This window comes from Schistocerca serialis, chromosome 3, assembly GCF_023864345.2.
Source record: "Schistocerca serialis cubense isolate TAMUIC-IGC-003099 chromosome 3, iqSchSeri2.2, whole genome shotgun sequence".
Classification (NCBI taxonomy): domain Eukaryota; kingdom Metazoa; phylum Arthropoda; class Insecta; order Orthoptera; family Acrididae; genus Schistocerca; species Schistocerca serialis.
Genome location: NC_064640.1, coordinates 370,519,630 through 371,673,062, shown reverse-complemented (window position 1 = coordinate 371,673,062; position 1,153,433 = coordinate 370,519,630). Strand labels below are relative to the sequence as shown.

Sequence of the window (1,153,433 nt, the reverse complement as noted above, 5' to 3'; positions counted from 1 at the left end):
TGATAACAGCTAATATATAACAAATTTACAGATTTTTATATCTACGAGTGACAACTTTTACATCTGTAAACATAACAGTGGTCCTCCGTGCCTCAATAGTTACATTTATCGCCTCCTACTCCTTGCAGTTACAGCTGACAATTAGTTTACGTTTTTTAGTCTGGAAAAAGAAAATTATAATTGGACTCAGCAGACTTCTTTTAGTGCTGACAACAAATTTAGTTACTGAGGATAAAAATTCTGGCCAACAAAAAAGAATAATACTTGGTGCCATTGTTGCAGCACCTTACGTGCAGTTTATCTCCAGCAGCAACTGCTGTTCCCAGTCAAGTGGATGCTCCATCTACAGAAAAAAGATAGCGTTGATGACAGTGTGGTATTTCCCTATATTTTGTTTGATTCAGTCTAATCACATGTTGTACAATTCTTATAAAAAGTACCTCGAAGGCAATACAACGACAGTTACTACTTATGGTATTACTACAATTATTGACATTTGATACATGTGTGATGAATCATAGATCTAGTGACACTGTTTTACTACACTCCTGGAAATTGAAATAAGAACACCGTGAATTCATTGTCCCAGGAAGGGGAAACTTTATTGACTCATTCCTGGGGTCAGATACATCACATGATCACACTGACAGAACCACAGGCACATAGACACAGGCAACAGAGCATGCACAATGTCGGCACTAGTACAGTGTATATCCACCTTTCGCAGCAATGCAGGCTGCTATTCTCCCATGGAGACGATCGTAGAGATGCTGGATGTAGTCCTGTGGAACGGCTTGCCATGCCATTTCCACCTGGCGCCTCAGTTGGACCAGCGTTCGTGCTGGACGTGCAGACCGCGTGAGACGACGCTTCATCCAGTCCCAAACATGCTCAATGGGGGACAGATCCGGAGATCTTGCTGGCCAGGGTAGTTGACTTACACCTTCTAGAGCACGTTGGGTGGCACGGGATACATGCGGACGTGCATTGTCCTGTTGGAACAGCAAGTTCCCTTGCCGGTCTAGGAATGGTAGATCGATGGGTTCGAAGACGGTTTGGATGTACCGTGCACTATTCAGTGTCCCCTCGACGATCACCAGTGGTGTACGGCCAGTGTAGGAGATCGCTCCCCACACCATGATGCCGGGTGTTGGCCCTGTGTGCCTCGGTCGTATGCAGTCCTGATTGTGGCGCTCACCTGCACGGCGCCAAACACGCATACGACCATCATTGGCACCAAGGCAGAAGCGACTCTCATCGCTGAAGACGACACATCTCCATTCGTCCCTCCATTCACGCCTGTCGCGACACCACTGGAGGCGGGCTGCACGATGTTGGGGCGTGAGCGGAAGACGGCCTAACGGTGTGCGGGACCGTAGCCCAGCTTCATGGAGACGGTTGCGAATGGTCCTCGCCGATACCCCAGGAGCAACAGTGTCCCTAATTTGCTGGGAAGTGGCGGTGCGGTCCCCTACGGCACTGCGTAGGATCCTACGGTCTTGGCGTGCATCCGTGCGTCGCTGCGGTCCGGTCCCAGGTCGACGGGCACGTGCACCTTCCGCCGACCACTGGCGACAACATCGATGTACTGTGGAGACCTCACGCCCCACGTGTTGAGCAATTCGACGGTACGTCCACCCGGCCTCCCGCATGCCCACTATACGCCCTCGCTCAAAGTCCGTCAACTGCATATACGGTTCACGTCCACGCTGTCGCGGCATGCTACCAGTGTTAAAGACTGCGATGGAGCTCCGTATTCCACGGCAAACTGGCTGACACTGACGGCGGCCTTGCACAAATGCTGCGCAGCTAGCGCCATTCGACGACCAACACCGCGGTTCCTGGTGTGTCCGCTGTGCCGTGCGTGTGATCATTGCTTGTACAGCCCTCTCGCAGTGTCCGGAGCAAGTATGGTGGGTCTGACACACCGGTGTCAATGTGTTCTTTTTTCCATTTCCAGGAGTGTATTTTGGCTGCGTTTCTATTTTAATCTTAGAAAACAACACAATTCGGTGTTTTGTTACTTCAAAAACTCTATTATGTTCCATCGACCATACTGCCTGGCCTCGAATTATCCTGCTACGTTCTTCTCATATGCCGGGTGCTGAGAAAACATTTACCGTCGTCGAGGCTCGCAGATCGTTTGCGTGTCCCTTCGTTAATTACTTAAGGTGCTAAGTTAGGCACAACTACGGCTTCTTTCTTTTACTCTGTCCCCGCTTGCCGCTCTTTCTTGTCTTTATGGTGATCAGTGTTGTACTCCTAGCCTATGATTCAAATGGCTCTGACTACTATGGGACTTAACAGCTATGGTCAACAGTCGCCTAGAACTTAGAACTACTTAAACCTAACTAACCTAAGGACATCACACAACACCCAGTCATCACGAGGCAGAGAAATTCCCTGACCCCGCCGGGAATCGAACCCGGGAACCCGGGCGCTGGAAGCGAGAATCCTAGCCTATACTTAACACAGTTAATTGTTACTTTTTTTTCAGAAAGTGTTGCAACTGGACGAATCAGAGACTTTTATTTTACCAAACTCGAATTATGTTGTGTATATTTTTAACCCTTAGAATCTGTACGCCAACTTGCAATATCTGGAACTAGGAAACGTTCCTAAGGACTTTATCTTAGGTGGACATTACGTCTGATTCACAGCAGGATTCGGCCGATGCTGTGTAACTATGTAGGACACGATCATTTTCCGGAAAGGAAATGAACCAGTCTCAAAACTATTACCTGAAGCGTTTAATACCATTAAGAAGAACCTCAAACCTTCTCTTCTCTGTGTCTGAGAAATTAAATCTCTGTTGCCAATCTGGTAATTTGTACAGACAATTTCTACTGCACTTGTTGTTAATTCACCAAGAATTTCTGCTAAAACTCTGTAAATGCCTTTCTTATGTCATTACACGGCAAAGCTTTTCCTTATTTGTATAGCCAAAGGATGAACTCTGATAACTATAGCATGGACGTCTGCAGGTGTCATCTAAAAGCTCAAGAACATCTTAATAGTAACATTCACTGGACTCTCATTACAGCGGTGGAAATGAGCAACTGAAACCTCTTCACCCGGACGTGGACTCACTGCACATAAATGCAATTAATATCGACTCATGGTAAATTATAATACGTGGGAAAATAAAAGCTAATTTATTCTGCACTAATAATTTCGTTCATAGATTTGCTCCGTCCTAGATCTCTGTACGAAATTAGAAATCCTGAACCTACACTGAAGGGCGAAAAGAACTGGAACACGTGCCTAATATCGTGTAGGGCCCCGCAAGCGCGCTGAAGTGCCGCATCACGACGTGGCAAGTCGACTAATGTCTGAAGTAGTGCTGGAGGGAATTGGCACCATGAGTCCTGCAGGGCTGTCAACAAATCCGTAAGAGTGCGAGGGGGTGGAGATCCCTTCTGAAAAGCACGCTGCAAGGCATTTTAGATATGCTCAATAATGTTCATGTCTGGGGAGTTTGGTGGCCGGCAGAAGTGTTTTAACTCAGACAAGTACTCCTGGAGCCACTCTGTAGCAATTCTGGACGTGTAGGGTGTCGCATTGTCCGGCTGGAATCGTCCAAGTCCGTCGGAATGCAGAATGAACATGAATGGATGCAGGTAATCAGATAGGATGCTTACGCACGTGTCACCTGTCAGAGTCGTACCTAGTCGTATCAGGAGGCCCATATCACTCTAACTGCGCACGCTCCACACCATTACAGCCGCGCACTCTAGGGCGTCTTGCCACGCTATGCGCGGCTTCCCCCGTTGGAGGTTTGAGCCATCCCTCGGGCGTGGGTGTGTGTGTGTTGTCCTTAGCGTAGTTTAAGTTAGATTAAGTAGTGTGTAAGCCTAGTGACCGATGACCTCAACAGTTTGGTCCTATAGGAACTTACTACCACTTATCACATCAACAGAAGTCAGTAGCCAGGGTAAAGCTTACTAAGTTTTTGGGTGTATATATAGATGAGAATCTTAATTGGAAATGTCATATTTTGGATCCTAAAGTGACTAGGTTCAGCAACTTCTGCACTCAGAATAATTGCTGATTTTGAGGATATAGAAATTAGCAACCTAACGTACTTTGCATACTTTCGCTCTCTTATGTCATACGGAATAATATTTTGGGGTAACTCAATTCTTAGACAAAAAGTATTCACTGCTCAAAAGAAAGTGGTTAGAATAATGTGTGGGGCTCATAGTCGCACATCTTGTAGGCATTTCTTTAAAAGGTTAGGAACTCTTACAACAGCCTCACAGTACATTTCCTCAGTAATGAAACTGGTCCTCAACAACATGGACCAGTTTAAAAACAACAATGACACTCAGGATTATAATACCAGAAGAAAGAAAGACTTACACTATCCTCTACTTAAATTATATTTGGCACAGAAAGGGGTAAAATATGCTGCTGTAAAACTTTTCGATAAATTAACAGATGAAATAGAATGTCTGACAGACAACAGTAACAGCTTTAAAAATAAATTGAAATCATATCTCCTTGACAATTCCTTCTATACCATAGATGAATTCTTGAATAGGAATAAGTAAAGCTATAGATATAATATGTGAATTTTGTTCCATTTAAGGGAATGAGGTAGGCAATAAAAATTTTAAACATAAAAAAATTCATGTGTGCATTTCTTATGCACTTGACACGTTCCACATCATAACGGTTATCGTGAGACTGATCAATGTAATACATAACTAACTAATTAAGTAACTAACTAACCACTTCGACGACTTGCGTGTCCCTAATATACCACAGTTATCCAACAAGGGAGAGAGCACCCATAGTTTGACGTGGAATCCGATCCACGTGTCGTTCCTGGCGACTCTTCACATCGCTGAGAGGTGAAGGCTAGATTAAAGGCAGGTGTTCCAACCGAAATTCGATCTCACTACATCCTGGTTTCCAAGCATGTACTTTTCCTCTAGACCACAAGGTCCAACACTTCAACAATAAGGCTGAAGGGCTGCTAAAGAACGGGAGAACAATAATGTAAGAAAAATTTGTGAACTATATGCTTTATTTGTTTCACATTTTAAAATACGAAAAGGTTTAAGTAGTAGTAGTCTGCTGTTCCCTTCTTCGTTTTCTACCTACATGTCATTTGTTTGTTATTTGCTATCACGAACTTGTCGTAAATACCACTTAACTAGACTGTCTCGTTCTGATGAGGCTTTCTTAAGGAACTTCATAAATTTCAGCACTCGTTGAAGCAACGTCAGATCAAATTTTCCTTCAATGGTAACATTCTACTGTATATATTTCGTGCCAAACAAATACACTGACTGAAAAAAAAGGAGGAAACCACCCAGAAAGGGAAGAGAAAACGAAACGAAATTTCACGGGTTGAATGGATGGGTGACACTGTTTCAGTGATTAATAAATCGAGTCAAATTTACTAAGAGTTTGGCAGTATCAATTGTCTTATTATGACGTTGCACACCCTCTAGCCTCCATGCATGCACTAATTGGGTTGCAAAGGTGTCGTAAAGCTGTTGTATCCTAACCTGAGACAAACTGACTCACGACTGCTATAACAGATGCTTGATATTCTGGAAACTATAGCTGGAACGGAGCTTACGTCCGAGCATGTCCAACACTTAATCTATCTGGGATAGACCTGGGGATCTCGCTGGCCAGGGGAGTACCTCAGCATCACGCAGACAGTTCGTAGAGACACGTGCCATATGTGGAAGAGCATTGTCCTGTCGCAAAATAGCATCTCCATACTACCGCATGAGAGGTAACACATGAGGACGCAGGATGTACGTGACGTACCGTCGGGCCTTTAGAGTTTTCTCAATCTCAGCCAAGGTTCAAAGTTATTTCCGATGGCGTCCCACACCATACGCCAGGTGGATCACCACTGTGCCTGTCCATAGCATTGGACGAATAGGACCTTCTCTTCAGGTCGTTGCCGTATTCACCGACGGTGGTCATCCGGGGTAGCGCAGAATAACCCAATGTAACGCCATTCGTCAGCAGCCCATGCTTCCTGATGACAGCACCACTCCAAACGCAGTCGTCCATGTTGGTGTAGTCCAGCTGCTGGTAGTTTCCGACCAGTGGTTTAGGAGGACGGAAAATGTTCCAGTTAGTCCATTACTAAATTAGAAGAAAACAGTAGGGAAGTTCTTGAAACACTTGGTAAGTTGTACACAGAAGATAAATTAACGCTAGCAGCACAAAAACATTTTATGTGTTATTAAAATGAACATTATCAAAACCGAGAATCCTCAATCAGAAAAAATGACCAACTTGTGAACAGAAAAGACGAGAATCAAAACTTTCATGCGCACGGGTATTAAAATCCAGAACAAAATTGCATTAACTGGTCAAAGAAACTTTCAACTGCCTTTTAGTGCAATAATAAATATCACAACACAGTTGATTGGTACTGTCGGCTGGTCGATCGTATGGAGTCAGAAAGGTAAAGACATCACAGGCTCTTTCGCTAGCACATATGTGTGCACTGCTGTACCTGGCAGGCGTGTACAGAACAAGAACGACTGAGGTGCTCCTGGAGATACTAAGCTCACCATCGCTTGACTTAGCAGTAAGGAAGAGAGGTTGAAACTTCCCCTTTGAATGAAAAGAATGACTGAGCTGGTAAAACTTCTACGTTACTTGATTTTCAAACTCTACATCTACATCTACACTCCGCAAGCCACCCAACGGTGTGTGGCGGAGGGCACTTTACGTGCCACTGTCATTACCTCCCTTTTCTGTTCCAGTCGCGTATGGTTCGCGGGAAGAACGACTGTCTGAAAGCCTCCGTGCGCGCTCGAATCTCTCTAATTTTACATTCGTAATCTCCTCGGGAGGTATAAGTAGGGGGAAGCAATGTATTCGATACCTCATCCAGAAACGCACCCTCTCGAAACCTGGACAGCAAGCTACACCGCGATGCAGAGCGCCTCTCTTGCAGAGTCTGCCACTTGAGTTTGCTAAACATCTCCGTAACGCTATCACGGTTACCAAGTAACCCTGTGACGAAACGCGCCGCTCTTCTTTGGATCTTCTCTATCTCTTCTGTCAACCCGATCTGGTACGGATCCCACACTGATGAGCAATACTCAAGTATAGGTCGAACGAGTGTTTTGTAAGCCACCTCCTTCGTTGATGGACTACATTTTCTAAGGACTCTCCCAATGAATCTCAAGCTGGTACCCGCCTTACCAACAATTAATTTTATACGATCATCCCACTTCAAATCGTTCCGCACGCATACTCCAAGATATTTTACAGAAGTAACTGCTACCAGTGTTTGTTCCGCTATCATGCAATCATACAATAAATGATCCTTCTTTCTATGTATTCGCAATATATTACATTTGTCTATGTTAAGGGTCAGTTGCCACTCCCTGCACCAAGTGCCTATCCGCTGCAGATCTTCCTGCATTTCGCTACAATTTTGTAATGCTGCAACTTCTCTGTATACTACAGCATCATCCGCGAACGTACTGAGACAGTTTTCTCTTTACTTATTGTGATCATTACTAAACTGACACAATACTTTAGAGCAACGCAGTCTGACTTTCAATAATCCCTACAAAAGAATAGCCCTGACTAACAATAACCTATGCCCTTCATGAATCACTTACATCACAAAAATCTTCGTTACTCGAACTACTGCAATACAGCGAGCGCCAATACTGCCAGCTAAATAAAAGATTCTAACTACTGAAGGCACTAACTACTGATAGGCATATAGTTAGCAAATGAAAGATTTTGATAGAGAACAACCAATGTATTTACCTTAATAGTGTTCAAAAGTCATAATGTATATATAAATTCTTGACATCCAGTTTAACAAATTTCCTTTTTCTGACGGACACACGTCCAGATCGTCCGCTCATATTAACATCTCAGAACTCTGAGATTTCTCTCCCCACATTCATCACTCCTGGCGGCTCACCTCCAACTGTCCAATGCTACGGGCTGTTCACATTCAACTGCCCAACACTACACTGGCGAATAACTTCTAACAACGAGTCCAACCAGCCACAGACTGCACACAGTGCAGTCAGAGATTTTAATACAGAGCGCTACGTGGCGTTACGGACATAAAAACCTAAACAGCCTACTTACAAGGTACACAATAGTGGCGCAAGAAGGCCACAAGACTCCTATCAAACAAGGAAATAAAGGCATGCATTTTTAGCGAATTCCAAGAAATCTGCTCCAGAGCAGACTCAGCGAGGAGAACCTACCAGGAAAGTCAAGAATGTCATACTTCCTCCCGACCAAGGGAGCTATACACTGCCTGTCGGGACGTGGTCCATATCCCAGCTACGTACTCAAGATACGACAATACACTATAGATGGTTGTGAATGTGGAGCAATCGGCATCCTGGACCACATCGTCTGGTTGTGTACCATTAGATAAGATGTTACAAGTTAGTATAGGAACGTACTTATAAAAAAAAAAAAACTCCGCCCACTGGCCCAACAGTATCGACCGGCCGCCGTGCCACCCTCAGACCACAGGAGTCACTGGATGCGAATATGGAGGGGCATGTGGTCAGCACACCGCTTTCCCGGCCGTATGTCAGTTTACGAGACCGGAGCCACTACTTCTCAATCAAGTAGCTCCTCAGTTTGCTTCACATGGGCTGAGTGTACCCCACTTGCCAACAGTGCTCGGCAGACCGAACGTTCACCTATCCAAGTGTTAGCCCGGCCCGACAGCGCCTAACTTCGGTGACCTGACGGGAACCGGTGTTATCACTGCAGGAAGGCCGTTGGCCTTTAGCAATACACGTATCTATAATATAATCGTAGTAGCCGAGCGGTTCTAGTCGCTTTAGTCCGGAACCGCGCGTCTGCTACGGTCCCAAGTTCGAATCCTGCCTCGGGCATGGATGTGTGTGATGTCCTTAGGTTAATTAAGTTTAAGTAGTTCTAGGTTCTAGGTGACTGATGACCTCAGATGTTAAGTCCCATAGTGCTCAGAGCCATTTGAACCATTTTTTTAATAATATAATAAGGAATGGGGAGCTCTGACACAAGCTCGACTTGCTGATACACAAAATATCAGCATACCAACTTGCAAGCCTCCATGATAGTGAAACGACGAAGAAGAGCCAATACACAACGGCAGAGCATTCACCTACAACATCTTCCGGAGGCAGCCAGGAGAATCGTACGGCTTTACAAGGAATACTAACAAAGGTAGGAAGATATTTTTGCTTAGCAACAGTGACAGGATACAAACTGCACAGTATCTGAGCATTCAGCGTCGAGTATTCAGCGTCAAGTATTCAGCGATAAGAACTAAAGCGTGAAGCAAGAATGGAAAAAAATTCAAAAGCATCGTTCAGTATGCCTTAGACAAGCATTTTCCGAGCAAGGTCTTTAGTGACGAGAAAGACCCACCGTGGTAATCAAAGAGAGCTTGATTTCAGATTCAAGAGGAGTCAAAGCCTAACTGACGAACAAAATTTGAACGAAGCGAAAATGAACGTAAGGAGAGCAATGAGAGAAGCGTTCAATGAATTTGAAAGTAAAACTTTTCCAACCCATCTCATTAAAGGCTCTAAGAGGTTTTCGTCTTAGTAAGCGGTTCGAAATCATCTATTCGTTCACTCAGGTACCATACTGGCACCGAAACGGTAGATAACAGAGAGAAGGCCGAAATACTGAATTCGGTCTTCCGAAATTGTTTGACCGTGGATGATCGTAGCAGAGTCAGTTGTAATACGGACGTCTAAACGACATATACCGAGATAAACAAATGCGGAGTAGAAAAGCAACTAAAGTCGCTTAGTACGGGAATGGCGTCAGGGCCAGGTGAGATACATATAAGATTCTACAAGGACTATGCGTAAGAACTTGCTCCTCTTCTAGCAGCAGTTTATCGTACATCACTGGAGCAAAGAAGGGTATCAAATGATTGGAAAAAAGCGCAGGTCATTCCCGCTTTCAAGAATGGCCGCAGGACACATGCACACAATTATAGACCTATACCGTGGACTCTGACCACAATATATTGGTTATGGACTGTAGATTACAACTGAAGAAACTGCAGAAAGGCAGGAATTTAAGGAGATGGGACCTGAATAAACAGAAAGAACCAGAGGTTTCAGAGAGTTGCAGAAAGAGCATTAGGGAACGTTTGACAAGACTAGGGGAAGGAAATACAGTAGAAAAAGAATGGGTAGCTTTGAGAAATGAAATAGTGAAGGCAGCAGAGGATCAAGTAGATAAAAAGACGAGGGCTAGTAGAAATTCTTGGGTGACAGAAGAGATACTGAATATAATTGATGAAAGGAGAAAATATAAAAATGCAATAAAAGAAGCAGGTGAAAAGGAATACAAACGTATCAAAAATGAGATCGTCAGGAAGTGCAAAATTTCTAAGCAGTGATGGCTAGAGGGCAAATATAAGGATGTAGAGGTACGTGTCACTAGAGGTAAGATAGATACTGCCGACAGGGAAATTAAAAAGACCTATGGATAAAAAAAAAGAACCACCTGTACGAATATCAAGAGCTCAGCTGGAAAACCAGTCCTAAGCAAAGAAGGGAAAGCAGAAAGGTGGAAGGAGCATATAAAGGGTCTATACAAGGGCGATGTACTTGAGGCAGTACTGTGTAAATGGATGAGGACGTAAATGAAGATGAAATGGGAAATACAATACTGCGTGAAGAATTTTACATAGCACTGAAAGACCTAAGTCGAAACAAGGTCCCAGGAGTAGACAAAATTCCATAGAAGTACTGGTAACTTTGGGAGAGTCAGCCCTGACGAAACTCTTCCATCTGGTGAGTAAGATGTATGAAACAGGCGAAATACCTTCAGACTTCAAAAAGAATGTAATAATTCCAATGCCAAAGAAAGCAGACGTTGACAGAGGTGAAAATTACCGAACTATCAGTTTAATAAGTAATGGTTGCAAAATATCAACACGAATTCTTTATGAACGAATTGAAAAACTGGTAGAAGCCGACCTCGGGGAGGGTCAGTTTGGATTCCGTAGAAATGTTGGAACACGTGTGTTTCTAGCGTTTGTAGACTTAGAAAAAGCTTTTGACAATGTTGACTGGAATACTCTCTTTCAAATTCTGAAGGTGGCAGGTGTAAAATACAGGGAGCGAAAGGCTTGGTTGTAGCCTGTATATTGAGCAAGTTAGCAAAGGAAACAAAAGAAAAATTTGGAGTAGGAAATAAGATCCATGGAGAAGAAATAAAATCTTTGAGGCTTGCCGACGATGTAGTAATTCTGTCAGAGGCAGGAAAGGACCTGGAAGAGCAACTTAACGGAATGGACAGTGTCTTGAAAGGAGAATATAAGATGAACACCAACAAAAGCTCACAGAAAGATCCGTACCTAAATACTGGAAAATTGCTCAAGTCAACCCATTCTCAAAAAGGGAAATAGCAGTAATTCGCTGAATTACAGGCCCATATCACTAAGGTCGATTTGCAGTAGGCTTTTGGAACATATACTGTATTCGAACATTATGAAGTAACTCGAAGAAAACGATTTATTGTCACATAGTCAGCACGGATTCAGAAAATATCGTTCTTGGGGAACACAAGTGGCTCTTTATACTCATGCTATGGACAGGGTATGTCAAATTGATTCGATATTTTTATATTTCCAGAAGGCTTTGGACACCGTTCTTCACAAGCGTCTTCTAACCAAACTACGTGTGTGTGTGTTTGTGTGTGTAGTGAGTGAAGTGTTACGAAAGAATGTGTGTATTGTGTGTGCAGTGACTGATAGTGAGATATGAGTGAACAGTGTGGCATTACGTTAGTTAATAAGTCATTTGTAAAAAAAGGATTGTGTTCCAGGAGTAAATCTAATGATTGTCTCTAACTATAAGTCTGTAAATTTATGTGTATACGGATTAGCTTATTTTAAATTGGTATAAACTTGTAAACGCTTTGACATGTTGTATATCCTTGTAAAAGAGATCTACGGATGAATGAAGCTGCTGCTACTACTACTACTTCTACTACGTGTCTATGGGATATCGCCTCAGTTGTTCGACTGGATTCGTGATTTCCTTTCAGAGAGGTCACAGTTCGTGGTAATAGACGGAAAGTCATCGAGTAAAACAGAAGTAATATCCGACGTTCCCCAAGGAAATGTTATAGGCCCTCCATTGTTTCTGAACTATATTAACGACATACGAGACAATCTGAATAGCTTTCTCAGATTGTTTGCAGATGATGGTGTCATTTACCGCCTTGTAAAGTCATCAGATGACCAAAAACATTGCAAAATGATTTCAACAAGATATCTGTATGGTGCGAAAAGTGGCAATTGACCCTGAATAAAAAGAAGTGTGAAGTTATTCACATGAGTACTAAAAGAAATCCGCTTAATTTCGATTACGCGATAAGTCACACAAATCTGAAGGCTGTAAATTCAACTAAATACCTAGGGGCTACAATTACAAATAACCTAAATTGGAACGACCAAATAGATAATGTTGTCGGTAAGGCAAACCAAAGACTGCGATTCATTGGCAGAACACTTAGAAGGTGCAACAGGTCTACTAAAGAGACTGCTTACACCACTGTTGTCCGCCCTATTCTGGAGTGTGTTGGTGTTGGATCCGCATCAGGTGGGACTGACGGATGGCATCGAAAAAGTTCGAAGAAGCGCAGCTCGTTTTGTATTATCACGAAATAGGGGAGATAGTACCACAGACATGATACGTGAATTGGAGTGGCAATCATTAAAACAAAGGCGTTTTTCGTTGCGACGGGATGTTCTCATGAAATTTGAATCATCAATTTTCTCCTCCCATTGCGAAAACATTCTGTTGGCACTCACCTACATAGGGAGAAATGATAATAACGATAAAATATGAGAAATCAGGGCTCGCACAAAAAACAGAAAAAGAAATTAAGTGCTCGTTCTTCCCGTGCGGTGTTCGAGAGTGGAACGGTAGTGAGACAGCTTGAAAGTGGTTCATTAAACCCTCTGCCAGGCACTTTATTGTGAATAGCAGAGTAATCACGTAGATGTAGATGTAGATATAGATGACCAGCAAGGGTGTCTTGATACCCTACGCCCCAGGAGCTAATTATACAGATAAATGAAGAATCCACTTTCGTTCTTTTACCACGTACAGAATTGTAGTGTAGTGTAATGCTGTGTAGCGTAGTGTTGGTAATATAGTGTAGTCCACACCTATAAATTACTAAATTTGTGATGTTGCATTGTAGCACAATACAGTAGACCAATAGCAAGAGTCTTTTGGATTCCGGATGAAAGTAAATTTGTGTACCAGATGGCCAATGGGTAGTACATAGATTTTTAAAATTATTTATATCATTTAAAGTACCGTAAGATGGGGAAATATCGGACACAGCCGTAATTTCGGACGAGAACAGCGTATTTCTGTTCTTACTTTGGTATCATTGAATGCAAGCTTTTATTTCGCGCGCGAGTTTTGCTGTTTATACCTTACGTATTGTCAAGCATGTACGAATACACATCCTTGGAGCTGGAAGTTGAAACAGTGGTGTGTAGCCGATTACAGTGTAGTGTACAATTGTTGATCGTTGTCTTTATGCGAACACTTTCGTGATTGTACAAGAAGAGAAAAAACTGGTAAGCTTAATTTGCTTATAGGTTACTTACTTAAATGTTAAATAGGCAATGTGAAGACAGTTTGTCTCCACATCTCACTTTCGCTAATGTCGAGTGAACTATTTACAGGTATTTACACACGTTGGGGTAATATCAGACAATGCCGCGTACTTTACAAAAGGAGGCCTGGTGCTCTTCCGAGGTGCAATTATGATCCTGAAAATCTTGAAATGTGGTTGCTGCTGTAAGATCAGGAAAACTATCGTACCGAAAGGCGTCAAGCTAATTTAATGTACCACGTTCAACGTTGGAGAATAAAGTTAATAATATAAGTCCTTTAGTGATTGGAAGGCCTTCTGTCTCAAGTGCCATTGAAGAGAAGACGCTTGTCCGTGGTATTTTAAGGACTGCAGATTGGGGTTTTCCTTTTATCTCTGATGGTGTTAGGTACGTAGTGGAAGGATCTAGTGATAAATGTGGACGAAGGGAAAAACACTTTCCTTATAACATGCCAGGGATTGAGTGGTCGCGTTCATTCTTAAAGCGTCATTCTGTCACATTAAGCCTCCGGCTATCTGACAAGATTAAAAGGTGTTGGATTTAGTTATGAGACAGTGAAATCATATTTCCAGAATGTTGGTGAAATAATGGAAATACCAATCCCAAAAATTCAATCAATTATGACGAGACCAATCTGTGTGACGACCATGGGAGGAAGCATGTGATTGTTAGAAGGGGAACAAAATACACTGAAAGGATCTTAGATTCTTCTAAGAGTAATATTTCAGTATTGATATCTGCCACTGGGGACGGAAAACTATTACCTCCCTGTATGGTGCACAAATCGGAGAATTTATGGGACACCTGGCAAGAAGGAGGTCCCAAAGGAACCCGCTATAACCGCAACAAAAATGGATGCCTTGATCTGTGTACATCTGAAGACTGGTGTATTACTACTGCGCTGCCTTACCTGAAGTTAATGGAGGGGGAGAAAATTATGATAGGAGGCAATCTTTCAAGTCACATTTCGCTGCGAGTAATTGACGAATGTGAGAAGAATAAAATCTCTTATTTTGTTGTCACCAAACAGTACTCATGTTTTACAGACTTTAGACGTAGGTTTCTTCAGACATTTAAAACCTGCTTGGCGGGCACTGCTTACGTAATGGAAGAAAACCTCCTGTGGGCCAATATCGGAAGATGCTTTCCCCTCTCCTTTGAAGGAAACGCTTAAAAAGTGTCAGCAACTGAAGAAGACAATATAAGAAGTGCATTCCGTGCCTGCCGGCCGGAGTGGCCAAGCGGTTAAAGGCGCTACAGTACGGAACGGCACGACCGCTACGGTCGCGGGTTCGAATCCTGCCTCGGGCATGGATGTGTGTGATGTCTTTAGGTTAGTGAGGTTTAAGTAGTTCTAAGTTCTAGGGGACTGATGACCTTAGGAGTTAAGTCCCATAGTGCTCAGAGCCATTTGAACCATTCCGTGCCATGGGATTAATTCCATTTAACCCTGAAAGATTCCTCAAAAAAATTGACTGATGGAGATACACGATGTGATCAATAGTAACCATATACCTCCAAAAAACACGTTTTTCATGTTAGGTGCATTATGCTGCCACCTACTGCCAGGTAATCCATATCAGCGACCTCAGTAATCATTAGACATCGTGAGAGAGCAGAATGGGTCATTCTGCAGAACTCACGGGCTTCGAATGTTGTCAGGTGATTGGGTGTCACTTGTGTCATACGTCTGAACGCGAGACTTCCACACTTCTAAACATCCATAGGTCCACTGTTTCCGATGTGGTACTAAAGTGGAAACGTGAAGGGACACGTACAGCACAAAAGCGCACAGGCCGACCTCGTCTGTTGACTGACAGAGACTGTCTATATTTGAAGAGGGTCCTAATGTGTAATAGGCAGACATCTATCCAGACCACCACACAGGAATTCCAAACTACATCAGGATCCACTGCAAGTACTATGACAGTAAGGCGGGAGGTGAGAAAACTTGGATTTTATGGTCGATCAGCTGCTCATAAGCCACACATCACGCCGGTAAATGCCTAACGATGCCAGGCTTGGTGTAAGGAGCGTAAACATTGAACGATTGAACAGTGGAAAAACGTTGTGTGGAGTGACGAATCACGGTACACGGTGTGGCAATCCGATGGCAGGGTGTGGGTATGGCGACTGCCTGGTGAACGTTATCTGCCAGCGTGTGTAGTGCTAACAGTAAAATTCGGAGGCGGTGGTGTTATGGTGTGGTCGTGTTTTTCATGGAAGGGGCTTACACCCCTTGTTGTTTTGCGTGGCAATATCACAGCACAGGCCCACACTGATGTTTTAAGCACCATCTTGCTTCCCACTGTTGAAGAGCAATACGGGAATGGCGATTGCATCTATCAACACGATCGAGCACCTGTTCATAATGCACGGCCTGTGGCGGAGTGGTTACACAACAATAACATTCCTGTAATGGACTGACATGCTCAGACCCCTCACCTGAATCCTACAGAACACCTTTGCGACTTCGTGCCAGGCCTTACCGACCGACGTCGATACATCTACTCACTGCAGCACTCCGTGAAGAATGGGCTGCCATTCCCCAAGAAACCTTCCAGCACCTTATTGAATGTATGCCTGCGAGAGAGGAAACTGTCATCAAGGCGAAGATTGGGCCATTACCATACTGAATTCCAGCATTACCGATGGAGGGCGCCACGAACTTGTAAGTCATTTTCAGTCAGGTGTCCGGATACTTTTGATCACATAGTGTATTTCTCAAAACAATTCTTTAGAATACTAGTCGTAGGCATTTGAAGATATACTTCAGAATATTCGCTATGGAATTAAATATAACATAAATGTCCAACGAAAGCGAAAATTAGATGTTGCACCAGGAAAAACCATTTTAGGCATCGATATGAGAAAGAGAGATAATGCTGACTCAGTGTATGAATTGCTTGTGAATAATGATGCAATACCCACTGGTGACGAAAGCAGCAATGCAGAGGAAGCAATTCTCGAAGTGGAGGCTTTTGTTCTTGTGGATTTCCACACATGATTGGGGGAAAACAGCGAAATAGACAGTTTGTCGGAATCGGAACAGAAGTGGGCGCAAAAGAAGTGGAAGTCAGATTTCTGCGTCCATATCAAGACAGCAAATCTGTGTCTATTTTTCCTGCCATTCCAGACGATGATACTGCAGACAAAGACCAAACTGTAAGAGTGCTGCTGACTCCGAGTAAAGAAAAGCGAAGTTTTCTTTCACTTAGATATATTGTAGATTATTAGTGATTAATTGTATGATTAGATTGTCTTTGTTAATTAAATATTTTGTAAAAATGTCACTGAAAGTTTTCTAAATGTGTGTCAAATGTTTCCTGAAGATCTAGAATATTTTGTACAAAATGTTTTCTAAACATGTGAAACATGTTTCAAAGCATGTGTATTTTTTAAAAAGATAGTCACTGTCCGAAATTACCCCATTACATGGTAATATGGACCTTTTCGTGGAAATTCAATGAATGTCTGAAATTACGCCATGAAAGGGGTAACATTGGACAGTCTTATTTGTTAGATTCTGACTAATTAAAAATATTTTGACTGATGTTCTTTGATCATGTTATTCTCCAATGTCATCCAAAATATCTCACACTTTTTGTGGCAAGAATGTAATGTTCTTTACGAAGTTACCTTAATGAATATGAAAATTCCTCCGATATACCCCACCTTACGGAAGATATTTCATGTATTTTTTTATCTTAACCATCATAATGCTTAGTCATACTAACTCATTTGAACTTACGTTATAGTATTATGTGTTGTATTGATATATGCTAACTCAAATTCCACATATGGTGTGTTCTTGTATCTGGAAAACAGACTAAAAGAAAACAGTAAATAAATAACTAAGTAGTTCATTACTTGTTATCGGATGGCAGGTGCAGATGTGTAAGTGTTACGATGTGCTTGGTGCACCATATGGCGATCCTTCCTTGTGGTGGTCAGATGTTGTCGGTAGGAACATTGATGGCGAGTACGGCTACCCTCACGTCACATGGAGTCCAACATCGGGCTGCTGTCACATCTGAGTGCCCTACAAATCAAGAAATTGTACGATTCGAGCAGCCGAACAAATCAAGATTCACCTCAAAGCCCCTTTCAAACTGTGTAGGATGCCGACAACATTGCCTGAAACGAGTAGGCCTGGTAACAACACTAAAGATGGATAAAACTAATGCACTCTTATGCTGTTCTACGTGTCACAGAAAACTGCAACTGTTAATCATTTACATTTGTTAATCATTTACATCGCCGCCGAAGGCGTGTACATGTACGAAGTTACACTTCCATCCGATCATATCTTCTGTTTGCTTGATGTTTTTGACGGGCAGTGAACATACTGACTGCAGAAATGGCCATTGAATATATAAATGCTATACAGTATATATGTTGTGGATTGTTTTACCTCTTGTTTTTCATGTGCCTTTGTCCCACATTGGCGGGGATCAGCAGTTTTATTTAACGGATTTGGCATTGATAACTTAAGGTGTGGCAGGATGCCCTTCCTGTTGTTATGAAGTAATGGTGTAATATGCGAAGAATAAATAGTTCCCTCATAACGGATTAAAAAACACAACTTTTCTGCTTTCAATAAAGGGGAATTCAGGACCAAAACGACCAAGTGCCGTTTACAGATGGACTGTTTATTAAAATTTTCCGTTGCTATTGCCATACACGTGTTTGATAGCAGCCAACAAAAGCTACCTTCAGAATGAGGAAGGCGGGAACGTTCTTTGAAGTCCACCGGATGCCTGCGTGGCCAGAGAGGAGGAACCAATATTTAATTAGTGCTCACTGTTGCTCGGTGTTCACCTTCAACTCCATCCGACGATGAAATTCGGGATTTCACCCTCATACTCAGCAGCTATTTTCTCATCCACGTTTGTGTGAAATTAAAGCCTGAGGTCTCGTGGAAACCGACGTCAGATGTAGCGACTGTATTCATTTATTCCTGAGAATCTAGGGGCCTTTGCTAACTTGTTATTGATTATCCGCATCAAGCTGCAACATTTCAAATGTGCTTCAGTTCCGAGGGTCTGTAGGTAAACGTAAACACCACTCACGGATTCGGGTTCCTTCGGCTGGGCGACGGCTGCCTCGAAGGCAATACGAGGAGCGATTTATGATTATGGAATATGTGCCTAGCTTGTCGCTAATCCCTCCAACCGTTATTGCCAATAGGTAAATCCTGGTGATGTCGCTGCTTCTTTATTTCGTAAGTCTACAGTAAAATGAAGGAAACATAATAATATGGGCGTATTCGGTGAAGTGCAGTGTACAACTCAAATATCAAAATACCCGTTCTTTTGTATGTCTTCTACAATGACTATTTTAATTAGTAGCGTCAAATTCTTTTGGATGGTACAAGTCTGAAGACTACATTCTAAGACACACCTTGTGTGAATTTGTATCGAATTAGAAAATTTCATGTTCAATGTTTTGTTTCATAAAGTCCCAGGTAACATCAAGCCGGGACATATACAAGATCGGAAATGAGGTTTTAAATTCATACAGAAGCCACTACGATTATATATGGACTAGGGAGAAGTTTCAAAACAGCTGGTGGCCTTTTTTAAATATGTATGTAATATGTAAGAGATATACCAATTAATTACCACCCTCAGAGTTTATTATGTGTTGTCACTAATAGAGTACTAAAACAGTTTTTTTAATCAGAATCGTCTATCAAAAAGTCTCACTTGAAGGAGAGTTTCAAAAATGTTTAAAAATCTAACATATGTCTGTCTACACAGTCTAAAGAGTGGTTTTAAATCAGGGAACTTAGAATATGTTAGTGGCTGTATTTTTTCTGCTGTACACATTACACAGCTCGAAATATGCTGTGAATACTAATGATACACTGAATTAGAGTCATTTTCCCAGTAGCTTATAGTGTTCGGTGTCCTTATTGACTCCTCTTGCGGATTCCAAGAAACAGCACTTGCCTAAAACCGGCAGAAAGCGATTGAGATTGCTCAGGTTAGTTACTCAGTAGGAGCGAGGCTAGATTACTGCTCTTTAGAATTAATTACTGCTGTACTCCTGCAACGATAATCTAACCATCGAACACAATTAGAACTGTGTGTTACAATATCTTACTGAACGTGAAGTGTACAGTTGGATACTGATGACGAACTAATGAGTGGAGATGTCCTGCCGTCCCGTTTCCGGTAGTGACCAATGTACCACATGAACATGTCCTGTAAGTAGATATCATGATTCTGCTAAATTGTTCTCTGCTGTGAAATGGGTACGTATCCCCCTGGTCATATGTAAACGTACTATTTCCCTGTCATCGATCCGCACTGAAGATTACGACGACTCGTCAGCCTAGACGGCCTACCTTTAATGTGTTGTGCGTGCAACGGCTATTCTCTGCGGTGTCTTTTAGTAGACGGAATTATATGACATCTTTATTTGCACTGCCCGATGGCATGGCTCCTCATAAGTTACTGTTGTTGTTGCTATCGTCATGGTTCACATTTGCATTGATACCTAATCTACCGGTAAGTATCCCGTCTTCTGTTCACTTCGAAGACTTCCCATATGATCCATTCATAGTATCTACGAAAATCGACTGTGACAGCAGCAACTTGGCTCCAAACTATGCACTCGCAATAGACCCTTGATGCTATGGCCTTTGGTAAGTCTGGCACTTGCAATACATTCATTCTCCGATGATTTGTGTAATGAGACTGTCACGAGAATCGTGTCTTGGTCATATTGTGAACGAACGTCGCTCAGTTCGCTAATACAAGGTCTGATTACATCATTGTCAGTGCCATGCCAAACTGCCCCTTTCTCCGAAACGACTGGAAAGTTGGCTCTTTAGCACAGCGAGTATCTCAAACTGAATTTCTCAACAGCATCAACTGAGAATGGTCGAAACGAAAGAAGAATGAAAGTTCATATTTTAACGCTCTGTTTATACATTGTTCAGTCACATTAATATGACCACCTGTCAAAAGCCTGAATAACGAACTTTAGCAGTGCAGACCACTGCGAGACGCGCAGGAAGAAAGACGGCGAGGTTCTGGAAGGCAGCGACAAGGATGTGGAGCCATGCCGGCTCCAGTGCAGTGGACAGCTATACTAGCTTTCTCTGTTGAGGATCCATGGCGCGAACAGTCCGATCGAGGTGGTCCCAAGATTCTCGACTGCGTTTCAGTACTTGGATTTTGGTGGCCAGGGGAGTACAGTAAACTCATCCTGGTGCTGTTCAAACCACGCATGTACACTGACTACGTTGTCCTGCAGGTAGATGCCATCAGGGGTGGAAATGGAGATGGTCCCCAAGAATGGATGCATACATGTGTTCATTCACTGTGACTTCCAGAACGACGAGATCACCCAGTAAATGCTACGAAAACATTCCCCAGACCGCAATGCTCCCTCCTCCAACCTGCACCCTTCTGACCGTTGTTGCGGGGTGTTCGCTTTCAGGCATTTCACGTCGTTGCATAAAAAGTGATTCGTCTGAAATGGCCACCTCGCCACTCAGTTGCAGTAATGGCGTGTAAATTCCAGCCTTCGTCGCCGTATTCAAGGACGAGGCACCTCGTGCGAAGGCTCATAAGCAGCAACATCCGCTGAATGATCGTCGAGGAGACCCCTTGATTCGTCTGGGTGGTCAGTTGCTCAACAGTTGCACGTCGTTCACCCCTGTCATCTATTATGATGCAAGGCGCACCACAGTAGCCTCGGCGCCGGTTTTAGCTACGCCATTTTGCTATGTACGGTATACTTTAACCACGACGGCACACGAACAGTTTACAAAGTTAGCCCAAAAGCCAATGATCACGCCCTTTTGGACGTCAGATAAATCTCTCCGTTTCCGTATTATGATGACTGCACTGCTTTCCGCGCGCCCCCAGACAAGCTTTATATAATCTCCACGGCTAGTGTTGCTACCTGCTGTCTATAAGCGGCTTTCGCACGTTGACATCGAACAGAGGCGGTGCTCACATTAATGTAACTGGACCGTGCATCTACGCCATTAAACACGGAGCTCTAGCTCAGCTGCACGAAGTTGTGGAAGGAAATCGAAAATGACCCATTACAAGGAAAGGCTCTAGTCCTCATCGGAAGTGAGGTATTGACAGGACACTAAACATAAAACTGAGTGGTCGCAGAACAGAAAATACGTCCATGACTTCTAGTAAATTGCTGATGTACTACTGGAAGCAATCAGCAGCGAAAAATTCGAACCAATGTTCACGATAGGAGGTAATCTGTTATAATTCCAAGGTAAACGCGTTTAGTGGCTTTGAAGTATTGACACGAATAATGTAATAATAACAGTCTTAAAAAGGACGGTCAAAGTTCAGAGCACCGCCGATGGTTTAAGAGGCGGCGAAAAAGTGTGAGTGGACAAACATGAGGAAAGAAATGAGCTCTGACCTTGTTGAATGGGAAGGGAGGAAAGAAGGAAGATTATTTCTACATCTACATCTACGTGATTACTCTGCTATTTAAAATTAAGTGCCTGGCTGACAGTTCAAGGAACCACATTCAAGCTGTCTCACTACCGTCCCACTCCCGAACGGCGCACGCGAAAAACGAGCACTTGAATTTTTCTGTGCGAGCCCAGATTTCTCTTATTTTATCGTGATGATCATTTCTCCCTATGTAGGTGGGTGCCAACAGAATGTTTTCGCAATTAGAGCGGAAAACTGGTGATTGAAATTTCATGACAAGATCCCGTCGCAAAAAAAGCCTTTATTTTAAAGATTGCCACTCCAATTCATGTATCATGTCTGTGTCACTATCTCCCCTATTTCGTGATAATACAAAAGGAGCAGCACTTCTAGCACTTCTTTGAACTTTTTCTATATGATCCGTCAGTCCCACCTGATACGGACCCCACACCGCACAGCAATACTCCAGAATAGGGCGGACAAGTGCAGTGTAAACAGTCTCTTTAGTAGATCTGTTGCATCCTATAAGTGTTCTGCCAATGAATCACAGTCTTTGGTTTGCTCTACCCGTAACATTATCTATGTGATCCTTCCAACTTAGATTATTTGTGACTAAATATTTAGTTGAATTTACAGTCTTCAGATTTGTGTGATTTATTGCGTAATAGAAATTTAGCAGATTTCTTTTAGTACTCATGTGAATAACTTCTGGTCATCTGATGACTTTACAAGACAGTAAATGACGGCATCATCGGCAAATAAACAATAGAGGGCCTATAACACATCCTTGGGGAACGCCGGATATTACTTCTGTTTTACTCGATGAATTTCCGTCTATTATTACGAACTGTGACCCTTCTGACAGGAAATCACGAATCCAGTCGCACAACTGAGGCGATATTTCTTAGGCACACAGTTTGGTTAGGAGACTCTTGTGAGGAACGGTGTGAAAGCCTTCTGAAAATCTAAAATTATGGAGTCAATTTGACGTCACCTGTCGATAGCACTCATTACTTCATGAGTATAAAGGGTCACTTGTGTTCCTCAAGAACGATATTTTCTGAATCCGTGCTATGTGTCAATAAATCGTTTTCTTCGAGGTACTTCATAATCTTCGAATACAGTATATGTTCCAAAAGCCCACTGTAAATCGACGTTAGTGATATGGGCCTGTAATTCAGCGGATTACTCCTATTTCCCTTTTTGGGTATTGGTGTGACTTCAGCAATTTTCCAGTCTTTATGTACGGATCTTTCTGTGAGCGAGCGGTTGTATGTAATTGCTAAATGTCGAGCTATTGCATCTGCATACTCTGAAAGGAACCTGACTGGTATACCATCAGTACAGGAAGCCTTGCCTTTATTAAGTGATTTAAGCTGCTTTGCTACACCGAGGATATCTACTTCTATGTTTCTCATCTTCGCAGTTGTTCTTGATTGGAATTCGGGAATATTTATTTCGTCTTCTTTGTTGAAGGAGTTTCGGAAAACCGGGTTTAATAACTCTGCTTTGACGGCACTGTCGACGAGGTAGTCATTAGAGTCGAGGAGTTACCTTGGGTAGGGGAAGAAAGGAGAAGGTAATTGGGCGTATATTTTTCAAAGGAGTCATCGCAACATTAACGTCAATTGATGTAATAAATCCACTGACAACCTAAATCTGCATGGCCGGATGGAGATTTGAATTGCCATCCTCCCGAATGCGAATCTAGAATCTTACCGTGGATCGACCTTACTTGGTTTTGTCGAATGAACCATCCCAACAATTGTTTGAACTCTTATGGGACTATACCTATCGCCGTTGCCAAGATGGCTAATGCGCAGCTTTGCAGTGGCTATTGACCTGCAGTACACTGTTCGATTCCTTTTCATTGCTAGTATTTGGCCGGCAGGGGGAGGAGAGGTGATGACACACAATTTTTTGTCAGCAAGTGTTGCGCCAATATCCTGGGTAAAACTCCTAACCTCTTCAGGGTGCCTCAATGACTGAAAGCATGTGAGACTATTGATGGTGATCCTTCCATATGATGGGTGCGTGAAGCTCGGCGGACTCCTTGTTGCTATTAGAGAGGGATGGCGCCGGCTTTTTCTGAAAGATGTGGGGGTGACAAATAAGCGTAGCTCAAGACGAGCAAATAGGCAGACTATATTCATTATTTGAGAATGAGAACAGTTGCTTGCAATCAACTTGACACTAATTTTCCAACCTTTATGGGACTCTTTCTCGCTAACACCCCCAAAAAATAACGAATGAAAGAAAGTTTATCACTTATTACATTTTCGTCGTTCATGCAGTAAAACTACCGCATCAGGCACGGTCTATTAATTAATTTCTTCATTACTGCTACCTCTATTTGGAACAAATTTCGCAGACAGTATCCTCATATACCACTGGACGTACCTGCAAAATTATATCATTGAACGACACGTAATTCAGGAGATATGACGTCGTAAACATCGATCCGCGTGAAAACGAAACTGTAGGGCGAAATTCGCAAGGAATACAGGTGAAATACGAGAACGTGTTGGAAAGTAGTACATACGAATTTTTATTCTGTTTTCAGTACCGCTTGAGGTATTACATGCCATGCATATTACTCTCTCAGTTTTTCCCACATCGATGACAAAAGCTGCATCCCTTTGCCGCTAAAGGGCTCCGAAATGTTGCTTGTAACATGGCGGTGTGTAACGTAACACCTTGTCCTATGTGAGCCGTCTGCTGCGAACGTGGCGCAGTGCGGGGCTGGACCGCGCGAATAGGCGCACAGTCCAACGCGAAGCGGTGCGATGTAGTTACACTGTCCTACGTGCACAGCCCAGCCGCGCGGCGGCTGATAGCAGTATATTAAGCCGGGGCGTGGGTGTGCAAATAAATGGGGAAACAGTGCCAAATGCTGGCTGAAATCCATCACACGTCAGCTTCTCTACGAAGTATCTCGCGGACGGACAAAGCAACTTCTGCTAATCCCTGCCACCCCTTATCTAGTGCAACAGGGCATCCCCTCGAAGCTGATGATTACTGTGCTATTGTACAGTGTTTGCGTGTTGAATAATACCCATACTACATTTACTGTGGTCACAACACACCAGCTTGTGGCTGAGATAACTGGTTGCTAATATTTCCGAAGGTGAAACTTAGTTATTAAACTGTGTGTGTTGTGTTAAAAGTTGTTGTTGTTGTTGTTGTGGTCGTCAGTCCTGAGACTGGTTTGATGCAGCCCTCCATGCTACTCCATCCTGTGCAAGCTTCTTCATCTCCCAGTACCTACTGCAACCTACATCCTTCTGAATCTGCTTAGTGTATTCATCTCTTGGTCTTCCTCTACGATTTTTACCCTCCACGCTGCCCTCCAATACTAAACTGGTGATCCCTTGATGCCTCAGAACATGTCCTACCAACCGATCCCTTCTTCTAGTCAAGTTGTGCCACAAACTTCTCTTCTCCCCAATCCTATTCAGTTCTTCCTCATTAGCTATGTGATCTACCCATCTAATCTTAAGCATTCTTCTGCAGCACCACACTACAAAGCTTCTATTCTCTTCTTGTCCAAACTATTTATCGTCCATGTTTCACTTCCATACATGGCTACACTCCATACAAATACTTTCAGAAACGAATTCCTAACACTTAAATCTATATTCGATGTTAATAAATTTCTCTTCTTCAGAAATGCTTTCCTTGCAATTGCCAGTCTACATTTTATACCTTCTCTACTTCGACCATCATCAGTTATTTTGCTCCCCAAATAGCAAAACTCCTTTACTACTTTAAGTGTCTCATTTCCTAATCTAATTCGTTCAGCATCACCCGACTTAATTCGACTACATTCCGTTATGCTTGTTTTGCTTTTGTTGATGTTCATCTTATACCCTCCTTTCAAGACACTGTCCATTCCGTTCAACTGCTCTTCAAAGTCCCTTGCTGTCTCTGAAAGAATTACAATGTCATCGGCGAACTTCAAAGTTTTTATATCTTCTCCATGGATTTTAATATCTACTCCGAATTTTTCTTTTGTTTCTTTTACTGCTTGCTCAATATACAGATTGAATAACATCGGGGAGAGGCTACAACCCTGTCTCACTACCTTCCCAACCACTGCTTCCCTTTCATGTCCCTCAACTCTTATAACTGCCATCTGGTTTCTGTGCAAATTGTAAATAGCTTGTCGCTCCCTGTATTTTACCCCTGCAACCTTCAGAATTTGAAAGAGAGTATTCCAGTCAACATTGTCAAAAGCTTTCTCTAAGTCTACAAATGCTAGAAACGTATGTTTGCCTTTCCTTAATGTAGCTTCTAAGATAAGTCGTAGGGTCAGTATTGCCTCACGTGTTCCAACATTTCTACGGAATCAAAACTGATCTTCCCCAAGGTCGGCTTCTACCAGTTTTTCCATTCGTCTGTAAAGAATTCGCGTTAGTATTTTGCAGCTGGGACTTATTAAACTGATAGTTCGGTAATTTTCACATCTGTCAACACCTGCTTTCTTTGGGATTAGAATTATTATATTCTTCTTGAAGTCTGAGGGTATTTCGCCTGTCTCATACATCTTGCTCACCAGATGGTAGAGTTTTGTCAGGACTGTCTCTCCCAAGGCCGTCAGTAGTTCCAATGGAGTGTTGTCTACTCCCGGGGCCTTGTTTCCACTCAGGTCTTTCAGTGCTCTGTCAAACTCTTCACGCAGTATCATATCTCCCAATTCATCTTCATCTACATCCTCTTCCATTTCCATAATATTGTCCTCAAGTACATCGCCCTAGTATAGACCCTCTATATACTTCTTCCACCTTTCTGCTTTTCCTTCTTTGCTTAGAACTGGGTTTCCATCTGAGCTCTTGATATTCATACAAGTGGTTCTCTTTTCTGCAAAGGTCTCTTTAATTTTCCTGTAGGCAGTATCTATCTTACCCCTAGTGAGATAAGCCTCTACATCCTTACATTTGTCCTCTAGCCATCCCTGCTTAGCCATTTTGCACTTCCTGTTGATCTTATTTTTGAGACGTTTGTATTCGTTTTTGCCTGCTTCATTTACTATATTTTTATATTTTCCCCTTTCATCAATTAAATTCAATATTTCTTCTGTTACCCAAGGATTTCTACTAGCCGTCGTCTTTTTACCTACTTGATCCTCTGCTGCCTTCACTACTTCATCGCTCAAAGCTACCCATTCTTCTTCTACTGTATTTCTTTCCCTCCTCCTTGTCAATTGTTCCCTTATGCTCTCCCTGAAACCCTGTACAACCTGTGCTTTAGTCAGTTTATCCAGGTCCCATCTCCTTAAATAACAACCTTTTTGTAGTTTCTTCAGTTTTAATCTACAGTTCATAACCAATAGATTGTGGTCAGAGTCCACATCTGCCCCTGGAAATGTCTTACAATTTAAAACCTGGTTGCTAAATCTCTGTCTTACCATTATATAATCTATCTGAAACCTGTCAGTATCTCCAGGCTTCTTCCATGTATACAACCTTCTTTTATGATTCTTGAACCAAGTGTTAGCTATGATTAAGTTGTGTTCTGTGCAGAATTCTACCAGACGGCTTCCTCTTTCATTTGTTAGCCCCAATCCATATTCACCTACTACGTTTCCTTCTCTCCCTTTTCCTACTGACGAATTCCAGTCACCCATGACTATTAAATTTTCGTCTCCCTTCATTATCTGAATAATATCTTTGATTTCATCATACATTTCTTCAATTTCTTAGTCATCTGCAGAGTTAGTCGGCATATAAACTTGTACTAGTGTGGTAGGCGTGGGCTTCGTATCTATCTTGGCCACAATAATGCGTTCACTATGCTGTTTGTAAGCTTACCCGCATTCCTATTTTCCTATTCATTATTAAACCTACTCCTCCATTACCCCTATTTCATTTTGTGTTTATAACCCTGTAGTCACCTGACCAGAAGTCTTGTTCCTCCTGACACCGAACTTCTCTAATTCCCAGTATATCTAACTTTAACCTATCCATTTCCCTTTTTAAATTTTCTAACCTACCTGCCCGATTAAGGGATCTGACATTCCACGCTCCGATCCGGAGAACGCCAGTTTTCTTTCTCCTGATAATGACATCCTCTTGAGTAGTCCCCGCCCAGAGATCCGAATGGGGGACTATTTTACCTCCGGAATATTTTACCCAAGAGGACGCCATCATCATTTAACCATACAGTAAAGCTGCATGCCCTCGGGAAAAATTACGGCTGTAGTTTCCCCTTGCTTTCAGCCGTTCGCAGTACCAGCACAGCAAGGCTGTTTCGGTTAGTGTTACAAGGCCAGATCAGTCAGTCATCCAGACTGTTGCCCCTGCAACTACTGAAAAGGCTGCTGCCCCTCTTCAGGAACCACACGTTTGTCTGGCCTCTCAACAGATACCCCTCCGTTGTGGTTGCACCTACGGTACGGCTATCTGTATCGCTGAGGCACGCAAGCCTCCCCACCAACGGCAAGGTCCATGGTTCATGGGGGGAAGTATGTGGGTTGATATTGTAAAAATGTAGTTTATTTACACTAACCCAAGAAAAACGGTTTTTGAAAACACAACTGACAGTGGATCGATTTTAAAACAGCGTAACAAAAAGAATAAAAAATAAAAAGGATAAAAAAAGTAAGATTTGGGTCGCCCCGAGCGAGATATCGCAGGAAAATTGCGTCATTTCATTGAAGGTGATTGACAGAACATAAAATTCCGCCTGAATTTACAAAACTGAATAATTACAACTGTGTAAAACGAAACGAGAAACAGAGTAAAAGAGAAAAGAAAACAGGGAGAAAATGAAAGACAGACCGAAATGAGGTACATTCGACAAACCGAATGGTTGTTATGAAACGTGATTAAATGATCGCGAGTTGCATTTAGATTACGTGACAAGGCGAATGACCATCTGAATAACCACTCAGTGAAAGAAAATGTGGGAGGTTATGTGAGTGTTCCCCCTACCTATCGCACATCTCAGATGACCCGACAACGCGAAATTTGTCTTCACGACAGAACCGAAATATGAGAACGTTCCCCGGTATTGCTACCATCGTGCTGCAGTCTTACCAAGCACTCGCACAATGATCGTGACAGACTGTTATCACCATGCCTCCACGTTCCATCAGCGGAATTCGGCGAGTCGCAGGACTCCGAACTCAGCGCCAAGTGCGGCGTCAGAAACAGAGCAAGCGTAAAATAACAGTGTGTGAACTGAACGAAATCTGAACCAAGAGAGTCCTTTCGAACTGCCCTTAACTCCCCTCCTTCCACCCCTCACCCTCACCCTAAACGTTGCTGAAGCGCTCTCTCCTCGCCGCTATAGCCAATCATGGGGCGTGGCACGAAGGCCCCTCCAATGACAGAAATATAATAGTAATTCATGTTCCCACCAAGTTTGTAAAATTTAGGCTGGCCAATCCACAGGCTAGTGCTTGCGGAAGGAACCCTGAAACTTGGTTTTGACATGCTACGGAATGTCCCACGCTCGCCGAAAAGTGCGAGTAACAAGTAAATGGAAAATTTGGGCTGTGATTCCGAAGAATGTTTTGAAATATGTTCGCATCTTACAGAATCCGCTTATCAGGCCAGTGGAAATAGTTCCTGTCTAACGGAACGTCCTGCCATAGAGCTGTGTTAATCACAGGCAATATGGGACCCTGTTGGCCTTCCAGCCAGCTGAGCATTGTAAGGGGATTAGTGTTGACCACCACAAAAGGTAGCTTACGTCATCAGCATAGCAGTGGGCACTCAAGGACTTCCCATGACGCCTACGTACACAACCACATCCCGTATTTGTCTCCCTAAAGCAGAGTTAAACTGTGAACAGTATAAAGGTAATGACGGAAGTAATTTCGATAATGAGAAAAAAAGTAAGGAGTCGTTAATCTAAGTAGCTGGTAAATTCATCCTGTGGTCATTGTAGCTGATGTATCGAATGAGATAGAAAATTAAACGAACGTTAAATTATCCAATAATATGGTGAACAAAAGGTAAAATGAGAGATGGCTGGGGACAACGAGAAAAACAAATTTTCCGATTTTCTTGCTGTAAAAAATTCTGTATATTAATTAAGCAAAGGTGCATCATGTCTTGGAGTAAGTTATCAGTAGAGCTTCTCTTTTTTCTTTAAAAAATTAAATACTACTTATTTCGGTTTTGCGCGTTTTCTTCGCTACATAATACTTCACATTCGATTCTGAGAAAACTATTTGGCACACAGAATTGATATTTTTCGTATTTAATAATTTCACATCACAGCTTGGCACAGCTTGACGATGAAGTGTCTGTTTCTCTGATATTTGTCGTAGTTATTGTGATACTTAACTTCTGAGTCTGCTATCGCATAATATGTCAAGAGTTTACAGTGAAAAATATGGCCGCTGGCTACTTTACGTTCGGTTTATTTTAAATGATACATTGTTGCATATTAAACGCAGCTAACACAGCGAAACTGTTTTTAAAACTGAAACGAAAGCCACATCTCCCTATTGTATGGAGAAAATAGAGGCTGAAATATTTTATTTGAGCGTGCTGCCGCCGAGCTTGCTACCTGGGCTGCTCAGTCGTGAACAGTTGGTGGAAATAGATGCGTTATTCTGCCGTCAGCACGCCCGCCGAGTCAGCACAATACATTCATCATCGACAGACAAAAGACATTTTTAATGGAAAGCTCGTATCTTAAAAATCTACGACAAAGCAGTGAAACTAATATTGTATATTTTGAAAGGTATATTCATCGAGAATTTCATCATTTGAAAGAAGAATTGAAATGCTATTCAAACAGTATGCTCGAATGTTACCTAAAACGTTTGACTATATCGTGGACGCTACAAAATCTGTTCTGCAGTTGGATACAACCAATACAGTTCCGCCAACGCTCTTTCTCTTTCAGAATTTCAAAAATGACTTTTTCCACAGTCGTTGTAGAGGTTTGTAAAGCCATGTGGACAACATTGTTATGAGAGCAAATGACACAAACAAAAAGCACAATACTTTTGAACAGATGACAATTCCGCAACTGTCTTCGAAGTACTGATAAGAAACACATTCGCATTAAAAAACAGTAAATCTGGTTCCACGTATTATTGCTACAAATCCTTTTTATCTATTCGATTATCAGCCGACGCTGATGCAAATTATAGGTTTGTTGTGGTGAATGTAGGTTCCTGTGGCAAACAGAACGAAAAAATTGTTCAAATGGCTCTGACCACATTTTAGGGTCTGTGCAAATTCACCAAGCAAAATCTTCGCAGCTGTATACCTTTTCTGCAGTCTCGATTTTGCATTCGATGCATGTACATACACTCATATATACATCTGCTTCGAAGTAACAAGACTTCCCTCATATTCTTCTTCTTCTTCTTCTTTTCGGTTTGGCCATCTGACGACCATGTTCACTCGCATCAGCTTCGTTTCTTCTGGTCTTTCTCTTTTTCTATTCTTTCACTCTCATACTTTGCTATCTTCTTGGCTCTTCTGTCCATGATGATTTTTCTGCAACTTGTCCTGTCGTTGATGTAGTGTTGACAGATTGCCAACACTACGCACATTATTTAAGGGAGGCGGCCATTAAGCAAGCAGGCGGACTTGATGGTCTGAAACAGGATACTTCATAAATGCTATAAAGAAAAGTACGTAGCTGCTGGAATACTTAACTTTAATCCACCATTTGTATACAGCGTTCTTGATGAGACATTTCATACGATAACTATAAAACTATCAATTGCTATGTAAGTCTAATGGCGCCTTGCTAGGTTGTAGCCATGGACTTAGCTGAAGGCTATTGTAACTATCTGCTCGGTTAATGAGCGATGCTTCGTCAGTGTAGTCGCTAGCAATGTCGTCCGTACAACTGGGGCGAGTGCTATTCCGTATCTCGAGACCTGCCTTGTGGTGGCGCTTGGTCTGCGATCACACAGTGGCGACACGCGGGTCCGACATGTACTAATGGACCGCGGCCGATTTAAAGCTACCACCTAGCAAGTGTGGTGTCTGGCGGTGGCACCACATTCCTCCCCCGCAAATCGGCGAACGGTCGTGTGATAAGGCTTCCGCCCGCCGTGGGGAGGACCCCATGTTGACGTATGCGATGAGGTGGGGAGCCTAACAACAGGCGAGGCTGTGCCACACGCACCCGGCCATTCGGTCCGAGGGGAGCTAGGAAACGCCTGAAAACCTAGTCCAGGGTGCACGTCAACATGCCGTGTATGCGCCCGTAAAGAGACAGGAGGGGCCGAAGGGTCGACCTCCATTGCGTCGGGGTATCCGACGCGCGAAGACGCCATGTGGTCCGGAGCGGGCAAGAGTTCCATGGCGGAGGACAGCTGGTCACGGGAAGCGATCGGCGGCGCGTGACCCAGGGAGGCGCTTGGCGGTTGCAGCGAAGCGTCCACAGCGGGCGGCGCCGGCTGGAGGACAGGCGGCGGTGGCGGAGGCAGCAGCGGCGCGTCGCCATGGGGCAAAATGGAAGGCATCGTCGGTAACACCTGGGGATGAGGCGAGCCAGTAGATGGGTCCCCAGGGCGCTGACCGGACGGCACCGTCGCTGAAAGCAGACGCGGAGCGGCAGAACCCGTGCGACGACAGAGGCGCAGCTGATTGAGATGCCGACGCACCTCACCAGAGGCCCCCAAAACCAAATACATCGCGCGGCCGAGGCAGCGAAGAATGCGCCCTGCGAGCCAACGCCGTGAACCTCGAGAATGGCGATAGAATACAACGTCGCCTGGAGCAAAAGCAGGAGTCTGCCGCTGCACAGGAACCTGATGCGGCGGATGCAGCAAAGACATCAAGGTTCGATGAGGACGACCGTGGAGCAACTCAGCCGGCGAGCGACCATCTCGGGGCTGAGAGCGATACGATGACAAAAAGAGCAACAACGCGTCCTCCCGAGAATGCGACTCTTTCAACTTCAACATCTGTGACTTGAAAGTCCGGACCAATCGTTCAGCGGCACCGTTTGACTAAGGCGAAAACGGCGCAGATGTCAGATGTTGAATACCATTGGCCTGGCAGAATGACTGAAATTCTGCGGACATGAATTGTGGGCCATTGTTGGAAACAATAGTCTGCGGAAGACCTTCAATGCAAAAGATAGCAGACAACGCTTGGATGGTGGCAGACGATGTCGTGGAAGACATCCGAACAACAAAAGGAAAATTACTGAAGGCATCTACCAGAACCAACCATCGAGCATTCCAGAATGGACCAGCAAAATCGATGTGCAAGCGTTGCCAAGGGGAAGTGGCCTTTGGCCATGCAAAGACTTTCTGCGGCGGTGCGGATTGTTGTTCGGCACACGCCATGCAAGAAGAACACATATTCGTAATCGCAGCATCGATTCCGAACCAAGTACAGTGCTGATGAGCAAGTTGTTTCGTTCGCACTATACCCCAATGTCCTTGGTGAAGAAGCCGTAAAACAGAGGACTGTAACGAACGTGGGACCACGACTCTGGACTGATCATTATCAGAACGCAACAACAAAACACCACGTCGAAAAATCGGCGAACCAACGGATCCTCGATCCGAGACTTTGACAAAGGCCATTGCGTAGCAACAAAACGCAAAACGGTAGCAAGGACCGGGTCAGCAGCTGTGGCTGTTGCTACATGACGAAAATCAATCGGAAAGGATTCGACCACTTCATCGGTTTCCGCATCAATGAACATGCAAGCAAGTTCTGAAGAATCGAATGCTTTATCCTCAGCAACAGGCAAACGGGACAACGCATCGGCGTTTCTGTGCTTAGCAGTGGACCGATACAAGATATCGTAGCGGTACTGCGAGAGGAAAATAGACCAGCGAATGAATTTCTGCGCTGTACGCGGAGGTACAGGCTTGTTCGGATGAAAAAGCGACGTTAAAGGTTTGTGGTCTGTGATGATGGTAAAGTGACGACCATACAAGAAATCATGGAACTTAGTAACACCAAACACGAGAGCCAAAGCTTCTTTCTCTATCTGCGAGTAATTTCTTTGCGCAGACGAGAGCAATTTTGACGCAAAGGCAATAGGGCGATCATGCAAGCCAACTTTGTGTGCAAGCACAGCACCAATCCCGAAATCCGATGCATCTACCATCAACAAAAGGGGTTTCTGGGGATCGAATGGCGTAAGGCAAGTGTTAGAAAGCAACGCCGATTTCAACTGGCAAAAGGCGCGTTCGCATTCCGTCGTCCAGACGAACGGAACACCCTTATGGCGTAAGCTATGAAGCGGAGCTGAAATGGAAGAGGCATTGCGCACATTCACTCACACATTGTGATTCTAAATCGTGTAATGTTCTTGCGACCTCATCACGCAATGCGTGAGGAACATTGCGCGCTCTGAAAAATTTCGGTTGCGCGTTGACTTTCAGTTCCACATGTGCTTCATAGTTCTGAGCACAACCAAGGCCCGGTGCAAAAATGTCTGCAAATTCTTCACACAGACGAGAAACACTGTCTGAAGGCACAGTCTGATTCACTGATAGGACCTGATTTACAATAGACAAGTTAAACAATTGAAATAAATCTAAACCAAACAAGTTCACTGCAGTAGAAGAACGAAGAACAAAAATGATACAAGTTTTGTTTGTCCCTTGTATGTTGCAAGAAGGCTGCACTGTCCTAACACAGGGATATTCTGTCCTGAATAAGTAGTGAGCTGAACATTTGCAGCACGCAATGGAGGTTTGCCCAGTTGTTTGTACGTGTCGTGATTGAGCAATGAAACTGCAGCTCCGGTATCGAGCTGGAATGGTATGACCTTGCCATTAAAGTCCAAATCTACAAAAAGTTTATTGTCCTGCTGGCGACAAGAGCGACTGTCTCGTGCAATTTGAACTGATACAGGTACAGCATCACTTGCTAATTGACGTGATTTCCGGCGACATCGACGCACACTTTGTGTGGGACGAACACAGTCACTGTTAAAGACAGTGGCACTGGACGAAGTGGAATGAACTACATGAATGTCCATGGGCGAAGGTTCACGAGCCTGAGTGTCCTTGGTTCGATTCCGGCGCGAAGCAAAGGGCCTGAAATGGTTGTGATTGTCTGATCTGAGCTTTTTCTGGCAAACACTTTGAACATGTCCTTTTTTATTACAGAAAAAGCATATAGCGTGGCGTGACGGGCAATTTTCACGCGAATGTCTAGTAGCACACCGCGGGCATGATTTCACTGCATTTGTGTGCTGGCGCTGCACACCTTGTTTAGAGCGTGGCGGCAGCTGCGCGGACGTGTGCGAGGGCAGTTTACCGGACCGTGCAGCGCGCTCGGCGGGCTGGTTAATGTTACACACGGCTGACGAAGTTTCAAATGATTCCTGAGCAAAGTCAAGTGTGTCTTGCCTATCCAATATGTCTATCACTCGTTGAAGGGAGGGATTAACGAGTTTCAAAATTTGCTCCCGTATACGAACATCAGAAACGTTCTGTGCTATTGCATCACGTACCATTGTATCTGAATAAGGGAGTCCACATTCACACTCAAAAGCACAATCCCTTGTAAGGCCTTGCAATGTTGCAACCCACTCCCGATTAGTTTGACCGGCCGTACGTTTTGTACGAAAGAAAGTATACCTTTTTGCAACTACATTAACTGTTTCCTTGAAATAGGCATCTAAAGCAGACAAAATTTCCTCGTAGGACAGAGTTGCTACGTCGCGTCGGGGAAATAATTTCACTATCACACGGTACGTTTGCACCCCTACACACGACAATAAATGAGGCTGCCGCTCGTTATCTTGAATTCTGTAGGCGGCGAGATGAAATCCAAACTGGCGTGACCACTCGGTCCATGATTCTTGAGCTGGGTCATAGGGCCTAAAAGGCGGTGCAACTGCGAGTTGTGGCTGCGGTAGCGGTGAAGCGGCGGCTGCCGCATCGTGTTGCAGTGCACGTTGACCCTGGACGAGCTGTCCAAGGGCATCCAATAACGCCTGCGTCTGCTGATTCTGCAAGCGATAAAATTCGGACAGTACATCGGGAGATTGTGGCGAAGCCATGACACAAGTAAATCAATCAAAGAGAAAGAAGGCGGTTTGTAACGTCGGCGCCATAAATTAGAGCAATACGAACGCGAAATCCTCTTTTAATCCTCGTCGTCATCTGTGGTGTTGACAGATTGCCAACACTACGCACATTATTTAAGGGAGGCGGCCATTAAGCAAGCAGGCGGACTTGATGGTCTGAAACAGGATACTTCATAAATGCTGTAAAGAAAAGTACGTAGCTGCTGGAATACTTAACTTTAATCCACCATTTGTATACAGCGTTCTTGATGAGACATTTCATATGATAACTATCAAACTATCAATTGCTATGTAAGGCTAATGGCGCCTTGCTAGATTGTAGCCATGGACTTAGCTGAAGGCTATTGTAACTATCTGCTCGGCTAATGAGCGATGCTTCGTCAGTGTAGTCGCTAGCAATGTCGTCCGTACAACTGGGGCGAGTGCTATTCCGTATCTCGAGACCTGCCTTGTGGTGGCGCTTGGTCTGCGATCACACAGTGGCGACACGAGGGTCCGACATGTACTAATGGACCGCGGCCGATTTAAAGCTACCACCTAGAAAGTGTGGTGTCTGGCGGTGACACAACACTTGAAACCTGTGAAATTTGAATTTTTTATTTAAAAATCTCCCTGTTGTATATAACTGGTTCCTATATTTCCATTTCTTCCCGATCTCTCTTTGCCTCTTGGTTTCAGCGTACTTCGGTTATCTTGTTCCCCAGAAACCGTATAATTTGATGTGTTAACCTCCCCTGGTCCATTCTCAGAAATGTCTAACTTTGTATACTGTTCTTGGTTCACTCAACTTACAAATTCGCCGTTTTCTGTTCTTCTATATCCCAGTATCCTCATTAGAAGCTTTTGCTTAACCAATTCTAGTATCTTAGTGCTCCTGCTCTTACTAGGTTAAGAGTTTCATTTGCATATAAAGTTTCAGGGCGGGTCATTGTCTGGTAATGTTTCAATGTTGCATTGATCAAAATGTTCTTCGTATTGTAACTATTCATAGTTCGTTTCTATGCTAAACTCAGTTTGTTTATTCGAGCTCCCATTGCTTCCTTTTCTGTCAACACAGTTTCTATCGATTCACCAGGTATTTAAATCTCTCCACTTCCGAATTTTCCCTCCTCCTACTGTCACCCATCTAGGAGCTGCCTTGATGTTTTTCATATACTGCGTCTTCTCGACAGAGATCAGTAGTCCTGCTTTAGTCGCTTATCCCCGGAGTTGAATGGTTTGGTTAACCATCTCTTGTAATGTTTCCGACAATATCACAGTATCACGAATGCTAAACAATCTACTCGTATTCCTTTTTTCTCGCACCCCAGTCGTATTACATCCACTCCTTGAATATCTCGGCCCCACTCCCTGATCACATTATCAAGTACACAGGTAAAGAGCAAAATTAATGTCCGTCTCATTGGTTTTCTGGATTCTCTGTCCAAACTCATCATCTTCTCTAAGGGATGGTTGGGTGCCCTTCCTGTCGCCACACCGTTAGCCCCTGCGACGAAATGTGTGTACCCCAACACCCTCACGCTAGCCAGCACACCAACCCTTGTCCATCTGTTAGCTGGATCCGATCGGTAGCCAGCGCAGTTCCCTCTGCCGGAAGCAGAGACGAAAACCTCGACCTGCGTAATGTGATTCATCCGACGAGGCTACACGTTTCCGCTGATCCACGGTCCAATCTCGATGATCCTCTGCCCACAATTGTGACTGGCGACATCGCTGGGTAAATATGAGACAGTGTAAGGGTCGCTTGCTGTGGTGCCCCATGTTCAATAGAGTGCACTGAACAGGGCGGTCCGAAATATTTGTGCCTGGACCAGCATTGCACTGTCTCGCCACATCTGCCACAGACTGCGACTACCGTGCTTTACAGAACGGGCAATATTCCGATCTCCACTCTCTAAGATGAGGTGTGGACGCCTAAGGCCTTGTTACCAGCTCATAGTTTCACCATCCTTCATCCACTTTCACAAACCCTCACGGCAATAGCACGCAAACAGCCTATTAGCTTCGCCGTTTCCGAGATGCTAGTTTCCAGGTGCCAGGCCATAACGATCCGCCCTTTATCTAATTCGGTTATGTCAATGGATTTCCCAATTTGAATTCGGAACACACATCATCAGTATCAGTGTGAGATGCGACCTCCGTGGACACTGATACGTTTGTATTCATTATACAGTACCATGGAAACAAACAGCCTCTGTATGTAATCTTGAGAAATTTCTTGCCATGCCTGGAACACATGGTCCTTCATTTCAAGAATTCTGCTAACTGGTGGTTAGTATGAACGTGTAAGTTTTCCAACAGCATACCTGTCAAACTCTGTGGATTACAAATTAAGGGGCCGGGAAAAGCAGTCAATGATCCGTACAGTCTTCCAAGAGTTTGTATTATCCTATTGGAATGTGACATTTGGTGCACTGGTCATGAAAAGTATGACATCATTGTTTTCCATTCTTGCCACATACTAATTAGCCCATTTGTCATTTCCAACACCTCTCCACACAATAATTCCAGGAGTTGGAGAGTTATCGGCATCGAGAATATCTGCTACCTGTAGTCTTTCAGCAGGTCGTCTACGGACGCGCTGGTGTCCATCTGACCGCCACAAACGGAAGTGAAAGTCGTGGCTGAACATAATATCACAGGATTCCAGTCAACGTCTCAAGTGACTGTAACTCTACACCATGTAAATTTCTTTTGTCTGTAGTATGGTGTCAATGGTAATGGACGCATGGCATCTCGAGTAATCTCCAGCAATCTGTTCCCGACGAGTTGTGGCGACACTGCTCGTAACTTATGTCGGATTTCAGCTGTTGTCATCCATCTACTCGTCAGTTTCAAGTGAACAATCCTATGATCTTCTCGTGGTATAGTTCTTCTTAACCACGCTGTTGTTCTGAGTCCACGTCGTCACCACTTATCTTGCAGGCATTGTACTATCACCAGCATTCTGTATAATCTGTCGCTACAATACTCTATGTCACTCATGCCATGATTAGAGCTTCCTCGCCGTATGAGACTCCTATGTCACTCATACCAAAGCTTTCCCAGAGTCCCAAATATGCTGGTAAGCTGCACGCGGCTGAGCACAGTGTGTTACGCTCTCCACCTGAAAAATTCCCGTAACGTTAAAACACCCGGTGTTCATCACGTCCTCATTCCAGTGTTCATCTCTAAGAACGGCTTTATTCTGTATTGAAAATACTGAGAATGAGCTCGCAGGAGAATGAAATTTTAATCAAAATAGCCTGCAGGAATGGAAATATTGGAGTATATATTTGGTAGTGTTTGGTCAAGTTATTCATAATGTAGTATTTTCCATTTCTTTGTGTGTGTTTTACCAGCAGAAAGGAAGGCAGATTAGGGTTTAACATCGTCGACAAGGAGACTATTAGAGATGAAGCACAAGCCGGAACTGGGGAAGGATGGGAAAGAAAATAGGCTGTACTCTTCATATTCCACCATACCGGCGTTCGCATTAAGAGATTTTAAAAATTTCGGTAAACCCGAACCTGCTCTGCCAGACAAGGATTTGAATCGTTGCCATCCCTCATGCGAGTCCAGTGTCTTACCATTGCGCCAACTCGCTAGGTAGTGCCTTTCGAAGATTTCTTTGTGCCTAAAGTTCCGTTTGTTGAAATTGAAGCAGAATCATTCACATTACACTTGAACAACAGAACCACTTTCAACGGAAAGAGAAAGATTTCTTTCGTGGAGTTGGCGTCCCGCTGAAGCAAATGTACTGCACTAGCGGTATCTAATGCAAGTTGCACCATCTTGTAAGTATTCTGAAAAGGTTTACGACGTACTGTATCTAAAGATGTGTTAAGTATGTGTATGGAACACGGAGTTTTACATACGTGGCATCTGCTCTTTCTTCCACAGTCACTGCGCAATGAGTCGCTGCGCAATGATTGGCCACGTCACATGCGCCACACTGTTTACGCTACGGAGGCTCGCCACGTGCATTTCCTCGCTTCCGAAATAGAGCCACAGCTGACGGCGGTGCTTTCTTAGATTCTTGGATCGCTACGTTTGTGGAATTCAATTTTCTTCTTTTTACCATCGTTTCACCATTAGCGGCATGTACACAATTTCTTTCGTACTCTTTGGCATGTTAGCTTGGATCCCTATCCCAACGTGACATAAAAGGTGTATCATAATTAACAGCGAAAAATGAAAGGGCTCAAAATATATGACAATAGAAGCAAAAACGCTCTAATAATAAACTCGGGCTCGTAAGCGAGCCGTTTCCGAGGTAATTCCGAACGTGTGGTCACTTTAGTATGAAATATTGTCCGAGTTAGTATAAATTTTTTGAAATGTAAACTTGTCGATGTCTAATTGGGCTCAAATATGGTTCAAATGGCTCTGAGCACTATGGGACTCAACTTCTGAGGTCATCAGTCCCCTAGAACTTAGAACTACTTAAACCTAACTAACCTAAAGACATCACACACATCCATGCCCGAGGCAGTATTCGAACCTGCGACCGTAGCGGTCGCGCAGTTCCAGACTGTAGCGACTAGAACCGCTCGCCCACTCCGACCGGCTGGGCTCATATGTCACCCATATGGAATAACTTATCAAGAAATACACTGAGATGACAAATTAATGGGATAGCGACATGGACATATACAGATGGCGGTAGTACCGCGTACACAAGGTATAAAAGGGCAGCGTATTGACAAAGCTATCATTTGTACTCAGTTGATTCGAGTCAGAAGGTTTCCGATGTGATTATGGCCGCACGAAGGGAATTAACAGACTTTGAACATGGAATTGTAGTTGGATCTAGACGCATGTGGCATTCCATTTCGGAAACTGTGAGGGAATTCAGTACTCCGAAATCCACAGCGTCAAGAGCGTTCCGAGAAAACCCATTTCATGCTTTATCTCTCACCAGAGACAGCACATGGCCGACGGTCTTCACTTAACGATCGAGAGCAGCGGCGTTTTTTGTGGAGTAAATCAGTGTGGGCCGTCCGACAAAATTATCCATTATAACAGTGCGGTGAAATCTGACGTTAATGGGCTTTGGAAGCAGACGACGGACGCGAGGGTCTTTGTTAACAGCACGACATCGCGTGCAGTGCCTCTCCTGACGTCGTGACCGTATCGGTTCAAATTTAGACTGCTGGGAAACCGTGGCCTTATCAGCTGAGTCCTGATTTCAGAGACGGAGCGAGATGGCGCAGTGGCTACCTCACTGGACTCTCATTCGGGAGGACGACGGTTCAATACCACGTCCGGCCATCCTGATTTAGGTTTTCAGTGATTTCCCTAAATCGCTCCACGAAAATGCCGGGATGGTTCCTTTGAAAGGACACGGCCGAATTACTTCCCCATCCTTATCTAATCCGATGAGACTGATGACCTCGCTATCTGGTCTCCTTCCCCAAACAACCCAGCCCCCCCTGTTTACAGTCGGTGGTAGCTGATGGTAGGGTTCGAGTGTGGCACAGACTCCACGTACCCGTGGACCCAGGCCGTCAAAAAAGCGATGTACAAGCTGATGGTGACTTCATAATAACGTGGGCTGTGTTTACGCAGAATGGACTGGGTCCTCTAATCCATCTGAACCGATCATTGTCTGGAAATGGTTATGTTCGGCTAGTTGGAGACTATTTGCAGCCATTCATGGACTTCATGTTCCAAAACAACCATGGATTCTTTATGGATGACAATGCACCATGTCACTGGTCCACAGTTGTTCGCAATTGGTTTGAAGAACATTCTGGACAGTTTGAGCGAGTGGTTTGACGATCCAGATCGACCGACATTTATCGCATCGAACATTCATGGGTATCGGCACATTTTTCTGCTGAGGTCAGTTAATACACAAATTCCTTCATCAGCAACACTTTCGCAATTGTAGAGGCTGTAGAGGCAGCATGGCTCAGTACTTGTGCAGTGGACTTCCAACGACTTGTCGAGTCCATGCCACGCCGAGGTGCTGCCGGGCACAGGGAGTTCGGACACGATATTAGAAGGTATTCCATGACTTCCGTGACCTTAATGTACAGTACTGTTTACAGTTCACCTGTTAAAGTTGAAACGTCCCCTTAGAAAAATTATACAAGACTGTGCTTAACCTGACACACAATATTTTGTTAGCGCAACGCAATCTGACTTTCAATATTCCCTACAAAAGAATGGCCCTGACTAACACTAAACCATACCTTTCACAAATCACTTACCTCACAAAAATCTTCGCTGCTCAAGCTACTGCAATACAGCGAGCGCCACTACTGCCAGCTAAATAAAAGATTCAAACTACGGAAGGCACTAACTACTGATAGGGATAGTTAGCAAATGAAAGATATTAATAGAGAACAAACAATGTATTTACCTTGATATCATCATATATAAATATAGCAGTTCATGACAAATTTCAAAACTCCGCCATCTCTCTCCCCACATCCACCACTGCTGGCGGCTCACCTCCAACTGCGCAACGCTACGCGCTGTTCACATCCAGCTGCCGCTGCCCAACACTACAATGGCGAGTATTACAACAATGCAAAGCAGCCACAGACTGCACACAGCACAGCCAGTGATTTTCATACAGAGGTGGCGTTACCAATAAAAAAACCTAAACAGCCTACTTACAAAGTGTGTATTCGACGTCTCTTGCTCGATTTTGGATGAACTGTGAGGGAATTGTTCACGTAAGGGGAAATCCTAAAATTTACGGAATAGTTGGGAGTATCGAACACTGGTTTTCGCCAAATGTTGGTGTGTAAAGTGTCAGTTCATTACCATATAGTACCCATACGCGATACAAAGAAATTGGACCATACGACATCTTTCAAACACTCCCGGATTATCTCGCAAATCTAGAGTAGGCTGTGCAACCGCTGCTCCAGTTCCTCCAATGTATTCACATACAAGGGGACCCCAGACAGAAATATGCAGAGCACTAGGGTAAAGTGATGTTGGACGCAAAGGAACTGGCCCTGCACCATTTATCCATTACGAACAACACTGGCGCATTAGATGACGTCTTTAATCAGCATAAAAATGTGACCGGTGCCCCGTCATGCTCATACCACAGTTAGATGGAGACCTAACCGAAAAATTTACATTCCAAAAAACATTTGTACAAACTAAGACAATATTTAATACTGAAGTGAAAGGCAGCTTGCAGCGACACATTCGTAAATATCCCCAAATCACTCTTTTGCAGATGCATGTTTATTTGAACGGGTTTGCTTCTATTATCGCGTATTTTCACCCGTGTCAGCATTCGCTATTTATTACGACATACCCTGTGTACAGTATTGTTCACATGAGGGGAAATCCTAAAATTTCCGGAGTAGTTGGGGATATCGAACTCTGCTTTTCGCCAAATGATAGTGTGTAAAGTGTCAGTTCATTACCATATAGTACCCATTTGCGATACAAAGAAATTGGACCATACACGTATTTTAAACAGTGAACAGATATTTATTTTATCGGCATCTGAAAGTACGCACAAAGAGGGAAGCAACGAAATTTAAAACACGGATGTCATGATTTGGCAATTTGCATAAATGATTAATTCTGGTGGACTAGCAGCACGAAGCAGTTAATGATTAATCCTACCTGTAGGAGGCAACAAGCGCCATATCTTCCTACTTCCTAGCGGCGAGGCGCTGTGCTAACGGAGCAGGGAGCATTGATATGTGATACGGTTCAGTGACAAAGCTTCAAACGAGTGAAAATCGGCACACCTTATTCAGATGCAGCAGCATATCAAGACTGAAAATCAGAAAGGAAACGTTGACGTTGATGGAGTCGAGCTTTAGGGTTGTGTAGGATATGTGGATGAGTTCAGTGTGTGCGAGGAAGGGCGGTAATTTGATGAGTTGGTAGGGGATATTTGTAGGTGAGGGTATATGAATGCGGAAAGCAAGGCATAGTGCATATCATTTAGGATTTACAAGGAATTACAGAACCTTGTAGGAGTGGTTATTGTACGTGCTCAGTATAGTGGAGGGTTGCAACTCCTATGTTTGGGCGGTTATTAACTGCAATAGGTTTTATTACTGTAGCCATTCCATTTTATGTTTAGTGGGCAAGGATTTCATGTTATTTCAAAGTAATTGGATAGGACAGTCGCAAATGGTTTTACAAAGATTTATCTAGAATAGCGTGTGGTTATACCAGGGACTGAATTGGTTAAGGTGGAGCTAGAGAGACCGTTGGAATTTATGGAAAGAGTGTTGGAACTTATGGAGTGTAGAAGAGAGAAAGAGGAAATCCTGGAGATAGATAGGACGACGGAGTTTAGGAATATGAGAAATACAAGAATCGAGAAAAGACAGGGCCTTGGGGTAACCAGCAGCTGGATGGAAAATCTGGGAATTATTAATTTTAGGGGTCAGACTGGATAGGAAGGATATAATAAGACAGATGTAGTTAACGGGAAAGACATATATCTTGAGTCTGTAGAGTATGGAATTTCACACACAGTCATAGGCGCTACAGAGGTCAAGGGACACAAAGGCAATAGAGTTTCGATTATTAAGCTACTTGAATGAAATATAGCTCAAGTTCAGGAGTTAGTCACCATAACATATTTTGGAACTGAACCTACATGGTTAATCGAGAAGAGTTGGTGCCGGTTTTAGTATTTGTAAATTTGTTAGAGAGGCGAAATCCGAAGCTCTTGCTAAACACTGAAGAAAGGTTGATGGAGTGGTGCGAGGAGGGTTCACTCGGGAGTTTAGGTTGGCTTACGGAAAGGTAAGATGCCGCACGGGGTAGCCGCGTGGTCTTGGTGCGCCTTGCCCCGATTCGCGCGGCTCCCCCCGTCGGAGGTTCGAGTCCTTCCTCGGGCATGGGTGTGTGTGTTGTCCTTTGTGTAAGTTAGTTTAAGATAGATTAAGTAGTGTATAAGCCTAGGGACCGATGACCTCAGCAGTTTGGTCCCATAGGAACTTACAACAAATTTCCATTTCCAAAGGTAAGATTTTATGAAATGTTAGCAATTACACAAGGACGAAGCCAATGCTAATCGAGTCGAGTGATGCACAGACCCTTAAAAAGGTGCAATATATAAGTGGATGAAGACCAGCGAGAGTAGGCCAGCACACGAGCGCAACCTTATACACAGTGGTGATCCATGGTTTAGCCCACATCTCCGTTGGTGGCGACGCTTGCGATGAATGCACGAGGCAACTGCTGATTTTGCCGCTAGAAACTGATTACAAGGATCCTCATCATACGGTCTGTATAAATCAACAGTGCCTCTGCTAGGAACACGGGATCACTCTCTCCTTCCATAGATCGTAGGGACGGTAATGGTACGGCTCTGATGTGGCTGTAATTCGAGGAAACCGCGGACAGTGTGTCGTAGAATATTGCTTCTGGGTTGTCCAAACACTGGAACGATATCGTTTGATTCTCGGACGACGAATGTGACAGCGTAGGGGAAGGTCGACATCCTTCGGCTTTTGTCGACTGCAGTCCCTGGTAGCAAAGAAATGAAAAATCAGTTGTCACTAAAATATTCAGAAGGGAACGATAAACACCGTAACTTATGTATTCAAAACATCACATTCGTAAGCAGAACTATATAGTAATTGATGTATAATAACATATTACGTACGTAAAATGTTTACAGAATCACCTCTTCGTGTTACCCACAAAATATTATCCACTGGAGGTAATGCTTTTGTCCCAATGTTTAACCCTTCGAGGCAATTTTTAAAAAATAACTCAGTGTTTTGCAGTGTACACTCCCCAGCTATTTTTCCTTTCTCTGTTCGCCTACTTAGCTGAGCGGTAACGTGTTTGTCTCCCATGCAGCGGGCCCGGGTTCGATTTCGGGCCGCATTGGAGATTTTTCTCCGTTTGTGGACTGCGTGCGGTGGTGTTCTCATCACCATCTCATCGTCACCGACACGCAAATCGCCCAATGTGTCGTCACCTGAAATAAGACTCGTAACTCGGCGGCCGAACTTCCCCGGAGGGAGCCTCCCGACCATCACTGCCCCTCCGTCATTTAATTTTTTTTTGTTGCTTTTGGTATTGTTTCATCTCTTCTTTCTGTTGAAAAAGGTTTCGTTTTAGGAAACTTGAATGTTTTGGTTGTTATTATCCAGAGGATAACCTTTGCAACCTTTGCCCCACAAACTTTTCAGCTCCTATCATATTTTCGGAGTTATTCTTGATGGAAACAGTTAGCGACTCCTCCTGTACAAATTATTATTGTTGCGGAGGTTGTATGTGTTGTTCCTGGTCAGATGTAAGAGAGTGTCTTAAGCCCTAATTTGGTCAGGCAAACCAAGCGATAAAAAAATAAATAAATAAACGGTTGAATACACCGCCTGCAACTAGCTATTAGCAACTGTCGTTGATAATCACCATAACAACAAAACAGGAGTAGAAATCAAAATAAACAGGAAAAGACTCACACACAGACATCACTATCAGAGCTAAGCGGAAACAAATGTAATTTATTGGTATCAGTTAATCCTAGCCAAATCCGTCACTTTTACTCAAAACAACCTCCAGCTAGCTGCTAGCTCCACGCTCTGCTCTGAGGTCTCTGTTTGGAGAACCGTACCAAGCTCACTAATACGGAACACTCACCGAGAAAAACAAGAATGTGTCTAAGCAGAATTCGACGCCCACGAATGAGAACGCACTTCGAATGATTTGTAGGCTTTCCTTAGCGGAAAAGTAATCTCGTTGATCGTGAAGAATCACCAACAGACTTCCGAAATCTTCACCTTCTTCCTTGTCTATTCTAGTTCTTCACGGGGTTGGCATTGTTACATGAGTTGTGGCAATATTAGTGATAGTAGGTGGCCGGATGCCCTTCATGACTTCTCGACGGTGAACTACGTACCGCGTTTGTCTGCGTCTAGAGTAAAACTCATGTTCAAATATGAGAAAGTTTTCTGAATGTTTGCGTATCATGTACCTCAGGTGGGACGCGGGCACCAGCCCGGTATTTGGACGTTGGAAAACATCTAAAAACCACGTCCACCATCAGCTAGGCAAATGCGATACAGGGCATGTTCGCCTCCCCGAATCCCGGAGGAGCTACGTCAAAACGTTCAGATATTCGGACGAGATCCAGACTTCCAAAACTATTCGTGCACTCCCCACCGCTCCACAAAATAATTTATCGTTCAGGCGTTCTAGCCAATCCGAATCAGGAGAAAAATGTAAACTTTTAGTGTCTTCTGAAATTTTCCCGGCGTATTTCTTCTTCCGGTAATTTTCGGGTTTGCAGCCGGATCCCATCAACATTCTGCCACGATATTTCTGCCCAGAGACGACCGACCATCTTCAGGTGATTAGACGAACTACTGAAGAGACCTGATGCGCTCATGGTATTTATAGCGAATTCTACGCATGTGACCGCATAGTTTTAATAATTTTTAGTAACTGGATTCCAATGTTTATCAGCTGAAAGCCGTTATCACGATTACCAGCAAGACGTATTTCCACGGCTTCTTTAATTGCAGAGTCCCAGAAGCTGGAAACCGGTGCTAAAATTTTTGTGTTATTGTATTCAACTGAATGTCCCATGCAAACTCAATGTACTGCCACTTCTGATTTAAAGGTTGCCGCAGACGGGTGTGTCTTTCGTGTTCTACACGATGCGACGATGTCACTGCTTGCGAAAGGTTTAAATTTTGCTTCTACACTTTCTTCACCTCCTTTAATGGTTTTCATCAGTTCTATTGAGGAGGCTATTAGACCTCTTTCCGCAGATTCTGCAGACGAAGTTCGCCGGGAATCGTGTCGTACCCTGCTGAAATGTGCGCCGCAACGGAGTAACATCTCTCCAGCGGAAAGAGCTGTTCTTCGCAACCTCCGTGAAGATATTGGTACGGTCGTACTCCCTGCTGATAAGGGTACTGCTACAGTGCTTTTGACAAGGGAAGCCTACAACGAGAAGATATATAGTTAACTAACTGATTCTATGTACCGCAAACTCGGTAAGGACCCGGCTGCAAACCCGAAAATTACTGTAAAAATGTAAACTTTTTCGTTAGTTATTTCCTGCTCTCGTTAATGGAGCTTCTGTGAGCTGCTGCTTCCTGGCAGGACTTCAAGAATATTTTCTGCAACATGTGTCGGAAAGTAACGGGCTTCATGGAGAATTTACTCGCCCTTAAGTCAGCCTAGTCTCCTCCGACCGTTGCCCATTTAGGAAGATTACGGAAATAACGGCCCATCACTTTGAGGTCGAACAAAAGCTCTTTTGCCCCCACAGCTGAAAACTGGCTGATGTGACTACAATAGCGAACAGGGCCAGCACATGTGGATGCCCAGGAAATGATATCTTACAACGTGTAGCTACGGGTATTATATAGAAACTCAGCAATAATCACGCCACTCAAAGACTGCAACAGCACCATATCCGAAGGAGTCAAAGCAGATAAGAACCACTGTGCAAATAGTATAGATTAGTTTCTTCTTTTCTATCAAGACGAATGGTCACTATCATTACCTTGAAGTGTAAAATGATTGTGTCTCCAACTGCGGAAAAATCTGTCTGTATTACGGCACTCAGAGGATAACAAGCTCACAGTCACACAGAATTGAATATGAGGCCATAATATGACAGAGGTTTTTTGTTGCTGGGTGGGGTCGCTTCAGAGATAGAAGGTCAACTTTGATTTTTAAATGGGATACTATAGTCTGGTACTTATTTTCTGATAGCGGCTATGGAGACGAATCCAATGATGTGTGACAGCAAGGTCTTTGAAGGTCAACGAAGGTCACAAAGGTCGCGTGAACGTCCATTTACAGAAGGTGTTCGAAGTGATGACCATTGGTATCAATGCAGTCCTGCAATTTTCGTATCACGGATTGAGTGGTATTCCTTATCACATCGGCGCTTATCGAAGCACATGCTCTGACAGTTCTCTCTCGCATTTCTTCAGGTGTAGTTGGAACGTCTTTATAAACAATGTCTTTTACGAATCCTCACAAGAAAAAATCCAGAGGCGTCAAGTCTGGCGATCGAGCCGGCCACGACATCTCAACCACGTCCAGTCCAACGAATTGGGAATTGTCTCTGCAACTCATTTCTAGCCATCAGCGAAAAATATGTCGGACACCCATCGTGTTGGTACCACATTCTGTTCCTTGTTCCTAAAGGTATTTCTTCCAATAACAGACGTAATGTTTCTTGCAGGATTGTGGTGTACTTCCTACCATTAAAGCCAGCCGGTGTGGGCGAGCGGTTCTAGGCGCTTCAGTCTGGAACCGCACGACCGCTACGGACGCAGGTTTGAATCCTGCCTCGGGCATGGATGTGTGTGATGTGCTAAGGTTAGTTAGATTTAAGTCGTTCTAAGTTCTAGGGGACTGATGACCTCACATGTTAAGTCCCATAGTGCACAGAGCCATTTGAACCATTTTGAACCTACCATTAAGATTTCCTTCGATGAAATAGGGGACTATAATTCTGTCCTCCAGAATCCCACACCATACATTCACCGTCCACGGCTTTTGGTGTGCAACTTGCGGCCGCCAACATGGATTTTCAGTTGCCCAATAATGCATGTTATGCAAATTAACATTTCCATGGTTCGTGAATGTAGCCCCGTCAGTAAATAAAATCAAATTAATAAATGTGTCATCCCTCTGAATCTGAAGCTGAGCCCATCGGCAAAGTTCAGTGCGACGCATACAGTCCGTAACAGTTAATTCTTGGTGGAGACTGGTATAGTAAGGATGAAATTTGTGGCGATGCAGAACATGAACAACACTGTTCTGGCTCATGCTAGATTCCGTTGCGATTTGACGCGAATTAACTCAAGGATCTCGAACCTAAGTGGCAAGAGTATCAAGTTCCGTTTCCTACTTAGTAACTTTACTTTGCCGGATATGTTTCCCATGCGTTAAAAATTCAGTTGTTATCAATTTATCATACACGTATTTAAATATACGACGTGTAGGGTGAGTACGTTGAGGGTATCTTTCAGCGTATAAGTCTCTAGCTCTCACTCAATTTCGTTGGCATTCTCCGTAAATGAGAAGCATATCGACGTGTTCTCCGAGGAATAAATCATTCAAATGGTTCAAATGGCTCTAAGCACTATGGAGCTTAACATCTGAGGTCATCAGTCCCCTATACGTAAAACTAATTAACCCTAACTAATCTAAGGACGTCACACACATCCATGCCCAAGGCAGAATTCGAACCTGCGACCGTAGCAGCAGCGCGGTTCCGGACTGAAGAGCCTAGAACCGCTCGGTCACAGCGGTCGTCTAATACATCATTCACATTTGCTTGATTCGACGGTACTATTCTTACCGTTCCTATTAGTGTTGCATTGCGAAACCATCGAATGATGTTTACACATCAATGGCACGTTAGATGGATACGCCGTATTCGGCGAATATTTACTATTTGCACGATATACGAGGGAGATTGTCAGAGCATGTGCTTCGATAAGTGCCGATGTGATAAGCAATACCACTCAATCCATGACAAGAAGATTACAGCACTGCATTGATACCAATGATCATCACTTCGAACACCTTCTGTAAATGGATGTTCATGTCAAATTTTTGACCTTCGTTGATCTTCAAAAACCTTACTGTTACACGTAACTGTATTCGTCTCGATCAGAAAATAAGTACCAAACTAATGCATCCCATTTAAAAAAAAAACAAGTTGACCTTCATATCTCTGACGCGACCTCACCTAGCAAGAAAAAACCAACGTCATATTATGGTCCCCGTTGTCCCATGCAGCGTTTGTCCCACATAATTTTCAGCTAATACCATACTTTCGGAGTTATTCTAGGTGGCAATAGTTAGTGACGCAACCTGTAGAACTCTGAAGGCAAGGGATGGGAAAAGTGGTGGGAAAGGGAAGGTTGACGACAGTGAACTGCAGAAGAGGTAGTTATTGAGATAGAAGGTGGCCCATTAGCTGTTTTTTGAAGTTTGAAAGGGTTTTTAACTCTTTAATATTTTGAGGACGTTTGCTCCAAAGTCGGCTTCTTGACACAGAAAATGGTTTAGAGAAAATGGAAGAGTTGTGTGGTGGTACAGAGAGTTTTTACTGTGTTGAGAACGAATATTTCTGCTGCTTTGTTGAGATAGTAAGATAAATAGGAAGGAGAGCAATGAATGAGGAGACGATACAGCAAAAGCAGGGTATGATAATCTCTGGCTTATTGGCACGTAGCCATGATTATTGTTCAAATGGCTCTGAGCACTATGGGACTTAACTTCTGTGGTCATCAGTCCCCTAGAACTTAGAACTACTTAAACCTAACTAACCTAAGGACATCACACACATCCATGCCCGAGGCAGGATTCGAACCTGCGACCGTAGCAGTCCCGCGGTTCCGGACTGCGCGCCTAGAACCACTAGACCACCGCGGCCGGCCATGATTATTGTTCATAGGCAGGAGTGATACTGGCGAAATAGCGTACATCACAAATGTATCGCACACAAGCATTCATCGTCAGTTCCAACCGACATGAGTTCTCATACGAAAGTCCTAGGAGAACAGTATCACTATTCATTCTAGTGGTTGATCTTGGAATCTTTCCTGAAAGTAGTTAGACAGCTACAGAATGATGGCGGTTACCTCTAAAACAACCGGTTTTCGGTTATGTCGGTTTTTTTCCACGCCAGTTTCACCTGACTGTTAAAACCGCTCAAAATAATCGGTTTTTTAAAAACCGATTTTCAGGTTTTTATTCCTATTATTTCCTGGAATAAACGTAGAAATTGAACAAAGATTGAAAAACAAAGATTGTGTTCTATTAATAACACGTTGTTAATTTCTAATTTATTACTGTTACCATAATTTTGGTTCCGTTTTATTATTTCATAGAAATGGAAGACAAATCTTGAATCGTTCAAAGCAAATGAAGCACTGTACTCCATTGCTACGCCACTTCGTAAAAATATTTCCATACTGGGGTTGGTGCCATTCTGCAGTATACACGTACCTTAAGCAACGACGCGCTGCAACAGGGACATTATTGTCTCAGAAATGCTGTACGCATTCTTATGCCGTGTATTTGTTGCTCTTTCCTGTCGGCATTGTTATTAAAATAGCACTGATCGCTTTTACCATTTCCTATAATAACGTAATATTTCAAACCAGTCTCAATTTTACGGATAAAAATTATTCCTGTTTAAAAAAAAAAAAAGAAAGATTTAGTTATGAACGAAAAATTGTAGCAATCCTATGGCTAATTGATATTTCGAATTTTTTACTTTGTTATTAATAAAAAATATAGAACATCTGCTATAACCGTGACAAACAAATACAGAAAACTGTCGGTTATTTAGAACTAAAATACCGCTATCGGTTTTAACCGGTCAGTTTCTCCCATCCCTACTACAGGGCTCTTAATTATTTACTTTCGAGTTGTGAAATTTACCCCTGTATCGCTGATCAAAGCGAGGCTGGGGTCTGATTTTACATGTATAGCAGTGTAAGGAATTAATCCGGGTCCGCCAACAAACGTTTCCAATTAAATCTGTAGAGCAGTACGTCGCGTAATTTGCCTCGCGTGCTGCATATCACAAAGGTATGTGTTCTGCCCGCCGCACCGACGCGAGTGTGATTTTACGCGAGGCTACGGAATGTCCGAAGAACGGACGAAAGCAACGGTTCAACGTCTCCTAGCATCTAATGATATTTCAGAGAAGCAATGTTATAGCGTTGTTCAGTCAGGTCTATATCATCATAAACGCCAGACACGTGAAACTGCCTTTACGAAAACAAGCAATCCAACTTAATATTTCCGCAGGGATTATAGCCGGCAAGTGCTTGAAATCTGCGTGTTGTAATAGATTTAGAGAAAGTTTTCGGACAATGTTGACTAGAATACAGTTTCTGAAATGAAGAGGTTAGTAGAGGTAAAATACAGTCAGCGAAGAGTTACCTGCAACTTTTACGGAAACCGGACAGCAGTTGTAAGGACGGATGCGTATGGAAGGGAAGCAATAGTTGAGAAGGAAGGGAGACATGGTGGTTTTGGGGTAGCGGTGACGGAAATCGGAGAGAAATTATGAAAGGAAATTAAAGTACACACAGAAGTAATAAAAATTTTGTGTTACCTTCCATTCGGCCCGCAGCATAGAACACGTCAGTATAATACATAATGAAAATGAATGCTCCAAGACAAGCTGCAGTAAGGGAACATATTTTTAATACGTTACACGACAGGCCTGTTTCGGCTTATTGCCATTATCAAGTGACGTGTAGTTGTAAGTGACGAACATACTGCATCTATAGCAAATTTTTTCTGTCATGTCTTGGTAAGTGTAATAAATATGCATTTTTGTCAGATATCTTGACAGTTCAATTTTGATAGTGCTTTACTGCGATGCTATCTGTTTACAAAGTATGTAAGTTGTGTAGACTTTGTAAACATATAACATCGCAGCAAATAAGTCAAAATTGAACTGTTAAAATATCTCACAAAAACGTATATTTTGACGTTTCGTAACTACAAAAAGTGTTATATTTACCAAGACACAACAAAAAAAGATTTACTATAGATGCAGTATGGTCGTCTCTTCCAACTAGACATCACTTGATAATGGCAATAAGCCGAAACAGGCCTGTCGTGTAAAATATTAAAAATATTTTGCCTAGTTTTGAAGCATTCATTTTGAAAAATTTTGTGGTTTGCTAATGGGATTGTAACCCTGTCGGAGACGGCAGTGGACTTCCAAGAAGAGTTGAACGAGATGGATACGTTGTCTCTTAGGAAGAGGTTATAAAATGAATAGGGTATCAACAGTAGTAAAACGTGAGTAATGGATTGTAATCGAATTAAAGCAGGCGATGCTGAGGGAATAAGGTTAGGAAATGAAACACTGAAAATAACCATTGAGGTTGTCTGTTTGGGCAGCAAAATAACTTACGATGGCCGAAGTAGAAAGGATATAAAATGCAGGCTCAAAATGGTTCAAATGGCTCTGAGCACTATGGGACTTAACAGCTGTGGTCATCAGTCCCCTAGAACTTAGAACTACTTAAACCTAACTAACCTAAGGACATCACACACATCCATGCCCGAGGCAGGAGTCGAACCTGCGACCGTAGCAGTCGCGCGGTTTCGGACTGCGCGCCTAGATCCGCGAGACCACCGCGGCCGGCAAAATGCAGACAAGCAATAGTATCAAAAGCATTTCTGTAGAAGAGAGCCAGCCGGGGTGGCCAAGCGGTACTAGGCGTTACAGTCTGGAACCGCGCGACCGCTACAGTCGCGGGTTCGAATCCTGCTTCGGGCATGGATGTGTGTGATGTCATTAGGTTAGTTAGGTTTAAGTAGTTCTAAGTTCTAGGGGACTGATGACCTCAGAAGTTAAGTCCCATAGTGCTCAGAGCCATTTCTGTAGAAGAGAAATTTGTAAACATCAAACATAAATGTGTTCGGAAGTAATTTTAAAAAGTATTTTTATGCGGTATAGCCTTGCATGGAAGTGAAACGTGAACAAGAAGCAGTTCAGGCAAGAAAAGAATAGAAGCTTTTGAAAGCTTTTGAAATGCGGTGCTACAGAAGAATTTTGTAAGTTAGATAGGTAGATTGACTATCTAATGAGGATGCACCGAACCGAATTGCCGAAAAAAAGAAATTTGTAAAACAACTTGATTAAAAAAAGGAATTCGTTGATAGGTCCCGGCCTCAGGCTTCAAGAAATCGTAGTTTGGTAATGGAAGGAAAAGTTTGGAAATTTGTGGTAAGTTCCTATGGAACTGCTGAGATCATCGGTCCCTAGACTTACACACTGCTTAATCTGTCTTAAACTAACTTACGCTAAGGACAGCACACGCACCCACGCCCGAGGGAGGACTCGAATCTCCGACGAGTGGAACCGCGGTAATGGAAGGAAGTGTGTGTGTGGGCGGGGAGCCGGCGCGGGTGGCCGAGCGGTTCTAGGCGCTACAGTCTGGAACCGCGCGACCGCTACTGTCGCAGGTTCGAATCCTGCCTCGGGCATGGATGTGTGTGATGTCCTTAGGTTACTTAGGTTTAAGTAGTTCTAAGTTCTAGGGGACTGATGACCTCAGAAGTTAAGTCCCATAGTGCTCAGAGCCATTTGAACCTTTTTTTTTTGTGGGCGGGGAGGCTAAAAACTATAGAGGGAGAGATACAGTAAGCAGGTTCAGATATATGTAGGTTGAAATAATTAACAGGTTATATTAACATGTAAGCATCATCATACCAGTCTTCGGAGTGAAGACCAACCCGCAACTACGACAACAACAGTAGATATATCGAGCAGTAAAAGCCGTCACTATCGCTGCTCCAACCGCAGGAATGAATTTCTCGCTGTTTTTATATCCTTTCTTCTATTGTAGGTGATTCTATTTCTTTTGATAGCAAGGAAAATTATGTAGTCGGTGGTAGATTGTGAGGCTTGAAAGGTACTGATTTACCATCTAAAGTTATTTTGTTCATGACACAGGTGCTGCAAACTGATGTGGGGTTGAGAATTTTATTTTTCTGACGTCTGCTGATGCAGGCAAAAGAAGTGTGGAAGTGTTTACGATACGGTGTGTTATGCTCTCATGCTGAGAGGTGAGTAATTGTGACAGACGGTATTCTAGGACAGCGTGCATCACTCGCAGAGTTTTGAAATACAAGTTTCTTAAGATGTGACACTCCAACCTCGCCTACAGTTCCCATTCCTGTATCTTTCTGTTGTCTTCAGAAAATAGCGGCAGGAGCTACTCGAGTGTTTCGCAGCCAGATCGTCTGCAGAGCTATTCGCATCGCGACTTCGGCGCTGCCGCAACGGTTGCCGGGAGGGACGCTGGCCAGCGTCCAACAGTCCTGCAACCTTGCCGGCCGGTCGAGTGCTTTCAGGCGTACTGCCCAGACGTATGGTCGACGCGGGCTTCTGTCTTCCCATTATCCTCTCATGAATATATTAGTTCGCTAGAAAGGCGCAAATCTATTAACTGTACCAAAATAATTCTCACTACAACTGTGTCGTGATCAGTCTGTTGTGCTTCATGTTTCTCCTTCATCACCAAGCAGTACGTGATATTACTGTTTCAAATTTCCGTTATTCAGAACAGCTATAACTGGTAGTGAGACGTTATTATTACAAGATAATGAAACAACCGGTGAATATGGATTTTTTGAAGTTCCTGGACTGAAAGCAGATGCAAAACTTTCTTGCAGGTATCACATCAACGATCACATGCCGAATATGTATGATGCTCTCTTCGTCAGAATAATATCCATTATCACTAAAACTGAATCGTAAACGCTTAATTTCCTTTGCATATTATATTCTTTGTTACGGTATCATATTGTGATATAACTTGGGTATTTGCTAGCAATATTCTTAGGACAGAATAGGGATATCAGTCCGACTTGTGGCGTCAGATAGTAAACTTCGTTCAGATTGTTGCTCAGGTCTCTCCGAATTCTAAATCTCTAATCCCACTACGTACACGGTGTCCCAGGAGTAATAGTTAGTAATCAGGATTAGGGCAGGAATGATCATTCGAAACAAAAAATTTTAGTAAAAATGGTATACCTGAAGAGCTATTAGCACTTCTTCATCTTCGAGACTGTGAAACAAATCTATTCTATTGTAAGCTATTTGCTTTCCATATTTCGAGAGGTGGTAATTTGAAGCGAAGCAGGGAAAAATGTCCACAAAACTTGGGCTCTAAAGTTCATAAGCAAAGAGCTAAGAGCACTTGTTCAAGTTCGCTACTCTGAAACACATTTCTTTTGCTGAACAAGTGCACATAGGTCTTGAGGTGTGTATTTTAGATCACTGTTAACTAGTCTTTTCGCTCAGAATAATAGTTCATGTCAAATCCCTGAATACTCACCCTTCTCCATAATACATCCTGTACTCTTTCGCACTGGATTTATAGTTCATACGCTGGCTCAAAGAAAGGGAATTTTCGCCAATGAGTCAGTGAATACTAAACAGAAAAATAGATTTACACTTGGATAACACTTTCATACCCACACTAGAACAGGGTGTACATTGCTAGACAGATTAAATTTTCAGTAGACGGCCAACAGAAATGAGAAATGCGATTGATGTGCCCAAGGATTTCAAAACTTAGATGAAAGTCTGCTTTCTGACGCACTCCTTGTATTCTTTACATGAATTTCGGACACTAATTTAATTCTTATCGTGATCCTCTACTACTACTTTGAATCTACTATCCCAAAATTCTTGTTTGTCAACGAATATCTGTTTTTAAGTTTCGAGTTTTATAAAAGTATCTCATATTTTTACAGGAAATAGTGTCCGCCCCGATAGCTGAGTGGTCAGCGGGACGAACTGTCCTGCCAAGGGGCCCGGGTTCGATTCCCAGCTGGATCGGGGATTTTCTCCGCTCAGGGATTGGGTGTTGTGTTGTCATCATCATCATCTCATCCTCATCGACGAGCAAGTCGCCGAAGTGGCGTCAACTCAAAAGACTTTCACCAGGCGACCTGTCTACTTGACGGGAGGCCCTAGTCACACGACATTTCTACAAGAATAGTATCGGTTAAAACTAAAAACAAGTGCTATGAACATACGACGGTTGGACAAAAATATGGAAACACCGCGAGAAATGCGGGTTTGAACATAGAGGCAAATGCTAGCGAAGCCTGCAGGTTGCGCTGTTGAATTTGCCCACGAACGGCACCTGTGCAATGCCCCCAATACGTTGCAAATGTCAACCATAATCAGAACAGTATTCTGCGTAATTGTGAGTGCATTGTGTCAGACTTCAGTCCATTAGAATGTGGGCAGATTGTTCGTGCTAGTCTGGTGTGTGCTTCTATAACCAAGGTAGGCGAAAAGTTTGGTGTTTAGAGGCACCGTATCGAAGATGTGTAACGCATACACAGAAAGCGAAAAAACATCGTCCGTTAAGTTACGACTCAGACGGGCGTGGCAGACTGTCATTGAAGAAGATTGTGACGAAAAATAAGAGAAATGGTTCAAATGGCTCTGAGCACTATGGGACTTAACTTCTGAGGTCATCAGTCCCCTAGAACTTAGAACTACTTAAACCTACCTAACCTAAGGACATCACACACATCCATGCCCAAGGCAGGATTCGAACCTGCGACCGTAGCAGTCGCGCGGTTCCGGACTGAAGCGCCTAGAACCGCACGGCCAACGCGACCGGTGAAAAATAAGAGAACGACAGCTGCAAAAGTCACTGCAGGACTGACTGTCACACGCTCAGACTCTGTCAACATCAAAACAACACGAAGGGAGCACCGTAAGCAGGAAATTGCAGAGCGAACTGGAATTCCAAAACCACTATCAGTGATACGGGTGCTCGTAACAGGGAAACGTGGTGCCAAGCCATAAAACATGGAATGTGGGGCAGTGGAAGAAAGTAATTTGGTCGGAGGAGTCTTCTTTCACACTGTTTCCAACTTTTGCTCGGGTGTACGTCCCAGGAGGAACCACTGCAGGGATGCAGTGATGATTTTGGACACCCATATCGTGGTATTCCATGGGCTCCGTGGGGTTACTACGCAAGGTTGCATTACTGCCAAGGATTATGTGAATATTTTGGTTGGCCGGCCGACGTGGCCGTGCGGTTAAAGGCGCTGCAGTCTGGAACCGCAAGACCGCTCCGGTCGCAGGTTCGAATCCTGCCTCGGGCATGGATGTTTGTGATGTCCTTAGGTTAGTTAGGTTTCACTATTTCTAAGTTCTAGGGGACTAATGACCTCAGCAGTTGAGTCCCATAGTGCTCAGAGCCATTTAGCCAATATTGTGGTTGATTAGATCGATCCAATGGTACAATGTTTGCTCCCAGTGGTGATGCTATGTTCCAACACATCAGGACCCCTGTTCAGACAGCCCAAATCCTCCAAGACTGGTTTTTTGAGCGCAAGGATGTATCAGTAATTATTGTATTGTCGCCATCTCCCATGGCTACCACTGCCATCAGACCTCATTATTTTTGAGCCTTTTGGGTTTCTTTGGAGAGAAGGGTGCGTGTTCGCTGTCAACCTGTATCAACATGACCTAAACTAGCCACTATTTTCCAAGAAGAGCGGTGTAAGATTTCCTTGAAAACCATACAGGAACTGTCTTTAACCATTCTGAGACGAGTGGAAACTGCTCTGAATGCCAGCCGGTTTGCTATCCAGTATTAGACATAGTGTTTTCCGTGTTTCCATGATTTTGTCCACCCCATGTATGTCTGGAAACAAATACTTTTTCAGGTACGGGACTTTTTACTTGCGTCGAGAGCGATCAATAATGAGTGGTATAGCCTGTATCACTGTTTACGTTTGTTGCTTATTTCTCATTGTTTCTTCTTCTCTCTGTGCTTACTCCTCTGATGTGTTGTAAGAGTCAGCATTAACAGGTATCTCCTACGTCGTGTACCATTCGTTTTGATTTTGTGGTGGTATCATCACAGGATGAGTGATTATGGCGTGTGAACAACATAAACACTGACATGGAGCCACACTACTCCACCCGAAAATTGGCAGACATGGTTTTATGCCATGGTTTTGCCAAAGCCGTTACTCGACAGGCACGTTGCCATGTACACTGAACGACGTACTTAATACGTCATTCCATCTGAATAAAAAATATTTTCCCAGCTCTTTTCAGTCTCTAAATCATTTGCAACAAGGAAAAGGAATCGCATCAGACCTGGGAAATTCCCACGCTGGATATAGAGGAGTGAATGTTGCGAAGAGTAAAGGTGGTCCTGAAACGAGTATCCGAAGAACTAGACCCGCTAAACAATTAAATTGCTCTCTTGCTTGTTAAATTCTCCATGAGCTGTTCCTTGATCCATATCACCCTCAGGGTGTGCAAGCTCTCAGGCAAAAAGTCCACCATGCCATTTTACAGTTTTGCCTTTGAATTCTAAGACAGAGTGCTGAAGTTCAGCATTTTCCAACATCTCAAGAACATGCGGGTTTCCGTGGTCGTAATAACCAAACAGTTCACGTGGGAGGTGCAGATGAGCATGTACAAATCAGGCACACATTACCGAAGTTCTGTTGGCGCACCTTGCGTCTTCTAAAGTTGTGTCCTTCAAGCAAAAGACCTCCCTGCTTTGTTGATGATTTGTCTCTGTGGATCAGCTATGGGGATACGCAAGTCTATTTTCCAGTAATGAGTACGTAATTTTTAAGGGATGCCAGGAATTTATTCCATTTTGAAACATCTGCCGAATACTTAACACAATAGCTATTGTTTGTTGTTGTTGTGGTCTTCAGTCCTGAGACTGGTTTGATGCAGCTCTCCATGCTACTCTATCCTGCGCAAGCTTCTTCATCTCCCAGTACTTACTGCAACCTACATCATCTGAATCTGCTTAGTGTATTGATCTCTTGGTCTCCCTCTACGATTTTTACCCTCCACGCTGCCCTCCAATGCTAAATTTGTGATCCCTTGATGCCTCAAAACATGTCCTACCAACCGATCCCTTCTTCTAGTCAAGTTGTGCCACAAACTTCTCTTCTCCCCAATCCTATTCAATACCTCCTCATTAGTTACGTGATCTACCCACCTTATCTTCAGCATTCTTCTGTAGCACCACATTTCGAAAGCTTCTATTCTCTTCTTGTCCAAACTGGTTATCGTCCATGTTTCACTTCCATACATGGCTACACTCCATACAAATACTTTCAGAAACGACTTCCTGACACTTAAATCTATACTCGATGTTAACAAATTTCTCTTCTTCAGAAATGCTTTCCTTGCCATTGCCAGTCTACATTTTATATCCTCTCTACTTCGACCATCATCAGTTATTTTACTCCCTAAATAGCAAAACTCCTTTCCTACTTTAAGTGTCTCATTTCCTAATCTAATCCCCTCAGCATCACCCGATTTAATTTGACTACATTCCATTATCCTCGTTTTGCTTTTGTTGATGTCCATCTTATATCCTCCTTTCAAGACACTGTCCATTCCGTTCAACTGCTCTTCCAAGTCCTTTGCTGTCTCTGACAGAATTACAATGTCATCGGCAAACCTCATAGTTTTTATTTCTTCTCCATGAATTTTAACACCTACTCCGAATTTTTCTTTTGTTTCCTTTACTGCTTGCTCAATATACAGATTGAATAACATCGGGGAGAGGCTACAACCCTGTCTCACTCCTTTCCCAACCACTGCTTCCCTTTCATGCCCCTCGACTCTTATAACTGCCATCTGGTTTCTGTACAAATTGTAAATAGCCTTTCGCTCCCTGTATTTTACGCCTGCCACCTTCAGACTTTGAAAGAGAGTATTCCACTTAACGTTGTCAAAAGCTTTCTCTAAGTCTACAAATGCTAGAAACGTAGATTTGCCTTTTCTTAATCTTTTTTCTAAGATAAGTCGTAAGGTTAGTATTGCCTCACGTGTTCCAACATTTCTACGGAATCCAAACTGATCCTCCCCGAGTTCCGCTTCTACCAGTTTTTCCATTCGTCTGTAAGGAATTTGCGTTAGTATTTTGCAGCTGTGACTTATTAAACTGATAGTTCTGTAATTTTCACATCTGTCAACACCTGCTTTCTTTGGGATTGGAATTATTATATTCTTCTTGAAGTCTGTGGGTCTTTCGCCTGTGTCATACATCTTGCTCACCAGATGGTAGAGTTTTGTTATGACTGGCTCTCCCAAGGCCATCAGTAGTTCTAATGGAATGTTGTCTACTCCCGGGGCCTTGTTTCGACTCAGGTCTTCCAGTGCTCTGTCAAACTCTTCACGCAGTATCTTATCTCCCATTTCATCTTCATCTACATCCTCTTCCATTTCCATAATATTGTCCTCAAGTACATCGCCCTTGTATAAACCCTCTATATACTCCTTCCACCTTTCTGCCTTCCTTTCTTTGCTTAGAACTGGGTTGCCATCTGAGCTCTTGATATTCATACAAGTGGTTCTCTTCTCTCCAAAGGCCTCTTTAATTTTCCTGTAGGCAGTATCTATCTTACCCCTAGTGAGACAAGCCTCTACATCCTTACATTTGTACTCTAGCCATCCCTGCTTAGCCATTTTGCACTTCCTGTCAATCTCATTTTTGAGACGTTTGTATTCCTTTTTGCCTGCTTCATTTACTGCATTTTTATATTTTCTCCTTTCATCAATTAAATTCAATATTTATTCTGTTACCCAAGGATTTCTATTAGCCCTCGTCTTTTTCCCTACTTGATCCTCTGCTGCCTTCACTACTTTAACCCCCAGAGCTACCCATTCTTCTTCTACTGTATTTCTTTCCCCCATTCCTGTCAATTGTTCACTTATGCTGTCCCTGAAACTCTCTACAACCTCTGGTTCTTTCAATTTATCCAAGTCCCATCTCCTTAAATTGCCGCCTTTTTGCAGTTTCTTCAGTTTCAATCTGCAGTTCATAACCAATAGATTGTGGTCAGAATCCACATCTGCCCCTGGAAATGTCTTAGAATTTAAAACCTGGTTCCTAAATCTCTGTCTTACCATTATGTAATCTATCTGATACCTTTTAGTATCTCCAGGATTCTTCCAGGTATACAACCTTCTTTCATGATTCTTGAACCAAGTGTTAGCTATGATTAAGTTATGCTCTGTGCAAAATTCTACAAGGCGGCTTCCTCTTTTATTTCTTCCCCCCAATCCATATTCACCTGCTATGTTTCCTTCTCTCCCTTTTCCTACTGACGAATTCCAGTCAGCCATGACTATTAAATTTTCGTCTCCCTTCACTACCTGAATAATTTCTTTTATCTCGTCATACATTTCATCAATTTCTTCATCATCTGCAGAGCTAGTTGGCATATAAACTTGTACTACTGTAGTAGGCATGGGCTTTGTGTCTATCTTGGCCACAATAATGCGTTCACTATGCTGTTTGTAGTAGCTAACCCGCACTCCTATTTTTTTATTCATTATTAAACCTACTCCTGCATTACCCTTATTTGATTTTGTATTTATAACCCTGTAATCACCTGACCAAAAGTCTTGTTCCTCCTGCGACCGAACTTCACTAATTCCCACTATATCTAACTTTAACCTATCCATTTCCCTTTTTAAACTTTCTAACCTACCTGCCCGTTTAAGGGATCTGACATTCCACGGTCCGATCCGTAGAATGCTAGTTTTCTTTCTCCTGATAACGACGTCCTCTTGAGTAGTCCCCGCCCGGAGATCCGAATGGGGGACTATTTTACCTCCGGAATATTTTACCCAAGAGGACGCCATCATCATTTAATCATACAGTAAAGCTCTAGCTAATACAATCACAATTATATCCTGCAATATACATCAAAATTAGTAATAGTGAACTATAATGTAATGTCAAACACTACTGCACAATGCTCTGTATTCACATATATTACTGCTTCATTCGTTCGACCTTATCGTATGCAAAACAGCCACGAACTCACTGAAATGCAATTAAAATTTAATAACACAGTATTAAAGATAAACATCCTGGGCAGTGAACACACTTCTGCTGAGGCCACGAACTTCCTCTCAGTGGTTCTCCTCAATGGCTACTAAGTAATGACTGCTCACGGCAATGGCGCCACCGAACTGTTGTCAAGCTGGAGTGGGGTCTCTTCTCCTTAGAACTGGGGAATCAGAGTCCACGAAAGGCAACGCCACTATATAAGATTATGGTACGACCAACCAATGAGAAGTGAAGTAACAGTCTTCACGTGAAAACCTACGCATTTGCTTGTGATCACGACGCAAAAGACAACGCCATAGTCGGATTTAAATCACATCGCACAACATTACAGTTCCACAGAAATTAGCCATAAATATAGAGAGTTCACAGCGTCAATTTTATTTACAGATGAGGCGGGATTCACGACGAGTCGAGTAATAAATTACCACAGCATCCATGCGTAGGCAGATGGTAACTCTCAAGAGACCATGGAAGCAACGCATGAGATTAGCTTCAGTACCAATGTGTGAGCAGGTCGGTTGATTTGGGGGGAGGGGACCAAACAGCGAGGTCATCGGATTAGGGAAGGGTAGGGAAGGAAGTCGGCGGTGCCCATTCATAGGAACCATCCCGGCATTTGCCTGAAGTGTCTTAGGAAAATCACGGAAAACCTAAATCAGGATGGCCCGATGAGGGTTTGAACCGTAGTCTTCCCGAATGAGAGTCCAGTGTGCTAACCATTGCGCCACATCATTCGGTTGTGAGCAGGAATTAAGGGTGGTATACTAGGTGGACCATGCACATAACCAGACAAATTAACAGGCGATGCTTGTCACTAATTCCTGCGCGATAAATTACCTGCCCTATTGGATAATGTTACTCTCACAGAAAGACAAAGGAAGTGATTTATCCACGAGACACATTAATATTTTCTAGTCATCGTACGACAGTACGCAACACAAACGTTCAATGAGCGATGAACTGGTTGAGGAGGTCCAGCAGAATTGCCTCCCCGTTCACTTGACCTTAATCTCACAGATTTATAGCTATGGGGGCATTTAAAGACATTGATGTATCCCACATCTGTCGACAACGTGCACACTTTGCAGCTGCGTTTATCCAAATCCGAGGGCAGTCAGGTGTGTTCGGACGAGCTCGTCATTCTTTGAAAGGAGGGCTGAAGGATGTGTAAGAACGGGTAGTAAGAACATTGTGTAGTGTCAATAGACATATAAAATTCATAGGACGGAGTTACTCATAACTCAATAAGTCTTTCTGGAAATACATAGCTGGAGAAAAATGCAACACCTTCAAGGATAAGGTCATGTTATTGACACACGAGATGACAGGTAGCTCATCAATGCAGGAGTTTATGATAACAAATACAGGCCGAATGAAACACATACGTCACGGTAGAGGGTGTCCAAACAGTCGCAGTGGAACTCCCTCTGGCGACAAAGCAGGCATGTATTCCTGCATGCAAACGATCATAGAGGTGCCGAATGACATCCTGCGATAGACTCTCCTAAGCTTCTTGCACCTTCTGTTGCAGTTCGGCAACTGTTCTTGCAGTCCCTGGAGAACGAGTAAGCTCCCGTTTGAATACGTCGCACATGAGTTCAGTTGGGTAGATATCTGGTGATCTTGCTAGCTAGGGCAGTTGTTGTACACCACGAGGATAACATTGCGCCGCAGCAGCCTTATGTGCTCCTGCACTGTCCTGCTGAAAAAGCACATCGCCTTCCTGTCCAATAAATGGCAGTGGCACAGGGATGACAGCCTGTGCAATGTAGCGGGCACTCGTTACTTTACCCTGCAGAAATGTCAAATGTAATCGCGAGTTGTAACTTGTGGCTTCCCACACCATGAAGCCTGGGAGTGGTCCTGTGTCCCGCTGCCGAATGCACTCTGGAATCTGCAACTCACCAAGTCTACGCCATACACATGTACGTCCATCAGTCGCACATAGACAGAATCTACTCTTATCAGTGAAGGCAACAGAGTGTCATTCCACTCTCCAGTCAACTGTTTCACGACCAGGGTTGCCACGCTTGGCGGTGTCGTGGAGTCAGCAGTAGCGTGGCCATTGGCACACGTAATCATAATCGTGCTGCAAGCAGACGGTTCAGAATGGTCACGCAGCAGGTGCAATATGTGCTCGGCTTTGGCCCCCGGACGATGTTCTATCGACCGCCGGTGCTCGCACAATGTGTTGACCTTGACGTGCATCTGAGTAACGTGGACGTCCAGAACCTGGTCTTCGGCTGCGGGAATTTTCCACAGACTACTGAAAGCAGCGACACACCATCGACGCATTGTGGGCAACGTGTGCAGCAATCCGTCGATACGTCCATCCAGCTTCCTGCAGGCCCACACTCGTACCATCCCGTTCAAATGGCTGAAGTTGTTCAACAGTAGTATATACTCTTCACTGGGACATGGTTGTATTCTAGAATGAATGTTGCAAACGCTGTTCACCTCTAAAACTGAGCACAGTTAGTGGCTGCAGAGGCAACATAGAGGGTGCACAGACAGACCTCCTGAGCGCCATCTGATCGTCGATGATTGTGACAAATGAATCACTAGCCCTACAACACCTCAGTATGCACATTTTATACCCTGATGCGACTGAACACAGTATTTTGGGTTGCATTTTCTTCGGCAGTGTCCGTTTATAGGCTCCTCTTTCTAGTTCCGTCCAGCGTTATCGCCTATAAGATTATGGGACAATGTTTTAGATGCTATGTACATCGACATCAACAATGCGTGTACTACACATCGGTGACGAATTATTCTCTACACGATCTCACTGCTGTGGTTCAGATACTTGCAAGGAATCTGAAACGAAATAACTAAATGTGTTTCCTCGTGCAGTCTACACTTTCGAATATGCCAGTCTTTAGTGATACGTGTCACTCTATCAATGCGGAATAATACGAGTGCTAATTTGGTGCAGCAGTGCATAAATGCAATTGTATAGAAAAGAATAACTGTACAGTACATAGGCACATCAACATGTTTGCGTATAAAACAGCTGGGCTCTGTAGGAAGACCCACCGTAGCTTACAGGCAAAGCTAACGATCGTGGCCACGTGCCCCCACGCTTTCTTTTCTGGGCACAGAGTGGCATTGCGTGTTGTGCTTACCGATTGGCTTGAGGAACGTATCACGGACCAGACAAAGAATCATGCGTCCGCGAGCTCACCTGCCATTTCAAAGCGACGTTGTGGGGGCTGCGCACCAGGTACAACCTATTCGTTGGCATATGGAACAAGTCTTACGGACTGCTTGATGAGTTACCATGCCGAAGTTTGCCCTGGGTTGGATACTTGCGGAGACTGTGATACTATTAATAATGGACTGTGTGACTCGTTCTCTGGTTGACACTCAATAGTTCTACATTCCAATTTGTACTGGAAATGATGGCCGTATAACACTGGATAAGTTTAGGTCTACCAACTGTCTTTTCTTATTCTCTCCACACCAACGGCCATTAACTCTTAAAATTGTAGCTGTCTGCCATGCAGAAATAATACAAATAAATTTATTTTTGTGATATTTCTTCAGTTTATGGAAATCAGCGTATAATCGGCTTTTTGAGGATGTCTGCAGAAATACTGAAGCTCTAAGACTGTTTTAGTTAGGAAAGATCCACGGAAAAATTACTATCTAAACATGAATGTATCTCTAGGACAGCTTATTGGATACCGAATGAATGAAATTATACAAGTGGCAAAAGATAATGATGTATTCAGGAGCAAAAATCATGGCATCGAATCATAATATCGCTACACCGTTCTTTGATCTACAGAACTAGAGATGAACAGAGAGAGAAATGCATGCAGTTTTATATGTGACTATGAATCGGGCCTGGTTAAACATGTCCAATGGGGCTGCAGGAAGAGTTCCACACTGCGAGAAGGTAACCACAAAGTAGGTAGGAGTAACATCATCGATATTCTCTATGTAAGTACAGATTATGCAGTGAGTGTGTCATTCAGAAATCGTATTTGAATGTTGTTTGTTTGCGAGAAGATCTTCTTATGCCTCGTTTAATAAGGGGAAACATCAACCAGCACGTGCTGGAATTCGACAGCGTCAGGATCGTAGTTTATGAGGAATGCGGCTTATTGTTCGGCGGTATTGCTGGTCGTACTGGCCGTGATTACACGCCTGTCATGGCCCACCTTGAATCCATGAATTCAAGGTGGGCTTGCTTAACCCCGTGCGTGATCTCAATGGACCTATGTGACTAGCGCCCGAGAGTGCAGACACATCGTATGCCTACCTCAGGTACCTCGAATCAAGAAATGGGCTTGCTTGCAGCAAGACGTCATGACGTCTGGAGTATCATGGACTGTTAGCTCTATAAGCAGCACTGTAACTTTCTTTGACACAGCAATAGAGAGAGGCGCGCCGGCTGTGGTGCACCCAATGACAAGAATGGACACAGGAGTGGCATCCTATCGTCTTTCCCCACGAGTCCCGGTTCTGCGTACAGCATCTCAATGCACGTGCTCGTGTATGACGGCCAGACTGCATTCATGTTCGTCATACAGGATCAGTACCTTGCGTTGTGGTATTGGCTGCTACTGTGTACACGACAAAGTCATATATGTTTGGACATTAGGCGTTACATATCTGAAGTGTTCAAGCCGGTGGCTGTGATCTACCTTGCAGATCTCTGTGACGTTGTCTTTCAACAAGATAACGCAATGCCATATGTTTCCCGTGCTGTCCTGAATGTCCCACGACACAAAGTGTTCGACTGTTGCTCAGGTCAGCACATCCTCCGGATATTTTCACTCACTGAAAATATCTGGTCCGGGGTTGCCGGAAGAGTCAGTCAATATGGTTAATTAACTCTGGCATAAGGTTGAAGCAGCATGGAAAGACGTATCCATATGTGTTACCCAGCGTGAGTTCAATTCGATACCCAACCGGGTTAGAGACACTGATGCTGCCAAAGCTGGCAGCTATGTGTACTAAGTTTAGCACCATGTAAACTCCCAAACCACCTATACATTTATTCATGTGCTCTTCGTGCAGTGCTGTGGACGCATAATACATAAAATTTCGTAATTTTCTATCATTCCTGATTTTCGGTTTTGATGATCAGCAGTTAACGTTCCGGGAAGCGACCAATTGTTATCGATAGTGATATGTTGGTAAAGGAGCGGCGTAGGAAGGTCTTTAGCGCTCGTACTGAAATTTTACGAGCCGAATGTGGAAAAATTCACAATATTATTAAACACAAGGAAACACATGATTAACACCCGAAAGTCATGCGCACGCGCGCACACGCACACACACACACACACACACACACACACACACACACACACACACACACACAAACTATACGAAAATCACGCACATTGTCGGACTGACTACTTTCAAGGGAAAGCGAAGGAAGGAATTAAAATAATACGTTTACTATCTGGGGCTGAATAAGCACTACAATAGAAAGGATGAGCTAGTCACCTCGCAACGCACTAAAACCTCCATGTTAAAAGCTTAGGCTGGAGTCCAGACGCTTCCCAAAACTGTAACACTTTTAACACACTCATCTCGTCATCAGCTGAAGTAGAGAGGAGATCCGACCGAAATTCGCTTCTACCCTCTCATCACGATATAAAATGCACTAAATTAAAATGTGGCGTACAGTAATTTGCAAACCACTGGTATCACAGATTGGGGAATTCTCTCGCTGGAGTAAGAAGCCATGTATCAAGAGACAGTGTCCAATTCGGAGATGGCTCAGGGTCACTTCATCACGTCTGAGTGATAGGCATGGGAAACGCCACGGCCAGATAGTTTGTTTCACTAACCTCACGGCCAGCGTTTCCTCCTAGCGCCCCCCTCCCCCCCCCCCCCCCCTCCCCAACAATTGCTTGGTCTCCGACGTAACAGTGAAATGGCAGCCTGCAGAAGAAGGGTTCATTGCCTCACATCGTATTCCCTGTAGGTATCCGTAGTGGCTTGGTATGCTTGTTCATTTCCCCAAATTTCCACATTCCCCGGTGCCAACCAGAATTATGCCAGCTTCTCCTAGAGTTGAAGGAAGTATCGTTGGTGATGTATTAGCTTGACATTTTCTCTGTTGGGTACACGTGCTGCAATGATTGTAGGGCACTAAGGGAAACAGAGCAGATGAGAAACAGCTTTCCCTTAAAACGAATCTCTTGAGTGCCTTCAGGATCACATGGAGTTCTGCGGTACATGAATTCATAGGGAAGCTGAATTCTGAAGACACGGTCGAGGAACACAATCGAACAACTAAGAAAGTCCCTTGTTTGGAATCATCAGCGTACTCAACTTTAAAACAGTGATACCTATTTAAAATGTTACAGAACAGAGATTGAAACATAAATCTGGAGTGCAGTCTTTTATAAAACACATCAAATCTAAAATAATTCTCGGCCTCTGTAGGAGCCAAGGTGGAGATCTGCCCCAGCCTTGGTGTAAAACTTTAAAATCAGCCACACCTATCTGTAAAAGGCAATCCTTCGCGCACATCCCAATGGGCCTCGGAACTCGTCGATAATGCAAAAGGCTATCCATTGTTGTCCGAGCTATGGTACGGTACGCAGGTGTATTTGGCGTGGACATTGTTTTATAGGCATTTCGCACTGTCATAAGTTGACGCTTGATGTGAAGTGGGGGCTAACTAGCCTCAGCGCAAAGTCTCGATATGGGGCTAGTTGAAAAGGCCCCAGTAGCCAGCCGAATTCCTTCATGGTGCACCACGCCCAAGGTTTTTAAATAGAGAGGTCTTGCTGGCGCATACCACGTGTACCCGTAATCAAGACGAAATCGGGTGAAGGCCCTGTAAAACTGGACGAGACAGGTTCGGTCTACTTCCTATGAACTGTAGTTAAGACATTTTGAAATACTGACTGTTTTGAGGGATTGTTTATTTAGGTCCTCAAGATGTGGCAACCATGTAAGCTTAGAGTTAAATGTAAGATTCAAAAACCTCATCGTATCTTTAAAATCAAGAATCACGTCCCCTACCCTCAACGCAGGAAAGTTTAAAACAGAACCTGAACTGTTAAAAAGAATACACACAGACTTCTAGATTGAGAAATTAAAACTTCTCCTTCAATTGTCGAAGAGTAACTTGTGACTGAGGAGATGTTGCCAGGTTCGAGGAGGAATAAAAGACAGAGATGTCGTCAACACAACCTTCAGGGACACCGTATTCTCTTGCTCAAACCAGTCAGAGAGTACGTCGCCGACTCGATATCTAAAATAGCGTTGTGTTAGGGAAGATCGTACAACGCGCGGCGACATGCTCGAAACACCCATTCATAAGGTTGTCTGAGAATATTATGCCTCACGAGTGTTACCATCTCAACACAACAAACATCGCGAATACAGTTATTCATAACCATACTTTTGTAGTTAACACTCTGTATTAGATAATGAGGAATCTTCTAAACTGTGATTTACGTATACGTACCTTGAAATATCAATAGCTGTGTCAACACAAATACGTGGAACAAGCGCAATGTTATTTCAGTTCGATAAATGTCATTCGTACACATCAAAGTTTATTTTTGCATTTAATTTTTTTACTGGATTACGTGAGCATACCATACTTTTACAGTATAAAGGAGTTCGAAATGAAGCGTGCGAACGTAATGTATTCTCATTTGACGTTTTATGTCAGCTGGTACGAATTAGCCATTTGTGCAGCTTTCACTGTCGCGTTTGGAATCAAAAACTTTTTCTCTTTAAAAGTACCAACAACGTATTTGTTAATGGCGGTAACCTCAAGTGACACGTTTTTGAAGATAAGATAGTCTTCACCAAGTATAAGACGTATCATAAACCTCTGACAAGCAATACACTTTAAACTCATATCTGTATAAAATTAATGTATGTTGCCCCTTTGGGTAAGATGCAAGATTCTTGCAGCCTTTCTTTCCGTTCCGTTTCTTTTGTCGTCTCTACTGCATGAACTGGACTTCCCTATTGGACTGAAACTCAATATTTGTGTTTATCTCAAAAGTCTAATTTTGTATTGATCTGATGGAATTAAATTTTCCGTGAGACATGTGAGTTTCAACTTTATCGTCGACAATGACAGAAGCCGAAGAAATGAATTAAAATTTGTGCCACGGAGGGACTTGAACCGAGCTTCAAGTGCCGTCCGTGGAACAAATTTTAATTCATTTCTTCAGCTTCTATCATTATCGACTATTTTTGTCTTCTGTGAGAATTACTGTGTTCACTCTTTAAGAATAAATATTTTCGCAGAAGTATAATAAGATGCTGTATTGCTTATCAGGTTCTTCCCACGCGCTAGATACACACTAAAATGTCTTCAGAGACCTCCAGAAGAGTGTTAAGAAACATAAGGTTTCATAAATTGGTGCTTTTATTTAGTTTCTGTATACGCATTGCACCTGACATTTGTGCCTCCCTAAGAGTCTACTTTTCGAAGTGACTGTATCTCATAACATTCACCCAAAATATTGGAGGCGAACCCATGAGTGATGCAATATTACCTCATTCTTTTCAGTGCCAACTCAGTGAGCTAGAAACCTCTCACGGGCCATATTTCCCAATATTTCTTCCGCAAGACTAGCTACAAATATTTCAGATGGCAACACTAGCCAGTCGCAAGTCTGGATCGCGGACTCACTTCAATCTCTTTAACATTCCATTTTCAATTTACTTGTTAGAGAGAATCGCCGGCTGCACTATTACGTGAAAGCTAGGGTTAATAGTTTCTTCCTTTTTTTTTCATGTGAGGTACAGTCAGCCCTAAAGTCGTTCTGACTCTCTCAGCGCAATCGGTCACTGTACTGCTGCACAATTTACACTTACCTCTTCTGGAAATATCAAACCTCTGTACTGACACAGTCAAATAAATGTGTTTAATCTATGAAATACTGATACTCGGAAGTGGAAAAATACATCACTCAGTTTGAATCTGACTGAATTGTTTTGTCTCAATATTTCTTCCCAAAGTCCATTAACTGATTACTTCTGTACTCATCGACTAGAACATGATATTGCAAACTTTACTTCAATCTGAGCTCCAACTGGTATCCGGAGCCGAGATGAAATGTTATGGACCTGCCAGTCAAATACTGTATTTTTTATGTCACAGTTTTAGTTTTCGAATTAGGTCTTCCTTTTGGTGAGAGCATATTGTGCTACGTTTTTACGTGCCTGAAGCGCAATTCTGGAACGTACTTCTTCACTGGACTGGCACGGCTTTTTCTGGATATGGGAACCGGTGGGACTTTGACGGTGTCACGTATGCTAAAGATTGTGGATGTTCCAGTAGTGCGTCCTTAAAATCCCACAGTTCTTGTGTTGCAGAGTCATATTTGTTCGCGGGCGCATTGTCCTGATGAAAATTATTATCTTTTCAGTTCAGGTCTCTCTTTTTCAACCTAGAAAACTTGCACATCTTTCGACAGTTATTGTCTCGTCCTGAGTAATGCGATCAAAATGAAATATCCCATATGCATTCCATACAGCACTTCCATCATATGAAATCGACGTCGTCTATTTTGGTGTAGGTCTACAGGTCATCCACTGATGTGATTGCTTTATCACTTCTAACGGGAACTGCTGGAAGGACGTCTTACCTACATTAACAAATCGGCACACAAAATCTGTCGAGTTCGTTTCAAAATGGTCCAAATATTGCAAAGAAAAAATCTTTCTTGCAGTTGCCGGCCGGAGTGGCCGTGCGGTTCTAGGCGCTACAGTCTGGAACCGAGCGACCGCTACGGTCGCAGGTTCGAATCCTGCCTCGGGCATGGATGTGTGTGATGTCCTTAGGTTAGTTAGGTTTAATTAGTTCTAAGTTCTAGGCGACTGATGACCTCAGAAGTTAAGTCGCATAGTGCTCAGAGCGATTTGAACCATTTTTCTCGCAGTTAATTCGTCATGTAAAGTGCAACGTAGTTTCTCTTCTGATGTACATCAGAGTACAATGAAATTTTGATATTTTGTATTGATGGCAGTCTACAGTGGAGGTTGCACTAGTGCGACCCATCCTCGAATACTGTTCAGGTGTGTGAGACCCATACCAAATAGGATAAACTGAGGAAACTCAAAGTATACGAAGAACGGCGCCAGGAATGGTGACACGTTTGTTTCACCTGTGAGAGACTGTGACGAAGATACTGAGAGATCAGAACTGGCAGACACTTGAAGGTCGACGCAAACTGTTACGTGAAAGACCACTTACAAAGTCTCAAGAACCAACAGGAGGCAACTTGTCCAGAATTAATTCAAATGTCTTTAAAAATTAAAATTCTTCATTTTAAGAATCCTGCACAAACTACATCGCATGAAGTCATACGGTCTCTTACAATGAAGTGACAAAAGCGATGGGCTACCTCCTAATATCTGGTCGGATCATCTTTTGACCGGCGTAGTGCAGCCACTCGACGTGGCATGAACTCAATAAGTCGCTGGTAGTGCCCTGCAGCAATAGTGAGCCATGGTGCCTCTATAGCCGTCCATAATTGCGATAGCGTTGCTGGTGCAGGCTTTTCTGCACGAACTGACCTCTCGATTATGTCCCATAAATTTTCGATAGGGTTCATGTTGGGCGATCGGGGTGAGCATACCACTTGCTCGAACTAACCGGAATGTTCTTCAAACCAATCGCGATCAGTTGCGGCTCGGTGGGATGGCGATTCGTTGTTTGGGAACATGAAGTCCATGAATGGCTTCGAAAGGTCTCCAGGTAGCGGAACATAACAATTTGCAGTCAGTGTTCGGTTCAGTTGGACGAGAGGATCCTAATCCATTCCATGTAAACACAGCCCACATCACTATGGAGCAACCAACAGCTTGAACAGTTCCTTGTTGACAACTTGGATGCATGGCTTCGTGGGGTCTGCGCCACACGAGAACCCTACTATCAGCTCTTACCAATTGAAATCAGTACTCATCTGACCAGGCCACGGTTTTCCAGCCGTCTAGGGTCCAATCGATGTGGTGATGGACCCAGGAGACGTGCTGCAGGCGATGAAATGGTGTTTCCAAAGGCACTGGCGTCGATCGTCTGCTGCCGTAGCTCAGTAACGTCAGACTTTGCCGCAATGTCCTAACGGATACGATCGTCGCACGTCCCACATTGATTTCTGCAGTTATTTCAGGCAGTACTACTTGTCTGTTAGCACTGACAACTCTACGCAAACGCCACTGCTCTCGGTCGTTAAGTGAAGGCCCTCTGCCACTGCGTTCTCTCTGGTGAGAGGCAACGCCTGAAATTTGGTATTGTCGGCACACTCTTGACACTGCGGATCTCGGAATATTGAATTCTCTAACGATTTGCGAAATGAAATGTCCCATGCGTGCATAATACTGCTGCATCCATTTGCAGTAAGCTACCACTCGAAATGAAAAATGTTAGAACTAATCCACGCACTTTCAAATCCAAACTGTAGAGTTTCCTCATGGATCACTCCTTCTATTCTGTCGAGGAGTTCCTTGAAAAGTGGGCTGATTCTTGTTGTATTGTTGACCTTATAGAGTGATTTTTTTCGGGTTCATAAACATTTCATTTTTGTCTGTTATTACTTTTATGTTGTAATTTCATGTACTGACACGTTCCGTGACTTTGGAGATTTGCTCCTTAGTTTGGTCCTACGGAACTCGACGTGTAAATAAAAAAAAATACCATAAATAACTCCAACCACCCTATCGCTTAAGTCTGTTAATTCCCGTCGCGCGCCCATAATCATGTGGGACACCTTTTCACATGAATCACCTGAGTACAGAAGTCAGCTCCGCCAATGCACTGTTCTTTTGTACGTTGTGTACACGGTACTGTCGTCATTTGTATATGTGGATATCGCTATCCCATGACTTTTTTCACCTCAGTGTATTACTGTATACTTCTTGAGCGTATCGCTTATTCGGTATGAGATAGAATCTGGTCTAAGTTGTGAAGTAAGAGAGTAAAATCCGTAATGGCTGCTGTTTAGAGGCCCCCCTGTCTTCCCAGTTTGCTTTTCCTGACTACTGGTAGCATCAGACTGTTTTCGAGGATTCAAGTCCTCTGTTGCTCTCGCCAAGAAAATCAGTAATACACGTCGCTTCAAAGAGCATTAACTTTTCGAACGACCATACGAGAAACACGAGGGAGGGAAGCTGCTTATTTGTTTTGGCCTTCTTGTTCAAATAACAAATATTACTTTGCAGCTGTAGATGTTCTGCTTACTTTCTGTGACTACATTTCGGTTGGACTGCTCTATCCCACAAATGTTGCAGTAGTCAAGGCAAGATGACATTCGGAACACTATAAAGAGGTGGACTAAATGGTACCTGGTAGACGGAGGCTTCATCTTCGTCTGTAAACGTACTCGAACGGTTCACGAAGTAATACCGTTGTTCATTTTTATCCGTTACTCATTGCCCATTTGTAACATTCTCCTTTAACCACGCCACAATGGTGCTTTGAAAGGGAAAAGCCGATTACCTTCCCCAACCTTTCCCCGTTTCGAGCTTGTGCTCCGTCTCTAATGATTTCGTCGTCGTCAGGTCACTAATGCTACTCTTCCTTCCTTCTAGTTCCTGCACACAGAATACTTTCAATGTTTGTGAGTTTCTAGGTGATTGGGAGCCTTTTTTTACACTTAAAAATATCGATTGCGGTTTTTTCTTTTCAATAATCATATTTTTTCCTCAAAGCTATCCATCATTACATTTGTCCCAGGAAGACAGATGTGTCACGTCGTTGTTCCCACTTGTTGATTCCGTAACAATCATTTCTAGCTGTGTAGTGGAATCCCTTCTCCTATAAAACTTTAGCTACAACCCCAAATTTGTCGAGTGAAGTTAGATGATGCTGAGGGAAATAGTTCAGGAAAGAGACACTGAAAATACACATATCAAAAAAAGTTTTGCATCACCTCAGTTCCGAAAGTTCCGGAACCTGTACAGAAAACTGGAATGGAGACCTACATAAACATCATTTCCACCCTTTTTATTCCTCATGAAAACCACACATTGCAGGTTGTACCACCATACAGCGAGACCTTCAGAGGTGGTGGTCCAGATTGCTGTACATACTGGTACCTCTAATACTCCTCTTGCATTGATGCATGCCTGTATTCGTCGTGGCATTCTATGCATACGTTCATCAAGCCACTGTTGGTCCGTACTGTCCCACTCCTCAACGGTGATTCGGCGTAGGTCCCTCAGAGTGGTTGGTGGTTCACATCGTCCATAAACAGCACTTTTCAATCTATCCCAGGCATGTTCGAGAGGGTTCATGTCTGGATAACATACTGGCCACTCTAGTCGAGAGATGTCGTTATCCTGAAGGAAGTCATTCACAAAATGTGCACGATGGGGGTGCGAATTGTCGTCCATGAAGACGAATCCCTCACCAATACGCTGCCGATATGGTTGCACTATCGGTCGGAGGATGACATTCACGTAACGTACGATCGTTACGGCGCCTTCCATGACCACCAGCAGCGTGCGTAGGCCCCACATAATGCCTCCCCAAAACAACAGGGAACCTTCCCCTTGCTGCACTCGCTGGACAATATGCCTAAGACATTCAGTCCGACTGGGTTGCCTCTAAACACGTCTCCTACGAATGTCTGGTTGAAGGCATATGTAACACTCATCGGGGAAGAGAACGTGATGACAATCCTGAGCGGTCCATTCGGCATGTTGTTGGGCGCATCTGTACCGCGCTGCATGGTGTAGTGGTTGCAAAGATGGACCGCGCCATGGACGTGCAGTTCCGCATCATGCAGCCTATTGCGTACAGTTTGAGTCGTAACACGACGTCCTGTGGCTGCACGAACACCATTATTCAACATGGTGGTGTTGCTATCAGGGTTCCTCTGAACCGTAATTCGAAGGAAGCGGTCATCCACTGCAGTAGTTGCCCTTGGTACAGATCTTTCGTCGAGCGAACGGTTGTATATAAGTGTTAAGTATGGAGCTATTGCATCAGCATACTCTGAAAAGAACCGGACTGGTATACTATCTGGACGAGAAGATTTGCTTTTGATTTAAGTCGCTTCACTACTCTGGGGATATCTACTTCTTCGTTGCTCATGTTGACAGCTGTTCTTGATTCGAATTCTGGAATATTTATTTCGTCTTCTTTTGTAAAGGCATTTCAGAAGCCTGTGTTTAGTGACTCTGCTTTGGCAGCACTGTCTTCGATAGTATCTCCATTGCTATCACGCAGAGAAGTCATTGATCGTTCCTACCGCTAGCATACTTCACATACGATCAAAATATCTTTGGATTTTCTGCTAGGTTTCGAGAGAAAGTTTAGTTGTGGATACTATTATAAGCATCTTGCATTGAAGTCCGGGCTAAATTTCGAGCTTCACTAAAAGATCGCCAATCTTGTAGATTTTTCGTCTGTTTAAATTTGGCATGTCTTTTTCGTTGTTTCTGCAAGTGTTCGGACCCGTTTTGTGTACCAAGGAGGATAATCTCCGTCTTTTTTTTTTATTTTTTTGGTATAAATCTCTCAATTGCTGCCGATTCTGTTTCTTTGAATTCAAGCCACATCTACTCTGCACTTATATTGTTAATTTGGAAGGAGTTGAGAGTCTTTCTCAGGAAGGCGTGAAGTGAATTTTTATCTGCTTTTTTGAACAGGTATATTTTTTCTTTATTTTTGGAGGAATTGGGGGTTACAATATTTAATCTCACTAGGCTCCTGTGTTCACTATCCCTGTATCCGTTTTGATGCTCGTTATTAACTCAGGATTTATTACGGAAGCACCCACCATAAGAGCATCAACAATTAGCCCAAGGTCGAGTTGACTGAGGTCAGACATAATGCAGTCACAACAACATAGAACTCCGTTCCGACTACGACTGACGCTTGCAACGTGTTGAGGACGTCGCAAAGGTAGCGTTTGTGGTCAGATACAACAACGCAACCTGTAAGCTTGGCTACCGTCTGCATTTATATTGCAGCATGCATTTCTCACGGTATTTCCATGATTTTGTCCAGTCCTTGTAAAATGTAGACGTGGAACAGTAAGAAGATCTTTTCAGAAAAAGAGAAGTGCGCTGCTGACCTTAAAAGTGCGTCACCGCCGTGGTGGCATGCAATAAAGTCAAACGCGTAAAGCTTACTACGTGTTGTATATCAACCCCTGTTATGGAGAAAGCACCTCTCGTTAGCCTTCTGCTTCCTTCTTCTGATCTGTTGGTATTATTTTGATATTCAGGGCAAACACTTAATCTTAAAGACAGAAAATTGAGCAATTGCCTTTTAGATCTTCAGTCTACAGTCGTGTTAACTGTAGTCCATAAGTTCTGCTAACTTAGAATTATTTGCAGATCGCAATCTAATTATCTGCATTCTGTGTCCACCTGGAAACGCAGGCAACTGAAAACGACAGGATCAACATCTTCCTCTCCACATTAACAATTTGAGATGATTTTACTACATCTTACTCGATGCACATGTTCGGGATATGGATAATGGCCTATTAATAGGAACACTGCACCTTCAGTAGCGGCACTGTCACGCAGTATGAGGCTGTCGCTAATGCTTGGAAATGTGCTGTAAACACGCCTTGCAGTGATTCTAATTTCCCAGTCATACGCAGGATCATACTGTTCACGCCCGAACCAATACGACGCTGCCCTGTAATGTACCACGACATCCATCGTACTTACACCGAGAATCACCAGTGAACCCTCGACAGGTGTAGTGCGAAAGGCACCGCTGAGCCTCAGAAATACACTCCGATGAATTCGTCGCAGTATTGTCGTGTAATTGTTCAGTGGAAGGCGAAGCAAACTATAGCGTTGAAGATAGCTTCACAATATAACGAAACAACATGCAACGGTAGTTTATCGTCGGCCGTGTCAGCACAACTATCTTATGCATAGTTTTGGAGGCTTTCTGACTAACGGATTTTACATGTTCTAAAAAGTTCCTTTTCTGTTCTAGAAAAATGTCTAGCTGCCTGATAACAGTGCTGCGTTTTATAGGCTCTCATCAAACCTCACGGAGGGATTTCTGACGAGAGTAAGTTTTCCCTTCAAAATTACTTATGACGTTTTATGACTAGCTATAGTAAGTTTGTTGCCTGTGCACCTTCGCGTCATCTGAGCAAGCACAAAGAGTCCACTGATGCAACTGCTAGGATGGCATCCGCGTATGCAACACCACCTTAGATAGTATTTGCCTCTTATAACGGACGTAATAGGGGTTCAGTACTAAGATCCGGTAACAATAAACCGCATGTAGGGCCTTGAAGACAAACCTTCATAATCTTTTCTATTACTTTGCTCTGCCCCACAAGCCACTGGACACTATGTCGACTAGAATAATCGACAAAGCTCTTGTACAAATATTTGGGGACACCGAGATCTCCAAGACGTACGGAAATCGCAGGCTATCGAAGATTATCGAATGCGTGGGTGATGCCAATGGTAAGGGCAAGTAACATGGTTACTAAATGTGTAACGTGGACTTTGAACGGCCGTTAGGGAATTCAATATTCCGAGATCCACAGTATCAAAAGTGTGCCGAGAATACCAAATTTCAGACATTGCCTCTCACCAAGGCCAACGCAGTGGCCGCGGCTTTCACTTAACAACCGAGAGCATTGGCGTTTGCGTAGAGTTGTCAGTGCTAACAGACAACCAACACTGAGTGAAATAACTGCAGAAATCAATGTGGGATGTGCGACGGACGTATCTGTTAGGACAGTGCAGCGAAACTTGGTGTTTATGGGCTCTGACAGCACACAACCGACGCGATTGCCTTTGCTGACAGCCCGACATCGCCTGCAGCGCCTCTCCTGGCCCCGTGACCATGTCGGCTAGACCCTAGATGACTGGTAAACACTGACCTCTGAGATGAGTCCAGATTTCTGTTGGTAAGAGCTGATGGTAATGTTCGAGTGTAGCGGAAACCCTACAAAGCCATGGATCCAAGTTGTCAAAAACGAACTGTGCAAGATGGTGGTGGTTGCATAATGGTGTGGGCTGTGTTTACACGGAAGAGATCGGGTTCTCTGGTCAAACTGAACCGATAATTGACTGCAAATTGTTATTTTCGGCTACTCGGGGATTTCTTGTTCCCAAACAACGATGCGTCATTTCATAGAGCCACAACTGATCACGACTGGTTTTAAGAACATTTTGGTCAGTTCGAGCAAGTGATTTGGCCACCCAGATCGCCTGACATGAATCCTATCCAACATTTATGGGACAAAATCGAGAGGCCAGTTCGTGCACAAAATCGTGCACCGGCAACACTTTCGCGATTTTTGACAGCTATAGAGGCACCATGGCTAAATATTTCTGCATGGGACTTGCAACGACTTGTTGAGTCCCTGGCTACGTCGATTGCAAAAGATGATCGGACTCGATTCTAGGAGGTATTCCATGACTTTCATCACCTTAGTTTATGTATAAAGTTTCTCGTTTAAGAGCCGTCTTGTCTGGTGTTTTGACAGATATCTGCAGTTTCGTTTTTGCAATGTGTATCTGATATCAGCCCAAAGAAATACTGCGCCCTCAGGTCTTCCGTGCGACGTCCAGCGTCGACAAAAAGCGTCGGTTTCTTTCTAGTTACAATCGAAATGATTTTTAAAGGAGAATTTTACGCCCCCATTCTGTACAGGGGACTTATATTACTCTAGTACGATATTCGTTTCATCGGTATGTATTAAAAAGACATTGAAACACGAAGAATAACCAGTAATACAGCAGTGACTGGGCAGTCAACCCAGGCTGGGACGCTGCTGCCGCTGCTGGAGTACTGGGTGTTCTCCGTATTTTATTGTTGCTGTAAATACAGACCGATAAATCGAATATCGCACTTGACTAATTTGGGAACGCTCTAGCGAATTGGCACATAACATTCCTCTCTAAGACCCATTTTGTTTGTAACGGGAAACAATCCGACACTTTTCGTTGAAACTGGGCGTCACATGAAAGACGTGATGCGCAGTATTTGTTTGGCTTACTCGAATTACACATTACAAACAAGAAACTGCAATTATCTGGCGGAACGCTGCAGAAAATTGTCTGACGATTGTTATGAGAAGCACCCGGTATACATATTAATGAAATGCTGTCCATGTATCAGCACGGCTGTAGAAAGCATCGCTCCTGCGAAACGGAACTCGCCCTTTTTTCACATATCTTGCGAACCATGGATGAAGGGTATCAGACGGATGTCATAATCCTTGACTTCCGGAAAGCATTTGACTCGGTGACCCACTGCAGACTCCTAAGGTACGAGCATATGGGATTGGTTCCCAAATATGTGAGTGGCTCGAAGTCTTCTTGAGTAATAGAACCCAGTACGTTGTCGTCGATGGTGAGTGTTCATCGGAGGTGAGGGTATCATCTGGAGTGCCCCAGGGAAGTGTGGTAGGTCCGCTGTTGTTTTCTATCTACATAAATGATCTTTAGGATAGGGTGGATAGCAATGTGCGGCTGTTTGCTGATGATGCTGTGGTGTACGGGAAGGTGTTGTCGTTGAGTGACTGTAGGAGGATACAAGATGACTTGGACAGGATCTGTGATTGGTGTAAAGAATGGCATGGATGTTTGTGATGTCCTTAGGTTAGTTAGGTTTAACTAGTTCTAAGTGACTAATGACCTCAGCAGTTGAGTCCCATAGTGCTCAGAGCCATTTGAACCATTTAAGAAGGCGTTCTTTTCGTGAATCGCTACTGAGGAAATTTAGAGAACTAGCATTTGAGGCTGACTGCAGTACAATTTTACTGCCGCCAACTTATATTTCGCGGAAAGACAACAAAGATAAGATAAGAGAGATTAGGGCTCGTACAGAGGCATATAGGCAGTCATTTTTCCCTCGTTCTGTTTGGGAGTGGAACAGGGAGAGAAGATGCTAGTTGTGGTATGAGGTACCCTCCGCCACGCACCTTATGGTGGATTGCGGAGTTTGCATATAGATGTAGATGTAGAACTTACAACAAAGCCTTAGCAAGTGACAGTGGCGTCGCGTATAGCCAGTTTAAACACTCTCTTGGCGTTTTAAATTTGGTAGCATGTGGCGAGAATCACTGGTAACCCGACAATCGACATGGCACAAAAGTCCAGAGCAGCTAATCGATAAACAAGCGTGTATCTCAGAACCTTTCAGCAAAGGAGCACATCGGACACGCGAGCCGCTTCGACTTCTTTGACGGCCGGCCGCAGCGTGAGCCGCTGCTCCCTTTCGTGGAAACATTTTCGTTTCCGCCATCATTTTTCTACCTACACTGCAAAACCGTCCCTTGTACTGGGACGTGGCTCTATCTAGCCACATGATCAAGGGAGCTCCCGCTAAAGTCGGAAATGCGGTTTACTCTGTCAAACAAATAAGAACTGTCGGAAATGCGGTTTACTCTGTCAAACAAATAAGAACTATGGTTTCGAGGAAACGACCAATTCCGCGAAACAACATTCGTAAAAAGTCTGATACCTTTACTTTTTTCTTATTACTAGAACATCTTAAGTCATCACGAAGACCTTGCATATGATTTGTCTACGCTGTGGCCTATAACCCAGAACTGATCAACGTGCTATACTTCCCTATACTGATTTCATTTCTTCTTCCCCTTTTTATTTTCCTTTTCCCTTTTCGTCTGTGCTGGCGGATAATAATTTTATTTCTATTCTGTGAGTATTTTAATACCGTCATTACAATAAGTGTGAAAGAATGACCGAGAAAAGATTTGCATCATCCGGTCACTGTTTTAGGTACATGAATGAACCGTTCACTTTATAGCTAAGTATGTGCTGTTTTGAAACTTCTTGGCAGATTAAAACAGAGTGACAGACCAGGACCTGAACCCGGAATTTTGCTTTTTGTGCACAATTCTTTTACCGGCTGAGCTCTCCAGCCAAGACTTACGGCGATCCTCACGCACTTACCTCCGTGAGTACCCTAACTCTTTGTTATAATATTTCACGTGAATGGCAAGGTACCAGGTTCACGTCCAGGTGCTGCAAACATTTTTAATCCTTCAGGAAGTTATTTTTAATCCATCAGGAAGTTATTTCGTTAGCCTTTACTGGTATTTTCGCGCACATCTAATGAAGGAGCATATTTAAATTTAACCTACGTAAATCAAGTTTGTGCTCTAATATTTTCTCTCAGTCGCAGCACCTTTTTTATTCCTATTTCTGTGGCTAGGGAAATCTTAGCAGAGTACAGTGCAAATTCAGCTAGTTAGACGACAGCACAATCATATGTAACATCGGACAGAAACCAGAAGTTACACTCGATTTTTTACATAACTGATCTGTATAATATTTATAGTTGAAAAGCACTCTATTTTGTGAAGTTTTATCGTCGTGATATTCATTAATGCTACAGATCTACCTCACATTACAAGATACTACACACTTCATTTATGCAAGCTACGGCGAAAATAAATTATTGTCAGTTATTATGACATTGATAGACACATTTTTATATACATATTTCTTGTACAGATACGGAAAATACAGTTTTAATACCTTTCGCGAAATTATTTACAGTCTTTTTTCGTGTATACATAATTCAATAAACGGGTAATACTGACTCATTTACAACTGTCCTTCTGGATGTCAGTCAGGTGCCCACTGACGATTCTAAGGATACCGATCATTTTGTGGGGGAATCTATTTTATCTGTCACTCTTTTCTGCGTGGGACACTTGTGTCATATAAAAAAGTTTTTGTCTGCACTTCAGCTATTTTCTGCTGGGCTTCTCAAAGTATTTAGACAGTTGTTTTTCGCTAAACGGTTTTAAATGTAGTAGAAACACAGTAAATACTTTTCCCGTACGCTCCACCGAATTTTAAACTGCGTTTTGCACATTATTAACATCTATGTACATTACTTTTTTTGTGTTTCCAAAACGCAATCTGCAAGTTTTTCCAAATGTTGAAGAGTTCATAATACTAGCTATTGATGGTACGGGCACAATCAGCCACAGATTTTGCCTCTTGTCTGGTTTCTGAGGTTATACGTGACTCCTTCTGATGACTAGTAGAAAAGATGAAAACAACCAGTCTTGCTCGTGGTGTTTCGATGAAGCACACAATCTATAATATAGTTCCCGCGGACTTCCGCTTTTAAGCGGAGAGTAAGGCCTGACTGAGGGACTTCGGCGATTCTGTGGCAACCTAGACTGCGACTTTCTAAATTTTGTTGTAGGGTTGACAGCTGCAGACTCCACAAAAGGGATAAGGATTACATTACACATCTGGGGCGGCTGACAGTGCAGTTGACGGCGTGTAAAATGCATACAAGGTTTTCTATTTGCCACTTTCCATCCACATAAGTTTAAAATTGCAATAGCGTACTCCAAGTACTCGTATCAGACCATACGAAATGCCAGAAATACATGATAATATCTACATGTAAATGATAAATTGCAGAATCATTTTCAAAAAATTCCAGAATCCTAAGCACAATAAAAGGGTGTGAGATCCACTTAATATTCGGCACTTGGAGCTAGCTGAGGCCAGAAATTGATGTTGACTAGATATTCAGGACAAACTCGTTCACTGAAAAAATGGGCTCCATGGGACATGAGGTTCAGCAGTAGATAAGAATCTTAAATTATCTGAGGTAGACCCTGGGTCTGCGGGCGAAATGATTTGTGTACGAATAACAATCACGAATGTGATAAAAGTTTTAAATGGCTCTTACCATCGGCCACCAGACTGATCTGCAAAATTAACTGATAATCTCAGAGAGAAATTCCTTTCGGTAGCTACGTTGTAATAGTTGGAGAAAAGTCTTTTCCCCTCTGTTTTGCTTGAGAAAATTACAACATTATTACTGGCGGTTGAGAGAAAATTTACTGCGGAACAGTTATAAAATCTTTCTCTGAAAATTACTTTAAACAACTAGTTTGCCATGATGCCCATGATGGAAATATACTTAACTTATTTGTAACAAGCAGATAGATCTGCTCTCTTTAAGGACGTTCATCTAGAGACAGGGATCAGCGACTGTAGCAGCAGTGGGTACCAAGGTACAGTTGACTAGAAAAGTAAGTAGAAATGTCAAATTACACAGCAAAATGGATAATGAGGAGGTTACTTCATTTCACATATGGGAGCTAGAATCATATGATTCAGGGAGTAAATACGTAGAGGAGTTGTGGCTGGAATTCAAACAATAGTGGACCAAGTTCTAGAAAAATATGTACCAAGCAGAACAATTAAAAATCGTTGATTTCCCTCTTGTTAAACAGACATTATGAGGATATATAAAGAATAAATTCGCACGTAGCTATAAGTTAACTGTAAACCGCTCTGGCACCAGAAGTACAATGCGTCAAGCCTTCAATGACTTCAGTAGGAATATATTATCACAGGCCTGTTGCACAGTTCCAAGACGTTTCGATCAAATGTTATGGTTTTTTGTGGCATAAAAATCACTGTACAGCTACTCGTATATGAAACAATAACCGAAATAGAAGACAGCAAATAAATGGCGGAAATTATTAATTCTGTGTACAAATGATCCTTTACAAATCACTCCATAGCCATACCGCTGGTAGGATGAGTGACATAGCAATCGGTGTTAGTTGTCTTGAAAAGCAGCTTAAGTCACTTACACTCATTAAATCACTATGCCACGATGGTGATCTCTGTCAAGTTCTATACAGAATTTTCAAGTGAATTACCTCCGCTTTTGAAAATAATTTACCGGAGGTCCCTTCAGCAGAGATATACTCCCGGTGACAAAAAAAAGAGCACAGGTCACACCCATCTATATAAAAAAAGTAAGTAGATATGATACAAAGAACTAGCGCTCTATATCACTCACACGTATTTGTTACAGAATACTAGAATATTTAATGAGTTCACACATTTTGACCTACCCGGGCAAAATACTCTTCCCTGTGAAAAGCTGAAATTCCAGAAATATATATCACGTGAAACTCGCGAGAAACTCACGCTCTCCGCAAATGATATCCTCAGTGCACTGATAAAGAAAATCAAATTTATTCGATGTTTTTTGGCTTTGTAATTTTTTTGATTCAGTACCACATCGAATGTTTCTAAGGGAATTCTTATGGAATATATAACCAGGTTTACAACTGAACGGAATATTTTCTAACTGGCAAGACGCAGCACGTTATCGTGGCTGCATAAAAGTAAGTACTGCGTTGTCAGTAGAAATGCAATAACAGCAGAATGGGTCGGACAGAAGAGCTCAGTGACTTTGAAAGTGTACTAATCATTGGACGCCACCTGAGTGGTAGTACGGACCAAGATACGGAAAAGCGTTCGGTAAAAATGGGTGTTAAAATGAATACCTTAAGAGCTTGAATATTTGTTCATCTTCTCTACTGTGAAACACATCTCTTCTACTGCAAGCTCTTTGCTATTCCGAAAGACCTGCAGTAAACAAATGAAGATGCATTCCTCTGTTATTGCCCATGGATACAGCACGCAGGAAACCTCAATGTATTAACTGAACGAAACACTTTTTTAGCCTTCTTTCACAAACTTTATTATTGCTGTACCACATAGATTTCGGGCTACAAACACATTTTCTAGTGTATAAGTGATCTCAAAGATGAGAACCAAACAAATATAGACATGTCGGCTTCTTAAATCTGTCGAGTCTTGACTTAAATTGTAAAAGTTATCTTTGTTAATAATTTTGATAAATTACATATGGATTTACAGAATTCATCAGGATAGTATTTACAAAGTTCATTAATACAGCGTTTACAATATCTATGATGAAACATACTTTTCAGTACAGCTATACACAGTAATGGATTTTTTAACTATGTGCATGAAGGCACCATGGTTTTTCTTATATGTAGGAGTTGCAATATTGTCTAAAATAGGTGAATAACTGAATTGAGTTAATTCATTCAGTAATAAAAGTGAGGATATACACATCTGTTTCTTAATATCTAACAAAGTGAGCCTTGCACCCTTTTCCTTTGGTTTGTAGGACTTGTATGTCAATTATGTATTTACATTATGTAAAAGAAATTCAGACCTCGACCGCTTGAAATAAATCCAGTGGCGACAAGTCAAAATTCGTGCATGACCGGGAGTCGCATCCGGATTTCCCGGTTTACGTGAGCGGTTGCCTTAAGCGCTTCGTCCATTCGAGCACGCTTCCCATCCAATTCAAATTCTAAACTTGTCCACCAATACAAATGTAGCTTCCACTGTCTATTATCATCACTCCTCGCAGCTTCACCTAAATCGCAGTTGGAGCTAGACGCAAGGGACATCCCATTTCGGAAATCCACAGTGTCAAAAGTGTGCCGAGAATACAAAATTTTAGGCATTACCTCTCACCACGGACAACGGAGTGGCCGACGACTTTCACTTAACGTCCGAGAGCGGCAGCGTTTGTGTAGAGGTGTCAGTGCTGACACAAGTACCACTGCGTGAAATAACCACATAAATCAATGTGGGACGTACGACGAACGTATCCATTAGGAAATTTGGCGTTAATGGGATATAGCACGTGGCAACCGACACGACTGCCTTTGCTAACAGCAGGACATGGCCTGCAGAGCCTCTACTGAGCTGGTGACCATATCGGTAGGACCCCAGACGACTGGGAAACTGTGGCCCGGTTAACTGCGTCCCGATTTCGGTTGATAAGGGTAGGGTTCGAGTGTGGCGCAGACCCCACGAGGGCATGGAACCAAATTGTCAACAAGGAACTGCGCAAGCTGGTGATGGCTCCATAATGGTGCGGGCTGTGTTTACATGGAATGGACTGGATTCTCTGGTCCAGATGAACCGATCATTGAATTGAAATTGTTATTTTCGCCTACTTGCAGACCAATTTCATAATGCCACAAACGTTCGCAATTGGTTTGAAGAACATTCTGGACAGTTCGAGCGATTTATTTGGCTACCCAGATCGCCCGACATGTATCCCGTTAAATATTTGTGTGACGTAATCGATAGATCAGTTCGCGCACAAAATCTTGCACCGGCAACACTTTTGCAATTATGGACGGCTTTAGAGGCAGCATGGCTCAGCATTTCTGCAGGGGGCTTCCAACGACTTGTTGAATCCATGCCACGTCTAGTTGTTGTAATAAGCTGTTTATACACGGTGTTTTCGTAGGAAAGTGTAAAATTTAACGGGACATAGAGGACGCTCGACTAAACAATTTGAGGTAGGGCACCAGGGTTCGAAGAAACCAGCTTAAGAGATAATAGGAACTGTGTACCTTTTTCTTCATATTAATTACTGTTAACTGCAAATACCGTCATTGACACAATGAACATACCATTTGTACTGCATCTTACAAAATGTGCTGCAACTAACGGCTGACAACCTTAACTCAAGCATGACATCGGAGAACTAGAGCCTGACGCAGCCTCATAAATATCCCTGGTGTGTTTCGAATTAGATCACAGGCAGCTACGATTCTGGCAACTAATTCCATCTCCGTATCCGCTGGGATCTCATCACAAATGACTTTAGATATCCCGATAGGAAATACTCAAGGGGATTTAGGTCAGGTGACCTCACAGGCCATGGAATAGGACCTTCCTTTCTACTCCAACGACCAGGAAATACGACACTGAAATAATTGCGGACATCCCCACACTGAAGTGAGGCGGTGCACCTTTGTGTTGTATCCATATCCTCTCACGAATAGCCAAGGGTACGTTCTCCAACATCTCAGATAGAACTCTTTGCACGAACCTCAAGTAAAAAAATCCTGCATCATTACTTCCTACTAATCAGGTTCGTCCTACTTGCAGGAAATAAAGAATGTAAATGTAAATAAACAGCACCATACGTGTAAACTGGTACGCATGTTAGTTGTAAATAAGTTGGAAAACAGTAATGCTAGACAAAGCGGTAGACAAGTTTACTTCGACATCTTCTTAAGCTGGCTTCTCCGACCCCAGGTTCCCTACCTCAAATTGTTTATTGAAACATTCTCTATGTCTTCTCACGTTTTTGCACGCTCTTACGGAAACACCCTGTATGCGGTTTTCATTTATGCAATGTATGGCAAAGGATGAATCTGGCTTATTTAATCCTTTGTGAACGTTGCATAAATGAAAACCACAAATATATAACTGATATACAAGTTCTACACCTGGAAGGAAAGGGTGCAAAGCTCACTTAGAAATTTTAAAAAACAATAAACAGCTGTGTGTCTATCCACATGTATTACTGAATGAACAAACTCAATTCAATTGTTCGCCCCTTTTAGAAAATATCCTACGTAGAAGAAAAACCTTGGTACCTTCATTCATATGACAAAAAATTAATTCCTGTGCATAGCTCTGCTCCAACGTATATTTAGTCAGAGTTGTTTAAATACTCTACTAATGAATTTCGTAAAATCTGTCCTAATGAATTTTGTAAATCAATATGTAATTTTGTCAAAATTATTAACAGAGATAACTTTCACAGTTTAAGTAAAGAATCGATGTTTAACTTTGCTTGGTTGTCATCTTTGGGACCAGTTATGTAGTCTACTAGAAAATGGGCTTATAACGGCAAACCTATGTCATACAATGATAGTAAAGTTTGTGAAGCAAGGCTAAAAAAGTGTTATCGAATGGCTAAAAAAGTGTTATCGAATATACAATGTTACATGAACAACCCACAGCTGAATCAAATAAAATGATATGTTAGTGTTAATATTACAAACCGTATCCACAGTTCTGGGGAATGGCACCTCATACATTAGTTGGAATGGAACCAGTTTGTGTTTTCGTAAGCTTTTGAAATGCTTTCACATTGTTGTTTTATCTTTGCACTTACCAGCATAAGTGAAGCCTATCAGTCAACAGGGAGAATGGCAGATACGCTTAACCAAAACATTATGACCACCTGCTTAATAGCTAGTTTTTCCATTTTTGGAACTAAATACATCACAGATTCTGCGTATCAGAGACCAACAATTTGTTGGTAGGTATGTGGATGTATGTGGCATTAGATGTCTACCCACAGGTCATGTATTAAGCGTCAATAACGGGCTGCTGATTAGCGTACGCGGTGATAGCGCCTGATAACTGCCCAGATGGGTTCCATATGATTTATATCAAGCGAATTTGGTCGCCGAGACATCAACATAAATTCACTATAATGTTCCTCATACTATACTACAGCGCGGTTCTGGCTCCGAGACACGGACAGTTATATTGCTGAAACATGACATCGCCCTCGGGGAGGACATCACGCAGATGTTTCGCAGCTGTCAGCGTGTCTTCGCTTACTACCACAGGCCCCATGCAAGTGCAGGAGAATATCTTCCACGGCATCTGTGGGGAGGCATTGCGGGCTTTCAACAATAAAGATGTAACTGCTCCACTGTCCAAGTCCTTCCGCCGACCGTGCGTCCGTCGCGCCGTACCGTCCCGGACTTCCCATGTACTGTGCGACTGCCCCCACGCCGCACTGCTTAGAACTCCCCCTCCATTCACTTCGGTAGTCGCCTCTCTTAGTAACGAGCGCGACTGGCGATAGCGACTCCGTCATGTCTCCAAGTCAACGCACACTCACACACATTTTGAAACACATTCGAAATACTGGATTTACATTTAAATAACTTGAAATTAAATAGATATCCCTACGGCTGGACCATAAACACCCTCTAACACACATTATTAAATACATAAACCAATTAAATAAACATATATCAAAGGAATAGAAACAAAATTAAACCAGTAGCCTAATGTCTCTGTGCTTTCTAAATCACAGTAAATAATTGACCAATTTCTTCATGAATAGCATATATCAGAAACAAACAAAGACATAGACGAATAAATATATTTATAAGCATGCTGCTACCGTTTTTTCGTGTAAATGGTTCAAATGGCTCTGAGCACTATGGGACTTAACTTCTGAGGTCATCAGTCCTCTAGAACTTAGAACTACTTCAACCTAACTAAACTGAGGACATCACACACATCCATTCCCGTGGCAGGATTCGAACCTGCGACTGTAGCGGTCGCGCGGTTCCAGACTGTAGCGCCTAGAACCGCTCGAGCACCCCGGCCGGTTTTGTGAAATGTGGAGTACTTATGGCCTCTCGCGATCGATAGTTATCGTCCACTTTGACCACCAATAACTCGTGTACTATTGAAGTTACATGCCTGTAATTCATACCAATTTAGGTTTAGGTTGGTTGGTTGGTTGGTTTGGGGGATTAGGTTTAGGCTAGTAGCGACGAACTCGGATGAAGCGTTTAGATTTTGGAAATTTGTTGCTGGGTGTTACTTGTGTAATTTACAGTCAGATACTAAACTTTAAACTAATAAAGATGTTGAAAATCTGATTACACCATCAGAATCACCGTGCAAATAATGGTAACGCACATGTTTCTTTTTCGTGATATCATCATTCATCTGGACACTATTAATTTGTGTACGAAATGTGAAATGTCTGCCACTAAGGTTTCACAAAGTCCGCCATCTTAGGCATTCCCGGCGTGTTTCCTTCATCGACACAACGTCACCATGGAATTCCCAGCCACGCGGCCGATGGACTCCAGCTAACGTTTGGCACCACGTGGCCGCCGACGAGCCGCGGCCCGCCGAGAGGTCCCAACGCGGCCACGCCAACTCCGAACATAGAATACACTCCTGGAAATGGAAAAAAGAACACATTGACACCGGTGTGTCAGACCCACCATACTTCCTCCGGACACTGCGCGAGGGCTGTACAAGCAATGATCACACGCACGGCACAGCGGACACACCAGGAACCGCGGTGTTGGCCGTCGAATGGCGCTAGCTGCGCAGCATTTGTGCACCGCCGCCGTCAGTGTCAGCCAGTTTGCCGTGGCATACGGAGCTCCATCGCAGTCTTTAACATTGGTAGCATGCCGCGACAGCGTGAACGTGAACCGTATGTGCAGTTGACGGACTTTGAGCGAGGGCGTATAGTGGGCATGCGGGAGGCCGGGTGGACGTACCGCCGAATTGCTCAACACGTGGGGCGTGAGGTCTCCACAGTACATCGATGTTGTCGCCAGTGGTCGGCGGAAGGTGCACATGCCCGTCGACCTGGGACCGGACCGCAGCGACGCACGGATGCACGCCAAGACCGTAGGATCCTACGCAGTGCCGTAGGGGACCGCACCGCCACTTCCCAGCAAATTAGGGACACTGTTGCTCCTGGGGTATCGGCGAGGACCATTCGCAACCGTCTCCATGAAGCTGGGCTACGGCCCCGCACACCGTTAGGCCGTCTTCCGCTCACGCCCCAACATCGTGCAGCCCGCCTCCAGTGGTGTCGCGACAGGCGTGAATGGAGGGACGAATGGAGACGTGTCGTCTTCAGCGATGAGAGTCGCTTCTGCCTTGGTGCTAATGATAGTCGTATGCGTGTTTGGCGCCGTGCAGGTGAGCGCCACAATCAGGACTGCATACGACCGAGGCACACAGGGCCAACACCCCGCATCCTGGTGTGGGGAGCGATCTCCTACACTGGCCGTACACCACTGGTGATCGTCGAGGGGACACTGAATAGTGCACGGTACATCCAAACCGTCATCGAACCCATCGTTCTACCATTCCTAGACCGGCAAGGGAACTTGCTGTTCCAACAGGACAATGCACGTCCGCATGTATCCCGTGCCACCCAACGTGCTCTAGAAGGTGTAAGTCAACTACCCTGGCCAGCAAGATCTCCGGATCTGTCCCCCATTGAGCATGTTTGGGACTGGATAAAGCGTCGTCTCACGCGGTCGGCACGTCCAGCACGAACGCTGGTCCAACTGAGGCGCCAGGTGGAAGTGGCATGGCAAGCCGTTCCACAGGACTACATCCAGCATCTCTACGATCGTCTCCATGGGAGAATAGCAGCCTGCATTGCTGCGAAAGGTGGATATACACTGTACTAGTGCCGACATTGTGCATGCTCTGTTGCCTGTGTCTAAGTGCCTGTGGTTGTGTCAGTGTGATCATGTGATGTATCTGACCCCAGGAATGTGTCAATAAAGTTTCCCCTTCCTGGGACAATGAATTCACGGTGTTCTTATTTCAATTTCCAGGAGTGTATTTCCAGGGCGCCACAACTCGCCCGTTACCTCACAACATCCACCTAATGTAGCAAAAATGTGATTCACCCGAAGAGCCAAAACGTTTCCATTCATCGACTGTCGAATCCCGGTGGTCCCGTGCCCAGTGGAATCATAGCTGACGATGTCGTTGGGTCAACATGTGAACCCGAAGGAGTGGTCTGCTGCGGAGCTCCATGTTTAACAATGTATGATGAGCGGTGTGCTCCTAAACACTTGTGCGTGCTCCAGCATTCTGCTCTTTCGGCAGCGATACCACAGATCCCCATCTATCCTACTTTACGGAGCAGACAAGCCTCCGAACCCCACGTTATGTGGGGAGTCGTTGACATCCAACCATTTATCGCCTCGTGGGTAGTTTCACTGTCCTACCTCTTTCCATAGAAACTCACGAACAGTACGTAAACATTTGACCAGCTTCGCCGTTTTCGACATACTCGTTCACCGGCTCTGCGTAATAATAATCTTCCCTTTGTCAAAGTCGCTTATCTCAATGTATTTCTCCATTTGCAGCCCATATCTTCACTAGGGTGATCCCACTCTGTGTCTGCTCCGCCTACATACTGTTGTTACCGCGTCACGTGCTCACGACGCCACCGGGCGACATCCATCGTCGCAGTGGGCATTGGTCATAAAGTTTTGCCTTGACAGTGCATGATCATCTGTTATGCTCTGACAAATGGATGCAACCGTCGTCCCGCGCCTCGCGCCCCGCCAGCTGTATAATATCCAGGAAGCAAGGTACCATCTGTACAGTTATTCTGCCGTTTTCTCCCGCGACTAGCAGACTCTGGATCAGCAGCTCCAACAACGGCGGCTCGTGGCAGACCTCGTGCCACTCAAACTCGGTTTTGGAGGAGCGAGTATTGGAACGACTGGAAGATGACCCGGAACTTTAGAGGCCCTACTGTTTCGCAGTTACAGGAAGATATGTCCTCATTTGTTTACTGCATTCTGTATGTCGTTCGTAATAACAAAGAGCTTGCAGAAGCAGAGATGTCTTTCACAGTAGCGAAAGCGAACGACTGCTCATAGTTTTTAAGGTAGGCACGTTACAGACCATATAAACTAGACACTTTCGTCTTTTTTTTCGTCTGTTCTACCATCCTTCGAGATACTGAATAGTTTTTAAAACATCCTGCATAGCTGATTTTTCTACAATCAGTAAGGCGATACGAGAGAATGTATAAAAGAAGTCTGTGGTTAACGTATTACTCACTTCACTGCACATACACAACACGTGGTTTCTTAATAGGTTTCATTTGAAAGATGTCATCTAGTTCCCTTTATCGGATAAAAATAATAATCTCGGGCTATAACAGCTGCAGGCTTGAGTGCGTCTGTGAGGAACAAATATGTCTTTTCTTAAACATCTGGATAAGGAAGTAAGTAGACAGCCAACTCCCAGAGCACTAAAGATTACGACATGTATTAATCGTTCTCCATATTTGTTCGGCTTTTAGCTAACTACTACCTTATTGCATATTAAGCACGCATCTTTCGAAATCTGAGTTTTGCTATTTAGAGAGAGGGAGAGACTAGCCCGTTTCAACGCCTACGCCATTCAAAGTTTCGCAAGCGAATTTTTTACCCGCTCTCATCGCCTGCCACAGTACATCTCCCGATAAACGCTGTCTAGTGAACTTTAATCGCGTTTTTCCGTTTGCAATCCGACACAGTTCTTTTTCCACTACTAACTTTACAGCTGAGATTTATGTTGGTTTGTCATTGTGCATCATCGTATGACAATGGTTTACCATGTGCTTTATATAACAGCTTTTTAAACGGTAATACCCAATGTGGGGTATCACAGAAGCAGCATCTATGTTCGGCGACCCTTTCACTTCTTACTTTACCTCCAGAAATATGCTATTGCCTGTAGCTACTGATGTTAGTACAGCCGCGTCTTTGTTGGCTGCAGGCTGTGAAATGTGGCACTGTTGCTCGGTATAGGATAATCGGTCCTAGAAACAACTTTGGAGAATAACTATGAAATGACGACGTACAGGGGATAGGCAAAATAATGTGAACACCTGTACTTACTTGCGAATGGTTTGTTAATAAGGGGTTGGACCCCCATTTGCCCGTAACATGGAATATTGGCATATAATGATTGTTTAGTCTCCAGTGGAATGTTATGCCATTCTTCTACAGAACCTCTTCTAACTCCTGTAATGACGAGGAGGCTACCGCCAACAAGAGTTCAATGATGTACAAGGCCGGGGACTGTGCTTGCCAGGGAAAACGCTGCAGTTCATTTGCTTGTTCCTGTGTTGTCCTGGCTGTGTAGTTCAAAATAGTTCAAATGGCTCTGAGCACTATGGGACTTAACTTCTGAGGTCATCAGTCCCCTACAACTTAGAACTACTTAAACCTAACCAACCTAAGGACATCACACACATCCATGCCCGAGGCAGGATTCGAACCTGCGACCGTAGCGGTCGCGCGGTTCCAGACCGTAGCGCCTAGAACCACTCGTCCACCTCGGCCGGCCAAGCTGTGTGCATGGGTGCATTATCGTCCTGAAATATGGCATCATTGTTGGGGAACAACATTGGAATCATGGAGTGCACCCCTGATGTGAACATTTTAGGCGTAAAATGTTCACATAATCGTTGCCTGTAACACGATCTTTGAGAGTAATGATGGGAGCAGCAGAATACCATGAAATGGCTGCCCCCACCATCATACCTCCACCTACATGCTTAACCGTTGGGATTAAGCAATCAGGATTGTGGGCTTCTATTGGCCCATATGATGTGTTAGCGTACGACGATCTACGTCATTTAGTATTGATTTGCGCCCACTATTACGTTTACACGGTGATATCTCTCCAAGTTTCGTGTTGGCTGTTATGACTGTTGAAACAGTTGTTCTTTAATCATTCAATAAGTTCGCTGTCTTGGTTACTGATGCCCCAGCTAATTGGGCCCCCACAACCTTCCCTCTCTGGAAATCTGTTAGGTCTTTCATTGCACGTCGATCTCGGCCTCTGAATGCAAATACGAAGTGTGCACTACTCATAAACAACCTGCACTGATGCCTAGTCCGCTCTGAACACGCACAGTCCAGTGCAACACGTGACTCACTTGAGTTGTTGGCCGTTAAACACAACCATCCCATTACTACCACTGTTCACATAATGCGGGCGCTGTGGTCGAGCGGTTCTAGGCGCTTCAGTCTAGAACCGCGCTGCTGCTACGGTCGCAGGTTCGAATCCTGCCTCGGTCATGGATGGGTGCGATGTCCTTAGGTTAGTTAGGTTTAAGTAGTTCTACGTCTAGGGGACTGTTGACCTCAGATGTTAAGTCCCATAGTGCTTAGAGCCATTTGACCAAACTGTTCACATAATTTTGCCTACCCCTTGTATGTTACGTCGCTTCTTTGTTGTATAATGATTTTATAAATCCTTGTATAAGGACTCACTTATTTGTGCTGTACGAGAGGCAATCAGCATGTCAGTATAACTCGATTTAATTCACATATTCACGGAATAAATCACTATTGTCATGATTCCTGGAATAATGTAAAATCTCTGGATTATTCTGATTGCTATTTATTCTGATGATAAAGCTGTCCTCAACCCGATTGTTGGTTTGGATCTTGCAGCTCTATACTGAGCATGCCGCATTGGAAACGATACGCCCTTGCTCCCCTTCGACCTGTGAGCTGAATTACCCAGCTAGCTGTAGGGGAACTTACAGTTTAAAGTGGACCCCTAACTACGGTGCAACTTGGATTTTTTCACATACAAAAATAACCAGGTTTGAAAGAAGTAATATACGATGCGAGTTCAATGTGTAATGCAACACATTTATTTTTCTCTGCCAGTTTCGGTTGAAAAAATGCGGAATTTGTTGTGGAACATTGCGACGTATTCCTGTTCCAGCCCCTACACTTCCATGAAGTTCCGATAGGTGGCGGCGCTATACGTAACCATCCAGATAGCATCTGTAAAGGAAGTACGTTCCAAGCAGAGAGCTTTCATTGAGTTCCTTTTGGAGGAAAACCAGCGCATCGTAGATATTCATAGGCGCTTTCAGAATATCTGAGAAGACCTGGCAGTGAGCAAAAGCACGGTGAGTCTTTGGGCGAGGCGTCTCATTATCGCAACAAGGTCACGCAAACCTGTTCGATCACCCGCGTGCCGGCCGGGCGCACACAGCTGTGACACCTGCGATGTTGAAACGTGCGGACGTTCTTATTCGAGGTGATCGACGTATCGCAATCAAACACCTTGCTGCACAATTGGACGTCTCTGTTGGTAGTGCTAACACACTAGTCCACCATTGGGGGTAGTCAAAAGTGTGTGCCCCCTGAGCCGGCCGGAGTGGCCGTGCGGTTCTAGGCGCTACAGTCTGGAACCGAGCGACCGCTACGGTCGCAGGTTCGAATCCTGCCTCGGGCATGGATATGTGTGATGTCTTTAGGTTAGTTAGGTTTAATTAGTTCGGAGTTCTAGGCGACTGATGACCTCAGAAGTTAAGTCGCATAGTGCTCAGAGCCATTCGTGCCCCCTGAATTCCTCGCCGCCTAACAGAAGAACATAAAGAGCGACGAAGGACCACCTGTATGGAATTGCTTGCGCGTCATGAGGCTGATCGTGACAATTTTTTGTCGAACATCGTCAGAGGCGATGAAGCATCGGCTCATCACTTCGAACCGGAAACAAAATGGCCATCCATGGAGTGGCGCCACACCACCTCTTCTCCGAAGAAAAAGTTCTAAGCTTCACCCCCAGCCAGTAAAATCATGTCCACGGTTTTCTGGGACTCCGAAGAAGTTATTCCGTTTGATGTACTCCCTCGTGGTGCAACGATCGACTCTGAAGTGTATGAATGATATGTGTTTCTCAGCTTTGAGCATTTTCCACACTTTCGTTAACGCTGTCTTCTGAAATAATTTTCAGTCTATTTTAAGAAAGATTAATAATGCCATTAACAGCAAAATAGAAGGAAACTACTTTCATTACTGTACATTGAAACTGATATAACCCAAAAAAAGTCTCACTGTTTTAGCAGGTGGTAATATAGACTAATTCGAATAAAATATTGCAAGTAACGTTGGTTGCAGAAATAAAGCTGTCCGAATGCAACCCAAGCAAATACCCACAGGAGGTGTTAAGCAAAGGCAAGTAGTTAAGTTCGAAGGTGATTTTCAAAAATTCCACTTTCGACTTTAATGAATTTTCGAATTCTCTTGACAACACCATGTGTACCTCTATTGGGGTCGTCTTATTGTTCTTTTATGGGGCGAGCATAATCCGAACAACAAATTTACCTCATGTGCTTACGTTTTCTTTGCAAACTTTTCCCTTCAACCATTCCCAGAGGCAAAGGAACTCCTTGAAAAACAGCCAGCTAATCTTTATCGTGGTAAAGAAAGCCTCTGGATTGTCAATTATTTATGTGGTGCTCCGACATACCAATAATTTCAGAGCGAACATCTATAAGCAGTTCACTAACTTTATCTCTAATACCTCTTACATTTTGGTGAAATATGCTAATTTCTTCTCTATTTGGAAACATAACATCCTCTGAAGGTGAGCCCTAAGTTAGAGGGACTTCCTTTAAGCAGGTATACCTATCAGCTGACTTCAATCTAAAAAAGGTGTAGCTCTAACACCAACAACTACAGGAATTTTTCCATGAGTGATCCCACCACCACCCAGTACTCTGTCACCTATGAGCTTTGCCCCTATTGAGGTGCAGACCATGCCTAGTGAAACCCGACCTACTGATAGACCCAACTGGCACAACTGAAATGTGACCCATGCCCTCTGCATTCAGCGCCCTCACCAGCCCCATGTTAACGCTCCTAACAGCCGCATTAAGATGAGGCCGATCGTGACGCTGAAACAGTTGCACGAAATGCACATTAGTTTGATTAGCTATCTTTACCAGGTCACCACCTACATCATATTCGCCGACCCTACCAAGTCTGTTCCCTGATCCACCCACTATCACTTCCTGATCCTCCTTCGTAAGATTCCTACAAAACTCACCTATGCTGTCAGTCACTTGAGCCAACCACTCTCTAGGCTTCACAATGCTGGTGACCTGGTACCCACTCCCCAACAATTCCTGCAACTGTTGGCCCACACTTCTACCGTGCGAACTACCTAGCAGCAGAACCGTCTTCTTTCTGTTTGAGGCCTGCCGAGGTGGCCGAGCGGTTCTAGGCGCTACAGTCTGGAACCCCACGACCGCTACGGTCGCAGGTTCGAATCCTTTCTCGCGCATGGATGTTTGTGATGTTCTTAGGTTAGTTAGGTTTAAGTAGTTCTAAGTTCTAGGGGACTGATGACCTCAGAAGTTAAGTCCCATAGTGCTCAGAGCCATTTGAACTATTTTTTCTGTTAGACTTTGCAAATAACCTAGGCCTCCTAACTGCTGAGGGCTGCTGCATGTTTCCTACATCTACAGCTATATGAGGCTCTCTCCACTCAACTCTGACGGCTGGTCAAACCTATTGCATATACTGAAAGTATAACTTTCTGAATACGTCCTCCTCCTAGCTGCCTTCTTGCCATCTGCCAGTTCCCATTCCCCACCACACTTCAGCCTCCTCAACCTATACGGTTCCTCCTTTGTGCGTTGCAACTGCACCTGAAGGGCACAGATCTTACGCTCCTGCTCCTCTATCAACTTATTTATACTACAGATTCTGCATTCCCAGGAGAGGGTTTCGCTAGAATGCCCACTGGATTCCCCACTCATCTATGTATCTATTTCAATCAGTCAACACTGGCTTTTTTTCTTTTTAAACCTATGCAACTGTCACTAGGTATTATCTTTTGCGGAACTCTCATTTTCACTTTCGCCTGTGTCAATGTTTTAATTAATCAACAAATCCGCCATTTACATTTTAAATTATGCAATTGAATATTTGTCTTCTTGTTACGTCACACATTTCTTTTGTCAACTGGCGTCTCCAGTTTTAAAATACGTTGTAAAATTTTTACTTTCATATGGTTGAAGAGCGGGCACTTGTATCCGCTCGCAGCCTACCCCTCGCCCGTATGGGGCGAGGGGAATGAAATGACAAACAAAAACAAGACTAAATTTTTATCACTGTGCTTTGCTCAATTACGCATGGCAATTCATTTTTAATTTAACGACGAAAATGTAGGCACGTATGTTACTAGAGGTAAAAGAGAAAATTTACGACTTAAATTCAGTCACTTTAGGTAAACTTTTAACTAACATTCGTACTGCTGTTATTTCTCGGAGGGAACTATAGAGTGTAATGAACAATTTACCAAGCAGGTGTCGGAAATGCTTGAACAACGATGGGAGGCACTTCCAGCATCTCCTTGCTTAATGTACGTGCGTAATTTCCTTTTCAAGTATTTATGTTTTGTATGTTAGAAATAACTGACGCCACAAACCGTGCTACCTGTCACCCTCGTCAAGCAGTAAGGTTGAGGCAGTATTAGTTACGTCTTCCAATCGCCTAATGTGCTCGGTTAATTAATGAAGCACTGTGATAACTCAGCAACTTACTGTTTGTTGCCATTTACTACCGCATACCTAGGTTTCTCCTGCAACAAGATTTAAATGTATTCGTGAGATATACATAATGTGAAAGGCTCTAAGGGCTGTTGCTAACATATCTAACCCATTGATGGGAGCCACTGAACCACTGAGCACATTTTGGTTGGTTTGGGTAATTGGTTTACCAGCTTTCATCACCAATTAAATCTACGTATTTAAATGGTTCAAGCATTAAAGAATATGGCTTATGATGCTATTCTGGTCTGTAACATTTACCTTACCTTTTACAAAAGTGAAACCAGGTGCTGAAATTCATTGATCTTTTGTTTTACGAATGCTTAATAGGGCTTATTTTCATCATGAAGACAATCAGCCCTGTTCCGTAATGTGTGTGTGAAATCTTATGAGACTTAACTGCTAAGGTCTTCAGTCCCTACTCTTACACACTACTTAACTTAAATTATCCTAAGGACAAACACACACACCCATGCCCGAGGGAGGACTCGAACCTCCGCCGGGACTAGCCGCACAGTCCATGACTGCAGCGCCGTAGACCGCTCGGCTAATCCCGCGCGGCCCTGTTCAGTAGATCATCTACATTTTATCACAAAATGTATTTGACCATCGAGCTAAAACTGAAGCACTTCGGTTGTTGTCATTTAGCAGCTTGTAATCCGGAGTAGGGACATTCATCACCTTTATAGCAGAAAGTCGTTGATCGCATTGATAATGCTTCCACGGAAAACAGAAGTCCATCAGTCAAGGAGCGCTGCAATAATGACAGTTATGGGTTTTTTTGTCTATTGCAATGTTAGCGGCTCAAACATGCAGTTAATATTCAGCAGCTTCAAATCACGACTCTTGATAAATCTTTCTATTATGTTTAATATTTTATTCTCATACCACACGTCTGTGAATTGATTCGGTTAGTATGGATAGGTACTTGTTTTTGCTTATGTGTACAACGATTATTTCCAGTGTCTTCTTCGTGCTACATAGCAAGTAAGTGATCATAGATTACGAACAACTTTACGAGCGAAGACACCTCAGTTGTTGTGTACAGCCGTGAGTGTTTACGATGTTAAATATTTCGAACAATGGTTGTTTTGTTTAGTAATCCGGAGAAAGCGCAGGTCGTTCCCATTTTCAAGAAGGGTCATAAATCAGATGCGAATAATTATAGGCCTATTTCGCTTACGTCAATCTGTTGTAGAATAATGGAACATGTTTTGTGTTCTCGTATTATGACGTTCTTAGATAATACAAATCTCCTTCATCATAACCAACATGGATTCCGCAAACAGAGATCATGTGAAACTCAGCTCGCCCTATTTGCCCAAGAAATTCACAGTGCCGTAGACACTGGCGAGCAGATTGATGCCGTATTCCTGGACTTCAGGAAGGCATTTGATACGGTTCCGCACTTACGTTTAGTGAAAAAAATACGAGCTTACGGAATATCGGACCAGGTTTGTGATTGGATTCAGGATTTCCTAGAAGAAAGAACACAACATGTCATTCTTAACGGTTCAAAATCTGCAGATGTAGAGGTAATTTCGGGAGTACCGCAGGGAAGCGTGATAGGACCTTTATTGTTTACAATATACATAAATGACTTAGTTGACAACATCGGTAGCTCCATGAGGCTATTTGCAGATGACACGGTTGTCTACAAGAAAGTAGCAACATCAGAAGACTCGTACGTACTCCAGGAGGACCTGCAGAGGATTAATGCATGGTGCGACAGCTGGCAGCTTTCCCTAAACGTAGATAAATGTAATATAATGCGCATACATAGGGGCAGAAATCCATTCCAGTACGATTATGCCATAGGTGGTAAATCATTGGAAGCGGTAACTACCGTAAAATACTTAGGAGTTACTATCCGGAGCGATCTGAAGTGGAATGATCACATAAAACAAATAGTGGGAAAAGCAGGCGCCAGGTTGAGATTCATAGGAAGAATTCTAAGAAAATGTGACTCATCGACGAAAGAAGTAGCTTACAAAACGCTTGTTCGTCCGATTCTTGAGTATTGCTCATCAGTATGGGACCCTTACCAGGTTGGATTAATAGAAGAGATAGACATGATCCAGCGAAAAGCAGCGCGATTCGTCATGGGGACATTTAGTCAGCGCGAGAGCGTTACGGAGATGCTGAACAAGCTCCAGTGGCGGACACTTCAAGAAAGGCGTTACGCAATACGGAGAGGTTTATTATCGAAATTACGAGAGAGCACATTCCGGGAAGAGATGGGCAACATATTACTACCGCCCACATATATCTCGCGTAATGATCACAACGAAAAGATCCGAGAAATTAGAGCAAATACGGAGACTTACAAGCAGTCGTTCTTTCCACGCACAATTCGTGAATGGAACAGGGAAGGGGGGATCAGATAGTGGTACAATAAGTACCCTCCGCCACACACCGTAAGGTGGCTCGCGGAGTATAGATGTAGATGTAGATGTAGATGTAGTATGTAAAATGCTCTACTTTGCTTCTGAACCACTTCTGGCCGAAAACATTAGTAGAATAAATTATTATATGTCAGGTAATCGCCTGGGCAGAATGTTTTCATTTGATACATACACTCTGACGATGGTACAAAACAGAATTAAAAAAAGTTATTTGTTAAGATTGTCGACAACTTGTCTGGAAGCTGAGAAGCTGCTCCTAATGATGCTGCAAAGCTTTAGACTTTGCGTTTGTCCGGTGTTCGGTTAACAGTGCTGGTTGCCAGATTGCAGTCACCGTGGTAGAATCTACCGCCTGTGTTATCATCGCTGTAGGACAGGTTAAAACATGCTCATTTCATTCTGCTTTCTGAAATGCATTCGTACCGTATGTGAAGATCACAAGAGACTGGGTATAAATATTGACGAATATAGGTCTATCCCTTGCAGTGCGTCATCGTCGAAGCTGCAGAGGACAGCCGGCCGAAGTGGCCGAGCGGTTCTAGGCGCTACAGTTTGGAACCGCGCGACCGCTGCGGTCGCAGGTTCGAATCCTGCCTCGGGCATGGATGTGTGTGATGTCCTTAGGTTAGTTAGGTTTAAGTAGTTCTAAGTTCTATGGGACTGATGACCTCAGCAGTTAAGTCCCATAGTGCTCAGAGCCATTTGAACCTTTTTTTTTTTTTTTTTTTTTTTTTTTTTTCAGAGGACAGTGTGTCATTGTCGAAGCCACAGAGTCTGTTACGGCTATGTGGACGACGTAGCACTCATCTTTGCTGTGGTCTCATTTCATGGTCCACTGCTGACTTGTCGCTGCATACGTATCATAGCGCAGAAGCGTGTCTACAAGAGTCGAAATGTCCACATTTCCCGGGGATCGATCATTTTGTCCCATTAGAATTCACTCTCGTCCTGATATTGTACTATTTGCTGTTGACGAGATCTACTGCCTCTTGCTTGTGCATTTATGCTTTGCTTGAGGACTGTTCATCTCTAGAACTTCCCCTTGCCAGTCACATAGGAAATGATTATACTGGGCCTATGTCAAAACTGCTCTTTGCCATCATAATCCCTATCGCTGTTGCACTGCTCTACACATGCTACGAGGTTGGATTAAACCTAGCGTTACCATACCAACGAATGTTAGTTACGTATTTTGCTGAGTGTCCAGGACGCCTTTCCTCTTATCATTTTGTATTTCGACTCCGGCATAAGTGCTGAGCTAAATTTGGAAATTTGTGGGAAGTTCCTGTGGGACCAAACTGCTAAGATCATCGGTCCCTAGGCTTACACACTACTTAAACTAACTTACGCTAAGGGCAACACACACACCCATGCCCGGGGGAGGACTCGAACCTCCGACGGGGGGTGGGGGAGCCCCGCGAACCGTGGCAAGGCGCCGCGACCGCGCGGCTACTCCGCGCGGCTAAGCGCTGAGCTGCTTAACTTAAAAATGACAAGTAACCAAACTACCTATGCTCAATTCGGACGTGGAAGGATCGTGGACACAAACCCTGAGGCAGTATAATAAATAACAGACATTTATTTAAACCATAAATACAATAGTCCAAAAGCTGTAACTACATGTAGGATGCGCTGGATTATACAATTAAGAGCTGGTTTATATTACACTGTTGTAGGTAATATAATATACGGCGTGGCTTTCAGAAAAGAATGGTGCCGTACGGCCTCCCTGTCAGCTGTCTTCGCAAATACAATGACAAACAAGGCTCAGGGAATATCTAAAACACACATATTAAAATGGTTAGACACATGGCGCTAACAAACAAAGCCATCAATCACGCTCCAATATTAAAAGGAGATATCAGTTAGTAAATGTCAGACTTTCTCGGCGAGTACTGTATAATTATGAGCTTCAATTTAGCAGCGACTCAGAGGACAGCGGCTGGAAGAGCCCCATCTTTTAAAGAAATCTGCCAGCCGCATTGGCCGAGCGGTTCTAGGCGCTACAGTCTGGAACCGCGCGACCGCTACGGTCGCAGGTTCGAATCCTGCCTCTTGCATGGATGTGTGTGATGTCCTTAGGTTAGTTAGGTTTAAGTAGTTAAAAGTTCTAGGGGACTGATGACCTCAGAAGTTAAGTCCCATAGTGCTAATAGCCATTTGAAACATTTTTAAAGAAATCTAATATATTTATATAGTAACATTTTAAGGAATTAAACTGCACGACGACTACTGCCGTAAATAAAAAACTTGAATTAATTATCGGCCCCCTTATCTGACTTTGCAGCGTGTCTTACTACTATGTAACGGGCACGGGTTCGATTCCCGGCCAGGTCGGTGATTTTCTCCGCTCGGTGACTGGGTGTTGTGTTGTCCTCATAATCAACGACAAGCATGTCACCCAATGTGGCATCACCTTTAAAGACTTGTAACTCTGCGGGCGAACTTCCCCAAGTGGGGACCCCCGGCCATCAATGCCATACAATCATTTCATTTCATTTTTTCAGTTAACTGAACTCAGCAATGACTAAAGAACCTTGTAAATCTCATGGCGCCTAGAAGGGCCCAATCTTTAAGGAAATTTAAAATTTTTAGCCAGAAAAATGCTAAGAAAGCTTCCTTCACATAAATCTTAAACGAGTAGCGTTACATAACATAAAAACTTAATGGCCCTCGTCCTTGGCTTACGCCGTTCTCTGAATGGAAACCAATCAAAAAAATTTGTCTCTGACCGCTCAGAGTGGTGAGTACCGAAAAGTTTACCGCTAACCAAGGAAGTGAACCAACACCTGAAAACCTAAAATCTCACACTAATAATGCAGATTAATCTTTAGACAAGTTTACGAAATAAGCGGGCGCATACAATCCTAGAAATCCAGGAAACGTAAAGGTACAGTATATATCACAGTTCCAGTCGCACTAGTAAGGTACTTGCTCAAACGCAATTTAAACCTCTTTGCAAGTGGTCACCGTGCTTACCATTTTATGCACTGAAGTGTTGATAAATTTTCATCATTAAACTCCATCAGCCATGTATCAGAAGCATCCACCGTAAGCAACTGGTAGATGAAGGGACTGTGAGCTCCGTCGGTTGCACCACTCGGCCACTCAAAATAACACCAGTTTCACCAGGCCGCATTCGCCAATATACACTACAGCTGCCACGGCCGGCTCTTTCCAAGATGCACCGTCGATCACCAGCGACAACTTCCAGTCCATTAAACAAAGACAGGTCACAGAACACCACACTAGCTCTTGCCTCTAACGTAGTCAACAAGCGCTCATTACACAGAGCATGCACTGCTGTTACCCGACCACGATATTATTGCACTTGGCCTCCCGCGGTCGTTACCTAAAACTCGCGTTGAAGTTGCAAAAAAGTAGAGTGGTGACAGGAAAACGCACTGCATTGTGAACGATGTGAAGACAGTGAACACATGGTGTGTCGTGGGGCGATTACTCTTTTTTAGGTGAGTGATGATGCCGACCGGTGTTAGGCGAGAGGTGGTAGTTTTATCTGGTGACTTCAGTTTTATATTTTGTGGAAAGAACGACCATGAGAGCAGTTTTTTATTATTTTTTATTGGTTGTGACAATGATTTTCTCAGCTGGTCTGTCTCATATGCCATGATGTCCATATGGTTTTATAAATGTTAATCCACGTTTCAGATCTGATGATGGCACCTTCAGAGTGCTGAAACCGGTCATCTAATAAACGATTGAAGCGATCGTGGCTTTTCTATTATTTGAAAGATGTGAAGACAGTTGTGCATATACTATCAAGTGGTTCAGCGTGTTCTCGGGAAATATTGCGATAAAAAGTCACGACATGCCAACCTAAGCGCCCTCAGTCCACGTGCAGTAACATTGTAGTTCACTAGTAGTTTAGCCCAGGGGTGTCCAAGCCGCGTCCCTCGGGTCGTATGCTGCCCAAAGCAAGTATCAGTGCGGCCTATGAACTGAACATCTGTCACAAGATCGGAAAAAACTATAAAATTCCGTCTATGTTAACTTATGAGGAACTGAATATTTTTAATCTGAAACTGAAACCCCCGGCACACGATGCTATACTCTCATTGGTCCGCCCGTTTTTTTTTTCCGGCGGTTGTTGTTAGTGTTAAGCACCGGGTGATCAAAAAGTCAGTATAAATTTGAAAACTTAATAAACCACGGAATAATGTAGATAGAGAGGTAAAAATTGACACACGTGCTTGGAATGACATGGGGTTTTATTAGAACCAAAAAAGTATTGCTAGACGCGTGAAAGATCTCTTGCGCGCATCGTTTGGTAATGATCGTATGCTCAGTCGCCACTTTCGTAATGCTTTGGCCTCCCAGGTCCCCAGACCTCAGTCCGTGCGATTATTGGCTTTGGGGTTACCTGAAGTTGCATGTGTATCGTGATCGACCGACACCTCTAGGGATGCTGAAAGACAACATCCGACGCCAATGCCTCACCATAACTCCGGACATGCTTTACAGTGCTGTTCACAACATTATTCCTCGACTACAGCTATTGTTGAGGAATGATGGTGGACCTATTAAGCGTTTCCTTTAAAGAACATCATCTTTGCTTTGTCTTACTTTGTTACGCTTATTATTGCTATTCTGATCAGATGAAGCGCCATCTGTCGGACATTTTTTTAAAATTTTGTATTTTTTTTTTGGTTCTAATAAAACCCCATGTCATTCCAAGCATGTGTGTCAATTTGTACCTCTCTATCTACATTATTCCGTGATTTATTCAGTTTTCAAATTTATACTGACTTTTTGATCACCCGGTATATTATGTGCTGCCCAAAAGTACTCGTCTTCTTCCACTGTGGCCTAGGTAAGCTAATAGGTTGGACACCCCTGGTTTAGCCGCTCGTCCACGGACACAGTGCACGGTCTCGCCACCTGAGCTGGGCCGCCGGCTCGCTTTACCATCAGCGCCACGCCCCCTAGGGAGGCGCCGCGGTAGCACCGCTTCGAGCGCGGTCGCAATCTTTGCTAATCGATAGCGCACCGGCTCAAGCACTACTGCAAAATTTAAAAGTTTCAGTGGTGTCTGGGCCCTTCTTTTAGCTACACGGGGTCTTCCTCTTTTGTCTCTTAGCTCCCTAGTCCTGAATCGACATATATCTTAAAGAAATCGGACAGTATAGGTTTGCCAGTTGCTGTGATCAAACTATACTGCTACGCACAAGTACCCCCAGCGCGAACTGCGTGCTTCCTCTGGTGTGCTGGATTCCGAGTATTTTTTGTGCGCAAACCATTGTTAGAGCAGCTTCATATATATAACTGGAACCTCCCCTAGTTTTACTTTTATGATATCCTAAACAAATTACGTCAATATTATAGCTTTAACTACTTATGTTCCCCGTACGATACAGAAAACTCAGGTCTCATCTCACATATAGGCAGCAATAATCAGGTAAGTAGAAATTATTCACTGTAATTATGAAATAGACTTTAAAAATGCTGTACGTTTACTCGAAAATACTCGTATTCACTGGTCTCTGGTGAATTTCTTTATTGTTCCTTGTCGTGATGCGTTTCGGGACTATCCCATCATCTGGTGACTTGATAAATAGACAAAATTTCTTTTTACATAAGGTAGAAGTTACAAGAGGCTCATATGGCCATTACAATAAAACAACAGTCAAGGATAATAAAATGTAAACCTCCGATAAATACCACAGAGTACATATGAATAATACGACATTGACACACCACTCGTTTACCATCAATTGAAGCTTAACACTGGTATATCAAAGTCATATTGCACATTTGTGTTCTTGGTATTTATCGCAGGTTTATATTTTATTATTCTTGACTGTTGTTTTATTGCGATGACCATTATGAGACTCTTGTAACATTTACCATATAGAAACAGAAGTTTTGTTTCTTTATCAGCCTATGATGGGATAATTCCGAAACGCGCAATGACAAGAGACAATAAAGAAATTTTCAAGAAATCTGTGAATATTTTTTGAGCAACCTTACTGCACTTCTAAAGTCTATTTTAGAATTACTGTTATAATGGTTACATTCCTCTTTAAGGATTTCAGTTCATTTTAGATTACTCATTGTGATTTACATAATGCTGTTGTGCAAGTTTCATTTGGTCACCGTTAAGTCCCTTCTGAAAGTGAAAAAGAAAAGTGATAAACTATTATTCTTAAACGTATTTTATATGTCCATACTCGAGTTAGTTCCATTCACCCGCCAGGGCAGCCGAGAGCGCTAACGTGCTGATTCCTGGACTCAGGGAGGCACGCCGGCCCCAGATCGAATCCCCGGATTAATGACGACGGCCTCCGCCTGGATGTGGTTTTTAGGCGGTTTTCCACATCGTACTAGGTGAATACTGGGCTGGTCCCCACGTCCCCCTTCAGGTACACGACTCGCAGACATCTGAAACACATTCACCACATTCACACTCTATTTCATGATTTACACTAGACGCAGACAGCGGGGGGGGGGGGGGGGGGGGGCCACTAATTCCGCCTGGGGGCTATGGCTGGCGGCAGGAAGGGCATCCGGCCACCCCTTAAAATTAACCATGCCAAATCCGTACTTAACCCTGCCGACACTGCGCACAAAGCGGGATAAAGGCAGTAGCAAATGAAAGAACGAATTCGATTTCGTTCCATTCCTTGTTGCCATTTAGTTATAGTAATAGGTTTTTCTCTGCCTCAGCTCCATTGTTCGTTGCGATTGCGTGTTTGGACACATCCTATTATTACTTATGGGACTTGCGGCCTCTTTTTTCTTGTATACCTATGTTTCTTGGGTACTCGGATGACAACTGCACTTCGAATGCTTGCTGTTTCATCCCCTTTCCTCCTATGTAGGTGATGAGTTTCAAATGGTTCAAATGGCTCTGAGCACTATGGGACTTAACATCTATGGTCATCAGTCCCCTAGAACTTAGAACTACTTAAACCTAACTAACCTAAAGACATCACACAACACCCAAGCATCACGAGGCAGAGAAAATCCCTGACCCCGCCGGGAATCGAACCCGGGAACCTGGGGCGATGAGTTTCATCCTACTTTATGGTACTCTGAGTAATCATTTTTCCTTGTATTCTGCGCAGCTACTCGTTCTTTAGTGAAGTTTTTCATGCGTTTTGAGAATTCTTCACTCCTGAGAACGACATTTTCCATTAGATTGTTTATGAATTTTTTTGTTTTTCACACATGAGAGTTCAAAATTTCCCAGGCAAGTTGCACGTGAGACAGTTCGTTGAGCGAATGTATACTGTGTGTTTCGTACGATATATTGTCTAGATGAGGACGTTTGACGACTGCGCTTCGCACAATTATACATGGTACTCGATTTTTAAATTAATCACGACGATGTAACCATACGTGTTGCTAGAGACACAATTGAGAATGGACTATTCCCGAAAGTGTGAAAAATAAAAAAAGTTCTTACATAGTCTGGTGGAAACATGTCATTCTCCAAATTTATTGAGGCTGTGGGGCCTACGCAGAAGAAAAGAATTGTCACTCTGTTTCGAGGAGTTCAAGGAAATTCGTTTTTTTTCAGGCCTTCGTAATGGAACGCCGTAGGAATGACTTAACATATTTCTGTAGGTAACGATTTAATCCATTACGGATTAAGGTGTGAGGACGCGACTGTCAATTAAAACTAAAAACATACAATTCTGCGTCAGATACTGATGCAGAATTACAAATTTTGTCTTACAGGAATTAATTAGCATCTGAGTCGTGGCGCAATGTATACTACCTCGCACCAGAGTTATGAGGGTCGGCCAGCCTTGTTTTCTCGGAATTACGCCTTGCGTGTTGTTTCCGCGGCGCTACATTTATCCAGCATAATCGTGAAGTATTTGGCGATTTTCTTTCAATAAATGTTTCGCTTACCAGAGACATGGGTGCGCGGCAGGCAGGGTCGTTCATGACCCTGCCATGGGCGCAGGCACGGAGGGGAAGCAAAAACTGTCAGAATTAAAGACAGAAAGAACGACAGCTTAAGTATTAACCGGTAGAGGTTGTATCAGTCGTGTTCTTATCTTTTTACACAGTCATTTCATTCAAGTAAGAAAACTACTACTCTCTAACAGGCGTCTGTCATTAATATAGTACAACAGTTTGCTTGGTTAACACAGCTGCCGCCTACATAGTTCGCACATGTTCAACAATGGGGTTCTCGCCTTTACTTCGCTACAGTATTGTAGGATCTCAAAGGTCGGCGAGCGGGTATTGAATCAGATATTACTCTATTTGAAAGAAAGGTTTCTGATGTTAGCTGATTGTGTCAAACTGTGACAGTTCTTTACAAATATAATATCAATACACATATTAAGTAAAATGTGAATGTACTAATAAAGTCAAATGAAAATCTTAAAAGTGTAATTTAAAATTGGCATTTCGCGCCATTGGTCTCTAGGTTGGCAGTACTGTTAACAATGGTGTACGGAATGCCCTACCGGCGGCAGCATAAAACAGACAAGCCATATACGACCACAATACCAATTCAAAATGACTGCCCCTCTTGCAACATGCACCAGGGAAGAACAGCGTTCTGTCATACGTTTTCTGAGCAGTGAAAGTACGAAACCTACTGAAATCCGTCAGAGAATGAAGATCCAGTAGAGTAATGCATGTCTATCACCGGAGCTTCTGTGACAGACGCTCAGCGCCGGGGCTAGGCACACCGCGTTGTGACACCAGAGTCTACTGCAGCAGTTGAAACCATTTTGATGGAAAATCGCCGTGTAGGTGGATGAAACAACCGCAGTCATGGGTCACACGTAACATCATTCATGGAGTGCTTAACACTCGCAAAGTATCTGCAAGATGGGTGCCACGGCAGCTCAATCCAAAACTAAAAGAGCGGGGCATTAGCGTCTGTGAATACTGGCGACGCTTTGAAGCAGAAGGTGACTGCTTGTTCCCAATAATCGTTACAGGGGACAAAACCTGGGTACACTACCACCGACCCGAAACAAAAAGAGCAAGAAAGGAATTGCGCCATTCTTCATCACGAAAACCGAGAAGTTTCGGAAATAGTCATCTACAGGGGAGGTTCTAATGACTCTATTTTGGGGTGAACGAGGCGTTGGCTTGGAACACTGCACGACTGGGGAAACTTCATCACCATCGCGTCATACTTAAATAAGTTACAAAATCATCAGCGACCTGCAATAAGAGCAAAGCGACATAAGTTATGACTATCGGTGTCATTTGGCAAACTGACAATGCTCGGCCTCAAACTGGCCGTGGAACACTTGCAACCATCGATGTCCTGCACTTTGATATTCCGTCACATTCACCATACTCACCACACCTCGCACCGAGTGATTACCCCATGTTTGGACTACTGAAAGAAGAAATGGGAGCCGGCCGTTGTGGTCGATCGGTTTTAGGCGCTTCATTCCAGAACCGCACGACTGCTACGGTCGCAGGTTCGAATCCTGCCTCGGGCATGGATGTGTGTGATGTCCTTAGGTCAGTTCGGTTTAAGTAGTTCTAAGTTCTAGGGGACTGATGACCTCAGACGTTAAGTCCCATATGCTCAGAGCCATTTGAAACATTTTTGAGGAAATGGGAGAAAATAAATTTCGTTCCGGTGAAGAGGTGAAGGAGACGGTGCATTAGTGACTGAGCACACGACCATTTTTTTTTTTTTTTTTTAGTGGAATCCCAGCACTTCCTACGAGCTGGAGGGAGTGTGTTGAGCCACAGGGAGACTAAGTCGAAAAACAATACACTTGTGTTCCACTTTTGTTTAATCAAAATTTTAAAAAATTATTTGTTTTTCATTTGGCCTTTCTCTCGTAAAATGACTCTTTCCACAATACTACATTACGATTAGTCGTTAACTTCAGGATATGTCCATGAGAGACAAATGGACGACTACAACAGTAACAAGGGCTATCATCATTCTCAAAACGTCTTACAACTATTTTGTGTGCCATCACGATTTGTGGTAAGATCTATTAATGAAAGTGGGCTGTATTGGCAAATCGCTCTAACGAAAGAGTACTAACGTTGAGGAAGCATCGAAATTGCTGTCTTGCTTGGTTAAAATCACTGAAACCAAAATATAGATAGCTGTACGCGCATTCCTACCGAGTGTGAGTCCAGTGTGCTAACCATTTTTTAGGAAATGGGAGAAAATAAATTTCGTTCCGGTGAGGAGGTGAAGGAGACGGTGCGTTAGTGACTGAGCACACGACCTTTTTTTTTTTTTAGTGGAATCCCAGCACTTCCTACGAGCTGGAGCGCAGAATTTCACAGCCAAAGCCAAAAATATTTGTGATTCTGTATCTGTATAAAGTAGTTTTGCCGTCAAAAGACTGAGGAAGGTGAGCAGCATAGCCTGAGATATGTTTGAATGCGAGGCACACTTAATCTTTGCTGAGAACCTTTTTGTGCTGCAGTGCCTCAAAGTATTTGATAGAATAATAAGTGCAATTTAAAATAGTTCTCGCATTTATCACACCATGTCATCTGACTTTTCTGTCAGGAAAATTAAAACAATGGAAAATCCAGGATGGAATGTAACAATAGTATGAGAAGGGAAGTTGCCACTCACCATATAGCGGAGATGCTGAGTCGCAAATAGGCACAACAAAAAGATTTTCATACATAAAGCTTTCGACCAATGGCCTTTGTCAACAACACACGCACACACACACACACACACACACACACACACACACACACACACACAAACGCAACTCACACACATGACTTCAGTCTCAGTCAAGTGCGAGCAGCAGCACCAGTGCATGATGGGAGTGGTGACTGGAGGAGGAGGTTGGGACAAGGATGAGGGGGATAGTAGGCTTGGGATAGCAGACTGTGAAGTGCTGCAGGTTGGGCAGTGGCAGCGGAGAGGTGGGGAGGTGAGGGGGAAGTAGCGGAAAAGGAGAGAAATAGAGAGAAATAAAATAATAAAAAAAGACTGGATGTGGGTGGTGGAATGACAAGTGTATAGTGCTGGAATGGGAGCAGGGAAGGGGCTGGATGGATGAGGACAGCGACTAACGAAGATTGAGGCCAGGAGGGTTACGAGAAGTAGGATGTATTGCAGGGAAAGTTCCCACCTGCACAATTCAGATCAATATGGCATAGTCTGTGAAGCAGTCATTGAAATGAAGGATATCATGTTTGGCAGCGTGTTCAGCAACAGGGTGGTCCACTTATTTCTTGGCCACAATTTGTCAGTGGCCATTCATGCGGACAGACAGCTTCTTGGTCGTCATGCCTACATGGAATGCAGCACAGTGGTTGCAGCTTAGCTTGTAGACCATATGACTGGTTTCACAGGTAGCCCTGCCTTTGATAGGATAGCTGATGTAACTGACTGGAGTAGGTGGTGGTGGATGGATGTATGGGACAGGTCTTGCATCTAGGCCTATTACAGGGGTAAGAGCCATGAGGTAAGGAATTGGGAGCAGGGGTTGTGTAAGGATGCACGAGTATACTGTGTAGGTTTGGTGGACGGCGGAATACAACTGTGGGAGGGGTGGGAAGGATAGTGGGCAGGACATTTCACATTTCAGGGCACGACGAGAGGTAATCAAAAGCCTGTTGGAGAGTGTAATTCAGACGCTCCAGTCCTGGGTGGCACCCCTGCCCAACCTGCAGCACTTCACTGTCTACCATCACAACCATACCATCCCCCCTCCCCACCCCAGTCTCCTCCTTTCCCCCACCCAGTCGCCACTCCCATCATGCACTGCTGCTGCTGCCAGCAGTGTGGTTTCATTTGCCTGAGACTGCAGTCATGTGCGTGAGTTGCGTTTCCGTGAGTGTGTGTGTGCGTATGTGTGTCTATTGTTGACAAAGACCATTGGCCGAAAGCTTTAAGTGTGAAAATCTTTTTGTTGTGCCTATGTATGACTCAGTATCTTTTCTGTCAGGAAGCACTTTATGTGAATACTCTGTATGTTTTGGTGCCAAGTACAGTAGCGACATTGATACAGCAGAGGCGGTTAATGAAATAGCTCCTTTCAAGTTTCAGATGAAAGATCTAGAACAGAATGATCCCCTCCATGGGGGTGGAGGGAGGCGAGGTGACTTCGGCAGCTCTATCAAGGGTGAAGTATCACCTCAATATGGCTCTGGAGTAGGTGTTTTGCTCGGACTGGCGTTCTGACACCCTGGGGGGAGGGGGCGATTTTCTTCTTATTACCAGTGTTTTGTGGACAGTTTAGCTAGCTTTTTCATTTCTCTAGCCAAGGGTGCATCAGGTGGATATAGATGATTCTGTAGCGCATTCAACACTTGTACTGATAATGTGTGGAACCAGTATACTGTATCATCATGGTACAATGCCAGTCTCTCGTTACACGTTCTACATCGAGAATCGTTCGATGTGTTGAAATCGTTCGTGTTGTCGAATATCGTGGACCTTAACTCACATTTCTTTTTCTTTTAGCATGAATATAGCAGAATTTTTTTACTCTTTCGTGATTGAGAGCGTCACGTGATACTTTGTCGAAAACTCTCTCGATATTCAGAAAGAGAGTAGAGAAGCGGTCGGTTATTATTACCCTCCAAGTGCTTTGAGTGTACATCCTCGTATTTGATAAATGGATGTTTCATCCACTCCAAAGATAATTTTAATTTTATACATTATATTTACTTTCTGATTACATTTTGTAAGACTGTATATAATGAATGTCACAAAAAACTTACCAACTGCTGGTTAAAGCGTCTGGAGGTGGTATGATTTTCTTTGTTTAATGAACATAATGGTAACTGTGATAAATCCAAATGCAGGCCGATGTACTGAGTTCGACCTTCACCTCTCCCAGGTAGTTGTTATGTTTTAGTTTAAGAGTAAAATCGGGTTGGAGGTGGCAGAATTACGAAAAACTCACCATCAAGCTGGCTCACGTATTCGAAATAGGCTTCATCCAAACAGTGTATCGGATTTGGTTCAAGCACGTCTGGGAAATGGGTGCTAATGTGTAGTTCCGTCCGGTAGATGCTTGGTTACCGACACTAAACCTAACTGAGCTTGCGTTAGAAAGTGCGCGCGGTTCTACAACACGAGCCAAATGAGTAAGATGCGGTGGAAACCGGTGATGGTCGAGGCACAGCCAAAATAGCTGCCGCAGGGCACGACAGACAGTGGGAACATCTAACTACTGAGCTGAAGAAACGTTTCCTTGTACTTTTTTTGCCATAAATTTCTTTGTATAAACAAGTGTATTGCTTTGGTCGATAAACTGTAATTAACAACGAGTTACAAAGGGAAGGGGAACTATATTCTGTCTTTAAACTTACTTGCACTTAGAATCGAGAATCTTAGTCAGTTTCACACCTGACAGCAGGTAACTGAAGCTGGAAACCCATCACCGCAAGTCAGTTACGTTTCCTGCCGGGGAGAGGAAAGGTAGCATCTGTGCCCCTCGTTATGAAACCATTAGACAGTTTTCGCGGACGTGCTTAATGAAGCCACAAATGAGTTATCTTGCCTTTATTAGCGTGGAAAATTTAATGTGTAGAGGCTGTTTGGAGTTATTAGTTTCTTACACTATAGTGGAAACCGTCGGTAAGAGTTATGGATGTACAGAAATTTTAGTGTTTTTCTATGTTTTTCAACACTAAGGCAGAGGATTTCCATGGTTAACAGAGGTGGTACACTGGTTAAGATGCCTAACTTGTATCGGAGATGGAGGGTTCCAACCTTCCTCTGAAAATTTTGTTTAGATTTTGCACACTTTCCTTAAATCATTTCAGGTGGCAGGCGAGATGTTTCCCTTAATATGGCCACGTGCTATTCCTTTTCCTATTCTTCTAAATTAATGATCTTAGTAGGATGTTGAACTATAAAATACCTTCATTTCTAGCTCCATATACATACCTCTTTCTTTTTGGTGTGATCTATCTGCTGATTCCGCCCGTATTCTTTAATTTTTTTATGTCCTTATCATATAGTATGTGTTTAGTGTGCGGTACATACCTGTGTGTCAAATTATGTAGTCATTTTAAATACACGAGTAATTTACAGCGCTTATAATTTCCGCAGGATCTAATTCTAGACACTTCTTGTCAATTCTTTGACTAAAAGATAAATATTAGACACACATTTCTTCCAAAATCTTCACATTGTAACGTGTCAAATACGCGTGTTAGTGCACGTTAATGAGATTGCTTTCGGTAATACACTCCTGGAAATTGAAATAAGAACACCGTGAATTCATTGTCCCAGGAAGGGGAAACTTTATTGACACATTCCTGGGGTCAGATACATCACACGATCACACTGACAGAACCACAGGCACATAGACACAGGCAACAGAGCATGCACAATGTCGGCACTAGTACAGTGTATATCCACCTTTCGCAGCAATGCAGGCTGCTATTCTCCCATGGAGACGATCGTAGAGATGCTGGATGTAGTCCTCTGGAACGGCTTGCCATGCCATTTCCACCTGGCGCCTCAGTTGGACCAGCGTTCGTGCTGGACGTGCAGACCGCGTGAGACGACGCTTCATCCAGTCCCAAACATGCTCAATGGGGGACAGATCCGGAGATCTTGCTGGCCAGGGTAGTTGACTTACACCTTCTAGAGCACGTTGGGTGGCACGGGATACATGCGGACGTGCATTGTCCTGTTGGAACAGCAAGTTCCCTTGCCGGTCTAGGAATGGTAGAACGATGGGTTCGATGACGGTTTGGATGTACCGTGCACTATTCAGTGTCCCCTCGACGATCACCAGTGGTGTACGGCCAGTGTAGGAGATCGCTCCCCACACCATGATGCCGGGTGTTGGCCCTGTGTGCCTCGGTCGTATGCAGTCCTGATTGTGGCGCTCACCTACACGGCGCCAAACACGCATACGACCATCATTGGCACCAAGGCAGAAGCGACCCTCATCGCTGAAGACGACACGTCTCCATTCGTCCCTCCATTCACGCCTGTCGCGACACCACTGGAGGCGGGCTGCACGATGTTGGGGCGTGAGCGGAAGACGGCCTAACGGTGTGCGGGACCGTAGCCCAGCTTCATGGAGACGGTTGCGAATGGTCCTCGCCGATACCCCAGGAGCAACAGTGTCCCTAATTTGCTGGGAAGTGGCGGTGCGGTCCCCTACGGCACTGCGTAGGATCCTACGGTCTTGGCGTGCATCCGTGCGTCGCTGCGGTCCGGTCCCAGGTCGACGGGCACGTGCACCTTCCGCCGACCACTGGCGACAACATCGATGTACTGTGGAGACCTCACGCCCCACGTGATGAGCAATTCGGCGGTACGTCCATCCGGCCTCCCGCATGCCCACTATACGCCCTCGCTCAAAGTCCGTCAACTGCACATACGGTTCACGTCCACGCTGTCGCGGCATGCTACCAGTGTTAAAGACTGCGATGGAGCTCCGTATGCCACGGCAAACTGGCTGACACTGACGGCGGCGGTGCACAAATGCTGCGCAGCTAGCGCCATTCGACGGCCAACACCGCGGTTCCTGGTGTGTCCACTGTGCCGTGCGTGTGATCATTGCTTGTACAGCCCTCTCGCAGTGTCCGGAGCAAGTATGGTGGGTCTGACACACCGGTGTCAATGTGTTCTTTTTTCCATTTCCAGGAGTGTAGATACTCACACCGTAGAACTGGTTATATCGCTTGGTTCTTTCGAATTTCAGAGTAATGCTATCATGCAAAAGTTCCCTTGATCTTATTCTGCACCAGTATAATTTTCACCGTAACTGGCTTTTGGAACGTCTTAGCTACGATTTCACGAATTCTCCATTCACTAAGAAGCGGTTGTCCACTGCTGCCTGTTAAAATTGTAAAACCATAAAGACGGCAAGCAACAAACCTCAGATTGGCATGAAATTTACCACACGCTTGAATATGCAAATAATTTGCATTTCAGCTCAACCGCGCAGGGTGTGTAGGAGTGCCACTATGTACTTCTGTTTACAGAGAAGGATTATGCAACGAATTTCTCGTTTAGCAATCGTACTTGAATGTTGATTGTTTTTGATGTGATTTAATTATGCCTCGTGTAGGAAGCAGAAACGTTGATCAGGAAGTATTGGAATCCACAGCGACAGGATCGTGGCCTATCCAGAATGCAGTTAATAGTTCCGCAACATTGCGTTGGTCGGGATCCCACGACTGTCGTGCAAATATGGAGTCGGCGGTTTCAAGAGGATCATACCAACGCGATGCAGAAGCTCAACGACATCACGCATATTGTGCGCTCGGCCGTTTACAGCATGATAAGTACCCACAGACAGTTTGACGCCGGCCGGAGTGGCCGAGCGGTTCTAGGCGCTACAGTCTGGAACCGCGCGACCGCTACGGTCGTGGGTTCGAATCCTGCCTCAGGCATGGATGTGTGTGATGTCCTTAGGTTCGTTAGGTATAAGTTTTTCTAAGTTCTAGGGGACTGATGACCTCAGATGTTAAGTTCCATAGTGCTCAGAGCCATTTGAACCATTTGAACAGTTTGACGACGTATGGAGCACCACGGACTGACAGCAAGGCGACCACTGTTTTAGCTAGCATTTATATAGAGGCAGAGATCAGAAGCGAGTCTCCGTGTGTTGAGGCTTTAAGGAGCAAGAATTTAGTTATACTGATTCGTCATCGTCATACGGTGGCGTTGAGTACGCAAGAAGATCACCTCTGATTCGCATAGCCGGTAATTTAGACAGCACCCGCTACATTAATTTGGTACTAGACCGGTGTCTGTATCCTATCTTCAAACTCTCTGTGCCGTTATCTTTCAACATGATAACGCATGACCGCATGTTTCCCATCCTGCCCTGCTCTTGCTCGACACGGAGGGTGTTCAATTTCTTCCTGACCAGAACATTCTCCAGATCTCTCACTCATTCAACTGCCGAGAGACTGGCACGCCACCACTCGCCAACAACTGCAACTGATGAACTTCAAAATGTTCAAATGTGTGTGAAATCTTATGGGACTTAACTGTTAAGGTTATCAGTCCCTAAGCTTACACACTACTTAACCTAAATTATCCTAAGGACAAACACACACACCCATGCCCGAGGGAGAACTCGAACCTTCGCCGGGACCAGCCGCATAGTCAATGACTGTAGCGCCTTAGACCGCTCGGCCAGTATGGACTGCCTACCCGTTTCTGTCATTCAAGTTCAGGTCGACTCGATGATCATCCGGGCTAAATCCGTTGCTGCCATAGGTGCCAGCTCCGTATACTAAATCTCGTTCCTTCTATACCCACAAATCACTTACGGATTTAATCATATATTAGCGCACTTAATAAAATCTCATTATTTTCTGTGCTTCCTGGTGGTGCAATTTCAGTTACCAGTAGTCTATCATGGACAGCTGTTATGTTGGAGTGAAAGAGCTCCTGTCGCCGCCAAGAATGGAACAGTTTTGTCGTCCGCATAACTACGGGGTACAGGATGGAAAAGACGCGCGACCTAATCGTGGAAGTCTGATACATGAAACACTCGATCTGCGAGGTCGAAGAGGCAGTAGGCATTTCACACACCTCCGCGTCAAGTATGAACCGTGATTCCGTAATAATCCGTCCCCGACAGGGTTAGCTGTCGTGGGCTGCAACGCATTGACAAGCGCGGTCGATGATTACCGCGAGTTAAAACATCGGATAACTGCAGTGCGCCCGACAGTTCAAGAATGTAGACAGCAACAATGAGTGAGCAGCATACCACACAGAACGACCTCTTCGGTATGGGATGTTGAAACCACTATTTGGGATGAAATGGGAGAATGTCGTAATCTCTCACCGGCGAAAGGTATAGAAACCAACTGCCCCATCATATGAACCATTTTGTTGGCCTGCAGCACCCAGCATATCTTTAGCAAGGCACACCACGACCCCACTGGTACCGTAGTGCATCAAAATGGACTGAGGACAGCTTCACGGACATAAGAGCGCTTGTGTGGCTCCCTGGTCACCTGACCGCAGTCCTGTTGAATGTATCTGGGGCTCCATGAAGCAGGATTTACGCACTTGGCCTCAGCTCTGACCGGTCTCTGTGACTTGAAGCGACAGTTGGTCAGCCATGGATCAGCAATACAACCCAACGCTTTCCGTGCCCATGGTCCGAAGCATCAATGTCGTAATCAGGGTGAAAGTGATTCTTACTCGCTACTATACAGGGTGTAACGGGTATAAGTGCAGATATTTTTATATGTGGTACCTTAATATGTACACAAATTAGTGTATTGGTTGTTTCTTCTCTGCACTGAACAGTCTTCCCACAAAAACGTCACAAACTTTATGACCTGAAGTTTTGTGCACGGTCGTAGTTGCACCACTAAGTGGACTACGTCTATCAGTACAGACTTACCTTTTCGCGTCCACACTTCCGCACTTCAACACCTGACCTGCTACCCATGGGAAAATGAGCATTAATGACTTGCTCTTGCCACATTTACCTGGACGCACCAACCAACCTAAATACATGCAACTTGTAATAACTATACTTATTAGTCTGCAAATAACGTAAATAGTGATGTAGTGTTGTTCAGTACACCGTCCTCAGTCACCAATAAAAAAATCTACACTTATACAAGTTACATTCGGTATAGCTGTAAGGAAAGAAGATGAACGTTTGATGTGTTGTCGTCGACGAGATTATAAGAGACGGAGTCAGCTGTCTAAATAAATTCCTCGTTAGTTATAATGGGTAAACGGCACGATCAATACCTTCTTCAAATTTAGCTGTTTGTATGGTGACTCAAAATACTAATTAATTTACGGTCGACTGATTTTTCTTCCCCTGTTGGAAAAATTCCCTCAGGAAAAGAACATTTCGTATCTCTAGCATATGTCAAAATGGTTCAAATGGCTCTGAGCACTATGGGACTTAACTACTGAGGTCATCAGTTCCCTAGAACTTAGAACTACTTACACCTAACTAACCTAAGGACAACAGACACGGGCCACGGTGGCCGTGCGGTTCTAGGCACTTCAGTCCGGAACCGCGTGACTGCTACGGTCGCAGGTTCGAACCCTGCCTCGGGCATGGATGTGTGTCATGTCCTTAGGTTAGTTAGGTTTAAGTAATTCTAAGTTCTAGGGGACTGATGACCTCAGATGTTGAGTCCCATAGTGCTCAGAGCCATTTCACAACACACACATCCGTGCCCGAGGCAGGATTCGAACCTGCAACCGTAGCGGTCGCGCGGTTCCAGACTGTAGCGCCTAGAACCGCTCGGCCACTCCGGCCGACAGCATGTGTCACTATGTCTACATAAGACTAACAAAATGGAGTATCAATGGAGAAGAACACTTGCCGGTTAGGTAAATGGATACTAGCATAACATAAAAGGATTACCAAGTACGAGTGCCATAAATCCAGAGTAGTAGAATTTCAAAAGTGCGGTAAGAAGATAAACTCCGTCCGAAGAGGCCTTGGAAGGCCCAAGGGCACCGACCGGCCGCCGTGTCATCCTCAGCGCACACGCGTCACTGGATGCGGATATGGAGGGGCATGTGGTCAGCACACCGCTCTCCCCGCTTGTCGACAGCGCTCGGAAGACTGGATGGTAACCCATCTAAGTGCTAGCCCAGCCCGACAGCGCTTAACGTCGGAGATCTGACGGGAACCGGTGTTACCACGGCGGCAAGGCCGTTGGCGTAAGAAGATATTTTATAATAGATAACATGTGGACACGCTAATCAGTACATTAAACCATGTGTTTTTCCCAGATGTTCAGAACTCTGGCGTACTCATTTCATACATACGAACAAGCAGTGTAAAAAAATTGGAAATTTATATCAAGTTCCTGTGGGACCAAACTGCTGAGGTCGTCGGTGTCTAGGCTTACACACTACTTAATCTCACTTACACTAACTTACGCTAAGGCCAACACACACACCCATGCCCGAGGGAGGACTCGAGCCTCCGACGGTGGAAGCCAAGCGAATCGTGGCAAGGCGCCCAAGACCACGCGGTTACCACGCGCCGCAGTGTGAAAAGATGAATGCATTTACAAATCTCTGGACTTGTCCAGATATCTTTCACACAGCAGATGAAAGTCCAGTGGGGTAAGGAATCAGTCTTAAAAGCTTGTAAGGATGTTGCAGAGTAGGTTATGCTCAGAAATAATTATCAAAAAAATGCGATAGTTTTGGCGGTTTCCGAGTTATTTAGTACGGAAGTTCGTCAATCATCCACACAAAATCAGTAGGCCCGCCAGATACAGTTAGTGTCAGTTGTTTTTATAGCGTAGGTTCGGGTTCGATCCGTACCATCGCTCTATGTCCATTTTTCGTATCGTTCTCTTCTTCGGGTTTAGGGAACCAAACGAAGAACACGTTTTGCGACACTATCTCTGGCAGACCGCTTGAATTTGTGCGGTCAGTTTGCCTAACTTCATTGCCGATCAACTCGGAAACGGCCCAATGTATAAAATTATTTTCTTAAGGGGACTAGTACTTGAATAAATGTCAAAAAATCCAATTTAAAATTAATTTGTCTTAAAAAATTCTCTGTTAGTTTTCTAAACAAGAAAATGCTTACTTGAAGGAAGTTTGAATGAAGGAAGCCCTAAAATTAATGGAATTTAAAAGTGGCTTCGCACATGACACGTCCCTATGTCACGCTGAAAACTATAAAAATACAGAATTTTGTTCTCACTTGTTTGAGTTTTATAGATTTTTAGTGTGTAATGTTGGTTAACCTGCCAAAGCATCATGGTTGCTTCGTTTTTGTTTATACAGATTGTTTAGTCTTTGTCTTGCCGCTGCTTTGCCACTAACATTTGTGTTTGGAGTGAAGTAACTGTGCGCGTACAAGTTTTCTTCTGTTTCAAAGATATGGGAAGAATTAAAAAGTTTGGTGTTAAACAACGTAAATTCTATGGAAATCGGTTCACCCAACGGATTAGCTCTGCTAATACTGAAGCAGCACGTGATGTAACACTTGAATCTGCTTCAACTCCATCAAGTGCTTCGAAACAAAAACTGAAATTTATGGAGATTGGGCGTGACAATATTAATTATGATAATGTAGAGATGGCCACTACTGATTCAGATTGTGTAATTGTTGAAGTCCCTGCTCTATCTAAACTAATAAACAAAGCTTTACAGTGTAAGGAATGTGGTAACAATGGTCTGTAAGTAGTTGAGGAGTTAAGTGGTAGGAGAGGTGGTGCATCAAAATCAACAATTATCTCTAATTTTGTTATTTAAATGAGTGTGGTTATTGATATGGGTTAACCACTCAGAGAGTGTATAACACAACTGTTAAATTTGCTTATACTGTGAGATGTGTTGTCTGATGGTACAGAAGTGCACAGATGTTCTGCGCTCGTGTAGACTTACCTCCCCCTACAAGGTTTGACAGGCACAACAAAATTGTTCTACAGAGTTTAGCAGAAGTAGCAGATGATAGCATGAGAAATGCTGTTTAGGAAAGTGTAGACATGAATGATGGCAATGATGGCAATACATGAGTGACTTCAGCTGTGGATGCATCTTGACCACGAAGAGGGCGTAGTTCCCTAAATGGTGTAGTGACAACCTTGGACAATGGTAAAGTCACTGGTGTGGCATGTACTGCCAAGTAGTGTCATGGCTATAATAATGGACCTATGAATCATGAATGTTTGATAAATTTTAGTGGTTGTAGTGGAGTGATGGAGTATGAAGGTACTGTGAAGATATTCGCAGATATGGTGTGGTGTATACATCTTACCTGGGGGATGGAGACTCAAAGGGGTACCAGGAAGTTTGTGAATCCAAACCTTATCGTGACATAAAAGTTGAAGAAATGTAATGTGTCTGATATGTTCATAGAAGGTTAGATACAACATTGGGAAATTTTAAGAACAATTTGAAGGGAAAAAAAATTAACTGGTGGTAAGTGTATTAGTGGACGTTGTCAGCTTACACACGAAGCAATAGGCAGGTTGCAGTATTGTTATGGACAAACCATAAGGAAAAATACAGACAACATTGATTCAATGAAAAAGGCTGTATGGGCTACCTCCTTTCACAAAACATCCGCAGATGACAACCCATTTCTTGCATTCTGCCCACCTGGCAATGATTCATAGTGTGGCTACCAGAGGGCTGTTGTTCAAGGTAAGACTTACAACCATAAGGATCTATTGCTATTTGCTAAAGTGGAAGTAATAAAACTTATGTATAGGAATCTTAATGACACAAGATTATTAGAGAAGTGTTTGCATGATAGGACTCAAAACCCAAATGACAGTTTTAACAACTGTATATGGGAACAGGTACCAAAAACTATTCTGGTAGGACTAAATACTTTGTAATTAGGTGTGCTGGATGCACTGCTATGTTTCACTTATGGTTCAGTGTCAAGGAATAAGGTCATGGAGTTGATAGGAGTGCTGTGGTGGGGCCGGCCGCAGCGGACGAGCGGTTTTAGGCGCTTCAGTCTGGAACCGCGTAACCGCTACGGTAGCAGGTTCGAATCCTGCCTCGGGCATGGATGTGTGTGATATCCTTACGTTAGTTAGGTTTATGTAGTTCTAAGTTCTAGGGGTCTGATGACCTCAGATGTTAAGTCCCATAGTGCTCGGAGCCATTTGAACCATTTGAGTGCCTGGTGGACCAATAAACATGCAAAGAGCTTTAGTTGCCACTGACAGCAGGAAACTCTCCGAAGCAAAGAATTCAGTGTTGGAAGCCAGCAAAGAAACAAGAACAAGAAGTACTGCGAAATAGAAGAGGGAGGAAGAACAAAACCACAAACAAAATGAATACGGACATGAGATGTCTTAGTGCTGTGCAGGTTAGAGAGAGAAACAACTGTTAATTTGAATTTCCCGTAAGTTCAATGTTTTTAATGTGCTGGTACACATTGCTTAAAAACTATTAAAGACAAAGGGGTGAAAATGTATATACCGTCTTAAAACATACTTAACTAGAGTGTAGACTATCCTTATGACTTAAACTTTGAAATTAAAGACTTTTCTTAAAGAAAAGCTATGAGTTAATTACTGAATTTTTATGAACACAATTACATATTTTCAAAAATAATGTTAGCAACACCTTTTTAACCCTTTCGCGGGCTGTGGCGGATGTACTTCCCACTAAACGTATTTCTTTACAACGTTTAAAGGAGTATGTGTTACCACTTCTGTACTCTCCTGGCATCTCGTGACAGTCTGCTGTACCAGCTGTAGTTTCTGTTTGTTGTGAAATACAGCCTACAAGGCTGTGGGAAGTATATATCGCACCAAACAACGGTGTTTCAATGGTTATTGGGAAGTATGGTTACCACCAATGTAGTTTCCGAAAGGGTCTTCGGATGTCTACTTACCATAAAATTAATCTGTCATTTGTGGTCCTTGGGAAACATACTTAACACCAACTTAGGGGTATCCCGAAGCTTTTGGGAATACGTTTTAGCACGTCTGTCTATGCCTGACATCTTGTGGTAATACACTGCACCAGCAGTATGAAAACTGCTACAGCAATCAGTTTCTGTTTGTCGTGGGATCACTGCTGTTGTCGGAACAAATTGCATCAATTCTGCAGTATACATTATTGTGACCTGTATCAGTTCATAACTGTATTGCGTGATAAAGTTTCACACTGTGGTAAGTAAGCTTCAATATCGGCAACAAATATTTAATAAATAAAGTAAAAGAGAACATAAAATAAAAGGAGAAAACACTGTTCATTATTTTTTACGTGTGATGGCAACACGTAACAGCACACAAAAGGGAAGTGGGAAATCCATTTACCACCAGTTTTAATACGTCAGAGAGGTGAGGTGCCGTGATGACATATGTACCAACATAGGTTTTGTTCCTAAATCACAAAATTAAAATTATCAAAAAATAAATGTAGTCAGTTGATCACATCTGAAGTTTCAGTGAGATTATGTCGAAAACTATACATCGGGTAAAAATAGAGAGTAAGACAAGTTCGTAAGCTCCAAGGGGAAAATCAAATGATACTACACGTCTATTAAAAAAATATATACTACACGTCACCTCCAGCCTCCACCCCCTTGGGTGGGGCGGGGGGGGGACAACTTTTAAATCTAAACCCCCATTTTTTATTGCAGATTCGGGTTCTCCCTAAAAAAGTAATGAAGTTTTGTGTGGAATATTTTTTTAAACCATTGACAGATGGAGCTGAATTCGAGAAAAATTAAAATTGCGGAAGAACGCCAATTTGTTTAGAATGATCCGAGAAGGACACATCAAATCGATACAAAATGTGCACCAATTCTTTCATTACGCTAAATTAAGCTTTTTTTTTTTTACAAAATGTATCCTACCCGCCACAGTTTTTGATGGAGGGAGGCGGAATGGTATTAAAATCACGTTAGGGAACTCTTCACAATTACATTACTCGCCCGACTGTGGCGCTACCGTGGCCAAACTTCCAACTATGGCTCAGTACAAAGGTCGGTGCAGTGCGATCAGACGTCACTTCACTTTCAGATTGTGAACCGTAAACATCAACTGACGAAAGTAAATTATTCTTTTGCGAAGCATGTCTCACAATCCTTCTACAGAGATTGTTGATATAATGTTAATTTTAGGTGAATGCTATAACAAATACGCTGTAGATGCGCAATTGTATGCGGATCGTTTCCCAAACAGACGACATCCAAGCGAAAACATTAATCGAAATTGCACTCAACGAGCTCGGAATGGACACATGCACCGTCCACCTCGTTATCGCGAATACAATGGAAATAACGCCCGTACCCTTAGCGTTCTCGCCTGTGTTCAACTGGATACCGAAATTAGTAGTCGTGCGATTCTGGGACAAACTGGAATACCGAAATCAACTATTTTGAGGATTTCGAGGGCACATATTTATCATGCGTATCATATCACACTGACACAGGCATTAACGAAGAAAGATTTGCGAATACGCGTGCATTTCTGCCAATGGACCTTGAAAATGATAAGAGGTGACAATGATTTTTTTAGATACGTTATGTTCACCGACGGGGCCACATTCAAAAGCAATGGCGAATTAAGCCTTCATGATTGCCATTATTGATCCCCTGTCCGCTACAGTCTGGAGCCGAGCGACTGCTACGGTCGCAGGTTCGAATCCTGCCTTGGGCATGGATGTGTGTGATGTCCTTAGGTTAGTTAGGTTTAAGTAGTTCTAAGTTCTAGGCGACTGATGACCTCAGAAGTTAAGTCGCATAGTGCTCAGAGCCATTTGAACCAGTGACCCCCTGTCAACCCACACTGGCACAGACCCGTTGACAATCAACACAAATGGTCGTTAATGGTCTGGTGTGGAGTTTTAAACGGTTACTTGATAGGGCCGTATTTTCTTGAACGAAATGTAACTGGGGAATCTTATTTACAACTTCTCCGCGATGATTTGTTGGAGCTAATGGAAGATGTTGTTTCAGAACGAATGTGGTTCCAACAGGAAGGAGCTGCTCCCCATTGTACTAAAAATGTGCGGAACGTTTTAAATTTACGGTACCCTGGTCGGTGGATAGGACGTGGTGGACCAATTCAGTGGCCTCCACGTTCATCAGACCTAACATCTCCTGATTTTTTCTTATGGGGTTATTTAAAAAATATTGTTAATAAAAGACAGCCCACAACCAGAAACAATATGGAGCAACGCATTCGAAGAGCGTGTCCAACCATACTACGGGATGTGCTGCTAAAAACTGTGGACAACTTTCGCAGACGATTGCCTTTATGCATTGAAACAAATGGGGATACTTTTGAACAATTTCTTCGTGCCTAATTTCATTAATTAAGCACCCAAAATTGTGAGAGGCAAGGGGACTCACACTAATGAAGCACCCAACATGTGAGAGGCAAGGGGACTCACACTAATCTACATTTACATCTACATTTATACTCCGCAAGCCACCCAATGGTGTGTGGCGGAGGGCACTTTACGTGCCACTGTCATTACCTCCCTTTCCTGTTCCAGTCGCGTATGGTTCGCGGGAAGAACGACTGTCTGAAAGCCTCCGTGCGCGCTCGAATCTCTCTAATTTTACATTCGTGATCTCCTCGGGAGGTATAAGTAGGGGGAAGCAATATATTCGATACCTCATCCAGAAACGCACCCTCTCGAAACCTGGCGAGCAAGCTACACCGCGATGCAGAGCGCCTCTCTTGCAGAGTCTGCCACTTGAGTTTGTTACACATCTCCGTAACGCTATCACGGTTACCAAATAACCCTGTGACGAAACGCACCGCTCTTCTTTGGATCTTCTCTATCTCCTCCGTCAACCTGATCTGGTAAGGATCCCACACTGATGAGCAATACTCAAGTATAGGTCGAACGAGTGTTTAGTAAGCCACCTCCTTTGTTGATGGACTACATTTTCTAAGGACTCTCACAATGAATCTCAACCTGGTACCCGCCTTACCAACAATTAATTTTATATGATCATTCCACTTCAAATCGTTCCGCACGCATACTCCCAGATATTTTACAGAAGTAACTGCTACCAGTGTTTGTTCCGCTATCATATAATCATACAATAAAGGATCCTTCTTTCTATGTATTCGCAATACATTACATTTGTCTATGTTAAGGGTCAGTTGCCACTCCCTGCACCAAGTGCCTATCCGCTGCAGATCTTCCTGCATTTCGCTACAATTTTCTAATGCTGCAACTTCTCTGTATACTACAGCATCATCCGCGAAAAGCCGCATGGGACTTCCGACACTATCTACTAGGTCATTTATATATATTGTGAAAAGCAATGGTCCCATAACACTCCCCTGTGGCACGCCAGAGGTTACTTTAACGTCTGTAGACGTCTCTCCATTGATAACAACATGCTGTGTTCTGTTTGCTAAAAACTCTTCAATCCAGCCACACAGCTGGTCTGATATTCCGTAGGCTCTTACCTTGTTTATCAGGCGACAGTGCGGAACTGTATCGAACGCCTTCCGGAAGTAAAGAAAAATAGCATGTACCTGGGAGCCTGTATCTAATATTTTCTGGGTCTCATGAACAAATAAAGCGAGTTGGGTCTCACACGATCGCTGTTTCCGAAATCCATGTTGATTCCTACATAGCAGATTCTGGGTTTCCAAAAACGACATGATACTCGAGCAAAAAACATGTTCTAAAATTCTACAATAGATCGACGTCAGAGATATAGGTCTATAGTTTTGCGCATATGCTCGACGACCCTTCTTGAAGACTGAGACTACCTGTGCTCTTTTCCAATCATTTGGAACCTTCCGTTCCTCTAGAGACTTGCGGTACACGGCTGTTAGAAGGGGGGCAAGTTCTTTCGCGTACTCTGTGTAGAATCGAATTGGTATCCCGTCAGGTCCAGTGGACTTTCCTCTGTTGAGTGATTCCAGTTGCTTTTCTATTCCTTGGACACTTATTTCGATGTCAGCCATTTTTTCGTTTGTGCGAGGATTTAGAGAAGGAACTGCAGCGCGATCTTCCTCTGTGAAACAGCTTTGGAAAAAGGTGTTTAGTATTTCAGCTTTACGCGTGTCATCCTCTGTTTCAATGCCATCATCATCCCGGAGTGTCTGGATATGCTGTTTCGAGCCACTTACTGATTTAACGTAAGACCAGAACTTCCTAGGATTTTCTGTCAAGTCGGTACATAGAATTTTACTTTCGAATTCACTGAACGCTCCACGCATAGCCCTCCTTACTCTAACTTTGACATCGTTTAGCTTCTGTTTGTCTGAGAGGTTTTGGCTGCGTTTAAACTTGGAGTGAAGCTCTCTTTGCTTTCGCAGTAGTTTCCTAACTTTGTTGTTGTACCACGGTGGGTTTTTCCCGTCCCTCACAGTTTTACTCGGCACGTACATGTCTAAAACGCATTTTACGATTGCCTTGAACTTTTTCCATAAACACTCAACATTGTCAGTGTCGGAACAGAAATTTTCGTTTTGATCTGTTAGGTGGTCTGAAATCTGCCTTCTATTACTCTTGCTAAACAGATAAACCTTCCTCCCTTTTTTTATATTCCTACTAACTTCCATATTCAGGGATGCTGCAACGGCCTTATGATCACTGATTCCCTGTTCTGTACATATAGAGTCGAAAAGTTCGGGTCTGTTTGTTATCAGTAGGTCCAAGATGTTATCTCCACGAGTCAGTTCTCTGTTTAATTGCTCGAGGTAATTTTCGGATAGTGCACTCAGTATAATGTCACTCGATGCTCTGTCCCTACCACCCGTCCTAAACATCCGAGTGTCCCAGTCTATATCTGGTAAATTGAAATCAGCGACCACCAGCTGATGGGTGCACCCTGTACCCTTCATGGCATCCGGAAGGACCCTTTCCACATCTGGAATGACTCCCCCCGGTATGCACACGGAGTGCGCATTGGTTTTCTTCCCCTCTCTTGCTGCCATATCCCTAAGGGGCCCCATTACGCGCCTGACGATGGAGCTCCCAACTACCAGTAAGCCCACCCCATGGGAACATCATACTACTACGTCCATGTCGTTGTTCCTGGGTAACGCTAAAAATAGGATACAGTACTTTTTGTTCAAAAATAGCTAAATATGGCGTAACGAAAGTCCGGTTCACATTTTGTATCGATTTGATGCGTCTTTCTTGGATAATTCTAAATAAATCAGAGTTCTTCGCCAATTTTACTTTTTTCTCGATTTCAGCGCCATCTGTCAATGGTTTAAAAAATGTTTCAGACAAAACATGATTACTTTTTATGGAGAATCCGAATCTGCAATAAAAATATGTGTTTCCATTTAAGATTTAAAAGTTGCCCCACGCCCTACCCAAGGGGGTGCGGGCTGGAGATCACGTGTAGTATCATTTGATGTCCCCCTTTGAGCTTACGAACTTGTATTATCCACTATTTTTGCCCGATGTATAGTTTTCGAGATAATCTCATCCGAAACTTCAAATGGATCACCCTGTATATATGCGCCCGCGAAATGGTTAAAAGTCTACTTTAAAGATTGTAGTATTCAGAACTTTCAGGAAAAAATCAAGCTTCTACTATGCTTTCATGTCGAGATATGTGTACCTACCCTGTACATACATGATTAAAATGCTTTATTTCATTTGCAACACAAAATGCAATTGAGAAAGAAGTCTGAGACCAAAAGCTATGATTTATACATTAAAATGTTCCCAAAAGATCTATTAAAAAACGGTAAGCATTACATGGACTTGCAACTCTTATTCTTTGAGCTACAGTATTTAGAAAATCGACAAAACTTTCAAGATTTCCTCTCTTGTTATTATTTCTGAGAAAAATCTACCCAGCAACGCCCTTACAGCCTTTTCAAAAAGCTTCTGACCGCACTGTATTTCACTTCACAATACGTAACTGCATGCGCTGGGGCACAGCCATAATAAGTTTTGTGAGTGAATAGAAGCGTTGTGAAGCGTCTCCAAGATATTGGAAAGAAGTTTTCTGTCGCTTGAGACGTGCTGCTACGTTATGTGTGAGATCCAGTAGGGGGATGTTCAGACACGTGTCGTCAAAATAACAGTGGAAGCAGCAAAGGTGCGCTAACAAGCGCTGAACCAGTTCGTTGCTTTCAGAAAATAAGAACTTCCGCTTTCCGCTCTCCTAAGCAGACAATTTGAAGAGCATCTAATGGAACAGGAGTGTCAATTAAATTGTGGCTTGGTTAACTACGTGTAAACAACAGCCATGGAGTTAATAAAGAGCAGGAAGGGAAGAGTTAAATGTCTCGACGACATTCACGTCATTAGAAACGCTACACTGCCTCAGATTGACATTTAAAGCGGAGGGAGGAGAGGGAGCGAGGGGTTTTGGCTTAGGGAACTGACATATTTCCCTGTTGTTATTTGTGGAATTTAAGGAATCCGCGGGCAGTATGTATGACAGGATCTGAACTTCACTCCTCCAGACGAGAGTGCAGTGTCGTAACGAAGGCATCATCTAGCATACTTTAACAAATAATAAGGGCGGAAGGTGACGCTGGAGATAGGTTCAAGCGTGTAGAGGCAAATACAAATCTAAATCAACAGAAACATGAATCATGGCGTGCGTTAGCTACATTAAAGGAAATATTCATTTCTCATGGAGGAAGGAAACTAATATTTTTTTGAAGTGCTATTCTAACTCATTAGTTTTGGCACTGTGCTGTGATATTTAGATAAATATGGGAAATACGTTATCAGTCTTAATGTAAGAAATTAAGCAAAGTTGTACGGCATTAACGCCTGCGAGATCCCGAAGGGCAGGTTCAGCCGCCTAATTGGAAAGGCACCTTTCCTTCGTGAAGTATGAGAGCTACACTCCTGGAAATTGAAATAAGAACACCGTGAATTCATTGTCCCAGGAAGGGGAAACTTTATTGACACATTCCTGGGGTCAGATACATCACATGATCACACTGACAGAACCACAGGCACATAGACACAGGCAACAGAGCATGCACAATGTTGGCACTAGTACAGTGTATATCCACCTTTCGCAGCAATGCAGGCTGCTATTCTCCCATGGAGACGATCGTAGAGATGCTGGATGTAGTCCTGTGGAACGGCTTGCCATGCCATTTCCACCTGGCGCCTCAGTTGGACCAGCGTTCGTGCTGGACGTGCAGACCGCGTGAGACGACGCTTCATCCAGTCCCAAACATGCTCAATGGGGGACAGATCCGGAGATCTTGCTGGCCAGGGTAGTTGACTTACACCTTCTAGAGCACGTTGGGTGCACGGGATACATGCGGACGTGCATTGTCCTGTTGGAACAGCAAGTTCCCTTGCCGGTCTAGGAATGGTAGAACGATGGGTTCGATGACGGTTTGGATGTACCGTGCACTATTCAGTGTCCCCTCGACGATCACCAGTGGCGTACGGCCAGTGTAGGAGATCGCTCCCCACACCATGATGCCGGGTGTTGGCCCTGTGTGCCTCGGTCGTATGCAGTCCTGATTGTGGCGCTCACCTGCACGGCGCCAAACACGCATACGACCATCATTGGTACCAAGGCAGAAGCGACTGTCATCGCTGAAGACGACACATCTCCATTCGTCCCTCCATTCACGCCTGTCGCGACACCACTGGAGGCGGGCTGCACGATGTTGGGGCGTGAGCGGAAGACGGCCTAACGGTGTGTGGGACCGTAGCCCAGCTTCATGGAGACGGTTGCGAATGGTCCTCGCCGATACCCCAGGAGCAACAGTGTCCCTAATTTGCTGGGAAGTGGCGGTGCGGTCCCCTACGGCACTGCGTAGGATCCTACGGTCTTGGCGTGCATCCGTGCGTCGCTGCGGTCCGGTCCCAGGTCGACGGGCACGTGCACCTTCCGCCGACCACTGGCGACAACATCGATGTACTGTGGAGACCTCACGCCCCACGTGTTGAGCAATTCGGCGGTACGTCCACCCAGCCTCCCGCATGCCCACTATACGCCCTCGCTCAAAGTCCGTCAACTGCACATACGGTTCACGTCTACGCTGTCGCGGCATGCTACCAGTGTTAAAGACTGCGATGGAGCTCCGTATGCCACGGCAAACTGGCTGACACTGACGGCGGCGGTGCACAAATGCTGTGCAGCTAGCGCCATTCGACGGCCAACACCGCGGTTCCTGGTGTGTCCGCTGTGCCGTGCGTGTGATCATTACTTGTACAGCCCTCTCGCAGTGTCCGGAGCAAGTATGGTGGGTCTGACACACCGGTGTCAATGTGTTCTTTTTTCCATTTCCAGGGTTGTATATGCGGAAGTGTACCTTTGAAGTGTAAGTGACTGTCTGGATGTGGGTGGAGTGTGGAGTCATGCTCGTGTGGAGATGATGGGAGAAGAGAGAGTGAAACCTGATGCCGGGACATAACCTGCTCCTCTCGAAAGCACCAAGGCCGCTGCCGAACTAAAATCTCTATCAACAGTGTCACATGCCCTCACTTCGTGAGACAATGCGGAGAGGTTTGGAATTAAAACCAGGTCATTGGCGAGGAGACTGGTGATCAGTAACTTGACGCCACGACCTCTCCTCCCTTTGCCGGCCAAATACTGGAGGTGAAAATTTCATCCACCACCAGGAATAGAACCAGCTTACCCCCGACATCCGACTGAGCGAGATGGCGCAGAGGTTAGCACACTGGATTCGCATTCGGGAAGACGACGGTTCAACCCCGGCTACGGTAATACAGGTTTACTTTTTCCGTGATTTCCCAATATCTCCCCAGGAAAATGCTGAGATGGTTCCTGTGGTATCCACCACTATTGAACTGCCGCACCGAGCAGCGGCGCGCTCCATTACGTGCGGCCGAGAAATGTATCGTTGGCCGCACATCTCCTTGCGCGGCCCGCTGCTCGCACGGCAGGCTGCCTTCGCGCTCGCGCAGTTCAAAACACCCATAACACCCAGCGATTGGACGCCCAGAAAATACAGGTCCAGCCGCCGGCTCCATTAACTACGGAGCCCTATTTAACGGCGCCACTGACGTCTGTCTACAAGCCGGTTCTCATTGTGCTATGTTTCTACTCCACAACTCGGAAGTGCTACGTTGTATTTGACCCGCTATTCGACGTTGATTCTGCTGCGCTCTGGACACAGAATCCGAATACTATACTGGAACTTGTACTTCAACCTTCACTAGGCTTAGTATGTCATCGGACTTGTGATTTACGCCGGAATTCTGAATTTCGGTGGACCTTCTGGTCATTGGTATAACCATCAACAATTTATATAATTTTTCATGAAATATCAACCTACAGCTTGGCGCTTGGTAGCAGAATTATTTGTATCCCTGTTGTGTCAATAGACCGAGGACGGCGATGTATTTATTGTGTTATTCCTGGTAAATGTAAATGTCGTGTGACTAGGGCATCCCGTCGGGTAGACCGATCGCCGGGTGCAAGTCTTTCGATTTGCCGCAACTTCGGTGACTTGCGCGTCGATGGGGACGAAATTATGATGCCGACCGGCGTGGCCGTGCGGTTCTAGGCGCTACAGTCTGGAACCGAGCGACCGCTGCGGTCGCAGGTTCGAATCCTGCCTCGGGCATGGATGTGTGTGATGTCTTTAGGTTAGTTAGGTTTAATTAGTTCTAAGTTCTAGGCGACTGATGACCTCAGAAGTTAAATCGCATAGTGCTCAGAGCCATTTGAACCTTTTTTTTTAAAAAAAAATGCTGATTAGGACAACACAACACCCAGTCCCTGAGCGGAGATAATCTCCGACCCAGCCGGGAATCGAACCTGGGCCCTTAGGATTGACATTCTGTCGTGCTGACCACTCAGCTACCGGGAGGAACTATTCCTGGTTAAACAATTCCTTTGAAAAGGCACGCCGATTTCCTTCCCCATTCCTGACACAATCCGAGCTTGTGCTCCGTCTTTAATGATCTTGATGGCGACGGGACATTAAACCCAATCTTCCTTCCTTCCTCCGACCCTCGAGTCGAGTACCACCGCACACACGTGAGTTAGCGACTTCGGCTAAGGAGGCGGGTAATTTCAATATTATAGCAAAGTGTCAAAAGAGTAGTTTCAGAAATACTGACTTTCTTCCTGAATGAGGTTCAAAAGAGTAGTTTCAGACAGCATTGGCTTTCTTCCTGAATGAGGTTTGACTCTTTCCTTTAATGTAACCAAGTCGAGCCACAGTTTGTTAAACGTGAACAACATTTGTTTGATTACTGGCCCTTATTGTGAAAAATAGCAACTAGCTAAGTAAAACTGTGAGACTTGACTATGTGTCATTTGAAAACATGGCATAAATCGAGTAAGGAAATACACACACACACACACACACACACACACACACACACGCACACACAACGACACCTCATAGCCCACATTTTTTTGTATGCAACACCAAAGCCCTTACCAGCTATCCTAGTCTGGTAAGTAATAGACTATACAATACGAGTGGAAAATCTGTAAAAGTGCTCATAATGTCGTGCCTTATTTTTTGTTGAATAATTGAAGGGTTGTCATGTTAAAGGAGCTATGTAACAAAATTTACCTTCTAGGTTAGTCAGAATAAACTGTAATCAGATAAGATGAACATAAATATGCACGAATTCTATGTTGACACTTGCTCACTGATTTCAGGAAAACAGGTTATCACTTGGCATGATCCAAAGGTAACTAATAGACACTGACTTTTCTAAATAAATTTTCTCTGAAATACGTAACGGGCTAAGTCCACAAAACAAGTCTTGTAATGTTTCTACCTCTAGTAATCATTTAACTGTTCAGTCTTGGCACAGTTCATTATAAAACTGTTTGTGCACGTGAGGTAGGTATTCCGACATACGTTTAAGGTCTCGTTCCTTCACTGAATACAATCGTTCAACACCAATGACCTCATTGAATGTGATCGTTTTGAAATCTTCACTTCGCCAACCTTTTCTTTTTTTTTCTTCAACACTCATATACTTTCCCAACCCATAGTTTCATCACATGTCTTTCTTAGCTGAATTACCCCAGGCATGGTGATCATAATCCATGAGTCAGAACTTATATTAACCTTTGTTGTGTTAATGATCATGTCAGTCGCTTGCTGAGATTCCATAAAATATGTGACTTTCTTCTGAACAACTTTAAAATGGTTGCTTATTGCGAGCTGTTGCTGTGATATTCATTACATCATCAGGAACAAAATACTCCCACACCTTTGCTCGCACTTTTCTGTTATTTCCCTTTTCTCACGTATTCATATTTTTTCCACTACCCATTGTACTGCCAATGAAGACGTGCAGGTGATCGGCAGCAGCAAGCGGATGTGCATAATCTCTACGTACACTATGGCCAACTTGTGTAAGACATTCTGCACTTACCTCTAGAGCCCTTCGTAGTACCTACATCAGCAATCACTGGAGATAGTCTTTTGGTATGTAAAATCCCCGTTCATGTACCACCTATCGAAGTACAAAACACAATTTATGCAAAACTGGCGCTTAGACCTCAAGCATGATAACCCAACGGTTGTCTTATGGTTACCCAATTGATTTGCTGAGATACGCTCGTCCTTACACTGGTGTACATGGATATATTTTCACAGTAAATGAAAGCTTGCTTTATAATCTTTCATTCACTAGAGTAAATTTTGTATGGTTACATAGCAACTAATAACTTTCCTTGAGATCTTACTTACTTGAGTCACATTTCGAGGGGATCCCATTTTATTAGACTGTTAGTTGCTGTTGGGTCTCACGATGCACACGTGAATGAAACTTAAAATTGTTCATACAGGCTGTTGAGAAATTCCCGTTACAAACTTCTGGAGGGGAGTGAGTTGCTAATATTTTGACTTGGAACCCATGTTCGCAAACGTACCGTTTCCGTACCGCAACCATTTGAAAACACGTTGGTAACGTGACCACTTTTACAAGTTACTGGTTTGGCGGGACCCAGTACATCACTTATTTTACTACTCCACTCATTAATAGCCAAAGAAATTGCTCGTGTACTCGTTGACGGGGTCTCTTTAACGTGGTACATTGCAGCCTCTTCCAGTTCGGGTGGGTGGCGTGTCCTTGGAGCACCACAGTCATGCCTGCTGACGTTGAAGGTACCCTTTCTCCAAGCCTTTGCGTAATTGTGACGAAAAGCGTGTGCAATGGAGTCGGACGTTGTGGAGAACGATCTTGATAAAGGCGACTAGCAGCTCTTCCATTATCGTGGGCTTCGCCATTCAGAAGGATCATGTTGGCGCATTCTACGAGTACAAACGTGTACTCAACCATGTTGCTCTAACACTCACAGACATGTGTATAAGGATCGAAACAGACCAGAGAGGTAGAACAGACGTCAAATGATTTCAGCCCATCCGACATAACCACACCCTCTCCCCCCCCCCCCCCTCCTCCATTACTACCCTGTAGCATACCTACCTAGTAAACATGTTTTCAATCGGCTGAACCACGAAAACAGCACGTTTTGAGACACGGTTTCCTATTCAAAATATTATTTACTCACTCCCCTCCTCAGTCCTAGAAGTTAGTAAATGGAATTTCCGAACGCCCTGTATGTCGCTGATGTTGTGACCAAAGATGTTCAGTTGTTGTGGATATGTGTGTGTGTGTGTGTGTGTGTGTGTGTGTGTGTGTGTGTGTGTTGTGTCTGCGCTTAATACTGAGAAAGGATACGATCTGTGTTATTCTCGGTACCATTGTTTGTGTGTGTGTGTGTGTGTGTGTGTGTGTGTGTGTGTGTGTTATGTCTGTGCTTAATACGGAGAAAGGATGCGATTTGTGTTATTCTCGGTTCCTCTGCTGTATAAATAATATGAAGTGAACAAACATCGACGAACCAATAATACAGCGAAACGAATCCACCTGATGAGATATTTTCTAGAGCTCGCAACGGGAGTAAATAGTAAGCGAATGGCTGCTGTGTTTGTTTCATTTCCGTAATCAGATAGTGTTACAATGGCGTCCTTTTGTCAGAATTACATGCAGAACAGGAATTAAGAAAACTACGAAAAGAAACTAATCCACAAAATCATGTATTCATTACCTTGGGGCACAATTTTTGGTCCCACAGATCTGATTTTATTTTTTCTCTTAATGATTGTGCTCGGTTGAATGGCGGTATACGTGACAACGGCTAGTTTCGATGATATTGTGTTACGTGTAATTCCAGGAACATGAAATAGTTTTATGGTTCTGTAAACATATATTGCAGTAATCATATTATTTCTTACAAGGATATTCTTTCTTTGTTAGTTAATCGTCACGACGAGCGTTGTTTGTGTCAAGAAAATTTGTAAATTATTCGAGTCGACAAATTTCCTACTGTACCGATATCATTTCATGTTGCATCGGATTTAATACTGAGCTTACGCGCTATTCCTTTCCGGTTTTCACGACGTGTTCTCATTTTTTCTGACTGCCTGCACCATTTCTTTTGTATATAAAATTATTTAATGATTCATAAATACAGTCTGATCGGCTAAACTTAGGATCCACGTTGTGAGTTATGCTACTTTAACAACGGTACACTTTTAACAACGGTACCTGCTCCGTCCGTCCATAAAGTTCCGAAATGATTTTATTCCCGGCGTATGAGCGACGTCAGCGCAGTAACGACGGTAGCAGCTTGAACTAACAGGTATAAACAAGAGATGTGCATTGGATCAGTGTTACATAGTGGACGTGCGGGCGTACTACGTCAGCGTTGTATCACAAATTGTAACGGAGCAACAACTCTAAATCTAGTGTTCAAGACATTGTCCAGAATGTTTTGAAGAAGCGAAAAGTGTGTGCACAACTTGACTTCCGAAAAAAAAAAAACGACGCGTGGGCCCTTACTACGACTCGATTGAAATGCAAAAACGAGTACAATTCTTTTCTGAAAAAAAAAATCATCACGGGTGGCGAGACCCTTCGATCAGTACGAACCTGCCACAAAATGACGAAGTGCAGAGGTTCACATGAGGGGGGTGAAAGCCTTAACGAGATAACCGATATTCAAGCCACTGTTACGTGAATGTTGAACAACCTCCCGATGGAGGACTTTTTTGACAGTTTCACATGGTTGTATAAACGTAGAACACCATCTACAATCTTAACTTTTCTCTATTTTTTTAATCCAGCCTCGAAATTTTTTCGACTGATTTCACTATGTCTAATATGTCAATATCTGTCTCATACTCATAATGGTTCTTGAGGGTAGCGTGACCTAGACAGTGTCTTCACGATGGTCGACTGCCAGCTATGTGAAGATTTTCTTTCTGAGATTTAGAGGAGCTTCCCCCAGCGACGGATTGTCCCCAGAGGTGTCGTTTGAGCACTTGCATGGTGGATGGCAGAATCTGACTGTTCCACTGCTATTGTTTCTCACCCCACTTTTCTTTTGTCCTTGTCGGTGGTGAGACATCCGTTCTTCGGTTAACATCCATAGTTACGAGTGCTACATAGGTAACTTTCGTAAAAATTCTGAGCCTGTTCTGGTAAGTTTGACTAAACTAATGACAATGTTGATAAACCTGTGCATGAATTAAGAAGAAGGTACAGTTTATTTGTTAACTAAACTTACTCACTCACATTTCAATAGTATGAAGTCTTTTGAAACCTGTCGTGTCACCCACCTCACGCCACTACCCCCCCCCCCCCCCCCTCCACCAAGTCGAACACTACGTTTCTGCCCAACCCGTGAAAGAGAATCAGTTCTACAGACAAACATCCTGAAGATGTCTTTAATTTTTCAAAGACTATTGTTAGAATAACGGTTCAAAGAAATCAAAATGAGAAGAGGAAACAATTTAAAAAGATATAGACATGGGATTGGCTGAAAAATTCAGGATCAGGAAAGTAACAGGCAGATTTAAAAACACTTCCACTGTTCAATTGGAAGATTAGCTAATCATATATTTAAGCATTTTGACAACTGTTTTTGCCACTAAATAAAACAGAGTTATGGAATTAGTTTATGACTTAGCAAAACATTTGAAATTGCCACGGAAACAAAAAACTCGAAATTTTTTCGAGGTTTCATGAAGCGGCTTTCTGATTTTTTTCCTTATCGTCTGCCCTATCTACCAGTGTTCAAAGAACACACGGCCTCAACAGAGAACAATTAATTGTTATTTTGGCTGTAACAACACTAATATTGCTCTCCTATTTAATTTAATTTTTGTGTTCACATTGGCAATGCTATGTTCCTCGTACAGGATATCTGCTGTTTGGAACGAATTGTGGAAGCGTATCATTTTAAACACTTTCTTAAAACGCTTGCAATAACATTAAAAACGACTTACTCTCATTTCCTCTTGTATTTTTTAATATGAATATTCTATATTTACACCATAAAAAAGTTCATTCATATCATAATTCCAACTCTCAAAAACGCTTAGATGTCCAACACAAGGGATGACAAAGTGCAGAGATTCACATGAGTGGGGTGAAAGCCTTAACGAGGGATAATTTGAAGGAGGCATCATCACTATAGCGAACATTACTATTGAGAGAATGAAATTAACAGTAATTACGTAAAAATACATTAAAAATCAGCTGTAGTGCAAGGTCTATAAAAAATTACAAAAATTAACTTTTAATATGATGCTCCATGCTAAGTCAAAGGTGTCTGTCATAATGGTCATACGATATCATTTTTATAACATTAGACGTCTTTAGGAAACCTGTGCGGCAAATTAAAGTAAACTGCAGATACTGAACATATATTGTTCACTCTTATCATAGGTCCTCAATCACACATTATCCATGATATGATTAGATATCGTACTTCAAAAGTGCGTTTACTCTTTGGATAGAATAACGATGATATATAAGAGAATTATAGTTAACAATGAAGTAATTATAGTCAGATGGTAATGATATTGTAAGTGGGCTGTACAACAGATGACTACTTCTGATGTCTGTGTACTGCGAACTACAATTTTCCGATGGCATCAGATTTAAAAGTTAGTGCAATACTAAAATGTCAAATACAAAAAGATTTGTGTGTATGTAAAATAGTAATTGAGTGTCTCAGAAAACAGTCTACTGCGCGTCGTAGTCACTATTAGAAATGAAATGGCGAAAAATTTAAGATATTCGAAAAATTGCCGTCCCGTCTGTGGGGGAGATGATGTTTGCAAGGAACAAAAGAAAAAGAAATAGGAAAAAAACGTAAGAGCCAAAACTGCTTCCAATTCTTTAACTTAGGTTGGCGACTTACGTACGAATTTGGTTTCAAATTAAGTTTAAAAGCCGTATTGTCCAGGTACCCAAAACTCTCCATATTCAGTTTGGTCAGTGACCATTTATTGTAGCTTTCACAGTACACTGCGCGGCCAAGTGTCTGCTTCAGTAGGAGACCTCGGCTTACTGAAACTACTGGTAAAAAGAAACACAGATGTTCTATCTATATGAAAAAAGAATGAATTGCTAAATATGCTGAGGTAAAGTTTCTGTCACAAACTCAAACCCGAAACTGAATTAAAAGACCTAGACCTAAATTTATCCGAGTTATGTGGATGAGATCTGCGATTGTCTTACGATTTTTTTTTATTTTGATGGTTCAGTCATGTTGGATAACAGTGCATAGCTAGACGAGTGATGATGGTAGCTTGCTGTCTAAATTCGTCGTACCAAACTAAACGTCGTTATTAAACATGATTGAAGCAGCTGTATTGTTTGTAGTAGCACTTTGCGGATGCGAGCTTAATTGAAGAACTGTTCTCAAATTTACCGCAATAGTAAGTCAGAAAACCCCCAGAAGCCAAATTTTCGTTCAGCAATCCAAATACAGTGATATATATTAGTGGTATGATGGAAGGCATGAAAGAGGATGAAACCATCAACATTACGCCTCTAGGAAAATTGCAAGCGAGACGCTGAGATTATTAACATCCCTATCCTATGAAAGTATAATCATATACGGTGTTTTATGGTTATATACCGCAGAAACTGTGTGCAGGATTTGGAGCTGTTCTCGTCTTTTGTCGGCCAAAGTAATGCGAGGAACATTTCTCACTATGACGATACTAAAGCTGCTTATGGTCGTGTGTCTTTTCTTCAGCATTATTTAGCGATCTCGTCCATTTAAGATGAATATATAGTATGTGCACACAGTGTACACGATTTTGTTCAGTAAAATAGTTTTCCAATGTAAATACAAATAGACGCTGTTCGTTCTCTCTTTTTTTTATTTTACCCTTAATTTTCCGTTCTTATTGTTTGTTAAGTTATTTTTGTTGTGTTAGAAAGATTTTGTTCGTAATAATATTTTTACTGCAAAAGCTTGTGTTTCTCTTGTAGAAATATTCGGGGTATTTACTCACACTAATGAAATTCATTCTATTTCAGGTACGTGTTGCGCCAGTATCACTTTCGACTTAATCGTAAGTAGTAAATCATATTGAAACGTTTAACTTTTAAAACTTCATAGACTTCTCAGTAAAAACACATTATTGATATTTCGATTACTCATCACTCTTTCATTAACAGTAACGAAGGAAATGTCCAACCAACTTTTGTGAGCAGAGCCTGTTCTAGGAGATCCTAATGCAAACTCATTTCAAACAAATAGCTGAAAATTTAATGCCATTTATTTTCATGAACTAGCAAGACAAACTGTTGTATTCTTTAATTTCAGCATAAACGATATCCCGTTTTGAAAAATGTAAGTGAGAAAGTGACACCAACTGGCAAATAATTGTTATATGAGACTTTATTTAAATTTCAAGCGCAAATCGCCGCCTTTTTGAAGAATAGTTCCACTCCTGGCCTAAGCCATAGTTCATATTAATACGTGATAGAGTCACATACAGTTTTATTGACACGGAGAACCAAAATGTGGACACATACTATATATACGCCATTATATTTCCAGAATAACCGTAGTAGATGCTTTATGAATAAAAAAGAAACTCGTCTGGTGACAATACTCTTTAACTGCATTAAACTTAAGACGTAAAAACAATAATAATTTATTATAATAGCTGCTGCAGATGGTGGCAACGGAAACAAATATATTAATTTTTATAGATGACGATCATAAAATTTCATAGTAGATTCCAAGTATGTCTACGTACAACAACCATTGCTTCTTACAGTATATGGTTCTTGATATTGTATTTCATCGTTACTGAAACAACATAAAAAGAAGAACAGCTAACAGTAACAGGATTTCTGTGAAGGGAAACAGATACCAGATAACTGGCTGATGTTTCCAATGTGTCTGTACCTTCAAGTGAGCATTTACCAGTTCCCAAACAAGATTAAAGGAGAGAAATTACCAATGGTAATGAGAAACTTACAGAGACCTAGTATTCCCCAGCGTGGTCTTTTGATTAACGCTTGTGTGCAGTGTCAAACAACGTTGGCAATGGAACTCCTAGCAGTCAAGAAATATGAACTAATTTGTGAGCGTAGGTCCACAAATTTATTCATAGTTCCTAACCACTTCCAGTCTTCACCACGCACGTGTTCAGCAGCTGAGAACAAATTCACTGACAGCGTTGTTTGACATTGCAAACAAGTGTTAATCCGAAGATGTGAGCTCTAAATGCCACTGGACGGTGATAGGTCTCTGCAAGTTCCCATTGGTAATTCCTCTTCTTTAATCTTGTTTGGGGACTGGTAAATGTTCACTCGAAAGTACAGACACTACGGAAACATTAGTTAGTTATCTGGTATCTGTTTCTCATCGCAGAAATCCTGCTACGTTAGCTATTCTTCTTTTTACACTGTTTCAGTAACGGAGAAAGCACATTATCTGGGACCTTAGAGGGCTCTGAGTCCATAAACTGAAAGGAGCAATGGTTGTTGCACGTAGACGGAGTTGGAATCTACTGCTCATCTTTATGGTCGTAATCTATAAAATTAATATATTTGTTTGCGTGGCCATCTACTGCAGCAGCTGTTGTAATCAATTATTATTGATTTTTACATCTTAAGCTTACTGCAATTAAAGAGTAATTTTCACCAGACGAGCTTAGCTTTTATTTATAAAGTATCTTCTACGGTCAGTCTGGAAATTTTGTAGCATACATATAGCATTTACTGTATTTTTGAAATTTATAGATTAGAAAAGAAAGTTTCTTTATAAAATTGACACACAATTTACTTACGATGTTTCGTAGCTCTTGTTTACATATCCTGAACTCCACTGCTTCTTCCTTCGTTGTTTGCGAACACTCAAGTCGGAGAAAACCTGGTTGTACATTCACTCCGCGCATTTCTTCGCCTTTTATGAATCTGCCTTTTCTTACACTGCATTGCTGTTTTTTCCACTTCCCCTCACTTTTGTAAGCCTTAATAAGAAAAACAGTACTTTAGTTTCACGTGGTACGCATTCACCACAGAGTTGATGTTTATTCGTTTGTTTCCTCTGTGTGTGTAAGTGTATGTCTGTGTGTGTGTGTGTGTGTGTGTGTGTGTGTGTGAGAGAGAGAGAGAGAGAGAGAGAGAGAGAGAGAGAGAGAGAGGGAGAGAGAGAGAGGGAGAGGGGGGAGAGGGGAGAGAGGGGGAGAGGGATGGGGAGAGGGGGAGAGGGGGGAGAGGGAGGGGCAGTGGGAGGGGGAGAGGGAGAGAGATAAGACAGGGGGGGGGGGGTTGCCGGAGAAAAGAAGGTTTTTGTGTGGGTGGGTGTTAGTAATTGAGGAACTGTAAATTAGTGAAGATGTATCAAATGTTCAGGACAGATGTGAGTGTTTTTGGGGTGTGGGAGAGGGGGGAGGGGGATTAGAGTGGTGGTACGAGTAGGTGAACAGTAACTGGTGTCGAGATAAACTGGCGTCTTTTCTCATTCTTGATCTCTTGACGTTGTGATTTGTAAATGATGTTAATGATAGCTACAAGTAATAGCGAGACATGTATTTTTATTTCACATAGTGAAACCCTGATTCGTATAACGAAGAAAACATTATCGTAAAGCACTAGTTACCAGGGACTCCACTCACCAATGTATTTTTTACTATCGTATTTTCTCGTGTTCGTGAGGAACTTTGCTTCTACATGTAGCTAGCTAGATAAAGGAATTTTATTTTATACACGAAAAACATCGACGAAACTAGCCGTTTTTAGATTTCGAGAGTTTCAATAGTCTTGGTTTTATGAACGCTAATCCATCCTTAGTTCCACAAGCAAGTATAAAATGTGTTTCTTCTACACTATAGTAATTTCTAAATGTTGGATTCTATTTTATGTAACCCATAATATGTTTACTGTAATGAATATAATGTAAAAATATAGGATGCCTGGTTAGATGTAAGAAAGAGACTGACGGCCCCAAAGTTTCCAGGTTAAGTAAATTCTCTTTCAGACAACTCCTACGAATCATTCTCGGTACCACCAACAGCTTCATTATGTTGCGTCACCTCCTCTACATATATGAATGATGCTTTGTTGGGAGGCGGGATGAATCATGAATCGCCTCATCCGTTTTTCGACTGATTCGTACTTAGCTGCCGACGCTTAACAACGTGTACCGTGACGTACCGATCCAGGCGATCTTTTCCCTCCTTCGAGCAGTGTTCAGGCACCCACGATAATCTCTGTAACATGTGACACGAAGTGAATAGAGGTACACGTTTTGTGGCTGTTACCTTTCTAAAAAGGAAAGAAACCTAACTTAAATTCTCGTTATGAAGTGGCTTTCTGTGCTTCCTACATGTAATTACTTTAATACACTATTTCTACTCATAGAACGCGGGTTATGTATCGTCTTCCTATTACTCAGTAGTGATGCTCTCGAAGTCTGCGACCGATCTGGGCCCGACCAGCGATGGGCAGCTGGTTAAGTCAGCGTTGGCAGGGGGCGCTGCGTACTTCATGCTTTCGGACTGCACACTAATAGCCTGTACAAGGTTTGAAGACGTCTCAGTCACATGACACGCCGAACATTACCTTTCACTGTGGCCACATAAACGCTCTCTCTGTCAGGAATGCCGTACCTATCCCTTACTGAAATTGCTCATATGTGTAAATCGCCATTAAAGACGCATATCGCCGAGTTATTCGTCACGTTTGCTGTTAACTGTAGAAGATCACTTGCCTGCAATAGCTTCACTTGTACAACAAATTCCTTTGAATAGGTTTTCCGCACACATGAACTCTAAACGTTTATGTAAATTAGATATATCAAGTGAATTACATAATATGATCAAGTCGTATAGACTCACTGTTCTTGGTGTCGTTCTTACTAATTAACTTGTTACCCTAGTGTACTGGTTGAATGTTGTTTTCATTTACTGACAAGCTCATTTACACACTACGTGAACAAAATAACCATGTGCTGTCAGTTTGGAACTGCGCACGTGGTCTTGTCGCATTTATTTCCTATACTACAATTTGAAGCCATATTAACTTTTAATCGACCGTGACTGTTTCAAAAATATGAAAAGGTTTTTCAAATACTGCTGCCAGTCAGTATTTTGTTGACTACTTAACTTATATAATTAGCGTATTGTTTCGAGTTTAGACGTCGTCATCACACTACAGAGGGAGCACAGCAGCTTTTAACACAAGTGCACATAGATATTAAAGCTTTTTCTATGGTCTTGGTACGTGCTGTGGTCATCCTGTGAAGAAAGAGAAGGATAGCCTAACAAGAGGCCATGTCTCTTTGTATTTTGTTCTGCTGTTCACATGATTTTTTTAAAGAATCCCTCTTTTTGTCCTTGTGAAGTGGCTGTCTTCTTATGATGTGTTCTGGTGCCTCCGTTTCTATGGCTCTTTTGAACTTGTTAGCTATTGTTCGCAAACTTCTAAAGATAACTTGAATCACGATATCACGAGCAACTCAACAATGCAGGAAAGTAATATGGTGGCCGAAACATCTATATGTCGATCTTGATGTAGTCAGTCCCTTGCAGCGCTTTCTGCACGTTTTGATGTCACATCACAGACGTTGTTCAACCAGATATATATCAAAATGAGAGTCTGTGATAATTTTGTATAAAAAGTATTGAAGTTACTGAATAGATACGAGTTCTTAAACTCCGTCACTTCATTTAGGATCTCGTTTTTCCACTTTTAGTCATGGATGAATATTTACATTTCCTCTAAGACGTCCATTTCCCAGCTCTTTTCTAAAGTATGCGTTATTCGAACGTTGTCTGTTGCAACACTGTTCCCTGTTTCGTCTGTATGTGTCGCTGTAGCTGACTTGTTAGCATTTCAAGTCTGAAACAGTCAATGTGTTCTCTAAAATGGGTTTTAAAATGTCTGCCCTTTGGCCAATGTAGTATATGTTGCGCTGACTGCATGTAACTTAATAAATTCCTGATTCGTTCAGTGCCTCTCTTGATAATGAGATGTCATGAACCAGTTTCTTCCTGAAGTTGCTGTTGATGTCGCAAGTAATCCTGATATGTGTGTTTAAACAGTTTAGCTATTTTGTCTGAAATAATTACTAAATATGGTATCGTTATATATCTAAGTTTTTGTATGTATTTGGATGGTGGCTTCGTCAGTTTGTTTGCTTTTGTTTTTTGTTATGAGTTGTGATAGTGCATCTATTTCATGTTCATGATAGACTCTGTTGTGTGCAGTGTATTTTATTGTGTTTATTTCTGTCTCATGGTCAGCAGCATTAAGTGGGAATTTCTATGCTCTGTTCAAAAAGATTCATATTGACGTTCAAGGGTCTGGTATGTATAGATTATTGTCAGGTCTAAAAAAACTATTTTGTTATCATTTTGGTGTTCTATGCTGAACTCGATGTTTTTGTGTAAGTTACTGAATCTCCATAACAATATTTATATTTTTTCTTCATTTCTATTAATATTGTGAATCTGTCATCCACATGTCTGCAGTAGTCCACAATTTTCTGGGTGATGTTGTTCTTGTTGTTCAGAAGTTTATTTTCAATGTGATTAATGAAAATTTATGGAATGATACCGCTGAGTGGACTAACCATTGCAAGGCGTTCATCCTGTTTGTACGTTTTACCACTGACTGAGAAATAGTTGTGGGAGTAGTTCAGTTATTTCAGCTGTGGACATAGTCTGACATTTTAATAAATTCTATTTAATTATATCTATGGATTCCTTGACAGGTATGCTGCTCTATAATTTTAATGTATGTATGGAAATAAGCTTTGCACTGACTAGGATCCGAAGTTCTTTGATGCCTTAAATTGCTTGGTAACTATTTTTCACTGAATAGCAGGTTTGAAATTTGTATTAGTTTTGTAAAATTGAATGTAACTTTCTCATCATTTTATAGCCTGGATATTTCATAGTATTAACAAAATGTCTGACAAGTACATTAGCTTTATGGATTTCTGGTTGGGCCCCTAGCTTCTGAGCTGTTGAGATTATTGGTATTAATCTCGTGAGTTTCCTCCCTTGTTAATAATAATTATGTTTTATTCAACTGTTTCTTTAAAAATGTTAAACTTCTGTTTGGGGTCATATGAGATTTCTTGTATGCGGTTATTCTGAGTTCTGATACCAAGGGTCTTATCTACGTATTCACATTTGTCCATAATCACTACTGTAGAACGATCATTAGATTTCACTGCCAGTGCATTGCCCTCGTTGAGCTTCCTGTTGATGTTTTTAAGCAACTAGCTCTCCTCATAGCAAATTATTATTGGATATTTGTTTAGGTGATTCTCTATTAATTTATTTGCTTCTTGACTGTCCATTTTTATGTGGTTTGGTCACATCAGCAGACATTTTTACTGAGAAAACGATGCCCTAGATGTTATTATTGTTAAGTTCTTGTTTAAGATTGCTTTAGGCCTTTTTTTAGTGGAACATGTTCACTGTTATTGAAATTATGTTTGTGGAATTGACTGCTCTTGTGACTGGTAGCCGTATTTAAAACACCTTTTCATATTCCCTATATGCTCGCATTACTTGAGAGTTTATTTTTTTTTCTTCGTTTTCCTGGGGTGGTTCCGTTTACCGCGCTCCACTCATATGGGCATTCGCTCATTTTGGATTTAACTTTTATTTCTGTGCACCCTTGCCCCTTGCCACCATGGAATTGCTTAATCTATGCTGTGGTGTGAGGGAGGGAAGGTCGTGTTACGGCTCTTTGCATATTTGAACTATTTTTATACGTGATATCTGAGGCGAAAATGAGGAAATAGCGAACTTTTATCTGAATGGGAAAGTGAAAAACATTCTGAATAGCACACATCTGCTGGCTAGTGTACCAGACGAATCACTGCTTATGGGACAAAGACTTACTTCGAAACAATCTTACAAACTAACGTCCTACGAGTTGCACACAATCACGTAATTTTTCAATGATAGTAATGTCCAGTTGAATGATCTAGCGAAGCCTTAGGCCTGTATTTGATCCGAGATCGCTACATCTGTGTAACGAGAAAGCATTAGGAAAATTAACTTATTCGGTTTTCTAAACTCGATTCCGTAAAGTACGAGGCCAGTTGGAGTGTTGCTGTAGCTGAGACGTACCTCCTTCTCTGAAGTCAGCACGGCGCGAAATAGGGTAGCGATTTGAACACTTGAAACACAAACAGGAGGAGTTGGGTTCAACGCTCCAACCGACCATCTACGATCGTAATTTCCATGGTTTCTTGTCTCTTAGGTTAATGCCGAAATCATCGCGTCTGTTGTTTTCACACATCTTTGCCCATCTTAGCAAGTGCTCACTGAAAGTAAAGTCATGTATTCGCAACCATGAAAGAGGGGTGCGACATTTATTTCCTTAGCTGAAACTAAAAGTTTAGATAGTAAATACGTAAAAATATACAGGAGTAATATAGCAAAAACATTTTTGTCTGTTGAGTATCTGTATGCATCACACCTAGCGTTTTACAAGTCCAAAACAATAATTCATTCTTACTGATTAGTTTAGCTGAATTTTACGATTCGCATTCTTCTGTTATTTTTCCCTTTTTTGTATGAAAAAATTGAGCTTTTATCGTGTTTTGAAAGATACACTGTGTCTTTAAACAGTTAATTTGAACTGTTCCATATTAGCTTCATCCAAATGGCACTAGGTGAGGGTGAAATGCCAAATATTTCACAGCATTAGTAAATGATGTTCCCAATTCGTTGTTCTATAGTTGTTCAGCCGCTTCTCTTATTACGCACAGACATACAAAGGAAGTAATTGTTGTATTTGTGCGAACTAACTTCTAAATCAAAGGTCCTATAGTGACGTGTTGCAATTTCTCACTGTCTTAGTGTCTTAGCATTCAAGTCTTAAGCAAGAAAGGACACATTGATGGCAACTTTCAGTTACAATTTTTTAAAATTTCTGTCTAGGAAATAATATTTTAATGTGAGAGTACTGTCCAGTGGGATTGTGCTGGGTAACTAGTCTCGCTGTTCGTCTAGGTAAATGAAGGCAACTTAGTTCACATTTTTTTCGCTCCCCTCAAGAGTCCTCTTAGACAGAAGAAAGAGGTGAATTAGATACACCTCCGTAGGAGCGTATAGTTTCATTTACACCCATATCTCTCTCAACGGCATTGAGTGGTCATCCCACGGACTTCACAACTCATTGAGAGTGGTTAGGAATCACGCTATCACCGCTATACAGCCTTCCACAGCCTACAGATGTAGTAGTAGTAGCATTAGTATTAGCAGTTTTCTTCATCCGTAGAACACTTTGGTAAGGATAGTGGGTATGTCATGGTATTACAGTTCAAGAACAGCAAAAGTAATGTAATTCACATGTACAGGCATTTACATAATTACAGGTCTAGTTTGACAAGGATGGGACCGGTAGTCGACCGTGGACTTATATTAGGAACCATCCCGGCATTTGCCTGAAGTAATTTAGAGAAATGATGGGAAAAATAAATCGGGATGGTCAGACGAAGATAGGAGCTTCCACGCGCAAGTCTCTTTAAAACAGTGTTGCCTCATTCGGTTTATCCCTAGCGTACAATACTGTTTTACTCCCAGACGCTGCATATACTATACACATATTGTTTCATAACTATACACTACACACGCTACCACGGCACTCACATCATTCAAGGTAGCTCTAGCGGTCTCCGCTTTACTGAGGGTCACACTAGGAAGTATTTGGTAGTAATTGTATAGTGAATTCTGTACCTAAACTTGCAAAGGCAACATTCCTCACAGGGAGGAAACAAACAGCGCCATGAAATGTGGTACGCTGATGTGAGAGCTCCATTGCGTTTTGTACTTTTCAACGAAACAGTATTCGCAAGTGTCGTAATACATTGGTCCAGGCGACTTTCAAACGTTCACTGGTGGCATTTCGTGATACTCTGTGCACGCTGTAACATACGGATGACAGAGGCAGTGGTACGGAAAGGTGATACCGAGAAGATAGCTTTGGATGATGATGTTGTTCCCGTGTTGTTGTTGTTGTTGTTGCTGCTGTTGTTGCCGTTGCCCAGCACTGAAATCGCGAATGATCTATAACACAGTAGCCTATTTGTTCGCAAATTTTTTGGTATACAACCGGATCTAGGTGTCCAAGGGGCACTGTACTTTCGAAACAATCGCGTTGTCATCATCAGATCATCAGGTGTGCTGATAAACTGGCTATCGATGGGCGAGTGCGGGTCATTTGTCTACTTATCCTCCCATTTGCGTCCTGGTGCCTCTCCAGTCTTAAGCCCAAGGTTGTGGTGGCGTACGGTAAGCAGCGTATCAGTTGCTGTTCTGTCTTCATCGTAACAATTCAATTTTGCTGTTGTCATTGTTTCTGTTGTGTATATCTCACAAATCTTTGGTAGCTGCTGATTATCTCTCAGACAGTTGAATCTGGTAGCTACGCTTTTCGCTATCAGAATCGAGAAATTCATGGTTACGCTCTTGCCATGGAGACTCGTAACAGTTCTAATTCCTGGACGACTTTGGATATGGAGTGGCCCATCTGTGTCTTTAAAAATGTGACCCACTGTCACTTGGTACGAATAGTACGCGGCCTGATAGTGATAGAGTAATACTCCACGCCGATATTTGTGAACGCAAAAAGAGCTGCAAGGAGAAGAAGAACCACTGGGCCTTTACCTAAATACTTTTGTTTTCTTGTGTGTATGCCTGTCCTAGTCTTTGATAATATACCACAATTTACGTGACCTGGTTCACAAACTGACATCACAGAAAAAGCTTGTAGTGGCAGTATCGACTTTTAAACAGGTGGTGTTAGCAATTTCATGAGCAAACAGTCCAGTAGGCGCTATACTTTATGTGGAATATCGATATAGATTATCACTGTTTGCAGACGCCTGTCAGAAGTATTCGCTAATTAGCCCACAATCTAGACTATGCCAGAAACCATAAAGACTCAGTGCAAGTAATGAGTCACAGGTAAGTTTTAATGCTATAGCTAGAACAGTACGCAAAAAGTATTGATACGGACAGTCGTGGTGTTAGGACGTAAGTGAGCCAGACGAGGTCCTGGCACGACTCCGCGACAGGAAGCATAAGTTCGCAGTGTCATTCAGAGGTTAAACAATAAAGTGAAGTAGAATATATCTGATTTCTTTTAAAATGAATTTTACTTAGTCTATGAAGAAATTATCTCGTTGAAATATAGGTTAACAGGAATCAGATTTTACCGTAATGTTACTCCGGCTCGCGAAAACATTTTTAGAACGTTTCATACGCTAATTACTAAACGTTCAGAGGAACATTGTCCTCGTGCGTTTCCGACGAACAATGCTTTGGGCGGAGGCGCTGCGATACGGTGCCCTGCTTCCGTAGCGGAGACTCGTCTCAGGGAGGCAGCAGAGGCCGAGGTTACGCAACGGCCTGACTCAGGCGGGCTTTTTCTGATGTCGCGGTGGCGGTCGCGAGCCGCCGCTTCTTGGGTGTCGCCTGCAGCTGTCTCCTGCGCGCTCGCCAGCCAGGCATTAGTCTAGCGCAGGGGTGGGCAACAGATTTGGCTCGGGGGCCAGTTTGCGGGCACAAAGGTTAGCGGAGGGTCGCACATTTTCAAATGTTTACATGCATTAGTTAACTTTGCATTACGGAAAAGGTGTCAATTGTTACATAAATACTCTGACGATTAGCGGGCCGCATGTCACCAGCGAGCCGCTGGTCTAGTTGGTCTGTACTCACACCTGCGGCTAGTACAGCGTGTGTTTGGTTCAAATGGTTCAAATGGCTCTGAGCACTATGGGACTCAACTGCTGAGGTCATTAGTCCCCTAGAACTTAGAACTAGTTAAACCTAACTAACCTAAGGACATAACAAACATCCATGCCCGAGGCAGGATTCGAACCTGCGACCGTAGCGGTCTTGCGGTTCCAGACTGCAGCGCCTTTAACCGCACGGCCACTTCGGCCGGCGTGTGTTTGGCCCAGTGCTGTATCAATATACTAGGAGTCTGTGATACGTGCATGTGAAGTGGTAAAGGCTAACTACACTGGTGTGGAAAACTTAAGAACGAAAGTAACTTTCGCGGGATGTGTCACAGCTCGATGAAAATTGGGCCATACCTAGAAAGAACTGCTGCAGTATAGTGGAGAAGGTAGCTGAAAAAAATACGCAATGGGACGAACAGAAATGATATTTCTTATTCAAAGACAATAATCACACTGAAGTCACCGCGATTCGTCATAGTCCCTTGGACATCACAAAGGGCGAGACATGCTTCTTAACCTCTTGCGTGCTTTGACGCGTCCGACTTCTGAAACTAATGCGGCCTCAAAGGAAACACCATTAATCACACTCGTCGGAACAAAAGTCGGGCCATTTTTGTGTGTGTCGGGTCTGGCTCTATTCAGTACGTACATTATATAAAAAAACTGTACGCTGTCAAAGAAAGGAAACATATGCTGACCACTGAATAAATATAGCGGAGGTAATGTTAAAAAGGTTCAGTTGCCGGACTACTTAAAGCGTGGAAAGCCATCACTAGGTGAAACACCTCTTCAACTCCAAGTGTAATATTCGGCCCATTTCCGAAACATATCAAACCGATGCCTAAAAAAACAAAAGTTCAAAGACTGCATGAAACACAGAGTACAAAGCGAAACGACGAGGGAATTGTGAATGCACGGAGTGCAAAGTGGCGTTATATCCACTACAAACCTTTCGAAACCACTATGCTATGTAGGGCTACTAATTTTTAGTGTTGTACATATTTTCCTATGTACGTTTTGTTCCTATGTACGTTTTGTTCGAGGGGAGCATTTCTTCTTGTAAGTACATCTTTTGTTGACACTATCTACGTTTAGGCGTTATGTTACTACATGCTTTCTGAATAAGTCACTCCTGAAGATGTCCACACAGATTACAATTTCTATTAAAGTGCTGTTGATGTGTTAAAATTTATATTTTGAGATATTTCTTGAAATATACAACCGTACATGGAGTTATGTGCTACGTAGCTACACGTTTATTTGTTTAACGTGATACTGCTCTTCTAGACATTAAACACTAATTTAATTCTTGTTCCTTTTATATACAAGGTGTTTCAGAAGTGATAGTCAATATTCAGGGACATGACAGAAATGATCATTCGAAACAAAAAAGGCAAATGTGGGCTCTAAAACGCATACCTTAAAAGCTATAAGCAATTCTTGATCTTTGATACTGTGAAACAAATCTCGTGAACTGCAAGTTCTTTGCTTTCCATATTTTCGGAAGTGGTAGTATGGACCAAAACAAGAAAAAAATTAACAGTAAACATGTGTTTTAAAATGCGTACCGTAAGAGCTATGAGCACTTGTTCATCTCCGTTACTTACTTTCGCCACACCATAAGAACTGCACCACCAAAACGATCATGTTCGGCAGTTTGTTAGAGGACATCTTGTAGACACCTTGAGCGGTACATGAAATGTTTATTAGCCAAACTGGTACTCAAGTGTATAACTTATCGTCAGTAGCATCTGATACAGAGGAACAAACAACTCTATATACATAAATTCCAACTTGACAAATGTATATATAATATCATAAACATAAATTAATTTACATTATGTATCTCACAGTACACGCGTGTTACTGCTGTCAGATCTTAGACAGTACAATTCTTGATCATGTCTGACATAATTCTCATATAGTGTACACATGGAACTGACAGGTGAAAGAGTCTGTATTACCTGTCTTCTGTTATTTCTAAAATCATATTTGTATACATCTGTGACATGCATTCATATATGTGAAGTACCAACTTTGGCCTATTGGTATATGAGGGCAGCATATACGGAAGGTATAAAATTGCGAAATAAGACAAACTATCGTGTCCAGTTAGGCAATTTTTCATGCTGGATATGGAGATACTCCAAACCGAACTTACTGGCAGATAAACATTTCAGGTGCAGCTCATGGTGTACAGAAGACGGTCTTTAACAAACATGTAAAACTCGTGGGAACTAAGGAGTCAAGATTTTATGTTCGATAACGTTCGTGGCTGCATTACGTGTTCCCACCTCTCGCCACATGAGGGTGCGTCCTGAATCACTACACAGGCGGAATCTGTTCTCATCCGTGGAGAGCACGCGACCTCATTCCTCGTTGGCCAGTCCCTATGCTCTGGCACCATCAGACTGTGCCACCGATGTGCGTGTGTGAGGGCAACACAATGTACTGGTTGTCGGGGAAAGAGACCATCCACATTCAGTCGCCGTGCCGCTGTGGAGCGCGAGATTGCATCCTGCTAAGTGTGACTGCAATTGCACCCGTTGTTTAACGTTGCTTCCTTCTTGCCTGCTGCACAACGTGTATGGGTCATGTGCTGATGTAGTTGACCGTGGGTGGCCACCCCATCTCCTTCGGCAGCAATGCTTGTGGTTCAAAACGCTCCCCACACAAGTGAAACAGTGCTGTGTGTAGTATCATGTGTAGTATCAAACTCCTGGGCTACATTCTTCACACTTCGTCCTTCTTCCAGTTTCCGAATGATTCTTCCCCGTGTGAAGTCATCCATATGTTGTCTCCGGGCCATGTTGTAACGAAGAACACCAACACCGCGCACAGTAACTGCTCGCTGATTGATACACACACTGTTTTTTTCCCGTTCCTTCAACTGTCTCGTGTTGCGGGGCCAGCGCTTTTTGACGCTGTTATCACGCTGACCCCGCGCCATGTGACACCCAACGTTCTGTGCACGAGTGGGAGACCTCTGGCAACACGCTCTCTCACTTTTCTTCATTTCCACCGAGTAGTTAGCATGTTACGTTACTTGATTTGCTTCGTCCTAAAGTTTCGAGGGCAGTATATTACGGTATTCCCCTAAATGGGGGAACTTGAGAATAGTCAGTTTATATCATCTCCTGAGTGTATAGGTTTCAGACTATAATTCCAAAGGTGTGAGGTTCACAGTCACAGTCACAGTTCTTGATCACGTCTAACATAACTATCATATAGTGTACACATGGAACTGACAGGTCAAAGAGCCTATGATTTTTTTTTCTATCGCTTACCGCTTCTTTCAGCTTTGGAATTCATTTGTTTAAAAAGTTACTCTAAATGATGGATCCATTTTCAAAACTTCGTATTTATTCAAGTACAAATCCAAAATGAACAAGCTTTATGCCAATGAAAAGAGGAAGTTTCAAACTTTTTTTCATAATTTTTGATACCAATTTAATAATTTTAATAATATGTAATAATTTGTAATTGATTAGTTTTTTAATAATTATTTAATAATTAGAAATGTGATAACTGTTATAAATGTTCAATTTGGCCACCGTTGGCTGAACAGCAAAAATCGACGCGGTGGCCAAATTCGACCCACACACGCGAAAGCGTATCTGCTATTACTGAGTGCACGGCAGCAGTGATCCGGTTCCGCAGATCTTTCAGAGTGGTTGGTAGAGACGGGACCTAAACAGCTTCCTTCACATAACCGCATAAGAAATACTCGCAGGGTGTGAGATTAGATCTCGGTGGCCATAAATGCAGAAATAGGTCCTCAAGTCCCCTGCGACCTATCCAGCGCTGAGAAAGGGAGTCATTCAAAAAGCCTCGTACACCACGGTGTCAATAAGGAGGAGCTTCATCCTATTGTAAAATGAAGTCTTGGGAATCTTCCATAACTTGAGAGAACAGCCATTGTTCCAACATGTCCAGGTACATGATTCCTGTTACAGTTGTTTCCGCGAAGAAAAATGGTCAATAGACCTATATACGGGATACGGCACATAACACGTTGATCTTTGGCGAGTCTCTTTCGTGTTGCAATGGTGAATGTGGATTTTCCAAAACCCATATGCGAACAATGTGCCTGTTGACCTTTCCACTAAGGTGGAACGTCGCTTCATCGCTAAAAATTACACGCTGTAGAAATGTGTCATCCTCTATCTTTGCTAGCGCATAACCAAAAAATGCGAGACGCTTCTCTTTGTCATTCAAATGCCGTCTCAGAACTTTCCATACAGTTGGTTGGGGTATTCCAAGTTCTCGACTGGCTATTTTGGTAGACTTACTGGGACTGCGCGCAAAACTTTCTTGAATCCGTCGGAAATCATCCTATGGCACACGCGGTCGGCCTGTGCTTTTTCCTTTGCACACACTCCCAGTCTGTTTAAATTGCTGAAACCAACGGCTAATGCTTTTGCGAGTTCGTGGTTGAATACCGAATTTGGTACGAAATGCCCGCTGCACTGCAATTTGCGACTCACTTTTCGAGAACTCAAGAACGCAAAAAACCTAGTGCTCCTCATTCGCCATCTCACTCACAAGTGACAGTGAAACGGGATGACGGACCTACTGCCGCGCTATCTCTACCTGCCGCTTCTGAACCCATCACCGCCCGCCCGCCGGCGCCCACCAACAACTTTGAAACTTCCCCATTTCATTGGTATAAAGCTTGTTCATTTTGGATTTGTACTTGAATACATACGAATTTAAAAATGGGTCCATCATTTAGAATAACCCTGTACAATGTGGAGAAAAGCGACCATCGAATCGAGCAAAATTTTCCAAACTTTCTCCAGCATGTTACACTAAAGGGCGCAATTACTAGTCCCACTGGCTGAAGTTAATAGTATCAGCTGAACAGTCAAACCTAGGTGAACTCTAAATTCCTACATGAATTTTCTGTGATGTTTTCTGGCTAAAGTTTGGCTATTAAACTACGTTAGAAGTACCGTAATGAAACTAATTTGTTAAGATAATTAACTGCCCTACAGTAAGAGCAATGCAGTAAGATGGTCGGCTTGTAATACTGTAAGATACAATGTTATTATAATGAAATCAAAAGGTCACATATTTTAGTTATTGAGAATGTACAGAGAGCATAGATGAACTACTACTCGAACTGAATGTGTTCCATGCGGTATGAGTAGAACTCAGTGAGGGCCGCTAGATGACACTACTACATCTGCGAGCGCTAGCAGGGCCACGCCTACCTTGCCAGCCAGTTTGTGCTCGTAATCACATAAAGCTGGCCGCACTGTAACTCTGCCTTCGTACCAGGGAAGGCATCAATAGAACGGTGGAGTATTTGGCAGGACATGGTTTAAAGCTTCAACGTTGTCTTCAACTGCCCTCGTGCGGAACAGGCTGCGACGATACTTCTCCCTCCTTTATTGCAAGAGCTCAGGGGGAGGTCCGCCAAGAGCCACGGTTCACACGCGTAACGAAGTCCGAACCCACGTCTAGAAGTTATGTAACAACGAGGCATCGGGACCTGAAACATTAGCAACGTACAACTGAAACGACTGCCTCCTAAATCCACTGTTCTGTTGACACGGATTTACAACGCGTTTATGACTCGGTTATTTTCCAGCCAGATGGAAAGAAGCGAAAGTGGTGCCCATACCCAAACCAAGGAAGGACCTGACACGACCAGACAACCACCGTTCGGTAAGTCTTCTCAGCAGCCCGGGAAAGACCTTCGAAAAAATTATCAAAACTCGACTTCATGAATCTCTTGCGCACGACGAAACAATCGGGCATGAGCAGTTCTGGATATTGAAACCGCCTATGACAAGGTCTGAAAGGCAAATCTTGTGCGCAAAATTCGAGAAGATACCACCATCTATGATCGTTATGCCGACAGCGAGCTTTTTGGATAACAGACGAATAAGGGTGAAGGAGGGCGTGGTACGGTCGGATGTGAAAACAGCCACGGCAGGAATACAGCAGGGTTCCTTACTCTCGCCCTCGTTGTTCACTATCAACGTTAATGACACTCCAACTGTAGCTCACGTGTACTTGGCTCAGTTTTCCGACCACGACGACGACGCTGAGTTCTTCACGAGCGAACGGCGCCACGGCACAAATATTCGGAAGCTGCAGGCACGACTCGATGCCGCACCTTGGACCCAGTAGTCAAGTATTTGGAGGTGACTTTCGACGCACAGTTATTCTTTCGTCGACATGTACAGGATCGCCGGCGAAAGGCTTATGGCATGGCCAGGGAGCTGATGCCGTTCTTCCTTGGCAAGGAGACCATCTTGACGAAGGTTGGGCTCTACGTATCTATTGCCCTCACAAAAAGTCCTCTGCAGCAACACGTCGTGGGGCCTCGCCAGCAAGACCCAACGGCACAATCTGCAAGTCGTCTAGAACAGAGTCTTGAGGTAGTTACCTCCCCCACCACGATACACACGTATTACTATATGGCATCAAGAAACGAATGTCCAGTCGCTAGCCGAACTCATCAAATGACGTTCTGAACAGTTACCCACGAAACGGGACCAACTGCACTTCACAGTTAGTCATATCCACGATGTGGGCATCACTGAGGTAGAGTAGTGGCCGGGCAGTCAGTCTGTGCTAGCCCATTCAGTTATTCCCGGTTCTTGTCAGATTCCTATCACAATAGTTTGCAACAATACTGAAATTTCACACACAAGACTAAAAAGTAGAAAATGATTACTTAAGTAAAAATAAATTTTTAATATAATACGTTTATAAATCGAACTAAAAAGTATGAAATAATTTCTTCTAGCCCCCTACGGATTCCTAACTCCATACAGATAGTTCTGAAAATTTGTGACTGTGAATTTTTTTAGCTATGAAATTACTTTTAAAACTTACAACAAAAACATGGGACACGTGCAATAGGTAATGTTTAGCAGGCGAACTGTACGTGCATCAGTTATACATATATTGCATGTGCCCGATATTTTTCGTTATAAATCTTATCAGTATTTTTAAAGCGAGTAAAAATTTACAGTCGAAAATTTTCGGAATATCTGTATATTGTTAGAAATCTGTTTGGGGCTAGGAATAATTATTTTCTACTTTTTAGTCCAATGTAAAACGTCCTATGTTAAAAATTTATTTTTCTTTAAGTAATTTGTGGAGTGTAGCTGGGTGTAATGAATTCGTGTATAGTGTAGTGTTAATTTGTGTTGTATCATGATAAGGAGCAAAAGGAGAGAGTGAAAACGACATAGCACTCTCCTCTCGAATCTTACCAAGGGAGCTGCCAAACTTAACGTCCCCCATCCAACACAATCTAGAGTGTCACAAACCCTCTCTCGGAGGACACTCCGCAGAGGTTTGGAATTTAATCCAGGATATTGGTGCAAAGATTGGTGATCAATGACCTTACACCATCACCTCACCTTTCCTTGCCGGCCAAATACTGGCAGTGAACATTTCACATTTACCTCCAACTCCAGCGCTACTGCACTGGCCTGCGTTAGCTACCGCGGCTACTTTTTTTTAAATTCATTTCTTTTCCTTTTAACCCATCTTTACTCCTCACTCTGTTATCATCTTTCTACCTACGCCAGTACAGTATCTACACAGGCAGGTTCAACAAGCAACCATTAACGATGGGATGCATCAGGGGTGCAGTTCACCTCTCTTGCAGTTTAACGTGTATGGTGAGGAGGAAATGATGCTGTGACAGGAAATCTCTAAACAAGGAGAAATTGTACTGTTGCTGAGATTTATGTGTGGCATTGTTCTTCTAGGTCAAAGGACGGAAGACGTGTACAAACCAGCTGATGAAATGAATTCTTAGATTATCTGGTTGCGATGGAGATTCAGCTTAATGATAACCACAGAAAACAGGGTTAATAATAAGCCGCAGCAAAAAACAGCTACATGTTTAATATTAAACTTCAGTAAATTTTGTGGAAGAATACAAGATGAAGAGGGAACTTTAACGCTCCATCGACGAGGTAGTTACAGGTGACGAACCACTTACTGATATGGTCAACATTGGTTGCCTTTTGCAAGGAGGCCATGGTAACCTTCGAACACAAATGTTTTCTTTCTGGGTGGGTGACACACCGATTAAATTGCTGGAATTGCATCTTGGAGGAGCAGAACTCTAATCTACCCCGCCAGCCCAAAATATTCCGAGGCTAGATTATTAAAAAAAATGCTAGAGAAAATTTAAAATAGCGGTTTTTAATGTGTTCTACATAGTCTCCTCACACTTGAGCACAATGTGCAGAACTTTTACACTCGTATAACCATGTCGAGCAGTCAGGAAGTCCTTCTTTCGGTTGTTGTTCAACTCACGCGTCACATTTGCACCTTCCTCGATCTCAGTTAACTGTCAGAGACTCATACTCAACTCTGTCGTTTAGTGGTAGGTTCGTATTGATAGCTTCAAGTTTCATTACCCGTGATATTTCTTTCCACGTAAGAACTGGTGGCGTTTCCATGACAGTCAAGTCACCGCAGGCCTACATGTGAGGATGATTTGTTTGGGGAGTCAAGGGGCACGGGACGAACTTTGCACACACTTTTCTCTCCTTCAAAACATTCTGGAGAACGTCTTGAACGTTTGCTTTCGAGATGTTGCTCTACTGCGATTTGTGACGCAACAACGTTGACTCACTACGGTCGCACGACCACTACTTAACACTGCCTGGTCACAACTGATTGGTCGAATGCACCTTTGTTGCTTACAAGTATTAGCTCGCCAGGAGGAAAGCCAGTCTCGGAACATTTTGGACGGACGGCGTATGTCCTCCCATCCTGATTTCGGTTTTCCGTGAGTGCTCAAAATGCGTTGGGAAAGATCCAGCCGACTTCCTTCCTCATAGTTGTATAATCTGATCCTATCCGAGTTGTGATTCTCCTTGAATCGTTGTCTGGACATTAAACCCTAATCTGCTTTCCTTCATTTCCTTGTGAATAGCGGTCGAGTATGTGCACTACTGACAAACCTACATTGCACGTCAGTCCACTGATGGTGGCGGTAGTACGCGGTGGCATCGCGTGGTCGCTTCGCGCTTTGTTGCTTGCTTTACCTGACAGGTAGAGTTTGTGAGTACTGACTTTACAGGCACTCGATGGGCGTGTAAATTACAGGAATTTTTGGATAACTTTTTCTTTCCGTATGCATTAAACTTCCAAAAGTGTTCGAAATAGTCGATTAGTTTTACAGTAACATTGGTTTGAGTCGTGAGTAAGTCGTCGGCTAAACTTAAGATTTCCCCGATAATGCTGTGTATGCAAAGCCGGGAAATGGCAAGGATACGAACTCTTTAAAGTTGACAATAGTGTCAGAAAAGTTAAAATCGATTTAAGGAAACATGTGATTTCTTTTCTCACGATTCAGTGCCTCAAACCCCTCGTGGTATACGACAGGCAATCGCGGGCGTGCGTCATTTGCGGCTCACGTGACATCTAAAGAGCAGATGCCTGGGTATCAAATAGCAACGTCAAGACCAACACAATGAAGTAGGAAGAATAACATAGGCACAAATGCATGTAGATCGCCATCGCCAGGCGCAGAGATGTCAGGGCCGAGTGCAATGGGCCCAGCCGTACTCGGCGCGGAGTTGAACAGCACAGCAGGGCGAGAGAGCTGGCTGCCTCTAGCCAAAATACAGTATAAGTAGGGTGACCAGACGTCCGGAGTGTAAGTAGGGTGACCAGTCGTCCAGATTAACCGGACATGTCCTCCTTTTTAGCTCTTTGTCCGGTGTCCGGGCGGATTTTTACAGTGTCCGGCTTACAGTTAAATTTACAATTCGTCCAGTTCTATTGCTCTTTTCTTAAATACGTTAACTATTGGCACAGCCTTCGTGATAAACACGCACGAAGACGGTGTTAGTAGGTGGCACCAGGATCGTCGATGTTATCGTTGATCTACTTATAAGCGATTACAAATATCGATTATTTAAAATTTTCGTTTCGTATCTTCGCTTTGTATTGGCTTGGCTTCCTGTAGTGCACGTGTGATTTGTGAGTGTAATTTTTAACCGAGTGAGTTACGTAAAATATGCCTAAACGAAAGTGTACATTTTCTGATGTCCTTTCCTGCAAATACCCGGCTTTAAGAAAAGGAGAAATGAATTTCAAAAATGGTTCAAATGGCTCTGAGCACTATGCGACTTAACTTCTGAGGTCATCAGTCGCCTAGAACTCAGAACTAATTAAACCTAACTAACCTAAGGACATCACACACATCCATGCCCGAGGCAGGATTCGAACCTGCGACCGTAGCGGTCACGCGGTTCCAGACTGAAGCGCCTTTAACCGCACGGCCACACCGGCCGGCGAGAAATGAATTTGAAGCGGAATGTAAGATATGTGGAGCTGGAACGTACGTCTCAGTGGCCAATGAAGGTAAGAAATAACTCAACAGATTAACTGTCATGGTTGTATTTCATTGTTTCATAGTCATTCAGTTTATTTGTATTCGGAAGGTTAAAGTGCAGTTTACATGTCGTCAGCTGCTGCTTGAATTGTAGATGTTTGTAGTGGTGCGTCGAATGAAGGAAGGTGAACGGTCTTACGTTTTTCGCTTAAGCCGGCCGAGGTGACCGAGCAGTTCTAGGCGCCACAGTCTGGAACCGCGCGACCGCTGCGGTCGCAGGTTCGAATCCTGCCTGGGGCATGGATGTGTGTGATGTCCCTAGGTTAGTTAGGTTTAAGTAGTTCTAAGTCCTAGGGGACTGATGACCTCAGATGTTACGTCCCATAGTGCTCAGAGCCATTTGAACTTTTTTCGCTTTGTAAACAATTCCGTGTTGTTGACATAACAAAACAATTGACGCCACACTGTCACCACAATCAATGTTTATAATTTTTTTATATTGCTCAGTTAACCACCACCTGACCATCAGTAACAATTAACTACTAGTTTTACAGGTAATTCCCGGCAATCACGTGACTTGTCCAAAGCTGACGGGTGGTATCGTCATCTGCAGTTGATCCGTTTGATGTGCTCTCTTTCTGTCATCCTTTGTCCTCCTTTTTGAAGTTGTTTGTCCTCCTTTTTAAACAACTGCATCTGGTCACCCTAAGTATAAGCAGACAGATGGACGACTTCGACAAGCAGAAACTTGGTATTGAGGACTAAGGAGACAGGCCTGCAACAGACTGTACGAAGATCTCCGAGCAGACGGACGTTATTCGCACTCAGAGCAATAGTACCATTGAGACACTGAGTGCTCATGGGACAATGGAGACAGCAGTCCGGTCAAGTATAATTGCCTGTCCCGAAGAAGGTGGCAAAGAGATCAAAAACGACAACATATCAATAGGTCTGTTGACAACAGATAAGCATCATCGCAGCCAGCAGCCCGCGAACACGGAAGCACAGGCTCGATAAACACAGGAATTACGAGGAAACTGGAGCACACAAAGAAAATACTTAAGAAAGGCGGCACAGGAGGTTTCGACGTGGAAAGTGTAAGCAAAAGACAATGCCACACCGCTACCGGGGATGTTTATATGAAAGTGCATGATAAGAAAGACAGAAGAACCCATGGACCTATCAGACACCTACGTTCCTGTCAGACTGCCTGCGTAGTCCCGACGATACCGGTCAGGAATAGGCACCTTACATTTATGCAAGCATATAGGATAGCATCCATTAATATTAACAGAATTGACTCTGATATCAACGTGAAATGCCTACGGGATTATTTATATGCAGCTGATGTGGACGTAGCTATGCTTCAAGAGGTGGTCACAAATAAAATCGCCAACGCCTTTGGACACGATGTTATCATGAACATGGGACAGGAACGCGGAAGAGCAATAATGTATAAGGTGGGAATAGCATGCAAAGCACGATCTATACTCGAAACTGGAAGAGGGACTGCGGCAAAAGTACCAGTGCGATTTATAGCTGAAGGCGGCCAGGGACAGGTATAGTAAATCATCTAGGCGCGGTGGAACAGAATTTTTATTTTCTCACTTGGAATAAGCCAATAGAAAAGTGCATACAAAATTGCATACAAATATTTTAGCTTTAAACGTAAAATGTGTCCTTTAAGTCATTAGTGGTAATGAAAATGAAGTTTTCTTATTGATGATACGTCTTGAAGCATGCTTCCATGCAAAGACCCGGCGTTTCTTCACAAATGAGACAAACGTATCACGATTCACGGCGTTTCTATTGTTGCGTGCATTCTCTGCAGGCTTTGTTGGCCGCACTTTTTTCTCGGTGGCATATATTTCCTCTGAATACTGAAAGTTTCCATCTGTCTTGATTTTATTCTGGGTGTCTGGCATCTTATACCCAATCAGTGCCGTAATAAATTTTCCTCTAAAAGCTAGAAACTCGACACTCCTTTCTGCTGTTTCATTATAAAACCGATGGGCATTCTGCAGATAAATTTCCATTTGATGTACAGCAAGCTTTCCCAGCCACTTCATAGTTTTTGGCAGTGCTAAATAATACGATATCATTTGATATGACTGATCAACACCTTCCATTCCATTGTACCTACATCTAAATGAACAGGGAGGATTAAATGGCCAGTACTCCCAAATAAGTGTCCAGGGTCTTATTTGACTATCCATCTTACTTGTTCAGTCCTCTATGGTTCTGAAACATGGACAGTAAAACATTCTAGACGTAGGACGTTGAATATATTGTAGAAAAAGTTCTAAAAGTAAATGGATATACAAAATAATGAGTAATTGTATATGCTGAAAAATATCCTTGGAGGATTACTGCGTTCTTGTTATAAGCTTTAAGGCAACGCGTAACACAGCGAGCAGTAGGAAGTCATAAGTTCAGGAGAGTGCACAGAACGAGATAATTACAAGTTAACTGTTGTCAGTATGCAGGTATCGGAACATTAGGCCACTAGACGAAGTAATGGATGACTAATCACGAGTAAATAGACCTGAGCGTAACCACCAAAACATTTTCGGACATGATATTCACAACTAACAAAAACTATGTTTGGTTTCAAGGCAACAATGGAATGGCATCTTTGCCGTTTCGATTGCGGACTTCCATCATTTCGGCACGGTGCATATTAGAAATGGTGAGGACTTCCCTTTTGTCCTTCCATTTGCAAACAGCAACATTGTCATTTCTTTTCCACGGCATCTGACCTTTGTTCAGTTTCATGATACCTAACTATTTTGCTTTTTCCTTTCTGTTGTCGCGTAATGTTTCGCACATGTTTGTTTTGTAAGTTGACAACCGTTTTTAAGTGATACAGAATTATAAAAATTATCCATACGAAACATACTGTGTTCAAGAAAGCTTCCATGAGGTGTAAAACAATTTACATATTCATGACCCATCTCGGCCTTCTCCTGTGACTTACCGCAGTAGATTTTTGTTTTGGGAACCACACCATCAGATTTACAGAGTTCATAAAGTTTACACCATACCTGTGTTTCCTGTTCTCGATATACTGCTGGAAAACAGACGGCCGCGCCACAAAACCATTGATTCGTCAATGCAGAGAGTCTTGTCCGGAACGTCATATGGCTCATGATACTACTGAAACGGTCCAAAACTGGTCTAAATTTGTAGAGTCGGTCATTCGATTGCAATGAGTTATCTGATAAGTGTAGATATATCAGTAACAGCTGAAATCTGTTTTTGCTCATAACAGATCTCCAGAACGTGACATTATAAAAAGGATTTGTGCTCCAGTAATGTTCTGTCGGCGGAAAACAACAATGTCCCATATGCAACTACGGTCCCGGAAACACTTTTCTTTCCAGAGCATCTGTATTCTTCCATCTCTAGAACATGGTTGATCTTCTCCTCCCATGTTTTTCTGCTTCCTGTCTCACATGTAGAATTGTTTGTTCACATAATGATATTAGGAGCTCTTTGGAAAAAAAAATCAACAATTGCATTGAAGCCAAAATTGTGTAACTCTAATTTCAGTCCCACATCTTCGTTGAACGCATATACGGGTTGATCTTGAGGAATGTCACCCCCTCGTCACTGTCATTCGTGGTACTTGCTACTGGACCAACTTGCTCATCTTCTTCATTGTATTTACTGCTGACTCCATCTGAATCCTCACTTGAATGCTCAAGTGAAGGTGGTTCTTAGTGACTTCCACCATACGAAAATTCCTCCACGAACTCGTCCCATTCCTATTCGTTCATGTTAGTTGGCTATGCAAGTGCTACATCGCTCAATTTCCCTTATTAGTAGCTATTTTACGGGAAAAATTGAGAGCAGATAACGGTAAACGTGAGGGAACCATTTACAACGAAGACTGAACAACTGATACCTCACTTACAACGAAGACATGGATGGTACTGTCGAACCTATTTCGAAACACGCAGGCTGGTGAGTGATTACTGACAGCGAGTTATCGTGTAGTTGGCGTCTGAGTTGAACGTTCTACCCCGTACCGCAACTACGAGATAACTCGGAGGCTCTATTTTCCAGCCAAGAAAAAAGTTCTTTAAGTTTCGATGATAAAGTTGGACTACAAATAAGATGACCAATCAGATTGTATGAACCGTTTAACATGGCTTCTGCGAACAGTTTACTAATTTTTACCGTGGCAGTCAACGTGTTGTATAAGATGGGTATACCATGCAAAGCACAATCTATACTCGAAACTGGCAGAGGGATTGCGGCAAAAATACACAACTTGCTCTTAGTAAATATTTATGTCCCGACTGCCTCCACAGGTCAACGCGGAAGAAGCGCTTTGTCTCGTGACGAAATAGTGAATCTACTTACAGATATCTGAGCTAAAGTAATTTTAGGAGGAGATTTTAGTTGTGTTTTGCGTTGGGAAGATGAATGCCGTAATTTTAATTTCTTTGATGAGTTGAATGTCTTAACGACCAGATTAGACTAAACAGACACATGGATACACCTCCGCCCACGATCTAAGACCATACGTATGTCAGTAGCACCTCCACAAGTAGACTAGACAAGGATTTACGCCACTAAAGATTTTGTACATAATGTGATTGACTGCGAGATATGGCTAATTAATTTTTCAAACCACTGTGTCTATCACATCATGCCGCACAACATCAAACAGCAATGCTTCCTGGGCTGGGGCGAGATGTCTGGCAACTAAGCCTTTCGCTCCTGAATGATAAGGAACTGCATCAAGCAATCACAGAGACATGGGCACGATGCTTCCGGTGCCAGCCGAGATGCGTATTGTCTGGTGGATTCAAACTGCAAAACCGCAAATAAGAAAATGTACGATTCAAATTGCCCTAATAAAAGCCTACTGGCGGAAACAGTCGCAAGAATACTGTTTTTCTATACCTACGACTCTTTTACAATGAACCAACGAATTTGGCAGTAAGTAGCCTGCGAATAAAACGCACCAAAGAGAAAATTGCTACTTTGATACGGCAGTCTTTCGAAGGCAAAAAAGTGCAAGAGCATATCGGAACATATATCAGTCAAGAAAATATTTCGGTACATCACATGATAAGGGAATCCAAAAGAGGCAAACAGTAAATCCTTTAACACCCGCGCGATAAACAAGGAAATAGCTGCGATGACCGAAGTGCAATTAAGCAGCATATTGTACGATACTACATTGATCTCTATTCTGAATCAGTGGCAGACCCGACAACGACGAAATTTTCCTCTCCAGTATACGACCAACAGTAAATACCGAGGATAACGAAGAGCTTCTAGAAAACATAGCGGAAGAAGAAATAAAAACAACAATTACGGTGTCTGCACGGAACAAAGCAGCGGGAACAGGTGGCATACCAGTCGAGTTTTATGCAATATTTTGGAACGTTACTGGCCACGATCTAACAATAACGTATACCGAACTGTTGGAGGACGATGGCTTTCCGACAGAATTCACTGAAGACATGGTCGTACTCATTGGCACAGAACACCACGATGAGAGACTTTCGACCGATAACTTTAAAATTTTCACATGTGTGTTAAATGCCAATATGAAACCACTCCTCGGAAAGATATTAGGACCATTTCACACGGGAGCTGGCACTGGAACATAGATGCACATGTCAAATTGCACTGATGTTTTTACTTTTTAATAAAGCTTTTAATAGAATTAACCACAAATGTTTGTTAAGTGTGATGAGTAGAATGGAATTTAATGCTCGGTTCTCACATTTGATTGATAAATGCATTGTCGGAACACAGTCCAGAATGAAGATCAGTGGTCCGTTAATGAACCTCGTGCCGATCAATCAATCTATTCGACAAGGCTGAACTTTATCTATGACCCTGTACAGTATAGCTGTTGATCGGCTACTTTTCTACCAGCACTTAAATCTATAAGGAGTAGAATTTTTCAACATCAAAACGGTCTGCCACGCGAATGCGGATGATGTAAGCGTTCTTGTCAACACGAGTCAAGAAATCGAAACAATTCGAAAGACTGTTACGGCTTATGCCAACACCTGCTGTGTGATGTTAAATCATCACAAATCCAAGATTTTGTCCATACGAACAGCGATCATATGGAAACAACCTGGCTACAAAGAACTGACAAAGTGAACTGGTTAGGAATGATATTGACACCGAATCTGCATGACATGCTTACGTTGAACTGGGAGCATAAGCTCAATGCGTTAAGAGCTACGCTGAAAGAGAACACAAACCGGTCACTAAATAGTTTTCAAAGTGTGCTATTTGTAAATACTTATACTCTCAGCAAGACATAACACACGAGGGCTGTACTAGCAATTACTTCTGACATTGCACAAACAATTTTGGCAGTCGTGTACTGCTATTGTGGAGAGGAACATACTGAAAGCCTCACTCCGTACGATGACTTTGGCTCTCAGTGACGACGGTTTAGGTGTTAAGGATGTCCGTTCTCAGTGTACTGTAATGTTTATAAAACAAACTTCTAAAATGCTGCAGAGCGACTGCAATGGCATGATCAAATACCTGTTGACTACCTTCGCCCCGAAAGACCACAGGGCGCCAATATACGTGGGACACTAATGTAGAACTGGCGTATGTTCGTAAATATTATACGGAATTGAGTTACGTACAAGATGCCCCTCGCCGGTATGCCACTTCCAAGTTATACAGCTCACTGACTAGGAGACAAACACAAAACTCTATAGAGATGAAATAGCCAACCAAAATTTGGAAAAATATCTAGGAGGACATAAACAACAATATCCTCACGTCAGATCTGATATCTGTATGGTACGATATTGTCAATGAAAAGATCGTAAGGTGAGAAAAACTGTACAAGATTAAACTGAAGCCTCACACCCTCCACTGCCATCACACCAGCACATACCTTTGTCTGCAAAAATCATATTAAAATATGGAACAGGACACGAAGAAAATAAGGAAAAACTAGCGGTTATCAACAGGACGTCAGAAGCTGCAATATCCATTCAGGAGGTGTTCTATCCAGACTGGAGCTTATACCCTATCATGAAACACAACAGTTATGCTTAACTGCTTGAAAATTTGGCGAACTATATTATTAAAAACTAACGTTGCAACGTTAGATGTTTTTATGATTTATGTGGCAGAAGAATATTTTAAGTTAAAAAGAAATTCCATAAAGGTACACAGTCTTATCAAAACTTCCATCTTTATACTTTGTCATGAGAATGTGTATAACTCGCCATCACTTGGGATAGCAGAAACATGTTCAGCTCATGTTCAAAAGTTTTACTTTAATAATACGTCACCTGGTCTCTCCAGGAATATAGGAACAGACGTCTAACGAAAAAACATAATATTTTATTTTACTTCTGTTTTTAAGAAGAACTCTGTTACGTTCAAGAAGCTTACTTTATTTGCATCCCACTTTATATACCACTTCTTGCCACGTCTGAACGACACGATAGCGAAAGCTTTTCAAGCCACTTAAAAAGAGAGAGAGAGAGAGAGAGAGAGAGAGAGAGAGATAGAGGGGGGGGGGGGGGCAGCTGAGTTCACTCATAAATTACGCTTCTGAAGAAATATACACTGAGGTGACAAAAGTCACAGGATACCGCCTAATATTGTGACAGACCTCTTTTTCCCGGCATAGTTGCAGCAACACGACGTGGCTTGTACTCAAGTCGTTGTCATTGGAAGTCCATGCTGCACCAACCACCTTGGACCCATAATTGAGAAAGTGACGTCGATGCAGGATTTTGTGCACGAACTGTCCTCTCGATTATGTCCCATGGATGAGATTCAAGTCAGGCCAAATCATTTGCTCGAATTGTCCAGAATGTTCTTCAAACCAATCGTGAACTGTTGTGGCCAGGTGACATGGCACCTTGTCCTCTATAAAAATTCCATCGCTGTTTGGGAACAAAATGTCAATGAATGGCTTAAAGGGATCTCTAAAGTAGCCCAACATAACCAGAGAACCCAATGCACTTCGTGTAAACACAGCCCACACCACTGTCGAATCACCACCAGCTTGCACAGTGCCTTGTTGACATTTTGGTTCCATGGTTTCGTGAGGTGTGAGCCACACTCGAATCCTACCATCAGCTCGTAGTAACTAAAACCGGTACTCATCTGAGCAGGCCACGGTTTTCCAGTCGTCTTGGGTCCAACCGTAATGGTCACGAGCCCAGTAGATGCGCTGCAGGCGATGTCGTGCTGTTAGCAAAGACACTCGCGTCGGTCGTCTGCTGCCACAGCCCCTTAACGCCACATTTGGCCCCACTGTCCTAAAGGATACGTTTTTCGTACGTCCAACACTGATTTCAGCGGTTATTTCACGCAGTTTTGCTTGTCTGTTAGCACTGACAACTGTAAGCTAACGCAACTGCTCTCGGTCGTTAAATGAAGGCCGTCGGCCGCTGTGTTATTCGAGGTGAGAGGTAGTGCCTCTAATTTGATGTTCTCGGCACACTCTTGACACTGTGGATCTCGGAGTATTGAGTGCCCTAACGATTTCCGAAATGGAATGTTCCTTGCGCCTAGCTCCAACTACTATTCCGCGTTCGAAGTCTTTTAACTCTCGCCGTGTGGCCGGAAAGCTTTTCACATGAACCACCTGAGTACAAACGAAAGCTCCGCCAATGCCCATTTATAACTTGTGTACGCGATACTACTGCCATCTGTTTGTGTGCGTATCTCTGTCCCATGACTTATCACCGCGGTGTAAGCTTTAGTTCATTTCCAGAAAAAGAGTTTTGTTAATTCAAGAACTTACGAATATAGGTGACTAAAGCTAGCAGATGTTGGTACAGTCTGGCGAGCATAAGGACGGAAAAAGTTAAAAAAAAACAAAGGAAAAATAAAAATAAAATAAAAATAGCCGAAATCGCTAAAGTACGCCCTCGACTTGGTGGTAAGCCGATTCTAATCCTCGTGGTGGAAAATTTTCCCTGCCAGTATTTGGCCTTGCCGCAGTGTCTCATCAAGTGGGGGCATGTTAGTCAGCGCCCCTCTAGGTACAGTTTGAGAGGAGTAGGCGATGTGAAGACACGGGGTTTCCCCCTCATCCTTCTCTATACCCAGAACAACACAAAGCCAACATTACACTGCACCATCACTCATTACAGTCATAAAATCGACACAGATACACACTTGACACTTCATAGAAGGTCGGACGATGGTAACAGCAAACTACCTCCATTAGGACCTTGCCCAGAGGGTCGATGCAGAATTTCTGCATCTGATCCGCTACGCTCATCCCCTGTGTAGGGGATTACACTGACGCTGAGCTAAACACTTTGTGACAGTGAACCGTCAAGAAGCGCAGCACTAACCTGTTTAATAAACGAAACAATACAAGTTGGCCAAAGAATAAATTCAAACTTTGTTGGTCACTAAGGTTCGTTGCATCACTATACTAGGCATGCGGGCGATACAAACTTTCCTTTCTGAGTCCTTCGAGCCCACATATCCACGCTGTTACAGGAGAACCTGCAGTCTAATGTGACTTGAGCACCACGGGTCAACCTAGAATTTTTCATACGTTTTAGGTGTTGATCATGCTATTTGGCAGAAATAACTGTCGGAATGGACCAGAAACGGTTGCCAAACCTTTGAACTACATACACGTGGTGTAACATTTACTCGGAAAAATATCTATGTAATATTGGCCTGCAGTTTAGTAAAAAGGTTTTGAAATAATCAGTGTGATGCGCAGTCCTATACGAAAGGAAGAAGAAAGATTGGTGTTTAGTTTTCATTCAACGACGAGGTTATTAAGGACGGGGCACCTGCTAGGGTCGAGAAAGGATGTATAATGGAATCGTGTCCTTTTCACAGAAACCAACATTTGCTTTAAGCTTCCAAGTTATTTACCAGCTCCGCCATGAGACGGGTCGCCGTTTCGTCCTCTGCCAATGGCGACATTCGGATGCGTTACAAAGGGGCATGGGGTCTGTAGTCAGCACCGCACTCTCTCGGCCGTTGTCAGTTTTCCAGACCTTGGAGCCGCTACTTCCGACACAAGGAGCTCGTCAATTGGCAGCTCGAGACTGAGGGCACCCCCTTTCAGTCCTTACACCAAAGCATCATCACTGGCAGTAGCGGGAATTATATCTGGGTCGTTTGCATGGCAGTCAGACATGCTGACCACGCAGCTGCGGAGGGCGACTTCTTAAGAGATTTAGGGAGACCTACATCTAAATGAACAGGAAGGATTAGATGGCCAGTACTCCTAAATAAGTGTCCAAGGTCTTATTTGACTCTCCATATTACTTGTTCAGTCCTGTATGGTTCTGAAACATGGACAATAAAACATTCTGGACGTAGGAAGTTGAATATATTGGAGAAAAAGTTCTAAAAGTAAATAGACATATAAAATAATGAGTAAATGTGTATGCTGGAAAATATCCTTGGAGGAGTACTACGTTCTTGTTATAAGCTTTAAGGCAACGCGTAACACAGTGAGCAGTAGGAAGTCATAAGTTCAGGAGAATGCACAGAACGAGATAATTACACAAGTTAACTGTTGTCAGCATGCAGGTATCGGAACATTAACCCACTAGAAGAAGTAATGGATGACTAATCACGAATAAATAGAACTGAGCGTAACCACCAAAGCATATTCGGACGTGATGTTCACAACTAACAAAAATCCCCACATTACATTATCTGTTTTGCCTATTCTTTTGTACGTCTGAAGGATGTGTCAGAAGAGCTCTTAGTTGAAAAATTCTGCTATTAGAAAAAGGAATTGGAAATATGCTCTCCTTACACTTCAGGTTCATCAAGGACCAAAATAAATGATTGTTCCAATAGGTAATCAAAAATATTAGAAGTTGTGTTATAGTTTTTAGATTTGATTAGTTTTGGAGCGATCTCTCTACCTTTTTGATGCTTCTTGTTCCTCTCTTGTTTCCAAAAAATATTCTTTGTGACACGTAATATTTTTTGCAGTTCTGAAATGTTAATATTTATCTTGAAATATACATAGCCATGTAACGCACGCTGGAAGGGTTCCTTGTGTCATTCGTGCTGCGTTTGTTAATAGATGGTGTTATTTTCGACTCTATAACCACGGCCAGCCTTTCCAGAAAGGGATAAAACTTCATTTTAGCTTAAACAGGATGCGGCCTCGTCGGTCCGTCAGCGCTCTTGCTTTCCCAACTCAGTTAAAATAGCTTCTAGTCAAATTAGCGGTCGAAACGTCGGAAATTAAGTTTTCCTTTCAATGCCTGAATGTCCAGCCTCTCTCAGTTATCTACGTTCGACCGTGACTTCAGTTTACTACTGTTCTCACAGGAAAATATAGCACAAACTAAAATTAAAATATGATTTATGGACATCGCAAAAATATTTACACTATTCAAATAATGTTGAATGCGTAATAACGCATCCGTTTACAAGTAATTACCTACTATAGAATACTGAAGAAAAGGAACTCTAATTACAACGACGAATCAAATAGTAGCTAATGACGACATTTACTACTGTAAATCAAACGTACTTTAAATGTAAGTCTAAGTACTATAGTACAAGAACTTCAATCTTCAGTGTTGCAGGACAACTTTAAACGCAACCTTTAGATTATCAACAATATGTAAAGTGTATATTTTGATGATGCTGTTGTTCATATGAAGAGTGAAGCCGGTAAATAAAAATACTAGCAAGGGAAACTCAACATTGCACCCACCCCCCCCCCCCCCCTCAGATTTAGTCTTAAGATCTGAACACAGATCAAGCATGAAAACAAGAAGAAGGTGTAATAAAATGTGAAAAAAAGCAAAACAGAAACAACGAACGGTCCGAATACAAGATATACAGAATGAGCATACTTTCGTAGCTGCGGCGTCGTCGTTATGCGGTTGCAGTATTGGGCTACGACGGGGGAGATCCATGCTCAAATCTCGCTCATGCCCCAGGTTTTCTTTTTTCACAAAATTATGAATTATCCGAGCCAGGTGTAAGAAAGGGACCTCCAGACGTACGTACCTCCTATTTGTTCTACACAAGTGCCTCATCCTATGACCCTAGCGTTGCATTTTGCAAGTTCTGACTTTTAGATTCCTTTGTTGTAACGTAGTTCACATCCGCTTATTTGTTGTTTTCATTTCTGTGAAAGGTCGATGTGGCATTTCGCCTGCTCTCACTATTCATCACATTTACATGCGACGGTAATGTATTCTTACCACATGACATATTCTATAACAAATGTATTGTATGACAATTATCAAGGCAACAGAAGGAGAAGAGACACTTCAGTGAGCGCACGGAAAGTTCATAATTTCGTGAAAAAAGAATTGTGGTACGAGCGAGATTTGAACACAGGTCTCCTCCTGCAAAATCCAACACCGTTACCACGTAACCACGACGCGATACCTGCTACAAAACGCCATTCGTTGCTGCACATCTAGAGCTTAGACCGTTCACTGTTTCTATTTTGTTTCTATTTTCACCGTTCAGTGAACTACTTCCTGTTTTCATGCTTGATCTGCGTTCAGTTTTAGACGGGCTATCCACTGGCCATCTTACTACTAAATCTGAAGGCAGTGCGATACGGAGTTTTCCTTGTAAGTGCGATTTGCAGCTGTTTTCAAAAACTTTTTTGTTGTATTGTACAGCTGTCAGCCTATTAACGACCTACCGCTGTCGTTCAGGTCTTCGTATCCAGCACGAATGTTTTTATATCTGTCTAATAAACACGTCCACCAGTCGCGTTAGTCTCTCTCATGTTTGCTTACTTTCTCGGCGTGCAGTACGTAATGTTGGTTCAACACCCTGCTATCGTACTGTAAGTATTACATCACTCTTACTGCATAAATTTATGTTATTTATTTCATTGTCAGTCGGCATAATGTCTACCTGCGGTACTAGATTCTAAGTGTTTCAGTTTTCCTTATCCAGTTTTGCATTGTCGTACATTCCAGTCACAAATTTTCTGTATACGTTCCTTTATTGTTGGATCATTAACTGGTGTTTCTAGGGTTTTCGAATTATAATTTTACTTACTTATATATTTCTGAATTCGTCAGTTGTGTGAGGCTTCATCAGAAACAGTAAAACTATTGCAACTGTAAATTGTACCTTGCTCCAGGATTAAAGGTGTCTGCCCTGCCACCTACCTTGGTACGTGAAGCTATAATTCCTATAAATGTCCTCTCTCTTCGTGTTAAAAATCAAAATGTTATGGTATGACACCCCGTACTCACCAGTATACAAACTTCACCTTCATATACAATACAATGTTCACCGTCACGGTAAGCGATGAAAATCCCATCAAGAGCCAATACAGTCGTAATTTCGATTCACAGTTCGCCACTGTGATATATTTTCCTTTTCATATGTTTCACTAAATTCCTTCTTTTCTCAAATATTCTTCTCTTTCAGTTTACATCGACTTAAACTAATAGGCACACAGTTACAGCAATATCTAACTACAACACACGGATGCTCTATAGATCGCGCCAAAGTAATCCTCATCCTTTAGACAATTTGTAAATTTCTGCCAAGACACGAACATCTACACTATGTGATAAAAAGTATTCGGACCCTCCTCCCCCCCCCCCCCACCAAAAAAAAGACATACGTTTTTCATATTAGGTGCATTTTGCTGCCACTTCATATCAGCTACCTTAGTAGTCATTAGACATCCTGAGAGAGCAGAACAGGGCGCTCCGAGGAACTCACGGACTTCGAACGACGCCTCGCTTGGTGTAAGGAGCATAGACATTGGACGACTGAACAGTGGAAAACGTGTGTGGAGTAACGAATTACCGTACACAATGTGGCGATCCGATGGCAGGGTGTGGGCATGGCGAATGCTCAGTGAACATCTGCCAGCGTGTGTAGTGCCAACAGTAAAATTCTGAGGCGATGGTGTTATGGTGTGGTCGTGTTTTTCGTGGAGGAGGGTTGCACCCCTTGTTGTTTTGCGTGGCACTATCACAGCACAGGCCTATATTGATGTTTTAATCACCTTCTTGCTTCCCACTGTTGAAGAGCAATTCGGGGATGGCGATTACATCTTTCAACACGTTCGAGCACCTGTTCATAACGCACTGCCGTGGCGGAGTGGTTACAAGACAATAACATACCTGTAATGGACTGGCCTGCACAAAGCCCTGACCTGAATCCTAAAGAACACCTTTGGAATGTTTTGGAACGCCGACTTCGTGCCAGGCCTCACCGACCGACATCGATACCTCTCCTCAGTGCAGCACTTCGTGAAGAATGGGCTGCCATTCCCCAAGAAAACTTCCAGAACCTGACTGAACGTATGCCTACGAGAGCGGAAGCTGTCATCAAGGCTAAGGGCGGGCCAACACCATGTTGAATTCCAGCACCACGAACTTCATTTAAGTCAGGTGTCCGGATACCTTTTATCACATAGTGTATATCAAACAAAGCTCTACTGGATCGTTGCAAATTTTACTAAATTATACAAGAAAGGGAAGTTTTTTTGGAAAACTTTACATAAGTATTTTGGAAGGAAATGATCTTTGATTTTTGTCTTTAATAGAATAAAATAAATTAGAGGTTAATATTTCAACGACATAGAAGTCGTTATATAGTGAGAAACTAGCTTTGCTCCAGAAATATAGGGGAGTGGATCGGCAGAGCACTTGTCTGACGAAACCATCGCGGCATAGGTCAGATATACTACAGAGAAGCCGCAATAGAATTCTCACCCTAACCCTCCACAATACAAATCCAGTGTGAAACATCGCACCGTACATTGTTTTTATCAAAATTGTTAGTCGTGTTGTTGTTGCACATGTCTTAACACCTGACGGAGTTTGCTGATGTATGTTTTTTAAGGGAGATTTGCTTAAACAAGAAATTTTCTCTTGCGTGTAGTAAATGTATTTGCCAGTACTAGGTCTTTCCTTCACACTGACTGCTCTTCATAGAAGTTTCAAATCAGCTTTGTGACCCATAATGATTCACGTTTAGAGATAAAAATGTTAGATTCCCATCGTTCGATTAGAGGTTATTCCGTTTTTGCTGTGCCATTCCGTAAGCTAACATTCATAACTGCGTGGCTGCTTTTCAAGGAAAGGAGCATCATGTTAATGATAATACTTTGTGTAAAAAAGGAAGTTCCGGAATGCCTTGTCTGAGTGGTCAGCGTTCTGACTGCAATGAAGACGCCTCGGTTTCAATTCCCAATATTGCCAGGGACTTTTTCCTTGATGCGAACACTGTAGCTGGGTGCATACAGTCTCATGAGTCCAACTGAGGGGGTACTTAAATGAGAAGTAGCAGCACCAACGTACAGAAAGCTGACAACGGTCGGGAGAGCAGTCTGTTGACCCAGTCCTTGCCGCTCCATATGGCATCGCATCCAGATGAAGACATGTGGAAGAAGATGGCACGGAGGCCGGTCAGTATCCTGTGGTCCTCTGGGCCTGATCGCCGAGTTATTTTTACGTTTTTCCCGTAATGCCTTAAATAGAATGCACTTCACCAGAATCCTAGAGAAATATTAGCTTTTACGTTTTGTCTGTGGTGAAGATAAATTGTCTACAAAGAGAATTTTGTGCAAAACCCATCCTGCCACATTTCTTAATCGATTTTGGGAAATCGTAGAAAACCTAAGTTTGGATGGCAAGACGGGGATTTGAACTTTCTTTCACCCAAATGTGAGTCCAGTGTCTTACTAATGCGCCGGTGTGCAGAACTGAAAGCCAAAGGTGACATCATCTTCGGGGGAGACATATTCTGAATGCTGATTGAATTAGATACAGTGAAATGACATATGTGAAGTCACCGAAGACGAAATCAGCGAAATAAAATGACTTGCAGTGAAGTCGGTGAAATCCGTTCAAAAATTCTGAACCTATAGTGAATATACTGAAACAGTTGAAAATTTATGTCTCACTGGCACTCGAAATCACGTCTCTTGCTTGTCGGGAAAGGAGTAAGCAACGGACTCTCATCACGTCATCCGTTGCTCTTGCACTAGTCTTCCCGAAAAGAGAAACTCCGACGGTTTGTCGGGAAAAAAAGGAGGTAAAGATAAGTGACATTGAATTTTTGAGTCGGCCATAGAGGATACTCGGATAGATTAACTGGTTGAGGTGACTTCTGCCGATAAACCGGATATCTGATATGGTAATAAATTTCCGTTGTTATGATGTACTGATTACGCTTTAATCAATTCCGTTGCATGAGATTACACTACCTGTCGGAAGTTCACGATCACCCATGATCAAAACTATACACGTTATTCCAATGTGCAGACACATAGTACCAACTAAATAGACCAACAAAATAAATATTCTCTCTCTACCATTAAGCAAAATACAATATGGTTTAGATTTTAACTTCTTTAAAGTAGCCATCCTTTGCCCTAAAAACAGCTTGCACATACAAGAGCGCGGAGCGAACTGCCTGCGGCCGTAACACATACGGTATATATACAGTTACAGAACATTCCAGTACAATTATTCTTGATATTTGTGGATACTTCTAGAATCTCCTCGAATCGAATACAGAAATTAAAATTTTACAGTCCAGGTGAGTTTTGAACACAGGACCCTCCATGCAACAGTCTAGTATCATAATCGCTACATGACAGTGACAATGTTACTGAACTTCTTCTGCGGCATTGCTCCCTCCTTAAGTGAACAGCGTCTCTGTGTTACGTCGTCCGAGTCCGGAACTAGGTATTGGTCCTGCGTACTCCGTCTCCCGATGACTGATGTTCGCCTTGCCGGTGATCTTCTTACAAGGGAACCTCCCCATCGCACCCCTCTCAGATTTAGTTATAAGTTGGCACAGTGCATAGGCCTTGAAAAACTGAACACAGATCAATCGAGAAAACAGGAAGAAGTTGTGTGGAACTACGAAAAAAATAAGCAAAATATACAAACTGAGTAGTCCATGAGCGACATATGCAACATCAAGGAGAATGTATGCATTGGAGCACCGTGGTCCCGTGGTTAGCGTGAACAGCTGCGAAATGAGAGGTCCTCGGTTCAAGTCTTCCCTGGGATCAAAAGTTTAATTTTTTATTTTCAGACAATTATTATCTGACGTGTTTTCCTGTGGAGGAATCGATTGACCTATGACCTTGCGATCAAATGTTTTCGGTTCCCATTGGAGAGGCACGTCCTTTCGTCTACTAATCGCACGGTTTTGCGGTGCGGTCGCAAAACACAGACACTAAACTTATTACAGTGAACAGAGACGTCAATGAACGAACGGGCAGATCATAATTTTGCAAAAATAAAGAAAGTAAACTTTTCACTCAAGGGAAGACTTGAACCAAGGCCCTCTCGTTCCGCAGCTGCTCACGCTAACCACTGGACCACGGCGCTCCTGAGCGCACATTGTCCTTGATGTTGCCTATCTTGCCATTGAATTACTCAGTTTGTATATTTTGCTTATTTTTTCATAGTTCCATACAACTTCTTCCTGTTTTCTCGATTGATCTGTGTTCAGTTTGTCAAAGCCTATCCACTGTGCAAACTTATAACTAAATCTGAGGGGGGCTGCGATGGGGAGGTTCCCTTGTTAGAACTTCCTTTGCTGCTACGCTCTTCGTCACCCCTCCGCTTATTACCTGTCGCTGGAACTTCGAATTTACCATGGGTTGCAGGATCCTTATAGGGCTTCATTCGGAGCACGTGGACCATATCTCTGATCTTTCGTCTTCTTGTGTCGGGGTCAAAATCATCAACTTCATAAGTAACATCAGGCAACTGTTTTACAACCTTATAACGTCCAAAGTAGCGCCTGAGGAGCTTCTCAGAGAGACCAACCTTCCGAACAGGAGTGAAGATCCAGAAGAGGTCAACAGGCTGGTAGTCAACAGGGCGGTGGCTCGCACCATACCTTCGGCGTTCGTTTTCTTGAGGCTGCAGCGTGCGGAGTCGACCTAAGAGCCGAGCTTCCTCAGCTCTGGTTAACACCTGGCCGATGTAGTCGTCGTCCACGTCATCAGGATGTAACGGAAACACAGTGTCCTTCGTCGTAATCGCTTCACGCCCATGCACCAGGAAAAACGGAGTAAATCCTTTGGTGTCTTGTTTCGCGGTGTTGTAGGCAAACGCCACGAAAGGTAGTACCTCATTCCAGTTTCTCTGTTCAACATTGACGAACAATGATAGAATGTCGGCCAAGGTCTTATTAAGGCGTTCAGTAAGCCCGTTTGTTTGCAAATGGTAGGCAGTCGTCATGTGATGAGTAATGTTGGACCGACGATTTATCTCTGTCTCAAGATTCGATTGAAAAACTTCCCCTCGATCCGTAATTAAATACCTTGGGGCACCGTGTGTTAATACAATGTCTTCCACGATGAGTTTGGCTACCTCGAATGCTTCGGCTGTTTTCACGGCTTTTCTAATGGCGAAGCATGTCAGATAATCAGTGCAAACAATAACCCATCTATTGCCACTAGCAGACGTTGGAAATCGTCCGAGGAGATCTATCCCATCACGCTGGAAAGACGTTGGTATGAGTCGGCCAAGTCGTTTCAGAGGAACTGCCTTTCTCCTGTGGCGCTCTCGACAGTGCGACACATAGTGACGGACACTCCTAAATAAACCCGGCCAGAGAAATCTCTTGTGGATCCTATCGTATATCTTAATGAATTGTAAATGTCCAGCATCAGGTGTGTCGTGGAATTTCTGTTGAACATCTAAGCGCATGTGTTTAGGAATCACTGGTAGCCACCTCTTTCCAAACGGATCAAACTTTTTCTTGCAAAGTAATCAGTTAACTATATTAAATTGGCCTTTCACATCCTCTGACCGATATAAGGCAAGCGTAATTTGAGATATCTTGGCGTCCTTCTTCTGCTCAGCAGAGAGATCCTGAGCTGCAGCTAGACAGTCACTATCTTCATCAAAGTCTTGATGGTCTTGCACAGGGTTTCTTGAGAGACAGTCGGCATCTGGGTGTTTTCTTCCACTTTTGTACACTATGGTAATGTCATGCTCTTGAAGACGTAGTGCCCACCTCGCAAGTGGTCCTGTTGGATCCTTAAGGCCTGTCAACCAACAAAGTGAATGACGGTCTGTAACAACTGTCTATCTTAGTTTGGTTATATAGTGTTAATACAATAAACCTACGACGTAATACTATACATCCTGTACAAATCTAACAGCAAGAGTGGACAAAAAAGAATAGCTACAGTTATGTATAACTATGTTTAACACTAATGTGTTTAATTCGACGTATAATGCTCACGTTTATTTATGATGTTTTAAAAATAAGTTACATAAGATTTTATGTATAACGATGTATAACCCTTGTGTATGTAATTCGATGTGTAATCCTCACGTTTATCTATGATGGTTTAAGAATAAGTCACGTAGGATTTTATAGTAGACTTCATAATTCTGCAACGAGGGCATACTCTTTGCTTCCTAGTACAGTCGTTGTACTGCAATGGCTCTCCACATATGGCAAAACAATATCTGTAATCCATTTACGCGCCAAAACGGTTATTAGTAGCCTGCAAATAGTAGTCTGCAGCTGTGGTCAAATTCATTTGTGACTAGTTATGGGTTAATGAATATGTGCACTTACAGATTACGTTGTTTTACGATGTTTGAATACGTACGTAACAACGTCACGAATGTATTTAACAGTATTGACAACGACATACAAATGTGTCAGATTACATTACGTTGACATGGCTTAAAGCCATAATATGTAAATAACATGGCTACATAGTGAAAATGTCTTGTATAATCTGCACAACTTCGAGATACATAATAAATCTGTAAAATAGTTTTTTAAACATTCTATATTTTTCAGCAGTACTTGATAATGACCTAAGGCCGAAATTGCAATAGTGTAATAAAAACTTATAACAGTCACTGGCGTGAAGATGATGTACTTCAAAAACTGTGAATGGCCTTCCATAGAGATACTGCCGAATTTCCACATGGCCCTGATCACAGCAAGACATTCTTTTTCTGTAGTTGAGTAGTTTGTCTCGGCTTTTGTAAGTGTCCTAGAAGCACAGGCTATAACCTTCTCTTTTCCATCCGAAATCTGCACCATAACAGTGCCGATCCCATACCCGCTGGCAACTGTGTGTAGTTCTGTAGGTGCTCTCTCATCATACAGACCAAGTACAAGGTCAGTCGTCAGAGTTTTTCGTAGCACATGGAAAGAACCTCGTTGAGCACCACCCCAGATAAATTTAGCCTCAGCTTTTAACAACTCTTGGAGTGGCCTGGCTTTGATACAAAAGTCTTTGATAAAGCGACGGTAATAAGAACATAATCTGAGAAAGCTTCTCACGTGGTTCAAAATTGTTCAAAATGGCTCTGAGCACTATGGGACTTAACTTCTGAGGTCATCAGTCCCCTAGAACTTAGAACTACTTAAACCTAACTAACCTAAGGACATCACACACATCCATGCCCGAGGCAGGATTCGAACCTTCGACCGTAGCGGTCGCGCGGTTCCAGACTGTAGCGCGTAGAACCGTTCGGTCACCCCGACCAGCGCTTCTCACATCTCTAATACTTTTAGGAATAGGGAATTCCGTTATAGATCTCACCTTTTCTGGGTCTGGCCGCACACCTTCGTTTGACATAAGGTGTCCAAGTATTTTGATTTCTCTTGTTCCAAAGAGACACTTTCTTGGATTAAGTTTCAGTCCACCTTGTTGGAGATACTTAAGAACGGCCCTCAGTCTTTTTATATGTTCATCAAATGTCTCTGAGAACACTATAATGTCATCTAAATAGCAAAGACACATCGTCGACTTTAGATAACTTAGAAAATTATCCATCATCTTTTCAAAAGTTGCTGGTCCGTTACGCAAACCAAACGGCATTACCTCACACTCATACACGCCCTCAGTGGTGATGAATGCAGTTTTCTCACCATCAGCCTCATCTGCTTTAATTTGCCTGTACCCCGAGTACATGTCCATGGTTGAGAAAAACTTAGCCCCCTTCAGACAATCTGTTGTATCGTCAATTTGTGGAAGAGGGTAAACGTCCTTTTTAGTTATCTTATTAACTTCCTGTAGTCAACACAAAAGCGCCGACTGCCATCCTTCTTCCTGATGAGAACCACTGGTGACGGCCATAGGCTCTGCAAATGCTGAATGATGTCATTCTTCATCATTTTCTCTACCTCGTCGCGAATTATTCGACGTTCCGTTGCTGACACACGGTATGCTCTCTGGCTTATCGGTTGATGGTCTCCAGTGCTAATCCGGTGCTTTACTGTCGATTTGTCTAACTTGCTCTTCACCTGCAGATTGAAGCATTCAGAGAACTCTTGAAGAATGGCAGGTAGCTTCTTCTGTTGTTCCTTATTGAGGTCTGGTGATAGTCGAGATAGAAGATCTTATCTCGTAGTGGTAGCGCTAATTTAACCCACAGACTCGGCATGGGAGATTTCTATGACGCTCAGCTGTTCTGCAATTAACGGCTCAGCGTTTTCTACGCACATGCATCTTGCAAGGATCTGCGGTTCTCGGCGACAGTTAACTATCCACAATCCACCGAATGCGTTCTTAAACGAGACGACAGAGGCTGGAAGGACCAAGTTATTCTTCAGTGGCATGCTTCTCTTACATTCGACTGCAAGATCCATGGGTTGATGCATGGCATGACAGATGACAGCTACCTTTCTAGCTCTGAGTGCAGGAATGATCACTTCATCCAGCACACAGTCTCCACATAGTCGGATACGCTTCTTACTGTCCACAGTATCTCATCTCGTCTAGCATAATCTTCGAGCGACCACAATTTATAATTGCTTGAGAATCTTTCAAAAAGTCCCATCCGAGAACGACGTCATGATTACACTCTTGTAAGACGATGAATTCTAAGGGCTGTGTATGGCCACTTATACCCATACGAATCACACATCTTCCTGTAGGTTTTACATATTTCGCATTAGCCATATTCAGCACAGATGTTTTGTAGTTGACGAATACGGTTTTCTGCAACTGGCGACGATACTTCTCCGAAATCACTGAATATGATGCTCCAGAGCCCACAAGAGCTTAGGCTGGTCGGCCATCCATGAGGATATCGACGTAGTTTCCTATCATTTTTGTAGAGATCGACGGCGGAGGATTTTTCTGTTCGGCAGCCTCACCTCCAACGAAGGTCGTGCCATTTAATTTTCCAGGTTGCGGCGGCTAGGTGATCGGCTGGAGCTTCTAAACGGCGATGGAGACCTTGATCGGCGTGTTGGGGAGCGTCCTCTCCAGCGGCTAGCTTGCGGTGATGGTGACCTACATCGTCCTGCGCCCACATCTTCTCGTTCATCGTCGTTCCGGAGTTGGCGGCTAATATCGGTCTGCTGTCTTCTGGCGCGGCTGTCATCAGATATCCGCCGCCTTTCTCGACAATAGCGCACCACATGTCCCGGGTCCGCAGCTCGTGGTGGTGCGGTAGCGTTCTCGTCTCCCGCGCCCGGGTTCCCGGGTTCGATTCCCGGCGGGGTCTGGGATTTTCCCTGCCTCGTGGTGACTGGGTGTTGTGTGATGTCGTTAGGTTAGTTAGGTTTAAGTAGTTCTAAGTTCTAGGGGACTGATGACCATAGATGTTAAGTCCCATAGTGCTCAGAGCCATTTGAACCATTTTGAATATGTCCCGGTCGTCCGCAGTGGAAACATACTAGTTGGTTATCCCGAGTCCTGCAGACGTCAGTCTTCCTTGGTGCCCAAACAGGTTCCTCATGCGGCGTTATAGGAACGGAACTTCGCCTGGGTCTCGGACTTTTTCACCGTTTTAAAGGGAAATTAAGGACGAGAGATTGGGTTCGATGTTTGTTCCAATTCCTCCCTTATGACCTCCTGAAGCGTCTCGGCTTTTTGCTCGCCGTGCAATCCAAGTGCCTTCTGAACTTGCCCTCTCACTATCTGACGAAGAACACTTGAGAAATCAGTTTCTTCCTCCACCACAGACGTAGATACGACGTTTGGAAGTCGTTCAAACTTCTTGCGTGCAATTCTTTTTTGATGCACTGTCTCGATATGCTGGCACCATTTCATGAAGTCATCTTCTGTCGAAACCTCCTTCAGGAGTAGGGCCCGATGAATGTCCTCAGCAACACCCTTCATGAAATGTACAACTTTATCTTCCTCCTTTATTCTAGGATCCACTATTTTACACAGCTCCAAGACGTCTTGAATGTAGGATGCTGTAATTTCAAGTGGCAGACTCTGCAAGAGAGGCGCTCTGCATCGCGTTGTAGCTTGGTCGCCAGGTTTCGAGAGGGTGCGTTTCTGGATGAGGTATCGAATATATTGCTTCTCCCTACTTATACCTCCCGAGGAGATCACGAATGTAAAATTAGAGAGATTCGAGCGCGCACGGAGGCTTTCAGACAGTCGTTCTTCCCGCGAACCATACGCGACTGGAACAGAAAAGGGAGGTAATGACAGTGGCACGTAAAGTGCCGTCCGCCACACACCGTTGGGTGGCTTGCGGAGTATAAATGTAGATATAGATGTAGATGACGCTGTGCCCTGCACTTAAATTTATCTGCAGCCTTGCACTTCTGTCGTTGTGTGTCGCCGAAATACTTGCGCAGTTCCACCTGGAATACTTCCCAGCTTGTGAACTTCTCCTTGTTGTTCTCATACCATTGCTTGGCAGTGCCCTCCAAGTTGAAAAATACGTTAGCCAAACAGTCGGTGTCATCACATTTGTCAAACCTGGCTATACGCTCATATACCTTCAGCCACTTGTTTGGATCTTGGCCATCGTCACCAAAGAACCCGGAAGGATGTCTCATGTGGTGGCACACAGTTGCTGTCTTCGTAACGTCTTCTTCTTTTGTCTCCGATAGGTTGCAATCTGTTGAATATGGCTCGAACTCGAGTTTCTCGCCACGTAAACGGCGGCTCTGTCATGGCCTGATGGTAGCTACTGACAGTTACAGACCATTCCAGGACAATGATTCTTGATATTTGTGAATACTTCTAGAATTTCCTCGAACAGGATTAAGAAATTAGAATTTTACAGGTCAGGTGAGTTTTGAACTCACGACCCTCCACGCAACAGTCTAGTATCAAAACCGCTACACCACAGTGACCGTGCTACTCAGCTTCTTCTGTGACAATATTGTTCTCTGGAACAGAGGGAGTTGATCAGAAGGAATATTTTTAGGTTACGTTCAAATTTAGCTATGCTGTCTGTCGTGCGTATCATATCGTGATGTATTTGATCATAAGTCTTGGTACCAGCATTATTCACCTCTCTCTTAGATAAAGTCAAGTTTAGTGAAAGGAAATGAAAGTCTTTTCTCTGTTGTACAAATGACTTTATTGCTACTGCACTGTAGTGGTTTACTTACAGAGAAAAAATGAATAATATGGCTCTGTACTTAAAACACCTAAGTCATTAATAATTTGCAGCAAAGAATCATAGGTAAGCGACAGATATTATTGGTACACCATTCTTTTGTACAATAAAATATTTCCTTCTTAAATAGAACTACCCCAATATATAATACCGTGCAACGTTATTGAATGAAAATAAGTGAAGTATAGTGTGATTCAAAAAGATGGTCAGAATTTCAGTTGGCTATATTTCCTGAAATATGTGTTGTATTTTAATTCTGCAAATTACATTTGATTATACTTACACGGAAATTTACAGATGCTGCACGGATAACATCTAGACGGTAGTTGAATTCATCTCACACTCGATGACGAATGTCTTTCGTGACTGAGTTCACCGAATCTGTGATACGTTTTCTTAGCTCATTCAAATCTGTGGGCAGATATGGTACGTAAATTGCATCTTTCACGGATCCCCATGAGAAAAAATCGCAGAGGATGATATCACGAGATCTCAGTGGCCAGAAGTGAAGTGCTAATTCTTCCCTCCCCAAGCGACCCATTCGACGTTGAGGTAGAGGTTCATTCAGGAAATGTCGAACATTCAGGTGCCACTGCGGTGGAGCTCCACACTGCTGGAAAACGTAATCTCTTAAATCTTCATTCACTTTAGGAACAAGACAGTTTTGCAGCATTCTGAGACACGTTACTCCAGCAAACGTATTGCCGTCAAAAAAGAAAGGCCCATAAATCTTTGGTAACGATACGATGTGAAAACACATTAACTTTGGAGTTGTCACGCTCATGTTCCAGTGTTGCATGGGGCTATTGTAGCCCCCATATCCGAAATTGTGCCCGTTGATTTACCCTTTAGGCGAAACTTAGCTTCGTCACTAAAAATTACACTTAGTTGAAACAGGTCTCACAATTCTACACGCCTTACCTCATCGTTTGCACGAAGAGCCTGTACCAGTTCTGTCTGGTGCATTTTTAACAGTATTCCATTTCATAACAAAATTATGAAATAAGACTATTTTTTGTGAGGCACTAAAGCAAATTCTTTATTGCCTCTTGTTGACAACCATATTCATTTGGTCGGTTACCAAAAACTCTAAACCAGGAAGTAACCCAGTAGTTTTTCATGAATTATTAGTGTCCTTCCTTATTAGTTTCTTGGGGAAGGTACTCGTATTTTTAAATGATAAGAGAATCGTATTGTTAAATACCTAAAATGTCAAATGGAAATAGCAGTAAATTACAATCCGATTCTCCATTCATTGCATGTATGACGTACTTGCGATCACTGCAAAGAAGTAGAACAACTTCGGACTATTTAAGAAACGTTGTGTTAAATATAGCTTTTTGAATTTTGCACCTCTTCTAAATTATTAGAGTTCTTCTCGGCGGATTCTTCCAGTAAACTGCATTATGAAAATTTCCATTCGCTGTTAATACTACATCGTTCGTAATTTTCAAGACTTCATGTGATTCCTGTTAACATATTTTGTGTGCACACCAGCTTTAGAGTGATCATAAATTATCCTGATACACCCTTAACACCATATAAGATTTTTAATGTGTTTCACATTGTGTAATTTGAATATTGGGTAATATCCGTTGAACAATATGGTAGGTTTCTCTGAGTTACGCTACATATACGAAAAATTTGCTTAACAACGCACTTGTTCGGCTTCAAGACCTTTCTAAATAATGAGAAATACCCTCAGTCAGTTTTCTCGGAATAGAGTGTTGCATAATACGCTCGAAGTGGTCTAATACTCTGGAAGTGGTCTGTAAATCTGCCTAACTTCCTGGAAAATCGCGGGAGATTTTCAGCTTGAGCCATCTCATACAACAGCAGCAGACGAGAATATATTTTGTGTCAGGGGTGCTAATGTTCTTATATCGGCGTCCCATCTTCGTGAAAATTATATTTTTGCTGCGGTCTTCCTGGCACTACTTAATTGTTTAAGTGGAATAAATATATTCTGGAGGAAAGTACGTTATCGACCAGAACCAAAAAATGTAGGCGCGCAGTCCGGAACCGTGCGACTGCTACGGTCGCAGGTTCGAATCCTGCCTCGGGCATGGATGTGTGTGATGTCCTTAGGTTAGTTAGGTTTAAGTAGTTCTAAGTTCTAGGGGACTGATGACCACAGCTGTTAAGTCCCATAGTGCTCAGAGCCATTTGAACCATTTGTAGCTCGCTTACTTATAACAGAATATGTGGTTAAGGGAAGATTTAAAACAATTGCGCTTGCAGCTAGGGTTTTACGAGATTTCTCGGAGTACTCTACGTACTGACATGTCGTAGATACAATAAATTGTACTCCACAGTTGATAAGTTACAGTTTGCTCTCTACGTACGGCTCTTGCCACAGTGACGTACAAATTCTCCTATGGTAATGAGTAAACTGTACTGTCATCCTCGATCACACGAAATAGCATTTAAAAAAAGGTAAAATGAGAAAACAAAATAGACACTAAATGCACAGCCTCAATCACTGTCTAAACGAAGTAGTCAATCGGACGCAGCAAGTTTCCCTTCAGTATACTACTGAGTTTTAGATTCGATGTGGGCCTGTCCTTAGGAGATGGATAAGGCATTCTGCAACACATGATAATTCGTAGAGTATGGGCTGTAGTTCTGCAGAAATATCACTATAATCTTACCACATTTGGAAATAAAAAAAGTAGATAACAGTGGTAGAGTGAAATCTTAAATGCGTGCATGAGGCAAATTTAAGTGACCCAGGGGTTGACAGACTTCCTACCAAAAGTAAGATCACGTTTCGCCTCTGATCCGGTACATAGCATCAGTGTGTCAAGAAGGTTCTTCCATTTGAGATATGTTGTATTTAGGAACAACAGCAAACTGCCTTAATACGGTACTGGAAGAATACATGTACGAACTTCCGGCGCTTTACTTTTAGGAAGCTTTCACGTTGGTCCTGAGGATAAAAGGCTACTTCGATATTTCAGGACATTATTGCTTTTATTACTTCCTTATATTAGGTATCAGACATCTGGTTTTCTACGCACAGTGTACTACAGTGTTTGGCATACTTACTGCATACACGTGTAGTCTGTGTGATGATGTATCACTTTGTCTATACTGTTTTCGCGGTAAACCGACAAACTGAAGGCCCGAACGTGAAAGATGCCGCCACCAGAGGCCTGTGTAAGATAAACAATGGAACACAGCAAGCTTTTCCCGCCGATGAGCTGCAGACTGACGGCCGAGGTTACCACTGCACGTAACATATCCCAGTGTTACTGCTGACCGATTGAGGACCTATGAAAATCAGACTAGAAGTCCACATCTGCATTTATATGGCTACTATGCAAATCACACTTAAGTGCCTGGCAGAGGGTTCATTGAACCATCTTCAAAATAACTGTCTTATTCCACTCTCTAACAGCGCGCGGAATAAACGAACACCTATCTCTTTCCGAATGAACTCAGATATCCCTTATTTTATTATGATGATAATTTCTCCCTATGTAGGTTGGCGTCAACAAAATATTTTCGTATTCGAAGAAGTTAGTTGGTGATTGAAATGTCGTGAGGAGATCCCGCTGCTACGAGAAACTCCTGTGTTTTAATGATGTCCAACGGGAATCCTTATCATGCCCGCGGCGCTCTCTCCCCTATTTCTCAATAATACAAAACATGCTGCCCTTCTTTGAACTTTCTCGATGTACACTGTGAATCCTATCTAAATTTTGTGATCAAAAGTATCCGGACACCTAGCTGAAAATGACTTAAAAATTCGTGGTGCCCTCCATCGGTAATGCTGGAATTCAATATGGTGTTGGCCCACCCTTAGCCTTGATGACAGCTTCCACTCTCGCAGGCATACATTCAGTCAGGTGATGGAAGGCTTCTTAGGGAATGGCAGCCCATTCTTCACGGAGAGCTGCACTGAGGAGTGGTATCGATATCGGTCGGTGAGGCCGGGCACGAAGTCGGCGTTCCAAAACATCCCAAAGGTGTCCTATAGGATTCAGGCCAGGACTGTGTGCAGGCAGTCCATTACAGGGATGTTATTGTCGTGTAACCACTCTGCCACAGGCTGTGCAATATGAACAAGTGTTCGATCGTGTTGAAAGATGCAGTAGCAGTGCTCTTCAACAGTGGGAAGCAAGACGGTGCTTAAAACATCAGTGTAGGCCTTTACTGTGATAGTGCCACGCAAAACAACAAGGGGTGCAATCCCCCTCCATGAAAAACACGATCACACCATAACACCACAGCCTCCGAATTTTACTGTTCATTCGCCATACCCACACTCTCTCATCGGATCGCCACATTATGTACCGCGATTCGTCACTCCACACAACGTTTTTCCACTGTTAAATCGTCCAATGTTTACGCTCTTTACACCAAGCGAGGCGTCGTTTGGCATTTACGGCGTGATGTGTGACTTATGAGCAGCCGCTCGAGCATGAAAGCCAAGTTTTCTTACCTCCCGCCTAACTGTCATAGTTCTTGCAGTGGGTCCTGATGCAGTCTGGAATTACTTTGTGATGGTCTGGATACATGTCTGCCTATTACACATTACGACCCTCTACAAGTGTCGGCGGTCTCTGTCAGTCAACAGACGAGGTCGGCCTGTACGCTTTTGTGGTGTAGGCGTCCCTTCACGTTTCCACTTCACTATCACATCGGAAGCAGTGGACCTAGGGATGTCTAGAAGTGTGGAAATCTCGAGTAATGACGTATGACACAAGTGACACCCAATCACCTGACCACGTTCGAAGTCCGTGAGTTCCACGGAGCGCGCGACTCTGCTCTCTCACGATGTCTAATGACTACTGAGGTCGCTGATATGGAGTAACTGGCAGTAGCTGGCAACACAATTCACCTAATATGAAAATCGGTTTTTTCTGGGTGTGTCCGGATACTTTTGATCACATAGTGTTGTAAGGATCCCACACCGCACAGCAGTACTCCAAAAGAAGACGGACAACTGTAGTGTAGGCAGTGTCTTTCGTAGATCTGTTGCATCTTCTAAGTATTCTGTCAGTAAAACGCAGTTTTTGGTTCGCCTTCAGCATAACATTTTCTATGTGTTCTTTCCAATTTAAGTTGTTCGTAATTGTAATTCCTAGGTTTTAGCTGAATTTACGGCCTTTAGATTTTACTGATTTATCGTGTAACCTAAGTTTAACGGATTCCTTTTAGCACTCATGTGGATGACCTCATAATTTTCATTATTTAGGGTCAACTGCTAATTTTCGTTCCATATACATATCTTTCCTAAATCGTTTTGCAATTGTTTTTGATCTTCTGATGACTTTACTTCACGATAAGCGACAACGTCATCTGCAAACAACCTAAGACGGCTGCTCAGATTGTCTCCTAAATCGCTTTTGCAGATGAGGAATAACAGGATGCCTATAACACTACCTTGGTGAACGCTAGAAATCATTTCTGTTTTACTCGATGTCTTTCCGTCAATTACTTCGAAACGTGACCTCTCTCACAGGAAGTCACGAATCCAGTCGTATAACTGAGAAGACAATCCGTAAGCACGCAATTTGATTACAAGCCGCTTCGGAGGTACGGTATCAAAAGCCTTTTGCAAATCTAGAAATACGGGATGAATTTTAAATCATTTGTCGATAGCACTCAGCATTTCGTGCGAGTAAAGAGCTACTTGTGTTTCACAGAACGTTTTTTTCTAAATCCGTGTTGACTATGTGTCAACAGACAGTTCTCTTCAAGGTAATTCATAATGTTCCAACACAAGATATGTTCCAAGAACCCGTTGCATATCGACGGTAATGATATGGATCTGTAAAAAATAAAAGTTAAAGCAATTACAGCCCTCAGTCACAAAATTTAAGTCTTTTGACCTAGGCTTCGACACATCTGAGTGCCTTCATCAGAAATTAAATACTCAAATTGACCTATAACGTAAGTACAAAATTTTGGGAGACTTTTTTATATAAAAGTGTAAGTATTGACCAACAGCACAGGAAAAAAACAGTACTTACATGTCACGTATAATAGAAATATCAAGCGATAAGGCTTTAGTCACAAAAATTTGAAAAAGAATACATGGAGGGCGGGCCACCACGGGCTGCTCATACATGTAAAGCCACAGGTAGCAACAGACTGAGGCGCCCGCTTTAGGAACTGCGGGCAGGTGAGCAATACACTAAGAGTGCCATCTAGTAGCTGTAAATGTAAGTAGGCTACTTAACATTTAAAATATAGACAGATGAATGTTAAGATGAACAGTATTTAGTACATAAACAGGCAAAGTTTTATTTGACAGCAGCACACATGTTAACTTCTTTGTTTATGTAAACTCTTAGAAGTACAGTTTGAAGACTGAAAAGTGAATAACAGTTAAAAAACAGTGGTTAACATGTCACGTATAAAGCTTTAGTCACATTTTTTAAAGTGGAATACTGTTCATCCTAACATTCGTCTGTAGTCTTCCAATACGCATTCTAATGTGGTAATATGTGTAGTCTTTCGTTTGACACTAATGGAATTCAGTAACTGAATATCCATGGAATTGCAATCCATCATATGACAATTACTTGATCATATTTCGTACCAGTTTCGTTGTTCCCATTCCTACTCCATACATTAAATATGTGTAAACCGAAATGATTACAAGAGCTCTGAAGATAATAATGTTGAAAGTACAGAGTAGTTCTTGCGAACTTTCCGATAATCGAGAGTGAACCTGCATCTCCTCAGTTACTTGCAGTACTCACCTGCTCCAGTGCTCTACGATAAACTAAAAGACACATTTGTTGGTTTATGTAGTCTCTATACAAACGGTCCAGTAACGTTAATGTGACCATCGACTACGTTCGACGTCAATGTGCAATAAACACTCACAGATGGCAGGTGGCCTCACAAGCGTGTCGGTGGGAGAGGGGGGGGGGGGGGGCACGTGACGCGTCGTTGTAATGCGGAAACAGAGCGATTCATCTCATGTCCAGGAGGGCATGATAATTGGCTTTCGGGCCAAGATTGAAAGCATTTCCGAAACGGCTAAGTTTTTAAACAGATCGCGTGTCGCCGTGGTTAAAGTATACCGCGTATAGCAAAACGACACTATCGAAAACTGGCGCCGAGGCAACAATTATGCACCATGGGCCATAGATGACCGACCCAGTAAGGTGGCGTAAGGCCGTCGCATTTGACGGAGCTTATGTTGAAAAATAGGGTTTTCTAGCCAAAAGAGTATTGGAACCCTCAATAAAACCAACCTGCTTTCAGAAAAAAAAAGTGTTGCATTAGTTATCGAATGCCCCTCGTATATAGATGGAAGTGCTTCCAGTATTGGAACTCAGGCACCGAAACCAAACCGATAGATATGATTTATTGTTAGATACTACATCACGACTGTAGAAACGAACAGTCTTTTAGTTTTTGGTAAGCCACGGGAGAGTGTGAGTGTTGAACGTATCTGAGGAGAGGCAAGACACTACCAATTTTAAGTATGTTCGCAAGGACTGTTATCCAACTTAATTTGTTAGAATACTATGAAACTATGCAGATAATTCTCCGAAACGCGTTTTGTTAAATTTTTACGAATATTCCAGAGCGCTTTTCTTTGAAACTTTCCGAAGTCAGTCCATCGGAGTTGCGGTGACGTCGCGCGGAGTGACACTCGCGAGCGCGGCCCGAATCCACGTACTCTAGGCAATGGGTGGCGCGTGAGACAAATTACGCGACTTACTGCTCAGTGGATTTAATTTTAAACGTTTGTTGGCAGACCTGGACTAATTGTCTCTGCCGTTACATTACCAAATCAGTGTAAATAAGGGTCGCAAACCCGCTTTAATCCGTGAGACACGGTTATACATCACAATACAAAAGTCAATAAGGGAAAGTACAGCAGCTATGTAACCACTCTCAGGAAAGATACAATACCGCACAGTCATCTGGTTGATCACTCAGGATCACAGACTCTCTACTTCTGAAATAATTTCCGAAAATACCAACTCCCCTCCAGAGGGCACACGACTTCTACACCCTACGAAGGTCACCGTCGCGGCTTCCAAAACTTCTCCGCGGAAAAAAAAGGCTTCTCCGCCAAACAAAATCAAGAACAAGAGGAGAATTCTCACTAGACATTTCCTGTTCCTGCTTACAGCGCGTCTGTAAGGATATTAACAACCTTTTCTGCATGTTGTCATTATGGAGAATAAAATAAAGTATATTTTACACAGGACTATCGACAAAAAACCATATACAGTTAAAAAGCACATTGTGCACATGGGTATGTTCGCATACGTAGCACACACAGAGGCTTCATAATCCTAAAATGCACAATTTACAGTAAAATGCTCATTAGTGCATCTGACTGGCATGTTACAACCATCGTGGATCCACCGTAGTCGAAGAATAATGAGAAAATACAGTGTAAGTAGTTTTATTGTCAACAAATCTCTGGATAATGTGCTGTAATTTTATCAGTCATAATGACAACATGGCATGAGGTGCTAATTCACAGAGGAATACATTTAACAACAATTTTTTAAGATGGCTGCGTTGGGGAAGGAGACCAGACAGCGAGGTCATCGGTCTCATCGAATTAGGGAAGGACAGGGAAGGAAGTCGGCCGTGCCCTTTGAAAGGAACCATCCCGGCATTTGCCTGGAGCGATTTAGGGAAATCACGGAAAACCTAAATCAGGATGGCCGGACGCGGGATTGAACCGTCGTCCTCCCGAATGCGAGTCCAGTGTCTAACCACTGCGCCACCTCGCTCGGTAATTTTTTAAGACCCGAAGAAAACACAGTTGTCGAAACTGATTGTCAACAATAAAGACTCATTTATGCAATCTTGGCTATTGAAACCTTTTCCTCAAAATTTATTTTGAAATCAGTCGAAGTTTCAGTTGCATAATCTACCGGAAATCGTGCCTCTGATTACTGACTGAGTTTTTGGCATGTGTTAAAATGCGTGAAACATTTTTTGTTGAGTTGAGACTGTTGATGGAGGATGCAATGTATGATTAATTGTTTTTATCCACCGCCATTTTCTACTACCTTTGACACGAGACCAACGAAACCTTTATTTTCTCCGCACATGTTTTTGCCTCCATCAGCTGTGATACACAAAAGGCTTTTCCATTGAAGATTGTTTTTCTGAACAGCACTTTCTGCTCCTTCAGAAATTTCTTCTCCAGTGACCGTGTCTTGAATGCCATGAACGCGAAGAAGCTCTTAATACGCTTCATCATTTTTGTTTATCCTGCGAAAAAAAAATTAACATCTGTGCAGTATCTGATACATTTGTTGACTCATCCAAAGCCAAAGGAAACCATTCGTGTCAAACTTTCTCAAACAATTGAGTTACATTTTCAGCTGTATCACTTACTCTTCAGTCCCCAGTGTCTGCTAACAAACTGATATTTTTAAATAAATTAGCTTTTTCTGAACACATTTTTTCAGCTGCTGCAATTCTTTATCACCTACCAGTAAATGGTTTTCTAAGGTTTGCTGTTGAGTGAGCCACGCGGAAACTAGCACGAGTTACTGCTTTTGTTCAAAATTTACTATCTTAAACAATATTTGCTGAGATTTCAAACCACGTTCCAAAGACACCTACGTTTCTAATCGTTGGCTTGCGGTAAATGCGAAATAACTTTGAGAATGTTTAGTCTCACAATGAGATTTTATACTGTATTCTTTGAGAAATGATATTGTTTCATTACAAATTATACACTGCATCTTACGTTTATTTCGCATACTTGCACAAATTCACACGAAAGTGATGTAACTGGAAATCGTAAGATGCCATGTAATAGTATTAAGAGCAAGGGTTGTGAGTAAATAATTCCACTGGATTTATATTTGAGGCAATTTTAGTTCAATTGATTAGCCACTGTTGAACACACTGTATCTTCACCAAGAAACTGTGCACAGAAAACACACTAGTCCCACTATATTCTGCTTTTCAGTTTGCACATGTTGCCGCTGACCACAAGATAGTGCTGTACAACTGCGCTTGACACCTCTACTCCCTGGAAGATGTCACTATACATTTAGCACTGTCAGAAGTAGTCGTAACAGTATATAAAACTCAGCAAGTCCATCGTTTATCACATCCCTCCTATGTCACTATCCACAATTCCAACTCCCATACCTTCTATCCCTCCGCTGGCGTGCCGCAAGGCTCTATCCCTTCCCTTCTCGTCTATCTCCTGTACACTGCTGATATGCCCAAACCTCCTCTGCCTGTTCATCTCCTCCAATTTGCTGATGACACCGCCTTCCTAGCCCTTTATCGTACGCTTCAATGGTCCCAAAGTACCCTCCAAACCCACCTTGACCAGTTCACCACTTGATGCAGCCAGTGGTTCCTTCATATGAAGCCCTCCAAGACCCAGGCGATCATCATAGGCTCTACCACTCAAACCTTCTGTCTCCATGATTTCTACCTAACCATTTATGGCTGTCCTATCCACCTCACCCCTACCCTCAAATACCTTGGCCTCACCCTCGACCGCCACCTCACCTGGACTCCCCATTTCCCTACTGTCCAACACAAAACCACCAACAGGCTCCACCTCCTGAAACTCCTGTCTGGCTGGACATGGGGACTGCATCCTTCCACCATCCTTCACACCTACAAATCCTTGATGCACCCCATCCTTTATTATGCCAGGGTTGCTTGGATTTCTGCCCCTCCCAGATTCTATAAAGCCCTCCAAATCCTAGAACTCTCCACCCCCAACCCATTGCTGTGCCTTTACTGTTGTGTTCCACACTCTCTCCATCTCCACACCCACCATCTCCTTTCCCAATGCAACTTCCAGCACCTTCCTCTCCCGGATGATGATCTTCGCCCTGACATCTACTGCTCCTACCAACTCTATCCCCACATTTCTCCTCCCTCCTCCTCAGGGCTTCCTCTCCTCCCCCTTCCTTCCCCTAAGCGGCTTTCCCCCTCCTACACCCCCTCCCTCTCCTGTGCTCCCCTTCAGTGTTCTGCATTCCCTCCTGCCTTGTCTTCCGTCTTCATCTCCCGCACTGCCCGTCTCCTGCCTCTTGGTGTGCCCGCTGTCCCAGCCCCCCTTTTCCTCTTCCTCCTGCCCCCCATCCCCCTCCCCTCTTCTTTCCTCCCCTCCGACCTCCAGTCCCTCGGCAGGTCCCTACCAGCGGGTTTTATTCTTTGTGAGTGTTCTGTCGTTTCCAGTGGTTTTGCTTTTAAATGTCTCGCTCTGTGTGATTTTTATACTGTGGCCGACTTTTGACTTGTGTTTGACTCCTGTGATTTTAAGTGCACAACGAATTGCCAGCTGTGTTCTTTTAGCTTTATGTCGACTTTCTAATTGTCCCCCCTGTGCATGTCCCCATATTAGTGTATATCTTAAGTCCCATCATCTCCATTTGCTGTGTTTTTTATGTCCCCCTTTTATCACCCCCCTTTATCTGTAAGCATTTCCGTTTCCTGTATGTTGTAAAATCGTTTGGCTGAAAAGCGATGGACTGTGCCACTGCCAGCCCTACCCTGTCCATGGGGCAGGGGAATGAAATTACAATAAAGAAAAAAAATCAGTTATCACTGCGACAATGAAATGATGTGGACACTTGCCCGAAAGTGCCAGCAGAAATTGGGAAGTGGAGTATACCCCTGTACCTTGCACCATAGCTACCTGAATCACCGTCTAGTCCTGGATCGAACATTTGGGCATAATTCAACACTACAGTACGATGGTATGATGACCCATAGTTTATCCAACTTTTCTTGAGTCATGGCAGCGGTGACAGCAGAGAACGAAGAGGTAACCACTATTGCCACCACATGGCGAGAAATGTTGCATTGGGAAGATATCCTGCACTGCTAATAACAAATGTAGCTCACACTACAATCTGACGACTTGCCGTGATGTTACTGATGCACAGAAGTAATAAGGTTTCATAAAGACATGTTACAATGACCTTCACGAGTGGTATTTCTTTGCAGCAATGTATCTGAAATGATATTAAGTCCAAAGTTCAAGATCAATCAATAAGCGGTTCATTCGGCAATGACTACTGCAGTGCCACTTGTAGTGAGCTCGAGAAGACTAGCAGCAGTAGTAACTGTTAAGAAAACTTCAGAATTATACCGATGCGTTTCGAGTAGTACAAGGGTATCGGGCCTCAAGGAAACTTAGACTATCAACGTCTTTGCCCCTGGGATTTAATGGAAGAGGCAGTGTGGCCTTAGGCTAAAATGTGTGGAGACCCCTGATGTATGCGATCAGTCTCTCACTAGATTCCCCTAGAAAGTGGAATCGGCGAATCGTGGAGAAACCGAGTGAGGATATACAAAGGGCCGCATAGCCTTCGAAACATTTTTGTTCCAAATAGTTATCCTATGATCTGCGACTTAAAAATAAAGATTATTTATAACGAAATTGAAATTGTAATGTTTATTTCAGATTTTATTCGAAAATTGTTGATTTGTAATGTGAAACAGAGGGGTGTTGTAGTAACCATACGAAATACAATACTGATTTATCGTACAGCGCTATAAAACGACATTTCCTCGAAAAAAGATATTGTTGAAAAAACTCAAAACAAAAATATATGAAACACCTGTCCAATACTTTGTCGAACTTATATAAAACATGTTTGTCTTGTTTATAAACAAGTTTAGCATTAAATAACAGGAAACTCTTGTCTTTGATCATGATAAAGAACAAAATAACCACAATAATTATATAGATTTTTTTATGTTTGTGCATATAAACTGTTCTTGTATCAGAAGTAACTGATTCGGTTGCATGAAAGTGCAGATGTTACGCGATTAATTTTTATTACTTTCAAAATTTAATTTATTTTCTTAAGTATATAAAATACACAATAGATAAGCACTGAATGAGGTGCGGTTCCAAAAAACAAAAAAAGAAGTCGTTGGCATCCAGTTTCTCGGTTACACTTTCGTATATATTTCTTTCCCTACCAATGCTAGCAGTACTACCAGTAATCCTACCATTCCCTATGTAATTTATGTACTGTACCTTTTGTAAACCCTCGTCGCCAGTTTTGTAAAGGCCTCGTCGCTACTACTGTGAAGTTCGGGTTCTCACTGTTGTTACAGTAGGCCGATTTTGCGAGTTCGTGAATGGCTTCTGGTGCAGTACACCGCTAAGACAATTTCTCCCTGCCACTGTTACACAGCTATGCTCCAGGGTCAGGTAACAGGATAGGGGACAGAAGGTTCTACAACACTCCAACAAATTAGTAACAAAGTCATACAAATGAGTTAAAAGGTTTACCTATCTTTGTGACCAGCTGAATGTTGACGTAGGCAACATTGCTTCTAATATAACACAACAGAAGCCCTCAATGGCTAAGTGCAAATAATTGTAGGCAAACATCAGAGTACATAGGAAATGCAATTACAAAAATTGTCTGTTCAGTTCTAAGAGTTCACTAAACGACGTTCCCTGTCTAAGTCAGCCTTCGGCGATGATCTATAACCAAGTGGGCGAGAGCTGCTCTTCAACCTTCCATGTAGGCTTCTGTCCATTGTAATCTGATCAGCCGGCCGGTGTGGCCGAGCGGTTCTAGGCGCTACAGTCTGGAACCGCGCTACCGCTACGGTCGCAGGTTCGACTCCTGCCTTGCGCATGGATGTGTGTGATGTCCTCAGGTTAGTTAGGTTTAAGTAGTTCTAAGTTATAGGGGACTGATGACCTTAGAAGTTAAGTCCCATAGTGCTCAGAGCCATTTGAGCCATTTAATCTGATCACTGACTGATTATACTCGGCCGGCAGTTGGCCGAGGCGTAGTCCGTATCAGTAGTAGGCTAGTAGTGGCTTCGGTGCAATTTTGATATCAAATTGATATGCAAATTAATTATATTGATCAATTAAGCCCCCCACCTCCAATCACCCCCGACCACGCCCCCCCTCCCTCCCAGATGATTTCGCATGTTTTCGAGCTGCACGAGTGCCCCAGCCCCCTCTTACCCCCTCCCCCCTTCCCCCTGCCGCCAAACCTACACTATTGGAAGATACTTTGAATTTTGGCGGGAATTTCGAATTTTGGCGGGAATTTCTATGTCCCAGGGCTGTGCTAACATCCCACCCCACCCTAGCCCGTATCCCCCATCTGGGAATTGGCGGGAAAAGGCCTTATCTTGTGCTGGATAGGATGGACGTATGTATTTATTTAAATATTCTTTATTTAAACCATTTGAGGCAGTGCCTCCATCTGGTGTGTTCACCATGGGGTCCACAGTACAACTCTCAAAGTACACAGCACAGCCACCAGAAGGCACCATGTCCCTCCCATGACGTAACACAAGATGATGGTCTGAAGAGGAAAAATGGCGGGACAAGGACTCATCCTGTTCTGAGCTGCCGGAGACAGGAAGGAGTGTACTATGTTTATTTTGGGAAAAATTTATTTCATGTCGTTTATTTATTATGCTGATACAGAACACTCACCCTGACATGCTTGAGGTCACAGTAAATAGTCTACAGACCTGCAAACTACCCGTAAATAATACAGTACGCTGATGTGCAGAGACACAAACAACTCGTAAATTACCGAAATAATGCAGTACACAGCATACGGACATGCAAACTACCCGCAGATCACCGAAATAATACATGTGTAACGCTATGCAAGCATGCTCACAATGCTTAAACACCCGAAAATAATGCACTGCACAAATACTCAGTGCATGTAAAAAACGCAATGCATCAGTGATCAGTGACTCAAGCCCTGGTCCTCCTTAGCGGAAAGCCCAAGTGCACCCCCCTAACACAATTAAACCACCAGAGGCGCTTGGAATTGATGGGAAATTAAAAATGGCTTCGCCCTTTCTGGGACTCTAACCTTGGTGCTACTGGATGGAAAGCCTAACACATGGAAACTGTCCAGTTGCGGGAGAGGAAGGTTAGGTTAATGTAGACTATTTTGTTTATTTTGGTCAGGAAACTGCCACAAATATCGGTCCTAATTACGCAATTAATCACAAAGACCGCTCCTAATTACACAAATATATGCATAGCGCTGCACAAGGACGGCATGAAGTTGTAATACAGCTCAAAAATTGATGTTACCATACAACTGGTTTTATTATGCTGGGAAACAAATTTCGCAATACCACTCCAAACTTACGCAAATATCGATCCTAATTAAGTAATTAATCACAAAGATCAGGCTTAATTACACAACTATTTGCATAGCTCTACACAAGGATGGCAAAAAAGCGCAATACGCCATAAAAACTGACGCTAGCATACAACTGGTGTTATCCTGCTGGGGAAAAATTTCGCAACACCACTCGAAACCAGCGACAGAAACACTGAAAGTCTACCCTACACCTATAAGCTGGTGGGAAAAAGGATGGGGTGTAAGGTACTATCTTTATTCATTTTGGCGGGAAATATGTTCAACTGACGAGATACTGGTGTTGGACAGAGAGGAGTATAAAAAGTATTACCTGTAGGCATACAGCACCTATTGCTGTATGACATCGGAGTTCACTACCGACGCCTACTAAAAATCACTCTACAACCCAGCTAACCGAAGCCAATACACGCAATCAGAGCTGATGGGAAAAATACATCACAGTTGTAATTACACGTCGAAATTGTCATGGAAAAACGAACACTTGTAACGAACGGGTCCTAATGCAGCACATGTACTGGGGAAAATCGTCGTCCAAAAGCCTGCAGGGGGTGGTAGTTGAACGTGCGTTCTCCTCCATGTACAATCACAAACTGCCGAAACTCGAGGCCTTCTCCCCTCTCTCCCTCCTACCATCTATGGGCTGTATGGATGGATGGAAGGAATGAGGCTACTCCGCAGACAGCCTCGAGGCACGTGAAGGTCGCTGTCCACCTTGAGGCGACGGTCCTTCGCCAACACAAATGCAGTTATAGTTAATTAAACAAGAGGAGATAAAAGAACGGCTGTCCAGAATACATCTTGGCAGTCTAAGGTATAGTGACACAGCCGCCCCTAATGGTTAGGGGGAGCACCTGTGGCGATGAGCTGTCACAGACTAGACAGGTCCCCAACGCCTCCAATAGGCCTCCCGCTCTGCGATGGAAAACACTTCTGTTTAGCGTCAGGTAGGACGCTCCAGATGCGACTGAGGGAGAGCTGCGATCGCGTAAGGAAGTCGCCCGCTGTTCTGCGCTGGACTATGTACCATCAACTCGACTCCTAGTCCATTTTCATTTAGTTTTATGAGCAACATCGGTATAGTTTTACGTTCGACTGCACTCGCATCTCATTATTCTGTGACGTCCAGCGAAGTGTACCACCACAGATCACAAATGATCAGCAGAGACATACCCACCCAGTGTAAAATCAGGAAAAAAAACGATTATTTTGGTAGGAAAACTACCGGTCACTGCAGAATGTCCTCGTTATTTCGAAATTAAATTGATCATGAGAGCCACTTTGCATGGGGAGTAACTTTTGTTTTCGGTTTTTTTTTCTGTAGTCGGATTACACTCACTAGGTAGGTCAAATGGGAGTCTGTGGAGAAACACTACTGAGAAATGACATCTGAAGCTGACCACAGATGGATTCTACAGCCCACAACACACATTTCGCGTGAGGACCGTGTTATTAAAAACACGATCGTCGCGTCTACATTACGTCACCTTGCATAAAAAGCAGTCTTGAGTCTACAGGTACACACACGAGCCACTGATAATGTAACACTTTCTGGTAGAAATGCTGTCCGCAATTTGGAATCAAGTCTATCCATTCAACCACTTACTTGCGTTGAATCCTGTAGAGACATCTTTTAATGATTACAGCCTTTGGTGAATCATATTCACAGCGCTCTCATATCTCGAAATGAGTCACTTTATGTCTCTCGGGATGCAACCATGTCTATCACCCAAACATAGTGGCGATTCTATTAAATATACAGGTATTGGTTCATTGGAGTAAATGGTTCGTGATCGAAGTCGCTTCCACAGACCAGTGTAAAGCTTCATCACCTGTACTGTAGGATGACTATATCCAACAGACTATCAATTTTTTGCAATTTGTGATTGTACATGGAGAAGAACGCACATTCAACTACCACCCCTTCTACATCCTTTTCGACGACGATTTTCCCCAGTACACGTGCTGCATTATGACCCATTCGTTACAATTGATGGTTTGCTCATGACAATTTCGGAGTGTAATTAGAACTGTGACGCATTTTTCACATCATCTGTGATTGCATGTATTGGCTTCGGTTAGCTGGGTTCGAGTTATTCGTACCATATGTTTGCGTATATGTATCTTTACCACGACACCTCTGGCAGCCGATCCTTTCAGTTACTCGAAGCGTCCAATTGCGTTATTACTTTTCCTATATTAACGCCTGTGCATTGTGATGATTGGAGGTACAGGAGTGGATCCGGGGCTTCTGTATTTCGTACTGTGGACACGGTTCTCGATTGAGTGGCTACTGCAGTTGTTGTTGCTCAGGGTTGAAATTTCAAGTGATCTGCTGCACTGTGGATTTTCTATTGGCTGAAACGATCCGTGATGTCGATGGCGACCTCTGTCAGCAAAACACTGTTGCACAGTGGAAATTTCTGCTGGTAGGGATTATCTGCGAATCGATGTACTTACATCGATGGCCAGTACACGGTGTGCCGTCGTCTCCGTCATGTTACCAGCTGAACTGTGCCATTCGCAGTGGCAACAGGAGCTGTCTCTGCAATAGAAAGACTATCTCTGATTCACATGACTTTACATAAACGTTCGTGAAAGTAGCAGCATTAGGAGGACCTGCCGCACCCCGACAAGAAAAGTGGCACGAATCGGAAAACTGCAATTTTTAGTCTATGTCACTGAAAAATCCGTGTGAAGTGCCCCAACACGCACAAAAATGTCACATCTCTGTCTCGCAATGTGTCCAATTGAGGGCAGCTGTTTGTCAGTTTTGTTGTAGGCTGCCTCATGATTCGCCATGGCAAGAACATTGTCGCTACTGGTGGTTGCGCATGGATCATTCAAGAAGAGAGGTACATTGTGCGATGTCCACACTTTTCAAGTATAAGGTAAGTTGAATGTAATTTTTAATGTCATCGCTTACTACAAAATCTGTGTCTTTACAGTGTCTGTATCTAACATTACAGTGTCTTTGCATGCACCACTTTTGCATTTATTTTGTTAATAAGCTGCAAGTGGGTTGTTTGTAGGACCGCTAATTCTGTAAGATGGAAAACATTTTTAAAGACTGTCCGAATTTACGAAATCGTGGGATATTTTGGTATTTAAAGGTTGCGGTAGTTTCCGAGTGAATATGTGAGTACCGTTCTCAGAAAAGGTAATATTCTGCAACCTAAACAGTGTTGCATCATGTATGTTATCTTCATTAGAATTTGAATTTTCTCCGGAGTATGTCACATTCTACGAAATATTTGGACACGGTGTCAGTAATGAAACTTAACAGTTACTACATCTTTTGTGCAACATTTCTTGTAATCAGACTTAACACTGGAATCATGTAATAGTTAGGAAAAAGTCCCTCTATAATTGATGCATTAAAAGTATCGCAATACAGAAAAAGAGCTTTGCGTCGTTTAATATGCCGTTTCAATAAAGAACGACTATCTGATGACGTATTCACGTCCGCGATGTTCGTTGTTTTGACTAAATTTGAAAGGCACGCCACGTTAATGAATTAAATGGATTTTTACTTACCTGATTCAGTTGCTGGCTTCGTTGTCTCCTTTTCAGGTGTCTGATGATTTCGGATTCTTTCTGAAAACTTTCCAGGGCTGAAAATTTTCATTAGGTCATTAAACTACTAAATAAACAAACTGTTCACTCTTTTAACTTTTATATTCTGAAACTCTTCAATCGAATGGTTGACAAAATCAACATCTGTTGCTTTTCAAACTTTTAATTCCATACTAAATATGACTACTCCTTACAAATGGTTCCGCATGACTCCAGTAAATCTACTATTCTCGCCAAGAGCGAGAGAGAACAGAGATTAGAGTTGAAGCAAAGAAGTTTAAGTCATTTACATAGTCGTCAAAGACAGTGTTTCGATTAACTGATACCAATTTAACAAATCTAAGTGAAAATAAAATTGCATACTTTCGTGTTTAAATTAATATAAAATTTAATATAAAATAAATTAACAGAAAATACACTGAAGAGCCAAAGAAACTAGTACACCTACCTAATATGGTGTAGGGACCGCGCGAGCCCGGAGAAGTGCCGCAAAACGAAGTGGCATGGACTCGACTAATGTCTGAAGTAGTGCTGGAGGGAGCTGACACCGTGAATCCTGCAGGGCTGCCCATAAATCAGTAAGAGTACGAGGGAGTGGAGATCTCTTCCGAACAGCAAATTGCAAGGCATCCGAGGTACACTCAATAATGTTCATGTCTGGGGAGCTTGGTGGCCAGCGTAAGTGTTTAAACTCAGAAGAGTGTTCCTGGAGCTACTCTGTAGTAGTTCTGGACGTGTAGGGTGTCGCATTGATCCACTGGAATTGCCCCAGTCCGTCGCAATGAACAATGTACATGAATGGATGCAGGAGATCAGACAGGATGCTTACGTACGTGTCACCTGTCAGAGTCGTACCTAGATGTATCAGGGGTCCCATATCACTCCAACTGCGCACTTTTCACACTATTACAGAACCTCTACCAGCTTGACCAGCTCCCTGTTGACATGCAGGGTCCATGGATTCATGAGGTTGTCTCCATACCCGTACACGTCTATCCACTCGATACAATTTGAAGCAAGACTCGTCTGACCAGGCAACATGTTTCCAGTTATCAACAGTCCAATGTCGGTGTTGACGAGCCCAGGCGAGGCGTAAAGCTTTGTGTCCTGCAGTCATCAAGTATATACGACTGGCCCTTCGGCTCCGAGAGCCGATATCGATGAATGATTCGCACGCTGACACTTGTTGGTGGCCCAGCATTGAAATCTGCAGCAATTTTTCGGAAGGGTTGCACTTCTGTCACGTTGAATGATTCTCTTCAGCAGTCGTCGTTGGTCCCGTTCCTGGAGGATCTTTTTCCGCCCGCAGCGATGTCGGAGATTTGATGTTTTACCGGATTCCTGATATTCACGGTACACTCGTGAAATGATCGTACGGGAAATTCCGCACTTCCGCGCTACCTCGGATATGCTGTGTTCCATTGATCGTGCGGCCATAACACTACGTTCAAACTCACTTAAATCTTGACAACCTACCATTGTAGAACTGCGCCAGACACTTGTCTTATATAGGAGTTGCCGACCGCAGCGCAGTGTTCTGCCTGTTTAGGTATCTCTGTATTTGAATATGGATGCCTATACCAGTTTCTTTGGCCCTTGAGTGTATAAACAACACTGTAAGATACATGGAATTCTGGTAATAGGAGTTTCTTCATAATGTATGAAATATCGAGAAGCATCGGCATCAGTTCATAATGTGTGTCAGGCTTATTACATCACAGTCATCAAGAGGAAACAGTGGTACCGTTCAATAATTTTATGAAAAAAGCATAGGGTGAATTACATATTTATTTTAATGACCTTTTTGGTCGAATAAGGCCATCGTGAGATTTAAAATACGGAGATGATGATAGTTATCACCCATATCTATTCACACGCGTCGTCGAAAGTCAGCAGATATGCTTTGTTTACAAAATGTCTCAATGTAATTGTTTTTAACGGAGGCTAACTCCTCATAATTTCTGTGCGGCATACTGTCGTCACTATGTGTTCTAGTGTCATTGCCAACTCTCATAGTTTTAAACAGAGTGACTTGTAGACTTTTGATGCTTCATTCCTTTGTCTTAACTATTGTTTATCACTGTCAGACAACGTATTAGCTATGGGCTAAACATTAGTTTTATCTTCCTCTGCTTTCCCCTGGAATTGATATTAATCAGAGGGCTACTACCATGCTGTACATATATTCTAAAATTAACTGCTAAAATCAGAGTATGGCAATCAATAAATGCACCTAGACTCTTTTTTTTTAAATCCGAATATTTTAACATATGAAATGTTCTCAAGCTAGTAACAGCTTCTTCTAATACTACAAATAACTTAACAGTGAACCAAGATTAATCCTAAGCTCTAGGAGAGATCTGTACCCCGCTAAAATAATAATTGTCGTACAGTCCATTTATTGCTCAGCGTAAAGTGCACAGATCTTCGTTCTTGTTCAGAGCTACTCCTATCGCTCATGCGTATTTGTCGGTACTATGAAGTAATCTCTGTTTTATTCTTAACTACGTTCATTACAATAAAATATGAACCAGCAAACCTCAGGCAATTTCCAGACTGACTGACTAGGCTATATCCACATTTACCGCAAATTACATTGATTCTACAGTAAAAAGACAACAATAAGCTAATGCACACTTCAACTCCCCAGTTTTTCTGTACGTGAGGTACAAATTTAAAGCCTAATTTCAAGAATTTCAGCTTAGGCGTCTGTAGCTATCAGTCCATATAATGCATCTCAGAACAACAAATAATTTGTAAGAGCTATCAAGAAGACACGCACTCGAAACACTGCTCGAAGTAAATATCACACAAGAACGTTAAACTGATTTCGGACGCATATTTATCTTATAATTTCAAGTAACGAGGGTACAGGTGTGCAAGTCAACAGCCGAAACAGTGAAATGAAGATCAAGAAATTTGCGCGGAGCTTGCTCACGTCTACTGCACTATGATTAAGTACTTAACTGATAGATTTGTCAGGCCCCACTTCCGAGCTGCACATGGCACGCCTCAGCAGACAGTGTGGACGAATAATCTGTTATCATTGCCGTCTCTGCCGCTGCTGAGCGTAGTTGAATATCACACAGCGAGGATCCAGTACGTTCATCCACAGTTTGTTTGTTTACTCGTTCTGTGAAAACTGTGCTTCCAGATTCTGATTATGTCCCAACCAGTCCTAATTTTACTGTTACGGAACCTAACAAGGACGTCTTCCACTTTGTACAGAAAACCAGAAGGTGTGTTGCTATTATCTCAAGTCTTGGCTGTAAGTGCCCAACATTCGTGTATTTCTGGAGCTGTCTTCTGTCGGTTGAAGCCAGTGACTCTTCTAATGCCCTTATTAGCCGGCCGCGGTGGTCTCGCGGTTAAGGCGCTCAGTCCGGAACCGCACGACTGCTACGGTCGCAGGTTCGAATCCTGCCTCGGGCATGGATGTGTGTGATGTCCTTAGGTTAGTTAGGTTTAAGTAGTTCTAAGTTCTAGGGGACTGATGACCACAGAAGTTAAGTCCCTTAGTGCTCAGAGCCATTTGAACCATTTTTAATGCCCTTATTCTAGATGTCTGGTGTTCACCTTTGAGGGCAGTCCCTCTCTTTCTCGACCTTTAGTCACGGACTGTTTTCGTCGACCTTTCATCGATTATTCTTGTTACACGACCTGCCCAGTTACATTACACCACTGAATATAGTCAGTTCTTTTGTGGTTGGCCTAGGAAGAGAATTTCCTTGCCTTTTTGCGTAATTTGAATTTACCTTTCGCGAATTCCAATGTTCGTTGACGTAAGGAAAAACGAAAAGAGCTCGCTGGTATAAAAGTCTTCTTTGAAGTCCACTGGCAGAAGTTGAAAGCAATAAATTTTCTTCCCAGTACCTTTCATCATAGTTTTCTATGGCGAAAAGTCTAGCGTCAGTGTCATACATATTGTTCAGTAGCTGGCCAAGTTATGTACCCTGTCAGTCCAAAATGTTTCGATATCGGATTAACAAAAAAAGAGAAAAATTAAAATGGTGGTTTTAATGCTTCAGGTGTTCTACATCGTGTGCTGCCCCCCCCCCCCCCTCCCCACTCCGCAACTGAGTAAAAAACACAAAACATTCATATAACCATAAGAAACTGTCAGAAAAGTCTTTCTTTGGGATGTTGTTCAACTAGCGCCTCACATTCAAACCTACTTCGGTCTTGACAACTACCGGAGACTCATTCCGCACTCTGTCGTTTGGTGCTAGGTCCGGATTGATAACACGAAATCTTTTCACCCATGCTGATTTTTTTCAGAAAAGAATTGGCCAAATTTTGAATTTCAATCAAGTTACGGCAGGCGCCCACGTGTAGTTCGAAATTCAAGGTGTGTTGGACAAACTGTGCAGACACTTTACTCTTCATCAAAGCATTTTGGAGAATATCTTGAACACTTTATTTGGATATGTTGCTCCACTGCGATTTGCTGCACAACAACGTTGACACGCTACGGTCGTTCGTCCATTACTTAATACTACTTGCTCACAACTGACTAGTCGAATGCAATGCAATGGAGAAACGGGTCTCTGAGGATCTTATCAACCAGGGCAATGGTTTCCAGCTGAGCTCTGCATGGGATGTAGCTCTAGCAAGAATATGTCGAGAGCGCCCTGATATGAAAGCGGCGAAGGCAGCGGTGGAATAGACAAGCAGCACCATGACGCGACGCCAGGATTCTCCAACACGCCGGGAGTCCCTCCCCCCTCCTCCACTACCCACTATTCCCCCGCACCCCACCATCTATACCACCCACGCGACCCTCCTTCCGGAGGCGAGCAATTGGCCCAGCAGTTGCAGACGAGGCAGAACAGCCTGCGGCCCAGCGTCTATAACAATACGAACTGGACATGAACCCGACACTTCACCTGAAGGTGATGAGTGGGAAACTTGTCGAAATTTTGCCGCAGAACAACGCCTTGACTTGGGTGATAGCCCGAAAGATTAAACCAACGTATTTCTTTATTTCTGACCGAGAAACCAAATATCAGTTTTCGTATTTCTAGCTTCAAAATCGCTGTAACAGTGACATATTTTCAAAACACCTTTCATCCCCTATTTGATTTCCTTAGCGGCGGGATTTCAGAAAATCCGCCTACAGTGTAAGGTCAACACCCTCTCCAAATTTCAAGTTTCTTTCCTTAGGGGTCTGTACTGGGCGATAATAAGTCAGTCCTTTTGTATGTAGAGATTATCTTCCTCTATTTGAGAGTAATGTACCTTTTTTTCCACCCTGTATAATGGTAGGGCAGAGATTTCGAAACCAGATTTTAAACTATAAGACATTTCCACAGGAGGATTTGAACTCTGGAGAAAATTTATTGGATATGAAGTGTAAGTTAAAACTTAAGAAATTGCAAACGGGTAGGAAATATATAAAGACTGAATCTGAGTATGTTGCCAACAACTGACTGAAAAAGGGGAAGGGAATATAACAGAAGACGAATGGGAAGCCTTGAGACATGAAATAGTGAAGACAGCAGAGGATCAAATAGGTAAAAGTATAGTGATTACAAACTTTCCTTTTCACTCACATTAGAAGTTTAGTTTTGAAAACCCAGTTTTGTTCCCCAAAGCGTATTAGATTATTTTTACTCTTGTAATTATATCTTTTGATGCCCGTTCAGTTAATTTCTTCGACTGCATTAAATATGAAAACTGATCAACTGGTTCTAGATTTTTTGCTGATTTCAACTGCTTTATTTTCGGTATGTCGGCTATGAAAGATTTTCGTTTTATTGGAATAGATTTTCAGGAACAAATGTTCATTGTTTCTTTTCCCTATTGAAGGATCTGAACACTCCCCTAGCACTGCTGAAGCTGTACAAAATCACATATATGTGCTTCAGTGCACTCAAATATGTGAAATCTGTGTCATGTTTATCGATGGTTGTTAGTGTAGATTTCGTTGATGCCATGTCCAAAGTTTTTTGTAGGATATGAATCTGAGACAAACCGATAATTTCTATTTTTTTTCGTTCTTTACCTTCGTCATGACTCGAAAATAGTCCATTCCTATTCATCCACGTCTAAAGCCAGGTAGTTTCTACGTCTGATGAAAATGCAATGCTTCTTCCATCCGGCTTTTCATAACTTTATCATGCACATTATGCAACGGAGGCTGAGAGATCTATGACTTCCCGTATCTCGTCTCCATACTTTCTTGTGAAGTTTAATAATTGCGACATTATTCCAGGTTTGTAGAAATGTCTTCCGGTGCAGGCAATCATTGAGCATTTTTGGAGGATACTTTTCTTAAAGTTTTAATAATTTCCATTGAAACACCATCATTCCCAGACGACTTTGCATTCTTCGTCCCTTGAATGGCTTTATACCTCATCTTGCATTATTTCCGGAGTTTTATCATTTTCGTTATTAACTATCTGTGTTTTTTATTTATCCCTTGATCTATACAAACATTCAATGCAATATTGGAATCCTTGCACAATTTTACGTCTGTCATAATTTCGGTGTCATTTACCATATAAATATGGGACACATTTAGTCTCTTCAACACATGTTCATTTTTATTTATTTTCATTCTACTGCTATTTCCAGTTGTGTCTCATCATATTTTCGTTGTTTCTTCTTACATCCTCTCCATGTCGTTTACGAACTTTTTTGTTTTATCATATTACTACTATGGTTCGTTGAATAAAAAACACCGCTGCAACTGCATGGTTCCTTTATTTAAAAAGTAGGACCGGTTTTGTAACGTTAGTTACGTCGTCGGTTTAAGTCCAAAATAGAAAAAAAAAGCTGTGAAATAATATCAGGAAGTGACAATCTTGAATAAAGAGAACGTCAGGTCATTGCCAAAAGTGTCTGAATGCAAGTAACGTAGAACGTGGTAATGACCAATACTTACAGCTGCAACATCATATTGGAGTACAACTGATATTAAACTTTCCCCCGTTTCCTAGAATTCCACTCCATTTTAAGAATCATGTCGCAGCCAATGATTGACTAACGTGGAAGGGGAACTGATAGCCGGAAGCTAAAAAGGAATATAGGTGAACTGTTAAACTACAGTCCGGTTGGGGGAAAGGAAGAAAATAGAGAAAAACTGAGAGTACCATGCCATGTACTAGTGGTTCACATGAGTGGAGTACACGGCAGCGTCGCGGCTGACCGCAAACTAACGCGGGGACAAATAATGGACCGCTAGGCAGGCGGCGCATGCGCGGAAGAGGTAAGACGCACTGAGTGTGAGAGAAATACTAGGAATCGGGTGTACACGAGATTTCAGAGTCATATACTTCCAATAGAAAATATAAACTGGATATATTGGAAGTTGGAAGACGTAAATGGCGTAATGTGGGAAACTATTAAAATGTTAATACCGTTTGAAAAATCTGATAGGAGAGGGACCCATGTAGTATCAAACAGTAAAAAGACCAAATGATGTTGAGGGGAGGGGGTGGGTGGGATAGACGAAGAAGGAGGCAATGCACGAACAGGGAAAGGGGCCTCGTTATCCATTGAGATAGCCAAAATTAGCTAGATCAATTTATGTTTCAGTTAAACTTGGGTGTAAATCTCTAGTTCTTCTGTAACATCAAGAAAATTGCCCTTACATTGTTTCTGCAACAATGAAAGGTTGGGTGAAATACTGGTAATAGAGTGACCGGTTTCAAAAAAATAGTTATCCAAAGCTGAGTTAGAGCCAGAGCCAGATGATTGTTCCCTAAATGTGACCTCAAATGTTATACCCGTCTGGCCGATATATTTGTACGGGCATTCATTACACGCAATTCTGTAAACCGCCGGATACTTGAAAGGCTTTACTCCCCGTTCGGCTCCTACCACCCCCCCCCCCCCCCCCCCCACCTCGTCACCGCCACGGCCTCTCATTTTATGCGTCCCTCTCCTTTTGGTTATCTCAAAGAGTTGTAACATTTTTTATAGTTTCCCACATTACGCCATTTATATCTGCTATAGTACCCAGTTTATATTTTCTGTTGCATGTATGGAACTTTGAAATCTCGTGTGCACCCGATTCCCAGTATTTTTCTCACTCTTAGACCACCTTAACTCTTCTGCTCATGTGCCATCTGTATAGTGTTCCATCATTTGCTTCCGTGTTAGTTAGCAGTCAGCGCTGGCGCTGCCTTGTATTCGTGTGATCCTCTAGTACATGGTATGATTTTCTCCGGTTTTTCCTGTTTCTTCTGTCCCTCCATCGCACGTATTTTAACAGTTTATTTATAATCCTCTTTAGTTTTCGGCTATAAGCGCCCTTTCTACATCAGTCTATGATGGGCTGCGTCATGATTTTTAGGATGGAGTGAAATTCTAGGAATAGGGGAAAAGTTTAATATCAGTTGTACTCTAGTATCATGTTGTAGATGCCACGTTTTATACTACTTGCATTCACCCTCTTTTGGCTATGATATTATGTTCTTTTTGTCCAAGGTTCTCAATCCCTGGTATTGGTTCACAGTTTCTTTCTATTTAGGACTTCCCATCTGATGATGTAACTAACGTTACGAAACCGGTCATGGTTTTTAAATATAGTAACGATACAGCTGGAGCGGTGTTTTTTGCTCAACATGAAATTTTTTAGTTATGGATGTCCGGTGAATAAAGTTTTGTGTACTATCTTTTGCTTGAAACTCTCGCCGTTTCATTAATATCTGCCTCGTTGCATTTGAGACTTCCTTTTCCTCTACTCCGATTCTTCATATCCATATCTTCTGCTGTTTCCGTAAGTACCTTTGTTAAATATTTGCCCTTTTCGTCGATGTCTGTATAATCTTCATATTCTAAAATGCTGAACTTGTTACTTCATTTAATTTTATGATAAATTCTTATAATATACATTTAATGATGTCTTGCTTGATAAGACAGATCCTTTCTTTGTATCTATTTTTACTTTTTAACTGACTAGTTTAGGATCACTTCAAATTTTAAACCACTTTAGTGAGCGTAACATTCCATTCAAATACTCAGTTTAAATGTTAGTTTCATCAGGTCTTTGCCATGACCATTTTCTCTCATGTCACAAATAAATTATCTGCTTATTAGTTTCATTTTATCTTCATCAATTCTTGTATAACACCAAACTTTTTCCCCTGAGGTATCGTGCTGTACTTTCACGTTAAGACACCTCCTTATGAAGTGAACTTTGTTTTACTTATTTGTTTCTGCTACTGCAACTATTCGTAGAGGTCTTCCACCGCTTCATTACAAAGCGGTCGCATTGGTGCACATACTTGAACGATTTCCATAGAATTATTGCTGTTCTATTTGAGGTTCATTCAATAACTGCAAGACTGTTTTCTATTTTCTGATTGACAATAAAGCCTATACTTGAATTTCCTTCGCACTCTGTTCTTCTTTAGTGAAATACATGTCCTGATGTTATTCTATTTTGTCTTTACTTTTATGGTGTATTCCTAGTACCCTACTATACCGCATTTGATCTTCTTTATTCTTCTTTAAGCTCTAATAACATATCCTTGGAGTCTAGAGTTCTACAATTTACTGTCCTAATAAAAAAAGTAGTAGAAGCAGTCGAGGTTTTTAATTGTTAAAACTTCTTGTGACAATGTGCAAATGCCGAAGTTGCTGGGCATTGTTGAAGCCATTGCCCGAGCTCTCCCAGACCACTACTTCCAATATTCTCTCACCCAGACCACAAAACTTACGTCCTCTGGAATTTATACGGCAACTCCGACAATCCTACCCATGGTACACTAACCTGCAAGGGCCCTAGGAGTTTAGTGCACACCGCTGTACGTTGGTAGAGCTATGCCCGCAGCAATCTCAGAACAGACCTGTGTGTTACTGGATCTCGGAGCAGGGTATCGACGCTACCAGTTTTGTTGCTGAACATTTGCAATTAGAGCCCCCAGGTCTTCAGTCAGTATTGTAAAATGACAGTCACTCAGTCTTTCCGTAAGCCTTGATATATCTAGTCTAAAGGATAGCAGACTTGGTCTCGACGCGCCCTCTGCAGTGCCAGCTGGTGTTCACCAAAATGTGGTCTTTGGCGTTCCCCAAAATGTGGTCCATTACAATTGTTACCTTATGGACACTGACAATTGCACAACATCAAAGTATGGATCGTGGAATCTACTCTCATGTATGCATATTATTCACAACTGGACCTTTTTGACTACGTAATGTACAACAGAGCTCATTTCAGTCTTTCGTTTTAGTCTTCCTTTGCGCCTATATTACCTCAGTTTTCTCAGAATTTCCTACCAGCAGGCCAAGCGTTTCGATCTTCTTTGAATTTTATGTTTGCTCGACTGTCCAGACGTGAATTTTATGCCTAACCTTCTTTTTTCTATCGTGTATTTCCTATCTTGTTACCCCTGATTCTTTCAGGTCTTGTTTTATTGATGCGATTTATTTTATTATCTTGATTTTAGCTTTACTGCGAGTGTCTCAGAACTTACCTATTTAATCTGGTTGGTTCCATTCTTTTAAAATAGTCATAGCATTGAAATTATTTTATATCCGAATAAATGTTGGTCTGCTTTGTAAATTTCGTTAATTACTCGAAGTCAATATGTTCCTCCTTCAGAGTAATTTGGACCCGTAATTTTTCTAATTGAGTTTCATTACCCCTTTTTGATTTCTCAATCTCTTTATTGTTATAATGATTACTGCAGACCCATTAAGACAATAGTTTGACGACCGTCTTGTAGTGTCCCAGTTTTGTGTATTCTGAGATCATTTTGTCGTTATAAATTAATTGTGCAAGTCTTAATGCTTTAGCCATTGTGTGGAAACAGAATTTCATGAGTCATCTTCTCTAGATAAGTCTCTTGGACACACACACACACACACACACACACACACACACACACACACACACACACAGAGAGAGAGAGAGAGAGAGAGAGAGAGAGAGAGAGAGAGAGAGAGAAAGCGCAGACGGTGTTCAATAGTTATAATTCAACACATCTCATTATTTTAAAATGTTTCCCTGTACTTTCAATGTTTAAAGTCAATTTTATGTTGATGTCAAGTAAAAATGCTGAATTCCCACTGTTCTCTATAAATAACTGTCACATACAATTTTCAGACGTTGCATAATTAGTCAGTTTGCATCCATCAGCGTGCTATTGTGAGCCGAACCAAAATCTTCGTATGTCATAGTTTTAAAGTCTGCCGTTCATATCTGAGATTGTTTAACCACGCTGAGGTTTGGCTGTCTCTGTCCTGAACACAAACGCAAGGGAATGACTCTCTCACAGATCAGTGGTGACTTTCTTCGAAAGACAGTTGCTTCAAGTGCATTAATTGTTCGGCAATTCCAGTCATCGAGGAAATTGAATCTCTATGTATTCGCTGTATGTGTGCAACCCAGTTTGTCTCTTAACACGCAAATTTCAGCTACTGCCTCCTCATATGTATTTAGTGAAGAAACGTACAAACGCATAGTCTTAAAAAAACTTCTTACTAATTTTTATGGACATACGTGAAGGACAAAACAAGGGAAGTTCATAATAACTCTCTCGACCGGGCACTCATCGCCCAGTTGATCATTTTACCCTCCTTCGTCAGCTTGTAGGTTCATGTACTTGTAATATCTTCTAATAATTCCCTTAGTGCTCTGAATCTTTTCATGCTTACTGTAACTTTGGTTTTAAAGCATTGTTTGAGTATTTCAGTCGGTCATTCATTTCTGCTCTCAGAGCATCACCATAATAAAATCAACTTGTACTTTACGTTATATGTACTCCAACATTCTCATACTTCAGACTACAAATTACCGTCAAATGTAGTATGAAAGAGTAAACTTATTGTCCTTTAGATACTATCGCTTTTTTATCTTTCTGCAGTCTCATGCAATGAGTAATACTGATGCTCTATTCCAGTGTATATCTGTTGTAAACGATATGATCTGTTTATCCTATTCCACAAGTGAGTCGTACGTAAGCTTTAATTTGCTGGTCCTCTGTTTGTCACTGATGTAATGTTAAACTCAGATCTTTCATTGTTACTTCTAACTCATCTTTGATTAATACTTCTGTAATTTAGAATTTGTTTTTACTTGAAGAAAAATATATATTAGTTTAGGTTAGTTAGGTCAGGATTTAAACTGAACTACAAATCCCTAAGTTAGTCTCACCAAACACATACGATCTCCGCTTAGCTTTGTTGTGCAAATATCGCGTTCTAGATAACCTGAACATTAAAGGACTATTAATGCTATCTGATTTTTAACTGATACAGTATCTCGTTAATGACAATAGCATTATAAGCTCTGGAGATATCTCCGAGGCGTCCGTAAACCAAATTCTTAGTCTGTTCATAAATCCACATCGCTATTTTCCTGCGTGGTCATTGCATCATTGATGATTATTGTGAATAAGTCCGCGCAAATTTCGTATTTGTGGCCATAGTTCGACGTTATTCCTTATTACTAGATTGCTCGTTAATGTTGGATGCTACGTATTCTCTACTAATAAATTCGTGTTGTTATCAGATATCAGGAACTAATGCACAATAAACTTCCACAACGTTCACAAATTAAATTACAAACATTGAATGTGGAACGACCTTGACGGTGCTGCTCTACTCTCCTGAACTACCTTCAGAACATTTTTCAGTACTCTTGCGCAGTCTGTGACTTGCCTGCTTCCAACGGCTCAAGTCAATGTCAGAGTCAGCGCCTTCCTCAAATTTGCTCTCTTGCGCGTACCTTTTTTATTAACAGGGTGTTATGGAGTTGGCGCCGTATTGCTCACGATTTATCTCGTTTCATCTCCCATGGTGCTATATCGTCGGTGAATTCACGATTTTCAGTAAAACGCTTCCACCAATATGCTCAATAATGGCTTTCGTCTCTGACATTTCATTCTTTCTTTACTTTTGATGCGCACGTCACATAAAAAGAATGTCTAGACAGCTCTCACGCCAGGCATTCTTGTTGATGCGTCCATTAATACTCGCTCTCCACGGCTTACGGCAGATTCTTCGTGCTTGAGACTCTGCAGAATATCGTTTATATATTTAATATTTATTAAGAAGTGTAAGATATTGCCAACTAAATTTCAGTTATTTAATAAAAAGTTAAAGATACTACAAATATGATTTCGGCCTGTCGTATTAGATAACGGGACGGCTGTTATACTGTATCGTTGACGTTCGTATCATTTGTACAAGCAAAGATAGTGGTTAAATGGAGTGATGTCCATTTTTAATGTCTGTGATACGTCTTGAAAAAGAAGTACATAGGTCTCGCGACGGGACGATGCTTAAATACTGTGGTTAAACATTTGACGTAATCAACAAACATTTTACGTACGTAGCGCACCAGTTTGCAAAATTTGAAGCTGATGCTTCGCGATGAAGTGCAGTGATACATTAGTTATTATTATGTTGCTTAAACAAAGACATTTAAAAGTATCATAGCTGCTTGAATATTTCAGTAGATAAAAAAATTATCTCTATTAATGATATATTGGACTATCATATATTTCCGTAAACTTGCCAAGAACCGTATTTCGTTATTTTAAAGGGTTAATCTTCTTTGAATTACACTTTCGTCTTTAAATCATTTTTGTGTTCTCATCGGACACTCCTTGTAACCGCTGCACCACGTGGAAGAATCCCATGCAGTCGGAACATTGGCCATCGGCGGGAATTTTCGAAGCCTATCTATTGGACGTGTAACAAAGTTCTTTTGTATAAGTTATTTTCAATATATTTTACGAGAATACAAAGAATGACTGAAAAATTTTAAGTTCTAACAAAATGGTGACGTGTTTAAACGAATGACATTTTTTCACCCAAAAAAATCGAGACAAAACCGTGCGCCGAAGATAGACTTTTGAAGATATCGCAAAACCACTACGTATGCTGACAGAGAATTCATTTTAGAGAACCAATATCAAATTCTGATCAAAACCGTACGTACCATTGTAATGCTATTTTTGCCGCCAACTTGAAAATTACGGTTTCGAGAAAACGCATTTAAAGTTTTCAGTTACATTTTTTGTATTTAAGTTAAACATGCATCTAGTCAGCGATTGCTGGTCTATACAGCAATCCTTCCAGGAACAAAAGGAGGTCTTCCGTCATATTCGTGGCCATGGTGGCCTGCAGGCCTCTATAGCAGCTTCTGTCATTCACTGATCTGCTCGCTCTATGTGCTTTTCGTCCGCTCTTTTGCAGAAATTTTAGCAGGCCGTTCCGATCTCAAGTTAGATCACTTTCATAATTTCCATAATGTGTGCTAGGTCGTTGTTGAAATAAAATGCTACCACATTGGTCGCGTTGTCGACAATTTTTTCCCGCTGTGAATGGTTTTCGGAGAAACTTTTTCATAAATGGCGTTGTGACTCGATTACGGAGTTTCTGGCGAACTTAGGATGAGTACTAGAATAAAGTACACATCCCAAAGAACATTTTGAGGAAAGAAACGGTTTTCTGAAAATTTCAATGAGGACTACCCCCTTAAACTGTTCGGAAAGTATTAAGGATGGCCACGATGCGCAGAAAGCACTGTTCATTGATCTACCATAGAATCGACGGTTGTCTGACTTCCGGTAGACAATCGTTGCCGCGCTCATGAACTATATACCTGTTGAGGTAACACATTAGCAAAGTATATGCTGCAGTAATCCTGGCTCCTATTCGCAGTTTTTACTTTTCACATGATTTCATTGACCTACATCCTTCGTGCGCCCTGTCCTATCACCAATGACACTCGTATAGTAAAGTATAGTACAGTTATGTCATGTTCCGTAGATCATTTTTACGATTATTTTATCGATATGATGTGGAACAAGTCAGATTACAAGATATATATACACACATGAATAGTGCTAATATTAATATTACTGAAATTTTTAGTTCTACACATGTAACTACATTTAGAGGTACAATTTTTTTTTTTTTTTTTTTTTTTACCAGTTCTGAAACAGAAACTCGTCCATGGAATAGAAGGAATTGTCCAAAAGAAATGATTTTAAGGTAGATTTAAAACTTGATTTTCTACGTGCCAGACACTTTATGTTGTAGGGCAAATGATCAAAGATCTTTGTTACTGAATAATGTACTCCTTTTTGAGCAATTGACAGCTTCAATAACGGATACGAAAGGTCATTTTTCCTTCTAGTGTTCTACGTATGAACATCACTGTTCTTCGCGAATTGAGATGGATTATTTATAACGAATTTCGTCAGCGAATATGTGTACTCTGATGGTGCAGTCAAAATACCTAACTCCTTGAATAGGTACCTACATGACGTCCTTGGGTAAACACCACTAATTATTCTTACTGTTGTCTTTTGTGCAATCAATACTTCATGTCTAAGTGGTGAGTCACCCTAGTAAACCATTCCGTAAGACATTATTGAGTGGAAATATGCGAAGTACGTTAGGAGGCTGATCTGTTTATTACCAAGACTAGTGATTATACGAAGAGCGGAAGAAACTGCACTTAATTGTTTGAGAAGCTCAGTAATATGCTTCTTCCAGTTTACGTCGTCATCAATGTGAACACCCAAAAATTTGGAGAAATGTACCCTGTTAGCTGAAACCTGTTCATACGCTACATCAATTGTGTGCACAACTGTCCTAAAGTGCAAGCCGTTGGGGGGTGTGTTTACTCAGTGCGCTCGTAAATATAGGTGTTTAGTCGTGGAAAAACAATTTATTAAGGCAATATTGTAGCTTAAATAAGTAAATTAGCTTTTACTTGCGTAGTTTTCGTGAAAAGATAACTGTTCTAAAGTGCAAGCCGTTGGCGTAGGTTTGTTTTCGTTATCGACCGCAGTAAGTTATGTGATTATTCATTAATTTCCGGGTACTTTCTGTGTAGCTTTATTGTGAAGAGTGTCGTGCGTGTATAGTTTGCATTCGGTTCGTGTTTTGTGCATTTCTGTACTTCCGTACCGTTAATTTTCCATATTGTGCAGTAAACTCGTTAACTTGTGTTTCTGCTTCCATTAGAGTATTTATACATAATTCAGTGATAGCGCCTGTTCAAATTTATCGTTAGAAAATATCGCGGCCCCGCAGTGTCTTACTCGTTCATGATTTCCGCCACTATAACCTACGCCACCAATTAACTTCGCGCTGCCTGCATTCGCCTGCTGCTAGATTCGCCTGACGTCCACAAGTTCTCTGCTCATCTCACCGGAAGCTAAGTTACTTTCTACTAATTATTAATTGGTATAGCGGAATTGCTTGTAGTGTAATTTGTGTTGTTTGCATTTGTGTTGTTTGTTAGTAGTGTAATTTGTATTCTTTAGTCTGCCGTCATGTGTGACAAATGTGAATGTTGTCATAGATTAGTGAGCACGGGAGTGAAGTGTCAGGATTGTGGGTTGGTGTTTCACCGGGGTGATTGTAGCGGGAAAGCTGTTACAGTGCCAGATGAGGCTCGCCAATGGAGTTGTAGATTATGTAGCCGTGACAAGAAAATCGTGGAACAAGGAAAAAAAGATTTGTGCACTTCAGGCTGAACCAGAAATGGTGTACTTCGAATCAGACTGGTTGAAGGGGGAAAGAGACAATGGGAGCTGGGAACAGGGAACAAGTCGTAGTCAGAAGGAGAGAACCCCAGATTCCAGTGAGCAATCAGTTTGATTTGTTACCGGAAGTAGAAGAGCCTCAAACAGTTTTTGAGCAAAGTAGGGTGCAGCGGGCTCCCAGTAACAATTGCAATGCTAGGTCGGGAGTAAAGTCAAGCGGAAAGAAAAGAGTCCTGCTGTTAGGTAGCAGTCATGGGAGAGGTGTAGGCCAGTTGCTACAGGATAGGCTAGGAGTCGAGCACCAGGGCACAAGCATTGTGAAACCTAGTACTAAGCTTAACCAGGTTACAGAAAACCTAGGGGCCTTGTGTAAAGATTTTGATGGTGAGGACCATGTTCTTATAGTAGAAGGAGCAGGAAACAGCCTGGCTAGCAATTACGACTATAGTATTAAGTGTGACCTGGATGTAATAGGAGCAGCAACAGCTCACACTCGTCTACATCTACATCTACATTTATACTCCGCAAGCCACCCAACGGTGTGTGGCGGAGGGCACTTTACGTGCCACTGTCATTACCTCCCTCTTCTGTTCCAGTCGCGTATGGTTCGCGGGAAGAACGACTGTCTGAAAGCCTCCGTGCGCGCTCGAATCTCTCTAATTTTACATTCGTGATCTCCTCGGGAGGTATAAGTAGGGGGAAGCAATACATTCGATACCTCATCCAGAAACGCACCCTCTCGAAACCTGGCGAGCAAGCTAAACCGCGATGCAGAGCGCCTGTCTTGTAGAGTCTGCCACTGGAGTTTGCTAAACATCTCCGTAACGCTATCACGCTTACCAAATAACCCTGTGACGAAATGCGCCGCTCTTCTTTGGATCTTCTCTATCTCCTCCGTCAACCCGACCTGGTGCGGATCCCACACTGATGAACAATACTCAAGTATAGGTCGAACGAGTGTTTTGTTGATTGACTACATTTTCTAAGGACTCTCCCAATGAATCTCAACATTGTACCCGCCTTACTAACAATTTTATATGGTCATTCCACTTCAAATCGTTCCGCACGCATACTCCCAGATATTTTACAGAAGTAACTGCTACCAGTGTTTGTTCCGCTATCATATAATCATACAATAAAGGATCCTTCTTTCTGTGTACTCGAAATACATTACATTTGGCTATGTTAAGGGTCAGTTGCCACTCCCTGCACCAAGTGCCTACCCGCTGCAGATCTTCCTGCATTTCGCTACAATTTTCTAATGCTGCAACTTCTCTGTATACTATAGCATCATCCGCGAAAAGCCGCATGGAACTTTCGACACTATCTACTAGGTCATTTATATATATTGTGAAAAGCAATGGTCCCATAACACTCCCCTGTGGCACGCCAGAGGTTACTTTAACGTCTGTAGCGGTCTCTCCATTGATAACAACATGCTGTGTTCTGTTTGCTAAAAACTCTTCAATCCAGCCACACAGCTGGTCTGATATTCCGTAGGCTCTTACTTTGTTTATCAGGCGACAGTGTGGAACTGTATCGAACGCCTTCCGGAAGTCAAGGAAAATAGCATCTACCTGGGAGCCTGTATCTAATATTTTCTGGGTCTCATGAACAAATAAAGTGAGTTGGGTCTCACACGATCGCTGTTTCCGGAATCCATGTTGATTCCTGCAGAGTAGATTCTGGGATTCCAAAAACGACATGATACTCGAGCAAAAAACATGTTCTAAAACTCTAAAACAGATCGACGTCAGAGATATAGGTCTATAGTTTTGCGCATCTGCTCGACGACCCTTCTTGAAGACTAGGACTACCTGTGCTCTTTTCCACTCGTGTGGGGTTTGTGGATGTTTTGCAGCGCCATGACCAGCCCTGGGTTAATGCGGCTGTCAGCCGTGTTAACATAAGAGCTGGGGGGGGGGGGGGGGGTTACTGTTGGCAGAAACTAAATCTCATATGTCTGCTGTGGCTGTTGATGCAATTGGGAGGTGGGGTTACACTAGTCATGGCCTGCACCTGAATAGGAGGGGGAAGGATAGATTAGTTGATCTTCTTGCAGAAAATGTAAGGGAGGCCACATGCACACAAGACAAAATACCTGTGATCACTGGAGTCAGAGGGACACATTTTTTAGGTTAGAGTCAGGTTAGAGACAGAGAGTATTGAAAGAGATTAAAATATAACGGTGCCATAATGTCTGCAGCAGTATCCACAGAAATAAAATTTTTGTATTTCATCAGAACATTATAGGATTGAAAAATAAGATAGATGAGCTTCTTGTATGCCTAGAAAATGGGGTAAATTCTGAAGGTATAGATGTTTTGTGTCTCTGAGCACCATGTAACCGGAGGGATGGAGAAGTTAAAGAAATTACAGATTATTATCTTATTCATGGAGAGTCAACATGGAAAAAGGAGGAGTTGCTACTTATATACAAACTGGACACAAAGTCAAAAATATTGAAACAAATTGTTTTTGTGTAGATCAGATCCTTGAAGCATGTGGTTGTGAATTGCTACTGCAATATACTTCTATTATAATTGTAACAATCTACACATCCCCTCAAGGTAACTTTCAGCTATTCATGAAAAATCTAGAGGCATTATTGAGCTACCTGTCAGACAAAAAGAAGCAGTTAGTGGTTTGTGGTGATTTTCATGTAGATTTCTTAAGATACGGATAGGAAAAATGAGCTAGAATCTTTGTTTGGTTGTTTCAATCTAGTACCTATTGTAAATTTTTCAACTGTCTTCATAGACAGTGTCCAGGCATGAAACAATTAATGTGTACCCAGTTGTTAATCTGCTAGGTCATGAAGCACAGTTAATGGAAATAACACATATAGCACTTTATAGGCTTCAGGCAGGTTCATACATGGCAGAGAGGCTTATTGATGCAAATAGGGTACAGAGTTCTAAGAGCAGTCTAGAAGAGGTAGAATGGGATGAAGTATACACAGCCGGCCGGAGTGGCCGAGATGTTCTAGGCGCTACAGTCTGGAACCGCGCGACCGCTACGGTCGCAGGTTAGAATCCTGCCTCGGGCATGGATGTGTGTGATGTCCTTAGGTTAGTTAGGTTTAAGTAGTTGTAAGTTCTAGGGCACTGATGACCGCAGAAGTTAAGTCCCATAGTGCTCACAGCCATTTGAACCTTTCTTTTTTTTTTTTTTTTGAAGTTCACACAGAAAATGATGCTCATGCCAAATTCAATTTATTCCACCGTAAATTTGTCTCAATATTTGAGAGTTGCTTTCCTGAAACGTTATCCAGAAAAGCCATTACAAAGTCAAGTAAGCCATGGATTACTAAGGGAATTAAGAAATCGTCTAAGAGGAAGAGGGAAATATATGGACAGGCCAGAACAAGTCATGAATCGACGTTACTTGTTTACTACAGAAGATACTGTAACATTTTAAGGAAAGTTATGAAGAAGTCGAGAAGCTTATGTGTTCTGACAGAAATTAATAATGCGGATAATAAGATTAAAACTATACGGAATATTGTCAAACGGGAGACGGGCCAGCCAGACAGTGCACAGCATACCATAGCAATAAAGCTAAATGATGATGTTGTGAGTGATAATTCACAAGTTGCAAGTATTTTTAACAATCACTTTCTGAATGTAGCATCAAAAATATGGTTAAAGGGTTCAGTTGAAGAAGCAAAAAAATTTGTTAAAAATGTCATTCCCCAGGACTTTAGGTCTTTAGAAATAGCACCAACATCCCCCACTGAAATTAAGGGAATTATAAATACACAAAAGCTCATGGAGTCCCTAACAGAATTTTGAAGTGTTGTTCTAATTTAATAAGTGGAGTCCTTAGTCATATATGGATTCGCTGGCACAGGGAATTTTTCCAGACAGATTGAAATACGCAATTCTCAAACCTCTTCATAAGGAAGGGGACCTGAGTGACTCAAATAATTACAGACCAATTTCATTGCTGACTTCATTTTCTAAAATATTCGAAAAAGTTGTGTATGCAAGAGTAGTCCCATATTTAAGTGAAAATAATTTACTCAGCATGTCACAGTTCGGATTCCGGAAGGGTTACTTGACTGAGAATGCTATCTACACACTTACCCATCAAATAGTACAAGCCCTAAATAACAAATTGTTACCAGTTTGTATTTTTTGTGAACTTTCCAAGGCATTTGACTGTGTGGATCACGTCACGCTCTTAGAAAACTCAGGTTTTATGGAATTGAAGGCTATACACACAGCTGGTTTGAATCATACTTAACGAACAGAAAGCAAAAAGTTGTGCTGAATAACACAAATAATGTTTGGAAAGTGGTAAATTCTAGTGACTGGGAAGTTATCACAAAGGGAGTCCTACAGGGTTCAATTTAAGGTCCTCTGCCGTTCCTTATTCATGTGAATGACCTCTCACTTAAAGTTCAGCAAGCAGAACTAGTACTTTTTGCAGTTGACACGAGTGTTATAATAAATCCCATTCCAGAAAAAGCAGCTGAAGATATTGTTAAGGATGTCTTTCAAAGAATTATTAAGTGGTTCTCAGAAAATGGACTATACCTTTTTTTGAAAAAACTAACTTTATCCAGTTCTGTACACCGAACAGAGTCATACCGACAATTGATGTAGCATATGTGTGTCACACACAGTCCCTTTTCCTTCTTCTCCCTCCACAGAAAATGTTAATCAATATTGAAAACTGTTACTGTTATAAGAACGTTTCGTACACAGCCCTGCGTTTTCCACCCTTATAACTACTTTTTTCGAAATTTTAGGTCCTAAAGACTACAATGCGTCCGTTAATTCACCTAAATTAATGAAACAGCTTGCGTCTAGCTGAAAATAAACGTATTTTCCGGTGGTGAAGTGCTAACAGCTCCACGTTAAACTGTATAAGATAAACGTCCTTCAGTTCATCACCACAGACAATCATCTTAAACACCCGTTTCTCACTTGCGCAATTACCAGGCGGGTTTGGTAAACGTATTGCACTCGCAGTCGGGAGAAGGAAGATTTGAGTGTCTCGTAGTTTCATTTGATTTTTTTAGGCAAATGACGCGTTGACTCTTTTGGAATGGTTGCGCCAAGTACTTCCTCCCATCCATTTTCAACGAAGATGGTACTCTGACTGTAATAATGACTTCACTGTGGACTAGGCAAAAGTTTTAATTTCTCTATTTGTTCGTCTCTTCACTGCTTCCCTTTCTCCCCACTACCTTTCTTTCCAAAGTATTCAGTAAATTTAGGAAACCAATATTTCAGACAGAATAACTTCATCCTCAAAAACCTATTTTAAGTTACTTCTGGCATATAGCCCATATCTTGAGAAGATCTTTATCTTTACAAAATTGCGTCCCACCGATGAATTCTTCGCTACTAAAACTGTGTAGTCACATAAAGGGATTCTATAGAGGCTACATTAGACGTTAAAGTTTGAATCATTTTGTAGTGAAATCATCGATACAAAATTTTTACCGCTATGCTGAACTGACTACCCCAGTAACTAGTGAAAATTTCAACACACCGCTTACGATGAAGCGAGCAGCCTGCATTGTCTTCTTCACAGGCTTTGAGAGGTATTGTTGTTGTACTCTTCAGTCCGAAGACTGGTTTGATGCAGTTTTCCACGCTACTCTGTCCTGTGCAATTCCGAATAACTACCGCAATGTACGTCCATTTGAACCTGGTTACTCTGCTCATCTCTTGGTCTCCTTCGGCAGTTTTTACAACAAACACTTTTCTCCAGTAGTAAATTGATACAATGTGTCCTATCAGTTGATCACTTCTTTCAGTCAAGTTAGGCCACTAATTTCTTTTCTCCCCATTTCTATTCAATACCTCCTCATTGGTTACGTGATCTATCTACATAATCTTCAGTATTCTTCATAGCATCACATTCCAAAAGTTTCTCTTCTCTTCTTGTCTGAACTGGTTATTGGAGCGTTTCAGTTCTGCACAACACTTCACTCCATACAAATGCGTTTAGAAAATACTTCCTAACACTTAAATATATATTCATTAGATGTTGATAAATTTCTCTTTCTCAGAAACGCTTTTCTTGTCATTGTCATTCTGCATTTTATATCCTCACTACTTCGGCCATCATATTGTTTAGCGTCCAAGCAGCAAAACACTTCCATTGCTTTTAGTGTCCCACTTCCTAATCTAATTCCCTCGGCGTTGCCTGATTTATTTAGACAACATTCCACTACCTTTGTTTTGCTTTTGTTGATGTTTGTCTTATATCCTCCTTTCAAGACACTTTCCATTCCGTTCAACTGCTCTCCCAAGTCCTTTGCTGTTATGACAGAATTACAGCGTCATTTGCAAAGCGCGAAGTTTTCAGTTATTCTCTCTAAGCTCTAATTCCCTTTGCTAAATACTATTTCGTAAAGATAAAGATCTCCTGCAGGTATAGGATGACGACTATGTGCCAGAGGTGACTTGAAAATAGGTTGTTGAGCCTGAAGAGATGCAAAGGACAGAGTGCGGGTTATTTTGAAGAAGAAAATGAGTGATGCACTTTGTATACGATGTAAGGAGTACAGCTGTTGTATATTCTGTCTCAGATTTTGGTTTTCTTTGTTTACCGAATACTGCATCCTAGTTTAGTGGGAAGGATAGGTAGTTGGGAGGAAGGGAAGCAGTGAAGAGGGGAGGAAGAAGGGAAGTTAAAAACTTTTGTCTCGTCCACAGCGAACCCATCATTACAGAAAGAGTAGCATTTTAGTTGGAAAAGTATGGGTGGAATAACTGGGCGTAACCATAACAGAAGAGCCAACCACAGAAATTTTGTGCTTGTGCTACACTCCAAAGCGTTCATATAACGTTCAGTGGGGTACCAGCCCTACGATATCTTGAGCGAAGGATTGAATCGTCCAGGGGTCAACATTGCACTGCAGATTGTTGTTTTCGACAATGAAATGTGTGGGAATCAACGTCCCAAGGGAAGGGGTTCATTAATTGACACCCTTCATGTCACTTCGTGAGGCCTTCTTGTGCCGATTCTGAGCGGCGGTGTCTCTGAAATGTTTTCCCCGGCTACTCATAAGAAAACCGCGTGATTGCTACAGTCGGCTTTGCAGTTGTGAGCAAAAGAAATGTTCAAATGTGTGTGAAATTTTATGGGACTTAAGTGCTAAGGTCATAAGTCCCTAAGCTTACACACTACTTAACCTAAATTATCCTAAGGACAAACACACAAACCCATGCCCGAGGGAGGACTCGAACCTCCCCCGGGACCAGCCGCACAGTCCATGACTGCAGCGCCCTAGACCGCTCGGCTAATCCCGCGCGTCTGATGTGAGCATCGCAGAGGCGTCAAAAGAAGGGATGACATGTGGGGTGTGATGAAATTCCCATCGTGTGACGTTTAGAATGGTGGTGAGATCTGGTGCCAATGTGACATCATTATCCCACCTTGCACGTCACATGATCTTATGAGCTCTGGCGTCTTTTTCGATGCCTTGCATTTGAAGCGTCGTCGATCCCGAGGGTGATGTCGCTGGGTGCCACGCTTTTGCGCTATTACAGAGGAATGCTGTAGGCACCTTTGAGCCAAATTTCACAATTCTGCGTCGCAATGGAAGACGATTACAAGGTTTCAAAACCGTGATCCTGTAATTGTGCTGCACAGTGTACTTAAAGTTATCACCTAGCACCTTATTTGACCTTCTGAGGACCCCACTACAGTATTCATATCAAAAGAAAATCACTAGCAGTACCAGAGATCAGAACCAACACAGCCAAGCACACTGAGCTGACTCTATGGGCCTATTTGCTTTACGGTGCTTATGTATCGTACAGTATTTTTATTCTGAATATTAGATTATTGAAAAAATAATTACACAGTGACAGAACCAACACTTGTAGTGAGACCTCGCCTGAAGCTACTATACGGGGTAATTCCGTGATGATGTTACAAACGTTCAGATGCGATGGAGAACTGTAAATGTGTTAATTTCAGGGCCACGATCCCTTGCCTCAAATTGATATACTTATCCTTCTTCATCTTCTCTGAAAGTCTGTAACATCAACATGGAATCACCAAATGGTACCGATCGACGACCGTGTTATCCTCAGCTGATAGGCGCCACTAGATGCGGATATGGGCCGGCATGCGGTCAGCACACCAGTCTCCCCTCAGTTTTCGTGACCGGAAGCCGTTACTTCGCAAAGTAGCTCCTCAGTTGGTCTCACAAGGGCTGGGTGCATTCCGCTTGGCAAACGCGCTCAACGGACCCGGACGGTGACCCATCCAATTCCTAGCCAAGCCCGATAGCACTTAACTTCGGTGGTCTGACGGGAACCGATGTTACCAATGCCGCAGCGCCGTTGGCGCTTGGTACTATAGGGAACGCAAAATAAAAGTAGTTCATGCACCTTAAGGTAGGTAACCATTCAGAAGATGATGTAAATTGGGTTGCCTATCTTGAGGCACTTGCGGTGCTTTTATTTTACCCACAGCGTATGTTTACGTTATCGGAAGCTATATTTTCAAAGACAACTGGGACTTCCGTTATTAGTTGATTTTAATGCTATTTGTGGAAATTACATCACATTTATTTGATGGCGTCATGGTGAGAAAATCTGTTATTTGGTTTACTTGTCAGGTAGAGTCAGTCTCTTCTATCGTCTTCGTTACACAACCTATCAGAATAGCTGTGAACGTTAAAGCACCACTTCCAGTACAGGGAGGTGCGCAGGTGCGCCGACCCCGGATGGAATACATCTTGTGGATTAACGAAGAAGGGTGGTGTGCAGGCCAGCCCAGATTTGTTGTAGGTTGAATGACATTTAGTTTGCTTCGCGCTAGGTGAACTTTACTGTTTTCGGGAAACAAGAACACTTCCGTTTATTCTCGACTTACAGAATTGTAAATGGCAACATGGCGAGAAAATCTGTTATATGGTTTCACTTTTCAGGTATTCAATCTGTTCTATCGTCTTCGTTATACAACCTATCCGACCTATCCGGATAGCTTTGAACGTTAAAGTGCCACTTCCAAGACGGGGAGGTGCGCAGGTGCGCCCGGCCCCGGATGGAATCCATTTGGCGAATTAACGAAGAAGGGCGGTGTGCAGACGAGCCCGGATGCAATTTTAGGCGGTTTTCCACATCCCACTTGGCGAATACTGGGAAAGTACCAAGGACACACCTCAGTTACACGAATCGCAAACAGTTACAAAACTTTCGCTCACTTACACAGGAATAACACTACACACAGGCAGTTGTGGTACATATATTCCCTTTCGGCCACGTACAGGGTGGCAACAGGAAGGTTATCTGACAATTCCTTAAATTAACTATGGCAAATCCGTTACTAATGATGCCGACTTGCGTCGATGTAGGGAAAAACACAAGAAAAAGAGGAAGATATTTTGCATTACACAAGAATTTTCTTGTGATAAAACTTCTGTGAAAGCTCTCACGCACTGATACAGGAGCACCTGCGTTATGCACAACAGATCAAAAGAAATTCTGGCACAGGGCCTGCGAGACTGCTACTGTGAGTATCAACATTTGTTATAGGTTGTATTACATTCAGTTTGCTTCGCTCTAGGTGAACTTTATTGAATGTTTCGGGAAACAAGAACACTTCCGTTTATTCTCGACTTACAGAATTGTAAATATCATTTTAAAGCTACAGTTGTTCTCAGAGTAACTGCGATCTGTGGTAAGAGCCGCCAGACGCGCGTAGATGCGTAGCATCGACGGTTGTGTGCGTAGAAGTGATAACGACCACTGTTCTGCCAGAAGCGCTAGCGGCTGTCGCCACTTCTGCGTAATTGGAATCGCGCACAGGTGCAAGGCAGGACGGAAACCACACGTTTTAGACGTCTCCACAACAGTGAAATAAATTACACATCTAGTAAACCTCGCTACATTACTGTCATACTTGTTAATGCAGAAGGAAAACTTATCGAGAGTAGAGTATTGTATAATTAGAAACGTACAAAGTAGAATGGCTTAATACACACACAAATATTTTAATAATAATTTAAAAACGAAAATAAGTTTCAGGAACGTGAAACGTAATTTACTGTGTCTTGTACTGCATCGAAAGAATGATCGCATAGGTTAGGTTTTAAAAAATTACTGGTAACTTTCTGCATAGAAAGACAGGAATACTGATGTGTAAAAAACTGCGCGCGAATAAATGTTAGGTAGTGAAAGATGCTGCCAGCTGTAACTACTGAAGTACTGTCTAAGGAAGAGTGTGGTACAGATCAAAGTGAAAGATTGGATGATACTTTTCGGAAAACTATAATGCGAAAGATGTTATTGCATCAACAGTGTTAACTGTGAAGCAGTGTAAGGCAGCTTTACGGAACTTTAGAATCGTACCGAGAAAATAGAAATTTTTAGGCTGTGGCAACAGTTTCCTCTTGCTCCCACAAGAATCCAACAGTTAGCAAAGATGGCGACAGGTGTTGGGAAAGCTTACTTCCTTTTCCCTAGCGTTGGTCTCGTGTAGCACGGGGTCCCCTTTTTTCAGTATTTGACAAATTGTATTTTATTATTCCACTTCGTAGCCGGATGCCCTTCCTGACGCCATAGATATCGAGGTAACCTGTGAGAGGAAAGTCGTGTGCGCCATCTCTATGTGAATCGTGTAAAATTTATTCTGTGGTGTGATATCGTGTTTCAACTCTTTGTGTATCGTATTTTTTGATGAGGAATTTGGGGACCCGTTCAGCATTTGCGTAAACCAGCGTGGGAAACCCACTTAAAACCACAATCAGGCGGGCGGTGTACCAGCCCACGGTTGTTAATGCATCATGCGGATTCAATCTGGGCCTAGTTCACTTCTCTGCCTCGCCAGTCAGGGTGCTATCTGAGCAGGTCGTTGCGAAAGCTCACAAGATGCTATGAATTTCATTCGCACCAGCATGTTACAACAGCTTAACACCCCTTCGAAACGAAGTTTTGCAACTTTGCGTCAAGCGGCAACTCAGTTCAGTGATGGAGTACTTAGCTTACAGCCACTGGATGTCTCACAAGAAATCAAAGAGCCGGTCGACAGTAACTGAAAAAACGGATGAGCGCACGGGGGCGAATCTTCTACGTAACGCAAAACTGAACATTCCATAATTACCCTTTTGGAAGATATTATGAAAACAAATGAAGCAGATACATTATATCTTGCAACTGGTATAACACCTACTGAAAAAAAGCGAGCTGATTTCGATACATGCATGAAGTAGAATACGAATGATAATGCTTTTCGTGAGTAACTTCACTGTACTGGTGAAACAAAATTTTTTGTGTATAGTTCAGTAAAAAGATACAATCTGCAAGTCGAAAGCGTAGCAACGCGCTACATTGTTGTGCAGCGCACTTAACACTGGAAAAAAAGATGTATTATGTGCAATCCCACAGTTTTCAGTCTGTGGTGCCTTTTTCTTCGCGTAACAGAGTTTGTGAGGAATTTCTGCAAAACTGATTCATGTTGCAGCTAGAGACATAAAGTATGGACTTAATCTATCAAAAGGGCGATGCTCCAGACCACTTCCGTAACGATTTTATTGAAGTCTTGAGCACGACGCAGTGAAACCGTTGGGTCGGTGTTGGTGAGAAAAGTAAAATGTGCCCCGGAAACAGGTGACAGGGTTATATAAATTCAGAATATTCTGTCAAACGGGCCATGGGTCGGTGGTGAGATTTACTATGCTTAGTGTCCATCGGCAGTGGCATACGGAGCGTCAGTGCGAGGTATGATAATCTCGCATAGGAATAAAGAATGCACACTGAATCCCCATTCATGGCTTAATATAGCGGACACTATTCCTGGAGGTCAGAAACAGCCCCTGGTCGTTTGTCCTTAAGTGTCCCATTGAAGTCCTGACTCTGGCGGTGACTAATCCGGTTTACATGGCGTGGTGATGCTATACAGGGAAAATTTTTGCGCAAAGCCAGTGTGATCCTCTAAATTCTAGCAAACCACCTTCCTGTCTACAAGCAGACGGGACATTTGTGTTATGTCCAGACTAAACTGAAATATCACGATTTCTTCTAACCCCTAAACTCTCTTTATCATACTGTGCGCGAGTTAATTTTCTCAGTGCATTAGCTAAGGGGACAGTGGAAGATCCCTTGACCACAGCGTGTATTGGAAACCATACACACCGGTCTCTTCATTCACATCTCACACTTTCCCATCCGCCATAAACAGTTACTGCGCTGAGGAGTGTGGTCCATAGCGCCAACCCGCTGTGTAAGAGAGCCTCTCCGAAACGGTGCGACACCTTCAGAGTATTCCACAGGAAAGAGTTCTTAAATCTTCAGATCGACCGAGTGTTGCTGCAATGCCTATGGAAGATTTCAGACAGTGCGAATAATATCACATCGGGAGGATTACCTTTTCTGGGTGAACCTAATATCTGGAAAAATCGTTGGACTTCTGTAGAAACACTTCATCCACTGTATTTCACACCCGCCAACAAAGATAAAAGATACGTGTTGTAGTCTTAAACATGGCTATGGTCTCCAACGACACATTTTTGAAACCGTGACGATATGGCATGTCGTAGGGGTAAGAAGTTATCAGGACAGTCTAAGGGAGGTGTAAGGAACATTTTCGATGCACCCCGTCTGATGCACCCAAGGATATCAGCTGTCCCCGAACACTACCTGAAATACAACCATGAAATGAGATACAAGGCTAGTAACGTGGTGCAGGCTCTAAGTTTCTAGGACAGCGTAATTACGGAATCTGCTGCGATAAGGCTGTTGGAAAATCTGATAAACCTCTTCTGTACAGGCACAAAAAAAAAGAACTGTGCGTTCGTGGAATAACAGTAGGGGTTAGCTTTCTACGTTCCCCTTGAGAACGGGCATTGAAAAAGAGACTGCTTACACCACGCTTGTGTGTCCCATTCTGGAGTATTGCTGTGCGGTGTGGGATCCGTATCGGTGGGACTGACTGATGACATCGAAAAAGTACAAAGAAGCGCAGATCGTTTTGGATTATCGCGAAACCGAGGAGATAGTGTCACAGACATGATACGTGAATTGGAGTGCCAATCATTAAAACAAAGGCGTTTTTCGTTGCGACGGGATCTTCTCATGAAATTTCAATCACCAGTTTTCTCCTACGATTGCAAAAATATTCTGTTGGCACCCACCTACATAGGAGGAAACGATTATCACGATAAAATACGAGAAATCAGGGCTCCTACAGAAAAAATTAAGTGCTCGTTTTTCCCGCGTGCCGTTCGAGAGTGGAAAGGTAGAGAGACATCTTGAAGGTGGTTCATTGAACCATCTGCCACGCACTTTATTGTGAAGAGCAGAGTAATCACGTAGATGTAGATGTAGCTCAGACCTATTAACCCCCTGACAATGGTGTACTGTCACAATACTCTAAGCGCACTGTGCGGTGATGTCGGTTGACTGCCACAGCACTTCAGCGCCGACGTGCCCGCGCCACAGTCCACTTAACGTCATTCACATGTCTTTGGCTCAGCTGTGGTGAAGTACGAAGTTCATTACATTTCAGCGCTACTTATGAATCGTCATGGCGTGTAAAAATCTCTTTACCGCTGACGAAATGATGCAACTGTTGATGGAGAGTGATACTGAAGAATCGCTGTATTCATCAACAGAGACAGATTCGGAAGAAGATACTGTTGTGAATATTTCACGATCCATTCAAGCTAATTTTCAGTCTTCACAATCTGTAATTACTACTGCAGCGTCTTCGAAGCCTGGAAGACAAATCTCTACAGCTATGTAGTGCTCGTCATCCTCTGACGAGGCAACACAAACCAATAGGCAAGACGCAAAGGAAATGAAAATATAAATCCAAAGAAGTGTTCATCTGATGGACCCTTATCAGGTGTTACTGTAGACTGTTAGTAAATTTTAGCAGAGTGGTCTAAGGCACTGTAGTCATGGACTGTGCGGCTGGCCCCGGCGGAGGTTCGAGTCCTCCCTCGGGCGTGTGTGTGTGTGTGTGTGTGTGTGTGTGTGTGTGTGTGTGTGTGTGTGTGTTTGTTTGTTCTTAGGATAATTTAGGTTAAGTAGTGTGTAAGCTTAGGGACTGATGACCTTAGCAGCAAAACACTCGTCTGGAATTATTGAATGAAGGTACCAGAACGGAAACTGTTAGAAATTATTTAGCATTCATGATCGAGTCGTGGCCTTTCCTAAGGTTTCACCCATGTTCGCTTCTACACGGACAACTCGCTCTTTCTCTTTAAGTAAATGTTTAACAAGTGACTATCAGCTTCACTGACCGGTTCACGTACTGCGCGGTTTTCCAAATTGAAACTGCTGCCCTATAAAACTTCCATTTTAATACATAGTAGAAAGTGAAGCAGTTTGCTTCCTGTACGGTAAACTAGACGTTCAACGTTTCCTAGTGATAACTTACGCTAAAGTTTGCTTAAAGACTGCAACACTATCCAGGGAATACGCAAATCAGGCATACTTAAAGAATATTCAGAGAAGGAAGTGGCTTAAAATGACTGTCGTCAGAGTGCGTCATTTTGTTTATGGTCTGATAATTTATTTATTTATTTATTGTTCCGTGGGACCAAATTAAGAAGAAGTCTCCATGGTCATGGAACGAGCCAATACATGAAATTATAACACGATATTAGAAACATATAAAATGAAATATAAAAAAAACATTCAGGTGACAAGTCGTAAGTTTAAATGAACAAAATCAACAATGTAGCACTGGAATTTGCTTAATTTTTTAGCTCTTCCAGGAGCTCCTCGACAGAATAGAAGGAGTGAGCCATGAGGAAACTCTTCAGTTTAGACTTAAAAGAGTTTGGGCTACTGCTAAGTTTTTTGAGTTCTTGTGGTAGCTTATTGAAAATGGATGCAGCAGAATACTGCACTCCTTTCTGCACAAGAGTCAAGGAAGTGCATTCTACATGCAGATCTGATTTCTGCCTAGTATTAACTGAGTGAAAGCTGCTAACTCTTGGAAATAGGCTAATATTGCTAACAACAAACAACATTAAAGAAAATATATACTGTCATGGCAATGTCAGAATTCCTAGATTTTTCAATAGGGGTCGACAAGAGGTTCTCGAACATACACCACATATAGCTCTAACAGCCCGTTTTTGAGCCAAAAATACCCTTTTTGAATCAGAAGAATTACCCCAAAAAATAATACCATGCGACATAAGCGTATGAAAATATGCGAAGTGGACTACTTTTCGTGTTGAAGTGTCACTTATTTCAGATACTGTTCTGATTGTAAATAAAGCAGCATTTAGCTTCTGAACAAGATCCTGGACATGGGCTTTCCACAACAGCTTACTATCTATCCGAACGCCTAGGAACTTTAACTGTTCCGTCTCGCTTATAATATGCCTATTCTGTCTGATCAAAATATCGGTTCTTGTTAAATTGTGAGTTAGAAACTGTAAAAACTGAGTCTTACTGTGATTTAGCATCAAATTATTTTCCAGAAGCCACGAACTTATATCATGAACTACATTATTTGTTACTGTTTCAATATTACACACAAGATCCTTCACTATCAAGCTGGTGTCATCAGCAAACAGAAATATTTTTGAATCACCTGTAACACTAGAAGGCATATCATTTATATAAATAAGAAACAGCAGTGGTCCCAGCACCGACCCTTGAGGAACGCCCCACTTAACAGTGCCCCATTGGGACTGAACATCACTACCACTCTCAATATTCCGGAGAATTACCTTCTGCTTTCTGTTCTTAAAGTAAGAGGCGAACCAATTGTAAGCTACTCCCCTTACTCCATAATGGTCCAACTTCTGCAGTAATATTTTGTGGTCAACACAGTCAAAAGCCTTCGTTAAATCAAAGAAAACACCTAGCGTTCGCAACCTTATATTTAATCCGTCCAAAACCTCACAGAGAAAAGAGAATATAGCATTTTCAGTTGTTAAACCATTTCTAAAACCAAACTGAACATTTGACAGCAAATTATGTGAATTTAAATGCTCCAGTAACCTTGTATATACAACTTTCTCGATAACTTTAGCAAACACCGATGGCATAGAAATAGGTCTATAATTATCAACATTATCCCTGTCTCCCTTTTTATAAAGTGGCTTCACTACCGAGTACTTTAATCGGTCAGGAAACCGACCACTCCTACAGGAAAAGTTGCAGATATGGCTGAGAACTGGGCTAACATACAGAGAACAATACTTCAGTATTCTGCTAGATACCCCGTGATGTCCATGAGAGTTCTTGGTCTCTAGTGCTTTAATTATTAACTCAATCTCCCTCTTGTCAGTATCATGGAGGAGCATTTCAGGTAACAGTCTCGGAACACATTTTCTAAGAGCGCTATATGATTCCCCGTTGGGACTAGGTTTCTATTTAGTTCACCTGCTACATTCAGAAAGTGATTATTAAATACTGTACATATATGCGACTTAGCAGTAACACGGACATTCTCACTACGCACTGATTCTATATCCTCGACCTGTCTCTACAGACCAGCAACTTCCTTTACCACTGACCATATGGTTTTAATTTTATCCTGAGACTTAGCTATTCTATCTGCATACCACAATCTTTTTGCCTTCCTAATAACATTTTTAAGCACCTTACAATACTGTTTGTAATGGGCTGCTGCATTTAGATTTTGACTGTTTCTAACGTTTTGATATAATTGCCACTTTGTTCTACAAGATATTCTTATCCCTCTAGTCAGCCACCCAGGCTGCCTGTTTGTGCTAGTACCCTGTTTTAAACGTTCTAACGGAAAGCAACTTTCAAAGAGCGTGAGAAAAGTCTTGAGAAAAGCATTATATTTATCGTCTACTGTATCAGCGCTATAAACATCTTACCACACTTGTTCCTTGATAAGGTTTACAAAGGTCTCTACAGCAACTGGATCAGCTTTCCTGAACAGCTGATGACTATATTTAACACGTGTTGCAGCACAAAAATCTTTTAAAGTTAAAATTTGTGCATCATGATCTGAAAGGCCATTCACCTTTTTGCTAACAGAATGCTCTTCTAGTAATGAGGAATGAACAAAAATGTTGTCTATTGTTGTTCTACTGTTCCCTCGCACTCTCGTTGGAAAGAATACGGTTTGCATAAGATTATATGAATTAAAGAGGTCTACCAGCATCCTCTTCCTTGCACAATCACTTATACAATTAATATTGAAGTCACCACATATAACTAACTTTTTGTATTTCCTCAATTGACTCAAATGGGATGCCGTTTTTCACATACATGGCTACTCCCCCACACCCCAAAGAGCTCCTCGAAAAGCTGCCAGCCAACCTGTATCCTGGTAAAGGAAGCCTCTGAATTCTCTCCTTATTTAAGAAGTGTTCAGATATACCAATAATTTCAGAGTCAACATCTATAAGTAGTTCACTAACTTTATCTGTAATACCTTATATATTTTGATGAAATATACTAATTTCCTCATTACTCGGATACCTAAGCTTTGTCAAAAGTGATTCCTTTGTTAGAGAGACTTCCCTTAAGCAGGAATACCTATCAGCTGACTTCAATCTAAAAAAGGTGCAGCTCTAACACCGACTACTGCAGGAATTTTCCCATGAGTGATCCCACCATCCCCACCTATGCTGTCACCTATAAGCTTTGCCAACCTCCCCCTCCCATACCTGTTGAGGTGCAGGCCATGTCTAGTGAAACCCGTCCTGCTGATAGCCTCCACTGACACCACTGAAATGTGACCCATGCTTTCTGTCATCAGCGCACCCCCAAGTCTCATGTTATTACGCCTGACGGCTGTATTAAGATGAGGCCGATCGTGACGCTGAAACAGTTCCACGAAATGCACATTCGTGTTGCCAGTCTGAGTGGCTATCTTTTCCAGGTCACCATCTATGTTATACTCCCCATCCCTGTCAATACTATTACCAGCCCCACCCACAATCACTACCTGATCCTCTTTAGTAAAATCCCTAGATAACCCCTCTATGTTAACAGTCACCTGAGCCAACCCTGCAATAGGCTTCACAATGCTAGTGACCTGGTACTCACTCCCCAGCACTTCCTTCAACTGCTGGCCTACACCTCTGCCATGAGAACTACCTAACAGCAGAACCTTCTTCTTCCTCTTCGACTTTGCAACTGTTCTAGGCACAGTAACTACTGACAAGGGAACCTCCCCATTGCACCCGCCTCAGATTTAGTTACAAGTTGGCACAGTGGATAGGTCTTGAAAAACTGAACACAGATCAATTGAGAAAACAGGAAGAAGTTGTGTGGAACTGTGAAAAAATAAGCAAAATATACAAACTGAGTAGTTCATGGAAGATAGGCAACATCAAGGACACTGGAAGCGCAGGAGCGTCGTGGTCTCGTGGTAACGTGAGTAGCTGCGGAACGAAAGGACCTTGGTTCAAATCTTCCATCGAGTGAAAAGTTTAATTTTTTATTTTCAGTATATGTGACAAACTCTTATGTTTACATCACTTTTTTTGGGAGTGATTATCACATTCACAAGAAAACCTAAATCGGGCAAGGTAGAAGAATCTTTTTACCCATTCTCCAAGTGTACAAGTTAGGTGGGTCGACAACATATTCCTGTCATGTGACGCACATGCCGTCACCAGTGTCGTATAGAATATATCAGATGTGTTTTCCTGTCGAGGAATCGGTTGACCTATGACCGTGCAATCAAATGTTTTCGGTTCCCATTGGAGAGGCACGTCCTTTCGTCTATTAATCGCACGGTTTTGTGATGCGGTCACAAAACACAGACACTAAACTTATTACAGTGAACAGAGACGTCAATGAACGAACGGACAGATAATAACTATGCAAAAATAAAGAAAGTAAAATTTTCACTCGAGGGAAGACTAGAACCAAGGACCTCTCGTTCAGCAGCCGCTCACGCTACCACGGGACCACAGCGCTCCTGAGCTCACGTTCTCCATGATGTTGCCTATGTGACCCATGGACTACTCGGTTTGTATATTTTGCTTATTTTTTCACAGTTCCACACAACTTCTTCCTGTTTTCTCAATTGATCTGTGTTCAGTTTGTCAAGGCCTATCCACTGTGCCAACTTATAACTAAATCTGAGGGGGGTGCGATGGGGAGGTTCCCTTGTGAGGTCTGCTGCATACTTCCTACATCTACAGCTACTAGAGATTCCTCTCCACTAGACTCTTGACAGTTGGTCATATCTATTGTAAGCACCAATAGTAAAACTATCTGAAAATCTTCTTCTCCTAGCAGATCTCTTGCCAACAGCCAGCTCCCATTCCCCAACCCCCTTCTCTCTCCTCATCCTATCTAGCTCCTCCTGGGCGTTTTTCAACTGCACCTGAAGGGCACAGATCTTACGCTCCTGCTCCTCTATCAACTTACTCTTGCTACATAACCTGCAGTTCCAGGAGAGGATCTCACCAGAATGCCCACTGGCTTCCCCACTGCATTCCCCCCAGTGAAAATACTTCGAACAAGTCTCACACCGCAATCCACTACTCACGAACCTACGGCAAAGCCTACACTTCTCACTCATGGTAAAATTTTACTTTTTCTAAGTTCCGCTACTACAATAAGATGTTAAAAACCTGACTACAATAATCACAAACTTACTCTACAAGGGAAGTAACTACTATTATTAACAGTATTAATAAACAACAAATGTGAATATAACAAAAAACTAATACAGAAAGAGAATCAAACGTCTAATGACACAGTAACGAAGATGTAAACAGTTCCCAAAAGGTTCTTCTGAAATTATTTCACCAGAAAACACCAAGACAACCGGTTGAAGACTACTAAAGTTCCTAAATAAACCAATATACATAAACAATTAATTCGTACTTAGCTTTCGATGCGCCACTACAGCTGCAACTGGTCAGCGCGGAATGTAAACACAGCCAAGAGGTTAAGTTGCTCGATACGAAACACTCACAAATATCAGGTCACAACACAAGAAAGGCAGAGGTGAATGAAGAAACCACTAATACGTCACTTATATAGTAAATATTATCACCAAACCCGATAAAATATGTAGCTGAAACCTACAAATATATGAAAATTTAGAGAGCGATCTCACACGCAGTCACTCGCTTATGACGTCACACCAAAGATCCAATCGCCCGTGAAAGTCTGTGTGAGATCTACGCAAGATGCTGCTCATCAAATTCGTAGTGGCAGTTTAAAGATATTGGCGATCTAATTTCACCTTAACCAAGAGTCTCAAAAAATACTCAGTGATATGTTTTCGTAGCTCTATTAACTATTCAGATAAAAACTTAAACTTCATTTATTCAAATGGAACTCTTGGCTGCTGAATGCTCCCTGATGCCAACAAAATTTCTAAGAGTCTTTTATTCCGGGCTTTTGACGGACACTGCGTGAGTTATGAGCATTTATTAACAATATTTACACAGTTTACATTCATGTTTGGCGTATTTTATTGAATGCACATAAAAACGCATTTTCAGTTGTAACAGTTTCGTGCAATCTCTCCAATGATTTCGAAAATTTCACTAATTACATTCAGATTAAATAATTCGTACTTCCCTTTCGTCAAATATTTCCAGAATAAGCAAAATGTTTTGAACATCATCGAATCAAAAATACGGAAGAACATTATCCTGTACCACTTACAAGGGGAGGCCGCCAATTGTGAAATTCAGATTCGATTCATACTGCGCATAATTAAAGCTCATGGCCAGAGGTGTAATGTGGCAAAGCACCAAGATGCACTTCTCAGCCGCTGTCGAGAAAATCGACAGTTAAAAGAAACCGTTGCGGTGAAATACTCTCTACGACTAATCATTTTCTACAGCGTGGTGGTGCAGCGGTAAGTGCCCGGGTTCGTAATCCGAAGGTCGCTGGATCGAATCTCGCTCCATGCAACTTTTTTTTTAGTATTTGTTTTTTGTAATTTATATATATATATATATATATAATTCCCAGCAATCAGTTGCAACAATTATGCATATAATAAGTTGTTGAAAGTCGTTTGTCGTGGAAAACTGGCGACTTCGAACATCATCATGTTTTCCGCAAACAAAGTTGTATTTCACAAATGTTATTAATTGTCTTCATAATGTTAACCACGTATAGTTAACGGAAGACGTAGAAACGAATACGTATAGCGTAAGTCAAACGTTCGAATTAGAATAGAGACTCCACGAACACAAACTTGCTGTGGCAGGTATGAAATATAAACTCCGTTACTCGCTCGTTACACTTGAAGGACAGATGTTGAATGGGCCGAAACGAGCCGCCCCATAACAGCGTAGTTGCCTGCTAACTTCGAAAGAAGGTAGATGCGGTCCCTAGCGCAACTTATAACATTGTCGAAAATCAGTGCGGACGGGACGGCTTTGGTACACCCTGTGAAACAAACGGAAAAATGGAGGCGGTACAATTGGAGAGCGATCCGCCTTCACCAACATGCATAAACAATTCATTAATAGTTTATATATATATATATATATATATATATATATATATATATATATATATATATATATATTGCAAAAAACTAGCAATAAAAAAATATTGCATGGCGCGAGATTCGATCCGGCGACCTTCGGAATACGAACCCCAGCGCTTACCGCTGCACCACCACGCTGTAGAAAATCATTAATCGTAGAGTGTATTTCACCGCAACGGTTTCTTTTAGCTGTAGATTTTCTCGACAACGGTTGAGAAGTGCATCTTGGTGCTTTGCCACATTACACCTCTGGTCATGAGCTTTTATTATGCGCAGTATGAATCGAATTTGAATTTCACAACTGGCGGCCTCCCCTTGTTAGACTTCCACGTATATTCCACTTTTCTGATGAGCTTGTCGCTGTACTACTGCTCTGTTATAATGAACTCCCAGACTCTGTTTCAATTTCAGGTTACCAGTCTCCCGATTTAGTTTCTGGGTTACGATCATTTCAGATTTGTAAAATGTTGTCAACATAGGAAATTCCTCCCTGTCATGCCATTTCAGAACGATTAGTTTTCCTAAATCGGAATCTTATTCTTGATTTAGTGGCATTTTCTCGCCACATGCGTTTATTGCTGCGTCATACAGCCAACATAACAGATCAGTACTTGTATACCAACCATCGACGGTCAAAGTACGTCCTTTAACCAGACGTGGTGGAGTAATGTGAGAACTCTGTTTCACGATTCTCCCGTATTATGGGTATAAGTGTCTATTTATGCATCAACATAAACGATAAATTCTAGTATATAATTTGTCTCCCGATAGCGAATTACAAAAAAAAATTCCTTGGATCTATTGGTTTAGTTTCAGGCGGCCTTCGAATAACAGCAGTGAGTCGTCTATGCAGACTTTCTCAAAGGGTGGAAAGTTTCCTTCAAACCTTTACAAAATGTTCTATAGTTGGTCGTATTTTAAATAAACCAAACATTATTAACATCTATACCTTTACTCTTCAGGTCTACATATTTATTTCTCAACTTAGTCACCTAGTGACACACACGTTTCTTCCAACGGGAGACCAGTTTGTTTATACCGTCTCTGCAGAATCTTTGACTTTATTGACGGAACCACAACCTCACATGTGAGTCTACCGCTTCGTCACCATTAAGCGAAGTCCTCGAAGATATTCTTTAAGTTTTGGAAACAGATACAAATCTGACGGCGCCAATTTTGGATTGTATTGAGAATGATCGATGATACTGAACCCATTGCAGGTGTCGCAGAGGGCGTGTGTGGTCTGGCATTGTCATGCTGAAGGATGGCTGCTCCAAGTGTGGGCGAACTATTCGAATTCGAAACTTGATTACAACGCGCTGTTTCTCCCGTACCGACGTAGCTAAGTTACACGACGACATGTTACAGGCTACAATACGGAGCGCTGTAGTGGCCGAGGGCTGCAAATATGTATCCATGAACAATAAAAATTTACAATGGTAATAACGAATGAGATTTTTCACATATAAAAATTTCGAGGGCGTTACTTTTCAGAGTGCCCTCGTATTTCCAAAAAAGCATGTGTTGATCAGTATTCACTCAGTTTTAACAGTTTTACTCTTGCCATGAGAAAAAACAAGCAGTAAAAACTAAATTTTCAGAGACGTTTGTATCACTCCGATTGTTTATTCTGGAGTTTACCACGGATTCATTATTGGCTAATAGGTATGTGCATTGATTTTTTTCCTGACAAATATTTTCAAATGTTTCTCAATTTACTAACAAAAAATGTTCAAATGTGTGCGAAATCTTATGGGACTTATCTGCTAAGGTCATCAGTCCCTAAGCTTACACACTACTTAACCTAAATTATCCTAAGAACAAACACACACACCCATGCCCGAGGGAGGACTCGAACCTCCGCCGGGACCAGCCGCACAGTCCATGACTACAGCGCCTTAGACCGCTCGGCTAAAATTTACTAACAGTCTACAGTAACACAGACGGCTGTCAGATGCATTTATCTGAGCTGTCAGACCTGATAAGGGTCCATCAGATGAACACTTCTTTGGATTTATATTTTCATTTCCTTTGCGTCTTGCCTATTGGTTTGTGTTGCCTCGTCAGAGGATGACGAGCACTACATAGCTGTAGAGATTTGTCTTCCAGGCTTCGAAGACGCTGCAGTAGTAATTACAGATTGTGAAGACTGAGAATTAGCCTGAATGGATCGTGAAATATTCACAACAGTATCTTCTTCCGAATCTGTCTCTGTTGATGAATACAGCGATTCTTCAGTATCACTCTCCATCAACAGTTGCATCATTTCGTCAACGGTAAAGAGATTTTTACACGCCATGACGATTCATAAGTAGCGCTGAAATGTAATGAACTTCGTACTTCACCACAGCTGAGCCAAAGACATGTGAATGACGTTAAGTGGACTGTGGCGCGGGCACGTCGGCGCTGAAGTGCTGTTGCAGTCAACCGACATCACCGCACAGTGCGCTTAGAGTATTGTGACAGTACACCATTGTCAGGGGGTTAATAGGTCTGAGCTACATCTACATCTACGTGATTACTCTGCTCTTCACAATAAAGTGCGTGGCAGAGGGATCAATGAACCACCTTCAAGATGTCTCTCTACCTTTCCACTCTCGAACGGCACGCGGGGAAAACGAGCACTTAATTTTTTCTGTACGAGCCCTGATTTCTCGTATTTTATCGTGATAATCGTTTCCCCCTATGTAGGTGGATGCCAACAGAATATTTTTGCAATCGGAGGAGAAAACTGGTGATTGAAATTTTATGAGAAGATCCCGTCGCAACGAAAAACGCCTTTGTTTTAATGATTGGCACTCCAATTCACGTATCATGTCTGTGACACTATCTCCTCGGTTTCGCGATAATCCAAAACGATCTACCCTTCCATGTCATCCGTCAGTCCCATCTGATACGGATCCCACACCGCACAGAAATACTCCAGAATGGGACACACAAGCGTGGTGTAAGCAGTCTCCTTAGTAGACCTGTTGCACCTCCTAAGTGTTCTGCCAATGAATCGCAGTCTTTGGTTTGCTCTACCCACAGTATTATCTATGTGATCGTTCCAATTTAGGTTATTTGTAATTGTAATCCCTAAGTATTTAGCTGAATTTACAGCCTTCAGATTTGTGTGACTTATCGCGTAATCGAAACTGATACGGAATTACAGAATGAAAAAACTTTAAAATTAGGTTTCTCCTGTTAGTCTTACGGTGCGGTGAATGACAAGACTGTCAACAACTTAGCGAGAGGGGACACACTTAATCAGCTGTGTATCGCTCTTTAGAGGAACTGAATAAAGTGCCTATTAGGATCTGGTTTGTTCTCAGGTGTCCCTAAATTCAATGAAACATTATCATTTGCATTTGGCTAGAGCTAGCAAGGTACTTTACTGCAACAGCTCACAGGACTGCTGCATCTGAAGCTTCATTGGTAGTTTATTACAGTGAATAAGATTTCTCGAGGAAAAACCTCTCGCTGTGGCGAAGTCTTTGACATTACTGATGGAGATTGGAGGAGATGGACCAGTTCTATCCGGCAAAGGTTCCACAGTCAGCTCTGCTATTCTAGAAGCATTTTGGTGAAATTGTCTGAATGTTAAACAAGTGAATAATGTGTCTATCTATGGTTTATTATTTTAACTCAGTCTATACCCAAAATGTATTAACAGATTAACGATATTTCGCTTTTCTAAAAATTTTACAAGCAAAATACGGCAATGACGATAACTTTCGGCGTACTTCACAATAAATTTCAGCGTAGCTCACAACGTAGCCGGTCTACAGAGTTACTGATTCGGCTTCAGGTCACTCGAATCCTCTGATGAGCAATACACAGCTAATAAAGTGTATCCGATTTCGACAAAGCATTTTGGCATTGAGAATGGCACGAATATTCGGGTGGAGTCATTCAACCTGTCGCCAGGATGGAAGAACATCCAGATTTTAATCACATTTTTACTTCATTATTTCTTGTCTGACCCATGAAATAGTTACCTCAGTGTGTTCCTCCCGTCGATATCTTCCCTGCCAGGATCACTAACTGTGCAGTTATACTTGAAAAAAATCGCAATTGATTTCAGTTGTTAATAATGTTATGATAACTCTCTGTTTTTCATTTTATGATACTCTTGCAACATTCAGATTAGGCCAAAATGAAACTGCAGTTCCATTGCCGAGGCCACCAGATACGTGAAATGACGCCCTGCAAAGAACAGCTTGTGAAGGAGCCGACACCTTTCGTGCTGTTGACTACGTGTATGTATTCCTTTTCAAGAGAAATTTCTGCACCAAATTCATATCGGCAGGACGCCTGGCTCCCAGATCCGACCATCTAGATCTAAGGACGACAGTCAGTATCTGGGGCAACCTTGCCTGCCTTGCGAGTTCCCTGACTACTAAGCTAACGAGGAGAAAACAGCAAGTGTCTTAAACCCATTTCCCAGAAACTTCGCACACTGGAAGAGGGCTCAGAACAAGGGAACACGTGTCTCGGGCTGTACTTAAATAAGCGAGCGTTTCTGAGAAAAAGACAGTCAAAGTCTCCTAGGTACTTTATGTGCCTTTTTAGCGAGTAAAGAGTTCAGTCGAAGCTGTGGCACAGTGGCGAGCGTCGTGGCTTCACAGTTTGGGGCCCCCGCCTTCGAAACCCGACTTTTTTTTTTTTGTTCTTCATTTATCTACTTATGTCCGTAGAAAATTACTACACGAAAGTTTTCCAATGTGTATTAAAATAACGTTGTCCTTATTCGTCTACTGATTATATGTAAGGTGAATGAGTTAAGAAAAACAATTTATGAATGAGAAAAATATTTGAAATTGTTGTTGGTGAAATCATGTAGTGTATCTCGATTCATAATAAATTACAATCGCCAGTGTTCGGAGAAGTGATCTGTTGTGCGCGGTTTGCCGCGAAATTATTGCCAACGAGTGAAATCTTCAGCATTATGAACGACATTTCTTTCTCGAGTGAGATTCGTACGAAGAAAGGCCACTGTGGCGAACCTGCTATCGTGTGATGCTCATAGCGCTCGGAATTTCTATCTTTCAAATGTTTCTATGATCGGTGTAATCCAAGAGACTGCCCCAAATATTCCTGAAGAATGAAATGTAATAACTGGTATAAGAATGAAAAATAAGAATATGAGAATTTAAAAGGATTTTAACACCTGAAAATACCATATACACGTATATTATGTAATAAATGTATGACGTTGTGAAAACCAGCCGTAATTTTATAATTAATACAACGCCCGCCCTGGCATCCCCTAACCTAAGAAGAAACATTTGTGTTGTAACCTTCTACGGACATGAGTAGATAAATGAAAAAATAAAACAAAATAAATAAAAACAATAACCGGGGTTCGAACAAGGGCCGCGAAAAGCGAGAGGCCACGATGTTTGTTACCTTGCCACCAGATCGGCTGAGATTATCGCGCTGTACAAGGTATCGAAATTACGTCGAAAGCTTTGACCGTTGTTTTTTCAGAAACGATCCAGTGTCTACGTATAAGCCGAGACATAGGTTCGCTTATTTTTGACTCATCTTCCACTGAGCAAAGTTTCTGGGAAATCGGATTATAGCACTTGCTGTATTTTTCTCGTGCGATAATTGTAGAGACTTTTAAATTGTGTTCTCCCAAACATTATTCCACTACAAATTTAACCCCCCCCCCCCCCCCCAATTCCCGTCCGAAAAATGCACACTTCTTTCCGTTACAAAATTGACGATTCCTTGGTGCCTTAAGACATGTTGTTTTAGCCATGTTGTGCATACATTTCTTTTCTTCTCAATTCTGTCAGTACACCTTCATTAGCTATTCGATCCACCCCACATAATCCTCAGCATTCTTCTGTAGCACCACATTTCGAAAGCTTTACTTCTCCTCTTCTCTGAACTGGTTATAGTCTACGTTTCACCCCCATACAAAGCTACACTCCAGACAAATCCCTTCAGAAAAGACTTCATAACATTTAAATTGTATTTGATACAAATTTCCCTTTTTCGTAAATGCTTTTCTTACTACTGTTAGTGAGCATTTTATATCCTCTCTACTTCGGGCCTCGTCAGTTACCTTGCAGCCCAAATAGCAAAACTCGTCGACTACCTTTTGTGTCTCATTTTCTAATCTAGCTCCCTCTGCAACACTTCAGTTAATGAGACATTCCATCACCCTAAATTTTCTTACGATGATGTGATATTCTTATAACTTCCCTTCCAGACACTATCCGTTCTGTTCAAATGTTCTTCCAAGTCATTTCCGTCTGTGACAAAATTAAAATGAAATCGCCAAACCAAAAGGTTTTAATTTTTTCTCTCTGAACTTTTACTCATGCTCCAAATTTCTCCTTGGTTTCCTGTTGTGCTTGCAGAGTGTACACATTGAATAACATTCGGAAGATGATACAACCGTGTATCATTCCCTTCTCGACTACTGCTTCCGTTTCATGCCCTTCTATTCTTATAAATGCAATCTACCTTCTTCACTCATTGCGAAATAACAGATGTTGGAAGTGTATTCCAACGGATTATTGCTCGACTATGTGGGACCCTTGAGGTGTCACGGGAGAAGAACTCAGGTCATAATTCTAGCTAATACACCACAGACATCTTTGGCCAGCAGTTCTCTCTGTTTCTGACGCAATCTTCTTGCGCTAACGCGTTTCGGCAAGAAGCGTTAGTCTCCTCACTTTTATACTTCTCCCAGAAAGCTGGGAATCGATGCGATCGCTACGACGCCTGGTGTGCGCGCCGCGCCATTATCGGTTCCAAGCAGATATCTTGATGTCATGACAGTCATCATCGTCTTCGCCACACTCACGGAGATGTATTTTGATACTGGAATTTTCTGAATCGCGAAAAATCACAAAATAAATGAGAAGCGGGTTTGCGATGCTACCAGCTGTGGCCATAACTTGCTGCTTGTGTCTTGTAATATATAAGTCGCATTTACACTGAGGTGACAAAAGTCATGGGCTATCTCCTAGCATCGTGTCGGACCTTCTTTTGCCCGGTGTCGTGCAGCAACTCGACGTGGCATGCACTCAACAAGTCGTTGGAATTTCTTGCAGAAATGTTGAAACATACTGCCTGTCCCATAATGCTCCATAGGATTCATATTGAATGATCTGGGAGGCCAAATCATTCGCTCGAACTGTCCACAATGTTCTTCACACGAGTCGCGAAGAATTGTTGTCCGGTAACATGACATCGTTGTTTGGGAACATCAAGACGATGAATGGCTGCAAATGGTCTCCAAGTAACGATCGGTCGGTTAACGATCGGTTCAGTTGGACCAGAGGACCGTCCATTCCATATAAACACAGCCCACACCATTATGGAGCCACCACCAGCTTGCATAGTGCAGTGTTGTCAACCTGGGTCCATGGCTTCGTGGGGTCTGCGCCATTCTCGAACCCTACCACCTGCTCTTACCAACTGAAATCGGAACTCATCTGACCAGGCCACGGTTTTGCAGTCGTCTAGAGTCCAACCGATGGTCACCATCAGAGGAGAGGCGCTGCAGGCGATGTCGTGCTGTTAGCAAAGGCACACTCGTCGGCCGTCTACTGCCATAGCCCATTAACGCCAAATTTCGCCACACTGTCCTAACGGATACGTTTGTCGCACGTCCCACATTGATTTCCGCGGTTATTTCACACAGTGTTACTTGTCTGTTAGCACTGACTACGCAAACGCCACTGCTCTTGGTCGTTAAGTGAAGGCCATCGGCTACCGAGTTGTCCGTGTGAGAGGCAGTGCGTGAAATCTGGTATTCTAGCTACACCCTTTACACTGTGGATCTTTGAATACTGAATTCCCTAACGATTTATGAAATGTAATGTCCCATGTGTCTAGCTCCAACTACCATTCCGCGTTTTAAGTCTGTTAATTCCCGTCGTGCGGCCACAATCACGCCGGATGCCTTTTCACATGACTCACCTGAGAACAAATGACAGCTCCGACAATGCCCTGCCCTTTTGTACCTTGTTTACGCGTTATTACCGCCGTTTGTATACCTGCATATTGCCGTCCAATGAGTTTTGTCACCTTAACGTACGATGGGGCACTCAGTCACTCCGTATCTTCCTAAACCAGGGCAATGCACAAAGGTGCGAAAGCGAATTTATGCAACGATGCGGACTGTTTCGCATTCATGTATGCGTATAATGTTTGTTGTAAAGCGAAGCATTGCAACTTGTAAACAGAGGGGAGCAGTGAGCGGCGTCGGTGTGGAAGTGTCCGGGGTGAACGCGTGTCGTTCACCTTGGCAGCGCGGCCGACGGCGCAGACGGCCGCGCACCAGTTACGGCGCAATCAATCCCAGCGGCCAGCGCCCATTCTCAGCCACTCCACAGCTGATCACACCCTTTTATTATGCACTTACGCCCACGCAACAGTAATCAACGATTTCGGGTAGAGTTAGCAACCGCTGCTGTGGCCCGGCGAAGTGCGGTATAGCCACTACTGCTCGTGAACCGTAATAACGACGTGTCGTGATCCGTAATAACGACGTGGCGCACAGTGTTGGCTGGAATCTTTGACAGCATGTGGATGAAGCGGTTATCTGTGAGGAAGAGTTATACGATAAAAAAGCTATAATGTGATCCGGCCAGATTTTTATCAGCTTGATCGAAAGTGTGCTAACTACCTCCGAATTCTTTTCTTTCTTTTGCTACCGTCTTTATCCCGCGTTGTGCGCAGGGTCGGCAGGGTTAAGGGCGGATTTGGCATTGTTAATTGTAAGGGGTGGCCGGATGCCCTTCCTGCTGCCAGCTAACTACCTCCGAATATTCGGAAATATAGGGTGCGTTTCACGAGAAGCTGTTCATGATTCACATCTGCAATCTGTTGCGCCATATAAATACCTGTGAGCAACAATAACCGAGCATATTAAATGGAACTATAATATACAGGATGATCAAAAAGTCAGTATAAATTCGAAAACTTAATAAACCACGGAATAATGTAGATAGAGAGGTAAAAACTGACACACATGCTTGGAATAACATAGGGTTTTATTAGAATAAAAAAAAGTTCACAAAATGTCCGACAGATGGCGCTTGAAAGATCTCTTGCGCGCGTCATTTGGTGATGATCGTGTGCTCAGCCGCCACCTTCGTCATGCTTGGCCTCCCAGGTCCCCAGACCTCAGTCCGTGCGATTATTGGCTTTGGGGTTACCTGAAGTTGCAAGTGTATCGTGATCGACCGACAACTCTAGGGATGCTGAAAGATAACATCCGACGCCAATGCCTCACCATACCTCCAGACATGCTTTACAGTGCTGTTCACAACATTATTCCTCGACTACAGCTATTGTTGAGGAATGATGGTGGACATATTGAGCATTTCCTGTAAAGAACACCATTTTTGCTTTGTCTTACTTTGTTATGCTAATTATTGTTATTTTGATCAGATGAAGCACATCTGTCGGACATTTTTTGAACTTTTGTATTTTTTTGGTTCTAATAAAACCCCATGTCATTCCAAGCACATGTGTCAATTTGTACCTCTCTATCTACATTATTCCGTGATTTATTCAGTTTTCAAATTTATACTGACTTTTTGATCACCCGGTAGGTTGAGATGCAGCTAAACCAATTACTAGCGTCCTTTCTACACTACGAAACTGCACTTCGTTTACGAAGCAGAATGCTTGTACAACTCGTGTTCCTTCCTTCCGGGATTTCTCTGGAATTAGCGTATACAGTTAAGGGTAACACGAATGGAGGAATGCTTGTTCAACTTCTGCGTAGGTGTAGCACAATTGCTACAAAATCCAAACCGACAGACACTTTCAGAACGGCACCTAACTACTCACGGAAACCTACCAACAAAATTCCACCGGCAGTTTCGAGCATAAAATTTATTAATTAATTTGTTTATATAGAAAGGCTCTCCCAGAAACTTTGAGGGTAAATTTATACTAATATCAGTTCGTTCAGAGACAAATGAGCAACCGTTATTCCCACGGTCTGATGTAAATACAGGAGGAATACGCACTCTGAGGTGACAAAAGTCATGGAATAACCTCCTCGTATCGTGTTGGACCTTCTTTACCTGGCGTAGTGCAGCAACTCGACGTGACATGCACTCAACACGTCGTAAGTGCTGTGCAGAAATATTGAGCCATGCTGTCTCTATAGCCGTCCATAGTTGCGAAAGTGTTGCCGGTGCAGGACTTTGTGTACGAACTGACCTCTAGCTTATGCCCCATAAATGTTGATGGGTGGACTGGTCGTTCGCTCAAATTGTCGAGAATGTTCTTCGAACCAATAGCGAACAGTTGTGGCCCTATGACATGGCGTGTTGTCTTGATCATCATCATCTCCATCGACACGCAAGTCGCCGGAATGGCGTCAAATCGAAAGACTTGCACCCGGCGAACGGTTTACTCGACGGGATGCCCTAGTCGCACGACATTTACTGTCATCCATAAAAATTTCATCGTTGTTTTAAGTCCATGAATGGCTGCAAATGGTCGCCAAGTAGCCGAACATAACAATTTCCAATCAATGATTGGTTCAGTTAGACTAGAGGAATTAATCCATTCCATGTAAACACAGTCCGCACCATTATGGATCCACCACCAGCTTGCACAGAGCCTTTTTGACAACTTGGGTTCATGGCTTCGTGGGGTCTGCGCCATACTTGAAGCCTACCATCAGCTCTTACTAACTGAAATCGGAGCTCATCTGATCAGGATATGGTTTTCCAGTCGGCTAGGATCCAACGGAAATGGTCACGAGCCCTGGAAAGGCGCTGCAGGCGATGTCGTGTTGTTAGCAATGGCACTGGTGTCGATCGTCTGCTGCCATATCCCATTAACGTCAGATTTCACCGCAATGTTCTAACGGATACGTTCGTCATAGTCCCAAAATGACTTATGTTTTTACGCAGTGTTGCTTGTCCGTTAGCACTGACAACTCTAAGCAAACGCCGCTGCTCTAGGTCATTAAGTGAAGGCCGTCGGTCACTGCGTTGTCCGTGGTGAGAGGCAGTGCCTGAAATTTGGTATTTTTGGCACACCCTTGGCGCTGTGTATCTCGGAATACTGAATTCCTTAACGACTTCCGAAATAGAATGTCCCTTGCGTCTAGCTCCAACATCCATTTCGCGTTCAGAGTCTTATAATTTCCGTCGTGCGGCCGTAATCACGTCGGATACCTTTTCATATCAATCATCCTAGTACAAATGGCAGCTCCGCCAACGCACTGCCCTGTTATACATTGTGTATGTGATACTATTGCCATCTATATTTGTACATATCGCCATCCCATGACTTTTGTCTCCTCAGTGTATTAACTTAATGTATGTCACTATATATATATATATATATATATACAGGGTGTTTCAAAAATGACCGGTATATTTGAAACGGCAATAAAAACTAAACGAGCAGCGATAGAAATACACCGTTTGTTGCAATATGCTTGGGACAACAGTACATTTTCAGGCAGACAAACTTTCGAAATTACAGTAGTTACAAATTTCAACAACAGATGGCGCTGCGGTCTGGGAAACTCTATAGTACGATATTTTCCACATATCCTCCATGCGTAGCAATAATATGGCGTAGTCTCTGAATGAAATTACCCGAAACCTTTGACAACGTGTCTGGCGGAATGGATTCACATGCAGATGAGATGTACTGCTTCAGCTGTTCAATTGTTTCTGGATTCTGGCGGTACACCTGGTCTTTCAAGTGTCCCCACAGAAAGAAGTCACAGGGGTTCATGTCTGGCGAATAGGGAGGCCAATCCACGCCGCCTCCTGTATGTTTCGGATAGCCCAAAGCAATCACACGATCATCGAAATATTCATTCAGGAAATTAAAGACGTCGGCCGTGCGATGTGGCCGGGCACCATCTTGCATAAACCACGAGGTGTTCGCAGTGTCGTCTAAGGCAGTTTGTACCGCCACAAATTCACGAAGAATGTCCAGATAGCGTGATGCAGTAATCGTTTCGGATCTGAAAAATGGGCCAATGATTGCTTTGGAAGAAATGGCGGCCCAGACCAGTACTTTTGAGGATGCAGGGACGATGGGACTGCAACATGGGGCTTTTCGGTTCCCCATATGCGCCAGTTCTGTTTATTGACGAAGCCGTCCAGGTAAAAATAAGCTGCCCACATGCATATCGCCGTCATCAATCCTGTGCACTATATCGTTAGCGAATGTCTCTCGTGCAGCAATGGTAGCGGCGCTGAGGGATTGCCGCGTTTGAATTTTGTATGGATAGAGGTGTAAACTCGGGCGCATGAGACGATACGTGGACGTTGGCATCATTTGGACCGCAGCTGCGACACAGCCGCTGTTGGATCACCTGCTGCGCTAGCTGCGCGTTGCCCTCTGTGGTTGCCGTACGGGGTCGCCCTACCTTTCCAGCACGTTCATCCGTCACGTTCCCAGTCCGTTGAAATTTTTCAAACAGATCCTTTATTGTATCGCTTTTCGGTCCTTTGGTTACATTAAACCTCCGTTGGAAACTTCGTCTTGTTGCAACAACACTGTGCTCTAGGCGGTGGAATTCCAACACCAGAAAAATCCTCTGTTCTAAGGAATAAACCATGTTGTCTACAGCACACTTGCACGTTGTGAACAGCACACGCTTACAGCAGAAAGACGACGTACAGAATGGCGCACCCACAGACTGCGTTGTCTTCTATATCTTTCACATCACTTGCAGCGCCATCTGTTGTTGAAAATTGTAACTACTGTAATTTCGAAAGTTTGTCCGCCTGAAAATGTACTGTTGTCCCAAGCATATTGCAACAAACGGTGTATTTCTATCGCTGCTCTTTAGTTTTTATTGCCGTTTCAAATATACCGGTCATTTTTAAAACACCCTATATATATATATATATATATATATATATATATATATGTGTGTGTGTGTGTGTGTGTGTGTGTGTGTGTTATTTATTTGGGGAGCAAAATAACTGATGATGGTCGATGTAGAGAGGATATCAAATGTAGACTGGCAATGGCAAGGAAAGCGTTTCTAATGAAGAGAAACTTGTTAACATCGAGTATAGATTTAAGTGTCAGGAAGTCGTTTCTGAAAGTATTTGTATGGAAGTGAAACATGGACAATAAATAGTTTGGACAAGAAGAGAATAGAAGCTTTCGAAATGTGGTGCTACAGAAGAATGTTGAAGATTAGGTGGGTAGATCATATAACTAATGAGGAGGTATTGAGTAGGTTTGGGGAGAAGAGAAGTTTGTGGCACAACTTGACTAGAAGAAGGGATCGGTTGGTAGGACATGTTCTGAGGCATCAAGGGATCACCAATTTAGTATTGGAGGGCAGCGTGGAGGGTAAAAATCGTAGAGGGAGACCAAGAGATGAATACACTAAACAGATTCAGAAGGATGTAGGTTGCAGTAGGTACTGGGAGATGAAGAAGCTTGCACAGGAAATAGTAGCATGGAGAGCTGCATCAAACCAGTCTCAGGACTGAAGACCACAACAACAACAACATTTATTTCGTGTCTCATGATCTACACAGGAATAGTTCATGTCAGTGTACACATCAGTTTTTTAAGTAATTGTTATGTTTGTGGTTTTTCTTTAATTTATGGAAGCCAATAAAATCGTTTAATTCTAACAAACGCTCTTCGCTTCGGTGGCCTTTCGATTTGGCTAGATTCCTATTAGCCTGAAATAGTGCCAATGAGTGATAATTTTGATAAACAACGACACTTTCACGTAAGCCACAGCATCAGCAAACCGTCGCAGATTACTGCTCACCCTATCTTTGAGGTCATTTATGCATGTGGAGTACTTTAGCGAGAAATAACAACTTGTACTTAAAAAATTTGTAAAACTGTATAATAACCACTGTAATAAATAATAACGCGGTTATGTTTAGGCAGTGGTACGGCCTTTTTAGACGTCTAGTTGAGGGCTAAATTGTACATACGCAGGCGTGTGGCATGTGACAGCAGTTGAAATGCGGGCATACACAGGTATGTGCGGTTTCCTCGTTTCATTCCACCTCACTACGTCAAACGCGTTCCAGTAAATCCGGAACGTGACATATTTAGCACGAAATCGAATCGTTCGAAATCCCACTTTACGTCATAAAGACTGGCGAGAAAGAGCCTGTACAAAATAAGAACGCGTAGCCACAAATATGCGCGGGCAATACCGTGACAGATTCTGTGCGCTTAATTAGGAACGTGTGACCGGTCGTGTGAGCGCGTTTTGCTTGTGGACTTTGCGCTATTGCGTCGACTGGCCGCACCGTTTATTAATGCCACGGCAAGTATGCGTCCCTCAAACAACGTTATGAGATGACCGCTTCCCAATGCATCCGTACTATTCGGCGATAAAGGGTGATCCTCTCTGTCTTGTGCAAGCTGCCTCTATTGTTATGAACTCTGTTTGTACGATGAAAGACGTGTATTCAGGAACAGAACTTTCGCTCCACAAAGTGGCGTGTTTGGCACAAGCAAAAGCCAGCTAACAGCCATGGCCATAACTGAAGCCGATGGCACACAATCGGTATTGAGACAGCTATCACTAAATTTAGATAGCATGCAGTGGCTGGAACCCCGGTATATCAGTAGTGTCGATACAGAATTGATCAGTTATGTCTCTTCGGCCGACTTACTTTGGTCGAAGCCATAATGGAAAATTTGATTAATTACTTCAAAAAATATATATGAATTAAACAGAGAAGTTCCGTATAACATGACTGCAAAAGATAGTCCACCAGATTTACGTACAAAACTGTATTAAATAACACACAGTATCACGCTCGGGAGAGTACATAACAGATCACAATAATACTCAATTTGTTCCTTGTCTACGTCAATATGTGTACGAGATGAGGAATCTCCTGTATATAGGATATGAGGAATCTCCATATCTTTTCGCTGTAGTCACGTGTTCTACCTTTGTCAACAACAGTACCCTCTCCTTCCCTCTCTTATCTGTCGCGCAGCTAGAATTTTATTGGGAGAAAAGGGATCATAGGAGATACATTGCTTATATGAGATCTGACACATTCCAGAAATAAGAAACATTTGTAATTTAATTTCTTCAGTTTTAAAAAGTGTCTGTAGGTAGCGGCTAAAGATTGTCTATAAGTTATACAGAAAGCAGGCACCATTTATAAGAGTCGAAGAACGTTATAGGGAAACGTTGTAGTCTATCCCCGATGTTATTCAAGCTGTGCCAAGAAGAAATGCATAAAATGGATGAAAGTTCAGGGAGAAGAAATAAAAGTTTTGAGGTTTTCAGATATCATTCTAATTACGCCAGAAATGGTAAAGGACTTGCAAGAGTAGCAGAACAGAATTGATAATGGCTTGGAAAGAGGACATAACATTATCGTCAATAAAAGTAAAACAAGGGTAATGGAAAGATATTGGATTAAACTGATTCAGGAATTTGATTAGGAAACGTGACATTAAAAGTAGTAAGCGAATTCTACTATTTGGACAGCAAAATGAATGATGATGGACGAGATAGAGAGGCTGTATGACGTAGACTGTCAATAGCAAGGAGCATTTTCGAAAAAGAGAAATTTGTTAACATCGAATATAAAGTTAGATGCGAAGCCTTTTCTGTAGGTATTTGTCTGGAGTACAGCCTCGTACGAAAGTGAAACTTGGACAATGAGCAGGTCAGACAAGAAGAAAATAGTAACTTACCAAGTGTGGTGCTGCATAGTAATGTTGACGTTTAGAATTGAAATTGGGAAAAAGATATGTATAGTACCATTTGACTAAAAGTAAGGATCGATTACTATGACACAACGTAAAGTATCAAGAAATAGTCACTTTGGTAACGAAATCAAGTTTGGAGGATAACAATTATAGAAGAAAACCTAGACCTGAATATAATAAGCAGGTTCAAATGGATGAATGTTGCAGTAATTATGTAGAAATGAAGAGATTTGCACAGGACAGACGAACGCGGTGACCTGAAGGCCACAGCAACAACAGTTTTAAAACATAGGTTTATCACTTGCTTTGCCACTGAAATTATAAGGTGAATCACTCATAATACAGTTCAATATTAAGATTACTTTTCCACATACACTGGTGTCCAAAATTAAAGGAATAAACGGAAATTTTGAGAGGTTTCGTTTGTTTTGCCACAAAACCGTGTAAAAATGGCGAAGTCCTACCCATCATTGGGCAAGGTCAGTTTGAGTTTTTTTCGGGACTTTCATAGTGTGGTAGTAACAGATTACCCTCGTAAGAGGCAACCTGCCACAGGATCATGACGAAACCCCCTGACGATGTTACGGGAAGCTGTGAAGACGAAACGTGACAGGAAGCTGTACCAGATAATGTTTTTACTCCAGGACAATGCCCCAGCTGAAGACAGCGACATACGCTGCTTCTTTGGGCTAGCGAATTTTGCCTCACCCCCTATTCTTCTGACATGGCACCCAGTGACTTCTTCCTGTTGCCTCGAATGATAAAATTCTTACGTGTATGCATTTCCAGAATGACTAGGAAACGATGTTCGAAGTGGAACGTTTCCTGGACAGCCAAAATGCAGACTTCTGCATCCAAAATCTCCGCCAAGTCATCAATGGTTGAGACAAATGTATCACATTGAAGCATTAACACACTGGTCTCCAGAATTAAAGCAACAAGCTGATATTTTGCAAGGTTGCGTGTATTTTGCCACACAACGCTATAAACAGGTGACAGTAAGGTAGAAACAATGTAAGGAATACAGAACTTAAACAACTGCAACATACATAATGGTAGAGAAAAAAGGTTCTTCGTTTTCTCCAACGGATTTCCACACACATTCCGACAGCTGGTTAAAGTGAGCAGCATGGGGTGTTACCACATTTGGCTGCAATACGGGCCTGAAAACGGTGGGGCATCCTGTGAGGAGGCAATAACGCCCATTCTTCCTAGATAACTGTGTTTGTGTGTGAAATCTTATGGGACTTAACTGCTAAGGTCATCAGTCCCTAAACTTACACACTACTTAACCTAAAGTATCCTAAGGACAAACACACACACCCATGCCCGAGGGAGGACTCGAACCTCCGCCGGGACCAGCCGCACAGTCCATGACTGGAGCGCATCAGACCGCTCGGCTAATTCCGCGCGGCCCTAGATAACTGCTCGCAAGTCTTGGAGAGCGGTTGGTGGACTCTGAAGTGATGCAACATATATCCCTAGCTCTATGGAATTCAAATCGGGAGAGCGAGCAGGCCACGCCACGCCTGAAGTAGTATCTTCCGTTTCTAAGAAAACATCAACTACCTGTACTTTATGAGGTCGAGCATTATTGTCCACACCACCTCGCAACAACCGCACATGAGGTTCCAATATCTCGTCGCGATAGCTGACAGCAGTTAAACCTTGCCGATGCACCCGCACAATTTCATGGAGAGGTGTTCGTGTGGTCAACGTAATCCCTGCCCAAACCGTTAAGGATACTCCTCGATATCGGTCTCTTTCCACAATGTTTGGATTCCGAAATCGTGTTACATGTTCCCTCCAGATGCGAATGCGTCGTGAATCACTGTCCAGACCAAAACGGGACTCATCTGCGAAAAGAACATTGGCCCACTGTTCGACCGTCTAGGTGGCATATTGACGACCCTTCTGTGAACACCCGTCAGAGGTCTCCGACAGTACTGGCTACTCTTCCGAAGCCTTCTGTACACCGTTTGTCTCGATACAACACGTCCAGTGGATGCTGCGAGGTCAGATTCCAGTTGCCGTGCAGTACTAAGGCGGTACCGTCGTGCCCTTACGGCCAAATAAGGGTCCTCTCTTTTTGACAACCCACGTGGTCGGTCCTGCTTGCTTTTCGGGATACTGTTTCCGTCTCTATAGATTGTCGCCACGTCAGAGAAACAGCAGAACGATTCACATTAAGCCTTCGGGCCACATCAGTTTGCTTCTGTTCTGCTTCCATTCTTCTTATGGCCCTCCACCGCAGAGTCTGGCAGGCGTCTTGTTTGTGCCATACTGCACCGTATGTGACTCTATACACAGCGACTGAGGATGTGGGACTACCCGTCGAACACTACCCCGTTTGATGGGTGCCCTGACACGTCATCGTTGACATTGTTGTCCATTGATCGGAATGTCATCTTCCGCACAGAACACGACTGGACGGACATCTATTGAAATTTTGTATGATTATACCATGAATTAGACACAGCACGGAGAAATAGAGGTTTGTTGGTTTAATTTGGGACACCAGTGCAATATGCTTATTAATTATTTCATTACGTTACATGTATTCAAGAATAGTTTACTGATGTTATATTTAATTTGTATTGTTTAAACTGTACAGAATACCCAGAGTTTTAAAATTTTTTATGTAAGTTTAAACCAGTTTACGTGCTACAAATGAATGCAAGCTGTTTTCGGCGAATAGCAATGATGTATTCTTGGAAGCACGTTTCCACAAGATTATTAGTTGTCATATTTTCGTGAAGTGCCCTAGTTCTGTCGAGTGCTGTCATAATCCTTCCCGAGCCGTGTCTTTAATCTCCTACAGTCGCCCCAGGTGGTTGGAGCGCGAGCGCTCGGCAGTGAGAGTACCTGGCGCGGGGGAGGCGGGGGTTTGTTGGCCGCCTGTCAAGTTCCATGGCCGCCAGTCTGTCTTGTTCATCGCTGGTGCTGTAGGCAGTCAGATTACGTATCTGTATTACGTCATCCTGAGCTGAGATGGCAGCCGCTGTCTCTCATCACTAGAATTTCATGCCCTCCTGGCACGAGTTAGCACTTTCGTGTACTCGAAGTTGAACGTATGTTTCTCGATGAGGCTGTGCTCCACTACCACTAGCTGAGGCTCCCGTTTCTTGCGTTTTCTACACTTCTCTGTGAGTTGCAGAGTTGCGTTTAGCCGAAGTATTGGTGGGTGTAGTCAAACGTGGTGTCCTAAACGGCAAGTGTTCTAAGTATTTTAAGGGAGGTCCTTAATGTTACATACAGCGCGGAAAACAACCTGCTTGTCATGGTTGTCTAGTATCCTGAAAATATTGGTTCAAATGGCTCTGAGCACTATGGGACTTAACACCTGAGATTATCAGTACCCTAGAACTTAGAACTACTTAAACCTAACTAACCTAAGGACATCACACACATCCATGCCCGAGGCAGGATTCGAACCTGCGACCGTAGCGGTCGCGCGGTTCCAGACTGAAGCGCCTAGAACCGCATTAACTTATGTTTTTCTACATTTAGAGCAGGCTTCCGTTCATCACATCAATTAAATATTTTGTCTAAGTCATCTTGTATCTTCCTACAGTCACTCAACGATGACAACTTCCAGTACACCACAGCGTCATCAGCAAACAACTGAAAATTGCTGCATATTCCGTATGCTCGTACCTTCGTTAACAGTCTGCAGTGTGGCACCGTGTGAGATGCTTCCCAAAAATCAAGGAATATGGAATCTGCCTCTTGTCCCTCATCTGTGGTTCACAGAATATCATGTGAGAAACGGACCAGCCGAACTACACACGGGCGATGCTTTCCTAATCTGTGCTGATTTGTGAACAGAAGCTCTCCCGCCTCAAGGGAATTTATTGTATTCGAACTGAGAATATCTTCAAGAATTCTGGGGCAGACCTATGGTGAGAAGTTGTTCCGTAATTTTTAGGATCCTTTCTTTACCCTTCTTATATACAGGAGACACCTGCACTTTCTTCCTGTCGCTCGGGACTTGACACAGGCCGAGAGATTCGTGATAAATATAAATCAAGACGCAGGGGCGACACTTTTGTGGGGACTTGACACAGGCCGAGAGATTCGTGATAAATATAAATCAAGACACAGGGGCGACACTTTTGTGGTGTAGTCCATGGGGAAGAAAACCTTTTGGAGTTCATTTAGCACCGCAGCAGTGACTGCCTTCACACATCGACACAGTTCAAATATGAATGTTCTCCTGGACAACGCTGGAAGTAGGAAATTTCTGTTACTTTATAAACTGACTTTGACTTCTGTTTCACGTATTGGCCCATTTTAATGAGTTTACCAGGGTGATGGAGATACTAGAGATTTGTTTCTTGAGGAAGAAAAGAATATTAGAGCTTAATTTCGTGACAACGTCGTCATTAGAGACGGAGCACAAGCTCGGATTGCGAAAAGATGGGGAAGAATATTGGCCGTGCCCGTTTCAAAGGAACCATTCCTGCATGTCCCTGGAGCGATGTAGGGAAATCAAGGAAAACCTAAATCTGGGTAGCCGGACGGGAACTTGAACCGTCGTCTTCCCGAATGCGAGTCCAGTGCGCTAAACACTGCGCCGACTCGCTCCATTGTTTTTCCAGTGCAATAGTATATTTTTTTCGCCCTTTCACACATCTGGTCTTGGTAGAGACTTTGTTTTGGAAATATTCATAATAACATTTTTATATTTTTGAGCTCGTTCGTAGAAAACAAGTTCCAATTTGAGTGTTCTGCAGGCGTGTGTCACCATCTTCTGTTCTTTCATTTTCATACTCACGGATAACAACACAGACACATCACGACACTGCACAAGCAGTTATCACCACCATCCACGTGCTGAAGCTGCTTATCCGAACTTACATGCTGAGGTAAGACGAAGAAACCGAGAAACTACATCCATTACATAAGAATGCGAAGTCTCGTGGCGGTAACACTGAATAAAAAATTCTCGGGTTTCCAGTCACGTCAGATGGTTAAAGATGCACCACGATTACCACACCAGACCTAATAACAAAAGCAGTGTCAGCATTGGTCGTCGAATTGGAATTCTTTATTTCCGTTGCAAATCTATTTCGATCACTGCGCAACTATCATCAGTGCTAGTATTGAAGACCTGTTGACCCATAAATGCAAGCAGCAAAACTGCAATATCTGCACACACCGATGAAGAGTACTTGTCAGACCGCAGGTACAAATGCAACTGGGCTAGCATAAAATGGTTCAAATGGCTCTGAGCACTATGGGACTCAACTGCTGAGGTCATTAGTCCCCTAGAACTTAGAACTAGTTAAACCTAACTAACCTAAGGACATCACAAACATCCATGCCCGAGGCAGGATACGAACCTGCGACCGTAGCGGTCTTGCGGTTCCAGACTGCAGCGCCTTTAACCGCACGGCCACTTCGGCCGGCCGGGCTAGCATAGGTACCTGCGGTCTGACAAGTACTCTTCATGGATATGTGCAGATATTGCAATTTTGCTGCTTGTGTTTATGAGTCCACAGGACTTTAGTACTAGCACTGATGATCGTCACGCGGCGATTGAAATCGATTTGCAACAGAAATAAAGATTTCTACTTCACCGACTAGTGGTGACCTTCCTTTTGTTATTAATAAGAATTGTTTGTGGTACAACACAGACCGTCCGCCAGCCATCATACGGTGACTTGCGGAAAACAGACGTAGAAGTTGTGTAAAGTACATGGCGTTGCAATCGAATTGCAACCTTTCTCCTATCGTTGCTGCCACCGGCGAAGAGACGTTGCATTGAAAGTTCGTGTTGAGTCTGCCCATTTGCTGCCTCCGTACCTCAGTTACGTACCGGTTTTTTGTTATCTTTCCCTTAGAAGTGTTTCGTTATTCAAATTAAACTGCGACTGTAAAAGAGGTAATGAGTAGTTTCCGTGAAGTCCATAAGACTCAAAGAACGCAGTACGCATCCGCTCATCGGTATTAAGCTATTCATTGAAGAGAAGCCTGACAACATGTATGCCTTACAACAAAATATTCAAACAGTGCTCATTATGCCACAACATCGCATCGGAATTACGAAAGAAAGGAACTATTACTAGGGACAGAAAATATTAATGCCAACGCCTTTCTTCTAGACTCTAGAGGAAACCACGACTCTGTCGAGCAAACAGCAACATCGCTACTGGGAAACATCAGACATATTATTCCTATCTCGGAGAGAGCCATCGATTGGATTGCATTTGACAACGACAGCTGCCGGCCGGTGTGGCCGAGCGGTTCTAGGCGCTACAGTCCGGAACCGCGCGACCGCTACGGTCGCAGGTTCGACTCCTGCCTCGGGCATGGATGTGTGTGATGTCCTTAGGTTAGTTAGGTTTAATTAGTTCTACATTCTAGAGGACTGATGACCTTAGAAGTTAAGTCCCATAGTGCTCAGAGCCATTTGAACAATTTGAACAACGACAGCTCCTGTTGCACAGTTTAGGTGAACATAATTTTCATGAAGTTAGGTCGATATCGTCCCGTCAACAGCTTCATGAAACAATTTAGACCTGGTAACCCTGTTACTTTTCAGCCCTGCTTCATATAAGTCAACCATTCGTCGTGGTAACAGAAACATAATCAACGTGTGCTAATTTATAAGGCAGTTTACTCAAGAATTTTCATATCTACGTCTACACCTACATCAATACTCTGCAAACAACAGTGAAGTGTATGGCATAGGGTACGTCCCATTGTACCAGTTATAAGAGTTTTTCTCATTCAATTCAGATACGGAGCACGGGAAGAATGACTGTTTAAATTCCTGCGTAAGTACTGTAATTAATCTATTATTACCCTCACGAGCCCTTCGACAGCGATACGTAGGGTGTTGTAGTATATTCCTAGAAGCATCGTTTAAAACCGGTTCTTGAAACTTTGTTAGTAGACATTCTCTGGCAGTTTCCGTCTATCTTCAAGGGTTTTTTAGTTCATTTCTTTCAACATCTCAGTGACACTCTCTTGCAGGTAAAACAAACTTATGACCATTCGCGCTTTCTTTCTCTGTATACGTTCAATGTTCCCTATCAATCCTATCTGGTACAGGTCCCACTCACCGGAGCAGTATGACAAGATGTGTCGCACCAGTGATTCATAAGCAATCCCCCTTGCAGTTCCCCAGTATCCTACCAATAAACCGAAGTCTACCACCAGCTTTACCCACGAATGACCCTATGTGACCACTCCACTTCACATGGCTACAAAGTGTTACACCCAGGTATTTGTATGAGTTGACCGATTCCAGCTGTGAGTCACTGATATTTTAGTCATAGGTTGCAACGTCATTTCGTTTTGTGAAGTGCATGCTTTTGCATTTATGAACATTTAAAGCAAGTTGGCAGACTTTGCACCACTTTGAAATCCTATCAATATCTGACTGAATATTTATGTATCTTTTTTCAGACAGTACTTCATTATAGATAACTGAATCATCTGCAAAAAGTCTGAGGTTACTATTTATGTTGTCCGCAAGGTCATTAATATACAACATGAACAGCAAGGTCGCAACACACTTCCCTGGGGTACACCCGCAGCTGCTTCTACATCTGCCGATGCCTCTCCATCGAAGATAGCATGTTGCGCCCTCCTTAACAAAAACTCCTCAATCCAGACACAAATATCACTTGATAGATCGAATTCCTGATAATAAGCATAGATGTGGTACTGTGTCAAATGCTTTTCGGAAATCAAGAAATACTGTTTTTACCTGACTGCCTTGATTCAAAGCTTTCAGTGCGACTTGTATTTCGCGTGATAAGTGTTTTTGGAATCCATGCTGCAGGAGATCATTTTGTTCGAGACAGCCCGTTATATTTGCGCTCAGAATATCTTCTACGATTCTACAACAGATCGATGTCAAGGATACTGGTCGGTAGTTTTGTGGATTACTTCTGCTACCCTTCTTGTAAACAGGTGTAACCTGTGCGTTGTTCCAGTTACTGGGTACGGTTTTTGTTTTCGAAGGATGTAGAATAGATTATAATTCATAAATGAGCTAACTCAGCCGCAGATTCAGTATAAAATCTGACAGGGATTCCGTCGGACCCTGCGACTTTGTGCAGTTTTAAGGATTTTAGCTGTTACTCAGCACAACTGACACTAACACTTATATCACTCATCTTTTCAGTGGTGCTAGGATGAAATTGGAGCAGTTATCTTGGGTTTTTCTTTGTAAAAGAACATTTGAAAGTGTGGAGTTAAGCATATCCGTAGAGCGAAAATTTCAGCTCGTGTCTCATCCGCGAGTGACTGGACACTAACTTCGGTGCCACTAACAATTTTTACATACTACCAGAATTTCTTTGGGTTCTGTGAAAGATAATTTGGTAATATTCTGCTATGGGAGTCATTGAAGCAGCAATCTCTTCTCCTTTAGAATTTCTTTACAGTGATAGTATATCATGGAGGTTCATTCTCATTATGAACTGTTCTATTGGGTACATATTTATCCAGTACGTGGTCGACTATTCTTTTAAACTTTAGCTAATGTTCCTCTAAATGCTCCTGTCCTGTGCTAAAACTATCAATTTCCTCATTGAGATATGAATCTACTGCTTTTGATCTCGTTTACTGAACGTGTATGCCTTTCTACTTGTTTTAGTTGACCTTTGTACTTTGTAATCATTGTTGCCACTATCGTTTATTGGACACTGATCAAAATTTTGATCTGAACAACCTGAAAGAGGTGAGGTATATTTGCTGCAATTAGATCCAATATATTTCCATGATGAGTGGGATGCCGAACTATCTGTTCTAAGCAGTTTTCAAAGAAGGCAATAATTAATGTTTCACAGGATTTCTTGTCATACCCACCACTATAAAACTGTTATTTCTCCAATTTATTGCTGGATGATTAAAGTCTCCATGATTACGGTATGGTTGGCGAACTTACGTACAAGCGAACTGAGGGTTTCTCTAAAGTTTTCAGTTACATCAGGAGATGAGTGGTGGTCGACAGAAGGATCCAGTTACCATTTTATAGCTACCCCTGGTACTGAGTCTTGCTCAAAGAACCTCGCGTGCAGCTTCAGTTTCTATCTCGGTGGACTGGAGTGTCTTGTCTCTTGCAACAAATACCCCACCTCCATTTACCATTAGCCCCTCTTTCCAATATACACTCAAATTTTCAGAAAAAAATCTCACTGCTATTAACTTAGGGTTTTAACCAGCTTTCCGTAACTAGTATTACATGAGTTTCACTGCTTTTCAGGAGCACTTGAAACTCTGACTCTTTGTTGGAGATGCTTCAGAAGTTAACTACTAGGATTTTAGTACTCTCGCTTGTGGGAGGCATTCCGCTGAATCTTATAACAATAATTCTGGGTCTCCTACAGCTGTCGTTATCTGGACTGGATGGAGAATCGCCTAATTTATAAAAACCTAGTGTACACCTCACACACAGTCAGCTACATGGGTAGCAGCCTCTGATGAGTAGCGCACACCTGACCCATTTATGGGGACTCTATAGTTCTCAACCCTTTGGCGCAAGTCCAGGAAGTCGTAGCCTGGCTTGTTACAGAACCTTCGACCTCTCTGGCTCAGTCCTTCCGCTCGACTCAAAATCAGGTGGCCATAATCAGGTCTGGAGGCATACAGCAAAATAAATTATTGAATTTTCGATAGTTTAACGATTTTTGAAGTTTTTACTAAAAGAAGATATTGAACGAATCTGAAAGCTCTTTTATAAATGAGAAAAAGTCACAGTGGTGCCATAACAACTGATCGGCCTATTTTCAAATGGAAAGTCTGATGAATGCCATTGGATTCCATGACGATGAGTGCTATGAATTCTGTTTTCAGCTTTTGGAAACGTATCGACGTAGAAAATACTGTAAAAGTGGTGTAAACATGTGGGTGCATTAGAGTCTCAGGCCGCATCAGCAGGACCGTCAGAAGCTTGTTTGGGAAATACACGCAAAACTTAAAGCATACGTTCTATGCATCACATTACATCGCTTCGCACAGCAAGCTGGCAGCAATAATAATTCCAGAGCGTCTGAAGTGGACTAGGCAGTACTGAGAAGTAGGAAGGCAATTAAATTTTCACGTGACCATTAAGTCTCGCTAAAAGTAGTTAATATATGTTTCATGTGATAAACTGGATAGTAAACGGTACACGTGCCGGCCATGGGTCAGAAGACTACATGAGTTAGACTCTGATACTGATTTGAACCGCTTAAGTTCTACAAGTCGGAATGTCGTCTCAGAAGCAGGATTTCTGCACCCTAAAGCTATAATATTGAGATAATTAGTGCAGTCAAAGGTCTTACTTAGATTCAGATTAAGAGACCATGGTGCCCTCTCTGTAGTTGCAGCTATCTGTTTGATGCGCTCAAGCGTAATTAACCACATCAAGTTTCGATTGTGTCCTCGCCTCTTATTAGAGCAAAGCTGCCACTAAATTAGTTTAAGCTGAGGGACAGGTTTAACTGTGGGTGAGTCTTGCTCTATAAGTCAGTGTAACGTTCCAGTTAACTAGGCTGTCTACACGTAATGTCAGAAGTTTTTACACATCAAGACACGATCGATCTTATTCTATTCAGTTGCCCCTTCTGAAATAACTAAATAGGTCTTATCATCTACATGTAGACGCTCGACATTTATGTCACGCACTTCGATCACCTTCAGCAGAAACACTGTGGAACATAAAAAGTAACGCCCGTAATGACGCAGACTCTATTTCTCAAATTTTTCGTGAAAAATAATGTATTAGCTCAGGATGACGGCTCGTTTAGCGACCTACAATACACGATAAAATCCATTGTAACTACTCTCCCCGTTATACGAGTGCATTAACGCGCCTCTTACATGACCAGGGGAGACGATCCTGACTCCGATCGAATCTGCACTGTGAGTTAACGACGAGGACTCATGAGGAGTACACAGATTCTGCCCTTGGGGTGAATAAGAGATCATGACCTGAGATGGTTGGTCCCTTCCAACCCTTAATCAGCAGTAGCATTACGTAAAGTAAACGCATGTAATCGCACTTGAGTGTAATACCATGCAACTGATGGGCTAATGTGAACGTAGCTAGAAAGATTAGCAAGCAAATGTTAATTAGCAACAACTGTCGCATGGCCAAGAATACTTTCCAAGATCAACTGTGCACAAATTCCAAATGTATGTAATATCAGCTTTAAATGCACTATAAATTTCAATCTCTGATAAGGAATCAAGCTTTCTTCTCTTTCCTATTATTTGAAGAATTTCTAAGCAGTTTCTCTTCTCCAAACAGGGATCTACTACTGTCACAGGTGTTAATGTTTTTTCTAAATGTAACCTGCTTGTCCAATATAGAAGATTTTTAACAGCCGTAAACGGATGACTACTTTCAATAACGACCAGAAAACATTCGGCAGAGACGGACTCCATGAGACTCTCCGTTGATATACACTCCTGGAAATTGAAATAAGAACACCGTGAATTCATTGTCCCAGGAAGGGGAAACTTTATTGGCACATTCCTGGTGTCAGATACATCACATGATCACACTGACAGAACCACAGGCACATAGACACAAGCAACAGAGCATGCACAATGTCGGCACTAGTACAGTGTATATTCACCTTTCGCAGCAATGCAGGCTGCTATTCTCCCATGGAGACGATCGTAGAGATGCTGGATGTAGTCCTGTGGAACGGCTTGCCATGCCATTTCCACCTGGCGCCTCAGTTGGACCAGCGTTCGTGCTGGACGTGCAGACCGCGTGAGACGACGCTTCATCCAGTCCCAAACATGCTCAATGGGGGACAGATCCGGAGAACTTGCTGGCCAGGGTAGTTGACTTACACCTTCTAGAGCACGTTGGGTGGCACGGGATACATGCGGACGTGCATTGTCCTGTTGGAACAGGAAGTTCCCTTGCCGAACTAGGAATGGTAGAACGATGGGTTCGATGACGGTTTGGATGTACCGTGCACTATTCAGTGTCCCCTCGACGATCACCAGTGGTGTACGGCCAGTGTAGGAGATCGCTCCCCACACCATGATGCCGGGTGTTGGCCCTGTGTGCCTCGGTCGTATGCAGTCCTGATTGTGGCGCTCACCTGCACGGCGCCAAACACGCATACGACCATCATTGGCACCAAGGCAGAAGCGACTCTCATCGCTGAAGACGACACGTCTCCATTCGTCCCTCCATTCACGCCTGTCGCGACACCACTGGCGGCGGGCTGCACGATGTTGGGGCGTGAGCGGAAGACGGCCTAACGGTGTGCGGGACCGTAGCCCAGCTTCATGGAGACGGTTGCGAATGGTCCTCGCCGATACCCCAGGAGCAACAGTGTCCCTAATTTGCTGGGAAGTGGCGGTGCGGTCCCCTATGGCACTGCGTAGGATCCTACGGTCTTGGCGTGCATCCGTGCGTCGCTGCGGTCCGGTCCCAGGTCGACGGGCACGTGCACCTTCCGCCGACCACTGGCGACAACATCGATGTACTGTGGAGACCTCACGCCCCACGTGTTGAGCAATTCGGCGGTACGTCCACCCGGCCTCCCGCATGCCCACTATACGCCCTCGCTCAAAGTCCGTCAACTGCACATACGGTTCACGTCCACGCTGTCGCGGCATGCTACCAGTGTTAAAGACTGCGATGGAGCACCGTATGCCACGGCAAACTGGCTGACACTGACGGCGGCGGTGCACAAATGCTGCGCAGCTAGCGCCATTCGACGGCCAACACCGCGGTTCCTGGTGTGTCCGCTGTGCCGTGCGTGTGATCATTGCTTGTACAGCCCTCTCGCAGTGTCCGGAGCAAGTATGGTGGGTCTGACACACCGGTGTCAATGTGTTCTTTTTTCCATTTCCAGGAGTGTAGTTGTTGTATAAAGAAAAGTCGCAACGATACAAGGTTGTAGCAATATAAACAAATGTAACGTATTGTGCATAAAGGATGGTGAGACATGTAATTTTATCATTATACTATTGTGTAACAGTCACTGGAAACTGTCACATACATTAAATACCTTGTAGTATACTTACGGAGAGATTTAAAGTGGAATGTTCATGGATAGGCAGATAACGGACTGAAATTCATTGGAAGAATCCTCAAGAAAATGTTGTTCACTTACGGAAGAAGTAGCTCACAAAAGTCTCGTCTGACCTATACTTGAATATTGCTCATCAGTCTAGGAGTCGTGCCAGATAGGTTTGATAGAGTATATAGAGAAGAGCAGTGTGTTTCCTCAAAGGTATCATTTAGTAAGCGCGAAAGAGACAGAAATGCTCACCCAACTCTAGTTGATTTACTGTTAAAATTCCGAGAGCGTACGTTCCTAGAAAAGTCACCCAATATACTGCTACCTCCCCCGTGTATTTCGCAAAGAGGCCATGAAGGAAATATCAGACAGATTCGAGTTCGCACGCTGGCTTACCAACAAACTTTCTTCTCACGCACCATACCTGACTGGAACAGGATAGGGAGACGTCAAGTGGCACAGGTAGTACTCTCCACCACACACCACAATGTTGCTTGCGGAGTATAGATGCAGATGATGTTAACTGATCACAGCATCTCTATGGACGATTGCAGGACTGCATTTTAGCGAGTGGAAGTAATCAAGATAATGATACAATCAGTCAACAGGCGTGTGACACGGTTAATACCTGTATGACCATATACAGTATATGAAATGTAAAATATGGGAATAAGACTTACTGCATGTCAGACCGTTACTTCGAAGCGCCTCAATCAGAGTTATCTTCAGTTGAAGTTTGATAAAAAACTGATTATAGTGTCTTCGAACATCATGAAAATTTAAGAAAATTTATATCGTACTCTGAAGATCTTTTTTAATGGTAATGCCTGTAACTTGTTCGAATGTACGAGCAATGACTTCTCGGTGAGATACTTCATAGAGCTAGAAAGGGATGTAGCTTTAAATATAGATACAATTCTACACTGAAGAGCCAAAGAAATTGTTACACCTGCCTAATATCGTGTAGGGCCCCCGCTAGCACGCAGAAGTGCCGCAACACGACGTGGCATGCACTCGACTAATGTATAAAATAGTGCTAGATGGAATTGACACCATGAATCCTGCAGGGACCTCCATAAATCCATAAGAGTACGAGGGGTGGAGATCTCTTCTGAACTGCACGTTGCAAGACATTCCATTTATGCTCAATGATGTTCATGTCTAGGGAGTTTGGTGGCCAGCGGAAGTGTTTAAACTCAGAAGAGTGCCCCTGGAGCCACTCTGTAGCAATTCTGGACGTGTGGGGTGTCGCATTGTCCGGCTGGAATTTCCCAGGTCCGTCGGAATGCACCATGGACACGGATGGATGCAGGTGATCAGATAGGATGCTTACATACGCCAGAGTCGTATCTAGACGTATCAGGGATCCCATATCACTCCAACTGCGCGCGCCCCACACCATTACAGAGCCTCCACCAGCTTGAACAGTCTCCTGTTGACATGCAGGGTCCACGGATTCATGAATCTGTCTCCATACCCGTACACGTCCATCCGCTTGATACAATTTGAAACGAGACTCGTCCGGCCAGGCAACATGTTTCCAGTCATCAGCAGTCCAATGTCACTGTTGACAGGCCAAGGAAAGGCGTAAAGCTTTGTGTCGTGCAGTCATCAAGGACACACGAGTAGGCCTTCGGCTCCGAAAGCCCATATCTGTGATGTTTCGTTGAATGGTTCGCACTCTGAGACTTGCTGATGGCCCAGCATTAAAATTTGTAGCAATTTGCGGAAGGGTTGCACTTCCGTGACGTTGAATGATTCTTTTCATTCGTCGTTGGTCCCGTTCTTGTAGGGTCTTTTTCTTGCCGCAGTGATGTCGGAGATTTGATGTTTTACCGGATCCCTAATATTCATCGTACGCTCGTAAAATGGTGGTACGGGAAAAACCCCACTTCATCGGTACCTCGGAGATGCTGGGTCCCATCACCCATGCTCTGAGTATGACACGACGTTCAAACTCACTTAAATCTTGGTAACCTACCATTGTAGCAGCAGTAACCGATTTAACAATTGCACCAGACACTTGCTGTCTTATATCGGCGTTGTCGGCCGCAGCGCAGTGTTCTTCCTGTTTACGTATCTCTGTATTTGAATATGCATGCCTATACCAGTTTCTTTGGCGCTTCAGTGTACGTGCATCAACAAGGGAATCGAAGTATCTGAATAACTGTGGAGATTTGAATACAGTATCTGTTGAATAACTTGTCAAATTCTGCCTTTCCTCGTATATCTTGCGTTATGGACGCACTCTTACAATTTTATGCATTTTTCGGTGTACTGCAGTAATTTTTCAAAAAATAATTGTCTGGAATGACTGAGTATGTCCCGTAACTTACTGATCTTTTGAGCTCCTGAAAGTTGTTGTTTGCTAATTGAATGACTGAGTTATTGCACAAAATTTAATATCTCATGTAATCAGCAGGAGTTCAGTGATATGATGTTAGCCAAACTTTTTAATAGGGATCTTGGAATGAAAAGGGCGGTGAAATGTGACGGTGAAGTCTACCCGCCCAGCACAGTTTCCCATATTTCTTATGCGCACGTTATATAATGGGGCGGAAGCTGTTATTCTCCCAACATCATTAATGTATGTAGCGCATTCACGGCAATTTATGTAAGGAGTATCACAGAAAAACTGAACAGTACCACAACAATATGCTACTGATTTCAATTGTTTCATCTGTGACTGAAAAGGATTTACCCAAGCTGAGAGGCTGTGGTCGATATGAAAGTTTCCCCTAACGCTTCGTCTCTGACTGCGGGAGATATCTTCAGAGATACAACAGAAATTGCATCAAGGCAGTCTGTCACGTTTTCCTGTACAACTTATGGCCCGAAGACCCGTCAACCCGTCTGATCACAGATACACTCGGAAAGTTGAGCTAGCCATTGTCTTTTCTCCATCGCAAGCTGAATTATTAGGTTGATAATATCGACATATACAAAGAAGCCACAGAACTCCTCTTAAGCTTGTATCAATACTACTGATGTATCATCCACATAGCAGCACCACCTAACTGGTCTTTCATTGTCTATCTGCAGCAACCATTGTTCGAATATCGCGATAAAAAAATTGGCAACAGATGATCTAAGAGGACTTTACATAGCTACCTGTAAATTGGCTCACAAAATTTATTACTGTACTGGAAATATGTCGTAGTGAGACATTTACATTCACATCTACATTTATATGGATACTCTGCAACTCACACTTAATTTTCTGGCGGAGGACTCATCGAACCACCTTCACTTTCGGAAGAAAAAGTTGGTGACTGAAATTTCTTGAGAAGATTCCGTCGCAACGAAAATCGCATTTGTTTTAATGATGTCCATCCCAGATCCTCTGTCATGTCAGTGATACGCTCTCCCCTATTTCTCGAAAATACAAAACGTGCTGCTCTTCGTTGAACTTTCTCGATGTGCGTATACACAATATACGTTCCAAAATCTTACTGCATATAGACGTAATGATATGGGTCTTTAATTCAGTGGATTACTCCTACTGCCTTTTTAATGAATATTGGTGTAACTTGTGTAACTTTCCAATCTTTAGGTACGGATCTTTCGTCGAGCAAGCGGTTGTGTATGATTGTGAAGTATCAAGCTGTTGCGTCAGCATACTCTGAAAGAAACCTATTTGGTATACAGTCTGGACCGGAAGACTTTTCTTTCATTAAGTGAGTCGCTTCACTACTCCGAAGATATCTACTTCCAAGTTGTTCATGTTGGCAGCTGTTCTTGGTTCTAATTCTGGACTATTTATTTCGTCTTATTTGGTGAAGGAATTTAGGAAGGTTGCGTTTAGTAATTCTCCTTTTGCAACACTGTCATCTATAGTATTTCCACTGCCATTGATTGTGTCTTTCCGCTAGCACACCTTACATACTACCAGAATCTCTTTGTATTTTCTGCCAGGTTTTGAGACAAAGTTTCGTAGTGGATCTAGTATAAGCATCTCTTATTGAAGTCTGCGGTAAATTTCGTCTGTAAAATATCGACAATCTTGGAGATTTTGTGTTCGCTTAAATTTGGCTTGCTATTTTCGTTGTTTCTGCAACAGCGTTCTGACCCGCTTTGAGTATCAAGGGGATCAGCTCAGTCTTTTGTTAATTTATTTGGAATAAATCTCTCAGTTGCTGTCGATACTATTTCTTTGAATTGAAGGCACATCTGGTCCACACTTGCTGGAACATTGTTGAGTTGGAATGAGTGGAGATTATCTCTCGGGAAGGGGTTGAGTGAATTTTTGTCTGCTTTTTTGATTAGGTATATTTTTCGTTTATTTTTGGAGGATTTAGGAGTTATATATAATATTCAGTCTCGCTACGACAACCTGTCTTCACTAATCCCTGTATCCGTTTTGATGCTCGTTATTAGCGCAGGATTATTTGTTGCTAAGAGGTGAGGTGTGTTTTCACAACCATTTACTATTCGAGTGGGCTCATGAGCTAACTGCTCGAAATAATTTTCAGAGACAGTGTGTAAGTAAAACTAGTATATCGGTCGAAAAATATTTGCTATTTACGAAATCATCATAAATAAGGACATAATACCCAACTGTTGCCACTTTGTTTATTTGGATTTTCGAACAACGGGGAATTCAGAAAATCAATAAAAGACGAGTTAAGTGGTACCGCTATTTGAATGATACTTTTGCAGTGTGGACACACCATAGAGTTGGTGTCTTCTTGGTACTGTACACCAATTTGGCCACGAATGTATTATCAGAAAAAAGTTTACTGCATGATGACAGCCTTCCCTGGAAAGAATGAAATCTTTCATTAATTTAACACCTCGTCCCAGAATGGCTGGAAGAATGCTGTCAAGACTTTACTGCATAACTCCAGTATCCGACGCCCCAGTTGTGAAGCAGAAAGCTGTTGCGAATATTTAGAATCATCTCGTTCATCGTTTACGCTGTGTGAATTGTCTCCCACATTTTGTTTAGCAGCTGTGAGATACACTGACCTCATGTGGCTACAGACACCCATGACTACTTATCAATATTCCAGGGGAGCAGGGAATGAAAGAATAACCCTTATGAAACTAAAAAATATCTTTATTATGAAATAAAAATAAAACACTATCCAGAATAAAGACAGTCTGTTCAGAAGTGCACATCTTTGCATTTTTGTGTAATCAAAAGCTGTTGCTGGGTAACATTCTATCCCGTGTTGTTCAACCCCGTGCGTGTTAACGTACTTCATTGCTCCATGACACTATGCGCGAGGTAGTGAAGACGCTGCTGCTCAAGCTTATTCTGCAACTTGACGGCGACTCTCCTCTGGTCATCCAATCTATGAAGAGTGTTACTGTGACCACGCAATTCAAGTTACAATTGGTCTCACGCATGTTCAGTCGGATTCATGCCAATAGATATCGCAGCCCATTCCAGTCAAATTACTGCCGCCTTCTGGAGATGGGATCGGTGCGTTCGTACATTATCATATCGAACCACAAACCCGTCGCCAAGATATTGACTGCAGAGCTGAGCAAGAAACTGGAGGACCGACTACCGTACTGCCCTGAAACTACGCTCGTTTGTAATGAGGGGCTTCAAGCAGCGGTACATGCCAGCAGCACAAACATGACTGACCCACCTCATTGTGGCACTGCACGCTGAGACGTGCCTTGGATCCTAGCCGCCTCCTCACTCTTCTACGAAGGTCATCAGACGCCAGGCAAATAGGCAAATCCTGCACACATCGATGAAGAGAACCCGACGCAATTGACCCAAGTTCCATTCGAGATGTCCCTTTGACCACCTAGGTGCACATGGACAATGGGGCTGTACTGTTGTTAGTAATGGACGCCTAGAAAGCAAAGTGATTACGTGGAGACGGTTACATAGTGTCTGGGTCAACGCAGCCCTACTAGTTGTTCCCAAAAAGGCAGCGCATAGCTCTGTTGCATTCTCCTCGGGCATCGACGAGCCAAAACTTGTAGGTAGGGATCATCCGATCATGTTTTTGAGTGCCTTATGACCACTACGAGGCAGATCGTCAACGCTTGATATATCACGATAGCGGCTGAATGTTTGAATGGTGTACGCAAATTCTGCGGTCAGCGTTCCGTGCTGGACAATCCTTCTTGCCGTAAAGTGACAATGTGTTCGAAATGATCATTCGAGGCCTGCTGACAGACTGAACTGTGTACTAAAGCGGCTTTATTCCGTTCACTAGTAGAGGTACACCGCGCTCTACTTACGAGGGGCGTTTGAAAAGTCCGTGCAAAGTCCGAGAAATGGCACCACCGGCGCATATCGAGGTCATGTTTAGTTCGTAGCATCTTTGGAAAGAACGCATACCAAGTTTCAGCCATATTGATCTATTTCTTTGTGTTTGGCATTCGTGTGAATCAAGGAAGTCGAGTGATTGTCAAAAAAGGGACGAAAAAGTACTTCGTGTGGTGAATAAACATTATTTTATGAAAGGCAGAACGCCTCAGGACACTAAAGAGAAGCTTGATAAACATTACGGTGACTTTGCACCTTCGATTAGAACAGTTCATAAGTGGTTTCAAAATTTTCGGAGTGCCCATATGGGGACAAGTGATGCTGAACGTTCTGGACGTCCTGTGGAGGTTATGACTCCAGAAATCATTGATAAAATCCATGGTATGGTGATGGATGAGAGAAAAGTTAAGGTGTGTGAGATTGCTAGTTCTGTGGGAATCTCGAATGAACGGGTACATAATATTTTGCATAAACATTTGTACATGAATAAGCTATCTGCAAGATGGGTTCCGCGATTGCTCACGCTTGACCAAAAACGGAGTCGTGTGAAGTGTTACAAGGATAGTTTGCAGCTGTTCAGGAAGAATCCGCAGGACTTAAAGCGTCGTTTCATCACTGTAGATGAAACATGGATACATTACTATACTCCTGAGACCAAACAACAATCTAAACAATGGGTTACCAAGGGAGAATCTGCATCAAAAAGGCGAAGACCATTCCTTCGGCCAGAAAGGTTATGGCGATTGTCTTTTGGGATTCGCAAGGGATAATCCTCATCGACTGTCTGGAAAAGGGTAAAACTATTACAGGTGAATATTATTCATCGTTATTGGACCGTTTGAAAACGGAGCTGCGGCGATTGGACCGCAAAAAAGTCCTTTTCCATCACGACAATGCACGAGCACACACCTCAGCAATTGTGGTTGCGAAATTAATGGAAATAGGATTCTAACTCGTTTCAAATCCCTCCTATTCTTCAGACTTGGCTTCCTCGGACTACTATTTGTTCCCCAATTTGAAGAAATGGCGGGCAGAACAAAGATTTTATTCAAAAGAGGAGGTAATTACAGCAAGTAGTAGCTATTTTGCAGACTTGGACAATTCCTATTATTCGGAAGGGATGAACAAATCAGAACAGCGTTGGATGAAGTATATAAGTCTAAAAGGAGACTATGTCGAAAAATAAAAAAGTTTTACCCCAAACACGTAAGTAGTTATTATTTTTCCCTGGATTTTTCAAGCGCCCCTCGTAACTGCACTGAGAAAGCAGTTTTAGTTTTACCTCCATTCCACTTGTGGCTGTAAGCAGCGGTTTCGAATGGAGAAAGAGATTTTCGATGAAAGAAACAAACTATGAAAGTCATCTGTGTGGTGGAAAACTATCTATGAACAATTTCATAATGACATTCCTCGGCTGAATCCGAACGCCTCTAAGATGTCGCTGGACGGAGTGGATACAAAACAGAGACACCCACACTCTATAACCGGCCACCCTTGGCAACTCACAAACTCCCACAGCCTAGACAACATTCCCTTCAACCGCCTTTTTTAGCCACATCACTTTTCCAACATTTTAAGCCACTGTAAAATCCGTAACTCCTACCGAATAATATTTTTAACTTTGAAACCCGTAATTTCTTCTGTTTAATCATCCCCGACCCCACCGTCTTCCATATGCCATTTATCTCCCTTCTTCACTCTATTTAGTTTTCTATGCCATTATTTCCACCCCCACAGATGTTAGCCAATTTCCTTAGCCCTACCTCAACTCTTATCGCCATTTATTACAAACCGTTCGTGTAATACCTACGCCCGCATTTCTATCCTTTCGCTTCATTGGATCCTCATAATGTATACTTCGATATAACAGTACAATACTCTTTGATTCAAACCTTACTTCATCTACCACTTCCATGGCTTTCACGAGAATCATACAGGAACAACAGCCACCTCTTACGTTTCATTTGGGTCCACTCTAAGTGGACTGCTGACCATTAAAATTGCAGTACTGCAAGGCAGCCTGCAGCAAACGTGAAATTGGCGTGGAATGTGTTACACCCATCGGTATACATGTAACCAAAAAAAACAACGCAACTGCAGAACCTAAGTAGAAGAACGCCGTTTGTGTTGCGGTCTTCAGTCCGAAGACTGCTTTGATTCTGCTCTCCACGCTATTCTATCCTAAGCAAGCATCTTCAACTCCGAGTAAGTGTATCCATTTCAATGTGCTTTCTGTATTAATCCCTTGCTCTCTTACGATTTTACATCCCACATTACCCTCCAATACCAGAATGACGTTTGCCTAATGTCTTAGAATGTCTTCTACAAACCGATTCCTTTTTAGTCAAATTGTGCCATACATTTATTTTTCCCCACTTCTATTGAATACCTCGTCATCAGTTACGCGGTCTATCCACCTAATCTTCAGCACTCTTCAGTAGCACCGCACTTCCTAAGTTTTTATTTTCTTCTTGCCTGAACTACCTATAGTCAGTGCTTTACTAAACATATTCAGAAAAGACTGCTTAACACTTTAACTTATATGCAATGTTAACGAATTCCTCTTTCTCAGAAATGTTTTTCTTGCATTTCATATCGTCCCTGATTCGACCATCATCAGTTTTTTTGCTTCCCAGGTAGAAAGACTCTCCCACTAGTTGTAGTGTATCATTTCCTAATCTAATTCCCTCAGTACTGTCTGATTTAATTCGCCTATATTCCATTCCAGGCAACGGCCTTGCCGCAGTGGCTGCAACGGCTCCAGCGAGCCAACCGAAGTTAAGCGGTATCGGGCGTGGTCGGCACTTGGATGGGTGACCATCCAGGCCACCATACGCTGTTGCCATTTTTCGGGGTGCACTCAGCCTCGTGACGCCAATTGAGGAGCTACTCGACCGAATAGTAGCGGCTTCGGTCAAGAATACCATTATAACGATGGGGAGAGCGGTGTGCTGACCCCACGCCCCTCCTATCCGCATCCTCCTCTGAGGATTACACGGCGGCCGGATGGTCCCGGTAGGCCACTCGTGGCCTGAAAACGGTGTGCTTTTATATTCCATTCCACTTGTTTTATATTTGTTGATGTTGACCTTACAATCTTTGTTTAGGGCACTGTCTGTTCTGGTCGACTGTTATTCGTAGTCCTATACCATTTTGACAGAACTGCAATGTCATCTGCAAACACTAAAATTTTTATTTCTGCTCCATGAACTTTAATTCCCTTTACAAGATGTTCTATGACTTCCTTTACTACTTGCTTCATATACAGCCTGTATAACATCAGCGATTGGCTACTATCCTGTCTCACTCCATTCTCAACTACAGCTTCCCTTTCATGTCCTTCGAATCCTCGACTGTTTTCTGTACAAGTTGTAATTAATTTTTCGCACCCTGTGTTTTATCCCTGCTACCTGCAATGCTTCAGAGAGTGTATTCCTGTTAACTTTGTCAAAATCCTTATCTAAGCATCCGTAAATGCTATAAAAGAGGGTTTGCCTTTCTTTCACCTATTTTCTAAAATACGTCGTAGGGGTAATATTACCTTGCCTGATTTCCAAACTGATCTTCCCCGAGATCGGCTTCCACCAGTTTTTCGATTCCTCTTTAAATGATTCGTGTCAGTGTTTTGCAAACGCGGCTTATTAAACTGATAATACGGTAACATTCACTCCTGTCAGCATACGCTTTCTTTGGAATTATTACATTTTTCTTGAAGTCGGAGGAAATTTTGTCTCTCTCCGATCTCTTGCGGAACTTGCGGAATAGTTTGTCATGGTAGGGTCTCCCAAAGATCTCAATAATTTTGAGGGAGTGTGTTCTTTTCCAGGGGCCTTGTTTTGACGTAGATATCTCAATGTTCTGTCAAATTCTCCTCACAGTATCATATCACTCATCTTATCTTCATCTACTTCCTCTTCACTTTCTATTGCATTGTATTCAATTTCGTTTCACTTGTATAACATCTTTGTATATTCCTTCCAACCTTAAACAGTCACTTCTTGCTTAGTACTACGTTTTCATATGACCTCATGATACTAATACACTTACTCCTCTTTTCTCCAAAGGTCTCTCTACTTTTCCTGTAGCCGATATATATCTTTCCCCACGTTATGCATGCAGCCTTTCTTTTGTCCTGTAGCCATTCCTGCTTTGCCATTTAGCAGTTTCTGTCAATCTCATTGTTTTTAGACATCCGTACTCCCTTTCGTAACCTTCATTTACTACATTTTTATATTTTCTCCTTTCGTCAGTTCAAGTCAACACCTGCTGCGATATCCAATGATTCATACTAGGCCTTGAGTTTTCTTAACTTTTTACGTATGTGATCCTCTGCTGCTTTCACTATTTCATCTCTCACAGCTATCCATTCATCTTCTGCTATATTTCATTCCCGTGTTTCAGACCAACGTTACCTAATGCCCTCTTTGAGACTCTCAGTAATCTCTGATTCTTTCATCTTGCCCAAATCGTACCTCCATAATTCCCTACCTTTTTGCAACTTGCTTTGTTTTAATCAACACTTCAAAACCAAGTCCACGTCTGACTCTAGGAATGTTTTGCAGTTTAAAATCTGGTTCCCAAGTCTCTGTCTTGCCACTAAATCACACTAAAAGGTACATGTGTCTGCAGACCTCTTTCATGCATGCAGCATACTTACATAATTCTTAAACGAAGTGTTTTATGATTTAATTATGCTCTGTGCAATATTCTATTAGGTGAGTTCCTCATTGTTCCTTTTCCCCAGTCCATATTCCACTACTATTTTTCCTTCTCTCCCTTTTCCTCCTAACGAATTCCAGTCCTCACCACAATTAAATTTTTCCTTCTTTTTAACTGTCTGGATAACTCCTTTTATCTCATCATACATTATTTCAGTCTCTTCATCTGCTGAGCTAGTGCTGTGTATTAGCTTCTTGTCTGTCTTGGCTATGATGTTCGTTGTTGCTTAAGCATATTCCTTTTTCCTTATTCATTATTATATCTACTCCAGAGTTCCTGTTGATTCTGCCACCGCACTTCATGAAATCCCACTATATCTACCCTTAACTTACTTGTTTCCATTTTTAAACTCTCTATTCCACGCTCCAACTTGTAGAATACCAGTTTTGTTTTACGTGATGACATGCTTCTGAGTAGTCCCTATCAGGAGATCCGAATAGCGGACTGTTTTACTCAAGAGGTTTACATCATCATTTAACCATACAATAGATGCGCATGCACTCTGGAAAAATAACGACTGTAGTTTTAGCTGTTCGCAGAACCAGCACAGCAGTGTCATGTTGGCTAATCTTACCAGAAATTTCAGTTAGTCATGCAGACTGTTGCCCCCCCCCCCCCCCCCCCCAACTGCTGAAAAGGCCGTTGCTCTTCTTCAGGAACGAGATTTTTGTGTGGCCTAGCCACAGACACCCCTCCATTGTGGTTACACCTATGATACAACTGTCTGTATTTTTAAGGCACGCAAGCCACTGAAACTTCGCAACGTTCATGGTTCTTGGTAAAGGGGAGGGGGGAGGGGGCTTATACATTGTGTACAGAGAGGAAGATTATGCAGTCAGCTTCTCATTTACAAATCACATTTGAATATTGGCTGTATGTTGTGGTATTATACAAAGGTCGTGGTTCCACACCAGAGTCAGTAACGCGCGTCAGTACCGCAGACATTAGCAATGTCCCACTGCAATCCGCAATGACGAATGGGAGGCGCTCCTGAAGATGAACCCTCCCTCTCAGCACCACAGCGCCATTGCACGGAGGTCAATATAGAGCTGAGCTTAGACTCGCTCTGTCCCCAGTTCGTAACCCCCAATGAAGCAGTCAACATCATCTAGTTAGGACGCCAGTGCTATTCAAGTCTCAAATGTAAGTGTACTTCTGTAAATGTTGAATTTGTACTTCAAGAGAAGAATTTGTAATTGTGTGTGTGTGTGAAGTGATACTTACCTGTTCAAAGGCAGTTGCAAATATTCAGCACACCCCTGTGGCAATGGACTGTATAAAGTTACATATATCTCTTTATCATTCTTAAAATAAAGCGAACTAATGTTTCATATGTTGCAGCTGCGATCAGCCATCTGCCAGAGTAATAAAACCACTCACAACTATGACCAGACGACGTAGTTTCGTCAGGTCGTAACATTTGTGGGACACCCACGTTATGCCTCGTTTAATTTCTTTTTACTAACGTGTGTCGGAATTCTACAGTAGCTGGATCATGGCCTATCGATATAGTTGTCGATTATTACACTATATTGCTGCTCACAGTTGTTGCGATCCTACGATTCCCATGTATATATACGAAATAGATGTGTTCGGGATGGCCATTCTCAACGGACAGACATATTGTTTGTTCAGCCGTGCAGGATCGTGCATTCACGTCACGTAGCTTGAGTTCAGAAACGAGCTTGTGTTCCTCGAAAAGAACATCGCCTTCCCTCCTGGGATTCCCATTTGAGTTGCCGAAACATCTCCGTAACAGTCACGTGCTGTTCGAACCTACCAGTAACAAATCTAGCAGACCAGCTCTGAACTGATCTGATGTTCTCCTTCAATCCGACCTGGTACGGATCTCAAACACTCGAGCAGCATTCAAGAGTAGGTCGCACCAGCGTCCTGTATGCGGTCTCCTTTACAGCTCTAGCACACTTTCCTAAAATTCTCTCAATAAACCGAGGTCGGCCATTTGTCTTCCATACCACAGTACTCACATGCCCATTCAATTTCATATCGCTTTGCAACGCTACGCCCAGATATTTCAACGAAGGGATTACGTCAAGTAGTACACTACTAATGCCGTATCCGAACACTACAGGTTTGTTTTTCTTGCTCATCCACATCAACTTACATTTCTCCACATTTAGGGCTAGCTGCCATTCATCACAATAACTGGAAATTCTGTCTAAGTTGTCAGGTATCTTCCTACAGTCACTCAACTTGGACACCTTACCGTACACCATAGCATCATCAGCAAACAACCACAGATTGCTGCCCACCCTGTCAGCCAAATCATTAATGTATATAGAGAACAACAGTGATCCTATCATACTTTCCTGGAGCACTACTGACAATACCCTTGTCTCTTATGAACACTCGCTGTCGAGGACAACATACTGGGTTCTATTATTTAGGAAGTCTTCGAGCTACTCACATATCTGTGAACTTATTCCATATGCTCGTACCATCGTTAACAGCCTGCAATGGGGCACCGTGTCAAATGCTTTCCGGAAACCTATAAATATGGAATCTACCTGTTGTCCTTCATCCATAGTTCGCAGTATATCATGTGAAAAAAGGGCAAGCTGAGTTTCGCATGAGCGATGCTTTCTAAAACTATGCTGATCCGTGGATATATGCTTCTCAGTATCAGAAAATTTATAGTATTCGAACTGAGAATATGTTCAAGGATTCTGCATCAAACTGAAATAGTAATATCTGTCTGTAATTTTGCGGGTCCGTTCTTTTAGTCTTCTTATATAGAGGAGTCACCTGCGCTTTCTTCCAGTCACTTGGAACTTTGTGCTGGGGGAGAGATTCACGATCAATGCAAGGTAGGTAAGGGGACCGAGCAGTAGAATATTCTTTAAAAAACCAAATTGCGATTCCATCCGGACCTGGCGACTGACTTGCTTTCAGATCTTTCAGTTGTTTCTCTACGTCAGGTGTGTTTATTACTATATCGTCCATACGGACGTCTGTCCGATGGTCAAATGTCGGTATATTTGTACGATTCTCCTGCGGGAACGATTTCTTGAATGCGAAATTTAAATCGTCGTCTTTCGTTTTGCTATCTTCAACTACCACACCAAATTGGTCAACAAGGGACTGAATAAAAGCCTTAGAGCCACTTTGCTATTTTACATAGGACCAGAGTTTTCTCGGGTTCTCTGCCAGGTCTTTTGCTAAGGTATGACTCTGGTAGCTATTGTATGCGTCGCGCATAGATCTTTTCACACACGCACGAATCTCTACTAATCTTTACTTGTCGTCAATGATGTGTTCTCTTTTGAACCGAGAGTACAACATCCTCTGCTTCCTCAGCATCCTGCAAATTACGTTATTAAATCAGGGTGGGTCTTTTTCATCTTTAATTCACTTTCTAGTCGCATAACTCTCCAGACCATGATTTACGATCTGCTTGAACTTTGCCCATAATTCCAGTACGTCCCTTTACTGGAACTAAGTGACGTCAATTCGCTCTCTAAGAGAGATGCTAACGACTGATTATCTGCTCTATCTAGCGGAAATACTCTCCTAGCCTTCTTGACTGATATATTAAATTTCGTAATCATAGTTGCTATAATGACATAACGATCGCTATTCCCGTTTCTATACTGATATTGTCGATAACATCGGGTCTGTTTGTAGCTACAAGGTCTAAGACGTTTCCATTGCATGTGAGCTGCCGATCTAGCTGCTCAAGACAGTTTTCAGAAAACATGTTCAATAATATTTCGCACCACTGTCTGTCTGTACTCCCTGCAATGCTTCCATACACATCCCAGTCCATAATCTTTTGTTAACGTCGCCTCCATCTTGTAACTGGGTATTTATGTGCTGCTGAACGTAAACGTTCTTTGAATGACTGTGGAATGTCACAGCGGTATCTGCTGGCCGGTAAAAACGCCCAACAATTAACTTAGTTTCACCTACACCTGTTACACGCGACCAGATCACTTCACTGTCGCACTCCTCTTCGACCTCAACAAAAATGGTTCAAATGGCTCTGAGCACTATGCGACTTAACTTCTGAGGCCATCAGTCACCTAGAACTTAGAACTAATTAAACCTAACTAACGTAAGGACATCACACACATCCATGCCCGAGGCAGGATTCGAACCTGCGACCGTATCGGTCGTTCGGCTCCAGACTGCAGCGCCTAGAACCGCACGGCCACTCCGGCCGGCCGATCTCAAGAGCGACAATAGTTTTTTCAATTGCAATGAACACACCGTCTTCTATGTCCTCTAATGTGTCTGTCCGATATACGTTCCACGACTCGCTAAATATCTCAGAGCGTTCCAAGAACAATTTGAGCACGAGAGCTTTCCTTGGAAGCAGTAAAATCGGGCGCTTTATTACGAATACTTCGACAGTTTACTAATAAAATTGTGACAGTCCGTGTTGTTTCACTCTGAACGCGGTCTGACTTTCCTTGCTGCGCATCGACTGGCGAATGTTCATTAGAGTATCTCAAACCGTCTAGCCCAAAGAAACCTCATGTGCACTCCGTATGTACCCTGCTACCCGAGTAGATGCTTCCTTTGTCTAGTGCACCCCTGGCCTATCAAGAGGAGTCCTACAAATCCCACTCGATAACGCAAGTCTAGAAATCTGTAGCCAAGACCGTCACAGAATCGACGAAGCCATTGGTTGAGACCGTCCAAAATGTTTGGAACACCATGGTCTATCAGAGCGGTGATCATTGTTGTGGTATCGTCTGAAGATCATAGCACCACACCAACGTTGGTAACGCTCATCAGTACTACAGACTTAGCGATGTCTCACTGCGCGACGACGAATGCGAGAGGCTCAAGAAGACACAACCTCGGTCTCAGCACAGCAGCACTCTCACACTGAGGTCGATATAGAGCCAGACATGGAACCGGTCTTGCTCCAGTTCGTGACCTCAGCTTAAACAGTCAAAATCATCGAGTAGGATCAATGTTATCCAAGTCTCTGATGGTAATGTGCTTTTGTAAATGTTATATATTGTACTTCAAGAGAAGAGTTCGTTAATTAGTGCATCAAGTGATGCATTAATAGTCAATGACAGCTGTAAATTAGAAAGCACTCCTGTGGCAAAGCATTGTATCAACCTAAGCAAATCTTTTTATCGTTCATTTAATAAAGTGAACTAATATTTCACATGCTGAAGTTCAAATAAGCCATCTTCCAGACCAATCAAAGAACCCACAGTCATTGCCGGACAATTGCGGTTTCGACTGGTCATAACAGGCGCACCGACAATGACGCACCAAACAATAACACTAGACACATGAGTGGCGCTGCGTCGTCTTTTCAGACGATTCCTAGTTTTGTGTAGAGCATCGCAGTGGTCATATCCTTGTGTGGAGGCTGTAAGGAGAACAAGGTTGTCAGTCCAGACTCGTCAACGTCATCCAGGCACAGCAGCTGACTTTATGGTATGGGCTGCCATTGAGTATACTACACGATCATCTCTGGATCGCTGAGCCGGTAATTTGGACAGCGGCCATTACGATTCTGAAGTGTTAAGGCTGGTGGCACTGTCCTGCCTTCGAGGTTTCCATGACGTTGTCTTTTAAGGGGGTAGAACGTCAAACGGGTCGACTTCGACAAGGAGAGGAACCACAGGACATTTTAATTTCCACTGTGTATACTATTACAAATAAATTCATAAAACTTTGTCAGCATGACCAGGAAGGATTCAGGATTCACACTCATAGTAGTGGCAGTTCAAAAACACGAAAATATAATATTTTTTAAATGTGGAATTTCATGATTTTTTTCACTTATTGTTCTTCATAAGTAAGAGAGATTCTTCGATGAATTTTGCACAGCTTACAAACCATACTTACAGGTGTATGAAACTCTAGAATTTATTTAATCTATGGAAAAATGAATGGGCTGTTACGTTTTAAACGTCGTGTTTAGAGAAAACTCGAATTTTATAATTAATTATCTCAATGTTTACCACAGTTTTTAACAGATTTGGGAAATTCTAGAGTTTCATACACCTGTAAGTATGGTTTGTATGCTGTGCAAAATTCATCGAAGAATCTCTCTTACTTATGAAGAAAAGTGTATCTACAGCAACAAATGCAGCTGATACCAAGTGAAAAAATGATGAAATTTCACATGTAAAAAAAATTGTTTTGTTATGTTTTTGAACTTCCTCTGCTATGAGTGTGAATCCTGAATCCTTCCTGGTCATGCTAACAAAGTGTTATGAATTTATTTGTAAAAGTATAGACAGTGTAAATTAAAATGTCCTGTGGTGCCTCTCCTGCTCCAAGTCGGCCCGTTTCACGTCCTACCCCCCTTAACAAGATAAAGCAAGACCGCAAGTTGCCTCTGCTGTATTGACTTTCTTGAGTGAGTTGGCCTGCCTTCTGGGACAACACGTTGTTCAGATCTTTTACCCAATGAAAACATGTAGTCTTGGGTTGCCGAGAGGCCGCCAGTTGAAGCACCAACGAACGGTGTACCTGTATCTGTCATCCGAGATGACTTCATTTCAATGCCCAGACGGATTAGAGCCACTGTTGCTGACAGAGGAGGCGTCTTTGCGTAGTAAAATTCGCACCACCACATTAATTTAATCGTGTATTCTTTCTACGGTATAGTATGTGCACAGTAAATAATATTTCGTTGAAACTTCCTGGCAGATTAAAACTGTGGACCGGACCGAGACTCGAACTCAGGACCTTTGCCTTTCGCGGGCAAGTGCTCTCTCAACTGAGCTACCCACGCATGACTAACGCCCCCTCCTCACAGTTTTACTTCTGTCAGTACCTCGTCTCCTACCTTCCAAACTTTACAGAAGCTCTCCTGCGAACCTTGCAGAACTAGCACTCCTGAAAGAAAGGATATTGCGGAGACATGGCTTAGCCACAGCCGGTCCGGCACACAGTTTTAATCTGCCAGGAAGTTTCATATCAGCGCACACTCCGTTGTAGCGTGAAAATCTCATTCTGGAAACACCCCCCAGGCTGTGGCTAAGCCATGTCTCCGCAATATCCTTTCTTTCAGGAGTGCTAGTTCTGCAAGGTTCGCAGGGGAGCTTCTGTAAAGTTTGGAAGGTAGGAGACGAGGTACTGGCAGAAGTAAAGCTGTGAGGAGCGGGTCTGAGTCGTGCTTGGGTAGCTCAGTTGATAGAGCACTTGCCCGGGAAAGGCAAAGGTCCCGAGCTCGAGTCTCAGTCCGGCACACAGTTTTAATCTGCTAGGAAGTTTCATATCAGCGCACACTCCGCTGCAAGGTGAAAATCTCAATTTGGAAATATTTCGTTGTTTGCTACGCTTTTCGGTGTGGCAGTTTTAATGGCCAACAGTGTATTTGGCTCGGAGCACTATGGGACTTAACATCTGTGGTCATCAGTCCCCTAGAACTTAGAATTACTTAAACCTAACTAACCTAAGGACATCACACAACACCCAGTCATCACGAGGCAGAGCAACACTGTATTTGTAATTCGTGAAAATGTTTGGTGCTTTTAACGCAAAGTGTGATCACGTTTATTTATTTGACAACACAGGTTTGAAAAAGCGGAATTTATTGCCGCTGACAGCTCAGCCTCGCCTGTTTGGGGACTAAATTACGTTTATTAAAAGCTACTGCGGAAGAATGAGGTCGTAGGCCGCGGGACGAGGCGCGCAACAGGAGCCGCGGGCACACGTGAAACAAAGCGGGGAGGCGCGGCGCTGCCGGCGTCTGGCGGGCGGCGTGCGCCGGCGCCGCGGCGCGTCCCGACGCGCGGCGTCAGTCGAGCGGCGGCCGTGCGGCGGAGCGGGAGGCGCTGCGCTCGGGCCGGCTGGCGGTGCGGTAGGCAGGCGGAGCGCTTGGCAACGCGGCCGCTTATCGCTGTCCCCGACCCTGCCGGCGCACGTGACTGCGGGGGTGGCGCTGTCACGTGACACCCCCGAGCACACTTTCTTTGTACCGCTTCGTGTTTCTCTGCTTGTACATGTGCATACTGATAACCTCGCCACCGAACATCGAGCGTACCTCAATTCCCACATATCCTGTTACCTCTAGCCAAAAATATTAGTAAGCTTAAGTAACTAGGTAATAAACCGCAACTGCTCTTCCTACTAAATATTATCTTTAATTTTTAACGCATGATGAACCTGTACTAAACGCCGCTTGGGTCTGACAGCTACAAATTCTTTAGTCTGACGCTGCCTCCAGATGTCCTGAGACAGCGAGACGGAAGAGGCCTTCCCACCTTTCGCTCGCTGTGTATTCGCTTCCGCTGCAAAGTGGACGTATTCTGTGGCACGGTCTGAGGAATAAATAATATTGTGCCAGAGACACACGAAAATTTCCCGTTTTTCTCTTTAAATCTATCCCCCTAAACCTCCTTCAGTCTCTTACGCTTTTCCTCAAATTTGCATTTCAACATATGTAGTTCTCACAATATTTAATGAAGATCCGTCTCATAGGCGATGTCTGACTATTCACCAGTTACTTCACTGTTCCCCTGACAGCTAATACCTGCTTCGCCAAAATCCGAACACAAATTCTTTTCCTGTATCTATGTTGGGCTGTAGTTTGAAGCGCGTCTAAGCATGGTGTCGACGTTGTCAGCTGACGAATGTGCTTCTTTACGTACGCTTTATGTGCATTTCCTGTTTGATAGCTCTTTTGTTCTCTTGCATCTTTGTGTTTAGCATACCTTCTCTAAAATTCTAGTGTGTGCTGGGCGGCCTACATACCGTGGACACTGTCTTTTCTCATAACTCTGTTACTGACAAAGGCAATGAAGCGACCAGGGGTTTTTAATTGGATAATATACTTGTTTTAATGGGGTTAGATAGCTCTACAAAACAGAGTGCAGTGATACAGCACATTTCAGTGTTCACAGTGAAGTATTAATAGCCGTGACTTGTACGTCATAGAAAGCGGAAGTCGATCGACGCACTGCCGTTTCACCTAGATTTCCTTATGAAACAGTCTGGCAGAGCTAAAACTGCGCTGTGACGTCTGACTTCGGTCTCACTTTAAGAACATTTATCTGTTTATTTTGTAAATTTTTCACTCACGTAAGAAAGTACCGTGTTGAATTTTTTTAAAACTAAAGCATTTTTTTTCACTATAGACACAAAAAGAAAGTTTTCTCACATTAATCATAATGTGAAATACTTTGCCTTCTGAGGAAAACCACTTTTAGAAAATTCTGTCTCATGCCTCAAGCCGTTTACCAACTATTATGTATGTCCATGGAATGTGGGAAACCTGCAAACTACCACATTAATTTAGCCAGTGTACACGAAGAAAGTGGTCTTCGCCGCTGCTACTAAAATCTCTACATTTTATAATAATATGTTACTAAAATATTTGCAGCGCTGTTAAGAACAATTCTGCAGTCGGCAGCTTACGCACTTCCCTATAATTTCTCCAGGCGTTTCAAATGGCTCTGAGTACTATGGGACTTAAGATCTGAAGTCATCAGTCTCCTAGAACTTAGAACTACTTAAACCTAACTAACCTAAGGACATCGCTCAAATCCATGCCCGAGGCAGGATTCGAACCTGTAGCCGTAGGGGTCACGCGGTTCCAGACTGAAGCGCCTAGAACCGCTCGGCCACCCCGGCCGGCCCTCCAGACGTTTATTTGCTTTGTATGTTTTCAACCGTCGCTCAAGATCTGCAGCAATTCGACTGTGTCGTTCTGTCGCAGCTACTGGTATAAAAACGACGCGGTCGCACTCGTTGCGCCAGTTGCCGCGTATATTTGGGATTTACTTGCGTTTTCCAGGTTGCGCAATCTGGTCGGCTAATGTTCTCTTCTTTCTTCGCGATAGACATTTGTTGTTGAGCATCTGATGTTCATTCACTGGAGCACGCTATATCTTACACACCCTTTGATTCCATCTTTACCCTCCGCTGCATCATTTTGTTTACTGGTTATTTTCGTTGCATGTCTTTGTGACTTCACTCATTTAACTGATTCCTTTGTTTAATGCGGTTTCGGTTATTGCGTTCGTTTACATATTTGTGTACTGCTGTCTGATACGCTGCTATGAAAGGATGGAAGTCCTTTATCCTGGAGCTCTGTTTAATCGCCAGTATTCCGACTCGTCTCTTTTTTTATTATTATTATTATTATTATTATTCGGGAATAACGGAAAAGCAAATCCTGCAGTGACAAAAATAATGAAACACAGCACGGAAATTACGTGTGTCAGAGTAAAAGCGATTATTTCACGCACCAGATACAGAATGTCCGCCCACAACATAAAATTTACACAGTTATACAAATTAATACATGAAATGACCACCACACAGAAAGAAAAGTTTGTCCTGAGGAATACAAGGCATACGAATACTTGCACGCACAAACCATGTCCAAACGATCACCCTGTCTAAATTTATGATTCCCGAAATAGTAATGGGCGCGCGAAGAGATCTGGATAATAAGAGATGCGTCTCCACGTACAACTGCTGGTATAAACGGCAAGTGAATTACTATATATCGCTTACCGCGCCTTGAAGCATAAAAAGTGAAAATCATCAGCCGAAAATAAATGTACATACGTCAGAAGATGTTCGTAACAGTTGTATCGAACATTGTAACTGAAACTAGAAACCTGACGCGAGGAACAAACGGACTAGTTGGTTCAAATGGCTCTGAGCACTATGGGACTTAACATCTGAGGTCATCAGTCCCCTATAACTTAGAACTACTTAAACCTAACTAACCTAAGGACATCACACACATCCATGTCCAAGGCAGGATTCGAACCTGCGACCGTAGCGGTCGCGCGGTTCCAGACTGAAGCGCCTAGAACCGCTCGGCCACACCGGCCGGCCAAACTAACTAGTCGTATCATATACACTACCTGATCAAAAGTAACCGGACACCTATTACTGGGCTTTAATATAGAGTGTGACGCCTTTAAGACGGCTTGAACTTTGCGGAGGACACTTTCAATGATGTGTCTGAACGGCAGTGAAGGAATTTATCTTAAGTGCAGAAACAACATACAGTAATGGTGTTGGACGACGGGGTTTCGCACCAAGTCGACGTTCTAACTGATCCGAGAGGTGTTCCATTGAGTACAAGTCAGGACTCTGGGCACGCCAGTCCATTTCAGAAATTTTATAGCGCACAAACAATTGCCTCACAGGATACAATGTCACGCTGATACAAACAATCATCGTCTCCGAATTGTTCCTCTACAGTACGCAAAACACAATGCAACAAAATGTGTTCATATCTTGTCGGATTTAGCGTTTTCTTTACCGAGGTAAGGGGAACACATCCTAACCACGAAAAACACCCCCATACCGTAACACCATCTCCTTTGTACGTCACTGTTGGCGCTACACGTGATGGTAGGTAATGTTCTGCAGGAAATCGCCAAACCGTTCCATCGGACTGCCACAGTGTGTAGCGTGATTCATCACTCGTTTCTGGTCAACCTCTATCCAGTGGCGTCACTCTTTATACCACATGAAGAGTCGCGAATCCATGACTACAGAAATGTATGGCTATGAGGAATTGTTCGACCATTGTACCCCATTCTTTTAGCTCCTGAAACGCGGTCTCTGCGCTAGATGGACAGCTAGTAGCATTTCGAACTCCTTCCCGTAATTTCATGCGTTTTTTCGCAAACCTAACTAACCTAAGGACATCACACACATCCATGCCCGAGGCAGGATTCGAACCTGTGACCGTAGCAGCAGCGCGGTTCCGGACTGAAGCGCCTAGAACCGCTCGGCCACAGCGGCCGGCCCTTTCGCTATGCTCACCGGTCTCTGTCCGTCAGTATATGAGGCCTTGGTTTAGCTGTGGTTGCTGCTTAGCGTCTCAACCTCACAATCACTTCACCAACAGTCGTCTCGGGAAGTAATCGAATGGCTGAAATGTCTCTCATGGATTTGTTACTCAGGTGATATCCCGTGACTAGTCCACATTCGAAATCACAGAGCTCTCCAGCCCGCCCTACTCTGCTGTTATTGCTTCTGTACTGACAACGCAATTCTCCCCGACTGCTTTTATGCTGGTAGCTTCGGCCCTCGTGGCATGTGAGAGTCAATTCCGCATTACGTGGGGGAGTTCGGATACTTTTTATCGGACAGTGTATGAACTAAGAGAAAATTTGAAAGTGAGACTCGACTTGTACCCTGCTTGAGTTGAAAGGAGGCGAAAAACACACATGTCGACCACCATATCGACATCCAGTGCATTACAACCAAAAGATGAAGAATTCCTATTCTCTCCGTCATGATTTAGTGAATTTTATGTAAAGAAGATAGTTTCCCTTGGACGTTGAGAGCCGGCCGTTGTGGCCGAGTGGTTCTAGGCGCTTCAGTTCAGAACCGCGCGATTGCTACGGTCGCAGGTTCGAATCCTTCCTCGGGCATGGATGTGTGTGATATCCTTAGGTTAGTTAGGTTTAAGTAGTTAAAAATTCTAGGGGACTGATGACCTCAGATGTTAAGTCCCGTAGTGCTCAGAGCCATTTGAACCATTTTTTGTACGTTGAGGCATAAATTCAGTTTCCCTCGTTGCATATGGGAAAAGAACATGGCATTGAGCGACTGATAGTTTGTCCAAATATCTTCCGCTATTGAATGTGCACTGGCTAAAATGATTTTCAAATAGAATGACATCAGCTGTTAACTTGAAGAGCTTCCGGAAGCGCGGGTGCAGAAGTTCTCAGAAAAGTAATATAAGACAAAGCAGTGAGTGCTATTTTTTGTGTGTGAAATTCGTAACTGTTTTATCTACTGAGAATATGAAGCCAGTGCGGTTTTTGAAGTAGGTTATACACCTTATTATAGTATTCAAGGGCCCTTGAAAGAGGAAAATGCTGATTAATTATCGACTACGCTTCCTGGGATCACTGCAGGTCGGTAGCAGAGCACCCAGTTTTCGGACCGGCTGGGCAGGACAAGAGCGCAGGAGCTTCCGGTAGAGCGCTGCGCACGTGAGGCCGCGTAGCCGCTGCCGTAACCGCGAGCCGGCGCGCTCTTCGCACCCTGTTGAAAGCCGGTGCTTTTAAATTTAGCTTCGTCTGCAGATGTTTGCGCGTACGGAGCGTGCTTCCTTGCTGCGACGTGTCGGCCGACGTCCCCGCGGACCCGGCCTGCCGCTCGCGCCGCTTGGCTCGCCGCCATCTTCTCGATCATCCAACGGGAAGTGCGATATCGCGGGACGCCATCTGGCTTCCTTTCCTGCTTAGGTCCCGCTTCGCAAGGGGAACTACGAGCTCTTTTCGCGACCACAATCTTCTACTCGTACGAACCGTTATCGCTTAGATGCCGTATTTGCGATGTAACTCACATCCGCATCGATATTTGCAAATAGTTTATTGACACTCGCTGCTGACGAAGAAACGTGTTTGTCGGAGAAATAAATTTAGAGGAAAACACGAACCGGTTTCTCTTATTTTGTATGACGCAGGAAGATAGAAATATCAGACTTCAACTTCTCGTCGACAATGACGTTACTAAAGACGGAGTATACGTTGTGGTTGAGACAGGATGGGAGTCCGCAGCTCGTGATCGTGTGGTAGCGTTCTCGCTTCCCACGCCCGGGTTCGATTCCCGGCGGGGTCAGGGGTTTTCTCTGCCTCGTGATGACTGGGTGTTGTGTGATGTCCTTAGGTTAGTTAGGTTTAAGTAGTTCTAAGTTCTAGGGGACTGATGACCATAGATGTTAAGTCACATAGTGCTCAGAGCCATTTGAACCATTTGAACAGGATGGGAAAGGATATCGACTGACTCATTTTCAAAGAAACGAAGTTGGCTTTTGCCTGAAGTGATTTAGGGAAATTGCGGGACACCTGAAACTGGATTTCTAGGCTGGAATTTGGACCACCGTCATTCAAAATGCGCGTCCACCGTCTTTTATCACTGCGCTACCTTGCTTGCTACATTTGGTATGACATTAATCCCAGCAGTAATTCGCGATCTAAGTGATTAAATACGTTTTATTCGTGCTAAAAAAATTAATTGCCCAGGAGAGGAGAAAATGAAATGAAACTTCACGGCTTGTTACTCCAAAGATTACAAATCTGAGCCAAATTTACGAAGGACTTTGCAGTTCAAGCTCACTTATCAGATTTCATGTCTTCAGTAAATAGACTTACCAGTTTGAGGTTCTGCTCCATTTGGCACGGATGCATGCACTGATTCGGTTGGGAAGGTGTCGTAAAGCCGTTGTATCCTCTCCTGAGGCAAAGTTGTCCACTGGTTCTTTATACCCCGGATACTGGCACTGCGACGAAGTTGATGTCGGAGCTAGTCCCACACATGTCATATCGGGGATGGATCTGGGAATACTGCTGCCCACGGGACTATCTCAGTCTCACGCACGTCGTTCACACAGACGAGTTCCATATTACAAGCATCGTTCTGTTCAAAAATGGCGCCACTATAATGTCGCATGAGAAGTAACCCATGAGGATGCAGGATGTTCGTGATGTACCGCTGTGCCACCAGAGTTCACTCAATCACTACCAACCATGACCTGAATTCATACCCGATGGTTCCCGCCACCATGATAGGCACCAGATCGTCGTTGTACTCACCTCTGCGGTACGGCAGAATCGCGATTCGTAGTCACAGCACTACGCCAAACGCACCCGTCTGTACTGTGGTGCTAACGGCAGCCTACGCATAAGATGGTAATTCCCGAGTCCGGCTGCTGCTAGTTTCCGATCAGGGATGCGAAAAGACACAGAACGTTGCAGGGGGTTTATTACTTGTCCTCAGACGGCAGGTGCAGGTTTTAAGGGTTTACGATGTGCTTGGTGCACAATACGGTGATCCCACTTTGTGGTGGTCACACGTACTCGACCGAACCTTGACGACTAGTACGCCTGCCGTCACGTTTCCATACAGTCTAGCCTACTGTCGCAGCCAAATGCCCACAAACGCGCATATTGTACTATTCAACTACCGGCCATATGGAAAGCCACGATTAGATCCCTTTCAAACGGTGTCTCACGCAAGTAACGAGACAGAATACGAGCAAAACTAACGCATTCTAGTAGGTGTTCTGCGACTGATATCATTTACACGCCTGCCTATGATGTGTAAGTGTAAGAAGTTACATTGAGATCTGACCGTATCTTCCATGTGCTTCACCTTATATATGTGGCCGAGGGGTTCTAGGTGCTTCAGTCTGGAACCGCGCGACCGCTACGGTCGCAGGTTCGATCCTGCCGCGGGCATGGATGTGTGTGATGTCCTTAGGTTAGTTAGGTTTAAGTAGTTCTAAGTTCTAGGGGACTAATGACCTAAGATGTTAACTCCCATAGTGCTCAGAGCCATTTGAACCTTATATATGAGGTAGTGTAATTTAAACCCGGCAAATTCTCCAAGCGCTTCGAAAAGTCCTGAACTGTATATTCGGGGCGACATTTATGTATACTGGCAACTCTCGTCTTGGCGTCCATTATAGAATACCCATCCACATTACATGGCACAAAAGTAAGTCCAGTACCAACACAGTCCCTCAAGAACCACTCCATTTATACACACACCAAAAAAAGTTTTGCATCACCTCGGTTCCGAGAGTTCCGGAACCAGTACAGTAAATTGGAATAGAGCTCATCATAAACATCATTTCCGCCCTTTTTACTGCTCATGAAAACCACACATTGCATGTTGTACCATCATACAGCGCGATCTTCAGAGGTGGAAGTCCAGATTGCTGTCCACACTGCTACCTCTAATACCCAGTAGCACGTCCTCTTTCATTGATGCATGCCTGTATTCGTCGTGTCATACTATCCGCAAGTTCATCCAGGCACTGTTCGTCCAGATTATCCCACTCTCCAACGGCGATTCGGCGTAGATCCCTCAGCGTGGTTGGTGGGCCACGTCGTCCATAAACAGCACTTTTCAATCCATCCCAGAGATGTTCGATATAGTTCATGCCTGGAGAACATGCTGGGCACTCTAGTCGAGCGATATCGTTATCCTGAACGAAGTCATTCACAATATGTGCACGATGGGGGCGCAAACTGTCGTCCATAAAAACGAATGCCTCGCCAATATGCTGCCGATAATGTTTGCACTATCGGTCGGAGGATGGTAGTCACGAATCGTACAGCCTTTACGGCGCCTTCTATGACCACCAGCGGCATACGTCGGCCCCACATAATGCCACCCTAAAACAGTAGGAAACCTCCATCTTGCTACACTCGCTAGACAGTGTGTCTAAGGCATTCAGCCTGACCGGGTTGCCTTTAAACACGTCTCCGACGATTGTCCGGTTGAGGGCATATGCGACACTCATCGGGGAAGAGAACGTGATGCCAGTCCTGAGCGGTCTATTCGGCATATTGTTGGGCCCATCTGTATCGCCCTGCATGGTGTCGTGGTTGCAAACATGGACCATGCCATGGACGTTGGGAGTGAAACTGCGCATCTTGCAGCCTATTGCACACAGTTTGAGTCGTATCACGACGTCCTGTGGCTGCACGAAAAGCATTATTCAACATGGTGGCGTTGCTGTCACGGTTCCTCCGAGCCATAATCCGTAGGTAGCGGTCATTCACTGTAGCAGTAGCCCCTGGGCGGCCTGAGCGAGGCATGTCATTGACAGTTCCTGTCTCTCTGTATCTTCTCCATGTTCGAACAACATTGTTTTCGTTCACTCCGAGACGCCTGTACCCTTCCCTTGTTGAGAGCCCTTCCTGGCGCAAAGTAATAATGCGGACGCGATCGAACCGCGGTATTGACCGTCTAGGCATGGTTGAACTATAGACAACACGAGCCGTGTACCTCCTTCCTGGTGGAATGGCTGTAAATGATCGGCTGTCGGGCCCCCTCCGTCTAATAGGCGCTGCCCATGCATGGTTGTTTACATCTTTGGGCGGGCTTAGTGACATCTCTGAACAGTCAAAGGGACTGTGTCTGTCATAAATTATCGACAGTCCACGTCTGTCTTCAGGAGTTCTGAGAACCGGAGTGATGCAAACCTTTGTTTGATGTGTGTATTTATCACCAATTCATTGTTATTGTTGTCCCTCTTGCAATAAGGCGCAGAGGACCGCGAGATACTGACTGGCCGCTGTGTCACCCTCTGCCATATGGTGTCATTCGGATGCGGCGTGAAGAGGCATGCGGTCGCCGCACCGCTCTGCCCACCGTTGTCGGCTTTGCAGACCTTGGAGCCGCTACTTCTGTAGTTCCTCAGTTGGCATCACGAGGCAGAATGGACCCTGTTCCAGTCCTCCCTCCATGGAAAAATCCATGATAGTATCAGAATTGAAGCCGGTTCCTTAGCATCGCAGCTAAACGCGTGACAATTCAGCTACGGAGTCGGACCTTGCAGAATTAAACGCTCTCCTAGCCTCATTATAGGAGTTTCCATCAACAGATCTTCACGTTTTCCCATAGAGGTCTAATATTCGAGGCATAAAACTCCTGCAAAGCTATCACACAATCGCACCAAATACTTTCAGTTTTTCGTTGCACTGAATTCCTTCACTTCCGACACTATCACTTACATCTTCAGTTCTCCTGTCACTGGTTCCCTGTGCTCTTCTGACGCTGAATTCAGCTCTTCTGACTTGCAATTGGTTCAAATGGCTCTGAGCACTATGAGACTTAATTTCTGAGGTCATCAGTCCCCTAGAACCTAGAACTACCCAAACGTAACTAAACTAAGAACATCACACACATCCATGCTCGAGGCAGGATTCGAACCTGCGACCGTAGCGGTCGCGTGGTTCCAGACTGTAGCGTCTAGAACCGCTCGGCCACCCCTGCCGGATGACTTGCAATTGCTGACGTCGTGATTCTACATCATACTTTCCTCTGTGCATCACTGACTTCTTTCGTAACCCAAATCTCGTAGAAAAAAGCACTTTTGGAAACGTTCCATTAAATCTGCCGTGCAAACTCGTACGGTGTTTAAGACAGAAAACTTATATGCAGTTGGATAAGAACAGAAATTCTCTTTGCCATTCACGGTTTGTGTTTTCCGTGGTTTCTCTAAATCAAGTTAAACGAATGCCAGGGTGGTTTCTTTAAAAAAGAAAAAAAAAAGCCTCGTCCGGTTTCCTTAGCAGCGCTATCCAGTATGAGCTAGCGATCCGTCTCTAATAGCCTAGACGTCAACGCTACCGTGTCTAAATCGTTCACCTTAATTCCTTTCTTCCTTGCGCTAAACTTGTGATTACTCGTTCAGTCTAGAACAAATTTTTGATGAAGCAGCAGCGCACACTTCTTTAACTCTGCTTCCGATATCTTATGCTAAGAATTATACTGTACATTTTTTCTCCATCAACTTCCTGAACTGATTGTGCCACAATTTCGTACACGTTTGAGGGAAAATTTTATCTTTAACTCGTGGCAGTCATTACTAAGAACATTAATCCGGCTTCCGAAAGATATAGTCATGCAGGTTTCTCCATTTAAACAATGTACTTTCGTCTGCCACTACCTTCTGTTCACTTTAGTGATTCGGTACTATATCCTGTTTAGCTCATAAGTGTCAAGAGGTACGTGGTCCCGCAGCTACCATCAAGAGGTTAATCTACTTGTCAAAGTAACGTAATTTGCTCTCTGTGCTAGCAGACCTGGTGCTGTATGCCTTCTAAACCCTTTGCTGCCATTACTCCTCGATATCTCTCTCTTTTCTCATTTACGCATGCAATGATAAGGTCAGCTTTTACGTCTAAAGTTCCATCACATTGCATCACTATAAATAAACGTTATTGGCAACTCAACACAAAATCTGGAAAAAGATATTCACTACCTCTTGTTGGAAGAAATTTATTCCACGGTCACTTAATAAGAGATCATTTTAATTCATAAAACTGCTTTTTTTTGGCAATGAGTCAAGGTTGGCTAGCCTTAATCATTGTATCTAGCAGACTTTCGTGGGGCTTGCAGCTGGTTAATGATGTCGATTCGCACTGCAGTCATGGACTGTGCGGCTGGTCCCAGCGTTGGTTCGAGTCCTCCCTCGGGCATGGGTGTGTGTGTTTGTCCTTTGCATCATTTAGATTAAGTAGTATGTAGGCTTAGGGACTGATGGCCTTAGCAGTCAAATCCCATAAGATTCCACACATTTGATGTTGATTCATCACAGCGACCGAGATAATTCTCTGGAACGATTTCCCTCTTTTTTTCCTTAACACGTAATTCCACCTTCGCAACTGTACTTCCTTCGGCTCGTTACACATATTTTTAGAGGTAGGTGGCTTTGCTGTCTTGGTAATTATTGATATTCTCAGCATCACTTGGAAGCTTTTCCATTGGAGACTTGAATGTGTAATGTCAGATTGGTTATCCAGCAGTGTATCTTAGTCTCCATCGCCTCACCAGAGGTTTTCATCCTTTTCTGTGATGTAGAAGTCCTTGTCACAAAGCCCAACCCATTTCAACTACGGCGTCCCAGTGTCTTCTAGACAACATGGCAAGAATCACCATTTGCTCTTCGAAGTGCCTTATAGTTTAAAATCTGATTCCGAAATCTCTGTATTATCATTACATATTCCGTCTGAAACCTTCCATTGTCCACAGGTCTCTTCCAAGTATACAACCTCCTTTCATGTTTCTAATACTAAGTGATAGCGATTATGTGCATAATTCTACCAAGCGTTTCCTCTTTCATTCGTTTCCCCCATCCACTTCCTCCTATTTTTCCTTCTTCTTCCTACTACCGAATTCCACTCACACATGACAATTAAACAATTGTCTCCCTTAACTATCCGAATAACTTTATCTTGTTATACATTCTTTCAATCTCTTCATAATCTGCGGAGCTAATTGGTGAATAAACTTTAACTACTGTGTTTGGTGTTGGCTTCGTTCTCTTGGCTACGATAACGCGTCCACCATGCTGTTCGTAGTAGCTTAAACACATTCCTGTTTTCTTACTTGTTATAAGGCCTTCTCCTCCATTACCCCAACTGATTTTCGGATGATAACCCTGTGCAGAATTGTTGGTCAAGGAGTAGATGACGTTAAGGAATTCTGCTAGGTAGCCAGCAAAATAACCAATGACGTACGGAGCAAGGAGGACATCAAAAGCAGACTAGCACTGGCAAAAAGGGCATTCCTGGCCAAGGGAAGTCTTCTAGTATCTATCGTAGGCCTTAATTTGTAGAAGAAATTTCTGAGAATGTACGTTTGGAGCACAGCACTGTATGGTAGTGAAACATGGATTGTGGGAAAATCGGAACAGAAGAGAACTGAAGCATTTGAGATGTGGTGTTACATACGAATGTTGAAAATTAGATGGACTGATAATGGAGGGAATGAGGAGGTTCTGCACAGAATCGGAGAGGAAAGGAATATGTGGAAAACACTGTCAAGGAGAAGGGACAAGGTGATAGGACGTATGTTAAGACATCAGGGAATGACTGCCATGGTACTAGAGGGAGCTGTAGAGGGCAAAAACTCTAGAGGAAGGCAGAGATTGGAATACACCCAGCAAATAATTGAGGACGTAGGTTGCAAGTGCTACTCTGAGACAAAGAGTTTGGCATAAGAGAGGAATTCGTGGCGTTCCGCATAAAACCAGTCAGAAGACGACTCAAAAAACAAGAAAAAACAAAACAAAAAAACCCTGTACTGACCTGACTAGAAGTCCTCAGTATACCGATCTTAAAACTACCTATACCCTGTTTAGCTTTTCTAACCTATCTGACCGATTAAGAGATTTAACATTCCACGCTCCGATCCATAGAACGCCAGTTTTGTTTTTCCTGATGACAGCATCCTCCTGAATAGTCCCGACCGAATTTGCGAATGGGAGAATATTTTACCTCCCGAATAATTTACCCTGGAGGGTGATATCACCATTAAACCAGACACTAGAACTGCATGCCCTCGGGGAAAAATAATGGCTTTAGATTCCTCTTGCTTTCGACCGTTCGTAGTACAGGCTCAGCAAAAATACTGTGGCTTATGTTACAATGCCAGATCAGTCAATCATGTACACTTCTTCCCTGCAAGTATTGAAAAGACTGTTACTCTTCTTCTTCAGGTGCCACCAATTGGTATGGCTAATTCATAAATACCCAGCCATTTTGTTTGCACCAACGGTCCAGCTATTTGTATCGTTGAGGTACACAAGACACCCCACTTCGGCAGCGTCCATAGCTGGTACAAATGTACAATCCAAATACTACAACACTGGTGTATAAGCAATATTATGGTTTTAGTATCTCTATGGTGCGGTTATGCCAGTATCTTCAGTCTGTAATGTCCTGTCTGTAATGACCTCTTCCTCGACAGGGCATCGAATGCTATAATTTTCATTTCTTTCTTATGATCTTCACCATATCACTTCTCTCTGTCGTAGTTTTTATGCATGGTCAGCAGGAGAAAACGTAAATTGCTAAAACAGGTAGAAATTTTGAGGCAGTTTGAGAAGATAGTCAAATGGAACGGCACTGGCAGTGAAACACAACACCCTGGTTCGATCGCCTGTCTGACACACAGTTTAAATGTCGTCGCTCTATACATACCAGTAGCATACATTACATATTTGTAGAGATTGTCTGACGTGTTGACAGATTTCAGTATTCCTATTTTTACATGTGGGTCAACCTGCGTGAGACACTACTTTGACGATTTATGCAAAGTCGCTCCGATTGTTAGACACCAGAGCACCCTTTGTTCTTTGTTGTTATCCGTGCCTAGGGCTGCTCCATATCGTATGCTATAGTTACTGAGTAACAAGTATTATGTTGTTCGTGCCGACCCCGTACTTTTCATTTTCCTGCTGTTTTTTACTCTTAGCGGACTCGGAGTCACGAAAACGTGTGGTTACTCGCCAGTCTTCCTTCACGCATGTTCGCGTCGACGCAATGATTTTCGTATTCCTCCAATTTCTTAGTCTCGACAGAGCAAGTCGTTTGTGTGACACAACACCCAATACAATTTTTCAGTTGTCCTGTTTTCTTTCTTACGTACAATACGCGTCCGGCTCTGGTGGTTTCCGCAGTATTTGTATTCATCCAAGACCTTCGTTTCGCACGCTACGGTTTCCGTCGCCAGACAAATTGTCGGCTTTTCCATACCTGATGGTGGGTAATTGTTCAAGGAAATCGAACACCGAAGGTTATCAGTCTCCTGTTCAGCCGGCCGGGTTGGCCACGCGGTTCTAGGCGCTACAGTCTGGAACCGCGCGACCGCTACGGTCGCAGGTTCGAATCCTGCCACGGGCATGGATATGTGTGTTATGTCCTTAAATTAGTTAGGTTTAAGTAGTTCTAAGTTCTAGGGGACTGATGACCTCAGTTGTTAAGTCCCATAGTGCTGAGAGCCATTTGGACCATTTTCTCCTGTTCATCCCTAGGACAGAAGCAGTGAACCCATTCTGTCTGCGTATAGAGTAAATTCTGTGTGCGAGTGAAGTGTCTGTTTAATGTGTATCTGAAGTGGAACGTGAGAACCAGCCCAGAATTCCCCTAGTGGGATGTAGGAAACCGACTACGAACTACACTCCTGGAAATGGAAAAAAGAACACATTGACACCGGTGTGTCAGACCCACCATACTTGCTCCGGACACTGCGAGAGGGCTGTACAAGCAATGATCACACGCACGGCACAGCGGACACACCAGGAACCGCGGTGTTGGCCGTCGGATGGCGCTAGCTGCGCAGCATTTGTGCACCGCCGCCGTCAGTGTCAGCCAGTTTGCCGTGGCATACGGAGCTCCATCGCAGTCTTTAACACTGGTAGCATGCCGCGACAGCGTGGACGTGAACCGTATGTGCAGTTGACGGACTTTGAGCGAGGGCGTATAGTGGGCATGCGGGAGGCCGGGTGGACGTACCGCCGAATTGCTCAACACGTGGGGCGTGAGGTCTCCACAGTACATCGATGTTGTCGCCAGTGGTCGGCGGAGGGTGCACGTGCCCGTCGACCTGGGACCGGACCGCAGCGACGCACGGATGCACGCCAAGACCGTAGGATCCTACGCAGTGCCGTAGGGGACCGCACCGCCACTTCCCAGCAAATTAGGGACACTGTTGCTCCTGGGGTATCGGCGAGGACCATTCGCAACCGTCTCCATGAAGCTGGGCTACGGTCCCGCACACCGTTAGGCCGTCTTCCGCTCACGCCCCAACATCGTGCAGCCCGCCTCCAGTGGTGTCGCGACAGGCGTGAATGGAGGGACGAATGGAGACGTGTCGTCTTCAGCGATGAGAGTCGCTTCTGCCTTGGTGCCAATGATGGTCGTATGCGTGTTTGGCGCCGTGCAGGTGAGCGCCACAATCAGGACTGCATACGACCGAGGCACACAGGGCCAACACCCGGCATCATGGTGTGGGGAGCGATCTCCTACACTGGCCGTACACCACTGGTGATCGTCGAGGGGACACTATATAGTGCACGGTACATCCAAACCGTCATCGAACCCATCGTTCTACCATTCCTAGACCGGCAAGGGAACTTGCTGTTCCAACAGGACAATGCATGTCCGCATGTATCCCGTGCTACCCAACGTGCTCTAGAAGGTGTAAGTCAACTACCCTGGCCAGCAAGATCTCCGGATCTGTCCCCCATTGAGCATGTTTGGGACTGGATGAAGCGTCGTCTCACGCGGTCTGCACGTCCAGCACGAACGCTGGTCCAACTGAGGCGCCAGGTGGAAATGGCATGGCAAGCCGTTCCACAGGACTACATCCAGCATCTCTACGATCGTCTCCATGGGAGAATAGCAGCCTGCATTGCTGCGAAAGGTGGATATACACTGTACTAGTGCCGACATTGTGCATGCTCTGTTGCCTGTGTCTATGTGCCTGTGGTTCTGTCAGTGTGATCATGTGATGTATCTGACCCCAGGAATGTGTCAATAAAGTTTCCCCTTCCTGGGACAATGAATTCACGGTGTTCTTATTTCAATTTCCAGGAGTGTACATCCAGAGTGGCCGACACACGGACCTCTCGTCGTTAATCAGCCCGGCGGATTTAATCCACGGCGGGCATACCTGCCCGTCCTGGGAGCGGTCGCGTTAACACGCCTGGCTACCCCAGTGCGTTTTCGATAGACCACCGCGTTAAAGGGGCTTTTAACAGGGCTGTGACAAGTGGCCGTTCGACACAGCTACTGCCGTCCGGCGAGCTATGCGCAGTGCTTCACTTCTACATATCCCGTGGCCGTGCTTACAGGCCGGACGCTGTACGCCAGAACTGCTGTGTCTGCCTGTAGTGGCCTATATGAAGGAGTGGCGTGGGGATTCAATTTGGGATTACTTTGATGTGACAACGAGTTCAACTCTAGCAACTTCACCTGGTACCATTAAAGCGAATATTTTCACGGTGACCATTCTGTTCTGATCACGAAAGAGAACCCTTTTAAATGGTGCACTCAAGAGATGATGAAAGTTCGAATGTCGAATACTTCGTAACAGATATGTGGCTCGATAATACCGAATACATACGGTGCAACATTTAGTCAATACTTTTACAGCCTTACCCGTATGATTTGACATGGTTTAGCCATAATATGTAAATATTCAACCAATGCGCTTTTCGATTTTGGCGAAGATTTAAAGACAACTGAAGCCCCTACTTGTCTCCCCATTGATTCCAGTAACCTCAGAAATTCTACAGCCGGCGAACGCGTGACACAACAGATTAAGAAATTTCACGCGTAATGTCAAATGGCTCAAATGGCTCTGAGCACTATGGAACTTTACTTCTGAGGTCATCAGTCCCCTAGAACTTAGAACTACGTAAACCTAACTAACCAAACGACATCACACACATCCATGCCCGAGGCAGGATTCGAACCTGCGACCGTAGCGGTCTCGCGGTTCCAGACTGTAGCGCCTAGAACCGCTCGGCCCCTCCGGCCGGCCCGTAATGTCAAGTTAGGAAGATATTTTTCAGGTGAACGACGGAAATGGGTACGAATCTGTGCGCGGTTGTCATCATTTGGGATATTGGCTCTGAGCACTATGGGACTCAACTGCTGTGGTCATCAGTCCCCTAGAACTTAGAACTACTTAAACCTAACTAACCTAAGGACATCACACACACCCATGCCCGAGACAGGATTCGAACCTGCGACCGTAGCAGCAGCGCGACTCCGGACTGAAGCGCCTAGAACCGCACGGCCACCGCGGCCGGCTTTGGGATATTCTGAATGAATCCAGTGAATACCAGCACTTTCTCCACCCGCTGAGATGTTTCGCAGCCACAAAAAGAAAGCGTCAGTTCTGATTAGCTTACGAAGTTGTCATCGCAAAGCGTTTAACACGAACTGTGCTTTGTCTATGTTTAAGCTGTTCAAATGGTTCAAATGGCTCTGAGCACTATGGGACGTAACTTTTGAGGTCATCAGTCCCCTAGAACTTAGAACTACTTAAACGTAAATAACTAACCTAAGGACATCACACACATCCATGCCCGAGGCAGGATTTGAACCTGCAACCGTAGCGGTCGCGCGGCTCCAGACTGTAGCGCCTAGAACCGTTCGGCCATTCTGGCTGGCGTTTAAGCTGTGTTCAGAATTTCTTTGTGTCAGATTTTTCTGGAAGCGTAGAGTGAAAGATTTGGGTAAGGTCTCCGGTCAACGACGGCGTCACTGGAGAATGAGCGCAAGGTCAGAATGGACAAACATGTGGAAGGAAATAAGCTGCATGTTCTTCAAAGGATCCATTGCGGTATTCGCCTTGAGGGATTTAGGGAAACCATGTTAAACCTAAATCTGGATGGTAGAATGAGGATTTGAAAACCAGTCCTACGAAATGCGAATCCAGTGTCGTAATTACTGCTCCACGTTATTCGGTCACATTTCTGGCAGCAGATCATGATATGCTTATTACAGGAAGCGGGTAGAAATAAAGAGACCATCGTTCACTACCAGTCCAGAACATTGTCAATGTGCTCAGTAAAACTTCACTGAAACTTCACAGTGTTTAGACTATAACTGTTTACATCGTAGCACAGTGGTGTAGGTGTAGTCGAGACAAGCAAATTGCTACAAGACACTTATGATCTATCAAGCTGTGAAACAGCCTGAAAGTGGCCTTCAAAAGCCATCTAAGCTACAGGCATGTGCCCTGTACAGCTGTGGCACATGGCAAACAGTTATCGTTTACACTTTGTAGATATTCTTCCTGTTCCGGGAAAATATAAGAGGGCTGTTCGGAAGGTAAGGTCCGATTGAGCGCGAAATGGAACCCTCTATGAAAATCCCATGAAGCTTTCCACAGTTGCGCTGGTCAGTGTCTCTAGTATGCCCGTCGAACGCATAACATCGCTCTTTTCAATTCTGAGCTCACAGTGATGCGTACAACAATAGTGCCTCCCGCCAGATATCAGGACTGTTGAAATATTTCGACTGATGTCATGCCGCCCACATAACGTAACTGTCATGCATGTCCTTCTTCATCACAATTCTCGGCCGCAATGTGGAGGGGCAACGAATATTTTCCTGAAGCGTTTTCGATGGGAAGTGCTTTATCAATGACTCCCCCTGGGTTGCACCTCTGCTCACAAGAATCTCTGGTTGTGAAGACAACATTTTGGCACAGACAGCGAGCTGTAGATCGGCGTAGAGGATTGGCAGAAAGCACGGGCGACTGCCTTCTATGACGAGATATTGGAAAATTGATGTAACGTTGTAACCTCCCCCTCACTTATCGACCTTAATGACAGTGAAAAATTAAACCGCGTGTACCTAATGGAAATTTGGGAAAAAGCAATCGTCACCGAAGTTAACCTGTCGGTAAAGACGGAGGAAAGGGTTACATCTGAATGAAAGGAAAAATGCAAATGAAACTGGTGGAAATTACTTTTGAAAAGTGGTAAAGTTAATAAAGAAAGTAAATGTGCGGTCGTCACGTTAACAATTAATTGGCGCTAATTAGATATTTGAGATTTGGGGAAAATTACGGTCACCAGTCCTATGGACAACTACTATAATAACTGAAAAAGAAAGGTTATCGCACATATAATTAGCACTAAAAGGGCGGCAACTGAAGGTTGACACGTGTAGTGTGAAAACTGAAAGTTTGTCAGAAGTAATAAATTTCGCTACACTCTGACTTAATTTAGCAAAAGAATTAATAAAACCGGAAAATCGAAAGTTAATTTAGTGACTGAAGTTAATAGTGAGCTTTCTTTCTGAAGCACATCGAAATTCAGTAAAATACGGTTAGTCTTGGACTACCTAAACAATCATTTCAAAAGCTACTTGAATCTACGCAATTTAGAAATAAGAGATTTAACTTTGAACTTGAATTAAATGATTCTGAACAATTAACAATAATAAAATTTAGTACGTACCAAGCTGAGCTGCAGTCACAGGTAAGCTAAAATACGGTAACAAAACTCTCACTCTTAATTTGTGCTTGTGTAATCTAAATATTGTAGCCAGCTATGAATACCTTAACTGAACTTTGAAATTAAAGCAGTGAAATCGAATGATGCTGGCGTTTGAATTTCAACGACACTCGGGTTCATACCGGGAAAGGAAGGGACCCTGCTTGGTAATGCAATTGGGACAATGAGCAACGTAGGTTCATGCTACGTTGCTGTAATTTAGTTATGAAAACGGAACAGTTTGAAAAACTGAGGTCTGCCGTACAGTTCTAAAACTTTACGCGCTTCCAGTCTTCCTTGTTGGTTGATTGAAGGTTTGAAGCCGTCGATCGAGGAGGTGGCGACAGTCACTCATTGTCGCCCGTCGCTGTTGCAGAAGCTGGATGTTGGCGCGCCTTCTTCTCGACACGGTCATCAGGCTAAACGGGCTCTTGATGTGCGCCAGCTAATGCTTCCCGTCCGCGACACCGTGTCAGAAATTATCATAGCAAGTCGAGCGCAATTACATGCTGCCCAACCCCGAAAGCGCGGCAACTCGCGGGAGCGTCACACAACACACCTGCTCCACTGCACCACCCCAGCCAGACTCCCTCTGCTCTGCCCGCGCTCCACGCGGTAGAGTTAACACTACCAAAGATCCTAAACACTTTTGTTCTCCACACGACCTATCGATGTATTCGTTCGATATCATAGTTTTCCCTAGGCCAGACCCAGCGTATAAATACAAATAATATTCACAAAACAAACCAACATAAATGCATAATATATATATATATATATATATATATATATATATATATATATATATAAACAGTAAAACAATTACAATATATAAAGACACAGAAATGTCATATATTCAGGTAACAAAAATAAGGGAAACAAATTTATGGTACAATAGATGGAAATAGGAGGATATGCATTTCTGGCGTTACAACGTTACGGCAAATGTCTAAATCGGAGAAGCGACTACTTAGAGAAGCAGCTAGAAGGTACAGCTAACTGCTGCAAACAAAACATTTCTGACTTTCACTGTGGTTTTCATTTCGCGACCGAACGGACCTTACTTTTCGAATAGCCCTCGTAACGTCAGCGTCTTCGACTCTTCCGCCGTATCCTTTATAAACACTACTGGCCATTAACATTGCTACACCAAGAAGAAATGCAGATGATAAACTGGTATTCATTGGACAAATATATAATACTAGAACTGACCTGTGATTACATTTTCACGCAATTTGGGTGCATAGATCCTGAGAAATCAGTACCCAGAACAACTACCTCTGGCCGTAATAACGGCCTTGATACGCCTGGGCATTGAGTCAAACAGAGCTTGGATGGCGTGTACAGGTACAGCTGCCCATGCAACTTCAACACGATACCACAATTCATCAAGAGTAGTGACTGACGTATTGTGACGAGCCAGTTGCTCGGCCACCATTGACTAGACGTTTTCAATTGGTGAGAGATCTGGAGAATGTGCTGGCCAGGGCAGCAGTCGAACATTTTCTGTATCCAGAAAGGCCCGTACAAGACCTGCAACATGCGGTCGTGCATTATCCTACTGAAATGTAGGGTTTCGCAGGGATCGAAAGAACCGCGGGTCGTAACACATCTGAAATGTAACGTCCACTGTTCAAAGTGCCGTCAATGCGAACAAGAGGTGACCGAGATGTGTAACCAATGGCACCCCATACCATCACGCCATGTGATACGCCACTATGGCGATGATGAATATACGCTTCCAATGTGCGTTCACCGCGATGTCGCCAAATACGGATGCGACCATCATGATGCTCTAAACAGAACCTGGATTCATCCGAAAAAATGACGTTTTGCCATTCGTGCACCCAGGTTCGTCGTTGAGTACACCATCGCAGGCGCTCCTGTCTGTGATGCAGCGTCAAGGGTAACCGCAGCCATGGTCTCCGAGCTGATAGTCCATGCTGCTGCAAACGTCGTCGAACTTTTTGTGCAGATGGTTGTTGTCTTGCAAACATCCCCATCTGTTGACTCAGGGATCGAGACGTGGCTGCACGATCCGTTACAGCCGTGCGGATAAGATGCCTGTCGGCTCGACTGCTAGTGATACGAGGCCGTTGGGATCCAGCACGGCGTTCCGTATTACCCTCCTGAACCCACCGCTTCCATATTCTGCTAACAGTCATTGGATCTCGACCAACGCGAGCAGTAATGTCGCGATACGATAAACCACAATCGCGATAGGCTACAATCCGACCTTTATCAAAGTCGGAAACGTGATGGTACGCATTTCTTCTCCTTACACGAGGCATCACAACAACGTTTCACCAGGCAACGCCGGTCAACTGCTGTTTGTGTATGAGAAATCGGTTGGAAACTTTCCTCATGTCAGCACGTTGTAGGTGTCTCTGAAAAGCTAATCATTTGCATATCACAGCATCTTCTTCCTGTCGGTTAAATCTCGCGTCTGTAGCACGTCATCTTCGTTGTGTAGCAATTTTAATGGGCAGTAGTGTATCTTTGCCCTAAACGATAATAGCATATGGCGCAGCAAATATTGTCTGTCCCCTCTGCCTTAATGTTGCATGTGTGTTTCTATGTTATAAACAGCCTGGTAACGCAGCTTCATTTTGAGACCTGTTAACCTACCTACCGTCTGTCTGCTATCTCCGCTTCTATATCTGTGTTCGAATTTAAGTACGCTGCATGTCATGATTTAGTTGCTCCGCTGATTGCCTACCGTATTTGCTTAGCCTGCCGTATAACTAAATATAAGCGCTTTCCGCAGGTACGACAAAACTTCGAGGTGCAGCTTTCCGGATTTAAGGGATAGGTTACTCCCGAACTGAATGTCGAGCGCCAGTGTGTAAATTACTGGCGTCGCCTCGTGTGCGGCTTTATACGTCGGCGCTACCCGAGTGTCTCGATGTAACTGGCGAATAGGTTACCAGAGACGTTCTGCTCGGGCACAGTTCACTACAGCAAGTATCGTGTATCAAATATTACTGAGAAGCTGCTTTATGGCTGTACAAATAGCGCATATATCCTGTGAGCGTTAACGAGAAGGTTTTTTTTTTTCCTGAACACACAGAATCGGCCTATCTGAAAGACGTCGAGTAAGAGGCAGTATAGTTACAGAGTGAAGGGACGGATGAGGAGACGCGGAGTGTCGAAATGAGGACTGGCAGGTGGTGAGAGCAGAGGATGAGCTTCTCGACGAAAGACGGCGTGCGGCTGCGGCTGAGCGCGGCCGTGCCGCCGCCCGTGCCTCCGCGCACCGGCGCCGTCGCTGTCTCTCCGCTGCCGGCGGGCTCTGCGGCTGCTGCCGCGGCTCCAGCGTCGGCTGCGCCGCCCCCGTCTGCACACACGCCCACTCCTGCGCCACAAGCGGCCAGCGCGCAGCCCGCCAAGCCCGTAAGTCCCCGCTACACTTGTCCTACGTTTTATTTATCCTTTTCGCGTAGCCATCAGTCCTCTGTCTACTGTGATGCGACCCGCCACGACTTCTCAACTTGTGCCATCCCCTTCATCTCAGAGTAGCATCTACAGGGTGTTACAAAAAGGTACGGCCAAACTTTCAGGAAACATTCCGCACACACAAAGAAATAAAATATGTTATGTGGACATGTGTCCGGAAACGCTTACTTTCCATGTTAGAGCCCATTTTATTACTTCTCTTCAAATCACTTTAATCATGGAATGGAAACACACAGCAACAGAACGTACCAGCGTCACTTCAAACACTTTGTTATAGGAAATGTTCAAAATGTCCCCCGTTAGCGAGGATACATGCATCCACCCTCCGTCGCATGGAATCCCTGATGGGCTGATGCAGCCCTGGAGAATGGCGTATTGTATCACAGCCGTTCACAATACGAGCACGAGGAGTGTCTACATTTGGTATCGGGGTTGCGTAGACAAGAGCTTTCAAATGCCCCCATAAATGAAAGTCAAGAGGGTTGAGGTCAGGAGAGCGTGGAGGCCATGGAATTGGTCCGCCTCTACCAATCCATCGGTCACCGAATCTGTTGTTGAGGAGCGTACGAACACTTCGACTGAAATGTGCAGGAGCTCCATCGTGTGTGAACCACATGTTGTGTCGTACTTGTAAAGGCACATGTTCTAGCAGCACAGATAGAGTATCCCGTATGAAATCATGATAACGTGCTCCATTGAGCGTAGGTGGAAGAACATGGGGCCCAATCAAGACATCACCAACGATGCCTGCCCAAACGTACTGTAGAGCAATGAGTCGCATGTCAACACAAGCACCAATGTCAACATTACCTTCCTTCAATTGGGCCAACTGGCGGTGAATCGAGGAAGTACAGTACATACTGACGAAACTAAAATGAGCTCTAACATGGAAATTAAGCGTTTCCGGACACATGTCCACATAACATCTTTTCTATATTTGTGTGTGAAGAATGTTTCCTGAAAGTTTGGCCGTACCTTTTTGTAACACCCTGTATACCCAGTATCCTCAGTTATTTGTTGGATACACTGTTTCGTGAAAAGTATCCCAACACCACTACGTAGTACGGAATCCACACATCCATACAGAAAGAAACACCTGATCTGGACGTAACGTGGGACGTGCTGGCAAGGAAATGTGAGTTGTTTGATTGGGCGTGGCCTTGAGCTTAAAAAAATCGCCGCTAGATGTCACTCAATGCGTCTTCTCAGTTTACAGTCCGTCAGAAGTAAGACGGTGTCCGTTCAGCAGAAGGCGTTTTGTGTGCTGCAGTTTGCAAAGAGTTAGTGAGTGATTTCTTTCAGCGTGCTTTTCGTCGGCTTTTTGCACTGATCCGCCTGCACCTAAAATGTTCAAATGTGTGTGAAATCTTATGGGACTTCACTACTAAGGTCATCAGTCCCTAAGCTTACACACTACTTAACCCAAATTATCCTAAGGACAAACACAAACACCCATGCCCGAGGGAGGACTCGAACCTCCGTCGGGACCAGCCGCACAGTCCATGACTGAAGCGCATCAGACCGCTCGGCTAATCCCGTGCGGCTGCACCTAAAAACATTCGTTGCTGGTATCGCCAGTTTGAAGATACAGGATGCTTGATTAAAGGTTTATATGGTTCAAATGGCTCTAAGCACTATGGGACTTAAAATCTGAGGTCATCAGTCCCCTACACTTAGAACTACTTAAACCCAGCGGCCGGCTTGTGTAAAGGTAAGAGTCCAACTTGACCTTGCAGCTTTGATGATGGTGACTAGAATGTGCTGTCTCCAGATGTTGCGGAGTTGGCTTTTTCCACATCTTCAGGAGCTCCACGCATTGTCACAACAACGTACGTCACTTTCTCAATGACTCTCTGACCCAACGCTGGATAGGGTGCACGGGACACCGAAACACCATCCAGCATCCTTGGACTGACCCCATGCGGTTTTATCCTGTGAGGATATGTGAAGGAAAGTGTGTTCATGTCCCCTTAACCTCGTGTCGTAGGAGAAGTGAAGAACAGAATAATAGCCGCCATCACTTCTGTAAAAGCATATAAAATGTGTAAGGTTTATGACGAATTTAGCTATAGTCTTGATTTTGTTCGTGCTGCTGCTGGTGGACGCAAAGCATTTGTGATAGCATAGCTAAAACTTTAACATTTTTGTGAGTATTTTACAATTCATCCCATGTTGTTAGTAAGTTTTATCAATAAATATGGAATTTTGAAATCAGAACATTGTTTTTGAAACGCCTTGTATTATAAAAATGGATTTATGTATCTAGATATGTATGTAAATATTCTCCTCATCTCCTCCTAAACTACTTGACTGATGCCAACCAAACTTGGTACACTTATCACTTTCTGTCTGCAAGTCATCGCTGTGAGGGTAGAAACCACGTACTTATCAAAGGGTCGGGGGTGAGGGTGTAAAAGAAGAGTAGCACACGACGCGCGAATACACATACTTCGTTCACCTATTATTTGAGATTGAGAACACTTAGAGACTTGAAACAAACTTTACACGTAATTCCAAATCCTTACGAGGCATTTTCTCGCTGACGACCATCACAGGATGATGATTCAAATGGCTCTAAGCACTATGGGACTTAACATCCGGCCGGTCGTGGTGGCCGAGCGGTTCTAGGTACTACAGTCTGGAACCGCGCGACCGCTATGGTCGCAGGTTCGAATCCTGCCTTCGGCATGGGTGTGTGTGATGTCCTTAGGTTAGTTAGGTTTAAGTAATTCTAAGTTCTAGGGGGCTGATGACCTCAGAAGTTAAGTCTCATAGTGCTCAAGCCATTTGAACCATTTGAACTTAACATCCGAGGTCATCAGCCCCCTAGAGTTAGTCCTACTTAAAAGTAACTAACCTAAGGACATCACACACATTCATGCCCGAGGCAGGATTCGAACCTGCGACCGTAGCAGCAGCGCGGTTCCAGACTGAAGCGCCTAGAACTGCTCGGCCACAGCGACCGGCCACAGGTTGATGAAAGGAAAAAAGTTTATAGCTTACTACATTTTCGTGCAGTAAAACTGCCGCATGAAGCGTGACGTTTTAATTTTTTACTTCTTTACTTTTAACTCTATTCTCAAAACATTTCGCAGACTGTAGGCACATGTACCCTTGGAAGTACCTGCAAAATTATATCACCGAACCACACATAGTTCAGGAGATACATCGTCATAAACAATGAGCTGCGTGAAAATGAAAGTGCAGGGCCGAAATCGCTACAGATACAGATGAAAAATGTGTACAAATACGGGTTGAAATATGTTAAATATATGTAAAATAGATTTCACGGACGTGTGCGTACGTGGGCAAAGCCGCGGATAAAACGCTCATCCTAAACCCCTGGAACGATTTCAACCAAATTTGGTAAACATTTACTTACGATCTGGAAAGAAATATTGTGGGTGTAAGAATCACCTGCCTCCTATTGGGGTGATCATGATAACATGGAGAGAGAAGGAGGAGACAGACAGAGAGACAGAGAAAGGGAGAAATGGACAGAGAAAGGGGGGACGAGGAAACGGGCAGAAAGAGGAAGAGATGACAGAGGCGAGGAGAGGAAGACATAGTGAGAGAGAGGAGACAGGAGGTTATGAACAGAGAGAGGGGCAGGAGCAACTGGACAGAGAGAAGGGGCAGGAGGAGATGGAATGATAGACGATTGCAATAAATACATACCCGGGCAATGACGGGTACTCAGCTAGTTCACCACTAAATGACACGAGAGGGGTTATCGATATGCTGGTCGACCTCAGTGTTTTTAGCGCCCTTCTAATTCATATAGGGAACAAGCCGATTCGTTGTTTCAGATTTTCTCTTAGCACATGCGCTATCTGATCAGAAGTATTCGGACACCACTGTGTAATGCGGAATCGATAATTAGATGTCACGAGAACCGAAGCCGCCAGTCTACAAGGAGGCGGGAAGAATTACGCTGTCAGTAGAGAAACTATAACACCACAATGCGTCGGTCAGGAAAGCTCAATGATTTCGAACGTGGACTAGTCACTGGCATTCATGGGCATTTAAACCCTTCTGCAGCTTCCCAAGTCGGCTTTTGCTAATGTGACTGTGAAGTAGAAATGCAAGGGAACAACCGCAGCTAAACCAAGGGTCAGGCAGACCTAATGCACTGACGTCAGGAACCGTTAAGTATTGCGAGGGTGGTTTCAGAAAAAACGCATTAAATAAGCGGAAGGAGTCACTCGGGAGTTCCGAACTGCTACCAGCAGTCCAGCGAGTGCAATGACTGTGCGAACGCAGATAAAAAGAATGGGTACAAGGATCGATCAGCTCCACATAAGCGACACTTGAGTTGGCGATTTCCTGCAGTACGTTACCTGCCATCATGTGTAGTTCCAACAGCGAAGCACAGAGGAGGTGGTGTAACAGTATGGGAATATTGTTTTTATTGTTAAGACGTGGTCCCCTTATTGTGTTTCACAACACCCTAAATACGGAAGGTTTTGAACGCGCTGTACAGCACTGTGTACTGTGTGGAGTAAAGAAACACGTGGGAGACGACGATTCTTTGTATCAGCGTGAAAATGCACCCTGTGATAAGGTAGTGGCTCGTAGAGAATAGCATTCATCAAATGATCTGGCCTGCTCAGCGTCGCGACCCTTACCCAGTGGAACTCCTCTGGGATGAGTTGGAACGTAGACTTCATTCCTGCAACCAACGTCCAGCATCGCCACCTTCCCTGGTTTCGGCTCTTGAGGAAGAATCAGCTGCCATTCCTCCACAGACAATCAGACACCTCATTGAAAGTGTGCGAGCAGAGTTCAAGCCTTCATAAAGGCGAAGGGTGGACACACCCCATATTAATGCCCACTAATACGTGTACGAATTCTTTTGATCAAATAGTGTATATTCCAATCTATCTTCCCCTGCTGTTTTTACCCATACAGCTCTCTGTAGTACCATGGAAGTTATTCCCTGACGTCTTAAAACATCTCCTATTACCCTGTGCCATCTTCTTGTCAGTGACTTTCACACGTTTCTTTCTTCGCTGATTGTGCGGAGAACCTCCTCATACCTTATCAGTCTACCTAGTTTTCAATTAATGCCTATGTTTGATACCAGTAGAGTTGTTTTACCCAGAAATGCCCTCGATGACTATGCTAGTCTACGTTTCCTGTCTTCTTTGCTTCGCCCGTAATACGTGATTTTGTCCCCAGCGTAGTAGAATCCCTTCACTTCGTCTACTCCCTAGTCCTCAGTTTTTAAGGTAAGATTTTCACTAACCACCTTACTGCTACTCCTCATTACCTCTGTTTTTCTTTGGTTTATTCTCAAACCATATTCTGTGCTAGGTACACTGCACATACGAATCAGTAGGTCCTATAATTCTTATTCTCTTTTACAGATAATAACGTAGCGTTCGACTCTGAGGCAAGTCAGTTCGAATCCTGATGAGGGACGAAATTTTCGCTACCAGTATTCGGCTGGCAGGAATACGAGAAGTGGTGGGGTAAAGTTCCTGATCATTCGTCTTCGCGCAAGGAAGTCTTGTCTGCAGTGTCACATTAAGAGAGGGCATGTGACACTATTCATGGTGATCCATCCGTCACATGGAGACGTTAAGCTTGGCGGTCCCGTTGGTGCTATTCGAAAGGAGTAGGCTATGTGCTGGTACCTGGTTTCAATCTCTCCCTTCTCTCATCATCATCATCATCATCATCATCATCACACAACACTACACCATACTTGCATCCATTACATCCACCAACACTCCACCAATGCACACATGACAAAACTCGCACATAGAGTTGTAAAACTACCGTAGCCTACCGTAAATTATCGTAAGTAAGCGTAGACTATGGTAATTTTCCTAGTAGCCTAAGTTAAGATCGACGCAGCGGTACCTGTACGTTAGGCGTGTTGCATACCTATCGGTCTGTACACCTCATCGATCGCATTGTTTACGTATGCGATCAATGTCTTACTGGATTCCCCTAGAACCGGAAGCGGTGAAACGTCTGAACACTGGGTGATATATAGAGGACCGCTTAATCTACAGAACATTTTTGTTCTACGTATTTATCCTCCTTTCTATTACTTAAAAATAAACATTACTTGTTGTAAAATTGAAATGTCAATGTTTAATTCAGGTTTCACTCGAAAATTGTTTATTTCTAATGTGAGACAGAGGGATGTTGTATTAACAATAAAAAACAATATAGATTTATCATATAACGGTGAAAAATGCAATTACCTTAAAAAGAGATATAATTACAAAGTCGCGAAACAAGAACATATCAAGCATGGCTTCAATACCTCGTTAAATTTACATAAAACATGTTTTTGTTATTCATACACAACTTTCGCACTTATCGATAGTAACAGGGAACTATTGCCTTTGATCAGGATGAAGAACGCTCTATTGAGTATACACCAACAACAATAATTGTACAGAGTTTGGTTCGATTCCCGGCGGGGTCAGGGATTTTCTCTGCCTCGTGATGGCCGGGTGTTGTGTGCTGTCCTTAGGTTAGTTAGGTTTAAGTAGTTCTAAGTTCTAGGGGACTGATGACCATAGATGTTAAGTCCCATAGTGCTCAGAGCCATTTGAACAATTTTTTTGAACAGAGTTTGGTTATTTTTGGGCACGTAAACTGCACTTGCATTAAAAGTAATCGTCTTGGTTGCATAAAAGAACAGATGTTACGCGATCAGCTAATTTTTATTACTTATTAAATGCAGTTAGTATTCCGTAAGGACGTAAAATATACAATGGGCTAACACTGAATGATCTGCTGTTCTACTTACGTGCAAAACAAAAAACCAAACAAACAAAATAAAAGGGAATTCATTGACTCACATTTTATCGCTTACACATTCATATATGTTTCTTTCCCTACCAGTTCTAAAATACTATAGGTAATCCTCCCACTTTGTGTACTATACAAAAACTACCAAACCGTAGTTCTGGTAGAGCACAACTCTACACTCACATATCCTCAGGGAAAGGGAACAATGTGCGCAGAGAAGGAACACCTTTTCCCCTAGGCTGCTGCATATCCCAGAAAATAATGTCATACAACATTTTTTACTGGGCAGAAAAATTACATCAGCGAATCTTGTCACTGATATTCTCTTACCTTAACTGTCAATCGCACTCAAGAACTTATTTATTTCCGCCATTGCTTCTTCAATACACATATTAAAGAGTAGTCTAGAAGGACTGCATCCTCATTCCCTCTTGGCTCTCATAAATATTGTATATTACCTGTCTTTGCCCGTAGTGTACAACTATTTTCCTGACAATATCTAATACAGTGAACCATTTCACGCCGTCGAACGCTTTTTTTTTATCGACAAATCAAATGAAGATATCATTGCTTCCATTATCAAAGGCAACGTCGGAACTGCCTCACTGGTGCCTTTACCTTTCTTAAAGCCAAAATAACAGTCACCTAAGTGATTCTTAATCTTCTTTTTCACTGTAGTACGTAGCGCCTCTCAGGTGTACGAGAGCTACGAGGGTTGGACAAAAATATGGAAACACCAGAAACACATCACATTACCACGCCTAATACGGTGTCGAAAACTCGATGGCATTCAAAACAGTTCCCAGTCACTCAGAATGGATAAGTGCACGTCCTGTAGATTTTCAAGGGAGTCTTATAGCATTCTTCCTGCAACATAGTGGTAAGCTGAGGTAACGATGATGGAGGTGGATAGCGATGACGCATCCTTCTCTCCAAAGTAGACCACAAAGGCTCAATAGTGTTGAGATCTGGTGACTGTGGTGGCCAGGCGAGATGCGACAGTTCATCCTCATGCCCACAAAATCAGACCCGGACGATGCGAGCTCTGTCAACAGGGACCCAACCTTCGTGGAACATAGTATCACCACTGGGCAACAAACATTGTACCAGAGGAAGGACCTGATCAGCAAAAAGGGTCACATAGTCCTTTGCACTAATGCGACCTTGGAGAGTAACCATTGGGCCCATGGAAGGCCACGATATGGCTACCATATGATCACTGAACCCTTGCCATATTTCAATCTTAGGATGTAAACTCGGCCAGAAAGTGGAAACAGTGTGAAAAGTGACTCATCCGACCAAATAACATTCTTCAATTGTGTTCCGGCGTAATATCAAGCGCCGGCACGTCGAATGGTTCAAATGGCTCTGAGCACTATGGGACTTAACTTCTGAGGTCATCAGTCCCCCAGAACTTAGAACTACTTAAACCTAACTAACCTAAGGACATCACACACACCCATGCCCGAGGCAGGATTCGAACCTGCGACCGTAGCGGTCGCGCGGTTCCAGACTGTAGCGCCTAGAACCGCTCGGCCACCCAGGCCGGCGGCGGCATGTCGACCATTAGCCAATAGTACGCTGACTATGACGACACCAAGACAGGAGCGGCCCCTATACGAAGAGAATATAAGTGCCGCTCCGCCTAGCCGCGGCGGCACTAGAAGACGAGCCCTCATCCAAACGCTTTAGCCGTGACTTATGAACTGTTGTGTTTTGCCTGCAGTGAAATTGTATATACCAAAGGACATTTGATTATTTGCATGTCGCCAATTGCCTGAATTTAACTTACTATAATAAACTCTGTTAATAAGGTCGTGGTCTGCTGGCTAGCGTTACTGCCTCTGGATCACGGGGTCCCGGCTTCGATTCCCGGCCGGGTTCGAGATTTTCTCAGCCCAGGGACTGGGTGTTTGTGTTGTCCTCATCATTTCATCATCATAATCATCATTTGTGACAGTGACCAAATTGGATTGTGAAAAAACTTGGATTGCGAAAAACTTGGGACTTTGTACATTCATCAGCCTCAAGAAAGTCCCTGTCTCCCCCTATCTTGATTTCGAATGGTTCCGAGGTCTCTCCCATGAGCTCCACTTTGGATGCTGTATTTGTTAATGTTTCCTGAATTAGCTTACTGGTCTTTTTGTCTGTCTTCGTTTCTTCCAGTGTGTTTATGAGTGTTTCTCTAACTCCCATCAACACACTGGAGGAAATGAAGACAGACAAAAAGACCAGTAAGCTAATTCAGGAAACATTAACAAATACAGCATCCAAAGTGGAGCTCATGGGAAAGACCTCGAAACCATTCGAAATCAAGACAGGAGTGACACAGGCAATTGGCCTGTCGCCCACTCTATTTAACTCGGTTTTGGAGAAAATAATGAGGACATGGGACAAAGGAGTGAATGGGGTAAGGACAGGGAGACACGACGATAGAACCGTCAACATAGCGTATTATGTGTGGCCTTTTCTGATGATATAGCCTTCATAACAAATAAATGAAAAGAAGCCGAAGAAGCTCTAGAGACACTACACGAAATCTCAGTCAAAACAGGACTACAAATCTCATATGAAAATACGCAGTACATGGACACAAAATCCACAGACACCCAACCACTGGTAACGAAGTATGGAAAGGTAACACAAGTAGAACGTTTAGAATACCTGGAAGAGAAGTAGGACTGAACTCAATACCCAATGAAGAAAGGGTCACAAAACTACAAAAAGCACACAGACTTACATGGCACCCTTGACAAAAAAATGTTTTTCCATCAATGCCAAATTAAGACACTATAGTACAGTAATCTTACCAGGGGCCTTGTATTGCCTCAGAGACAATAGTAATAAAGGGGAAAACGAAAATCAGGGAGATGGAAAAACAAGAGAAGGAAATACTAAGGACCGATACAGTAAAAGTGGATCTGGATAAAGAGACCGACAAAAGAACTGTACGAACAGACGAAGACGACTGCAGACAATATCAGGAAAAGAAGGACAAAGTTCTACGGTTTTCTTTGAGCGTCTGCTGAAATATCTGTTTTCTCATTTTTTTCTCCAAATTTTTCCCTACCTCTCACGTCTTCTCCAGAGACGTGCAATTTCTTGAGGAACTCCATGATTTCGTTTACCCAGTCGGTATATATAAAGTATTAATTTTCGCTTTTACAAGATAACCGTTGTATTTTCTGTATTCATATGATTTAAAGTTATTAATAGTACGCACAGAAAGCTTTCATGATAGCTGTTTTGTTTATAGTACTATTGTGACAGATATAGTGCTAATAATGAATGGAATAGAAAAAGTGAGACGTTTTTAAATTGATCGTCTTCTAAATATCTTGGCCGTTAGTGACTGAGTACTGAAGTAAATTGACAAAGAACTGTTTTCTTCAAGACCTCGTACCGTTTTTCGTCTCATTGATATGGGAGAACCATGCTAGTCTTTTGAGTTATCCAGTGCATCTCCTCGGTGTGCAACGTGATTAAATTCATTGGTGTAACTCTAATGTCCAGATAGAAATATACATACAGTGTCAGGTATCTTCGCCGAATGCTAATAGAATGCTGCTGAGCCAAATTGGTAAATGCAGCATTGAAGGGCGTTTCTTGCAACGCTCCTGCTGTGTTGTGGTTACTAGAAATCTCAGAGATATTCACTTCTTGTATTTAAAAACATTCTTCACGTCAACAGATTTAAATTTTAAGGCTTTTGTTCCACACCAGGACGAATTTCGCCATGTGTTATATGAAGAGAGCGACCTTACTCGGAACTGAAAATTACACCAGAGAAAATACACGTCAGATTTCCAGTTTGCGTCCACTTCTAACTTAAAGCAGTTAGGCGATAACGACAAGGTTGAACACTACATCTGTCACTTATACCGGAGGAGTGTTTCCATACCCTCGAGCGCCCAACACCACATGCCTTTACGGCGTGTGGCAGAGGGTATACCATCATCTGACCTCTATCTGCCCCCTCTCCAAATCCCTACACCTGTTCCAGACGCGAATAGTGTACGGGTAGAACATTGTCGATAAGGGTCTCCATAAACTCGAACGCCTTAGGTTTTACTTTCATGATAATCTCGAGAGGTAAATGTGGGAGAATTAATACATCACACGACTGTTCTAGAGAAGTATGCTGTCAGGTTTTCGACAACAACCCTCTCCATGATGTACAAGCGTTCGTTGTAGTGTCGCCACAGTACTAGATGAGCTCACGCGCCTACTAAACGTATAGCTTTATTTTAGTCGTTTTCTGTCTCCGCCCTTAATCGTATCTGGTAAGAGACCCAGGCAGAAGAGTAGTTATCAAGAGTAGTTGGAATGGAGCCTTTGCAGCTTTTAAGCGGTTCCTCTAAACCATTTGAGACGAATACTTTGGTAGTTCCTTCAGTGCGGAAACAGGTGAATCTGGTCCCTTCTTCTTCTGCAGTGCGAGATTATGCATAATCTCTCAAGAGGTCGACGTCATTCCATGTTTGCACCCTAATACTGGACACAAATAAGCAACTACCAACAACTACGATAAAATTACCAGTATTTCAAATAGGTTTCTGGTGGTTGCATTGCTTTCTGTATTTGCATCTGTCCTTCGTCAAGACATCGCACCGTTCGTACTGTACTATCATTTTCCACCTTTGTTGTGATTCTCGATAGGAATGACTGTCGGTATTTTTGCATATTCCCCGATTTTTTTTTTCTAATTTTGCCATCAGAGTCATTGCTTCCAAGTCATGTTGATGCTAGTTATCTTCTAGCTAATTTAAAATTATGCAGTATTCTTCTGTTCAGTTACAAACGTTTTATGTATTCCAGAAAGCAGTCTGTATAACATTTCACGAGAGTTTTTGGATGAAGCGAAATGACGGCTCGTCGTAGCGGCAATTATCACACATTTGCCCTGTGCGTCGAACGCAGTCACGAAAACAAGCACAATAAGCCTGTACCTGACACTCACGACGCCAGAAGCGGCTGTTTTCGTCGCAATGCTTTCACTTAATGCCGTTATTAATTGGGTTGTGGGCATAAATGATACAATAGATTGAGTTAACCCACAGGATACAGCAGTAAAAGCACAGCCGGCGATCGGTAATGCAATCATTGCCCTGGCGGGTAGTGCTTTCAGAGTAGCTTAATGTACCCATCCAGTAATTGGATTTGGAACCTATCATTCTAAACTACCCTCAGTAAAATGAAAACTAAGAACGAACTATTTTATACGTGTTTGCTTATGTGGCCTTAAATCTACAGTCGCAATTTTACGAATAATATCTAGTTTCATTATAATTTCTGTCTCACGAAGTTTATTTGTAATATGGCCATCTTCAGTGCTGTCTAGAAGGATGTCGTATTACACATACCACGCAATTACATGTGACGGTGCAGTCAAAATCATTAGCCATTTCGGCTTCGTCAAACAAATGACATTATTGTATGGAAAGAGCACCATCGAAGCATCCATACTACAGCTGAAGAGCGACTCAGTTATACTGTAGGCGACGAGTACATGGCGACCGGCAAGGGTTCACTTACGTCACCAGCCACTCGGCGAGCAGCCATGTTCATGTCCGCGTCTCCTCAGAACTTACGGCGGCTAGGCTTGATGCGGAGCTACAGCCGACGGCATTCTCCGACCAGGTCGCATGTGTCTGCACGCTATTCTTGCCACAGCAGATGGTGTGGCGTGGACGACGCTTATGGAAGGTGAATGTTGGGCTCCTCAAGGAATCAGAGTGCCGGCAGCGGAAAACGGTGAAATGGAGGGAATGTGAGAGGCGCCTACCGTCATATCCGTCAACACTTAGGTGGTGACTCGAATGTCGTGAGCGCGCCTTTCAGCGTACGCTGATCCAATATGGCCGCGAAACAATGCATTGGCATCACAGAATAATGGAGTACTGTTTCGTGCTGCTACGGGAGATCTCCGCCCTAACGCCGTCTGCTGCACGTCAGGTGGAATTACCTCGTACAGCGGGTAAAGGCGAAGATCACGCTCACACGACGCCGTCTGGAGAGCACACTATTAAGGGCGCGTTGTCAGGATAGGATAGGAGGCGAACCCCCGTCCATACAGATATAATCCGTGAAAAACAGCGATGCCAGAGAACGATAGTACATGCCTTCGACATGCCGCACGGTCGACGCCTGACGGCCCAAAAGGATATTGCAGACGCCTTTGTGGAACACTACTGGCGGTTCTATGAAGCAGAGGATCATGATGCCTCAACGACGAACGACATTCTCCATTCGCTGATTGATGGAGAGGCTGCGGTGACAGACCCATCACGACTGATGACACTGAAGACGCTCTTCTTAAAGCGGCTGCCAACAAATACGACCGGTTGGTTTTCCGCTAGAATTCTACCACGCATTCAAAGACCTTATGGCTGCTCTCTGGATAACGATGTACCAGGGCCTGATCATACCCGGCGTTTCCTTACCACCCGATTGCCGGCCGGGGTGGCCGAGCGGTTCTAGGCACTTCAGTCTGGAAACGCGCGACTGCTACGGTCGCAGGTTCAAATCATGCCTGGGGCATGGATGTGTGTGATGTCCTTATGTTAGTTAGGTTTAAGTAGTTCTAAGTTCTAAGGCACTGATGACCTCAGAGGTTAAGTCCCATAGTGCTCAGAGTCATTTAAACCATTTGAACCACCCGATTTCGTCGAAGGCCTTCTTCTCCCCAAGTCGTCGTGTGGCAAGGGCGGTGAACATTATCGGCCTCTCACTGTACTTACTACCCGGGTTCTAGCCTCTCGCATTCGGTGCGTCCTACCCCGAATTGCTTCCTGGGGTCAAACGTGCCTGGGAGGTAACAGAAATATATAGACGGAGTTCGGAGATTATAGGGACGTCATCGCCCTGGAAGACGCTTGTCCCTTGGGTGGAGCTTTCGTGTAGGTGGACCTCGACCACGACTTCGATAGGGTGTATCACGATTACGTTGAAGCGATTGCAACGGATGGCCTCCCCCCGCCCCCTCCCCCTTCCGGCCTTTATTTACTTTGTGATGCGTCTACTGCGAGATGCTACGTCGCGAATGATATCACCAGACACGAGGCAGGCCCGGTTACCATCTCCCGGTCGGTACGGCAGGGACGCTCACTAGCGATGATTTTGTACGCCATCGCCCTCGAGCCACTGTTAACATGGACTGCGATGCCGGCTGTTAGGAATTACATTGAGAGGTCATGCCCTCATCTACCGATACTCTTTAAAAAGTAAATAAATTGACGTGGACGTACCTGTTGCTATACATCGTGTCACTCTTCCCATCATCGATCAGAGTGTCATGCTTGCGTGTATAAATATTTGAGTACTGTGCTGTCACCGCCAGACACCACACTTGCTAGTGGTAGCCTTTAAATCGGCCGCGGTCCGTTAGTATACGTCGTACCCGCGTGTCGCCACCATCAGTGATTGCAGACCGAGCGCCGCCACACGGCAGGTCTAGAGAGACTTCCTAGCACTCGTTCCAGTTGTACAGCCGACTTTGCTAGCGACAAATTACGCTCTCATTTGCCGAGACGATAGTTAGCATAGCCTTCAGCTACCTCCTTTGCTACGACCTAGCAAAGCGCCATTACCAGTTACTATTGATGCTGTAAAACATGTACCGTCAAGAGCGATGTTCACCAATTATGGATTAAAGTTAAGTATTCCACAGCTACTTCCTTTTTTGCTAGTCTGATTTCCTTGACCTGTTCCAGACCTCACGCCAGCCTGCGTGAGCTAAAACGCGTGCCTTTCGGCTTCCTCTCATAGTGGGTTGGCTCTCTTGCCAATCCACAACAAGTACAACGCGTTGGAAGCGTGTCAGTACTTTAACAACGTCGCTCGCGGCAAAAGGGAGCGGGGGGAAAAGCGACGTTGTTTTTTATTGATTGATAACATTATTTTAAATGATACGTTAACCAGATTCACGACTTTTACGTCTTTTGACCTTGCCTTTCATATGAGTATTAAAGGAACCATACCAAAACAAGAAAAAATAAATTTCCTCTGTTCACGAGACAATTATCTTCTTCGATTAACGTATACATTATTTCTGCTTTTTTTAATTCCCAAATTTTCGATTGACAGGCGTTCAGCGTATAGTTGCCGTAAGTCAGCTTCCCTATAGGTCTCCCTCTACATTTGCAGGCAATTTTTTTATTTTAATATAGCAGCTCAACATAATTAAAAGTATAAACAGATATTGCAACCCTCCTAGAAAGATGATTATCCGTAATGTTTTAAACTCCATAAGGAAACAGCAAAACTGTTACTTTCTCTGCTTCAGGAATACAGACGTTTAATACGAAAGCATCAAATGGAGCGATTTTAGACAGCTGTAGATATGGTCCCGATGCAACTTTACTACTAGTCTTTCCGGTGTTTTTCAGTTCCCATTCGAAAAACAAATTGGGAACCACCATAGCAATTATTATTATACAGTTTAATATGCGGCCTTCCTATCTCACGGAAACGTGGAGACTACGCTATTATTTTCTATTTGAGTTGTTATAGTTATTAAATTAACTGTCAGTGCATGGAACGCGCTGTACAGTCTAGGCTTTAGCAGACAAGCGTGATTTATCGGGGGGTTGTGATTAAAGTGCAGCTACTCATTGGGGTCCGTTGTGTGCTGTAAATATTGCACAAAAGCGAAACTTGGCAGATCTGCTAATGCGTTAATGCAGAACCGATTTACGCTGTGAAAATAATGATAGAAAGTTGTGTGAAGAACAGTGTGGAAACAGTGCACTGAATAGCTGTTGATCGAGATACCAACCAGGCACGCAAAAAATGGAAGAAAAATGTAAGTACAGAAGCGTACGGAACCTCTACCCACGGAATAGTTCCTGATAAATGCGCATTAATTTTCTTCATGGCTAGTGTGCAGATGACATGCTGTAAAAAAAAAGACGAAAAAGAGCACAAAAAACGGTGTATAGTTCAAATGGCTCTGAGCACCATGGGACTCAACTGCTGTGGTCATAAGTCCCCTAGAACTTAGAACTACTTAAACCTAACTAACCTAAGGACATCACACACATCCATGCCCGAGGCAGGATTCGAACCTGCGACCGTAGCGGTCTTGCGGTTCCAGACTGTAGCGCCTTTAACCGCTCGGCCACTCCGGCCGGCGGTGTATAGTAATTCAGGTCATAGCGATGTAATTTTAAGCTGAGGGTCTAAACAAAACACAGCAAATTGCACATATTGTAATTATTAGGCTGCAAACAGTTAAATTATTATAAAATCTGCTATTTTATTTTACAGAAATAAAAAAAATTGACCCACAGAAAATGACATATTGGTGTCGAAACATATGAGTTAATACAAAAATAAAGTAATGTGTTTGCATAAGGCTGATCTTCAGAACAACCAAATTTTAAATCGAGAGGAGCTTCAAACCTTAGTAAAATGAGTGTATATGTACGTTTCTGCATTAATGAAAATTTTGAAGACTTATTCAGACTTGGAATTATTATATAAATTTTGAAGCCATGAGAGTGTTGATTTTGAGGTAACTACCTACCGAAATAATTTAGCGTTGTCGGATACGTTATCAAGGTTTACTAGTGATTTCAATAAGATATACTGTTTCGTGCTTTTAGCTTTTATAAATCAGAAATTCCACGAATTTATTTTTAAGTCATTGCCTCATGCACGACGCGTTCTTGTTATGGCTGCGAGTGTACATTTTCGAGGATGTGTGTTGTCGTTTCATAACTGCCAGATGGACCAATGTGAAACCTAGTGCCGTTATTCGGAAGCCTTCAATTTCATCAGTACTTCTGGGGAAACAATCGCACCGACTTGGTGAGAACTGTATATATCGACAGATTATGGATAGATTACGTCATGTAGGAGAGTGTGGCAATTGTCTTCTCCACTGAGAGATTCACATGATCGTTCCACAACTTACGATATACGATCTTTGAAAGGACACCAACTCATTTGTCCTGTCTCAGTGACAAGTCATAGCGTTTCTTTTAGCAGTTTGTATGGTCATCTGTCACAGACGGTATCAAACACTGATTTCATGCAACTGTTCCAAAAAATTGCAATAGTTTTCTTGTGATACGTTTCTATCAATGATTTTTTCGTCTACAAACAGTGTTATAGAGATATTGATATCCGCTAAGCCATTTGTACACATTGCGGACTGGGAAAGCCTCACAACACTTCCCTGTGGCACGTTTAATGATACAATTGCGTGATACGCTAACTCTTTGTCCAAAACATCTTTGGTTCACCTGTGAAAACTCTTCAGTCTAATCGCTCTCGTAGCCGTATAGTATGTAAAGCTTACAACGTTTGTGGAATGATAACGAGGATTACATAAAATCAAAAATAAGGATCACCGTAGCTGCCTGACTGTCGTCATTCATGATATTTTGACCTCGTAAACCAAGAATGTCGCAGATTTGGAAAGATTTTCAGACTGCGCTGATTTTCATAAAAGAAGTATTTAATCTCAAGGAACGTCATTGTATCTGAACAGAAAACTTGGCCTGCAGTTCTGCAACATGCTGACATGAGCAATAGCAGTGATTTGGAGAATTCGACAGACTATTATTCGAATTACAGTCTCTTTGAATCCAATCATTGAGCTGAGAATGACGTAACGTGCAATAGGAATGCCGGCCGCTGTGGCCGAGCGGTTCTAGGAGCTTTAGTCCGGAACCGCGCTGCTGTTACGGTCGCAGGTTCGAATCCTGCCTCGGGCATGGATGTGTGTGATGTCTTTAGGTTAGTTAGGTTTAAGTAGTTCTAAGTCTAGGAAACTGATGACCTCAGATGTTAAGTCCCATAGCGCTTAGAGCCATTTAAACCATTTGCAATAGGAAGGGAGTGGGACGCAGAGCTATCATTTGATAATTCAATATTCATACATGACATTCTTGTATCAAACAGCGGAAATGGCTTCCAGCGGGCGTAAACAATGGCTGTTGCGCGAATGTGCAACACTATTTTTTTTACGGGCGTATTCGACATGCTTGAGGACATCCGCTGCTAGAATGGCATGCTACGTAATACATCAGTCTATCTTTATTTTACTTACTTATTAGTCCTTTATAATGTCGTATCTCAATTGCAAAATATAGACGTATCGTCTTTTATGTGTGTAGAAAAGTAGGCCTCCTGAAATCTACAAATGCGATTAATAACTGAAATCCACAGTGCTGGAGATATTAGTTGAAGCATCTCCCATTTTTCCCCACAGGAAGACATACCTTCGAATTCGCTTGGGTTAGCCTATTTTTTATCAGCAATTTAGTGGTTCCATCCTGCAAAAGATCTGAAAATCTGTAGTAAACAGAAACCGAAGGTCTTATCCGTACAGAGGAGAGAAACAGAGCATTTTACGCTATTTACTAAGTTAGAAGTAAGAAATCAAATTCCATATAACATAGTGGGCTGTCTCTGTGACTACGTGGAATGACTGGAAAATTTATAGAAAATACAACTGATAAACGCCAATTTACACCAGACCAGAAGTGCCTTTATCTCTTTATTCCCTACTGAACTATTTACAGTTAAAACCCTCACTCTGCTTGCAGTTTGCTAATTTTGCTATGTAGATCTTCAGTCTGATGACTGGTTTGATACACATCTCACACTAGGTCTTTCCTGTGTAAGTCTCTTCATCTCTGAGTAACTATTGCAACCAACATCTATCTGAAACTGCTTACTATATTCAAGCCTTCGTCTCCACCTGCAAGTCCCCCCCCCCCCTCCCCCCTTAGTTTCCACCGTTAACTAACCGACGATTCTTTGAAGCCTCAGGATGTGTCCAATCAATCGATTCGTTCTTTTAATCATGTCATGCCATAAATTTCTTTTCTTCCCAGTTCGATTCAGTAACTCCTCATTAGTTGCTCGATCTATCCATCAAATGTTCACCCTTCTTCTGTAACATCACATTTCAAGAGCTTCTATTCTCTTGTTGTCTGATGTTTGTGGTATAAACCAATGTATGTTATAATGGATGAAAACAATAAAATATAATACCCATTTTTAAAAATACTAGGTAGCAAGTCTTAAACTATGCAGTGGACGACACGAATGAAAAGCTTAGATTACGGCATTTACTAGGGTTAAGCAGGCTGTTTCACCAAAATGGAAACCTTACATATAGCATCCCCAGTCTGGTTGTATAGCAGTAAGGTTTATAGAACTGTAATCGGAAGGATGATGGACGGAATTCTAGACCAGTTGTCCAGATGAGAGTATTCATATTCTTCTCCTTTTTTTAAAAAAAAAAATGTATCATCTTATGTACACAGAGATCATTACATTCGGAACACCAGCTCAGTTTGCAAGCTTTAGATGAGAATCTATTTTGTCCTATTAAAGCGATGTTTCTGAAGTGGTTTGAGAAACTACGTAAAACATAATTCAGGATGTGTGAATGTGGTTCAAATCCAGAGCCTTGCTAAGTAAATTCGGTGTTTTAATGCTACGATATTTCTGACTGCTTCTTTAGTCTTAATCGAGCAACACTCCAGAGCAATGCTATTAGTGTCTAGAAACGTCCTAGCTACTAGAGGCCACTATTTGCCTCGTTGATACAGCAGACTACAAAGATTCAGTAACATTACAAAACTTCTGCAAAGGCAGAAGACGTAACAGTATACATGACGAGAGCAATGGCAGTACTAAGAAACTAAAGCAACGGTGATCAGCTAGAGCCAATGGACACAAAGTTGTCAAAAATTTCTGGTAATTCCTACCGTAGTCGTAGATGGAACTATAGAAACCGATACGGTCAGTGGAATCGACAAGTAATTGAATTTCCCGAATAAATTGTGATAAATGCAACGACTGGCGTACAAAGCACGTAATCCCTTGCGACCGTCACTGAAAGAGCAGACATTCAACATCAATACGACACGTGTACATAATGAAGAGCAACAGAGCGAGTATTGGCGAAGGTAGCGGTAGCGCATCCGGCTGGATATTGGCGGCGAATGTGGGCGCCGGGCGGAAGTTGCCGCTTTGGCACCGCAGAATGAAACCCGCCACTCGCGCACTTTATATCCCTGCCACACCTTTGTAACTGCTGCAACATTGTTCCTGATAACGGTCAGCCCTCTGTTACGCGACAAATATTGAAATTGCTTTTCTATCAGTTCAGCTTAATTATGGCTATGTATGCGCCAGAAACTGTTTCCATCAAAAATAAGGATAGTCAGTACCAACTCGTGCTGCCAGGTATCGTTCTGGTCTCTGTCACGAAATTGAATAAAGTGCATGCACTGTACAGTTTTTCAGTAAATTCTGTCTAGTTGCAGTCAATGAAGTCAGTATTGATAAATGGTAGTTACATATTTTCGTGTATTACTTTTCTTAGTGCTCTCTGTGTACTGTCATGCATATCTCTGCATTGACATATGAAAAGCAGCTTAGTGCTTCTTGGTGTTTTCTCGAGTATATTGAGCCCACTTATAATAATTTGAGGGCGTTTTGACCCAAATAAAAAAATGGTTCAATGGCTCTGAGCACTATGGGACTCAACATCTTAGGTCATAACTCCCCTAGAACTTAGAACTACTTAAACCTAACTAACCTAAGGACATCACACACACCCATGCCCGAGGCAGGATTCGAACCTGCGACCGTAGCAGACGCGCGGTTCCGGACTGCGCGCCTAGAACCGCGAGACCACCACGGCCGGCTGACCCAAATAAACTACGGGGGCAGTGGGATAGGAGTCTGTCTCATTGCTTTTTGATGGCCTGTGTTTCTTCCTTTTCAGTAGCAGATAAACAGAACCTCTCAGAATACATATTATTATCTGTTACGTACATTGGTTTGATGTTTTTTGTAGTTATTATTTTGTTTGAGTTACATCACATTTAGTTTATTTTAGTGGCAAAATTATTCCAAATTGTGCATACTTTTCCACTTTTATGCATGGAATTGATGATGACCTTTATATTTTTAGTGCATCTTTCCCTGTTTTTGTTTTTGCCGCGCGGCATTAGCCGAGCGGTCTGATGCGCTGCAATCATAGACTGTGCGGCTGGCCCCGGCTGAGGTTCGAGTCCTCCCTCGGGCATGGGTGTGTGTGTTTGTCCTTAGGATGATTTAGGTTAAGTAGTGTGTAAGCTTAGGGACTGATGACCTTAGCAGTTAAGTCCCATAAGATTTCACACGCATTTGAACACACATTTCCTTGTTTTTTAACCGTCGCTCGGCGTGTGTTTTTAGGTCATTTTCCAATTTCGTTTCTTCAAATGGTGATACCACATATACGTAATAATCATTTTAATAAAAGCTGTTAGAACTGCCATTTCAAATTCTGATAGCATTTATCCACAAAGCAAATGCTTTCTACCCTCTCTGGTATTACCCCACGAAATCATCTACTGTTTCTTAATATTCTTATGAGAGAGCATGTAACACTACCGCCCTACTCGGACGTAGGTTAGCTATATAAAGCCTGTACTGTAATAAGTTCACGGGCTTCACCTTATGAACAAGGATTTTAGTACAAAAATTGACCGCGTGTACCTAATAGAAGCAAGATCGGACTTATACTCAGTCAATAACTACAGTGATGCATCAAGCAAATGTACAGTATAATTATTCTTTCGCATAGACAAGAAGTACACACAGTAGATGCTACCTATAACTAACAATTCGGTCGCCAGCCTACTTAGGCAATTAGTGAGTTTTTCCTTGTACAAGTGGGTGCATGTACAAGCATAGTAACACGTAGTAATGATGCGTTATATGGCAAAGTTTGGAACCCGAAAAATCCACTGAACTAAAGTTTTCTCTTTTTTGGTACTAATTTGGACGAGCTACATTTACACAACACCACACAGTAATGATTACTACGAACTGCATTTTGTATGTTGAGCAGACTGAAATCGGGCATAGATTGCCCAAGCGTCGACAATCTTAAAAGTACACACACAATATCACTATGAATAATGGAAAAACTCTAATACATTTAGGATTAATATAGAATTTAGCTTTACTGGTCAAATTTGATCAGTACACATCAAGGTTTGAACGAATGAACAAGAGCAAAAGGGGGAGGCCCTGAAACTGTTATAGTCGTTATTCTGAAACTATCTAGTACTGAAGGCAAATTAACACACAAAATTATCAATCTCTGGATAACTACTCTTTTGTCTTACTTCTGAATAATTTAACTGTCATTATTTCTGTCTCAAATTAATTAAATAACATCGCTAACTCAATCCAACAAAAGCTCTTTTGTTCTTTACCAATATTTGCAACAGCACACAGAACTATAGATTCCTTTATGGCATAGATTAGTCTGCTGATAATTTTCATTAACACAAACATTAAACTTTCAGTTTAGGATACTCGGATTGCACAATACGAGGTAAGGATCCTGTCTAGGTCAGTGATCAGGATAAGTCATGGCTAAAGCAATTCTGGTGAAAGTCACGTTATTATTGAACCATTAGAAACAGTTTCGACACTGGTCCACACAGATACACTTCTAAAGATGAAATAAATGTTTGACCTGTGCAAGTCGGCGCGGCGGTTGGCGGGCAGCGAGATAGCGGGCAGCACGGCACACATGCAAGCACGGCTAAGGCTCACACAACATCGGCACTTTCCATCTTCTTAGCGTCGTAATCTTTCCAATTTAGTGCCTCAGAATATAGCCATGCCAAGTAGTCGTCGGAATCGGTTCATCCGAGGCTCAATGGAATCCACTTTTCCTGGGTAGCCTCCTCGGTACAGTACGTGTACTTCCGACTGTTGCTCGCCTCCGACTGTTTTACTGAGCCCGTTGTGCCGAACCGCGCCCAGTGTGCGTTTTACCGCCTCGCCTGCCTCCACCCTTTCCCGCTCCCCTACAGGTAGGGTATTCACCACAGGTTTTCTACTACACATATCCTAATGCATTACCTACGTATGGACCAAGTGTATAAATTACAATTTTCACATCTTACAATAGTTTTAACATTAAATACACTTTCCTTTGATCACCACATTATTTGAAATCTAACATAAATAATATTCGTTTCAAAAGTTACTCACAGTTTCTTTAACATGACACGAAAAGAATCGAAAAAGAAATTTAACACATTGCTATTATTAATTTATCTAAATTCATAAAGAAAAAAAATTCTTATACGTATAATTCTCGTTACAAGCAGACCTGCTAGTATCTTACGCATTCCATGTAACTCCTCCATCAGTCACGACTGGCTACATCCGTACACACTTAAGTGGTACTGCAGTGTAAATTGTGCGCAGTCTCTCTACAAGAAGTGATCTCAGTAGCTCGGCGGTCAAGCCAAATTAACTCATAATCGGGAGGAAGGGGTTCAGATACCCATCCGGCAATCCAGATGTAGGTTGTCTGTGGTTTGAAATCCTTGTACGGAACTTTAAACAAGCCTACGATTGATTTTCTTTCCAATATTCACCAGTCGAAGCTTGGGTTTATAATGTACTCATGGTAACCAGAGACCCTCGCGATGGTTGGAGGTAGGAAAACTGAAGCGGAGCCTCGCGTCTTGTTTAGTTAAACAATCAGTTTAAAAATTAAACGTTTAGTTGCCGCCATGGTCAGTCACTACAGGCTCAAAGCTGTCACATTGTAGCACACAGCCATACATTCAATCAACTGCGCACCCGTGTCTCACACACACACACACACACACACACACAAACACACACACACACACACACACACTCCAACCAGGGTAGAAACTGTACTGTACGTAGTGTGTTGCCACTTCGTCGACCGAGCTGGTTATACACTCCTGGAAATGGAAAAAAGAACACATTGACACCGGTGTGTCAGACCCACCATACTTGCTCCGGACACTGCGAGAGGGCTGTACAAGCAATGATCACACGCACGGCACAGCGGACACACCAGGAACCGCGGTGTTGGCCGTCGAATGGCGCTAGCTGCGCAGCATTTGTGCACCGCCGCCGTCAGTGTCAGCCAGTTTGCCGTGGCATACGGAGCTCCATCGCAGTCTTTAACACTGGTAGCATGCCGCGACAGCGTGGACGTGAACCGTATGTGCAGTTGACGGACTTTGAGCGAGGGCGTATAGTGGGCATGCGGGAGGCCGGGTGGACGTACCGCCGAATTGCTCAACACGTGGGGCGTGAGGTCTCCACAGTACATCGATGTTGTCGCCAGTGGTCGGCGGAAGGTGCACGTGCCCGTCGACCTGGGACCGGACCGCAGCGACGCACGGATGCACGCCAAGACCGTAGGATCCTACGCAGTGCCGTAGGGGACCGCACCGCCACTTCCCAGCAAATTAGGGACACTGTTGCTCCTGGGGTATCGGCGAGGACCATTCGCAACCGTCTCCATGAAGCTGGGCTACGGTCCCGCACACCGTTAGGCCGTCTTCCGCTCACGCCCCAACATCGTGCAGCCCGCCTCCAGTGGTGTCGCGACAGGCGTGAATGGAGGGACGAATGGAGACGTGTCGTCTTCAGCGATGAGAGTCGCTTCTGCCCTGGTGCCAATGATGGTCGTATGCGTGTTCGGCGCCGTGCAGGTGAGCGCCACAATCAGGACTGCATACGACCGAGGCACACAGGGCCAACACCCGGCATCATGGTGTGGGGAGCGATCTCCTACACTGGCCGTACACCACTGGTGATCGTCGAGGGGACACTGAATAGTGCACGGTACATCCAAACCGTCATCGAACCCATCGTTCTACCATTCCTAGACCGGCAAGGGAACTTGCTGTTCCAACAGGACAATGCACGTCCGCATGTATCTCGTGGCACCCAACGTGCTCTAGAAGGTGTAAGTCAACTACCCTGGCCAGCAAGATCTCCGAATCTATCCCCCATTGAGCATGTTTGGGACTGGATGAAGCGTCGTCTCACGCGGTCTGCACGTCCAGCACGAACGCTGGTCCAACTGAGGCGCCAGGTGGAAATGGCATGGCAAGCCGTTCCACAGGACTACATCCAGCATCTCTACGATCGTCTCCATGGGAGAATAGCAGCCTGCATTGCTGCGAAAGGTGGATATACACTGTACTAGTGCCGACATTGTGCATGCTCTGTTGCCTGTGTCTATGTGCCTGTGGTTCTGTCAGTGTGATCATGTGATGTATCTGACCCCAGGAATGTGCCAATAAAGTTTCCCCTTCCTGGGACAATGAATTCACGGTGTTCTTATTTCAATTTCCAGGAGTGTATTATAGTCCGTGGTCTGTTAGCTTACAACACTTTTCAAAGGAAGCTGCTTGCGGCAGTATTGTACATCTGTCGGTGGCGGACGAACTTTTTCCCTCCCGGACGCCGCCGTCCACTGGCTTCTGCAAGTTTCCAAGCCTTATCGTTAGTTACCTCCGTGCCGTGACCTCGGATCCTGCGTTTTTATCGATGTCGACGCCGAAAGCTTGTTAAAGCTTCCTCTTCGATCCTTCCTCAACATAAATATTCTTAGACGAAGATATTCTGACTTGGAAGACTACTGTCTCAACGTCACACTGCCAGATGCACACTCTATCGGTTAGGCACTTATTATTGTAAAGAAGTCTTTCACACGCATGAAGATTATTTTATTTATGTGATAAGATCAGTTGTCTGCCACATGTAGTCTCCTTCAAATCGCATGTGATACTGTGGAAGCTTCGAACTATTCGCTGATGAGATTTCGCTGCTTTTACTGATGCAGGCAACGCTAAATAAGACAAACGGTAGTTAATGTGCACTTTCTCCCGTTTCATTCGTAGCAATAGGACGGCATATTTTAATCTTATTAAAAATTAAAAACAAGGATAATAAAAGGAGGAGATCGGTTTCATCGCCTCGTCGGCGACGAATTAAATACAGACGGAGCATAATTTTGGAGCGTGGACTGACGAGGGAGAATATTGACAGTGCTGTTTTTAAAAGAACTATCCAACATACGGACGCCCGGATGGAAATGTTTTTTGTTTTCTGTTTCTCGGATCTGATATATGCGTTCCTTTCGGTTCACATTCATTACGTCATCCTCGTGAAATAAAAGGTGGGAGAGCTACGACAGACCACCGAATATATATCTAGAAGGACTAAATATAACTAGGCGCGCTTTTAGCAGTTATAGCAGTTACATGTGGCGAATATTCTGATGTACGCTTGTAAGCTTCCGAGTCATGACACAGACTTCGTCTTTTTTTTTTACTTTGTTTTTAAATAAATATGTAATATTTTCAGTAGCTCTGGAAACAGTTTTCCAATAGCACTTTACCGACATAGTGTGTGCGGAACTTGATCAAATAGTAACAAGATGACAGCGTCGCAAAGCTACTGTCCTGCCAGATGGGGAAGATGTCTTTTACCTGGCAGCAATACGTGCTTATCGGTATCACCTTCGTGTGACCCCCTGCGAGTCCGGGGTAAGAATAGGCCCGAGGTATTCCTGCTTGTCGTAAGAGGCGAGTAAAAGGAGTTTCAACCGTTTCGGCCTTCCATGTGATGGTCCCCCTTGGGGTTTGACCTCAATTTTTCAAAATTCTACACAAGTACGAGTCTTTTGGGGAAGGACGCCTTACGTGGTGTCTCACTGGTCCTCAGTGCACTAAGACCTTGGCACTCAGCATTGTAACGGCGTTGTAACCACACCCGCTATTCCTCAAATTGGGCCTAAACGCCTGATGGGTTGTACAAGTTACGCCCATAGTGCGGCCCCATCTGAACCTACGATCATGATGGACTTTCCATTGCACCCAAAATCCAGCACAGTAGCCAGCCCGTTGCGGTGGGGTCGTCATGTACCCTCTAGGTTGTAGCCCCCTGACAACACAGGGATCATACTGCCGATACCTGAGCTGCACCCTCCCCATGTCGGCCAAGGAGTAGATGCCCGTCTCTTTGGGGCATCAGGACTCCCGGCAACGGTCATCCTGCCAGGTGGTCCTTGCTGAGGCTGGGTGGCGCCCGTGGGGAGAGCCCCTGGTCGGAGTGGGTGGTATCGGGGCGGACGTTCCGCAGACGAAACGTCAACATGTATCGGGTCGCTCTGCGGCCGAGTCTTTTAAAAAGAAAGGTACTGTCTCTGGTTCTGGTTCTCCTGCCCCTTCCCCCTTGGCCACTCCCTGGGATGAAGGGCAGGCCCTCCGGCTTGGGGCGAAGTACTTCCCCCGCTATTTAGTCTGTTCTCGGACCGATGGGGGGACGTTCGCCACCTCCAAGCCCATGTTCTTTGTCCAGCACATCGAGGACATCTTCGGGGAAATCGAGGCTCTCAGTAAAGTGCGTTCGGGGTCCGTTCTTATAAAGACCACCTCCGCCACTCAGTCGGCAGCGCTCCAGGCGTGCGACCGACTAGGGGACATCCCAGTGTCCATTGTCCCGCATCTGGCACTGAATAGGATGCAGGGCGTTATTTTTCATCGGGACCTCCTGCTGCAATCTGATGAGGAGCTCAGGGCCAACCTGGAGCGCCGAGGCGTGCATTTCGTCCGGCGAGTCCAGCGCGGCCCCAAAGACCATCGCATCGACACCGGGGCCTTTATCCTCGCCTTTGAGGGGGACATTCTCCCAGAGAAGGTAAAGGTGATGTGCTACCGGTGCGACGTGCGACCTTACGTCCCGCCTCCTATGCACTGGTTTCGGTGTTTGCGCTTTGGGCACATGTCGTCACGGTGTGAGGCTGAGCCCCTTTGTGGCGATTGTGGACGTCCTCTTCGTGAGGACCATACATGCACCCCACCACCTCGGTGCATCAGTTGTCCTGGCATCCACTCGCCTAGATCTTTAGACTGCCCCGTTTATCAGATGGAGAAGAAGATCCAAGAATTAAAAACTTTGGATCCCCTCTCTTATGCTGAGGCCAGGGAAAAGTATGACCACCTCCATCCCATGACGCTGACAACTTCGTTTGCCTCAGTCATGTCCACTCCTTCCACAGTCTCCTCACCCCTATCCCGTCCCCCCTCCACCTCCTCACCCCATCTGGGGTCTATGCCTCCACCTCCCAAATCCCTCCCTTCCAAATCCTCCTCCCTCATGGCCCCTGCCCCCTCTGCCCCAGGGGCCACCCTTCCTCCTCCTCCCCCTGCGCCGCCTGAGAAACGATCCTCTTCTCAGGCGACCATCGGGGAAACGTTCTGGACCCCGGCTACCGAGGTCCGGCGTTCCAAAACAGACTCCGCACGTGAGGACCTTCTTCGGGTCCAGCCCACCATCCCCGTGCCTCATCGGACTTCCCAGAAGGCCTCCAAGAAGAAGTCTTTATCCCCCTCTCCACCCCGGCGCGTTTCATCTGACGCTCCATCCGTGAGTCGCTGCTCCCTGCTGTCCTCAGTTTCGCTGGGATGCTCTGCTGCCAGACGCTCAGCTGGCCTCTCGTCGGCGACTGATGCTGCCCCTCCTACGCAACCCGGGAAAGCGGCCGCAGCTGGCAACGACTCGATGGAACAGGATCCGCCTCCCGCCGGTTGTAGCGTTGTTCCCTCGAAACCTGGCCCTCCGCGGCCGTCGAGGTGACCAGCTCTTCACCCGTTTCGTTCCCCCTTTTTTCTGACTATCGTTGGCTTTGTTACATTGGAACATAAGAGGTATTTGACCTAATCGGGAGGAATTACAACTGCTCCTCCGCCTGCACTGTCCGCTCGTCCTTGGTCTCCAGGAAACCAAGTTGCGCCCAACTGACGGTAATGCTTTTGCCCACTATACCTCGGAGCGTTCTGACGTCACCCCTGTGGATGGTATTTCAGCTCATGGTGGGGTCATGTCGCTCGTTCGGGACGATGTCTAGTACCATCCCATCCCATTGACCACCCCACTCCAAGCAATAGCTGTCCGTATTATTCTTTCTGCCTTTACTTTTTCCGTTTGTACCATCTACATTCCATCGTCATCCGCAGTTAGTCGGGCTGACATGATGCACCTGATCGCTCAGCTTCCTCCGCCGTTTTTATTGTTTGGCGACTTCAATGCCCATCATTCCCTTTGGGGCTCTCCTGCATCCTGTCAAAGAGTCTCCCTCTTGGCGGATGTCTTCAACCATCTCAATCTTGTCTGCCTCAATACTGGCGCCCCGACTTTCCTCTCGGACTCTACTCATACCTACTCCCAGTCTCCCTCTTGGCGGATGTCTTCAACCATCTCAATCTTGTCTGCCTCAATACTGGCGCCCCGACTTTCCTCTCGGACTCTACTCATACCTACTCCCACTTGGACTCTCGATCTGTTCTACCACTCTTGCCTGTCGGTTCGAGTGGTATGTCCTTTCTGACACCTATTCGAGCGACCACTTCCCCTGTGTCGTTCGTCTCCTGCATCACACCCCATCCCCACGTCCTTCGAGCTGGAACATACCGAAAGCTGACTGGGGACTTTACTCCTCCCTGGCGACCTTTCTGGACCACGATTTTCTCAGTTGTGACAGTCAGGTCGAATACCTCACGGCTGTTATCATCAATGCTGCCGAATGTTCCATTCCTCGTACTACCTCTTCTTCATGTCCCGTTTCCGTCCCCTGGTGGAATGAGGCTTGTAGAGACGCTATCCGTGCTCGACGACGTGCTTTACGCACCTTTCGCCGCCATCCTACGTTGGCCAATTGTACTGGATACAAACGACTCCGAGCGCAATGCCGTAGAGTCATCAAAGACAGCAAAAAAGCTTGTTGGGCCTCTTTCACCAGCTCCTTTAACAGTTTTACTCCCTCTTCTGTCGTCTGGGGTGGCCTGCGCCGGCTGTCGGGCATTAAGGCCCACTCCTCGGTACCTGGCCTGACTTCAGGTAATGAGGTCCTTGTTGATCCTGTGGATGTCTCCAACGCCTTCAGCCGCTTTTTCGCGGAGGTTTCAAGCTCCGCCCATTACCACCCTGCCTTCCTCCCGAGGAAAGAGGCAGAAGAGGCTCAACGACCTTCCTTCCACTCGCTGAATCTGGAAACTTATAATGCCCCCTTTACTATGCGGGAACTCGAACGTGCACTTGCACTATCCCGGTCCTCTGCTCTGGGGCCAGATGCCATTCACGTTCAGATGCTGGCCCACCTTTCTCCGGCAGGCAAAATCTTCCTTCTTCGTACCTACAATCGCATCTGGACCGAAGGTCAAGTCCCCATGCGTTGGCGTGACGCCGTCGTTGTTCCTATACCCAAACCCGGGAAGGATAGACACCTTCCTTCTAGTTACCACCCCATTTCTCTTACAAGCTGTGTCTGTAAGGTGATGGAGCGCATGGTTAACGCTCGGTTAGTTTGGATTCTTGAATCTCGACGGCTACTTACCAATGTTCAATGCGGCTTTCGTCGCCGCCGCTCCGCTGTTGACCACCTTGTGACCTTGTCGACATTCATCATGAACAACTTTTTGCGAAAGCGCCAAATGGTAGCCGTGTTCTTCGATTTGGAGAAGGCTTATGATACCTGTTGGAGAGGAGGTATCCTCCGCACTATGCACAGGTGGGGTCTACGCGGTCGCCTGCCCCTTTTTATTGATTCCTTTTTAACAGATCGAAAGTTAAGGTACGTGTGGGTTCCGTATTGTCCGACGTCTTCCTCCAGCAGAACGGAGTGCCTCAGGGCTCCGTCTTGAGCGTAGCCCTTTTTGCCATAGCGATCAATCCAATTATGGATTGCATTCTACCTAATGTCTCAGGCTCTCTTTTTGTCGATGACTTCTCAATCTACTGCAGTGCCCAGAGAACATGCCTCCTGGAGCGCTGCCTTCAGCGTTGTCTAGACAGCCTATACTCATGGAGTGTGGCAAATGGCTTCCGGTTCTCTGAAGAGAAGACGGTTTGCATCAACTTTTGGCGATATAAAGCGTTCCTTCCGCCATCCTTACATCTCGGTCCCGTTGTTCTCCCATTCGTGGAAACAACTAAGTTTCTAGGGCTCACACTGGACAGGAAACTTTGTTGGTCTCCGCACATCTCTTATTTGGCTGCCCATTGTACACATTCCCATAATGTCCTCAGAGTTCTTAGTGGTTCATCTTGGAGAGCGGCTCGCACTGTCCTGCTTCGCTTGTATCGGTTCATCGTCCGATCAAAGCTGGATTATGGGAGCCTCGTCTACTCATCTGCTCGGCCATCCCTCTTACGCTGTCTCAACTCCATCCACCATTGGGGGTTGCGTCTTGCGACCGGAGCATTCTACACAAGTCCCGTCGAGAGTCTTTATGCTGAAGCTGCCGAATTACCATTGACCTACCGGCGCAACGTACTGCTTTGTCGGTATGCCTGCCGGCTGTTGTCAATGCCCGACCACCCCTCTTATCAGTCCTTCTTCGCCTATTCTCTCGACCGTCAGTATGGGTTGTATGTGTCTGCCCTGCTGCCCCCTGGAGTCCGCTTTCGTCGCCTGCTTCGACAATTGGATTTTGCCCTCCCTACCACCTTTAGAGAGGTTGAGAGCCCGACACCACCGTGGCTCCAGGCTCCGGTTCATATTTATCTCGACCTCAGCTCGCTCCCGAAGGAGGGTACTCCGGCTGCCGTGTATTGCTCACGGTTTGTCGAACTTCGTGCGCGACCTGCCAGTCACACCTTTATTTACATTGACGGCTCCAAAACTGACGATGGTGTCGGCTGTGCCTTTATCGTCGGGGCCGGCACCTTTAAATACCGGCCCCTCGACCAGTGTTCCAGCTTTACGGCCGAGCTTTTCGCTCTCCATCAGGCCGTTCAGTATGCCCGCCGCCACCGCCATTCATCGTACGTACTCTGCTCGGATTCACTCAGTGCTCTTCAGAGCCTTGGAGCTCCATATCCGGTCCATCCCTTGATGCAACGGATCCAGCAGTCCCTCCATTCTTCTGCTGCTGATGGCTCTCCTGTCAGCATTCTGTGGGTTCCCGGCCATGTAGGAGTGCCTGGGAATGAGGCTGCTGATGCTGCAGCCAAGACTGCAGTCCTCCTGCCTCGGCCAACCTCCCATTGTGTCCCGTCATCTGACATTAGTGGGGTTGTTTGTAGGAGGCTTGTGTCTTTGTGGTGGGATACTTGGTCATCACTTCTAGGAAACAAACTCCGGGCAGTAAAACCGTTCCCAACTGCTTGGACAACCTCCTCCCGACCATCTCGGCGAGAAGAGGTCCTTCTGACCAGGTTGCGGATTGGGCATTGCCGGTTTAGCCACCGCTACCTGCTCTCCGGTGACCCAGCCCCGCAGTGCCCTAGTGGTCATGCATTGACAGTGCGCCATGTTTTATTGTCGTGTCCCCGTTTTAGTCAATCTCGTGTTGTCCTGTCTCTGCCGTCTACTTTACAGGATATTTTAGCTGATGACGCTCGAGCTGCTACTCGTGTTCTTCGTTTCATTACTTTGACTGGCTTGTCCAAAGACATCTAACTCATTGACTTATTTTATATGCATCTTTGTAAGAACTTTCTGGTGTCCCCCCCCCCCCCTTGAGTTTTACTAGATTCTATGTGCTCTAACAATTGTGACTGGGCGCTAATGACCTCAGTAGTTGAGCGCCCTTAAACCCCAAACAAAAAAAAAAAACCTTCGTGTGACAACTATTCACATCTTCAGCATTTAGAGAGTCACGGTAGCAACACTATGTGAGGTGATTTCTTTCATGAAGCGCCGATTCGCAATCGGCTACTTCTGAGGGCCACCGGCGAACCCTCCCATATACTTGCAAGGAGACCGCGTCTGTTCGTCATTACAGATTTCTTCCAAATTTATGGTACCTGCAGGACTTGACCATAAATTAACGTGACCGATGTGGGAGCTCCAGATGACCAAGCGTTTAGAAAAAAAAGGCCATTTTTGCCGCGCTGCGGGAGGCTCATCAGCCATTTGTTATTTTAGTTTTCAGGCGGCGCTTGGCGCAGTGGAAAAAGTACAGAACGGTAATTCGAGATTCGTTGGGTCGAGTTCCTATGTGGAGAAATTTTTTATTTTCAGTTTCTACGTTTTTTTATTGATAAATATTTTCATGAAAGGCATGAAAAAAAAGGCAGAAGAAAACTTGGGATTGCAAATACATTTTCTGGAACGGGTTTTAAGGGGTACAGGAGAACTTCAAGTGTAAAATTAGAAACTTTTATTATTTTACAGTTGATAATTTAGACATTCTGGAGGTTATTCATCATAAAAACGGAGGAACCAGTAATTTTTTCAGCGTCTTTCACGCGTTATAAACACCGCATTTTTGTAATGATATGTTTTTTTTAAAGCTTACTATAGAAAAACAGACTTGGTTTACATTCACAAAAGGTTCTCTCTCATCGCACAATCTGTTAGCAAACCACGAGTAATTTCGTCAAATACTGGTGCGCATAGCTGGTGATAACAATGGACTGAATTTTGGTAAAGACTTTTTGGTGTTCGATTTCTTTTCCTCTCTCGATAAGGTAACAGCAGTTTTAAACTCTTTTGATCAAATTCTTTACCTGTCGATAAAAAAGAAGGAAAAAGTTTCCGCGTATGGACTCGATCCTACGACTCTCGGATTACCGGTTTGTGATCTTTCCGCTGCGCCAACCGCTACCTGGAAACTACGTCAATATAAATTAGTAGTGCCTCGCCAACCCGCGCCAAAACTACAATTTTTTCTAAAAGTTCGGCCATTTGGAGGTCCACCTGGAGACAAGAAATCTGCTCTGTAGGAATCAGCATGGGTTTCGAAAAAGACGGTCATGTGAAACCCAGCTCGCGCTATTCGTCCACGAGACTCAGAGGGCCATAGACACGGGTTCGCAGGTAGATGCTGTGTTTCTTGACTTCCGCAAGGCGTTCGATACAGTTCCCCACAGTCGTTTAATGAACAAAGTAAGAGGATATGGACTATCAGACCAATTGTGTGATTGGATTGAGGAGTTCCTAGATAACAGGACGCAGCATGTCATTCTCAATGGAGAGAAGTCTTCCGAAGTAAGAGTGATTTCAGGTGTGCCGCAGGGGAGTGTCATAGGACCGTTGCTATTCACAATATACATAAATGACCTTGTGGATGACATCGGAACTTCACTGAGGCTTTTTGCGGATGATGCTGTGGTGTATCGAGAGGTTGTAACAATGGAAAATTGTACTGAAATGCAGGAGGATCTGCAGCCAATTGACGCATGGTGCAGGGAATGGCAATTGAATCTCAATGTAGACAAGTGTAATGTGCTGCGAATACACAGAAAGATAGATCCTTTATCATTTAGCTACAAAATAGCAGGTCAGCAACTGGAAGCAGTTAATACCATAAATTATCTGGGAGTACGCATTAGGTGTGATTTAAAATGGAATGATCATATAATGTTGATCGTCGGTAAAGCAGATGCCAGACTGAGATTCATTGGAAGAATCCTAAGGAAATGCAATCCGAAAACAAAGGAAGTAGGTTACAGTACGCTTGTTCGCCCACTGCTTGAATACTGCTCAGCAGTGTGGGATCCGTACCAGATAGGGTTGATAGAAGATATAGAGAAGATCCAACGGAGAGCAGCGCGCTTCGTTACAGGATCATTTAGTAATCGCGAAAGCGTTACGGAGATGATAGATAAACTCCAGTGGAAGACTCTGCAGGAGAGACGCTCAGTAGCTCGGTACGGGCTTTTGTCAAAGTTTCGAGAACATACCTTCACCGAAGAGTCAAGCAGTATATTGCTCCCTCCTACGTATATCTCGTGAAGAGACCATGAGGATAAAATCAGAGAGATTAGAGCCCACACAGAGGCATACCGACAATCCTTCTTTCCACGAACAATACGAGACTGGAATAGAAGGGAGAACCGATAGAGGTACTCAAGGTACCCTCCACCACACACCGTCAGGTGGCTTGCGGAGTATGGATGTAGATGTAGATGTAGACTTTAATTTCTGGCCAAGCCCTGCGTACACCGTAAATTTGGACGAAGTCGATGACGAGTAGGCGCTGTCCTGCTGATCGAGCGGCCGATCGCGGCTGTCTCCACTTCGTACCGTAATGCCACAGTGAAAACAATTTAAACGCAAGTTCGTCCGAGATTAGCCATTAGCCGAGGGATGAGCATTCCTGAACTTAGGGCAACTGGCTGCGAGACGCAGGGAAACGGACGATATTTTCTCATTGTTACTGCCAGTTTGGGTTCGCGTTTAAGGGTTGCAGATATTTTAAGATCTGTTTTTCAAAACCGTTCAAATTGAAATATGAGCAACGAAAAGTCTTGTCTGTCTGCGGTACTGTGGACTACACGCGAAGCATTTCCACTAACTCGCAGAGTTGCTCTCTCTCTGGGTGCCTGCTCGTCTCTCTTCCTTGGTAGAGTAATTAGAAATTGCATCATGGTTATGTAACCAGTTCTGTAAGGATTCAATGCATATGACTTTAGTATCCCACTCCGTAAAATGTTAACTTCGTTTAATCTGGTTTAATATTCAGTTGATGCAGTTGCAGTTCTCAATGTTATGAGTGCAGAGTAATACCTGTGGCCCACCAGGCTTTATAAATCAATTATGTATGTACGGACCCCTTAGATTCCCTTTCTCCCTTAGGCATTCAAAAACCAGTAACTATTGATTTTCTCATCAATTCATTTTAATGTATTTCATCCCACTATAAAGTTTTCAGTGTCTTCTTTGAAACCCGTTAATATGAATCCGCCCTTAGCCACAATTCGTGAACGCGTATTGAAGCTGCACATGCATCTCGCGGTCTCTGAGTTCATCATCAAGTCCTTTCCTTTTAGCAGAATGCTTTCGTGGAACTTACACCAGTTCTGTTGTGTATGATATGATTGCCAAAACAACTCTTTTATTGTTGTGCAGTACCTACCTCTAAGACCCAGAGACTCGAAATATATCATGCATTTGTGCCTGAAGGCGTATATTTATCCTGTGTATTTTCTTTTTTTAATAAAAAAATAATCACAGCTCTATTTATAAATTCGCAGTTAAAAATGAGATCTCCAAACCTTTTAAGTTTTAATAAATCAAGAGAAAGTAAGTTTTTTCAAAGTTATAATACTCACCTAGATGAATAACGGTTATGTGCTGTTTTGACCGACTTACTTACGATTTGTTTGCGGTTTGACACATTTACCTTTGGGCTCTTTCACAGTATTTCATAGAGTACCTTCATTTCCACTCAGCACTGCTACATTACTGAACGGTTCTTCACCACGACGAAGTTCAAATTTTGAATTTTCATAGTCATATTCATATGAGCGTGCAAGCTATTGGAAATATGCCTCCGTGTCACTTAAATTCAGCGATTACAGGTTGTAATTTTGATTCGTATTTTTGCCAGACGGAGTACAAACGCTTCGCTCCATGTATGGTCAGAGTGAAGCAAAGTGAAGTAGAGGCTACTATAACATTAGTCACCGATACAAAATTTATGAATTATCCGCTAGATTTGTGATAATATAGAGGGTGTATCATAATTAATGGCGTAAACGCATACAGTTGAAAGTACACGATACTAGAAGCAAAAACGTCTGAGTAAACATAGGGTCGAAAATGCATACCTTAAGAGCTACGAGCAATTTTTCATCTTCGATACTGTGAAACAGATCTCTTCTACTGCAAGTGCTTTGCTTTCCATATTTTGGGAAGTGGTAGTATGGATCAAAATAAGAAAAAAGTGTCCAGCAAACATGTGCTCTAAAACGCATACCTTAAAAGTAACGAGCACTTCATCAGTAGAAGAGTTGTGTTTCTAAGTAGCAAAGATGAACAAGTGCTCATAGCTCTTAAGGGATGCATTTTAGAGCACATATTTACTGGACTTTTTTTCTTGTTTTGGTCCATACTACCAGTTCCAAAAATATGGAAAGCAAAGAACTTGCAGTAGAAGAGATTTGTTTTACAGTATCAACGATGAAAAATTGCTCATGGCTCTTGAGGTATGCATTCTCGACCCTATGTTTACTGAGACTTTTTTGCTTCTAGTATCGTGTACTTTCAACTGTATGCGTTTACACCATTAATTATGATACACCCTGTATGTTCCTAACTTCACCTGTCAGGATCGACTGAATACATACCAACTTTTGACTTGTGAGCTGCAGGTCCTCTTGGAAAGTTCAGGAAAGTAGTTCATGGTTTAACGTTTTGTCAACAATTAGGTCTTTAAAGAAGAATAATTAGTTCATGTGAAGAGGGAGGCGAAGGAAATCGGCCGTGAATTGTCGAAGGCAGTTACTTATCTCTAATAATACAGGGAACCGACAGAAAAATTAAATCAGCTTCCGTGAATGAGGGGTTTAGAACCCCGATGTTCCTAAACAGGAATTCAGTGTCCTAACGAGCAAGCTATAAGGGACATTCAAATGAGAACAAGGGATATGGTAAAAAAGTAGGTAAACTGTTTATTATTTCAAACGTAATCGCTGTAAGTGTAAATACATTTAGCCTTCTGTGAGACAAGGCGGTCAGTACCTTCATGAAACAATGTTTGCCGTTACCTGTGGAACCATGTTTGTACCCAGCGAGCGGCTCTTCATACGAAGCAAATCGACGGCCACGAATGTCTTCCTTCAGGGCCCCACAAATGAGGATAGCGCATCGGGACTGTATGGAGGATGTGTAAAGTCTTTTCAGCAAAACTTCTGCATCGTACTCGAAACAACGTTGGCAACGTGTAGGCGAGCGCTGAATAAAGACGTATGTGACCGTCGATTTGCTACGGACGAAGAGACGCATACCTGGGTACAATCACGGTTCCGTAGGAAACTGAAAACATTTTTCCATGAAGGCATTGACCATCTTGTCTGACAGTGGGATAAATGTATTAACAGTTACGGAGATTGCTTTTGAAATAATAAACAGTTTATTTACTTTTTTCCTTGGTCTCGTTTTTGTTTGGCTGCCCCGTACACTTTTAAGGCAGGAAACGCCCAGCACTTCATTTCATCGCCATCGTACAAGCTTTTCCTTGGGTGTGTTTCGTTGCTGGGTGTAAGTAGCAATGTCCGAGTAAGACGTGCAGAAAATGATTCCCGCCCCATTTGCTCAAACCAATCTTCTCCATTATTTCTCTTATTGAACGTGCGATTGAATCCTACAAATAATATTTGAGCATCTCACGTATTCGTGAGCACAGGGATATTTTCAGCGTGTTACCCTCAGGAGGAATATCTAGCTGAATTAACTGAGACTCTCTCAGCATCTCCGGCCGGTGTGGCCGAACGGTTCTAGGCACTTTAGTCTGGAACCGCGCGACCGCTACGGTCGCAGGTTCGAATCCTGCCTCGGGCATGGATGTGTGTTATGTCCTTAGGTTAGCTAGGTTTAAGTAGTTCTACGTTCTAGGAGACTGATGACCTCAGATGTTAAGTCCCATAGTGCTCAGAGCCATCTGAACCATTTCTCTCAGCATCTTCAATATTCTATGACAACAAATGTTGAACTTTTTGTACCATAAGGCCATTCGTATAGAATCTAAAAAGGGCCCCACTACTCTCTAAACAGTAGCTACTTGAACCATTACAGTGGTAATTTACATTCGGCAATTATTTATGCAATTCTGTATTACGTGTTTCTTCACATTTCACATCATGATAATGGCGAGTATTTGTCCTTTCACTCGGGGGAGGGCGCTCCATTAATTACAAAACCACTGCTTGCGAGTTTCTTTATCGCTTACCATAATCATATTAACAGTAAATGCAAGAGTAATAAACTACTCAGTTATAGTTCTGTTAATACAATATTTAAATAAAATCCAGGAGCCCTGTACATACACACTGTTTCCTATTTAATATCCTTTCCGAATATTTTACCGAAAGAGGTGCAGCGGTAGTTAAGGCAACTGGTATTGCTTTCCAAAAGTAGCGTAATTAAAATTTCCATGCGGCCATCATGTTTTAGGTGTTCCTTAATTTCTTTAAATCAGTTCTGGGATGGTTCCTATGAAGAGACTATGTCCGATTCCCTCCCCATCAGCCGACTCAAATGACAGCTCTGCAGACAGGACGATAAGGGTAACGTCGCTTCCTACATTTTTTTAATCTCTCTCAAGCAACTTGTTGCATTATTTTCCTTGTATGTAGATTTAAAACCTATTCTTTACGGATCTTTTACTGTCGTCGACATTTAAGGTGATTCTAACTTAACTTAATCTTCACCCAACATCAGGAAATCTGCGAATATTTAGAATATTCAAAAGTTTCGTAGTGTCTACATTTAATATCTACAGTATTTCCCTAAGTTATATTTGTAATCATCGAAAGCTTCGTTAACAGTTTAATTCGATAAAATTCGATCTAACCGTCGTTTTTGAAGCATGGCTTTCTGCTGCTGTGTAATAACACATTAGCGGATAGCCTAAATGTGCAGTGCGCATCGTAATGGACTGTACTATTGATAGGATTACACCAGTATTCTAGTGAATTAAAATCCGCTGTCCCATTTCACAGCATTATTTGATTTCCGACCAGTATGAATACGTCTGCATAAGCAATGCGATTATTATGTGCGTAAAAGCTGACCTGGTTAGTTTGACGTTTATCTACTCAAGTGAACAGTACTTGTTATCAATCCACTACTGATGGACAGTGGTATAGTGGGCAACACAAACTGGCTGGTAGATCTGTATCTATATACATGCTCCGCAAACCTCTGTACACAATGGCAGAGGGTACTTCTTACCAATACCACCAAATATACGTCCTATCCCATTTGTATACTCTCAGGGGAGAAGTGATCAACTGAATATCTCTGTACGCGTCCAAATCACTCTTGTCTTATTCTTATGGATCCTACGCGATGCTTATGACTGTGGCAGCATATCTGTCGCACAGTCTGCGTACAATAACGACTCTCTAAATCTACCTAGCAGCATTTCGTGGAAACAACATCGCCCTCCTTACAAAGATTCCAGTTTGAGTTCCCCTAGCATCTCTATTACAGTCTCATATGGACTATGCCGAACCGTTCGATTTATTCTCTCATGACTACTAGAATATTATTTTCCTGGCCTTGTCCTGTATCGTCAGGGGTTGCCACGTTAATATGGATTTGGCAGTATAGTGATAGAGGCCAGATGCAAACACTTTCGAGGTGAAACTTCCTGGAAGATTAAAACTGTTAGCCAGGCCGAGACTCGAACTCGGGACTATTGCCTTTCGCGGGCAAGTGGAAATAACATTCGACGTGTTGGGGAACCGTGTGACTGGGAACGTGGATACAGGCCCGGTATTCGCCTAGTCGGATGTGAGAAACCGTCTAAAACCAAATCCGGGCTGACCAAAACAGCAGCCCCCGCTGTAAATCCGCCGGGTGCGTTCGATCCGGGGCCAGCGCTTCCCCGAATCCCGGCTGTGGCGTGCCAATACGTACGGCTATCCGGGCGGCCTCACGACTACTAGAATAAGGACTTGATCACAGTAGCGTCTTATGTTCAATTTCCTTTACAGATGCATCGCGCTTTCCCTGAACCCTTCCAACAAATCTAATATTTTTCATTCGTCTACCCTAATACTGACTCTACATGTTCATTCATTTCCTATCGCTTCTTCGTTTACCCCTGAATATCTATAGGATGTGGTATGCTTCACCTGTTCAAACTAATCTTGTAATCCTATAACAACGGGATTTATTAATTTATTATGAACATTATCTTGTATTTATTCACATTTAAAGCAGGCTGTCATTCATTACAATAAGAGGAAACTTTGTTCAAGTATTTCTGCTCTTCCTTATGTAAACGGCTATCAAAATGTTTCTGTTCGAAAGCCGTACAGTCCAGAATCGGTGTGCCAATCAGGCAAAATCGCCGTGAGCATTGGGGCAGTCATACCACCGATGTACCAGGTTGAAGATACCCGTTTGGTAAACTATTGTCTTGCTCCTTCAAGAAATCCGTAACTGCTTGCTGCATATCCTCGCCCGACTGGAATTGTCGATCCTTGAAAGCCTTTTTTAAGAGACCGAAGGCTTGATAATCGCATGATGAGAGATCAAGACTATAGGCGAGTGCTCGAGCGTCTTCCACTTGAGTTCACATAACTTCTGCGTTCCGACATTTGCGATATGGTGACCGTTATCATCAAGCAGCAGCACCTCTTTTCGCACTTTTCCCGGACGCTGAGCCTTAACTGACGTCGGAATTGCTCCGGCGTTGCGCAGTACCGTTCCGCACTCATGGAGACATCATGTTCCTTTAAATTATTAAACAATGACTCCCGGTGATCGAAGAACAGGGTGAGGATCAACTTTCCAGCAGCCGGCTGGCTTTTGAACTTCCTGGGGCGAGGGGACGACTTGCTGCCACATACACATTTTTCACTCTTCCATGGATATCTACCGGTGTTTGTCCAACAGCAGCCAATAAAATAACAGCACGTTGGTCCTGTTTCTACGCATTTGATAGTAACGTCGCCATAGATTTCGTTTCCGCATTTACCACACGCACGTCGGAAAGACACGAATACCGCACTAATCCGTCGCCAACATGTCTGTGCTTATATACCCCCATCGCAGTCGCGCTGCTTTGCATATACGCTGCAGCAACGCCCTCCAACGGAAACTTTTTTATCGCCTCATGTACATGTCGTCGCTAGTTAGGACCATTGTGCGAGAGTGATGTATTGTCGGAAGAGAATACATTTCTGTGTTTCGTGGAAACAGATCTGCTACGGTACAGATAAGAGGGTGCATCACAGTGTGGGAGTGAAATGGTGCGGCGGCTGGAAAAATGGTTCAAATGGCTCTGAGCACTATGGAACTTAACTTCTGAGGTCATCAGTCCCCTGGAACTTAGAACTATTTAAACCTAACTAACCTGAGCACATCACACACATCCATGCCCGAGACAGGATTCGAACCTGCGACCGTAGCGGTCGCGCGGTTCCAGACTGTAGCGCCTAGAACCGCTCGGCCACTCCGGGCGGCGGCTGGAAACGCACTCCAGAGTTGAAGTACAAGGGACAGTACGATTCTTCTAGGCAGAACGTCTAAACTGTACACAGATTCACCGTGAACTTCTGGCGGTATATGGACAAAGTGTAATGTCGCGTCCCGCTGTAGTGAAATGGTGCCAACAAATTGACTAAGGGCGCATAGACTGGTCGGGAACGAAGACCGCCGACCACACACGAAAATGTCCAGCCTATCAGGAAACTAATTCGCAGCAATTTCAGATTTTCCGACTACGATGACGTTCACACAGCGGTTCTCGAACGGCTACGTGTAGAAGGAGCGTATTGCCATGGTCGAGAAATTGAACGGTTGGTAGAACTTTCCGACCGTTGTTCACAGATATTTGTTGACTATTTTGGAAAATAGTGTAATGTTTCTGTGTCATTTTGATGTGTAGTGCAGCATTCAGTAATTGTTACTTGGCCTGCCACAATAATGCGAAAGTTACTTTTTGAGGTCTCCTCATACTATTGTTAAAAATATATCCATGTTGTTACTACTTGCGTAAACAAAATAGACATTCGCTAGTAATGTACCATACCACAGCTATCCTGAAATAAGTTGAAAACCAACCTGGAACTCCATTCTGACCAGTACTTCATTACGTAATGTGTTACAACCCTTGCATTTCAATTATACCCCACGTGTCTCATTGAAACGAGGTGCGTAATACTCTTCTGCAATACTCAATACTTCAGCGACAAAAAACACTTAAGAAGCATTTTCTGGTAACAAAATATTAAGCAATAATTGCAGCGAAAAGGAAAAAATATAGCTTAACGTATCGCTGATGTCAGGGACAGAGCTCTCCGTCCGTGAAAATCTAAATCAAGATGCCAGCGGGATTTGAAGACTGTTCCTCCCAGTTCAATGTATTAACCACTTGAGTGCATTACGACTTCAGTGTATTAACCACAGATCTAATTCCCGTAGTGCATGTAAATGTACGTAGGTTGGACAAATATGTGGGAACACCAAAAACGCAACACATTACTGTAACTAATGCCTGTAGGAAAACCATTGGCATTCGAAACAGTTTCCAGTCGTCTCGGAATGGATAAATACAGGCCGTGTATGGTTTTCAAGGAAATCTTATACCTTTTTCCTGCTAAGTAGTGGCAAGTTCAGGGAATGGTGATTGAGTTGGATAGCGATCACGCATCCTTCTCTCCAAAGTAGACCACAATGGTTAAAAAATATTGAAACCTGGTGACTGTGGTGGACAGGAGAGATGCGACAATTCATCCTTGTGCCCACTAAACTAGTTCTGGATGATGCGAGCTGTGTGAACAGGGGACCTGTCTCCTTGGAACACAGATCGCCATTGGAGTCCAAACATTGTACCATCGGATGGACCTGATCAGCCAAAATGTTCACATAATCCTCTGCAGTAATGCTATCTTGCAGAGTAACCATGGTGCCAATAGAATACCATGATAAGGCTATCCAAATCATCACCGAAACCTAGCCAATTTGCACTCTTATGACGTAAACTCGCTCAAAAATTCGAAACCGTGTGAAAAAAACGTTCGTCTGACCAAGTGAATTTCTTCCCTTGCTCCATAGCCCAGGCTTTATGGCTTCGGCTCCACATTTTCCTGTTGTAGCATTTACATCACTGATGAGTGGGTTCGAAATTCCAGCTCGACCTGATATTCTCAACTTATGGAGCAAGTGGGACATTCAACTCTTCAATGAACGTTTGTAACGATCATTCAACATATTTTCTACTTACTCTAGCCTCTTATGCACGAGGGCGGGCTGTTTGAAGGCGCCGTGTTTGCCCTAACACGCACTTTTGTCTTCGTTGTGAGTTAACGGATGATGTTTCTTCCGCTTTCGCTGTAAGCAGTATAAACCCTCTTCAAACACAAAATACTTCGGATCCTTTGGTTACGCAAGCACCCAGCATACGGGCACCAACAATTTTCCCACGTTCTAGTCCATTAGCTCTGATATAATGCACTCGCAACTACACAGAATATTGTTCTGATCACGGTTGATACTTGCAACGTATTGAGGACATTGCAAAGGTTTCGTTCGTGGTCAAAAACAACAGCGCAACTTGGCTAGCATGTGCATTTATATTCAAGCATGCAATACTCGCGGTGTTCGATATTTTTGGCCTTCCCCTGTATAGAAGGGTTTGAAACAAACAAATTTTTGAAATGCTGGCGTAATTCGTATGAAAGAAACCGTAGTGTAATAAATATGTAATGTACTGAATCGAATGTGAGAAAGCTAAGTGGCAAAGACGTTATCTGAGAGACTCTATGATAATTATATTGTTGACTCGGAATATTACTCTCTCTGTGGTTTACTCGTAACTAAGGGTAACTAGAGTTTTCTGTTCGAAGACAGAGACATGGACAACAGCACTTTAACCTGCAATCTCATGTATGAATAGTTGCTAAAAATATCCAGCCGTCTCTCCTAAGACTCTTCATACGCGCAACAAACAGTAATTCTTTAAACAGCACTATCAGAGACAATTTTATCACGTTGTTACGACCTTTTACTGCGAGCATAATACATCAACAACAGACAAACAAAAAATAGATACACATAAAAGAATCTACCACAAATCTTGTAGTGTGTATAAGTTATCAAGTGTTTGCTCGAGCCAGGCCCATCTGTCACTACTTGAGACTGTATGGCCACAGACAGCAACGAATCGCCTCGGTGCTTCTACTTGCGGCGCTGAGGCACCTTAAGTGTCGTTTGAGCCGGCCATTCTGCCTTTGTCCTGAGAGGTATCGACCCACAGCTGATACAGCATCTCGGAGGGCTCAGGTGGCGGAAGGTTGTTAACGCCGGCCTTCAGCTTGCGTTCATTCACAGAGCAGGGTCGTTGCCGCGACTGCAGCCCGTCGTTTTCCCGACTTTAGCGACGTTTTCTCCATCTGAAAGCAGGACTTCACGCTGGCGGTATCTTCTCTATTAGGAAGTATTCATTGTCATTTTCAAGCCCGATTTATAATTTCTGTACCCTTCTGTATCGATCGCAGATCGAAATACGGATGTGATGTATGGCGTTATTTTACCGTACCTGAAGTACAATATTGTACCTAAGAGTGTAATGCCTTCTTTTTATGTCTAACTGGGAAGAGAAGTTACGAGGGAGCGCTAGAATGCAATGCCTCAGAATTTTTATTCTGTTTTCAGTGCCAGGTGGGGTATTGCATGTCACGCATATTACTCGGTCGACCTTCCCGCTCCACTGCCGCAAGTTACAAACTCCGCTGTTAGAGGGCTGCGTATTGTAGCGTGTAACATGGCGGTGTATTACGTAACGATGTCGAAGGGTGAGAAACAGCGCGCTATAATCAAGTTTCGAATTCGAAGAGTTCGCCCACACATGGAGCAGCCATCCTTCAGCATGACAATGCCAGACCAAACACGAGCGCTGCGACACCTGCCACAATCTGACGCCTTGTTTTCACTGTCATCGATCGGCCACCGTACAGCCCCGACTTGGTCCCAACCGATTTTTATGCGTTTCCTTAACTTAAATAACACCTTCGAGGACTTCACTTTGATAGTGATGAAGCAGCGCAAGCACAAGTGGAGTTGTGGCTCCGTCAACAAAGTCAAACATTCTACTGTGACTGGTCTATCGTTGGGAGAAATGTGTTTGTCGACAGGGTGACTACGTTGAAAAATAAATATGTAGACATGAAGGTTAAAGGTGTAAAATGTTAATAAAAGTTCGTTAAGAAGCTTTCAGAGTCTCACATAAAAATTCAGAGCCTTTACTTTACAGCACTCTCTAGTAGAATTTAGGACCCCGTCTTTAAAGAAGAAAATTACTTCGATAGGATGATAATGGCGAAAACAAAACGCTATTGCCATGTTGAAGGAACCATTCCTGAAACCATATGAAGTGATTCAGGGAAGCCGTACTGTGATGGTTGGGATGCGATTTCCACTGTGTTCATCGGGGTCTACATCTATACGACTATTGTGCAGTTCACACTTACGTTCAGTGAACATTTTCAGGCTATTTTTCCACCGTTACACCCTGGAACAGCACACGGGAAAAGCGAAAATTTAAATCTTTCCGCGCGAGCTCTGATTCCCCCCCCCCCCTTTCACTCTTTTATTACGATGGACATTTCTCCCTGTGTATGTGGGAGTCAGCAATATATTTTCTCGTTGGTTATTAAAATTTCGTGAAAAGATCTCACCGCAACGAGAAACTCCTTTGTTTTAATGTTACCACCACAACTCGCGGAGCATATCCCTAACATTCTCTTCCTATCTTCACGATAATACAAAACCAGCTGACCTTCTTTGAACTTTTTCGACGTCACCGTCAATCATATCTGGTAAGCATCCCATACGGCGCAACAATATTCCAGAAGAGGACGGACAAGCATAAGTATGCAGACTCTTTAGTAGATTTATTGCATTTTCTAGGTGTTCTGCCAATAAAACGCTGTCTTTAGTTCGCCTTCCCCACAACATTTTCTATGATAAGATTTCAATTTCAGTTGTTCGTAATTCTAATTCCCAGGTATCAGGTATTTAGTTGAATTGACAGCCTTTCAATTTGTGTGATTAGTCGTGTAATGGAAAATTGAACGGGTCCTTCTAGTAACATGTGGATAACATCACAATTTTTCTTATTTAGAGTCAACTGCCACTTTTCCCACCACACAGATATCTTCCCTAAATAATTTTGCAGTTGTTCTTGATCTTCTTTGACTTTACTAGGAGGTAAACGACATCATCAACTGCAAACAATGTAGTGGGATGGCTCAAAGTGTCTCCTAAACATTTGCGTAGATTAGGAACAGCAGTGGGTTTATGACATGTTCATGAGGAATGCCAGACATCTCTTCTGTTTTCTCAATGACTTTCCATCAGTTGATACACACAGCGACCTTTGTGACAGGCAATCACGAACCCAGACGCATAACTGCGACGATACTCGACAAGCACGCAGTTTGATTAGGTGCCTCTTGCGAGGAATTTGAAATCCTCTTTCGATATCACTCATTATATCGTGTGAAGAGCCAGCTGTGTTTCACAAGATCCATGTTTTCTGAATCCGTATTGTATGTGTCAACAGATAGTTTTCTTCGAAGAAATTCATAATGTTCCAGAATACTACTGCAATACTGTAATTTAGCAGATTACTGCTGTTGCCTTTCTTGTGTACTGTTGTGATCTGCGCAACTTTCCAGTTTCTCGTACGAGAGGTTGTATATGATTGCTAGATATGGAGCTATGGCATCAGAATACTCAGAAAGGAACCTAATAGGTTCCCTTAGAATACTATTGCAGTGCCTATAATCGTAACACCACCTCCCCCTAGAGAGGTCTAGTAGGTCATACCATATCCAGTAGTTTCTTAATGCTTTCGTGTCTTTTAACATGCACCAGCCCTGAACCTCAATAATAAGATGCACTAAAAATTTAGATTTGAATTATATAAACCTAGACCGTAATATAACTAAGTAAGCGCGTCTTAAAATAAAATTTAAAGAGGAGAGAGATATAAATTTCATGTGGTCTGAAATTGTGATTTATGAAACTACCAAAATAGGCTAGGTCTCATGAAATTCCTTCTGTCATGTATAGACTTTGGTTTTGTTACACTTGGTGCTTGTGGAATAGTGAATTTCATGGAAACATGTGAATTCCATTTCTGATCGATCCACGCCACTGAAGAGATTAAACAAAAGATTTTCTGCAAAAGTAGTGTTTCAGAAAATAGGATGAACATTTTTTTCTGAATAAGTATGTTTTGCAGAAGTTTATGTAGATACCAACAACCTACAGATGCACAGTTCTGCTTTCTGCATTCAGTTTTTATGTACATTACAACACATCACGAATTTCACATTGTGATGTGGCCACTTAAGCCGCTTTAACACCTAAGCATTAAAACAATGATGAATCTGCCCTGCATTTTTGCAAGACTACGGATAATATCGCACAATGATAAAACAAATGCGACTACGGTTCAGTTACGTACAATTCAATTACGTTGACTTTACAGAAGCGAATGAATTATTTTTCTGCAACTGCATTTCCTGTCCTATTGCGGCATAATGCAAGTGGAACAGTTAAATCAAACAAAACGCTTTCTTCTTTTCTCCCTACCCTCACAGCACAGTCGAAGGGGATGAGAGTAAATTCACACATTTCGAAGGTTGTTATGCGTACTTGAGAGATTCGTTTTCTCCCCATAGGATTAATCTTCGTGTCATTGGAGACAATTTAATCCACTTTACAGGTGCAGAATGAAGAAGACATGTGCGTGTCATGCAAGGGTCTGTAGTCATTAAGTTATCCCACGTTGCACAGAATAGGAACAAAATCGGATGTAGAGGTACATAGTTGAACACTTTCTAGCATATGTTGACTATATCTTGTAATGGTCGTTTGTAAAGTTGCTGCAATTTTGGTCGAAAGATGTTTAGTGCTAGAGAAGCTTTTCAGTGAAACTAGTAGCGGGGAACGTGCAACTCCTATGTTTGTGTAAAACCACCAATTAAAGAAGGACACTGATTCGCTGAAGGCACCTGCTACACTGGAAACGAGGATGGTTATACTTGCCGCATCCGACGACATTGAGCATTCGACATTTCAGCTGAAATTGAATATTGAGCTTTGTGTGACAGTCTCCACCTGCGGCTTTCATCGGGGGCCCCACGTGGAAACCTTACAAGCTACTATTGTGACGATTTCATACAAGGCTTCAGTTGTTGATAAAAGGAGAGAAATGAATCAATGTGAGGCGTACATAGGATAAAAGAAGCTGCCGTCTGATAGGAAGGGTAATCGTAAAATTAGTCGTTTCGCTTTGCGTCGACTCTACCGAAGCAGCTAATCACGAGAGAATGCCGAAATACACGTTCAGAGAATACCGGAATGTAGGTCACCCGAGAACAATAACACAAACACATAATTCACGGCCTCAAGTTTACCGAGTCGGCGACCTACTTTGGAAATTAATCCAGGCTCAAACTTGGCAGGCACCCGCAATACAAATTAAAGTGGGAATTCGCTAAGACTCATGGTCGGAGGTATAACATTGAGAATTTGCGGTAGGACTCTTGTTTCATGTGTATGCACTTATTTCTACTATTGTTCATAATTTTTCGCATAAAACGATCTTATCAGACATTAAGAAACTTAAATATTTCAGATAAAAATACATTCGAGAAACAGAGTTAATTCAAGCGCCGCAGAATCGCACTGTACGAATGTATTTAATACAATTGGTTGGATCTCCGTCTTCCGCATAGGTATTACACATAAATTAAAACATTTTTCGTCTTAAGCGTTATGCAGTTTACGCGTTTGACCCTATTTAAAATCGTCTTCAGTGGAATTTCTGTAAATATAGTGAATATAATAAGTTTATAGAAGCTGTTATTTATAGATCGAAAACAGTTTTTCCTTATGAAATTTGTGTGAAGTTTTACATGTTCTCAAGGCGACATCTTTCACACACACACACACACACACACACACACACACACACACACACACACGAATACGAAAGTATACTGAAAACCGGTAGTCTAAGGAACAAAAGTTTTGTTATCATTAGCGGAAAGAAAAGAAATTTATTCTTTACTGAAAACATGACATTCGTGACGTTAGCAGTAATCACAACCCACACGAAAAATAAATGGACACACAAGATCACTGTGCTGAATGCAAAACAAGTGAACGTCCATAAAAATTTTCTATGGAAGGAACTAGCATTAAGTTTTACGTAAGTGTACTGAGCTGGAAAGAACACAAATGTTACAAAAGAAAAAGCAGATTTCTGTAAGCCGAAAAATGGGAAGGCATGAAACTGGAAACAAGTTTTTTCAGTGTCCATGTCTTCTAACAACGAGGAAAACCTTGTCGACTTCAGAACTTTTAAAAAAAGTGTTGACCACCATAAGTAAATTGTAGACGAAATTCACGAGGAAAGACTGTTTTAATTTACAAACAGCAAATTGTAGAAACGTATTATGTATACTATTTACAGTATCAGCACGATGGAGCTCCTGCACATTTCAGTCGAAGTGTTCGTACGCTTCTCAACAACAGATTCGGTGACCGATGGATTGGTAGAAGCGGACCAATTCCATGGCCTCCACGCTCTCCTGACCTCAACCCTCTTGACTTTCATTTATGGGGGCATTTGAAAGCTCTTGTCTACGCAACCCCGGTACCAAATGTAAAGACTCTTCGTGCTCGTATTGTGGACGGCTGTGATACAATACGCCATTCTCCAGGGCTGCATCAGGGCATCAGGGATTCCATGCGACGAAGGGTGGATGCATGTATCATCGCTAACGGAGGACATTTTGAACATTTCCTGTAACAGTGTTTGAAGTCACGCTGGTACGTTCTGTTGCTGTGTGTTTCCATTCCATGATTAATGTGATTTGAAGAGAAGTAATAAAATGACCTCTAACATGGAAAGTAAGCGTTTCCGGACACATGTGCACATAACCTATTTTCTTTCTTTGTGTGTGAGGAATGTTTCCTGAAAATTTGGCCGTACCTTTTTGTAACACCATATATATATATATATATATATATATATATATATATATATATATATATATATATATATATATATATAAATAATCTCAGAGGGCTCAGAATCTTCTTCGCCGATGTCATGCTTGCATTATGGTTGATGGCGGTCAGTTTCAGCACATTTTGTAAGACACTTTACAAATGGTACGTTCATTGTGTCAATGACGGTATTTGCAGTTAACTGTAACTAATGTAAATAAAAAAGTACGCAGTATTATGATTTTATTCCTATTATCTCCTGAAGCTGGCTTCTCCGTGTTCAGGTTCGCTGCCTCATATTGTTCAGTGGAGCATCTTCTATCTCCTGTTAAACTTTTGTACGCTCTTACGGAAACACCCTGTATGTGTGTGTTCTGTCTGTACTGTGACATTATAAAGTATAACAGGGTATCAGTCCCTAAAGTAGTGAGGATATGGTTTCCATTATTGGAGTAATGTAAATCTGATGGCAGGTGGCCTGCAGCGTGCTGAAGGGCACTGCCCGTGCGGATTCATTCCTTTTGGAAGACGCCGGATAACGTTAACAATGTATCAAATAACGCTATTGCACCTGTAAAATGGCCCGTATGTCACCTAACTCGTTTTACAGAAATATTGACGAACATATTATTCAGCTCGTTCGTAGCTTACCAGATTCATATTGTTATTAAATTTAGAAGAGATAGCCGTATATGTAACAGAATCGAACAATAATGGACAAAACCAAGCGCCCCGGAAACGATGTATATACACTATGTGATCAAAAGTATCCGGACACCCCCCAAACATACTTTTTTCAAATTAGGTGCATTGTGTTGCCACCTACTCCATATCAGCGACCTCAGTAGTCATTAGACATCGTGAGAGAGCAGAATCGCGTGCTCTGTGGAACTCACGAACTTCGAACGTGGTCAGGTGATTGGGTGTACTCCCGTCATACGTCATCACTCGAGATTTCCACACTTCTAAACATCCCTAGGTCCACTGCTTCCGATGTGATAGTGAAGTGGAAACGTGAAGGGACACGTACAGCACAAAAGCGTACAGGCCGACCTCGTCTATTGACTGACAGAGACAGTCGACAGTTGAAGAGGGTCGTAATGTGTAATAGGCAGACATGTATCCAGACCATCACACAGTAATTCCAGACTGCATCAAGATCCACTGCAAGTACTATGACAGTTAGGCAGGTGGCGAGAAAACTTGGAATTCCTGCGGATGCTCATAAGCCACACATCACGCCGGTAAATGTCAAACGACGCCTCGGTTGGTGTAAGGAGTGTAAACATTGGACGATGGAACAGTGGAAAAACGTTGTGTGGAGTGACGAATCACGGTACACAGTGGTACACAATCTGGCGATCCGATGGCAGGGTGTGGGTATGGTGAATGCCCGGTGCATGTCATCTGCCAGCGTGTGTAGTGCCAACAGTAAAATTCGGAGTCGGTGGTGTTATGGTGTGTTCGTATTTTTCGTGGAGGGGGCTTGCACCCCTTGTTGTTTTGCGTGGCGCTGTAACAGCACAGGCCTACATTGATGTTTTAAGCACCTTCTTGCTTCTCACTGTTGAAGAGGAACTCGAGGATGGCGATTGCGTCTTTCAACACGATCGAGCACCTGTTCAGAATGGACGACATGAGGCGGAGTGGTCAGATGACAATAACATCCCTGTAATGGACTGGCCTGCACAGAGTCCTGACTTGAATCCTATAGAACACCTACTTCGTGCGAAGCCTCACCGACCAACATCGATACCTATCCCCAGTGCAGCACTCCAAGAAACCTTTCCAGCACCTGACTGGACGTATGTCTGCAAGAGTGGAAGCTGTCATCAAGGCTAAGAGTAGGCCAACACCGTACTGAATTCCAGCATTACCGATGGAGGGCGCCACGAACTTGTAAGACTTTTCAGCCAGGTGTCCAGATGCTTTTGATCACATAGTGTATGTTAACTTACAATGTGATGACATTTGACGGTGAGCCTTCTCCGAAAGACAAATCATCTTGCATTGTTTAACAGCTGCGCTCAGCATCTAAACCACACATGAAACACAAGAATTAAAAGATTCCCACGTGAATATTAGAAATATTGGTAAAGTCAGTGCTAAAATATAATGTTCTGTTGGATACTTATTTCCTGTTTCGAAACAAATAGTTCACTAGTAGCTGCAGAAAATTTGTCAAGACGACATTCCGCACTATTCAAGAGCTACAATAGGACTTGCTCTCTGACGATGAGTCAAGCGCCAAAACCGGTAAGAGGTGTAAAAGTCTACGACTGAGCCTGAAAATAAAATTGTTTCAGCAAAATATGTGACTCTTAGGGATTAATTTTCATCTAAAATTAAAGATAATGCAATATTAAATGCAATTAATCATTTGAAAGTAATATCGGAGAAGGTAGACAACGAGAATGTGCTATTTATTTTGAAATTCGGAACTACAAGGCAATTCTGAAATATGAAGCCAGGATAAAGTTCAACGTTCCATGCAATTTCAGATTGCCGGATAATAGTAACTTGCTACCATGATATTTCAGCATAGTCTTTCGACCACATGAAGGTGTATAGCGGCGACAGTATCTGACCTCCCCTATTTAAAATGTCACCGGCGTATGTGTAGTGTACTGAGTTGTCGCTAAGCATGCGTTCCAGTATACACCTGAAGATGCCCAGAAGACTCTTGCGTCGAAATATCATGGCAGCTAGTTATTGAGGTTTCGCACCTCGCTAGAAATTTTATAGAACAGTCTATACGTCGGGAAAGTTTTAAATTTAGCAACTAGGTTAAACGAGTTAGTAACTGGACAGAAACCGCAGGCTGCAACGTGTGAACAGGATGTTTCCATTTTGAGATGGTTATACGTTTACCGTTCAGTATCAGAATGTAAGCACTTATTGTAATGGCTTCCCCTAAAATTTAATTAACCAACAACTTTTCATGTCCTTACATAAGGGATCCTAGAGTAAAGTACAAACGGTGCTGTAGTAGAAGCTATTGATTACCTTCTGCCTTTGCACACTGATTACGAGCACGGTCCAAAAAATTATCCTAAGAACGTCGAATGAAGTGCATACGAGTAGAAAAGACGAAGTGCAATTCGAAGTACTGCCATGCTGTCAGTCAAGTGTAAGAAACTGCCTCGTCTCACACGTTCACGATTTTCAAGACACTGGAGTCGTGTTCGGAACGAGCAGCGTTCAAATCTCCATCCGGGAATTCTGGTGCAGTTTTCCCTGGTTTCTCTACTTCATTGGGGCTGAACGCAGGATGATTCTTTAAATTCACTGTCAGTTTCCTTCCCATTCTTGTAGAGCTCGTGCTCTAACCCTAATGACCTCGACGTCGTTAAGGCATTAAGCTTGTACGTCTCTTGGTTTCATAAGAAAACAGCATAAACTTAATTCATGGTGAAAAATACAGCTGTGACAGTTTTTTCAGACGGTAATAGTGTATATTGTCGAAGAAGGAAAATATTAATTTCGCCTAGCTGTCCGCCATTTTTTGGTGAAGGACGTACAAGATGCACTGTTACGGGTAAACGTTGGTCAGATGTTCTGACAATAAATACCTGTTATTACGTACATAGTGGAGGGAATTTGGCGAGGCGCATCGCTACACGTGCAGGTCGCTGCCCTTCGTCGGCTGCGTCCCGTTTGTCAATTCCCGCGGAGCCACAATCAGCCGCATTCAGCGCGCTGGCGTGTAACGCTGTACGGGCAGAGTGAAGACACGTGCTGTGTGACAGAGTTCCCTTCTCCCGTTGCTCATATCACATACTAATGACACGCAGACATCGGTGGATTACATCCAGTTGTCAAGAAACTGGACATAATCTCGTCTCGATACCATTTCATTTGATATGGTATTAATTTTTTCAGCCGAGCGGTTTAAGGCGCTGCAGTCAGGTACTGTGCGGCTGGTTTCAGTTAACGTTGAAAATCGTGTACATATATCACTAAGCATTCCTCTCTGTGCACGTGGACAAGTCTCAAAATAGTCACCACCGGACCATATTGAAAAACAACACACGCCAAACACACCCACTCGTTCGATATGTTACTGAACAGTTGCGCTTCGTAAGATCGAATTTCATTGGTATTTTATGGGTGTCTGTCTCTCTAAACACTATTGTACGGTATAAGCGTGTAAGAATGAATCAAGATTGATAACGTTGAATCACATTTCTTGATTTATCAAACTCTGCGCCTGTTAGCGAAAAATCCTCTCTATTAATGCACGAACGAGAGTAACTGCGAACACTTATTTTTTTTTTTTTTTTTTTTTTGTTAGGATAGGAGGGCGTCTCGGCTGTAACCGGAAACAATCCCGTACGGTCAATAACGCTTGGTGGATCTTTTTCGGGGGGGGGGGGGGGGGGGGTATTGAGCGTGGGGATGAATAATGCAGCTTGTGAGGAATCCCGTTAAGTAGACATAAGCTTAGACATGCCGCAAATAGGCGAACATAAAGGGCAAAAAGACCTCCATTCCTACTTCCTCTAAAAGTTGTGCAACGAAGTTTATATTCAGTACTAATAAACATTACCCACAAAGCATATAATAAAGCTAGCAGTATGAGAACAGTGGTTAAGTCTGAATCAGTGCCAGTTGTTCTTACGCTGATGAGCCAAAACAATAAATGATCACCTTCCGAACAGCGTATTGATTCACCTTTGGAACGAAATAAAGAAGAAATTCTACACTACGTGATCAAAAGTATCCGGACACCAGACCGAAAATGATTTACAAGTTCGTGACGCCCTCCATCCGTAATGCTGAAATTCAATACGGTGTTGACCTACCCTTAGCCTTGATGACAGCTTCCGATCTCGTAGGCATACGTTCAATCTGGTGCTGGAAGGCTCAAATGGTTCAAATGGCTCTGAGCACTATGGGACTTAACATCTGTGGTCATCAGTCCCCTAGAACTTCGAACTACTTCAACTTAACCAACCTAAGGACATCACACACATCCATGACCGAGGCAGGATTCGAACCTGCGACCGTAGCAGTCGCGCGGTTCCAGACTGTAGCACCTAGAACCCCTCGGCCACTCCGGCCGGCAGGTGCTGGAAGGTTTCTTGGGGAATGGCAGCCCGTTTCTTCACAAAGTGCTGCACTGCGAAGATGTATCGATGTCGGTCGGTGAGGCCTCGCACGAAGTCGGCGTTCCAAAACATCCCAAAGGTGTTCCTTAGGATTCAGGTCAGGACTCTGTGCAGGCCAGTCCATTACAGGGATGTTATTGTCGTGTAACCACTCCGCCACAGGCCGTGCTTTATGAACAGGTGCTCACTCGTGTTGAAAGATGCAGTCGCCATCCCCGAATTGCTCTTCAACAGTGGGAAGCAAGAAGGTAAGAATGTGCTTAAAACATCAATGTAGGCCTGTGCTGTGATAGTGCCACGTAAAACAAGGGGTGCAAGCCCCCTCCATGAAAAGCACGACCACACCATAATACCACCGCCTCCGAATTTTACTGTTGGCACTACACACGCTGGCAGATGACGTTCCCCGGGCATTCGCCATACCCATACCCTGCCATCGGGTCGGCACATTGTGTACCGTGATTCGTCACTCCACACAACATTTTTCCACTGCTCAATCGTCCAGTGTTTACGCTCCTTACATCAAGCGAGGCGTCGTGTGGCATTTACCGGCGTGATATGTGGCTGATGAGCAGCCGCTCGACCATGAAATCCAAGTTTTCTGGCCTCCCACCTGTCATAGTACCTGCAGTGGATCCTGATGCAGTTTGGAATTCCTGTGTGATGGTCTGGATAGATGTCTGCCTATTACACATAATGACCCTCTTCAACTGTCGGCGGTCTCTGTCAGTCAACAGACGAGGTCGGCTTGTACGCATTTGTGTTGTAGAGACTGAAGTGCTGACACTTTCTGCAGGACCTGGCCATCATTTTGCAGGACAATGCTCAAGCACGTACAGTGTAAGCTGTTACTGATTTCTTTGACTGCTGGGGCTGCTAAGTGCTAGACCACTTACTGCACTCCCCTGACTTTAGCCCTCGTAATTTCAACTCGATTTCTAAACTGAAGGAAACACTTTACGGCATTCGCTTCCGAACTCCTAGAAATTCATCAGGCAATAGACGGCGCCGCTGGAACTGTCAACACAACTGGCACTGCTAAGAGTATCCTACGACTTCCACATTGCTGGCAACGGGTTATACATAATGCTGGTGACTACTTTGAAGGCCAGCAAAACTTTGAAACACGTATCTATTTTGCACGAGCTGTAAATAAATATTTTGCCCGCCCGGTTAGCCGATCGGTGTAACGCACGACTTTCCGGAGCGGGAAGGAGCGCCTTGTCCCCGGCACGAATCCGCCCGGTGGACTTGTGTCGAGGTCTGGTGAGCCGGCCAGTCTGTGGATGGTTTTTAGGCGGTTTTCGATCTGCCTGCGAATGCGGGCGGGTTCCCCTTATTCCGCCTCAGCTACACTATGTCGGCGATTGCTGTGGAAACAAGTTCTCCACGTACGCGTACACCACCATTACTCTACCACGCGAACATAGGGGTTACACTCGTCTGGTGTGAGATGTTCCCTGGGGGGGGGGGGGGGGGGCGGGATTCAGGGGTCCACCGATGGCCGAACCGTACAATAACTCTGGGTTCGGTGTCGGGTGGCGGAGGGGTGAAGTGGACTGCGGTAGTCGTCGTCGGGTTGTGGACCACTGCGACTGCGGCGGGGACGGAGCCTCTCCGTCGTTTATAGGTCCCCGGTTCACATACAACATACATACAAATAAATATTTATCACTATTAAAGTTCCAACTCTCGTAACTTTAACTTTCAATACGCTGCAAACCTCTGATTACAAGAAAATATATTACGGTTCTAGATGCTTCAAAATCAGTGCTGGTATTATGAACTGCAGACCGTTTGGCTGGTGCCAGATACTTTATATATAATATACTGCACCTTCCCTATCATTCATCGAAGCGATTTTGTATCAGAACTCCTCTTGTGGTAACGATTCGCAACACTAATGATTTTACTTTTGTAAGGAGCCACCGCCATATAAAATACTTTGGAAGATATAACCGCCATTTTACTGTAGAACTGTCCTACAGTGAAATGGCGGCTATATCTTATTTTTACAAAAAGAAAGAAAGAAAGATTCGCAGTATGTTCCTGCATGCTAGGTAGCCAATAAATTTTAGATTCGTTAGCTTAACGCGTGATCCCGCAGCAGTGGACCAGAATAATTTGCTTTGCAGCAGTTACTGGTATTACAGCAAGCCTGAGCTAATAAAGCGATGCAAGGCAGAGGAAATACAACATTCACTGAGACATACTGCAGCGTTACCAAGGGAGAAGCACGTCTTAGAGGCGACTCTTTAATTAAAGAGCACGTGATTTCCGCGGGTTTCATTGCCAAGGAATTCATCTGAACGACCATGTGTTGTCGCTGCAACCGTCTGGCGAGCATTGCCCAGAGAACACAGGATGAAGGGCCCGCATTTTAATGAGAATCGAGAAATGTACAGAACGAGCTGAGCTGTGGTGGTGTATTAAACAAACATGCCGACATTATAAATCTTCCAAACATTCAAATTATTTATAAAAGAATGAATAATTTAAAAACTGATTTAAAATTTGTTGTAAATCTCTGACCATTAAAATTCTAACACCTTGGCACCAGGTGTGTGGGAGAGAATGCTCATCACTTAGACGTAACACATTTACACTAACAATTTAGTAGCACGTGCAAAACATGAAAGAATCTGCACGAATTTGGACTCTGACAGGTGCCAATAGCTGATGTTATGCGACCAATCACTGACAGTAAAATATGTTGGATTGCTACCTGGTGTATCTCCGTCCATTCTACCTTGAGGTTTGGTCAAAAGTCACGAAGGGACTATAACTGTGAATAACTTTTTTATTTATTCCGTTTAGCTTTCTTTTGTTTCAAACTATATTCCGCACATAAGTGTGAACCATCTCACATGCTTGGCCTTAAAGTCTGTGAAACACAATAGAAACTAATGATAAATAAATAAAAAGTTATTCGCAGTTATAAACTCTCCGTGACTTTTCCGCTCACATGGTGCAAGTTAAAGCACAATGGATGGAGACAGAAAAACAATTGAGCCATTAAGGGCACAGACGTCCTTTGGCGTCCTAATCATTGCCCGTATATGGACAATACGTTTACAGAGGGCAAGAATCAGATGAACGCCGAGACGATGGGAGTACTTGGCATGGTGTCACTCAAGAATGTCGGGCGTTGCAGGCCGTACGGTGTCCCTTGGGACAAACGGCTCCGCGATGACCCGAAAGACAGGGTACAGTAAGCGGTTCCAGTTCTCCGCGATGTGATAGTCAGTGGTAAGCATACCAGAGATATGAGCTGAGATAAACCAAGCATTAAAAGAAAGGGGATTTAATTATGGCAGAATCTTTGGGATAACGATGAGACAGGGCGTAGAACACATGAGCTGCTTCCAAACATAGAGGAACGCGCGTAGAACACATGAGCTGCTTCCAAACATAGAGGAACGCTTAAAGCTCACATACATCAAACCAACTAGAGGCTTGGTGCACTTCCTTACTGGACATGGACCCTACCCGACATATCTGTGTCAGTTTGCGAAGCGGGCTACACCAGCGTGTGACTGTGGAGCAGTGCAGGGCACTCCAGACCATGTAGTGTACGAGTGCCCCTTTCGACGATGCTGCACAACAACTTAGGGAACAACTACCCAACAACGACACGCACCACCTGCTCAGGCCAGAGGGCACATTTCATGTCCTGAATAAACTAGCAGATGTGATCTCAAGTTAAGTCCTCAGAGAATACCTAAGAAACAATTAAAGAATAAACACCAGACTTAGACTCCGTACACCTTCCCTGTTCCGCCGGGACATGGACTTGGCCAACCGCCTCACGGCTGGAATCCGCCATGTTTTAGGACTAGGTAGGGGGGTAGTACATCATCACCGGACTTAACAACGCACCGATCATGACAGTAGATATAGAGATAGATTTAGTTATAGAATCAGAAATAGGATAGTTAGATCAGTATAGAACTGCAGCGAAAAAGTCATCTGCCAGTCCAGTGCCAGGGGCACTCCCACTGGGATTAGCTCAGTGGGAAAGGCCAGCAAAATTAGGTTTGCTTCTACTGGCACACCTGTAACGCTGCAGGTAGAGTAGTTAAAGTAACATATTAAAAGTGGTATCCAAGTCTAACAGTAGAAGAAAATGCAAATTAATCAACATAACAACATGCATAATAAATAACAGTAGAATAGTCCCCATAGTGGTGAAGGCATTAACCTGTAGTGTTAGAAAGTAAGAGCTGCAGATTGTCAATTGTTAACAGTTAGAAATAGGACCTACTAATGTACAGGGTTATTACAAATGATTGAAGCGATTTCAGAGCTCTACAATAACTTTATTATTTGAGATATTTTCACAATGCTTTGCACACACATGCAAAAACTCAAAAAGTTTTTTTAGGCATTCACAAATATTCGATATGTGCCCCTTTAGTGATTCGGCGGACATCAAGCCGATAATCAAGTTCCTCCCACACTCGGCGCAGCATGTCCCCATAAATGAGTTCGAAAGCATCGTTGATGCGAGCTCGCAGTTCTGGCACGTTTCTTGGTAGAGGAGGTTTAAACACTGAATCTTTCACATAACCCCACAGAAAGAAATCGCATGGGGTTAAGTCGGGAGAGCGTGGAGGCCATGACATGAATTGCTGATCATGATCTCCACCACAACCGATCCATGGGTTTTCCAATCTCCTGTTTAAGAGATGCCGAACATCATGATGGAAGTGCGGTGGAGCACCATCCTGTTGAAAGATGAAGTCGGCGCTGTCGGTCTCTAGTTGTGGCATGAGCCAATTTTCCAGCATGTCCAGATACACGTGTCCTGTAACGTTTTTTTCGCAGAAGAAAAAGGGGCCGTAAACTTTAAACAGTGAGATTGTACAAAACACGTTAACTTTTGGTGAATTGTGAATTTGCTGCACGAATGCGTGAGGATTCTCTACCACCCAGATTCGCACATTGTGTCTGTTCACCTCACCATTAAGAAAAAATGTTGCTTCATCACTGAAAACAAGTTTCGCACTGAACGCATCCTCTTCCATGAGCTGTTGCAACCGCGCCAAAAATTCAAAGCGTTTGACTTTGTCATCGGGTGTCAGGGCTTGTAGCAATTGTAAACGGTAAGGCTTCTGCTTTAGCCTTTTACGTAAGATTTTCCAAACCGTCAGCTGTGGTACGTTTACCTCCCTGCTTGCTTCATTCGTCGACTTCCGCGGGCTACGCGTGAAACTTGCCCGCACGCGTTCAACCGTTTCTTCGCTCACTGCAGGCCGACCCGTTGATTTCCCCTTGCAGAGGCATCCAGAAGCTTTAAACTGCACATACCATTGTAGAATGGAGTTAGCAGTTGGTGGATCTTTGTTGAACTTCGTCCTGAAGTGTCGTTGCACTGTTATGACTGACTGATGTGAGTGCATTTCAAGCACGACATACGCTTTCTCGGCTCCTGTCGCCATTTTGTCTCACTGCGCTCTCGAGCGCTCTGGTGGCAGAAACCTGAAGTGCGGCTTCAGCCGAACAAAACTTTATGAGTTTTTCTACGTATCTGTAGTGTGTCGTGACCATATGTCAATGAATGGAGCTACAGTGAATTTGTAATAGCCTTGTACTTAGGTAATAGGTTAACTTGTATAATTATAATGATTTGAATAAATATTTTTTTTAAGTGTTGACCGACTCGAATCCAGCAGGAGGATGGCATTTTAAGTAACAAAATAGGTCAGGCAGCAGCAGGAAAGAAGGTGTCGCATACTTCGTTGTCATTAAACTGAGAGACAATGATGTGGATTAAATCCCAAAACTGTCCATGTCTCGTGCAATGAAGGAACGTGACGTTTTTAATTTGTGATTCATCCGTCGGATGGGAAATCTAAGCTCGGCGTCTCTGTTGGCGTTAGTCAAGAAGAGTAGGCTATTTTCCAGTATGGGTTTCCCTGTCCCTCTCCCACTCCCTCTCTCTCTCTCTCACTCTCTCTCTTTCTCTTCAAAATGGTTCAAATGGCTCTGAGCACTATGGGACTCAACGTCTTAGGTCATAAGTCCCATAGAACTTAGAACTACTTAAACCTAACTAACCTAAGGACATCACACACACCCATGCCCGAGGCAGGATTCGAACCTGCGACCGTAGCAGTCCCGCGGTTCCGGACTGCAGCGCCAGAACCGCACGGCCACCGCGGCCGGCCTCTCTCTCTCTCTCTCTCTCTCTCTCTCTCTCTCTCTCTCTCTCTCTCTTTCCATCTCCATTTTCTCTCTCTCTTTCTCTCTCCATCTCCATTTTCTCTCTCTCTCTCTCTCTCTCTCTGTCATCATCAGCGGCGCTACGCTCTGCGTGCAGTCATCGAAGTTGCATTTCATATGGAGAGGGGCAAATGCGCGAGAGTATAGAAAAGCCGTTTAGTTTAAGGGACAGAATTTTATCACTCGCGCTCTTCCAGCCAACAATACCTTAAGAATTTACTTACTTTACACTTGGAAGATCCCTTCAGTACGTTTTGTTTTCTCTCGTTTTTCTTTGTGATGCGAATGAGAGGAATAAATATTTTCTTTTCCGAAGAAACAGAGAGGAATCGTGTAGATAAATAAGTTGTGTATTCTATACGATCAGTGGCGGAAGCTCGTGTGTTTGGTTTGCAGTAGCGATATTCGGCGGAGACGGCGCGGTGCGGTGTGGCCAGCCCTGGCTCGTGTCTGCTCCGCCCTGGCCCGTGGCCAGGTGCCGCTGGCTTCTAGCTTTCTTTCCTGTGTATGCACACGCGGCCGGACGCTCTCTTGCCGCATAGCGTCGTAGCGACCCGTATGCGTAGCCCGTATGCGTAGCTGAGCACTGAAAGCAGATGACTCCATACAGAATAAGTCGCTTGAGCTCACAGCTGTCATGCTCCACCGTATGCTTCATATACAACTAATGCACAGTAATATAACGTGGGCTATGACACGACATTCTACATGCTACAATGAGTGCTTTTGACAAGTGACGTACCGTACAGCGTTGCAAATATAAAGTTGGCCGGAAAAGTGGTTGCATTGTTTCTTGACAACGTAATCTGAACAGCGAAAATGTCATGCAATGAGATCTTTACCAGCTGACCCCCGATTCTCTAAAGAATCAAGCTCCCGTGTATAAAACGTCTTCAAACGCCTGATTACTTTACAAATGAGTTAATATTTTAAATATTTGAGGTTAAACACGTAAGCGAGAAGAGATTTGAAATTAAGTTCAAAGTTTGTGGAAAGTTACTCAGTGCTCTCATTATGTAACACTGGATGGATATAGTGTGGGTAATTTGCGCTCCATTTTTATAAAAAGGAAGGTTTTTTACTCATTTCAATGTTTATGACGTCATACCTGCTTCACTATGTGTCGTACAATGGTATAATTTTGCAGGAACATTTTGTGGTATATGTGGATACTGTTTGCAAACTTTGTTGCGAACAGAGTCAGTAGTGAAGAAGTAATAAGAAAACATCATTTGTGATGCTGAAGTTTTACTACATGAACAGCGAGAAAGTAGCAAGCGATAAACTTTTTTCCTTTCGTCATTTTGTATGGGTTTCAGTGGGAAGAAGTTTCGGAAAGCCTTTGTTGGAATCCGCTAAGTGCTCTCATTCTCAAATACTGTATGATTAAAATCCGCGTATACCTGCGCCATCAGTTACGCCATCTCAAAACAAACACACGGTTTCTAACTGTAATACAGTACTTGTGTTACTGTGTTAAACTTTTAACATAAGATTATACTTCTTAATAAGCAGATTATGAAAGCATTTTAAATTTTGGTATTCGGTCAGTAATTATGGGAAATATCGAAAATCAAATTTTTGTTGCCTTTGGAAGCCATTAGATAGGCAACCTGTAACTGGTAGCTGTTTTCGTGGTTCTCTGATAATCGCTTAGTAATATAGATGAGATTTCAAAGTGTTGCAGAGACTGGTAACTCGCTTTAAATGTTCAAAAAGGTAAATTTGTGCACTTCACAAAATGAAAAAAAAAACTTAGGACAGTACGACTGCATTGTCAGTGAGACACAACTGAAATATGAAAACTCGTACAAATACCTGGGTGTGAGAATTTATAGAGATATGGAATGCTCACATATGTTCAGTCGTAGGTAAACAAGGTGGCAGACTTCCATTCATTAGTCGGATACTGGAAAAATACAACCATTCTACAAAGGTGACTGTTTACAAAACACTCCTGTGACCCATCCTTCTATAATATCGCTCAGATGTGTAAGACCCCTACTACATAGGAGTATTCCGGGGACATACTCGGAAAGGACGCGATTTAAATCATGCAACATTGTATAGACACCAGGCAGAAGGTACCCAACAGGAACGAACTCATCCGCAAACTGATAAACTCTACGTGGGTAGCGCATATCTAGCTCTGTGTTTCTCTGTACGCTGGTTCAGTCTGGAGGAACTCTGTACATCCTAATAAAGTTGATGTGGCTCTTCATGAGACAGACCACATATTCGCAGGATGCCTAGAACCTACTGCAGTCAATCAGATCTTTACACTCACGGGAGCAGTACCTCCAGATGTAAGGAGACAGATAGCAGCAGAGATTGAAAGATGAAGCAAGAAACAGATCCAAGGTATCCATTGTTATGACATCCCATTTATCCATCACGCCTGAAATTCAGAAAAAGCTTGCTCCTTTCAACAGCATCAATTCAGATCTAGGCAGAAGTCCGCCGAACTGAGATCGGAGAACAACGTTTCCTGAAGGATTATGGTCAGCAAAAGAGAAGCTACCATCAAGCTGCCGTCTTCAGTATGGGACCTGGAAAACGATCAACTGATCGAGAGCAGGAGTGACATAATGCAAGACTGGTTTGATGAAGTGGAGTACCAGTGATGATGAGCTTACTGAGCGCGGGGCGAGACATAACTGGGCACACGTGTTGCTTTGCAATAATCTAAGTGAACCGTGTGACGGGGAAGACTTGTTTGCAGCGAATGAACGTGCCATTCTGGTTGTGATCGCTGGACTCACAAAGTGCGAAATTCTCTCTGTCATTAATGTTAGATTGTAGTTTAGATTATATTATATTGCTAGTTTTTTTTTTGTTTTTACTGGGATAGATAAATAAAATAGAATGCTGAATTCAGACAAAGAAGGGCAACATGTATGATCATAGGTTTTTCTCACACATGCGAGACCGTCACGGAGGTGCTGAAAAACCTTCAGAGAAGATGCTGAGAAAAATTCACTGACACACACTTGAAGACAGATGTCAAATATCCCAAGAAAGCCTCCTTAAAAAGTTACAAGAAGTAGCGTTAAGTGAGGAATCTAGAAATGCACCACAACCCCCTGCTATTCCCGCAGGATCCAAGACGTCAAGATTTGACTAACCGCAGAACGCATAGAGGGATTTAAGCCATCTAGATTTAGGTTTTCTGTGATTTTCCTAAATCGATTGAGATAAATGTCAGCCGGCCGCGGTGGACGAGCGGTTCTAGGCGCTTCAGTCCGGAACCGCGCTGCTGCTGCGGTCCCAGGTTCGAATCCTGCCTCGGGCATGGATGTGTGTGATGTTCTTAGGTTTGTTAGGTTTAATTAGTTCCAAGTTAAGTCCCACAGTGCTTAGAGCCATTTGAACCATTTTTGAGATAAATGTCGATATCGTTCCTTTGAAACACACAGTCGCTTTCCGTCTCCATCGCCATCACAGTGACCACTCCATCGACGGGACGAGATACCACCAACTTGCTTCCTTCTGTTACTAGCAGCTCAATGTGATAATCGCCACATTTCGTCGGTTGGCGTATTCATGTCTAGGAACGTGAAATAACTACGACTGCTGCCTATTGCTTTGTTAGAACAAATACAGAACATGAGTATGAAGTGAATGTCTTAGAGTGCCTTCAATATAGTCATGAACTGAACTTCCCGCGATAGCGTCTCAATCTGTAAATGAAAGTAAAATGGCACCACCTGTCGGAGGTTCAAGTGCTTCCTCGGGCATGGGTGTGTGTGTTGTTCTTTGCATAGGTTAGTTTAAGTTAGTTTAAGTAGTGTGTAAGAGTAGGGACCGATGACCTAAGTAGTTTGGTCCCTTCATTCACACACATTTGAACATTTGAAAGTAAAGTAATATTGTAACGACCATCTCATAAATAACAAACTGTATGCCTAAACCTGGTATTCGTTATTATATATTCACCTCACAGGAAACTGAACATTTTATATAAAAATGTTTCATGCAAGTGCTTCACTTAGAAATGTTAACAATAATAAGGACGTAACTAACCTGTACACACAAGTTGGAAATTTGTTAGATATCAAAAGAAATGGCGTGGTTGAGTTTAATAGTTTCCACGTGGAGACCGTAACACGGAGGAGGATTCGTTGCGTCAAACGAACTGGACTGGCAGTGGAGTCAATGACACGAAGATCTCGTCCGCTAGCTCTCCCACGACACGCGACCCCGAGGGAAATTATGGGAAACGTCTCCACTCGCACTGCGTGCCACGTCATCAGCGGCAAAATCTTTCAGCTGCCAGCCTACTTTAGTGGGCCAGTAGCTGTGACAAGAAACACAACTGCTCTAGTGGGTGTTCAGTTCTCGGTTTTTGTACAGCCCCGAAGAGTCAAATTGAAGGAATGTATTTTAAAAGATTTCTGCCATGTATTTCTAGTTTTCTGTCGGAATGGTGTCGTCATGAATTATATAATTCTTCATAAAAATGACTCGCTTCCTAATCAGTATTCAGGAGAAGACAACTGTTTGTGTCTGGTATTCTTGTTGCTGAAATACTTATCGGAAAAGTTAGGACTTTCATACAAACATAATTCATTGATCTATGTTTCACTGGCTCTATCGATGTAACAGATACCAAAGCTCAAAGAGCAAGTTATATATAGGCATGCTAGTAAATCAGAAATATGTGTATAGGCAGCACAAAATTCGTACAAGAATTGAACGAGGTTATATCTTTCCCTAGTTAGCTAGCCACCGAGCGTGGTGGCGCAGTGGTTAGCACACTGGATTCGCATTCGGGAAGACGATGGTTCAATCCCACATCCGACCAACCTGATTTAGGTTTTCCGTGATTTCCCTAAATCGCTCCAGGCATATTCCTGGATGGTTCCTTTGAAAGGTCACGATTGACTTACTTCCCCGTCCTTCCCTAATCCGATGAGACCGATGACCTCTAGAATGAAATTACAATTAAATCAATACCGTTAGCTGCTGACGGGCGTTTCACTGGTTTCATCGATGTAACAGATACCAAAGCTCAAAGAGCAAGTTGTATATAGGGCTGATGACCTTCTTCAGTTCGGATGCACACGATTTGCCTGAACTCTTACGGGACTCGGTGGATTGTCTGCCGCGAGTAATGGGTATAATGGCAGGGGCACTACGAATGTAGTCAGTGGACTATAAGTTGAGAATGTGGGTCTCACGGGGAGCGTGCCGGTGATAAATCCCTGCAGTCGCACTATCCTCTTTGCCCTCGGTGGCTCAGATGGATAGCGCGTCTGCCATGTAAGCAGGAGATCCCAGGTTCGAGTCCCGATCGGGGCACACATTTTCAACTGTCCCCGGTGATGTATATTAACGTCCGTCAGCAGCTAATGGTATTGATTTAATTGTAATTTAATTCTTTTCTTGGCCAGTTTCTGTTGTGAAAGTTCGGAATTTGTTGTGGGACATCGTGCAATATTCCCGCTTCAGCCCCTATAGTTTCATGAAGCTCCGTTACGTCGCGGCGCAATACAAAACCTTCAGAATGTCGCCTGTAACGGAGGGGCGTTCCAAGCAGAGAGCTGTCATTGAGTTTCTTTTGACGGAAAACCAGAGAATCACAGCTATTCATAGACTCTTGCAGAATGTCTACGGAAACCAGGCGGTGAACAAAAGCACGGTGAGTCGTTACGCGAGGCGTCTGTCATCGTCGCAACAAGATCGCGCAAACCCACGTGCCGGCCGGCCGCGCACAGCTGTGACTGGTGCAGTATTGGAACGTGCGGACACTCTAATTTGATATGATCCATAGATCACCATCAAACACTTCACTGCACAACTGGACGTTTCTGTCGGTATTGCCGACACCCGAGAATAGCTCACAAAACGTCATTAGACTGTTCTTCCCCATCCATTCTACAGTCCGGATCTCGCACATGCAGACTTCCATCCGTTTGGCCCAGTGAAGGATGCATTCCGCGGGAAGAAGTACGTGGATGATGGGGAGGTTATTGTTGCAGCAAGGCATTGCCTCTGACGTCGACCGGTAGAAGGGTACCATGCCGGTATAAAATCCTCCCAATAAGGTGGCGTAATGCCGTCGCATTGAAGAGAGATTACGTTGAAAAATAGGATTTTGAAGCCAAAAGAGTGGGGAATCATACGATGTATTGGAATCCTGAAACAGAGAACCTACTTTCAGAAAAAATGTGTTGCTTTACTTGTTGAACGCCCTCGTATATCCTACACAAGTCTCTTCATCTCTGCGTGACTACTGCATTTTACTTCCATTTGAGCTTACTTGCTGTAGACAAGCCATGAGCTGCCTCTATAATTTTCACCTTCCCCACTTCCGTGAGTTACCAAACTGACCATTCCCTTATGTCCGAGGACGTGTCCTATGAACCGAAGCCTTCATTTACTCAAATTCAGTAAGCACTTTTACACTTGATAAAATCTTCTCGTATGATCATCTGAGTGGTGGAGTCCTCATGTCGTAACTTTTCAATGAGTTTCGTACCGATCTTCTTATGGGTGCAGGGTTATTGGTACTAAATTCATTGAAATGTTGCGACAGGACGACGCCACAACTCGGCTGATCAGCAGTGACGATTTTATCATTGAAATACACCGAGAAAGCACATATACTTTTGCACTTTTTGCGACAACCCATTTTAACTGTGAATGAGCAGAAGTCTCTAGAAAGACGTAAAGAGGATATTATATGTTATGTTATATGTCGCACTAAATGAATGTTAGGCATACATAATAGTAATTTTATGTGAATTAGTAATGACGTTTATAAAATTTGCTTCTCATGACGAAAAATCAGTAATCGCTTTTGAGTCGTTTTAGTGGTTGCGCTACGTTACAGAGTGAAAGTATGGAATCATTTAATGGCCTGTTGTTAGTGAGAGCGTTAGATAATCATTCTGAACATATTTATGTGGGGTTAGAGGGAGTATACAGATTAACGACTTAGATGTTAGTAACATTTATCACGAAGATAACCAAGCCTGTATATGGACCTGTAAAATACATGCAGAGATAAGTAACATTCAGAAATTCTAGCTTCTATTGCCTTGGTTTGGATTTAGAAGAAAGGAAGGTAGATGAGGGTTTAACGCCTCGACGACGCTGATGTCATGCTAGACGTATCAGAAACTCGGACTGGGGAACGATGGTAAATGAAGTCGGCCGTGTCATTTCAAGAATACAAATGTAAGAAATATGGAAAAATCAGGGAAACCGAAAACTGGTCAGCTGGACGTTGATTTGAACCACCGTCCTCCGAATTACGAGTGTCATACCACTGCAGCACCTCACTTGAACTTGGTTTATAATTCCCACACTGCCAGAGAGTTACCCTAAGTTAATTCCGAGAAAATCCCTTATTCACGACTGTAGTACAATGCTTCCCTAGCCTTATATGTTGGAGTAATCTCTGCAGTTGCAGAATTCGCAGGAGCTAAACCTATCCTTCAAAGTAAAAAACTAATGTAAAAATGTAAATAAAAGCACAGCGTATCCCGTCAGTAAATTTAAAGTTTGTTTTTAATTACAACGGATTTCGGAGGCTTTGGTTATCAGGTGGGAGATGCTGTGTTAGATTCAGCTGCGGTGGGGGAAGCCAATGACGTCGAAAAATCTGCGGTCATGCACATTTTCATTGTGAGACAGTTATTAATAGACATAGCCTGGAAATATCATTCACTGTTATTTTTTCTTTTTTCTTTTTGTTTTAAATTGTGATTTGAGCTTATATACTGCGGCTGTTTGCTCGCTTCAAACAAGGATGAAGTCCTTTCAGGATCCCAATGGCAGGAACTTCTTCATGTCGTTAATGTTTAGACTTGGTGGTGTAGTGGTAAAGTCCTTTCAGGATCCCAATGGCAGAAACTTCTTCACGTCGTTAACGTTTAAGCCTCGTGGTGTAGTGGTAAAGTGCGTGGATGGGAAACGAAATGTCACGGGATAATACCCTATCGGACAACGGAATATCGTAGATTATTCTTAACATCTTCTTCACTTGTCAATGATGTGAAGATTCTCCAGGAATGACACGTAGTTCATATTCCACATTAAACTGTAGATCTCCTTTTTCCGGAAGGATTGCTTGGGTAGTTTGGCTCAAGCAAGTCGCCGAAATGGCGTTCATCTGAAAGACTTGCACCAGGCTAAGCCGTACCGTACTATTATTATTATTGCCCACGGCGAACAGTTGATGTACGACATCATATTCTTTTCCTTTTTTTTTTTTTCTTTTTTTTTTTTTTTTTTTTTTTTTTTTTTGGTGTCCCAATACTTCTTCATGTCCCATGTTCCACCTCTCTTCTTCCGTGTTTTCCTCTGGGAACCATTGAAAAATGGTTCAAATGGCTCTGAGCACCATGGGACTCAACATCTTAGGTCATAAGTCCCCTAGAACTTAGAACTACTTAAACCTAACCAACCTAAGGACATCACACACACCCATGCCCGAGGCAGGATTCGAATCTGCGTCCGTAGCAGTCCCGCGGTTCCGAACTGCAGCGCCAGAACCTCACGGCCACCGCGGCCGGCGGGAACCATTGACTTTTTGTACCTTTGCCCTGAATACATGTCTTTTCGTATGTCTCTATCTGTTATTGTCAACTCCTTTAGATCGTTCTTAACTTCTGTAAAGCACGAGATTTGGGTTTTTGAACTTCTGTCAAAGAAGTTGAATGTTTTTTTTTGTCAGCCTCTTGTTATCCATTCTTTTTAAGTGGTCATAAAATATAAACCGTCACTTTTTCATTATATGTATTTTCTCAGCTCCTTCATATACTTCCTTGTTGCTTCTCAATCTCCAGACCGAGCGAGGTGGCACAGTGTTTAGCACACTGTATCGCATTCGGGAGGACGACGGTTCAGATCCCCTTCAGGCTATCCGGATTTAGGTTCTTCGTGATTTTCCTAAATTACTGGAGGCAAATGCCGGGATGGTTGTTTTAAAATGGCACGGTCGATTTCCTTCCCTATCCTTCCGTATGGTACTGTCGATTTCCTTCACATCCTTCCATAATCTGAGTTTGTCTTTCATATCTAATGACCTTGTTTTTGACGTATTTTTCTGGCATTTATCCTGTAACTTTACGGACCGAAATGTTAATTACTGGATTTGGAATCGTGTAACTGAGACGGTACGTGTGTACCATACCGGTATTAACTAGGGCGGATGTGGAAAACCGTCTAAAAAGCACAACCTGGCTGGTCGGCACATCGACCCTCGTCGTTAATGCGCAGGGCGGATTCGATCCGGGGCCGGTGAGCCTCCCTGAATCCTGGAGGCGTCGTACGAACGCGCTTGGATATCCGAGCTGGTGGAATTCTTATTATTGCATTTTCTTAAATTATTCGTACCAAATACTGTGGCCTCCATATGGCGAAGGGCAGGCAGGAAGGCGGGAGATGAAGGAACTGGAGGGAGGTCTCAGGAGAGGACGAGATGACTTAATTGCGGATGAGGGTTTGTCCTGTCATTGAGACGGCGTGGGCTCATCAGCGCTCCGTATTGTCGTTGCCCTAAGACGCCAGCTGTCTGTCCCGTCGCAGAGACGCGCTTCTCGAGGCATCGGTAAATCCGGAAGGATCGATACGTTCCAGTATTCTGTCGGGGCTCCGTCTCTCGCTTCCGTCACCTCTCCTGCGAGAACTCGGCTCTTTCGCTCAAATAATCGCAGACTCAGGCGAGACTCGACGGTTTAAATATTTTAAAGGAGCCAAGTCTTCCGGCTCAGAAGAGGAACGGTAACTGAAGCAGCAGATATGAGCTAATTGATTTAAGGCGTCTGAAAAAAGGGCTTCCATCTTACTCAAACGTACTCGCGTTGTGGGAGTAATCTAGCGCTTCTAAGTGATCAGTGATGTTTATTACATCTCATAACGATAGATATGCAGCATCGCGAAATAAACTAACGTGTAGCCCTCCATCTGTTATATGTACATCTACTTAGATACTCCGCAAGACACCTTAAGTGCGTGGCGGAAGGTACCGTGTACCACTACTTGTCATTTCCCCTCCTGATCCACTCTCAAATAGAGCGATGGAAAAGGGCTGTCTGTACGCCTCTGTATGAGCCCTAATTTCTCGTATCTTATCTTTGTGGTCCTTAAGCGCGATGTATGTTGGTGGGAGCAGAATCGTTCAGCAGTCAGCTTCAAATGCCAGCTCTTTACATTTTGTCAATAGTGTTTCCCAAAAAGAACGCCGCCTTTCCTCCAGGGATTCCCATTTGAGTTCCCGAAGCATTTCCGCAACAAATCTAGCAGCCCTCCTCTGAACAAATCTAGCAGCCCTCCTCTGAATTGCTTCGATGTCTTCCTTCAATCCGACCTGGTACGGATCCCAAACACTCGAGCAGTACTCAAGAATAGGTCGCACCAGCGTCCTGTATGTGGTCTCCTTAACAGGTGATCCACTGTTTCCTAAAATTCTCCCAATAAACTGAAGTCCACCATTTGCCTACTTAACCGTATTAACTTACATTTTTCCACATTTAGGGTTAGCTACCATTCATCACATCATCTGGAAATGTTGTGTAAATTGTCTTGTGTCTTCCTACAGCCACTCAACTTCGACACATTACCGCACACTGCGGCATCATCATTGTTAATATTGCCGATGTTGATTTCACTTTTCCGATAGGAATTAACTGGTCGTTGAAGTAAATATATTGTGGATCAGCCAACTCGCAACCTTCTGTACCGTTTATATTATGGAAACATCGTAAAACTGGGAAACTTTGTGGCACTTTTAGCAGTTGTTGCAATATTTAATTTTCACTTGTTTAGAGTTTTTTTTATCCTTTACTTTTGTTAGCAATAGAGATTTTGTGCGATGGGGTGTTTGTAATGTGAAACATTAACTGTCACACAGTTACTCCCCAGTTCAGGATAGCATTGTGACGTGAAGGTTAAGACAGTGAAAGTAGAATTAAATTTTCTGTCACAAAGATGAGCACACTCGTAGTGTTTCTGTATAACACACAGTTACAAATTTGTTACAAATCTTCCCAGTTTTATGAGTTTTGTTATATCCAAACACAGAAAATCATTTGTCATAAAGATTGACAGATCAGTGAGATTTATTTTTCAAATGTTCTTAAAATTCAAATAACTACAGGCCTATTTTCATTGAAACGAAACAATAACGTAAAATCTACAGTGTGTTAAACAAGGTAATCAAACTGTTACACACTTGTTTACGTAACTGTTCAGTGGAACCGGATGAGAAAATCACAGATCGCAACACATTTAACACACTATTCTGGAAGTAAGATAAAAACTGTAAAACACTTGCTGTTACAAGTTCAGTGGTGTGAGAGAAAACAAACTCATGACTTTTAATACAATAATGTGAGCGACTGGATGTCTGTCACATTTAGAAACAAAATTATATGGTGATATGAAACAGACAGTTTCTTGACAGTTTTATAGATTCTATAATGAGTCTTTGTCTCCCCCTTTTTTATCTGTTGACAGTCTCATAATGACTACTGTCTCATTCGGTTAAAGCGCTGTCAAATGCTATTGCGGTTGGGTCGTAAAAAAATAAAAGAACAAAATCAATCAAATCGCTATATCTCCGTGGATAGTGTACGGTGCTGCTAATTTTTCGTCTGACAGAAAACTGTCCACTCACCTTGCGGTGATTTTCTCGCGTTTCACAGCTCGAACACGCCCTATCCCTGTTACAAAACGAGTAATGTTCGTCGTCTTGAAAAAGCTATAACTTGTACAAGGCACACTACACATCTTTACATGTTACATAATGTTTTCTAGTTGCAGGATTACTGTGAGCTATATATTGAAAGATGGTCTGTGAGTGAAAACTTAGATATATTGTTGTTCCTTTTACAACATTATCTATAGAAGGAACCTGTCTACCCCTATCTGAGCGACAATGCCATGGCCATAATATGTAATACGTCTGCACGAAATATTTTAAGTACTATATCAACTTTTACTCATCCTTCCAAATAACGGAGATAAAACTAGAGAGACTTGTTCACTGGAACAGCAAAAGGGAATGTGGCACTGCACGGAGTACCTCCGCCACACACTGTAAGGTGGCTTGCGGAATGCAGATGTAGATGTAGATAAAATTCACACTTTCATATTTCAGACTCGCCATTATCAGTTGGCTTTTAAAATATGAAGTTCATCTTTTGCTGCATGAGACGGAGACTTCTTCTTGAAACGTTCACACGTAATTTTCCTCATTGGTGGCGTATGTAACTTATTTGTCCCAACGTTTATTTCTGTTGCTAATATGCACGATTAACCTTGTTCTAGTTTCAGTCGACTTTTATGTGAATTGTGTCTTAAACCTGGAATTTAAGGTCACTTGTATCAATACACCAATTATGTGTCAGCTAGGACTGGAATATAAGACGGAGCTCTCAAATTCATAAACGTGAGCTACTCCTTCTTTCCAGTCACTCGAATATTTATATCCGGATTACAAATCGAGGCACATTTGACAAAATACACTATGTGACCACAAGTATCTGGACATCCCCAAAAAGACACGTTTTTGATATTAGGTGCATTGTGCTGTCACCTACTGCCAGGTACTCCATATCTGCGACCTCAGTACTCATTAGACATCGTGAGAGAGCAGAATGGGGAGCTCCGTGGAACTCACGGACTTCGAACGTGATCAGGTGATTGGGTGTCACTTGTATCATACGTCTCTACGCAAGATTTCCACACTCCTAACATCCCTAGGTCCACTGTTTCCGATGTGATAATGTAGAGGAAACGTGAAGGGACACGTCCAGCACAAAAGCGTACAGCCGTCCTCGTCTGATGTCTCACGGACACCACCGACAGTTTAAGAGGTTCGTAATGTGTAATAGGCAGGCATCTATCGAGACCATCATACAGGAATTCCAAACTGCATCAGGATCCACTGCAAGTACTATGACACTTAGGCGGGAGGTGAGAAAACTTGGATTTCATGGTCGAGCGGCTGCTCATAAGCCACACATCACACCGGTAAATGCCCAACGACGCCTCGCTTGGTGTAAGAAGCGTAAACATTGGACGATTGAACAGTGGAAAAACGTTGTATGGATTGACGGATCACGATAAACAATGTGGCGATCCGATGGCAGGGTGTGGGAATGGCGAATACCCGGTGAACGTCATCTGCCAGCGTGTGTAGTGCGAAAAGTAAAATTCGGAGGTGCTGGTGTTATGGTGTGGTCGTGTTTTTCATGGAGGGGTCTTGCACCCCTTGTTTTGGGTGGCACTATCACAGCACGGGCCTGCATTGATGTTTTAAGCACCTTCTTGCTTCGCACTGTTGAAGAGCAATTCGAGGATGGCGATTGCATCTTTTAACACCATGGAGCACCTGTTCAGAATGGACGGCCTGTGGCGGAGTGCTTACACGACAATAACATCCCTGTAATGGGCTGACCTGCACAGAGTCCTCACCTGAATCCTAAGGAACACCTTTGGGATGTTTTGGAACGCCGACTTCATGCGAGGCCTCACCGACCGACTTCGATACCTCTTCTCACTGCAGCACTTAGTGAAGAAACGGGCTGCCATTCCCCAAGAAACCTTCCAGCAACTGATTGAATGTATACCTGCGAGAGTGGAAGGTGTCATCAAGGCTAAGGGTGAGCCGACACCATATTGAATTCCAGCGTTACCGACGGAGAGCGCCACAAACTTGTAAGTCATTTTCAGTCAGGTGTCCGGATACTTTTGATCACATAGTGTATGTTTCTGCTTTACGCCAGTGTTATGGCTACATGATTTTGGTCCTTGTAACAACAACATGATCAAAATTTTCAAAATGTTGCTTTCATATCCGAAAGTTTGCATCTGAGAAAGTAACGGATCTATTCCTCCGCCTGCAGAGATGAAATTTAGGGTCGTCTTTCGTAATTAATAAATATGTCTGCGACATTGATACTGTTAACTACATTATATAGAAAAAATGCCTTCTGATTCTCAAAACAATTCAATCTTAATGTCATTTAACAGCTTGCACCTCGCTACAGTTACTCGACAGGCCAGTCTCGTATGTAATAGCTGATAACTGAATGCGGCCCTAAATCTTGGCTGACCGTGTTTTGATGTTTCTAATTACGTTATACTGTAACTTAGAATAAACGTAATCGATTACAGTGATAGACTTGGCTTTTTGAATCTTTGTACTATCTCAAGACTTCTAAGAGTAAATGCAGAAAGGCAAGTACTTTTGCAACAGTCACACTCACCTGCGTTCTTTCATCCAGATCACACAATGTATCTGGCATTGCTACTGCCAGCACCTGGAGTTTCAGAATGTGGTAGACAAATACTAAACACATCGGATGTAGCTCGAAAGTCGGACAAGTTGTTCCAGTTTCAGTGATAAGAGTCAGCACGTTTCCATGTACAAAAACTTACAAACATATTACAGGATGTCTTTGACTTCTGCATAAAATCAAAATATAGATACTGTATCTTTCGTATTCAGATCGCTTTTTCTAACGCCGAAAGTGACTTCTGGCTCTTAACCATTATATTTTAAGGGACACAGTAAACTGTGAATTGAAAAATCAAAGAAGCCCTAAACACATGTGGTTGGATTTGAATAATTCGTGCCTGCCACAAATAGTAATCTAAAGTAAAATCTTAATGTACCTCTGATAGTAGGTGCAAATACACTAGTAAATCATAAAGGAACATCCTAAAGCAATGCTCCAACTAGAGTGAAAAATTATGCACTCTTTCAACGCATTATGGTCTGCAGATGAGGACAATGACTCGGAATTTACCGAAACTGAGCCAAAAATCTTCTCCGATCTGTATTCAACAACAATATCTTTCGCATGAGCAAACGTATTCCGGAGCACAACGCTATCCTACATGGTTTTTGGAATTGAAAAAGGGGAATGGAATGAAATATATTGCTTAAAGGGGAAGTATCCGCTCAATTAGAACACATGCTAAGTTGTGGACCGGAAGACGACTGCAAATCTACACTTTATATGTCCATTGTCTGTTCTTTTTTCCCTCGAACACCCACTGTATTGTTGGTGCTTATTTAAGCTAAGCGTAAATAAAGAGGAAAAAACGCTGTGCCGAAACTTCGGTCAGTTGTGCCACAGTGGGACAGAAATACGATTATCGCCTTTCACTTCCGCACGTGAGTAAATAACTGTCGGATTTCAAGCTAACTGAACTGCGAGTGCAATAATTCCTCATTACCGTTTCTGACGCTCTCGCACGCCGGCATTAAGCCGTAAAACGGGTGTTATGTATCAAGTTCGTTTCTCGCATGTTACAGAAGTATACATGTATGTAAACGTGTTGGGCTGAAAACTGAGCAATTTGTAGATGATGTGTAACATGGATCATGAAGTTACCACGAGAGAGGAGATCCTGAGAGAAAGTGCTGGGTTCGTTCTTCGGAAGAGAAATGTTCAAATCGAAGAACTTTGAGCATCTTCATTTACGTTTTCCATAGTTTTGTTTTGTAACTTGAGATGAATGTCCTGAGGTCTGAGCCGGCCGCGGTGGTCTAGCGGTTCTAGGCGCTCAGTCCCGAACCGCGCGACTACTACAGTGTCAGGTTCGAATCCTGCCTCGGGCATGGATGTGTGTGATGTCCTTAGGTTAGTTAGGTTTAAGTAGTTCTAAGTTCTAGGGGACTGACGATCACAGATGTTAAGTCCCATAGTGCTCAGAGCCATTTGAACCATTTCAACCTGAGGTCTGATGCAAAAATGCTGTTTATCTTGTCATTTCAACTACAAGGTAGAATAGCAGTATCTGTCATCTTGGTTTTTATAACTCTACTCTTTAAGATTTTAATTTACTGTCTCTGTTCAGTATATGATTATAATCTATATGGTGTCCGACGCAGTTTGAAGTATAAAAGTGAAACCACAAGTTAATGAATTCAGCGAGACATTTGTTCGCGTTTTTAATAGTGAGTCAAATGAAATGCAGTGCAAAAGTAATTACACATATAAATTTATGATGATTGCCCACTTCTAGCTGTTATATATTTGCAGTCCGTATCAGCGAAACAATTTACCATTTCCCCTTACGTTTTTCGTAAATTCACATTTCCTTCCCGTAATTCAGGAGTCAGATGCCTGTTCGCAACATGCTATTTTTATTTGCACGGTTTTGAATGTACATTTTGTGTAATATCTTCATAGTGTTTTCATGATCTTAATTTCAGCACAGATTAAATAAAACAGCGCGATAGAGCAGCAGAACCATGGAAGATCATAGTACATAGTCATAGAGTATGGGGAGGAGGGGGAAAATGCTGTGTGACTTAGTAGGCGAGTGTGTAGCTTGATATCAAAAGGGTGTTTGTGACGTAGTTGTTAATTCATACCTTGTGCAAAGGCTGGTGTGTAGGAAACAGTGGATCTACCTAGGGAAGTCGTGAAGTGTTAAGTGTTGTTTCTTCTTATCCATCTTAAGGCCAGTTCTCCTGACGGAGGCTGGTGGTACATCTACTCAGCTCTGCACGTGACGTTGCAGCATGGAAGGCATGGAGCCGGCCGGGGTGGCCGAGCGGTTCTAGGCGCTAGCGTCTGGAACCGTGCGACCGCTACGGTCGCAGGTTCGAATCCTGCCTCGGGTATGGATGTGTGTGATGTCCTTAGGTTAGTTAGGTTTAAGTAGTTCTAAGTTCTAGGAGACTGATGACCTCAGAAGTTAAGTCCCATAGTGCTCAGAGCCATTTGAACCATTTTTGAAGGCATGGATCGACGTGAAATTGTGCCATCTCTGAATGTCCTTCAGCTACGATTCCTTCGTATTCTAACAGACCCTTTCCCTTGTATTTTCTCTTCAATCATGAGTTGTAATAACTGGTATCCTTCGCCTCTTATAACGTGTCATAGATATTGAGTTTCCGCCGGCCGGTGTGGCCGAGCGGTTCTAGGCTCTTCAGTGTGAAACCGTGCGACCGCTACGGTCGCCGGTTCGAATCCTGCCTCGGGCATGGATGTGTGTGATGTCTTTAGGTTAGTTAGGTTTAAGTAGTTCTAAGTTCTAGGGGACTGATGACCTCCGATGTTAAGTTCCATAGTGCTCAGAGCCATTTGAACCATTTAGTCATATTGAGTTTCCTTTGTCCTACAGTGAGCAATAGTTACTTTTGATTTTTCATTCACTCAAGGACTTCTTGGTTTGAAATTTTCAGCACCCAGTGTATGCGTAAGGGACGGAGGTACAGTTAGATTTCCAAAGAATCAATCTTTTTCTCTGTATATTGGTCAAGGGTCCAGCTTTTGCGTCCGTAGAGAAAAGATGGAAAACGCGTAGCAACTAATCATTCGTATTCTGTTGCAGACTAAGATCCTATCTTACGAAAAATTTTTCGTGCTACTGTATTGCCTTCTGGACTGTTCTATTCTAGATCTGATCTGTTTCTTGCAGCTACACTGCCCATCCATAACAGTGCCCAAGCCCGTCAAGGAGGGTACTTGTTCAATCTTATATCTTTTTATTGACAAGGTTGCCTGGCTTCTTCTCTTAGGGAGGACTACAACTTTGGTTTTGGAAGTGTTGACAGACAGGCCAAACTCTTCACTGCGATTGACTAAATTGGCTGTCACGTGTTGGAACGCAGGTAAATCATTTGCTATGACAACCATGTCATCTGCGTACTTAATATTGTTAAATATCTTTCCGTTTATAATGATCCTGTGGCTTTCTTCCGCTAACACTTCCCTGAAAATTTCTTCGGATTAAATGTTAAACACGAGCGGCGATAGTACACAGCCCTGAAAAACGCCTTTACTAATTGTAGTAGCTTCTCATGTTCCTTGGTCAGTTTTTCATCTGTGGTCTGAATCCCATACAGTCCGCTGATGATGCGTAAATGGCTTTGGTCGGTAGCAGTTAACCTCAAAATCTCCACCAACTTTTTATGCCTGCCGATGAAACAAGTGCACACGTCGACATTCTGCACCTCTACACTATTACATTACCGCCAAGAAAAAATCAAACTGCCACCATGCAACGTTCTGAGGGTATTCATCATTATCTATATACAATTGTGTCCAAAATTAAAGCAACGAACCGCTATTTCGCTCTCCCCTAATTCGTGATATAATCATACAGACTGTCTAAAAATATCCGTACGATCGTTTTCTGCGCGGAATACGGCATTCCGGTCAAGGAAAAACGACGCCAAGATGACGATAGCGCACCTATAAGACGGGACAGTGTTTGCCGACGGGGAGCCCGACATCCATAACAACTGTATAGAGAGTCACAGACGCTACAGTATGGCACAGAGAATAAACCTACCGGACTCTGGAGTGAAAAGCCACAGGAGGAATGGAAGCAGAACAGTCGCAAACTGATGTGACGTGATGGCTTTATGAGAATCGTTCTATTGTTTCTCGAATGTGGTGACAATTTGTAGAGACCGAAACTGTATCCTGAAAACCAGGATAGGGCCGACCACGAGTGACATCAGAAGAGAGAACCGTTATTTGGCTGCAAGCACACGACGATACCGCCTTAGTATTGCACGGCAACTGGCGTCTGACCTCGCGACATCCAATGGATGTATTATATCGAGGCATACGGTGTGCAGTAGGCTTTGGCAGAGTAGCCTTTACTGTCGGAGACCTGCTGTATGTGTACCTCTGACACTTCTTCACAGAAGGGAATGTATAGAGTGGAGTCGTTAACACACAACCTGTCCGGTCGAACCAGGAGGCCAATGTGCTTTTCACAGCTGAGTCCCGGTTTGGTCTAAAGAGAGAGATTTGTCTACGAATTCGCGTGTAGAGGGAACATGGAACACGACTTCGGGACCAAATATTGTGTAAAGATATCGATATCGAGGAGGATCCCCAGTGGTGTGGACAAGGATTGTGTTGACAACTCAGACACCTCTTCAGGAAACTTTATTGGTGAATCGGCAGGGTTTATCTGCTGTCAGGTATCGTAACGAGATCTTCAGGCCTCATGAACGGTTGTTGTGAGGTGCTCTTGGTCCAGACTTCGTAATCTCATAGAACGCGGGTGGCTGCCGTTTCCTGGGAAACGGAAGATATTGCACACTTGGAGTGGCCTGCTTCGTCTCCCAATTTGAATCAAATAGAGTATGTCTTGGATGCACTAGGGAGACTGGTTGCATCATGTCAGCATCCACTAACAACTCTCTAAGACTAGTTATCAGCTCTGCAGGAGGAATGGGCGTTATTGCCTCAACATAAGATTGATGACATCATTCACAGCATGTCCCGTCGTTGTCAGCCATGTATTGCTGCCAGAGGTGGTGACACCCCATACTGAGCACATTAACCAGCTGTCGGAATGTGTGTGGAAATCCGTTTGGTTGGAAAAAACGAAGAACCTTTTTTCTCTACCATTATGTATGTTGCAGTTGTTTATGCTCTGTATTCTTTACATTGTTTCTATCTTACTATCACCTGTTTATAGTGTTGTGTGTCAAAATACAGCAACCTTGCAACATTTTCGCTTGTTGCCTTCATTTTGGACATCAGTGAATTAATGCTTCAATGCGATACATTTTCCCCAACCATCGATGACCTGCGGAGATTTTGGTTGTAGAAGTCTGTCACGTTGAACGATTCTCTTCAGTCGTCGTTAGTCCACTTCTTCCAGGATATTTTTCTGGTTGCAGCGATGTCGGAGATTTGATGCTTTACTGGATTCCTGATATGCACGGTACACTCGTGAAATGGTCATACGGTTAAATCCCCACTTCATCGCTACGTCGGAGATGCTGCTTCCCATCGCTCGTGCGCCGACCATAACACCATGTTCAAACTCGCTTAAATCTTGATAACCTGCCATTTTAGCAGCAGTAACCGATCTAACAACTGCACCAGTCACTTGTCCTATATGGGCGTTGCCGACCGCAGCGCCGTATTCTGCCTGTTTGCATATCGCTGTATTTGAATACGCATGCCTATACCAGTGTATGTTGCGAATTCATTTATAAGGCGTCGACAGTGAAATAAGTCGTAAGTTTATAATAGGAAGGTGTTGCGAGAGAGATTGGCAGCGTGCAGTGGGTGCCCCTGAGTGGCAGACAACACGAGCGGGCGGTAGCCGCGTGGGCAGCTTTGCCGCGTTGGCAGGGGCAGCCTACCCACGTCGCTGCTTCCCTCAATTAACTTTCATTACGCTCCGCAGATTTAACTCCCCTACCACCCAGCCTCCGCTCTCTCACGTGCTCTTTCCGTACTCTTCTCAATGAAATTTTATGTAATCCTTCTCCTGTTTTTAAAAACTGCGCGACTGTGGAGTTAAAAACCGAATGAAGCTTCGTTGAGCAACTGTAAAACACAAAGCTCGTTAAAAACTACAGGAGAGCCTAGAAATGATTTCACTGAAAATTGTTTTTCGATTTGATTCCTGCTCCAAATCTTCCGATTTTATATTTGTCACTTTTTTTAAAAAAATAACTTATGCCACAAGTTACTGTCTGACTTGATTAATCACCGGCATTTGTTTCATAAAAACCTTGATTGTGAAATTAATAAGAAATGTACTCTTTCCTACACACCTAGCTCATTCATCTTGTTATTATGCAGTCTGAAGAGAACAGTGTGCCTTGATCGGCTTGGAGGACAGGGGCAGGCAAATGATTTTTCCGTCCACCAAGCCAAAGCAAAGAGACATTTGACTATTATATGAGACATTTCTCGAACACAATATTAGATCAGTAATAACCGTCTGTGTGGGGTCCTAGAGCTCATTTTGACACATATAAAGGCTTCGCAGTGTCTCAGCTCTGTCGTTTAGAACAATATGTGTTATGGAGAGCTACGAGCAGGATGAAATCTCGTCGATCACACCTTGAGGAATCAAATGCTGTTAGTGTCCTAAAGCTAAATTTCACTGCTGAGGTTTTTCAAGAACGGCAAAGGATATACATCTATGCGCAATTATAGATAAAGATTGTCATCACCAGTTGATCCCGAAGCAATGCGTTAGGCTTTGGCAATAATAACAGAATACAAAATATCTAGCCATACTTTATGTAATCATCTTCGTGAAAGTAGTCTCTATGCGCGCAGACTACGAGTTGCACCACACGGCTCTAAGTGTCGTGAGACACGCGATTAAAGAAAAAATCTGTTCTCCGCGATTTGTTGTCTGTCAAGTTACAATTTGCAGTCGAGTCCGGTAAGCGCCGCATTTATATCCGGAGAGAGCATCAGCTGCGAAAGAGCTCCACGTTTGAGTTTGTAACGTCTTATGTCGTGAGTCTACAGTGTACCCCATCAGGGGGATGGCACACGATATTAAAAGAGAGATAATACGTATGTTTGCCTGTTTCTGTGTTATTCCAATAGTAAATAAATACGAGGTGGCGATAATTAAAGTGCAACTACTCACAGAAGTCCATTGTGGGCTGTAATTATCGTATAGCAGCGAATCTATGTAGATATTCTAATGCATTAATGCGGAACCGATTTACGCTGGAAAACAATTTAGTTCCAGTTGTGGCCAGTCTAAATTTTAGGCATCAACGTAAGCACAACGGAAAAATCATCAAATCCCAAAAGGAACTTGGTTGATACCCCTACGCCACAGGCTACCTCGTTCACTAAATGCCCTTAAACGCAACGAGAAGGAGACACACTGATTAGCCAAACCATTATGACCACCTATTTAATAGATTGTTGGTCCGACTTCAGAACGAAACACATCACTGATTCTGCGTATCATGGGCCCGAAAGTTTCTTGATAGGTTTGTAGCGGTATGTGGCGTTAGATGTGTACGCACACGTCATGCAGTTCGCGTAAATAACGAGCCGCTCATTTGCGTACGCGGAGATGTCGCGCGATAGCGACCCAGACGGGTCCCATAGGATTTATCAGGCGAATTTGGTCGCCAAGACATCGACGTGAGTTAACTATAATGCTGCTCAAATCACTGTAGCACACTTCTGGATCCGAAACACGGACATTTATACTGCTGAAAAACGACATCGCCATCAGGGAAGGTATCAAGCATGAAGAGATGCAGGTAGTTCGCAACTGTCAGCGTGTTTTCGATTACTACCATAGATCAAATGCAAAAATACTGCTCCGTCCGTGGCGCGGTGCGCGTTTTGAGCAGCCGTTTGTGGAGACGACCATCGACCTAGTGTAGCAAAAATGTGATTCACCCGAGGAGCCGACGCATTTCCATTGATCGACGGTCGAATCCCGATGGTCCCGTGCCCACTGTAATCGTAATTGACCATGTAGTTGGGTCAACATGTGAACATGTGGGGGCGGTCTGCGGTGAAGCTCCAATAATGAACTATGAACGATGTGCTCCGAAACACTTCTGCGTGCACCAGCATTGTGCTCTTCTGACAGAGATGCCACAGATCACCATCTACCTTATTTCATAGAGCAGACAAGCCTCCGAACCCCACGTTCAGTGAAGAGTCGTGGACGTCCAACCATTTAGCGCCTATGGATAGTTTCGCCGTTCAAATGGTTCAAATGGCTCTGAGCACTATGGAACTTAACATCTGTGGTCATCAGTTCAAATGGCTCTGAGCACTAAGGGACTTAACATCTGTTGTCATCAGTCCCCTAGAATTTAGAACTACTTAAACCTAACTAACCTAAAGGACATCACACACATCCATGCCCGAGGCAGGATTCGAACCTGCGACCGTAGCGGTCACGCGGTTCCAGACTGAAGCGCTTAGAACCGCACGGCCACACCGGCCGGCTAGTTTCACCGTCCTTCTACTTTTTTCCGTAGGTGCTCACGACCGTAGCACGTGAACATTTGACCAGCTTCGCCGTTATCGAGTTACTCATTGACAGGCTCTGCGTTAACAATAATTTTCCCTTTGTTAGGGCAGGTTCTTTCAATGGATATCCCCTTTAGCAGCCCATATTTACGCATTTTCGTCCGTGTCTGCTCTGCTTACATACTTTTGTTACCGTGTCACGTGCCCTAAACGCCACCAGGTGGCATCCAACGTCGCGGTGGGCAATGGTTGTAATGTTTTGGCTGATCAGTGTATCTCTGGACTTATCAGGATTGGAAGTCGTTCAGACGCCGCACTTACCTACGAGTTAAAAGCTGGGAAACAATTGATTCTCCCAAAGTGTAACTAATGTAAACAGATTTCAAGACACAGTATCTCGACGCAACGTTGCAGTGTAAACTTACCTGGAATCCAGTGTGTGGCGTTTCCTGTGCTTGGGGTCGATAAAAATAAAATCTAAGCTCCAATTCAGTCATGACACAAATTCAACTTGTGGATTTCGTCAGTGTCATGTAATGAATTTTAATGGATGCAGCCAGTTCCAGGTTCCTGGTCCCAAAGTTCACTTGCGTTATCACGTTTTTGTAATTATGTGCCATGTAAATATTGATAAAGCAAAACACGTCTTCGGAGCACAATATTTATTACAAAAACAACAAAAAGAACTACACAGTAACTACAATCATTGGACAACCAAATGATGAAATAACTTTTAGAGGACAGTCAAACCTACAATATTAATTTCCTTTATTACTCGATGAATAGTTTCGAGCCTAAGTCCGTTAATAATTCATCCAATGAGCTATGCATTAGCATACGTTGCGGCAGACACATGAATTTTCATTGTTGTTAAACACATCTGTAGTATAATGCAGTACAGGTTTGAGCTTCCATCACCGAACTCAAGCCCTCAGCCCCGTACAGCTTTATACTAAAAATGTGTTAAACCACAAGGAACGTTTATTCGGCTGTTGTATGTTATTGCATAGTTTATTGGATGATTGAATAATGAGGTTATGCTCGAAATTAGTCATCGAGTGATAAAGCAAATTAATATTGCAACGTCGACGGTTCTCTGCAATTTATTGCTTAATTTGGTTAACCAGAATACTTGCTGACGTCATGCCTTCCAGAATTCTGGAAATTAGTAACCATCGGATATGCTGATATATTGTTAGCAACCTACATTTGGATGGCTTTCACAGAAATTAAAAGTTTTGCTGTTCTACACGACCTACCACAATATAAATCACTTTAAACTGCCCTTTGGCGTATCTCTAAAACCTGTTTAAAGATATCCTTCCGCCTTCTAGTTTAAGAGATGTGAGGTCAGAAAATCTAAGTATAAACACGTACTTAGTAATAAAATTAAGCTGCCTGAAGGCTAGCGCTATTTTAATTTATATTAGTTTTAATTTAACGTAATTTCTTCTTTGCGAGTTAAATTTATTTGAATGTATATTAATGTGTTAGCAACCATAATTCACTCCACTATTATTTCTCACAACCCTATCTGCTATCTTTGAAATGTAAAAAGAAAGAAATGTTAACGAAATTCCAAATTACTGGGAATTGATGTGGAAAGGACCTCTTCTTAAAAGAATTTTCATGCTGATTCCGAAACTGGTGTTAGGTTTTGGAAGTCTTAATATTTTCGAAGTTTTGGAACATTTTATTAAAATCACTTGAACTTCAGTAATATTAATTTAGCTGAGCGTCTGGATCATAGTTGTACGTGAAAAACATGATCTTTTGTTCTCCGGCGTATGCTGAATACATATTACATTTGAAAACAGTCATTTAACTGAATTTTAATATGGCACAAGAGCTTTCTTTGTTAATGCAAGATACAATTTTAGAATTAGCTAAAAGAGTAGGTCCCCTATAGACTCTATTACCTCGTTATTATTTTCAGTTGTTACTTATCGTCAGTTCATGGTATACAGGGTGACGACTTTGACTTGTTTCAGAGCTGGAAGTATGGACTTTCTACGAGAATACAAAAATAATTTCAAAAGTCTACGATGTCAATAGTACTCGCAGTGTTGTGCTGTTGTTATAAAAATACTCCATGTATAAGAAAAAAAATTGAATTCATTGTTATAAATTTAGATTAGAGCCAAAAACTTTGTTTCTAAAGTGTCGCTATAGATTATGCTTCGATAATCGATTATGAAATTATATTTCAAGTGAGAGCTCAGAGGAAAGTCAACTCCCGTTAGGCCATGCCTGTCATCGTAGCAGGAAGCTTAATGTTAGCGTGGCTCATTCGACATATGTAAAGGCAATCTTTTCGAACGACGATACTACATGGAAAGCGGAACCTCAGCGACCAGGTACACATGATTGATGCCAGTGTGTCGAACAACGTCCTCATTAACCCCACAGGTTTACCTACACGAGTAATTTGCGACGACCAGTGTCCGTTTGACCACGTGTCTAGGCGCCAGCAGCGACAAACCCGCTAGGACAATCACAGTTGTGGACACATCAGCAGCGAACGGAAAGGGCCGCGCGTACCGACATCAAAGGGAGGAAGCTGGTAATGAAACGCCTCGTGGGCCAAGGGCGCAAACAGGCTGCCACCTGCGTGCAAAGCACCGGCGTAATAACAGCCCACACTCCATGTTTTCGCTTCGTCACTTTTTTTTTTGCCACTCTTCTCTTCATTTAGTTTATAAGCGCGTAGCTCCGAGGCTATCAGAAGATATGTGCACTAGACAAAGCCCTTGTTTACCGCGGTAAAAGAGCCCATATTGGTTTCAGAAGTTACTGCCTAGTTTTAGTTCATAGTGGTAGTCAGAAGGCTTGCTAGAATTAGTAAATAGTTTCAAACAAGAACGACACAGTTGTGTTGGGCCGCATTTCACCACCACCGACAACTACTCGAGGAAGCTTCCGTAGGGTATCTGCAGACAATAAACGGCACCCTAACTTAGAGACAACTCAGTTCCGTGAATGCAGCCAGTTAATCGCGTCGGTTTCCAGTTAAATCTGAACCGTACTTTAACTAGTCAGTGAAAGTATAATCCACATTTATCTCGTGTTTGCGTAGTATTGAGATGTTTAAGTGAGCAATTTCTTTTAAATATATTGTAATAATTCATAACCAAACAGGCAAAATTTCTCTCAGATAATTGCTCCCTGATGAGCTGAATTAGCTTTGGAGGCGTGTACAGTACATGGCGTTTGACTATTCCATCTTCCTCCCTTTCCTGTTTTGTTTAAAAGTAGTGAGCGGTGTGAACGATTGTTTGTAGCTCCTTTGATGAGTTCGAATATCTAACTTCACCGTCATGATCATTTGGAGAGATATACGTTGGAGAGATCAACATGTCGCCCGACTTTTCGTGGAACATACGCTCTGAGAATTTTATCAGTAAACCTCTTCGTCGTGCATAGCGATTCTCTTGTAGCGTATGCTACTGGAGGTGGATGAACAACGCCGAAACGCGCGTATCTTCTTAGTATTTTCTCAATATCATCCATTAATCCTGCCTGGTAAGGGAACAGGATTGACTAGCAGAACTAATGAATCATTCCAACGAGGGTTTTATAATGCATCTTCTTTATGGATCAACCATGTTTCCTAATGAACACATACGTCTAAGACGATTTACGGATCTGATTGTTACCATAGATCTATCACTGTTGGTTTAATGATACTACAAAACGTTTGTTTATGCTGAGGATCGAAGAGTGGTTCCTGGGGCAAACGACAATTCTGTGCAAGTTTGCAGTCTCATGGAACTTCCGTCGTTATTCACCAGGTCATGTACACTATCTGATCAAAAGTACCCGGACACGCCTGTGTATTACAGAATTGGCCACTAGGTGTCAAGAAGAGGGGCCCTGTCATTATAAAACCAGGTGGGGCGTAATGTATTGTTACTAAAACACAAATTCACGAGAACCAAACACTTTATCTGCAAAGGAAACTGCATATAGGACGCTAGTGCGACCTATTCTTGAGTACTGTTCGAGTGTTTGGGATCCGCACCAGGTCGGATTGAGAGAAGACATCGAAGTAGGTCAGAGAGGAGCTGCAAGATTTGTTATCGGTAGGTTCGATTAGCACGCAAGTGTTACAGATATGCTTCGGGGGCTCAAGTGGGAATCCCTGGAAGTTTCGAAGAACACTACTGAGAAAATTTAGAGAACTGGCATCTGAAGCTGACCGCAGAACGATCCTATTGCCGCCAACACACATTTCACGTATAAACCACGAAGAAAAGATACGAAAAATTAGGGCTCATACGGAGGCGTTTAGACAGTCGTTTTTCCCTCGCTCTGTCTGCGAGTGGAACAGGAAAGGAAACGACTAGTTTTGGTACAGAGTACCCTCTGCCACGCACCGTATGGTGGCTTGCGGAGTATATATGTAGCTGTAGATGTAGTCATGAAATAGCAATACCAATCAGTCGACGGCAGTGGAATTTCATCCTTATTTATTGTATGCTACAGCACGTTTTAAGTAATTTTTGGCGCTGTTTGTGACATATTGTCTGTGCTCTTTTTTTTTAAAAAAAAAAAAAACCTGCTGTAGCACACAATACATAAGGTAGTATGAAAGTATCAATATAAGACTATATTTCAAAAGACGATTTGTAAAAATGTAATAATGTTTTACTGTGTTTGTACAACCATACCATTTTCTGCATGTTTTAGATTTAAAAACTCCACTGATGATAGTGATATTTGTCGCCGAAACTAGTTTGGGATAATAAAGAAATAAACGAATGACAGGGTGCTTTGCATCAAGGTGGACTCAGTTTCTGATATTACTGTTTTTCTACGCAAACACGGACCAAATGGAAGAGTTGCAAGATAATGTTATTGGTTCTAGTGACGATGATGGAGGTGGATAGCGATCACGCACCTTCCTCTGCAAAGTAGACCACAAAGGCTCAGTAATATTGCGATCTGGTGACTGTGATGACAAGGAGAGATGCGACAATTGATCCTCGTACTCGCAAAACCAGTCCTGGTCGATGCGAGCTGTGTGAACTGGAACGCTGTCTTCTTGGAACACATCGTCACCATGTGGGAACAAACATTGCGCCATGGGATGCACATGAACAGCCGAAATGGTCACATAATCCTTGGCAGTATTGTCACTTCGAGACTAACCACGTACCCCATGGAATACCATGATATGGCTGCCGAACTAATCACCGAACCCTGGCCATGTTTCTCTCTCATGACGTAAACTCTGCCAGAAATTGTAAGCAGTGTGAGAAAACTCATTCGACACTATGACATACTTCCATTGCTTCGTAGTCCTGGTTTTATGGCTTCGGCACCACGTTTTCCTATGACGGGCATTTGTATCATTGATGGGTGGATGTGAAATTCCATCTCACCCTGCAATTTTCAGCTAATGGAGATCCCTTCGTGTTTTGGCGTTGACAGGCTTTTTGAGTGCAACTGTCAGTTCTGCAGTGACTTTTGTGGCTGTCGTCCTCGTATTTTTCGTTACAATCCTCTTGAATGAACGTCTGTCGCGATCACTCAACACACACATTCGTCTGCGTTGTGAGTTAGTGGATGATGTTTTTCCGCTTTCCGTGTATGCGGTATAAAGTTTTCGATATGGAGCCTCTTGAAACACCAAACACTACCTCTGCCTTGGTTACGGAAGCACCTGCCATACGAGCGCTAACAATTTGCCCACGTTCGAACTCACTTAGCTCCGGCATAATGCACTCACGACTATACAGAACACTTTTCTGACCGCGACTGTCCCTTGCAACCTACTGAACACTTAGTACACGGGCGTTCGTGGTCAGCTGCAGCAGCACAACCCACAGGCTTGCCAAGCATCTGCATTTATGTTAAATCATGCATTTCTCGCGACGTTTCCATATTTTTGTACAAGCCCATCATTTACAATCACTCTGGAGTACTGAGGACGAAGACATACTTTATTTGACGTCTCTTGAATATCCTGTCAATCTTCAAGGACACTCCAACAACGTAAGGTAGAAAAAACTATCCTCGTGAAGTTATCCATTCCTTCTGGCTGCTCTTGAGGTTCAGTGAGAGCTGGTCGAAATGCATTTCGTCCCTGCTTGTCGGAGTATCAGTTGTAGACAAACACAGACCGGAGATGGCTAAGCTCAGCTCATAAGCTCTCGGGATCTGAGATAGCTTTTCCCGCTCGGCGCATAAGAAGATTGCGGCCCGTTTCTGTGGCAGGGGGCTCTAGATGTTGACGTCGTCTACGACTCGTCTACTGTGACGTTATAGCCCCGCCCGTTGGCGCCTTGGCTTTTCTAGCGAGCCAGCGCATAAACTGGTGAGTGAGCCACAACAGCAATTTGTCCAGTAGCACCTGTAGACGACGATAAGCTGTCTCGTGGGAATATTATGCACTTTACGCAACACAATCCGACGTGATGCCCGTGAACTATTGAAGAAGTTAATTCGTCGAGAAAGCCTCAAACAGCACATATATCAGTGATATTGGTGATATTACCAATATGATCCATGATCCGTTAAATTTGTGGGAGATAAATTGCTGTGTGTACCTGAAGAACCCAATTTGAACCTTGGTTCGGCACCCACTATGGGTTAGGGGCATCCGTTCTTAGGTCAACGAAGGGCAAGGAAATACTGGGCACCAGAAGAATTATGCATACTAAAAAACTGCAGTGTCTCTGTAGCAGAACTGGTGCGATTCTAGTGTCGTGGGTCTTCTAGACTCTAATGAACTGTTTCGTTTGTTATTCACTACTTCAGTAAAACTTGTCAGACAGCACACATTACGTCTAGACAGCATTGAGTCTTAGCTCTGCGCTGTAAACTGAGTGTCCGCACAGGTGCCACTGCACGAGCGATCACGTCATTTTTGTCCACATAATGAAATCGTGGGTGTGGTGCCTATTCCACGATAACCATACATATTTCGCACTATAGCGGACTATAGGTTGCCGATACACGACACACAAGAATGATATAAATTTGAAAGATAATCAAGACGTTCTTTTTCTTCTTTCATTGTCAAAGCTGACAAAATGTCGTCTTAGTCTTAGGATTACATTAGAGTACTACGTCAAGTATTTAACACCACTGTCTACGTCAATTCAGAAATTTCGTTCTCTAATTATGTACGCGAGTCAGATCATTTCCACGGAAATGCCACTCATCGCATGAAATGAGTTTAACTGCAGTATGAATGAGCGTAAAGGAAAATTGAGGGGCTGTTGGGAATTATAGATTTGCAACTAACACATCATAATCATGGAAATCGGAGCAATTGAAGTTGCACACTGTAAGGGTGTGAAGTGGTATAACTTGGCCGTAGTTGTGGAAGCTACATGTGAAGCTGTGATCCATTTTCAAGATTGTTTATGGAATATACTGGAATACTGGCTTGGGTACTCTCTCGTTTCTTCTGTGCCACGTGTATACTCGCATCGTGTGGATGATTGTGCAGTATAATGCTTCAAAAAAAGGTTCAAATGGCTCTGAGCACTATGGGACTTAACATCTGAGGTCATCAGTCCCCTAGAACTTAGAACTACTTAAACCTAACTAACCTAAGCACATCACACACACCCATGCCCGAGGCAGGATTCGAACCTGCGACCGTAGCGGTCGCTATAATGCTTCATTTGCATTGTTGCAGACGAGCTCGGAAGGAGAAGGAAGGGAGAGGGCGAGACTCAGCTCAAAGCCTTCTAGAATAGAACAGAAGGGGCCGCCAGAATTAAAGCCCCCATCAACAGTATCATATTCCCGTGCTGCACGAGACACTGTGCGCATGACTGGCATTTGCCGCACAGTGTGGTCATCAATAATCTTACGCCACCATTTCTTATCTAAATTACGAGAAATAGTTTTCTTATATCGTTCTAAAACAGCGTATTGCTTTTTGTGCCCTGTACAGTGTTGTTTATAAATGCCTCCGAAGTTTTAGAGCACGACGCCCGATATCTTCATGGTATTCAGCAGAAAGACATATATCAGTCAAGAGATACGTCTTGTAGGCATTCAGTGCGGTTTCCCTTTGTGATGCGTCAAAAGTAAATACGCTTGCCGTTCGTCAAAATTTTACGGCTGTCTGTGCTGACAGTTGTGGCCAGTATCACGAGATTTGCTTTGTTATGTATGAACTGTTTTTGTTCTGAAGCTGCCATCTTTTATATAGTGCCACATCTCCACCGAACAGTCGAAACTGATAATCTTTTGTCGAGTTAAAGGGCTCAAAAAATAGACATGCCTTCCGAGAACGCTATTCGCCATATTATGGCACTACTACTCCCGTGTGAAGCATTCCGTCAGGATGGAAGTCACGAATCAGATCTTTGAGAAATTCTGCGTTAGTCGATGCACATGGTTTTGCCTGTCAGTTACACTGGTCAGGCAGCCGCTTTCTTCATGCACCCTGGGGACAGTTTTGAATAAACTTGTACATTGCCTTACGATCAAGAATACGAGACAATAGTTTGTGTCCTAATACACGACGGTGAAGTCTGTGTAAATAACCCAGAAGTCGGCGTTGGCAGTTCCTGACTCATGCCAGAGTTTACGTCAAATTACCCATTCCTCTGGTGATGGCATTCGAGATAATTGTCCGATAATTTGCTTCTTTTTCTGAGAATACAATCTTGTAGCGGATTCCCTGCTTTCCGAAAGAATCTCTTAACGAGTCATTCAGGACGCGAACGGCGTGTAAAAGAGCTTAGCGCACCAAGGGAGTAGCGCCGAGGTAGCGGGATGCCGTCTGTAAATAATGCTCCGTTCTTCGCCCTCGACACGTGTCTGTCAGCCTGCGTAACGAGTCACAACTTCTACGTTACGGGTACGCTTGGAATAACATACGTGCCACCAGAATCAAGCACGAGGTTTCTCGACTCTTATGCTTTTAACTGTGGGATTCCGTGCTCGCTTAGAATTAACAGTCAATGATTTGTCGCAGTGTGTTTCATTCAACAACCTTCAAACCCGACTTTCGAACAACCAGGAGGAGTAGAGTTCCTCGTAAGAAGGTTCAAGTTCAGCAGCAGTAATGGCTGCACTTTCGAAATTCCCCACGCTGGCCAAGTTCAGTTTGATTCAAGACAATTAGTCGCTTTCTAGTACGCATTTATAAGGCAAAGCGATGACGTTATCACAGACGCTCATATGGTCACAACAACAGCATGTCTGTTATACGAATGCACTTTGCAAGTGAGCTCCTCGTTGTTTTTTACTATCACAGAGTGTGTAACTGCTTCTTTGGCTTGGTAATTTGATTGGACTTGCACCTAACTCTTCTACATGTGTTACCATACTATAAAAGCAGAATGTAGTTGTTGATACCATGCGTAATGATATTATTTAACTCAATTCATTTCACACTGTTTTCGCACAGTAGCCGCAGTTAAATTAAATGTACTGTATCACTTTAAAGTTATTATTAACATTATTTTTGTTTGTCTTCTGGTAGGCGGCTATTCACCAACTCAGTTTAGTTTTATGAAGACTCACGCACGTATATGGCCATTTGAGTCATCGTGTCAGTAGCTAATGTGGACAGACACATAGTATCACCACATTTGAAACACGTACGAATACCGGTGGAGCACTCAAATCCATGACGTTCGTTTTAAGTGGCTTCGGAGCTCGTTACGGAGAGAAATAGACAATTTAACTCGCCATCATCATGCTGCAAAAGGTAATTACGGGTATTTTCGCCTCTCGTTCACTAACCTCCTGCCTCTTTCTGTTAAACCGAGCCGGCCGATGTGGCCGAGCGGTTCTAGGTGCTTCAGTCTGGAACCGCGCGACCGCTACGGTCGTAGGTTCGAATCCTGCCTCGGGCATGGATGTGTGTGATGTCCTTTGGTTAGTTAGGTTTAAGTAGTTCTAAGTTCTAGGGGACTGATGACCTCCGATGTTAAGTCCCATAGTGCTCAGAGCCATTTGAACCATTTTGTTAAACCGACCTCCTCTCTGAACCTCTCTCTCTGTCGGTTATTGCTTCACAGAAGCATTCTTGTCAAGGCTAGGTGAATGTCCTCTTCCCCGCCTTCTGTCGGATGTCAATTTCCACCCTCGCTTGGCCGCTTATTGTGAGCCATTATCTCTAAATGTCCAAACTACAATGGTTGTCTAGTTTCTGTTGTCAGTTATCACCCTTTTCATCCTTTTCATTCCTTGAATTGATTTCCATATAATATATCCTAGCAATAACACACCTTCTCTAAATGTTAGCTTCCGGTACAGGGAATTTTTCTTTTGGTTTTTTATTCATTTCTCAGACCTCTGTACGATTTGTGGCAGTAATTTCAACAATAGACAACGGGGCTTCAAAAAGTAAGTTACGTATGTCGTCCCACGCTAAGACCATTGCGCAACAAGAGTTGTGCATTGCCAGAAGAGAATACGTGTTCTAGGTGTCCTGGAGATAGTTCTGCTGCGGTACAGATAACAGATGCATCGCAGTGTGGGAGCGAAATGGCGCGGCAACTGGAAACGCATTCCGAAGTTGAAGTACGTAGGACAGTACTATTCTTGTGGGAATAAAGTCTAAATTGCACACAGGCTAACTCTAGAATTCTGGCTGTATAGAGAGCAAATACAATGTCGCGTCCAGCCGTGGCGAAATGGTGCCAACCGTTTTACCAAGGCTGCACAAACAAAGGTTCATTAATACGTCTTCTAATTCGCTCCCACTTTGTTGCTGTGGACGTCAAATTTGTCTTTGTTGCAACTCCTTGTGTATAAAACGCTGACTTGACTGTTGATCGCGGCTGGTCCCGGCGGAGGTTCGAGTCCTCCCTCGGGCATGGGTGTGTGTGTTTGTCCTTAGGATAATTTAGGCTAAGTAGTGTGTAAGCTTAGGGACTGATGACCGTAGCAGTTAAGTCCCATAAGATTTCACACACATTTGAACATGTTTTTGACTGTTGATCTGTGGGCTAGCTGAGCTATCGATCGAGGACTCAATGAGACAGTTGTCTGACGCTGATTTATGCTTCGTCTGACGGAAAACATTTTACAAGATTCCTATTTGGGAAACTATTTCTCCATATGAGTGTCTCGATGTAACCTTTGAAATCTGATGCTGTTGTTTAACGTCTAGGAAACGACGAAGTAGTTAGATAAAAAGAGCTACTTCGGTCAAAGAGTCGGTCTTGGTTTATATATACCACAGGAGATATAAAACAGAGTAGTGTGATGAATATTTAAGTCCAAATCCTGTAGAATCTAAGACCAATTTTTCAACCCTGCTCATTTTGTGCACAAAATGTCAACTAACGTGTATACGCTTACTGTGTCCTAAATGGTTCATTGTACCGTGTTTAATCAAATAAAATTACACAGATAGGCGAGTATTTTTCTGTATGGTTACTACTTGCAATTTTTTTGTACCGAGGCACCGAAGCAACTCTTTTTCCTACAACTACAGATTGGTCAGAAACAATCTGAGAAACTTGTAAGGGTGTTGCAGGGTAAGTTGTGCTAAGAAATAACTAACAAGGAAAAAAATCCACAGGTTGCGCCGTTTACAAATTAATTAGCATTGAAGTTAGACAATCAGGCAGCTGAGAGCGCAAATTCAAGCGGCCCGCCAGATATAATTAGTGTCAGTTATTCTCTTAGCGTAGTTAATAGCAAACGAGACTGCTCAACCTTCAGCTCGAGTTCGATCCTTACTAACGTCCCATGCCCAATTTTTGTATCGCTTCCTTGTTCGTCTCTCGCGGGCCTCTTGAATTTGCGCGCTCAGCGGCCCGCTATGCTAACTTCAATGCTAATTAAATCGGAAACGCCGCAACGTATCGATTTTTGTAACAATTATTTCTCAGTATAACCTACCTTGCAACTCCTTTACAAGTTTTTCAGACTGTTTCTGACCACCCTGTACACCTATATTCCGCAAGCCACTGTACAGAACACAATGTTGAGTAGATTGTACCAGAATTTAGTGACTTCCCACTCTGTTCCATTCTCGGAAGGGGCGAGAGAAAAATGTTTATCTATCTGACTCTTACCTAATTCTCATGATGCTTACACAAGATGCAGTATAGTCACAACAGACCTGTTCAAATGGTTCATATGGTTCTGAGCACTATGGGACTTAACATCTGAGGTCATCAGTCCCCTAGAACCTAGAACTACTTAAACCTAACCAACCTAAGGACATCACACACATCCATGCCCGAGGCAGGATTCGAACCTGCGACCGTAGCCGTCGCGCGGCTCCAGACTGTAGCGCCTAGAACCGCTCGGCCACACCGGCCGGCAACAGAGCTGTTGTACGATCTTCTTCAATTGCCGAATTTCTAAGTTTATCCAACACCTTTTCGCGGGAAATGCGTCATCATTCTTCCAGAGATTCCCTTTAAATTTCCCTGGGCTTCCAGTCACATTTTCATACATTTGCTGGTGCCAATTTACGATACTAGCAGAACGCCGCTGAATTTGTTGGACGTCTGCTTGATAAAGACCTCCAATCTCTAGTGCCTCGTATGCGGTTTCCATTGCGAACGCGTTGCACTTCCCTAGAAACCTTCCATTACATCTATTGTTACTATTCGCCCTCCTATTACAATCTCGCCGCTGACGGAACGCTAAATCCAAATCTTACCTTACTGAGTTCACTTTTTAGTAGAACGGACGTACTATTTTAACCGATTAGAAAGTTGTTAAGAAGATATGTACGGCAAAACGTTTCGGAAAACATGCCAAAACGTGATAATTGTGAAAATCAAATCTGATTAGCGTAGCGAACTTCTCAAGGCCACACAAACCTTGTTAACGTAGTTCACGGACATTGACGTGAAAATTAAAAAAAAAGTGTGTGAAATCTTATAGGACTTAACTGCTAAGGTCATCAGTCCCTAAGCTTACACACTACTTAACGTAAAATATCCTAAGGACAAACACACACAGACACCCATGCCCGAGGGAGGACTCGAGCCTCCGCCGGGACGTGAAAATTTTAAATACGAACATTAATGATCAGTATATCACTGAACTCCTTATTTCAGTACTCTTAAGAAAAGGATATCATTTCAATAGAATACAACGGAAGAAAGCTATTTTTTCATTATAAACAAGTTGTGTGTGTAAACCACATATCAAGACACTCACCTCTTTGCTTACTGTTACTTGTCATCATCTGTGTTTCGATATCTCGAATGAGTACGAACTGCTACTGATGTCCGTGTTACGTAGCAAACTATCTGTAACGCAGGCGAATGGAAAAGGAGATCACGTTGGAAAGGGTTGCCAATACGTGCATGTCACGAACCTCTGTTCAGCTAGAATAACTGAGCGCAAGGAAGGGAAACACTTCTAAGAAGTCCACACAGCTCTGTGTTTGTGTAATCCCAGGCAACGGATACTGAACTCAAGATATAGTGAAAGGCGTTTTTGGTATCACCTGGAAGAAGAATAAGGAGATAATGTACATGTTTTGAGCACCGCCTTGGGCGAGTTTTGTGCGCCACTCTGCTGTGTTTGTGTAGCAGTGTGATTCTTCGATCGGCCCGCTATTCCTGTCTACCTGTATCCTCCAGTGAGCGTGTGCCCGGCATGTTTTCTCTGCCTGCTGTTTGTTTGCAAGAGCCGTCCCGCGTCCCGCAAGCACGTCGCAGCCCGCCGCATCCTCCAGCGCCCGCAAAAGGCCTCTACGTTTTGTTACAGTTGCCCGTCACAGCAGGCCGCGTGCGAAGCGAGATAACACCCAATTCGCGGAAATGTAATACTGTCTTCATATTTACATCTTCCCGTGTTTTTTTGAAAGCTTTACTAGTTTCGAAAGAAAACTGAAGTCATTATGTAACAAATTAAGTCCCTTTCACTTACACATTTAACAATGCAAAATGAACGAAAACTGTAAGCAGAAGGGTATTCATACTGATTGCTGTTACTCGTTTTATAAAATACTGAAAAGTAAGTATATGTTCTGCGTCAGGTTTTCTTTTTTCCATAAAGGACAGTCAAACGAAAGCCGAACACTCGCCACAACAGGACCGTGGAGTGGTTCCATTTAAAAGTAATCACCACTCGCGTTGAGATATTTAGTAATCACCACACGCGTTCAGACATTTATCCCACTGGGAGACAAGACGATCACTTCCTGTTTCGCAGGACGCGATCGGCCGCCTACGAATCCACAGCCGCACCCATCCTTGCAACCGACGTCCACGCATGTCTTTCTTCGAGTCACTAAAGCTGTGAAAAAGGAACGGTGAAAGGTCCGGGCTGTGCGGAGGCTGTTGCATTGCTTCCCAACCAAACCACAGAAGCGTAGCCTTCGTCCGATTGGCAGTGTGGAGGCAGGCGTTACGTTTCAACAGGACGATATCGAACGCCTCCAACACTGTCCCACATGTGCAACAAGGTGGTAGTGGAGTGATGTTCTGGGGTGGCAGTAAATGGGGACGTTGTACACCTCTCATGGTTATTGAGGGCAGTCTCATTGCTCTACGGTAGAGGGACGAGTGGGACTGTACTGGCAACATTTTAGTGATAATTTCATCTTGATGAGTGATAACTTGCGTGCTCATTGTGCTGTTTCGTGAACACATTCCCTCAGCGTGTTAGGATCACCAGCCTGGAGTAGCTTGTCTGTTCCCACGTACTCTGCGCTGCTTATGCAGTTTCGCCATTGAAGAGTAGGGTAATTTGGGCTACGTCTGGCTTGATGATCTCATCGATGGTGTTCCTCAATCGGTTCAAGCCTGCATCCTAGCAAGGGGACGCTCCACCAAGTATTGACGTTGCTCAGGAGTCCTATGAGAAACCTTCATGGGAAACAGGTTTTTTTTCTTTTTTGTGATCTGGACACGTTGCAAATGAATATATACGCATGTCTCAGAGTTAATTTTTGTCTGTACCATGAATTTCGAAATAAAGTGGTGATGCAAAACTTTTGTTGATGTGTGTATTTCCTCGTAAACAACGCAGCTTTGCCCGTTATATTAGAGGATCTTTATCGCTGTTGCCACTATTATTATTATTATTATTATTATTACTATTATTTTGTCGTTCTCATCGTCGTCGCCGCCGTTGTTGTTGTTGTAGCTGTTGTTGTTGTCACACTTATAAAAATGTAACTTAAACCTTCTGCATTGCCGGCCAGTGTGGCCGAGCGGTTCTAGGCGCTTCAGTCTGGAACCGCGTGACCGCTACGGTCGCAGTTTCGAATCCTGCCTCGGGCATGGATGTGTGTGATGACCTTAGGTTAGATAGGTTTAAGTAGTTCTAAGTTCTAGGGGACTAATGACCTCAGATGTCAAGTCCCATAGTGCTCAGAACCATTTGAACCAGTTTTGAACCTTCTGCATTCGTTTTTGATGCAGAATGCGTTGTAAATAAACGTTGAGATGAGTGGAACTCGAGGATTCGGTTTTGACGTCTAAGAAAAATGTGTAAATAAAATGAAATCAACCCTCTGACTGTAGCTTGGCTAACGCAGCAGCGTTGGAATGATAAAGACCATTATCAGGAAAGCACATCGAAAATTTTTTGACTGCACCTCATCATTTCTCCCGTCGATGAAAATGTGGTTGCAAGCAAGTTGCAGCGGTCCTGGACCTGTCGTTCCACACTTTATTGGTTTACCTCATCTGGAATTTGCATTAGCCCCAGGCTAGAATCTCGTAGTTGGCTGTTAGTGAAACGATCCCATTTCTCTTCCGGTTCTACATAAGAACTCTCACAAGGATTACCAAGGAAAGCAGGCGCTGTGGAAGAGAACGTCATTGTTCTAAATCTAATTACCGTAATGTAAAGTGAAATTTACATAACGAGGCACATGGATTAAAATAGTCTCTTATTTTTGCGGCTTTCTTTATTAACAATAACAGAAATATATTGCAGATTTTAAATCTAGATTTTAGTCTCGTTTGTTTCCCTAGTTTTTCGTTAAATAAGTTTAGCGTCGACTTAATATTTGTTGTCTCTTTTTGGTTCATAGTTGAGATCTGAAATAAATTAATCTTTGATATTTTACTCGAATTTCCATAATTTTAGTACTTTCACCCATGAGATAAAATAGTACCGTGTACCATTGTTTGAGTACGTCAGAAAATTGATTACACATGTCGTTCAATCAGTCCTCCTGCTATAATTGTTTGCTCTTCTGCCTCGAAATGTGATTTTGGCTCTACTGAATCTGTCTGCAATAAATTGAGTCTTAAATGTAAATTTAGACGTGATTTTTTTGTTGCTGCTCTATTCTGTATAGAAAATCGGACGTCATCGTCAGAAAAGCAATCTAATTAGAAATCACCGTCTTGTGGCAAATAGCACGTGATTTCTCTATGTTTCCTGATGAATGTAAACATTTTGCATAACTAACGTAACATCATAGTACTGGGACAAAATATTTCTACGTAGGTAATAAAAACCTCAGCAATATGACAAAGAACAAATGAATACATAAATAAACAAAGATTCAGATTTTTGTGTTACAATTTGATTAGTTTATAATCAAATTTTAAACAGTGGTAGGTTTATAAAGATTCTTCCACTTCAGTATTCGAAAAAATGCTTCATTATTGTGAAAAAAACATTATTATTTACAATGAAGTTTGATATATCTCCAAACACGAATATGTGATTATAATAATTGTATTGATGTATGTGAGCCTCAACATGTATTACTAGCGTGGTAACAGGAAGAACATTTATGGTTGTGCTGGCTATGGATCTCATATGTGCATAATCGACGGGTTCGTGTGTTGGCCAAATAAGGATTTTAACGAGTATATGCTCTCGAGGAAACCCTCCACCTCCACCGTGTTTACGCTTCCCTCTAATTTAATTCCTCATGTGTGTGTGTGGCTGTCGATGGTAACTAATTGCTTATGTCGTAAGCTAAGTAATAGCTCTTTCGTAGCACAACATCTACGCTGATTCAACTTTAGTTTGCATTTTCGTACGCCAAAGTAACGAGAGTTTTGTAGTCGTCAGGAACTAGCAGTGATAGTAGCTGAAGGAAAGGTTAGGTCGCGTCGCGTCGGCGGACTGTGGCGGCGTTGTCCGCGCAGCGCCCATCGCTTAGCGCCTAACGCCCAGTGCCCAGTGCCCAGAGGAGCGCTAAGAATAGCCCGGCGTCGGCGCGGCGTGCAGCGCTGCGGTGTGTACGCCAACCGCTCCCCCGCAGTGGGCGTGCCTCGCGCTGCGCACATCATTTTCTGATACGTGGCCTCTAAACAATGCGTCGCCCCATCGAAGCAGCCACCACTACAGAACGCCTGCTCGTCTCCTCATTCCATTCTCTTACTCAGCGGCAACACTTCTATCGGTTCGCTGCTGATCAAATTTCGGGGATGGTAGTGAATGGATAAACAAAAACATCTACATTTACGTACGTACTCCACAAGTCACTATACAATGCATGGCCGAGGGTTTCATCGTACCAGTATTATTAGTTTTCTATCCTACTCGATTTGCCCACTGAACGAGGAAAAACTGACGGTCAACATGCCTCTGTATTCGTCCAAATCTCACTTGTCTTTTTGTGGTGATCCATACACAAAACGTACGTTAGTGGCAGCATAATCGTCGCACATTAAGTTTCGAATACAGTCTTTTCAATTTTACCCAATAGGGTTGTGCGAGAACTAAATCGTTATCCATCCGAGGATTCCCATTTACTTCCCATAGCATTTCTGTTATACTTTCGTATGGGCTACACCGATCTATTACCAACCAAGCAGCTCGTCTCTGAGTTCATAGCTGTCTCTTGTTATGAATTCTTAATGAAGACTGCAATCATTGGAACAGTATCCTAGAATTAGTCCCACTAGCCTCCTGAATGTGATTTCCTTTAGAAGAGTTTCACTTTACCAGAACCCTTCCAACAAATGTGTCTTTCATTTTGCCACCGTATTACCGATTTTACGTGATAGTCCCGTATAATATCGCTTCTTAACACACCCTAAGAAAAAAAAAAAAAAAAACTGAAGCACCACGAAGGAATTATCCGAAATGTTCAAATGTTCAAATGTGTGTGAATTCCTAAGGGACCAAACTGCTGATGTCATCGGTCCCTAGACTTACACACTATTTAAACTAACTTATGCTAAGAACAACACACACACCCATGCCCGAGGGAGGACTCGAACCTCCGGCGGGAGTGGTCGCGCAGTCCGTGACATGGTGCCTCTAACCGCGCGGCCACTTCGCGCGGCGGAATTATCCGAACAGGATGGAAGTAAGTAGATAAATAGATGTGCTGTACGTGTACAGACAAAAAAATGATCGCAGTTTAAGAAAAAATTGGATGATTTATTCAAGAGAAAGAGCTTCAGGAAACTGAGAAAGAGCGGCCGGGTGGCCGAACGGTTCTAGGGGCTACTGTCTGGAACCGCACGACCGCTACGGTCGTAGGTTCGAATCCTGCCTCGGGCATGGATGTGTGTGATGTCCTTAGGTTAGTTAGGTTTAAGTAGTTCTAAGTTCTAGGGGACTGATGACCTCAGAAGTTAAGTCCCATAGTGCTCAGAGCCATTTGAACCATTTGAAACTGAGAAAGTCAACAACGTGTTGGTCCACCTGTCCTAACGCAAGCAGTTATTCGGCTTAACATTGATTGATAGTGTTGTTCGATGTTATCCTGAGGAATGCCAAATACTGTCCAAGAGGCGCGTTAGATCGTCAAATCCCGAGATGATCGAAGGGCCCTGACCATAATGCTCCAAGCGTTCTCAATTGGGGGAGATCCGGCGACCTTGCTGACTAATGTCGGGTTTGGCAAGCCAAAGACAAGCAGTGAAAATGCTTGCTGAAACCTAAGTGCAGGATGCCATGGACAACAAAACGGGGTGTAGAATATCGTTAACGTACCGCTGTGCTGTGTGGGGGCTGTGGATGGCAACTAAATAGGTCCAACTTAAGTGGAAAGCGCACATAAAACAAATTGCGGGTGAAGCAGACACCAGACTCAGATTCATCGGAAGAATCTTAAGGAAATTTAGCTCATCCACGAAAGAAGTGGCTTATAAGGCACTTGTTCACCCTGTTCTTGAGTATTGTTCATCTATCTGGGACCCCTATCAGGTAGGACTAATAATGGAGATAGAGAAGATCCAACGAAGAGCGGCGTGTTTCGTCACGGGATCGTTTAGTTGGCGAGAGAGCGTTACCTAAACGAACTCAACTGGCTGACGTTACAAGAGAGGTGTTGTACATCACGGAGAAATTTACTATTGAAATTTCGGCACAGCATATTTCATTAGGACTCGAACAACATATTACTTCCCCCCATATACGTCTCCCGTATTGACCACGAGGAGAAAATTCGAGAAATTATAGCCAGTACAGAGGCTTACCAACAATTATTCTTCCCACGCATTATTCGCAAGTGGAACAGGCTTGGAGGAATCATGTAGTAGTATCGAAAGTACCCTCCGCACCACACCATTAGGTGGCTTGAGGAGTATGATGTAGATGTAGATGAAATGAAATGGCACCCCAGACTATCACTCAAGGTTGTCTGGCCGTATGGCCGGCGACAGTCAGCTTGGTATCCCACTGCTGTCCGGGGCGTCTCGAGACTCGTCTTCGCTGGTCATCAGGTATTAATTCGAAGCTGTACTCATCACTGAAGACAGTTCTACTCCAATCAGTGAGACCCAGGTCGAAGGTGTGTCTAGAGACGCCCCGGACAGCGGTGCGATACCCACTTGATTGCCGCCCGCCGTACGGCCCGACAACCAGCAGTGGTGGCCTGGGGTGCAATTTTATTTCCTAGCAGGACCCATTTGGTTGTCATAAGCGGCAACCTTACAGCACAGAGGTTCGTTGACTATATTCTACATCCAGTTTTGTTGCCCTTCATGGCAAGCTATCTTGGGCTTACATTCCAGCAAGATAATGCCCGCCAGCACATGGTGAGAGTTTCTACTTCTTATCCTCGTGCTTGCCAAACCCTAGCTTGGCCAGCAAGGACGCCGGATCTGTCCCCAATTGAGAACGTTTGGAGCATTATGAGCAAGGCCCCTCAACCGTCACGAGCTTCTTCTCTTGAATAAGTCATCCAAGTTTTCTAAAACTGTAATTATTTGAACATGAACATCACAGCTACAGATTTCCGGTCCATTCAGGTAATTCCTTCGTTGTACGTCACTTTTTTTTGTCTTAGATAGTATTACCCGCGAATATTTATGCGATATCACGTGCGCAATATGTTCACCAATAATGCTGCAGACAGACACTATACGTTTGATCTCTTTGTTATGACCATTATCATAAACATGTCAACATTAAAAAGGGCCGCCGTTCGTTGCACCAAGTGGAATTTATGTCCGAGTCTTCCTGCAATTCCTTAAGATTCTCCAACGAAGAGTGTCTCCTGCAATCAACAGTACCGTCAGCGAACAATCTTGTGGTGCTGCCAATTGTTTCTGATAATTCGTTTACATATACTGAGAAGCTTAGAGGTACTATATCGCTTGCCTCGTGATGACTGGGTGTTGTGTGATGTCCTTAGATTAGTTAGGTTTAAGTAGTTCTAAGTTCTAGGGGACTGATGACCATAGATGTCAAGTCCCATAGTGCTCAGAGCCATTTGAACCATTTTTTTTAACTATATCGCTCCTTGGGGCACACCCAATGTTACAGTTCCGAATCTACGCAACATTCGTCTTTCAGTATAACGTGCTGGGTTCTATTAGTCAAATATACCTCGAGCTGGCTACATACGAATTGTGGCAACTAAATAACGACAGTTGTGTCAGAAATCTGATTTATTGGAAACGAAGTTATAATTAAGTTTTATTCCCTTCAACATACGCCCTGCCCCGACTTATACACCGCTGCATACCTGTTTTCATCGTTGAAAGCAATGCTGTAGGTCATTCAGTGTCACACTCTTCAACAACATTACCGTCTTTTCTTTTACCTCTTTAACAGTCTGAAAATGTGTTCCCTTCAATGCACTTCTCACTTTTCGGAATGTATAAAAGTCAGTGGGGGCCAGATCTGGCGAACACAGAGGGTGTTGGAGCACAGAAATACGCTTGTCAACTTAAAACTGTTTCACAGATACAGAATTGTGGACTGGCGCGTTGTACTCATGCAGAATTCTTGCGTCGTTCTGCCACAGATCCGGTTTTCTCTTCTTTACTGTTTCCCTCAACTCGATTAGGACATCTTTGTAGTATTTCTGATTGACGGTTTGGCCGTCAGGCACCAATTCAGTCATGATAATACCCCTGACATCGAAAAAAACCAGCATTGCCTTTAGTTTTCACTTGTTCGTTTGTGGTTTTTTTAATCTTGGCGATGTGTCCATTGCTTCCATTAACGCTTAGTTCCTGGATCATACTGGAAGATCCATGTTGCATCACATGTGATGACTCGTGTGAACAAATCCGGTCCTTCGTTGAGTCGTTCCATGACATCAGAGCAAATGTTCTTCCAATGGTCTTCTTCCTCCTGAGAGAGATTTTTCGAAATCAGTTTTGCACAAACATTTTTAACGTTTGATTCATCATGAAGAACTGGACTTACCGTCTCTTTGTTCATGTTCACCATGTCTGCGATCATGCGAATGCTCAGACATCAGTCGTTCCCCACAATTTCATTAATTTTCTGAACATTCGCTTCATTTCTTGATCTCACGGATGGACTGGGACGTTCACTATCGTCAGTCTCGTCTCGCGCACTTGGCATAGCATCACCAAACACCTCCTTTAACGTATGAAAACATTTCGCTGGCGACTTTTTTAATTTTTACGGGGAATTTGAGGTCAATGCGCTGCTCGATTTTCAAGTTCATCATGCTCGGGGCACTATTACAGAACAACGTCTCGAACCATCCAAGCTCAAAAGAAAACTGAAGGAGGTACGAACACGAAACTAACAGTGGCTGCGCTTGAAGGTTCAAGGACATGTATAGTCCAATACCGGCTTTCCCTCATGCGCTGCGCGATAGAAGGTGCGCAGTTTCGTTATTTAACTGCCACACCTCGAATTTGTGAAAGTACCCCGCATTTTTGGTTGTAGTCAACGATGTAGTACAGTGGCAATAACCTTACGAAAATACAGAAACATGAAGTTTAACTGTTCACCTGCATCTGTTGATCTGTTGTCAGCAAGCTGTCGTGTATAAATAAAGCAAGTTGCGTTTGACAAGAGTGGATTTTTCTGAATCCGTGTTAATTTTCTGAGAGGAGCTTATTTTCCTCCAGGAATGTCATAACATTTTTTGTTTAGAACATGCTATTTTCGATTATTATCAGTTGGAAAAGGGACGATTTCCGTGGTGCATTCTATATAAAATCTACCTGTAACTCCGTCAGGTCCTGGTGTCATGTTACATTGAAATAGCTTTAATTTTTTCTGTAGCGGTAGTGCTAATATCAACAACACTCATTTGTGAGTCTGTACGGCGCTTGCGTGAAGACATTTACTTAACCCTCGGGTTACCGTTATTCTGTTACGGCTACACCAACAACTCCCTGGAAACTACAGTAACATAAGTGGATCGACTCGCGCAAAAAATCTATTTTTTTTCGAAGCACTTAGCCATCTGGAGCTCACACTTCTGTCACTTTCATTTCTGGTCAGGCCCTGCAAGTAACATATGTTTGGATGAAATCGGTGATGACTAGTAGTCGCAGTTCCCTTGTAAGCCAGGTGGCGCAATGCTTAAGACACTGGTCTCGCATTCCGAAAAGGCAGGATTCAAATATTCGTCTTGTCATCCAGATTGATGTTCTTCGTCGCTACTCACCGACCCCCCCCCCCCCCCTCCCCCTGAATCACCACCGCGTTCACACCAACACGACCAGAAGCAGGCCTCCCAGAACTGTTACCAAAAACACAATGATGACATTGCGCTCCGCAGCTTCTGTCACGACACAATACTCACTATTCGTGAAGGAAAGCTGCCAATGTGCACAGAAAGAAACTGCTTCAATTTTGTCGGTTCGGCCGGCCGCTGTGGCCGAGGGGTTCTAGACGCTTCAGTCCAGAACCGCGCTGCTGCTGCGGTCGCAGGTTCGAATCCTGCCGCGGGCAAGGATGTGTGTGATGTCCTTAGGTTAGTTAAGTTTAAGTAGTTCTAAGTCTAGTGGACTGATGGACTGATGACCTCAGATGTTAAGTCCCATAGTGCTTAGAGCCATTTGAACAATTTTTTTTTTTTTTTTTTGGTCGGTCGTCCTACTACATGAAGTCTTCCCGCCATCAATACCATAAGATCTGAAACCATTGCATTTTTCTTTCTAGGGAAACATATGTCATAATAGCCGTCAAGAAATCTGAGTCCCTCTCTCCTCTAGTATCTTAACCATTGCACAATTCCCTTAGGTACCAGAGCAAGCGTTAGTACCTCACTACTACGCTGCACAAGAGAATTAAAGGATCATTTTTTCGAAATACTGTGACTGTCTTCCATTGCAACTCGTAATTTTGAAATTTGGGTCAAATGTGCCGACAACCTCCCTCTGTAATTGTCCAAAAGCCTGGTACCATGCAACGTCGCCCTCCGCCTCAACGACCGTTCCAACAGCAAGGTGTCGATAAACCCGAAAAAAAAAAAAAAAAAAACGCCAGCGCTCAGAAGTCCAAGTGACGTGAAAGTAGGTTAATGATGTCACATTGGCTCAAAATTTCACCAAAATTCTGTCCAACGCCACCATGGATTTGTCACATGATGAGAATGTCGTCACACCCCGTCTTACCAAAATATCCCCCCTTCTTTTGACTCCTCTAGGATGGAAGTTAGAACCGCCACGTCCAGTGCTGAAATCACACGGTTTTCTTATGAGTGGCCGACGAAAACATATCAGACACACCGCCTCTCGGAATCGACAGAAAAAGGCCTAAAGGGGTGGCATAAAGGACGTCAATGAAACCACCTTTTACCTTGAAACATTGATTCCCACACATTTCGCGTTCGAAAACGATAGTTTGCAATGGGATGAGCCAAGGAAGACGTTCTTGATAATCCTGGTACTGCTGACACATCCCTTAAACTTCTACCCTTCACTAAGGATATCGTGGGCTAGGAATCCCACTGCACGTTGTCTCACCCCTTTTGAGTGCAGTGTGACCGCAGTTTTTGCTTCGATGTACAGGGTGGAACAACAAGGGACTATTCAAAACCAGTCGACGCAATTTGAACGTGATCCAAAGCCGCGAAGTGTTCTAATTCGTTTTCAGCGCTCCTATTTCACACCTGCTGTGGCGTGATTACAAAGGAATGTTACAATGGCACATGCGCGAATAACAAAGCAAAGGGTACCTCGAAGACTCCCCAGTTCAGCAATAACCTCGGTGGAACCCCCACCCACATACACACATATTTATTGAGGACTCTAAAAATTTCCATTTACGCAGAAAACCTTGGTCGTAGAGCCAGACTCCTGCAGGAAGGCAACTGGCACTGGGAGTGTATCACAGCAGGTGCCTATCACTAGTTCGAATGTTTCCTCAAAAATGGTTCAAATGGCTCTGAACTCTATGGGACTTAACATCTGAGGTCATCAGTCCCCTAGAACGTAGAACTACTTAAACCTAACTAACCTAAAGACATCACACACGTCCATGCCCAAGGCAGGATTCGAACCTGTGTCCGTACCGGTCGCGCGGTTCCAGACTGAAGCACCTACAACCGCTCGGCCATTCTGGCCGGATAAAATGTTTCCTCTGTAAGGCACATCTTTAAAATACTCATTAAATGGGGGCAGGTGCCAGCAAGGTTATTGCCGAACTGTTGGTTCGGAGAGGGACCTTTTGCCATTTCATTCACGCATATGTCAATGTCGCAGCTCTCTGTGATCACGCCAAAGAAGGGCATGAAACAGGAAGCCTGTAAACGCAAAAGAACCCTTTCCTGGTTCGGATCACGTTCAAATTTTGTCGAATGCTTTTGAATGGTCCCTAGAGGTTCCACACTATACACCAGATCAAAAGTTGCGGTCGCACTGCACTCCAAAGGGAGTGAGATCATGTTCAATGAGGTTGCTAGCCCACAGCGTCCTTAGAGAAGGGTTGAAGAGACAGGCAGATGTCAGCAGTATTATAAATTGTCAAGAACGTCTTTCTGTCGCTCATCGCACTGCAAACTGTCGTTTTCGACCGCGAAATGTGTGGCAATCAACGTTCCGAGGAAAGGGGTGGTTTCACTGACGCCCATTATGGCACCCCATGAGGCCTTTTTGTGTCGATTCTGAGCAGCGGTGTGTCTGAAATGTTTTCCTCGATCGCAAAAATCTCATTTTGGTCACTAATACCTCCATTCCTGCTTTGAGGTCGAGTTTGTTTTCGCAGCCATTTACAATTCGAGTGGGCTCCAGAACTAATTGTTAAAAATAATTTTTGCGCCGGCCGCGGTGGTCTCGCGGTTAAGGCGCTCAGTCCGGAACCGCGCGACTGCTACGGTCGCAGATTCGAATCCTGCCTCGGGCATGGATGTGTGTGATGTCCTTAGGTTAGTTAGGTTTCAGTAGTTCTAAGTTCTAGGGGACTGATGACCACAGAAGTTAAGTCCCATAGTGCTCAGAGCCATTTGAACCATTTCAATAATTTTTGCAGAAACCGTTTAGTACGATTTCGGACGAGCCTTTATGCCTACCGCCGACTTTAAACATGTATTTTTGCTAACATATCGAGGAAAGATTTAAGTCATCACAAAGTGCACCTGCATGAGTAGGGTACCTATTTGAAATGACACTCCAGTCTTCTTTGAACTGTTCAGCAACTGTATCATCTGAGACGGGAGGTCGGAAAAAAACGAATTATTAATCTATGCCGGTTGCCAAGAATAACCTCTATCCATACTGGCTCACAGGAACTATCTGCTTCAATTTCGCTACAATTTTGCTTCTAACAGCAAAAAACACGCCGCCACCCAATGTATTTCATCTGGCCATTCTGGACACCGTCAGGTCCTCCGTAAAAATTACGGCGAAGCTTAACTTCGGCTTTAGCCACCTTTCAGTACATATGCGCTTTATCTATTTTCTAAATTAAAAAAGTGCTTAGAAAAAATTAATCAAACATACAAAAATCGTGGAACTTTTATGCGGGAACACTGGTAGATTCAGACTTTCAGAAGTGCAGCTCCATTAGCGTAGCACTGTCCACCGCCGAAACTGTACTGTTAAAAGACCTTTGTCACGCAAAAGTGAGCATTACACGGTCTAGTCTATCAGTTCTCTGCAGTACCCACTTTGGGAGTAATAAAATTTGCCACTCCATTCGCCCAGTAGCCTCTACGATAAATCTCATAAAGCATCATAGCTTTTATAAAGGAATGTCTCTATCCGCTGCCATTATTACGCGAGTACTGCAGGAAGTTCGCTTCAAAATTAATACTTCTCGTCCTCTTTTTTTCACTTTGATGGCTGATCTGCGCTCCTAACCACATTAATGGGGTCCGATTTCTCCGTAGAGCTGCACTGTAAGCAGGAAGGTTCCAGCAGTATTTCATGGAAATATAAAATATGGCAAATGAATCTTGATTTTGGTAAGCTCAACTATATTTCACTTCTTACTGCATAATGACATTTTTCCCGTTCTCCAGATTGCCTTTGAAGTGGCATTACGGTGTGTAAATTAAGTTATATAATCAAAAGGTATCTACGGGAATCAATTTACAAGAACGGAACTGATATGCAGAATGACATGTTTCGCGAATTTGTTATTCTCTTATGTTGCGTAATAAACGATGTAAGCATACAGTATTTGTACGTTGTCTATGTATTTTCTTGATTCTTTTGACGTCTGTGGCCGGCCGTGGTGGCCGAGCGGTTATAGGCGCTTCAGCCCGGAACCGCGCTGGTGCTACGGTCGCAGGTTCGAATCCTGCCTCGGGCATGGATGTGTGTGATGTCCGTAGGTTAGTTAGGTTTAAGTAATTCTAAGTTCTAGGGGACTGATGACCTCAGTAGTTAAGTCCCATAGTGCTCAGAGCCATTTGAACCATTTTGACGTCTGTGACGCTAGCTGTTCGGAGAGCAAATTTACTGTGCAGATGTATAAAAACAAAATGTAATTAAAATGAGCAAAAATGAAATGTTTCCACAACTAAGGAGCATATGTATTACTTAATAGTGTCCTCAGCAGCATCAGAAAGAAAATCTTAAAATTGCCTACTACAGACACAATAGGCTGTGCAAGTGGGACTCAGAAACACGTAAATTCAAAGAGAAAGAAGATAAGGCTGTCTTAAAATTACCCTGAAAAGGTAATGTTCGTGATCAAACAGTTTACTAAAGTGAGAAAAAAATAATTTTGATGTTATCGTACGGTCAACTGTGTCAATGTTCGAGCGTCGTCTGATGGAGTTTCCTGAGTATTTATACTAAGCAAACCACATAGATCCACTTGTACCTACTCAGCCTCCTTGTGTTATTTATTTTTAGTAAGGATCTCGAAAAAGGTGTCGGATGTTATTACTTCGTAAGCTACACTTTGTGTACATGAATAACACATTTTTAGAGCTCCTCCAGTGAATAACGTAGCTGCATCTGCCACCACCGTAACTAGACTGAAGGGGTAATTCCAAATGGAATTACTTACGATATGTAATCAGCGATCGGTTGGATGTACCAACTCCGGAGATCTGTCGTTCATGATGCAGTCAAGCTATGTCGAATATTTTCACCTACATGTCTGTCGTATTTAAATTCATTTCTATTAACGACCAGTTACTTTTCTTTGCAACGAGCAGTGTGTTCTACGCCAACTTTCATAGTCTGAAACACAGGGCGTCCAAGAAACAAATAAAGCAACGATATTTAACTGCCTTTTGATGAAAAAGGTTTGTCCCGATACCATGTAGTATAACTAATGCATTATAGAAGAATTAAGATTCTATAAAAAATATGTAAATGAGGGAATTCCCTGCGAACGTCACCCTGTCCCCTCTCATTGCCAATGACTCTAAGAACGTGGCTACTACTCGGGAGGCTCGGAGCTCTCGTGCAGATTTGTCCAAACTCACTTTGACTTACAGCGTCGTCATCACCATTGTCCACTTCACGTATGAGGCACTATTATCTGTTCCGTCTACCATGGTTTTTTTTTCCTCGTTTAACATGCCCCTTCTATTCTCTGTAATAGGGAATCAAGGCCTTGCGCCGCCAAATGCAATAATTTTTGTCATACAGAGAAAAGATTCTTCAATTCTTCACGGATTTTGTGATTTCTTATACAGTCTGGTCTTTTATACTCCTGAATGTCCTTCGACATTTCGCTATAATTGCTCGAATTCTAAATTTGTTATCGAGCGAAATAAAGCAGAGATTAAGACAATAGGCTCGCAGTCTGGAAGATCCCGGTTCAAAAGTCGTCTGGCCATCAGCTTTCCTTTGGGTTCCCTTAATCGCCTTAGTCGAATGTGGTGATTGTTCCTTGAAAAAGGACACAGCCAACTTCTTTTGCAATCTCTGTCCTTACCGTGCCTGCGTTCCGTCACTAAATGGCTTAGTCGTCGAAGAGGCGTCGAGCCTTAATCATCCATTCGTCCTTGTGGTACTTCTGTGATAGTTTGTACGTCATTTTCGCACTACTTTTGTTTTGTAAATCACCACGCCTTTTCTACACGTTTGTTCCACAGTTACTTCAATATTTCCTCGTATTCTTGAAACAATAGCAATTTTTTCAGTATATTACAATAATTGTTGATCATGTCCCATCTTTATTCGTGATCCAAGGTGAAATTATTCCGGCATAATTTTATTCCATAATAGAGATGGCGAGAAATGACGTTAGCGACTGTGATAGATGCCACTTCTACTCAATAACACGATATATTTCAGATGATCACATCTCTGTAGGTCATTTTCAGAAGAGACTAGCGTGGTCTGATCGCTTGATAAATTTAAAATAAAAAGGCTATTTTAAAAGTAACCGTCCATATTTCAGGAGTTCCTGAATGATGTTATCTGTACTTATGTCTAGCCATCTTATTTTTCCATCTTCTCGAAGCGTCGTTCAGTTCATGGAGGTGTGTTCTGTCTATGCAGTTAAATGACAGGCAGTTTGCTTTTTGCCATACGCGCTTCGCTTCTTTTACCTGTAAAGCATCTTCACTGACGATTTACAGTGTTATTAGTCCACATGAGACCACATGTGTGTTCGTGGATTCAAATGGTTCAAATGGCTCTGAGCACTATGGGACTTAACATCTGTGGTCATCAGTCCCCTAGAACTTAGAACTACTTAAACCTAACTAACCTAAGGACATCACACTCATCCACGCCCGAGGCAGGATTCGAAACTGCCACCGTAGCAGTCGCGCGGTTCCGGACTGAGCGCCTAAAACCGCGAAACCACCGCGGCCGGCTGTGTTCGTGGAGATGTGTTCATTCGACATATGGACTAATGTGGACTAAGAACACAGTAAGTCGCCACTGAAGGTGCTTCACAAATAAAGTAAGCGTAGTTTGGATGGCAAAAAGCCAACTGCCTTTCAATTAGTTGCATAGACAGAACACATCTCCATGAAATTTGCAGCAACTAAGGACCCACGGAAAGCGAAAAAATATAACGACCACTCAGTTCTTTTATTTATGTTATCTACGTGTTATCCGTCAGCCTGCTTGTCATCTCTAGGTTTGCATTGTACCCTAAGTCTTCGCAGTATTTCTCCGATCTTTTCTTGAAGTAACTACAGTATCATTAATTTTGGTTCCTCCTTCCAGATATTTCACGGTCTTGTTTGTGTGTTATTCATGCTCTAGATGCGGGCATGTGCACTGTTATCAGTCACATATCTTTCCCAGTTTCCCTGCAGGGAGTGAGTGCCTTGTTATGCGTTGGTTGGTTTCATTTTTATTTACGTTTTCGGCTGCATTGTTATCCATAAGACTATTTGAGATGATGTGATGCTTTTGGGGCCTAGTGGTTACATTTTTTATATTTTTTGTACAAAAATTTTCAGATCCAGTTTCATTTTTGTTAAAATTTCTATGTCATCTGTTGCTTGCATTTCTTGATGCAAGTATTCCTTGATCTTACAGTTACTGTTTTTTTGTATATACTTTTAATTTAAGAATGAAAACACAGTACAGACTTTCCATAATAATATTTATTTAATAGTTCGTCATGAACCGGTTCAAATGGTTCAAATGGCTCTGAGCACTATGGGACTCAACTGCTGAGGTCATTAGTCCCCTAGAACTTAGAACTACTTAAACCTAACTAACCTAAGAACATCACACACATCCATGCCCGAGGCAGGATTCGAACCTGCGACCGTAGCGGTCTCGCGGTTCCAGACTGTAGCGCCAGAACCGCTCGGCCACCAGCGGCCGGCGTCATGAACCGGCTTTCGGCTTCTTAAGCCATTGACAGACAACTCAATACTAAACAGAAATTCCACACAGCTTCAGCGAGAATTTACAGGTGTACCAAAATTGTTGTACAAAGATACGTAGCATGTTATGACTACATCGATAGAAAACAGAAGCATAATGTAATTCCTCATGAGTCTCACAACAGATAATTCTTATATTGCAGTATATTGAGGTATTAAAACTATATGAATATGTAAGCTAAATATGTTGTACAAGTGAGTAACAACATAGGTTACAATGTTATGTGGACAAATTGGTGAATGAACAGACCAAAAGAGAAGGGTGGAAGAAGTCTATGGAACGTGGATGTCTAACAGTTACAACAATGGCGAGAGAAATAATAATTGGCTGCTGCTACTTTAATGAGGATGAGTAATGGAACTGTGTCTGGTCGTTAAGGACCAGGTCTGGATTCTTTGATTGGTGTTTGTTAACGACGAGAATTTCAAGTAATGTTAGTTTTCTGGCTTTAGTTTCTTTGTGGAGAACATCACATTTCACGTCATATGAGTGACATTAATTCAGGGCACGTTCAGCAAAGGTGGAATCTTTCTTTTTCGGTCTATAACTCCTTTCGTTCTCAGTCAGTGTAGTAGTTATTATTTTTCTCACCATTAGAGAATAAGCTTGTAATAACTATTCGACATCCGCATTCCATAGACTTCTTTCTCTGTCAACCCGTTTTTCGATCTGTTCAATACATTCACAAGTTTGTCCATGTAACATAGTAGCCTGTGCCATTACTCACTTGTACAACATACTTAGCTTATAGTCCGCAGCCCGTGGTCGTGCGGTAGCGTTCTCGCTTCCCACGCCCGGGTTCCCGGGTTCGATTCCCTGCGGGGTCAGGGATTTTCTCTGCCTCGTGATGATTGGGTGTTGTGTGATGTCCTTAGGTTAGTTAGGTTTAAGTAGTTCTAGGGGACTGATGACCATAGCTGTTAAGTCCCATAGTGCTCAGCGCCATTTGAACTTAGCTTATATATTCGTATAGTTTTTATATCTGAATACACTAACGAGCCAAAACATTACGACCACTGTCCACTGCGAGGTTATATGCTGCCTGGCGGCGTTGAGGGCACATGACGTGGTAAGAGAAGTATATGAGCGTGACTGAGGCGAATGGGGAATCATTCTAGCGACAAGTGGCACAAATGTGGAAATCCGACGACTTAAGCGTCTTTGTTGACTAAAGCCGGATTGTTGTGGCCCAGTGTCTGGGAGCGAGCATCTCGGAAACGGCGAAGCTGGTCGGCTGTTCGCGTGCTGCTGTCGCGAGCGTCTATGGAAAGTGGTTGAAGAATGCTGACTCCACGAGTAGGCGACAAGACGTTGGACGTACATACCTCATCACAAAGCATAGAGATCGGGGGCTTGCCCGCTCTCTAAAGCAGGATAGGCGGTGATCTGACGACACAGTACAGGGCTGGCGCAGGCGCAAGTGTTTTGGAGCACACCGTTCAGTGCCCAGTTGATCATGGTGTTCCGCAACAGAGGACCCCTGCGTCTTCTCATGTTGACCCAACAACATCGTCAGTTATGATTACAGTGGGCACGGGATCATCGAGATTGGACCGCCGATCAATGGAATCGTGTCACCTGGTCTGATGAATCCCGTTCATCGTTACACCAGATCAATGGTCGTGTCCAGACATGCCGTCATCCAGGCGAACGACTGCTCAAAACATACAGCGAGCCTCGGACGCAGGCCGGTGGGAGGAGAATTATGTAACTGGGGACATTCACCTGGACTTACATGGGACCTGCGGTAGTAATCGAAGGCACATGACAGTTGTGTACCTCGTGAAAATTATTGAGGAGAACCTGTAACCTCTTATGATTGATGACTTCCTCAACAGCGATGGCATCTTCCAGCAGAATAACCTTCCGTGTCATAACGGCAGAATCGTGCTGCAATGGTTTGAGGAGCATAACAGCGAACTCACGTTGATGTCTTGGTAATCAAATTTGGTTTCTCTGAATCCGATGAAATTCAGCGGGGTCGCTATCTGGCGCCAGCTCCGCGCCCACAAACCAGCCGCCCGTAAATTACGGGAAGTGTGTGACCTGTGATTGGGCATCTCGTGGCACAAACCTCTGGAAGCCTATTAAGTACTTGTCGAATCCACAGCATGCAGAATCACTGCTGAATTGCGTTCCAGGAGTGGACCAAACGCTTTTAAGTAGGTGGTCATATTGTTTTGGCACATAGGTGCATACTGTACTATAAAATTTATTTGTTCAGAATCAGCCGGCCGAAGTGGCCGTGCGGTTAAAGGCGTTGCAGTCTGGAACCGCAAGACCGCTACGGTCGCAGGTTCGAATCCTGCCTCGGGCATGGATGTTTGTGATGCCCTTAGGTTAGTTAGGTTTAACTAGTTCTAAGTTCTAGGGGACTAATGACCTCAGCAGTTGAGTCCCATAGTGCACAGAGCCATTTGAACCACTTTTTTTCAGAAGCTCTTTGGATATTACATTATGCTTGTGTTTTATATCTATATAGTCATACAATGTCATATATCTTTTTAAAACAATCTTTGTGCAACTGTGAATTCTTGTTGAAGTTGTGTGGGCTATCTGTTTGGTATTAACTTATCTGACGAAGGAATATTACATAAATGCCTTCTTATTTATTAGTTGTTTTGGAACAATCCACTGTAGAAATAATCGAAACGAACTGTTATAGTGTCTCAAGATGGCAAAAAGGTAAATACAGTTCACAGATTCCGGAATGAACTTGTGACACCTTATCCTGTGTGTGGCGGGTGGTCCTCTGTGCAGCGCGGTAGCAAGGGCCGTTCTGGCAGACGTCCAAACGATGCACTGCGGCTTGATTAGCACGTGACCTGTGTGAAAGCGCCTCAGCTGCTCCACACCATTCCGGCAGACACGAAAACTGCTAGTTTCCTGGGTGGGCTTTTGACGATTGTGTGGTTTCCTAAATGATCCCTCATGCAGCCAATTCCTTTCCGTAAGGTAGCCAGATAAAATGTCTTACGCCTTCCCAAAATTTTGTGTATTCGTAAGAGGCCCCGCATCCATATTGACAATGCGATCAGTACATGCAATTTAAGAAATGGGAAAAGGATCTATTACAGTTTACTTTTGTGCCTCACCACCTTACACATCGAATATTTCGATTTTTTTCCCCAATGCAACTGAAATGAACTTCTTCTACACCTTAGGGATGCTGAAATACAACACGACATTTATAGGACCTTCCAAATACAATGTGACATTGCTATTTCTCAGCATTAAACAACCGAAAACACTACTCATGTGATGGCACAGAAACTAACTCTGAAGATCATGTGCACACAGGCGATCGCTGGGAAGCTAAAACTACTGAAATGAACTCTCAGGCCACAAAAGTGATTTCTGTATCGCACCACGTACCGTTGTAAACAGAACGCGTAATATAAATAACCGACGTATTATGATTATTGAGATGAAGTTATTGAGATGAAGCTAGTTGGTATCACAGTTGTTGGAGATACAACCAGGCTTTCATATGAAGCCACAGACATGGTGTACAGCATGAGGAGACACAAAAAGCTGAAAGAAATGCTTGACCTTGAAAATAATGAAAGAACTGAATTAAATGTTTTTAATACAAGCAAGTGGTTAACTATCAATTTATACATGCATTATAATTGTATACGTGTGATAATTTCAAGCTGAAGACAAATTTAAAATGGGAGCTCTAAAATGTATGAATGGAAATAGTCTAATGTTACTTTCATATATTTGTGAATCCTTTTAATTCATAATATCTAAGAAGTATTCATGCTAGAAGCAATAATAATAATAATAAACAGATCAGAGAGTAGTTGGATTATCCTTCCTCTAATACGCCAAATGTATAGAACAGACATGATAAGCCACCAATACAGACACGTGTACTGTAGAAGGACGTGCACATGGACAATGACTGTGTGTTGAAGCTTCAGTATTACGTGCCTATCTAATGCCGCTGGTTATTGTTTCTTCATATGGAACACTCATTCCATCGCAACCAATGTCTGCCCCACTGTTCTTCCACACCCGTCTTCTATCTTCTTGCCGTTTTCTGAAACCCATTGTCTCTTATCCAGTCTAAAGGCATGACGAGCTTGGAGAAGTGCGTCGACTCCACACCTAAAGACTGTCACTAGCAAAGCAACCTTCTCCTTAGATGCCTGACAGTAGTAACAACAGCAACTAAAAAGGCGTTGGCATCATTAGTATATCACTATAATCAATAGAAACAGAGTAACACCGAAAGTAAAACCGTACAGGTGTCACAATCAACACACCCATTAATCAATAACCATTCTAATTTAATCATTATAGACTTACAATAATCAGTTAACACACTTTAAATCACCAATGTTCTCACCGTCCTGAAATTCAATTTATCAATTAATTCTTAACACCATATGAATTTTAAAGCTTTCTCGTTCATGTTTTAATTCGAAGATCAAAGAGATTATACGCTGCCATATATATCAAACGAAAAATAAGAAAAGAAAGAACACAACCTTGTCACAAAACTTCAGTTCTCTGCCAAATGTCCGACTACCTTGGTTGTTCCTTAGAATGATGATTGCATGTGATCACAACGTGCGTCATACTTCTGACACTTTTCGAATAAAAATGGTTCAAATGGCTCTCAGCACTATGAGACTTAACATCTGAGGTCATCAGTCTCCTAGACTTAGAACTGCTTAAACCTAACTAACCTAAGGACATTACACACATCCATGCCCGAGGCAGGATTCGAACCTGCGACGGTAGCAGCAGCGCGGTCCCTGACTGAAGCGCCTAGAACCGCTCGGCCACAGCGGACGGCATTTTCGAATAGTTGTGTTGATACAGTTCGAAATGTATTCTGTATATTTGAACCCAGCATTACATGCGTTTTCCTGCGTTTGACATCTTCACATTGTCTAGTCATTCTAAGAGAATACTTCTGTGGTTCGCTGACGACGGTCAGTCAAGCATTGGCTCCGATTTCTGCTCCTTCCTAGCTCTCCGTAAGATGAGACATTGTCGTTATCGAGACTGTGAGCACTTGAATAACCCCCGAATTTTCCGCAGTTTTAAGTAAGTGGCGAGGAATTACGCTCCCTTTTTGTTATAAATCAATAAACACCGTACGGGTCGCAGTAAGTCATGGCGCCACGCCAGCAACTTGGTTCTCAGTTTCACAGCTTATCAATTCAATCAGCTTCTCAATATACCTAAAGAGACTCATCGGATGTACACACCTTTACACCTCAGAAAAATCCACGGCTGCCCTGAGAAGCGCATATGGGACCTCTGTGTCAGTAACCAGCAGTTCTAATCACAACCATCAGGAGTTCAGCCTTTCTGTTAATTCTCGTACTTTACTCTTGCCCATATCTTTGATAAACTTATAGAACTACGTCGGGAGCACTGCCGATTGTGAATTGCTATCTGTCCGAACAGGGCTTCTGCAAAAAATAATTTCATGCTCCTTTGGCAAAATTAAAGTTCTCAGATTAGCAGCTGAATGAATTCCTCCAAATATCACCATTTAGGCGGGCTCACCTTGCTGGAAGCCTGAGAACTTTATGCTGATCGAATTCACCTGGGAAAGAGATCGCGATAATATACTAGTAAAGTTCCTTTGTTAGGAAGAGAATTACCTATGAAATGACGCACATTGTTCGGTATCTGGAGGACAGTACAGAAACTGCGTGCTTTCTGTTGAAGCATTGGTTTCCCAAATCATCAAACACTGCTTTCGGGGGTGACGTATGCCTGAATCATTATTACATCTGATGCGTATAAAATATGTTTTATTTCTTGCGAATTTGAGATCCACAGACCACGAGTGTAATAATGAATGCCACCGGCTGACAAGCTTCTCATTTCTGTGGCTTCGTCGTGCGAAGGGAAAGCAGACAGGGTCTCTCTATTTTCAGATCAACTTGTTGTCTTGGCCAGATGGCCAGGAGACACGTCAGATGGCCCAAGGCGAGCTGAACACATCTCGCAAAGAACGCTTCTCCATCGCTGTTTCCGTACCCTGAAAAACTACGAGGGCGTGCTGAAAAGTAATGCCTCAGAATTTTTTATGTGAAAGCTCTTAATGCTTTTTAAATGAAACAAACATTATTAACATTTTACACCTTTATTCTTCCTGTCTGCATATTTATTTTTCAACAGTCACCCTGGCGACGTACACATTTCTCCCGGCGAGAGACCAGTCTGTTGATACCATCATTGTAGAATGTTTGACTTTGTTGGCGGAGGCACAACCTCACCTCTGCTTGTACCGCTTCATCTCTATCAAAGTTAAGTCCTGGAAAATGTTCTGTAAGTTATGGGAACAGATGAAAATCGAATGGGGCCTTGTCGGGACTATATGGAGGATGGTCCACGACAGTGAACGTGTGGCGTCGGAGTGTTGTAGATGTCGCAATGCTTGAGTGTGGTCTGCCATTGTCATGCTGAACGAGAGGGTACTCCATGTCTAGACAAAATCTTCGAATTCGAAACTCGATTACAGCATGGTGTCACATTACACACAGTCATGTTACACGCTACTGTTCGGAGCCCTCCAGCGGCAGAGGGCTGCAAATATGCAAACATGAAGAATAAAGATTTAAAATATTGATAACGTTGGTTTTACTTAAAAAGCTTTAAGATTTTTCGCATCAAAAAATTCGGAGGCACGCCTCTTTATGTAATACACGAGCGGTTTCAGGGTTGTGGCCATCTTCAGGTGATAAATGTAATGTGGAACGATATGGGTACTCCAGTTGTGTGTGCGTACACCAATATTTTCAACAAATGTAGCTTCTCCACTTCCAGTTGTTTCAGTTGTGTCTATTTATCCATCATCACATTATTTGCGTTTTATTTAAAGAGGGAACTCCAGCACTGAGTGTGGAAACATGTAAATGAATGTAAACCACCAGATGATAAGCAAAAGTCCGGAACCGGTCGTCTGTTAAATAAAGTCACTCTCTGTGGTGACTGGTAGCGATTATTATTCTACACCCTTTACATAATTCATTGAGATACGTTGATTTGTAGCGAAAGCTAGTGTTAAGTTCTTCCCAGAGAAGGAGAGGCACAAACAAATGTTCATAGTTGGGAGGACCAGAAATTGTACTCGTTTTCAGTTTCTTAGAGCGAGGCATTTGGCATGAACTGGAGTAGCTTATGAAAATTGAGGCTAACGAGAATAATGGCCCTTATTTGGGTAACTGAGGCATGGTCGACCTGAATATGTAGCTACCGGCGTGGGGTGCTTAAAGTGATCATCTTCTTCCACAAGCCGCCGTGTCAGATACTGACATAATTTTATAACCGTTCTTTTGCTTCCCTCTTTTTCTACATTATATTCACGTTTCAATGGCTTCTGTGCAAATATTTCGCCTGATATTGATATTTCCATTTCGTTCATTTGTATTGATGTAACATGTTAAAGTTGCCCTTTATTAATAGAAATTTGGCTAACACTTTGGTTACTGTGGTTATGAATATTAATATTCGATGATTTATGTCACTGTTAAAAAGAGCAATACAATTAGCACCGCTTCACGCTACATGTTATTAGGTATGTAGAAGCTAATATTCCAACTATTATACACAGAACTAAAGCAAGCCCCAACACAGGTGACAGATTAAATACACAACGTTTTATTAGACAGTCACAGAAGATGTGATACGGATCCACTTGCTTCTGATATCATTATCGTAAATCATTCGGCATACATTGCTAGAAGGAAGCAAGCAAACTTAGGATTAAACGTCCATTCGACGACCAGGTCATTAGAGATGGAGGGCAAATTCTTATGTTCTTATTGGGGAAAACTTGGGAAGAAAGTCTGCCAATTTCTTTTCAAAGAAACCATCACGGCATTCGCCTAAACCAGTTTGGGAACACCCCGGAAAACACACATCTGGATCACCAGACGGGGATTCGAACTGTCGTCTTCCAAAATGCAATCCCAGTTTTTTAACCACTGTGATCGTGTCCATCACACTGCTATTAGCCGTCTTCTCAGACTTTCCTTGCCTCTTGGAGCAGAAAAAAAAACTTTCTAGCTCCACCTAATATTCACTCACTGGCTACATGATCCGCTCTGCTCCAGATTAATTTCTTTATAATCCTAACTGCGACTTTCAATCTAATCAGTTTCCTGACCCATTTGTTTGTTGTCCTGTCTTTCCTCGTAATTCCCAACATACACTGAAGACCCAAAGAAACTGGTACATCTGCCTAATATCGCGTAGGGCCCCCAAGAGCACCCAGAAGTGCCGCAACACGACGTGGCATGGACTCGACTAATGTCTGAAAAAGTGCTGGAGGGAACTGACACCAAGAATCCTGCAGGTCTGTCAATAAATCCGTAAGAGTAAGAGGGGATGGAGATCTCTTCTGAATAACACGTTGCAAGGCATCTCAGATATGCTCAAGTGGAACTGTTTAAACTCAGAAGACTGTTCCTGGAGCTACTCTGTAGCAATTATGGACGTGTGGGATGTCGCATTGTCCTTCTGGAATTGCCCAAGTCCGTTAGAATGCACAATGGTTATGAATGAATGCCGGTGATCATACAGTATGCTTACGTACGTGTCATCTGTCAGGGTCGTATCTAGACATATCAGGGGTCCCATATCACTCCAGCTGCACACGGCCCACATCATTATAGAGCCTCCACCAGCTTGAACAGTCCCCTGCTGACATGCATGGTCCATGGATTCATGTAGTTGTCTCCATACCCGACACGTCCATCCACTCGATAAAATTTGAAACGAGACTCGTCCGACCAGGAAACATGTTTCCAGTCATCAGTCGTCCAGCGTCGGTGTTGACGGGCCCAGGCGAGGCGTAAAGCTTTGGGTCGTGCAACCATCGGTACACGAGTGGGCCTTCGGCTCCGAAAGCCCATATCGATGATGTTTCGTCGAATGGATCACACGCTGACACGTTTTGAGGGCCCAGCACTGAAATCTGCAGCAGTTTGCGGAAGGTTGCACTTCTGTCACACTGAAAATTCTCTTCAATCGTTGTTGGTTGTAGTATCTTGTTCCGGCCGCACCGATGTCTGAGATTTGATGTTTTACCGGATTCCTGATATTCACAGTACACTCGTGAAATGGTCGTACGGGAAAATCCGCCCTTCATCGCTACCTCGGAGATGTTGTGTCCCATCGCTAGTGCGCCGACTATAACACCACGTTCATACTCACTTAAATCTTGAGAACTAGCCATTGTGGCAGCAGTAACCTATCTAACAACTGCGCCTGACACTTGTTGTCATATGTAGGCATTAACGACGGCAGCGCCGTATTCTGCCTGTTTACATATGTCTGTATTTGAATACGCTTGCCTGTACCAGTTTCTTTGGCGCTTAATTGTCTATCTGTTATTCACTGAGTAACTCTTTGTTATTTTATGTGTCTTTTACTAAAACGCTGCCAACATCCATGCCACATTGGATAAACCGATTCACACCCTAACACCGAAGTTGAGCAACGTCGGGCCCGCTCGGTACGTCGATGCGCGGTTGCCTGGGAACACCAGGTGCGGTTCGGTCAGGGACACGCAAGTAGCTGAAGTGGCGTCCAGTTGAAACACCTGCAGCAGTCCGTTGCACCAGAAGATATCGTTTCACCAGCTGCGACATAGTCGCGAATATAAACAGTGATCCAATACTGTCATTTTTTTTATGCCAGTCTTTGATCACAATATAAGTTCCTTTGACGATGACCGGTTTCAGTCAGTAATGACCATCTCCAGAACTGTTCTACATCATGTCCTAATGTGATAAAGCCGTAATGGCATCGTCAAAACATATAAATACACTCAGCACAGCATCGTCATGATGAGTGTATTTATAGTGTGGTTATAAATCATTTTCGTCTTACTGTAACTGATATTCAGTCCCAGTTTCAAAGTTGATCCATTTACACCTTTAGTTGGTTGTCGAAGTGTATCTGTGGTAGAAGCAAACACTGCAGTGTCACAAACAAAGCGAAAGTGTGTCATCCACTAACTTAAGTCTGTAACGTTATGAGGTTTATAGACCCTCAGAGCAGTTCTTGCTGGTATTCATCGCTCGTCACGTTGTTTTTGGTGTCGGCTACAGTTGGAGTTCAAGTGGCCGAGTCTCCGCGGCAGAGCCTTCAGCCTTTCGTTTCATCAGTTTCACCAAGCAACAATAGCGCTGTACCACTAAGAAATTTTACGTTTCCTTTCTTTTTCGATGTCCCTGCTACCAACAAATGGGTTAGGTCGTTCATGAGTCGTATCTTTCGCTGTTTAAGATTTTAAGCCTCTCCCTGGTACAATTAAGCGTCATAACATTAATTGGCTACTTCCGCTGGACGAATTTCTACCATAATGCTAGAATCTCAACTGAATTCTATCGTTAAAATACAAAATCCACTTTACAATCCTCCGACACAAAAACTTCCGGTAGGTGTAAATCATTTACAGGTCAAGATAAAGCTTAAAACTATACAAAGTTGCTAACTCAGATCTTTTGAGCAGCATGTTCTTATATTAGTTTAGCATATAATACACAGAAAAGAAATATTAACACACAGTTATGGGTTTTGAGAGTCGCACTCTAATCATCTGACTCTCCCCAATTAAATCATCACTCAGAAGACTTTTTCGTAGTAGCAGTATTGGCATTAAATTAGCTCGGTAATTAGCTGTCGTCTTACTTCAAAATTTCAAATCTGTGTACAGTTACTTTTCCGCTCGATAACCAGTGTGCCTCTTTTCCTTCAGTAGTATCTCCGACCTCCTTCACTTGTTAACCAGCTGATTTCTACCTCATTGGCTTGTCCAGTGAGCATTAAGACCACTACGTCACCTAACTGCAACAAGTCATCGACTGTTATTTTCCATTACAAAGATGATAAGCACGTGCTTAATCTGAAGCAAACATTTATATTAGTTATTTGCGATGTTTTGTATTGGAAAGGACACTTGATAACTTGCCTTCGTATGACATTGTGCACTTACAGGTAACTGGACAAACCAGTGTGGTAGAAATTAGCTGGCGTGCCAACAGGTGAACATGGTCGGAGACACTGCCGAAGAAGAGGGGCCACGCTAGTGAACGTGCGGATGCGTGATACGAGAGAACACTGAAGCACATGTTGGAAATATTAAAATAACACGAGGACTTTTTACACAGACAACTTTATTTTATGGTTACTACTTTGTAAAACTGAAGTAGTTAAACGCAAATAGCAGTATGACGAGAGCGTGACTCTTGAAACGCATAGCTGTGTATTAGCATCGATATACTGTATGGTGCTTACTAAAGAAATGTAACAGCTGATTTATTAACCTCTACCTCAGGATAGTCGATGAAATCTCTAATATTAAATATTTAGATGACGACGAAATCCATTCTATTACTAAATATATTAAAATTTAATTCTGTACTATTCCATGCATTCATCTTTTGGTCAACTATATATAAGAGCTCAAATTACAGTTTAGTAACGTGATTGTGCCTTTCTTTTAAGATTAGACATTTACGAAATAATTACAATCAGTACGAGTTTCTCCATTTTCTACCGTATAATACCGAAAGGTGATTGGACAGGACACAATAGAGGTGCCGTATAATTCCAACAGCATATACAAACTACTGTTTGCTACGTCAAGCTTGTCCATTACAGGATCAGGTTGAATCAGTGGCTTCATACTTGAAGACCGCGTGTCGTATATTCCAGCAGTAGATACAAGTAACACTCAAGCGACAAAAGTCAGGGGATGCATCCTAATTTCGGGTCGAAGAGCTTTTCTCCGGTTGTAGAGCAGCAAATCGACGTGGCACGGATTCAACGAGTCGTTCGAATTCCCCTACTGAAATACTGAGCCATACTGCTTCTATTGTTGTCCATAACTGCGAAAGTGTTGCCGGTGTAGGATTTTATGCACGAACTGATCTCTCGATTAAGTCCCATAAATGTTCGATGGAATTCACGTCGGGTGATCTGGGTATTCAAATCATTCGCTCGAAATGTCCAGAACGTTCTCCAAACTAATCCCGAACAATTGCGGCCAGGTGACATGGCACATTGTCATCCAGAAAAATTCCGTCGTTATTTCGTAACAGGAAGTCCATAAATGGCTGCAAATGTTCTCCAAACAGCCGAACATAGCCATTTCCAGTCAGTGATCGGTTCAGCTGGACCAAAGGACAAGACCCATTCCATGTAAACGCAGCCCACACCATTATGGTGCCACCACCAGGTTGCTCAATGACATACTGACAAAATGGGTCCATGGTTTCGTGCAATCTGCGCCATACTCTTAACCACACCATCAGTTCTTACCAACTAAAATCGGGACTCATCTGACCAGGTCACGGTTTTCCAGTTGTCTAGGGTCCAACCAACATGGTCACCAGCCCAGGAGAAGCACTGCAGGCGATGTTGTGCTGTTAGTAAAGGTACTCGTGTATATCGTCTGCTGCCATAGGCCATTAACGCCAAATTTCGCCGCACTATCCAAATGGATACGTTCGTTGCACGTCCCACATTGATTACTAAGGTTATTTTACGCTGTGTTGCTTGTCTGCTGTCGCTGACAACCGTACGTAAACGTCGCTGCTCTCAGTCGTTAAGCGAAGGACATCGGCCACATCGTTCTTCGTGGGGAGAGGTAATGCCTGAAATGTGGTATTCTCGACGCACTTGACACCATTGATCTCGGAATACTGAATTTCCTAACGATTTCGGTAATGAAATTTCCTATGCGTCTAGCTCGAACTACCTTTCCGTGTTCAGAGTCTGTTAATTCCCGCCGTGTGCCCATAATCTCATGAGAAACCTTTTCACGTGAATCGTATGAGCACAGATGATAGTCCCTCCAATGCAATGCCCTTTTATACGTTGTATACGCGATACCACCTCCATGTGTGTATGTGCATATCGCTAACCCATGATTTTTGTCACCTCATTGCATTATTTGTTAGAGCAAGCGTTTCCATTACAGAATGAGGTTACTCGATGTATCACTGGCTCCGTACGTCAAGTTCGCCCCGGTGCGCATCACCAGCAATGAAACGCCCTCTAGACCGAAGCCAAAAAGACTCTTTTGACTTGAAAAACTTCACGAGAACTTTTAAAATTATTTTGAATTTTTTGTCTTATATATTTGATATTCTTATGAATGATTTTAACATGTAATTAAATATTTTACGAAAGACTGTGCAAGTATTTTATTAAGTTAAAAAGTCACGAAAATAGTTTTAAAAATTCTGAATTTATACATGTTCTTCTCGAAGGTTTCTAATGCTTCAACTGTTAGCAATTGTTTCAAATTTATTTCGTTTCTAACCAACAAAATAAATATTTTTAGATTTCCCATTTCTCCGATAGAAATTTTAAAATATTTTAGATACCTGCCATACCTCCAGTATGTAGCTGTTGGCAGCTCTCCCGCTAGTCTATCCTGTGCAAGCCTCTTCCTCTCCGAAAAAACTGCAACTTCCTTCCGTTTTAACCTCCTTACTGTACTCAAGTCTTGCTTTCCCTCAACAATTTTTGTCCCCTAAAAAAAAAATTGTTCAAATGGCTCTGAGCACTATGGGACTCAACTGCTGTGGTCATCAGTCCCCTAGAACTTAGAACTACTTAAACCTAACTAACCTAAGGACATCACACACATCCATGCCCGAGGCAGGATTCGAACCTGCGACCGTAGCAGTCGCACGGTTCCGGACTGCGCGCCTAGAACCGCGAGACCACCGCGGCCGGCTTTTGTCCCCCACCCTTCCTCCAGCTAGCGAACTGACGATTTCTTGAATTATCAGCGTATTTTATATCAACCGATCACTTCTTTTAGTCGGTTTCTGCCATAAATTTCTGCTTTCCCCTATTAGATTCAAAACCTCTCCATTAGTTATTCATCTGCTAACCTAATATTCATTATTCTTCCGTAGCACATATTTTTTGTGTGAACTGTTTATCGTCCACGTTTCTCTTTCGTACAAATGCCTTCAGAAAAGACTTTCTAAAATTTAAATGCTTTTCTTTCTATTGCCAGTCTGCATATTATATTCCCTCTACTTCGGCCATCATCAGTCATTTTGCTGCCCAAATAACAAAAATCATAGATTACTTGTGGTGTCTCATATCCTTATCTGTTTCCCTCAGCATCGCCTTTTTTAATTCGACGACGTTCCATTGCACTTGTATTACTTTTGTTGACATTCTCCTTCTGACCTCTTTTCAAGTCACCATCCATTCTGCTCATCCAAGAAGTCTGTCACCTCTGACAGAATTGCAATATCGTCGGCGAATCTCAAAAGTTTTTGTCTTCTCCCTGAACTTTCATTACTTCTCTTTTCAAATTTCGTCTTTCTTCCCTTGTTCAATGCACAGATTGAATAACACCGAGAAGAGGCTGCAACCCTGTCTCACTTCCTTCGCAACAACTGCTTCTCTTTCATGTCCTTTGGGTTTTATAACTGCAGCCTGGTTTCTGTACAAGGTGTAAATAAATTTTGGTCCCTGTATTCTATTCCTGCTACCTTCAAGCATTCAAAGAATGTGTTCCAGTCAACTTCGTCAGAAACCTTCACTAATTCTTCAAATGCTTTAAACGTGTTTTTACCTTCCTATAATCTATCTTCTAACAATGAACTGTAGAGTCAGTATTGTATTGTATATTACGAAACTGATCTTCCCCGTAGTCGACTTCTAGCGATTTTTCCATTCTTCAGTAAATAATTCGTGTCAGCATTTTGCAAACATGTCTTGTTAAACTGCTCTTTTACTGTCAATTACTTTCCACTGCCACTGTGGCCCTCTCCTTCTCTCATGCTGTCATTGTCTCCTTCGTTCTTTCTATACCACAACCACTGTTTAATATCTTCCAGTATATATTACTTTTCGGTCTCTTTCCCACTGCCGCCGTCTCCTTCTTTCTCAACATAAAAACGTATGAATATGTTCGGATGCCTAAATTTTTGGTAAAATTTTTGAAGGTGCTAAGGTAGGTAGAATGAAGTAGCTGGTACCCCAGTTTTCAGTCGATCTTTTGAAGAGCAGCATATTCGCCTTTTTGTGTTCAGATAGGAGCATTTTTCCGCTGGTTCCCTTCTTTTCCCTGCTACGGCAGTGCTTGTTACTTATACGAAAAGAACTTTATGGGTCAGTAAAATTCTGATAGTTTCCTTAGGTGAATTTGAAATAACGCAAAACTAATTTTCACCTCAGACCGGATTTTGCCTTTCCGTGCATCGTCACTTTATAAACAACATTTTCGCCTCGCACATGCTTATACGTGTGCAAGTAGTGTAAATTTGAACCCGTGTATCTCGAAAACGGATAAAGATGTAAAGAAAATTTTCAAGTTTATTCAAGAACAAGAGCTTAGAAATACATCGTAAAAATTTCAGCATATCCGTCTTGGAATCCGCGGCTCGATTTTGGTAACGGAAAACCATGTTTTTTGGGTTTTCCCGATAACGGATAAAGATTTTTGAAAACGAGAAGACGGCATATCTAGATAAATGGTTAGAGAATGTACCGTTAAAATTTGAGCAAATGACTGCTGTTAGTTACTTAGATACACGCCGCTGGCAAAAATGGTGAAAACGCTTTTTTTCGGGTTTTCTCAGGAACCGCCCAAGAATGAAATTACAATGAAATGAACACCCTTAGCTGCTTACAGGCGTTGACATACGTGTGTGCTCCCTGCCGCCGTTGGATAAGCAACTGCCAGCAGCAAGTCGTATACCCCTAGCTTACTTATTTGTTACATAGTTTAATTCTTAATTTCTTTGCGTGTTTTTGCGTATTTGCATTGTTTAATTCATAAATTTCGGGCGTATTATAGTATTTGAGAGTTGTAGCATCGCGTTTTAGTGTTTACTTTGTAGATTCTTACTTAAATTGCGTGTGAGTTTCGTATAGGAGGTGTAATCTCGAGTTCTAGTTACTACAATCGTAAATTCAGGCAGATTGTAGCGCAGTCGTTAGGCATTTGTACAGGTTAGTTCATACATTCTTTACGTGTTTCCCTTGCGTTATCTAGGCACGGACTCGTGTTTCAGTAACTGTTGTTCAACATCGTTTAGAATGGACAGGGACTGTGATTACTGTGTTCGGATGAGGGCTGAGTTGGCATCCCTTCGCTCACAGCTGCAAACGGCGCTGACGTCGGTCGCGCAGCTTGAGGCTGTTGCCAATGGGCACCACTGTTGGGAGCCGGACTTGGGTATCACGGGGATGTCAACCTCGTCCCGTCTGTCCACAGATCGGTCTGCCGCTGTGATTGCCCCGGTTGCTGCCCGCAGTGGGGCTGAGCCCTCGCCTGTGGTTGATTGGGAGGTCGTTCCAAGGCGTGGCAGGCAGCGAAAGACGTCCCCGGAGGCTGATCAGAAAGCCTCCCCGGTGCGTCTGACAAACAGGTTTCAGGCACTGTGTCTGGCTGAGCCAGATACAGCTGCCTGACCTGTTTCAGAGGATGATTCTCAGCCTTCAAGGTCCGGGCAGTCGCAGAGGGTGGGCTTATTGGTAGTTGGGAGCTCCAATGTTAGGCGCGTAATGGGGCCCCTTAGGGATATGGCCGCTAAGGACGGGAAGAAATCCAGTGTGCACTCCGTGTGCATTCCGGGTGGAGTCATTCCTGATGTGGGGAGGGTCCTTCCGGATGCCATGAAGAGCACAGGGTGCAGCCAGCTGCAGGTGGTGGCACATGTCGGCACTAATGACGTGTGTCGCTTTGGATCTGAGGAAATTCTCTCTGGATTCCAGCGGCTATCTGATTTGGTGAAGGCTGCCGCTCTTGCTTACGAGATGAAGGCAGAGCAGGCCATCTGCAGCATCGTTGACAGAACCGACTGCAGACCTTTGGTGTAGAGCCGGGTGGAGGGTCTGAATCAGAGGCTCAGACGGTTTTGCGACCGTGTTGGCTGCAGATTCCTTGACTTGCGCCATAGGGTGGTAGGGTTTCGGGTTCCGCTGAATAGGTCAGGAGTTCACTACACTCAGCTGGCGGCTACAAGGATAGCGGAGGCTGTGTGGCGTGGACTGGGCGGTTTTTTAGGTTAGAAGGCCTCGGGAAAGTACGGGGTGGGCTGCAATCTCAAAGGGTGCATGGCAAATACAGGACGTGCTTGGATCAAGGAACAGTCGGAATTGTAGTTGTAAATTGTTGTAGTTGTGCTGGGAAAGTCCCTGAGCTTCAAGCGCTAATAGCTGAAATCGTTATAGGTACAGAAAGCTGGCTAAAGCCTGAAATAAGTTCTGCAGAAATTTTTACGAAGTCTCAGGACGGTGTTCAGGAAAGATAGATTAGGCACAATTGGTGGTGGAGTATTTGTGTCTGTCAGTAGTGTGGTTTATCCTGTAGTGAAGTCGAAGTAGATACTCCATGCGAATTGGTATGGGTGGCGGTTATACTTAACAGCCGAACTAAGTTAATAATTGGCTCCTTCTACCGACACCCAGACTCCGATGGTATAGTTGCTGAACAGTTCAGAGAAAATTTGAGTCTCGTAACAAATATATACCCCACTCATACGGTTATAGTTGGTGGGGACTTCAACCTTCCCTCGATATGTTGGCAAAAATACTTGTTCAAAACCGGTGGTAGGCAGAAAACATCTTCCGAGATTGTCCTAAATGCTTTCTCCGAAAATTATTTCGAGCAGTTAGTCCACGAACCCACGCGAATTGTAAATGGTTGCGAAAACACACTTGACCTCTTAGCCACAAATAATCCAGAGTTAATAGAGAGCATCATGACTGATACAGGGATTAGTGATCACAAGGTCGTTGTAGCTAGGCTCAATACCGTTTCTTCCAAATCCACCAAAAACAAACGCAAAATAATTTTATTTAAAAAAGCAGATAAAGTGTCACTAGAAGCCTTCCTAAGAGACAATCTCCCTTCCTTCCAAACTGACTATGCAAATGTAGACGAGATGTGGCTCAAATTCAAAGATATAGTAGCAACAGCAATTGAGAGATTCATACCTCATAAATTGGTAAGAGATGGAACTGATCCCCCATGGTACACAAAACAGGTCCGAACACTGTTGCAGAGGCAACGGAAAAAGCATGCGAAGTTCAGAAGAACGCGAAATCCCGAAGATTGGCTAAAATTTACAGACGCGCGAAATTTGGCATGGAATTCAATGCGAGATGCCTTTAATAGGTTCCACGACGAAACATTGTCTCGAAATTTGGTAGAAAATCCGAAGAAATTCTGGTCGTATGTAAAGTACACAAGCGGCAAGACGCAGTCAATACCTTCGCTGCGCAGTGCCGATGGTACTGTTACCGACGACTGTGCCGCTAAAGCGGAGTTATTGAACGCAGTTTTCTGAAATTCCTTCACCAGGGAAGACGAATGGAATATTCCAGAATTTGAAACACGAACAGCTGCTAGCATGAGTTTCTTAGAAGTAGATACCTTCTTCTTTATTTGCACGAAGTAATGGCCGCTATCTACAGGGGATCTCAAGTTGAGTCCATATTTCTAGATTTCCGGAAAGTTTTTGACACCGTTCCTCACAAGCGACTTCTAATCAAGCTGCGGGCCTATGGGGTATCGTCTCAGTTGTGCGACTGGATTCGTGATTTCCTGTCAGGAAGGTCGCAGTTCGTAGTAATAGACGGCAAATCATCGAGTAAAACTGAAGTGATATCAGGTGTTCCCCAGGGAAGCGTCCTGGGATCTCTGCTGTTCGTGATCTATATAAATGACGTGAGTGACAATCTCAGCAGTTCTCTTAGGTTGTTCGCAGATGATGCTGTAACTTACTGTCTAGTAAGGTCATCCGAAGGCCAGTATCAGTTGCAAAGCGATTTAGAAAAGATTGCTGTATGGTGTGGCAGGTGGCAGTTGACGCTAAGTAACGAAAAGTGTGAGGTGATCCCGATGAGTGCCAAAAGAAATCCGTTGGAAATCGATTACTCGATAAATAGTACAATTCTCAAGGCTGTGAATTCAACTAAGTACCTGGGTGTTAAAATTACGAACAACTTCAGTTGGAAAGACCTCATAGATAATATTGTCGGGAAGGCGAGCCAAAGGTCGCGTTTCATTAGCAGGACACTTAGAAGATGCAACAAGTGCACTAAAGAGACAGCTTACACTACACTCGTTCGTCCTCTGTTAGAATATTTCTGAGCGGTGTGGGATCCTTACCAGGTGGGATTGACGGAGGACATCGAAAGGGTGCAAAAAAGGGCAGCTCGTTTTGTATTATCACGTAATAGGGGAGAGAGTGTGGCAGATATGATACGCGAGTTGGGATGGAAGTCACTAAAGCAAAGACGTTTTTCGTGGCGGCGAGATCTATTTACGAAATTTCAGTCACCAACTTTCTCTTCCGAATGCGAAAATATTTTGTTGAGCCCAATCTACATAGGTAGGAATGATCATCAAAATAAAATAAGAGAAATCAGAGCTCGAACAGAAAGGTTTAGGTGTTCGTTTTTCCCGCGCGCTGTTCAGGAGTGGAATGGTAGAGAGATAGTATGATTGTGGTTCGATGAACCCTCTGCCAAGCACTTAAATGTGAATTGCAGAGTAATCATGTAGATGTAGATACGTCAACGGGGGCAGATGAAAATGTGTGCCCCGACCGGGATTCGAAACCGGGATCTCCTGCTTACATGGCAGACGCTCTATCCATCTTAGCCACCGAGGACGCGGAGGATAGCGCGAGTGCAGGGATTAATCTCTTGCACGCCTCCCGCGAAACCCACATTCTCAACGTATTGTCCCGCACTACATTCGTAGTGCCCCTGCCTATTATACTCATTACTCGCGGCGCGTTGCCGATTCCCGTAAGAGTTCGGGCACTGTTTGTGCATTCGCATAGAAGACGAAGATGGTCAAGTGGCCGGTGAGCCTTAACTTTATATATACTAAGATGGTATCTGTTCCTTCGGACATGTCCGAAAGAACAGATACCATCTTAGTATATATATCGCCCAAGAACTAAATGGTGCCTCCATAAGCCACTTAAGGCACACCGTAGACCATATCTAGTGCTAAAAGAACCAACGGACTTCCTCCATACTCCTATGCTGGAGGATGTGTGTAATATTCAAAAACCGATCCGGCACGGTAGGACAGTGACACTGAAACGATCCTTCTGTTGGGTATACGAATGGTCTCTAGCACTAGGACTGTCCCAAATACTTGACATTACTTTTCTATCACAAAAAATCCCGTTTTATGTGCGACATTTTAGAACATATTAATAGCGCATGCGTACCGATATAAAAGTCGTAAAGCAGTTTTACAGTGTACATCATAAATTTAAACTGATTGGAAAAAAGAAGACATGTATGTGGGTGGAAAGATGGAGAATTTTAAAAAAGTAAACTGCTATAGATCGGAATTCATTCTAAAAGCCTCATCATGGCACATGCGACTTTGTTGCGCCCAAGAGATGTAGACCAGTTACGTAGAAATGCTGCTGAAATGCGTTAATGAATGGGAAGAGTCAGAATGGCTAGCAGGCGATATTTGTCCTGTGAGTTGTGGTGGCGTGTTGGAACTAGGGCACAAACACGCACCGTTCCTGGTACCACCAACTTCCGTTTATCAACTTTGGCGGTAGCAGATGTTCGGGATTAATCGTCTGTCACTCCAACCAAACTCTGACAGCATTTCTTAGAACAGACATCTCCAGCGACTACATTTACCGAGAAAATGTAGTGTTTAACACATTGGATCCACGTCCTTTCCCAGCCATCCCCATCTCCGTTCTCTACGATTACCATCTGTAAGCACGAGAATCGCCATAAACATGATAAACGCGGACCAAGTTTTGCGACAAGATTGGAAATTTTTCCCTGACACTAAAGACAATGGCTTCGCTTGGCTTGTTGGATATTTTACTTTTTCTCGCCAAACCCAACAACAATGATAATTTGGAATTTATCAACTGTTTGTCAGTGCAACATTGGAGTCTTAAATATCATCTAAGAGCCAGATACGGACAGTAAGTGCACAATTCTCGGCGTGTGATTTTCGTAATTTTCAAGTCGGTTGTACACTCACCTGACAGAACAAGACAATTGGGAAAACATATAAAGCTACAAAGAAAATACACCTAAAATGCAGACTGTTTTAAAACTACATCTAAGATTGCAACAGGGACAACGCATTGTTCGATCGAACTTATTTTTTTAATTTTAAGAGAGGAAAAGATGTGTTTTGCCTTTCATTTCTGGTTTGTTATGTGTAGAGTCTATCTTTTAAAAAAATGGACATATTACTTTCGTCTATAAGGAACCTGAACAAATCATTCATATAATTAACATAAATATCGCATGTTCACATTCTTGTAATACACGTGAAGATTTAATATAAGTAAAACATTATATTTTGTAGAAAATGTTGCTATTCTGCTGTTTAATTTTTCTAATTTACATCTAAAAGCAGTTCAAAGGATATACGCAGTTAGTAAAGAAGAAAGGTGCATGCTTTGAGGTGTGACAACATTAGTTATCCTGGACAATAAACTTCATTTGAACATATGCCCATTCCGAAATGTTTCCTAAATAAAACACATTTAACGCCACTTTTGTACGTTTTTCTCGAATAACTCGAAGACCGCATCCTCCAGCGAGAAACCGCGCGGGATTACCCGAGCGGTCTAGGGCGCTGCAGTCATGGACTGTGCGGCTAGTCCCGGCCGAGGTTCGAGTCCTCCCTCGGGCATGGGTGTGTGTGTGTGTTTGTCCTTGGGATAATTTAGGTTAAGTAGTGTGTAAGCTTAGGACTGATGACCTTAGCAGTTAAGTCCCAAAAGATTTCACACACTCCAGCGAAAACGTGTCGCAGTACGAAATTAAACGACATTAAATTACGTTTAAATTACCTGCAAAAAAGGCTTTATTCACTTTTTCTCTAGGACTTACAGTTTGCGCGAGGAGAGCGCGAGAGTACTGAAAATTTCGCGCGACGCGCATGCGCTATAGCTTAGGTAGTTTGTTTAGGCCAGTTTCAGGTAGTTTCCCTATTTAGAGACGACAAGTATCCTGCATAAAATTGTTAGTCTAACTTACTGTGCACTACTGTGGTATGTTGAAAACAATAACAATGTCTGAATAATACAGAAAATAAATAACAATGTGCATTAAACGCGCCGGCCGAAGTGGCCGAGCGGTTCTAGGCGCTACAGTCTGGAACTGCGCGACCGCTACGGTCGCAGGTTCGAATCCTGCCTCGGGCTTGGATGTGTGTGATGTCCTTAGGTTAGTTCGTCTAGCGAAGGACCATTTGCTTGTTTTCCTCGCTCAATGATCACACGTTATGATCCGGATATCGCTTCTACGACAACCAATGCGATGGAACTGGACTTCAAAGTGCTGCTCTGATTCCATTCTACAGCTCATAATCGACTACGCGTGGACTTGGTTTCAAGTAGTGTACCTATGTTCTGTGTTGTCAGTGTATTATGCTTAATAAACGAGCCGTGTACCAGGGCTCAACACAAAATGTACACTGCTATAGCCTGCCTTATTATAAATACTGTTATTATTAATTCCTTGCTGCATGTTTATAATTTGATGAATATACTGATAATGGTTTAATATGCATCTACATTTGTCAAACGTTGATATTTATTATACTTCAGAACAATAATATATTTCAGAAAAATGCAGTTATAAATTAGACTGATTTGAAATAAATAAAAAGAAAGGAAAACACTAGTTCAGCAATAAAGTGCCTGGTATCAATCCAGAAGTTTCGGGTTCAATTGTGGGTCAGTCCTTGGATTTTTGTCTCTCACTTATCAGTTCTTTCACCTCCGGCAATATTTTTTGACGTTATAAATGCCGAGTTGCACCGTGGTTCACGGTCCACTATAAACTATAGGTACCCTGTAACTGGCTGTCTAAGTCATCTGAAAAGTCAGAGGAAGGCGACAGTATACCTTGTGTTGCGTTAATGTCACGCTACACATGGAACGGTAATACGCTAGTCCTGCTGTTGCTGCTCCCCAAACAATAGTGCAGGATGACGTAGGATGTTACGGGGAATCCATTACATTCCATCGAGAGGACAGTACGGCGATTCTCCCTTTTTGCTGTGTCACACGTGGTCAAGCGGAACCTTGACGACGAGTATGTATGTCATATTGCCCTTACATTCCCGTGCAGTTCAACAATAAGCCACTTTTACATTCTAACGCCCCACAAATCTGGTTATTGCACGACTGGAGAGAAGGCCAAATGGAGACCCACAATGAGACCCTTTCCGAACTCTGCCAGGTGCTGATTACACTGTCTCATGCGATTACGCGCTATTACCGTGTATTTCGCAGTGTTAAAAACAAATTTACTACTTCTTTCCTTCTCTGTATTTTTTCTTACATTATTTTATAATAGTCACATTGGGGCTTATACCATCTTCAAGCTTCTCTTGCTCCACTATTTAACTGTTACAGTTTATTTTATTTTCTCTGTCTGAAGTCTTACTTTAGTGTGTATCGTCTTAGTGAGTGCGTCTAGTGTGTACCGTCTTAGTGAGTGCGTCATTTAAAATTACATCAAGTGTACAGTTTGATTCATATTGAAAGTAAAAACAGCAATCAGCCACTGTTAATTATTTCATTTGTTGTCAATTTCGAATCGACAGAACCACTTTCTACTTGCTGTAAATGTTTATGTTATTTGCATTTGCATAGTGTTGACCACATGGTTTTGGATTGTTTCCAGTGGTGGTGAAAATTCCGTGGGTTGCTATTGTTTTAAAAGCTCTGCGTCAGTTTTGCGGTTCTGATGTCAATTGGTATAGGGCTTCATATTATCTGTGCCAGTTAATTAGGATTTTCACTTTTCCTATTTTGGAGAAGTAGTTAGTAACTCGCTATGAAGAAAAAAACACACACACACACACACACGAGGTCGCGCGCACGCTCCTCAGTACTTGGAACACGTGGTCTCGTTATGCCAGTTTTCTGTGAAGAAAAGCATGCCTCTGCCACTATGAGTGAGCACTGTCATTCCGCTTTAATAGGAAGTATTTACCAAATTGTACTTAAATTTTAGATAACTGAAATGCAAGCAGTTCTTATATGCGATTTTGAACTTTGTAGTGATTACAGTTGTCAGTTGTTTACGTGGAACAGATGAGTTCCCGCAGGCGCTATTGTAATTTTTGGGCGAGGCAGCACTATATACAATTTTGACACGTGTAGTGGTGTTTTTACGTCTACGACTATAATACTCAAATGTACATTGAAGAAAGCAAAACCATATGTTCCCATTCTCCTGCGTGTTTCGCGAGAGATAGTTTGGGTTGCGTGCGTCACGCTCGTCTTGTTCTGCTCTTCTTATTGCAAGGTTCTTTATGATCACAACAGTTTTACGATAGACGTAAGAAATAGAGGGTGAAAATTATCAGTAAATGTTTTATTAGCTTAAACTGACTTCTATTTCGCTGTTAAATATATGGATTTATGTTGTTGTGTGTATCACGCAAAAGCAGACAGATGAATGGAAACACGGCGAGAAATGTATGCTTGAATATAAATGCAGATGCTAGCCATGCCTGTTGTATTTGAACCCGAACGGAACCTGTTCGATGTCCTCAATACGTTGAAAATGTCAGTTGTGGCAAGAAAGGCATTCTGCATGGTTGTGAGCCCATTATGTCGGAGCTAAGTGAATTCGATCTTGGGCAAATTGTTGGTGGTCGCATGGTGGGTGCTTCCGTACCGTGGTAGTCAAAGTGATTGGTGTTTCAAGAGGCACCATATCCATGATTTATCCGCGTACGTCGTCCGCTAAGTCACAACGCGGAAAAAAGTATGCACTGCGAGGTTGTGACGAAAAATAAGAGGTCGACAGCTGCAAAGAAATGAATGTCGCACTGGCAAACTCTGTCAGCACCAAACCAAGATGAAGGGAACATCATAAGTAGGGAACTGCAGAGCGAGCTGGAATTTCAGAACCACACATCCGTTATGGAAATGCCCGTCACAGGAAAACGTGATACCGAAGCCATAAAACCTGGGCTATGAAGCAACGGAAGAAATTAGTTTGGTCGGATGAGTCTTTTTTCACGCTAGTTTCCAACCTCTGGCAGAGATTACGTCATAACATCTACATCTACATTTATACTCCGCAAGCCACTCAACGTTGTGTGGCGGAGGGCACTTTACGTGCCACTGTCATTACCTCCCTTTCCTGTGCCAGTTGCGTATGGTTCGCGGGAAGAACGACTGCCGAAAAGCCTCCGTGCGCGCTCGAATCTTTCTAATTTTACATTCGTCATCTCCTCGGGAGGTATAAGTTGGGGGAAGCAATATATTCGATACCTCATCCAGAAACGTACCCTTTCGAAACCTGGACAGCAAGTTACACCGCGATGCAGAGCGCCTCTCTTGCAGAGTCTACCACTTAAGTTTGCTAAACATCTCCGTAACGCTATCACGCTTACCAAATAACCCTGTGGCGAAACGCGCCGCTCTTCTTTGGATCTTCTCTATCTCCTGTGTCAACCCGACCTGGTACGGATCCCACACTGATGAGCAATGTGGTTCAAATGGCTCGGAGCACTATGGGACTCAACTGCTGAAGTCATTAGTCCCCTAGAACTTAGAACTAGTTAAACCTAACTAACCTAAGGACATCACAAACATCCATGCCCGAGGCAGGATTCGTACCTGCGACCGTAGCGGTCTTGCGGTTTCAGACTGCAGCGCCTTTAACCGCACGGCCACTTCGGCCGGCGATGAGCAATACTCAAGTATAGGTCGAACGAGTGTTTTGTAAGCCACCTCCTTTGTTGATGGACTCATTTTCTAAGGACTCTCCCAATGAATCTCAACCTGGCACACGCCTTACCAACAAATAATTTTATATGATCATTACACTTCAAATCGTTCTGTACGCATACTACCAGATATTTTACAGAAGTAACTGCTACCAGTGTTTGTTCCGCTATCATATAATCATACAATAAAGGATCCTTCTTTCTATGTATTCGCAATACATTACATTTGTCTCTGTTAAGGGTCAGTTGCCACTCCCTGCACCAAGTGCCTATCTGCTGCAGATCTTCCTGCATTTCGCTGCAATTTTCTAATGCTGCAACTTCTCTGTATACTACAGCATCATCCGCGAAAAGCGGCATGGAACTTCCGATACTATCTACTAGGTGATTTATATATATTGTGAAAGGCAGTGGTCCCATAACACTCCCCTGTGGCACGCCAGAGGTTACTTTAACGTCTGTAGACGTCTCTCCATTGAGAACAACATGCTGTGTTCTGTTTGCTAAAAACTCTTCACTACAGCCACACAGCTGGTCTGATATTCCGTAGGCTCATACTTTGTTTATCAGGCGACAGTGTGGAACTGTATCGAACGCCTACCGGAAGTCAACGAAAATGGCATCTACCTGGGAGCCTGTATCTAATATTTTCTGGGTCTCGTGAACAAATAAAGCAAGTTGTGTCTCACACGATCACTGTTTCCAGAATCCATGTTGATTCCTACAGAGTAGATTCTGGGTTTCCAGAAATGACATGATACGCGAGCAAAAAACATATTGTAAAATTCCACAACATAAGAGTGAGATACGGAAGGGGTTTGGTGATGATTTGGGCAGGCATGTCGGGATATTGGATGAACGTCACGGTCGCATTACTGCCAAGGATTATGCGACCATTTTGGCTCATCTGGTTCATCCCGTTGTACAATGTTTGTTCCGCAGTTGTGATGCTGTGTTACAAGAAGACAGGGCTTCTGTTCCCACAGCTCACACTGTCCCGGACTGGTATTGTGAACACGAGGCTCAATTGTCTCGTCTACCATGGTCACCACCGTCACCAGATCCCAATATTATCGAGCCTTTCTGGCCTACTTTGGAGAGGTGGGTGCCATCTGCATCATCTTTACCTCCACCTACTACTATTTTGCAGGAAGAGTGGGTGGTATAAGATTCAATTGAAAACTACACAGGACATTCCGAAACGACTGGAAGTTGTTTTGAATGCCAACGGTTCTTCTACACCGAGTAAGACACGCTAATGTATCGTGTTTCCATATTTTTGTCCATCCCCTGTAATTTTCTTGCAGCGTTAGAATGTGTTGTATGCTATTTACTGTGGTCGCCTTCATGTAATTCTCTTGCTTGAAATGTTGCTGGATTGTGTTAACGACAATATCGCAGAAAGAATAACATCGAAACTGATCGGTGAGCAATACAGAACGTTATTAATGCTCCCAGGCTATTGAACATCAACGTCACTCATTGCCTCCGTCTCTAAAATATAACACCTAAAATTTGTTAAAGAGTGTCACGCGGGCAAGAGAAAGAAGTCACTTACATGCTGCACCAACATTTAACTTTATTGTCAAAAGGAAAGGAAAGGGCTTCCAGAAAACGAAACTTCGGCGTGCGCGGATGCCAGCAGGCAAGACGAATTGTCAGAACTGGAGCAGCGTCCGGCCTGTGTTGGGACAGGCGGCTCGTCAGCGTTCGGTTTCAGAAGCGCTGCGGTCTTTTGCGGCTGCGGCGAGCGTAAAGCGACGCTGGATAGAATCACAATGAGACACGCCTTTTTGCAGCGCCGCAGCGGCGGACACAGTACACTCGCCACAGAAAAGCGTACTCTGTACCAACACTTACTTGTTCGTTCTGTCTATGTTTTCAGAATTACTGTAACGCCTTCTGAAACGTGCGAAAGAGCCAAATATAGCAGACTCCCGATTATCCACGAAATACTGACTCTAGAGCGCACGAGTAACCGAAAACACGGCTTATCCAAAACACACTTTTTTATCGTAAACTATTATTTTTTGTTATGAGATAGAAGTTTCTCGCGTATAAAGCATTTTCGGTTTACTTGTCGCGTAAAACCTGGTTAAAATCTCGAACTTTCAAGGAAATCCTCCAAGGTCTTCGTCAGGAACAAAAAAAAAAAAAAAAAAAAAATGGCTCTGAGCACTATGCGACTTAACTTCTGAGGTCATCAGTCGCCTAAAACTTAGAACTAATTAAACCTAACTAACCTAAGGACATCACACACATCCATGCCCGAGGCAGCATTCGAACCTGCGACCGTCGTCAGAAACAATTGACTGTTGTGGTTGCTATTATGACCATTTATAGCACATTAAAAATAGTGAACTTGAAAAATCAGCTACTGCTGAAAACAATCTCACAAATAAACACACAATAATGTTTGATGAAACTAAAATCTTATACCGTGCTTCTACATACTGAGATTGTTTTAATAAAGAAATGGTACAAATTAGTATTTGGAAGGACTGCTTCAACCGAGGTAATACCTGTAGTCTTAGTAGTGCGCGAAAGCGAACTCTCGACGCTGAGAAGACAGAGAAATGCGCTGAATTATTTACGTTCCTACCATAACGCTGGCACCACCAGTGCAGATTTCGACACAATCTCTGGCAGCATGACGTGATGATATCGTACGCCGACCAATCACAAGCACTCTGTGGGTTATAAATGCTCACCACAAAAGTGCCTATTACATTCAGCTGTTCGTATGGAAGAAGGTGAAGTACTTTACGCACATTTGGCTCTACAGGTAAACGGAGAATGTTTACAAAATATGCTACAAGTCACTTTTATTTGCCCGCTGCGTTACTTGCGCTTTACTCGCCAGAAAAAACGTCAAGGGGCGTAATGTCTGGAGGGGGGAGTCATGTCCGGATCGGTGGATCGAAAGGAACGGTGCAACACCCTGGCCACCCCGCTCTCCAGCTATTACGCTCCCTGACTTTTTTTTCTGGGGGTATATCAAGGAGAGAGTCTTCCTCATACCAGTTCCTGACGTCGACGAACTGAAGGCTAGGATACAAGCTGCTGTGGGTACTGTGACAGAACACATGTTACGAAACACCTGACGGGAAGTGGAATAGCGCCTCGACATTCTCCGAGCTACCAAGGGAGCACACGTTGAGGTTTACTAACGTAAGTGGTCTTAAAAAAAAAAACTAGTAAAACTAACCTATGTAACGACATCAGATGTAACTTATTATGTCAAACGGTTCTTCTGTTATCATTTTTTTATAATTAGAGCAAGACTTTGTGCTCACCATGTATATATGCCAAGCATGTGTACAATGAAACTGTATATTAAAAAGTAAATAGCCTATGTCCACCAAAATGTTCCTGGGAAGATCGTGTGGAAATTTGAAGTAAATCGCCGAAGAACTTTTAGAGAATTTTGGTAAAATCAAGAACAGTGACCGTTTCCTTGTTTGTAATTCATACAAATCTACAGTTTTATTCCGACCTTGATGAAATTTTGCATATTTTGCCTTTAAAACACGAGGAAAATTCCGTACCGCATTTGCCGAAGCGGTGTAGACAAACCACGGAAAATCTAAATTAAGATGATCGGACGGGTGAGTTTTCGAGACATAGTGAGAGTTCGTCCCCACCATTCTCGAGTTTGATAGGAAAAGGAGAGATAAACATCCGAATTATCTACCGTGCACGTACACCATGTAATCGCTCTGACAGTACGTACGCTGATGCGGAATAAAAGGAATTGAAATATCCTTTAAATCATTAGACAAATCTGCGTGAGATCCCCAACGAAGAAGAGAATATCACAGTTTAACGAGCAGTTGACTGCCAAAAAATGGTTCAAATGGCTCTGAGCACTATGGGACTTAATATCTGAGGTCATCAGTCCCCTAGAACTTAGAACTACTTAAACCTAACTAACCTAAGGACATCACACACATCCATGCCCGAGGCAGGATTCGAACCTGCGACCGTAGAGGTCGCGCGGCTCCAGACTGTAGCGCCTAGAACCGCTCGGCCACTCCGGCCGGCAGTTGACTGCCAAGTGACTGAAGACAGCTGCGCTTGCCGTCAAATTTATTCCCACTTTTATTTCGCGTTGTGGAGCAAAGGTGGAATCGAGAAACAGCGGATTTCAGGAAGAGGCATGATTCTGTAGCGGTCACTGAGATTAATCATACACGTACTGGAAACAGAGGCTAGCCGAAGCAGGAAAGTGAAGTGCTGAGGTCACGCTGGAATGGCTGGTCAATAACCACAGGCGTTCAAGTCTTTCCTTCACCTCATATAACACCTGTGTCAGGTCAGGAAAGAATTTCGAGCGGGAGTACACACAGTAAGAGCAGTTCCCGGTTGGTTTAACGCCATAGCGTCGAGGGCCGGTGTTAACTTGATCTATAATATTCGGCCCCGGTGTTTGTATATTTTTCATCAACTCGTGTACTATTTTTTATTTTTGGAATACACTAATTTTTTAAGTTCTAGTGAAAGAACCTTAAAATAACTTTACTACCTTAGCATCCCCCCAGCTGCTATCACCGATATGACTATCGATGTCCATCAATCCTTGTGGAGCAGTATTTACAACAGTGATTCTGTGTTGGAGAAATGGAGCTCAAATGTATGGCACGACGTACTGATTTAGGTGTTCCTTCATTTCCTCTGTCACACACAGCTACGACCGAAAAAGTTCCTTCAAGTAGGCCGCAGCTGATTCATTCTTCAGTTGCTAAAGACTACGATCTCGACAGACATCATTCGTATTTTAACAGTTATTCCCTTTAGAAGTGTTGCCGCACGAGATGCCTTCTACAGTGGCATATCTGAAAAACCCATGTAGCGAAAATTCCAACCTTCTCATCGCCTAAATAAGCCTAGAAACATTAGTGTTATACTGGTTTCCACTGCGAATAACCTCTTTAAATACGCCTAACTAGTCATTGCCTAGTACACATTCTTGAAAGTCGTATAGTAAATTCAGCAACATATTTCGCTTATACATATATACGAGCGCTGCATCATGCAAAAGGACTGTGTGGACTCTCGCACAGAGCCGAAAATGTATGCCACATAGACGTCTTTTCACATATTTTTTCTGAGAAAGTCTGTATGCTAACATTCAGATCTGTCATTACTGTTAGAAGTGTACTAAAAATGGAGTGTGTAGAACAGTGCACATATTTCCGTTCAGTGGGGCAAGGAAGAGTTTTCCAAGAATAAATTCTTTTTTATTTTATTGATGTTGACTAAGAGAATGATGCACTTGTTTTTGAACGAGTCAGTATTATTGACCATATTGAAGGAAAATTAGGGCTTAACGTCCCATCGACGAGGTCATTAGAAACTCCAAATGGGGAAGTGAATCACCTGACCTCTTTCAAATGAACAATCCCGTCGTTTGCCGAAATATCGGAAAAATTGAAATTTAATGGCCTGACGGAGATTCGAACTGCATTCTCCCGAATGTCTTACCACTATACACTACAAACCTCACAAGGAATTTGGGCTGCAGTGGTGGAGTTCTCATAACCGTGAACTCTGAACTGCACAAACTGCGCTACCTTTCAACACGAATCGTTCTTTTCTGAGTTAAGAATATCCTTATGAACACACAGAGATGCCCCATAGATTGACACCATGACACGTAAATGAGTGAAAAAAGCAATTGTCTTTCGCGTTTCAGTGTACGTAACCATGGTAATTAATCTAATATAAAAATTTTTGCGCTCAGTTTCTGCTTAAGTGTGGAACTACCAAGAAAACATTTCTTTTGTCTACAACCCAACAAATTTAAAATGTCCAACTTCAATAATTATTTAATCATATTGTCATAATGAAATGCGCTCTTTCAAATGTTCTGTATTTTATTGCACTGCCGGTGTTTCACACAATATCGTATAGTGTTCAACGCCTGTTTCAATTTTAGATGGAAGGACGATAAAGAGTTTAGCGTCCCGTCGACATCTGTGTCATCAGAGACGGAGCACTAGTAATGTGTCAAGGATGGGGAAGGAAGTCGGCCGTGCCCTTTCAAAGGAACCATCTCGGCATTTGGGTGGAACGACTTTGGTATATCACAGAAAAGATAAATTTGGATAGTTGACCACGCATTTGAACCGTCATTCTCCTGAATGCGATCCCAACGTGCTAACCATTACGTCACGTCGGTCGATCGTGAGTTCCGTACTCACGAGTGTTTGATATACAAAGTGTAAAAGTTTAAATAATTTATCATCTTAGTAACATATTATTTATTTGAATCAAGAAAAGCAGAGGACCAATGAGACCAAAATTTTGCACCATCGTAAACTTTACACCATCAGAGTCGGATACAAATTTCTTCGTCAGTTGTTGACACGTTTCTCATTTTGTAGAGATGGAAGGATCCATTGATAAACTTTCGCACAGATCTTACAATGCTGTAATGCGATCTACACCTACATGAGCACTCTACAATTCAAACTTCAGTATTCGACAGATAGTTCGGGAACCAGTTTCAAACTTTTTTTACCATTCCACTCTCCAATAGAAAGATAGAAAAATTAACAGCTAAATATGCCCACGCGTGCTCTAGTTTCTGTTTATTTATTATGATGGACTTTTCTGCGTGTGTAGGTCAGAGTCGACACAATATTCTGGCATCCGGAGGATAAAGTTGGTGTCTTAAAAGAAAAAAAAGCTTTCGCCGAAAAGAAAGCTTTCTGGCATTCGGAGAAAGAAGTTTGTGATTGAAATTTCGCCGAAAGATCCCGCCGCGACGAAAAATGTATGTTTTAGAGATTGCCACCAGCAGTTACTTATCATATGCGTGATACATTCTCCCCTATTTCGCTATAATACAAATCGAGCTGACCTTCTTTGAACTTTTTCCATTTCGTCCGTCAATCCTATGTCGCAAGGATCCCACACCACGCAGCAAAGCTCCCAAAGAGGACGAACAAGCGTAGCAGTCTCCTCTGTAGATTTGTGGCACCTTACAAGTCTTCTACCAATAAAACCTAGTCTATAGTTCGACTTCCACACAACATTTTCTGTGTAATGGCTACAGTTTGAGTTGTTTATAGTTGTAATCCCTACATATTTAAGAGGACGGAACTGTTTTAATACTCATGTGTGAGTACCTCACACATTTTTGTGCCTTTTATTGCACTAAGCAGATGTCTTGTCTAAATCATCTCGTATTTCGTTTTGATGCGGAGAAAGTGTTTCAGGAGACGAGCCAGCTAAGATCATTATTCTTCTGTTCACGAACAGCCGCCGCCCTCCCCTGTGGAAGAAGCAGTGCACCAAATCTGTTTGCGTATAGAAAAAATTCTGTTTAGAAATGTGAGAAAGTTTTATCTAAATGTTTGCGTAGCGTGTATCTGAGGCGAAAAATGGGAACCATAACCTAGTGGGATTTAGGAAAGCCCTCCCGCCGTCGGTCAGAGTCCTCCCTCGGACATGGGTGTGTGTGCTGTTATTAGCGCAAGTTAATTTAAGTAGTGTGCAAGTCTAGGGACCGATGGCCTCAGTAGTTTGGTCCCTTAGGAATACATACACATTTGAACATTTTTGTGGGAAAGTACCTAAAACTGACATGTAGGCTGGCCGGCACGCCGACGCCTCATCGTTACTCCTCCAGGGGGATTTGATCCGGGGTCTACATTCCTTCCCGTCCCAGAAGCGCTCGCTTCAACACACATGAATACCCGGGCTGCTCTGTTTGATCTTCCGACGACTTTACTAGTCAGTAAAAGACAGCATTATCTCCCAATAATCTACGTAAATGGGGTACTCAGATTTTCTTCTAAATCGTTTACACCCTTCTAGATTAAGCATAGCATAGACTAACGACCCTTCTTTGGGGAGCCCCAGACATCACTTCGGTTTCACTAGATCATGTCCTCTTAATTAAAATGAACTGTGACCTAAGAAACTGCAATCAAGAATATAATGTGCCCCACATTAAAGGTTTAGTTAGATCCACGAAAGAACGCACCATGATAAACTTAACATGTGCTGCTGAGATAATGCGGTAGTTAATACACTGGACTCGTATTCTAGAGAAGCGTTGTTCAAATCCCCGTCAGATAATTTTGATCGGAATGGTAACGAAGTGATCCTGCGCTCTCGCTAGACCTGCCAAAGCTGCGTACAGCACACCCCTCCCTCCATACACTTTTTCCGCAATTGTTTCTATCTACATTCAGAAAATTTTGTAATTTGTGAGAAACTGTCTATCCAGTGAGATTCGATGCTAGAACTGTGGTGTCACCGCCAGACACCACAAAAACTACACGGATTAAATGTTTAGGACGGTGATTTGCAAAGACACTTAAATCCTTTCGCGGTATAATAACATCAAAATACGTAATATACAGGGGCTGGACGAAAGTATGGAAACACCAAAAGCACAACACATTACCATCCCTACTACGTTGTAGAAAACCCGTTGGCATTCAACACAACTTAAAGTCGTCTCGTAATGGATAAATACAGATCCTGTATGGTTTTAGAGACAATCCTGTACCATTCTTCGTGCAAAATAGCGTTAAGTTCAGGTAACGATGATGGAGATGGATAGCGATCAGACACCTTTCTCTACAAAGCAGACCACAAGGTCTGAATAATATTGAGATCTGGTGACCGTGGTGGGCAGGCGAGATGTGACGATTCATCCTTGTACTCACAAAACCATTCCATTGGGGAAAAAACATTGTGTGGGATGGACATGATCAGCCAGAATCGTTACTTAATCCTTAACAGTAATCCGACCTTGCAGAGTAACCATGGGGCCCGTGGAATACCTCTATGTGGCTATCCAAATCATCACCGAAATCCCGCCATGTATCACTCTTGGGCTAGAAGTTGGTAGCAGTGTGAAACAAGACTCATCCCATCAAATGACTTCCTTCCATTACTCCATAGCCCAGGTTTTATGTCTTAGCCACCACGTTTTGCTGTTGGGGGCATTTGCATAACTGATATATGGTTTTGGAATTCCAGCTTGCTCTACAATTCACTGCCTATGGAGCCGCTTCGTGTTGTTTTGGTGCTGACAGGCTTCGCGCGTGCTACACTCTGTTCTGCAGTGACCTTTGCAGCTGTCGTCCTCTCATTTTTCGTCACAATCCTCTTGAATGACCGTATGTCGCCATCACGTAATACAAACTTCCGTCCGCGTTGTGAGTTAGCAGATGTTTTTTTCGTTTTCCCTGTATGCGGTATAAATCATCGCTTGGTACCTTTTGGAACACCAAACAAATGGTTCAAATGGCTCTGAGCACTATGGGACTTAACATCTGTGGTCATCAGTCCGCTAGAACTTAGAACTACTTAAACCTAACTAACCTAAGGACATCACACACATCCATGCCCGAGGCAGGATCCGAACCTGCGATCGTAGCAGTCGCGCGGTTCCGGACGGAGCGCCTAGAACCGCGAGACCACCGCGGCCGGCGGAACACCAAACACTTCTGCTCCCATGGTACGTAAGTATCCACCATATGAGCACCAAGTAGTGGGCCACGAACGAATTCAGTTAGCTCCGACATAATGCACTCACAACTATGCAGAACACTGTTCTTGCCACGACTGACATTTTCAACGTATTGGGGACATTGCACAGGTGCAGTTAGTAGTCAAATATAACAGCGCAACTTGCAGGCCCAGGTAGCATCAGCATTTATGTTCAAGCACGCATTCCTCGCGATGTTTCCATATTTTTGTCCAACCTCAACACAAATAAGGGCTACCTCCAGTGGCCTTAAATTACCATATTATTGAAGAACACAGCTGATGATTGTTGGCAGAGTATACTGTTGTTTACACGAAGGTTCAACTGACAAGAAAAGAGTATAACTGTCTACAGGCACAGCAACTAATAACTCCCCCAATATTATCAACCAGCCAGAGAAGGCTTGTTTTTTAATTCTTGTTTATTTACAAAACTTCGCAGCAATACTGACAAGTAAATCACTTAGCCGGCCGTGGTGGCTGCAGTCCGGAACCACACGACTGCTACGGTCGCAGGTTCGAATCCTGCCTCGGGCATGGATTTGTGTGATGTCCTTAGGTTAGTTAGGTTTAAGTTGTTCTAAGTTCTAGGCGACTGATGACCTCAGATGTTAAGTCGCATAGTGCTCAGAGCCAAGTAAATCACTTATCCCGTACGCCTTTCGTGCTTGCTTCTTCCACCGTCACTTCTCGCTCCAGTGCTCAGTCGGCAGAAATCGGCAAACAGTTAAATACCATATTTGCTGCAGGAGCCGCCCTCCGACCTTTGAGGTGCGACAATACTGTAACGAAGTAGCGAGAAGAACTACATTGTTCAGCATGAACGAGCTACGTAGCGGTGTGAACTAGAGATGGGAAAAACCGACCGTTTCAAACCGATACTTCTACTTTAGTTCTGAATAACCAGTATGTTTCGATATTTGTTTGGTCTCGGTTATGACAGGTGTCTATTTTTTTACTAATAAGCGAATAAAAAACCTAAATATCAATCAGCTATAGCAGCATTGCTAAATTTTTTGGTTTTTAAATAAATAAACCTTTTTTAAAAAGGGAGTAATTTTTGTTCGTAAAATTTGCAGTAGTCTGAAACACTGCATTATTATCGAAAGTGGCGAAAGTGATCAGTGCTATTTTAATAACAATGCCGACAGAAACGAGCAACAAACACATGGCATAAGAATTGGTCCAGCATTGTTGAGACAATAATATTCCTGATTCCGGTTGTCACAGCTTAAGACACGCGTGTCCGTCTGGTCCATACGGTAGTTTCTCGCTGTAGTCGCCAGACATCCGTTGTATTGCGGGATGGCACCAACCCTAGTCTCGAAATGCTTACGAAGTGACTTAGCAGTGAAGTATAGTGCTTAATTTGCTTTAAAACATTAAAGATGTATCTGCTATTTCTATGAAATAATATGAAGAAAGAAAATAATTTAAAAACTTAACAATTCATTCACAGTGTACAATTAAAAGTAGAAAGTAGCTGATCTGCTCCCTGTGTCTACGCAATATGCCTTTATCTGCTCGTAGCCTTTGAAAACGGACAAATTAACACGAAAAATAGTTCTTCAACCTCAGTTTTCACCCGTTAGCTCTGATTATGAGTAAAGACAAAGTAGTGGTATGATACCCGACTAAAAGTCTTTCGAACTAAGTTTCAAAAATTGAAATGAATAGGAGAATAGAGATCTTTTGTAGAATTCAACCACCTATCACTTTTCGAGAAAACGAACGAATGGTGGACGGAGCCTATTTAATTCAATATTTTGATTCTATGTTTCTTGAAATAGAGTCAAAGTTTTTGAATCTTAATTCTATTTATGCTATTATTACAAGAAATAATACGAATAAAAAACCTAAAATCGGTCATTTTAGAACGGTTTATTTTAAGCGGTTTTCAAAAATGTTCAAATGTGTGTGAAATCTTATGGGACTTAACTGCCAAGGTCGTCAGTCCCTAAGCTTACACACTACTTAACCTAAATTATCCTAAGTACAAACACACACACCCATGCCCGAGGGAGGACTCGAACCTCCGCCGGGAGCAGCCGCACAGTCCATGACTGCAGTGCTTAAGAACGCTGAGCTAATCCCGCGCGGCTAAGCGGTTTTAACAGTCAGGTTAACCTGGTAATCTGGCGTTGAGAAAAAGATGTAACCGAAAACCGGATGTTTCAGGGGTAACCGCTATCCCTAGTCTGAACCCTGTGCAGTGTTTCCACATAAACCTATACGGCTCTGATTTTGATCTACGATTTTTATGATTTTTCTGAATCACTACATCCGAACGTTCCTTTAAAAAAGGTCATTGCTGTCACGACCGTGTCTATTGTCCAATCCGAGCACGTGTTTTATTTCTAATGACTTGACATCGGCGTGACGTTGAATTCTACCCATAGTCGAAATCTCAATTCGCCCTGCAACAGCTGCGGGATTTCCTTAATTGGAGTGTCAGTACACAGAAATGGAAGAATATACGCCGGCCAAGGACTAGCCGACGGTGTCTGTTGTTGAAGCGGTGTTTACCAGTGGGCACCCATCAATACAGCGGCGACGGCTGTGTCGATGGCGCGTGCCTTTTAACGGCTGTCAGCCGCCGCAACCGGTTGGAAATGAGGTTCTGCGGGCGATAAACACTGGTTCGTTCTCCCAGGTGCCGGCCATCCGCGAAAACTGTCAGGCGGCACTACTCATAGTTTTCGCTTACTTTTTGTTCTGCAGAGGTGGTGACGCCAGCCACGTGTCTGACCTACAAGTGAAACGTGCCCCATGACAAATCGTCTCACATCCATCATGCAACGACGTGTCCACCAGCCTGGGCGTCAAGTTGCCCATCCACAAAGTGGGCTGGCCATCTAACTCAATTGGATTCCGAAATGATTCCCGGAAATACAGTCTCTTTGGTCTGTGAGAAAAACGCGTGTTGTTTATATCTGGTATACAGTTGTTGTATTACGAGGTCACCTCATTGTTGAATTACGATGTGGAAAGAGCACCTGCCTATTACAGTACTCATTGGTTTTTGTATCTGTCTAGACTTCTCCATAATCTTTATTTATTTATGCAGTTAATTCCCCTGACAAGATTAGGATCTTCAGGACCTCATGTCTATTTAACCCTGCGTTGCTACTGTGTTCGTTTGTACCACCGCTGCTACTAGGGGTCTTACATACCCGATCTACGAATCAGTCTGATTTGTTAAGGATAGGGAGCACAAGAGAGCTTCACATTCACGTATGTTGTCTAGATGAAGTAACCAAACACGTTTTGTTTTGGGTTTGAGTAAATTGTTGCCCTTTATTACTACGTAAGCAAATTAGACAGTGATTCGAACATTTGCATACTGTACAGGACAAAAATGGATACACAATGTGACTGTCGTGTGTCGTAGCACACAAAGTAGAACAATGAAACCTACGAAAACCAAACTCAGGTATGAACAGATGAGTAGAAAACATGTACGAAAACGTTGTAAGTAAAGGGAGAGACTCCCCAATGTCTTTTGAACGTACTGTTTCCACATGTCGTTTTACCACACCAGGCCACTACATGCAGTCTTTACGAATTAAACTTGAGTGTTTTTTGAAACACACAATTTTAGAGCATTTGTAACAAATATATTGCGTTTTACTATCTTCACACCCATAGCACCGTCCTCTCTTGAGCTCCGTACACTGGTTCACACTCCCATCGTCTTGCTGTTCGACTCCCACCAGTCTGTTGACAGATCTTTTGAGAGGTCGGTTGATATGCTGACTGCCAGCCCTGTGTAGTAATTGGCCTCTGACAAGAGCCTTCCCAAGCGATTTCGGAAAGTCTCTCCTCTTGGTTATTAGCTCTGAATATGAGACTATTTATGCCTGCTACGTTCAGTAAGCAAACGAATAAGGCCAACGGCCTCCTGCTAGTTGTTCTTGCTACATCATAGGTGGCATACATCTGATCTACTAAATCTACCCCACCCTTAGTAGCATTATACAGAGTTAACATCTCCGGCTTCATTTCTTCCCCAGTTGTTGCATCTATTTTGTTGTCATGGTGCATAGTAGTCATTAGAAGTAGGCACCTGTTTCTTGCTACATCATAGGTGGCATACATCTGATCTACTAAATCTACCCCACCCTTAGTAGCATTATACAGAGTTAACATCTCCGGCTTCATTTCTTCCCCAGTTGTTGCATCTATTTTGTTGTCATGGTGCATAGTAGTCATTAGAAGTAGGCACCTGTTTTTCTTTGGTACATAACTCACTAATGTGCACGTCTTCTGAAAGCCAAAGATACTTGTAGAAGCATTTCTACCTCTTGTGTTCACGAATTCTGGGGGAATTTCCGTCTTGTTCTTCCTTACTGTCCAAGTGTCAATGTATAGTTTTTGAGAAGGGCCAGTTCATAGCTCGTAAACCAGTTATCCATCGTTATGTTCCTTGATGTTTGGGAAATATGATTACACAACCTTTTGACGACATCAACTGCACGATTACTCAACTTATATGGTACATCTGGCTGCTCACCTAAGTAAACTTCCAAATTTGACGTGTACGCCGTTCTTGCATCGGCTAGATTGAACACTTTTATACCATATTTGCCAGGTTTGGAAGGAATTTACATTCGAAAACTATATCGTCCTCGAAATTTGACAAGCATTTCATCTACAGTGACATATTCTCCAAGAAAATAATGTTCTATGCAATTTTTGGTGAACAAATAAAATATATTTCGTATAGGAGCCAATTTATCCCCTTTTCGCCTGTCGCACCTCGTTGACTTATCGTCAAATCTCAGAAACCTGAATCTCTGTAGGGTTATTGTAGAGTAGAATAATTCCAATCCTGTTCCATCTCTGACCCAGCGTCCTTCTAAATTAACCCAACCAACCTTGTAGATTCCACCCAAATACAACAGACCAAGAAATACTTCAATTTCACCTTTATCTGTCTCATGAATGAAGGTCTGAGACGAAGAGTATCTCGACTTAGCAGATTCGATACATTGGTTAGTATGTATCACTACTTCATCCGTGAAAAACAGCCGCCATATTTCTTCTTCTGTCCTTTTATTCTTTCCCCTCACACCACAAATATGTGACCCAGTATTACGTGACCTCATTCTGATACGAGGAGTAGGTATGTCTTTCATCCATTTAGTACGCTTGTCCTTACCAACAAAATATTTTTTATTGTTCTGATATCTATCAGCGTCATCCGGACTTTCGCCGCTTTCCGTATCGTGTTCACTATATAGTTCAACGTCTACGTCTCCACCTTCGTCGCCTGATTCGTCACTAACGATTTCATTTCGCAGTGCTTCGTTACACAGATCTTCTGTTACATCTATTATAGCCCTCGTCGGAAATAGATAGGCTGATTCAGCAATATGAATGTGTGCTACAAACGTATTTGTGTTGGGACAAACGATACCATCATTGCTGCTCTGGGTGCTACAGCCCCAACAAGTACTTACCTACTTGCTATGGCTGGCAGACCCAAACACGCTACAAGCACTCCTAGATAGTGGACTTCCGACGTCACTTGACGAGCAGATGGCACAGCTGTGTGAGGTAGGAAGCCACAAGGAACGCTGCTCCTGTGTAGTGTTGTGAACCTAACGAAAACGAATCGCTCACACAAGTCAGGGTCCGGGAGACCCATCAGTAGCCATGCAGGGTTAACCAGACATCCTTAATGAGCTAACATTACAATATGTACATTACATGAAAAGTAAATGTATATAATAATAAGTTAATGGTAATAATACTAACAACAGTAACATAGTATTCGTTGTAGTTTGTGTAGTCTTCAGTAGGAAGATGCAACTCTCCACAATAGCCTGGCTTCTGCAGGTCTCTTAATCTCTGCATAACTACTGCTCCCTCTATCAGTTTCAACCTGCTTACTGTAGGCCTGTTCAAGTCTTAGCCTCCTCCTATAGCTTCCACTTCTCACACTTACCTCCGTAACCAAACTGACAATTCCTTGATGCCTCAGTACGTGTCCTACCAACCGATCCCTTCTTTTACTCAAGTTGTGCCATAAATTTCTTTTCCTCACAATTCGATTCAGTACCTCCTTATTAGTGATTCTATCTACTCATATAATCAGCAACTTTCTTGTGTAGCAACACGTTTCAAAAGCTTCTTCATTCTTCTTCTCCGAACTGTTTATCGACCAAGTTTCACGTACATACAAGGCTACACTGCAAATTCTTTCAGAAAAGACTTTGCAGCACTTCAATTCATATTCAGACTTAACAAGTTTCTCTTCTTCAGAAATGCTTTCGTTCCTGTAGTCAGTCTACATTTTACACCCTATCCACGTCGGCCATCAGCTCTTCAAAGGAGCCTACGACTCGATTGACTACATCAACCTGTTTAATATACTTCAAGAATACGGTGTGGATAACAAAACAACTATGTTAATCGAACAGACTTTGACAGAAACTATTTCTAAAGTAATAATCATACGCGAAATTTCCGAAACTTTTCAAATAAGAACTATAGTAAGACAGGCTGATGAACTGCCCTACTCCTGTTCAACCTAGTATTCGACAACATCATCAAAACTTGGGGGAAAGAAATATCTCGAATAAGTGTGGGAATAAAAGATAATCAGATCAATATCAAGTGCCTTGCATTTTCTGACGACCTAGCATTAATTATCCGTACTCCCGAGGAAGTCAGCCAAGCATTTGAGAAACTCCATGAGATCACCAACAAGACCGTACTCCAAATCTCTTACGAACAAACACATGATTCCAAGAGCCGAAACCTGGCACCACTTGCAACCACATATGGCAACATCACATAAGTTAAAAATTTCAGGTATCGAGGTGAAATTTTTGGTAACATTAGCATCGAAAGAGTAGCTGACAAAACTGGAGTAGAAAATTTCCGTAAAACCTTCACAATTACCCGGAAATATATAGAGCAAGAAATCACTGCCCATCAAAGCCAGACTTTCTACCCACACAAGCGTTCTTATAGGAACACTATAAGCAACGGAGACGTCATCATTAACTACCAGCTTGAGGCCAGGTTCTCATCCAAATGACCAAAAAAATGCAAAGTTTGTAATTTTTTGAGAGAATGAAAAGACATACGAAGGATCTGTTTGAGGATTATAATTGATCATACTTTTAACTTTATTTTAGATTTTCAATAAAAACAAGATGGTGCCCGTAATTATGGACTGATCAAGGGCCTGAGAGTTTGAAGTAGGCAGACTGCGTGCAGTGTAGCCCCTCACGTGTTACCTGAAATTAAAAATGAATAACATTAGTGGATACTAAATTAAATGTATGAGAGCTTATACCTAGCCACAATGAAATAACCATAAATTTAATGATATGGCACTAACTCGAACTTCGATTTTTGAGGGTTTGTTTATCTGTTTATGGCTTTACAAAAATAATTAATATCAACAAATTTCATATACTATAGGTACAATCTCCCAAGAAAAGATTCACTTTTCACGTGTCAAAGGTAGACGTTAAGAGGCTGAAATGGTTTTTTTTTATGCAGTCCGCACTTTTGACAAATGTATTACTAGTTCAATTTTCATAAAAACGACGTGTTATTGTTTATTTTTGATGTCGCGAAACACAAATCTGAAGTTAGATTCTCAACATTCAAAATGGATAATTCAATATGGCGGACCAAAATTTATTTTTTGTCCAATTTTGACCAAAATGTGACAGAAAACTTGTTTTCATTACTTACGTTTGTCTTCAATTCCAGGACCGTGTATCAACCCTTTTTCTAACTCGAATTGTTCCTGGACAGCAATTCCTTCGTTCTTCTTGGCGAGAAAAGCCGATCTGACTGAGCTGGATATGCTGCGTTCGGCAGCCTGCACACGTTGTTGGTCAGCTTTTTCGACGAATATGTTTGCATACATACAGAAGTATAAATCACTCTGTGAACGTGCGTCACGGCACGACAAGTTTTCTACCTGAGCCGGGCGTCTCCGGCTGAGAGCGTCCCACGGCAGCCGTGACACTGCTTCGAACGATGGGCTGAAGAAACTTTTGTAACGCACGGATAAAAAAACCTTTTCGTCCCTACATTGTAGACGTCAAGGACAGAGAACGACAAATACTGAGAAAAATATTTGGACTCAAAGTTGGTATCTGGATGCGCAAAAGCTCAGAACTGTATTCACTAACTGAGCGATTCACCTCACTTGCACGGAGAAGACGTACGCAATTTTACGGTCATATAGCACGAACGGACGACTCCCTCTTGACCATGAAATCGTCCGGATCGTCAACAGAACCCGACAGTCTAAAATAAGTTTGCTGTTCGAGGTCCCTTCTTTCGCCGTGTGTTATTTACAGCCTTGGAGACCTGAAGAATGACGACGAAGTGCAAGAGTGGGTGCAGTTGTGGGCCTTACAGCAGCCGACCGCGTTCTACGAAACAGGAAATGGGATAAATGTCTTAAAGCGTGTGGTGATTACTTTTGAATGGAACTATTCCGTGGTTCCGTTTTGGCGGGTATTCGCTTTTCATTTGACTGACCCTCGTAGTATTGCTAACAGGGAAAAGAAGATGAAGAAAAGTTTATTATTATTCATAGGTGCAGCCAAGATGCTGGCCGTATCCAGTCATCCATTGCAGCTATGGATTGTGATGTGTGCACACCTCTTAAGTTTAAGAGATATTCTGCCCCACTCTTTCTTGTAGTTTCTTCGCTCCAGATTCTTCCACAAACCCGAATTTTATTTCTTAGGCAACAGATATTCAACTTTTTTCTAGTATCATTTTCACGAGTGTGTCTGAGTCACTACATAGTTTCGCTTTTCGAATTATTTCCGTATCTGATGTTTAAATGTGCCTTTCTCATACTTAGTTCATTATCCACATTTCACTCCTGTGCGATACTAACTCAGCAAGGCATCGCATTGGTTAATTCTGGGTTCGTGGAGAAGAATTCACACTTCATCAGGACAATCGTCATTCAAGTTTCTTGCGATTTCCCTAATATACTTCGGGCGAACGGTTCCTTAAACAGGCCACAGCCCCTTTCTTCTGATATTTTCAGCTGAACAATATCTGTTGAGCACCAGATAAACATGACAGTAAACGGTAACCTTTAGTTCACATATTATTGGAACACCCACTTTTTAATGAAATTTCAACCTTTGTTCCGATTTTTAAGCATCTGTTTACTGTTCCATACATATCCCCAAACTTTTGAGACCTCAGGTTGCGGCCCCCAAATTGATGCCGTATTCGCCGGTTTCTGAAAGGTGTTCGCTACAGTTCCAAACTCATGATTAATGAAAAAACTACGTGAGTACGGAATATCAGACCATCTTTGTGGCAGAATTGAAGAGATCCTTGCAAATAGAAGACAGCGTGTCATTGTTAGCGGAGAAGGAAGGAAGAGGTGTGGAATGTCCATCGACAACGAGGTCGTTAGATACAGTCTTAACGCAGATGTATCTTCAGAAGTAAAAGTAACTTCGGACACACTCCAAAGAAGTGTTATAGGACCATTACTGGAATGAGATTTTCACTTGCAGTGGAGTGTGCGCTGATATGAAACTTCCTGGCAGATTTAAACTGTGTGCCACACCGAGATTCGAACTCGGGACCTTTGCCTTTCGCGGCCAAGTGCTCTACCAACTGAGCTACCCAAGAGCGAATCACGACCCGTCCTCACAGCTTAAATTCTGCCAGTACCTCGTCTCCTACCTTCCAAACTTCACAGAAGCTCTTCTGCAATCCTTCCAGAACTAGCACTCCGGGAAGAAAGGATATTGCGGAGACATGGCTTAGCCACAGCCTGGGGGATGTTTCCAGAATGAGATGTTCACACTGCAGCGGAGTGTGCGCTGATATGAAACTTCCTGTCAGATAAAAACTGAGTGCCGGACCAAGACTCGGATTCGTGACCTTTGCCTTTCACGGGTAAGTGCTCTACCAACTGAGCTGCCCAAGCACAACTCACGACCCGTCCTCACAGCACGTCCCGAGTTCGAGTCTCGGTCCTGCACGGAGTTTTAATGTGCCAGGAAGCTTCAGGGCCATTACTATTTATAACATACATAAATGACCTAGTGGATATCTTCGAAAGCTCCATGATGCTGCTGTTGGTGATGCTTTTGAATACAGAGAAATCGTAACGCTAGAAAATTGTAGGTAAACGCAAGATGATCTATAGAGGATTGAAGCTTGATGTAGTGATTGGCAGTTGAACATCAACATAAACAAATGTAACGCAGTGCACATAAATAGTTTAAAATCCCAGTTATTTTGTGATTAAATTATTGCTGAATGATCACTGGAGGAAGTCATATCCAATAAATATTCAAGAGTGAGTTCAAATGGCTCTGAGCACTATGCGACTTAACTTCTGAGGTCATCAGTCGCCTAGAACTTAGAACTAATTAAACCTAACTAACCTAAGGACATCACACACATCCATGTCCGAGGCAGGATTCGAACCTGCGACCGTAGCGGTCGCTCGGTTCCGGACTGCAGCGCCTAGAACCGCACGGCCACACACCATAAAGTGGCTAACAGTGTACAGATGTAGATGAAGATGCCATTGTCGTACACAGAAGTGATTAAAAGAACAATGTTTCTGTATTATTATTTACAATCGTCTACTCGGAAACTGTTCAGAAAACAAAATGGCTTATATTTAATGCTCAAATCTTGATATTAGACAAAAAATTTAACGCAGGAAGTGCATCGAAGTATTGCAGAAATATCCAGCTGTTTGGTGTGCACGGACGCTTCTTTTCAAACCTGTAACCTCTATTTATTCTCTGCTGTGCTAGAGAGCACAGAATGTCCGATAATACCGGCGACAGGAAATGAAGTTATGATTAAAGACGTCCATATCCAGGTAAGGTCCCTCCGAGCTGTGTTGAAAGTTTGTCTTGTGCAGGCGGGAAGCAGGGTGGTGGGTGGGGATCAGATTCATTGTACGAGAGAGCGACGGCTGCTAGGCGGCTGCCCGCTTTTATCGATGCTGCTCCGTCTGCTGCGGACAGGATTTTAACAAGTATCCGTGATCTCTGAGGTAGAAGACGGGACTGCGAACGCCTCCACCGAGTATATTTCCGTGTACTGCTTAAGACGCGCCCAGCTCTCCCAACGTCCACTTCTCCCTATCTCTTCAAAGAGGATACACGAGTCCGGCCGTCTCTTTCATCGCCGGTTTTCCTTGGAAACGTTATGATATCGTAAGCAGACGTCACAGAAACATACTGCGGGTTTTCTATTTGGTGGGCATCTGTACATCGTGGACCCTGCACCAGTTCTGTGGTGCTCCGTGAGCCACGACCTCAACCGTAGCATAAAGGGATAAAAACTGCATATATCGCTCATCTCCGAACCGTGTAAATGTTGCTGTTTGTGTTTTCACCCTCTTACACGTGGTTTTTCTCAGACGGAGTTCGAACAGCTCGGCATTTGCCTTGACGGAGTGGAATGACGGTGACAGCCGAAAAACTGTACACGGAATAAGCAGTGAGCGAGATCGACGAGCATTGATACAGCGCGCGAATTCCATCCGAAACTGGTTCACCCAACGCCATCGCAGGCTAAACGCTTCACGCAACGTACTGTAGGAGAGAGACGTTTGTTTGGGTCCTAGATCTCATAAGTAATGCGTAGAACACTGCAGTTGGAATACTAATGATCCATCTGTTGAAACGGCCTCGCTGAAGGTAGTATAGATGCCTTTGCTCGTAAAGCATCCAAGGATCATCAGTCTTACAACTGAATCCGCCTCCTTCCACAACAACACAAATCTTCTTAGAGAGTGTAGAGAAAGGTCAGCGATACGTGAATATACAGTAAAGTAATATTGCAATGCCGAATTTACTACGTATCTGTGCTTAGTTATAAGGTGCCGTATATGCGGATATTCTCAAACTGTGGGACGGGAAAGTGTCCCCAAGCAGAGACGTAGGTGGCGTTCGCAGTGTTTCAAAATACTTTTACGGACTCTTGGCTCAGACTTCTTACACCAAATCAAGAAAAAATATCTAATAAACATGGGCTCTAAAATGCATACCTCAAGAGCTATGAGCACTCGTTCAATAGAAGAGAGGTGTTTTACAGTAGTGAAGATGAAGTTCTAATAGCTCTTATGGTATGCATTTTAGAGTTCATGTTTACTATGCATTTTTTGTTGTTTTGGTGTAGGAAAACTGTCTCCAAAGTTTGTAAAAGTACTTTTGAAACACCCTGTATAATTTTTAGTATACAGTATTTAGTAACTCGCAAAGTACTAACACAAACCGCTCGTGACACGAGTAAGCAACGAGTCCCGCAAAGTGATGGCTGAGATAAAGTCCACTAACTGAAAAATAGAGGAACGTTGAGTACGGTGGAGCTATGGTAATGTTCAAAATCACTACAAGCTCGGAAATAGAGGTAGCTACTTCAAGAGAAATTGTGAACCGAACAATCGGTAGACGACAGCTAAGGCTGTAATGCGCGAATTATAGATAACCTAAACCATGGAACATCCTGATGGATTAAAACTGTGTGCCGGACCGGGACTCGAACCTAGGACCTTTGCGTTTCGCGGGCAAGCTCTCTATTGAAGCTGTCAGTAGCTCAGAAAGGAGTTCAATACGCAGCAGCAAAATTTTTTGATCGTGTGTCCAATAACATAAAAGGTCTGACAGGTATCAAAGCAAGTTTAAAATCTAACCTAAAATGATATCTCCTGCAGAAATCCTTCTATTCCATGGACGAATTTCTGTTTAAAAAGTAGGAGCCCGTAAAAAAAAGAAAAAACTTTTTTTAAGTGTAGTTGCACAAATACGATTAAAAAAATCATTTATACGTATCCTGTAAACTGACTCATTCCACATCAATTCGATAAAGGAATCGCTCAAATGATTTATTTAACATGTAACTAATTGACTGAGCTGTCCAAGCACGACTCACGGCCCGCCCTCGCAGCTTTATGTTCTGCCAGGAGTGCTAGACCCCAAAAGGTATGCAAGTGAATTTCGGTGAATTTAGCTCAGTCTGTAGAGCAGTTGCCTGCGAAAGGTAAAGGTACCAGCTTCGAGTCCCGGCTCAGCACACAGTTTTAATCTACCAGGAAAATTCAAATCAGCGCTCACTCCACTCCAGAGTGTGAGTCCAGACTGGAGGGAATTTGTAGTTCTGGGATCTGCCTTACAACCAAAGAAAACCAAGGAAAAAAAAATTGATCATAACTGAGAGATAGGAATAATTTTCACTTTAACTCTGGGACAATACTTCGCAGTCTTACGATAATTGCCAAGTGTATGTGAACGTGTAATTGTTTTTGTGTATACACAGTAAAATAGATGACTTGCTTGGCATGTGCAGCATACGTATGTCACTTGTAGAGTTGTAAAACTGCCATAGGATACCGTAGACTGGTAGACTGCATTAGTTTTCCTAGTAGCTTTGGTCAGTTAAGGTCATACCTTCGACACCTGTACGTTGGGCGTATTGCATACCTATCGGGGGTTACCTCATAACGATCGCTTTCCTTACATATGCGATCAGTGTCGTACTAAATGTTCAAATGTGTGTGAATTCCTAAGGGAACAAACTGCTGAGGTCATCGGTCCCTAAACTTACACACTACTCAAATTAACTTATGCTAAGAACAACACACACAACCATGCCCTAGGGAGGACTCGAACCTCCGGCGGGAGGGGTCGCGCAATCCGTGACATGGCGCCCTAAACCGCACGGCTACTTCACGCGGCTAGCGTCGTACCAGATTCCCCCAAAAACTGGAAGCCTTGAACCGTTTAGAAACTGAGTAAGGATATATAAAGGGCAACATAACATATGGAACATTTTTGTTTTACATAGTTACCCCCTGTGTTACTTAAGAATAATCAGTATTTATAGCAAAACTGAAATTGTCGATGTTTAATTCAAATTTCATTCTAAAATTCTTGATCTGTAAAGTGAAACAGAGGGATGTTGTAGCAAAAAAATAAAGAAAACAGTACAGATTTATCACATAGCGCTAAAAATGCAATTCTCTCAACAGAAAGATAAAATAGAAAAAAACTGCAAAACAAAAATATATCAAACATCGCCTCAGTACTTCGTCGAACTTGTATGAAACATTTTTCTCGTATTCATAAATAGTTCTGCATTCATCAATAATAGCAGGAAACTCTTGCCATTGATCATGATGAACAATGTTCTATCAAGCACAAAACAAGAAATAAATAATATGTTTGGGCATGTAAACTGTACTTGCATCGAAAGTAATTGCTTTGGTTACATAAAAGCGCAGAAGATACCCGATCAATAAATTTTTGTTACTTATAAAATGCAATTTATATTTGTAAGGATTTAAAATACACTGGACTAACACTGAATGATATGCGGTCCTATTAACGCGCGCAAAAAAAAAAAAAAAAAAAAAAAAAAAGTCGCCGGCCCTTATTTTATTTCTTATACATTCATTTGTTTCTTTTTCTTCAAATTCTACCAGCACTGTCTGTAATCCTACGTTATTTATGTAGTGTACCAAAACAGCCGTACCGTAGTTTTGGCAGAGCGCAACTCTAATCACTACGGATCGCAAGCGATACGATCAACGGCGTGTGTAGGTCCGCTGCGCTCGCGAATTTATAGGGACTCCTCCGCCAAAGAGTCTGCCCCGCCCAAATGTTTACTCTAGCGACGTCTGCTAGCGCTGTGATCACGAGTGACGCGTTGTGTCCCGCTAACAACACAAGCTGTGGCCGCCAATTCCATATCACTGCGGCACGCCTTTTACATGGTTTTATTTGTGAATAACTGTTTGACGTGTATACAAAACAATACATTCTAATGAGACCAGAAAAGTGTTCAAAAATATTGTAATACTCTGTAATCGAGCATTCCATAAATAAAAACAAGCTTTAATTTTTTAATATTCAGAAATTCATGATTTGTGACTGAAGGCACTCAGATGTCGATTGCAAATAAAATCAGGCAGGAACTACACAAGATCCATCAGGTCATTCACCATTTTGAAGCCGCCGTCTTACGCGTGTACACGATAGGGGAAAACGTATTCCATATTTTCAGAGGTGGTAATATGGATCAAAACAAGACAAAAATTCCCAGTAGACATCGGTTCTAAAATATATAATTTAAGTGCTATAACCACTTGTTCTTCTTCGTTACTGTAAAACATGTCTTCTACGGCAAGCTTTTTGATATCACGAACCTCCTACAGAATGCAGTGAACAAATGACACATACCTCTGGTATTATCCATGGATATAGCACGCAGCAAACATCTGTTAGTGTTGTTGCTGTTAATAGTATTCACAGTTCTGGATAAGTGCAGCACATATGTTTGTACTATTGGAACCAATTTGCGTTTTCGTAAGTTTGTGAAATGATTTTACATTGTACTTTTATCTTTGCACTGAACAGCATAATGGAAGACCATTTTGCCACAGGGGATGGGAAATTGAAGCAACCGTGGAGCCATTTCTCGTGTGGAATAGTAGGCTTCCATGATGTTGGTAAAAGCCAAGATCGAACTAAAATACAAAAGCATTCCACAAATTTACCAAAACACCACTAGTTCCATTAGAAACAATGTACGCGCTACACTTATCCAGAACCGTGACCACGCTTTACGGTAACAATACTAATATGCTTACTGATCGCTGTACCCGTGTATCGCAACACAGAAACGTGCCCTGATTTGTTTACTGCATTCTGCATGTCGTTCGTAATAGCAAGGAGTTTGCAGAAGAAGAAATGTGTTTCACAGTCACGAAGCTTAACAGTTGCTCCTTGGTCTTAAGGTATGGATTTTACAACAAATGTTTACCGTAAATTTTTTCTTGTTTTGGTCCATATGCCCACCTCTCAAAATATGGATCACTTTTTTTAGCACCCTGTATACAACATTTCAGTTTTGTCAGATTGAAGGAAGTGGAGTATATTTTAATTGTAATTTTTAGCAATAAAGACACACTTGAAATTATCTGAAGTTAATAAAAGATTTAAAAAAACAGTAAGGCGGACGGTGAGTTTGTATCAGGACAGAGGCGCAAAAAGCACGAAAATTTCTAACGTACGGCACTGTCAGTAGTCACAACAACGCTCTGATCGAAATTCTGGTTTGCCTTTCTTTTACATTGTCATTGCCGAGAGATACAGGCAAGCAACTTTCTGCTGAGAAGCCTTCTTTCCTGTTATCTGCTTCTAGGTACCATCTCAGCCAATTTGAAACTGTGATGCTGTTTACCACACGATTACAACTGACGGATGTAACAGAAAATTCACCACCACAGCTGGAGCCCTTCCTGCCCGCACAACTAACAAGGGAAACTCCCCATCGCAATCGGGGGGGAGTAAGATGGTAATTTAGTTGTAAGATGGCCCAGTGGATACTCCGTCAAAAACTGAACACAGATCAAATGAGAAAACAGGAAGAAATGGTACTGAACTATGAAAAGAAAGCAAAATAGGAACAGTGATCGGTCCAAGCTCAACAAGTACAGGATTGAGTGAAGCAAGAGAGCCGCGGCGTTGTGTTTACGCAACCGGCCCGGTAGGTCAGCGTGTTCGGTCAGAGGATTACCTATCCTCTGTAGTAAAAAACTGAGTGGATGGTTCAACGGCGAACTTGAACGACTTTCATACGATCGTCCACCGCTGACAAATGCATTAACGAGTAAAATGATATCAACAAAAAAAAGTGAACACAGTGTTGGACTGCTAAGCGGACGACCCGAGTTCAAATCTAGATTGTACCATTTATTTTTAGTTTTTTCCCCAACATTATGAACTGTCCCTCCAATTATTGAAATGCTTCTCCTCTTTCTGTCCTCTTGTCAGTTGTCATACTATGCATTGGTTACAGAATGTGAGTCATACATTACCGTCGGAAGTAAATGTGATGAATAGTGACAGCAGGCAAGATACCACCTGGACGTCTCACAGAAATGAAAACAACAAATAAATTGGTGTGAACCATATTACAACAAAGGACTTCAAGGGTGAAAACTCCCAAAGCGAAACACAACTTCGTCCGCATCTCGTGGTCGTGCTGTAGCGTTCTCGCTTCCCACGCCCGGGTTCCCGGGCGTGGGTTCCCGGCAGGGTCAGGGATTTTCTCTGCCTCGTGATGACTGGGTGTTGTGTGATGTCCTTAGGTTGGTTAGATTTAAGTAGTTCTAAGTTCTAGGAGACTGATGACCATAGATGTTAAGTCCCATAGTGCTCAGAGCCATTTGAACCATTTGAAACGCAACTTCTAAGACTTTAAAAACATATCTTTTGACAGAGCAAAGAGAAACTGTGTGATTGTAAAAATTTTGTGTTCATTTGTTGCAACACCTAAAGCGGGCAAGGAGGCTTATCTCTCTCACTTACCAGACGTAGGTAAGAGATTCCTATCATGTGACACACGCTCTGTTACTAATGCCTTGTATGACACACCAGACGTATCTTGCGGTGGAGGATTCGGCTGACTTGTCATCAATAATTTGCGGTTCCCATTCGAAAGCCACTTCCTTTCAGCTGCTAATAGAGTAGTTGCGCAGAATCAACTTTCATTACAGGTCCCTTCCTTACGCCTCGCTGTTGCAAACGGACGTTACTCCACGACACAGACACAAATTTGAATACAGCGAACAGCGAAAGAAAAAAAATTGCACGATGGAGCTTTGAACACAGCTCGCTTTCTTCGCAGTCCAACACCGTGACCAGTTTACTAAGATGCCACCCTCTTCTATGTTGCACTCCTTATACTTCGACCGTTCACTGTCTCTATTTTGCTTTCTCTTTTTATAGTTCAGTGCACCTTCTTCCTGTTTCCATGCTCGATCTGTGTTCAGTTTTGAATGTGCTGTCCACTGGGCACTCTTACCATTAAATCTGAGTGTTGGATGGGGAGTTTCCGTTGTCAAGTGCTGTGGAATGAGTTAAGACTGTGAGTCATAAAACACTTCGACGTAATGTGGCACTGCGGTGCCGCATAATGCTTTAGCCTTCCGAACATCACGTCACCGCATGCCGGGAGTGGCACCTGCCGGACGGCACGTTATAGCCAGTACCGCATTCCTGTCTGGAAGAATGTGTCTACTCCCTGATCTCTCTCATCCACTCTTACGAAACTGCACACGCACAGTCCATATATGATAAAGTATAAGACATTTCCTCGCGATAGATACAGATCAATCCAGCCTATATCCTCACACGGCACACTTACCGCCAAACCTGTTTGGAATGGAATGGATCTGGGATAACTCCTACTTGCGCAGCTGATATACATGTGGTCATGTATTATTTTCCTGCATCCTTTGAATGGGGCCAGGAAGAGAAACGGGGTAACATTTCTGAATTTCCGCACACGGTGACCACATATTTTAAAGTGAATTTTTGCACTGTAATAAGATAATGATGGAGAATGTTATAAGCGTAGGTAAAACTGAACATTGGCAGGAGCAAAGTGATGAGAATCGGAAAAGAGGACGACACGATTAATATACCACTAGATGGACTGGTTCAGTCATTATAGTATGTGGGAAACTTCATAACGTCCAGCGGAAGCTGTACAGAGGAAGTGGGACGCAGAATTTCCATGGAAAAGAGAGATTTCGGAAGAGTGAAAGGTTTGCTAGCAGCCAGAAACATCTCCATTAACTTTGGAAGAGGAGTGATGACTGCACGACACGAAGCTTTACGCCTCGCTTGGTCCCGTCAACACCGACATTGGACTGTTGGTGACTGGAAGCACGTTGCCTGGTCGGACGAGTCTCGTTTCAAATTGTATCGAGCGGATGGACGTGTACTAGTATGGAGAAAACCTCATGAATCCATGGACCCTGCATGTCATGTCCATTGGCATTCAGACGGACTCGGGCAATTCCAGCGTACAATGTGACACCTCACACGTCTGAATTGCTACGGTGTGGCTCCAGGAACACTCTTCTGAGTTCAAACACTTCCGCTGGCCACCAAACTTCCCAGACAATAACATTATTGAGCATATCTAGGATGCCTTCCAACGTGCTGTTCAGAGGAGATCTCAACCCTCTTGTACTCTTAACAATTTATGGACAGTCCTGCAGGATTCTTGGTGTCAGTTCCCTCCAGCACCACTTCAGACATTAGTCGAGTCCTTGCCACGTCGTGTTGCGGCACTTCTGCGTGCTCGCGGGTGCCCTACACGATATTAGGCATGTCTACCAGTTTCTTTGGCTCTTCAGTATAAATGTATGTATCTGCTCCGTTTACATACTTTTGTTACCGCGTCACGTTCACGCAAAGCCACCAGGCGGCATCCAACGTCGCGATGGGCAGTGGTCATAATGTTTTGGCTCCTCAGTGTACGTACCTTAAGAGATATGACTACTTAATCTTCAATATTTTGAAACAAATCTCTTCTATTGCAAGCTCTTAGCTTTCCATATTTTGGGAGGAGGTAGTATGGACTAAAACAGGAAAACATTTTCTGGGATACATGGACTCCAAAGAGCATACCGTCAGAGCTATGAGCTCTTGTTCAGTAGAAGAGATGAGTTTCATAGTAGCGAAGATGGATAAGCAGTCAGAACTCGCAAGGCGTGCATTTTAGAGCCCATGTTTGCTAGACTTTTTTGCTTCGAGTGATCGTTACTGTACATCCAGACTCTTTGATTCCATACCAGGAGGCTTGTGAGCTATGTCTGCAGCACGTATGAGCTTCTCTCCCTTCTGAATTCTCTAAAGCAGAAGTAATATACAGCTCTGTAATCTAATCTGTGTAATAATATTCCCACGAACGGTTATGTGTTTCTATACTCCTGTCATTCTTGCAACTAGTGTGCCTCAACTTGAAATTTATAAGACTTGTACCGATTACTGGATTAAATTTTTTCTAAGCTGTGTAACGCTGGTAGAGGCAGTCTGCGTCACATTTAAATGTTTGAGGAGCTTTACTTTAAATTTACTGTTGTCGACCATCACGCATAGTAAGGCTCTAAGTTTATATTTGTTGGCCATCACTCTGTGAATAAATTCTTGCCGCAATAATGCAGTTGGAAACATGGAGGCCAAATTCACTTGAAAAAAAAAAAAATGCGGATTTGCACCATTGAATCAAGGGAGTAGGTGAGGAGACTGGCAGCCAACAGCCAGTGGTAACTCGTCAATAATAGCTATTAATGATGCACACACTGCTCTCTAAAGTCAGTCTTCACCACAATTTGTTGTCGTAGCTTTGATAGCAACCAAAATACTTAGCAGTTCAACAAAGGTGTTGGAGCAGGGAATATAACCTAAGATAAAGGAATGTAGGGAATTTTTGATTAACGTACCTTGTTAAAGAGCGCTATATTACCGAATTGGCCCAGAGAACGAGAATCCATATTAACCTGTCACGCTTTGGAAAATTTGGTTGATGCAATGGAAGATATTCGTCCAACAAAACTGAATTGTTTTTCTAACTGAAAATTTTTATTGTGACATTGCCTGATAATGCCCAAGGTGTCACGATTAGCTAAATACTAAACAAAGAAATAAAGTGTTTATTTAAAAATAAAATAAAAGCTTACGTAGAAAAATGACTTCCTTCGAGAAATTTGTTTATAACTGCAAAATTTTGCGCCTAACAATTCGTTGAATTAATTTGAAACTGATCAGATAACTTGGTTTATACGACATGGCCGGCCGGAGTGGCCGAGCGGTTAAAGGCGCTACAGTCTGGAACCGCACGACCGCTACGGCCGCAGGTTCGAATCCTGCCTCGGGCATGGATGTGTGTGATGTCCTTAGGTTAGTTAGGTTTAAGTAGTTCTAAGTTCTAGGGGACTTATGACCACAGCAGTTGAGTCCCATAGTGCTCAGAGCCATTTGAACCATTTTTTTTATACGACATGGTAACTCTTGGCAGACTCGATGTTTATGTTTAGCAGGTCTGATAGTCTTCTTGGTATTATGTAAATAATGGCTAAAGCGACGTCTAGGCCCGATAAATCGAAATGGTATCGGACGTTCTCGGGAATCAGAGCCATACTCGAATCACGCAAACTTATTTTGAAAGGTCGGAAACATTTAAGATGCCATTCAACTACGCTGATCGCTAAACTGCATCCCCGTACGCAACTCGCTAAGTGACGCTTTTATGCGTCTTACATCACACTCGTAATTACAGTGCAGTTGTGTGGCGTCGAAACCCAATTAAAGGTGCGACGGCTGCCGGCGGCAATTAGCAGGCCTGGCTTGCCATCGATTGCGGTGCTTCCTGCCGCGCGTGACGGCGGCTCTACAGACCCTTCCTCTCCTCTTGTTAGCGGCGACACATGACAGCGCCATCATTTCGTGAACTCACTTTCATAAATGCACACCGCGAGGCGTCCGAGCGATTCCAAAAATTCTGGAGTATTATTGTGGATTAATGTCATTTTCAACAAAATACCGAAGAGGCTGCTGCGTCCATATTCTGTCAATTATTTATTTATCGGCTAATGAACTACATATTTAGCATAATTGCTTGAATAAATGTTATTCATCGGTATACCACTAGTAAAACAAAGAGCAAAAATTTCTAGAGTTCACCGAATAATTACGAGGATGTGCTGAAAAGTAATGCTGAACATTGTCACCCTGGAATCATATTTGCACAGACTTTAAATACAAATGAATTTGAAAATGCTTCACTTTTTAAGTCACGGGCTCAAAGGGGCTCTGAGCACTATGCGACTTAACTTCTGAGGTCATCAGTCGCCTAGCACTTAGAACTAATTAAACCTAACTAACCTAAGGACATCACACACATCCATGCCCGAGGCAGATTTCGAACCTGCGACCGTAGTGGTCGCTCGGCTCCAGACTGCAGCGCCTAGAACCGCACGGCCACTACGGCCGGCTAAGTCACGGAGCTGGCATAACAGATGAAACCAATCTGCATTGTAGTCAACTTAAAAGTAGGAGAAATTCATTAAATTACGGTCTTAAATTAATAAATCACCGAAGAAGTCGATGTTTCTGCGGAGACCGTCGCCAGTTTTCAATTAACTCTTGAGCCCCAGCAGTTCGTCAGAAACAAAAACCTAAATAGTGAAGTTTGTAGACAATGTTATGTACTTTCATTTTGAATAGGGAGGTTATTAGCGAAAAGTTGATCGTTTCCGAGTTATACGCAGAAAAACCACCAAAAAACGACATTTTTAATTTTTTGCATTTTTTCAATTTTGTGTCACGAAATTTTGTTAGCAAACCTGAGATTCGGATTCAGTGGCCCAAAAAACGTTCTGAATAGAAGAAATCAAAACTACTTCATAACTTCCTCGTTAGATGCCCTTTAGAGTACAAACTGAATGTATTATTGCATTTATCTATGCAACGGTTGGTTCGTGCCGTCTTCAGACTGTTGCCTTAAGATCGCAGAGCCGCATCACATTTTCTATGGAACTTGTAGTGGGGAAGGGTTGGCGCTGTTCGTCTTATTTAATACTAAGGCTATTTTTCTGTTGAAATTGCTATTGTGCTTTTGATTTCCTATGGCCTTGCTGTATATCCTAGGGTAGTAATCATTAGATATTGCTCAAACCACAGCGTCAGAGAAATGAATTTGGTGGCCCCCGGTCCTACTGCATGACCTGATATTGCTGGTTTATCCGTCTTGTCTACGCGACGATTCCTCTTATCTTCCTTAAAGAGGGTGTTAATGCTTCTTTTTGGGCCTCCTATGTACACTTGGCTGCAAGTATGAGGGAATTTATACAGGATGGTCCATTGATCGTGACCGGACCAAATATCTCACGAAATAAGCGTCAAACGAAAAAACTACAAAGAACGAAACTTGTCTAGCTTGAAGGGGGAAACCAGATGGCGCTATGGTTGGCCCGCTAGATGGCGCTGCCATAGGTCAAACGGATATCAACCACGTTTTTTTAAATAGGAACCCCCATTTTTTATTACATATTTGTGTAGTACGTAAAGAAATATGAATGTTTTAGTTCGACCACTTCTTTCGCTTTGTTATAAATGGCGCTGTAATAGTCACAAACATATGGCTCACAATTTTAGACGAACAGTTGGTAACAGATAGGTTTTTTAAATTAAAATACAGAACGTAGGTACGTTTGAACATTTTATTTCGGTTGTTCCAATGTGATACATGTACCTTTGTGAACTTATCATTTCTGAGAACGCATGCTGTTACAGCGTGATTATCTGTAAATACCACACTAATGCAATAAATGCTCAAAATGATGTCCATCAACCTCAATCCTTTTGGCAATACGTGTAACGACATTCCTCTCAACAGGGAGTAGTTCGCCTTCCGTAATGCTCGCACATGCACTGACAATGCGCTGACGCATGTTGTCAGGCGTTGTCAGTGTATCACGATAGCAAATATCTTTAAATTTTCCCCACAGAAAGAAATCCTTGAACGTCAGATCCGGTGAAAGTGCTTCGACGACCAATCCACCTGTCATGAAATATGCTATTCAGTATCGCTTCAACCGCAAGCGAGCTATGTGCCGGACATCCATCATGTTGGAAGTACATCGCCATTCTGTCATGCAGTGAAACATCTTGTAGTAACATCGGTAGAACATTACGTAGGAAACCAGCATACATTGCACCATTTAGATTGCCATCGATAAAATGGGGGCCAATTATCCTTCCTCCCACAATGCCGCACCGTACATTAACTCGCCAAGGTCGCTGATGTTCCACTTGTCGCAGCCATCGTGGATTTTCCGTTGCCCAATAGTGCATATTTTGCCGGTTTACGATACCGCTGTTGGTGAATGACGCTTCGTCGCTAAATATAACGTGTGCAAAAAATCTGTCATTGTCCCGTAATTTCTCTTGCGCCCAGTGCCAGAACCTACACAACGTTCAAAGTCGTCGCCATGCAATTCCTGGTGCACAGAAATATGGTACGGGTGCAATCGATGTTGATGTAGCATTCTCATCACCGACATTTTTTAGGTTCCCTATTCTCGCGCAGTTTGTCTGCTACTGATGTGCGGATTAGCCGCGACAGCAGCTAAAACACCTACTTGGGCATCATAATTTGTTGCAGGTCGTGGTTGACGTTTCACATGTGGCTGAACACTTCTTGTTTCCTTAAATAACGTAACTATCCGGCGAACGGTCCGGACCCTTGGATGATGTCGTCCAGGATACCGAGCAGCATACATAGCATACGCCCGTTGGGCATTTTGATCACAACAGCCATACATCAACACGATATCGACCTTTTCCGCAATTGGTAAACGGTCCATTTTAACACGGGTAATGTATCACGGATCAAATACCGTTCGCACTGGCGGGATGTTACGTGATACTACGTACTTATACGTTTGTGACTATTACAGCGCCATCTATCACAAAGCGAAAAAAGTGGTTCAACAAAAACATTCATATTTCTTTAGGTACTACTCGAATATGTAATAAAAAATGGGGGTTCCTATTTTAAAAAAACGCATTTGATATCCGGTTGACCTATGGCAGCGCCATCTAGTGGACCAACCATAGCGCCATCTGGTTTCCCCCTTCAAGCTAGACGAGTTTCGTTTTTTGTAGTTTTTTTCGTTTGATGCGTATTTCGTGAGATATTTGGCCCGGTCACTATCAATTGACCACCGTGTATACTCCTGCTGTAGCGTGTGGCGGGCGTAGGTTCTTTGTAGCGTCCAAATAAACGCTCACCTTTTTTGTTGGTTTAAACACTGTCAATACCCTGTTTTATGAGTACTTTACTCGTGCGATCTGTGACAGTTCTTACAAATGAAAGGAGAACTTTCCCTATAGTTAGTTATTTATCATTAGAAGCTCTAGACTTTTTAACATGTAGCATCCTCTTTACATCTTTGTCAATGTACCGTTTCTACTGAAGTTCGTTCTTAAATGATCGAGCTCGTCCTGCAAGTACTGTGGTTCACAGATTCTGACTGCTTCATCCACCAATGTTTTGATCACTCCTCTTTTCTACTTGGAACGATGACTGAAATTTCTCCGGAGGTATCTAACCATGTGAGGGAGCTCTCTGTAGACCTTATGACCTAAAGTTCTTTCAGGTTTTCTAAGTACTTTTACATCGAAAAGTTAGATTTAACCGTTTTCCCCCTTTTGCATAGTGAATTTCATATTTGAAATAATATTATTCACAAACTTTAGAAATACACAGAGCTCCTTTTTTTTCTCCACGGGGCCTTAAACGAAAGTATCATTCACGTACCGTAACCAACATGAGGGTTTCTTCTTCGCCGTCTGAAGGGCTGCTTCTTAAAATTTTTACATATAAAAAATTCGCTACAATTGCGTTGATCTGGGTCTCCATAGCCACAATATTAGTTTTCTCATACAGTTTCTTGTCCCATTGAAAGTAAGATGGTGCAAGACAATGTTTAAAGAGATGTACCATATCCTTATCGAAAATAGCTTCCATTTGTGACATCACCTCATTAGCTGGCCACACACAGGCGGATTTCAGCAATGGGACACGTGTATTTGGAACGGATTCTTGAACGCCTGCAATCCCCGCCTGTGCATTAGCGGAGGCACAACGTCGAGACGCCAGCCACAGTTCTGGGAACTGGCGATCCGGCTGACACCAGGTACACACACGTGCGGATTCCTGCAACGTGCTTTGCCCAGAAAGTCCGTGATCTTTCGGCGAACCGGTTGCTGACGTTCTACTCCGACACAGCGGCGCGCTCACATCGGCTACCCTGCAATCTTCCTCACACGATTTTCAAGAAACTATTAGGTAAAAAAAGGTTTGTACGTTAATCATCGTTCTATATGTCAGTTTCGTGATTAATTGCTGTCATTTCGTTAATGGTTATCGGTGTTGCTATATTTCGCATATAAGTAACATACTGCGTGACATTCAAATGCGCTGAAAGAAAAAATAGAGGTATATGAAGATTTCATTACAGCTGATGCTGACGACCAATATAGCGAACAAGGAATATAACATCTGTAGAGCACATAGGTACTGGCCACACGTGTTTAAATTATGTATATTTCACATGTTAAATTGCATGTTCGCTGTATTGGTCATCAACTGCAAAACTATCTTCATATATCCCGTTGTAATAACGTACACACGACGATCTCTGCTATGAGAGAATACGAATACTGTTTTATTGTATTAGTTACTAAGCTTTAACGATATATTCCCATATTTTTATGACCTTCGTTCTAATTTATTGTATATGAACGATATGTCAAATTATTCCATCTGTACGTTCTGTATGAATGTTGTCACTCATGATGTTAGGACGATGTGTTAAGCCGTTATGGCAGTTACACTAATCAGTACTGCTTTTTATGATTTGCGGATGGCTTATGTTTAGCTGGAACAAGTAATCCTCAGTGCAATAGCCGAACCAATAAATATGCAACGAACCACTGGTACTAGGCTTTCCTTATATCAAAAACGCAGGGAAGATCTGAAGGCTGCCCTGCGGAATTCTGACTCCCTGTATGTTAAGAGTAGAATGTGTATAGCTGTTTATCGCGAAAATGTTTAATGTTATTGATAAAAGTATCGCAAGTTCAACCGTAGGTGTTTGTGAAATGCTATCCGCTTTCGCATGGCTACCGAAATTACCGGCGCCCAGCAAGCTTAGTCGCAGCAGGCCTCCCAGCGTGTTCGCTCTCCTACAACGGTGTTGGCTGCTGGTGGGTCTTTACTCGTATACCAACAGAGCACTCGACAGGAAAAGAAATGCGAGTACAGTTTCTATGCTCCATAATTTCGGCACGAAAGCCAGCTTAGCTGAGGAGGAGCGAGAAGGTGGCGTTGGCAGCAGACACGAGACCCTCGAAAACGCTCTTAGCGAATTGTGAAAGAGACTCTACACTTGTTTTTAGCAGGAATAAAAACACAAGCTGCACAGTAAATAGCTGCTCAGGGAGATACCGAGACACTTGTCAAGAGGACCGGCAAAATTACTCTGTACTAAAAACAACATTACTCCCATAAAGCCATAACTTCCACTTCGACTTGGTTTCTGACAAAATTCTGATTTTAGTAAAACGCAATGAATTACCTTGGGAAAAAACAGATTTTATGTGAGCAACATTTATGTTAATATGCATGTGCACTGCTGCTTGACGGATTTTGCGCAAATTTATTTTGTAACAACGATACCACAAGTTAAAAGCCCAAATGTTATACTTTCTTAACGCTACGAGTTGTGGTAGGGGGTAATGTGTCTCGCAAGGGTATGTTGGCCGTATATGCGTAGTGCTGGCGATTTTTCTGCTTAATCAACTTCGACAAAGAAGAAAGGAAATCGTATTATACACTGAGATGACAAATGACATGGGACACTTTCTAATATCGTGTCGGACCTCCTTTTGCCCAGCGTAGTTCAGCAACTCGACGTCGGATGGACTAAACAAGTCTTTGGAAGCCCCTGCTGAAATAATGAGCCACACTGCCGCTATAGCCGTCCTTAATTGTGAAAGTGTTGCCGGTGCAGGATTTTGTGCATCTCTCGATTATATCCCATATATATTCTATAGGATTCATGTCGGGCAATCTGGGAGGCCAAATCATTCGCTAGAACTGTCCAGAATGATTTCCAAAACACTCGTGGACAATTGTGGCGCAGCGACGTGGCGCATTGTCTTGCATAAAACTTCCGTCTTTTTTGGGAAAACGAAGTCGATTAATGGTTGCAAATGGTCTCCAAGTAGCCGAACATAACCATTTCCAATCAATAACACATGTAAACACAGCCCAAATTATTATGGAGCGACCACCAGGTTGCTTAGTGCCTTGCTGACAAATTGTGTGATTGGCTTCGTGGGGTCTACGCCACACTCAAACCCTACTATCAGCTCTTACCAACTGAAATAGGGACTCATCTAACCAGGCCACGGTTTTCCAGTCGTCTAGGGTCCAACTGATATGGTCATGAGTCCAAGAGAGGCGCTGCAGGCGATGTTACGATGTTAACAAAAATGGTTCAAATGGCTCTGAGCACTATGGGACTTAAATTCTGAGGTCATCAGTCCCCTAGAACTTAGAACTACTTAAACATAACTAACCTAAGGACATCACACATATCCATCCCCGAGGCAGGATTCGAACCTGCGACCGTAGCGGTCGCGCGGTTCCAGACTGTAGCGCATAGAACCGCTCGGCCACACTGGCCGGCTCGCCTATAAAACCCCATATTATTCCTTATATACTTTTTAAAATTTCAGTACGTGAGTACCGTCGTTAAAGAGTTCGTCAAAAATCTGGTATCCATAAACTTCTGGACTCCTCAAGTGATAACCAAATATTTCTCGGCGAAGCAAGTGGAGTGCTTTACAGTTTTGTAGGAGAAACAAACAAAAGGTGGGAAGAGAAAAAGCAAAAAAAGAAAAGTTAAACCTTCCACGTAGGGTATTACGTAGCAGAAAATCCGCCCTTGCTTCATTGTACACTTTAAAGTGCTCCATGAAAATATGAGCACTGTCTTACGAAACTGTCCAGAGCCCCTAGGTAGCAGTTTGCAATGTGTCTGACGTCCCGTGAGAGGAACAAACATCGCAATTTGATGAGTACTAGCCTGCAGCGGAACGATGGTAGAGCTTTAGGTATAATCCACCCGGGAAACCCCGATTCTTTAGAGAACCGAACTCCCGTACATAAAACACCTTCAAACTTTTGACTACTTTACGTATAAGTTAATGTGTTAAATATTTGACGTTAAGCATGTAAGCGAGAAAGAGTTTAGAAAACGTTAGAAATTATGTTTAAGGTTTGCTGGAAGTCGCTAAGTGTTCCCACTATCAAACACTGGATGAGAATATTCTTGGTAATTTACTCTCCAATTCAAGCAAAACTAGTTTTTCACGCATCTGAATGTTTATGACGTGGTATCTCCTGAACCATGTGCCTTACGGCGATATAATTTTGCAGGAACATACAGTGCTATATGTCGACAGTTTCTGTAAAATGTGTTGCAAATAAAGGTGATAGTACAAAAATATATATTAAAATGCCGTGCCTGAGGTGGCAGTTTTACTTTATGAACAGCAAAAATATGATAAACGATAAACTTTTTTCGTTTCATCATTTTGTGAATACTGTCAGAGAGAAACAGTTTCGTAAACGTTTGAAATTATGTGTAAAGTTTGTTGGAAGTCAGTAAGTGCTTAAGTGCTCTTATTGTCAAATAAAGGATGAATATAGTCTTGGTATTTGCGCGCGGTGAGGTACGCTCCCTCAAGATATGTATGCAGTTTACAGCTGTAATACTGATCTTACTGTGCTGAACATTTCACATAAGATTATGCCTCCTAGTGGTTAGATTACGTTAGCATTTTAAATTTTTAAGTTCGGTCATTCTTTATACGAAACGTTGAAAATCAGTTGTTTTTGCCCCTGGAAGCCATTAGATACGCAGACTGCAAACGAGGCTGGGTTCCGTGCTCCGAGATAGCCGCTTTGTAATAAAGATTTCTAACGTAAAAAAGATTAGAACAAGCATGCATTAACTCCGTATGTACTACACACACGGGGTGGTCAGAAGCTGTCTGAAAAGTTTGCCAGTGTGTTGCAGGGTAAGTAGTGCCGAGAAATAGTTGTTTGGAAAAGTTTCGATACGTTGCACCGTTCTCAATTTAATTAGCTTTGTAGTTTAGTCATTCAGGTCGTATAACGCGCGAACTCAAGCAGCCTGCCATAGACAGTGTGGTCAAAAGCGTGCTTCGTTTGGTTTTCTCAAACCGAACAAAGGTAGCTCTTGCTCACGTAGCTTAAATTTATCGCCTACGAAAAAGGCACATTTTTACCAATAATGAGCATTTCAACAAGTGGTAACTCACAGACCCACAGATGTCTGTGAATTACTGCGTTTTAAAGCATGCAAGTGCTTGGATTTGCGAGTGGATTGAGCTGATTGGCTAATGTCATTGCTAATTATATCAGAAATTACGCTCTTATCCAATTTTTTCTTAACAATTATTTCTCAGCACAACCCACCCTGCAACACTTTTCAAACTGTTTCTGACCACCCTGTAAATTCATACATAATATAAAAATGGATATACGTATATACAGTCACGTATATACACTCCAAAAAGGAGTTGTGCGACATAAACGAAAGTAGGCGTGTACCTGCATCGGCGTGACGTCTATTCAGATTTCAAATCAGTCGCATAAGAGTGGCGCTAGTAGCGCCAATATGAGGATGCAAATCAGGCTTGCTTTAAATACTCGCTGTAACGGCCGTGGGCGTTTGTTTTCTTTGAGATAGGACGTGATGAGTTGATGTTAGTCATGAGTGCCTTTAAGGCGACAAAGACACCGTTATCAACACCTCACTGAGTTTGAACGAGCTCGTGTAATAGGGATTACGAGAAGCAGAAGACTTGCCAAGAATGTAGCCACTGTATATGATTGCTGGCATCGGTGGTCATGAGAATGTACGGCCGCGTGAAAACGCGGCTCCGGACGACCAAGTGACAGTACCGAGAGGGAAGACCGTCGTGTTCTGCAAATGGCTCTGGCGCAGCGTACTGCATCTGCAGCAGCAATTTGAGCAGCTTTTGGCACCGCAGTAACACAACGAACTGTTACTTATTGGTTACCTCAAGGACGGCTCCGAGCCAAATGCCCTGTAGGGTGCATTCCACTGATTACTGAATATACTACAGTAAAAATTCGCTATTTGCCCCAAATAGTAAATGTAGTAGTGTCTCATACATTAGCTGTTGTGTTTAACAATACGATCTTCCTCTTTCTTTTTATTCCTGATTCTTCGGTCAACGTTTCTCTGGTAATAACGCTACGAACACTATTCGGTGGGAGTAACGAAAAAGATCCGAATAGCGGTAAAGCATGTTGTGACAAAGGATCATTTGTGTGTTGCTTATTCTCTTATTACTCCCGTCGTATTATGTAATTCTGTTGGCCTTCGGTATTCACCCTGTAGTTGTTGCTAGAACCGTTCACAGGCAATGTTGGGTTATTCTTGTGAATGGAAGCAGAGCTCGTTACGAGCGTACAAAAGTCGCGCCCTTTCGCACAAAACCTCACCTCTCAAGAAAGGCATGGGCTATCGGTTTGCTCTCGCTCAACAACCAAGTCTCATAATTTTACTTCCTTCTCCTTGACCTTTAGCAGAATTCCTTCACGAATGTACCAGCGCGAGAAAAAAATAAATACTGTAGTCGCATCCTGATGATACTTATTTCGATCTTAAACTAGTCAGCTTGTAGCAGGATGACCTCATTTTACATTTCAGTATGATCATTGTTGCAGTTCCTGGAAGAATTGTGAGACTGCGAACTGTTCACACATTTCCGGTATTTTAAAAAGAGAGTGTTGTTAGACATACATTGGTGTGCAATACTTAAGGACGAAAGTAACTTTCTCATGACGTGTCAGTTCCAAGCAACGTAACTCTATGAAACTAGGACCATAGAGAGATCTGCGACAATGTAGTGCAGAAGGTAACTGAAAGAAATACGAAGTGAGACGCACAGCAATGACACTGTTATTCAAAAACAATAACTACACTGAAATCATCGCTGTTTGTAAATGTCTCCCGGACATTACAAAAGGCGGGACATTGTTCTTAATAGGATACGTGATCACGACGGACGGTAATGCATGCTCTGCCACGATGGCCAGAAGGCTAGTAAGGAGTTGTTGTGGTAGGCCCATCCATTCCTCCACTAGCGCTGTTGACCACTGGTGGATGGTCGTTGGTGCCTGGGGATGTGCTGTAATATGTCTCCCCAGAGCATCCCACACGGGCTCGCTCGATCGGATTTAAGTCAAGGGAACGTGCAGGCCATTCCATTCTCCGAATATCCTCTCGTTCCAAGAGCATTTTCACCTGCGCAACTCGGTGCCATCGCGCGTTGTCATCCATAAACTTGAAGCCAGGGCCGAATGCACCCTGGGAAATGGGGAAGGACTGCAGTGTCACAATGACGTTGACAGATTATTGTGCCGTGATCAAAGATATGGAGGTCTGTCAGTGCTGGACGTAACCTCATATGACGTGAGGTGGGAACACGTAATGTACTCAGGCACACTGTCGAAGATGATCGTTTTGGTGGTCCAGGTGTAATGGTGTGGGGAGGCATAATGTTGCGTGGGTGCTCAGGCCTCCACAACTTTGAACATGGTATACTCACCGGTCAACGTTATTGTAATACTATACTGATGATCATAATGCTATCTGGTTTGTGGGGCGCTCAACCGCAAGGTCATCAGCGCCCGTACAAAGCCCCAATTTTTACACAGTCCAATTTTTTACGCAGTCCAATCCAGCTACTGTTACGAAAGATGATGATGATGAAATGATGGGGACAACACCAACACCGAGTCCCCGGGCAGAGAAAAACCGCAACCTGGCCGGGAATCGAACCTGGAATCCCATGATCCAGAGGCAGCAACGCCAACCACTAGACCACGAGCTGCGGACAGTGTGATACTATACTCCTTCCTGATGTGTATCGTTTCAAGGTCATTTCCCATTCTGACCTTTTTTTTTTTTTTTTTTTTTTTTTTTTTTTACAACTAACTATGCGCTGTCGCATCAAACTGCGCAGATGGAGGAGCTCTTGGAGTTAGAAAATATTCGGCGAATGGACTGGCCCGTCCGTTTCCCTGACTTAAAACTCATCGAGAACATACTGAATGCGTGGGGGGAGACGAATTGCAGCACGTCCAAATGTACCAAAGACCATCCGGCACCTGTGAACAGCGCTAGGTAGCGTTTTCCAACAATAAGGGAACGTCCTCAGAAAAATCACGGAATTTATAAAATAAGAGCTTTATTTGATACCAGCTGACTACCTGAAGTAGTCCGGGTATATCCAGTACTTATTCCAAAGTTTCCTTAGTCCATCTCCCGCTTCCCCCTGTCTCTGTCCACGTCCCCCTCCCACTCCCTCCTTCTCCCTCTATGTGCACGCATCTCCTCCTTTCCGCTTCCTGTCTGTTCATCTCTTCCTCCCTCTTCTCTCTCCGCGTTATCATCTACACCCCAGAAGGAGGCCGGTGGTTCTTATCCAGACGGTATTTCTTACCAGATAATAAATAATATGTGAAGCAAACTTGCTTTAACTTGGTCCGGGCGCTTAGGAGGAGATTTTTACCCAAAGCTTTGCTAGCGTAACACATGGTTAATACACTATGTGATCAAAAGTATCCGGACACCTGGTTGAAAATGACTTAAGAGTTCGTGGCGCCCTCCGTCGGTAATTCTGGAATTCAATATGGTGTTGGCCCACCCTCAGCCTTGATGACAGCTTCCACTCTCGCAGGCATAGGCCCTACGTTCAGGCAAGTGCTGGAAGATTTCTTGTGGAATGGCAGCCCATTCTTGCAGTGCTGCCCTGGGGAGATGTATTGTAGTCGAACGGTAAGGCCTGGCACAAAGTCGGCGTTCCAAAACATTCCAAATGTTTTCTATAGGCTTCAGGTCAGGACTCTGTGCAGGCCAGTCCATTACAGGGATGTTTTTGTCGTGTAATCACTCCGCCACAGGCCGTGCATTATGAACAGGTGGTCGATCGTGTTGAAAGATGCAAACGCTGTCCCTGAATACCTCTTCAACAGTGGTAAGCAAGAATGTGCTTAAAACATCAGTGTAGGCCTGTGCTGTGATATTGTCACACAAAACAACAAGGGGTGCAAGCCCCCTCCATGAAAAACACGTCCACACCTTAACACCACCGCCTCCGAATTTTACTGTTGGCACTACACACGCTGGCAGATGACGTTCACAGGGCAGTCGCCATATCCACACCCTGTCATCGGATCGCCACATTGTGGACCGTGATTCGTCACTCCACACAACGTTATCCCACTGTTCAATCTTCCAATGTTTACGCTCCTTACACCGAGCAAGGCATCGTTAGGCATTTACTGGCGTGATGTGTGGCTTATGAGCAGCCCCTCGACCATGAAATCCAAGTTTTCTCACCTCCTAACTGTCATAGTATTGTATGGAACTGGGGACCTAGAAACGACGGAGAGGCTTTGTCCCCTTCGGTAGCCCTCAGTGGTTCACAACTCCACAACAGGCTGCAGCAGTCCACTCACCCCACCGCCGCCCCATACCACACCCAGGGTTATTGTGCGGTTCGGCCCCCAGTGGACCCCACTCTCGCCCTCTTCCCCCCCTCCCCCCTCTCCCTCACTGTGTTGTACGACATGGTCGACCTTAATATTCATTCTTTCCGTCAATTTTCTGTACTTCCAAGAAGTATTTCAACTGGCAACATTGCCGGCATACCTTTCACTGACTGCCTGGCGTCTAATCTGCCAGTGACACCAGTGATTCAGGGCTTCCTTTCAGAAAGAAACTACCAAGTCGTTCTTAACGGGACGAAATCGACAGAGGTATAGCTGATATCGGAAGTTCCCCCGAGGGAGTGGTACAGTGTCGTGTGTTAACAGTATCTGCAAATGATCTAGAGGACAATGTCGGAAGCTCCATGATGCTGTTAGCAGACGATGCAGATGTCTAAAAAGTAGCAACTTCAGAGGGCTATAGCGAAATTCACAAAAACCTACGGGGAACGATAACTGGTACAGAATCTGACAGTTGATGCTCAACCTAAATAAATGTAACGTACTGTGTATAAATAAGCGAAAAAATCCATTTCTGTTTGATTACCTCACTGGTGATAAATTAATGGAGCATTAACAAGCGTAAAATACCAAGCAGCAACCGTTCGGAGCGAGCTAAAGTAGAACGACGAGGTAACACTAATTGTCGGGTTAGCTGATACCAGAATGGAATTCGTTGAAAGTATCTTAAAGATATTTAATTCGCCAATGAAAACGGCAGGTTACGAATCAGATGTAAGACCGATTCCTGAATATTGCTCGTCACCCTGGGAGAACTACCAGATTTGATTAGGAGAAGCGATAGAGAAGATCCAACGAAATATGGTATGTTTCGTCAAGGAGTCGTTTAGTAAGCACGAGAGCGTCGGGGATATGCTCAATAAACTGCAGTGGCAAATGCTACAAGAGAGGCGTTGTGTATCGCATAGAACTTTACTGTTTACATTTCGGGAGCGTTGTTGTTGTTGTGATCTTCAGTCCTGAGACTGGTTTGATGCAGCTCTCCATGCTACTCTATCCTGTGCAAGCTTCTTCATCTCCCAGTACTTACTGCAACCTACATCCTTCTGAATCTGCTTAGTGTATTCATCTCTTGGTCTCCCTCTACGATTTTTACCCTCCACGCTGCCTTCCAATGCTAAATTTGTGATCCCCTGATGCCTCAGAACTTGTCATACCGACCGGTCCCTTCTTCATGTCAAGGTGTGCCACAAACTCCTCCCCAATTCTATTCAATACCTCCTCATTAGTTATGTGATCTACCCATCTAATCTTCAGCACTTCGAAAGCTTCTATTCTCTTCTTGTCCAAACTATTTATCGTCCATGTTTCACTTCCATACATGGCTACACTCCATACAAATACTTTCAGAAACGACTTCCTGACACTTAAATCTATACTCGATGTTAACAAATTTCTCTTCTTCAAAAACGCTTTCCTTGCCATTGCCATTCTACATTTTGTATCCTCTCTACTTCGACCATCATCAGTTATTTTGCTCCCCAAATAGCGTACGTTTCAAAAATAATAAAGGAACGTATTAACTCCTCCTGCGCACTATTCGCGAAGTGTCCACGACGAGAAAATGATAGATTTTGGAGGTCATATGGAGGTTTATCAACATTCTTCCTTCCATCACGCCACTCGCGAGTGGAACGGATATTATAGTGCTACCAAAGTACCCTCCGCCACATACCGTAACGTAGCCTTCACTGTATATATGTATGTAGAATATCCCGTCACATGTAATATCATCCAGATGCGTTTGTTGTGCCATCCTGCTTCTCCGCTAATCTAATAATGTTGCACGTAACACACAGCTTGTTACGTAAACACACAGAATCACTAAAGCGAAGTCCATTTCCCATACACACTGCTGCATTGCTGCAGGGACATCAGTCAGGCTTTACGTGGTTTCGTGTGATCCACCACAGCTTAGTGTAAACAGTTTCTCCATTATACAATGATTTTTCACGAACCTGCAAGATCCAGGACTTGCGGATATGAAGGCACGAAGACATTAGCCAGCAAATGAGGCTTCTGATAACGATTTTGTATCTATGATGGTCATGGCGAATCGTGTGAGATTTGTGGACTCTGGGGAACAGTTAAGAGATGCATAATGTTCGTAATTACCTCAAACCATGTCACACGTGAATACCATACGGGTACATTACGTACTGTCTTCAGGATGTGTGAAATGTTCCTGCAATAGACAAAGGAACAAACACTGTACATATTCTTGCTACATTAGGCGCAAATACACTTTATTCCACACATGTATAAATTGATACATATTTTTACGTAATCATTGTCGTATGGTATTAACCGTTATCGGAACCGTGATTATTATCGGCAGGAAGGAAGTCCTCCGATGTCCCTGTCGGAAACTTCGAGTTTTGGTGGCTTCACATTTCTGCTTCGCAAAACAATCAGCTTTTATAGTCAATGAGTCTATGACGCGAAGTTTGCTGTTCGGAGCGACTTGACAAACTTTCGGGCTTAATTCTTCCATCAGTGTACTTATTTTGTTGTCACACGAACATTTTCAGCGATGGAAACTTGCGCCACTATTTGACGAGCCGGTAAGTAACCTAAAACACTAAGTCACACAAGACAGACCTTCCGCAAGTTTCGTCGATGTCGTGCTACGCCGCATAATTCTCGACATGTTGATAATATGTTTAGTGTCAGCATCTGTAGCAGCCTTCAGTGAATTTGTTTGCCGTTCTGTTCGGTACGGCTTCCATATACAAGTATTTCCCAAGGAAATGACTACAGCACAATGTATTTCATTTTATATATATGCAATTGCGGCACACAAAATCGAAATCAAACATCGTCGCTATGGTCGTGACGTCTGCTAATAGTGTTCGTAGTGTTATATACGAAATAATTCGTGTACGGTGTGTGTAGAGCGTGCAATGACTGGGAGTGAGAAATGAACGAATAATGTAGCATTAGCCTTTAACCTTATTAAATAACTTCTTTGCAAAATAGTATTTTAAGTTAGGAATAAACCGAATGAGGTAGCAGTGTTTTAAACAGAAATGGACTTGTGTTCATCTGGCCACGCTGATTTAGGTTTTCCGTGGTTTTCATAAAGTAAAAAAAAAAGAAAACAAGCATCCGAACCGGCCTTGATGAGCCAACAGTACCGACCATTCGCCGTGTCATCCTCGGCCATTAGGCGCTACCGGATGCGGGTACGGAGGGGCATGTGTTCAGCACACCGCTTTACCGGTCGTTGTCAATTTTCGTAACCGGTGGTGCTACTTCTCAGTCCAATAGCTCCTCAGTTGTCTTCCCTAAATTACACTCTAGAACTAAATCAAATGATGCACCGCGAAGGAGTTAAAATTGGTCAAAAATTGATATCCATACAGGTATCGACGGAAAACGCAAAATTGTAAACTTTCGCGACCGATGGATGAATCTGCGACGCTGGAGCGCAGTGTCACCGTGCAGTTGGCAAGGATAGCAAACAGCAGACATGTCGATACCAGGGCATGAATTTTTGTGAATTTCATTCCATGTACTCTGTTGGACAGTAACTATGGCTCGCGAATAGGTGAGTAAACGATATACACAGCTGTTAACATTTGACACACAACGTGTAGTCGGGCGCAAAGAAGCCTGTTGGATCAATCGCCGAATCGCTCGACGGTTAGTGGGATACGATTCCACTATTCGACGATATAGGCAGGAATGGGTGAACCGCGGCCGAACACAGCTTCAAGAAGAAAGCGATCCACCTAGAAGGACGACAGAACGTGAGGACCGAGCAATCGTCAGAGAGGCACACAGAGGCCCGGATTCATCATATCATCGATCGGAAGTGCAACTGGTGCTCCAGTGATCACAAAGACCATTAAATGGCGGCTTACAGGAAGGGGACTCAGTTGACGGCGCCTCTTGCGCCGACTACCATTGATCACTGTACACTTGCAAGCCCATTTGTGGTGGTGTAGCCGGCCGGAGTGGCCAAGCGGTTCTAGGCACTACAGTCCGGAACCGCGCGACCGCTACGATCGCAGGTTCGAATCCTGCCTCGGGCATCGATGTGTGTGATGTCCTTAGGTTAGTTAGGTTTAAGTAGTTCTAAGTTCTAGGGGACTGATGACCTCAGAAGTTAAGTCCCATAGTGCTCAGAGCCATTTGAACAATTTTTTTTGTGGTGATGTAGGGCACACCCGACCTGGACTCTCATTGACTGGAGTAGAATTGTCTTCAGTGGTAAACCCTCCTTCGAATTCTCCCCCAATGACCAGCGAAAACGTGTATGGAGACGCCCCGGACAGCACTGGGATAACAACCTGACTGTCGCCGCCCATACGACCAGACAGGCAGGAGTGATGGTTTGGGGTGTCATTTCTTTTCATAGCATGACCGCTTTGGTTGTCACCCGCACCACCCTTACAGCACAACGGTGCGTCGACGAATTTCTACACCCCGTTTTGTTGTCCTTCATGACACGCCATTTTGGGCTTACATTTCAGTTATATAATTCAAGCCCGTACACGGCGAGATTTTCTGCTGCTTGTCTTCCTGCTTGCAAACCCTACCTTGGCAAGTAACGTCGCCGGATCTCTCCCAATTGATGAAGTTTGGAGCATTATGGGCAGGACCCTTCAACAAGCTCAGGATTTTGACGATGTAACGCACCAGTTGGACAGAATTCGGCACGTTATCCCTCAGGTGAACTTCCAACAACTCAGTCAATCAATGCAAAGCCGAATGACTGCGTTCTTAAGGGCCGAAAATGCACCAACGTGTTATTAGCTTGCTCAGTTTGTGAGCTCTTTCTCTTGAATAAATCGTCCAATTTTTCTGAACTGTAATCATTTGTTTGTCTGTACATGCACATCACATCTACCGATTTCCGTCGCGTTTGGATAATTCCTTTGTGAAGCGTCTTTCTTTTGTCTTAGAATGTACTTCAGGCAAATGCGAGGATGGTTCGTACTACAAGAGCACGGCCGACTACCTGTCCCACCCTTGTCAAACTAAACCTGTTGGTATGTGAATGCCTCTATGCATGAAATGCGTTATATTTGTTGTACTACCAAGACATGTCCAGTATCCTTGTGAAAGTGATCTAGGGATGAAAAAAGCTATAACTGCTACTAATACTACTAGTAGTACCAGCAGAAGCGGGAAACTGGACCTTGCCCGACATATCCTGTTAAGTTTCGTCATGAATTTTTTTGTTCACTGGGAATTTCGACCTGGTATTCAGTTCAGTCCAGCACAAACGTGTACAGATGTCGATAACAGAGACCCTTGAGCTTTATGCTGGCGAATCATTGTTCTAAACAATTCCGATAAAACAGATAATAAACCAGGGCGGAGCGATGCAATGAAGCAGTGTCCTCGTGCGAGGCAAGATAATCCTCGTCGAGACAGTGGTATAAATTTTGTATGGAGACCGCTCATGTAGTTTCTTACGTAAGAGCACAATCGATACGTTCACGTGCTCTTGTTTAGCCCATGTAACTGCTCCATGCCTAATGACCACGCTGTTAGCAGACTGTATCCAGTAACAAACAGGCAGAAGGGGAAACAAGTATGTGCCATTTTACTTCTGTGGCGATACTACTTAGATCAATTCTTACAGATGTGACGATGGTGATGGTGACTGCGTTGGATACATTATAGAAAGTACCAAAGGCCATTATTAACTCCTGTTTTACATAATTTGACACAAATATGAGTAAAACAACTGAAAACTGACCTACAAAAGATTAAAATGTTGGATGCTCATCCACAAGTCGAACACAGTCACAGATTATTTAAAACATTTCTTAATGGAAACACTGTGATAACACACAAAAAAAGCGTTATTCTTAGAATGGTTGAGCATAAATCGAAATTGCCGAAAATGCGACCGCAGTATAATACCTGTTTATGGACCTATAGTCTAGGATGTAACCCTGAGTTACGAACTAGACTGAATTTATTAACTGGTTGGTTCAAATGGCTCTGAGCACTATGGGACTTAACTTCTCAGGTCATCAGTCCCCTAGAACTTAGAATTACTTAAACCTAACTAACCTAAGGACATCACACACATCCATGCCCGAGGCAGGATTCGAACCTGCGACCGTAGCGGTCGCGCGGTTCCAGACTGTAGTGACTAGAACCGCTCGGCCACTCCGACCGGCGAATTTATTAACTCATATATATTTTAAGTGTAGTGATTACAGCCATTTAGGTATTTCTTAATCTGTTTCATTGTTAATTAAAACAAAATTTAGTCATCTCTAAGCCGTTACATTTTGTGACACAGTGGTTAGCATGCTGGTTTATTTTTTGGGAGGAGAGGGATTTAAACCATTGTGCTACCATCCTGTTTTCGGGTTTTCCGTGGTTTCCCTAAATCGATGAAGGCGATTGCCCGAACGGTTCTTTTGAGAAGGATACGATTAATTTCCTTCCCCATCCTTTCCCTGTCTGTACTTGTGCTCGGGCTACTGACATCATTTAGGGGCAAGTAAATTACGAAATAGTCGGGTGTATTGCGGAATCCAATCGTTTAAGATCCACGATATTTCGGCGAACAACCGTTCAGCCATTATCAAGTGGTGCTGTTGGAATGAAGTGTCTGCTGCTGCGTGCTGACGGTATTTATACCTGCCTGTCCAGAGTTTGGACCTTGCCGACCTCGCGCCGTGCTGTATGCCGGCGGAAGGGGAGGGGGGGGGGATGTCCGGCTACGATGGTGGTGGTGAACTGGGGGGAGGGGGGAGGAGTCGCCTTCCGCCCACCGCCTCTGTCGCATCTCGCATCCGGATGCCGGGTTCCGCTTTGATGGAGTTGAATATTGGCTCCCGTGCCTTGCTCTGTTGGAAGCCCCCGTCCCTGTTAATTAAATTATCAGTCACACGGATATCAATTACCTCTTTGAAAATGCAGACCCAAAATTTATCGGTGGTAGCCAGGTCTTTCATTTGCTGGTAATTCATTTTATGTCCACTTTCAGTGGAATATTCCGCTATCACAGACGTATTGAACTGCAATAAGCGGGTGTGTCACTCATGTTCTGTACGAACATTTTCAGTTGTGAGGATCATTTGTCCAGTATAAGTTTTTCCGCACTCACACGGAACTCGGTACACCCTCGTTTTTTTAAGACCCAGGTTGTCTTTCACTTTCCATAATAAAGCTCGTATTGGCTGGCGGGTGTAAAACTGGCGTTATGTGGCGTTTTCGCAGTAGTCTTCCAGTTTTTACGACACATTGCCAGCAAACGGTATGAAAGCGGTCTTCTTGTCGCCTTCTGTCGTGTTTTCGTTCCCCATGTCGTTCTTGGAGCTCTTGCGTTGCAGGACCGTCCGAATCTGCCGGTTGCTGTATCTATTCTCGTGGAAGACAGATTCCAAGTGCCGCAGATCTGCCGTCAGACTTCTTTCGTCCGAAATGGAGTATGCCCTGTGTAATAGGGTGTTGAGCACTCTGTTCTGCGAGGGATGATGGCAGCTGGAGACATGGAGATATAAATCCGTATGTCCTGTCCAGGGGTATACAATGTGGGCAAGCGAGACTCCGGGCCTACACTGAATGAGGACGTCGAGAAAATAAAGTTTGCAATCATTTTCTATTTCCATGGTAAACTGACAGATTTCATGAATGAAATTCAGATGTTTTCCGTGCTTCGGACTAGACCAAGCTGAATTGACAGGTATTTGCGATCCGACTATTTTGCGACTATATCGCTTCATGCGATACAGCAGCCATGAGAAATACGAGGGGACTTCGAAAAGTAGGTTATAAATGCCATCCCACGTTAAGACAATTGTGCAGGAGTGAAGCACTGCCAGAAGAGAGTATAGGTTCTGGGTTTCCTGAAGACAGTTATGCTGCAGTACAACGCACTGCAAGGTCGAAGTACGCGGAACAGAACCATTAAAGTGGGCAAGACGTTCAGATTGCACATAGATTCACCATGAACTTCTGGCGGTATAAGGTCAAAGTGCAGTGTCGCGTCCAGTCTTAGTGGTCTGGTGCCACCAACTGGTAGAATAATCCGACCACAGTTCACAGGGATTTGGTGACTACGATAAAAAAAAGTGCCATGTATCTGTGTCACTTTGATGTGTAGTGCAGCATTCATTAATAGTCACTTGGTCTGGATAATAATGTGAAACTTACTTTTGTGGTCCCTTGTATATGAAATAATTATGTACTCTAACATAAAAAACAACACACCATGATTGAATTATCTGAATAGGACAGAAATCGGTAGATTTAGCGTACATGTACAGACAAACAAATTATTATAATGACAGAAAAAAGGTGATTTATTTGACAGGAAGAGCTTCACAAATTGAGCAAGTTAGCAACGTGTTGGTCCACCTCTGGCCCTTATGCAAGCTGTTATTCGGCTTGGCGTTGATTGATAGAGTTTTGAATGTCCTGGTTGGAGGTCTCTGCCCGTAACGCTCCAAATGTACTCAGTTTGCGAGAGATACAGCGGCCTTGCTGGGCGAGGTAGGGTTTGGCAAGCACGAAGACACGGCAGCAGAAAACCTCGCCGTAAGCGGGCGGGCATTATCTTGCTGAAATATAAGCCAGGATGGCTTCCCATGAAGGGCAACAAATTGGGGCGTAGAATATCGTGAACGAACCTTTGTTCTGCAAGTATGCCGTGGATAAGAGGCAAAGGAGTCCTGCTATGAAACGAAATGGTAACCCAGACCAACAGTCCTGGCTGTCAGGCTGTATGGCGGGTGACAGGTTGTTATCCCACTACTGTCTGGCGCGTACCCAGACATGTCTTCACTGACCATCGGGGCTCAGCCCGAAGCTGTACTCATCACTGAAAACAATTCTGCTCCAGTCAACGGGCTTCCAGGTCCCTACGATCAGCAGAGCTGTGTCTGATGGTGTCCTGGAAAGCTATGGCATACCCTCCTGACTGCCTCTCTCCACATTTCCCGATAACCCGGTGTGACGGTCTGGGATGCCATTTCATTTCATAGCAGGACCTTGTTGGTTGTCATCCGCGCCACCATTACATCACAGCGGTGCGTCGGCGATATTCTACGCCGCGTTGGCAAGCTATCCTGGACTTACTTTTCAGCGAGTCAGTGCCCGACCGCACATGGCGAGTTTCTACTACTTGTCTTCGTGCTTGCCAAATGCCCTCTTAGCCAGAGGGATCGCCAGATCTCGCCCCAGTTGAGAACGTTTGGAGCATTATGGGCAGGGCCCTCCAAGCATTCTGGATTTGGAAGATCTAACGCGCCAGGTGGACAAAGATTGGCACGATATCCCACAGAAGGATGTCCAACAACTCTATCGATCAATGCTAAGCCGATTAATGCTTGTATGATAGTCAGAGGATAACCAATACGTTGTTGACCAGCTCAATTCGTGAAACTCCTTCTCTTGAATAAATCATCCAATTTTTATGAAAATGTAAGCAGTTGTTTGCCAGTACATCTACGTCACACCTACCGATTTCCGTCCCACTCGCATAATTCCTTCGTGATATGTGCTTTTTTGCCTCAGAGTGTAAATTACATCTACAGTATGTTGTTACTACCTGTGTAAATAAGGTAGACATTACAGTAGTAGTGGGCCATACCACAAACGTCCTGAAATAAATTGGGAAACCACCTGGAACTCCATTCTGGCCAATTCTTCAATACATAATGTGTTACAACCCTTGGATTTCAACTATACCCCATATGCCTACCTAAAACCAGCTACGACAAGACGATGATTTTATTGTCACAAGACATCGTTATTACTCTGCAATGTTCAACCCTTTAGCGATTAAAAATATTAAAGGAGCATTTTGTGGTAACAAAAATTTAAGCAATAATTATAATGAAAAGAAAAAAAATGCAGTTTAACGTACGGCTAATGTCACAGAGATAGAGCTTTCTGTCAGGGAAAATGCAAATCAAGATGCCAGCGGGGTTTGAAGCATGTTCCTCCCAAATACTGACAGTCTTAAACACAGGCTGATTATTATAGTGCATGTAAACGTTCAGGGCTTGACAAAAATATGGAAACATCAAAAACAACACAGTGCATTACACGCCTAATGCGGTGTAGGAAGCCCGTTGGCATTCAAAACTGCTTCCAGTCGTCTTGGAAAGGATAAATACAGTTTTCGTATAGTTTTTGAGGCAATCTTATGAAAATCTTCCTGCAAAATAGTGGCAAGTTCAAGTAAAGATGATGGAGGTGGATACCGATCGCGCTTCCTTCTCTTCAAAGCTGATCACAGAGCTCAGAAATTTCTGATCTGGTGACTGTGATCATCAGGAGAGATGCGACGATTCATCCCCGTCCTCACAAAAGCTGTCCTGTGTGGACAGGGATCCTATCGTCTTTGGACACAGAATCACTACTAGGCAACATACATTATCCCATGGGATGGACCTGATCAATCAAAGCGGTCACATAAACCTTGCCAGTAACACGACCGTGCAGTGTAACCATGGGTCCGATGGAATACCACGATATGGCTAACGAAATCATCACCTCCGTCATGTTTCACTCTTGGGGCGTAAACTCGGCCAGAAGTTGAAAAGAATGTGAAACAAAGCGCATTCGACCAAATGAATTTTTTCAATTGCTCCATAGTGCAGGTTTTTATGGCTTCAGCACCACGTTTGCCTGTTCCGGGCATTTGCATCTCTGTCGAGTGGATTTGGAATTCCAGCTCACCCTGCAACTACCTGCTTATGGAGTTCCCTTCATTACGGTTTGGTTAGTGCTACATTCAGTTCCGCATTGACTTTTGCAGCAGTCGTCACTTTATCTTCCGTCAAAATCCTCTCCAATGATCGCCTGTGACGATCACTCAACACAAAATTTCATCCGCGTTGTGACTTAGCGGATCACATTTTTCCGCTTTCCCTTTATGCAGTACTAATCTTCGACGTGGTGCCGTCTGAAACACCAAACACTGCAGTTACCTTCATCTACATCTACATCTACACTCCGCAAGCCACCTGACGGCGTGTGTCGGAGAGTACCTTGAGTACCTCTATCGGTTCTCCCTTCTATTCCAGTCTCGTATTGTTCGTTGAAAGAAGGATTGTCGGTGTGCCTCCGTGTGGGCTCTAATCTCTCTGATTTTATCCTCATGGTCTCTTCGCGAGATATACGTAGGAGGTAGCAATATATTGCTTGACTCCTCGGTGGAGGTATGTTCTCGAAACTTCAACAAAAGCCCGTACCGAGCTACTGAGCGTCTCTCCTGCAGAGTCTTCCACTGGAGTTTATCTATCATCTCCGTAACGCTTCCGCGATTACTAAATGATCCTGTAACAAAGCGCGCTGCTCTCCGTTGGATCTTCTCTATCTCTTCTATCAACCCTATCTGCTACGGATCCCACACTGCTGAGCAGTATTCAAGCAGTGGGCGAACAAGTGTACTGTAACCTACTTCCTTTGTTTTCGGATTGCATTTCCTTAGGATTCTTCCAATGAATCTCAGTCTGGCATCTGCTTTACCGACGATCAACTTTATATGATCATTCCATTTTAAACCACTCCTAATGCGTACTCCTAGATATTTTATGGAATTAACTGCTTCCAGTTGCTGACCTGCTATATTGTAGCTAAATGATAAGGGATCTTTCTTTCTATGTATTCACAGCACATTACACTTGTCTACATTGAGATTCAATTGCCATTCCCTGCACCATGCGTCAATTGGCTGCAGATCCTCCTGCATTTCAGTACAATTTTCCGTTGTTACAACCTCTCGATATACTACAGCATCATCCGCAAAAAGCCTCAGTGAACTCCCGATGTCATCCACAAGGTCATTTATGTATATTGTGAATAGTAACGGTCCTACGACACTCCCCTGCGGCACACCGAAATCACTCTTACTTCGGAAAACTTCTCTCCATTGAGAATGACATGCTGCGTTCTGTTATCTAGGAACTCTTTAATCCAATCACACAATTGGTCTGATAGTCCATTTGCTCTTACTTTGTTCTTTAAACGGCTGTGGGGAACTGTATCGAACGCCTTGCGGAAGTCAAGAAATAATGGTTCAAATGGCTCTGAGCACTATGGGACTCAACTGCTGAGGTCATTAGTACCCTAGAACTTAGAACTAGTTAAACCTAACTAACCTAAGGACATCACAAACATCCATGCCCGAGGCAGGATTCGAACCTGCGACCGTAGCGGTCTTGCGGTTCTAGACTGCAGCGCCTTTAACCGCACGGCCACTTCGGCCGGCGCGGAAGTCAAGAAACACGGCATCTACCTGGGAACCCGTGTCTATGGCCCTCTGAGTCTCGTGGACGAATAGCGCGAGCTGGGTTTCACACGTTCGTCTTTTTCGAAACCCATGCTGATTCCTACAGAGTAGATTTCTAGTCTCCAGAAAAGTCATTATACTCGAACTTGGATACGAAAGCACCCTCCCCCCCCCCCCCCCCCCATAGGAACACTAGCAATTAGCCCACCTTGGAATTCACATAGCTCCGACTTCGCAGAACACTGTTCTGGTCACGATTGACTCTCCCAACATGTAGAGGACATTTGGACATTTCACAGGTGTCGCTCATGGTGAAATACAACAGCGTAACCTGCATCTGCATTTATTTTCAAGACGGCATTTCTCGTGGTGTTTCCATATTTTTGTCCAACCCCTGTATATCATAAATGAAAATACAGGATGATCATTAATTTATCACTGGAATATTAACAACTTGATTTCATATTTCAGCAATCATACCCGCGCGAAAGTTCGAGCCTTAATTCCGATAATACACAGATATGAGCTACTGAAAATAAAGCTTTTAAGCACCGGTTTGTCACTCGCTCCACCTAATGCTCGAGCGTCAAATGTTATACAGTGGAATGAGTAATAGGTTTGTAAATTACTGTTTTGACGTTGGGTACCTGCGTTGTTCACTGCGTCGAAGTACGTGGTTTGTAACCTGTAGCTTGTAGCAGATATCTCTTTGCTTTGAAAATTTTAATGTTGCGATTCACAAACGCAGCGGAAATGAATAACACGAATTACTGTCTCATTAAAGAAGTAGCGTAGCGCTATTTAGCTGTTAACATCACAGTTGTTCGTTATTTTCTTTGGATTTTAAAATGGCACTTTTAAAGTGAAATACATATGCAGGAGATAATGATATTAATCGAAGTGATAGATCAGATTATATTATAAATCGAAAATCATTAACCTCATTGCATAATAGTTGTTTAGTTGCTTAGTTTTGTTCATTTTGATTTTGGTCATCAATACTAGAATATCGTTAAATAATACTGAAGGGAAACGCGCATGAGGTTGATATATTACATACTCATATAACTTATTATTTTTCGCATAAATTACGTGTTCTCGAAAATAATTTCAAAACACGTTTGGCAGATATGTCCCCCTCCCGCCTCCTCTTCCGTCGCCTTCTACATCCCGCGAAATGGACTGGTGGGCGAAAGCTTAAAAGCTGTACTTTGAGTAGGGCATAACTGCTTACCATCAAAATAGTGGCCCAATTTTCGCCCAGGATCGATTGCTGGGGCTGATATCGTGCATAAGTGTTTTTTTCTCTTTAAAATATGAGGTCAGGCAGGTGACGTTTCCTTGTGAGTCTATGCTACTTCGGATAACTGCACTCCACACTGAAATTAACGGTGATGTGAAACGTGGTTTTGAATGCTTTTAGAGACAGCTTTGTTGGGGTCAAATATTGAATGAGAGTAGAAACCTGTCAACCAGCATGACGCTAAATAACAAGTAATTCAGTTGGAACAGAAAACAAAAGCTGGGCATTCGAATACGAGTCACAACTAGCACGATATTTTCTACAGCTATCAGCCGAGACAAGACTTCTCCATTAGGCTGCTTCTTGAAAGCTGCTGATAGCGTTTTCTGATCGACCTGTCTGGCTGAACTACAGCAGGGGTCGGCAACACGTCGCGAGTGCTTATTTGGCAGATCGCGTGAGTACTGAGAGTGCAAAAGAAAAAATGTTGAACTGAAATTACAGTTGCTTTTCGTAGCACTGAAAATGCACTCTCGTTCGACCAATGTTCGTTTTGTTTGTTGACAAACGCGTAGAACTGCTACCAACATTTATCCTGAACGTCTAAAACATACCTAACGAAGTCTCTTCGCATAAGTTCAGTTAGCTGCCACCTGCGCGCCACTCGTTGCTACATTATTTCATTTATCTTTGCGTATTACTGGTTAGGTAGTGCTGGGAGAATTCAGTAAATTTCATGCCATTACGGTTCGCTACCAACATCAGAGATATAACAGTGCGTGGAGCGGACGTTGACAGAACGCTGTAAATAGTTTGTGTGTGCTGTCAGCACTGAGCATGCACACATGCTGACACCCTTTGCGAGAACGTCGTCACAATTCACCACGAGAAAGTGAATGTTTTCTCAAAGTCTGTGCTTAGTCATCAGGGAGATTTTGTTACTAAGATCTTCAAACGTGGTCTTGTATCAAGAAAATAATACGTAGCGCAACACCTCAGGAATACTGAGTTGTAATAAAAACTCTTAAAATTTATCATTTTCATTCCGAATAGGAACATCAGCTTTTCGTAACAGAAAGAAATGGTGTATGCATTTGTTAATTTTGTCAAGCTACTACTGCATTTGTGAAAAAGCCAAATGTCGGAAGACATTTCAAAACTGTGCAACCAAGTGTGAAAACCAAGTTTCCTTTGTATGTGAGCTAAGCAACGAAAAAATCAAGAATCTTAAAAATCGCTAAAGTTTTCACCGCAAACTGTTCACAAAAACAATACACAGGTATGTTGATGCCACTCTTGCTTCTTATAGTGTTTAAAATGCATTGGCGAAAAGGAGGAAACTCTTTGAAAATAGTGAATTCGTAGAAGAAGCATTTCGAGGAGCTACTGAGGAACTGTTTCAGAATTTTAAAAACAAGCCTGAAAAAATAGTGGCTGTCACCGAACCCCTTCAAGTTTCATCAAGAACTGTCACAAGAAGAGTTGGAACAATGTCTAATGCTGTTTTTCTGAACTGAAAGCGTACTTGGATGAGTTGTTATTTTTCAATGTAATTAGATGATTTCAGTGATGCAACAGCCACTGCTCACTTCCCAGTTTTTGTAACGATGATTTTTAATAACTTTACTCTCAAAGAAGAACTTATGAAAGTAATTTCTTGGATGTCCATAGAAGAGGAGAAGGTATATTTTTGGCCGTAAAGCAACTCATCCTATCTGAGAAAATTACTATTCACGAACTTGTAAACATTACTACAGATGCAGCTCCAGACTTAGAAGGTTCTAAAGATGGTTTTCTCGGTCAGTGCCGAAGAGGTGAAAGTTTTCCACAGTTTGTAACGTATCACTATTTTCCACCAGCAATCTCTATGTGGAAAATTTTTAAACTTGAATGAAACTATGACAGCTGTTGTTAAAATAGCCTACAAACTTAGGTGTCACTCTTTTCGTAATAGGCTTTTCAAAGATTTGCCAGACGAATTAGAACTGCAATATGGTGATTTACTTCTGCATGTCGAGGTGCGCAGGCTCAGTAAGGGAAAAGTATTTGCACGTCTCCACAACGTTGTACCGGCTATCAAATTATTTTTGCAATAACTAGAAAATACTGTATTGAAGATCCACTCTTGCTTAAGAATATAGCTTTCTAAATTGACCAACAGAAAAACTTATGGAGCCAAATTTGAAATTTCAAGGTAATGACAAAAATACTGCTGACATATCTGAAGTAAATTCTTTTACCGATAAATTGTGATTATGGCAGTCTGCCTTTCAAAACACTTTACAATTATGAAGACCCAAACAGAAGAAAGTGAGATAACTTATGATAGTGTAGGTCACGAAACGGTGATCTCCAATTTGAGGGATGATTTCAACGACCGGTTTACAGATTTCAAAGATATCTGTGGTAACCCAGTATGTATCTTTCCCTTTGGCTAATCTTGAACTACTGAATATATCTTCTGCCACTGAAAATGTAGGACGGCAAGACAATAATCGACTTCTGCCCATGTACGGAACAGCATTGCAGCACCAAATGTCCTGATTGCCTCACTGATTCGTGCTCGACGGGTAGGAATGTCATTAACTGATGTTGTGTACACGGGGGATTTAATGGAGTGACATCAGGAGACCGTCACGACCCATCCTCCTCTCAGGAAATCTCATTCAGCATTTCCTGCACATACAGGGGTGTACCACCGTGCTGGAATATGATTGAAGAATGCAGCTCTTCGATTTCTGGTAGCGAGAACTGTTTGAGCACGTCTGGGTAAACATTTACCGTTATGGATTTCACTACGAAGAAAAGTGGGTCTTTCGCCTTGTGCATTAAGTCTCACCAAACATTAAGCTTCGGGCTATCACGGATGTATTCGCACGTATTGTGTGGGTTTTTGGAGCCCCAGGTCCTAATATTTTTGTGACTCCATTGTCCAGAAATGTAGAACATTGCTTGCTCTGAAAACAGGCACTTTTTCAGAGAGTCATAGACAGCGCTTGTGGACTCCTATACAGGGTGTTACAAAAAGGTGCGGCCAAACTTTCAGGAAACATTCTTCACACACAAAGAAAGAAAATATGTTATGTGGACATGTGTCCGGAAACGCTTACTTTCCATGTTAGAGCTCATTTTATTACTTCTCTTCAAATCACATTAATCATGGAAAGGAAACACACGGCAACAGAACGTACCAGCGTGACTTCAAATACTTTGTTACCGGAAATGTTCAAAATGTCCTCCGTTAGCGAGGATACATGCATTCACCCTCCGTCGCATGGAATCCTTGATGCGCTGATGCAGCCCTGGAGAATGGCGTATTGTATCACAGCCGTCCACAATACCACCACGAAGAGTCTCTACATTTGGTACCGGGGTTGCGTAGACAAGAGCTTTCAAATGCCCCCATAAATGAAAGTCAAGAGGGTTGAGGTCACGAGAGCGTGGAGGCCATGGAATTGGCCCGCCTCTACCAATCCATCGAATCTGTTGTTGAGAAGCGTACGAACACTTCGACTGAAATGTGCAGGAGCTCCATCGTGCATGAACCACATGTTGTGTCGTACTTGTAAAGGCACATGTTCTAGCAACACAGGTAGAGTATCCCGTATGAAATCATGATAACGTGCTCCATTGAGCGTAGGTGGAAGAACATGGGGCCCAATCAAGACATCACCAACAATGCCTGCCCAAACGTTCACAGAAAATCTGTATTGATGACGTGATTGCACAATTGCGTGCGGATTCTCGTCAGCCCACACATGTTGATTGTGAAAATTTACAATTTGATCACGTTGGAATGAAGCCTCATCCGTAAAGAGAACATTTGCACTGAAATGAGGATTGACACATTGTTGGATGAACCATTCGCAGAAATGTACCCGTGGAGACCATACAGCTGCTGATAGTGCCTGCACACGCTGTACATGGTATGGAAACAACTGGTTCTCCCGTAGCACTCCCCATACAGTGACGTGGTCAACATTACCTTGTACAGCAGCAACTTCTCTGACGCTGACATTGGGGTTATCGTCAACTGCACGAAAAATTGCCTCGTCCATTGCAGGTGTCCTCGTCGTTCTAGGTCTTCCCCAGTCGTGAGTCATAGGGTGGAATGTTCCGTGCTCCCTAAGACGCCGATCAATTGCTTCGAACGTCTTCCTGTCGGGACACCTTCGTTCTGGAAATCTGTCTTGATACAAACGTACCGCGCCACGGCTATTGCCCCGTGCTAAACCATACATCAAATGGGCATCTGCCAACTCCGCATTTGTAAACATTGCACTGACTGCAAAACCACGTTCGTGATGAACACTAACCTGTTGATGCTACGTACTGATGTGCTTGATGCTAGTACTGTAGAGCAATGAGTCGCATGTCAACACAAGAACCGAAGTCAACATTACCTTCCTTCAATTGGGCCAACTGGCGGTGAATCGAGGAAGTACAGCACATACTGACGAAACTAAAATGAGCTCTAACATGGAAATTAAGCGTTTCCGGACACATGTCCACATAACATATTTTCTTTCTTTGTGTGTGAGGAATGTTTCCTGAAAGTTTGGCCGTACCTTTTTGTAACACCCTGTATAGGACACGCGAATGCATACCGCAGAGTACGATTGTTTGGCTGCAATGTTTGGACTATTTGCACTTTGTATAAAAAGGCGTAACCGCTCAAGTTACATTTCATCTATGTCCACTAGAAAGACAGCCCGTGGCGCGTACGTCACAGCACGTGACACTGCAGGTCTTACGAATGCCAGCAGCCGTCCCCGGCAGGGAGCGAGTATCTATTTCAGAGGAGTTCAATAATTTTTGAGTGCTCTTTTAAATGCATGCAAGGTCTCGATAGCGCAAGACAAAGTTAAGATCTTTAGCGAGTACCTTTTCCATTACGTATTGATTTCCCGTGGGCCCTGCACAGCGTCGGTCGTTCACGAAGTGTGGCGGATAAGCCGACTAGTGTGACGTCACATGTCCGTTGCGATGACCGTATTTCTCTTGGGCCACGATATTATGGACAGTTGATTTTGTTTCCTCAAATTGGAGTGATGTATGACGAACTGACTTCTGGGGGTTGCGTGGAAATGCAGCTTTTACCCTGTCAAAACATTGCTGAAACACAGCGTAACATCACTTTGAGGAAGATATTTGACAATTTCTGCCTCTTTAAAGCTTTTGAACCAAATCATTATACTTATTTCTACCAGTGATGCCCTCCCATGCTGGAGTCGATATTCCGTTCTACTCGTGTCACAGGTTTCGATTCTGCATGTCAGATAACAAACTGCGCCTTCTCCGGATATGTCGCTATTTTGATCCAAGCAAAATGTGCAACAAATGGCAAAGAAATACAGCTTTGAGAGATGCTAAATGTTTTACAATAAACCACGAGTCTCTCTAATTGTTTACAAGTCATGATTTTTCGAAATGATCGTGGGACTTTATGGAGACCCTGTTCTTTTGCTTTCAAAATATTAGATGATAGAGGTGAAGACTTTGGTTGTGAACATCGATAGATGGCTGTCCCATATATCTAGATGATATTCCCATTCATCTTTGTCGATTTATTAACTGAAATTAAGAGCCAGAATTATTTCACAGCGTGTTTGGAATGTTCTGAAGGTGCAGCGTCAGTTGTTCACAGAATAAATCTAGATACAGGGTGTTTCAAAAATGACCGGTATATTTGAAACGGCAATAAAAACTAAACGAGCAGCGATGGAAATACACCGTTTGTTGCAATATGCTTGGGACAACAGTACATTTTCAGGCGGACAAACTTTCGAAATTACAGTAGTTACAATTTTCAACAACAGATGGCGCTGCAAGTGATGTGAAAGATATAGAAGACAACGCAGTCTGTGGGTGCGCCATTCTGTACGTCGTCTTTCTGCTGTAAGCGTGTGCTGTTCACAACGTGCAAGTGTGCTGTAGACAACATGGTTTATTCCTTAGAACAGAGGATTTTTCTGGTGTTGGAATTCCACCGCCTAGAACACAGTGTTGTTGCAACAAGACGAAGTTTTCAACGGAGGTTTAATGTAACCAAAGGACCGAAAAGCGATACAATAAAGGATCGGTTTGAAAAATTTCAACGGACTGGGAACGTGACGGATGAACGTGCTGGAAAGGTAGGGCGACCGCGTACGGCAACCACAGAGGGCAACGCACAGCTAGTGCAGCAGGTGATCCAACAGCGGCCTCGGGTTTCCGTTCGCCGTGTTGCAGCTGCGGTCCAAATGACGCCAACGTCCACGTATCGTCTCATGCGCCAGAGTTTACACCTCTATCCATACAAAATTCAAACGCGGCAACCCCTCAGCGCCGCTATCATTGCTGCACGAGAGACATTCGCTAACGATATAGTGCACAGGATTGATGACGGCGATATGCATGTGGGCAGCATTTGGTTTACTGACGAAGCTTATTTTTACCTGGACGGCTTCGTCAATAAACAGAACTGGCGCATATGGGGAACCGAAAAGCCCCATGTTGCAGTCCCATCGTCCCTGCATCCTCAAAAAGTACTGGTCTGGGCCGCCATTTCTTCCAAAGAAATCATTGGCCCATTTTTCAGATCCGAAACGATTACTGCATCACGCTATCTGGACATTCTTCGTGAATTTGTGGCCGTACAAACTGCCTTAGACGACACTGCGAACACCTCGCGGTTTATGCAAGATGGTGCCCGGCCACATCGCACGGCCGACATCTTTAATTTCCTGAATGAATATTTCGATTATTCCTTTGGGCTATCCGAAACATACAGGAGGCGGTGTGGATTGGCCTCCCTATTCGCCAGACATGAACCCCTGTGACTTCTTTCTGTGGGGACACTTGAAAGACCAGGTGTACCGCCAGAATCCAGAAAAAATTGAACAGCTGAAGCAGTACATCTCATCTGCATGTGAAGCCATTCCGCCAGACACGTTGTCAAAGGTTTCGGGTAATTTCATTCAGAGACTACGCCATATTATTGCTACGCATGGTGGATATGTGGAAAATATCGTACTATAGAGTTTCCCAGACCGCAGCGCCATCTGTTGTTGAAAATTGTAACTACTGTAATTTCGAAAGTTTGTCTGCCTGAAAATGTACTGTTGTCCCAAGCATATTGCAACAAACGGTGTATTTCTATCGCTGCTCGTTTAGTTTTTATTGCCGTTTCAAATATACCGGTCATTTTTGAAACACCCTGTATAATGCAGCCGCTATCTAAGTCGCCGCTAGGGCTCCGGTACCGATAGTATGATCAAAACATGTGCCTCGGTAATCATATCAGTGCAATTAGTAGTCACGCAGCGTCCTTGCATACATCAATACGGAATTCTGCCAGCCACATAGAACAGTGGCGTCAGTGAGCAACGCTGCGAAACTGCAGCTTTCTACCGCTAGCTGTGTGGTGCCTACGCCTCGTGTATGTGTGTGAATTCCTAAGGGATCAAACAGCTGAGACCATCGGTCCCTAGACTTACACACTACTTAAACTAATTTATGCTAGTAACGACACACCCAGACTCGACCATACGGCGGGAGGGGTCGCGCAATCCGTGACATAGCTACGCTTCATCCCCCAACACAGGTGTGTTTCATTTCTAAGAAACCAAGTTTTCAATTTAATTTGCGAATAATTTTCAAGTGTTGATCCTTTTATATGCTTCTCAAGTGTTCCTTTGTGTATGTGTGTGTGTGTGTGTGTGTGTGTGTGTGTGTGTGTGTGTGTGTGTGTGTGTGTTTTAAAGAGGCAGTTTTTCAGTTTCATCTCATTGATGTGCAATACGAATATCAACGGACCTATTTTACTGTCTTGGGCACGCCGCATACACTGAAGCGCAAAAGAAACTGGTATACGTATGCGTATTAAAATACAGAGATATGTAAACAGGCAGAAGATGGCATTGCGGTCGTCAACGCCAATATAAGATAGGTGTCTGGCGCAGTTGTTGATTCGGTTACTCTTGCTACAGTGGCAGGTTATCAAGATTTAAGTGAGTTTGAACGTGGTGGTACAGTTGGCGCACCGGCGATAGGACTCGGCATCTCCGAGGTAGCGATGAAGTGGGGCTTTCCCGTGCAACTATTTCACGAGTGTACCGTGAATATCAGGAATCCGGTAAAACAATGAATCTCCGACATCGCAGTGGCGGGAGAAAGGTCCTGCAAGAACGCGACCAACGAGGACTGAAGAGAATCGTTCAGCGTGACAGAAGTGCAACCCTTTAGCAAATTGCTGCAGATTTCAATGCTGGGCCATCAACAAGTGACAGCGTGCAAACCATTCAACGAAACATTATCGATATGGGCTTCGGAGCCGAAAGGCCCTTGATGACTGCCCGACACAAAACTTTACGATTCGCCTGGGCCCGTCAGCACCGACATTGGACTGTTGATGACTAGAAACATGTTGCCTCGTCGGACGAATCTCGTTTCAAATTGTATCGAATGCATGGACGTGTGCAGGTATGGAGAGAACCTCATGAATCCATTGACCTGCAAGCCGGCCGAAGTGGCCGTGCGGTTCTAGGCGCTGCAGTCTGGAACCGCGAGACCGCTACGTTCGCAGGTTCAAATCCTGCCTCGGGCATGGATGTGTGTGATGTCCTTAGGTTAGTTAGGTTTAACTAGTTCTAAGTTCTAGGGGACTAATGACCTCAGAAGTTGAGTCCCATAGTGCTTAGAGCCATTTGAACCATTGACCTGCATGTCAGCAGGGGACTATTCAAGATGGTGGAGGCTCTATAATGGCGTGGGGCGTGTGCAGTTGGAGTGATATGGGACTCCTGCTACGTTTGGATACGACTATGACAGCTGACACGTACGTAAGCGCCCGGTCTGGTCACCTGCATCCATACATGACCATTGTGCATTCCGACGGACGTGGGGAATTCCAGAAGGACAATGCGATACCTCACATGTCCAGAATTGCTACAGAGTGGCTCAAGGAACACTCTTCTGGGTTTACACTTCCGCTTGAGCATATCTGGGATGCCTTGCAACATGCTATTCAGAAGAGATCTCCACTCCCTCTTACTCTTACGGATTTATGGACATCCCTGCAGGAGTTATGGTGTCAGTTCCCTCCAGCACCACTTCAGACATTATTCGAGTCTATGCCACGTCGTGTTGCGGCACTTCTGCGTGCTCGCGGGGGCCCCACATGATATTAGGTTGGTGTAGAACTTTCTTTGGCTCTTCACCGTATTATTCCAGTGTGTGTAGATGACTCCCCATCGAGTATGATGTCCTGCTTTCTGTCTGTCAGTGCATTTGCAGTCCAGTCTCAGCTAAATATTCCATCTACCATTTCATTTATTTTAAAAGGTCGCTGCATCTTAACTATGTTAGTTGCCTATTTATCGTATTTCAGGTTGTTTTACTCACAAAAAGACGATTGTCTCGCTGGTAGTGCATAACTGAGTGAATTGGGATGATTTTATTAATATGCAAAGGAACTAGCATCATTTTCCACAATTATACAGAGCACCAGAGATTTCCGTGTGGTGTGAATAACACTGTCTTCAGCTCTTTACAGTTATAGTTAGCAGTTCTGTTCCAAGTAACATTCTGTGAAAAATTAAGTTTTAACACTGACATTAGAAATATGCTCTGTATAACTACCAACTATAAAATAAATACATAGGACGATTCAAAAATATTCTAAAAAAACTTTGTGGACAGGTTCCTTACACCAAAACAAGAGTAAATGCTAATATAAGCCTATGTCAAAAATGCTTACTTATTACAAAAAACCTTCATGAAATATTATTTTCATTTCAGCATTTACTCATTTTAAACCTGAAATGTCATTTACTCAGAAATCATATTAAAAGTTCTAAATACTTCCTTTCGATTCCACAAACGAATACACACTTCAAATCTTGGATCATCGCATCGTATCAAATAATCACTGATAGTCTTCACTCCCTTACCTTTTAACATCTCCTAGGTAACGGGGTGGTTTGGACAACGAGTAAAGTAAACAACTCCCCTACTAACTAAATTTGAGGAAGAAAACTTTCGGGGGCAAGATAGGAGTCGTCCATATCCAACACGACGTAAATGATTTTTCACCATTAAAAACTGCAAGGATTGGCATTTGAAAAATAGGTGTGTCCAGGAATGAGACTTACTGATTTAATAAGTGTATTAATAATCATAATATCATAGATATTTTTCTGCTCTTGGAGGACCTTTATATAAAACATTCTGACACTATGCGATCTTATGTGGCGTAAGCTGGGTAGCTTTTTACCATAGCAGATGTGCATTCAAACGCGTGTGCATGCCGATGAGGAGTTGAAGGCGGCTTGGTTGGCAGGCAGCTTCTTATTTTGACATGGAATCCACTGGAAATCCGAGTAGAGCCTCGGTTCGAAAGTGCGGACTGCGGCAGAACAGGCCGCTGGCCTGGGGCTACGCTTCAAAATCCAATGTCTCTGGCTTTCATATCGGCCGAATATCACCGTTGTGCTGTCGTCATTTTCTAGTGACGGCTGTTGGCTCGGTGCAGGGGATCATCGATCTTCTGCCGTTCGCGCGAAACCTAGTTCATGCCCTCTAAAGACGTGAGGAGGCTTGTCAGTTGCTCAATCATAATCCAGCGAAAGATCATATCCTTGAAATCTGCAACTAAGGACTAAGTGCAGCTATGAGCCTTATTGACACGTCAGGAAATCACAAAATTTAATCGCCAATAGTTAAGCAGTGGCACAATAAGAGCTCCACTTAATGGGATCCCAATGGTAGTTGGAGTACTTCACGTAGATTGAATATTCGATTTTTATTAGAATAATTATGTTAACATTAATGAAAAATGGAAAATGCAGTGTCAATACTTCAGTTTATTAACGCTATTGATAATCTTAACCATAGACTAACTTACGAAGTAAAACAAGAAGGAATATCCGTTGCCACTTTATCGAGCAGTCTGTTTGTATAGATTTTACCAGAACTGTTCCACAGAGGAATATCGCATGCAGTTCGTCCTTGAAATCATCGCACGAAAAACAAAATGACAGATATCGAAATAACGGATGGAAAAGCAACTGCAACCTCTCAACAGAGGAATGGCCACTGTACCTGACGGGATACTAGTTCGATTCTACAGAGAGTACATCTACATCTACATTCTACATCTACATTTATACTCCGCAAGCCACCCAAAGGTGTATGGCGGAGGGCATTTTACGTGCCCCTGTCATTACCTCCCTTTCCTGTTCCAGTCGCGTATGGTTCGCGGGAAGAACGACTGCCTGAAAGCCTCCGTGCGCGCTCTAATCTCTCTAATTTTACATTCGTGATCTCCTCGGGAGGTATAAGTAGGGGGAAGCAATATATTCGATACCTCATCCAGAAACGCACTCTCTCGAAACCTGGCGAGCAAGCTACACCGCGATGCACAGCGCCTCTCTTGCAGAGTCTGCCACTTGAGTTTATTAAACATCTCCGTAACGCTATCACGGTTACCAAATAACCCTGTGACGAAACGCGCCGCTCTTTTTTGGATCTTCTCTATCTCCTTCGTCAAACCGATCTGCTACGGATCCCACACTGATGAGCAATACTCAAGTATAGGTCGAACGAGAGTTTTGTAAGCCACCTCCTTTGTTGATGGACTACATTTTCTAAGCACTCTCCCAATGAATCTCAACCTGGTACCCGCCTTACCAACATTTAATTTTATATGATCATTCCACTTCAAATCGTTCCGCACGCATACTCCCAGATATTTTACAGAAGTAACTGCTACCAGTGTTTGTTCCGCTATCATATAATCATACAATAAAGGATCCTTCTTTCTATGTATTCGCAATACATTACATTTGTCTATGTTAAGGGACAGTTGCCACTCCGTGCACCAAGTGCCTATCCGCTGCAGATCTTCCTGCATTTCGCTACAATTTTCTAATGCTGCAACTTCTCTGTATACTACAGCATCATCCGCGAAAAGCCGCATGGAACTTCCGACACTATCTACTAGGTCATTTATATATATTGTGAAAAGCAATGGTCCCATAACACTCCCCTGTGGCACGCCAGAGGTTACTTTAACGTCTGTAGACGTCTCTCCATTGATAACAACATGCTGTGTTCTGTTTGCTAAAAACTCTTCAATCCAGCCACACAGCTGGTCTGATATTCCGTAGGCTCTTACTTTGTTTATCAGGCGACAGTGCGGAACTGTATCGAACGCCTTCCGGAAGTCAAGAAAAATAGCATCTACCTGGGAGCCTGTATCTAATATTTTCTGGGTCTCATGAACAAATAAAGCGAGTTGGGTCTCACACGATCGCTGTTTCCGGAATCCATGTTGATTCCTACATAGTAGATTCCGGGTTTCCAGAAACGACATGATACTCGAGCAGAAAACATGTTCTAAAATTCTACAACAGATCGACGTCAGAGATATAGGTCTATAGTTTTGCGCAACTGCTCGACGACCCTTCTTGAAGACTGGGACTACCTGTGCTCTTTTCCAATCATTTGGAACCCTCCGTTCCTCTAGAGACTTGCGGTACACGGCTGTTAGAAGGGGGGCAAGTTCTTTCGCGTACTCTGTGTAGAATCGAATTGGTATCCCGTCAGGTCCAGTGGACTTTCCTCTATTGAGTGATTCTAGTTGCTTTTCTATTCCTTGAACACTTATTTCGATGTCAGCCATTTTTTCGTTTGTGCGAGGGTTTAGAGAAGGAATTGCAGTGCGGTCTTCCTCTGTGAACAGCTTTGGAAAAAGGTGTTTAGTATTTCAGCTTTACGCGTGTCATCCTCTGTTTCAATGCCATCATCATCCCGGAGTGTCTGGATATGCTGTTTCGAGCCACTTACTGATTTAACGTAAGACCAGAACTTCCTAGGATTTTCTGTCAAGTCGGTACATAGAATTTTACTTTCGAATTCACTGAACGCTTCACGCATAGCCCTCCTTACGCTAACTTTGACATCGTTTAGCTTCTGTTTGTCTGAGAGGTTTTGGCTGCGTTTAAACTTGGAGTGAAGCTCTCTTTGCTTTCGCAGTAGTTTCCTAACTTTGTTGTCGTACCACGGTGGGTTTTTCCCGTCCCTCACAGTTTTACTCGGCACGTACCTGTCTAAAACGCATTTTACGATTGCCTTGAACTTTTTCCATAAACACTCAACATTGTCAGTGTCGGAACAGAAATTTTCGTTTTGATCTGTTAGGTAGTCTGAAATCTGTCTTCTATTACTCTTGCTAAACAGATAAACCTTCCTCCCTTTTTTTATATTCCTATTAACTTCCATATTCAGGGATGCTGCAACGGCCTTATGATCACTGATTCCCTGTTCTGCACTTAAAGAGTCGAAAAGTTCGGGTCTGTTTGTTATCAGTAGGTCCAAGATGTTATCTCCACGAGTCGGTTCTCTGTTTAATTGCTCGAGGTAATTTTCGGATAGTGCACTCAGTATAATGTCACTCGATGCTCTGTCCCTACCACCCGTCCTAAACATCTGAGTGTCCCAGTCTATATCTGGTAAATTGAAATCTCCACCTAAGACTATAACATGCTGAGAAAATTTATGTGAAATGTATTCCAAATTGTCTCTCAGTTGTTCTGCCACTAATGCTGCTGAGTCGGGAGGTCGGTAAAAGGAGCCAATTATTAACCTAGCTCGGTTGTTGAGTGTAGCCTCCACCCATAATAATTCACAGGAACTATTCACTTCTACTTCACTACAGGATAAACTACTACTAACAGCGACGAACACTCCACCACCGGTTGCATGCAATCTATCCTTTCTAAACACCGTCTGTATCTTTGCAAAAATTTCGGCAGACTTTATCTCTGGCTTAAGCCAGCTTTCTGTACCTATAACGATTTCAGCTTCGGTGCTTTCTATCAGCGCTTGAAGTTCTGGTACTTTACCAACGCAGCTTCGACAGTTCACAATTACAATTCCAATTGCTGCTTGGTCCCCGCATGTCCTGACTTTGCCCCGCACCCGTTGAGGCTGTTGCCCTTTCTGTACTTGCCCAAGGCCATCTAACCTAAAAAAACCGCCCAGCCCACGCCACACAACCCCTGCTACCCGTGTAGCCGCTTGTTGCGTGTAGTGGACTCCTGACCTATCCAGCGGAACCCGAAACCCCACCACCCTATGGCGCAAGTCGAGGAATCTGCAGCCCACACGGTCGCAGAACCGTCTCAGCCTCTGATTCAGACCCTCCACTCGGCTCTGTACCAAAGGTCCGCAGTCAGTCCTGTCGACGATGCTGCAGATGGTGAGCTCTGCTTTCATCCCGCTAGCGAGACTGGCAGTCTTCACCAAATCAGATAGCCGCCGGAAGCCAGAGAGGATTTCCTCCGATCCATAGCGACACACATCATTGCTGCCGACATGAGCGACCACCTGCAGATGGGTGCACCCTGTACCCTTCATGGCATCCGGAAGGACCCTTTCCACATCTGGAATGACTCCCCCCGGTATGCACACGGAGTGCACATTGGTTTTCTTCCCCTCTCTTGCTGCCATTTCCCTAAGAGGCCCCATTACGCGCCTGACGTTGGAGCACCCAACTACCAGTAAGCCCACTCTCTGCGACCGCCCGGATCTTGCAGACTGAGGGGCAACCTCTGGAAGAGGACAAGCAGCCATGTCAGGCCGAAGATCAGTATCAGCCTGAGACAGAGCCTGAAACCGGTTCGTCAGACAAACTGGAGAGGCCTTCCATTCAGCCCTCCGGAATGTCTTTCGCCCCCTGCCACACCTTGAGACGACATCCCACTCTACCACAGGTGAGGGATCAGCCTCAATGCGGGCAGTATCCCGGGCAACCACAGTCGTAGTCCGATCGGGGGATGCGTGGGACGAGCTGGCCGTCCCCGAGAAACCCCCATCCGGACCCCCACAGTGATGCCCATTGGCAACAGCCAACGCAAAATAGCTTGCCCCTCTTCTAGCAGCTGTGTACTGTAGGTCTCTAGAGGAGCGAAGCGTACCTAATGATCGAAAAAAAGCAAAGGCCATTTCTGTTTTCAAGAAAAGTAGTCAAAGAGACGCAAAAAAACTATAGTTCTATATCTCCGACGTCGCTCTGTTGCAGAATTTTGGAAAATGTTTTATGCTCGCGTATAATGACGGTTCTGGAGACCGAAAATCTCCTGCTTGGTAACTAACATGGATTCCGAAAGCGACGATCGTGTGAAATCCAACTCGCTCATTTCGTCCACGAGACTAAAACGCTGCAGGTACAGGCGCACAAGTAGACGCTGTGTTCCTTGATTTCCGGAAGGCATTCGATACAGTTCCGCACTGCCGTGTAATGAGCAAAATACCCGTGCATGGTATATCGGATCAAACGAGTGACTGGACTGAAGAGTTTTTAGCAAACACAACACAGCATGTCATTCTGAACAAAGAGAAGCCTTTAGATATAGCTTCCGGCGTGGCCCAAGGGAGTTTTATATGGCCATTACTTTTCACAGTGTATGTAAATGGTCCAGCAGATAACGTCGGAAGTTCCGTGACGCTTTTAGTGGATGATCTGTTGTATACAGGGAAGTCGCGATTCTAAAAAATTGTAGCGAAATGCAGGAAGACCTGCGGAGGATCGGCGCTTGATGCAGCGAGTAGCAATTGTTCCTCAACATATATAAATGTAACGCATTGCGAATACATAGAGAGAAAGACCCCTTATTATATGATTAACCAACTGCAGAACAATCACTGGAAGCAGTAACTTCCATCAAATACTTAGTAGTATGCGTACGGAGCGAAATTAATCGTGACTAAGACAGTTGCCAGGCTGAGATTCTGTGGAAGAATCCTCAGGAAATGTAGTCAAGCAGCGAGGGAAGAAGCTTACGAAACACTCAGTCGACCAATACTTGAATATTGCTCGTCAGTGTGGGATCTGTACCACATAGGAGTGATAGAGGAAATAGAGAAAAGTCAGGGAAGAGCAGCACGTTTCGTTACATATTCATTTAGTAAGCACGAAATCGTCATGTTGGCGCTCAGCCAACTCCAATGGCAGTCGCTGTCATAGAGGCGTTCTGTGTGAAATCTTATAGGACTTCAATGCTAAGGTCATCAGTCCCTAAGCTTACACACTACTTAGCCTAAAATAAACTAAGGACAAACACACACACCCATGCCCGAGGGAGGACTCGAACATCCGCCGGGACCAGCCGCACAGTCCACGACTGTAGCGACACAGACAGATCGGCTACTCCCGTGCGGCAGAGGCGTTCTGCATCACGGTATTTACTATTGTTGAAATTCTGAGAGCGTAACTTCCTAGAAGAGTCAATCAGAACATTGCTTCCTCGTGCCTAAGTCTCACGGAAAGCCAACATGACAAAATTAGAGAAATTCGAGGCTACAAGGCGGCTTACCAACTATCGTTGCGCTGGGACACAAAGTACTCTCCACCATACACCGTAAGGTGATATGCGGGGACGTAGATGTACGCTGTGTGTTTATAAGTATCTAACATTTTACAGAAACGGCCGTCGCTCGTACTTATTGCTCCTTTGATATAACGCGCAGAACCTTCTTAAGACATAATCTCATCTCGTTCCCCATAATGTGTACAGATACAAAATTCTGCCACACAGTTGCAAGCTAAAAAAAGTCTGGTATTTTTTTTAACATTTAAAATAGCAATAAATCTTCCATAAACAATCGGAAGGTACATATACTACCTACACTCCTGGAAATGGAAAAAAGAACACATTGACACCGGTGTGTCAGACCCACCATACTTGCTCCGGACACTGCGAGAGGGCTGTACAAGCAATGATCACACGCACGGCACAGCGGACACACCAGGAACCGCGGTGTTGGCCGTCGAATGGCGCTAGCTGCGCAGCATTTGTGCACCGCCGCCGTCAGTGTCAGCCAGTTTGCCGTGGCATACGGAGCTCCATCGCAGTCTTTAACACTGGTAGCATGCCGCGACAGCGTGGACGTGAACCGTATGTGCAGTTGACGGACTTTGAGCGAGGGCGTATAGTGGGCATGTGGGAGGCCGGGTGGACGTACCGCCGAATTGCTCAACACGTGGGGCGTGAGGTATCCACAGTACATCGATGTTGTCGCCAGTGGTCGGCGGAAGGTGCACGTGCCCGTCGACCTGGGACCGGACCGCAGCGACGCACGGATGCACGCCAAGACCGTAGGATCCCATGCAGTGCCGTAGGTGACCGCACCGCCACTTCCCAGCAAATTAGGGACACTGTTGCTCCTGGGGTATCGGCGAGGACCATTCGCAACCGTCTCCATGAAGCTGGGCTACGGTCCCGCACACCGTTAGGTCGTCTTCCGCTCACGCCCCAACATCGTGCAGCCCGCCTCCAGTGGTGTCGCGACAGGCGTGAATGGAGGGACGAATGGAGATGTGTCGTCTTCAGCGATGAGAGTCGCTTCTGCCTTGGTGCCAATGATGGTCGTATGCGTGTTTGGCGCCGTGCAGGTGAGCGCCACAATCAGGACTGCATACGACCGAGGCACACAGGGCCAACACCCGGCATCATGGTGTGGGGAGCGATCTCCTACACTGGCCGTACACCACTGGTGATCGTCGAGGGGACACTGAATAGTGCACGGTACATCCAAACCGTCATCGAACCCATCGTTCTACCATTCCTAGACCGGCAAGGGAACTTGCTGTTCCAACAGGACAATGCACGTCCGCATGTATCCCGTGCCACCCAACGTGCTCTAGAAGGTGTAAGTCAACTACCCTGGCCAGCAAGATCTCCGGATCTGTCCCCCATTGAGCATGTTTGGGACTGGATGAAGCGTCGTCTCACGCGGTCTGCACGTCCAGCACGAACGCTGGTCCAACTGAGGCGCCAGGTGGAAATAGCATGGCAAGCCGTTCCACAGGACTACATCCAGCATCTCTACGATCGTCTCCATGGGAGAATAGCAGCCTGCATTGCTGCGAAAGGTGGATATACACTGTACTAGTGCCGACATTGTGCATGCTCTGTTGCCTGTGTCTATGTGCCTGTGGTTCTGTCAGTGTGATCATGTGATGTATCTGACCCCAGGAATGTGTCAATAAAGTTTCCCCTTCCTGGGACAATGAATTCACAGTGTTCTTATTTCAATTTCCAGGAGTGTATATTGCGCAGGGTGAAACCGAACTGCAAAATTTTGAATGTTTTTCAGGAATATTTTCTCAGTATTTTGGTATAAGCGATGCGTGGTCTCCGGTGGCTTGTTACAGAGGAATAATGTTATCATGATTTGTTTGGTGTCTTACCCCAGTAACTCTTGTTTCTGTGAAAATACCTTCAGTGAAAAAGTCTGTAATATGCAGTCACCAATGGTTACAACACAAAACACAGAGTACCGAAACAACCTTCAGATGAGACATAATATCGATTATCTGTCACGCTCAATAATTTGTCATAATACTTCCACAGCTGCGGCTGCGACAACCGTAGCAACCAGATCCATAAGATAATCGACCAGAGTCTCGTAAACTAGACTCTTCACATGGAAACAAGACACAAATCGCCGACGTGTTCACTGTTGTGCAAATGTTTTCAGTGCATCACAGATACGAAGATAAATGGGGTAATATTATCACGTAAAGAGCCACCGTAGACCATGAATCCCTCATTCTGGAATACTCAGAAAATATCGCTGAACAACCTTTGAAATTTAGTCTGTGGAGTTTGGTTTCTCCCTGTGAAGTGCAATACTCCTATGGCACACACAAAATAAACTACAAAAGCGTTTCAAAATGCTTCGGTAAGCTCGCGGCTGGGCTACCAATTTTAGCAATTTCCCTCTCTTCCCCGAATCCAAAACATAAAGAACAGCTTAGAGGACTTGACTCTGACAGTAATGAAGTGGTGCGAGCAGAGGTGAGGTTGTGGCTCCGTCACCAAAGTCAAACATTCTACAATGACGCTATGAACAAAGTGGCCTCTCATTGGGAGAAATTTGTTCGTCGCCATGGTGACTATGTAAAGAAATAAATATGTAGACGTAAGAATATAGATGTAGTTTGTTGATGTTAGTGATAAACCTGTTAGCTGCATTCTTTACATTACGTTCCAAATCTTTCACAGTAATTATCATCAGCAATGAGAACATAATATGAATCAATTGCCATGTTTAGTGGCAGATCGGTGATATGTATCAAGAAAAGCAACGGATCCAGAACAAAACCCTGTGGCACTCCCACTTTATATGACGCCATTCACATTCATATCTCCTCCTTGTTTGTCGACTGAGGTAAACGACCTTCAACTTACTATTTTCCTGATATGAAGTGAGCCATTGCTGAACCTTTCATTAATCCCGTAATGTTCCAACTTAGCGAATGTATTGCATGGTGCCCAAGATCAAATGCTTATGTGAAATAAAAGAAAAATAAAAATATATTGCCCTCAACCTATCGTTTAGCCCTGCAGTGCCTCATACACAAAAAAATAAAGTGTACTTCCCGTGGACACTCTTTTCTCTGACAGAAACTTATGTGTACTGAGATGTGCCATTACTCTCTTATATATTACTTTCTCAAGTGGTAGCAAATAAATTGGAATTTGGTCTGAATGACACAAACATTATTCGTAAGTAGCTTCGGGGATTGAGATGACCACCGCGTAAAAACTACAAGATATAAAGAAAACACACACACCTCAGTAGTTAGAGCGTCTCTCAAATTTTGTAACTCACGCTATAGTCGCTCAATATGGGCGCCGTTTGTGATGTGGCATACATTAGCACTTGCATACAATGCTTTAACACGAATTGTCTGGGAAGGCGCTTCAGCAGCCCGCTTTGCAAATCTGTTTATTGGGTTGCCTATCTGTAGACGCGAACTAACCCGATGCGGCAATACAGAGGAAAGGGTTAACAATGAAACTCTAGGATAGCACAACCTACATGATCAATCTGTAAACTGTAAGAATTGTGCAGACCATTAGCTTGATTCCCTTCACCAGAGGGACGTTGATACATAACAGTAAAATGCAGTATATTGCCACTCGTTCTCTGGTAACCTACCGTGCGACACATACGCCACCACGGCAGTGAGAGGCTTGAGTCCTCTAGAAAAACACTGGAAAATTTAAATTTGGCAGGAAGAATGGGGTTGTGGATCCCACGTATTCCAAATACGAATCCATTCTATTAGCTGCTGTGCCACCTCACTCTGTACGAATCGTGCTTCGTCGGAGGGACTGTCATACATTGTCATATTATAATTGCCAATTAACTACAGCCAAATATTACATCCAGCAACCTGGATTCGTAAAATTCTGTTGTTTGCTACGGTATTAGCAATGCATGTTAATAAAAAAAGAGCAAGGATTACTAAAATAACCTAAATTCTTCACACGGCTTCAGGTTCCTTTCTTCTTTTTTCCCCGTGGATGGAATAAGGCTCTATGATATTACTCTCGTCATATTTTTTTGTAGAAAATGAAACTTGAGCTCCTTCGTTGTTTCACATTATCGTCTGGGAACTTCACAAAGACGCGCGAAGTCAAACACAATTAAGCTAAAACTGCTGCCGCAGCTACCTGGTGTCAATTACTTGACTGCTGAAACCAGCTGACGGTCTGATGGATTAGACGTCGGACCCCTCAGCCTTCTCTTGGAGAGCCTGTGTATAACTCTCGGTTCTCCTGCCTTCACGATCCTAGTGGTTGAAATTCGGCTGTAAATGAATGGGAATAATAAGCGACTGAACAAATTTATGCACGGCGCACAGTTGCAGTTTGTTCCACTGTGAGTGCGTACAACAACTGAGCCATTTACAGGAGCACTTTGTTCCATTTTTCGTAATGCACGGAGCTTAATTCCGTCAGTGATGATGTGCGGAACGCGCCCTTTCAGAGGCTGACGCTACCTGCTGTTCGTTATGTGCCTACACATTCTGAACTGGCTAACAGCAAGAAGTTGAGTGAAGCAAGTTAGAAGGTTAAAGACCTTACACTGAAGAAAAAAATTCATAAAAAGTTATCTTTCCAGAACGCATGTGGAAACGCCCGAAGGAATTGGCATTCTCCCCTTTACACGCTGGCAATGCAATAGTCTGCAGATCTGTGTTCACCATCATTGTGCGAATTAAAATACAGATGATGGTGCATTTATATTATAATGTCAAACGAGCGAATTTGTTGCTAACATAATTCCTGAATCAATTACCTGACGCCGGCGCTGTGGCCGAGCGGTGCTAGGCGCTTCAGTCTGGAACCGCGCGACCGCTACGGTCACAGGTTCGAATCCTGCCTCGGGCATGAATGTATGTATGTGATTTCCTTAAGTTAGTTAGGTTTAAGTAGTTCTAAGTTCTAGGGGACTGATGACCTCAGATGTTAAGTCCCATAGTGCTCAGATCCATTTGAATTACCTGACACGTGTACTTCTCATATTTCGGCCAAGGGCTTTTCAAGTGACGTTTTTCTCTGAACTGAAATTTCTTGGAAGCTATGGTAAGGCATAGCTATAAGTAATTCAAATTGAAAATCATTTTAGTATCCAGTAACTGACATGAATACTTTCGTAAAAGTATTTGATCCGATTATACACGAAAAACGAGAAACAAACAAAAGCAGTTCTGCAGAGGGTGTCTCCTCAACACCCATCCAACCTTGAGGATAAATTCTGAAAATCATAATAAATTATTAACAAACTTAATCGCCCCACTCGAAATCGTTCCACGAATCTGCGCCTGAATCAGTTGATGTGTAAGAGTTGCTCCTCTTGCTCTCTAAGCTCCATCGTCTTTAATTAACGTGCCTTATTGTCGATTTCCCTTCTTTCGAATCCTCGCCACGCCCTCTTCACAGATTTAACTCGTCAGAAGTAAGTGTTTACTCCAATAATTAATATTATGTCTTTCTTTCATGCGGCTCATGGTAAGCAACCTTCACTTCGGAGCTATTTGTTCACTCTTACTGTGGTTAACTGCTCATTTTATCAGCGCGCAGAAAACACACCCACGGGAAACAGTGTATAGAGATGGTTCTTCTTCTGAAAGAACAATTATTACATTAATTTTCGTAGATATACTAATCTGTACTGCATTAAATGAATTCGCAATTGCGAATAAGGACAACCATCAGCTGTAGAACGGAAAGACGACAATGAAAATTTGTCCCGGACTGAGACTCGAACCCGGATTCCCCGCTTATCGTGACTGGTCGCCTTATCATTTGGCTATCCGTGCACGATTCCTAGCTAGACTCAAACTTCCATATGTCGTCAACCATGTATGTCTAAAGGAAATTTGCTTCGTAATCAGAATAACACAGGTACTGCAATGTCGTATTCATCTGCTGATACCGGGCAACCGACTTTCAAATATAACGTCTGATCGGCACGGTGATATACATAATGGATGTACAACTACAGGTTGCAGACGCGTGGTTGAGGAGGTATGGAAATGTTTGGGTCTCGCCGTGATTCGTGAATGGATAGCCAAATGGTACGGCGACCGCTCGCGATTAGCCGTAAATCCGACTCCCGATCCGGCACAAATTTTCATTGTCGTCACTCCATTCTACAGCTGATGATTGTCCTTATTCACAATTGTGAAATAATTTAATGTATTTCATATCGACTGGAGTCACCGCAGTGCCTGTTCCTGCATGTCCAAAGGAACTTTGCATCGTAATCAGAAAAACACGGGCACTGCAATATCGTATATACTAATCTGTTGTTAATTACTAACAATAGTCGCGAGACAGCAGTTACCTGTGGTATAAAAGTTCCTGGTCTATGTCACGTTTATACTGCTTGCAAAATTGAGGCATGCTTCGTTACCATGTCACCTTGTATGGAGGCAACCTAGTCTTATATTGTATTTTCGAATTGAAAGAACTTCTTTGGTTTTTCATCGTACCACTCCATATCTGAAACAATGTTTTAGAGGTGAGCGTGAGTCAAGCCCATGAGGTGTATGGAAATTCGTCTGACTACCATTTGCAAGATCGTGTGCGTGTTGAACATCACTCCCTGCTGACTAGCGTTTCCCGACGCAGTTCATGCAATGAGTGATTTATCTGCTTACGGGTTTCCTAAGATTGGTGGTAAACTATTACAATTTAGAAGTGCGCAGCGGTTTTGAGATTCTGGGAGTTTAGTACAGAACTCTTCTTCCGAGCATTTGAGAGGAGCTGTCTTCATATTCGGAATCGAATAACCTGTTTCTCTTTTTCCGTATGTAACTTGCATATAGGGGTTCTTCAACTAGAGCACGGAAGTTTTATTTTCAAATCCTTCTTAAAAAGGAACCAGCATTGCTACTCCACCAAATCCTACAGTTCATTAACGCACGTGAAATAGTGCTTTCTTCTTTCAGCTTTCCGTATCATATGACAATACGATAAAGGTAATGCGAATTTTTCCTAATTAAATACAGTCAATAAAAACAACGTCTAAGTTTATGACAACATTAATGTAGTTTTAAACGAATTTGATTAACCCTGTTCGGGTTTAAGTAGCGTTCAACGGAACGGAAATGATTCACAAATGGTAAAATAGTTTAAACCTGCGTTAAATTACCGTGGAAAGAAAGTTCAAGCTAGAAGATCCCCATATCAAAGAAAGTGAAATGTTCGAGTGAAAAGTACTCGCAAACGAGGAAGATAAAACATCTTGATATATGCAGGACCCGTAATTCACAAATGGCAGCAGAACTGAACGTGCGTTAAATAACACAGGAAAGAAAGTTCTGGCCAGAAGATCCCCATATCAAAGAAAGTGAAATGTCCAGGTGAAATGTGCTCGCAAATATGGAAGATCAGACATGTTGGTATACACAGGATAGCTTGGTACGATTCCAGGGCGTCACATATTGAATAATAATATTAAAAACTCGTAAGTAGAGCGGAACAGTAATTTAATCATACGGAAATTGCACTCCAAGAAGTTGCTTCTTACCTAATAATAAGAGAGTAACGAAAAAACTGCAAGACACAGGGTGTCCCAGGAGGAATGGCCTGTATTCACGGATATGACAGGAAGAAGTCTAGTAAATATGGGCTCTGAAATGCATATTTTAAGAGCTGTGAGCACTTCTTCATCTCTGATACTGTGAAACACATCTCTTCTTCTGCACACTTGAAGCATAGCTATTAAGATATGCCGGCCGGGGTGGCCGAGCGGTTCTAGGCGCCTAGAACCGCGCGACCGCTACGGTCGCAGGTTCGAATCCTGCCTCGGGCATGGATGTGTGTGATGTCCTTAGGTTAGTTAGGTTTAAGTAGTTCTAAGTTCTGGGGGACTGATGACCTCAGAAATTAATTCCCATAGTGCTCAGAGCCACTTGAACCATTTGTTAAGATATGCATTTTAGAGTCTATGTTTACTATAGCAGTTTTACTTCGCCTGATCGTTCCTGTCATATCACCGAATATTGAACTTTACTCTCGAGACACCCTGTAGTAACATATCTGGAACAAACATGTATTACAAGCCACCGAAGATGGCCTGTAAATAAATGAAGCTAAGTGCGTATGACACAAAAACAAACAGCCTTTTATTTAATTGCATAGACGGACTACATCTCCAAGCAGATTATAATAACAACAACAATAGTAATAATGAAAGAATAGAAACAACTATGGACTGACAGAATATATATAAAGGATAAAGAAAGTATTTACGGAAGACTCGCATGGTGTAAACTGTCGAATCCTGGAGACAAAAATCCCTTCCAATATCGATGTTCGAATGGATACGTTCCTTCGAAGGAAAGCTACATCTCCCCAGAACATCGAACTGCAGTTTCTCATTTGACAGTCCCATGAAAAATTACTTTGTCGTTCTATTTTGTATCTTTCGGGATCGTCAAAATGTCTCCGGCTGTAATGATTTAAGACAGCGACCTGAGCCTACTTGCCTGTGCAGCCAAGTTTCGTAGGGTAGTGCTGCCATGTGGGAGGCACGCGAACACCCAGCGGTTGCCGTCGTGTGCCGCACGTGGTGCCTGCAGCTCACGTGTTGCGTTGCACGCGACAGTTACTACGCCGCAGATAAGCGCCCGGTTATCGGCTCAACCCCGCTCTACGGAAGATTCGTTGTACGGGCAAAATCGCTGTACGTTACCACCTACCGCAAATGTTTTGCTTCCATTACATTTAGCGAATCAGATACAATAACGGTAAATACACAGAAAGTGCCTCATATCTTTACACATCGTAAATTGCAGTCCACAGCCACCTTTTTCTGTCTGTATGTGAACGCAGTCTCAGGAACAACTACAGGGATTTTGATACAGTTTTCACTAATAGACAGAACGATTTACGAGGAAGGTTTGTGGATATAATTTTCAATTACAGTAATGATGAGTGTGTAATACGAGGAGGCTTTCAACCTACACCAAAAAGAAATGCAGATGATAAACGGGTATTCATTGGACAAATATATTATACTAGACCTGACATGTGATTTCATTTTCATGCAATTTGGGTGCACAGATCCTGATAAATCAGTACCCAGAACAATCACCTCTGGCCGTAATAACAGCCTTGATACGCCTGGGCATTGAGTCAAACAGAGCTTGGATGGCGTGTACAGGTACAGCTGCCCATGCAGCTTCAACATGATACCACAGTTCAACTGGTTCAAATGGCTCTGAGCACTATGGGACTTAACTTCTGTGGTCATCAGTCCCCTAGAACTTAGAACTACTTAAACCCAACTAACCTAAAGCCATCACACACATCCATGACCGAGGCAGGATTCGAACCTGCGACCGTAGCAGTCCCACGGTTCCGGACTGCGCGCCTAGACCCACTAGACCACCGCGGCCGGCGATACCACAGTTCATCACGAGTAGTGACTGGCGTATTGTGATGACCCAGTTGCTCGGCCACCATAGATCAGACGTTTTCAATTGGTGAGAGATATGGAGAATGTGCTGGCCAGGGCAGCAGTCGAACATCTGCTGTATCCAGAAAGGCCCGTACAGGACCTGCAACATACGGTCGTGCATTATCTTGCTGAAATGTAGGGTTTCGCAGGGCTCCGATGAAGGGTAGAGCCACGGGTCGTAACACATCTGAAATACAACGTCCACTGTCCAAAGTGCCGTCAATGCGAACAAGAGGTGACCGAGACATGTAACCAATGGCCCCCCATACCATCACGCCGGGTGATACGCCAGTAAGGTGATGACGAATACACGCTTCCAATGTGCGTTCACGGCGATGTCGCCAAACACCGATGCGACCATCATGATGCTGTAAACAGAACCTGGATTCATCCGAAAAAAATGACGTTTCGCCATTCGTGCACCCAGGTTCGTCGTTGAGTACACCATCGCAGGCGCTCCTGTCTGTTATGCAGCGTCAAGGGTAACCGCAGCCATGGTCTCCGAGCTGATAGTCCATGGCCGGCCGGAGTGGCCGAGCGGTTAAAGGCGCTACAGTCTGGAACCGCACGACCGCTACGGTCGCAGGTTCGAATCCTGCCTCGGGCATGGATGTGTGTGATGTCCTTAGGTTAGTTAGGTTTAAGTAGTTCTAAGTTCTAGGGGACTTATGACCACAGCAGTTGAGTCCCATAGTGCTCAGAGCCATGTGAACCATTTTTGATAGTCCATGCTGCTGCAAACGTCGTCGAACTGTTCGTGCAGATGGTTGTTGTCTTGAAAACGTCCCCATCTGTTGACTCAGGGATTGGGACGTGACTGCACGATCTGTTGCAGCCATGCGGATAAGATGCCTTTCATCTCGACTGCTAGTGATACGAGGCCGTTGGGATCCAGCACGGCCATCCGTATTACCCTCCTGAACCCACCGATTCCATATTCTGCTAACAGTCATTAGATCTCGACCAACGCGAGCAGAAATGTCGCGATACGATAAACCGTTCTTTTGGGAACGTTCTTTAAAAAAGAATAATACCAAATACATTTTTGTCCATCCGTCAGGCTTTCTGTAAGATCCTTATAAAAATACTGGGTCAGGGAGAGAAAAAGAGATCTGAACTGTGAAGGAACAATACGTAAAAGCATGGGATACATGATATTGCAGTATGAGGCCGTTCATTTTTTATGAAATGCCCTGTATGGGCACGATGGTATTGACTACGTTCTGTATGCAGATGATATGTGGTAGTGAAAGAGAATGGCACAGTTGACAGATATGAATTACATTACGCATGCCGGATGTTTGATATGTTAGAGGAGAACCATAGTAAGCAAGATGTAAGCAGTTGAATGTCGGGGACGTAGCGTCATTTTACGGTTGTGAAGAGAATTTATTATGAGAGAAACACTGATCAACAGTATGAACAAAGTAGACAACATTTATTATGAGAGGAACACTGAACAGCAGTATGGACAAAGCAGACAACATTGCAAAACGTAGCGCCAGAACTGTTTTCTTGTCTTAAATGCCGGAAGAGGTCCATCACAACAGCTCCCGCGGCTAGTGACATCTTGGCAGCGTCTGGGTCATACGTCTCCCGTCAGCTTCGAGAGATTGCTCTGCATGCCCGACAACACGCCAAATGCATTACCCTAACAGAAAGGCACATCTTCACTCAACGATACGCTATCTTCCCTGAAGTCAGCTCGCCCAGGCCACCGTGAGTGAGTCACGAAGAGTGGTTCTTCCTACCTCATTAACTAGCTCATCACTGGAATATGTTACAACCCTGCGGAAATGTGGAAAGGGACCTATGGTCATATTAAGACCACGTATCACACAGCATGTTTTTTGGAGTGGTACGTTGACTGCTGTGGTCAATATTAATGACATCCTGCTACTGAACTCATGTACTGAGTATAGATAGAGATTTCATTTCATGGAGGATAATTCCCAATCCCGCAGGACTATCTTAGTGGACAAATACTTGTTACGTGAGAAAAGCTAGCGTCCAAAGTGACCAGCTCGCGCTCCGGACGATTAAATATACGAGGCCTGTTCAGAAAGTAAGCGCCGATTGATTGCCAAATTGAAACCACAGTGAACATCAGAAATGTTTTACTTGTAACAATTAGCTACACCTTTCAGCTACTTCTCAACGTAGTCGCCGTTCTGACTTAGACTTTTGTCATAGCGTTGTACCAACTTTGCAATAGCCTCATCATAGAAGGCAGCCGCCAGTGCTTTCCGCCAATTCTCCACGCTGGCCTACACCTCGTTGTCTGTGTCAAAATGTTGTCTTCAAAGACAGCGGTTCATGTGACCAGAGATGAAACTCAGGGGGAGACAATTGCGGACTGTATTGTGGGTAATCTAACATTTCCATTTGAAAACGATGCAGGAGCATCTTCATTGCCCCTGCAGAATGCGGCTGAGAATTGTCGTGAAGACGAAACAGCACGACAGTTATGTAATGTTAGCTGCATAGCTTCAGGCGAAATTTCTCACCAGGCCCTCGTACTTGGCGGCAGACACTATTTTCTAGACATCTTTCTCAGAAATGAGAAGAACGACGTGATGCTAACTGGGGTTATACTAGAGACACTACCCAACACATCTGTGAAAAGCTTTATCGGATTTTCATAGTCGTTTCCATTTCACGACCGATCGGAGCTTACTTTCTGAACGCCCCTCGTACATAGGACGCGTTATGCTGAAGTATTGTAGTCCTAATAACGCTACCTCGGCCAAGTGCTGTTCCTATAGCGTCTTTGTTAAGTAATGGAAGGGACTTACCGCAAACATGGCTGAAAAGCTTGATGCACATTGTTGGGACCTGTTGTGCATCTAGTCCGGAGCCGCGTTGCTGCTACGGTCGCAGGTTCGAATCCTGCCTCGGGCATGGATGTGTGTGATGTCCTTAGGTTAGTTAGGTTTAATTAGTTCTAAGTTCTAGGGGACTGATGACCACAGCAGTTGAGTCCCATAGTGCTCAGAGCCATTTGAACCATTTTTGTTGTGCATCCTCTGTTGTTACGCAAGAACATCACAATCCGTGTCTGCACTCTCAGCTGAGTGCTCAGCTCATCTGATTATTAAGTAGCGGGCCTGCGTTCGATTCCCAAGAGGGTCGCAGATTTTCTCGGCTCGGGGACTGAGTATTGTGTTGTCCTCGTCAGCATTTCATCGTCGACACGCAAGTCGCCCAAAATAGTGTCACCTGAAAAGACTTGCAACTCGGCGACCGAACTTTCTCAGATAGGAACTCCCGGCCAACAGTTTCACACGATCATTTGTTTTCTTTTTTTTTTTTTATTACAATCCGTAAAATTTTTTTGCATAACATCGGTGCAAGAACACCGCGTAGGTAAGTGTCCACCCACGTCTCATGGCCGATTTTCGGGGTTTATTCTTAGACGTATCATTCAATAGCATCAAGTCTCAAAGTGTTTCCGGCGCGCCTATTAGTCCACAAATTAAAACTTGTCTCACAGACTCCTTAACTTATGAACAAAGGACTATTTGCCTACGATATCGATGATAGTAATAGTTACTACGAGGGTATTTGACTTCTACAGATAAAAGGAGGAAGATTAAAGTTTAGCTTCCCTTAGCCAACGAGATGAATTGGTGACGGAACACAAGCTCGGCTTACAAATCCGGCCGTTGTGGCCGAGCGGTTCCAGGCGCTTCAGTCCGGAACCGCGCTGCTGCTATGGTCGCAGGTTCGAATCCTGCCTCGGGCATGGATGTGTGTGCTGTCCTTAGGTTAGTTAGGTTTAAGTAGTTCTAAGTCTAGGGGACTGATGACCTCAGATGTTAAGTCTCATAGTGCTCAGAGCCATTTGAACCATTTTTCGGATTACGAAAGGATGTGGAATGAAATCAGCCAGGCCCTTTTCCGAGGAACCATCTTGGCAGTCGCCTGCGACGATTTAGGAAATTCACGGAAAACCTAAATCTGGATGGCAGTACAGGGATTTGGGCAGTCATCCATCCGAACGCGAGTCCAGTGTGTTAACGACTGCGTCATCCCGTTCGCTGACACACTTCTGACCTTCAAGCACCTCACGACTCTGCTGGAATCCATGAGGTGGGTGAGTTTTGGCAGTGCGTCAGGCAGTGGACCCGAATTCCAACCCGCTTACACCGGTTTTTGTTTCTTCTTTTAAAAAATGACAATTTTTCTTCCGTTCTTCTTCAGATTAACTATAGCTGAGTCTCTAGTGACTTTCCTCTCGCTGAGGTGATAAATGTCATCATTCCTCTCTTTTAATGGAACTTCGACCTATATAGAGCGCTAATAGGAACTTTAGGTGCATGGTGGATAACAGTCTTAAAGTCTCTTCACCTATTCCATTATACAGAAAATACAAGGGTAACTAAATGACATCATGTAATACCTTAAGTTCCTGTTAAAGCTGTTCTTTATTGTGCGACTAGCTTCGCTCCAACACGACCATCCAGCATCTATTGTACGCACGTCGTGGATACAGGAAAATTTCAGGTGAAGGGATGTTTGAAAATTGTAGTAAAATGCAAGTAATACTTATAGATTTTTATTAACAGCAAAAGTTACAGACATACATAAAAACAATGCCAAGAATATAATATTTATAAATAATGTTTAGGCATGCAGAGGTAAATACATGGAGTGTCAATTACGCACAACTATCTGAGGAATACACAAAATAGGACAACGGATACAATCCTGAAGTAGGTAATGAAATCTATAGACATAAAAAAATAAGAACTGTAAGATAACTAGGGGAGACATAACGTTAATAAATGAAGACATAAGAAAAACAGAAACCATAATATGCAGTCTTACAACATATCGGACAACAATCTGACAAGATCGCTACATATACCGTAGAAGAAGAGAAAAACTGGAGTTCGGACTGGAAACGCAATTCAGTCCAATATAGGGCATAAATCTGATCCAGTATGCCACTACCGCTAATCGGGCGTACATAAATTCCAGTGCAACGATTAAGATAAACATTACATTGGACAAACAGGTTGAAAAAAATGTACACGTCACAAAGAACATTGTAACACTGAGAAAAGCAATCCATCGACAGTTTGCTACGCATTTAAGAGATCACTAGAACGCAGTAGATACAATTGAAAATGGTGTTATTATTTTACATAAAGAAGAGAAAAGGCAGATGTCATGGAAGAGATACATATTTTTCCACATTATGCAAAAGATCCATTTTGAATAACCAACACGAACTGATAAACAAAAAACATAATAATAATTTTCGTGACGTCTGCCTACAAACGCATTACTAGTCATGACGTCCAACTGATTAGAATCTACGGCATTTACAGATTAGCGATGTTTTACGCTAACGATTGCTTATGGTTCTTTGCCGTTTAATTTTTTGTATTCCTTGAATAGTTGTTTGTAATTGACTCTTCAAGTATCTATCTCGGCATGACTAAATATTATTTATAAATATTGTATTTCTGACATCTGTTTTCATTCTTGTCTGTAGGGCTTGCTGTTAATAAAAATCTGTAAGCATTCCTTGTATTTTTACTACAATTTTCAAACATTCTTTTCACGTCAGATTATCATGTATCCATGACGCACGTACAACAGGAAATGGATAATCGCCTTTGACCGAAACCGGTCGCACAATAAAGAATAATTTGGACAGCAGCTTAAGATGTTACATGATGTCGTTCCTGCACAACAGCATCAACTGTTTTCAACACAGATACAATTCCCATGCACACTTTTTCGCATTAAAAGACTACATGGTATGTATCGAAGAAATCTGTAGTTAAGATATTCAGCCACATCATGCCGGTGTCCTGTGTGTGAATCCAGTATCTTAACAGCCTGAAGCGGTAGAAAATGGTGTGTTCCAGATAAATCTACATCTGCACGACTACTCTGCAATTCACATTTAAATGCCTGGTACAGGGTTCATCGTACCGCTTTCACATTGTCTGACAGCACACGGGGAAAACGAACATTTAAATCTTTTCGTGAGAGCTCTGATTTCCCTTATTTTGTCTCAATGATCTCTTCTCCCTATGTAGGTGGGTGTCAACAAAGTATTTTCGCACTCAGAGGAGGACTTTGGGGATTGAAATTTAGTGGAAATATCTCGCCGTAATGAAAAACGCCTTCGTTTTAATGATTGCCATCCCAATTCGCGTATCATATCCGTGACACTACAAACCGAGCTGCCCTTCATTGAACTTTTCGGTAACTTCCGCCAATCCTATCTGATGCGGATCCCACACCGTACAGCAACACTCTAGCAGAGGACGGACTAGCATACTGCAGGCAGTCTCTTTAGTGGACCTGTTGCATCTTTTAACTGCCCTATCAGTAAAACACAGTCCTTGGGTTCCCTTCCCCACAACATTATCTATGTGATCGTTCTAATTTAAGTAGTTAGTAATTGCAATTCCTAGATATTTAGTTGAATTGCCAGCCTTTAAATTTTTCTGATTTATGGAGCAACCGAAATTTGACGCAATCCTTTTAGTATTCATGCGTATGGTCTGGCTTCGATTGTCACTTTTCGCACTATACAGATACGTTGGCTAAATCATTTTGTATTTGGTTTAGATCTTCTAGGTGGCAAACTTCAGTATCATCTGCAAACAATCTAAGAGGACTGCTCAGACTGTTTCCTAAATCGTTTATATAGATTGGGAACAGCAGAGAGCATTTAACACTTCCTTAGGGAACGTGAGAGATCAGTTCTGTTTTACTCAATGACTTTCTGCCAATTACTGTGAACTGTGTCCTTTCTGACGGAAATCACGAATCCTGTTGCACAGTTAAGATGATATTCCATACGCACTGACTTTGATTAGAAGCCGCTTGTGACGAACGGTATCAGAAGCCTTTTGGATATCTAGACATATGGAAGCAATTTAAGATCCCCTGCCGATGGTACTCATTACTTCATGAGAGTGAAGAGCTAGTTATGTCACACAAGAACGATATTTTCTGAATCCGTGCTTACAATGTATCGACAGATCGTTTTTCAAGAGGTAACTTATAGTGTTCGAATATAGTATATATTCCAAAATCCCACTGAAAATCGACGTCAGTGATACGCGTTTGTAATTAATCAGATAATTCGTACTTACTTTCTTGAGTATTGGCGTGACTTTTGCAACTTTCCAGTCTTTAGGTACGGATCTTTCCATGAGCAAAGGGTTGTGTATAATCAAGTACGGAGCTATTATATCAGCATACTCTGAAAAGAATCTGATTGGTATACAGTCTGCACCGGAAGACTTGCCTTTATTAAGTGATTTAAGCTGCTTCGCAACATCGATGATATCTACTTCAAAATTACTCGTGCTAGCAGTAGTTCTTGATTCGAATTCTGGAATATTTACTTCGTCTTCTTTGGTGAAGAAACGTCGAGTCTGTTAGCATGGTGGTAAAGTAGTTCTTATGCGAATCAGCTTTCTGCTGTTGGCTGTGTGGTAGTTCACGCAGGCAGATGGCAGATGATTCACACTCGATAGGACATTCGGTACGTGTTTAAAACACGGGTACAGAACATAACACAGAGTTGTCGTGTGCAGGCGTCATTTCTTTTGTGTTTTGAGGAAACTAATGTTTGAAGGAGCGTGATAACCTCTTTGAAATATAATCATTGCTAGTGACACATGCAGTGTAGCATCATATCTACCTGTGGAATTCGCGGGAAATGAATCTGTTTCAAATTAGTGTTTACGTTATTATAAAACGTGACGCCAGAGTGTGTCGTGTTAAGATGTAACACAATTTACTTATATATTCTGAAGCACGAATTTCTAAGAATTTAACAATGCTTAGGAACAAACTGCGAAAATTATTTCGCAAACATTCCTCTTTGTGTTTATAAGTTAATCGCGAGGAAAGTTACTTAGATTCTGGACCAATAAAATAATAGGAGGTGAAAAGAGGCATGAAACACTATTTTCTAAAGGGAGTTGATTCTACTGACCTTTGTAGCAGCATCACTGAAGCGCAGCTTCCTTCCACGTTCCGGCCACAACACCTCTGAAAAGTTCGTTCCCCTCCGAATATTCAAGGTATGTTTTGGGATTAAATATTTGCACAAGGAAAAGAAACAGAATTTCTGATTTCTTACTTGAAGTTGCTAGAGACTTACTATAGGACGTCCTGAGCCAACAGATGACTAAATTCTGGAATGTCCTTTCAGCGGGCTTATTGGAATAAAACGCTAGTTCATGGAACCTCAGTACTAGTGAAAACTTTGTTCATCATTTTGAGCATTTGACGGCCTTGGGAGCAGTTTCTACTTTTATTGATTTTAAAACATCTTACTTTCGTTATGTCGTGACTTGGTGTTCAGTTCAATTCAAAAACTCGAATCTAACCTATTGTAATTACAATAGTTACGAAATATTTACTCCCCGAAGTTAATTACCGTACCGTTCAACATAACAAGCACTTATCCCATGACGTTAACGTTAAAATGTGAGTGGACAGAGAAAATGCAAAAACGTGTCGTCATCTAATGTGACATATTAAAGTTCAATGTAGTTACTTCCAAAATGTAATGTCAGATTCATGTTTTGTTTGAGTAACAATTTTGCGTTAAGTAACGTTGCATGGAAAACTATATATTTCACTTTCAGTGCTATCCTAATTTCAGAAAACCTAATACACAAGTACATGACCATTTCTGATGTTTCTTGACACTTTAATTTCACTGCCCACCTGTATAATGCCTTAAATAAATATTTGTCTTCTCAGAAATGCAGAGGCGGTACTATAACTGAGGCAGGGATTAGTACAACTCGCCTTGAGAATTTCTGCCTGGAAACCTGCTACATTTAAAATCGGTCACCAGTCCCAATAGGACAATTATCTGCTTTCTGCTTTAACCAGGTGCTTACCAGTATCATCTTTCGTGAAACTCATTTGCCTTAGTAAAGACTAAAAGATGAAACAAGTTGTAACTTCCTATGTGTAGATCAACACCTAAATATGTTTTATTATAGGAAAATTAGCTACTCGTATGACTAAACCATTTCAAAATTTCTACACATATCATTCGTGGAGTAGCAACAGATCGCATTCCCTTTACTAAAGCATTCGAGAAAATATTACTGAGATTTGTGACTCCTGTAGTTTAATCTCAACTACACCTGAGAGAACAAAGCCAGCTTTTATTGAAACTGTCACATTAACATTGCGTAAGTAAATGTACCGCAATCATACGAACACATTGGTCAATATATTACAATCATACTTAGAAAATTAAGTTTTTTTAATCAGAACGGATTCAGTATAAAAAAGGAAGAATGATATGGGAAATTCAATTCTTAATTGTTCAAAAAATGGTTCAAATGGCTCTGAGCACTATGGGACTTAACTTCTGAGGTCATCAGTCCCATAGAACTTAGAACTACTTAAACCTGACTAACCTAAGGACATCACACACATCCATGCCCGAGGCAGGATTCGAACCTGCGACCGTAGCGGTCTCGCGGTTCCAGACTGTAGCGCCTAGAACCGCTCGGCCACCCCGGCCGACTCTTAATTGTTACAGAAGCGCCAAAAGATTTATTTTTTCTCTTTCTCGTGGTGAAGATTACGTTCAATATTCAATGGTATGTTTCCCTCGAGGAAGTATCAGGTTTTGATAGAATTAAAATAATTATACGGTTAAGGTAAAATATCTTAACAACATTCACAATATTTCTCTTACAATTCGAATAGAATTAACCCTAGTAGTAACAAACGAAATGTACAGTATCCAATCAAATTAAGAAATTTTACATATCTTGTCGTTAACAAGAATGAACAATGTCAGCCTGTTTTTCCCACAACAGTTTTGTTCTTCCTTCAACTGTTTCTGCTTCGGGTACTACCGCTATATTCCTGAGTGACAACTGTTAACGCACCAGAAAAGAAGAATTGATGCGTACCGAGACTCGAGTAGCAGTAACGCTAGTCTACTGTAGCGACCGCAGGTCGATACTGCCGCGTGCAGGAAAGTCTCGTTTATGCAGAGTTGGGGAATGTACTACTCGTAAATGTGTAACGGGCTGACTTCGACTCGATAGTTGCGGAGCGTCCTCGGCGAACACTGCAGGCGGACTTCTGTACCTCATGTAGTAGCCAATTTATCATTTAGTCTATCTACACTGAATTCATTGTCAGGCAAAGTTTGAAAATTAACAAATTACTTTTATTTCAAGAAAGCACGCACTTCGCGCATCTCATTATAGGATAGGGATATTATTTCCTCGTTTTTTAGTGTTAAACTCTCGCCGACCGGTTTGGAGCATTGAGAGATTCTGGAACACAGCGAAGGAAAGCGCTCCGCCACAGAATATAATTAGCTTTATGTTCTGCAGAACACGGCGCCTGTTTCACACAAAGCGTGCTGCCTAGGCAGCCCGTCTATCCTACGGCTAGATTTGATGGCACAAAGCACCTGCAGAATCTCGACGACAAATAGCAAACACTATCAGGGTTCTCCTTTGTCAAAGTTCTATGTTCACTTTTTAGAATGTGAACATCTCGCTAAGTTACCTAAGGATGTTAACCTAGCCGGCCGCGGTGGTCTAGCGGTTCTAGGCGCTCAGTCCGGAACCGCGCGACTGCTACGGTCGCAGGTTCAAATCCTGCCTCGGGCATGGATGTGTGTGATGTCCTTAGGTTAGTTAGGTTTAAGTAGTTCTAAGTTCTAGGGGACTGATGACCACAGCAGTTAAGTCCCATAGTGTTCAGAGCCATTTGAACCATTTTTTGTTCCTCTGGATTTGAGTTCTAATAGGACATTCTTTTACTATGGGTAATTTCGGGACTGAATCAGACCCTCTCCGCTCGTGGCACACGAGTTTTGAAATATTCATTTCGTGGAGTATAAGCCCTCGGGGTCCATCGTTAGCAAAACAAAGGCTTCAGAGTATTAACAGTTCATCTCAATTTCCACATCCCGATAAAAGTGAAATGTAATCATTCAAAACAGTGTTGAGCTTGGATGTCCATATGAATTATTGGAAACTTCTTATAAATTAAAAAATATATATCGTAAATAATGAACACAATTTATCACTGAAGTATTCTGGTTCTACAAATCAACGGAAGTATTTGTTTTCACTTCACTTGATTTCATCTCTTGCGTGCTCCCACAAAAGTGCACAAACACCTAATGATGCATATTTTACACAAACAGTATTTTCGAATTTAGGTGCACGTGCAGTTACTTTATTACATCAAAATGTGATGTACGTCACGTCATAGATAATATAGAACAAACAAATAATTTTCAGAGCTGACGTTACCTTTGTATCTAGATGTAATTCTCCAAAGAATAACTATAACTTCTCGTGTGTGTGTGTGTGTGTGTGTGTGTGTGTGTGTGTGCGTGTGTGTGTGTGTGTGTGTGTGTGTGTGTGTGTGTGCGTGTGTGTATGTGTGTGTGTGTTTGTATGTCGCAAACAAAGGCGCGAAATGCAAATCGTTCTAGAAGCACCCGAAACACTCAGCAAATTGGCAGCACATGTCAGAGGCGCTGGTAGGTTCGTTGTAAACTTTTCTCTTCAGCCACTGGCGCTCAAAAATTGTCAACCTTCCATTTATTAGCACCGCTCTGATATGCTGTGAATTCGCGACACACAACACTGAGGGATTAAAAAATTATTCCTTATTTCCCAAACAAGAAGGTAGGAGACGAGATACTGGCAGAAGTAAAGCTGTGAAGACCGGCCGTGAGTCGTGCTTCGGTACCTCAGATGGTAGAGCACTTGCCCGTGAAAGGCAAAGGTCCCGAGTTCGAGTCTCGGTCTGGCACACAGTTTTAATCTTCCAGCAAGTTTCAAGTACAACCGCGATTTACGTCTGTGACCTTGTCAAAAGTGTATTACTTTTATACAGGTATTTGTAGAATATTCTGAAAATGATGTCTACTCCAATCTATCTCTTACATTCCATTTTATTCCCTGTTTGCCTTTTACCATTTCTCTAAGGGGTCAGCATTAATACACATCGGTTTTGGCAGTGTTAGTGGCATTTTGTGGCCGGATGCCCTTTCAATATAGATTCTAATAGGAATTTCATAGGGCCCTGGATCCTTGTTCAGTTTTAATGATTTCGTCTGTTTCTCAACTCCACTGACAATAATATCGATTTCATTCACCTTCCCAGTGGTACGGAACTGAAACCGGGGCATTCCTCATGGGTTTTCCTTCGCAAAAGATCATTTGAAAACGGAGTGAAGCATTTCAGCTTTTGCTTTGCTACCCTCACCTCCAGTTACTGTCTCTACTGGACACTAACAATGGTGTCACTAACAACCTTTACGTACGACCAGAATATCTTTGTGTTTTGTGAAAGATCTTTCGCTAATATTCTGCTATCGTAGTCATTGGAAGATGCACGCATGAATCACTTGACAGCCAAGTGCGTTTCATTTAACATCTTTCTATCTATAGTTCTGTGCTTTGTTTTGCATCCACACACACCAAAAAAGTTTTGCATCACCTCGGTTCTACGAGTTACTGAACCTGTACAGAAAATTGTAATAGAGATCAACGTAAACATCATTTCCGCCCTTTTTATTGCTCATGAAAACCGCACATTGCATGTTGTACCACCGTACAGTGAGACCGTCAGAGGTGGTGGTCCAGACTGCTGTACACACTGGTATCTCTAATACCCAGTATCACGTCCTCTTGCATTGATGCATGCCTGTATTCATCGTGGCATACTATCCAAAAGTTCATCAAGTCACTGTTGGTCCAAATCGTCCCACTCCTTAACGGCGATTTGGTGTAGATCCCTCAGAGTGGTTGGTGGGTCACATCGTCCATAAACAGCCCTTTTCAGTCTATCCTATGCATGTTCGATAGGGTTGGTGCCTGGAGAACATGCTGGCTCGCTCCGAGACGCCTAGACACTTCCCTTGTTGTTGCCGGCCGGTGTGGCGTGCGGTTCTGGGCGCTTCAGTCTGGGACCGCGCGACCGCTACGGTCGCAGGTTCGAATCCTGCCTCGGGCATGGATGTGTGTGATGTCCTTAGGTTGGTTAGGTTTAATTAGTTCTAAGTTCTAGGCGACTGATGACCTCAGCAGTTAAGTCGCATAGTGCTCAGAGCCATTTGAACTTCCCTTGTTGAAAGCCCTTCTTGACACAAAGTAACAATGAGGACGCGATCGAACCACGATACTGACCGTCTCGGCATGGTTGAACTACAGACAACACGAGCCGTGTACCTCTTTCCTGGTGGAATGACTGGAACTGATCGGCAATCGGACCCCCTCCGCCTAATAGGCGCTGCCCATGCATGGTTGTTTACATCTTTGGACGGGTATAGTGACTTCTCTGAACAGTCAAAGGGACTGTGTCTGTGATACAATATCCACAGTCAACGTCTGTCTTCCGGATTTCTGGGAACTGGGGTGATGCAAACCATTTTGTGATGTGTGTATTATGCAATAGTCTGTTTGCATGCCGCCTGGTGGTGTTGCGGGCACGTGACGCGGTAACGAAACTATATAAACGGAGCAGACACGCACGGGGAATCACCCTAGCGAAGATATGGCTGCAAATTGAGAACTCCATCGAGATATGCGACTTCGACAAAGGGCATATTATTGTTACGCAGTGTCTGTGCACGAGTATCTTGAAAACGGCGAAGCTAGTCGAATTTTCACGTGCTACTGTCGTGAGCATCTACGGAAAGAAGTAGAAGGACATTGAAACTACCGCTAGACGCTAAATGGTTGGACGTCCATGTCATCTTTCAGAGTATAATTGTCCGTGTCTCGGAGCCAGAACCGTGCTGCACTGGTTTAAGGGGTCTTATAGTAAATTCACTTTAATGTGTCACGACCAAATTCGCCTGACGTAAACGCTATGGAACACTTTTCGGTTGTCGTCGGGCACCATGGCCGCGTACGCAAATCAGCGGGCCGTTATTTACGCGAATTACGTGACCTGTGCGTAGACATCTAATGCCACATACCTCCACAAACCTACCAACAAACTTTCGGATCCCCGATACCCAGAATCGGTGATGTATTTGGAACAGACAAGCTATTAAGAGGGTGATCGTAATGTTTTGGCTCATCAGTGTGTATTTTATCGCCAGACGCGGTGGCCGTGCGGTTCTGGCGCTGCAGTCCGGAACCGTGGGACTACTACGGTCGCAGGTTCGAATCCTGCCTTGGGCATGGGTGTGTGTGATGTTCTTAGGTTAGTTATGTTTAATTAGTTCTAAGTTCTAGGGGACTTATGACCTAAGACGTTGAGTCCCATAGTGCTCAGAGCCATTTGAACCATTTTTGTATTTTATCTGCTCACTGGAGAGTATTACAAAAATGGTGAAAAATCTGAACGGACAAGCAGTTGGGTAAATTCGACATATGTCGCGAAAACCATCTTAAAATTTAGGTAAAACCTTTATTTGGGGAAGAATCTAGCAACATTATTCAGCTTTCCACAACTACGAGGGTATGCTGAAAAGTGATGGCTCTGAATGTTTTATGTAGAAACTCTTAAATATTTTTAAATTAAAAATACGTTATTAACATTCTACATCTTTACTGTTCATGTCAACATATTTATTTCTCAGCATATCCACCCAGGCGACGAGCACATTTTTCCCAACAAGAGACCATATTGTTTATACCTTCAGTTTAGGATATTTGACTTTGTTAACGGAGCCACAATCTCACCTCTTCACTGCTATCAAAGCGAAGCTTTCAATAGTGTTCTTTAAGTTCTGGAAACAAAGGAAAATCGAATGAGGGCAAGTTGGGGTTGTAAGGAGAATGATTGATGACAGTGGACCCAAAGCTTCGGATTGTTGCAGATATTGCAGCGGGCTCTGTGGTCTGGCATTATCATGCTAAGTGAGAGGGTGCTCCATGTGTGGACGAACTCTTCGAAATCGAAACGTGATTACAGTACGCTGTTTCTCGCGCACCGACATAGTTAGCTTACACGCCGCCATGTTACACGTAGCCCTCTAGCGACAGAGGGCTGCAAACATGCAGACATGAAGAATAAGGACGTAGAATATTAATAACGTTTGTTTCATTTTTAAACCTTTAAGAGTTTGCAAGCGGTCGCTTGCTTTAATCATAAATATATGTCCAAGTGATCGTAAATGTTATTCTCTTTACATAAAGAAAAGTATTATCCTCTCAACAGTCTTTAAATCATGAGCTACACCCGTAATTTTTATACGTGAACTTAGTGAATTTACTCATGTCACTTTTGTTGCTCACTGGGGTCGCTTGCAGAACTCAAATTAATAATCAAATGAACTAATTTAATACGATTGAACTTTTAATTGCTGGTGTCTCCATGTCTCACCAAAATAAAATAAAAACATTGAACAGTTGAAGGATTATGAATAAGAACAGTGATGTATTTAAGTTTACAAAAATAATGACAAGTTTTATTCATCCTTGTATAACTACAATCGAGCTGATATATCTTACAAAAAATAACAAACATAATCAGAAAAAGGGTGGCGCTTGATTGGTAATATAGTCATTGGGGACGAAACTATACAAAGTCTCCGCTGAATTAATTGCATTTACAATGCAATCAGACTTTGCTAACATGAATCCACTGTGAGACGAAATTCTGTTCAAATGGGATCAGCTACGACCAAGTACACCACAAACTACGGTTCACGGAGAAAATGAAGCTGTGAATATAATTTAAAAACCCCACGCCGGTGCAGCAATACTTTACCCTTTCACTTCAGGCGGCAGCAGAGAACGGCATGAGATGAGCGGCGCGCTGCGGCAGCTGTAATATTCAGATACTTCCGAGAAAACTAGCAAACTACGCGGTCTGGCTTTCTGATTATTAGAACGCGGGAAAATTTCCTATCAGAGCCCTGAAATCCCGGTAGATTTCAGTGTTAGATTGACCAATTCACTGGTCTGGCCACCCAATTTAACTCACAGACACGACTGCGCGCGCTGGAATTGTCAAACGTCATACAGCCGACTCAGGACGAATAAGTTCACCCTCGTTATACGGAGTAAGCCTCTGCTTTGCATATCCTGAGAGGAGCCAACTAATGACGTGAAAACTCTTTTGTCTGAAAAAAGATGATTTTCGACTAGGGAGGCGTCGTTCTCACGGCAAGCATGGCCCTGTTTCGGCAAAAAACGTCTACCTACATGGGACGACAGTCCCTCATTTATGGAGAGTTCTAATCTTACCAGGCTCACCATTTCCAATTTCTGAAAGAAGACTGTTAAGCTTCCCAGACAGTCGTTCTCGTAAAATATATGTTTTTGCCGCTCACTAAAAGAACATGACGACTCCCTGGTATCAGGTGAGTTACAGTCTTGCTTTCACTAAAGAGGTGCACCAGCCACTGTGTTCGTATCGTCTGAGCTTCTAACACGAGAACGCTTGTAGTTTTATGACCATCCCACTGTTTGCACAAAACCACAGCAGTCTCTCTTAAATGTCTTCCTCCACGCACTTTCCGCCAACTGGCCGCGTTCGCAATGGTCTTTCACCTGGAACAGATAAAATGTTTTGCTAACCAGCGCCCTCCTGCTTCGACCCTAAGTGGGAGGAGTGGAGTGCCATTGCCCGAAGTCCCTCTGCAGGTACAATTCACAAGGTGCTGCTTCCCCAAATCACTTGCACAGCCAGGTCACTGGACACAACATTTATGGCCTGCAATCCATCTTTCTCCCTGTTCTCCATCGCCTCCACTATGGCCCCTCAGGTACAAGTTCTCTACGGGCTACACATGCAGTTATATGCACATTTTGCCCACAGTTTCCTCATGTAAAAAAAGTCGTAAACCTCACTACCAAATGTAGTACTGGGTAACATGGAGATCATGACCTAAAATATGAATAATTGTCTGACAGACAGTGTAGTTAAAGTGAGAGAGTGGCGTGCCACCTCTCAAATTCTAACATATAGCATTCGGGGGCAATACTTTTCAACATGCCCACGTACATTTACACGCCGACTCCGCAAACCACCATACTGTGCATGGTGGAGGGTACCTTGTACCACTGCTAGTGTTTCCCTTTTCTTTTCGACTTGAAAATAGAGCAAAACGGTTGTCTATATGCTTCTGCACGAGTCCTAATTTCTCTTAGCTTGTCTTCGCCGGCCTTACACGAGATGTATGTTGGTTACAGTAGGATCGTTCTACAGTCTATCTAAGCTTTTTCTAAAGTATTTCACGAAAGGAATATGGTATCACCTTCAGAGATCCCCATTTAAATTCATGGTGCATTTCCGTAATACTCGTATGTTGATCGAATCTACTGGTAACAAATCTAGCAACAACCTACAGAACCGCTTCGATGCCTTCCTTCAACCCGCTAGGTAGTGATCCCAAACAATCGAGCAGTACTCAAGAATGAGTCGCTCAAGCGTTTTGTACACTGTCTCCTTTGTACGAGACTAGTCTTCTAAGTACGATGACTGCACTAGAAAATAAAAGAAACAAGAGTTCTCAAACAAAATACATTTACTTACCTTCAAAGTAATCACCTTTAGCTACAACTCAGTTTTGACATCGATTGTGAAACTGCTGGAAACTGTCAGCAAAGGCTATTTGTTGAAACGCTCGAAGCATAGTGGTCATACGTTGTTACATATCCGCGTCATTGCGTCTTGCTACCAATACGATCCAGAGACCAATTGACAGTCGGGCAGAAATTCATGAGAAAAAGACGATCAACATCGTCTGAATCCTGGATTTTGTCATTCGACTTTTTTTGTGTTGCGGGGGAGACGATGAAACACCTGCCACAGACTGTCGCGTGGTCTCCGGATCGTATTGGCAACACCAAGTCTCATTTTCTGTAATGACGCAGATATCGAACAACGCGTGACCACGGTGCTTCGAGTTCCACACGAAGTGTTTGTTGATAATTTCTAACAACTTTACAGCTGATGTCAGATCTGTGTTGTAGCTAATAGTGATCTACTTGAAGGTCGGTAAAGGCATTTTGTTTGTTACTCTTATTTCATTTATTTTCTGAGACCATTCACCGAACTTTCCAGACGCACCTTTTAGGTGAGCAACGCTTTCCTAATAATCTGCCAATACACCAAAGGCGTCCATTCACCTGCCGTACAACCGACCTATCGTGCTCGTTCCGTTTCATGTCTCTTTGCAGCTTTACGCTTTATGCACTGGATAGAGGAGGCTGTGACAAACAACAGACCACTAATACTGTATTCGAACATTACATATACATCCACACCTACACATATACTCTAGAAGCCACCTTATGGTTAACCATGGAGGGTACTTTGTATATGCCGGCCGCGGTGGTCTAGCGGTTCTAGGCGCTCAGTCCGGCGCCGCACGACCACTACGGTCGCAGGTTCGAATCCTGCCTCAGGCAGTCCCATAGTGCTCAGAGCCATTTGTACTTCGTATAGATTTTTCTGTTCCAGTAGTGAATGGTTTGCTGGGAAGAACGAGTTTTGGTAAGCTTCGCGTGGGTTCCAATCTCTCTGGTCTTTTCGCGAGCTACCCGTAGGAGGAAGCGACATATTGGAACTTTAACAGTAAAACACACAGTGATGCAGAACGCCTCTCTTGCAGCGTCTGCCACTGGAGCTGGTTGAGCGTCTACGTGACGCGTTGGCGCTTACTAAATGAAACGGTGACGAAACGTGATGCTCTTCTTTGGGTCTTCTCTATTTCCTCTATTAATCCTATATGGTACGGATACCAGACTGACGAGCAATGTTAAAATATTGGCCGAACGGGTGTTCTTGTAAGCTACCTCCTTTGTCGATAGACTACGTTTCCTGAGGACTCTTCCAATTAATCTGTCTGGCACCTGCCTTACCCATGATTCATTTAATGTTGCCATTCCACGTCAGATCGCTCCTTACTCATACACCTAGGTATTTTATGGAAGTACTTGCTTCGAGTGACTGTTTCGTTATTGTGTACTTAACCCAAACTATCCTAAGGACAAACACACATACCCATGCCCGAGGGAGGACTCGAACCTCCGCCGGGACCAGCCGCACAGTCCATGAATGCAGCACCCAAGACCGCTCGGCTAATCCCGCGCGGCTCATACGTACACAGTAATGGGTCTTTCTGTGTACGTATATGGAGTACGATACACTTGATTATGCTGGGGGTCACTTGCCACTCCCTGCACCGTGCGTCAATCCTCTGTAGCTCTTCCTACATTTCTCTACAGTTTTATAGTGTTGTGAATTATCTGTATATAACAGCATCATCCGCAAAAAGCCTCACGAAACTACAGACGTTATCTATTAGGTCATTTATATGTGTTGTGGGAAGTAATGGTCTTCTAACACTCCTTTCGCGGACGACTAAAGCCACTTTTACGTCTGAAGACTTCTCTCGGTTGGGAATGACGTTCTGTGTTCTGTTTGCTAGAAACTCTTCAGTCCACATGACCACGCGAAGAAGTACAAACCAGGGCAACAAGATGAATACAATCACTACCTGCTCTGATGGTGCTGATACCAACAGTTTTAAATGCTGCATAACTTGCAATTCTTAACTCGACTCATTATCTAACTCCAGGCTCCATCAGAACGTCTGTAGTCACTGGCTGCTCTTTCCAAGTGTGTCTCTAAATTCACAGTCCTCCCGCCCGTTGCTGTGTCCAGAATCAGTTCATTACAAAGGGAGGGCAAGTGACCAATCCCTGACGCCCGCTAAAAATTGTGGGCCACTAAGTTAACCAGAGGCGTTGGGAAAGCTAGGGCGGCCGTTGTCCACAGGGCCTTTACGAACAGAGAAAAGTTCCAGAAATTCTAGAAAGTTTTTCGAAGAATTCTACTGCGCCAATCAAAGGTCTCTATTTCAAAAATGGCGGAAAGGGTCACTTCTGCTGTTATTACTTGCTCCCATCAGCCAGGCATAAAAAAGCCTATGAACTCTCGATTCGCAGGGAAAGAACGAAAGTAACTAACTACCTCTAACAGGACGCTATGTCACCATGTTATCATCTCATGCAGGTCATTACAGTAGCACTCCGTATACGCAAAGAAACGAGGCTGCTGATCCCAATCACTAAATGGAGTACGAAATAAAATCAAATTTCTAGTAGGAAACCCTCCTCCAAGCACTGGAATGTGACACACAAATATACACCTGGCGGAAGTATTGAACAAAACAGTAGTGTGGCAGGGAATCGTAAAATTACGAAGAGGGCACGAAAATAACTTACCCCTTTCAGTGTTTAGATTAAAATTAATATCACTTCTTAGCATTTTCGCTTCAGATAGACGGTAAAGACAGCGTGATGTAGCCCTGAAACTTTAAAATTAGGTGCTTACTTTGGTTGAAATATAGCCGTTTACGACAGCCCTCAGCCTTCACGTTCAACCATCTCACCTTGTATTTTATTCACCACAGGTTTAACAAGAAAATTTGCTATATTTCCCTCAAATTGTTCCATCCGTTCACGATATTAGACCACGCATTCAGTAGGTCCTGCTAATTTACGTGTATTTTATTATAAGGGGCGAACGGCTTTGCTGCAGTGGTAACGCCGGTTTCCGCCAGATCACCGAAGTTATGCGCTGTCGGGCTCGGCTAGCACTTGGATGGATGACCATCCGGTCTGCCGATCGCTATTGGCACGCGGGGTGCACTCAGCCCTTGTGAGGCAAACTGAGGAGCTACTTGACTGAGAAGTAGCGGCTCCGGTCTGGGAAACTGACATAGGTCGGAAGAGCGGTGTGCTGACCACATGCCCCTCCATTTCCGCATCCGGTGACGCCTGTGGGCTGAGGATAACACGGCGACCGGTCGGTACCGTTGAGCCTTCATGGCCTGTTCGGGCGGAGTTTAGTTTCTGCTACATGGGCCTCTACGCAGCACTCTTTCCTGTTGAAAAGTTGTAACTGAAAGTTGTTGAGATAGAGGTAGAATAGTAGCATCCTTTCAAAGACGGATATAGTTTTAACACACAAACATAATTTCCATACATTTGTGAACAAAGCATGTGTTCAGTGAAAAAGATTATGCTGAAACGATATCCAGGTCTGGTTCGGTTTTCTATACATAATCTACAACCAAGCGAATTTCTTCTTTGTCATAATGATGTTTGTAGAAAATGTTTAATAAATCGTCAGAACTGAATGATATTTTGATAATATTCCACATAGCAACATAGGAACGAGTAAATGTGCCCTACAACGAAACATAAAATGCTCAAAATCAGTATTACGCTATGCCTCTATGTACTGCTGTAAGAAAACACAGATATCTTCTGTTATAGATAAAATATATTCGTGCCAATTACTATACAAGCATCACGAGCTAGTCTTCAGCCGAAACATGTCTCCTGAATAATTTAAAGCAAGTTCCAACATGTTCAAACCAATTCCTGGCTTGCAGAAGGGCGCCGTTCGATACGTCCCACGATATTTCATCTAGTCACCTGCCAGTCATCCTCAGGTGAGTCATCGAAGACTTCGATGCCTCACCTCAAGATGACTAGCAGGTCCCAGTTGGAATATCGGGGGATGTATTGAACGACGACCGGCAGCAAATCCGAAATTTGTTTGAACATTCAGTTTGCCGAGAAAATGTTAAAATTCGTAAGTTCCAGGATGCTTTCTTCGAAAAGGACACAGCCGACTTCCTTCTCGACGTTTAGTATTTATTTTTATTTATTTATCTCTGTTCATCTCCCTTCTCCATCCTGCGAGTCTAAGACGGGTTGTTACATTCAGTATTTCTATCAGTATGATACTGAATGTACAATATTAAACGTCTACAGCGAAGTTGTACAGCCTTAACAAGAGAAAAATATAGAAATGAAAGAGCGAGTAGACTGAAGTAAAAGTGAAAGAAAAACCCACCACCACAGGACGCTCTGTTACAATGGGAACCAGCAGTCTTCGTGTTGCTCAAGTCTGCTGACCATGCAATTCTCTACATCTAAATTTACCCATGTAAATGCACTCGGGCCTTCACATTACCATTTTGGTTTCTGTGAATAATTTTCTTTTGGTGCAATTTAAACAATCATGCACTCTAAATAAACACTTTACATAATTAATTAGCCTACTCATCAGTATCCCATTTAGACTCATCATCATGTTCTTCCCTTCCGAACTTTGAATGTCAAATGAGATTTCGTCCTCACTGTTCCATTGTCATTCTACCGCTGCCCTTCTTCTTGTATGCACACGCTCTAAACGTCGTTAATCTTGACCCATTTGGTTATGAGGTATATCGTCCCGTTCTTCGTCATCAGTATCCCTACGTTCCCCATGATAAACCTCATACAGCAGTGCTCTCGATATCCTATTGGCAGCCGAGTTAAGCAAATTCCATCTTTCGGTATCTGGATCTATTATATCAAAGTTCATATCATCCGGTCCGTTCCCATTCCTAGTTGGTGTAAATTACAATGAAGCAGGTTTACCTAATTCGAGCTTGTGCTCCGCCTCCACTGACCTCGTCGTCGATGGGACATTAAACCTTAATTTTTCTTCTATCCTGTTCATCTGCTGACGGAATCTCAGACATTTACAGCGACTGGAAGTTACATTTGTTGTCAGGCCTTGTACAGAAATGGTACCTGTAGTGCAGAGACTAATTCTTCGTGTGGATGAATATTGCACTTTTTGAATAAAGTTTCAGGGATATCTTAAAGGCTTGGTGCTATGAGAGATTCCACAGTTTACCTGCTGTAAAAGTCAGTGTCGTTACTCTCTATAGTTTAAACGAATCGCTCATGTTCATAATAGTATTCCACCCCATCACTCCAGGCAAGTGTTTGCAGTGATGCAGGATAAATTCTCTCGGGAAGATTATTTTCGCCTTTATAGCCTGCCACGTATACTTGAGCAGCACTACGGTTCAGATTGAAACGAAGTTCACTGAAAAAAGTGATTCGTAGCCAGTCGGTGTTCCACAAAAGAACTAAATTTAGCTGAAGGCATTATTAGTTTGGTGTCGGAAGTATCCTGCGCGAAGGAATACGTTCATTTAGTCCACAGTATAGAGAAGCCGGCAAACTGTGAGAGAATACATTATCACATGTAGCAGTGCGCTGCTGCTAAGCCGCCTCTGGAGATTAGGTTCCATGTTCCTCCACTGCTAAGTGGATGAGGTGTCTCATCCTTTAATGAAGTCACATTTCGTGGTTCACTGCCAGATTTGCAACTCGTCTGGTTCTCTCCGGCGCTCTTCCAGGCATGTGTCATTCTCGTAGCATGACAACCTACAAATGAGCCCCCGGCTCGTGATCTATGGGCTAGTGTTGCTGCTTCTGAATCACGGAGCCTCGGGATTGATTACCGGCCGCGTTAGGGATTTTATCTGCCCGGGGACTGGGTGTTTGTGTTGTCCTCATCATTTCATCATCATCATCTCCATCATTTGTGAGGATGACTAGATTTTATTATGAAAAGAAAATGGATTGTGTAAAAATTGGGACTTTGTACGGGCACTGATGGCCGTGCAGTTGAGTGCCCCACAAACCAAACATCATCATCACCTCACCCTACAAATGCTACAACTTTTGTTGTGGACAGGTCACACTGATTTCTTTTGCAGCGTTTACCACCAGCCAGAAAATTACTTCTGTCCCCACCTCTCTCCCTCCCAGTCCCTCTCGTTCCTTCCCTCCCCCCCCCCCCCCCTCTCTGTCTCTGTCTGTCTGTCTGTCTGTCACTCTCTCTCTTTCTCTCTCCCTCTCATAATGGTATCGTGGAAAAGTACCTAGCCTCAGCGAGTGCTTTATCATAAGAACTTTAGGTGAAGCATTCTGGAAAACTTTGGTTCCACCGCGGGTCACCGTCAAAGTCCTAATACTGTCATTGTGTGACTCGGAAATCTCAGGAGTAGCTGAATTTCATCGACTCCAAGTCGTGGTTATGGCAGCCTTTTATATACGGCATTTCTTCTATGCACACCGGCGTCGAACCAGTATACGGAAACGTCACCCGCTTTGGTTTTCATCTGCGCAGAGGCAAAAGCCGACTTAACGTGTTTATGACCAAAATCAAAATAAGCTGCTTCTAATCGCTCTCAGATTTAATTCTTCTGATAGTATCGATGTAGATTAACAGACTCGACTACCGAAAAAAATCTGAGAATATTTCACCTTTTGATTTCCAAATAAGTAGAATATCAGAGATGACGCAGATATTTAGAATAATTTCTTAATTTTTTGTTAAGATGACAATGTTATCAAAGCTAATTTATTTATTCTATTACTCATTCCTTTTCAACGCTCTATCCACTTTATTTTTAAGCAACTACACACTCCATTGTCAAATGTCATTTTTCACATAACAGTTTTAACACAAAACTTTTAAGTATACTTCCATTGATAATATATACGTTTTGTCTTCAGTTAAACTTAAAACTGTCCTTTCAAGGCGATGCTAATCCGTTAGAAATCCTGTACTTAATTATATCATTCTCAAACTGCGTTTTTTATGTTTTGGGAAATATTTGAGACAGTATCGTAACCTGACTTTTCGGAATGTGGCATCAGCTTAGACTTCAAATACAAGAAGAAGACAGCTGATGGCCAAAGGTTCGTTTTCAATTGCTGGTTTGGTAGGAGCTCGAAAGAAGATGCCGTTTACCTTATAAATTCCGTTTATAGAATAGTAGCTGAGTACTTGGCATTGCCCGAGTATGGTCTTCAATTAGTTCATCTCCTCCTCCGCCCCCCGCCCCCTCCTCTGTTTCAATCTCCTCCTCCCTCTCTCTCTCTCTCTGTCCACCTCCTCCCACCCCTCACTCTGTCCATCTGCTCCTCCCCTCTCTCTCTGTCCTTCTGCTCCTACCCTCTAAGTTCATATCCTCTTCCTTCCCTCTCTTTTTATCTCCTCCTCCTCCCTCTCTCTGTCCATCTCCTCCTCTTTCCTTTCCCTGTCCATCTCCTCCTTTCCCCTCTCTCCGTCCATTTCCTCCTCCCCCTCCCCTGTCCATTTCCTGCTCCCTCTTTATCTGTCCATCTCCTGTTTTCTTTCTCTGTCTGTCTCCTCCTCTTTCCTTTCTCTGTCCATTTATTCATCCTTCACTTTTTCTGTCCATTTCCTCCTCTTTCACTTACTCTGTCCATCTTCTTCTCTCCCCTCTCTTTGTCCTTCTCGTCCTCTTCCCTCTCTGTTTATGTTCCCTCTCCCTCTTTTTGTGTCCATTTCATCACGCCCTCACTCTGTCTGTCCATATCCTCCTTGCCCACTCTCTCCACTGTATCACCCCTGCCCCTATAGGAGATCGCTGGTTCTTTTTCCCACGTTATTTCTTTCCAGACAGTGATATGTGTGCCAAGTTTGGTTGAAATCAAAATGTGGAACATACATAAACAATTTTTTTCAAAAAAATTGTGGATTGAGAATCAGTTTTTCAGAGGGCATAGACATCCACAAAGCTCAAAGCACAGTAACCTCGAGAGAAGACAGCACAGAACTTCACGAGAAAGAAGGACACACACATCACATCACGTCAGAGTTAAGCTGAAACACTCATGTTATCAACTTGTCTCCATAACAACTAAGATTAACCAGCACGTCTCATGGAGACAGTGCAGATTAATTACTGTACATACTGCGCATTCATTCTTTACACACTCGATTCACGAATGTATTGCGAAGAACACATAGTAATATGACCCTATGAAAACTGAAAATGCTGTGCGTTTGAGTCTAACTTATAGGTGTAAAATGGGCAAAATTGTCTAAAAATGCAGTTAATACTGTCTGAAGTACATAGTGATAAATTGCTAGTATGTCGACACAATCTTTTCCGGTGCGAGAACTTTGTTTTCTGCCGGTGTTGGGATATGGGAGATTGAAAGCAGTGGCTAATCGCGTAGCAAGCGACAGTCGAACGGTGCCACTCTCGCTGATTGGCAACACGAGACACAGCTTGGCCTTGTCTACTGCTGTTTACACCAGGAGACCCCTGCGCCCTAGATGTATGAACATCTGACTGGAACTGCCACGTGCCATTCTGCTCTTTAACTAGGATGAAATTGTTGTTTTGGCGACGCAGTACAACTAAAAATGCACTAAGATGTAGCGCAGAACAACAGTACATTTGAATTACTACAGGCCAATTGCTAAAGGAAAACATAAAATATGAGTTTGCTGATGATGTTACGTATCGACACACCATTATTGTTTCTTCCTCGTCGCGTGTTTTACATATTACACTTCCTTCCATTGCAATTTTTGTTGTGTTGCTCTTGTTGTGAGAAAAAAGGTGATGGTAGACAGATCACAATTAACAACTCCTTATGCGCACAGTCTATAGAGACAGCGGAAAGGTGTTGTTGTTGCCCAAGGACACTGACACACGCCGTCTGGTGGAGAAAAATAGTGGGTTACTGCGCTTCCTGTGCAGAAAAAAATTAAAACACTCAAGCTTTTGAATGCTGTCTCTGCCATTGTCATCAGGAGTTAAAACACTTAACTGTCAGGTCTGGCACCGTGTTTTACTTATATAGATGCAATGACAGCATCTGGAACATTCAAGAGAGGCCTAGAGTGACACATGTGCATAACGCATGTTGGGCAGTTCCAAGCAGCTTAAGCCTGCCGTGAGACCGAGTAACATCAAATAGCGCGAGGGGCTGGCACACATTTGAAACTGCCGCTCGTGTGACGCTACAAGCATCAGACTTCACATCTTTGTTTTCACTCAATGTCCAAAGCCTGCACCCATGTCCTACTAAGTGTATACCCCTGGTCTCTGTTACAATCGTTGCTGTTTATTCTAATATAGGCCGCTTCTTTTATAACAGAATCCCAATATGATGATGTTTGAGCCCAAACTCTAGTGTTTTCAAATTGCATTTTATGTGCAATTTCCAGGGAATGTTCAGCCACAGCTGACTTCTCAAGTTCCCTTTGTTTAACATGTCATTAGTTCCCTGCACAACGCTCATCAACAGTGCCAACAGTTTGACCTAATGTAAATGCTATTAAATTCGCAAGGGACTCCATACACGCCAGGAACTCAGAGACCTATGTTGTCTTTAAGGGGTGTAACATATTCGTCATCTTGGAGGTGGGCTAGAACACTGTCTCAGTTCCTGCTCTTCAGCATGCATACTGTCTTGCTGGTAGTTGCTCCACAGTACGCAAGGAATGCGGCCGACTTGGCCTCTTCTGTCAATTCATGAGGAATATTTCATCAGTGGCACCTGAAAGTCAGCATTTTCTCCATTGGTGTAACCGTTTTCACTTAACATGTGTTTCAAATGCTGAAATTCAAACTGTATATGGTTGTCATCAAAAATAATCTTCGCCCTTTGTACTAACACGTTCAAGGCCGCTTTCTTGTATATGGGATGTCGAAAACTGTTGGTGTTCAAGTACTAGACAGTGTGCATAGATTGTCTATACACTGAATGCCCAAGCCGACACCCAGCCTTCCACTCAATTAAAACGTCCAAGAACAGAAGCTTGCCATACCTTTCCGACTTCACAGTAAATTTAATGTTGGAATGGACACCATGCCGTCGACGAGCTGCTGGAGTGCATTTTCACCACGAGGCCATGTCAAGAAGATGGCGTTAACATACCGTAGGAAGCAAAACAGATGCAGCCTCAAAGAGTAAGTACTTGCTCCTCAAAGTGCTCCTTGAAAATTTTCAGGACAGCTAGAGACAGTGGGGATGCCATGGATATACCAGCTATCATGTCATAATATTTGTTGCAGTATAGGTAATTCATTGTGCAGGAAATCTACACACATTGACCAGTGCTTGAAAGCCAGCAGTTTTCACCATCCTGTACACAAGAAAGTAGTCTTGAACACGTCAGTACACAGGGCAAAGTTTATTTCTGATGATGGCCATACCGTGTCTGAATTTTAGCATTTGAAACACGTGTTAAGATGGTTCAAATGGCTCTGAGCACAATGGGACTTAACATCTGAAGTCATCAGTCCCCTAGAACTTAGAATTACTTAAACCTAACTAGCCTAAAGACATCACACACATCCATGCTCGGGGCAGGATTCAAACCTGCGACCGTAGCGGTCGCGCGGTTTCAGACTGAAGGGCCTAGAACCGCTCGGTTACACAGGCTGGCCCGTGTTCAGAGAAAATGATTACAGCAAGAGAGAAATTGCAAAAGTGTCTCAGATGCCACCAACAAAAGACGCCTGGTCAATCGGCAGAAACGGCCCAGCCAACTGCATTCCTTCCATACTGTGGAGCAACTTATAGCAAGATAGGTTACACACTGAACTGACCTGAACCGAGGCCAGTGTTCTGGCCCTGCCTCCAAGATGAGGGATATGGTACACCCCATTAAGAATAACATAGGTCTTCAAGTTCGTGGTGTGTATCGTGTCCCCTCTGCATGTGGTGGCATTTACATATGTCAAACTATTCACAGTATTGCTGAGATTTATGCAGCGCACTCACTACGTACTTAAAAAAGGCAACTTGAGAAGCCAGCCATGGCTGAACATTGCCTAGAAAAGGGCATAAAACACAATTTGAAAAGACAAGCTTTTTGGGTCGAACATCATCTTATTGGAACTGTGTTATAGAAAAATAACTGAAATTAGAATAAATAGCAACAGTTTTAACAGAGACCATGGCTACACACTTAAAAGGGAAACTGCTCATTCCACACCCCTCAGATTTAGTGGTAAGATGGCACAGTGGACAGCCTGTCAAAAACTGAACGTGAATCAAACGTGGAAAAAGGAGGATGGTGTAATGAACCGTGAAAAAAGAAGCAAAATAGAAACAGTGAATGGTCCAAGCTCAATATGTGCCACATCGCGCGAATTTCACTAGCCATGGCGTTGTGATTCTGTGGTTACCTTGTTGAGCTGCTAAGCGGGTGGTCCATGTTCAAATCTGCCTCGTTCCCTATTTTTTTTCACAAAATATGAATTTTCTGTACGGCCATTTACATGTCACTTCGCTATATTCAAAATTGTGTCTACATTGTGGTGTAGCGTCTGTTTGCAACAGTGAGGTGTAAGGAAGAGGCCTCCAGACGTACATACGTCGTGTTTGCTCTACATGAGTACCACGTGTTATGACTCTTGCATTCCATTTTGGAAGTTTTGACTCCTCAATTCCTTTGCTGTAATATAGTGCATTCCTGTTTATGTGTAGTTTTCATTTCTGTGAGAGGTCTATGCAGCATCTTGCCTGCTGTCACAATTCATCACATTTACTTGTGACAGTAATATATTCTTATCACATGACTCATTCTATAACCAATGTATAGTATGACAATTACCAAGACTACGGAAGGAGAACAAACACGTCAATGACCTGACGGAAAGTTCATAATTTTCTGAAAAATAGTTATGGAACAAAGGCGATTTGAACACCGATCTTCCTGTTTGCAGTCCAGCACCTTGACCACACAACCACGACACCATTGTTCTTGCAGGTTACTCAATGTTGCACATCTTGAACTTGGACCATTCACTGTTTCTCTTTTGCTTCTTTTTTCACAGTTCAGTACACCTTCTTCCTGTTTTCATGCTAGATCCATGTTCAGTTTTTGATGGGCTATCCACTGGAAAAAGTTACCACTAAATCTGAGAGGGGTGCAATGGGGAGTTTACCTTGTTAGTAGTTCATGGGAAGAGGCTTTGGACATTGAGTAAAAGCCAAAATGGATGCATAATTAAAAAAGAAATATGTGGTTCTTTACAGCTCAGGTAGCTGCATGAGAAAAATTTAGTTGTGTTATGGGTGTAGTTCTTCCTTACAGCTCGGGCATGTGGGTTTTGCTGATGACGCACTCATAGATCATTAAAAAAGTTGTCCCAATAAAAAAAGGTCTACAGATGCGCGGTGCGCTATGTCTGCAATGCCCAGTTGGCTGGGCTTTCATGACTGGCCCAGCATAACCCCAGTCGATCAAAGATTCCCAACCCATCTGCTTTGTGGGTGGACACTGACACCCTGGACAGTGACAGGATTTCTGAAAGCGTATCACTCTGGCCGGCACTACTTGCTCCAGTACTCACACTCTGCTGCAGTGCTCACACTAAAATTGCTTGTAAATAATAATAATAATATGTGCAGCTCCAAATTGTTTATGGTGGAGCAGCAAAGCTCCAGAATTTGACCTACTTCCTCTATCTTGAATATCGAAGTACAGAATTTTTGACCTTGATTGGGAGGGGGAGTCCTTTGTCTGCACTGGAAGTGGTGATACTCCACTACTGACATCATCTCTAGCTCAACACCTGCTCTCCCATTTCTGGCCAATTTTTGCTAATGTAAATGCCCACCACCAGGATTACAACCGGAGCCAACATAATGTCAGAAGTAATTACAAAGGGTTAGACATTGGCAGAGTGGCGAAAACAATTGATTTACGATGGAGGTGGGTATCAAGCTATAGTATGTTGATGTAGATCCAGAGTTAACCAGTTCTAATCTTGTTGTTAGAACGTGTTGTAATCCATCAAAATTCTGCAGTGGGAGAGCAGATAAGGAGATATAGCGTCTGTGCACCTGATTATGTTACTGTGGGCTTTTCCAAGTTCCATATCTTTCTGTAGTGTCTTTTTGTAATTCGGATGTAGGGTGCCGTAGATAGCAATCTGTCTATCTTATCACTTCTCTTACTGGCATAAAAGCTCAATCATTACATGACAGGAAGTCTAGTCTTTTATGTTTCCTTTCTATGTATTAATATTTATTTATTGTCAATATTTCTGTCAAATAATACAGATGATGAGTACTGATGCAGCAAATCCTGGAGTACACTGAACTTTCCTGAAAATAGGAAGTAAACACATTCAGATGTTGTTGAACTTATCGATTAAGTATAGCATACTTGCGGAGACCATCTAACGAAACCGCAAACATAAACACTTGTACTAAGTCGTAGTTACTGCATTGACGAGTAACTTATTTAAGGTTTGGTAAATCTTGATGCTTCTTTAGTTTTGGATTGTTGAGAAGAATTACTGGCATTATGTTTCCTCAAAACTAAACGTTGTGCAAGTAACTTATTGATTTGTTTCAAGCTTAATACAGCATTTATTTTGTTGTGGACTAATGCGGAATGAAATCGGTTGCCCGCTCGTCTCGTGCTCTTGTGGAAAAGTAGGCAGGAGTCTTTATCATCAGTGCTTGCACTAAAAAAAAAAAAAGCACTTGAGATTTCGCAGTTATCTATGTTTCATATGCTGACTATGCCATTATAAAGATGTCAGTCTTCATTCGTTAGTGTTTCATTGGTTTGCTACTCCATTCACTCTTATTTTGTCTTTTTCAGGACACAAGAACTCATGTCGCTGTCGAGATTCTGGAGACGGAACGATCTTACGTGGAGTCACTGCACATTCTAGTCTTCGTAAGTACCATTTTTCGATGTCGTTACTTTAGCAAGCACGTAGCTTCGAATATGTAACGTCCGCATACGAAGTAGCGCTGTTCAGATGTATACAAAAATACTATAAAAATTTAATGTGCATTTTTACAAAGTGTGGCTGACAATAATTTGTTAGGGTTTATCAACTCATTATCATTGTAGCTGACGACACGTTGAAATAAAACTAGTGGGTCGGAGACCATAATTTTATCAATGATTGGTGTCTCGTGGCCATGTTTACGCCATACATAAACTTAAATGATAAACGAAAGCTATATGTATTATTGTTAGTGATGGCGCTATTCATTTTTTGAAGAAGTTCTCACAGACGTCAGTGCTCTGTGTGAGGCAGTGAGCTATTTTCTTCATTTCGTCGTGTTCACACTCTCTCACCACCATAGCTGAGCGCTTAGAATCTGAATATTCTTTCCTTGTACACTGAGGCACGTCGCTCTCTGCCAGACAAGTTATGAAGAAATCAGGTGTTGTAATCTTTGAATTTCCTTATAGTTTTCTGTCATTATTTTTATTTTCAACTTTTGACGAGTCAGGCCATCTGTTCGTAAAATGATTAGGATCGAGGGAGGAAACTAATGGGAAACTTGTAAGAAAACATCTCGCCATTTGTTCGAAAATATCTAAGGAAACTACCGTAATTATAAACCAGAAGGACGAGACGTTATAGCGAATCGCCTCCAACCCTATCGGTAGACGAAGCCTTACCACTGTATGACATCCCCAAGGGGACGGCGCTACAACCGGTCGCTCGGTAACTGTGACACTACTGTGGGATGACATACACAGCAAGAACACGACAATGACATACTGCGGAGTTCATTCTGCCTTGAGACTAGGACACTAGAACACTGCTATAGGTAAGTCAATTTCCGCGATCACAATCTGAAGGCTTCAGCAGTAGGCAGGACTACACGCAACAGTAATACTCGGGAAAGGATCCCTAGAGTGTCAAGGCAGCGAGAGACAACGAGCACGCCTATACACATTGGCGTGAGAATTTGAAACAGATTTCTGACGTTTTCACTTTAGTAGTGGCATTGTCTTCATAACACAATAACGCTGTGAACGGCATGTCACAGCATGGGTATTCGAGCATCGTACACTGACGATTTGCCAGTGTGGTGACCTAGTGCGTCGAATGGGATCATTTGATTCTTTCAGAATGTTTGCGCACTCGTAAAGACCTACACCAACTACTAAATAGATGAGAAGGGTCACGATCTGCGCCAGTTGACTGAAGACAAATAGCAGGATCGGTTTAACAAAACTTGGCAAACACCATTTTTTTCAAAATGCATTTTTAACGAGTTCTGGTACTTTAATATGAGCCTCACACAAAGGCTAACAAAAATACGGAAAGTTTGAATATTTGCGGTTGTAAAAGGCGCCTGAATAATGTAAATTTTCACAAAACTCGACATCTCCTTTTTTCCGAGATTCCGCAAAAATCAACTAATCCTTCTTTCGCACTACCTGGCTGAAACTTAAAACATTCAATTTAAAACTTAAATTTAATAGCCTCTACATTCGCATCTGTTTATTGTCGTACAATCGCACAACACCCTGTAAGATAAACCAACTGTTTGCTAAATGATTGTTAGACAACAGTACATATTCTCCCGTGTAATTCTCTTCCATGCTTATCCACTGTTTTACTATACGATTAGTAGCTGTTGTAGAACGCTGTTGTTTGAACATCATTATTTAGATGTTAGAAGATTCAGAATATTCTGAAACAGTTCAGAAGGTTAAAAGTGGAAGACAAAGTAGGAGTCGTGAACGTCAAAAGAGTAAGAAGTGCACGACTGCATTATCAAATGAAGATCTGAATGCTGACTGTAACCATACTGAAACAACATGATCTTATTCATTTTAGAGGTAGCCTGTATATGAACAACACAAAAGCCGAACATGATAATTTCTTACTACGATACAAGAGAGTAAACTTGCCTAAAATACGCAGAGGGAAGGAAGACGATAAAAGTAAACAAAGATCTCTGTCAATCTCAAACTACTCCTATATATAAGAGAAGAATAAGGCCGAGAGGCTCCTTTATGTGCCTCAACATTCAGGAAAGTGGCAGGTAAGTCTGATTTTATTTACCGCGTAAACAAAAAGTTTGTAGAATAAAAATAATTGTCTAAACTGATTATATTTATTTCATACTTATTTTTTCAAGTCTGTCATTGTCTAGAGCAAAAACTAATAATCCAAGACGCAGAAAATCTAAGTCAGAGATTATTTTCTGGTTCTTGTGGTTCCCACAACAAAAACTCCACAATGACGGCAAAGCTTTTAGAAACATTGAATGATCAATGGTATTTAAAGGAATTCGGCATTGTTTCCCAGTGCCTGGGCATAGCTATTTGCCTCCGGACTGGACTTTTGGCGTTATTGAAAAAGAACTAAGAAAACACGAAACAGTCACTCTTCCCTCAGAATATTATGACGTTTTAGGAAAGTTTGGGGAGGTTGAAGTTTGGAGTGAAGACTGGTATAGTTACTATATGAAATCGATCTCCAAATGTGTTGTAAGAAAACCTAAGACCAAGCCACAATGCCTTTCTCAAAATACTTTGTTTCACTGATATACCTTGAGATGCCGAAATATGGAAAGAGAAGTGCTTCAGTAACGTTTGAAGCATCTCGACTTCCATCAATGAATCACGTGAGCAAAAATAAAGCTAATAACGTGAAGGAGTTGATGTCCTATTCTGAAAATGAGTAAGAGGAAAGGGAAAAGCTCTGTTCAAAAGCTGTGCAAGGAATTATATTGAAGGCAAAATCGAGTATTATGAAGAACTTTTACATTAAAAAGAAGAGTGTTTGAGTATTGTTTTGGATTTCACACAGCGTTAAATCTAAGCACTGCATTAAAATATGTACTATAATTTTAGTCGTCATTTAAAGTATGACAATGAGTTTTATAATGGGTTTAAGATGTGAGAAAGTGAGAAACAATTTTTTTTTTTTTTTTTACTGTGGGCACTTCTGTCCATATGTTTATTAAGGTACCAGAAAAATATAAATCTACTATTACACTGTTAACTTCTAATTCTGGTATTATCTTCAGTGTGTAGCGTAATTAAGAGCCCATTGAATTTAAATGTTTAGAAAATGTATGTATAATGCACAACTGAATAAAATAAAGAAGAAACACTCATGAAAAAATGGAGATGTTGAGTTTTGTAAAAATTTGTAATTTGTTACTTTTGTTTTCTCAATAAAGGCCGTTAGTGATAAACTTCATTCATTTCTTCTTCAATCCCTACCCACATGGACGACCAATATTACATTTTTTTTATTTCTTTTTAATCAACGATACTGAATACAACTAGAACATATCTCTCCTGTAAAATTTTGTAAATGGTCTTTGTTGAGATTTGTTAAAACGACACTCATCATTCATACTCAGGGTGCAGATCTTTCTGGGGCATGTCATTACAATCTGATGGCCTTCTTTAATAGAGGTCACGTTGCATGGCCAGAGACGTCCTCGTAGGTCTTCCGCGATATCTTCACCCGCCTCACCACTCTGCTCCGTCTGGCTTCCGGCGGCCACGTGTATCGCAGCGCACAGCTAACGGGGCCACATCAGCACATCTCTATTCTTTTGCCGTATCATACCTTATGAATTACGTGCTGTTCAGTCTCAAATGCAAACTTTTATTCCTTTTAATAGCGCACTCATTTTGATGAACCACGTGACAGGGTAAAACTAAATGTCGTACCCCAAGTCGAATTTCTAACTCTTGCAGGTAGTGATGTTTCATTTGAGCCATCTTAGTGCGCCATTCATAATAATTCAAACTCTCCACGAGACACGGCGATAATCTCCTTTTCCCAATTCCACAGATGTTCGCAACCTACCACTGAACAACATGAACGCGTATGTAACAGAAGCGGAATGACGTAGAGTTGTAGTTTTATGGTTGTTAATAACACTAAATCTGTTCAGAGAAGCGTTCCTGCTTCAGAGACTTCTCAGGTAGTTTTTTCTTGGTCCAAAAACAAGTGCAGCTATAGACCACATTCACCTTGTAGTAGCACTACTGGTACCCTTTGCATAATGTTTTGTTTAAATTCCTGAACATAGCTCCTCGAATATTTTCTACTTAGTAAGCTAATAAGTACTTAAATGAAACTTGCATGGACGAACAGGGTTTTGAACTCTCGTCCTCCCAAATGCGAGTCCAAAGTCTCGCTTGGGACATGATCAGAATATTGGGAAACTAGTAACTAGGGTACTGGTATGCAGTTTCAAACAACATATGTTCCATCGGATATACTTCATCAGTCGGAATGTCGACGTAATTTTTGGTCATAGTTCGACTTTCAGTAGTATTAAAAATTCAACTATACACCAAAAGACAGCTTCTGGCGTCGTTGTAGAGTTACCTGGAATTGGAACGATGGCAAATAGGCTGTCCGAGACATAAACTTACACTATGTGATCGAAAGTATCCGGACACCCCCAAAAACATACGTTTTTCATATTAGGTGCATTGTGCTGCCTCCTACTGCCAGGTACTCCATATCAGCGACCTCAGTAGTCATTAGACATCGTGAGAGTGCAGAATGGGGCGCTCCGCGGACTTCCAACGTGGTCAGGTGATTGGGTATCAATTGTGTATACGCCTGTACGCGAGATTTCCACACTCCTAAACATCCCTAGGTCCACTGTTTCAGATGTGATAGTGAAGTGGAAACGTGAAGGGACACGTACAGCACAAAAGCGTACAGGCCGACCTCATCTGTTGACTGACAGACACCGCCGACAGTTGAAGAGGGTTGTAACGAGTAATAGGCAGACATCTAACCAGACCATCACACAGGAATTTTAAACTGTATCCGGATCCACTGCAAGTACTATGACAATTAGGTGGGAGGTGAGAAAACTTGGATTTCGTGATCGAGCGGCTGCTCATAAGCCACACATCACGCCGGTAAATGCAAAACGACGCCTCGCTTGGTGTAAGGAGCATAAACAGTGACTGAACAGTGGAAAAACTTTGAGTGAAGTGAAGAATCACAGTACACAATGTGGCGATCACATGACAGAGTGTGGGTATGGCGAATGCCCGGTGAACGTCATCTGCCAGTGAGTATAGTGCCAACAGTAAAATTCGGAGGCGGTGGTGTTTTGGTGTGGTCGTGTTTTTCATGGAGGGGCCTACACCCCTTGTTGTGTCGCGTGACACTATCACAGCACAGGCCTACATTAATGTTTTAAGCACCTTCTTGCTTCCTAGTGTTGAAGATCAATTCGGAGGTGGAGAGTGCATCTTTCAACAAGATCGAGCACCTGTTCATAATGCACGGCCTGTGGCGAAGTGGTTACACAACAATAACATCCCTGTAATGGACTGGCCTGCACAGAGTCCTGGCCTGAATCCTATAGAACGCCTTTGGGATGTTTTGGAACACCGACTTCGTACCAGGCCTCACCGACCGACATGGATACCTCTCCTCAGTGCAGTACTTCGTGAAGAATGGGCTGTCATTACTTGAGAAACCTTCCAGCACCTGATTGAACGTATGCCTGCGAGAGCGGAAGCCGTCATTAAGGCGAAGAGTGGACGAACATCATATTGAATTCCAGCATTACCGATTGAGGGCACCACGAACTTGTAAGTAATTTTCCGCCAGGTGTCCGGATACTTTTGATCACATAGTGCATTTAGGGGTTCACCGAACCAACCTCAACCCCTTTGTCTGAAACAACTCTCTGAATGGTGTAGCTAACCATACGACTTGTTTCCAATCTCACTGGTGCATGTTTCACGGTTTTGGTACCATTTACAGTGTTTGGACAAAAAAGAAGACCATCCAAATATTATGGTGAAGGGTGCTGTTTGACAATCAACAGCCTGTACCTTGGAGAACCATTCATATAAACCTTGGCTAATAGTCTGTAAACCGTACAAATCACTTTATAATTACCATTTTAAAAACCTTATGCCAGTTTAAAACATAAACCTTATTTTTATGAGTTCGTCATTTCTTATTCTACTCCAGAATTAAATTAATTTAATTTTCTGTCTGAACGCCCGCAACTTCATACATTCATCATTATTTCGTTCCAATGCTTTACGAGAATGTAACATAGGGGGTGGGGGAATTTTCCCATAAACTATTCAAATAGTGTATACACTGGAGAAAGCTTAGAGTACAAACAATTATTTCCGTTGTGAGAAACATCACCTTCATCCTTTGGTGATACAATTATAGGATGTATGCACGTTTTCTTTATGTGCCTAATACCGTCAACTTAAAATCTGAACTTTTCAGTAATTACAACGTTTACTAACATAGCGGGAGTTTTCACATCCTCAGCCTTGAGTGGAAGAGGTAATAACAATTTTATTTGTCATACTATCAACAAGTTTATTTGAGTTACAGGTCTCATCCTCACAGTTACGCCACTATTTTGAGGTGCTTCATTTTTGCTGCTTCCCACAGGGTAGCTCGTTTCATAATTCGGCCATTTCAGCAGCCATATTTTTTAAACTGATATGTAGTCTGTTTTCTGCAAAGGTAGTAAGGTCTTTCTGTCTTCCTTTGACGGTTGAACCGTTCGTCAGTGGTAGTTGGACATTTTCATAGCCTACCAGTGTGACTTTGCTACGTTAACCAACAATGCCTAAGCCATCTCCGTGACCCTGCTGTAATTTCTTCACACGCAAATTTCTCAGTAAGCACTACACAAGCAGGCAGTGCCCTCCCCCATCATCTAAACCCGCACCTTCAAATGGTTCAAATGGCTCTGAGCACTATGGGACTCAACTGCTGAGGTCATTAGTCCCCTAGAACTTAGAACTAGTTAAACCTAACTAACCTATGGACATCACACACATCCATGCCCGAGGCAGGATTCGAACCTGCGACCGTAGCGCCCGCACCTTCCCTCCGAACTCTGCGCGGTATATCATGCTTCGTCGCAGCATGAATCATGTTCTGCTCTCGAACTGCGTTGACCCAAGCACCAGATCCTAATTCCCATGGTAGACTCCAAGTAAATGGTCGAAATATTCTCCGAACGTTAGGGGCTCAGGAAACTGGATAGTTACTTTTAATGCCGGGGCTCAAATCCCCATCTGGCCATACCGATTTACGTTTTCCGTAATTTCTCTAAATCATGACAACAGGCGAATACTGTTATGGCTCATTCAGTACTCAAAAATGGCTCTGAGCACTATGGGAGTTAACATCTGAGGTCATCAGTCGCCTAGAACTTAGAACTACTTAAACCTAACTAACCTAAGGACATCACACACATCAATGCCCGAGGCAGGATTCGAACCTGCGACCGTAGCGGTCGCGCGGTTCGGGACTGTAGCGCCTACAACAGCTCGACCACTCCGGCCGGCCCCTTCAATACTCTCACGATATATTCCTCCCAGAATCTGTTCAATGTGAGCTAATACTCTGCCACTAATAATCTCGTTCTGAACGAGACGTTCAACTACACCATTCCCGCCTTCTGCCTCCCTCGACGCTTACCAATCTGTAGGTAAGCATAGTGTGTAATATCTTATGACACGTAGCATCGATACTTCGTTACGACAGATGATACCCTTGAAATTTTATTTTCGTGGACCGTATACAGCCAAGTGTGCACCACTCTTATTTGTTAGTTGATAGGTTCGTCTTCATCAGACAGAATAGGGACGAGAACGTATAATGACTTCTTGTTAACATTTTGGATTAAAGTCATCGCCGTGTGTTGATTGCTGCATTGCTTATTCAGCCAGTGAGTATGATTAATAAAGCGCTCACCTAAATACACCGGATCTCTGGATTTTGCACTGTTATTCTAAGGTATTCCACTTTCCGCCTTCGTAGTTATTTTTAATTAAGTTAAAATTAAATATTTTACCTTCACCTTCCAAAAGTAGATTACCATATTCTAGAATACACTTATTACTCAGTTAAAATAAATGACGTCGACCTATTTGAGAACCAAAGATCTCGTTCCGCTGGTAACCTTTAGTACTGCTCACAGTACAAATACTGTTTCAATATATAGACTAATTTGATCAAACTTTCATAAAAACACATCACGAAAATAAATTTCTGCGTGTATGAATCATAAATCAGGCAAACTCAGTTATTGCTTTTTATCTCCAAAGTCATTTCACCTTAGTTTATTAAAACAAAAGACACAGTGCCACGTTTTCAAAAACTTTAAATAATGTAAAACATTAACTTGTGCACGGCCAGGATATAAACTCATTACAAAATAGATATTCAATCAATTATACATAACCGCGCGAGGTAGCCACGCTTTCTTAGGCGCCTTGCCACGGTTGGTGCGACTCCCCCTGTCGGAGGTTCGAGTCCTCCTTCGGGCATGGGTGTATGTGTTGTCCTTAGCGTAAGTTAGTTTAAGTTACATTAAGCAGTGTGTAAGCCTAAGGACCGATGACCTCAGCAGTCTGGTCCCACAGGAAGTTATCACCATTCGCACATTTTTCATTTTGTTTCAATGAATAGTAATAATAGTCGCAGGAGATTTGTGACGGCTTCGGGCGTCTTGTGACAGACGGCCGTTGACTCCGTGAAGAATAAATCCGGTGGCGTGAAATTTCCGTCCGCGTGAAGAATAGCCGTCAGACCTCGCCCGATCTCTGCGTCGTTCATGCAATAAAGAAAACATAAAACAAACGCTTTCTAGTTTTATATTTGATAATTAAAACGGTAAAAATCATTAACATCCGTATGAATTATATTATATAGCATATTTCCCAAATATCGTGCGGAAAAATCCACAGTGGTAGAGTTCAAATTCTGCGTCACTACAAGTAATATGGCTACTAATACGTATCCCTGGCCAGAAGTGAATGAAGATACGAGAATGGCAGAAGCTATACCATTGTGAGTAATTCTAGTAATTTATTCTCCATTCAGTTTTTTGGGGTTAAACACATTTCGTGTTACCTGATATACTGTGACCCGCGACATGAAACGTTAAGCCACTACGCAGCGTATGCCACATATGGCACAAATCGATAATCGCTTATTGTCAGTTACAAACCTATCAGCGACGTTAATTACACAGTGGGGCGCTTTCGGGAAGCTGTTACGAAATGTTTCTCTTCAGTGTCCGCTACGTGGCTTTTCTTTGGTCGACTACATGCAGTATTAATTTAATTTTTCTGAGTTTTCGTATCAACAGCGTATGTTAGGCTTATTAACAACGTTCAGTATTCAGTACTGTTACAAGCAAAGGAACTCATTCCATTAATATTCGCTTTATTTGTTAGGAAGATGAAGAAAACTTGTATTTGCAACAAAGCCTAAATGTTCACTGTTCATTTAATTCTGTTACGCTTCTATTTTTTCATTGAGTAGTATTTTCCTTAAACCAAACATGTGTTACTGTTTATATAATAAATCGCCATCCCATTACATCAAAGGACACGCGATTAGTTTAATAGTGTAAGGACCTCCCAAGGTTGGAGTCTAAACAAGAGAAAAGAGGATCAACAGCTGATGATCCTTCTTAGGATTTTTCGCAGGATACATCAGGTCACAAGCTGATTTTGAGACACTTACAAAAGCACAACAAATATGTTCGTGGCGCAGTGCAAAGGCAATGGACTCGCATCCAGATGGAGCGGTGATTGAATCCTTGTGAAGCAATCCATATTTGGCTTCTCCGTGATTTCCCAGATCACTTAAGGTGAATGCTGCGATGGTTCTTATGAAAGGTGCTATAACACAGCAGAATAGCAATAAAGTGTAGGAATAAAATTTTGTTAGAACCAGCTAGGACGGCACTAAGTGGAACACGTTCGGCGATCACGTGACGGTGGCGTAACCAACGTCAATAATCAGAAGAAAAAATGGAAATGAGCGTATGGCATTGTTGGCCGGGAGGCCCCATCCGGGGAAGTTCGGCCGCCCAGTGCAAGTCTTATTTTAGTCGACACTACATTGGGCGACTTGCGCCCCAGTGATGAGGATAATACAACACCCAGTCCCCGAGTGGAGAAAATCTCCAACCATGCCGGGAATCTAACCCGGGCCCGCTTCAGTGGGAGGTGGGCACGTTACCACCCAGCTAAGCAGGCGGACATTCAGAAGAACTGAAGTACAAACAAACAGCGTGCTTTTTGCCTAGTAGTGTGTGAAAGAGAACTTCAGGAACACCCGATGCAGCAATTAGACAGCAATGCAGAGCGGACACAACACACTTCTGTGACGGGGCTAAGTGTAGTAACTTCACCTTGGGATGACATAAGAACTCCTTTCAGGCTACAAACATTGCATAAAGGAACGCTCTGAAGATGTGAAGTTAAACATTAGGCCAGCCGAGAGCGCTCACGGGCTCAGAAAACGGAAGTACAGTATATTCGGTTACCATTGCGGGGGAGCTCGTCATCGGTGGCTATAAAACCCTCGCCTTCCTTCCTCTCAGTCTCAGAGATGGGTCACTCCATCTGCATCAGTGGTACCGGTGGAAGGTCAGCTCCGCTAGTTGCAGGATAACCTGGTGAATACAACAAAGTGTCTACAGCCGCTACCGCCTTAGAGTCACTGCTTCGTCTGCAGCCGTTTGGCTGTGGAGTGAACTTCGACTGCAAGCTGCACTCCTGCCAGTCACAATGACTGACTGGAGATGAGAGCCAGGCCGATCTTCCATGGATGAAGAACCGATCTGCCCTTCTGCGTGTTGTTCATTTTGGGAGTAGGGCGCAGTTACCGGTACCACCATACTGGCAGTATCATGGGACCACCTCCCGGGCTGATCTTCGTGTCGACGACCGACAACAGGGGCATGCAGATCTCTGCAGCTGAGCCTAAGCGCAGAATCTCTCAACGAGAGCACTGAGGCCACAACAGACGCCCACAGACTCGCCAGGCTGTAGCGAGGCAGCAGCCGCTGGACCCCCTGCGACGGCGCCGCGGCCCTGACTCCAGTCAAATCTAGGGACTGCGCCTGTAGACTCCTCGCCGGGCACTGTCCTGCTACCATCTGCCTTCGTGCAAAGCAGGCTCAGCACAGCCGCTGCCAGGCACCATCCGAAAGAAGACCGAGTGGTTGTAAAACTCTCATAAATAAATATCTGTTAATTGAATGATGTCTCATTAGCGCGACGGCGCTCCACGGGACTCCACCACCGCACCGCCACTCAAGTGGGAGGCCGCATCTGGCGGGCTCCAACAGTGCACAGCCCATTTCCGTCCTTGCCCTTGTCTATCGAATTCAGCTTGAAGTGACTTTAAGCCCTAATCTTCGTTTCATTTAGTAATTTCCTCCGCGCGGCTACCCAATCGGAGGTTCCAGTCCTCTCTCGGGCATGTGTGTGTGTGTGTGTGTGTGTGTGTGTGTGTGTGTGTGTGTGTGTGTTGTCCATAGCGTAAGTTAATTTAAGGTAGATTAAGTAGTGTGTAAGCCTAGGGACCGATGAACTCAGCAGTTGGTCCCATAAGATCTTACCACAAATTTCAAATTTTCAATTTAGTAATTTCCTTTGGAAAATCTGTGGTGAAATTTGTGGTATCACCGCAAGGCACCACACTTGCTGCGTTGTAGGCTTCAAATCGGCCGCGGACCGTCAGTCCACATCGGACCCTCAAGTCGCCACTGTCGACGCTAGCAGACCGAGCGCCGCCACTCGGCTGGTCTTACGAGACAAGCTAGCGCACTGGCCAGTTCTACAGCCGACTTTAATAGGAATGGTTCACTTGTTATAGCTTCAGAGATCTCATTTTCAGAGACGCCAATTAGCATAGCCTTCAGCTAAGTCAGTAGATACGACCCAGCCAGGCGCCACGTACAGTTTATGCATTGACAATTGATCTATATGTGTGTGAAGCAATCGGAATTGTAAAGAAATATTCGCAGTTCAGTCTATAACGGCACTTGTAAATATTACTGTACAAAGTCAAGATCGACCTTCACCGCTGATGCTGAATTAAAAAAAATGGCTCTGAGCACTATGGGACTTAACTTCTGAGGTCATCAGTCCCCTAGAACTTAGAACTACTTAAACCTAACTAACCTAAGGACGCCACACACACATCCATGCCCGAGTCAGGATTCGAACCTGTGACCGTAGCGGTCGCGCGGTACCAGACTGCTGAATTAAAGCTAAGTATTTGATTGTATTCCTGTCTACTAACTTTCTAATCACGTAAGATGTTCCAGATACATCCCGTCAAGTATAGTTCATTGATCCTCCCGTCAGCCTACGTGATCAACGCGTGCAATTAATAGCCACATCTCGTGATTAGACTAAGAGTCAAATTGCGTGACTCAGCCGGTTCACCCTTTTTCCATGAGGCCCATAGTTCCGCCTCATACATAACAAATATTTTAACAAGGGCAGAGACTGCCAAAAAGTTCCAACTAAGTTACTGACTCCTAAGAACAGAAGAAAATGTGGATGTTATATCTCAGCTGTGAACTAAAATGTTTTGTATCTACTCAGATCGGCTAGTAATTTTTGCTTCAATATCGGACATACACCGTCAGAGAAAAAACGCTACACCAACAAGTAATTAATGTAGAGTAATTAAATTTCTGGAATACTTTTGTCTCAGTAACATATTTATGTGATTAACATTGCAAGTTCAAAAGTTAATGTAAGAGCGAGATAAGCCATTACAATTGTTAACTGCTGGTACGTTAATAACCGGTGCAACCGCCAGAATGTTGAAAGCAAGCATGTAGACTTGCATGCGGTGTGTTGTAAAGGCGCCGGGTGTCAGTTTGTGGGATGGAGTTCCATGCACTTGTTCGATCAATACAGGGACGGTTAGTGTTAGTTGTGGATGACGCTGGAGTTTTCGTCCGATGATGTCCGATATATGCTCCGCTGGAGACAGATTCGATGATCGAGCAGGCCAAGGCAACACATCGACACTCTGTAGAGCCTGTTGGGTTACAACAGCGGTATGTGGACGAGCGTTATCCAGTTGGAAAACACGCCCTGGAATGCTGTCCATGAATGGTGGTGCAGCAGGTCGAATCACCAGGTTGACGTAGAAATTTGCTGTCAGGGTGCGTGAGATAACCAAGAGAGTGCTCCTGTTGTCATACGAACTCGTACCCCGGACCACAACTCCAGGTGCAGGTGCAGTGTATCTAGCACACAGACAGGATGGTTGCAAACCCTCAACTGGCCTCCTCCTAACCAAAACACGACCATCACTGACATGGAGGCAGAACCAGCTTTCATCAGAAAACACAACAGACCTCCTCCCCGCCCTGCTTGATACCACTGAAGTTGCAATCGAGAGTTACTGAAACTTTTTCCTACTATCGTCCTCAGGTATGAAGAGAAAAGTACACTATTTGTATATAATGAAATGAAACATTCCACTTAAACAAAAAGCACATTTTTCGCTACTTGATTCTGTTCTCCTCAACCAAGCTTTTGATTTCGACATATAACATTCACAGTTCCATAGTTCCATAACAGCTATGGAACCGAGTCATGCTCCCAGTGAAAGTCTTAGGGTAATGATAACCATTTTCTCCCCCTAACGACAGCTTTAAAAAAGCAACAGCATTTTATTAAATATGTGCAAAATATTCAGTAATGTAATACATCGCAACTTCGTCCAAGTTGTGCAGCTTTCTCTCTGCAGAATCCTCCTAATTTCAAATTCACTCTACATCCTTGAACCGCAAGTTTTCTTCTCTCCACTGATAACTGTTCTCCACTACACTTCTGCTGCTCACGGTACTGACCTCCCAAGTAATCTTGTGCAATTATAAATTCGATAATTTCTTTCGTTTGTCTTATTGCATTGCACCTCAAATCATGCATGAGCTAATTTACGTAAAATTACTTCTGATATCCTTGAAAGACACTCAACCGTTCGTATATCACAGAAAAGAGAGTCTTCTCTTCGTAAACGTCGTACATATCTTCAGCCGATCAAAAATCGTGCTTTTTCCTGATGGATACGAACTTTACTTCACGTAGACAGAGAAGTCATCAGTCTAGGTTTCGATAGGTTTCTAACAGGCGACGGGGCATTCGGCGTTTCTTTGCAGCTCTCGACTCACAGTTAAATGAGTTTCATAATACTTTATCCTTATCCTTCCTCCAAACCCGGACAAATTCCCAATGATAATCTTCCTCTCGACAATGGACTCTCTAAGTTTTTGCTCACACGTAAAAAATTTTTTCTTTCATTTTTAAGCACGCTGACTCAGAGAGAATTAATTGTATTTCCGAAGGTGACAGAAGTGCACATTTGAAGCCTGTTTCAAGTAGTTCTCGAGAAACCACATATAAGTGTTTATTATCATTACGAAGTTGTTTTTTCTTGTTTTTTTTTTAAGTTCTGTTTGTTATTATTTATTTATTAGCTTAGATATTTGTAATAATTCACCATACGATTTATCAGTTCGTCCTTCTCCTTCTTCTTCTTCTACTTTCATTTCAACTTCTTTGGGGTACGCTGTTTCAATCATTTCTTTGTGCGTTGTTCTTTTCTTAGGGCCCAGTATTTCTTCACTCTTTCTGATCTTCTTTTCCTCTCTTCTTCCAAAATAAAGGGTTTGGCTTTTTGTGTGGATTTGTTCGTCCGTACTATTAATAAAACTTTATATTGTCGTATTTGTATATTGAAAATATTAGGCAAAAACTGACTGTTTATTAAAGAAAAAAGAGTCGAAGGAACACACCAACTTTGAAGCCATGTTTGCAAACACACTACAGAGACGTCAAATAGCTGTAGCGACGCCAGCGCTCCAAGCGGTTACATTTCACATTGCAGTGAACAGAAGACGTACGATATTTATGATGAAATCTACGGCGAGACCCTAGATTTGATCATATTTATTTGACGACAGACGAGATTTAATAAAGTTCCCTATACACCATCAAATGTCCTTGACATAAATATTTCACATATCAGTTTTGACAAAGAAATATGATAGTATAATACCGGTCTTAGCTCACCAAAAATGGCATAATCGTAGGGACACAGGTCCGGACTGTATGGATGATGACTTAAGACCTCCCATCTGAATGCCTGCAGGAGCCTCTTGACTGCGTTTGCTGTAAGGGGCCTTGCATTGTCGTGAAACAGAAAGATCACGTGGGTTATTTGCCCAGGTAGTTTCAATTTGATCGCTCTGCGAATGGTGGTTAAAGTTTGCGAGTATCGCTACGCATTCATTGTTGCCCCATATTGCAGAAAGTCGTTAAGAAGGGGACCCTTTTGGTCGAAGAAGAAAGTGAACATAACCTTTTCCGTACTTGTGTGAACTGCCCTGGATTCTTCCGTGTTGGCGGCCCTGCATGCTTCCACCGGAGACTTCGTCGTTTTGATTCGGGTTCGAAGTGATGACACCATGTCTCGTCTCCAGCGACCACTCATAACAGGATCTCATTCTCTTCCTCGGAATATCTCTGCAGATGTTCAAGACAGAGTCTTATTCGACAAGCTTCCTGTGCTGGCTGAAGACTGCGACAACCATGGGGCGTACTAATTTCGAATTTCAGTCTGTTCTTAATGCTGTCTTGAACACTCCCTGCGCAATGACTGCAACCGTAATGCGCCGGTGTTGAACAATTAGGGCATCTGCCTGTTAGACATCGATATCGGTAATGCGGTGTGGCGTTCCAGACCGTGCATCATTGACCAACGACATCTGTCCTTCACTGAATCGCTCGTGCCACGCCTAGTCCCTTGCAACGGACATGCAATGCTCTCCATACAGATGTGCCAGTATTCTATGAATTTCTTTTCCCTGCTCTCCTTCCACCGTCAGGAAACTTACTGCACTCCTTCTTTTGAAGTTTTAGTTTCACTGTTTTCAGCATGAGTGGAATTTCTTAAATGCGTTATTTGAACAAGTAGGGAACGTACCGTTGACCATTTTGTTCCTACGATGTCTCACCCCACCGTATTTTTGTTTGTGGAATTGGATGAAGAGTGAGATCTACGGAAGAAAGACATTCGTTTATGCGCTTGAATATAGGCAGGTGTCTACAAAAGAATAACGGATACTCAAAATGAACTGCTAGGTCGCATCATGGACTGTCATGTCATCATAGAGGAACATAGCGATGAGACAAGCAACGTGTCACGCTCTGCTGCTACCACAAAACGGCATAGAAGTTAATGACGGCCTTTAGAAAATTTACTATGACTTCTTTAATATTTATTGCTAGCGACCTGTTCCGCCTTCACATCGGTAGCACCAAGTATACAGGCACGACAAATTGTTTACGATAGGGTGTGAGGAACGAAATAATGCATGACGCACTCAGTTTATGTTACGCTGCGTCTCGTTTTCGGAAGGAGTTTCCAAAGAGCGAGTTAAAACCTGATGCTCTCAGGCCGCAGCATTTCTCACCTCACCATCGTCATTGCAGTCTTGAGACGGCATAATTCTTCTCAGTCTTTTAGCCGTTCTAGTGTATTGGGAAAGACTCGACCATTTTCTAGGATTATAACAAATAGGATATAACAAAACGTAAAAAAATAGGATATAACAAAACGTAATGGCCGACCGAAGTGGCCGAGCGGTTCTAGGCGCTACAGTCTGGAACCGCGCGATCGCTACGGTCGCAGGTTCGAATCCTGCCTCGGGCATGGATGTGTGTGATGTCCTTAGGTTAGTTAGGTTTAATTAGTTCTACGTTCTAGGGGACTGATGACCACAGCAGTTAAGTCCCATAGTGCTCAGAGCCATTTGAACCATTTTTGAAAACGTAATGAAAATAAAAATAATACGTAAGCACCCCAATAACAAAACAAACTCAACAAATCCATTTTCCCTACCCAAGAAGTCAAATCTAAATAAAACCTGTGGAAAGAAGCAAAGCAGTTTCGTAAAATTTTTAATACTCAAACCGAAATCGGTAAACCCGTATAACCTAGGCAAGCTCAAGGTTAGTTTGCATTCGTAAAGATAAGACTGCGGCGCTTAATTCTATCACCGACGTAAAGTTCCCAAAATATGTCTGTCACCGAGATAAAAAAAACTGAAGCGCCGTCTACTGGATTTTTCGCATGCTATGCCGTGATCTTGTCACTGAAGTAAACATTCGTATCACTAAACTGAGCAGGCTCCTAAAACACTAAATTAAGATAACTTTCTTTCTCGTAATCTGATTTTGATGAAACAAAGATTACTTATGGCCCCAAGATACGCTCGCGTTACTTGTGAAAATCACTTGAAAATTCGTCTCGTTGTTTTGGAGATTAGCGTGCTCAAACAGACAGACGAAATTTTAAAAAATGGTCGTAATGTATACTGTTACAGACCCGACAAGTTGTGTGTTGTAAACTAGAGCTCTCTCCTGTATCAAGAAATCCCAGTGTCACAGTTTGCCTCTCTTCTGCACATATACCATTTCTCAAGAAAATATTCTGTTTTGTAATGCTAAAATACACTCTCATCCATTCATAAGTAATTTATACATAAGACTCCACGTCCTCCACTAGCAGCTTTCGTAATAAATTTTGCTGAATGCTTTTACTATCTCGGCGTAATACCCATGGCTTCATCCAAGTAGGTTTCCTTTTTTCCCACCGCTTTTCTTCCGAATACACGCACAGTGCAACTGCGCAATTTTAGTACTACCAAGTGCAGCGCATAGTAACAAGTTGTCCGCCATCTTGAAATTTGATGAAAAATATGACGACAGTGTAATGCCCCTTTTAGCGCCACGTCAAAGATCTTTCTCAAAGAAATTTGATGGATATTTGAAAATATTTCTTTGTCAAAGAAATATGATAGTGTAATACTGGCCTCAGTAAGACTCTCAGGAGCAAACGATTCGCCTCGGACGAGGAAGTCAAGCAGTACGCTCGGAAAACACAGCCCCAGAAACTTACAAGACTGCCATTCGCCGCCTTGTCGCAGTGGAGCAAGTGTCTCAACAGTGCTAGGCGGTATATTTGAAAGAAAGGTACAAGTTTCCGTTTACAGGCCGGTACCTGTTTTTTTTTTCCATCCCCGTCATACAACGCTTTTCCTGCACATTCTGCTGAGCTGCTCGTTCACTTGGAAAGTGTACACTGTGCAGCCGCATGATTGCTTACAATTCTTCATAAACATTGGGAAAATTCGACTAATTGGAGGTCGACAATGATATTTTTCAACAGCAGCAGCACTGTTATAGCGGAAACTTCAGAATATGCTGCATTTACTACTGCAGTGAAACTGTTACCTCTTGCTTCACTCTAATGCACCAACAATCTCTCACGCTAACACAGTCACAACAAACAAGACATTAAGCTGTGGGAAATACTGCAACCAGCCTCAAGTTTTTTAGAAATGATTTTACTGTACCGTTCGTGAATTAGGTAGAATATATAGAGTTTATGTTCAATGTAAAACATTTTGTAAATTACGTAATCACTAAGACTTTGTTATATTTTAGGACACAAATTTAAATCCTTTTGTAAACTACGTAATCAGAAAAATTTTCTTATATTTTACGATACAAATGTAAAACTTGCCAGGAAATCAGCGCTACCATCTGACGATGGGCTGAAGCCCTAAACCAGTAACGGTATAATAGAATCATTTCTAAAAAGTTTTGGCTGGTTGCAGTATTTCCTACAGTGTAATTTACGGAAATAGCTGCGGTGTTCTCTAACTATAACACAATAATAACAACAGACAACCGCAAATTCAACAGTACGCTTTCAGTCCATCAAAGATTCTCAGGGCATGGAAAACTAGACGCGTGGAGTGGCAGCCAGTTGACAGGGCACCTACTATATCTGTATATATTTTTTGGCTGAATACTATAATATCTTATTACAGATATTCTAGAGGCATTAGCATATTGCCCAGCACCGGTTAACTATATTAACGCTGGGATCGTACATAATTTGTCACTGTTTGGTCTATATTATACCTAAGAAGGAAATAAAATTCAATTAAAGAAAACCATAAGAACATCCAAAATTCATATTATGACAACTATACCTACACGAATGGTGATCTCCGAATATGTGAATTAATCACTTCGCGAGTGTTGCTCTAAGCAAGTAAATTGACGTCCTCTACCTGAGTATGTCAGAGCCAATTTCGAGAATATCAATTTAGGGGAGAGTCCAATTATTTATTCTTTATTTATTTTTGCTGTTTATATGTTCCACAAGTGATACGAAATTATTTTTCTGGCTTGATCACCTTCCTGATGTCATAACGACACTATGACCTAACGGAAGAATTAGGTACAATTTTCTGCAAGTTTTCCTTAATAACTGCTTGTTTATTTGTGTTTCTGAGGTGAAGATCGGGAATCCACGCGCAGTTCGACTGAACCAGTGCAAGAAGGTGTTCGAAAATCTCATCAAGGCCAGTCAAATACTAGTATAACATTTGTTAATACAGTGTGCTAAATCGAGTTTGTATCTCCATATCTCTTCTGCTAACTCGTTACATGCTACGTTGCCAGAGACTGTATGCAATTTACACATTTATTACTGCTGGGTTCTGGGGATTTATAGAACTGGCAGAAAGTTTTAATTGTGTCGGCAATATCTGATATGTAGTTGCGCTGGATAATTTTCTGCGCGTTTTGCTACGGAATTCTAAGTTGTCGGTTTACAGCGACAGTTGAGTACCAGTGGACTGCGCTCGTAGCTCCGCTCTGCGCAGTTTCATCAGAAGTGCTCGGGTGCCCGGTGCACGCAACTACTGTCTGTAAGCGGAGCAGAATGCTCTACTTACACGGCGCTTGTTTTCGCTATTCTCTTCAGACTGCACGGCGCACTGCTCTAACAGATGAACACGCCGCATATTCCAACATACAAAAGTCTTTCTCTGAACTGTCGCTATTTTGAAACATGTATTGTCATCTAAATGTCGAATAAAAGTTCTTGAAATGCTGCTTCTGATCATACATTACTCACTGGAATATCAAATATCGAGGCATACCTATCAAGCATCATGTAGCACACTGTTTAGCAATTACTCAAAGAAAGAATAAGGGTTAGAATTTAGCTTCCCGTCGACCCAGACGTCATTAGAAACAGCAGAATGTAGGGATGGGCAAAAATGCGTAAGCAAATCGGTCGTGGCCTCGTGTAAGAACCATCCGTAATGTTATTCAGAGAAGTTATGAAATACCTAAACTTGGATGAATGGACTAAAAATGAACCGCGGCCCTCCTCATGATAAGTTGCAACTAGTCAACCGCGTATTAATCGTAGTAACTGAAATTATTAAAAATACTCGTCCGTCTAATTAGTTGCCACATATTTCCGAAACCTCTTTAAGATATCGTAATTCTGTTTTCACTCTAAACGAATTGGGGAAAAGTTCTCTCTAAATGACGTGTAGACTCTCTTCATTACAGAGATACAGGTATCAACCTGAATTTTGTCAACTGGAACTACTGTAAGTGCGCGAAAGCAGCGTAAGCGAACATTCACCCCTTCCCCCTCCCCCGCCCCTAGCGCTGTACGCTCATTCCCGCGTCTGCTGTTTCCGCACCCGCGGGTCGTCGCCCGCGAATACAGCTGGCCACATGGAATAAAAGTGCTTCTTTTCTGTCTGCCGGGGTTGGGTCTTCACCAGTCGCAGTTCGTCCGCGCTGCGTTCCACTCTGTATGACGACGGGGAAATGAATGCTGGAGTGTATGTATACATCGTATTATTAATGTAGTTATGTAAAAGTAACTGGACTGTGGCTAAAAGTAATGATCACATGCTCTTCCTGATGACACCACACCTTGCCAGCGCTCATCTTGAATCAGATCCCATACAAAATGTTGTCAGCAGTGGGATCCTTAGTGTTCCTTTACCCATCATTATTGATGAGGGGAGAAGAAAGCCTACGGTCCTCCATGGTGTGTAGCAGTGAACGGTATCATTTGTTCAAGTTCGTGTGTGGTATCCATACGTGGAAGTAACGCAAGGCTAATGCAGGCACCGTTCTTCCGTTAGAGCACTTCCTATGCAGCGGAGTAAGGACCTGTACTGAAGGTAGGACTTCTGCAGATACTGGCTTTGCTTAGCTTGCGAGCGGCAGTGATACCAAGTTTTTTAATAGTTGGAGTAATCGGGTAATCAATCATGATGGGCACACAGAAATGTGAGGATTTGGTAACTATTATAGCGCAATTATGCTCAGAAATAACGCAGTTAAAAACAGATGTAGCAAGTAGAAAGAACGTGGTTCAAGTAAGTAGCAGCCCTTGGAGTATCACCGATAAAAGTGCGATGAACATATCGGTAGTTAAGAACTTTTCTAGTCTTCCGCAGAAGATGAGATAAGGATGTTCACATATATTCTAGTAAATTGGAAAATGCAGCAGTCTATGATCCTGGCGTGACTAGGACGAAGTAGCTGTGGCAAAACGACGAGTACAGGATGATGCACTCGATTTCGTCACGTGTGATACCATATGCAGTCGAATTTAAACAAACACTTGTGCAACGGTATAAGAGGAAAAACGCAGCGAGGTTTTACAGGAAGCAACTCCCCAGTATGCTCCTTTTGAACGGGAAAGCATGTAGCATTATAGCAGCTCAGTGAGAACGATTCGCACAATGAGGCAAAATTATCTGAAGCTGTACAAAGGGCATTAGATACGTTTTGGAAAGGGCTAGAGGGTGAAATAGACCAAACAGTAAGATTGGCACGTTGCGAGACATTTGAAGAAGCAATACACATGGCAGTTCGATTTGTTGAAGGGCCATGGAGACCTCAAATTGATCGCAAACCGGATGCTCGTGTGTTCGTAGCTTACTCGGGAACCAGCTGTCATGCGAGCAGGCAGCAAAGCGCAATTTCTCGTAGGAAGAAGATTCGACGTTTCACCTGTGGAGTGGGAGGTCACGTAGTGTGAAACTGTAAGCAGGGTAAGACAAGGCCGAAGGTGGACAGTTTCGGGAGGAGTGCGTAAATGACCACCACTACTTCGCCCTCAAGAACCAGGCGTTACTGCGAGCCTGACTGATGACAGTTCCAAGGATCTGTTCGTTAACGCAATCTACCGTGGACAAAACGTCTGTTTCCTAGTTGATGCAAAGGCTCAGATTTCTTTGATGTGGTGCCTTATATTTAAGGAAGAAAGTTGGCGGTAGCCAAGCTCTACCATTAAAGGGTTAAATGGCAACGAGGTGCACAATTGTGAGGAAGCTGTGATTAATTTCGTGACTGGTCAGTGATAAGGAGCAAAGAGAAACCGTGCGAAGATATATTGGGGTTAGATTTCCTTGTAGCTAGCCACGCTCAGATCAATGAAGCAGTAAGAGAAATTCGATTCGGTCATAAGGATTATGGTTGCAACGGCAACCCTAAAGGTCAGACTCGAAGGAATGTTAGTGCCTTTCAGGTAATTCGTAAATCGAGTAGCGACGGAGATACCCCGTTCCAAGTCAAACGTACATTTGACTGAATGTGAGTGCATCCCGCCGGAAACAGAAAAGACTCTGTATATCAGCGTGGAGATGCCAAAGTGCAAGGATACTAATTTATTGTTAACAGAGGCATCAGTAAACGGTGATTTCCTAGGCCAGAGACATTGCTATGTAGCGAGAACAAAAAAATGGTTCAAATGGCTCTGAGCACTATGGGACTTAACATCTATGGTCATCAGTCCCCTAGAACTTAGAACTACTTAAACCTAACTAACCTAAGGACGTCACACAACACCCAGTCATCACGAGGCAGAGAAAATCCCTGACCCCGCCGGGAATCGAACCCGGGGACCCGGGCGCGGGAAGCGAGAACGCTACCGCACGACCAGTAGCGAGAACAGTCAGTGTCATTAAAGAAGATCAGGGTTGGAAATTGTGTGTTCCAGTAAGCAGTGCTTATATGAGTATTGCAGAAGTGGAACTATAGTGAAGAACTATTGTTGCAACAGTGTCGAACATAGATCCACAAGACGTGATGGAAGTACCTAAAAGAGAAGCAAGGCGTGTACGTAGTAAATTGTCTAACTAATGACAGTGTGAAGAAATCACCTGATGAATTACTCGAACCAGTCGAACAAGAGCTGCTTACTAAATTAAATCATTTATCACTGAAGGATCAGAGTGTTACTTAACTACTCTCATATTTCCCAAGAACAGGATAATATTCCAGCGACCCCCGTAGTTCAACACAAGATACATACAAGCAGTACCCATTAATCAAAGACTGTACAGACGTCCATATAGTCAACAACCCTTTGTCGAAGAGATGATTAAGGAACAGTTGGAAACGGATTTCATAGAACCTGAAGAACTCTCAGATGCACCCTGAGTATCACCCAAAGTAACTGTAAGGAAAAATCATCTACAGGAGAACAGAAGTATAGGTTTGTGTCGATTACTGGAAGTTGATTGCTGTAACATTGCTGGATATTCATCCGTAGCCAAATCTTATACACTTTTTGTATTATCTTGGTTCACGCAGAATCTTCTCTGTTTGTAATAACCAGTGAATACAACCAGCTGACTATACATCGAGACGACAAGGCTAAGACATCATTTTTATGCCTACAACCATGTACAAGTATAACTGTCTTCTTTTGGTCTTTGAATGCGGAGCAATGTTTCAACAACTGATGATGATGATGATGATGATGATGATGATGATGTTTATGATGTTTCGTTTGTGGGGCGTTCAACTGCACGGACATCAGCACCCGTACGAAGTCCCAATTTTTACACAGTCCAATCTAGCCACTGTCACGAATGATAATGATGATGAAATTATGAGGACAACACAAACACCCAGTTCAGGGGCAGAGAAAATACCCAACCTGCAGGGAATCGAATCCGGGACCCCGTGATCCAGAGGCAGCGACGCTATCCACTAGACCACGAGCTGCGGACATCAACAACTAGTGGATACTGTTCCCACAGGATTAAAATCCACTCAGTGTTTGGTTTACCTTGATTACGTTATCATTTTCAGCCAAAACATGTAGCAACATGCTGAAGACCACGAGCCATATTTTAAGGACTGCGCACTGCAAAAATCTTTCTCTATACATGTCAAAATTCCATTTTACTGTACCTAAAGGAGAATATTTAGGACACAAGATAACCTCGATGGAGCCCAACCTAACTTATAAATGGTAGGAACTGTGAAGAACTATTCGGAACTGACGTATGTGAAGAAACTGCAGGCATTCCTAGACACAGGTAATTTCTACCTACGATTCATGATGCCTCAATTACTGAATACAGGAGCAGTTTTTGCTTGGAGTTCCAAATGTTCGCAATAGATCGAAACGCTAAAAGCAGCTTTGACACGTCTCCCGTATTGGCTTATCCAGACTTCTCAAAACCTATGAGCCGCGCGGAGTGGCCGCGCCGTTTGAGGCGTCATGTCACGGACTGCGCAGCCCCTGCCGCCGTAGGTTCGAGTCCTCCCTTGGGCATGGGTGTTTGTGTTGTTCTTAGCATAAGTTAGTTTAAGTAGTGTGTAAGTCTAGGGACCGATGACCTAAGCAGTTTGGTCCCTTAGGAATTCACACACATTTGAACATTTTTGAACAAAACCTTTTATCCTAGCTACTGACGCTGGCAATTTTGCCGTCAGGGCGGTTTTTTCGCAGGACACGAACGGAGGAGAGCATCCAATTTCATTCGCCTCCCATTTTCTGAACACAGCCGACTGCAGTCACAAGACAACTGAAAAGGAATTATGTGCACTTGTCTATGGCAACTACAACCTATGTTTCTTATTTGGCCGAGAATTCACTGTAGTAACCGGTCACGCCGCTCTGAAGTATCTGCTCACCGTGAAGATCGCAGCATAAGATTAACTAGATGGACCTTACATTTAAGTGAGCGCCAATACAAGGCAATTCACCGACTCGGAAAACTACACTACAATGCTCATAGAGTTAGTAGGGAAGTCAGAGTAGTTTCACGACTGGCGGGGAAGAGGAATCAATAAATGCATTAGAAGTCGACATGCAGTGTTAATCCTGGAACGTGGTTGATAGGATACTGCTAAAGGAAACGATATTGTTGTGCTTGAAGTCCTACTGGCAAAACAGCAACTAACCTGCGAATAGCATAAATCTACTGGTGGCCGAATCGGAAAGCCAACGCTTATAGTTACGCTGCACGTAGCAACTTATGCAACAAGGGGAATGATGCGGGCAAACCAAAGCAACTCTACATGAACTCCGAGAAATGAGCACAACTTTTGAACGAGTGGGTCTTGATACTGTAGCTCCCCTACCAAAAACAAAGTATGGAAATCGTTACATCTTGACTATTCTGGATCATTTCTCGAGATTTATGTTAATGACACCAATCCCAAACTAAAGTGCTGAGGTCATGGAGCGTGTGTTTGTTAAAGACAGGATTCTGATATATAGTTGACCTCCTTTTGTAACTAGCGATCAAGGTTCCAAAAATATGGTTCAAATGGCTCTGAGCACTATGTGAGTTAACTTCTAAGGTCATCAGTCCCCTAGAACTTAGAACTACTTAAACCTAACTAACCTAAGGACATCACACACATCCATGCCCGAGGCAGGATTCGAACCTGCGACCGTAGCGGTCGCGCGGTTCCAGGCTGAAGCGCCTAGAACCGTTCGGCCACACCGGCCGGCGATCAAGGTTCCAATTTTACTTCTGAGCTACTACAGCAAGTATACAGCTTACTGAAAATTGACAAGCTAGGGGCAACACGCCAGCTCATCTAGAAGGGAATGGGAAGAGGGGAGTGGGAGGAGTTCATCGAACCCTCCTGAAACTGATAAGTCGCTATGTTGGCAGTAAGCACGATTCATGGAACACCTACATACCGTACGTGCTCAGCGCTTACGACACGAAGGTCCGCACCAGCACGCAGCTCATTCTTTACGAAAGCGACTATGGCAGGCGAATGAACCTTCCGTTTGACTCCGCCGCATCAGCAAGAGACAGTAACAATGAAAACGTCAGGGATTTAGCCAGGAAACTACATGACGTATGGAAGCAAAGTAAAAGCTCTAAATCATCAGCCATTTCTCCAGCAGGCAGCTCAGCAGCACCGCAGAGCTGTTACACATAAAAATTGCGATGGAGATTTAGTTTATTTGAGCAAGAAGGGTAACGTCAGGAAGGTTAAATTACATTGGAAAGGACTGTATAAAGTCCTTGACATCGCCTCCCCTGTTACAGTAAAAGGCCAACTGTCGTTTCGCTCTATGATAGTGCACGTGAACCGTGTAGAGACGCATCTGAGCAGGGCGGCTACTGAACAAGCCGATGAACCGGAAGAACGATCCCGAGGCAGACCATGGAAGCAGCTGAGACAGCCGCAAAACGCACCAGACGGCGATCAGCCGGTGAGCCGCCAACGCAGAAATACCCAGTTCGACACCGACGAGACACGACGCCGTCACACGAGCCAGCAGCACCTCATCACGGTATCTACTACGCCCAAGACAGCGCTAAGCGTGTGCTAAGTGTGAATACATCGTCTACATATGGCGCACCAGTGTCTGAGTGTGCATGTGCGGAAGTGAAAAGTGTGGTCATCTCTTGTAAGCAACAAATTTACATTCTCAAATGTTGACAAGGTTTTTTTCTTTCGGAGAACTGTTAAACTTCCTTAAGACGGTTATGTTATGCTTAACGATAACGATTCTTGTTTTTGCTTTGGTCAGTAATTGTTATTTTGAGTTTTTTCTGTCTGTGAGCATCCTTCCACAAGAATCGGCTGTTCCTTTTGCGAAACAAGCATGTATGGTAGTGGCTAGTGGCAATTTTAAACTTATTTTTAAGTATAATCTAAGTGACGTAGAATAGCAATTCCAGAATATACAAGAACTCATGTATCTTATTGAATCAATGCTCTTCAGCCGTACGATATGCTATCCAGTAATCTAATGGTACCATAGTAGGGTTACAGCAAAACCGCGAGTTAAAATAGCATCACGGTCTGTAAAAGGAAATCGACTACTTTTTAGACCTTATACCCCACAACAGTCTCATTAGACATAAGTGGGCATGGTTTGATATTAGTGGTAATTATTTGAATGTAGTTCATGCTCTCAACAGTATTGACCAGTATCAACAAGCTATGCTTTTAAGCTTTCAATTGGGTTAACGACAACTTTCCTAATCATTTTGTTATGTTTGATCACCTTCTCTTTTTTCGTGTTGAAGCGGTCAATGCACTCATCTCGAGTTCAAACCTGTTGCTGTCGGTGACCTTGTGGCCCACTTGTTACCAGTTACAAATGAAGTGTAGCAGAAGTTAGTGATAAACATAATAATAGAGTCGAGGTCTACAAAGTAAGCGAAGCGAAGCAGTTCTGCACCACTGTGGACACACCACCCTTTGCCACAATATCAGAATTAATACGATAGAGAATTTTTCTTAAATAGGCCACTCTGGTAGCTCATCTTTATTGGGGAAGGTGGTGTAAGAGAGCGGAAAAAGAGTACGCAAACATTCACCCCTCCCCCCCCCCCCCTCTCCCTAGCGCTGTAAGCGCATCTCAAATTCCGCACGCACAGGTCGTCGGCTGCGAATGCAGCTGGCCACGCGGAATTGTCGGATGGAGGTTGTGCCGTCACCAGTCACATTTCGTCCGCACCACGTTCAAGTCGGTAGGCCGCCGGAGCGTTGACTGCTAGAGTGTATGTACGTATCGTGTTGTGAATAAGCAACTTAGTTTCACTCTTCAAACTGCAGCTACTAGATTCGGATTACTCGCGATATTTAGAACTTACGTTCGGATCACGAATTTACTTCGGGCTTGGCAGACTTTTAGTAGACCATTAGAACAACACAATGTGCAAGTAGTAAGGCGAACTACGCAGGTGATTTCGATAAAATCGCCGGAGAAGTTTTATGCGTCAGTGAGGTACCGGTGCGTTGCGACCCTGAGCGCTAGATGACGGCAGTCATGTGGTTAGCGTTCAAGCTCCTTAATTGGTGGATCGGTTTTTTAACTCATATTTCCTTCAACATTAGTCATATTATTTCATATATATCACATTTTATCGGTAATATGATGAAAATATATGTGTATTTGTATTACTATATTAGCAACTGAAATTGCTATAGCTCCATTTGAAAAAGCGAAATTGATAACCCTCTGTAACAGATACAACTATGAAAAGAGACTACACCTTTTAATGAGGACTTTTTCACAATTCATTTAGATGAAAACAGAACTGTGATATCTTAAACGATTCAGGAAACACCTGAATTGAGTAGCTAGGCTGAATTATTCTGTCAGTCGGTATGAATTCTTTAAACTCGGTGATCAAGAAGTGTTATAGGGAAAAAAAACTTAGTGAAAACAGGTGAAGTAACCAACGTTAGCCCCAGAATTTTTTTTAGCGAATACTGAACACGCGGCGCATTAATAGAGTTTTCAGAACTTGATTCTACAGTCCGAAAATATAAGAAATGCGCTACAAGCTTGATTGAAACAGTTATGAAGGAGGCATTTAGACGTGATCTTTTAAAGGAATCATTCGATCTTCTGCTCAGGTGATTTAGGATAACCGAGGAAAACTTAAATCAGGATGGCCGAACGAAGGTTTGAATCCCTTTTTACAAGACTATGAGCCTCGTGTTTTAGCCATTGCTCCAGGTTGCTTCTGCTTATTTCCCAGCTAATGCGGTACAACCATACTTTGACGTGTGATGTGGACCACGATGCGTTTGACGTTCTGCCTACATAATCAAAGAAGTTTGTAAATGCTGCGTTAAATTTTTCTGTATCAGGGCTCACTAGGGTGCCACCTAAACTCTGCGTATGTGTTGTCGTTGTGGTCTTCAGCCCAAAGACTGGTTTGATGCAGCTGTCCATGCTGCTCTGTCCTGTGCAGGTCTCTTCATCTCCGAATAACTACTGCAGTTTACATCCTTTTGAATATGCTTACAGTATTCATCTCTTGGTCTCCCTCTACAATTTTTGCACCCCACACTTCCCTCCAATACTAAATTCGTGATCCCTTGATATCTCACAATGTGTCCTACTAACCGATCGCTTCAGTCGAGTTGTGCCACAAATTTCTTGTCTCCCCATTTCTACTAAGTATTTCTCATTAGTCACGTGACCTAGACACCTAATCTTCAGCAATCTTCTGTAGCATCACATTTGAAAAGCTTCTATTCTCTTCTCGTCTAAACTGTTCATCGTCCATGTTTCACTTCTATGTGTGGCTACACTCCATACAAATACTTTCAGATAAGACTTCTACCACTTAAATCTACATTCCATATTAATAAATTTCTTTTCTTCAGAAACGCTTTTTTCACCAATGGCAGTCAACGTTTTGTATCCTATCCACTTCTTCCATCATCAGTTATTCTGCTGCCCAAATAAAAAAACGTATCTACTACTTTAAGTGTCTCGTTTCCTAATCTAACTCCCTAAACATCAGCCAGTTTAATTGGACTGCACTCCATTATCCTCGATTTGCTTTTGTTGGTATACATTTTATGTCCTCCTTTCAAGAGACTCTCCCTTCCGTTCAACTGCTCTAACAAGTACTTTTCTGTCTCTGTCTGAATTACAGTTCAAAATGGCTCTGAGTACTATGGGACTTAACATCTGAGGTCATCAGTCCCCTAGAACTTAGAACTACTTAAACCTAACTAACCTAAGGACATCACAGACATCCATGCCCGAGGCAGGATTCGAACCTGCGACCGTAGTGGTCGCGCGGTTCCAGACTGAAGCGCCTAGAACCGCTCGGTCACACTGGCCGGCACTGAATTACAGTGTCATCGACAAACCTCACACTCCAAATTTTCCTTTTGCTTCCTTTACTGCTTGCTCAGTGTACAGATTAAATAACATTGGCGATAGGCTACAACCCTGCCTCACTCACTTCTCGACTGAAGCTTCCCTTTCATGCCCCTCAACTCTTATAACGGCCGTCTGGTTTCTGTACAAGTTGTAAATAGCCTTTCTGTCCCTTTATGTTACCCCTGATACCTCCAGAATTTGAAAGATAGTATTCCAGCCAATACTGTCAAAAGCTTTCTCTAAGTGTACAAACGCTATAAACGTAGGATTACTTTTCCTGAAAAAACCTATCTTGTAAGGGAGGTCTTAGGATCAGTATTGCCTCACGTGTTCCTACATTTCTCCGGGATGCAAATGTTCAAATGTGTGTGAAATCTTATGGGACTTAACTGCTAAGATCATCAGTCCCTAAGCTTACACACTACTTAACCTAAATTATCCTAAGGGCAAACACACAGACCCATGCCCGAGGGAGGACTCGAACCTCCGCCGGGACCAGCCGCACAGTCCATGACTGCAGCGCCCCTGACCGCTCGGCTAATCCCGCGCGGCTCCGGGATGCAAACTGAACTTCCCGCGGTCGGCTTCTACTAGTTTTTCCCATTTGTCTATAACGAATCCGTGTTTGTATTTTGCAGCCACGACTTATTAAATTGCTAGTTTGGTAATGTTCAGACCTTCAGCACTTGCTTTCTTTGGAGTTGGAATTATGTATATCCAAATGAAATTCCATTCGAAAGTGACATAATACAGTTTCCTTCCACCAGTATCAGTCACATAAATAGTAGATTTATTTGCTTGTAGCCATTTTAGCTGTGACTACTACATTTCAACTAACGAGGATAAGAGCCACAGGCCTCTCATGTAAACGCCGGTATCCTTCTGTACAGCGACTGATTGGCTGTATAAAAAAAAAAAAAAAAAAAAAAAAATGTTTTTACCCGCTATATTATCGATCCACGGTATCATGAGTTTCTGCCTAGCTCCTTATAAATCTTTATCAGTGCTTTTATTCCTTACAGGACTCATATCTATCATGCGTATATGAATCATGTCCGCATAATTTGTCTTCTATGACTTTTTTATTACACTATTTCACAGACAAGAAGTAAATAGGAAGCGAGCAGAGAACTTGTACGTTTTGTGGTATATTTATGTAGTCGGCGATCGCTGACCTCATTATGTGTTTTTTGAGTTGTACAAAAAACTTTGGAACGTGGTGGTTTAGCTGGCCACATCAACGACAATTGGTAATGTCGTTACAGTCAAAGGAGTGTTACCCGCTGCAACTTTTTTCCATTTTTCGTTAATTGGCAGTTATTCTACATCTACATGGTTACTCTCCAATTCAGAATTAAGTGCCCCGCAGAAGTTTCACTGGACCACCTTCAGGTTATTTCTCTATAGTTCCACTCCCGAACAGCACGCAGGAAAAACGAACACTTAAATCTTTACTTGCGAGCCCTGATTTCTCTTATTTTAGTTTGATGATGATTTCTTCCTGTGTAGATGGGCGCCAACATATAATTTGCACACTCTTAGGAGAAAAAAAAATGACTGAAATTTCACAACGAAACACGCCTTTCTTTTAATGATTGCCACCCCAATTCGCATATCATATCCGTGCCAATGTCTCTCCTATTTCGCGAAAACAGCAAAACGATCCGCCCTTCTTTGAACTTTTTCGATGTTCTCCGTCAATCCTATCTGATGCGGATCCCACACCCCACAGTAATACTCCAGAAGAGGGTGGACAAGCATAGTGCAAGCAGCCTCTTTAATAGATCTGTTGCGTCTTCTAAGTGTTCTGCCAAAAAATCGCAGTCTTTGATTTGCTTTCCTTACAACATTGTCTGTACGATCGTTCCAATTTAAGTTATTCTTAATAGCAATTCCTAAGTATCTTGTTGAATTTACAGCCTTTAGATTTGTATGATGTATCGTTTAACCGAACTTTAGAGGATTCCTTTTAGTTCTCATGTGGATGACTTCACACTTTCCATTAAAGTCAGTTGCTACTTTTCGCACCTTGTAAAAAGCATTGTGCAATTAGTTTTGATCGTCTGATGACTTTGCAAGACGGCAAATAACAATATCCGCTACAAACAGTCGAAGAGGGCTGCTCAGATTGTCTTCCAAAATAATTATGACTACGGATTGTGACCTTTCTGACAGGAAATTACGAATCCAGTCGCACAACTGAGACGACACTCCATAGCCACGCAGAGTGATGAGAACTCGCATGTGAGGAGCGGTGTCACGAGTCTTCTTGAAATTTAAAACTATGGAATCAGTTTGCCATCCCCTGCCGATGGCACTCATAACTTCGTGAGAATAAAGAGTTAGTTGCGTTTCGCAAGTACGATGTTACCTGTATCCGCGTTGGCTGTTTGTCGGTAAATCGTTTAATAAATTCTTGCACATCTCCCCCATGAACCACGGAACTTTCGGAGATGGAATGGCTTGCGTGCTTGATAGTCGTACCATACATGCAACGACCACGGAGGGCTATCTTTGCAGAGGCAAGACAAACATGTTGTTCCTGAAGGGGAATAGCAGCCTTTTTAATAGTTGCAGGGGCAACAGTCTCGATGATCTATTGATATTTTCTTGTAACATCAGCAAACATGGCCTTGCTGTGCTGGTACTGTGAAGGGCTGAAAGCAGTGGAAAATTACAGCGGCTTTTTTTCTTAGTTTTTCGAGGGCTTGGAAATTTATTGTACGGTTAAATGACGACGGCGTGTTCCTGGGTAAAATATTCCGGAGACAAAACAGTCCGCATTCGGATCTCCTGTCGGGGACTACTTCGGACGTTGTCGCCATCAGTAAAAACAAAACAAAAACAAAAAAAACTGTAGATGAATACGGGGCTGTAAATACAAAATCAAATGGGGCTGATGCAGGAGTACATACCATAATAAATAATACAAAAGAAATGTGGGTAATCTACTACGAACAACTTAGTGAATGCATCATCGTAGCCAAAATAGACACGAAGCCAACATTCACCATAGTAATACAAGTTTATATGCCAGCTAGCACAGAAGATGATGGAAAGATTGAAAAGTATATGATGAGATAAAAGAAATTATTCGGATTGTTAAGAGGGATGGAAATTTTTAATTATGATCGGGGACCGAAATTCGATGGTAGGAAAAGGATGAGAAGGAACATTTGTAGGAGAATATGGGCTGTAGGAAAAGAATGAAAGAGGAAAGCCGCTTGTAAGAATTTAGTACAGAGCATATTTCAGTTATTTCTAACACTTGGTTTAAGACTTACGAAAGAATATTGTATATATACAAGAGTCCCGGGGACACCGGAAGGTTTGAGATTGATTACGTAATGGTAAGACAGAGGTATCGAAATCAGCTTTTACATTGTAAGACATTTCCAGAGGCAATAGTAGGCTGCGACCATCATTCACTTGTTATGAATTGCAGATTAAAACTGTAGAAATTCCAAAACGGCAGAAACTAACGAGATGATACTTAGATAAATGGATAGAATCAGAGGCTGTTGAGAGTTTCAGAGGAAGCATTAGACATCGATGGCCTGAAGCAGTGGAAAGGCATCCAATCGAAGATGAATGGGTATATTTGAGAGAGAAAATAGTAAGACAGCAGAGGATCACGTAGATAAAATGGCATGGCCTAGAAGAAATTTCTGGATAACATGAGAGGTTCTGAATTTAACTGATTAAAGGAGAAATTATAAAAATGCAGCAACTGAAGCAGGCAAGAGGGACAACAGACGTCTAAATAATTAGATTAACAAAAAGTACAAAATGGCTAAGCAAAAACGGAACAATGAGATTAGCAGAAAATGCAAATTGGATAACGGCGAGAACGACTAGAGGACGAGTGCATGGCAATAGAAGCATTTGCAACTAGGAGAAAGATATGAAACTCCCTGGCAGGTTAGTCCGGAACCGCGCGACTGCTACGGTCGCAGGTTCGAATCCTGCCTCGGGCATGGATGTGTGTGATGTCCTTAGGTTAGTTAGGTTTAAGTAGTTCTAAGTTCTAGGGGACTGATGACCACAGATGTTAAGTCCCATACTGCTTAGAGCCATTTGAACCATTTGAACCCTGGCAGATGATCTGTAGAGGAAAATCACAGAGGTCTTTGGAGAAGATATATACAGCTGTATGAATATCAAGAGATTAGATGGAGAACAAGTACCAAGGAAACAAAGAAAAGATGAAAGGTGGAAGAAGTATACAGAGGTGCTATACAAGGGAAATGATACTGAAGGCAATATTATAGAAGAGGAAGAAGAAGGAGACGAAGATAAGATAGGAGATATGATACTGCGAGAAGAATTTGGCAGACACATGAAAGATCTAAGTCAAAATAACATCCATCGAGTGGACGACATTCCGTCAGAACTACTGATATGCTTGGGAAAGCCAGCCAAGACAAAACCATGCCACCCTGTGTGCAAGATGAAAGACACAGGAGAAATACCCTCAGACTTCAACAGTAATGTAATAATTCCGGTTCCAAGGAATCCATCTGCTGACAGGTGTGAATATTACCGAACTAGCTGTTTAATAGGTTATGTTCCAAAATACTGACCAATTATTTACAGAAGAATGGAAAAACTGATATAAGACGACCTTGGGGAAGATCTATTTGGATTCTGGGCAAATGTACGAACACGCGAGACAATATCGACCCTACGACTTCTCTAGAAGAAGGGTCAACGAAAGACAAACCTAGCGTTATAGCACCTGTTGCCTTAGAGAAGACTTTTGACACTGTTGACTGGAACACACTGCTTGAAATTCTGAAGGTATCAGAGGTAAAATACAAGGAGCAAATGGTTATTTGTAACTTGTACAGAAACCAGGCCACAGTTATAAAATTCGAGCGGCGTTAAAGCTAAGCCGTTGTTGAGAAAGGAGTGAGACAGGGTTGTAGCCTATCCTCGGAGCTATTCAGTGTGTACATTGAGCGAGCAGTAAAGGAAACGAAAGAAAAATGTGGTGAATGAAATGATGTTCAGAGAGAAGGAATAAAAACTTTGATTCGTATGTTGTGCTTGTTCATTTGGACATGTCCATTTTAATCCAGCAGCGACTATGAGATAAGACACAAAGGAATTACGTGCATTGACTGCGAGTGGGCATTGATTTGAATAAATGGGAAACTTGAAAATTTGTGCTGGACCGGGATTTGAACCCAGTCTCATGTTTAGCAGGCAGATGCGGTGACAACTGCACCACCCATACACAGTGGTCAGTGCAACTGCACCGATTACCCCAGCACGCCTCCTGTCAGACCCAAATTCTCAATTTATCCACACACTACTAATGTTGTGCCCCTTACTCATTGTCCTCATTACTCTGGCATTCCACCGATTCCCATAAGAGTTCGAGACTGTTGTGCATCCGCACTGAAGAGATCATCGGGCATCCTTACCTTAATTATATACACGTGGTGTCTATTCTTTTGGACATGTCCAGATGATGCAGTGTTAGCGCACCTGCTTAGTAAGCAGGAGACTCGGGTTCAGTTTCCAAATCGGACAAAGTTTCAACTTTCTCCATTGATTTAAATCAATGCCCACTCGCTGCGAATGCGTGTAATTCCTCTGTGTTTTAAAAACTTTGATGTTTGCCAATAACGTTGTAATTCTGTTAGAGACAACATAAGACTTGTAAGAGCTGTTGAACAGAATGGACATGGTCCTAAAAGGAGGATATAAGATCAAAATCAACACAAGCAAAGAAAGGGTAATGGGACGTATTCAATTACATCAGGCGATGCTGTAGGAATTAGAATGGAAAATGAGACGCTAATAGTAGTTGATGAGTTTTGCTATTTCGCCAGTAAAATAACTGGTGGTGGCCGAAGTAGAAATGATGTAAAACGTAGACGCTATAGCAAGAAAAACGTTTCTGGAGAAGAGAGATTTGTAAGCATCAAATACAGATTTAAGTGTTTGGATATCTTATCTGAAGGTATTTGTATGGTATATAGCATTGTATGGACATGAAACAGGGACGATAAACAGTTCAGACAGGAAGAGAACAGATGATTTTGATATGTGGTGATACAGAGAAATGCTGAAGGTTGGATGGGTAGATCATGCAATTACGAGGGTTGCCCAGAAAGTGATGCACCGCATTTTTTTCGTCAACAATTCTTTGTTGAACATAATGAGGATCGCAGACACGAAAGAATTGTGTTTTATCTACACACCATATTTTCCATGTAATCTCCATCTCATTCTATGACCTTACTCTAGCGCGAAACGAGGGCGTGTATGCCCTGTTGGTACCAATCCGTGTCCTGCTGGCGGAGCTAGTGCTTCACTGTGTGAATCACCTCCTCATAGTCCTCAAAATGTCTTCCACGTATGGCATCCTTCAATGGCTTAAACAAGTGGAAGTCCAAGGGGGTTAGGTCAGGGGTGTAGTGTGAATAGGGTAACACTGTCAAACTCTGCTTTGCGATGTGTTCAGTAGTTTTCAGACTTGTGTGGGACCGAGCGTTATCGTGTTGCAGCAAAACATCTCCTGAGTTGCTCCGGCGCCGAAGTCGCCGGAAGCGTGTCTTGAGTTTTGTTAATGTGTTGACATATGCTTCTGAATTAATGGTACCGCCTCTTGGCATCACATGAATGAGAATCACACCTTCACATTCCCGGAACACGGTTATCATGACCTTACCAGCGGAAGCAGTTGCTTTGAATTTTTTCTTCTGTAGGGAGTGGGAATCCATTCCATCGACTGTCGTTTTGTTTCGGGCTCAAAATGGTGAACCCAGGTTTCATCACCTGTTACAATCCGGGACAAGAAGGCCTCCCCCTCAGCTTCAAAACGTTGCAACAAATCAAGACAAATGTTTTTTCTGTGTGATTTGTGATCCACCGTTAGACACCACGGGACCCATCCTGCACACACTTTTGAATATACAAGAATGCGGATAATCGCATCCACACTTTCTTTGCTGATTGACAGATGCGGCGCCAACTGCCGAGTCGTAATGCGTCTGTCCCCGCGAATGACATCTGCTCGCTGCAACATGTAACGTGTGACAGCCGTGGATGGTCTCCCAGACCGCTACAAATTGTGGAGCTCCGCCGAACCGCCTTCTGATAACCTCACCCTCCGTGCCCAGCGAGTAACTGCACTTCTGTCGACAGCATATGCTCCATAGACTTTGTACAAGCGTTTGTGAATATTCGCCACAGTTTCTTTCTCTGCAGTGAGAAATGCAATGACTGCACGTTGCTCGTAACGTACATCACCTACAGATGCCAATTTGAAACTGTCCTGCAGCTACGCTATCTATCGGAAGTGAGAGAAACTTCGCGCGCTTACTCAGAAGACCTCAAATAATACATACGTAACGTTTCGCATTCGTAGCATTGTTTTCCACCGAGGAAAAAAAAATGCGGTGCATTACTTTCTGGGCAACCCTCGTATGTAATGAGGAGGTACGAAAAAGAATGTAAATTTTCCTTTTCTTAATCTTTCACCTAAGATATGTGGTAGGGTCAGTATTGCCCCTCGTATTCCCACATTTTATCTAAATCCAAACTGATCTTCCGCAAGTTCGGCGTCTATCAATATTTCCATTTTTCTGTAAGAAATTCGTGTTAGTATTTTACAACTATGATTTGTTAAACTGATAGTTCGGTAATATTCACACGTCACAGCAGTTGCTTTCTTTGAAATTGGAATTACTATATTCCTCTTGAAGACTGAGGGTAGTTCGCCTGTCACCAGATGAAAGAGTTGTGTCATGAATGGCTGTGCCAAGGATGCCAGTAGTTCTGAGGGAATTTCATCTACTTCCGAGGCCTTGTTTCGCCTTAAGTCTTTCAGTACTCTGTCAAATTCATCTCGCAGTATCATATCTCCCATCTCATGTTCATCTGCGCCCTCTTCCATTTCTATAACCTTGCCTTAAAATTCATCTCCCCAGTCTAGACCCTCTACACAGGGTAGTTAGAAATAGTCTGAAAAGTTTGTAAGGGTGTTTCGGGGTAGGTTGTGCTGACAAATAACTGTTAAGAAGATAGCTGTGTCTGGCGGGCCGGTTTACTTTGCGTTCACAAGTGTCTGATTGGCTGACTTCAATGATAATTAGTTCGGTAACGGTGCAACGAATCGATTTTTCTCCAAACAATTATTCCTCATGACAACTTGTCCTGCAAAGCCGTTACAAGCTTTTCAAACTGTTTCTGACCATCCTGTATACTCCTTCCACCTTTCAGCTTTCCTTTCATTGCTTAGGACTGGTTTCCCATCTGAGCTCTTGATATTCATACAGCTGCTCCTCTTTTCTCCACAGATCTCTCTTTAATTTTCCTGAAGGCGGTATCTATGTTTCCTCTAGTGATGTGTGCTTCTAACTCCTTACATTTGTCCTCTAGCTATTCCTTCTTAGCCATTTTGCACTTCCTGTCAGTCTCATTTTTAGACTTTTTTGCCTGCTTCATTTGCTGCATTTCTGTATTTTCTCCTTTCAGCAACCAAATTCAATGTCTCCTCTGTTGTCCAAGGATTTTTCCTGAATGAATGGTTCAAATGGCTCCAAGCACCACGGGACTTAACATCTGAGGTCATCAGTCCCCTATACTTAGAACTACTTAAACCTAACTATCCTAAGGACATCACACACATCCATGCTCGAGGCAGGATTCGAAACTGCGACCGTAGCAGCAGCGCGATTCCGGACTGAAGCAACTAGAGCCGCTCGGCCATAGCGGCCGGCGGATTTTTACTGGGCCTTGTCTTTTTACCTATTTGATCCTCTGGTGCCTTCACTATATCATATCTCAAAGCTACCCATTCGCCTTTTACTGTATTCCTTTCTCCTGTTCTAGTCAATTGTTGCCTAATGATTCCTGTGAAGCTCTCAACAACCCTCTGGTTCTTTCAACTTATCAAGGTCCCATCTCCTTAATTTCTTACTTTTTTGCAATTTCTTCACTTTTAATCTACAGTTCATAACCAACAAACGACGATCAGAGTCCACATCTGCCCCTGGAAATGTCTTACAATTTAAAAACCGGTTGCTAAATCTCAGTGTTACTACTATATAATCTATATGAAAACTTCCCGCGCCTCCATGTCTCTTACACATGTACAACCTACTTTGACGATTCTTAAACCAAGTCTTAGCGATGATTAAGGTATGCTGTGTGCAAAATTGTATTAGACGGCTTCCTCTTTCATTCCTTTACCCCAACTGATATTCACCTACTATTTTTCCTTCTCTTCGTTTTCCTACTATCAAATGCCAACCCCCCATCATAATTAATTTACGTCCTTTAACTTTCTGAATAATTGCTTTTATCTCCTCATACATTTCTCGAATCTCTTCATCAACTGCAGAGTTCATTGGCATATAAACTTTTACTGCTATTGTTGGTGTGGGCATCGTGTCTGTCTTGGCTATGATAATGCGTTCACTATGTTGTTCATAGTAGCTTACCCGCATACCTGTTTCCTTATTCGTAATTAACTCCACTCCTACAGTACTTCTATTTGATTTTGTATTTGTAATCCTGTATTCACATGAGCAAAATTCCTGTTCCTTCTGCCAGCGAACTTTACTAATTCCCACTATATCTATCTTCAAAAAAATGGTTCAAATGGCTCTGAGCACTATGGGACTTAACATCTATGGTCATCAGTCCCCTAGAACTTAGAACTACTTAAACCTAACTAACCTAAGGACATCACACAACACCCAGCCATCACGAGGCAGAGAAAATCCCTGACCCCGCCGGGAATCGAACCCGGGAACCCGGGCGTGGGAAGCGAGAACGCTACCGCACGACCACGAGATGCGGGCTTATCTATCTTCAACCTCTCCATTTCCCTTTCTAAATTTTCTGTCCTACCTATCCGAATAAGCGATGCAACATTCCACACTCCGGTCCGTAGAACGCTAGTTTTGTTTCTCCATATATCTTAGAAGACAGATTAAGGGAAGTCAAACTTACGTTTTTAGAATTTGTAGACTTTTGACTATGTTGACTGGAATACTCCATTTGAAATTCTGAAGGTAGCAGGGGTAAAATACTGGGAGGGGACGGTTATTTATAACTTAACAGAAACCAGACCTCAGTTATAAGACTCGAGGGGAATGAAAGGGAAGCAGTGGTTGAGAAGGATGTGGGACAAGACTGTAGCCTATCATCGATGTTTTTCAATCTGTACATTGAGGGAGCAGTAAAGGAAACCAAAGAAAAATTTGTAGGGGGAGGAGAAACAAAAAGTTTGCTGATGATATCGTATTTCTCTCAAAGACAGAAAAGGACCTGGAGGAGCCACTGAATGGAAAGGACAGTGTATTGAAAGGGGGAATTAAGGTAAACATTAACAAAAGCAAAACAAGGATAGTGGAACGCAACCAAATTAAATCAGATGACGCTGAGAGAATCAGATTATGAAAGAGGGCACTAAAAGGAATAGATGAGTTTTGCTATCTGGGCAAGAGTTTCTGAAGAAGAGAAATTTCCAGCTCTAAATACTGATTTAAGTGTTAGGAAGTCTTTTCTAAAAGTATCGGTATGGATGTGACACATGGACGATAAACAGTTTAGACAAAAAGATGATAGAAGCTTTTGGAATGTGGTGCTACAAGAGAATACTGAAGATTAGGAGGGTATATCACATAACTAATGACAAGGTACCTAAATTAATTGGGGAGAAAAGAAATTTGTGACACAACCTGACTAGAAGACGGATCGGTTAATAGGACACATTCTGATACATCAAGGGATCACGAATGTAGTATCAGAGGGCAGGGTGGGAGTTAAAAATCGTAGAGTGAGTCCAAGAGATGACTGCAGTAAGCAAGTTCAAATGGGTGTAGGCTGCAGTAGTTACTCTGAGATGAAGCGGCTTGCAAAGGATAGAGTAGTGTGGAGAGCTGCATCAAACCAGTCTCTGACTGAAGACCACAACAGGAGGTTTACTGAAAAATGCATCCATGCCATTAGCCTGGCAGATTATTCATCAGCCCTCGGAATGTTTTTTTTTTCTTTAACAATAAAAATAGTAGGAGTCCCCGCAGTGAGGGATATGGGCTCAACGGAGATCAATAGGTCCAGTCCCGCCTCCTCATCGTCCTTTATGGTATACGGGGCGGGTCTGGCGTGGAAGAAACGATGCGTTGCCGACTGTTGTAACGTGATCTGAGCTCCAAATTTCATTACTCAACCTAAACCGGGCGGAAAAACCATAGGAATTAGTAACACAGATCTTACAAAGCCTAAAATGGCGTTGTCAGACCGACTTGCCCGGTTATCGAGTGCCCAGAAGCGTTACATACATTATTGTAAACTGCGCATGTCACTACGAATAATGATAATGTGAGAAGTCCTTTTCTTTCTAAACATCCACCGAAACTTGTCCCTTGATGGGCAATCTGTCGACCACTGTGGATTAACACGCTGCGCCACTGTAAGCTCAAACAAACATAGACGAATGAACGAGAGAAACAGAAGTTCCTGTGTTTACTTCAGTGAGGATATAAAAATGTTCAGACTGTAGATTAGTCACCAGTTTCATCGACTTGTCTATTGCCAGAATTCGCTTTGGCAAGATATGATGTTGTTTATAGTCGGTGCGTTGCCTATGGGAGGCGTATGCCATTGTGTATTGCGGCTGCGGCATACGCTGAGAAGTTGGAGTCTTTGGGCACCCATATGTAATGCAGAACTGACCACTAAATGTCATCCGCCAGTATAAACAGAGGCAGGAAGTATTGTTTTGTGAATAGAGAGGCATGACATCAGAATGGGTTGACCAGGAGAGCTCAGAGACTTCGAACATGGACTAGTCATTGATGTCACTTGAGAAACAAACACCTCAGCTCTTCTAAAGCTGCCAAGTCGACTGTTGCTGATATGACTGTGAAGTGGAAACGCAAAGGAACAGCCACAGTCAGTGCATGACCAGGCAGACTACTTGTATTGAGGGGAAGGGACTGGTACTGATACTGAATTGAAACATGCATCATTGATATTCATTTGTTAATACGGATAATCGTATCGTAAAAGTGGGTCTAGATACCACGTTTTGCACCGCCGGCTGGCATAACATATGAGCGACATCTTCTATTGTTTCAGGATTCCTCTTGTAGTCCACGGTTGTCTTTTGATGCTTTGAGCATTTCTCCTCTGGTATCCAAGTGTGTTTATTTAATATTCTCCTCTCTGCCGTCCTCCTCTCTACTTAACCCTTTTTTTCTGTGGTGGATGTTTCGTTAGGAGTTCCCTAAGGTTCGTTTCCTACAAATTCATAGTTGTTCATCTCATGGCTATAATATTTTTCATGGTGTTCAACATGATGCAAACTATTGGCACCTCTGTATTAGACTGGGAGAGCCAGTTCAGAGGAAGGTAAAGGCTTATTAACTGTAATATGTTCACAATAAAGCACAATGCTGATGAAATGTCACGTTGATGATGCCTACGGTTCCATGTTGTTCATACTCCATAGAGGTTTCGGACTATAGTATTAGAGATTTTTTTTTCTTTCTTAGTTTGTCAGATATCGTAGCAATAGGAAATATGCACACATGTATGACTTACAAGCATGTGGTGAAAATAGTAGATGGTTCTGCAAAAACGCATTTTTTTCACGTTTACCATTGGCTTGTGATGTGTGAAAGTGGAGAACAAGTCATCCACTATTTGAAATTTCTTCTCCCATTTTACGAAATGCAGCAACTACAACGGGCAGCCACGATATAATAGTCTCCCCGATATCGCCATTTCTAGTCTAGTTCATTACGCCTGTGTGCTGCTTATACGGGTTTCCCCGTTGCTGTTTTTAATTATTTCCCAGCTCACAATGAAGTAAGATAGCTTCGTTCCCGAAAGAAAAAAAGAAAGAAAAGGAATCGAGAAACATGAAGCCTTATCTAATCGAAAGGCGACGTTTGCGATTTGCTCATAGCTCTCAATTCGCTTCCCACAGACAAGCACAATAAATTGTAATTTCCAGTTGCATAATTCTGTTCTCAAGACCCTCGTTCCGCTATTTGAAGTTTGTTCATTGCTTCAGTATTCTACCGCTGACTTGTTTGCAATATTGTAATTTTTAGCCTATTTTATACAATTTGCGTCTAGACTATCGTGTCCAGATGAGAGCGAATAGCAGTGTGTAATACCGCGTTTGTAATATGATGTGCAGCCAGGAGACTCCCGAACCATGAGATGTAAAAGATTCTATTCAATAAATCTTTCATTGGATATAACTTACTTAGGTATAACTTGTTACATTGTGTTCGGTTGCACAGGCGTCTTTCAGTAAAGCGAGGAGTGGAGAGTGCTGCAGTAAAACTCACTTCGTCGTACTACGTGTTAAAGGTACAGCAAAGAACCTCCTACTCTAATGCGACTGTCAAATTCGTCGTCGAAGCGCCATCTATAGCTAGAAAAGGTAAAACGCAACAAATTACAATTTAATCAATTTACCTAACCGACAGTTGAATGGTAAATCGCTTTATTTCTATGTTTTGAAATTTACTCAGTTGATCACGAAAGAACTACGAGGGATAGTGCAATAGGAAGCTTAAAGAGCGCAGATAAGAGCTTGAATTATGTGTTCATTAAACTTTCCATTTTGTATGTGGGGATGGCGATTATCAAAAATATCATTCAATGTTTTGTCATTGTGAACTCGTCTGACCTTTCTGACTCTTTTTACAAGACAGTTCGCGTTCACTTTAGTATCACCTATTCACTCTTGCCAGCCTAATCGCGTCATACTTTGGTAAACTGCTTTTTATCATATTACTTTCTATTAACACGAGTTTGTTTCAAACTTCAGATATTGCACATCCTAATAAGATGTCTTACGTATTCTTCATCTGGAATGGAAGAAAACACGCGAGTGCCTAAGCTTCCATAACAGAAGTCTTGTTTTCTAAATTCAGCTAATTCAGTTGAAAGGCAGTGCCATCTCGTGTATTGATTCTCTGTTGCCCGTCGGTTATTGTACTAGTCATTCGTCTGTCATTATTACTAGTTTCCACTTAAATAAATGATACACTGCAAAGATCCTGACTTGTATTTGTAGCAGTTCAGGACAAATTGTGCTTTGTAACTTTTCCAAACCGGTCGGTTCGACTGTCGGAAGAATAATTGTTAGATCCATATTTCAGTTCGGAGGGCAAATTTACGTGCATAAATTGCGATGTGACAGCGAGCCGTAGTCACTGATCCGAGAGCACGCATCAGCGAAATTTTCGGAAAACTATCAAAGCCGCATGGTATTTTCAACGAACGCAGTCGTTGTGTTGTATTCGGGAACATTTTCAATGCACTGTGGGGGCTTCGGTGGAGTTTTCGAGCTAGCCGTTACACCGACCAGTATTTAGAGCGTTTCCCGTAACGTCAGGGGAAGTTTTGTGGTCATTAGTTTGCAAAATCAGGTTACGAGTTGGTTCTGCCATGCGGCAAATTAGAGGGTGTGTTTTAGTTACACAGGAGCTGAACCAATGAAAATACCCGTGAGCGAATAACGAGGTAATCATTCTGCAGGCACAGCGCTATGATCAATTTCGAAAGCCAATAACAAACTTCGATAAATCGGTGAGTTGGTCGTGGAGCCTCGGGAAGTAGCGTATTCGGGAGAACAACGGTTTAAATCTCTGTCCGCCCATCCAGTTTTTTTTTTTATGTCCCTAAATTTCCTAAGTCAAATGACATTATGGTTCCTTAGAAAAGACAAGTCCGGTATCCTTCCACAGTCAAAGCTTGTTACTCATATCTAATGACCTCTAACTTGCCAAGAAGTTTAACACAAATCATTTTCCTCTGTATGGGCACCACAGCCTTGATAAAGTTAAGAATATACGTCATCCCACCTATCTGTATTTTAAAACTGTACTTTATTCGTCATTCCTAGTTTCGTGCATGGCCCATTGTCACGTGCACCCGAAAACATAATAATACACAATATTAAAAAAAAAAAAAAGCCATATAACTGCGCTGGATGTGCGTAATTGTGCATAGCACGGTCGTCAAAAGTCTCAAACATGAAGTGGGCTTAATTGTAGTTGTTGCGAGAACTATAACATTAATACTCTAGTAAAACGGAATATCTTACCGGTAACAACAAGAAGACAAACCTAGTGGTACATGACAACAAAAGAGACTTACAAAATTCTGTTCGTGGTAGTGACACATGTATACAAATGTCTGCGGGAGAACTGTAACCTTCAGTGAAAGAGTGTAAAACAACAACCTTATAGGTTTCTTTTAATGTATTCACAAACGCGTTGTTTTCGATTAGAGACATGTGTAAGTTCACTTATACTTCGATACTGTGTACCAAGCAACTAGTTTCCAGACTCGGAACTACACATGGTGTTCCAAAATCTTTGCATAAAATGTATTAAAAAGAGCGTTAGAACCATCCTACACAGCTTCTTTATTCTCAGATAAAATATTGTCGGCAGTTACGAAAGACATGAGACGAAAAAATGGGAAGTCAGCCATCAGATAAAATGCAGAAATCGAGTACCAGAAAAACTAATTTGAGGACTATAATGTTGTAAGTAGTGAGTGGGGGGATATTTAGCATCTTTGTCATTTTCCTCATTTTGAGGTGGTTGTAGATAGTTCATGATACCCTTCGTACAAACGAAATTATGTTCTTGATATTCATTTGTACGATAAATCATAGAGTTAAGAAGTGATCGGATAAGTGGGCTGATATAATGCTGTCCCCTCGAGTCTCGAACTGGCATGAATATTCCACACATAACGTGTTGTTTGTGATTAAAGGTTGCATTCCATATTTTGAGAGGTGGTAGTATGGACCAAAAAAGATAAAAATGTCCAACAGACAAGGTTTCTAAAATGCATGCATTAAGAGCTGTGATCAGTTATTCATTTTCGATATTGTGAAACAAATTTCTTCTACATCAAGCTTATTGCTTTTACGAACGACCTACATAAAGCAATAAACAAATAAAGGAACATTACTCCGTTATTTTTCATGGAAACACCATGCAGTAAACAACTATTAGTGTTGTTGTAGTGAACAGCAGTCACAGTCTGGGCAAGTGCAATGCATACATTAGTTCTAACGGAACAAGTTAGTGTTATTGTTAAATTTGTGAAATGGTTTTATATTGTAGTTTTATGTTTTCACTTACCATCATAATTGAAGGCTATTATTCCATATGGGAAGTGGCAGGCACGATCTTCTGTAATGGTCGTATGTAACAGCAAGCGCATTACATAAGAAGTTCTGCTGATTCACTGGATCACAATAATGTGTTCTCATTTGTTCGCTGCATTCTGTAAGTCGTTGGTAATAGCGTAGAGCGTGCAGTAGAATAAATGCGTTTCACAGTAGTCAAGATGAACGAGTGTTCATAGCTTTTTAGGTATGCGTTTTAGAGCCCATGTTTACAGGACACTATTTTTTTTATTTTTGTTTTGGTCTGTACTACCACCTCTCAAAATACGGAATCCTTTTTTAACACCTTGTATATATTATGAGCTTTTGCAGAATCTCAAGGGAAAACATATAACCATCGCAATATAACAGTGATGCTGTGCCGTTACGTGTGCAGCAAGTAAGAAATAGTAATATCACCTTACAACTTTTCAGGTCTTGTGCAAAATAAACAAAAATATTCGTGACTAAAAGGCTTTTGTGCTTTGACTTTTACATTACTTAAAAAAGTTACTGTTATATGTTAAATCCAATGTTCGCATCTATACTAAGTTAGGTTCAGCCACACCACAGAGGTGGGCGTTTACGATATTAATTCTCGGTTGTCAGAAAGAATTCAGACGTAGTAACAGTTTAAACTTGCCCTGTCAGTCTGAAATCGCTGACAACGAATAGTGCCTTCCGAGCTACGTAACAGCTTACCAAGGAAAAACTTGAGCAAAGAAAAAATCCTCTGCATCTTCCTAGATGAAACAAAGACTTCCGACATTAAAGCTAGACATCCCGTCAACTGGACTGTTGTGGCTCGGTGGTCACTGCCTACTCTACTAAATACTTAACTGTGACTAAACATGCAATCCCTTATCAAACTGTGGGGTGCTATTAGGGGGGAAAAATCTGCATGATGACTTTACATACGGCACAGGGGGCCGTTATATGGCAGCCAAGGTTCCACATAGCAGTGAAATCGAAAGAACTCATGTTCAGATGCACATACAGATTTAACATCCGTTTCTTACATCCCACTAAAAGTATTTGTCTCTTTAGTTAGCTCGAGGTCGATTACTCCTAGCTTGTAGGGAATGTGATAGTGTTAGTACTTTAACGCACCCACTTGTGTGGTGTACGTTAAGCTCTAAACATGCAAAAACTGACTGTTTATACTTTTCTCGAAACTTTTTAACAGAATAATATTGTGTGCTAGACCGGGACTCGTAACTAGACGCATTTCTGGCTAGCTCAGATGCTAAGAGCATTGTCCGCTAAAGACAAGCGTCCGCATTCGAGTCCCATCCAGTCTGTCAGGAATTTACACACCACCATACATTGCAGAGTGAATGATCCGTGCTGGTCGCACTCTCTTTCTTTCTTGTCAAAGATGTCGTTTACAGTTTGACCAGAACTAAATCTCATAGCTGTTAAGGCACTCGATTTGAATTCAGGGGCAGGAACAAGGTGAGGTTGCGCACTGTCTGAGGCACTACTCTCGTAATCAGGAAGAGCGAATTTGAAACCGATTCCGGTCATTCAGGGTTAGGTTTTCCGTGGCTTTCCTAAATCTTTAAAGTCGATTTCTGGGCTGATTCCAGTGAAAAGGTCACAGTCGATTTCCAGTATCATTCTTGTCAAAACTGAGCTCGCATTCCGTCTCCAATGAACTCGTTGTCTACGGGACTTAAGACCCAAATGTTCCCTCCTTGCCCGCATCTCGTGGTCGTGCGGTAGCGTTCTCGCTTCCCACGCCCGGGTTCCCGGGTTCGATTCCCGGCGGGGTCAGGGATTTTCTCTGCCTCGTGATGGCTGGGTGTTGTGTGCTGTCCTTAGGTTAGTTAGGTTTAATTAGTTCTAAGTTCTAGGCGACTGATGACCTCAGCAGTTGAGTCGCATAGTGCTCAGAGCCATTTGAACCATTTTTTTGTTCCCTCCTTTTTAGGAGTATTTGAAATCAGATCTCTGTTTTACGATTTCTAATCACGTTTCCCATGATATCCCTAAGACACTTTATGCGATTCCTGTAATGTTCTGTTCAACATGAATATTGCCAAATTTACTCATTCATCCTTGTTCAACACTGCTCCACATCTAATGACCTCAGCATCGATGATACATTAAAATTAGAATTAAACGTGCGTGAAAAGTGTATAAACGTATGATAGAGGCAATGCTAAGGTAAGTATATATTATAAGACGTGATTGGTATTTCGTCACTTGGGTTCCAACATCATATGCATGGAGAAGGTGGTCCTAGATGCACTAACTGCGTTTGGCTAGGCAGATGATGAATAGCCTGTTGTAGGCTGCATTCACATAGAATGTCTAATTTCCTGAAGCAGTTAATTCTACACCAATTCTACACGCTACAGTACAATACGCGTAGGAATGTTATGGGTAATCTGGATACAAACTGCCCTTTGACGTTTGAGGTGCCTACATTCAGAGGCAGGGTCAAAGACCTTCGACTCTGACCTTGACAATCAATTACATCGATTAATAAAATCAACCGATAAGTAATTATAAATGAGAAACCCCTCCCCTTATCTTCAACCAATCACAGTGCAGTATTAAAATGAAATAATCGATGAAAAAATCCAAGGTGGTGGTACCAGTCCAAACGTGTTAGGGGAGAGGGCTTTTCATTTCCCACTGTCGCCACCCAGTCATAGCACAATATTAAAAATGAAACGGCCAACAGTGAGAAGTTTATAACTCCCTCTCCTTCCTCTTCCCAATCAATCACAGTGAAGTATTGAAAAACAAAGCAGCCAATCGGGGGAACTAGCTCAACTGTGCGTTATATCCCCAGGTCCCTCTCCCCTATCTCCAAGTAATTAGAGCATAGCATTAAAACGAGGTGTAAAAACAGCGCCAAGTTGCATTACTTCATTCGAAAGTTAAGGATAATTACACCCACAAATCCCATTCCTCTGCATTTAATCAACATTGCATTAAAAGAGTACGTAAAAATGACTGCACGTTTAAAGATGTACATTATTCAAGTAAAACTGTGCCTGCAGTCATCTCGGCTCTACTCAGAAGTATCTGAAGGACCTCAAGTATTTATCAAAACACACACCTCTCTTTCCTTTCCTCCAGTAAGAGCCAATTCCGGTGTAGCCCCATCTGGGCTTTGCTCGAAAGTATCCAAGCGACGTGATTTATTTTTGTGTACATCAGAACTTCGAAGCATGTGCTTGGGGGATGTTACGGCAGAATACTACTCTGGTAATTGTAACAATCTACGAATCCCCTCTAGGAGACATTCACCTAATTGTGAGAAGTACAGGATAAATGAACTGGAGTCATTATGTGGGTGTTTCTGTCTAATTAAAAACTAAACTCCGTCCGAAAAGGCGTTGGAAGGCCCAACGGTAACGTCCGGCCGCTGTGTCATCATCAGCCCACAGGTGTCACTGGATGCGGATATGGAGGGGCATGGGTCAGTACACCACTCTCCTGGCCGTATGTCAGTTAACGACACCGGAGCCGTTACTTCTTAATCAAATAGCTCCTCAGTTTGCCTCACTAGGGCTGAATGCATCCTGCTTGCCAACAGCACTCGGCAGACCAGATGGTCACCCATCCAAGTGCTAGCCCAACCCGACAGCGGTTAACTTCGGTGATCTGATGGGAACCGGCGACACCACTGCGGCAAGGCCGTTGGCTTCTATCTAATTATAGTAGTAAATTTTCCAATTCGTGTACATCAACACTGTAGGACCATAATTGGTAACGTTCTTATAGACAGTGCTCAGGTCGGAACAATTACCCAGTAGTTAACAGACTATCTGATCACGATGCCCAAGTGATGGAAATAAACAATGCACCTTACACCCTTGAGGGTGGTTCACACAAAGCAATGAGGCTTATTAGTAAAGATAGGATATACTGTTTTAAGAGTACCTTAAAAGAGATGGTATGGGATGAGGTATATAAAGAAAGAGATGATAATGACAAATTCGGTTTATTCCATACTAAATTTCTGTTAGTATTTGAAAATTGCTTTCCTAAGAGAAGTATAGAAAATTAATTAAAAACACGAGTAAGACATGGATAACTAAGGGATTTAAAATACCATGTAAGAGGAAGAAGTAATTTTATATAAAGTTCAGAATAAGTCAACATTCAACATTACTTGCATATTAAAAATATACTGTAATATTTTAAGGAAAGTCATTAAAATGAGCAGTATTATGTACGCCCTGACAGAAGTTGATACTGCAGATAATATGATTAAACGTGTGTGGAATATTGTCAAGCGAGAGACAGGAAAGCCATTCGGTGAACTAGATATCATAACAATTAAATTAAATGGGAATGTTGTTACTGATACTGCACAAGTTGCGAGTACGTTTAACCATCACTTTCTAAGTGTAGCAGCGAAAGTACGATTAAACTTTTTAGCTGATGAAACAAGAGTCATTCCAAAATCTTTAAAAAACTAACAGTAGCACCTTCTCTGAAGTCAATATAATTATCAAAATCCTAGACACGAAAGCTTATAGGTGTTGATGGAATTTCAGACAGAATTCTGGATAGCTGCTCTAACTTAATACGCAACACATTTAGTAGATCTCTGGCACAGGAAGTTTTTTCAGACGGCTTAAAATGTGCATTTGTTAAGCATCTTTACAAGAAAAGTGACAAAAAAACTTGCGTAATTGTCGTCCAGTTTCCTTACTGACGTATTTTCAAAATATTCGCAAATGTAATGCACCCAAGAGTAGTCTCACATTTAAGTAGAAATAATTTATTTAGCATATCACAGTTTGGATTCTAGAAGAGTTAAAAAAATGGCTCTGAGCACTTTGGGACTTAACATCTGTGGTCATCAGTCCCCTAGAACTTAGAACTACTTAAACCTAACTAACCTAAGGACATCACACACACCCATGCCCGAGGCAGGATTCGAACCTGCGACCGTAGCAGCAGCGCGGCTCCGGACTGGAGCGCCTAGAACCGCACGGCCACCGCGGCCGGCTCTCGTAACAATATTTTTAGTGAGAAATTACTATGAATTACTATTATTAATACTTCACAATCAACTGATCACTCCTACTCTTGACTAATCTTCACACTTGCACTTGCTACAACTAGGACTTTTTACTTATTCATTCTTCCGTCTTAATATTGCTGCTTCTGAATATAAACGACACTACTGGCCATTAAAATTGCCACACCAAGAAGAAATACAGATGATAAACGGGTATTCATTGGACAAAAATATTATACTAGAACTGACTTGTGATTACATTTGCACGCAATTTGGGTGAATAGATCCTGAGAAATCAGTACCCAGAAGAACCACCTCTGGCCGTAATAACGGCCTTGATACGCCTGGGCATTGAGTCAAACAGAGCTTGGATGGCGTGTACAGGTACAGCTGCCCATGCAGCTTCAACACGATACCACAGTTCGTGAAGAGTAGTGACTGGCGTATTGTGACGAGCCAGCTGCTCGGCCGCTTTTGACCAGACGTTTTCAATTGGTGAAAGATCTGGAGAATGTGCTGGCCAGGGCAGCAATCGAACATTTTCCGTATCCAGAAAGGCCCGTACAGGACCTGCAACAAGCGGTCGTGCATTATCCTGCTGAAATGTAGGGTTTCGCAAGGGATCGAATGAAGGGTAGAGCCACGGGTCGTAACACATCTGAAATGTAACGTCCACTGTTCAAAGTGCCGTCAATGCGAACAAGAGGTGACCGAGACGTGTTAACCAATGGCACCCCATACCATCACGCTTCCAATGTGCGTTCACCGCGATGCCGCCAAACAGGGATGCGACCATCATGATGCTGTAAACAGAACCTGGATTCATCCGAAAAAATTACGTTTTGCCATTCGTGCACCCATGTTCGTCGTTGAGTACACCATCGCAAGCGCTCCTGTCTGTGATGAAGCGCCAAGGGTAACCGCAGCCATGGTCTCCGAGCTGATAGTCCATGCTGCTGCAAACGTCGTCGAACTGTTCGTGCAGATGGTTGTTGTCTTGCAAACGTCCCCATCTGTTGACTCAGGGATCGAGACGTGGCTGCACGATCCGTTACAGCCATGCGGATAAGATGCCTTTCATCTCGACTGCTAGTGATACGAGGCCGTTGGGATCCAGCACGGCGTTCCGTATTACCCTCCTGAACCCACCAATTCCATATTCTGCTAACAGTCATCGGATCTCGACCAACGAGAGCAGTAATGTCGCGATACGATAAACCGCAATCGCGATAGGCTACAAACGGACCTTTATCAGAGTCGGAAACCTGATGGTACGCATTTCTCCTCCTTACACGGGGCATTACAACAACGTTTCACCAGGCAACGTCGGTCAACTGCTGTTTGTGTATGAGAAATCGGTTGGAAACTTTCCTCATGCCAGCACGTTGTAGTTGTCGCCACCGGCGCCAACCTTGTGTGAATGCTCTGAAAAGCTAATCATTTGCATATCACAGCATGTTCTTCCTGTCGGTTAAACTTCGCGTCTGTAGCACGTCATCTTCGTGGTGTAGCAATTTTAATGTCCAGTAGTGTAGGTTCCTATTCGGCGAATAGTCCTTATTTATAACGCTATGTATCGAAGGTTCTCTGTACAAGAAAACAGTACAATATTCGCTAGTTTTCTCGAACAAATGCCAGACAGAATAACATATCGAGATCATAGAATGGCCGCGACTTTCCTCGTAGATATGTGTTAGCTATCTATGTGCCATACAGAAACGTATAAAATACGATGACGCGAACGCGCGTGCTACATAGTAAAGTACAACTACTCGATAACTCGATTCAGTCGAGTCGACAGACGAAAGAAGCGAACGAATGGCGTGCGGGCTCTCTGGCGGGGGCGGTGCGGGTGGCAATGCGGGTAAGGCATTGCAGTCATTGAATGTGCCTCTGGTCCCGGCGGAGGTTCGAGTCCTCCCTCGGGCATGGGTGTGTGTGGTTGTCCTTAGGATACTTTAGATTAAGTAGTGTGTAAGCTTAGGGAATGATGACCTTAGCAGTTAAGTCCCATAAGATTTCACACACATTTGAACATTTTTGGCAATGCCGGCGGCCCCCATATGTATCCGCCACTGACCGTAACACTCGCGTGCTGATCGAGCCGCCCTGTAAGACATCTAGCGGAATGCCTCTGAATTGATTCGATATATTTCTTTAATCTGACCTGGTAGGGATCCACAACACTCGAGGATTCAAGAATGGTTCACCCAAGTGTCCTATACTTGTTCTCCGTCTTAGATGTTACACTTTCCTAAGACTCTCCAAATTAGCAGGAGTGGACCATTCGCCTTCCCTACTGTCATCCTTACGTGGTTTTTCCACTTCAAATCTCTTTCCAGCGTTACGTCTAGATATTTAATCGAATTAACTGTGTCAGGCAGCACACCACATCTTCATTAACTTACATTTCTCTACATTTAGATCTAGCTGCCACTCATTACACAAACTAGAAATTTTGCCTATCATCTTGTAGCCTCCAACAGTCACTCAACGACTACACCTTCCCGTGCACCACAAGATCACCAGCAGATAGTCGCATATTTATTTTCATCCTGTCAGTCGGATCATTTATTTGTATAGAGAACAAGAGCAGTCCTGTCTCACTTCCCGGGTGCACTGCTGACGATACTCTTGTCTCTGACGACCACTCGCCGTCGAGGAAAACGTACTGGGTTCTATTTCTTAACAAGTCTTCGAGCCTCTCACACACCTGGGAACCTATTCCATATGCTCGAATGTTCGTTAAAAATCTGCAGTGGGGCATCGCGTCAGACGTTGTCCGGAAATCTAGCAATACGGAATCTATGTATTGCTCTTCATCCGCGAGTCGCGGGAGATCGTGCGAGAAAAGGGCATTCTGAGTTTCGCACAAGCGATGCTTTCTAAATCTGTGCTGATTTCTTGACAGAAGCTTTTGTGTTTCAGGGGTCTTTATTGTATTAGAACTTAGAGTATTTTGAAGAATTCGTCACCAAACCCATGTAAAGGATATAGGTCTGTAATTTTTTCCTACGAAGTCCATCCATTTGTTTCGGTTGTTGACCTACATTTGAAGAAAACACAACAATGTCATTATCAAAATGAAGCTGCTTCAGGCATGTTCCATTTACATTAATTTCTTCTACGTTTTCTCAGTTTAAGGATGTGTTAATCTCCTGTAGGGCTACTGATAGCGGTTTTGGAGATGTAGAATACGAGTATTCGTGACACATCTTTCAATATTAAATTTCTCATTGTCGTGATAACGTCCAGTGGGAGCTGTAGCATTGGCGCATATATTTTTCATTGCACTAACATACGCTGAATCTGTGTGTTGTGTCCTTCGAAAACACCGCTACACCCAAATAGAGAGTGTCTGGGAAGTAGGGACGAATATTTAAGTGCTATAGAATATATTAAGTACTTATCCCATTTATATATGAGAAATTATATATTCCATATGGCCGAGTGGCAACGAGCAATGCATTCATTGAAGTTCTCGATGAAGCGTTCACAAGCATCTGGTGGGATTCCGTTAATAACCTTTTAATTTCATCCTTCAATTGGTGTACTGTTTGTGGTTTGTTCACGTACATTTTTGATTTCACATACCCCCCCCCACCCCAAAAAACAGAAGTCACAAGCAGTAAGATCGCATGATCTGGCAGGCTATACCTGGTTGCCACGCAGAGAGATAATTTTTTGAGAAAACTTTTCATTCAGAAGAGCAATCGTTTTACGGGATGTGTGACATGTCACACCATCTCGTCGAAGCCAAAAATCGTCATTTTCATTAATAAGAGGGAAAACGAATAAGAAAGCATGTTTCTATAACGGTTGCCGTTCACAGTCACGGCAACTCCCTCATCATTTTTAAAATTGTGCTGGCTGACCACTCCTCCTGCCCAGAACCCACACCACACAGTCGTGCGTTGTGGATGTATCTCATCTTCCACAGTCACTAGCGGATTTTCGCTACTTCAAATTCTGCAGTTCTGCTTACTGACGTACTCACTGAGGCGGAAGCGCCTCTCATCTGAGAAAATTATTCTTTTCGTGAAGTTGTTGTCCTCCGCTTGTCTAGCCAAGAATCACTGAGCAAATCGATGTCTCTTTTCATGATCTGCAGGCTTCAACTCTTGTGTAAGTTGAATCTTGTGCACATGCATTTTCAGATCTTTTGGAAGGATTTCATGCAGTGAACTTGGTGATAAATTCAATTGTTGAGCTCAATGGCCGGCCGATTTTCTGGGGCTTACGGTCACATTGTCACACACGACAGCAATGTGTTCTTGTGTTCGAACAGAGCGCGATCGCTCTGTTTTCGTTGTTTGAAACAGAGCCCGTGGTCTCAAACTTCCAGGTCAACTTCAGAAGTGCTGATTCATTTGGAGCAGCATTACGTCCGAGTGTCACCCGAAATTCACGAAAGGTTGCCGTGGGACTTTCACTTTTTTTGTAATAACTTCTTATCACTTGGATACGTTGCTCAGTTGACATCTGCTCCGTGACGAAAATGTACATCAAACAACAATGCTCACCAATCAAATGCAACCAGGCTACTAATGGAAAGAATCGCAGATAAAAAACCATGAAAAAACCACGGCTGCCAACCTTCATATGACAAAATGGCGCAAAATTCAAATTCGCCCTTACTTCAGGGGCATCCGTTAATTAGAGCAAGTACATGAACATTTAAATATCTTCAACATTTCACAGCCCTGTCAGCAACTGTGTAAATATTAATTTTAATTTTAATAATCAACAGCCTCAGTTGCAACCTTCTTCAGAATAACAGTAACTACCGTTTGTCCATAGTAGACATCGTCAAGCTAAAACTACAAATCCATAAATTATCGTCAGACTGTAAAAACGTATCTGAAACTGCCTCGACCCCACTTCGCGACCGCGATGTGGCAGACACGAGTGCTGTACTGGAACTGAGTTGCTATAAAGTTGACTCTGGGAACTTGCAGTCTCCAGTGATGGACACTCACCTGAAGATGGCTGGACGATTTCCAGCCGAAATATCGTGGTAAGAAGTCAACGTGATCCGGCTGCAATCCCGAAATCTCATTGAAAAAAATTTTGATTGAATCCTCTCACATCCTGTAGAAGGCATTTCCGGATAATTATATTTTGTTCATCATTCGCTATGAAGCTCAAGTGCCTGTGACCACTTGAATTCGAAAGCCGCTTAGGACTGTCATACCCTCAGAACCTCTTGATTCTATGATGAAGTACAGTCACTCTCATTTCTGAGTTCCATTCGATCTTTGCTAAGTCCATTTCAATTTGTCTCCTTCTGGAAGAATAGCTTAAGGGACAAGCGTTTTTCGCGGCAGATGCTGCTAACATATAAACTATGTCACTTCAGCTATTAGTTACCCGTTGGAGAACTGTTCTTTACTTTTTGCCCTACTTTCTCATTAAAATAGTCCATTAGCATTTTTTGTGGGATTTGCCGACATTTATCAGCTTCTGTATTTCTTTGTAGGGGTTTTCTACCTTCTCTTCAGAATGTGAGCACGTTAATTTCCATCTAATACGTTTTACTTTTAAAACAAGTCCTGCTATACTGTCTCAGATTCCGTCAGTACCTGAGTATAAGTGCCGAAGTTCAGGAAATCAAAATGGTTTCTGCTCTATCGCACGACAGCGTAGTTCGAAACAAGAGGACCTAGGACAAATGTTTCAAATGGCTCTGAGCACTATAGGACTTAACTTCTGAGGTCATCAGTCTCCTAGAACTTAGAACTACTTAAACCTAACTAACCTAAGGACATCACACACATCCATACCCGAGGCAGGATTCGAACCTGCGACCGTAGCGGTCGCGCGGATCTAGGACAAAAGCACGATCTTGACGAATGAGATGAAACTATCACATAGTATATAACACCATGCGAAGTAAAAGAATGCCGACAAACTGACAGGAAAAGGTTGAAACGTGAAAGATTACAACTGGTTGAGGTAGTCTTTCGGTATCAACCAGAAGAGAGAGAAGCTTCCAACCACTGATGAGCCGCTTCAGTGGGCTGAAGAGGCACCTCTGCTTTTGCTGCAACGTAGAAGTAAGAACTAGAAAAAGGAGAGTAACAGCTATGTAATTCTTTCTCGTCAGGCGTATGTCGACGAACGCAGACTCAAAGAACGTACTACATGAGGAGCCCTTACAAAAATTCCAGAGGAAATACTTCTGCTGTTAAATCAAAATATAGCCACTTTCAAGCGTTGTCAAAGCGAGCCTGAAAAGAAGCATAATAAAATAAATCGTATAATAAGCCAACCTGTCCATTTTACATCGTCATGACAATAGTAGGTCATGAGACGGTAGTAACATGTCGAAACGTTGCGTATCACAGACGACTTGTGTCGGCTGGCATTAGTAGGACATTTCAGCGGAGGTCGAGATATTTATGATCTCCTCTGGCAGCAGATGGATCACAAACGTCGGCTGTCAGAATCCGTGAAAAGAATGCTCCGTCAGGTTAATTAAAATTGGCAAGGGTGTCATAGGGTCCGAACTAGAAGACAGAGTGAGGTGACGCAGAGTTTATCAAACTGGTTCCACATTCAGGGGGACAGGGATTCGGGTCTTCATTCCGTTGCTTACCGTAGAATATCTCCGCCGACTACCAGCATGGACTGATCAATAAAAGCACCATGTTTTCCTTTCTCATTCTTCTTTAACTAAATTAATGTGACTAGTTAGCTGTTAACGAGACATTCAGCTCTAACTAGATGAATTTTCTCCACAATCTCACATTTTTCGTAATATATAAGGTCGTTGATACTATTGAATATACCGGTCATATTTTTTGAGGTAATCCCTACGGCGAATGCTCTACCGAATGCCATTGTTTATTTAATCTCAGTAAAAGGAGTATCTCTTTTCATCAGTCTGCGTATAGTGAACTCGAGTTCAGTATGGTTACATATAGCGCAGTGTCTAACTTTGAAGGGTAAATGAAGAACGAACCAAATATCTACATAAATTATAATCATCTTGCATGCCTTGTGAAAATGTAAATCAGTATACTCAAGAAATAATCAGTAGGATCTCAGATCAAAATAATGATCCTGTCATTTCGTGAAGATCCTGGCATAACTCCAATGTTTCTTTGTTCTTTGACGGAAATGACTCTAAATCATGTACAAGTGTGTTAACCATACAAAATGGAGACAGGTTTTAGATATATCAATATGGCAAAGGCTGGCTATTGCACAACACTCAACCGTTAAAGTCTCTGCTACGGTGAACAGCCCATGGCGACCGTTTCTGTGCTTGTGTCGATTGCTGTAATGTTTGAATTTCGCTTTTAATTATGTGTACATTCTTTGCATGCTCAGCCTGTCACTGTGTAGAAGTACTGAATTCTAACCCTTCTCGTCACCGAGCTACCTGATCCGCATGTTGTTTATAGCGTGAGCCATACGTGAACAGACCATTTCCCCGGCGGCCAATAAGGAAGGGAAAGGTGTCGGCTGTGAAGAGTTTAGTAGTACTTTAGTTTTATAGCCGGTATTACAGCAGCCCACTGGCGATAACGACACGCTACTGAAGGACAGCGTGGCCACAGCTACGACTTCAAGACTCATCGCTGTTTGTAGCAACGAATCTGGGGATCTTCCACTTGTAGAGGGTGGCCGATAAAATCAAACCAACTGGGAAATGATTGAAGGAGAGTACTGTACGGAGAATGAGATGGACATCAAGTAAAATTTCTTCTGATTAGGTGCAGTACATGCTCCATATTATGCAACCACGTGTGATTAAACAAAGAAAGAAGAAAACTATGAAATCAGCAATGAATGCAGTACGGAGCTCACTCCCTAATGTTCTGATTTTTTAAGTTGTTTGTGAACCGTGATATGTATACAAGATGTCCCTGTGATTATTATAGAAACTTTCAGTAATAAGAGGACAAATCTATCAATACCAGATAGGGACCCTTGACAAGAAAACGCCTAAATTGAAAGTCGGGAGCTAAACAGAGTGTGGGATAGCTTCACCAGTGGAATAGGAGAAGCTATGAAACGATGTAATAAACGTATTTTTTTACGTACGTGATTACTAATACCGTATCACAAAATATTCAGAAAAGCGAATTCGTAGGAGAGCACTATCAAAAACACCTACATCAACTCAAGTTAAAACGACGTGAAGTAAAACCCCATACGGTAAGGCATCATTTCGTACTGGCAAAACAAAAATCAATTTACTGACGAGGACATGAAGGCGCTGAAATGCGTGGCGTTGCATTACGACGAAAACTTTGACTCTTGTTCAAGGTAGAACATATGAGCAGAACGTATAAACATGTATGATAAAACTTCAGTGCGTTGGTTCCCAAATAGTGGTCCGCCGGCCACCAGTGGTCAACAAGAGCTAAAATATGGTCCGCGAAGGATTTAAATTTTCAAGCTTTTATTCGCTTTAAATTATTAATCCCTTTTTATGCGGGCAGTGCAGCTCCGCGCGCCCGGTGAGTAGTGCTGATGGGAACAACCTAATGAAAACAGTGAATTCAGTAGGTTTTTGGAAAACAGTCGACTCATTCGGTTGTAGCTTTACGCGTCAGCTGGATTAATATTCATTCATTTATTTCGAGTGAAACCAGTTTGTTGAAGCAAAACAAATGAAAATAGTCGATACAGTTTTTACATACTGACCGAGTTAGTATTTCTTTCTCTTCAAGAAAAACCAGTACAGTTTTTTTTCTATCGTTTGAATCCAACTGATTTACAACAAGTTAATGGGCAAAAATATATTTAATATGAAGCCAGAAATTTTAAAAACGAGGCTTTGGGAGAAATGGAACTATTCAACAGAAGAATTCATAGAGGATGAAATGATAATTTGAACAAGGGGTAATTAAGTGTTCGAATTTATTGTATGTATGTATAATAAAATTGTATTATTGCTATGATGCTGTCTGTTAACGCCGGCCGTGATGGCCGAGCGGTTCTAGGCGCTACAAGCTGAAACCGCGCGACCCCTACGGTCACAGGTTCGAATCCTGCCTCGGGCATGGATGTGTGTGATGTCCTTAGGTTAGTTAGGTTTAATTAGTTCTAAGTTCTAGGCGACTCATGACCTCAGAAGTTAAGTCGCATAGTGCTCAGAGCCATTTGAACCATTTGGACCAAGTCCCCAAAAAAACCTTATAGTTTATGGTTTATGTAAAATAGGTAAGTAAATATTTTTCATTGTTAAAGTCTTTTAATCGAAATGTTGTTGTTGTTGTTGTTGTTGTTGTGGTCTTCAGTCCTGAGACTGGTTTGATGCAGCTCTCCATGCTACTCTATCCTGTGCAAGCTTCTTCATCTCCCAGTACCTACTGCAGCCTACATCCTTCTGAATCTCCTTAGTGTATTCATCTCTTGGTCTCCCCCTACGATTTTTACCCTTCACGCTGCCCTCCAATACTAAATTGGTGATCCCTCGATGTCTCAGAACATGTCCTACCAACCGATCCCTTCTTCTAGTCAAGTTGTTCCAGAAGCTCCTCTTCTCCCCAATTCTATTCAATACCTCCTCATTAGTTATGTGATCTACCCATCTAATCTTCAGCATTCTTCTGTAGCACCACATTTCGAAAGCTTCTATTCTCTTCTTGTCTAAACTAGTTATCGTCCACGTTTCACTTTCATACATGGCTACATTCCATACAAATACTTTCAGAAACGACTTCCTGACATTTAAATCTATACTCGATGTTAACAAATTTTTCTTCTTTAGAAACGCTTTCCTTGCCATTGCCAGTCTACATTTTATATCCTCTCTACTTTGACCATCATCAGTTATTTTGCTCCCCAAATAGCAAAACTCCTTTACTACTTTAAGCGTCTCATTTCCTAATCTAATTCCCTCAGCATCACCTGATTTAATTCGACTACATTCCATTATCCTCGTTTTGCTTTTGTTGATGTTCATCTTGTACAGTGCTTTCAAGACACTGTCCATTCCGTTCAACTGCTCTTCCAAGTCCTTTGCTGTCTCTGACTGAATTACAATGTGATCGGCGAACCTCAAAGTTTTTATTTCTTCTCCATGGATTTTAATACCTACTCCGAACTTTCCTTTTGTTTCCTTTATTGCTTGCTCAATATACAGATCGAATAACATCGGGGATAGGCTACAACCTTGTCTCACTCCCTTCCTAACCACTGCTTCCCTTTCATACCCCTCGACTCTTATAACTGCCATCTGTTTTCTGTACAAATTGTAAATAGCCTTTCGCTCCCTGTATTTTACCCCTGCCATCTTCAGAATTTGAAAGAGAGTATTCCAATCAACATTGTCAAAAGCTTTCTCTAAGTCTACAAATGCTAGAAACGTAGGTTTGCCTTTCCTTAATCTTTCTTCTAAGATAAGTCGTAGGGTCAGTACTGCCTCACGTGTTCCAACATTTCTACGGAATCCAAACTGATCTTCCCCGAGGTCGGCTTCTACCAGTTTTTCCATTCGTCTGTAAAGAATTCGTGTTAGTATTTTGCAGCTGTGACTTATTAAACTGATAGTTCGGTAATTTTCACATCTGTCAACATCTGCTCTCTTTGGGATTGGAATTATTATATTCTTCTTGAGGGTATTTCGCCTGTCAGATACATCTTGCTCACCAGATGGTAGAGTTTTGTCAGGACTGGCTCTCCCAAGGCTGTCAGTAGTTCTAATGGAATGTTGTCTGCTCCGGTGGCCTTGTTTCGACTCAGGTCTTTCAGTGCTCTGTCAAACTCTTCACGCAGTATCATATCTCCCATTTCATCTTCATCTACGTCCTCTTCCATTTCCATAACATTGTCCTCAAGTACATCGCCCTTGTATAGACCCTCTATATACTCCTTCCACCTTTCTGCTTTCCCTTCTTTGCTTAGAACTGGGTTTCCATCTGAGCTCTTGATATTCATGCAATTGGTTCTCCTTTCTCCAAAGGTCTCTTTAATTTTCCTGTAGGCAGTATCTATCTTACCCCTAGTGAGATAAGCCTCTACATCCTTACATTTGTCCTCTAGCCATCCCTGCTTAGCCATTTTGCACTTCCTGTCGATATCATTTTTGAGACGTTTGTATTCCTTTTTGCCTGTTTCATTTACTGCATTTTTATATTTTCTCCTTTCATCAATTAAATTCAATATTTCTTCTGATACCCAAGGGTTTCTACTAGCCCTCGTCTTTTTACTTATTTGATCCTCTGCTGCCTTCACTATTTCATCCCTCAAAGCTACCCATTCTTCTTTCCCCCATTCCTGTCAATTGTTCCCTTATGCGCTCCCTGAAACTCTGTACAACCTCTGGTTCTTCCAGTTTATCCAGGTCCCATCTCCTTAAATTCCCACCTTTTTTGCAGTTTCATCAGTTTTAATCTACAGTTCATAACCAATAGATTGTGGTCAGAGTCCACATCTGCCCCTGGAAATATCTTACAACTTAAAACCTGGTTCCTAAATCTTTGTCTTACCATTATATAATCTATCTGATACCTTTTAGTATCTCCAGGGTTCTTCCATGTATACAACCTTCTTTCATGATTCTTGAACCAAGTGTTAGCTATGATTAAGTTATGCTCTGCGCAAAATTCTACCAGGCGGCTTCCTCTTTCATTTCTTAGCCCCAATCCATATTCACTTACTATGTTTCCTTCTCTCCCTTTTCCTACTCTCGAATTCCAGTCACCCATGAATATTAAATTTTCGTCTCCCTTCACTACCTGAATAATTTCTTTTATCTCATCATACATTTCATCAATTTCTTCGTCATCTGCAGAGCTCGTTGGCATATAAACTTGTATTACAGTAGTAGGCGTGGGCTTCGTGTCTATCTTGGCCACAATCACGCGTTCACTATGCTGTTTGCAGTAGCTTATCCGTGCTCCTATTTTCTTATTCATTATTAAACCTATTCCAGCATCACCCCTATTTGATTTTGTATTCATAACCCCGTGTTCACCTGACCAAAAGTCTTGTTCCTCCTGCCACCGAACTTCACTAATTCCCACTATATCTAACTTTAACCTATCCATTTCCCTTTTTAAATTTTCTAACCTACCTGCCCGATTAAGGGATCTGACATTCCACGCTCCGATCCGTAGAACGCCAAATTTCTTTCTCCTGATAACGACGTCCTCTTGAGTAGTCCCCGCCCGGAGATCTGAATGGGGGACTATTTTACCTCCGGAATATTTTACCCAAGAGGACGCCATAATCATTTAATCATACAGTAAAGCTTCATGCCCTCGGGAAAAATTACGGCTGTAGTTTCCCCTTACGTTCAGTCGTTCGCAGTACCAGAACAGCAAAGCCATTTTGGTTAGTGTTACAAGGCCAGATCAGTCGATCATCCAGAGTGTTGCCCCTGCAACTACTGAAAAGGCTGCTGCCCCTCTTCAGGAACCACATGTTTGTCTGGCCTCTCAACAGATACACCTCCGTTGTGGTTGCACCTGCGGTACGGCTATCTGTATCGTTGAGCCACGCAAGCCTCCCCACCAACGGCAAGGTCCAGGTTCATGGGGGGGGGGGGGGGGGGGGGGGTGTTAATCGAAATAAGTACTACATATGGGAATACAGGCGTGAGTATACCCATGTATGTGTACTGGGGACATTTCGTTGGCTGTCTCATTAGAATACCACATTGTGTAGCGTTTTGTTATTAAAAATAATTGTAGAAGAAGTGTATTTATTTATTATATTATTTATTTGTTTTAGTGGGAAAAATACATTATTTTTACGCTTTTCCCTGTTACGCTTATATTCGACTGCATTTATGTTTTGTTTTGAGTAAATGACACACAAGAGAAAATACGACAGTAGTTACATTCAATTCGGATTTATTTCGATATAAAATAATGGAAAAATATAACCACAGTGCATTATATGCGCCGCTGTTATCGCGAACGATTCTTTGAAGCAAGGGAAATTAAGAAGCCACGTAGAAACGGTCTATCCTGATTTCTATGGCCGACCATCAGAATTCTTTGAAGGAAAATTAATTAATTAGAGACTCGGCAACAAATGAAACTCGGCACTAGTGGTAAAAGGTTTGCGACATCGGAGGAAACATTAGTAGCGTCGCTTGAGGCGTCGGTAGTGATAGCGCAATGAAAACAGTCTCTCACAATAGGAGAAATACTCGTGAAACCTTGGTTGGCTTAGATGCTCAAAAAAAAAAAAAAAGAAAAAGAAAAAGAAAAGGCCCTAAGAATTACCTGTATCGAACAACACGGTAAAAGCTCGAACTGAACTAATATGAAATGATATCTAAGAGCGACTTGTTTCAAGAGCTAATGCTTCGCTTTGCAGTGTGATGAATTGACTGATATTTCTAATTGTTATAAGTTACTCGAGTTTGTCCGCTTTTTAGACAACAACATAATCGAAAAAGAGCTATTGACTTCTCGGGAACAGGAAACTACATCAAAAGGTATGGGCGTCAAGAAAATAATAACGGAATATATGCAGAAACATTACATTTTCTGAGAGAAGCCTGTCGGTTCCTGGAAGGATGGCGCTCCAGCTATGTTAGGATCACGGTCCGGTGTAACGACGTTAATAAAACGGAATAATTCTTTAGCATTAATAACGCATTGTATCACAGATCACCAGGAGTTAGCTTCCAAGAATCTTCTTGAGCGCTTTAATAATACAATGCCATTGACCATAAATGTGCTAAATATTATCAAAAGCAGCGCCTTAAATACTCGCCTCTGTAAAAAATTGTGCTCTGAAATGGACGCAGACCATGGGACCCTTCTCTTGGTTACAGAAGTTCGTTGGTTGTTCAAAGGTAACATGCTTGGAAGACTATACGAACTCAGAGGACAAGTTGAATTGTTTCTAAGTGAGGAAAAAGTGAAACACATACTACAACAGTTTTCTGATGTAAGGTGTCAGATGAATTTGGCTTATCTTGTGGATATTTTCACACACTTGAATACGCCGAACTAGCAATTGCAAGCTTCTGGAAAGGGATACTAAGAAGGCGTAGATGTATTTATCTTTGATGACAAACTGCGGGCCTATATTTGCAAACTACTGTTATAAATAAGTCAAACTGTTGAAAGCAGTTGTTCTGCTTTCGCGACATTGAAACCACACATTGGTGATGAAAAGTATGACACCGTAAGGGCAGACATACAAGAAAAAAACCAAGAGTCACCTGCAAACATTGGCTGATAAATTCTGTATTCAGTCATTACCTCCCAGAGTATAACAAAACAGAAGCTGTAGTTGACCAAAAACGGATTCGCAAACCTTTTATCACTAATGCTAGAGAATTTGGAGAAGTGCAGGAAGAGCTCATTGAATTCCAGAGTGATAGGAACTGTAAGGACGTAGTTGAATATGATTCGCCTGAGCAGGTTTGGTGTAAAAAAGCAGTGTCATACACTTAAATTCGAGAAATCGCCTTGCACTATCTTATGCTTTTCTTCACTACTTATGTACACTAACAAGAGTCCTCCGCTTTGCTGGTACTTAAAACAAGTCCAGGAATCGACTGAATGCAAGTGACGATATGTGTGTAGCTGTGAACAATAATATTATCCCCAGGGTTACCGAACTTCTACGGATGATGCAAACCCAAAAATCAAATCACAGTGGATGCAAACCAAATTTAAGTTTTTACTAAAAATGATGTATTACACCTCTTAATTAGTAGGCAGTTAAAGCATTTTAAATTTTTGAATTCGATGACGAACGACTCGAAATATTGAAAATCAAATTTCTGTTGACCCTAGAAGCCGTTAGACAGGCAACTTGCAATGGAAACTTGATTGAGGATATCGTAATAGTCACTTAGTTATAAATTCAACTGGTAAGTCTGCTTAAAGTGTAGTGTAAAATTTGTGTTGTCGTTAACTATGGGAAAGCGGAAGCCTATTGGTACCGCACAGACCTCTCCTCTCGAATAATAATAAGGGGACGCCTTATATACCGTTCCATACGACGGTCGCATCATCAAGAATCTCGTAACCCATCATTCTACGAGATACCGAGGAGACGTTTGGTAGGAGACGAGGTACTGGCGGAACTAAAGCTGTGAAGAGAGGTCGTCAGTCGTGCTTGGGTAGCTCAGATGGTAGAGCACTTGCCACCTCAAAGGAAAGGTCCCGAGTTCGAGTCTCGGTCCGGCACACAGTTTTAATCTGCCAGGAAGTTTCGAGAAGTTTGGCATTTAACTGAGGAGACAGGTGTACGGTTTTATGAACTACAACTATATGCCACCACCAGTCACTCTGATGAAAATGTCTAATACAGTAGTGGAATTCGAGCTGGCTACTTCTCGGTCAAGCGCAACTGCGCTACTATATTTTTGCAATCTCGTTTACGGAGACGGTTTGTTTTGTTAAGTGTAATACTAGCAATCAGACGTTCGGTACTCGATCCTCGTTTAGTCCTGTGGTTTTTTTTCTGCTCGTTAACGCGACTTTAGCCTCTCGCAGTATCTCATGTGTAAGAAAACGCCGAATTGCGTTCTAATTATGACGCCTCGGTAAAATGTAGGTGCGCCAGAAGCTGACATCGTGAATTGTTCTAGAGATCTGAGGAAGGCGAGGGCGTGTCAGCTGAGGAAGGCGAGGGCATTTCAGCTGAAATAAGAGTGTAGCGATCTCTGGGTTGATAAATACTGCATCTAACCTGCATATAAGTATAAAAAACGGAAAAGGAAAACGTTTATTGTCAGTAAAACCGACGTTTTTTAATTTCGAATATTTTTGACATGTCTCTTTAAGTGAAAGTAAACAGGACATGGGTGACGTAGGATATGACACACTACTACATCAAATCAGATTAGAATTATATTGGTGGATTTCTTGTGGCATAGGCGGGTATGGGAGGGTTTTTCTATCGAAAGACTGGTGTACTGTCATGCCCGGAGTACACTCAGCTGCCGTGCGTCACTGGCCGATCGTCGAGTTTCACTCTGAGGACACCTGGGTGGATTGGGTGCCAGCGTCGCTGCTTCTTTGCTCAAGCACCTATGTAGCTGACCTCAGAACCAGGAGTGAAACTCGTCTCAGGAGAAGCTGATGCTATCGCGAGGAATCGAACCCGGCGACATCACACTAATAGTCGGCGGCAAAAACCACAGCCCACTGAGACGACCGCCGATGTGGGCTGAGGTGCACCTAGTTGCACCTGCCCCCTACAAACAGGGGACTTGGAAACTAAACTAGCAAATTATGCAATTTTTCTGGACTTGCGCAAGCAACTACAGCGCGTAAAATGTCGGATAACAAGGTTATTGCGACGCTTGTGGCTAAATTGCCGCTACCATTGTCACCTCATGTCTTGGTATTGTTTACAACATACGAATTGTTACCAATAAAAGAAATAAATTTACTGAGTTTGCCATCATTACGGATATTTTGTGAATAAAGCCGTCTAGATGGCTTAGTATATATCTTCATTTATGACTTCGTTTCAGCTACCGCCGTTAACCTCTTTGTGGTTGATGGGATACATATGACCCATTAGAGTAATATACAGTTTTGAGCGATGGGACGTCTATACCTCATATCTGTCTAGTGATAGCATGCAGTAAGATGCTTTCGCAAGTTACAGAAAAATACTAAGGACCATGAGGTGGATCTATAGAGGGCTGTGATCGATCAAATGGGGCGGCGTTTATTTCACGGAAATCAGACTGAATCATCATTTCATCCATTCGAAGAATTCCTGAAGAAATTAATTGTATTTGCTTATACGTCCTAGACATTTTTTGGAAACATTACTACACAACTCTCTAATTCTGTTGGTTTATACATAATTTGTTTGTAGTGGGGCGTATATACCCCAAAAAACTTCGTAGAACGTAGCGCCCCATTCTGTTCTCTCACGATGTCTAATGACTACTGAGGTCGCTGATATGGAGTACCTGGCAGTAGGTGGCAGCACAAAGCACCCAATATGAAAAACGTATGTTTTTTGGGTGTCCGGATATTTTTGATCACATAGTGTAGTTATTGCAGGCCAATTTGAGGTAGTGTCGAGACTTGATAGACCCAAGTGTCCTGTGTCAAATTATCGTCTCAATTTCCTCTACACTACTGTGGTACGTTGTCAACAATGACAATGTTTGAATAATACAGAAAATAAATAACAGTTTACATTCAATGTGTTCTATCTCGGAAACCAATACGGCGTACGTCCATAGAAGTTTTTTTGTTCAGAATTACTAATACTACGCCCCTCAAAGCTTGTACCTTTCCTCCTGACTCACCTACTATACGTAAATAATGAACACAATTGGTCACTGCAGTATTGTGCTGATATAAATCAACCAAGATGTTTGTTACCACTTCGCTTGATTTCATCTCTTGTGTGCGCCCATAAAGATACACAAACGACTAATGATGCGTATTTTACACAAAGGGTATTTTCGAATTTACTTGCACGTGCGTCTAGTTTATTACATCAAAACGCCATTTGTTTGAGATCACAGATACTTTGGAACAAGGAAATAGTTCTCAGAAATGAACTTGCCTCTGTATCTAGCTCTGATGGTACAAACAATGACGATAACTTCTCGTTTTTGTGTGTGTGTGTGTGTGTGTGTGTGTGTGTGTGTGTGTGTATTGTAAACAAAAGGTGCGAACACCAAGTCACTCTAGAAGTACCCGAAACACTCAGGAGACGGAAGCACATGTCAGAGCAGTGGCAGATTTCTTGTAAAATCTACACCTACCGTCACTGGCACTAAAAACAACTAACCTTCCATTTATTAGCGTCGCTTTGGCATGATGCGAATTCGCGACGCCTGGCGCTAAGAGGTCAAAGGATGCTAAGAATGATAGGCATTTGCTATACTTATTAGGCTGCAGAAGCTGAAAAATTGAAAAGTTAATAAAATTATGAAGTTCCATCTTCAAAACCTAGAACATATGTGACAATATTCACTGTCAGTATCTCAGAGACCACTTGTATCTATGTAGATTTTTAGGGCCAAGTTCGAATTTGACGCCCCACACAAGTCTAGGTTTTATTGGTACTGACACTGACACTGAACGTTGTTTTACATATTCTAAGTTTTGTTGAGTGATTCAACTTTTTAATTTTTCACCTCTTGTAACCTAATAATGTATAGCAAACACCTTTCATTCTTATGTTCCTTTAATCTTAATTACAGGTCTGACGATGGTAGCAGCCGAAAGGACCTTATAAAGAAAGAAATACGCGGTTCAGTCACATTAATGTGTGCACCGCCTATGTTAAAGTCAACGTGCAATAACTGCTCACAGACGGCCGGTGACAGCACTAGCAGTGGAGGGTATATAAAGTGTGTATGGGGGAGCGCCGGAAACAGTGCAGTCGTTGTAAAGGGAAAACGGAGCGATTTATTTGACGTCCGAAATGACGTGATCATTGGTTTTGGGGCCAAAGGTTGAAGCATTCTCGAAACATCAAAGCCTGTAAACAGTTCACGTGCTGCCGTGGTTAAAGTATACCGTGCATGGTGAAACAGCGCTTTCCAAAACTGGCACCGAGACAACTGTGGTACACCACGGGTCCTGAATGTCAGGGGTGAACGGCGGCTGTGGACATGTGTATGGGCGAGTACACGTGCAGCTGTTGAGCAACTGACCGCCCAGATGAAGGAAGGGGCTACCAACAGTGTCTCTTCAATGACCATTCAGCGAATGTTGCTGCGGAGGTCCATACGTAGCCTGGTTCATGCACCCGTGCTGACTGCTGTTCGTTGCGACGCTGGAATTTGCCCACTGATATTGCAACTGGACATTTACTGAGTGGCGATAGATAGCCTTTTTAAGTTTTATGCTCGATCGGACAGACGGCCATTGGCGTCTGCGGTGTGAAACATCTGAAAGCAAACACTCTGCAACAATCATCGGAAGGATCCAGATAAGAGGAGAAAGCGTTATGGTCTGGGAAATGTTTTCGTGGCGCCCCCTGGGTGATCTCGTCATTCTGGAAGGGACAATACGCCAACACGAGTATGCATCTATCCTTGGGGACCACGTCCACCCGTACATGCTGTCTGGTTTTCTTCGGCACGATAGCATCTACCAGCAGTACAGTGCAACGTGTCACAGAGCTCGCAGAGTACGTGCGTGGTTCGAAAAGAACCAAGAGGAGTTTACCGTACTCCTCTGGCCACCAAATTGCTCGGATTTTAACCCAATCGAGTATCTGTGGGACCACCTCGAGCGGGCTTTTCACACCATCAATCCTCAGCCAAGAAATCTAGCACAGCTGGCACGGCACTCGAGTCGGAATGGCTCCGCATCCCTGTTGGTATCGTCCAGAACCTCACTGACTCTGCAGATGCTGCAAAACGTGCTGATTGAGTTTTTTGACAGATGGTAACATTAATGTGTCTGTACAGTGAATATTAAGCATTCTAGAAGGCTTATTCACAAAATACATGTCATCAGTCTTCTGACTGGTTTCATGCGATCCGCCGTGAATTCGTCTCCTGTAGCAAACTCTTCATCCCAAAGTAGCGCTTGCGCCTATCTTCCTCACTTATTTGTTGGATATATTCCAATCCCTTGCCTTCCTCTACAGTTTTTACCCTCTACAGCTCCCTGAAGTACCATGGAAGTTACTCCCTGATTTCTTAACACATGTTGTATCATCCTGTCGCTTCTCCTTGTCAATGTTTTCCACATGTTCGTTTCCTCGCCGATTATGCGGAGCACCTCCTCATTTCTCGTCTTATCAGTCCACTTATAATGAACTATATATCAAACAGTCTACGACAGAGCTGTTTCACAGGTAAAGCTTACCCCAGAGCTGGTTTGTCAAGCGTAAACAATGAATGGTGTCTCATTCACAAGAAAAATTAACCAAAAAAAAAAAAAAAAAACAGATGGGAGTCACACACTGTAAAATTCTTCGGAGTATATAGCGTATCATGATGTCATACAGACCAACTTTTCGGCAGCTGATGTTCGTGGCCTTCAGCAGGGTGATGACAGGCAGGAACTGTCACGCAAGTGCTGCGCAGTCATTAGGCATCGTGTCAGAGGACTAGGAAGATCAGTGTTTAACAATCTGTCGAAGACGAGGACATTAGAGACAGAGAAAAATCTCGGATTAGGGAAAGATGGGGAAGGAAATCGACTGTGTCCATTCAGAGACATTATCCTGGCATTTGCCTTAAGCAATTACGGAAATAACGGAAAACCTGAAGCTAGATGGCGGAATGGTGATTTGAACCCTCGCTCTTCCGAATGCGAGTCCAGTGTTCAGACGAAATACTTCGATATTTGCTTTAAGCGATTTGGGGAACAACGGTATACCTAAATTTGGGCCAGCCGCTGCTGCTACGGTCGCAGGTTGGAATCCTGCCTCGGGCATGGATGTGTGTTATGTCCTTCCCCATGAAGTAGCTCTTCAGTTGGCCGTACTAGGGCTCAGTGCACCCTTCGTGCCAACAGTGCTCGACAGGACAGTCACCCATCCAAGTGCTTGCCGAGCCCGGCAGCACTTAACTTCGGTACCTAATGGGAATCGGTTTTACCACTGCGGCAAGGCCGGTGGCAGGACTTTTGTCACCTCATTGTATTATTGGCGACTGAATTTGAAGTAATTCGGAGGGACAACACTTAATTTGTTCAGTGAATTAAATACTTTGGCGAGACATGTGAAAATGTTTAGTCTGACAGTGGTGCATGTGATTGACAAGACACTGTAACATATCAACCCTAACAAGAGACTGCAACGTATCAGCCCGTGTTTCGTTTTGTAATCGTCTCGGCAAGTTTCCAATTGCAGGTAGAAGGGGGTTTCTGTTCGGCTGAACGTGGTAGGCTCGGATTTTCCTATCCTCCTAAATGGTGGGGGTCGGTAGAGCCTGTGGTTTTCAATCCACTGCAGCAAAAATTCTTAAAGACCTTATAGAAGTTCTGCGAGCAGGAGCAGACAATGGCCAATAAGGCTGGTTGGTTGGTTTGTGGGGGTTGAAGGGAACAGGCCAATAAGAATTCCTACATACTGCTCCTGATTCTGGTTGACTGAAAGGCTGAAGACCTATATGTTAAATGATTTCGTGGAGCGCTGTGAAACAAAGAAGTCGCCAGCAGCCCTCGTTGGGTGTAGAAGTCGGGTGCCTTCCGGAGCGGAGATGGTGTTTTCGTTAGATGTCTGAAGTCGCGAGTAGGAGACAGTGATCAACCAGTATGGAAGACTGTGGGAGACGAAGTGCATTCAGAGCGCGGCATGGTATTCTGCTCATACACTGTCCTATTTTTGTCGGCGAGTGTTGTAGATTAGTGAATGTGCACTTGTATGGTAAAAAGGGAAACGTAATAGTAGAGTGGGGAGCTATTAACTAGCTGAAGGTGATGTTGAATAAAAGTGGAGGGCTTGGCTAGGGTTAATTCATACCAGTACATTTCATTTATTTGCGTGCAGATATGAGTGTTGTATTTTCGTGGGGCTTTTTCCTCTATTGGTACTGAACTGTGTTTAATCTTTATTGTATGGTGATTATCGGTGGGAATCGTTAGGGCCATTTAGAGGCGGTTTACGAATTTATTCCAGTCCAGTGTCCGGATCTATAAACCACTCCTGGAAATAGTTAGGCAGCTGCAGGGCTTTTAATTATTGACTTTTGACTTGTTAAGTTTAATCCTGTTTCGCGGTCGAAGAGACGCTGCCGTCCCTTATTTGGACTGATTTTACACGTGTAGCGGTGTAGGGAATTAATGCGGGTACGCCATTAAACTTTCCCGAATAATCTGTGGTGCAGTGTGCAGTGTGTCTGCGCATCGCACATCGTCAGGAGGGCGTGCATTCTGCCAGTGGCCGCGATTCTAATTTCTTACGACGCCACGGAAGCTTCGAGGACGGACGAAACGACCGTTTGGACACGAGATGTTTTTTCTGCAACTCCATTTATGAGGGTTCACCATGTCCGGGGTCTACATCTACGTCTACATACGTACTTCGCAAGCCACCGTATGGTGCCTGGCGAAGGGTACCCTGTACCACTGCTAGTCATTTCCTTCCCTGTTCCACTCGCAAATAGAGTGAATGAAAGACGACTGTCCATATGCATCCGTACGAGTCCCTACGTCTCTAATCTTATCTTCGTGGTCCTTACGTAGAATCGCTCTGCAGTCAGCCTCAAATGCCGGTCCTCTAAGTTGTAACAACAGTGCTCCTCGAAAAGAACGTCGCCTTCTCTCCAGGGATTCGCGTTTGAGTTCCCGAAACATCTCCGTAAGCCTTCCGTGTTGCTCGAACATACCGGTAACAAACCTAGCAGCATGTATCTAAATTGCTTCGATGTCTTCCTTCGATCCGACCTGGTACGGATCCCAAAAAACTTAAACAGTACTCAAAAATAGGTCACACAAGTGTCCTATTTGCGGTCTTCTTTACAGATGAATCACTCTTTCCTAAAATTCTCCCAATAAATCGAATTCGACAATTCACCTTCCCTACTACTTTCCTTACATGCTTATTCCAACTCATATTGCTTTGCAGCGTTACGTCTAGATATTTAATCGACGTGATTATGTCAAGCAGCTCACTACTGACGCTGTACTGAAACATTATGGGTTTGTTTTCCCTATTCATCTCCATAAACTCACATTTTTCTACATTTAGAGCTAGTTGCCATTCAGCAAACCAACTAAAAATTTTGTCGAAGTCATCTTGTATCCTCCTACAGTCACTCAACACCGACACTTTCCCATACACCACAACGTCAACAGCAAACAGCCACAGATTGCTGCTCACCCTGTCGGCCAGATCATTTATGCATATAGAAAATGATGCCGGTCCTCTCACACTTCCTGGAGCACTCCTGGCGATACCCGTGTCTCTGGTGAACATTAGCCGTCGAGGACTACTTACTGGATTCTGTTACTTAAGAAGTCTTCGAGCCGCTCACAGGTCTGGGAATCAATTCTATATGCTTCTATCTTCGTTAGTAGTTGGCAGTGTGGTCCACCGAGAGTACATCGGTTTGAATAAGAAAAACGGATTAACTACTAGGATAGCCATAACTGTGCGTTCTCTACAACATTGCTAAAAAGCCTAACAAAAACCTGACAGGCCAGACTTGTATATATTTGGCCGGACACGACCGCAAAAATCCGGATATGTTCGGCTTTTTAGCCGGACACCTGGCAACCGTAATCACAGGGAGCAACAGCAGTGAACTTGGTGTGTAAAATTCTGATAGAGAGCCTCAGTACTGTACATCACGTGCCGGTTTGTCATCCACACCATCCAAAACCTTCTCTTCACTGTAGGATGTTAAGTCCACTATCTCACATGAACCGCTTTACAGTCACATGGCACAGAGTACGCGAAAGAACTTGCCCCCCTTCTAACAGCCGTGTACCGCAAGTCTCTAGAGGAACGGAGGGTTCCAAATGATTGGAAAAGAGCACAGATAGTCCCAGTCTTCAAGAAGGGTCGTCGAGCAGATGCGCAAAACTATAGACCTATATCTCTGACGTCGATCTGTTGTAGAATTTTAGAACATGTTTTTTGCTCGAGTATCATGTCGTTTTTGGAAACCCAGAATCTACTATGTAGGAATCAACATGGATTCCGGAAACAGCGATCGTGTGAGACCCAACTCGCTTTATTTGTTCATGAGACCCAGAAAATATTAGATACAGGCTCCCAGGTAGATGCTATTTTTCTTGACTTCCGGAAGGCGTTCGATACAGTTCCGCACTGTCACCTGATAAAGAAAGTGAGAGCCTACGGAATATCAGACCAGCTGTGTGCCTGGATTGAAGAGTTTTTAGCAAACAGAACACAGCATGTTGTTATCAATGGAGAGACGTCTACAGACGTTAAAGTAACCTCTGGCGTGCCACAGGGGAGTGTTATGGGACCATTGCTTTTCACAATATATATAAATGACCTAGTAGATAGTGTCGGAAGTTCCATGCGGCTTTTCGCGGATGATGCTGTAGTATACAGAGAAGTTGCAGCATTAGAAAATTGTAGCGAAATGCAGGAAGATCTGCAGCGGATAGGCACTTGGTGCAGGGAGTGGCAACTGACCCTTAACATAGACAAATGTAATGTATTGCGAATACATAGAAAGAAGGATCCTTTATTGTATGATTATATGATAGCGGAACAAACACTAGTAGCAGTTACTTCTGTAAAATATCTGGGAGTATGCGTGCGGAACGATTTGAAGTGGAATGATCATATAAAAGTAATTGTTGGTAAGGCGGGTACCAGGTTGAGATTCATTGGGAGAGTGCTTAGAAAATGTAGTCCATCAACAAAGGAGGTGGCTTACAAAACACTCGTTCGACCTATACTTGAGTATTGCTCATCAGTGTGGGATCCGTACCAGATCGGTCTGACGGAGGAGATAGAGAAGGTCCAAAGAAGAGCGGCGCGTTTCGTCACAGGGTTATTTGGTAACCGTGATAGCGTTACGGAGATGTTTAATAAACTCAAGTGGCAGACTCTGCAGGAGAGGCGCTCTGCATCGCGGTGTAGCTTGCTCGCCAGGTTTCGAGAGGGTGCGTTTCTGGATGAGGTATCGAATATATTGCTTCCCCCTACTTATACCTCCCGAGGAGATCACGAATGTAAAATTAGAGAGATTAGAGCGCGCACGGAGGCTTTCAGACAGTCGTTCTTCCCGCGAACCATACGCGACTGGAACAGGAAAGGGAGGTAATGACAGTGGCACGTAAAGTGCCCTCCGCCACACACCGTTGGGTGGCTTGCGGACTATAAATGTAGATGTAGATGTAGATGCCCAAAGATTGGTGTGGAAAAGGCAATCTACACTGTTCAGTCAAATTACATGCTAATACATGCCTGTGACAAGATTCGTGTGCATCGAATAGCATATGCAGTAAGGAATCCCTCTTGCCAACAGGGTGAAACTAAATACGTTGATATTGTCATTCTATGGGATATGTTAAGATGATAACTAACAGGAAAACAGTTGAAATCTGTGTCAATAAATCTCGCAGTAGCCTCATCATCAATAATGAAAGATCCTTTACAGCGCGTTGCAGAGAATCGTAGAAGTACCCCACCTGGTCCTCATGATAAATGGACTCAGTCCCCCGTTGTTACCAGCTATTAAATCTAGAGCATGAAATTCGTTCACATGGCTATTCACATCCTTGTTCTTCTGTCTCCTTTTAAACAGCCTGTTTTCCGAACCCAGCAATTTGACTATGTTAGGCAACTAGCGGCCACCATTGAAATACCACATTAGCTGCGACCTTAAAAATCTTGACCCAGTTCATTTTTGCACCTATATTTACAGAAGTCACTTCTGAACGTCCGATAATCTTGTCTACTGAAGCACAATAACGCGTGGATCTGGCCAGTCTAGACCATACGGTGATGAAACTGAGTATTGTGTAGTAGTTTAGACTTTTCCAACGTATGTAACTAACGAATAATTGCAGGGATTCCAGTCAAGAAGAAGTAATAATGACTCGCTGTTATTCAGCTGAAACTCCGAAAACTATCCACCCAACAGCTGCGCTCTTCTAAAACACGGCAGAATGCAGGAATCATTAGATGTGGAGCTAAATCCGTGTAGTCTGCTGTGAGCACTCGTTCTCTGCTGGACTCCTTTTCCCTGATCCGGTATGTGCACGAGATCGACATGTTAGTTATTACATTTGACAATGTAGATGGTGGCCAGATGATCTTCCTATCGCCACCCCTTTCCCCCACGGCACAGAATCCGTGTATCCTATCAGCCTTCATCTACTGTTATCTCATTTGAAAGCGTGAGATCGTGGACGAAATATTTGCGAATCGTGTAACTATGAGGCGGGACGGTACCAGCTTGGTATTCACTTAGTCACATGTGGGAAACTGCTTAAAAACCACAGCCGGCCGGGGTGGACGAGCAGTTCTAGGCGCTTCAGTCAGGCACAGCGCGGCCGCAACGGTCGCAGGTTCGAATCCTGCCTTGGGCATGGATGTGTGCGATGGTTCAAATGGCTCTGAGCACTATGGGACTCAACTGCTGTGGTCATAAGTCCCCTAGAACTTAGAACTACTTAAACCTAACTAACCTAAGGACATCACACACAGCCATATCCGAGGCAGGATTCGAACCTGCGACCGTGCGGTCGTACGGTTCCAGACTGTAGCGCCTTTAACCGCTCGGCCACTCCGGCCGGCTTGTGTGCGATGTCCTTAGGTTAGTTAGGTTTAAGTATTTCTAAGTTCTAGGGGACTGATGACCTCAGATGTTTAGCCCCATAGTGCTCAGAGCCATTTGAACCATTTTTGAACCTAAAAACCACATGCAGTCTGGCCATCACACCAGCCTCCATCGTTAATCTGCCGGACGATTTTATCCGGGGATGGCGCGCTTCCCCGAATCCCGGGATTGGTGTGCTAACGCACACGGCTATCCGGACGGATTGTTCTCAGCTGGACTGTCAACTGACAAAGGGAACGAGTCAAAGAGTAGCGTCCCACCGCCACCAACAGGATCAGAAGTGTAAAACTAGGCACTTTCAAAGCTAGTGGAGGGGAAAAAAAATGAAATGATCGTGTGGCATTGCTGGCCGGGGAAGTTCGGCCGCCGAGAGCGAGTGTTATTTCAGTCGACGCCACAGTGGGCGACTCGCGTGCCGGTGATGAGGATGAAATGATGATGGGGACAACAGAACACCCAGTCCACGAGCGGAGAAAATCTCCAACCAGGCTGGGAATCGAACCCGGGCCCACTGCTTGGAAGGCAAACACGTTGCCATTTTTTTAAAACATATATTTAAGGAACAATGTTACACATTACAAATATATACTAAGTACATGTACTAACCATGCACACATGTTATTCATGAAATAATTTAAACAGTTTGATCGTTGCAGTTATGCAGATGTTAAAGAAATACAACAGAAGATTCTGTTACTGACTAAATTACCAGAAAGAATTAATTTGAACATCAAGAAAAGTGTTTTAAAGACGTTCAAACTTCTTCAAACATGAAAATTCATCTAAGCAGGCAGACGCTAGTGGAGGATATTTGCCGTTACCGACAAAAAAACAAAATTAGTGTCGTCGGACAGCGATTTTAACCTCAAAAATGTTCAAATGTGTGTGAATTCTTAAGGGACCAAACTGCTGAAGTCATCGGTCTCTAGACTTACACACTACTTAATCTAACTTAAACTAAGAACAACACACACCCATGCCCGAGGGAGGACTCGAACCTCCGGCGGGAGGGGATTTTACCCTCATTTCTGACAAATACGAGCCCTCTGTCTTAAACTCTGAGCCATATCGCTCGGTGGGCAGAAAGCGGTCTGCCTGTAAAGTAAACACGCCATATGGAAACTGCTTGCATGTTGTTTAAATTTCGGCGTTAGAGAGGTAACTGCGAGACTTTCGGGGTTAGGCCAGCTTAGGGTAGTGTAGTACCCCACCGATGATACTCCACGTTTATCCATTTTATGCCCGTCAGAGCCGAGCTGTCTAAGGCGCTTCAGTCATGGACTGTGTGGCTGGTTCCGGCGAAGGTTCGAGTCCTCTCTCGGGCATGGGTGTGTGTGTTTGTCCGTAGGATAATTTAGGTTACGTAGTGTGTAAACTTAGGGACTGATAACCTTAGCACTTAAGTCCCATAAGATTTCACACACATTTGAACACGACCGTTAGTGGCACGTGCCTGATGACAGAAACCTCAGAATAGAGGAGTTCCACTTAGGAAGAAATCTGTGAGCTAAAGGGCATCTTATTTTTTGTAATGCCAGCGAAACCACGCTCGCGCCAGAGGCAGATTCGCAACGTGCTTCTTCAGTGGTAGCGCTCCAGTCAAGTGGGCGCGACGCCTGGCTCCAGTTGGTTAGTTGTGGGTTCAGGAAGCGCTGGCACTTGTTCCGCCTCGCCGCAGACCGATGGAACGCGAGAGAAAGGGGGTTGGGGTGCAGCATGCAACAAGTCAGGCCAGCAACAGGTGCGTGTCGGCACAGCTGCGGCTGGCAGTCCCACACACCCACAGGTGCTTGCCCGCGCACTCGGCCTACCGCGACTTTTAACACAAAAGTCACGAGAGCTAGAAATACTTGCTACAACTACGTCGCTAAGCAAGTCACGTTAAAAATATTACTGCCTTAACTGAAAACGAAGTGCCACATAGGGTAAGCACCTACGCTCGAACGGCTAAGTCCAAATAAAAATTGTTCTAAAATACGGAGATATATTTGTTCTACCATCGCCAACTGAAGTGTGTAAAACTCTTCATTTGCGTACAATCGATGCCTCGAAGGTTAAGGAGGCTACAGAAGCTATTATTATTTCGTTTGTTTCGTCCCTTTAAGAAGAAGGGTAAGTTGTTCATAATGTTTCCTTTCTTCCAAATACCTATTCATTCTCTGGCTTCTCTTGGTTCTCTCTGCTTCAGTGATCTTGAATTTGGTTCTGGTATCATCCTATGACCTTCCATTGTATTCTTATAACTGGACCTAACCCGCACTGCTCCGTATGGATTTTTTTCACTTATTCCAGTTGTTTTCCGATCCCCCGTGACTTCTTTCGTCCAGTTGTTCCTTGTTAAACATGAAGCGTTCCGTATCTTCTTGGTCGACGTGTTGTCCACCATCCTCATGAAGTGCCCAGTAAATCTCAGCTGCGAATACATAGAAAAAAAGATCCCTTATCATTTAGCTACAATAAAGCAGGTCAGCAACTGGAAGCAGTTAATTCCATAAATTATCTGGGAGTACGTATTAGGAGTGATTTAAAATGGAATGATCATATAAAGTTGATCGTCGGTAAAGCAGATGCCAGACTGAGATTCATTGGAAGAATCCTAAGGAAATGCAATCCGAAAACAAAGGAAGTAGGTTACAGTACGCTTGTTCGCCCACTGCTTGAATACTGCTCAGCAGTGTGGGATCGGTACCAGATAGGGTTGATAGAAGAGATAGAGAGGATCCAACGGAGAGCAGCGCGCTTCGTTACAGGATCATTTAGTAATCGCGAAAGCGTTACGGAGATGACAGATAAACTCCAGTGGAAGACTCTGCAGGAGAGACGCTCAGTAGCTCGGAACGGGCTTTTGTTGAAGTTTAGAGAACATACCTTCACCGAGGAGTCAAGCAGTATATTGCTCCCTCCTATGTATATCTAGCGAAGAGACCATGAGGATAAAATCAGAGAGATTAGAGCCCACACAGAGGCATACCGACAATCCTTCTTTCCAAGAACAATACGAGACTGAAATAGAAGGGAGAACCGATAGAGATACTCAAGGTACCCTCCGCCACACACCGTCAGGTGGCTTGCGGAGTATGGATGTAGATGTAGATGTAGAACTCTTTCGTATCACGCTTGAAATTGATTCAACCCTCTCAGTCATCTCCTGGCTTGATCTGTGTATCCAGACATCGCCTTTCATTTTCGTGCCCCACATCTCTCAAGATCTTTCGTTCTTCCTGCTCCAGCCGGATACAGGCTCACTTGCCCGAGATGGTTGTCACCGCTACGTACGGCGCTGTATTCCTAATTGTTGACATATAACATCTCATTCCGACCTCCCTGAACAAGTTTTGATCTCCACGGATTGTCTTTGCAACACAGCGTAGTTTCTACCGCGTTTGAGACCTGTCTTTATGCTCTTGTTGGTCTGTAACTTGTCTGTTATACACTGAAGCGCCAAACAAACTGGTATAATCATGCGTATTCAAATACAGATACGTGTAAACGGGCAGAATACGGCGCTGCAACGCCTATATAAGACAACAAGTGTCCGGCGCAGTTGTTAGATCGGTTACTCCTGCTACAATGGCAGGTTATCAAGATTTAAGTGAGTTTGAACGTGGTGTTACAGTCGGCGCATGAGCAATAGGATACAGCATCTCCGAGGTAGCGATGAAGAGGTGATTTTCCCGTATAACCATTTCACGAGAGTACCGTGAATATCTGGAATCCGGTGAAACATCAAATCTCCGACGACACTGCGGTCTGAAAAAGATTCTGCAAGAACGGGACCAACAACGACTGACAAGAGTGCAACCTTTCCGCAAATTGCGGCAGAATTCAATGCTGGGCCATCAGAAAGAGTCAACGTGCGAACCATCCAACGAAACTTGATCGATATGGGCTTTCGGAGCCGAAGGCCCACTCGTGTGCCCTTGATGACATTCCAGTGCTGATAACTGGAAACATGTTACCTGGTCGGACAAGTCTCGTTTGATATTGTATTGAGCGGATGGACGTGTACGGGTATGGAGACAACCTCATGAATCCATGGACCCTGCATGTCAGCAGGGGACTGTTCAAGCTGGTGGAGGGTCTGTAATGGTGTGGGGTGTGTGCAGTTGCAGTGATATGGGACACCTGATACGCGTAGATACGACTCTGACGGCTGACACATACGTAAGCATCCTGTCTGATCGCCTGCATCCATTCATGTCCACTGTGCAGTCCGATGGACATGGGCAATTCCAGCAGGACCATGCGACACCGAACGTGGGTTCAACAATGGCGCAAATGTATACATTTAATGCGTGGTGACCATGTTGAAAGGTCGCGTTTTGTAGGGGTCAGTTCAGGTTATGATCTGTTCTAGATCCACTGCCATATTTTCTTTATAAAATTTTTATGAATTTTATGAAATTTTCATTTCATTCTTACTTCCCTAAAATGCATAGAAAGGTGTCCCGCGCAAACAAGACGAATAAAAAATCGATTGATTTACGTTTCGATCTGTTGTAAGGTACGTTACGTTAATTCTTTAAAGTTGTTCTTATCACTCAAAAAATTGACAAGTTTCTATTGCGCTTGTGTAACCAACATGGGACTGTAGATAAAAAAGGACGCGCAACAAACCAGCGGTAGGGATGTGATTTAACAGAAATATCGTACACGTGACGACAATAATTTAAATTTGATGTTTACATCAAAAAATGACAATGCTAAAGGGAGTCCATAGCTTGTACTGAGTTTGAAAGTTTTGGCAGCAGATTATATGATCCCTAGCAAGTTAAAACGGCACTTGGGAGCAAATCATTCAAATTTTATTGTTAAACCACTAAATTTTTAACAGTAATTTAAATAGATTAAAACAACATAAAAGTGCCTTTTCTAGATCTTTTTAAATAGAAAATAATACTTGGCAACGTCATACGTGGTTGCTTATAAAGGCACGAAGTGTGAAACGCTCCTTACTATCGCTGAGTAACTAATGCTACCGGGTGAGGAGGGGCAAGTCGCTGGGAAACTGGTTTCAAATGTACCCTTGTCTAATAATAAAGTCAGCCGCAGGATTCATTAATAGGGATCAGGTATAATTCGCTTTAAACTCGCATGCGGGTCCTGTGACGTCATCTCCGAAATCAGCCTTCGTCACTATCCATTTATCTGAAAACTCGTCATTTGAGTCTCTTGTCGGGTGCAAGTGGACTATTCCAGCGTTGGGTATGATGATCATTATATACAAGTACAACGACAAGGGAGGCATTACTTTTGAACCACCCTCGTATATTACTTTCATTTACTAGTGATGTTCTTTACTGCATTCTCTACCAGTTTAGGATGTCAGAAAACGAGCAAACCTGTGTGTGTGTGTAAAAATATTTTTGGAGGTCTGCTGTCAATTTATTTTGATATTTAATCTCTATTAACATTGCATGTCGTTCGTCTGTAGCGCGGGCTGCAGCATCCAACATTTTTCAGACACCATTCTTCATCTTGTGGAGCACGTCTGCAGTTGTCTACACCGCATCACTTAATTTTCGTCTTACGGCCTCCACAGTCTTACATAAACCCAGCTTCGTTAGAGAGGCATCTGATCCTATCAGTACTACTTCATAACAATAAGATTGTTCACTCTACTTCTGTACTAGCCTTACACTTCTGCAAGCTTGGTCATAGTCGCGGAATTGTAGCGGGAAGAAAGGTAGCCAGTTTTACGTGAAAGGAACGCCTTGATTCCTAATGTATGCAGCTCTCAACATTAGCTCCGTAGTCGCTCTGCTCCGTTTCTGATCATTCAGCGCCCACGTTGAAGAACATCGATACAAAATTAAATGAAAAGATTGAAGGAAATGAAGTTAGGTTGCGGTCGATGAGGCCAGAGACAATGATAAGATCGTACACTCCATTTGTTATGTACGGTTCTTAGATGGTAATTGCATTCTGGAGCACCATCTCTTGTGTAGAAGTACAACTCCACACGCAACGGTGCACTGCTTGTTTGAAATACAGAACACTTTTAGGAAGTTTGCTAATTGATTAAAACTGTTTTCAGAAAGCGTCTTTCACTTTGGAGCAGAGAGTGTGTCGGTTACAACTTCCCAGCAGATGAAAAGTGTATGCCAGACCGGAATCCAAATCCGGAATATTGACTTTCACGGTCACTGCTCTTACCGACTGAACTGAAATGATCTTATGGCATAATTGGCAGAGAGAACCTGTCTGGGGCTGTTCGCCCGCATGGTGGAAATCTTTCTATTTGATGCCACTTCAGTGCGTCAATGAATATACAAACACCCTGACCCCTGACCGAAGAAAATCTCTAAGGCAACCCCCCCCTCTCCTTCCCCCCCCCCCCCCTCTCCATCAATACAGCTTCACTTCTGATAGTACTTCACTCCTACTTTCCGAATGTTTCTGGAATGGCACAAAGTTTTAATCTAATGGGAAGATTTGAAATAGGATGCTCTGCTAAAAGATGAAATATCCGTTCTGGAAACAATCCCATAGCTTGTGAGAAGGTTATTTCTCCGGAGTATCTTTCTGAAGATGTGTGCGCAGTTGACATTGACTGGTAACACTTGGAAAAACAAATAATATCGAAAGTACAGCACTACATCTACATCTATAGTCCACAAGTCATTTTACGTTGTGTTCCGGAAGGTAGTGGGTGTACCACTGTCACTTCCCTCGCCGGCCACTGTAGCCGAGCGGTTCTAGGCCCTTCAGTCCGGCGCCGCGCGGCTGCTACGGTCACAGGTTAGAATTCTGCCTCGGGCATGGATGTGTGTGATGTCCTTAGGTTAGTTACCCTTAAGTAGTTCTAAGTCTAGAGGACTGATGACCTCAGGTGTTAAGTCCCATAGTGCTTAGAGCCATTTGAACCAATTGAACTTTCCTCTTTTCCTGTTCCAATTACGAAATGTTCGAGGGAATAATGATAGCTGACGAACACCCGCTTGAGCCGGAATCAATCTAATTTTATCTTCATGGTCATTTCGCGAGATATACGTAGGAGGAAGTACTACATTGGTGGACTCTTGTAGGTATATAAGCTCTCGGAACGTAGAAAGACAAATCTTGAGGAAACTCCTAGGTCGAGTCGAAGAAACTGGTGAGTTCAGAAGATGCAACAACTATGAACTCTAGAGACATTTCCAAAAGATCGCAGACAATGTTTGTAGGAGGAGGACGGTCTTCTGAAGCCACATTCCGCGTAGTCGTAACATCAGACTGAGCAGTCATATAACCGCTGCTTTCTCCACAAAGAAACCAAGGAGGTGCATTTCACACACGTAGGAAAATACTGGCAAGAAGCGGGAATAGCACATGAAGATATACAGAAACGCCTTCTAGTCAAGAAGAGACGCCACGCACAACTTGTTTTCCAAGAAAATCCAAAACTAAAAATTGATAAAACGTGGCCTGAAGTGAGGAAGGAATAGATAGGAAACGAATACGGGAATATTGGGATAAAGTTAAAAGTCCAGGTGCAAGGAATAGGAAAATCACGTTGAAGTAGAACGGTTCGTGGATGGCTGAAAAGACAACATGGAAAATGAGAAATTTGTTTTCTTCATGTTACACCAATAAATACTTGAGGTATCATGTGGGGCGGGCGATTAAAAATTTTCCGTCTGAGGGCGTTGCTACAGCATATACAGGACTATTACAAATGATTGAAGCGATTTCATAAATTCACTGTAGCTCCATTCATTGACATATGGTCTTGACACACTACAGATACGTAGAAAAACTCATAAAGTTTTGTTCGGCTGAAGCCGCACTTCAGGTTTCTGCTGGCAGAGCGCTCGAGAGCGCAGTGAGACAAAATGGCGACAGGAGACGAGAAAGCGTATGTCGTGCTTGAAATTCACTCACATCAGTCAGTCATAACAGTGCAACGACACTTCAGGATGAAGTTAAACAAAGATAACTCCATTCAGCGATGGTATGCGCAGTTTAAAGCTTCCGGATGCCTCTGTAAGGGGAAATCAACCGGTCGGCCTGCAGTGAGCGAAGAAACGGTTGAACGCGTGCGGGCAAGTTTCACGCGTAGCCCGCGGAAGTCGACGAATAAAGCAAGCAGGGAGCTAAACGTACCACAGCCGACGGTTTGGAAAATCGTACGGAAAAGGCTAAAGCATAAGCCTTACCGTTTACAATTGCTACAAGCCCTGACACCCGATGACAAAGTCAAACGCTTTGAATTTTCGGCGCGGTTGCAACAGCCCATGGAAGAGGATGCGTTCAGTGCGAGACTTGTTTTCAGTGATGAAGTAACATTTTTTCTTAATGGTGAAGTGAACAGACACAATGTGCGAATCTGGGCGGTAGAGAATCCTCACGCATTCGTGCAGCAAATTCGCAATTCACCAAAATTTAACGTGTTTTGTGCAATCTCACGGTTTAAAGTTTACGGCCCTTTTTCTTCTGCGAAAAAAACGTTACAGGACACGTGTATCTGGATATGCTGGAAAATTGGCTCATGCCACAACTGGAGACCGACAGCGCCGACTTCATCTTTCAACAGGATGGTGCTCCACCGCACTTCCATCATGATGTTCGGCATTTCTTAAACAGGAGATTGGAAAACCGATGGATCGGTCGTGGTGGAGATCATGATCAGCAATTCATGTCATGTCCCCCACGCTCTCCCGACTTAACCCCATGCGATTTCTTTCTGTGGGGTTATGTGAAAGATTCAGTGTTTAAACCTCCTCTACCAAGAAACGTGCAGAACTGCGAGCTCGCATCAACGATGCTTTCGAACTCATTGATGGGGACATGCTGTAACTCAACATGCGCTACAAAGTGTCAACATATTGCCTTGTCCTGCTCGATCACCAGATCTGTCTCCAATCGAGCACGTACTGGGCGTCATCGGACGACAAATCCAGCGTCATCCACATGTCTGCCGAATCACTAAAGGGGCACATATCGAACATTTGTGAATGCCTAAAAAAACTTTTTGAGTTTTTGTATGTGTGTGCAAAGCATTGTGAAAATATCTCAAATAATAAAGTTATTGTAGAGCTGTGAAATCGCTTCAATCATTTGTAATAACCCTGTACATAACCCAGCGCAAGCACAGACGTTTAGGCAAGGGATTGGTGTGGCCTTCGAACGGAAACTTTTTGATCGCCCCTTATACTTTCAACTTGAGTAATACATCGTAGAAAGAGCTTGACATGCGACGCGATGAAGAGAGTGCAAAGCCACCGTAGTGTATTTGTGTTGGCTGACAGCGGAGCCTTGGGCAGGCGCTCTTCTGTGAAACAAAAGTTAGGACCGCTCTCGGCTCCGAACCCAACGTGTAGGCCATCACTCTGTACACATTGCTCGACTGTCCAAAACCTGAGATTCTATTCACAGTTGCCCAACAACCGTACTCAGGCTGGCTGATTTACGAGCTGACGGTCGTTTATACATAGTCAGTTAATTATTAATTGATTAAAGTTATTGGATATCCAAAAACAATGAAAAGTGATAAATCTATGACACAAACTACACTGACAAAAAAAATCGCAACACCAAGAAGGAGCTATGCAACACAAACGGAAGTTTGCAGGAGTATTTCTACATCTGCAAGATGATGTCTATTCAAATTTTGCAAGTCGCATAAGAGTGACTCTAGTACCACCACTATGAGGATGCAGATCAGGTTTCCTTTAATACACACTGTAACGGTCGTGAGCGTTAGTTACCTTTGAGATTGGACGTGATGAGTTGATGTTAGTCAAGAATGTCTTTAATGGGACAGAGACGCCATTATCAGCACCTCATTAAGTTTGAACGAGGTCGTGTACATGAAGCCTTGACAGGAATGTAGCCACTGTACATGATTGCTGGCGGCGGTGGTCACGAGAATGTACGGTTGCAAGAAGAACGGGCTCCGGAAAGACACGGAGGACAACCAAGAGGGAAGACCATCGTGTTCGGCGTATGGCTCAGGCGCATCGTACTGCATCTACAGCAGCAATCTGGGCAGCAGTTGACACCACAGTGGCGCAATGAACTGTTACAAATCGGGTACCACAAGGACAGCTTAAAGCCAGACGCCCTGTAGCCTGCATTCCACTGACCCCAAATGACCACTGTCTGCAACTTCAGTAGCGTCAAGCGAGAGCTCCTTGGAGGGCAGGTTGGAGGTTTAATGTTTTTTTCTGATGAAAGCTGGTTTTGCCTCGGTGCAACTGATGGCCGTGTGTAGGTTAGAACAAGGCCAGTTGAGGTCCTGCAACCAACCTATCTCTGTTCACAACACACTGGACCTACACCTGGAGCTATGGTCTGGGATGAGATATTGTATGACAGCAGGAGCACTCTCGAGTTACCCCGCGCACCGTGACTGCAAAACTGTGCGTCAGTCTGGCGATTCGACCTATTGTGCTCTCATTCGTGGACAGCATTCCAGGTGGTGTTTTCCAAGAGGATAACGCTCGCACACACACCCCTACTGTAACTCAACATGCGCTACAAAGTGTCAACATATTGCCTTGTCCTGCTCGATCACCAGATCTGCCTCCAATCGAGCACGTACTGGGCGTCATCGGACGACAAATCCAGCGTCATCCACAAACGGCACGAACCGTCCCTGAATTGATCGACCAAGTGCAACAGGCACGGAACTCCATTCCACAAATTGACATCCAGCACCTAAACAACACAAGTTTGCATGCTTGCATTCAACATTCTGGCGGTTATACCAGTCAGTAATGTTCCAGCAATCCGCATTTGCGATAGCTTATCTCGCGCTTACATTAACCTGTGGTCTTGCATTGTTAATCACTTAGATATGTTACCTAGAGAAATGTATTCCCGAAATTTCATTACTCTACTTTTTTTTGTGTTGCGATATTTTCCTTCGGTGTATTTTACGAGGAGCATAAATTAAATGAACTTTGAATATCCCAATAAGCCTGTTGTCCAGAGACTTTGATTTCTGTGTCCATTACTCAGAGGGGCAATATAGTATTATTTGAGTAGCTCCTATCCCTACGAAGCATTTTATTGTTGAGATACTCATAAAATTCCGGGTGCAGTTCGGTGTATATCCTTTCCCTTTTGTAATTCAACCCTTACTTAGTTTTTTGGCCCCCGTCATTATATACTGCGCAACAAAATTCAATGACCACTTTTTTGAAGCCCCGTAAGTGTCTCCCATTGCAACGCATAAGCGTGAAATCTGGCTCCAACGGGCCTACAGCCTTCTGTAACTGCGCAGAAGCCTGGCGCCCTGCGACGACGCCCTCGGGCTCGGCGACGCTTGAAACAGCTACATGTCGATACATGAGAAAGAAACGCCACAGACAAGGCGTTCATATGAGGTGCAAGGTATGTTACTAGTATCATATTGACACAAATTTCATCAACATTCTGCCCAATGCTGCAGTGAACGTGTCACACGATGGACGCCTCTGCGATGGAAATTAGAACAGTGACCCCCAGCGTTGAAATCACGCGCTTTGCTTGTGGGTATCAGAGGAAAACGTTTCAGATGTACCACCTCTAGACCCTAAAAACCATCAGACAGTGGCATAAAGGGAGTCAATGAAACCACCCTCTCCCTTAGGGCGCTGATTCCCATATACACTCCTGGAAATGGAAAAAAGAACACATTGACACCGGTGTGTCAGACCCACCATACTTGCTCCGTACACTGCGAGAGGGCTGTACAAGCAATGATCACACGCACGGCACAGCGGACACACCAGGAACCGCGGTGTTGGCCGTCGAATGGCGCTAGCTGCGCAGCATTTGTGCACCGCCGCCGTCAGTGTCAGTCAGTTTGCCGTGGCATACGGAGCTCCATCGCAGTCTTTAACACTGGTAGCATGCCGCGACAGCGTGGACGTGAACCGTATGTGCAGTTGACGGACTTTGAGCGAGGGCATATAGTGGGCATGCGGGAGGCCGGGTGGACGTACCGCCGAATTGCTCAACACGTGCGGCGTGAGGTCTCCACAGTACATCGATGTTGTCGCCAGTGGTCGGCGGAAGGTGCACGTGCCCGTCCACCTGGGACCGGACCGCAGCGACGCACGGATGCACGCCAAGACCGTAGGATCCTACGCAGTGCCGTAGGGGACCGCACCGCCACTTCCCAGCAAATTAGGGACACAGTTGCTCCTGGGGTATCGGCGAGGACCATTCGCAACCGTCTCCATGAAGCTGGGCTACGGTCCCGCACACCGTTAGGCCGTCTTCCGCTCACGCCCCAACATCGTGCAGCCCGCCTCCAGTGGTGTCACGACAAGCGTGAATGGAGGGACGAATGGAGACGTGTCGTCTTCAGCGATGAGAGTCGCTTCTACCTTGGTGCCAATGATGGTCGTATGCGTGTTTGGCGCCGTGCAGGTGAGCGCCACAATCAGGACTGCATATGACCGAGGCACACAGGGCCAACACCCGGCATCATGGTGTGGGGAGCGATCTCCTACACTGGCCGTACACCACTGGTGATCGTCGAGGGGACACTGAATAGTGCACGGTACATCCAAACCGTCATCGAACCCATCGTTCTACCATTCCTAGACCGGCAAGGGAACTTGCTGTTCCAACAGGACAATGCACGTCCGCATGTATCCCGTGCCACCCAACGTGCTCTAGAAGGTGTAAGTCAACTACCCTGGCCAGCAAGATCTCCGGATCTGTCCCCCATTGAGCATGTTTGGGACTGGATGAAGCGTCGTCTCACGCGGTCTGCATGTTTAGCACGAACGCTGGTCCAACTGAGGCGCCAGGTGGAAATGGCATGGCAAGCCGTTCCACAGGACTACATCCAGCATCTCTACGATCGTCTCCATGGGAGAATAGCAGCCTGCATTGCTGCGAAAGGTGGATATACACTGTACTAGTGCCGACATTGTGCATGCTCTGTTGCCTGTGTCTATGTGCCTGTGGTTCTGTCAGTGTGATCATGTGATGTATCTGACCCCAGGAATGTGTCAATAAAGTTTCCCCTTCCTGGGACAATGAATTCACGGTGTTCTTATTTCAATTTCCATGAGTGTATTTCGGGATCGAAAATGACAATTCGCAGTGCGAGGAACAGCAGCATGACATTGTTGACAACATTCGACACTACTGATTCCCCCCCCCCTCCTCCCCCCCCCCACCCCCTAGACGATTCAACCCGATTCTAAAGACATTGTGGAGGTGCAGCCCATTAAATATTATATGACCTGTTTGGAGTGTAGTGCGACCGCAATTTTTGCTCTGGTATACGGTGTGGAACCACTAGGGACCGTTCAAAATCTTCCACGAAATTTAAACGTGATCCAAAGCAACAAAGGGTATTTATACTTCTTCAGCCCTCCTGTTACGTGCCCTCTTGTGACGTAATCGCGAGCAGGTGCGACGTGGACATGTGTGTGAAGAAAATGCCAAACGGTCCCTGTAAGAACCCCAAGTTCGGCAACACCCTTGATGCAACCCTCACACCTTTGTTGAGCATTTTAAAAATTTGCTTGTCAGGAACTTTAACATCGATTCAGCTGAGTGGTGCTTCGCGGCTGTTGTAGCGCCTGACGGCAGGCAATCCCATCTAAGGTGTGTCGAAGGGGTTGGCTGCCCTCATATGCTACAGCAGCCCCGACGCACCAGTCAGATGAATCGATGTCGAAGTTTCTGTCGGGTACATGTGTCGCATCATTTTAAATGAGTAAATGCTATGCTGTTCCTCTTCAGATTCATAATATGAATTAGAGCACAATATTCTACTTTATCGATTGGTTTCGCTATTTTGTTTTGGCCTTTCTAACGGTGTACTAAGGTGCTGTGGCGCTTGATTTTCAATCTGTACTAGGACCGTAGACATGTAAGTGCATACCAACAACAGATTTATAATGGAACGTTACTTTACCAAGGTGTTAATCAAAACCTTATGATTACGACTTGTACTGTTAGCTTTGCTTTCTGCAATATGACGCTTCTGTGTTGACTGTGGTTGCAAGTTCAGATGAAATAAATACTGAACACAGAAAACAAGCGAAGATACTCAAACAAGCTGAAGATATACTTACACAAAATAAGATTTCGTGATGATGTGCTCAACTAACAAACAGCCATTCACAGACACAACTACTTCAGAATTTCTCTAAGATAATTTTATCAAGCCCTGGAACATTTCGTCCCGAGTTCGAGTCTCGGTCCGGCACACAGTTTTAATAGCCAGGAAGTTTCATACCAGCGCACACTCCGCTGCAAAGTGAAAATCTCATTCTGGTCACTCCTAGATAATCTGCAGACTAGCGATGATGTGCTAGAGGGCGTAGCCTACGCAGACGTTCTCTTCCTGCTGGTTGGCGGTCGTAGCCACGCACATACTTGCTACACAAGGGACAATGAATCAGGAATCCTGCGGTAAGAATAGACCGCTCGCCAATTCTTCGGCGCCGTAAGGCCCGATACCTAGGCGTAGTCATCGATGAGAAGTGGAGCTATACATCACATATTGACACAGTGACACAGAGATCCCTGGAAACATTAAACAACTTGATGGGGATTGGACATAAGCGATTTCACTTGCCACCTGACCTAATAAAATTGTATCATAACAGCATTTTAACATCAATTGTAGGATACGGGTCAGGAGTCGGGGCTCACAGGCTCACGAGGGTCATGCCCGCCACGGCCGTTAGGAGAGTGCAGCGAAATATGCTCCTGCCTTCTGTAGGGGCATACAGGACGACACCGGGAGGGGCGCTACTAGTAATAATGGGGCTTTGTCCCCTGGATATCAAAATGAAGAAACAGGCTGCATGGTATTGGGTTCAAGAGGGAAAAAGGGATAAAATATTTGAACTGATGGGGACACACTTGGGCACTAAATCTGAAATTAAACATAGGGGGGAGGAGCTATTGCAGGAGCAATGGGATAATGACAAAACAGGTCGTCGAACACACGAACTGTTGCCTAATATCAAGGAGCGACTCCAGCTCAAACATCTCAAGCCGTCAAGAGGACTGCTCCACTTTCTTACCGGACATGGACCCTATCCGGCGTACCTATACCGGTTTGGGAAACGGGCTACACCAACGTGTGACTGTGGGGCTTCACAGGGCACCCCGGACCATGTGGTGTATGAGTGCCACCTCTTCGACGACGTCGCATCACAACTAAGACTTCAGTTACCAAATAATGACACGTACCACCTGCTCAGGCATGAGGACCATTTTCAAATCTTAAACAACCTTGCTGATGAGATATCAAGCAAAGTACTAAAACAATACCTAAGGAACAATCAATAATACAGGGTGGCGCAGGGAAACGGGAAATTTCGAAATAACGTCATTTCCATGAAAAAATTCATAAAACTAATAATTTATTAACGAAAGTGAATGTCCTCAGTATGCCATTATTCAGTATGTCTTTACAATCAAAATGTCCAAAAGTGTCTCTTTACTTTTTAAAGATGACATCGGAAAGATGTGCTCCCATTCGGCATTCACACTCTAACAGCCTGTTACGAAAACTCTGGAATGCGCGGTGTAGCAAATCTTGGGGAATGGCAGTGATTTCGTTTTCAATGTTCTCCTTCAGTTCATGGATTGTTGCAGGACTTGTACGGTACACCTTGCCTTTAAGATATCCCCACAGGAAGAAGTCGCACACACTAAGATCAGGGGATCTCGCAGGCCATGCAATGTCACCGTTACGTGAAATAATGCGTCTTCCAAACAGTTGACGAACTGCTGCCATCGATTGTCGAGCAGTGTGTGACGTGGCTCCGTCCTGCTGAAACCACATGTTTTCGACGTTAAGATTAAGCTCGTACAGCCTCGGTGTAAAGAATGTTTGAAGCATTTCAACATATCGAGCGGATGTTACTGTAACTGCACTACCATCCTCACGTTCAAAAAAATAAGCGCCGATAACACCATGACATGATACAGCACACCATATTGTGACCTTGGCGCTATGTAGTGGTCGCTGGTGAAACTCACAAGGATTGTCCTGTGCCCAATAACGAAAATTCTGTTTGTTCACGAATCCGTTCAGGTGGAAATGGGCTTCGTCTGATATCCATAAGTTACCAAGGAAATTCGCGTCCTCGTTGATTTTAGCTACTATCTGACTACTAAACTCCATATGTGATGCTGGGTCTCGTTCACGTAAGTGTTGCACAATCTGCAACTTATAGGGATGGAAGTCTAATTCGTGCAGTATTCTTTGTACCTTAGCGAAGATGCATGCTGTCGAACGGAGCGGCGAGGACTTCTCTCGATTGCAGCTCTAGCAGCTGCAATGTTCTCTGGGGTACGTACCGTTGGAATGCCACCTGGAGGTTTCTTTTTCAAGGCAGATCCTGTTTCTTCAAATTACGCACCCACATTGTAATCGCATGCGCAGATGGGAAACGTCCATGACGTCCAAGCTGGTAATGCTGTCGAAATGTCCTCTGCGCGGCAGTCGCACTATCACCATTTTTGTAAAACGCACTAACAGCTACTGCACCTTCCGCACCAGTCCAATTCTCCATTATTACTAAATGGCAATGCGTTCACATCAATTGTGGAAATTTTCGAACATCTGCCGGCGCTACCAACTGTAACGTTCAAAATTTCCCGTTCCCCTGCGCCACCCTGTAGATTAAACCAGACTTAAACGGGATCAGACTCTGTGCACCTGTCCCTTTCCGCCGGGGCGTGGATTTGGCCAGCCGCTTCACGGCTGGGATCCGCCACGTCTAGGACTAGGAGGAGGGTGCACATTCTGACCGAATTGGACACACACCGGATTCGACAATAGGATTAGAGTAGGATAAGTTAGGATAACACCACTAGTATAAAACTGCAGCGACTCTGGGCCAGTCCGGAACCAGGGGCATATGCTGGCACGCATGTAACGCTGCAGGCAGCGTAGATTAATAGTAGAACTAACACTGGGAGGACTTAGAATGCCCATAGGGGAAGTCAAACAATTAACATACCTAGTAACTAATTAACAAATGCTGCAGTATTGTAATCATTGGTATAAATTAGGACCCTCTAATGTATTAGGTGGTAAGTTTCTCATGAAGCATGTTGTTGTTGAAATAAAGAGTTAAAAAAAAAGGCACCATGATAGCTGTGGAATGTGTGAACATTACTGTGGCCCACCCGCATCCCTTAATGCTTGATGTTTTTTTCTGGCAGCAATGACATCATTCAGCAGTATAGCTATCTGTGTGACAGGTGAAGCTCGTGCTGCAGTTATTTTAGGAGTGCGATAGTTAAATTAATTTGCTACCGAATTCGCCTAATCTGCACCCTATGGAACACGTTTGGTGCGCTGTCGGGATCCAGCTCCGCACCAACAAACTAACGGCCAGTAATTCGATTGAATTGAGTGACCTGTGCGTTTCTGCTGGCACATACCTCCGGAAAAGTACTTTCCGAGTCTATTGCACGCAGAATTTTGTCAGTTATACAATCGCGCAGTTAAAATTTTGCCAGTGTTGAGATTGTTTTGAATGTTTTTTATGAAAATTACGTAGTACAGTTAGCTGGAGAATCGATTCGAGAGGGCATCTTGTATCTCCTAATAACTAACAGATCTGAACCTTTCGAAACACGTAACACAGATCATCTGATGATATTAAATTATTTAAGTAGAACGGTAACATGCTTACATTATTGATACCAGTAGGTTTTCTTCAGGATCTATATATGAGCGCAATTTTGACGACGTTCCAGTTACTGTTCCCCTAATTTTCAAAGTAATTTGTCGAAGCAAGATGCTGACGTTCTGGTGTGATTAAAAAAAAATTATCCTCATATTTTGTTAACTCCTTGTACAAGGTCATGAAAGACCCATTGATATTTCTCTTATCTGGGAAAGGGCTCTAATAACCCTACCACAACAAAGGTCAAAATTTAATAATGATTGTGGTGTTGCTCACGCTGCTAAGTACTGCATTTTCGGGCAACAGCAAAGTTATTATGTGACAGATGTCATTAGAGCACAGTTAATAAATTCATTTCATGTAATAATGAATAAATTAGGCACTCATCTTTTCCTGTTTCCCACGCTGGTCTCGTTGTAGAATCATGGCTCAATCGTCGAAAATCTAGGTGGTGATGATTCCAAGCTCGGATGCAAAGAGGCCTAGGTTTCATTCTGCGATATTCAAAAGTTTTGTAGATGCGCTTCACAAACCATTCTTGAAGATTACACTTTTGCAGTACAATGGTGATGTATAAAAGTAATCAGCACTCCGAGTTTAAGTTACACTTCTTTTTATTACTTTTACTGCAATATCACGTAACACACAAAACATCACATCACAATGCAAAACATACTTGAAAACATCTTCCTCACTGTTAAAGTTCACATTTTATAAACTGGCTACAATATGCGTCTTTCCCACATGACGATCAAGACTTGACTTTCTCAAGGTCCGACTCTCTAACTTTAATAATCGCTTACGCACCCAAAAATCAAGAGTTACAAGTACGTCAAACATCATAGTGACAAAAGAAAGAATACACATAAGAATAATATCATTGCAACATAAACATATCGATGTATCAAAGTACCTCTACATTAATGAAATCAAATCTGAATGTTGTCTCAGAAATACACTCCTGGAAATTGAAATAAGAACACCGTGAATTCATTGTCCCAGGAAGGGGAAACTTTATTGACACATTCCTGGGGTCAGATACATCACATGATCACACTGACAGAACCACAGGCACATTGACACAGGCAACAGAGCATGCACAATGTCGGCACTAGTACAGTGTATATCCACCTTTCGCAGCAATGCAGGCTGCTATTCTCCCATGGAGACGATCGTAGAGATGCTGGATGTAGTCCTGTGGAACGGCTTGCCATGCCATTTCCACCTGGCGCCTCAGTTGGACCAGCGTTCGTGCTGGACGTGCAGACCGCGTGAGACGACGCTTCATCCAGTCCCAAACATGCTCAATGGGGGACAGATCCGGAGATCTTGCTGGCCAGGGTAGTTGACTTACACCTTCTAGAGCACGATGGGTGGCATGGGATACATGCGGACGTGCATTGTCCTGTTGGAACAGCAAGTTCCCTTGCCGGTCTAGGAATGGTAGAACGATGGGTTCGATGACGGTTTGGATGTACCGTGCACTATTCAGTGTCCCCTCGACGATCACCAGTGGTGTACGGCCAGTGTAGGAGATCGCTCCCCACACCATGATGCCGGGTGTTGGCCCTGTGTGCCTCGGTCGTATGCAGTCCTGATTGTGGCGCTCACCTGCACGGCGCCAAACACGCATACGACCATCATTGGCACCAAGGCAGAAGCGACTCTCATCGCTGAAGACGACACGTCTCCATTCGTCCCTCCATTCACGCCTGTCGCGACACCACTGGAGGCGGGCTCCACGATGTTGGGGCGTGAGCGGAAGACGGCCTAACGGTGTGCGGGACCGTAGCCCAGCTTCATGGAGACGGTTGCGAATGGTCCTCGCCGATACCCCAAGAGCAACAGTGTCCCTAATTTGCTGGGAAGTGGCGGTGCGGTCCCCTACGGCACTGCGTAGGATCCTACGGTCTTGGCGTGCATCCGTGCGTCGCTGCGGTCCGGTCCAAGGTCGACGGGTACGTGCACCTTCCGCCGACCACTGGCGACAACATCGATGTACTGTGGAGACCTCACGCCCCACGTGTTGAGCAATTCGGCGGTACGTCCACCCGGCCTCCCGCATGCCCACTATACGCCCTCGCTCAAAGTCCGTCAACTGCACATACGGTTCACGTCCACGCTGTCGCGGCATGCTACCAGTGTTAAAGACTGCGATGGAGCTCCGTATGCCACGGCAAACTGGCTGACACTGACGGCGGCGGTGCACAAATGCTGCGCAGCTAGCGCCATTCGACGGCCAACACCGCGGTTCCTGGTGTGTCCGCTGTGCCGTGCGTGTGATCATTGCTTGTACAGCCCTCTCGCAGTGTCCGGAGCAAGTATGGTGGGTCTGACACACCGGTGTCAATGTGTTCTTTTTTCCATTTCCAGGAGTGTATGTCAACTACTTTACAGAAACTCAGTAGAATATTGCTGTTATCGAAAGGTTGAGATGAGGTGCCGTAATGGTTACGTAATTCAAGTACCATTATAGGGTGAACCTAGTATATGTGTTTTCTGCTTCTGCGAAGCCTTTCCTTCTTCAACTGGCGTACCACAGCACCTTCTGCAGGTACTTCCATTTTGGTTTATTATTTCCAAAACTGGAATAAACACCTTCCGTCCAGCCACATATTCTTAGCGAAACGACTGAGAGAGCGAGTACTGCCACGGGACCCGCAGAACAAATCACTGACCTAGTCCACACACCGCGGGTTTCGGCGGGCCAGTGCGTTGTAACCCGCGGAAATCGCAGAACCGCACGACGCGCGCTGTAGCGGCCGGCGGGCAAGTGCGTTGTTGCCCATAAGCTCAAGGGCGATGCTGCTGTCCGTAGGAAAGTTGCAACGTCAGAAGACTACAATGACGAAGTGTAGAGGAGCTACGATTCGCGCAGGTACAAGTGGTTGACACTGAAAGTAAATAAATGTAACATACTGCTCATAAATAGCCAGAGAGATCCATCACTGTTCGATTAGGGCATACACTATTGGCGATAAATCATTTCTACTTCTTCTTCTTCTCCTCCTCATTTTTCCTGGCCTTGTTCCGTATCTGCTCGGGGTCGGCATCTTAGTCTGGATCTGGCAATCGCTGTTGGTAGAGGGAGGCCGAATGCCTTAACAGAATCCGCACTCGATGGAACCTTCCAAGGTAGTTGGTGACATAAAGATTATGGTGTAGTGTGGAATTGGGGTACCCATGTAAATGGACCCATTTTCATTGACCAGAACCTAAATGCTCAACGCTACCTGGAAATGCTCCAAGAAGTGGTGTTTCCCGTAGTTCTGGATGAAGTTGGCAGCTTTCCCTCTTGCTTTCAACAGGATGGATCTCCACCACACTACGGTGCAAATTTTCGTCTGTGGATATATGGTCAATTTGCTGGTCATTGGGTTGGCCGACATGGCTCTGTGGAATGACCACCCAGATCCCACACCAGTTGACTGTTATCTGTGAGGTCATTTAAAGCAACTCATATATGCAGAGAAAATAAGAAACAGACACCATCTAGAGCAACGCACTAAAGAAGCCTGTGCCAGCATTTCTGTGGAAATCTTTCTGCGAGTGCATGACGACTGGATTCAGCGCCTTCAAATGTGCATTTACTGAGGCAGATAGCATGTTGAACACAGTAAATGACTGTCATTTATGGAGAAAAGTCCAACCTGTAATTCCAATCAAGATGTGTTGCAACTTTTGAACCTTAACTACTACTTCGAATCTGTTTACAGTAATGAACTTGTCAGAGAAAGCTGATGTTATTTGATATTTGACACGACCCCCTTTCCATTAAAAAAAATTGACTTAGATTCAAGATGGTCGATTTCAAGATGGCGCTCATGTTCCGTACATACCATAAAAGATGGACTACGTCACCCATGCGTTACTGGAGTGTTCGGGTTTCTCCATTCATACAGGGCTTTTGACATAACGGGGTGTAGTGCGACTTTTGACTCAGCCTGTATTGTGAGGGACGAAGCATACCATATGTCGTTCACAATAAATAGGCTATAACAACTAATTTATTTTTTCATTACGGAGAATCATAAATATTCTAATGGCATTAAAACTCTAATGTCGTGTAACCCTTTATAGTGAGTTAATGTGAACACCCTTTTATAGAAAAATACATAATTCTAACACCCTATACCTGGTGGCGTAGCTATAGCTTCAAAATGTATTGTTAATAGTAGATAAAATATAAGAGTTCCTGAAAGCGGATTTTCAACATAAAGTTCTATAAGAATAGTGAATAATCGAGCTTGAAGACCTGATTTATACCTTTATATTACATTCTCTATGCCAACAATGTACTGCTCAAGCGTCTGAGAAAAGCCTGTACAGTTTGCCGTAATCTACAGTGTTGCAAACTTGTGTGCATATTGCGGAATTCAAAGAATTCTGATAGCAGCCAAGTTTATAGTCGTGTAAGCAATGAGCAGGTGGCTAACTGGCGATAAGGTTTCGCTAAATGTAGTAGGCCCGACATTAGCTCTTCCCAAACAAGCTACTGATATTCCTTCTAGTAATTTTTTTCTTCTGTATTGTTTCAGAAATACCTGAAGCAGCTGAAGAGTCCGGAAAACGCTGGTCTGGTCGATTCCGCGCTGGTTGACGAAATATTCTACCAGGTGAGCCTCTATGGTACGCCAAGGATAGCTGCTAAACGTGGCCGTTGTGTCTCGGCAGCTGCGGCATTGAGTTTCATCGTGGGCAGTGGCCACAGTTTTGGTTCATCAAGCTTCAAATCACTAATCAGGAATCGGAAAGGAACCTTCCAGTAAAATTGTAGAAAACTGAAATGTTCTGTTTGAATATGATAGTGCAGATGTGTACACAGTTTACAGCTTAAATATCTCCGTTTCTGTCCTCTGGGAATAAGAACCAATTACGAAAACGGATACTTCAAACGCACGTTACTAGAAGGAAATGGCGCAGCATACTTTAGATGTAGTTCAGATTCTAGGGCGTCCATACCCGTGGACAAGATGGTAGGGCGATCCATCCCTAGCTCTTTGGGACAGAAAAAAGGTAAGTATATTGTAGTCAGGTGTTTGTCTTTCAAGACGATGATTTAAATGTCGGTATTACATAGGTTTTTAACAAGATCAGAAGAAACATTTTTATGGCTACTTACAAGTCGCCATTTGTCTAGTAAAATATTAAAAGTACTCCATATCCCCATGTCTAGGGCCTCCCCCACCCTACGAACTATCGTATGGGCGTCCTTGTTCATATACTTCATATCTGTACGAACTTGGGAAAACTCTGCTGCTTCTGGGACAGCTGTCGAGACACAACGGCCACGCTATGTGATCAAAAGTATTCGGACCCACCCCCCCCCCCCCCCCAAAAAAAAATATGTTTTTCATATTGGGTGCATTGTGGTGCCACCTACTGCCAGGAGTCATTAGACATCTTGAGAGAGCAGAATGGGACGCTCTGCGGACTTCGAACGTGGTCAGGTGATTGGGTGTCACTTCTGTCATATGTCTGTACGCGAGATTTCCACACTCCTAAACATCCCGCCGGCCGCTGTGACCGTGCGGTTCTAGGCGCTTCAGTCCGGAACAGCGCTGCTGCTACAGTCGCAGGTTCGAATCCTGCCTCGGGCATGGATGTGTGTGATGTCCTTAGGTTATTTAGGTTTAAGTAGTTCTAAGTCTAGGGGACTGATGACCTCAGATGTTCAGTCCCATAATGCTTAGAGCCGAAACATCCCTAGGTCCACCATTTCCGATGTGATACTGAAATGGAAACGTGGAGGGACACGTACAGCACAAAAGTGTACAGGTCGACCTCGTCTGCTGACTGACAGAGACCACCGACAGCTGAAGAGGGTCGTAATGTGTAATAAGCAGACATCTATCCAGACCATCGCACAGGAATTCCAAACTGCATCAGGATCCACTGCAAGCACTATGACAGTTAGACAGGAGGAGAGAAAACTTGGATTTCATGATCGAGCCGCTGCTCATAAGGCACACATCGCGCCGGTAAATACTAAACGACGCCTCGCTTGGTGTAAGGAGCGTAAACATTGGAGGATTGAACAGTGGAAAAACGTTGTGTGGAGTGACGAATCACGGTACACAATGTGGCGATCCGATGGCAGGGTATGGGTATGGCAAATGCCTGGTAAACGTCATCTGCCAGAGTGTGTAGAGACAACAGTAAAATTCGGAGGCGGTGGTGTTATGGTGTGGTCGTGTTTTTCATGGAGCGGGCTTACACACCTTGTTGTTTTCCGTGGCACTATCACAGCACAGGCCTAGATTGATGTTAAGCACCTTCTTGCTTTCCACTGTTGAAGAGCAATTCGGGGGTGGCGATTGCATCTTTCAACACGATCAAGCACCTGTTCATGAGTGACGGTCTGTGGCGGAGTGGTTACACGTCAGTAACGTCCCTGTAATGGATTGGCGTGCGCAGAGTCCTGACCTGAATCCTACAGAACACCTTTGGAATGTTTTGGAACGCCGACTACGTGCCATGCCTCACCGACCGACATCGATACCTCTCCTCAGTGCAGCACTCCGTGAAGAATGGTCTATCATTCCCCAAGAAACTTTCAAGCAACTGATTGAACGTATGCCTGCGAGAGTGGAAGCTGTCATCAAGGCTAAGGGTGGACCAACACCTTACTGAATTCCAGCATTACCGATGGAGGGCGCCACGAACTTGTAAGTCATTTTCAGCCATGTGTCCGAATACTTTTGATCACATAGTGTACCCTTGTCGCGTATATACATATATGAGAGCAGAGAGGAATGAGGAATCATTCTAACAAATGGGGAATTCCACTGACAAAGCGACAGTGACGAAGAGGCAGACTGTTATTACCCAGTGCCTGGTTACGAGCATCTCAGAAACAACGAAACTGGACGGCTGTTCACGTGCCACTGAGCATCTGTGGAAAGCGGTTCTAGGACGGTAAAACCATTAGTAGGCGGCAGGGTCTTAGATAAGGTTTGGACTTCCAAGGACGTAGAGGTTAGAGGCTTGACCCCTCCGAAAAGCTGGACAGATGGCGATCTGTGGTAAATTTGACGACAGAGTACAGTGCTGGTGGAGGCACAAGTGTTTCAGAGCACATCATTCAGTGCCCGTTGTTGAACATGAGACTCTGCAGCAGACATCCCCTATGTGTTACCAAATTGGCCGAACGACATCGTTAATTACGTTTGCAGTGGGCATGGGATCACTGAGATTGGACTGCTGATCAATAGAAACGTGTCGTCTGGTCAGATGAAAAATGTTTCTCATTACACTAGATCAGTGGCCGTATCCAGGTACACCATTATCCAGGTGAACAGCTGCTCAGAACATGCATCGAACCACGGACACAGGCCAGTAGCGGAAATATTATGCAGTGGGGGGTATTTATCTGGGCTCCATGGCACGTGTGGTAGTACTGTGTGAACATTTTTTCAAACCACCTGCATCTGTTCACGCTTGATGTCTTCCATGAGGACAATTTCATCTGCCAGCAGCATAACTCTCCAAGTTACTTGGCCAGAATCGTGCTACAGTCATTTTAGGAGCATGATAGTGAACTCAAGTTGAGGTCTTGGACCCAAGTCCACCTGATCTAATCTCAGTGGAACATATCTGGGACACCATCAGGGATCGTGAAATCCTCTCACACAGCACTTCCTATCCCAGTCCTGTCACAGGCTTATCTTACCCCATCAAAGGCTGTGCTACCTGTGAAAGCTGACATGTCGTATACTAGTTCTGCTACAACTATTGCACAGCTTTTTATATTGTTAACCAGCTGTCCACCAGGATGAGTGGACACTGCCAAAGTAGACCACCCTGAACATAACATGCTTGATTTCAATGCCTGCTTCTCAACTTAGGCCATCTCAGTCCTCCCCTTCACCACCATCTTGTCACTTCTTCTTCCGTGTGTTTTTGCTTTTAGGAAGCTTTAATTGTCGAGTGCTAGTAATAGTGTTACATAGATTTCGTGTTTGTTTTGAATACAGTCAGAGAGAGTCCCTTCAGTCAACTATAGTGCCAGTAGTGCTAGTGTTTGTTTTCAATACAGTCCAGAGACAGGTAGTGCTATTTTCATTGTTTTCTACAAGAAGTGGCTAGCAATCGCAGTTTAGTCAACAATCAGCCGCCTTTAGTGAATTAGCAGTCTAGTTAAAAGTTGATTAACTCTCTACAGTAAATTGATTCCTTAGGATGGATAGGATGTGTGACTGCTGTGTACGGTCGCAGGAGGAGCTGGCCACTGTTCGCGAACAGCTGAGCGTGTTTATGGCCGCGGTCAGCCGTCTTCAGGCTGCTGCCTCGGAGTGTAGCGGCAGTGGGGAGTCTGGTGTGTCGCATGGTACACCCCAGGTGTTTCATGCTTCACCCACTGTCCCTGCTGTCGAGACATCTTCGCGGGTACCGGGCGCCGTTGGGCCTCCCTCTCCCCAAGGGGAGTGGCGGGTTCAGCGGCGTTCGCGGCGCACGAGGCGGAGGGTAAATGTGGAGGCTGGCTGTGTGGCATCGCCCGCTCTGCCTGTGAGTGGACATGTGGCTGCTCCTTCAGCAAGGTCCGAGCAGGCACACGGGGGGAGGGGTTTATAAGTTATTGGGAGCTCCAACGTTAGGCGGGTGATGGAGCCCCTTAGGGAAATAGCGGAAAGGTCGGGGAAGAAGGCCAGTGTTCACTCTGTCTGCTTGCCGAGGGGTCTCATCCGAGATGTGGAGGAGGCCCTGCCGGTGGCGATAGAGAGCACTGGGTGCACCCGATTGCAAATTGTTGCTCATGTTGGCACCAATGACTCCTGCCGTCTGGGTTCAGAGGTCATCCTCAGTTCGTACAGGCGGTTGGCGGAATTGGTGAAGGCGGAAAGCCTCGCTCGCGGGGTGGAATCAGAGCTAATTATTTGTAGTATCGTTCCCAGAACCGATCGCGGTCCTCTGGTTTGGAGCCAAGTGGAAGGCTTAAACCAGAGGCTCAGACGATTCTGCGGAGATCTGGGGTGCAAATTTCTCGACCTCCGCTATCGGGTGGAGAAATGTAGGGTCCCCCTGAATAGGTCAGGCGTGCACTACACGCCGGAAGCGGCTACAAGGGTAGCGAAGTACGTGTGGAGTGCACATGGGGTTTTTTTAGGTTAGAGGATTCCCTCCCTAGGCCCGACAAGACGTCTCCTGAGACGCGGCAAGGTAGGAGTAGGCAAAATGCAACAGGGAATAACAATATTAATGTTCTAATAGTAAACTGCTGGAGCGTCTATAGAAATGTCCCAGAACTGATCTCATTAATAAACGGTCACAACGCCCATATAGTACTAGGGACAGAAAGTTGGCTGAAACCAGACGTAAACAGTAATGAAATCCTAAACTCAGATTGGAATGTATACCGCAGAGACAGGCTGTACAGTGAAGGGGGAGGCGTGTTTATAGCGATAAGAAGTGCAATAGTATCGAAGGAAATTGACGGAGATCCGAAATGTGAAATGATTTGGGTGAAGGTCACGGTTAAAGCAGGCTCAGGCATGGTAATTGGATGTCTCTATAGGCCCCCTGGCTCAGCAGCTGTTGTGGCTGAGCACCTGAAGGATAATTTGGAAAATATTTCGAGTAGATTTCCCCACCATGTTATAGTTCCGGGTGGAGATTTTAATTTGCCGGATATAGACTGGGAGACTCAAACGTTCGTAACGGGTGGCAGGGACAAAGAATCCAGTGAAATTTTTTAAAGTACTTTATCTGAAAACTACCTTGAGCAGTTAAACAGAGAACCGACTCGTGGCGATAACATATTAGACCTTCTGGTGACAAACAGACCCGAACTATTTGAAACAGTTAACGCAGAACAGGGAATCAGCAATCATAAAGCGGTTACGGCATCGATGATTTCAGCCGTAAATAGAAATATTAAAAAAGGTAGGAAGATTTTTCTGTTTAGCAAAAGTGACAAAAAGCAGATTACAGAGTACCTGACGGCTCAACACAAAAGTTTTGTCTCAAGTACAGATAGTGTTGAGGATCAGTGGACAAAGTTCAAAACCATCGTACAATACGCGTTAGATGAGTATGTGCCAAGCAAGATCGTAAGAGATGGAAAAGAGTCACCGTGGTACAACAACCGAGTTAGAAAACTGCTGCGGAAGCAAAGGGAAATTCACAGCAAACATAAACATAGCCAAAGCCTTGCAGACAAACAAAAATTACGCGAAGTGAAATGTAGTGTGAGGAAGGCTATGCGAGAGGCGTTCAATGAATTCGAAAGTAAAGTTCTATGTACTGACTTGGCAGAAAATCCAAATAAATTTTGGTCTTATGTCAAAGCGGTAGGTGGATCAAAACAAAATGTCCAGACACTCTGTGACCAAAATGGTACTGAAACAGAGGATGACAGACTAAAGGCCGAAATACTAAATGTCTTTTTCCAAAGCTGTTTCACAGAGGAAGACTGCACTGCAGTTCCTTCTCTAGTTTGTCGTACAGATGACAAAATGGTAGATATCGAAACAGACGACAGAGGGATAGAGAAACAATTAAAATCGCTCAAAAGAGGAAAGGCCGCTGGACCTGATGGGATACCAGTTCGATTTTACACAGAGTACGCGAAGGAACTTGCCCCCCTTCTTGCAGCGGTGTACCGTAAGTCTCTAGAAGAGCGTAGCGTTCCAAAGGATTGGAAAAGGGCACAGGTCATCCCCGTTTTCAAGAAGGGACGTCGAACAGATGTGCAGAACTGTAGACCTCTATCTCTAACGTCGATCAGTTGTAGAATTTTGGAACACGTACTATGTTCGAATATAATTACTTTTCTGGACACTAGAAATCTACTCTGTAGGAATCAGCATGGGTTTCTAAAAAGACGGTCGTGTGAAACCCAGCTCGCGCTATTCGTCCACCAGACTCAGAGGGCCATAGATACGGGTTCACAGGTAGATGCCGTGTTTCTTGACTTCCGCAAGGCGTTCGATACAGTTCCCCACAGTCGTTTAATGAACAAAGTAAGAGCATATGGACTATCAGACCAATTGTGTGATTGGATTGAAGAGTTCCTAGATAACAGAACGCAGCATGTCATTCTCAATGGAGAGAAGTCTTCCAAAGTAAGAGTGATTTCAGGTGTGCCGCAGGGGAGTGTCATAGGATGGTTGCTATTCACAGTATACGTAAATGACCTTGTGGATAAAATCGGAAGTTCATTGAGGCTTTTTGCAGATGATGCTGTGGTGTATCGAGAGGTTGTAACAATGTAAAATTGTACTGAAATGCAGGAGGATCTGCAGCGAATTGACTCATGGTGCAGTGAATGGCAATTGAATCTCAATGTCGACAAGTGTAATGTGCTGCGAATGCATAGAAAGATAAATCCCTTATCATTTAGCTACAAAATAACAGGTCAGCAACTGGAAGCAGTTAATTCCGTAAATTATCTGGGAGTATGCATTAGGAATGATTTAAAATGGAATGATCATATAAAGTTGATCGTCGGTAAAGCAGATGCCAGACTGAGATTCATTGGAAGAATCCTAAGGAAATGCAATCCGAAAACAAAGGAAGTAGGTTACAGTATGCTTGTTCACCAACTGCTTGAATACTGCTCAGCAGTGTGGGATCCGTACCAGATAGGGTTGATAGAAGAGATAGAGAAGATCCAACAGAGAGCAGCGCGCTACGTTACAGGATCATTTAGTAATCGCGAAAGCGTTACGGAGATGATAGATAAACTCCAGTGGAAAACTCTGCAGGAGAGATGCTCAGTAGCTCGGTACGGGCTTTTGTTAAAGTTTCGAGAACATACCTTCACCCAAGAGTCAAGCAGTATATTGCTCCCTCCTACGTATATCTCGCGAAGAGACCATGAGGATAAAATCAGAGAGATCAGAGCCCACACAGAGGCATACCGACAATCCTTCTTTCCACAAACAGTACGAGACTGGAATAGAAGGGAGAACCGATAGAGGTACTCAGGGTACCCTCCGCCACACACCGTCAGGTGGCTTGTGGAATATGGATGTAGATGTAGATCTTTTCTGGAACTGTGCAGATGGGAGTTACCCTTGCAACACATTTTCACACTGTAAATTATCCTAGTCTCAACCTATGGTAACCTACTGTCCCCGCACCCTTCACCCACAAGGTTCTGCCGCCTCTGTCATATCACCTCCTCCTTTTTCACATCCCCTGACCCTCATTGTATGGCACCCTCTGCCACTGCACCCACCTATCCTATCCCCTCCCCTTCTCTGCTCCTTTCCTTTTCCTCTCCCCGTTTGTTTTCCCCACACCCCACGTCCTGATGCTGGGCCTGGCAGTCTCGTCAGGCCATCATCTAGTCCCCACACACCCTGCCTGACATTGCTTTTTTCTCCACCCACCCACCCCTTGCCCTACCCTGCTATCCCTTTCCTTTCACTGCCCCAATCCAAATTGCTGTTCACTATCTCTCAACATACTTTCTGTTCAGATCAATAGAGATGTTACCTTGTTCAGTGAGCTTTTGTTGTGTCTCTTGTTTTACTAAATTAGATGTAGAAAAAAATGGCTCTGAACACTATGGGACTTAACTGCTGAGGTCATCAGTCCCCTAGAACTTAGAACAACTAACTAACCTAAGGACATCAAACACATCCACGCTCAAGGCAGGATTCGAACCTGCGACCGCAACAGTCATGCGGTTCCAGACTGTAGCGCCTAGAACCGCTCGGCCACCCCAGCCAGCGTTAGATGTAGATTTTACTTTCTTATAACTCTAACAATGTGGCATAATTTTTGGAGCATGCAACTTATGCAGGATCTTTACTTGTTACTATTAACATATAAATGTTTCCCCTCTGTTTATAAGACCCTATAATCCCATTAGTGATCCATGAATTTTTACATTACCTTTTTGTGTCCTTTCTCTTTAGTATGTTGAGATAGCTATTTTCTGATTATGATAGAAACTTACTGTGAAATATGTTAAATTTGACATTTTACAGTTTTTCCCTGTATATGTCATGCCAGTTCTGAAAATTTCTGGAAATCAGTGTTAAGATTACAGCACAAAACCCTGAATGAGGTTCCTCCCAATTACAGTGAGTGTTTTAGCCTCTCCCCACCCAGTTCTCTTGCTTGTAATGCTCCAGCCGTTGAGACAGTTTCTTACTTGGTTGTTCCCTTCTTTCAGGTTCCATCTATTCTCTCTCACCATGAGGTATTTCTGGCTGAGCTTCAGAAGAAGCTAGATGATTGGGACCAGCAGCAAACAATTGGAGATGTTTTTGTAGAGGCAGTAAGTAATAGTTCTTAATTTCCTCTCTTATTGATCTGCATCAGAAAATACTTTAATTACAGATTAACCAATAACAACAAAATTTGTGTAAGGTAATGACTGTAGAATATCCAAGCGTCTAATGATTTGTACTTTGAAATGAGTTATCAGGATGTTGTAACATCTACCATTAAAAAATTTGTGAAATAATAAACTTTAAAAGAAACCACAGGTGATTCTATTGGAAAATCTGCTGATGTACATCCCTGAGAGATAAAAGTACTAATGGGAAATGTGCAAATGAAAGAATTTTGGAAATATACTCATTTGTGGGAGGTTTAACTCTGCCTGGCTATTCTGTAAATTTGTTAATAAACCCAACATCATTTCAAATTACTCTTTATTTATTGTTTCAAATTTCACCGGACAAATAAATACATTACTTTACCCATTTTGGGCACCAACTGCACAGACTCTGTTGACTCAACACAAACTAATATGAGACCTAGAAGAAACTAACTGGCGGGCACTGCTGCTGTGGTATAAAAAACATATAGCAGTCTCCACATTGCATGATATTGTTTAGATGAGTTTATAATTGGAGTTACAATTAGAAGTTTTACATATCAGATAATTTGCATACAGAAGTTGTTACTACAAAATATGGTTAGGAACTGTATATAAGCAAAATTTTGATAGCAGTATCATTCTCATAGAAAATCAGTGAAATACTCTTTGATGCAGTATTAACAAATTTATACAGGCAAAAGTTTTGTAGAAATTTCATAAATGTTTTTAAGTTAAGTTCAAGTAACCAGAATATGTTCTTGAAAGTGGTTTTACAAAGAACAATAATAATTTGAAGTTTAATGTTACAGTATTTAGTATAATTACAGTTTTGGACAGATAATAAATCAGAATTAGCTGGGGCAGTTTATATAATAAGTGCAAAAGTTTACATAATTATAATCTGTGTATCTGATTCTGTACTAAATTTAGGGAATCAGATAGGATTCTAGCCTGTACCATTACAACATCCAGAAACATAGTGAAAGTAGAACAGCCGTCAACTTGTAAACAGCTTTAGACAGTATACTGCGCTTCACTAGACATTATACTAATGGAGAAAAGTGGAGACAGGAGTTGATTATTGCTTTCTACATATGATAAGTTAATCCACTGTAGCCAGGTATTTTTTGATATATTTTGACCCTACTACTTTTCAGTTATGCTTACAACTTTTATGTCAACTGAGTATCCTACCTATATGTATGAAAATTGCTAAATCCTATTCTGTTCTTCAGTCTGCTTTGAGAAATCAGTCACCTCAACAGTGGAAACAATGACAACAAAATATTGTAATTCACAAAGGATGCTCAGCTTTCAGCTTTCAGTTTCAAAAGAAAAAGAAGTGAGGTTTCTTTAAGCAGAGCAGTTACAACTGGAAAGACCAATTAGTTTTGAAGCTTCTGAGAGAAATGTAGTGCTAGTGGTGGTGATGGTAGTAGTAATAGTAGTAGTAGTAGTAGTAACAGCAGTATAAGTAATATTACTCAAAAGTAATTAAGGGGTTGTTTTTACACAGATAAGTGCTAATAAGCAGTGTCAGTAATGCACATCTTGAAGCCTAACCAAAGTACACAAAAAAGGCTATACATATATACCAGGTTCTTATAATTAAACAGCCAGTGTTCAGAGTGCTGCAGCACAGGCTATATGCATCACACGATGCTAAAATATAGTAGATATGTTCATTAATTGGTGATCTTTCAGAGTTTGCTGGAAAAACAGTTCAGGTGAAAATATGATGCTATCAGAATGTGAAATGTTCCCTATTTTGATGTCAATATGCTGTTTGTGACTTAGCAATGTGTGTTTATTTCTTTTGTGAAATGACTGTTGGTGTAAAGGTTTAATAATGTTGAGGTTTTCTGTATGAAACACAATGGCTATTGAGAAGAAAGATCATGTGTTGCTGGTAACATTGTTGTAGCAGAACGGCAGTAATAGCAGCCCTGCATTGCAGAAATATCATGGACAGCTGTGGAGACACCTCATGTCAACCAGTTGGCTAAAGGATATGATCAAGAAATTCCCATGGTAGTTGTTCATGAAATTACTATAGCTATAGCCAACTGTGAGCACATGCTTTACATTCCACAGCCAGTGCTTGAGCTGTGTCACTGAAATTATCTCTCCTCTAGTCAATAGTTTAAAGGCTTTTGTGGTGCATTTTATGTTGGTATCCCTATGACATTCCAAATATACACCAGATGAAACCCTAAGACAGGCTACAATGCCACAGCTTTGCCCCTCATTTTTTGGCACACATGGAAATGGATGACATTTGGGTGGTGAATATTCTTTGGACAGACAAGGCTCATTTTACCCTGCACAGTGCTGTGAATGCACAAAACTGTTGCATATGGGGTTCTACTCTGCCCCATGTTGTGCAGGAACATGCACTGCACTCAACAGTTCATTTTTCTTTGAGGAGATGACACCTCATATGTCTGTTTGGCATACAGTGACATCTGCATGTTATAAAGACCTCTTTGTGCAAAACTTGATTCCAGCTTTGCAAGAAAGCAACTGTGTCCACAACTCTATTTTCATGCAAGATGGGATGACAAGACATTTCACTTTCCAGATGAAAGATTTGCTTCAGGAAACCTTCTGTAATGACCACATCATCTCTAGGCAGTTTCAAGATGTTTGGCCTTCAATATCCTCTGACCAAAATCCATGTGACTTCTAGTTGTGGGGGCATTTGTACAATTGTGTCTATTAAGGATGTACCCAGAGGCTTCCTGATTTGAAGGATAGCATAAGACAACATATTGCTCTGATCATACCAGATGTTCTGTGAGCAACTGTCAACCAGGCCATGTTACAGATGCAGCATTTCACTGAGTCAGGAAAGCATACAGATGTTGTAACTTGTGACTATGTCCTAAAAAACTTGCCAGAACCACCATTACCATGTGTTTGATCGTTCCTCCCTTTTTATTGCATCCACACCACATTCTGACTACCTACAGTACCATATATTGACTTACAGGCAGAAAGCGTAACTGTTATTTCTTTTAGCATATTTCATGAGCACACTGACTAATGAACATATCAACGATGTTTCAGAAACCTGTGATGTATGCAGCCTGCACTGCAGCACCCAGAGCACCATCAGCTTTATTATAACTACCTGGTACCACACTACAGAAACACTAAGAAATAAATTTATTGAAATGCAAACAATATTTTTAAGTAAATTAGCACTATTATACAGCATTCAGAACACAATTTTCCATATGAGCCAATCCTTAGTTTCTTTTATATTCTCAGCACTGTTTTTGGTCTTTGTTTTTATCTTCCTCAGGATGTTAGTTCCCACATGTGATTGAAACGGAAGAAAATTTTAAAATATTCTCATACAGAAACAGCAAACTCATAATGAGTTGTTGCTTTCATTTATTTGCTCTACTTTTACTTTTTGTTTCAAGACATGGTATCTAGCTTGTATATTCTCTTTAATACTGTGTGGAAACAATAATCCTAAATAATATTTTGGTTTATTTCTGAGTACTGATCTCCTTTCTATGCTTTTTTATGTTGTTTGGAAGTCAGCATTTATAAGAATCTTGTAAGTTAAATAAAACTGTGTTCTTTGTATGCAATGAAGTTCATATTATATTTGTGTGTGTCCTTGTTCAACAAAACAGAATAGTTTATTTTTAGATATATGATTATTTGAAATATTTACAGTAAAATTACAGCTAATATATTTAGCTCTTTCATTATTATTTACAGGACAGCCCTGTTGGCAGAGTTTGGCAAATCTTTGTATATGTGTATCTTAGTATAAAATAGGTGTTGGTAGATCTATCCATAATATATGTTGTTTGGAGTGAATATCCATTTATAGTTTATGCCATTGTCCTTGTGAGAAATATATTTTTACTTTTTTAGAAAAGGTTACCTTTATATGGTCCAGTCATCAACAAAAACACCCAAAAATTCTTAATACTATATACATTAAGATTTGAGTCTCCAATAAAGGGCAGATGTCATGTACTTAGCAGCTTTATTTGCCTTGAATTATGTTTGTTTGTCAGCATTTTTTAAATAAATTATTTGCGCTGACTTATTTCTTTGTAAGACATGTTTTCAGAAACACTCTCATCCACCTCTCATTTTGAATCATTTCTTGCTATGAGTGCTGCGTCATCTGTGTACAAGATTACATCATTGTTAACTGCTGAAAGCATGTTGTTTGCCATAGTATGAATAGGAGAGTCCTAGCCCTGATCCCAGTGATACACCATGTTTTACTAGTTCAGCATACAAGTTCACAACACTGGCAATATTATAATTTACCTTCACATATTGTTCTCCTTTTTTGAAGTTTAGTTTTGTGATACCACTAGCTTTATCCTTTATGCCACACTTATTAAGTATTTGTAATAGGTTTCCATAGTTAATAAAATTAAATGCTTTAGAAAGGCCAGGAAATAAAACACAATTTTTCTTTTTTCACTTCTGCCACACAAGCTGCAAAGTTACCTATTCCTGTGCAAATCAGAGCAAGATGTCAGGATGAGATGGTGATTCAATCATAAGTCTATATACAAAGACAATATGTGTCCTCCCTCTCTGATGTGAAACATCATTTATGAACAGGTTATGAGGAATGGATGTTAGCAATAGAATGGAATAAATACATCAGAGAAGAAGAGCACTTAAGGAACACTATCTAGAGCTTGGGGAAACCCACAAATGATGGAAATGTATTATACTAGTGACTAGTTGATCTGACAGCATAGAAAATACTCACATATTGGCTTATGTCAGCATTTTTGATGACAATGTAGCAACAAAAACATTCAAACTACAAAGAATTTTTGAAATGAGTAGAAAAAATGGGTTTTTTAACCAGGATAATAATGCAAAGGTGTCACATGTATAGCACGAACAATAATAACCAACAAACCATTTTAGCAATGGATAGTAACAGAACTAAAGTCCAAGTTCTGGAGAATACTTAATCAATTAGTAGAAAAATATCTCAACTAGTACAGTAATTAAAGATGGAAGATAATCGCATAGTATGTAAACAAATTTGAAAAGCTTCTAAAGCAAAAGCAAATGCTGTACAATAAACAGTGCAAATGAAATTGTAGGCAGGTAAGGTTGAAGATCTTAACTAAATATACTTAGTTACACAAAGTGCAGTGTTCAAAATCTTTAGTGATTACCATACCACTTTTAAACTCATGTTGGGGTCCAAATATCAGCATTTGTTTATTTGTTGAGAGCATGGAAATCCAAGTCAGAAAAATATTGAAATATTGAATTCAGTTTCCATATTTTTTTATGAAAGGGACCCAAGGTGTTCTACAGCTATTCAGCTGCCATAACCTCCAATACTAATAAATCTATTATTACCTGTATTGTTGAAAAATATTTGAAATGATTACAATTCATGAAGAACCTGGAGCCCGAAAGAAGCAATGATAGCTCACACATTTACTACATAGTGTATCTAATGTTTTCTGGTTTATAGCTGTACTCCTCTTTAAAATTCTAAGTTTGCATATTAATTATCACATTATTCTTTATAGGCCCTGCCATATATTAGTTCGAATAATGGACTTCTATACTTTTAACTTTTGACTTGTAATAATATGCAGGCAATGCTTAAAGCTTAACATATTTTATCCTGATTAATTTTGCTTCTGATTTTTGCTAGCACTTGCTGTGATACATTCATACTTCAATTGGTAATATACTATTTAAAATAATGGGTATTCTAAGCTGTAGACAATGAATAAAAGCTGAAAAAAAACCACAGATTTACTGGTGGACAAATGCTTCCACCCTTTTTCTAGTATAAGTACAAACTCACTTCCTCTCTCTCTCTCTCTCTCTCTCCCCCCCCCCCCCCCCCCATTTCCCTATTTCCCTCTCCAACCCATCCCCTTTCTCTCTCTCATACTCACTCACTCAAAAAAACATCCCCTCCCCCCCCCCCCCCCCACATACACACTGACTGCAGAATGTGTGTGTGTGTGTGTGTGTGTGTGTGTGTGTGTGTGTGTGTGTGTGTGTGTGTGTGTGTTGGAGGGTGGGTGGTTGGTTGCACACACATGCACATGAGTGAGTGAGAGAGAGAGAATATTAGTATTTATGCTAGATAAAGGGCAAAGCCTTGGAAATTAGTGCTGTTTTTCTGAACTTTAAAGTATGGATCTTTACCACACACCTTTCATTTGCACATTAACAGTTGTCTTTATTTGTTTTATGATTTTACTTGCTAGCAAAACATAGATCTTATAAAATTTGTGGGATTTAATTTATAATTTTCTTTTGCACCATCTGTAGTGTGTGAAAGCTAATAATTTGAGAAACTGATGTTATAGAAGTATAGTTAATGCAATCTGTGACTTATGGTTAAAAAACAAATCTATGCTTCTTTGAAAACTAACTAACTTTGTTAGTAGTTCTTTTTTTCTCACTAATGTTAAATTTATATTTCCATTTTCAGTCTATTAAATGTTTGTATTGTTTGCATTTTAACACAGTATTATACTTTTTATCTTAATTTCCATTTTCATTTCAGTTTACAAAACAACATGTAATTGATATGTACATATCATTCATAAACAACTGGAAGTCAGCAAAAGAAGCAGTTAAAGCTACATGCCAGGCAAAACCAGCATTTGCCAAATTTCTAGAGGTAAGAGAAAAAATATTCCTTTGTCTTAATATCTAAAGTGTTTTTCCTTATGTACTGTTTCTGATGCTATCTGAGTAGTATATACTCGGAGATAAAGAAAAACCAACTTCCAATATTAAATTTAAATAAAGTATGAAATTATTCCAGAATGAGATTTTCACTCTGCAGCGGAGTGTGTGCTGATATGAAACTTCCTGGCAGATTAAAACTGTGTGCCAGACCGAGACTCGAACTCGGGACCTTTGCCTTCTGCGGATCTGAGCTACCCGAGCACACCTCACAACCTGTCCTCACAGCTTCAATTCTGCCATTACCTTGTCTCATGCCTTCCAAACTTCACAGAAGCTCTTCTGGGAAGGTAAAGGTCCTGAGATTGAGTCTCAGTCTCGCACACAGTTTTAATCTGCCAGGAAGTTTCGTTACAAAATTATTATTAACCATTCCCCTCTTTGAGTTTCATTCTTATAGTCCATCACACATCTATAAAGAGATTGTCTTAGTGACATCCCACTGGTATCTCTTTCACATTTCAAGTGATTTCTTCTTTGTCCTCTTGCCTTTGTAATCTCATATCACTAAAACTTCTTCTTTGTGCACCTTCATTGTTCCTATTTTAACAACATTTGTATGACACGTCATTTTTGCACATCTGTATTGTATCTAGGCCTAATAACTGGGGTTCTCTGGTGGGGAAATTATTTTCTCTTGTGTTGTTTCCATCAGAGTTTGCTTTGTTTCCTCCCTCCATCACACTTTTGGTGTGTATGTTATGTTAATGCTGTTCAGGAGGGTGGAATGTGTTATGACATCTCTCACCACAGCCTGCACTTTCACTGTTATCATCACCTTATTAGCAAAGAAGACCCAGCTTCAGATTTTGTAGCATGTTGCAATCATCCAGACTGAATTCCGATTAGATGTGTATGCAAACTGACAATGTCATATAGTTTATAAAGATGACCATTTTTAATTACATGTAAAATCTGTATTTTATATGAAAGTTATGTAGTGAGTTGTGGTAGCTACATTGCTGTATGGATAGTAAAGTTTATGAACTACTTTTATATATTTTAACTGGTTTAAATAGAAAAGTTTGTTAATAAATTAAATATAAGAAATAAATGCCTTTTTCACTTTGAATATTTGTCATGTGTGGCTACAAAGATACTATGCATGTGTAGAAGGAAATGCATGAAATTATCACTGTTAACACTGCATGTTAGCTCACGTGCCACACTCTCACATGTTCTGATGTGGTTAGTTTTTCTTTTTTGTCATTAATTCAATATTTAATTTATTTTAAAGAGTAAGTATATACAATTATAAATACCTCAGCATTCTTAATACAAGTGATTATTAAAGTTTTCAGGCTGTATATAGGAACAAGGAAAAAGTTTCTTGAACACACAGTGAACATTCTGTTTCTAAGTTCAGAATGCACACATTTTTCAATGTAACCTACTTTTAGATTAATTACTTTGTCCAACACTTTTCCAGTGAGTAGATTACATATATGAAGTGTCATTCTGGAAAAACTGCAAAATACCTCTCTACATATGCCATATCATATTGTTGCAGAAGAAGCTGAGTTTTTGGCTTTTGTAAGTGTCCTAGAAGCATAGGCTATAGCCTTCTCTTTTCCATCTGAAATTTGCACCAGAACAGCACTGATCCCATACCCACTGGCATCTGTGTGTAGTTCTGCGGGTGCTCTCTCATCATACAGTCCAAGTACTGGGTCACTCATCAGAGCTTTTCACTGCACATCAAAAGAATCCTGTTGAGAACCACCCCACATAAATTTAGCATCTGCTTTTAATAACTCTTGGAGTGGCCTGGCTTTGATACAAAAGTTGTTGATAAAATGACAGTAATAAGAACGTAATCCGAAGAAGCTTTTCACATCTCTAATACTTTTAGGTATAGGAAATTCCATTATAGATGTCACCTTTTCTGGGTCTGGCTGCACACCTTTGTTTAACACAAGGTGTCCAAGTATTTTGATTTCTTTTGCTCCAAAGAGACACTTTCGTGGATTAAGTTTCAGTCCGCCTTGGAGATACTTAAGAATGGCCCTCAGTCTGTTTATATGTTCATCAAATGTCTCTGAGAATACTAGAATGTCATCTAAATAACAAAGACACATTGGCCACTTCAGGTGACATAGAGGATTATTCATTATCAGTTCAAAAGTTGCTGGTGCATTACACAAACCAAACAGCATTACCTTAAACTCATACTGGCCCTCAGGGATGATGAATGCAGTTTTCTCATGATCAGCCTCATCTTCTTTGATTTTCCAGTATCTCGAGTACGTGTCCATGGTTGAGAAAAACTTAGCCCCCTTCAGACAATCTAGAGTATCATCAGTTTGTGGAAGAGGGCAAACGTCCTTTTTAGTTATCTTATTAAGCTCCTTGTAATCAACACAAAAGCGCCAACAGCTATCCTTCTTCTTGACGAGGACCACTGGTGATGACCATGGGCTCTGTGAAGGCTGAATGATGTCATTCTTCATCATTTTCTATACCTCATTACGAATTTTTCGGTGTTCTATCACTGACACATGTTGGCTCTCTGGCTTATTGGTTGATGGCCTGCTAATCTGGTGCATCACTGTCAATTTGTCTAATTTGCTCTTCACTTGTGGATTGAAGCATTCAGAGAATTCTTGAAGAATGGCAAGTAGTTTCTTCTGTTGTTCCTTAGTGAGATCTGGTGATAGTTGAGCTATAAGATCTTGTCTCATAGTGGTAGTGCTAATTTCACCCATAGACTCAGCATGGGAGGTTTCTATGATGCTCAGCTGTTCTGCAATTAATGGCTCAGCGTTTGCTATGCACATGTGTCTTGGAAGGATCTGCAGTTCTCAGTGACAGTTAACTATCCACAATTCACCAAATCCATTCTTAAATGAGATGACAGAGGCTGGGATGACCAAGTTATTCTTCAGTAATAGATATTGTACTAAAACACAATGCACCAATGTCATTAAGTATGGATTGAGGGAAAGTTTTTCACTCGAATCTTGTGACAGAGGTAAACTGTTGGTGCAACATTACTCATCCCAAGACGACTGCCTACAATCTGCAAACTAATGGGCTTACTGAACGCCTTAATAAGACCTTGGCCGACATGCTATCAATCTTTGTCAATGTTGAGCAGAGCAACTGGGATGAGGTTCTACCTTTTGTGACGTTTGTCTACAACACTGCCAAACAAGACACCACAGGATTTACGCCCTTTTCCTGGTACATGGGCGTGAGGCGACTATGATGATGGACACTGTTTCCATTATATCCTGATGATGTGGATGATGACTACATCAACCAGGTAGTAACCAGAGCTGAGGAAGTTCAGCAGTTAGCTCGACTGCACACGGAGCAGGCTCAAGAAAATGATCGCCGAAGGTATGACGTGAGCCACTGCCCTGTTGTCTGTCAGCCTGGTGTTCTCATCTGGATCTTCGGAAGATTGATCTCTCTGAGGAGCTCCTCAGGTGCTACGTTGGACCTTATAAGGTTGTAAGACAGTTGTCTGATGTTACTTATGAAGTTCAAGATTTCGACCCATACACACGATGACAAAAGGTCATAGATATGGTCCACCTCCTTCAAATGAAGCCCTACAAGGATCCTGCAACCATGGTTAAATTCAAAGCTCCAGTGTCAGGCAACAAGCAGAAAGGTGATGAAGAGCATAGCAGCAAAAGAAATTCTAAGAAGATCCACGCCAGGGTGAGCATCAGTCATCGAGAGTCAGAATATGCAGGACCGATGACTCGCTGCTGGACTAGGACCACATAACACTAAGACTCTGTTCACTGAAGGAGGGAGCAAAGTGACACAAGAAGATGAGTAGTGCTGTGATGTAGTGGTTATGACACTAGACTGCTGCATGGTGGGTCATGAGTTCAAAACTCCTGTGGACTGTATAATTTTAATTTCTATATTCAGTCTGAGTACATTCTAGAAGTATCCACAAATGTCAAGAATCATTGTACGGGAATGTTCTGTAGCTGTATATATACTGTATGTGTTCTGGCCAGAGGCAGTTTGCTCTGTGCTGTTGTATGTGCAAGTGCTGAATAAACCTTTGTTAAGTGAACTACGTGTTCATCATTCATCTAATTACACCTTCTTCTACATGACAATATTCTTTGCACTCTAAGTATCTCCTCATCATAAGTTTCTTTAGATGTGAAATACCTGGAACTCAGAAGGTGCCAAATATAATGAACAGATTGGATGTTTCAACAAATTGTACTTCATATTCACAAAGCAATCCAGATATCTTTTCAACTTTTTTAATTGTATGATGCAAAATACTTGCTTAGTATTCACTAAATATTGGTTTAACCTTTTTAGATAATTAATGAGGAGAGCACATTTGTCATTATAGAGAAGCATGAACACAGTCATTCTGGCAGATATAATCAACTTCTCCTTTTTTAATGCATAGACACCAGAATCCACCTAGTGCTTAGACTGTTGTTTCATTTCTGACCCATATAGCACATCCATAGTTCAGCTGAATTCTGTTTACAAATGGTATGTGAAACATATTTTAGAAATAAGTTTTTATGTTCCCTTTTATTCAGCATTCAGAACATTCACAAAGATTTCTTAATGGAAGAGTATGTAGATGAAGATGAAATGGGAGATATGATACTGCATGAAGAGTTTGACAGAGCACTGAAAGACCTGAGTCAAAACAAGGGCCTGGGAGTAGACAACATTCCATTAGAACTACTGACGGTCTTGGGAGAGCCAGTCCTGACAAAACTCTACAATCTGGTGAGCAAGATGTATGAGACAGGCGAAATACCCTCAGACTTCAAGAAGAATATAATAATTCTGATGCCAAAGAAAGCAGGTGCTGACAGATGTGAAAATTACCTAACAATCAGTTTAATAAGTCACAGATGCAAAATACTAATGTGTATTCTCTACAGATGAATGGAAAAACTGGTAGAAGCTGACCTCGGGGAAGATCAGTTTGGATTCCATAGAAATATTGGAACACGTGAGGAAATACTGACCCTACGACTTATCTTAGAAGCTAGATTAAGGAAAGGCAAACCTACCTTTCTAGCATTTGTAGACTTAGAGAAAGCTTTTGACAATGTTGACTGGAATACTCTCTTTCAAATTCTGAAGGTGGTAGGGGTAAAATACAGAGAGCGAACGGCTATTTACAATTTTTACAGAAACCAGATGGCAGTTATAAGAGTCGAGGGGCACAAAAGGGAAGCAGTGGTTGAGAAGGGAGTGAGACAGGGTTGTAGCCTCTCCCCGGTGCTATTCACTCTGTATATTGAGCAAGCAGTAATGGAAACAAAAGAAAAATTCAGAGTATGTGTTAAAATCCATGGAGAAGAACTAAAAACTTCGAGGTTTGCCGATGACATTTTAATTCTGTCAGAGACAGCAAAGGACTGCCCTGTTCTGTTTCATCATAATAATATCTTCAATCAAAGTACTTTTACCATAACCTGAAAAACCATGAAGTGCTAACACTTTTTTAAAACCTGATTTCAGTCCTTCATTCCACCATTCAACTACTTCACCGGCCCATCCTCTATAATCCAAACAAAATGGTTTGAATGGAACACAAGAGATATTATCAGTCCAAAATGACCTGTGATAATCACTTAAAAATCTCCAACCATTCATATGCTGCTCATTTACGGTTCTCGCTCTATTATCTCTAGACCGCGCGCGGACGGGATTCAGCTCGGCGCAGCGGCAGTGCTCTTCAAGGTCATGCGTAGCTTACGTCATGCATTGCGTAACGAGCTAAAAATACTGTTCTCGCTCTATGGCCTCCGGTCAATGGAGCGTACGTCTGGCGTTCAGAATCTAGCCGGTCAATGTTTTTTTTTTTTTTTTTTTGAAAGGAATTCAGGATAGGATAAGAAGTTCTTTATTTTAATTTCTGTAATAATGTGTTACATCTCCAGTAACTTGTATTTTAGCACATCTTCCTGCACCTTTAATCCACACACACACACTCTCTTGTTCACTTATTTTACGGTGATTCCTTGTTCTAAACCAAAATGCCTGGTTAGATGTGAAGTAGGATATACCCAAATCTCTATTGAACACTTCTCCAACATGGAAAGTGCGGTAGGCTATAACATCTCTTGCATTAAATCCTTCCAAACCAGTAATATTTTTCACTTTATCACCATTATAACGAACAACAGCAACAGTAATCCAACCATTACCAGCTTGATGTGCGTCTAATTGGGTAAGTGTAAAATTAATAACACAACCACAAAACACAGATGGACCTTGCAAAATGACCTGTGCTCCTTTGTTAGCAACTCTGATCTCCAGATCGTCTAAACCCTTATAAACAGTCAGACGCGAACGTCTATATCTTCTCCTGTAAGGTGGCATCTCAAATAATAGTACGGTGCTGCTGCACGCGCTGCTGCACGCCGACTGACGCCGGCTTAGACTGATACACACTCGCGTCCTCACTCACCAAGCGCTGGGCTGCAACTGGCAGAGGCTTATCCCGGCGGCGCGCGGTAGGATCTCTAGACCGCGCGCGGACGGGATTCAGCTCGGCGCAGCGGCAGTGCTCTTCAAGGTCATGCGTAGCTTACGTCATGCATTGCGTAACGAGCTAAAAATACTGTTCTCGCTCTATGGCCTCCGGTCAATGGAGCGTACGTCTGGCGTTCAGAATCTAGCCGGTCAATGTTTTTTTTTTTTTTTTTTTGAAAGGAATTCAGGATAGGATAAGAAGTTCTTTATTTTAATTTCTGTAATAATGTGTTTTGTGGTTGTGTTATTAATTTTACACTTACCCAATTAGACGCACATCAAGCTGGTAATGGTTGGATTACTGTTGCTGTTGTTCGTTATAATGGTGATAAAGTGAAAAATATTACTGGTTTGGAAGGATTTAATGCAAGAGCACTGCCGCTGCGCCGAGCTGAATCCCGTCCGCGCGCGGTCTAGAGATCCTACCGCGCGCCGCCGGGATAAGCCTCTGCCAGTTGCAGCCCAGCGCTTGGTGAGTGAGGACGCGAGTGTGTATCAGTCTAAGCCGGCGTCAGTCGGCGTGCAGCAGCGCGTGCAGCAGCACCGTACTATTATTTGAGATGCCACCTTACAGGAGAAGATATAGACGTTCGCGTCTGACTGTTTATAAGGGTTTAGACGATCTGGAGATCAGAGTTGCTAACAAAGGAGCACAGGTCATTTTGCAAGGTCCATCTGTGTTTTGTGGTTGTGTTATTAATTTTACACTTACCCAATTAGACGCACATCAAGCTGGTAATGGTTGGATTACTGTTGCTGTTGTTCGTTATAATGGTGATAAAGTGAAAAATATTACTGGTTTGGAAGGATTTAATGCAAGAGATGTTATAGCCTACCGCACTTTCCATGTTGGAGAAGTGTTCAATAGAGATTTGGGTATATCCTACTTCACATCTAACCAGGCATTTTGGTTTAGAACAAGGAATCACCGTAAAATAAGTGAACAAGAGAGTGTGTGTGTCTGGATTAAAGGTGCAGGAAGATGTGCTAAAATACAAGTTACTGGAGATGTAACACATTATTACAGAAATTAAAATAAAGAACTTCTTATCCTATCCTGAATTCCTTTCAAAAGGATAAGCCTCTGCCAGTTGCAGCCCAGCGCTTGGTGAGTGAGGACGCGAGTGTGTATCAGTCTAAGCCGGCGTCAGTCGGCGTGCAGCAGCGCGTGCAGCAGCACCGTACTATTATTTGAGATGCCACCTTACAGGAGAAGATATAGACGTTCGCGTCTGACTGTTTATAAGGGTTTAGACGATCTGGAGATCAGAGTTGCTAACAAAGGAGCACAGGTCATTTTGCAAGGTCCATCTGTGTTTTGTGGTTGTGTTATTAATTTTACACTTACCCAATTAGACGCACATCAAGCTGGTAATGGTTGGATTACTGTTGCTTTTGTTCGTTATAATGGTGATAAAGTGAAAAATATTACTGGTTTGGAAGGATTTAATGCAAGAGATGTTATAGCCTACCGCACTTTCCATGTTGGAGAAGTGTTCAATAGAGATTTGGGTATATCCTACTTCACATCTAACCAGGCATTTTGGTTTAGAACAAGGAATCACCGTAAAATAAGTGAACAAGAGAGTGTGTGTGTGTGGATTAAAGGTGCAGGAAGATGTGCTAAAATACAAGTTACTGGAGATGTAACACATTATTACAGAAATTAAAATAAAGAACTTCTTATCCTATCCTGAATTCCTTTCAAAAAAAAAAAAAAAAAAACATTGACCGGCTAGATTCTGAACGCCAGACGTACGCTCCATTGACCGGAGGCCATAGAGCGAGAACAGTATTTTTAGCTCGTTACGCAATGCATGACGTAAGCTACGCATGACCTTGAAGAGCACTGCCGCTGCGCCGAGCTGAATCCCGTCCGCGCGCGGTCTAGAGATCCTACCGCGCGCCGCCGGGATAAGCCTCTGCCAGTTGCAGCCCAGCGCTTGGTGAGTGAGGACGCGAGTGTGTATCAGTCTAAGCCGGCGTCAGTCGGCGTGCAGCAGCGCGTGCAGCAGCACCGTACTATTATTTGAGATGCCACCTTACAGGAGAAGATATAGACGTTCGCGTCTGACTGTTTATAAGGGTTTAGACGATCTGGAGATCAGAGTTGCTAACAAAGGAGCACAGGTCATTTTGCAAGGTCCATCTGTGTTTTGTGGTTGTGTTATTAATTTTACACTTACCCAATTAGACGCACATCAAGCTGGTAATGGTTGGATTACTGTTGCTGTTGTTCGTTATAATGGTGATAAAGTGAAAAATATTACTGGTTTGGAAGGATTTAATGCAAGAGATGTTATAGCCTACCGCACTTTCCATGTTGGAGAAGTGTTCAATAGAGATTTGGGTATATCCTACTTCACATCTAACCAGGCATTTTGGTTTAGAACAAGGAATCACCGTAAAATAAGTGAACAAGAGAGTGTGTGTGTGTGGATTAAAGGTGCAGGAAGATGTGCTAAAATACAAGTTACTGGAGATGTAACACATTATTACAGAAATTAAAATAAAGAACTTCTTATCCTATCCTGAATTCCTTTCAAAAAAAAAAAAAAAAAAACATTGACCGGCTAGATTCTGAACGCCAGACGTACGCTCCATTGACCGGAGGCCATAGAGCGAGAACAGTATTTTTAGCTCGTTACGCAATGCATGACGTAAGCTACGCATGACCTTGAAGAGCACTGCCGCTGCGCCGAGCTGAATCCCGTCCGCGCGTAGAACAGTATTTTTAGCTCGTTACGCAATGCATGACGTAAGCTACGCATGACCTTGAAGAGCACTGCCGCTGCGCCGAGCTGAATCCCGTCCGCGCGCGGTCTAGAGATCCTACCGCGCGCCGCCGGGATAAGCCTCTGCCAGTTGCAGCCCAGCGCTTGGTGAGTGAGGACGCGAGTGTGTATCAGTCTAAGCCGGCGTCAGTCGGCGTGCAGCAGCGCGTGCAGCAGCACCGTACTATTATTTGAGATGCCACCTTACAGGAGAAGATATAGACGTTCGCGTCTGACTGTTTATAAGGGTTTAGACGATCTGGAGATCAGAGTTGCTAACAAAGGAGCACAGGTCATTTTGCAAGGTCCATCTGTGTTTTGTGGTTGTGTTATTAATTTTACACTTACCCAATTAGACGCACATCAAGCTGGTAATGGTTGGATTACTGTTGCTGTTGTTCGTTATAATGGTGATAAAGTGAAAAATATTACTGGTTTGGAAGGATTTAATGCAAGAGATGTTATAGCCTACCGCACTTTCCATGTTGGAATGAGCATGCAGCAGCACCGTACTATTATTTGAGATGCCACCTTACAGGAGAAGATATAGACGTTCGCGTCTGACTGTTTATAAGGGTTTAGACGATCTGGAGATCAGAGTTGCTAACAAAGGAGCACAGGTCATTTTGCAAGGTCCATCTGTGTTTTGTGGTTGTGTTATTAATTTTACACTTACCCAATTAGACGCACATCAAGCTGGTAATGGTTGGATTACTGTTGCTGTTGTTCGTTATAATGGTGATAAAGTGAAAAATATTACTGGTTTGGAAGGATTTAATGCAAGAGATGTTATAGCCTACCGCACTTTCCATGTTGGAGAAGTGTTCAATAGAGATTTGGGTATATCCTACTTCACATCTAACCAGGCATTTTGGTTTAGAACAAGGAATCACCGTAAAATAAGTGAACAAGAGAGTGTGTGTGTCTGGATTAAAGGTGCAGGAAGATGTGCTAAAATACAAGTTACTGGAGATGTAACACATTATTACAGAAATTAAAATGCCCTGTTGTCTGTCAGCCTGGTGTTCTCATCTGGATCTTCGGAAGATTGATCTCTCTGAGGAGCTCCTCAGGTGCTACGTTGGACCTTATAAGGTTGTAAGACAGTTGTCTGATGTTACTTATGAAGTTCAAGATTTCGACCCATACACACGATGACAAAAGGTCATAGATATGGTCCACCTCCTTCAAATGAAGCCCTACAAGGATCCTGCAACCATGGTTAAATTCAAAGCTCCAGTGTCAGGCAACAAGCAGAAAGGTGATGAAGAGCATAGCAGCAAAAGAAATTCTAAGAAGATCCACGCCAGGGTGAGCATCAGTCATCGAGAGTCAGAATATGCAGGACCGATGACTCGCTGCTGGACTAGGACCACATAACACTAAGACTCTGTTCACTGAAGGAGGGAGCAAAGTGACACAAGAAGATGAGTAGTGCTGTGATGTAGTGGTTATGACACTAGACTGCTGCATGGTGGGTCATGAGTTCAAAACTCCTGTGGACTGTATAATTTTAATTTCTATATTCAGTCTGAGTACATTCTAGAAGTATCCACAAATGTCAAGAATCATTGTACGGGAATGTTCTGTAGCTGTATATATACTGTATGTGTTCTGGCCAGAGGCAGTTTGCTCTGTGCTGTTGTATGTGCAAGTGCTGAATAAACCTTTGTTAAGTGAACTACGTGTTCATCATTCATCTAATTACACCTTCTTCTACATGACAATATTCTTTGCACTCTAAGTATCTCCTCATCATAAGTTTCTTTAGATGTGAAATACCTGGAACTCAGAAGGTGCCAAATATAATGAACAGATTGGATGTTTCAACAAATTGTACTTCATATTCACAAAGCAATCCAGATATCTTTTCAACTTTTTTAATTGTATGATGCAAAATACTTGCTTAGTATTCACTAAATATTGGTTTAACCTTTTTAGATAATTAATGAGGAGAGCACATTTGTCATTATAGAGAAGCATGAACACAGTCATTCTGGCAGATATAATCAACTTCTCCTTTTTTAATGCATAGACACCAGAATCCACCTAGTGCTTAGACTGTTGTTTCATTTCTGACCCATATAGCACATCCATAGTTCAGCTGAATTCTGTTTACAAATGGTATGTGAAACATATTTTAGAAATAAGTTTTTATGTTCCCTTTTATTCAGCATTCAGAACATTCACAAAGATTTCTTAATGGAAGAGTATGTAGATGAAGATGAAATGGGAGATATGATACTGCATGAAGAGTTTGACAGAGCACTGAAAGACCTGAGTCAAAACAAGGGCCTGGGAGTAGACAACATTCCATTAGAACTACTGACGGTCTTGGGAGAGCCAGTCCTGACAAAACTCTACAATCTGGTGAGCAAGATGTATGAGACAGGCGAAATACCCTCAGACTTCAAGAAGAATATAATAATTCTGATGCCAAAGAAAGCAGGTGCTGACAGATGTGAAAATTACCTAACAATCAGTTTAATAAGTCACAGATGCAAAATACTAATGTGTATTCTCTACAGATGAATGGAAAAACTGGTAGAAGCTGACCTCGGGGAAGATCAGTTTGGATTCCATAGAAATATTGGAACACGTGAGGAAATACTGACCCTACGACTTATCTTAGAAGCTAGATTAAGGAAAGGCAAACCTACCTTTCTAGCATTTGTAGACTTAGAGAAAGCTTTTGACAATGTTGACTGGAATACTCTCTTTCAAATTCTGAAGGTGGTAGGGGTAAAATACAGAGAGCGAACGGCTATTTACAATTTTTACAGAAACCAGATGGCAGTTATAAGAGTCGAGGGGCACAAAAGGGAAGCAGTGGTTGAGAAGGGAGTGAGACAGGGTTGTAGCCTCTCCCCGGTGCTATTCACTCTGTATATTGAGCAAGCAGTAATGGAAACAAAAGAAAAATTCAGAGTATGTGTTAAAATCCATGGAGAAGAACTAAAAACTTCGAGGTTTGCCGATGACATTTTAATTCTGTCAGAGACAGCAAAGGACTTGGAAGAGCAGCTGAATGGAATGGACGGTGTCTTGAAAGGAGGGTATAAGATGAACATCAACAAAAGCATAACGAGGATAATGGAATGTACTCGAATTAAGTCGGGTGATGCTGAGGGAATTAAATTAGGAAATGAGACACTTAAAGTAGTAAAGGAGTTTTGCTATTTGGGGAGCAAAATAACTGATGATGGTCGAAGTAGAGAGGATATAAAATGTAGATTGGAAATGGCAAGGAAAGCGTTTCTGAAGAAGAAAAATTTGTTAACATCGAGTATTGAGTTAAGTGTCAGGAAGTCGTTTCTAAAAGTATTTGTATGGAGCGTAGCCATGTACGGAAGTGAAACATGAATGATAACTAGTTTGGACAAGAAGAGAATAGAAGTTTTCGAAATGTGGTGCTACAGAAGAATGCTTAAGATTAGATGGGTAGATCATATAACTAATGAGGAGGTATTGTATGGGATTGGGGAGAAGAGAAGTTCGTAGCACAACTTAACTAGAAGAAGGGATTGGTTGGTAGGACATATTCTGAGGCATCAAGGGATTACCAATTTAGTATTGGAGGACAGCGTGGAGGGTAACAATCGTAGAGGGATACCAAGAGATGAATACACTAAACAGATTCAGAAGGATGTAGGTTGCAGTAGGTACTGGGAGATGAAGAAGCTTGCACAGGATAGAGTAGCATGGAGAGCTGCATCAAACCAGTCTCAGGACTGAAGACCACAACAACAACAACAGTTCTTAATGTAGAGTACTGTACTTTACTACTGATAAGCCTTTGGTGTCAGCTGTTTCATGCACTTTCACTCAATGACTACCCAAGACAATAGGTGTACTGTACACTTTCACCATGCTTTTGTCTGCATCAGGACATCTTTAATTTTAAATCTTCACTAACTTTGCATTAGTTACAGTTAACAGTAAAGTGTACACAGCAGTAGGGCATCTTTCATTTGGATCTTTCACCAACTTTGTATTAGTTTCCATTAGCAGTAAAGTGTCATCAACAAAGAATTTTATGAGAACACAGAATTTCACATTATCTGTTTCAACAAAATACCCTCATTTCAAAAGTTGTATGAACAAATCTTTTTTCCAGATTCAGTTGATATTTGACTTTCATTATTATGCAACATCTATTGACATAAAAAAAAAACAATATTTCAGTCATATCAGTCCCATCTTTGCACTATGCCAAAAAATTTACTCCCTGCCCTAAGAAACATTGACTTTCACAAGATGTTCTATTACAGACTGAACTCTCCAGGCATGACTCATGACCTACCTTCACAGCTTTAGTTTAGCCAATACCTGTCTCCCACTTTAGAAACTTCACAGAAGTTCTCACACATGACTTGGAGGGCTAACATTCCAGGAAGTTTTAATCTGCCAGGAAGTTTCATGTCAGTGCACACTCCACTACAAAGCTCAAGATTAACTGTGGACACAAGAATTGTTTCATTTCACTGCACAGGTCCTATGTGTCTGCACAATAAGATTAACTTAATTTTACTAGTAATGTCTTAACAGACTAAAAACTCTGCAAGTGCCTATACTTACATAACACATGCCATTGATATCTCTACACACATCATTGCAGTCACTATGTTATATTTCACTTACCATAATAAATAGTGTCATCTGGCTCAACAGTCCAGTGCAAGTCTTTCAACTGAGTGCCACTTTCACCAACTGCATGTCTCTGAGCTGACGACACCCAGTGTATCCACAGGGTCACACATTTCAAATGCTTACCAGTCCCACCATTGCTTAACTTCTGTGATTGCGAAAGAACAAGCGTATCCAACATGGTGAGGCCGTTGGCACTTATGATATTATAAATAGTTCATTAGGTCAGAAATTTAAGTTCTAAGTGATCATTTTATAATATTTTCCATGTAAACAGTCTTCTGTACCTGAGGTTGTGCATTCTCATCTTACCATTACTGAAGTACATTCATTTATTGTGGAAAAAGTCCTGAGTGATAAATAAAATGGTGTGATGAACTTCCCTCAGAATCCTTCACATTGGGCTTATGAAATACTTATGTTATTTTTCTTTTGGATGAATGTATGCCAAGTGCTACTCTTTCCTTTCCCACAGTCTTGTGCCCAGTTTTGGCTCAGGGACTTAAGTTGTCAGTTCCATTGCTCATCATTGACGTTTCCATCCACTTCTAACAGCAATAAAAGTGGAGAATATAGCTGGTTTAAGAATTATAAATCAGAAAATAACTTTATAGTGAAGAATATTTATTAATGAAAAATTAAATACAATTTACATCTCTCTTTACCTAGTAAATACAGTCACAACACAGAACTGACAGACTATTTTACATACACATACACTTATTGTTGAGATACCTCTCAACACTGCCAATATAAATGTACCACATTCAAACACATCTACTTACTTTTATATCACAAATAAATTACATTCAATGTTTCTTGAAATTTTACAAATTTATCCTTGCTCAAAGATCTGGTGAAAATGTCTGGCACATTGTTTTCTGAATCTACTCTGCAAATACCTGTAATTCATTTAATATAAAATTAATTCACAAAATGATAGTGTACTTCAATATATGAGTACTTCGATTTTTTTTGTAAAGTTACCATATGCTGCAATATTGATTGCCCCTGAGTTGTCTTCATATACTTTAACAGGTTTGTCACTTATTTCATCAGAAATATTCAAATTATGCAGAATCTCAGTGACAGCTTCTGAAAATGTTGCATTCTCAGCAAAAGTAGATGATTTTGTAAAACTTCCTTGTTTCTTTCATTTCCAAAATATTATGTTTACCTACAATCCAATTACATAGCCTTATGTAGACTTATTATCTACACAGTCACATGCTCAATCTGCATTGCAAAACATGTTTAAAGTGAGTATCATTGTAACAATTTTGAAATCTACTCAAATAGTTTACACCATAACTTATATCTGGTCACATTCCTTACCTAACTTACAGGAGAAAACATAACAAGTTTATGTAATTAATACCATGATTTGCATCTTGTGATGGCTCTAAGGGTCACTGCATTCTTTACATAATTACAGTCAATATTTATCCCAAGTTTTTTATTTCACCTAAGTTTTCCACCTAAAATCACTTGGATAAATCACTTTTGATTCATTGTATTTTCCCTTTACTTTTACTATAAATTAGCGCACCATTAACAAACACAAATACATAGATGACATAATTTGCAGTCACCAGTCATAAAGGCAATACTCATATTTACTTCCATTAAAATTTTCTTCTTCTTGTTACATTTAATGTTGGCCTCGGAGACCACTTGCATTCTCTACATTCCTCCATCAATCATTTCTGTTCATGGCTTTCGTGGTCTAGTCTCCTTTTTTCAGGCCCATTGCCTCTGTATCCTTGGTGATACCATGCTTCCATCTTGTCCCTGGCCTTCCTTGCTACCTTCTGCCTTCCACAGATCCTGAGAATGCTGCCCATGGTAGTCCTTCCTCTTCCATCGTAATTAGGTGTTCAGCCCCCATATTCTTTGCTTCATCCTTTGGACAATATCAGCTTGCTATTATATGTCTGCCACTTCCTGTTTTTTTTTTTTTTTTTAAATATCTTCCATTCCTGTGACTGTGTGTCCTTCTTGGCGCCAAATACTTTCCTTAAGGTCTTCCTCTGTTTTCCCTAATGTAAATGTTTTAGAGTCATGTAGAGTTTCTGAGAGAATATTGCTCTGATACAGTCTGATTTTCAACCTTTCAAAACTTCTCTACTGTGCAGTCCCATAACCCAAAACATTATCTATTTTCCACTGCAATCCTTTGTTTAATCTCAATTTCCATTCTGTTCTGCTTGCTAAAAATGCTTCACAAATATTTAAATGTGTTTAGTCTCTTAATAGTGAATTCATCAACTGTCAAAGGGGTCTGATCATTGGGCAGCTTGATCACATGTATACACTCAGTTTTCTCCTTGTTAATTTTCAACCCTGCTTTCTCTGCAATATTTCTGTAAGAACTTGTCATGAGCTGCGAGTCCTGTATGATACCAATTATTAGAACATTTTCCACATATGCAAGCCAATTTATTATGATATTATGCAGTTTTATTCCTGCTTGGCTTAATTTTTGGTGTTCTCTATCTTTTCCAAAATTAAATTAAACAGTGTTAGAGATAATGCATCTCCTTATCTAAGACCAATTCTGACTTCAAAGTGCTCTGAAATTCTTCTGGTAATCTTTATTCTGTGTTAGGTTTCCTCTAAATACATCTGTACTAACTGTATTAATTTTTGTGGAAACTGAAAGTGAAACTCTTTCAAGACTTTGATGATTGTGCCCCTATGCAAGCTGTCATAACCGTTTTTGAAATGTACAAAAGCCATGTGAATATTGATGTGATGTTTCCAACCTTTCTTGATTGCCTGTCTGAGTGTAAAAAGATGGTCTGTAGTTCATCTGAAACCATACTGAAAGTCCCCTACAATTTCTTCTGCAATTGGGATCATTCTCTTCAGTAGACACTGTGACACATAGGGCACATTACAGCCATTTTTCAGTCATCAGGCAATCAGTTGTGTTCCTAAACATTCTTTAACAGTTTTGTATTTATTTTAGCTAGTACCAGTCCTCCATTCTTTATTAGCTCCCCTGCAATTGGATCTTTGCCAAAAGCTGTGTGTTTTTTTTTTTAGGTTTTTGATTATTCTAAAACATACAATATTTAAAAATTCATCCAAACAATCATATTGTGCTCTAGGGCTTACTTTCAAACATTATAACACCTTAAATAACCTACAAATTCTGTCTTTTTGATCCTTGTATCCTCAAGGGTACTTTACATTAATTCCTGTGAAAACTTACAAATTCTGTCTTTTTGATCCTTGTATCCTCAAGGATACTTTACATAAATTCCTGTGAAAACTTATCATTTAGAAATGCAGTCTATAGATCCATTTATTCTACCATTATGCCCTTTTAACAACAGTGTGACAATGAGAGAATCAATATTTCCATCGTAGTAAATGGTGAATAAGCATCAACCATAATTTTTTGTTGTTGAATGCCCCTTACAACTAATCTTGTTTTACATATGGTATCTGATTTTCCTGTAAAAATCCACTTTGCATCAATAACATCTACATTCACTGGATTAGTTACTACTTCCCATGTTTTATCTTTGTTAAAGCATTCAATTTCCTTATCCATTACCTGTTTTCAAACTTTTGAGTCTTTAATATTTATCGCCTCCTCAAAAGTTTCTGGATGATCAGCAGCACAGAAGTGTACATAAATGAAGTTCTTCATGATATAAATATTAAATCTATCACACACTCTAAGTTCCTTAGTTGACCTTCCCAACTCACATTCTATGATTGCTTGAACACAGTTCAATAGCCTTTTTTCCATTTGATCATTTACAGGTTCATTTTCTATGCTTTAGCACTCAGAATCACTGAATTGTTCACTCCCTGAATCAGAGTCCTTCAGGTCAAGAGAGTCATCCTCTTCCACAATATCAAAATGTTTGGCAACAAGTATATCATTGTTAATCAGTATTATATATCCAATTTCACTGTAGGCTACTAAAATTCCCAAATCTACTTGGTGGTCCCACTTTGATTTTCCCAGATATTTGGTACATGTACAAAACTTCTACCTCCATTCAACTTTAAATGCTTAACATTAGATTTTTTCCAAATAATTTCTCCCAAGGAGTTTTTCTTCTACAGTTGGTCAAATCATATAAACTATGTGGGAAGCTCTAGTCAGTCACCTAGCAAAAATATTTACAAATCCTACTATCAAAATTGCCTATTATGGAACAATATATTCCTTACAAAATTATGGTATTGAAAGTGAAACTCTTTCAAGACATTGATGATTGTGCCCCTATGCAGGCTGTCGTAACCTTTTTTGAAATGTACAAAAACCATGTGAATATTGATGTGATGTTCCCAACCTTTCTTGATTGCCTGTCTGAGTGTAAAAAGATGGTCTATAGTAGGCTGTGCTGCAGATACACACCTCAATAGATTGCTGTTGTTGCGGAAGAAGGCAATTAGAATAGTGTATGTTGTAGGTCGTCATGATTCTTGTAGAGAGGTTTTTGTGTAACATAAGTATCTTAAAGTATATTCCTTGTATTTATATAAGGTAATTTTATTTTTTGTACATAATCAAAAAGATTGTAGAAAGTGCAATGACATAGATGATGACAATACTAGAAATAAAAATAACTACTTTAGGCAAAGAACTAATCTAAAAATAACAGACCACAGCTCATACATCAGTGGTCAAAACTGGTTTAACAAACTGACAAAAGACTTACATGTGCATGATGGAAATATCTTCAAAAGGAAACTTTAATTATTCCTGAAAAAGAAATTTTTATTCTCATTTTCTTAATTTTCAGTTGAAAAAATGTGATCTTACAATTTTTATTGGAAATTAGACACATTTTAATTGTATAACTACTTTTGTGGCATTACATTCTCTTTTGTTTGCTTTTATTGCAGATTTGTTAACTTATATCAACTATCTGATTTTTTAGTATTTTAAAAGAAATTCCCAAAATGATGTAAAACAACACTGGCCTTTTGCAAAACTCATCATCTTTGTTGATTCTATGCAAAGAAAGCAATAAATAAATAACTAAATAGCTAACATTCTGTTTTTAAGGTATGCCGTTGCACAAAATACTTCAGGCCAAAGTCCTTTATCTACTCTTGTTTCAGCTGACAGACAGCTTGACATAGCCATAATTGGTCTGTTATATCTTTCAGCAGTACCATTTAATTCACATACATATGGACGTGCATTTAAAATGATTCCTTCCTGTCTTATAAACTAAGAAACATCTGAATTTAAACATTCCTTCCTATTGTTACTTCTCAATTTCTTAACAGTTTTACCAGTTAAATTTTTGAATTCATTAACATATTCCTGAAACCAATCATAAACTTGACTTTTAGATCTTATAGTGTAGACTTAGCCACTTTACTATGATCATCAATAAAAGTGAGAAAGTATCTTTCTTCGTGCAAACTGTAAACTGAGTGAGGCCCACTCAAATGAGTGTGGATAATCTCTAATGTTTCTTTTGCTTTGCTTCTGTTGTTTTCAAAAGGTGAATAGTGAATTTTATTTTCAGTTCAAATTTTACACTTCATTTGTTAAATACAGAAAGTACCTAAAAATAGGTGAGAGGTATTTGATTAAACAAAGTATTAAAATTCAGTTGCATGGGATTAGTAACAGTAATTCCTATCAAAAAGGTAAAGAGCTTTGAAGCAGAAACAATGGAATAATGGTTGTAAATGTTAAAAACATGTGATAAGTAGGTATCTTTATTGCTTACATTACTTGTATGCTACCCAGGACTTTCCACAATCTTTATCAAAAGCATGCTACTTTTGTCCGAAGTTTTATAAGCCGACTCATTGTTAGTATGCATGACAATAACTCATATGAACAACATAATTATTATCACTATTGTCGAAATGTAATTTAGCTTCTGCTTTTCCATCACTTTTCTGCCTGCCAACTTTAATTCATTCACTGTTTTTTTTTTCCAAAAATGCTGAAGAATGTTGACATGTTTATATCTAATCTTTTAACCTCAGTTTGTTCAACATGTTTCTGCAAATGATTTGCAGTTCTGTTGATTCTTTCACTCACAAATCCCAGTTGATTGTTCAAAATCACTCCATATATGAAGTTCATTGCAGTTAGATTTCCTTGTCTCAAGTACTCTGTGCGAATTTTTGCTCCTGAAGCCGCTGTATAGCATTTCTTCATTTTCAGATATATTTCCAATGTCACAAAGCACACATTTTGAACAACAGTCTTCCTTTTTAGTTCATAATTAATCTCTGTGCTTCCAAATAACAACTTTCTTTTTACTTAACAAATAGGACTGCTACCATGTTAAGAATACTTATTAAATAAATGTTAAATATGATTTACATCTCTCTTTCAATAACAAACACACTCGGAGCACAAAACTGAATGACTAATTGACTACTTCACATGCAGATACACTCATTATTGAGACCTTTCTCTACAGTGTTGATCCTATTGATATAAATGTACCACATTTCAACAATAGTGATAATAGTTATGTTGTTCATTTGAGATGCTGTCATGTGTACTAACAATGAGTCGGTTTATAAAACTTCAGACAAAAGTAACATGTTCTTGATAAAGATTGTTGAAAATCCTGGGTAACATACCAGTAATGTAAAGAAGTAAAGATATCTACTTACCATTCATTTTTAATGTTTCCAACCATTATTCCTTACTTTCTGCTTCAAAACTTTTTACCTTTTTTGATAAGAATTACTATTAATACTCCCATACAACTGAATTTTTATTTCTGTGTTTAATCAAATACATCATATCGTAATGGGGCCCCTTATGGATATGGCAGCAAGAGAGGGGAAGAAAACCAGTGTGCACTCCGTGTGCATACCGGGGGGAGTCATTCCAGATGTGGAAAGGGTCCTTCCGGATGCCATGAAGGGTACAGGGTGCACCTATCTGCAGGTGGTCGCTCATGTCGGCACCAATGATGTGTGTCGCTATGGATCAGAGGAAATCCTCTCTGGCTTCCGGCGGCTATCTGATTTGGTGAAGACTGTCAGTCTCACTAGCGGGATGAAAGCAGAGCTCACCATCTGCAGCATCGTCGACAGGACTGACTGCGGACCTTTGGTACAGAGCCGAGTGGAGGGTCTGAATCAGAGGCTGAGATGGTTCTGCGACCGTGTGGGCTGCAGATTCCTTGACTTGCGCCATAGGGTGGTGGGGTTTCGGGTTCCGCTGGATAGGTCAGGAGTCCACTACATGCAACAAGCGGCTACACGGGTATCAGGGGTTGTGTGGCATGGGCTGGGCGGTTTTTTAGGTTAGATGGCCTTGGGCAAGTACAGAAAGGGCAACAGCCTCAATGGGTGTGGGGCAAAGCCAGGACATGCGGGGACCAAGCAGCATTCGGTATTGTAATTGTAAACTGTCGAAGCTGCGTTGGTAAAGTACCAGAACTTCAAGCGCTGATAGAAAGCACCGAAGCTGAAATTGATATAGGTACAGAAAGCTGGCTGAAGCCAGAGATAAATTCTGCCGAAATTTTTACAAAGGTACAGACGGTGCTTAGAAAGGATAGATTGCATGCAACCGGTGGTGGAGTGTTCATCGCTGTTAGTAGTAGTTTATCCTGTAGTGAAATAGAAGTGGATAGTTCCTGTGAATTATTATGTGTGGAGGTTACACTCAACAACCGAGCTAGGTTAATAATTGGCTCCTTTTACCGACCTCCCGACTCAGCAGCATTAGTGGCAGAACAACTGAGAGAAAATTTGGAATACATTTCACATAAATTTTCTCAGCATGTTATAGTCTTAGTTGGAGATTTCAATTTACCAGATATAGACTGGGACACTCAGATGTTTAGGACGGGTGGTAGGGACAGAGCATCGAGTGACATTATACTGAGTGCACTATCCGAAAATTACCTCGAGCAATTAAACAGAGAACCGACTCGTGGAGATAACATCTTGGACCTACTGATAACAAACAGACCCGAACTTTTCGACTCTGTATGTGCAGAACAGGGAATCAGCGATCATAAGCCGTTGCAGCATCCCTGAATATGGAACTTAATGGGAATATAAAAAAAGGGATGAAGGTTTATCTGTTTAGCAAGAGTAATAGAAGGCAGATTTCAGACTACCTAACAGATCAAAACGAAAATTTCTGTTCCGACACTGACAATGTTGAGTGTTTATGGAAAAAGTTTAAGGCAATTGTAAAATGTGTTTTAGACAGGTATGTGCCGAGTAAAACTGTGAGGGACGGGAAAAACCCACCGTGGTACAACAACAATGTTAGAAAACTACTGCAAAAGCAAAGAGAGCTTCACTCCAAGTTTAAACGCAGCCAAAACCTCTCAGACAAACAGAAGCTAAACGATATCAAAGTTTGCATAAGGAGGGCTATGCGTGAAGCGTTCAGTGAATTCGAAAGTAAAATTCTATGTACCGACTTGACAGAAAATCCTAGGAAGTTCTGGTCTTACATTAAATCAGTAAGTGGCTCAAAACAGCATATCCAGACACTCTGGGATGATGATGGCATTGAAACAGAGGATGACACACGCAAAGCTGAAATACTAAACACCTTTTTCCAAAGCTGTTTCACAGAGGAAGACCGCACTGCAGTTCCTTCTCTAAATCCTTGCACAAACGAAAAAATGGCTGACATCGAAATAAGTGTCCAAGGAATAGAAAAGCAACTGGAATCACTCAACAGAGGAAAGTCCACTGGACCTGACGGGATACCAATTCGATTTTACACAGAGTACGCGAAAGAACTTGCCCCCCTTCTAACAGCCGTGTACCGCAAGTCTCTAGAGGAACGGAAGGTTTCAAATGATTGGAAAAGAGCACAGGTAGTCCCAGTCTTCAAGAAGTGTCGTCGAGCAGATGCGCAAAACTACAGACCTATATCTCTGACGTCGATGTGTTGTAGAATTTTAGAATATATTTTTTGCTCGAGTATCATGTCATTTTTGGAAACCCAGAATCTACTATGTAGGAATCAACATGGATTCCAGAAACAGCGATCATGTGAGACCCAACTCGTTTTATTTGTTCATGAGACCCAGAAAATATTAGATACCGGCTCCCAGGTAGATGCTATTTTTCTTGACTTCCGGAAGGCGTTCAATACAGTTCCGCACTGTCGCCTGATAAACAAAGTAAGAGCCTACGGAATATCAGACCAGCTGTGTGGCTGGATTGAAGAGTTTTTAGCAAACAGAACACAGCATGTTGTTATCAATGGAGAGACGTCTACAGACGTTAAAGTAACCTCTGGCGTACCACAGGGGAGTGTTATGGGACCATTGCTTTTCACAATATATATAAATGACCTAGTAGATAGTGTCGGAAGTTCCATGCGGCTTTTACCGAGCGAGGTGGCACAGTGGTTAGCACACTGGACTCGCATTTGGGAGGACGACAGTTCAATCCTGTCTCCGGCGATCCTGATTTAGGTTTTCCGTGATTTCCCTAAATCGCTTCAGGCAAATGCCGGGATGGTTCCTTTGAAAGGGCACGGCCAATTTCCTTCCCCATCCTTCCCTCCCCCGAGCTTGCGCTCCGTCTCTAATGACCTCGTTGTCGACGGGACGTTAAACACTGGTCTCCTCCTCCTCCTCCATGCGGCTTTTCGCGGATGATGCTGTAGTATACAGAGAAGTTGCAGCATTAGAAAATTGTAGCGAAATGCAGGAAGATCTGCAGCAGATAGGCACTTGGTGCAGATAGGCACTTGGTGACCCTTAACATAGACAAATGTAATGTATTGCGAATACTTAGAAAGAAGGATCCTTTATTGTATGATTATATGATAGCGGAACAAACACTGGTAGCAGTTACTTCTGTAAAATATCTGGGAGTATGCGTGCGGAACGATTTGAAGTGGAATGATCATATAAAATTAATTGTTGGTAAGGCGGGTACCAGGTTGAGATTCATTGGGAGAGTCCTTAGAAAATGTAGTCCATCAACAAAGGAGGTGGCTTACAAAACACTCGTTCGATCTATACTTGAGTATTGCTCATCAGTGTGGGATCCGTACCAGATCGGGTTGACGGAGGAGATAGAGAAGATCCAAAGAAGAGCGGCGCGTTTCATCACAGGGTTATTTGGTAACCGTGATAGCGTTACGGAGATGTTTAACAAACTCATGTGGCAGACTCTGCAAGAGAGGCGCTCTGCATCGCGGTGTAGCTTGCTGTCCAGGTTTCGAGAGGGTGCGTTTCTGGATGAGGTATCGAATATATTGCTTCGCCCTACTTATACCTCCTGAGGAGATCATGAATGTAAAATTAGAGAGATTAGAGCGCGCATGGAGGCTTTCAGACAGTCGTTCTTCCCGCGAACCATACGTGACTGGAACAGGAAAGGGAGGTAATGACAGTGGCACGTAAAGTGCCCTCCGCCACACACCGTTAGGTGGCTTGCGGAGTATAAATGTAGATGTAGATGTAGATGTAGACATTTCAGTGTTCAAAAAATTAGTAAAATTAATCATTGTTAGTTTAACTATAATTAAACTGTGCAAACGAGTGAAAGTTCGGAGGGCCATTTTGTCACTCTATGTTTGTAACTTTTTTTACTGTTTACATAGTAGTACACTAAACTGAATTGTCAGCACCTTTTATATGTATCAGGACACAATTGCCCCAGATCCTATAACATGCAATTAAACTTTTTAAAATATTAGAAAGGTGTGTTTTCTTATACCGCAGTAATTTTCTCTTCATCTTTCCAACATTATTCAGAGATGCCACTAACCTGAAGATATAGATCTGTACGATCAGGTCTTGTCAAGTCATGCATTATCTGAGAAAAATTAATGGCACTTGGCATGACATTTGAGAACATGAGTCTAATAGTAAAGAAATGTAACAAATAGTTCTTATGCTGTGAATGCACTAGAATGACTGAAACTATGGTCATTTGGAATAAATAGTTTCTTCATTACCAGGAAATCATAGCCAACTAGTTCTTTCCTGTCATCAGATTGCAAAGTATTCTTCCACAGTGCCTTTACTTATAACTGCTTTCAATATAAAAGAACAGCTTGACGGGTTGAAAGCTACATGTGGTGTAAGCTGTCAATACTGATTATCATTACTTCCTACTCAGTATCAGACTGTATTACTACTTACCAAAAAGAAGAAGCACTAAACAGGAACAAATATGTACAAATAGACAAAAAATGCATGCACACACACAAACACACACACAGCTCAAACTGACACAGCTATTAACACTCCTGCTGCTGCAGTCTGACAGGTAACCTTGTGAGTGCGAAGTTGCAAGTTCAATCTTTAATAAGGATCAATTGAAAGTGTTTTGTTAATTATAACAGGAAAAATATTAGTTGCTCATGACTCACCATGTGCATCAGGAGGTGACAGAAAATCAGTGTCTGGGAGGTGCAGAGATCAACCTTCTTTGGGATGTGTATATAAGACTTCACAAAATAGATGTTGTCAACAATCAAGAAACTGAGTCAGGTGGTGCAGTGGTTAGCACACTGAACTCATTTGGGAGGACGACCATTCAAACCCACATCTGGCCATCCTGATTTAGGTTTTCTGTGATGTCCCTAAATCACTTCAGGTAAATGCCAGGATGGTTCCTTTGAAAGGGCATGGCTGACTTCCTTTCGCATCATTTCCTAATCCGATGTGATCGATGACCTCACTGTTTGGTCCCCTACCCCAAATCAACCAACCAATCAACTATCATTCAAGAAATGTTAAAACAAACCAGTAACTTACACCATGAAGGCTGAATGGAAAATAGTGTTCTACAGTAATCACCTAGGTTTGCACCATCAAGATCAGAGGTGAACTCCTTGGGAGCTACAAACATTGCAGGACTTTCATCTAGGTATTCACTCTTAAATAATGCATATTGAATCATATTGGTGAAACAGGCTGATGAGAACTGATGAAATATGATGGCATGCAATGAAATGCAAAACAGTGTCTCGTGAAGATTATTGTGAAAATGACTACATTTTAAGATATAGCTACAGACAGCATGATAATAAGTTTTACATGCACAGAAAAAGCAAATAACTGGAGGCTGAATTTGTCCAGTGGTTCCAGGTGATATGAATTGCAATGCTATACACTTTTCAGGAGGAGTAGTTTACTCTAAGGGAATATGATTTTTTATGCAGACCAGGAATCATGCAAAAGCAAGTTATTTTGACCAACTATTGGTCAAATCAGTTCTCCTACCATAGTTGTAGTTCTCTTACAGCCATGTTTGCACTCCTGCTTGCTGTGATGTAAATATTCCCTACTACCTTTGCAAGATCACAAACATTAGAAAGAATCATATAGGACTTCTCACAGCACCATAAAAAACATGCCAGCCAATTTATTATCCAGATTAATAGTCAGCATAACTGTATACAAATGTGTTATGGCATTGATGTTAGTTGATCTTGGTACAAATCTCTTGGTACCTTTGATTTCCAGGGTTCCTTTCATATGGATTTCCTCTTCAAATCCCAGTTTGCCGAAAACAAATTTCTTACTGGGTGATAGAATAACTTTGTTTAACTCATCTATAGATTTTCAGCCCAATTCTGCAGTTTGCAGTGCATTGTAAAATTGACTCTTTGTTTGAAATTTCATTATCTTAAACCTTCCAGTTCTCTTGAAGTTATGCAACCATCCACTGCTTCCCATGAAACCACTTGAATCTATGTCACACACAATTTGATGTGCATAATGTAGTAGGTCACTATCGTGCACATACTGTAAATTGTATTGGGCATCCTTGAAATGTGCAAACACCAGGTTTTGCAAGTATGCCTTGAATGTTGATAGTTATTCTTATGCAGTACATAGCCATATTGATGTGAACGTACTAAAAATTTCTTCATAAGTTGTTGTTGTTGGTGGTGCAAGGATGACGAACTACAAGGCATGGTCTGACACCTTTTTCAATATCACTTTCAGTTTTAAGCACATATTGTTGTCATTATACTCCACACATACTTTGTCAGCACAGTGGAGCATATATGACAACACACGTTTCACTGACTCATCTTGCAGAAATGCTAATATTTCATCGTCCACTTCTTTCTCACTCTGCAAAAATTCTTGGTTCCTTTTTGATGAAATGTCAACTCTGGCAACTGTTGTTGCAGATATAATCCAATGTTTCTTTGTTTGTCATTGCCATTGCTCTGCTGTATATCAACACCATGGTAATACTGTTGTGAGTAACTTATTGATTAAGCAGTTCAGCTACACTCCATGGCTTCATGCTGTGCTCAGCACTGGATACCTCCAGTTCCACCCCCTGTTTCCATTAGCAACCAATATTGTGGTTGCATGGTAGACAAACTGTGGGGCACTGAAGACCGTAAACATCATTGGTCTTTTGGGACCTCACACTCAAGGGGTTCCTTGTAAGACAAATGGGATTCTCAGCTGGTATGTGTGCTGTTGCGCAGAGGGCTTGGATGGTAGATGGGTTCAAGAGAGGGGGTATTAATGAGGTAGATAGTTATGAAAGATTAAATGAATTTGTATAATTTAGAGAAGTTGATGTTTGAAGGGCAGGAGTTTAGGGCAGATTGCCTGGATTGTAAAGCAGCTGTTGAAATAGTGTGTGTGTGTGTGTGTGTGTGTGTGTGTGTGTGTGTGTGCGTGTGCGTGTGCGTGTGCGTGTGCGTGTGTGTGTGTGTGTGTGTGTGTGTGTGCTCTTGTGTGTTTTGTTTATTAGTTCCTGAAAGTATCACATCTGTGAAGTGTGGTGTGAATTATATACACTCCTGGAAATTGAAATAAGAACACCGTGAATTCATTGTCCCAGGAAGGGGAAACTTTATTGACACATTCCTGGGGTCAGATACATCACATGATCACACTGACAGAACCACAGGCACATAGACACAGGCAACAGAGCATGCCCAATGTTGGCACTAGTACAGTGTATATCCACCTTTCGCAGCAATGCAGGCTGCTATTCTCCCATGGAGACGATCGTAGAGATGCTGGATGTAGTCCTGTGGAACGGCTTGCCATGCCATTTCCACCTGGCGCCTCAGTTGGACCAGCGTTCGTGCTGGACGTGCAGACCGCGTGAGACGACGCTTCATCCAGTCCCAAACATGCTCAATGGGGGACAGATCCGGAGATCTTGCTGGCCAGGGTAGTTGACTTACACCTTCTAGAGCACATTGGGTGGCACGGGATACATGCGGACGTGCATTGTCCTATTGGAACAGCAAGTTCCCTTGCCGGTCTAGGAATGGTAGAACGATGGGTTCGATGACGGTTTGGATGTACCGTGCACTATTCAGTGTCCCCTCGACGATCACCAGTGGTGTACGGCCAGTGTAGGAGATCGCTCCCCACACCATGATGCCGGGTGTTGGCCCTGTGTGCCTCAGTCGTATGCAGTCCTGATTGTGGCGCTCACCTGCACGGTGCCAAACACGCATACGACCATCATTGGCACCAAGGCAGAAGCGACTCTCATCGCTGAAGACGACACGTCTCCATTCGTCCCTCCATTCACGCCTGTCGCGACATCACTGGAGGCGGGCTGCACGATGTTGGGACGTGAGCGGAAGACGGCCTAACGGTGTGCGGGACCATAGCCCAGCTTCATGGAGACGGTTGCGAATGGTCCTCGCCGATACCCCAGGAGCAACAGTGTCCCTAATTTGCTGGGAAGTGGCGGTGCGGTCCCCTACGGCACTGCGTAGGATCCTACGGTCTTGGCGTGCATCCGTGCGTCGCTGCGGTCCGGTCCCAGGTCGACGGGCACGTGCACCTTCCGCCGACCACTGGCGACAACATCGATGTACTGTGGAGACCTCACGCCCCACGTGTTGAGCAATTCGGCGGTACGTCCACCCGGCCTCCCGCATGCCCACTATACGCCCTCGCTCAAAGTCCGTGAACTGCACATACGGTTCACGTCCACGCTATCGTGGCATGCTACCAGTGTTAAAGACTGCGATGGAGCTCCGTATGCCACGGCAAACTGGCTGACACTGACGGCGGCGGTTCACAAATGCTGCACAGCTAGCGCCATTCGACGGCCAACACCGCGGTTCCTGGTGTGTCCGCTGTGCCGTGCGTGTGATCATTGCTTGTACAGCCCTCTCGCAGTGTCCGGAGCAAGTATGGTGGGTCTGACAGACCGGTGTCAATGTGTTCTTTTTTCCATTTCCAGGAGTGTATATTAACATGATTAATTACTGCTGTTTGAATTTTTTCAAATTTATGATTTTTGTTCTTTTTTTTTTAATTTCTAGTGTGACACTGCTTTGTTGACTTGAATATTACGTCTCTAACAATTAATGTGTAAGTTGGAATATAAATAAATAACATAGAAGATGTAAGGTGCAAGTATCCCATAAGACTCTACATAATCCATGATGCTTAGGGCAAAGAAAATAAAATATATGGTTTTATTTATTTATTTATCTTACAGCTCGAAACATGTATTTAACATGCATGGGCAATATTATAATAATTACATGTAGCTTATTGATATACAATATAAATAGATTACATGCTATTAAGTAAAAGATCATTTAAGTATATTTAACATAGCATTCCTGAGGTCAAATCATGTCAGCACCATACTGTATGGGCACTTCAACGTAAGCCATTTTTTAAACTCATTTTTAAAAATTCTACCAGAAAGCTGTTTCAGGTTGTTTGGCAGAGAATTATAAAATATGGCTCCCTTAATGAATGGAGTATTTGTTGTTAGATTCAATCGTCTGCTCACCATATGAAAGTCTGATTTGTGTCTTGTATTGTAATCATGGATTTCCATATTCCTGTTTGTCATTTTTTTGTCTTTTTTCACTAATAATATTTATTGAAACATATGTACTGCATAGATAGTCATAATATTAAACTTAATAAACAGGTTTTTACATGAAGTTCTGGGTCTTACTATTGCCATAGTTCTTATTACTCCTTTCTGCAATACAAATACCCTTTTTATATTGTATTAGCTACACCCACCCCACAATACAATTCCATAAGGTAGATGGGGATACACCAACCCAAAAAACGCTATTTTTATTGCTTCGATATCTAAGTATTGAACTAATCTCCTTAGTAAATACAGACTAGATGTTATTTTACCACACACATGATCTATTTGCTGATTCCACGAAAGTCTGTCATCTATATATATCCCCAGAAATTTACATTCTGAACAGTTATTTTCCTGAATGTCCTCATTTACAACAGTATTTTTATTTGAGCCACTTGTCTTAAAATAAATTAAATTAGTGTTGTTAATATTGACCCTCAGGTTTTCTTTTTCAAAATGTGTTTGGGCTTTTTCAACAAAATTCTGTACCACTGAATTTAGGTCATCATTACTATGTGCCCAGCAAACCGCAGAGGTGTCATCAGCATACATAGTAATACACTGGCTGGTGTCTAATACTGTTGGGAAATCATTCACGTAGCAAATAAACAAGAAGGGGCCCAAGATAGAGCCTTGTGGCACACCAAAATTTATGTTACTTATCTTTGATCTTCTTTTTTTGATTACCTCTGCATTATCATACACAACTTCTGTGCATTGTTGTCTATCTTTAAGGTAAGATTCTATTAAGAGCAACAGTTTCCCACTGACACCATTATAAGCAAGTTTACTTAAAAGAGCGCCATGATGGACTCTGTCAAATGCTGTGGAAAGATCTGAAAACACTCCTGCCATTTCGTAACCCTCATTTATTTTCTCCTTCACACAGTGTACAAACTGTACTGCTGCAGATATGGTGCTCCGACCACTTCTAAAGCCGTGTTGGAAATCTCCTATTAAGTTATTCATATTATAGTGCTCGATTAAGATTACTAGCATTATTTTTTCAATTAATTTACCAGACACTGAGGTTAAGGCAACTGGTCTGTAGTTCTGTGGTTGTTTTCTTTCCCCTTTTTTATATAAAGGTTTAACTATGGCAAGTTTCAGTTTCTTCGGAAACACACCTTCTTCGAGTACACAATTTATTAGATGGACTAATGGTCTGGCTAACTCACCCTTGCATTTTTTCAGTAGAAAAGGAGAAAATTCATCCCATCCAGCTGATCTTTTATTTTTTAAGCTGTCAATTAGCTGTGTTATGTCCTTGATGGTTACTGTAGGTAGCTTACAAGAGTCCCGTTCCTTTTCCTTATCATATTTAAACTGCCTCTCTTGTTTCATGCAAGTATCATTAAATATATTGCTAACTATATAAGGATCAGAAAAATTATCATTAATTATACTTAACTCTATATTATTAATTTTAGTTTTTGAATCAGTGTTCCTCATATCATTAACTACTGCCCAGCACGACTTTGAGACACAGTCAGAATTTCTGATCTGTTTACTAATATGTTCTACTTTCCTTCTCCTTACTTCCTTGCGATACTCATATTTATATTTTTTATAATCCTCTTTATATGAATCAAGACTGGTTTCTCTGTGTAGCTTATACATATACTCCATTCCTTCTTTGAGTCTTTTCGTTTTTTCATCTAGTTTTACACGTTTGACTACTGGAGGTTTATTTTTATTTACCTTGATCTTCTTTGCCGGGATAGTAATATCAATATGACTAGTTAAAATTTTTACAAATACTTCCCATTTGCTGTCAACTCCCCTTTCTCTATAAACTGATTCCCAAGATTCTTGACCCAAAGTTTTCTTTAGCAAGGTGATGGTGTGTTCAGAAAATAATCTTCTATTCTCATATTTTTTGTTTTGTTTAAGTTTATTAAGACAAACAATCACTAATAATTGTCCTAGATGATCAGATATGTGCCCGTTTATAGTCTGTGCCAACACAACATTTTCATAATTGGTCATTACATGATCTATGGAACTGCTGCTTGACTCAGTTATTCTAGTGGGCACATGACCAAGTAGATCTTTAATATCATAGGATTGTATGCAGTCTTGTAAACCTTTGCATTCCTGGCTGTCGCTTATTGTGTTTATATTAAAGTCTCCTAACATTATAATATTTACTGTATTGCCACCCTTACTTAGCTTCTCCAATACACTGTCCAGTGCTTCCAGGAAAACCTCGAGATTACCAGAAGGGGCTCGATATATTCCTACCACAATAAGTGGGACGGATACAATCATTAACTTAATTATCACTGCTTCGAAATCTTTCTCAATACAGTAATCATTAACCCATGATACTTTTTCTACAGAACTTATTAGGTTATATTTCCTTACGTAAGTAGCAACACCCCCTCCTTTATGTTCTGTTCTACAGAAGAATGATGTAAGGTTATACTCCTGTAACTTATAATATTGAATATTATGGTTAGCTTTTTGATGCTCTGTAACCACAATTACATGTGGAGCTAGATCTGTAACTAAGGCCTCAAATACATCGATTTTGTTACCCAAGCCCTCAACATTATAATGTAAAAATGATACATTAGTACAATCATGAGAGGATATATCTCTGTCAAGGTTAATATTATCACACAAATTGATAGTTTCTAAATTAGGAACACTGAGGGACTTTGTTATCCTAAAAAATCAACAGTCTTGGTTATGTTGTTCTGCAGATATCCAGATAACTTCAATTTCTCTCTGTGATATATTATTTTAAAGGAGGGTTTCTGTGGTAGACAGGCTTAGCCCATGACTGGATTTACTGTGGACAGTCTTGGATTTTTAGTGCAGTCTGGATTAATGTTTGAGGTTGTGAAAATGTCTCGGGTTTGAGAATTTTATGACTGGCAAGGGTTATTATTATTATTTTTTTTTTTTTTAATTTTGCACCTACATATTCAACATCACACTTTTAAACATTTTGAGTGAGCACTGACATTGATGGAGAGAAGTGGCTTTTCACTTAGTCATTGGGCAAGACAATGGGGGCAATGTGTTAATGGTGTTCTCATGTGTGAAGTAACTCGTCTACACATTTTTGATAATGTTTGATCACCTATACTCCTTTTTTTATCCCATTGTTTAGTAATGGACAAAAGAAAGTGTGTGTATGACGCTAACCTGCAACAGGAATATAAATACACAAAGGAAAGGTTGATGTTAGACATTTGCTCCAGTTCAGAGAGTTTTTCAAATTGTGGGAAACATTTGATCTGCAGAAAGGGGTAGGCCTTCTGTATCTATTGTTAAACATCTGTTAAATGTTAACATAAATTCAGAAATTTCTTGTTCTGAATTTTCTAATGTGATTTAAAAAACAACCTATTTCTCGAAAAAAGCCACCTATAGTGAAAAATACAACTGAATAAATAAAGTTTAATGTTTCAGTAAGACTTTCAGTAAGACTTTTAAGTAGTTTCAAAACTATGTCCTTGTTGGACCCAAAAAAATATGGTAAGCCTTGTAGTAGAAGCTGTGAAGTGCAATTATCAAATGTGTCTAACACTATAGAGAATCTTTGATGCATAGAAAAATAATATGTATGCAGAGTTGTCCTGCAGCTCTCCAGATAGAATCAGTTTCTCTGAGTGACATATTTAAAGGATGCATCTTATGAAACTCATTAAATGTTGAGATTTCGTATTGAAATGAATTATACCTGTTATTGTTTATTTTTCTTAGAACAATGTTAAACATTGGTTAACTACTGTTTTCTAAGTAGATGGAAAGACCATTTAAATTCCTGATTATTTATTTCAGGCTATGGCACGTGAGCATAAAGGAAAACTTGCTCTGGACTCACTGCTTATTATGCCCGTACAAAGGATACCACGATATGAACTGCTTCTTCAAGTGAGTTGTCATATAAGTGTTGTTAACTATTTTTTCTTATAACCCATTTGCTTTATTCACTTTATGTGTTCTGTTGTCTTATGACATCAATCATATACATAGTAATAAAACTCTTTTATATGCTTTGGAAAAACAGGTAAGATCTTCATCAGCTTACTTCTACATCATTTGTTTTAACATAGATTATTGCTGTTAACATATTAGCATAAAAATCTATATTTTTTTCATTCTACCATCCCTCTTGTTATTTGTTCCAAGCATGTTTTTTATTACCAGAAGTGTGCAGCATTGTACATTATTTTTCCAATTAATATGCTACATTGTAATGTAGGGTCAGGATTGGAACTAATTACAACTGATTAAGGTTGTGACGCATGTTTAACATTATTTATCATTAGAAAACTATACACTTGCAGAGTATTTTGTTAACTGTTTTCTAAGTCTCATATTCCTGAGACCCTGATATCAATACATAATTACAAATGAGTTATTTCATGATTTTCGTTATGTTCAGTTCTTTGTTGGGGAAATATCTCTTCCAAATATCTACTTTGTTTATCAAAACAACATTTTCCAGATACCATCTACTTATCTTCTATTTGGTCAACGTGTAGGCAATTTCTTACTGTGAGGATCTAGAAAAAGCTTTCCTTAGTCAGTCCTCAATTCTTTTATCTGCCTGTGATGCTTGGCCCATCACCGTTTCAGTTTCATAATAATAATTACTATGAGATCTCAAACCCTCTTTGTCCTCCAGCCCTCCCCCTTCTCCCTTTCTCTCTCTCTCTCTCTCTCTCTCTCTCTCTCTCTCTCTCTCTCTCTCTCTCTCTCCCTCTCTCTTACTCTTACCCATTCAGTTTTCTTTCTGTTGTTCTCTCTATTCTAAAAATGCTGATTGTGCAACTTTTATGTTTTAATAGTTTATTCATTTAAAGACGATGACTCTCTGTATGTTATAGCTGCAGTACTCATTGACTTTCTATTTCTGATGTGTTGAGAACTCGCATTTTCATATTAACACCTTTACACATTTTAAGTACCCTGTTTATTTTGTTTAACATCCAGTTGCTGAGGGGTATCAAATATACTGCTGATCCTAACTGTTTACCCTGAAACACAGTGATTATGTACTCTTTGTTCTTACTATAGTTTATTTTCTGGTGCATTCTCATATTTTGTCTAATGCATTCTTTTATTTTTTGTCAAAGTTCCTCTGCAGTTGGACCAAGCCAAAAAATTTCATCCATAAACCAAAGATGGTTTCATTGATGCATGCCCCTTCCTCAAAACACTCTAGTGATTCAAAATACCAACTCTAAGGCTGCATCAAGCAGTTCTGTGAAATAGTCACCGTGTCCGAAGATTTCTTCAATAATCATAAAACTGTGAAACCAATCACTGATGTCCATGTTATTGTGAAGTGGAAATATCAAGGAAACAGTGAACCCAATTACTGATGTAGTAGAAGTAAAAAAGTAGCTTACTCTAGCCCCAACTCTAAAATGTACTTCATGAACTATTCATTAAGTGTCCTCATCTACAGCAGAAAACTTGTGTTACAGCTTAGGGACATATACAGGTGAACAAATAATTCATCCAGAGCTAAAATAGTTTTCATGGATGCACTGTTGCACAGGATCTGATGATCTCATGAACAATTGGAGAATGGTCTTTAGAGTGATGAACGTTAAGCCATGATTGGTGTTTGGTACATTGGAACAAGGTTTCACTGAGTAATAAGTCACAGTACATTACAAGCAGTCAAATGGGCTTGTGTGGACTTGCAGGTTCCTGACAAATAGTATGAGAACAAAATGAATACTCCAGGCTGGGCACAGAGATATCAATGATAAAAATGAAATTTTTTGTTTTGCAACAGTAACATATTTCAGCCTTTTATTTTGCTGCTTGTTTTTAAAGCCTTGCAGTACAGTAATCATGTTGTCTGATACATGAAACCACTCAGCAGGAGTAACATTCCATCGATTGTTTTAGAATTCCCTACCTCATTCAGCAGAAATGGAAACCTTATAGTTTCACTTTGTTGTCCATCCATCTGTCTATCTGTTAAGACAACTTTCCCTCCAGTGTAAGTGGAGGTATCAAACTGTAATGTATGTCAAATACTAAGGTCAATGGTCCCTCAGTAGTGTAAAAAGTTTAAGCTTCTCAGCCAATGTGATCAAAAGATACAGCCATTTGAGTCACACATTTTGATGCTCACAAACTCACCCATCAAAACCTATAATGAACTATCTGTATACTTAATTAAGTTTGTGTGGACCCATCAGAATATGAATCTCAGTCCCACTTGCATTTATCCAGGAACTCTTGGATCAGGATTTGTCAAAACTTGCAGCAAAATCTCCATATTTGATATTATATTGTATGGCATTTGTCCTCTTTCAATATTTTTGTACAATGTACAGTTAGATATGGGACAAGTCAGTTGTGAAATGATAGAAATACATGTTTGTGATGTTTTTATGGATACATATTTTACAATTATAATTTACTATCTCAGTACATGTCAGCCTGTTTTCCTTAAGTTATTTTCATTCAGTTCCAGGATATAGTAGTAGCTTCTGCACCAATAAAAATTAAATTTACTTAGTACTTCTCCTAAATTCATAACATTACATGGTTTGCTTCTGGAAAATTCTCAGGGCTACAGAGGAAAGTAGGCAATTTATACAGTCCTTAAATATCTCTACGGGTTTCTTTCTGAGGATTCCTCTATACTGTTGAAGCAATGGTCAGTTAAATATGCCTTCAGTCTGACTTTAGGTTTATCAGTTGATAAAATATTTAGTGATTTAGTTTCTTTATCAATTGATAAAGTATTTAGTGATTAAATTTTTTGGGCTAACTAGCCATTTGTTGGATGTGTCTATATTTTGGAGTCTGGTTGGTAATAAGATCACCACAGTTCAATGTCATCTATGCCTGTAGAATAATTGGACATTAAAGTCTGAAGTATTGTTAAAATTTCTTCCTCACTTGTTAAAAGAAGAAAGAGAGGAGCATGGCTGTTCAAAGTTCCTGCCATTATATGGCTGTTATTCTTGCATGATGTGAGTCCACTGACTTATTCTTGTCTATATTTGAGAAATATATGTATAATGTGTGCATAGTTTCTACACCCACAGTTACAGACAGAATCCAAAAGCCACTATATAGTGCATGGCAGATGGTACCTTGTACTACTGCTAGTCATTGCCTTTCAGTTTCACTCACAAATGGGGCGAGGGAAATATGGCAGGCTATATGCCACCATATGAATCCAACTTTCCCTTATCTTGTCTTCATGGCACTTGCGCAAAATGTAAGTTAGCAGCAGTAGAATCATTCTGCAGCAAGCCACTGTTTCTCTAAATTTTCTCAGTAATGTTTCATGAAAAGAAAGTTATCTTATTCCCTGAGATACCCATTTGAGTTCATAAAGCATCTCTGAAACACTCAAGTGTTTGAACCTACCAGTAACAAATCCTTTTATCCAACATGGTGACAATCCCAAACACACAAGCATTGCTTTGATGTTTTCCTATTCATCCGCATGGCTTTCATTTTTTATGGTTAGAGGAAGCCACCATACATCACACCAAGTATAAATTTTGTCTAAGTCATCCTACATCCTCCAACAGTCACTCAACAGTGACGCTTTCTCATACGCTACAGTGTCATAAGCAAAGAGTCACAGATTGCTGCTCACTCTGTCCATTAGATTGTTTATGTATACAGAGAATAAGAGTGGTCTTATCACACTTGCCTGGGGCACTCCTGATGATACCCTCATCTGTGATGAACAACATACTTGGTTCTATTATTTAAGAAGTCTTTGAGCCACTTACATATCTGAGAACCTATTCCATAAGCTCAGACCCTCATCGACAGTCTGCAGTGGGGCAATGTGTCAAACACTTCCTGGAAATCTAGGAGCGTGGTGTCTGTTGAATGCCCTTACTCTATGGTTTGCAGGATATCATGCAAGAAAAGGGCAGGCAGAGTTTCACATGAGCAGCACTTTCTAAATCTTGGTAGATTTGTGGATAGATGTTTTCCTGTCTCCAGGAAATATGTTGTATTCAAACTCAGAATAAGCTTAAGAATTCCACAACAAAGCAATATTAAGGATCCAGTATGAGATTTTCAGTCTGCAGTGGAGTGTGTGCTGATATGAAACTTCCTGGCAGATTAAAACTGTGTGCTGGACTGAGACTGGAACTTGGGACCTTTGCCTTTTGGGGTCAAGTGCTCTACCAACTGAGCTACCCAAACATGACTCATGCCCCATCCTCACAGCTTTACTTCTGCTAGCACCTCGTCCCCTACCTTCCAAACTTTACAGAAACTCTGCTGCGAACCTCATTCTGGAAACATCCCCCAGGCTGTGGCTAAGCCATGTCTCCACTATATCCTTTCTTTCAGGAGTGCTAGTTCTGCCAGGTTCACAGGAGAGCTTCTGTAAAGTTTGGAAGGTAGGAGATGAGGTACTGGAAGAAGTAAAGCTGTGAGGATGGGGCATGAGTTGTGTTTGGGTAGCTCAGTTGGTATAGCACTTGCCCGCGAAAGACAAAGGTCCTGAGTTCGAGTCTCGGTCCGACACACAGTTTTAATCTGCCAGGAAGTTTCGGTATAAGGATATTGGTCTGTATTTTGCAGGTCCATTCTTTTACACTTCTTACATATAGAAATCACACACACTTTTTTACAGTGACTTGGGACTTTGTACTGTGTGAAAGATATGTGTTAAATGCAAGATAAGTGCATCACTAATTCAAATGGGCACTCTCTGGAAAACTGAACTGGGATTCCATGCAAACCTGGTGGCTTATTTGTTTTCCGCTCTTTCAGTTGCTTCTCAATACAAAGAATACCTGTCTCTGTGTCCTCCACACAAGAGTCTGTGCACATTCAAGCAATGGTATGTCTATATGATCCTCTTACATTAATGATTTTATCAATGTGAAATTTAAAACATCAGCTTTCCTTTTGTTGTCTTCTAATTCCACACCAGCCTAGTCAATGAGTGACTGAATAGAAGCCTTTGATCTGCTTAGTGATTTTAGATAGGACCAGTTTTTTTTTTTTTTTTTCTCAGCAAGATCTTTTGATAAGGTGTTATGATAGAAGTTGTTGTCTGATTTGTGCATCAATCTTTTTATAATAGACAAATCTATTTTTACTAACTTTTGCCTTTTTTTTAAAAATGAAGAATGCAAAGATCTGTTTCCTCAGCATTTTCTGTATTTTGTTAAGAAACTATGGTGGTATTTTCTGTCCTTAATCCAGTTACTCAGCTCATACTTCTCAAGAGCATGATTTACAATCAGCTTAAACGTTACCCATAATTCCTCTATGCCCATCATAATGGAGCTAAATTATGCCCATTCATTTTGTAATTAGAATGCTGACAAGTGCTTTTCTACCCCTTCCAGCACAAAAGCTATCCTAACCTCCTTGGTGGTTTTATTAACGTTAGTAACTATTTCCACTATGAGCACTAATTTGTGTCTCTGTATTGACAATGTTTATTAAGTCAGGCCTGTTTCTAGCTACAAGGTCTAAAATGTATTTCTATTGCATGTTGTTGAAACAGGTGCTTAAAACAGTTTTTGGGAAATGTGTTCAGAACTATTCTATAAGATTGTCTGTTCATACCACCTGCAATGAGTCCTTAGACATCCCAATATATAGTGAACAGTGTAAAGTTACTTCCAACTAACAGTTCATGATTGGGGTAGTTCTATACTACTGAGTGTAGACACACTTTAAATGATTGTCCAACTGTTACAATGGAATCGGCGGCTATTAAAAACATCTGATGATTACTTTTAGTTCAAATAGGCCAGTTACTTGCTTCCACATAACTTTGCAATTTCGATCTTGATAGACATAATATCTCATTATCTCTCATTACCTGATGAGATTTAGCAGAAATGAGAACAGCGAGGAATTCAACAGCAGAATTGGAGATTATGAAGTAGACAAAGTTAAGGAATTTTGCTTCCTTGAAAACAAAACTACCCATGTCAGATCTAGCAAGGAGGCCATAAAAAGCAGAATAGTACCAAGAAAGAGGGCATTTCTGGCTAAGAGAAGTGTGCTGGGTACCAAACATTGGCCATAATTTGAGGAAGAAATTTCTGAGAATGTACATTTGGAGCACAGCATTATATGGTAGCATATCATGGACAATGGGAAAACCAGAATAGAAGAGAATCAAAATATTGAGATTTGGTACTACAGAAGATTGTTGAAAATCAGGGAGACTAGTGAAATAAGGAATGGGGAGGTTCTCTGCAGAATTGGTGAAAGAAGGAACATATGGAACACAGTGACAAGGAGAATGTATGGGAGGATGGTATCTGTAAATATTTGTAATGTAGTGACCTGGCTGCAGCTCCTAAAAATTATTGAAACAGTGATATGTAGCTGATTTTCACATCTGCATAAATTTTATGAAAATTTTTTTGGAAATTTGATAAAAGCAACAACTTGATTTTTTGAGATTTACTTGTATTTAAATTTTCTGTCTGCTGTTGTATACGAACCACCCAAACCTTTTAGATGCTGTTGAGTAAATTACATTTCTTATTATTACTGTAAATTTTATTGATGCTCTGTTGTAATTTTCATTCTGGTTTGATGATGGGTGTGTATTATATTGTAATAATTATTGACAAGTCTGAGTTATTTTAATACATAGACCTCATTAAGCTAGTCAGAAGACTGATGACTAAAAACACAATATTTTTGTTGACTACAACGAGCACTCTCCCATCCTTTGATGTCTCACCTGTATTTTTGATATATCTTCCATATTTTTATAAATATTTGAGAGCTTCCTACATTGAGTTGTGTCCAGCTCTTGGTACCAAGTATGATATGTGTGATAGCTTTCCTGGAGGGCACCAAATTGAAGGACTACTTTAGACATGCTTTGTCAATTTACTGTTAAAATTTTGACATTGATCTACTTTGCACATGATCTGATTTTGCTGTCTCCATGTCAGATGGCAAGTATTTATCAGAAGACTTCAAACTATAACCTAGCCCGAAAAAACCATGTGCTCTCCACAAGTACTCTGCTCACAGAATAGCTGTTTTCTTTGTGTAATGCATCCCTGACCTATCAAGGGTAATCCTATAATTCTCCACCCCATAGCACAGGTACAGTAATCTGCAGCCAAGACTATCACAGAAATGATGGAGCTTCTGGTTGAGATCCTCCACTCAGCTCCTAACCAAAGGACCCCGATCAGTTCTACACATTGTGATTTTGTAGGTTGTCATTTTCTCTGCACTATTTTACCATTTCCATGCAGCTTTCATCTTGTTGTTGACAGTTCTGAGGTAATTGCCATGTGTTGTTTTCTGACCTTCACCATGCCCTGTAAAGATATTTGTGGTTGGATAATTTCTGGAGTTCAATGAGGTCGTTATGACAGCAGTAGATGAGTATTTTGCAGCCTTCTCAGACTCTCAGTTCAGGGATGTAATTTACTTGCTGGAAAAAGATATAGGTCATTTAACTAAAAACCATATTTAAAATAAGCACATTTTACTTACAAACCATAATATTCACTACCAAGATGAGAACATTTGACATTGCTCTTATATTTATGTGAGTGTGTTGTGCCTGTAGAGTAATTCAAGCATGGTGGTATGCAGTGGCATCTGGTGACATTTGGGCAAGGGGAAGCGATTACAGAGGACAGTCTTTTCGAAGAGAATCAATGAAAAAATTACATGTCAAACTGTTTACACCCCTTTAATGTTAAATTCTAAGTTAATGTACACAATACATCAAATGGCAGAGAGGCAGAACTGAAATAGCACACCAACGAAAAATACAGGCCTTTTCATATGAACTTTCTAAAACATAATGAATGGAAATTAGTTCTCTGTCATATTGTCTTTCTTTTACTTGAATCCTAATTCAATTCTTCTTTCCTTCTTGTTGAATTCTTTGACTGTATGCTAATAGAACTCTGCCTCACTTTCAGTTTTAGCATCTTCTTTTCTACAGACAGTACTGGTAGATTTGAGAGTCTCTGTTGTCCTTGGGAGTTCCTGCAGTAGCTATGAATACAGTATTTTATTGTTTTCTGTAAATAGTCTTAAATGAGTAATTATGTCATTTTATGCTCCTAGCATGCCTTTCCCCCCTTGAATTCATAAAAATTGAAATGAAATTCAGATAATTTGAACATCCACTGCAATGTTTCATTCGACTCATGTGTTGCATGTGACATCACTGGCTAGCTTGCTACTCCTACTGTCATAATGCTAATTCACAGTGTCTTGTTTTGGAATTTATATTTCATAAAATGGGTTATAAATGGTGTGTAGTACCATACCATACAAATACATCTACAGAAAATCCTGAAAAGTTGTTTTTGAGTGTTCCAGAGAATCAGAAGATGCATGAAATGTGATTGCACTGTACCGGCAAATTGACACCACATTGATGCGCAAGTTCACCAACTTAATTAAAAATGTATTGCATTGTGAAGTTAACATTAACTTATCTCCAAGATAAGCTCTCCCAGTGTTTCAATGAAGGATAGTGTCATTCAATGAAATTAAACTCCTAGTAAAAATTGTCATTTTACATAGCTGCACCACCATTATTCGGTAGCTGTTGTTAGAGTGATAAACTGTCAAATTTTATAATATGCTGCCCACAATCAGAAAGAGAATATTATTGTGTTTTCTTTGCTGTTTGCATGTGCTTGCATTTGAAATTGCTGTTCATACACATCACATTCAAAAAGATATTTTCAAGTTAATGTGACCATGGCTTTTTACAATATTTTTTTTATCTTTGTACTGCCTAGCTAGGATACTTGTTTAAACTTTTGCAGTTCCATTGTCTTACATTCAGATGAAGTAAGTCTGCTCCAGATGCTACCATAGTTTACACTCACAAACTTCACATCCCTTATGTTTGTGTCTCCTGAATGTTGTACATGGTTTATATCTCTCTGTATAACCTCATCATCCTAAACCTCATTGCACTGAGAACGTATGGCCATATCTTCACTACTAGCAATTCATTCCAAAAAGTGAATTGCTTCTTCACAAAGTAAATGCATTTATCCTCTGTTCTCTTTTTCTCAGACTAAGACTCATGTGAAGCTATGTGCAATACATCCCTAAATCAAAAAACCACTACAATCAGTTCTTACTAATGTTATTTTCATATTTCGTGTAAAACTTTTAAAAATATATGACCCTGGTAAGAAGTATGTCACCATCTTCATGACTTCAAGAAGGCAAATGAATCAGTTGATAGACCTACTGTCATGAAGATCCTGCAAGAACTAGGACTAGACGAGCAGACCAACAGCCTTATCCAATAGACTTTAAGCAACACCAGGTCACAAGGTAAGCTCAGAGGAACCCTCTCATAAAGTTTTGAAATCAAATTGAGAGTCAGACAGGGAGATGATCTGTCCCCTCTCCTCTTCAACTGTGCCCTGGAAAAGGTAACAAGCGAGTGGCAGAAGGAGTTAGCTTGAGAGGCTTTTCCAAATGGTATCTCTCTGGGACATAAGTGCAATGGTCTCAACGTTGATTACCTGGCATTTGATGATGATCTAGTGCTTCTATCAGATTCAATAAAAACTTCAGTGAAACAACTCAAAATTCTCAGACAGCAAGTAGCAAAGGTTTGGCTTCATGTATCCCTAGAAAAAACGCAGTACATCATGAACGTAGGTGAATCTCCTAGTAGACCAGGGAGAGATCAAGAAAACCAACAGGTTTAAGTACTTGGGAGAATGGCTGGAACCTAGTCTATCTGAAGGAATAGCACTATCAACTTGAGTCAACAAGCTAGAGCTGGCATACCAGCTGACCAAGAATACTTATAATAAAAAATGTCTCTCCCGTAACACTAAACTGAAGCACTACCAGACAGTCATCTCTCCTGAAGCCTTATATGCTTCGTAATGTTTAATACTCAATAGGAAGGGACTTACTGAAAAGCTCAAAATACAAGAGAGAAAGATAATGAGGAATATACTGGGGCCAGTCAAGGAAGGTGACAATTATAAAAGGTGACCCAACTGCGAGCTCTATGAATACTGTGAAAGAATCACATATGTAGCTAGAAAAAGATGTCTAGCATTTTATGGACATGTTTACAGTATGAATTAATGACAGATTGACCAAACAGCTCCTCTATTACTGGCAAAAGAGGAATACCAAGTCACCATGGTTGATGGAAGTGGAGAAAGATCTTCAGGAACTGGGAACGACAGAAGGAAACTTGAAGGGTCGGACAATACTCAGGACAAAGCTTAGACAAAAGAGATTCCAAGACAGACCACCAGGAAAGAAAACTGGTGCCCTCTGGACACAGAAGAGGAAGGAACAACACAGCTAGAGGATATGTAACTATTGGGCAAATGTCAAAGCCCACTCCAAATGCGGTAGTTGAATGTTGTCATCCCAGTTGTCCTATATGAAATAAGAAGAAGAAGAAGAAGAAGAAGAAATGACCCTTTGAGTATTCAAACATGTGACCTCTTACACTGCAGTAAGATGCACTGTCCGTTGCACCACATTATGCCTGATGGATGCAGCATCTATACCGAGTGTCTTCTACACATGAAATCAGCACTAAGTTTCTCCAAGAATAATTTGTGCTTTGGGTCATAGTTCACGACTGATAGCCAACAATCTAGTTATAATATATGGACCTAGTTGCAAAAGTTCTATAATTCTTCAGTTTTGATTGAGTTTAATGACGTCGCAGGGAGCAGGGAAAATAATGTCCATCTTTGCACATACTGTTGCTGTAATTGGGTGGAGCATAAATGCATCAGCTTTTGCAAGGCTTCCGTTATCAGCATTCACAAAATTCCTTTCTATTGTTACTTAAAAATTCTAATTGTGTTTTCCATCACTAAATAGCTAAACTGTTTGCAATAAAAGTATGAAAAAACATTGTAACTTCAGCTAACACTACTATAATGCAAGTATAGCTTTGTCTCACTCCTAGCCTGTGGTGTCGCCGGAGCATCAGCCAATAACAGAGTGTTTTCGAGCATGTGACCAGACCTTGATATTTAATGATTTTTAAGCTTTAATTACATAAAAATAAAAGATATTTTGTGAGAATATTGACCATGAATGCTATTTAAAAGTTACAATCAATCATAATAACAACAATTCGAACCATATTTTTAACACAGGAAAATAGCCTAATCTGTGAAGAGCAGAAAAGGAATGTTCAACACTTGGGCTGTTTACAGGTATTGTTAACACAAGGCCACAGAGCATATTGAGTTCAGTGAATGCTGAGGATAACAAACCAGTACTCCTCAGGTGGGGAAGAAGCTGGTGCAGTTCCATAGATTGGTATTCCTCTGTTGATTATGCCACAGTTAATTGTTTTCTGAGACAACAAAAATCAAAATACTGGATAGATATATCTTTCAGTGAGTAAAAATCTTCCTCCAGCAGCATATAATAATTGAAGGAACCTGAGTTTTTCAAGCCCTTCAAATGAAACCTCTAGCTGCTGACTCATGACACTGTAAATTTTGTAGTATGTACATAGATAGTAAGTTGTGGGGTCAGATTCTCAATAATGACATCTTTTCATACACCCTTCACAGATTTCTTCATAACCATATCAAATCCACCCCTTGTCTGGTGAATGTAAATTTACTTTCTGCCATATTAGGCATACAGAAGTTGACATCCAAGATTTTAGTTTGCAGAATGTCAAAAAGAATATCAGTCATCCCAAATACTTTGTCAGATATTTGTAGTAAGAACTGAAACTCAAATTTTCAAAGAACATTACTGAAACTTGGAGCTTTGTGGTATGTATCGCTGTCCCATTCATCAGGGTTGTCAAGAATGCTGTCAAATGGTTTTAAAAGATTGAAACTGTGTTCTTCAATATTTTGATTAACCTTCAATTATAGTTCCAGCATGTGACACACATTTTTGGAAATATTTTTTAACAACCTTGTCCAGCACAGCAGTGTTCTTTGTGAACTAATAAAGAAAGGTTACAAAACTACTTAGTGTAATACAATACTTGCATCCTTTGCAGAGAGGATATGGACTAAAAAAGCACTAGCTTTAACCCATGAGCAAGACAGTGTATGAAAACTGTGTCAGAGTATTTGTCCTTTACTCTCTTCTGAAGGCCATACAATTCTCCAGCTAGCACAACAGCACAATCATAGCATTGAGCTACTAGTTTTGAACCACATACATACATTTTCAGAGTAAGGTACACATTATTTTACAGAGCAGTTGTGCTTTGGTCAGTACTTACATAAACAAAACTAAAAATCTTTTTTGTGCCTCAGTACAGTAGAGAGCTGAGAGTACTTAGATATATCACTGGTTTCATCCACGGTGAATGCATAGAAGGGTGCATTTCTTATCTCTTTCTTAATTTATCTCAGTGGAACTGTAGCAGCAGGATCTATTAGGTCACCCTGAATGTGACCGTATTGTGCAAGGAACACTCTTTTCATCTGCAGATGGTGGCTCAACATTTTATTGTATTTGTTTAGGAGCAAAACTAATTCAACATATTTTCCACAATTTGCAGGAAATTCATTTTCTGTGTGGCCCAAAATGGAAGTACCTGCTTGGCAAGAAAGACAGCTATATCAGTCAAACATTGAATTACTTTTCTGTTTTGTTTTACAATCTCACTGTGTTTTTGGATGTCTAATTTCCACTGCTGATCCAACTAGAAATAAATGATATACCAAAAGTAGTGAAAAAATGTATTGTAACCTGACATGGATCACAACATATTTATTTAGAAGCTCATGGTCAGATCAGAGGTGAGTGGGAGTTTTGGTCATCCATTTCTTGGTGGGATCAAGCTGAGATTTTTTGTCTCTCTGTGGTGGGATACAGTACAGAATGACTTGGATGCTGGGCTTAGGAGGTAGATATGATGATGCTAAAGGAAATTACACTGAGTTGGCATACTGGTCTGTTTTTATTGCTTCATCATGTGTTAGCAAGGAACATTCAGAAGATCAAGATTCTGGTTTATAAAAGCAGAGATGAGACTTACTAGATTGTCCAATCAATTACAAGAAAAAATATCCACCGTGGCCTATAAATTAGTTAAGAATCAGGGATACACAGTGACATATGGTAGTACAGATAATGAACCATGGAGGTGATGGATTGTATTGTTCTAATTACATCTACATCTACATACATACTCTGCAATCCACCATACAGTGCATGGTGGAGGGTACCTCATACCACAACTAGCATCTTCTCTCCCTGTTCCACTCCCAAACAGAACGAGGGAAAAATGACGGCCTATATGCTTCTGTACGAGCCCTAATCTCTCTTATCTTATCTTTGTGGTCTTTCCACAAAATGTAAGTTGGCGGCAGTAAAATTGTAGCGCAGTCAGCCTCAAATGCTGGTTCTCTAAATTTCCTCAGTAGTGATTCATGAAAAGAATGCCTCCTTTCCTCTAGAGACTCCCAGCCGAGTTCCTGAAGCATTTTCATAACACTCGCATGATGATCAAACCTACCAGTAACAAATCTAGCAGCCCGCCTATGAATTGCTTCTATTTCCTCCCTCAATCTGACCATATAGGGATCCCAAATGCTCAAGCAGTACTCAAGTATAGGTCGTATTAGTGTTTGATAAGCGGTCTCCTTTACAGATGAACCACATCTTCCCAAAATTCTACCAATGAACCAAAGATGACTATCCGCCTTCTCCACAACTGCCATTACATGCTTGTCCCACTTCATATATCTCTGCAGTGTTATGCCCAAATATTTAATCAACATGACTGTGTCAAGCGCTACACTACTAATGGAGTATTCAAACATTACGGGATTCTTTTTCCTATTCATCTGCATTAACCCTTTAGGTTCAAGTACTTGTCACAGTATAGGTGAATACAGACATAAGTACATGTAGATAAATGTATGATGGAAGCCAATAACCCTAGCCTCGAGATACATTCAGGCAAGCCTTACAAGTCCCCCTTAGTGCACAAAGTTAATTGAATCTGACTGCTCACTTACACAATATCTGGTGTAGGGTCATCCATTTGAGGTTGCTGTTGCTCACTGGAACTGCCCAGCTCTGCTGAACTCTGACTTGCTTGGCATTTTAGGCTCTCTATACATGGTGTATGAGGCCATTTGCTCATATGTGATATGTAACTGCCTTGATTTTTACCTCCAACTCACAATCAGTGTGTATGAAATCAGTGGTCTCTCAATGCATAAAACCTCTTAATGAACTGACAAAAGTGACTTGCCCTAGGCCTCTACCTACAGTATAAGATTTACAGCTAATATTCATACTTTGATGTATTTTTTTTCATTTTTTTCTATTTTTTCATTCATTACACCTCCATAATGGGGGAAGATACATCTCCAAATCTTAGACACATCTTAAGACACATCATTCTTATACTAGTTATATTGGTTCACACGTATGTATACAGGGTGAGTCACCTAACGTTACCGCTGGATATATTTCATAAACCACATCAGATACTGACGAACCGATTCCACAGACCGAACATGAGGAGAGGGGCTAGTGTAATTGTTTAATACAAACCATACAAAAATGCACAGAAGTATGTTTGTTAACACAAACCTACGTTTTTTTAAATGGAACCCTGTTATTTTTGTTTAGTGCATCTGAAAATATAAACAAATATGTAATCATTGCATTTTTTTATGGTTTGTATTAACTAATTACACTAGCCCTTCTCCTCACGTTTGGTCTGTGGAATTGGTTTGTCAGTATTTGATGTGGTTTATGAAATATATCCAGTGGTAATGTTAGGTGACTCACCCTGTATATGTAAATATGAAGGTTTCTCTTTTTGTTTTACATATAAATATACATACATAGATTATTTAATTGAAACAATTAATACATCCTTGGATTACAAATATGTACAATATGTAATCACATTTTCTCCATTCTTCATCTGTGATCGTGTGTACCTGGTGACAAAGCAATAAGGCTAGGAATCATTTCATTTAAGGGATGCACTTCTCGTGAGATTTTTCCATGAGCCGGATCATAAGTCACATGCATACACACACACACACACACACACACACACACACACACACACACACACACACACACACACAGTCATAACACCTTCCTTCTTTCCACTTTCTACACTGGGTGCTGTGGCCTAAGCATTACTCCTATGTTTACAAGGGTGGTAGTGGTCACTAACACATAAATGGAAATGCAGGATTTCCTGTTGCATCTCTCAGTCTCTGCTAATCTTTTATGTAATCATAGCTTATTTTCTAAGTAATACATTGTCCTATTCCTCTTCTTTAATCTCTAGATGTCTGAGCTTTAAACTTTTACATTTATCACTGATATCTTACTTCTTCATTTCTTTCTGCTTGCTACTGCTGCCATTGTTAGGCTAATAGAAGTAAAACAGGGTTGGGCCTGCCTCCAATGACTGGTCACAATGTCTCCCTCATCTCCACATACTCGAGCTCATGCATGTAAATCCCCACTTAATCAGTTTTAAGATAGAGTTTAGCTTAGTCTTGCTTCTTTATATTTTAGAACATGCCAACTCAACTTTATCACAACCTCACATGTATAAAGTGAAATGAACTGCTTTAATTTCTTCATGTGTACTATTGTAAACTTCTTATTCATTAGTTGAAGTATTACATTTAGTCCATGGGTCCTTAAGACATGAAAAGACCCTCTCCATGGGCTTGTCAAATTCCTTGATGGATTTTTCTCACACTTTTGTCGTGTAATAATGCCCCATTACATAATCATCATAGTTGTATTTTATTTTGCCTATATTTCACTGTAGGATCATGGGTATGTTGCATATACTCCCAAAAAAAATCTCAAATGGAGTGACCCTAGCTGATGAGTGTGGTGTGGTGTTACATAGAAAAGTGGAAAAATTTATCCGTTCATTCCAGTTTTCCTGCTTCATTCCCACATAATGGCATAGATAGTCTGTTAGTGTTTTATGCATCCTGAGTGCACCATATATTTTAAGGTGGTATGCACAAGACTGAATCCTCTTGATCTTCAGTACATGATAAACCATATTTAAAATGTCACTTGGGAATTTCTTCCTTCGTTATTCAATAATACTGCTGGTATCTGCAAATGCAAATTAATCTCTTTACTAAGATTTACACTGTTGCGTCAGCACCCAGTTGTGCCATAGGCTCTACTGCAACAAACTTCATGAGGGCATTTTGAAATCTTAGGATGTATCTGTAACCTTTTTTTGTTAACTGAAGCAGTCCAACTACATAAATGTCACTATGAGTGAATGCCTGGTTAGGTATTTTGGTCAATATTAAGGGATTTTTTTCACCTTATTCTGCATAGCATTTTCTTCTGACAACTCTGAAAACTTCAAATTTACTCTTCTATGACTTTCTTCACATCTCTCCGTGATCTATACCTTTCAATATGGTCTTATGTGCGACTGATCGCTTGGTGTCCACTATCAGTGAATCATGAAACTGTTTCAGAATAGCTTCCTTTTCTGCTTCACTAATCATTGGTTGCTGATTGTCTTGTCCTTCCTTGTTGATCTCTTTTACATTCCTAATGATTGCTGCTGGATTTTCTGGTATCCACGACAACCCATCTGCATCCATGTTTTGCAATCCCTTTTTGGATATTATGTCAGTCATATTCTGCCATTTTAACCATGAATTTAATTAACCTTGATGATGGATCACTTATATGTGCCAACCATTTCAAGGATTTATGATCAATACATTCCTTCATCAAAGAATACAAAGCAAATATTCCACAAATCAAAGCAAGAACAGCTGCAGACATGAGTAACATAGAAAAAGACATCCTTGGAGCAGTGAAGCAACTTAAATCACTTAAAAAAACCAAGTCTTCTGGTCCAGACTGTATCCCAGTTAGGTTCCTTTCAAAGTATGCTGACACAATAGCTCTGTACTTAACAAATATACAACCGTTCACTCGATAAAAGATCCACACAGATCACACCAAAATTCAAGAAAGGTAGTAGTAGTAATCCACTAAATTATAGGCGCATATCATTAACATCAATATGCTGCAGGACTTTGGAACGTATATTGTATTTGAAAATTATGTGTTACCTCAATGAAAATGGTCTATTAACACACAGTCAACACAGATTTAGAAAACATCATTAATGTGAAATACAACTAGCTCTTTACTTACATGAAGTGTTGTGTGCTATTGACAAGGAGTTTCAAATTGATTTCGTGTTTCTGGATTTCCAGAAGGCTTTTGACACTGTACCACACAAGCAGCATGTGGTGAAATTGCGTGCTTATGGAATATCATCTTAGTTATATGGCTGGATTCATGATTTCCTATCAGAGAGGTCACAGTTCATTGTAATTGAGGGAAAGTCATTGCGTAAAACACAAGTGATTTCTGGCATTCCCCAAGGTAATGTTATAGGCCCTTTGCTGTTCTGTATCTACACTGAAGTGCCAAAGAAACTGGTATAGGCATGCATATTCAAATACTGCATGCATATTCAAATATGGCATGCATATTCAAATACAGAGATATGTAAACATACATAAAATGGGACTGCAGTTGGCAATGCCTATACAAGACAACAAGTGTCTGGTGCATTTGTTAGATCAGTGACTGCTGCTAGAATGGCAGGTTATCAACATTTAAGTGCTTCGAGAATGAGATTTTCACTCTGCAGCGGAGTGTGCGCTGATATGAAACGTTCTGGAAGATTAAAACTGTGTGCCGGACCAAGTTCAAGTCTCAGTCTGGCACACAGTTTTAATCTGCCAGGAACTTTCAACATTTAAGTGAGTCTGAATGTGCTGTTACAGGCAGCACATGAACAATGGGACACAGCATCTCTGAGGTAGTGATGAAGTGGGGATTTTCCTGTACAACTGTTTCATGAGTATACCGTGAATATCAGGTCTCTGGTAAAACATTAATTCTCCAACATTGCTGCAGCCTGAAGAAGATCCAGCAAGAGTGGGACCAATGACAACTAAAGAGAATTATTCAACATGTTAAGAGCAACCCTTCAACAAATTGCTGCAGATTTCAATGCTGGGCCATCAACAAGTGTCAGAATGCAAACCATTCAATGAAACATCATCGGTATGGCCTTCGCAGCTGAAGGCCCACTTGTGTACCCTTGATAACTGCATGACACAAAGCTTCATGCCTCACCTGGGACCATCAATACTGACATTAGAGTGTTGATGACTGGAAACATGTTGTGTTGTCTGGTTGGACAAGTATCATTTCAAATTGTATCAAGCAGATGGACTTGTAAGCGTATGGAGACAACTTCATGAATCCATGGACCCTGCATGTCAGCAGGGGACTGTTGAAGCTGATGGAGACTGTTCAAGATGCTGGAGGATCTGTAATGGTGTGGGGCATGTGCTGTTGAAGTGATTTGAGACCCCTGATATGTTTGGATATGATTCAGACAGGTGACACGTATGTAAGTAACCTGTCTGATTATCTACAACGATTCATGTCCATTGTGCATTCTGACAGACTTGGGCAACTCCGTCAGGACAATGTGACACCCCAAACAACCAGAATTGCTATTGAGTGGCACCGAGAAAACTCTTCTGAGTTTAAACACTTCTGCTGGCCACAAACTCCCCAGACATAAACATTATTGAGCATATCTGGGTATCATTGCAACACGCTGTTCAGAAGAGATCTCCACCCACTCATACTCTTACAGATTTATGGACAGCCCTGCAGGATTTATGGTGTCAGTTCCCTCCAGCACTACTTCAGACATTAGTCGAGTCTATGCCATGTCATGTTGTGGCACTTCTGCATGCTCGCAGGGGCCCTACACGATATTAGGCAGGTGTACCAGTTTCTTTGGCTCTTCAGTGTCTATAAATGATTTGGAGATGATCTCAACAACTGTCTTAAATTATTTGCAGATGATGCTGTTGTTTATCAATTAGTAATGTCATCAGAAGATCAAAACAAATTGCAAAACTATTTAGAAAATATTTCTGTATGATGCAAATATGGCAACTGATACCTAAATAACAAAAAGTATGTCATCCGCATGAGTGCTAAATGGTTCAAATGGCTCTGAGCACTAAGGGACTTAACGTCTGAGGTCATCAGTTCCCTATAACTTAGAACTACTTAAACCTAACTAACCTAAGGACATCACACACATCCATGCCCGAGGCACGATTCGAAACTGTGACTGTAGTGGTCGTGTGGTTCCAGACTGAAGTCCCTAGAACCACTCGGCCACACCGGCCAGCATGAGAGCTAAGAGGAGTCTGTTAAACTTCAATTACACAATAAATCAGTCGAATCTAAAGGCCACAAATTCAACTAAATACCTAGGAATTACAATTATGAACAACTTAAATTGGTGGAAACATATAGAAAATGTTGTGGTGAAGGCTAACCAAAGACCGTGTTTTATTGGCATGACACTTAGAAAATGTAACAGATCTACTAAAGACACTGCCTGCACTATGATTGTCTGTCCTGTTTTGGAATACTGCTGCATGGTGAAGTATCCTTACGAGACAGGACTGATAGAGTACATTGAGAAAGTCCAAAGGAGGGCCCCACATTTTGTATTATCACAAAATAGTGGAGAGAGTGCACTGAAATGATACAGGATTTGGGGTGGACATCATGGGAAAATATTTTGTTGATGCCAATCTACATAGAGAGAAATGATCATCATAGTAAAATAAGGGAAATCAGAGCTCACACAAAAAGATATAGATGTTTGTTTTTTCCATGCGCTGTACGAGGTTGGAATAATAGAGAATTATTGTGAACGTGGTTCAGTGATCCCTCTGCCAGGCACTTAAATGTGTTTCGCAGAGTATCAATGTAAATGTAGGTGCAGATGTAGCTCGAATCTTCTTCTGTACACATAAGGTCAATAGTGCTTCACTACCCACACTCTAGCTAAGAGCTCTCGCTTGATCGTAGCATATCCTTTCTCAGTAGGGTTCAGCATTCTGAATGCAGAGGCTACTGATAAATTCTGCCCTAATTCTCCTTGGCTCAACATGGTACTGATTGACTGCTTGCTAGCATCCATTGTAATTATGAATTGTTTTGTAAAATCAAGATACTGTAAGATGGGAGCTAGCTATTTTCTCTTTTCATTTCTGGAAAACAGTTCCCATGGTGTCAACCACTCATAGTTTGCTTCTTTCTTCAGCAGAAAGCTCTTTAAGTGCTTTGTGGTGCTAGTTCTTGGATACTCTTTCATCATGCTCTTCTTCTGTGGTTTGGGTTTTAATCCTTCTGTCACAATTATGTGCCCTATGTAAATTCTCTCTTTCTGTAGGAACTCACACTTGTCAACCTGCAATTTTAAACTGTGTGATTGGAACCTCTCAAATGCTTGTTCTAGTTTGGCATTATGCTCTTCTAATGTAGCTCTGTATGTGAATACATTATCTAAATCACATCTTGTGTGCCTGAAGTCTGGTTAATACTGTGTTCATCAGTCTCTGAAAAGTGGCTCTACCATCTGTTATTCCCATCAGTAACCATTTGTATTCTAATGCCCTTCTGGAGTATAGAAGGCTGTTTTCTCCCCATCATCTCCATCTGGTGGTAACCCTTTGCATCGTCCTAAGTGTTGAAGTGCTTAGCTTTTCCTAAGCAATATAAAATGTCATTGATACAGGATAGCAGAATACAGTGTTAATACAAATGTCATTCACCCTCCAGTAGTCCACAACTATTCTCCATTTTTGTTTCCCTGAAGCATCTGTCTTTTTTGGAACCATCAATAATGGGAAATTCTACCCACTTGTACTCAGTGTAATGAAATCATTTATTAATATTGCATCTATCTTGTTTTGGAGGGCTTCCTTCTGCACCTCTGGTAGTTGATATTTTCAGATATTTATTACTTTGCCTTACACTTTTGGTTTAATTTCATGTTTCACCATCTCTGTGTACGTCAGTCTATCCCTGGGCATGTGAAATGCATCATGATATGCAATAAACAATTCAGTAATTGGAATCCTTTCTTCTTTGTTTAAGTGATCCACTTGCACCATTTCCTTTAATCTGCTCTTGGTCCACTGAAACACAAATAGTCTTAATAACACTGCAGCATAAGACTCATACTGCTTTCATTTACTTACAGAAAACACCAACTGCAAACAGTTGTTTTTAAATTAAAAATTTAGTCCAGGCAAGGATTTTGTTTCTTCATACTTCATTTTTATTCTATGTAAAAAAATTTAAATTATTAAATTTCTTCATTATATGTTACTTTGTGAACATAGTCATAAAAACATATTATAATATCTAAAAATAATTTGGATATATTTTACAGACACTTATCAAGAACACAGAACAGAGCCATCCAGACTACAACTTACTTCTGTCGGCACAACGTGAGGTACATGTCTTGGCTGTGAAAATCAACTGTACTGAACGAGAAAGTATGGAAGCAGAACAACAGCAAGCAATGCTTAGGGAACTGGAAAATGTTATTGAAGGCTGCTCCAATATATTCACTCCAGATAGAGTGTTTCTTCGTTTTGATTTGGTGTCCATTACTGGAGATGCAGCTGGCTCTGGCAATCCAGAGCGTGGATTGTTCCTTTTTAATGATTTACTCATTATTACTACAGTTAAGCGCCGCAGCGGTGCTATCAGGAAGCCTTCAGCGTGAGTATGATATTTAGATCTGTTAATTTTAAACAAACTAAAAACATTTATTACTAGCCATTCTTCTGACTATCAAGATCTGAGAATTAAAATTCACACTGCCAGCATGCTGTGCAACAATGCTCATAGTAAACAGGGTGTTATTTACACAGCATGTAGCTAACTGTGATTTATTCACAATTACCTATGGTCTAATGTAAATATTAAGCAATTAATAGTAGATAAACAGCAACTACTCAGTAGATTGAAAAGCAACAACTTCAAATACCATACTCATTATGATTTACATGAAGTTTGTTTGTTGCCTTTATAAGCAAGAATACATATGTTAACTGTAGTTAACTGCTAATAAAATATACACAAAGTAGTTTTTAACAGTTATTTCTCTCAATTGATGTATACCATGGGCTATTCCACATACATGAAGGTTCTAATATATGGCATGACTCATGTGGAACACCATCATTTTCTATCATGCTTACCACCAGATAATTTAATACTCATAATCTGACAAGTCGACCTTATGTAAACCATTCTTCAATGTCTTCTTTATGTAAATGCATATCCATATACAAAAATGACAATTTCACACATCCATTATACATACCTCCCTACATGGAGAAACAGAAAAAGAGAATGAGAGATTCCATCTCATCTGAGACCAGACAAAATAAAAATGAAGAATAATTGTGGAGGTTGGTTCATCTCTGTCCACAGAGATTATAAAGTGTTAAAACACCAATATTCATTTATAAATACCCTGTGTATGACATATATATTACTCAGTAAATATTCTCATTTTGCTGATGAAAATTACAACCCTCTGTCACTAGAGACTCCAAATTGTAGTGTATATTATGGCAGTAAGTAATGTAACTATGACAGCACATAAGAAACTGACCCTAAAATGACTGAAAACATGAATCTGAAGAGTTCATATACATATGGAGCACCTTCTCCTTCAGGATGACAATGCAAGACCACACACGAGTGCTGCAACACCTTGGGTTTACTGTCATCAATCATTTGGCCCCATCTGATTATTGTCTGTTTCCAAAACTAAATAGCACTGTCAAGGACTTCATTTGGATTGTGATTAAGCAGTGCAAGCAGAGATGAGGGTGTGGCATCATCAACAAAGTCAGACATTCTACAATGAAGGTACCAATAAACTAGTCTCTCATTGGGAGAAATGTATTTACCATCAGGGTCACTATGTTGAGGAATTAATATGCACCCATGATGGAGAAGGATGTAGACCATTAATGAAATTTGTTTTATTTAAAAAGCTTTAAGATTTTTCACATAAAAAATCTTGAGGCATTAATTTTCAGCAGACCATCATGGATCTATTGTCCATTTTCACAAAGAAACCCACAACTTTTTTAGGGCACCTACTTATTGCATCAGTATGAGACTACACACAGATTAAGTAACATTTTACATACCCATAGACTAAAACTATTGAAGAAACTCCACATTACATGGCCATGAAATTTACAAATAAAATCTGAAAGAGGAATTGTAATCAAAATCTAAAAAAAAAAAATATTGAAGGATACCTGTAAAAACATCTGAAAACTAAATGCTTTTACCAGTGTAGAAGATTTCTTGACTGAAAACAATTTATAACAGTTTCTGTATAAAGAAGTAATAGCAAATGTACAGTATTATAAGCATAGATATTTTTTATGATAACCATGTAAAATAATATGTATCTGAAGAAGTAACAAGAAATGTGTTATAACCTTATTTTAATTTTATTAGTCTGTATGTAATGTTAGAATTAACAAGTCACCTATGTCACAATCTTTGATTGTATGAGATGCTTTATGTGATAATCAAATTTAATGTGATTTGATTTGATTTCACAAGAAGCTATACAATCATTAACACAACTAAGGTAAATGTAAATTCTGACTCATGGATTACAATTACCGTGCCTGAGGTAATTCAAATAGAAAAGACACTTGCTGAGATAGAGGTAGGGAAATGATTAGATTGTTGGAAAAAGGGTGACAAGATGAACTTTTCAAAATGATCACATTCAGTGAGGTCACTGGTACAAAAGGATGGTTTTCAGAGAAGAAAAGAGACATTAAAAGTATGAAGGAATACCTCCCTGAGGTGCACAAACAATCTTACAGTGAATGGTGCCAAGACTGAGCTATAAATTGATTACTGGAGATAGAAGTACTAAAAAAATTGTTTGGTGGACTTAGCCTGTTTAGCAATGCAGTGCAGATTTATTTAGGAAAGCAAATGTTTGTTATTTTTGGGTCATGCCAAGTGATAACTTACTTTCTTAAAGTCAATGAGCAAGTGATAATGTGGGGTAGTGTATACATACATTTATGTTATTTGAACAAAGTTTATTCTGAATAACCTAGAAAGTAAGTTTTGTTATGTAGCCCCTTTAACGTGATAACCTTTCAGTTGTGTCAGAACTGTAGAAATATATATTGCTATAAACATCTGTCAGTTACTAAAGCAGTTTCAGCAGCATTTATATGGAATATACATGGAGATGACAAAATACATGGGATACCTCCTAATATAATGTCAGACCTAATTTTGCCCGATATTGTGCAGCAACTTAACGAGAAGTTTAATAATTTTTTCATAATGTGGGGCCACAGTCATAATATATTTCTTTAAAGTCAGTACTGCCATTAGACTGATTTTTTATTTGCAGTGTTACATCCACACAATCATGATCTCGGCTTTAAGTTGCCACTATCAAGTGTTTTAATGTTATACAGTGCCTAAGATGGCATGGCTTTAACCAGAAATAGTGACCCTTAGACAATATGTCTAATAGTATATTTTAAATATGACAGTATGCCATCTTAGGCACTGTATAACGTTAAAACACTTGATAATGGCAACTTAAAGCCAAAATCGTGATTGTATAAATGTAACACTGCAAATAAAAAAAACAGTCTAATGGCAGTACTGACTTTAAAGAAATTAACAAGAAGTTGTTGGGAGTCCCCCGCAGAAATACTGAGCCGTACTGCCTCTATAGCCATCCGTAATCCAAAAGTGTTGCTTGTGCAGGATTTTGTATATGTACAAATTTCTAAATTATGGACCATAAAATGTTTTATGGGATTCATGTCGGGCAATATGGGTGGCCAAATCATTCGCTTCAATTCTACAGAATGTTCTTCAGACCAATTATGAACAATTGTGGCCTGGCGACATGACACACTGCCATTCATAAAAATTCCATTGTTGGTCAGAAATATGATGTCCATGAATGGCTGAAAATGGTCTCCTAGTAGCTGAACATAACCACTTCCAGTAACTGATCAGTACAGTTTGACCAGAGGATGCAGCTTATTTCTTGTAAACACCACTCACACCCATATGGAGCCACCACCAACTTGCACATTGCCTTGTTCATGACCTGTGTCCATGGTTTCATGGGGCCTGTGTCACACTTAATCCCTACTATCAGCTCTTACCAACTGAAATCAGGGCTCATTTGGCCAGACCACAGTTTTACAGTCATCTAGGGTCCAACTGATATGGTAATGAGCCCAGAAGAGGCACTGCAGGTGTTGGTAAAGATACTCACATCAGTAGTCATCTACCATAGCCCACTAACATCAAATTTCTCCACTCTGTTCTAATGAATACCTTCATATTATATATCCCACTCTGATTTTGGCAGTTATTTCCACAGTGTTGCTTGTTTGCTAGCTGTGACAACTCTATGCAACAGCCACTGCTCTGTGTCATTAAGTGAAGGCCCTAAGCCACTGCATGATGAGAGGTAATGCCTGAAATTTGATATTCTTGGCATGCACTTGACACTATGGATCTCAGAATACTGAATTCCATAATGATTTCCAAAATGGAATGTCCCATGTATCTAGTTCCAATTACCATTCCACATTCAAAGTCTGTTAATTCCTCCTGTGCAGCCATAATCATGTCAGAAACCTTTATACAAATCAGCCAAGTACAAATTACAGCTCTGCCAATGCACTGCCCTTTTATACGTTGTGTATGTGATACTACCCCCAACTGTATGTGCACATATTGCTGTCCCATGACTTTTGTCAACTCAGTGTAAGTGCTCTATATGTCAGTCTAGTGTTCTGTGGGTAAAGTACATGAGTCAGAAAAATCTGCTCTTATTTCTTTGTTGGCAACATTATGTGAGCAAATTGGTAGTTGCATCATTTACACAACTAAACTGTACATAACACTCACAGATGTGGCTATAGTTTCCTCTCTCTTCTCCATAAACCCCCTCCAGAAGTGACTAGCAAATAAAAAATTAAAATATGTATGTGAAGTAACTCTAGCTCATTAACAACAATGAACTGGACATTTTATTCACATGCAAAAACTTCTAAGTACACCATAAGGATATTTTAAAAAATGCAGACAAAAAGTGTGTTTCGTTGGAAGTGAATTAAGGAAACGTATAATACAATACATATATTAGTTTTTTAGTTTTAATTTTTTCAATTTTATTTTAACACAATTGAATGATGGAACATACACTGACATTGTCACAGTGGCAGAGCATTGCACTCCCGAAAGTGAGTCCAGTATGCTAACCACTGCACCACCTCACTTGGTATTAAAAGTAAAATTAAAGGTGTAGGAAAATGATGCATGACTGCTAAGCTTGTCAGAAGCACAACTAAACTGTTAAAGTTGTGTGTGACACTTTTCTATACCTTTACATTTTTACTACTTTTCTAGTTGCAGGCAATGAATTATGTCTTAGTAATGATAATTCAAACTTGTACTTTTTTATTTTGGTGTCAACACTGTCCAAGTTATTCCACCTAAACTATATGATGAATTGATCCATTTTATCAGTCTGAAGCAATTTTAGCAACATATCTTAAATTAAAATACTAAATTTTGGAATACTGTTCTGTTTCAGCATCCTCCCAGCAAACCTGATCCAGCAGTTGGAAGGAAACAAACACAGAATGGCGATGAGACTCCTCCTTGAAGATGTTGAGATAGTAAAACGTATGATACAGACTTTATTCTTCACAGTATTGTAAATTTAATTTTGCTTAGCAATTCATGTTCTTCTGTTAACTAGCAAATAATAAGTGTGCTTCAAAGCAAAAACTAATCTTTGAAATAGTAATGAAAATATATACTCCTTTCTGTCTTCTATTTAGGTATCTAGTTCCACATCTCATTGTGTATAATAAGTATGTGCTGTCTTTATAAGTTATAAATACTCTCCTGTACTTAGATGAACCATGGTTTTCAGTGATTCAATGCTAAACTAGTGATGCATGTTTACAAGATCAGTCATACATTGTTGGCCACTAGGACTTCAATATCATGAAGGATGTGAGCAACAAATGCCAATGGCATAAAGTGTACTGTGCTTGGATATGTAAATGTTTAACATTTCAGATCAAGATGGAATTTGTTGTGAAGCAGCCATCAAAATCTCACATGTTGTGCTCTGCTGCATGTTATGTCACTGGGTGGTCTACCCAGTTTTTGGCAACCGTTTGGTGGTGGCCATTTATTGTAGTTGACAGCTGGTGGGTTGTCATACCAATGTAAAATGCTGTGCAGTGGTTACAGCAGAGCTAGTATATAACATGGCTGCTTTCACAGGTAGCCCACTCTTTGATGAGGTAGGGTAATCCTGTGACAGGACTGGAGTAGGTGGTGCTGGGTGGGTGGATTGGGCAGGTCTTGCATCTGGGTCTTCCACAGGGGTATGGTCCCTGTGGTAGGGGTTGGGGGGATGGACAAGATTATGGGGGAGGTTGGGTGGGCAGCAACACCACTTTGGGGGGGGGGGGGGTTGTAGGAAGTGTCTTGGGTAGTATGTTCCTCATTTCAGGGCATGATGATAGGTAATAAATGCTTGACGAATGATGTGGTTCAGTTGTTCCACTCTGGGGTGCTATTGGGTGACAAGGGGACACTTCTCTGTGGTTGGTTCTTGGTTTGGATGTGAGGATCAGGTGTGTATGAGGGTATGACACAGGATATATGTTTATGAATTAGGTCCGCAGAGTACTGCCTCTTCGTTAAGGCCATTGTGAGGCCTTCAGCGTACTGGGCAATGGAGTTCTCATCACTATAGACGCATCTATCATGGGTAGTCAAACTGCATGGGAGGGATTTTTTGGTGTGGAAGGAGTGGCAGCTGTCAAAATGGAAGTACTGTTGGTGATTGGCGGGTCTGATGCGAACCAAAGTGTGGCGGGAGCCATCTCAGAGGAGGAGATTGAGGGCTAGGAAGGTGGCATAATGGGTGGAGGAGGAACTGGTGAAGTGGATGGGAGAGAAGGTCCCTTGGGCTACCATGATCCAACCCTCGTCCTACCCACAGTGTTCATCCTCCTCAGCACCTTATAACATCCAGACACTGCATACCTGACCTTTTCAACCTATCACATCCTCCAGAAACCCCTACCAACACTCCATGAAATCCAGGGCCAAAACAATCTCAGAAAACAGTTGTTAACCTCTCCACCAAAAGCATTAGGCCCTCAGAAATTTCAATCCTGCCCAATGGCCTCACATTCAGCCCTACTCCCAGGTTTTACCATGTTGGACCTGTGAAACACCTAGTCTCCTTCTCCTGTTCCCTACAGTGCAAACATTTCTTTGCCACCAACTCCTCCAACCAAAGCCAATCCAATCCAACAGTAAACCCTTCCCCTCTCAATTCATACCACCATCCAACCATGACCCTTGCACATTCTCTCCTAACCAACCACTGGTCACCTTCTAGGAATTCCCAACTACCAACATTGCCTCACCGTCCTTCCCCAGTTCCCTCCATAAGGACAACAGCCTTTCAACAGAAGAAAGTACTGCCCTACAGAACCTAAATATTGATCCTGACCTTATCATCCTCCTGGCAGACAAAGGTTCCACTATTGTTGTGATGAACTGGAGTAGCTACATGGCAAAGGGCCTACCCCAGTTATCCAACACCACCACCTAAAAGCTCTGCAAGGGTGGCCCAATCCCAGAAGTCCATAACCTCCAGTCCCTGCTGAAATCCTCTCACTTGAACCCATCTCCATACTCACCTCTGCAAAGGCCCACACACCTGCCTTCTATATGCTCCCAAAAATCCACAAACCTACCAATCCTGGGCACCCAGTTGTGGCTGGTTACAGTGCCCTGCTGAAAGAATCTCAGCCTTTGTTGATCAACATCTCAAACCAACTGTCCAAAACCTAGCATACCACATTAAAGATATCAGCCACTTCCTGCACTGGCTCTCCACCATCCCCGCACCGTTACCACCCGGATGCCTACTCGCCACTGTTGATGCAACCTTCCTACGCACCAATACACCCAAGGACCTTGTTGTCTCCCAACACCCTGCATATTGCAAAACCATGACTTCATACCTTGCACACCTAAACAACTGCATCCTAACACATAACTACTTCACCTTTGAAGGGAAGGCATGCAAACAAATTCGTGTACCTTACCCTCTTTCTTCCACAACCTTAACAGCTTCTCTCCCATCCACTTCACCTGGTCCTGCTCCACCCATCGTGCCACCTACCTATATGTCAATCTGCTCGTCTCACGTGGCTCCATCCACACCTCAGTCCAGTTCAAACCAACCAACAGTACCTCCACTTTGACAGCTGCCACCCTTCCCACACCAGAAAATCCCTCACATACAGCTTGGATACTCATGGTAGATGCATCTGCAGTGATGAGAACTCCATCAAATGGTTCAAATAGCTCTGGGCACTATGGGACTCAACTTCTGAGGTCATCAGCCCCCTAGAACTTAGAACTACTTAAACCTAACTAACCTAAGGACATCACACACATCTAGGATTCAAACCTGCGACCGTAGTGATTGCGCGGTTCCAGACAGTAGCGCCTAGAGCCACTTGGCCACTCTGGCCAGCAGAACCCCATCGCCCAGTATGCTGAAAGCCTCACAAAGGCCTTCACAGGCAGGCAATACTCTGCAGACTTAATTCACAAACAGATTTCCTGTGCCATATCCTCACACACATTTGATCCTCAAATCCATCCCAGGAACCAACCACAAAGAAGTGTCCCACAGGGATCATACCCCTGTACAAGACCCAGATGCAAGACCTGCCCAATCCACCCACCCAGCACCACCTACTCCAGTCCTGTCATAGGCTATTCCTACCTCTTCAGAGGCTGGGCCACCTGTGAAAGCAACCATGTTATATACCAGCTCTGCTGCAACCACTGCACAGCATTTTACATTGGAATGACTTCCACTAGGTGTCAACTAGAACTACTGGTCACCACCAAACTGTTGCAAAAAACAAGGTAGACCACCAAGTGGCATAACATGCAGCAGAGCACAACATCCGAGATTTCAGTGGTTACTTCACAACCAATGTCCTCTGGATCCTCCCCACCACACCCGCTTTTCTGAGCTGTGCAGATGGGAGCTATCCTTACAGTACATCCTTTGCTCCCATAACCTTCTTCACCTAAACCTAAAATATTCTCTGTCCCCCCACCCAGTAGTGTGTGTGTGTGTGTGTGTGTGTGTGTGTGTGTGTGTGTGTTGTACACCTTCCTCTGCCTCAGTAACCACACCCAATTCAGCTAATTGTGTGCTGTTATCTCATGCCCTAGTCTATAAAATCGCAGGCCCAACCATCTGCCACCTACCCCCTCTACCTGCAATCCTAGCTAGCCCACAGACAGGTCCTCATTCTCCCATTAGCTCCTAGATGCTTCCCCTGAACCCATCCCCACCTCCCACCTCACTTCACCCCTCACCCCACCCCATACTTCCACCTCAACCCAGCACACTCACCATGGGCCAGTATAGAGCTGGTAGGCAGCTGAGCACAATGTACAGAAACAGGAGTGTGGATGTGAGTTAGGGTGTATGTGTGAGTTTGTGTGCATGTTTTTCCTACAGCTAGAAAAAGGAAGTGCATTCTGAAAGCTAGTTGAGCTCTGTACCTCTTGTCTGTGTGCCTATTGACAATGCAGTGCTCCTATCTCTCAGTTAGTTATTTCTTTGTCTCTAAATAATTTGTAATTTTCAACCAGAACTTTCCATACAATATTATGCCATGAACAGTTGCATCACCAAGACTAATTCTTAACACATGTTTCCTCATTTCTTGTCTAGCTACAAATCACTTCAAAAACTGATTCATAAAACATATTTAACAATTTGTGTCTTGTGTTCAGCTCATCTATGATAGACTGGCTGCACTGGAATGTAGTGCACAATGCTCATGTGTGTGGCAGAGTGGGCATGCTTTTCTCATAGTGTTTCATTCAGCCCCCTCATATAATACAATAATTCTCCCAGTTGGGACTATAAACAACTGTCAATTTTTCCTGTGGTATAGGATGCCTCTCCAGAGAATCTGGATTAAAAGTGTCCACTTAAATAAACAAAGATACTGTAACTGGAGCTGGTTGTAGACATTATCCTTCAAAATTATCTGAATAAAATGTACTTTATCTCAAAGTATTACTTTTACAGGGCTATAAACTGGTACAGTTTCATGATTTTGCTTATTGAGTATGGTGCTCAAATTTCTAACCTCTATGTTAACCAAAAGAATGGTTTATCTACCATGTTTTTCTACCAAAATTCGAATTTTACTTAAAATTCAGGACAAAGTTTATATACTATATTACCTCAATATTTAAGCCCTTACTAACTCATTTTAATGCACTTAAAAATTATGAAATAAGTCAGTTTTCTTGGAAACTACTATACAAATTGAACTGAAACTCAAGATACTTCACTTTTGCGTAAATCTGAACACTATAAGCTACATAAGTTATGTGATTTGTCGAATTGCTACCCACCAGTACTGACCTACAGCTCATGTGGGCTACAGTTGGAAGGATGGGAAGTCCCACCATCTCTGCATTAAAGGCTAATTTGCATATGGGTGGCAAGCCACAAGCTGTAATTGCTTCCCCACATGGGTTTCTCATTTAGAAATCACATTTGCATGTGGATAGTTTGTAAGAGGATTGTGTTATGCCTTGTGCAGGAAGAATAAATGTCTACCAGCACATGTTAGAACTCAATAGTGACAGAATGGTGACATGTCAAGATTGTGGTTTGTCATTTGATGATATTGTTTTTTATATCATTCCAGATCCCATGACTGTAACACAGATATGGAATCTATGGCTTCAGGAGAGTCAGACTCCACACCATGCAGAATTTCCACACATGTAACTAGTATCTGAAAGGACAAACATACTGTTGAATCATCCATGCAGAATAGTAGAGATATATCAGGTGTCTTGAGTCAACAAATGGGCTTTTTTGGAGAAAAACAAATATCCAAATGGATGGTATGGTGATGTCTGGAACATCAACAGAGATTATCAGCATGGTGACCATTGTTGTGGATTCCCGTGAATTGGTAACAGAGACAGGGAGGCCAATAGTGGTGTACCCAATGACAACGCACGACACAAGAGTGGCACTATGTCATATTTTCACATGAGTTCTGATTATGATAGATATCTCATGTGTGGAAGCTTTGGGGAGAATGAATATTACCACATTTCATTCACATTATCATTTGGGCATAGCACCTGGCATGATGGAAGGGGTGCTACTACATACATAAGAGATTCATCTCTGCTTCACATAAGTGGTAATTTGAATGGTAGCCATTACATTTCTGATTGCTGTGGCTGGTGGCTGTTCCCTGTCTTTGAGGCATCTGTGATGTTATCTCTCAAGAAGATAATGAACAACTGCACATTGCCCATACCATCCTGGCCTACCTCGATGCCAGCAACTACGACTGATGAAGTCTGGCATAGAGTTGAAGTACCATGGAATGACATACCTGTATCTGTCATCTGTGATTAGTTCAGCATGATGCCCAGGCAGGTTAGAGCTGTTGTTGTTGCCAAACATGGCAGTTGTGTTTGTATACTGAATGCACTCAGTTCATCCCCAAAATCTCCTGCATTTTAATGGTGTGTTCTTCCTATTCTACTGTATATGCACATTAAGTAAAATTTTGTTGTTTGTTATCCTTCCTGATGTTGCAGTTATAATGGCCAGCAGTTTATTTCACATCTAAGAACAGGTAATTTGTTTCTATGACTACTGGATTGGCTGTAGCTAGAGACAAAGTGTATTTGATATTCAAAACTGGTTAGTTTTCTTTGAAACTTCTTGACTGTTTAAAACTGTTTGTCAAACTGTGATTAATGGGCAATCTCCTGCTGACAGAACCACCCAGGAACAACTCATGACCTGCCTCGGAAATTCGCTTTTGCCAGTACATCTCTCCTACTTTCCAAACTTCATATCTCTCTTGCATACCTTGTCTAAGGTATCCAGGAATGACTCACGAGCTGCCCCCACAACTAACAGGGAGACTGCACATACTTGTCACCACTGATTTTGTTTGAATTCATGGTATAGGCAGGACTTGACCAGAAATGAAAATGAAAAATGTGGGAGCTCCAGATGGCCAAGAATTTAGAAAAAATAACATTTTTAGTATGGGTCAGGTGAGAGATGAGCCATTAACACTAGTGTAGTTTCCAGACAGTGGACCTGCCAGGTTAGCCGAGACTGCTAATGCGCTGCTTCCTGGACTCGGGCAGATGCACCAGCCCAGGATCAAATGCACCCAGCAGAGTAACAATGAGGGCTGGTGTGCTGGCCAGCCTGGGTGTGGTTTTTAGACTGTTTTCCACATTCCCCCAGGTGAATACCGGGCTAGTCCCCTTGTTTCACCTTAGATACATGACTCGCAGACATCTGAACATGTTCACACTATTCCACGGATTACACTAGACGCAGACAGTTGGGGTACACTAATTCAATCCTGCAGGGTAGAGGGCGGGGGGGGGGGGGGGGGGGGGCAGGAAGAGCATCCAGCCACCCCTTAACATTAACCTTGCAAAGTTCTTTTCTAACAATGCCAACCCTGCGAAACTGTGGGATAAATGCACCAGGGAAAAAGTTTCCAGACAGCAGTTGGTGCACCAGGAAGAGTACAGGATGGTAATCCAAGGATTTTGGGGTCAAGTCCCTATGCACAAATTGTTTTTTTTTTTTAATTCTAAATTATTACATTACTTACACTGCAAATAAACTGAAATACTGCTCAACATGATGTATTTATACTATATTTGTAATAGGCATGAAAAGGAAGGGCAAAGGATAATTTGAGGCTGCAAATAAATTTAAAGAAAGTGAGTGTAAGGCATGCATTACAGGTCTATATACAAAATTAGATACTTTTATTATTTTATAGTTAATGATATACATATGTTGGGGTGATATTAATTGCAAATACAAGGGAGTAGTAATTTTCTCAGCATCATGCACATGTTTTGAACATAGCATTTTTACAATTATGTGGGTGTTTTAAAGCTTCCATTGAAACAAAAATTTGGCTTACATTCATAGAAACTTCTTCCTCATCGCACAGTTTGGCAGCAAACCATGTGTAATATATCATTTCACCATTTCTGTGAGGTAAGGGCAGTTTTGAAGCTTTTTGATCAAATCCTTTACCTGATGATAAAAACAGGCACCACAGGGTTGTACTAGTAGAGTGCATTTGAGTGGGAATCACTTTGATACTGCCCAGTGGAAATCATACACAGTCATATCACAAACAAAATTTAATTTCCTGTCAATTCCTGACCCCTAAGAAATACAGATACAGGATCATTTCTCAGCAACTTACACATACATTGAGTCATGATATACAAGGTTTGTCAGTAAAAAAATTAGCAGATGTATCACTTCTTGTAGTGGCATACAACTACATTACCATAAATGTGATAACATCACAAGGAGGAAAATTCTCCTACCTAGTTGCCAAAGAACAGAGAACTGAATCAACATGAACAATAGCATCAGTCAACCATGCTTGTTTAACTTCTACTGCAACATTGGTTGAGGCAAAATAAAAACATCCATCATGAAACTCTGGTGGACTGTACAGAACATCAGTCACCTGTTGTGTCTACATCATGTGTGTCACTGGCATTCAGCTATCTAAAAGACTATCTTAGATGTAGAGACTGACTATAGTATGGATGTTGATACTTCAAAAGTGATGTTCTCGATGGTCCATTACTGTTTTGTGGTGGACATACTGATTTTGCTTTAACTAATGTTGTAGTTGAAGTTGGACAAGCATTATTGACTGTTGCTATTGTTAATGGTGATTCATCTGTCTGTTCTCTGGCACCCAGTTCGAAGAATTTTTCTCCTTCTGATGTATCACATACAGGACATTTATGGTAACTCAGTCTTATCCTGCTACAAGAAGTGATTTGTCTGCTAATTTTGTTATTGACAAACCTATATACGTAAGAACTCAATGTATGTGTAAGCTGTTGAAAGATGATTCTCTATCTATATTTCTTACGGCTTGTGGAATTGATATGAAATTTAATTTTGTTTGTGATATGACTATGTATAATATAGTATTTATGCAAGGGTGCAGTGACACCTGTAGACTGAAGGATGTAATACATTGTCTAATAGACTATGTAATAAACTACATGCTGATCTTTTGGTTTTGGTCACGAGATTGTGGAGCCCATGACATTAATTGCTGATCATCAGTCCCACCATGACTGATCAGTTGGTTTCTCAATTTACTTTTCAAGAATTCATGAACTTCATGAAAAAAGTGTGATGGAGCACCATTCTGTTGATAGATGAAGTCCACACTCTTGGTCTTGAGTTCTGGTATGAGCCAATTTTCCAGCATACCCAAACACATGTGTCCTGTAATGGTCTTTTCAAAGAAGAGAAAGGGACCATAAACTTTAAACTGTGAGACTGCACAGAACAAATTAAGTTTTCATGAATCTACATGATAGCATGGTTGTCCTCTGTCTCACAAATTCACACACTGTGCCTTTTCACAGTGCCATTCACAAGAAAATGTTGCTTCATTAGTGAAGATGAGTTTTTCACAAAACCCATCCTCTTCCATAAACCGTTGCAGTTGAGCTGAAAATTAAAAATGACTTACTTTGTCATCAGGACTCACGGCTCGTAGTAACTGCAAGAGGTGAAGCTTCAGCTTCAGTCATTTCTTTAAGATCTTTCAGATGGTCAGTTGTGGTATGTTCAGCTCTCTGCTTACTCTGTTCATTGATTTCTGTGGGCTATGTGGAAACTCACCTGTATGCAATCAACCATTTCTTCAGTCACTGCAGGCTAACCCATTGATTTCCCCCTTCATAGGCATCCTGAAGCCTTAAAATACATGCATCATCACCAAATGGAGTTGGAAGTTGAAGGTTCTTTGTTGAACTTTGTTCTGAAGTGTTGTTGCATTGTCAAAGTAGATTGATGTGAATGCATTTCAAGCACAACTTGTGCTTTCTCAGCACCTGTCACCATCTAGCCTAACTGCTCACTGCTCTGCACTCATGGGAGAAATCTAAAGTGCAGCTGCAACAATACAAAATTTTTCTATATGAGTGTTGGATTTTGTCACAATATGTGAATTGCTGCAGCTACAGTGAATTTATAAAATACCTTGACTCATTTATAATACCCTTGTGTATTCAATTATTTTCTCAACACTTCTGGGTATTTTTATTGAGGTCTTATCCAATGCTGTTTTCTTCCAAATAATTATTGATAATTTGAATAATTTTGTCTTACACTCTTGAGTAGAGGAATCCCAGCAGCAATCAGAAAATTGTGCTTGTGGACAGCTACTGCTGGATTTAGAATCTCCTTGTAACAATTCTTGAAACATTCAGATTATGGAAAAAATATAAGTTTAACTGATTTTTTATTATATGAGTGCATCTCAAAAAAATTCTGTAAATGACATTGTAATTCTCTGACAAACAGTATTTACTCACACATTTTTCTAGACAGGACAATGTAAACCCCCTCCCCCCTGTATATTCATATAATATGCTATTCATAAACATTTACTTAAGTTTATGACAATCTGACTATAGTGAAGGGGTTTGTTACACCAGACATCCAAGTCAGTAGCCTATAAAACCATTTGCTTACCACTATCTTGTGCTTTGCATTGTATAATTGTAGGAAACTATTTCTAATGGCTGTCCAGTAATAATAAAAGCCATTTGATTTAAACTTTGTTTATGTTGCATAGGACAAGTATCTGGGCTCCAATTGCTCTCACGTAGGTCTTGAACACATTTTTTGCTTAGTCACAAAGATCAGTTTTTTTCGTTATATTGGCATTCAGAAGAATGATATTCAGAAGATATTACAAAATGTTACAAAATTTTAGCAACACAATACTCCTAACTCATTTTCATACTAAAAGTGTACAATAATCTTGTGACTTTGATTGGATTGATGAAATCATTAATATCAAAGCAAATATTTGATTATTAGTTGACAAGAAAAATGTCAAATGATTTCAGAAAGAGGGTCTCATCAAGCAAATATGGATAACAAACAGACTGTAGAAAGTCAAGTATGTTAATAATTCAAATCATAAATTACATAGTGTGTCTTCACTACAAATGTTCAATCAAATTCAGATATCCAAACTAGTCATATTTTGATCAAAAAAACAACACAAGTATGAAATGTAAATGATATGGTAGAAAATCATAACCATACAATACAGAAAGTAAAGTCACTGACACTTTTTGAAATGACCAAAAAGTTAGCAATGCAGAAATACAGAGCAATAAAACAAAAATAAGCTCAGAATAATTTAAAAATAACTCTTTGACTGTATTCTTTTCTAAATTTAAAGTTTTGATGGGTCTTAAGCAAAAAAACAAATAAATCATAATTTTGTTAATAACATGTCTGCTATAAGAGAAAACACACACTTCTGCACAAGTAACTCCTTGCAATTGTATTTTATTTGGCATTGTGCCTCAGACTGCTTCTTACTGGACTCCTGTTCACTTTTGTTCAAACAAAAATCACTTTTGCTTGTCATGTCAAAATGGCATATACTTCCCACAAAATATTAATTTTTCAGGATGTTGCTTCCTGTCGCACTGTGCTGGCCCAATTGACTACATTGGTGTATTGACCGAGTTCCTCTGACTGTTTGGCTGTTCTGCACTGCCCACTGCACATGCACAGCAGACAATACTGCTATTGGTGACTGATTTCCATGAGACCACACTTCACTGACACACGTGCAACAGAATGGTGTGGCCTCAACACTGTGTGTCATATGGCATCCTGCACCATGCGCACATGATTTCATGAAACAGAGAGTAGTTTCATACACTCAGTTCACATCAGCAGTTCCTAGGTAGGCATTATTGTTCCTTACGGCATTTCCCCTGTGGACTGATGCTTAAATTAAACAAAATATTTGCACAGTTCAACACTGTTGTGATGGGTGGTCATAATTCAGATTGCACAACAACACTTTACTCATCAGTTCTGTTATCCTCATTACTGTCATTGTTACTGTCTTGTGCATCTATGTCTATAGCTATAATCTGCAAGCCACTGTGAAGTGCATGGCATCCCACTGTACAGCTGTAAGGGCTTTTTCTTATTCCATTCAAATATGGATCATGGGAAAAACTATTGCTTAAATGCCTCCAGTCTCTGTGTGCACTGTAATTGATCTAATATTATCCTCAAGATCTCTATGGGAGCAATATGTTGGGTGTTTTAGTATATCCCTAGATTCATCATTTAAAGCCAGTTCTTGAAACTTTTTCAGTAAACTTTCTTGGAATACTTTCTGTCCTTCTTCAAGAGTGTGCCAGTTCAACTCTTTTAACATCTCAGTGACACACTCCAACATTTCAAACAAATCTGTGGCCATTCACATTGCCCTTCTCTGGATGTGTTCAATAAGCAGTGGTACTGCTACTTATACCAAGTGCACACTGGCATTATTACCCAACTAAGTACATATTTGTTCAGTGTGTGGTCAACTATTCTATTAAACTTGAGTCACAGTTCTTCTATATGCTCCTGCCTGAGCTGAAAGTTTCAAGTTTGTGACTGAGGTTTGACACTACGTATTCTCTGTCTAGTTTACTGAACATGTAAATCTTTCTGCTTGTTTTAGTTGCCCTTTGTGTTTTGGTATTCATTGTTGCTATAATTGCCTCGTGGTAATTGGCACCATTTTTGATGTGGACATCTCCAAAGAGGTCAATCCTGTTTGTTGTTCCATCATGAGTGGAATTCTGAACTGTCTGCTCTAGGTAGTTTTCAGAAAAGGCATTTAGTAATGTTTCAGAGGATGAACTGTCATGCCGGCCGGTGTGGCCGTGCGGTTAAAGGCGCTTCAGTCTGGAACCTCATGACCGCTACGGTCGCAGGTTCGAATCCTGCCTCGGGCATGGATGTGTGTGATGTCCTTAGGTTAGTTAGGTTTAATTAGTTCTAAGTTCTAGGCAACTGATGACCTCAGAAGTTAAGTCGCATAGTGCTCAGAGCCATTTGAACCATTTTTTTGAACTGTCATGGATACCACAAACAAAGCTATAATTATCCCAATTGATTGTTGGAAGATCAAAGTATCATCCAATGATTACAGGAATGACCCAAGTATGAGCTTGGAGCCCATGTGACAGGCATCTTTTGTCCCAACATGTGCCACAATCTGTAGTTGGTTGCACCCTGTGCCCTCAACGGCTGCTGAAATAGCCCCTTCAGCATAGGCCTCCATAGATATACACTGCGTGTACCTGGTGTTTCTCCCCATCCCTTGCTGCCATTTCCTTAAGGGGTACCATTATTTACCATATGTTTGAACTTATTTACATCTTAATTACTTATTTATTACTTAATTATGTACTGCACATCTTCTTTCCCACATCAAGCTTCAGTATCAGGACGCTTAAGGTGAAGCATATTTGAATGGTCTATCCTAGTAACATGATATAGTTATTTATAAATGGGCTAAAACTTATTGATGGCTTGATCAATTCTTTTTTATTGTGGTTTGTAGACTATGAGATGCATATGCTTTTTGTGGCCAGCTTTTCTTTTTTCTGCCATTTGAAATGACATCTTCTCCACCTTTTTGATCTTCTCAGCCAATGTAATACCATTGTAAGGTAAATCCTTGATCCCTTCATATCAGATTTTCAGTCAAACAACATTTCAGTATAGGTGTATCCTATCGAGATACGCAATGTGAGTTTAAGATGCTCTAAAACTGTGAGATGTACTGTCCCCACTTTCCATGTCTTCTTTGACAGAACTCTCTTCAAAACTATTTAACTCCTTCACCACATGCTGTGGTGAACCTGATGCTGGTCTGTAGCATGGTTTTTGTACTGGTATCACACCAGATTTCTTTGACATCTCATTCCATGTGTTCCAGCAAATTGACTTCCATTATCACTAATTATCTTCTTCAGAATGTATATGTTCAAGAAGTAATCTTTTCTCAATTATGTCACACTGGCACCTCCACTAACTTTTTGTAATACAGATTAATATATTTAGAGAATAGTTCTAAAGCTACTAATATCTCTATGGCACCATCTATAGTTTGTGGTAACAGACCATGATATCAACATCCACTACTTGTTTCAGTTTATCTGGAAGCATTGGATGCATAAAAGCTTTCCTCTTTACTGTGGATGTCTTACTTCTTTGATGCACACCAACAGGTTTTTAGTCTGTTGGTTGTCCTCTTCACAATGTTATTAAACGGTATGCTTGTCTCTCGTTGATGACATTTTTGGTGTTTCACCAGTACAAGTGGCTGGTATTGTGAAGATTTAGATTTATATTTAACCACCTTTCACTGCTGGTGACAGACAGTCTACCTCAGCAATGGAGGGTGATGTTTTGACAATGGCAGCCATTTATGCTTGTGAAACACCAGAAAAATCATCCAACAAATGTCAGTTGAAGAACCTGGAACAGAAGCCAAAAGAGAATGGTCTCAGAACCTAGATCGCAAGCATCATTCATGCTAAGCTGAGGTACAAATTACAGACAGCTGCATCCAGTAAGTTCAGTAGCCACCAGTGGAGACTCCTCAACATCTTGGACAGGACTTCCTGGCAGTTATGCCAAGTGCACACTGGCGTTATTACCCAACCCATCTGCTATTTCCTTGAGGGACACCATAATCCACCTGTCATTGGAGCGCCCAACAACCATCAAACCAGCCCTTTGTGACTGTATGGTCTTAACAGGAAAGTCAGCCACTGACCCAGTGTATTAGACGTTCCGTGCTGACTCAGATGTGTTATCAACACGGGGTAGTACCTCACACCTGCTGCTAAGGTATAAGGAGCCAGCCATGTGGCCAATTTCCACTCTTGTCCTCTGCCCAGAGATATGTAAACCCACCACTGTCCACCACACACCTTTGAGTGAAGACAGAGTGCTCAGATGTTGTGCACCTGAAGATGCAATAGACTCAGGGTCTCCACGAAACTGGAGAGGTATTGCAGCATTCACCCCTGGTACCCCAACACAGTGCTGTAGTTTACAGTAGCAACCTGAAGCCTGTTGATCATGAGCAATGCGAGTTCTAATTGTTTCTGGACAAAGGCCAATTCACCTGGTTTCCACATACAACAAGCCAAGTCCCTATCCATTTGTAACTGCTAAACAAGAACCAAAATAAATATATAAAAATAAAAAATAAAAAAATTGCTATCTTGTCATTTAGATGTCACTGAAGGTGATAATACTAAACAATATCATAAACTGCAAACTACAAGCAGCTGTATGAACACTAGCTTACTGAACACAAGTGCACAGCATACGGGCAGACAAAAAATGAGACTACAAACTCACTGTTCTACAATGTTCGAAATACCTGACAGTAGCGTTGCAGGAGGCACTAATCAACAGTACTGAAACTACAATACACACAAAATATAAACAAGAAAACAAAAAGCAATTCTGATGTCTTTTAAGTGATGCTGAAGGCAATACTACTAATCAAAGCCACTAAGTAGGAAGTGCAGTCTAGCATATCTATATGCTTTGTGCTTGGGCGCTTTCTGGTTCAAATATCTTGTTAGATTTCTAGTGTCCAGTAATAGCCTAACTTTACCTTTTTATTTTCATCTGATACAAAAACAGGACTGCAGTTCTGACTATGGTTCAACTACATAATGCCTGCTGGTATCTTCTGTAGCTCTTTTTCTACAGCTTTCTTCTCTGCTTGGTGTACCAGGCACAATGATTATAGAAATTTTTATATGATCAGATTCTAATTTTGTATGGTGGCTCTTTAATTTTACATGATAATTGTATGCTGCTACTAAGTGATATTAATTCTGGGACTTTACCATGAGTACTCCTGCAGTCTATGGATACCATATTAACATTTTCCCTGTCACAAAGTTTATATTCCATATCATCTCTTGCTCCATCAGTTTCACTGATTTTATAAATAATTTTGTGTTTCTCATTTAATGGAGCTTCTTCTTGAGTACATTTTTTTATCTCAATCTTTTTCCTCAGCAAACTGCCAATCTTCAATCCTGACTTCACACACTGTGACACAGGCAGTCCCTCATTTGAATCATCTTCTCATTAAATGACATTGCCCCTATAGTCGCTTCATTATTCACCTCCATAGCTTCATTAGCAAAATTCAGATTTATTCCATTCTCTGACATCTAATCAGCACTGCAATCACCAGCTCATATCATTGCAGAATCACCATCAACACAATATTTATACTCCCCAGTTTCTGCATCTAATAATACTTTGTGGTCTTATAGCTACAACAATTTTAAGTACACTGACTGGTAATACAAAAATATGTGCTGCTTTCTTCTAAAGTCTACTGTAGAAAATATTCAACACAGCACTCACATGACTTCCAGAATCCAGGAGAATTCTTACTTCTTCTTTGCCTTAATTGTACGAGTGATGACATCTTCTTTGCTATGCTCTCTTCTTCATAAAGTAATTCTTCTTGTTCTCCATTCAGGTCTTCTGCATTAATAATGGCAATTTGCTTCTGCTCTGTCTCCAAATTTTGGTCCAAAGGCTATCATTCATCCTTCATGATGGTTTTAAGCCAATAACACTTTTTTACATTTTTTAAATTCCATTTCGGTAATTTGATCATCGAAGGTCATGATGTCATTGAGTTCTTACATGACACAACCTCATGAATTCTGATAATGGCATGTACAGTGTAAAGGAGAAGTCAATGAAACTGTTAGAAGTACACTTTGATAATATGTTATGTTGAAACAATATCCAAAAGTTGCTGATGTTTCTTCTAAACCATTTCCATTTGGTGCATCATCTCACTGTGTTGGCACTGTTGAATTTACACATATTTAAGACACATATTTTCTTCCATATGCTATTATCTCCATTCTGTGGACCAAATTATATAGATTTTTAGAAAATTTTACGTGACTAAAATGTTGTACAACAGTCAAAGGCTTTATTCAGCTGTGGCATCAACTCACTGCATAATGTAGGCCACTTTTGCCACTGTGCCAAATACAAATGTTAAAACTAATTGGTTTACAGTGTCAAAAGATATTTTGAGTGTAAACTGAATACTTTCATCTTGACCGCGGGCTTTACACTTGCATGATTCATATGTTAAGTGGATCTGTTGCTGCACATAATGATACCATAACATCAAAATAAAAAATACATTGATGAGACAAGTTATATGCTATTGTCAGTGGAATGCTGTAGTTTATTTGATGCTGATTAGCATCTTTAAAGTAAATTGGAGGATATAGAAGTTTTCTTTTTGATTTTTTCTGTGTTTTACAAGCAGGATGGTACTGCCTTGCAAGTAATGAAAAGGTCATGATGTAACAGCAGTCATGGTTGTTTAGACATTAATAGAATTCTGCTCCATCCACCAAATAAATCCACAATAGTGTTCAACACACACACACACACACACACACACACACACACACACACACGTGTGTGTGTGTCTGCACATGTGCTTGCATCAAGCTAATGAAATCTGCCTTCAGAGCATAGAGACATATAAAATTCTCTTAGTAAGTGAAGTTATATTACTTTTGGGTCATTACAAAATGTTTGAGAAACAAAAAAATACAGCTATATAATATATCTTGTCTCCAATCATGGATATCTGAGGCTATAGGTAGGGACTTTGTTGTTGAGCAACATCTTTCAGATCATAAATTTGCAATATTAAAGCATAAAATATCAATTACAGCTAAACAAAAAATCAACATTTTTATAAATTGAATCACTGTATCACTATATCATATTTAATCTTCAGACTTGATGTAAAATATTTCTTTGAGACAACATATTTAAGAAAAAAAAATTTCATATGATGAATGATACTTTTTTCTCTAATTGAGAGCTTATACTGTTCAGAAATATCAATTGGTGTCTTACCCTACCATAATGGATCACTTTGCAATGACTAAAGATCTGAAATGTTCATTGTATACTGAAATTCATAATCTGACAAACACAGAAAATTAAGAAACATAGCTGAATCTCTAGCTTCAGGATCTTTACAGAGACGAAACCTTGGAAATGAAAAGAATATGCATATATGTACACAGGGGTTCGAGGGAAGACAAAAGTCCTACCAAATGCTGCATTCGGAGGAAACAATATTCAGGAATAGATCTGGAAATAAAAAAGCATTCATTCATTCATTCATACACCATTCACATAAACCCCTTCTTGAAGTGGGGTCAAGTTATAAATTAAGAAGCAGAAGCAACCACTGTAGGCTACTTTTGTAAGCTATAATTGGAATAGTGTTAACACACTGATAATCATGATAGTGACTTTTAGATTACTCTATATAGTTTTATGTACACTGGGAGAAAAATAGACACTTTTAAGGAAAAAGAAACTGCATCTCCTTGTAAACCTCTCAGGTGCTAGTTTTATCTAATTCTGCATATAAAACACATTTTTAAATTTCAAGAGAATAGTATCAACTGTCTATATACTGGCAAAGTCGATATCTCTTTAATGCAAATGTTAGAATTAAGTGGAATTTGCATCCCTGGGTCCACATATTCTGATTAATTGTAGAACGTGTAAGGTATTCTTTTACTTTGTTTTTTAATACCTGCAGATTTTCAATATCTTGATGTCTGCTGGCAACCTGTTATAAACTTATGCACCAGAATATGAAATTCCATTATGACCATAGATAAGGATACACAGACTATACAGAAATCATTTTTGTTTCTAGAAATGTGGTTGTGAACTGTTTTGTTCATTCTAGATTTATTCTCATTTTTAACCAAAAATAGCATTAGGGAGTATTTATACTGGCATGTAAATGTAGGAATCTCTAAGTCTCTGAAATGAAATGAAATGTCATGTGGTGAGGTCCTCCCGATGGGGAGACCTGAAAGCTTGGTACGGGGAGACCTGAAAGCTTGGTACAGCAAGTCTTCTGAGGTGATGCCACTTTAGTGTCTTGTGCATCAATGAAGATGAAATGATGATGATGATGGAGATGAAGATGACACAAACACTCTGTCCCTCAACAGAGAAAATCTCCCAGCATGACAAGCCGGCAAACTGTCCACTCAACTACAGTGGCGGACTAAACCGCTGAAGAGATTGGTCAACAGCCAAGGTTCCTAACAGCAAAGATTCATATTCTGGTCTACCTTCAGTAATATATAAAACACATATGGGAGAAAAATGGCATATTAATCAACTAATGACCCCCTGTTTACAACCTAGTTATCAGAGAGGTAACCAATCTTATGAAGTGTTGCTAACAAGCTCACTGCCTGTAGAATCAAGCAGTTAGGAAAAGTTAGTTGAAAATTAGGAACATGTTCAGTGAGTTCAAGTCACACTTAAATACTCTATAGGGTGACTACTATCAAAATCTGGGGGAATTGGATTTAGTAGCAGCCATCAAAAACACTTGCCAGACTCATAACGTTGATAGAAGGAGTAATGGTCCTGATTGACCAAAATTACCAGTGACAGATCTGTACATGTTTCTGTAAAGTGCAAATTATGTACAGGACAAAACATATTGCAATATTTCAAATGGCACAATAATGTAGGTATTTTACTAGAGACTAAGACACACTAATGACAAACAGGAACCTCAAACTGTAGAGTGCAACTGAACATAAGATTGAAAGAAGAGCAGAAAGTGGAGGTAACATGGCAGTCTTTGTAAATCAGAATATGGAATACAAAGAAAAACAACAGTGAAGACAGTGGAAATTGGAAACAATCGCAATAATGATGAAGACAAATGTATGTCACTGTGTACTTGTATCTGAGTGCTGATCTGACTGATCATTAATTCCAGGGGAATCTTTCACATAAACACACAAAATAACACCCAGAATCAAAATGATTTGACTGTGGTTGAGAAATGATAGTGTTGGTACAGGTGTCTTCAGAAAATAATCATGGTAGTTGTCAGATTGATGAAATGGCAATTTCACCAAAGTTATGGATCATAAAACACACAAACTGCGCCCAATTAATCCAGCAACTAATTTAAATTTAAAATCTAATTCAGTGGGCTTCTTGAAACCATGTGAGCCAAAAGTTCTTTTTAATGGAGCAAGTTAATACATATTCACAAGATGCTGATAACAAAATTTAAAAACCAAAATACAATCCTTCACAAATTAAAAACAACACAAAAAAGGGCAATGCAGCAGTTCCTTTTGGATGAGTCCATATTATCAGACATGAATATCAGGAGGAAGTATATGTACAGGGATGTCAGAGTTAGAATCCCAACATGTTTGAACAACACCCTCCCTGAGGTGGCAAACTGATATCACACATCATTCTGTCCGTGCTTGGGCTAAAAATATTCTGTGTGACTGCTTAGTCAACAGAAATAATGTATGAAAAGTAAACCAGCTTTTTAGTTTCAGCTTCAGAGAGAGCAGAGATTATTCTTTTAGTAAAGAGAGCAGCATTTAGTTTCTCCACATGCTCAAGGATGTAATACTTCCAAGAAAACTATTCATCTGTCTTCAGCTTTAAGACTTTACAATGTTCAACTTCTGTGATTATTTGTCACCTTATGGAAATAACCTTTGGTTTCCTATTTTCTAGATATTAAATGAACAATTGTTCAACTTGTTTGATAACTCAATAAGTTTCAATATAACCAAAAGTCCACACAACGAAGTCCTTTTGTAAAAATAAAAGAAGATTCCTATTAGCCTTAAATTATCATTTAGCTGTGATAGTCTCTCACACACAAAATAATAAACTGGATTTTTGTTTATGCTCCTTTCCTGAGACCACACAGCAAATCTAACAAAGAGAGTGTATAGTGAGATTCCTTCTTGATCTCTTTTGATAATATTAGTAGCAAGGATATTGGCCTGTTAGCCATCTTCATTATCTCCTTCTCCCTTTTGTAAAGTGGTGTTACTAATGAATATTTTAATATACCTGGAAACTGATCGCACCTGAAAGACATTTTTCACTTGTGACTGAGTACAGAGCTAATGTTGGTGCACCAGTGTTTGTAAATCATGTTATTTATCATACCAATGTGTGTATTCTTTACCTATCACTGATTAATAATTGATGCAGTCTTGTCATACTTGTTTCCTTCAGTTACTTTTTGCGTAATTGTCTTGAAACACCAGTTTTGAAAGCTCCTCATACCTGCTCGTGGGTCCTACCAATAATATTTTTGTGTAACCTGCCAATGTTTGACAGGAAATGGAACTCACTTAGAGTATCATTCTCCCACAGAGGAGGCGTAGTATGTTAAGTATCCACAATTGCTCATACACTGATCAGCCAGAACACTATGACCAGCACCCTACTATCAATATAGACTGTGATAGCAGAATCACCTCATGAGGAATGACTGCTAGTCAGACACACACATTGTGTATTTAGTATCAGTAAGTGTGCTGACTGTGTGTAGAATTTGGAAGATGCACAGTCTAACTGAGTTTGACTGATGGCATATTGTGATGACCTAGAGTCTCAGCACAAGTATTTTAGAAACTGCATGACTTGTAAGGTATTTGAGGAATGCTTTGGTGAGTATCTTCAACAAGTGACAAAACCAAGATGAAACCATGTCCAGATGTCATGGGGTTGGGTGGCTACCTCTCATTGCAGATGTCAGACATTGTAGGCTTGGTAGACTGGTAAAACAAGACAGGCTGTGAACTGTGACTGAACTAACATCAGTCTTTAAAGCTGGGCAGAGTACAAGTGCATCTGAAACACACTGCACTGAACTCTCCTAACAATGGGCCTCTCCAGCCAGTGACCTACACATTTGCCAGTGTTAACACCATGACATCGGCAACTATGACTGAAATGGGCTCGTGATCATCGGTACTGGACGGACATTGGTGCAATGGCAGAGTGCTACATGGTCTGATAAATCCTGGTACCTACTTCATCATGGTGATGAGAGCAAATGAATCCACCATCTTCCAGCGGAATAGCTCTTTCACACCTGTACTGTGGGATGGATACAGGTTGGTGGTGGCTCCATTATGCTCTTGGCACCATTGGATCCAGTGGAGCTCTTGCAAGGCTCCATGATGACCAACAAGTATCATACACTGATTGCAGACCATATACACCCCTTCATATTATCATGTTTCCTGATGGCAGTGGCAATTTTCACTAAGATAATCTGTCGTGTTAAAAGGCCAGGAGTCTGATGGATTGGTTCAAGGAACACAATGGTGATTTCCAATTGACGTGCTAGCTCCCAAATTCACCAGATCTGAACCTGATTGATCACATCCGGGATGTGATTGAATGTGGCATCAGAGCTCATTGCCCCCTCCCCAGAATTTATGGGAAGTAGGTGATTTGTGTGTGCAGATGTGGTGCTAAATCCCTCTAGCGAACTACCTAGGTTTCATTGATTCCATTCTACACTGTGTCACCACTGTTATTTGTGCCAAAGGCAGACATACTGGCTATTATGTAGTTGATCATAATGTTCTGGCTGACCATAGTAGAGTTTTAATATTTTGTGAGTGCTCCCTGTTCTCTTGGTGTACAGTATTGCTTTAGCCTAGCTGTTGACATTCTTCTAAACACTAATACTGCATCAACTACCAACAACTCTGCAGCTGACTGCATACACCAAGCAAATGAGTACCTGTCTTCCTTCAGCAGTATTTACTCAAGATAATTTTAGACAAAGCTATTACTTCCACTACTTATTAGACAAAAAACAACAAAATCTACTGGAAATATGGCAAAGCTATGGAAGTCAAAGAGGACTACTGAGAGATGTCTCAGTTTTCTTTTCTGAAAAACTTAACGAGAGGTTAGATAGAACACGAAGCTTAAAATTTTGTTTTACACTTACTACTGACACAAAGGGTGAGTGCATAAGTAATCAGAGGAATTCCCTCATCACTAGTTGAAACATAATGTAATGAAATCAATGCGTCACAAGTGTAACATATTAGCTGCTTCATTCACTAATTATAAAGGCTTACATCACAGGAATCCTTTATTGAAAAGCAGCTTTATTCTTTCAGAATGATGTAGACAACTGTGCAATAGCCAGATTTTAATGATCACAACTGCTTGTCTCCCAACTTGAGTCAATCATTCTCTCAATGAGTAACAGATGCCATCCTTAACTGCTGGACTAGCACTCATGGCAGAACGGATATCACAAAGAAATGGCCTAGCAATAGCCTATGCATTGTTTTGAGAATGAAACCTTCACTCTGCTGGAAAGTTTCACAGCTGTGTGCACTCCAAAGCAGAGTGGAAATTTCATTCTGGAAAAAATTCTTTAGGTTGTGGTTATGCCATTTCTCCACAATATCCCTTATTTTCAGGAGTGTTAGTTCAGCAAGGTATGCAGGAGAGCTTCTGTAAGTATCAGAAAGTGGAACACAATGCATATTGAAGATTTTGAGCTGGATGGAAATGGACTATTCACTTTGTGTGCCATCATGTTTAGTATCAGAAATAAATGATAATACTACCTTTACATACTCAATTCTTTGAATATGTTTCAGAGTATGTACTTGACTGCACAATGAAAAAAATGGTCCCAGAAGAACAGACTTTCTCAGTGTGAGATGTAAGAGGATAACAAGAGGAAAGTTATTCTTCCTTGACCTTTATGCAAAGTGAGAAATAAAGTTCATTAATTCATAGATCTCTAATAGCTGGACTTACATTGCTAATTTGAGGGCTTTCACTTCGTTTACAGAATTTTTGGGAGAGTAATTATTGTTAGAGGCAGCCTACATCTTTTATATTGAGGAGAAATTCCTGAAGGCCTTTTTCTTTAACTTCATAAAAGATTATATTTTGTCAAGGAGAATAAGAAGTACCTTCTTTTAGCCAAAATTCAGATACTATAAATAATGAACTGTGTAACATTTGATCTAGAGCCAAATCTGAACCAGAGCTGAGGCATATTTTATCTGTTTTGCAATTATAATGTTCTTACACTCCATACCTAACTGTTCTTTTTCAGTGGCAGGCTTCTGGTTTCACTGTGTGTATTTGTATGTTGGAGCCTTATATTAGTGAATGTTAATTCATGGAAATAAACTGCTCTCATCTCGGCAATATAAGTTGGAGATGTTTGTGGGTCTCCATCATTTGTTTCAGAAGTGGTAGATGCATATCATTTTTTCTCAGATATCATTTTTGCTGACTCCCATATCATTATTAATGACCTTCAGGACTAGTTGTCCTTATCCTCTCTTACTTTTTGTCACCTTTAAAATGTTGACCATTGCAGCCAACAATCTTTACAGTGTTGCCCATCTCTCATTAACTGAAGCACAGAGAACATGTTCCCATAAGTGAGGACTGTCTCCTTATTTTGCCTTATCAATGAGACCACATACTGCCTTTATATTCAACAATAATAACTGCCTCTCTAGCTGTGAGGTTGCTCTATTTTTATTGATTCTGGTGTAGATCAGTTGAAACTATTTTCCTAACGGTCCTTAATAGTATATGTAAAAATTGGATTGTAATCTTTGATTTGATATCTGTCACAGTTACTAAGATGACAGATCTGTAGTTATATGTATCATTGCAAAAGACTAATTCCATTGTTAGCTTTACTAAAGTTATTCCCCTTGTGAATCTTAAAGTAGCAGGCTGATTATGGAGTGTGTGCTATGACAGAGACAACTGCAGTACCTTTATGGGGAGTTATTTTCCTCCACTTATTTACAGAAGTGTGTTCAAATTCAGCTTTTGAAGTGTTGTTTTATGATTATCATGGAGAAGATTCAAATTTTGACCATGAAAGTAATTATTTCATATATTCATCTTATGGAAACCTTGTGTATTGGGACTGGAACTGATCACACTAAAAAATCCTGAGTAGTTGAAGAGGGTGTGTGTGTTGGTCATTGGGGACTCCAGAATTAGGCAGTTAATGAAGCTCATTGGGGAAACAGTTGACAGGTCACAAAATAAGGCTAGTGTGTATTTAGTATTATATGTTGAAAATAAACAATTTTTTCAGCCTTCAGTTGCAAGGTAATTTTTACTCGTTTACCTAGGTTTCGATTAAAAATTATCTTGCAACTGAATGCTGAAAAAATTGTTTATTTTCTATACATATACAGTTGCTGACACACTGCATGATGTTAAAGATTTGTATTATATGTTGTGTGGAAATGTGACTCAAAATTTGCAGAGTTGTTCCTAGAACTGATTGAGGTTCTCTGGTTTAGAACTGAGGTGAAGGAATCTCAGATGATTCTGCAACAGTCTCTGATATGAATTCTTAACCTTCATTACCATCATCTGATGATGGCCACTTGGTCACTTGCTGAAATATTGTGCTTGTTGGACACTAACACCTGGCTGTTCACCCATGAACTCTTTCATCAAGTTATTATGGACTGCAAATATGAAGTAATTTATCTGAAAGTATCCTTCAAAGGCAGGTCAACCAGGCTAATTAGATGTGTTTATCAAGTATCTTCTGTAGCAGACAGATGAACTGACTGTCCCAAAGAAAGTCAAAGAGAATGTTGTGTGTATTCATTACTCAACTGATGATCAATTAGTGGGAAAAATCATGACTTAGATGCCAAGGGGTATTCTCTGAAAAGGCAGTAACTTATGTAACACTTGTTTAACTCATTTTTAGTTGTTTATCATCAGTCTAGGGCCCTTGAAAATTAAGATTATTAGAGGAGATAGAAAATATTCAAGATGAGCAATGTGTTACATCGTAAGCTCATTTAGCAATTGCAAGAGCACTAAATCCAGTACCATATGCTACAAGAATGGCATTGTTCATCAGCACTATATCAATGACAAGGGTCACTGTTGACTGTAGTATGTTGTGACAATAGGTAAACAGACCAGACTGCAGCTGATTACCCACCAGTTCAATACTTAACCATGACAACAACAACTGGTGAGCGTATGAATCATCCAGGGCCACCTTCTCACTGTGGGTTACAAAAGCTAAAGGCCCACATGTGAACATATGCAGCCTGCATCTGATAGGACAGAGAACTAAGTATGTTTACATGGACACCACCACTGGATGCTTGCAATGAAAAACATCACCACAACTTAACATAGTACACATTGGTACATGCCACAACCAGAGGATGAATATGCCAGAATCCACATGAAATGATGCCTTATATTTGTCAACAGGGCACCATTTAGTCAGGTTGTGAGTATATTCTCATGTTCATCACATGAAGTGGTGCTCCTCATTGCCAGCAGGGCCCATTTAGACAACATTTCATGTTGGGTACTCTGATGGGATGGAAAGTGGCCTCTAATATACCTGCTATTGTATGTCAGTGGTGAACAACACAGAAACATGTTTTAACATGTGCAAATTTTTGTCTTTTGTTTTTACTGCATTTGTCAAGACAATGCAGCACCACATTTCTATGGAGTTATGTCAGAATCATTCATAAAACATTCCATGGATATGAGGGTCTTTACATGCCTCCCTAGAATGCACTTGGCATGAATCTTGTAGAGAACATCTGGAATGCCATCAAAAACATGTGCATGCATTGAAACCAATTTCCACAAATCTCAGTGACTTGAGATGCCAGTTGAGCATACATAGATCAAAATAGCTCCCCAATACCTTTGGTGTCTTACAAAGTTCATGCCTGCATTCATCCCTGCATTCAGGATGAAAAGGTGTCCTATACAATATTAAGTCAATGTGTCTAACTTATCTTCCCACTGTTGCACAAACACTTAATTTCTATATTTTCAAATTTTAAATTGTCATTTACAATTAAGAGAAAATAAGTGATAAGATGTATAGGTGTCAGAAGAAGTAAATGCCTAAAATAATTGTTCAGAAAAAACATGTCACATTGATATGGTTTGAATGTTTGTACATAGTTACTTTTAAATAATTTTTAGTATGAGGATATAGTATCTTCCTTATCTTTCAGTATTTAAACATTTTAGAACAAGGTAACAAAGTTGATGGGTGGCTGCAGCTGTTACACCTGATGATGGTGTAACAACCAAAACCTGGTCTGTGAAATAAATATTAAATATTGTAGAATATTAAATCAGTGTTGTGTGTATTTTCACACATAATGAATAGTATCATCTTTTATACATATGATACCAAGAAAAGAAAGAGGAGTACTTATTATTTTTTATCTATTTATTTTGTCCATATAAATCTCTGTTTCAGTACACATATTGTACACAAGATATTGGCCAGAACATCCTTTTAACCATTGGTTTAATAACATTCAAACATATATCACTTAAATTTTTGTAAGAAATTAGCTCCGTACAATCAATAATTACAAATCTGATTAAATAAGCATATTATAACTTATTTTTACAACTAAATGTATGAATCTCATTTTTTCCTTGCATAAGACACTGTGAGATTGAACAGTAGCAGTTTTGCAGTAGGCAGGCTGTTACAGACTTTTTAAACTTTTGTAATTCAGGAAATGATTTTATATCTTTTGGTAATCTGTTGTATAGTTTTGTTACTGCATGTATGACATCTTACATGTATGTCACTGTCTGACCTGGTACTGCAATCGTGGACACTTTTGCTTTGAGGAAAAAGGTTTTCTTTTCTCAGTCTATTTTTTTATGTACATAACTACTTCCAGTATATAAATGCATGGAAGAGATAAGATCTGTGATCATGTCTTGTCATGTTATATAGTACTGTCCATGTCATCACACTTTTGTCCATCATTTGAGACTTAGGCACAACAATGGCAACAAGCCACAATGCACACCCTAGAATATTGATATCTACACATGCTAACCAACTTATGGTTGTGATTTTTCCACATCCAAACCTATAGTATCCCAAAAGAGTGTGCAATGGTGTAACATAAAATGTAAGAGCATATGAGTTACTTCATGTATTTGAGGTAATTTTTGTAGATTCTTCTATATTTTAAGAATGTCTTACTATTTGACTAGTTTTCAATAATACCAGATATCAGTTAATATGACCTGTTATTTCATTAAGAGTCTGTAAATTTTGAAAATGTATTGTATTCATTGTTGTTTTAATCTTTCAAAACCTAAATTGTAAATGGTAATTTTTATAATTATTTACTTTATTTGATTGTTTTGGAACTTTTCTCAACCATATATACTAATGGAAAAAAATGCAACACCCTCAAGGATTGTGTCCAGTTGTGCCAGAGTATAGTATGTGCAAGCTGAGGAGTTATAATGTTTACAATTTCTTTGTCATTTTTATAGGTGATCAGATGATACTCAGGGGGTCTGTCTGTGCACCCTCTGTTATGACCCTGCAGACCGTAACTCTGTCAAGTTTATAGGTGAATAGTGCTTGCAGTGGCCATTCCCCACCATTGAGAATGTACTTCTGTTGAACAACTTCAACCATTTGAACAGGACCAAATTGTGGGCCTGCAGGATGCCGGATGGATGTAGACAGATAACTGCACATATTGCACACAGTGTATTATTGGTGTCTCACTGCTTTCAGCGGTGGTTTGTGGAACATTCTCACACCTGTAGATCAGGTTCTTGAAGCCTGCATTGTACAGATGCTTGTCAAGATCATTGTATTATGTGAGCAATGGTGGCTGACTGAACATCAGCCAGGGACAAAATCAGGACATGCACTGCACCAACTGTGTCATCGAGGAGCACTGGGAACCATCTACTTGGAGCAGGATTAGGACCATGTGTGGATCTGACAAGGCAAGCACTGACACCACAGTGCTGCCAAACATGGCTACCCTGATATTATGAAAAAGTTGACTGGAGAGAGAGTGGAATGACATTCTATTGTCTTCAGTGATGAGAGTATGTCGTGTCTCTATGTGAGTGATCGACCTACATGTGTATGGCATAGACTCAGTGAGCTGCCTGTTCTAGAGTGCAATTGTTCTGTGGGGGCCACTAGTTTCAGCTCATGGTCAAATTTGGTGTTTTTGTAGGATCTAGTAATCAGTGCCTGTGATATTGTATAGGTTGTTATCCTTATGCTACTGCCATTTCTTTGACAGCAATGTGACGTGCTTTTCAGAATGACAATGCACATCATCATATGGCTGCTGTGATTCAACATGCACTTTGTGGTGTACAAGTGCCTGGCCAGAAAGATCATCAGATCTCCACCAGTTGAGAATGTATGGGAGATGATGAAGTGGGAACTTACTCATTCTCCATTGCCAAATTGTAGCAAAATGCACAAGATACTTGGTATAATCTATTGCAGGATGCCATTCGGCCATAGAGACCTGTGTTGCCCACAGGAGAGTACACTGTGTACTGATGTGATTGTTTTTGCACACTTTACTGTGATATTCTTTTAATTTAGTCTGAATTTATCATATACTCTTACAGTGTTGAACTATCTGTCACCTCACTTCTCAATAATATGACCCAGTCCATGAGAGTGTTGCTTTTTTTTCAGTTTAATTATTGACATTACCTGTGTTAATTCAACATATCAATTGTTGTTGCAGTTAAAGATGACATCTTAAGAGATTTGGTACGAGAGGTTGAAAATCTTGCTGAGGATGCCGTACTTCTGACTCAAATGGGAGAAATAGCAGCCCGATTACACACTGACCATAATCTACTTGATGACATCATCCGTGAAATGCTGTGTTATGTGAACAAGCAATTGTCTGAACATAATGGCAGTGAGTCAAAGCTTTCCCACATTGAGTTCATCATCAGTTCAGAGTTAGTACACTACTGTGTCAGTTGAACAATAGTTGTTGATTGCATGCAAAATATTTGTATACTTAAACAGTATATACTTACCACTTAATGTTCCATCTCATAGATGTCCCATTCCATAGCTCTTTCCTGATTCGTAAAATTTAAACTAAATATTTTGAAATTAAAACATGTTTATCAGAAGAAAATGAATTTTAAAGGTCCAGTTTAGATGGTGTAACAGTATTTAAATATTTGTTGATTTATAATTTCATAATAAGTGGGTTTTGAAACTGGCCATATTTACCAGAGAGAATTTCACACATCTATTTCCATAGGACCAAATTGAGGAGCATCTCCAAGGTCATGGAACATGTCAATACATGAAATTACAACAGAAAAGTAATAGCAGATAAAATAAAATGTTATTAATCTGAAAAATTGACAGACTATAAGTTTACATAAATGCAATCAACAATATATAATGGGAATCAGCTTAATTTTTCAAGGAACTCCTCAACAGAATAGAAGGAGTGATCCATGAGGAAAGTCTTCAGTTTAGATTTGAAAGCATGTGGATTACTGCTAAGATTTTTGGATTCTTTTGGTAGCTTATTGAAAATGGGTGCAGCAGTATACTGCACACCTTTCTGCACAAGAGTCAAGGAAGTGCAATCCAAATGCAAATTGGATTTCTGCCTAGTATTAAGTAAGTGAAAGCTGCTAATTCTTGGGAGTAAACTGATACTGTTAACATGATCAGGGGTGGTCAAGAGGTTCACAAACTTACACCACATATTGCCTGAACTATCTATTTATGAGCCCAAAATATCTTTGGAAAATGGGAAGAGCTACCCCAAAATACAATACCACATGTCATAAGAGAACCAAAATAAGCAAAGTAGGCTACTTTTCTTGTCAAACTATCACTTAATTCAAATACTGTTCTAATAGAAAAATGGCAGCATTAAGTCTTTGAACAAGATCGTGAATATGAGCTTTCCACAACAGTTTACTATGTATCTAAACACCTAGATTACTTATAATCTTAGCTGAAATAATTCTGCAGCTAATATGCATCCTCCAAGAAATGGCTACATGTTTAGTACAGACAATTATGTTGTCATAATACAAAAAAAGTAAATTATTAGTACAATTAAAGAATGATCTCTTAGAAAAGCTGAGAAGTAAATAAGAAGTGAATATGATACCTACTTTATAATGATCAGGCATCAGGCATAAAGTAGAATATAATGACGGCTGCTGAAGACCTATAGTGCTAATATTTTCATTTCTGCATAAATCCTATGCCAATCATTCTCAGTAAAATTTGTTACATGTTCTAATACTCATCTGTCCCTATGATTTATCCATTTTACTGATCCTCCCACTGCTGAATTATGTATTTCCCTCCTTCAGGAAAGAGACTTATATAAACTTATTTATAGTATTCTTCACTTCATAGTCTATATGTCCACTTAAATATTAACTTCCTCCTGTTACTTTGTGCTTCAAATGCCACCTATTTATTCTTATTCAGTTTTGTCATGGAAAACATGATAAATCCCTATACTACTGTACTCCAGATATACAGCTTCACAAACCACTTCTTCGTGTCAAAGTTAATAATAAATATCAGTACTTATAGATTTCTTACGATGAAGATCCAATTTTCATCTGCACCACTCCATTTGTGGCATCTTCATTGCATAGACTTTATTTTCTAACTAGTTTCCCAGAAAAAATTTTGTTCACTTTTTATGCTGAAACATGCCCATTTTCACTCTAAAGCAAGTCAGTTTTCCCCTTTTTACTAATGTTCATCACTTTCATGTTCATTTTGTTTATCCTCAACCCAAACTCTGCTCTACTTGCCCCTCCATACTTTCAGCCAAAAGAACTCTGTGACCTGCAAACTTGAGCACAGGTAGATTCCTCTCACATTCAAAACCAGTTCTGTAATTTTGTTTTGCTTCAACAGTGTTTCTTTGATATACAGGCTAAACAATAGTGGCTATGAGCTGCAGTCATACATACAGCATTTACTAACACCAGCTTATCCCTACATTATTCCAATGTTTCTCGTCATTAAAAAATTGTGGTTAAATGTAAACCTTTAAAATTCTGGTAAAAATGTGAAAAATGGAGTGTGAGTACTGAAAGTTGTGGACAGTGGTACTTGCAATCTATAGTATGTCCAATATATGACATCATAATGTGAGAACATAATGCAGATGAGCAGAGATAGTACAGTTGTGGCCATAGACCTACAAATATGCACCTAATGTGGAGCAATTTTTGCAAAATGATGCTGTAGAACTAAATGAACTCAAGCACAAATAGATAATATATTGTGCTGATTCATTACTGTTACTATGTCAGTTCTATGAGTGTTATATAGCAAGTTTAAAAATATCACCTCTGTGACAGTAGCCCTATGATCAGGACAGCAGTAGAGAGCAGGAACTAAACAAAACATCACAGTAGTGGATGACACTATTAAAGGCTGCTGGCTTGTCGCTGTGAAAGAAATTGCTACACATATAGGTGTTAGTGTTGATTCATTATGCTGTATTGATGTGTTGCAGTTTCATAATGCATCAGTGATATAAGGGGAAAATCAGCTGCCACTAAAATTGAAAGACTAAGATATTTATAATTGTGGGAAACTTGGGTGCTGTTTTCAGGCTGCAGTTAATGCATTTCTAACAATGATCACAAGAGGTAAAATACAAGTGGATTTTCATCTATGTAATACCAAGAGAAAGTGAAATAATGACATTATACCTGATTACCAAATCCTAATAACTATGTCCGATAATCATCAGCAGGAAAACACATGAAGAGTGGAAATGGAAAATGCTGAAAGTGCTGTTTTTAAGAAAACATGTTTTCAGTCTTGTTTTATTCTTGGTATTCTATTTCATGTCCCTAGACTTTTTTTTATGCAGAAAATGTTTCAAAAAGTCATTACTGCATGGGGCAAAATTTTGTGACATGCAACAGAGATTTTGCAGTTATAGAGAAATGACAAAAGGTAAGGATGATTTACACAAGACTGTTGGTTCAGTTAAAGCAATGAACCCAGTCCATGTAATTTCAATGCAGACAACTGACTTCTTTGATTTTAAAAATGCTGCTGAAACATTGTTGGCAATGCAGGCATGCAAGATCTCAAAGTGCAGTGTCAACAAACTGTCTCGTATATATCCATCTCAAGCAGCTATATAAAAATTCTTACTTTGAAACATAAGAATGGTAAAATCTCAATTCAAGAGAGGAATGCTGTACTTCAACTGAAAGACCAGCCATTTTTATGTGTTGGAAAACAGAAAGACCTGTTTGATGATGTTGCCATTTCTTCCACAACAGCACAGGGAGTTTTACAGTAAATGTTGCCACAACTGATCCCAAGAATGGAGTTGCACAAAAGACAGATGTCAGTATTAAGATATTTTTTCTAGAAGATAATTGTGTTATTGTCTCAAAAATACTTTGAAATAAATGGGAAATAATTTTTATTAAGTACATTTCTACTATTTAAAATATTACTGACATATTTGTATTATTACAAATAAAATGTAATGTATCTGTATTAATAGCAACTGAAACAAAAACTTTTGTATTGGCACTTAGAAATAGTCAGTTTCCTGGTATGCTGCTTAGAATGTTCTTAGTAAAATATTTATTTTTCTAATTTGGCTTATTATTATTTTTTTTTCTTGATGAGATAGACAGCATAATTCTGTGGTATCAGAATACCTACTCAGATATTTGGATACAAGTAAGTGATGCATCAAGAGAAAGACATTCTTATGACAAACTGAGATTGGACACTTAGAATCATTTCCATTTCCACCCCTCATATTCTTAGTCTCTTTGGGGATGAAAGAGGACAATTTTGGAACAGTAGACTGACAAGATAAAAACAGTGACTAGTACCACATATGGAGTTCTCAAGAGCAATCATGAGTAAATTATGCAGTCTGTCTGAGTTTAGGTATTTACCAAACTTCATACTACATATTTAGCTGTTGCTACCAACAATATATGAAACTTGTGAGTAGCTTCCAGCAGATGTCACCTCAATGATTTTCATGATTTCACAACACTAAAAAGGCACAGAAAGGAAACAAATGCTGATATTGTAAACAGGTGAAAAAAGAACTGTGTAGGAGCCTTTAGTTGCTGCTATTTTTCAATAACTATTTCAGTAAACATACTTTCAGAAAGTTGGAACACATTCATTACTCACCATGATGATAAGACTGAGGTGAGATATATTTACATTAATTATATGTGTAAAAAAATCATCAGATAAAATAGTTAATAAAGTTTAATTTAGACAGCCTTTTAATACAAGAGGTTAAAAACAGAAATGTAACAAAATGGGTGAGGTGAGTAAGCATATTTTGTGTGGAATGAAATATAAAAGTATCTGATTCACAAAATTAAAAATAATTAGTATTATTCAGTGATTATAATACCAGAGAGTCACAACTGGAATCTGCCAATTCTTACAAACTTCGATCTGACATTTTGTAATGATATGAAATGGTACTATCACATAAGCTCAGTCAAAGGAAAAATAGGTGGTGGACTTGGTAGGATATTGGGAAACTACAATCGATCTGCAAGGGAAATTGCTACCAAAATATTCATTTGAACAGTTCTAGAATACTGCTTAAGTGTGTGGGAGCTGTACCAAATAGGACTAACATGGGACACTAAAAGTATATAAAGGATGGCTGCACAAATGGTTACACATTTTCTTGATCTGTGGGAGAGAATCGTAGAAATTCTGCAAAACCTTAACTGGCAAACTTTCAAAGACAGATGCTAACTACCTAGTGAATACCTGCTTACAAAGTTTTAAGAATTAGTATGAAGTGAATTTAGAAATATACTTCAACCTCCTATGCATTGCTCATTTAGGGACCACAAATATAAACATAGACTAACTAGAACAGGCACAGAGGCATTTCAGCAATCATCTTTTCACAACCTATCTGCAATTTTGTTTTTATGGTCGTCAGTCCTGAGACAGATTTGATGCAGCTCTCCATGCTACTCTATCCTAGGCAACTCTCTTCATCTCCAATTAACTGCTGCAGCCTGCATCCATATGAACCTGCTTAGTACCTCCTCACTATTTACATGCTCTACCCAACCAATCATCAGCATTTTAGTGCAGCATCACATTTCAAAAGTTTCTATTCTCATCTTTGCTGAACTGTTTATCATTCATGTTTCACTTCCATACAAGGCTACACTCCAGACAAATTCCTTTGTAAAAGGACTTCCTAACACTTAAATGTGTATTCATTGTCAACAAATTTCTCTTCTTCAGAAACACTTTGTTGCCATTGCCCTTCTATATTTTACATCCTCTCTTCTTCAGCCATCACCAGTTATTTTACTGTCCAAACTGCAAAACTTATCTACTGTTTTCAGTGTCTTATCTCCTAATCTAATTCCCTCAACATGGATTAGTTTAATTTGACTACATTCCATAACCCCTGTTTTGCTTTTATTTGATGTTCATCTTGCATGTTCCTTTCAAGACACCATCCATTCCATTCAACTGCTCTTTCAGTTTCTTTGCTGTCTCTGACAGAATTATGATGTCATTGGCAAACCTCAAAGTCTTTATTTCCTTTCCCTGAACTTGAATTCCATCCTCAAATTTTTCTTTTGGTTTTCTTTACTGCTTGTTCAGTACATAGAGTGAATAACATTGGGGATGGGCTAGAAGCCTGTCTCACACCTTTCTCAACTGATATTTCCCTTTCATGCCCTTCGACTCTTATAACTGCCATCTGGATTATGTACAAGTTGTAAATAACCTTTCCCTCTTTTTATTTAACATCCTGCTACCTTCAGAATTTTGAAGGGTGTATTCCAGTTACCATTGTCAAAAGCTTTCTCTCCATCTACAAATGAAATATCCATAGGTTTGCCTTTGTGTAACCTATCTTCTAAGAGATTATGTTGGGCCTTGGGTGTTCCTACATTTGTCCAGAATTTAAACTGATCTTCCCTGAGGTTGCATTCTACCAGTTTTTCAATTATTCTGTAAATAATTAGTGTTACTCTTTTGCAACTAAGACTTATTAAACTGATAATTCAGTAACATTCGCTGCTGTGGGCAACTGTGTTTTTCGAATTGGAATTATTGCATTCTTCTTGAAATCTGAGGGCCTCATACATCTTGCACACCAGGTGGAATAGTTTTGTCATGGCTGGCTCTCCCAAGGATAACAGTAATTCTGACAGAATGTTGTCTACTCCGTGGGACTAGTTTTAGTCTAGATCTTTGAGTGCTCTGTCAAATTTATCTTTCAGGATTGTACATCCATCTCATATTCATTTACATCCTATTCTGTTTCTATAATATTGCCCTCAATTTCATGTTCATTATGTAGCCGGTCTATAAACTTGTTCCACCTTTCAACTTTTCCTTCATTTCTTTGTACTGGTTTTCCATCTGAGTTCTTGATATTCACCCTTTTGCTTCTCTTTTCTCCAATTTTCCTATAGGCAGTATCTATCTATCTTTCCCATTGTGATATATGCATCTGTGTCATTATACAAGGGTGGTTTGAAAAGTTCTTGGAATCACCACAAGAGGACAGTGCTAGTGCAACGAGTTGTTCACGTTATATTCATTGGACTGTTGCCTGCAAACACGTGACACCTCAGTGCTCTTGGAAGAGACTTGTAGTGGTGACATGGCTCTGTTGTTGTTCCCACATAGTGAGGTGTGAAGCTGGAAAAAATCGAGATACAAGGAGTGATTAAGTTTTTCATAAAGAAAGGTATGAAAGCAAAGGACATTCATGCCAATTTCCAGAATACACTGGGGACTCTGCTCCTTCATATTCAACTGTTGTCAAGTGGACAAATGAATTTAAATTTGTTCGGGAGACCTTAGATGATGATCTGCACAGTGGTTGGCCAAGATGTGTCACTACTCCAGAAATCATTGCAAAACTGCACAAATGGTCATGGAGGATTGCTGATTGAAAGTGTGTGAAACTGCTTACACTTGTCGGATGTCATCTCAAAGGGTATATCACATTTTAAGGGAAGAAATAGAAATAAAATAATTATCTGCAAGATGAGTGGCACAACTCTTGACGCTGGATTGCAGACATGTGCTGTTGCCATTGCAAAATTATGTGAACTAAGGCATTGTTGCCACTCCCTTCTTATACACCTGATATGGCTCCATCAGACTGCCATCCATCTCTTCCTAAAACTGAAAATTTTTCTTGGTGGATGAAGATTCACTTCAAATGAAGAATTGAGAGCCGGAGTTGACAATTATTTTGCAGGCCTGGAGGAAACTCATTTTTGAGATGGGATCAAGGCACTGGAACGTCGTTGGACCAAGTGCATTAATCTACAAGAAGACTACATTGAAAAATGAAAAAAAAGTTTCAGTGATGTAAATACTATTTTTTCTATTCCATTCTGAGAACTTTTCAAACCACCCTCGTATCTATCCTCTAGCCATTCCTGCATAGCCATTTTGCACTTCCTGTCAATCTCATTTTTAGATATATGTAGTCCTTTGAGTGGCTTCATTTGCTGAATTTTTATATTTTCTCCTTTCATCAATTAAATTCTGTATCCCCTGTGATATACAAGGTTTTTATTAGGTCTTGCCTTCTATCTATTTGATCTTCTGCTGCCTTCACCATTTCATCTCTCATAACTATTCATTTGTCTTTTACAGAATTCCTTTCCCCTGTCAAAGTCAGTCATTGCCTATTGTTCCCTCCAAAACTCTCAACAACCCCTGGCTCTTTCAGCTTATCTGGGTTCCATCTCCTTAACTTCCTACCTTTTGCAATTTCTTCAGTTTTAATCTAAAGTTCATAACCAATAAATTGCTATAACCATCTGCTCCTGAAAATGTCTTAAAGTTTAAAATTTAGTTCAAAAGTCTCTGTCTTACCATTATGTAACCAATCTGAAAGCTTCTGATGTCTCCAGGTCTCTTCCACATGCACAAACTTCTGTCATGATTCAGAAACCAAGTGTTAGTAATGATTATATTATGCTCTGTGCAAAATTTTACCATCCTGTTTCTTCTTTGAGTCCTTTCCCCCAGTCCACATTCACCTGCTATTTTTCCTCTTCTTTCTTATCATGCTACAGAATTCCAGTCTCAATCACAATTAAATTTTCATCGCCCTTACCTAGCAGAATAATCCATTTGTGCAAATTGAACAGAAATAAACCATAAGACATGGTACAGTGGGATATACTCTCTGCCATGCACTTCACATTGGTTTTTAGAGTATTGAGGAAGATGTAGATGTAGATGTAATTGTGAATGTAGAACAGTTAAGGTACAAATACACTGGAGGAAACTTCCTGACAGATTAAAACCATATGTCAGTCCACGACTTGATCTCAGGACCTTCGCCTTTCAAAGGCACGTCTTCTACCAGCTGCGCTAGCCAAGCACAACCACAACTCATCCTCACAGCTTTACAGAGTCGTGTCAATATACTTTGTCTGACAGTAATTTTGTTTAATTGTGTGATAGATCCAGAATGAAATTTTCACTCTGGAACAGAGTGTACACTGATAGCAAATTAAAACTGAGTGCCGGACCAAGACTCAAACTCGGGACTTTGGCTTTTGTGGGCAAGTGCATACTGACTGAACTACCCAAGCAAGACTCATGATCCATCCACACAGCTTTACTGGCAGTTGTAAATGTGTGAGGATGGGTCATGAGTTGTGCCTGGGTAACTCAATTGGTGAGCACTTGCCCACAAAAGTCAAAGATCCCAGTTTCGAGTCTTGGTCTGGCACACATTTTTAAGCTTCCAGAAAATTTCATACCAGCACCCACTCCAATGCAGAGTTAAAATTTCTGGTAACATTCCCCAGGCTGTGGTCAAGCCATATCTCCAAACAATATCCTTTCTTCCATGAGTGCTAGTCCCACAAGTTTCACAGGAGAACTTCTGTGAAGTTTGGAAAGTAGGAGACAAGGTACTGGCAGAAGTAAAGCTGTGACGACTGGTTATGAGTCATGCTTGGGCAGCTCAGTAGGTCAGCACTTGCCTGTGAAAGGCAAAGTTAACAATTTCCAGTCTCAGTCCAGCACACAGTTTTAATCTGTGAGGAAGATTCAAATCAGTGCACACTTCACTGCAGAGTGAAAATTTCATTCTGGACACTGGAAGAGTGGAAGAAAAGATTGTAAAATGGTGTGGAGAGTTGCAGAGAAAAAACAGTATGAAACAGAAACAAATTAGGATGACAGTAGTAAATAAAACAAAGAAAAATAGAAATAACCAAAAAAAGGAAAGGAAAGAAATCTAAAGTATGTTGCCCAGGAAACACAGGTTGACATTGAAATAACAATGTAAAAATTGTGATTTAAAATCACAAATATAAGCTAAGACATAAAATATGGATTGAGGATCACATACTTTAGTGATTATGAACGTAATGAAGTAAGTAGGGGGATATGTGATACATATAGTCTTAAGATTATCTAAATTTGTCTCTTTGTATCAAGTGGTAAAGTTTGTAGTTTTAAAGATGTTTCTTAGAAACCTGAATACTGATCCTATCAATAAACAAGTATTGGTGCTTTCATCTTTTGCAAAATGTGTCATTACACATGCAAGCATCACAATCTAACAAAATTCTTCCCATGTCAGGAAATCCCCAAATAGCATAAATCTCATTACCTTATACTTGAAAATCATGCATAAATGAATTTTCAATCCCCAAAGCAATAAACATCTCCAGACTTCCAGACTGTCTACTCCTTTTGAACAGGAAATAAAGCAGATTTAGGAACATCTGAATAGTTTGGACTTAGAGGGCCTGAACATTCAGCTAACCAAGTGTAATAATTCATTTGGTGGTAATTCACACTGGTGTTCAAAATTAAAGCAACAAACAAAAATTTTGAAAGGTTGCATTTATTTTCCCACAAAACAGTATAAACAGATAATAGTAAAGTAGAAACACTGTAAAGAATACAGAATGTAAACAACTGCAAAGAGCATAATGGTAGACAAAAATGTTCTTCATTTTTTTCCAACTTAATGGATTTGCACACACATTTCAACAGCTGATTACTATGATCAACATGGGATATGACCACCTATGGCACCAATACAGCCCTGACAATGGTGAGACATGCTGCAAAGATGTCATCAGTCTCTTGTTGAGGCAATAATGCCCATTCTTACTGCAGAGCTGCTCTCAGTCTCGAGGAGTGGTTGGTGGACGTTGATGTGATGCAAGTCATCTGGGTCCACCTAACCACACATGAACTCTCAAGGTATTGTCACAATACCTGACAGCAGTTAAACCTTGCTGTGTCACCTGTACAATTTCATGTAGAGCTGTTCAAATGGTCATCATAATTCCTGCCCACACCTTTAGGGATCCTCCTCAATATCAGTCTCTTTCCACAATTTTTGTGTCTCAAAATCATGTTCCATATTCCCTCCAGATGTGAGTCGATTGAGACTCATTCTTGAGACCAATTCAGGACTCATCTGTGAGAAGAACATTGCCCTACTGTTCGAGTGTCCAGATGGCATGTTGATGACTCCACTCCAGGCATCCCCTTATGTGAATGTGAAGATATGCCAAAGGTACACATACAGCAAGTCTCCAACAATAAAGGCCATTCTGCTGAAGCCTTCTGTGTGCTGTTTGCCTTGATACAAAATGTCCAGTGGATGCTGCAAGATCAGATGCCAGTTGCCATGCAGTACAAAGGTAATCCCATTGTGCCCTTACAGCCATATAGCGGTCTTCTCTTTCTGCTGTCACATGTGATCAGCCCTGCCCCAGTCTTTGGGATACAGTTTTGGTCTCTATCATCTGTCATCACATCCAAGGAACAGCTGTCCTGCTTCCATTCTTCCTATGATTCTCCACTTCAAAGTGTCTGTTAGGTTTCTTCTCTATGCCATACTGCACCATCTGTGACCGTGTACACAGTGATTGTGGATGTGGAACTACCCAACAAATATTACACCATTTGATGGATGCCCTGATTTCATTGCTGTTGTGGTTGTCCATTGATTGGAATGCCATCTTCCATGTGGAACACGATCGTATGGACATCTGTTGACAGTCTATATGATTTTATCAGTACTTAGATACAGGATGGGGACATAGCAGTTTGTTGCTTTAACTTTGGACACCTGTGAAGATATTTTAAATTCCTAAGATGTTCATGCTGGCACACAAATTTTCTTGCTGTTTGAATCCACATACACCATGCACAGTAGAATTCCACAGTCCAAGAATCCTAACTGTAGCCACTTACCAGAAGGAGTTGCAGGAATGGTAGTGACAAGACAGAACCAACTGCAAAAGAAAAACAAATTTGATGTAGCGCATTGTAAAAAGTGTATCAGAAAGTGCTATGTGGAGCACTTCATGTTCCATGGTGAAGTACTGATCATAAATTCCTGACGACTGTCAACTATCAACCTAATGGTCAACAGATTTCATACACTGATGGTGGTGGATTCTACCAAAGGGGTAAAACAGAAGACACAGAAATATTTCACTGTTGAAGTCGTATGAAGTTTTAAAAGTACACAAAGAGTGTATATTATTATTGACTCAATATGAGACATATACCAACCAAAAAAACTTCTGTCATTGGTTGCATGCTAGGAAAATGCTGCATCAGAATCTATGTGCATGTTACCCAATTGTTCCAGGAGGTCTTAAATGCCAACTCTGACATCACAAGTTTTGATATTCACCAAATAACTGTCTCAAGAATAACTAAATTTAGTTGGTAGTAAGCTCAGTCCCATAACAATAAATCTGTCAAAGTTCATATTGTCATTGATGTGATTTCTTGTTCAACAAGATGTCATTTATAGAGGGCAGTCTCATCCTGCCATTTCCATAGGACAACCTTTTCCTCCAGCATTTGACAATTTATTCATGAACGCTTGAAAAACTGGAAATGGTGTGACTGTAATGACCCTTTTTTAGTGCTAAATTGATGGTACACTCATTATTTTCATCTTCAAGGGAGGCAGTTCAAAGTTTTACTTCAAAATGGGAATTTTCTTCATCCAAATACAAAAGTAGGTCATACCATAGCTGAAACAGAATACACAACTCACATTCATGAATGACACTGTTGAAATAAAAACAACATAAAAGTTGAACATAGTATCTAAAGGCAGCCTGCACCCACAGATCTCTACTTACTGATCTTTAATTCACACCACTATTTGCAATATGTGTATTTTTAATACCTTAGCCATTATCATGCGAGTTGTTTCAAATGAGGCAAGTCTAATACTGAAGTAATAACTCAGTTTTCCATCAAAGAAATGGGTATACTGACTGACAAATAAAGTTAGCTTTTGGTGAGACAGTAGCAGACCAAAGCACAAATTAACCAACGTCAATGGTTTTCCTTCTACACGTTGGTTATTCTTGATAAGGATAACACTTCTTATTCTTATTTAAGTCTTTTGCCATCCACTTCTTAATGTAGATCTCCTTCAATATGTTAGCTTGTCTCTGATCTGGCACCAGATATGTAATATTTCCTCTGAACTAGCAATGATAAGCTGATCATCCACAGACAATATTGTCGCTAAGTAATTGTCATATCACATAAAATGTTTATTTGAATCTATGTGTCATTTCACTTTAGGTGTTGTTAATCAGTGTCATTGATTCTTGGAGCTGTGTTAGCGGTATTATTATTTCATTTGTCCTTATTCTAAGACACATGCTTTTGTGTGTTGAATTTATTTGATCAATAAGATGTGCTGGTATGGCTCATCTTGTTGAAATATTTCACAGTAAATCTCTTTTAATCTCATCAAAAGCTTTTCATCTTCAATAAATAAACAACACGTTGACAGGTTGAACTACCTTCATTTTTCTTCAAACTGCTCAACTGTCAAAATAGAATCTGTGCTAGGTCTTTTCTTAGATTATCCATGCTGGTGTTTCTTCCCAAATATTTTCATGATTTATACCATCCTCTACATGAATATTTTAAAATGCACTTTGTTTAAAGGGTTGAGTAAGATTACATTCTTAAGTAAAATAATAAATTCTTTTACCTTTCTCAAAAGTTGGACATTAATAATTTCTTTACACTCATAATTACTTAAACAACATAAGTTTATAAAATTTAGTAGTCTATAAATAAAACCGGATAGAATGAACATAGTAAATTCCATCTTTATATCATAAATATCAGATTTTTTGTTCTTATTAATTACTTCTAAGAATTTTTCATGATCTTGTCCACTGCTTTGGAAGGAGAATTTTATTTTCAAGTTTATAGCAGATAAAATATTTGTTTGCAAAATAGAAGTTCCTATGTTGCTATTTATTTTTATTTTATTTATCTTTCAATCTTTGCAGTTAGTTTCTGGGTCTGAACCCATTCTCTTCAGTAATTCCTATGTAACGTTAATTTTTCTGTGACCATTGGTGATGCCGGATTCCAGCTTGGTGGGTTGGCTGATGGGAGTAACTGTTGATTGAAAATGAGACTGTGTCCCTGACTCTAGCTACAAGGAACAAAAGAGATAAAAATTGAACAAAACACTGTTTAGCTCTGGAGCATCTATTTCCAAACAAATGAGTCTAGGAGCTCTTCTTTTGTAGTAAAGTCAACACAAGCTGTTATATGAATGGGTATGAGTTTCCTCTTCACAAACCATTACCAACTTCTTAAAATAATTTATATATTCTGATTCTTAAACTCGATCAATTTGATAATTCTTTCTTTCCTGTTTGGTTAATAGCTCCACAGTTTTGTAAGTCTGCATATAACACTCTGTTTCATAGATGTAGTACATTCAACTTTCTCATTTAAGTTTTCTTACTAATGCTGATCATTTTTTATTTCCAATTCTGTACTTAATGTTGTTTGGAGAAAACTGGGCTTGCCAGTACATTTAGTTCCCTTAACCAGTCATATGTACTCCAATAGGCACCATACAGTATATGGTGGAGAGTATACCATGTAGCAGTCTAATTTCCTCCCTTCATATTCCATCCACAGAAAAACTGTCAGTAGCCCTCTTTATGAGCCCAAAATTCTTTAATTTTAGTGTCATGAGCATTATGCAAGATGTGTATTGATGAAAGCAGTATATTTCTTGACGCAGTATGGAACACTGGCTCCCAAAATTTTGTTAGTCCTCTGGTCATTTATTAATTTTTGTAGGCACCTAATGCACCTCTAGTGTTTGATGCAATACCACTTCCATATTTTCCCGTCTTTATCTATGCTGTCACTTACTGGTCTAGTAGAGCAAGATGATTTTCATCTGACATGACTGAAACTCTTGATGCTAGCATCTCTTAACAAATGAACATTGTATCTACTAACTTTAGTTTCATTTCATTTTATTCATTTTTGCTATTCTGTGGGAAACAGAAGATCTGACCTGACTATGATGCAGTCTGTATTAACATGTATATGCTTGTGTCCTTTACATGCACTCATGATTTATTATTTATGGTTATATAATCTATTATTGAAGAAGAGCCATGAGCAGCTAATGTGTATTCCTGGATGTTTCAGTGTCCAGTGAAAGTGTTGGTAATCTGCAATTTATTGTATGATGAACATTCTATAGATCCAAACATTATTGTTTGTGTTATGTTGCCCTCAGTATCCAGAATATTCTGGAGTGTGATATCCTCTCTGAATATTTTCGGAAACCAGTCATTATATTCTAGTTTATAATACTGTAAGGGTCATATGTAGGAGTGATGTTGATGTTCTGAGTCTGGCAATAATTTTGTTTAATAGTGTGATATATCCAGAATGAAATTTTCACTCTGTACACTGTACACTGATATAAAACTTCATAGCAGATTAAAACTGTGTGCCAGACCAAAGCTCAAACTTGGGACCTTTGCGTTTTGCGGGCAAGTGCTTACTGACTGAGCTAACAAAGCATGACTGATGATTCATCTACATAGCTTGACTGGTGGTTGAAAATGTGTAAGAATGGGCCATGACTTGTGCCTGGGTAGCTCAATTGGTGAGCACCTGCCTACAAAAGGCAAAGGTCTGAATTTCAAGTCTCGTTCTGGCACACATTTTCATTCTTCCAGGAACTTTCATATCAGCATATCACTCCAATGTGGAGTGAAAATTTCATTCCAGAAATATCCCCCAGGCTGTGACAAAGCCATGCCTCTGCAAAATTCTTTATTCCAGGAATGTTAGTCCTGCAAGTTTTGCAGTAGAGCTTCTGTGAGGTTTGGAAGGTAGAGGCTCAAGCACTGGCAGAAGTAAACCTGTAAGGATGAGTCATGAGTCATGCTTGGCTGTCTAAGATGGTGTGTACTTGCGTGTGAAATGCAAAGGTTCTGAATTTGAGTATCAGTGTGGCACACAGTTTTAATCTGCCAGGAAGTTCTGTTGTGTATGATGGATAATTATAAAAGAATTAAATTTTGAGGTATAAAATACAAAAAAGAAATTCAAAATTGTTTTACAAATTCTTAAACTGAATGCTTTCATACAATTTTTTCAATAAATTCCTTAAGTTTTTCAGAACCCTAATCTTTTATTGTTATAGCCAGTGCTATTGAATGTGGTCTTTATTTGCATTGAAACACTAAAACAAATATTCACTCCTTTTTATTTTTATCACTCGCTCCACTTTTCATTCCTGAGAAATACACAATTCTAGTCCTAGTTCAACTCCAACCTCTATTAGTTCTAGGTGAGGAACCCTCTCAATGGCGCTGCTGTTCTTTATCAGCATTCACAATCCAAATTTCAGTATCTAGCCTTACAGGCTCGTATATATGAAAACAACCAAAATACCTTACATTAGTAAATTAAAATAATACCCTATCATAAGCTGGGAAAGGTGTTATTGCATTTTACATATTCAGAACAAGTGCATATCAATGTATCATACGTCAAAATATTAATTAGATTAAATGGGCAGGAAATGCATCTTAATATGCAAATGGTATTGAAATTAATAGAGATTACTTAAATTCGCAATTTTACATGTTCCAAATCTGCAGCATTCCTGTTGTCTATTTCTGTCAGGCCTTTAGACATTCACTTCATAGTATTTAATTGATTAACGGCTAACATTGTTTTCATAGAACATTTCCACTGGAAACTGTTGACAGATTTATATCATGAAGAAGTTAAGCAGATTAGGCCCAGCAAAATAAATTTCACAGCATTAGATATGTATTGAGATGTGAGACAAACTGGGATTTAAATTCAGCATTTTATTGAAAGTGCTGTAATTTATGTATAGATTACCAAAACTGTTGCCTCGCGCTATATTTCTTCTTCTTCTTCTTCTGCTTTTATGTCCTATTCGACCACTACAGTCAATCATTTTCTGAATATCTTATTCAATAGGTTTACTTTCTGAATTGCCCAGTATCTTTTCATTCATTTTGATGTTTTTTGTTGTTCCTCATCTGTAAATACCTTTTTTTATTTTTGCCATTTGCCTATTTTTGGTTTAAAGCTTATTTATATATTTTTCAGTTTGTTTAAATTTTCTGTTTTGTTTTATAAATCACCCAGGGTTAATTCTAGCTCTTTCATATCCTCTCTGATTTCCTTTATCTATCCTGCTTGTTTTGCTTCCTGTTCCACAGTTTCTCTATAATTTTTCTTGATGATCTGGTTCCTGGTGTTCTCATAATGCGACCAAAGAAAGAGATACTTTTTTCTGTGTAGGCTCTGTAATTGGCTCCAGTTTGTTTTTCATGACTTCATTTGGCACTATGTGCCACTATCAATCTTTTTGATATTTCTTATTTGTGCATGTTCTAGCTATTCTTCTCTCTATTTTTAGGATTTTGTCAGTTCTGTTTTTCCAAGTGACTTGAAAAGTGTTTCACTTCTGTATATCACCATTTTGTAAAGTTTTAATTTAGTTTCAATTTATAGACTTTTCTATTATAAGTAAATCATCTTAATCTTTGAGCTTTTGTTATTTTGCTAGTTCCTGCTTGCTGTGTAGGTTTATCATCCAAATTCAATGTTAAAATTTCTCCTAGGTATTTAAACTGTTTCACTGTTTTTACTTTCCTGTTATTTACTGTCATGTGGATGATTACTAGAGGATCTGCCACTATTATCTCATTCTTTTCAAATGATAACTGGAGTCCTTTATTGTGCTATATGTTGTAGGCTTGTTATTTGATTTCTGGCTTGTTGAATGTTATTAGCTAGTAATGTTAAGTCATCTTCAAATCCTTAGCAGTTGCTGTTTATTTGATCTTTCTCATTTCCAATTATTATGTTCCTTAGTATTTTCCTTGTACCATTCCCTCATCACGTACTTGAGTGTACAGTTTAAAAGGTTTCAATCATAAATGGCTCATATGTTTCTCCTCTGAACTTTACTTTAGATTTGGTGTTGTTAGTGTTAAGTTTATCATTTTTATTAATTTGTGATGAAGACTGAAATTCCATATTATCTTCATCATTGAAGGTCTGTGGATACAATCATAAGCAGGGCAACTTCTCCATGGTCTAAATCCTCTAGTGTATTCTCAGAGTTCCAGTTAAAGCTGATCTTTACAATGATTGTATGGAACTCCTGACATGACTTTACGTGTGGCATCCGCAAGGGAAACTCCTCTATAGTTGTTTGGATTTGATTTGTCTCTTTTTTTGCATAATGAGTGGATTATAGCTGTAGTCCAGTGTGCTGGCAGTTTTTCTTTGTTCCAAATTTTCACTGTGCATTCGTATACTGATATTTTCGCTGCTTCTGCTGCATATTTCCAAAGTTCTACAAATGTTTGATCTTCTGCACTTGCTTTATTGTTTTTGAGCTCTTTCAAAGCTTTGTAGACGTCTTGGACTGCAGGTGGGTACATACTTCTTGCTGGTGTTTTAGCAGGGGTATCTATGTTTATGAAATAGTTCTGGAAGATCTTCACAATTCAGTAATATTTCAAATATTTCTGCTAAAATTCCTGTATTTTTTATAGTGTTATGGACCATCTCATCATTTTTATACTTTAACATTAATGTTGGAGGATCATATATTTGTAGTTGTCTGCCAATATTTTTAGTAATTCCTTGAGTTTGTTTTCTTGCTATTTGTTTCTGTCATTGGAAGTACATATTTTTGACATTGGTATTTAACCCTTCTTACTATTTTTGGATTATCTTTTTTTGTTGTGTGAGTTCCAAGTGTGATTATTCCATTTTATGAGTCTGATACCTTAACCAGGGTTGGTGTCTATCTACCACTGTTTTATCACACTCATCATTCCACTATTTGTATTTTTTCCTTGTACTTACTGGGGCTACCTGTGCATCTACTTGTATCAACTGGGGAACTATTTCCTCTAGATCATCTGTTATTTTTGTACTCGTTGTTTGTTGTCTTATTACTTGTGCTTATCAATTTATGAGGATCATAGGTTCTCTTCTTGTTAGGGTGGGCTCAACAGGGTGAATTTAATTTTTATTTTTGAAATGTAATTATCTGATCAAGTATCGATCCAGTTCAGAATTTTCACATTTTAGGTTTTGTTGTGGTAATTTTTATTCATACAGACATGACTTGCCATTGTTCTTTTTTCCAGTCTGAATGTTTCCAAGCTTTGGGATTATTTGGTCTTCTCTTGCAGTATGTTGACTTTGAGATCATGTCATTGTTTCTATGGAATTCCAGCAGTCTCATAGCAGTCCTGTTAGTTTTTCTTTGTTTCTCTATATCTCTTCTCCATTTCTAACAGGATATTAAAATCTCCATTTAAAATTTTTTGTGATACTTATTTATGTTCATTGTCATCTGATCTAAAAGTTACCAAAATTCATCTACATCTACATCTACATCTACATCTACATGGATACTCTACAAGTTACACTTAAGTGCCTGGCAGAGAGTTCATCAAACCACCTTCACAATAATTGTCTATTATTCCACTCTCAAACAGTGTGCAGGACGAAAAAGAACACCTATATCTTTCTGTGCAAGCTGTGTTTTCTCTTAATTTATTATGGTGATTGTCTCTCCCTATGTAGGTCAGTGTCAAAAAAAAAAAAAAATATTTTCGTGTTCAGAGGAGGAAGATGGTGATTGAAATTTTGTGATAAGATCTCATCACAACATGAAACACCTTTGTTTTAATGGTGTCCATCCCAAATCTTGCATCATGCCCATGACACTCTCTCTCCTATTTCTCAGTAATACAAAACATGCTGCCCTTCTTTGAACTTTCTCAATGTACTCCATCAGTCTTACCTGGTAGCCCATAACATGCAGCAGCATTCCAAAAGAGAACAGAAAAGTATAGTCTAGGCAGTCTTTTTAAGATCTGTTGCTTTTTCTAAGTGTTCTGTCACTATAATGCAGTCTTTGGTTCATCTTCCACATAACATTTTCTATGTGTTCTTTCCAATTTAAGTTGTTTGTAATTGTAAATCCTAGGTATTTAGTTGAATTTATGGTCTTCAGATTTGATTGGTTTGTCATGTAACTGAAGTTTCATGGATTCCTTTCAGCACTCATATGGATGACCTCACACTTTTCATTATTTAGGTTTGACTGTCAATTTTCACACCATATAGGTATCTCTTCTAGATTTGTTTTGATCTTCTGGTGAATTTTTTAGAGAGTAAACAACAACAACATCATCTATGAGCATACAAGTAACTATAAATGGCTGATCAGACTGTCCCCTAAATCGTTTATATGGATAAGGAACAGCAGAGGCCCAATAATACTAGCTAGGGGAGTGCCAGAAATAACTTAACTTCTGTTTAACTCGATGACTTTCTGTCAGTTACTATAAACTTTGACCTCTCTGATAGGAAATCACGAATTGAGTTGCGTAACTGAGACAATATTCCATTAGCATGCAATTTGATTATGTGCTGCTTGTGAGGTATGGTGTTAAAAGCATTCTGGAAATCTATAAATACAGAATCAATTTAAGTCTCTTGTTGATAGCACTCAACACTTTGTGTGAGTAAAGAGCTAGTTATGTTTCACAAGAACAATGTTTTCTAAATCCATTTTGACTCTGTGATGATAGATCATTCTCTTTGAGGTAGTGAGGTAATACACTATGTTTGAACATAATATATGTTTCAGAATCCTGCTGACTATAGACATTAATGATATGGGCCTTTAATTTAGTGGATTACTCCTACTACATTTCTTGAATGTTGGTGTGACCTGTGCAACTTTCTAGTTTTTGGGTATGGATTTTTTGTCAAGCAAGCAGTTGTATATGATTGTTAAGTATGGAGCTATTGCACCAGCATACTGTCAAAGGAACCTAATTGATCAGTCTGGATCAGAATACTTGCTTTTATTAAGTAATTTTAGTTCCTTCAAGGGTCCCAGGTTATCAGCTTCTGAGCTATTCATGTTGGCAGGTGTTCATGATTGGAATTCTGGAATATTTACTTTGTATCCTTGCTCAAAAAAATCCTACATCAAACGCCAGCAAAGAAAATATAAACTTATTCTATCATAGATTAAATGAGGTGGAGTATTCTATAGATCATAGTATTTGATGCTCTGAAAATTTTGCTTCTTTCTTGGAAAAATTCCTGCACATTTTTAATGAAACTTTCCCCATTACTGTACATCATAAAAAAGTAGGAAATAATGTAAAGTGGATTACTGAAGGAATAAAAATGTCAAGTGCAAGAAAAAGACAGCTACATAGGGAACTAAAACATAAAAAAGTCTTGATTTCGTTACCTATGAAAAAAGTTGTAAGGGCAGCCAAAGAACTGGCAAATAATAGATTTATATTGGATAGTGAAAACAAATCAAAGGCATTATGGTCAGTGATCAAAGCTGAAACAGGTGCCACAGGTAGAGGCCACAATATTTCTGAAATCAAGATAGAGGATAAAACTATTGTAAATCCTGCTCAAATTTTTGAATTGTGTAATGAATTCTTTATAAATGTAAACAAATCTAATGTCAATGTAGCAGAGTATCCAGACATGGTAAATTTCTTCAACAGTGAGCAACTTGATGGTGAATTTTTCAGTACATTTACAAAAACTACTGTAAAAGATATAGAAAATGTGATACTGTCACTAAAAAGTAAAACATCAGCAGAAAAGCAACTGGAATCACTCAGCAGAGGAAAGTCCACTGGACCTGATGGGATACCAATTCGATTCTATACAGAGTACGCGAAAGAACTTGCCCCCCTTCTAACAGCCATGTACCGCAAGTCTCTAGAGGAACGGAAGGTTCCAAATGATTGGAAAAGAGCACAGGTAGGACCAGTCGAGCAGATGCGCAAAACTATAGACCTATATCTCTGACGTCGATCTGTTTTAGAATTTTAGAACATGTTTTTTGCTCGAGTATCATGTCGTTTTTGGAAACCCAGAATCTACTGTGAAGGAATCAACATGGATTCCAGAAACAGCGATCGTGTGAGACCCAACTCGCTTAATTTGTTCATGAGACCCAGAAAATATTAGATACCGGCTCCCAGGTAGATGCTATTTTTCTTGACTTCTGGAAGGCGTTCGATACAGTTCCACACTGTCGCCTGATAAACAAAGTAAGAGCCTACGGAATATCAAACCAGCTGTGTGGCTGGATTGAAGAGTTTTTAGCAAACAGAACACAGCATGTTGTTATCAATGGAGAGACGTCTACAGACGTTAAAGTAACCTCTGGCGTGCCACAGGGGAGTGTTATTGGGACCATTGCTTTTCAAAATATATAAAAATGACCTAGTAGATAGTGTCAGAAGTTCCATGCGGCTTTTCGTGGATGATGCTGTAGTATACAGAGAAGTTGCAGCATTAGAAAATTGTAGCAAAATGCAGGAAGATCTGCAGCGGATAGGCACTTGGTGCAGGGAGTGGCAACTGACCCTTAACATAGACAAATGTAATGTATTGCGAATACATAGAAAGAAGGATCCTTTATTGTATGATTATATGATAGCGGAACAAACACTGGTAGCAGTTACTTCTGTAAAATATCTGGGAGTATGCATGCAGAACAATTTGAAGTGGAATGATCATATAAAATTAATTGTTGGTAAGGCGGGTACCAGGTTGAGATTCATTGGGAGAGTCCTTAGAAAATGTAGTCCATCAACAAAGGAGGTGGCTTACAAAACACTCGTTCGACCTATACTTGAGTATTGCTCATCAGAGTGGGATCCGTACCAGATCGGGTTGATGGAGGAGATAGAGAAGATCCAAAGAAGAGCGGTGCATTTCGTCACAGGGTTATTTGGTAACCGTGATAGCGTTACGGAGATGTTTAACAATCTCAAGGGGCAGACTCTGCAAGAAAGGCGCTCTGCATTGCGGTGTAGCTTGCTCGCCGGGTTTCGAGAGGGTGCGTTTCTGGATGAGGTATCAAATATATTGCTTCCCCCTACTTATACCTCCCGAGGAGATCACGAATGTAAAATTAGAGAGATTAGAGCGCGCATGGAGGCTTTTAGACAGTCGTTCTTCCCGCGAACCATACACGACTGGAACAGGAAAGGGAGGTATGACAGTGGCACGTAAAGTGCCCTCCGCCACACACCGTTGGGTGGCTTGCGGAGTATAAATGTAGATGTAGATGTAGATGGGATGGGATACCAACAAAAGTGTTACAAACAGTCTTCAAAGTAACTGTGCAGCCACTAACTACAATAGTTAACCAGTCCCTTCAGTTAGTTAGTTAGTTAGTTCTGTGTTCCATTGATCAATAGCATGGAAAAATCGTTATGATGTGGAGCATGTCAAGAAGGTTATTTTCCAGGAACACTGAAGTACATGCGTAGTTAAGCCAGTATTCAAACAAGGCACAAAAGGACACATGGGAAATTATCGTCCAGTCTTCCTTCTTCCATCACTGTCAAAAATATTTGAGAAGGTAGTCACCATACAAATTCAAAATTTCATAGAAAAATTTAAAATAATCTCAAAAAATCAGTATGGATTTCAAAAAGGCAAAATCACAATATCTGCTATAAATAACTTTGTTGATAAAATTAGCTCATCTCTAGACAACTCACTGCATGCCACAGGAATCTTTTGTGACCTATCAAAGACCTTTGATGCACTGTAAACTGGAAAAGTATGGAATTAGGGTTTAAATCTCATCCAACCAACTGAAGACAAAGAGTGGTTATAACATCAGAAAGAGGAACTTATGCTTCAAAATGGAACACCATTTCACATGGAGTACCCCAAGGTACTGTCTTAGGTCCCATTCTGTTTTTGTTTTACATAAATGATCTGCCACTTAATATTGAGTGTCACTCAGTTTTATTTGCAGATGACACATCTTTAACCATTGAAAGTAACATTACAGATGAAATTCCAATAACTGTATTAAATACTTTAGAAAACGTAGATACCTGGTTTGACTTAAATGGGTTAAAATTAAAAATGCAAAAGGCTCCGTTAATGCAATTTAAAACAAATCAAGCAAAACTGAATGATATTCAGGTCAGTCACAGAAACCAGGATTTGCAGGAAGCTAGCTGTGTGAAATTCCTAGGAATGCAACTAGATAAAAATCTATCATGGGGGTCACACATACATACTGCAAATAAATTCAATAGTGTAGCATATTCAATGAGAATATTGTACAATGCTACCAATATGGGCATAAGAAAAGTAGTATATCACAGCTACTTGGAGTCAGTAATAAGGTATGGAATTGTATTTTGTGGTAACTCAAACCATATGTGATGAATACTAAAACTTCAGAAAACCATCATGCACAATGTATGGCAAAAAAATCATGTCGCTCACTCCTAAAAAATCTGAATATGCTAAGGCTTCCCTCACTATACAAATATGAGCTCATTGTCTTTGTACACAGTAACCCTTATTTATTTGTATCAAATCATTTTCAACATTATTACAACAACTGAAATAAAAATAATTTTATGCTGCCCACCCACTATTTAAAACTTTATGCCCAAACTCCACATTATATGGGTATGAAAATTTATAACAAAGTGAAAGGAAGCGAATTGCTCAGCATAAATTTAGAAACACTGAAAAAATCCTTGTATGAGAAACTAGTGCAGAAATGTTACTATTCAGTAGAAGAATTCATAAATGACAACCAGACAATTTGAGCAGGTGAGAGCAAGTACTTAGGACTGTTAATCTTAAAAGTTTGTTACTTTTGAAGAAAAATTATTAATTGCTTAATTAAGTAATTATTCAGTACTGTATATTATATTAATGGTATTAGAAGGAGAACTGTAAACCAGGTTTCGTGTCTTGATGAGTCTCCTGTACTTTAAGTCAATGGCTTGAAATTGTGTGTTATGACACAATAAACTCCTATTTCTATGTGTTTAGTAACTCTGCTTTAGCAGAACTGTCATTGATAGTATTTCCAATGCTCATTTTTATCATTTTTTGAGGCATGTGCATTTGTTATTGTGCATATTTTTTGCAGTTTTTATAGTATTATTGATAGCCTAGGAGTTAGTGATTTAAATTCTGTTATGGATTCAGTTATTTTGAGACTGACCACAAAAACCATTCTGAATTGTAGACATTGGTTTATTACTCTTTTCCCTGGTATTATCTTGTAAATTCTGTATCTATGTGATTCTGTTGGCTCTTGATCAGTGTTTCTCATTACTTGTCTGGTTATTATAATCCCTTTGTGATCCATTTACTCTGTCAAAATTTTTAGTGTCCCTGGTTTTGTGATTGAATTTATGTTGTTCATTGCTATGAAGTCCCTCTCTCCTGTCTTGACTCTTAAATTTTGATCTTCTGCCAGTATTGGACAGTTACGGATGCTTGAACTCATCTAAGTTATCTTCAAAATGCTCACCATACCCAAGTGCAATCTTTCCCAAAAATTGCCAAGCAGTGGAATTTTTCTTAAAAAGCTTCCTTCTATTTTTGACTTTTCTAAGGTAGTCAGCCTCATATGGAACACACTCTGACTTAAAACTCTGGTTGTTAACTGCAGAAGTTGTTTTTTGTTTTGTCTGCAATAGCTATTTTATTTCACTCAAGTCCACAGCAAGCTGCTGAGGACCCCCTATATGCCACCTGGGATGCACCACTTAGGAGTATCACTCTCCGTCAGCTATGACAGTGTAGTAGGTTCATGTACAGATGTTTCATTACCTTAAAAATCTGTCCCTGCACAAATTCATTTTCTACTTCTTACTAGTGTCTGTTATCTCATTCATTGTTTTGCTACAAACTTTCATTACACCAGTCATTGATTTCATAGCCATTTTCCCACATTTATGACTGGTGTAATACAAAGGTTACATTTATGGTTGATTTGATAATGGACGAGAAGTCTAATATTGGTCATCAATAGGCACAACTTAAAATGGGTTCCAGAGGAGTTATTTTAATTATGTTTCATCACTGTCTAACTATCTTATTACTTACTTCATTAATTAAGCATCAAACCCCTGATTCATTTCCTTTATAACAATGACTCTACAGAGTGATACTTCACAGCAACAAACAACAATATTATGGGAAAAATTTTAATTAACTTCACAACAGATAAAACGTTAGTTATTGCAGGCATTAATTCACTTTGGCTAATGCATTTTTCTTCACTCAGTCGAGTGAGCTACGTCATGAAAACTTTTCTATTTATTAACAGTTTTTTATTCTAGTCTGAAGGGCTATAATGTGACACATTTTTACTGAAAACAGCAATTTCATCTGAGCAACTGAACATATTTTCACAACAAATCAAACAAATTGCTTTAACATTATTTCCAAATACTTATAACAATGGAAATAACTGTAATCTTTGAAATCTTTTCTTTACTGCTGCTGTATCAATTTCTTACAGTTTTGTTTTAATGTTTCCAATAATTCTTTTTAAAAAATTCCACATTCTTTCACATTTTAGGCTCACCTCAATTTCTACATAGCTTTTTGCTGAAAGAGATACAAAATTTAAGTGGAGATAGTATTCAGATAATGTAGACTTCCATTCTCTTATTGCCACACAAACATTTGTTGACTTTAAAACATTTTATATAAATGTAAATTGATAATACTATATAAATTTAAAATGATGACAGTTTTTCTATATTTCTTACAATCTATTGAAGTGGTAGGTGGAGAAATGGGTGAAATCCTACTTCTATCAATTAAGTCAGTTACAAGTACAGCACTCTACCTAACAAACCCTTTGAACATTCCACACCGCACAACCACAGTCCCCCCAAAACTTGAATATACATTGAAAATTGCCTTCTGCGTACTATTTGCTTCATTGTCACTCTTGAAAATCTTGTATACACTTAATACTGGGCACTTAACAACAGTCCTGTACACTTCCACAACATTTATCTCTCCAAACTTTTCTTTCCTTTCTTGCATACCTTTTGTTATACATCAGTATTTGCATTAATATTTCCTTGCACTCCCACCATATTTTTAATGTCAACAGTATCTTGTTGGTTTGTAACAGAAATTTGTTCATTATCATTACTGTTGTAACAAGCTGGCTCTACTTCTGTTAATTCAACATGAAAAAAATCAACAACTTCCATGTACTTATTAAAGTGAATTTTTCCCACATTTTTCCTGAGCAAACTGTTATGACTGAAAGCTTTTAATTATGATTCCAAATTCTCTGTTACATATTCTAATTAATTCTCTAGACAAACTTTTACTGAATCTAAATTTTTGTCTAAATTTGAATTTAAGTTACCTATGTCTTTTCATAATTTCATTTTAATATAATTTTAATTTGATCCAATTTCAAATTCATCTAGAAATCTAAGTCATCAATGTCACTTTTTTCTATATTTTTCACACATTTCCAAATACTTTCTTCCTGTTTTTCCATTTTTGCTTCAATTTTTCTACTGCTTTTTCATATAGTTTCTGACATTAATTAATGATTCCCTAAGGCTGTGAATCTCAGATTTTTCTGGTATCCTACCATCATATACATGGTCCTTCACCTTTCTGTTAATCATTTCTTAAAATGATTATAATTAACATTTGAGTACATAAACACTTTTATTATCTTTCTATAATAATTGTTGCCACTGCCATCAAAAGTTTTTCTTTAACTGCTAATTGTTCTATGTTCCTGCATCAGCCTGATGTGTTTTCATCTGTACTCCAAACTGTTTTTTCTTTAACTGAAGTCCATCAAATATGGCATTGATCTATTTGGTTTTCTATCGGTCGAAGAAAGTCCATTAAATATGGTGGTGACTTCCTGAACTTTCATCGATTGTTTTCAAACATGGCATCATGCTTGGATTATTGTATGTATATTGTTTTTTATTTGCCTACTGAAATTTGAAGTTCTTTATGAATATACATTTTACTAGTTCTCACAATGTTCCTGTCTCTTTAATCATTTTGACTCACTTGTACTCTGTTATCACCATTTTCTAAGTTATTCATTCACACATTTTTCATTCCAGCTGTCTATTGTACTGTTCTTTGATGTTTCATTGCCACTGAAAGTTCAAACAAACTGAGTTTGTCATATGGTGCCAAAATAGGTACATGTCCTCAGATGAGGGCACAAATTTTAATGTTACTAACACAAATTTTAATGTTACTAACCTGTTAATGCTCAATAGTATCACAAACTTGCAGTCTATTGTTGAAAAACTGTTTGGGTTTTTGGCTAAGATAGGCAATAATAGACAAAACCTCATTAATTTAAGGTTGCCTAATTTGTGCATTTAATTTTGTTTAAAGCGCATTTGAGCAATGAGCAGTATGCCATACACTTCTGTTTACATTTCACAAATATCAGGCTAGTACATCCACTTTGTGAACTTTATCAGTGACAAAGTAATTTATAAAAAGTTCTGCAACAGACTCAACACTATGGTCTACACACACATTAATCTTCTACAAATCACAGCTCATAAGTTATATATCATTCTTGGAATGAATCATGAACACATTTAACTAGGATTGAATTTTATGCACACTTTGACAAAAAACTACCAATTTTCTGCCCATAAATGTTATTGTGGTGCTTTCCTACCATGGACTTTTTACATGTGAGTGTAGACACTAACATAGAGAAGTTTGCTGAATAGAAATTAGACTCTGTCTTCTACATTTATAACCTCTTGTAGTTATGAGTTCTTACACAGAGATGGCATGTTCTGAACTGAGCAAAAGATCAAAGAGGATTCTTCCAGTGACCATCTTTTATGCAATCTTCCAACAACTCACTTTTGAGTGATTTTATCCAGAGTATTGCAAAAATTTGTGGTTTTATTATCATTCACTTACATATACTATCTGTAAACTTGGTAGCTGTTGATATTTGGAACTATACCAGTTTTGCAGTTTCTTTATATTTTCCTGCAAAAAAAAAAAAAAAAAAAAAAAAAAAAAGAAATTGATATCATGTGACTATTTCCTGAAGAATGTTCATTTTTCACTCCATGTTTCTAAATGATTATTCAGGTACCTGTTTACTGTTGCCTCTAAAATAAAAATAACTCTTACACACTGTATATTCCAACCACTGTTTGCCGCTATCAAGCATATCTAAGGAATATTATGATCTATGTCATATTTTTATTCATCAGAACAACTTCTCTCTGATCCTAAGTATTCCAGTCTTACACTGGTAGACTACTAATAATCAGGGAAAAGTCTCTTACATTGATTATAATTGATCATTAGAACCTGATGTATGAATTAGAGATATTTTAAAAATACTCCTTACCTTTGCAGTTAAGATAGGATCTGGAAACTTCTACACAAAGCAAAATTAATCTCTCTTTCCCTTTTCTTTTAAAACCATGCACACACACACACACACACACACACACACACACACACACACACACACACACACACACACAATCCCCTTCCCTGTGACATTCAGGTACATACACAGATCTATTCACATTTTATGGAAAAATGCTTCTTCTCCACTCATTTTCCAACCTACTTATATAAATTAAATTATGATTTGTATTTTTGTAGTGTCAGAGTAAGTATTTAAACCATGTTTTCATGTATGATGTATAGGCCTATGCATACTTCAAATAGAAACAGAAAAATAGGCCATTGCAAACACAGATAGAGAAATGTGCCCAAAAGTAGAAACCACTTTGTTATTATATCATATTTTGTTTATTTTATTTTCCTCTGGGGTCACAAAATAAAAAGTGAAACATGCATACCTGTATACTGTTGTGTAATTGAGTACCACATATAGAAAGAGACCTTCTCAGTATGAACAAAGCTACGCATAAAAAGCTTCTTGCTTTGTTTGAAATTTTTGCTGTTTACCTCAAGCTTTTATAAATACTTACACAATAAAAGTATTTATGTTGGGTTGAACAATTTCTTCACAGTGAAAACTGCAATTTTTAGAAAATTTAACTGCCTTATCTGCATATGTTTGTACAGGGTGTTTATAAATGAATATCGGGGTTTTAACGCTTTATAATATTTATGATATTTAACTTACAGTTATAAATGATATGTCAAATCAAAGAGCAACTCAAATAGTTTTACCAAGAACCTCATAACTGTTCAATGTGAGCATCGTTTGTCACATGGCATACATCAAGTCTATAGCCGAGTTCTTCCCAAGTGCTGGATAGGCCGCAAGAGGCTCAATGACAGGACTTGTTTTGCATGGCCTCCACATTCACCTGACCTAACACCATGCAATTTTTTCCTTTGGGGCTTCATGAAGGATCGTGTGTGTGTGCCTCCACTACTAGCAGACCTCCCAAAATTAAGAAACTGGATTGAAGCAACTGTTGCTAAAGTCACTGAAGACACACTTATCAACATTTGGGAAGAACTCGGCTACAGACTTGATGTGTGCCATGTGACAAATGGTGCTCACATTGAATATTTATAACATTCTTGGTAAAACTGTTTGAGTTTCTCTGTAAGTTTAATATGATAAATATTATAAAGCATTAAAACCATGGTATTCATTTATAAACACCCTGTATTTGTTATGCAACATAAAGTGTTAACTGTTAATAAAATTACGTTATTTATAGTAGTTAGTAGGCTATATAAATCGCAGCCAGAGATGAAAGTTTTCAAATATTTTAGTGACTTTAGTGCATTACTATCATGTTTGATAATTAGACAAGTTCACATTATATTTGACAATTATGTTTGTGTCTTGTATGGTGACTGTGAATGGTATGTTTGCATGAAAAAGCTTTCTGACAAACATCAGAAGCTATAAGACATTCTCTTACATCAGCAAAAAGAGAGGCTTAAATGTAGTGACACATGAATGTAAATTTCCCAAGTTCCATTCTTGTAAGGAAGTTTGATTATTAATTATGCTGATTTGGCTAAATTCATATCAGAGGGAAAATATATCTAATACCTGCAGCTATTTTAATGAGTTTCCTTAGTTCATCGCTGAGCACATTTATGGCTTCCAGGATAATGGAAAAAGACGTTTTTCCCAAAAACTCATATACTTATCTAAAAATATGTTCGACTATTTCTGAGCCTGAAATCATTTCCCTGCATACTGTAACTTTAAGAATAGATTTTAGATCTGTGTATAATTTTGTTCCGCAACATATATAAACTGTGTCTTGGAAACTGACATACAGCTGGGAGAGCGGTGTGCTGACCACATACCCCACATAACCACATCCAGTGATGCCTATGGGCTGAGGTTGACACAGCAGCCAGTCAGTACAGTTAGGCCTTGATGGCCTGTTCTGGAGGAGTTAAGTTAACATATATAACATAAGACAGCAACTTATATAAGTACTTAGTTTGAAAACTTCTGACATGCAAACAGCACTGTTTATTTGTTTAAAAGTCCTGGTAAGTTTAAAGCTATAAGACATTCTCTTACATCTGTCAGAAATAGTAAGAGCAGAAAAAAACTCAGTTTATGGTTGTTTGTGAAGAGTAGAATAATAGTGATAATTTACAGGAAATTAATGTAAACTGTGAGTCCCGACAGCAATGGATAGTACAGAAGGAATGGAAGGGGAAGAGAGAGAGAAAATGGTGAGGGAGAGGGAGAAGAGTAGTAGTAGTTATCCTTATTCTGGTCTTCAGTCTGAAGACTGGTTTGATGCAACTCTACATGTTACCTCACCTTGTGCAAGTGTCTTCATCTCAGAGTAACTACTGCAACCTACATCCTTCTGAATCTGTTTAGCATATTTGTCTTTTGGTCTCCCTCCATGATTTTTACCCCCCCCCCCCCCCCTTCCCCTCATTCTCCTTCAACACTACATTCGTGACTTCTTGATACCTCAGAATGTGTCCTGTCAACTGATACTTTTGTTTAGTCAAGTTGCACACAAATTTCTTTTCTTCCCAATTATATTTAGTACCTTCTCTTAGTTATGTGATCTACTCATCTAAACTTCACCTTTCTTCTGTTGCAATACATTTCAAAAGCTTCTATTCTGTTCTTGTCTACTCCAGACAAATACCTCCAGAAAAGACTTTATCATCTGCTGCTGTACTACCATAAAATGTCGGTGGACAGTACAGCTCAAATGCTCTTAGATCCAAACTTATGTACTACTTTACGTGTCTCATTTCCTAATCTAATTCCCACAGCATGACCTGATTTAATTCGACTACATTCCATTGTCCTTGTTTGCTTTTGCTGATGTTCATTTTACATTCTCCTTTTGAGTCACTGTCAATTCCATTCAACTGTTCTTCCATGTCCTTTGCTGTCTCTGACAGAGTAGTAAAACAGAAGTTTTAGTGAAAGGAGCAAAATGGTGTGATTGTCCAATAAATGGAAAGAGCCAAGTGACTCCATCTTCACACACTTTAAATGACCCAAGAATCAATATAAATACACATTCTGTGCCATCTTTCAATACAGAATACAAGGAGACTGTTTTTCACATATCAACACCAGACTGAAGACACATCAATTACGTAAGATATGTCACTAGTGCACTCAGGTGTGTAGGGGATGGTTAAGTACTAGTGGCTTGTTGTACATAGGGTGCCTTCAAACTTTTGTTATTACATGAAATGCAATTTCCTCACATTCTCTATCAGGAGATAACATAGCTTGTAAGATATGAAACAATTTGACATTAACTGAATCAAAAAAGATAGTAAAGAGAGAAAAAATATTTTTCTTCTGTGAATCTAGTTTACAGAAAGACTGTATGGCAGTATGACTGCATGACATCATTCACATTAAAGGATAACACTAGTGAGCTCATAATTGACCCTTGTACCACTCGTGAGAGAACTCATTTCCAGGAAGATTTTTCATTTCCACAGACAACATGCTGCTGTCTGTTCCTCAAAAATCTTTTGAACCATTTCAAAAACAAGTTACTGCTTGCTTCATAAATAGTTTTCAAGCCACTTAGCTGCAATAACTAGAATTTTGTTAATTAGGTTTTTTGTGAGTGGTGTTTCAAAGTTGATAGTGTCAGATCAATTCATGAAGTCTAGTAATGTCAATATTTGGACCCAATGTATGTCTTTTTGATGTTTCTGGCCATCAGTCACCTAGATAAGTGCATTATTTGTTCCTAATTGTTTACAAAAAGCATACTGATATTTGTCGTATAAGTTGAATATGTTTAAATATTCTGTCACCTGATTGTGAACATTGCATTTTAGGACTTTGGCTAAAACAAATAAAGTGCCTAATTTGCCTGGTTGTTGTGGGTTTGATTTTTTATGGATGGGTTGGGTTTTTCTTTCTTTTCATTTAGTGTGCTGTATCCCACTGACAAAAGAGAACTTAAAAATGTTTTTCAAGATTTGTATTATTCTCTCTACAAAATTCTGAATAATAATTATACTGAAACAATCATTACCTATCATTTTAGAAGAGATTATCATTATTACCATTCTTGTTTTGTTTATTGTAATGTATTTTGGATACAGTGTGTCTGTGTTGGGCTCTGGAGGATGATAATAAAGGATGTTTCCATAAGAGCATGCAAAAATTTAACAGAATATGGAGGATGCTTCACTGAACATTTTGAGGTAGGGAACCTGGGGTCGGAGAAGCCAACTTAAGGAGGTGATGGGAATAAAATTACATTGCTGTGTACTTTTTTATTTACATTAGCTACAGTTAACTGCAGATACCATTACTGATACAATGAACATACCATTTGTACTGTATCTTACAAAAAGTTTAAGACATTTTCTTGTTCCATTTTTAAATGCTGGCATTAACTTTTTATGCACTGCAGTCTTTTCCTGAGAACACAAAAAATACTACAAAAAATTAAAGTTTCACTGACTGTGAAAACATGTACCTAGGAACAATTATTTTTAAAAGCATTACAATCGTGAAAATCTTGTCAATATTGTATTTAATCATCTGTCTGTTTATCACATTTTCCTCTATTCCCTAGGGTGTGGGCAATGTACAACCATTAACTGTGAGTGTGGCTCACTGACATCAATAGGGGTGGCAATACACCATTGCCCTTTAGCCCAACGACATAATATAATAATATTAATATCAGAGCCTTATTTTAGCAGTGAAACATAAGTGAATAATTTATTAAAAGATGTACTGAGGTTTGATCTGTTGATTGAAATCCTGAAGGATAATAACATTGCTTGAAACAGATTGGTTTTAAGTTTGATATAAATCCCTTTTAAGTTTTTTTTTTTTTTTTTTTTTTTTTTTAGATAAATGCAATGTATGCAAATGGTAGCTACATACAAATAAATCATTAAATAACTGTTCAATGTCTATCACCAGTGCAAATTTTGGCATTGCTTAGTGCAGATGTAGCATTATACCCAGAAGTATGTGCTAAATCACAATGTAGAAGTCCTGGTACATGGAAATAACAGTCATGGCATACCGCTGCCAATAGCTTTATTGGCGATACCCAAAATATCTCACCAACACCCCAGACACAAGACAAGAGGTGAAGGAGAATGAGCTCTGCCGCACATGCTTATTTAAGGATTCAGTCAAATGACAACTCCTCGATTCAGAGCAAATACTTTCGTCCTGACCAGCATTCATAATTTTCATAACTGTTTCATAGAATTACATTTGCTAAGACATATGAAAATCTTTGCAGTCATTTTCCAATCTCTTAACCAAGTCATTTATATGTTATTTTATCACTTTTAAACAAATTTCAGACACACAAATCAGAAAATTTGGCACTGTAGTCAAAACACTAACATGACCTACTCTATAAATCACAACTACTATTCAACACATGTCAAAAGGTATTAGAATATTAACAAAGAAACTCATGGTGATAATATCATTTGTGTGTCTGAAGAGGAGTTCATAGTTATGGCACCATTTACCTAAATAAACTAAATTTATATTGCATGCACTATCCTCTTTCATCTGGTGTATCATGAATGTGACTTTCATGATAGATTCAGTTGTTACAATTTACTATAAACAATAATGACAATAATGTTAATAAATCTTTAACTATTAAAGCTTCTGACATGGATTCATGCTCAATGAGCATGTCCCACTGCCGCAGTTTCAATACTGTCACACTCTAGCAGTTTTAATGTGTTTTCATTGAAATGATGTTAGTAACAACATTTCAAGTCAGAGGTCCCTCCACGTTATTTCATCCTGTGAAGATGTCACTGGAACAAATCCCTATTTCTGCCAGGAGAACCCTGATGACTGCTGGGCCTCATGGCCTGCTAGCTGACTTTGTTTCCACTCAGCTCACCTGTCACAGTCTGTCTGACAGCTGGCCATCCCACCAAACAATCACACCAGCCAACAGCTGACCTGTCAGGTCCAGTCCATCCTGTAGTTTTCAAACCAGCTGCCTGTAACATAACATACCCCAATTTCATATATCACTCACCTGCTGAGTGATATATGAAGTAGCACCACACCCCACCATTCACATAATGTCAAGTAATACCAATTTTTGCAGATATTTAATTATGCCAAAACTCATTTCATGGTTTTGTGAATGATTAATCAATCAGCATGAGAATTATCACTAGCAAACACATTAACTTAATCATAATTGATGTATCTTTACCTAAACATGTTATTAATAATTTGATAATCAAGTCTTTGAATGTACTGGCAACCAAAATGATTTTACATGAAATAAATGCCCATGTTAGTCTTGGTATGTGCAGTACTCAGTATTAGATTATGTTATCACTTTGACTTTGTTTCACACATACACATACCCACAATTGCTCCTGTACTTGCATCAGGTTGGTGGAACTGGATTCTTGTGTCCAGGGCAGTCTTTGTGCCATTGTACACTTTCAATACTCATCAGTATACTGCCAGCAGTGCTGTACCACCTGTTGCCAGGCAAGCCATATCCTATCAGAATGTTCAAACAGGAAGTCCCAATGAGTGAGTGCTCAATATTTTTTACCCATGACTCCCCAACAATCATGCTGTGTGGAACACTTCCCTAGTTCACAATGTGTACACTGTGTTAGAGCTCAAGTGAGACCTATCAAGGTAACAATACAAATGCTTAAATATGTATTAAAACAGCTGGATATTCCCATATATTAATTAATAATCAACAAATCATTTTAAATTTTGAAAAAACTCTTTTGCATCCCACAAGTTATGACAAAATAAACAATTGAGTCCAGCTTTCTCATCTGCACAAATAATCATTAAACTAGACTGGCTGAACCCAAATCCATTGATTTCCACAATTCTAAATCTGAACATTACATTTACATACTGGCACAAGAGAGAACACTCAAGTAATATACTGTACATCTAATTACTCATTGCACGTGAATGCACCAGACTTACACATCCCTCATAACTCATCCTTTACCTCTGATGATCATATTGTACTGACTTCACTTTCCTTGTATGTCCACACATATACCAATAACAAATGACTTAGTTTTTTCTCTTTTACAGAACATTCATGCATATCTTTTCATGAATAGTAAAATTATTATAATCTTCATTTAAATGAAACTTCAGCCATCAATGCCACCAGTATCACCTGTGCAAATCATGCTATGTACCATATATGTACCATCCAGAAACACTTAACAAAGATAAACTCACAAAATTACTTATAAATATACAAAATGGTAAATAAATATACATTTTATATACACTTGAGCACATTTGTTGTCTTAATTCACTTTTCAATATACATCTTCAGCTCAGTTATATTTCGCAGACATAAAGGTTTCTTTGATATTGGGTGCACCAGTCTGTAGGCAATGGGATGTGGGCACTCTTTTACTTCAAATGACCCATGATACAGTTCAAATAATTTTTTGGTTTCCCCAACAGTATCACTGGATTTTTCCTTAGTTCTGACTAAGACTCTATCTCCCCATTTAAATCTGACTCCTAAATGTTTCCATCATGTCTCTTCTTTCTTTCAGAACGCTTCTGTAGCAGATGTTGATTAACGAATGACTCCCTCTCTTGTCTGTTTAAAAGGATAGCTGGACGAAACTCAATATTCTCTGCTATCAAATTACCAGGTTTTCTTTCTGTCTTCAATCCATATGACAAGAAATCAGTGGCACTACTTTTAATCATGTTCATAGGATCAATTATAGTCAAGTGCCCCATCCAAGTAGTGTGTGTTTTTGCTGCAGTAGGTCCTGCACAACCTAGCCAGTTCCTGCATGTACCCCTCAGCAGGATTGCATTCTGGGTGGTACACCAATATCCTTATGTGTCTAATGCCAGCCTTTCTACAAAGTTGCCCCACACTCTGGAAGTAAATTGTGCTCCGTGTTCTGATAGGATCTTTTCAAACAATTTAACATTCACTATGTAGTCCTGTTCTAGTTTGTTAACTACTTGTGGCCCTTTTTAGGGGGTTCAGTTTGACATATTTACAGAATACATCTACTGTTAATAATATACATTTTTTGTCCATCATGACCTGCTGGCACAGGTCCAAAAAAAATCTAATGCGAGTAACTTACCTGCTCTACTGGGGATGATGATCTGCATTTCTCCCTGCATATCTACTGTGCTAAACTTCACCCTTTGAAATCAGTCACAAGCTGATAACTGTTTCCCTACTCTTCTAGCCATGTTATTAAGAATGACATATTCCTGCATTATTTCTAAACACTTTTGTGCTCCATAGTGCCCATGGCTGTGATGAATAAACATTTTTGCCTAAGTAGTACACCATTATAAATCTTATAATACTGTTTAATTTCTTTACATATCCTTTACACCCAAAAATAACTTAAATGAATTTCAATGTTGGATCTGCATTTTGGAGCCTGTGCATGTTCTTTTCATATTGATTTCATCTCCTGCTCTACCTCTACACCTTCTATATATGTTATTGGGAACTCTTTTTTAGACTTCATTTCTTCCTCACACTCTTCCTCAATGATTGGTAACTGGGAAAGGGCATCTTCCACATTGTTGTCCATCTCTTCTATATACTCAGTACAATATCTAAATTGCTGCAGATATACAGCCCATCTCATTAATCAGTTATTCAACAGATTACATTGTTGGAGGTAGCTCAAAGCTTCATGGTCAGTAAAGACAGCAGCCTCCCTGCCTTCCAGATAAATAATACGTTTCTGAACCCAAATACCACAGCCAGTAACTCCTTTTCTGATATCCCATTCATTAGTTCATCTTAGATAGCATCCAAACTTAGGAATGCTGCAGGTCTTTTCTCTAGCTTTCCCTCTATAATTTTCTCCAGGAACAGGACTGATCCTATACCATAATCTCAACTGCCAGATGCAATGCAGAAAGGCAATGACATGACTATTAGCTAAGCTGTCCTTGGTAGATTCAAATTCCTTATTGCACTCAGCAGAATATGTTCAGGTAACATTATTTTTTAACAACCTACGTAATTTGATGAATTCATTCTGTAATCACTAATGTATTTCTGATAAACTCTAAAAAGCCCAATAAATGACTTCAGTTGTTTCCTATTTGTTGGCTCTTCCTCTCAGCAATAGTCTTCACCTTCTCCTTGTTAGGTAGTGTACCCTCAGAAGTTAACAGATGACCTAAGAATGACAATTATACCTGCATAATATCACGTTTATTCAGGTTAAGAGTCACATCTCCTTTATATACAGCTTCAAACACTTCCTCCAATATTTGGCAATTTTCCTGCCATGAGCTGCTGGTTATCAATACATCATCAACATACACAGTAAGTTTTCTCAACATCTCATATCCAAGAACATGATTTAATGCCCTAATGAACACAGCCACTAATCAACATAATCCAAATGGAACTATTCTACACATATATCTTCTCTCTTCAGATAAGAAAACGGTATACTTCCTACTGTCTTCAGCTAACTTCACCTGCCATAAAAGAAAAGTTAAATCTACACTACACATGAGCTGCATATTGTTAAAATTTTGCAAAAGTTCATTTATGTTTTCTAGTTGATCAGTCTCTTTTACAATTATTTTGTTCAGTCTCCTCACATCTAACACAATCCTCACAGAACCATCTTTCTTTTTGTCTACAAAAATTGGGTTACTATACTCATTCCTACCCAACTCAATAACCTTCCAATCTAGCATTTTCTATATTCTGGCCCTTACTGCTTCCTTGTCTTCCACAGCAACAGTGAAGGGTTTAACCCTAATTACATCATGTGGCATTACCTTTAAATGATATTTAAAATCAACTACTTCCCCAGGCTTAAATAAAAACACATGTTTATATTTGTTCAATAGCTTCTTGAGCTGTGAGCTTTGATCATTTGGCAAGTGTTTGATCTCTTTTGTTTCATCATTTATTTGCTGTAGAGAACATGTCTCTCCACTACACTCATTTTCCCTTTTTAGGTGAGCCATCATTTTACCTCCTGTCAATTTGGTTTTAAATTTAACTCTTTTTCTGCTACCTTCATGACTAAATTCCAGAACTCTGTCTATTACAATAATACTGCAACCATACTTACTAAGAAAATTCATGTTGAGTATAATTTCCATAGCAAGGTCAGTCACCACAAGGCAATCTGTATTGAAATACTGATCTTCAATCTTAAAATCAAATAAAATCTCCACCTTTACTGGCTTGCTACAACCTCCCCCCCTCCCCCCCCCCCCCCTCCAGTTGCAGTCTTTATTTTAACTCCAGTTACAGTCAACTACATCAAATCTCTGCTTCTTATCTGTTGCCATAATGATTCAAATGCAGCTGATAAACTAGACACAGAATCTAATAATGTAATAGTTTCTACATTTCTTAATGTGACATTAATAACTGGTTGAACTTTCACAATAATTACCCTCTTTAATTTAGTCTCTACCAACAGACCTGCTTCAGTGTCTTCCATGCTCTCTCTATACGTTACATGAACACTTATATGTATCCCCATGTTCTATATCTGCATTTCCTGAAACAAATCCGTAATCACTTCCCTTATATCATGCTCACCCCTTAATTCTTCAGTTTTCCTTGCCACTTTAAATTTTAAATTGTCCCATTCCTCAGGAATTAATGTTTTAGCATTTTGCCATAAGATACCCAGTCATAAATATGCTTCTTCTTTTCCAATCCAATCACTACCAATATTCTTACTCAGAACCATCTGACTACCTACCATGGAAATCAGTGTCTCAACTTCTTCCTCATAACAAAACTCAAGATTTTCATTACTCCACTCAGCCTCAACTACACTCACTAATTCATCAGTACCACACACAACATTATCAGATGCACCCACTGGTATAGTTGCAGCATTTTCATACACATCATTACAAAGGTACAGGCACAATACCAATATCAACATTAACAGCACATGCTGCACTTTGAGCCAGCTCATGTACATTAATATATGAAAAACTTCCTCAAAACGCATCTCCATGTCCACATACATAAATAATTTTGTTATTATTTGCTTTGCTCCTCAATTCCACATCAATGCCTGTTTCTGCTTCTGACAGAGTGACTGCCTCTGTTTCAAAATTATCTGTAATCATCATTGAAGCTAAAACCAATTTATTTTCTTCTAGTTCAACCATTTTATTTCTGGCAAACTATTCCCCAGCATAATAGCTAGAATAATCACTGTTACAGTTATTCATATTGCATGTATTATTAATATTGTTCCTCCTGTTCCAATTACTGTAGTTGTTAAACTCTTCACATATATTTTCATGGCCTATTATTGCATCCATGTTCCATATATCAATCTCTCTTCTTCATTTCTCACTCCAATTCTTTCCCTATTGTAACCTTGTCTCGTCCTGTTCTTTACATATCCATTAACCCCCTGTGGACCTTGAGTGGGGCTCACATTAGATTTTCAATAGTCTGCCCACAAACCTTACTCCCTGTGCATTCTCCTGTCTTGGCCCTTGCCTTACTTCATCTCTCCTCTGTTCAACAATCTCCCTTCTTTCAGTATAATTCTCTTTATCTCCCTGCTGTTTATTTCTCCAATTCCTGCTGTGATGATTGTGTGCACTCCTATCACCTCTCCCTCATACCTATGATTTCCATTCAAATTATTGTTGTAATTACCTCTATCATTTCTGTTACTGTCTCTCTGCTCAAAAGATTTTTGTTGGTAACACAGAGCCTTATCAGTGTTTTCTATGAAATCCAGAAACTCTTCAACAGAATCAGCAGGGCTGTGGATGATTTCCCACTGCAGTGATTCTGGAAGTCTCTTCTTTAATGTAGAGAGTTCTGTAAATACCACAGCAGCCTATTCATATGTATTATTTTATTTAATTCTCTTGCTCAAAATTCCCTCGTGCTCTCTTTACCACTCTTATACCCTGGCCCATCCAAAAATTCATTTTGTAACCTTACTTGTTTAGCTTGACCCCAGTATTCATTAAAGAACGTTGTTTCAAACATCCTGGAATCAACTAATTGCTCTGCATGCTGATTACTCGATGCCTGTGCTCCTCCTTCTAATTGCCTCTTTACAAATTTAATTTTAGCCATCTCAATCATTCGAGCAACAAAATTATCTTTACATGTAGCCAAGAAATCCAATGCATGGTACTTACCATCTCCGAGAATGGTTTTGTACTCAATCCTTGCCCCATGGGATGCCCCATCATTAAATTCCCTTGCCCATCTGCTATATTACTTACTGATTCCTTCAGTTCATTTATCTGTTTCTCTCTCTTTCTAACTTCCCTTTCACCTTTTCATCTATACTTTTATAACAATCAGCAATGCCTACATTGACTGATTTAAACTCTGCATTTGTTTTGTATTTCACAATTTATACATTTATTTTCTTGTGCCTCAATTTGTTTCACAAGGTGATCTTCCACAATTTCCACTTTGGCTACTAATCCCTTTTCTACCTCATCAACTCTGAGATTAACTTCCTCAACCATTTTAACTGTCTTTTCAACTTTATTTGTAATCTCAGTGAATTTACTTTCTAGCTGATCGAATTTTCCGCTCACTGCACTTATCTTATCACCAATCTTTGATTCCATGTCCTCAAGTTTTGAAACTATATTCCCAACTGTTTCAGCTTTTATACTCCTAATTTTACTCTCCATTATTGAATCTATTTCGCCAACTATATCATATTTTATAGTCTCCATTTGTAAATATATCTCTTCTAATTTATAATTCAATGTTTCAGAAAATATATTCAGATTGCTTTCTGACACTCAACCTATTTCTTCCCTGCTCCCTGGCATGTTGTTGTTACTAATATCACTCCATGCACCCTCTGACCCACAATCACTTTGTGAATTATTAATTCCATCAGCTATGGCTGGCTATGAGAAAAATTTAAAATGCAACTTCTGACTATTCTTAACTTGTGATCCTTACCATCATATGCGCCCTCTGCTGCTCTACATGTTGTCCAGTGCTGATGCAATACCTCTTGCCACTTGCCTCGTGTGACACTGTGAAGCCACTGCTTCTGCTGCTTTGGACTCGTGTAATGCTGAATGCATGTGATGTTGTCTCTGCTGCTCGGTGACTTTCCTCACGTGTACTGCTATACTGGCGATGTACCATATAACAGTCATCTGCCTTTGCTGTTACTACCATGTGCTACTAGCTTATCATCTGCACTAAGTGCATTATTACTGCTGCTGCTTTTACCACTGGTGCACTATACAGAAACCTGTGCAACCCACTCTAACTGCTCAGTAGTATAGCTTGGATACTGGGACAACCAGTCTAGAAATAACAGTAGAATTAAAATGCAGTCAAATCCCAGATGAACTAACCCATTTACAGCATTTTCTCATGTTCCCCAGGGTGTGGGCAATATATGACCATTAACTGTGACTATGGCTTCCTAACACCAATTGTGGGTGGCTATAAACTGTCACTCTTTAGCCCAACAACACAACATAATAATGTCAATACCAAAGCCTTATTTTAGCAGTGACACACCAGTGAGTGAGTACTAAAAGATTCACTAAGGTTGGATAATTTTAAACAAATCTCAGACATATAAATCACCACATTTGGCACTCTAGTCAAAACACTAATGTGACCTACTTTATAAATCACAACTACAGTTCAATACAGATTGAAAGTTATTGCAATATTAATGAAAGAAACTCATGCTGATAAAATCATGTGTGCCTCCGTGGAAAAGTTCATAGTTATGGCACCATTTACATAAATAAACTAAATTGTTTACAACAGTTTTATAGTTGTTTAACTAGAAGAATAATCTGTTCATTACATTGCAAGCATTATCCTTTTTCATCTGGTGTATCACAAGTGTGACTTTCATGATGGATTCAGTTGTTGCAATTTGCTACAAACAATGATGGTAATAATATTAATAACTTTTTAACTATTGAAGCTTCTGACATGGATTTATGTTTGATGGGCTCAGCCCACTGCTGCAGTTTCAAGAGTGTCATTGGTTTTTCTCTAGCATGCTTGTAACAAGTTTTAATGTGTTTTCATTAAAATCATATTAGTGACAACATTTAAAATCATAGATCCCTCCATTTTAGCCATCCCATGATCATGTGACCAGAACACAACCCTCTTTCTGCCAGGAAAACCCTGATGACTACTCGGCATCATGGCCTGCTAGCTGCCTTTATTTTCACTCAGCTAACATGTCACAGTCCATCTGACAGCTGGCCACCTGAGCAAACATTCATAGCAGCCCACAGCTGTCCTGTCAAGTCCTGACCCAATCCATCCTGCAGCAGTCAAACCAGATGCTTTTAATGTCACATGTTACGTTATTATTCTTCTGCACACTAGTAATAAGTAAGTGAAATCAAACTGAACAGAAGTGTTATCAAAACCCAGTTACAAGTTTTGAAATAGAAGCCATTGGGAACTAAAACCAATTTCCATTTTCACGTCAGTTAAAATTCAAGACAGTAAAAATTATTAAGGCATTAAAGAATATCAGTTCATTTGAATGTATCATCTGTTCCATGGTAGAAGAGCTCCCTCTGTTTCAAGGTACAGGATGGTGTGCAACCAATGAAGTATGGCTTAATTGTTCACATGTTACATAAATGTTTCTGAAAATATAAAACATTTTATTCACCAGAAGAATTAACAATTTATTCCAAATTGCTTTAATGTATTATACAGCACTTAAATGTGTAGAACATGAAATATTTATAAATTCTGCATGAAACACCTCATGTCTTACAACAGCACAATCTGTAGAAAATGGCAGAAGCTGTGTATGGCAGTCTTTAGTGTGTGTTCCTTCATGTGATTCTAAAATCAGTCCCTAGACTGAAATACTAACCAAGAAACATCACATGTTGCTAGGTACATTATCCTCTAGGTACAATGTTCTCCCCTACTAGGAAATCAAAAAGGAACAGGTAGAATTCCATCTGTAAAAAGTCTTGATATATAGGTATCCTAATAATATACATATGTAGAAGAGCAAAATTACAGCACTTCATTGCATAACACACTGAGCACATGTGCAGAGAACATTTGCATTGGAAGGATACAAAGAACCAACTAAATCTAACTTACACTGCAAGGACAAAACACTGCACAGAGAAACACGTCACTCTCAGGTAGAGGCACACAATTGACACTGTTTTGGTGCAAAATCCACACAGAGCCTCCCCCTAAGGTGAAGCACAAAGAGGCTACATTCATGATAGTATTGTCACTCTTTGATCTGTTGTTACAGGGTATGACCAACCAAAATTTAACAGTCTGCCGACCAAAGTATGGCTAGACCATTTCTACACTGTCCTGTTGTCATGGTACTTCAATCTCATAGGTAATGTGGGGCCTTCCACATGTGATGGGTGTGCCGGGAAAACTCTGTGTCTTCCTGTAGTTTCAGTGGCAGTGGGATGCTGACAGTCTTTGTGGGTGGAGATTGGTGTCAAAACTTAGTGGTGTCCCACTTCCAAAGGTTGATTCCCTGGTGGAGTGATGTGCCATTATCATCTTCTAGGTTCCATAACCCAGGTTGATTTCACATGCTGTGCAGATACTGTGCAAGTTTTCACACTGAGTAGTGTTTTGAACATCTGTTCACTGTGCTTAAGGATTCTGTGTGGGCCAGTGTAAAGAGATTGCAGAGCTGCACAGATTGTGTTGTTTCTAAGCATCACATGTTCACTATCTGCCAATGTCTTATATGTGTATGACATGCTTTGCTCACATTGAGGTTTTGAAGGTGGTATGTATACACAGACATGTGTTGTTTGGTCTGCCTGACCAAATCTTATAGCTCTTTGTTGTCAGGCAGAGGAACAGAGGCCCTGAATTCCACCAGCCATGTGAGACTTTCATCATATAAAATTTCTGTTAAAGATGTTATTAAGTCTTCCTTGTAGGCCAATTGAACACCTAGAAGCATACAAGAAAGTGCTTCTGTCTGCTGATCATTGAGTCACATGAGTGCTGCTTTAGTGGTGGTAGGGCCATTGGTCTGAGGTTTGTAAGCCTTTGTACTAAAGTGTTAGACACTGCACAGTTTGCATAGTTCAGAAAACAGTTGCATTTTCAATTGGTACCCTTGGCCTGTGGTAATAGATACAGGATAATGAAACAACACAATCCACACTTGTAGAAAAGCCTTAGCTGTCATTTCTGCTGGCATATCCACCAAAGGCACTGCCTCTACCCAGTGATTTACTCGGTATGTTGCTGAGTGGATGTAATGATATCCATTGGACTCAGGTAGGGCACCATGGGGTTGAGATATCCATGTTGCAAATGTTCTTTTACTACTGTATATCTTCCATGTTTGTGGAATGCATGACATCCGACCTTGCTGTGCTGACAGTTGATATATATTTGAGTCCATGTTCTGCAGTCTGCTTTCACATTAGGCCAGACAAACCTTTCTATGAGTAACTTGGTGGTTGATCAGACTCCAGTGTTCAACATATTATCCAAACTTTCAAAACTTACTTCATGTAAGTTTTACAGAAAAGCTGGGAGTAACCTGTGTTGGGAGGTAGGGCATCATATCTTCTTACCTGTACCAGGGATTGATGCCCATTCCAGTGTCAGTCTAGTGGTGTTCTTAATCGAAAGTAATTTGTGGATCTTGCAGCTGTGCTTCAGTCAGTTTGTCACAGCATATGCTGACAGTCATTGCATTGATGTGGGAGATGAAATCTCTGGAAGAATCACTGAAGTTGTTCATCAAACACTGGAAATTTTTCACATTCTTTAAAATTGCCAGGATATGGGGAGTTGGAACCGGTGATTGTTCTTCACAACATGCTATGTCTTCCTTCAACTGAACAAGATGCTTGGTACTATATTCCAACTCTCTTCCCTTGTTGGTCAATGTTGATTGTGCAAATGGTTGGCCATATAGTTTAATGGATGTGCCATTTGTAGCTTGCAGTTGCAGGAGAGACTCCAAAACTTCTGAATGAAATGTTGTTTTCTGAATAGTACTCACCTTCAAGCCTGCATTGGTAAGGAAATAGCAGTTCATCTTCTTGTCTATGACATATAACCTACAACCATCATGAGAAGTTTGAACTAAACTTTTTAGGCTCATTCATTTGTAATGCAGGCGCTCTTGAAATGCTCTGTGACCTGTAGCACCTGCTGGAGGTTGCACATGAAGTTTGGGTGATAGAGTGGTGCTGAAAATTTGGTATTGTGACTCCTGAAACATGTGTGGATCCAACACAAATGTGACCATTCTTGGTTGTCTTCACCGGCTGTGAGTTTACCTCCTGTGAACAGCTGTTGAATTGGGTTCCCCTTAGCTATAACATGTGTTGTTTACACAGGCTGTTACTGTCTTGACCCTCAGTACATGCCTGGCACTCTTTGGCAACTTGTTGCTACATGAGAGAGTTTAAGGGGTGCTGCTGGCATAAGCTGTTGGAACTTCTGTCCTACTAATGCTGCTGTTATGGGAGTACAAGAATTCTATTAGCCATATGCAATCTGCCTTATCATCTATCACATCAATGAGAAATTATTGAAGCCTATAAATGTGGAGGCACTTAACTTAAGCGTATAGTCCAAATCATGCCATCCAGCATGAGTTGCTGGATCTAATAATTCATGTAAATGCCTCGAAAATTAGGAAGATGTTCTTCCATCCAGTTTCTCTGTGTAAACCCCTGGCTGCATATGGTGTTTAGGCATTTTGGATAAAATAGCCTTTGCTGAGTAAAATTTGTCAGTGGCAGGAATTGAGTGAATCACATCACTAATGAGGTATGTAGAGTAACCAACATTGCTTATAAAAGCAGAAAATTCTGAAGCATCATCTATGGTGATGTGGCTAGCCAGTATATTCTCCATAATAGCAAATCACATCTGTGGACTTTCCAGTTGAAATGGAGGCAGTTTAGGTTGAGACTGCTGCTTGACAGTAAATTCATGGAAAATATGCCCATGTGGTAATGCTGCTTGACAGAAACTTCATTGATAATGGCCCATGTGGTACTAAGTCTTGTGATCTGAGGGCATTGGCATGCAAAATCCTATCAACCATGTGTGACACAGAAGAAAAACCCAGAAACCTTTTTGTGTAACCCAGCTGGCTGGGAGAAACAGGTTTGACTGCATTTCTTCCAGCACACAAGCATAAAGGAATTGATTTGGGATGTTGTCATGATGCTGTGAAATTGTAGGGAAGCCAGGATCATCCTAATGAACACTGTAATGGAACACTCTCCTGTAACCAAATGACTTGATCAGTATTGTTTATAAAGTCAAAGGGGGAAAAATTTGTGCCACTAAATGTCAATACAGTTATTCCACATGGTAGTTATCATATGCAGGAGGTGAAAGATATCCACTTTCTTATTTCACTGTGTACATTGTCTATGTATAGGATATTTGTATTTTGTTAACAGTAACAGAGCTGTCTTGTACAGTTACCGAAATGTTACGCAATGGTCTGCAGACTGTTCTAGGATTCTACATTCATTGTCATCCTCGTTTTGTGATTTGGCTTCTACTAGTAGATCACATTTAACACGAACAACATAGCAGTATAAGATGAGTGCATCTATTTGTACTTTTCTTAAATATACACTCACACAGTTGAAAGATAGAGAGAGCTATTGTGTGGTTGGTAGAGTGTTCCTATCACCATGAAGAATGGAATAGTTTGATATGTCATGTGATTTGTTAATAGTTAGATGTTGTGTTCATCATTTTCAGGACTCTTGTGCATGATATATGCAATATGTGCAATATTGTTACATTTGATTGTGGTCAGACTGTACATGCCTTGTGGATGAGACATTCAATTTACAAGATCATGTAGGTAATGGGGTTTGTATGTGCCACTGTGTCAATGGTACACTGTGAGTCCCTCAATTCAGTAAAAGCTTGTGTTGTTACAGTCAGATACCATGGAGAACAATGTGTTATTGACAGAGAACACTGTCAGCTGTCACATATTGTAACAGCAGATAGATGAGGTCCAATGCTGCAAATTTGTCACCTGTTCAGTGCAACAACACCCAGTATGCAACTATGCTATCTGGAGTGAACTCCTCATACAGGTATACAGAATCCACTGCCATACACATGTACTTCTGTCTATCACATATCAAAGGCACAGATATTATCATAGATCTAAGTACACTACTATTGGATGTTCCAAGCATAAGAAATGGTCATCTGGAGTTGAAATTTGTAATACAAATAAAAACTACATAAGGTGATCAACCTGTTTTCCCATGCGCTGCCATTCAGACATATGATGGAGAGAGATTCTTGTGTTAAGGATGCTCACATGGAATAAAATATGGTCCTTGATAATCTGCCATTATTTCCTAATTGCAATCAGTATAACAAGATTTGCCCCATTGTGTGACTCTGTTTGCTGGCCTACAAAATCCCATGTGTCCTGTACGTTCAACATGGGAATGCACTGCCCTATAGCTCCAAAATTAGTGGAGCTGTTCAAAGAATATTGCATGAACATAAGGTTGCTTCTGTATCTCTCTTAATCATCTGACCATGGTCACATTGTATACATCTTAAATACTAATGAGTGAGATGAATATACTTCAGATCCAGCTCTGATCAGGTCCATTAACAGAACATACAAATAGGCATACAAAATTACTTTTCATCAGAGTGCCTTAAGTATAAATAAACAGTATAATGTTTTGTGTCTGTGGCAGAGCTACAAAACTGTATCTTTAAATTTTATGTAGTTGCCAGTAAGAAACACCCAATCATTAACTAATAGCAAAATTTCAAGGTGACAGCATAAACTTCAGCAGATGAAAACAGTTCAGGCCAAGGACAACCCTGCCATTAGAGTTTCCGCATAACAAATGGCTTAATGGGTTTCAAAATATGCGTATCAACAGTTGATACACATTGAACATTTGTGGACGCAAAACAGGTACTTGGGAATGTGGTGTACGTGTGAGTAACATTTCACTTGTCCATGGAGACTTCACTCACTGAACACAAATTACATATATAATTCCTTTTTGTTTACAGTATGTAAGAGTAAATCAAGTTTAAAGTATGTAATACTTATGAGTGACTCTTTCACATTTAATATTTTGTTTAAACTATTACAGTAGAAGAGACTTTCTTAATTGAAATTATTGGGACAATGAAATTGGACTGTTCCTGTAAAAAAAACAACAAACCTTACACATACAAGAAACACAATATAATTGTAGTTTTAAATAAATATTAAGAGATATCTTGGATCCTACAGCTGAGAAAAATTGTGTTCCAATAAATAAAGCAGTGCAATATTTCATTTGTTTGAATCTTCTCAATACAAATACAAATTTCAGCATTTTTCATCAGACTTTCTTAACTATATTCTCACTGTAGAACACATTTAACAAATCTTATTTGGCATGCATAATAATTAAAATGACTGTATATAAGACTTAAGACTGAAATTGTTGCACAGTTACTTCTATTCTTACAATATATTATGTTCTTATTTTATGATACTGTCTAGTGCAACTTTTAATGGAGCTGAGCTTTTAAATATTGTAGGAAAGACATTTTTGTAGGTGAACCAAAGCTGCTATTTACTTTATTCACTAACTAGTTTTTTCATGAAATCTTCTTGGGTTATTAGTCAAGTCATGGCATCATGTTGTCGCATCAATTTGTCTGAAGATGATGAGTAGGAAACTTGCTGAAACATTTTGACAATATGATGCCGTGGTGTGGCTAACAATACAAGAAGATTTCAGCAAGGAAATTCACTTAGAAAGCCTGTATTCCCATATGACCAGTTTGTCATGACTAATTTTCATAAGCCATGTAATTTGTGTTTGTTAGTATACTGGTACATACTTTATGTGAAAAAATTGTACTCCTGTCATCACACTTCCTACTGAGATCCAGACTTATTTATCCAGCACAGTATTACTTGATCCACTTGACATCTATATGGCACATTATAATGGTTATATCCTGGTAGAATATTATTGTGTTCTACAATAGCTTATTTTATGCAGGATAATGCTGTTTGACTGCAAGTTATGAAATTTCCTGACACAAAATTAAACTGTATGACAGATATTAATGTTAAACTAGAACATATCAACCACAATGTAGCATTTAAACATTTCAAGTGGCTCAAGCAATATGCTTCTCTATATTTCCGAACTTACCTTCAATTGAAATGAAATGGAAAGACTGAATAGTCCATGCAAATTATGTGTGTATCCAAACACAGACAACTTGGGTTGTCAAAATGGGTTATGCTTAAAAATAGTCAGTTAATAAAAGAAATAGCTCCTTCACATCAAATATGATAATGGCTTTGTTACAAAAGTTATTTTCTACTTGGAAAACAGTTTCTAATACACTAACATTTATTCTTTTACAGAGGTGCTGCAACTGACTCACTTGTTGTGGTATTCTCTTCACAAGATAAGAAAGCAGACTGGGAGGAGGTTTTTAATGACGCTAAGCAGAAACTTGGTAAGTACATGTGAGTAAACTTAAGAATTAGTTATTTGTCTTGTTAATTTTTATGCACTCTAAGACAAAGGTACTTTGCGAATGGGACAGAAATTGTTAGATGTGATGTGCATGTACAGACAAACAAATGATCACAATTTCAGATGAAGTGGGTGATTTATTCAAGAGGAAGAGCATTAAAAATTGAGCGAGGTAATAACACATTGGTCAACTTTTGGGCCTTACACAACCAGTTACTCAGCTTAGCACTGATTAATGAATTTGCTGGATGTCCTCTTGAGGGATATTTTTGAAAGTTTCCACTGGTAATTGTAGCCCAATTCAAAGTGGTATTCATCACTGAAGACAGTTCCACTCCCGTCAATGAAATTCCAGGCCCAAATGAACAATGAAGACGTGTCTGGAGAGGCACCAGATAGTAGTGGGATACCATCCTGACTGTCACACATCGTATGATCCCTATAACCATGGGGTGCCATTTCATTTTGTACCAAGTGAGGTGGCGCAGTGGCTAGCACACTGGACTCGCATTTGGGAGGACGATGGTTCAATCCCATCTCCAGCCATCCTGATTTAGGTTTTCCGTGATTTCCCTAAATCGTTTCAGGCAAATGCCGGGATGGTTCCTTTGAAAGGGCACGGCCGATTTTCTTCCCAATCCTTCCCTAACCCAAACTTGCGCTCCGTCTCTAATGACCTCGTTGTTGACAGGACGTTAAACACTAACCACCACCACCACCATTTCATTTGTAGCAGGACCCCTTTGGTTTTCATCTGCAGCACTCTTGCAGCACAGCAGTAAATTAATGATACTCCATGTCCTGTTTTGTTGCCATTCATGGCAAGCAATCATGAGCTTATATTTCAGCAAGATAATGTGGCTGCTGCTTGTCTTCGTGAACCATACTTTGATCAGTAAGGTCACCAGATCTCTCCCCAATTAAAAACATTTGGAGTATTATGGGCAGGGCTTCCAACTATCATAGTATCTTAATGATCTAATGTGCCATTTCCAGAGAATTTGCACACTATCCCTCAGGAGGACATCCAACAGCTCTGTCAGTCAGTGCTGAGCTGAGTAGCTGCTTGAGTAAGGGTCAGACTTGGACCAAGGTATTATTAACTTGCTCAGTTTGTGAAGATCTTTCTCTCAAACAAATCGACCAATTTGCATGAAATTGTGATCATTTGTTTGTCTCTACATGCACATCACATATACTAATTGCCATCCCATTCAGATAATTCCCTTCTGGTGCATAATTTTTTGTCTTGGAGTGTATTTTTTGCTGCTGCAATAAATATTGGAACAGGGAGTCATTTCCTTTCAATTATAAGAATCTGCATTCATTCACTGGCCTCATTTTAGAGAATCATTCAGTTGTGAGTTTTGCTATCACAAGTGAGAAAATTATTCTTTCACTTGATGAGTTACATCATCAAAAATAACATCATGATATCTTTGTATACATATTTATCTTATAGTTTAACCAGAAAATAATTTAATCAGTTGAAATGGTTGACTCTACAGTAATGAGTTATTTACTACCTCTTTGTTGCCATTTTTCTTATACAGATCACTAGTGATACTCCTTGTAAATTATTAATTCATAGAGGAACACAAGTTATTGTCTTCCATTAATGGATAACTCAAGACAAAATATAAACTGTTAACAATATGAAGAAAATGTGGATTACTACTTACCATAAAGATGACATTTTGAGTTGCAGACAGCCACAGCAAGAAGAAACTTACACATTTCCTTCTGCACAAAACCTTCATCAGAAAAAGAAACAGAAACACACATTCATTCACACAAGCCAGGACACCTCATGTGTGCACATGACCACCATCTCTGGTGGCTCAGACCAGAATGCAGCTTCATGTGGAATGGAAGCAACAGTCTGGAGGGGCAGCAAAGGGGAAGGCATAGCAGGGTACAGGGGGGGGGGGGGGAGGGGGGGGCGGAAGAGTGTTGTCTGGCAGAGTGTGCAGGGACTAGACTGTCAACAGGTGTGATGTCAGGAGGCTGTTGGGAAGGGAGTGGGGGAGGGTGAGAGGGGGAAAATGGGAAGCAAAATAGGAGAGGCGCAGAGAAGAGGACAGATTGGTCAAGGGCACTGCACAAAGAAGGTGGGAGATGAGAAAAGGAAGGAGGTGGCAGGACAGAAGGTGTGGAAATCATTGGGTGGTAGGTGTTGGAGCAGTGGGTTATCCTAGGTTGAGGCTGTGATAATTTTGGGAGTGCAGAATGTGTTGCAAGGATACTTCCCATCTGCACATTTCAGAACAGCTGATAGTGGAGGAGAGAATCTATATGGCTCTGATGGTGAAGCAACCACTGAATCAAGCATGTTATGTTCAGCTACATGTTGTGCTGTTGTGCCACATCATAATTTACTTTGCTCTTGGCCACAGTATGGTGGTGGCTGTTCACCCTGATGGACAGCTGATTGGTAGTCATACCAATATAAAAAGCTGCGCAATGATTGCAACAGAGCTGGTATATGATATGGCTGCTTTTATAGGTTGCCTGGCTTCTGATGGCGTAGGGTAAGACTGTGGCAGGACTGGAATATTAACTGGTGGGTGGGTGGATTTGGTAGTTCTTGCATCTGGGTCTTCCACTGGGATACGATCCCTGTGGCAAAGGGTTGGTATTGGGAGTGGCATAGGGATGGACTGGGTGTTGTGGAGGTTGGGTGGGTGATGGAACACCACTTTGGGTGGGGTGGGAAGGATCTATGGTAGGATGTCCCTCATTTCATGGCATGGTAGTAGGTAATCAAAGCTCCGATGAAGGATGTGGTACAGTTGTTCCAGCCTGGGGTGGTTTTAGGAGACAAAGGGGGCTCTCCTTTGTAGTTGGTTCTTGGGGATGGTGAGTGGACTGAGGGTGTGAGGGGAAATGGTATGGGAGATCTGTTTACAGACTAGATCTGATAGCACCTCTCTGTGAAGGTCTTGGTGATGCCCTCAGCATACTAGGCAAGGGCGTTATTGAAATTGCAGATACACTGTCACCAGGTGGCTAGGCTATATGGGAGGGGTTTTTTGGTGTGTAAGGGATGGCAGCTGTCAAAGTGCAGTTACTGTTGGTTGTTGGTGGGTTTAATGTGAACAGAGGTGTGGATGGAGCCATGAGAGTAGAAGAGGTCAACTCCCAGGAAGGTGGCACACTGGGTTGAGGAGGATCAGGTGAAGCAGAGAGGGGACAAAGTGTTGAGGTTGTGATGAAGATAGGGTGCCCTGGCCCTCAGTCCAGATCATGAAGTGCCCATGACTGTGCTGCAAACTTGTTTGTAGACCTTCCCTTCAAAGGAAAACTAGTTGTGAGCTAGGATAAAGTTGTGAAGGTATATGAGGAATGAGGTTGAATGAGGTAGTGGATTTAGAATCTGAAGGATTTTGAGAAAGGTAGTGTTCAACAGCAGTAAGACCATAGAGGTTGGTGTGTAGGGAAGTGACGTCAATGGCGACAAGTAGGAATCCAGGAGGTAAAGGGGTGAGGATGGTGTAGAGTCGGTTCAAGGAAGTGGTTAGTGTCATTTACATGGGAGGATAGGTTATGGGTAACTGTTGGGTGGTACTGGTCAATCATGGCTGAAATTCTTTCAGTGGGGGCACAATATGTAGCTACAGTGGGGGTCCAGGATTGTGGGAAGTGGTTTTTGAGGAGCATGTAGAACGTGGGTGTGCAGTGTGTCATACTGGTGAGGAGGGAAATAGATTCAGGGGAGAAGTGCTGGGAAAGGCCTAGGACTTTAAATCAGGGATTGGAGGCTATGTTGGGCCTTTGGAATGGGGTCACTCTGGTAGAGTTTATAGGTGGAGGAGTCAGATAATGTGCAGAGGCACATCACCAGGTAGTCACAATGATTCATAACAATTGTGGTGGAGCCTTTGTCTGCAGATAGGATGATCAAGTCAGGATTTGTTTTGAGGTTGTGTATGGTTGTCCTTTCTTCTACTGAAAGGTTGGTGTTCTAAGGAAGGGACCTGTGGAAGAATGGTGAGACCAAGCTGAAAGTAAGGAATTCCTGTAAGGTGACCATAGGACAGTTAGGTGGTAAAGGCAGAGGGTCGCAGGTGAATGGTGGTATGAACTGAGAGAGGCCTGGTTCAGTGTTGAAATTAGGTTGACTTTGGTTGAAGGGATTCATTGCAAAGAAGTGGTTTCCATTACAGGGATGAAGAGAAGCAAAGTAGGTCTTTGACAACTCCAACACAGTTAAATTTGGGTGTAGGGCCAATGATGAGGCCTTTGGATAAGACTGGAACTTCTGTGGTGCTGAGGGTTTTGGTGGAAAGGTTAATATCAGTGTTACAGGAATGTTTCAGCTCTGGATTTAGTGGAATGCCAGTAGGGAGTTTTGGGGGATGTGGCAAGTTGAAAAGGTCAGCTAGGCAGGATCAGGGTGCTATGAGGCGTTGACAAGGGGGCACATTGCCCCAAAGCAGCAGTAGGATGTCACCAGGTTGGATAACTTATGGAGGTGGTGTCTGGAATGCTCCTGCAGGTGCTAGAGATTAAGAGATTCAGTTTTAAAGATGTGATGTATCTATCAGAGATTACACAGTAGTAATATCTTGCAGAGGGGGCAGAGATTTCGATGGCCTAATCTCCTTCTCCCAATCCTTGCGATGGAAGTGCTTCTTTGCCCTCAATCCCTCAAACCGTAGCCAACCTAATCCCAACATTGAACCCTGCCACTCCCAACTGAGGTGTTCTCTGGAATAATGACGTAACTGAAATATATTGAGATTGAGATACAGAGCATCAAACATTTTAAATGGTTAATATTCATTTCAAACTCATGTACATTGACTAACTTTCAGTCAAATATAAATTAAATATTGTAGTTTCAGAATATATAATTTGATAATGTAATATGTAATAATTATTGATTGATCTGGATTTCAGCTAAGTTATTATTCCAGAGAATGCTGCAGTTCATACCACTGCTCAACGGTGATTCTCTCTCCCTCCCACCTCATCACCCCCTGGTCAACTTCCAGAAATTCCTTATTTCCAACTTGGCATCACTATCCATCCCCAAGGTCCTTCCTCAGAACACCTACCTTTCAGCAGAAGAAAGGACAGCTATACACAACCTCAAAACAAATCCTGAACTAATCATCCTACCTGCAGACAATATTTCCACCACTATTTTTATGAATCGCAGTGGCTACTTGGCAGATGGCCTCTCTCAGTTATCTAACTTAGGCCTTTCCCAGAACCTGTCCCCTGAATCCATTTCCCTCCTTGCCACTATAATATCCCCACACCCACCTTCTACATGCTCTCCAATATCCATAAATGCAACAACCCTGAATACACCACTCTAGCTGGTTATTGTGCCACCACAGAAAGAGTCTCAGCCCTCATTGACTAACAGCTCGAAGCAGCCACCCATAATCTAGCCTCTCATGTCAAAGATACCCACCACTTCCTTCACCATGTCTTTACCATCTCCACCCCTTTACCTCTTGGATTCCTACTAGTCACTGTTGATGCCACTTTTCCATACACCAACATCCATGATCTTATTGCTATTGAACACTACCTCTCCCAATGTCCTTCGCACTGATAACCCACTACCTCATTCCTCATACACTTAATAACTTTATCCTAGCTCACAAATTCTCCTTTGAGGCAAAAGTATACTAAGAAATCTGCAGCATGGTCATGGACACCAGCATGGCACCCTTCTATGCCAGCATGTTTATGGGTCATCTGGAGGACACCTTACTAGCCTCCCAAAACGCAAAATCTCAGGCCTTGTTCAGGCTCACTAATGATATCTTTGTGATCTGGATTGAGGGCCAGGACAGCCTGTCTTCATTCCTGCGCAACCTCAACACCTTCTCTCCCATCTGCTTTACCTAATCCTCCTCAACCCAGTGTGCCACCTTCCTGGACATTGACCTCCTCCTCTCTGACAGCTCCATCCACACCTCTGTTCACATTAAACCCACCAACAACCAATAGTACATGCATTTTGACAGCTGTCATTCCTTACACATCAAAGAATCCCTCGTATACAGCCTGGCTACCTGGTGACAGGCTATCTGCAATTTCAATAACTCCCTTGCCCAAAATTCTTACGGTCTCACCAAGACCTTCACAGACAGGTGCTATCACTCACATCTAATCTGCAAACAGATCTTCTGTACCATTTCTCATCACACCCCCAATCTTCCCCTACCCCCAAGAACCAGCTACTAAGGAGAGTTCCCTTCATCACCCAATGCCACCCTGGACTGGAATAACTGAATCACATCCTTCATCAGGGCTTTGATTACTTATTATCTGGGCCTCAAATGAGGACATCCTACCTAAGATCCTTCCTGCCTCTCCTAAAGTGGTGTTCCATCACCCAACCAAGCTCCACAACATCCTAGTCCATCCCTATCCAATCTAAATACCAAACCCTTGCCGCAGAGATCATATCTGTGGAAGTCCCAGATGCAAGACCTGCCAAATCTACCCACCCAGCAATTTCTACTCCAGTCCTGTCACAAGCTTATCCTACCCCATCAGAGGCCAGGCCACCTGTGAAATCAGCCATGTCATATGCCAGCTCTGCTGCAGTCATTGCATGGCTTTTTATTTTGGTATGACTACCAACCAGCTGTCCACCAGGATGAAGAGCCACCGCCAAACTGTGGCCAAGAGCAAAGTAGACCACCATGTGGCACAATATACAGCTGAAAATTTGCTTGATTTCAATGGCTGCTTCACTATCAAAGTCATCTGAATTCCCCTCTCCACCACCAGATTTTCTGAAATGTACAGCTTCAACCTATAGTAACCTACTGTCCTCACAGCCTCTGCCATATGGTTTCCAACCCCTCTGTCCTGTAACCTCCTCAGTATTGTTATCTCCCACCCTCTTTGTGCGCCACCCTCTGCCAATTCACCCACCTGTATTTCCTCTTCCCTGCTCCTCTCCTTTCTGGCTTCCCATTCTCCCTCCCCCCTCTCCAACCACCTGCCCCACAGCTTCCCAATACTGTGCCTGTTAGCAGTTTAGTCCCTCCTTGATTCGTCAGAGTCAATGCTCTTCTCTTTCCCCATCTATGACCTACTATCCTTTACCCCTCCCCCACCCCCTCAAGATTGTTGCTGCCATCCTATGTGACAGTTGTATTCCAGTCTGACTTCTAGAGATGGTGCTCATGTGTGTGTGTCAAAGACTTTTGGCTAAATGCTGATGTATAAGTGTCTTTTTGCTGTGCCTGTCTGCAATTTTATGTGTCATATTTACAGTGAGTAGCAATCTATCTTTTCATTGTCCTGTTGATTACACAACCTTGAGTTTCCATTGTTTGACAATGAAATTTTTTTCATTCAATTTCTTTCATAGGAGGCGATCATGTTAGAGTCTTGCCAGCTGCTTCCGACGAAAATATTATCAATCGAAAAAAATCATTTAGGCTCAGATTTTTGCTTTTTGTATTAAGTGTTCTTACATGCTGACATCCACCTACTAATAAGGAACTGGACTCTAATGACTGAGCAACAACAGCACTGTAATTCAATAAGTTTTACTATAAAATTTAGTGTTGTTAATGCAGACAGATCCAGTTTCCTTATAACACTCTGGCCATTGCTGTGGTAATAAATACAATTCATATATGATCTCTTCAATATTACTGTTTTATGGTAGTCATAGCTAAAGTAATTAACACTTTTTAGAGCTATTGAAGTGTATATAGTGTTTCTTACAATCTGTGTTATATGCAGTTTAAAAAGCATTTTGTTTTAATATTGTAAATATTATTACTTGTAATATACTTTTGATATCACCTGTACAAAAATTAACATGGTATTGTAAATAATAAAGGCAATTATGCATCCTGCAAAAGCAGGACAAAGTCCCCCTTTTTTTGTGCATGCCAGTTTAATGTTGAGCTCCATGTTTCCATTCTAACAGTAAAATATGCATTTTTACATCAATATAATGGAACTGCAGCTGTGACAACAACATTTAATTCTAATTCCTTGCTTGAATTGCTTTTTATTATTGAACTGAGATAAAAACAAAACAGTCATGACTCTATGTTTATGAGGATAGATGACTACTCACAAAATATAGAAGACACTGAGCAAAAAATGTAAAATTGCTTAGCTTTTGGACAAACTGCTTTTTAATTTCTGACAAACACACAGACATCTCACTCAAAAAGTAAAGCTTTTTCTATCTTTGAATATGCCTGTCCACTCTGAGCAATTCTGTTCTTTACTGTGAAGTCTTCTATCCTCATATGCACTTTTTACTTCATCTTGTATTTTCTGTCACATTCTCATGAAACTAATGTGTAACAACAAATGCACTGCTTTCTCAAGCTTTCAGTTCAATGCTGGGTATTTTTGTTTTGTTGTGGAGATTTGGATCTTCTAAATACATATCAGCTATTCATGAGATAATTAGTTTACCGTACTACTCTAAATATGACATCGGGCTAGTTAACTACAACTTAGGTGTAAATAAATTCCTTCTGAATTATTCTTCAGATAACTGAAACATACATTCCTCCAGTGACACAAATTAAAAGTGACTGTGAAATGTAAAAATGAACTGAGAACAGGCTACCATTCACTTCAGATGAATTTCTGAATGGCAGACAAACAAGTAAAAATTATGGGTGACTATCTGCTGACCTGTCATTCAGAAAGGCTGTTGCAGTTGTACACACTACCCACTCTCTAGCTGGAACTCTCTCTCCCTCTCTCTCTCTCTCTCTCTCTCTCTCTCTCTTTGTGTGTGTGTTTTCCATCTTTCTTTCTTCTTTTTCTTTCCTTCTGTGCACAATACCTGCCTGCTATGTCAGTTACTAAAAGTTCATTACTTTATAAAGTTAACATTTGAACATATTATTTCCTTGTCTACCATTCAACTTAAAAGTGAGTGGTTGTCTGTTTAGGACTTTTCATTACTGCAACTACTTAACAAATTATAAATCCACAATTTCTTTAACTTTCTTTTGAAAATATTGTATATCATTTAGAATGCTTGTCTGTCATGGTTATGGGAAAAAGAGTGGCCTATACTGTAACTATCACTCTCTAGCTGATGAAGTTATTTGTAGTTATCATAGCTGCAGAAACCTTTTGTAAAATTTCTTGGAGTATGAAATAAAAGGATCATTAAAATCTTACACTTTGCTTTTTGTCACTACTAGTCATCCCTAATCCTGTTGTAGAATAGTGCTTCTGATGTCATACAGTGAGAAGAATCCTTAGTTTCCTGTTTGATAATCTGCACACAATGAGATATGCTTCAAATAATGGTCTCTAAGCATGTATATTAATTCTAAGTGATCCTAATTTTGGTAGCAATTTATGTAAGCAGTTCCTAATACAAGAGTGCTAATCTTACCACACATACATGGCAACTTATCACAAACTTACTTACTTATTACATACTTATTTATTTATTTTTTTATAATCTGCCAAGAAATAATTTTTGATGACAGGTGTACCATACTGTGAAATGCATGTCATGTACAGACATTAAGGCTTGCTCCTCACAATCTTCATTCACCTGTAGTAATCCACAGAGTGTCTTGGGGAGAACAGAGAAATAAGTTAAATGTTCATATGCTCTGTTTTTATGTTCTCTCTCTCTGAAAAGGACACATTGCAGCATTTTTTAGTGTGTCATAACACAGAGAAAGACATAATGAAACTAACACTAAACTTAAACACATGTTGAGCCTTCCCCGAAGAAACTAGTTAGCCCTCATGTTTTTGGAAATCTTAATTGTCTGCTACAAAAGACCCAAGAGAGTAAGGAATAACAAAACATCACATACCTAACAAGTGGCAACCATTGGCCCTATACTCTAGAACCAGGCTTGTTTTTTCTGATGTCTCATTTATTGACACTGAGACTTACCATTGTAATAGTACATGTGCAGAACTCCATTGTCAGCTATTTACTAATAAGTGAGAGCTGTTCACTGATCTTCAGAAGCATCAAATAGCTATAGCACGTGATATCAGGCAAAGTTTAGATGTTACAGGCAGATGGAATATACAGCAGTTACTCAAAATCATCTACATCTGCATATATACTCCACAAGCCATTGTCAAACAATGGAAAATCCAGGATGGAATGTAACAATACCAGAGAAGAAAAGTTGCTACTCACCATATAGTGGAGATGCTAAGTCACGATAGGCACAACGAAACGATACACACAATTAAAGCTTTTGGCCATTAAGGCCTTTGTCAGCAGTAGACACGCATACAAGAACGCACACACACACACACACACACACACACACACACACACACACACACACACACTCACGTGAACGCAACTTGCACACATGTCTGCAGTCTCAGAGAACTGAAAACACACTGCAAACAGCAACACCAGTGCATGATGGGAGTGGCGACTGGGTGGTGGTAAGGATTAGGCAGGGGCGGGGAGAGGGAGGGATAGTATGGTGGGAGTGGCGGACAGTGAAGTGTTGCAGTTTACACGGAGGGCAGGAGAGAAGGTGCGGAAGGGGGAGGGGGTAAGTACCAGAAAGGAGAGAAATAAAAGGAATACCAAGAAATTAAAAGACTGGGTGTGGAGGTGAAATGATGGCTGTGTAGTGCTGGAATGGGAACAGGGAGGAGGCTGGATGGGTGAGGACAGTGATTAACGAAGGTTGGGCCAGCAGGGTTACGGGAATGTAGGATGTATTGCAGGGAAAGTTCCCACCTGCGCATTTCAGAAAAGCTGGTATTGGTGGGAAGGATCCATATTGAACAGGTTGTGAAGCAGTCATTGAAATGAAGGGTATCATGTTTGGTAGCGTGTTCAGCAGCAGGGTGGTCCACTTGGTTTTTGGCCACAGGTTGTTGGTGGCCATTCATGCGGACAGACAGCTTGTTGGTTGTCATGCCTACATAAAATCCAGCACAGAGGTTGCAGCTTAGATTGTAAATCACATGACTGGTTTCATAGGTAGCCCTGTCTTTGATGGGATAGGTGATGTTAGTGACTGAACTGGAGTAGGTGGTGGTAGGAGGATGTATGGGACAGGTGTTGCAACTAGATCTATTACAGGGGTATGAGCCGTGAGGTAAAGGATTGGGAGCAGTGGTTGTGTAAGGATGGACGAGTATATTGTGTAGGTTTGGCGGATGGCAGAATGCCATGGTAGGAGGGGTGGGAAGGATAGTGGGCAGGACATTTCTTATTTCAGGGCATGATGAGAGGTAATTAAAACCCTGGCGGAGAACATAATTCAGTTGCTCCAGTCCCAGATGGTTTTGAGGGGAATGCTCCTTTGTGGCCGGACTGTGAGACTTTGGGAGATGGTGGGAGACTGGAAAGATGAGGTATGGGAGATTTTTTTTTTTTTTTGTACAATGATGGGAGGATAATTATGGTCAATGAAGGCTTCAGTGAGACCCTCAGTATATTTTGAGAGGGACTGCTCATCACTGCAGATGTTATGATCACGGGTGGCTAAGCTGTATGGAAGGGACTTCTTGGTATGGAATGGGTGGCAGCTGTCGAAGTGGAGGTATTGCTGGTGGTCAGTAGGATTGATATGGACAGAGGTACTGATGTAGCCATCTCTGAGGTGAAGGTCAACATCTAGGAAGGTGGCTTGTTGGGTTGAGTAGGACCAGGTGAAGCAAATGGGGGAGAAGTTGTTGAGGTTCTGGAGGAATGTGAATAAGATATTCTAACCTTCAATTCAGATAGCAAAGATGTCATCAATGAATCTGACCCAGGTGAGGGGTTTGGGATTCTGGGTTTTCAGGAAAGATTCCTCTAGATGGCCCATGAATAGGTTAGCATAGGATGGTGCCATGTGGGTGCCCATAGCCATACCATGAATTTGTTTGTAGGTAATGCCTTCAAACACGAAGTAATGGTGGATGAGGAAATAGTCAGTCATAGAGACTAGAAAAGAGTTTGTTGGTTTGGAATCCATAGCGTGTCTGGAAAGGTAGTGATTGATAGCAGTAAGGCCATGGGCATTAGGAATGTTTGTGTACAGGAAGGCGGCATCAATAGTGATGAGCAGGGCATCGTGTGGTAAAAGAACAGGAACTGTGGAGAGTCAGTCGAGGAAATGGTTGGTATCTTTTATATAGGAGGATAGGTTCCGGGTAATAGGTTGAAGGTGTTGGTCTACGAGAGCAGAGATTATCTCAGTGGGGGCACAGTAACCAGCCACAATGGGGCATCCTTGGTGGTTGGATTTATGTAATTTAGGCAGCATGTAGAAGGTGGTAGTGCGGGGAGTGGTAGGGGTAAGTAGAGAGATGGACTCTGGGGAGAAGTTTTGGGATGGGCTTAAGGATTTGAGTAGTGTTTGGAGATCCTGCTGGATTACTGGAATAGGATCACTGTGGCATGGTTTGTAGGTAGAAGTATCTGACAACTGACAGAGTCCTTCTGCCATATAATCCTTGCGGGTCAAAACAACAATGGTGGAACCTTTGTCAGCAGGTAGGATTATAAGTTTGGGATCAGTTTTTAGATGGTGGACTGTGGTTCTTTCAGCAGTTGTAAGGTTAGTTTGCATGTTGAGGGATTTGGGGAATGACGTTGAGGCAGGGTTCGAGGTTAAGAAACAGGGGGTGGTTTGGAGACAGTGGGGGTGGATCACGGTTGGATGGAGGAGTGAACTGAGTCAGGCAAGGTTCAATGTTGGTCTTTGATTGAGTCTGATTGGTTGGGTTGGTGGCAAAAAAGTGTTTCCACTGTAGGGACCAGGAGAAGGAGAGAAGGTCTTTAACTAGTCCTGCCTGGTTGAATTTGGGAGTGGGGCAAAAGGTGAGGCCTTTGGAAAGGACTGATATTTCTGTGGCACTAAGGCTTCTGGAGGAAAGGTACATAAGTATGTTGCAGGTCTGTTTAGGTTCTGGGTTCTGCGTGGTGTTGGGAGGGGGTCTTGTTGGGTGGGGTAAGTATAGTAGGTCGGTGAGACAGGGTTTGTCAGCTATGAGGGGGTGTGGAGGAGGTTTTGAGGTTGTTGTAGAAGTGGTGGACAGTGGTACTCTGAGGCGGGAGTAGCAAGTGAGTAGGATGGAGAGCTTTTTGAGGTGGTGTTGTGCATGTTGCTCAAGTCCCTGCACGGCAAGTGTTTCAATGTGAGTTATGCTATGTAATCCCAAATTTCTGAAACCCATAAGAATTCTCCTGCTATGTAATCCCAAATTCCTGGAACCCATAACTCACACTGAAACTCTTGCCCTGCAGGAACATGAGCAACATTCACAATGCCACCTCAAGAAGCTCTCCATCCTACTCACTTCCTAGTCCCGTCTCAGAGTACCACTGTCCACCACTTCTACAACAACCTCCAAACCTCCCCCACACTCCCTCATTGCTGACAAACCCTGTCTTGCTGACCTACTACACTTACCCCTCTCTCCAAAACTCCCTCCCACCACCACGAAGACCGCAGAACCTGAACAGACCTGCAACACACTTATGAACCTTTCCTTCAGAAGCCTTTGTCCCACAGAAATATCAGTCCTTTCCAAAGGCCTTGCCTTTTGCCCCACTCTCAAATTCAACCATGCAGGACTAGTTAAAGCCCTCCTCTCCTTCTCCCGGTCCCTACAGTGGAAACACTTTTTTGCCACCAATCTGACCAATCAGACTCAACCAAAGACCAATATTGAACCTTGCCTAACTCAGTTCACTCCTCCATCCAACCATAATCCACCCACACTGCCTCCAAACCACCCCCTGTTAACTTTCCAGAATTTCTTAACCTCGAACCTTGCCTCAACGTCATTCCCCAAATCCCTCAACATGCAAACTAACCTTACATCCGCAGAAAGAACTGCAGTCCACCATCTAAAAACTGATCCTAACCTTATAATCCTACCTGCTCACAAAGGCTCCACCACCGTTGTTTTGACCCGCAAGGATTATATGGCAGAAGGAATTCATCAGTTGTCAGATACTTCCCACCTACAAACCATGCCACAGTGATCCCATTCCAGTAATCCAGCAGGATCTCCAAAAACTACCCAAATCCTTAGGCCCATCCCAGAACCTCTCCCCAGAGTCCATCTCTCTACTTACCCCTACCACTCCCCGCACTACCACCTTCTACATGCTTCCTAAATTCCATAAATCCAACCACCCAGGATGCCCCATTGTGACTGGTTACTGTGCCCGCACTGAGATAATCTCTGCTCTCATAGACCAACACCTTCAACCTATTACCCGGAACCTATCCTCCTATATAAAAGATACCAACCATTTCCTCAACCGACTCTCCACAGTTCCTGTCCCTTTAACACACGATGCCATGTTCATCACTACTGATGCAACCTCCCAGTACACAAACATTCCTAATGCCCATGGCCTTACTGCTATCGAACACTACCTTTCCAGATGCCCTATGGATTCCAAACCAACAACCTCCTTCCTAGTCTCCATGACCAACTATATCCTCACCCACAATTACTTCTCCTTTCAAGGCATTAACTACAAACAAATTCATGGTATGGCTATGGGCACCCAAATGGCACCATCCTATGCTAACCTATTCATGGGCCATCTAGAGGAATCCTTCCTAAAAACCCAGAATCCCAAACCCCTGCAGGCCTCGGTGGCCGTGCGGTTCTAGGCGCTTCAGTCCGGAACTGCGGGACTGCTACGGTCGCAGGTTCGAATCCTGCTTCGGGCATGGATGTGTGTGATGTCCTTATGTTAGTTAGGTTTAAGTAGTTCTAAGTTCTAGGGGACTGATGACCTAAGATGTTAAGTCCCATAGTGCTCAGAGCTGTTTGAACCATTTGAGCCCAAACCCTTCACCTGGTTCAGATTCATTGATGACATCTTTGCTATCTGGATTGAAGGTTAGGATACCTTATTCACATTCCTCCAGAACCTCAACAACTTTTCCCCCATTTGCTTCACCTGGTCCTACTCAACCCAACAAGCCACCTTCCTAGATGTTGACCTTCACCTCAGAGATGGCTACATCAGTACCTCCGTCCATATCAAACCTACTAACCACCAGCAATACCTCCACTTCGACAGCTGCCACCCATTCCATACCAAGAAGTCCCTTCCATACAGCCTAGCCACCCATGGTCATCACATCTGCAGTGATGAGCAGTCCCTCTCAAAATATACTGAGAGTCTCACTGAAGCCTTCATTGACCATAATTATCCTCCCATCCTTGTACAAGACCAAATCTCCCGTGCCTTATCTTCCAGTCACCCACCACCTCCCAAAGTCTCACAGTCCGGCCACAAAGGAGCTTTCCCATCATAACTCATTACCATCCGGGACTGGAGCAACTGAATTACGTTCTCTGCCAGGGTTTTGATTACCTCTCGTCATGCCCCAAAATGAGAAATGTCCTGCCCACTATCCTTCCCACCCCTCCTACAATGGTATTCCACTGTCCACTGAACGTACAAATTACACTCGTCCATCCTTACACAACCACTGCTCCCAATCACTTACCTCATGGCTCATACCCCTGTAATAGACCTTGATGCAAGACCTGTCCCATACATTCTCCTACCACCACCTACTCCAGTCCTGTCACTAACATCACCTATCCCAACAAAGACAGGAATACCTGTGAAACCAGTCATGCGATTTACATGCTAAGCTACAACCTCTGTGTTGCATTCTATGTAGGCATGACAACCAACACGCTCTCTGTCCACATGAACAGCCACCGACAAACTGTGGCCAAAAAACAAGTGGACTACCTTGTTGCTGAACACGCTGCCAAACATGATATCCCTCATCTCAATGACTGCTTCGCAACCTGTGTCATATGGATCCTTCCCACCAATACCAGCTTTTCTGAATTGTGCAGGAGGGAACTTTCCCTGCAATACATCCTACATTCCTGTAACCCTCCTGGCCTCAACCTTTGTTAATCACCGTCCTCACCCATCCAGCCTCCTCCCTGTTCCCATTCCAGCACTACACAGCCATCATTTCACTGTCACACCCAGTCTTTTAATTTCTTTTTATTCCTTTTATTTCTCTCCTTTCCGGTACTTACCCCCTGCCCCCTCTGCACCTTTTCCCCTGCCCTCCGTGTAAACTTCAACACTTCACTGTCTGCCACTCCCACCATACTAACCCTCCCACTCCCCACCCCTGCCTCCTCCTTACCCCCACACAGTCGCCACTCCCATCATGCACTGGTGCTGCTGTTCGCTTTGTGGTTTCAGCTCTCTGGGACTGCAGACATGGGTGCAAGTTGCATTTACGTATGTGTGTGTGTGTGTGTGTGTGTCTGTGTGAAGCTTAATTGTGTATCTTTTTGTTGTGCTTATTTGTTGTGCCTATCATGACTTTAAGCATCTCCACTATATGGTGAGTAGCAACTTTCCTTCTCTGGTATTGCTACAAGCCATTGTACAATACATGGTAGAGCGTAATTTGTACCACTACTATTTATTCCCTTTACTGTTCCACTCACAAAAGGAATGAAGGAAGATTTATTGCCAGTTGACCTCTGTATTAGCCCTACTATCCTTTATTTTATAATCTGGACAAGCCCTAATATCCTTTATTTTGTCTTTCCATTAGATGAATTTTGGAAGTAGTAGAATCATTCTGCAGTCTGTCAAAAATTCTAGCTCTATAAACTTCCTTGATAGTATTTTGCAAAAAGATCATCTTCTTCTCTTGATAGATTCCCCTTGAAAGTGACTTAGCATTTCCATAACTCTTTCCTACTGAGACAACCTACTGGTTAAAAATGTAGTAGTGCACTTCTGAATCGTTTTAATGATTTCTATTAGTCTGACCTGGTGGGAATCCCAAACAATTGATCAGTATTTAGGAATAAGTCACACATACATTATGTATGTAGTCTCCTTTATGGGTTGCTTCAGTATCACAGAGTTCTCCGAGTAAACCGTAGTCAGCCATTTGCTTTCTCTGCAGCTGGTCTCATATGTTCAGTGCAGTTCATATCTTTCTGCAGTGTTATGTCAGGACATTAAGTGATGTGACTGAGTCAGCATTTGCTTCATTATGACTGACCTCATATGATTGTTCCGTTTTCCAATTCTGGTGTCATCTTAGTTTATTAGGCCGCTGGATGTCTAGAACTGTCACATATTGAGCTTCATTTAGTCTGATCCTACTGACATCTATTTATGGTACTTGTATGTCATTTCAATTTATTTAGAGTTTCTTAATGTGATCTGAAGCACATAGAAAGGATTTTCAAATAGCTGAGACCCACTGATGGAAATAAATTTATGAAATGACTGAGACTCAAACTCTGGACCTTTGCCTTTCACAGAAGTGAAGCTGTGAGGACGGGGCATGAGTCATGCTTGGGTAGCTCAGATGGTAGATCTCTTGCCTGCAAAAGGCAAAGGTCCCAAGTTTGAGTCTCGGTCCAGCACACAGTTTTGATCTGCCAGGAAGTTTCATATCAGTGCACACTCCGCTACAGAGTGCAAATCTCATTACCTAAATTTATGAAATGTTTGGTGAAATAAGATTAAAGAGGAAACATAGAACAGAAGATAGTGGAACACTTTATTACAAAGTTTCACTGAAGTTAATGATAAAAACAAAATCTAAGAACAATGAAAGAAAATAATTTAAGATGACAGTGAATACAAGTCTTGATGTTGTGGCTAGATATCAAGTTTTCACTTTTAAACCTACTGAAAGCATCCAGCTACACATGCTATGAGGAAGCTACACAGCAGCTTTTTGTTAAAAGTGAGTACAGATGGAAATAATGTAGAGATCAGTGAAATGTACTTGCTTACCAACTGGCTATACAGAAACAACTATGGTAGATCAGAAACATTAGACAGTCACAGAAGGTAAAAATTAAACTTACATAAACAATGACATTGTGTAATAAATTAAGTAATGTTTAAGAAATGAGATGCTATAACAAAAGTAATGGAGATGTGTTGGAGTAATAAAGAACACCAAGTCAGAATTGGTGCATGACATATGGGGTAAAAGACCACTACATTGTTAAGTGTTGACAATGTTCTACATTTCTTTATTACAGTCACTCATATTCCCTTGAGTGATAAAACTTGTGCTGCATAATAGAAGAATCAGTATCAGTACACTCTTGTTACTATTCATTTGGTACATATTTGCTTTGGTTTAATGCAGTGTCCCTGACATGTTTCAAGTTAGGCAAACGTGAGCTCCAAATCTTATGAAGTGATTGGGTACATGCATACTTTTTGTATTAGTTAAATGAATGTTCATAGCTAATATTCGCACATGTGATTTCTTTTAGAAATGTTTAGATGTTACTATCTCAGATAAATTTCATGAAATTATGTTTGTAGAAATTTAATAGGTAGAACTATGTGTCTTGACAGCATGCACAGCAATTCTTTCAGATACTCTAACAAATAAATGGTCAACAATAAGCTGAAATGCATAAAGAGAGCTGGCTGAAGTGGCCGTGCAGTTCTAGGTGCTACAGTCTGGAACCGAGCGACCGCTATGGTCGCAGGTTCGAAACCTGCCTCGGGCATGGATGTGTGTGATGTCCTTAGGTTAGTTATGTTTCATTAGTTCTAAGTTCTAGGTGACGGATGACCTCAGAAGTTAAGTCGCATAGTGCTCAGAGCCATTTGAACCATTTTTTTCATAAAAAGCCCTACTGATTGGAGTATGATAGCAGCAGCATCATTAACATTTACTTTTCCATTAGTTTTATTTATTAAGCTAAAGAAATTACAGCATGTGACTATCTGTGGTCATTGCAATGACTTACCCATGGGAATTCTTCATAACTGTATATACCTTCAGTGCTATAATGTGTCAGGCAGTAGAGGTCCTAGAATTCTGTGGTTAAAAAGCTGCTGTGATCTTCCAGAGTAAAGACTTCCCATATCCACTGCTAAAGATCATTTTGTATCATTTACATTTACATCCACACCCACACTCTGCAAAGTGCATGATAGTGGGTACATCTCATTGTACCACTTATTACAGTTCTTCCTCATCCCATTCACATAAGTAGTGAGGGAAGAACAGTTGCTTAAATGCCTCGAGGTCCACTGTAAATAGTCTAATCTTGTCTTTGCAATCTCAATGTGAAGGATATATAGTGGGTTGTAATATATTCCTAGATTCATCTCTTTAAGTTTATTCTAGAAACTTACTAAGTAGGTTTTCATGGGATAGTTTGTCTCTGTCTTCATATGTCTACCAGTTTATTTCTTTCAGCATGTTCATGGCCCTCTTTTATCAATCAAACAAACCTATGAGGATTTTTGCTGCCCTTTCTGGTATCAATTCAATATTCACTGACAGTTCTTTTTCATACAGGTCCAAGGCACTTGAACAATATTTTAGGATGGGTTGCACATGTGTTTTGTATAAAATCTCTTTTGTAGCCATATTGCTTTTTCCCTAGTGTGCATTCACAGTGTGCAATGTATTTTACTTGTGACTGAGCCTGTGCAATCATTCCATTTCCTATCTTTACAAAGTGTTACACTCAGTTATTTGTGTGAGTTGACAAATTCCAACTGTGACTCATTGATATTATAGTCATAGGATGCCACATTTTTTCCCTTTTGTGAAGGGCACAGTTTCACATTTCTTGGCATTTGAAGCAAGTTGCCAGTCTGTGCACTACTTTGAAATATTATCAAGATCTGATTGAATATTTCTGCAGCTTCTTTCAGATGGTGTTTCATTATGGATAACTGCATCATCTGCAAAAAGTCTGAGGTTACTAATAATATTGTCCACAAGGTCATTAATATACAACAGGAACAGCAAGGGTTCAATACAGTTTCCCAGTGCACACTCAAAGTTACCTCTCGATCTGTTGATGTCTTTCCAGCCGAGATAAATTTTTGTATCCTCTGTACAAAAAAATCCATACTCTAGTCACAAATTTCGCTTGTTACTCCATACAGTCTTAATTTTGATAATGAGCATTGATGTGTTAGTGGGCAAAATGCTTTTTAGAAATCAAGAAATATTGCCTCTGCCTGACAGGCTTGATCCACAGCTTTTGGTATGCTATGTGAGAACAGTGTGCATTGGGTATCACATCCCTTATGTTTTCATAATCCATGCTGACTGGCATGGAGGAGGACTTACTGTTTGAGATATATCAATATGTTTGGGCTCCAAATATCTTCTAATATTCTGCAATAAATGAATGTCAAAGATATCAGATGGGAGTTTTTCAGATCACTTCTGCTTCCTTTCATGTAGCTGGGTTTGACATGTGCTTTCTTCCAACTACTGGACATGGTTATTTTTGTTAGAGGGATCTATGATACATTTTTTTAGAACATTTTGCTGTTGCAACTGGTCATAACACACAATCTAATAGAACACTCAATACATTGCCTGCAATTTATATTGGAAGTGGTCTAATTGCATCTTTGGGCATTGTTAGCTTTTTAATTAATTAGTCATGAAACACTTAGGAAAACTGTGATCATTCATGTTTAATCTGTGACAATGTAGTTTTATTAATGCAAGTAATCAGCCTTGGATTTTAGAATAGGCTTTGTGTCATTACTATTGATTGTATTTCACCTAATGGTGTATCTCTTTCACCTTTTCCGGATGCCTACATGTACATCGTGGCCGATACTTTGTAAACCGCTGGAAGTGTATGGGAAGGGCTACTCCCTACTATACAACATCTTAGGATATGTTTCTGTTCCATTTGCATGTAGAGCATTGGAAGAATGATTGCTTAAATGCCTGTGTGTGCACTGCAATTAGGTAAATCTTGTCTTTGTTGTCCTCATAGAACATACATGGACATCAAATTAAGAACAGTAAAAATAGGTGTCATGTCCTTCTGAGGAAGACGGGTTTAAATCCCTTGAAACCATGGAGGTCAATTGGAAATCACCATTTATTGGAACTGGTTGGCTGTCGATTACACTTGCCATTCTGTAAGCGCTGTGGTTGTGCATCCATGTTCTAAATAACAAACTTCCTGCCTCCCTAGATATCTAAGGCTGTTTCAAAATATATGGACATCAAATTGAAAGTAGTAAAAACAGGTTTCTTGTTGTTGTGAGGAAGACTGGTTTAAATCCATTGAAAGCATGGTACAGGTTAATTGAAAACCTCTATTTATGGCAAATAGTTCACTGTCTATTACAACTGCTGCTTAACTGATTCCAGTCATAATTCATTGCTATTGTAGTCACTGTGTTTTTCATTTTGTGAAGTGGTCAATTTGATATTTCTGAAATTTTTAGTGATTTACAAATCTACATCTACGTCTATGTCTACAACTACATCTATGTCTACATCTAGATCTAGATCTAGATCTACATGATTTCTCTGTAATTTGTAATTAAATGCCTGACAGAGGTTTCATCAAATTACATTCAAGCAATTTCTATACCATTTCCGTGTAGATTGGTACCAACAAAATAATTTTGCAATCTGAGGAGAAGTTTCATTAGAATATCCTGCTACAATGAGAAATGTCTTGTTTTAATGACTGATACCTCAATTTGTGTACCATATCCATGGAACACTCTCCCTTATTTCATGATAATAAAAATTAGCTACTCTCCTTTGAACTTTTCTATTGTCCTCCACCAGTCCTATCTACAGTTGATCCCATAGCATGAACCAAAAGCCCAGAAGATGATGGATAAGTGTAGTGAAGGCAGTTTCTTTTGTTGACCTGTTGCATTTTCCAAGTGTTCCACGAAGAACTCACAGTCTTTGGTCTCTTTTCACTGCAACATTATCTATGTGAGTGTTTCAATTTTCAGTTATTCATAATTGTAATCCCTAAGTATTTATTTGAATTTATAGCTTTTTGACATGTGTGAACTATTGTGTAACCAAAATTTAGCAGTTTCCTTTCAGTCCTCATGTGGCGGACTTAACTTTTTCCATTATTTATGGTCAATTGCAGCTTTTCACATAAGATATCTCATCTAAAGCATTTTGTAACTGGTTTTGATTATCTGATGACTTTACAAAGCAGTAAATGTCATCATCTGCAAACAATCTAAGAAGGCTGCTGAGGTATTCACCTAAATCATTTATATAGTTCAGGAACAGGAAAATAGCTGTAACACTTCCTTGTGGAATGCCAGATGTTACTTCTGCTTTCCTCAATGACTTTCCATTAATTACTATGAACTGTGACCTACCTGACAGAAAGTCATAAATCCAGTTGCACAACTGAGATAATACTCCACAGGTACACAGTTTTATTAGAAGCTGCTTGTGTGGAACAGTGTCAAAAGCCTTGTGGACATCTAAAAATATGGAATCGATTTGGCATCTCTATTGATAGCATTCATTACTTCATGAGAATAAAGAGCTAGTATTGTTTTACAATAATGATATTTTCTGAACCTGTGCTCACTATTTGTCAATAAATTGTTTTCTTCAAGGTAATTCTTAATGTTTGAAAACAGTTTATATTGCAAAATCCAACTGAATTTCATCATTAGTCATAGGAGTCTGTAGTTCAGCAGATTACTACTATTTCCTTTTTTGGGTATTGATGGACGTGTGCAACTTTCAAGTCTTCAGGTACAGATCTTTTGATGAGTGAGTTGTTGTGTATGACTGCTTAGTATGGAGCTGCTGTATCAGAGTACTCTGAAAAGATCGTGACTGGTATACAATCCGGACAGGAGGCCTTGCCTTTATTAACACATTGACTGCCACGTGAGTTAAATATAACTCACAGGAAGTGTTCTCTTTTGGCCATGTGAAGTAAATACAGCTAACAGACATTTTTCCATTTAAAGCTCTGTGGTGCAGTTGTGACTCAAAGGAGCATATTCATTACCTATGGTTTTCAACAACTCAAGAATAGTTATTGACATTTCAATTCTTGAGTTATATATAACTCACATGGCTCGGTTGTATTAGACTTTTCTTCTTTTTATTATTTATTTATTATTTAGTTTGACATATTACATACAAAGTAGATTGCAAGTCACATGCAGTTTTATTTACATTCCTCAACTCTAATTGCAACAACAATGAAACTGCAAAAATTTTGGTCATTCCACTTTGTTTCTCTAACACCTGTATGCACTGTGCTTTATGAAAAAACACTTCATGCAAAAATATGAGTCACAATTTTTGCATTTCAATGCAGTTTGTTTGCATTTATTGACAGCTTGCTCTTGTCCAAATTCCTTCTTCATTTTTTCATAGTATGCTGTACACCTACATCTGGCTGCTCCCATGTTCACAAGTGCATAATCTGCAGGTAACACGATGGCTTTGGTGAGAGATGTCTCATGCTCATTGGCATCTTCTGTATGGAGTAGTCTCAAAGTCACTTCCTCTTTGAATTCTGTGATTGAGATCTTTTTGTTGTTGATGTATCAGTAAATCACATGAACATTAACCAGTGCTGACCCTGTCAACAATTCAATTGACAGCTTCCTTTACCATTTCACGACCCACCTTAGACAATGTGAGTAAGACTTCATTTGGTCAGAAAGATCTGTAAAAGACTTTGACTGATTATAGTCAATTATCATTGCTGGTTTTTTTCTTTGTGCCCTTCCTGGTTTGAACTTCAGCTTCTTCTTCGGCATACACAGTACTCAGCACCAGAACATCCCTCTTATCTTTCTGTTTCAGTACTACTACACCTGTGGTACTTTCCTTTGCTTTGTGTTCCCCCTTCTTCAGTTTTCCTGTACAGCATCTTAGAGTCCCAACTAAATGTGTTGATTGTTCAAGAAGCTGATGTGCTAGATGAACACTTGTGTAAAAATTGTCTGTGTATAAGATTCTGCCCTCAATTTGTAATCCACTCATATGGCTCATAACAACAGAAGTGGCAAGAGAAATAACAGGATTCACATTCTTCCCACAGTAAACTTTCATATTCCAGGTGTAGCTACCCTTAAGACAACAGAAGTGGCAAGAGAAATAACAGGATTCACTTTCTTCCCACAGTAAACTTTCATATTCCAGGTGTAGCTACCCTTAAGACAAAGCTTGAACAATTTAATTCCCAATTTACGGCGCTTATTCTTTATATACTGAATGAAACTTAGTCTTCCTCAAAATGTCACAAGTATTTCGTCAATGTGAGCTTCTTTCTCTGGCACAACTACACTTTGAAATCTCTGCGGTAGTTTATCAATAAGAGGTTGAATTTTGAATAAGCGGATTCCCAGTGGGCACTAGTTGTTATTGGAAAAATGGCACATACTTAAAAGCAGTTCAAAATGATTGCATGACATAACATTTTTTACATTGATGTGATAGAGCGTATTTCTTGACCAATTATTTGGAATCCTTGGTTTTACATTTAGTTACATCCATAACAAAAATCCTAAAAATTGTTCAATTTCAGTTTTGCTGACATCAGTCCACCTTTTCAGTCGTGAATTAACAGTTACTGAATTACTTTCTAAGACTTGTTTTGCATACAGATTAGTTTGTTGAGTCACATATTCTAAAATTTCATCAGTTACAAAATATTTGAAGAAATCGTATGGTGTCTTGCCTTTGAGAGTTAGTGCAACAGAAGCATTTACACCAGAACTGGAATGAAAAATGTAAAATTTTTCATATTTTTACCCGTAACTCGCCCCCAGACAATCTCATTAGAATTTGTTCTAAGTGTGTCATTTTCATCTTCAGAACTTCCTGATATTACACTTACTTCAATTGAACCTGAATCATCTGCAGTAGTTATGGCACTAACACGGTTAGAGGTGCCTTGTTGCCTGGTTTTTACAGCTGTGAAGTCTGTTTCTTTGACTGAATGTGGACATAAAACTCTTCTTCTTACCTTCACTGATGTGATTCCATCATCAGAACTTCCAGTTTCATTTCTGGTCTCCTCTAGTAAAAATTCGCCTGAGCTATCATCAAATAAAGACACAGAATCTTCATCACTTCTGTCAATAACTTCATGTAAAAGCTGCTGTACATGCCTTTGTTCATCTTCATAACTTCCACATGACATTTTCTTCTGCCACAATATTACTTTGTTATGGAGGAAACAACACTGAATGAAGACGGTAGCAGCAATGCAGGAAATCAATAATGGAACTGCATATAAATAATGCTGTGGAATGAAAAACTGACAGGAGTACAAACCTAAAATTATTAGCAACATAGCAAATGACGCACCTGGTACCTTTACTCTGGGGCCATGCGAATCATATGTAACTTACACAAAAAAATTAAAAAAGGTACTAAAATGCCATATTTTCATTTTATTTGCAGTTAACAAGTTTGCTTGGAGCAAACTAAAGCTGGATATTGAAAAAAAGTAAATAGCCCCAAGGGGTTGCTAACCCAACTATACCATGGCAGTCAATGTGTTAAGTGATCTGAGCTACTTCATTACACTGAGGATGTCTACTTTTAAGTTACTCATATGGAGAGTCATTCTTGATTCAAATTCTGGAAGATTTATTTCATCTTCTCTGGTGAAGAAATTTCAGAAAACAGTGTAAAGTAACTCTGGTTTATTGGCATTATCATCAGTAATACTACCATTGTTACTGGACATTGGAGGTATTGATTGCATCTTCACAGTGATGTAGTTTATGTACAGCCAGACTCTCTTTGTGTTTTCTGCCAGATTTTGAGGCAGAGTTCTGTTGTGGACTCTATTAAAACCATCTTGCATGGAAGATCATTCTCAATTTCAAGCTCCTGTAAAACTTTGCCATTCTTGGACAGTTTGTATTCTTTTAAATTTTGCATGCTTTTCTGCTAGCTTCTGCAACAATCTTCGGACTGTTTTTTGTATGATGGGTGATCAATACCATCTCTTATTAATTTATTTGGTATATCTCTCTCAAATGTTATCAATTCTATTTCTTTGAATTCAAACCACATCTGGTATAAGCTGATATAATTAGTTTGGAAGGTGGGGAGACTGTCTCTTCAGAAAGCATCAAGAGAATTTTAAATAGATATATTTTGTGTTTATTTTTGGTGTGCTTGGATATTATGGTGTTCAATCTTGCTACAGTGACTTTGTGGTCGTGAACCCTTTATCCATTATGATACTCACTATTTGCTCAATATTTATTTGTTACTGAGAGGGCAAGTATGTTTTTGCATACACTTACAATTTGAATGGAGTTATGAACTAATTGTTGAAAATAATTTTCCAAGAAAGCATGCAGTACAATTTTGGATGACATTTTATTCCTTCCACTGAATTTAGACATCTATTTTTGCAAACATCTTGAGGGTAGATTGAAGTCACTACTAACTATAATTGTATGAGTGGGCTACCTATTTGAAATGAGACTCTGGTTTTCTTTGAATGGTTCAGGATCTGAATCATCTGGGTTGGGTGGTTGGTAAAAGGAACCAATTATTACTTTATTGCAGTTGTCAAGTATAATCTCTATCAATACTAACTCACATGGAACTATCTACTTCAAATTCATTACAAAGTAAACTACTTCTGGCAGTAATAAACACTCTATCACCAACTGTATTTAATCTATACTTGTGTGTGTGTGTGTGTGTGTGTGTGTGTGTGTGTGTGTGTGTGTGTGTGAGAGTTCCTAAGGGACCAGACTGCTGAGATCATCGGTACCTAGACTTACACACTACTTAAACTAACTTATGCTAAGAACAACACACACACCCATGCCTGAGAGAGGACTTGAACCTCAGTGGGAGGGGCCACGCAGTCTGTGACATGGCACCTCAAATCGTTCGGTCACTCCACGTGGCAATCTATACTTTCTAAACTTGGTTAGGTCCTTTGCAAATATTTCAGCTGAATGTTTCTCCATCTTTAGCCAGCTTTCTGTACCCATAAAAATTTGAAGTTCAGCACTTTTTATTAGCAGTTGGAGCCCTGGCTCCTTCCCAACACAACTGTGACAATTTACAACTACAATACCAATCTTTGGACCATTTTAAAATCTTATCAAGAGTTTATTGAATATTTGTGCAGATTTTTTTCAGTAAGTACTTCAGTATAGGTAACTGCATTGTCTGAAAAATATCTGAGGTTAGTATTATTGTTGTCTGGCAGGTCAATACAATGTTAATTGCAGGGTTCACAACAAACTCCCGTAGGGTACGCCCAAAGCACTTCTACATCTGTTGACCTCCATCCATTCAAGATAGCACATAGCATCCGTCTTACCAAGGAATCCTCAGTTCAGTCACAAATTTCATTTTATACCTCATATCATCATACTTTCAGTAACAAGCTTTGATGTAGTACTGAATCAAATGCTTTTAGGAAGTCAAGAAATACTTCATACATCTAATCCATAACTTTCGGGGTTCATGTGAGAAAAGCAGTTGTTGGGTTTTACATTTCAAATATTTCTGGAACCCATTTTGGTTGGCATAAAGAAGGTCATTTTGTTTGTTATATCAGTATGTTCCATCATGTACTATGTTCTAAGTTTCTACAATTTATGCATTTCAGTGACATTGGTCTGTAGCTTTGTAGATCACTTCTGCTACTCTTATTTTATATGTATGTTTCCTCTGCTTTCTTCTGACCATTGGCTCTAGGTTTTTATTTTTATTTTTATTTTATTTTTTATTTTATTTTTTTATTTTTATTTTTTTATTTTTATTTTTTTTTCATTCTAGGGATATTACACTTAAAATAGGAGCTAACTTGACCATAAATTTTGTACAAAACCTGATAGGAATTCTGTCAGACTCTGTGGTCTTGTTTAATTTGCTCAGCTTCAGCTGTTTTTCAGTGCTGCTGACACTAAAGCTTGTAATGCTCACTTTGCAGTGGTGCAAGAATTAAATTGAGGAGGTATTCCTGAATCCTTAGTTGTAAAGGAACATTTGAAAATGGAGTTCAGCATTTGTGTTCTGCATAATTAATCTCACTTTCAGCCCCTGTGTAGCCCTTGAGTGCCTGGTCACTAACTTTGGTGTCACTGACAGCCTTTCATATAAGTGGAATTTCTTTTGGTTTTGTGAGAGGTCTTTCAAAAAGATGCTGATGTGGTTTTCAAACACATTGTCCTTCTGACATCCAAATTAGTGTCATTCAGCCTTTCTCTCTCTGTCTCAATATGCTTTGTCTTACACTTATTGTGCAATATTCACTACGTCTTTAGTAGTTTGTTTACACACACTGTACACTATGGAGAGACCCTCCTATCATGAACTGTTCTTCTAGGTACATATCTATCCAGTGATTCATCAGTTATTCATCTTGCCGAGTGTAATAAACCAGTATGTTCTTATAGCCATTCTGCATGTTTTCTTGGTCTTTCATCACTACATTTGACATACAAACTTTAAACCCTAAACATTCCCTCTGATTTAACATTTGATCAATAATTAACTTTAATTATGAATCAGTAACTTGGAAATAGTAAATTATGTCCACAACACTGAAAACAACAACTCAGTGTCCTGCTGAACATGCCAAGAAAAATAACACAGTTAAGGGCATCCTTTGGTAGACTGTTTAACTGCTCAAAACAGTGTTACTGAAGGTTTTAAAAATATTAGCAGATGTAAAATGTTGGTTTGTGGTAACAAGAGAGCCTGATTCCATTCCATCTATATATATTTGTTTATCTTGTAGAGGATGTTTCCAGTCCACAATGTCACTACATTGTCATATTTTACAAAGATGATATTTCCCTGTGAATACAGTTAGTTTATTTAAACTTGAGTACTCACTGTCATCCAACATTTCAAATGATGTTTTGGTAATATGATGCTCAGTAAATAATTCTGCAATTTTGCATCCAGAAACTGGAAAATTTATATTTTGTGTCTGATAAATTTTATGGTGCATTAACGTATCAAAGTGTTTCCTGAACTCTGGTTATACATTTTGCATTGAATAAGACCTTCAGTAACTATCCGTAGCAAAGACATATTGTACAAGCTACCCCAAAACAAAAAGGAATTTTAGTCATAAGTAAAAGCTGTCAGTAGCACAAAAAGTAATGTTAATTTCTTAATGACATAGGAACTGAAACAGACAGTAGCAAAACAAAAAAAAGAAAGTAATGGATAGTGACTCCAAATGTTCCCTCACAATAGGAATTCAAGAAATATGGCCACAATTCACTTGTCATACAACTCCAAAGATCTGAGATGTAGTAATTAATTTTAATCATTTTGAAAAGTATCTAAAATAACTAAAATACAGCAAGGGTACATGGTCTAATAGAGTTCATGTCATATTCTATCCTGAATTTTCAATGGAGAAGGACACCCATCTAAAGAAATTACCCATAGAGATTGTCTACAAAAGCACCATCCCATACCACTCATCTCCACCTGTGGCAAAATTCCAGAACATGTTGAGGATTCAAATTCAATAATCTCCATAGAACAACATGATCACCTCCATGGAAACCAACATGAGTTCTGGTAACACTGGTAATGGGAAACAAACTCATGCTCTTCAGACATGATTTCACTAGATCCATGGATAAAGGTAACCGGGTGAATGTTTCTAGATTTTTGATAAGTTTTTGCTTGAGTACCACATCATTTGGACTGAAAGTAAATCAAAGAAAGATGAAAGTAATGAAAAGTAGCAGAAATGAGAACAGCAAGAAACTTAACATCAGGATCAGTGATCACAAAGTAGATGACGTTAAGAAGTTCTGCTACCCAGGCTGTAAAAAAACCCATGAGCAAAGAGAACATAAGAACCAGACTAGCACTGGAAAAAGGGCATTTCTGGCCAAGAAAAGTTAATGAGTACCAAACACAGACCATAATTTGAGGGAAAAATTCCTGCAATGTATGTTTGGAGCACAGCATTGTATGATAGTGAAACAAGAACTGTGGGAAAACCAGACCAGAACAGAAGAGAAGTAAAGCATTTGCAGAAGAATGTTGAAAATTTGGTGGACTGATAAGGTAAGAAATGAAGAGGTTCTACTCAGAATCAGTGAGGTAAGGAATATATTCAAATCACTGAAGAGAAGAAGGAAGAGTGTGGTAGGACATCTGCTAAGATATCACAGAATAACTTTCACGGTATTAGAGAGAGCTGTAGAGGGTAAAAACTGTAGACGAAGACAGAGACTGGGGTATGTTCAGAAAATAATTGAGGATGTAGGTTGTAAGTGCTACTCTGACATGAAAAGACTGGCACAGGTGAGGAATTTGTGTTGGGCCGCATGAATGCTGTCAGAAAGCTGATGATTCAAAAAAACTGCTCCATTATGACTACTATAGAGAATACTTTTTTTTTCAACACATGACCAGGTTTGCAATGAGAATGTAAGCTTCTGAATAGATAGAATGCAGCACATTATCTGCAGCATGCATCATCTGCACACACACACACACACACACACACACACACACACGCACAAACACACACACAGAAGTAATTTTGGACTTGCCGAAAGAAGTGTAATAAGGCCATTACTATTTAGCAAATACCTTAACAATTTAGCAGAAAGAAACATTTGCAGCCTCAGAATCTTCACAGGTGATATAGCAACCAATGACTAACTTCAGTCTGATAAAAAATACAGTAATATCCAGGCAGATCCAGACAATATATTAGTCTAGTTCTAAGAAGGCAAGTAACTCCTTCTGCAAATAAAATGTAAAGTTGTGTACCTGATTAAAATTAAATATGTTGCAGCCACTGCCTATAGGCTTAATGAATGACAACTGATGTCAATGAAGTCATGTAAATACCTGAGTATAATAATCTGTGAGAATATGAATTGGAATGATCTGAAAGGCTCAGTTGGAGGTAAAGCAAATGACAGGCTTTGATTCATTATTAGAATACAGTGAAACTGTTTTTAGTTTCCTTATGAAAGGGATTGCTTGCCTATATTGGAATATTTCATAGGTTTCTGGGGTCTATATCACATTGGACAAATGGAGGCACGGCCTCTGTCTTCTTTGCCACACACATGAGAGTATAATGCAAACATATCCACTGGTAGGCACTAAAGTAAATATGAATAATATCTTACAAAAACTTCCTTACAAATTTCAAGAACAATAGTTTTGGGTGGAATTTGTTAATGTTTTGCAGCCTCCTGCATATTGTTCTCGTCGTGACTATGAAAAACCTCACACTCATAACAGATTGCATAGAGACACATGAGTAAATGACTCTATGCTCAATTCATTGTTGTGGACATTTGTCACACATTTTGTACAGATTATAGCTGAGCAATGCATCCTGTGATTATAGCACTGGTCTTGTGTTCAGGAGTATTGTGGTTCAAATCCATGTCCAGTCATCCAAATGTAGGTTTTCTATGTTTCTAAAAATCACTTAAAGCAAATGATGTGACAATACCTTTGAATAGGTCACAGTCCATTGTTGTTCACCTGTTTCATATTTGAGCTTGTTCAGTTGCAAATGGCACATTACAAGTACTATTCCATCCTTCATTTATTGTAGATGGTTGTTAAGACAAAATATGAATCAAATCTATCCAACAACAGTAATCATTGACTGTGAATAACTGCAATTTATGGAATTTCAGCTGTAGAGATAATTCTACCTTAGATTGAATTTATCAGTAACAGTTCTTGTACTACAAGAGAAGACTAGCAGGTTTGTATCATACTAGAGTAACAACTGAGACAATGAAGAGATTAAGGATGTGTCTATACAAATGCAATCCTGCATGTTGCCATTCTTCCTTCTAACTCAGATTTTGATGGGACAGGCATCTTACACATTAGTTCTGAAAATGCAAGTGCATGTTGCTATTATGGTTACAGACACTGAAATGAATCTGAGCAGTAACACAGCAAGTAGATAGCAACAAAAATGGCTTATATATTTTTAAGTCCCACTGAAGATACTACACACAGCTGTGTGCATTACAGTAATGAAGACTGAAGAGCTATGATAAGAATCTAAAAGTTGTTCAACAACACAAGTATTATGTTAGGAGATTGATAACAATGGCTGAATGAATCACACATGGCCTTGGTAATGTAACCACACTCAAATGGACTGTAAGTGTTTTAAAGAAATTAAAGGAAACCCAAATTGGTTCATTTCTTCACAAATACAAGCCTGGTTGTTATCCCTCTAGTATGATGCCTAGTCACTATGCTAATCAAGGGTAAAATGAAGGAGAAGAACAGTTAGATATTCTATTACAAAACTACAACATATGAGATCTACTGAAAAAGAGGAGCAGTATTATTTCTGTATAGTATCTGCGATGAGAAATGCAGTTCATGAAATTACTTTAAAAAAGCACATTTTAATGTTGTTTTGAGCAGATGTTAAGTCAGTTGGAGAAGCTGTATAACAAACAAGAGATAATGTGGTATAGCTAACAGAAGCTGCAAGAAACTTTGAGCATCTGAAACAGTACCATTCATCTTGGAGAACTAAAGAGAAAAATGGAATTAGAATAGATATAGAATGATAGTGTAAAGAGAAAGATAACAGAATTTGAGAGTGTGGTAATACACAAAGAATGATAAATTAATAAAATGCACCAATGAAACTTCCAGTTCAGTGTTATGGAAGTCAGTCGTGCAATCACTTGCTCAGAGAATAAACCATACTCAAAAATAGCCTACGGTTTTGGAAAGAAATGAATTAAGTGAGTAATAGTTGAGAAAGGGGCCAACAAATGAATAAAAATGCTTCAAGAAGGTAAGAGTAGGCAGTAGAAATGGGCAAAGTTAAAAAAGATCTTAGCAGTTTCAAGAAAAAACACAGAGATCATGAAGACTTGCTTTGTATGTAATTATGTAATACAGTTTCATTCAGTGATACATCATAAGATGAATTAAGTTACATTTTCTTTAAATCAGCCATTTTGAAGGTAACACTGCAGAGAGATTTAGCCCTCATCCCTTTCATCTATTTACTGATTTTATTTTATTTTATGGTGATGTCAGTCAGTGTTTTACTTGTGCAATAGACATTGGGCAAGTCCTCAAATACTACAAACATTCTTAAACTAAAACATAATGAAATCCTTGAAAGGACAGTAAATAGCCATTTTATGAATCTGATAAAAATAAAAAAGGACACATAAGCAGCAGAAATGGATTCTTTTTCAGGTGATGCATGAAATCACATTATTTATACCAGTACAACTAATGGGAGAGAAGAACTACATTTGAATACATTGAGAATGTTCTCCGTCACACTGAAAATTAACCTCTGTACTGTGAAAGTTGTTTTTATCAAAAGTTTTTTGATGTATGTTCTCCTTTCATTTGTGTATTTTGTGTCCAGTGATCCATGTCATGAATATTTCACAAGATATGGAATGTGTGATATTCCTGCCAATTTATGGTTTATTGAGTGATAAAGATGCACACTAAAAATTATATTCGCTTCATATTCAGAAATAGCACAGTAAAGAACATAATCTTAAAATTTATCCTTAGCAGCAGGAAGATAGTGGGAGCTTAGATGTAAGAAAACTGAGAATAATTGTGGCTGTGGTAATAATGAAGTGAATGTCTTATATGAAAACAAAAACCAGAATGAGGCAAAACGTATAATGAGTTGTTCAATGAAATAATATATTTGTATTAAAAAATAGTAGATGAATTGTATAAAACAACAATGATGGCAACAGCCAGTGACTGACTACCAATCCAGATTTACTGATTAGAAAAAACAAAGCTCAAGGTGAGAGCAGCACTCTGCTTATAAACTGTCTACCATCCATTTTAACTACAGGGAGAAAGTATAGATCAGCTAACCTGTAATTGTATTCATTAGTTTGTGATAAAGGTAATTATGAAGAATTAAGTATGTGATGATATAGTGCAAGAAATAATGCACATGTAATAAAAAAACTTGTAGAAAATTCTGATGTCTGTTGTAACCTGACGAGACATTATTCCTTACAAGTTTACTGAAGGAAAGTGGAAAAGAGAACATTCTGGCTTCTGTGACAGAATTAAAGGGTTATTTATTTGAAAGATAAATAATATTACACACTAAACTTCCTTTTAAAAAATCTGTTACAAGACATATACCATATATCTGCTCCCTGCTTGTAAAAACTTATAATTCTGTTGTCTTACTAAGTGCAATGATAATTGTATCATATGGGCCTGTGTTCAATCACTTATGCATGTATAAAATGCATTTGCTCTGTTTGTGTGAAACTTGTAAAAAGTTCCTATGACATTTCCAATAGCTATCAGGTTCTGGCTCCAGGCATAAAATACAGTAAATAAATAAATAAGTGCATTTCAAGCCTTCTCACTATTTACATAGCATGTCTATCAGTTTATTACTGTCTACAGTTTTTCTCTGTCTCCTTTATCATTTAAACCTAAAACTGCTAAGTTTTGAACTTAAGTGCACAGTTTTCCTTACAGCTGTTACATGCCAACATCAGGAAAGTGATTGATGCCACTGATTGCAAACAATGGTTTTTAAAAAACATTTTCGGGCTCAAATTACCTACTCTTTGGTACAAAAAGAATTTTTTTGCAGAAATATGTAATTTAAGTGGCACTGGTTGAATAAAAACTACAATAACCATAAAGAGATGGTGGGTTCAACCCAGGAAATTTTTCTTCAGAATTTGATCATTAAGTAAACAAGTATGCTGGCAATTTGTTACCATATTTTATGAAGTTTGGTGTAGGAAATGGCTTAGAAAATACTTTTTTTCTCCTCTCTCTGTGTAGCCTTCACTTTTTCCTATTTGTCCAGCCTTTCTCTTTCTCTATCACACTCATCATCTTCCTTTAATCTATGACTATTGTAGCTACTATATAAGTGAGGGGGGATACTTTACAATTTGTGAAAGTTAATTTTCATTTCTGAATGATTTTTTGTTCCATTTGATATGTGTAATAGCAGTGCTGTGTCTGGTTGTTCAGAAAGTACTTATCTATGTTTACAGTATTGTCTGCTGAAAGAAGAGGATCACCAGAGTTTGTTCTACCTCTCCCAATTCGCAAGACACGGGCTGGCTTGCAGTTCACCTGTGCTGCTCCTACATTGGGCACAGATGCTCGAGATGTTTGGGTATGCAATAGTGATGGGTATGTTGGCCAAGTGTGTGTCCTAAGCCTCAGCCCAGAACCTACAGTAGTATCCTGTAATGGTGTCTGCAACGCACGCATACTTTGTATAGCTTCAGTTCCTGCTGTTGACTCGGGGTAAGTAAACAGTTTTTATTGCTGAAAGTATAATTTCAAACTTAACAAAGTAGAGCACCTCTCATTCATTGAAAATCCATAAAATGGGACTCCTATGCAATATTGTGTGGACTGCTATTAAAAAATTAAATAAATAAAAAGTACAGTACTCAGCAACATTTTAGCATTGCCAGAATTACAGCCACATATACAATTCCATCAAAATTTTGGTTTATACATATTAAAATAAAAATACTCTCATTAACCTACAACTGTCTATATATTTCTCTAAGTAAAAATTTGTCATTAGAAATAACAGTATAATACTAATGGGTGCAGACAGTTTTCTCAAAGTAGAGTCTCAAGAAAGGAAGTCTAGTTTTTTACTTACTATAATTTCAAATAAGTTTTGATACTATGAGCCGGCCGCGGTGGTCTCGCGGTTCTAGGTGCGCTGTCCAGAACCGCGTGACTGCTACAGTCGCAGGTTCGAATCCTGCCTCGGGCATGGATGTGTGTGATGTCCTTAGGTTAGTTAGGTTTAAGTAGTTCTAAGTTCTAGGGGACTGATGACCACAGCTGTTAAGTCCCATAGTGCTCAGAGCCATTTGAACCATTTTTTTGATACTATGACTTTCAGATGTTATTGTTGCTGTGTGACATCAAATAATGTCATTTCCACAGATAAAACACTTCATTTAAAGTCAGGTGACTTAAAAAGAAGGCAGTGATGTGTTATTCTGTATTTGTATGATTTTCTTTTGATTTTAGCCAAACTTTTTTGTATGACTCAAGAAATGTCATAATTTGAAAGTGAAGTTAGCATGCCAGTTATGCACATAATTTTTAAATTAAAATAAATGAATCCTCAAAGAATGGTAGACTGAGAGTAAAAGATAGAACTCTGACAGAGTAAAATCAGCACATATATGTATGTGACTGAATTTGTAAAAGTCTGTCAGCTGCAATCTTGGATAAATGATATTGTATTTGTTGTCATCTCATAACGTACATATTACAGATCATCTGATCATATTGTACAGGAGACACATCAATTTTTGGCTCATGGTATACATAGTTACATAATTTTTTGTAACAATAATTTCACTAGCTGATGATTATGTTGAACACACTATTAAACTATTTGTCTCATGATGTACAGTACTTCATGTTTAAATTTTCAGACATTAATTTATACATACAATGTTATACACAAAACTATGATGTTAAATACTCACACTGTTCAAATAATCATCTCACCATTCATCAATTCCTCAGCTGAATAGTGGCATTTTTCAAACAGGAGATCATATAATTTTTGTTTCAGTGAACCTATTTCAATGCTCAGTACATCTCTAACTGTGAGTTTATTGTGGAATTTCATTCTCATACAATTGGGTGTCTGTTGGTAGAGTTTTAGGCAATGTGTTGGAAGCACAAAATTTTCTTTATGTCTAGTGTTGTATGTCTGTTTGGAATGGTTTTCCTCCATTACCTGAGGACTGATTTGTATAAAGATGATAATATCAAATGCGCACAGTTTAATGCTAGATAATATTTCTACAATATTGAAGAATGGGTGACAGTATGTCCTTGGATAGGTAGCATACATTTTTCTAATGATTCTTGTCTGAAGTAGAAGGATTCATGACATGTGACGTGAATTCCCCCAAAAATTAAACCATATCTAATTATGGATTAAAAGTAACTGTGATATACCACCTTCCCACTGTTTTTGTTTGCTACACCAGATAGCATGTCCATTCCAAAAGCAAGGTTGTTTAGTAGGCAACTAATCTGTATGTGCTTGCCCGCTTAGATTTTTGTTGTAGTTTAGTCACAGGAATTTGATGGACTGAGCTTCTTCCATAACTTGATTTTGATGTATGATACTGATGTCACTGATTATTTATTGTTTGGTTTCAAACTGAGTAAGCAGGGTCTTTGAAACATTAAGTTTAAGAATGTACTTAATCCCATCCTGCAGAGTTTTTTAAAGAACAAAACAGCATTTTTTACATCTTTGGTTGAGATTTTACTAAATGCCACAAGGGGGTCACTATTCTGGCCCAGGCTAAAGAGATGTATAATGTTTTGATCAGTAACCAGATCACCATTAGATTTTTCCCCATCTATGAAAAATTTATTGAAGCATTGAGATATTTGAACAGGATTCAAAATACTGTTGTTGTTTTGTTTAATTTTTGAAATTTTCTGGTGGCTAACTGCTGCACCTAACTCTTCCACAAAAGCTACTTCCTACATTGAAATGTTCCAGTTTATTTAAAATTCTTATAGAGTCACTAGTTAACCAATGATAATTGAAACAGTGCTGCCTTAGGCTTATTATTATGTCCTAAAATGAACTTAATATTTGACATTCTTTTGGCAGTTTTGACAACACCTTTAAATACAAATTTGTAATTTTTCACATAGTTAATAAAGCCAGGATTGTTATTGTATTTCAAATCTTTATGTAGCTGTCATTTTATAACACTGGATATTTTTAATCCTGGAGTAATCCAATTTAGTTTAATTTTTGCTTTCTGGTATCAGATCCTTGGTGGGAGTGATTCATTGAACACCACTAAAAAACTTCTTAAAAATTTGTCTAAGTTCTCAGGGTTTGACACACTATTATCTGTGGGCCATTTTACTGCATCTAACTTGTCATGGAACAGCTTCAAATTATTTTAACAAAAATTTCTTTCAATAAAACCTTTCTTAACATTTGGTTTAGTTATTCATGGCAACTGAATAAACAATGCAAAATGGTCAGAAATTCCTAAGTCCAGGTAGAACTTGTTTTTGCTGTCAAACATGTTATTTGCTAAGATATTGTCTATAAAAGTAGCTGAATGAACATTTTCTATAATGTATTCTCAAAACTTTTGTTTAAAACCATAGTTCTGAATTAAATCAATAACCTGTTTTGAGCCATAGCCATTACTTACCACATATACACTCCTGGAAATTGAAATAAGAACACCGTGAATTCATTGTCCCAGGAAGGGGAAACTTTATTGACACATTCCTGGGGACAGATACATCACATGATCACACTGACAGAACCACAGGCACATAGACGCAGGCAACAGAGCATGCACAATGTCGGCACTAGTACAGTGTATATCCACCTTTCGCAGCAATGCAGGCTGCTATTCTCCCATGGAGACGATCGTAGAGATGCTGGATGTAGTCCTGTGGAATGGCTTGCCATGCCATTTCCACCTGGCGCCTCAGTTGGACCAGCATTCGTGCTGGACGTGCAGACCGCGTGAGACGACGCTTCATCCAGTCCCAAACATGCTCAATGGGGGACAAATCCGGAGATCTTGCTGGCCAGGGTAGTTGACTTACACCTTCTAGAGCACGTTGGGTGGCACGGGATACATGCGGACGTGCATTGTCCTGTTGGAACAGCAAGTTCCCTTGCCGGTCTAGGAATGGTAGAACGATGGGTTCGATGACGGTTTGGATGTACCGTGCACTATTCAGTGTCCCCTCGACGATCACCAGTGGTGTACAGCCAGTGTAGGAGATCGCTCCCCACACCATGATGCCGGGTGTTGGCCCTGTGTGCCTCGGTCGTATGCAGTCCTGATTGTGGCGCTCACCTGCACGGCGCCAAACACGCATACGACCATCATTGGCACCACGGCAGAAGCCACTCTCATCGCTGAAGACGACACGTCTCCATTTGTCCCTCCATTCACGCCTGTCGCGACACCACTGGAGGCGGGCTGCACGATGTTGGGGCGTGAGCGGAAGACGGCCTAACGGTGTGCGGGACCGTAGCCCAGCTTCATGGAGACGGTTGCGAATAGTCCTCGCCGATACCCCAGGAGCAACAGTGTCCCTAATTTGCTGGGAAGTGGCGGTGCGGTCCCCTACGGCACTGCGTAGGATCCTACGGTCTTGGCGTGCATCCGTGCGTCGCTGCAGTCCGGTCCCAGGTCGACAGGCACGTGCACTTTCCGCCGACCACTGGCGACAACATCGATGTACTGTGGAGACCTCACGCCCCACGTGTTGAGCAATTCGGCGGTACGTCCACCCGGCCTCCCGCATGCCCACTATACGCCCTCGCTCAAAGTCCGTCAACTGCACATACGGTTCACGTCCACGCTGTCGCGGCATGCTACCAGTGTTAAAGACTGCGATGGAGCTCCGTATGCCACGGCAAACTGGCTGACACTGACGGCGGCGGTGCACAAATGCTGCGCAGCTAGCGCCATTCGACGGCCAACACCGCGGTTCCTGGTGTGTCCGCTGTGCCGTGCGTGTGATCATTGCTTGTACAGCCCTCTCGCAGTGTCCGGAGCAAGTATGGTGGGTCTGACACACCGGTGTCAATGTGTTCTTTTTTCCATTTCCAGGAGTGTACATTAAAATCAGCTACAATCATAATATTTTCGTTCCTTTCTTTCTTAAGTTTATCAAGAAGACATTGAAGTTTGTACAAGAAAGTTTTAGTTGTTATATGTCTTGGAATTCTATAAATTGATATGACAACTGTGTTCATCTCTTTTTAGTTCAACACAACAGCTTTCCAAAGAACATTTCTCATTTAAGTAACCAAAATCTGTCTTTATTTTGTATGTTAGGCAGGTATCAAGAAGTACGCGTGATCCTCCATGGGATTTCTCTTTTCTACAAAAGCTGCTTGATATCTTGAAATATTCCAGTTTTTAAAAAAAAATTGTTATAGAACAACTAGTGAATCAATGCTCATTTAAATATCAACTATGATATTTTTGCAATCATTGAGGATAATTTGCAATTTTTCAATTTTAGTTCTACCTGCCTTCAAACCATTTATATATAAATGCAATAAGTAACTTTTTTCACTGTTTTGTATCTGTCTTTGCACAAATTCTTGTATATTTCATACCTCAGTGTTCTCTTCATATCAGTCTCTACTACAGAATCCTTCAGATGGCATGGTGGTGATGTTCTTCTCTTGTTAAGAGAACAAGTGGTTGGTCTTACTGCTGCCAGTTTTGACATTGCATTTCCTGTTGTTGGTGTTGCTTCTTCCCTTGTTGCCTGTGTTTCTGATGATAATGATTCTGATTCTGGGGTAGTTGCTGCCACTGGTGAATGTGGTTAAGCTGCTGTCCATTAGTGGTTGTGGTTCTGCTGTCGATTGGCATGATGATGTTGCTTTTCCTATTGTTGCTGCTGCTGCTTCTGATGATAATAGTTTGTTTCAGTTGATGCTGATTTAGCTGCCACTGTCGATGTTTTTGATGAAGTAGCTGATGTCAGTGGTTTTGCTGTTGTAGTTGGTGATGGCTCCTGTGCTATTGTTTGTGTTTGGCATGCTACAGTTGATTCTGCTGTTTTAGACATTTTATGTCTTTTTCTGCTAGCTGCAGGCAACATTTCCAGAATTTTGTAATTGAGAGGTTTCTTACCCTTTATATTTAGGTGAAACCCATGCCTTGTAAACAATCTTTCTGCAGGTAATCAACAGGTAGAAACTGAGTGTTTTGATACATTTTGCAGATTTCCTCAAACTATTTGTTGCCTTCAATAATTTCTTTATTTACACATGAGTCATTTATAAGGTAATATCTATGAGGTATCCCAATGACAATCATATTTCTGCACATATTAGAGTCCAATACTACCTTCAGGTTTTGGTCAGCACTAGACAAATCATTCCTACAAACATCATTAGCACCACCTAGTATTACTATATATTCATTTGCATTGATGAAGTTCCAGCTTTTGTGTTTTCCAACTTAGGTGCTCCTGGTTTCACATAACTACAACCATTTACACCATTAGTTTCCATAATATTTTCATTAGGCCATGTCCATGGCTATCAGAAAGTATGTTTACAAAAGATGTCTTTCCTATCTTTCTTGTCAAATTTCTATGTGCGTTTTTGTTTGTAATTTCATTTGCACTTGAGTCTGTCTCAAGGACACTGCAATGGTTACCTATGACAGTGTATTACAAGGCTGAAATGTAGTCTCTGAGAGAATAATTCCTTCTTTATGAGGTTGTGGCATTTTCTGTTGTTCTGTTTATGGATTTCATAAAAGTAACAAAAAATATGAAGCATTATCTAATTGATGTCATACGAGAATGACCACTAACGAAAACCTAATTTTCTTTCAAAATATAATCTATACTCATATTCATTTTCTTCCATTGCCTAGGGGAAGGATGTGTTTGTAACAGTTTGCCAGAGCAATTAACCCAAATTCTTAGATCCAGGTGTAATTTGTTACCACATGACTATAATTTTGTAGATAAAATTTGAGATAATAAACATTCTACTGACACCACTTTTTCCAACTATAACTGATGTTATGAGATCACGTATGAGCCCAGTACGTTTTTCCCCAGAAACAGTTGCTTTAATTTATGTTATTTATCAAAGCATAATGTGTAGATAAGATGCTGAACAGTCTCAGAAATAAGTAAGACTTATCAGTTCTACATAAATATTATTACAGTTTGCCGGCCTGAGTGGCCGAGCGGTTCTAGGTGCTACAGTCTGGAACCGCATGCCCGCTACAGTTGCAGGTTCGAATCCTGCCTCGGGCATGGTTGTGTGTGATGTCCTTAGGTTAGTTAGGTTTAAGTAGTTCTGAGTTCTAGGGGACTGATGACCTCAGTAGTTAAGTCCCATAGTGCTCAGAGCCATTTGAACCATTATTACAGTTTAAGGAATCAGTTATTAATTGCACTTTGTTTGGAAGTATCTATTTCTCACATAGTAGACTGTCCAAATTTGGTTTATACAAAACTTACAAGTAACACTTATTAAACAGTGTTACTGTTGTTGTCTAGGATACAAATTCAGGTAATTAAATACTGTTTGTGGCGTGTTTCTACTAGCCACATTGCTTAATTGAAATGGAATAATTTATAGTACTGCATCAAACACAAATAATAATAAATATTGTACATAAACATTTCTTCAGGAAAGTGTAATATTTTATTTAAGTGTTCTCACATACATAAAGCAGAATCTGAAATTTGGTTTACAGATTTTAATTTTTGTTTCCTGCTTCCATTATGTGCAATGTATGAAATTATATCAGGAACTGATATATTAGTTAATGCCTATATTATGAATATGTACATAATTTATGAAAAGTGCTTTCAGTAAATAGCTTCACTTGTTCATAATCCCGAAAACAAGTTTCTTGTCAAGTGTTACAAATTATAGTTTAGTTTTTTTTTTTGGTCATCAGTCTGCTTTTGATGTCCTCCTTGCTCCGTCCGTCATTGGTTATTTTACTGCCTAGGTAGCAGAATTCCTTAACTTCTTTGACTTTGTGACCATCAGTCCTGATGTTAAGTTTCTCGCTGTTATCATTTCTACTACTTCTCATTACCTTTGTCTTTCTCCGATTTACTCTCAAACCATACTGTGTACTCATTAGACTGTTCATTCTGTCCAGCATATCATTTAATTCTTCTTCACTTTCACTCAGGATAGCAATGTCATCAGTGAATCGTATCATTGATATCCTTTCACCTTGTATTTTAATTCCAGTCCTGAACCTTTCTTTTATTTCCATCATTGCTTCCTCAATGTACAGAATGAAGAGTAGGGGCGAAAGGCTACAGCCTTGTCTTACACCCTTCTTAATACGAGCACTTCGTCCACTCTTATTATTCCCTCTTGGTTGTTGCACATATTGCACAGGGTTATTACAAATGATTGAAGCGATTTCACAGCTCTACAATAACTTTATTATTTGAGATATTTTCACAATGCTTTGCACACACATACAAAAACTCAAAAAGTTTTTCTAGGCATTCACAAATGTTCAATATGTGCCCCTTTAGTGATTCGGCAGACATCAAGCCGATAATCAAGTTCCTCCCACACTCGGTGCAGCATGTCCCCATCAATGCGTTCGAAAGCATCATTGATGCGAGCTCGCAGTTTTGGCACGTTTCTTGGTAGAGGAGGTTTAAACACTGAATCTTTCACATAACCCCACAGAAAGAAATCGCATGGGGTTAAGTTGGGAGAGCGTGGAGGCCATGACATGAATTGCTGGTCATGATCTCCACCACGACCGATCCATCAGTTTTCCAATCTCCTGTTTAAGAAATGCCGAACATCATGATGGAAGTGCGGTGGAGCACCATCCTGTGGTACGTTTAGCTCCCTGCTTGCTTTATTCGTCAACTTCCGCGAGCTACGCGTGAAACTTGCCCGCACGTGTTCAACCGTTTCTTCGCTCACTGCAGGCCGACCCGTTGATTTCCCCTTACAGAGGCATCCAGAAGCTTTAAACTGCGCATACCATCGCCGAATGGAGTTAGCAGTTGGTGGATCTTTGTTGAACTTTGTCCTGAAGTGTCGTTGCACTGTTATGACTGATTGATGTGAGTGCATTTCAAGCACGACATATGCTTTCTCGGCTCCTGTCGCCATTTTGTCTCACTGCGCTCTCGAGCACTCTGGTGGCAGAAACCTGAAGTGCGGCTTCAGCTGAACAAAACTTTATGAGTTTTTCTACGTATCTGTAGTGTGTCGTGACCATATGTCAATGAATGGAGCTACAGTGAATTTATGAAATCACTTCAATCATTTGTAATAGCCCTGTATATGACCCGTCTCTCCCTATAGCTTACCCCTACTTTTATCAGAATCTCAAACAGCCTTCACCATTTTATATTGTCAAACGCTTTTTCCAGGTCGACAAATCCTATGAAAGTGTCTTGATTTTTCTTTAGCCTTGCTTCCATTATTAGCCGTAACGTCAGAATTGCCTCTCTCGTCCCTTTATTTTTCCTAAAGCGAAACTGATTGTCACCTGGTGCATTCTCATTTTTCTTTTCCATTCTTCTGTATATTATTCTTGTAAGCAGTTTCGATGCATGAGCTGTTAAGCTGATTGTGCGATAATTCTCGCACTTGTCAGCTCTTGCCGTCTTCGGAATTGTGCGGATGATGCTTTTCCGAAAGTCAGATGGGATATCGCCAGACTCATCTATTCTACACACCAACGTGAATAGTCATTTTGTTGCCACTACCCCCAATGATTTTAGAAATTCTGATGGAATGTTATCTATCCTTTCTGCCTTATTTGACCGTAAGTCCTCCAAAGCTCTTTTAAATTGCGATTCTAATACTGGATCCCCTATCTCTTCTAAATCAACTCCTGTTTCTTCTTCTATCTCATCAGACAAATCTTCACCCTCATGGAGGCTTTCAATGTATTCTTTCCGCCTATCTGCTCTCTCCTCTGCATTTAACAGTGGAATTCCCGTTGCACTCTTAATGTTACCACCATTGCTTTTTTTAATGTCACCAAAGGTTGTTTTGACTTTCCTGTATGCTGAGTCTGTCCTTCCGACAATCATATCTTTTTCGATGTCTTCACATTTTTCCTGCAGCCATTTCGTCTTAGCTTCCCTGCACTTCCTATTTATTTCATTCCTCAGTGACTTGTATTTCTGTATTCCTGATTTTCCCGGAACATGTTTGTACTTCCTCCTTTTATCAATCAACTGAAGTATTTCTTCTGTTACCCATGGTTTCTTCGCAGCTACCTTCTTTGTGCCTATGTTTTCCTTCCCAACTTCTGTGATGGCCCTTTTTAGAGATGTCCATTCCTCTTCAGCTGTACTGCCTACTGCGCTATTCCTTATTGCTGTATCTATAGCGTTAGAGAACTTCAAACGTATCTCGTCATTCCTTAGTACTACGGTATCCCACTTCTTTGCATATTGATTCTTCCTGACTTATGTCTTGAACTTCAGCCAACTCTTCATTGCTACTATATCGTGATCTGAGTCTATATCTGCTCCTGGGTATGCCTTATAATCCAGTATCTGATTTCGGAATCTCTGTCTGACCATGATATAATCTAATTGAAATCTTCCCGTATCTCCCGGCCTTTTCCAAGTATACCTCCTCCTCTTGTGATTCTTGAACAGGGTATTCACTATTACTAGCTGAAACTTGTTACAGAACTCGATTAGTCTTTCTCCTCTTTCATTCCTTGTCCCAAGCCCATATTCTCCTGTAACCTTTTCTTCTACTCCTTCCCCTACAACTGCATTCCAGTCGCCCATGACTATTAGATTTTCGTCCGCCTTTACATACTGCATTACCCTTTCAATATCCTCATACACTTTCTCTATCTGTTCATCTTCAGCTTGTGACGTCGGCATGTATACCTGAACTATCGCTGTCGGTGTTGGTCTGCTGTCGATTCTGATTAGAAAAACCCGGTCACTGAACTGTTCACAGTAACACACCCTCTGCCCTACCTTCCTATTCATAACGAATCCTACACCTGTTATACCATTTTCTGCTGTTGTTGATATTACCCGATACTCATCTGACCAGAAATCCTTGTCTTCCTTCCGCATCACTTCACTGACCCCTGCTATATCTAGATTGAGCCTTTGCATTTCCCTTTTCAGATTTTCTAGTTTCCCTACCATGTTCAAGCTACTGACATTCCATGCCCCGACTCATAGAACGTTATCCTTTCATGGATTATTCAATCTTTTTCTCATGGTAACCTCCCCCTTGGCAGTCCCCTCCCGGAGATCCGAATGGGATACTATTCCGGAATCTTTTGCCAATGGAGAGATCCTCATGACACTTCTTCAATTACAGGCCACATGTCCTGTGGATACACGTTATGTGTCTTTAATGCAGTGGTTTCCATTGCCTTCTGCATCCTCATGTCGTTGATAATTGCTGATTCTTCCGCCTTTAGGGGCAATTTCCCACCCCTAGGACAAGAGAGTGCCCTGAACCTCTATCCGCTCCTCCGCCCTCTTTGACAAGGCCGTTGGCAGAATGAGTCTGACTTCTTATGCTAGAAGTCTTCGGCCACCAATGCTGATTATTTATCAAAATTTAGGCAGTGGCGGGGATCGAACCCGGGACCGAAGACGTTTTTGATTACGAATCAAAGACGCTACCCTTAGACTATAGGTAGCATAATCAGTGATTAATTACCAAGTGAGAATACATATCAATATCATCTGGGCTGCAGAAATGTAAAGACAGAATTTAATCTCTCTATCATTGTTTTAAATAAAATTTTATGTGCTTTTGTATTCATTACATCATATGCAATGCGAAAAATTATTTTGGTCCCTGAATAATTCCATACAGTCGAATTTATCTTGTTTTTGTATATAAAACACCAGTAAATGACATTGTAAAAATATTCTTTCTTAAGGATTCTGATAGGAAGAAAGATCTGGAAACCCCTTTTTGGATCCTACAATTTGATCTCAGTAATTGACCTTCCAACATGGGTAGTGAGAGACAGTATTATGCTAATTGATATGTCTTATTTAGTGAAGCTCAAAGCAAGAAAATAACTGTTTATCCAGTACCTTACAGTACAAATGCTTCTCAGGGGAAATCAGAATTAATTAATGACTCCAGGACAGATGTTTTTAGGAATACATTACAGGAGATGATATAGGATGATATTTATAATGACCCAAATGCTAAAATAAAATTGTCAATCAATCAATTCCTTTTATTTGTATGAAGACAGCATTGATGTTGCATAAGACATCATCAAGTACAAGTTATTTCTTTGTGGGCAACAGAATACAATGTTACATATTAAACTTACATACATTTCAATTTACACATTTATATTACTCAGTTTATAATATACATAATGTAGTTCACATTACAGTTAAATCATTTATAGTATTACATTAAAATTCCTGAACATTATAGAAAGCATTTATTTTTAGCCATGATTCCATCACAATTTTAAATTTGTTGTGTGGCAATTCCTTAATACTTTGTGGTATTTTGTTCAGAAACACCTTGCCAATATGTGTAAAATTGTTTGACATGGATAATCTAGTCCAGAGGACATTTATCAAGTTTCTGTTCCTGGTTTCATAAGTATGGTCATTAGCCCTAGTTTTGTATATATAAGAGCATTCTCTTTGGCGTAGACAAGAACTCACAGCATGTACAAGCTGGGAACACTAAGTACTTTGTATTTGGTGAAGTATTCTTTGCGGGAAGTTATGTTTTGTAGACCAAAAATGCACTTACTACTTTCTTCTGCCACAGGAAGACATTCTTAGCCGCAGCAGAATTCCCCCAGAGTATTATCCCGTAGTTCAAATGTGTGTGAAAAAATGCATAGTAGGCCATAGGGAGGAGGTCTTGATTGACACAGATTTTTAATTTTCTTATCAGGTGCACTGCTCTTGATAATTACAAACTTTTTCTATCTGAGTATTCCAACATAACTTACTGTCAAGATGGATGCCTAACAATGTCGCTGACTTTTCCTTGAGTTTGTCAGCATCAATGTTCCTGAGGGAGAAAATTATGTGTTCTGTTTTATCATCATTTAGCTTTAGTCTGTTGTCCCTGAACCAATCACTAGCCCCTTCATAAGTTCATTCATTTGTATCACAACCTTTTCATCTGTATGAGATGTGATGAAACTGGTGTCATCTGCATACATCACTACTTTACATGGCACCATACTTGGCAAGTCGTTTACATATACAACAAACAGGAAGGGTCCCAGCACTGGACCTTGTGGGACCTCATACATAACATTCCGAAAATCAGATTTTTTATTTGGATTATGGTCATGCTTTGTTTTCTGTTAGATAAATATGATCTCTAAAATGCCAGTTGCATGATATTACATTTCATAAATTCACACTGGTCTTTGCTACAGAATTTTTTTGTTATTGCCAACCATATTTTCTTTTTATGAAACTGACACACAGTAGTTCAAATCCCCATCTGGTCATCCTGATTCAACTTTTCTATTATTTATGTAACAAGGCAAATGCTGGAAATTTTCTTATGAAAGGCCAGTCATGTCCCTTCCCCATTGTTCACAGTCATAGTTTCTGCTTCATCTCTAATGATCACATTGTCAATGGGACATTTAACCCTTACCATCCTCTCTTCCTTTACTTCCCCCAACACTGCCCACTGAATGTGAGTGTTGCATAAAGGTTAAATTGCCACAGTTCATCACATTTGCTAATAGTTGGGTGGACCATGGTAGTGAATGGTAAAAATGTCCTTCATCAAATGAATGTTGCAAATGATTCATGTCATAATGATGATACTTGAAGTGAAAAAATGCATTTTGAGACATGAATTCTTTGATGCACTTCATAAAAAGAAAATATGGTTGGCATAAATGTTACCAACTACCTCTCCTACTTGCAACACTCTAGTAAATCCAAAAAGAACAAATTGTCACACATTTTAGACATTTTTCTATTTTACAATCAATTTTCTAATGCTGAATGGGAGCTGGAATGATCCATCTCCTCCATGTTAATTTTGGCAAACAGTAGGTACATTTTTCTAAAACCATTAAACATATTGCTCTGAAATTTGAACTACATGTTCAGTGAATATTTCTCTACAAAGTTATAATGTCATGCTAAGAAATATTTATTGGTTTTTGTTTAAAAAATTTTTTAAACAGATGCTTATTTTTTTCTCTAAAATTTTGCACTTTTTATTCTATAACTCTTGAAATATACAATATTTTTTTACTAGCAGTTTTTGAGAAAATATTCCTCAAAGATGAAAATTTTAAAGTTATGGGAAATGGCTTCCAAAGTTTTTTAATACATTCCTGCCCCATATGACGGATTATCAGCATTCTCTTCTTTTTCCAGTGTTAGTTTAATTTTCACTGGTCTTTTCTTCCCTTTTGCTGCATGTTGTAGGCTTTTGTCTCTTCTTTCTGCACCTCTCAGTCTTTCTTCAACAATTAGGTGCATTGTGGAAATGGTGTTGTGTCCTGGTTGGAAACCTAAACATTTCAGCACATCACATTTGATAATGTTTCCTTCACTGTATGTTGCCACTGCATCATACACTCTAAAATGCAAAGCTTTTATCTGTACAAAAACTCTTTTGGAAATCCTAATACAAATTAAATTATTTACACTTTAATTTGGATTTTATGTTTTCCCATGTAAACACTTTTCCAGTAAACTTGGCTGTGATAAATCTCTGAATATGGGTCTAATTACATCAATTACAGCATTTGGCAAACTGTTTTTATGGCCATATTCATTTCCTGATTGGTACTTACACCATGAAACATCACCTGTGGTGCACAGTGCATGTTGTGGGTGCTCATTTGTTGATGCTGTATGAAAAAATAATGCCCATACTGCTCTCCTCATATGCTCAATGCTTCTTGTATTTTGCCTAATTGCACATCCATAATACCTCTGAAATCTATCAATTGCTTTATCTGTCAGTCTTCTTCCTCCAAGGGTCTTATCATCACTAAGCTTCTAGGATCCTAATGTCTGCTTCAGTTTCCACAAGTGAGCCCCCATGCGCTTCTGCACATGTCCAATGCAGTCCTGTTTTTTAATGTGAATTTCATTGCTATAAAGTTTGAGTTCCTCTACAGCTTTATATAGTTTTCAAATTTTTCTTTGCTCTCACAATTTCTTGCTGGAAGATGTTCTATCACATTCATTTGGAGTAGTCAGTGAGAAGCATCTCCTTCAAAACAACAAAAGATTTCTCCTTCCACTCATTGTGCCTTTTCTTAAACACTCTATTGCTAAAATGTTGCATATTTATATCCACAAATCAAATATGTAAAACAGGTACAAGCAAAATTAGTTAAATACGCAAATTGAACAGCTAAACGACACAAAGCAAACTCCACAAGTCAGCACACATGGTATAGCATTTATGTTTACCGATATGAACAGTCAATTATCATAGAGATAAAGCCATACAAAATTGGGAAACAAAACACTGTCTAATTCCGCATTCTGCAAAGATACCTTGCTTGCAGCCTGTGAGCAGCGTTGTCAGAGGTGACACACCAAGTCGCTACAACCTTTTACATGGCATGCCAACTTTGCAGTAATAAAAAACACACTTATAATTCACTTAGAAGGGTGAAACTTGATTTGTTTGATTCAGAGAACTCCACATAATTTTATAATGAGAAAAACAAAAAATGTTATTTTTGTCATTTTCATCATTCCGGTTCCCCTTAAAAACCTTCCTAATAATCTTCTGCTATGCCAAGTTCCCCCCCCATGAACCATGGACCTTGCCGTTGGTGGGGAGGCTTGCGTGCCTCAGCGATACAGATAGCCGTACCATAGGTGCAACCACAACGGAGGGGTGGCCAAGATAGATACGAAGCCCACACCTACTACAGTAGTACAAGTTTATATGCCAACTAGCTCTGCAGATGACGAAGAAATTGAAGAAATGTATGATGAAATAAAAGAAATTATTCAGATTGTGAAGGGAGACGAAAATTTAATAGTCATGGGTGACTGGAATTCGAGTGTAGGAAAAGGGAGAGAAGGAAACATAGTAGGTGAATATGGATTGGGGGACAGAAATGAAAGAGGAAGCCGCCTGGTAGAATTTTGCACAGAGCACAACATAATCATAACTAACACTTGGTTTAAGAATCATGAAAGAAGGTTGTATACATGGAAGAACCCTGGAGATACTAAAAGGTATCAGATAGATTATATAATGGTAAGACAGAGATTTAGGAACCAGGTTTTAAATTGCAAGACATTTCCAGGGGCAGATGTCGACTCTGACCACAATCTATTGGTTATGACCTGTAGATTAAAACTGAAGAAACTGCAAAAAGGTGGGAATTTAAGGAGATGGGACCTGGATAAACTAAAAGAACCAGAGGTTGTACAGAGATTCAGGGAGAGCATAAGGGAGCAATTGACAGGAATGGGGGAAATAAATACAGTAGAAGAAGAATGGGTAGCTTTGAGGGATGAAGTAGTGAAGGCAGCGGAGGATCAAGTAGGTAAAAAGACGAGGGCTAGTAGAAATCCTTGGGTAACAGAAGAAATATTGAATTTAATTGATGAAAGGAGAAAATATAAAAATGCAGTAAGTGAAACAGGCAAAAAGGAATACAAACGTCTCAAAAATGAGATCGACAGGAAGTGCAAAATGGCTAAGCAGGGATGGCTAGAGGACAAATGTAAGGATGTAGAGGCCTATCTCACGAGGGGTAAGATAGATACCGCCTACAGGAAAATTAAAGAGACCTTTGGAGATAATAGAACAACTTGTATGAATATCAAGAGCTCAGATGGAAACCCAGTTCTAAGCAAAGAAGGGAAAGCAGAAAGGTGGAAGGAGTATATAGAGGGTCTATACAAGGGCGATGTACTTGAGGACAATATTATGGAAATGGAAGAGGATGTAGATGAAGATGAAATGGGAGATACGATACTGCGTGAAGAGTTTGACAGAGCACTAAAAGACCTGAGTCGAAACAAGGCCCCCGGAGTAGACAATATTCCATTGGAACTACTGACGGCCGTGGGAGAGCCAGTCCTGACAAAACTCTACCATCTGGTGAGCAAGATGTATGAGACAGGCGAAATACCCTCAGACTTCAAGAAGAATATAATAATTTCAATCCCAAAGAAAGCAGGTGTTGACAGATGTGAAAATTACCGAACTATCAGTTTAATAAGTCACAGCTGCAAAATACTAACACGAATTCTTTACAGACGAATGGAAAAACTAGTAGAAGCCAACCTCGGGGAAGATCAGTTTGGATTCCGTAGAAACACTGGAACACGTGAGGCAATACTGACCTTACGACTTATCTTAGAAGAAAAATTAAGGAAAGGCAAACCTACGTTTCTAGCATTTGTAGACTTAGAGAAAGCTTTTGACAATGTTGACTGGAATACTCTCTTTCAAATTTTAAAGGTGGCAGGGGTAAAATACAGGGAGCGAAAGGCTATTTACAATTTGTACAGAAACCAGATGGCAGTTATAAGAGTCGAGGGACATGAAAGGGAAGCAGTGGTTGGGAAGGGAGTAAGACAGGGTTGTAGCCTCTCTCCGATGTTGTTCAATCTGTATATTGAGCAAGCAGTAAAGGAAACAAAAGAAAAATTCGGAGTAGGTATTAAAATTCATGGAGAAGAAATAAAAACTTTGAGGTTCGCCGATGACATTGTAATTCTGTCAGAGACAGCAAAGGACTTGGAAGAGCAGTTGAATGGAATGGACAGTGTCTTGAAAGGAGGATATAAGATGAACATCAACAAAAGCAAAACAAGGATAATGGAATGTAGTCTAATTAAGTCGGGTGATGCCGAGGGAATTAGATTAGGAAATGAGGCACTTAAAGTAGTAAAGGAGTTTTGCTATTTGGGGAGCAAAATAACTGATGATGGTCGAAGTAGAGAGGATATAAAATGTAGGCTGGCAATGGCAAGGAGAGCTTTTCTGAAGAATAGAAATTTGTTAACATCCAGTATTGAATTATGTGTCAGGAAGTCATTTCTGAAAGTATTCGTATGGAGTGTAGCCATGTATGGAAGTGAAACATGGACGATAAATAGTTTGGACAAGAAGTGAATAGAAGCTTTCGAAATGTGGTGCTACAGAAGAATGCTGAAGATTAGATGGGTAGATCACGTAACTAATGAGGAAGTATTGAATAGGATTGGGGAGAAGAGAAGTTTGTGGCACAGCCTGACCAGAAGAAGGGATCGGTTGGTAGGACATGTTCTGAGGCATCAAGGGATCACCAATTTAGTATTGGAGGGCAGCGTGGAGGGTAAAAATCGTAGAGGGAGACCAAGAGATGAATACACTAAGCAGATTCAGAAGGATGTAGGTTGCAGTAGGTACTGGGAGATGAAAAAGCTTGCACAGGATAGAGTAGCATGGAGAGCTGCATCAAACCAGTCTCAGGACTGAAGACCACAACAACAACAACAACATGCCAAGTTCACTAAATTACTGCAAGAACAATTTTGGAATCTCAAATAAAACATGATGATTGATAAATATACTTATAACAATCTGCATGACAACAAACTTAACTAAATCGCCACAAACTTATGCACCATTCTACTTTTTACTGAAAAATTTTGCCTGAAATGGTAAATTACATACTTCAGTATTCTTCACACCATATGTTTCATAAGAATAGGTCAGAATGCCCTTGCCTATACAATTATGTGAGACAAAATGTGGCTTAAAAAGAGTTAAATAGAAGAGTCAGCTCAGTACCTCAGCTTTGCATTTATACTGACTATATTTAGCACTAGACCATAAATGTATACATCACAGCAGCGCAAGTGGAAAAAAACTGTTCCTGTAGAAATTTTTGCATCCTTCCATGTTGCCAGTTTGTGCAGGTGGCTATTACATGATTTTACTTCAGTGATAACAAAATCAAGTCAGAAGTATGCACTGAGTAGCTGAGGCACATGGTGATTGGTGATGCATACATACCAGGAATTGAATGTTATGAACAGGCCGTAATCCACCTCCAGGGAGTCAGAATTCACATTAAATGTGAAGCATCATTCACTATGACAAAATCAAATATGCTGTTTCATGGTTTGTTGGAATGAATCTATTTTCATATGCTTAAGGTCTGGGTTTGATTGGGTTTGATTCACACATCTGGCAGCCATTTTTAACAAGCACAAGTAGTCTGTCTTCGCCTCTGGCAACACTGATTGAACAACATACGGTTGGTTCCAAATCCACATTAAACATAAGGTCCCTTTGCTACCAAATGGAAGAGAATCAGTGTAAGCAAGCCATGACAATAGATGGAAATAGCTTTCATATGTCAAAAATTTCATCTTATCAGTGAAACAATCATCATGTAAGGTCACATGGCACATCTTACTCTATTTGAACTTAAGATGTTGAAAATATTGGTGCTAGACTGTGATTTAAACTCATATCTCCTCTTTTATGGGATTTGACACCTTCAGGATGATTTAATTCCATCATTTTGTTGTTCCCCAAATAGTTGAAACCCCTTATGGTCGCCATGAAAACTGTCCGGATTTGAATCCTTGTCCAGCACAAAATTTTTCATCATGTTATTTGAAGCTGTAGCTTACACACACCAAGCTGCAAGTGATAAATAAACATTATTTTTAACACCTCTCGTTGTGGGTCATCAACAATAATGATAGTGCTGGTTTCGACTCCTTGTCAGAAACACAAATTTTCAGCACATAATTTCAGGTTTATACAAGCTACTCCTAGCTACAGGTGAAAAAGCATTCAGTAATAAGTGTGTCTTTGTGTATAGTCAACAATGATAATACATTTGGGGTTTGATTCCCAGTCAGCACAGAACTTTTCATCACATTATTTCCATTTCGGACATGCATGCATCCCACTACTGCAGAAATAAAGTGAAATTTAATTACTCGTGGCTAGAAAATGATGGCAATACATGTTGGTTTCAAATCCTGATTAGGCAAAACTTTCATATTTCATCATTTGGGCTTGTCATCTCATTTATGGTGAAATAATTTGATTTCTAGGATTTGATTGTGCTTCATTAACAATGTCACTACTTGTTGGGTTAGATTCCACATTGAACACAAAATCTGCATCACATTAATTCAAGTTTAAAAATGTGAACACTTTGTTATTTGTGATAGAAACCATGTTTATGGTCTTTCATGGTTAGTGAACAGGGGGATGTTTGCTGGGTAGGAGTCCCATGTCCCAGTCTACTACAAAAATTTTTGTCATGTAATTTCAAGAAGAAACTTTGTTTTTGCAGTGTCATTTATTGTAATACATTTGTGTTTACAAGCATTAATGATTCTGCCATACATAATAATGTATATCCTGATATTTGCAATATCATTGTATTAATTTGCATCTGGATGGATAGGCACACAGATCAATGTTCTCCACTTGTCTCTTGTAGTAACCATTCTGTATAGTCAAACAACTGTAATGGAAAGAGATTAGAGGACCTGTACGACAGTTATATTATGAGGACTGCATGCAAATCAGGTGGAATGTAATTCACGTGATTTGCATACTTTTGAACGTGATACTACATTGAATCTGGAAGTATCTAGAGAAAATTCAAGGAAACTTCTCTTATACCTGACACACATGCAAGAATTGTAAAATGAGTCATAACTTCCTTTCTTATTTTACTGATATTAATATTTGATTGATTACTGAACTGTAGCTATTTATCTTCACAATACTGTGTCATGCAATGGTATTCATCATGTTTCCTTTATGTTCAGTGAAATCCTCAGCTCTACTGAACTACAGAATGCAGGCTAGTGCAGGAAAGAATGTAATATTGTTTATATAGATGCAGGATATGATTTAACATTGCATGTGAGAATTTTATTCAGACTGTTAGAGGTATGTGATGTAACTTAGTTTCATGCCCATGAGTAGGTGATGAAAGTAATATGAGAATGTGGGAGATGCAAATTTTAGCATACAAATAGCAAGTGGATTAAAATACCTTCCTGATCCCATTCCATTCCCATTATATGAAATGATATTGCTGCTAACAAGACAAAAAGTGAGAGTTGAAGTGGAGATAGTGCAGATGAGAACACAGACACTGAGTGGTTGTGAGATAGTGTAAATAATACAAAGAACCAACTGTAACAGTGGGTGCAGTAGAGGAAGATGCCCAATTGTAAATACCTGTAAGCGAATTAATGTTAGTGTTCCAGACACTTTTCAGTACAGATCTTGGGCCACATTTTTCATATAAGGAAGGAGATGTGAGGGAAAATACACTGACAGAGCTATCGACAGAGCACTGGGACTCCAAGCAACTGCTGTCACTGGTCAATGTCCCTGCCAGTTCAGCAACTCAGCAGAAGCAGTTGCTTCTGTGTCAACCTACTTTTGTGTGTCAATGGCATCAGGAATTTCAGTAGTTTGACTCATTGCCATGTGACAACAGACAAATGTCAGTTACCAACCCTGTTCCAGACATTTCTGCGGTGACACAGAAATGCAGTCCCTTCCACAAAGTCAGAACAGAGCAGCTGCATTGACATCCTGGACCAGTTCATTAAGTAATGATTGGCACAGCAACTCTGTCCATAATGCCTGCCATATGTCAGTCATCACCATGAGTTTTACTGATGCATCCTTGGAGTTTAGACCACAAATGTATTGCCACTGCCACTACTGCCACTGGGATCTGAAATGATGGCCACTGCCTGGCAGCCAACACTCTTCCACTACTGTGAGGCCCACAGTTGCCCTTCAGTCCAGAGTCAGACTCTGGGCAGAACTGTGACCTGCCAAAAGTGAGAAGAAACCACAGGTAGCCATATGCTGCATCGTGGCCACCACTACCAACTCAGCTCTTGGTATGCTGGCTTTGCCAGTATCAGCGTGCCACCGTCTCAGCAGGATGTGCCCATTGCACCCTGTACTGCCTTGCTCATGACATTGATTGGAAATATTATGAGCCAGCACCAAGTTTAATGAATTAATAAATAACTTGTGAATATTCATCATTTGTTTTTCTACAGCTGCCCACTTCACTCCCATCTCCCAAGCTGCCAAAAATAACCCAAAACACCCCAGGTGGGTGTTAGGATCATCCTGACAAATGATAAGATGGCTCCCAGCACCCAGTAGCAATTATTCTCACACCTCTATTGTTTCAGTATTATGGCAATAGGTATTAGGTAGGCCAGTGTAGAGGTAGATAACATCAGTAGTGATGAGCAGGGCACCAGATGGTAAAGGAACAGGAGATCAGTTGGGAGAAGTTGACAGTGTCTCAGCTGAAGGAAAGGAACCCCTACACATACATTTTCTACATGATTCCCAACATCTATAAGCTCAGCCATGCAGAAAGCCAAGCCCTATTGTGACGCTGCTATGGTCCAAATGTGAGAATCTCCACTCTTGTTATCCTATATCTTCATCCTGTTGCCCACAGCCTGCCCTCCTACACCCAAGATGATTATCCAGTATGCCTCTCCATAAAATTTTCCTGCTTGTTGCACAGTATCACAGTCTTTCTTGACCCCTCCTGTCCCATTCCTCCCTCACTTACTCCATACGTCTCCACTATTCATGTTCTCCCTACTTACCCCACCCAAGATTGCTACTAACTCCAACTCTAATAAACCCAATACAGTGGTAACAACGGGAGACACTAGTGACTGTCTACCTGTACCCTCTCTCTGTCCCTCGATGTGTCCACCTCCTCCTTCCCTCTCCATAATTATCCCTCTGCTTCTTCCCTAACCATTCTCACCACAATAGTTGGCAGTAAGAACCACCAGCTTCCTCTTGTAATAGGTAGGAAGATGGACCAGGAGGAAATCAACAGAGACAGGAGGTAGGAAGAGATGGACAGAGGGAGTGGGGACCAGCAGATGGACAAACAGCAAGGGGGAAGGCTTTCTGTTCATCTTCTTCTGTCCCTCTTTCTGTCACCTTCTCCTACCCTGTTCCCTGTCCATCTGCTCCTCCCACACTTTCTGTCCATCTGCTTTTCCTCCTCCCTCTGTCCATCTCCTCCTCCCCACTTTCTTTTCCCATCTCTTCCTATCTCCTGTTTTTGTCCACTTCCTCCTGACCCCTTGCTCTACCCATTTCACCCTCCCCCTTTCTCTGTCTATTTTCTCTTGCCCCTCTCTCTGTCCCTAGCTGCGCCCATCTCCTCCCTCCCCTCCCTGTTTGTCCATCTCCTCCTCCCATTCGCTCTCCATGCTATCACCCCCACCCCAATAGCACACTGGTGGTTCTTACCCCAACAGTATTTTTTTCCACTTTGTAACAAATATGTGTACAAACTTTGGTTGAAATCATCCCAAGGGTGTAGTTAAAATGTAATGCTTCATGTGGCTATTTTACTGCATGAACAGCAAAAATGTAGTAAGCAATAAACTTTTTTCCTATCGTCATTTTTATGGGGGTTGTCTGCAAGAAGATGTTTCATAAATTTTTGAAGTTGTGTGTAAAGGATTTTGCAAGTCACTGAGTGGTCTCATCCTCATATACTGGATGACTAAAGTACAGATATTCACACATTGTGGGCTGCACTGATTTTTCACCCATGCCCTCACCCCTTTGATAGGTGAGTGTTTCTTACCCAAACACCAATTCTATTTGATAGAAAGTGATATATGTGCCAAGTTTGGCTGAGATCAGTCCTGTGGTTTAAGACAAGATGTGGAACATATATGCATACATGTCAATTTTTATGATATGTATGAATCAGTTTAGAGTTGCTACCATTCTATAAAATGAAAAATGACTGGGAGGATACATCATCACCTAAATTTAAGTTTGTAACTTCACATAGGAATTCAAAATATAGAGATGACTACTCTGTAAACTTTTATATTTCCTTTCATCTTGAGAACAAAGAGATTCATATAAATTCTCTACACACACACACACACACACACACACACACACACACAGTTCTGTTACTGTAGCACAGGTAACTTGGGTGGTGGTGTAGGTCAAGGAGAATGGGAAGGCAAGTGAAGTTGTAGACAGTAAGATGATAGTGTGTTATGAAGAGCAGAAAGGAAATAGAATAAAGGAACAAAGACAGAAGGATTGAGAAGGATAAATGCAGGTGGAGAACCGGGACTATCAGAGATTCAGACCAGAGACAGTGTGAAGAAAATGGTGAAAGATCATAGTTTATGGGAGCTAATGAGGAACAGCCTCCTCTCTTCCAGACTTTCTATTTTTTTCCACAATTTTCAGCCTAGAGCACAACCAATCTTACTGATGTTTTTGAGAGTATGTATGGCAGGAAAACTGGTGACATCATTATCTGTGCAAAGACAATACCAACAAACATACACTGAACAAGTCTACCATTTAGTAGATGTGAACTTAAACAAAATACTTCTATTTTATATTCAATCATTCTTATATTGTTTGGGCTAGTGATATTTACTACTCTGATTTAAGTCATTATAAGGTGTCAAAGTTCAGCTCCATCTTAGTCAGTTCACTCAATATTGTTATGATTTTCAGCTTTGTATGTGATGAAATATATCATTCAGATGAATATGTGGTAATAAAATACACATATATGGCAAGTCCATTGTTTAGCTGAGCCAGTTTGCAACTTATCTGTAACAGAAGGAGATAATCTATGTTAAAGCAAATTTTAGACCAGTGTACTTCCATTGTGTGATGTCGTGTGGCAAAAGAAAAGTTTAAATGATTAGTACACAGCCATCTCATTTTTCTTTCCTTAAAGTTGACTGATGGACTTTCATAGTTAAGGAATGTTTATCACCTGAAGTGAGGGTCTTCAAATAAAAAGTAAAAAGAAGAAAAACTTTGTTCCATATTTACAGTTTTTTGGAAGTTGTATCATGATTGTAGGTCTCGTAATTCATCTGCACAAAATATACTTTGTGTTGTACAATCGTCAATGACAAATACAAAAGTATTTAAAAAAGAACAGAACCTTTTTTTTTAATGTGGCAACAGAGGAGCATAGCAATTTGCTGTCAGCAGCATTATATGCCTCACAACCTGCCAAGTAATACCTTTTTTTTAAGTTGCTGAAATATTGTTATTTAAGTGAGTGGTAGTGCAGTATTTTCCTGTGTTTCATTTCTGAGTCCAATGATGCAATACAAAATTTTGCATGGACACAGGGAAAATATTCTTGTAAATATCTTAACTTTAGACACAAGTTTGTGAAGATGATGCTCAAGGTTGTTCAATGTGTTATCAATGGTTCTTTTGATTCAAAAGTTCAGTCACATTTACACTTCACTGTAATGGCTGAATATCAGTACCCCTATCAAGTGAATGTTTGCAGTGGATTCCTTGAACAATTTGACAACAAAGAAATATTTATGCAAAGGATCATCACATGCAACATATGTTGGGTTTGTAGCTTTGTCACTGAGATTAAAGTCATGTCATCCCAATGGAATAGTAGATGGTCTCCATGCAGAAAAAGTGGCAGTCTTGATTCAATGTTGAAGTGATGCTCAGAGATTTTTCATGTCACCAGAATTGTCACCCAAATATAGAATGGGGAATACTCTTACTGACTAAACAGTCACGTTATGACTCATGAAATACTCTCTGGGGTCATGATCCATTAGTAATGCCGTTGCCCCTGAAAGGCAAGATTCTGGGTTCATGTCCCAGTCTGTTTGGATTTTTTCTGTTACATAGTTTCAAAACAATATATACACACTACTGTGAAGTGAAAGATTTGTTCTGTTACCTCTTGATTCATACACAAAGACAGCATATCTGACCACTCAGTTCTGTCATATCTCAAGTTAAATGTAAAAATCTTCCTACAACCACACTGCTCACCACATCTCAAAGTGATTTTCTTACTTTCAAAATCAAAATTAGTGCTGAAAGGATGCTGCTTCAAAACCATTTATAGCTTCAAGGAGAATTCTTCATGAGAACTAAATAAACATTCCATAAGGAGTTTTTAAGGACAGCATGGTGAAGCAGAAACATTGCTGTGACAAATGTGTGAATAGAGGAAGGAAGTACTTTCAAGAAGACAAGAACTAAATATCTGTGATTTGATAAAAATATATTTTCTTTCTTGAAGTCCTGTTATTTTGCAAATATTTTTCATGTAGATTAAAATATCCCAATTCTCTTAAAAGTCCATTGAAATATATTTGTCTACTAACCCCCATAGATCTGCCAAACTCCTATCTTTGACAGAATAAAACTAGTTTTTGCCACATTTCTGTATAATATTGTTCTGAATGACATAAAATACTGAAAATGTTTGATGTATGACATCAGGTTCACATGTGCACCAATATAATGGGAAACAGCTGTTGCAGCCTTCAGTGTGAAGACTGGTTTGATGCAGCTCTCCATTCATTCTATCCTGTGAAGCCTCTTCATCGCCAAATAACTACTGCAGCCTACTTCCTTGTGAAACTGCTTACCATATTCATCTCTTGATATCTCTCTATAACTTCTACCCCCAACATTTCCCTCTAATACTAAATTGGTGATCGCTTGATGTGTCAAATTTGTCGTGTCAACTGGTGCCTTCTTTTAGTCAAGTTGTGCAACAAATGTATTTTCTCCCCAATTCTATTCAGTACATCATTAGCTACATTATCTACCCACCTTATCTTCAGCATTCTTCTGCAGCACCACATTTCAAGAGCTTCTATTCTCTTCTTGCATGAACCATTTGTTACACACATTTCACTTTAACACATGGCTGCCCCCTTGACAAATTCCTTCAGAAAAGACTTCCTAATGCTTAAATCTATGTTCAATGTTAACAAATTTCCCTTCCTTAGAAACACTTTTCCTGCCATTGCCAGTCTACATTTTATATCCTCTCTACTTTGGCCATCATCAGTTATTTTACTGCCCAATTAGCAAAACTCCTCTATTACTTTTAGTGCCTTGTTTCCTAGTATAATTCCCTCAGTATCATCTGGTTTAATTCAGTTACATTTCATTACCCTTTTGTTGCTTTCACTGATGTTCATCTTATATCCTCCTTTCAAGACACTGTTCATTTCATTCAGTGTCTCTTCCAAGTCCTTTGCTGTCTTTGACAGAATTACACCATCAGCAAACCTAAAAGTCTTTATTCCTTGTCCCTGAATTTTAATTCCTTCTTCATATTTCTTTTGTTTCCTTTGCTATTTGCTCAATGACACACTGAGTAACATCAGTCACAGACTACAACCCTGCCTCACTCCTTTCTCAACAACTGTTTCCTTTCCATGCCCCCTGACTTATAACTGCTGTCTGGTTTCTGCACAGGTTGTGAGTAGCCCTTAATTCCCTGTCTTTTACCCATGCTGCCGTCATAACTTCAAAGTGTATTGCAGTCAACATTGTCAAAAACTTTCTCTAAGTCCACAAGTGCTATAAATTTGCATTTCCTTGACCTATCTTCTAGAAGAACTCATAGGATCAGCACTGCCTTATATGTTTCTACATTTCCCAATCCAAACTGACCTTCCCCCAAGGTTGGCTTCTATCAGTTTTTTCATTCTTCTGTAAAGAATTTGTGTTAGTATTTTGCAACATGACTTATTAAACTGATAGTCAGGTAAGATTGGCATCTGTCAGCACCTGATTTCTTTTGGACTGTAATTATTGCATTCTCCTTGAAGTCTGAGGTTATTTTGCCTGTCTCATGCAACTTGCACACCAGTGGAATAGTTTTGTCATGGCTGATTCTCTGAAGGATGAGTAGTTCTGATGGAATGTTTTCTACTCCAAGGGGCTTTCTTGGTGCTGTGTCAAATTTTTTCTGTCCATATCATATCTTGCATCTTATCTTCTTTTATGTCCTCTTCCCTTTCAATAATATTGCCTTCAAATTTATTTCCCTCATACAGCCCCTCTTTATACTGTTTCTACTTTTCAGCTTTCATTTGCTTGCACAGGACTGGTTTCCCAATCTGAGCTCCTGATATTCATACAGCTGCTTCTCTTTTCTCCAAACATCTCTTTAATTTTCTTTAGATCGTATCCATCTTTGCCCTAGTGGTATCTGTTTCTATATCCTTATATTTGTCCTGTAGCCATTCCTGTTTAGCCATTTTGCACTTCCCGTCAATCTCATTTTTAGACACTTGTATCCAGTTTCAACTGTTTCTTTTGCTGCATTTTTATATTTTCTGCTTTCATCAGTTAAGTTCAGTACCTTCTGTCATATTCAGGATTTCTTCTAGGCCTTGTCTTTTTACCATTTGATCCTCTGCTGCCTTCACTATTTCAGCTCTGGAAGCTAACCATTTGTCTTATACTGTGTTCCTGTTCTCTGTTGTAGTCAATCATTGCCTAATGCTGCCTCTGAAGCTTTCAACACATTTGGTTATTTCAAATTATCCAGGGTCTAGCTCCTTCATTTCTTATCTTTTTGCAATTTCCTCAGTTTTAATCTAGAGTTCATAGCAAATAAATTGTGGCAAGAGTCCACATCTGTTCCTGGAAATGTTACAGTTTAAAATCTGGCTCCAGAATCTTTGTCTTACCATTATACAGTCAATCTGGAACTTTCTCATGCTTCCAGGTCTCTTCCAAGTATGGTAGCTACTCTCATGATTCTTAAGTGAAGTGTTAGTAATGATTAAATTATAGTCTGTGCAAAATTTTACCAAGTGGCTTCCTCTTTCATTCCTTTCCTCCATTCATATTCACCCTCTATTTTTTCTTCTCTTCCATTTCCTACCATCCAATTCCAGCCCCCCACCACAATTTTCACCTCTCTTAACCATGTGAATAATTGCTTTTATTTCGTCATACATTTCTTCAGTCTCTTCAACATTTGCAAAGCTAGTTGGCATATAAACTTGTACTACAGTGGTGGCCATAATAGCTTACCTGCATTCCTATTTTCTTATTCATAATTACACCTACTCCTGCATTACCCCTATTTGAGTTGTACATAATTGACTGACCAATTCATACAATACAACAGGTGTTTAAATACAGTTGTAAAAACTATAAAAATATGAAACTGAATGAAAAGTCCAGTAGTATGCTGTAACTGTATTTATTTAAGCCTATTAAAGATGCACCCAAGTGGTTTCATAACTTTTAAGTTGCATCTTCTAGTGTATATAAATGCTATGTCATTTGGTATAGAAAGAGATGTAACAGAATGGCACAGATTAACAGTTGGTGTGGTTAGGCAAAGTTCTCAACCTCCCTCAACTGATAAAAATCATCAATGATGAATGTTCAGTCTGTGTTAGAATCATGAACTTTCATAATTTTACTGATTAAATTATGTTTCTGTGGCTCTATGTTAAGCACCAGATGATGTCCCTCATAAATGTTATCCAGGGACATTGCCTGTTACTTGACATATATTCACAGGAACATGTTTTAACCAGTAAAGTGATGAGAGTTTGTGATTCTAACACAGACTGTACATTCGCCATTGATGATGGTTTTTATCAACTGAGGAAGGCAAGAACTTTGCCTAACCACACAAACTCACAAATTCTTACTCTGTGGCATTCCATAACAACCCTCTATACCATGCCATGTAGCATTTATATACACCAGAAGATGCAACTTAAAAGTTGCGAAACAGCTTGTGTGGATCTCTAATCAACTTAAATAAGTATAGCTACAGCAGACTACTGGATGTTTCATTTAGTTTTATATTTTAATAGTTTCAATACATGTAATTAAACATCTGTCATGCTGTTGATCAATCAGTCATATAACTATTTTAGCTGTGGCTGCCCTAATTTTAAAATTATCTGTATTTGAGTTGTGTTCATAAACATGTACTCACCTAATCAGATGGCCTGTTTGTCCTGTCATCATACTATGTAAATTCCCACTATATACAAATTCAACCTATCTGTTTACCTTCTTAAATTTTCTAAGCAACATGCCCAATTAAGGGACTAACATTCCACACTCCAACCCATAGAATGCCAGTTTCGTTTCTCCTGGTGGTGACATCCTCCTTGGTAGTTTCCACTCTGGGATCAAAATGATGGACTATTTTACATCTGAAATATTGTATCCAAGAGGCTACCATCATCATTTACCCATATGGCAGAGCTGCATGCCCTTGAGAAAAATTACAGTTGTAGTTTCCCCTTGCTTTAAGGAGTTTTCAGTACCAGCACAAAAAGGCCATGTTGGCTGATGTTACATGACCAGATCAGTTAGTCATCCAGACTGTTTGCCTGCAACTACAGAAAAGGCTGCTGCTCCTCTTCAGGAGCTACATGCTTGCCTGGCCTCTCAACAGATAACCCTCCATTGAGGTTCAGCCTATGGTATGGCTGTCTGTATCACTGAGGCACACAAGCCACATTATGACAGCAAGGTCCATGATTTTTGGGGTGCTTGAACCCCGTTGCCATGATTCATCCAGTTAGAAACAGAATTAGCAATGAGGATGAAATTCTGGGCAGCTAATCAGCATTCTCATTTTGCCTTAGATGTTTATCCATTTGAATCCTTTTGAATTTTACATATATGGATTAATTAATTTCCCTCCATTCACATGCATTTCTTGAATATCAGAGTTACTACCTGGTTTCATAAATGGCATAAGATTTGGTTTTGGAAGCCACAGAGTTAAACTTTTTGTTGTAAACAACAGCAGGAATAAATTTAATTATGTATACTCATGCACTTGTAAATTAGATTATCTTATTGTTTTTCTATGACACAGAAATTCCTGTTCTTATAGAAATTGGTATTGTTGTTATAATACCTATTACACCCAAATAAACTTTTATTCCTAACAATGAGAAGAAATATTGATTCTAGCAAGAGCATTGCATATAAATTAAATTATTTGTATTAATGTATTGTGTGGGCATGAACAGGAAGTACCCATAGTTGATTATTCTTGACTCTATACTTTTTATGATGCAACAAAAAACAGTCCATTATTATTTATTATTGTATGGTCAAATTAAAGACACCAATTAATAAATTAGTATCGAAAAACTGTATATTTATTAGAATAATAATAGTGTTGAACCAAAATGTGAACCTTTAATGAGAGAGCATTATTGAGAGTGGATTTTGATGCTGTCTTTCTTTTATAGTCGTTCTGATTATGGATTTGGACACAGCAACTTTTTCAACAGCAAATCTGGGATCAGCATTTCAGTAGAAGACACTGATGAGGGGAATCTTCATTATGACAGGTTGGTATCATGAATCATTTTTGAAATTTTTGTCTAATTCTTCATCTTGTCACAAAAAGGTTGTATTTACTTCATGAAGAAGAGAGTGTCACTCTGGTTAATTAAAGATGTCAAACTAAGCTCGTCAATTTGTGCCAGTGATCTATAAAACAAAATAAAGCTTCATAAGCACCATAGCTGACACTGTTTGCTGGAAATCTGATATTTTTGATTTTTTTTTAATCTTCAAGATCTACTGCTTATTCTATTTGTTAGTTACTACATCCATTTGTCTTAACATTGTTCTTAATTTTTTGAGATCTGTTGGCCAGCTCTCATCATCAGCGATGACTCATGCTCTTTGAATTTAAGTACATACTCATAAGGCTCCATGTTAACACATGTGATAACAGCTGGATACATGTGTCTGGACTTTCTGTGTTTGACACACCATCTTGCTTTACTAGTACATGAAGACTGAATTGTTTCTAACTTGTTCTATCAGTGTGGTGAACTGTAAGCTCAAGTGAGGCTAGCTGAAATTTTGTAGAGACTCTTATGAACTTTTCTGCTCATATGGCCACATGACAAATACATCATCTGTATCCCACTACATATGTTTTATGTGACATGTCATGAGATATTTTCTTTGAGTATTTCCTTGTGCAAACTGGCAACCACAGGTGACAGTCTGTGTTCTATGACCAACTGTACTGTTTGTTCATGATATAAACAGAAATAAGGCTGAAGTGAGTAAAAATTTCAGCAGTTCGGACGTGCAGCTCCAACCTTTTCACTGATCATTTATATAGACATGTCTGGTGGAATGAATCATTAGTGTAGTTTTAAAGTTCACCACTAGGTCATACTCTCTTAGGTGGTGTTCATATATTCACTGCATAAAGTCGCTAACTCTTATATAATACTGGCCATTTCCCCACAGCTTCACATGTGTACGTATCTGTCACATGCAATGATCACATCTTTTGGTCCATCTTCTCTTCCTCACTCTCTGCCCATCACCTCCTCACCTCCCTCTCTGTTCATCTCTTCCTCCCACCTCTCAGCCCATCTCCTCTTCCCTCTCCTCTACTCTTTCTGACCATCTCCTCCACCCGCCCCCCCACCCCCCTCCTGCCCATCTTATTCACCCCCCCTCTCTCTCTGTCCATCTCCTACTTCCCCTACCTCAGTGTACTTCACCTCCTGCCTCCTTTCTCCCTATCCATCCCTCCTGCTCCCTCTCTCCCTGTCTGTCCCCTCCTGCTCCCTCTCTTTCTCCATGCTCTCCTCCATCTATCTCAATCTACTCCAGGCATGCCTGTTCACATGTGTAGACCCTGCAAAAGATGTGGAAAACGTAGGCTGGTACTACTCACCCAACATGCCTCTTGTGCAGCACAACCTACATGCCAAGGGTTTGGAAACACTTTTTTTCCCATGATGTGTAGGGTACCATTCAAAATGGGTTAATAAAGCAGGCTGATACTATTCCAGCACAACAAGTATGTTGTGCTGTGCAACCTGCATGTCAAGGGCAGGAAAACCATTTCTTGGCCTTGATATATAGGCTGCCTTGCAAAGCAGGTCAATAACACAGGTCGATACTATACCCACCATAACACTTGTTATGCAGGGCAGTCTATACAGCAGGGGCTTAAAAACATGCCTGTCCATGTCTCCAGAAATATTAGAATTAGTGCATTACAAACACTCCCCAGTTTGGTCCACTCAGGGCAAGGAGTTTGTGTGTCTGATTTGACCCACTTCAGTGCTGAAGCCTGGGAGGAATTCTTTCACATATATACCTACTCCCATAGCACACTCTTTAATGTTCCTGGATGTCTCATCCCCCCAGTGACACTACTGTAACTGGTCACAATTTCCTGATAACTTTAGTAATTTAGTCATTTTTCTTTCAATGCAACTCATGCAGTCCTCTTCAGTTCCTCTGTATGTTTAGTCATCAAGCAAATGGTAAAAATTATGCTTGCATTCTGTGAATAGGAGCAGCATATAATTCCTTTCCATTTTCTGTTTCACTTAATTTTTTTTACATTTAATTTGGTTTCTTTCTCTGTTTACTGACTGCTTATTGGTCTACTACTGTCTTTTAACATCACTACAATTGCCATCCACACTTGTCTCTTTACTCCTCTCTCACCTTTATATCCTAATATCTTCCTCTATTTGCTCTCTTCTATTACCTTCCATCCCCTTTCATTATGCATTAATATATATTTACTATATTCATTCAAATTTTATGAGGTATGTTCAAAAAGAAACCAAACTTTTGTACCAACTTTATTGCCTATTACACAACATTTTAAGCACTGTCCCCTTCAAAATAGTTACTGGCAATACACCATTCCCATTGTTTCTCCAGGAACACATTTTGTGAGATGGCGCACAGGTTTCTCATTGTATTGTCCTGTATCTCCTCTATGGTTTGGAAATGTCCTTTCAGCATGTTTTTCAGTTTGGAAAACAGAACAAACGTCTGCTGGGGCTAGGTTCAGAGAATATGGTGGATAAGGTACAACAGGAATGTGGTGTATTGCCAGATAGCTGCAGACAAGGAGTGACACGTGAGCTGGTGGATTGTCATGATACCTTATCCAACTCTGGTTTTTCCACAATTCAGGCCTCTTCCTGCACACAGCATCCCTCATGCACACTAGGATTCCCTAGTAGCCTTCCTTGTTTACCATATGATCACATGGCACAAATTCATGATGGATAATGCCTTTGTAGTCAAAAAACACAACCAATGTCACCTTGATATTTTACCACCTGATGCATGGTTTTTTTGGACCCTTTGCCCACACATTGTGATGACTGCACCTTTGTTTCAGCATACACCCATGTCTTACCAACTGTTATGATGTTCTCAAGAAAGTGTTCATTTTTCATTAACAGTGGCAAGCAGTTCCTTGCACATTTCAACATGGGTCTGTATCTGATCTTCAGTCAACAAACGCAGTACGAATTTTGCACTGACACAGTGCATCTCAAGTTTTTCACTCTAAATTTGATGGCATGATCCTATGCTGATGTCCACCTCCTCACCAACTTCCAAACAATTAAACAATGATTTCTGTTAATCACAGCATGAACGCTATCCACATGACCATCATTTATTGAGATGGCAGGACATCCAGACTTGGAATTGTCACAGACTGTCATTCTGCCCTGTTGTAAACATTTAAACTACTCATACTACTGCATGTAACTCATACAGTCCTCCCAGTATTCTTGTCTAAGAATTTTAAATGTCTCTCTGAACATCTTGCTGAGTTTGTAGCAGAATTTCGCACATGGACACACACATTGTTCTCCAAGCTCCTTCATTGCATTAATCCAATGAGCAGGCTGTACACAAGCTTACTTCAGCAGCTGTGGTTTGCTTGCTAATTGTCTAAATCTGCTGCTAGGTGCACTCAGTAGCTGCAGCATGCTCTCTCTGATGGTTGGTGTGATATTTCAGAAGTTCTTTTTCTTTTTGAACACACTTCATATAGTGTATCTAGTAATGGAATTTACAACTATAATAACACATTGAGAACAAACTGTTTTTTATGAATTAAAGAAGTGTTCCACAGTAAAGGTAGTGAATTAAATGCGATGTCCTGAACTCGAATTATCAAAAATACTCTTGATAACTAATCCTACTTCACTGGTGTTACTTTTTTGTGGAAAAGTTATTACACTTGCTTAAATAAGTGGGTGTTTTGCAAGAGATCTGGTATAATCCTAGGGAGTGACAATTTACTCTCAACATAAACAAATGTAATGTAAAGAAATACATAGAGTGAAAGAACCCTTATTGTATGATTACACTACTGTAGAACAATCATTGGAAACAATTACTTCTATAAAATATCTAGGAGTGAGCAGTTTGAAGTGGAATGACAACAAGAAATTAACTACAAATAATGCAGATACTAGACTGAGATTCATTGAAAGATCCTCAGGAAATGTAGTCCATCAACAAATGAAGTAACTCACCAAACATTCATCGGACCAATACTTGAATACTGCTTGTCAGTATGGGATCCATACCATGTAAGGCTGATAGAGGAAATAGAGAAGATTCAAAGAAGAGTGGCACATTTCATCATAGATTCATTTAGTAAGCACAGAATAATCACAGAGATCTTATAGACCTTATAATTAAGTTTTCCCTGAGACATTTAAGCCTCATCTTTATCTGCGATAATGTTGGAAGCTGAAGAAATGAATTAAAATTTGTGCTGCAGCCAGGACTACAAGCCCAGGTCTCTCTTGCTTACTAGGTAGATATGTTGACCATTACATTACTACAGAACTATGGGCAACAGAGCTGCACAAACTACCCAAATCGAATGCCCTCCCCAACACAAAACCCAATTCACATCTTCAGTTTATTTTTCCCTTACAGTGTCACTGGTAATAATGACAATGTAAGGGATTAATAAGCTGAAGATGTGAATTGGAGTAGATTAGATTAGTACTTGTTCCATAGATCATGAATACGACACTTCGTAATGATGTGGAATGTGTCAGGTTAATAAAATGTGTCTATACAAGATATTACATTACACAAAATATTACATGACAATTAATATTTATAAATTTTTTTGAGTAGGGGGAGGGGGGGGGGGGGGGGTTAGGGAAATTACCCACTTACTATATCCAAAAATTCATCTAATGAGTGAAAGGCGTTGCCATTAAGAAATTCTTTTAAATGTTATATGGCTATCTGTCAGACTTTTGATGCTATTAGGTAAGTGACCAAAGACTTTTGTGGCAGCATAATTTACCTCCTTCTGAGCCAAAGTTAGATTTAGCCTTGAGTGGTGAAGATCATACTTTCTCCTAGTGCTGTAGCCATGTACACTGCTATTACTTTTGAATTCGTTCAGATTGTTAATAACAAATTTCATAGGCTACAGTGAAGATCTCTAGCTCTTTAAATAAGTGTCTGCAGGATGATCTTGGATGAGCTACAGCAATTATTCTGATTACATGCTTTTGTGCAATGAACACTCTTTTACTCAATGATGAGTTACCCCAGAATATGATGCCATATGAGAGCAGAGAATGAAAATAGGCATGGTAAGCTAATTTACTGAGATGTATATCGCCAAAATTTGCAACGACCTTAATAGCATAAGTAGCTGAACTCAAATGTTTCAGCAGATACTCAGTGTGTTTTTTCCAGTTCAACCCCTCATCAATGCATACACCTAGACATTTTGAATATTCTACCTTAGCTACCGATTTCTGATCGAAGACTATATTTATTAATGGTGTCATTCCATTTACTGTGTGGAACTGTATATGCTGTGTTTTATCAAAGTTTAATGAGAGCCTGTTTGCAGAGAACCACTTAATGATTTTCTGAAAAAACTTCATTTACAATTTCACCAGTTACTTCTTGTCTGTTGAGTATGATAGCTATACTTGTATCATCGGCAAAAAGTACCAGCTTTGCACCTTCGTGAGTATAGAATGGCAAGTCATTAATATATATTAAGATCAGAAGAGGACCCAAGACCGAACTTTGTGGCACCCCATTCTTGATCGTTCCCCAGTTTGAGAAATCACCAGTTTTTTGCATATTATGTGAACTGCTTATTTCAACTTTCTGCACTCTTACAATTTCACCAGTTAATTCTTGTCTGTTGAGTATGATAGCTATACTTGTATCATCGGCAAAAAGTACCAGCTTTGCACCTTCGTGAGTATAGAATGGCAAGTCATTAATATATATTAAGAACAGAAGAGGACCCAAGACCGAACTTTGTGGCACCCCATTCTTGATCGTTCCCCAGTTTGAGAAATCACCAGTTTTTTGCATATTATGTGAACTGGTTATTACAACTTTCTGCACTCTTCCAGTTAGGTATGATTTAAACCATTTTAGCACTGTCCCATTCATACCACAGTACTTGAGCTTATCTAGAAGTATTCCATGATTTACGTAATCAAAAGCCTGTGAAAGATCACAAAAAATCCCAAATTAGTGAAAGTATATATATAGCATCTTCTGTCAAAAAACCCTTCTGGAAAACAAAATGACATTTTGTTAAAACTTTATTTTTACAAAGGTGTGAAGCTACTCTACAATACATTACTTTTTCAATAATTTTTGATAAGGCAATCAGAAGAGAGATTGGGTGGTAGTTGTTGACATCAGATGTATCCCCTTTTTTATGCAGTGGTTTAACAGTGGCATACTTTAGTCTATCTGGGAAAATACTCTGCTTCAGAGAACTATTACACATGTGGCTAAGAATCCCACTTATTTCTTGGGAACAAGCTTTTATTATCGTGTTGGAAATGCCACCAATTCCATGTGAGCTTTTATTCTTGAGACAGTTTATTATCTTCCTAATTTCAGAAGGAGAGGTGGGTGGAATTTCAATTGTATCAAATTGTGTGGGTAAGGCCTCTTCCGTTAACTGCCTTGCTTCTTCTAATGAACATTTAGATCCCATTTTCCCTACAACATTTAAAAAATGATTATTCAAAATGTTTTTGAATTCCTGCTTGTTGTTTGTCAAGTTTCCATTTGATTTGATGGTAATGCCATCATCCTGTACTCTTTGTTGCCCTGTCTCCCTTGTAACAATATTCCAAATTGTTTTGATTTTGTTATCAGTGGTATTAATGTGAGATGTGATGCACATGTTTCTGGACTTTTTAATAACCTTTCTTAATGTAGCACAGTAGTTTTTACAATATTTGGCTGTTTCTGGGTCATTACTCTTTCTTGTTGTTAGATACAGTTCCCTTTTGTGGTTACAAGATATTTTTATTCCTTCAGCAAGCCAAGGTTTTTTGCATGATTTCTTATAATTAGATTTAACTATTTTCTTGGGGAAACAGTTTTCAAATTCTCTTACAAATGTATCATGAAATAAGTTATATTTTAAATTAGAATTTGGTTCCTTGTACACCTCATCCCAGTCTAACTGCTGAGTTTGTGTTGGGAGGGCAATCGACTTGTACAGTTCATGCAGTTATGTTGACCATAGTGCTGCAGTGGTGTAATGGTCAGCGTATCTGCTTAGTAAGTATGAAAGACCTAGTTTTGAGTCCTAGCTGCGGCACAGATTTTAATTCATTTCTTCAGCTTCCAACATTATTGTAGAATCACAGATATAATCAACCAGCTCCAGTGTCAGACACTGCAAGAGAGGCATTCTGCATTGCAAAGTGGTTTATTGCTCTGAGAGTGTATATTCCTAGAAGAGTGAACAAATACAGTGCTTCCTCCTGTGTATATCTTGTGAAAAGACCATGAAAATAAAATTAGAGACATTCAAGCACACATGGAGCCTTACAGGCAGTCATTATTCCTGAAAACTATTCACTACTAGAATAGGAAAGGAAGGAAGTGACATTAGTACATGAAGTATCCTCCACCCCACACCACAATTTAGCTTTTGGGGTATAGATGTATATGCAGATGCAGAAAAACTTCATACTGCGATCTGAATAAATGTTGATGTTACTGCAACCTACGTATCTTAGTTTCCCTCTGCTGTTTTATCCTCCACACTTCCCTCCAATACTAAACTGATGATTCCTTGATGTTTGAGAATGTCTTCTATCAACTGATCCCTTCTTTTAATCAAATTGTGCAATGAATTTCTTCTCTCCCCACTTCAGTTCAGTGTCTTGTCATTAATTAAGTGAGCTCGTCATCTAATCTTCAGCATCATTCTGTAGCAACAAATTTATTTATTTTTCATTTTTTGATCTCTTTTTCTAGTGATATTGGTTACATCAGTATATACAGGAATGTGCTTAAAAATGTTTGGCAGTTGCATAAAAACAAAAAATCCACACAATTTTTCATGCATTTGTGATAAAACAGTGCAAATTTAAATTTCACACCATATGAAATAAAAACAGTTTTCTGCATGAACACACACACACACACACACACATACACATACACACACACACACACACACACACACACACATACACACACACACACAAAACAGTTTCAGGCAGAGTTGCAAATATATAGCTGCGCATACATGCAGTTGTCAGCACAACATCAAGTGATTTTGTATGGGATTTATAGATGGATATCTTAATTAAGGATTTTCTATGCTTTGTTCCAAGATCTCCCTTCCATGATAACAACAAGCTGAGACAAGGTGATATCTTACTTCCTGTGTAAATGTAGAAGGAGTTTTTAAGTTCCTGATACTGGTTGTAATATACAATTTGGCTATTTCAAGATCTTTGTCACTTAATGTTGCATAGTTTAGGGTTGATGGATAAAAGTTAGTTCTGTACATTCAAAAACTATGTGCAGTTACTTACACCTAGTGCTATGAATATGTTTATTTTTGTTCAGCTGTACAATTTATTTTTAAGGATCTATTTTTGTGGAAATGCCTTGGTGATAGATTTACAGCGCACATACTTTTACAGTTTAAATAATCTACATATGTGTATATTAGCTGCACTGCCCCACATAGGTAGACTGTATGAGATTTGTGAATGAGTAAGACCATTAATATTTTTTGGTAAAGTGTCATAATGGACAATTTGTGATATTTATCTAAGGAGAAATATATTTGTGCTACTTTTTGAATAGATTATCATCCTATGACATGAAAGTCCCCACCATCAATTCTACAATGAACTTGTGGGCACTTAGTTTATCCACATAAATAGCTGCACATAGCTTTCTAATGTACAGAATTAACTTTTATTCACACATGTTAAAATACAAGATAATTCAGTAAAGACAGATAACTAAAAGTATAAAACTTACAAGGGAACAGCAAAGATAAAAATACACATCAGAAAAGTCACCTATAAGGACCACTAAGCTGATGACACACAGGCATAAGAATTTATCACTGCCACACAGTGCCCCCCCCCCACCCCACCTGCCCCCCCCCCTCCCCCTCGCACACACACTCTCCAGCGATAGAACCTAGCACCCAGACTGTCTTGATGTTAGACTTGATCTGGAGACTGACTCTTGTGTGGGTCAGTGTAGAAGCTGCCAACTGTGGTGGTGATGTGTCTGCAGGCTGTAGGTAGGGATTAGTTGACCATCCTGAAAGTGTGGTTTGATGCAACTCTGTGTGCACACACTGAAATGGGTTGTCTGAGTGAGATGTGGATGTATTTCTCAGAGGCATATGCATTGTCAGTTCTGTGTAATGCACTAAAAGCAAGGCAATCTGTAGTCCCTGATATTGCAGTTTTGTTGACTATCTTCAGTAAGTGTTCTCCGTGCAGGCTAACTTCTAGCAAAAAGTGTGTGGGGAAGTTGGTGCCCAAACTAGGGTCAGAGACATTTATGAGTATTAATGCCCAAGTGAAACGATTAGAAAGACCAGTTTCAAAGGTGAACATTGTGGGTGTAAGTGCTCATAATGGATGTGTTACCTGCTTTCAACCACACTTAAACATCCTATTTGTTGTCTTGTGCATAGCTGGCAGGCAGCATTCTGATGTTAGAGCCAGTATCTTTCAGAAATTTTGTACCTGTATTCTTGTCTGCTATGCAAATTCTTTTTGATGCAGTGAAATGTGTATGTCGAAATGGCTGTTGAGGATTGTGTGTAGACACTGCACTTCTACTGTGAACACCCTGACTGTCTGAGTAACTGCACGATGAAGTGCACTTTGCAGCATGTTGGCCAAAATGTTTGTCATACCAGCATTTGCAGCTGATGCTATTTTTTTGTCATTGTTATTTTTGTGGCCAGGTTTCATTGGTCCTTGATTGGACTGTCAGCAACCCGCTGTTGCTGTTCCATGTAAATCTTCCTGTCAGGCTTCCACTGCAGTTCATAAGCTTCATATTTCCTCAGAAACACTGGGCAAATGTTGTGTCATGACAGCTGCACAGTATAGAACTATCTCCTCACATGAGCTAGTAGGAATATGTCAGGTTTTGCTGGTGAGTGCAACAGTGTTGAATGTTGTCATGGCAACTCTTGTGAGTGGCTCGAGCATTGTGTATACTTTATCAGTAAGCTGCAACAATTTTTCATGTGATGTATTGGGGCATATTGACAATGCTTTTTGCACTTGTGCCTGTAGTTGTTGCTGCAAAATGTATAGTAATAAACCATTGCGAACTCTGGAGCCACCTATTAGCTTGTGTAGAGGTCACCAGAACTCTGATGGGGCCTTTTCATCATGTTTCTTCTGATATATTACTTGTCCAACACTGAGGTTGGTTGATTTCATGGAGCAAGAAACCAACTTGTTTCAGCTTGTTGTATGCTCTCTCTGGCAGCCAGGGCACAGTAATGTTCAACACCAATGCTGTAGTTTGTTGGACCAAATTGCTTGCCATCAAAGTAAATTTCTCACAGTCATTGTTTACTTGTAGCTGCCAGAATATGTTCTCCATCACCACAAACCAAGTTTGCTGTTTGGTGTGTATAAATAGTGGGGCCAATAATTGCAGGTGCAGTGCAGATGAACTACTGGATCTGGTAGATGAATAACTCATTGCATTAAACTGTGAATGTGGCATGGAAGAACTGCTGGAACTGATCGACTGATATCTCATTACTTCAAACTGTGGTTGCAGTTTTGTTATAGAGCTTGTTGTTACACCTTGTTGTACACCTTGTTACACCTTGTTGTGAACCAGGAATACTTATCTGAGCCAAGAGAGTCTTTAACTCTGGTTTAAAGTCTTCTGCTTCAGAAAAAAAATGTTCACTATGCTGTAATATGTGAGTGTTGCAGAATTAACACTGTTTTTGTTGTAATGGATAGGGTTCACATTCAGAATAGCAGAGAGAGAGAGAGAGAGAGAGAGAGAGAGAGAGAGAGAGAGAGAGAGTGAGAGAGAGAGAGACTGCTCCAAAATCTGTACATTGTCATGTAGTTTATTAATTTTGTCAACAATGGTGTGGAATAACCTGTTTCTGTCATTCATTATGTTCATACATATTTCTGCCATTTGTGAAAAATGCTGTGCTGAAGGCACAAAAGTTCTTAAAATGGGCTCACCAATTATGTGACCTCTTGGTTTAGACACATAAATAAGTGCATGTAGCTTTTGAAAATACAGAATTATTTTTTATTCATGAACATTAAAGTCCAAAAGCACTTGGTAAAGACAGATAACTAAAAGCATACAACTTAGAAGTTCATGGCGAAGATGAAGATGGAAGTCAGAGAAGTCACTTATAAGTACCACTAAACTCACAACATACAAGCGCTATAAAGTGCCACAAACTTCTGAAGTACTTAACTACCTGAGGTTGATATCAAGATCATCTTAGGTGGAGATTTCAATTTACCAGATATAGACTGGCACACTCAGATGTTTAGGACGGGTGGTAGGGACAGAGCATCGAGTGACATTATACTGAGTGCACTATCCGAAAATTACCTCGAGCAATTAAACAGAGAACCGACTCGTGGAGATAACATCTTGGACCTACTGATAACAAACAGACCCGAACTTTTCAACTCTGTATGTACAGAACAGGGAATCAGTGATCATAAGGCCATTGCAGAATCCCTGAATATGGAAGTTAATAGGAATATAAAAAAAGGGAGGACGGTTTATCTGTTTAGCAAGAGTAATAGAAGGCAGATTTCAGACTACCTAACAGATCAAAACGAAAATTTCTGTTCCGACACTGACAATGTTGAGTGTTTATGGAAAAAGTTCAAGGCAATTGTAAAATGCGTTTTAGACAGGTACGTGCCGAGTAAAACTGTGAGGGATGGGAAAAACCCACCGTGGTACAACAACAAAGTTAGGAAACTACTGCGAAAGCAAAGAGAGCTTCACTCCAAGTTTAAACGCAGCCAAAACCTCTCAGACAAACAGAAGCTAAACGATGTCAAAGTTAGCGTAAGGAGGGCTATGCGTGAAGCGTTCATTGAATTCGAAAGTAAAATTCTATGTACCGACTTGACAGAAAATCCTAGGAAGTTCTGGTCTTACGTTAAATCAGTAAGTGGCTCGAAACAGCATATCCAGACACTACGGGGTGATGATGGCATTGAAACAGAGGATGACACGCGTAAAGCTGGAATACTAAACACCTTTTTCCAAAGCTGTTTCACAGAGGAAGACCGCACTGCAGTTCCTTCTCTAAATCCTCACACAAACGAAAAAATGGCTGACATCGAAATAAGTGTCCAAGGAATAGAAAAGCAACTGGAATCACTCAATAGAGGAAAGTCCACTGGACCTGACGGGATACCAATTCGATTCTACACAGAGTACGCGAAAGAACTTGCCCCCCTTCTAACAGCCGTGTACCGCAAGTCTCTAGAGGAACGGAGGGTTCCAAATGATTGGAAAAGAGCACAGGTAGTCCCAGTCTTCAAGAAGGGTCGTCGAGCAGATGCGCAAAACTATAGACCTCTATCTCTGACGTCGACCTGTTGTAGAATTTTAGAACATGTTTTTTGCTCGAGTATCATGTGGTTTTTGGAAACCCAGAATCTACTATGTAGGAATCAACATGGATTCCGGAAACAGCGATCGTGTGAGACCCAAGTCGCTTTATTTGTTCATGAGACCCAGAAAATATTAGATACAGGCTCCCAGGTAGATGCTATTTTTCTTGACTTCCGGAAGGCATTCGATACAGTTCCGCACTGTCACCTGATAAACAAAGTAAGAGCCTACGGAATATCAGACCAGCTGTGTGGCTGGATTGAAGAGTTTTTAGCAAACAGAACACAGCATGTTGTTATCAATGGAGAGACGTCTACAGACGTTAAAGTAACCTCTGGCGTGCCCAGGGGAGTGTTATGGGACCATTGCTTTTCACAATATATATAAATGACCTAGTAGATAGTGTCGGAAGTTCCATGCGGCTTTTCGCGGATGATGCTGTAGTATACAGAGAAGTTGCAGCACTAGAAAATTGTAGCGAAATGCAGGAAGATCTGCAGCGGATAGGCACTTGGTGCAGGGAGTGGCAACTGTCCCTTAACATAGACAAATGTAATGTATTGCGAATACATAGAAAGAAGGATCCTTTATTGTATGATTATATGATAGTGGAACAAACACTGGTATCAGTTACTTCTGTAAAATATCTGGGAGTATGCGTGCAGAACGATTTGAAGTGGAATGATCATATAAAATTAATTGTTGGTAAGGCGGGTACCAGGTTGAGATTCATTGGGAGAGTGCTTAGAAAATGTAGTCCATAAACAAAGGAGGTGGCTTACAAAACACTCGTTCGACCTATACTTGAGTAGTGCTCATCAGTGTGGGATCTGTACCAGATTGGTTTGACGGAGGAGATAGAGAAGATCCAAAGAAGAGTGGCGCGTTTCGTCACAGGGTTATTTGGTAACCGTGATAGCGTTACGGAGATGTTTAATAAACTCAAGTGGCAGACTCTGCAAGAGAGGCGCTCTGCATCGAGGTGTAGCTTGCTCGCCAGGTTTCGAGAGGGTGCGTTTCTGGATGAGGTATTGAATATATTGCTTCCCCCTACTTATACCTCCCGAGGAGATCACGAATGTAAAATTAGAGAGATTCGAGCGCACACGGAGGCTTTCAGACAGTCGTTCTTCCCGCGAACCATATGCGACTGGAACAGGAAAGGGAGGTAATGACAGTGGCATGTAAAGTGCCCTCCGCCACACACCGTTGGGTGGCTTGCGGAGTATAAATGTAAATGTAGATGTAGATGTAGATGTAGATGTAGACTGCCTTATTTGCTTGTATACTCATGAAAGTTGTTTTAATTCCATTTATAAAAGATCTTGCACACCCCAAAATATTTGTATGCCCTACTGTTCTCTAAACATGTCATCTATAGGTCATTTTTAGATTCACTGCTAATTACTAGAGACATATTATCAGCATATATGATCACTGTTTCATTTAAAGCTTCTGGCATGTCCTTTAAACGCAGAATAAATAGTAATGGTCCCAATACTGAACCTTGTGGTTCACCATATTTTACCTCTTTGAATGTTGAAAGCACATTTTCCAACCTCTTACCTTTTTTATGTTTAAAGCTACACATTTTGCGCATTTTTTAATAAATGACTTGATAGTATTTATTGCTCTGCCTCATATGCAATAATGGTTTCATTTTCCTAACAGAAGTCTATGAAACACACAGCCTTTGACAGGCTGAGAAATATACTGCAGACTTGATTCTGTTTTTCAGTGCACTCACTACAGATGCTTTGATGTTTGCAACTGCAACCTTTGTAAATCTTCCAATTTTGAAACCAGCCCTATTGATTATGTTTTATTTCAATAGCTTCTCTTCTCTTCCTGTCTGAATTGCTTCTCAACCATATTTTACTTCTGTAAAAGGCTACATTCCAGAAAAATATCTTCAGAAAGGCTTCCTAAAACTTAAATTTGTATTAGATACTAACCAATTCCTCTTTTTGCAGAAGTGCTTACCTTGTTATTGCCAGTCTACAATTTATATGCACTCTACTTCAGCCATCATCGGTTACTTTGCTGACCAAATAGCAAAACTCGTGTACTACTTTTAGAGTCTCATTTGCTAATCTAATTCCCTCAGTATCACCTGAACTGTTAGCATAAAGACCTAGAATATCATTCACACATTTTCATCATGATATTGTATAAGTTGTAAATTTCTTTTAATTTTCAAATTTGTGCCTTTTATACAAAATACTGCAGTTCTAAGCTATGGTCACATAAACAATTCAAGAACTAGGAACTTTTTAATACTATATTAATTGTTATAAATTGATAAGCAGAGTCTGATGTTTTAGTGAATATTTGTGTCTTTTGTGCAAAAAGAGATTATGATATGAACTATGATCACATGATGTGGTAAGAATGGTAAACATCCTATTACTTTTTCATGTTATTGTTAAGAATATCCATGCATTTGTCTTTCTTGAGGTTTAGTCATGGTTTGAATCAAAAAGACTAAGTATAATTGTGTGTAAGTGCTTTTTTGTATATAAACCCCTGTATATAATCATCACATTAATTCATGTTGTCTTATCTCATCCTCATCTGACTTGTCCCTTGTCAGTTTGTATTTATGTACACAAATAATGAAGAGGATCAATAGAAGAGTACAATACAATACACTAATGTGACTACATTCTATTACTCTTGTTTTGCTTTTGGTGATATTCATCTTATATCCTCCTTTCAAGATGCTGCTCATTTCATTCAGCAGCTCTTCCAAGTGCCATGATGTATCTGACAGAGTATCAGTGTTACTGGCAAATCTCTAAATTATTATTTCTTTTCCCTGAAATTTTCCTTCTCCTATTTCTCTCTGGTTTCCTTCACTGCTTGCTTGCTCAATGCACAGACTGAATAACATCAAGGGATATGCTATCTCACTCCCTTCACAACTACTGCTTCCCTTTCTTGCCCTTCAACTTGTTAAGGACTACATTTCAATATTGTCCTTGTTCACACACTGCAGAACTATTAGTCTTGTTCTGATGTCAGAACAACCTCAAAACAATACAGACAAAGTGGCTGATGTAAGAGACAGTTGTCTGTTCTGACAACAATATTACAGTCAAAGAACTATGTGCAGTGATAAACACATTTAATAAGAAGTCAGAAAAAAATTTCAACGGAAAGACAGCCTACACCACTGACCATTTTTGACATGAGTAAAATGTCTTGTATCTCAACATGTATTTGCTTACAAAAATATGTTTACAAGACTTTTTTCTGGTTCTGAGCCATACTACCTCCTGCAAGAATTTGGGATACTTGTCACATAGATTTAGCAGTTATCATCTTTTAACTGTGTATAGTGTACTCAGTACCCCAAAACTTAATACCTGTAACAGAAAAGGTAAATTTTTATAACTTACCATATTTGTTACCAAAATGTATTAAAATGTATGGGATGTTCATAAATAAGAATAACTGGTTGGCAATATTTTTCTTTATCTACATAAAAGTGCAATTACCTGATATACGCATATCACACTTTTTGTATTATGTGCACAACAGCAGTTCTTCTAGTGATGGTGACTATGAAACAGAGGAGTGTGTTGGGGCAGATGAAGAACCAAAGAACAATTCAATGGAGCCAGTCAGTATAACAGCAACACCAAGTGAAGTGAGCATAGCCACAGTGCCTGCCTCAGAGGATAGTGACAGCATGCAGCCCACCATGTGGCTCGGTACTGAAGATGGTTGCATCCATGTCTACAACTGCACTGATAACATCAGAATCAAGAAGAACAAGATTAAAATTCAACATGGCTCATCAGTACATTGTATCATGTGAGTGTCCTTTTTTTTTTTTCAATTGATTTGGGTAATCCGGTAAGCTATAGATAGCAGTGCTCAAGTTGTGTGTTGTGCTTCTAGACTTCCATAGGGATTGGATAAAGTTTTACAGTGCAACACAGAAAATAAAATTTGCACTTATGAGAATTTTCAGATATCCCATTTCATAGTATTTTTTATGTCATTCTGATCGATGAACCATTGTCAGAGTGAATGTTTCTCCATGAAATTACCTCACTGAACTGACGGGTCCTCTTTACGTATTCTGAGTAAGGAGCATTTGTCAAATATAATATCCTTTTTAGTTTGTATCTCATAAAACCATGACAGGCCCACAAAGGATTTCTAAAAGTATCACTTTCAAATTAGATCAAAAGGCAAGCATACATGCTGCATATTACTAACTCTCATCCCTAAGTTTCCCTATTCTTTACAATCCCAGTCACTTTTACTGCTACTCTTCCATTTCATTAGCGGAAGGTTTTGTTCTGCTAATAGGTGACATTTCTTGCAACTGTTGCTGAACTATATATACAGGGTGTACATAAAGTCCGGTAACTCTTTCCATTATTTATTGCACAAGAACTAAACATTGTACAGATATCATAAATATTGCATTTTGAAGAGAAATTCAGAAAGTTTTTTTACAAACATTTGATATGCAAACCATGAGTCACCCAGCTAACTTTAATACAGTAATCGAATTCTTGTCAATGTTTCCATATTCTCTCCCAGAACTCTGCTACATCACATGGTAGAGGTGGTACATACACCAGATCTTTAATGTGTCCCCACAGAAAAAAGTCACATAGAGTTATATCTGGTGATCGGGGAGGCCATTTCATGAAACAGTTGTCCTCTTCTGTAGCACAGCTGATCCATTAATGGCAGCTTCATGTTCAGGTACCCACAAACTTCATGATGAAAATGTTGTGGGTTGGCAGAAGAGCCAACACCGTGTTATTAGAGGAAGCCGAAAGGCACGCGTTTTAGCTCACGCAGGCTGGCGTGAGGTCTGGAACAGGTCAAGGAAATTAGAATTTAGAAAAACGGACATAGCTGGCGGAATACTTAACTTTAATCCATAAATGTTGAACGTCGCTCTTGACTGTACATTATTCACAATATCAATAGTAACTGAACATGGCGCCTTGCTAGGTTGTAGCAAATGACGTAGCTGGAGGCTATGCTAACTATCATCTCGGCAAATGAGAGCATATTTTGTCAGTGAACCATCGCTATCAAAGTCGGTTGTACAACTGAGGCGAGTGCTAGGAAGTCTCTCTAGACCTGCCGTGTGGCGGCGCTCAGTCTGTAATCACTGATAGTGGCGACACGCGGGTCCGACGTATACTAATGGACCGCGGCCGATTTAAAGGCTACCACCTAGCAAGTGTGGTGTCTGGCGGTGACACCACATTCCTCCCCCACAAATCGGCATATGGTTGTGGCATAAGGCTTCCGCCCGCCGTGGGGAGGACCCCATGTTGACATATGCGACGAGGTGGGGAGCCTAACAACAGGCGAGGCTGTGCCACCCGCACCCTGCGCTGCGATTCGGACCGTGGGGAGCTAGGAAACGCCTGAAAACCTGCTCCAGGGTGCACACCAACATGCGGTGTATGTGCCCGCAGAGAGACAGGAGGGGCCGAAGGGTCGACCTCCATCGGGCCGGGGCACCCGACGGGCGAAGATGACATATGGTCCGGAGCGGGCAAGAGTTCCATGCCAGAGGACAACTGATCACGGGAAGCGATCGGCGGCACGTGACCCAGGCAGGCGCCCGGTGGTTGCAGTGACACGTACACTGCGGGTGTCGCCGGCGGGAGAACAGGCGGCGGCAGCGGCGCGTCGCCATTGGGCAAAATGGAAGGCAGCATCGGTAACACCTGGGGCTGAGGCGAGCCAATAGATGGGTCCCCAGGGTGCTGACCGGATGGCACCGTCACTGAAAGCAGACGGGGAGTGGCAGATCCCATGTGACGACAGAGGCGCAGCTGATTGAGATGCTGACTCACCTCACCAGAGGCCCCCACAACCAGATACATAGTGTGGCCGAGGCAGCGAAGAATGCGCCCTTCGAGCCAATGCCGTGAACCTTGATAGTGGTGGTAGTAGACAACGTCGCCTGGGGCAAAAGCAGGTGTCTGCCACTGCACAGGAACCTGATGCACAGGTGGAGCAAAGACATCAAGGTTCGATGAGGGTGACCGTGGAGCAACTCAGCCGGCGAGCGACCATCTCAGGGCTGAGAGCGATACGAGGACAAAAAGAGCAATAACGTGTCCTCCCGAGAATGCGACTCTTTCAACTTCAACATCTGTGACTTGAAAGTCCTGACCAATCGTTCAGCGGCACCGTTTGACTGTGGCGAAAACAGCGTGGACATCAGATGTTGATTACCATTGGCCTTGCAGAATGACTGAAATTCTGCAGACATGAATTGTGGGCCATTGTCAGAAACAATAGTCTGTGGAAGACCTTCAATGCAAAAGATAGCAGATAACGCTTGGATGGTGTCAGATGACGTCATGGAAGACATCCGGACAACAAAAGTAAAAGTACTGAATGAATCTACCACAACCAACCATCGAGCATTCCAGAATGGACCAGCAAAATTGATGTGTAAGCATTGCCAAGGGGAAGTGGCTTTTGGCCATGCAAAGAATTTCCGAAGTGGTGCTGATTGTTGTTCGGCACACACCATGCAAAAAGAGCACATATTCATAATCGCGGCATCGATTCCGAACCAAGTACAGTGCTGACGAGCAAGTTGTTTCGTTCTCACTATACCCCAAAGTCCTTGGTGGAGAAGCTGTAATACAGAGGACTGTAACGAATGTGGGACCACGACCCTGGACTGATCATTATCAGAACGCAACAGCAAAACACCACATCGTACAAAAAGTCTCTCCTGGTGAGCAAAAAAAGGGCAAACCAATGGATCCCCGATCCATGACTTTGACAAGGGCCATTGCGTAGCAACAAAACGCAGAATGGTAGCAAGGACAGGGTCGGCAGCTGTGGCTGTAGCTAGACGACGAAAATCAATCAGAAACGATTCGACCACGTCATCGGTTTCTGAATCAATGAACATGCAAGCAAGTTCGGAGGAATCAAATGCTCTATCCTCAGCAACAGGCAAACGGGACAAGGCATCGGCGTTTCTGTGCTTAGCAGTGGACCAATACAAGATATCGTAGCAGTACTGCGAAAGGAAAATAGACCAGTGAATTAATTTCTGCGCTGTACGTGGAGGTACAAGCTTGGTCGGATGAAAAAGTGATGTCAAAGGTTTGTGGTCTGTGATGATGGTAAAGTGACGACCATACAAGAAATCATGAAACTTTGTAACACCAAATACGAGAGCCAATGCTTCTTTCTCGATCTGTGAATAATTTCTTTGCGCAGACGAGAGCAATTTGGACGCAAATGCAATAGGGTGATCGTGCGAACCATCTTTGTGTGCAAGCACAGCACCAATCCTGAAATCCGATGCATCCACCATCAACAAAAGGGGCTTCCAGGGATCGAATGGCGTAAGGCAAGTATTGGAAAGCAACGCCGATTTCAACTGGCAAAAGGCGCGTTCGCATTCCGTCGTCCAGACAAACGGAACACCTTTACGGCGTAAGCGATGAAGCGGAGCTGAAATGGAAGAGGCATGTGGAACATACTGACGATAACAGTTAATTTTGCCCAGCACACCCTGTAGCTGCTTCAAATTCTGCAGCGAAGGCACGGAGGTGCTCTGGACTGGGATGTATGCCTTGGGCATTCAGTACATGTCCCAGGTAGGGTAAGTCACGAGCAAAAAACACACATTTGTCCTTCCGCAAGCAAAGACCATTTTGTCGCAAGACCTGAAATAATGTTCTGAGATTGGCTAAATGTTCTCCTTCCGTCTTTCCAGAGATCACAATATCGTCCAGATAGTTTGCTGCAGTAGGGACCGACACACAAACAGTTTGTAGATATTGCTGAAACAATGCAGGGGCGGATGCACACCTGAATGGCAGTCATTTGAATTGATACAAACCAAGATGCGTGTTAACCACCAAAACACGCTGGGATTCTTCGTCCACCGGTATTTGCAAGTACGCATCTGCTAGGTCCAACTTCAAAAAATATTTACTCAAAAAATATTTACCCGGGCACAGTTTGTCAAAAGATCTTCTGTGTGGGGTAAAGGAAAAGTTGCAGTCACTAGTTGTGGATTCACTGTTGCCTTGAAGTCCACACAAAGTCTGAATTTTGCAAAAGGTTTTGGCAAAATTACTAAGGGTGATGCCCAGAGAGAAGCCTGCACACATTCAATTACACCTTGTGATTCCAAATTGTGTAACGTTTTTGTGACCCCATCACGCAATGCGTGGGGAACATTGCGCGCTCTGAAAAATTTCGTTTCCACGTTTACTTTCCGTTCCAAATGTGCTTTATAGTTCTTAGCGCAACCAAGGCTCGGTGCAAAAATGTCTGCAAATTCTTCACATAGACGAGAAACACTGTCGGAAGGCACAGTCTGGTTCACTGATAGGACCTGATTTACCATAGACAAGTTAAACAACTGAAATAAATCTAAACCAAACAAGTTCACTGCAGAAGAAGAATGAAGGACATAAAATGACACAAGTTTTGTTTGTCCCTTGTATGTTGCAAGAAGGCTGCACTGTCCTAACACAGGGATCTTGTGACCTGAATAGGTAGTTAACTTAACAGTTGCGGCACGCAATGGAGGTGTGCCCAGCAGTTTGTAAGTGTCTTGATTGATCAGTGAAACTGCAGCCCCAGTATCAAGCTGGAATAGTATCACTTTGCCGTTAATGTCCAAGTCCACAAAAAGTTTATTGCCCTGCTGATGACAAGAGCGACTGTCTCGTGCAACATGAACTGACACTGGTGCAAAATCACTTGCGACTTGACAGGAGTTCCTGCGATGTCAACGCACACTGTTTGTGGGATGAACACAGTCACTGTTAGAGAGAGTGGCACTGGGCGGAGTGGCATGAACTACATGAATTTCCGTGGGCGAAGTGTCGCGAGCCTGAGTATCCTTGGTTCGATTCCGATTCCGGCACGAAGCAAAGGGCCTGGAATAATTTTGAGTTGCCGATCAGAGCTTTTTCTGGCAAACACTCTGAACATGTCCTTTTTTATTACAGTAAAAGAAATAGCTTGGCGTGACGGGCAATTCTCATGCGAATGTCTAGTAGCACACCGCGGGCATGATTTTAGCACTGCATTTGCTTGCCGGCGCGGTACACATGGCTGTGAGCCTGGCGGTAGTGGCATGGTCGGGCACGAGGACTGTTTACTGTTCCGTGCAGCTCACCCGGCGGGCCGGTTAACCTGACACATGGGTGGCGAAGTTTCAAATGATTCCTGAGCAAAGTCAAGTGTGTCCTGCCGATCCAATATGTCCATCACTTGTTGAAGGGAGTGATTGACTAGTTTCAAAATCTGTTCCCGTATATGAACATCAGAAACATTCTGTGCAATTGCATCATGCACCATAGTATCTGAATAAGGGAGTCCACATTGACACTCAAAAGCACAATCCCTAGTAAGGCCTTGCAAGGTTGCAACCCACTCCAGATTAGTCTGACCTGCCGTACGTTTTGTACGAAAGAAGGTATACCGTTTGGCAACTACATTGACTGATTCTTTGAAATATGCATCTAATGCAGACAAAATTTCGTCGTAGGACAGAGTTGCTACGTCGCGTCGGGGAAATAATTTGACTATCACACGGTACCTGTGCACCCCTACGGAGGACAACAAAAAAGGCTGCCGCTCATTACCTTGAATTCTGTAGGCGGTGAGATGGAATCCAAATTGGTGTGACCACTTCGTCCATCTTTCCAGCGCAGCATCAAAAGAACGAAAAGTTGGTGCAACTGCATGTTGTGGCCGCGTTAGCAATGGAGCAGCGGCTGCCGCATCGTTTTGCAGCGCACGTTGACCCTGGATGAGCTGTCCAAGAGCATCCAGTAAGGCCTGTGTCTGCTGATTCAGTAAGCGATAAAATTCGGACAGTACATCTGGAGATGGGGCGAAGCCATTACACAAGTAAATCAGGGCAGTATAGTTACGAATGCGGTATTGGCTCGTCGCCAATGTTGTGGGTTGGCAGGAGAGCCAACACCGTGTTATTAGAGGAAGCCGAAAGCCACGCATTTTAGCTCACGCAGGCTGGCGTGAGGTATGGAACAGGTCAAGGAAATTAAAATTTAGAAAAACGGACATAGCTGGTGGAATACTTAACTTTAATCCATAAATGGTGAACGTCGCTCTTGACTGTACATTATTCACAATATCAATAGTAACTGAACATGGCGCCTTGCTAGGTCATAGCAAATGATGTAGCTGAAGGCTGTGCTAACTATCGTCTCAGCAAATGAGAGCGTATTTTGTCAGTGAACCATCGCTGGCAAAGTCGGTTGTACAACTGGGGTGAGTGCTAGGAAGTCTCTCTAGACCTGCCGTATGGCGGCGCTCGGTCTGTAATCACTGACAGTGGCGACACGCGGGTCCGATGTATACTAACGGACCGTGGCCGATTTAAAGGCTACCACCTAGCAAGTGTGGTGTCTGGTGGTGACACCACAGAAAATGGGGTGGAGCCCCATCCTACTGAAAGATGAACGGAGAGTCCAACAGCATTTGAGGCATCAGCCATTGCTGCAACATGTCCAAGTTGGAATATCGAGTGACATTGTTCTCAGCAAAGAAAAATGGCCTATACAGTTTTTGATGTGGCAAGGCACAAAAAACATTTACCTTTGGGGAATCATACTCAAATTCAATGCATTTGTGTGTATGCTTTGTATCCCAGATTCAACAATTATGCCTATTCACTTTCCCATTAGTGTGAAAAGTGGCTTCATCGCTAAAAATTAAGAGGTCAACAATGCTATCTCCATCCTCATTCAACTGTTGCAACTGCGAACAAAACTCAAAACCCTTGTCCTTGTCATCATCATTGGGCTTCTGCACTAGCTACAATTTGAATGGTTTCATCTACAGCTTCTGTCGTAGGACTTCCCACAGTGTCATTGGAGCCATTTTGAGTTCATGGGATGCACAATGCGCTGATTTCTTTGGACTCCTTATGAATGTTGCTTGTACATGCTCCACATTCACTTCACTCACACTGAGACGTCAGCTTCTCTTTGCCAGGCACAAGCAACCCGTTGTAGCAAATTTGTTGTGCCAGTGGTAAATGGCCTTTCTTGTTGGTGGCTTCTTACTGTACTTGGTTCTAAACATCTATTGTTTTTGTCAAACTCCAACACACAGAAAGCAGAACTCCGCACCTGAACTTGCCATGTTTGTGACTAGCACTGACTATCAGCAGATTACCAAACAACACTGTGGTGGTATACATGAAAAAACTTTCAGGGTTTCTCTTCAAAATGACATATGTATGATATGTGTACAATGTTTGGTTCTTGTGCAATAAATAATTGAAAGTGTTCCTGGACTTTATGTACACCCTGTGTGTGTGTCTATCATAAAGACATGCATATACCACCTCTTATCCCTAAGTTGTCCTATTGTTTACTAATCCCAGTCACTTCTACTGTTACTCTTCCATTGCATTAGCAGAAGTTTTTGTTCTAGTGATAGGTGATAGGTGATATTTCTTGTACCTATTGCTGCAGGCATAATATCCACATTGTGTCAGTCCAGATTTTATCCATCATTAATGCATTCCCGTCTTTACAGATTCATTTAAATATTACCATGATTCTGTTTGTGCCTGAACACTAAACAAGAAAAGTATGCAATATATTATTTACAAAACATTTAATAAGCTAGATGAATATCATCAAATTACTGGAAGAGAACATGGTACCAAAATTATTTGTGATAGTTAAAATCTTTACTAAATAACAAGTTTTGTGTTGCCAATTACATTCTTGCTTATGACCTTTGCCATTACATGTCACAGAATTCATCATAGGATTATGTGTGAGATGATTTTTATCCAACCAGGCCCTTACTTGAGTGCCCTGATATGAAAGAAGATCAATAATTTTATCTCTGTAACTCTTTTCCTTAAAACAGTTTCTAATATCCTAAGAATCTATTCCATTAAATGTAGCAGTCACATATTAACACTGTATTTTTAATGATCTTTTTTTTCAGATACCTGGACAATAGAGTTTTTGTGTCCTTAGCAAATGGAGATATCACAGTGTACACTAGAGACTCAAGTAAGAGACAGTTTTCTTATTTTTCTTTTATTTTAAAGCCTACCATTATAATCTATTACGTAAAATGTTGAGCTAAAGTCAGTATTGATCAAAACACTTTTATTTGCATAAAAAATGAAAATGTTGCAAAAGAGATGAAAGCACACAAAAAACTTGAATATTTCTTGGCATATTGTTGTCACCATGGCCTGACAGCAATACCAGAGCATAAAAGTGTTGTGTTAAACAGCTAACTAGAGCAAACACATTTGGCTAATGCTAGATGTGTATTTTGTTCAAACACATACAAAAATGGTAGAATGTTTTGTATATCCTCCTCATTCCCAGCAAAACAATGTTATGTGATAATACAAAATAAGCAATTTTTCTTAATGCAAAATAAATGTTCAAGGTGAAAAATCATAAACTGTCAGGAACTGATCATTTTGTTTGATTGTATGCTAGTATCTTGACTTTTTACACATAAACTCCAGTTCATGTCATCTTTGATGACTTGAAAGACATTATTTTCAGATTTTGTGAAGAAAACAAAGTAAAACCAGAGTGAAATCAGCAAGAGCTTAATCATAGTAGAAAGTAACTTCTGTGGCCCACTTCTCAATATAATGCACATTGCCTTACCGGGACACTAACTTTTCATTACATCTCTGTTGAGTTGTGCTGTGATGGTAGATGAAATATGCAGTCATAACTGCTGGTAATAACCCAGTCCTCAAGTAAGCCAAATAAGTTGGAGCAGATATTATGCACAAAAAATCTTAGGGGACAACTGCAATTTAAATGTCTACTATGTAACACTGTGAAGATTTCATTGTAAAGTAGGTAGAAAGTCAAGTTGTCAATTGACATTATTCTGCTTTACAATGACACAGAGCTGTATACTGCTATGACAACTTAACATGTGTTTGAAGTATGTGGCTGGGAGTAGTTTGCTCTTTTAAGCCCAGATAAGAGCTACTCCTATACATTAAATAAAGCTCTCTCTTCCTGACTAAGTATACTTTATTTCCAAATATTTACCACTCCTTCTCTCAGCCTCTTCTGTTTTTGTCCCTGACCTACTGTAAAGGAAAACTTGATTCATAGTGTTGTAAGGAAGATTTCAGTAAGTCATTAAATTTCTCATCTTGTTCATTCTGTAAATTTTCTCTGTATAATGTAACTGTGTTAGCATTTACGATTCTGTGAAATTTTACTATTCCAGTTTTAGTGAAATTTATTTAATTGGGATCCTTTATTGCTGATATTTGACCCTCAAGGTGAGGTATAACATTTATTATAGAACCATGTTGATTTCATGCAAGATAATTGGATTAACAAATAAATTATCAATTGGTGTTGCACTGTATCCTATTGCAACTGAGAATTTTGCAGTTAGGGATGAAACTAAGGCTGGACATTAATAACACTAAGTGCCCTTGATCAGAACCAATCTGAATGAAATCAATACTGATATCTCTACATACAGTTATTTCCCAGTAACTTCTACCAACCACACAATTCATATTTGCATTGCTCGAGGCAGAGAGTCAATGTGCAGGCTGGCGAATTGCACTTGCCCATACATCCTCTGAGTGGACAGGTGTCTGCACCTTCAGCAGAATCTGAACAGGCACATGGGTGTGTGGGATTTGCTAGTTATAGGGAGTTTCAATGTTTGGTGCATTATGGCCACTAATGGAAATCATCTGAGATGTACAGGAGTTCCTGCCTGTGGCTGTTGAACAAGCAAGGTACAGCCGTCTACAAGTTCTAGCTTATATCAGCACCAATGACATCTGTCATTTGGGTTCTGAGGCCACCCTTGCTTCATACAGGATGCTGGCAGAAGTGGTGAAGACTGTTGGCCTTGCACAGAGAGTGCAAGCAGAGCTCACAATCTGCAGCATTGTTCCTGGGACTGATAGTGATCCTTTGGTTTGGAGGTGACTCAAGGGTCTTACCCAAAGGTTTTGTCAATTGTGTGATGATCTTGGCTACAGATTTCTGGCCTACTTTATGGGATGGGTAATTTTTGTAGGACTCCCCTTGACTGGTCAGAGGTGCACTACACAAAGGAAGTAGCTACTCATGTAGCAGAGTACTTGTGGAGCGCGTATGGAGGTTTTTTTAGACTAGGTGTCAGTTTGAGGTACTGTGATTAATGCTCACCAATCAAAATGCAGAGAGCAGAATCAGACCATGTACAAAATAAAGACACTTTAACTGTCAAAATTTTATCAGTAAACTGTTGAAGTATTCATAAAAAGGCTGCTGAATTTACTGCCCTTCGAGAAAATTGTTGTGCTCAAATTATTATCAGAGTTGAAAGCTGGCTGAAACCTAAAGTATAAATCTGTGACATATTTAATGAGGTGTGGAATGCATATCAAAAAGACAGAGTAGACACCATAGGAGGAGAAATGTTCATTGCAGTTGACAAAAATATCGTGTCTATCAAGATGAAAACACCCTGATTGTGAAGTTATCTGGATGCTTGTAACAGGTCTGAGTGAACTTAAGTTAATTATCAGATGTTTTTACTGGACACCTGGTTTTATTGTGACAGTTTTAGAATCTTTCAAAGGAAGTCTACGCACAGTAACTCGGTAATTCAGTATTAACTGAAGGTGAGTTTGACACACCATGTATAGACTGGGACATTGATGGTTTCATTTCAGGTGATACAGCCAGGCATTCTTGTGAAGTGCTTTCCAATACATTTTCTGGAAACTGGCTTGAGCAGCTAGTTTGAAGCCTATATGTTATGGAAATTTTTAAATAGTTTTATATAGATTTGACCTCATTGACAGCGTCAGTATAGAGATAGGGATTAGTGATTATGATGTTATCATAACAATGACAGTTACTAAAGTTAATAAATCCATCAAGAAGGCTAGGAAGTATTTTTCATAGAAGGAACATATAAGCATTTGTTAGCAATGCACTTACAAAATGAAAGGACATCATTTAATTTCAGTATGATGGATGTAAAGGAATTATGGGCAAAGTTTAAACAAATTATAAATCATGCCCTGAAGAAGTATGTCCTGGTAATTGGATCTAGGATGGAAAAAACCCATGGTGGTTTAATAGCAAAATTTGGAAATTGCTGAGGAAGCAGAGACTGTTGCACTCTCTGCCCAACAAGCAATGCACAGATGATGATAGGCAAAAGTTAGTAGAAATTTGTGTGTATCTAAGAAGATCAATGCACAAACCTGAGCCATTAGGTGTCACATCCTACTGTTGGTGCATCATTACCATGATACGAGCACCACTTAGGACTAGTTACAGGGTGCTGGGACTGGAGTGGGTGAGGTGGTCAGTTGTTGTGAACTTGTGAGCAAGTGCTCACTTGACGATACCCCAGCAGTTGGCTATTTTTTCCAGCAGACATGTGCAGTAATTGACTATTTCACTCTTCTGACTGTCCTGTTTCATGATGTCATTGGAATTTGAATTAACACCCAGCTTTGTTTGAATGCTGAACTGGTAGGACAATTGCTTGCACATATTTAAACCATACTTCATCCAAGATTACACTGAACAGTATGTCCTTTCTGTTAATTAAAGTTATTTGGGTAAATCTAGACTGAATGTGAAGTGTAGTACTTATGTCCAAACTGGTGAAGGTTGGTTAACTAGAGTAATATTTTTCAGCGTAACTCTAATGTTAAGTTTACTACAGAGAAACTGAGTTGTTTCAGTAGCACATAAATGTCACTACTGTGGCATTTGGTAATATAGTGCCTCCTGTGTGGTTATACATGGTGCCCTTACATTAATAAGCTTACTGCCAGTTTCATTTGCACTTTTGTACCACTGAAGCAACTCAGTTTCTCTCCAGTAAACTTAGCATTAGACCCATTAATTCAGGTGTGTGTTCACAAGCTGAAAAATATTATTCTAGTTAACCAAACTGCACCAGTTTGGACATAACAACAAGAGTTAACATGAAACACCAGTCTTATATAGTACTACACTCCAAATAACTTTAGTTAACAGAAAAGACATACTTTTCAGTTTAATCTTGGATGGTGTATGGTTTAAATATGCACAAGTGGTTGTCCTGGCAGTTCAGCATTCAAATGCAATTTCTATGTGTCGCCAACAAATGCAATCTATTCATGCTGGGTGTTTATACAAATTCCAATGGCACCATGAAACAGGACACCCAACAAAGTGATCCATTACTCAGATTCCACTATTGCACATATCCACTGCACAATCTAGCCAACCACATGTGACAGTAATCATGTCCTTGAGTCAGTACTTGTTTATGAGCTCATGCCAACTCATCACTTCGACTGCTCCAGTTCCAACACACTGCAACCACTGCCAGGTGGCACTCACATTGTGACAACAATTTACCAGCTGAAAGATGTACCACATAACAGCACAAAGCATACTGTAACTACCACTATCATGCCTCAGCAAAGAATCTTGCTGAGAATTTGAGAAACTTCTGGTCCTACATAAAATTGCTAAGCGAGTCAAAGGCTTCTATCAGGTCACTCCCTGATGAGTCTGATGTGGCAATAGAAGACAGCAAAATGCATTCTGAAGTTTTCAATCTTGCCTTTAAGGACACATTTGTGCAGGTGGATTGTACAAACATACTGCCATCTGAATGTCATACAGACTCCCATATAGAGAATATAGTAATGGCCATCCCTGGTGTAGAGAAGCAATTGAAAGAGTTGGAATCATATAAGTTACCAGGGCCTGAATGGAATCCCAGTTTGGCGTTACAAGGAATGCTCTGCTGCATTGGAACCTTGCTTAGATTGCAATTATCACGAATCTCTCATCCAGCACTAAGTACCAAGTGACTGGAAAAATACTCAGGTGACTCATGCATATAAGTAGGGTAAAAGAATGGAACCACAATATTGCAGATCAATATCATTAACATCAGTTTGCAGCAAAATTCTTCAATGTATTCTCAGTTAGAAAATAACAAATTTCTTTGAGATGAAGCATTTCTGTCCACAAATCAGCATGTATTTAGAAAGCATCACTTGTGCAAAACTCAGCTTGCCCTTTTGTTACTTGATATCATGTATGAATAAAGGGCGACAGGCAGATTCCATACGCCTAGATTTCCAAAAAACATTTGGTATGGTGGTCCACTGCAGACTATTAATGAAGGTATGAGCATGTGGAATAGATTCTGATATATGCGAATGGATCAAAGACTTCTTAAGTAATAGAACCCAGTACTTTGTCCTTGACAGTGAGTGTTCATCAGAGAGAAGGGTATCATCAGAAGTGCCACAGGGAAGTATGATAGGACCTTTCTTATTCTCCATAAATATAAATGATCTGACAGACATAGTGAGCAACAATTTGTGTCTGTTTGCTGATAATGCTGTGGTGTGCAGGAAGGTGTCATTGTTGAGTGACTGTCAGAGGATACAAGCAAATTTAGGCAAAATTTCTTGTAATTCTGATGAATGGTAGCTTGCTCTGAGTATAGAAAAAGGTAAGTTAATGTGGCTGAGTAGGAAAAAGCAATCCTGTTATGTTGCAATACAACATTAGTACTGCTTGGTACAGTCATGTCAACTGAAATCTGAGTGTAACATTGCAAAGCAACATGACATGGAATAAGCATGTAAGGATGATAGTAGGTAGTGTTCATAGTCAACTTAAGTTTATTGGTAGAATTTTAGGAATGTGTAGTTCATCTGTAAAGGACACAGCATATGGAACACTAGTGTGACCCATTTTTTAGGACTGCTCAAGTGTTTGGGATTCCAAACAGGTCAAATTAAAGGAATAAATCAAAGCAATTCAAAAGTGGGCAGCCAGATTCATTATCAGTAGGTTTCATCAACATGTGATTACAGAGAAGTTTCATGAACTCAAGTGGGAATCCCTGGAGGGAAGACAATATTCTTTTCAGGGAATGTGGAACACTAGTGCAACCCATTTTTGAGTACTGCTTAAGTGTTTTGGATTCCCACCAATCAGATTAAAGGAAGACATCAAAGCAATTCAGAGGCAGGCTGCTAGATTTGTTACTGATAGGTTCGATCAACACTACAAGTTCCATAGCAAACATCAGTGCAACTTTGTGATCTTAGGCAGCAGTCTGATGTACTGAACCAACCTTTGCATAGGTACACATAAACAGTTTGGCTTGCTGAGCTTTTTTGAGACTGTAACTGTTTTCTAAGTCATTATAGCCTCTGATGATATCTCTAGTGTTGAAGGCAAAATGTTAGGCACAAAAATATGTCTTGGACCATGGTCTAATGCCCACAAAACAAAAACCACCAATATTTCTACTAAGTCTTATTAGTAACAGCTCTAATTGCACAATGAAGTTTAAAACAGTTGTTATTGGGGGTCTTTACACTGTCCAAACCACTGCACAGTGTTTTTCAAAGTCTCCTGAAATGCAGCACTCAAAGAGCTTTTCAGTGCAGTATTCATGTAGGTGTATGACCTGAGATTCTATTCCACTTTTTGTATATATACCAACTCCTCCTATGCCTATGTTAATGTAGTAATTACTTGAGTCCATTTAGGTCCATCTATTCAGTTTCCATGATTTCCAAATCATGTTCAATTATACATTAGATATCTGCAGGAACACTATTAGATTTTTCAGTTTCCTACAGTGATACAAGAAGTCAGTCTTCTTATTTAACAAACTTTTTTATGTTTTGATGGATAAGTCCAAGTGTAGTGTAATTGCTGCTTTTTGTGCTGTCAGATTTGTGTTTTTTTTATTTTCCTCTAATTGTTGCTTCTATATCTACAGTTATTTGACAGTTCTGTATTTCAGAACCACTATTCCTAATAACAGTTTAGTAAGAATATTGGAAATAACAGTGATTTAACTCTGTGCTTTGGTTGCATTGAATGCTTCTGGAAATGAATATTGTAAGTAATCTCTTACTAGAAACATTCAAATGTGTGTTCTGTGACTACAAGAGGGGAGTGACATCATTCAAATGGATGTGCAATCACCTGTTAAACAACTCCTAAGATTCTGCATTTACATGTAGCCCTTGACCCAAGACTTATCATATTGCTCACAGAGTGATACAATTTTCACATTAGTTTGAAGACCCTATCCGGTGGAATGCTGGTGTTATTTCAAATCATATAGTGGAAGATAAGGTCCAATTTGTTAATATCTAAATAAAATTTTCATAATGTACATCATCTATCCTACAATCTACAGGCTACATGACTAATAGGAGTATACACAGACTGCCTCAAAGAACTCATTGTGTAGAGTACACACTGTGTACCACTGTCATCACATGTTGCATCTCTCTCTCTCTCTCTCTCTCTCTCTCTCTCTCCCTCTGTGTGTGTGTGTGTGTGTGTGTGTGTGTGTGTGTGTGTGTGAGAGAGAGAGAGAGAGAGAGAGAGAGAGAGAGAGGGAGAGAGAGAGAGATTTACCAAATGTTTCCTCACTGTTTATGGAGTACATCTCATCAAAGCCCAGTCGAATGGTTGAAGCATACAGCATTTTGAGCCAAGCATATACACATGTGTAAAAATGATAATTCCCAACACATGTGAAGCCGGCCGGGCAGTTCTAGGCGCTTCAGTCTGGAACCGCGCAGCTGCTACGGTCGCAGGTTTGAATCCTGCCTTGGGCATGGATGTGTGTGATGTCCTTAGGTTAGTTAGGTTTAAGTAGTTCTAAGTTCTAGGGGACTGATGACCTCAGATGTTAAGCCCCATAGTGCTCAGAACCATTGGAACCATTTTGAACCAACACGTGTGAAATCAACTACAAGTAGCAATAAACACTTTCTTCCTGCACAGGTACCTCCACCATTTAAGTTTCTAAGCAATTAAGAAAATATCAAGACCTATGACTTTTAGTGAAATTTCTGCTGCATTGTGTAGCTGCAGAATAAAAATTGAAATAATTTATGCATTTTTGTGAATTTCTTTTATGTTTTTTTACAACTGGAAACATGTTTCTTTAAAACTATGGTTTTTGTGTGTAGCTAAGAAGATCCACACTTCATATGGTCCTATTATCTTTTAGTGCATAAAATATGGTGAATGAAACCTACCACTATTCTCTTAGATGAAGTGCTGAGGGTGGGAGACAGATATAACGGCTGCTAAATCTTTCAATGGAATGGTCCTACCCGATATGTTGAGACATACCTTGAAAATTTTTTATACGGAATGAATACACCAAAAGAAAGACCCTGCCAGAATTTTAGCTCCTAAGACACCCTCAAGCATTAAAAAAAAAAAAAAAATTTGAAAATTTCCAAATTCATAGCTCACCAGGTGGCTGGAGAAGTTCAATTGGTTCAAATGGCTCTAAACACTATGAGACTTAACATCTGAGGTCATCAGTCCCTTAGACTTAGAACTACTTAAACCTAATTAACCTAAGGACGTCACACACATCCATGCCTGAGGCAGAATTCGAACCTGCGACCGTAGCAGCAGCGCGGTTCTGGACTGAAGCATCTAGAACCGCTCGGCCACAGCGGCCAGTGCTGGAGAAGTGTATATCTCTCTCAGAGCTGTAACAGATTGTGTATGCCCAACATGGCAGGGGCATATCCGTGGTTGACAGTGCATCTATAAACAGATAACATGACTCAGCACAGTCATAATTTGTAAAACAAATTTCAGATTTCATTGATAGTTTCTCTGAAACAATTCTCCACAGTTACCGTTCACTCATATTTTCAACTCATTTAATATCCAAAATAATTACCAGATGCCTTTGCAGTAGGATAAGTGTTAATGATGGAGATAAAACCAAATTAATATTCACTGTGTTTAATACATAACATTAAGTAGTGTGCAAACTCACTTTTTCTTCATAAAATATGACTGTGAACTGCATAAATAGAAGAAAGACTTAAAAAAAGCTATAAATACATGCCAAAATGAAATTCACAAAACTGTGAAAGAAAAACTGTCTGAAATATTTACTGTACTGGGTAGCCACAAAGTCCCATTATCTACCATTATTATAGTATATAGACCACCAACTTAAATAATTAACAAGAACAAAGTTCTTTGGAGGAGATTTCTTGAGATATAAACCATGTAGAGCTGCTATTGAGAGGAACTGCACTGTTAACAATGGAGATCTGACACATGGTCCTCTGAATCATAACTAAGATGAAAATTTCTGATTTCAAGACATATTTCACCTGCTTAGATTCAAGAAATCATACAGTACAGAAGGTCACAAAGAATGAAATTACTTCCATAAAAACTGCAGAGGAGATGCTGTTAATTTGTAGCTGATGTGAAGAGGGAGCTTGCTGTTATCCTCACATCTGCTATGTATAATACTGATTAGTCAGGTTTCGTGATAGAACTGCAACTAAATAATACTTTACCATTTCACAGAAAAAAAACAAAGACAATTGTGGACACATTCATATACAACAATGACAGTGATAAGTATGAGTTAATTACTGTTTCTGCAGCTTTAGATCTGTCTTCAGGGACCTCAAGGTATATTAGGACCAAAACTAGGAAAGGACTGTTTAGTGGCAAAAATCTTATAATCGACCTATCAATACCTGGAGCAATAGGAAAGAATAATTTCACAATATTGGGAAAAGGATAAATTGCTACTCACCATAAAGATGAGCCAGTGACCTGCAGACAGACACAATGAAAAAACTGTTAAACATTATAGCTTTTGGCCAAAGCCTTCTTCATAAGAGAGAAGAACACACACACACACACATTCACACAAGCAAGCATACCTCAAGTACACATTACTGCTACTACTGGCATCTCTGACCAGAATGCCATTGGCATCCTAATATTGTTTATATTCCAACCTGGAGTGTCCATTGTTTGAAAGAATAATTTTTAACATTTCATTTGAAGCAGTTTCTAACCAGTTGCAGATATTAATTCATTATTTTTATTAGACTCTTGCCATCTGCATACAATACCTCTGTCTTTAAGGAGGACAATGAAAAAACAGTTGTTGTAATTCAGCTTCCACCCAGCACAAACAGTGTGACTCTCAAAATAGAATTTTTTTGACTGTGGAAAACATTTTTAAAGAAACTGTTGCACAATATAATTTCCGACAGCTTCATTTGAGATTTATCAGGAGAACAGTATTCTTAAATTGCCGTCATTTGTGCACCATCAGTTTGCACCATCATGTTTTACAAATTTCTTTAAGTATGCCCACTGAGCAGCCTAGTAACCAGAGCAACAACCAGGATTGTTTCTATACTCCACCACAATTCTGTCTAAATAAAAATAGTAATTACTGTGAAGTGCCAGAAAATTTTAATTTTTCTTTCATCAAGTATGCCTGGTGTAGAGAAAATGTTTGTTTTCATCATTCAAAAAAGGTATTGCTTTATTGTGTTGAGTATGGGTAGTAAAAAAGGAACTCATTGTTACTAATATATGCATTATTCAGAAATTATCATAAGAACAGTGCTCCACAAATTGTTATAAAATGTTGTATGTGTAAGAAATATTTCATCATGATTGACGGAAATTGTAATATAACATCAAACACACACTACATTGATTTATTTTCTTCTGCTAGTCACCTTTGTAAGAACTACATATGCAGCAGTTTAGCCATCAATATGAACTGCCTTATATTTGAAACATTAATGCTACCTGACATTTTTTGTATGATTTAGGGGATTCAGATTCATGTGTGTCACTCCAGGTATTTGTACTATGCCTTGTTATGCTCTCTTGTCATGGTCAGTCACACACTAGCCAGGAAGGGCTGTACAACCCACTATCATATGCAGCCAATCAGGCAACAAATAAATCTGTCTATATTGAATTTGATCTTGGGAGGCAAAAAACTCATCAAAACCAAATCTTAATGGGTGACGAATACATTAAAAAACAATACTCGACCAAATTTCTTGGCCTGACTCTAGATGCAGAGTTAAACTGGTCTGATCATGTGAATGATATTTGCAAAAAGCTATGTACTACCATATATGTCCTAAGAAAACTGACACCTTTTTGCAACATCACCACTCTGAGGCAAATATATTTTGCACTATTTGAATCCCATCTAAGTTATGGGATAGAGGTATGGGGATCCAGCAGTAAAGGTAATATGAAAAGTGTACTTACCTTACAAAAGAAGGCACTTAGAATTATGGGAAAGAAATGTGCCAGGGAGTCCTGCAGAAATTTGTTTAAAGAATTTAAAATACTAACTGTTCATAACCTGTATGTGCTGAAGATAATCATTATGGCAGTAAACAGTAACAAAACACTTAATAAAGAAATACACGATCACAACACTAGAGGTAGAAAGAGACCCCACATCATCTCTCATAGAACAACACTTTATGAGAAAAGCCCTCACTATGCAGGCATAAAACTACTGAATTGCTTCCATCCTAATATCTCCAAATTGCCCATTACAAAACTAAAAATAAAATTAAAATTATGGCTCCTAAACAATCCTGTATATTCAATAGATGAGTTTCTAGATTTAGTACACTCATATGATGGAAGACCATCTATCTAAAAATATATGTAATCTCAGGTCTTAGACTGTGTCACAAACTGTAAATATTTGAATGTCAGATATGAATACTGTTACAAACTGTAGAATCCTTAATCTAAGTATGGCAATAACAACTTTTTTCTCTGTATAGTCCATATATGTAACTCTGTTCTCTCAACTAAATTTAGAAAAAGTTGTGTAGATAAAAGTGCCAGCCAATAATATGTAACCCTAGTAAGTAAGGCTCTGACTTATCCAGAAGACTGGAACAAAAAAAACCTTTTTTTGTAACCAGTTGATGTTGGGTCAAAATAAAAATAAAATAAAATAAAAAAATAAATAAAAAACAAAAATGAGTAATTTCAATAATTTTAAAACAATATTTGCAGTGTTCTTAACAGCTAAAATTTTGATACTACATTTCTTTCATTGTATTCTTCCTGCACAAAAAAAATACAGGGTGGATTTTGATGTGTTGGACTGGACCATTCCAGCTACTCCTTCTGAAAGAGAATGAAATTTTCATCACTTATTAAGTAACCTCCTCTGTATTTATTTGCTCTGCTTCTTATAAGCCTGTGTAGCTTCCATTATCAAGGTAATTTGATAGGAAGTTTTCTATTAATAAGTGCCTTTAGATAAAATATTTGCAAACTCATTTTTCATCTTCCTATTGTATCTTGAATACAGATGGTGGATGGAATACCACTGACCCACTGACAGTTGGGGTTGGGACAGCAGCAATGCCAGTGACACGAATGCTGTCCATTGGAGGAAAGCTTTGGTGTGGTTGTCATAATACAATAAAAATTCTGAACACTGTTTCACTCAACATTGAGGTGAGGCAAAAAATTCAAGTCTTTATGTAACTGTTTTTAGAAATTTATTCAATGGAATTATTTAGACTTGATAACCAAGTTATTTAAAATATTTTGCCTTATGATGATAGCATACCAGCAAACATTCTGCCTTGTACAATAAAATATAACAATTAGACAAAAAGTAGTCAAAAGACTTTATAGAATAGGATTCAGGACTCATGATCACTGAGAAAAAGAGCATTATTGTCAAATGTAATAAAATTCGTAAGTCAAATTTATTTAATATGGTGTCTTGATAATGACCCAAAACAGACAGAAGTAGAGTTCTTGCATTTTCTTATAAACACTCCTGGTAATTAAGATGATTATCGTCTCCTTCTTTAAATGCTGTCAACCACTGAATGCATTCTCTAACCCATATAAAATTCTTCTACCAGACTACTGGATTTAACAAGAGATGGAAAATATTGATTAAAGAACCTGTATTGATACTAAGTATGATCTGCAAGATCAAATGTTAAACTACGTTGGAGTAGGAAGAAACTTTACAGGGAGTATATTTCTATTGATATGATGGAAAATGAAAAGAAGAGCAGCTGTTTTCAGTGACTTCTGTTTATGTTCTTCACTCATTTGTGAGAATTGTTGAAAATATTGGCAATCTTTCCAATTTGAACATTAATGTCATTTTCTATGAGTATTGGTCTAATTTTCAATTGTTTAAATAAAACCTACTGGCTTAAGGGAGTGCTTATTAATTTTTTAATCTTCCTCATTCTTTTTTTTTCTAAATGTAGCATAGCATTCACTAAGTTGAATGACTGTCATTATTTTGGGAAATGTATTTTCTGTAGGAGCTTGTGCACTACAGCTGATTAATTTTTAACCACATTTCTCTGACATAAAACTGCATTCTCACCATAGTTTGATCTACATTTCACTGCTCTAATACTAATGTCTAAGCTTTAACTAATTATTTTGGACAATAGCTAGAGAATGTGTTAAATTTTTCTTCCCTGCACACTTGCATATGAATGGTGTGATGACTCAGCCAGCAGAAATATGAGACTATGGGGCAGCAAACCCAGAAAATTTACTGCTTGTACTGTATTTTAATAGAAATTTTATATTTGGCATTACTTCATATGCAATGTGGTATAAATTGATAATAAAACCTTTCTACTGCCATCTACATCTTGATAAAAAGAGTTAATGGATTGCAGCAAGGTAAATACAAATTATTAGTTTCACTTAATTGCTTAGTAAAAACCTGTTGCTCTTGTGTTCCTCAGAGAAGTGCCCAAACTGATTACTGATTTATTAAGTAATGATATATGTATGAATACTATAAAAGCAATTGATCTATCGTTTTGCATTATGTTGATTCTGTCTGTGAAGTTGAATTCAGAAAAGTACGTAAAGTTTCCACTCATGACTGACATGACATCTTTATTGGATTCACAATGTTTCCCACCAACTTTGTTTTAGATGGGATGGATGGAAGTTCGTGTGTGCAAACCCTGGCAAACAGGGACGATGATGCAATACTCTATACTTCAGATCCAGCGTACCCACTATCAAAATACCTTTAATTGTCACGAAGGATAATTTTTTTATCAAGTATATTCTCATCCACTTGGTTCAAAACACTCACTCAGTATTTGCCAATCCTTGTTTTACCTTTCAGAAGTAATTACTAAGAACAACACACTTTGTATCCCAGAAAAAGACTGTATTACTTCCAGTAGGTGAAATCTACATCACAATTTGCTGTGCAGTGCCAACAGCTTCCATCCACTAGTTTTCTTGCTGTTTCTTTTAGAGTATGGAAGAGCAGTGTCGTACCTTATCCACAACAATGCATTAATGTAAAAAATCCATTAGATCCTTTTTTATATGTTTAAAATCATTGCTGAGAAATTTATTTTTAATGTTTTTTTTTCTTTTGGTGAGCACTAATGTTGCACAAAGGTTATTACATATTTAATTCTTCTGGAATATATACATCATCATCTAATTCTTCCATCTTAATCACCAATTGTGCATTTTTACCATGTTTTGAGTTGTGGGTTCAGTTTTGAAATACTCTTCATGTTTGAATTCATTTCCCTATTTCGTAACTGTTAGGAATGAAGAACAAAATGTCTTATAAATCTTCATCAGCGTTGGGTAACTCTGTTGGACATGAATTGCGCAGAACTAAGAAATTTACCTAGTCCATCCATCTGGATGATACAAACAAAACACAACCATTTTGAAAATCTGCATACACAAACCAATCTCACAAATCTAATTGCAACTGGATTGATGTGATCATGCAACATGTACCAATGCAACAAAAACCAATTTCATTGAGATTAGATTAAGTGTACTCTTCATTCCAATTGATCCATAGTGAGGAGATCTTCGGGGATGGCATCACTATGGATCACTTGGAATGAAAGGTACATCTAATCTAATCTCTAATCTCAATGAAATTGATTTTTGTTGTGTTGGTACATTTGCATGATCGTATCAACCCAGTTTCAATTAGGTTTCTGAAGTATGTTTGTGTGTTCAGCTTTTCAGAATGGTTTGGTTTCCTGTGTTTGATTCAGATTGATGAACTGGGTAAAATATCAACCTCACTACCATGCCAATCCAGAAACTTTTCATCTTACTGTTTTATTTGCGCTCATATGTAGATGACATTTTGAAATTCATTTCACGTGACATTTAAGTAACAATGCCAAAATGCATAGTGCTGTTATGTAGCCCATCATTGTATGATGTTTGTGTTCAAAGGATATTTTACTTGCATAGAGTTGTCTTGTGACAGCCAGAGCGAGAGCACCAGCAGCAGCGAGTACTGTTTGTATAAAGCGTTTATTTTGCATTTTGTTTATGACCTTCCACTAAGGAAGGGATTCTACACTCCTGGAAATTGAAATAAGAACACCGTGAATTCATTGTCCTAGGAAGGGGAAACTTTATTGACACATTCCTGGGGTCAGATACATCACATGATCACACTGACAGAACCACAGGCACATAGACACAGGCAACAGAGCATGCACAATGTCGGCACTAGTACAATGTATATCCACCTTTCGCAGCAATGCAGGCTGATATTCTCCCATGGAGACGATCGTAGAGATGCTGGATGTAGTCCTGTGGAACGGCTTGCCATGCCATTTCCACCTGGCGCCTCAGTTGGACCAGCGTTCGTGCTGGACGTGCAGACCGCGTGAGACGACGCTTCATCCAGTCCCAAACATGCTCAATGGGGGACAGATCCGGAGATCTTGCTGGCCAGGGTAGTTGACTTACACCTTCTAGAGCACGTTGGGTGGCACGGGATACATGCGGACGTGCATTGTCCTGTTGGAACAGCAAGTTCCCTTGCCGGTCTAGGAATGGTAGAACGATGGGTTCGATGACGGTTTAGATGTACCGTGCACTATTGAGTGTCCCCTCGACGATCACCAGTGGTGTACGGCCAGTGTAGGAGATCGCTCCCCACACCATGATGCCGGGTGTTGGCCCTGTGTGCCTCGGTCGTATGCAGTCCTGATTGTGGCACTCACCTGCACGGCACCAAACACGCATACGACCATCATTGGCACCAAGGCAGAAGCGACTCTCATCGCTGAAGACGACACGTCTCCATTCGTCCCTCCATTCACGCCTGTCGCGACACCACTGGAGGCGGGCTGCACGATGTTGGGGCGTGAGCGGAAGACGGCCTAACGGTGTGCGGGACCGTAGCCCAGCTTCATGGAGACGGTTGCGAATGGTCCTCGCCGATACCCCAGGAGCAACAGTGTCCCTAATTTGCTGGGAAGTGGCGGTGCGGTCCCCTACGGCACTGCGTAGGATCCTACGGTCTTGGCGTGCATCTGTGCGTCGCTGCGGTCCGGTCCCAGGTCGACGGGCACGTGCACCTTCCGCCGACCACTGGCGACAACATCGATGTACTGTGGAGACCTCACGCCCCACGTGTTGAGCAATTCGGCGGTACGTCCACCCGGCCTCCCGCATGCCCACTATACGCCCTCGCTCAAAGTCCGTCAACTGCACATACGGTTCACGTCCACGTTGTCGCGGCATGCTACCAGTGTTAAAGACTGCAATGGAGCTCCGTATGCCACGGCAAACTGGCTGACACTGACGGCGGCGGTGCACAAATGCTGCGCAGCTAGCGCCATTCGACGGCCAACACCGCGGTTCCTGGTGTGTCCGCTGTGCCGTGCGTGTGATCATTGCCTGTACAGCCCTCTCGCAGTGTCCGGAGCAAGTATGGTGGGTCTGACACACCGGTGTCAATGTGTTCTTTTTTCCATTTCCAGGAGTGTATTTGTGTTTATCTGCTCTGCATAGTAACTAACAGTTCTTGATAAAACTTTACGTAGTTTTCGTGTTTGATTTCTTAGTGTTTTCTTGATCGTTTAGAACAGAAAGCGCCCTAAAACCGTCTTTTGTTTGTTTCGCGGCCGTTAGCCACTAGTCACTTGAATCAGCAGTTGTCTTGTGACAGCCAGAGCGAGAGCACCAGCAGCAGCGAGTACTGTTTGTATAAAGCATTTTTGTACTTATTTGCTGCGCTTAGCTTTTAAATAGTTTTTCTGGGAAAACCTAGCATAGTTTTCGCGTCTCGTATTTCAGTGAGTGTTTCTTGATTATCAGAGTAGCTCATCAGAAGATTATCTTGGGAATTTGTCACCGTATAGAGTAGGGTAAACATAGTCATGTGTAGGGACTGTGGTTGTTGTGAGCGGATGCAAGGAGAATTGGCCACTCTTCGGGGGCAGGTGGAGGCTTTGTCTGTTAGGCTCATCGAGCTCGAGGCGCAGGCGTCGGCTCGTAGTGGCGTTGGGGCAACTGTGGTGAGACCTATGCCTACTTCGGTGGCCTTGAAATCACATGGAACCCCTGATGTCGCTGCGTCTTCCGGCAGTGAGCATCTTACCGGTCAGCCATCACTCCAGGGTGAATGGCGGACAGTGGTGGGCTCGCGCGTGCCTGGCCGAAAGGTGAAGGTGGGATCTGGCCGCGTGGCAGCTGCCTTACCCCTTTCCAACAGGTACAGGGTGCTTCCTAGGGGTGATGACATCGTTTCCGAGCCACCACAGGATGCCTCGCCTGTTGGGCCAGTGGCCGATTCTCCGGCAAGGTCCCGACAGTCACAGAGGGCGGGCCTATTAGTTATAGGGAGCTCCAACGTTAGGCGGGTTATGGAGCCCCTCAGGAAAATAGCGGGTAGGTCGGGGAAGAATGCCAGTGTGCACTCGGTGTGCTTGCCGGGGGGTCTCGTCCGTAATGTGGAGGAGGCCCTTCCGGCAGCTATTGAACGCACTGGGTGTGACCGGCTGCAGATAGTAGCACATGTCGGAACGAATGACGCCTGCCGCTTGGGTTCTGAGGCCATCCTTGGTTCCTTCCGGCGGCTGGCTGATTTGGTGAAGACAACCAGCATCGCACGCGGAGTGCAAGCTGAGCTTAATATCTGCAGCATAGTGCCCAGAGTCGATCGCGGTCCTCTGGTTTGGAGCCGTGTGGAGGGTCTAAACCAGAGGCTCAGACGACTCTGCGACTATAATGGTTGCAAATTCATCGACCTCTGTTATTGGGTGGAGAACTGTAGGGCCCCCCTAGACAGGTCAGGCTTGCACTACACACCGGAAGCAGCTGCTAGGGTAGTAGAGTACGTGTGGCGTGCACACGGGGGTTTTTTAGGTTAGAGGGACCCCCCCTTGGGCGAAACGATAAAATACCTGACGGCTTACCAGAGAGGACATTATCATCGTTGATAAAGAACGTCCGTCCTCAGAGACCAAAAACAGGAAAAGTTAACGTAATATTGGTAAACTGCAGGAGTATCCAGGGCAAGGTTCCTGAATTAGTATCTCTTATTGAAGGAAATAGTGCGCATATAGTATTAGGAACGGAAAGTTGGTTAAAACCGGAAGTGAACAGTAACGAAATCCTAGACACAGAATGGAATATATACCGCAAGGATAGGATAAACGCCAATGGTGGAGGAGTATTTATAGCAGTAAAGAATTCAATAATATCCAGTGAAGTTATTAGCGAATGCGAATGTGAAATAATCTGGGTTAAGTTAAGTATCAAAGGTGGGTCAGATATGATAGTCGGATGCTTCTATAGACCACCTGCATCAGCAACCGTAGTAGTTGAGCGCCTCAGAGAGAACCTGCAGAACATCGTGAAGAAGTTTCGTGATCATACTATTGTAATAGGGGGAGACTTCAATCTACCAGGTATAGAATGGGATAGTCACACAATCAGAACTGGAGCCAGGGACAGAGACTCTTGTGACATTATCCTGACTGCCTTGTCCGAGAATTACTTCGAGCAGATAGTTAGAGAACCAACTCGTGAAGCTAACGTTTTAGACCTCATAGCAACAAATAGACCGGAACTTTTCGACTCCGTGAATGTAGAAGAGGGTATCAGTGATCATAAGTCAGTGGTTGCATCAATGACTACAAGTGTAATAAGAAATGCCAAGAAAGGAAGGAAAATATATTTGCTTAACAAGAGTGATAGGGCACAAATCGCAGAATATCTGAGTGACCACCATCAAACGTTCATTTCTGAGGAAGAGGATGTGGAACAAAAATGGAAAAAATTCAGAAACATCGTCCAGTATGCCTTAGATAAGTTCGTACCGACTAAGGTCCAAAGCGAGGGGAAAGATCCACCGTGGTATAACAATCATGTACGAAAGGTACTACGGAAACAAAGAAAGCTTCATCATAGGTTTAAGAGTAGTCGAATCATAGCTGATAAGGAAAAGCTGAACGAAGCGAAAAAGAGCGTAAAGAGAGCAATGAGAGAAGCATTCAACGAATTCGAACATAAAACATTGGCAAACAATCTAAACAAGAACCCTAAAAAGTTTTGGTCATATGTAAAATCGGTAAGCGGATCTAAATCCCCTATTCAGTCACTCGTTGACCACGATGGCACCGAAACAGAGGACGACCGAAGAAAGGCAGAAATACTGAATTCAGTGTTCCGAAACTGTTTCACTGCGGAAAATCGTAACACGGTCCCTGACTTCTGCCGTCGCACGGACGCCAAAATGGAAAATATTGAAATAAACGATATCGGAATTGAAAAACAACTGCTATCACTTAGTAGCGGAAAAGCATCCGGACCAGACGAGATACCCTTAAGATTCTACAGTGATTATGCTAAAGAACTTGCCCCCTTTCTATCAGCAATTTATCGTAGATCGCTGGAAGAACGTAAAGTACCTAGCGACTGGAAGAAAGCGCAGGTCGTTCCCATTTTCAAGAAGGGTCATAAATCAGATGCGAATAATTATAGGCCTATTTCGCTTACGTCAATCTGTTGTAGAATAATGGAACATGTTTTGTGTTCTCGTATTATGACGTTCTTAGATAATACAAATCTCCTTCATCATAACCAACATGGATTCCGCAAACAGAGATCATGTGAAACTCAGCTCGCCCTATTTGCCCAAGAAATTCACAGTGCCGTAGACACTGGCGAGCAGATTGATGCCGTATTCCTGGACTTCAGGAAGGCATTTGATACGGTTCCGCACTTACGTTTTGTGAAAAAAATACGAGCTTACGAAATATCGGACCAGGTTTGTGATTGGATTCAGGATTTCCTAGAAGAAAGAACACAACATGTCATTCTTAACGGTTCAAAATCTGCAGATGTAGAGGTAATTTCGGGAGTACCGCAGGGAAGCGTGATAGGACCTTTATTGTTTACAATATACATAAATGACTTAGTTGACAACATCGGTAGCTCCGTGAGGCTATTTGCAGATGACACGGTTGTCTACAAGAAAGTAGCAACATCAGAAGACTCGTACGTACTCCAGGAGGACCTGCAGAGGATTAATGCATGGTGCGACAGCTGGCAGCTTTCCCTAAACGTAGATAAATGTAATATAATGCGCATACATAGGGGCAGAAATCCATTCCAGTACGATTATGCCATAGGTGGTAAATCATTGGAAGCGGTAACGACCGTAAAATACTTAGGAGTTACTATCCGGAGCGATCTGAAGTGGAATGATCACATAAAACAAATAGTGGGAAAAGCAGGTGCCAGGTTGAGATTCATAGGAAGAATTCTAAGAAAATGTGACTCATCGACGAAAGAAGTAGCTTACAAAATGCTTGTTCGTCCGATTCTTGAGTATTGCTCATCAGTATGGGACCCTTACCAGGTTGGATTAATAGAAGAGATAGACATGATCCAGCGAAAAGCAGCGCGATTCGTCATGGGGACATTTAGACAGCGCGAGAGCGTTACGGAAATGCTGAACAAGCTCCAGTGGTGGACACTTCAAGAAAGGCGTTACGCAATACGGAGAGGTTTATTATCGAAATTACGAGAGAGCACATTCCGGGAAGAGATGGGCAACATATTACTACCGCCCACATATATCTCGCGTAATGATCACAACGAAAAGATCCGAGAAATTAGAGCAAATACGGAGACTTACAAGCAGTCGTTCTTCCCACGCACAATTCGTGAATGGAACAGGGAAGGGGGGATCAGATAGTGGTACAATAAGTACCCTCCGCCACACACCGTAAGGTGGCTCGTGGAGTATAGATGTAGATGTAGATGTAGATGTAGATGTAGATGTAGAATGAAAAAGATGAAGTTTGATAGACCCACTGAACATGAATAAAATTACACTTTGGATTTGTTTCTGGTATTGTACATGGAAGTACCCTCCAACAGAAGAAAATGTTTTTAGTCCCCAATTAAGATCACAAAAGTCTTTTATTAACAGTTTGTGGAATACACTGAAACACAAAACAAATGATCAAGCAGTATTGGGTGGTGACACCCATACAGCATCTCTGCCAGACTGTAGCTGTTGATGGCATTTCTCTATAAGAAGCTAGGCAAGCAGTGAAAGACAGTTTTGATGTGAGTGCCCTGACATCCTTTGACTTTTGATCTTCAGGGTGTGGACAAAACATTCCATGAGCCTGTTTGAGGCAGGATGAAACAGAGGAGAAATGATACGTTTGATGCCATTGTGGGTGTAGAACCACCAGACAGCAGCCGTCAGAAACTGAGGCCTGCTATCTGTGCCTAAGCTGCAGGGATACATTCACTGGAAATTTTTTTGAGGTCATTGTCTGCTGCAACTTGATGGCTTAGGGAAAGTGAGAAAAAGAATTAAAAAAGGAAGAGTCACATGGCTCCCAAGAAAACTTCAACAAAATCCACATGCAGGTGTTCTCAGTGAATCCCAGCCAAGCAGAATATGATTGTTGAGGTGTTGCTCACTATGCCTGACTGGCCAAGTAATCATGCACTAGCTGTGTGATATCATCATCCATTCATGGCCAGTACATATAGTGGAGAGTGAGCTGTTTCAAGTGGGAGGTCCCTCTTTGAGCGAGCTTTGCTACAGAGCTTGGGCAACACTACTCAACTGTCATCCTCCTGCATCATTGGCAGGCTGTTTTGCCTGATCTGGAGTTTTTAGTGTCAAACAACAAAACAATGGAGACCCAACATGCTAAGAACACACTTTGACAAGTCATCCTGTGTGGATATCCTGTAAAAAATGCTGCAATAGGGTGTTCTACTGTGACATGGATGCAACATCCATAGAATTTATTGAAAAGTCCTCCAAATGCTACTCAACCTGGAAATAAATCTGAAAACAGTTTCCTGTTTGTTGAATTCAAAATCTAAACTCAAAGGGACTCTGGAAAGGGCATCTGCATTATAATGCTTATGAGACAGGTGACAATGTATGGAGTAGTGGTAATTGGACATGTAAAAGGCCCAGTGACAAAGAGAGTGGGCCATCTGTTTTCACAGTTTACCTTGAGCCCAAACAAAGACAAGGGCTTATAGTCAGTAAATAAACAAAACTTATTTTCTTAAAGGAAAATATGGAATTTATACATGCCAAAAATGACAGCCAGCACATACTTCCCTACCACCAAATAATGTTCCTGATCTCGATTCAAGATTTTGTAAATGAATGCTATAGGTTTTTCCAAACCATCCAGGAATTTGTGGGACAGGAAAGCCTCACCATTTGTGGAGTCATCTGTTGACAAAACCAATCATAGCTGAGGCTGATACATGGTTAAACAAGCAGCTAACTGTGGGCAAGCTTTTGAAGTTTGAAACGCCTACTGAAAAACTGTTAACCATTGAATAGGAATGTCCTTTGCAGCATAACTGATTGTAAGGGTAAATGATAGAAGCTGCCTGAAGAATATAGGGAACCTTGCTGCAAAATGCTGGAAGTTCTTACCATATATGAGAATCAAAAAAATCTTTATTATCTCAGCATAGTCCTGAGTGGGTTGTGGGCCTTCTAGGTAAATGACAGAAGGTTAATATTATTTCTCTTAAAGAGCCTTTTCATACAGAGCCACAAAAATCCAATCCAGATTGTACTGATATTCGTCATTTGTACAACCCATAACCAGGAAGTCATCCAGATAGTAGACACAATGGGGAATATTTGCTATCAACTATGTAGCACTGACTGGGGCTATAGGACAAGAAAGAGTGGAAATGATTGACTGAGGTCACAGCTACATTAACACATCACACATTTATTAATATTCTCACAGCTTTAACAAGTTTACAACCTGTGCTCTGTACAACAATTTCTCTTAAAATTCAGACAGAATCAAAACAATTAGCAAATTAATAAAGCTAAACCATGACAATTATTCAGTAAAGGAATTCAGAAGCAAGTAAATCTCCAATATCGCTCAAATAACCAAACATGACAATTACTTATCCAGGAACCTAACTGATCTACAAAAATTAAAATTCAATTAAATTACTTTATGGGGCACAAGTATTATTCACCAGGTTCCAGGTTATGTGCTTATGAAAGAACCCCTGCATAACAATTAGCACAAAATACTGACCTATCTCCTTTTGTGGCAGTTTTGCCTGCTTTTATTTCTCTGTTTGTTAGTCCTCAGTGTCGACGTACTCCGTCGCTACATTGGCTGAAAAATAAGGTTCGTAATTTTGACACTGACTACTATAAATAATGTAGCTGACATATGCACAATCTTTTGCTTTCACTGTTTACACAACCCCCCCCCCCCACAATAATACACATTTATACATATATGGCCAGTGCCTTATTGTTTATACTTTCCATAAGCCTCATTAATAGTTTGCAGGTGAACCTCCACATACTGCTACAATAGTCTACTATTGAACATCTGCAGGCCGTAATAACATAAACATATATTTCAAAGTCCTTCAAGTAAATTGAACAGTCATGCTCATTGCTTTAACACATGGCCTATTGGTGTAACACTTATTTCACTGTTACGTTGATGCATTGTTGTTGTTCTAAGCAACAAAGACTCCTCATCTGAAACTCGGCCGTGGACTGACTGTCTTGTGATAAAAAATTGGGTCCTTATATATCATCACAATAATAGGTACTGAAACTATGCATTGTTTGAAGTTAAATTTACAGAAATTACAATTAAAACTTAACTCATTAAATTAGCTGAACACATTGAAAAATTGTGTGTTTTTAACAGTTTCTTCTACTACAAGGGTTAAGCTGAATTATTTGTTTAAATCATGAAATTAACATATATAGTTACACAAACAATACTTTTGACAAAACAGTTAATTATTTTGGAACTAATTAAGGGCTGGCTTTGCTAACATGTTTTCGAATAGATACAAATAGATCCTTTAAAATTACTGTTAGTTGTTCCTCCAAATGTTTATACTTAGTGCAGAATTTACATTTGTTTATAAGTCAAACATAGAACTTAAGTTATGAAACAAATACTGATTTCACCCTTTAATGAAATGTACTAACTAGTAATAGTCAAAATAAATTATAAAATCAATTACATACATAAAACTAAGCACAAAATTAGATCTGATGTTATATTCTTTAAAAACTAAAGACCAACCTTTCTCTTTTATGAAAATACAGATTATACTCATGTATGTTAATGATAATTAAGTCAAAATGAAGAAATGAATTTTAAGGAGGCAGATGACACAACAAGAGGGGAGTTAAAATTATCCCAGCTTGCTTTGTCATGCTTTTTTCTCCTTTTTTCAATTTACTCCATGGAAACCTGCAACATTACAGAAAGTTGAAGAGAGTTTTTTAAAAAAAGAATAAAGGCCTTAATAATATAATTTTGCATACATATTCCAGACAATTATGCAAGATTGTACTATCAGCTGAACTGTACATGCTTTAATGAAATGTCTATAATACCACTGAACAGTTTAAATCAGGCAAATGTCTCTGTAATAAAGTGTGTACATGAAAGTGCTGAATCTTTACAGCTTATGTAGCACATAAAGTGAATACAACCAGTTTTGTGAGCTACACAGCACATGAAGGAACTGAATGTCTGACACAGTCACGACACACAATTGCTGTGCATCTGGCTTATTCACATTCCATGAATGCACAGTGAACTCATGTCAAGCATACACAATGACAGTCCTCCATGCAACAAACTGCGGTCCCTTCTGATTAGGTACAGCAAAGTAAACACACCTTCTATCCATGTCAGTTGTTCCTTCACAGTTCATGACAACTTCCCACTTGGTCACAGTACTGGTTCCAACTGCCTCTTTCTGCACTGCACTTGTGCAAGCCCCTTCTCTCATAAGCAGTGCCAATAGTGTGTGTGGCCAACCTAGAATAACAGTTCAGATATTGCCAACCTAGGTCATAGTGTCAAACATGGCACATACTCTCCACCCCTTGCTACTGTTAGGCAACCTGCTGAAGAAACTCTTGAATCAGTCATGATGCCTGGCTTTACCTGAGTTAGGTGTGCCCAGATCTCCTTCCCTGTCTAGAGCTCCTCCAAATGGATGATCACTGGTGTTAAAAATTCGTGAATTTGAGAGGACCCAAAGAATCTGAGAAACAATTTTTTGGTTATTTTTTCTGCAACTGTGCTCAATTCTTGGAAATTTCAAACAAATACCATGCCACCAGTTAGATAGATGTTTGGATGCCACCATCATTGTACCATGTGGCTTCCATCCTATGAGCCATTTAGATACGCCTCTTCACTCTCCTCCACTGTTCAGTCACCTGCTCAGCTCTATTCCTTTCAGGTCATCAACAAACTTTAAATTGCACAGTGAAGTCATAATTTGGTAACCCAAAAGCAAGCTTGTGGGTGTGATCTGGTGGCTCTCTTGGTGCGGCATGTAACATTCCATGATTAACCAAGAAAGTGAGCTATCCCATCCACTATGGTCCTTACTATGGCAGGCTGAAAGGGCAGAATGGAGGTTCCTGTTAATACTTTCATTGTATGCAGGGTTGGGATAATATAGCATGATGGTGATGTTTCATATGCCCATTCCAAGACAAAATTGCTTGAACTGGTGTACTGTGAATACAGTCACATTGTTAATAACTGTGGAGTGTGGGGTGCCAAAGGTACAAAATATACCTTGCAATTTCTGATTGATGATATAGATGGTTGCCCCTACACTTGGTAACGAGCAGACAAACCTGGTAAACACACCCACGCACACCAAAATGAACTTTTTGATGACCTTAGTTTTAGGCAGAGGTCCATTAAAATCAGTCTACATCTGTCGGGAGGGTATTTCCTCCATCTTGGAAGCTAAAAGTCCAACTCTACTATCCTTGCTTCATTGCACACATTTCACAATTGTGTATTCCATTTCAAAACTCATTATTCATACCTGGCCATATAAACTGTTGTTTAATCTTTTCTCTCATCTTTTACACCTTAAGAGGAGGAGGAGGAGCAGATTGGTGTTTAACGTCCCGTCGACAACGAGGTCATTAGAGACGGAGCACAAGCTCGGATTAGGGAAGGATGGGGAAGGAAATCGGCCGTGGCCTTTCTAAGGAACCATCCCGACATTTGCCTGAAGCGATTTAGGGAAATCACGGAAAACCTAAATCAGGATGGCCGGACCCGGGATTGAACCGTCGTCCTCCCGAATGCGAGTCCAGTGTGCCAACCACTGTGCCACCTCACTCGGTTACACCTTAAGATGTCCACCTACTAGTGACTTATGAAAATATTTTAACAGAAATGGAACCAGTTGTCTAGGCACAGCTACCTTCAGATCACCCTTACCCCTCACCTTACAGCAGAACACCGCTTCCTTCAGCACATGGGGTTTAACATTCTGCTCTCCTAGGAGACTTTCTTTAATTGTCTTAAGGTGTTCATCAGAGTCCCGAAATTCCCTGATGTCATGGAATAAGTGCAGAATATTTGTGAGAATAGAGGCCACTATAGCACTTGCGCCATAGCCCTTCTCCTGCTGTTCATCTCCTTGCCCCTTTTCCACTTCTCCAAACGTGCTGCTCAGACCATTAGCAATCACATTCACTTCAAACTTGAATGTTAATATCCAAGCCACCCATCTGGCTATAAGAGGTGTCTTTCTGGGCTTCACCTTCACCCAGCTAAGCACCTGGTTGTCTGTTTCTAGGGTGAACTGCCTATCCTTGAGGTAGTACATAATATTCTCCATATCACACAATACGGTTAAAGCTACTAACTTAGATGGAATGTCATTTCTCTAAATCATTCAAACCCCTTAAAGCATAGATAATCACCTTTTTTCCTGTTCTTACATCAGGACTGCTCCCACTCTAGAGGTGATACATTTGTCTGCATGAGAAATTCCTTATTGAAGTCAGACATGGCTAATACTGTCACTAATTGCAAGGCTACCTCCAATGCTATGAATGAAGCTTCCTAGGTCAGACTCCACACAAATTTGCAGCCCTTCTTCCTGAGTTCATTAAGGGACTGCTGCCTTCTCCACAAACCCACATAAAAATTTTCTATAAAACTTAACTATCTCAACAAATCTGGCCACTTCCTTCGCATTTTGTGGCTGGGGATACTGTCTGATTGCTTCAACTATTTCTGTATTGATGAAAATACCTTTGCTGGAGACCAGATGGCCAACAAACTTCATATAGAACAAGCAAAAATGGCAAATTCTGCCCCCCAACCTATGAAAAACTTCTCTTACATGTTGAACATCTTCATGAGCTGAGTCAATGTATATGACCAGATCATCAAGATAATGATAGACCTACTGGAACTTGATATTGGAAAACTCTGCACCCGTAAACTGTGAGAGCACAGATGCAGCTGTAGTGAGCCCAAATGGTACACAATTACATTCAAACAAAGTCCAAGCTGTCGCAAATGCTTTACATTCTTATACCTTTCATCTAATGGAATTTGATTGCATGCCTGATTAAGATCTAATGTGGTTAATATCTTTGCTCCCTTAAACCATACAAAACATGAATGCAAGCTCAGCAGAGGTATAGTTCACAATATTACCAACTTATTTAAGCCTCTGTAGTCCATAACTGGACAATGTCATCTGTTAGCTTTTGGTACCAAGAATATTGTTGCAGCATATGGTGATTTAAATGGTCATCTCATACCCCATGCTCCCTTAATTCCTCCATTCTAGGTAATCTATATGGCACCTTTTTAATGAGAGTCTGAGCCATTAACTCCACATGATATTCAGCTAAATCCATTGTCCCCAAATCTTCCATTAACACATCAGGAAATTCCTCACATACAGCTTTAATCCTCTTTAGGAAGTGATGGACATGACCTACCTGCTGATTAATTGAGTTTGAGCTCCTCTCACTACCCACTTCAGTACCCTGTTGATCATATGCCAAGTTGACCATCCCCTTCTGCCCATGTATTTGTGGCCTAAACTTAAAAGGAAGCTGCCGGCCTGCTCATTCCACAATAAGTCCTGTTTTACCAATAAAGTTCAATCCCAAAATACATTCACTAGCTAAATCTTCCACAGTCTTCATGATGACCCTCCAGGAACATTTTCTAATTTTCAAACTGAGCCCTCCTAAAATATGGATCACCACTTGTTCCTCCATGAATTCCAATTCTAAGGGCACCACACTTCTATTAATAGTGCAACATAGTCCACAGTTTCAGCAGTACCAAGATCATGCCAATATTGATGACTAATCAATTCTAACAACATAGTCCATATGTTCAACATTGTCTATGGTTTCAGCAGTACCATGCTCATGCCAGTACTGCCGACCAATCAATTCTAGCAAGGCTGTAGACACAATTAACCCAAATTCTCTCTCTTATTTGTTTCCATATATTATTCTGTTGCATGGGTCACACTACTCCCTCCTATAATTTACTCTTGACAGTAGTGGCTATTAATCGCAATGTGTCAATGTTATTTACTTGCATAGCTAATGTTCAATGTTGAGATTCCAGTACAAAGTTGAAAAACTCCATTATTTTATCAACAGAATCTAGCGAAAACTGAGAACACTCATGTAACCTGTCCTGTAATGGATTCTGTAACATTGAAAACAGAGTGTCCAGGACTGCTTGCCCTAAACCAGCATTATTTTCTGCTCAATTATTGTCACTATTTGGTTAACTGAAATTGCTATTATGAGGATATAATCAATCCTGAATAATATTACCATATCTTACTAGTTGTTGTGCCTGCTCCTTGTCTGCACCCAGCAAATCATTCATGCTGTGAAGATATCGATTGAAACGAGCCTGTGATCTATGCACTGGATTAGGAATGGGTTCCACCTCACTTTGCACAACCTCCAGCATTTCTTCCAAAGCAGCAGCAATATTTGCAGTGGCCAACCTTACCTCCTTGGGTTTGGTAGTCCAATGTACAGGCAAGTCACTGTTTTGATGAAGTTGCTCAGTCAATTCATGAACAGTATGTTTGGGCTCTTTTTGTCTCTTTAATTCATAACCAAGTTCATTCCTCATCAGGAATGCTGGATCCCTTACATCAGTGGGCATTCTGAAAAATTTAACACAGTATCAGTGAATAAGCTAGTGTAATTACACAACATATCTATGAACACTGAACACTGTCACTCAATTGATTGAGCTCACCCTGCTACAACATGTGCTGTGCTGACTGGGGCTAAGACAAGAAAGGCTGGAAACAATTGATTGAGTCACAGCTACATTAACACATTACACATTTATTAATATTTTCACAGTCAGCCAGCTTTCACAGACTGCTAGTTAATTATCTCTATTCCTATGAGAATCCATTAACTCATCTTTTCGACAAATTTACACCATGTGTTCTTTACAACGATTTCTCTTAAAACTCACACACAACACAAATAATTGGCAAATTAATAAAGCTGAACCATGGTAATTATTGTGTACAGTAATCAAAAAGAAAGCAAACCATAATATTGATCAAATAATCAAACCTAACAGTTACTTATTCTGGAACTTAACAGATCTACAGAAATTAAAATTTACTCTAAGTACTTTAAGGGGCATAAGAGTTATTCGTGAATTTGTGTGCTTGCCTTGGGAACCCTCAGTACTTTAAGGGGCATAAGAGTTATTCGTGAATTTGTGTGCTTGCCTAGGGAACCCTCAAATGCCAACTATCATAAACTAGTGATTTTTTTTCACTCAAAGATAAACATTAGAAATGGCTTGGTATAGCATCCACTAGGGAACACAGAACAGAAGTAATATTTGAACTAGTTGCTCCCCTTTTTGTGTAGGTTGCTTGTGTTCATGGCACTGCACCCTTACATGCAATATTTATATCATCAACCTTTGAGTTCCTTCATATGACAAATAGAATACAATATCTCATCTTGTACCTGAAACAGGTCAGTGTTAGCAAGCATACACTATACACATTTTGGTGAATTATCTATGATACCACACACAGATGGCAGATACTACTGAACAGTTTAATTCAGGCAAATGCCTCCGTAATAGAGTGTGTACACAAAAGAGTTGAATCTCTACAGCTCATGTAGGCAATAAAGTATATACAAAGTATAGTTTGAGCAAATAATAGAATGAAAAATCATGAAGTGGTGACACAACTATTAGCACACAGTATCTAAAGGAACTGAATGTCGACACAGTCATGACACACAATTTTTATGTGTTCAACTCGTTCACATTCCATAAGCATGCAATGCGCTCATGCCAAGCATACACAATAACAGTCCTCTCTGCAACAGACCATGGTCCTTTCTGCTTAGGCACAACAAAGTAAACACACCATCTATCCATGTTGAGTGCTTTTTCACAGTCTGTGACAAATTCCCCCCCCCCCCCCCCCCCCCCCCCCTCCTTTCCATATTGTGCTTATGCAGATTCCTTCTCTCAGTCAGAGAGGTCTCAAGGAACAGTGATAGATAGTATGGCTAACAGTTCTGGTGTTGCCAACCTAGGCCATAGTGCCCAACAAGATGCAGCTTTTCTAAAGACCTTTGGAAAGTAGCAGTTGCATTAATTATCTCAAACAGCATCATATTACACTGGTAAAGTCCAAAAGACATATTTAATACTAAGATTTTCTTTAAGTTATCAGTAAACAGAAGCTGGAAATAAGCCGCCACCAGGCCAATTCAGTTTTTGAAATGAATGGGTCTCCATCTAACTTTAAAAGGGATTTGTCAAGCAGGATTAATGGGTAGCAATCAACTTCTCCTTGAGTATTAACAGTCAGTCCAAAATCACCACACAGATGTAGGATGCCACTAAGTTCATGTATGACCACCGAGGGAGAGGCACATTGACTAGAAGGAATAAATTAAAGCACTTGCTGTTCTTCAAACCTTCATCCTGAAGAGCCAGTGGAGTCTAGCAGGCTATAAAAAAATGCAGCACTGCATAAAACTTTAAAATAATGTGTGCCTCAGAATTGAAGGCTGGCCCAAGACCAGGTTAAAATAACAGCACAAACTGGAAATGTAAAGGGTCAATTTTTTTGGTGAAGGCTGCTTAGTATTACCAGTGCACTGAGTAAAAAAACCAAACACTGAATTGGCATCAAATCTGAAAATATTTTCTACAGACCAGTTGGTAACCACAAGAAAAGGTAATGTCCTGATCACTTGCTTATACTTTACAGAGGACTTATTTTTTTCATAAAAACACTGTATGATCACTTCCTATAACGTTGTTGACTTTGCTCACAGTAACATACAGCCACGTGCCTGTCACACTCTGACATACTTCCACTACGTGACCTTTGCAAAAACACTGTCAGCACTTGGCATCATAATGAGAGCACTCTTGATGTGAGTCTAAAGTGAAACAGTCAGGACAACCAGGCAATAACCAAAAATTTTGTGTCTGACACCTCTGAACTACACATTGTGACATGTAATGGGGCTGGTGGGCTGCCACTCAGTGAGACATATATATTGTTTCAGGATCAGAAGGACAGTTATGTTGTCAGTCCTCACTGGGACCATCATAAACACTTTCAAATCAGCAGAAAACATTTATTGAGTGGCTTGAAAAATATCAAAAGCATGAGGGATTTGCAACGCCTCTCCTAATGATTACTCTCACTTCCACACCTACTATGTGTGCAGAGCTCCATCAGGGGCAACATGAATTGCAACATTCTTGATCAAACTTTCTGTGTATGATCAGCCACAAGCACACATAACTGTACACTACCTACTTAATCCTTGAAAATCTGTGGTCAGCTTTCTGAGTCTGAGTTATGACATTTCAAAAATTCCAATTGAGCTGCTACTAGATGCATTTCAGTAGAAAAATGTTCTGTCAAAAATGGTAACTCCAAGAGTTCCAACAATGGGGGCAATTTCTACACAAGATAATATAACTAGGGGCTGATAAATAATTTAAAAAAGCCCTCTGTCATTGTAGGCACTGAATCTCACTTGTCTGGAATTGTAGTGCTAACCACTTCTGGTAAACATCCCAGTCTTCTTTCACATTTTTTGGATGCAAAACTGGAATAGCTTGCAGGGATTGTGGCTGCCCATGATCTGAGCTCAGTCAAATGTTGGAGCAACATCTGATGTTGGTTAAGATGCTATTGCCACAATTCCAAAAAATTCACAGCCATGTTAGCCATGCTATCTGATTCAATTTTATCACTAATGTTGTAGTCCCAAGTTTAGATTACAAAAGTCATTTGTTAATACTTTGTGGAATACACTGAAATGCAACATATATTATGCACAGTTCATAAATGTCACTGAATTGGTGAATTTTCCAGGACTACAAATGAAACCAATGGCAGTAGCACAACCTGAATTACAGTAGTGACAACCACATATAGATGAAGCTGAGATTAGTTACTTAGCTGAATGGTATCACAGTCTGCTGAAGTAGGACTTAACAGCAGTAAGTGGATGGCACAAACTCAGATTCCAAGCAGGCTCAGTTGGAACATAAAAGAATCAAGAGAATTACCAATGTAGTGCTGAGTCATTGCCAGTACTTCTGTTAACCATGGAAAGGAACACATAAGTCAGTAAACAGAAATGAAACTGGACCTTCTGCCACTTAAGCTTAAATTGGCTGTTTGATTGACCATATGACCAGCTGATCAGAGATGCTGTATTGATTACTGCTCACAGCAACACTGCCAGTGTATGAATATGTAGATGTGTATTGCAAAATTTTATCAGAAGCTTAGCTTCAAGACATTTGCTTTTGTATAGGGGTGAAGTTCTCATACTTAAACTGATGGCAATAAGAGTTGTGTTGATTTGGGGGGAAGAGATCAAACAGCAAGGTCATCAATCTCATCACATTAGGGAAGGATGGGGAAGAAAGTTGGCCATGCCCTGTCAAAGGAACCATCCTGGCATTTGTCTGAAGCGGTTTATGGAAATCACTGAAAACCTAAATCAGGACGGTCAGATGCGAGATTGAACCGTTGTTCTCCTGAATGCAAGTCCAGTGTGCTAACCACTGTGAGAGCAATAAGAACAAACAAGGTTGCACATTGCTATGATGCAATGTTTCTTTGTTTCTTTGTTCTCTACCTGATGGGGTATCAAGTAGCTTCCATCTAATCATTTGAAGAAATATATGTGTTCTGTTAACACAAAGGAACTCCTAACACCCTTAAGAGCCTCCTTAATGGCCTGACACTATTACACTCAAAATTTTTATCGCAGTTACAGATAAATGAATCTTTGATTCATGTCTAGTTCTCTTTTATACATTAAATATGCAGATAATGTTTGTTGCAAAATTAACTATACTTTCAACTCTTCAAAATTCAACACTGATTTGGGATATGTTTTTATCTGTGTATGTAATAAAGATACATAAAGTTTCTTTGATATTGTTGTTGACATTTCTTTCCTGCATTACTTACATTAAAATTTAGTATTTCTGTTTCATTTCAGCATTCCTTTCAAGTAAACTCTGACAGCAGTCGATCTGTAACATGTTTAGCACTGGCAGGATTTGGTGTTTGGATTTCCTTACAGAATTCAGCAGTTGTAAAACTTTTCCATGCAATATCATATGAATGCCTCTGTGATGTTAATGTTGCACCTGCAGTAACAAAAATGCTACAAAGTAAGTGAAATGATATAACAACCTGATGAATAAATCTTGACATGAAATAAACATTATATACTTGTTGTTTATGATAGCATAGTTTTTGCAACATGATGCATTAACCTTGACGTGAAATAAACATTATATACTTGTTGTTTATGATAGCATAGTTTTTGTCATTTGTGAATATTGTCCTCATGATACATAATCAATATACAGGATGATTCTTATACACATTTAAATACCACAAAGACAATCAATGGCCACGAACGCATTTCTTCAGGACTCTAGAAATATGGAAATAGCATGGGGATAGATCAGGACTGTATGGAGGTTGTGTAAGGGGTTCCTGGCAAAACATCTGCAGAATAATTAAAGCAACTATGGCAACAAGTGGTCCTGCCAACATGTTGTCAAAGTTGTTACAAGTATGCCACAGAAGTTTCACCATGAAGCCCTTACACATTCTTCATACATTCCCAGTCTCTCTCCATGTGATTTCCATATTTTTGGTGCCCTGAAGAAAGACTTCCATAACCACTGAATTCCTTTGGATAAAGAAGTACAATCATGGATACAATCATGACTCCTTAAGCAACCACAAAAAATTTCCCATAAAGGCATTGACAGTCTTGTCTCACAGTGGGATAAATATGTTAACAGTTAAGGTGATTACTTTTGAAATAATACAATTTACTTACTTTTTTCCATCTGTCATGTTTTCATTTGACTGCCACTTTTATATTATATGTAACACAAAGGTTATTGGGAGACTGCAGTAGCTTTCCCAATGCTGCTGGTGATTTCTGCATTCTGCATCTACTTCCCCATTATTACAGATAAGCCTGCCAATACACGCAAATTGGTCAACATCCTGTAGTAACTTCTGTTGCACTACAGTTTGAGTAGATACTTTTCCACTTTATATACATATTATGTTTGCCTATCACCATTTTATTTTAGCCCTCCAGAGATGGACATTCCATCCAGCTTGGTAAACAAGGCAAAAACCTGAAAATACATACTAAAGAATGGAAAATCCAGGATGGGATGTAACAATATAACAAAAAGGATAATTGTTACACCCCATATAGCAGAGATTCTGAGTCACATTTTCAACAAAGGCCTTCTTGGCTGAAAGTTAACTGTTCAAAAGTCTTCTTATTGTGCCTTTCTGTTATTCAGCATCTCCCCTATATGGTGAGTAGCAGGTATCCTCTTCATTATACTGTAAATAAGTACAGGTATAAATGGAATGTTGGTTCATGTAACAAGAGGAAAGACAACACTGCGACTATGAAATGTAGCAAGAATGGTATTCTAATGATGTACTATTTGCTGTTGAAAAAACTTTTGCTGCTTGTAATTGCATAATCAGTGTGTGACCTGGAGTTAGAGCACAACAGCACAAAAAAAATGGGGAGCACAAAGCAGATTACTGCAGGAACTAAATCTAAATTCAAATCAAACTGCAGAGGTGTTGTTATACATACTGGGACAAATTCTGTTACAAGCAGCAGTGCAGGATAAATTATGAATGAAACAAGAAACCTGATTTGTTCAGCTAGAAGTTTTTATGCAGAATCCAAGCTCAGAGATAAGTAATTATACATTAAATGAGCATACCTCAGCCAGTCACTTTTGTAGATGCCAACATAAAGGCAGCAAAGTTTCTGTATATGTTAAAATAACAGCACTATTCTTTCAGATTACAACAATAAAGGCCAAAAAGTCATGGAGTTTCTGGTGTATTGAAAATGCATTTACAGATCTGCAGGTAGAAATATTAGAAACTTTAAGCAAAAATTGCAAAATTAGTAGGAAAGAATATGAAGAAAAACATTATTTTGTGCAGAGACTTTAATATAGCAAGATTTTGAAAAATGCTTGTCACAGCATAACACAGAGATTAGGTCTTACGCACCTACAAGAGTGACTTCTCCAGGTCAATCAATCATTAATAAAATCATTGCCAATGTTAATGCTTGTGCTATGAGACACAGACAGTACAAAAAGAAATATTTGTTTATTAGGGACAGCTTACCTGCTTCTTCATAAGTAATGGCCTAACATCAGAACTGAAGCAAACTACCAAAGAAATAAGAATCATTGGCAAAGAAAACATAAACATCTTTTAAGTGCTATTAAGTTGTGAATTTGGGACTGAGCTCTACAGGCTCAGAATGCAAAAGGGATGTATCATGCTTTTATTAGTTCAGTAACATATCATTTTAATGTGGCATTCCCCTAAGTAAAGTACTAGCTCAAACACAGTGTCTTAGCAATAAAATATTTGGTTGTGATAGAAGTAAAAACTGGCTGTAGTTCAATGGTCATACTAGAAAGTAGTTACAAAATCATTGAATTAAGTGAAGTAAAAGCCTTGTTGACAAACAAAGGTTAAAGGAAGCCAAATAGGCATAAAGAACACAATGTGAGAAGCAATAAATGAATTCAGTGATAACATTTTTGGCAACTGTTCTGGCCAAAAATCTTAAAAAATTTTGGTCTTATGTAAAGTCAATAAGCAGATTGAAATTATCTGTTTAGTGACTCAGTGGCCACACTAGTACCAAAAAAATATTACAGAGGAGGCCCAAATACTGAATTTGATCTTCTGGCAGTGTTTGACTTGGAAGATTGTAATATGCTTTCTGCTTTCACTCTACAGACAAATGTCAAAATTGTAGCTACTGAGATAAGTGATCATGGAATAGAAGTTCAACTAACTTCACTTTACAGAGGAAATACATATGCACCTAATGAAATATCTCTATGATTATATAAATATCATATGAAAGAACTATTTCTCCCTCCAACAGCAGTTCATAAATGGTTGCGGGGGACAAATGGTACAAATTTACTGGAAAAAGGCACAGGGCTTTCCTGTGTCCAAGAAGGGCCATTGAACATATCTACATGATAATAGGCCTAAGATCTCCTTGAGAATCAACATTGATTCCACAAACAGACATCCTGTGAAAATCAGAATACAATGTTTTTCCATTAGGTCTAGTGGGATGTAGGTAATGTCAATCAGGTTGACGACGTATTCTCTGACTTATGGGAGGCATTCATTGGAGTTCCACAGTACCACATAGTGAACAAAATACAAAACATAATGGGTTCTGAACCAGTTTTGGCAGTTAGAACTCAACACATCATTCTTAACAGAATTAACAGAAATTAACAGAAATTGGCAGATGAAAAAGTAACTTCAGGACCATCATAAGTGAGTGTTGTAGGGATGTTTCTTTTCACAGTATACATAACTGATCTAATGGATAATATTGGAAGAATTGTTAGGGTGTTTGGAGACAATGGTGTTGTATACAGAAAAGTTGCAGTAACAGAAACAGAAGCAAAATGCAGGAAGACCTTCAGATCAAAGACAATCAGTATAGGGACTGTCTGTTTATCCTCAATGTAAATAATTGTAACATAGTTCACACAAATAATGGAAAGACTCATTACCATTTCATTACAGTAATGGTATTAAATCATCAGAAACAGTATCAACCACAAAATATCTAGAGGTAACTTTCCATAAATGGTGTAAAGTGGGATTATCACATAAAACAAGCCATAGGAAGAGCAAATGGTGAGTTGAGATTCACATGAAGAATCATAAAGAAATGCTAGTTATCCACAGAAGGCTTGTAAGACAATGATTCAACCAATTATTTAGTATTTCTTATCAGTTTGAGTCCCTTACCAGGTATTATTAATAAAACAGAGAAGATAGAGAGGATCCACTAAAGAGCCCTGTGTTCCTCATGTGTTTATTCCATAAAGTGGGCATTATAGTTATGCTGTCAAGTCTCCAGTGGCAGACGTTATGCTTCACAGAGAGGTTTACTGTTAAAATTCCAAGAGCACACATTCCAAGGAGGATCGTGAGACATACTACTTCCTCTGACGTACATGTAATGAAATGACCATGATGTGGAAATTCAGAGAGATTAGAGATAATACTGAGGCTTATTGACAGTCATTACCCCTATGCAGCATTACAAAGCAGAGCAGGTGATACTGCTATCAGAAGTACACAGTGCAGATTGGTTAGCAGAGTTTTATTGTAGATGTAGATGTATAGCACTGCAGCATCTGAGAAGGCAGGATGGAGCTGAAAAAATGTGAGGTGTTTTGAAAGAAATACATAAAAATAATAAAAAAAGACAAGAGTAAGAACAATTACCACCATTACAACAAAGTCAAAAAAATCATAAAAGAAGTTAGAAATATAAGAAAATATGTATCACACTCAAGAAATTGGTAGAAAGATTGCAAACATAATCAATGACAATTGTGTAAAAGCAGTGGAAACTTGGAACATGAAAGAAAAAGACCAAAAATGTTGTAAGGTATCTATAGAAATATATTGCACAGTTTTTCTGAAACCAGTTACAAAAGGGTAACTTAGAAAAACTATACACAACATATATGTCAAGAAATCAGCTAGTGGTGATGTAGTACTGAGACACATAATACAGCTTATTAGTTTTCAGGGGTAGAACATTTCCAGGAACGTTGAATACAAGCACGAGTCGGTAAGTGTATGACCAATGGTAACACCAACAACAGACTACATGTTCTCGACAAACTGTCAGTTGGAACAGCAGACAATACACTTTATAAAATATATATTTTTAATCTATAATCACAATTTTTTAGTTTGCCTAGAATAGTTTCATTGATCTCAACCCTTTCAAATAAACTTTAAGTGCTTGTTTATTAGGACAATTACAACATTCTAGTATCATCCTAGCACATTTTCAGAAAGAATCAGCAGTTACCAACCAAAGAACAGCATCAATGGATGAAACAGGGATTTTATCCACAATGTTTATTTTATCTTTCCAAAGCATTTTTTGATATCATCTATGCAATACTTATAGAAAGACAAGAACTATATAACATTCATGGGCAAGTATAAGAATAGATACAATGATAACTAAGTAACAGGAAACTGTAAGTATCAGTAGTAAATGCAAAACAATCAGAAGCTGAAGCCATCAAATACAAAGTGCTGCAGGCTTTGGTAATGGAACAATAATTGTGAAAGATGTAGCTGTTGAGAAGAAAGAAATAAAGTTTTGTATGCTGATGACCTGACTTTACTGAAGGGTGATAAAAATGTGGAACAGCTGAGTAGAAGAGGATTTATTTCTGCAAATGCTACAGTCCAGAAGCTCATGAAAAATGACCTGGTTATAAACCTGAAAAAGATTATGTATGTAATGTTAAAAAAGGAAAGTATGAGCATACAAATGTAAAAGGCGACAGAATAAAGCTTGTTGAAGTAGAATCCATTTCCAACAGCTCATGAAAAAAGACCTGGTTATAAACCTAAAAAATATTGTGTATGTAATGTTAAAAAAAAAGGGAAGTGTCGGCATACAAATGTAAAAGGCAACTGACTAAAGCTTGCTGAAGTAGAATCCATTGGATTCTTAAATATTAGTGTGTATAATGAAACACTTTCTGTTGAAAAATAAAGGTAGTATACTAATTACAAAAACCTGTAACACTATCTAAGCAAACAGCTTCTGTGCACAGTACACAATAGACTCTTTGAAACACATTTGCTATGTGGGTACAATGATATTCAAATAACAGGAAATTGCATGTGTTAATAGTTCCACATCTAATTCCAAAAAGCTTGGGGTTTGATCCCCTGTCATTGTCAGATTATTTTTCTGAACATATCGTTTCTTTCACCTCTGGAAGTGGTTTGTTAATGAAAAAATTTAAACTTGCACCATGGTGTAAAGCCCATTTCAAATTCTACATCCTCCAATAACTGGCTGAACAAGTCATTTCTACAGTCAGAAGAAGGCAAGGACATCCCGTCTCCAACAAGATGATGTGTAGTAAAGCACTAAGGTGGTCAAATCAATTTTCAAAATGAGGGTAGTATTACATTTTTCTGTAAAAAAAAATCATCTGTATATCACCGATGTTAAAAAGGGAGAATGAAAAGACATTTTTTCTGTAGTGTAAATAATGATTATTCATGAGTTACTCCAAATGTGATGTTAGTAAAATGTTTTCTTTTAATATAACTGACCAGAGTCAGTAAAGTGTTTTCTTGTTCGGTAGAAAAATGTATATTTTATTGTTAATAAATTATTTTCCTGTTTTCCACATTAATACTAACAAGATTCATAGTGCTTTATATTCAAATGTGGTATATGACCCTCAATGTACTCTTGTAGCAGTTTCATACTCATAGAAAACAAAATCTGCTTATATCTGACTAAACAAAAAGCCAGTTTTATATCTACTGATAATTCAGTGTTATGTGTTTCAATGTTTTCTTCCCATTCACTCAAAAGATGGCAGGATTTTTAAACAATTTGTAGTCTGTCAGCCGGTCAGGCCTTATCAACAATGTCAGTACAGTAATGGGAATTAGTGATCATGATGTTAACATAGTAACTGTGGTTATGAAAGTTACTAAATCAGTTCAAGAATGATAAGAGAGTGTTTCTGCTAGAAACAACAGCTGTTAACATCTCACTTACACAGTGAACTGACATCACTTACTTCCAGCAAGATGGATGTAGAGGAATTATGGGCAAAGTTTAAGCAGATTGTAAATCACTGCCTGGATAATTATGTGCCTAGTAAGTGGATTAGTCATGGAACAGACCCACCATTGTTTAATAATGAGATTCTGAAAACGCTGAGAGAGCAGAGGCCATTGCACTCTCATTTCAAAAGGGAATGCACAAATGACAAGAAGCAAAGGTTAATAGAGATTCATGCTTCTGTGAAAAGAGCTATGCATGAAGCATTCAACACCTACCACTGTCATACTTTAGCAAAATATGTGGCACAGAATGCAAGAAAATTCTGGTCCTATGTGAAGTCACTAAGTGTATCTAAGACTTCCATCCAGTTGCTTGTTGACCAGTATAGTGTGGCACTTGAAGATAGCAGAACAACAGCCAGAGTTTTAAATTTCATGTTCAAGAAATCATTCATGCAGGAGAATCATACAAACATACTGTCATTTGACCATCAAACAGGCTCCCATATAGATGCATAGTAATAAGCATCCCTGGCATAGAGAAACAACTGGAAGAGTCAAAAACAAATAAGTCACTAGCTCCAAATGAAATTGCAATTCAGTTTTCCAAAGAGTACTCAAAAGTATTGATATCTTACCTAACTTGCATGTATCACAGATCTCTTTCCCAATGCAAAGTTCCAAGTGACTCGAAAAACGTGTACACTACTGCTGTGTAAAAGAAGGTTAAAAGAACAGACTTGCAAAATTACAGACCAATATCCCTAACATCAGTTTGCAGCAGAAGTCTTGAACATATTCTCATTTGGAATATAATAAATTTTCTTGAGACCAAGCAGCTTATAACCACAAATCAGCATGGTTTTAGAAAGTAGCACTCATGTGAAACTCAACTTGCTCTTTTCTCACATGAGATGCTGCAAATAATGGATGAAGGGCAACAGGCAGATTCCATATTTCTAGGTTTCTGGAAAGTGTTTTACATGGTACCCCATTGCAGACTGTTAAAGAAGGTATGAACATTTGGAATAAGTTCACAGATATGTGAGTGACTGTAAGACATCTTAAGTTATAGAACCCAGTATACTGTCCTCAATGGTGAGTGTTCATCAGAGACAAGGGCATCGTCAAGAGTGCCCCAGGGAAGTGTGACAGGGCCACTGTTATTCTGTATATACACTACTGGCCATTAAAATTGCTATACCAAGAAGAAATTCAGATGATAAACAGGTATTCATTGGACAAATATATTGTACTAGAATTGGCATGTGATTACATGTTCACGCAAATTGGGTGCATAGATCCTGAGAAATCAGTACCCAGAACAACCACCTCTGGCAGTAGTAACGGCCTTGATACACCTGGGCATTGAGACAAACAGAGCTTGGATGGCGTGTACAGGTACAGTTCCCCATGCAGCTTCAACACGATACCACAGCTCATCAAGAGTAGAGACTGGCGTATTGCGACAAGCCAGTTGCTCGGCCACCATTGACCAGACATTTTCAATTGGTGAGAGATCTGGAGAATCTGCTGGCCACAGCAGCAGTCGAACATTTTCTGTACCCAGAAAGGCCCATACAGGACCTGCAACATGCAGTCGTGCATTATCCTGCTGAAATGTAGGATTTCGCAGGGATCGAATGAAGGGTAGAGCCACGGGTTGTAACACATCTTAAATGTAACGTCCCCTGTTCAAAGTGCTGTCAATGCCAACAAGGGTGACCGAGACGTGTAACCAATGGCAACCCATACCATCATGCTGGTGATACACCAGTATGGCGATGACGAAAACACACTTCCAATGTGCGTTCACTGCGATGTTTCCAAACATGGATGCGACCATCCTGATGCTGTAAACAGAACCTGGATTCATCCGAAAAAATGACGTTTTGCCATTCATGCACCCAGGTACGTTGTTGAGTACACCATCGCAGGCGCTCCTGTCTGTGATCCAGTGTCAAGGGTAACCACAGCCATGATCTCTGAGCTGATAGTACATGCTGCTGCAAACATCGTTGAACTGTTCGTGCAGATGGTTGTTGTCTTCCAAACATCCCCATCTGTTGACTCAGGGATCGAGACGTGGCTGCACGATCTGTTACAGCCATGCAGATAAGATGCCTCTCATCTTGACTGCTACTGATCCAAGGCCTTTGGGATCCAGCACGGCATTCCGTATTACCCTCCTGAACCCACCGATTCCATATTCTGCTGACAGTTATTGGGTCTCAACCAATGCGAGCAGCAATGTTGTGATACGATAAACTGCAATTGCGATAGGCTTCAATCCGACCTTTATCAAAGTCGGAAACATGATGTACGCATTTCTCCTCCATACACGAGGCATCACAACAATGTTTCACCACGCAATGCTGGTCAATTGCTGTTTGTGTATGAGAAATTAGTTGGAAACTTTCCTCATGTCAGCACATTGTAGGTGTTGCCACGGTCGCCAACCTTGTGTGATTGCTCTGAAAAGTTATTCATTTGCATATCACAGCATCTTCTTCCTGTCAGTTAAATTTCGTGTCTGTAGCACATCATCTTCATAGTGTAGCAATTTTAATGGCCAGTAGTGTACATAAACAATTTGGTGTTTAGAGTGGGCAACAATCTGCAGTTGTTTGCTGATGATGTGGTGATGTACAGTAAGATGTCAAAGTTGAATGGCTGGAGGAGGATACAAGATGATTTAGACAAAGTTTCTAATTGGTGTGATGAATGGCAGCCTACTCTAAATGTAGAAAAATGTAGCTTTGTGGGTGAGTTCAAAAAACAAACACATAATGTTTATAAGGAGCTAATGTAACTTATTCGTGAGCACTGTTTGGGTGTCTGGGATCTGTATCATGTCACATTAAAGGATGACATCAAAGAAATTCAGAGGTGGGATGCTAGATTTGTTACCAATAGATTTGAATGACATGTGAATGTTACAGACTTAGTTCAGGAACACAAATGGGAATCCTTGGAGGGAAGGTCACATTCTCTTCAAGGAACACTATTAAGAAAATTTAACGAACCGGCATTTGAAGCTGGCTGAAGAACTGTTCTACTGCCTCCACCATACATTTTGCATAAGGACCATGAAGATAAGATATGAGAAATTGGAACTCAAACCAAGGCATATAGACAATTGTTGTAACCTTCCTCTATTTGTGAATGGAACAGGAAAGGTAATGACTAGTAGTGGTATAGGATACCTTCCACCATGCACCGTATGGTGAATTGTGGAGTAACTATGTAGATGTAGACATAGAACATACAAATATGATCATTTCCAGTTATTTTCTTCATGCATCCTGTCCAAAATAGGCAAATCTGAGACTCTTAGTAAAATAGTGTGAAACCTCCACCTCTGGGAAATGTGCTCCATGACCAGTACTATTCACAGAAGGTATTTCATAATGGAAAACAAATGCAAGTGTCCACTCCTATAACATTCAGAAGGACATCAACTGACAATCCTTGGTGAAGATATCAAATTATCAAGAACAATGCCCTAAAACCTATAAGACATTGTACACAAAAAAATACTTCCCAAAGATACTCAAAGAGTGGAAAAGGAATATTACCATTTGAAGGATTACATTATAAATTAAATCTGTAAATAATTGTATAAGTAGCTGCTATTGTTAGCAAACCTAAAAAATTATTGCTCTGTGTAAATATGTGATACTGAATGTTTTATATCCTTGATTTGCCCTATATTATTTACACACTACATACTGTAATGATACAGGAGCAAATAAAAAAAACATTTCACAAGTAACACTTGCTGATGGATCTTTTAGGTAGAAGAAGAACATATGCATTGTTGGTCAGCATTTAGTTCAAAATCGAGTTAAAACAAGTTCATCCCAGCTTTATGTGACCATAAGTATGCACACCATGGCTGTATGTTGTATAACAGCAACCCCAGCTTGTTTCTTGCATTCACAGCCACTTTTACTCCCATAACACATGATTCTATGCTTACAAAGTGAGGTCACTGATTGCAGAGGTCATCGTATCCTCACTTCATGTTTCTTTGTTTCTACTTCCCTTTCTGTTTCCCTTTCCCCCTTCCCTTCCCCCTTTTCTCTCCTATTTCCTTTTCATTTCATTTCTCTATTGTTTTACCAAGTACTAATTTATTTTCTCTTAAACTGCAAATACAAAGTGTCTCCCATTTATACTCAATTTGCAAGACTCTTTATTCCAGTATTTTCACAACAAGAAGTAATAGGATATATTGACTTTTTTATTATTATTATTTCCAGGTTGTGATGACATTATCCGGCAACATAAAGCTGCTTGTCTGAGGGTAACTTCACTGCTTGCATGTAAAGACATGCTGTGGATTGGAACAAGTGCAGGAGTTATCCTTAATATGCGACTCCCACACATCACTCCTTCTACAACTAAAGTTACCACAGTACCAACAGCATCAGGTTAGTTTATGGGAAATACAGCCTCAAAAAGTTTTCATCATGCATCCCTTAAAAAAGATTTACACTGTTGGGAAAAAAATTTGTATGTCATTTTAGAGATCTCCAATTCACTCAAGATTTATTGTTGCAATGGCGCATATGGTGTATATGAAATGATTATGTTTACACAGCAATAGCATGAACAGTTCTGAGGTACCAGGTATTGACCCATGCTGAAACACCCATATAGTACATGGTGTAGATGCCACAGGTGGCAATGCTGGTGCTGACTCTGACATCCATTGGATCATAAAGATGGTGAATACTGTCCTGGGTCATGTTATTGCATACCTACTAAAACTATTCACGTATTCCTGTAACAGTTGTGGGTTGACAAGCCACATGAGTCACTTCTTGTCCCATCATATCCCACACATGCGCAATTGGAGGCAACTCCAGAGATTGTGCTGACCAGGGAAGTTGTTTCACATCTTGCAGAAAATGTTGAGTTTCATGGGCCATGTGTGGGTGAGTATTATCCTGTTGCAACAACAAATCACCTTCCTGTTGCAAGAATGGCAAAACAATGTGTCTAACAACATTCTGCATGTACCAAGTGCTGGTTAGCATCTCCTCCAGAAACAGAAAAGGTGAATGAGAGATGTAGCTTATCACACCCCAGACCAGAAGGCCGGGGATGGGGCCAGTGTGTCTTGGAAAAATGCACTCTGTGTGACAGTGCTCACCAGGCTACATTGTATACACAAACAGCCATCACTTGCATGCACCTGCTTTCATTGCTGAAGACCACGGCATGCCATTCCACCTTCCAAGTGATCCTCTCATGGCACCAATCGAGCTGGTGCACATCAACGCTGTGGTGTGCATTGAAGATGGGCTAGAGAAGTGCATGACTGCAGTCCCACTGTTTCACAGCAGTTCATGTTGGGACATCTGGGCTCACAAGCTCTCATATTTGTGCTGTGGTAGCTATAGGATCTGCCACTGCATCTCTTACAATAGGATGATCGTGGTGGGCATCTGTGCTACATGGACATACAGAACCTTATCATGTGTGAAAATTTTCATGGGACCACTCATGCCAGCATCACTGCAAAATTGACACAGCACTTCCACCTTATGTGGCAATATCTCAGAAAGACCATCTGACCTCTCAGAAGTCACCATTTGACCTCTTTCAAACTTGCTCAGTTGGCTGTAGGAAGCACGTGTGTGTCTCTGTGGCATGGTTGCCTGATTGCTGCACACATGTGCACCACAGTGAGCCTTCTAGCTGTGAGCATTCTCTATTAAAGGATAGACACAGATGGCACTCTGGTAGCTATGCCACAATGTTATTGATTGGCGGACAACACTGAAACCATTATCAGTACATCTACCACCATCCACATGGTCATATGCTGTCATCAGATCAAAATTGACATTGTCTTTCCAAGTCTACCAATTTTTTTTCTGGCAGTGTATACAAAAACCAGTTAGATTGAGAATATTAACTGCAATTTCTGAATCCATAGTAAACAGCTTCTCTAGCTCTCTTCTTTAGGGTAAATATGTTGACATCATTAATGCAAAAAATGGTATAAGTTCATTGTCTGGTTCAATTATCATTTTATTAAGTTAGGAAAACATCACAAATTTCCATACATACTTCTAATATCAGTTATGTAAATTGCATTGTAATATCAATAAACATGTGCTTATTGATTCCATGTTTTTACTTTGTACTGTCAACAGCTCCATTTCAAACAAATCTCATTTCTCTTGCCAGTTTCTGTTGGATGTAATTACAGATTGTTTTGGCTGAAATGTTCAAAAAAATCAGAGAATAAACAAAATAGTTTTGACATTTTCCATGTTCTTCCTCTTCTGTGGCTTTTATGAAACATGAAGATCCATCTCAATCTGTATTTAGTAATTATGTTCTTGATTTTTTTCCATCTTATTATCATTGTTCCACAGCTGTCATATGTCTTTAATAATTTTATCTGTACACCACATTGACTACCTACTAAGTGGAAGTCTTCTCTCAGGCATCATCAACGTTACTGTTTTGGCTTGAAGGTGTGCCAGTATATGAGTCACATGTACTATTCATAGAATTGTCCATGCCTTCATTGTGTGGACAATGGTAGGTGGTTTCACTAAGTCTTGTCTGTGGTCATTAATATTTCAGTCACTGCTTTCACATACTTCCCAGTAGTCTCAGTTTCATATTCCATTTAATTTCCATACATTAATAACTGGAGTACTCAGCACTCATCTTGGGAAAAAAAGAAACAAGGGGTGAGATGAAACTAAATGAAAGATTCTATACATGATGCAGGTGTAATTATAAAATGAATAACAACAAATAACATTTTAAAAAGAATTTTTGCTGGTCATAGTATGAAAGACAAAACATCCAAATTGAAAAAAAAAATATTTACAATTTTCATAAATACATTAGAGGGAATATTAGTAAATAATTGTTAATCTCATGCATTATCATAAGAAAGCTTATTAAGGAGTTGTCTCTTGTATCAGAAAAATGAGCCAAACCAAATTTATAGCCATTAAATGGTATAATGGCATGATATAGTATTACAGTAATGTATCTTGATGACTTACACAGACTCTCAGCATTACAGGGAGTCCTCCAATATCTTTGCCTTAGTTGGATGCCCTTATTTCTTCGAAAGAAGACGACCTTGATAATGATGGAAGTCCTTCCAATATATTTGATAACTGAAAAAAAGGACTGGGTAAACATAGCCTGACGTTTGCAAAGAACAATTTATGTGAAAATTGTCATAACAGGTGCTGCAAAACATGTAGAGTTCACAAGTTTCTAGCACCAATTCATCTGCATACATCAGTGGGCACCAATTTTAGACTGAAACTTACAGCTTGGGGTCAAAGATTCTTCTCTTATGATAATTATACACTGAAGAGGCAAAGAAACTGGTACACCTGCCTAATACTGGGCGGGGCCCCCAAGAGCAAGCAGAAGTGCCACAACATGATGTGGCATGGACCCAACTAATGTCTGAAGCAGTGCTGGAGGGAACTGACCCCATGACTCCTGATGGGCTGTCCATAAATCCCTGAGAGTATGAGGGAGTGGAGATCTCTTCTGAACAACATGTCGCAAGGTGTCCCAGATATGCTCAATAATGTTTGCATCTGGGGAGTTTGGAGGCCATTGGAAGTGTTTAAACTCAGAAGAGTGTTCCTGGAGCCACACTGCAGCAGTTCTGGACACGTGGAATGTTTCATGGTCCTGCTGGAATTGTCGAAGTCTAATAGAATGCACAATGGGCATGAATGGATGCAGGTGATCAGACAGGAGGCTTATGTACATGTCATGTGTCAGAGTCATATCTAGACACATCAGGAATCCCATATCAAACTAAGTGCACACACCCCACGACATTACTGAGTCTCCACCAGCTTGAACAGTCCCCTGTGGTCATGCAGAGTCCATGGATTCATGAGGTTGTCTTCATACCCGTACAGGTCCATCTGCTCGATACAATTTGAAATGAGACTTGTCCAACCAAGCAACATGTTTCCAGTCATCAACACCCTAATGTAGTTGTTGAGGGGCCCAGGTGAGGCATAAAGCTTTGTATCATGCAGTCATCAAGGGTACATGAGTGGACCTCCAGCTCCAAAAACCCATATCAATGATGTTTCATTGAATGCTTCACACACTGACACTTGCTAATGGCCCAGCATTGAAATCTGCAGTAATTTGCAGAAGGGTTGCATTTCTGTCACATTGAACAATTCTCTTCAGTCATTGTTGGTCCCATTCTTGCAGAATCTTTTTCTGGACTCAGCGATGTCAGATTTTTGATGGTTTGCCATATTCCTGATATACACAGTACGCCCATGAAATGGTCGTATGGGGAAATCCCCACTTCATCCAACCTTGGAGATGTCATGTCCTATTGCTCATGCGCTGTTTGTAACACCATGTTTAAACTCACTTAAATCTTGATATCCTGCCATTGTAGCAGCAGTAACCAATCTAATAACTGTGCCAGAGACTTGTTGTCTTATATGGACCAACTGCAGTGCTGTATTCTGCCTGTTTACATATATTTGTATTTGAATACACATGCCTATATCAGTTTCTTTGGTGCTACAGTGTAGGAGAACTGGGATATTAATAACTACATTGATTGTAGTGTTGTAAGCTGTGAGTCATTTAGCCGGAGAAGTGCTACCACATGAATTTAATGCTAGAATCCTGTTCACATCACGTGCTATAATAATGGTGATAAGTGAAACACACTACTGTAGTTGCAGTGTAGAAATGTTGTGAAACAATTATTCATTCTCTTTAGAACCATACATTTACCACACTCATATAATCTTGTTATGTTTTACTTTCATGTTTTCTGTTCTCATAAATTGTAATGCTGTTTTTCATGTGCCAGTTGAATCATTTTGCTATACTCTTGTCCCAAGGTTGTATGCTCCAGTGCTGTCTTTGAGAGAAAATAAATATTCTATTAATTTGACATTCCCTAGAACAGTTTTTCCCTTCATGCTTATTGTTGATGAATTTAAATAAGCAACAAAATTTTTCACAGCTTATTAATAATGAACAATTCTTGTAATTTCATAGGAATGCCACATGGCCATACAGGACATGTACGTTTCCTGACATGTGTGGAAACTGGCTATCAGCATGTCACAAAGGAATCTTTAAAGCAACAGTCAGGGATGTTTGTACGTCAGGTTGGGAGGAGCAGAGGTGAAGGCAGCAGTTCAAAATCAACTCTTCTTGTAATCTCAGGTGGAGATGGATATGAAGATTTTCGTACATCAGGTGTATCGGAAGTAGCTGGTCGGGAGGACTCTACTAATCACTTATTACTGTGGCTTGTATAAGCTGCGTATAATTGCTACTTATTTACCTGCTCAGACTAGTCTACTTTAATGTGTACATTTGTGTTAAATAACCTGCTGTTACCTGTGGGTAAAGCTTGTGCTAGTCACTCATTTTGTACATTAATGCAGATCACTGTAAACATCTCATTACATCCCATAAAGTATTTAGTTACTTTTATAAGTAAGTTATGTCAGCATTTAGATTTGAACACAATGCATTATTTATATCGATGAAGAGATCTTATGATTGAATAATTGTTAGCTATAAAAAACTGATTGACTAGTTACGATTTTGTTTATATGTAATTAGTCTATTGGAAAGCAGCTATGTACATATAGTAGTATCACTTCTGCAAAAGGAAATGTGAGTTAGCATTAGTGATATGAATTTGATACTTCTATAAGTGATTCAGTATTAATCTCATTCAGAAATGTCAGTGTGCATTATGAGTATTTTTTCCAAGACATTAGGAAGTGTTATGTTGCTTAAATGTGACAGTTCTGTTTTTGGAATAACTGAGTCTGGAAAGCTACACTGTAATTTGGAAATATTTACGCTTTCTGTTAAAAATGGCAAGATACCAGATTTTATGGTTGTGTGAGAGTCATTTCATTTTTGAAATGGCACTGCTGGTGGTGATATGTAGCTCTACTCCAGTTTGTTGATACTTGTTTTTAATAATCAGCATTTTATTTTCATAATGAATGATGCAAACATCCCATGAAACTTTATATTGTTAATTGTTATTGTATACATGTATTTTGTTTAAAATGATATATTTCTTTAACATGATTGTGATAAGTTACTTTGTGTGTGTGTGCATGTGTGTGTGTGTGTGTGTGTGTGTGTGTGTGTGTGTGTGTGTGTGTGTGTGTGTGTCAGTGTGAGTGTGAGTGTCTCAGAGAGAGAAGAGGGAGGGAGGAGGAAGAGGAAGAGAGAGAGACAGAGAGAGAGAGAGAGAGAGAGAGAGAGAGAGAGAAGAGCAATTGGTGAAAAGGGAAAAAGAAATGTTAACTGAACATTGTTACTTAGTTAACTACATTCTGGCCATGATTGATGTTAAAAGATCTCTATAAAACTAATAAATTTTTATAGCAAACTGTATTCAAATTAAAAAAATCTGCTAGCCTTTCTTGTAATATAAAAAAGAAAATAGACTATGACAGGTATGTAACACTGCTCAAGGAATGATCATCTAATAAGACATTATTTTACAAACAAGAGGCAATTGTACAACAACAAAATTTATATCCTACAAGTATTTAAACATATTAATGTAAAATATCAGAACTAAATGGTATGTGAAAGTCCACAGAATAATGTCTGGAAGATCTAATTGTCCTGTACTGTATGTAGAAACGTGAATACAATATTGACAGAAAAAATGACATTTATTTTTCCAAGTTTTCATAGTACATGCATATTCATAATAATAGACCCTAAGTTAAAAGACATCATAAAATACACAGTAGCTCTAGTACGAATTTTAGTAAACAGTTTAATTCTCAGTGAGTTATGTTTCACTGTAACGAAAACACTAACGTGGTACACTAGCACACCAGTTGAATTTAGGTGTGTACCTCCATGTTTGGTTCCTACTTTGTGAAAGTACAAAAAAAAAATCATTATTTATGAAATTGTTTTAAAAAATATTAGTCACACTATTTAACTGCATTAGAATTAATTCCAGCTGAAATGGAACAAAGCAAACAACATAATGAAGAAATATATCTGTTATTAATATCATCAATATTGATCTTGTGTCAATGTAGTCATTGTCCTTTTACCAAGAATCAGAAATTCATTTGTTTATTTTGAGTTATAGAGAGCCATTTTAATACAGTTTTCCTCTTGTGAATAATGTTTACATGTCGCTTGCAAATGAAAGTGTAACACGTATTGAATCCTGTATATTTACAGTATTTTATTTACTCATTTATTCATCTTAGACCATTCAGTACAAAAGTATCTGACATGTCATAAAATTATAAAGATAATGTACACATATATGCTGTTGTGGAGTTTCTCTTCTTGGCACAGCAGCATACCACCTAGCTTACACATTCTTCTCCAAGATGTCAGATCAGCATGCACTTTTTAATACATCTAAAAGCAGAGAAAAACTGAAATGTTAGTCAAAGGGGTTAGCATCTTAGGTCCTTCAATGAAAAGGGTTTAATGAAAACAAATGACAAATTATTAAAAAATATTATTCTATTTTTACAATATTACTATGCTTCTTCTTCTTCCTCTTATTTTTATTATTGTCATTATTATTATTATCATTGCTGGTATTATTATTGTTTGGAACATATCACACCAAAATTAAATCATCCTGATCCTGAAAGTATCAATAATATCATATAAATAATTTTCACAAAGTGCAGTTTGTATCTGCCTATAATTTTTAGTCCTGTGAAACTACTGGTAATATTTTATATTATTTTCAGAATGTCCACTCAGAAACTTTCTGCATGAATAAACACTCTCTCTTCCAAGTAGACAGTCATTTGCGGAACTATGATCATCATAATTAATCATCTGGTTTTTGAAGCCAGAACCTTTGTTCAGTAGCCAGTATATTTATTAAGATCATTTGACCACATGCGGTACATAAAGGGTATTTTACTTAAATTTAATGTTTGAAAGAATATATGGAAATAGAGGCAGTGGTACTGCAGATACACTTAAAAATACATTGTTACTTAATACACTTTTATATTTTGTGACAGCTTGTCAAACAGTTTTATTGTCACGTAGCATGTTTCTTTTTTAGCCGACCCATCCTGGCAGAGACATCATGCACATTTCCTTTTAATCTTGTACTGTCATTTTCCTCATATGAGTATCATTGCCCAGAACATATTGTCAAAATATGCAGTACTGTTTCCATAATATAGATGCATGTCATGGCAGCACCTTTAGTATTTTTAATAATGATTTGTACAATTATGTAGTTCAGGTCTCATGATAATACTGACAACTCTCTTTTGGATTTGGAAAATTCCCTGAACTGCTGCAGAGTTTCTCTAGATAAAGAGTCTGTGTTCAGATATTCTGAAACTTGTAAGTTCTTATCCATCATATGTTATTGGGCTAACATCCTTGATCTATAACTGAATACCAATGGCTCATCACTGATGTCATAGGGTCAGATCATGCACATTTACATTCAACCTTCTTCTTACCAGTAGATCCAGGTATTCTGCAAATTTATATTTGTGAGACCTGTTCTAGAAATAATAGCTCACAACTTTTAACCACTGATGACACAATACTGTTAGTCTGACTACCTTGATTTACCTGTTGTTTGTACATGTAAAATAATGTTTGCCAAATAAATGTTACTAATTACACCCAGCTGCAAGTCCTCAAGTGATAGTTCAGTCTGATTGTGTCAAGTTCCAGTTACATGAACTGATTCCAAAATACATAGCAAGCATTAGTTTTGTAATACCGTATAAAATTTATAGTATAGTCATGGACCAGAACTCAGTATGTAGTATAATGAGAAACTAAGGTTCTGTTTCTGTTCCCAGAATGTGAATGTGACTAAATCACCCCTTCAGAAAGCAAATCCGTACACAACATTAGAGTGTTACCTACATGAACTCAAAATCATACAAAAATTTCAAAGTCCAGCAATCATGCACAGTGCTGTAAGTCCAACTGAGACACTCACAAAAAGTTCTGTATTAAACTACATAAATTTTCACTCGTACTGCATTTTAATGAAGTCCTGAGGCCAAACCTCTCCTGCTTACTGACACAGTGTGTCCTCCAAGTGCAAAAACTGTTAGACCAGATAGTGCAGATGCACTGCCTGAAATAGACTTCCTTCCAGGTCAGTACTGACTAATTCCAACTAACCACTGTAAAATTTAGAAAAGGACCATTAATTCAAAATTAGATAATAATTACATTAACCCTACAGTAACACTTTTTTTTCCACACCTGCCATTTTGAGTCAGTTCTACATCTGCTGATTAGTGAAAACATCATGTTATATAGGGTGATTCTGTGATGATGTTACAAACTTTTTAGATGATGGAGAAGGGTATATCTATCAATTTCAGGTAAGGGGCCCTGGTCCAGAAATGACTGAGTTGAAAGTTATAAGCAAAAATCATTCTGATATCTCTTATAGTGAAGTACTTGTTGTTGCTAAGATTGTAGAGTACACAGTGTTGATGAGCACTTATTTGCAGAAATTGGGATAGTAATTCAACTAATTCAAAGCAGTTGGTATACTGTGAGCAATCCTGGTGTACAATACCTGTACTGTAGTAGATTGCAGTTTGTTTTAAAAAGTTGAAGTACTAATATCAATCAGTTCTAACCAAATGGAGTTTTACCCAGTGATGGAAGTTGTAAACATGATTTTCATGTGTGGGTATGCAAATGATAGCATCAGAAACACAGGAAGATTTCACAGGACCAAATATCCATGTGGAAGACACTAGGTCTCCAAGACTGTTCCAGTGACTATGTGAAATAGGACAATTGGAACCATACAATGACCAAGAGGGTGAGAAACTACATGGACTTCTGACTTAGAAGATGCAGTGTTTATTCAAGTGGATGAGGTGCCTCCATCAGCACTGAATCAGTTGCCCATGAAATGAATGTTTTGTAGAGTATTGTGTTGTGAGTATTACGGGAACTTTAGCTACACCCATACCTTCTACAGAAAGAGCATTCTACAGGGTGTTTCAAAAATGACCGGTATATTTGAAACGGCAATAAAAACTAAATGAGCAGCGATAGAAATACACCGTTTGTTGCAATATGCTTGGGACAACAGTACATTTTCAGGCAGACAAACTTTCGAAATTACAGCAGTTACAATTTTCAACAACAGATGGCGCTGCGGTCTGGGAAACTCTATAGTATGATATTTTCCACATATCCACCATGCGTAGCAATAATATGGCGTAGTCTCTGAATGAAATTACCCGAAACCTTTGACAATGTGTCTGGCGGAATGGCTTCACATGCAGATGAGATGTACTGCTTCAGCTGTTCAATTGTTTCTGGATTCTTGCGGTACACCTGGTCTTTCAAGTGTCCCCACAGAAAGAAGTCACAGGGGTTCATGTCTGTCGAATAGGGAGGCCAATCCACGCCGCCTCCTGTATGTTTCGGATAGCCCAAAGCAATCACACGATCATCGAAATATTCATTCAGGAAATTAAAGACGTCGGCCGTGCGATGTGGCCGGGCACCATCTTGCATAAACCACGAGGTGTTCGCAGTGTCGTCTAAGGCAGTTTGTACCACCACAAATTCATGAAGAATGTCCAGATAGCGTGATGCAGTAATCGTTTCGGATCTGAAAAATGGGCCAATGATTCCTTTGGAAGAAATGGCGGCCCAGACCAGTACTTTTTGAGGATGCAGGGACGATGGGACTGCAACATGGGGCTTTTCGGTTCCCCATATGCGCCAGTTCTGTTTATTGATGAAGCCGTCCAGGTAAAAATAAGCTTCGTCAGTAAACCAAATGCTGCCCACATGCATATTGCCATCATCAATCCTGTGCACTATATCGTTAGCGAATGTCTCTCATGCAGCAATGGTAGTGGCGCTGAGGGGTTGCCGCGTTTGAATTTTGTATGGATAGAGGTGTAAACTCTGGCGCATGAGACGATACGTGGACGTTGGCGTCATTTGGACCACAGCTGCAACACGGCGAATGGAAACCCGAGGCCGCTGTTGGATCACCTGCTGCACTAGCTGCGCGTTGCCCTCTGTGGTTGCCGTACGCGGTCGCCCTACCTTTCCAGCACGTTCATCCATCACGTTCCCAGTCCGTTGAAATTTTTCAAACAGATCCTTTATTGTATCGCTTTTCGTTCCTTTGGTTACATTAAACCTCCGTTGAAAACTTCGTCTTGTTGCAACAACACTGTGTTCTAGACGGTGGAATTCCAACACCAGAAAAATCCTCTGTTCTAAGGAATAAACCATGTTGTCTACAGCACACTTGCACGTTGTGAACAGCACACGCTTACAGCAGAAAGACGATGTACAGAATGGCGCACCCACAGACTGCGTTGTCTTCTATATCTTTCACATCACTTGCAGCGCCATCTGTTGTTGAAAATTGTAACTACTGTAATTTCGAAAGTTTGTCCGCCTGAAAATGTACTGTTGTCCCAAGCATATTGCAACAAACAGTGTAATTCTTTCGCTGCTCGTTTAGTTTTTATTGCCGTTTCAAATATACCGGTCATTTTTGAAACACCCTGTATGAGTCCTGCTGTCTTTGGATCCCATGTCATGTTCAGCTAATAGTTCTTGCAGTGCCTTACAGTCAATCCTCACTTTCCTGCATATACGAGGTGCTATCCAAAATTTTCAGTATAAATGCTGCCATCTATTGAAAACCTTACCTTTGGACTAATGGTCACCATCACCCTTGAAGTAGTTCCCATCCACACGTACACACCGATCCCAGCACTTCTGCCACTGGTCAAACATTTTCTGGAAGTCCTGTTCTTTGAGGGTGTTTATCACCACCAGCAATGCTTCTTGAATCCTCTCTAGATTGTCGAACCGACGGCCTTTCAACTTGAGTTTCAGATTTTAGGAATAGTGCAAAGTTGCAAGGTGCCAAATCTGGCACGTACAGTGGGTGGGGTACAACCACCATGTTGTTTTTTGCCAAAAAGGTCCTGGTGAGCAAGGACATGTGATACTGCGCATTGTCGTGATGCAGCAACCAGTTCCCTTGACGCCAAAATTCAGGCCGTCGTCGCCACACATTTTCATGGAGCTATTGAAAAACATCACAGTAGTACATGGAATTCACTGTTTGGTTGGGTGGGATGAATTCTTTGTGCACAGTTCCCTTGGTATCAAAGAAAATGATAATCTTGCTCTTCACTTTGCTCTTCATCTGCCTCGCTTTTTTGGGTCTTGGAGAGCCCAGAACCTCTCACTGGGATGATTGTTGCTTTGTCTCTGGGTCATAACCATAAATCCAGCTCTCATCAATGGTAATAACCTATGACAAGCAGGTTGGATCATCAGATGTGGTCTCATGAGGGTCCGTGCACACTTCAACACATTGTGCCTTCTGATCAGCAGTCAAGATCCTTGGCACAAATTTTGCAGCAACACGATACATGCCCAATTCAACAGTCAGCATTCATTGACATGTTCTGTAACCAATACCCACATCACCTGCGAGGTCTTGAATGGTTTAAAGCTGATCCACATGAACCAATTGTTGAAGTTTGGCAACAATGTCTGGCATTGTGCGACTAACGGGCCTTCCAGAGTGAGCATCATCTTTGACATCTGTATGGCCAGCCCTGAACCAAGTATGCCACTCAAACACATGTGTACAGCTCATGCTCTGTCCTCCAAACACTTGTAGAATCATTGCAAGGGTCTCCATAGCACTTTTCCTGAGATTCGCACAGAATTTGATACACACGCACTGTTCTGTTCGCGGATCCATGGTAAAATTGCCACACAAGGGTATTATGGAAATCGCTGTGGACATGCAACATGTCCTCTCAGTTGAATGCCACTCCGCCCACTGATTCATCAGATATGTATCTCTCGCCACCGAGCGGTGCAAAAATCTACTATTCCTACTTTCCAGATGGCAGCACCAGCCCTGAAAATTTCGGAGTCCACCTTGTATACTTTTCACAAATGAAGCATATGTCCCAAAGGTAGAATGCTAAATAATCACAGAAGTAATGTTTGGGCCAATGAGAATCCCCACACTACAGTTGTGATGAGCCCTCAACACAGATGGGCAGATACAGCCAGTGATTATGTACTTGGTCGATTCCTTCTTCCTCCCCACTAAAGTAACACATGCACACAGTGTTTATCAGAGATGCACTACCTAGGCACCTGGAACATATCCCACTCATTATTCATCAACATATGTCATTACAAGATGTTGCAGAATCACCTCACTTTGGGCTGTGGGTCTGTGAATACCTGGATCAGACATTCCCTGAAAAGTGGATGGACAGAAGAGATCCCATTTCATGGTCAACTCATTCATCTGATCTCATGGCAAGAATTCTTGCTGCTTGCAACACTGTTCAAACAACACCAGGGATATTAGAGTGGGTATGACTTTATGAAACAATGACATGCCTGCATCAATGCTGGGGAACACCATTTTGAACAACTTTAGTAAGTGTAGTAGTTTCTTAAACTTTTGCAGGTAAATGGAATTCATTATTACTGTTGTTGTGTCTGTGAATGAGGCAGCACATATTATAGCAGATGTGAGTAGACAACCAGTTTACTCCACAACAAGGGAAAAGCTGAAACAGAATAACATTATACAACAATGAATGATCTAGAGCAGCCACTGGGACAGCTATTGGCTGAGTCTGTGGATGACACCAAGGTTGGAGTGCCATGAAGCAGAATCTTGTGGGTAGTCTTGTTCTAGAGTGGGTTTGAAATTCTGATGATGGCAAATTGAATGGTGTAGAATCATGGTATCAGCAGAAGCGTAGTCCAACGTAAGACTGTTGGAGTGATGTGCTGCTTGTACTATAAAGCACCAGGCAGCATAGGAATATGCCTGCCCTCAATGAGTCTACTGCATTGTGGCATAGCGCAATTAGCATAGTACTATCATGCAGTTCTTCATTGTGGGTAAGTCAACCAAGCATTGTTATGTTACTGCAGAGGCAGCTATGGGCATTGGTCATAGCCGCACTGCCCAACTCGCCAGTACTGCAGCTGTACTGAGAACGACTGGCTGTGTGCTGTATGAGATGTGACATGCGATCACGTGGCAGCCGGCACCATGATGTAGGCATTGATGATACCATACTCTTTCCCCCCAAAATGCCTCATTTTGATGCTGTGCTGTGACGGACCCTGGTGATGATTGGGCGTTTGGGCCAGAGGCAAGGTGATGAGGTCAGACCAGGAGGTAGGTCTGGAGATGGTCGAACCACATTCCAACATCCACTGCACAGGCCTCCAGATAAACTAGAGGCAGAATGCACCTCCTGCCTGTCTGGGTACAAGCATTCCACAATGGCATAAGTGTGTCCAGGTCCATTGACATTGCAGCACACGACACTGAAGGGTAAGGAGGCTGCAACTGGAATGGCAGAGCACACGGCAGTGATAACAATGGTGAGGCTGCTGTGGATTGTGACGATGGAGGCTGCAACATCAGGGCCTGCAACAACTGGGGCTTCTGTGTTGAAGGGAGCAGTGCTTTTATTTATTTATTTATTTGAGATACATATTCCATAGATCTAGTATGGTGTGATTACGCTTGGATGTGGAACGAGTCAAGGCAGATACAATATAGATATCATACAATACAAAACATACTGATATATTACACATAGTAGATGAATGATTCAGAATTGGTACAATACAATAATATAATCAAGATAATAAACAATACAATACAAAAATACAATAGTGATAAAAACAATACAGATAACAATGACAAAGGAAATAATCTGAATTACTACTCAAATTACTGATCTCTGTTGAAGAATTCATCTAAAGAGTAGAAGCATTTTTCTAATAGAAATTCCTTTAGCTTTTTTTTGAATAGCATTTTATTTTATTTAAGACACTTTATATTACTCAGGGGTGCATTAAAGATTTTAGTACTTGTGTACTTTACCCCTTTTTGCACCAGAGAGATATTTTTCCATTCACAGTGCATATCACCTTTCTGCCTTGTGTTATAATGATGGTATGCCTCATTTGTTTCATATTCAGAGGAATTGAGAAGAGTGAAAGCCATGAGTGAGAGGAGATATTGTGAGGTAGTGGTTAATATACCTAACTGTTTAAAGAGATTTCGACATGAGGTTCTTGGAGGGACACTACAAATAATTCGGACTACTTTTTTCTGGCTTACAAAAATTTTTTTTAAAAGTGGTGAGTTGCCCCAAAAGATTATTCCATAGCACATCACTGAATGAAAGTAGCCAAAATACGCAGACTTTGATACATTGATGTCTCCAATTTTGGAGATTATTCGGATGGCAAATGTTGCTGAGCTAAGCTTTTTTAGTGTTTGCTGTATGTGGAATTCCCAGTTGAGCCGGTTATCTATGTGAACGCCTAGGAACTTTGTGCACTGAACATTCTGCAACTGTTGGCTCTCATGTGCAATGTTAATCTCTTTTGGGCTTATGTAATTGGATTGGAACTGCATGTAATTTGTTTTGCTGAGGTTTATTGCTAGAGAATTTGCCGTGAACCAGTTCAGAGCATTTGTAAGTGCTTGGTTGGCATTTAACTCTACGTCAGTGGAGGTTTTGCTGGCTGTCACTATACTTGTGTCAACGGCAAACATTGTGATGTTGCTAGCACTATTTGAGGACAGGAGTAGGCCATTAATATATATAATAAATAGGAGTGCCTATGGCTGATGTGACCCAGATTCCAAAGACTGAACCTGTGGCAATAATGCAAATGACACTGTAATCCTGCAGGAAGAGCCAGGCATCTGGTTTGAAACCTGCTGATGATGATTGCTAGGGGAGACACTGAGTGCTGGAATGTGTTCTGGAACAGATGGGTCCCCAGCAAGACTGAGAACAGTGTGAAGGCACAGCTGATCCTGGTGTCTGTGATGATGGCATCCTGACCCATCTTGAATAACAAAGGTTGCTCTGCACACAGGTTGGCCTACAGTCCCTGGTTTCCACAAATGATGACTGCTAAGAGCCCTGAAGCACATCTTATGAGTGGCCTGAAATTTCAAGGAGGATGGGATAGCATCTGGGGAATGTGGAGGATGGAGGAGATGCAGCATAGTCCTGTGAGGCCTGCCATGTGAAAGTTCATCTGGTGGCTTATCACCCTGAGGCATATTATTTTATGTAGTTAAGAAGAGGAACAGAGCATTTTCCTTGGAGTGGGATTGCCTTAATTTTGACATTTGTTGCTTGAAGGTACACGTGAATTGTTCTACTTCCCCATGGGGAGAAAGTTGCTGAATGGATGTGGGTAATGCTGTTGGTTTCACAGGAGGAGGCAAATTCTATTGAAGTCAACTGGGAGGTAATCATTGGGTAAAATGATAGTTGGTAATCTTTTTTGGCAGAATATAGTCACTAAAGCTCAAATCATGCAGGCCAACATTGTGGAATTCAGAGGAACCACAAAAGGAAGTTTGGAAAAAGTGTCCACTACAGTAAGCCACCGTGAACCTCAAAAGCAGCCCTGCAAAGTCAATATGAATTTGTTGTCAGGGGGCATCTAGTCAAGACCAGTCAAAAGCTGTTGGGGAGGATCACAAATGTTCTCAGTGCTTTCCTTGCAGTGCAATATCATGTGTTCAATGTTTTTGTTCTCCCCAGCCACATGTGGTGCTGCCTGGCCAATTGCTTCATATGGGCAATCATCCATTGCCATTTATGAAGTAAAGCCAACACCATCTGCTGCAAAGATGCTGGTCTCAGCACCTGTGTCTGTTCATTTGATGAGTGGAAAAGCACAACTCCATTTCACCCTGAAAAGACATCCCAGTGAGAAAACTAATGCTGAAGAGACTCACTGGGCAGTGAATTCCTGTCAGATGGCCAGCCTGACTGAATAAATTGATGAAGAAGCCAGAGGGTATCACCCTGCCCTGTGATCATGGCGATTTTATGGTGGTCAGTCGGAAACGTAAGTAGTGTGGCTTCCTTGATCCAGTCAGTGTGAAAGCAAGCTTCCTTGGCACAATCAAATTCCTCATCTGATCTGACAGGAAACAAGACAGTGTATCTGCATTGGCATGATGTGTCGTGGGGTGATAGAGAGTCTCACAACTATAATTTGTCAGGATATACACCCACCATTGGAGCTTTTGTGCTGTCCAGATGAGCACAGATTTGGCAAAGTAAAATGAACAGTTGAGAGGCTTGTGGTCCATGAGCAGAAAAAAATTTTTAGCCATGAAGATACTGATGAAACTTGGAAATTCCATAGATGATTTCCAAGGCCTCCTTCTCCAGTTGATTGTGGTTTACCTGAGATTTGTTAAACAGTTTTGATGTGAAAGAAATCAGGTAGTCAGTGGTGCCAATCTTGTGGGACAGTACTGCTCCAATAGTGTAGGAGGGAGCATCCACTGTAAGGACCATAGGTTTTGTAGGATTAAAGTGGGCTGGACATCTGTCGCTAAGCAACACATTTTTTAATGTCTTGAAAACCTAAAAATAGTTCAAATGGCTCTAAGCACTATGGGACTTAACATCTGAGGTCATCAGTCCCCTAGAACGTAGAACTACTTAAACCTAACTAACCTAAGGACATCACACACACCCATGCGTGAGGCAAGATTCGAACCTGCGACTGTAGCGGTCGCGTGGTTCCAGACTGAAGCGCCTAGAACCACTCGGCCACACAGACCAGCTGGAAAACCATTTATTGCTCATGCAACCAGATGAAAGGGACATTATTCCACCTGAGGGCATGTAAGGGTGAGAACAGCCTTAAGTTCAGTGGGATTTTGTGGAGGAGGGAGATTCTGAATAGCCTCCAATTGTATAGCAAAGGGGCAAAAACTATGAGAGTCAATGACTTGATCAACTTATTTCATTTGGGTACAGAAAGATTCACATTTCTTCTGACTGCATTGAGTCCCACATCGGTGAGGTGCCTGGAAGAAGCAGTCATATCATGTGGGAAAGACCGGTGGGTGTCAAGAGCAGCCACCACAGGAGATCACATTTCCAGATCTGCAGTGTCAAATAATTCCTGTGCCTCAATTATACAAATGAAATCCTCAGGTGAAGGGTCCAATAGTTTGAGGACCTCTGCCTGCAGTAACATTCTGAACATTGCAGATACTAACCCCTCACTACCTTTGCAAGTACTGTATCTCTATGCAGATACTTAAACTCTTCTCAGAACACTTCCTGGCCACTGGTATCCTCTGTCTGCAATATTCATCTTCTTCAAAAAATGATATATCACAGCTCCTCTTCACTTTGTCTACACCAAGATTACTACCTTCATGGCTTAATTTATAGCTCACACAATGAGGTAACTTGAAAGCACTCTTAATCCAACACTGCACATAAAAAACCAACACACTAAACACAGCTAATTAAACATTGACGTACACTTATCCAGACTCTCATATATTGAGTTACTCTTTAGCTTGATTTCATTTTGGTTGAGGACCATATGCACCCAAAATGGACCACAGTAATTGCCACTCATGTGATCACTGTGTGCCTCCCTCCCTCTCTCTCTCTCTCTCTCTCTCTCTCTCTCTCTCTCTCTCTCTCTCTCTCTCTCTTCTGGTGGCCAGAAAATAATCTACTTCACTATATCTTAATTATCAACCCTTCCCTGACATCACCACAAATCCACAAAACATGAACTTAGAAACTAAACAGTGTTCATGGATCAAAAGACAAACAGTCACAAAATCAAAATTCACTTCTCAGTATACAGTGACTGAACTATTTCATCTAGACAATGATAAACTGACATAAACCATCCCACACATCATGTACTGCTCAGAAAATAACCACACCTGTTCACATACTGCAGTTGGAAACTCACAACAAGTGAAAAAATCATCATCCTCCATCAGGTCACTCTATCATACAATGTACAGATGCTTCCAATACCACCACATCAAAATTTTCACCACAAGCATATATGCAAACAGTTGTCGCACCTCAACACTACATATTTATCAAAACAAATGATAAATATGTGATTCATCCCTGAATGACCTAAGCCATGAAAAATCACTCTATGCTCTGTTATCAATACTTGCCTTTAAGAAACCCAACTCCCTTATCACATACTGCCACATGTATGGTACAACTATCTGAATACCTGACAACTGCCTCATAAATACACAAGAAATATTAACATATTGAAAGTGCATTCCAAAGAGAATACATAACCTGTCTGATACATTAAAATACATGGAAACTCACAGACACATCACACATGAAAAATCTATTCCAAAGGAATACACCTGCAAAAATCCTATTCAACAAGAACACCCAAAATGGCCTAGCTCATTAAAACACAATTTAAACCTATACCAACAATATCTCACATGAAAAATCAATTAAAAACACGCAAAATACCTATAATGCAAAAACCCATGGAAACTCTTCTCAAATGTACACACAAAGAGTTCAGCACATAGCATATGCAAAATTATATTCCAGGGAGAACTTGCAAACTACCTAACACATCATGAAACATGGCTAAAATTATTTAACTAACACACAAAACTGCATAGTACTGTGCAAGCCATTGTCGCTGGGCAACTTTTAATGAGACCAACTAGTATATAGTTACATAAATCCTATTTTGTGAATACATGAGATTAAAAAGCATCACCTCCCTGCTTTCTGACAGCACATGAAAAGTCTATTCCAAGGGGAACACACTACTACTTAGCACTTCAAAACAAATGAAAAATCCATTCTACTAACTCACATCTCCCCTGGGACATTTCACATGAAAAATGTAATCCACAGAAAATACCCAAAGTCCTTGTATATGGCCACCAAGTGCCTGACACATTGCAACACACAGAAAATACCCAAATTGCCTAGTGTATCACTACCAGGTGCCTGGCATTTTACAGTAAACTGATGTTACCCAAATATTCAAGGACACTAACCTAGTATATTTGCAGAAACACTAAGTAATTCACAGTGAAACAATAATGACAGAAATTATATCACCTCCATACTTTCTGATACTGAGTTTTGTTCTGAACTTAGTCCAAACAACATGTTTGTACCCCAATTTTGACCAATTTTGTTCTAAATCTTTTATGTGTGGCACCAAATCATATTACAGCACTTATTGGAAATCTCTTGCAGCTTTCTGGCCAACCAAAGGTTTCTTTTCTCTTGTTAGTGACATTGCAACTCATATCAAACACTGTTCCACTCTCACTGACCAACAGAAATTGAGACATTTTAATCTGCAGCAATGGCATGATACCTTTGAACCCCTGCTTCTTATCACTACAGTATTCACAGAACAAAACACATTCTTGACACAAGTAGTCACAGCAGTAGTAAACTCATTTCTCACTGAGACTTCATTCACTGCTTTCTGACTTATTAATGTCTTACGTTCAGTGATGTGTCTTGCAGGTTTTATACCTGATCTATCCTGTTCCTCTTCACACATATTACCACATAAATCATTTGTGCTTGTTGAAAATGATTCAAATATATGTTCTTCCTTCAGAGTCACACAAGATGGCGCCGATAGAGAAAGTACGTGTAGGTTCAGCTCCCAGTTATGAAGATAAAAGTAATAGTAATTGTAAACTGTGTATCAGAAAAGTTCGTAAAGGAATTCAGTGTAGAACCTGCAAGTACTGGTTTCATGAAAATTGCTGCAAGATCAACTTAAAACTCGTAACAGATGACTATTTGTGGACCTGTGAGCCGTGCATAGCAGCCGCGTGTTAAAGTAAATTTTCAAACATTATCAAAAATAAGGACGAAATAATCAAAATGCTACAAACCGATATTGAAGTGATAGAAGTGAAATACGCTGTCCTCCAAGACCGATATACAGCTCTACAAAACGGTAGTGCTTCGACAGTGTGTGTAGATCAGTGTTATGTACGTCGTGAAAACGTAACCGTCGACGACGCCACATTTATATACAAGAAAGGAAACCCACAAGTGAATAAAGAAGCCTCAACAGTGGACAAAGTTCAGTGCTTGATAAACAGTGATAATTCAAATAACAAAAACAGTGCATCTAAAATTGTAGTAGACGGCAACACGTGTACACAAAACACGCGTAGTTGCGTAAGAAAAAGTTCCGATCGCGTACGTAAACAAACACAACGGAAAAATAACGTAAAAATATTTGGAGACAGTCATGGTCGCAATATTTCGACATGCATGTCGAACTCTGCTCAAGATGGTTCGTGTATATCAGCAATTGTTAAACCAGGTGCAAAATTCGTGAATGTGGTAGAAGACATACACACAGAATGTGCTAAATTCACGGAAAAAGACTGTGTTGCGATAATCGCAGGAGCAAACGATGTTTATTGCAACGAGGCCATAAAAAAGCCACTCGTATTGCTGCAGTTATTACAGCATACAAACATAATACTAACAACTGTGCCCACGAGATATGACCTGGCAGGCTGGTCTTGTGTGAACAGAGAAATTCGCCTAACGAATAGTAAACTGAAACACTTTTGCACTAAGTTTACGAATGTGACACTACTGGATACAGACAGGTATGAGAGACACTGCTTCACAAAGCATGGACTACATCTAAATCAGTTCGGCAAAAATAAACTAGCAGCAGACATTGGAAAAGCTTTTCATGAAATAATAGGCCTAAACAATAACGATCATGAAAGCAGACCAGTCATAGCCCTAACTAACGAGGGAAACTAGTGAGCTGGGCCAACTCTAGCAGGATTTGGTCCAGTAACAAAAATCTGCAACAAGTAATTAATACACAAACGAAAGTTCACTCAAACAGCAATACAATTAAAAACAAACAAAAGTTAACAGTGTTTCATCAGAACATAAGAGGCCTATACTGCAAGCTGGATCAGTTCACAGCAAATATAGAAGACACAAAAGGTATAAACAGTGCCCACATTCTATGTCTAACAGAACACCACATCACTGCTGGCATTGAAGTGGTCCCTATTCCCAACTATGTTTTGGCAACGTCTTATTGCAGGAACTATATGGACAAAGGAGGAGTAGCTGTATATGTAAAAAACAATGTCTTGTTCACGGCAATAGATGTACAAAGATTCTGCTTTGAGCTACATTTTGAAGTATGTGCTATAGAGGTGCCAGACACAGTCTCCAGATTAACAGTTGTGGCAGTTTACAGGGCACCATCTGGAAATTTTAAAGTGTTTGTTAAACAATTAGATACTCTTTTGTTGTACTTAAGTAGAAAAAATAGGGGCATGGTAGTTGTTGGGGATTTTAACATAGATTTCTTGGTTAATTCTCCCTGCAAGGTGGAGTTTGAAAATCTCATGTGCACGTACAACCTTGTTCCCGTGGTTAGCTCGCCCACCAGAACCACAACCTCTTCCAGTACTCTCATTGATAACGTTTTTGTTGATCAGAGTAAAGTCAACCATATTAATATTGAAATGGTTATAAATGGTCTGTCTGACCATGACGGACAACGAGTTACTTTCAACAGCTTGGGAATTCCTCTGAGTGACACCTCACTTAGATGGAAAACAGTAAGGAAAATAAGTGAGGAAGCTATTCAAACGTTCAGATCATGTCTTCAGCATACTGACTGGACACCTGTTTATCTAGCAGAAACTGCTAATTCAAAATACAATTTATTCACAAATGAGATAGCAGGTATCTTTGAAAGTGTATTTCCAAAAAAGCCATACAGAGTCCAACCTGCAAGGGCTGCAAAAAAACCATGGCTCACTAAGGGCATCATAGCTTCCTGTCAGAGAAAAAGACAACTCTACATAGCATCAAAGACTTCTAACAACCCTGCCCAGCTAAAACATTATAAACGCTACTGTAAAATTCTTGTCAAAGTAATTAAAAACTCTAAAAGTATGTGTATAGCATCTGAAATTACTAATTCTGAAAATAAAATTAAAACAATCTGGAATGTGATAAAGAGAGAAACAGGGACTGTAAACTACACCAAAGACAAAAATATTGTTTTAACTGTTGACAACTCAGAGATAACTAATAGTGAGGAAATTGCTGAAATCTTTAACCAACATTTTTTAACTGTCCCAACACAGATAAGTTGCCATGGTTCTGTAGATAAAGCTGCCCGTATAATGAAAAATAATTTTCCAGAACCTTTCAGTCAAATAAGTGTGCTTCCCATTACTGCCAATGAAATCAAAAAAATCATACAGTCTTTGAAAAATAAACATTCTGCTGGTATCGACGATATTTCAAGCAAGCTGTTGAAGGCTTGCTGTAGTGAAGTGACAGAAGTTTTGTCTCACATCTGCAACACATCCATGCAACAAGGAGTGTTTCCAGATAGAATGAAATACTCTGTTGTCAGGCCCCTGTACAAAGCAGGGGATGCTACAAATGTGTCAAACTATCGCCCTATCTCTCTATTAACAACATTTTCAAAAGTCCTAGAAAAAGCTCTGTACAACAGGATTGTGGCACACCTTGGTGACCTGAACATCATTAACAGTCAGCAGTTTGGTTTTCAAAAGGGAGTTTCAATAGATAACGCAATTTTCTCATTCACAAATGATGTTCTAGAGTCTATAAACAGCAAGAGGCTGCCAATTGGTGTCTTATGCGACCTATCAAAGGCGTTCGACTGTGTAGATCACCAGATACTCCTCAAGAAGGCCTGTCATTATGGAATTACAGGACCTGTAGGGAACTGGTTAAAATCGTACCTCGAAAATAGGAAACAGAAGATTATTCTAGATGTTTCAGATAGTGTATCACAATATACAGTGGACTCTGAGTGGGGAATTGTGCAGCATGGAGTGTCACAGGGATCAGTGCTTGGGCCCTTGCTGTTCCTCATATACACTCCTGGAAATTGAAATAAGAACACCGTGAATTCATTGTCCCAGGAAGGGGAAACTTTACTGACACATTCCTGGGGTCAGATACATCACATGATCACACTGACAGAACCACAGGCACATAGACACAGGCAACAGAGCATGCACAATGTCGGCACTAGTACAGTGTATATCCACCTTTCGCAGCAATGCAGGCTGCTATTCTCCCATGGAGACGATCGTAGAGATGCTGGATGTAGTGCTGTGGAACGGCTTGCCATGCCATTTCCACCTGGCGCCTCAGTTGGACCAGCGTTCGTGCTGGACGTGCAGACCGCGTGAGACGACGCTTCATCCAGTCCCAAACATGCTCAATGGGGGACAGATCCGGAGATCTTGCTGGCCAGGGTAGTTGACTTACACCTTCTAGAGCACGTTGGGTGGCACGGGATACATGCGGACGTGCATTGTCCTGTTGGAACAGCAAGTTCTCTTGCCGGTCTAGGAATGGTAGAACGATGGGTTCGATGACGGTTTGGATGTACCGTGCACTATTCAGTGTCCCCTCGACGATCACCAGTGGTGTACGGCCAGTGTAGGAGATTGCTCCCCACACCATGATGCCGGGTGTTGGCCCTGTGTGCCTCGGTCGTATGCAGTCCTGATTGTGGCGCTCACCTGCACGGCGCCAAACACGCATACGACCATCATTGGCACCAAGGCAGAAGCGACTCTCATCGCTGAAGACGACACGTCTCCATTCGTCCCTCCATTCACGCCTGTCGCAACACCACTGGAGGCGGGCTGCACGATGTTGGGGCGTGAGCGGAAGATGGCCTAACGGTGTGCGGGACCGTAGCCCAGCTTCATGGAGACGGTTGCGAATGGTCCTCGCCGATACCCCAGGAGCAACAGTGTTCCTAATTTGCTGGGAAGTGGCGGTGCAGTCCCCTACGGCACTGCGTAGGATCCTACGGTCTTGGCGTGTATCCGTGCGTCGCTGCGGTCCGGTCCCAGGTCGACGGGCACGTGCACCTTCCGCCGACCACTGGCGACAACATCGATGTACTGTGGAGACCTCACGCCCCACGTGTTGAGCAATTCGGCGGTACGTCCACCCAGCCTCCCGCATGCCCACTATACGCCCTCGCTCAAAGTCCGTCAACTGCACATACGGTTCACGTCCACGCTGTCGCGGCATGCTACCAGTGTTAAAGACTGCGATGGAGCTCCGTATGCCACGGCAAACTGGCTGACACTGACGGCGGCGGTGCACAAATGCTGCGCAGCTAGCACCATTCAACGGCCAACACCACGGTTCCTGGTGTGTCCGCTGTGCCGTGCGTGTGATCATTGCTTGTACAGCCCTCTTGCAGTGTCCAGAGCAAGTATGGTGGGTCTGACACACCGGTGTCAATGTGTTCTTTTTTCCATTTCCAGGAGTGTATGTTAATGACCTGCCTTTATCCATCAATAAGAAGTGTAAATTTACAATGTTCGCTGATGATACGATCATTGTGGTGGATAATGTGTCAGCTACTGACTTAGAATCTGAGGTCAATGATATCCTTAGAGAAGTTCTGGGTTGGTTTAGTATTAACTCCCTTTCAATAAACCTGAAAAAAACCAATTTTATCCAGTTCCAGACAACCCACAAAAACCCAAAAGAAATAGTTATCACACAGAATGATCAGATGATAAAGCAAGTGTACTTATCAAAATTCCTAGGCGTATACGTGGACAGTAGGCTGAATGGGGAACATCACGTTCTACAAACACTAAAATGGCTGACGTCGGCAACATTTGCTTTACGAATTTTGTCACGCTACAATGACATTACCATCTCAAAGTCAGCTTACTTTGGCTATTTTCATTCAGTCATGTGTTATGGCATCATCTTCTGGGGCAATACACCTGCCGCAAAGAAAATCCTCACAGCACAAAAAAGAGCAATAAGAATCATTTGTGGTGTACCCCCATGAACCTCATGTCGAAATCTTTTTAAACGACTTGAAATACTGACAGCAACATCTCAGTACATATATTCACTGATGTGCTTCATAATAAATAAGCCCACTCTGTATGAAACGAATTGCCTACATCATTAACATAACACCAGAAGAAAAGAGGATTTCCACTGTGAGTTAAAGAACTTGACACTTATTCAGAAAGGGGTAAAGTATGCTGGAACGAAAATTTTCAATTCCCTACCCAACAGCATCAAAAGTATAAGGAGTAGTACATCAGTATTTAAACGTAGCTTGAGAAATTATTTACTTGAGACCTCACTTTATTCACTAGAGGAATTCTTTCAGAGAAATAAGTAAAACCCAGATTGGAAAGATGTTTTTAAATTTTTTGACACTGTTTACTGTTAAACTAATGTAATAATGCCCTAATGTAAAAATTCCTGTTTTTCTCATTTCCATTTTTGGGTCACTTTTAAACCCAAAGTGGGGAGTTTTGATTACTGTTCAAGGTTAAAATAGATGCAATAATGCCCTAAATATGAAACTGCTATCTTCACATTTATGTTGACTAGTTTTTAAGCCAATAAGTGACTTTTGTGCACTGTTATTAATACTATAACAATGTCTTTATTCTATGTATTTTATTATGTACATTGACACGTTCCACATCTGAGTGACTTGCTCACATGTACAGATCTATGGAGCAAGTATATAAATAAATAAATAAATGTTAAGTCAGTACGTGCATCTGCAGATTTCTCCAGAACAGCTTTTCCTTCATCCATGTAACAAACAATGGTTGTCAAAGTGCCATCTGAGCTCTGCTATTTCTTACCAGTCAGCTGTTCCTCAATAGTACTGAATTCAGCATCTACATTACTTCTCTCTGGCATTGTTGTCATGCTGGCAGTTCGAGTTACAGAATTTGTACCAAACTCAACCCATCAGTGTCTCTTCTTGATGAAGCACTACACTGCTTTCTGGAAATCTTATGCATGTTAAACTTTGTCTGTTTAGCTTTTCTACTGGTAACATATATTCTTTTAAGGGTGATGCTTCTTGCACCTTATTTTTGACTTCTGTTGCATTACTCTCATCCTTAATCCTCATGTATCTGCAACACATGGCAAAGAAAGGCTCACACACACTCTTCATGCTCACAGTTCATGTAATTGCAATTACTTCCTCCTCACATGGTTTTGTGGTGCTGTGACCTTGTGTGGTACTAGTCACTGTTATGCATAATTTGGCCTTTATCTGCTCATCCTGAATATCTATGGTGCTTCAGCTTTCTGCAGCCATGGGTTCAAATGCAGCCTGAATGCTTGTGGTTTGGTGAGCCTTAACCGTAGTTTCCTTTTCATTGAGTTCCATGGTGTAGTGGCTCCCTAAGTAAGTAGACATCAAATTTTGTGCCATGCTTTTACTCTCTAATTCAGTACAGATTACTCCTCTTGTATTTTCTTGAACATCAGCATCCAGTTTGGCATTATATGCATTGATCTTGTTACCAAACTTAGTTAATTTAGTGCCTCACACCTTGATCTTTGTTCTTAATCAGTTAATTTAGTAACTAATCCAGTTAATTTAGTGCTCTGTGCTTGAAGCTCTACACCTAAATCTCTTTTCAGTGGCAGCAGTTGATACTTGGTAGCTGGTGCTGGGAGGGCTTGGACAATGTCAGCATCATTTGTTTCTGCAGGATTGGGTCCAATACTAGCAGTCAGTGCCTCTGTTAAGCTTGGAGCCAGTGTTTTTTCTTCAGTATTGCCAGAGAATAACCTGTCAATTAGTATCCCCCTTCTCTGAGACCTTTCCTCCCTCACTTTCATGGCCATTACATGGTGTGCTAACACTCTGCTCACAACCCATTTCAAAACCTTTAATGTCTTTGCTGCAACCTGAGGCAGCAACTGAAAAATTTGAGATTAATTTTAATGAACAGTCCCAGTCTTCTTAATGATTGATCATAGATACCCAGTATTTTACACACTTTAATGCAACTAACACTTAACAGTCAAGTCAAATGTCACCACATTCCATTTTTTCAAGCAATAATTCAACAAACTTCACAGGTTGTGACTTGCAAAGGATCATCTCCAACATAGATACTCAGTGCTCATAATGATAAAGTAGACTCACAGAGGTCCATCTCAGTGCTCATAATGGTCATCTATTTATTAAGCTTGGCCTAATCTCTAATACACACATTAAAAAGTTTTGCATCATCCTGTTTCCCAGAACTCCTGGAGATAGACATTGACTGTGGATATTGTATCACAGACACAGTCCCTTTGACTGTTCAGAGATGTCACTAAACCTGCCCCAAAGATGAAAACAACCATGTATGAGCAGTGCCTATTAGACGAAGGGGGTCTGACAGCTGATCAGTTCCAGTCATTCTTCCAGGAAGGAGGTAAACAGCTCATGTTGTCCATAGTTCAACCATGCTTAGATGGTCAATACTGTGGTTCAATAGCATCTGCATTGTTACTTTGTGCCAGGTAGGGCTCTAAACAAGGGAAGTGTCCAGGCGTCTCAGACTGCACCAAAGCAATGTTGTTCAGACATGGAGGAGATACAGAGAGACAGGAATTGTTGATGACATGCTTCGCTCAGATTGTCCAAGGACTACTACTGCAGTGGATGACCACTAGCTATGGATTATGGCTTGGAGGAAACCTGACAGCAATGCCACCATGTTGAATAATGCTTTTTGGGCAGTCATAGGATGTTGTGTTACGACTCAAACTGTGTGCATTAGGCTGCATGATGCACAACTTCACTCCCAACATTCATGGCGAGGTCCACCTTTGCAACCATGACACCATGAAGCATTGTACAGATGGGCCCAACAACATGCCAAATGGACTGCTCAGGGTTGGCAGCACGTTCTCTTCACCAATGAGTGTCACATATGACATCAGTCAGACAATTGTCGGAGATGTGTTTGGAGGTAACCCGGTCAGGCTGGATGCCTTGGACACACTATCCAGCAAGTGCAGCAAGGTGGAGATTCCCTGCTGTTTTGGGGTGTCATTAAGTGGGGCCGACGTATGCCGCTGGTGGTCATGGAAGGTGCTGTAACAGCTGTACAATACACGAATGCCATCCTCCGACTGATAGTGTAACTATATCAGCAGCATATTGGCGAGGCATTCATCTTCATGGATGAGAATTTGCACCCCCATCGTGCACACCTTGTGAATGACTTCCTTCAGGATAATGAGATCGCACAACTAGAGTGGCCAGCATGTTCTCCAGACATGAACCCTATTGAACATGCCTGGGATAGATTGAAAAGGTCTTTTTGTGGATGATGTGACCCTCCAACCACTCTGAGGGATCTACACCGAATCACCATTGAGGAGTGGGACAATTTGGACCAACAGTGCCTTGATGAACTTGTGGATAGTATGCCACGACTAACACAGGCATGCATCAGTGCAAGAGGATGTGCTACAGGGTATTAGAGGTAACAGTGTGTACAACAATCTGGACCACCAACTCTGAAGGTCTTGCTGCATGGTGGTACAACATGCAATGTGTGGTTTTCGTGAGCAATAAAAATGGTGGAAATAACGTTTATGTTGATCTCTACTCCAATTTTCTGTACAGGTTCTGGAACTCTCAGAACTGAGGTTATGCAAAACTTTTTTTGATGTGTGTAAATACAAATAACTGATAGAGTATTTCCAGGAATGAAGGAAAGGAAGAAAATTGTAACAAACTCACTAATTATACATATGAAACACTCAACTTAGATAAATGCAAAGTATCATTCTCAAATAGCAGTACCTTTCATCTCCAAGGTACTCTTACAGTCACCCCAAAAGCTCATTGAATTATGTCTTACGCATTGTCATTATCTGGTGCAGACAGTATCCCCATAAGATTTTATGTTGACTATGCTACAAATATAGTACCATTCTTAACCATCATCTATCAGAGATCATTGGAACAGAGGGAGAAGGTCCAGGTCATACCAATCTATAAAAAGGGTGTAAAATCAAATGCACATAATTACCAGCCAATTTCACTGATATTGATTTGTTGTAGAATCATGGAACATATTTTGTGTTCAGACATAATGACCTTTCTAGACTCTGAGAAGATCATCTGCAGAAATCAGCACAGTTTTAGGAAACACTAGACACAATTGGCCCTCTTTGTGCATGATATACAACAGGCTCTAGATACTGGCTTCCAGGTTGATGTCATATTCCTTGACTTTCAAAAGACATTCGACTCAGTCCCACACTTTTGCTTGCTCCAAAAAGAGCACACTTACAGTCTAATCGATGACTTATGTGGTTAGATAGAAAATTTTTTAACAGACAGAGAGCAGTCGTCCTGAATGGGGAGACTTCAGCAGAAACAAGCATGGCATCAGGTATGCCCCAGGGCAGCGTAATAGGTCTGCTGCTTTTTATAATTTACATAAATGATCTGGTTGATGGTATTCACAGAGGCATTAGACTGTTTGTCGATGCTGTAGTCTACAGGAAAGTAGTATCACATGAAAGTTGTGAACAAATCAGTGAGGATTTGCAGAAAATAAATGTGTAGTTTAATGACTGGCAGTTATCTCTCAATAACTCCTTACCCTCTCCCTTAAAACCCACATCCTTTCGTCTTTCCCTCTCCTTCCCTCTTTCCTGATGAGGCAACAGTTTGTTGCGAAAGCTTGAATTTTGTCTGTATGTTTGTGTTTGTGTGTCTATCGACCTGCCAGTGCTTTCGTTTGGTAAGTCACATCATCTTTGTTTTTAGATATATTTTTCCCCCATGGAATGTTTCCCTCTATTATATTAAGCATAACCTTTTGTGTATAACAAAGCAAAAATCCCCATTAATGTATGAGTACAAAATAAATGCCCTGTCTTTGGAAGTGGTAACATTCATCAAGTATCTGGGAGTGACTATACAAAATGATCTCAAATGGAACAATCAGATTACACAAGTAATGGGCAAAGCAAACTCTAGATGGCAATTTATTGGTAGAATCCTGAAGCGATGCAGTCCTTCAACAAAGGAAATTGCTTACAATACTTTAGTTCATCCAGTCTTAGAGTATTTTTTGTCTGTATGGCACTCTTACCAGTTTGATCTGATTCAAGAGATTGAGAAGGTCCAAAGAAGAGCTGCAAGATCCATGACTAGTACATTTATCCATTGAGAGCATTACAAATCTCATAGAAAGTTTGAAGTGGGGCACAATTGCAGATAGACGACACACTAAATGGAAGGGGCTGCTCACTAAATTCCAAATTCCAATCTTCGACAAGGATGTAGAGCATACATTATTACCACCAACTTTCAAATTGCACAATGATCACGATTCAAAGATAAGGGAAATTAGAGCTTCTACTGAGGCATTCAGACAGTCATTTTTCCCTCCACGAGTGGAACAGAGGGGGGAAAATATGACTTTGGCGTGAATAGTGCCCTCTGCCACACACCGCTTGGTGGCTAGTGGAGTATATATGTAGATGTAGATGTAGATTGTCCATTTTGCTTATATGGGGTTAGTTACGCCTGGTGGAAACCATTCGCCCTTTCAGGTTCCATCACCACACAGAAAGTACACAAATATGTACCTAGGCTGGTGAGTTCTATGCCTCACTGAAGGATAGGAAGCTCACTCACACACTTCAGTGCTAGTAACACCACCTAGAGCCTTGAGTAAGCATTTGAAAGACCTAATGTACAGTCAGTTCTTGTAGTGGAGTGAAGATGTCATATTGTATGAGTCTGGGCAACTTCATAAGACAAATTGTGATAAGCTCTTGTTGAATGTATGGCTGATTTAAAAACTTATTTTGGTTGACAAACTCATTACAGTACTGCACCAAAATCTGTCTTCTTTGGTCATTAAATCTTCTAATTGTTAATATTCCCTGCTTCACCTTCTCTTGCATTGGCTGTGCCCAATACTCATTCAAAAAGGCATCCATAAATTGTTCAAAGGTTGTACACTACTCTGTATAATGAGATATCACAGCCTCAGTGAGTATATATGCCAAAGTAAATCATATTTTCAAGGAGTCAGACCAGGAGGGTGTTAACGTCTCTAGGAACTTAGTTATACAGACATCTGGCTGTAAATTTCCTGTTGGATCTGCATACACCAAAAACTTCATTAAGGACACAAATTTCTTGTGGCATTCATCTTCATTCTTTAGCTTCACACCCTCTTTAGTGGCAAATGAAATGGACTCATCATACCCCATTCAGTAAGACTGCACAGACTCTTCCATAAACAAGGTCAGTAGCCTAATCTAATCCAGTAATGTGTAGGCTTCAACTTGCCTTTCTGATAACTGTTCCTCCAGGGCTGCTGTTGTCCAAGAAAGTTGCTCATTCAGTATGGCTTGCCATTCATTATTAACATTTCTCTTTTCTCTGAATTCAGTTTGTGTCATTTGAATGTTTTCTAATCTTTTCTGAAGTGCAACACTATCTGATTTTACTTCTTTTTTTTCATTCTCTTCTAATTTGTTATGACTTCTAGTTTCTGGTTCACAGATTGTCCATACTCTTCCTCAGTTTCATAAGACAAATCAAAGTTTGCAGCTGATCTCTAAATAATTTTACCTTGTTCTACAAATTGTGACCCCACATTCGACATATATTATTTCCTTAACTCTGTTAGTTTCTGTAAATGCTTATGATTCTCTTTGTTAAACTGTTGTAATTGTCCTCTATACCCAGCATTCATTTCTTCAATTAGGGCCTGAACTGCAATCAAGTCAGTCATCTGGGAAGTTGGCACTCGTTCAACAGACGCGTGCACAAGCAATTCGCTTGTTAATGCTTACATCCCTTTAACTACCTGAGGGGACTTCTTAGTGTTGATGTTATCATTCATAATGGGCTTCTCACTATGTTTAGCATTCCTTGTTCCTAGTTCCCTGGTTCTTCAATGCAATTTCTCTGGCCACCCTTTCTCTTTAAGTAATAACTCTTCAGTAGCACTTCTCTGCCCTATTTATCATATTAACTGAATCACACTCCCTTTCATTACCAAAATGTTTGTAAATTAGATCATATACTGCTCTCAGAAACCAGTGTCTGAGCATTGACACTTTATAAAACTCTGATGTCCTGTCATTTATTGTCACCTGCAACAACAATGTTGCTTATGTCACACAGACGGGGCATTGAATCACTCACTGCCAACATTCACAGAATAGAGAACTCACAGCTAATGTTATATGTCCCTCTATTGTAACTTGAAAGCCTTTATTCAACATTGCAAAATAAGTTAAAAATGTAAATGAGGTGTTGTTCTTAATTCTCCTATACTCTGCCCTTAGTTTGGCCATTATTTCCATTTGACCAAGGAAAATTTAAATCTCAACAGATATTATTTTGTTCATGACTATAAAAATAATTTCTGCACTATAAGATAATTCAGACGAGTGACTAAAACAAAAATATAGAATTTTACAAGCCACAACCTCTACTAATTAGTCACTCGGTAACTCTGATCAGCCAGAACATTATGACCATCTACCTAATTGCCTGTGCATCCACCTTTGGCAGGGATAACAACAGTGAAGTGTCATGGGGTGAAAGCAATGAGGCCTTGGTAGATTGCTGGAGGAAACTGGCACAACATTTGCACACACAAGTCACCTAATTCCCATAAATTCCGGGGAGATGGGCAACTAGCTCTAATGCCCCATTCAGTGACATTCCAGATGTGTTCGATTTTGCGCCAGCACATCAACTGGAACTCACCACTGTGTTCTTCAAACCACTCCACCACACTCCTGGCCTTGTGAAATGGCACTTTATCTTGGTGAAAAATGCCACAGCCGTCGGGAAACATGATTATCATGAATGGGTGAATGTGGTCTGCAGCCAGTGTATGATACCCCATGGTCATCATGGTTTCTTGCACAAGCTTCACTAGGCCAATGGATGCCCATGTGAATGTTCCCCAGAGCATAATGAGCCTGCTATCATCTTGACTCCGTCAGTACAGCTGTCAAGGAGGTGTTCCTCTGGAAGACGACGGATTTGCACCCTTCCACCAGCATGATGAAGAACGTACTGGGATTCATCAGACTGTGCTACACTCTGCCACTGTGCCAATGCCCAGTGCCAATGGTTACATGTCCAGTTTAGCTGTAGTTGCCGATGGTGTGGTGTTAACATTGGCACTTGCATGTGTTGTCAGCTGCAGAGGCCCACTGTTAGGAGTGTTTGGTGCACCTTGTATTCAGACACACTTGTACTCTTCCCAGCACTTAAGTCTGATGTCATTTCTGCCAAAGTTCACAGCCTGTCCTGTTTTACCTGTCTGCTCAACCTACAATATCTGACATCTACATCTACATCCATACTCCGCAAGCCACCCGACAGTGTGTGGCGGAGGGTACCTTGAGATAGAGACCTCTACCGGTTCTCCCTTCTATTCCAGTCTCGCATTGTTCATGGAAAGAAGGATTGTCAGTATGCTTTTGTGTGGGCTCTAATCTCTCTGATTTTATCCTCATGGTCTCTACACAAAATATACGTAGGAGGGAGCAATATACTGCTTGACTCTTCGGTGAAGCTATATTCTGGAAACGTCAACAAAAGCCCGTACCAAGCTACTGAGCATCTCTCCTGCAGAGTCTTCCACTGGAGTTTATCTATCATCTCAGTAATGCTTTCGTGATTACTAAATGATCCTGTAACAAAGCGCACTGCTCTCCTTTGGATTTTCTCCATCTCTTCTATCAACCCTATCTGGTACGGATCCCACACTGCTGAGCAGTATTCAGGCAGTGGGCGAACAAGCGTACTGCAACCTACTTCCTATGTTTTCAGGTTGCATTTCCTTAGGATTCTTCCAATGAATCTCAGTCTGGCATCTGCTTTACCAACGATCGACTTTATATGATCATTCCATTTTAAATCACTCCTAATACATACTCCCAGATAATTTATGGAATTATCTTCCAGTAGCTGACCTGCTATTTTGTAGCTAAATGATAAGGGATCTATCATTCTATGTATTCGCAGCACATTTCACTTGTCTACATTGAGATTCAATTGCCATTCCCTGCACCATGCGTCAATTCGCTGCAGATCCTCCTGCATTTCAGTACAATTTTCCATTGTTACAACCTCTCGATACACCACAGCATCATCTGCAAAAAGCCTCAGTGAAATTCCGATGTCATCCACAAGGTCATTTATGTATATTGTGAATAGCAACGGTCCTATGACACTCCCCTGCGGCACACCTGAAATCACTCTTACTTCGGAAGACTTCTCTCCATTGAGAATGACATGCTGCGTTCTGTTATCTAGGAACTCTTCAATCCAATCACACAATTGGTCTGATAGTCCATATGCTTTTACTTTGTTCATTAAATGCCTGTGGGGATCTGTATCAAATGCCTTGCGGAAGTCAAGCAACATGGCATCTACCTGTGAATCCGTGTCTATGGCCCTCTGAGTCTCGTGGACGAATAGCGTGAGCTGGGTTTCACACGACCGTCTTTTTCGAAACCCATGCTGATTCCTACAGAGTAGATTTCTAGTCTCCAGAAAAGTCATTATACTCGAACATAATATGTGTTCCAAAATTCTACAACTGATCGACGTTAGAGATAGAGATCTATAGTTCTGCACATCTGTTCGACGTCCCTTCTTGAAAACGGGGATGACCTGTGCCCTTTTCCAATCCTTTGGAATGCTACGCTCTTCTAGAGACTTACGGTACCCTGCTGCAAGAAGGGGGGCAAGTTCCTTCGTGTACTCTGTGTAAAATCGAATTGGAATCCCATCAGCTCCAGCGGCCCTTCCTCTTTTGAGCAATTTTAATTGTTTCTCTATCCCTCTGTCATCTATTTCGATATCTATAATTTTGTCATCTGTGTGACAATCTAGAGAAGGAACTACAGTGCAGTCTTCCTCTGTGAAACAGCTTTGGAAAAAGACATTTAGTATTTTGGCCTTTAGTCTGTCATCCTCTGTTTCATTTTGGTCACAGAGTGTCTGGACATTTTGTTTTGATCCACCTACCGCTTTGACATAAGACCAAAGTTTCTTAGGATTTTCTGCCTAATCAGTACATAGAACTTTACTTTCGAATTCATTGAATGCCTCTCGCATAGCCCTCCTCATACTACATTTTGCTTCGCGTAATTTTTGTTTGTCTGCAAGGCTTTGGCTATATTTATGTTTGCTGTGAAGTTCTCTTTGCTTCCGCTGAAGTTTTTTAGCTCGGTTGTTGTACCACGGTGGCTCTTTTCCATCTCTTACAATCTTGCTTGGCACATACTCATCTAACGCATATTGTACAATGGTTTTGAACTTTGTCCACTGATCCTCAACAGTATCTGTACTTCAGACAAAACTTTTGTGTTGAGTCATCAGGTACTCTGTAATCTGCTTTTTGTCACTTTTGCTAAACTGAAAAATCTTCCTACCTTTTTTAATATTTCTATTTATGGCTGAAATCATTGATGCAGTAACTGCTTTATGATTGCTGATTCCCTGTTCTGTGTTAACTGTTTCAAATAGTTCGGGTCTGTTTGTCACAGAAGGTCTAATATGTTATTGCCACGAGTCAGTTTTCTGTTTAACTGCTCAAGGTAGTTTTCAGATAAAGCACTTAAAAAATTTCACTGGATTCTTTGTCCCTGCCACCTGTTACGAATGTTTGAGTCTCCCAATCTATATCTGGCAAATTAAAATCTCCACCCAGAACTATAACATGGTGAGGAAATTTACTCGAAATATTTTCCAAATTATCCTTCAGGTGCTCAGCCACAACAGCTGCTGAGCCAGAGGGCCTATAGAGACATCCAATTACCATGTCTGAGCCTGCTTTAACCGTGACCTTCACCCAAATTATTTCACATTTCAGATCTCCGTCAATTTCCTTTGATACTATTGCACTTCTTATCGCTATAAACACGCCTCCCCCTTCACTGTCCAGCCTGTCTCTGCGGTATACATTCCAATCTGAGTTTAGGCTTTCATTACTGTTTATGTCTGGTTTCAGCCAACTTTCTGTCACTAGTACTATATGGGCATTGTGACCGTTTATTAATGAGAGCAGTTCTAGGACCTTTCTATAGACGCTCCTGCAGTTTACTATCAGCACATTAATATTGTTATTCCCTGTTGCATTTTGCCTACACCTACCTTGCCGCGTCTCAGGAGGCATCTTGTCGGGCCTAGGGAGGGAATTCTCTAACCTAAAAAACCCACATGTGCACTCCACACGTACTCCGCTACCCTTGTAGCCGCTTCCGACGTGTAGTGCACACCTGACCTATTCAGGGGGACCCTACATTTCTCCACCCGATAGCGGAGGCTGAGAAATTTGCACCCCAGATCTCCACAGAATCGTCTGAGCCTCTGGTTTAAGCCTTCTACTTGGCTCCAAACCAGAGGACCGCGATCGGTTCTGGGAAAGATACTACGAATAGTTAGCTCAGATTTCACCCCACGAGCGAGGCTTTCCACTTTCACCAATTCTGCCAACCACCTGTACGAACTGAGTATGACCTCTGAACCCAGATGGCAGGAGTTATTGGTGCCGACATGAGCAACAATTTGCAGTCGGGTGCACCCAGTGCTCTCTATCGCCGCCGGCAGTGCCTCTTCCACATCTCAGATGAGACCCCCTGACAAGCAGACAGAGTGAACACAGGCCTTCTTCCCCGACCTTTCCGCTATTTCTCTAAGGGGCTCCATCACCTGCCTAACGTTGGCGCTCCCAATAACTAATAAACCCCTCCCCCCATGTGCCTGCTTGGACCTTGCTGAAGGAGCGGCCACATGTCCATTCACAGGCAGAGCGGGTGATGCCACACGGCCAGCCTCCACATTGACCCTCCGCCTCGTGCGCCGCGAACGTCACTGAACCCGCCACTCCCCTTGGGGAGAGGGTGGCCCAACCACGCCCGGTACCTGCGAAGATGTCTCGACAGCAGGGACAGTGGGTGAAGCATGTAACACCTGGGGTGTACCATGCGACACACCAGACTCCCCACTGCTGCTACACTCTGAGGCAGCAGCCCGAAGACGGCTGACCGAGGCCATCAACACATTCAGCTGTTCGCGAACAGTGGCCAGCTCCTCCTGTGTCTGTACACAGCAGTCACACATTCTGTCCATCCTAAGAAATCAATTTACTGTAGATTGAAAACAAACACTAGCACTACTGGCATTATGGCTGACTAAAGGGACTCTCTCTGACTGTATTAAAAACAAACATGAAATCTATGGAACACTATTACTAGCACTCGGCAATTAAAGCTTCCTAAAAGAAAAAACACACGGAAGAAGAAGTGACAAGTAAGAAAAATACATTTAATACTTAAATTAACGTAGCTCGCTGCACAGCAGACGTGAAGCAGACGGCAGTTATGACGACACTGACACTACTGGCACTATGGCTGACTAAACGGACTCTCTCTGACTGTATTCAAAACAAACACGAAATCTATGGAACACTATTGCTAGCACTCAACAATTAAAGCTTCCTAAAAACAAAAACACATGGAAGAAGAAGTGACAAGTAAGAAAAATACATTTAATACTTAAATTAACGTAGCTCGCTGCACAGCAAACGTGAAGCAGATGGCAGTTATGATGACACTGACACTACTGGCACTATGGCTGAATAAGGGGACTCTCTCTGACTGTATTCAAAACAAACACGAAATCTATGGAACACTATTACTAGCACTCGACAATTAAAGCTTCCTAAAAGCAAAAACACATGAAAGAAGAAGTGACAAGTAAGAAAAATACAGTTAATACTTAAATTAACGTAGCTCGCTGCACAGCAGACATGACACAGATGGCAGTTACGATGACACTATGATGAGAGATAGCTGCACAACCCCACGATGTCTGGGCGTGGTTTCACCATGTGTTCAAGACACTCACCACAGCATTCCTCAAACACCTGACAAGTCATGCAGTTTCCAAAATGCTTTATGCAAAATCTCTGGGACATCACAAACTGCCCTCAGTCAAACTCAGATAGATTGCCCACCCTCCCCATTCTATACACGGAGAGCACATTTACTGATAATAAAAGCACCATGCATGTGTATGACTAGCAGTCATTCCTTGGCAAGGAATACTACTAATACCTGGAAGAGTTTGTATCAATAGTAAGTCGGTGGTCATAAAGTTCTGGCTGATCAGTGTATACTAGCAGTGAGACACATTAGCGAATAATTTAAGAAAGGATGAACTGTGGTAGGCTCTGTTGGTTGAAATACTGAAGGACAACAATATTACTCAAAACAGATTGTTTTGAACTTTGATACAAATCCCTCTTATTTTTCTTAAATGCACATTATATGTGAACGTTGGCCACATACAAATAACTCATTGAATAACACAGTATCTATTGGCAGTGCAAAATTTTAGAAATGCTTTGTGCAGACATAGTATTTCCATCCAGCATCATGTGCTAAATAATAAAGTGCGTCAGTGCAATAAACCCTAAAGAAACCAGATCTATCTCTCAATCAACTTAAGTCACTCATGCAAGAATTTGTCACTAACTAAACTGCCTCTAAAGATTGAAATCAGAGTCCTGTGATTTATGAATTATCACATGTGTAGGCCTACTGCTACATGAAAGCATAATTAACAACAGACACACTGCCCACAGCTTTACTGACTCCTGAAAAAATGAAGACAAAATCCCTCACCAAAAAAGTCCAGATGCAAGATGACAGACCAGAGAGCTTGACCTCTGCCTTGCACACTTGTTTAAAGGTTTAGTCACATGAACTCTCCTTAGCTCAGTGAAGATACTTTCATCTTGACCACCATTCATAATTTTCTCAATAATTCCACATAAATATTTATGATAAAACACACAGAAAATCTCTGCAGTCAGCCTGTTACCTCATAATAAAATTAATTATGCATTATTTCAATAATATTGAAACAAATCTCATACATAAATCATGACATCATGCACTCAAGTGAAAACACTGACGTCATCTATCTTATAAATTGAAATTAAAATTAAATATACACTGAAAGTTATTGAAATATTAAAGAAGGAAACTAATGCTGATAAAATCATTTGCATCTCTAGGGAGAATTCCATAGTTATGACACTACTTATGTAAATAAACTGAATTATTTATAACATTTTTTAACATTAGTTTAATTATAAGGTAATCATTCATTGTATTGGTGGCATTACACTCTTCCATCTGGTGTATCGTATGTGTGACTTTCTTGATGAATTCAGTTGTAACAATTTATTATAAACAGTAATGGTAAAAATGTTACTAACTTCCTAACTATTAAAGCTTCTGACATTGATTTATGAGCTCGTCCCATTGCTGTAGTTCCAAAGCTGTCATTAGTTTCTTTCTAGCATCCTTGCAAGGCATTTATGTATTTTTATTAAAATTATATTATTGAGGATATTTTAAGTCACAGATCCTCTATCTTTGCTAATCCCTGCCCTAAAAAATCTTGATGACTGCTGGTCCTCATGACTTGCTAGCCACCTTTACCTGCACTCAGTTCACCTGTCACAGTCATTCTGACAGCTTGCTGTTCCAACGGGCATTCATGCCAGCCTACAGTCAATCTACTAGATTCAGTCTGTCCTCTGCCAGTCAAACTAGCTGCTTGTAACATTACAAGATAATCAACACAGAAAAGCACAACACAGATAATATTGCAACACATAAATTGCAAGGTAACCATAAGAGAAAATCTCTAAGAAGAATTCCATAGTTATGACACTACTTATGTACATAAACTGAATTATTTATAACATTTTTACTAGCATCTAATGCTTTCCAAAAGATCCATGGTGTCTAATACAGCCGGCTGGGCATCACCAGATAAAAGTAGTCCCCCATGTTTTGTCTTGTAGTGGGTCTGTCTTTCACCTTGCAGCAAGGACTTTTTGTAGCTGGGAGCTATCAGCTGCACAAATACCATATTTAACATTATCTACCTGGTCTTGAGTGTGAAACAGTCTGGAGTTCCCTGAATGCTAATGGAGTATTATTCCTAATTTATAAGCTAGGGGAAAACTGCACAACAAAAATTTAATTAGTGTACTGCAAAATGACTGATAAAAGTTTATGCTTTACTGAACATTTCAAGTAATTTTCTCACACAGGATACATGAGGTCAGAGATTACAGGAGAATGGAAAGCATGCCATTATGCTCATTTATGTGAAATTTAATGAACTAAGTAGCTGCATAATGAAAATTTATTTATCAGATGGAGCATACTCCAGAAACTGCAATTACATGGAACACACATAAAAATATTAATTCTATGGTTCTATATGAGTGAATGTTAATAACATATCAGTGACCATCTGTCAGCTAGGATTGGATGGATTTAGGAAACACAACATGGATGTGCAGCTGCTCACATACAAATATGCAAACTTACTGAGAAATGAAAAGCAAAGTTCACCACTTTTGATTAATAAATGAATTGGCAAAGTTGACTTGTGACTGACAGCAAAAAGAATTATGAAAGTTAACTGGGCACACAATAGATGAAGTGAGTCATGACCAGTTAAAGATAAAGTTTAGTCCCACATGAATTTATCTAAAACTATACTAAAATCATCACTTGCAAGACTCCAACACTGCTCCTAGTAATGATGTGTACTCATTATAGAGAATAATAACCCAAAATCAAACTAGTTCCCTTTCAAAAATCACAGAAGCAGCACATCATACTTACTGCCCATGGAGCAGTATCTGTTCACTGTGACTCAACTCATTCATACCCCAGTAAGTTCGGTTTAAAATCTAAACTGCCTTGCCTCTGCATTCAGAGAGGAACATGAGTTTACTAGTAATAGCAAGTGTCTCCTCCAATCAGAGTACAGGAGAGACAATGCGGTGCTCTATAGGCTTAAAATTTTCCATTCCATTCAATGGCTAAAATTTATAAGATGTTGTCCCTATGCTTGAATTTGAAAGTCCCAATCATGTTGCTGCATGTCTAGGGATGCACAGCCAAGTGTGGTGACATGGTGTCATGACACTGTCAGCACCACAGCTGGCTTCAAAGAGTACATTCAACTGTCTTCCCAATCTGCTACTGTGAAGTCAAACTCAGAACTTCCACCTCAATTTTCCTAGTTGCATGCATTTGTAATTATACCTATTCTCATTCAAATGAACGATCATCCATTTTTGGGACAGGTAGTTATAGGTACATGTCATGCTGATTATCAACTGTAATGAAGATGAGAATAAACACACATGATTTAGATTCCCAACATGGAGAGCATGTGGTCAACCAAAAACTAGATGGGAGGACAGAGTCATAGAAGACATTCGGAAGATGGGTTACAGGAACTGGAAAATGCTTACAAGGAACTGGCATCAATGGAAGGAACTAGTTGTAGAGGCCAAGACTCATCATGAGTTGTAGAGCCACAGAAGAAGAAGAAAAAGAAGAAAAGCATCAACTAAGAATACTGGTAAAATCAATGTACAAGAGTAACAAGTTCATGCAGGCACAATGGTAATCCTTATTCTTGCTTTAGTAGTTGTGTTGTCAACTGTCTTATGAAGCTGGAGATATTCAGTTCTGTAATATAATATGGGAGGTTATTCCAGAGTTGGGTTCCCGCTACTGGGAAGGATTTCAAGAAATTCATGACCACTAGAGTGGGACAGAAAGGAGTTTGGTCCTATGGGAGTGGGTGTTTCTGCCATGTTGTTCAGACAAGAGGCTTAAGATCAAGGAGCGATATGAGGGGCAATGTTCATTGATAAGACATTAGAGGAGGCTGAGGGCATGGAAATATCTGTGCTTGTCTGCACACATCCAAAATAGCTGTGCATATGATAATGAAATATGATCAAAGAGTTGAATATCATCACAGTTATAATGAACACAGGCATTCATAAGTTCCAGGTGCAATAAGCTTTTAAGTTGTCCTGAGAAAGGTCTTGCAGGCAGGAGCACCCACACGATATTTTGCATTTTGGGGGGGGGGGGGGGCTACAACTAGGGGTATGCAGTATTTTTAATATTTTGGAAGATGAATAGTGACTTTTAAATAGCCATAAAAAGTTCCAGTTCAGAACATGTTAAAAACTTGTGTAATATTGACTTTTAAAGCAATTTCTTAAAAGAAAAACACCTGAGCACTCTATGTTTTATCCTTTCTTTGAGAGGTAGAGGGAGAGGGGTGTGTTCCCCACTTTCCCCTCTGTATGGGCACCCTTGCTTGCAGGATATAACCACTGTAATCAATAATTGGAAGTATAAGTGTTTGTACAAGTTTCTTTCTGAGGTCAAGAGCGAAGAGCTTTTTAGATTTTTGTAGGGTGTCAAGAGATGCTGACGCTTTCTTGTATATTGCAGTTTGCAGTTACATCCTCAGTCAAATTCAGAATTTTGTCTATTATGAGAGATGTTCAATACATAATATGGTGTATGTGGTACTGTTTACAGCTGGTTTAAATCATACCTATCAGACAGATACCAGAAAGTAGAAATAGTTCATGAAGGAACCACTTACTTTTCAGAATATAAGAAAGTTAGTAATGGAGTGCCACAAGGTTCTGTGCTGGGACCCCTCTTGTTCTTGATTTTTGTAAATGACCTACCAAACTGTTTAACACTAGCTAATGCTGTATTGTATGCGGACGATACAAGTCTTTTTATTAAAGCTCAAAATGAGACTAAATTGCAACTCAAAGTAGAAACAACAAAAGAAGAAGCAGGAAAATGGTTTAGAGATAACTGTTTGTTTGTAAATGAGAAAAAATAGTATGGATGAATTTCAGCCAAGTATCAAATAAAGTAAAGCCCAATATAGTTTTGAAACTTGGTGAACAGAAGATTTTACAAACTTCAAACACAAAATTTTTAGGTATCTGGTTAGATGAGTGGGATAGACATATTGAAATGCTGAATAAAAAGCTAAGTAAATGCTGCTATATACTCAGAATGCCAAAAAACTGCTGCAGTGAAAAAACAGTAATATGTGCTTATTATGCTCTTGTGCATAGTCTATTGTGGTATGGTGTCTCATTTTGGGGTAATTCAAGTCTGGCAAACTGGTCATTCATTATTCAAAAATGAGCATTAAGAATAATGAAAGGGGCTGCACCAAGAGAGCCCTGCAGGGAAATTTTCAAAGAATTTCAAATAATGTCACTTCCATCTTTATATATCTATGAAAGTATCTGCTTTTTCAAATCTCACCCCCAATTTTCTTCTTTAAATAGTGAGTGCCATGACTACCCAGCAAGACACAGGAATGATTTCCACAGAGAAACACACAAAACAGCCCAATATCACAAAAGTGCAATATATCAGCCCAAAATCCTTTCTAGTGCTCTTCCATTAAGCATCAAAAAGATAGAAAAGTTTAAAATTTTTCAAAAATGAGCTTAAAAAAATATTATTAAGAGAATGTTTTTACAGTGTTACAGAGTACACGGATTTCCAGAACATAGTGACATAGTGGTCAATGATAATGATAATTCATATTTGAACAAACGTATTAAAAGAGTCTGCTGTACACACTATAATTAATTAATTATTGTTTGTTCTGTTATTCATAGTGGTCAATGATAATGATAAGTCATATCTTAAAACCAAATGTATTAAAATAGTATGCACTATAAATAATTAATTATCATTTGTTTTGTTATTCTCTACTATACGCTGTGTGAGATATATATTTATATATGTTTTACCACTGTGGGCCTATGTTATTAATTTACTGTATAACTACAAACTCATATACATGACAACTCCTATATCATTGTATATGATAAAATGGATGCTCAGTAAATAACAAATAATGCAACATTTTTTTTTTCTCAGTCAGCTTTGGTTAAAAAAATGCGGAACTTGTTGCGGGACATCGTGGAATATTGCTGCTTCAGCATCTACAGTTTCCTGAAGTTCCAACAGGTGATGGTGTTACATATAGCCTTCAAAATTGTGTCTGTAATAGAGGTATGTTCCAAGAAGAGAGCTGTCATTGAGTTTCTTTTGGAAGAAAACCAGAGAATTGCAGACATTCATAGGTGCTTGCAGGATGCCTATGGAGACCTGGCAGTGAACAAAAGCACAGTAAGTCATTTATTTATTTATTTACACGTCAATTTCCATAGGACCAAATTGAGGAGCAAATCTCCAAGGTCATGGAATGTGTCAGTACATGAAGTTACAACATAAACATAATAACAGGTAAGAATAAAATGTTTATGAACCCAAAAGAAGGTCAAGCCATAAGTTTAAGTAAACACAATCAACAATGTAACATAAGAATCAGCTTAAGTTTCCAAAGAACGCCTCAACAGAATAGAGGGAGGGACCCATGAGGAAACTCTTCAGTTTTGATTTGAAAGTGTGTGGATTACTACTAAGATTTTTGAATTCTTGTAGTAGCTTATTGAAAATGGATGCAGCAGTATACTGCACACCTTTCTGCACAAGAGTTAAGGAAGTCTAATCAAAATGCAGCCTCGATTTCTGCCAAGTATTAACTGAGTGAATGCTGCTTATTCTTGGGAATAAGCTGGTATTTTTAACAAGGAATGGCAATAAAGAATATATATATTGAAAGGGCATTCTCAAAATACCCAGACTAGTGACAGAGGTTGACAAGAGGTTCGCAAACTTACACCACCTATTGCCCAAACTGCCCATTTCTGAGACAAAAATATCCTTTTAGAATGGGAAGAGTTACTCCAAAATAGAATACCATTCGACGTAAGTGAATGAAAATAAGCAAAGTAGACTAATTTTCGTGTCGAACAATCAGTTACTTCAGACACCGATCGAATAGAAAAAAATGGCAGCATTAAGTCTCTGAACAAGATACTGGGCTTTCCATGACAGTTTATTATACTGGGTGAGTAACTAACTATGGCCACCTAGAATAACTCTGAAAGTATGATAGTAGCTGAAAAGTCTGTGGGACACACATTGCATGGGACAATGGGGGCCATAATATGGCATTGGTTTCTTGTTGCTAGGTGCAGTCGCTTCAGTGATGTGAAGGTCAGATTTGTTTTTTTAAATTGGATACTATAGTTTGGTACTTATTTTCTGATAGTGGCTATCGAAACAAATCCAATGATGTGTCACAGTAAGCTCTTTGAGGATCAACGAACGTCAAAAAGGTGGCATGAATGTCCATTTACAGAAGGTGTTCGAAGTGATGACCGTTGGTATCAATGCAGTGCTCCAATCTTCTTATCGTGGACTGAGTGGTATTCCTTATCACATCGGCACTTATCGAAGCGCATGCTCTGAAAATTCTCTCTCGTATATCGTGCAAACAGTAAATATTTGCCAAAAAGGCATATCCATCTAACATGCCATTGACAAGTAAACACCATTTGAATGTTTTGCAATACAACACTAACAGGAATGGTAAGAGTAGTATTGTCGAATCAAGCGAATGTGAATGATATATTCCTTTGAAGAACAAGTCGATATGCTTCTCACTTATGGGGAATGCCAACAAAACTCAGTGAGAGCTAGAGATTTATATGCTGAAAGATACCCTCAACATACTCACTCAACATGTTGTACATTTAAATGTGTGTATGATAAATTGAGAATAACTGGATCTTTAATTCATTGGAAACATATCCAGCAAAGGAAAGTTGCTAATGTGGAAACAAAAATTGGTACTCTTGCCACTGTGGTTTGAGATCCTTGTGTTAGTTCGCACCATATCGCAAGAGAATCTGACATGAGCCAGAGTAGTGTTGCTCATGTTCTGCTCCCCGTAAATATCATCCTTACCATATAGTCTCCATTGGTATAGATTGTACGTGTCACATTGAATTCTGCTGATGGGTTCAACTTCAGATTCAGAGGGATGATACATTTATTAATATGATTTTATTTACTGATGAGGCTACATTCACAAACCACGGAAATGTTAATTTGCATAACATGCATTATTGGGCAACTGAAAATCCATGTTGGCTGCAGAAAGTTGCACACCAAAAACTGTGGTTGGTGAATGTATGGTGTGGGATTCTGTAGAACAGAATTATAGGCCTTTATTTCATCAAAGGAAATCTTCATGGTAGGATGTACACTACATTCCTGCAAGGAACATTAGATCTGTTATTGGAAGAAATACCTTTAGGAACAATGAACAGAATGTGGTATCAACATGATGGGTGTCCAGCACATTTATTGCTGATAGCTAGAAATGAGTTGCAGAGACAATTCCCAAATCATTGGATTCGACACAGAGGAGATGTGTCAAGGCTGGCTAGTTTGCCAGACTTGACGTCTCTGAATTTTTTCTTGTGGGGATTCGTAAAAGACATTGTTTATCAAGATGTTCCAACTACACCTGAAGATATGTGAGAGAGAACTGTCAGAGCATGTGCTTCGATAAGTGCCAATGTGACAAGGAATACCACTAAATCCGTGATAAGAAGATTGCAGCACTGCGCTGATACCATTGGTGTTCACTTCGAACACCTTCTGTAAATGGACATTGATGCCACCTTTCTGACCTCCGTTGACCTTTGAAGACCTTACTGTTACACATCATTGGATTTGACTTGATAGCCACTGTCAGAAAGTAAGTACCAAACTATAGCATCCCACTTAAAAAAACAAAGTTGAAGTGACCCCACCTATCAACAAAAAACCGACATCATATTATGGCCCCTGGTGTCCCATGCAACTTTCGTCCCACAAACTTTTCAATTCCTATCATATTTTCAGAGTTATTCTAGGTGGCAATAGTTAGTGACACACCCTGTATATCAGAAGTCCTAGAAATTTGAAATGTTCAGTTTCACTAATCATATGCCCAGTCTACATCTACATCTACATTGATACTCCGCAAGCCACCCAACGGTGTGTGGCGGAGGGCACTTTACGTGCCACTGTCATTACCTCCCTTTCCTGTTCCAGTCGCGTATGGTTCGCGGGAAGAACGACTGTCTGAAAGCCTCCGTGCGCGCTCTAATCTCTCTAATTTTGCATTCGTGATCTCCTCGGGAGGTATAAGTAGGGGGAAGCAATATATTCGATACCTCATCCAGAAACGCACCCTCTCGAAACCTGGCGAGCAAGCTACACCGCGATGCAGAGCGCCTCTCTTGCAGAGTCTGCCACTTGAGTTTATTAAACATCTCCGTAAAGCTATCACGGTTACCAAATAACCCGGTGACGAAACGCGCCGCTCTTCTTTGGATCTTCTCTATCTCCTCCGTCAACCCGACCTGGTACGGATCCCACACTGATGAGCAATACTCAAGTATAGGTCGAACGAGTGTTTTGTAAGCCACCTCCTTTGTTTATGGACTACATTTTCTAAGCACTCTCCCAATGAATCTCAACCTGGTACCTGCCTTACCAACAATTAATTTTATATGATCATTCCACTTCAAATCGTTCCGTACGCATACTCCCAGATATTTTACAGAAGTAACTGCTACCAGTGTTTGTTCCGCTATCATATAATCATACAATAAAGGATCCTTCTTTCTATGTATTCGCAATACATTACATTTGTCTATGTTAAGGGTCAGTTGCCACTCCCTGCACCAAGTGCCTATCCGCTGCAGATCTTCCTGTATTTCGCTACAATTTTCTAATGCAGCAACTTCTCTGTATACTACAGCATCATCCGCGAAAAGCCGCATGGAACTTCCGACACTATCTACTAAGTCATTTATATATATTGTGAAAAGCAATGGTCCCATAACACTCCCCTGTGGCACGCCAGAGGTTACTTTAACGTCTGTAGACGTCTCTCCATTGATAACAACATGCTGTGTTCTGTTTGCTAAAAACTCTTCAATCCAGCCACACAGCTGGTCTGATATTCCGTAGGCTCTTACTTTGTTTATCAGGCGACAGTGCGGAACTGTATCGAACGCCTTCCAGAAGTCAAGAAAAATAGCATCTACCTGGGAGCCTGTATCTAATATTTTCTGGGTCTCATGAACAAATAAGGCGAGTTGGGTCTCACACGATCGCTGTTTCCGGAATCCATGTTGATTCCTACATAGTAGATTCTGGGTTTCCAGAAATGACATGATACACGAGCAAAAAACATGTTCTAAAATTCTACAATAGATCGACGTAAGAGATATAGGTCTATAGTTTTGCGCATCTGCTCGACGACCCTTCTTGAAGACTGGGACTATCTGTGCTCTTTTCCAATCATTTGGAACCCTCCGTTCCTCTAGAGACTTGCGGTACACGGCTGTTAGAAGGGGGGCAAGTTCTTTCGCGTACTCTGTGTAGAATCGAATTGGTATCCCGTCAGGTCCAGTGGACTTTCGTCTATTGAGTGATTCCAGTTGCTTTTCTATTCCTTGGACACTTATTTCGATGTCAGCCATTTTTTCGTTTGTGCGAGGATTTAGAGAAGGAACTGCAGTGCGGTCTTCCTCTGTGAAACAGCTTTGGAAAAAGGTGTTTAGTATTTCAGCTTTACGCGTGTCATCCTCTGTTTCAATGCCATCATCATCCCGTAGTGTCTGGATATGCTGTTTCGAGCCACTTACTGATTTAACGTAAGACCAGAGCTTCCTAGGATTTTCTGTCAAGTCGGTACATAGAATTTTACTTTCGAATTCAATGAACGCTTCACGCATAGCCCTCCTTACACTAACTTTGACATCGTTTAGCTTCTGTTTGTCTGAGAGGTTTTGGCTGCGTTTAAACTTGGAGTGGAGCTCTCTTTGCTTTCGCAGTAGTTTCCTAACTTTGTTGTTGTACCACGGTGGGTTTTTCCCGTCCCTCACAGTTTTACTCGGCACGTACCTGTCTAAAACGCATTTTACGATTGCCTTGAACTTTTTCCATAAACACTCAACATTGTCAGTGTCGGAACAGAAATTTTCGTTTTGATCTGTTAGGTAGTCTGAAATCTGCCTTCTATTACTCTTGCTAAACAGATAAACCTTTCTCCCTTTTTTTATATTCCTATTAACTTCCATATTCAGGGATGTTGCAACGGCCTTATGATCACTGATTCCCTGTTCTGTACATACAGAGTCTGTGAAATTAAAATGTTGGGTTTTGTTGAATTGTATGTTAGAAACTGTAAAAACTGAGTCTTACTGTATTTAGCATTAGTTTATTTTCTACAAGCCATGAACTTGTGTCATGAACTGCACTATTTGAAACTGAGCCAATGTTGCACACAACATCCTTTACTAGCAAGCTAGTGTCATCAGTAAACGGAAATATTTTAAAGTTACCCGTAATACTACAGGGCATTTAATTTACTCCCCCCCCCCCCCCAATTTGACCGTACCCCACTCAGACCCCAAATCACAGACATTCTCAACACTTTGAATAATGACCTCTTGCTGTCTGTTGCTAAAGTAAGAGGTGAACCAATGGTGAGCTACTCCTCATATTCCATAGTGGTCCAACTTCTGGAGTAATATTTAGTGATCAACATAATCAAATGCCTTAGTTAAATCAAAAAATATGCCTAGCATTTGAAACCTTTTGTTTAACCTATCCAGTACATCACAGAGAAAAGAGAATATAGCATTTTCAGTTGTTAAATGACTTCTAAAGCTGAACTGTATATTTGATAGCAAATTATGTGATATAAAATGATCAATTATGTTTATATACACAGCCTTTTCAACAACTCTTGCAAACATTTATGGCATAGAAATAGGTCTAAAACTGCCGACATTATCCCTTTCTCCCCTTTTACAAAGGAGCTTTACTACTGAGTACTTTAATCATTCAGGAAACTGATCATTCTTAAAGGAAAAATTACAAATATGGCTAAGTACTGGGCTAACGTGTGCAGCACAGTACTTAAATAATGTGCTAGGCACTTCATAACATCCATGAGAGTCCTTAGTCTTCAGTGATTTAATTATTGACTCAATCTCCCTCTTGTCTGTATCACAGAGGAGTATTTCAGACATCAATCTTGGAAAGGTATTTGCCAAGAAAGTTATACGATTCCCTATAGAAACTAAATTTTTATTTAATTCACCAGCAATGCTCAGAAAATGATTGTTAAATACTGTACATATATCTGGTTTATTAGTATTTTTACTACAAACTGACTTTATATCATTGATCTTGTCCTGCTGACCAGACACTTTCTTCACAACTGACCATTTGGTTTTAATTTTTAATTTTATCCTGTGGATTAGCTATTCTATTTGTGTACCACATATTCGTTGGCTTCCTTATAACATTTTTAAGCACCTTCCAATACTGTATGTAATGGGCTACTGTAGCTTGATTGTGACTACTTCTAACATTTTGATATAATTCCAGCTTTGTTCTACACAATATACTTACCCACTTGTCAGCCACCCAGGCTGCCTTTTACTGCAGGTACCCTGTATAGAATGTTCTAATGGAAAACAACTCTTAAACAGCACGAGAAATGTGTTAAGGAAGGCATTATATTTGTCATCTATATTATCAGCACTATAAATATCCTGCCACTCTTGTTCCTTGACGAGGTTTGAAAAACTTTCTATTGCCACTGGATTAGCTTTACTACATACACTCTTGGAAATGGAAAAAAGAACACATTGACACCGGTGTGTCAGACCCACCATACTTGCTCCGGACACTGCAAGAGGGCTATACAAGCAATGATCACACGCACGGCACAGTGGACACTCCAGGAACCGCGGTGTTGGCCGTCGAATGGCGCTAGCTGCGCAGCATTTGTGCACCGCCGCCGTCAGTGTCAGCCAGTTTGCCATGGCATACGGAGCTCCATCGCAGTCTTTAACACTGGTAGCATGCCGCGACAGCGTGGACGTGAACCGTATGTGCAGTTGACGGACTTTGAGCGAGGGCGTATAGTGAGCATGCGGGAGGCCGGGTGGACGTACCGCCGAATTGCTCAACACGTGGGGCATGAGGTCTCCACAGTACATCGATGTTGTCGCCAGTGGTCGGCGGAAGGTGCACGTGCCCGTCGACCTGGGACCGGACCGCAGCGACGCACGGATGCACACCAAGACCGTAGGATCCTACGCAGTGCCGTAGGGGACCGCACCGCCACTTCCCAGCAAATTAGGGACACTGTTGCTCCTGGGGTATCGGCGAGGACCATTCGCAACCGTCTCCGTGAAGCTGGGCTACGGTCCCGCACACCGTTAGGCCGTCTTCCGCTCACGCCCCAACATCGTGCAGCCCGCCTCCAGTGGTGTCGCGACAGGCGTGAATAGAGGGACGAATGGAGACGTGTAGTCTTCAGCGATGAGAGTCGCTTCTGCCTTGGTGCCAATGATGGTCATATGCGTGTTTGGCGCCGTGCAGGTGAGCGCCACAATCAGGACTGCATACGACCGAGGCACACAGGGCCAACACCCGGCATCATGGTGTGGGGGGCGATCTACTACACTGGCCGTACACCACTGGTGATCGTCGAGGGGACACTGAATAGTGCACGGTACATCCAAACCATCATCGAACCCATCGTTCTACCATTCCTAGACCGGCAAAGGAACTTGCTGTTCCAACAGGACAATGCACGTCCGCATGTATCCCGTGCCACCCAACCTGCTCTAGAAGGTGTACGTCAACTACCCTGGCCAGCAAGATCTCCGGATCTGTCCCCCATTGAGCATGTTTGGGACTGGATGAAGCGTCGTCTCACGCGGTCTGCACGTCCAGCACGAACGCTGGTCCAACTGAGGCGCCAGGTGGAAATGGCATGGCAAGCCATTCCACAGGACTACATCCAGCATCTCTACGATCGTCTCCATGGGAGAATAGCAGCCTGCATTGCTACGAAAGGTGGATATACACTGTACTAGTGCCGACATTGTGCATGCTCTGTTGCCTGTGTCTATGTGCCTGTGGTTCTGTCAGTGTGATCATGTGATGTATCTGACCCCAGGAATGTGTCAATAAAGTTTCCCCTTCCTGGGACAATGAATTCACGGTGTTCTTATTTCAATTTCCAGGAGTGTAGTTTGTAATTATATGGGACATTTGTTTGAGTACAAAAGCCTTTTAGTGTTAAAATTTGTGCATCATGGTCTGAAAGGCCATTCACCCTTTTACTGACAGATGCCCATCTAGTAATGAAGACTGAATAAAAATATCATTTATGGGTGTGCTACTGTTCCCCTGCACCCTAGTTGGAAAAAACAGTCTGCATCAGATAATACGAGTTTAGAAGATCTGCCAACATCCTTTTTCTTGCACAATCACGTACAAAATTAATATTGAAGTCACCACATATAACTAATTTCTGGTACTTCCTATACAGTGAATCAAGAACCCTCTCTAGTTTGAGTAGGAATGCTCTAAGTCAGAGTTAGGGGGCCTATAAACAACAACAATTAGAAGTTTCACTAAACTCAACTGCCCCTGCACAACATTCAAATATTTGTTTAGTGCAGTGTCATGATACGTCTATGGACTCAAACAGTATACTGTTTCTTATGTACATGGCCACTCCCCTACTCCGCAAGTGACTCCTTGAAAAACAGCCAGTTAGTCTGTAAAGGAAACCTCTGAATTGTCAAATTATTTAAGCAGTGCTCTGGTATACCAATAATTTCAGAGTCAACATCTATAAGCGTTTCACTAACTTTATCTCTAATACCTCTTATATTTTGATGAAATATGCTAATTCCTTCTCTACTTGGAAACATGATGTCCTCTAAAGGTGATTCCTTAGTCAGAGGGACTTGCTTTAAGAAGGTATACCTATCACCTGACTTCAATCTAAAACAGGTGCAGCTCCAAAGGTGCAACACCAACTACTACAGGAATTTATCCACGAGTGATCCCACCACCACCCACCACACTATAAGCTTTGCCAGCCTCGCCTTCCCGTACCTATTGAGGTGCAGGCCTTGCCTTGTGAAGCCCCATCTACTGATGATAGACTCAACTGGCACCACTGCAATGTGACCCATGCCCTCCGCCATCAGTGCCTTCTCCAGCCCCATGTTAACATGCCTAACAGCCACATTAAGATGAGGCTGATCATGATGCTGAAACAGTTGCACGAAATGCACATTAGTGTCACCAATTTGAGTAGCTATCTTTACCTGGTCACCACCTACATCGTATTCCCCATTCCTATGAAGACTATTCCCTGGCCCAACTATCACTACCTGATCCTCCTTCATAAAATTCCTACATAACTCCCCTATGTTGTCACTCACCAGACACAACACTGCATTAGGCTTCACAATACTGGTGACCTGGTACTCACTTCCCAACACTTCCTGCAACTGCTGGCCCACACCTCTATTGTGTGTACTACCTAGCAGCAGAACCTCCTTCTTACTGTTAGATGTTGCAACTGACTTAGGCCTCCTAACTACTGAGGACTGGTGCATGTTTCCTACACCTACAGTTACAAGAGGCTCCTCTCTGCTCAACTCTGACAGTTGGTCAAATCTATTGCATATGCACAAAGTACAATAGTCTGAATACCACCACCACCAACAACAACAACTTCTCCTCCTCCTCCTCCCCCTCCTCCTAGCTGCCTTCTTGCCAGCTGCCACTTCCCATTCCCCAACACCTTTCACCCTCCTCAGCCTATCTAGTTCCTCCTTTGCATATTGTAACTGCACCTGAAGGGCACAGATCTCACATTCCTGCTCTTCTATAAACTATTTTCTACTAAGGATTCTGCATTCCCAGAAGAGGATCTCACTAGAATGCCCACTGGCTTCCCCATTGCATTTCTCCCAATGAATATACTTTTAACAAATCCCTCACTGTAACCCACTGCTCTCACACCACCTTACTGGTAGGGCCTGTGTGCCCACATGGTACCACTCTGCTCATCTATGTCAGTGCCAACATCTTTCTGTGTCAGCCACCTACCCATCATTCACATCCTGTTTCCCATGGAGTGCATCCTTCATTGGACCAAACAGATAGAAGTCAGAATGTGTGAGATCCATGCTGTTGGGCTGATGAGAAAGAACAGTCCATTGGCATCTTGTGAGCTCCTCTCAGGTGTGCAGACTTGGGTGATGCCTTGCACTAACACGGAGAAGGAGAAGCTCATTTTCTGTGGTGATTTGCACGAGGCATCAGCCATCATCACAGCTTTGTTGCGCAAACCTGTCTGATCTCTCATGTGCCAGCCAGCTGCACAGAGATGTGATTCTTGCAATGTTGGAACATGTGGACACACTCATTTGAGGTGATCAATGGAAAACAATCAGACAGATCACTGCACAACTGGCTGACTCTGCTGGTAGTGCTGATAAACTTGTCCACCAACCAGGGTACTCAGATGTTTTTGCCCACCAGGTTCCTCACCATCTGACAGAATGATGAGAAATTTAGGCTCCTAAGTTTGGCAAGTAAAATGTCATAGTCAACAGTGACAAAGGTTTTGTTGAAGTCTAAGAAGCACATGATATTTGCCTCTTGTGCATCCATGGAAAGCTTCAGATCATCTGCTACCTCTTTTAAGGAAATGTTGTGTTGTGATGTTAAAGGAAACTTGACTGGTATTTGCGTAGTAGGTTGTTTGTAGTTAGGTAGTTTCTAGCTGGTCGTGGATTACATATAAGACCTTAGGCAGTGCAGGAAGAATGCAAATAGGTTGGTAATCAAAGAATGCTATGGCAACATCCTTTTTAGGTAATGGCTTTACTAGTTCCTGTTCCCAGGCCTCAGGGAAAACACTTGGGATTAAGGAGTTGTTGACGATATCTGGCGAAGTGGACAGCAGTGGGTCAGTAATAAGCTTCACCATTTGGACTTTGATATCATGTCCAGTGACTGCAGATCTGATACACATAAATAATGAATTTTCTGATGGTTTTCCATGTAACATAATTTTGTAACATTTTTTGTGGCTACGTTCATTTAATGCCATGAAGCAGTCGATTTGTTTGCAGTTCAGTTGTGATTGTGATGAAGCACTTGTTCAGTTCTTTGGCTGGGACAATGGGATTAGCTGCAACTTTTACTTTGCCTATACCACACTAAAACCATGCAGATTTTCAGATTTTTCTATGGGACAGTTCAGCTATTTCTATTGTTGATTAATGTAAAGTTCTGACTAAGTTTTCTATTTTTCACAGCTTGACCGACACTGTTCTGCTTCTGCTCGTAAGTAATATAATTTTCACACATGGGGCATAATTTATATGCCTGCTGTGCAGCATTTACGACATTCGTGAACTGTTCTTCACTTAGCCAAGGTGTGGTTATCCTTCATACTTTCCCGATCTTTAGGGGGGCATATTCGTCATGTAGCTGAATAAATTTGTCAGTAAGTCCATGTAGTTTTTTGTGTATGTAAGAGAATGGAATAGAAGACATTCACCAAACTATTTCTTGTGCATCTGTTGTAAGTTTATATAAATTAATATGTTTGCAGTCTCAGTATGTAGACAGCTGCAGTTTCTCTCTGGGAAATCCTAGTGAGTACAACATGAAAATTATGTTGTGGGCAGACATGCCAGATGCAGATATAGAAGACATAAAAATAACCCTGATTGGGGATTTCGTTGAAAATATATTTATGAGAATGTGACCACTGTTTGTAGGAGTTTAAGAGCAAGCTGAAGTAGCAACACATTTGATGAAGAAAGTGTCTGCTTAAATTTCACACTGGGACTCTTGTCTAGAAAGTTTTAGTGTCATCAGCTATAGTTATGTACTCATATCTTGATTCAAGACTTGAAAGAGCAGATTCATACAGGACACATATCAAGCACTTTCCTTTAAGGGATTTGGTCTTTATAAATGTATATTCCACTTGAAACTTCCTGGCAGATTAAAACTGTGTGCTGGACCGAGACTCGGACTCGAGACCTTTGCCTTTCACGGGCAAGTGCTCTACCATCTGAGCTACCCAAGCATGACTCACGCCCCGTCCTCTGACAGGAAGTTTCATATCAGTGCACACTCCTCTGCAGAGTGAAAATCTTATTCTGGAAACATCCCCCAGGCTGTGGCTAAACCATGTCTCCGCAGTATCCTTTCTTTCAGGAGTACTAGTTCTGCAAGGTTCGCAGGAGAACTTGTGTAAAATTTGGAAGGTAGGAGACGAGGTCCTGGCGAAAGTAAAGCTGTGAGGATGGGGTGTGAGTTGTACTTGGGTAGCTCAGATGGTAGAGCACTTGCCTGTGAAAGGCAAAGGTCCTGAGTTCGAGTCTCAGTCCAGCACACAGTTTTAATCCTCCAGGAAGTTTCCTATCAGCACACACTCTGCTGCAGAGTTAAAATCTCATCCTGTATATTCCACTTGATTATCTTCATTATTGTTGGATGTGTGTACCACAGTAAGTGATAAATCAGAGCACATGTACACCTGTACTCCACCCCATCAGTTACATTTGACATGTCCTAAAAAAATGCAGCCATCTAGATTTACTGAACTTGTGGGAATGCTTGATTTGAGCCATATCTGTGACAGAAGAAGGGGAACTACACCGAAGAGTGGGCAGTTAAAAAATAACTTCATACATCTGGGTTGTTATTGGTAGGAATATAAAGTAATCTTAGGATTACATTTATTAACACAGTGTCTATAGGTTCAGAAAACAAGAGCACCAGAGTGGTAATACTTTTATTGAACTTTTTTTTTAAATACACAAAAATAGGAAATTTGCAATCTTTCATTTACCTGCAAACATGATCAAAGAGTATGCATTTAACAAATATGATTAATGAATGCAATAACATCCTCAAATGAAGAGCATTGTTTGTGCCACCATCTCTCATCTTAATGCACTGGATCCAGTCCCCTAAAATTAGTTCCTCATACTACTTGTCACATCTCTTCAGATTCAGTAGGCCTATCCCATCTGGAGTGGAATGCCTCCTCTGAAGCAATGTTTTTAACAGAATGCTTTCCTAGTATCAAGTCTATAGGATGTATGTGCTTTCTGTTGGTATTTCTCCCCAAAATATAATTTTTATATGGAGAGGATGTCATGACCTCTGATTGTCTGGTATGTCGCCTCCTCTTTATTGATTGTTTAGCTTTTGGTAAAGGCAATAATTGTAATGGAGACACTGCTGCTTTGTTCTCATTTCTCACAAATGGAGAGTTTCTATCTGGGTCATCATTGGAGATGCTGTTCAGATCTGCCTCTTGTGGTGGAAGTTGTTCTGCTTCTCCAGAATTCTGGATTAGATCTCCCTGGGGTCAATCAGTTGCATTAGATGGAAGAAACTCCTCCTCTAAAAATGTATCAGGACTAAATGTACTTGTTGCGCAGAAGGAATGATTCACCTTCTGCAGTGTGGTAGCTCATTCATAGGCATTATGAAATACCAGGAAGTTGTCACTCAGTGAAATTGAAGTATCTGGATGGTTACGCTCCATTTGTCAGCTTCAGCTGTGTAAACAGTTTACAGTGGTCCAAAGAATCAATGGCCTAGGGGCTGAAGTTTATGGCTGGTGTGTGTTGGTTGAGAAAACAAAGTTATGTGATGATCTCAACAATAGAGAATAGTATGAAGACTGCAATGTGTCATGTGGTTGTAGTGTATCAAGAGGACTGTGTCATTTTTAGTTGGTTCGGCATAGCCACTGAAGTACCTTTGCCAGTCAAAGAGATCTGCATTTATGAAAGCACTGTCTGACATCATGGGGAGAGTTCTTTTTGGTGCATCTTTAAATAGCTTAGGTTTCATTCTCTTTCATGGAGAGATTATGGCTGTTATTACAAAGAAACCAACAGGATTCATTGCACAGACAACTGTGATGGTTTGGCCTGCTGACATAACCTTCCCACACAATAACTTTACTTTTGGATATATGACCTTTGGGATCTTGCAAGGGACAGCAAATATTTCTGTCTCATCCATGTTACAGATGCAATGAGCAAAAAACTTTTCCTCTTCTACTACCTGTTTCAATTTTTTTAAATCTCTGTTTGGGGTTTAGTGAAACCAGTACTCCTGCATATACTGCATTTCTCTGGAGTCCAAAGTGCAAGCTCGTGCCTTTTGCAGATATCTTGAATTTAGTGCTGTCCAGTTGTCTTTGTGCCCTTACTGAAGCAGTGATAACTTGTTAGTCTCACATACTCATATGCCAATTGCATGAACTGCTTCCTTCTGATAATGTAGAACCTAGCATCAAGATCGCTTATGTGGTTTTCTAATTCTTTTCCCAGTTCATCTGAGAAAATCCTTTTTAATGGCCGCAGTGACATTGGTGCAGTGCCGTAAAAAAACACAACCTATAATCAGAATATGCTGAACATAGCCTGTTTATTTGTATATTGGATGTTTAACAAGGAAACACCAACAAATATCTTCTCGACTCACAGTTTTCAGTTTTTTTTTCCCTCAAAGTAGGCTTCTTCATACCAAGAACAGTGGTAACCTTTCGTTTGATTTCTCCATTTTTGATTCATTTCCTGGCCTCACTGAGCATTTCTTCAGTCAAGATGAGCTTCCTGTCCAATTTTCATAAATAATTTGAAGTCATTCTGAAACAAAACCTATTTTCCACATTCCACGGTACACACAAAATGGTACAAATTTGCAGTTGTTCTCTAAAGAGAGTGTATACCCTCTTTGGGGACATTATATGCATGCTCTTTCATGCAGTAACAATCATTCCAAGCCAAGTCAGAGATGGTAGTACATGTCACATTTGCAAAACATGTGGATGCAGTATGGTAGACTGAAAGCCAGCCTTTCAAAATGCAGTAAAGAAATAAAGGCTATTGCTTGTGTATTCTCTGAATAACTTGTGCAGCAGTGTACCTGTATTTTAAAAAGAAAACTGAAAAATGATTCTTACCTGTTTCATTTTGAAAATACAGGATTTCTTTGCACAGTGTTAATGTGTTGTTTCTGATAGCACTCTGAACATAATTACATCAGTGGCAAGCTGATCTGTAAGCTAACTCTGAGAAACACAGGCAGTGCTCCCTTTGGGACTGCACATGCTTCAGTATATTTACACTACTGCCTGGATGTCTGTGTCTGAGCTGGCAGAAACTGGACATTTGAGTGTGGAATATGTAGCTTAGTGCATTTGGGTGTGAAGCTCGCAAGGATATTACTGCTAGATGTTAGCGACTCTGGGCCACTGAGGGTGGGGGAACAAAGCACACCAGACCATTCTGACATATCGAAGTGTGATTCCCAGAAATGAGAAGTGGCACATATGATCAGGGAGAAGAGAGGTATTGTGACCAATGTCAGCAGGCTATGCACCAGTCACCGACTAGCCACCTGGAGACAGGAGAAGATACTCGCTAAACAAAGTTAGAATAGGCTATATTCAATAGTACTGAAATCATGATAAATGGAATAAGAACATAGTGTATTATTAATGGTTCTAATGAAGAGTAACAATAGTAATATGATGATAATATGCTAAATAAAAATGGAAGTAAGACAATAAATTAATGTCTGAACCAGAGCCCTGTGAGAATAGTGAGAATATTGATATTGGAAGCATAAGAGTTGAACAGAAAATTTATAATTAATTCAAAAAGTAAAACCAAACAAACAAATAATAATAAAATGAAATCAGTTTAACAAAAGTCTTACAAAAATAAATTGCATCTTTACAAAATAAAGGACACAAAAATAAACATACAAACTAGTGGCAACAAGAGTTGACACGTTTTTAGCTCACAGAGCACAGCCATTCAATTTCATCTGCATTATAGGCCAATTTTTCCCATTTTCTGTGGTCACCATTATCCTGCTGTCATTTATCTACATATTTTTTAGCCCAAATCTTGATACGGTACTGTTCAAAATCTTTAGTATTTCAGAAGTGAGATCATCACATATTGTCAGACATGATGACGCTTACATGGTGTTGAGTGTTTATGTAGAGCCTGACATTTCATTATGGTGATGTCACCTCACCAATCACACATTGCTAACTCGTCTTCTGAAGAAATTCAAAACATTAGGGAACAAGTGTTGTTACTGTGAAATGCATATAAGAACAACAGTGAGAGTGACACAAAACAGGCTGATATAGATAATCGGAAGCATCTGATATATAATTTTTTTTTATAAAACTTAACTCCTTAATGAGAAAAAATTAGCATATGAAAGGTTTACAGAAAGTGCACCAAACAAGTGCAAGTGTTCTTACATTCCCCTAACCACACACAGGAAGTATCACTTGAACAAGACCAACTGAAAGAGTTATTTGTGTCTTCAGTGAAAGAAACTGGAAACAGAATAAACATGACCGACACGTCTGCAAGTGAACTACATGGTAAGCAACTGCCAGTGAAACAGTCTTTTCAGTGGAAAATTGTCACATCCACTGATTCAGTAAAAAAATTCTTCATTTTTAACAAATGTCTTCAGTTTGGAATTTCCCCTGCATCATTAAAAATTTCAAAAGTTATGCCATTTTTTAAAAAAGGAGACAAAATTCTCCCCCCAATCTCAATACTTCCTGTAATTTCCAGAATATTTGAAACTCTTATATACAATCAATTAAGTGATTATTTTTAAGAAAATTGCCTCCTTTTGAACAAGCAGTTTGGTTACAGATGAAGGAAGAAGACTTCAGCAGTTCTTGGCATTATAAATCAGAGAATCACTGCTTTTGAAAATAGGGATAACGCCTCACTCGTTTTATGTGACCTAAGTAAGGCCTTTGAATGTCTCCCTTATGAAATATTGCTTGAGAAACTTGAGTTTTATGGAGTACAAACTACAGCACTAAACATAGTTGTTTCACACATAAGCCACAGAAAACAATATGTTTCAGTGATAAAGAGATATTCTCTGATGAAAATCGTAGAGGCAGGGGTGCAACAGGGATCAGTGATTCGACCAAGCTTTTCCATAGTTGTCATCAATGATTTGCTAAATCATGTTCCTCAATCTGTAGTCTGCTATAAAGATGACACAAAATAATTGCAACTAACTGGGACACATGAGCATTACAACAAATGTCACTGGAATCACAAAATGCTGCAGTAAAATGGTTCTCCTCTAACAAACTGCTGTTTAATCCTGACAAGACCCAGCAGCATCTTCTGTTAGGACTACCAATTGATATAGAAACTAGAACAGTTAAACCTTTAGGATTACATACTGACTCCAAACTGAGCTGGGGAGAACACATCCCCACTCACCCAGTCAAATTATTTGAAAGGAAACTGTACAGCTGGCTGGCTGAAAATCTATTCCACAATATAACAGATTTTTTTATGACAAAAATGTGAACATATGTTAAAATTTGAAATATATGGCTAAATGTTTGTAGTTGTGTAGGTAATTCAGTATAAATTCTTGTAATTGTTTGTATAATTAAGTGTAAGTATCTGTGACAGCATGTAATAAAGTATACCAAACATATGTTAAAACTTTAAGTGTACAGTTAATGTCTCTTATTGTGCATGACTACATATATCAGTTTTATGTGTAAAACATGCAGCCCATTCCATTATGTTAATGGTCAACAACAAATAAAGATGAAAACATTACTTATCTGTGGTATGGTATAACTATTAATTTCACAATGCAGTGTTAATAACTTCATGAAAAAGGCATGTGATTGACGTATTATAGTTGTGAAGGGGAGAAATCATACCCTTTGGTAGGATAGAAGATTGTGTGTTGAACCTATGGAACGGACATATTGCCACAACTCTATGTGGAATCTACTGCTGAACCTGTAGTGCTATCCTGATTTTATGACTTAAATCACAGTTTACATGGATAATAGTATAACAGAAACTCTATTAAAATACTATTACCATCTTCAAGCTTCTTTATTCGCCAACTGAGTTCTAACAGCTTTGAATCCATGTGTTCTTTGAATGTCACGTTGGAAAGTTCAGTTATGCTCTGATGTCTCCAGATTTTGTCTAGCATGTGGAATATTTCTTCAGATTCTTGAGAAGTGAACTTTTCATATATAGTAGACTGTAGTGTGAAAGTATGTGGAAATACCAAGTAGGTTTAGACAAACATCCTTTGTCTTGACACTTTTCTAAGAGTATTTTTATGTAGGTCAGCTATAAATAAGGTGAAACCCAAGCATCACAAACAATGAGCAGGCTACACCATGTCTGAGATTCCCATCCGTGTAAGCATGCACGGCATGGTATTAGTGTTGCCACTTGACAACAGGGCAGGCAGCCGTGACTGCATGTGCAGTGACATCAAATTGCAGCTGGTGCAGCACTGCTGTCTCTGCAAGGACTGCTCAGTCAACAACCCAAGCCAGAAGCAGCCTGAGCAGCTGTGACTGACCCCTCAGAGCATACAGTCCAGAGATGGTGACTGATGACCTGGCCTGGTGTGGATGATTGAGGACACCATAAGCCACTGCAGACAGCAGGGGAAACAGCGTGCCCAGATAGACCTTTCCCTCCACAGTGTGGTGTTAAAAGACATAATTTGGAAAGACTCAAACATAGAGTTAGGTGATGCAGTTTGCAGGAATTCTGTAAGTAACCATACACCTCTGAGTGAAAAATGGGAAGTAGGTTAGGAGACCTGCATTCTTTGTCTAACAGACAAGCCTGGACCTGCAGGGGAAAGTAGCATCCTTTATCTTGGAGGAGGAGGAGGAGGAGGAGGAGGAGGAGGAGGAGGAGGAGGGGGGGGGGGGGGGGATCAATCTGTCATCATAGTGCCAGAGTGTCAGGTCAGACATTTCCCACTAGGTTATACTTAGGACGACCACCCTACATCATAGGAGTGGTGGAGGGAGAGGGAGGGGCGGAAGTTTGTACAATATTTCTTATTAAAATTAACATTCTTCTTACAGTATTTATAACTACTATACTTAGATCTGCTTTTCTGATAATATAAATTGTCACATAGTACAATGTTCATGAATATTAACTTACAGTTTATAGTTATTTTAAATATTCATCTACATTGTACTAGCTATTATTTAGCAAATACTTTTGTAGGCTTTGGATAAAGGTGTGGAGATCATTTGCATCTTTTATTTCTTGTGGCAGTCTATCGTACAATTTCATTCCATGGTATAATACACTATTTTGAGTTTTTGACTTGTTTTTCTGTTTAGATGAAAACATTGTCTGGATTTGGTTCCATGGTCACACGTGGAATTGCCAGAATTCTGAGCTTTTTGAATAATTCCTTAGTGTGCCCTGTTACTACTACTTGTACAGATCTTTTCTGTATCTTGAGAATAGTCTGTATGTTCCCAGCACTTATCCCCCAAAACATGATCCCATAACAGAAGTGAATGTACATACCCAAAGCAGGCTACTTTTAGCCATGAAATATTGCACTCTGGTGCAAGGATTCTCAGGGTATAACATGCTGAGGATAGTTTCTTTGCCAAAATTCTCATATGTTCTGCCCATTTTAACTGACCGTTTACATTAGTCCCGAAGAATTTGGTATCAGTTACACAATCTAGTACATCATTCAGCGGTTTTTTTAACGGAGGAGGTTTAGGGGTGTGTGTGTGTGTGTGTGTGTGTGTGTGTGTGTGTGTGTGTGTGTGTGTGTGTGTGTGTGTGTGTGTGTCTCCCTCTCTCTCTCTTTCTCCCTCCTGGGGACGCCTATATTAATATATTTTGGATCTGATAAGTATAGATTTCAACTCTGTGTGCTTGGTTTTCCCAGTATGACTAAAATCAATTCAGTGTCATAAAACTTATTCCTAATAGTGCTAGTTTGTGTAGTGAAGTAGCAGCAACTGGCATCAAGAAGGAACCCAAGAAGATCTCAACCATTGGCAGTGGAAGGTGCACCATTGCTGATGACAGAGTGACAGGGTTTGCCTGGACCACTGTCACGTCTCGGCATGAGGCTGGGATCAGGGGAGTGCCCTCCCCACGACCACAGTGACTGCCAAGCACTTTGGTACACTGACAGATGCAAAGATGGAAGAGTGCACGCCACCACCACAGCAGGGGACCACAGCCACTACCTCAGGCCTCTGCTCTGAGGAAGAAGATGCGGCCGCCTACAACTGGTAACCACAGCCAGCTGAAATTCAGCATGAGGAATGCGATGAGCGTGAAATTGCATGTCAGACACTAAGAGTCACCGTCTCTGCTGGTGATCATTGCTGACACACCAGAGAACAGACAGCTCTACCAGATTAAGAGGGTGGCCACTGTGGAAAACCTGGTGCTGAGGGAAGGCCTAGTGTAATGCTTTTGCTGCCAGGGTATGGGCCATGTGGCTTGCCATTGTTCCTTCCCTGAGTTACACGTGAAGTGTGTGGGAGGCCATGCTGGTAGAAACTGTCCACTATCCAGGACGTACACATCAAACTGTACAAACTACGGCAGCTGACATGTGACAAGTTATCACAGTTGTGAAATCATTAAGGCCGCAGTAGCCACCCAAGAAGACTGTCGACTGCTCCATCCAATGTCCACATGGGCCCAGGTGCACAGGCAGTGAGGAGACCATCAAACACGAGGATGATGCCAACAGCTGACAGTGCCACTGCCACCTCCACTGATGGTGGCACCAAAAGACAGCACACCCATGCCAGCAAACATGCTCAAGAGAGCGCCCCATGTAACATCGCAAGTTAATGTGCGATAACATTTATTGCAGTAAGCTACTTTGCAGTACAGCCCACAGCGTTGGAGCCATTGGCTGTGAAGGAGACCGCCAGTTGTGTCTTAGCAATGAGTTATTCGCACCTGTCTCTATGCTAGCCATGAGAAGCGGTATCCGTGTCACTTCGAGCAACTGTATATTCAAACGCCTAAGAATCTAAATAAACTATACTAAATATTATTCAATTTACTTAAAGATCAATATACTGACCTTTGTTATTAAAAAGAAGATTGTGTAAAAATCTCAGCTTTCTAGCTGGCATACTTTCAGAGTTAGAGAAAATTACCTAAAACACCCCAAACCGACACTTGTAACATTAAAGTCAGTTAGGATTCATAACAGTTTGTATTTTAGTATCATGTGCAATCATTACTGAAGCTCACAGCATGTTATGTCAATTTGTTTAGTGTTTCATATTTAAAAATGTTAACTATTTGGCGTTTTTTGTAATATAAAATTCAGAAAAGATCAGTATTTATTTAATGTGTTGTTGTGTGAGTAAATGAGAATGAGTGAGAATGTGTATGTGTGACATAAGAAAAACTTCAATATTACCTCATGTTACACCATTACGTAACTGCATCGTAGGAAAGTTGTGTTTTACCCACATTGCTGATGATGTATGTCTAAGTGAACTTGCTTTTGTAAGGAGGCAGCCAGAATAGCCATTTGCAGAGTAATCAGTTTCTAAATTTATTTCAAATTTAGTTTTCCTTTCGTTTGGTTTTGTTAAACATTACATTAATAATTGCATATTGAAATGACATAAATGCAATTGGGAATAGTGATTGGCGTAGGACAGTTTTGGCGTGAGAATAATCTCGAAGGATAGCTCAGATTGGCTGATCATTTTGATCAGCCAATCAGAGTTAAGCAGTTCTCATGCACTGCTAAGTAGTTATAATGGGACAGAAACAGACTGAACAGGAGTCGCTGGCTAACTATTGGATATGCAGGTCATGTTGGATGTGTCCGTCTACATTATGAGTAAAATGAAGAAGTTACTGGTTTCTCACATCTGGATAGTATTGCTGTGAAAGCAGTTGCATTTACGGATAGATTGTGAAAATCTGAGCTTGTGAAGTGATCTGTTGGATAGATAAGCGTGAATCTTCAGGTTTTCGCGGCGCAAAGACTGCTCCATTAAGTTTTGGGAATGCAGCCACATAAATTCTGCTTCTTCTTCTAATATTTCGGCTGTATACCTTTCAGCCATCTTCAGAGAGAGCCGTACGACTGACGCTCCAGCGCTCGCTCCATCCTTTTAAACTCGCGGACTGCGCATGCGGCCACAGATAAGCAAGGCGCCAGTGATGTTGATCAGCGGCAAAGACGTACAATAAGCATGAGTTACGTCTGTGGCTGTGCATTCGATCCATGCTGGGAGGTCGATGTATTACTGGGAGCTGAACTGTAGTGACGTCTTTGTAAGTTCAATATTGAAAGTGTCAGATTCCATGATTTATCTAATGTGAAACCGCTGTCTCTATTAATTAAATTCTTCGTCAAGCGGATTTCAATGGCCTCTTTTACTACGGAGTCCCAGAAAGATGAAACAGAAGTCAGAATTTCGACATTTTCATATACCATAGAGTGACCAGAATCAATACAATGCTCTGCCACAGCCGATTTACTGGGTTGTAAGAGCCGAGTGTACCTGCGATGTTCCGTACACCTCTCTTGGACTGTACGATTCGTTTGTCCGATATATGAAAGGCCACATTCACATGGTATCTTGTAAACTCCAGGCTTGTGGAGTAGTAAGTCATCTTTAACGGAACCCAGGAGTGCAGTCGTCTTCGCCGGTGGACGAAAAATCACTTTTACTTTATGTATAGTGAGGATCCGTCCTATTTTGGATGAAAGGCTTCCCACATACGGCAGGAAAGCCATGGATTTAAATGTTTCCTCGTCATCTTCTGCATTCCTTACGGATACCTTAGGTTTTATTTGTAGTGCCTTACGTATCTGTTGTGGAGAATACCCGTTGTCCTCAAAAACTCTCTTCAGATGTAAAAGTTCGTCTTTTAAACTACTTTCATCAGATATGACGTGTGCTCGGTGTACCAAAGTTCTTAGAACACTACTCGTCTGCGAAGGATGGTGACAGCTATTTGCATGTAAATATAAGTCCGTATGGGTCGGTTTCCAATATACTGCATGACCCAAAGTGCCATCTTCTTTGCGCCGAACCAAGACATCCAAAAATGGGAGACATCCCTCCTTTCCCACTTCCATTGTAAACTGAATTTGTCCATGGATGGAATTCAGATGGTTTAAGAAGTCCTGCAATTTGTCCTCGCCATGGGGCCACACTACGAAGGTGTCATCAACGTACCTCCAAAAAACTGTAGTGGAAAAGGAGGGATGTCTCCCATTTTTGGATGTCTTGGTTCGGCGCAAAGAAGATGGCACTTTGGGTCATGCAGTATATTGGAAACCGACCCATACGGACTTATATTTACATGCAAATAGCTGTCACCATCCTTCGCAGACGAGTAGTGTTCTAAGAACTTTGGTACACCGAGCACACGTCATATCTGATGAAAGTAGTTTAAAACACGAAATTTTACATCTGAAGAGAGTTTTTGAGGACAACGGGTATTCTCCACAACAGATACGTAAGGCACTACAAATAAAACCTAAGGTATCCATAAGGAATGCAGAAGATGACGAGGAAACATTTAAATCCATGGCTTTCCTGCCGTATGTGGGAAGCCTTTCATCCAAAATAGGACGGATCCTCACTATACACAAAGGAAAAGTGATTTTTCGTCCACCGGCGAAGACGACTGCACTCCTGGGTTCCGTTAAAGATGACTTACTACTCCACAAGCCTGGAGTTTACAAGATACCATGTGAATGTGGCCTTTCATATATCGGACAAATGAATCGTACAGTCCAAGAGAGGTGTACGGAACATCGCAGGTACACTCGGCTCTTACAACCCAGTAAATCGGCTGTGGCAGAGCATTGTATTGATTCTGGTCACTCTATGGTATATGAAAATGTCGAAATTCTGACTTCTGTTTCATCTTTCTGGGACTCCGTAGTAAAAGAGGCCATTGAAATCCGCTTGACGAAGAATTTAATTAATAGAAACAGCGGTTTCACATTAGATAAATCATGGAATCTGGCACTTTCAATATTGAACTTACAAAGACGTCACTACAGTTCAGCTCCCAGTAATACATCGACCTCCCAGCATGGATCGAATGCGCAGCCACAGACATAACTCATGCTTATTGTACGTCTTTGCCGCTGATCAACATCACTGGCGCCTTGTTTATCTGTGGCCGCATGCGCAGTCCGCAAGTTTAAAAGGATGGAGCGAGCGCTGGAGCGTCAGTCGTACGGCTCTCTCTGAAGATGGCTGAAAGGTATACAGCCGAAATATTAGAAGAAGAAGCAGCATTTATGCGGCTACATTCCCGAAACTTAATGAAGTAGATAAACGTGTCTGAACTTTCGGCCTTTGTAGAATTCACGTGGCATGTTTCATATTCGTCTATGGAATATTTGGCAAGCAGTTTCTTTATTAGAAATCCACTGAAAAGGACCGAATGTGTAACTCGCATAATGTAGCAGAGTAATGACTGTAAATCACGTAATAATTCAGGTCAGACTTAAGTGTATCTCTGGCTGCCTTGCATGTGTACTGAGTTGTCTGAACTGTGAGCTGAGGACAGTGATATTATTCGTTAATTAAATACGGGCTGATGGCAAGTGCTCATTTTGAACCTAAAAAAATAAAAGGACTTGTTTGCTCACTTCTGACAATTTTCTTAAGAGATGAAGCAATCGCCTTCCACCGGAAATTTGTTATAAGGTATTACAGAATAGCTTGCTACCAGAGTTTACGTGGACTTTGTAAATGTAAGTATTGATGGTGTTTTTCTTCAATGTTTCTTTTAACATCATCTGGACAGTATCTATGCATGCAGAGAAACCGGCTGGTGATCATAGGCCGTACTGAGGTAGGTGGAATTTTGGTAGTGCACCGTATGATGAGAGGCAGTGATCAAACTGTTACACAATGCTACGCCACAATCCTAACCCGTCCCACCGCACCCAGACAAATGCCGAGTTGATTCTCCCAGGGGGAAAATGTGCAGAGAAGAAGCCAACAACATGGTGGGACGCAGCAGGACTGGAAACAGCCACCACTTGCAACCCAGCTGCACCCCACCTCTGCACAGTAACTGCTGTACACCCTGAACAGCTGGCTGCAGTCGTCTCCACACATACTGCAGTACTTGAAAGGGTCTTGCACCTGGCCGAGACACTACAGAGAGTAGCAGAGGTAGTGTTGACTGCCACACTGTTAGCTGCGATGCAGTCGTCAGACTAATTCGCTCCCAACACCATCTGTGCTGGGAGCAGCAAAGTCTGGCCAGTATGGGCCACCACATCTGTTTGCAATGCAAGCAGCAATGATGCGCTAAATCCCGATAAGAGTGAACATGCTGACACCAACTACATGGGAAGAAACACATTCTGTGCCCAACTACAGAAGATATGGAGGCAAAGTAGGTTTTGTCTACTAGGAATCTGCCTACCCATGGGTCGAGGGGAGCTCCTGATTAAGTCCCATCTGTTTGTCATAAATAAGGTGCCTATTGTAACCGTATTTTTCATGGCCAAGAAAGTTCTATTTATATAAGTGATTCATTAACCTATTTTTCACTATGGTTTACATTGTTTTTTTTTTTTTGTATTGACATTACTTTTGCTTGTTTCAGGTATTCCAGAAAGATTTGGAAGATAAATGAATTATCATTGTTAATGGGGTTTTTATGTTGTTTATACATTTCTTAAGGACACTGACTGGAATCTCAGCCCACCCTGTGGATTTTTTAATTGTTTAATTGGTGTATTACCTGTGCCACCTGTTTCTCTGTTGTAGAAAAGGGCACCATTGAGTATGGTGGCTGGCCATGGTGGCGTAGAATGTGGGTGTGGAAATTTCTTTTGCAGTTTCTTAGCAATGCCACTGAAACACTCATTCAGGAAGTTTGCTAGTTCCTTTGGGTTGCTAATTTGAACATCTTTGCTTTTAATCTGTTTTTCCAGATGTTTTTGTCCAATATTTGCTGTCTCCTGTTTGATTATGTTCCAAATTGCTTTGCTTTTGTTATCTGGCTTTAGAAATGTTTTACTGCTTGTACATTATGGCTTTTTATTTTTTAGCTGGCAATACCCTTTTAATAAGTTCTTCTGTACTTTTTGTAAAATTCTGAAAAAGCTGAGTCAGTGCAGCTATTTTTTGATAGCTGTGAGATACCTTAGAGTTTCAGAGCATTTTTTTTATACCTTTGCTCACTGATATACTTTTCTTCCAATGGAATGCAATGTTTTGGGAAATGTCTCCTCTTATTTTAGTTTAATACTGTCACAAACTTATTAAACATTTTGTTTATGTTTCTTCCTGGATACATAACTTCCTCCCATCTTTCATGATTTAACTAAAATGAGAATCGACATAGTTTTGATGTTGAGAAGATCTTTTGTATGCATTCAATTTAGCAGACTTTTCTGCATGAATATTTTCTTTTAATGTCTAACAGAGATGATCTGATAGCCTAGATTTTGAACAAGCAACTTGCAGTGCTTTCTTTCTATGGCTGTTGCTAAATGGTCTGTTACCGATGAAGAATGTTGGGTCACTCTCGTTGGACAGTTTTCAAGCTACGTTATGCTGCACTGCAGACGATATTCAAGTATGTGCTATTGACATTATCTGATTTAATTGTGTTGATGTTTAAATCCCCTCATATAAGTTGAACTAAATGTTTAACAGTATTTCATCAAAATATACAATCCATGAAGAATAAAGTTCAGCAACTAGAATTAGAATTGCAACCACTAGACAGTACCATTGGACTAGATACCTTGTCGAAGCTCTGAGGAAAAAAATGTCCATATTACCACTAGTGGATCTATACAAACAAAATACAATTAATTTTTTTTACATGCTGTTTTGTGTTATTTCAACTGCTGACGATTCAAAATGTTTGACCTAACTTCAGGCAATAAGGTGTTTGCTGATTTTAAATGTAATACCTTTTTTCACATAATGCATGATCCCCCCATCTTTCATGAAATTCTGCTACAGAAACAGGCCAGGTCATATGATGTTAATGCAAAATATCAAATTTCATTTTCCTTGCACACTGCATTGTATGTGCCACTGAAGAGTGGTACATACAATGGTACTGTCTAGCATTTGCAATTCTGATTCTAGTTGCTGAACTTTATTCTTCATGGATTGTCTATTTTGATGAAATACTGTCAAACATATAGTTCAACTTATCATGGCAGTTTCATCCTCTTCATACCTAATGTGAAAAAAATCTTTCTGGTGGGATGGTGGCACTATTTTTTGCCTTCTTGTTACACTACATATTTCACTTGCAGTCATTTCCTTCCTTCTGTTAGTGGTGTTTCTGTCTCTGCTGCTGTTGCTGTTAGTGCAGATGGGCATGCAGTGATGGCTTCCTCAGCTTCCAGATCAGCTGGTAAAGAAAGATTTTGCAGGCCTATGATGGCCTTAACTGCGTACAATTCTTTGTATGCCTTTTTTATGATGGTAGTGCAACAGTGTCACAGTCCTCATTTCTATGATGAACATAATAAAAAAAACCACTTTAATTCGCTGATGGAGTAATGATTTTCCCCTTTTACTCAGATGCATGCCACGTACTGTGAAGTGTTTTCTTTCCAGCTCATCTCTGCTGAAGAAAGAACATCTGCATTGGACTAGCAGATCTGCTGTAGGTCACGTTAGCTCTTTGGTTCTCTTTGTTTGTAGCAAAAGATTCCATATGGTCATGACAGTGTGGTATGCCTATCACAATCAACTTTTGATCATCTGTTTTTCTCAGTTCTCTCTTGAAACTGTGGTTGCAATTTTGAGTTTGTTTTTGTACATATCATTGCACTGCCTAGAACCACATCAATTATGTAACACACAATTTTTGTTTATGTAGTCCTCCAATATTTCCTGCAATCCAGTTTTCACAATGTTCATAATAGTTGCATCTTGTGGCAGCTAAGCATTCCTGCAATACCTCTGCTGCCAGTTGTCAGCAAGCAGAATTTTGTTAATATTTTTTCAGTGTCGTCAAATGGTTTGTTTACATTTCTTTTTACATTTGGGTTCAACTAATGTACTATGAGCCAGCTGGTGCTTTAAGCTTTCTGTTATTAGCAATCCAGATTGGTGTACTTTATCCTATGCACAAGCTTCAACAGTTTTAGGTTATTCAAGTAAAAGTAGATGTCAATTTCGGACTATTTCCTGAAGGAAGCTTGAGTGCTTCTCAAACATATTTAGATTTTGCATGTTCTGGTCCACTGTACATCCGCATATGTCTTTGATCTTGATGTGATTGTTTGCATAAGTATGTCACCTTGCTTTGCAATACCATGACATATTCTTTTGATGTTATCAAGACTAAGTTCACAGTTGGCACTGCACATTTCAATTGCAGCTGAACAACCACTGCACTGTGTTACACACACACACACACACACACACACACACACACACACACACACACACACACACAGTCAGAGTAATACGAGGCAGATTTCAGACTACCTAACAGATCAAAACGAAAATTTTTGTTCCGACACTGACAATGTTGAGTGAGAGCTTCACTGCAAATTTAAATGGAGCCAAAACCTCTCAGACAAACAGAAGCTAAACGATGTCAAAGTTAGCATAAGGAGGGCTATGTGTGAAGCATTCAGTGAATTTGAAAGTCAACTTCTATGTAGCGACTTGACAGAAAATCCTAGGAAGTTCTGGTCTTACGTTAAATCAGTAAGTGGATCGAAACAGCATATCCAGACACTCTGGGATGATAATGGCACTGAAACAGAGGATGACACGCATAAAGCTGAAATACTAAACACCTTTTTCCAAAGCTGTTTCACATAGGAAGACCGCACTGCATTTCCTTCTCTAAATCCTCGCACAAACGAAAAAATGGCTGAAATCAAAATAAGTGTCCAAGGAATAGAAAAGCAACTGAAATCACTCAACAGAGGAAAGTCCACTGGACCTGACGGGATACCAATTTGATTCTACACAGAGTACGCGAAAGAACTTGCCCCCCTTCTAACAGCCGTGTACCGCAAGTCTCTAGAGGAACGGAAGGTTCCAAATGATTGGAAAAGAGCACAGGTAGTCCCAGTCTTCAAGAAGGGTCATCGAGCAGATGCACAAAATTATAGACCTATATTTCTGACGTCGATCTGTTGTAGAATTTTAGAACATGTTTTTTGCTCACGTATCATGTCATTTCTGGAAACCCAGAATCTACTCTGTAGGAATCTACATTGATTCCGGAAACTGTGATCGTGTGAGACCCAACTCACTTTATTTGTTCGTGAGACCCAGAAAATATTAGATATAGGCTCCCAGGTAGATGCCATTTTCCTTGACTTCCGAAAGGCGTTCGATACAGTTCCGCACTGTCACCTGATAAACAAAGTGAGAGCCTACAGAATATCAGACCAGCTGTGTGGCTGGATTGAAGAGTTTTTAGCAAACAGAACACAGAATGTTGTTCTCAATGGACAGACGTCTACAGACCTTAAAGTAACCTCTGGCGTGTCCCAGGGGAGTGTTATGGGACCATTGCTTCTCACCTTGTAGATAGTGTCGGAAGTTCCATGCAGCTTTTCGCAGATAATGGTGTAGTATACAGAGAAGTTGCAGCATTAGAAAATTGCAGCGAATGCAGGAAGATCTGCAGCGGATATGCACTTGGTGCAGGGAGTGTCAACTGACCCTTGTTGTTGTTGTTGTTGTGGTGGTGGTGGTGTTGTTGTTCAGTCCTGAGATTGGTTTGATGCAGCTCTCCATGCTACTCTATCCTGTGCGAGCTTCTTCATCTCCCAGTACCTACTGCAACCAACATCCTTCTGAATCTGTTTAGTGTATTCATCTCTTGGTCTCCCTCTACAATTTTTACCCTCCATGTTGCCCTCCAATACTAAATTGGTGATCCCTCGATGTCTCAGAACATGTCCTACCAACCGATCCCTTCTTCTAGTCAAGTTGTGCCATAAACTTCTCTTCTCCCCAATCCTATTCAATACCTCCTCATTAGTTATATGATCTATCCATCTAATCTTCAGCATTCTTCCATAGCACCACATTTCAAAAGCTTCTATTCGCTTCTTGTCCAAACTAGTTATCGTCCACGTTTCACTTCCATACACGGCTGCGCTCCATACAAATACTTTCAGAAACGACTTCTTGACACTTAAATCTATACCCGACATTAACAAATTTCTCTTCTTCAGAAACACTTTCCATGCCATTGCCAGTCTACATGTTATATCCTCTCTACATAGAAAGAAGAATCCTTTATTGTATGATTATATGATAGCGGAACAAACACTGGTAGCAGTTACTTCTGTAAAATATCTGGGAGTACGCATACGAACGATTTGGAGTGGAATGATCATATAAAATTAATTGTTGGTAAGGCAGGTGCCAGGTTGAGATTCATTGGGAGAGTCCTTAGAAAACGTAGTCCATCAACAAAGGAGGTGGCTTACAAAACACTCGTTCAACCTATACTTGAGTATTGCTCATCAGTGTGGGATACGTACCAGGTCGGGTTGACAGAGGAGATAGAGAAGATTGAAAGAAGAGCGGCGCATTTCGTCACAGGGTTATTTGGTAAGCATGATAGTGTTACGGAGATGTTTAGCAAATTGCAAGAGAGGTGCTCTGCATCGTGGTGTAGCTTGCTGTCCAGGTTTCGAGAGGGTGCGTTTCTGGGTATTGAATATATTGCTTCCCCCTACTTATACCACCCGAGGAGATCACGAATAAACAATTAGAGAGATTCAAGCGCGCACGGAGGCTTTCCGGCAGTCGTTCTTCCTGCGAACCATACGCGACTGGAACAGGAAAGGGAGGCAATGACAGTGGCACGTAAAGTGCCCTCTGCCACACACCATTGGGTGGCTTGTGGAGTATAAATGTAGATGTAGATGTAGATATATTTTGTTGGTCTATGTTTGTGAAGCAATGTGAATGATACCATTTATGCATAACTGAGCATATTCTGATGCCACCTGACATGACTTTACTGCATAATGTGCACTTTAGTGATGCTAAATAATCTTGATTTATAGAGCACTTAACTACAACTTCTCACACGGTGCAATCTTGCACACCTCTTGTGACTGCACTAGTCACCCCCATTTATTCTTGTTGTGAAAAGTGGAGTGTAATCTATGCCCATTCAGTTGACTGCTACCCATTTTAATTCTTTGAGCCACCATGAGTATGTAGATTAGGCGCTGAGAATGTATCTAGAAAAATGGAAGATCAATGGGTTGTGGTTCACTAGGAAACCAAGTAGTAATGGGTGGTCATAATTAAAGTTCCCTATTTAACATGTTATAAAACAAACTAATTACCATACGAGTACCAAACTTGGTAGCATTAACATCAATGACATGGGGAAGAGAAATAATGCACAATTAATTCAATTGAGACACTTAATGTGCTACTACAGAAGAACATACCATTACATACTGGTACCATTGCTGTTACAAAAAGGGCTCAATATGGAGCCCACCAGTGTCGAGAAGAGTGTGAAAGCACAGGATTGCGTTCTACACAGCAGAACACAGCATGCCTGTAGGTATGCTGGCTAGCTATCTTGATAAGCTGTGCTTCAGATCAGCACATGTGTGAATGTTCCCCTGGTAAACCCTGCCCTTCAAATAGCCCCACAACCAGAAATCACAGGGAGTGAGATCAGGTTATCATGCTGGCCAAGCATTTGGAAATGACTGGCTGATAATTCAATTGTTTCCAAATGTGTTTCAGAGAAGCAGCTGAACTTCATGAGCTATGTGCAATGGGGCCCCATCTTGCATGAAAATTATCAAGTTCAATGTGTCTCTGTCCTATAGGGTGGGTATGACAAGCTGGTGAAGCATATCACAGTAACGCTGGCCAGTCACAGTGCACGTCTTTGGTCCTTGAGTGCCAACCTGTTCAAAAGAAGAATGTGCCAATGATGAACATAGCTGTGATGCCACACCATACGGTGACACATTCACCATACAGAGGAACTTCATGCAGAGTGACTGGAGGTGAAGATCCCCACATCTGGAAATTCTGTGTTCACCTCACCCATCAGAGAATAAATGAGCTCCATATGTTCACTGGATGGTCCAGAGTCAGCTGTCATCAACTTCAATCGTTGCATGAAAGTGGAGAGTGAAGTCAATATGTCCTCGTGCATCCTGTGGTGCAAACTGCTGTACGATGTGGATCTTTTACAGATACCACTTGAGAATGGTTCAAAGCATCTTCCATACAGTGGACCACAAGATGTTCAACTGTCACGACACAGCACACGTACTGCCTGATGACTGGGAATTGTATGCACCATTGCCTGCCACAGCAACAGCGATTTCATCAGCGGTGCAACTGGTCGTCGGCCTCTTACCAGAGAGACACCCAGCTCTCCAGTAGATTTGAAATTCATCATGCTCTGCACAGCAGTTGGAGAAAGAGGGACCTTCCATAATATTTTCAGCCAGCGACATTATCGAAGTGCAGCTGCAGCATTACTGCTGTTTTGATGATAGAGCTTCACCAATAATGCCCTGCCCCTGTTGTCCAAGCTCACGTTGACACGTCAACAAGTGCACTGCGACTGGTCAGCTGTGTGCGACTATGCATCACGATGACTGATCATGGCCCCTGGTGGCCATAGTTGGAACTGGATTTTGGCACTGTGATGCATGGAAATCATGCACCCCATACTCTGGACATCAATGCTACCAAGTTTGGTACTCATATGGTAATTAGTTTTCGTGTTGTAATGTGTTAAATAGAGAAAATTTAATTATAACTACCTGATATATATATGAAACAGTTAATACAGAAGACTATAGTTATCTATTACTAAAACTACTGTAATGTCAAGTTCTAGTTCAGCAACTTTGAGCCCTTAACTACTGCTCATATTTCCCCTCGGCACTCATGAATACCTGCTGGAGGGAGTGTTGCAGTTCCAGTGTTGGTCCACTAAAAGGGCACCATCTGCTGCCACTGGCTACACATCTACCTTGCCACAGCCAATGACCACACCACTCCACCACCACAACATACCTGGCCTCTCCACTGTTGCCATCTACCAGAAACCCAATCTGTAAAATGAGAAAACTTCAAATGAAATTTCCCTGTAAACCACCATGACCCCTGACAACCCATCTTAAAAACTGTAACTATTGTTAACTACAGAATTAGGTCCCTATATATAACTGATTTTCCTGTGATACAAAAGATGCCCCCCTTAGCTCGTAAGCCCCCTTTTTAATTTATCACGTCTCCCAAAAGTTTTCAATTAATTTTCACTTTATAAAATGTTAATACTCTACTCCTGCAGTAGGAGAATCATCCAAGATGTGGAAAGGGTCCTTCCGGATGCCACGAAGGGTACAGGGTGCAGCAAATTGCAGGTGATGGCTCATGTCGGCACTAATGATGTGTGTTGCTATTGATCGGAAGAGATTCTCTCTGGTTTCTGGTGGCTATATGAGTTGGTGAAGACTGCCAGACTTGCTAGCGAGATGAAGGCAGAACTCACCATCTGCAGCATTGTCGACAGGACCGATTGCGGACCTTTGGTACAGAGCCGAGTGGAGGGTCTGTATCAGAGGTTCAAACAGTTGTGCGACTGTGTAGGCTGCAGATTCCTCGACTTGCACCATAGGGTGGTGGGGTTTTGGGTTCCGCTAAATAGGTCAGGTGGCCACTACACGCAGAAGGCAGCTACACAGGTAGCAGGGGCTGTGTGGTGTGGACTGGGCCTTTTTTTTTTTTTTTTTTTTTTTTTGGGTTAGACAGCCCTGGAAAGATCAAAAAGAGCTCCAGTCTCAAAGGGTACAGGGCAAAGAAACGACGAGAATCGGCCAAGCAATAGTCGGTATTGTAGTTGTAAATTGTTGTAGCTGTGTTGGAAAAGTACCAGAGTATCAAGCACTGAAGCTGAAATCATTATAGGAACAAAAAGCTGGCTAAAGCCGGGGATAAATTCTGCCAAAATTTTTACAGAGATGCAAACCGTGTTCAGAAAGGATAGATTAAATAAAGCAGGGGATGGTGTGTTTGTGTCTGTTGGTAGTAGTTTATCTTGTAGTGAAGTTGAAATAGATAGTTCCTGCGAATTACTATGGGTAGAGCTGTACCAAAATAATAATTGGCTCCTTCTACCGAACCCCCCGCCCTGACTCAGATGATATAATAGCTGAATGCTTCAAAGAAAACTTGAATCTCATTACAAATAAGTACCGCACTCATACAGTTATAATTGGTGGAAACTTCAATCTACCCTCAATTTGTTGACGAAAATACATGTTCAAAGCCGGTGGTAGACACAAAACATCTTCCGAAATTGTACTAAACGCTTTCTCTGAGAATTACTTTGAACAATTAGCTCATGCGCCCACACAAATTGTAAATGGTTGCGGAAAAAAACTTGGCCTCTTAGCCACAAATAATCCTGATCTAATAGAGAGCGTCATGACAGATACAGGGATTAGTGAACACAAGGTCATTGTAGCGAGGCTCAAAACCGTATCAACCAAAACCACTAAAAATAAATGCAAAATATATCTATTTAAAACAGCAGATAAAAATTTCCTTGATGCCTTCCTAAGAGAGAGTCCCCATTCCTTCCAAGCTAATTACGTAAGTGTAGACCAGATACGGCTCACATACAAAGGTACAGTATCGACAGCAATAGATAGATTCATACTGAATAAGTTAATAAGAGACGGGACTGATGCACCATGGTACACAAAACATGTCAGAACACTGTTGCAGAAGCAACGAAAAAACCATGCCAAATTCAGAAGAACGCAAAATCCCCAAGACTGGCTAAGTTTCAAGGAAGCTCAAAATTTAGTGCGGACATTAATGCGAGATGCTTTTAATAGTTTTCACAATGAAATACTGTCTCAAAATATGGTAGAAAACCCAAAGAGATTCTGTTTGTATGTAAAGTACACCAATGGCAAACAACAGTCTATACTGTCACTGCGCGATAGCGAAGGAAATGTTACCAATGATGATGCCACTAAAGCGGAGTTACTAAATCAGTTTTTCATAATTCCTTCACGAAATAAGACGAAGTAAATATTCCAGAATTCAAAAACAGAACAGCTGCTAGCATGAGTGACATAAAAGTAATTATCTTAGGTGTTGCAAAACAACTCAAATCACTTAAGAAAGGCAAGTCTTCCAGTCCAGATGGTATACCAATAAGGTTCCTTTCAGAGAATGCAGACACAATGGTGCTTTTCTTAGCAATCATATACAACTGCTCACTTGACAAAAATTCTGTTCCTAAAGACTGGAAAGTAGTACAGGTCACCCCAGTATTCAAGAAAGGAAATAGGAGTAACCCATTGAATTACAGACCCATATCACTGACCTCAATTTGCAGTAGGATTTTAGAGCATATACTGTACTCGAACATTATGAATCACCTTGAAGAAAATTCCCATGAAGTAATGAGGTCTGTCAACAAGGGATCTCAGGTCGATTCCATATTCCTAGATTTCCAGAAGGCTTTTGATACCGTTCCTCACAAGCAACTACTAATCAAATTGTGTGCATATAGAGTATCGTCTCAGTTTGTGTGACTGGATTCGTGATTTCGTCTCAGTGAGGTAACAGTATGTAGTGATAAACGGTAAGTCATCGAGTAGAACAGAAGTGATATCTGGCGTTCCACAAGGTAGTGTCAAAGGCCCTCTGCTATTCCTGATTTATATAAATGATCCAGCTGATAATCTAAGCAGCCCCCTTAGATTGTTTGCAGATGACGCTGTAATTTACCGTCTAGTAAAATCAGATGATCAATTCCAATTACAAAATGATCTAGAGAGAATTTCTGTATGGTGTGAAAAGTGGCAATTAGCACTTAACAAAGAAAGTGTGAGGTCATTCACATGGGTACTAAAAGAAATCCAACAAATTTTGAGTATACGATAAATCGCACAACTCTCAAGGGCTGTCAATTCGACTAAATACCTAGGGATTACAATTACGAGCAACTTAAATTGGAAAGACCACATAGATAATATTGTGGGGAAGGCAAAACAAAGACTGCGCCTTGTTGGCAGAACACTTAGGAGATGCAACAAACCCACTAATGAGGCAGCCTACATTACACTTGTCCGTCCTCTGCTGGAATACTGCTGCGCGGTATGGGATCCTTACCGGGTAGGATCGATGGAGGACATTGAAAAAGTGCAAAGAAGGGCAGCTCGTTTCAGGTTATTGCACACAAGGGGTTAGAGTGTCACTGATATGATATGCAAGTTGGGGTGGCAGTAACTGAAACAAAGGTGGTTTTCTTTGCGGCAAGATCTATTTACGAAATTTCAATCCCCAACTTTCTCTTCCGAATGCGTAAATATTTTGTTGACACCCATCTATGTAGAGAGAAATGATCATCTTAATAAAATGAGAGAAATCAGAGCTCTAACGGAAAGATATAGGTGTTCCTTTTTTCCCACACGCCATTCGAGAGTGGAATGGTAGAGAAGTAGTATGAAAATGAGTTTGATGAACCCTCTGCCAGGCACTTAAGAGCGAATTGCAGAGTAACCATGTAGATGTAGATGGATGTACAAGACTCAACTTCTTGGAGGCAGTAGAAAAAAAATTATTTAAAATTTTGTTTGTCAAATTACTACAGCTATACTTGAGTTAGTTGCTGTGAAGACTATTCACAGCTTGCCCACGGTACCAGCTTATGATGTTGGCTCCAGTGTGGTTCTCATGCCGGTGATTGTTCAACCAATAGGGAGGAGTCAGGTGAGATCCTCCAAGCAGGTAACTGAGACATGTGGCAGATGCATGGCTTTGTCTCCGTTTCTGGCTTCTATTCTGTGAACATGCACCTACCTAGCTCTCCTATGTTCTACCCAGGTCTTTGACCAAGATAGCTAGCTCATCAGGTGCACCTTCTGTATACCCCAATCTTCAAGAAACCTGTGATGGACGAATTTCTGCCAGAATTATACAGGTATGTACTGTTCTTCAGTCAACTTGCCTAGATCTCTTCTGTCTGTTTCTGTACACTCTCAATTTCATCAATGCAATCTAACGGAGGGCGAAAGTGACAGCAGAGTTTTATAACTGCCAGTTGGCTCTTCAGAGAATCCACGGGGGGTAACTGGTTGGTTGGTTGGTTTGGGGGAAGAAACCAAACAGCAAGGTCATCAGTCTCATCGGGTTAGGGAAGGACGGAGAAGGACGTCAGCCGTGGCCTTTCAAAGGAACCATCCCGGCATTTGCCTGGAGTCATTTAGGGAAATCACAGAAAACCTAAATCAGGATGGCCGGACACGGGATTGAACCGTCGTCCTCCCGAATGCGAGTCCAGTGTGCTAGCCACTGCGCCACCTCGCTCGGTGGGGGGTAACTGATCCATAGCGTAGTAACAAGAAAGTGAAATGATCACCAGGAAGTCACTGTCACAAAGATAATCATGGAGCGAAGACATGAAACTGGGTGAAGAGACCGTATGGTTGATAGCTGAAAAGGCGGCATGTGTGGCACTGAAGTTGGTAGGAGTACACTCATTGAGGAAGCACAGACAGAGAATGGAAAGAAGCTGATCAATTAGATGGCGCACACTGAAATCCTCAGATGGGTGAAGGAGGAGGATTAAGGTGTTCACCTCAAGGGGCTAAGTACCTTGCCTGGAAGTAAATAAATGTTACAAATGGTGATCTTTGGGGTAGTTTGCACTCACATCGCTATCACTTCTAATGCTGTATGGAGGGAAATCTACTCAGTAATGACATACATGCGAACAACCATTGTACAGACCCATAAGTTGCCCTCCTTGGGCCAACACAATTCTGAAAGAATGCTTGGTAACTACAAAATGTTGAGGAATGGTCATCAGTAAAGTGAGTTTCTTGGAGCCCAATAGAGACTGCAGGATAAGATGAAATTAGTTATTGCAGTTCCAGTAGGTAACAGTAGTATCCATTACATCATAATGTTGAGGGTATCCTTGTTAGGTTTGAAGGGGTCAAGGGGACTGGTCACATCCCAGGACCAGTCTGTCACCAGTTCAAGAGGAACAATGTCGAGTAGCATTGACTCAGAATCTGGCGGCATGAGAGGAATCTGGCACAAGATTGGCCTTCTCCCAGTTCTTCTTCTTTTCACAACTTTTGGTGGCCAAGATTCTTACCATGGCTAATCAGCGGTATACATGGGGACGGACGAAGACTGGGCAGCCATAGGACTTACAGGTTGCAGCACCTTCAGCCATTGGCTAGTGTTGGGCCTCCTATCTCTGGGTTTCTGGGGAGAGGGTGCCCTGTCAACGGTAGACACTGAAAGAGGAAGCTGTTTCTCTGTCTGGGTGTGGGAAGTGGTTCCTGAAGAATGTGTCACCCACAAGTGGGATAGTAGATTTGGTTTGGAAAAAACCGAGGTGGGGTGGGGGATTACAGCAAACTTTTGCATACTTGGTCATCATGTCAACAAGATTTTTTTCCTCACTTCAGTGTATAACAGACAGTCAAGTGATTTACATTCTTGCATTTTCTCTTTTTTTAAACACTGAGCAAATGTTGAGGGATGGTGTTCAGTGTATACAGGGTGACAATTAATGAACTATATGAAATAAAATTGTCATAACTTCTGAACAATTTGCTTTAGGACACTCAACCTGCATGGTTGGCTGCAGGGCATGATGGGAATTAGTATGGTTTGGTTTAGTGTCAAAGTCCACTTTCATTTAGATGTGTTCATCAATAAGGAAAACGTGCATTTGGGGGACTAAGAATCTGCATTTTGCAATTGGTAAGTCTCTTCGCCCTCATTGGGTGACTGGTGTGCGATGTCCAGTCATGGAATAATCGGTGTAATATTCCTTGATGGCATGTTGACTATTGAATGATATGTGAACGTTTTGGAAGATGATTTCATCCCCACTACCCAAAGTGACTCTGATTTCGACAAGATATGGTTCGTGCAAGACGGAGCTCTAGCCCATTGAAGTAGCACTGGGGAGGAGGACTTTGGGGACCGCATTCTGGCTCAGGGTACCAAGAGGCCAATGGCATGGGCCTTGACTGTCCGCCATATTCTCCGGATCTGAATACATGCAATTCCTTTTTGTGAGGCTATATTAATGACAAGGTGTACAGCAATAACCCCAAAACCAGTGCTGAGCTGAAAACAGCTATTCAGGCCATCAACAGCATCAGTGTTCTGATACTTCAGCAGGTCATGCAGAATTTCACTATTCATCTGCACAACATCATCGCCAATGTTGGAGGGCATATCGAACATTGAATATCTGTAGTGATGTTTACATGTTGAATGAAATGTGTGCACGCTGTAGTTTGTAACTAATTTATGTTTGCTTTCATGTTGTTCAATAATTGTCATGGATCTTTGTGGAGTTATCATCCAGTTTGTGTTTTTTGTTTGCCGTGCAACAGGATGACATATGAACAAATCTTAAGCATCAGAAACATCTCACAGATGGCAGGACATAAGGTTTCCTTTCACTCCTGTACACCGTAACTCTTTCTGGGAGAAGTTTCCTCCAGAGGCTAAGATGAATGCAACTGTATCTGTGTGGTTATCCTTAGGATTTTTTTCTTTGCATTGGACAAAATGAACACTTTCCAATTTGAGATTAGATCGTAGCTCCTTCTCTGTCTAAAATGCAAGGGCTCTGTGGAAGGTAATTCCTTGCACCATATTCAAAGTTTTATGTGAGGAAATAGTCACTGGTATGTCACACACATATTCACATCATGGAAGAGTTTGAGGTACTGAAACACAAGAGGTATTTAACTAATAGTGATCCACTGCACATTTTTCCCAATTAAGGCATTCATGTCCGTCCACTCAACAGAAAAATATTTTCAAAATAGAAGTCAAACCCAAAAGGGGACCAATTGCACTTCAGCCGAAGTGATGCAAGGATAATGAATGAAGATTTCAATGAAAGAAAGCAGAACCTAGGAAAATAGACAGGTCAACAGCAAAGACTGCCACCATGAGAAAGAGAAATAAGGATAATTGGAGACGAGAAGCTGCAGCACTGAAAGGAAGCAGGTACTGCAATAGTTTGAGGCCCCATGCTCACCACATACATACTTGTGAAAAGAGCCATGAGCCCCCAGAAAGGGGCAGTGGGGAGGAGGGGGGGGGGGGGAGAACAGTGGTGTGGTAACAAGTATTCACTTGTGTGCATAAAATCAGTTAAATACTCAATGGGAAAAATAATTATATGCAATTATTTATAAGTTAAAACATTACAATAAAAACAAATATGTATTATTATTATTTTTTTGTCAGTGCCAGCAGAAATTCTGAATCCAAAATAAGGCTGGGAAATATATAAGTTATTTCATTGAATGTGATTTCGTGTCATGTGTCCACTCACTGACATCATTGCCTTGAACAGTGGAGCTCGCTCATGTAGAATGTACCCTATTACGACACCAGACTGAGAAGCATCAAAAGTTAAGTAAACATTACACCAAATCCATGCTCAAACACACATTCCAAAGAAATGTAGCTTTCATTACATACATAATGAAATCCATTTGCAGATTACACCTGTTAAAGCTTTATCATTTGAATATTCTTAGTGAAAATATTTAGATCTGTGGTGTCATCATTTAATAAAGATCTAAAAATTGTATATTTTAATCTGTCTGTGAAAATACAAACAGTGTACTACACATATGACTAAAAATTAAAAATATCAGTCTTATAGTATATTTTACTTCAGATGGTCTTGATTTTCCTTGGTTCATATAGAAATTTGAAGGAAATTTTAATGTCACTAAATTTCCTGTCACTTTACTGGTATAAATCACAAAAACTCACACAAATCATGATCAATCCTGTGTAAATTTGTTATCCAATGTCGCCTTCTTTTCTTTTTAATAATCTTTACACTAATTTCAGTCAATTGAACTGTTCAAACTCTCAGTTTCACATAAGGCATGCAACCCCTCCCCCCCTCTCTCTCTCTTAAAAAAAAAAAAAAAAAAAAAAGAAGAAGAAGAAGTTCTTAATGTGTCACAGTCCTGCCTATTTTATGAAAGCACTTCATTCTGCCAACTCAGTAGATGTATTTTTTTTCCCTTGAACTCCAGCTGCTACAGTGATACTTTCATCACCTGCACTATTATTATTATTATTATTATTATTATTATTATTATAGTAGTAGTTTTTGGGAGGGTAGGGCTGGATACAGTTTTCAGAAATAGAAATGAATTTATAAAGTTCATAAATTTAGAGGTGGGTTTCGGCTCACTGTAAGATTCAACTATGTCAATGTTATCTCCTGCCTTTCTACAATCTTCCTATGTTTTGTCACTTAGCAGCTGCTTTCTCAAAGACTCTACTAAGTTATGTAATGTGATTAACTGTACACCATGACAATTCATTTACCATAGGATAGTTACATGGTGGTACATTTATGCATTGCCAATACCAACTTAATCTGGAAGGCTGCACATCAAATCAGACTCAAATATTAATCATAGCATCTAATGCAATTCATTTTGTAAACAAAAAAAAGTGGAGAAGAGTATGCAGCAATAATAAACAAGAGGCTGGAGGCTAAAGTAGCTCAATTTTTCTCCAAGCTCACTTGCTGCATAAAAACTCTACACTAAATATAAAAAATGTCAACTCCCTGCTGCAGCATACAAAGATATTCATCTGAGTAAGGTAAATATCTGACCACCTTCTCTCAGGCAACATCTAAATAATCTTAATGATCATTCCTGCATAGCACAAGTATTTGGATCCTGTGACTTTGATAAAAAGACTCACAGGTTTATAATTTCCACAAAACAAGTTCCAGCCATAAAATTTATTACTTTGTGGACTTCAAAGACTATCTATTACATGTACGACCCCTAATTCTTTCACACAATCTTAAAGCAATGTCTTGTGAAGCAGAAAGCTAATCAACACAAAATTTAAATGAACTCGGCATCAATATCTATTCTCTGCACCAAATGAACACCATAATAACGTCTACAATCAAAGCACAGGGTTTCAAATCATTCACTGCATTATAAAAAAAATGAAAACTACAGTTACAGATTTTAGTTATAAATCCGAACATTTTTTGATCGGAACAGATATATTGTGATTACTTTTGCTTCCCATGAGAATGCTAATGTTTCTTGCACATCGAAACCCTCCTGACCGGTATGCAATCAACTAACTATGAATGTAATGATTGAAAATGGCATCTAATTATTACACTCCATTAAAATAACTTATCTGCAAAATTTCAGTTAATTACGGTGACTTCTGCCACGTCATTCATCTTTACCTTTACTTCAATCTCAGCTTTACAACCAATTTTATTGCAGAACATACAAGTTACATCCTCATAAGACTGCATTACACAATGAATGAATGAATGAATGAATGGATATAAATAGTCTGTACAAGGATGTCAATAGGCAGACAGACTCTTCTACACAACAAAAGTACAATTATCAGTTTATACATCAAGTAGAGAACAAACTTAGTCCAGAGATTTCTTCACTAATTCAGTAGCTATATTTATCTTCAAACTCATTGGAAGAGAGTAATTTGGGAAGGCCGAGAGCCTTGAAAACAGTCTCTTGTGAAATGATGTAGTCTGCCACCTGTTAAAATGATGAATCTTGGTTTTCACACACTGTAACTAAACCTACGAAGTATCTGAGGGATGAATGAATAATCACTGAAAGAGAATTCTTAATGTAATTAGTAAGGCCCAACATGTACTCAAAAACTGTTCTGAAATCATGAATAATTAACAATGATATGGCCAAATTGTAGATAGCATCATTAGCTGTTTACATGTTCCATAGGTCATATTCATAATAAAGTTTACAATGGGGAAGATGTCAACCAGACAGACATTGAATACACATTTAAAAAAAAAAAAAAAAAAAGTTTATATGGCTACATACTGGCCATTTAAAGTTTTTTTTGTTTTGAATAAATGGCTACTTCCAGTCAAGAACTACTCTTGGTAGTAGGACGAGTTTTTACAGACATATCTTTAATCTAATCTACATTTTAAAACATTTCTATTATTTCTCAGGCTTCTTACTTCCATGGGTAAATAGTGTGTTTCATAGCTGCATATTTCACTCCTTTTTCTGCCAACAGAGTCCCTGCAGGGTTACACAGATCATTCTTCCTTCTAGTATTATACTCATGAATACCCCTGTTGGTAACAAATTATGTAAGTGAATAAATGTACTGAGAGACTTGCAAATATTCACAGCTGTTTAAAGTGATGCCCTCAAGATGTATGTGTGTGAACTCTGCTCATTATTCCAATTAGTTTCTTTTGTGCAGTGAATATTGTGTAAGTGTGTGAGGTGTTATCTGTAAATATTATCCCATAAGACATCAGTGAATGAAAATTTGCCAGAGGTTTTCCAGTTTAAGCTTTCGTCAATATGTAAACCTGAAAATCTAGAATTTTTGCACCCTATTTATTATTTCTTGTTGGTATACTTGGTTCATCGGATGTGAGCTATTTTTCACATTATGAAACTGAATTAGCTGTGTTTAAAAAAATTTCAAGCTAGCCCACTCATACAAAACCATTCAATAACATTCACAAAAACATAATTTACTATTTTCTCCACTGATGCCTCCTTGCTTGGCTTCACAACAATTCTTGTATAATCTATAATCAGGACTGACTGTGCTTACTGATTCAAATAAAAAGGGAGATCATAACAAAGCAAGAACTGTTGTGGCACAATGATCAAACCCTATGAGATGCCTACTGTAATTTCTGACCATACAGATGGTGTGGCATCCCTCTTTGTATTACCTGAACAGCCTAGGGTCACTTTTTGCATTCTTTTTCTTAAATGAGAAATAAACCATACATGTGGTGAACAACATATTTCTTAAAACCTTAACTGCTGTAACAGAATATTATGACTGACACAATCAAATACCTTCAATAAGCATAGCAGATCTCAACTAGTGAAATTTTATTGTTTACACTTTATTATATGCTCAGTAAATGTACACCTAGCTGTCTCAGTAGCATGGCCCTTCTGAAATCCAAACCATGATTGGCTAAAGGTACCACTACTACACAGTTGCATGGCAACAGTTTACATCCCCTATCCCATTTGAATGTTATGAACATCTTCCCGACACTCAATCACCAATGTCTCAATTTTCTATTTTGTCTGTCTTTCCTCAGATTTGTAAGAATATCATGATCCAAACATTTCAAAAAAGTTCTGCAAACATTTCATGTTTCTGCCCACTCCATCTCCATATCTTAAATATATAAACTAAGCATTATTCAAAGATTGAACAATGTACTGGTAGTAGCCCTGTCCTCATATTTAATTTTGGTTTATATTGAGTTTAAGTGTACACTGATATTCTAAGGTAGCAGCTAATTGTGCAAATTACTTCATTCACTTACAATACTGTACAGTGTACAGTTCAGACTGGTAAGCATATTAGTGAAGAAATAAAGAGAATAGTGTTTTGGGTGTGACAAACAATGAAGGTTACGTAGCTCAAATGCAATTAAAAAGTTACAATTCACAAAACAAGACAATAGTTTGGTAAGAGTGATAGCACAAATGCTTTCTATCACCCAACTATGACAACTTCCATTATAAGACTGTAAAAATACTGCTTGGAGAAGTACAGCACACCACATCATGACATTTATGGTAATTGAGCATGATCTTATGAAAACTATTTCACAGTCGTATCTGTGTATGAGCATCTCCACTTTACCCATCATTACTGAGATAAAAATTATAATTAAAAGTAAATAATTAAAGAGAAAAGGAGATAACTCACTGAGTAGTAGTAGCACTGAGTTGTTACACAAAAAAAGAGAATAAAAATGTCTGATACCTGGATTGCAGTTTGCTGTGGGTAGAGGGCGGAAAGAGGTGAGGGTTAAAGAGGGTGGCATACTGGCTGAATGAAGGCAGATAAGAATGCAACAGCTAGGCACCAGAACCAATGAGTTCATGCATTCCATGATGATGGTGACCTGGAGGAGTAGATTGAAAGGGAGTGACAGGACAGAGGAAGTGGTGAATGTGGGATACAGGGTGCAAGTGCAGTGGGTAAGTGAAGACTCAGGTCAAGAGGGTTACAGGATTTAATGTGTTGCAAGGATCCAAATAGCACGGGTTGTAAAGCAGCCATAAACCTCTAGTTGAATGGCTGCTTTACAACCCCTCCATTTCACTTACAACTGGGAAACCTTTGGACTGATCACATTAAATGTTAATGATGATTGGGCCTGCTTAGGATCTACAAATAGTGGCATCCATATATCACTATTAAGTTCTACTTCAGCAAACTGTGTGTGTATCCTTCCAACTCCTGCCAAAGTGATATTGTTCTACTTCAGCAAACTGTGTGTGTATCCTTCCAACTCCTGCCAAAGTGATATTCAGCCCCCTCCCCCCCAATCTACACAACATCACAATCCATCCTTACACCATCCACCCTTACCACATAGTTCATATCATTATGGCTGACCCAGGTGCAAGATCTATCCGATACAACCACACAGCACATCCTACTCCAGTTCTTTCACAGGCTTATCCTATCCCATTTGAGGGACATCCACCTGTGAAAGCAGTCATGACACATACCATATCTGCTGCCACTTCTACACTGCCTTATGTGGGCAAGATCACCAACCAGCTGTTCACAGAATGAATGGCCACCACCAAACTGGCCTTGAGCAGAGTTGACCACCCAGTGTAAGGACACACTGCTGAGAATAATCAATTCAAATGGCTGTTTTACAAGCCAGGTTGTCTGGACTCCTTCCCCTGAGCACCAGCATTTCTGATCTATGTAGATGCAAGTTATCCTTGCAACACACCCTTCATTCTTTTAATACTTCCAGCTTCAATTTATGCTAACCCTCTGCCCTCGTACCTTCTACCCAACAATCCCCCCTTTCTCTCTCCTGTAACCCCCTCTCAATCCCGTACTCCATGTCATTAGTTTGTCCACTGCATGAACTAACTGGCTCCAGTGCCCATGTGTTGTATTCCTAGCCTGTGCAATTGCTGCTTCTAATCCCACAGTCAGTCATCCTTCCTCAAGCCCTCATCCCAGTTCCCATCTCTAAACATTCCACATGGGAAAAATATATCTAAAAACAAAGATGATGTGACTTACCAAACGAAAGCGCTGGTACGTCGATAGACACACAAACATACACACAAAATTCAAGCTTTCGCAACAAACTGTTGCCTCATCAGGAAAGAGGGAAGGAGAAGGAAGGACGAAAGGATGTGGGTTTTAAGGGAGAGGGTAAGGAGTCATTCCAATCCCGGGAGCGGAAAGACTTACCTTAGGGGGAAAAAAGGACGGGTATACACTTGCGCGCACACACACACACACACACATATCCATCCACACATATACAGACACAATATATATATCTGTGTGTGTGTGTGTGTGTGTGTGTGTGTGTGTGTGTGTGTGTGTGTGTGTAGGAGGGTCAATTCAACAATTCTACTATTTTGGGTTTTATTCTGTACTCCTAAATTATTCCCATTCTGCCATAACTTTTCTTGCCCTATTTATAATGAAAAGTCTTATATTGTAACTTGAAACATAAATATGCTTCAGTTTCAGACCATTCATAATAAAAACGGTACTACAGACTCTAAAGCAGGGCTTCACAACATACGTGCTCGCGGAGCAAGCTGTGAGCAGCAAGGCGCGAGCACGGAGCAGCCCGAGCACGCTACCCCCACTACCGGACCAGAGCGGAGAGTGGGGAGAGTCACGTGGGACACACAACAGCTGCCGCCAGTCAATGTAAATCCGCAGCCACCTGCAGGGATATCACTCACGAATTATTACTGTGACAAATGAAACAAATAAAGGAGAATGTACACGTGCCACATAATTTTATTAGCTTAGTGTATGCCTCTACATTCGTATTAATTTGTGAACTGTTACACAATAAAAGGTGTCACTGAAGTGTGGGATTCTCGGTTATCTTGTACTTTTTGCCCTTTACAATTGCGTCTATGTTCAGAGTAATTGTTCTTGTGGATCGTAGGCGCAGCGTGCAGTTTAAATTTCGATCAGACAATGCGTTTCTCAGTCGCGTCTTGTTACATTTCATTGCAGAGAACAGTTGTTCACAAACATACGTGGAACCGAACATTGATATTATTGTAGCCGCCAGTTTGTGCAAATGAGGAAATCTATCCTGAGGGAAGTGTCTGTAAAATTCCAAAATGTTTTTCTTGTTCTGAAATTTGTCTCTGTATTCTCTGTCACACTGCAGGTCAATAATTTCTAGTTGCAGCTCAGGACGAATCTCTTCAATATTCGCTGAATATGGAGAGGAGAACAGATCAGAATCACTGTCTAGTGCTGTCAGATCTTGAAAGCGTTGATCAAATTCTTCCTTAAGGGCAACTAAACTATGTGAATAACATTCACAGTCTTTGTGAACATCTTGCATGGATGATAATTTAGGAAAATGAGCTAGATTTCCTGTTTCCAGCTGACTCACCCAACCTGTCAATTTCATTTTAAAAGCTCGTATTCGATCTATGAAATGAGTAATTAGCAGATCTTTACCTTGTAGTGAAATGTTCAAAGCATTCAGATGGCTAGTTAAATCTGCTAAGAACGCGAGATCACATTTCCATGAAGGCTCTTTCAATTCAGGAACACACATGTTATTTATTTCCATGAACATATTTATCTCATCTAATAGGCAAAAATTTGATTTAATAATTCGCCACGACTAAGCCAGCGGACCTCACTGTAATAAGGCAGGCTACCATACTGGCTTTCTACATCCTCAAGAAAGTTTTTAAATTGTCTGTGTTGTAGCCCATGCTTCCTTATATAACTGGTTGTACGAACAACACTCATCACATTTTTTATAGTGATACTCTTTGCACATAAGTTTTCCTGGTGGAGCACACAGTGAACGCCCCTTATTTCATTCGGCACGGTCAGTTTTTGCATTTTCTCCTTCAACAGCGCAACGAAACCTAATTTTTTTCCCTGTCATCGCTGGTGCACCGTCTGTAGACACTGAAACTAAAGAATTCCACGACAATCCTATATTTTCAACACTTTCGTCAACACTACTTAAAATATCACTTCCGGTTGTGGTGTTTTTCATGGCTACTACATCGAGGAGCTCCTTCCTCACCTGAAGATCTCTATTAACACCTCTAATAAATATGGAAAGCTGCGCTGTTCCAGTGAGATCAACACTTTCGTCCAGAGCTAGAGAATACGCCATAAAATCTTTATAGATATTTGCAAGCTGGCTCTGGACGTCGTCTGCCATGTCCTGTATGCGACGCATAATGGTCATGTTAGATAATGGCACAATCCGAAACTGTTCAACTTGAGATGGACACAAATGTTCCGCTGCAACTACCAAACATCTTTTATTAAATCGCCATCAGTGAAGGGGCGCAGGGATTTTGCTAAAAACAAAGCAATTTTGTAGCTCACTCAGAGCTGCCTCAGTTGATTTCTCTTCGTCATCCAGATCTTCTTCGGATAGCTTCCTTTTAAGTTTAATAACTTCCTGTGCACGATCTGGTCCATCACATTTTCCACTTCCATAGTCTTTCGCGTGGTACGACATATAATGTCGCTCCAAATTAAATTTCCTAAAAGAATTCAGCGTTTTGTGACATAATAAACATTTTGCAACACCACCTTTTTCTGTAAACAGATACAATTCCTCCCAATGGGGGTTGAACTGCAAAAGCATGGTTGGGGTTACACAAAGGCGACTTGACATGATTCTTAACCATCGAAGTGACTGTTAGAGCTGATCGTAGTACTTTTTTAACGTTACACAGTCGGCGCGAATTCAATAGGCACGCTGAGGTCCTATTCATACGTGTGCGCGCATTTCCCCTCCCTCCCTACTCCGCGACCTTGCACCTGCTCGCGAGCACGTACCTGAGCAGACGCGAGTACTCGTGCTCAAAACCGGCCAGTTGTTAAGCCCTGGTCTAAAGAATCCACACAAAATAACTGACTACATGATCAGCAGTGTTTACTTCTTTCTATGGACTTCATTGCTAATTTAAGGACATTGTTACCTTGTTACTGGTTTCCTAGTAATTGACATGGAGGTTCTTGATTTTGCTCCACATTAGTTGAATTACGTCATATTACATTTATACTGAGCCCTTGAACCTGGTCTCTCTCAATGTGTTTCAAGGCAGCAAATTTTCCCCACTTTGTCAATACTGAACCTACCAATTCAATCCCTCTGCTGTGACCCCACAAATAAACTGCTCTCTAAAACTCACTGTGTGTAAAATACACCCCATATTCTTATGATTTCACATTCATTGGCTTTGCCACCTCACAATCAACCTGTCATCTTTCAAGATCCAACTGGCAATACCTCTCATATACAGACATAGTGAAAAAATATCACATTACTCCAACACTTAGAATGATATTATACACTACCATAAAGTTGGCAACAAGTATTTCTTAAGGAACTGAAGCACTTATTTCTAAATGTAAATAACAGGTGTACAATATCAACTAGCAATTTCAAGACACTTTGGATTAATATCAAAAACCTTGTCAAGTAGTAATGCAAGATTAATTGTGTTAAATAGATTTATTTGTACACATGATTTGCAAAAGTAACTAATAACAAGACATATTGGTAACACATCAAAACTGTGCTATCAAAGCGCTACAGAACTTCTTTTCTAATGGTCCTCTTTGAAGAAACGAAGGCCACAGTAGCCACAAGCATGGTTGCCTGGTTTATCAAGGTTTATGTACACTTTAGGATGACCAGTTGGACCACCACCACCATCGCACGCTACAACACGCTCTTTCTTAGGAATTGGTGGTGTATCAGCAATCAGCTTGATTGCAAAATTTGGATTAACTTGTTTTTCTTTCCCAATGAACCGAACATTTCTGTAGTCATCTTCTTCAAACTTTTGACCAGTATGTGTCACAGTATCACCTGATTCTGCAACACCACTGTAAAAGCGTTTTGCATTCAGATGGTTGCAAAATCTTCTTACAATTGTGAGCTCGGATCCTAAGATCTTTGAGCTCAGTGATGCAGCCATTCCTGGAATTATCTTGCTATCCTGTTACATGAATCTGTAAAGAAAAGAAGACCATTCAAAGTGACCGACTCAAAATGCATTTAGCTATGAAGTATGGCAATATGATTTGAAATACTTCATTAAATGTAGAAAGCATATGCAAGAATCATGAGAACTAAATTACAAACAGCAAGAAGCAGATTATTAAGATACAGGGAATCAAGCAGAAGTGCTGAATCCTGGAATTTATATTGTGCAGAAAGACTTTCAGATAGTCAGCCGCACATCTGTTTCTAATAAACAACAAAAGCAAATAGAGAGACAGACAGATTGATAGGTAGTGGTAGGTAGGTAGGTAGGTAGGTAGGTAGGTAGAGAGAGAGAGAGAGAGAGAGAGAGAGAGAGAGAGAGAGAGAGAGAGAGAGAGGGGGGGGGGGGGAGGGGGGGAATAAATCAGATTTTAATAAATAGTAAAAAATTATCACACTAATGTTTTCCACTCCTTTGAACAAGGATATGTACATCCCATTCATCCTTATCAATGATGAACAAATTGGTAAAAGTATGACACCAAATTCTTAGGATTACGGCTGCAAAGTAATGTAAAATGGAATAAGAATGCAGAATATGTTTACATAAAATTGCTCACTGAAATCCTGCTGTAGTAAGGAAAGGAAGCATGCACATCATGCCTACTTTCTTTCTCACCTGAAATATGGGGTCATATTTTAAAGAAATTCTAAAGCAGCTATCACCACATTCCAACTACAAAAATGGGCTGCCACAAGAATCAGGTCTGGATGCATATTTAGCAACTCATTTTAAGCTCTGCTTAAGATCTCTAGTATTTCTCCTTTATGATGTCACTACATTATGGAAAGTCTTACTTTCTTTCAAATAAATGTAATAGGCAATGATAATACACTGATGGAAAAAAGCTGTGGCACAAAGGAGGGGTTTTGCGACAAACTAAATTCAGTTGGCATGTTTTTACTTGTGAAAGATGATGTCTATTAAAATTTAGCACCAACAGCATACGAGTGGCATTAGTAGCAGCACTATGAGGATACAAATAAAGATTTGCTTTAAATATACATTGTTACAGTCATGAGTGTTAGTTACTTATGAGACTGGACATGGTGAGTTGATGTTAGTCAAGAATGCCTCTAAGACGACGACAGATGCCAATATCAACACCTCACTGAGTTTGAATGGGGTCTTGTAAAAGGGCTACGAGTAACTATATGTTCCTTCCGTGGTACTGCAGTAAGACTTGGCCGGAACGTAGCCATGTACACGACAATGCAGGCAGCGGTGGGCACAAGAATGTATGGGTGCAAGAAGACCAGGCTCCAGATGGCCACGTAGCATTATCGAGAGTGAAGATCGTGTTCATCAGCGTATGGCTGTGTTGCATCACACTGTATCTGCAGCAGCAATCCGAGCAGCAGCTGAAACCACAGTGACATGACCAACTGTGACAAATTGGTTACTTCAAGGGTAGTTCTGAGACAGACCCCCTGTAGCGTCTGTTCCCCTGACCCCAAACCACCACCATTTGCGATTTCAGTGGTGTCAGGCACAAGCTCATTGAGGGGCAGGGTGATGGTCTGTTGTTTTACCCGATGAAAGCTGGTTCTGGCTTGGTGTGAATGATAGGCCAACCTGTCTGTGCGCTAGCGCTAGACCAACACCTCTTAAATCACAAGGTCTTACAGCTCTCTGCCAATAGGTGAGTGATGTCATCAACTTCAGGCATGCAGCCAGTGCCACCTATGGGTAGCAGTGCAATCTAGGTGCCTGTAGGAATTCTACATGGAGCCATGTAAACAACTGTTTCGGAGCTGTAGTGTTAGTGACTTGAATTCCCTTGTGAAGTAGTTAACTTTTCTACTCTTTGAAATGTATACTGCCTGTGGCTGAGAAGTGATCACCACCATGGTGAATACGTGTTGTGTTCCTGGTTGTAATGGTAATTACGACAAGAAGGTGGTTCACATTTTTAAATTTCCAGCCGATGAGAATACGAGAAGGGAATGGTTATCTGTAATCAGAAGAGAGAATTTTGTTCCTAGCACACATTCTGTGCCCAGTACCTTTCATTTTAAGCTGTACTTATTGATGAAAGTACATGGCAGTTGACATTTAAGTATCAGTACAAGTTTCAGCGACATGCGTGAAGTATATTATTTTTCAATTTGTAGGTCTGCCATTTGCACTTCTGCAAAGATGATATATTGTGGGAAACACAAGCAGTAGACTGGAAAACTGGGACTACATTAACGGAATCACTAAGCAAGCCACAACTCCGACAAAACGCAGTCCCAAGCAAATTTCCTAACTGCCCTTTGTATATTTCCAAAGTGATGCCAAAAACCAGAGCTGCACCGAGAGCATCCATAGTGGACATTATTAAATCTCTAGAAGAATATAATAATAAGTTTTCCCTCAGTTCATTTCAAGAACTGATAAAGACGCTTGATTGTGTTGTAATGAAAAGTGGTCAAAGCAGTGAAAGATTCATATATACTGTTTTTTATGTATAAACTGAAAGAACACCACATCGTATTTTGTACATAATTATTAATCAGGAATTAAGTGTAAGCATTTATGTTAAGGGTTGTGAAATCATTTCCAAGGAAGTTCCAAAAACTGGGGATCTAGACAATATTATAATATTTGTTGAAAGTTTAATGCACAAAAAGGAAGAAAAACATCTTCAAGACATCATTGTTGAGCTGTTAGATAACTTAGAATGTGAGGGGAAAACTAAACCTGCTGTTGAATTCATAAAAATCCAGTTTCAGTTAAGCTCCTCGCCTCCTGAGAAACATAGGTTTCCTCCCCATGTTTTAGTATTTGCTTCTTTGTTGCTTTTTATTTCAAGCCATGCTTACAGATTCATACGAAGCACTGGAAATATTGTTCTGCCTCATCCTAATACTATTAGACACATCTGTGCAAATACTGATGTTGATCCTAACAGTCCAAACTTTCTAGCTTACATTAGGGATAAAGTATCAAACTTGAATCATCATGATTGTTTTGTGACACTCATGTTAAATGAAATACACATTAAGCCAGCCATGGACTACAAAGAAGGAAATTTAATTGGTGTGGCACATTATACCATTGCTCTTGCAACAACTGCTCATGTGTTTATAGTGCAAGGTGTAATTTCATCATTTAAAGATGTTGTTCACATCCTGCCTGTAAATAAAATAACTGCTGACCAGTTGTTCAATGTAATAAAAAAAGTATTGATTGGGTAGGAAGACTTAGGTTTAAAGGTTATTTGTATTTGTTCTGACAATAACTCATTGAACAGAAAGGCTGTCTAATTTTGCAAACCCACCACAACTTAGTATTGCTTACCCACACCCTTCAGATCATTCCAGACCTTTGTTTCATGTTACAGACCCAGTACACATTTATAGATGCATTAGAAATAACTGGGTGACTTTGAAAGATGAACTTCTGTCATTTTGCTTCCCCAGCTTTGAAAACACATCTGTGAGAATGCAAGCTTCATTTTCTGCAATTAGGTCCATATTTGCCATTGAATGAACAAATTATTGAAATCTGGGTATGGTTTAAGTATGAATGCTCTGTGGCCCTCTTCATTAGAGAAACAAAATGTAAAGCTCGTTTGTCAAATTTTCAATGACAACATAAAGTGCAGTTTACTGGAGTTAAAAATTATGAAGGAACTGCTGAAAATTATTGAAATAATAAGCACACGGTGGAAAATTACGAATGTTCAGTCCCCTTTGAAAGGGCTTAGACTTGGAGAGGAAATGGCAAAGCCTCTAACAAGCCACAAGGATGATGAGAGGTGTAAACTTCTAGAATTTGTTTTAAACTGATTAGACAACTGGAGCTCCACGAATTTGTCAAGTGGTAAGCTCAGTACAGAAACACACTGCACTCAAGCATTCAACATGTGCATTATTAGAACTGAGACTGTATGGTCTGTCAGAACTTGAAAGGTCATACTTGCTGCTTGGAAAATTTCAGACTGATGCCTTGGAAGCCAGGTTTGGAATGTATTGGCAGCTATCTGGATCCCAGTACCATATGTCAATGAGGCAAATATTTGAGGCAAAGAAAACGCTGAGATTATCAACTTTGTTAGAGCTTTCTTTACAAGGTGACTCAGCTACAAAAATTGTAATTAGATCTCCACAAAGCTGTGATCAGTCTATTGTCTTTACGTTGCCTGTGACATCTCAGCATTTGTAAATTGTTAGTCAATGCGATCTGGAACTTACTGGTCCAGAATTATCAGTGCTTACATTCATTGCTGGATACTGTTGCTACAACACAATAAAGAAGTTCGAGTGAGGTAAATGCGCTCAGTTTTTAACAATAGATAAGCAGCTGGCATGTGGTGCTGAGCACAAACTAATTAAAGATCTCGATAGAGGTGGCTTGCGATATCCACAGAAAATGCCATTGTTGATAGTAATGTATTCTTTTTGTTTCATGCGAAACTATTATCAGATGAACATTAAGATTCCTTTCTCGGGCTTTAAAACCTATGGCAAACAACATGTAAATTAATTCTTGATTGTGTCATGGCCAATGATGATTTTACATCAGGCGTCTCTTACAAACATTCAGCACAGGAAATGTGTGAATCTGTTGTTTGAACAGGTGTTGATATTTTGCTTAATAATGGAAAATGACAAGGTTGGTTCGTTGGTTTAAAAGAGGTGGAGAGGGACCAAACTGCTAGGTCATCAGTCCCTTGTTCTGATAAAATAATTCCACAAGGGTGGGAGTCAAATAATCGAAACATACAAAACACAGCTGGAAGAAAGGAGAAAACCACAAGAATGACAGAAGGGTAACAAACACTAAAATGGACAAAATCGGACAAGAAAACCACAGAGACATGCAAGAAACAGTAGAAGAGATCAAAACAAGATAGCAGATTACCATGGCTGGCTGACCATGAGAATAAAAAGGAGAGGAGAAGCCAGCCACTCTGCAACACATTAAAACCTCCAGCCTAAAAGCACTAGGGTGGAGGACACAAACAGACAAAGGACATGTGCTAAAACTTAGATCAAATGATAAAACCTGCCCTCACGAATGAAACGTAAAACTAAAGCTGCTTTTGAAGCACTGTCACCCAACACCGAAGGTAGGGTGCAGGGAAAGTTAAAAATCCGCCACAGAGCTGCTAAAAGTAGGCAGTCCAGCAAGAGGTGGACGACCGTCATTTGTGAGCCACAGCGACACCGAGGTGGGTCCTCGCAACGGAGGAGGTAACCATGCGTTAGCCACCTATGGCCAATGCGGAGTTGGCAGAGGACAACTAATTCCCTACGAGAGGACCGCATGGAAGATTTCCACACATTTGTAGTCGCCTTAATGACATGCAGTTTGTTGTGCATACTGTCACACCATTCGACCTCCAAAAGCCGAAAAACCTCGTGGTGTAAGATAGAACTCAGGTCAGTTTCGGAGATATCCTCCTCCAGAAGCAGCTTCCGAGTAGCCTGTTTGGCCAGCCTGTCAGCAAGTTCGTTGCCTGGGATTCCTACATGTCCTGGGGTCCACACAAACACCACTGAATAACAGGACTGTTCAGGGCATAGATGGACTCCTGAATGGATGCTGCCAAAGGATGGTGAGGGTAGCACCGGTCGATAGCTTGTAGGCTGCTCAAAGAGTCAGTACACAGGAGAAATAACTACAGGGAATGAGTGGATGTGCTCAAGAGCATGAGATATGGCCACCTGCTCCGCAGTGAAAACAGTGCAGCCATTTGGGAAGGAGTGCTGTTCAATATGTCCTCCATGAACATACGCAAAGCCTATATGACCGTCGGCCATCGAGCCTTCAGTACAAACCACTTCATGGCCTCGGTACATGTCGAAAATCAAGAGAAAGTGATAGTGGAGAGCCGCAGGGTTAACAGAGTCCTTAGGGCCATGCGAAAGGTCCAGAAGACTTTGCGGCCTAGGTGTACACCGTGGAGGTGTACGTGAATGGACCTTGACAAGAGGCGGTAACGAGAAGGACTCCAGTTCAGACAGAAGGGACTGGACGCCAACCGCAATCTTAAGCCCTGACCTGGGCCGCCGATACGGGAGATGAACTGCCATGGTTGGGAAAAGGAGACGGTAATCTGGATGCGCAGGACAACTACAAAAATGTGCTATGTAACTGGCGATCACTTGTGCACGCCTAACCTTCAATGGAGGGACTCCTGCCTCCACCAGGACACTGATCACCGGACTTGTTCTAAAAGCTCCGGTCACTAGGCGAAGGACACAGTGGTGCACTGGGTCAAGTAAAAGCTATGCTGAGGGTGCCGCCAAACTGTAAACCAGACTCCCATAGTCAAGGCGGGATTGAACAAGGGTTCTGTAGAGCTGCAGCAGTGTAGAGCAATCTGCACCCCAGTTGGTGTTGCTCAGGCAGCGGAGGGCATTGAGGTGCTGCCAGAACGTCCGCTTAAGCTGAGAAAGGTGAGGTAGCCAAGTCAATCGGGTGTTGAAAACCAGTCCTAAGAATCAACATTTCTCCACTACAGTGAGTGGATCAACATTAAGGTAAAGTTCTGGTTCTGGATGAACGGTGTGACACTGACAGAAATGCATGACACACAACTTCGCGGCTGAAAACTAGAAACCGTGGGCTAGAGCCCATTATTGTGCCTTGTGTATGGCTCCCTGTAGGCGCCGCTCAGTAACACCAGTACTGAGGAGCAGTATGAAATTCAGAAGTCATCCGCATACAGAGAAGGTGAGACCGATGTCCCTACAGCTGCTGCTAGACCGTTAATAGCCACTAAAAATAGACACACACTCAATACGGAGTACTGCGGAACACCATTCGCCTGAATACAGGAGAAACAATGGGAGGCACTGACTCGGACACGGAGAGTATGGAGCGACAGGAAGTTTTGGATAAAAATCGGGAGCAGGCCCCGGAGATCTCACTCATACAATGTAGCAAGGATATGATGTTGCCATGTCATGTCATATACTTTACGTAAGTAAAGTAAAGGCAGCAACCAGATGTTGGTGTCTGAAAAAGGCTGTTTGGACGGTACACTCAAGGGACATAAGATTATCAGTGGTAGAGCAACCCTGGTGGAAGCTGCTCTGACATGGAGGCAGTAGGCCACGTGACTCCAGGACCCAACCCAACCACTGACACACCATACATTCCATCAGCTTACAAAGAAAGTTGGTGAGGCTGACGGGCTGGTAGCTATCTACATCAAGCAGTTTGAGCACTGGAATGATGGTGCTCTCCTGCCATTGTGATGGAAAGATGCCATAGCATCAGATCCAGTTGAAGATGATGAGGAGATGTCGCTTGTAGTCACACGAGAGATGTTTAACCATCTGACTGTGCCTCTGATCCAGCCCAGGAGCTGTGTCGGGGCAATGTGCAAGGGTGCTGAGGAGCTCCCACTCTGTAAATGGGGCATTATAGGGTTCACTGTGGTGTGTAGTGAACGAGAGGACTTTCCTTTCCTTCTGCCATTTGAGTGTGCGAAACGCTGGGGGTTAGTTCTCCAACGCAGAGACTCGAGCATAGTGCTCAGCAAAGTGCTTGGCAATCTTGTTTGCGTCAGTAGATAACATGCCCTGGATGTTACTGCCAGAGACATCTGTTGGGGTCTGGTACCCAAAAAGACGTCTGATCTTTGTCCAGACTTGGGAAGGTGATGTACAGCACCCAATGGTCAACATGTACCTCTCCCAACACTCCGGTTTCCACTGTTTAATAAGCTGGTGAAGGCAGACACAGAGACTATCAGGTGCTCTAGAGAAGGGTGCCGCTTATGTTGCTGTTCAGCTTGCAGACGATCTTTAATTGCCTCAGTAATTTTTGGCAACCACCAAGGGACTGTCTTTCACTAAGGCACCCTAAAAAACGAGGGATTGAGTTTTCCGCCACAGAAACAATCGTAGTAGTGACCTGTTCAATGACATCGATGGCACCATTTGGGGAAGATTCAGCAGTGACAGCAGAGGTGAAGGCTCGCCAGTCTGCCTTGTTTAAAGCCCATCTGGGTAGGCATCCTTGGGCATGACACCAGGGAGTGACAGGAATATTAGGGAAGTGGTCACAGCCACACAAGTCGTCATGTGCTCTCCAGTGGATAAATGGGAGAAGGCCACGACTGCAAACCAAGAGATCAATGGATGAATACGTGCCATGTGCCACAATGAAATGTGTGGGGGCACCTGTATTTACGAGGCAGAGGTCGAGTTGTGACAGCAAGTTTTCGACCTCCCTAACTCGGCCAGTAAGCATGGCGCCACCCCACAAGGGGTTACGCACGTTAAAATCTGCAAAAAGTAGGAAAGGTTTAGGGAGTTGATCAATCTGTGCAGCCAATACATTCAGGGGTACTGCACTATCTGGAGAAAGATATACAATGCAGACAGTTATTTCCTGTGTCGTCCTTATCCTGACAGCCACAGCTTCAAGAGGGGTTTGAAGGGGCACAGATTCACTACAAACTGAGCTCAGGACATAGATGCAAATTCCACCTGGCACTCATAATATTCACTACGGTCCTTGTAATATTCCCTGTAGCCGCGAAGGTCAGGGTTCTGTATTGCCAGGAACCAGGTTTCCTAGATGGCAATGCAGAAAGCAAGTGTAAAACTGAACAGTTGGCGCAGCTCAACCAGATGGTGGAAAAAACTGCTGCTATTCCACTGGAGGATGACGTGATCAGAGACTGGGAAGGCATGAAACACTCAATGAGGCAGTCTACACCTCAGCGTCATCACCTGCTGCCACCATATGAGTACCTGTGTGATTGACATCTATTGTGTCTGAGTGCCCATTGAGACCTAGGCCCTCAGCTAATACCAGAATCTCCACCTCATCCTCAGATACAGAGCTTGTAGGTAGTGGTAGTTTGGGTGCCACCACAGTGCCTTGGTTCTTGGAAGTATTTTCTTTTTAGGTTTCTCTCGCTGCTCCTTAGGTTTGTCCAGGTGGGAGGGCTTCACTGATTCAGTCTCAGGGACTGAGGAGGACCGTGAAGACCCACGACCAGCTACCTGTGGTTGCTTCAGCCACTGGTGGGTGTCAGCTTTGCAACTGGTAGGAACCTGGGAAGGGAGTGACCAAGGGATCCCTTCCTGGTGAGAGGAGCCAAAGAACACATGTTTCTCCAGCTGAAAAGTTGGGACTGACACCCCCAATGATTGTTGAGTGTCGCTCCTGAAGTAGGTTGTGCAGGTGCAACAGGGAGGGGAGTGCACCCCACCATCAAGGGGCAAGTGTAGTCTGACAGCTGTGAGAGCCAACTGTATGTGGTGAAATGGAAGATAGTAGAACTGTTGTTGAGGCGGCGTAGGTTGACATCATACGCACAGGATGTAGCCTCTAATATTTTATCTTAGCCTCAGTGTAGGTCAGCAGTCCAGGGTGTTGTATTCCAATATTTTTCTTTCTTTCTGGAGAATCCTGCAGTCTGGAGAGCAAGGTGAGTGGTGTTCTTCACAGTTGACACAGATGGGAGGTGGGGCACAGGGAGTATTGGAATGTGAGGGACGTCTACAATCCCAACAGGTGACACTGGAAGTAAAGTGGAAAGACATATGGCTGAACATCCAGCACTGAAAGCACAGCATCGAGGGAGGGATGGATATATGGTTTTATGTCACAGTGGTATACCATCACATCGACCTCCTTGGGTAATGTGTCATCCTCGAAGGCCAAGATGAAGGCACTGGTGGCAACCTGATTATCCCTTGGACCCTGGTGGACACACCAGATGAAACAGACACCTCCACCACTCTAAATTGGCATGCAGCTCATCGTCAGACTGCAAAAGAAAGACCCAGTGAAATATGATACCCTGGACCATATTTAAGCTATTATGGGACATGATGGGTGGCAGAGGATGCTGTATTGATCAAGACCGACCCTGACCGCATTTTGGACAAGCCCTCCACCTCCCCAAACTTGTCCTCTAAATGCCCCACAAAAAAGCTGAGGTTTCATTGACAAGTAAGATTTCCCATCAACTCTCGTACATACGAGGTACCGGGTGAATAAGCTTCGCTGTCATCCTTATCCTGGCGTTCCGCCCATGGTGTGGCCAGGGTGGGGGGTGGTGGAGGGGGCGATTTGGGGTCTTATTTCTATCATTGAAGTTAGACCTTGATCGCTTACAGACTGTTGGTGTCTGACCACCAGCAAGAGATGACATACTACACTTCATGGCAGGTCATCCACCCTGATACCACCCACTCCAACCAGGGGGCCTCCCCACGGGCACCACCCAGCCGCAGTAAAGGCCACCTGGCGATGGCCATTGCCGGGAGTTCCGATGCCCCAGGGTGGGGAGTTAATGGCACAGGTATCAACAGAACAATCCCTGTGTGGTCAGGGGCTACAAACAACAGGGTACATGGCGGCCCCAGCACAACAGACTGACTGCCGCCCTGGATATCAGGCGCAAACGAGTTAAGAAGTCCATTATCGTCGACAGCGCCAAAAGTGATACTGCACAGAGGATGGAGGAAAACGTACCCAGTAGGGTGACCTTGCCCAACAGCTGGAGAATGAGAGGAAGTACAGATCCACACCGACGAAGGATGCGAGAGGTCTCATTGCATGATGGACACTGCACACCGTGTAAGGTGCCCTTCCCCAATGGGCTCGCTCTTCGGGAAAATTTAGAAAAATGGAGGTCAGTCCCTACAGGGGACCATCACATAAAGGCCAAAACAAGTGAGACTCCTTTTAGTCGCCTCTTACATCAGGCAGGAGTATCTCAGGCCTATTCTAACCCCCGGACCCGCAGGGGGAGATGACAAGGGGCAACTTTACTGTCTCTAAGATGGCTTTCATTCATGTTGCTTATTATCTGCACACTATTCTTTGCCACATTGTCATTTTGTAGAGTTTGGTACGAAGTATTTGCATGTCCTTGACCACGTGCTATGTTGATCCTGCTTTGAAAGTTAATTGTGGTTGGGCAAGAGTGTCATGTTTGTATTTCCTTTACATGTCATGAATTTGGATTGTCTTGTTTTTCTTCCTCTATTTGTGTGAAAGTTATTTTTGTGTAGAAATCTGTTAGTGGGATGTGATCTCCCATTTGAAACTTAAATCTATTATCTTCCCTACATATTTTGCTGTGCCCATTAGCAAAATAATTGAGAACCACGCTGTTAATATTTAAGATGTTTTGTATAAGAAACTTCGCTACCTAGAAATGCAAATGTGATATAGTCTGAGTAATTATTACCATCTGTCCTTACATGAACAATTAAGAGGCTGTAACATCAGTCATTATGTCTGTGAAACAAGCATAGCAAATGGAAACGAGGTTACATTCACGAGGTGGTGGTGGGTTGAAGGATGAAAGGGACCAAACTGCAGAGGTCATCGGTCCCTTTTTCCAAAATACTAAAAATACCCACAGAGAATAAAATATGTGCAACAGAATAGGAGACAGACGACACAGAACAAAAGAAACGTAGACAAGGACCAGACAAAACAAAATAAAATCACACGGAGTGCGACGGTGGTTGGCCGACCGTAGGAACAAAAAAGGAAAAGCCAACCACCGAAAACACATTAAAAACTGAGGTTAAAACCATAGGCCAAAGGCCAGAATCAACACCAATCAATCAAATAAAACAGAAACACTCAGATTAAATGATAAAAACCCCCTGTCCGAATAAAACTTAAAACTAAGTCAACCATAGCAGAGTCATCGGTTAAAAGGGCAGGGAGCGAGTCAGGCAGTGTGAACGACTGCCTGAGCACAACTAAAAGTGGACAGTCTAATAAAATATGGACCACTGTCAAAACGGAGCCGCAGCGACATAAAGGGGGGTCCTCACGTCGCAATAGGTGGCCGTGCGTCATCCATGTGTGCCCAATGCGCAGCCGGCACAGGACAACAGACTCCTTGCGAGAGACCCGCAAGGAGGACCGCCACACATCGGTCGTCTCTTTAACAGCCCGCAGCTTATTCGGGGATGCCAGGCCATGCCATTCATCAGCCCACACCCCAAGCACCTTATGGCGCAACACCAACTGCTGATCTCGAGCCGGGAGGCCGATCTCCAAAGCTGGGGCGTCGATCGCCCTTTTGGCCAGCCTGTCAACACGTTCGTTCCCCGGGATGCCAACGTGACCTGGAGTCCAAACAAAGACCACCGAACAACCAGAATGGATAATGGCGGAAACAGACTCCTGAATAGAGGACACCAGAGGAGAAGAGGTATAGCAGCAGTCGGCCTGGAGGCTGCTCAGGGAGTCACTGCAGATGACGATGGACGTACCTGAGCAGAAACGCATATGCTCAAGAGCGCGCAATATGGCCACCAGCTCTGCAGTAAAAATACTGCAGCCAGCCGGCAAGGAGCGCTGCTCAACATGGGCAGCGTGAGCAAAAGCGTAGGAAGAGCGACCATCAACCAGGGAACTGTCAGTGTAGACAGTCTCACAGTCCAAAAATGAGGCGAGGAGCGCAAGAAAATGGCGACGGAGGGCCACAGGCGGAACCGAGTCCTTGGGTCCCTGTGCCAAGTCCAGACGGACGGACGGCTGGGGCAAACACCAGGGAGGCGTAGGTGCGCGGACCCGGAAGGGAGGCAGAAGGGGGAATGACCCCAGTTCCGACAGCAGGGACTGGATGTGGACAGCTATGGAAAGCCCACACCTAGGTCGCCGTTCGGGCAGATGGAGGACCATGGCAGGGAACAGCAGGCGATGGCCCGGCGAGCAATGTACGCGGACAGCATAGTCGGCGAGCAGTCGATGGCAGCGAATCCGCAGTGGGGGAACCCCGGCCTCCACCAGTAGACTATCCACGGGGCTCGTACGAAAAGCGCCAGTTGAAAGCCGAACCCCAGTGGTGTATGAGGTCTAACAACTGCAACACTGAGGGTGATGCAGACCCATAGGCTAGGCTCCCATAATCAAGCCTGGACTGCGCAAGGGCTCTGTATAATCGCAACAGCGTGCTGCGATCCGCACCCCAAGATGTGTGGCTCTGGCAGCGGAGGGCGTTGAGGTGCCGCCAACACTTTTGCTTCAGCTGAGTAATATGAGGAACGCATGTGAGCCGGGCATCAAAGACGAGTCCTAAGAAGCGGCAAGTGTCCACCACTTCAAGCAGGTGGCCGTCGAGGTAAAGTTCAGGATGAGGGTGGACCGTCCAACGCCTGTAGAAGTGCATAACTCGAGTCTTGGCTGCAGAGAACTGAAAACCATGAGTCAGAGCCCACGATGCTGCCTTGCGAACAGCTACTTGCAGCCTGCATTCGGCGACTCCCGTAGTCGTGGAGCTAAATGAGATGCAGAAGTCGTCGGCATACAGAGAAGGAGACACCGACGACCCCACGGCTGCAGCCAGACCATTAATGGCCACTAGAAATAAGGAGACGCTCAACACCGAGCCCTGCGGGACCCCATTTTCCTGTATACAAGATGAACTAGAGGCGGCATCCACTTGCACCCGGAAAGAGCGGTGCAATAAAAAGGTTTGAAGAAAAGCCAGGAGTTGACCACGAAGACCCCACTCATGCAACGTAGCAAGGATGTGATGCCTCCATGTGGTGTCATACGCCTTCCGCAGATCAAAAAAGACAGCAACGAGATGCTGACGTCGGGCAAAGGCCGTACGGATAGCAGATTCCAGCTGCACCAAATTGTCCGCTGCAGACCGGCCCCAACGGAAGCCAGCCTGGGATGGAGCGAGGAGACCGCGCGACTCAAGGACCCAACACAAACCCCGCCCCACCATACGTTCGAGCAATTTGCACAAAACATTGGCGAGGGTAATGGGACGACAGCTGTCCACTGCCAGTGGGTCCGCACTGGGCTTCAAGATGGGGACAATAAGACCCTCTCGCCATTGCGACAAGAACACGCCCTCGCTCCAAATGCGGTTAAAGATGCTGAGGATGTGTCTCTGGCAGTCCCGGGAGAGATGCTTCAGCATCTGTGCGTGGATGCAGTCTGGTCCTGGTGCCGTATCAGGGCAGTCGGCGAGGGCAGCGACCCTCTCGCTGAAAGGAGCATTGTATTTTTCCGAACGACGCGTGTGGAATGATAACGGCGTCTGCTCGGCTCGCTCCTTGAGAGAGCGAAAGGCGGGGGGATAAGTTGCAGTCGCAGAGCTCTGAGCAAAGTGCGCAGCAAGGTGTTCAGCAATGGCGGCAGCGTCCGTGCAGACAGCGCCGTCCAAGGAGATCCCAGGGACACCCATAGGGGTCTGGTATCCATAAATCCGCCGGAGCCGGGACCACACGAGCGAGGGGGAGACACGGGAGCCCAAGGATGAGACATACCTCTCCCAGCACTCCTGCTTATGCCGTGCGATAAGGCGACGGGCCAAGGCACGGAGCCTCTTAAAGGTGATGAGGGTCTCTAGAGACGGGTGCCGCCTATGACGCTGGAGAGCCCACCTACGGTCGCGAATAGCCTCAGCAATCTCCGGCGACCACCAGGGGACAGCCTTCCTCCGAGGGAGTCCAGAAGAGTGGGGGATGGCAGCCTCGGCCGCCGAAATGATTGACGTGATTAAGACATGGACCACCTCGTCAATGTCACCCTGTGGGGGAGACTCAATGGTTGCAGCGGAAGTAAAAGCCGGCCAGTCAGCCCTGTGGAGAGCCCAGCGGGGCAGGCGCCCAGAAGTATGACACTGGGGCAGTGACAAATAGATGGGAAAATGGTCACTACCACACAGGTCAGGATGCACTCTCCAGTGGAGGGATGGGACAAGTCCGGGGCTGCAAAGAGAGAGATCGATGGCTGAGAACGAGCCGTGGGCCACACTGAAATGCGTGGGAGCACTGGTGTTCAAGAGGCTAAGGTCGAGCTGAGCCAACAAATGCTCCACGGTACGACCGCGGTCATCAGAGACAGTCCCACCCCACAGAGGGTTGTGGGCATTGAAATCGCCCCAGCAACAAGAAAGGTGGCGGCAATTGGGTTATCAGTGCAGCCAGGACAGGCAGCGCGACATCACCATCCGGTGGAAGGTAAAGACTTCGGACGGTAATAGCCCGTGGCGTCCACACCCTAACAGCGACAGCCTCTAAAGCTGTTTGTAGAGGGGCAGACTCTCTGTGAAGAGAGTTAAGAACATAGAGGCAGACGCCACCAGACACCCTTTCATAAGCTGCTCGGTTCCTATAATAACCCCGATAGCCACGGAGGGCGGGGGTTCGCATTGCTGGAAACCAAGTTTCCTGCAGAGCAATGCAAAGGAAAGGATGAAGGCAGATAAGTTGGCGGAGCTCAGCTAGATGGTGGAAGAAACCGCTGCAGTTCCACTGGAGGATGGTATTGGCCATGGATAGGAAAGGCGTGAAGGGACTGGGGAGGCAGATTACGCCTCCGGGGCCCCTGCTGCTACTGAGTCACCACCTGTACAACAGCCATCCATTGCGTCCGAGGGACTGGCGAGATCCAGGTCCTCTGCGGACGCCAGAATCTCCACCTCATCTTCGGACGCAGAGTGAGAAGGTTGCGGTGGGACAGGTGCCACCGCAATGTCAGTATGCTTGGGAGCCTTTTTCTTGGTCTGCTTTGTGCGCTGTGCCTTAGGTGGTTCTGGCTGGAAGGGCCGCACCAGGTCAGTCTCAGGGACTGAAGACGACCGCGACGCCCTACGACCAGCGACCGGTGGTTGTTTCAGATACTTGCGGGTGTCTACTGTGCCGCTGGTCGGAACTTGTGAATGGAGGTCCCCAAGGAACCCCTTCCTTGCGAGAGTAGCCGAAGTAGTCTTACGCTTCTCCGGCTGGGAAGGGGGAAGTGATGTCCCCGATGGTTGGGGGGGTGTTGATCCTGAAGTAGATGGAGCAGGAGCAACAGTGGGTTTAGTGCCCCCCACCATCAAGGGTCAGGTGTGGGACTGCGACTCTGAGAGCTGACTGGAGTGGATGGAACTGTAGCAGGAGTGACAGTTGCGGCATAAGAAGCTGTCATATGCACTGGATGAAGCCGATCATATTTCCGCTTCGCCTCAGTGTACGTCAGGCGGTCGAGAGTCTTGATTTCCATGATCTTTCGCTCCTTCTGCAGAATCGGACAGTCTGGCGAGCAAGGCGGATGGTGCGCACCAAAGTTCACACAGATTGGAGGTGGGGCACAAGGATGATCAGGATGGGATGGCCGACCGCAATAGCGACAGACGAGGTCGGAAGCACAGCGTGAAGACATATGGCCGAACTTCCAACACTTGAAGCACCGCATCGGGGGAGGGATATATGGCTTGACATCACAACGGTACACCATCACCTTGACCTTCTCAGGTAACATGTCACCCTCGAAGGCCAAGATGAAGGCACCGGTGGCTACTTGACGATCCCTCGGACCCCGGTGGACACGCTGGACGAAATGGACACCTCGGCGCTCCAAGTTGGCGCGCAGCTCGTCATCGGACTGTAAAAGGAGATCCCTGTGGAAGATAATGCCCTGGACCATATTCAGACTTTTATGGGGCGTGATAGTGACGGAGACATCCCCCAGCTTAGTACAAGCGAGCAAGGCCCGCGACTGGGCGGAGGATGCCGATTTTATCAACACCGATCCGGACCGCATCTTGGACAAGCCCTCCACCTCCCCAAACTTGTCCTCTAAATGCCCTACAAAGAACTGAGGCTTCACGGGTATAAAAGATTCCCCATCAGCTCTGGTACAGACAAGATATCTGGGCGAATACGTCTCACTTTCATTCAATGCCTTTCGTTCCTCACATGGTGTGGCGAGGGAGGGGAACGATTTGGGGTCATAAACGTTACCTTTAAAATGGGCCCTCAAACGCTTAGAGACTGCTGGTGGCTGGCCACCAGCAAGATAAGATGTGCCACGCTTCATTGCGTGTCATCCACCCTGATGCCACCTACTCCGACCAAGGGCCCTCCCCACGGGCGCCACCCAGCCGCAGCAATAGCCACCTGGCAGGACGGCCATTGCCGGGAGTCCCGATGCCCCAGGGAGATGGGCATCTACTCCTTGGCATACGTGGGGAGTTAACGGCGCAGGCATCAGTAGAGCGATCCCTGGGTTGTCAGGGGGCTACAACCAAGAAGGTACATGGCGGCCCCACCACAACGGACTGGCTTCCGTGCTGGATCTTAGGTGCAAAAATGTCCAAGGTCGTCGTCGCAGTGAAAAGCAACACTGCAGAGTGCAGCGTGGTAATCGCATCCAGGGACGTATTCTCGCCCAAGAGATGGAAAACGAGCGGGACACCATTGCAACGACGAAAACTCCGGCTAAAGGTCTCAATGCACGACGGATACAGTGCACCATGTAAGGCGCCCTTCCCCAATTGGCTCGCTCTTCAGAATACTTTAGAAAGATGGAGGTCAAACCTGAGAGGGGACCATCATATAAGGCCGAAACATTTGAGACTCCTTTTAGTCGCCTCTTACGACAGGCAGGAATACCGCGGGCCTATTCTAACCCCCGAACCCGCAGGGGGGCATTCACGAGGACTGTTACTTTCTAACTCTATGCAATGTTTCCATAAGTGCAACGAAGAATGAATACTTTCATTGTTAGAGTAATGCTGGGCTGTTTCATGCAATTCATGGATACTTTTGTATGTTTTGCTTGTGCTCATAGGTTTTGTGAGAGTTATCAGTAATCTTTTTCCCACTTTTATTGTTTACAATTTGCTTCAAACTATACATCTGAAATATGTTTGGAACAAAACCTACAACCAGCTTAGAGACAGAAGTGATGACACTTTCTGCAGGATCTGACCATTATTTTGCAGGACAGTGCTCAAGCACATACAGTGCAAGCCGTTACTGATTTGTTTGACTGATGGGGCTGCTAGGTGCTATACCACCTACTGCACTAACCTGACTTAAGCTCTCGTGAGTTCAACTCTATTTCTAAACTGAAGGAAACACTTCACGGCATTCACTTCAGAACTGCTACAAATTCGTCGGGCAATAGACCGCACCGCTCGAACTGTAAAGACAACTGGCACTGCTAAGACTCAACGGGTTATGCACAATGCTTGTGACTACTTTGAAAGCCAGTAAAACTTTGAAACCTGTACCTATTTTGTACGAGCTGTAAATAAATAGTTGCCACTATTAAGGTTCTAACTCTTGTATTAAATCAGAATTCATTTGGGAAACAGATTGCTGTGTCCAGAAGTAAATTAGCAATATACGTTAAATGTAGCATCTGTAATTGGTGTATAGAATAACTACTGAAGTATGTGAACGGACACAAATGAATAAACAAACAAGATATAAATTTAAAAATTAAGATTTAACCGGCCCCACACACACACACACACACACACACACACACACACACACACACACACACACACACACACTTTGTCCGACGCATTCAGTTGTCTTCTACTAACCAAAGAGGAGCCAGCAGATAGTTAATTGGACGTCCACATCAAGTAACAACCTCAGCAGTAGAAAATGGCAAACTCTTTGTTGCACCTCTTTGGATGCACCTGTAGCTGTCAGTTACTGCTGCCCAGTACTAAGATAAGAGCTGTGTCACAAGTCATTTTATCGGCAAATGTTCATATTTTGGTGAACACTGTTGCTTGTTTTTTATAATATGTAAACATAAATAACATTTATAATGCTTAAAAATAAATGAGAAATCCTGTATTTCAAGGTTTTTTTTGGGGGGGAGGGGAGAGATCTAAGATTTACCAATAAATGGACATGTGTTCATTCAGTGAGGTTTTTAACACTTTCTTGAAATCAAGTGTAAATGGGCCTAAATGAACTGCTTACTAAAGCAAATATGTTCTAAGTTCAGTTTACAATATCCTGTATGCCTCTAACCAGTTAGTGAACACCCAATTTTCACTCACTGGAGGGTGTGGTACCGGTTCCCAGTGTATTAACAGGGCTTGTGAGATTTCCAGAAATGATTTCACTCAGCTTAATAAAAAATAATTATGTGATGTAAATACGTATTAACAGTTCATAGTCTCATAATTAATCCACAGTCCATGTAATAGTTAAAAAGGCATCTGTAAGAACTTTGAACACATGTTTCATGCATGGTTATTTCCTGTAAACTGCATCTGTTACCTCAGCTCAGTCGGATGGTATATTTTCTTTACAGATGCTTGATGATGAACTGAACTTTCAGGCAAATAGAAGAACATACAATCACTCTAAATATGCAGAAAAACAATTAGATTATGCATTGAGGCAATAAGATTTAGAATAGTCTTTAAATAAAGCATTATCACAGTATAATATACCACATGCAACAGTATCAAAATGACAAAACCATTTAAGGAAGGCAGATGGTCCGACCCCCTCTTAATAACACCTGAACAGCAGCCACTTGAAGGCTGGATATTAGGAGAAGCAAAATTTGTTTTTCCAATACACCCAAATGAAGTGAAAGACACAATGCTCAAATTTACAATGGAGATAGGAAGGAAGAATCTCTTTACAAATTGTAGGTCAAAAGACATCCAGCTATTTTACATTGTAATGTGCAAATCATATCTAAAGGAAAAATAAGTGACTGAAGGCATCATGCAAAGCTGGTTTGAGGAAATTGAAAAATACCTTCAAGAAGAAAACTCCCAGAACATACATCATCATGGTGACTGAATATTCAACACTCATGAGACTGGAGTTGAATATTTCCCAGAAACTGGATGAGTCTTCGTCCCAAGGAATTATACAAACTTTTTTTTACAAGTGTTTCTGGGAAAGAGACAGAATGTGTCACTGTATTGGCTAATTTTTCTGCTAGTGGAAAAACTGTAAAACCACTGGTAGTATTTCCTTATGAAAGGTTTATAAAACACACATCTGAATTCATTCCTTCTTGCAAAGAGTGAGTCTGACTATATGGTTGCACAAATGTTTTATATGTTGTCAACTGCTTTTATCCTTCACTGCTGGAAAAATATAACTTTTCTGTTTTATTACTTTTATATGGGTGCAAGTGTCATTTAAATTTAGAAGTCAGTCAGTCATGTTCAGGGGAGAAGATAGTTATTTTCAGTTTTCCACAACATACAGCAAATATCGTTCCAGCCTCGTGATGTTATTGTTTTCCATCCACTTCAAGCATTAGGGAAGAATACCATAAGATGCTGGAAACAAAAATATGGTGGAGCAAAGACATTAACAAAGGTAAATTATGCTTCTTTCTTCAAATAAGCTTTAGAATTTGTAGTGGATGAAAATACATAAAGCTTTCAAAAAATGTGGCATCTTTCCTTTAAACAATGAAAATGTAGATTTCAACAAATAAATACAAATTTGTCATTATGAGCAAATGGAAAAACACGTTGGATGAAGGAAAGTTATGTTGTCAGAGCCCATTCATTTCTACACATTGTGGAATATGAATTACAGATACATCTGAACTTTTTGTAACAGCTTTACTTGATGAATCCAGAACCACTGAGATTAAAGGACCAGTTTTGTATTCCACAAGGAGGCAGTAGCTATTCAATTGAAGTAGACCTAAGGCAAAACAATACTTGATATGAACCACTATTCACTCATAGGGGCCACTGGAAGCTAAATTTTAAAGATCACCAGGACACAATGCACTGTAAGCAAATGCTTCTGTAACACCAGAAAGGAGATGTTCTTTAGACAGTCAAACAGAAGAGATGGTTTTAGAATACATCTCAGCCACATCTCATCAGTCTGAAACACTCATTTTAGATGTACCAGACTCCATTCATAGTTCTCAGCATCAGAACTCTAAAGTCCCATTAGCAAATTCATATTAGGAAGGTCATCAAACCCCTGAAGAAATCTGGGAGGCCCACAGAACCACCTTCATTGATCAATAACAAAGTGAAAAGGAAAAACACAAACTTCCTTACGTGGTTACTTCAGAAAAATAGAAGTCACGAAGTGTTAAGAAAAAACAAGGAAGTTAGAAGAAAAATTAAAAAGGAAGTGAAACAGAAGCAAGAACTATATGTATCCCAGGAGTAACATTGTTAGGAAAGCAAGGAAAGATGAAGTCACATCAAGTGATGAAGATATAATCTCTGTGTGATTCAGAAAAAAGTTTAGGAGTTCTGGTTCAGGCATCTAATAATTGCAATCTTGAAGACATAGAAGTAATTACAACCTATGTATTTGTAGTTTATGAAGGTGAATATTTTCCACACATTGTTACTGACAAACAAAAAGAGAAGAATTTGAAATAAGCACTTTACATGGACCAACACACTATAAATTGCCCAAGAAAGAGGAAGAGATAATTATGGTATCAGAGAGAGGAGATAAAACAGTTTATTTCAGATCCTCAGCCAATCTACAGAATAACTTTCTGAATTTCACAGACTTACACTGTTGAGTAATTTTCTTCTGTTATGAAAATTACAGTTTTCAGATTGGGAAAAAGTTACAACAAAATAACTAACATTCATTTATTTGTATGTTCTCCTCAAAATATAATAACCATAGCCAGAATAATGCTCTGAAAGTTAATCAATTTGCATTGATGCAATCTGCCTTAACCACTCATTTTTACATTTAAATGATCTGTACTACAGTTCGTGTGTGTGTGTGTGTGTGTGTGTGTGTGTGTGTGTGTGTGTGTGTGTGTGTGTGTGTGTTTATGTTATTTTATATTTATTTTCATGTTGATTTTAAGAGACTGTTTTTTGCACTTAAGAGATTTTTTGTGGTTATTTTGCATTATAATATTCCTGTTATGATATTAAATACTAAAATATAAAAATAACTGACTAAACAGTTGTGCTATTATTATTAAGTTTTAACTGGCCCTGAAACTGCACTTATAAAATTATCAATTTAATTGGGGAGGGGGGAGAGGGAGGGGGGGGGGAGAAGGAGTGTTTTTCTGATCACTAAGTGGATAATGCTGTTTATTCACTTAGTTTTCTTTTAAATTTTTTATATGCACTGTAAATACAATTGAAGTGTGTATTTTTCAATTTATTTTTTTTTACCAATTCGAGATATAGACTATGACATGTTTTTTTCAGTTTAAAAATTCACCAGAAATTGTGGTACCAATTTTCGAATGTAAATGTGCACTTAACTGTTAATTCGCTGGTTATGTTAACCAACTGTCAGAACTACCTTACAGAAGTTACACATGAATGTTAAAGATGAAAACACACTAAAATTTGAGGGCTGTCAAATGATGAATGGGAAAATGTATGTTGGGCGTAAGAAAGGACACAAGGCAAATGAAGAGATACAAGGAAAGACAGGAGTTTGTGGATGTAATAGTAACTGTTGTGAAATGGAAGTGGACTGCAAATTGGTGAAAAGTAAGACGAAACGGTGGGAGCTGAACTAAGCAGATTCTGTATTTGATTCATCACAATATGAAAAATATGTAGAATATGTAGAGGATAACATAATGGCAGAGAAAGTGAAAACTTAAAGGAACAAGCAGGACAAACTTGCATACAAAGTTTAGACCCTCTTGACTGCAGAAGTATGATGTGGCCAATATGCAGTGGAGCTAATGGCTGGTTGTGACGATATTATGTACTTTCGTGTTCCATTCACAGATGAAGCAATGAAAAGTTACTGCTTATATACATCTACGTATACTGCCTGTTTCACATAATTTATTGCAATATTTTAGACCACTTACTTCAAACACTCAATACTTTTATATAAATTTATTAATAGCGGCCTACAATGCAGAAAAAGTGGAAGATTTATATAATAGCTGCTCTGTTAGTTGATTTAGGGGGAGAGGACCAAACAAGAGGTCCTCAGTCCTATCGGATTAGGGAAGGATGGGGAAGGACGTTGGCCATGCCCTTTTAACAGAACCATCCCAGAATTTGCCTGATACCATTTAGGGAACTCATGGGAAACCTAAATCAGGATGGCCAGACATGTGCTTGAACTGTCGTCCTCCCGAACGCGAATCCAGTGCGCTAACCACTGCACCACCTTGCTCAGTAATAAGTGCTCTGTAATACCTTGAGTACATACATTGTCAGGGTTGTACTTTGGAAGTAATGGAAACAGTTGAAGTGTCTTTCTCCCTTTTTGACAATAGTATGCAACAATCTCTGTAAAGAAACTAATACTGTATTTAAACTGCAGACAATTCTGTGAAGTGAAAATCTGGATTTAAAAAATCTAAAAAAAGCTAAGGAGCCACATTTTCATGTCAAGTATTTCTGTCTAAAATGAAAGGTCTTAATTCACACAACATAACAAAGAAGCAATGTCAGAGAGAGAAATAGAAGAGAGAGAGAGAGAGAGAGAGAGAGAGAGAGAGAGAGAGAGAGAGAGAGAGAGAGCGTGTGCAATGAGCTCCTACTAAGATACACACACTACTTTTAAAAGAAATATGTAACACTATGTCACAATTTATGACTAATCACTGACCAATCACAACTGCATCCTACACAGTAACTACAGTTTCTTTCTTTAGGCTGAAAACAATCTAAAGAAACAATTAAGTCATTGACGTACAAATGTTGTGGGGGCAGGATGAAGGAAGTACCAAAGTTTTCACATGCAATCAAGATTAACTATAAATGCTTTGAACTGGAGAGCATTTTCTTAGGATTCGTTCTCGGTGTTGAATAGTTGACACAAAGACCACGAGAAACATACAGTGGTACACGGATTTGAACAAGTGTCAAGCGGAATATGGTTCCAACATTTACCACCGTGTTATTTTCTACCAGTATGCATACACAGCCATCAGCTGTGAAGTCTACACGTCAAAATCATCAGCTGACCAACATAATGTGGTTCCGAATCGGCTGAACGTAAACACAACTTTATATTTATGAAAGATAAAAGAAATGATAACGTCAGTTCTGAAACTAAACAGCTCATCCAGCTCCACAAGTGCTCTCAGGGTGAAAGTCGTCTTTAATTACACCGACATTTGTACTGCATAGATCACAATGACCTCTACATGAGGACAATGGCAGGACCTGTACGACTGCAAAAAGTTAAAACTTTCGTCGAGTATAAACACAGACTGCTGTTTGTACAATTCGTCAAGGTATCAATAGCATATAAATACTATTAACACCGAAATACGAATAAAGTAGTCCTTTAATGCGCCCACGTCACTTACTCAAATTGTCGGTATCTTGAAACCGAGAAAAGTGTTCTAGTAACCTAGCACTTCGTTTGCAATAATAATGTATATAACCATTTCCCTTACTGGCCTGGAAAAAATAGCTGTTCAACGATGGATTCCTAGCGTATTTTAGAGTAAATACCTGATTCACAATACTGACTGTCATTATACGTAAATAATGAACAGCAACATGCAACAAGACAACATAAGCAAACTAGAAAAAAATATAGCAGCAGACGACTACAATTCCCTTACCCTTTTACCGCACAATAAACATTACCTGTAGTTGTCGAGAACACCACCGAAAGCGCTGCATACGATTAATCGAAAGAAAATAATCGATAAAATGCCAAGAACTGTTTTCGAAAGTCGATTTTCGTCTTCTAATTTAAACAAATACAGTGATTATTTATTAACATGACTTCCATCTACGTGATGGGAGACAAGTTAGGGACCATATTTTTTCGCAATACATAATTATAATTATGCAAAGCATATAGATACATTTATTACAGTTTCCTCTACCGTATTGGGAGAACACTGTTAGGTTGTTACGTTCTTCACCTCATATTTTTAAAATATTGATTTAAATTGTGTAAGTGATTCAAATATATGTTGAAAATAGGATGACATACTTGGCGGTGATACTTGAGCTGGAACTGCTCCTGAAAATGCGTGAATGTAAAGGTTACTAATATACTGAAGGAAGATATAGGTCATCGTTTTTCATCCTTTTGTCCAACGTCAGTAATGATTGTGGATATAACAGATGTATGTAATATACGAGGTGCTTAGAAACCAAGGAATGTAGTGGTAAGGGCACTTTACCATGTTTTGATAAAATCAAGTGGAATGATGAGCGAGTGCCACTCTCAGTAACATTTAATATGATATTTAATACAATTTCCACCTCACCTATAGATAGCCTATTTTATTTTATACTAAAGAGTGAAATCCACTGAACACATACAACTTGTTTAACCAAAGAGAAAGAGTATTTTGTCTCTTTTGGCCTTCGACCATAGATATTGGTGGTCGAAGCTTTTGGCCTAATATTGCGATACACGTATGTGGTCTGTCTTCTAAATCATAATAGGACAATAAAAAGCAACTAAGTTCAGTACTCCTTTATCTTTTCACACTAACTGCTTATAAATATATGTTAGTGATTTTCGCCTCTTGAAAAGCAAGCATTGCGTGCTGTGTATATACCTACCACTATGTTCATATACTCTGTTTATCATAAGAATAAACCTGATGTAAGCATTACACCATGTATGCTTCCACGTTTGTTTGAATCTCATTGGATTTAGTTTCACGTGTATCGGAAGCCAAGCTGTGGCCAATACAGTCAAGTACAATCATAAGGATATGTTTTATGCTGTGTTAGACGTACATATATATTGAGCGATAGGGCGGGACAACTGCTTTACCGGCTGGTTTGCCAAACTTGACAGCACTGGCAAGGCAGCTGGTCCAACTAACCTGCGACGATGTAAGCAGTTGCGGTTCAGACGTAAAAAGAGACGAGCAAAGAAACAATATAGCTTCGAATGTCATTTAATTTTTAAAGAGAATGAAATAATATTCGGAAAAACTCCAGCACTACTGCACGCTTCTTAGGTGATCAGACGGAAAGCATAAAATGCTCATAAAATGCTCTAGTTCTCACCTAACGTAGTGTTCTAATTACTAACAAGAATGATGAAAACTGGAAGTTAAACACAGAGTAATTTTTCTGAGCGATTATGTCTCGTGCAAAAGCGTACTGACCATACTGTTCAATACTGAAGCCACTGAAGGTGCTAATTACAATCAGTCACCTGGTAATCTATTAGCTCCTTCCTTATCCGAATTAGAGAAATACATTTCAGTTCTGAAACTGTTTTCTGCTATGTTGATAACAAGTCGATCAACAACAGAGTCCACGAAGCCACCCAGGCGCCGCATTTTCTCCTTTTCTTAAATGACTTGCCGTTCTATATTACGTCAACGTTCGGCAGTTACATGTAAAAAGGTTGCATGCATTACTTGCAGTGCATCTGGCAGCTTGACAGTCTTGTTATTTCTTGGGCTAAAGCCCTTAACTTGGCTTCAGATCAGTTCTGTTGGGTTCATATTGGTACAGTGGCATATGTAATAATGCAGCATTTGTATGATATGCTCGATGCTGTGAAAATGAGTGTTTTTCATGTTTCTATGACACTTATCACTCTGGTTCATGTGAGGCTACATCTGTGGTATAAAACAATGAACATAGCCCAAAAAAAGAGTATTTGGTTTTTCATTTTTGCCCTAAAACATTAAACTGTTATGTTTCCTTAATTTAAGCAACCTTTATTAACAATCTTTCATACAATATCTATAATTAAAAAATTATATTTGAAATGAATACTGGAATTTGTGCAATATGTAATTAGAAACAAGAAGACATACATACATACATACATTAATCCTTGTTCTGTAGATCATGAATACGACATTTCATACCGATGTGGAACGTGCCACTTTAACGTAAGTTTACTTTACACAAAATAATTAATTATTTATTTTTAGTACTTCATATCTAAGAATTCATCTATTGAGTAGAAAGAGTTGTCATTCAGAAATTCTTTTAATTTGCTTTTAAATGTTGATTGGCTATCTGTCAGACTTTTAATACTATTTGATAAATGACCAAAGATTTTTGTGGCAGCATAATTCACCCCTTTCTGTGCCAAAGTGAGATTTAATCCAGAATAGTGAAGATCATCCTTTCTGCTAGTGTTGTAGCTATGCACTTTGCTGTTATTTTTGAATTGGGATTGGTTATTAATGACAAATTTCATAAATGAATATATGTATTTGCGAAGGTACTGTGAATATCCTGAGTTCCTTGAATAAATGTCTGCAAGGTGATCTTGTGTGGGTTCCAGCTATTATTCTGATTACACGCTTTTGTGCAATGAATACTTTCTCTCTTAATGACGAATTGCCCCAAAATATGATGCCATATGAAAGCAGTGAATGAAAATAGGCATAGTAGGCTAATTTACTGATATGTTTATCACCAAAATTTGCAATAACCCTAATAGCATAAGTAGCTGAACGTAACTGTTTCAACAGATTATCGATGTGTTTCTTCCAATTTAATTTCACATCAATGCACACACCCAGAAATTTTGAGTATTCTACCTTAGCAACAGACTTCCGTTCATGGTCTATATTTATCAATGGTGTTATGCCATTTACTGTACAGAATTGTATAAACTGTGTTTTCTCAAAATTTAGTGAGAGTCCATTTGCAGAGAACCACTTAATAATTTTCTGAAAGACATTATTTGCAGTTTCCTCAGCTGATTCTTGCTTCTTGGGTGTGATTACTATACTTGTATCATCAGCAAAAAGAACTGACTTTGCATCTTCATGAATATAGAGTGGCAAGTCGTTAATAGATGTTAAGAACAGTAAGGGAACCAAGACTGAACCCTGTGGGACACCATTCTTGATACCTCCCCAGATAGAGGACTCCACTGGTTTTTGTAGACTATCTGTACTGTTAATTTCAACCCTCTGCATTCTTACAGTTAAGTACAAATTAAACCATTTTTGCACTGTCCCACTCATACCACAACACTTAAGATTATCTAGAAGAATTTCACGATTCACACAATCAAAAGCATTTGAGAGACCACAAAACATCCCACTGGGTGATGTTTGGTTATTCATTGCATTTAATATTTGATCAGTGAAAGCATATATAGCATTATCTCTTGAGAAGCCTTTCTGAAACAAACCGACATTTTGTTAGTACTTCATTTTTACAAATATGTTGGTTGGGGTTGTTTGGGGAAGGAGACCAGACAACGAGGTCATCGGTTTCATCAGATTAGGGAAGGATGGGAAAGGAAGTCGGCCATGCCCTTTCAAAGCAACCATCCCAGCATTTGCCTGGAGCGATTTAGGGAAATCACAGAAAACCTAAATCAGGATGGCCAGACCCGGGATTGAACCACCGTCCTCCCGAATGCGAGTCCAGTGTGTAACCACTGCGTCACCTCGCTCAGTTAACAAATATGTGATGCTACTCTTGAATACATTACTTTTCAAGAATTTTGGATAAATCTGTCAGAAGTTAGATTGGGTAGTAGTTGTTAGCATAAGATCTGTCCCCTTTTTTATGCAATGGTTTAACAATAGCATATTTCAGTCTATCTGGAAAAATTCCGTTTCAGTGAGCTACTACATATGTGGCTGAGAATCCTACTTATTTGTTGGGAACAAGCTTTTAGTACTCTGTTGGAGATGCCGTGAATTCCATGTGAGCTTTCACTTTTGAGTGAATTGATTATTTTCTTAATTTCAGTAGGAGTGGTGGGTTGAATTTCAGTTTTATCAAATTGCGTAGGTACTGCCTCTTCCATATACTGCCTTGCATTTTCTAATGAATTGCTGTAACCTGTTTTCTCTAAAACACTTAAAAAATGGTTATTATAAATGTTTTCTATGTCTAACTTCTTGTTAACAAACTTTTCATTGTGTATGATATAAATACAGTCTTCCTGTGCTCTCGGTTGCCCTGTTTCCTTTTCCACAATATTCCAGATTGTTTTAATTTTATTATCAGAAGTGCTAATCTCCGACATAATACACATACTTCTGGGCTTTTTAATAACTTTTCTTAATACAGTGCAGTAGTTTCTATAATGTTGCATTGTTTCTGGATCATTACTCTTCCTAGCTATAAGATACATTTCCCTTTTCTGTTTACAAGATATTTTTATCCCTTTAGTAAGTCATGGCTTTTTACATGGTTTCTTACAATTGTATTTCACTGTTTTCTTAGGAAAATTGTTTTCAAATATACTCGCAAAGGTATGAAATAGGTCAAATTTTAAATTAGCATCAAGCTCCCTGTACACCTCAACCCAAGTCTAACTGTTGCAAGCTTACCCTAAAATTTTGAAGTGTTAAATCGTTAATGGAACACACTATTTTGGAGGACTGTTTTGCATTACTGTAAGGAGCTGTATCACATACTGTAACTAGCTGTGCATTGTGATCAGACCATTCTTAACAGGAAAAGTTTTTATTTGATTGAATTTATCTTGGTCTATGAAAACATTATCTATCAGTGTGCTGCTTTCCTGTTCCACCCAAGTAGGAATATCAATAACTGATGTCAAATTGAAAGAACCAAGTAATACTTCAAGGTCAAGCTTTCTATCTGTCTCTTTCAGAAAATTTACATTGAAATCCCCACAAACAATCATTTGCTTTCCTTTGTCTGACACGTAGCACAACAAAGAATCCAAGTTTTTCAAAAATAGTCTAAAAACTCCCAATTGGGACCTATACACAGCTACAATTATAAAAGTGCCTTTATTTAATTTAAGCTCACATGCACATGCTTCTATGTCTTGCTCTACACAAAATTTTTAGTTTCCAAATTTTTCACACTCTGACTGATTTTAACATATATGGCAACTCCTCCTCTCTCCATAGTGTCTTTGCTTACATGTGCTGAAAGCTTATATGCACCTATGTTTACCATTTCCATACCTGTGACTATATGTTATTCAGACAGGTGTAGTACATCTATTCCACCCTCAGTTTCTAAATCTTCTATACAAGCAAGAAGCTCATCTATTTTGTTTTTTAATCCCCTGATATTCTGATGCAATATATTAACATAATTTTTTACTGCACTTTTATGTGAATCATGTGACATAGTAACATTATTTTTCACTGTACTGTTAAGAGAATCTTGTGATATTTACACATCACTAGTACTTGCCTGTCTGAACTTTTCATTAAGCTTAATTTCAATCAATGTAGAATGATTGGATACTGATCTTAGACTAAAAAAGTACTCCCAAGCGTTTCAGAGCTCCCCCCCCCCCCCCCCCACCCTTAAAGATTTTGCTATCATCCCAGCCAATTTACCCTTCCCTTTCCTATTGAGATGCAGGCCATGTCTTGTGAAGTCCCACCTACCAATACCATCAACAGGAATCAAATCTATGCCTGCGAAAGTAGCCGCCCGAAGCAGCTGATCTAGCTCCATATTGACCCTCCTGACAGAGCTGTTCAACTGGGGCCAGTCACACCGCATGAAAGCAGGAACCAAGCCAACTTTTGTATGGTTCGTTGCACATGCTATTATTACCAGGTCAAACTCAATATTGTAGCTCTGATCCCTATCAATACTGTTTCCCACTCCACCCACTACCACAACATGATCCTGCTTTGTAAAACCTTTGCACAATGATCCTACATCCTCTATCACTTGGTTAAGACATGCACTGGGCTTGAAAACACTTGTGACCTGGTACCTGCCAATTAATTTTTCCTGCAAAATCTGGCCCACACCTCTTCCATGGCTACTACCTAACAACAGAACTTCGCTCCTACTTTCTACTTTTTTTTGCAGTAGCGGGTTTCCTAGTGAAAATCTGTTGAATACTGACTACACTCACATCTACCTGAGCCTCTTCCTTTGCTGAGTGACGTAGCAAGGCAAATCTGTTGTTTGTGCCAATGATGAAACGGTCTGATACTGTTCTCTTTCTGTGGCTCCTGTTCCTTGCTACCACTTCCCACCTGCCTTCACCCTTCTCCCCCCTTAACCTCATCAGTTCCTCCCTAACACTATCCAGTTCAGCTTGAAGGGCTCTAATTATCCCTTCCTCTTCCGCTATTTTCCTATCCCTTGAACATAATCTACAATACTGTGGAAGAGACCCATTTACTTCCCTGATTCCCATGCCACTACATTCACGCCAATGTAACCATCTGCCACAACAGCTGCACAGAATCCAAGAACGGACTTCCCTATGGCAGCTCAAACATTTCTCGCTCATGGTTGTTTACAATATTTTTACAAAATTTATCTAGGCAATAACAATAATATTCTATTAACTACACATCACAAAAGGCACTAAAGTTATGTGGAACACTAGTATATGTGTATATTATTAATATAGTAACGTAATGCAGTTAAACTAACGGTAAAAATCAAAACTTGTATACCCGAAAAATTAGGCCTAAGATTGTGTATGCGCGATACGTACTTTACGCGTTTTGAAAAGAAATAAAAGATAGAACTTAAAACCTTTAATTCCCCGAGTAGTTACGGTACTACTAAATATATGTGTAATGAAAACAACCTAAATTCTTCACTTAAAACTTTAATAAATATCTTAAATTTGTACGTAAACCTATGTCTAAAGTACGCGGAAACAGGCCCTTATGGTTTTTTTTTTTAGAGAGAAATACTTTGAAACGGGTGAAACCTTCAATAGATAATATAACACAGACTCTAATTAACTTCGCTATGGTGTAATATTAACTTAATTGACAGTTATTATAGAATTAATTACTTACCTTTACGAGCTTAATATTCAAGCATGTGCGATCTGCGCCAGTGCTGCTAACCATTGACATGCATTATTCATAAAAAATGCTGATGAATTTCACTATCAGTGTTGGAGCCACTCCTGTTCCTTATTTATATAAATGATATGATGCCTGGTATTGCAGGTAGTTCTAAAATATATCTGTTTGCTGATGACACTAGCTGGGTAGTAAAGGATCTTCTTTTCTTCTAAACATAAGCATTTATTAATGGTCCTTCTGAGATTGGAATATATTGTTCTTTCTTTATTTATGTTGATTATTGCTTTACTTATTTAATTTGATTCTGATTTTTTTCCTGTTATTTTTTTAGTTTTTCTGTTTGTGAAGGGGCTTTAGGTCTCTCTATTTTGGTTTCAATAATTCGAACTCATGCTAATGATTTTTTAAATTCTTTTGGCTTGTCTTTCTGCTAAAGTATTTATTTATAACTGTTTTTTATCCTTCTTTGTTTATTAAAAAATTGTTGATGGTTGGTTCATTCTTTAATGTTCCCATCAAATTTTGTTTTTATGATTTGTGTATATTCATATGCTGATTTGAATATAATTAGATATTATTTTGGTATTGATTATTTTTCTTTTAGTTTAGTTTTGTTTGAGTTTTTGAATTTGTTCTTCAATAATTACTGCTAGAGGTTCAGTTTATTTAATTTCTTACCATTCTAATTTTTTTGTTTTTATGGTTTTGATTTTAATAATTATACTTTATTGTTCATTTGCTAGATTTAGTCTTCTTTCTTTTTATATATTTTTTTGAGGCTAGGTTGATTTCTACTTTGCTTTTGATTTTGGGTTGGGGTTATCAACCTGAGCGTTTGCAGGCATGTAACATTGGCTCTGTTTCAAATAGTGCAGTTCATGATATAAGTTCATGGTTTGTAGAAAATAAACCAATGCTAAATCATAGTAAGACCCCGTTTTGCAGTTTCTGGCACACAACTCAACAAAACACAATGTCTTAATTTCACAGAATGGGCAAATGTTTAGTGAAACTGAACGGTTCAAATTTCTAGGTGTTCCAATATACAGTAAACTGCCATGGAAAGCCCACATTCAGGATCTTGTTCAAAGACTGAATACTGCCATTTTTACTATTTGAACGGGATCTGAAGTATGCGATCGTTCGACACGAAAATTAGTCTACTTTGCTAATTTTTGTTTGCTTATGTCGTATGGAATTATATTTTGGGGTAACTCTTCCCATTCTAAAAGGATATTTTTTTGCTCAGAAACGGGTAATTTAGGCAATAAGTGGTGTAAGTTTGCGAACCTCTTGTTGACCCCTGTTCAATAGTCTGGATATATTGACAACAACCTTTCAATACATATATTCTTTACTGTTGTTTCTTGTTAACAATATCAACGTATTCCCAAGAATTAACAGCTTCCACTCAGTTAATACTCGGCAGAAATCCAATCTGCATGTGGATCACACTTCCTTAACTCTTGTGCAGATAGGTGTGCATTATATTGGTGCATCCAGTATCAATAAGCTACCACAAGAATTCAAAAACCCTAGCAGTAATCCATGCGCTTTCAAATCGAAACTGAAGAGCTTCCTCTTGGGTCACTCCTTCTCTTCTATTGAGGAGTTCCTTGAAAAATTAAGCTGATTCTTATGTTATACTGTTGATTGCGATTACTTAAATTTATGGGTTGAATTTTTTTGGGTTCATAAACATTTTATTTTATATGTTATTACTTTTATGTTGTAATTTCATGTACTGACATGTTCCATGACCTTGGAGATTTACTGCCCAATTTGGTACTACAGAACTAAACGTGTAAATAAAATAAAATAAAATAAAATAAGAGATGTAGGTATCTCAAATTGAACAAAAAAAAATCATTATGGCGAGATTTGAACCACTAAGCTATGCATACACAAGGTTGTCAGCCTACTATGCTACTGATTCCGCTATATGTTCAATGAGTATTTGTTTCTCAACTGTATTAAAGACAGTCCCTGAGAAAGCTTCAATGCCAATTTTTTCTGTAGGTGTGTGAAAAGCATTAAGAACAACCTATATCTTAGCACTTTTTAACCATATTCCACACAAGTGTTTCACAACAGAATAGGAAGTAGCCTCAGCCATTTTCATACTGCGTACAGTGACAGTCAGAGCACATTGGTACAGAGACTTTAACTGAACACGATTTTTGAAATAAAAACTATATAGCTAAAGTGTGATCAAGAAAAACTTTTCCAGAATGAGATTTTCACTCTGCAGTGGAGGGTGCGCTGTTGTGAAACTTGCCAGGAAAGTTTCAAGAAAAACGTTGATGGCTGTAAATACATTAGAACATCTTAAAGTTTCATTTAATGTAACTTAGTAATAATATATCTAATACATAATGAGGACCCTCTTCCAAGAGCATAACAACACCAGTTTGCATACTATACGCGAACTATTACTTGGCATCTCGCAGCAGGGGGGAGCGGGGAGCGAGCACTAGGGTTGCTGAGGGGAGAGGCAGGGTGAGTAGGGGAACAAGCTTCGCCTCCATGTACTGTGAGCGCACAGTGCAGGCAACACACATGTGTTTCTTAAACTTCCACAAATGCATCTATGTGTGGGACAGAGTTAATCGTCAGTTAAATACTTTGTGCTATCGAAATTGAGATCACTGTTTGTACTGACGTATTAAATAAAGACATTAACAGTGATTTTTGGTTTTTTCGTTAACACAGTTCTTCACTACATTCCTCATTATTTTACGACAAGCACTCCTTATAACCGGATTCTTTTTCCAAAGTGGAGTCGACGGTAACTCCCCAAAGGCCAGCAACCGCATCATCACTCATTTTCGCAACAGTGAGCACCCAGCTACTACACACTGACAGCAGCAGGATAGCTAAGTGACCGACGTAGCAGGCAACAAAGCAGATGACACATGCAGCCTACACCGCACAGTAGGAGACATGTACAAATCTCCACGCCACGCCACGAAATCTCCCGACTGCTGCTAATAGTTTCAGATTCGGAACTATGGGCCCCACATGCCAAGTTATAGTTTTTTAAAAAATATTTTCGGGAGAATTAGAGTCTACCTGTTTTCAGTGTCCTGAGAGATATATTTCCCATTGACAATCACATTTAGTTTCCTCTATGAACCTGATATCTTGATCAAACTTCTTCAAAAAATGCCAATGCGGTGAGTGCTTTGGTTATCTTCTTCAGTCCCTGTATTTATTCTCGACATACGGTCAAAATGTGGTGGCTTTTGTTTGAGTAATAATAATAATACTTTATTCAACATCGAATGAGTCATTGCATGTGTATGAAAACCTGTGATCTTCAAAGATGCACACAAAAGAACTCTCTCGTTGATATCAGATAGTGGTTTCATAAACTCAGATCTCTTCAAATGACAAAAGCACTTCAGTGACAAATCAAACCAATTAAAGATGACCCAGTCCTGTTGATACTCGACATTCACATGTCACATTGCAGTATTCAAGCTGTTCTCTGTTGTCGAGATCACCACATAACTTTGTTATTCTTACTACGACATGCCAGTTATAAATTTCAGCCCTTAGACCGTAGATTCTTTGGACCCCTGAAAACTACTTACGCAGGTGACCTGACAAACAGATGCATAATCACTCAGGGTCTTCAATTACACTGAGTGATATCTGCCTGGTGTTTCGTAGTGCCTATGAACGAGTTACCACTCTGCAGAAGGCGAATCAGTCCTTGTGTCCAAAAGGTCTACCCCATTTAATCACGACGTTTTTGCGGAGGAGGAAATTCTTCCATCTACTGGAACTGATCGACCCCAGGATGATCTAGTCCAGAATTCTGAGAAACAAAAGAACTTGCGCCCCACCAGACAGATTTGAACAGCACCTCCAGTGGTGACCCAAGTAGCAACTCTCCATTTGTGGGAAGTGAGAACACAGCAGAAGCAGCAGTGTCATCAGCAGAAATTTTACCATTTCTGAAAGCTAAACAAATAATAAAGAGGAGGTGACAAACTGGATAATGAGAGATCATGACAGCCACTCCATACAAAAATAATATTTTGGAGAGAAAGACCAACAGAAAACACATATCATCTTATGGACTTAATACTCAGGAAACATCCTGTTCCATAAAAAAACATTACTTCTGAGGAGGCATCCTGTTCCAGATGCAATGGGCTCACACCATCTGAAGAGACAGCAGACAGCTTGGCTATTTTCTGTCTAAGATGTGACATGCAGTAGAGGACTGGATCCTGTGCATTAAGTATGAGAAATGGCGGCATGAACACTGCTCTTCATTTGAGAATAGTATTGTGTTCATTTGCGATATTTGCTAAAAGCATACTCTTTGTGCATACATTGCATACCCTTAAGCATAGGTGAACAAAAGACTGCACCTTTCCCACTTTTTGTATTTTGGAAAAGTTCAATAAAGGTATTACGTTTTTGCACCTGTTGTTTTCTGAACATGTAGATAGTGTGTTAATAAATATAAATCTAAAATATTTTTTCCTGTTGATAATAACACAGGTATTTAAGGTTATTCCTTAATTGCACACGTTTAGGTATGGTTCCCCTATTTCGTCAGACCATGTGATTGCCCTTTGTTGAGTGATGTATCACATATGGTGTTCAGTCAGTCCAGTACCTAAACAGGAAAGATTGTCAGCAATTGGCTACAAAATTTATATTGGTGGAGTTCGAGTTAATTACAAATATGGCTTGCTAGTTGTTAGGAAACGAGTACGTTCTTGTGCAGATAATTTCTCTGGCAGTGAAGATTTCGAAGATGCAGAAAATCTGAATAAACAGCCAACTAGAGCTATTTTGTAACCAACTGCAGAAGTTAGGTTTGAAAATTTCGAGCACCTACCAAAAGTCGTTGATGGAAAGAATGTTTCAAAATATAGGAAAGCTAGCTGCAGTTCCCAGACAAGAGTCATGTGTATCAAATGTGAAATTTATTGATGTTTATGGGAAACAATTATTTTGAAGCTGATACTAAAAATTAAAGATTTCTTATTGGCAGTGGCAAATTATTACTTGGTAGAAATTATTTTATGATTCCTATTTCTTTGCATTTATGAGAGTATTTCAGATCATCAACAAAAACTTGTATTGGAAATCTCACATTTCGCAAATATTAACATTAAGAAATCGATTTTCTGTGTACATTATCACAGGATAAAATATAGAAAGCAAAGATCAGTATATTTTCGCTATAGGTGAGACTGGAGATCCACACATGTGGAATTTTATTTATACCTTAGTGAATCATCACCATAAAAAACTACTAATTTTATGCCATTCTTGTGGACTGGTATGTTGGAAAATATGAAAAGAAAAATTTCAGTAGTGAAGACGCAGATTCAAGGTGTTGTCTTCCACTGAAACCGAAACTGACCTAGTCAGACTCTCTTCACTTGTTGGAAAACCTGCTGTGTCCTGTGTCATTCGGAGGCAAACACAAAAGTACAGGAGTCTCTTAATCACCAACGGTTCAAACATATGGCTAATAGTAGTACTTCTTAGGGAGATGTCAGCAAGGGATGGAAAGGAAAGCGGATGCACTCGGTGTGTATGCCTTGGGGCACCACTGAGCTCGTTGAAGGGGCTATTCCAGCAGCCATTGAGGGAATAGGGTGTTACCAACTGTAGATTGTGACTCGTTAGAACAAACAATGCCTGTCATCTGGGTTCTGAGGGCATACTCTGACCATTCCAGAGACTAGTAGATAAGGTTAAGAAGACTAGCCTTTATCATAGAATTTCAATGAATCTCACAGTCTGCAGCAATGTCCCCAAAACTGAGTGTGGTCCCCAGTTCTGAATAGAGTGCAAGATTTCAGCTAGAGACTACGAATGTTCTGTGGCAGGGCAGGCTGTGACTTTCCTAATTTTCGCCATAGAATTGAGAAACGTAAGGTCTCCCTGAATGGATCAGTTGTGCACTACACTTCAGAGACAGTTACCCAAGTAGCTATCCATGTGTAGAGTGCACACAAGATTTTCTTTTAGATTAGACGAGTCTTTATCCTACCCAGATAACAACAGCTGAAGGAAACCAAGAATTATCAGTGTAACAGCCAAATAAAAGCCCTCCCCACCCCCTCCCCACAGGTGATAGTATTAAAATCTTAGTGGTTAATCGCTGAAGCTTTCATGGCAAAGAGCCAAAGTTTGAAGTCCTTCTATGAAGCAGTGATGCTCACAGAATACAAAGTGCAGAACGCTGGTTAAAACTAGTTGACAGTAGTGGCATCTTTGGGAAAAATATATGTACACACTGAAAGGATAGACTAATGGGAAATGAGGTAATGTATTTGTCGCAGTAAACAAGAAACTCAAAATCAAAATTGCATATGAGATTGTTTGGGTGAGACTCAGTACTGTGGGTGGGCATAAAGTTGTAATTGGATCCTCCTTTCAACCACCAGACTCACCTTTTGGTGTAACTGAAAACCTTAGAGAAAACTTGTGTCAGTTTTATGTAAGTACTCCAATCTCACTGTATTCACTGGAGGAGACTTTAACCATTCTATAGTCAATTGTAATACTTACAGTTTTGTTAACAGTGAGCATAAAGGACATCTTGTGAAACATAACTGAATGCCTTCTTCGAAAACTACATAGAACGGATAGCGCAGAACCGAACTCATGATGAAATGTATCTAATGGCAAGAAACAGACCAGACATCCTTAAGGATGTCCACATCAGATCTGTTATCAGTGACCTTGAGGCATCTATAGGAAACGGCAGATTCAGGGGTGAGGACATGAAAAAAACAGCTGAAGGAGGGAAAAAAGGAAAGAGAGAGTGGAAAGGTGGGAGGAGGAAGGGAGATAGAGATATATATATATAGAGAGAGAGAGAGAGAGAGAGAAATAGGTGAGAGGATGAGAGAAAGGGAAGGTGAGAGAGAGAGAGAGAGGGAGGGGGAGAGTGTTCTTATGTTAAAATTAGTCACTCAAATTATATAAGGACATGTTCACCCTTCTGATCTTTGTGCCCCCCCCCCCCGCACCCCCCCCCCCCGCGCCCCCCCCCCCACACACACATTAAGAATGAATATCAAACTGCAAAGGGCGACTAAAACAACTACAAAGATTTGTACCAGGTGGTTACAATTAAAGTGCAGCTACTCACAGTGGTACAGGGTGGGCTGCAATTATCAAGTGGCAGCAAAACTTAGTAGATATACTAATGTGTTAATGTGGAACCGATTTGCACTAGAAAAATATTTATTCCAATTTTGGCCACCAGATGCAAATCTGGAGCTGTGAATTAAAGAAAAAAACGTATAGAATGTTTTGATGTGTAACGCATTAGGACCAGGAAGTGGGCATAAACGCTCAAATGAGAGAGAAAAGCATAACGTTAATTTTATTATAAACCACTGCTTACACACTTTGTTCAATAGTAGCATCAGAGACGTTGATGAGATGTTCTATCTCTAAAACGACATGATCGACTGTTGCTCACAGCAGTTCTGGTGGAATCTGAGCAATGTGTTGCCATATACTGGCCCTCAGATCAGGTAGAGACTGAACATGTCCCTGGTAAATGCGTTCTTTCAGATATCCCCAGAGTAAAAAATCGCATAGATTCAGATCACGTGATCTTGCAGGCTTTGCATCTGGAAAACCTCTGGAGATAACACGTTCGTGGAAGGTTGTATTAAGCAGATCTTTCACTGGGTGAGCCCCATCTTCAATGGTTTCCACACAATTGCTCTCCTCCAAAACAGGAATCATATACTGCACAAGTAGGTTTCGATAACATGCAGATGTTGCGGTACACCTAACAGGCCCTCTGGGTATATTCTCTTCCAAGAAGAAGGAACCGAGAATAAATGTGCTTGTGAATCCACACCACACAGTCACGCAGGGCGAGTGAAAGCAACTTAGCAGTAACCCAAATCCGGCAGTTCGATGTATTGACTGCACTCTGAAGTGTAAAATGTGCCTCGTCACTCCATAGAGTATTGCATGGCGACATCCCATCAACTTTTATCTGTGCTGGAAGCCAAGCAGCAAATTCAAAACAGTGTTGCAGGTCATGAGATTACAGGTGCTGCAGCATCTGGATTTTGTATGGGTACCAGTCCAAAATAGATCGCAAAACTTTTCATGCTGATCGGTATGGGATGGACAGTTCTCTCACTGCAGGAGCACTGCATGCTGCATGATCAGTTGAAGCAACAGAAACCTTATCAATAACTTCCACTGGGATAGGATGCCGCCACGCGGGATTAGCCGCAGTCATGGACTGTGTGACTGGTCCCGGCGAAGGTTCGAGTCCTCCTTCGTGCATGGGTGTGTGTGTTTCCCCTTAGGATACCTTAGGTTAAGTAGTGTGTAAGCTTAGGGACTGATGATCTTAGCAGTTAAGTCCCATAACATTTCAAACAAATTTGAACATTTTTTTGATAGGGCGCCTTCCACTTTCAGGTGTCACAGCAAGCACACCTTTTCAGGTGTCACAACAAGCGCAACACGTGTTTTCGAATTTCATTACAATTTTCTTTAAACCATTCAACGATATTGGTCCTCTCCTCAGACCATTCAGCTGGCCACATTCTCTCAACGCAGCGCTGTACTTGCTTCCTTTCACATAAAACATTGTCACTAACAGAGCATGGTCTCTCTTCTTGATAGCCATACTATTCACTCATGTTATCACTTGCCAAATAACAGTGTGAGTGTCATGCCATTGTACAAACAGTGTACAGTGAGAGATTTGCACCTGGTGGCCAAAATTCGAACTAATTTTTTTCTAGCGTAGATCAGTTAAATCGGATCCACATGAATGCATTAGCATAAGTACCAAGTTTCGCTCTCTTACGATAATAGTAGCCCAAATTTTATCTCTGTGAGCAGTTGCACTTTAATTATAACCACCCACTGTGTTCAGAAAACTATACAAAGAAGCAGTAGTGTCATATTGCAATGAGAACCTCTAAACTTTTAGCTCAGTACAGGAGCATGTAGAGCAGGGCTTCACAACATACGTGCTCGCGGAGCAAGCTGTGAGCAGCAAGGCGCGAGCACGGAGCAGCACGAGCATGCTACCCCCACTACCGGACCAGAGCAGAGAGTGGGGAGAGTCACGTGGGGCACACAACAGCTGCCGCCAGTCAATGTAAATCCGCGGCCACCTGCAGGGATATCACTTACGAATTATTACTGCGACAAATGACACAAATAAAAGAGAATGTACACGTGCCACATAATTCTATTAGCTTAGTGTACGCCTCTACATTCATATTAATTTGTGAACTGTTACACAATAAAAGGTGTCACTGAAGTGTGGGGTTCTCGGTTATCTTGTACTTTTTGCCCTTTACAATTGCGTCTATGTTCGGAGTAATTGTTCTTGTGCATTGTAGGCGCAGCGTGCCGTTTAAATTTCGATCAGACAATGCGTTTCTCAGGTGCGTCTTGTTACACTTCATTGCAGAGAACAGTTGTTCACAAACATACGTGGAACCGATCATTGATATTATTGTAGCCGCCAGTTTGTGCAAACGAGGACATCTATCCTGAGGGAAGTGTCTGTAAAATTCCAAAATGTTTTTCTCGTTCTGAAATTTGTCTCTGTATTCTCTGTCACACTACAGGTCAATAATTTCTAGTTGCAGCTCAGGACGAATCTCTTCAATATTCGCTGAATATGGAGAGGAGAACAGATCAAAATCACTGTCTAATGCTGTCAGATCTTGAAAGTGTTGATCAAATTCTTCCTTAAGGGCGTGTGAATAACGTTCACAGTCTTTGTGAACATCTTGCATGGATGATAATGTAGGAAAATGAGCTAGATTTCTTGTTTCCAGCTGACTCATCCAATGTGTCAATTTCATTTTAAAAGCTCGTATTCGATCTATGAAATGAGTAATTAGCAGATCTTTACCTTGTAGTGAAATGTTCAAAGCATTCAGATGGCTAATTAAATCTGCTAAGAACGCGAGATCACATTTCCATGAAGGCTCTTTCAATGCAGGAACACGCATATTATTTATTTCCATGAACATATTTATCTCAGCTAATAGGCAAAAAAATCGATTGAATAATTCGCCACGACTAAGCCAGTGGACCTCGCTGTAATAAGGCAGGCTACCATACTGGCTTTCTACATACTCAAGAAAGCTTTTAAATTGCCTGTGTTGTAGTCCATGCTTCCTTATATAATTGGTTGTACGAACAACAACACTCATCACATTTTTTAGAGTGGTACTCTTTGCACATACGTTTTCCTGGTGGATCAGCCAGTGAACGCCCCTTGTTTCATTCGGCATGGTCAGTTTTTGCATTTTCTCCTTCAACAGCGCGGCGAAACCTGATTTTTTCCCTGTCATCGCTGGTGCACCGTCTGTAGACACTGAAACTATAGAATTCCACAACAATCCTATATTTTCAACACTTTCTTCAACACTACTTAAAATATCACCTCTGGTTGTGGTGTTCTTCATGGCTACTACATCGAGGAGCTCCTCCCTCACCTGAAGATCTTTATTAACACCTCTAATAAATATGGTAAGCTACGCTGTTCCTGTGATATCAACACTTTCGTCCAGAGATAGAGAATACGCCATAAAATCTTTACAGATATTTGCAAGCTGGCTCTGGATGTCGTCTGCCATGCCCTATATGCAACGCATAATGGTCATGTTAGATAATGGCACAATCCGAAACTGTTCAACTTGAGATGTACACAAATTTTCCGCAGCAACTACCAAACATTCTTTTATTAAATCGCCATCAGTGATGGGGAGCAGGGATTTTGCTAAAAGCAAAGCTAGTTTGTAACTCACTCTGAGAGCTGCCTCAGTTGATTTTTCTTCATCGTACAGATCTTCTTCAGATAGCTTCCTTTTAAGTTTAATAACTTCCTGTGCACAATCTGGTCTATCACATTTTCCACTTCCATAGTCTTTCGTGTGGTACGACATATAATGTCGCTCCAAATTAAATTTCCTAAAAGAATTCAGCGTTTTGTGACATACTAAACATTTTGCAACACCATCTCTTTCTGTAAACAGATACAATTCCTCCCAATGGGGGTTGAACTGCGAAAGCATGGTTGGGGTTACACAACGGCGACTTGACATGATTCTTAACCAGTGAAGTGACTGTTAGAGCTGATCGTAGTACTTTAAACGTTACACAGTCGGCGCGAATTCAATAGGCACGCTGCGGCCCTATCCAAATGTGCGCGTGCATTTCCCCTCCCTCCGCTCCCTCCCTACTCCGCGGCCTTGCACCCGCTCGCGATCACGTGCCTGAGCAGACGCGAGTACTCGCCCTCAAAACCGGCCAGTTGTTAAGCCCTGATGGAAGTATGGCTCTGGTTGAAAAAAGAAGTTGACCATCCACTGGACCCATTGGAACAGTTCTTGATGTGAGGGATACACATGAAATGTGACAACGTGCTGAGCAGCGAATGACCACGCTTCATATAAGCAATAGTTTTAAGAACTTCATGTGATACCTAAGAATATGAGGTGGCTGTGCGGGCAATAAAACTAAAGTTCTAGCCTTTTTAATTAAGCAAGTGCTGATTAGAATGCAGTTGGATGGCAGACAGACGGACGACCAGAGCAGAGGTAGTGCGATGAATGGTTACGATGAGAGCCGAGTCGGGCTCGGTAGGCCTTCAGGGTGACTTGCAAGAACATCAAGGCGGAAGAACACAGAAAAGCCAGAGGTAGCTTAGAAATACGACGCAGCATCGACAGGTGGACACCCCTTGGGCATGGAGAAGGTGGACTGGTCCGACCAGAGGCTGCCAAAGGGTAAAAAAATAGTTCCTTTGAAAAAACTTTAAATTAGAGCAGAGGGCCAGAGTAAAAATTGCAGAAGGGTGAAAATCAAAAGTGTATTTGCGCAGAAAGCAACAGGGAAACTATAAGGTAAAATGTTTCTGTTTTAAAGGGAGAGATGATGGCTGACATCACAAGCGGTGGGGGAGAAGGAGCGCACAGCTCGCCATTGTTGAGGACTAGCGGTTTGACCGGGGAGCAGTACGGATGGCCGGCAGTTGCGCTCCCGCAAGATTACCAACTAAGCTTTGCCTTTTGGCAGCATCTGCATAAGACCATGACAAAGTAAAGTTCGCGTAGGTGGTGAAGTTATTTTGACTTTGAATGAATGTTTACCTTAATATGTGATAATTACTGAGGTACAGACGCAAATAGTTAATTGAGCAAAGCTTAATGTATGCAACAACACGTCAGCCATCAAACACGGGAAGTCAGCTCCTGTGCTCGCTCCTGCTGTTGCAATTCTGGTTTTGTATTCTGCCAATGATCATTATGACCAATTGGTTATGACCATGCTTATTTTTATCTGGGGTATCAAGTGTAAGTAAAGACTGAGTTCCGTGGCATCTGGTAATACAAGATCCTGGCCTTGTACACTACAAGACCCGCGTGGCAGCTGAGTGAATGATATTAAAGCGATCGCAATTGAGATTAGCCAACGGCAATCAGTATCCGACAGTGGTCTCAAACCCACTTAGAGGGGTTTGACAGCTATCTGGCTGGATTCTGGCGTACAAACTACGATTTTGCAACTTGTTTGTAATAAACTGTATCAAAGGATTTTGAGGCCAAAATATATATATATGGAATATAATTGCGTTTATCAGAGCTGCATTGCATTGTTTAGTAGCACCGGGATTCCTCTCCAAAACCTCAGTTCGACGTGTTTACTAAGTCCAGAACCCACAGGGTGCCGAATAACGTTCGCGCAGCCAAACAGCAGGTAAGGGGAGGTAAGATTATAGGTCGAGAATGTGCGGAGGCTGACTACACTGCCACCGCGCAGGTAAGTCACACAGAGAACCTGCCACGTACCCCTGTAAGTCTACAGCTTACCGTACCAGACAGTCCAAGGGGTCCAGTACGTTATAAGCTAGGGTTTGTCATTCCGCAGAAGGGGTGTTACAAAGTAGTACATCGGCCTAAGGAATGTTACACACTCATTGTGAAGAAACTTCTGAAGATACAGAGACTATTGCATAATAGTTATAAAACAAATCATAGGGCTGTAGATAGAAAGATGCTGAATGAAACACATATGGCTGCCGAGAGAGCAATGCGTGAAGCCTTCAATGGTTACCAAAGCATAGTGTTGTCAAAAGATCTCATGCAGTACTCGAAGAAATTCTAGTTGTATATAAAGGCTCATAGTGGCACTAAAGCTAGTGTCATGAGACGGGAACTGAAACTGAGAGTAGCAAATCAAAACCAGCAATGCTTAAATGTATTTTCAAAAGTTCCTTTACAAAGGAAAACCCAGGAGTATTGCCCTAATTTATTTCTCATACCACTAAAAAGATGAATGAAACAGAAGTTAGTATCAGTGGCGTTGAAAAACACCTGAAATCGCTAAAACTTACCAAATCCCCAGGTCCTGATGGGATCCCTGTCAGGTTGTATACCCAATTTGGCTGAGTTAGTCCCTCTGTTAACTATAAAATATCACATATTCTTCAAACAGTAGTTAGAAGAAATCACAGATCACATTCATTTACAAGAAGGATAGGTGAAGTGATCCACAAAAGTGCCTCCTGTACCATTGACATTCATTTTTTGTAGAATCTTAGAAGATATTCTGAGCTCAAACATAATGAGGTATTTCGAACAGAATCTTCTCCACCATTCCAACCAGTACGGGTTTCGAAAGTATCTATCATATGAATTCCAGCTTGCACTTTTCTCACATGAGATCCTGAAAGCCCCAGAGCAAGGCAGTGAGGTAGGTGCAGTAGTTCTCGGTTTCCGAAAAGCATATAGCTCAATATCATACCTACACTTATTATCATAAGTGCGATGTAGGGGGTTTCAAACGAAATTTGTGACTGGTAGAGAGGATGTGGCAAGTAATCTTGGTTGGAGGGTCATCGACGGACATAGAGGTAAGTTTGGGTGTATCCCAGGGAAGATACTTGCTATTTATATAAATGACCTTGCAGATAATATTAATAGTAACATCAGACTTTTCGCAGATGCTGCTGTTATATACACTAAAGTACAGACTGAAAGTAGTTGCACAAATATTCAGTCAGATTTTGATAAGATTTCAAAGTGGTGAACGGATTGACAACTTGTTTTAAATATTCAGAAATGTAAAATTGTGCCCTTCACAAAACGAAAATACATAGTACCATATTGCTACAGTATCAAGGAGCTATAGTTCGACTTGCTAAACTCATACAAATGCCTGGGTGTAACACTTATTAGGTACATGAAATGGAACGATCACGTAGGCTCAGTCATGGGTAAATCAGGTAGGAGATTTCAGTTTATTGGTAGAATACTAGGTAAATGCAATCAGTCTGCAAAGGAAATTGCTTGAAAATAACTTGTGATACTCCACAAACGTGTGGGACCCTTACCATGCAGGACTAACAGGGGATACTAAACACATACAGAAAAGGGTAGCGTGAATGGTCACAAGTTTGTTTGACCCACAGGAGCAGACACTTGAAGACGGACTTAAACTGCCTTTTCTTCATAGTGGTTTGTAGAGTATAGATGTAAATGTAGATATATGAAATTAACGATGTTCAGTCTGTTACATAAGATCGTGCTCGGCTTAATCAGTAGAAAAATATATTTGACAACGAACTAAAACATATATATACATCATATACGAACAAAAGGAAAATGAAATTACAATATTAGTAATGTGTCCAGTCACCCACAGCATCAGTAATTGTTTGGCATCCCCGAGACCTGCTTGAAACCAGGTCGTCCGCGTATTCATGTGGAAGAGACCTCCAAATGCGTCGAATCTGCATTGACCGCTGTCACAAAGTGAAAATATTTTTTCGTTGGAACTTCTTTTTGGTGTAAGACCATAAAGTTTCAATTGAATTAGCGCCAGGTGACTTTGAGGGCCAATCCACTATCTACACACCTTTCTCCTTTTTCCAGTCGTTGCAAGGACTACTGTGGTGCTTCAAATCATTGTTCTCCTGCAGTACCCAATCTTCATTTTTGTTGATGAACCAACGTTTGGCACTCGGCATCAAACATCTGTGATAACTGCGATACGTAAGCTGCACTCATGTCTCTTCTTGTGTATCTCAGTCAAGAATTCAAAGTAAACTAATGCTTGATGGACACTACATGAAGGACTAAGGTCCCCTCTGTGTCTGATGGCGACCATGCTCTTACGTAGCAGACTGTTAAATCTCTAGCTGTACATTCTTAATTAAAGAAATGGCAGCAAGCGATGGGAGGGATCATCTTGTAAACTCAGGGTGTATACTAGGATGCTTCATTCAATATGTTGAAAAGACTGTTCTGCAGCTATTGAGGGATGTGGGTGTGATTAACTGCAGATTGTGGTGCGTAACAGAATGAAGTATACTTGTCATCTGTACTCTGAGGTCATAGCTGGACCGCCCCAGCAAGGGACAGAGAATGCTGAGAAGGGCAGCCATGCTCGTGGAATTTCAAAGAAGCAAACAATCTCCAGCATTGTCTTCAGAACTGAACTTGAGTCCGTGGTTCAGAGCCGAGTCTCTATAAGAAGCAAGAATGTGACTCTCTAGATTTTTGATAACGTGTTGTGAACTGTAGGATCCCCTTGATCAGTCAGGGATACGCTACACACGCAACACTGTTACCCTTGTAGCTAGATGTGTGTGAAGTGCATATATCTGTATTTTCGGCTAGAGTAATTTACATCCAGTCCAACACAATGATAGTTAGAGACCTCCAAGTATTAGGATAAGATAAAAAAATACTTTCAACAAATTCTTGTGATCAATTTCCGGACTCTTTGCAATCTACATCTACATCTACATGGATACTCCGCAAATTACATTTAAGTGCCTGGCAGAGGGTTCATCGAACCACCTTCACAATTCTCTATTGTTCCAATCTCGTATGGCACGTGGAAAGGACGAACACCTATATCTTTCCATACGAACTCTGATTTCCTTTATTTTATCATGGTGATCGTTTCTCCCTTATGTAGGTTGGTGTCAACAAAATATTTTCGCACTCGGAGGAGAAAGCTGGTGATTGGAGTTTCGTGAGAAGATTCTGCCACAACAAAAAACGCCTTTGTTTTAATGATGTCCACCCCAAATCCTGTATCATTTCATTGACACTCTCTACCCTATTTCGCGATAATGCAAAACGTGCTGCCCTTCTTAGAACTTTTTCGATATACTCCGTCAATCCTATCTGGTGAGGATCCCACACCACACAGCAGTATTCCAAAAAGGGGACGGACAAGCATGGTGTAGGCAGTCTCCTTAGTAGGTCTGTTACATTTGCTAAGTGTCCTGCCAATAAAAGCAGTCTTTGGTTACCCTTCCCTACAACACTTTCTGTGTGTTCCTTCCTATTTAAGTTGTTGCTAATTCTAATTCATAGGTATTTAGTTGAATTTACAGCCTTTATATTTGACTGATTTATCGTGTAACCGTCGTTTAACGGATTCCTTTTAGCAGTCCAGATCTGTAAAACTACTAGGGTTCCATATCGACCAAAAACTTAACTGCAAAACTCACACAGGCATGCTATGCAAAAAACTCTCACATGTAATCTTCTTGTTAGATAAACTGAGAGACTCTGCTAGTAGAACACACCTACTATATGCAGCCTTCTCCCACTCTCATCTCGCTTATGGGATTATACTATGGGGAAACTGCCCAATACCAAAGACTGTGTTTAAATGAAAAAAAAAGCCTTATGCCTTATAGGACTATCACCCAGAGACTCAAGCAGGCAGCATTTTAAAGAATTAACTGTAATGACAGGCCCAGGCTTGAATATTTACAGTTGCCTGATATATGGCAAAGAAAATTTAAATAACTTTGATCTTAGGATGACAATTCGTTCACATAATACAAGAAAAGGACACACAATTGACATCCCATTCGCCAGACTATCAAAGATTCACTGCAGTTATAAGTATCTAGCACCCACATTTTTAACAAATTACCCAAAAGTGCACATTCTATGCCCATGGATAAATTTAAAGTAAAAGTAGCAAAATTGATAAAAAGTAAAGTATTTTATACAGTTCAAGAATTTCAAGGGAGTGCAATAAATGATATTGAATTTTGATAGTACATTTTGTGAAAGAACTATATATTACAAAATTAGAAATACAATATTATGCAGTCAGTTTATCTTGTCAAATATATGTATATATATATATATATATATATATATATATATATATATATATATATATATATATATATATATATGTATACAATGTATCTGTAACTTTTATTATATGACACTGATTACATGTAAAATGTTTAAAGGTGAATAAATACGAATATGAATATGACACTCATGTGGATGACCTCACACTTTTCTTTATTTAGGGTCAATTGCCAATTTTCGCACCATACAGATATCTTTTCTAAATCGTTGTGCAATTTGTTTTGACCTTCTGATGACTTTATTAGTCGATAAACGACAGTATAATTTGCAAACAACCTAAGACAGCTGCTCAGATTGTCTCCCAAATCGTTTATATAGATAAGGAACAGCAAAGGGCCTGTAATACTACCTTGGGGAACGCCATAAATCACATCTCTTTTACTCAATGACTTTCCATCAGTTACTACAAAAATGGCTCTGAGCAGTATGGGACTTAACATCTGAGGTCATCAGTCCCCTAGAACTCAGAACTACTTAACTAACCTAACGACATCACACACATCCATGCCTGAGGCAGGATTCGAACCTGCGACCATAGCGGTCGCGCAGTACCGCACTGAAGAACCTAGAACCGCTCGGCCGCACTGGCAGGCCTCAGTTACTACAATCTGTGACATCTCTGTTAGGAAATCACGAATCCAGTCACATAACTGAGACGATATTCCATAAGCACGCAATTTCACTACAAGCCGCTTGTGTGATACAGTGTCAAAATCCTTCTGGAAATACAGAAATACTGAATCAATCTGAAATCCCCTGTCAATAGGACTCGGCACTTCATGCTAATAAAGAGCTAATTGTGTTTCATAAGAACGATGCTTTTTAAATCCATGTTGACGGTGTGTCAATAGACCGTTTTCTTCGAGGTAATTCATAATATTCTAACACAATATATGTTCCAAAATCCTGCTGCGTGTCGACGTTAATGATATGAGCCTGTAATTTAGCGGATTACTCCTACTACCTTTCTTGAATTTGGTGTGACCTGTGCAACTTTCCAGTCTTTGGGCACGGATCTTTCGTCAAGTGAACGGTTGTATATGATTGTTAAATATGGAGCTATTGCATCAGCACACTCTGAAAGGAACCTAACTTGTATAAGTCTGGACCAGAAGACTTGCTTTTAGTAAGTGATTTTAAGTTCCTTCACTACTCCCGGGATATTTACTTCTACGTTACTTATGTTGACAGCTGTTGTTGATTGGAAAGTGGCTTGGTTCAAAGAACAAATAAGAAGTGGTGGAGTTCACAAAATACTAGGTACCGCAAGCTGGCTAAAATCTGAAATTGAGTGAGGTTTCTTTAAGTAAATATAGCTATACATCGGAAGGACAGGCTGTCAAAAATTCGGCTCCCACACGTGTGCCATAGCGCTCAGCCTAGCTGCACCCTTCCCACAGCACCAACGCTCTCTGCCTGAGCACTGCATTTACACGACAATGCAGTCGCAGTCCAGACCACTTGGTTTTTTGTCTCACAGTTCTCAGCAACATAGATCAAAAACAAAACAAATTTTTTTATGTTGTACAAACTATCGGAATATGGGCAGATGCAGACAGTTTTACAGATTTTCGCAGTCAGATTTCCATTTAATCGTGACTTACTTAGTTTCATAATCGAAAGGTGGAAGAAAGTCTACCTGAGGAAAACAATGTAGACGTCCCTTAGAATTTTAATGGAAAAGGCTTTGTCTTGAAAACGGGAATTGCACTGCAGATCTATCAATTACATCTTCACATGCACAGGGGCTCTTTCACATGAAATGGCAAACAGTCTCGAAAACAGATGAAAGACTGGCAGTGTCTTCCAGACGTATAGAAAACTATCCTTGTAATTCTTTCAAGGCCACAACGAATTCTGCAAACACCATATTTTCTGCAATGGCAGTGAGCTTAGGGAATGCACCATGTTTTTTTGATGGAATTTATCCATTTCACAATGCGATTTTCTATTTAAATGAGTCCCCATCAGATCAGAAATTAGTTGTTTCTCTCTTTGCAGTGCCTTACTGTGGGCAGTCAAGTCTACTTAAAGCGCAAGGTCTGCAATCCATTTATAGTTGTTCTAATTTTCGTTCCTGCACTCCTTTTCCTTCATAAATTCAACAATAGCGAGTTTTAAATCGAAAAATCGTTTCAGACATGTCAACGTACTTTTCAGTTGCAACAGTTTTTGATACATTTATATATACACCCTCTTAGTTCACTTGTATCGAAAACTGTTGCAGCTGAGCAACTGTCAGTGGAATAGTGAGTGCAACTTCGGAAGTTTTACTATTCGTTTCACCAAATTCTTCATATGCTCCATGATGAATCCCATCTAGTGATCGGTGTAATTTTTTGCTCTTTTGCTGTCAACTAAATCTTTAAATTATTTTTGCATGGTATTTTAATATCGCTTCATTGCAAATTTGCAGTACCTGTTGTAGGGAAGCAGCCTACTCACGCTGTAGTAAATTCACATCAGTTTCCATTGTGTGCCAGCCAGTCTGCTGTAACTAGCTCTGACGTCATAAATGTTGCGCAATACCTTAAAAATCAAGCAAATGACCTAAAAATTTTCTAGCATGTCAGGAATAATACTAAATTAATGTGTGTTAAATATCAGTTCGATAACTTCAGCCATTTTCGAAATTTGGACGTTTTTCTGAAAAAATCATTGGCGCAACAGAAAAGAGCTAGAGACTTCAAAATTTATATTTAGATTCATCTTTCATAATGATTTAATAAAAACAGTACTTTGGATTTCACAAATTAAGATTTTAGTGGAAATTCATGATTTTCTGGTTTTCATCTCAAAACTGAAGGAAGCAAGATAGATTAAGTAGGCTAATAAATAAGGCTAGGATGTTTAGATTTAAATAGGTTGGAGGTCCGCTATGACTATGAAGATGTGAAAAGTTTCTTTTGAATACCTATAAAATTATAGCGATAGCGGATCTCAAAAGGGCCAGTTCAGAGCTCATCTACTGCGTGCAGTGTAATTTAATTAATTCTCTCGCCCAAAATATTTAACTTAGCCACGTCAAAATTTTATTATCAATACTTATCTGCGTGCTGAATGCACATATAAATTAAGAGCTTCATCGGCCATCAGCAAAAGAAGCTATAAATTATTATGTAACTTGAAGTGGTGCGTTACTAGCCCAGCGGCTAGTCGGGAGAGCCGATTTGATCAGGCGTTCCCTTAGCCGTCCGCACCGCGGCTTTATACATAAGAACGCTATGCGAGGAAAAGGCCCCAGTTCTCTCCAGACGCTGAATGACACGCCATCTGTGTCGGGAGTCACGTCGCATCGGTATCACTGCTACGAACAGCCTCGGGTGCCGTATTCAGTTACTAGAGATACGTGGAACCATGAAATCATTTCAAGTGAAGTGTTAATTCTGGGATGATTTTCATTAACTAGCTTCAGTTTGCGTATTGTCGTATTTTCACGTGCCGTCGCGGGACAGAAATTCTACCAATTATTTAGCGTGGCGTTTGATGAAATATTTTCATCAAATTATGGCGAGCATTCTTTTTAACATTTAATTCGGACATTTATAGTTGCATCAGCGCATTAGACTCTGAACTGCTCTGTTAGTTAGGTTGTAGGGATACTTGTGTTTTTATCAGTGAATTTCAGAATATACTCAACTATTTTGGAAAATCGTTTTTGATTAGAAATCCCGGACAATCTCCTAATTCCTCAGAGCTATAAGCTGCAGCTATAATGGTATTCTCAGATGAAGTGGGCACTAGGATCTCTAATTACATGCTTCACGTTTTGTTAAATCACTTTCTGGGTGCTAAAAAGTAAATAGAGAGCCAGTGTTGAGAACGGCGAAAGACAGCATTAACAACATTCTAAAAGCCAGAAACTGATTCAACATGCAAGCATTTATACAGCAATTTATTTTTTACAACTTACTCGCCGCCCCACATATGGTGCATCGGCCGGGAAATGTTACAACATTCAAACAAGGATACAACAGTAAATGTTCCAACTTAACCGCCGCCCCACATATGGTGCATCGGCCGGGAAATCAACTAAGTGAAAGTGATTTTTTTTTTTTTTACTATTCGGATTCGCGAGTGGAATGCGACACACAGCTGAGTAATAGAACAGTGAAAGTGTTACGTGTGCATGTGGACGACGCAATTGGATTAACAACGCATCTGGATTGACGCAGCTGGCACTGAGTCTAGCGGTGCTGCCGGCATCGCGAGAAGCCAGTCTCGCCGCACCGCAGTCGTCCGCTGGAGCAGCCGGCGCTGCGCCTGCAATTGCGGGCCACGCAAACACACAACAGCCGTCGGAGAGCCGTCTGCAGTTCAACGTGCCACGTCGCGTCAGGAATCCTGGTACGCCGCGCCGGCAACGCCATACGTCGTGCAGAAGGAACTAAGTTAAGTGAAAAGCTGTTAAAAATTTTACTAACCTGCACTAAAAGACTGTTGGCGATGGAACCGCCAAAAGAAGCTGAGGTTAAACTTAAATCAGAACCTATGTCTGTTGAGGGAACTGTAAATGCAGACAACGGTTCAAGTGTAAATATGCATGAAAGTAGTAATGTTAAAGTGAAATATGAAGTATTGTCTCCTGACAGTAGTGTGCAAAGGGGCAATGATTCAATAATAGAGACGCCTGTAGTAAAGCAGAAAGTAGAAATTGTAAATTTATTGGATGATAGTTTCTCTGATGAATTAAAAATGAAACAGTCATCAGAGATGGTAGAGTTTAAGAAGGAGAAGTTAGATATGACTAATCAATCAGAAGTTTCATTTAGTTTTGATGATTCTGGTATTGGAGCTAGTTTTTTGTCACCTGAGTGTGATAAAAAGCCAGCTAGTGAGCAACCCAAAGATGCTGGGGCTATTGATTTAAATGTTATATTACAAGCAATAGCTGCCAGTAATGCACAAATGACAGCTGAATTCAAGTCTGAAATGGTGGCCAGTCAAACAAATTTTAATAAACGATTGGAGGTAATGGACGATACCTTCAAGGCTGGTTGCAATAAGTTGAAAGAGGATCTAGACAGTTTGGATTGTAAAATTGATTACAATCATGAGGATATTAAGAAAAAGGTTGCTCAACAGTTTTCTGAAATGTATAAAACAGTTAAATCCGAAGTTGCTGAGGTTCGCAAAGACTTCCAAATGGAAGATGCGAAGCTGGAGCACAAGTTAACAGAAAAGATCGAGGCGGAATCTGAACTGTGCTCAGATAGATTTAAAGATGTTAATATAAAAGTAAACATATGTCAAGCAGATGTAGATGCAATCAAAACTGATACTATTCATATTGTACAAAGAGTAGAAATTATGAAATGAAAGTAGAAAATATCAGTACTAACATTGCTAACATTGAGAGTAAAGTAGCTTCAGTAACTTCTGGTAATGGTAGTACACAACAAGTTGTAGCTGCAAATGCCGCTTTTATCGGGTGTCGGCAGTTCTTGCGGTTCGATTCAGATAAAAATATCCATCCACTAGATTTCTGGAACGATTTTGAAGATGTGATTCCACCGACTTGGTCTGAGCGAGGGAAAATCTCATTTGTTAAAAGCCATTTAGCAGGTGACGCCATGCGTTGGTCAGCTGATGTTATGTTGAAGTGTAAAACATTAGCGGAGTTTAAAACAGCTTTCATTAATGAGTATTGGTCTAGCAATAAGCAAAATGAAGTGTTCAGAGAATTTTGGAGTGGAAAACGCTTCAACGCAGGCAAGGAGTCCATCAAAGAGTTTGCTAGGTCATGGATTTCACGTTTGTCACATTTGGACGAAAAGTTGAAAATGGTTCAAATGGCTCTGAGCACTATGGGACTCAAGTGCTGTGGTCATAAGTCCCCTAGAACTTAGAACTACTTAAACCTAACTAACCTAAGGACAGCACACAACACCCAGCCATCACGAGGCAGAGAAAATCCCTGACCCCGCCGGGAATCGAACCCGGGAACGCTACCGCACGACCACGAGATGCGGGCACGAAAAGTTGAAACCTGAAATGATAATACTAGAGTCTTGAAGCCAAACTGCCATGGTATTGGCAAACTAGAATTATATCAGCCCCTAGAGACAATCTGGATCGTTTCATTGAGTATTTGGAACGTGTAGAACGTGTTGCTGCCAATGAGGAGGAAGCACGTAATAACCGAAATGCCAATAACAATAATAGTAATTTTAGGAACGAGCAAAATGGCAATGTAAACATCAGAACAGTAGGTGTTCGCCATCCTATGAGAGGTAGGAATTGGGGAAATAATTATCAGAACCAACAATGGCATCCAAGGGATAATAATTTTGTTCCAAACAGAAATATGCATGTAAACAACAGTACGGAAAGTAATGCTGTGCCAGTCAACTATAATGAAAATAAAGGAAATAGTAGTAGGCCGAGGCAGGAAAACTAGTTCCCGTCTATGAGGACACTGGCGCTCACCAGGCGGTTACTTTTCCTAAGCCAGTAGTTACGGGAATTGGTAAGACAAATCAGAATACTCAAACTGAACAGGTGGATGAAGTGTCGGTAGCATCTAAGGATACAACAGAAATATTAGATCACTCACAGTATTTGATAGATACCGTGTTAGAGACGCTTTCTAAGTGGGAAGAGAAAGTGAAGGCGCAGCAGTGTAACGATAGGGACGAGCTACAAAATACTGAATTGACAGGTGAAGAAGCAGAAGAAATTCATGCTTATATTTACGATGAAGATGATGTGCTCTTATCTAAAGTGCCTGTGCAGGATGTTGATAATGTACTAATAGATTTAGGACAGGAGATAAGTGAGAATGTAGAGGGTAGGCTGTTGAGGGTCGATGAACCCAGTAGCTGTGACCAGTTGTCACTTGAGAAGGAAACCGACGATAATGGTAAAAGTGGTTTAGCTGTAACTAGTGTTATGCCCGGTCTGGAGACGCAGAATCGTCCAGACTACAGTAATTTGGGTCATGTTCAGCAAACTAAATGTAATGAAGTCGTGTGGTGTTTCGATTTAAAATTAATAAACCGACTGGAAAAGGCAGCTGAAAATGTAATTCAGGAAACCCCTACACACTGTGACCTAAATGTAATGAAGACAGATGTCGATCACTTTAGTTGGAGACAAATCCAAAAGGAACTACTAGATGAATGTGAGGAACCACCTGTATAACCTAGAATAAGCCACCCTATAATAATAGTGAATATGTTGGGTATCAATGTACGTTGTCTCTTAGACAGTGGAAGTGAGGTGAGTGCAATATCTCAGTCCTTCTTTGATGCATAACCTGGTAAAGACAAGCTTACAGTAATGAGGGTATCAGGACTAAGAATAATTGGTGCTACTGGAAAGGTTTCAAAAACGGTAAAGGAAGAAGCTTTGCTGCCCTTTAACATTAATGGTAATTTAATTGATCATCCATGTTTAATTGTAAACAATCTCAGTATTGAGGTTTTAATTGGCATAGATTTCTTGTCAAAATATCAGAGTGTTGTTGACTTTGAAAAAAGCCAGTTAAGAATGGTCTTGCCAATAACCGGAGTAATTATAGTACCTTTTAGTGATAAACATGTAGTAACTGATAATGAAACTTGGGAGCTGCCTATACGAGTTCTGAAAAATAGGAGGTATTGGGACGAGGATGTTAATCTTGGTACAAGTAAGCTAAACACAGAAGGAGAAGAAGAAGCAATTATTTTAGACAAAATAGAAGCTAAATTGCAGGAAATCGATAAGATTTCAGCCAATCAGAAGGAGGAACTGAGACAGGTTCTAAAAAGGCATCATAAGGTATTTTCAGATCGACCTGGCAGATTCATAGGTAGTGAATGAATGCTGTAGGGAGGAGGTTGTTCTGTAACCTCTACACAGTGTGGCAGCTGTGCAGTATGTGTGAGATCTTCTTTCCATTTCAGGTCTCACTCATTCTTCCTCTTTCATGTCCTCAAAAATTTCGACCTCTTCTTTCATACATTAAATTTTCCGGTATGGTTATCAATACAGCATTAAACCAATGAATGCTGTAGGTAGGAGGTTGTTCTATAACCTCTACACAGTGTGGCAGCTGTGCAGTCCCAGCTGTGTGAGATCTTCTTTCCCTTTCAGGTCTCACTCACTCTTCCTCTTTCCTATCCACAAAAATTTCGACCTCTTCTTTCCAGACATGAAAATTTTCTGTCATGGCTATCAAGCCATGAGTTATGTAACCATTCTATCTACCGATTAGTGAAGAAAAATACCTAATGTGACAAACAATAGAGAAGTATGACGTAATTAAGATATAAAATGTATTTGAGTAACAAGTATGTATAGAACCCAGGTAATATAGTAACTACAAAGTGTTGTTTTATTGGAAATGGTCCACCAACAGTAATTTAAAAAGATATATGAATTCATGTACAAGCAGGATCTGAAGTGATAGTGAAACCTAGTGTATGCATTAGAGCTAACTAAGAAATAGTAAGAGAGATTGCTTAGTGTTAGGAAAAATATGCAGATAAGTTGTAAGATTAAACTCACCTGGTGTAGCAAGGAAAGGCAGTGTAATAGAATTGAGCAGTGTTTGTGGTTGAGACGTGAAGGACACGTCCCTGAAGTATTTATATGGTTGGAGCTGGCCATTATTTTAGTGTAGTGTGTGACAGGATACACCTACACGTATTGAGGTTATGAGTTGGAGGCGTGAATGCGACCATAGGTACCCTTATGTTAGATGAGACAGAGCAGCTCATGGTGTCCTATAGGTTTAAGGAATTTAGCATTACGCTCGTCCGTAATTACTTGATGCACTTTAGTGGTAGGTCTGAGAGAGACTACCTGAGGTTTCAGCGTCTGATCGAGTGGAAATGGATTGCCACGTGAGCAAACTAATCAACTGCAGTACACTATGAGTATGAAATAAATGTGCTATCCTATGCTTTATATATTAATAGAGTGAGTGTTAAATAAGTACATACACTAGCAAAATAAATAAATAACATACTGACAGACGTGAAACATTATTTTAGCTCAGCATAAATACACTTCAAAGTAAGTAAGTACCTAATTGCAGATGTGGAACTGACAACAGCAGAGGACCAATAAGTGGATTTAGTAGTCAACTAAACGTAGTGTGTTTTGAACACTCACAACTGTACTATTACCAAAAGTTACTCACATGTACAAAGAAGCTGAGAAAACAACCACTAATCATACTCATACTATCTCTAAGAATAAGGTAATCAAAGATGAGTCAGTTAAGTGCTAAAAATACAAATGTATCAGGAATGTACCGTGCATTGGTTCAGTGTTCCGGCCCAGAAATAATAAATTCAGATTAAATATGATTCATGATTGTATGCCTTGAGCATTCATTTTCTCTAGTACGTGACTAACGGTGTTTTGAGCCATTTGTTTACCGATTTTATAACAATTAAGTAACCACGAGAGTAAAATTGAAAAAAGTTCTGTTAACTTTGTTCCAGAAAAATATTGAAGGATAAAATGTATATATCCCCATTTCATTGTGACCCACCCATAGATATTAAGTGAACAGAGTCTGAGGCACTCTTTTTATTTGTTCTACAGGGCAAACCAGATAATGGCAACCTGGTAGCTGCGTGAAAGCGTGGAGTGACTTGGACACAACTCACAGTGACCCCTCCCCTTTCCCCATGTAATTTAGAGTGAATGTGAAGGACGCACATCATAGCAACTTCCCCTCCTCTACCCTTATGAATGGAAGTGTAGGACGCCAGCCAAAGCGGCTACAACCACGTGTGTAAAAATTATTTGTGAACTTTTCTTTCAGGTTTAGAAAAGACTGCTAAGAAATAATCATCTGTTTATGTATCATGTTATTTTCTTTAAATTTGTGTATGTAAAAATGTATTTAATGTATTTAATGGATCTAAGATTTTCATAATTTTTCAATTTGTATGTGTTTGTTTGTCTAAGGCAATATGTATGCCAAAATATTTCATTGACTTTGCTTAAAATTTTGAGTAATGACATTGTTTAAAAGGCAGTGAACATGCCTACAATTTAAATAATTAATGTAGGTAATCAGTTTTCTTTAATGTTTCTACATGTTTACATTTCAATTTTAATTTTTCATAGGAAGTTAAACTGTACTCTTGCTTCCCTTTTTGTAATTAAAATTTTTTTTCATTCATTAACATTCATAAACAAAAAAATTTAAGTAGAGGGTGATGTAGGGAAGCAGCCTACTCACGCTGTAGTAAATTCACATCAGTTTCCATTGTGTGCCAGCCAGTCTGCTGTAACTAGCTCTGACGTCATAAATGTTGCGCAATACCTTAAAAATCAAGCAAATGACCTAAAAATTTTCTAGCATGTCAGGAATAATACTAAATTAATGTGTGTTAAATATCAGTTCGATAACTTCAGCCATTTTCGAAATTTGGACGTTTTTCTGAAAAAATCATTGGCGCAACAGAAAAGAGCTAGAGACTTCAAAATTTATATTTAGATTCATCTTTCATAATGATTTAATAAAAACAGTACTTTGGATTTCACAAATTAAGATTTTAGTGGAAATTCATGATTTTCTGGTTTTCATCTCAAAACTGAAGGAAGCAAGATAGATTAAGTAGGCTAATAAATAAGGCTAGGATGTTTAGATTTAAATAGGTTGGAGGTCCGCTATGACTATGAAGATGTGAAAAGTTTCTTTTGAATACCTATAAAATTATAGCGATAGCGGATCTCAAAAGGGCCAGTTCAGAGCTCATCTATTGCGTGCAGTGTAATTTAATTAATTCTCTCGCCCAAAATATTTAACTTAGCCACGTCAAAATTTTATTATCAATACTTATCTGCGTGCTGAATGCACATATAAATTAAGAGCTTCATCGGCCATCAGCAAAAGAAGCTATAAATTATTATGTAACTTGAAGTGGTGCGTTACTAGCCCAGCGGCTAGTCGGGAGAGCCGATTTGATCAGGCGTTCCCTTAGCCGTCCGCACCGCGGCTTTATATATAAGAACGCTATGCAAGGAAAAGGCCCCAGTTCTCACCAGACGCTGCATGACACGCCATCTGTGTCGGGAGTCGCGTCGCATCGGTATCACTGCTACGAACAGCCTCGGGTGCCGTATTCAGTTACTAGAGATACGTGGAACCATGAAATCATTTCAAGTGAAGTGTTAATTCTGGGATGATTTTCATTAACTAGCTTCAGTTTGCGTATTGTCGTATTTTCACGTGCCGTCGCGGGACAGAAATTCTACCAATTATTTAGCGTGGCGTTTGATGAAATATTTTCATCAAATTATGGCGAGCATTCTTTTTAACATTTAATTCGGACATTTATAGTTGCATCAGCGCATTAGACTCTGAACTGCTCTGTTAGTTAGGTTGTAGGGATACTTGTGTTTTTATCAGTGAATTTCAGAATATACTCAACTATTTTGGAAAATCGTTTTTGATTAGAAATCCCGGACAATCTCCTAATTCCTCAGAGCTATAAGCTGCAGCTATAATGGTATTCTCAGATGAAGTGGGCACTAGGATCTCTAATTACATGCTTCACATTTTGTTAAATCACTTTCTGGGTGCTAAAAAGTAAATAGAGAGCCAGTGTTGAGAACGGCGAAAGACAGCATTAACAACATTCTAAAAGCCAGAAACTGATTCAACATGCAAGCATTTATACAGCAATTTATTTTTTACAAGTTAATCGCCGCTCCACACTGTGAATTATGTTACTGCTTAATAAATACTGAGAATTCTCATCCCTTCCTTCTGTCATTCCCATTCAGTTTTAGGGCTTCCGATGACAGATCGCCAGACTGCCTCTTTTTGTGTAAATAGCCACTTGGCATGTGAATGTTCTTCATACCACGAATAAAAAGTGAAGGGTAAACAGCACTGACAACATCATTCTGCCAAGCTGAAGACAGTTGTGCTGACCGAAAAATTCCACGCTGCGATGCTAAGTGAAATGTTGCGCTGTACTGAATACTTCAGAGAGGAATCGAGTAAAGGCAAGACAGGCTGAGCCTCGACATCCACATGGTCCACATATCTGGCTCATGAGTCATTTAGCACAGTGTGATCAGCCCTGGGATAGGCTGTTGAGAAATGGTGGTTTAGCATATGTCACAGTAACTTGAGATACAGTTTGCAGCTGAACACATGAATGTATGGGCTAGACATCCTGTGAAACAATACTAAACCTCTTGCACAAAACTGTCCATCCACTTATGATGGAAACATAGTAGACGCAATGCCAAAAAATGGATCTGAATTATTTGAGGACGATCATGTTCAAACTGGTAGGGTAGACCGGGGCAATGCAGACACCTTAAGACATTTTTAATTTTTAAATTTTTATTGATTTAGTTACGTTTTTTATTGAGGTACCTAAAATTTAATTGGGGATTTCTGCTTTCATTAAAAATATAGTTTTGTTATACTAATTACATTTATAAAGTGAAAAACGCGTATATAGCAATGTCTGCTGGATTTCGGTATTTCTCCGGTCACCGGGACAATTTTGACACCACTTTGGGATAATGCCGACATTAGTGAGAAATAATAACACGAATGTATGTCAATAAAACGTGTATTGTTACAAAGTTATATATGATTCTTATAATAGTATGCCATGACTATAGATAAAGAAATATGACAAATAAGTCTGAAAAGAAAACAAACCGTTTTAAGAAGTACAGCAAAAGTCACAAATGTAGTTTTCAGGAGAATCATAGCTGCTACAGTCTGCGTGTGCCCACTTCCCACAAAATACACACTGATACCACAGTTCAGTTTTAATGCCATATTCCCCGCAGACTAAACACATTTCACTGTCTTTGGAAAATAAGGAAAATAAATCTATTTCATCATCGTCGCATAACGTTGACTCATCTATTTTTTTCTTCAGAAGATGTTTCTTCAAAAGAAATCAGTCTGCTGCACCTTTTCTTCTTTTTTTTTGTCTTTGGATCTGGCCTTGCATTTGGTAGTGCTTGATTTTATTTTGGGTTTACCCTCGAATTGGTTCAAATGGCTCTGAGCACTATGTGACTCAACTTCTGAGGTCATCAGTCGCCTAGAACTTAGAACTAATTAAACCTAACTAACCTAAGGACATCACACACATCCATGCCCGAGGCAGGATTCCAACCTGCGACTGTAGCGGTCACGCGGTTCCAGACTGAAGCGCCTTTAACCGCAAGCCCACACCGGCCGGCTTACCCTCGACTTGGCCCGACTTCTTCAAAAGCTTAAGTTTAAGTTTTGGAACAATCTTTGGGTCATCAATTACCTTTTCTAATCTACTCTGTTTTCATATCTTTATTGACTCTTTTCTTCTGTGCTTCCTCCAATACAGTTTTCATGGGTGTGGACGTCATAATAATGGAATGTTGCTTCCTGTCAACTTTTTGTTTGACACCATGGTGAGGCTGTTGTTGCATAGGTGATAAAGCTTCTAAGGCTTCTCTGAAGTAAGTTGTATCCTGAGAGGTTTTTGGAGAAGGTGTTGTTCCAGGATCCGACCTTTAGGAGCGAGCTACTGGATTAGCATAAGGTCCAGCCATATTCAAGTTGGTGGTTTTCCAGGAACGCTGTGAATTTTCAGACCTTGCTTCAATTGTGTTTGCAGGCCTCTCAGTGACTGCATTATTCCAATCGTGAACACCATATCTATTCGTTGGTTCGTCAACATTTTCTTGGTCAATGGTGATCAGAGTTTGGATTTTGTTCTCAGAGATAAAATCCAAATCACTGAACTTTTCTGGTTTGTACGGGAAGATCCCTGCTTCACCAAATCCTGATATGCCCTTCTCCATGGTTGCGACGTTCATGTAAGTTTGATTGAAGATCGAAGCAATATCATAAACTGATATCTTCTCGAAGCAATTAGCCCTTAAGAACCTGTCACACTGAATGTTGAATGCCTTCTTGAGAGGACCGTAAAAAGCCAAATCTAAAGGCTGCAATTTGTGTGATGTATGTGGTGGTATAGAAACCTCGTGAATATAATTAGCTCCACACATCTCTTAGCTATCTAGAGAGATGTGACTTCCGTGGTTGTCCATAATTAATAACACGGGGTCTTCCTTGGTTGGTTTGGCGTTCTCTTTGGAGTGCTTAAGCCAATCATTGAAAAGATCTTTGTTTCACCATCCTTTACGTGAACATCTATATACGGCCCCAGCTGGCCCTCCTTCTTCCAACTGAGGGGACATCTGCTTCTGGGGATAGGTGAACACTGGTGGGATGTAAATCCTAGAAGCACTTACAGCACAGACCTCTGTAATATTCCTCACTCGTTCCCAACTCGTCGCAGAGCCTACATGATGTTGGCCTTTAGGGTCTAAAACCTTTCCTGGCTTTTGAACTGTTGATATCCTAGTTTAATCCATATTGAACATTCTTGTTGCCTTAGATTAATGTTTTTGATGTACTTTATCCAAGTTTGAAAAGAATAAATCAATTTTAGATTTATTAAAAGCCAGATTCGGTTAAGGCTTGTTGCAGAAGGCTGCCTTAGGCTTTAGGTTGGGTTCCTTTTGCGGAAACCGGCCGCCCAGTCCTCACCTGCCATTTTTGCTCCTTTGTTAAAGCTGTGCTTAATATTTAAGTTTTATGCAAGTCGGCGTAAGTCTGTTAATGTGACACCATAGAACTGGTTTAACAATTGCTAGAACAGCTTCCTGTTCGGGTGTAAAATAGGCTTTTCTTCCCAACACTGGTTTGGCTGCTGATTTAGCTTTTAAGCGATCATGTAGCGTAATTCTGGGAATTTCTAATTCTGTGAGGACGCTCTTTACTGATCACCACTTCAACTAGCTCAGATGCCCTTTTAAGAGTTTGTTCATCCCATTTATCCCTCTCAGTCGTCCGTTTTCTCGATCTCACCATCTTGATTAAAATAAAACAAACTTTTAGGCATTAACAATCCCCTATAAAATATTAGGACAGATGGGGAAATACCGACACCCTGTCGATATTGCCCTGTAGTGGGATGTTGGCATTACTGCGGAGGGACAAGATGGGGGGTACCTAACCCTACAGACTACTACACACTTTGAAATATTACAACTACTATACCAAAATGTTCGTTAAAATATGTAATATCTAGCTGTATATGTTGTATTTTAGTGATACAAATGATTGGAGTATTACCTTAACTTGTTCAGAAGTCCTTCTTTACACTGAAAACTATAAAATTTTCAGATAAAATACCACAAAACTACTGGCATGCGTAGAAGACAGAAACACACTGAGCGCTTGTTGTGGTGTCGTCCGCAAGGGCGCAGCACTACGCAGCAGCGCTCCGCTATCAAAATACAGCTGAAACCTATTGTGTCGGTATTGCCACAGGTGTCGGCATTGCCCCGGTCTACCCTATCAGTGATCATGAATCAGTTGTAGGAATGAAGGTTACCAAAGCACAGAAGTCAACAGAAAGAGGTAATAAGAATTACATGTTCAGCAGATTACACAAAGAGGCAGTAATGTGATATCTCAATGAGAAACTTGCAGAAGTGGGTACGAACATGAATGGGAACTGTGACTGAATTCTAAAAGAAGAGTTGACCAGTGACTGGCTACACCTGTACTCAGTGAAAAAGTTCATTATTGGGAAGATCCTCCATGTAAACAGTCTCTGTAAAGAAACTTCTAAAGAAACAGTGACTACACCACAATAGGAATAAAGCAAAGCAAACGGCTATTGGTTGGGAAATACTAAATAAAATGCGTTTGGCAAAGGCAAGCCATGAAACCTTCAAACACTATGAAACTTATCGAAAGACCTCTCAGGAAACCCAAAGAAAGGGTGGTGGTATATAAAGGCTGTCAGTGTCCACTGTCCAGAGACTCATGAATGACTCAGGAACTGAAACTGAACGTAGTAAAGCAGAAGCAGGAATGATTAACTCTATTTTCAAATGTTTCTTCACAGAGGAAAATCTAGGAGTATTTCCTGCGTTTAACTCTAATACTACCGCAAAGAAGAATGATTTAGATATTAATGTCAATGGTGTTGAGAACAGCAAAAATCGCTACCATTGAACAAAATGTCACATCTCGCTGGTATCGCAATCAGATTCTTTTGACACATTATGACTGAAATAGCCTTCTTTTATCCATAATTTATCATAAAGTTTACGAACAACAAATATTGCCCAGTTGTTGGAAGAAATCACAGGACACACTCATCTACAAGAAGGATACCAGAAGTGATCCACAGAATTACAGCCCACTATAATTGACAGCCATCTGTTGTAGAATCACACAACATACAGTGAGCTCAAACGTAATTAGGTATGTCAGACTCAAACAATAGAATGATGTGCACCATGCCAACTAGCATGGCTTTTGAAAAACTCAGTCTTGGGGAACTTAACTCGCATTTCTCACTTGAAAATCTGAAAGCTATGTATGGATGAAGGCAGTTTCGACTTATGAAATACATTGGACACAGTACCAAATCTGCACTTACCATTGAAAGAAGCATCATCTAGTGTATGAAGAGAAATATGTGACTGGTTTAGAACTTGTAGGCAAGGAGGGTGCAGCATGTCATCTCAGATGGAAAGGCATTGACATTGTTGAAGTTGCTTCAGGTATGTCCCAGGGAAGTACCTTGGGATCCATTCTAATCATGATGCATATTAATGATCCTGCAGACAATATCAGTAGAAATCTAAGGTGTTCTGCAGATTATCGGCAATGAAGTACCGTACTGTCTGGAAAAAGTTGCACAAATATTCAGTCAGATAATGATAAAATTTCAGATAATTTCAGGGATTTGAAACTCACTTAAAATGTTCAGACATGTAAAATTGAGCACTGCATGAAACACACAATATGATATGATTACTATACCAATTAGTCACAGTTAGAATAAGTCAACTCATACAAGTACCTGAGTTTAACAATTTCTTGACAGTTTAAATGCAGCAGTCACATAGGCAACATTGTTGGTCAAGCAAGGGATAGACTTCAGTTTGGTAGAATACTTAGAAAATGCAATCAGTCCCCACCTGAGATTGCCTACAAAATACTTGTGTGACTCATGTTCCAAGCGTGTGGAACCTGTACCAAGTACGAGTAACTGGGGATGCAGCATGAACACAAAGAAGGACTGAGTGACTTGTCACAGGTTTGTTTCACCAATAAGAGACTGTTATGGAGGTGACGAAAAACATGAACTGACAGATAGTGAATGTAAATGCAAACTATCCCACTAAAACCTGTTTACAAGGTTTCTAGATTCATCTTTAAGTGAGGAATCTAAAAACATACCATAATATCCTGCAGGGATCATGAACACCAGATTAGACTAATTACAGTGCACACTGAGGTGTGCAGTTTAGTAGTCATGGCTTTTGCACAGCTTATTTGAATGGAACTGCATGAATCAAATACTACAACAATTGTTAGTACAGAAACGCTATTATGCCTTAGAAGAACCTGTTAGTGACAATATGACAATCTGAGCAAGAAAACAAGTGGCTGAAATGCTTTGTTAATTAAGCTCAGAAGTTTTACATCTAATAAATGACTAATAATTATTCTCATTTTTACAGTAATACTGTTGTTAGCCTAGACACAGTCTCTGTAAATTATAAATTAATAATTATTGTTTCTGTAATACACATAAACTATAATTTTCCATTGTAGTATTGACGAGTCCCCTGTACATTAAATCTTGTGATTTAACTCTGTATGTTATGTGGCAATAAAAATTTTGATTCTGATTCTGACTCCCTAACAACTGGTTTGACTAGGAATACTCTTCACCATGTAATTCACAGTGTTTACAAAGTATAGATGTAGTTACAGATCTTAGTAATGGGACAGCTGACTGATTTTAACAACTGACTGGCCAGTTGACAGTTCTTTCGTTCAGTCTTTTTTTTTCCAATCGAATGAAACAATCAAATGAGACTATTCTCCATGGCCATGTCAGCAAGATTCATATTTAAGACTCACTCTCTAGATTTGAGTGGTTTCACTAAATGTGAGACAATCACTGACAAAATTCTATGATCCTTACATTAGTTATATGACTGTTTTCACTCACTAACTCTAACAAATATTACATGGATGTGCTATGTTAAACTAGGCGAAACATATTATTTTTGCCACAATACACACAAGCTATGTTACTCCAGTGGTACTACTTTTCCTATGCACAAAATTTTGTATTTCACTAACTCAACAGGACCTATAACAGTCAATACTTTTAGCAGTTCCCAATTCAGTAAAATTGCATGAGTGTATGAAGAGGCTGAGACCTGCAGAAATGCAAATTCAGTCAAATATTTAATGTAGATGTGCACAGAGAAAAGTGCGAGATATTTTTCTCTATAGCAATGCTTTAAATCTTGATACCTGTATCCTAGTCCTCTCGCCACACAACACTGACCTAAATTGGAGAGAAAATCACCTAAGAACAGTGGGGCAACAAAGCAAGATTGATAAATAATTCAGACACTTTTGAATATAGGCTAAGTTGAGGCATTGTGATTGGCTCTTGCTCAAGTGCTTTTTTTGGGTGAAGACCTACACTTAATGTCAGATGGCAAATTATTTACATTGTACACATATTTTATGCACTTACTTAGTAGTCAGATATACACATATCCACATAAAGTGCTGATTTTTCTTTTGTTTGCTGCATTCTGTTGTCTGCATTCTGATGTATCCTACCAAATTTTTAGCAATTTCCAGGTTTAGCCCCATTGGACTAACATTTTGCAGACCTTGCCTGCAACATCATTATTTTTTTATGCTGTCAAAGTGCCTTACTGCAGTATATGTACAACATATGTACGGTGTATGTATGGCATAAGCAAATGTACTCTTTGTGAATGTGCCACAATGCCATGATTTACTAAGTTAGTCATGTGTGAACCAATAAATTAGCGTTACAAACAAGAGAGTCATGCAAATATGTACTCATTTCCAGATTGTTGATGTTATAGACATAAACATTGTGGTGAAAAGGTTCTATACAGCTCATGGCCTTCATTTAAACACATCAGGAAATAAGGTACTTGCTGATAAAGTATTTACCCGTATTTCATGGGACAGTGAAGAAACTGGGACAAGTGGCAATTGAATGCTAACCACAAAGCATTTTTGGTGAGCAGCAAACAGTAAATCCCTCAATCAGATGCAAATTAAGAAGTAGTTTAAAACTAGTAGGTCACAAAGTAACAATCAAATAGTAAAACAGACACAAGTTATGGAATGGTTGAAGCCAATAAGTGCGGAGGTGAATGAAGCACAAATTTTGCAAGCTCTAGAAATAACTTCAGCACTTGATCATCATCAGGAAGCAGAAGCTTCAGTCAACAAATACATCACGAATATTTTAGGCATATCATTAGCAGCAGGAGTAAACACAACAGCCAAGCAGACTGCACAAGGAACAACAAGTAGATGGGAAGTAGTGTGCCCATCTCATCTGAAACAATTTTTAACTACAGATACCAAGAAAAAGAAGAACCTAAGATAAATGACACCTCTACTAGCAAGTCTAACCTGTCTATCTTTCATAAAAACATTAGGTACTTAGCAGCAAACTACTTAGCTATCACAAATGGCATTAACTTATTATATTTAGAGTCTAACTACTACACTGCAAGTTCCTACTCTAGGGACAACAAGCAAAGAGGTGGTGTAGCTCTTTTTTTGTTCAAAATAATTTCATATTTAGATCTGTAGACGTAAGAAAATACTTTTTAGAACAATTATTTGAAGCATGTGCAATAGACGTTACAGTAGATAGCTCTCAAGTAATAGTAGTTGCAATTAACAGGGTACCTGGAGCTAACTTTAGGGTGTTTCTGGTTCAAATAGATTTATTGTTGTTTGCTTTATTTTCTAAAAATAATTAAATTATCATTCTGGGGGATTTTAAATGTAAACTTTTAAACTGAAAACAGCAACAAAGTAGAGCTCCAATACCTGTATCATCTTATTCCAGTAGCTGACTTTCCCACTAGGATCAGACCTGAGAGTCAGGCTTTGATAGACAATATACTTATAGATTTAAGTAGGTACCATAGCTTCACTGTAACCTTGTCCTGAAACGACTTTCTGACCACGATGGACAACTCCTCACTCTGCATGAGAGTACACCCCTCAAGAAATTAATCCCACCTGAAAAGCTATTAGGTCAATGACTAGTGATACATTGGAAGTCTTTAAATGCAAACTGCAACAGATGGACTGCAGCCCAGTATACATGGTGGATGAGGTTAGTGCTAAACTTATTATATTCAGAAATGAGTTCTCAGTCATCTTTGAAGAGGTATTCCCAAAAAAGTTTGTTAGAAGCATTACTGGTATGTCACAGAACAAGCCATGGATCACAAAGTGAATTAAAAAATCAAAAACAAGGGAACCTTACATTGCAGTTAGAATGTCTGAGGACACAGTGAAAACTGGATATTATAAAATGTACTGTAAGATACTAAAGAAGGTAATACAAAAATCAAAGGCATTGTACTATGAACAAGAAATTCATAACTCTCACAACAAAATAAAGACTATTTGTAGTTTTTTAGAAAGGAGACAGGGAAAACCATAAGAAATTTTGAAGAACTCAAAATTAAACATGAAGGAAATCTAGTACATGATCCTGAAAACATAGCCAATATTTTCAACAACCATGTCTTATCAGTTTCAGAACAAACAGGCTGAAAGGGCTCTGTTAATGAAGTTCTGAGTCTTATGCAAAAGACTATACCCAAAGATACAGGTAAAATTCATATCAGATCTGTCACAGCATCTGAAACTAAAAGGACAATCATCTCTCTCAAGAATACGTATTTTAGTGAGTTGTATAATATCTCTAATAATCTGGTAAACAGGGCTGTGATTCCATTAGTGATGTACTTAGCCACATTTTCAATGCATGCTTACTACAAGGAACTGTGCCTGACAGACTCAAATATGCTGTCATAAAACCTCTTTTCAAGAAAGGCGACAAAACCAAAGTCACAAATTACAGGCCATTTCCTTTCTAACTGTTTTTTCAAAGATTCTGGAAAAGTTTATGTGTATAAGAATTTTGGAACATCTAGATAAATATAACATTCTCAGCAAAAGTCAGTTTGGTTTACAAAAGGGCCTGTCAACTGAACAAGCAATCTGGACTTTCACAAATAAAGCCTGGATTCAATTAATGACAAAATTGTAACAACAGGATTATTTTGTGACTTGTCAAAAGCATTTGACACTGTGAACCACCAAATCCTATTACAGAAATCAGACCTATTAGAAGTAAGTGATGTAGCAAATAAATGGTTAGAATCATACCTCAAAGATAGAAAACTGAAAGTAGTAGTAGATAGTACTGATGGGATCTGTAGTGGCCTGGTTTAATCTAATTGGAGAACCAGTAAATAAGAAGTGCCCCAAAAATCCATTCTTCGTCCTTTACTGTTGTATGTATAAATGACCTACCTCAATGTACAAAGCTACAATGCTTTTTTACCATTTTTGTGGATAACACCAACATTATGATTGATGGTTATACGTGCAAAGATCTTCAAGGATCTGTTAAGAATAATCTTACTGATTTAATGAAATGGTTTTAGCATCAATTTAACTTTAATAAGACTAACTATATTCAGTTCACTGCAATTGCTCCAACTGAGGATGGGTTAACTGTGCAGTGTGACACCGAGTCAATAGAAAGAGTTGCAACAGGAAGTTTTGAGGTGTTGTAATTGACTCCAGAGTAAACTGGTCTCATAATATAATAAATCTTCAGAAGAGACCCAATTCATCGATTTCTGCCCTATGCATTCTCTCCCAGAGTGTAAATATAGACACAATGAAAGTAGCATACTATGGATATTTCCATTCTCTTATAACATATGGTATTATATTTTGGGGAAACCAAACACTAGCAAATAAAATACTCTTGGCCCAAAAACGAGCTGTAAGAATAATGAGCGGCATAGACTCTAGATGCAGTTGTAGAAACATTTTCTGGAAACTAAAAATTCTGTTACTCCCCAGTACATATTTTCTCTTATGTGTTTCATCAGCAAAAATACTGAGTTTTATAAAAGAAACAATGAATACCATAGATATTATACTAGGAGAAAGCATAATTTCCACAATGTTTGTAAAAACCTTCATTGCTCTCCCTCCAGATATTAAAAGCAAATTTGATAACCATTCTTCTTTTAGGGAGCATCTGAAGCAACTTCTACTGGAGAGGTCATTTTACAGTTTGGTAGAATTTTTTAGCCAGAATGAAAAAAACCTAATAGATCTGCAGACCAGAAATTCTAAGTGTGATATACTATAGTGTAAGTCTGAAAAATGATGTAGATACCATACTCATGTAATATTCATAGTTATTTTCACTGGTTTTGTATTTGTTTTTGTTTTGTCCACTAGATGAAAATGTTTTGTCATGGCTGGCTCTCCCAAGTCTATCAGTCACTCTATCAGAATGTTGTCTACTCCCGTGGCTTTGTTTCGACTTAGGTCTTTCATAGCTCTGTCAAATTCTTCATGCAGTACCATATCTCATGTCTCATCTTAACCTACATCCTCTTCCACTTCCATAATAATGTCCTCAAGCACATCTTCCTTGTAGAGACCCTCTGCATACTCTTCCACCTTTTTACATTCCCTTCTTTGTCAATGACTGGTTTTCCACCTGTTCATACAGCTGCTTCTCTTTTCTCCAAAGGTCTCTTTAATTTTCCTGTAGCCAGCATCTATCTGATCCCTAGCAATATTTGCTTCTATATCCTTATGTTTGTCCTCTAACCATTCCTGCTTAGCCATTTTGCACTTTCTTTCAATCACATTTTTTTGACATTTGTATTTACATTGGTCTGTTTCATTTACTGCATTTTTATATTTGATACTCTCATCACTTACATTCAGTATCTCTTGTGTTACCCAAGGGTTTCTACTAACCATTATCTTTTCACCTACTTGATCCTCTGCTGCCTTCACTATTATGTGTATTATGTGTATGTTGTCTAAATTGTGATCATAATTATGGGTCCTTTGTTACAGGTACATCACTGTTCAAAAGGTAATTTATGGGGCCAATAAAAATCACTTCACAATCATAATCACTGCATAATACCATCTCAGTTATAGCTTTCTGACTCTTTTAGTCCTATGATGATTCCTAATGTGAAGTTCCTGATGTATTATGTAAAACAAGTCAGTATATTCTCTAAATGTTCATGTAGTCTTTTGAGGCACCAGGAAATTTTTTAATGAAAACTTCAAGGTTATATGTTATTGCTCTTCAGAGCTCACCATGCATAGAAAAAGTACATTTTAAATGATTATGTACATTGACTTACATCTTTGCGAATTTCAACTTATAGGGAGAAAATAGATTAACACCAACAAAAACACTTCAGCCAGTCACAGTTTTGTTAAATAAATAAATTAGTTTTCTGTAACTACTTTTAGGTCAAAGCACTTTTTCAGATAACAATAATAAAGAACAGAACTGTAAGTTTTATAACCAAATTTAAAATACAATACTCGTCACAACATCGTTTCAGAAAATGAGAGTCTACAATAACAGCATAAACAGATTGAGTTGAACGTTTTCTGATTTCACTTCACAGGCAACAGGAGATTTGTAGGACCTTCCTGGACCTCTCAAGTATTTGACTTTGCGAATCATTACAAGCTAATAGAGAATTACGTCAGAATGGGATGTATACAGGGTGAATCGCCTAAAACTTGCACTGCAAATCTTGCAGAAATGGAAAGTGCTACTGATGTGCCGTTTTCACAGAGTGGTAGGCCATGGTAGTCAAGGGCTCATATTGCTAGCCAGTCATCAGATGATAATAACACTTAGGAAGTGTATTTTACATGCAAACATACAAATTTTAAATGGAACAATGCCTACTGATATTAACAAACTAAAAGAAGAGTAAATTAGAATGTCAGGGGTGTTTGTTTCAGTATTCTAGTGCTAGTTGTTTTTGAGATACCATATTTTGGAAAGTTCCCACACTGGTACATATTCAATACCTGTGGTATCATACACTAAAGAACAACACAAGTGCACAACTGCATAAACTATTTATGTGGATTCTGAACAGTTATAAGACAGCTGATCATCACAGGCTGTGTTCAAAATTACCAGCAGCAGTCACAGTACATTCTCCTAATCCGGTATGGGTCCGCACCCGGTAGCTGAGTGGTCAGCGCGACAGACTGTCAATCCAAAGGGCCCGGGTTCGATTCCCGGCTGGGTCGGAGATTTTCTCCGCTCAGGGACTGGGTGTTGTGTTGTCCTAATCATCATCATTTCATCCCCCATCGACGCGCAAGTCGCCGAAGTGGCGTCAAATTGAAAGACTTGCACCAGGCGAACGGTCTACCCGACGGGAGGCCCTCGTCACACGACATTTCATTTCATCTGGTATGAAATGCTGCTCACGTGGTAGCATTTCAGTGGACATGTCCAAGAAGGCTGCAGTAATAAATCATTGTATATCATTGGGTGTAGTTGGTATGTCCCTGCACACAGAATCTTTCAGATTTACTACAGAAAAAAGTCTATAGGTATCAAATCCAGGGAATGGGCTGGCTAAGATATAAGTCTTCTGCATCCATTTCAAAGATTCAGAATCTATTAATGAAGCCATGCTGTAATGCTTCATGTGCTATGGGCTTGACGGCCATCGTGTTGATACCACAGGTTCCTCCTAGTCTGCAGAGGAACATCTTATAGCATCCATGGAAAATAATCTATTAGGAGTCCATGATACTTGTGTGCATTCAGTGTGAAAAACAGGTCTATGAGCTAATGGTTCACTATCCCACACCAAATGTTTGCACTTCATGGACGCTTATGAACCACCTGACGAAGCCTTTGGAGATTGCAGCCGATTGATAATGCATGTTTCAGCGATTTACCTGGGCATGACTGGTAAATGTGGCTTTATCACTAAACAATATATGTGATGCATCTGGAGTATCATGTCTTAATGCCAATGTACAGAAGTTAGCATGATTCCCTTAATCATTTTCATGCAGCTATTGCTGGAGAGAGATGTGATAGGCATGGAACGTATGTCAATGGAGAATGTGTGGGACACTTGCCTGACTCATGCCACTTCCTTGAGTGACTGCATAGGAGCTAACATGCAGATCAACTGTAACAGCAGTGAGAACATTAATTTCCCCCTTTTATGTCATCACTTGTGTCCTTCTGTTACACTGTCTAGGTGTTGCACTACCTCTTTCATGTAACTGGTTGAAAAGGTTGATAAATAATTGCTGAGATGGTTGATGTCTATTGGGATATCTTGTCACATACACCATACAACAACAAACTGCATCTTGTTACACTCTTGATACACCATGAGCATGTTGGTTTTTTTGCACTGGTAAATCCCATCGTCCACTCACGATCTACTTCTTGGACTGTCATCCACTAACTGACCAGGATGTTGCAGTTCACTCAAGGGACACAGAAGCATACTGTAAGAAAATGTAACATCAATGTACCTAGCAACTACAAAAATTGAATGGCACAAAAAAAGTGTTGATGTGGGAACTTTTTAAAATACAATATCTCATAAACGAGACACACTAGCATTCTGCAACAAACACCACTAACATTCTAATTTACTCTACTTTTAGTTTGTTAATGTCCATAGGTAGTGTTCCATTTAAAAACATGTATGTTTGCAGAAAAAAATAAATTTTCTATCTATTATTACAACCTGTTTATTGGCTAACATTACAAGCCCCTAGCTATCAATCCATTCTGTGGAAGCCACACATCAATAACATTTTCCACTCCATAAATATTTGCAGTGGAAGCTTTAGGTGATTCACCCTGTGTGACATGTACAGAAGACCAGACTCCACATGGCCATGTGGCACTAGCAACAGGGAAGATGATATAAATACATATTATGGAAGGGATAGCAAATGATAGACATCTCCTAAATAAAGACATACAGGAGCATTGAGAAAGAAGAAGGAAATTTATTTCACAAGAGAGTGGAATCTCAAACTGACAATGAGTGCTCCTGATGAAGCAGGCAAAAGGTTATTTTAACAAGTTTCCAGAATCAGTAAACAAAGAAAAAGAATTAATTTTTTAAATCATTTAAAAGTACATCTTACTGAGAAATGTATATACAATACGAGTAAGTATTAAAAATTGAACTAAATACTGGTGCTATATTGTAACAGAAAATATGTGATAATCTTTTGTGAGCACGTAAAGTCTGATCCCATTATCTTTACTGTACATTTGTTGTGTATACACTGACAGAAAAAAGTCACAACTCGAAGAAGGAGTAGTGCAATGGAAAACGAAGGTTAGTGGGTATGTTTCAACATCTGTAAGATTATGTCTGTTCAGATTACATGTGAGCTGCATAAGAGTAATGCCAGTAGCGCCACTACGAGGATACAAATCAGGTTTGCTTTAAGTACACACTGAGATGGTCATGAGTGTTAGTTATCTTTGAGATTGGACATGGTGAGTTGAAAAGTCAAGAATGTCTTTAAGGCAACAAAGACACCTTTATCAACACGTGACTAGGTCATATAATAGAGCTACAAGAAACTAGAAACTTCCTTCTGAAGAAAGACTTCTCAGGAATGTAGTCACTGAACATGATTGCTAGCTGCAGTAGTCACGAAAATGTATGGTTACAAGAAGACCATGGTCTTGTCTGCCACATGGCACTATGACAGGGAAGATCATTGTGTTTGACAGATGGTTCTGGCACATTGTACTGTATCTGCAGCAGCAATTCGAGCAGGAGTTGACACAATAGTGACACAATGAACTGTTACAAATTGGATTCTTCAAGGACAGCATAAAGTCAGACAGGCTATAGAGTGCATTCAACTATCCCAAACCACCACCATTTGAGACTTCAGTGGTGTTGAATGAGAGCTTATTGGGGGGCTGCGTGTAGGTCTGTTGGTTTTTCTGATGAAAGCTGGTTCTTCTTCAGTCCAGTGGTGTCCATGTGTTGGGTAGAAGGAGGCCAGTTGAGGAGCTGCAACCTAACTTTTTGCATGCTAGATCCACTGGACCTAGATCTAGAGTTATGGTCTGAGCTGAAATTTCGTATGACAGCAAAGGCATTCTCATGGTTATCCCTTGCACCCTGACTGCAACTTTGTATGTCAGTATGTTGGTTTGACATGTTGTGTTGCCATTCATGAACAGCACTCCAGGGGGTGTCTAGGCCTGCTTGCTCACCAACAGATCTGTCTGCAATCGAGCACATATGGGACATCATTGGACAACAACTCCAGTGTCATAACAAACAACATTAACTGTCCTTGTATTGCCTGACCAAGTGCAACAGGCGTGGACCTCCATCCCAAAAACTGACATCTGGCACTTGTACAACACAATTCATGTACATTTGCATTCTTGCATTTAACATTCTACTGGTTACACCAGTTATTAATGTATCAGCACTTCACATTTGCAATGGGATACCTCATGCTTGCATTAACCTGTGATTTTGCGATGCTAATTACCTAAATATGTTACCTAGACAAATGTATTCCCCAAATCTAATTACTCTACATTAATTATATTTTGGTGTTGCATTTTTTCTGGTAGTGTACATTGTATTTAAGACTTTATTAATGTAACATGTTAAATGCAGTTAGAACACGTACATTACATCTGTCTTAGTCTATCTGCCTATAAAGTTATAGGTAATACCCAATATCCTCAACTGAAAAGTCCATGGACAAAGAATAAATAAAGAAATAAACAGATATACATTTCTTCTGCAGTTTACATATTGTTTGCTCTGTACTGAAACCAAAATGGTACTTAGTATATACATTACTGCTATTAAATTTAACAAAATATTATTGTACTCTTGTGTGAAGAAAAAAAATATTTCTTTTTGTTCATAACTTTGAAGTTATTAATTGAGATAAAATATCAAGACAACAGCCATTTTTATACCTTGTAATGTTTGAAAATTCTGTTATAATGATACTGAAGCCTGAAATTTACTCGACACAGTGATTTCTCAGATTTACCAAATTTTTGTTTTTAAAGGAAATATTCAAAAGTTAAACTTTTGTTAGGTAAATTATAAATGGCAGCTCTCTTAGAAGCTAGGAAATTCTGTTGAACATGAAGTTATGTTATCATTATGATAGTAATCCCCCACCATGAACCATGGACCTTGGCGTTGGAAGGGAGGCTTGCGTGCCTCAGCGACACAGACGGCCGTACCGTAGGTGCAACCACAACAGAGGGGTATCTGTTGAGAGGCCAGACAAACGTGTGGTTCCTGAAGAGGGGCAGCAGCCTTTTCAGTAGTTGCAGGGGCAACAGTCTGGATGATTGACTGATCTGGCCTTGTAACACTAACCAAAATGGCCTTGCTGTGCTGGTACTGCGAACGGCTGAAAGCAAGGGGAAACAACAGCCGTAATTTTTCCCAAGGGCATGCAGCATTACTGTATGGTTAAATGATGATGGTGTCCTCTTGGGTAAAGTATTCCGGAGGTAAAATAGTCCCCCATTCAGATCTCCGGGCGGGGACTACTCAAGAGGACGTTGTTATCAGAAGAAAGAAAACTGGCGTTCTACGGATCGGAGTGTGTAATGTCAGATCCCTTAATCGGGCAGGTAGATTAGAAAATTTAAAAACAGAAATGGATACGTTAAAGTTAGATATAGTGGGATTTAGTGAAGTGCGGCGGCAGGAGGAACAAGACTTTTGGTCTGGTGAATACAGGGTTATAAATACAAAATCAAATAGGGGTAATGCAGGAGTAGGTTTAATAATGAATAAAAAGTAGGAGTGCGGGTAAGCTACTACAACAGCATAGTGAACGCATTATTGTGGCCAAGATAGACACAAAGCCCATGCCTACTACAGTAGTAAAAGTTTATATGCCAACTTGATCTGCATATGATGAAGAAATTGATGAAATGTATGATGAGATAAAAGAAATTATTCATGTAGTGAAGGGAGACGAAAATTTAATAGTCATAGGTGACTGGAATTCGAGAGCAGGAAAAGGGAGAGAAGGAAACATAGTAGGTGAATATGGATTGGGGGGTAAGAAATGAAAGAGGAAGCCATCTGGTAGAATTTGGCACAGAGCATAACTTCATAGCTAACACTTGGTTCAAGAATCATGAAAGAAGGTTGTATACATGGAAGAACACTGGAGATACTAGAAGGTTTCAGATAGATTATATAATGGTAAGACAGAGATTTAGGAACCAGGTTTTAAATTGTAAGACATTTCCAGGGGCAGATGTGGACTCTGACCACAATCTATTGGTTATGAACTGTAGATTAAAACCGAAGAAACTGCCAAAAGGTGGGAATTTAAGGAGATGGTACCAGGATAAACGGACTAAACCAGAGGTTGTACAGAGTTTCAGGGAGAGCATAAGGGAACAATTTACAGGAATGGGGGAAAGAAATACAGTAGAAGGAGAATGGGTAGCTCTGAGGGACGAAGTAACGAAGGCAGCAGAGGATCAAGAAGGTAAAAAGACGAGGGCTTGTAGAAATCCTTGGGTGACAGAAGAAATATTGAATTTAATTAATGAAAGGAGAAAATATAAAAATACAGTAAAGGAAGCAGGCAAAAAGGGATACAAACGTCTCAAAAATGAGATCGACAGGAAGTGCAAAATGGCTAAGCAGGTATGGCTAGAGGACAAATGTAAGGATGTAGAGGCTTATCTCACGAGGGGTAAGATAGATACTGCCTACAGGAAAATTAAAGAGACCTTTGGAGAAAAGAGAGCCACTTGTATGAATATCAAGAGCTCAGATGGAAACCCAGTTCTATGCAAAGAAGGGAAAGCAGAAAGGTGGAAGGAGTATATAGAGGGTCTATACAAGGGCGATGTACTTGAGGATAATATTATGGAAATGGAAGAGGATGTAGATGAAGATGAAATGGGAGATACAATACTGCGTGAAGAGTTTGACAGAGCACTGAAAGGCCTGAGTCGAAACAAGGCCCCGGGAGTAGACAACGCACTGTGGCCAAGCGACCCATCTTGCTCTCTTTTTTTTTTTGATAAGGTCTTATGGGATCAAACTACTTAGGTCGTCGATCCCTAAGTCTGCACACTACCTAATCTAACTTACACTAACTCGCGCTATGGACAACACACACACACCCATGCCCGAGGGAGGACTCGAACTTCCGACGGGGGGAGCCGCACTGACTGTGACAAGGCGCCTCAGATCGCACGGCTACCCCGCGCGGCATCTGCTCTCTTTGACAAGTCCATACAGAAGCGGCAACTGACTATCCTTTTCTAGTTTAATGGTGAACTTGTTATTTCTGTGGCGTGAGTTAAGATGTTCAAATGTTGAAATGCGTGTGAATTCCTAAGGTACCAAACTGCTGAAGTCATCGGTCTCTAGACTTACGCACTAATTAAACTAACTTTTGCTAAGAACAACAACAACAACAACACACACACACACACACATGCACGAGGGAGGACTCGAACCTCCGGCGGGTGGAGCCACGTATCCGTGACATGGCGCCTGTAACCGCGCGGCAATTCTGCTCGGCTTAAGATGTTCCAGAAACTCATGGAGGCTCTCCTTACCATGAGGCCATATCACAAAGGTATCATCCACACACCTGAAGAAGCAACTGGATTTGTATCTAGCCATCTCTAACGCCTCCTCGTCGAAGTTCTCCATGAAGATATTGGTAAGAACTGGAGATAGAGGTCTGCCCACGGCTGCACCTTCTGTCTGCTCGTAATATTGGCTGCGTACAGAAAATAAGTTTAGGTTAGTATATTCCTGAACAGAGCACTGTCAAACTGCGCTGCAATCAGTTCCAGCGAGGCTTTCAGTGGTACCCTGGTTAACACTGATATCACATCAAAACTGACCATTAAATCCGATTCTGTGATACGTAGTTGCTTGAGACATTGCAAGAAGTCCTCTGAGTTTCAGCTTTTTGATATTTCGGTACATGTCTTCTCTGTAGAGGCTCTTGATGAAGGTGGACAAGCTTCGACAGAGGAAAAGTAGGATGTTGAGTTCTCTCGGTCTCTTGCCGAGATGTCGAGGCTGTATGTGTCAATACCGGACTTTTTCCACTCGACGAGCAGTCTCAGCTAGCACATGATGAAAACAACGAGTCACGTTGTCGATACATTGTGCATGAACGACGCTGATATCCAGCGGAATACCCGACATCTCAAGTCGTCGACAGATCACCGTGAAAGCCTGAAGAATTTCTACTTGCTGTATGTGTATAAAGCTACTGATCACGCGCCCTTGTACTCAACTTTCGGAATTATCTCTTGGTGCTGTGGACTTGTGTACGGACAACATTGGCTTGATTTTTTTTTTTTTTAATACAAATATACTGCGGCGCTGCACTAGGTGACTGGGACGTTTGCAGCACAGGTATCTCGTGTTACCGCTGTTTCAGAGCTTCAAATTATGGCTTCTGTAGCTGCCCTGATCTACACAAGTCACCAGATGCAAGTGTTTCTATAGTGACCGACAGAAGAGTGGCAGCAGCAAATAGAACTGCAACAAAAATACGAAGATAAATAGAAATCGTGACATCTTGAGCAGTTGGAACTGCAACAGTAACTGTAGCAATTGTCATACTAGTAGTTAGCCATTCAACAGCAACAACAGTAGCAAACACTGCAGTTGCTGATACGAGAAATGTAATGACAGCCTGCAGCAGCAGTGTTATCGCCTCCTCCTCTTCCTCCATTCTCTTGCTTCTGTGAAACAAGAGACAGTTTTACTTCACATTGCAAGGTAAGTCGAATAACTGACCTTGACAACCAGAGTGCTGTCGTCTACTAACAAATTTTACGAAATGATACTGAAGTTAGGACCTCTCTCGGACTCCAGTAGTTTGAGTTTTTTACTGATATTTATGGTTTGCCGACAGACTACTCTTATGACCGAACCTTCGTCGCAGCAAAAAGCAAGTTTAATCAATGTGATAAGTAAATAAGCAAACGGGCGCAGTATGGGCTGCAGATTCGTAAGACGTAGCACCCATGTGTGACTTTTCGTGTAAAATGGGTGGCGTATGGTATGATGAATCTTTAATGCATGGCGTCATCATATGTCTATAATCAAATAGGGGAGTCAGTAGAAAGACAATAGAGTCATATGATCCACTATTAAATAAGATTCTAAAAGTTGCTAAAGATGACCAAGTAACAGTATCAGCAGTGGCTACGTATGAGAGTTAATATTACTGTTGAATACCTCAGGAGTAGTCGGCATGGTGTTCATCAATCAAATCATCACATATAGTCAACGTCATCATCTGAATGACAGAAAAGCCGATTGTCCAGCAGTCTGGCGGTGCACGGTAGGGTAGTTACATCAGTACTTAGCTATTCACCCTCCTCATTCTTGGCAGACTCTCACAGAAAAAAAGTGTTTAATCTGTCATCGTACGCTCACACAACCACATGGAAACGCACGAAAAGTTTTCACCAACATCGTTCTCCACGAACGTGAGGGAAGCTAACCCGAATAAATTACTAAATATTACACAAATTACGTGTCGCCTGCTGCACCAATCATAAAAGACGGCACTGGAGGTCACAAGTGTTTGCTGTGGGCGACCAGCCACTAGTACACTTCATGCTATCCAGCTCCGTCCATAGCAAACAACTGACAACTGCAGACACTAACGTTAACACTGGAAGTCAATAGCACAGTGGCAGGCTTCACTTGGGCATAAGCACAAGTCCATCTCTGATGAATTTGGACACGTGCATTGGTTCACAATTGCAGCAGCTACCTTAGCATGGAATGGTGATGTACAGTGGGCAGTTGATCCCATTTCGGGTTGTGCCACCATCAGCAAATCATCTAGAATTGCCAAGCCTGCACCCACGCTATCTCCTGTGCAAAGTTTCAACTCCTGGCCCTGCCCCGAACACCCCTGGTAAAGAGTGTTCACCTATTTCCCTCGGCCGTTCCCAGAGACCAATGTAGATGCTAGTTGTTGATGCCCCTTCTAACTTCTGTATGTATCTTGGATGACTGCTACAATGACATAAGTTACCATAGATGCTCAGGAAACAATATCTGCAATAGGGGTGGCACCCACTACAGTAATATCTGACAATGGCCTCAGTTTATGGTATATGCGTTCCAAGAATTCTATTGATGTAACAGTGTAGAGCATCGGATCACTGTTCTGTTTTACCTGTAGCCGATTTCTGGGGTGGAGCTGATCGTCAGGATATTTAACTTACAGTGGCAGAAAATTATAAGGAAGCATTCACTTGCTAGCTTCTTCGTGACATATACACTCCTGGAAATTGAAATAAGAACACCGTGAATTCATTGTCCCAGGAAGGGGAAACTTTATTGACACATTCCTGGGGTCAGATACATCACATGATCACACTGACAGAACCACAGGCACATAGACACAGGCAACAGAGCATGCACAATGTCGGCACTAGTACAGTGTATATCCATCTTTCGCAGCAATGCAGGCTGCTATTCTCCCATGGAGACGATCGTAGAGATGCTGGATGTAGTCCTGTGGAACGGCTTGCCATGCCATTTCCACCTGGCGCCTCAGTTGGACCAGCGTTCGTGCTGGACGTGCAGACCGCGTGAGACGACGCTTCATCCAGTCCCAAACATGCTCAATGGGGGACAGATCCGGAGATCTTGCTGGACAGGGTAGTTGACTTACACCTTCTAGAGCACGTTGGGTAGCACGGGATACATGCGGACGTGCATTGTCCTGTTGGAACAACAAGTTCCCTTGCCGGTCTAGGAATGGTAGAACGATGGGTTCGATGACGGTTTGGATGTACCGTGCACTATTCAGTGTCCCCTCGACGATCACCAGTGGTGTACGGCCAGTGTAGGAGATCGCTCCCCACACCATGATGCCGGGTGTTGGCCCTGTGTGCCTCGGTCGTATGCAGTCCTGATTGTGGCGCTCACCTGCACGGCGCCAAACACGCATACGACCATCAGTGGCACCAAGGCAGAAGCGACTGTCATCGCTGAAGACGACACGTCTCCATTCGTCCCTCCATTCACGCCTGTCGCGACACCACTGGAGGCGGGCTGCACGATGTTGGGGCGTGAGCGGAAGACGGCCTAACGGTGTGCGGGACCGTAGCCCAGCTTCATGGAGACGGTTGCGAATGGTCCTCGCCGATACCCCAGGAGCAACAGTGTCCCTAATTTGCTGGGAAGTGGCGGTGCGGTCCCCTACGGCACTGCGTAGGATCCTACGGTCTTGGCGTGCATCCGTGCGTCGCTGCGGTCCGGTCCCAGGTCGACGGGCACGTGCACCTTCCGCCGACCACTGGCGACAACATCGATGTACTGTGGAGACCTCACGCCCCACGTGTTGAGCAATTCGGCGGTACGTCCACCCGGCCTCCCGCATGCCCACTATACGCCCTCGCTCAAAGTCCGTCAACTGCACATACGGTTCACGTCCACGCTGTCGCGGCATGCTACCAGTGTTAAAGACTGCGATGGAGCTCCGTATGCCACGGCAAACTGGCTGACACTGACGGCGGCGGTGCAGAAATGCTGCGCAGCTAGCGCCATTCGACGGCCAACACCGCGGTTCGTGGTGTGTCCGCTGTGCCGTGCGTGTGATCATTGCTTGTACAGCCCTCTCGCAGTGTCCGCAGCAAGTATGGTGGGTCTGACACACCGGTGTCAATGTGTTCTTTTTTCCATTTCCAGGAGTGTATATCCACCTCTGTAAACGGATGTATTCCTGCTGAGTTATTGCATGGGCGAAGTCCACGTACCCTCTCTGACGTATTGCGCATGGCCCAGCGAACATACTGCCCATACAGAGGGTCAAATTATCGAGGGAGTCCCACATATGAGCTCTCATACTGAGTCAGTAACCCGGATGGACTCAAGACATCAGCGTCATCAGCAAAGGACGACTAATGTTTGTGTTCCTGGGCCGCCATGAACAGCTGGTCCTACAGTAGAACCAGCTCTGGCAGCAGACAGGTACAATACCCTTTCCCTGCAGCCGACATGAGCCAACAGATGCCATCACGACCCTGTGCACAAGGGTGGCAGCCACCTTTGGCTACTGGAGGAGGTCGGCAACGAACAGAAATAAAAGCCAATGGATTTGGAACCTCTGGCACTCCGCTCCAAAGTTACTTCCGGCTCCATCTGCCAATGATCCACTCCAAAAATAAGAAACGGAAGCAGAGATCCAGCGTGAAGTCAGTAGGGTGTCTAAGGAGGTGGAATCGCTTTTCCCGCCGAGTCACAGCATTCAACCGAGCGAGGCGGCGCAGTGATTAGCACACTGGACTCTGATTCGGGAGGACGACGGTTCAATCCCGGGTCCGGCCATCCTGATGTGGGTTTTCCGTGATTTCCCTAAATCGCTCCAGGCAAATGCCGGGATGGTTCCATTGAAAGAGCACGGCCGACTTCCTTCCCTAATCCAATGAGACCGATGACCTCGCTGTTTGGTCTCCTCCCCCAAACAACCCAACCCAACCCAACCCACAGCATTCTGGTCTCCTCTTCCAGTCAGCGATTCCTTGCGAGAACTCTGTCAATACGAACCATATGGACGTGACTATTCCTTCCACTAGTCTTATCCTCACCACTTTAGCGAAGGTAATCAACTTTGTTTGCACCTTCTTCCTATTAGGATAGAAAAGATAAACAATTGTTTTGTTACGATGGATCACGGAATAATGTACACACCTCAAAGGCAAACTGCGAATGTCAGTGAATCATAAGTAGAGGCGTCAAATGTACCATGTTATAAATAGAAAGGCTGTATCATAGAGACAAAATTGAGTAATTGAGCAGAGTTGGCGACAGACTAAAAAACAAACTAAAAACCAGATTAATAAGGTATATAGAAATACTGATGGACCATACAGCATGTTTCTGAAATCCTGTAACACGCTTTGTGAGTTTGTAGTGGAGACCGAGTAGGCACCGCCTTGAATAGTCTCACATGTCAGGAAACTTACTGTTTCTGTTACAATATAACGAACATGTAAAATATAGTATTCCCCTTTCTCGTGCCTTTCCATATGTCTTACTGTCACTTTGATAACGGTCACATTTTTAACAAACGAAGTAATACGGTAACCACGTACAATCTTAAAGGCCAAATGAAACATACAGTATTTCAGTGTCAGAACGTACTCTGTCTCTCTGGTGATCGACATCTATTCCTACTGCACTATTAGTTGTTTTGGCGTCGTTACTACTGTAATTAGCTACTTACAACCATAGTAATTATAACGTTAACTTCTGTCGCTCTTCCACCCCACAGAGGCGGCACAATGTAATACAGTATTTTTCATGCTTGTATCTGAATCAAAGAAATACCACGTTTCCGGACATGATACCTGCACGGTCCCAACTACATTCCCCAAAAATGTTAAACGGGCGTTTAGACAAACCTATTTTTAAAATAGATAGTGTAGCTAACAAAAACTGTTGTAAACTTTTCTAGAATAAGCTGGGATAATCATGTTAAATGCTATAAAAAGTACTAGGCTCACACATTGAGTGAACGACGATCTTTGGAATTTGTAGTCTGAAGCTCACCCAGTTAGTCTTCAGGCCAATGATTGTTTTAAAGAGTTGGTAGTTAAGTACATGTGCCGTGGGCCATTTGTATGTCATGTTGTAATGATGAACAACGAGTTAGTTTACAGGCTATTAAATTACTTTTTATTCAAATATGGCTTCATGACTACAGCTGGGTTAATGTAAAGGTACAAAATACGTGGTTTAAGAATATGAGTAACGTATAATACTTTCACACCACATTACCGATGAATTTCTGAAAAAATGGAAAATTCTTCTATGGAATGTAGATGTTCAGAAAAAACTTTCTCAGTTAGCTTTAAACTTTTCTATTTATTAACATTTTATATAATTAGGGAATGGTCAAGGATTTTGGTAACAGCATCATTCTTCCGTTAATGAGCTAAATTTAATTTCTAGGGAAAGCCAATTTTATCATCTCCCATTGTAATTGTTTGGATCGCTATGCCTTTTGAACTATAATGGAATTCTTACAATCAGTTTTATGTGAAGCTGTAGCTAAAATACCTGTATCCTACAATAATTATCTACAAGACGATCGCCAGTTTGCTGTACTATTATTACGGCACGTTTTAATGTTGCGAATAGGTTCTGTCGTGAAGATGAGTTACATCAGATAATAATTATATGAGACAATACAGAGTGAAAATAATAAAACTGTTTTATCTTAGTGATATGTTTCTTTCAAAGACCTACATTGAGGTGAATTTTTAAATTGAGTTACTTAAGTAACTTGAATTTTTTTCAGTTCAATTGCTCTTAAACATGTTCAACCAGAAGTTTTTAAGATTTTGCTTTAGTCATTAACTCCTGCCGCTGTATTAAATTTCCATTCGTGTTGTACCCTATGATAGATTTACCGCTGTTTTCCATTGTCAAAATTGCTATCTCAAAACAATTTCCGAAACAAAAATTAATATCAAATACAGGAAACAACAGCACATTCTCAGATTGGGCAAGGATGAGACAAGATATTCACGGTGTCCTTCCACTGGGCTATCCCGACGTCACGCAAAATAATTTGAAGGAGCCGCGAAGGACCTAAGTTTGGAAGGGTGACTGGGATTTGAATCTTGTAGGTACCGAAGGGGACTTCAGTTTCTTAACCACAGCGCTATGGCGACTGGTTTTATAATGATGATATCTTACTGTAGGATTTATGCTTCGAAAGAAACTTTCTGTACAACTTCCAGTATTTTACACTGTTAGTAATTAAAATTGCTGAGCCAAGAAGGATAGCAGGAAACGAAATTTTCATTATTGTGCTTATACATTATGGTAGGAATAACGAAGGACTAAATTTATGGGTGAGTTGGCGTATGCTGGGTACGAAATCTAGCAGAGAGAGCTCACCGCCACTGACAGAAACAACGGTTCTAACGCGGCTGGACATCGAGTCGAACCGAGCCTACACTACAGATACAGGTATGTCAATACATTCTGCTTCAATTTACCAAAGATTTCATCAATTGCAGTGACTAGTGGTGGCGTTCTGGTCTTTCGAGAACAAATGACTCAATATTTCCAGTGGATGAGAGACCCGAAGGAAGTGCTGGGTGGCTCATCAGTCGAACATCCTTTGTAGAGAGGTAGGTCAGGGCAGCAAGAACGACATGTGCTCTTGCGGTATCTTGTCGAAAGAAAATCACGCAGTCCTTGCAGACCGGACACAACAGCCAGAGTTAACGTACTAGAAATGTAACAGTTACTGCCCAAACTATCGGCTGTGATAACCACACGTGAATGTATTGTGTAGGCATCGGCATGTCATACCGTCGCGCCAGATGCTGGGTCCGTGTCATGACGAATGTAATTTGGAAACGATCGTTCTCCTCGTGGGCTCCACACAGATTCGTCCATTGCGATGCTGAACGCAGAACCAGGACTTCTCTGAAAAGACAGTGTAGTGCCACTCCCACGTCCCCCTCTGCACAAGAGACATAACACGATCTTCTCATATGCAACGAACACTCCAAAGCGATTTCTGAATGAGTAGTTCTCTGCATGATCTTTTCTTATGTACCGAACAAAGATGCCGTTACTCCTAAGTACAAGGTCCAGTCATATTAATGTGAACAACTCCTATGTTAGGCGTCAACGTGCAATAACCATCTACAGACGGTAGGTGGCAGCATTACCAGTGGAGGATATATAAAGCATGTCAGGGGGGACGGGGATAAACGGCGCTGTCGTTGTCGTAATGCCGGCCGGAGTGGCCGTGCGGTTCTAGGCGCTACAGTCTGGAACCGCGAGACCGCTACGGTCGGCAGGTTCGAATCCTGCCTCGGGCATGGATGTATGTGTTGTCCTTAGGTTAGTTAGGTTTAAGTAATTCTAAAAAAAAAAAAAAGTTCTAGGGGACTGATGACCTCAGAAGCTGAGTCCCATAGTGCTCAGAGCCATTTGAACCATTTTTTGAACCGTTGTCGTAACGCATAAAACGAAGCGATTTACCTGACGTCCAGTGTTTTTGGGCGCACAACTTTCTGCGCGCCTCTCGCCGATACCATGCCAACGGAAGGCGCGCAACAACGCTCGCCCAGGTGACAGTGACAGCTTTCGAGCCAAGTAAAATGACGCTACCCAAAACCGGCGCCAAGACAACTATGGTGCATCACATGCCATAGATGACAGGGGTGAACGACGGCTGCGAGACGTGTACGAACGGGTAGATGTGCGAGTGCTGACTAACTGGCCGCCCAGATAAACCAAGGGGCTACGAACAATGTCACCCCAACGACCGTTCAGCGAATGTTGCCGCGCTCGGGCCTCTGCTGCAGGCGCCTGCTTCATGCACCCATGCTGATTGCTGTTCAGTGGCGATGAAGACTGGAATCGCACGCCAGTACCTGAACTGGACGTCCACTGAGTGCCGACAGGTGGCCTTTTCAGATGAATCACGTTTTACGCTCCGTCGAAGAGATAGTCATAGGCGTGTACATCTCTACAATAATCTTTGGAAGGGTCCACGCCTGGCTGGGAGGGTGTTATGGCCTGGGAAATGTTTTCGTGTCATTCCCTGGGTGATCTCGTCATTTTGGAAAGCACAGTGGAGCAACACAAATAAGCATCTATCCTTGGGGACCATGTCCAGACCTACATGCAATCTATTTTTCCTCGGGACGATGACATCTACCTGCAGCACAATGCAACGTGTTATACAGCTTGCAGTGCACGTACGTGGTTCTAAGAGCACCAGGGTGAGTTTACGGTACTCCCCTGGCCACCAAACTCCCCGGATAAAAATCCATTCCGGAATCTATGGGACTATTTCGAATGGGCTCTTCGTGCCGTGTACGCTCAACCGAGAAACCTAACGCAGCTGGCCACGGCTCTAGAGTCGGCATGGCTCCTCATCCCTGTCGGTACCTTCAATTCTTACTGACTGTCTTCCTGCATGTCTCGCAGCGGTCCCCAGTACTAAAGGTGGTTATTCAGGCTTGTGACAAGTGGTCACATTAACGTGACTGGACCGTTTGTTTCGTGCGGTTGTGTTGTAATTCTAATCATCTGCATGTTCAAGCATGTGATGCACTTCATGCCAGTTTAAAGTTTGTTTTATGCCGTCTTCATGCTGATGTAATTTTAATGCCCGGCAATTTACTTCATGCAGTAATTCGATATACAGAAGCAGAGCGTCACGTTCCGATGTATTACAAAAAGAAAGGAGAAAATTTGTCAGGATTCCGCACAGTTAGACGTTCTGGCGATTTCGTGGTATTTGTTGTTAAGATTCAGCTGAGTCGCCTTGAAGCTGTGTTATGTCCATTCCAGAAACGATAACTCTGGAAATAGCCACTATTTTCACCGGAATAGTTCGACAGCGACGGAAAATACACTCACGGAAAAAAAATCGCAAAACCAAGAAGGAGTTGTGCTACATAAACGAAAGTTAGTAGGCGTGTTTCTACATCTCAAAGATGATGTGTGTTCAAATTTCGCACCAGTCGCCTGAGAGTGGCACTAGTAGCGCCACTATGAGGATGGAAATCAGGTTTGCTTTAAATATACGCTGTAATGGTAGTGAGCGTTAGTTAGGTTTGAGATTGGACGTGGTGTGGCTGGCCACGGTGGTCACGAGGACGTACGGTCACAAGAAGACTGGGCTCCGGACTACCACGTGGCACTACCGGGATGGAAGACCATCGTGTTCGGCGTGTGACTCTGGCCCATCGTACTGCCATTTGCAGCAGTAATCTGAGCAGCAGTTGACACCACAGTGACGCAACGAACTGTTACAAATCGGTCACTTCAAGGACAGCTTCGAGCCAGGCGCCCAGTAGCGTGCATTCTACTGATCCTAAACCACCGCCATTTGCGACTTCAACGGTATGAAGCAAGAACTCATTGGAGGGAGGAATGGAGGAATGTTGGGTTTTCAGATGAAAACTGGTTCTGCTTCGGGGCCAGTGATGACGTGTTTTAGTTAGAAGGAGACCAGTTGACTGCTGCAAAAACCTGTCTGCGTGCTAGAACCACTGGACCTGCACCTGGAGTTATGATCTAGAGTGCGATTTCGTATTATAGCAACAGCATTCTCGTGGTTATCCCACGCACCCTGACTGCAAATACGTACTTCAATCTGGTGATTCGACCTATTGTGCTACCATTTATGAACAGTATTCCAGGGGGGTTCTCCGACGGGATAACGCTCGCCCACATACCGCTGTTGTAACCCAACATGCTCTATAGAGTGTAGACATGTTGCTTGGCCTGCTCGATCACCATATTTGTCTCCAGTCGAACGCATATGGGACATAATCGGACCACAGCGCTACCGCCATCCACCAACACCATTAACCGTCGCTGTACTGACTGACCAAATGCAATAGGCGTGGAACTCTATCCCACAAACTGACAAACGGCACCTATACAACACAATGCATGCTCGTTTGTATGCTTGCATTCAACATTCTGGATGTTATACTGGTTGTTAATGTACCAGCATTTCACATTCGCAATGGCTTATCTTGTGCTTAGATTAACCACTTATTCACTTAAATATGTTACCTAGACAAATGTATTCCAAAAATTTCATTACTATCCATTAAACATTTTGATTTTTTTTGCGTCAGTGTATTTAAAACAGTAATCGTGAGAACGAATGAATGAACATTCGTAGTGTTTAAGAAGACAGACTTTTGCGACAGTGAAATCAGTGACACGGAAGTTTTTATTACTGCAGATAAGTACGGAAGTAGAAAACATTTACTATCGCGTCGTTTCACAATGACAAAGAGACTGATGCATTAAACATTTGCCTGGCTAAAATTGAAGTAGTTAGTTCAGCGCGCTACTGGCTTGAGACTAGTAGGACGAAATCCGAAATATTCAGAAGCAGGGGAGAAAACAAGGTCCGAATTTTTGTGTCAAGTTCAAGAGCAGCAGAGGAACGCAGGGCTGCGACCTCGCGGTCGTAGACGCCATTCGGGCGGAGCGCCAAATGAACCGCTGCGCTCGCCGTCTCCGGATTTTGCACGCCTCCTCCGCTCTGTCGACGGCACCACTTAGGGAACGCCGTTCTTTTAATAATGGCTGTGACCACAGCCACTAATCTCTTTTTTAATCTTCTTACTACAGTCGCGGAGAGAGAAGAGCTAAAAAAGGAAACGATACATTACTCGCGGGTTCTATTACGACAATGATTCGGATCCCACGTTACACGGCAGCTACCGCCCTAGCAGCTCACAGGGTGAAGTCATACGAAGGCAGGGGAGCACCATCTCCATTATTACCTTCTGAAGAATACCTCCGGATGAAATCATCAATCGCTTCCAAATGTACAAAAAGGAACTTCAGGGTCCAGAAAAAAAAAAAATCTTCATGTTACGTTCAGAGCTGAGTAGGTGGTGTCTACACTATCAACACTTGCTCAGTAACCATAGATCGTAAGTGCTTTGTTGTGCAGCTACGATCGATCAGCGACGAGTGCGCGGAGCTTTGTTCGAATGGTTCGAATGGCTCTGAGCACTATGGGACTTAACATCTCAGGTCATCAGTTCCCTAGAACTTAGAACTACTTAAACCTAACTAACCTAAGGACATCACACACATCCATGCCCGAGACAGGATTCGAACCTGCGACCGTAGCCGTCGCGCGGTTCCAGGCTGTAGCGCCTAGAACCGCTCGGGGAGCTTTGTTCGATAAGCTGCCTGGTTGAGTGTGTCTAAAAGAGAGGGTTTAACTAACACGGTGACCGCGCCTAATGTTTATCATAGATTTCGTCCATATTTATGATATATACAGATCTTGGCCAGAAATGAAAGTGACAGAAGTGGGAGCTTCAGATGACGAAGCGTTTGGAAAAAAAATAGCATTTTAGACGCGGATCTGAGGAAACATATAAGCCATTGATGCTACCGTAGTTTTCAGACACCGGATGGCACCTCGGAAAGAGTACTTGATGGTAATTCGATGGTCATGGGGTCAAGTCCATGTGTGAAAACCCTTTTTTATTTTCATTTCTTACACTATTTACGCTGCAAATAAACAGAAATAATGCTCAGTATATTGTATTTATTAATATTTTTATCAAAGACACGGAAAAAAAACAAATGAAAATTTGTGGTTACAAATAAACTGGCGGGAAGAGACTGTATTTAACAAGTTGCGCACGAGAGCTTCGTATATAAAATTCAATACTTTTATTATTTTACAGCTGATGATTTGCACGTGCTAGTGTGATATTCACTGTAAAAAATAGGGAAAGCAATAGTCTCTCAGCATCTTGCACAAGTTATGAAAGCCGCATTTTTACAATTACATGGTTGTTTTAAAGTTCTGTAGAAACACAAACTTGGTTTACATTCATAAAAGATCCTCTCTCATCCCGCATTTCAGCAGCAAACCACACGTAACGCATTATTTTTCCAAATTTTAGCGAAGGTAGCTTGTGATGTACAATGCAACGTATTTTGATGCACTAGTATTTGGACGTCACTGAGGTGACAAAAATCATGGGATACCTCCTATTATCGTCTCGGACCTACTTTTGCCCAGCATACTGCAGCAACTCGACTTGGCATAGACTCAACAAGTCGTTCGAAGTCTGTGGCAGAAATACTGAGCCATGCTGAATCGCCGGCCGGAGTGGCCGAGCGGTTCTAGGTGCTACAGTCTGGAACCAAGCAACCGCTACTGTCGCAGGTTCGAATCCTGCGTCGGGCATGGATGTGTGTGATGTCCTTAGGTTAGTTAGGTTTAAGTAGTTCTAAGTTCTAGGGGACTGATGACCTCGGAAGTTAAGTCCCATAGTGCTCAGAGCCATTTGAACCCATGCTGAATCTATAGATGTCCATAATTTCGAAAGTGTTGCCGCTGCAGGATTTTGTGTACGACTTGAGCTCTCGATAATGTCCCATAAATGATAGATGGGATTCATATCGGGCGATCTGGGTGGTCAAATCATGCGCTCGGAATGTCCCCGATGTTCTTCAATCCAGTCGCGAACAACTTTGGCCCAGTGACAAGACATCTTTGTTTGGAAACCTGAAGTTCATGAACGGCTGCAAATGGTCTCCAGGTAGCCGAACATAGCCTTTTCCAGTCACTGATTGGCTCAGCTGGACCAGAGAACCGAGTCCATTACATGTAAACACAACCCAACCATTATGGAGCCACCAACAGCTTGCACAGTGCCTTGTTTACGACTTGGGTCCATGGCTTCAAGGGGTCTCCGCCACACTCAAAGCCTACCGTCAGATCTTACCAGCTGAAATCGGGGCTTTACTCATTAGGTCTAGGGTCTAGGGTCCGACCGATATGGTCACAAGCCCAGGAAAGGCGCTGCAAGCGATGTCGTGTTTTAGCAAAGGCACTCTACTAACATAGCCCATTAACGCCAAATTTCGCCGCGCTATCGTAAGGGATATGTTCGTCGTACGTCCCACACTGATTTCTGCGGTTATTTCACGCATTGTTGCTTGTCGGTTAGCAATGACAACACCACGCAATCATTGCTGCTCTCGATCGTTAAGTGAAGGCCGTCGGGCACTGCGCTGTACGTGGTGAGAGGTTATGTCTGAAATCCGGTATTCTCGGCACATTCTTGACATAATGAAATTCGGAGTATTGAATTCCCTAACGATTTCTGTAAATGGAATGTCCCAGCTCCAACTATCATTCCGCATTCAAAGTCTGTTAATTCCCGTCGTGCGGCCATAATCACGCAATAAACCTATTCACATGAATCATTTGAGTACAAATGACAGTTCCGTGAATGCACTGCCCTGTTATACCTTGTGTTCGTGGTATCACCGCGATTTGTATATGTGCATATAGCTATCCCATGGCTTCGTCACCTCAGAGTATTTGCAGTGTAAGTAACTTAAAAACTGAAAATAAAAATGGTTCCGATAGGGAGTTGACCACGTGACTCTCGGATTGCCATTCTGTACCTTTCCGCTGCGTCAACCGCTGCGCCAATTACTGCCTGAAATCTATGCTAACATAAATGGCTAATGACTCACCCGACCAGCACCAAAATGCCATTTTTTTTCCTAAGTGCTTTGCCATATGGAGCACCCAGTTTTGTCACCTGCATTTCTTGCCAAGCCTAGCATATACCATAAATTTGGACTAAATCTGTGATGACTGCTGTGTTGTGGCTGTTGTGCTGAGCTCCAGTTATTGTCATGAATTATTCCGCACGTCCACTACGAACAAGTACACAAATAAGTGTGGTATACTGGTAGTTTACAACTTTGTGGCTGTTAACCAATGTTTGAGAGCAAAGGGCATGATTACACTGAACAAGACCAATACGCTTATGTAGAGTGTCGCAACTGAAAATAGCTTACAACCTTACGATGATGCTAAAGGTTCCGTGCATTGAAAGTGGAAGATTACCTAGGGATAGCAGTGTTTTGTGCCAATAAATTTTGCATCGTCAGCGTCGATAGGATCTGAATTTTCTCTGCTTTACGAATGTGCCTATTTTCAATATGGAAGCCGTATTAAAGGCTCACAACTGTCAGCCGTGTGAAAATCTCCTTTACACCACAGATATGGTTCCCAGGAAAGGTCTTCTGTAAATGTCAAGGCAGGCGTTTTCGATGACTACCTTATTACAGCTTTCTCTCTACCTCGTTGATTAATCATTTTTATTTACAAGTTTACACTGGAATTTTTTGGGTTGGATTTTCCAAACGTTATTCGACACTCACGAACTGACCTCAGGAATTTTTGAGACTCAATATGCCAAGAATTTCCGAGAGGTTGCTTTAATGATTTCTTTAAAATTGTCAGATTTGTAGCAATGCTGGAGGGGGAAATGTAGAGCTCTTTCTCTGCAAAGTGTGATTTGAGAAAGCAAGAATATTTTAAATGTATTTTTTTGTTTTCATCTTTATCAGTGTCTTAGTTTACAGGTATTTGAGCGCTTGTTAGAGTAAAATTTCGTTCTTGTTATCCAGAAATTAATAAAAATTGAAACGTGTCTCCTTCAGGTTTTGTTACTAACAAGACTGCGTCCTTCGTCAAATTATGTTTGCTGTCTCAGGCCGTATTATTTCTGTACTGTAGCTTATTACCTTAACAAATAGATGACATTACGCCTGGAGTAGCTGACGTAATATTCAAGTTTTACTAGATAATCATCATAAAACAATCATCTAAAATAAAGAGCCTTATATACGAATCTAACTTTTACTTAACTTTGACTGTTCGGCTTAAGCAATTAACATGGGTAATTTAACCAATGTGCTCATACTAGTTGGGTTAAGTTAGGACTAAGGCACATGCTTCCGCGTGCTCTTCGATGAGTGGATGGCAATTTATGGATGTTATTCCGGGTCAGCGCATTTATAACTTATAATTATCTAGCAGATTTTGCTCAATTTGATATCCCCTACCATGGTGTGACATTAACATCGACGTTTCTTTTTCTGTGCCGCGTAAGTGCTGGGATATAAGGTAATGCACAGAAGCCTATTTGTCGACAAATTAACAAGTAATGCTTGGAATAGTCAACTGAGGGACGTGGGACACTGATGAAATATTGAACTCAAATTCGGAAGAAGCTGTGTTAAAATCCCAGCCCGGTCAGCTTGATGCATGTCTCCATTGTTCCATCTGATAAGTTAATGCAAATAACGGGATGATTCCTTCAAGATGACAACGGCCAATATCTTCCTCGATCAGTTCTAAGTTTCCGCATATAAAAATCTTTTTGAGATTCTTCACTCTGCAACGGAAATGAATTTTGCTAAGAGACCAGCTGTCCCTAAGACAGAAGCTGTGAAATGAATTGGCACGGTAGGAGCGATTGATTCGCCTATTGCAGTTTCTCTCTCTGTGGGCTGTCATGATTTAATTTTTTCTGTGCCTGTTTTATGTGATTCATAATAAGTGGCTTTCAGAGTTTTCTTGATTACTGCTCGGCTGATTCCTTTGCTGGGCATGGAATTTAAAGGTACAAGGGAAAAAAGCAGAGAAAGAGAGATAGACAGAAGTAATTTATCTCTGCTGTCTCCATTAACTTTTTAGAACAACGCACTGTAAACTAACTTCAGCACATCTCGCGAACAGTCTAATCTGTATGCAGGGTGTTCAAAATCTATAGGCACAGGATCTTCAACTGGTTATTGTCAGATAAAGAATCAATGGTTGCGGATAAATACTTAAAGCAGTGCGATTCTTTAATGAACAGTGCGTGCGGCACTTGATTTTAAACTGGTTATATTCCATAACAAACAATTGTTTACCGCAGTGACGTTGGTGAAGCTACCTTGAAAGGCAATACACAATCGGCGGTAATGTGTCGACAGTGTTTACCACAGTTTAAAGTTTATGTTTGGTTCTCGGGGATAGATTATTACTCGTCACAGGAACTTTCAGCCAGGTGTTAAATATGTGATGTAGCAGGATGTAGTACCCGGAAAGCCGAAAGAATCTAGATGGCTTGCTAATTGGAAGAAATTTACTGTCGTGGATCGTTCAACCCACTAATATCTGACCAAGGTTCCCGACATAAAATTACTCGCACCGTATAATCTGAGGAGATTGTAGTGGAACTTGAGGGTGAGGATTCATCCACAACCACCCTTCAGCTTACACATGAAATGCATGACTCCAGTTTACATCCACATCTATACTTCGCAAGCCATCTTACGGTGTGTGGCAGAGGATACTTCTGGTACCACTATCTGCCCCCCCCCCCTCCCCCTCACACCATTTCCTGATCCGTTTGCGAATGCTGCGTGGAAGGAATATAAACTTCCGTATCAGCTCCAAGTTCTTGGATTTCATCGTTGTAATCACATCGCAAGACGTATTTAGAAGGAAGTAATACGTTGCCTAACTTTTCCCAGAACGTACTCTCTCGGATTTTTTTTCGAGCGCGCACAAGCGTGACAGTGGTAAATGTGGTCAGATGTGGTCGATCGCGAACACTCTATCAGAGGAATTATTGGATTTTACAGTCACGTGTCGAAGAATAATGAACTGTCATTCGCGAGTAGGAAATGTCGTTTAAGGCTGGATGAAGCATTAGTGAAAATTGAAGTTATAATCGAATTTAGTATGATAATTCTGTTATAATAATTCAATAATACCTTTCGACAATGGATATAATAAATTAATAGTGACATCTCAACCCACTGTGTTTAATGAACGCTATGCAACCGATTATCAAATAATACAATAGTGAAACAGTCCATCATCGACAAGGAGACGAGTGACTGTCAACTAAGTGAGCAACGAGAAGGAATCTCACATACTAATGAGTTCTGGTCATAAACAACGTGTGTAAGCAACTGATCGAAATTATTTTCGCCCTAATGTTCATTTATGTCAGTGGATTATACGTCGTAGTACTGCAGTGCTGAACTTCTTATAGTATTTATCCTTCACAGATGAGATCTCTTCAGCCGTGACGGAGTTCTCACCTAACGCAATAACTGTATCTGGAATTATGGAAATCAATCGCCATGCTCGTTTCTGCGCGTCAGCAATGATTGCCTGTCGTTGTGTGGTCTACTATCTATTTGCTGCCACCTTGTTAAAGGTGCACATTACCTGATGTCCATTCGAGATGTGCTGCAATAGTAGTTGGACACAGTACCTCTTGCTGTCCATAACAGGATGTGATTCAAGACTATGGTGCACCATCCCTCTTCGACATTAACATCCGTGAGCACCTGAACGGCCGGCGGCCTCATCATCGATTTGAAACAGGATGGTCAAAGCGATCGTCGGGCCTTGCTTGTAAGGGTCTTGTACTTTGAGATTACATTAAATTGTTGGTGTGTGAAACCTGTAACGTTCTTGTCCAGATCCGACACATTCCTGCCCCATATATCGAAATATATTTGGTAGGCGGCACATATGCGGTGGTGTCAATCTGAACAATAGTTGATCATAGTTATGTATGTACTCGACTGCGTAGTCCATGGTGGTATGGTGGTAAGTCCACATGTTCACTGTCTGAAAATTATTGGTTTCTTTGATGACAGTTCATTAATATAAAGAACCACAGTTAACTTAATATATGCTTATTTTGAAAGCAGAACAATCATCACACTAGTTAACAAGCCATAGTAGTTAACACGTTACCAATCAAAAATTTCGAAATAATCATCTAGTAGACGACAACAGTTGACGCGTGTCTGGTTGGTAAAAAAAGTCAGCATAACCTCCCATCTAAAGTGGTTCTACTTTAAAAAAATACTTATCATATTATCATTCATAATTCAATAAGCATTTAAGAAACATTTTTGTTCAAAAATGTTCAAATGTGTGTGAAATATTATGGGACTTAACTGCTAAGGTCATCAGTCCCTAAGCTTACATACTACTTAACCTAAATTATCCTAAGGACAAACACACACACTCATGCCCGAGGAGGACTCGAACCTCCGCCGGGGCCAGCCGCACAGTCCATGACTGCATCGCCATAGACCGTGCGGCTAATCCCGCACGGCAAACGTTTTTGTTGGGGTGTGCCCAGTTTCAGATATAAATAAATAGATAATCGTATTATATAGTGTCTCCCACAAACATCAGTTTTTGAAAATGAAATCACTAGTTTTAATTACTTCATTTAACTAGGTTTCCGATAAGAAAACAATAAGAGTGACATTTTAAAATTAAAAAAAAAACTGCTTTTCCTCTAAAAGTTAGAGTTCCCAAAATAATTTGCTAATATGTCTCACTTCCTTGAATTTTGTGTGTAGAATTGTTTCTGAAATTAAAGTTTTCCTGCGATGAATGTTCAGGAATTAATGGTTAAATATGTTTATTAACTAAGACAAATTAATATATATCCTTTTACATGCAGTCAATTGCCTGTACCTAGGTCGTTTGAAACGCTGCGTCGCCTGCAGTAACACACTCACTCTGAAGTATGACGTCATTAAAATGATACTATCAAACCTATGCAAATTATGACGTATCAGTTGTGGTGAATTACACTGAGGTGAGAAAAATCATGGGATAGCGATATGCAAACATACAGACGGGGGTTGTATTGCGCACGTAGGGTATAAAAGGGCAATGGATTCGCGGAGCTCTCATTTGTACTCAGGTGATTCACGTGAAGAGGTTTATGACGTGATTATGACCACACTTTACAGACATTGAACGCGGAATGGTAGCTGGAGCTAGACGCCTGGGACATTTAATTTCTGAAATCAATAGGTAATTCAATATTCTATTGTGTCAAGAGTGTGACGAGAATACCTCTCAGCGCGGACAACGCAGTACCCGACTTCCTTCGCTTAACGGTCGAAAGCACCAACGTTTGCGTGGAGTTGTCAGTGCTAACAGACAAGCAACACTGCGTGAAATAACCGCAGAAATCAACGTGGGACTACGACGAACGAATCCCTTAGGGCAGTGCGGCGAAATTTGGCGTTAATGGGCTATGGTAGAAGAAGACCGACGCGAGTGCCTTTGCTAACAGCACGACCTCTTCTGAGCTCGTGACTATATCGTTTGTACTCCAGACTGGAAAACCGTGACCTGGTGGGAAGAGTCCCGATTTCAGCTGGTAAGAACTGATGGTAGATTTCGAAACCATGGACCCAATTTGTCAATAAGGCTCTGTGCAAGCTGGTGGTGGCTCCATAATGGCGTGGGCTGTGTTTACATGGAATGGACTGGGTCCTCTGGTCGAAAAGAACCAATCATTGACTGAGAATGGCTACGTTCAGTTGCTTGGAGGCCATTTGCAATCGTGCATTAAATCCATGTTTCCAAACAAAAATGCCATATCACTGGGCCACAATTGTTCGCGACTGGATTGAAGAACATTATGGACATTTTGAGCGCATGATTTGACCATCCAGATCGCCCGACCGGAATCCCGTCGATCATTTATTGAACATAATCGAGAGCTCAAGTCGTGCACAGAATCCTGCACTGACAACGCCTTCGCAGTTATGGTTGGCTCAGTATTTCTGCAGCGGACTTCCAACGACTTGTTGAGTCCATGCCACGTCGAGCTGCCGCACTACGCCGGGAAAAAAGAGGCTGACACGATATTTGGAGGTATCCCTTGACTTTTATCACCTCAGTGTAAGTTAATCTGTCAATGCTTTACAAAGAATATTAGGTCACTATGACCTAATTCGTACTCCTATCCATCTCCGCAGCTGAGATGGCTAACGAATGCTTGTACAGTGGCGCTAGACTCGGAGGTAAGCCGGTTTGAATCTTGGTGGATAAAGTTTCCATTGCCAGTATTTGGCCGGAAAGGGAAGAAGAGGTGGTGGCGTAAAGTTTGTGATCACTATTCTTTGCGCCAATGTCTTGGATTAAATTCCAAACGTCCTCGCTGTGTTTCATGAAGTGAGGGTATGTGAGACCGTAGATGGTGATCCGTCTATCGGTTCGGGACGTCAAGCTCGGCGGTCCCCTTCGTGCTATTCGAGAGGAGTAGGCATTGTGCCGTTATCGCGTTCCACCCTCTCCATTTTCTCATCATTATCATCATGAAACACATATATAACAGTACAATATACATGAATGCATAACGCTCGTCAACAATCCACGGCCGGCCGATGTGGCCGAGCGGTTCTAGGCGCTTCAGTCCGGGACCGCGTGACCGCTACGGTCGCAGGTTCGAATCCTGCCTCGGGCATGGATGTGTGTGATGTCCTTAGGTTAGTTAGGTTTAAGTAGTTCTAAGTTCTAGGGGACTGATGACCTCAGATGTTAAGTCCCATAGTGCCCAGAACCATTTGAACCATTTGAACAATCCACGGATACACGTACGACACACATCTAACACATTCGAAAAGAAAGGGGTCAGTGTGCGCAGAGGAAGAAGACGTTTTCCGACAGGCGGCCGAACCCACCCCGTGAGATTTCTCA

The 1,153,433-nt window shown here is 41.6% G+C and overlaps 2 protein-coding genes and 1 pseudogene across 4 annotated transcripts; 1 reads left to right on the top strand and 2 right to left on the bottom strand.

Moving 5' to 3' along the window:
• Window positions 1–315,935: 315,935 nt before the first annotated feature.
• LOC126470192 (rho guanine nucleotide exchange factor 17) lies at window positions 315,936–965,590 on the top strand. Of its 3 annotated transcripts, XM_050097851.1 has the most exons (18): window positions 315,936–315,966; window positions 570,236–570,313; window positions 669,448–669,525; window positions 678,036–678,140; window positions 684,736–684,852; window positions 718,427–718,519; window positions 739,884–740,221; window positions 745,134–745,225; window positions 774,047–774,269; window positions 824,401–824,495; window positions 859,266–859,524; window positions 889,831–889,932; window positions 905,864–906,139; window positions 914,297–914,364; window positions 926,513–926,661; window positions 947,867–948,041; window positions 958,824–958,994; window positions 963,610–965,590. In XM_050097851.1, exons 5-18 carry the CDS (start codon window positions 684,760–684,762, stop codon window positions 963,873–963,875), a joined length of 2,400 nt encoding a protein of 799 aa, XP_049953808.1. In that variant the 5' UTR covers window positions 315,936–315,966; window positions 570,236–570,313; window positions 669,448–669,525; window positions 678,036–678,140; window positions 684,736–684,759; the 3' UTR covers window positions 963,876–965,590. The 3 variants fall into 3 exon arrangements, with proteins under 3 accessions (XP_049953808.1, XP_049953807.1, XP_049953809.1); XM_050097850.1 differs by lacking the exons at window positions 315,936–315,966; window positions 570,236–570,313; window positions 669,448–669,525 and having other exon boundaries at window positions 678,039–678,140; window positions 905,867–906,139; XM_050097852.1 differs by lacking the exons at window positions 315,936–315,966; window positions 570,236–570,313; window positions 669,448–669,525; window positions 905,864–906,139 and having other exon boundaries at window positions 678,039–678,140.
• LOC126471997 (5S ribosomal RNA) lies at window positions 619,727–619,844 on the bottom strand (annotated as a pseudogene).
• Window positions 965,591–1,052,493: 86,903 nt separating the features above from the next.
• Window positions 1,052,494–1,053,015, bottom strand: LOC126470191 (NADH dehydrogenase [ubiquinone] iron-sulfur protein 6, mitochondrial). The gene has a single exon (XM_050097849.1). The coding sequence runs from the start codon at window positions 1,052,979–1,052,981 to the stop codon at window positions 1,052,607–1,052,609; it is 375 nt and encodes a 124-aa protein (XP_049953806.1). The 5' UTR covers window positions 1,052,982–1,053,015; the 3' UTR covers window positions 1,052,494–1,052,606.
• Between the last annotated feature and the right edge of the window lie 100,418 nt (window positions 1,053,016–1,153,433).

Coding starts and splice junctions, on each gene's coding strand:
- LOC126470192 (XM_050097851.1), top strand. CDS start 684,760: ATGTACATATCATTCATAAACAACTGGAAGTCAGCAAAAGAAGCAGTT. Junction 740,222..745,133: donor GCTATCAGGAAGCCTTCAGC/GTGAGTATGATA, acceptor GTTCTGTTTCAG/CATCCTCCCAGCAAACCTGA. Junction 889,933..905,863: donor GGGAATCTTCATTATGACAG/GTTGGTATCATG, acceptor TGTGCACAACAG/CAGTTCTTCTAGTGATGGTG.
- LOC126470191 (XM_050097849.1), bottom strand. CDS start 1,052,981: ATGGCTGCATCACTGAGCTCAAAGATCTTAGGATCCGAGCTCACAATT.